Genomic DNA, 1127617 nt, shown 5'->3' with positions numbered 1-1127617 from the left:
TCCAAAACACATGGGAAATAGCGAGCGCTGAGCTGTAATTGACTTTTTAAAAATTTTATGAGGCTACAAGTTCCTGTCTCGTCAATATCAATTTGGGCCATACAACATGCTGTGTGTGTGTGAGTGTTTGTGGGTGTGCGTGGGTGTGCGCACACACACCCACTCACACACACACATATAAATGTATATAAACCCTTTTTTTCCATCCTTGCTATTTTTCCTAGCTTCTGCACACATACTGTACAAATAAAAAGAAAAAAGAAAAAAAATAATGGGACAAAAGTGAACTGCTGGAATTGCTGTTTCAATCTAAAACCTAACAAAACGACAGCGAACATCATAAAAGACAGATTGCTTTGAGATCAACTCCCCCCACACACACACACCTCCAAAGTGATCTATTCAAGGATGAACGTTGGTGGAGCTGAGCTCGATTTGAGGCTCCTGCCGTAGTTGGCCCACCCCTGAGCAAGAGGGTGACACGTAATATCAGGACGCTACCACTCCAACGCTTCAAGTCAAGTCAACAGTATTTCTCGAGCACTTTCAAACAGCCATCGCTGCACACAAAGTGCTGTACATGGAGCGATTTAACATGCACAATAAACAGTAAGACAAATCTGTAATAAAGGCGGTAGAAAGCACCAAACAGTAAAATCAAGAACAAATCCAAGTCATGCTGAGTCACACTTGTCACTTGTGATCCTTTTGAGGCTGAACCCTTGGCCAAGCGCAGGCAAGGCCGTGATGGCGGCTGAAGGACCCTGCTTCCAAGGTCACACTCCATGTCTTTCTTTTCAGGCGCTGCGGTCTTTTAACCGTCGTATATCTGTGCTCTCCCCCGCAGCATTCTGCCGGAACCTTTGTGTCCTCACGGTGGGCCTCTCGGTCCGAGAGCGCAAACAAATACGGACATCCACACCCTGGTGAAAACCACCGGAGCATCGATTCAATCGTCCGTCCGCTACCTCGCGTCCTTCCTTGCGCCGGGTTCAAATAGAAAACTTGCTTTTTTTTGTGTGTACTTGACTCAAGTGGCTCTTTCTGGAGGCTGCTCGGAGTAAACGCGCACATCCCTCAAGATCTCTTTGGCCACTCATCATCCTCGTGAGGACAATGTGGCGTTCCTAATAGGCGCTAGATTCAAAGAAGTGGTCAGTCTCGGCGGGGGCCTCGGCACAGGGGTCGATGATGGCCGGGGTCGGAATAGCTGGCCGTTAATGGGGCCTTATTGTTGGACGACACAATTGCCACGCCGGAGACAAAACGGCAGCCGCGTGGTTGTTTTAAGAAGGACTGACTCTGGTGATGAGCACAATGAAGCAGGTGAGTCATATGAAGAACAAAAGTGCAGAGAGGAAAAGAATAAAAAATAAAAGCCAGATTGAAGCAATTTTTTTGGGGGGGGGGTAATTCAATGTCGCGTTGGAGAGCGATGGTTTCAGTGTTGACACGAGGGCCCTGAAACGTGCCAGGAATCCGCCGTCGGCGTGTCACCTGTGCCCTTACGATAGGTAGGTTAACGGCTCTGCGATGCTTAATCGACAACACCTCACCAAATGTGCTCGCTGCATTAGCGCTATCGGTAAAAGTAAGGGGAAAAAAAAAACCCACCCCAACCCCAAGAACGGCGGCTGGCGCACACATCTGCCCGTTCTCGCCGCTATTGATTTTTGTGTTAATGTGCAACCGCCGCTTGAGCGCAGAGTCAACAATGAAGTTCGTTCATCGGCCTTGTCCAATCAGCATTTAGCGACTACCCGAGGAATGCGCACACATGCCGCTAAACAAATTGTTGTCGTGCTTTGACGCCCCCCCCCCCCCCCCCCCCGAACGCATGTCTTGAAATGAAGGACGGCGTTTCCGGCAGGATCTTTGAATGGAGGTGACCCACGAGATGCTTCCAACTCAATCTTCGTGCCTTCCCAAACGCGAGATGGACTCGGGTCGCCGCGTAGGTGCTCGGGTCGCAATGCAATTATGTCGCTGCCAATGCGTTCTGGCTTTTTTTAATGTGTTCGAGATCTCTTTTGGAGCTGAAGCTGACCTGCACCCCCCCCCCCCCCCCCGACCCCCATTTCCAGAGTGGGGAGAAAAAAAAACCTCAGACCCAACCCCAGGTATGACGTAACAACAGCAGCGCTTAATCCAAAAGAAACCACACATATGCACGCACGCCTGCGCACACACACACACACACACACATGCGCGCACACACACACACACACACACACACCCAAGCAAGCAAATTGTGAATGGATTTCTGTTGGTTGTAAACAGTTGAAGTTTGGCCAGGTGCAAGTCCCGCTAAACGCTCCTCATCTCAGCCAGCTTTTCACACAACCAATGAATATTCATACCGCCGTGTCCGCCCTTCTTCTTCATCAAGACTTTAATTTGTCGCCTCAGCCACTTGGAGCCAAATATATTCACGTGCACGGGGGTGCGGGGGCGCGCGCAGCCTCAGCCGCGCGTCTGAATTAAAACAAAGAGGAAAAGAGATTATTTATGGATGACTAACACCATCGGACATCATTCATGAGCAGGAAACAGTCGTGTTTAATTTGCGTGTTGTTGATTATTTTCACTTCTTTCGACAGCACCCGTCAGCGATTTAAAAAAAAATAAAATAAAAAATAAAGGAAAGTTTGGGGTTGCTTAATTTTGGGCTTGGACTGGAGCGCCTGCAAGTCCGCTTCGGGTTAGCCCACCGGATGTCAACAAAGGTCACCATGAGCGACATACGGATGAGAATCTGAAAAAAAATATCATCCCCACAATGCAGTTGGGGACAAAGTCCATCTTGAATAATGACCTTTGGAGAAATCCAACTGCTTCGCTGTGGAAAGCGGCTCATTATTTTGAGCGGCCGCCATCCGCAGTCTCCAAATCGACTCTGCGCTCAACGCTGGCGTCGCACGACGCTGCCCTTGCTCTTGTGACGAAAACGCACCGAACGGGCCGGCCCGAGTTAATACGGCAATAATCCGCCGGCCCGGTAGCGACTCGGCCATAAGTGGCGCTGGCCTTTATGCACGAGTCTGGGGGGGCGGTTGCTTCAAGCTCAGGTCGCAGGGCCGAAAGCCGTCTCGGACGCACGGCTTGTTGGGCAGGGCGCATCTCGTCGCCCGGTAGCAACGGAGGGATCACAATTGGACCTTTGGCAAAGGCTCAGGACCGGCTCACTACAGGTCAACTCAACTGTTGTCAACGAGCGAATCTCAGGCCGTTCGCGAAGCAGCATTGAGGATTTGGATGTTCCCCGGTGAGCGCCTCCCCTCCCCCACCCGCACACGCCGGCGTTTGCATTGTGCTGTGCGCTCCTGCGGTCAAGGAGAAGCCCAGAGGCCCGAGGGGGGAGGGTGCTCCAGAGCGGCCAGCCGCTGAAAAGCTACCTTCCTTCACGCACATCCTAAAAAACCCGAGCATGACCCCCTTTTCGTGGGCAAAGTGCGTTGTAGGCCGCCCGCCTTCGGGCACCCGACCAGTCATGGGTACGCTCAGTTCCGCGCCTGCTCCAACGCGACCCCGCCGTGGCCGAGGCACTCGGCCTTCTCACCCCTGACTCGCTCTGCTTCTCCGACCCCCAGTGCCCCCCCCCCACCAACCCCACTATCCGAGGATAAACCAAGAGGCTCCAAGCTCATAGATCACCGCTGACACGTCAGTAATTGAGCTGGGATAGATAAGGGCCAGCGGTCCGGGTCCCGGGGTCTTGACACGGCTGAAAAGCCAAGAACAAACAGGCTGCGTGTCTCCGCCCAGCCGCTTTTGCTCGGCTTTGCTCCGCTGCCACCGGTCGTCCGCACGCTTCCCTCGTTACGCTCTTGCTCACTTGCTCTTGAGGAGTCCGAGCTGAGGGCCAAAGTCAGCGCTCATTTTTTCACTGCTGACATCCCGCTGACAGTTTGGGGGGGGGGGGATACCTGACAGCTCGTACTGCAGTTAAATTCAATCCATTTTATTTTCTATACAGATTTGTCTCTTCCATATCCAGATTACACGTGTGGACTTTGTTATGTCATATTTGGATGATGGTGAAAAAAAACGCTGACCTGACTGAATAAATGTTGCAATTGGGGTAAAAATGCCGTCTCAAATTTGTTTGTATTGGACCCGAGCGCGAAGAGGCCGATTGCGTGAACAGCCCCCTAAATATGCGCAGATGCCAAGCAAATCTTTTCAACGTGGGCGATTTGATAATCAAACGATGACCCGATGAGCAGGTTCTCGCATCAGCATCCTCGGTCGGTCGGGCCTCAAAGAAAACCTGGATGGAGGAGTAAAAAAAAAAAAAAAACCAAGACACGTTGTTAGCAGGACGTACAAGTGTGATAAATTTGCGTTGGTCTTTTGTCAGTGAATACGTCTGGGCCCATATGCTAGACTCTAAAGAAATGTGAAAGCGGCACTTAAAAAGCCAGGCCGGGCGCATTAAAGCCTCTCACAATCCGCGTTCATGGTAAGTTATCACTCTCAATTAATCACCGCCCACAATAGGATTTCTGATGTGCTCAAGCACTCTGAAAGCTGCGGGTCAGGCTGAGGGCAGACCCCGTTTTCCATCTCCTCGCCCCCCCCCAATCCCCCTTTCACTCGCTCAAATCTCGCAGCCAGCGCCTCGCCTCGGCGTTTGTCTTCTCCTTCGTCTACTTCGCCGGCTGGGCCTCGGACGTCCGAGCGACGTGGATGTGCGACAGGGCTGGCTGTGCGCCCGTCGGCCTTTCTGCCCCTCCCCGGTCATTCCTCCGCTTGTGTTACCCGATGAATGCTATTGTGTTGTCAGGGCGCTCCCCTTTCCGTCCAAGCTCAATAGCCCGAACGACTCGGTTTAAATTCAGTTACACGGCTCCGGTTGAAAGCGCGGCCCTCCCACCGCTTTGGACTCCGCGGTTCCCTCGCTTGACCTGTTTAGAAGCCGCTGTGGAAATGTCATGTCGCCCCTCCCATGGGGTGGACCCAACATTCACTTTGATAGCTAAAAAAAAAAAATGACTCGGGGAAGGGATCGCTCCGCTGACTTTTTTTCACCGCCATGAACTGACAATTTCCAGTGGCGCGTCACCCAGTTGTTTGTTGGTGGTGGGCGGTGGGGGTTAAGAATCAGGTCATGATTTTTGAGCGTACAGTCATTCCTCCTTTTTCGGGGAGCGGAATCACCTGGCGCAAGGTGACCACCGCGAGCCCGCCTTTGGAATGAGGAATTTTTCCTGTCGATGTACGTGGCTAGCATTCAATGTACGTGGCTAGCATGGTTTCAAACATAGCGCTCACTTTCCATCCCAAGTTTCCTGCGAAGTGTGGGGGCGTGGGGGGTCAGTGAGTTCCCTCACTCAACCGGCAACCCAGCGGGCGCAACAAAAACCAAATATTGCTGACCACACAAGTGTACCGCGCGGCGGTGTCCGTAAGACTTTGTCGGACGCTAGCGCAGGACGCGCGCGACAAAATGTCATGTTCAAGACTTGGAACGCGCAGCTCTTCATTGTATAACGTGACTGTTTAAAAAGGACCATTGGGGGGCGGGGGGGAAATGCTTTGCGGCCATTGTGGAAGACAACCACGGGGGGATGCCAACGGTGGGCGGAGGAGCCGATGCCACATTCTCCTCGCTAACAGTTTATTTGGAACTAGAGAAGCAGAAGCAAAATGATGAAGTCCCCGCTTTTGTATGACTGCATTGGAAAAGCATTTGGACTCCCTGCTGTGTGGGAGGGGGCGCGCTGGGGGTGGGGGGGTCACAACAAAAGCTCAAAGAGTCCGTTTGCTCCGAAACTCCCTCAAAACTCCGTGCGTGGAAAAGGCGGAAGTGACTTCTTCTTCTTCTTGACGGACAAACAGCCTCTGCGGTCCCCCAGGAAGTTGAAACGGGACAAGCCTGTCATCAATTATCTGCTCTCCCGCCTCGCGGCTGTCAATTATCACACCGGCAATTGGGATAGGACTGTCGGGGATTAGCCGAGGCTGCAGCCTTTCCGCTCTTCTGACTTCACAATTAACAACCGCTAACTTAATCAGAGCATTAGCCATTAGCGTGTCACAAACCGAGCGATACATGCGGAAAGGCAACACGGGAGAGGAGGCGCTTCGTGAGCTTCTTCGGGTTTTACGGAGCGATATCCATATCCGTGTCTCGGCCAAGGTTGCACACTGGTTAGCACGTCGGCCTAACAGGTTGGAAAGTTGGATTCCGGGCACCCAGCCTTCCCGTGTTGGGACTGCCTGTTCTCCCGCCGCCTGCGTGGCTTTTCTCCGGGTATTCCGCTCTCCTCCCGCAGTCCGATGAAACACTGGAAATTCTCCCGAGAGGGTCGATGTGTGTGCCCTACGACTGGCTGGCGACCGGTTGAAGCTGTACCCCGCCCACTTCCAGAAGACAACCCGAATCGGCGCCAGCACACCCGTGAACCTCGTGCGGAGAAGCGGACTCGAAAAGAGAGACGTGTGTACATGCGCACACACAGAGTACACAATGCAGACCTCCCTCACCGAGCTCCTTGCACTCGATTGTTTCTGTCAGGCATTTCTCTTGCCGTTAGCGCTTCGAAATGAGCCGCGCCTCCAAACGGCAGCAAGCGGCAAGACGACTTTGTAGACGGAGGACTTTGGGCGGCGTTCCGACTCAAGTTTGAATCTCCATGGAGACCAGCCCGGCATATTTCACAGCCTGTCGCCGCGGCCCGGGAGGGTTTCCCCGCTCGGTGTTTTACAGCCACATCCTTTTGGTCCGGAAGAACAGGCGCACCTGACGGGACGGCGCCGAGGCGGCTCGCTGTAAGGCAATGGCTTTTTTATTGCAAGGCGGCTGAAAAGCCTGGCTGGTTGCAGAGGGTTTCCCGCCGAGTCGGACTGCCCCTGGGTTAATCGCCGTCCTTGTGGCTGGATCGTTTCCCGCTCGGCGCTGGCCGCCAGCCATCACTTGCGAGATGAATCGCAGAGAAAGGAGGAAAGAGCTGCCCAGGCTTCTTTTGGTTTTGTACGGAGGCGAGCTCACCCAAGGGAAAATCCACCGGATCGGCCGCTGACATCATCAATCAGCGGAAAGGTCGAACTGGGAATTTTGAATTATGCCACCCCCCCTCTTCCACACACACAAATTTTGCCTCGCGACCCGCTTCGTGACTGGAAGCGGGGAAGCAATTCCGTGGCCTATTTTGCCATGCAGGCGATTTTGCACCAAAATTTGGGCCTCCGGTCGTGAATCATCATGAAGGCGACATCGGCGACGTTCGGCGTTCGGTGAAGATACTCTCCGTGTTGACTGTTTGCGTAGGTGATCAACATGCTTTGAGTCCCCCACCCCCATTCCACCCCCCCACCAGCACCACCGGATGGACGCCCCTGTCGACCTGTGTATTTTGAAAGCATTTTTTTTTTTAAATACACACACATGCTGGAGGAGAATTGGTGCTTTTTTTTTTCGGGCGGTTGCCGCAATCTGTTTCTTATTAAAAGAGAAGCGGCAGAGAAAGGCCATTTAGCGGGTCGCCATTCTATATTCAGCATGCGGGCTTTTGTTTTTGATTGATTTGACGGGCGCATAATGCTGACTCTCTCCATCCCATCGGCAGACCGAAACTGCCTTTTTGTGCCACTCGACTCCCGTGCGCACACACTGCCGCATTTGTCTTGCAAATCCGTCCCCGCTGCGCCGCGTTGAGACGAGGAAAAGGGAGCAGCCGGACATGAGTGAAGTTCAAGCCAGCGAACAAGCGCTTCCTTGCATGGGCCGCTTTTGTCCACGGCCAAACGGAGAGCCGATGAAAAATGAGGCCTCCTTTTTGGACAGTTGAATCCTGGCCTTGACGGCGGAAAATAGCTGGCGCGGGGGGGGGGAATTATTACCACTGAAACCACAAAAAAAAAACCACAACACACACACGCGCAATTCGTTCCCCTGGAGCCCAAAAGTTGCAGGGGTGCATCGGTGTGACTGGAATTAGCATAGGAGCAATTTATCACTTTTTTTTGAAACATCAATTTTTAAAAAAAATTTTTTTAAAGAAATGTGAGGCCAACCATTCGTCTGCCACGTCCCGCACCGAACGCAAACTTGTGCTGTCAAATCAAGTCGACGATGCACGGCCCGCGAAACGGTGTCGTGTTCAATGATCGGAGCGGACAGATTGATGCGTTCGAATCAATCCGGTCCACTCCATTTCCAAATCTTTTCACGTGCACTCGTTTTGTGCCGGGGGCGGGGGGGGGGGGGCGGTCATATTTCACGATGCGGGGCACGCAAAAGCTGTGCGCAACGCCTCTCATATCCATCGGCCTTTCACAAGCAACAAAGATCATAGCGAGACGTCTTTGTGGCTAATTCGGTCAAAAGCTCGCGCGGAGGTCGGTTCCGGCCGCGGGAGGGAGGAGGTGGGGCGGACTGGGATCAACCCCCCCAAATTCATTTGGCCCTCTGCGCGCACGCCAGTCTCGTCCAGGTTTTTTCCTTGGGGTCTGGCTCGCTTGCTCGCTCTCTCTTCCGTCCGGCGAGATTTGCTCGGTCGCTTGGGTCCGTTCATCGCACCGACGTCAATTTCCGAACACGTTCCGCGTGCGGTCGCGACGACTCCCGCGCGCCGCGCCGCGTCCACGGTTTGGCGACAAACGAAATGTGGCGCCCAAGGACGGCGTCGAAAAAAAAAAATCAAGAAAAGATAAGAAATAAGTGGTGGAGATCCGGCAAAAGCCACTCGCGCTGTTTGCCGGATCTCCTTCCGTTCCGTTCTCCTTCCGTTCGGCTCGTTCCAAAATGTCCACCGCGTGCACGACGTGGTTCGGGATGGCGAGGGCGCGGGATGGTCGCGCGCGGCCTCTTGTCGGCGCGTCAAGATGGAGCAAAGGAAAAGGGAAATGTCCCCCCACCCCATCCCCAACCCTCCCGCCGCCCCCGCCTCCCCAAAAAACTAAAAAGACCACACGTGAGCATCTCAAGGGCTTGACTAAAGACGCCATATGCTTCACGGTCACAGCGGCGGTGCTATTATCGGAGGCAAAAGGTGGCCCTTTAAAAGTTGCAAAAGGCTCCTTTCTCCGCGTGAGATGAAGCACTTGCGCACCCAACCAGAAACGCATCACGCCATTGACTCGCTCCCTTTTCTCTTGGGCTCATTTAGGGAGAGCAGGAGCGGAGGCTGCCGGAGCGGATGGGCCCGCCGTCGCCTCGTTCGCTCCCGCATCGGCTTTTCATCACCCGCTTTTGTTCTCGGTGAAAGTAACGCCTCGAATCAAAGAGATGACAATATTTTCCCATCGGCTTGAAGACCCCGGACAAGAGCCCTCGAGCTTTGGCGGAAAGAAAAAAAAAACAAAAAAACATCGGAGCCGGTCATTCATCCTGTCACTGCGCACCTGTGCTCTCGCATTCAAAGGACACAAACCTGTCCCTGTTAACATGAATTATTCACCACCGGCACAAAGGCTGAAACGGAGCAGGCTTGAGTCCGCTTATGGCTCCCAAGATGTTTTATCCCTTCGAAGATGCGCCCGAAGCCGCCTCGCCCGCGCCTCTCTTTCAGCCTCGAGTGGCCGGATCAACACACAATCGCGGCATCTGCTCGAGGTGCCTCGGCGGCTCCGAGTATGACGCGGGAACGGACCGCCGCCGCGCGGAGAAGGAAGCGCGCAGGGCCGCGTGCACGCGGGGACGACGCGCGGAAGAGCGCTCGCTGGCTCGCTGCGCCAGGTGACGGCACGACGAAAAAGCCGGGACCCGAATCCTCCTCCATTGCCCCCCTTCCCCGTGGAGAAGGTGGCCATCGCATCCGTCGCATTGTCTTTAACGGGCGCCCTCGGCTGTTAATTGGCCGCACGCACGCGAACGCGCAACGAGCGAGGCCTGAGACGCGTCATCGCTGCCTGCGCGGCTCTCCCAGAGTGCGCCGCTCGCGCTTTGAGCCCACCGGTGGCGTCACTGCACAACATGCGAAACGCCAAAGCTTTACGGTTGCCATATTGTGTCCCGCACAAAGGCTAATGGAACATTAAAGGCGCGGAAAACGCTGCCAACCCGTCTCGGGGACTCTTTGCTTGTTTTTAGGCAGCTGCTCTCCGCGGACCCGGGCGCAAAGACGTGGGGTGGGGGGAAAGAAAAAAAAAGAAGAAAAAAAACACAGACACGCACACAAAACAAGTTGAAACTACCAGGTGCATCCTCGAAGAACGCGGCAGAGAATCCGCTTCGCTGGGGTTAGCGCTCATAAAGATGTAATTGAAATTGAAAGGTCAAGTCGAGAAGAAAAGAGCGCGCGGCAAGCGAAGATGATGCCCTCAACCTCCCCTCGCGTGTCCCCCGCCTCTCTTCCCTCCCTTGTCCTTTGCTATACAAACCTTTTGGTCATAAAGATTTAAGATGACACCTCGACACTATAGGCTGGGGTGGGGGGGGGGGGGGGGGGGGGTGTGAAAATAAAAAAAAACATGAGAAACTCAAAAGCGCCGCATGGGCCTACTTGGAGCTCATTTGAACTGCAGCGCATTCTGTCACCTCGCACTCCCTAAAAAAAAATAAAAAATAAATAAATAAATACATAAAAGTTTGAAGAGGATGAAACAGCCTCGGGAAATCATTTCATCCATGAAACGAAATCCCTCGCGTCTTCTCGAAGGGGTTTCAATCACACAATTGCACTCGATGGCCTCCTCATTCATTGGCTTTTCAATCAGCATTTCATGATGACGTAGCATAACAAGTCAAGGGACAATTCAAAGCAACTCTCCTCTTAATATGTCGAGGGGCTCTTTGGTTGGGTTGTTTTCGAAGAAGAAACACGAACGTCCATCGTTCAAAAACAGTCTCATACACACACACACACACACTTTGGGGACTGTTTTTTTTAAAAAAAAATTCACCGTCGCATAATTGTCGTTGCAGTGTAGTTGCGATTCAAACATACCGCGCTGACTAACCAAGCGATCGGAGCAAACTTGTCAACGGAGAGCCTTGAGATTGTCGGTTGAAGCAAAGGGATGGCTGGGAAACCTCGATCCCCGTTCAAATGGAACAGGTCGAGAGCCAAAACTGACGCTTCGATAGTCTTTTTCAACTCGAGAAGCATTGTTTTGTGTTTTTTGTTATTGTAAAGTGTCCTTGGGTGTCTTGAAAGGCGCTTATAAATAAAATGTATTATTATTATTATTATTACTTTTCCGGGGATGGCAAATGGATACGTAGAGCGCTTTGGCTGTCTTGAGTGGGGGTAGGGGGGGGGGGGGGACTTCCCACGCGGAATGGAAACGTCTTCATTATTATTATTATTATTATTATTATTTTTTGACAATGAGACTCAAAAGCGGCCATTCGAGTGTCCTGCCCGTGCAGCCGCCCGAGATTTGCGTCGCCGTCGATAATCCGGTGGCGCGGCCTCTCCTCAGCAGGAAACTTTCACGCGCGCCATGGCACGCCTCCCTCAAGCAAACGACTGCTTGGCATTGCGGCGTTCGGACGGTCTTTGAACGCGTCGCCCCCTCCCCGTACGCTTCCGCTGTCAAGGGCAAATCGACAAGCTGACTCTGAAACGCGCCGGCGCTTAGTCGTCCCCCCCCCATCGGACAGTCTCATGTCTGTCATCGGATCGCACGGCCCTGTCAAGTGAAGGAGAAGCGGACGGAAGCGCGGCTGCGCCCCGCCTGCATTGCCAGGACAGCCAAACCGACGGCGTCTCGAGTGGGAAGCGCGTCACGCCCTTCCGATCGGAAAAGGAAGGAAGGTGCAACTCACTTGACGCCCGTCTCGCGTGCGAGCAAGCAGGTCGACGCGCGGGTGGAACGGCGGCACGATCCGGGGCACGGCGGGGACACCTGCACGCAGCACCTGCCGCGGAAGCGACGAGCTGCTCGACGGCGTCCCTCCGCGTGCGCCCTCCTTGGGGCGTGGCCTCTTTGCGTTCCATTTCCGTTTCCCATTCGTGCCGTCCCAAGACGTGTTCCGGAGCGACTCGAGTCAAAACGCCAAAAGTTCGGATTGGGCTCGCGAACCCGCACGCATGCAAACTTTGGTACACAAGGCACACAAGCACAAGACGCGCGGCTTCTTACTCGCTTGCTTTAATCGATTGGATAGAAAAATAATTCCTCGTCAGGATAGAAAAATAAATAGCATCCCATTCCTCGCAATTAAATTACATCATATATTATTACAAACGTTAAATAGACGATTGCCAGTAGTCTGAATTAAAAACAAACAAAAAACAAACAAATGCATCCACATCTGCACACAACATCGACAATATGAGAACGTCCGGTGTCGTTTTGCTCGCCGGTCGTCTAACGTGGGCTCGGTTTCGGCGTTGAGAGTTTTAGGCCACCAGGCCGAAAGGGGGCTCGTTCTCGATATCCGCGAGGAGCGATTTGTGGTGCGGTTTTCGGGGGTCCTCCGGGGTCCAGACCTTAGCCGTGCGGATCACATTCTGGTCCCGAAGTTGCTTCTCATCCGACCAGGAGAGGGAGTGGCCGGCCAGCGGGGGGAGACCGAAGTCGGGGTCGCTCGGGGAGGGGGACCCTACAAGGACAAGACAAGCCGCTCTCAGTTTGGGATTCGACGCGAACGAGCGACGGCAACGACGAAGGAAGAAGTCGTCCCGAAAAGGCTTCAAACTCCAAACTTACTTGTGCCCCTGTGGCAGATGATGATTTTCCTCGTCTGCGCGTGCGCGTCGCCGCCGCCGCTACCGGAGTTGCGGATGGGCAGGTCGGACTGCACCAGTTGGGCCAAGAAGTTGATGTAGCCGATGGCCAGGCGCAGCGTGTCCACCTTGGAGAGTCTCTTCTCGTAAGGCAAGGTGGGGATGTGCGAGCGGAGCCCCTCGAATGCGTCGTTGATGGACTGCATCCTCCGCCGCTCCCGGATGTTGGCCGCCTGCCGCAGCTGCTGCATCTCCACGTCCGACCTCGTCCTCCGCCGCCTCTTCAGCAGCGGCCCGCCGCGAGGCGACAGCTGCGCGATGCTCTCGGCGCAGCTGTAGGAGAAGGTCGACGAGCGGGACGAGAAGGACAGGTTGCCGAGGTCGCGCTCGTCGTCGGCGGGGCCGTCGCCCCCGCACCCGCCCTCCTTGCCGTAGAAGTCTTGCAAGTGGCCGGCGAAGAAATCCACGTCGTCGTCCAACAGGTCCTCCGGCTCCAAGTTGCCGTCCCTCGACGACTGGTCGGTGAAAAAGTCCTCATCGTTGAAGTAAGGGGGGGAGGAGAACGAGTCGAGTGCCGAGAAGGGATCCAGCACGCTGTCCATCTCTGTCTGCTGCGGCGGATGCTTTGCTCTCCTACAGACTCGCTGCGCCGCGGTCGCCGGCTCACGGTGCCCCGCTTCGCTTTTACACACAGAACATGCACGCACGCACGCACGCACGCGAGCTCTTTTTATCGCGACATCCTCGGTCGCGTGCCGTTCGCTCAGGGTGCCAACCAATCACAGTTTGGTCCGCGAAGCGCACCTCTTGGTCCTCCGCCGCAAAGCCACGCCCCCTCCCCACACACACACACACACACACGTCCTCATGCTCGGGGGCAGCCAGCAAAACCGCTTCCAAAGTGCATGCCCTCGAATCGTTCCATTTATGTTTTTCCAAACGGGATCTGGGGGCTACGCAATCCCCGTCACTACATTTTCAACGTGAAGTGCAGTGAAAGAACAAATATGCATTTCTCTTATGTCGTTGTCACAGCTAGAGAGATCGAGATACTTCAGGAAAATTGGATTGTCACAACACACCCGTTATCAAGAAAATGGAAAAATAATACAAAAGCGGCATTTGATGGTCCCGATTCAGGAAAAGTGGGCAGCAGTTTCAGCCAGGAAAAAAAAATAGACAGATATTTACCTCTTGTCCATAATAATATAAATAATAATAATATGAGTACTGAAATGGATGAGTTAAATACAAACGCGTAGACCCGTCTGTGCACGTCTTTGCCCAGTGAATATTATTTTGTGTGTGTGTCTGTGTGTGTGTGTGTATGTATATATATATATATATATATATATATATATATATATATACATTAGTAAATATTCCCATCTACGGACTTCTTTCAAATGGAAATTCCCCCACCCGGAATAAAAACTGATGCATTAAAATTGCGACTACAATGTTACATAAATGATCAATTCACAACAACGGAATTTCCACGACACACACACACACACACACACACACACACATATATATGTATATATATATATATATATATATATATATATATATATATATATATATATATATATATATATATAGTGTAAATATTCCCATCTACGGTCTTCTTTCAAATGGAAATCCCCCCACCCGGAATAAAAACCGATGCATTAAAATTCTGACTACAATGTTACATAAATGATTAATTCACAACAACGGAATTTCCACGACACACACACATTAACACACACATACATATATATATAAATATATAGTAAATATTCCCATCTACGGACTTCTTTCAAATGGAAATTCCCCACCCGGAATAAAAACCGATGCATTAATATTGCAACTACAATGTTACATAAATGATCAATTCACAACAACGGAATTTCCACGACACACACACACACACACACACACACACACACACACTTACACATACACACATACATATATGTGTGTGTATATATATTATATATATATATATTATATATATATATATAAATACAGACACACACACACGCCCGTGCACAGACACTCGTGGACACACTCACACACAGTTCAAAAAAAGGCCCACTTAAAGAGCACAATGTAACTCCAAGTGTTCCCTTTATTTTTTGGAGCAGTTTGTTTGAATGCGTCTTTATAGCAAGAGAGAGAGAGAGAGAGAGAGATGCGCGTCAGTTGACGTGCTGCTGTGGTGTTCATTCCCCGCCGGGCGAGCACATCGACCCGCGTGATCCGAAGAGCCCCCCGGCTCGCTCATTTATTTCGCCCTAAGTGGGAAGCGCCGCGGCCGTAAATAGGCCCACTAGCCGAGTGGTCGATGGGCCACTTGCGGCGGCCAGTGCGGCTTTGATGGGGGTAACCGGTGGACAAATAAATGCGCAGAGGCGCCTCCCCGACACCAACTCGGGCTTCCTGGTTTTTGCCGAGAGGACGCTGCCGGCCACCGGTCCGCTTCTGCGAGCGCTCATCTATTGAGGCCATTCAGTGAAAGGAGTCACTTTGTTCAGGGCAGAAAATAGACCTTTGTATGCGTGTGTGCGCGCACGCGCGCCCCAGGCGCACTGTTGGCGGCGGCGCGCTTGAAAGCTGCGAGCCGCGGCGGCCGTGGGAAGAAGGCCACTTGCGCCGTTGCGGCCAAATGCAACACGTCGCGTCATAAACGAGACCTGCGCCGTCGTCTTCATGATGAAGCTGTCGCCCGCGCGCCTCAAAACACACACAATGCACGCACACCCCCGACCCGGCAGGCGGCCAACAGGTGCTGATTCCAACCACGAGCGCCCATTCAAACCATCGCCTTCTAATCGCCTCTGCAACCCCCAAATTCATCTTGGGAATCGACCACGCGACCACACCGACTACATGCCGGTTCGCGATTCGCAAGCAGACCGTTTGCATGTAAAACGCAATCCGCGGTTTGCGCTCGTCACGCGGCGTCGGAGCCGCGCCGCCGTCCGCCCAAGTCCAACAAGCGACCCTGTCCGTCCTTGGGAACGACGAGCTTTGCTGAAGTGTGAGCCCAAGGCGTTCGGGCCCCGATTTGCGGCGGGCTCGGGCGGGGGCCGTGTTGTGGGCCTGCGGGCGGCGCGCCCTTCCCCTCTGCTGGGGTTCATTTGAACCGTGCAAGTTGCTAACGCGGCGTGACCGAGCGCTCCACGCACCTCATTGAGGAGCGTGCTGCCATTCTGACGGGGCGGACCCGCTCCAACAGAACAAGTGTTTCGGTTCCCAGGCTAAGCGCACGCACGAGCACACGCGCGCATGGAAGGAGACAGACGATCCTACGCGCAGGAGATTCGCCGTGTGCGCAGGACCTAATCAACAATATTATAATGATGATGACGGCTATTATGATGATTGTCATTCTGATGACGCGGTATTCGCGTCATCCAATATCCATCTCCGGATTTAATTTGTATCGTGTACGGACTTTACGTCACGGCTTGGAAAACGCAAATTTTCATCTCTCTCTCTCTCTCTCTCTCTCTCTACATGAAGGTCCATACTCAGCGTTTGGGCAATCGCGTGCGCAGTTTGCAGAAGGGCTCCCACTCGCGAGTGCGTTTCGTACATTGCCGCCAAAAGCCCCCCCGATGATGTACCGCGAGGTTTGGAAAGCGCCGCATGCTATCCTGTGCCCATAGAAGGAGAAGGGCGAAAAAAGGAAATCCAGAAAGTGAACTACGCCAATTCAGAGGTGGGGAATTAGATCCGGCGATAATCCCACACATTGACTCAAATGTAATCCCTCTCTAATCCGGGGGTTCCACGGGATTATCCATCTGGATGACGAGGCGACAAATTGAGGAAATTTGAACAACAAGAAGTATAGCAGGGTTTGTTTGCCGTCCCTTGGGCCGCCTGCGCCAACGTTGCCCGCGCTGCCCAACGCTGTTCAAACACACTCGCGTTTCATATCTGCACTTATTTTGCAGTTGGCAGCCTCATAAGAGCCGAAAATGGACGGCCTGCACATGCCTGACAGATCATTGATGGGGCTGAGGCGCAAATTGCAATTCCGCGCAGTGCCCATTTGAAAAAAAAAAAACACAAAACACAACAATGTAAATACGCAATCCAGTTTGTCTCTGTCCCCCCCCCCCCCCTCCCCCTCCACATACACACGAAAGCAGGTCACAATTAGTCTGGACTGGAGCAATACTGCATGCGCAACAGCACCGGGGAGGCCTGGGAATTGTGACACTTGGTGCAGGGACGGACACGCGCATACACACACACACACACACACACACACACACACATACACAGACAACACAGATGTTGGGGAGGCAATGATTAATTTTCCCAACCGATATCTAGCTCAAAGCGACATTTACTCAAGATGGGAAGAAAAGACTATCGAGTCTCACCCTACAAATAGTGATTTGAGAAAAAAAAATACATATGCAACCTAAACAATGCTCCGTTTCAACAGAGCGTTGTCGACAATGTCCCCCCTACCCCTCATTTGATCTTCAAATACGGTACATTGGACAACATGATCTTGTTTTTTTTTTTTTTTATGCGGACCCCAAAAAGCAGCGAGGCAGGAGACGAGGGTGGACTGCGCCACACCGAACACACTTGAACAAAAACACTTCCAAAGGCGCACCGGGAAGACGACGTCCAAAACACAAAGTCCTGAAAAGCATAACAACTCAAAGTCGCAAGGACACAAAATGGTCGCACGACGCTCCTTCGAACGCAACCGAGGAGCCGATGACATGAAGACCAGCAGGTGCGCCGCTCGGAGAAGCGCTCCGATGCCACCTGTTGGTTACAAACGGAACACAACCATGAAACCAAAACGGAAGAAAGAAAGAAGGCATGTCGCGCCCAGAAAAAGTCTGAAATAAAATCTACAGTCATTGGTGATCGAAATGTTAGGGTTGCTCTTTTGCCGTTTTTGCTATTCATGGGTCGAGATCAACTATGTTCAAGTTTTGTTGTTGTTATTTGTTTAAAAGGCTCATCGGAGCGAATGGTGGGTGGCATTTGTTTTTTGCTCTCCGTAGTGCCTGTGAAAGCACATCTCCATTTCTTCATCAATATCTTGCGCAAACTTAAACAAAACTTTGCTCCGGATGACAAAAGAAGAGAAGAAAGCCATTCTCATTTTGCAGGGCAAACTTTCCAACGAATGTCAAGCGCAAAGAGATCCGTGTTGGCTCTCCATTTGGGCTCCAGTACGACAGGAGCAAATCCGTCAGTATCGAGCTGCACGCTAATCCCCCAAAGGCCCCGAGGCGGAGGCCGGGCGGGGGCGAGGGGGGTGTAGCGGCGTTCCTGCGTCTGTCGACGAGGGCGGCAGCGATGGACTCATCTGTTGCTGCCTCTAATTGACTCGGGCGTTAATCTGATGGGAGTCCAGAGTTGGGCTAATATGTGACGAGACCGGAGAGAGTCCGGCTCTGCCTCGGGGCTGTTGACGGCTGCGGGGAGGATTGGGGAGAGATTAACGAGAGATTTGCGAGCGTCCCGAGAGAACAAAGTTCACAACCGTCTGTCTGTTAAAGCAACACGATGCGGTCCGGGAGCGAGAGTCCTTACCGGTGACCGCCTCCGTCGCTTGGTCAGCCACCTCTGCCTCACAAAGTAAGCCGCCATTTTCAAGATACATCCGATCATTCGGGCATTTTTTTTTTGCTTTGACTTGTGAGCACACACTTGAGAGAAGTAGGGGGGGGGGCAACGATTTGAACTCTGGACTCGTCAGACCACAGTCCTTCTTTGGTGAGCCCAGAAAAGCTAGCGGCATTTCGCTAGATGGCTTTTACTTTGCACGCTCGACTTTTGACTTCGCTCACGTTTTCGATGCGGAGCCGACCGAGGGATGGAAGCATTCGTCGTTGGTTTTGGGCCTCGCCGCTCCGGCGCGACGGTTCGATTCTCAGAAGCCTTTGATGACGTACTGGATGACCAAATCCCTCAATTGTTTTCAGTCGTACGTCGAGGGCCGGTCCTCCCGCCTTTTGCCCGCCATGAGAAAGTGGTGAACCTCAGCGGATCCTCTCTTGTGTCCAACTGCTCCTTTCAAGGGATGCTCCTCAGACTCAATCATGGCCATCACCTGTTCCCAAGCACTCGATTCACCCGCGGAATGTTCCAAAACGGGCGTTTGATAAGCAATCGCCAACTTTTCCCATCTTTTGATGTCCCTGACGTATCCTTTGTGGAACATGTTGCGGGCATGACGTTCACTGTGAGCGAATATTTGAAAAACAAACAAACAAACACGTTATAATGGCCGAAAAGAAATTGAGATGAGTCCAAACGTAAGCCAATGTCATTTCAGATCCATAAAGTTGGTTTGTTATTGCAAAAAGGCCGACCGAACGATCCCGTGATCTCGCCGGTCCCACCGCCGATGTGCCATGCAGCCGATCAACAAGCGGATCTAAACGTTCAGCCTATTCACGCGGGATGTCGCCATTGATCTTTCCTTGCACGTAAGCCAGGGGCGTCCGAAGTCGGGGCGGGGGACCTCGTGACGCGCCCAATACCGCGAGTCGCATCTTTTTTCATCGAGGAACACCCGAAATAACGGCATTGTGATTCTTGCTTTCAATGTCATGATCGAAACGGCGAGCTCTCGGTAAAATAACTCAAGGAACACGTCGCGTTTGACAGTTTTATTCCACTTCCATGAATAGTTATGCACTCTTGACGATATAAGAGCATGACAGTTCACCGAACAAAACCTCATAGTTATAAATCAATCAATAAATAGATATTTAGATGTATAGATAGAAATGGGAGCGCGAGGAACCCCCATACACGTTTTCCACTTGGGTACCGTCCGACCAAGTGCTCATATGGTGCCGGCACACGTTCGGAGTCGTCGTCGACCGCGTCGTGTGCGACACCCGCGACTTTGGCGGCCGGAGTCGATATCGACAACGGCGACGAGAGCGCTCGAGAAAGGTCTGACGTAGAAAACAAGTGACTCGGGAAGCACTTGATCAAGAGAAATCGCGGTTGGCGCACAAACATTCCTGGATCGACGTTCACGTGGATTTCGATCACGCGCAGACTTTGGGGAACGGCAATCAAATCTTACAGCTCTTCCTGAGGAAAGAAAAAAAGCTTTGAGTTTGTTCGCACAAACCATTGGCAGGAATGAAGGCTTATCAGCGGCAACGGCGACCCTTTCCAGACATTCAAAGTCTGACACCGTTGGATCTTTAAAAAAAAAAAAAAAACAAGTTAAAAAAAAAAAAAAATCCACATCAAACTACACTGACCGTATCCAATAATCCGGCATCACATGGAAAGTCCCAAATCCGTTTCCATTTCCTTTTTTTACTTCACTCAAATTCTTTCCATCGATGGTTGGCACTCATCAGACCGTCCGCATTCTTCCGGTTTGATGAAATATTTAAGAAACGTCTCCGTTTTGTTTTGGATGACTGCGGACGGTCCGCTTTTTCAGTCCAAACAGCAGATAGGCGCACCTTTCCGAGCCTTTTCCACCGGACATGACCTCACAGATGTAACTTGCTACTGGAACGCTTCAGACAGATTTTTTTTTTTTCCTTTTTGAAAAACGAAAAAAAAAAAATAAAGCGAGACAAAAAGCAACAGAACTTCACCAAAACAAACAGATATTTGCATTGATAAGACCCCTTTTTTTTTGGACAAGTCTATTTCACATTGAATATGGCTCACCGTCATTGTCACACAGAGGTAATTAGATGCTGTACAAAAATTGCCCCCTCTCCTACACCCCCGACTAACATATCGAACATTTTTTTTTTTTTTTTACAAATTACAAAATAAATACGGCATCCTTTCATCAAAAATCACAAATGATCATCATCATCGTACAAGAATGCGCAGGACACCATTTATGAGTGGCTTGCCAGGAATCCACCCCGGGAGAGATTTTGGCGTCGCCGCGAAGAGCATCGTCGGAATCAGGCTATCGCGCTGAAAGGAACGGATCTCGGGAGTTATCTGGGCTTCACGCCGAACGAGGCCGACCGTGTCTGCGTTCTTAATATTCGATATTTTGGAGTTAGTGCCCGCCGCACCCTAAGCATCATGTCAGTTTCACTTTCACCCAAAACGTGTGGAAAAATTCAAATGAAATCAAAAAGCAGGTTACCTTGAACCCACGGTGGCGCACGATCTGCATCGTCGCAAGAGGTCAGCGCTCGGCAATGGCAGCTTGCCCTCACAGCCGTTGTCGTATTAAACCTTTTTTTTTTTTGTTTTTCCATCTGCATTTCACCGAAAGAAGCGCGCTCCGGGAGAAGCATTTTCAATCGGTACACGTGAGCCGGCTCGGGTCTCCGCTACGGTAGGCAGTGATTACCTTTTCACAAACTCCTGCATGGAATTGCTTTTTCCATTTCCTTCACGTTCTATGTGGTCATCGCGGCGCACGTGGGTTCATCCGGCCCGAGGAAACAATCGCGCTCTGTCCCAGTAGCACGCGCGCCACAGCTTGACGACAACAGGAAAGCAGTCCGACTTGAGGCCCTGCAGCATTGTGAAGGTTTGGATTTGGCTCCGTCAGCTGCTGCCGAACATTTGACAGTCATCCGTAAAGAGCCCGCCGCCACGTGCTCGGCCGTGTCCTCATAGCCTCGTCTGCGCCTCCGGGATGTAGATCTCGATGCTGTCGGCGCTCTCGGTGGCCGAGTTTTGGCGCACGGACGCAGCTCTCTTGGTGGTCATCAGCCGCTTCCTGGCCTCTTGGCGCTGTTTCTCGGAACTTTCCAATGAACGATCTCGGGCCAGAGGCGGGTGCTGCTGCGGGGCCTTGGGTGGCTTTTTGGGTACCGGAGGTGGAAGCTGCCTCTCCTGCTGGGAGAGGGCGGGAGGGAGGGCAGGGAAGAGCAATTCAAGAAACACACGTGCACGACTGTCCTCATGACGGACCCTTTTGGGGGATTTTGAGAAGTCCGAAATAGTCGGGTCGTGCCCCGTTGCCGTTCGCTTTTCCTGATTTCCTTTTGAGGAATCTGAATAATGTCAGTTCGCGAGAGAGTAGAGTTTGGGGGAAAATATTCTTGCCCAGCAGTGTCGTGTGAACGTCGTGTATTTTTATCTGGTCAAACAAGCATAAATAGTAACAGCATCCCAACAGTGTGTCTTTTTTTTTAATGACACAATTGGCTTTAAGGTTCGAGGAAACCTTCTGGGATACTTAAAAAAAGCGTTTCTGACTGCTGTTTTTCCGCCATCCCCGTGAAATCAAATGAAGCGTCGACTTTTGAAAGGCCGTCAAACTGGGCTCCCCACTGGCGGCAAGCAGGCTCCCTCTAGCGGTAGGTGAAAAAATCACAGCCTATGTCCAGTTCAGTTGTGCCGGGCCAATGAATTGCAATCAAGTTGGGACGTTGTGTCGAGCCCAAATAAAGACACGACGCAATCATTTGCCAACCATCTTCCGCACGACTTGATTGTTTTGGGCAAGTAAGCATTCGTTTGGAATTCTGCGGCCGCAACGGGTTTCCAATAAAGCAGAGACGGATGGGGTCATATTGACCGCCGTGTGAAATCACTTTTTCTTTTCACAACTTTCAATGACAGTCCGGATGGTTCTTTTCCTCTTTGGAATTTTTTTGCTCGGGAATGAGAGTATTCAGTCAAATACCTGATTTGCAAGTCATTGTATTCTGTTTTTACTTCTGTTTAACGCAACGTCCGAATTTCAGTGGAATTGGGTTGATGATTGCTGCACTATTTTTTGTTTTGTTTTATTCAAAGGCACCAATAAATGCCTCCGTTTTCAGCTCTCGGTGCCCTTTTAGCTCATTATGATGATCTATAAAAATGGAAGCATCCCTCCAAAATAAATTAAAATATAATACTGACATGATTTAAGCTTCTAATGAATCAAATTTGTCATCATGTTGTAATATTATGATTCCCTGACTGTAAAATGCATTGATTTAAAACAACAAAAAAACTCCAAAAACGCTCCTGTATCTGTTGACCTCGATCTAACTGCCAAAAGGCACATCGAGAAAGCCACACATGGTCAGGCGACGGTGGGTGGGTGTCACAAGAAAGCAAGGAAAGGGCAGAGAGAATTGCGCTGAGATGGATGGACGGACAGACATGATGGAACAAGGGAGGCCCGGAGAGGTGAAGGCCTGGGGGTGTTTTCTTGTGGTGATGGATGCGTGGCTGTTGGCAAGCGCCTTCACTGTCAACACAAAGAAGCACAAGAAGGAAAGAAAGAAAGAAACAAACAAAATCCCATGAGAGCAAATGAGGAAGCCTTCAGAGTCAAAAGTGAGCATGATGAAAAGCCATATCAGATACTGCGCAGAAGGAGCAGCTGATTAAAAATAAAAAAGTCTGTCATGATGGCATTAATACAGAGATGCAGACATGACATTTGAAAAATAACCCCCCCCCCCTCCAAGTGATTAACTATGATGTACACACAAGGAATGCCTTTGTGGGCACATGCGCGTGGACGCCTACTTTATGTGCACATTTTCCTCGAGAGTACTCTCGAAATGGCGCAGTCGCGCGCATCGCCTGTCGCGGGTGCGTTTGCGTACCTTTCTCTCGGGTGGGTCGAAGGCCCTCCAGTTATTGGCGCGAAGTTGGTGCAGCTCATCAAACTTGAGGCTAATGTTCTCGATGGACAACTGAAGCATGTCCCAAAAACCAGCCAGGTCGGAGGCTACGGGACGAGGGTGCGCAAGGGGGTTCTGCGGAAGGGGCACAAGGAAGGCAAAGAGGAAGAGGCTCACGAGCGCCCGCCAACATGGACGCCCGGTAGCCGTGTTGGAAGACTAAAGAAGAGCCACAGCACTCACCAAGTTCTCCTCGCACAATTCCCTGAACTGCTGGAACTTTTGGGACATCAAGAGCTGAGCACTTCCGACGGCGCTCCTCATCTTGCCCAGAACTCCAACCACAGGAAAACAAGGTTACGACGCGGGAGGAGGAGCAGATGCAAAACACCGGATGGGACAACGCCCGCGAGGCGCACGCCGCCAGCAAATGTTGCATCAAACCCAAATGGTCTGACCACGCGAGTACAAAAGGGGCAGTCCCAAGTGGTTTTTCACGGTTTTCCGCAACCTTGAGACCCTCTCCGCCTTTCTTTGTTGTTCTTTGGGGAAAAAAAAACTCTTTGATGGCTTTGCCGCTAGCTTGTCACATGGATGTCGCTTTTCCGCCCGATGGCGCCCTCCGTGGGTCGGAGGGCGCCATCGCCATCGCGTTCGAGTCAGCAGTTTCCGCGCCGTTCCGATGTCAGGCGTGGCGTCGCCTGCGACGATCCCCTCTGCGCTCCTGCCCCGCCTTGATTTTTGCTCGGGGCTACCCGCCCTAAGACCGCGACGAACCCCATTTTGTCGTGTGAGATCTGGTTCCCCTGCTTTGCAAGTCCCGTTATCAATCGCGGTCCGAAACATTACGACATTTCTCTTTTTGGGGTGTGAATACGGGGAGACACCCGATGGGAGACGTACCATCCTCCGGGAGGTCGTTCCGTTGCTGCTCCGCCTCCATCTGCCGACACCAGCCCTCCATGCGCTCGCTCTCGGCCTGCAGCAGCTTGAGGAACCATCGGCCGTCTCGCTGACACACCGTCCGCTGCGCCGCCTGCCGCACACGCGTCGTCTGTGTTTGTTTCGGCGCAAAGTCACGTGAGTTGATACTTACGTCCAAGATGGCCGAGCTGTTGAAGCCGCCATCGGCCAGCTCATCGCCGACGCTGTCTATCCAAGGGTCCGGAGGGGGAAGGATGGAGGGGTCGAAGCCCACGTCCTCGTACTCGTCAGAGGCACAGGCGTGGTAGTGGTTCCCTGAGCCCTGGATGCTGACGGTGGAGGTGGCAGCATCGCGGGAGTATTGCCGAGAGAGGACGCCCAGCGACAGGACGCCCGGCGAGAGGACGCCCGGCTCCGTGTCGGGAGAGGCCAGAGGAGCGTCGAGCAGGCCCGGCAAGTCCAAATCGGCCTGGTTAGGGCAAACGAGTCGCGGTCGGAAGAAAAACTGATGCGGGCTCCTTCGGAACGAAGAAGGGCCAAGAAGTGAAAGGGATCGAGTAAACAAAGCCGGGCGACAATGGAGTCGCTTGGATCGACATTTGGGACTGGGAATTCATCTCAAAACGGATAAACATTTTGGGCCCAAATCTTTGTATTTGACGGGACGATTGCACCTCAGTTTTACTCAGTGCAATGCAAAGCGGCGACATGCGCGTCAAGTGAAGCGACACGTCCGTCTCCACAAATGATCGCGCTCAGACCGACTGAGGGAATTTGGATAATGTTTGTTTTGGCTGCTGTGCCAAGAGATTTGGGCTCGTGTCAAATATTTGCCCTTGGTTAAATCATGAAGGTTTCCAAACAGCGGCATGTTGACTGTTATTTAAAAAAAAAAAAAAACATTTCCCGTCACCATTGCGCTTTCAGGACTCCAAATTTTCCAACCTCAGCTGACCGTGAAAATTGTACTGTAGCTTTTCTGAGGGACGGAGGGAGTCTGGACTGAGTACGGCAATCGAGCCAGAAAAAACAAAACAAAACAAAAAAACGCCTTCGGATGCATTTGTGTCTCAAGGGTGAATATGTCATCCAAGATGCTCAGCAAACAGGATCGCAACCTTTCAAAACAGGTGAATCGATTGAGAAAAAAAAAAAAAAACGCGCACGATGTCATCCTATTTGCCATTAAGCGCGGCTTTGGCATCCGAGGCCATCTGAGAAAACAGCCAATAGGCCAGTTTTTTTCTTTTTTTTCTTCTCAGAGAATACAAATCGGAGAACGGTTGCATCGCAAAAAGGCGAGGCGCGGACGAGCGAAGACGGAAGAGGTACCACGAAAGTTTCAAGCGTGTCTTACTTGCACGGCTGCTGTCACACTGTTGGAGCGTTGGAAGCGACGATACCTGAGCGGGGGGGAAAAACAAACAGCAGGTTACTGACAAACGTTCGCCTTCCTACAACGTTTTCTTTTTTTGGGCTTCCGAATACGGAAGTGGATTTTCGGATGAGGCCCTCAAACAAAAATGTGCGGACAGCCCCGCTCGAGGAGATGCTTGAAAAGAGAAGGAGGGAATCCTACGCGTCAAACCACGCAGCCCACATGCGAGGACCTCGTCGGGCGAATTTACAAGTGAGGCAAGAAGGAAACCGGTAGTCACCGTCGTTCATCTTCCACTTGCACCCCAACGGAAGTGAACTTGGATGGGTCCTCTGGGTCTAGAATCTCATCTGGTCCATCCACCTGCAGGGGACCCCGAATCCCAGCCCAAAAGAGCGAATCATTAACTGGCCTTTCTTTTTTTTTTGGACCGTCTATATTGTACGACTGAAGATTGATGTCATTCAAAGTTATGCTCAACAGATCGGGTCCCATCAATACCTGGATACCTATGGAGAGACATTTGCCCTTCCTGAGTGCCTCTTTCCTGTATTCATCCTGGTGGTCTTCCATAAGCAGAGCTCTCGGCGCAGCGGCGTTGAATGTCACGGCGCTGTGACTGACGTGCTGACTGGCTGGGCCGTGGATCTGCAGAAAAAGACAACAACAAAAATTCAAACCCGCTCAAGCTAAATTGCAGATTCTAGTAGTAGAATGACTACAACAACAACAAAAGAGGAGCCGGTTGATAAAGGCGCTGCAGAAAACCCACCTGCGCATTGGCAGCCTCGATGGCGGCCGTCAAAGCCTTCATGCTGTCAATGCTCTCAGTTGAGTTACTCAGGCCGGATTGGATGGTCATGTCACCTCTTGGGCCCTCTTCTTCCATGTAAGCATCCTGGTTGGTTTTCAAAAAGGGGATAAGTGTTTTTTTGTTGTTGTTGTTTTTTTTTTTTGTCACCATCAAAAATTCCATCTCCTCACTCACATCAGGAAAACGGATTTGACCTTCGACCCCAGTCAGATGATGAGAAAACTATCTTGGAAACTCCTGATTGACTTGTTTGAAGCGGTCATGATGCTGGTCAATACATTTTTGCTCCATTTTTAAAACATCAGAGCTATAAATTACAACACGTGGTAACTTCTGCATTGCGCATGTTTTTACGTGTTATCGGTCAAATTTGTAAAAATAAATAAATAAATAAATAAAAAGACGTGCTAAAAGATATGCGACAGCATTTTTTTTTTAAATTAGTGTCACAAATATTCCTATTGTAAATGTTCCACATGAAAGCTTTCAACGGCGAGCCGGATCCACTCGCCGATCCTCATTTGGCCTCCATTCAGCTTTTTGCTGACAAAAAGATCCCAATATTGAGAGCCTGGTGCTGGCGTCCCCACTTTACACCGTATTTTATCGGAAATGCCGACGACAAAGTGGCGTTCTGCAGATTCGCTAGGTCCCTCCAGGCAAGTCGGAACCAGGTTCGACCGGACCGTCGGAAACATTTGGGGGTCAACTTGCTGCACGTCGGAGTGAGGAAGCCGCCGCCGAGGCTTACCTGCGCCGACTCTGTGCTGCTCTGCGCCGTAATGGAGATGTAGGGCTTGGAGCCCGTCGAGCAGGTGGACGTTCGCGGCGGCACCGGTGGGGGCGTTTTTTTATACGTCGTGATACAGGATGACACTGCATTGCAAAAGGACAGAAGGAGGAAAAAGGGGAGGGCGTCAAAACGGAGCATCCCAACATGTTTTGACCACACGTTACGCGGGCCGCTTTCAAGACAATCACTTTCTGTGACTGAGGCGCTCGTTTGATCGCCACCGTGGACGAGGCGGAAAACCGACAAGGGTGAAGGTGAGAACAATTGTGATCGTTAAGGCGGCCGATGTCGCCCCACTCGACTTGAGCGACTTGCGCTTCTGTGATGCCAGACAATGCGCGACCGCTGGGCCCTCAAGGGGGCGCTAAATGCGATGGCACTTTTTTTTGCTGACGTTCCGTCAAAGCGTCCTGGTATTCCCACTCTCCTTCTCCCAGGACCAAATGGCCTCGTCACAATTTCTGCAGAAAAGGCAACTTTTAGACGAGGTCAGGGCAGAGCGTGTTTTGGTTTTTGTGGGGAGGGAATGAATCAGCACAATGTTATGGGTTCACTTTGAACCAGAAGCCTGAGACTTTTTCATTTCCTTTGAATTCATTCATTCATTCATCTTCCTAACCGCTTGATCCTCACTAGGGTCGCGGGGGGTGCTGGAGCCTATCCCAGCTGTCTCCGGGCAGTAGGCGGGCACCCTGAATCGTTTGCCAGCCAATCACAGGGCACACATAGACAAACAATCATCCACACTCACACTCACACCTAGGGACAATTCAGAGTGTTCAATCAGCCTGCCATGCATATTTTTGGAATGTGGGAGGAAACCGGAGCACCCGGAGAAAACCCACGCAGGCCCGGGGAGAACATGCAAACTCCACACAGGGAGGTCGGAGCTGGAATCGAACCCGGTACCTCTGCACTGTGAAGCCAACGTGCTAACCACTAAAGTGTTCAATCAGCCTGCCATGCATATTTTTGGAATGTGGGAGGAAACCGGAGCACCCGGAGAAAACCCACGCAGGCCCGGGGAGAACATGCAAACTCCACACAGGGAGGCCGGAGCTGGAATCGAACCCGGTACCTCTGCACTGTGAAGCCGACGTGCTAACCACTGGACTACCGGGCCGCCTTGAATTCATCCACTGCTAAATTACAAAACAAAAATCTGCACCATCACAGCGAGAAGTTACTTTTGCAGCACGGCCTTAAGGCGCCGTTCAGTTCACTGGTCATCGTAGCGCCGCGGACAATAAAATGTCCGCTCATCTGTAAAGAGCTCGGTTCCGACCGCTCGAGAATGTGTCAATGTGGCCCGGAATGAGTTCCCAGCGGAGCAAGAAATGTAGGTCATCTGGAACAGACTGAGGAGAAAGACAATCCCCAACAGCGAGCGCCGGGTCTCTTGGGGCGCTGCCATTTTCATGTCACGGGACGACATTCTTTGGGGGGGGTTCGCGGCAAAGTTCAGCTCACGCTTGGCCAATCATCCAACTCTGTCACTTTGGGAAGATTGCGCTTGTGCGCGTGAGCGTTCCATGGCCCGAGAGGCTGCTTTCGTCATTTTTCATCATACTCGGCCACAAAACTCGGTTGAGAAATCGCAAATAGAGAGCGCCAATCGGGAAAGCAAAAATCCTTCGGAAAGCAAAAAACATCCAACCGACCGGTCAAACGACAGCAAGCAACCCGACGAGGAGGACACGCGCATGGCCGCATCGTACCCGTGCTGCTCTGGATTGTCCTGACGGTGGTGGCGGATGTGCGCGGCGGAGAGGATGGCAGCAGAAGCAGGGGTCTCCCCCCTTCTCCTTCTTCCTCCCCGGCGCAGCCCTGATCGATGGCTCTCACGTAGCTGTGGCTCCTCATGCGGAAACATCCCGGCATGGGCAAGGTCTCCATCCTGTCCATCCTGTCCATCCTCCGCATGGCCTGAGCCTGCATTTCGCTGTACACCTGCTCGCAGACCTGCTCAATTTGCCCGTTCACTTCGACTTCACTCAACTGAGGAGCGAGACGACAGGGCGCACGCAGGCAGAGAAAGAAGAAGGGACAAATCAGAGGGAGGACAAAAAAAAAAATCAAACAAACCCCAAAACCGGGGGAGAAAACACATCGGTGGAGCCACAAGGCCCGTCGAGCATGCGGGGAGGTCACGTCGCGGTTACGAAGGACGCATGCAAAGGAAGTCGGGCCAAAGTCCGGGTACGAGGGAAGCCGTTAGGCTGCGCAAACGAAGGCTGCCATGTGGGAGGTGTGTTGGAGAATCATCGTTACGTACTCATTGAACGGATAAGAAATCATTTTTGAATGGTGAATGGAAGCTCAGAACCCCTACAGGGACCCACAGACGGCAAAAGTCCGCCGTGGGCTGGGAGAAAAGTCCGGGTCTCTGCCCGGCAGGGACGGACGGACCCAGAAGCACCTTCTAGAGGCACGCGCTCCAACTAGTTCAGCACGCGTCAAAGTCCTTTCGGTCAAAGAGCTTTGACGTAAGCCGCCAAAGGGTGTGAATCTCAGGCAGCTGTGACAAAAGCTCGGATCGCGCGGTAGTCTGAGAAATCGTCCGGGCGGCGTGACCGTGTCCGTTTGGAGAGACAACTCAAACATAGTGTGCATTGATTGTTCGGCAGCACGACCAACCTGGCTGATGGTGCTCATGGCCCTCATGTAGCTTTCATTGCGTGAGCGGTATTGGGGTGAGGACAGCAACGATTTGGGATCGAGAAGGGTTTTGGGGTCCAGGGTGTCCAGGCTTCGATTGATTGAAACCTCACTCACCGCACGCAGGTAGCTGTGGCTCCTGATTTGTAGTTTGGGGGAATGTTCTGAGGAAATCCTACGGGAGACACAAGGGCGGGGTTGACTTTGGACCTCACGGAACAAATTGGAATCCTGCGGGCGATGTGGGCGACGCGCAATAGCAATTTGCAATTTGAAAGACACGATGCCCGTTGCTTTTTTTGGGACAAAAGCCTTCTTACAACTGTCAAGAAGGAGGCGCCGGTGGTTTGCAATCCAAAAAAGTGGAACGCGGGCAAAGGTCGGAACACGTGACTCAGCGGAGGCGCAAAAAACAACAACAAAAAAACCAAAAAAACCAGAGTAAACTTTTTTTTTTTTAACGTAGCGACGTTACGGGACATGTCGAGACTTTCAAATCGGTGGGCAGTGGGAGCTGTAGCCCCAGTCGGTCTTATTTTATTCGACTTCAAATCGTGCCAGAATTGGTTTGGACTCGACCAAATCGAGGTCGAGGAACTCAAAAGTGGCATACGTTTGGCTAACCGTGCATCTCTCCACAAAAAATTTGATGCGATACGCGATAGCTACAATACGTAAGGGTTCGATTCGGTGGGAAATGTTTCGGATCCGGCGCCACCGTGGCTTTGATCGAGCGAGACAAAGTGCGAGGACGAGCTCTCCCACACCCAAACGATCCGAGTCGATCCAATTCAAAGGAACAACAAATGCTCAGAAATGTCAGGCGCAAATGAACGCAAAATAAACTCGATCCGTTTGTCAATGTCCTTCTTTCTCACCATGATTGCAGAAGCACCCGCGCGCACTTTCCGCGGATCTCGACCAAATTGGGGATTAAAACGGCGCGGACCAACACAAGGCGGTGTTGTCCGAAGGACAATGAGCTAGCGACCCTTACTGGAGCGTGGTCATCTCGGTCAGCGAGGGCTGGGTGGCCTTCAAGTAGCTGGCACGTCGCGCCTGCATCTTGGGGGAAGGTTTGGGACTCCCGTCCGAGTCGCTGCTGTCCTCCTCGGCCATGGCTTTCACGTAGCTGCCGCTCCTCATCCTTCGGCACGGGATGTCGTCCTCCTTCCCCAGAGGCGAGAAAGCGCTCCACTCGTCCTGAGGTACCTGGTCATTCGTAGGGGTCCACAAACAATTGCCATCAATGCCGCCCGCGCCCCTGCACCCAAAGCGCCCCGCCGGGCGTTAAAAAGAGCCAACGGCACCGACGGGAAGTCCGCCGCCCGGCCGGTAAAGAGATTCGCGTTCCGCTGATGCTCGCGATCACGGCGCCATGGCACCGTTTGTTGGCTCATTAGCGGAGGAAAGGAGCACGGAAATTTCTCTCAGGCTACTTTATACATCTGCTTTGCAGGAGTCGATTCAGTTCACCGGCGCACTGGCGAAAGATGTGCAAGAGTGTTCTGGAGGCGAGCAAAGTGAGGAATTCTCAAGAACATTTTTGGGGGGGTGGTGGGGGGGTTATAACAATAAGAATGATAATCCTGAAGACCATAGCTCACGGAACGGCGAACGCTCGCGAACGTAGCGAGTTGTGGCTTTGGTCGGGGTTCAGAAAAACGTTTTGAACACGTTTTGAAAAGTGTTGCAAAACCGTTGTTAGCGCTTGGAAATGGCGCTCGACGTCTCGTCAAAATTGTTTTTTCTTCAGCACCGCAAGAGGCCGCCTCGAGATGGTTACCGTGGTTACCAATACCCATCCACCGATTAATGCTTAGCGTTCACAAGTATTCGCTGCACCGTGCGATCTCAGCGCCCGGTCTCGACACGGATCATCATGGCGGCGGAAAACGAGGCACGAGGAGGGATCCGGCGAGCTTTTATGTACACACACATATGTTCTATAGATATGTGTGTGTGCGCACGCGGCGCTTTATGCCAGCTCTCCCTAATTTTTCTATCTCACTTTCCAGCTGTGCGAGACTGGGATGACGGGTTTTGGTGAAGGACTGAAGCCCGAATGGTCGTCTGCGTGGCGTGGGCACGTCACAACCGCCCGCGCCGCTCCTCCGTTTTTGGCAACAGCGGTGCACCAGTGGGCGGAACGCGGCAAAAGCGGCTTTGCGGCCTTCCTCCGAGGTGGCGTCAATTTGACAGACCATGGAGGAGACGAGCGGCAGGCGAATTTCGCCGCTCCTCTGACTAATTACGCGTGAGTCACCGAGGGGAAGAGGATGAGCGGATATCTGGTCCGTCTCTCCGCGTGCGCGCGACAGCCTTTGACGTAAGAGAGACACAAATGAGCAGTTTGGCTATAAAAAGCGACTACGGGGAAGGCAGCAGCTGCAGTGGCGGCGCGGCATCGGCGGTGCCTCCCGCCCACGCGTGGCGCTCGCTTCCGCCGCGGCCCGCACTTGTTGTGCCGAAGGGGGCCGAGGAGAAAGTCCGGCCGCTTGCGTTGATGAACGTTTGATGGCGAGTGCGACTCACTCGGTTGTATTTCCTTTCTCGTCAACGTTTCTGGACCGATCCCGATCGCCGACGGTGTGTCGCTGTACGGCCGATGGCTGAGAGGGGGAGGGGGCACCTTTCCAATTAACGAGTCGAATGCCGCTGCTCCATCGACGCAAGGAAACGAGCAGATTTGCCACCTTTGTTGAATTTCAATGTTTCAATGCTTCAATGATTTCTTGCGAAATCAGATGTCGGTCGCCGTGTTGCAGAGCAAAGCGAATTTTCTTCATCATGATTGAGTCATGTGAGTCAAACATGGTGAGGGGTCGGTGTTTTTCAAACGCGGCGACAACAAAGAGAGACATTGTCAATAACGAGCAAACAAAATGCAAACGTGTTTCGACATGAGCGATGGAATTCCACAAGCTTTTGGGGGCGGAGCCTTTCTTGCGGTCAAAAGCTCAGAATCGTTTGTTCCGACCGCGTCCGCTCTTTCATAGACGCGGATCAGAAATCCATTTCTGCCTTTCATCGGACTCGGCGTCACCGTGATCTCAAATTCTTTGTCGTTGGGTTCAAGTTTTGCGCAGTGCTTCCGTCCATCAGATCGATCGATTTTTTTTTTTTTTATCATGTAGCCACATTTGTTGACGGATTCACCTTTTAGCAAACAAAACAATCTGCTCGCAATCTGCTGTTTGCGTCCTCCACGTACGCGACTCCGGCGACAACAAACACCAACAAACGTAACGCCACATCCCCCCCTAACGCAGGCGCAACAAAATAGACCCCGCATCACAAGTACACCCAAGAAATAAATCGAGAAAACGACAAGACCGAAACGACAAGGCAAAACAAAGTGATGGTCGGGACAGAAGTGAGAGTCAATTCAAAATGGTGTGGGCAAAGAGGAAAGGATGTTCATGTTATCGCTTGGCGTTGAGAGAGTAAGGCCGCTACTGACCGCGCTTACTTCTCCATTGAGCTAAAATGGTGTCGGGAGGAGGAGGAGGAGGAGGAAAAGGGAGAAAGAGGCTCTCCAAACCAAGAGGGACGAAAGGAGGTGCGGGTGGGCGGCAGGGGGTGAGGTGCATAAAACGCCCGAATGCCAGTCAGCTACGTGAATGAGAGCCGGGGAGAAGGTTGCAGGGGGCGATCTTTGGCTTTGCAATGTTCCCTCGAAAGCCCTCGGTACGTTGGCCTTCCGAATACGAGATGCTGACGCGATTGTGCGCGCGGTTTTTCACGTCTAATCTCGAAGACGGCGTTCGATTGACATCAACGCAATCGGGGAGACCCGCGACCAAGCCGCAACGACCCCAAAACATTCGTCGCACTCATGTCAACGTGCGATCGACATCATTATCCGTGGAGCCAAGCGATCGGCGGCCTACTGGCGCGGATTACCAAACAATCCTTTGGACCGGTTTCCAGAGTCCAAAGTTTGTTTGGAGCGCCTTCAAAATGCTCCGGCAGACAGGACGCCGCAATGTTCGTTGAAAGATAATGTCCGGGCGCGACAACCGACTGTCACATTTTGCTTCTTGATTTCAGTCAGCAATCACGCCGAGGCTAAAAAGCCTGGACGGCTTCAATTAGTCGTGAAGACGCGGACCGTGACGGTCAGGCCGACATCGGCGTCCCGTTCCGTAAGACCAAGTCAATTCGGACGGAAACGACTGAAAAGAGCGACGGTACGCCCGAGCATAATTTGTGAGACGTCGGTCGAGTGGGTTGGGGCAATCGCGATGGATTGAATCGCACGGGCTCAGAGGAAACATTGTCAATGATGGGGGTGGGGGGACGATCGACAGAAGGGGGTGGGGGGGGAATCAACCGGTTGCGGCTTGGAATCGAGGTGGAATTGAATTACCTGTAGTAAATGGCAAGTGTGCTCCCGTTGCCGACCGCCCTTAGATTTGACTAGATCTCTATCTAGGTTTAGGTTAGCGGATCCTGCGCCGGCTCTGAGCTGGTTGTGGCTGCTGTGGTTGGTGTAGACCTCTCGGGCCCTGCTCACCGTTAAGCTGGACGACCACGCCCCTTTCTTCACTGGGGCCGCGTCCGCGGGACCCAGAGACGGCGAGGGGCCGCTTCCTCCACCGATGTCATTGCCGCTAGCGCTAACCGGCACGCAGGGGGGCGGCGCCGCGTACTTGACATCGTTGTTGCTCCGGGAGGCTTTGAGGGCAGAATGGTGGCGCGGGTGGCCGCGGTGCGCGTGGCCGTGCGCGCGCTCACCGATCGTGTCGTAAGGGTCCATCGCCAAGTAGTGTTGGGACAGGGCGAAGTTGTCGTGAGCGTGGCCGGGGTAGCGGCCCGTCGTCATGGCGACGGGCGAGGGTGAAACGGAGGGGGAAGGTGAGGGCGGCGGTTGGTGGTGGTGAGGGTGGTAGAGGCACAGCTCCCGTTCCAGGTTATCGTCGGAGCTCCAATATCCGGAGCCCGGCGCCGACGCCGAGCCGTGGAGCCGGTGGTGGTGATGGTGGTGGCTTCGCTGCTTGGGCTCCGCCGATCGACAGCGCTCCCGACTCTTGCTGCGCTTCCGCTGCCGCGCTCCCACGGGTGGGGCGTCGCCCTCCGGACTTGCCCTGGAACCACCACCTCCACCTCCCCCGCCGCCACCATTAACGCTCCCGTGACTGGCCCCCTTGACGGACTGCGTGTGGTGCGGCCCCTCCAGCGAATGGGACTTGGTGAACAGTTTCTGGACCGAGTGAACCAGGTGGCGAATCCTCCCCGGGCTGTCGTTGTTGGCGTTGGGCTCCATCCCCCCACTCTGGGCCAACATTCCTCGTTTGTATTGCAGTGTATGGTAACCGTCCCTGGGAAATGATGACTGATGCTCAAACGGGTCTGCGACGTTCGCCGGTACCCGGCCGGGTGTTTTACCACCGTAGCCTCCGCCGCCGCCGACTCCTCCTCCTCCTCCTCCTCCTCCTCTCCCTGTTCCTACATAAGGTACCATGGCCATACACTCATCCTTTACCTCAGGATGGTGAGATGAGGAGGTGGAATGGCATCGTCTCGGAAAGGTTCCATACGGGACGACGCTGTTATTGTCGGAGGGGTACGAGGCACGCGGAGCGTTGTAGTACGACAGCTCGTTCGGATGCGGCACCGCGATAGGAAGCGGCATGTCCATCTGACTGATCAAGTATGGCTTGCGGTCAACGTGCTGACCGAGCGGATCGTACGATGGCTCGTAGGACGCCACGCGATGGTGACTCCGGCTACTCGAGAGGCCTTTCATGTTGCTGGGGGGGAGAGGAAGGCAGGATGCCAAACGGGAACGGCCCTGGATGTCTTTCCCTGAGAAGAGAGCCACGGACTCTGAAAGAGAAGGACATCGAGGAGGTAAGACATTTTATTTTGCCAGGCGGCGAATCCCTCCAAAAGCAACAAGACCGCAATTTCAACCCGGACAACAATGACGTGATATGACGGAAGAGATCGCTGCCCACTTCGGGCCGTTAGATGATACTGAAAAGCGGAGATTTCAAAGCAATTGACCTAAAATGAAAGAAATCACACAATCAAACTAATTGTTATTATTATTTTTTTTAGATTGAATTAAAGTAAGGGCGGCCCGGTAGTCCAGTGGTTAGCACGTCGGCTTCACAGTGCAGAGGTACCGGGTTCGATTCCAGCTCCGGCCTCCCTGTGTGGAGTTTGCATGTTCTCCCCGGGTCTGCGTGGGTTTTCTCCGGGTGCTCCTCCCACATTCCAAAAATATGCATGGCAGGCTGACAACAAGTGTTCGGAGGGCAGAGGACGCGCATTGCTGAAGCTTTGTAGGTGCGATTCGCTCCCTTTCTCGCTTGATATCGAATTTCGGGCGCTCAACAGTCCGAGGTCTCCGTCGTGGTACTTTGCGCGTCGTAACGCGCCACACGGGGGTCACGGGGAAACCCATCCGGACCGCCGGCTATCCAGTCCCCGCACTCTTTTACAATTACGCCACACTTTTATCCATCCATCCATTTTCTAATGGGCGTCTCTTCAGGTTGCCCACGCCATCATCAATAAGCAAATGGGGAAAGGACGTCCCTGAAAAGGACGATGCTCGTATGCCAGTAAACGTTGCTCCAAAACCCGTCTTGAGCTTTCAGCGTGAACGCCACCTTGACGGACAAATTCACGCCACGGCCGCTAACAATGGCATCATCGATGCTAGCTTTGACCGTTTGACCCCGGGTGGGGAGTGAGTGGGGAGGCGGCTTTGGCGCGGCCATGTTCTCGCGGATGCTCGGGGCATCGCGAGCGAGCGCGCTGTCATGGTGAAGCGGCCACGAGCTGCCCTGCCACAACGCTCGCATCTTCTTGTGCACGGAACAAAGCCAAATCAGGGAAGCGGAGTTGCCGCGCCGCGGGGGGTTAGTGCCCGTGGTCGGTCGGCGGCGTTGGTGCGAGTCGGTAGCCAAACAACCAACAGAGAGATGGCTGCATTTATGGTACACGCTCATTCATCTCAACTGGAGATTTCTTCTCTTCCACTCTTAAGCGGCCCCGCACAGCTGCGCGCTGCTTGGCACGCAAACGGGGGCGCATGCTAAGCTGTCCACTCTCGTAACCGCCGTCCCACAAGGAAAATGGCGTCAGCGGTTGCCTTTTGTATTCATGGCAGAGTTGCGGGATGTGTATTTGGCATTCCTCTGTCCTACTTGACCCGAGAAGACGCGGCTTAACACAGTCCGACAGCTCCACCGGTAGATGCAAGATGAGCGCTCTCCCTTGAATACACCCCGCTCGCTCCCTCGTTTTTTCCCTTCTCACTCACTCTATATTCAATTTAACACTGGCTGACATTATATGATTTCTTTTTTTTCGCACAGAGCTCAGCTGGCGACTCTCTTCACATATTTCCTCCTATTTTTATTTCTTTATTGAACAAATTTTAGACTGCTGGGTGTAGAAATCCCGTGACCATTTACAGGTCAGACCCCCCCCCCCCCCGCCAAGTGAGCAACACATAATGTTGACTCTATTACCTATTGGCAAGAAGAGAGACAAATTCATTTGACCATTGATTGATGTTGTATTGACAAAACTAACATCTGCACAAAATGAACTGACAGAGTCAATTATTATTTTCTCTTTTCGTCCAGGGGAAAACACACACACACGCGCACACACACACACACACACACAAAATAAGATTTTTATGAATGCTTTTGGCGGCCCGGTAGTCCAGTGGTTAGCACGTCGGCTTCACAGTACGTCGGCTTCACAGTGCAGAGGTACCGGGTTCGATTCCAGCTCCGGCCTCCCTGTGTTCTCCCCGGGCCTGCGTGGGTTTTCTCCGGGTGCTCCGATTTCCTCCCACATTCCAAAAACATGCATGGCAGGCTGATTGAACACTCTAAATTGTCCCTAGGTGTGAGTGTGAGTGTGAATGGTGGTTCATTTCTGTGCGCCCTGCGATTGGCTGGCAACCGATTCAGGGTGTCCCCCGCCTACTGCCCGGAGACGGCTGGGATAGGCTCCAGTACCCCCCGCGACCCTAGTGAGGATCAAGCGGTTAGGAAGATGAATGAATGAATGAATGAATGCTTTTCTGTTCTGTTGGTCATTTTGAATTCCACGGTGCCAGTGAAAAGAGATTGGACTCACAATAATGTGTATCAAAATCCAAATCGGATCCAAAAAGACTGACTTTAAACATCGTGGTTTGTAAGATTGTAGAATTTCCAGTGTAAGGACACAAAAGTGAACCGACTCAAGTGCCGATCGGAAAGGTGACATTTGAGGCCATGGAACAAGTGATCCTCACTCCCCATTAATGAAGAGTCACCAGCGACAAAATCAAGACCACTTGCACAATCCGTCCATCCGTGCATTCATTTTCCGCGCCGCTTCGCCTCAGCCTGGTTCGCAAGAGCTCATCCCTAGCTGACTTTGGGCAACAGGCCGGTTGCCAGCCAATCACACGGCAAGACAAAAACAAAAACAAAACAGCAAATCACACTGGAGCCTTTGGAGACGACCCAGCCGCGCAAGCGCCGAGATAACCGAGTTTGCCCGGGAAAAGCCGGGACTTAGACGTACAACGTTTGGATGTCAAACTAAACATGACGCAGGCCGCAAGCTCGGTTTGCCAATCGGTGAGCGGAACTCGGAAGGAAATCCGTCCGAAAGAGAGCCGGGCCGAAACAGGAGCCGAACGTACCCCGACTTTCCTTGTACCGCCATCCTTCCATTAAGAGCCACATGTAGCAGACTGCTGCGCTGAATCTGCGTGTAGGCGTGAGGAGGAATGAAAACGGGGCTGGGATCAAGCTATTTTCGTCTCAATGGAAGCTGGCGAATAAAAAGCCTTTTTGAGTCACTCTGCACTTGGATACCAACACTGGAGGTGGACTTGGCCAGAGACGTTCGGATTCACAACGGGGGATTGTCACGCTAAATCCTAACCAAGCACTGTGTGTGTGTGTGTGTGTATATACACGGTATATGTGTGCGTCATAGCAACACGTATTTCCCACATGATACGCTTGGATAGGGCGCACCGTCAATATGAGCACATTGCTGCGACAACGCCAGACCTTGAAATTGCAGCGATCGTATGAAGCGTGACGAAAGTAGTACTGTATTCAATTCCAGGCCGATCAATCACTTTGAGTTTCAATCCACGACATTACCTCCCATCATCATCCGCCCCCCCCCCAAAAAAAATGTGAGAATTGGCGTGTGTTCTTTCCCTCTTCTGTTCGCCCACCGACTGATGTGATTCAACCTCGTCTTCCGAGCGCAGGACTGAGGAGAAGCGCGTGGGCGGCCGCTTCTCCTTCTCTCTGCCTGCCGATACGTGGCGCCTTGATTTTCCTCGATCGCGGCGCGTGGGGCTACGACGCCGTACGCAAAATCCACTTTTGTGTTTGCGCATCCCCGGGAAGCCGACCATAGACAGACAGAAGGATAAGGGAACAGCTCAGTGGTGGGATGTGTGAAGGAGTTGGGACCGAAATGACCAGACGACTGTGAAACAAGCGTGAATCATCAAATTTGACACCTCATCTTGGATCATCATTTCCGTAGTCTGGGCACTGCTTTCATTTCTTCTCGTCGTGACGCTCGCGCTGCTGGACTGTGGAATGATGACGTGGCCCCCGGGCCCCCGCCCCCACAAATAAATTGGATGTACGAGGTCGCAACAAGCAATTAACCCGAATGGAATACCCAGTCACACCACAAAGGTTGATGGAACTCCGTCGGAGCAACAGGAAACTTCAAGCTCCGCTTCCATGTCGCTATTTGATCTGTTTGACTTCACCCAAACCCTGATAAACAACAACAAAAAAAAAGAATATGGCCTCTTGGAGTACACTCGTCACCTTGGTAATAAACAAGCACCAAATCTGCATGAGGACAGAGCTCAGGTCGCGCTCCTTTTTTGGGAAAGTGGCCGCTTTACGGCGCGCCGAGCTGCGAAAGTCTGCAGCAGAGTCTCGTCTGTGTCACACATCTCCACGTCCTCACGTTTCATCGACCGCGTCTCTTCAAGGCCCATGTCCACTCATGAAGCTCGGTTTCATTCGAACCCCCGGCCCGCGGAAGACGGGCTGCTCATCGCGTGACGTGTGGCAACATCACAGTGGGGAAAGGCAGAATGGGCAGTTTGCAGCTGGAATAGTCCCGGTGGCCACGTTTTGGGAATCTGCACCGGGATTTCATGTTCAAGCTTACGATGACGCAAATGTGTGCCTGTCTCACCGTAGGAGGAAAGAGGACGGAGCAGAGCTACGACCGTCACGCAGATGTTCTTGACAGCGTCGCTGCCGCTTAGCCGAAACTTTGCGCTGACTTTGAGGTTTCAGAGCACCGACGCTAATGCAATACAACAGTGAAAACAGCGGGAGCCACTGCCAATCGCAGTCAACGTCCATTTCCATCTAACAAAAGCATGAGAGGCGTGCTAGACACATTTTCATCACATTACAAATCTGACACCGATATTAAAAGAAACGTTGAGTGGGCATCGAGTCCGCCGGTCCTCCGTGTGCCTTGACGGCCACTTCGGGACACTTGTGGTGGCTTGTTGTAATGCGCACGTGCCATGCGTGTTCCGCCAGTGACGTACGTGCTTTTGGAAACACTGTCCTTCATGCCGAACTTCATGCCGACGACCTGTGTCGACGCGCCGAGATTCGGCAACCTTACCGGATCCCTCCTTCGTCACAGAACAGGCGTGGTTGGGCAACCGTTTTCGCAGCGCTCAAAGTGATCGCAAACACCAAAAGCCTGGAGCGAGGCAAAAATGGAAAGAACGATCGCCACCATCAAATGTTTTCTTCCGTCATAAACGGGTCGCTGAACGGCACCGCCGTTCAATTAACAAACAACTGGGCACTCAAGAGCATGACGGGGCATGAAGCGACTTACTTCTCAAACTGAGCAGTGAGGGCAAAAGAAGTGCCCATCAGCCGACAAGGAAAAATGCCCATCAGCCGACAGGGAAGGGGGCGGGGTCTCACCGGAACGCCCCACAACCCTCCTTAACTCATTCACTCCCAAAGACGTTTTTAAACGTCTTTTCAGACTTGGCTGGTACTGAACGAGTTAAACAAGAATCAGGCGAGGGCCCTTGCGGGACCGGCACAGGGTGTGAACCTTGCGAGTGGGACCCGGAAGGGGCTAGTCCCTGACGGGGGGCCGATTGCCCAGGTGGAGGAGGAGTGACGCCAAGTCCCCTTGCGTCGGGGCATAAGTGCCTCTGCCGGACTGCACTTGTGGCTAATACATCATTTAGCATAGCGTGGCCAAGTACATCCCATCCTATTCAAGACCCGGCTTTCAAGGAGCTCGCGCTGACACAAATAGAACAGCGCTATCCGCGGCGCCTCTCCACTTAGGCCGCCTTCAGTGACAGCCGCAAACGCACGTCCTTCACCCCCACGGAAATGTCAAAGGAGATTTCTATTGGGTCCTGCCACCTCACCAATTAAAGAAGAATTCAAAGAGAGAGAGAGAGAGAGAGACGGACAGTTAGGTCTGGAGGTAGGCAGATGTTATCGGGAGACAGACGGGCAGCAAGATTTTGGGAGAGATTGCTGAACAGTACATTGGAAAATAATGCACAAAATGCGCAACCTGCATTAAAACATTTGTTTCTTGGGTTGCATTTTCTAACCGGAAATGTTTAGTTTTGGTTTTTTTAAGTAAGCCCCCGCCAACTTTTATTGCAGCCGTGCGTATTCGGTCACTTGTAAAAGTTGAAACCGTGTGCTCCGAGCTTGATTGACATCTTCCTCCCCTTTCATAAATGTGATTCCCTGAGGAGAGGAGGTCATATTTTCATTTTTGCTTTGTTTGTTGATCTGTCTGGCTGAACGATAGCAGACTGCTGCAAGACATGGGGGGAATGGGGGCTTGGAAAAGATGTCCCATTTTGAGCGTGAACCATTTTTGTCGGGTGGGGCCGCTCCCCCGCAGGTTTCCCGCGTCTCCCCGCTGCGAGCCACCCGAGTCAAACCATCAGATCATCAGCAAGCTCTGCGGAAGCCTCATATTGAACCTGTTCATCTGAATCAGGTGGCTTGCAGCGGGGGGATGTGGAAAACATGCAGGGGACCGCCCGGCCCCCCCAGAATTGCCCACCCCTAACTAAATGGCGTGTCTATACGCATGTTATGAATAGGATCTATTTTGGTGCGAGTGCGCACTGACTGCACCCTCAGCAATGTAACAAAAAGAGGATTGACAAACTCAAATAAAAAAGCAGGTCACCGTTAAATTAACCAATGGTGGCGCACGGTCACCCCCGCAGGTTCCGAATGTACAGAAAATTCACTTTTCAATGCTTCACAGATCTGCTATATATCAAATCAACTCAAAAAAGAAAGGCATCATTCACTGAACCCAAAAAGTTTGCAAATGACATTCCTTGAAAAAAGATGAACGCCAACGCTTCTACCAATGGCTTAATTCGCTTTGCAAATGGCAAATGTCCTTTCAGTTGCTTCCAAAAGACTCAGACCTTTATTTTAGTTGCTTTTGTTTCACGAAAATGTTTGTTCCGCTTTGCCGGCATGCGTGCGGTTATTTCATTCCTTTTTGTCGACGATAAAAGTACGTCGGCGCGGCCTTCCCGCGGTGCGAGTGCAAAAGAGGAATCTTTGGAGAGCCGACGCTCTGCCCACACGCTGTTCATCACCAGTTGGTCCTCTGGAATGAGAAGCGAGAGATCCCTTGTCCTCTCATCCCAAGCCACGAGCGGGCGACAACCAAGTTACGGGAAGAGGACTGCATCACACTTGGCGTCAGTCGATTTTGGGACAATGACCCTCTGCCTGGCAGCGCGGTAACCTGTTCAATCTGTGCTCATTTCCCTGCAAAATGAGCAGCCTTCCGCGGAGGAAGCTGTGACATAAAACGTGACTTGGATGCCGCCTTCGCGGAAGGAGTCTGACACGTGAAGAGGTGTGAAATGTTGCTTCGAGCGGCCGGGAAACTCGCTTCCGTTGATTACCTTCAAGGGGCACGTCTGTTCACTTCCTACAATCGTTTGGTCAGAATGCCCCCCTACCACCACCACGTCCCTTCAAAGTAGCCTACGAATGTGGGTGTTCGATTAATCCTAAATGACATATTTTAAGGCGTTCGGCGATGCCGGGGTTGGGGGAGGTTTGGGGGTGGGGGCAATAAAAAATACCCACGACCACAGCGGCGGATCTCCATCGGCGCGACGGTGACGCCGAAGATGTTGAAGCTGGAAGAGCCGCGGCAGCAGCGACTCGACGAAACCAACAGCCCACGACGAGCACCCGAGCAGGCGAAATGAGTCGGTCATACGCAGCGGCATCTCTCGCCGAGAAACGGTTCACTCTCGCAACGCCCGGCCGCTCGGTCATTAGACCGGACGGGCTAAAGCGACCTTACCTCGTTCGGCTCTTCACATCGTCGCTCAACGGCTAGCATCCAAAGACGCGTCCCTTTCCGGTACCCGCGGCGACGTCCACCGGCGGAACGTGAGGGAGAGGTGCTCGAGAGTGGGCGTCGACGTCAATGTGTGGGCATCAAGTGGCGAAAGCTTGCGCTCAGCGGCTCAGGTGGACGCCCCGGTCCTACCGCTCTTGGTTCCGGTATGTGCTTACAAAAATAAAAGCGACCATTTCTCACCCTCCTCCACCACCGCTGACGCTTCGGTGTCCTCCGAGTTTGTCGAAGGAAATTGTGATATTACGATACATTATACAAAACCTAATATCACTTATAAAGCTTTTTAGGTGACTCAAAGATGCTTACATGTTATTGTTTCGTCTTATTTGTAATGTGTCGTCACAGACCGTCTTCCTTCTGTTCATTTATTTCGGCAAGTCCACTTCCGGGCACCTTGTGTTTGTCTCTCGCCTTGAATAATCAGGCGAAGCGGGGTGATTTCCGGAGGGTGTTCCACACCCACCCGCGGGTGTGATGATTGCCGACCAACCGCGGTTGGCAATCATCTGCCAGCGGGTGCCAGATGATTGACGAATTCTGACGGGTGTTTCGGCCACGACGAGTGCGTACGCTTGCCATTTGGAACTTTGGCGCATCAGCTTTTGATTTGGGTTGTCTCTTTACCAGCCTGGCTGCTCGACTTGGAGACTTGGAAATAAATTTACAGTATTCTACTTCAAATTCGAAAGGGACTGGTTGCCCGATAGATCGAGGTGAACGAGTGAGTTGGAATCACCTGCTGAGAGCAAGCCAAAACGGAGGCAGGCTTTTTAGTTTCTCCATCTGGATTTGCCACCTCTGCTGTAATGTACGACTCCGAACGACGATTTTGTCCAGTCAAAGTTTGCAGTTCAAAGAAGCATTGAAATGAGTTGAGATGCAATCTTTTTCATAGAGCTGCAATATCCTGGTGCCTTGGGCAAACATGCCATTTGACATTCCTCACGGTCCAGAAGCCATCCCTGTGGAGTCCACATCCAACATTCAGAACAAAACCTTTTTGCCATTCTTGCAGACTGATTGAAACAAAATAAACTGTCAAGAGCGTTACACATAACCAATGCGTGTCACTCCACTTTCATCCGTATTCAGATGATGGCATTGCAGCCCAAGACACTCAAAGCATGTGTTAATATTTTTATTTGTTGGTGCTACGACCCTATACCCCCCCCCCCCCAACACACACACACCTTGCTTGTAAGACATTAAAATTCCTTCTACAGACGCGATTTGTCAATGACTTGATCTTGGAGCTGTCATGTCCCGTTTTCAGCAGCAGGTGGCAGGCGATGCATTCTGGCTTGCTGCACACCTGCTACCTATTTGTCATTAAGCACCTGCTGTAATAGGCATTTCTTTCTGACTCTTACTTGCCGGAGTATTGCTTGCCGTGCCACTGCTTTTGCCCGTGTGACTGTATTTTCGCTCTCGCGTGAGTCTTAGTGCGCTGGTTATATTCGTCGGCTCTTTCGGCGTTGTATTATTTTCGTGTGTAATCGTATTCGAGTTCATTTTCTTCCTTGCTTTTTGTGCGAGCGCTTTTTGTCATCGGGGTTTTCTGCATGTTTTCCTGGTACTCGTTTTGACCAGCGCGTTCTGTTGTCTATTTTCTGCGGTGCGGTTTTTGTTAATAAATATTATTTTCGTACGGAGTTCTTGTTGGTGTCTGCTATTTCAGGAATCCTAAATTTAAATTTTGTTGCGAACGGTGTTCCTTTCCGCTTCGCTCGAAGCGTGACAGGAGCCAATTGAACTTTTCCCAATGAGGAAAACGGCGACGTTCTCCCCGCATGAACTATACGCCGAAACACAAAAAGATGATTGAGAAATATGTCCAGCGTAGATCCAAGGGCAGACACTTCTTTGTCAGTGAAATAAGCCGCTTGGAAGTTGTTTGCAGCCAGTTTAACATGGCCCCAGGCAACAAACAACCAAGAGATGCCCAGTTACAAAATGCCCTTAAAGGAGCATCTTACAAACCCGTTGGCGTGTGGTCAAAATTTCCGGTGCGATCGCAACAGGATCGGGGGAGGGGGGGTCTGATAAACTGCCATAGATGGGGTTGCCTCGACAATGGCGGAGACATCCTCATTCCCTGATTCTCCTCCATACGCGCCATTGTGATTGTTGAAGCGGCAACGTGTCTCCACCTCGCACTATTCGAGGCCTCTGGACCGATGCACCGTCATCTGACCGCCAATGTCCTTGGGTACCATCTGGCTCACGATTCCAGCCAGCACGGCACCGCTGCTCTGCAGTCATTAATAAGTGAAAGACTCTATTTCCCGGTGTTGTGATGTGATTATGGCTAACCAATCGATTGCGGGGATGTGATTATGGCTAACCAATCGATTGCGGGGATAAGTGTTAGTGGATGTCAAGGAAATTCTTCACGACTAGATGAATAACAGGAAGCTTAAGGTCATGCTGTCACGTTCATGTGTGTTGCTTTTTCCACAAAACGGGTGCTGTCAATCTCTTGTTGAGACCCAAGGTGGCAGCAAATGGCTGCGAAAGCAAGGGAACGCTAAATTTTGTGTGCGAGCCCGCGCGCGAGCACACACACACACACACACACACACACAGGCACACGTCGGTACGCTCAAGTACGCGCATAGACAAAACCAAGAAGACTGCAATTTTCAATATATTGTATTTTTTTTTAATGAGTAGATAATTTCCCGAAACTCTCGGTGCACGTTGGCAATCGGTGCGTGGCATTCTGGGCATTTCAGACCGCCACACCACTTCAAGCGCAGAAAGCTGAATTGACTCATCGTGTAAATTGAGCTCTTACAAGTTGGACAAGAGACTGTGTGACAGCTGTATTTATTTTTTGGGGAGTGGGGTCGGAGGTGATCAAAGGAGAGGACGTCAAAATGACTGAATGAATATGAAGGCATATGCGTGACCATACTTTTGTCTACTCACTCCAACTGAGAGTGTCCTTGTAAAAGATTATGTCACTATTGGCACAGCTAGCGGAGTGGATGCACAATGTCGATGGTTGTGATTTGAAACGGAGCATGACTGAAGACATTCATGCGAGGAACGGGGCTGAATGGGAGGATGGAAGAATAAATAATGGACTTGGGAGTTCGATTACCTGTCGATGGCATTGGAGAGCTTCTCCTCCAGCGTCGCACCTGTTGGTCATTAGCTCCTTTCACTTAAATGGACTGCCACGTTCACTGCTTTGTGATAAGTGCTGAAAAAAAACATGACTTGTTTGTTACTTGGAGTTATTGGGGTTTTGGGGGCTTTGTTTGTGTGATTGATTGACTTTTGACTTTGCTTTTTGGGTTCTCTCTCATCGCACTTCCTGACAAATTGAAATGATGGTTTAACTCAAAAGAAAAATGAGGAAACATTCCTATGACCAGGCGGCCCGGTAGTCCAGTGGTTAGCACGTCGGCTTCACAGTGCAGAGGTACCGGGTTCGATTCCAGCTCCGGCCTCCCTGTGTGGAGTTTGCATGTTCTCCCCGGGCCTGCGTGGGTTTTCTCCGGGTGGTCCGGTTTCCTCCCACATTCCAAAAACATGGCTGGCAGGCTGATTGAACACTCTACATTGTCCCTAGGTGTGAGTGTGAGTGCGAATGGTTGTTCGTTTCTGTGTGCCCTGTGATTGGCTGGCAACCAATTCAGGGTGTCCCCGGCCTGCTGCCCGAAGACAGCTGGGATAGGCTCCAGCACCCCCCGCGACCCTAGTGAGGATCAAGCGGCTCGGAAGATGAATGAATGAATTCCTATAACCGTATTATCTTACAATGCGCAGAGCTTTGAATTTCAAGACAATGTGTCTTGTCAATTTGTGACATAGTGCCAAGATTTTATCTCAAGGCACTTTTAATTAAAACAACACGAGCACATTATGTCATGATTCGGTTTGGGACCAACAGGTAGCACTGTAGGGCTCACCCCTGCAGCTGCACACCTGTTGGTCATTAGGTAATTAGTGTATAAAAGGACTCCTGCCCATCATCGTTTGCTACTGTCATGTTCGTTCGTTTGCTGCTGTCAGGTTTGTTTCGGTCATGGTTCTGTTTTAGCTTCAGTTGCTATTTTTGTTAGCTACTTTGGACTATGATTGTTTTTGGATTTTGTTTGCTCTGTGTTTTATCAATACACTTCTTCAAGTACACCCTGCTCCTCCCTCCTGCCTGCTTTTTGGGGTCCATCACCACCACACAATATGACACATTATTTGTACAGATATCACCACTTCTTGAACAGTGCGCGTGTCAAATAAGTACATTTGGAGAGACAAAAGCGCGAGAATTGATGCCTCCCAGTTTGGGGAATAAGTCAACAAAATAATTTTGCCTCATGATTTATTCCAATAACGGTATGGAGGTGTTGGGTCTATCATTAAGCGGTCGAAGGTGTAGTAGTCCTGACGTCACATTATTACCACCACCTGCGGGCTACTGCTCCGAGACTCGAGCCAATATCATGAAATTTATAAATAAGAGCTTCCAAATCCTTCACCGTCACAGTTTAGAGCTTTGATACCCAAGTACGCGGATGACGACGTCTATGAGTGAGCGCTCGCTGGCATACGCGGAGAGAAAGTCCGAGTCAGGATATTGCAAAGAAATCCGATGGGGCATACTTGATGAGAAAAAAAATAAATAGAGAAAAAAAAAGACATGATCCTGCAAAACAATCCAATCGGTGGAACACCAGCGTAACGCCGGCCAGCCATCTCGACTAAACTCGGTGGATTTGAAATCCTCGGAGCGCGCCGCCGCGAGATGTGCTCGCCGAGATGAGCGGCAGAGCGCGTTCTTCGGGCCGCATCCCTTCACCGAAGCGTCCCTCCTCGCAGAATGAAGGCGCGGCCGCAGCGGAAAGAAGCCAAACCCACTCGGGTGAGGACCCGCGGCCCCTCTATAAAGAGCTGCCGCGGCGCTCCGGGGGCCGTCCACCTCGCTCGTTCGGACATTCTCCCCAAAAAAGTTCCGTGCCATTGCTCACACGTTCGCGTCGTCGCAGGGAGCGCCAAGGAGCAGACATGTCTCATAAATGGGGATACGGACCCAACAACGGTGAGTTGCAATACTTGGTCGTGTGTCCTGCCGACGAAAACGTCTGTCTTGGGATGAGGAGGATGATGATGAACTTTGTTCACAGGTCCTGACAAATGGGAAGAAGGATTCCCCATAGCGAATGGGCCCAGGCAGTCTCCCATCAACATCGTTCCGAAGGAAGCCCAATTTTCACCCTCCCTCAAGCCCCTGAAACTTAAATATGACCCTTCCAACTCCTTGGGCATTCTCAACAACGGACACTCCTTCCAGGTTGACTATTTGGATGACGGCGATTCTTCCAGTAAGTGCATTACTCTTCACAACCAACCAAAAACATGTTCTGTGTGTGTCTGTGTATTATATATATATACTGTATATCTATAGATAGATATATGCATTATATATATATATATGATTGATTGATTGATTGATTGATATATATATATATATAAAGAGAGAGATTTCTATAATTGCGTGTTCTAAATACATAGCATTCTAAATCATAATTGAGTGTTTTGCATTTCTCATTCAACTTTCTGTATTATTTGGCTACAGATGAAATGATTTCGATGAACCTCATCGTATACGCCAGCAATTTACTTTTCAAGTGTTACAAAATCTTGAAAGACTAAATTTCACCAAAACCTGATCCACAATTTGATTGCGCAATGAATTGTAATTCAGCACCGACTGGGAAATTGACTCATGACTGTCCAGCGGTAAATATTCATTTGAGCATTTTTTTTTTCCTTATCTGGCTGGTTATGTTGTTTGTGCCTCCACCCTGCTGCGTGCACCGAGGCAGATAACGGTATCTGATGATGTCACTGGTTCGGCGAGTGGGATGGCCCGCATCATACTTCTCGTATGAAAGAGACTACCCGGGCATCCATTTTCGAATCCCCTTTATGCTTAGCGAAGGTCACGGGCGTGCCGCAGGGTTGGTCGCCGGCCAGTCGCAGGGTGAAAGATACGAATCATTACTCATTCATGTAAAACATACAGTACAAGTATTTATTCGCTCCAGAAAGAGAATATGGCAAAGGGGAGACGGCTGCTGACCCCTGGAACTCCAGAGGTGGCCATTAAGAGTATGATTTGTATAAAGATCGCGATCCTTTCAACGCAATCAAGGAAATACTCTTCACACCGTCAAGTTTCTCACCAATGGGTTAAGAGTGGTGTCATCACAGTGTTCCCATTTGATATGTTGTTTCCTTTCCAGTTCTTACTGGGGGTCCAATTTCTGGGACATATCGTCTGAAGCAGTTTCATTTCCACTGGGGAGCCAGTGACGAAAGAGGTTCTGAGCACACCATCAATGGAATCAAGTTCCCATGTGAGGTACCAAGAAAAAAAAACGGGTTCAAGCTTGTTGATTGCGGCTCGGTTTGTCTGGTTTCCGTCCAATGAGTTGGAGTCGATGTCCGTTTCCTCGAGGGAGGTCTTTCCTCTTGGGCCGCAGCTTCCGTCGTTGCGTGACGTCATTGTGAAGTGCCTTGAACTTTGGCTGTCTTGTCAGCTTCACCTGGTGCACTGGAACACCAAATATCCCAGCTTCGGAGAGGCGGCCGGCCAGCCTGATGGACTTGCTGTAGTCGGGGTCTTACTCAAGGTGGGTCAACGCCGCCGCCGTCTTGGCTCTCCAATGCGCTGGCAAATGGTTCTTTCGTGACTCACTGGGATTGACATCCTCCAGATTGGTGCTGCCAACCCCAGGCTGCAGAAAGTCTTGGATGCCTTGGCTTCTATTAAGACAAAGGTGAAGCGCGCCCACCGGAATGTCCTTTTCTCATTCTGACGACACACGATGATGAGGACGACGAGCCGTCCGCGGGGATGACCTGTGAAGACTTGTTTGCGTTTCCTATTTTCCAGGGCCTGCAGAGCACCTTTGCCAACTTTGACCCGGAGACTCTCCTGCCCCCGTCTCGGGACTACTGGACATACGACGGCTCCCTCACCACGCCGCCTCTTTTGGAGAGCGTCACATGGATTGTTCTCAAGGAGCAGATCAGTGTCAGCCCCGCACAGGTACTTCCGATCGACAAACCGTCATGCCAGAAATAGACCGTATTTTCACGACTCTAAGGCGCCATTAAAAGTCTTAAATTTTCTCCAAAATGGACAGGACGCCTTGTGATGCGGGGCGTCTTGTGTATGCGCTGAGTTCCAAAACCTGACTGACAGCCGACACGCTGTTTATATAGAGAAAAGGCGGAAGTGACTGTGGACGGGCATGCGGGAATATATATATATATATATATATATATATACGGAGAGAGAGAGAGCAAAGGCAGACGTGAGTGAGGACAGGCATGCGGCGAAGAAGTCCGCGAATGAGTGAAGGGTGGGCGTGTAAGTGGACGCTAAAGGGACGAGCGTGGCTATGTGCATTGTTGCAAAACAACTCCGGTTTTGGTTTCTAAGAACCCCCGAAAATAAATTCTACAAAAAGACATGCCTACGAAGCTCAGTTCAAACTTCAAGCCATCGGTTATGCTTTTGGCATGCGTGCCCATCTCGCAGCAGAGGTGAAAAACTAAGTCAAGCAAATGAACTCTTGAGGTTGCCGTTATTCCCGGAGGCTTGACTAAAGAACTCCAACCGCTGGACATTGGCATCAACCGGGCGTTCAAAGTAAACTTGCGAACGGGCGTTCAAAGTAAAGTTGCGAACGGCATGGGAACAATGGATAATCGATGGCAAACACAACGTTACAAAGAGTGAGAGGCAGCGCTGGGCCGGTTACGCCACAATTTGCGAATGGAGTGTGGCTGCTTGGACAAACGTGTCTGCTTGCACTGTTGTTCGAGTTTTTGGCAAAGCCGGCATCATTTCTGTGGAGCCACATGGCAATGAGAGTGACTCTGACAACGAGAGGGAACGCGGCGTTTTTGATGGATTACCGGTACTTGCACAATTGTTCAATTCTGATACAGAGGATGAGGATTTTGATGGATTCCTGGGTGATGATTGATCAAGAAACGCGAGTACCTTGTACGATGGCTAAATAAAATACAACGGAACTCAGTTTTGCTTCCGTTGCCTTTTTAAAAACGTGTTTTTAGCTTGTATCTGTATGTCTTGGCATGCTACCGTATGCTTCAAGCTAACGTGTTTTTAGCGTGCGCGCATGCATGCCGTATGTTTAAGCTGGCTTATGTTTAACCACTTTAAAACTGCGGCCAATAATACAGTGCGTTTTGTCTATGTGTAAAATACAGAAATAGCACCCATTAATGAGACTCCGTCCAACCATACGGTGCGCCGAATGGTCGTGAAAATACGGTACTCGTTGCAATTTTATTTTATATATATATATATTATATATCTATATCTATATATCTCCATAGATGGCCATGTTCCGCAGCCTGCTTTTCAGTGGGAAAGGAGAAGACGAATGCTGCATGGTGGACAACTACCGACCTCCTCAGCCTTTGAAGGGCCGGCAAGTCCGCGCCTCCTTCAAATAAATCAAGGGCTGGCTTGCATCCATGTTTCCCAATGGGCCGTCACACAGTGCCCAAACGTGCCCAATTTCGCTTCATTGGCAGGAAAATTCTTTATTTTACTCCAAATCGTGTAGCTATCTAAGCCTGCAACACATCGTGACAGGTAGAATTTAAAAAATGCTTTTACATTAGATGGGCCTTCACTTTATGTGAGTTTTTTTTTTTTTTGGCAGTGTGATTTTTTTTTTCTCTCAAATGTCAAATATGTGCCTTGGCTCAATAAAGAATGGGAAACTTTGATTTCTGTCACTTGATCCATTTTCTTTGTTCTTTACCTGAACGGCTTAGATTAGCTTTGTGGTATGAATTTCTCTTTCATTCGCCACGACTGCCTGGGCGTATTTTGAACTTTTTTTTTTTTTTTTTGGGGAAGGAAGCAGTTGAGTTTTCACTTGGTCAAAGACTAATTTGTGACCCAAGCAATGTGAAATTGATCTATTCATGGACAAAATGATCACCTCTTTTTTGCCTTCATTAAATCAGCATTTTTTCCCCCCTTATTAAATGTTTTACAAATTGTGGTTTCATATGTAAAGTACACCTCTCCAATTTGTTTGACTTCCCTTGTGATGAAAAATGCATTCAACCATATTGGATTTTGTATTGACAGTCACACCCGGGGACAATTTTGAGCATTCCGTTAAGCTAGCGTGCGTGTTTTTCGGAACGTGGGAGAAACATCCAGCGACGGGGTCGCCAATGACTTGAGGACGTCGCGGTGACATCGGAAGCTCCGATGAACTTGCGTGGCCGCAAAATGGAGGCTCCGAGTCACCTCCGGGCCGACCGTCTTTTCACTTGAAGCAGCATGTTGACAATGATGACAATGAGTCGAAAGGTCACCGACCTCAGACGCTCCGCCTTTGGCACATTGTGGCAACTAAGTGACCGCAGTATGACGTCAAGCAAATGTGATGGACTTGCGTTTGCTTCGAAATACAGGATGAGCAAACTCCAAAAGGAGTATTTGCGCCCACATTTGAAACTGGTCGCACTCTTTGATTCCGCTCTGTGACTTGCTTTTCTGCCTCATAGCCTCTTCTTCTTCGCAATGGGTGGGTCCACTCCCCGTTATCGCCCAAGAGCAAAACTGTGGATGCTTAATCGTAACTTCTTCGTACAACTCTTATCAGACCCAAACACGGCGATAGCCCAAACGTGACATAGGCTGAGTCTCACACTGCATGTGGGTGTTTCTTTATCGGTGGCGTCCCGTCGGGGCCTTCTCTGCGTGCACGGTCCACCACACGCCAACATGTACAACTTCAAGACTGTCGTCTGTCTTGATTTCATCATGTACGTTTTGGCCGCGCGGCTTCCACTTGTCCGTGGGTTCATTTGTTTTTTTTTTTTTTTTTTGGGGGGGGGGCAAATTACACTGAAGTGATTTGGAAGTGAAAAGTTTGATATTTTGTCTTACAGGATCAGGATAGAGATGAGAACACATACAAACACACACACAGCTGATTATAAAATAAGAGCTCTTCATCTACCGGAAATAGGAGAGATGACGAAATCATGGTCTTCTCGTACTTTTGCTCTCAAATCATCCACTTGCACTCTGTCTCCTGAAGCCGCGAGATCATCATCGCAACCCCGCTCTTGACCGAGCTGAATAGAGAGCGCGAACGAGCCGAGCGGAAGACTTTTGGCCATTCGGCAGTGGAGGAACACGGCCCAAAATGTTCTTTCCCCTTTGTCCAGTTGGTCCTTTGTTCTCCATAATGAGCATCCCCCACCCACCCCCGATTCCTCAATACAATTTTCCACAGCTGAGTGATATCGGGAACCATAGCAACTGCATGTTTCTATCACCGACTTGATGCTTTTGAAGACCCTGTTCATCTGTGCATTTTTTTTTTTTGCAGGAACAAAAAAATGGTAAAAGAGCCGATCCAAAACTAAGAAACAAAGTAGAATTGTGTCCAATTGTGTCCTTACAAAGTCACATCGTCATGTCAGGTAAACGTCGGCGCGCGTTGACAAACAAGAAGGCGCAACCACACCGCCGCGGTCACGCACACACAGCAGAGAGGCTGTGCGCTGCCTTTTTCACGACTTGGACTCCCCCTAGTGGACAAAGGCCAGAAGACGTGCGAGAGTGAGCGCCCGCGGCCGGGCCCGAACTTCCGCCCAGACGAGGCGAGGATCCGCGCGCGCTTGTTTGATGAGCCGTCACTTAAACGCAGGTGTGTGCCCGCGCTGCTTCTTGCGATCCCTTCGTGGTTTGCTTTGGAGTTCCTCGGTTTACCGCTAACTCTTTCCTCGCAAGGTAACCAACCGCTCTTCTTCTTTCGATGACCGGTGACGCATTCCGGTGCGGTCGAGCGATTCCGATGTTTCGCGAGTATGTCGGTCCGGGAGTCTCTCAGACTGCCTGAACGAAAATCTCATCAATACCAAGCCAAGAATGATTCAAAGGAAATCATTTTGGTCAATGTAGCTTCTTGGGCTCACAAAGCCTCATTTTATACGATCGCCAATCGTCAAAAGAACATTAAAAACCGTCCTTGTTTGACGAACTCATTTCCGTGGAATTTTATGGGCATCGAGCTCGATGCATCGCATTTGCCGGAGATTGCCAGACGACCTTCATACTTTGAACAGCTGCCCCAAAACTACGCTGCGTCAATCTCGGGTTGAATGTTTTACATTTGCTTTCCCATTGATAACCTACGAACAAAGTGCCCACGGTGTTGAAATACCAAGGCATTGAGATGTATATGCTTCAACATCATTTCTCAAATGTTCAAGCATGAAGGAATGATTCATCATTTCAGCATAATAATTAGGAAGCCAACCAACATCGGTCACCTTGATGGAAGTACAACTTGCGTCTAAAGCAGGTTGCCATTTCAACCCTTTCGCAATGCCTTATTTGCTTCCGCGGATGTGTTCAGCAGCGCTTTTGTGTGCGTTCCTCGATCGCCTTAGTGTACCGTCGACTCTGGCAGAAGAGTTGGATTGACGAACCGTGGTGTGAATTCACCGCTGTACTTTTTCAAGGTTACCATGGCGACCGTGAACAGACCCCCAACGGCTCGGCCGCAACTGGATAGGGCGCGACACTTTTGGGCCGCCGGTTGTGCACCCAACGCCGGCAGACAGCCGGACCCAGGACCGCAGGGCCCGAGCCAAGACCCGGCATCGATGGCCCATCCACAGATGCCGACGCGAGCAGTCTTCTACGTCCCGGCTCCGCCTCCACCTCCGTTTTTGCACTACCAGTGGCCCGTACCCTTCTCCTACAATCCCTTTCCCGGCTTCCCAGGAATGGGTGAGTACTAAGAGGCCTCGACTGTTTTTATAGGTAGATGTGCTGTAAACGCCACACACGACAAGTTTGGGATAATCTATTCAAATGTATTGTATCTATCTATCTATATATATATATTGCGCATCGTCCCGCACGCGGTCTGTCCTTCCGTCTGTCCCTTTTCAAAACGTACCTACTTCACCGCGCCGCCACTGCGCGCCGCCACTGCGCCGTTCAGGCAGTGGCTCACTACGATCGCGCGGGCATCTTAGCGAAAAAATTTTGTCTACCCACAAGCATTGCAATGAAATTGTTATTTAGTAGAGCTAAACATCTCTTTATTTTCGCGATAAGCAATGAAGATGAACAAAAAGTTGAACCAAGCAACAACACTTTTGTGGGCCGAAGGCCCACCTTACCAGCCTTCCGAAGGAACTAGCTGATGAGCCGCCCGAAGGGCGGCGAAGGGCGGCTCATCAGCTAGTTACAAATAAAAATGGAAGCTAAACCAGATCAATGACAAAAATACTATCATGGACCAAATTACTGTTTTTTTTTCTTTTGAAAAAAATCAACTCCCTCAAAATTTGAGGCACCTCGAATCCAAATCCCGTGTGTCTTAATATGATCATTTGATCAGTTTTAATGTATGCCCGTTCTCAGATCATTGACTCATTTAAGTGTTTTGTTTGTTTTTTGAACAGCTGAAAAAAAATGACCCGTTTGAAATGATTTGTCTACCGTCTCTCAGGCTACGGAATGGTTGTACCCCCATTTCCTCCTCCCTATTTAGAGGCTCCAGCATACGTCATGCCCCACCCCCACCTTCAACCGGTTGACTACAGCAGGCACTTTCTCCACCCCGTGGCCCACGCTCAAGGCCCACTGTACCAGACCACGAACCAGATGAGAAGAGTTCGCTCTCCTTATCCTTCCTGTGGGCGAGAAACCACCAACTCGGAGGTCCAAACCGAACCTAGCGAAGCCTCGGCTAGCGACAAAGAGGGAAGCGTCCACGCGGTCTTGGATTCGGGCAGAGGAACGGCTTCGATTTCACCGTCCTGCAGTTCGAGCTCACCGAAGCAAGATTCTGCTGAATATCCTCAACCCACCAGTTGCGTCGGCGTGGACGCCCAGGTTGCCGGAAAAAGCAGTCCCCGTCCTGGAGAAAATGAGGCCGGTGAGTCGGGCGGTGAAGCGTCCCAAAAAGGCAGGTGCCTCGCAGAGGTGGTCACTCGGGAAAATGGCCCACCCTGCAAGAGTGACCTTCGTAGTTTGTGGTCGCTGAGCCCCGGAGGTGGCCCGGTCCCCGCGCGTAGCGCCTCGCAACAAGACCATGAGGTTCTCAAAGAAGGACGTCTACCCGTCCGTGACGTCGTGCTGTGTTGGAGAGCGAGCACGCCGCAGGAGGCGGCGGCGCCGCCGAAATCTTCCGAAAACGCACTCTTTCACAGCGAGGATGATGAAGGGACTGTTTGTCAGAGTGCCGCTGAGAGAAACGAGGGTCCCGGGCTTCTGCGATCCGGAAGAGCGAGTGCAGCAGCAGCATTGGGGATGCACGAGTCCAAAAAGACATCTGAATCCCAAAATGGAGGCGCGCATTCGTTTGACGATTCAGGCGAAGTCCGAAACGATGACGAAAATGAGAGTGTGACGGGCCCAGGTGGAAACCCTTCCGGGAGTGTTCCTTATAAATTGGGTACCTCTCGAGGTGAAAGGAAACTGAACGAATCAGTGTGGTCCGTGGAATCTTTAGCGGCCTTCATCCCGAACAAGGACTGGATATTGCGGAACGGGATGCTTGCGGAGGACCCCGAAAATGACGTGCTGTCAAACCAAACGGACGGCCTTCGCGAGGGTAGCCGTGACGGGACCCACAGCCGAAAATTTTCCCCCTCAGATTCTGCTCCGTTGTCAGATGGCTGCCTCGTTTTCAGTACCCCGGCTGGGAAGGCAAATCCACCGCCAAGTCCAACAAGGAATTCGGTTCAAAGCCCTGAAATGACGGAAACTCCAAAACGGGACCCTGGCGCGGTTCCTTCAGAAAAGGACCCTCCGACTTGTTTCCAACGTGATTCCGCATCGCCAAAAGAGGCAATTGGTGAAAATGGGGCTCCCGAACCTGTAGCTGATCAAAACCCGCAGCAGGATTCCGGTCTTGTTGCGCAACAGGCTGAAGTCCCCACTGGTGCATCCCAAGGAGAAACTCCTTCCTCGGGCTCATCGGCAGCAGAGAGCATCCCGCCGACAGCCCGTTGGACTCCCGCTAACGCGGAGGCTATGAAATCGGTTACCGTAAAGGACAGCGGTGAGGCTCATCTGAGCTGCCATCAACTTTGTGTGAACCTGGCCGATTCCAGAATGGCCGAGTTCTCTTCAGGCAGCAAGGGACATTGTTTTTGCATTGGCTGCCACTGCAATCAATTCCATGAATCCAAATGTCCATTTGAAGAGTTGAAGTCCAACACCGGAGCAAAAGGAAAACACAGAGGTAACCCACCGACCGCTCTTTTCTTTTTTTGATTATTTTTCCAACAGCATGTTTAACAAGTGTTTGTCTGTAGCTGCGCGAAAAGGCAAAGTTGAAGGGGTCTTGATCAACGGACGAGTGCAGAAAAATCCGAGGAAATTTGCTCCGTGGAGAAACAAAAGGCCTGGTATGGTTTTGTTTGACTTTGAATTTTATTTTTTTGCCTCATCTTTTTGGGGAATGTCTTCATTTACTGAGATGTGTGGCATCAGATTATTATTATAATTTTTTTAATGAATATGTTTGAAAAAAATCTGCGATGCACTGAAGCCGCGATAAACGTACTGCGAAAGGGCGAGGCATCACTGTACTGTACCTACATGATGGTACAGTACAGTATTTCGGTTATTGTGCCCCCTGCTGTTGTATTTGAGGGTTGCATTGAGTGGCAGGAAGTGGTTCATGTTGATTGGGAGTGACGTCGGTTTGAGGAAAAGTGACAAAAGCGCGAGGTGCATCCGACCAGGGCTTTGATTTCATCTCATCACTCCTAAATTCCCGTTTAGAAGGCGAAACAGTGTGTGGACATGCGTCTTTTATGTCGTCGAGATGTATGTAGGTACTGTATTGCACGTTGTGTCGTTGGACATTTTGGTCCGAGTTTTTCCCCACCCCAAAATGACGTACATCAGCGATGAACGTGCGGACAATAAAAGGCTGTCGCCTCGTCAAGTCTTTCTAAGCGAGGAAGCCAACTTCTCGGAACAGTTACAGGGATTTCGCCTACCGTGGCTTCTTTTCGGAATTTACCCCCCCCCCCCCCCCCCCCAAGATCAATGATAAAAGCTGCATTGGCGAGGTCTGCTACGACTGGACCAGATGTCTTCGGAAATCACGTTTTGTTCGCATTTCGTTCTAGGTGGTGATGGAGAACATCAACAATGCTGAATGGAACGATGTTCTACAAGCCAGTATTTTAAAGGATATGTACACTGAATTTTATTAAAAGTTTATATTTTAAATGATGCTCATTATCGAGTTCATTTCTTGGACTGCTCCCGTTTTCCTGATGTAAATCACTTCCTCAATGCACAATCTGACACAACGATGTAATACGGGTACCACTTTTAGAAATGATGGCATTTTGATTTTTATTTATTTTCAAAATGGTAAATGCATTGTTTTACCAATTACCGTACAGGTGAAGAGCAAAACAAAACGACAAACTGTGAAAGACTTTTTTTTACATTGACAGAAATGCATCTCAGAAAACAAACATAAGCCGAAACATTTTTTTTACAAACACAAGCTGAAACGTATTTGCATTTCGCAAAACGCACACAGAAAAGGTGTAAGATATTTACACTTCAGAAAAATTAACAACTTCTAAAAAGAAACGTTTCTGTCGAATCTACCGAAGCCGAACTCTATGCGCGCAGTATTTGCAGTGGTTGAAGAATGCAAGCTCGCCGTAGGCCACCGCACGAAACGGCATTTTCCGTTTTCCCAGTCGTCCCGTCGGGCCACAATCTTGCCGGCGAGCTCCAGTGTCCGCAGCGGGGGCAGGTGCGTAGTTTGGAGGCGCGATCGCAACCGTAAGCTGTACTCGGACTCGGCAGCAACGCGGTGCAGACTGTAGCACTTGCCATCCAAACAAAAGCCAGACCGACCGCTCCATCATAAGTCGTGCCCCAGGAGGGCGATCTCCTCCAGCAGGAAATCGATGTCCTCGGGCTGCGTCGCTGGGTTGACAAACACGCATCGGAAGAAGTTGACCTTGGTCCTCGTCGGCTGATAACCGATCAGAACGGATCCCTTTTCCATCAGCCGTCCTTTGATCTGAGGGGCGACCTGGCACAATCAAGAGGAATGGAAAAATCACGCGGCATTGAAGGGCGCTGGGACATTTGTGCTCTCATCTGGACCGGGGTTGTTGTCGTTTGGGATTTTCATGCCCTTTTTGACTTTTTATTTCTCATTCAGGCGGTGTTTCGAATGGATTTGTTTTGATTCCTTTTCAGTTTGGGGGCAAAATGCTTACTTTAAGTTGACTTTTTATGAGTTTGTCATAATGTGGTGCGCTGTTTTTTTTAGCTTGGTGGCCGGTGGAATTGCAGTCACGGTGGTCTCTTTGCCTGGCTGGCATCTTAACTCGCTAACGGGGAGATGGACGTTCTTGTGAGTACTTTTCAGATGTCCTTTTCGATTCCCCGTAAGCAATATGCCGTACATGACACCTGTGGCGGCGACAATTTATTTGCTTCTGTCCGACACGCACTCATCATCGAAATAATCCCAGACGGTTTTCTGCCGCTTGGTCCCAATTTCCGCCATTTTGCTCTCGTTTTATTTGTGTTTTCTACCCATCAGACCTCTTCTTCAACGCATCACATCGCTTTGGAGCTCGTGTTGCCGTACGCTTGTAAACTGGCGCCGTCCGTCTTCTAACTCTTGAAATGATCACAAAAAGTTGACAAAGACGCAAACAAAGGATATCCGCGCTACGATCATCGTTCGTTTTTCGTTATTTTTGAGCCAGTCGTGTTTTTCAAACGATATTGTCATTTCTATTTCGTCAATGAAGAAAAAAAAACAATTTTTTTCTCCAATTTGAGTTTTCGTTCCAATAATAACCTTGATCTGGACAGACCTGATGGAGTTTCTTGTCTCGGTCGGTACCCGGTGGCATGCCTCTCAGACTTGGAGGAATGTACCAGAAACACACGTTGCTGTGCTCTGGCTGTGTGAAAAGCAGACGACAAGTGTGCCGGGGGGGGCCACTGCGTGATTTTTGAAGCCGCTACTTTGTCAAACACATGGAGGAAAAGTTTCATGAAAACCAAGCTTACTTTGTTTTTGACGACGAGTTCAAAGTCTTTCCTCCTCTGCAGCAGATCATATAAATACTTGGCGTTTCCCAAGCACTTGTTGACCTGAGCTCCGAAGCCCTCGGTGCCCTGGAGCAAGAAGGAGTGCGGGGGAGGGGGGGGTTGTGATGTTTTTAATTTAATTTTTTTATGGTGGAGAATGACTTCATAACATTCCTAGGAAAAGTTTGTGTCTGATCAGAAAAAAATCATATTATTATGAACTCAAGAAAGATGTCAGTCATTCATGAGAATGAAGATCTTTAAAAAGCCAAATATCGGCATCTTTGGGGTTTAGCTTTTTGCTCATATTTGTTTTTTTGCAAGGCCGATTGACAACATGTGAATCACATCGCTTGGTACCTTTGCCTTCCACATGAGCCAGAGTTTGAAGACATCCACGTGTCTGCCACACTGGATGCTCTTGTCTCCGGTATCGTAGCTCACATCATAGCATTTGTCTTTCTGGAAAAGGTACGGCGCGCCCAATTCGTTGCATTTTTGCAAGAGGCCCTGTGGACAAGTACGAGACGTTGATTGAGCAACATTTGGATTCAACTGCGGAGATGTCTCGCACTGGTCACAGAAGGTAAGAAAAACAAACAAACCAAAACAAAACAAGTCTAGACCGTATGGAGAATTTTCACATTCTTAGGAGAATCAGACCATCCATTTTCTTATCAGTTGAGAATCCCCTGCAAATAAATGCCTCGGCATGTGCCAAATCCTGTCGGTATTTACAAAGCGACAACGCATGCAAAAAGTATCTTACTTTCTTCTTGATCAGTATCACTGAGCACTGCAGGGGAACACCCATCATCTTGTGAGGGTTCCACGTTACTGACCACGCTCTGGAGAAAAAAAAAAAGCCATTTGTTTCCTCGACGGCGTCAACAACAGTCCCATTACGGGACTTCCTCGAAAAAAAAAAACGTGCATGCACCTTTCAATGCCCTGGAGCTTCATCCTGTGTCGGTCGGACAAAAGTAAACCTCCGCCCCATGACGCCTGCAAGGACAGACAAATAACAGCCGGCGCTCGCCAAATGCAGAAGTGCAGGTCGGAGAGCCTATGAACCCCGTTCGGGTCATGAGCGCCGAGCACAAGCTAACCCTGCCCATGGGTCGGGTTTTCAGTGTTATCGATGGACGATACGGAGAAGGGGGGAGTTTGCGCCGTTGTGGGAGGGAAGGCAGGCGACTCCCGGCCAATCCGAGCGGCTCCTTTCCTTAAGGTATTCAATTTCTGCAATGGAGCGGGTGGACCACACCCGTGCGGAAGGACTTGCCGGATTCCCTGCGGGAGATCGACGAGCGCAAAGTGCATTTATGGCTAAAGGAACCGCAAGATCTCCGCTTTTGGATGATATGGTCTGGAGATCGGGTATCGTGTGTCCTTGTGGCAAACCGGCCCTACCGACTCGCGATTGGAAATACTCGGAAGATGAGTGTGTTTGATTTCTACAGTGATTCCGAGGGATCGCCACTTTCTCTAGTGGCTCGAAACTGTGACTGAGCACGTACGAGCGGCAGCAGGTCGCCGAGCGGTCGTGCCGGAAGGTCAGGCGTAGGTGGCAGATGTACTTGGGCTGCCAGATTTCATGTTATGATTTTGATGTTGTTCTAGCATTTTAAACAAAGAGAGAGAGAGGGAGACTCCTACGTCCACATGCATCCATAGAGTGTGTCTCTGACAGATGTCCGCAATGGCGTGGAGAGGATCAAAAGCTCCATACAAGGTCGTGCCTGCTGTTGCATTCACATAGAATGGAACCATGTTCTGGAAGAAGAACATTCACAAGTAGGGACCAGCTTTCATCTTCTTTCACAGGTGGGCTTTTTCACACTGACCTTTTCTTCAGCCGCAAGAATGGAAGCCTCGAGCTCTTCTGGAATCATTTTCCCTCTGAAAAGCCCCAAAGCAGAAGTCGCATTTCTGTAGATACGCTACCTACGTCACATCGATCCCGATAGCGTTCCCGGTCGAGCAATATATGCAAAGGAATCGGTGACTATTCAAACGTGACAATTGAACAACCAATCATCTGATGGGATCCCTCCCCAAAAAAGAAAAACAAGGCAGCGTCGTCTCACATGCACGCCACTCGTTGACCACCTCCACCATCTCACGGGCTCTCGTTCAGCTCGCTTATTGAGGCTGCCGTCAATTCAACAATAGGTTTGATCGACCAGCTGCGAATAAATCCCGAATGTTCGCAAGCGTACACAAAGAACAGGTGAGCAAACACGCTCCGCCCGCCAACTCCGTGATAGTCGAAGCACAAACGCGCCCACCTGCGGTTCCCGTACCTTTCATCACATTTCACGATGAAGACGTTGTCGATGCCCAGTCCAAGCACGGCGGCAGACTTCTTGACTGAATAGTGACTCTGTCGAGACAGAAGCAACAGACGTTCGTTTTCAGGTGCCCGTTGTCGCCACCGACTTGCTTCAGGTTTCGTGCGGCGGAAAGAAACCATTTTTGATTTGCTTCGGCGAACAAAAGACCCAGAGCATCCAAATGTCAAAAGAAACCTAACACAAAAGGCAAATGAAAGAATGCATCTTTGATATTCCTCTTTAGAAAACCAGTTAGGTTGAGTGTTTTTTTTTGTGTGTTTTGTTTTTTTTTATACACAGCATAATAAAGAAAAGCTTTGCCTCTTCTAAAATTCTTGTGTTTACTACAGTCTTTTCAAGAAATATGCCTTCGTTAGTTAAAAATGAAGTGAATCATTAACATGCAAACAAAAACAAGGCGCAGACTTTGGACCAAAAGGGTTCTGGCTTCCTGCTGTGTATCAAGATAATAATTGACTTGCCAAAGAAATTTGGGGAAAGGTGCTGCTTTACGTCTTAAGGCGTATTTGCAGGCAAAGGTATCGGCAGAGGCGCGCCGATGGAATGTCCGTCGGGATTTCAGGCCGACCGACATGGGCCTCGTGCACGGGTGTCAAACTCCGGTCGGTCCTCGGGGGCCGTTTTCCTGCATGTTTTCCATCTCGCCCTTTTGCCACGCACCTGATTCGAATGATCGGGACGCTCCGCAGAAGCCCCACGGCCATCCTGTTCATTTGCAACGGGAAGAGAACCTTCGAGGACCGGAGTTTGACACCCGTGGCCTGTGTGTGTGGTGAAATGCATGCAGAGTATATACACAATTCGATTCTTATTTGTATAGATGTTTGTAATTTAAAGAATGAATAGAGCTTGTTTTCTCCCCGCTTGAGTAGTAGCGCGACATATTTTGGCGACAGAGAGTATGATTACATGTTCAGAAGTGAAGAGGGCCAAGTGAGGCAGAGCTCCCATTCCTCTTGTCTTCACTTCTGGGTAGAAGTAATATCTTGCCACCAGCATACTGTAAAGGTTGGACATTGTGCCTCCTTCAGGAGAAAGAAGAAAGAAAGACCAAAAATAAAAAAAAGGATTGGTGCCCAACCTTTTTTTGTGTCACGGACCACAAGTATTTGCTGTTTTCCCGGACCGACAACCTTTTGTTCCCCCGTTGCTTTTAAATTGCCGGATTTAAAGCATTGCTACCGGTGACAACATTTTATGAACATCGATTTTATTTTCATCCATTTGAAAATGTGTTATTCGACTGCACAACAAAGGTCGGATAAAATAACACAGTGAACTTTGAACAAATGGACCCATCCGGAATTAAAAATACACCTTATAATGTAAACAGAATCATTTTTCAGCCATGATCCTACATAGGGCGTGAGCATCATTGCTGCTTGCGAACGGGACTGCTCAAAAGACTCCACGATTGGTCGCCGCTTCCATCCGGTGGCTAGCAATTAGCGACAAAACCGTGAACGATTACGTGAGGAGCTCGCATTTTCCTGCTTTCCGCTTGATCACTCGGGTGCTACGTGTTCAAACGCTTCAACGGGTTTCTTGCATTGCCTTGCTTTGGTCAATTGGTGTCACGAGAACTTTCTGTTTGCATTTCGCAACAGAAGGGATCCTCCTGCGACCTTACCTGGTGAGAAGATCCCATCTCCTTCGTCATCAGACCATCTTACAATGCTATGCATCTTCTTGAGTAGAACTTCCTCCATCAGGGTGAAGACGGGAGACACCTCATATGTAAACCTAGAGCGAACGTGCTTTTATGAGTATAGTACATATAATATGCACAATTTTCTTCAAGATAAAAAAATATTGTCACGCTAATTGTAATATGGTCGTTCATTTGGAAGAAAAAGCATGCGGACCCATTGTTTTACCACTGTTGTGAGTGTGCAGAATGCTCAATGGGCTCTTTGGGATCTGCTAACAACTCTATTGACAAAGTTCCAATCCAATTTCCTGTCAGCCGATCCTCCATCAAGCATCTCCAGTTGGCCCATAATGCTGCTGCTCGCATCCCTTCACTGGCTACTGAGTTCTTTTGAAGATCCTATTCTACTTGTTTTCAACTTTTGAAATGACCCGTCCCCCAACTTTGCCCTCTGAGCTGTTGAAGTGAGTTGAGATGTATAAAATGTCATTGATGGTCCGACGATGTGCCAAACTGCTGCAGCATCGAACCGACGACTGCAGAGGAGGACTTACTCATTCATTCATTCATCTTCCGAGCCGCTTGTTCCTCACTAGGGTCGCGGGGGGTGCTGGAGCCTATCCCAGCTGTCTCCGGGCAGTAGGCGGGGGACACCCTGAATCGGTTGCCAGCCAATCGCAGGGCACACATAGACGAACAACCAATCACGCTCACACTCACACCTAGGGACAATTTAGAGTGTTCAATCAGCCTGCCACGCATGTTTTTGGAATGTGGGAGGAAACTGGAGTACCCCGAGAAAACCCACGCAGGCCCGGGGAGAACATGCAAACTCCACACAGGGAGGCCAGAGCTGGAATCGAACCCGGCACCTCTGCACTGTGAAGCCGACGTGCTAACCACTGGACTACCGGGCCGCCCCGGAGGACTTACTGGATGTCGGAATTTTTTTTGCCTTCAGTAACGGTGGCTGTTCGCGGCAGTTTCCAAGAGAAAGCCGTAGGCTAAGATCAGGCCAGTGTCGGCCCGATTCCGATAGCTGATATCCTTACTCGTTATTTTTCTTGCAATTGAAAATTGGTATGGCGCAAAGCCTTTTACCCTGAAGCCGAGTAAAGCCTCGTTACTACTGCAGGTAACCCGAGTGTCCAAAGAATCTTACATGTTGGTGTTGGCGATCGATGTCAGCCATTCGCCAGCAACACCCATCACATCCAGCCCGGCAAACAGTTGATTGAAGAAGCGAGGATGGCCTGGAAAGGGAGAAGCGCAAACTGTACATAGGCCCGAAAACGTTTTCCATCGATGCGAGAAATCCACGTTGATCCAGTGAACTTTCCGTTCTGTGCGCAACTGAAACGGTTCGAAAAGAGACAATATGCTTCCGGCACCGCTCGGGCAAACATGAGACAAAAGCGCACCTGTATTGACCCCGTATTTCAGCGTGTCTCGACAATCCACTAATATTTGCTCAAGGGTGTCTGGTTTTTCAGGCAGGTCCAGACTAAAGCCTTCCAGTCCCTCTTTGAGTTGGTGAGGGTGGTGAAAATCCAAAACCTGAAACACAATTGGCAGTGCTTCGCTTTCATTCAATTGTCCCTTAACGCGCCCCCCCCCCCTCCGTAGGGAGAAGAGTGTACTACCTTGGAATTTCTCTGATAGGACTTGCAGATGTAATTCATCAATATGTTGACGATCTCCTGCAGAAATTCCCTCGTCATTCCTTCTCCTCCTGAGGTTGGCAGAAGGTCTATTTGCGGAGACACGTGCACGTAAGAACAACATTTTGCACAACCAACGCGGCTCTCCGGGCGCTGACTATTGACGGATTGCTTCGATCAACCGTCACCTTTGCAGTATATGTCGCCGAAATCGGTCGGAGTGTGTTTATTTTCTCGGAGTGAGTCCTCGGGGCGCTTGTCCATTTTGGTCGCTTTGCCCGTGACGCTGTCTGGAAAAAGCCGAACATTCAAGATAAGTGACCGATCTTCATGAACATGAAGGCAACCTAAAGTCGAGCGGGTGTCATTCGTAAGGACACTCCAAGGACATCCCTGTGGCCGGGATGTCCGCAACTATTTGCCTAATATTCAAATGTCTTATTATAGAGAGCGACCGCATGACTTTTGAAGTTTCACGGTGACAATCGCATCTATCGCTTATCTCTCTATCAGTCCATTGAGCTCTGTTGATCTGTCTGCCAAATCTCAACCTGGACGCATCTCTCATAGGTTTTGACTGTTTTGACATTTTTCTGACGTTTTGCTCCTATTTGGCTGTCATTCTCCGCTGAGACAATATCCAGTTGTATTTGTTCCTGGCCAAACAGTTATTAAGCTCCACATTTCTGCCCTGCTTTGAATATTCGGTCTACGGTATTCATTTCAACCTTTCAACACGATCTGATGAGTGAGCATCCATTTCATCCGTATTCAACCATTCTAAATGCTTGGCGAAATGCGGTTTCAATATATCGTTTTAAAATCTCAGCCGCCATCGTGCAGCGTCAACATTCCTATCGAGTCATCTAATGACACTTACCTGGCGGCTTTAAGAAATCCATATCGGAATGAATGTCGGGGTTCAAAATGAAGGGACACGCAAGCTTCGGTGTTTAAAAAAAAAAAAGGGTAGGTGAGAGTCACGTCAGTGACACGGTGACTTTTCTTGAAAGAACTTGGCCTACGGTTGAGTCCGGTCGGTCGTCGTTATTCTTCTCGGACAAATGCTGTGAACTGGAGTGAGACGTCAAGGGGGTCTGGGTGTTGTGTCACTTCGGAGTCGCAGAGAGCAGCAATAAGCACGGCACGCCAAGGGAGGGGAGGGGAGAGCTGGGGCTCACCATACAAGGGCGGCTCACGCCCTTCTCACGGTACATACATACAGTATGCGTACGTGAACTAACTAAAACTAACAAGCTCAGAGGGATCAAAGGATTCCCATGCGGATCAACGGGGACAGGTGGTTTGTTTTTGTTTTCAAGGTTAAATATTCTTGTCAATGATTCTAGCAACATTTTTGTGCATTAATGACTCACCTGAATTGGCCACAATTGATTTTGGTCCTTAAGAATGAGTCATCAGAGGCACAGTCTGTCATGACTTTGCTTTGAACTGAAAGAAAGGTGGCTACTTCAAGACCAAAGAAAATTGTGACAGAGTGAGGAACTGATGCTGTTGCAATTCACTTGCCTGAATTCAGTGAAGAGGGCGGGGCCCCACTCCGCGATGGTGTCAACCTTAATTGGAACGGTTTTCGGTTATCGTGTTAATTAAGTGTAGAAAACGCGCACGTCGAAAGCAGATGTCATTGTCATGATTTACAACTGAAAACTTTGAACGATATACCCAAAGGAAACAGGTTATGTGTTGTGGTGAACCTACGGGGATAGCTAGTACTACAGTACTGTACTCTAAAGAATAGAACAATGTATCAAATAAAATACATTATGGGGAAAGCATGAGAATAGATTTTGAAAAATAGGGGGCAACGGGGGGAATAAGCTACAAGAAAGAATTGGAGAATGAACATGATGTAAGATGACCATACTTGGCGTTAGATCAATCAATGTAAGAATTTGTAGCGTGGTCGTTGAGAAGAGCCGCTGGGTGGCAGTCAAGAGAAATACTGATGTCAGATACCGGTTGGTCGCAGCAGAAGAATTAAAGAAAGTCGGAAGTGCCAATGGTAGTTGGAGACAAACAAGGAAGTAAGAGGGGTCCAATAACATAACATAGTACTGTACTTCATTTTTCATTTAGACGTTATTTGCGAGGATAGGCCCTGTTAGTTTTGTCAGCATTGGATTATGTGGACCACAACGTAAGAGTGTTTTTTTCCCCATTCGGAGCAGTTCATAACACCTGTGTCTCGTCTTTTTACGTTGGCAGCTAGCTTAGCATCTTCTTTGAAAAGCCTAAACGTCAATATGCTTACAACTCTACCACAGCGTACAACCTAAAGGCATGTCGAAGAAATAGACAGCAACGTAACATTTGCTGTATTAGTGCTTGTGACGGTTAAAAAAACAAACATACGTCAATAAGCGTGAACAATTAGAATTATTTTCTCGGCTGTCGCTCGACATAGTCGAATAATATCATTGAGAAAATGTCTCTGGTTAGGGTCGTATTCTAGTCATGTCAAAATAATTAAAATATGTTTGGAAATAATCCATTGTGTCTTGCGCTCAACAGTTTGCTATCAGATTCACCATCTGCATCAAAAAAGAAAAAAATGCAGTTTAGGAAAATAGCAGCAAACGTCAGTCACGTTAGAATACTGAATTCTTTATTTACTGTAATGGCGGAGTGTGTAAAGCAGCGGTCACGAACCTTTTTGAAACTGAGAGCCACTACTTGCGTAGTGATTTATGCGAAGGGCTGCCAGTTGGAGCATCATCGAAAGAAAGTTGCTTCACTGACTTTTAATTATATGTCATCAAGAATTAACAATAGTGGCCTCGGCGAGCAACTTGTTGGTCACGCCTGTTCGAAAGCACAGTTTTGCAGTTTTTAGGATACTAATGTAGTGACTATATCTGCTTTCACTCCCCCGAAGCGTGATTGCATGAAACCAATGGACACAGCATTGTACTGCTGAGCATTGGAATGGAGGAGACGAGCCGTGAAGCAGTTGCCACAGCGGTGCAGCGCGTGGCTGGAATGCTGCAGAGATCTGACCAGTTGGACAAAGTGGAGCAGTACAGAAGAAGAGAAGCCAGAAAGAAAGCCTCCGTCGAAGCGAGGCTTAAGGTGATGACATTATTTACAGTTGTCACTTGCCCTTTTCATCGGCGACCATTTTGGGGGTGTAAAAAGCCCGGCAAAATCTTCTAGAATCCCATAGAAACGTGCCACTTGAGTGCTTCTGGTGTTTTTTGACATGAGCGATGTTGCGCTTCAGGGTTCTGTTCACTATTTTTAGGCAGCTATACAGTCTCAGCTGGACGGTGTCCGCACCGGACTTACTCAGCTGCACAGCGCCTTGCTTGACGTGAAGGACATCCAGAGCTCGCTGGCCGATGTGAGCAAGGACTGGAGGCAGAGCATCAACACCATAGAGAACCTGAAAGATGTCAAAGATGCGGTGGTTCAACATAGTCAACTGGCCTCCGCTGTGGAAAACCTGAAGAACATTTTCTCAGGTAGGTCCGGCGGCAAGTGAGCGGTTGAAGTTGGATCAGGATACTTCAGGAGCAGATCAATAGATGTCTCCCTGATCTCACCTTGTCTGTCTCTCATCCAGAACCTGCGCGCGCGCACCATATTTCGTTCATGATACGCTTTGAGACGTTGTCATCTGGTGTGACCGCTGTCCAAACTCTTCTCTTGGCTTAGTCCCGGAGATTGTGGAAGAGACCCAGCAGCTGATCGAGCAGGCGCAGCTGCTTCAGGCCCACAGGAAGCTGATGGAGCTGGAGAGCTCCCGAGATGACCTCATGTATGAGCAATATCGTATGGACAGCAAGAACACCAGCGACATGCATCTTATTTCCATCTATTTTGAAGATGTGAGTTTGAACACTGGTTTGTATGTCAATTCGGATGCCGCGAACGCATCCCGAATGCCCAGCGATGCGCGCAGTCTGTTATCCTTCCCTCTCGGAGCCTGTTTGAAGCTCCTTTTTTTTTTAAATCACAGCCTACTTGCGATTTGCTATCACACAGTGACAAGAATTACTTGCATGCAATATTTAATAAATATAACCCACGCGCTGTCCTTTGTTTTAGTGCTCACACTAGCAGTGGATGGGAAATGCTATTGACAGGCCAACGGAAAATGAGTATGGCGTATCGGGAAATTGGATACGTCCTGTTCCTTTTGTTAGTTTTTGAATATACTTGTGACTCATTCATAATCTCATTCTGGGGGGGGAGATGAACACGTCTCTTGGGTAGTGTCGTTTGTTTTTAGGTGGCGGACAATCCAGTTCCACTTGAATGTCATTGATATTGCAGCGATTGAGGGGTTAGCACAAGGCAGTTTGAATCTGAGCGTCTCTTTCCAATCGGTGCTTTCCTTCCCAGGTTCAGCGGCTCTCGGATGAGCTTGCCAAGCAGTTGTGGATGGTTCTGCAGAGGGCTATGGCTACTGTCCGCCGTGACCCCACCATGTTAGTGTCAGTGGTTCGTATCATTGAGCGCGAGGAGAAAATCGACCGGCGCATGGTTGACCGTAAAAAGCAGACGGGCTTCATCCCGCCCGGACGACCCAAAAAATGGAACGACAAAATGTTTGAGGTGAGAAAAAGAATGATTTCTTCAAACGATTCCTCTGCTCGCCTCCCACGAGGAGAGCGTTTGCGCTTGCAGTGTGCCCAAGCTTTGTTCCTCCAAAGCTATTGTCTGGCGCAGGTTTTGGAGGGCACCGTCAGTACCCGCATCGAGGGCACGCAGTCGGTGACGAGAGAGGCTGATAAAATGTGGCTTGTTCGACTTCTGGAGATAACGAGGAAATATGTTTTGGACGACCTCATTATTGTCAAGAACCTCATGGTTCAGTGCTTCCCGCCACATTACGACACCTTCAACAGGTATAGCGTCAACGTTTTCCTCCTCACATCTCACTTCCTGGTGTCTGCAACATAGAAACATTCCTCCAGGTTGAGTGGCATAAACCTTTTTTTGGGTGGGGGGGGACAGGGGGGGGCTCTTTCCACTGGAATCAAATAGTCTGCCAGGCTTTCACATTTTGGAAAGAGGACACGGATCACCGCTAAGCTTGCCGGGAAGGCAAATCAAAGCCACTCGGCTGGACCGGAATCTGCTATTGTTCTTTGCTAGAAAGCGGCATGTCTGTTTCTTTCAGGTTCTTCAGCCTTTACCACAATGCTGTTTCTACTCGTGTCCAAGAACTGGCATCTGAGGACTTGGAGGCCAATGAGATAGTGTCCATGTTAACCTGGGTCCTCAATACCTACAAGAGGTACTGTCCATGTCGCATGATGGGATGTTTACCCCTCAACTCATCGCATTTTCGGGGGATGGACTTCATTTTACATTTAGATCAGGTTTTATGCAGTTCTTGCCTCAGCTATGCTTTGATGCATTATTTTTGCTACGTTTTAGTTGATGAAAAAAAAATGGATGGGAGAAATACAGTGATCCCTTGCTACATCACGCTTCGTTTATCGCGGCTTCAGTACATCACGTTTTTTTAAGTTCTGTATTCAGAAAAACAATGGTGAATGACTGAGAGGTTTTGTCCACGCCTGTACGCATGATCGGTTCCCAGCGCGACATCGACCAATGGCAGCGCGAGCGGATTTATCCCGTGAGCCGATTGACTGTTAAGTCTCGTGGGCGTTTTTCGAAAAGCACTTTTCATGCTCTGTCCGACAAGAATAGAAGTTGCGTTTGCCCGTCGCGGAAAAGACATCTCGTCAACCGAGACTATTTTGAAGTTTCATTTTGTCGAGTATTGACTGTAAATCGCATCACGACCAATGCAACGCTTGGCCTATTCAGCCAAGACCTTCAACATTTCCTCCGTACGAAAGAGTCCCCAAAGAAGCCGCGCATGCTCTCCAATGTATACTGCAGTTATTTACTCAAAAGGGAAAGCATCCCATCCCGCCGGCATATTCCGCTCGCTTTGCGAGAGACTGTGCAATTGGTACTCACCCCAGCGTTCATCCGGCCGCCGGAGTGCTCGGAATCGCCGCCCTGCCGGATTTAATCGACCATTGTGCTCCTGTGTGCGTTTGGTAGCGCCGAGATGATGGGCCATCCGGAGCTCATCGCCGAGTGTGACATCAACCAGGTCGAGGCGCTGCTACCTCAGGATGTGGTGGATGACCTACTCAGCAAATATGTACAGACTTTCACAGTAAGCAAGCGCCTTTATTTTCCCCCTCCTCTCGTTCTTTTCTCAGCTACCGACAGTCTGTTGATTCCAAATGATGAATCATTGCACTTAGGTCAAATGCCTCTTGAATGGCAATGCACGTGCTCCTCTCTGTGTCCCCAGTCAAATATTACCGGCTGGCTGAGGAAAGCTCTGGAAACGGACAAAAAGGACTGGCAGAAAGAAACGGAGCCTGAAGCCGATCAGGATGGCTACTACCAAACTACGCTGCCCGCCATTGTCTTTCAGGTACCGCTCGGGCACATTCTTGCACACATCCCGTACCTCAAGAATATGAGCGTGCCGAATGCTTTCTCATCCTCTCGTGCCCTCCATCGCCAGGATAAAAATTCCAAATGACATCTCTTGAACATAAGATTGCATAGCATTTCTCTGTCGGACTTTTGTACGTACTACGCATTGTTGAATATTCGTCAAAGATAACACATGTCAACAACTCAGCTATGTGTCATTGTGGCAAAAGTTGAAAAAAAAAAGACGCAGTGACATTGGTTATTTCCGGCCTCTGCAAAAGAACAACAACAAAAAATAACAAGAACTCAGGGGCTGCACAGGAAATGGAAGCAGCTTTTTGGATTGCTTTCTTTTTTTACCAGTAATATTTGTCTAACCCACCCCCTTTTTTGGCTGTGTGTCATCGCTCTGTGCTTTGTCAGATGTTTGAGCAGAACCTGCAAGTAGCTGCTCAGATCGATGGGGACTTTAAAGAGCAGGTTCTCAAACTCTGCCTGAAACAGATGAACTCATTCCTCATTCGGTAATCTGATGATTGTGACCCCGTCGCTGATTGTGTGTCAGTTCAGAGCTGGTTGTCGGATAAATACATGCTGTTGTTTTTGTTTTATTTTTATAGCCAGGATGTTGTAAAGAAGTGGCGACTTCAACAATTTCCCCAATGCTAAGACAGTGGTGCTTGTTGTGCATTAGGTACAGAGAAGAGGCCGTGGGCTATAAAGAGGAACATCTGAGAGATCGACAGCTGCCGCAGTGTTACGTGCAGTACATGATCGCCATCATCAACAATTGTCAGACATTCAAGTAAGTGCCAAGCTTGGTAGCTCGCTATTGTGGCTGCGGAATTATTTTTGGTATGCAAGAAGGAGAAGTAGCGCCGCTTGTGAGGCAAAGAAAGGTTTCCTTATCTTATTATTCTTAATAATTCTATCAATATGAGACTCAGGCTGCTTGTCCAAGGCACATATGCGTATGAACATCACGTCTTGGGGGTCTTCCAGTCAGGTTTCAAGGTGATGCCTAGCACTGTCGTATGGTGTTCCACCAGGCTCAATTCCAGGGCCCTTGGACATGCCATTCCGCGGACTTGTTCCCCCTGGCTCCTTCTCTCAACAGTCTCTTCAACTCGGGCCTTACACTTGAGAGCAATTTGAAATTGGACCGGCGAATTGGCGCCGTCGCCAAGTCCAGCCTCTTTCTGATTGAGGCAGCTGGCTCAAGTCCAGCCTCTCCTTTTTTTGCGAGCACTATGAAGCTGTTGAGTCGTGCACAATTTCATGCAAGCAGCAATCCAACCAAATGCCTGACAACAAAGCGTATGCAGATAAGTGGTTGAGATTACACCACTCTCAAGTGTTTTTATGTTTTGTGTCGCGTTTATTATTTTAACTTATGTTAATTGTTTTGTTAAGAGCTTTGTTACAGTCGCAGCTGTTGTGAAAGCGCTCTATAAATCGGGATGTATTGTACCGTAAACGAGCAGTTCCTGTTGACTCATTTGCCAATTCAACCGTCAGGTCGGGTTAATGGCGTCACCCACATGTCCACTGTGTTCTCTAGAGAGTCCGTCAACAGTTTAAAGAGAAAGTACTCTAGGTCCTCGGAGCCCACCAACAGCGACGCTGCCATCGAGAAGACACTCACCGAGGTGGCCAAGGAGGGATGTCAGTTCCTCTTGGACGAAGTCTTCTTGGACCTTGAGGTAGGAAAGGGACAAGTTGCACGTGACGAACGTGTCCGCTTTCCGCATTCTCCTATGCAGAAGGCCTGTCATTTCTCACATCTCCACGTGAACCTGTCATTTCTAGCATCACCTCAATGAGCTTCTCACCAGGAAATGGCTGACGGGCTCTCATGCCGTGGACACAATCTGTGTGACGGTAGAGGACTACTTCAATGACTTTAACAAGATCAAGAAACCCTTTAATCAGGTAAGAGATAGATTAGTGTGTTTTTTTTATTTTTTAAGGCTCCATTGAGGAAGCGCTTTCTTTTATCTCATCGACCCCCAACGTACCATCTAAATGTGGACCTAAGGACAGGTTTGGATGCCGCTGATCTCGGGGGTGATGCTCTACCGTATATCTTCGGTTCCCTCACTAATGAGAGTACAGATGCTGTTTTTCCTTGATTCCAAATACCCATGTGCCATGTGTGCAGGAAATGACGAGTGAAGCCCTTCGCAGGGTTGTGGTCGACTACATTAAGGCGGTGATGCAAAAGAGGATCATCTTTAAGAACGCCGATGAGAGGAGGGAAGGGGCTGAGCGAATGATCAAAGAGGCCGATCAGTTCAAGTTCCTCTTCAGAAAACTGGCCGCCGTGAGTTCTCACATTGCCGTAGCCCACAAGTGCTTGGATGCGTGACAAAAGGGCGACGAGTGAAACCTAAGGCAGAGGTTTATACATACATACGGACGAGAAAGATGACTGTGTTGCAGGGAGAAGACACCGATCGTCTATGTGGTGCCATTGTGGCTATTGCCGAAGTCTTCAAGCTGACGGACCCGACGCTGCTCTTCCTGGAAGTCACCACCCTGGTTTCCAAGTACCCCGACATCAGGTACCAGGGCTCCTTCTCAGTTGCTCTATTGTTGTCTTTTTTATTTTTTTTAAAGAGGGACAGTGACTGAATTAGTCTCCCCTGACACCACCGCAGGAGCTGGTTTTGTTTTGGTTGTTTTCATGGGGGTCACCATTTGTAATCTGTCTGCTGGTCGGCGTGCAGTCCAAGTCCAACGTAGACTTTGTACACGCAAAGCAAAAACGATACGGGAGTGAAAAAGAGGGTACACACGCTGCAGAACACATCTCAAATGTGACCAATTTGGTCACAGACTGCAAACGGTTTGTCCGCATCGCCATTTGCCAGCGGTCGACTCATTATTGTTTTCACGTCTGTGTTTCCGTCCAGTCTGATACTTTTAAATGCTGAGGAGGAATCCAGTTACGCGACCACGATTGCTGTACTATATTCGGTATGTACTGTGTGCTGTACCGTAATGTATGATTTACTTTCCCTTTAGGGAGGAGCATATCCAGGCGCTGCTCGCGGTGCGCGGCGACGCCAGCAGGGAAATGCGCCAGATGATCATCGGAACGCTCAGCGAGAACAAAGTATCTTACGTAGGAGTCACCCAGCCCATCTTCAAAGACATCACTGTTCCCACCATCACCATGACTACCATGACAACCATGACCTCCATGGCAACTGCAAAGCTGCTTAAATAAAGCCAATTTTACCATCCACCCCCCTAAAATAACCTGATTTTCACCTCCAGAGTCTAGCTTCTCTGGTTATTGCACCTTTTGTTTACTTGCTCTTTCATCACCATCTGATCCTGGTTGTGCTCCAGAAAATTGTAAATGTTTCGTTGTAAAAAAATCTCTTTGCATATTTGTAATGATTGGAAATGTAACAGCCATCCCGACCATCCCTTGCTCTTTTTCTCTCCATTTGCAAGTGAGGAGGTAACTTTCCATCTGACATCGGGTCGTACTAAAAAGATGGTCATCTGCCTTATTCAGTTGTCAGTTGCTTGGGGTGTGGTTGAGGTGCTACCGCGTTGGTGAGCCCTGCCATATAGTTTGTGTTCTGTCTGCAAAAATGTCTGATCCTCAAAACTATTTCCAAGTCAGTGACTTGACCAAGTGCTCGGAATAAATAATACAAAACATGTTTGCTAGAGGTTTTCATTTATTTTTTCTTATGTCACGTTCTCCCAACACAACACTAACAAAAATGTGTAATTTCCTCAAGTGTCGATGACTCACTTCACTCTTGTGGAGTAGACCGGGAAACTGCTCAACTTGGGTCTCCAAAACGGAGGGATATTTTTAATAGCTCTGTTGGATAGTACAACGTATCTAATTTGAAAATGCTGAATAGGTTTTAAATTTTGAAAATAAACTAACGCACTCTTTCTGCTAGTGTCTCTTCTAAAAGTAACAGTATGAAATAGGTCAGTTTCATGCCACTCGTTCGCTCCCTTGTCCTTACAATACCGATTGTGTCCAGTTGGTGGAGTTTTTCGCCGCGTCGGACAAAACGAAGGGAAAAAAATGAGAAAAAAACCCCGCCGCACAGCAGATGCAGGCGAAGAAGACGCGGTAGCTCGATGATGCGACTAATCCACCAAATTGCTCACTGTAGCAAGAGGAAGCCCGTTTAGCTTTTGGAAAGGCCTCACAAGGAATTGCGTGTCACTTCTGTGTATTGTCTGACGTTTTACATCGCCAAATCTGTTTTAGGTAAGACCGCTTGAACAGCGCGCATATGTCGATGTTTACAACCGTGTGGCGCTAAGCTAGCTTCCAGGCACAACACATCAAGTAGCCCCGAAGCTAACCGGCCTCGATCACTTGGCTAATTCACTTTGATCCTGTTTTAGTGACTCGGAAGGTTGAATCATGCCGCAGGTAGGTGATCGACCGGGGGAGCCCCTCGCCAATTGATGGATTTGTCAGGTCCAAGCGGCCGCAGAAAGCAAACTGAACCCGTCAATTCTTCACAGTGTACAGTGAAGTCGCTGTCGCGTTTATGCGTAACCAGGTCCTGATTATATCATTATAGAAATCTTTATATACATTTTGTATATATATATTGCTGTGTGTGTATGCGTGCGTGTGGAAAATAATATTTTATTACCGAAACATATGCGTGTGTAAATAAAGCAAATGAATGAAGCCCAAATTCCACGCAATTGAGACCGGACTCTCTTGCAGTGCAGCAAAACACATATACAGTCATTGACAACCAGCTGTACAATGTAATGCGCACACATCGACATGAAACATACAAGTAAAAGCAGACTGCAATCGCTACTAAGAAGAGAAAATCTTCTCCAGGCCAAACGCTCCGTCACCCGAGCCACCACGGCACTTTGCATACAGGAGGTGCAGAGAGCGGCATTACCCCCTGTTGCACATGCACTTTGAAGTTTATCTGTTAGTTGTTGAGAAAGGAGCAAAACATGGAAGTCTCCTTTGACACGATTCACTCGCCCGCTCCACTGACGTTCATCATTTTCCCTTCTAGGTTCCCCCGGCCTGCTCTTCGGCCACTCACTATGGTGGACTACTACCAGATTCTCGGAGTACGGAGAGATGCGTCTGCAGATGACATCAAGAAATCGTCAGTTGATCACTTTTACACTTCTACATGTGTAGTCTACCGCTGCGCTTGTAAAAGAAAGTGAAACGGTTGGGAGGTTGAGTGAAATGGTTCCATTTCAAAACATGCCAAGACAAACCAGAAGGACGACGCGCTTCAAGTAGGCACGGCTCGATATTAGAACCCGTCGGTTGCAAAACTGTTGCCATATCAGTGTTCAAATGACAGCTTTAAAATGATTTTTTAAAAAGAAATGTATATATTTGGGTCAATAAAACAGCCCTTTTCTTCAATGAACACAGTACAGTATTTCATTTTCAAACATCAAATTGAATATTTGGCACAGAAGAAACGCGTTCTGTCTTCAGTTGAAATAAGTCTGAACGTTCTTCTGTTGTAATTTCTTCTCAGCTAGTCACGGTGTCCCATCACTGCTGAGCTATTTTTCAAACAGATCCGTGGGCAACTGGGGCTAACCAGTACACACCGGCATGTTTTGTTTGATTTTTTTTTTCTTGGGTGGGGGGGGGGGGGTGCACTGTCAAATTAAATATGTTCTTTCCAATAACATGTTCTATGCAGTAGTCTAAACACGGCCGTGCATTGTCTTTGCGATTCCCTTGGTGGAACGCGCCGCGCCCGTCGGCCCTTTTGCTTCAATGGCGACGTTGGAGTTCCTCGTAGCCAAGTAACAAAGGGGAGGAGCCGTCTGATTGTGCCGCTTACCTTTCGCAGGTACAGAAAACTGGCCCTACGGTGGCACCCCGATAAGAACCCAGAAAACAAAGAAGAGGCCGAGAAGAAATTCAAGGAGCTCTCAGAGGCTTATGAGGTCCTGTCTGATGGTGTGTAACGTCCTGAAACTTGAAAGCCAATGTGTACATTGATCGACGTCATTGGTGTGCTCTGAACAGATCGGAATTGTTTGTGTGTTTTTTCTGCCCTATCAGTGAACAAGCGGAGCACGTATGATATGTATGGCAAAGCCGGACTGACGGGGGGTGCCCGCGGGCGAGGTAATGTGACACAAAGGAACCCCCAAAAAGGTGTCCCGCTCATCAAAAGTTCACTTTCACAAAAGCAAAGCGGAGCGAGTCCAATGCCCCCAGCGGAATTTGTTTTTGCATTTGAGTCGTTAACTCCTCCCCCAAGAATGCTGACAACAAACGGTTTGACTAAATGTGTTCCCAGGGAGTCACTTCCACAACGGAGATCATTTCCAAGAAGGCTTCACATTCCGCAATCCGGAAGATGTGTTCAGGGAGTTCTTTGGAGGCAGGGACCCGTTCGCTGACCTTTTCGGTAAGGCCGTTTGACTTTGGGTGCAAAACCTGTCGACTCACAGACACCCGCCTGCTGCTCTTCAAGGTGCAGATCCATTTAGCGACGATCATTTTTTTGGCAACCCCCGACGCCACCACAGCCGGGCGAGTCGCCGGACAGGGGGCTCATTTCTGGGGGGCTTTGTCGGTTTCCCTCCCTTTGGTGCTGGCTTCTCACCTTTCGATCCAGGTAAGAAACCAACACGAAAAGCGCAATGGAATTAGAGCGCGGCTTTTTTTTTTAATGTAACTTTTGGTTTTTTTTTCCCTCCCCCAAGGCTTTGGTTCGTTTGGCTCCATGAGCAGCATGGGTCACATGGGTCATATGGGTCACCTGGGTCACCTGACCACCATGGGCAGTCTGGGAGGCGGGGGCTTCACCTCTTTCTCCAGCAGCTCCTTTGGGGGAGGCGGCGGCGGCGGAGACATGGGTAACTTTCGATCTGTGTCCACCTCCACCAAAATCATCAATGGCAGGAAGATCACCACAAAAAGGTAAGCCGCCCAATCCCGTCTCGAGCCCTTTCTTTTTCTCGACATATCATCGCGGGGTCATCTCCGACAAACAAAAACACGTGTTTTGATGCGCGGATTCCTCGGCGACCAAAAAATGGACCGCCGTGAAATCACCGCTGACCAAAGAGAACAGAAAGGCTCGTCTTACTTGAGCAAAACGCATCGGAACGCTGCGCCAGACTGACGAAATGAAAGTCGAGCGTTTTGGAAGTGCTGAGCTTCGACACGTGCGCGCAGCGTTTCGGAAAAAGGACGTGTTCTCCTTTTCCAGGACGGTCGAGAACGGTCAAGAGCGGGTCGAAGTGGAGGAGGACGGCCAGCTGAGGTCACTGACCATCAACGGCAAAGAGCAGCTGCTACGACTGGAACACAAGTAATGAACCAAAAGTTACCTCAACACAAAGCTACCAACAAACTTGAGCTCGAAACGCAACGTCGGCGGCCACAAAAAGCAACAAAGAATTGTAATCGTAGTGTGACAGGTTTCTTTTTGTTTTTTGTTTTTTTGTTTGGGTGTACGTACTCGAGTTGCGTTTCTTTCCGTTGACGGCCTCTTCCGCCAGACTTTGTTCTGTGACGCGTAACATCAGTGGATTGGGGTGGCGACGATGCGCTTTGTCCGCCGCGCTTCCTAAGTGAAACCGACCCTTGAATTTTGGCTTAAGGTTTGCTACGGACGCTTCAGGGTGTGGGACCGCAACGTTACTCGGAGCCCTCACTTCAGTAGTTTATATGGACGCTCCTTGGGGGTGTCACACGGCATTCCAAAAAAAAAAAAAAATCTACTTTCCTTGTAAATATGAGAAAAGGCTCAAATGGAAGAATATAATATGGGTAGAGAGCATCGGTGCATCATCCCCCTCTCTGTTTATTGCTGGTCTAACTTGTTCTTAATTTTTCTCCTTTTTTTTTTTGTCTTTTTTATGATTCCAACGCTGGTACATTGTCATTTGTATGTTTTGCTTATTTAATGATGCACGTATACCTGTTGAATGTTGAGTCTTAATGTTCAAGCCGCATTGTGATGCACAGATAACTTGAGTCATTCGATACCTTATAATGTATATGAATTCACAAGTTCAGTGTACTTTGTAAACCAATAAATTTCCGTTTCATTCCACTCTGGGGTGCCAAAGTTATCTCTTTCCTCTCGCGAAAACCATCGACGGCTTCATCGCAAGCATTTCCGGAAGGATTCGTAGGTACGCTTATTGCAGAGGGGGACTCAAAAGGTGCGTTGTGCTTGAACGTTGCCCTCTTATAACACTCGCTTGAACAAGAATTGAAGAAATTGTTGCTCTGAGGTGACTGCTGTCAGAAGTTGGTTTGTTACGTACGAGTCGTAAGTGGAGGAAACATCTTTGTGGTTTCGTTGGGGAGGATGTCGCTCCAAAGTGGCCCGCCACACAAGAGCAGTTTTGACTCCTGTGCACCAACGCGCTTTTCCAAAGAGGAGCGCCACGGTGCTGTCCTTGGTGCTGAAGGCAAGTCTTCCCACCCCCACCCCCCTTGCTCTCTCTGTCACTGTCTCTCTCTCTCTGATCCGTTGAGCCGTTCTTACGCGGGACTTCCCTTTTCCCTCCCCGTTTGTAGTTGTGTGGAGGTTTCCTCCTGTAGGCTCGAGAGACGCCTTCCTTCATGCCGGCCAGCCTGCACCGTTCAAGCTCGCCTTAACTTTGCAGTCGCAATGGGGATCTTCGGCACCGCGTCCCGTGGGCTCCATCGATCGGCACGGTGTTGAAAATCTCAGCCAACTCGGGCGGCTGCTATGGTGGGACCTCCCGGAAGCAGCAGAGTTCGACTTGAAGAGTTATTCGGCAAAATCCATACAGGTCGGCTCCTCCCAAGTTTCTTTGATTCGCGATAACGCGACTTTGTATCTTTACTCGGAAACTATTTCTTCCTTATGTAAGTCCGATTTGAGCGAGGGGGGGGGCGGGGGTGGGTGCGCAGCAAGGGCTATTTTATTATTCCGGAACCGAAAATGTTTTTGAATGATTCCGAGATCCTTTTAGTCTGCGCTTCTTAAATTTGAGGCACTCAGGTGCATAATCTGGGGATAAGCCGCCGCGCGCCCTAATCTCCTGACGATGAATTAGAAACGAACGCTCACCCTCTAGATTTGAATTCTGGGTTGCGAATAAGATGCTATCCGACCTGGAAAAATGTTTGAAGGGGTTGAAAAACGGCATCCGCTTTAAAAAAAATCTCGCGCGCTACTTTTGGATTGCATGCGGGTGCCTTGTTGACGTGTCTGCGGTACATTCTCAAGACAATGCAACGGTTCAAGAAAATCAAGAGATGTTCCGAGGGGGGGAAAAAAAGTGAAAAATGGCGTTGAATTTGTCAAGTGACTGCACGCACTAGAATCATCTGGATTTAAATTTAAATTTCCACGTATTGTCTGATTCGAAAAAACGTATCTGATCCAGACGATTTTAGTTTGCGCAACCGCTTGCCAAAATAAAATGCAGCCAATTCAACTCACTTTTTTTTTTCCTCTGTGTATTTTTAAAAGTGTTCTCTTTTTCTAATCTAGCTTTTGGGTCGCTGTTTATGTCACGTATTTCAAGAAAAGGCCCCGGGCATAGTCTAGTCATTGCACGGAGCCATTCACGGCTATCCGTGGTTCCTTTTGCAAATAAGATGGCGTCAAATTGGCTTCGAATTGCACTTTACAGGCCGCACTTGAAAAATGAAACCCAAGTGTTAACAACGGTCTTATATTCGCTGAATGAAAATATTCTCTTTTCTTCAAGTCAGATTGCTCCATTCCAAACATTTTTTTTTTCTGGGGGAGGGGGGGGTGGGTTGGGGGGGCGGGGTCACCTCTCCAATGTCCGCAATACTCACGCTAGTATTAAAACTGTCAATGGTGGTTCAGCAGAGACCCACGTCTCGGAATGAGGATCTCAACCATCGGTGAAATGATTTGGGATGGGGCGACTGAATCGAACATTTTGGAGTGAGGTTGCAGTTTCGCATGCCGACGTGGTCGTGTGTCCTCCGAGTGTCCCGAGAGAAGATAGACAGACTATAATTACCTCGGGCAGACTTGAGCTCAGGCAGACGAAGGCTAATGCCCCCGCGAGGATTTGTGCTAGCGCCTTATACAAATCAGATGAAGGTCCCGATGTCAAAGGACATCCAATGGCAAACGAAGGCCTCGCACTCCAAACCGCCCGACTGCTTTCCCCCCCAGAAGGGGAAAAACCGAACGAAATCGAAAAGGAACGGTTGACTTTTTGTATCCCTTTCAAGACGGTGAATTCCGGAACCTGACGCTGGTTCTGCCATTTTGAAATGCGTTGATGTGGCTAAAAGTGTTTTGCATCTCCCATTCTTGTTGTTCTGCCAATCCTCTTAAAAAAAAGCATAACCAAAAAAAGAACAACAACTTAGTTTTAATTTTACTCACTGAACGGAATGAAAAATGATGTGGGTGTGGATTTGGAATTGCTTCTTCTTCACATGCACAACGGTCTCGGGACCGCACTGTTGTTCTCGCCCAACCGAAAGGTTTCATCCAACAACTCGGCAAATTGTTTCGGAGCAAATGACGTGCTTGTTTTGGGCTAAATTCGATTTTTTTTTTTTTTTACAGCGAGGCATCACTGGAGCGTTTTTCGTTGGCGATTTTCAAAAAGTGCAAATCAACTCGGCGGCTTCACCTCGATCCTTAACTCGATCTGTTGTGCGATTGGTCTTTTGCCGCGAAAGCGACCATTCGGTGCAAACGGCAAATATCGAAACGCAACCGAGAGGGAAAGGGTGGAATGAAATTTTCTGCGACGGGCCTAACTCTCCCTTTGCCCTTGTCGCAGCCATGGATGGAAGCGGAAGTTGTCGTCTGTGAAAAGCCCCCGGCGGGGGTGAGCGCAAGAATGACGGACAACGCGCTGTACGGTACGCCCAAAGGCGCCGGTCGGCCCCCGGCGGCGGCGGTGCCGGTGCTGCCCCCGGAGCCCATCGACATCATCCGCGTCAAGGCTCGCTCTCGGAGGGTCCGGCTCAACGTGGGAGGTCTGACCCACGAGGTCTTGTGGCGAACGCTGGACCGCCTGCCCAGGACCCGCCTGGGGCAGCTGCGGGACTGCAACACCCACGAGTCCCTGCTGGAGGTGTGCGACGACTACAGCCTCTCCGAGAACGAGTATTTCTTCGACCGCCACCCCGTGGCCTTCTCCTCCATTCTCAACTTCTACCGAACCGGCAAGCTGCACATGATGGAGGAGATGTGCGCCCTGTCTTTCGGCCAGGAGCTGGACTACTGGGGCATCGACGAGATCTACCTGGAGTCCTGCTGCCAGGCCCGCTACCACCAGAAGAAAGAGCAGATGAACGAGGAGCTGAGGAGGGAGGCGGAGACCGTGAGAGAAAAGGAAGGCGAGAGGGAGGAGGAGGAACTGGGCTGCTGTCCTGACCAGAGGCAGAAACTGTGGGATCTGCTGGAGAAACCCAGCTCCTCGGTGCCGGCGAAGGTAACGCCCGCCGCCGCCCCCCTTCCGGGCCTCGTTCAGGCTTTGCCCGTTCATGGACGGGCTCGCTATTTGCCACGTCGATATCGGCACGTGGCGGCTGGGTTAGCGGATCGCAAAACAGTCGTTGCTCTCTATCGCAAAACCAGTCTCCGTGTTTTGACTAAATATTCAGAAGGGATGCCGCTGGCCGCGCTCGAATTTGCCGGGGAAGTGTGGCCGCATGCTTGCTTTTGTCCAGTGGCCGTCTGCCCTAACCGGTCCAAGTGAGGTAAAGGTAAAAAAATCCCCCCCCCCCCCCCCCAATAACATTTTTCATTCATTCATCTTCCGAGCCGCTTGATCCTCACTAGGGTCGCGGGGGGTGCTGGAGCCTATCCCAGCTGTCTTCGGGCAGCAGGCGGGGGACACCCTGAATCGGTCGCCAGCCAATCGCAGGGCACACAGAAACGAACAACCATCCACGCTCACACTCACACCTAGGGACAATTTAGAGTGTTCAATCAGCCTGCCACGCATGTTTTTGGAATGTGGGAGGAAACCGGAGCACCCGGAGAAAACCCACCCAGGCCCGGGGAGAACATGCAAACTCCACACAGGGAGGCCGGAGCTGGAATCGAACCCGGTACCTCTGCACTGTGAAGCCGACGTGCTAACCACTGGACTACTGGGCCGCCCAAATAACATTTTTTAAAAATCATAAAATAAGTTCCAACTGCATGTTAGGTGCAATATGAAACACGACAAAGCGGCACACGCGTAAGTTGAGCAACCAACCGGCTCATTTCTAAATATACGGGAGATCTATTTCCGAACGCTGGGGTCAGCAGGAGGGAAGCTTCTTAGGCCACTTCCTGTGTGTCACTCAGCTCCTCGCCAATAAGAGAGTCTCCTCTGAGCGTCAGAGTACAGCTGATTACATGCAAGTATCACGTCCGGCAGGAGGCACACAAATGTCTCCGATTTTCCGGCTTTCCTCACCGAGTCCCAGTTTTTGGAAAGAAGGGTTTTCTTTTCGAAAGCTGTTCGGTCATACGCGTGCCATGTTTGATTCTTCCCGTCGGCAGGGGGAAAGAATGAGTAACCGCTTCTAACAGCTCTCTAACCCGCGCTATAGATAGCAAGGCAATCCTATTACAATTATCCAGAAATGTCCGTGCAAAGGTTGCGCTGAGAGACCGCGCCCCCGCGCCGGCTTATGGCGCCTCACCCTTCCAGTTGGAGTTCATTTGAACAGCGCGTCGTTTATGCTTCGGAGTTCATTTCCATACCGCTTATTCTTATTCGCTTGTGGAATCACACGACTCTGTTTTCACGACGAATACTTCTTTGATGTGGCGAGGTTACGTTCATTCGGACGGGCAGATGACTGTCGATCCCAAAGGGGGAAGGGGGCAAAAAAAATACGGTTGAAAAGGGCAAATTAGAAGAGAGACAGGACACAGACGGACACATTGGAAGGCCGGCAACTTGTATTTTTAATCCGTTCACTTGGAATGAAATACCGGTTGGGGCCGGTTAAAGGTTACATTTGGGTTTATCTGACCAACGTCGGGGCTCTGTTACGCTTTCGGCGAGTTTTGGGACAACATTGGGATATGAAAAGAAAGCAGAATGGCTCTATCGGCCTGCATTTGTTTTATTGATTTGAACAGAGTTTAACTCGGCAAACAAACAAACAAAAAGCTACCTTGCCCGTTTAAAATTCATTCAGCGTTCGTTTCTTTCCGATTCCTGAATGCAGAATTGAATCGTCATTCGATTCATCTGGCGAATTTGGACATTTTTGTCATTGGCATCTCAATCTTAGCAGATAATTGCCAGTTGCCAGACTTTGGAGTCAGACGATCCTCCACGAAGGGTCTCCAGTTGGTCCAGAATCCCACTGCTCACCTCTCAACGGGTACTCGCGAGAGGGAGCGCATACCGTAACTCCTCATCTGGCATCTACTATTTGTTTTCCAAGGTGGAAACGGCCCGAGGTTCCCTCTCGGAGCTCCCTGGCCGCCGCCTCTCGCTAGGAGAGTTACGAAGCGGAGGCTCCGAGGGGCTCCCGTTCTTTGGAAGGAACGTTCTAGGCCAGCCCCCTCGCCTGCCCCTTTTTCAAACTTATCCTACTTATTCAATACACTCGGTAAAATTGATTTCTTGGAAAGAAAATGCCGTTGTGTGCGAACCAAAGCAAACATAACATGGGGTCTCTCCCGCCTGGTCTTTCAGATCCTGGCGATGATCTCCATCCTCTTCATCGTCATTTCCACCATTTCCTTGTCACTCAACACCTTGCCGGAGCTGCAGGTGGTGGACGAATTTGGCCAGTTTAACGACAACCCCAGCCTGGCCCACGTAGAGGCGGTGTGCATCGCCTGGTTCACCATGGAGTACCTGTTGCGCCTGCTGTCGGCGCCCAACAAGTGGAATTTCCTCAAAGCTCCGCTCAACATCATCGATTTGCTGGCCATACTGCCTTACTACGTGACTCTGTGCCTCACCGAGTCCAACAAGAACGTCATGCAGTTCCAGAACGTGCGGCGGGTGGTCCAAATTTTCCGCATCATGAGGATTCTGAGGATCCTGAAATTGGCCAGGCACTCCACGGGGCTGCAGTCTCTGGGCTTCACCTTGCGCAGAAGCTACAACGAATTGGGCCTGTTGATTCTCTTCCTGGCCATGGGCATCATGATCTTCTCCAGCTTGGTCTTCTTTGCCGAGAAAGACGAGGATTCCACCAAGTTCACCAGCATCCCCGCCTCCTTCTGGTGGGCGACCATCACCATGACCACCGTGGGATACGGAGACATCTACCCTCAAACCTTGCTGGGCAAGATCGTCGGCGGGCTGTGCTGCATCGCCGGAGTCTTGGTCATCGCCCTCCCCATCCCCATCATCGTCAACAACTTCTCCGAGTTCTATCGCGAGCAGAAGAGGCAGGAGAAGGCCATCAAGAGGAGGGAGGCCCTCGAACGAGCCAAGCGAAGCGGAAGTATCGTTTCCATCAGTCCCAAAGGGGCTTTTGCGCGCAACATGGAACTCACGGACGTGCTGATCGAAAAGAGGGAGGACGCCAAGTGTCCGGCTGACAACCACTTATCGCCGAGCCGCTGGAGCTACCACAAGCGCTACTCCAACGCGGATTTGGGCAGCCCCGGACAGTCCAAAGGCCCGGCCGCCTACCGCGGAGTGGCTCGAGACGGCTCACCTGACTGTCCCCACCCCTTGACTCACAAAGGCGGCCATCAACCCCTCAGTGCCGAGGCGTCGGAATGTGCCCATGACAAGGCCGCACCGGTGAAACTCATCGAAGAGGAGCGGGAAGTGAACGCATCGCCCCCCACCCCGATCCAAGAAACGGCCGAGGACTTTTCGGCAGAAAGCCGAGAAAAAGGTTCGCGGGTTCCCGGTGTCGGAGGCCGACAAAGCGGCACCGCTCGACAGCTGTTCGTGCCCCCTCCCTTGGATCTGAGTCGCATCGGCGCCGCGGAGCTAAACCGGAGCGCTGACGACGCCCGGCCGACGGCGCCCGTCCAGTTTGCGTCCAATCCCACCGCCGACGGCAGCGGGCTGCAAAAGACCACCGACCGCAAGCTCAGCCCCGGACGGCTGCCGTCGCCGTCTGTTGGTCCCGGCGACGCTCCGGGGGAAGGCGAGGGCTCGGCGGCCAAGAGATTAGGAGAAGGCGACGGGCAGCTCACGGGCTTAAGCCACCAGGGGAAGAATCACACGGAGAGCTCCGCCGTCGGCGGCTCGGGCGGCCGCTCCGGCCCCCTGGGGAAGGCCAACCTCCTCAACTGTTCCCAGGAGCTGCTAACTCTGCACGGAGGGGCGAGGGAGGCGCCCTCGCAGGGCGGTGACAGACAAGAAAACCACATACCGCTCGCGAGTCTGTCGCCCTCCCATGAAACGAGCATGTGAGCCCCGATTCCACCCGAGCGCTCGGCATCCTGAAAGTGAACAAACTCGCGTCCCGTCCCTCAAGACGCGACCACGAAGGAGCATTGCCTGATGGAGTTGTATCTCTGGATGCGAGGGGCGTCGCTCGCCCAAGACACGATTTTCTTTCGTTTGACGCCGAGAATCCCCAAGATGACCCGCGTGAGCGCAAACACAACCTTGAGTAAATGGGAAGACATTTTGTCCAAAACGGTCTCTTTTGCAATACGGCAAAATCTAGGCCAGGGGTGGTCCCGAGTCGATCGCCAGGGCTGTCGGGGGGGGGAATGGGGGGGTGTCAAAAAAACTAAAACAAAACAGATTTGTGTGTTTTGCGTGTCCTTCATATGATCTATTTTTGTGTGAGTGCTCAATGCACATCCTATCAGTTTCACTTTCACCCAAAAATCTAATCAAAATCAAATTTAAAAAAAAAGCGGGTGGTTAGTTGGTTAGTTGTCCTGTACTTGAAATGCGGCCCAGAGCAGAGTCAAACATACGGCTTGAATCCGCCGTGTGTATTTTTTGGATGCTTGTGCGGCATTCCGTTTTCACTCCCCTTTTCTATAATGGCTAAAAAAAATTTTTTTTAAAGGGACTGAAGGGGGACGGATGAGGAACGGAATGTTGTTTTTGCCGTTTGTTCACATCCCGGCACACAAGAGGACAATTTGGAGAGGAGCAACAATTCATCGTGTATTGAATAGCCGCAGTCGCAAGAAGTACCACTACGGAGGGAATCGTTCAACTCGGCCTGAGTCGCAGGTCATAAAGAGTCAGAACGAATCGAGGGGCCTTGACGCCTTCCGTAGACAAGACATTTGCCCACCACTTACTCACGCAAAAGTAAGTGCACTTGTGCATGCGCCCAAACAATTTAGTCTCTATGAGACCTGTGCATGCCTTTCAATCGAATCGTCTTTATTGCACATTCGCCGAGGTTGTCATTCCGGTTTTGATCCCCGTCGGGAGGTCAAAGGGGCCCAGAAACCCGGGCGGCAGACGCAGTGCTCTGCCCACAGTTTGCTTCCGGCCACCGCAAACAGGAGACCAGAATGTCTCTTTTCTCATCTATCATTCTGTCCCACGCCCAAGTACAGATGCCAGAGTCGATCCGAGGTGCTAACCGAGGCCACGGCACGTGGCGCAGCACGTGATGATTGGATTACTCTGACTGCGTGTGCGCGCGCGTGAGTTTTTGGGGATCGTTTTACCGTGAAAGATGACCGCACATTTTGATATGTTGTGCGTTAAAATGAATGCATGGCTGACAGTGGATCGATCAGATTTATTTGTCTGGACAAAACGACTTGCAGGGGTGTCAAACTGATTTTTGTCGCAGTGCGCGCTTTCGCTACCGTCATCTCGGTGAAACCGGCGTCGAAACGGACATGTTTGATTTGCTTTTGCGGGCCGCATTGAATGATGTGGCGGGCCAGATCCGGCCCCTGGGGCCTCGAGTTTGACACCCGCCACTTTGAGAGAAAATGGAGTTTAAGCACGGGTACCGACAAAAGAAAACACCAACTGCGTATGTACACCCAAACTCAAGTTGAGAGCGTGTTCCGTGACATGATTTTTTTGTTCTGTCTCATGAACTGTGTATTTTTCTTTTGTCTTTTTTTTTCTATAAGACAATAGCGCTGCATTTTCTTGTTGACATGAGATCTACTTAAACATGGGTGCCTTTTCATAAATAGACAATTTATGAGAAGGTGGAAGAAAAAAAAACACAAACCGTATCCAAAGAGCAGAGTTCTTTGGTTGTATTTCCTGTTCAACGGGCACATCGTGATGAGATAGATGCGAGTCCTCTGGCGCTACTTCACGTCACCTCATTGTGACTCAACATGTAACACGGCCTGCAGTTTGAACCTCACCGTGCTGCCATTTCACACTGATTTCCTCCGCGTTTGCTGTGTATGCAATACACACTGTGCATATATGCCTCCAGGATTGCTGGATTCCATTCGACTTTGGGCGATCGTGGCATCATAAATCACAAAATTAACCGATGACCCCTAACGACTGTACAAAAGATGCAGCCGTATTCAGTTGGCTACGTAAGTCCTGCTGCGGTCTCGTTTAGGGCAAGCGTGTACACAAGCGCATTTGCAACTTGGACTGCTATCGTCATCGAAATATTGTCATTGGCGTGAAAACCAAAAAAGCGTCCCCCCCACCCGTTTTTCTGGTTCCCAACAGTTATTGTTTTTTGTGAGGTTCATCATCATCATCATCGATCTAGTTGAACCGAATTGTAACAATTAGCTGCATTTCTTGAGACTCAACCGATACTTAGTGAATAGTGACTTTTCATTCATTGACTGAAACATGCAAAATAAATGAATGTGTCTGGATGACCTAATATTGTCTGGTGTGTATTTCGTGGCTATACTTCATAGAAAGCTCCAGAAGTGCCTCATTTTCTTAAGTACTGTATTTATAATGTGTGCTACATAATGACGCATTTGATTTTTACCATTAAAAAAAAATCTAAGATGCAAATAAACTTTTTTTTGGTTCTGATTCCGAATCTTAAGAATATTGGAGGAGAGGGGTTGGGGCAACATACGCGCGTTAGTCTCAGTGTGAGAGGAAGAAGATGGGGTGGGGCGTGGGGGGTGCCCCAGGACTGCTCTGTGCCTACCAACGCCCATGGGTCCAATCTGGTCAAAGCAGATAGCTTGTGATTTTTGCCGAGTCGTGGAGCTCACTTTTTTTTGTTGATGTGTTCGTCCTTTAGATTCCTAACAGGATTTTAGTCTCAGAGCGAGGAAATGCGGTTCGTTTAACAGATGGACGGTGTTGGCAAGTATTTTGCATAATTACTTCGACAATTGAAAAATTCACTCTCGAGGAAGGCACAAGAATTTTTTTGTGTGTGTGATGTTGTTTTTTTTCTCACACACACCGCCACCACCACTACCACAACATAAAGTTGTATAATTGTCTCCATGTAGACATTTTAAAATGCACTGTGATTTAAATGGCAGCACGATGACGCCACGTCACGCACATATGACGTCACGCTGGATGCCAATAGCGTCCCCTGGCGGCTGCTGCTGCTCACTGACGTCACTTCAGCTTGTCATTTTTTTTTCAGCCCCGGAGAGGTCCGCACCTTGCATGGTAGCGAGCACCGTGTGCTGTGCCGTGGTGAATCCGAGGTAGGCGGCCGCGCTTTTGTGGAAGACACCGCCGACCGCGATCAGTAGCTTGCTAGCGTTCTGTGACATGAGAGCTCGCGCTGCGCCGCCAAATGATGCTCATCACAGGAAAATGATCCGCAATGGCGTCTCTTGTTTGAGCTTGTTCGTGCCGAGTGTTTGCTCCAGCGGTGTGAAGAGGTGTCCTCGTTCGATTCTGTTACAGATTGTCGCCATAGTCATTCTCGTTAGTGAAACTATTCAGAGTAAGATTGAAAAACCGTTTGCTTCCACGAAATAAAAGGAAAACACTTAAAAAAAAGAAACGAAAAACTGAAACTACACTTTGCGTTCGTAAAACCGCCGAAAATTGAAAACGTCCTTTGTTTTGGCCTATGTCGATTAATATCATACCTGAGTTTTCCAGGTTAATTTGAAATGTATTTATTTAGTTATTGCTGCACATCCGTACAAAGAAGGAAAGTCAAACAGTCGTTTGAGATTTACTTTGTTTACTTGACTCTCTGACACAATGCTTCGTGACCGTTTTTTTAAATCTTGCACTTGACAAATAAGACCTGTCTTTAAAAAAACTCCAACAAAAAAAAATTAAACATGTAAAAACTAGACGGAAACCAAGCATTTCAGAAAACAACAGTGAACGTGCTTGCCGATAAAACTGAATTGAAAAATGGAAAAAGTCAACACAAAACAAGACCCAACTATAATGGAAAAATCCTCAAACTATCAGTGCACAAATAGAAACATAAAACCATTCACATCATCATAAGTGCGGACCGCAGCCATGCTGTCCTCATGAAAGTCCAAAAAGGGAACGACTTTGCGATCAGTGCCTGAATGCAAATTTATGTGCGCTTGATCAAGAGTACCGGTACTTATCCAACAATCACACGGAGTTAAGATGATTTATGTATTTATTTTCAAAACCAAACGCTCAGTTGCTGACCTTTTGACCTTTGCTTGTGTCTGTAGACAGGACCCATGCCCTCCCTGTCAGAACAGCTGCAGGAGGCGCGTAGCCAGGCAGAAGTATGTCTCTACTCTGGCGGCAGAGTGGTGGAAGTGCGGGCCGGTGTGATGGTGATGGCTCAGCTTCCTTTACCGCCGTGCTCCAAGTACCACCACATTGCCGCAGAAACCATGGTGATCGAAAACAGCTTTGGCAGCAACAGAAAAGAGGTGAACGGCATTTGATTCTTATTTTTGCTGATATGACCATGACCTCGGCACTGTGAGCCTGCCAATACTTTTTAATATTTGGGATTTGTATTATTTTTGCCCGGAATCTGAAAACGGAAAAAGGGGAACCTATATGGAATTACATTGTTGCAGTAAAATCTCAGCCCTCTTCTGTTTGCTTCTGTCAGACGCTCACATCACTGCAGCGCTTATCGACAGCTCTGAACATCTTGGAGAAGTATGGCTGTAATCTGACCAATCCCAACAGACCAAAGTACTGGAGAACTGTCAAGCACAACAATCCGGTCTTCAGGGCCACCGTTGATGCGATCCAGGTAACGAGTATCCGTGTCGAAATCCAAAGAATGACAGACCGGGGGAGCGAGATATTCAGGGCCTACCAGGTCGCAAATTTGCGTTATTTCTAACATCAACGTGTCCCGCTGAACCTTTGATGGTCTTGCCTGTCTTCTTCCAGGGAGGGAGGGCCGTGCTTTGTCTCTACGGTTACTCCAATCAGCAGCCGGATGGGCTCAGCTTCCCCGACGACGTCGCCGATCCCGATGTTGGCAAAGTTGCAGCAATAACTCTGGAGGTGATGAGCCTCAGGATGGAGCTGGAAATGCTCATCAAGGTGCGACTCCTGTTCATGGAGGGAATCCGTGCCCCCTGGACTTGCGGTGGAAGTGTCGATCAGGCGGTTAACGTAATCATGGGGCCTAAGATCTCGATTAAAAATTATAAAAAAAATTTTTGCGTGCACCGGATCGCTTCGCAACCCAGTCGAAGTGGACTTCAAGAAAATTGTGTTGGAGGTTGTAAGGTGTTTGATATTTGTTGAGACATTCATGATTTCTTCTCCCAGGAGACTCATCCTCATCCGGAATTCTACGAGAGAATCATTCCTACTCTAAGACACAAGGTGAGCACCAGCCACGATGACACGTGCCTAGACAAAAGACTGTTGGAAATCAATGAATTGCCCTTGGTTGAAGTTGTAAATATGGCTCTGCCCTTCCGATGGGGTTTGGGCCTGCAGAGAAGGCTTTGAAGGACCCGATGGCATGCCTCGCAATTTTATCATTCAATAAGTGGCGCATCCTGGCTCAAAGATCTGTCTTGGATGTTTTTTTTTTTTCCTTTCAATAGCTGATCCATCATATTTGTACGCACGGTCTGAGCCGGCTCCAAATTAGTTTGCAGAGTACAACCACATTATTGAGCAAAGTCACCGATTTGTGCGTGAAACGCGCGTATGCAAATTTGAAGCACGGATTTGTGCGGTTGGTGAACGAGGCCCGTTGCGATGAAAGCAAGTGGCGGCACATTTTTCCAAAGGTGGCCCTGGAGAAGAGGAATGAAGTAGAGGAGAAGTGAAGGGAATGTACGGGCTACTGTACAGGGAGAAGAGAGCGAGGGCGTGGCCAACTTTCAAGCGGCGATGGGCGACTTCCAAGGGGCGACGTACCGCGTGATCGGCACTGCCCGCTCGATCCCGCTTTGAAATATGTCACGCTGTCTCCCTTTTTAGGACGTGGGTCTGAACACAGACAGCGTGGCCGGCCGTTCCTCTTTCAGCCGCGTCAGTCAGTCCGAGTCTCCGGCCTTCCCTCTCCATCATCGCTCCCTGACGGAGAGCGGCCACGCTCGCTCCTTCTCCTCCGACCGTCCAAGTCTTCAGCCCGTTCCGCTCCTGTTCCCAACCTTCAAGAAACACCCAGGTCAGTAGATATACTAAGTCGCGGCTTGTGGCCACCGTCGCCCAGGTGACCCGCATGAGAATAACTCCACGGTCATCCACCCATTCATCCGCGAAGCGGGCCAAGAAGAAAGGCATCCGGAAACGGCTCATGTTATTGCAGGATGCGCAACTTTTCACCTTCTTGTTGTTCTTATTTTTGTTGAAAGAAAAAAAAAAAAAACAAGGTGCAAACATTTGCTGAAAGAAAAAAAAATAAGGTGCAAACATTTGCTCTTGAAACTGACTCAATTGACCTGAAAAAAATATTGAATAAAATGTATTGAAGAAAAAAAAAAGAAATGACCTTGATGACGATGCCTTTCAGAGAACTGCGCCGTCTGCGGAATATTCCGCATGGCCGTCCACTGCCGGACTTGCCTCCAAGGCATGTGTTGCGAGTGTGACCGAGTGTACCATTCCTGTCCTGAAAGGGCCAAGCACCGGCGAACTGCCGTCCCATCGACGACCTCTTTTGCCCCGACGTCTAAAAGTGGGAGGAGTCAAAGGTTAGACTGCATATATTTCGCAAGGCGGCGTATGTGACGCGCGTTGTTGGCTCCGTCTTGACACCTTGGCGGTTTTGTCTCTAATGTGACATCGCCACAAGAGTTGCTTTGAAGCCACAAGCCCAAAGGGGCTGCGTCAGCGCTGCTGGCCCACACAGACATTTGCTGGTGCTCATCTTTGACTGAAATTCCGACCTTGAGTTGAGAGGAGTATTCTTTCGTGCCCCCCCCCACCCCCCTCTGAGTTTCTGGTTGGTTTAACTGTGCCTTCCGTTTTCAGTCCTTCCACCTGGCGTTGCCTTCACTGCACCACCGTCAACTCATCCCAGCTCGCGCTGTGCGAGGATTGTGAGCGCCCTCGCTCGGAGTCACTCGGCTCCGCTGCCGATCAATCGCCGCCGGCTACCATGACAGGTCTGTTCCATCGATCGGTGCCTCCCTCAAGCTCTGTGATCTGATCGTTTTCAACCTGCTGTTCATTTTACTTTTTTATTTTTTGGGGGGGGGACGCGTTGGAAAAAACTGAGGGGTGTCCAATCACGTTATTTTCTCTGTCCAGAACTGAGGAAAAAAAGAAAAAATAATAATTCCATGGGCGGCCCGGTAGTCCAGTGGTTAGCACGTCGGCTTCACAGTGCAGAGGTACCGGGTTCGATTCCAGCTCCGGCCTCCCTGTGTGGAGTTTGCATGTTCTCCCCGGGCCTGCGTGGGTTTTCTCCGGGTGCTCCCGTTTCCTCCCACATTCCAAAAATATGCGTGGCAGGCTGATTGAACACTCTGAATTGTCCCTAGGTGTGAGTGTGAGCGTGGATGGTTGTTCGTCTCTGTGTGCCCTGCGATTGGCTGGCAACCGATTCAGGGTGTCCCCCGCCTACTGCCCGGAGACAGCTGGGATAGGCTCCAGCGCGCCCCCCGCGACCCTAGTGAGGATCAAGTGGCTCGGAAGATGAATGAATGAATGAATAATAATTCCATGTTGTTTAAAAAAAAAAAAAAAAAGAGAGAGAGAGAGAAAAAAGAGATGTGCCGGTACATAATACAATCCAGCCACTCTGTAAAAAAACAAAACCAAAATAAAAAAAGTCAACTACATCATTAAAAGCCACAAACTGATCTGGGCTCAACATTGACAAGCTTTGTTTATGTTGACAAGCTTCCCTCGTCAATGTGACCGCGAACCACAGAGGAGCGCTAAGAAATAGGCCACTCCCCATTTTACCGCGCCGATATTTTCCCAAGCGATTCCGACTCGAGCGTCGCTTGGAATTGCTCAACTTGAATCTTGGAAAGCAGAGCCGCTTTCACTCTTTTTTCAACACAGAGTGGGAGTGCAAGAGCTGCACGGTGGTCAATGCAGCCGGCAGCATTCTGTGCCAGGTGTGCGAAAGACCTCGCTTGGCGACGCGACCTCCGCTTCCTCCGTCGCACCCGCCCGTCACGCCACCCAGACCGCCGGCGCCTGTACTGGGCATGCCCGGGGACCCAGACAGCCAGGTGAGGTGCTGATTTGGCTCCGCGCACATTAGGAGAGAAAACTTCACATACATGCAAATGCGACTCCAGATTTGCTTGAAGCTGTGATTGGTTGTCAGTCTGTGTGCGCCCTGGCCACCAATTCAGGGTGTCCCCCCCCCACCCCCCGCCGCCCAAAGACGGCCGGAAGAGTCTCCAGCGGATTCGAAAAAAAAATGGATGGATGAATGTTTTGGAAGCTTTTGATTCTTATATGATTGCGCAATAGTTTGATGCTAAGTTTTGCGGGTGTGCCCCCCCCCCCTCATCCCCCCTTCCTTTTTATCATCATCCACCTTTCTGGCTAGTGGGTGTGTCAGTTCTGCACGTACCTCAACTACTCACCTGCCACAGTCTGCGAGATGTGTGACCTGGCCCGTCCGGAGCCCGCACCTCTGCCCTCAAAGCTCCGCCCCCCCTCCCCGGTCCGACGGGTCCCCGCCCTGCCGGTCCGAGGCAAAGGAGCGACGCAACGAGACCCAAACTCCTGCAGGCAGCGGCGAATGAAGGAGGACGGGCTGAAGCTCATCCGGCTGATTCGAGCAAGTCCCCGGTCGCGGCCGACATGCTTTCACGCGCTTGTCTTCTCGTGTCGATCATTTGATCCTCGGGTCTGTGTCAGGATGGAGAGAAGAACGGCGTCAGCCCGGAGGAGGTGTACACGTGCGTGAGGGTCGCCAAAGATTCCGCCGTTCTGCCTTGCAAATGGTTGAAGTCGGAGCTGCCTCGGCAATTGGACGAGATCAGCTCGTTGTCGGCCACGCTCGCCCTTCCGTCCGTACGTAAACGCAAGCCCGCACTCGTTGTTATTTTAACGATCGGTGTCTGCCTGAATTGATATGTCGTGACCTGGCTCGTGACCTTTTCTCATGACGGAGCGTACAAACACTCCCTTCCGTCCAAGGTTTCAATCTTCCTTTCCAAATTGTCAAATAACAGGCGGCAGTGTGTCTACTCGTGAGGGTTCAATCTTTCTCGCTGCGATGTCGTTAGGTACCATGTGCTCGGGTCCCTTGACCCCAGCTTGACCCCTGATTCTCTGCGCTTCTAATGTGTGCAAAATGTTCTGAACACAAGCACTTTGAGATCAATCAAACATGAAACAAGATGAAACTTTAAAACATGACAACATTTTATGTTTCTATTCTCACAATAGAATTCTCACACACACACACACACACACACACACACACACAAAGCCTCCTTTGAATTGGCTGTACTCTCAACACAGAACAGGTGGTATGAGGCCCCCGCAGAGGATTCCGGAAAAGCAAAAGTTGCAGTCCAACTTTCCAGAGCGGAAGCCAAGCAGGCTTGGCTGACAACGGGAGGCGATTCCGAGAGGGCCGCCAGACAAGCTCTGCGAGAGCGACTTGCAAAAGTAACTCCCAATCGTCCACCGCGCCGGCGATCGCCGCAAACCTTGCCCAAGTGCGAGCGGCGTTGACGGCCGTTGTCACGTCTCTGCCCAGGTCAAGATGCTGCGTTCGTCGGGCTTCGACGACGAGGCGCATTGTCATGAGGTTTTGAGGCAAAGCGGGGGGGAGGTGAGAGGGGCGCTGGCTTTCCTGCAGCGCCCCCTTCTGCAACCCTTTCATGAACGCATTTGGAGGGACGAGCCCGAGCCAGCGCTGGACATCCGTCACCCCGACAAACAGGTGAGCTCAAGCGCCGCTCCGAGTCGCCGGCACCTGTGTGTCGGGAGACCTCAAAGCCCGTTCCCAATCGAGAGGAAAAAGGTTTGGCGGATGACCGTGACGGAGCAGAAAGACAGACGTTCAGAAGAAGGGGCCCGTGCGCCCTTCCGCCATTTTTTCCTTCCTTGAATGGCCACGTGGCAACCAGGAAGTGGCCCGCGACTTGGATCATGCCGGATCCAATCGGATGGCTTCCGCGGGCTTTTTGCCTTTCACGGGCGAGCACAGGGGGGGAGGCAACCGGGGATCCCCGAGAGCCGTCTCCTGCCTGTTTTCGATCCCTGCCTGTTTCCAAGGAGGGGGGAGGCCTCGAAAGCAGGCAGCACAGGGCTCTCCGAGAAGCCCCCCCCCCTCAGTTCCTCAGGATTTGTCTCGCGTTTGTGGATCTTTTGGCTTTCAGCGTATATGTCGGAGATTACTGGCGGTGTACGATCTACCCAGCTGGGGCCGCTGTGAGCTGGCGCTCTCGCTTCTTCGGGAGCACAATGCCCCCTACTGCCTGGAGGATGTCGTACAGGCCGTGCGGGAGTCTCATGACAGGGAGTTCATCAAAAGAGTCCTGGCCAAAGAGTGTCCCATCTGCCTTTCTGTTTTCCCCCATAGTAAGGTAACGGCGTCGGTTCTCCTCATCCTTTTCTTGCGGTCTGTTGCCGGCGCCCGTGTTGGGCTCAATCCGAGCGGGTCCGTGGTGTGGTGTGGGCTTTTTCAGATGCAGTCGCTGACGTCGTGCCAGTGTTCCGTGTGTTGCGGTTGTTTCCAGCAGCACTTCACCATCGCCGTCAGGGACAAGCATATCAGAGACATGGTGTGTCCGGTCTGCTGGGAGCCCGACATCAATGACCCCGAGGACCTCAACAGCTACTTCTCCACCTTGGACATCCAGGTAGATGATCAACACCGCACGATTGTATTTGCGTCTCCGATTGGCTGTCTGGCATTGAACGGGAAGCTGTAGGAAAAGCCTGCTCCCAAACAGCGTCCTGCTAAAGCGCTGGTGTCCAAACTATGGCCTGGGGGCCCATTTGCAGCCCACTGTCCGTTTTTCAAGGGCCCGTGACGTGACTGTTTCCCACTCCAAAAATCCAAACTGATTCTCCACTGGTTTGAGCATGTTTGAAACAAGTTTAAAAGTGGCCCTTACATCCTTCCGTCATTCTCTCGGCCACTCGTGTTGGAGGAACCACCCGATTCAATCGACGGGCTACACCGGGATTAGCTACGTGTGGCTATTTGAACATTCTCGAGTGTGGCGCAGTCCACGTTCATATATGAGGGGATCACGCAGCTGTTGACATCAATGTGTATTTCAGCTGCGAGAATGTCTGGAAGCCGACGTGTACGAGCTCTTCCATAAGAAGCTGACCGAGCAGGCCCTCATAAAGGACCCCAAGTTCCTGTGGTGTTGCCATGTCAGTTCTCCGGAGCGTCACGAGGCCCTTCGCGACTGCACGTCGCCTGAACGCAAAGCATTCTCGCCCTCCTTTCCTCTCCTTTCCTTTCCAGTGTTCGTATGGCTTTATCTATGACGGAGACCAGCTTAAAGTCACGTGTTTCCAGTGTCGCAACAGTTTTTGCGCTCAATGCAAAAAGCCTGTAAGTATGAAATAGCAGCTCGGCACCTTTGGAACACGAAACTTTATTCGACGTTGTGCCCAAAACTGCCGTAACCACACAGCACTTTTGATCAATTTGTTTTCAAAACGTTGGGTTGTTCAGAACATTTCTTACATCCCATGTAGGTATTTTGTTGTTGTTGTAAATGACCAAAACGGACAACAACAATGCCGGCAATCTTTTTTGCACATATGGAAAACAGGATTTCCAAAATTAGCCTCATTTAAATGACTTAAATAATGTTGTCAATGTAATTTGGGGTTAGCAGAAACGGATCCGAAGGGCCGAAGAACAGCTTCGGCCATTTCAGCCCTCGCTTTCCTCCACTGGTTTGCCATTCAGACAAAAGAACCTCCTCAAGCTTGTGATGTGGTTATTATTATTTTTTTTTATATTTTTATGTCTGCAGTGGGAATCTCAGCATGCCGGTTTGTCCTGTGAGCAATACCAGTCCTGGAAGAGAGAGAACGATCCCGAGTATCAGAAACAGGGCCTGGCTGGCTACTTGCGAGACAACGGCATTAGTGCGTGTATCACACACACACACACACACACACACACACACACACAAAGACACTAACTTGAATCATCCTGGTCACTGGATATTTGTACAACGCTGTCTTGATTTCTTTGTTCATTTATTTATCCATGTATTATTTTGTTTATTTCAAGTTCGATGTATTGTTCAATCAAAACGAGGTATTTTGTGACGAATATTTGACACGCCTCTCTTTCAGCCTGTCCCAACTGTCGCTTCCAGTATGCGCTGTCGAAAGGAGGCTGCATGCACTTCTGCTGCTCTCAGTGCCGCTACCAGTTCTGCAGCGGGTGCAACAAGCCGTTCCATACGGTACGTTTGCAAACCCCTCCGCTCGCCATCCAGTTCCAAGTACCAGAAGTACCAACTCTCGAGCCTCGCATCTCCTTTCCCCAGCTCATGTGAATTCCCACACGTACTTTTGTCTTTCTCCTGCCAAGACCTGCGCCGTGGATGAGTGCACTGTGTCCGGGCTGCACGCTCATCACCCCCGGGACTGCCTCTTCTATTTGAGAGACTGGGAACCTTCGAGACTGCAGGCTTTATTGGAGGTACGCGAGTCGGGGTCTTTAAACTCGGAAAGACGACTGCTCTTGCCTGATTGGATGCCGGCATCGTCGTCAAGTATCGCAGCGCGTGCAAACAAAAATACGTTTGACGCGATGGCGGTTTCGCGTCGCGGTGAGTGGATGAATGAGTCAAATTGCCACCTGTGGCAAAATCACCCTCGATAGAAATTTCACAAATGCTTTGACGTGTTCTTTGGAGGCGCGCAAACGGGAACGCGGGGAGAAGAAACGCAAAACTTAGTCATTGCTTTGAAAAAAAAAAAGAAAAAAGAAAAACCACAACTTATATTGACTGCCAAAGAGTAAATGTAAAATATTTCAGCCTTCTCCTGCAATAAACGAGTTTAAAGAAAATTTAAACCATTCATTCATTCATTCATTCATCTTCCGAGCCGCTTGATCCTCACTCGGGTCGCGGGGGGTGCTGGAGCCCATCCCAGCTGTCTCCGGGCAGTAGGCGGGGGTACACCCTGAATCGGTTGCCAGCCAATCGCAGGGCACACAGAAACGAACAACCATTCGCACACACACTCACACCTAGGGACAATTTAGAGTGTTCAATCAGCCTGCCATGCATGATTTTGGAATGTGGGAGGAAACCGGAGCACCCGGAGAAAACCCACGCAGGCCCGGGGAGAACATGCAAACTCCACACAGGGAGGCCGGAGCTGGAATCGAACCCGGTACCTCTGCACTGTGAAGCCGACGTGCTAACCACTGGACTACCGGGCCGCCAAAATTTAAACCACAATTTATTTAAAAAAAAAAAATTGAAGTATTCAAATAGTTGCTCCTATTAATGAGTGATTGACAACTTTTTTTTTTTTTCTCGTTGAATGGTAGAACAATGATGTTGCCTACAATACTGAGCCCCCTCCCGGAACGCAGACAGGTAGGTGACCCGACTCCACGAAACACCACCGAGAAGATATTTCAAAGACACTTTTATTGGCACAATTTGAAGGCTTTGAGTTGTTGTTGTCGTTTGTTGCTAATCCAGATCACAAATCAGTGCGGGGAACGTACGTGTGCGCCAGGCATTGGGAAAAAATTGGCCGGGTGCATGACTGCGATTCAGTCGCGTTCCTCCCCCTGATTTGCACGTTGACTCATTAGAAGAGATTTTTTTTTTTTTAACTTTTGGTCGCAACAACGTCACTTATCTCTTGGACCATCACGGGCGGTCATGGATTGCCGCCATTGCAATCCACTCCCTTGGTGTGTCTCCTTCTGTTCTCTCTCCAAGGGCTGTGTGGAGTCATCGAGCAGAAGGATGATGGAGGCCAGCAGCCCGACTCAGCTTGTGGAGCGCAGACCCAAACTGGACATGCTGGACTCTGCGAGTATGACAGACGCCCCCCCCTTTTTTTCTTTTTAAAATGGCTTCCCTCTAACTTTGACGCTCCTATCCAGGAAGCATTATCGAGAGTACCTGGTCAGCTTGATCAACAGCAACTCCATCGACCCGGCCCGACTCTACAGCACCAACGAACTGCTGCTGGCCTGCCGCAGGTACAAGGTGGACGACGCCCGCAGGGATACGGAGGACGCATTCAACCACTACAGCAGGCTGCTTGAAGTGAGTGCGCCGGTCGCAGTCGGGAATTTGCGGGTCGCCGTCTCCGTTTGCATCCACCGACATATATTTCTGTTTCGTTGTTCATCCGCAGAAACTAATGGATGAAGTGCCGCTGGGTGACAAGGTCCCGCGCAAGAAATAACCGGTGCCCGACGCTCCCTGTACACATCACTTAAGATATTTTGGGGGGATACGACCAAAGCGGAATTTTCATTTAAGCCGAGAGGATGGCAAATATTTTGAAAGGAAATTTCATATCGTCACCCTGTTAAAGTCGTTTTGACATGACAACATTTAAAAAATATTTTTTTTTGCCTTAATAAACATCTCTTTTGGAAGCGGGTCAACCTCGGCTAAAATCGGCTGAATCCTAAATTAAACCGATCATTTCATTTTACCTCTTAAATGAAATGATTCATCCATTATTTGAGCTGCTTCTCCAACAGGAGCGTTCTATCGTGGAACCAAATGGTGAGTAAGTCCAAATAGCGGACAGCTATCTCTCACCAACGCCATTTGGGGGGGGCTTTTGAGAAAAGGAAAAAAAAACTTTATTTATTTATTAATGACAAGGTGGGGGGGGGGGGGGGTCCGCTCATGGCGCAGATTGACGCACCGCCAGTATGCGCGGGGTCCAGTGTATATCGTTGGTTTATCAACCTCAACTGACTGAGAGCAACGTTGACGAGGTCTGAACACAATCCCAACAAATCCGAATCTTTTTTATTGGGCAAGTATTTAGAACGCACAAGAATTTGTCTCCGGGTTACTCTCGCACCATCAATAAGAAGCAATTACGATAAACAAGGACAAGTATGGAAAGACGTAACGAAAGGGGACCATTGTGCGGTAGTACCACCCAATGACAGGCTGTCAGACAACGTCTCAAGCAGAGCTAAAGTGATCGATCATCAAACACACGCAACAGAATCCTGAACGGCACACCAAAAATGCTCATCGTGTACGGTCTGAGATTCTTTTCATGGACCTGCTTTATAAAAAGGGCCTGGAGATAACTTGTGCTCAGTAATGAATTTGGATCTCAAATCAACACAGCCGTTCCCCGGAACCACAAAGAGATTAGCCCGACCGAAACCAGAGCGTGACGGTCGTTTTCTAAGGGAGAAAAATCACTCGTGCGCGTCGGCAACAGAGACTCTCCCCGCTTTGCTTTGTCAGCCACGTGGTACATATGAAGTGATCAATAAAGTCCATTTTAAATACCGTATCTCGTTTTTTTGTGAGAGCTGGCGCTGCGACGCGGCCTTATGGATTGGCCTCCCCACCGGGCACATTTCAACCCCACCTAGCTGCAATTCAATACTTTACATAAAACAGCGAAAAACAGCATAAGCCCGAGTGGCCTATTCATTTACGGTCCTTGACCAACTGCTCGATGTAAATGGTCTCTCTCCTTATTTCTGGAACTTTGTACGAGCACCATTCAGTTTTTAATGTTCCGAACAGGCCAATCTGCAAACTTAAGCTGAGCTCGACAGAAGCTCTATCTTATGGAAATGACAGTTTTCAAGCTCACAATTGCTATTAACGTGCTCATTTGAGCGGCGGGGCGCATACCGAGATCCTGTGATTTCATTGCCATGGTTACAGCATTTCCACTGGTCCCCCTCCCCATTATTTCATTCTGTAACAAAGCTTCAGTAAGCACACAAACTGGAAGGGAGGGGGCATGATGATGTCATCCTTTCTGGTCATTGCCATTGAAGAAGCTGGTGTGCAGCCTTCCTCCTCTTCATCCGTCATCACCTCATCTTCACCTTCCTCGGCCTTGCGGGGGTCCGTCTGCTTATTAGGACGAGTCGCCGAAGCGCAACTTGAGCTTCCAGGCACAAAACGGCCTGAAATGTCAGCGGAGGTCCACTAAAGAAACCCACCCAAAATGCGCTATGAACCAAGATGTAAGAAGTCCGGTCTTTCGTTTTTTATTCATTTTTTTTTATTCTCGTGGATGATGACCTCCCGGCAGTGTAGCGGGGCTGCCGCTGCCCGGAGAGGAGGAGGAGGAGGTGGAGGAGGTGGGGGGCAGAAGAGGAAGAGACGCGTAGAAGGGTGTCGACGGTGAGCGGAGGCAGGGGTGGAGGAGAGGCACAGAAGGTGGGCGAAAATATCCATGAGGCTTTTGATGAGCTCGCAATAATGGCCGCTAAATCAGACGGGGTCCTGAAGATGAAGAAGAGCGACGTGGCCTTCACGCCCCTGCAGAACTCGGAGCACTCCGGCTCGGTGCAAGGGCTCCACCCGAGCGGCCAACACGACTCGGCGGGCGCCGGGGACGCCGACTTCGCCAACGGGGAGTCGCGATGCTGCGGCGCCGGCGGAGGCTCCGACTCGGCGTGTCTGCGCTTGGGCAGGGAGCAGCAGCAGCAACAGCAGCAGCTCAAGTACACGCTGTGGGACTGCCTGTGGATCGTAGCCGCAATAGCCGTGTTTGTGGCCGACGTGGGCACCGACGTGTGGCTGTCAGTCGACTATTACCTCCACCGAGACTACTGGTGGTTCGGCCTGACACTCTTCTTCGTCGTGCTGGGTTCCTTCTCGGTGCAGCTCTTTAGCTTCCGATGGTTCGTTCACGACTTCAGCGCGGAGGACGCGGCGGAAGCCGCCGCCGCCGATTGCTCGCACATGGACGGCAAAAAGCTACTGAGCGGCTCGGCCTCACACGGCGACGTGAGCGCTCAGCTTCCTCCGACCACGCCGCAGAGGCAGGCGTCGACCGCCAGTAAAAACACTCCGACCAACAGCACCGGCAGCGCCGCCGCGGGCAGACGGACTCGGAAACGCTCGGCCTCCTACTCCGCGTGGATGTGGTTCTCTCAGTCCCTCATTCACATCTTCCAGCTGGGCCAGATATGGAGGTAGGATGGCCGTGCGGGTGTCCGCTTGTGCGGAATGAACACATGGCCGTCGCGCAGCCTGCGCGCGCGGTCACTTTGGAATCACAATGCGCGTTATCTTCGCTCGCCAGTCGGCACGCGGCTGCCATCTTTGCCCTCGACTCCACCGCACGGCAAACGCCATATCGTGGCACGCTTTCACTCCATCCTTTTCGAGAACGGTGCCGTACGTCCGTTCCACTCTCGGCTCAAACGCAGGAGTTTATTCTCTTACACAACTCATGGCAGGTAGTGAACCTTGCTGAACACCTTTCGACTGATCGTGATGATTTTAACGGTGCCAGTTGTTAGACACGCCCACATTTAAACAAACGTCAAGCGAGGAGTCATTTTAGAAAATCCCAAATGAATTTTTTTCCGGTCAAAGAAATTTAACAAAACACATCAATTAAAAATCACTTCTATTTCGTTGATTTCACAAAGTCATCGTTTTCTCCGATGTGGTATCCTGACAGCGATTAACCCGGAACTGTGACGTCACTTCAAGACAACAATTGTCAAAGATCGACTCGGAAAGCGACGTTTCAAGTTTAGCTGAGGGGGTCCGGCTGCTTGAAGAGTTGGAGGAAGAGGAGGTTGTTGGCACGACGTGTCTTGGCCCCATAGCCAGGTGCTCAGGATGTGGACATGGAGTGGAGATGCGACCCGTCGGGATCGGAAGAACGTAAACTCGATAGGCTGCGGTTATGTGTGTAGTGTTATCGTTTGCCGTTTTGTCAATTGCGCACGGATTACCAATTTGGCCCACGCATTCCCGCTATCACTGACAGCACACGTCATCCTGGGTTTAGTGTCCTACATTGTCATAACGAAGGCAGTTCTGTTGCGTCGTCGGACACTCTGCACATCCTATCGGAAGCATTGTTGGTTCCGAAACTTTGACAGAGGATTCCATCCGTGCACTCACATCGTTTGAATGCTTTTGTACTGGATTCCATCCATGTACACGTATAATACATTGAATCGAATGTTTTCATCAACGACGGCCCGCGTTATTCGTTGATTATCACACCTAGCCGTTTTGCAAATTTGGTGGAAAAAAAAACGAGGTCTTCGAAGCGCTTTGAACGAAAAACGCTCGTCGACATCGGCGAAAAATTCCTTGCGAGAACGAAACGCGCCCTTTTGTTTTTTCTTTTGGGCACTCAAACTACCGTCGGCCTGAATGTGAATGATGCATCTGCGCGGCAACAAAGGCCAAGCAGCAAGACTCAACCATGTAGCGCAATGACTGACTAGCGACTCGGCATTCTGGAAATGACGTCCTTCGCCGGAGATTGGCCGACAGAAGCGTTTTTGTTGTTGAGCGCCTTGTTATGAATCGAACCATGAACCTGGGTGGGTTGCGTTCATAAAAAAACAATAAAATGTGCTTGAAATAGAGGTCGGCAAGTACAACGGTAAGAACCGAACCAGCCCTATGGAATCAGCATGCAAGCGACGACTGCTAAACATGGGAACGATAATCAACACGCAATCAATTCGGCAGAAGAAGGAAAGACTAAAGTGATCAAGTGTGTGTATCCTGAATAGTTAGTCATCATGAAAAGGATCATAGCGAATAGAAAACGTAGCTTGTGATTTCTCAGGTCACAAAAACTGTCTCGTGTGAGTCATGACATTTTTGAAGATTGGCCGTCACGATCCCGACTGTCTAATGGCCTGTCCAGTGTGCTACATTTGTCCAAATTCACCGACAGTATTTGCAAGATGTTGCACGCATAAACTTAAACGAGGCACTCGGCCCATTTGGTGAAAGCGCAACCCGGCGACATCTCCCGTGTGCATTTTCAGTGTGCGCGGAGCCACATATGCACTCCTAATCCTGCTTTGTTGTCATACTAAGTTTGGGTTGTCACGGTGATTTAAGGAGCGGGTGGGACCGCCGTTCAACGGCAGCGGCGCTGAGGTTCTCGCCATCAGGAAACCCCAGCCGCTCTAAATATTTCACCGTATGTGCATGTTGGAGCCTTGTGTGTGCGTGCAACGTGTGCAAGGTGTATCCACCTCTTGCATGATTCATAGCCGTCTTGCACGGACGGACGCGTCTCTCTGACCACGAGACACGGCAGGGACGAAGGAGCGCCGGGCATATATTCAATTGATTTCAGCGTTTTGTTTTTTTTTCGTTTGATTGTCTTGGTGCTTTCTACTCTCTTTGTTGTGAATCTATCGTTTGTTGTTGGAATTTGTTTGGCTCCGTGCGCAGCACTTTGTATAAAGCGGCGGTTGTTTTCAAGGGCTCTCCAGGCGCACTCGAGTTGAGTTGAATAATCCGAGATGTCTTCATAACACGCCTGTCTCTTCAGTGAAGGAAGATGAAGAATGAAGTCGAAGAAAAAAAAAACCCTTGTTTGTCTCACAATGGAGATGTTGGCATCCGCAGAAAAACGGGACAAAGACTCAGAAGGCAGTTCATGACTCATGGCTAGGAACACGGTGGGCGGGGCCGATATGGGTCATGTCGGGATTCATTTCTGGTAGTCACCGATTCTGCTCCTAAGCTTTACGGACAGAATTGCGAGACACGGCCGAGGTGTTGAGGGCGACCGCTTTGGTGACGTTGGTTGTTCGAAGTTATCGTCGGAAGCGGATCTCTGAGAGTGAACGACGGTTAGTTGCTCCGCGAGCAGACTCAAGCTCCCTTCCCGCCAATTCAGACTTTTATTGTAACATACAAGGAAAACAGGGCGGCCCAGTAGTCCGGTGGTTAGCACGTCGGCTTCACAGTGCAGAGGTACCGGGTTCGATTCCAGCTCCGGCCTCCCTGTGTGGAGTTTGCATGTTCTCCCCGGGCCTGCGTGGGTTTTCTCCGGGTGCTCCGGTTTCCTCCCACATTCCAAAAACATGCGTGGCAGGCTGATTGAACACTCTAAATTGTCCATTGGTGCGAGTGTGGCTGGTTGTTCGTCTCTGTGTGCCCTGCGATTGGCTGACAAGCGGTTCAGGGTGTCCCCCGCCTACTGCCCGAAGACAGTTGGGATAGGCTCCAGCAACCCCCGCGACCCTAGTGAGGATCGAGCGGCTCGGAAGATGAATGAATGAATGAAAGGAAAACATTGGCCCCGATATTTGCATACCGCACCCCCGGTCCGGCCCCTCGATAGTGATTGGTTATCTGTTTTAAACATTGAACCACCAGTACTTTGGCGCCTTTTCTGTCTGGTCTACATTGAATCAACATGTTGCAGACTTTGCGGATGGCCAATGTCGCGTGGGCGCAACGGGTGTTCTCAACTCATCTTTTGTTGTTCAACCGCTGTTCCCGAATGATTCATTTCCCTTTTGTAACCGAGTTTCGCCCTCTCCCCCGTGATCGACCACCTGTATTGACGTGCTAATTGTGCTAAACTTCAACAGCACTCCGGCTTTGTGCGCAGGAATTTGGGGGTGCTGGATACGCACCCAAACGTTTAGATGTGCCCAGATTAAATGCAACTTTAAACATGATACAATTTTGCTCAGAGATTCCTCTCGCATCGGTGTAGGCCCACGACCGTTTGCTGCCGCCGTGCTTCATCAAGCCTCGATCTTCAACTCTCACAGTCCGCAGTTGAAAAATGTCAGGGCAGCGTGTCCTCCCGGGCCCAAGAGCTGGCGTTCAAACATCTTTGGGTCATGCTCACGAGTCAACGAAGAACGGAGCTCAAAAGGCGGAAACGTGCGGCTGCCGCCGTGATGAGGATGCCGGATCGCCGTGTTCTTGAGTTGTGGTGTTCTCTGCAGTAGGCAAGATTTGAGCAATTTGCATCAAGACCGGCTTGTTCTTGGCCTGCGTACGAAGATTTCAAATTTCAAATAGATTGACCCATCCGATTGCAGCGTGATCGATGACAGCTGCTCCGCGAGCGAGTGCGCGCTGAATGGATGAAGTGTGGTTGCCATGGTAATAGCCACTGTCCCGTTGCGGCTGAACGTAGCGCCGGGCCCAAATGGAAATGAGATGTCTCTTTCCTCTTCGCTGGATGTGACAAGCAGTCAGAACTGGGACAGCTTCGGTTACATTGCGAACGCCGCCGCTGTGGCGGGGTCAGCGAGTCGCCTCGGTCTCTCTGCAGACGCAAAAGGGACAAGTGGGGGCAAAGGACATGCCGTGGCTTTGATAGCCTCGCCACGGCCGGATGTAACGTTCGCCGAAAATATTTATTGACAACCGCACTTCACTTCATGGCCCGTTCGCTGACGCCTAAAGAACTAAGAGCACGAATGGAAGCGTACCGAGACGATTGTATGAGAAGTATGCAGGCCACCAAAAACAAACAAACAAAAAACCTTTAAAAGCAACTACGACGTTCATTGCAGCATTCGGTCTCCCGCATTTCCGAACAGACCAAATCATCATCATGCCGTGTGTGGAGCCGGCTTGTTTTCCCGTCGTGTCATTCCAGAAGGCGCTTGACGGTTTCATTTCAACAGACTTCGGCCGTTTTGTTGAACAAGCTTCAAGGTGCATTCGATATGCTGATCGTCAACGTTTGTATTATGGACCCTGGAGCACGTTGCAGTGGCCCTCGCTTTTGTTGGAACTTATCTAATCAATAAATACGTAACGCGGCAGAAACTCGCCTTTTGGTTCGCGGGGATGAACGTACGGCGGAGTCGCTTCGGGCCGACGGCATTGACTCCGGCCTCATCTCATTGCTCCAATTGCGCAGTCCTCGCTCTGCGTGCCTCCGTTTACATGTTCGCACCTGCCGCCGGAAATTCCATCCAGGAGAGGGGAGATGCGGGAGGAGGTAGAAATGTTTTGTGGGCATTTGCCCGATGAAAGTGACCATAGTAGTCGTCCTTTGAAGGAGCCGTCTGCTCAAGACGATACCAAGTGCGTGAAATGATGGTCTTGACCACTTTGGGATTGTTTTCTTCCAGGTACCTCCATACCATTTATCTGGGCGTTCGGAGTCGCCAGAGTGCCGAGACGGACCGCTGGCGTTACCACTGGCGGATGATTTATGAGTTTGCGGACGTGAGCATGCTGCATCTGCTCGCCACCTTTCTGGAGAGCGCGCCGCAGTTGGTGCTGCAATTGTGCATCATCATACAGACGCACAAACTTCAGGCTGTGCAAGGTAACACATTTTTTAAAAAGTGCTTGAAAGCTTGCACGCTAGCTCTTGTGTACAGCACTCTGCCAGAGACTCACAAAAAGTTTGGGATATTCGGCTTTGAGATGACATTTCCGAGGCGTGTTTGTGTGTCAGGTATGACGGCGGCGGCCTCCCTGGTCTCCCTGGCCTGGGCCCTGGCCTCCTACCAGAAGGCCCTGCGAGAGTCTCGGGAGGACAAGAAGCCCGTCGCCTACCTGGCTGTCATCATCCAGTTCTGCTGGCACTTCTTCACCATCGCGGCCAGGGTCATCACCTTTGCCCTCTTTGCGTCCGTGTTCCAGCTCTACTTTGGCATCTTCATCGTGCTGCACTGGTGCATCATGACCTTCTGGATTGTCCACTGCGAGACGGACTTCTGCATCAGCAAGTGGGAAGAAATTGTGTTTGACATGGTGGTGGGCATCATCTACATCTTTTCCTGGTTCAATGTAAAGGAGGGGCGGACAAGGTGAGAAAGAGGCCCGGCCGATTTTGTTTCGTCCATTAGCGGGAGCGCTTCTTCCTCACGAGGGTGGCGGGCGTGCCGCAGCCTGTCTTGGGACATTGCATCCCGAAGCCGGGTCTAGGCAGGGGCAAGAGGGGGCCTGCCCCCACCCCACCTCCAAATATATGCCTCTGTCTCGCTTGCCCCCTCAAATATAAACTCGAGCAAGTTGTTTCTCGACTGCGCGGCGAGCGGAGACCCGACTTTCAATCGCCCTTCAGTACGCATACGAGCCTGTGCCGGCTTTCCAATAGCGGTTTACGGCGCTAAACTGCAAATGGGAAGCCAACGAGTGTTGTTGAACTCGCTCGGAGTGCTTTGCGTGGTGGCATGTACTTAACGTAAAAAAAAAAAAAAAAAAAACAAGACTTCGAAGATCTTTTTCTTGAAAATCTTTATTTGTTCAGTCGGCAACAACAACAACAAGAACCGGAACCATATCATTGAATTACGCAGCACAGGGAGAGAGCGCCGCCCAAATGTGCTTTCGTCTACCAACAATAAGCACAATCAAGTAAGTGTGCTGAGCATTTGAGAGCAAGGCACACTTTACATTTAGTGTACCCGCGTCCAAGTGTGTAAAAGTGTCACTGAGGTCAAAGTTGATGGAGCACAATGGCTCCCGGAGATTTGGGGCCGCTGTATCAGGGATGCATACGCCTCTACCGAACCGGTCGCCGACCAATCGCAAGGACACACGTAGACCGACAACCATTCACGCTCGCGTTTGTACCTCGGGACGATTTGGACTGTTTCGGTAACCCCCGAGTACCCGGAGAAAAGCCGCTAAGGCGCATTTGGCTTCTCATTTAATGGGGATATTTGTTTGTTTACCTTTGTGTTGTTGCGCAGGTGTCGCCTTTTCATCTACTACCTGGTGATCCTGCTGGAGAATACGGCTCTCAGCGCATTGTGGTACATCTACCGCTCACCTCAGCCCACCGACTCCTTCGCTGTGCCGGCGCTCTGCGTCATCTTCAGTAGTTTCCTCACCGGGGTGGTTTTCCTGCTCATGTACTACGCTTTTTTCCATCCAAACGGCCCGCGTTTCGGACACTCGTCCAGCTGCCAGCGCCTCGACCTGGACGCCGGCGCTCAGTTCTCCACGCTGCCCTCCGAGGGCGGGACGAATTCCCTGCGCTCCAACCGGGGAGCCGCCGCCTCCGCCGCCACGTTGGAGCGCGACGCCGGCAAATACGCGGAGCGGGATGGCTGCGCGCCGGTGTTTCAGGTCCGGCCCGCCGTGCCGTCCACGCCGTCGTCTCGCGCGGCCCGCCTCGAGGAGACGGTGGTCAAGATCGATCTGTGCCGAAACCGCTACCCGGCCTGGGAGCGCCACGTCCTGGACCGGAGTATCCGCAAGGCGCTTTTGGCCATCGACTGCTCGCCGACTCCTCCGCGGCTGCAGTATAAAGATGACGCCCTGGTGCAAGAGAGGTTGGAGTACGAAACCACGTTATAGTGCTCCCGAAGCTCCGCTTGGCCAAACCGATGGGGGGTGACCGCATCTTGCCGCCCGTCTCGTCCCCCCCCATCCCCCTTCTTTCTCTGCCCGCTCTGTGACCTCCCGGCGTTTGTTTGATTTGGATTGGATTTTCTTGACTTGGGCTCGTCAGGGAATGCCATCGGAAGAGTCCATCTCAACGCAGCGTCGAAAAGCTCAAAAGAGGCGAGTGCGGCTGTTTGATCCCAGGTTGGCTTGGGGGTGAGGTCACCTACTCGAGTCATCAGATGTCGCAGGCGTATCCTGAAATCACACTTGAATTTCTGAGCAACACTCGGTTCGGAAAACGAGTGACGGCACGGGAGTCTCTCCGTCGACTCGAAGACAACGGATAACGCGCAGCGGTTCTTCCCAGTGGCCTGGCTGGCGAAGAACAAAAAGCGACACAACTAACGGAGCCCATCTCCTCTCTCCAACTCACCGCTTGCCATGAAAGAAAAAAAGCAAAAAACAAACCGCATCCCCCCCCCCCCCCCCCCCCCCGGCAGCTCAATAACAGCCCCCTTCCACTTAGCTGACACTCGTTGATGTCGTGAAGTAGAACGGAATGGAAACGACCGGTGCGGACAGTCCAAAGGAAAGGCCAAATCGAAGCAAGTGGGATTTACAAAACTACTCGGGCATTTTCTCACTTTTTCGCGAGAGTCTTGTTCTGGATGTGAAGTATCGTGCTAAAGTCTTCGATCACTCACTGTGAGAGATGTCGTTTTGGCACATATGATATGCTGGAGTACAAGGGGGGGGGGGGGTCCAAACTTTTTCGTTTGAGGATGAAAAGGCCATTTTTCAAATTTTTCAACCCGCAAAAGCAATCGTGGATTCTTGGTCTGATCCAATCCATTTCTTCAGCTTTCTGTTAAGGGCGTTACGGCAGATAATCTCCCGCTTTCGGCACCCCCCCCCCAAAAAAGACCACACCGGAGTCAGGTGACCATTTTTCAAACGGTTACTCGAGGATCGTTCATGTGATGCCTTCACCCATCGGCCATTGAGCACAAAGTCTTGAGTCTTTTCTTCCCAACTCTGTTTCGTCTTGGAAAAATCTGAACTTTTTGGTGGATATGACAAATTGACGTTTGAAAATGTTACGATCTGCCTTTTAAAAGGCCATGCATCCATTGTACCCGTCAAGTATGAATCAACCGGGAGAAGAGAAATTGACTTTGTTTTCAACTTCAAAGTTAGAATTTTTGATATCATTGGCAGTCTTTGTTTTTGTTGCTAAAGCGATGAGACAAAGACAGGTGAGCGTGTGAAATGAGCACAATGGTTCATTTTTTTTCCATTTCAGAAGCTCATTTTCGTCTCTCTTTTCGGGGAATCGGAAACCGTCCGTTTGCCGCAGCGTGTCGCCGTGACGTGTCGGCCAGACACCGGTCGCAGGCGTGTGATTTGTCAGCGTAGCGTAGACCTCCTCTCTTGACACGGCATCAAGGCCTGCTCAAACCATCATGAAGGGGAACCGCCGTCTGAGTTTGGATGAGCGGCAACACCAAGTTGAGATCATTCAAAAAACACAAATGATGATGGAAATTAATTTCTTTATCCCGTCCCACACTTGTATGAGCGTCTGTTCAAGTCTCCGCGTAGACAAATGACACCGCATATCCTGAATATGGCAGGTGATCAATTTCGAGCTTAACTGTAAATAAACATATGCAAAATGTACATGTTGAATTAAAAATAGAACATTTTTCCTCTCGAGTTCTGACTGTGAAGAGTGTCGTTTGAGGTTGGACGCCAATAGGATGGCTGTGACTATGACAATACAAAGTACTTCAGAGAATATGTGTGGTGTATGTGGTGTATTTTCCAAAAAAAGAGACTTCTGTTTCAGAAAAAAAGGGCAGTTGCATTGTGTCCCAAATGCTAAAATGTTTGTGGGGGGAAATGAAATGTGTTCAATGGATGAAGAATACTTTTTTTTAAATCCACAATGACAAAGATTTTTTTTTAATTGTATATGTGGAGTTTCTTTTTTTGGGGTTTTTTGATTTGAATCCCATGCAATGCAAACTACCAAAATTCATTTAATAAAGTACACTGTGGTCATGTTGTTGGTCATTTTGGCTTATATACTGTAGATGCTATTCTGCATTCCTGTTTTACAAAGTGAGGTTTTTCCCCTTAACTGTATCACACCTTTATAATGATGAACATTTTCACTGAAAGTACATAATAATACATGTTTTTGCTCAAGGGTATGTGAAACCAAAGCTGCGATCCTATGAATGAGTATAACGTGTCGAATTGAGGGGTGACACAGCACAATATACAAAGAGATAATGGCAATAGGAGTACAATATGACGTAAAACAATGGAACTCTCTCGTCAATACAAACGCAGACTATGTGGTAGCCACGTAAGCGCGTGGCAGAGACAAATCCCCAAGTCCTTCATTAAAAATAAAATAAAATAAAAGTACAAGTTAGGCAGGAAACCAGACAAGAACTGTAAATCTGTTTATTATTTTGGTAATGTCCCAATTGCATAGCCATTCTAACCTGCTGTTATACCACCCGTCCACAAGGTGTCGCGGGAGCTCGAAGGTTGATTTGCTACACGAGTAAGCCTGTAACGCGTTCTTGGTGCTGCTGGAGTAAAACTACTTTCAAATTCATAGACGGACTGGTTTCTTCATATCAAAACTACAAGAACCTTCATGCCTCGGATTCTCATGAAGTGACAAAAACATCGATGAATTCACACGTCAACTATAATTTCGTAATGGGTCAGGATGCATTTCAAGCACCACAATTATGATGAGAATGATTATGACAAGTAATATGAACCATGACTTCAAATTTAGGATCAGCATTCACTCCGACACAACCCTTGAAAATAGATGTTCTGTTTCCAAACTTGATATATAAATGGACGCTAAAGTGGCTGTATATTTATTATAATGCGAGTGGCACACATATCTAATCACAGACATGAGAAAACATCAAAAGGCAACCCGAACCATATCATTAACAAAAAAAAAGCTTTTACTTTATTAAGTATTAATAAGTCAAATTTATGATCTCGACGATGGAGGCGTATTCGACGTCTGGTGACAAGCACATAATATCCTCTTGCTGGATGTAACCACCAGGGAGAATTACCCGTTTTGCTGCCAGCACCTGTCTTCTGCTCCAAAACAACAGAGGGCAGCCCTCTTGTGTGTGGGTCGATTAATACGAAGAAAAAGAAGAAGAACAAGACGAGGACGACGGCAACGACGACGAAGAAGAAGCAACAGGAGCCGGAAATGCAAAAGCAGCCTTATACGGAAAATAAACCAGCGGCCGAGTTACTTTTCGAACAAAAACTGGCGTTTTGGACGTCAACTTTTCTTCAATTCAGCTGACAAGATGTTTAACAGACAAACGAGTCTCTGGATGGGTGATGTATGCTTGAAGTCCTTTCACTTTTGTAGCGTTCTCTTTGTTCTAATTTTAGTTAGTTCCGAGCGCGACGCGGGCGAAGCTGGCGTTCTCGTTTACTGTCCGCAATCTTGTTGACTTGTCGTGTTTGCCGTGAACGTAATCGATCCCTTGAACCCGTTTGTAGGATATATTTTCACCTTCTGTTTCGAGCGGTTAGACGTGCGATAGATTGGTCGTTGTCTATTTCTCACGCTAGCCCGAATACAAACGTCAGTGTCCTGACTCGATCCGACAAGATGCGTCACTTGCCCGCATAGTGCTGCCACGCTTTGTAGCGTTATATCCCCCACCCCCCATACTTATGTGCATGACCTGTTGTGCGATGAATGGATCAAGACATCGATTGTACATGTTCTTTCCTACGTTTGTTTAGTTGGACCCATACATGGATGAGAACTTCGTCAAACAGGCCTTTAGTGCTATGGGCGAAGCACCGCTTGGAGTCAAAATAATCACTCACAAGATAACAGGGTAAGCTCCCTTCAAAGATTCGTCTCGCGGTCTACCTTATGGCAGTGGTTCTCCATTTTTTACGTCGTGTTACCAACAAAAAGTACCAACATCACGATTCATAAGCGTCCAACAACAACAAAGACGCTGAACCTATATTTCTAGAAGTCATTGGAACATTATGAACAAGTTAAACATAAGTTCCCCGATTCACTATAGGATTTTAATTTTTTTGTTTGTTTGTTTATTGAACTTAATTACCGATTTGCTGGACACGTATTGCTGAGAAAATTATAATAAAATTGTCCATGCTGAAATGGTTCAAAGCAAATAGTTCCTTCTGCAAATGCATTGTACTTAAGTGAAATAAACTGTGCCGGTGCAGTTATCCTTTCAAGTCCCAACCGTGTACAGTATGTGCCATACTGGCCTGTGGTGTTGTGGTGTTGCTGCCTCAGCGTTGTCCCCAGGGATCTGTTGAGGTCGAGATTTGCACTGACCACCTCCGCGAGACGAAATCGATAACGCCTCGAAGAGGTGACATTTTCTTTCAGCGTGTCCCTCACTTTTTTTTTTGTCCTGTTGCGCAGGGGTTCTGCGGGATACTGCTTTGTGGAGCTGGCAGACGAAGCAAGCGTCGACCGCTGCGTTCAAAGACTAAACGGAAAATTGGTTCCTGGCTCAAACCCGGTATGGCCTCATTACGAGTTGCATAATGTCAACAATTCTCCATTCCATATGTGAATACGACTGACCTTTCCTTTTTCTTCAATGGTATTCTGTATTTTAATAGCGTCACACCATCATCATAGCGAGTCGATAGTAGAACTCAATTAGCAAACGTCCTCCATTTGTCGTGGTCGAAGCAAAATGCTTGCTCCTAAGTTCACGCGTTGTGGTTTTCCTTCATAAAAAAAAACAAAACCCCAAAAAAGAGAGGCTTGGTTTCAGCGTTGAGCCCGTAGTCCCATATTAAGTGTATTTTCCCCTTTTCTGCAGGCAACACGTTGTGCGGCATGTATGCATTTAATGCGTTGGCATGCGTGAGAACAATTTGACCGTGAATTAAGCGGCACCCGAGGAAACGTAGTCTAGGGATGCATGAAAGTACCGCGACCAAATTACTGTCGGCCCTGCGAGCCGGCCAAGCGGCCGTGCTCCGCCATCCACGCTGGCTCGTACCCGCTGCCGAGAGGCGGCTCGTACGTGCGTGAACTTGTTTGAAGCTGGTGAATAAAGTCTCTGGTAGCAACTAACTGAGGAATGGGCTAAAGGCTGGTCTAGGTGGCGGAGGTATGTAAACACAAATAACCTGAATGACATCTCTTTTGATTCCCAGCAATATCAGAGCTATACTACAGGACTTGGCCGAGATTGCGGTTGTCTAAGTGTCTTCTCTTTTCCCATCCGCAGCCTCGAAAGTTTAAGCTAAACTTTGCCACCTATGGGAAACGACAAGAGGCGGGGTAAGTTGGAGAAATGGCACCGTTCGTGTCCTTCTCGTCTCTTCTGCCGGACTCGCCACTGAGAATAGGTGGAGACCATTTCACGTGTATCTTTGGCATTCACCAAACGGTCTGAAATCTGTCAGAGTGGCACCAGACACATGGAAAGCACGAAGGGCCGCGGCCATCTGAGGACCGGGATTTGGCGGCATTCACTGAGCCGCCGTCCCGTTTTATGCAATCACGAGTATGCAAAGAAGCTCGTGGGAATCATTTTCAATGCACGTGAAATGCCGAATCCTTGGCGGGGACGAGAATGCCCCGGGCGCTACATCGATACATAACAGAGGGGAAGACTTTGATTCTGTCCGTTCATCTCCAAGGCCGGAGTTCTCCGTCTTTGTGGGCGACTTGTCCTCCGAGGTGGACGACAGCCAGCTCCACCAAGTCTTTAAGAGCTTCCCCTCCTGCAAGGGGGCCAAAGTCGTCACCGACCAATGTGGCTACTCCAGGTACGTCAGCTAACCGCGGCAGGAGCAATTCCGGTTGAATGAAATCTTGCCTCGGATATGTGCTGTATACCGGTGGTTCTCAAAGCTTTGGACACCAAGGGCCAGCCCCAAAATGTTGGACCACCAAGGTGGCAGTTTTGTCCCCCAGGAGTAGTTCCCTGATCAGAATTGAAATGTGCAACGGCGTCACATTAATTTGTACAAAATAGCAAGACATCACGGTTCCCTCGCAAAGCCATTTGCTTTCTCCAAATTGCTCGGACAGCTCTTAAAACGAAATAAATGCACGAGTCGCTGAACACGGCTGGGACAACCCGGCCGCAAGCCTTTCAGAATCCGATTTGTTAGCCCGGTATGCAAGAAACACACGATGAATTGACTTCTCGGTTACAACCCCTTCAAAAAGACGACAGGGATATTAATCAGCAACGTGGGGGAGACGGAACGAGAAGCCCGGTCGGTCACTCGCATCAGATCTGGAAGGAAAACCATCAGGAAGACGCGACCCGATCGATTCCAAGCCAGAGAAAAAAAACAGCAGATGATAAAATGAGCCCCTACGCGTGGGAGCTCCGACAAGCACCGCGCCACGCCACGTGACGTCTTTTTGGTTTTGTCACCCGACGTCATATTTTCTGCACGTGGGCTTGTGGCGTCGACATTCGAAGGCGCTTTCAGTTCTTGCAATCTAAGCACGTACGTAAAAAGTTGGGATTGAACCCAAAAGCCAAACTGTAGTCTGAACGTCACCCAGCGCAATGCAGACAGCTCTCGAAACGAAATAAATGCACGAAAGACGGGAGTGACTAGTATGCGGCGCCAGACGGGCGGTGGGAGTCCAAAAGTGAACACGGGACGATATCCTTGCGCGTGCCACACCAGAGGAATGACACTTCTTTTGGGCGACACTTTGTTCCATTTCTTCTTCGACTTCCTTTTGATGTTCGGGTAAGCCGCTTTAAAAAAAAAAAAGTTTTCCAAGGGGAATTTTGGACCTCTTTTGCCGCCTTCAGAGATTCACTCTCTCCGTCTCTTGACTCGCCCGGAGAATTTGAAATGCAGCTCCAGTCGGTTGCCTTCATGGCCTCCCAGAAAATCCGAACTCTCAGAGCTGACGGTGTGGCAATATTCCAGGCATGCGTGCCTCGCTCTTGAGAATCACCGGTGTACTTAGATGTGATCGATCAGTATGATGACAAAGCGTGTAATCGTAATTTGTTTTTGTTTGTTTGTTTGTTTCTGTCGTCTTGTAGCTTCTGGATAACAACACAAGGGACCTCGGTCACTTGCGACGTGCATTTTTTTTTACTCAAAGCCTGAAGAAGTGTTTTCTTGTCATGCTAAAACTATTGTTTCCCCCATTTAGGCTAAGCAAGAGCAACTCACAATTGAAGTGATGCTACTTCATGTTAAAAGTAAAACCACAAGTTTTCAGTTCTACCATAATAATACCCAAATATTCATATATCTCTCTCTCAATATCTGTTCTCAATATCACTTGCTTTGCAATCACAAGTACGACTTGTAGCCCGGCGCCGAGAGGAGGTCTGACTCTTGTCTCGCTCGCAGAGGTTACGGCTTTGTCAAGTTTGGAGATGAGAATGAGCAGAAGAAGGCAATCGAGGAATGCCAGGGCACCATGCTCGGGGGAAAGGCCCTCCGACTCAGTCTTGCCGTGGCAAAGGCGTAAGTATGCTTTCCCTCTTCGTCGTCATTTGGCTTCGAGGCCGGAAAACTTCGGGCTGAGCGGCATTTGAAACGCGTCCATCCACCTTGAAAGTGGACGACGCAAGCGTTTGCCGCTCACCGGTCCCACCTGGAAATGACACCTTGAAGCCTTGTATGCTCATAAAGGCCTTGTGAAAGTCGGAATGGGAAGAATATCCAATCTTACAAAAAGAACGAACGCCCACTTTATCTTCGTTCATCGCAGATTTTTAATTGGGCCTTTTTTTTGTTGCAAAATATAGATAAATCTCAATTTAGATTTGTGCACCTTCAGAGTCTAATCTAATTTTTTTTTTCCCCCAAGATTGCGCCCGAGTAGGCAGCCTTTGGCAAGTGCTCTTCAAGAGCCTTGCTTTTTTGTTCTTTTTTGCTGTTTTTGTCTTTTGTTTTGTCACATGTTGTTTGTTGTTTCATTGTGTGGACCTGATATGGACTGTTTTCGGCGCTTTTTTTGGCCACGACATTCGTCAAAGGAGCAGTATCTGTGCTTGGTGGTTGCGCCTTCTCGGCAGCACGCCTGTACCAGCACAGATTTTGATTGGGAGGAATGTCGGCGCCATTGACTGTCGGTGCTGGACAGACCTGGGGACGCGTGTGTTTTTTGCGCCAGTAATGGGCAGCATTTTTCACAACCCCGATTTGTTCAGTGGCTATGTCGGCGCTGTTGGACAGTCGGCGTTGGTGCGGCTGGATGGATGGCCGCTGAAGTTGAGGATGAGGAGAGAAGAGCGTTGGCGAAGAGCGCCGATGCGTATTTGGAACCGTGAGTCGCCGCTTGGAATTGAAATGGATTTCCAGGGGACAGGAGAAGTGAACCAATCTCTTTTTTTCGTCAATGGATGCTACAGCTTCTTGTTGACTTTGAAACTTAGCTTGTAGCCGACGTGTGCACATTTTGAGCATGACGTCTCTGATCCACTGGTTAAAGGACACTTTGATTCTCTCCTCTTTCATCTCAAACCGCTTCAAACAACAAAGCGTGTGACGGAAAAGTGGTTAGGACTGCACGACTGTCCGTGTTTTATGTTATGTGTTGTGTTCATTATTTTACTTTATGTTAACTGTTTTGTAAAGCGCTTTGTTACAGCTGCCGCTGTTGTGAAAGCGCTATATAAATCAGCATGTATTGTATTGTATTTTGAGCTTTGCATGCCTTCTCCTTGACTTGTTGTGCAGCCAGAAGACGAGCACCTGGGTGGGCCCCAGTGCCAATTACCCGGCCACCTACAGTCAGCCGCCATCCAGTTATTATGGGAACCCCAACGGCGCGGGGCAAGGTTACTACTCTCAGTGGGGCAGCTACGATCAGTACGGCAGCTATAACAGCGGCGCCTACGGCGGCTACAACGGCGGCTACAACTACAACTACGGCCCCTACGGATACCCGCCGCCCAGCCACGCGGCGCCGCCGCCGCCACCCGCGGGCTTTCCGCCTCCGACTTCCGACGCCACCGGAAATGCGCCGGTATGTGAGATTGCTTCGCCTACAAAGCCATCCGCGTATTTGCGGAAAGACGCATCGGGGCAGCGCTTCCCCCGCGTTTTTACATCCAAGTAATAGCACTCGAAAAAAAAAACACCCGGCTCTCCGAGGACAATCATCCCGATCGGCATTGAAATTGAAATACTGTTGTGGATCAGTTGACGTCCTCATATTCTGAATTTCCATTGGTCCACAGCAGAGTCAAGAAGAGACGGCCGGCGGCGAGGACAACGCGGAAGGTAACAAACGCTCGAGTCTCTCACTTTTACCGTGCACGTGAAAGCCTCTTCGTTGTCCGATGACACCCACGGTTGAACGCCGGTGGACCCTTCGTCCGGCGGCTGTTGATAACTTCGGAAATCCAAAATCACTTTGGATGCTCCTCGTTATTTGGATCATTATCCCCTCTTACGGCCGCAAGATCATTTCGTAGCGCTAACGGTAGGCTGAACGTTAACGACCCTTGAGCAAAAAAAATGGAACTCGCGCACATTTGTTCAATCATTTTGAGGGGACTATATTTCTCCAGCGGCCCGATAGTCCAGTGGTTAGCACGTCGGCTTCACAGTGCAGAGGTACCGGGTTCGATTCCAGCTCCGGCCTCCCTGTGTGGAGTTTGCATGTTCTCCCCGGGCCTGCGTGGGTTTTCTCCGGGTGCTCCGGTTTCCTCCCACATTCCAAAAACATGCGTGGCAGACTGATTGGGCACTCTAAATTGTCCCTAGTGGTTGTTCGTCTCTGTGTGCCCTGGGATTGGCTGGCAACTGATTCAGGGTGTCCCCCGCCTACTGCCCGAAGACAATTGGCTCCAGCACCCCCCGCGACCCTAGTGAGGATCAAGCGGTTCGGAAAATGGATGGATGGATGGATATATTTCTCCATTTCCTGAGACACTTGCTCCTTTTGCGAGTACAAATCAGCAGGGGCTCGACGGCGCCCGGGCGGTCGGCGTGGACAGAAAGCGTCTTTGGTTGCGTTTGCCTCTGCCCGGCCGGCGCTTACCGTTTGGCGTTTTGCAGTGCCCTTCCAAGAGTGCGACGTGGAGCAGTGGAACGCGGATTTGATGCAGCGCAGCGAGGAGCTCTTCGATGCCTTGATGGACTGTCACTGGGAGCCACTGGATTCTTTTGACTCTGCCGTCCCGTTACTCTCCTAATCCATTTGAATCGGGCCTTGATTTCCGCCGCTCATTCGACCCCCCGGGACCGCCGCACGTGTCTTTGCCCGCCTGTCCAAACGCCGACCCGCCGCATCGAGCTCCCGAGCGTCGTCCTGAAAAGATGCGAGTACGCTATGTGTTGATCGTTTAACCTTGTTGGTGAGATCCGGTCTCACGAGGAGGAGTGAGGTGACGTGAGCCCCTCGTGCCGCCGTGTGCGCCAAAGTACGCGGGGGTCACCTTGCCGGATGTTCACATTGGCCGGAGCGGCGCATCCGAGTTGGGTCGAGGCTCACTGCAGAAAACGGTACAAATGATGCCATCGATTCTTGGGACGCTCACTCCGGGAAGGCGCTCGTTTTGTTTGGGCACACGTGGGATTCTTCTTTCTTCAGGCAGGTTTTTGCGAAGGACCCCTTAATGAGGTCGCGATTGAACTTCGGGGAAGCTTGACGAATGGTATGTTTTTGTTTTTTGTGCTTTTTAAACTAACCTTGTCGTATGAACGCCTTGACCGTCGGCGTATTAATACTTGATGGCGTTGCCGTTTTCTGCCTCAAAGGATGGATGTCACAGCTGCATCCTGAACTGTTGATTGGGATGAGGCTTTTTTTGGGTGTAGAATACCGTAGATATTTTATCTTTTCTGAAACCGTTTGGTCAATAAAACTTGCAATAGGGTCGCCGGGCCTGGTCATTTTAAGACCGAAAAGGTCAAAGAGCTTGCGATTTACAACTATACATACAGTACATCCTGATTTATATTGCGCTTTCACGACAGCTGCAGCTGTAACAAAGCGCTTAAAATGTAAAAAGTAAAACAATAAACAACACAAACGAAAGAGGACTTCCCTCGCCAACCGAGCACATTGATTCAGTAGCTTATCGAGCATGGAAACGCCACTTAATGGGATGCGTGAAAAGTTATTGTTTAATGAACATCAGCTATAGTACGCTTTCCTCTTTTGTTCAACATTCTCACACACATAAACCAAATGTTTCAAAGTCAGACTTGATGAGAGTCTTGTAGAATATGAGAGAAATGATCAGCACCCGTGAAAAGTAGAGCAACAGATGTTTTTGTTTTGGGGGTTTTCCCCCAAAATTGTCCGATAAAATCAGGGAAGGACGACAATGACGGCTCACGTCAATGAATCATCCCAATCGTTGAAATTCTCTTGATAGCGACAGAGACTCAACAGATGTTTGCATCGCTAATCCGATTTTCGTTGCTTGGTCTGAACAACTCGTTTTGTCTCAAAGTGTGGATTTTGAGCTGCTGGACAAAATACTGTGCGTCCCAGCAAGTCATTGAGGCAGTGTCTCAAATGTGATTTCAAACATACTCAGCAAACACCACTCACATTTTCGGCGTGGCAGTCTCACCAGTTTTCACATCCCGTTTTTCTTCCGCGGTCACCCCCAGGGGTAGGAGCCCACAATCCTTCCATCACTCGAGTTTCCACTTGCGCCCTGACTCGGGATCTCCGTGTTCCGAGGCGGTCTTAGTTTTGCAACAAACCGAGTCCAGGTCTCCCAGGGCAGTACCAGCAGGGACCCTGGCAGTACCACCCCTGATACAATCCCCTCCAACTCAGACAACCCAGAGCCCCTCCTAAGAGCTGAGTGGGGAACTGGGGGAAGTAGGCGAGCAGACAGACGAGCAGGAAGAGCCACAGGCTGAGCAGGAGAACGCAGAACAGGAAGAGGATCCTCAGCGGGCCGTCGGAAACCCCACCCCGGCACAGGTAAGGGCCAAACACCGCCGTTTCTTCGGCGAGCAGGAGGCAACAGAGACACAGGAGGAAGACGTCCTGGGAAACCTCATATCCTCTCCACAGCATGCCGGCTTTGAGGCATTCCGCCTTGCTCGCCCCTTCTCGCAACACCAAGAGAGGAAGCGGATCGTCGCCGGTTTCCGAGCTGCCCGGAAGATGCTCGTAGCAGCTGCCCGTCGCATTTTCCAGCGCGTCGAGAAGTTTGCAGAAGACGAACCAAAGTCCACCGGCCGCTGCGAGCCGGGAGAGATGACGGAGTGACAGCGAGAGGGAACGGCGGGAGGAGAAGGACAAAAGGAAGACAAAGGCGCCGACAAAGACGCACGTCCATCCCCAGCCAGACTTCAAAAACATCCTGGAAGGACATGAGCCAGAAATTACTGATTGATCATTGTGATAAATCGTCTCTACCGTGGACGACCGGCTTTTGCCTTGGCCCCACATTTCTGACATTCGGGGTTCAAATTTCTGCTCTGGTGTTCCCGGGTGGGTGGTGTGTGTGTTTGTTTTTTCATTCAGTGACCGTATCCGTGTAGTGCAATCATTAATATCTTTTTGGGGGTGCCCCAAGCCGTTAAGAAAAAAATACAATTGTGTGTTCTTCCCCTTATAAATCTTATTTTTTTTCCTGACAGGCCTAAAATAGCCGTGACGAAATGTAATTTCGAGGTGGAACGAAGTAACGTGGTGTTGTGAGCCGTGGCAGAAACCGGTCCTGGACATGTGCAGCCGAAGGTGCAAAGACTTCTCGAGTTTCCGCAAACACCTGTTTATTCTTAACAAAATAACAGTTCCTCAGCTTCACTACGCGCCATTCATGAGCGCAGCTGTCGGGTACACCTGACGTGAATGCACGACAAAAAGAAAAAGTGTTTTCCTCAGGTTTCTGGAAAAGTGTGATCGAGTGACGTTCCAAGAGGCGCCACCGTGTGGCGCGATACCGTAACTACACCATAACGGACCGTGGCAAGAAGCACGTTAAAAATAACGACGACAGAGTGACGGCGTGGAAGACCGGGCCGGTCAGGAAGAATAATGACGAACGATGACGGATTTGCGAATGACGCGCCCACCCGTGGCGGACAGGAAGCAGCCTCACCTGTAAAGGAAGTGGCTTCTCTTGGCGAAGACGCTGTGCCGGGACACCCAGAAACTCAGCACCGGGCCGAACGTGACTGCGGCAGACAGTGCGAGGTGGAAGTGTCGACGGAACAAAGTGTTTCCCAGCAGCCGGGCGGCCAGGTCCGTCAGGATCACCAACATCGCGTTGAGGACCATCTCTCCCGACGGCGCAAACCTCTTACCGGGACGCAAGAAATGGCCTGTTGCCGTCTCCAACGAAGTCCTCCAACAGAGTTCTGTCCGGCACGAGCCGTCACGGGAGATAGGAAGCCAGGCTAGGATTCCCTGGACGCAAGACAAAATAATCGCGTCGGAAAGAAAACACACAATTCAAATTGAGCATTGATCGCTTACTGCCTCGACTCGGTCCGACGCCTCCGTGCAGGGCAAGTCGAGCGAGCCAACAGCTTTGCGGCATCTCAGTCTGGCAAATCCAGCCGCGAAAATTCCCAAGTCACGGTGAGACTCGCGACACGACGGAGTGTCTGTGAGGACTGCGGGAGAAACACGAGCCGCCACGAGTCTTCTTTGACTTTGAGCAACAATTTGACACGAGTCAGTTGCTGCGTATTGACTGACCCAAATCCCTCCGCAGAGACCGCCGCAAACTGAAAGCTTGTCCAAGACGCCCAACCTTCGCGCGTGCTCTCACACGCACACGCACAGCAATATGATGGGGACCTGGCAATGTCCTTTTGTCCGGAAATCACTTCAAAGGGCAAATAAAGTACAGTAACTTGATTGTATGTAGGATTTATCTCACAAGAAGCAAGAACACACAACGGCATGAATATTAAACATGCCATACAAATTATGAGTACCGATTCAAATGGAATGTGTGTGTGCGTTTGCGCGTTTATTAATAGCACTAACCTTTCCGCTGAAGCGCAACAGCTGTGGCAGTCCATCTGCTTCTCCTTGTGGGCTGGGTGGGAAAAAATGGAATGACTTTTGGATCATACCCAGTCAGTAAAGGCATTTGGCCCGGATTCGGCATGAAGCTGGCACAGCTGGCCTTGAGTCGGCACTGGCGTAATGCATGTGGGCCCAACACGGCCCACGAGTGGCAAAGGAGGCACTGGCTTGACTCTGGCAAACCAGATGACGGCCAGTTGTGGAGTGAAGTATTTGGGCCAGAAATCAATGTGCAACTCAGGCCCGTTTATGGCCAGACAGTGTTGAGGCACCCTTAAATGCAGTTTCAGATTTCATCACACACGCACACACCCACACACACACCCACACACACACACGCACACGCACACGCACACGCACACGCACACGCACACACACACACACACACACACACACACACACACACACACACACACACACACGTGAGGTTCAATCAGGCCCGCAGGATAATTTAAAAATAAAACAAAGATGCATAAAAGACACAGAATTAATATTTTTAATAAGGTGCAATTCATTGAGTATCCGCCAGGGACACTGTTTTGACCAGAGAAGAAGACAACAGCAGCCTCAGTCCGTCACTGAGACAGACCCATGACAGCAGACGCTATCAATAGCACTCTCACATTTACACATTTAATAGCACTCTCCTTCGTTTGTAAGGTGTAGGTGTATATTTTTCAATAACAAATACTTGTTAAAGTTTGTACAATCAATGCATATATGTGAATGATAAAAGTAAATTGCACATTTGTTGAAGGAAATGTAAGGTGCTTCATGAAATGTTTTGTAAAAGATACGTTCATTAAATTTCAACTTGTTCCAAATGTTCTTGTGCTTCTTTATACCAAAACAAAGGAAAGACATTGTTTTGGTTGTTTATAGCAATGTATGGTATCATTTTAATGGTCCGGCCCACTGGCCCACGACCGAAGCCGTATGTGGCCCACAATGTGAAATGAGTTTGACACCAGTGATGTAGAGCAAGGCGTTTTTAGACGAAAAAGAATGACCATGAATAGTAAGCCGTTTTTAGCGGGAAAAAACGACCATGTATATAGTAAGACATTTTTAGCCGAAAAAAACGACCATGTATATATAGTAAGGCGTTTTTAGCGAAAAAAAAACCGACCATGTATAGTAAGGAATTTTTAGCCGGAAAAAATGACCATGTATAATAAGGCGGTTTTAGCCGAAAAAAACGACCATGTAATGAAAGGCTTTTTAGCTGAAAAAAACGACCATGTATAGTAAGGCGTTTTTAACCGAAAAAACCGACCAGGTATAGTAAGGCGTTTTTAGCGGGAAAAAAAACGACCATGTATAGAAAGGCTTTTTAGCCGAAAAAAACCGACCATGTATAGTAAGGCGTTTTTAGCGGGAAAAAAAACGACCATGTATAGTAAGACATTTTTAGCCGAAAAAAACGACCATGTATAGTAAGGCGTTTTTAGCGGGGAAAAAAAACGACCATGTATAGAAAGGCTTTTTAGCCGAAAAAAACCGACCATCTATAGTAAAGCGTTTTTAGCGGGAAAAAAAACGACCATGTATAGTAAGACATTTTTAGCCAAAAAAAACGACCATGTATAGTAAGGCGTTTTTAGCCGAAAAAAACAACCATGTATAGTAAGGCGTTTTTAGCGGGAAAAAAAACAACCATGTATAGAAAGGCTTTTTAGCCGAAAAAAACCGACCATGTATAGTAAGGCGTTTTTAGCAGGAAAAAAAACGACCATGTATAGTAAGACATTTTTAGCTGAAAAAAACGACCATGTATAGTAAGACATTTTTAGCCGAAAAAAACGACCATGTATAGTAAGGCGTTTTTAGCGGGAAAAAAAAACGACCATGTATAGAAAGGCTTTTTAGCCGAAAAAAACCGACCATGTATAGTAAAGCGTTTTTAGCGGGAAAAAAAACGACCATGTATAGTAAGGCGGTTTTAGCCGAAAAAAACAACCATGTATAGTAAGGCGTTTTTAGCGGGAAAAAAAACAACCATGTATAGAAAGGCTTTTTAGCCGAAAAAAACCGACCATGTATAGTAAGGCGTTTTTAGCAGGAAAAAAAACGACCATGTATAGTAAGACATTTTTAGCCGAAAAAAAACGACCATGTATAGTAACGCGTTTTTAGCCGAAAAAAACAACCATGTATAGTAAGGCGTTTTTAGCGGGAAAAAAAACGACCATGTATAGAAAGGCTTTTTAGCCGAAAAAAACCGACCATGTATAGTAAGGCGTTTTTAGCAGGAAAAAAACGACCATGTATAGTAAGACATTTTTAGCCGAAAAAAACGACCATGTATAGTAAGGCGTTTTTAGCCGAAAAAAAACAACCATGTATATATAGTAAGGCGTTTTTAGCCGGAAAAAAAGACCACGTATAGTAAGGAATTTTTAGCCGAAAAAAACCCCCAACGACCATGTATAGTAAGGCGTTCTTAGCCGAAAAAAACCGACCATGTATAGAGAGGCTTTTTAGCCAAAAAAAACGACCTTGTATAGTAAGCCGTTTTTAGCCGGAAAAAAACGACCATGTATAGTAAGGCTTTTTAGCCGAAAACAAAACGACCATGTATAGTAAGGAATTTTTAGCCGAAAAAAACGACCATGTATAGTAAGGCGTTTTTAGCCGAAAAAAACGACCATGTATAGTAAGGCGTTTTTAGCCGAAAAAAACCGACCATGTATAGTAAGGCTTTTTAGCCGAAAACAAAACGACCATGTATAGTAAGGCGTTTTTAGCCCAAAAAACCCGACCATGTATCGTAAGGCGTTTTTACCCGATAAAAAATGACCATGTATAGTAAAGCATTTTTAGACGAAAAAAACTTTTTCGTTTAAAAACGCCTACATGGTCGTTTTTATACTGGCTTTTGATCGGGATGGTGACAGGAAGGAGAGCATGAGAAGAAAAGAGGACATGGAGAGTTCAACAATTTGATGGACAGAAAAATCCCATTCAAGAGTAACCTGCAACCCAATTTGGACCTTGTGTTCATTGTTAAATAAAGAAAAGTAATTTTTCCAGTGTATGTGGAATAATATGTAAGGTTCACAAATTATGACAATAAACATATTTTTATAACAGTTGATTTGGAGCCTTTTTTTTAATGTGGGTCAAATATGGCTCATGAAAGGTGTGGCTGAGTTGAGGTTGAATTCAGGCTGATATCAGGAACCTTTTCTGGCCCAGCGTCGGGCCAGAGTAGGGCCAGATATGGTTTTACAATGCGGCTCAGATCTGGGCCGAATGCGGCCCACATCCTGGATGGTAGACGTGGGCCACCGCAGGACCGTCCGTCAATCATTGAGGTATATGGGCCAAGTGTACGTGCCGTGTCTGCCCCAGAGCTGGGCCAGACCAATTTTGCTGACTGGGTATATGACCAAGCATATGCTGTCTGCTGTTATTGTGTCATTCATGTACTGTTTCACTGTATAATTGCGTGACTCGTTGTTACTCCACGTCCAGCACTTGGTAAAAAGACAATACACGCAAGGAATTGACTTTCCCGGCGACGAGCCGTCCGGAGGAGCATAAACAACAATGACCAACAGGGGGCGACAGAACGCAAAGCCTGGCGGGTCGCTATTGAGCGCCCCGATATTTTCTGTCGGTGTCACAATCACAAAAATAACCCCAATCGAACCCAATACCTCTGACCGTGTGAGACAAATTGTGTGAGAAAAATTTGAGCCCAAAAAGTGATTTCCCACTCAGATTTTGATACAGGACGAAATGAAACATGTGGTGCGTGGGGCCCCATGGATTTACAGCCCCTCCTCATTTGATGACCTACCCAGTAAATTTTGCCAAACATGTTACGAGAGTAAATTCTGCTTCTTTGTGGACCTGTTCTTCATCATCGAGACATCATTTGGCATCCGATGCCAAAAGAGAAGGCTTGACCATTTTCGCGCCAATCGTTCTGAAAGCTGGAGTACATGGCTAATCAAAGGCATCCATTTTGGGCTCCTGACACGCACAAGAAAAGTTATAACTTACTACAAACACACTTTCATGTACGGGAGCTGTTTTTCGGACTTTTTCCATCGTACTTATTTATTTTCGTATTTCCAAGTTTGATTGAAAGACGCCAGATATTGTTGACAGGGGATTATTCTCGCATCGGAAGGTTTACCCCGATCTTATGAGATCATTTCATCAACAGCCAAGCTTTCCCGGCTTTGCCTTTGAAGGCCACCCGCGGACATCTTACTTGCCGATAAAACCCGCGTACGCTGCCAAAGCGTCAGGGGCAAACCACAGCTACCGTTGACGACAACCAATTTCGACTTTTCCCAGAAAGCACAGGTTGAAAAGGTTATAACCTTTGTTTATCTGTCAATCGGGACTTCAGATCAACGTGTGGTCGCGGTCTCTCATCACTCGAATCTCACCCCTAATCCACCCGGCGCATTGACTGACAAAGCGGGCAGCTGCCGCTAAATCCGAAATGCCTCTGCCTTTGCACTGCTGCGGAATATGTTCCATAAGGTTGAGCCAAAAATCGGAGTGAATTAAAAAAAAAAAAGACTTGGTCCAAGTGCGGACCGCCGTTCGGAACTGTTCGCGTAAGGCTGAATGGGAGGCTGGCTTTGTCGAGCGCCATATGCTGGAGAGAAAGCCTTATATACTCCAAGTGTACCCGACAACCACACAGGATATCCAAGAAATACTGTGTGTGTGTGTGTGTGTGTGTTTGTGTGTGTGTGTGACACACACAGTATAACAAAGTCCATGGCAATAACGTTGAATAGCTTTTGATTGAAACATACTTAAAAGCTTTGAAAAAAACCCTCCCTAAACCTTTGAAGGTCAATGAAGGTCAAAACTGAAATCAGCTCATTTTCTAAAGTTCATGCATTTTTTTTTCTTATATCCATCTCCAGTGTAGTTCCTCACAAGCCATGAACTGACTTGTCATGTGGGCGTTTCAAACGACATGAGGAAAGCTGCCAGTTCTGTCAGTCGGCTGTTGTTTTGTACTCCCCATGATTGTGTGTGCATGGCTTAGCTCATCTACTGGAGCAGTGACTTCATTTCTGGCCCGGTGCTATCAAGTGCAAATGCCACCGCCAAGTGAGGTCTCTGAAAGACACACACACACACACACACACACAACACACCGAGTGTCTGCATTGTGTCTATGTTGCGGAACCGTGTGGTCAGAAAAGATATGAAGGGGTTATAAATACCAATCAGATGTGCTGTCGAAGAAGGTGTCCAAATGCTCAAAAGCCAAAATAAAATCATCAATGCGGCGTGTTTATGTTTGGAGCGAGTGCTCAATGTCAAGGTCGAAGATGAGCCCTCTCTGCGTTCTTTAGTGCCCCCACGTGGCTACCTGTGGTAGGTGCAAAATATCACTCTCCTCCAGGTTCTGGGAAAGGTCTGAAGAAATGGGCTCCAACTTGGAGATGAGATTCTCGTTTTCGATACAGCTTGTCCTTGTCAGGGTCAAGGAGGAGATGGAACCTATCCCAGTTGACTCTGGGCCTGGCGTGGATGAGTTCCCGGACTGGTCGCCAACTAATCACAGGACGCATACAGACAACCAACGCTTCACACTCACCTTCGGCTGGCCCTTCATTCTTTTTTTTCACTATTTTTTCCCCCAAAGCAATCAATATCTGCATCATTCAGGATCCATTCCTTTCAAGTATGTCCACAAGTTCTATTTGTTTCATCAATCAAATGACATTGGCTGATTTCAAAATTGAACCCACACCGCTTGCGCCACGACGCCAACAGCGAGAAATTTACGAACAATCATACAATCTTCTTCTAAAGGTGAGAACCTCGGTCATCCGGGAGGGGCTCCGAGTCGAGCCGCTTCTCCTCCACATCGAGAGGAGCCAGATGAGGTGGCTTGGGCATCTGATTCGGATGCCTCCTGAACGCCTCCCTGGTGAGGTGTTCCGGGCATGTCCCACCGGGAGGAGACCCCGAGGAAGACCCAGGACACGCTGGAGAGACTATGTCACCCAGCTGGCCTGGGAACGCCTCGGGATCCCCCGGGGAGAGCTGGAAGAAGTAGCTAGGGAGAGGGAAGTCTGGGTTTCCCTGCTAAAGCTGTTGCCCCCGCGACCCGGCCCCGGATAAGCTGTAGAAGATGGATGGATGGATGGATACAATCTTCTAATTTATTATTTAGTGAAAGGAGTCAAAACTCCAAACCTTTTTGGGGGGTGGGGCAGGTGGGGTTTGTTTGTCCACAAGTCACTGATGGCGTTGTGGTGAACTCACCTGACTCGTGTGCGGGCGGTATTGTGGGGGTGTTTTTACATGTGCCCAGCCACTGGAAAAAAAAGATCACATTTTTCCAGTATTTTTTGTTCGTAAAAGATTTTAAATATGATATTTTTAAAAACAAAAACAAAAAAAAACCCAAACATTTTTTTAACACCCAATTATTTTCGAATAATTGCGATCAGCTGAAAATAACTGATCACACACCCACATATTCACTCGGCGTGTCTGTTCTCGCCGGCATCTTGACAGGCATTTCCATCCTCTCCGAGCCTCACTTTGGAAAAATGATTTGGCAGAAGAGTTGACGGACAAACGTGGTCCAAACAAAGATAGTGGAGAGTCTGCGCTTTGGATGACTCACCTACGAGTTATGCGGCAGAAAGTTCCTGGCGCCGTTCCCAAAAAGTCACGTTATTTGGGCGTGAGGGCTCCAGACAAACAGGGCTGGAGGGCGGCCAAACAGGATGAAAGCTGCGCAGAGCCGGGTCACAAGTGATGAAAGTCACGGAGGCCTGTTTGTGTTTGCGTGTGCGTGTTGTGTACGTGTTTGGATGTTGGGGTGGCGGCCTATTAAGCCTGGCTTGTCAGGGGTTATAAATTTGATCCCAGCAGGTTGCACTGCAGCTTCCTCCTCACCCGGATCTTGTAAGTCTGCTCCATTTTCAGTATCGTGTCTCATCAGAATGAGCAAATTTGGAATTTGTTAGAAATTCTTCTCTTACCTTACGCCTTATAACTCGTTTCTTTCCTCTCTCGTAGCTGAAGTCCTCTTTCTACTCGCGTCGTCTTCAGACCTCTTTGGAGTCAAACGCGCCGGTAAATGATCCTCCACATCTCATTGCTTTGACTCCACATTCATTCTTGAAATGATGATTCCAAACGATGAAAAAAAAAAAGATGATCATCGTCCCATGATTTTCATCCATTTGATTTGTCATTGTAAAAAAAAAAAAAAAAACCTGCGCGAAGGATGTTTTTTTGGGGGGAGGGAGGGATGTCCTCATCCTCATCCTCATTTTTACAGCGCAACCATGGGGGACGCAGAGATGTCAGTGTACGGCACAGCCGCCCCGTACCTGCGGAAGTCGGACAAGGAGCGCATGGAGGCTTCCACTCGTCTCTTCGACATAAAGAAGGAATGTTTCGTCCCCGATGCGGTGGAAGAATTTGTGAAGGCTTCCATCACAAGTCGAGATGGGGACAGCGTCACTGTGCAAACGCAAAATGGAAAGGTCAGTGACAGAAAGTACAGGATGGGATCAATGGCAATGCCGACTGAATCGTTCTGGTGAGACGGCGATACACGAAAGCTAAATGTGCATGAAATACCCGGCGTGCGCCGATGTTTTGCCTTTGTGGTTCGCGGGACGTTTCTTCGTTGGCCTAAAAGCAGCAAGGAGGACAGATTCAAGTTGGACTTTCAAAATAAAGTGGATTTTGCTCATAGTCCAAGTACCATTCGCGACAATTTTGATTGTAAACTCAAAACTCGATTTAAAAACAACCCCAAAAAAATAATCATTGGTCGACAGTTCAACGGCAATGCTGCACTCATGTTCCGTAGACGGTGACCGTCAAAGATTCCCAGATTCTGCAACAGAACCCTCCAAAATTTGACAAGATTGAAGACATGGCGATGTTGACTTTTCTCCATGAGCCGGCTGTGCTGTTTAACCTCAAAGAGCGTTACGCGGCATGGATGATCTACGTGAGTACAACCGCAGTCGAAACGAGTTCAATTTGCCATTGTCAATACAAACAAGTGATGAGGACACAAAGGAAGTTGAGATACAAGTATTCCCAAACGAAAGCGCTTGGGTCAACCCTCACTCTGACGCCGCTCACCTTTCAACCTTTCATGGCTGGGCGGAGCTTTTTGGTGACATTTTTTTTTTCACCCTCTTTTGACAGTGCACTGTTTTCTGCTTCCTAGTTGGCCAAAGAACTGTCGTTGTCAATGTCCACAGTCTGCGCACCACATCTCTACCCAGCTTGCCAAATTAACGTTTGCAAGAAAAACAGGTTGTGAGCTTTGGTTTCATTCTGCAGTATACTATTGTATCATTGTAAAAAAGAAATAAAGCCGACTGAAACTGCGGTGACTCAAAGTTCAACAATGTACCTTTCTACATGATGGCAAAATGACAATGTGATTTAGGTTATTGTGCCCCCTGCTGTTACATTTGAGGGTTGCATTGAGTGTCAGGGAGTGGGCCATGTTAATCAGGGGGTGATGTGGGTTTTAGGGAAGAGACGAAAGCGTGAGGTGCACATGGCAACAGCTTCGATTTCTTTTCATGACTCCTCATTTTTGCTTATCGCGGCTTCTTATGGGCACGTAACCCCCTGCGGCTAACGAAATGTGATTTCCACTGTTTTTTTTTTTTTCTCTCCTTGTGACAGACCTACTCGGGGCTGTTCTGCGTCACGGTCAATCCCTACAAGTGGCTGCCGGTCTACAACCAAGAGGTGGTTGCTGCCTACAGGGGAAAGAAGAGGAGCGAAGCTCCTCCTCACATCTTCTCCATTTCTGACAACGCCTACCAGTACATGCTGGCAGGTAGCAACTGTCAATCAATCTTAAGGCAAAACTCAGTTTGAGCAAATTTTAAGACTAACAACGTGACTTTATTTTATTTTATTTTTTGTGGTAGATCGTGAAAATCAGTCCATTTTGATCACGTAAGTACTTCACTCATTTTTCTGTCCATTTTGACTCAATGCAGGAGCGATATCAAGACATCCGCCCTTGAATTGCTCAGTTCTGAGTGACGCTCTGAGAGAGAAAGATATATTTGGGTCGCTGATGGCGTAGTGGTACACTGGCCTGACTTGGGACTTGACCCGAAGTCAGCGGGGAGAGGTTCCCGCAACTCCCCATGACCCTCTTCAGGATAAGCGCTGTTGAAAATGGACAGATGGAGGAGGAAGAAGGGGGCGGGGATATGACCCTCGCACATTGAACACATCTTGTTGAATAAATACCTCCTGAAAATCCACGAGTAGTCAACCGGAACTGAGAACTATCAGCTTGTATTTCCCAATTATGTGCGCGGTGAATTTCCAAGACGAGTTGCGCGTTGACTGACAACTCACTTTGTGATTACAGCGGAGAATCTGGTGCCGGAAAGACTGTTAATACAAAGCGTGTCATCCAGTATTTTGCAAGCATTGCGGCTGGAAGTGTGAAGAAAGATCCCAATGCCAAAGACAAGGTACACCAATGATGATGCGATGCAGGTTCGCGACGTTTGCTAAACAGACATGATTAACATGGTACATCGGACAATGCGGTGTTCGTTAGCCCGGGGAAGTCGACTGTAGGCGTTCGACACGTGGACAAAATTATCATTCAAAAATAAGAACAGGAATGAGGGATACAAATGTAATGAAAATCTGACGCTGCTTTTGAATTGTGGTTCCCTTCAAATCGAAAAACTTATGAACAACAATAACGGTATCCCAAGAAAAGAATTTTACCAGAGGGACATGGGGGAGTGGGGGGGGGGGGTCCTGTAATTAGCAATCACTGGAGTCTTTCAACTTGTCATCAGTCATCCTCTTCAGAGTAGTCGATGTGCCGGGAACAGTAAACACATTCGCCATGGACCCGACAAATCCAAGGAGAGAGTTATTTCGGAAAATGAGGAAGAAAATGATCAACAGGTCCGTTCAAAACAACAAGACCACCTCCAAGCAGCTTGTGATTGCGATTGCACATTTTTAGCGAGAAATGCAAAATGCCAATGATATGTGGCCCAACAGAATGAGTTTGAAAATCAAACTCACGAAAGGGAGCGGCGACAATAAAGATGGCGGCCTTCATATTTTGGGGCAATGGCCGCAATCCAGCAATTTTTGGAACTCTTTATACGCCGTGTGGTTATTTTGACCCACTCTTGATGAGCAAGGTTTGGTTTGTTTGGTTTTTTTGAACAGGGGTGTGTAGACTTTTTCAACCACTGTTGAGAGAAAGATAGAAGGTGTCTTTTTTCCAGCAAAGCTAATATTTCTTTCCAACAGGGCACCCTGGAGGATCAAATCATCCAGGCTAACCCCGCCCTGGAGGCTTTTGGAAATGCCAAAACCATTCGGAATGACAACTCTTCGAGATTTGTAAGTTGACATTTACGGTTGTTTCAACACATTGCCGCAATATCCCATTGGATGTCGAGAGGTCTTCACGAGGCCCAACTCCATCCGCCAGGGCAAATTCATCCGGATTCACTTTGACACCCGAGGAAAGTTGGCTTCTGCTGATATTGAAACATGTAAGAAGAAAACGCCTGCTCGGTCAGACGCATTTTGCTCGGGTGCCACCTCTCACGAATGTCCATTTAGCCAAAGGCATCACAATCTCCCTTTCGACCCGGCAGACCTTCTGGAAAAATCTCGAGTCACTTTCCAGCTGAAGGCCGAGCGAGATTACCACATCTTTTACCAGATTCTGTCCAACAAGAAGCCAGAAATTCTGGGTGAGTTTTGCGAGCGGGCCGATCGGTGTGTTCTTTTCTTGCACCCTGGTCGCCAGCCGTCTTAACGCTTGTGCCCTTGCCTCGCGCTCCTTCTCATTCAGAGATGCTGCTGATCACGAACAATCCTTACGACTACGCCTTCATCTCACAGGGGGAAACACAAGTGGCCTCCATAGACGATGCAGACGAACTGATGGCGACAGATGTCGGGCTTTGATTTTTTCGAATTTATTTATTTGGTTTAAACTCAAGGATGTCGACTTTACATTGTATAAATAGTGACCCGTCATGAAATGATTGTGCAATCTTCTTTTTGACAGAACGCATTTGACGTGTTGGGCTTCACACAAGAGGAAAAGAACTCTGTGTACAAGTTGACCGGCGCCATCATGCACTACGGCAACATGAAGTTTAAACAGAGGCAGCGGGAGGAGCAGGCAGAGGCCGACGGCACCGAAGGTCGGAGCCGTCCTGCGTTAAATCGGCTTCATCTCACTGCGCAAGTAAAGGTAGTTTGGTTTCATTTCGTTTTCGTCTTCAGATGCTGACAAATCAGCTTACCTGATGGGCCTGAACTCTGCTGACCTGGTCAAGGGTCTCTGTCATCCGAGAGTGAAAGTGGGGAACGAGTGGGTCACCAAGGGACAAAATGTTGCCCAGGTGAGAAAGGGAGAAATCCAACTTCTTCTGCCGTGTGCTTTTTTTCCCCGAATTGAGCTTGTTCTGACTCCGCATTGTCAAAGCTGTTTATCGTTGATGATTGTTGCCGTCTTGAAGGTGTACTATGCTGTCGGAGCTCTCTCCAAAGCCGTTTATGAGAAGATGTTTCTGTGGATGGTGGTCAGAATCAACCAGTCATTGGAGACCAAGCAACCTCGCCAGTACTTCATTGGCGTTCTGGATATCGCTGGATTTGAGATCTTTGATGTGAGCTCTGTCTGGTAGTGCTTGAGACGAGACGACATTCAGTTCGTTTGTGTTCAATGAACACGATGAAGACGCGGGTGAGGAAATTCACGTCCATCCGCTTTCCGTTTCAGTTCAACACCTTCGAGCAGCTGTGCATCAACTTCACCAATGAAAAACTGCAACAGTTTTTCAACCATCACATGTTTGTGCTGGAGCAGGAGGAGTACAAGAAGGAGGGCATCGAATGGACTTTCATCGACTTTGGCATGGACTTGCAGGCCTGCATTGACCTGATTGAAAAGGTGAGAGACACTTTCTGGGAGAGGCTGCGACTGATCAGACGCGAACAACTCCAATGTAATGCTCCCTCCCCCTCAGCCCATGGGCATCATGTCCATCCTTGAAGAGGAGTGCATGTTCCCCAAAGCCAGCGACGCCACCTTTAAAGCCAAGCTTTACGACAACCACTTGGGAAAATCCGGCAACTTCCAGAAACCCAGAATCGTCAAAGGGAAACCGGAGGCCCACTTTGCCCTGATGCACTACGCCGGGACTGTTGATTACAACATCAACAACTGGCTGGTGAAGAACAAGGATCCCCTGAACGAGACCGTCGTTGGACTTTACCAGAAGTCGAATCTCAAACTATTGTCGATACTCTTTGCAAATTACGCTGGAGCAGATTCAGGTACCAGTGAGTGGATTTTTGAATTGATCAAACCAGAACGTTCTGTTATCAGGTTCTACTTTGCTCTGAACAGCTCTGGAAGCTGGTGAAGGCAAGAAGGAGAAGAAGAGAAAGGGTTCATCTTTCCAGACTGTTTCTGCCCTTCACAGGGTAATTTTTTTTCTTTTTGTTTAGGTCTCACTTTGGTCCTTAATCATCGTTCGACATGAAAACCACTCATGGTTATAATCCATCACAACTTCATCCACATGAACAGGAGAATCTGAACAAGCTGATGACCAACCTGAGGTCTACTCACCCCCACTTTGTGCGCTGCATCATCCCCAACGAGACCAAGACTCCCGGAGCCATGGAAAACCCGTTGGTGATGCACCAGCTGCGCTGTAACGGCGTGCTGGAAGGCATCCGAATCTGCAGAAAGGGCTTCCCCAACAGGATCCTCTACGGAGATTTCAAACAGAGGTAGAAAGACACCATACACATGCTGTATTTTTATACCCAAACATGGACTCACATTTTTTTTTCTTGAACTATGAGTTGTAAAATAGATCTAGGTAGGTCTAGATTATTCATTCAGATGATGACTGTTGGATTATCTTTGGTAAAATGTGCTTGGTCAGAATTTATGGTTGCCGGTGTTGCATTTACATCAACAATTCGGATGTGAGATGCGTAGGGAAGGAAAGTAAGAGCTTCATCTGCAAAATGATTCATCCAGAAAAGAAGCAGGTGAAGGTCTGTAATATATTACCCTTAAGACACTACCATACAGTGTTTCAACGATCAGAACAGAGGCTAAAATACAAATGCAGATGTGATATTTTTTTGCGGCAGAACGGTGGCCAAATGGACAGAACATCCAGATCACCGTTGTGGCCGCGAGGTTCATATTCGTGATATATATCACAATGGAGTGGTCTAGTTTTCCGCAAAATCAATTGGTGATGAATGCTTATGACTAAAATGGACCTCATTTGATCACCCGAGGTATCGCATTTTGAATCCCGCTGCCATCCCGGAGGGACAGTTCATTGACAGCAGGAAGGGAGCCGAGAAGCTCCTTGCTTCACTGGATATTGATCACAACCAATACAAGTTCGGTCATACGAAGGTGCTGCTTCTCGTCCTTCTGGTTCTGAAGGATCATGAAACATGATTTCTCTGCGTCAAGCGGAAATAACATGAATGCCCGTTCTGATACCGACAGGTGTTCTTTAAAGCCGGACTGCTAGGCCTACTTGAGGAAATGAGAGATGAGCGTCTCTCCAAAATCATCACTGCCATCCAAGCCAGATCTCGCGGTCTTTTGTCTCGTATTGAGTACCAGAAGATGGTGGAGCGCAGGTCTCTTCACCGTTTGCACAGTCGACACGATAAATATAATTTATGTGCATCCAACCATATGTATAGAAAATATCAAAGTGTTTTATTTCACATAGTATTAACTCTGCTTCAATTCAGGGATGCCCTCTTAGTGATCCAGTGGAATATCCGGTCGTTCATGGGGGTGAAAAATTGGCCATGGATGAAGCTGTATTTCAAGATCAAACCACTTTTGAGATCTGCAGAAGCAGAAAAGGAAATGGCCAACATGAAGGAAGAATTCCTGAAGTTGAAAGAAGCTTACGCCAAGTCTGAGGCGCGAAGAAAGGAATTGGAGGAGAAAATGGTTTCTCTTCTCCAAGAGAAGAATGACCTGCAGCTTCAAGTTCAAGCAGTGAGTCCCACAAAGGTAGCATAGGAAGCATTCCTGAAGGTTGTTGCTCATGAACAATTATCACCTGGCAGGAGCAAGATAATCTTTGCGACGCTGAGGAAAGATGCGAGGGGCTGATCAAAAACAAAATCCAAATGGAAGCAAAAGCCAAAGAGTTAACTGAACGACTGGAGGACGAGGAGGAGATGAATGCTGAACTAACAGCAAAGAAGAGGAAGCTGGAGGACGAGTGCTCTGAGCTGAAGAAGGACATTGACGACTTGGAGTTAACTCTGGCTAAAGTGGAGAAGGAGAAACACGCCACGGAAAACAAGGTGTGACGACTGCTTGATTCCTGTTATGTCCTCGTTCGTGAATAGGAATGAACACCACACTTCTTGATGAATTGTCACGATGATTCCAGGTCAAGAACCTGGTCGAAGAAATGGCAGCTTTGGAGGAAATCATTGCCAAGCTGACCAAGGAGAAGAAGGCCTTGCAAGAAGCTCATCAGCAAACGCTGGATGACCTTCAGAGTGAAGAAGACAAAGTCAACACTCTGACCAAGGCCAAGTCAAAACTCGAGCAGCAAGTGGATGACGTATGTCTTTCAAATTTTGTTATTTTATATTTGTGACTCTGTAGGTATCAATGTCTTGTTCTTCTAGCTTGAAGGGTCTCTTGAGCAAGAGAAGAAGGTTCGAATGGACCTTGAGAGAGCAAAGCGGAAGCTCGAGGGAGACTTAAAGTTGACCCAAGAAACTCTTATGGACCTGGAAAATGACAAACAGCAATTGGATGACCGTTTGAAAAAGTAGACATCTATTTGGCTGATCGACGTAATCAAGAAGGAGCCTTAATAATAATCCTGTTTATGTTTCAGGAAAGACTTTGAAATTAGTCAGCTGAATGGGAAAATTGAAGATGAGCAAGCCATAATAATGCAGCTGCAGAAGAAGCTGAAAGAGCTACAGGTAAAAAAAAAATCACAGACATAAAAAAAGAAGGATTGAAATCGACTGCTAAATCTTTCACTGTTGGCAGGCCCGCGTGGAGGAGCTGGAGGAAGAGCTGGAGGCAGAACGAGCCGCCCGGGCCAAGGTTGAAAAGCAGAGAGCGGACTTGGCCAGGGAGCTGGAGGAGATCAGCGAGAGGCTGGAGGAGGCCGGCGGAGCAACGTCGGCCCAGATCGAGATGAACAAGAAGAGGGAGGCCGAGTTCCAGAAACTCCGCAGAGACCTGGAAGAGGCCACTCTGCAGCACGAAGCCACGGCGGCCACGCTGAGAAAGAAACAAGCCGACAGCGTTGCTGACCTGGGTGAGCAGATTGACAACTTGCAAAGAGTCAAGCAGAAACTGGAGAAGGAGAAGAGCGAACTCAGGCTGGAACTGGACGACGTCGTCTCCAACATGGAACACATTGTCAAGTCCAAGGTCAAGTCGTGTTTCCACAGTAACAGAGCCGATGGCATGTTTATTGAACGTTGGGATTTGCAATCTTGAACATAGGATACACCGAGTAGAAAAAAAAAATTGTCAGATGACTGTTGTTTGCACTTTTTTGGGGGGGGGGGCACTGAATGAACAGCTAAAAACAACGATTGTGTCCTGCGGTACTGCATGTTCTTCTTCCAGGTTTATTTGGAGAAGACGAACAGAACTTTGGAGGATCAAATGAATGAATACAGGAATAAGTGTGACGAACATCAAAGATCCCTGAATGACTTTAGTGCGCAGAAAGCGAAGCTTCAAGCTGAGAACGGTCAGTCAAGCTATACGGGAAAAGATGGAACTTGTTGAATACGCAATGAAGAAATGCAATCACCTTTTCCAGATGAGTATTTCAGACAGCTCGAGGAGAAAGAAGCTCTCATTTCCCAGCTGACAAGAGGAAAGAATTCTTACAACCAGCAACTGGAAGATCTGAAACGACAACTGGAGGAAGAAATAAAGGTTAGAGTAGATCACATTTCAATCATGTCGCTGTGTGTCTCGGAAGGAACCCAAATGAAACGGTCGACTCATTTTAGGCCAAGAACGCCTTAGCCCACGCCGTGCAGTCCTCTCGCCACGACTGCGACCTGCTCAGAGAGCAGTACGAGGAGGAGCAGGAGGCCAAGGCCGAACTGCAGCGCGGCATGTCCAAAGCCAACTCGGAGGTGGCTCAGTGGAGGACCAAGTATGAAACCGATGCCATCCAGAGGACCGAAGAGCTGGAGGAGGCAAAGTAAGCTCAAGACACCAAATACATCACTTGAACATGCCCCAGCAACTCCAAAACTGCCAGCAACGTTTTCCCACCACATCGATTATAAAACAATCAACATGAATATGCAGGAAGAAGCTGGCCCAGCGTCTGCAGGATGCCGAGGAGGCAGTGGAAGCAACGAATGCGAAATGTTCCTCTCTGGAGAAGACCAAACACAGACTGCAAAATGAGATCGAAGACCTCATGGTGGACGTGGAGAGGTCCAACGCCGCTGCCGCTGCTCTGGACAAGAAGCAAAGAAACTTTGACAAGGTCAGGATCGATCATGCCACTATCGGTTTAATGCTGCTTAATTAGGGCCAATAAAATGGTGGAATTTCGTATCTTATGATGAGGAGATTTAAACATTGGCAATGAAAAGTATGTGAACCTCTGAGGCTTGCACACAATTTAGATTTCTGTGTAAGGTCACAAAATCGACAAAAAGCCTGATTCAACTTTGAAAATCAAACCGCATTTTGCAACCCGTTTATCCGGCAATCCGCGTCATTCCAGATGGGGTTTCGTACTTTTTCTAGCAACCGTATGCATCGATTGCAATTCTTGAATTTCAGCGTTACATCTGAATTCTCAGGTGCTGTCCGAGTGGAAACAGAAGTATGAGGAGTCTCAGTGTGAGCTGGAGGGCTCCCAGAAAGACACCCGAAGTTTGAGCACTGAGCTTTTCAAGTTAAAGAATTCCTATGAAGAGTGCCTCGATCAACTCGAAACCGTCAAGCGAGAGAACAAGAATTTACAGGGTAACGGAGTGAACTGACGTGATTGACTTGATGACAGATGGCATTTCCCGGAGTGATGACGTGACCAATTCATTGTCGATATTTCCCAAAACATAGAGGAGATCTCTGACCTCACTGAGCAACTTAGTGAGGGAGGAAAGGCTATTCATGAGCTGGAGAAAATTCGGAAACAGCTGGAGCAAGAAAAGGGTGAAATTCAGTCCGGTCTTGAGGAAGCCGAGGTACAAGAGCATCCAAACTTTCGTGGGTTTGTGGTGATTCAACAAATCGGCATCCATTGCAGGCCTCCTTGGAGCACGAGGAGGGCAAGATTCTGAGAGCCCAGCTTGAGTTCAACCAGATCAAGGCGGAGATGGAACGCAAGCTGGCCGAGAAGGACGAGGAGATGGAGCAGTGCAAGAGGAACCTGCAGAGGACCATCGACACCCTGCAGGGTTCTCTGGAAGCCGAGTGTCGGAGCAGGAACGAGGCCCTTCGTTTGAAGAAGAAGATGGAGGGAGACCTCAACGAAATGGAGATTCAGCTCAGTCAGGCCAACAGGCAGGCGGCTGAGGCCCAGAAGCAACTCAAATCTGTTCACGCGCATCTCAAGGTAATCGACAGAAAAGATATCGCTATCGATACAACATCCTGTGGATTACAGTCCGGTTCCTCAAAATCATATGGTTTGATGTCATCATATGAAGGACTGCCAACTTCAGCTGGACGACTCCGTCCGTGCCAACGACGATCTCAAAGAGAACATCGCCATTGTGGAGAGACGTAACAGCCTCATGCAGGCCGAGCTGGAGGAACTGAGGGCCGCTCTCGAGCAAACCGAAAGGAGTCGCAAACTTGCTGAGCAGGAGTTGCTGGATGTCACGGAGAGGGTGCAGCTACTGCACTCGCAGGTGAATGACCACTATTATTGCACAGCCCAAGCGCAGAGGGGTTTACAAAAATGCCTCTTAAAGTGGACATCACAAGTGGTTGGCGCAGTAAAATCAAATGCCTTCTCCTATTTAGAACACTGCTCTGATAAACCAAAAGAAAAAACTGGAGGCAGACACTTCCCAGCTTCAGACAGAAGTCGAAGACGCTGTCCAGGAATGCAGGAACGCTGAGGAGAAGGCCAAGAAGGCCATCACAGATGCCGCCATGATGGCGGAGGAGCTGAAGAAAGAGCAGGACACGAGCGCCCACCTGGAGCGAATGAAGAAGAACATGGAGCAGACCATCAAAGACCTGCAGCACCGTCTGGATGAAGCGGAACAAATCGCAATGAAAGGAGGGAAGAAACAAATGCAGAAACTGGAGGCCAGGGTAAGCGTATGTCTTCATGTCTTAATGGCAATGAATGAGGAGCTGCAAATGACTGAAAAATGATTGGCTGACTTTTCGCAACGTTATTGCAACCAAATTGTGTTGTTTTGTGTAGTTTTGGTATGTTTTCCATGTTTTTTGTTCTCGGTTAGGTTAAGGAGCTGGAGAGTGAGGTGGAATTGGAACAAAAGAGGAGCAGTGAAGCTGTGAAGGGAGTGCGCAAATATGAACGCCGTATCAAGGAACTCACCTATCAGGTTTGATGCTTGAGGCACTTATCTTAACCGCGGACACACTCCCTTTCGAACCGAGGTAAACGCTGCTCTGATTTTGACAGACGGAGGAAGACCGCAAAAATCTTGCCCGTCTCCAAGATTTGGTCGACAAGCTGCAACTGAAAGTCAAAGCCTACAAGAGATCTACTGAGGAGGCTGTATGTGTGAACCCATTCGAAGCAAACACGGTCTCCTTTCCCCACCCCCATGACTGTCTATTCTCCGATGCCATTTAAAACAGGAGGAACAGGCTAACGTTCATCTGGGCAAGTTCCGGAAGCTTCAGCATGAACTGGACGAGGCCGAAGAACGTGCTGACGTTGCGGAGTCCCAGGTCAACAAGCTGCGCGCCAAGAGCCGTGACACCGGCTCTAAGGTTGGAACATGATGCGCCCCGGCCGCCGATACGCCACCTGACCTTGACATAGCCGCGTTTAATCTCCATGCTGCTTTGAAACGGAGGCATTACTACCTGTACAAGCCCTTCCATTTCACCACCTCAGATGATTGTCGCCAACTGTTCATTTTATTGCTTACTGGCACATTAACCTGAAGCTCTAAAGGCTGTTTCTTTTGTCCCCCATCCCCAACCCTCCCAGCTGCAACAGAAAGGCTTTGAGGAGGAGTGACGTTTGGAGTCTCCAGAAATATCTTTGGTTTCCCGTGTGAAGTAGATCCCCCTCAACCATCACGATTCACCGATAGCTGGAGTGTCTAATAAAAGCTCATCAAGCATTGCACTGCCTTTTGTATTTGTCTCCCCCTTCCAAGCACTCTCACCCCCGCTCGATACGAAAGAGGCTGATGAATGGCATGAAAAAAGACATTTCATGGATTTGAGGATCTTACCAAAAGAAAAAAAGAGAGAGAAAAAAAACTATGTTGCCTTTATCTCCCAATACACCACTTCAAGAACTCCAAACCTCTACAGTACAATCACTTTTAAATCGTATGAACATTTTTAATACATGAATAACAGTACTCACAACAGATACTAATGCTCCTAGCTGTCTTTTTAGGCCAAGTCGTACATAATACATAATGATTCTGAAACGCCCCCCCCCCCCACACACACACCCAAAAACAAAAAACTCTGCAAAGCTGCAATGGTTAAAATAGCTTCATAAAGTCAATTTTTTTTCTTGCAAAGTGAATTTTCAATCATGGTCCGATATCGTCCTCCAGCATGAATCAAGCTTCGGACGCACATAGAGCTGAACAGATTGGAAGTGATCGTATCTGAACCAATGAGAAATTTGATCTATCTATTTATCCCTAGTGGTTGTGCATTTAGTAACAAGGACCCTCATTCCATTCATCACAACACATAACCCATTCATCTTTGCGTCTTTGACAATTAACTGTTTTGAAACGATTAGAAAAAAAATTAATAAAATAATTTTTTTAAAAAAAGAATTGGCCACAAGGCAACACCCCCCACACCCAAAAAAATTAAAACTGTAATTGTTGGCACAATAGGCTCTGCAAGTCAGATGTAATTTGTCCAATCTCGGCATGTGTGGTCATTGCTCATCTTGCGCCTCACAAATGACAACTTGCGTTGTGGATCATGCGGGCATTAGGTTTTGCTTCAGAAGGGTCGAAATGTTGTATGTTTTTTTTAATTACATTTAATAAGACCCCAATGGAAAAAAACACGGCACTCACTCAGTTTTGGTGTGTCGCGACGCCTGAGTAAGGGGAAGCGCAAATCTCCTGGTCTTAAAATAGAGTTAATGAAATCCCGTCTGCGAGAGCCTTAAGGTCAACAATAAGGCACATGTAAGCCCCAGCAGCTGCTCAGTGAATCCCTGCTAAAGTCTGCCCCTTTCTCCAAATGGCTCTGACCGCGGATTTCAGCGAATCCATTTGTGTTTCTACATTTACTCCTCATAATCATACGATGATTATTTAAATTATTTGTTTTTTGTTTGTTTTTTGCTTGTGTCTTTACCAACAACTTCAACCGTTATGACTTCTTATATTTCAGGAGTGTTGTTTGTTTTTTTTCTTTCTCATTAACACTGCTGTCACGTTGGAGTCCTTTTAAATTAAGACTGACTCACGATTGGATTGGGCAGGCAGGAGACGGTGGCCCCAGACGCACTCGGGTTGAAATTCTGGGAGCCGCCTGTCTTCTCTTCTTACAAAACACGTCCTCGATACCCCGAGGAGACAATCTTAAGTCTTAAGAGCTAATGAAAGGAAATTCACACGTCCGCATAAAGAGGCGAAGAACATGCGTTAAGGATTAACGCCATTACGTCCCTTGGCCCGAGGGAAGAACGCTGACACAAGAAGTAGCAGGAGATAATGTTCACACCTTCGGAATGAGACATCTTTAGGGGGTGTATAATAGTCGGTCATTTGCCATTCGGTGGCATTGTGATTTTCCATACCTGTCAACTTTTCAGAGCGCCAACCTGTATAAACTACCCAAAAAATCCTTATAAAGAGCAAAAAAATCCTTAGAACATACCAAAGCATTTTATATGTCAAAATAACGGCAGATAAAAACCCATGAAATTTTCAACGATATTTATTGTAGATCTCCATAATACAATGTCTGGCTGAAGTATGCAATGAATACTCTGCTGTTTTCAACTAGGAACCACGTGAATTACTGGAAAGTTACCGGAAATGAAAGCATTCGATTTAAATAAATTTAATAAATTAAAGAAATAAATAAAACGGAAATTTTCAGAATCCGTATGATTTGTGCGATACGGCCTTATACGTAAGATTCACTACAAAATCCGTATGAACTATGGCTAAACCGTATGATTTGACAGGTATGATTTTCGATTTTATTTCTCATCAAATGACACCTTCCGTACAATGAAAGGTCCGACCATTGGGAGGGAAGCAAGCAAAAGTAAAAATGCAATACAAGGAAATAAAAAGCACCATCATGGGCATCGTGCAGCTGCTCTACGCCAAAAACCTCCACTTCTTGCGGGTTGCACCCGCAGCTTCTCGCATTGCCCCGTTTGTAAATGTGTTAGGGCATAAACGGGGCATTGAACAAGGTCCCGTATGTCTCCTGAAAGGAGAAGAAGTTTGACCTGTGATCAGACATATCTTCACTCGGTCTTTAGCGACTGCAAAGAATTTCTCGCTTCCATTTGGCAACCTGACGCCGGCTGTCGCTAAGAGGGCCGCCCGCTTGTCAGCGGCTGTTGACCTTCTTTTTATCTCTTAACCCCTGAAGGGACTGTCATCACCGGTGCTTAGGACTGTCTGGCCAATTCCTGTTATAGCACACGTCGCGGATGGAGGCAAGTTTGAAAAAAAATGGTTCGATAAACCATAAGAGAGTTTTTGTTTTGTTGTGGGTATTTTTATTTTTATTTTTCAAAGTCAAAAGATCATTCCAAGGCAATTGTGAAATGATACAAAAACACCATCGTCGTCCGTATTGGATCGAGGATTTAGAGTCTGACATAGTACAGATACAACAAGGGTGTAATGGGCCATCGTTGTTGCTTCGGCGATTTACTTTACATACTCGTCCAATCCAGCTTTCACGACAACCGAGTCCCTTTCGTTCACTTCGAGTACACGTTTAGATCGCAGTGACATCCATCCCTCTATCTATCCAGACGTTCAAATGCAGACGATCACCTCGGGGCAACAGATGCCACCTGAACGTCAGAAATAACAGTTGCTTTCCGTTTGGAGCTCAAAGAGAGCAGTTCTCAAATATTTGCATTTTTCGGTTTCAAAACGCTGCCATGCACAATTGAACGGCCAAGCCGACGATGCTGCGCATCCTGTTCTTTAAACACGGTCAAGTACATGAAGTAAACCACTAACGCATGTCCGCTTCTCAAGGATTGAGTCGAGAAAAAGAAAATTAATACAAAAGAAATGAGTGAAGGAGAGCCTGCTGTGAAATGGGCATTTGTGTGGCCAACGTGTGCTGCTTGCTGTTGATCCTTGATGTGGGCAAAAGCCACTGTGGCTGCTCTCCTCAATCAGTGCGAGGTTTTAAGAGAGCATTTGACACAGTTATCTTTGTCCTCAAAGACACAATGCCACGTCAACAGGGCTGTCGGGGAGCAGTTTTGGAATGCGAGACGGCTACTCTATGGTGACCTTGGCATGACAGTTGGAGTCGGTCATACCGGCGCGGCCCGCTGTTGTTTGCCATCATTACGGCCTTTCAGTGAATCTCGGGCACGTCTCCTGCTGAAGATCTTTGTCTGTGCGGCCTCACACTTGTCGCCTGGATAATCTCGCAAAGCAACGTTCTTTATTTAGACCTCCCCACTTAGCGTCTCATGCTGTTTATATTGCAGCAGTGGCCCTTCTATCCGATGATAACTCACCCCAACGTGTTACGGAGGCCACTCAAGCCGCATGAGTAACCGAGACCCCTTCGGCGCACGGGACCCCTTGCCAACGTGTTACTTCATGTGGCCCGCATTGTTGCCGAAAGAATACCAGTACAGTTATACATTTGATGAGGCGCTGACACCATTCCGCTTTACTCCAGATGAAAAGGAACACTATCGTCTAATAGTCTTGAGGATGCTTGATTCTACCCAACATCCATTGTTCCCCGGCAGTAGTTGCTTGTTGGGATGACGACAAAAGAATTCCCCCCACGGGGTCTATTTACGGATCGAGTCGTGTTTCCGTGGCTGCTTAAGGATACCTAGGCTTAATCACCACCCTGCGATGAGCTCCTAATATGGCCTGGTCAGGAGACCCCCCCCCATCACTGATAAGATTCTGACCGGCCAATTTCTATATTGCTCTCTGTCAATCACTTCCCCCTCCTTCACTGAGCCTCAAACCGACCAACCCAACTCTGACACAATGGCATTCTTGCTTCTAACAAGCATCCTCCATATATGGCGGAGGGGCTTCCTTTAAAAAGGGAACTGATTGCGAAACCCACAATAGGTCACCGTTCTATCACAAGGTAAGGCGTGCGGAACATTGGACTGTCATCGTGGTCACTGCCGGTCACGTCCAGCGTTGTCTTTCTCCACACAGGGCCATTACACCTCAGTCTCCTCTGTAGGGATTCCTAAGGTAAGACTGACTCTTTGTCCGACATTTCTTGGGAATGCTCAACTGTGTATTTTGCTTTCAAGCTTCGAAATGGGTGACGCCGCCATGAAAGAGTTTGGGGCCGCGGCCCCCTACCTGAGGAAATCGGATAAGGAGCGTCTGGAGGCTCAGACTCGTATCTTTGACATGAAGAAAGAATGCTTTGTTCCTGACACTGAGGAGGAGTTTGTGAAGGCGTCCATCACCAGCCGTGACGGGGACAAAGTCACCGCTCAAACTGCAAAGGGGAAGGTCAGTGATCTGGCACGATGCTTCCTCACCAGAAGGGCAGAAAGCAACATATTCAGTGATCTGCAGTACATGAAAAGACGGGGACGCAGAACATTCCGAACATTTGCCAGATGTTTTTGTGGACATGTATGTCAAACAGCATACGGAGAGAGATTCTCAACAACAACAAGAGCACTAATGTTTAGTGAGTCTACTTCTACGTAGTCTCCACTCTCAACAAAGCATTTCTTCAAACCGCATGAAAATGTAGTCCAAGAGTTGTACACTCAAAAAAGGAAAACACACTCACGACATAAAGTTACAAACCAACGTGTCCAAGCTGTTGCGATGATAGCGAGCCAGAAGTACAGCGACGGCCATCGTACGAGGGCGCGCTTAATGGTATTTTCTCTTTGTACAGACGGTGACCGTAAAGGATTGTGACGTGCACCCTCAGAACCCGCCAAAGTTTGATAAAATTGAAGACATGGCCATGTTCACGTTCCTTCACGAGCCCGCGGTGCTGTTCAACCTCAAAGAGCGTTACGCGGCATGGATGATCTATGTGAGTCAAGGTCTTTCCCAACTGTGAATGATGGCGACTTGCAATTTTACAGGAAGCAGAGTTCAAGTGCCAATGATGCCAGAGCATCTTTTTTTTCGTCTTTGCCAGACCTACTCGGGGCTGTTCTGCGTCACGGTCAATCCCTACAAGTGGCTGCCGGTCTACAACCAAGAGGTGGTTGTCGCCTACAGGGGAAAGAAGAGGAGCGAAGCTCCTCCCCACATCTTCTCCATCTCTGACAACGCTTACCAGTACATGCTAACCGGTAAATCTAGCGAGTTAATGACCATATGCTCTCATGTTAAAAGAGTGGATACACACTACAGAGGGTGTGGATACGGTTCTTAAGTGTCTCTTCCATTCCTTTTCCAGACAGAGAAAATCAGTCAATTCTCATCACGTGAGTTGAATTCAAGTCTTTCTTTGTTTTTGGAATGTTCGCGGAACAATGCCTGAATTTAACCGATGATTGAGCATTTCAAAGTGAGCATTCCTGATATTCCTTTTTTAGTCAGTCGGATGACAGGATTCAAGCCAAAATTGGCGATTAGATGTCAGCGTCTTGTGACATCTAATGTCTTACCGAATGTGGTTGATCGACGACAAGCCCGAACTGCGCTTTCAGTGTCTGTTTCCAAGCAAATCGATATTGTTCCACAGTGGAGAATCTGGTGCGGGGAAAACCGTCAACACCAAGAGAGTCATCCAGTATTTTGCCAGCATTGCAGCTGGCAGTGGGAAGAAAGAAGGAAGCTCGGAGAAAAAGGTGTCAAACATGATCTGGCAAAATGATGAATCAACCAACTCAAGTCTTGCATTTGATTTGTTTTCAGGGGACCTTGGAAGATCAAATCATCCAAGCTAACCCAGCTTTAGAAGCCTTCGGAAATGCCAAGACCATCAGAAATGACAATTCTTCCAGATTTGTAAGTTTCACTCGTAGAAAAACTTTTTTTTTCAGTATTTGCCCTCATTTGTTTTTGTTTTTCTTTTCAACCAGGGCAAATTCATCCGAATTCACTTTGCTGCCAGCGGAAAGCTTGCATCGGCTGATATTGAAACATGTCGGTAACATTTCATACATGTGATGGCAAGAGCTGGGCATTGACAGTATTTATTTGACCGCCCTCCTGTTCAATATACGTCAATAGATCTATTGGAGAAGTCCCGTGTCACCTTTCAACTTAAGGCTGAAAGAGACTACCACATCTTCTATCAGATTCTCTCGCAGAAGAAACCTGAGCTTTTGGGTAAATAAATAAATTGAGAAAAAAAGACATTCCGATCACTGACTCGGGCTTGTTTTGTTGCGTCTGATACAAAAAGTCACATTTGTGCTTGACTCTTTTAGAGATGCTGCTCATCACCAACAACCCCTACGATTACGCGTTCATCTCCCAAGGAGAAACAACTGTTGCCTCCATCAATGATGCTGAGGAGCTAATGGCCACTGATGTGAGGAATCCGACCGCAACCTTGTGCTATCACGACAGCATAAGTCTTTTTCGATGTAGTGGAGAGGAGTGTCCCGACCCGTCCCCCTTCCCCTCCCCCTAAAAACTTTGATCATGAGGCATACATTTGCTGACAGTGAAACATCATCTGTACATTGAACTCAGGATGCCTTTGATGTGCTGGGCTTCACCCAAGAGGAGAAGAACGGCATTTACAAACTGACAGGTGCCATCATGCACTACGGCAACATGAAGTTCAAGAACAAGCAGCGTGAGGAGCAGGCAGAGGCTGATGGCACCGAAGGTAAGATGGACTCTGCAATTCCAAAACATGTCCATTTAGATTCAAAGAAAAAAAAATGTGATTTATTTTTTTTTCTTCCTCCCCGTACTCTCAATTGCTCAGATGCGGACAAAGTTGCTTATCTGATGGGCATGAACTCAGCAGACCTCATCAAAGGTCTCTGTCATCCAAGAGTGAAAGTAGGAAATGAGTGGGTCACCAAGGGACAAAATGTTCAGCAGGTAAATGTTACAAAAGTGGTATGACTGTTGATGATGTTGCAAAGCACGTAAGTCCTTGTTGCACACATATCTTAAGGTAGTGTCGGCTCTATGGCCCACTGAAAAACAAATTCACAATGTCCGCAGCATTGGGACAGCACATTATAAATGTATCCCTTGCTCGAAATGCTGCAAAGCATGACAATGACTAGTAAAAGTGGATTCGGCTCTTGTTTCTTTTCTAGGTCTATTATGCGGTCGGTGCACTGTCTAAGTCAGTGTATGAGAAGATGTTTCTGTGGATGGTGATCCGTATTAACCAATCTCTGGACACCAAGCAACCTCGCCAGTACTTCATTGGCGTTCTGGATATCGCTGGATTTGAGATATTTGATGTGAGCTCTTTCTGGTAGTGCTTGAGACAAGACTACATTCAGTTACTTTGTGTTCAATGAACACGATGAAGACGCGGGTGAGAAAATTCACGTCCATCCGCTTTCCGTTTCAGTTCAACACCTTCGAGCAGCTGTGCATCAACTTCACCAATGAAAAACTGCAACAGTTTTTCAACCATCACATGTTTGTGCTGGAGCAGGAGGAGTACAAGAAGGAGGGCATCGAATGGACTTTCATTGACTTTGGCATGGACTTGCAGGCCTGCATTGACCTGATTGAAAAGGTGAGAGACACTTTTTGGGAGAGGCTGCGACTGATCAGACGCACAAAACTCCAATGTAATGCTCCCTCACCCTCAGCCCATGGGCATCATGTCCATCCTTGAAGAGGAGTGCATGTTCCCCAAAGCCAGCGACGCCACCTTTAAAGCCAAGCTTTACGACAACCACTTGGGAAAATCCGGCAACTTCCAGAAGCCCAGAGTCGTCAAAGGGAAACCGGAGGCACACTTTGCCCTGATGCACTACGCCGGGACTGTTGATTACAACATCAACAACTGGCTGGTGAAGAACAAGGATCCCCTGAATGAGACCGTCGTTGGACTTTACCAGAAGTCGAATCTCAAACTATTGGCATTACTCTTTGCAAATTACGCTGGAACAGATTCAGGTAAGAATGAACTAAATGCAGACAGTGTGAACACTGTACCGCTTGCCCCCGGTTGTGTCGCAATAAATGATTTGTACTTAAATTCTGTACTTGTTAATTAACAGATGTTGGAAAGGGCAAAGGGAGCAAGAAGAAGGGTTCATCCTTCCAGACCGTGTCAGCCTTGCACAGGGTCAGAATATGCTACAAGATTTTTTTTTCTATTTAAAAAAAAAACCAAAACATCACCGTTATCACCCAGATTCGCTGTAAACACACTATTATGACTTTCACAGGAGAATCTGAACAAGCTGATGACCAATCTGAGGTCTACTCACCCCCACTTTGTGCGCTGCATCATCCCCAACGAGACCAAGACTCCCGGAGCCATGGAAAACCCGCTGGTGATGCACCAGCTGCGCTGTAACGGCGTGCTGGAAGGCATCCGAATCTGCAGAAAGGGCTTCCCCAACAGGATCCTCTACGGAGATTTCAAACAGAGGTGGCACATCTAAATAATTATTAACGCATCCTCCACAACCTAATCATGTAAATTAATTGGGATTTTACTTTGAAATATTTTATCCATCCATTTTCAGATATCGCATTCTGAATCCTGCTGCTATACCTGAGGGTCAGTTTATTGACAGTAAAAAGGGCGCAGAAAAACTTCTTGGGTCTTTGGATATTGACCATAATCAATACAAGTTTGGACACACAAAGGTAAGTTGTAAATGGACGCATCTAAACTGAGAGGAGTACAGGATGTACTTTTGAATTCTAAATCTATGCACATGATTAAAAAAATAATAATTCAACTCATGAGCATGAAATTTAGCTCATGTCTGAGTGAAGGCAGTAACAACACAATGCGGTGGTTTCACGATTAATTGATTAGAACATGAAAAAAATCATTCCAAATTTTTTCTTAACTTTTGTAATAATAAGGGCATGTTATTACAGCACCATGACACCAAACAATTTCTGGAAATTGGGATGAACTCCTGAAGAAGGATGATTTCATTTCCAAGCGCATCCAAAAAGGTAGTAGATAATAACAGCGTGTACAATGTTCAAAAGGTGTTCTTCAAGGCTGGTCTCCTCGGGCAACTCGAGGAGATGAGGGATGACCGTTTGTCTCTCATCATAACCGGAATCCAGTCAAGATCAAGAGGTCTGCTGGCAAGAGTAGAATTCCAGAAGATTGTCGAGAGGAGGTGAGAGCAATGAGGCCGACAGCATTTTCAGGCCAAACGACCACAGTTTGATATTCTTTCAATATTCCTGCATATTTTTGAACAAATGGTTAAAGCAACGGATGACATTTGACAGGGATGCGTTATTGGTAATCCAGTGGAACATCCGTGCCTTCATGGGGGTTAAGAATTGGCCTTGGATGAAACTATTCTTCAAGATCAAACCTCTTTTGAGATCTGCGGAGGCAGAAAAAGAAATGGCCAACATGAAGGAAGAATTCCTCAAGTTGAAAGAAGCTTACGCAAAGTCAGAATCTCGCAGGAAGGAACTGGAGGAAAAAATGGTCTCTCTTCTCCAAGAAAAAAATGACTTGCAGCTCCAAGTCCAGGCTGTAAGTTTAATGATGTCATTGTTCACCTTTTCAGCACTGTTTTTTTTCTTTTAACCTGGGCATATCATCAGTTCTAACGTTGCCTTTGCAAATTAGGAGCAAGATAACCTGGCTGATGCTGAAGAAAGATGTGAGGGGCTGATCAAAAACAAAATCCAGATGGAAGCAAAAGCCAAAGAGTTATCTGAACGGCTGGAGGACGAGGAGGAGATGAATGCTGAACTAACAGCAAAGAAGAGGAAGCTGGAGGACGAGTGCTCTGAGCTGAAGAAGGACATTGACGACTTGGAGTTAACTCTAGCTAAAGTGGAGAAAGAGAAGCATGCCACTGAGAACAAGGTGTGACGACTGCGTGGGTCCTGTTGTGTTCTCGTTCATGAACACCACACTTCCTGATGAATTGTCACGATGATTCCAGGTCAAGAACCTGGTCGAAGAGATGGCAGCTTTAGACGAAGTCATTGCCAAGCTGACCAAGGAGAAGAAGGCCTTGCAAGAAGCTCATCAGCAAACGCTGGATGATCTTCAGAGTGAAGAAGACAAAGTCAACACTCTGACCAAGGCCAAGTCAAAACTCGAGCAGCAAGTGGATGACGTATGTCTTTCAAATTTTGTTATTTTCTATTTGTGATACTGCATGTATCAATGTCTTGTTATTCCCCTGGTCTAGCTTGAAGGGTCTCTTGAGCAAGAGAAGAAGGTTCGAATGGATCTTGAGAGAGCAAAGAGGAAGCTGGAGGGAGACTTAAAGTTGACCCAGGAGAGCCTAATGGATCTGGAGAATGACAAGCAACAACTGGAAGAGCAGCTCAAAAAGTAAATACCAGAAATTTCTTTCATGAAATGTACACCCAAAGTGAAATCTCGCTAGGTTAAAGAAAATATTTCTTATATATTCTATAATATTTCATTCCAGGAAGGACTTTGAAGTCAACCAGCTCACAAATAGAATCGAGGATGAGCAGGCAGTTGCGATTCAGCTTCAAAAGAAATTGAAAGAGCTTCAGGTAAAAATGAAATGGTTTGAAATGTGTAGTTTTCCCAAACAGCAGTGACGAACCAGCGGTGTCTGCTCAGGCCCGCATCGAGGAGCTGGAGGAAGAGTTGGAGGCAGAGCGAGCCGCCCGGGCCAAGGTGGAAAAGCAGAGAGCGGACTTGGCCAGGGAGCTGGAGGAGATCAGCGAGAGGCTGGAGGAGGCCGGCGGAGCAACGTCGGCCCAGATCGAGATGAACAAGAAGAGGGAGGCCGAGTTCCAGAAACTCCGCAGGGACCTGGAAGAGGCCACTCTGCAGCACGAAGCCACGGCGGCCACGCTCAGAAAGAAACAAGCCGACAGCGTTGCTGACCTGGGCGAGCAGATTGACAACTTGCAAAGAGTCAAGCAGAAACTGGAGAAGGAGAAGAGCGAACTCAGGCTGGAACTGGACGACGTCGTCTCCAACATGGAACATGTTGTCAAAACAAAAGTGAGCCAAACCTTTGTCTTTAATTCCAAGTTGATTGACTTCAAGCCGAGACAGCACATGCGGATGCATTTGCGTGCTGACAGACATGTTCCAATTGCAGACGACTCTCGAGAAGACGTGCAGAACTGTAGAAGATCAGATGAATGAATACAAGACCAAGTTTGAAGAGGCGCAACGTTGCATCAATGATTTCAACATGCAGAAAGCAAAGCTTCAAACTGAAAATGGTATCTAATGTATAGCTTTATTTGAAAGTCATTCACCACCACAAAGTTCAGACATTAATGGAACGTGTGGCCAAAATGCTAGGAGAGTTCTCGAGGCAACTTGAGGAGAAGGAGTCTCTGGTGTCGCAACTCACCAGGGGAAAAATGTCCTACACTCAACAAATTGAAGACCTCAAACGACAACTGGAGGAGGAGACCAAAGTAAGGACTTTGCTCTGAGGCAGGTGCCGCCAAATTGGCAGTTTAGTTGACAAATATTGTTTTTCGTATACGTACGTGATATTTTCCTGACAGGCCAAGAACGCGTTAGCCCACGCTGTGCAGTCCTCTCGCCACGACTGCGACCTGCTCAGAGAGCAGTACGAGGAGGAGCAGGAGGCCAAGGCCGAACTGCAGCGCGGCATGTCCAAGGCCAATTCGGAGGTAGCTCAGTGGAGGACCAAGTATGAAACCGATGCCATCCAGAGGACCGAAGAGCTGGAGGAGGCAAAGTAAGAGTTTGATAATCCACCTTGGCTAAAATGCCTCTCCCATTATTTCACCGTGACTTCAACTGTGTCTGGCAGATCAGCTTTTTGTTTGTGTTATGTTCCGGCTAAAATGTAAGACGAACAAAAAGTTTGTTTGTTGGATAAATAAGCAGCCACTCCAAGTCGTTTTGAGTGAAATAACGAAACAATAGTGGAACATTCAAAGGTTGAAATGGTGGTTTCTAAAGGAAGAAGCTGGCTCAGCGTCTGCAGGATGCGGAGGAGGCCGTGGAAGCAACGAATGCGAAATGTTCCTCTCTGGAGAAGACCAAACACAGACTGCAGAATGAGATCGAAGACCTCATGGTGGACGTGGAGAGGTCCAACGCCGCTGCCGCTGCTCTGGACAAGAAGCAAAGAAACTTTGACAAGGTGAAGTGTGCATATACACTTGTAGAAATGCCACAAAATGTCATCAACCATTGTCTACATGGCAGTTTAATGGGTAGAGAGTTGACTCACTCAGAGGCCCATTCGTGGAATGACAATCTATGGTGATTTAATGCCCCCAACATCGATGACTTGATGAGGGAGTAAAGGAGGTTCAGATTCTTTGCATTAACTTCTTCGACAAGCTATCAAAGCATGAAAATTTGGTTGACGCCTGCATTGTTTTACAAAAAGGACCTAGAAAATCTTGGAACACCACAAATACAATATTTTTAAATACCAGAATGGCTGCGAAACCAGAAAGCAGCAAAGTCCATGGTCAGTCAATCCATGCCAAGCCTCGGTACAAGAGTAGCAACCCATTATACAAGAGTATGCGGCGAAATATCTTTCTGTATATTCAGCAGACTCTCAAATCTCTATCCACTGTGCCTTTTTCTTTCCTGGTAGGTCTTGTCTGAGTGGAAACAGAAGTATGAGGAGTCTCAGTGTGAGCTGGAGGGCTCCCAGAAGGAAGCCAGAGCTCTGAGCACCGAGCTGTTCAAGTTGAAGAACTCTTATGAGGAGTCTTTGGATCATCTGGAGACCATGAAAAGAGAAAACAAGAATTTGCAGGGTATGCTCTTCTGCTGATGCGTACACGACAGTTTTCTGAAAACGCTTCAACGGATAGTGCACACGAGACATCTCTATCACCCGTGATGTTTTACAGAGGAGATTTCCGATCTCACTGAGCAACTTGGTGAGAGTGGAAAGAATATTCATGAGCTGGAGAAATTAAGAAAGCAGTTGGACCAGGAGAAGAGTGAGATCCAGTCTGCTCTCGAGGAAGCGGAGGTTCGGAAATGTTACAGTGAAAAACAAATTTCCGCATGGTCGTCATTTGTTCACAACAATTCACGGGATCCTTGTGTCTGCTAGGCTTCCTTGGAGCATGAGGAGGGCAAGATTCTGAGAGCCCAGCTTGAGTTCAACCAGATCAAGGCGGAGATGGAGCGCAAGCTGGCCGAGAAGGACGAGGAGATGGAGCAGTGCAAGAGGAACCTGCAGAGGACCATCGAAACCCTGCAGAGTTCTCTGGAAGCTGAGTGTCGGAGCAGGAATGAGGCCCTTCGTTTGAAGAAGAAGATGGAGGGAGACCTCAACGAGATGGAGATTCAGCTCAGTCAGGCCAACAGGCAGGCGGCTGAGGCTCAGAAGCAACTCAAATCTGTTCACGCGCATCTCAAGGTGATTTTGGAGCACTGCATTTTCACAAAACATACGGACGATTACTAGAGTCATGATGATTGCTGTCATCCCATCAAGGACTGCCAAATTCAACTGGATGAGTCTCTCCGAGCCAACGATGATCTCAGAGAGAACATTGCCATTGTGGAGAGGCGGAACAACCTCATTCAAGCCGAGCTGGAAGAACTGAGGGCTGCTCTCGAGCAAACCGAAAGGAGTCGCAAACTTGCTGAGCAAGAGCTGCTGGATGTTAGCGAGAGAGTGCAGCTACTGCACTCTCAGGTAACAGACTATTATTGTCAACGGGTGGCTTTCTGCGGCAGCACTTGTTTTACTTTTTGAAATCTCACATCTCACTCAAACAATTCGCAGAACACCGGTCTGATCAATCAGAAGAAGAAACTGGAAGCTGACGCATCCCAGCTTCAGAATGAAGTCGAAGAAGCGGTGCAGGAATGCAGGAACGCTGAGGAGAAAGCCAAGAAGGCCATCACAGATGCCGCCATGATGGCGGAGGAGCTGAAGAAAGAGCAGGACACGAGCGCCCACCTGGAGCGAATGAAGAAGAACATGGAGCAGACTATCAAAGACCTGCAGCACCGTCTGGATGAAGCTGAACAAATTGCATTGAAGGGGGGGAAGAAGCAAGTGCAGAAGCTCGAGGCCCGGGTAAGCATTAAATTCATCCACCTCAACGGGAATAAACCATTGAAATTGTCATTCAGTCCTCGCATCAAGGACAAAAGCGGCCGAGTTGCTAAGCACAACAAGAACTTATGCATGTTAACTCACCAAGTTATCTGTTCGAGGGCCAAAACGGTGGGGTTTTTTTCTTTCAGGTGAGGGAACTTGAAAATGAGGTGGAGTCTGAGCAAAAGAAGAGCAGCGAAGCAATCAAGGGAATGCGCAAGTATGAAAGACGCATCAAGGAACTCACCTATCAGGTGGGATTTCTCTTTTTCTGGTTGCAGAAATATCATCAATAAAAATGTACGCCTCTTTATACACTGTCCATTTCGTCACCATTCTAATTTATTCCATCACTGAGGCATGGGCAGAAACAGCTTTCAAAGTGTCTTATTCTGTTCAAACGAAGGTGCTGAGAGAATATTTCAACTGAACTTGTGTGTCTGACCTGCAGACTGAGGAAGATCGCAAGAATGTGGTGCGTCTCCAGGATCTGGTTGACAAACTGCAACTGAAGGTCAAAGCATACAAGAGATCCGCTGAGGAGGCTGTGAGTCGTTTTCCAAGTGTGGGCCAGGAAGCCTTCACTCATTCACATCAATCTCATTGAACATTTCAATGATATAATTTTGTGTTGGGTGCATTCCTGTAGGAAGAGCAGGCCAACACTCATTTGAGCAAGTTCCGTAAACTGCAGCATGAGCTTGATGAAGCTGAAGAGAGAGCCGACATTGCTGAATCTCAGGTCAACAAGCTGCGCGCTAAAAGCCGTGATGTTGGCGCCAAGGTAAATGTCGCCTTGACGATGTTACACAAACCTAACAAGTAATGGACATCTGTCTTCACAAAACTGAGATTGACTAAACTAAAGGCATGTTGTTGTTGTTTTTTTATGACTTCAAATGCAATGTGTCAACCGTCCGGGTTTTTCTTACATTCTGTCATAAAAGTCCGACAGTGTCACGCAAAGCATTAGCTCATCCCAAAAGACAGTGCAAGGAACATTATTTGAGGTGCTAGCTGGGATTTGGGCCCGCCACTTGAATACCGCAAGAAATGCTATTTACGAGGGTGAGTATGTTGGACAACAGCTAAAATATCTGCCTCACAGCACTTAGGAACGGGGTTCTGAGCTCGCATTTGGCATGTGAAGTTTGCATGGTTCCCACCACGCGTGGGTACCGGTACTCTGGCTTCCAATCTGTATTCCGAAAACCCGAAGGTTGGGTTCACTAAAGACTCGAATCTGCCCAGAGCTATGAATGGGATTGTGACAGGTTTGTCATGGCCCGTGATTGGCTGGCAAGCAGTCCAGCCTTTTGGAGTCACATGGTATAGGCTGCAGCTCACCTGTGACACAAATGAGGACAAAGTAGAAAACAGATGAAAGGAATTTGTAGGTCTGCTGTGAGTCATGGGCCCGGTCAACTTTTCTCCTGCTTACGTCGCTAGAATGTATGTAGGTATTTATTTTTGAGGAGGTGTGGGAGGGGGGGGTAAGATAGAGTGGTGTTAGCTTTGTTGTCTGTCACTAAATCGTGTCACTTTGCCTATTCTTTATTACAGAAAGGACTGGAAGAGGAGTGAAACCCACAGACAGCCATGCAAGAACCATCGGCTCATTTGTAGTTTCCTGTCTCTAAAGTATCAGTAGAATAAAGCAAAATGTGCAATAAAATGTACGTTTGTTGTTTTGGGTTTTATTTACAAGAAATGACAGCAAATATACCCAAACCTGTGGCATAAAGTCCCAGCCAAAAGTTCAGAAAGACCTTAGCATTCAGTATCATGAGGAAGTGTGGATTTATACATCATGCATGAGAAGGAGAGAATCTGTCTTGACATGACCACGGGTGCTTAGCAACCTAAAGCGACCACTCTGAACAGCATAGTGACTTCCTAGAATTCCTAGAGCTGAAAATGGGAGAAAATGAAGACCGGACTTGTCTCCCACTGTCTGTTTATCTTCACTTTGCCAAAGCCAATCTGCACGTCATTCTAAACACAATGCGCACACACATACCCACACAAAAAGCCAAAATGTTTTTGTTTTACCTTCAAGCTTCTTTTACCAACATTTTTTAACATGGGAGAGTCTAAATTTGCACTGACACGGGAGCAGGAAGGGAATTGAAGCTTGGAGGTGAGATATCAGCAGCCATGATAGCTGATAAAACAGCTGAGATTGAGGCCAACGATTTCAAAACAAATTCAAATCGGTTCTTACCAAACTGCTGTATAATGGCACACCTTATTTCAAAAGTCAAGGAGAAGGATTTGTCTATTTTTCACTATTCATTCATTATTGTCCATTTTTAATATGCTTATATTGATATACTTTTTGTCTTCTGCTTTCTCCCTTTCACAATTTTGCTGCAGTAAATCGGGAATGTGTCCATTGTGAGACAAATAAAGGTTTTCTTCATCAAATTTTGCACTTAATTGAGTTAGATACAACCGGATGTGTGGAAAAGGGGTGAAAAGAATGCAATTCATTTGTTGATCTTGCATTTATAGAATATATACTATTAAAGCAAGCATAGCCAACAGATCAAGATTCTGACACCCCCCCCTCCCCTCCTTCAACATGAAATGTGTAAGTTTCATCGAATGAGTTGTATTTTCTGAGCGCTTTGCATCTGTTAACGCTCATCCGTTCACGAGGGCTGACAACTGTTGCGTTTCTCAATCAGGGAGAAACAATCCAGACAAGAATTTCACACGGTTATCTTTGTCGTCAAGGCCAACGGAGAGGGAACAATACGATGACGACAGCGCGAGATAAAGGGCGTAGACCTCTCAGGGATCAGCAGTCGTGTAAGTCAAGTCAGTCCATGACCTCAACAACAGCTGCCACAAGCCAGTCTCACAAGTGTGTCGCAAATGGGTTGCCGGCACCTTCACCACTGACCTTCAGAGAACTTTTGGATTAGTTGACCGCAGCTCACTGTTTGAAAACTCAATTGCAGGAATAGTTTGGATTCCAGTTAACAGTGTTCATTTCTTTCTTTCTTTTTTGGGTGTTAAATTCCAAATTGGAAAAACAACCCCAAAAAAAGTGAATTAAGTTTGCATTATTACATTCATTGTCTGCGAGTGGGTAGTTCTACATTTTATTTGGCTGTCTTGATTGTCATTCATGTCTTGTCTCATTCATCATGGCTGTCTTGAGTGTGGATATAGTTTTTAGGGCATGGATTGTATCGCATGTACAGTAATCCCTCGCTATAACACGGTTCATCGTTCACGGCATTGCTGTTTCACATATTTTTTTTTCATGCAGTCCCCCCCAAACTCCCACCCAGTGCAACGCTGCATTGTGTTCTGCATCCTGATTGGCTGAGGGACTATAGCCTAATGTCAACAGCGCCCGCTCCTCATCACTGTGCAGCTTGGCAAATTTTCTCCATGACAAACCCACAATGTCGACGAAAAAAAGCCAAATAAAAACAACATGGACACATCATTGAGGTCTTTGGGACTCTAAAGTAGATGGCACTTTTATTTTTTTGTGTCTGTATTTGGCTGTGTGTCAAGTATGCAGCCCCTGCGTTTGACCAAGGACCCAGAATGATGTTTGGGATGACTCAGAAGGAGTGGGCCGGCCCAAAATGCTGATACACTCAGCAGACTGATGATGCCCAACCTCTCACTGTCACAATAATGAACAGTGTGGAATTGATGAAAACAAACTAAAAAGCTTTGATGGCAAATCTTCCAAAAATCAATTTTGACCTTATTTGAAACAGATGCTTCAGAGAAGATCAAAATGGAAATATAAGCTAGTCTTCAATTTTGTGTTCAAATTTGCTTTATTCGGCTCCAGTGGAGCATTTCCTCAACAGTCATGAGGCTCACCGCACATCTCTGCTCGTGTGCTCAAAAAACGTCAGAGCAGCAAACGTAGATGAAGGGACGCATGATGCCATCTCTGATTCAACTTTGTTGTTGTTGTTTCGGGTTATTGGGTGACTTTTGTCTTAGTAGTGTTCTATTTGGCAGTTTGGTTATTATTTGGTCTCTGCACAGCAGAGCGAGAAGTACGAGATGACCCTTGTAAGAAGCGGTACAGATAGAATGGATGTCTTGAAGCGCGTAGCCCATTGTGGAGACGGCAGAAGCTCGGCATGCTATTTGACAGACTGTAAAAGTATTGGAAAACTTTCCCTCCATTTGACAATATCGGGTCACTTTGTGTTGGTCTATGTGTGTGGAAAAGGCATAGAAACACGACAATATATGAACATTTACTCCCATTCATTAGAAGAGTGCCACCTAGAGGTTTCATTAAATACAGTATTAGTATCAATATTATTGGTAAAGGTGTGCGAGGGCGTAAAGGAAACACATGTAAATATTTTTGAAAGCCTGCATATTTACACAAATACCATACATTTTCCAGCAAAGTCTTGCAAAAAAAACCCCAACAACAACAAAAAAGCCGTCAATTTGGTTTTCAATGTACACTCCTTCGGTATGGTTAACTAGTATAATAATAAATACTGGATACTCACAACTCAAAAGAACATATTTGATACTACTTCAGCATTGCATCGAACAACATTTTCAGGTGCCCCTCTTTTCACTGATACAGGCATTCGCTGGACACTTAATTGAAAGAAGTCATTCACTTGACTGCAAAATTCAATCAGCAGAGGGCACTTGCAAACTTGATCAATTGCAAGGTGCTGAAACAAGCCGATGCGTTCATGTTTGTTTTTTCTCCAGTTTGCTGACTCAAACGTGGAAGATAGAATAAAGTGAAATGACTAACCTTGAAAACAGCGCTTATATTTTCCTCTTTGTGGCTCACCGCCTTCCCCAGGAGTGCTGAAAAGAACAGGCAGGGACTTGAACGTGTCCATCTTTGCTCATGACAACATACAAATACTACACATTGACACCGGCGCAAAATGATCATCTTAAGTGAATTACCTGAGCCAGACGTTTCCTTCCCCTCGTCTGCGTTTCCTGGCGACAAAGCCCACAAAGAGGTCCGCAGACTAAGCAAGTGAGGTGAAAAGACAAGACAAAAAGAAGGATCGACTTCGGTGAGCCCCCAGCTGAATTCAACACCCCCTCGAAAGCTGACGATGAGACCTTTGGCTGAAGGCGCCGCTTGTCAACGTCTGGATACCACGGCTACAGCTGAGAAGCAAGGGCACAGAATTTTTTTGGGGGCTGCCAATTTGATCAAATTCAGGCCTCCCGAGATGCAAAGATGGAGCTGAAAAGAAAAGCAGCCATTCTTGCAAAGTGTCCGTGTATATGGTTGACTTTTTTCATCATCAACGACTCTGACAAATGATCTCTCATCTGAGAATTCCAGAATCCTTTGGCACATTGTCGCACGAGGCACGATCAAGTGTGCGATATGACACTTTTCCGCATTTGGTTCGATCAAACGCATTGTACATCCTTGTTTGCCGAGGGCGCCGTCACCTGTCACTGTGAATCAGCGGAGGAGTTAAAATACGTCCCGTCAACTCGTGTCCCCGAGCCGCCCTCCGAATGAACAAACTCCCAGGGGTAGCAAGGAGCAATGTAACAAGTTATCTTTGTACTAACAAAGCGCACGCAGAAGACAGCAACGCCGTGCCAACGGCTCACCTTATGTCCTCTGCCGCTTTAGCATAGAAGCTAGCAGTCAAGGTCAGAGTGGCTGCGGCCGGTTTTATTCGATGATCGATGGTGTGGTTTTTGTACGTTGCTATTAGAACAATTACTTGTTCAACCGACTGCTCATTTACAACGTCCAAAGAAATGGAAACGAAAGCGTCATGGCAGGAACTCAGTGCAGACACTGGAGGGTGGACACGCATCAGGGCGATAAATAGCTGCGCATTTGGACTCTGGAAGTCCGCATTGGGGTAAGAAACCGCAGGATGATAGCAAAGGCGGTGCAGAAAGACGCTTCGTGCCAGGCCCATCGAGTCGGCAGGTTGAAGCTCCCACGTCAAAACCGCTTCGGGTTAATTCCGATACTGTACTAGGACCTTAAAATATTTGAGGAGAAAAATCAGAAGTAAGCCGTGAGTCGGCAGCCAAGCGCACCGGCGTTTATTCAACTTGAAACCGGAAGTCGCCCACTGTTCTTCAAAATGGCCGCTATTATTGAGCAAGGCATTACTGAGCAACGGAGTACTTACTCAGCCACGCAAGATCCAAAAGATTGGAGCTCTTTTCAGAAAACAGGGGGCAATGACTTTCTGAATGTCTTCATTTACGAATGTTACAGTACCCATACTGTACAAGTGACTGCACGGAAGTGGTGTTGGGCTTTTAGGCTGATTTGCATCTGCAACAGCATTCACTGAAGATTAATGAGTTGAGTTCATCAAAGCCAGTTACAAAAAACAAAAAAAAAACCCACAACAATATACAATTCAACAATGTTAAGAGTCTAGGGAGCGGGGGTATAGATCTACGTGAACTGTAAATAGTGATGAGTGATCCTAAAGAGATGCCACAGCTGTGACCTTGGCCCCGTCTTGTCTCTTCGTAGGCAGCAGCTGCAGCACTTTGGTCTCCCTCTTGAAAAGTGTTCCGCACCATGTCACTTGACACACTATTGCTGATCTGGCCTCTTTTGGGGCGTCTCCTAAATCCGGTTGCTTCCAAGGCCGCAATACTTCATTTAGAATGGGAACCAGCCCAACGTCTATATGACGCACGTCATACGCATGGTGCCGTGGAATCTGTGCAGTGGAGGCATTATTATTGTTCATGCGTTTTGACATTTTCGGAGTCATGACACGTAACACGAAATAACAATCATTGTTCTTGAAACGATACATTTCGAGACCACATAAAGACTACCCGAATACACCCAACGTTATTATACAAAGATCTGTTTGAATCCCATTTGTACAATTGAACTGCTATTATCGCAAGTTGCTGTTCAAATATTACTGTGTTAGAGAAAGGGTCATCTGCTGCACCCCCCACACCCCCACACCTACGACCACCCCTTCCTCCGTCATGTCTAATCTTGCTTATTGTTCTCTCGCAGTCAACAAATGGCAGCAGCCGACCGAACCCAATTTGGCGGGGGGGGTCTTTTTTTTTTCTTTCTGATATGCAAATCGGATGTCATCTCTCTCAGCTCCATCGCCTTATTTGGCTGAGTAACAACCTTTATTAATGGGAAGGACACCTGCCATCAACTACCAGAACCATCATTCCGCTTGACAGCTGAAGGTAACCGCAACGCTACACTTCCTATTCACGACATGGCTTCAGTTTAATTGACCTGCTTCACTTCATTTTTTTGAATTGAAGCATTTCTCATTGAATTCTGTTCATTCCGGCACGCGCTTGCTTCTGTCAAACAGGCACTTGAGGAAACTCATTGGTGCGGCATAGAACATAATGGACCAGAAAATCCAATTTTACAAACTAAAAGTTGACTTGACTGTTATCTAAATGGTGTCACAAGGCATTTATAACCAATAACCGTGCATAATTTGAAGCTATGCAGAGTGAAAATCAACCGGAACACAGTTTTTATGTGTCCGGACCTAACATTGTCTCTTCTCAGGAGAAGACGAAAAAGAAGCAAAATGGGTGATGCTGCAATGGCGGAATTTGGGCCAGCTGCTCCTTTTCTTCGCAAGTCAGATAAGGAGCGTTTGGAAGCCCAAACTCGACAATTTGATATGAAGAAGGAATGCTTCGTTCCGGACCCCGAAGTTGAATACGTCAAGGCATCCGTCACTAGTCGAGATGGTGACAAAGTTACTGCTCACACCGAGTTTGGCAAGGTATACTCTTCATAGCCACCAAGTTGAAAGTTGAAAGTTGGACAAACACAACACACATTCACCTTTGACGAATCCATCATCTTATTTCCGCAGACCGTGACAGTGAATGAGAGTGACGTACACCCTCAGAACCCGCCAAAGTTCGATAAAATTGAAGACATGGCCATGTTCACTTTCCTTCATGAGCCTGCTGTGCTGTTTAACCTCAAAGAGCGTTACGCGGCATGGATGATCTATGTAAGAAAATCATTGGCATCTTCCTGTCATTCTCGATTTCGTGGAATTTGAGACGTACGTACGTTTTTTTTTGTTTTGTTTTTTTTCTCGTTATGGCAGACCTACTCGGGGCTGTTCTGCGTCACGGTCAATCCCTACAAGTGGCTGCCGGTCTACAACCAAGAGGTGGTTGTTGCCTACAGGGGAAAGAAGAGGAGCGAAGCTCCTCCCCACATCTTCTCCATCTCTGACAACGCCTACCAGTACATGCTGGCAGGTACAAAGTCAACTGCTCACTTGCAATAGTCAATTCTAGAGCATGACCTATGGCTGATAACCACTTGGCTTGATTTACAGACAGAGAAAACCAGTCCATTCTTATCACGTGAGAAAGACAGAAAAACACATTTTGGAGCATTTGATATTATTCTAGAGCTTAACGCTAACTTGTTTTGATACAGCGGAGAATCTGGTGCCGGAAAGACTGTCAACACCAAGCGTGTCATTCAATACTTTGCCAGCATTGCTGCAGTTCCAAGTGGCAAAAAAGATCAAGCTATTGAGAAGAAGGTGATGCGCACTTGAGACAAAAGTGGAACCTTGACGGTCGAATTTTGCTTGTATGCTCACCTCTACACCCCCCACCCCCTCAACTAGGCCACAGCTCATGCCACTTCTGTTATCATTTCACAAAAAGTGGAAAACTCCACCCCAAAAAATATATATCATTTTTCCTGCAAAGGTTTGACCAAATTAGAAATTGTATGGCCATAGGCGGGTTCCACTTTGGAGGTTCACAGCAACGTTTATTTCCCCACACGCCTCATGCCATAGACAGTAACTCTGACATTTTATCTTCAGGGTACCCTGGAGGATCAAATCATCCAGGCCAACCCTGCCCTGGAGGCCTTTGGTAATGCCAAGACAATCAGAAATGACAACTCTTCCAGATTTGTGAGTACCATTGAGGATGGTTTTCAACATTAGGAATACGCGATATGTTATCATGATCAACGCTTTTCTCCTCAGGGAAAATTCATCAGAATTCATTTTGACAATCGGGGAAAGTTGGCTTCTGCTGATATTGAAACCTGTAAGTTCTCTCGCCACATGAATGTCACATCTTCTCAAGAGTCGCGTAGTGCAATTGAAATGGACGGAAAATTTGAGATAGACGTGTGACGCTGAGAGATCAGCTGACTGGGTGGCTAACAGGATATAGCCCATGCTAAACGCTAACACATTCCACCGCACGACACATGGAAACGGTGCATACTGTGAGAGTAAGCAAGCCGCACGAACCAAATGGGAAAAGCTTGCAAAGGCCACTCAAAAAGACTGGTGTTTAGCTTCGGGCCACAACCTTCTTGTTGTGAGCTACAATGCTGAGCATTCATCCACTGTACCGCCGAACAAATATTCAGATTTTCTTGCTATTTTGATGTAGATGTTGACAAATGCTGTGACAAGAAATGGCAAAACTGTTTTGTTTTTTTGTTTTTTGTTTGTTGTTGTTGTTGTTGTTTGTTTTGTTTTACAACATGTGACCGTATGAAACAGATCTTCTGGAAAAGTCCCGTGTGACCTACCAGCTCAAAGCTGAGAGGGACTATCACATTTTCTACCAAATCCTGTCCCAGGTGAAACCTGAACTTCTTGGTAAGAAATCACGACTTGCCCAAAGAAACTTCTTCTTCTTCTTCTTCTTTTTAATTCCGTGCGACCCAATTCTAGAAATGCTGCTCATCACCAACAACCCCTACGACTACCCCTTCATCTCCCAAGGAGAGACAACTGTAGCCTCCATCAATGACTCCGAAGAGCTTCTGGCTACCGATGTGAGCTCCCCACCGATTGGAGGATTGTTTTAAATTCATCAATTTAATGATTACTGCTTTGATTTGTTTTGATATTTTTCAGGAGGCCTTTGACGTGTTGGGCTTCACTCAAGAAGAGAAGAACAGCATTTATAAGTTGACCGGCGCCATCATGCACTACGGTAACATGAAGTTTAAGCAGAAGCAACGAGAAGAGCAGGCAGAAGCAGACGGCACTGAAGGTAAGAATTCATTCAGGAATCTGTTCGCATCACTCACTTTTCTTTGACAAATTTATGTAGAATGTGGACAAATGATTCCCAAATCCAAAGATTGTCTCATAGGAATTTCATCTACTGTAGCTTCTGGTTTGTGTGTGTGTTCACAGTGTACTTCTTACAGATGGTGTCATTAGAAAAAACGGTGTACTCACGGTTCTCTTGTAACCTCCTTTGGCTTGCGCTTGATATCAAAGCATCATGAATAGAAACTCCAGAAACCCTGACAAAAGATGTCCAATGCCATGCGGACTCAAGACAGGCTTGAATGCAAATATTTTCCCGACAGAGGCTGATAAAGTTGCTTACCTGATGGGCTTGAACTCAGCTGACCTGATCAAGGGTCTCTGTCATCCAAGAGTGAAAGTGGGGAACGAGTGGGTCACCAAGGGACAAAATGTTGCCCAGGTAAGTATTTGCGGGCAATCGCTCTTGCGGAAGGGATGGAGATCACTTTTAGAAGTTGATCAAGTCTTTTCCAGGTGTCCTATGCTGTCGGAGCTCTCTCCAAATCCGTTTATGAGAAGATGTTCCTGTGGATGGTGATCCGTATAAACCAGTCTCTGGACACCAAGCAGCCTCGTCAATACTTCATTGGTGTTTTGGATATTGCTGGTTTTGAGATCTTTGATGTGAGCTGCGTTTATTAGTCGAAGAGTGAAATCCTATTTCCGCTCTTATTTTGGTTTTCACTGGACTGAGAGGCTCGAGATGAAAATGAGAGCGCTTGTTTCCGCCTTCCGTTTCAGTTCAACACCTTCGAGCAGCTGTGCATCAACTTCACCAATGAAAAACTGCAACAGTTTTTCAACCATCACATGTTTGTGCTGGAGCAGGAGGAGTACAAGAAGGAGGGCATCGAATGGACTTTTATCGACTTTGGCATGGACTTGCAGGCCTGCATTGACCTGATTGAAAAGGTGAGAGACACTTTCTGGGAGAGGCTGCGACTGATCAGACGCGCACAACTCCAATGTAATGCTCCCTCCCCCTCAGCCCATGGGCATCATGTCCATCCTTGAGGAGGAGTGCATGTTCCCCAAAGCCAGCGACGCCACCTTTAAAGCCAAGCTCTACGACAACCACTTGGGAAAATCCGGCAACTTCCAGAAGCCCAGAGTCGTCAAAGGGAAACCGGAGGCACACTTTTCTCTTGTCCACTATGCCGGAACTGTTGATTACAATATCAACAACTGGTTGGTGAAGAACAAGGATCCCCTGAATGAGACCGTCGTTGGACTTTACCAGAAGTCGAGCCTCAAGCTATTATCGATTCTATTTGCCGGGTATGCAGGATCTGATTCTGGTATGTTCAGCTTCTAGCTCAGAGAGAGCGACCTTAAACGTGATTGCTTCCGGTGCGAGATGTTTAACAGCTCAGTTTTCCTCATTTCGCTCAAGAATCTGGCGGCAAGGGAAAAGGCGGCAAAAAGAAAGGTTCCTCGTTCCAAACGGTGTCCGCTTTACACAGGGTAAGACATTTCCTTTTTTTGTATTTTTCATTTTTGAAGAGTTCTGCAGCTTCACGTCTGCTGCAGGATCACTGATTATCAAGGAACTTGAAAAACAATGCATTTCATTCCCAATAGCTCTTGTTGACAAATGAGCACAGGTAAAATCAAGGCTCATCTATCCAAGATGGCCATGGCTGCACGAGCGTCTGTCACAGGACAGTCTTGTATCGTAGATGTTAAATTTGGTCTAGTAAATGGCTTGGTCATTTGTCAGAGTACAGAAACAAACAAGTACTTCCAGTACACTGACACGAAAAACTAAATAGCCTCCACATTTTAGCAAGTGCTTCTTAGACTTGACAAACATGAACTAAGGTGATGAAAACCTTGTCAAAAACTCGCAGGAGAATCTGAACAAGCTGATGGCCAACCTGAGATCTACTCACCCCCACTTTGTGCGCTGCATCATCCCCAACGAAACCAAGACTCCCGGAGCCATGGAAAACCCTCTGGTGATGCACCAGCTGCGCTGTAACGGCGTGCTGGAAGGCATCCGAATCTGCAGAAAGGGCTTCCCCAACAGGATCCTCTACGGAGATTTCAAACAGAGGTGGCACATCAGAATGAATTACTGTACCCATTTATAGCACGCTAACTGAATCAGTTGGATAACTGTCTTATTTTTATTCTAGATACCGTATTCTAAACCCCAATGCAATTCCTGAAGGACAGTTCATTGACAACAAGAAAGCCGCAGAGAAACTGCTCGCCTCTCTGGATATCGACCACAACCAGTACAAGCTCGGACACACCAAGGTCTGTAGTTCATGCATTGCGGAATGAATTCTGTATTCTCATACAATATTACTTGTATACAGTATGTATGACGGGCCACGACAGTGGGCGGCCATTTACAGCTCCACCTCGCTGTTGTATCAACACATCACTGACACTCAGGCGGACTCCGGAGGTTCTTTTTAATGCAACACAGTACGGCGGGCGCAATGGTCAAGCCGCAGTCCGTCTCGCTCGCTCTCGTTTCCCAAGTGTCAGAGTAACGCGAATAGTGGCCGCGCTGCGCTGTGCCGCGGGCTCGCGCCACTCATACAGTTGAACAGATGAAAAATAACGTCAACAACAAGATAGAGCAAAATTGACAAGAGATTCCATAAATTTCATCTGTGCTGTATGTTACACATACAGTGCATTTGACAATAAAGCTTATCCAATCCAATAAAACACGCCGAAGCCTCGTTCGGTCTCGGACAATATCTGGGCAACAAACAAGCATTTGCTAATGACCTCAACACGTAAAAAGTTTCGGTCGACAAAAGCGTCACTTGAACAACGACACAGACACCGACCGATGTGGGCCAAAAATAATTAACTCATTCAGTACCAATTCTAGACCAAGTCTGAAAAGACGTTTAAAAACGTCTTTGGGAGTGAACGAGTTAAGAGCTGAGCAGACCGCACTGCAGTAGAAGAAAGACACATTGAAATATTAATTCCGAATTGTGAATCAATCTGGACTATCAACAAGTTGCGACTCACCGGCTACGGCGGGAAGGAGCTGCCACACTGGGGTGCCGTTGCTTCACTTCCGGCGTCGTTTCATCACGTTAATGCATCACTCTGTCACATATGTATGATTGTTGCAGATTTTTAACAATGTGCTCCAACAGGTGTTCTTTAAAGCTGGACTGCTGGGACAGCTTGAAGAGATGCGAGATGACCGACTAGCACTCATCATCACTGGCATCCAAGCCCGGTCAAGGGGTCTTCTGGCAAGAATTGAATTCCAGAAGATTGTTGAACGAAGGTAAAATGTCAAAGCCAAACAGAAAAGATACATGCAAGTTTCACTGAAAACTCCAAATTGGCTAGAGAGTTGCTGTGAAAATCATTCGCCAGAATATCTCTTTTCAATTACTGCAAGAGTGATTTGCAATGAACCAACAAAACAAGAACAATTCAAATCGCTCAACACAGCCGAAATGACAAGTGGACATTCTTTTTTGAAAGTGGCCATGTATTAAAACATTGAACACTGAGCAAATATATGCATCCCGGTAATTTCCAATGTTGATGGAATGATTTCCTTTGCAGTGCAAGTGTGCGTATGCAAGTGTGAATGCCAATGGGTGTGTATGTTTCTGCTTGGCAACCGTTCCAATGTGCAGCTCACCTTCATCTAAACACTGCTGGGATAGGTCGAAGCGAGCCCAGGAACCAGCCAGTGATCATCATTAGAGGCTGAAAGAAGGGATTGGGATGCACTGAACCAAGTTCTGACGTAAAATCAATGAGCAACTGTCGTCAACAGGGATGCGTTACTTGTGATCCAGTGGAACATCCGTGCCTTCATGGGGGTCAAGAATTGGCCTTGGATGAAGATGTACTTCAAGATCAAACCTCTGCTCAAGTCAGCAGAGACAGAAAAGGAAATGGCCAACATGAAGGAAGAGTTTACCAAACTAAAAGAGGCATACGCAAAATCGGAAGCCCGCAAAAAGGAACTGGAAGAAAAAATGGTCACACTTCTCCAAGAGAAAAATGACTTACAACTTCAAGTTCAGACTGTATGTCTCCCGTCAGAAATGCCAGTCACGGTAAGACTGCAGCAAGCCTGCCATCTCATTGCTGATGTGAATTTGTTGATAACAGGAGCAGGATAATCTTTGCGACGCTGAGGAACGATGCGAGGGACTGATCAAAAACAAAATCCAGATGGAAGCAAAAGCCAAAGAGTTAACTGAACGACTGGAGGACGAGGAGGAGATGAATGCTGAACTAACAGCAAAGAAGAGGAAGCTGGAGGACGAGTGCTCTGAGCTGAAGAAGGACATTGACGACTTGGAGTTAACTCTAGCTAAAGTGGAGAAGGAGAAACACGCCACAGAAAACAAGGTACAACCCAGACGCAAACCCTCAAGACGATCATGCGGGAGCTGAAAATATGACTTCCTGTGGCCAGGTGAAGAACCTGACCGATGAAATGGCAGCGTTAGATGAAATCATCGCTAAGCTGACCAAGGAGAAGAAGGCCTTGCAAGAAGCTCATCAGCAAACGTTGGATGACCTTCAGAGTGAGGAAGACAAAGTCAACACTCTGACCAAGGCCAAGTCAAAACTCGAGCAGCAAGTGGATGACGTAAGATGCAAAATAAAAGGTAACCAACCAGTCGTTAGCGCGAGCTAACCCACTTCATTGTGAATATCCCCCAACAGCTGGAAGGATCCCTGGAGCAAGAGAAAAAAGTACGAATGGACCTTGAAAGGGCAAAGCGTAAGCTGGAAGGGGACTTAAAACTAGCTCAAGAGAGTCTTATGGACCTGGAAAATGACAAGCAACAACTTGAAGAGAGGCTGAAAAAGTAAGGGATTCCAGGATTTAAACCCCAAAAAAGTATGCTTCAAATGACTTTCCCACTGACTGAAATCCATTTATGTTCATTCACAGGAAAGATTTTGAAATTAACCAACTTTTGGGCAAAATAGAGGATGAGCAAGCCATGAGTGCACAACTCCAGAAAAAACTGAAGGAGTTACAGGTATGGTCACAATCGTATCAAAATGTAGTTTCCTCCATCAATTGAAGGTCAGTTTAGGATCACAATGACCTTTTTTGCACTCCAATCGACCTGGCTCAGTTTGTACTGACAATTGTGCTATTGACTGACATGTGTTGTGTCATCTGCTGAATAAAGCAATCATATTCTGGGTCTTGATTTCTTGGGGGGGGGTTATATTTTGGGTGGCCTTGTACGGACTCGCGTTCACATTTTGCATTTGAATGTATCGGGTATTAGGCCCGCGTGGAGGAGCTGGAGGAAGAGCTGGAGGCAGAACGTGCCGCCCGGGCCAAGGTGGAAAAGCAGAGAGCGGACTTGGCCAGGGAGCTGGAGGAGATCAGCGAGAGGCTGGAGGAGGCCGGCGGAGCAACGTCGTCCCAGATCGAGATGAACAAGAAGAGGGAGGCCGAGTTCCAGAAACTCCGCAGGGACCTGGAAGAGGCCACTCTGCAGCACGAGGCCACCGCGGCCACGCTGAGAAAGAAACAAGCCGACAGCGTTGCTGACCTGGGTGAGCAGATTGACAACTTGCAAAGGGTCAAGCAGAAACTGGAGAAGGAGAAGAGCGAACTCAGGCTGGAACTGGACGACGTCGTCTCCAACATGGAACACATTGTCAAGTCCAAGGTAATCCAATGCGACAGGTAGTGTCTTTCCAAAGTGGAAACCGGTTCAGGGGGTAGAGGTGTACACGCGTCACACCCGCGACCCTCGTGAGGATTACCACTTAACACCCTTGAAATACTTTGAGGACAAATCGTTCTTTTCTTCATTTCAGAGTCATTTGGAGAAAATGTGCAGATCCCTGGAAGACCAGATGAGTGAATATAAAACAAAGGCAGAGGAGGGGCAGCGCACCATCAATGACTTCACCATGCACAAAGCCAAACTTCAAACTGAAAATGGTATTGCGTGTTGCATTCAGTTTGCGTGATACCAAACGCACGGAGAGTATGATTGCCCTGTGAACATTAGGTGAACTCGCGAGGCAACTTGAGGAGAAGGATTCCCTGGTGTCGCAACTGACTCGAGGAAAACAATCCTACAGTCAACAAATTGAAGACTTGAAGAGGCAACTGGAAGAGGAAGTCAAGGTAGGGCATGTCCTTGGGATGAAAATAATACCGTACTAAAGTGATGCTCTCGCAACGTGAGGCACAGGGAAACTGTTGACTCGTTTTAGGCCAAGAACGCGCTAGCCCACGCCGTGCAGTCCTCTCGCCACGACTGCGACCTGCTCAGAGAGCAGTACGAGGAGGAGCAGGAGGCCAAGGCCGAACTGCAGCGCGGCATGTCCAAGGCCAACTCGGAGGTGGCTCAGTGGAGGACCAAGTATGAAACTGATGCCATCCAGAGGACCGAAGAGCTGGAGGAGGCAAAGTAAGAGTTTGATAATCCACCTTGGCTAAAATGCGTCTCCCATTATTTCACCGTGACTTCACTGTCTGGCAGATCAGCTTTTTGTTTGTGTTATGTTCCGGCTGAAATGTAAGACGAACAAAAAGTTTGTTGGATAAATGAGCAGCCAGTCCAAGTCGTTTTGAGTGAAATAACGAAACCGAAACGATAGGGGAACATTCAAAGGTTGAAATGATGGTTTCTAAAGGAAGAAGCTGGCTCAGCGTCTACAGGATGCGGAGGAGGCCGTGGAAGCAACGAATGCAAAATGTTCCTCTCTGGAGAAGACCAAACACAGACTGCAAAATGAGATCGAAGACCTCATGGTGGATGTGGAGAGGTCCAACGCCGCTGCCGCTGCTCTGGATAAGAAGCAAAGAAACTTTGACAAGGTTGAAGTCATTCCATGTTGATTGCTAGTCACTGCTTTATTTTCCGGGAGCACAATTGCAAAGTTCTAAAAAGAGAGACGGTCTTTCAGATCTTGGCAGAATGGAAGCAGAAATATGAGGAGTCTCAATCAGAGTTGGAAAGCTCCCTGAAGGAGGCAAGGTCTTTGAGCACGGAGCTTTTCAAACTGAAGAACTCCTATGAAGAATCTCTGGAGCACTTAGAGACTCTGAAGAGAGAAAACAAGAACCTGCAAGGTCAGCTGATGTCAATTTTATCCTTCGTTTCAATCCAATATGAACACGAAGAGAGCGGGTGAATTCACGTTGTGTTTCATGTGAACGCAAAGAGGAAATATCCGACCTCACCGTGCAACTTGGCGAGGCTGGAAAGAGCATCCACGAGCTTGAGAAAATACGAAAGCAGTTGGAACAGGAGAAGGCTGACATCCAAACCGCTTTGGAAGAGGCTGAGGTAGGTTGTGCGGGGCAAAAAAAAACCAAACGCGAAATGGGACATCGGTACGCCAAGCAAGTGCAGCGATCCCACATGATTTGCGTTTTGCAGGCCACGTTGGAGCACGAGGAAGGAAAAATTCTCAGAGCCCAGCTCGAATTCAGTCAGGTGAAGGCCGAAATTGAGCGCAAGCTGGCCGAAAAAGATGAGGAGCTGGAGCAAGCCAAGAGGAACCAACAGAGGATTGTGGACAATCTTCAAAGCGCCCTGGAGGCGGAGACTCGGAGCAGGAACGAGGCCCTTCGTTTGAAGAAGAAGATGGAGGGAGACCTCAACGAGATGGAGATTCAGCTCAGTCAGGCCAACAGGCAGGCGGCAGAGGCCCAAAAGCAACTCAAATCTGTCCACGCGCATCTCAAGGTACGAACGGCCCGAAGAAAGCCGCCTTTGAAAGTCGACTTTAACATTTGGGTTTCGTCCTCAAGGATCGCCAGCTCCAACTGGATGAGTCTCTTCGCGCTAACGATGATCTCAAAGAGAACATGGCCGTGGTGGAGAGACGTAACAACCTCATGCAGGCCGAGCTGGAGGAACTGAGGGCCGCTCTCGAGCAAACCGAAAGGAGCCGCAAACTTGCCGAGCAGGAGCTGCTGGATGTTGGCGAGAGGGTGCAGCTGCTGCACTCGCAGGTCAGTTCAAATGCCATGCGATGCCTCTGAATTTATGATTGGCGTGCTCACGACGCCCCCCCACCACCTCCTCCAACCCTCCCGTTTCAATCAGAACACCAGCCTGCTAAACCAGAAGAAGAAACTGGAAGTTGACGCCTCCCAGCTTCAGAGCGAGGTTGAAGATGCAGTGCAGGAGTGCAGAAACGCTGAAGAGAAAGCCAAGAAGGCCATCACAGATGCCGCCATGATGGCGGAAGAGCTGAAGAAAGAGCAGGACACTTGCGCCCACCTGGAGCGTATGAAGAAGAACATGGAGCAGACCATCAAAGACCTGCAGCACCGTCTGGATGAAGCGGAACAAATCGCAATGAAGGGAGGGAAGAAACAAATGCAGAAACTGGAGGCCAGGGTACGTGCAACTCATTCTCACTCAAAGGTAAACGCAATGTCGTCAACATTGGAAATATTCAGGAAGAAGTCCACGCGCCCCTTTTCAAGTGCAGGAACGAGGTCCTTTAAAAGGCTTCACACTCTTAAATGTTTTTTTAGTTTTTTCAGTTGTGTTGTCCAGGTCATAGGTGACATTACTGGTGGAAAACGTTTATCTTGGTCATAATTTTTTTCCCCCACCAAATCCAAGAAGCGTGTGTGGACTTTTTTTTTCCAAAAATCGAGCATTCAAAATAAAGTAACCCTGCATTTCATTGTCAATAAACTTCTAAGATTCCCCCCCCCCCCACACCTCCCAAGAAAAATACTAATAATTCATATTGTCCTCCTAATAGATGAAAGAGCTTGAAAATGAACTAGAAAGTGAACAAAAAAAGTCAAGCGATGCCATCAAGGGAGTGCGGAAGTATGAGAGACGCATCAAAGAGCTCACCTACCAGGTAGGAGCGAACGAGCGATCATATGCGGGACACTTTTCCTCATTGATATGAAAAAGACGGGTTCGATGTAGCATTCAATATTTATTTCAGACGGAAGAGGATCGGAAGAATGTCGCCCGTCTGCAAGACCTGGTAGATAAACTCCAGCTAAAAGTGAAATCGTACAAGAGGACCGCCGAGGAGGCTGTAAGCACTCACCAAAGACGACTTTGAAATCTTACCGAAATTCTTAAGTCCCACTTCAAATGCGCCGGTCATCGCCATCGTCATTGTGTGTGCAGGAGGAACAAGCCAACAGCAACATGGTCAAGTTCCGCAAGATTCAGCACGAGCTTGATGAAGCAGAGGAGAGAGCCGACATTGCCGAGTCTCAGGTCAACAAGCTGCGTGTCAAGACTCGCGACGTTGGCCCAAAGGTCGGTTCGGGACGTTTTGCCTTCAATGTCTTTGTGATGTGGTCGATTCAATAGAACGCCGGCATCTCGCGCATGTCGTTCGGGGCCACTTACGTCGTCGTGTGTTCCAAATGAAAGCAGTTGTCGCCACAGTCGACTGAACGTCTGTCGTGAATTCTGCCTTCACCAATATCTTCCGAATTTGGTGAAAATGCATGCATCCATCCAGCCGTCCATAATCCGAGCTCGACGAGGGTCAGGGGTCACACCGTCTGGACGATCCTAGGAAAAGAATTTGAAAGCTCGTGTCTAAAACCTTCGGCAGTATAATTTCATTGAAAAAAAGCCAAACCTCAATTGGAAGAAACTGCGATTCAGTGTGCGGTACCCCTTCTCCTTCTAGAAGACACCTGAGAAAGTCCCCGGCACGCCCGCGACCCTCGTGAGGAGAAGCGCTTTACAAAATGAACGGATGGATGGAAATTCAAAGAAAATTCTCACATTGTCTGTTTTTTTCCCGTCATTGAAGAAAGGACAGAATGAAGAATGAGACTCTCGGATCATCTCGTTGCCTCCGAGTTGCGGGTGATTCCCTCACAGCGTGTTCAGTAGAATAAAGTGATCTGCATCCCACACTGTGCTTTGCCTTTTTTAGTCCGGTTCAACATTCTTACTTACAAGGATATCAGCCGGTGCCATCCACTGAAAAAAAAAGCGCTCCACGTGATTGAAATATCATAGTCTGTGGTTCATTTCTTGCAGTTGAGGAGCGGAGCTTTTCCTCATCGTGTGTGTGTGTGCGCTTAAGAATGAGAACATATGAAGATTCTCTGACGGATGCACGTTGTCATGATTGAAAAGGGCGGCGAAGAAATGATGACCGCGTTGACATCTGCTCCTTTGTTCATTTTTTTTTATTTCATGATGAATTATTCACATCACGGGTTGACAATCACAAATAACATCTCTTTCATACCAAATATTCAGAATTGCGGGGTGGGGGGTAGGTGGGGGTGTTTGGAAGATGAGCTCTATCTAAAAAAGTGGCGGCTGTCTCTAACAAGCAGCAGTGACGTCGGTGCCTTCCGCATGCTCCCGCTCTGGAGTCACGCCCTCCGCAGTAACTGCGCGCACTCAAGCGGGCCCGCAAGGGCCGCGCCGAAAAGCCGTTTCCTGCGTTATCAACGTCAACCGTGCGCACGCGTGAACCGAAGACGTTGTTCATAATCGCAGAAGAAGTCGGTCGACTTATACCAACGGGTATGCGGTATATTTTCCCCACGGACAAACCTTTTATTTTACGTGACGAGAGATTCAAGATCTACATTTAGGCGCTGAAACGCTTGGCAATTCATTTTTAAATCCTCCCATAAGTTCAGAATGGATTCCAGGTAAATATACAAAATCGTGGGTGGGGGGGGGGGGGAGAAAAAAATCTTTTCAACGGTACAAATTGGTCCAAAAGAGTTTTGGTGTGTCGGCATTTCCGGGGTCCTTAAAAACCCTTAAAATGTTACTTGCACTCCGTCTATTTTGGAGAATCGGCGATGACTGGAAGAAAGGGCTAGCCGGTGTGTGTCCTAACGACCTGTACTGCATACAAGTAGACGGCTGAACCGATTTCTCAGGAACATCGACGTAGACTTTCATTCCCGCCATACTCGGCGCCCTTTGAATGGCTCACTGAATTCGACTTTGTCATCCATCTTCCAGAGCCTCATAGGAACAGACCTCTTATATGAATCCTTAAGCTTCCGTTTTGATGACATTTTCAAACTTTCTTGATATATCCGCGTCCTGAATCGGGCAAAAAGAAAAAGTATGTTTTCCTTCATTCAATGAGAATACCTTTAGAAGTTGGAACAGGCTCCGTCAACGTCCACAACACCTCGTGCGGAAGTCTGATCTTACGTGTGCTTGTTTTTTAATCAATTCAGGAGTGGTAAAAAGGCGCTGCTAGCTATGCGCAGGGGGTCGTGACATCTTAGTGGGGAAAGGTGGAAGTCCAGTGATATAATTGGACACAAACACATATGCGTGGGCATTAGCTACTTCTTATGAGTGTCGAGAGCTGCGACACGACCTAGGTCCTCCACACATATGAATTCCTTTCGATTCCTCAAGTATAATCCGACTGTGACCGTAACATGATCCTCTTTGGAGTATCATTCCTTCAAACGTCAGCGCTACAGTCGGTCGGTCTTTGCTACTGGGTCGGCATATAGCGTGTCAAGTTTGGTCGCGGCTTGCCAGTTTCTGGGACGAGTCGACAACTTTGTCGCCGCAAACTGCAGACCTGTCGGCCTCCCACTTTTCAACCAGTCCGGTCGCAAGCCTTTTTCCAGCCTTTGCGCGCATCTTCAATTTTCAATATCCTCTTGACATTATAAAGCGTCTTTATTATTCCCGATTGGTCCAATTTCTTAGTCGTTCGCCGTGTTATTTAATGTTGTTGTACAGTAGAAAAACACTGAAAATGTTTAAAAACAAAAATGTTAGTAAAATGTTTAAATACTCTATCTTTGTTGTCATGACCAGTGCTTTAAAACCGGCAATTAAAAAGCTATGTGGGGGTGGGGGGTGGGGGTTGACGCTCCATGAAGGGCACGTGCTCGTCTCAACTGACCCGTGGTAGCGAAAAGGTTGGGCCATCTTTCCTCCTATTATGAGTTCCGACAGTCATAATCATGAAGAGCTTCCTATTTCTATCAAAGTGCAGTCATCCTTTTGCTCAGTTTGCGAATTCCAGTGGAACGGCTTCCGGCGTAATCCACCTATTTCACTCGGTTCGATGCGCGTATCTCACAGGATCTGATTTGGAGGCTACCGTACAGTATCCAGTTGTGGTGCCTTTCTGTTCTCGTTGTCTTTGTTACTTGGATCAGCATACATTTCGCGATCAAGACCGCTTGCTTCCCAAAAAGCACACGTGTACAGACGACTTTAGAGCCTCAAGAAACGAAACTGGCACCCCCAAAAAGACATTTGCGGTTTCAAAGGCGGCGGTGCACAGAATGAGTGTGATTTGAAGAGTAGACTAGAAATAGCAAGGGACACGGTTCAGATCCCTGGGACGGCCTTCGGTGTCGGGAGCCAGACCCTCAGTGTTTGGGAACGCCCCTTGGTGGCGGATTCTGTTTTGGAATGGCGCCAAAACCAGTGGCCGGCGAAGTGGCCACTCGTTAAAACTAATTGCGGAAGCGCGGACGACAGTCCGCTTGGTTTCGGTGTGGCGACCCGAAGAGATTGATAAAAGAAACATCGCTAATGCCAACCTAAACAATTAAGCTGTGACAAATCAGCTTTGCCCTGAATAGCTTTATCTGGTCCACCAGATTGTGGACCTGAACTAAACTAAACATGCCAGCACTGGTCTTGTGCTAAAATCCGTGTGCCCGGAAAGTATTGCAGAGACTTTTGTCAAGAGACCGCAAGAATATACTCGACACGATCCAACGATTTCGTCCCGCTGACTTGACGCGTTGGCCCAACACAAACAAAGCAGCCCACAGCCAGTAGTCAGCGTGACTACTTCCCAAACCTGTTCCTCATCATAAACGCTCCTTCGCCGTCTCCGCTCACGTGACAATGTGGAATTGTAGATACAAGGGAGTCAAAAGAGACGAGCGCGAGCGCCGGGTACCGATAATGACACGGAGGGCGGAGTTACAAAATCATGACTTGTTGGCTAAAAGGAGAGCTGCGTCCATTTAAAGCAGATGGCGGCTTATTTGCTATCCGGCTGACTTCGGAAGGATGCTTCAGCTGGCTCGGAAGGCGCGGGGCTGGATTCTGAATGGAGGTGACCAGAAAGTCATTTGCTGCTGGTTGGGGGATGAGTGGAGAGATGAAGTTACTTGATGGGGGGGTGGGCGGAGAAAATAAGAAAACAAGAAACTGTCCAACTGAAAATATTTCTACGAAGCCTCGGGGTGTACAGTGTTGGGATTTGAGGTTGGCATTTACGTCCTCTACGCCGGTGCTCATGAGCAGTACTATGAGACGCGGGTTTCACAGACAAAACAACGAGTGCTCTTCTCTATGGTGGGGAGAGCCGAAAGGTCAACCCGCTGGCATCAGAGGTCGGGGTGGCGGTTACTGGCAGGCGGTGGAGCCCAGAGAAACACGAAGAGGCGGACGTTCGGTTTGGTGCTGCAGGAGGCGAGATGGAGGGCGGGGCCAAAGGGAAGCCACCGTGGGAGGTCGCTCGGGTCGGCCGGCGAGCGCGACGCGTGCCCCACCGAAAACTCAATCTGTGGGAGGGAAGGAAGCCTCGATGAAAAAACGGAAATCTGCACTCATCTGAAATCATTTCAATGCACTTTTTTTTTTCCTAATTCAGGTCTGTTTTGCGTTTCCAAAGCAGAAGCCAGGAGAAATGATATTTTGCAGACCTTTGAAGGTCACCATACACAGCAGAACACAAATGAGAAGGACTCCAATTGTGTCCAAATAAGACAAATTGTGTGTGTTTGCACCTACTTTTTTCAGCAATGCGTCTGTCAATACCAAGGCCGTCCCTCAACCCGTCTCCCCCGAAAGGAGGAGGCGTGGGCTCCTTCACCCCATTTTCCTTTGCAACGCCTCCTGGTGCTGTTGTTGCCTTGGCAACAGCTGCCGGCCCCACGCTCGGAGTGCTGTTTAGGGGTGAGGGCGTCTTTTCCTCCGCTCTCTCCTCCTGTTGCCCAATATAGACAGACGCACACGTGCAATTTATTCATGCCACGACCCCATCTAGCGGCGTTGACTCGTTAGAGCGCAATGAGTTAGCCGACGTCGCCAAATGTCCGTTTTCGAACCGACGGGATACTACTGGAAGCTCTGACGTTTGGCGAGAGTCACCGGGCTGGTAGGACTCGACAAATAACCATTAGTGCGCACCCAGGGAGCATTTAGAGGCTCCCATTAGATTGCCGTGCATGTTTTTGGACTCTGGGATGAAAGCGCAGTACCCAGAGAAAAGCCACACAAGGAGAACATGCAAACTCCACACTGGGAGGCCGGAGGCAGGCTCGAACCCCGCACCTCTTCGCTGTGAGGCGGACGTGAAGGCCCGCCGTGTCGATTGAGTTTCAATTCACTTAAAATAATTTGGAACGTTCGTGTGATTTCAAATTTCACATCAGAGGACCGAAGCAAAGAATAATTTTTTTCTTTTTTTTAATGAATTGTGATTAAATGATTCAATTGAAATTCCACCTTGTGTCCATTGGTCTGTCCGTTGCCTTGCCCCACGTTGTCCAATGAGCCAATCTTGGATTTTGCCTTGATGTTCAGCTTATGAGACTCAATCTTGACATCGCCGCCACCTGCGGTGAATGTGTTAATATGAGAGCAGCTTCAAAGAACGGTCCGGTTGGAAAACAGGAAGAGAGACAACCTGGCTTGTGCTTGATGTTGTCCTTGGAGCCACACTTGGACGTGACCTTGCTCACATCCACCTTCTTATTCAGGATCTGCACCTAAGGGGCAGAGATTTTAAAAAAAAAACAAAAAACAAAGAAAATTCCATGACTGCAAATACCCACACCGACCAATTTGTCGTTCGCGGGGTTGCACGTGTGGCACATTTATCGAGAGGATCAAAACACCACTTCCCGAGCACGTGGGAAAAACACAATCACACTCCGTGCTGTCGACTGTAGTCACGGACAATTGCCTGAATATTTTTATTCCTCGGAGGAGCTAATTATTGCTCATCTCGAACATCATTTTGGTACTTGAGTTTTGTTATCGAGTCAAACGGCTGTTTGTATTTTGCAGAAGTGCATCAATGGAATACTTGAGTGCTGCATGACGACTATGACCGCAGTGGTCTGCAGAAAATGATCTTCAGAGAAATATGTGCATATGATACGGATGTTGAATTTCAATGTTTCTTTTTTTTGGGGGGGGGGGCATTCTTGGAAGTAAATACCGCAATAATAACAGAAAGGCAAGTTTAAATCATGGAACGTGAGCCCTCGCTGTAACGCCGGCCACACAAAGTTTTTAGGTGCTGTTTTTTTTAGGGGGGGGGCAGGGTTTTGAGCTTTGGTTTCATTGCATGGCACACGATTGTAAAAAATTAAGCTGACCGAAACGGTCGTGATTCAAAGTTCAAGGTCAGATGAAAAGAAGGTACCTTTCTCCATGATGGTGGTATTTAGGTTATTGTGCCCCCTGCTGTTCGGTTTGAGGATTGCACAGAGTGGCTCGTTGCGTCAGTTCGAGGAAGAGAGACGCAAGCGGTTTGTGGCCGTGACCAATGTGCGTCTCCCGTTTGTTGAGATGGATGTCGGTATCTTGTGCATTGCGGTGTCATCGGCCCTCATTTTGACCCGAGTTTTTCCAACCCCAAAATGGCGTTCAACGGCGATGAGCGCGTGGAAAACAAAGGCTGTCGAACATTATCGCTCGCCTCGTCGTTCTAAACGAGGGGGGAAAACCGGATTTCGCCTATCGCGGGTTCCTTTTGGAATGTAGATAAACGAGGCTTCGCCGCCTGCCCAAAAAGAATCATAAGAATGAAAAAATTCAAGCAAATATGGAGTTGGTGTCCCCGACTCCCCTGCGCTCGGGAATGTCAAGTTCTTCCACTCAAGGGTCTCCAACCGTTCCATCAGAATGAGTTATGGCTTATTTTTAAGGTTGCGGTTGACAGGAAAGTCCTTTCATCTGTGCCGTATGTTGCGCAGAGAGCATATTTGACAGTAAAGCTTGACTCGACTTGATAGACGATTTCAGCGACGAAAGAATGCGTTGACATCAGACTCCGTTCGAACAAGTTCGGGTCAAGCTCATCAAGACCAAGGTTTGCGGTAAAGTGTTGTGACAGCAGAAATCATGCTTTGGGATACACATGCAATAGAGTTAAGGCACACGTTAACTCTAAAGACGATGAATGCTCAACTTTCACATTCATCGCCCTGAGGAACAGAGAAGCAAGGACACAAAACGGACCTTTAAGAGTGGGAAACTGACGAAGGTAAAGACGGGTCTCCGAAGTGCATCGATTTGGTGTCAATACAGCCCGGTCAGGGCGACGTGAGAAAATAGGCACACAGCCATGTCGCTTTGCATACCCACACTGCTGTTATCTTTTTGTTCCTGTTTTTTTGCTGTTGTTGTTCAGGAAGTAATTTTAGCCTTTTTTTTAAGAGATGCTTAACCCAGCACAAATGTGGGATTTGCTTTAAAAAAAAAAAGAAAGAAAGGGAAAAAAAAGATATGAAAGTCTCATTCCAAAGCAGTCTACTCTCATCAGCAGCAGCTTTACTTACATTGCCACCTCCAGGGACATGTTTGATATTGTCCTTGGAGCCGCAGCGAGACGTGACATGGCTGAAGTCCAGCTTTTTGTGCACTATCTGAACCTAAAGACAGTCAGGGAGACACATAGGCGAGCGAGAAAAGGATAGATCGGCGTCAGGTGGAAAAGTGTTAGGAGAGCAAGAGTACAGACAGAAATGAGAAAGCAGCAGAGAAGAGCAGATCGGCCGGCGGCTTGAAGTTGTTCACGGGAAACTTGCGCTGCCACCCAAATCTTTCTGTCATCCCCATCAAAGGCTTCCGTAAAAATTGGCTCGCTGTCGGAACATCAGCTGAATGGAGCCGATGCACGGGGCTGCATATTTATTTATTTTACAACCGTGCACCGGGCCGTTTTCAATAGAAAAGTAGACACAAAGTCCAGTTCCAAAGATGAATGTTGAATATGGGAAACGACGAGGGCGCTGAAGTGATCGCAAAGCGCTTCCGGTGACAGCAGAAGATCACATGAGCAAGGGACAGGTGAGACGGAGCACATGCAACACAAAACATTCAGGGCGACTTGGGGCACACGACACGAAAGGATGTTGTTCAAGCGACGCCGGGTCTTAGCAAAAATTGTCAGGATGTTTGGCTGACAAAAAATGTTGATTTCCACTCGGGTCGAGGTCAAACCATCGGCGTGTTGCAAATCTAGCCACATCGCAGGATCACTCAGCCAATCGCTATGAATCGGGTGCTATTATTAATTTTTCACAAAAAGCCGAGGTCACACTGCTTTTAATTCTCACGCTCTTTGTTTTGGAGTCCGCCAATCCTCCATCGAGCGTCTCCAGTCGCACCAGAACGCCGCTGCTCGCCTTTTGACCGGAGCACAGAACTCCTACTCTGGCATCGAAAATCTTGAGAGCTAGCCAGCTAGCTAGCTACCTACCTAGATATATAGATATCTTTATTTATTTATTTATATTTATTTATTTGTTTTTGTTGTTGTTTTTTTAATGCTTGGGTTGGAAAAAAGGTTTCAGTTTTGCTTTCATTCACTACACTATTGAATCGGATACGGAATAATTGTAATTTCACTGATCTGGGGTTCTTTTTGGAATGTTGCCGCCCAAGATAAACGAGGGATTACTGTATAGAAAATAGTTTGAGAGTCCACCCTCCTTTCTGACTTTTGGGTCAGGTCACGAGCCGCTGAAAATTGATGGGCGGGCGGCGAATGGCCCCTGACCCTAGGTTGGACACCATCGATTTACAGTCTTCAATCAACTTATTGCTCTGAATTCAACACGCACGGTTTTGCAATGTGCCAGGAAGCGCGAGTCAAATAGTTCTGCGCACGCGACAAGTGGCCCGTTTATTGTGAATTCTGCAGCCTTCCGGTCAAACGACTTTACTCGTTGCTTCTTGGCGGCAATTAGCTGCGTCGCAGCGCCGCGCCTCGACTGCTTTTTGGCCTAAAATGTAACACCGTGAATCCAGATGACCATTTGATGCCTGCAAACGTCCGCTAGATTGTGCACCTCTGACTCCATCTTTGGTCGGTGCACCGTACGTGGTCAATGCAAACAGAAGGAAGTTGAGATTGGTGTGTGAATATGCGGATGGCGGGCACTCACTCTGGCCTTGGAAGGATTGGATGGGTCGGCTGTCTTGTTGTTCTGTGCGGCAGAAACCTGGGGAGACGAAGTGTCACGTGGCTTTATTAAGGTTGGTCAAAACAGGGGTTTGGCGTGTCCTACCTTTCCTCGGCCAGGCTGGTACTTCATGTTGTCAGTGGAGCCGATCTTGGAACGGACGTTTTTCAGGTCCGGCGTGGGCGCGTTGACGGGCCGGAGGGTTCGAGGAGCGCGGGGTGCCGTCGCCTTCTTTTCCGGAGCCGTTTGCTTGGGGACGGGAGGCTTGGTGATGACCCGGCGACGTTGGGTGGGAGCGGCTTCACCGTTAGCCTGCGTTGTCGGAGAGGTGCCGGAGGCTGGCCGCGGACGGGCTGCGGAGACGCAAACCACTTTCAGCCCTTAAAACGATCCTCTAGGACAGCAACTTCAATGGTTAATCTGGACTTTTATTTGGGTTTTACAGCCAAAGAAAGTGTGGCCCGCGACAAAAATGAGTTCAGCGTCTCACCTGTTGGTTTGTTTTTCTTGGCCTCCGCTGACTTGCTCTCGGCCTTGTCATTCTTGTTCGCTATGCAAAGGAAGCAGCAAACGAATGTCACAGCGCCGCTTGGACACGTAGCAACCGTGATGAACGTCGTGCGCCCAGCTGATCGTGGGTGAGAGGCGTGCCGCAGCAAGGCACGGACTCCTTTCTTTCACCATATTTTCAGATGAGTCGGGGGCGAGGCTGTTTCGCGCGCCGGCACGCCCAGACTGGACAAAGTTCCTCCCGGTTTTTAAACCGAGTGCCCAGGCCCCAGTTTACCTCCAATCTATCTAATCCATCTATCCAATCTATCGAAATCTAAACTAACACCCCAAAACGGATGGCGTTACCATGGAGGTTACACTCTAGTTGGCTGAAGTATCTACAAAAAAAAACCCAAAATTTGCTGTTCTGTAAACGTGTTTTGTGTGTGCTTTGATTTACCAGCAGTTTTGGTCCCAGTAGAAGCAGAGGAGTTGTCCTTATTGACAGCCGATCGGGGGGTAGGAGAAGCCTTTTGCACAGCTGCTCCATTTTCTGGAGTCTGAGGATCAAACCAAAAGAGAAGTCGGTTCCTCTGCGTCCGCGTCAAAGTTTCTTCACTTTCGAACGTCAGCGGTGTGCGGAGAAGGAGCGCACAGAGACAAAGTGAGCTGACAAAGTCATTATAAAGACTTTAGAGATAGAAATACCGGGGGGGAAAAAGGGTTTTGAGATCATCGTGGTCCAAGCAGTTTTTTCCAAAGAACAATAGGAAGTGACATCAAATAAAGCCATGAAATAAAGTGCGGTCAAGCCTTTGCAGCCTTTACTCTTGGAGTAAGGGCTTTCTTACTTTTGCAGATGCGGTCGCCATCGGAGGCCTCTTCGCAGCGGTGGGTGTGGCCGCCTTTGGGAGAGGGCTTTTTTTGTTAGCCGGGGTCGTGGTCGGGGAGGGGCGCTTGGCAGAGGCGGCCTCGCCATTGGTAGGGAGGGTGGAAGGGCGAGATTTGGGTGCATTCGTTTTGGTCCAAGCCGCCTCAGTCTGAAGATTCGGATACCAATCGGGTGATCCGCAGGAAGAAATGATGGTCAGAAAAAGACAAAGAAGATGTGAATAGCTGGGATCAATGTGAAAAACGGGGAGAGAAATTGAAAAAGAGCAAGCGGAAGCGGAGTGAGCAATGGCAGCACGCAACCTCATTCGGTTGGCGGGTGGCCTGGAGCTGATCCCGGCGAGCTTTGCAAGAGAGGCGGAGACACACCCCGGGACCAATCGCTAGCCAACTGCCGTCTCGACAAGCATTCGCATTCGCACTCGCATTCACACCGAGCGGGCGGGCACTTTCATGCAGATCCACCAAGATGCACCTTGCTCTTGGTGTCCGGGCTTGGCAGGGTCTTGGCGGCATTGCCCGTCGGAGACTTGGCCGGCCCTTTGCCCCCTTTCTCGTCCTTCTTTTCACTCGGCTTCTTTTCCTCCTCCTTGCTGCTCTTCTCCGGCTTGTTCGTCTTTTCTGCCTTCTCGCTCACTTTGTTGTTCTTCTCAGCGTCTTCGTCTTTGAGAATCTTCTCCGGCTTCGGGTTCTTGTCAGGGCCGTTGTCTTTGTTTTGCTTCTCCGCCGTCTCCTTCTGGCCAAAGCCGGACGACACGTCTGCGCTTCCCTTCTTGTCCTTGTCCACTTTCACTGAGAAAGTAAGAGTGACAAAATTAGTGCCAGCCTATTTGAGTCAATGGACATCGATTCCCAAGATTGCTTTGGCAAATGAAAACAGAGATTCTTAGAGTGTCAAGCTAATAAGGACTCATCGAGCCACGTTCCTGATCAACACGAAGAGAACGTCAACAACACAATTCTTAATCAATGTTTGGGCATTCGGCGGCCTACGCGAACCGGCATTTGCAGAGCACACATACGCAAACAACCATTCGCGCTCACAAACACACTTTGGGACAATTTGGAGTGGCCAAACAATCCGTCGCGTATGTTTTTTGGAAAGCGCCTGAGTACCCGCAGAAGAGCCACGGTGGCGCGGGCGGGAGAACACGCACACAGGAAGGCTGCAGCCGGAATCCAGCCCTGCACCTCTACGCTCCCAGGCGAACGTGCTAAGCAATCGACTGCCGAGCCGAATTTGCTTAAAAAGAAGGATGGCCCCCGGCCCGCAGTTTGGACAACCCCGATTTAGATCATGAAAACGCTTGTGGTCAGAAAGGCAATGAAACAGTCTTGGTCGTGACAACGTAGGATTTGAAAATACGTGGATATCTGTTCATTAGCAAGAAAGTCACACCGTGTTAAACATTCGCAGGGGGGGGGGGGGGTGGCTCAGCGTCTGATTATTTTGGGCGAGACAGCGAGCAGAAGCTTTTTGGGTCAAATATGGACGCAGATACGCTTTCTGCCGTCGTTTTAAAATCCTGAAGATCACGCCATGAGAAACTCAGCGTTGAAACACACCTGCGTGCGTGCGCGTTGCACGGAGACTGCTCAAAATAGATGCTCTATATTTGAATGAGCCCAGCCGATGTCGCAGCTTTTTCCGGATAATTGCTGTCTCTCAACAGATCTGGTTGCTCCATCATTCCGTACACGATTGAAAGCGTATTGGAATAGACTACAATAGAGGGAAATGAAAATGCATGCATGGTTTAACTTTGATCAGCTATAGGGGTGCAGCTATCAAATATTTTCGTATTTGGATATATTCTTGAAAAAATATCAAAATAACAAATCTCTCCCCATAACCATCGATTTTGGTCGAGAAGACGAAGTGACGTCAGAAGCGCATGCGCGATTTTTGCCGGCTAAAACAACAGATTTGCGTCAGCCCGGTTTGTTCAAACGTGACCATTTGGAACGGCCACCGCATCAGGCCGTCAGCATCAAAGCGCGCCGAGACCTTGACGTCGAACCGTCTTTGACAAGTAATCCGACGGCTCTCGCCGGATTATATGGACCGCTCCAGCGCTTGCTAGCACTGCAGCCGCCGCTAATTTCCAAATTTCCAAATGCAGTGCACAAGTTCTGAAAGTTGTTGCGGAAATGCATCCTTTCACAAAAAGCTCTTTCTTCCCCCAATTTTGTTTTCTTGGAAACGAGCATTGTCAAGAAATTGACCAAAGTTCAACCGCTGTTCACTAAAAAGTCATTTTTTTTTCTTGATGAAAGAGGAGGCATCCCGCTTCCTCTTGCTAGGTTCCACATGCTTCTTCTGCAGCTCGAGAACTCCATTTGGATGGTCCAAAACTGCCGGCAGCGGCTCTCCCGCTTGGCCGGCATTGAATGCGCTGATCGACACCCGTGACCGCCGATGAGCCGACGGCGTTTTTCCCAACGGACGTTTGGGGTGCGAGTGGACATTGGGGTACATCCATACATACCTGCTGGAGTTGGCACAGAAATGAGAAGATTGGTCTCGCGGCTCCCACGATGCCTCCGTGGCGGCGGAGATGACGGCACCACCGGTGAGATCGCGAACGGGGACGAGAACGCCGAGGCCGTCGCGTCCGTCACGGTGAGCGAGCGCCGCACCGCCGTGTGCGTGTAGGGCGCCCTGAGCGGACACGCCGTTCCCGTCACGGCAAGGTTGGGCGCGATGGCCGACAAGCCTTGCGTAGCGCCGAGGAGCGGCTCGGCGTCGAAGGCGGGAACGCACAGGCGGGAGCAGTCGGACATCGCTCGTCTGACCGCGCTTCGCCGGGACGGCTCGTCGGCCGCCGTATTTCTTGAGTCGCCGGTTACCGTAACGTCGGAGGCCGCTTCGCTATCATTTGACTCTCGTGACTTTGCATTGCGACTTCCGTTCCCACCTCTGCCAGGTGGGACACACGGCTTTCCCTTTTCAGGGTGGTTTGATATCCCTTCTCCTGTCGATCTTTCCTCCCCGATGCCGCAGGCTTGCCGAGATGAGGCGGGAAACGCCGAGAGCCTCGGCGCCATGCGACTTCCCGCGGGGTCGGCCACACATTGAGCGCTGTCTTGTTCATCAGGAATTTGCCCCCCAATCGGTGACTGCGATCCCCTGCCTTCAATCGGGCCGGCCTTTTCTTCTCCAAAAATACGGTCAAATGAAGACCGTCGAGCTGCGGCCTGAACCGCCGAGGCCGGTTTCGGCCCTTGTCCAACTTCTTGGAATAGCCGGATGCAAGCGCCACCATCTCTGCTCCGGAGAGAAGACTTCAAGTTTGGTTCCGAGTTGACGTTTGCTCCGGGCTTCGGTGCCGGTGCGCGGTGGAATGATCTCCCCGGTGAAACTGAAGGAGACGTTAATGAAGCGGAAAGGGAGGGATAGGGAGAAAGAGGGCTGTTGGGAGTTTCTCCCGCGCTCCCGAGCGAGCCGACCCCCTTCTGCGATCTCCCACCTGTTGGTTCGTCATCTTCTCCGCTCAGCACCGGCATATTTAAAGCCAGGCTCCCCGGTGCAATTCCGAACATGTTATCGCGTCCGTTCTTTTCTCCTGCAGCTCTGCAACCAAAGCCCTTTTTATTCCGTCTTAGTCTTTTTCCTGTTGTTTGAGGAGTTCTTCTTGCTTGTTCGTCTCCACTTAGGGTTCATCGGGGTTTTGTCCAGTTGAGAAAATTCTCTAAATATTAGAGCTTAAAAAAAAAAAGACGGGGATGGGGAGATAGGCTGAAAGGAATCCTTTTTAAAGCGATGCCTTGAAGTGGTTTGAGTGCGCCATCGTGCGAGAGGTGCATGCGTGCAAAATGCATGTGCATGTCTTAGCGAGCGAGGCGTCTGCTTGTCTCGCTTCCTCTTCGAGCACTGCACGGAACAGCTGTGGGGATCGATTACACCTTGCTCTCTCCCTCCCTCTCTCTCTCTTTCCTGACATCACCAGGTGACAACTGGGACTATGCCCTCATTCGCTGCCGCTAAATTTCATCCAGTTCCTAGCGACAAAGATGTACAAGCGTACGTGAGACTTGCAGTTCCATCAAGGCACTTTTAAAGAGCCAAGTACAGGTCGATGGCGGTCGCGCGATTGAGCTAGCACACTCAATGACCGCCGCCTCCCATGTTGATTTCAACCGGGAGACGCAAGGAAAGGAAGCGGCGCGAACAGCAGTTACCATGTGATGAGGCCGTTCCTTCTGGTCTTTAAATCTACTTTAGTGCCAGTGCAACTGCACCGCAGATTGATAGATGGAATATAAGCGATTATTTCAAGTGCCAAATCTTCAGTAGGTGTTAAACACAGCACACTTGCCCAACCCAACAACGCAGACGCTAAACCAAAACGACAAGAGGCGATCGCCCATGAAAGCTCCAGAATTCGGACAATTGCTGTCGGAGGACTCACGCTAAGTTTACCCGTCCGCTCAAGCCACGGTGAGGGCAGTCGGTCGGGTATGCCATATTCAACATCATATCCGTGCATCCATTTTGCGATGCGCTTTATCCTCCTCTGCCGGAGCCTATCCCAGTTGTCTCGGGGCAGTAGGCAGGGGACACCTTCAACCGGTTGCCAGCCAATCGCAGGGCACGCATGGGCTTTCAAAAATCAGTACAATGAATGAATAAATGGTGAGGAAAAATGGATACATCGGCCAAAATCTTGCGGTGGAACAGGACGCTGGTTTTGCCTCGATCCAAAATTTGAATCACCGTTGAAAATGATATCCAATCGCAACGAACCTTTCGCATGGACCAAAATGGACGTTCAAGACCGAGTCGCCCATCATGGGCCGGCAATAGAAATATTGTGTTTTCCAACAATGCTAAACCATATTTATGATTTCGTATGTACCCGTGGATGACACAGTGAAGCATGTGGTCAAAATATACCTGGACACAAGTTAAATATACGGACGGTCACACTCAACTGAATGCCTGTCGAGATTGGAGATCTTTAGCAACCTGCCTCTACCTTGACTGACAGTCCATCTTTTCATGGAGTTAAAATTAAGTGATCGAGAACAACATATGGGATGAGGAACCTAAGAAAGCCAAATGGCTCACATCGCAAGGAGTACTTAGGCCAAATGGTCCCATGTACGGGGGTGAGTAGCCAGCTGACAATTTTCGCGACGGATTCGGAAGCATTGTGCAGCATAGGGCGGCCCGAACGGAACTAATAGGCACGTCTCGAGGCGTTTATAACCTCAGTATTTCATCCCGATCCACGCAGTCCCAGTCCGTCCCTCGTCAGGAATTGACAATGTGATTTCCACATTAACTCACTCAGTACCAGCCATTTCTGGACCAAGTCTGAAAAGACGTTTAAAAACGTCTTTGGGAGTGAATGAGTTATTTTTTTTTTTTCAGGTGTGCGGCATCTGCGGGTGCCGCACACAGGTCTAGGTCACCGTAAATGATCTTTATGAAAGTCAGATATTTCTGAGCAGCTGGAGTCACGGGAGCCAAGAGGAGACACAGGATGCTACAGCTGCCTGCCTGCGGTGCTGAGAAAAGAGGCACAAACGGGGGGGATGGCGGAGGGAGGAGGGATCTTGTCACAGTGTTTCTATTTTTACTCTTCAACCTCGCTGACTGTCACACCCAGTCCTCGCCTTCTCTCTTCCTCCATCCCTCACTTGCAGAGTGGCTCAGTTGTCGTGGCAACCGCCTCCCACATCTCCCCGACAACGCCTTCCCCTCCTCACCTACACTCACGGTCGCCCACCCCACCCCTGCAGTGCAGATGCAGTGATGATTGCGTTGTGGCAGAGAGTCAGAGAATCTGGGCAGGCAATGGAAAAGATGTGGTGTGTGATGTGGTTGTAGAAGACGGGAAGGGCAAAAAAGAAAAAAAAATCGATAAAGGAGAAATAATAAACGTGGACAGAGAGGGAGCTAAGGTTAGGATACAAAGAAAAAAATGAAATGAGTCATGTTCCTGATGCAGTCGGTCAGGGATGGACAACTGGGATCCTACACTCCGAGTGGCCCTTTGATTAAAAAAAAAAAAATAATAATAATAATAATGGCCCGTTAGTCCAGTGGTTAGCACGTCGGCTTCATAGTGCAGAGGTACCGGGTTCGATTCCAGCTCCGGCCTCACTGTGTTCTCCCCGGGTATGCGTGGGTTTTCTCCGGGTGCTCCGCTTTCCTCCCACATTCCAAAAACATGCGTGGCAGGCTGATTGAACACTCTAAATAGTCCCTAGGTGTAAGTATGAGTGCGAATGGTTGTTCATTTCTGTGTGCCCTGCGATTGGCTGGCAACTGATTCAGGGTGTCCCCCGCCTACTGCCCGAAGACAGCTGGGATAGGCTCCAGCCCCCCCGCGACCCTAGTTAGGATCAAGCGGCTCGGAAGATGAATGAATGAATGAATAATAATACTCTACTTTTAAAAAGTTTGCGGTAACTCCAGTAGTGCCTGGTCCGCAGACCTGAAGCACTGGGCAGTTGCGGAGAAGTTCAGAGAGGTCAGGCCATTTCAAAATTGGTAACCAAATCTAACGTGAGCTTCAAAAGAACTAAAAAATGAGCCAGTGAAGGGATGCCAGAGTAGGAAGGAGTGAGGCGCTCACTCCGACGAGCTCCAGTTAGGAGGCGGGCAGCAGCGTGCTGGACCAATCTCAGACGCTTCATGGACGCTTGATTGGCTGACTCCAAAGTCAAGCGCATGTCAGACATCCAGATGCCGAGATGTGACAACGGAGTCGGGGACTCCTGATTTGAGTGTCCATCGACCAACGACGTACGTCGATGGGGCGAAAAAACTTGCCGAAAGACGCACGGGAGTGAGTATTCCTCGCTGCATCGCTGAATTCAATCAACAAAAGTTAAATGAACAAAAGCTGGTTGATATTTTGGGCGAACGTGAACTGAACGTTGTGAATTCCTGCCTGGTCAACGTTTTTCCGAAGGCGCTCATTCTGGGCCCCGTGGAGCGGCTTTGGAACAACGGTTCATTTTTTTTTTCTCAAGAGCGCCACGTTCTATCCGTCACACGGCTAAACAAGGGCCGTATTTTCAGGGTGCAGACAACCTTCCAGGCAAGTGCCTGTCCTGTACATCTATATATATATTGCGCGTCATCCCGCACGCGGTCTGTCCTTCCGTCTGTCCCTTTTCAAAACGTACCTACTTCACCGCGCCGCTGCGCGCCGCCACTGCGCCGCTCAGGCAGTGGCGCACTACGATCGCGCGGGCATCTTAGCGAAAAAATGTTGTCTACCCACAAGCATTGGAATAAAATTGTTAGTTATTTAGTAGAGCTAAACATCTCTTTATTTTCGCGATAAGCAATGAAGATGAACAAAAAGTTGAACCAAGCAACAACACTTTTGTGGGCCGAAGGCCCACCTTACCAGCCTTCCGCAGGAACTAGCTGAAGAGCCGCCCGGAGGGCAGCGAACCAGCTAGTGCACTATAAAATAAAATAAAATAAAAAGTATAACAACAACTAGGAACTAGTTCATTTGGGGGAAGATGCACTTTGTTTTGTTTTTCCAAACTATGAACCAAACAACTTGATGGAAAAAGAAAATTGCGAACCGAACACTCAAGAAGTAAGCGTGTAAACGGTGAGTTGCCGATGTCGCGACAGCCATGCCAGTCACGCAACGGGCAAAACGCTTTTTTTTTTTCCCCCGTGACGGCTCACGAGATGCCACGACTGGCGAACTCTGACCACAAAAGTCCATCTGCCATCAAGATATTTCAGAAGCATCACCATGCAAAAAAATACCTCATGAATATGAAGAGATCGGCGATTTCTATGATGGAAATGCAAAGCAAACAACAACAATACAGATCGCATGGATTGTATGCGAGTCGTGAGAGCTCATTGTATGACCATGATTATTCCGCAGTTCAAAAAAACAACAAAAAACAAACAAAAGCGTGATGTGCACATGGCATGAATATGACCAATTGAAATCTCACTTACCTGGTCCTACGTTGACAGCGTCGTGAGAGTGAGAAAGAGAGAGAGAGAGAAAGACAATTTTAAGAATCAGCATGCTTGACACACACACACGGAAAAACTCAATTCATCGTTAACTTTTAAACAACAGATTATCACAAAAGATCATATCATTCATTCATTCATTCATTCATTCATTCATTCATCTTCCGTACCGCTTGATCCTCACTAGGGTCGCGGGGGGTGCTGGAGCCCATCCCAGCTGTCTCCGGGCAGTAGGCGGGGGACACCCTGAATCGGTTGCCAGCCAATCGCAGGGCACACAGAGACGAACAACCATTCGCGCTCACACTCACACCTAGGGACAATTTAGAGTGTTCAATCAGCCTTCCATGCATATTTTTGGAATGTGGGAGGAAACCGGAGCACCCGGAGAAAACCCACTCCACACAGGGAGGGTGGAGCTGGAATCGAACCCGGTACCTCTGCACTGTGAAGCCGACGTGCTAACCACTGGACCGGCCACTCGGCCGCCAAGATCAAATCAAAGAAGTGAAAAAAAAGTGTGTAGGGGGGGGGGGCGACAATGCCTAATTTAAAGTTGAGACACACTGTCACTTACTGGTCAGGTTGTAGTGACGAAGGGCTAAAATCTCATGAAAGGAAGGCTTCAATCAACACAAAACGGGATCGAGCGTTACGGCAAGAGGACAAAGCCGATCGCAACCCGGCGGGAACGTCCGTCGTGTTAGATGGACGATCAACGCGAATCAGGTGCAACCTTATATTGAACTGAATCCACGGCAAAGACAAGGTGGTTTGTGTTCAAAGTGATCAATGTTCTCGGTTTTCAAAAGTAATCACAACCTTTTTGAATGTGACGCCTGCGAGCAGCTCAGACAGTGTCATGTTGGCCATCGGGTCACATCACCCCCCTTTCCGTCCATCCATTTTCGAATCCGTTCCATCCTCACGGGGCTCGCGGGGTGTGCCGGAGCCTTTGGGCAGGAGGCGGCATGGGGGGGGGAGGGGGAGACACCCCGAACCGAAGGTTGCCAGACCCATCGCAGGGCACACGTAGACAAACAACCATTTTTCGCTCACAATCACGCCCGGGGGCAATCGCGAGCGAGCCTTATGAGGGTGAGCGGATCCAAAAATGGAAATCGGAAAGAATTCCGACTGAAACATCGGAACTTTATTTGGTGGCGGGCGGATGTGCGTCGACTCCCTTTTAACATTGAACTGATTTTTTCAGCGGAAGAAGAAGATAAAAATTGCATCGTGCAGTTTCGAGGTGTGGCGGAGAAAATGTCGAAATCGTTCATCTGGGTTTCATTTTCCCCATTTCACAAAAACTGAAATTGGAAAAGAGTCACGTCGACTTTTGATATCCACCCTAGCGGCGCCATCTATGTACGTTTTGATTTCTTTTACCCGCCGTCTCGTCTTTCTACTTGCGACACGTCACCGCCAGCTTTCTTCTTTGCACTCCGGTGACTCTGGTGAGGTTTCGATGGCGAGAGGGGGCGCTGCGGAAAACTTATACAAGCGCTTGCTTTGAAGAGGAAGGACGGAGGATAAAGAATTCCCTCTCGGCTGATGCGGCAGTATGAAAGAGGTTAACGGGTGAGGTTATGGAGCAACAGAAGGAGCGGCAAAGCAGAGCGGAAAAGCCTCAATCTCGGATGGAAGCGTTGGCAATTTGGAGGCAAACGAGAGGCGTCCAACGGTGCTGCAAGCGTTCACCACGTGAAGTGTTTCTTCAATCGTTTGGGCTTTTGGAGGCTCGCCCATGCGGGCCTTGGTCATGAAATAACACGGCCCGAGCCGGCCGGCAACCAAAAAAAAATTGCATGCACGGCGGCAGACAAATGAACGCAACTTGCCGCTGGATACAAGCATGAAGGGTTTTCGATTATTCGCCCCGTGTTAGTCAAACTCTTCCCCCGTCGTTCACCAACCTTCCAGCGGGGAGAGAAGTGGCGATGCGGACTCCTGCTGCTTGGGGTGTGTAAGGAGGGAGGGAGTGACCGCAGCGAGGGCGGCTTCGGTTTTGGCGGGACTTTCCGGCGAAGCTTGGCCGAGAGCGGGAGGAGGAACGAAAGGGCCAGCGTCAACGTTGAGGACCGATTCGAGGGCGGCTTTCGAATGTGAGGTTTGGGCGACGGCGGAAGGGCGGGGCTCTGACGACACGGCAAAGGTTGGAGGGGCATCCGACGCGTAAGGATCGAGACCAGAGGGGGGTCCTGAAGAAGGGACCGAGGCAGCCGTGGCAAAGGGAGGCGCGTTCGTGAACGGGGCGGCGTGCTGCGAGTCGGGCGTAGAACCCGGGGGTGTCTGGAGGACCGCATCGAGAAAAGAGAACGTCTGGGAGACGGGGCTCAGATCGCCCCCCGCCGTCAATGCTAAATCCCCGACCGCAATACTCTTGTCGGGGGCGCCAACGCCGGTCACGTTTCGCCAGTCGCCGGTGGACATCGGGTAATCTTGGACACTCCCGGGCTCAAAGGAACCGAGAGACGAATCCGCTGCGAGTCCATCGCGGGAGCGATTGATCAAACCCGTCGCTATTTGCATCGGTGCGGCGGAACCTCCACCGGGCTCAGATTTTCCAGCTTTGCGGTCCAAAGCGCCAAAGTCCGTCGCCGGAGTCCAGGCCGGCACGGGCGACGCCGGCTGCTGGGGCGCTCCCCACTCCTCTGGAAGTCTCGCCCGACTTTTCGACTTCTTGCCTTTCACTCTCCCGCCTGCTCCGCTCTCCCGGACTTCCCACTCCCGGGCGTCTGCCTCCTCGTCATCCTCCTCCGCCTCCCGTCCGCCCTGGTCCGGCAAGCCGCGTTTCTCGGAATGGCCGTTCTTCTCCCGACTATCCAAGAAGTCGTAGACCTCGTCGCGCCCCTTCCTCTTCTTCTTCTTCCGCCTCTGCTGTTGCTTGCCGGCGTCACAGCCTGATCGCTCGGGACTGAGGGGTTCGGAAGTGGAGGAAGTGGGGCTGCCGTCTTCCACAGAGTCGCTGGGAGAAGAAAGGGGGGGAGCTGCCGAGGGGGGGAAGGTTTCATAAGAGCAGGAACCAGTCACATACCGTGTCGGAAATGAAAAATCAACCCGCGAAAAGAAGCTCGTCGTGACCCAAAGTCTTTTTGACTTCCTGGTTTTTGCCTCTTTTAAAACTACTCGGATGTCATGCGCATACCGTCTCATTTCATTTTGTCTCCTTTGCGTGACAACACGATATCACATATCACTGTATATTATTATTTTTAAAAAAAAAATTTATTGGGGGTGGAGGGGATTGGGGGGCGGGGCTAAAGCACAGAATGCTTGGACTTTAAAATGCATTTGCTCATTGGAGTGCCAGTATGGTCACATCAGCCTGTCGCTATACCGACGGAAATTGATATATTCGTTTTTTGGGACAGGAGAAACGGTCATCTGCACGCGTATTTGTTTCCACAGGTCAACAGACATTCACGCCGCCTCCCTCTCCGGTCTCTCGACTAACTCGTTCGCATCTGCGGGAGTCTGCGCTCATACACACGAGGACGGTGCTCTTTTTTGTCATTGCCACTGTTTTCACGTCTTAAATATCAAATGAGAGATCAACATAAAACGTTGGAGTCAGGTTGAAATGACTTCATCATTAGCAGCGCGAGCCAGCATGACAAAAGTCTACCGAGCGGCAAGACACGAACGGAGCCAAATAGGCAGACCGAGTAGCACGGTGTGGATTCAGTTTTGACACGCGCGATTCAAAAATTCATGCATGCTGGGAGCAGCACCAAATACAATGAGCCGTTGCTACACATGCAATGACAAAAACGACAACAAAAAGAGGAGGGGGGGGGGGGAAACGCAGGTCCTGTTCAACACAATGTTTTGGGATGCCTAACATGAACAAGGGCAAGACAAGCAATCCATGCAAATTGTGACAAAAATAAACAAAGAATGTTTTGCACATTAACTTCCTTGAAACGATCCAAACATTTTTTTCCTCGGTTTCCGGCCTGCCATGGGAGTAGATATGAAACATTTAATTTTTTTTTTTAATTAAGGAAAAATAAAGTCTGGATCTGGATCTAGACAATCTTATTTTGTGCAACCACAAAATTAAATGGAGAAAAATTCAATGCACTGTTTTGTTTTTTTTCCAGTGTCGTATTTCAATTTGAAAAACAGAAACGAAATATCGCTTTGCCACCTAAAACGGAACGGGGGCACAAAAAAAGGACAAACAGAAAATGAAAATAGAGAATGCTAAAAACAAACAAACTCATCGTACGTCTCCTCACTTTCTCTTTTCAGCTTCAACTGAGGTGTCCAAACTAAGGCCCGGGGGCCATTTGCGTGCCACAAAATGCCCCCCACCTACAACTAAATAAATAAATACAAACGTGTATATGTACATATATATATGACATTTGATATGGGCCACAAAGTTAGTTTCAAAAGGTGACGATGGCCACCCCCCCAAAAAATCCTCAACATTTTCCTTGACACCTTCAACAGAAAGTTGAAGGAATGAACTAGACCATACGAACAATATCAAATGGCTTTCTAAGCGTGTTTCTAAAAGTAGCCCTTTCGTCCCTTTCATCCTTCCATTTCTCTATTTCTCCAACAAAACAAGTTTAGACACCCCTGATCTAAAATATCTTCCCTTCTATCATTTGCAGCCTGTCCTTAGGTCTTACATCATAGGATAAAAATATATATATGTATATATTAACAAAATCAAGGAAACCGTTTCACTTCATTGATTGTTTGCCATTTGGCGTGTGATTCTCCTGCTAGAAAGAGTTCAAGCAGGAGTTGGGAGTATTCAGGTATTGAATGGATGGCACACGACCAAAATATACGGTACTGTTCCAGCGCAGCTTGCTTCAAAACAGTGTCGTGAACATTGGATGAATCTGATATGTATTCATCATGGGGGGATATGATGCCATTTGTCAACATTGCTCGATGATCATGTCATTGTCATGTTTCCAATTCTCCTTTGGCTCTCTAATTTCAATAGACCGAGTTTGGCCTCTTGTTTGTTCTCGATGCTACACAAAGCACTCGGCTCTGGGGTTCCAATAAATAAATGAGAAGATGCAGGGAAACTAAAGCCAGGCTGTAAAGGTGACGTAAAGACAGGACTGAAAGTGCTCAGTCACAATGAAAAGGCTGCCCTCTGCTGGCCAAAGTATTTCCTTGCCGATGACACCTGGACGCTGCTCATGACATTGCCTTCGTTTTCATTTCCGAATTTCAGGCCGGGCAAGTTCATGAGAAGCAAATGCTGCGGATGCAGTTTCACGACTTTGTACGCTCACTTGCCGTAACCCTTTCGGGGACAGTTTATCATGTTATCAGGTGACGGGGTGCGCGAAAGTGTTCGAGTCCACCGTCCATTGGGCCCCAGAATCCCAGCTGCGACCAACCCGTTGCCGTTACCTGCACTGCGATCCAAAGAATGGATTCCCGGACCGCCGGAAGAAAAGGGCTCATTTGGTTTGAAGGGATTGATGCCACAAGGGAGACTGACGTTTTGGGGCTCCGAAGCCAGGAGCCCGGTGGTTTTCTGCGCGTCCGCCGGCTTTGCCATCCCCACCTGGCCGAGAGTGGAGTGCACGTTTGTCTGGAACGGCGGCAAGCTGGAACCCGCATTGCCGCTCATTCCGGACTGAGAGAATCCTGGAGGAGAGAAAAGCCAAAATGTGTTCGTCAGGCATCCTTGAACCGGTCACACTCACAGTCCCGCGGCTCATCATTTCTCATTTGGCGGTACCTTACTATCTTACATCTATTTCAGAGCAATGAAGGTTTGGGAATCGGTTTCATGAAACTCTTACACAAAACAAATCCATTTCTAATTCCGTTGGTCGCATTTCATTTGACTTTGCAACAGCGGGGAAAGATGAGATGCAAAATAAGAGAACCTAGAAATGAGTCGGGCGTGCTGGTGTCCCTTGTCTTGTTCTGGCTCCACCGCTCACTCGTCCCGCCCGTCATAGGACCTCGGAAAGCAAAAACCCAGGTCGACGGAGTGAGAATGTTTCTTCTCATTTACAGCCATGCGAACCCCCACCAATTTGCCAATATATATATATATATATATATATATATATATATATATATACACATACATACATACATACATATGCAGTACATTCATTTTTATTTTGTGACTCATTTTTCAAAAAAAAAAAAAAAAAACACCAAAGCCGCAAAAATTGAAGGGCAAAGTGGCGAGGAATCATTGCATTAAGTGCCAAATAAATGGTTTTGCATGAAGAAACTCTTACCAGACATGTAGGCGAATGCTGGCTGTCCAGGTGGGTCTTGGCGCCCGCCGGGTAACATCACCGATGAAGTCATCCCAAGTCCTGTCGAAGAAAAACACGTCATCAAAAGGGAGACAGTTGACAGTGTCTGGGTGGAATTCACTCCCAAGCTCCTGACTTCAGCCACTTCGGAGGCCACCGGGGGCAACAATTTCCTTCAGGCATTTGCTTACTGCGGTCATTGTGGAAGAGGGAAAAATGCTTGTCATGCTCAAACACTTTTTGTCCTTCTTGTTGAACTCATCCCCTGATCAGATGCCAACATGACGTTTGTCTGTCACTTGCACATTAAACATTTTTCCAAAACTCTCTACACCAGCAAGTCTCTCTCTCTATTTCTCTCTCTGTCGTGCGAGTATTTGTGTATCTTTGACAATGACGCTTGCCGACAAAACATGTCGCTGAAGGGCCCATCGCCATGGTTACACCAGAAGAGGACGACAGCATCAGCAGCTCCTTCGGCCACACTAGCTCTTGGCAGTAGTGTCTCAGAATCATCACAGTTGATTGCGTCGTTGAAGGACATACCAGTGACACACACACACACACACACAAACACACACACACACACACACAGTGACACAAGTGGTATACAATAATGAGCATATTCCTGCCCAAGATGCAAAACTTCTTATCAGGTTTGCGGGCAGATTGTCTGATTTCAATCAAGTCAGATGATGAGGCATTAGAGGCAAGGTCGCTATTATTCAATATTTTTAACATAGTACAGCGGTTATACAGTCGGGAAAAAAAGTTATAGTCTCTCCTCAAAAGCATGTCTTTCAGGAGGTTTCTCAAGGAAAGTGCTTTTTTTTTCTTTTCTTTTTTCCGACGGGCGGTTGGGAGATTCGGCATGCAAATGGCTGAAAAAGTCCAACGATGAATACTGTACTCGGCTGTCAGCACCTCGCTTCAGTTTATGACGAGACGCCGGACATGGCGTACATAATCGCAATGTGGAGTACAATATTTAAAAGTGCGTTAAACAAAAGGGGAAATATAGGGAAGTACACATAGCAACTTGGACAGATGCTACGTTTGCTGACTGCAAAACGAGTAGCTGCTGAGCAAACATGACGTCATGAGTTAAGTCAACCACCAATTTTTCTTGACAACAATAGGCTCCATGCAACCCCACTAGTCTAAAACACTGCATTTGGATTAATATCACATTGGTGGAATATGAGTTCAGCATTTTTGTTCATCATCAGTGGGCGGCCATTTTGACACTTGCTGTCGACTGAAAATAAATTCACAGTTTCTCAGGGATCAGCCAATCATGGCTCTGCTTCAGAAAACTGGCCTAAGAATAACACAGCATATTATTTAAAACAAAACAAAAATAAACAAAAAAACACAGTGGCAGCAGTGACACATTGAGGTAGCAGAGTGATGGATGGTCTTTGGCAGCCTGCTAATGCAGGACCTGGACGACATGGTTTGAATAATGGAAAAATGAATGAAATTAATTCTTCCAGAAAATTTGGTGGGTATACGTGATTTGCTTCATGCCTGCATTAAAAGTTTCAAGTGGGCTGTGTCAATATATATATATATTTTTTTTTTTTTAAACTTGGAGTACCGGTGATTACGATCCTGGGAAACAATCCATATCACACACGTCCAGGACAGGTAAAAAGGCTAAAAAGATGGTGAGCGTGTGAGGGGCTAAAGACGTGGCACCCACATACACACCAAAGGTGGGGGCAGCACAGCTCTGGATCGAGTGAGGACGGCTGTCATTCTCCAGGCTCAAGGTCAAACTCCTCCTTTTAAACCCAACTGCCTTTCTGCATCACTAAACTGAAAGCCCTTCGTGCAAGTAAAAGCTTCCGAAGTGGGGTAGGACCCCTAAAATAGATACCCTGTGAGTGGGAGTGAGTGGTTTTAAATCAACATTGCAGTATTTCGTAAGATACAAAGCGGACCAGCACTTCTGACTTCTTTTCGTTGAAACTCAAGAAACTCAAGTGCCATCCGGGTCTTGATTTGCTCCAGACAGGATCAAAGTGGTCCCACCATATCTGCTAGGCTCAGCGCACTTTGGTAGCCGTCTTAGTTATGGGCTCTGACAGCTTAGGACAAGGTGCGTGGATGGTTGTGCGTGTGAAGTTGTGTGTGAGTGGGCGCATAACGCAAACGCTAACAGCTTGAATGAATGTCAGGGTGCTGATGCTGAAGTTGCACTCTACTGCAGTCACATGCGATTGCCGTGTGTATCATGTACACACGCATCCATACACAGAGATGATCACCCAAGAGAAACCTTCACACAGTGGAGAGCAACAAAACCGCTGGGTAGAAAATCAGAATGACGGTTTCCTCAACACCACCGCTGACCTCTCACAACACACGGTGAGACATTTGGGAAATCCTGGCGATCACGTTTACCCTGCGGCTGTAGGTGACATTTTACACGGAAACTGAGTGATGACTTTCAGTCAACATCCAGTGGTTGCATGATTTGTCTTGGAATCATATCCCGGCAACACCATCGGCCGAAGGTTGTGTGCAATGACACACAAAATCAGCTGTTTTCTTTTTCTTCATAGAAAAAGAAACACTTTCAATCAAAACACAATTTCCTGAAGTGCCTGTAGTGACTCACCATTCTTACCGTCTTTTCCATCCAGTAAAGGTCGGTAGTCGCTTTTGGTCATCGTCTCTCCCACCTTGTCGTCATAGCTCTCTTTCTCCAGAGCGCTCATAAAGTCTCTCTTCATCAGAGCCTCTGCAGGGGCTCCACTTGGGACACCACCTCCACCCCCACCCAGAGCATCTCGCAGGCTCAGGTCCATATTCTTCTAAGTGAGGAGATAAAATGGAGACACACGCAAGCACACACGCTTGTTAATCTTACTTGGAATGTGGCTATTTTTTAACTTTCTCAACTCGAATGCATTTCTAGAGCACTTTAAAAACAACCACGGCGGTATACCAAGTGCACATGGAGCAAAATAATTCATACAACCAACAGTCGAAAGCACAAAAACAGTCAAACTAAAAATCGAGTCTCATGCTGAGTTAAAAGCCAAAGATTAAAATTAGTTTGAAGACGAGTTTTAAAGAAGGGCAGGCAGGGGGCTTGCCGAACGTTCATTCCAAAGAGGGGGAGCGGCCACGGAAAAGTCTCCCCATCCCCTCGGTGGTATAGGGAACAAACAGCCCATAGTCCACAAAATTAAAAACTTTTCATACATTGTCACAAAACATGTGAAATGATACAAATATAAAGGTATAAATTGTGTCCTGACACTTTGACACCGTAACCTCGAAACAAACTTCTCATTCTTTTGGACAACAGTTTTTTTTTGGGGGGGGGGGGGGTTCCCCAATCCCTACAGTAGGCCTCCCAGCGCAACAAGTTGTCATTGTATCAACTACAGAAGACAAACACACACACACATATACAATGGCCAGCAGCTAGTTTGAAGGCATGCAGTAGTGTCGTCGGGGAACTGTAAGCCATTGTTTCAGGGAAATGGCGCAGCACGGAAGAGACCAATTGTCAATGTATTTTTTCCACTCCTCTGTCTTCTTCAGCAGAGAATGAAATAATGGCTCACGAAACCATTTCTGTATTTGTATAAAATACTGTATTTGTGTGTGCTATCAACTAGAAAAATATAAGGGAGCAGATAAAGCGAGAACAGCGGAGGCCCCAGAAGTGAACCCTGTGGAACACCACATGACAGTGGGCATTTCGTGACCATGGCTAACACAAAAAGTTGCTGTCCATCTTGGAATTTTAAGACCACCTCCATAAAACTTTGATTTATGATGATGATTATGAGAGCCATTGTTCTTAGAACCAAAATGTTGTAGTGGAGTGGATGTAAAGACAATTTTTGAATAACATCTCAGATCTCAAAAGACAATAACTGCCATTAGAAAAGGTCAAGCTCCTTCTACTGTATTGTACTGTACAAGCAAGTATATACCATAATATGCTCATCTCCTTGTGGTACACTTAAACTACATTAGATTCGGTTACCATGGTAGAAATATTTGGCTATATTAAGCCTCTTTCAATAGCAGTTCTCTGTAGCGGGTGGCATTATGATGTAACCGGTGGCAAGCAAAAACCTGTGCATGTCTAAAGTGGGTGATGAAGGGAGGGGGGAGGGAGGGGGAGAGGGAGAGAGAGAGAGATGTGGAGGAGGAGTTGTAAGACCGCTGTTGAGCTCTGAGAGATTAAAAACTAGCCCGGTATTCACAATCCCTGGTTTCCAGCATCCGCCACCTCTCCAGCTCTGAACCCAAGCGCCTGCTACATAATCATCTCATCCTCTAAAGCACCGGGAGCTCTCACGCAAACTACGCACATGCACATCAACACACACAGCAGGCAGTCTTTGGAGGAGAAAATATTCTGCGGCACCTTTTGTCGACAGGGGACTACTTTTCTCAATTGCATGCATTCGATTCATTCAAGGTCAGCCGTTTAACATGCTACCAAACGTTTATTTCCGCATGCAATGAGCTCTTGTAGAGCCTGCTTCTAAAATCAATCAGGTGACACCGTTCCCACTTGCCATTGTCCTCACAACCTCATGATATAATCACACCGTCGTGATAGTCGGTGTTAGTTTGAGATGAAGCAGATTTCTCAAAACAATTATGGGGTAGCAGGTTTCATTCAGAGCGCATCCAAGTGTCTTAAAAAGGTCAAAGTTGAAAGGATTAGGTTTGAAAACAGTTAGTTACCGGTTATCCGGAGGTTCGCCGGGCTAAGTGATGAGTCGTTGTACAACATCCGTGGTCTTAGCCGGTGATGTAACGGCAATGAACGGAGAGGTTCGCGGCCCCCAGGAGAAGCTCTTTTCTGCTTTCATAGGATTATATTCATTGGAGAAGCAAGAAAGAGGCAGTACACTAGAAGCCCGATGATGGGCGATGTTATTGATGTTTTGTTTACGTTGGACAAATCACTGCTCAAGATGCATTTCGGTGCTCCTGGAGCGGTCTCAAGGCAGGGATTCAATAAATAGGACGGGGGTGTTTCCTCTTGCAAGAAGAAGAGTAATGGTCAAATGAAGTCAGCCTAAAGATCTGAAAAGGCTGAAACAAAATGCCACCATGACATCTCTCGGTACCACGACGGAAGGACAAATAATTCTCACCAAATTTCCAGCAAACCACAAATGATCTGGGGCCGCTTTCTTATGCAGGGCCTGGACCAAAACCACCAACCAATTGATGGAAAAATGAATTCAGGCAGTCAGTTACCAGAGTGACTCAGCATCTCATCAAGGTGTCCTTCTTGACAGGCACAAGCGCTGACACGCACACACACACGCATCAGGCTGTCCAGGAATGAAAACTGTCTAAATATTTTATTCAACCTGCCGACAGACTCGTTTCTTAAAACTTGCGTCATTGATGTCACAGTGTTTGCTGCTGAAGGCCCAGTTGGATACAGAAGAACGGTAAAGCAAATCATGCATGTCAAGTTGCGTGATCCTTGCTTAAATGTCTACCGAAATGTCAAATTGTGAAGTGAAATGTTGCAATCATTTTATTCCTCCGTCTACACTCACTTGTCCAATAATTGAGCAACCAACAAACAGTTGACCTCAAAACAAGTCATCCATCAATTTGTTGTGTACAATTCATAACGCGATGAGACCATGACGTAAACCTTTGTTCTGTTTCACTGTCGCAAAGGCCTTCCGAGGGACTCCAAAGTGGCCCGCGACAAAAATGCGCAAGACGCCCCTGACTCATTGATAACCGAACGTTCCGGCGATGAGGTTCCGCAATCCACCGACGACTGGGGGCTTAAAATTTGTCTTTTGGGAACAATGCGGCTGTTTGATCACATCCCCGTAGTACTGCCTGTCCCTGCCTGATACACTGCTGCACTGAATAAGGCAGCGCATTTCCCGTACAAGCAAGCTAGTAAAACAGACAAAGCCGCCTTTGTTTTGTCTTGCAACACCAAGAGATAGGCCTACGACTGCCTTTTTATTCGCTCACCTAATACAAAGTACACGACTCAGTCCCCATGGATGATGGGCAGAAATCGTGGCCTGGGCCAAGTGGACTCCATGACCCCCAAACAAACCGCTTGCCGGCTTGATTGGTAATCTGAGAGGGATTGAATATAATCTCACCAATCCCTACAGTACAAATTATATAGAATCATGTCAAAAGACGCATCACATATTAGTCCGCGGGCCCTGTGGATTTATGTTGTCGTTTGCCGAGCCGGTGGGAGTCAAACGTTATTGGGAAAAAAAAAAGGATACGATGGCTTTGCACTTGCTGCAAATGTCCGCATTATTTTACAATATTGTATTTTCTTTCGTAAACGAACTGCTCAGCCTGGCCGATCACAGATGCCGTTAAGGCGGCGATATCCGTCTTGACCAACGAGAACCGCTGTACTCTCTGCAACTCGTGGGCTCGTTTTGCAAGATTTGTGCTTCTGTGGAGACGATTTAGAGGGCAGCCGGGTCGAAGTTTTCCTCAAAATGACCTCGTGACAATTTCAAGCGTTCCATTCACTTGTCATGCAGGTTTTTGGAACTTGGGAGGAAACCGCATGACGAACGACTCAGAGTCTTTGTGCATGCGACCAATGAGAGCTCCAGTGGATTCAGCTGATTAGGTTCCCCACCCGGTCAACAGTTTTTTCAGACACGTCACAAGGAAGCAGTGACAGCTTTGATGAAGGCTGCAGTGACAGCCGAAAAACTGTCAGCTAGGTAAGAGGGGTTTTTTCTTCACGAAAAAAAAAGACCATAGCGCTACCCATCGCAATGTTTTTCTCTTGTTTGAAAACCTGCAGAAGAGTCTCCGAGTGATGCGAAAGCCCCTTCACCTATCTCAGAAGGCAATGTTGCCGAATTTTAATTACTGGAGAAGGTTATGTCATTAAAAATTGAAGTAAATCTGTCGCAATCTTTGTCTTCAGTAGGTCAAGTGCAAATAATGTCGACATATTTTAAACATTCTGTGATCCACAAAAATTCCTCCTTCCAAATCCTACCTTGCGGTTTTCACCTTTCGCGGGCAGATTCTGGTCCCCTTTTACGAACACGTCCCCAGTTTTGAGAGGGTGTCGGCACTTGTGTAACCACATCGTCTCAGTTGTTTGTTTTGAATGCCCCGACGCGAAAATCCATCCCACATTTGAGAAAGTCACAAAGGAAATTTGGCGTTTTACTTTTGTACATTTCTCAAGCATCCATCCTGGAAGTGACGCTGCCGCTTCAAGATGCGTTTCATCGACGACGACAACGTCTGCAATCTTTTCACTCTTGACATATACACGAGAATGGCCCCAGTCCATGATTTCTCCCTTCATGTAACAAGGGAGACATCTCGATGGACATGGGCACAGACAGAACAATGTGTAGGCCTCCTAATCCTCACAGAGAGGACACAGGATGCGAGAGCGTGCCTTTGTGCGTGTTGAGGGGCATCATGGACGACAACATCGCCACAAAAATTCGCCCTCTTTACCTGATGGGCGGCATAGGAAAAGAAAATGATTCAATGACCAGATCTTTCAGTCTGCCTGAATCGCAAAGAGACGTCATTGAATAAAAGCAGGAAAGGCGATGGAAATGCAGTCCGGGATCTCACATTTTGAGATTTCGTACACGTTGCATTTATGCCATTTTAGTATTTATTTATTTTTTTTGGAGGGGTGGGGGTGTCCCGCCACGACATCAGAAAATCGGTTGCTCCGCAGCCTCATCAATTTCAACATGTGCCTGGATTACCGCGATTGCGGCAGCACCGTAACAAAGAGGAACAAATTCCAGGATCTCCGCAGGAGACAGACAACACGCCCACCATACCATGATCTGCCATTCTAGATGGGGAAACGTACTACGCGTACGACAAATAAATCTCGCGACACCGCCATCTGATGACCTACGAATAGGCCGCATCCATACTGGTTAAACACCAGACCTCCAAACTGTATTGTCATCGCTGCCGCACGCATTTTCATCACTTCGTTCAAAGGATGGTGCAGAGCGATACAGATAAACAGGATTTCACACGCGATGACGTGACAGCACGAATGGTAAAAAAAAAAGAATAAATAAAGTCACTTACGGTGCGGGTGCGTCTTGTTTTCTCGTGGCGTGTTTGTGGCTGTCAGTCAGAGGGAGATTAAGATATTTTTCCACCTTTCTCTGCTCAAAAAAATGGTGCCAACTGAGAAGTCAGATCCGCCCACAATAGCCGCTCGAACCAATCGAAAGCACAGAAGAGAAAAGCCATTCGGCATCTCGGTGGGTACTGTTGCCTTCAAATGCACTCGTACAAACGAGGATTTCCCCCGAACGTAACATCCAGGTGAGAAGATTCAGTTTCCGAACTTGGGGGTACGACTGTCGTCGGGTGACCATTTCTCATTATTCATTTGACGTCTTCATCAATCAGCCATCAAACACAAAGTTGGAGAAACTATTTTTGCCTCTAAAATAGAATTATCTCCCCGATCGTGATTTGAAGAGAAATTGTGTTATTCTTCGACTCATAAATGGTTCATTCTTTGAATTCTTTGAATAAAGAGAGAGAAAGGTTCGACAGTACAGTATATAAACCAATGTATTAGGAGTCAAGGGCCCTATTTTTGTGACGAGCTCGCTTCTCGCTCTGCTCACCTTCACCTTCTTTTAACTAACTGTGCGGCCCATGTCAAATATAGTTTTTTTATTTTATTTTATTTATTTTTTGTCCTTTCACGGGCCACTGAAAAATGAATGGGCAGGGTGCAAATGGCCGTCGTACCATCGGTTGGACACCCCTGCCGTAGCGTATAATATAAAGTAGGCCACACTGGCCAGATGTTGGAGATCTGTCAACCAATCCACAGGAGTCTCCAGTGGACCTCATTCATGTGGTGTTGATGACCTAAATAAGGAAGAACCCCTGCAGTTCTGGGGCTTAGTTTAGAGATTGACACAGGAAGATGTCACATGGATCATTTTCAAAAGCTTCCTGAAATTCAAAAAAATGCATGCAAGCCAAATGGGGAATCATCTTGAACTGGGAATTTACAAAGAGATTGTTGAGACGCGAGAAGTGCCACGACATTTTCACTGATTCGTAATGAAATAATATTGATATTAAGAAACCGAGCGAGTTTGGGGGGGGATTGGGAGATTTTCGGTCAGTGATGTTGCCTGCCAAAACCAACCCAGGGGGTGCGGCGGAATGAAAGAGTTGGAGGGGCGTGTGGGCAAATTTGTTGAGGGGATTTGCAGCGAGGCTGAGCAGGGGGTGTCTGGGTTAAATTTTGGGACGAGACACGGCTGGGGAATTGGGGATACTCGATGAGATTATTTGACCTGAAAAAATTAGACTGAGGTGTACACAAGGAACCTTCAGCATTGCTGTTGTGGGGGTTTGTGTGTAGATGGGCCACTTTAGGTGGATGCCCCCGACCCGCTAGCACATAGGTGTCAAACTCAGGTCCTGGATGGCCACTGTCCTGCATGTTTTCCAAGTCTCCCTGTTGCAACACACCTGATTAGGTGTGTTGCACTATTCTGATTACACTATTTCGAGTGTTCCATTAACCTGCCATGCATATTTTGGGAATATGGAAGGAAACTGGAGGACCCGGAGAAAAAGCACGCAGGTACGGGGAGAACATGCAAACTCCACACAGGAAGGCCGGAGCCGGAATCGAACCCTTCACCTCTGCACTGTCAGGCCCACGTGCTAACCGGTCGACCGCCCGGCCGCCTAAACCCAAAAAAACAATGAGCCCTAAAACAACATGGGCACACAGTACCCTCTTGTGGACAAAAGGTGCATGTGCAACTTTCATTCAGAAAAAAAAAAGAAAATCATGGAACTTCGTTTCAATTTTCAGCATATCACTGAAGGGTGAAACAGTGCAATTTGCCAAATTTGAATGGATCTTCTGTGCTGGTAGCATGGCTTCAGCTTCCACTTAGTTTGGCCTTGGAGCAGGCGTGTTCACTCCTCAGTTAGTAAGTCACAAACTGATTAAATTGCAAATCTAACGTATGAGCCTTTCCCATGCTGTCGGATTACAACCACTTAGATCATAGGTGTCAAACTCAGGTCCTGGAGGGCCGCTGCCCTGCATGTTTTCCAAGTTAAAACCGCTCTTTTACGTCAAATGTATCCTCAGACATTGGTGGACAGGTTGGAGGAAATTGTCGATTCCTTCCACTCGAGCCTCCTACGCTCCATCTTTCATGACTCCATTCACTGGTGTCCTGTGGCAAACCATGTTTGTATGACTAAGCCTGTGAGTGATGCATCGCTTTCAACTCTTTCAATTAACTGAGGCAAGCAGTGAGCCAAAGGAGACACAGGCCCGCTCCGATAAGGCACATGCCCGAAACACGTACGGCGACAGAACAAATGTAAAACTTCCTGCGCATAAGGCCCGGCCATGCGTAAGTGGGTCTGTGCTTATCTCCATGTGACATCACTGCAGCCTTCACACACAAAGGGAACGCTACCCCGAGCTTCAAAGGACACGGAAAACAGACAGGGCAACAGTTTCATGGGTTCAGTGTTTGCTGATACATATACTGCGCATGACACTAATTTGAATGTTGATAATGTACCGTTTTTAAGTCTTATACCTTTTATTTATTTTTTTAATGATCATGCAATTTCAGTCGTGGAATATTTACATAAACTACATTTCTATTTTTTTATTAGAACTATTTTGATCATATTTCATGAATGAAAACACGGATCAATGACATCAGGGGTCCCCGACCTTTGTTGTGTCACGAGCACTTGAGACAAGTACATGCTAGTCACGCAGCGGCAACCACTTTTTTTTAATCGCTTTGAAATGGCCAGTTTTAGAGCAACGGTACTGACAACAAAGATAATTATAGAGTCATTACACGTTTTCTCAACATGTTTTTCATTCCTTTCAAACAGTTGTTTCAAGTTCAAATTCAAGTGCTCGATGTGCGACTTACAACACTGATGAAATTTCTTTCCTCTTGACCAAAGGAGAGAGAGGAGCCGCCGCGGGTGTCCGCCGCCCATGTTGACGCGGGCAAACTGTTGCAAGCATTTTTCACGCTTTTCACTTGATCACGCGGGCGCGACTTGTTCAAATGATTCAACGGGTTTCTTGTATCGCTGTTGTTTTTGTCCACATACAATGCGCAACAGTTTCCTCCTCCACGTCGCTAGCGGAGGAACTTCGTTTCACGTGACATTACGTTCGGTCAATTTGCGTCAGGGGTACTTTCCGTTTACCGCTTCTTCTTTTATTTATTGGCGAATTCTGTTGATTTCAACTTGCAAACCAATGCGAGAACGGGAACTCCTCTTAGCTCGAGTCGCGCACATTTCCGCCACCCTGATGACGTAAATACGCTCACAACCCGCCGCTGGTCACATTATATCGCGATTCTCGATCAGATCACCAGCCCTATTTATGTCGCCGCTTGGAAGGTAATCGACGGCATTGGAGGGCGTGGGGCTGGGGAGTGTTGACTGAAGCTCAGTAAAAACAAAGACAACCAAAAAAAAAAAGATCTTGGTCTGTCTCTGTGCGGCCCGGTACCAAGTTCATCGCAAGACGAGCACCAGCACGAAAACACAACAAAACCGTGTTGGGCTTTTTTTTCTTTTCTTTTTTTTTTTAAAGCAGGGATATTCGACAATATGAGTCTTAGCTGTGTTCCTGCTGTGCCAGAACCTACTGGCCCATTGTTTTCATAACACCCATCCAGCGGAACGGACATTTACCTCCATTACCCCCTCATGTTTATCTCCACATGTGGCCCAGAATAACCTGTCACTCTGCAGCCACTGTTCACCCGTTTCCTCCAATAGCGTGAGTCTGCTATATCAGGGTGAGGGGGTGGGGGGGGGGGGCTCAATTAAAACAGGATAGAAGGAGGAAAACAAGATGTGACTGTAAACTGGGTTTCACAAAGGACAGGAAACTTAAAGGACATGGAGTGGCGGTAGAAGGAGGAGGCCGAAAAGGGGTGGGGGGGGGCGGGGGGATTGAAGTCCGTTCAGCAAATATGTTTGAAGAGAGCAGAACAAAACTAGTAAGAAGAAATACAAGGGAGGAAGGGAAGCCCAGACATAAAGGGGTCTGGGGGGGGGGGGGGGAAGAACACGAAAACAGCCTAAAATACTTCTCCTGTACCATTGAAATTCATTTATCAATGTGTTTATCACATCATAAACAATAGTCTTGGTGTGCGCGTGTGTGCGTGTGCGCGAATTTGTGGTGAAAGCCAAGTCATAATCACCAAAAAAGTGAGTGCTGAGTACTGAGTGGATTGACGGGCACAGCTTTGATCTGGGATACAGATTCAAAGCACGTCGCAAAATGGATTTGGTCTGGAACTGAATCAAGGCCTCATCCAAGATGGCCTCCTGGATCGAGCAGAGAGTTCCAAGATGAGAGTGGCACCTCGTTTCAACGTAGCCCGTTGACAAAGTTTTCACCTCATTAATTTTCTATTTGCTTACAACGAGCACCTTGAGAACGTCAATTTGATGAGGACGATCAGATTTATTTCCCCACAAAGGAGTGAAAAGGCCTTCGTCGCGAGGAACTGCGGGAAGATCACCGCCACCGCGACCTTGATTACAAACAAATTGGAAAGCACGAGATTCCCCTCCCTTGCTCGGCAATGTTCACAGATTGACTCGTACGTTGTTGTACTTCCTGAGCGCACGGTCTGAAAACACGTCTGATCAACGGAAGCCAATCTCGCTTCCTCTACGAAGGCTGAACTCATCTCTCACTTGACTGCGGCAGCCAATTGATTTCATTTTCCTCTCTTAGCATGTGACCACCTCATACCATACGTCATTTTTGTGTTTTCAACAAGCCTTCGATCATGGACCGCTGATGTGGAACCATCGTCTGTCCTCCATTTGGGCCTTTGATGGCTCACCATACCAAGGATTTAGGGCCTGATGTCAGTTTGGGGTGTCGCGGTCATTTCGTATTCGAGCTCAGATGAAGGAGTTCATAGATGATGGGACGGACACATTTGCACTTTTCGCACAATCGCAACATGGCATGACCAAGCCACAAAATAACTGCGGCTCAAAACCAAAACAGGTCAATGTTTGTCAGATGCTAAGTTGTTTTTGTTTCAAGAGGGGAAGCCAAACCCAATGGGGGTGGGGCTGGGGGGGACAAACAATCATCTCACAAGATCACAAGGAATGGAAATGACTTTTCACAATTTTTTCATAATTCTTTACCTTAAAAAAAGTGTCCCACACCCACATATATTTGTGTGTGTGTTTTTTTTAGGGTGTGGGGGCTAATAATGAATTTATAAATCTTTGACTGAACTGCAGCCTGAATCCCAGCTGACTATAAACTTTTGCGCACACCGTGTTTTGGAAATTGTATCGACACGAATGACGAGATCTGTCACATGAAAATATCTCAAAACAACCTGCATTTCCCCAAAGATATGTTCTTAAAAATCTGAAGGTTTTCTAAAATGTCTCATCTTGATTTATATTCCCCAACATGTGCTTGATTTGGTGCGTCCGCACCCCCCCCCCCCCCCCAAAAAAAAACCTCTTCTCTGAGCAGGTTCTACCTGCTCGGATGCAAACACTTTTAACCGCTACGCTATGCTATCAGACCAAGTGGTATGCAAGGTTCAAGATGCTGCAGCAGGCGGGCCGAGGATCTGAGTGGGAGGTGCGTCCTGCGCCCCCCCCCCCCTTATTTTTTTCAATGAAGTTTAAGTGACAGAACAAAACAACAATCGCTGAGAGAAGAGGGTTGACAAGTAATAAGAACAACGTGAAACGGGGAACCTGAAGTCGTGTGATGCTTTTGTCGGGGAAATGTTCCAGTCGGTCTGCAACAGCGTGGTGAGTTGAGAAATGACCAACTAGAGCCGGACAGGTGCATATAAAACTTGAAACGGACTTTCTTTAAAAAAAGTAATTCATTCAAAAAGGCTTAAAATCGATGGATGAATTTGCTGAAGCTTTTTTTTTTTTTTTTTTTTTTTTTTTTTTTTTTTGGCGTGTCGTGACAGTTGAGTTTGTGTCCATTAATATATATATATTTTAAAAATCGTCATCTCACCCCTCCGGTGGTGTCTGTCCCCCATTCAGCTCGAGTCGAGCCAGGAAGCTTGAGGGTTCTGCGTAGTATCCTTACTGAAACATTGGACTGAGATGTCCAATGTTATTGTTATATATATATATATATATATATATATATATACGCCCACACATATATATACGAGGAGAGTATCTTCTGATTTTCTTCCTTGTTTAATTTAAACCAAACGACGCAAGTGGTTTAATACCAACCGGCGTACCTCGTATTTTATTATGTTTTTTTTCATGACAGTGAGTATCGATTCATCTAGCTTTCCCGTTCGATAATTTATTGACATCGTTTATTAAAACGAAGGCGTTGGGAATGAGATGCGCGCGCCTGAGCAAACGACATGCACGCTCTTGACGTGAGCAACCGCGTTTCTCAATTAAGTGCACCTGTGAGGTCAATTACGTACAAACTGCGTCCAGCTGTGCACGCTACGGCAATACAGTGTTGGGAAGGAGAAGCCCCCTTAATGCAAGTGTTCAGTGTCCAATTAGCCCCCCCGTCGCTGGAATGTGACGACAGGTCCGGCGCGTATCAAATAAATTCCACAATAATGTTGAGGGTGAAAGTTTTGTTTCGTCATCGCTCGGACCGAAATGAAATGGGTTGTCATGGAAATGTGAACCTCGCTTCCTGATTCGGTCGTATTGAGCATCTGTCAGTCGGTCAGTGTTTGGGGCAGAGGCATGTCGAAGACGCAAGTGGCACCTCCGGACACTTTTGTCCAACGTGGAAATTATTTAGTCGACACGGTAAGTTTTTTTTCTCGAATTAAATGACCCATAATAGTTGTGTTGTGTTACCTAAATGTTCGTTCGTGGTTGATGTGGCAGAAAGGTGTCAAACGCCCTGGCCCGACTGAGCGCGCACATCAAAGTGCCGCCGCCGGTGGCAACTCCAACGTCAACAGTTATTGTGCTAGCAAAGCGGGAATTGAACACATTTGAAACATTTGAAGAGTTCCCCTGTCACGTTTTACCGAGTTCGAATGATCTGGACGCAAAAATTAAACCGGTTTGTTTCTTAAAGTGAGTCTAATTTGTAAGCGTTTTTTTTCTTTTTTTGGTTCCATGTCCGACTGCGTCTTCTGACAGGGTTCCTCTGGCTCTGAAGACATATTTGAGGACTCGTATTCTCCCTGCCCCTTGTCCTCTTCCAACCCCGCTGTGACTTCTCAGCAGGGAAAAATCTTCTGCTCTTCTTGCTGCCAGGAGATAGTGGACAGACATCTCCTTAAGGTACAGTATGTAGGCACACACGCACACAAACCTCCAGAATATTAAGACGGCCCAAATAAAAGTGAGATACAAACTCAAATGCGAATTGACAGAAATTCACTTATTGTGATTTCAACGTGGCTCTCTGCAAAACAAAGAGCCAGCAGTCTATTATAAATATATTTTAAGCGCGTTCTCCCTTCAGGTGAACAATTTGTGCTGGCATGTCCGCTGCCTGTCATGTTGCGTGTGCAAGACGTCACTCGGGAGACACGTGAGCTGCTATATCAAAGAGAGGCAAGTTTTCTGCAAACTGGACTACTTCAGGTAAGTCGACACGAGCAGTATTGTGGGAGTTGGTCACAAAACGGGTAGTGTGAGGATAGAAAGGGAGATTAATTTATTGAGTACAAAATAATTGATGGAACTGCAATTGGCTTGCAACCAGTTCAATGACCCAGCTTGCTGCCCGAAGACGGCACTTGTGACCCTTCTGAGGAGAAGCGGATTATAAAACGGATGGATAATTTTATTGACCACAAACTTTTTGAAACACACTCGACTCGGGCGGGAAAGTAATTCAATGTTGTTTGTATGACCAACTTCATTTCATTGGCGTTCTGTTCAAGGCGTGAAGGCAAATCGTTGAGTTTATTTTTTTGGGGGGGCCCTCCACCTCATAGGACAGACCAAGCCCTACACTTAACAGCAGCCGAATCTTCACATTCAGAACAAGGGGGAAAAAAACAGTTTGGTGACCATTTTCAAACAGTTTCATGAGGATCGTTCATGTGACATCTTCATCAATCAGCACAAAGTAGAAGAAACCATTTTTGCCTCTAAAATTGAATTCTCTTCGGTCACTACAGTGTTTTTGAAGGCGGCGCGGCCTCGCTCCAGTTGGTAATAGAGTATGTTTTGCGCATGCGTATACACGGCCGAGCGGAATATTGTGAAAAATCTCAATCGACAAGTGTACATTGGCGACATCTGAATAATGCACCTTAATTTTTCTTATTCCAACTTCATCTGTCTGACTGTTAGAAGGCATGGTACTTGGATACCATGCGGTATCGTCCTCATGCCACCATTTTTTTTTGTATTTAATTTTTTTTGGTCCTCTTCTTTCTCAGGAAGTACGGGACCCGTTGTGCACGTTGTGGCCGTAACATCCATACCAGCGACTGGGTACGGCAGGCAAGAGGCAACACTTTCCACCTGGCTTGTTTCTCCTGCGCCACCTGTAAGCGTCAGCTGTCCACTGGAGAAGAATGTGGACTATTGGAGAACAAAGTCTTCTGCCGGCCCCACTATGATGTGATGATGGAGAATATCAAACGCTCAAAAGAAAATGGTGAGCGTATTGGTCACATGTAAATCGTGTTTTAGCTGCAGAAGTAGCCACTTCTTCAGCGTAGTTATTTCAAACGTAACAAATTGGGAAGCGACGTGACGGTCGGATGAGAAAACTGAACAAAGCTGAGGTCGTGTGTGTGTGTTTGCTGAAGACCAATCCAAAATGGATGAGGAGCAGGCAGCGAAAGAGAGCACCATACCCAAACCTGCAAAGAGGGCCAGGACCAATTTCACTGTTGACCAGTTGCAGGTACGGCGTTCTGTATAAAGCCTTCCAGCAAACTGTTCGTTTGACCGTAGACATGTTTGGTTGACACGTGCATCCACTGAAGATTTGGGTTTGAGGGACTCAGAGTTGTTTAGGGCACTGGTGAACCTCATGCCCGTGCATCCTCTCCCTCCAGGTCATGCAAGCTCAGTTTGCTCAAGACAACAACCCAGATGCTCAGACTCTCCAGAAACTGTCAGAGAGGACTGGTTTAAGCCGCAGGGTGATTCAGGTGAGCCAAAACAATGACAAGTAGGGCTGTCACTGATATTTTAATTTTGAAGGAAAAAAAAAGTCCATACTTTAATTTGAAAAAATTGACATTTCAAATTTCAAATGTGCACAAAGGTTGCTCTCTGCTCCAAATAAACAAAGTTGCTTTTCTCTTCAGCCACCTCAAGATCATCCCTCTGTGATTCTCGGGACACAATCTCATTCTTGACCGCGAATGAATTCCATTGAAATCTTGAATAGAAAACGTTAAAGTGATTAAAAAAAACATTAAAAAGTAAAAACACTTCTTGTCGTAGTTTTTTCTCTTAATTTCAGGAGTTAAGGTCAGCTAACCCTATTTTACCAATCAGCAAATTTTGTCCAAAACTTACTTAAAATTATATAATCATGCATAAATAAGCGTCACCAGAAGAAAAACATTCATTCATTTTCCGACCCGCTTTATCCTCACTAGTGTCGCTGGAGCCCATTCCAGCTGTCTTCACACAGTAGTAGGGGGACACCCTGAACCGGTTGCTAGCCAATCGCAGGGCAGACAGAAACGAATAACCATCCGCGGTCACGCTCACATCTCGGGACAATTTGGAGCGTTCAATCAGCCTGCCATGCATGTTTTTGGAATGTGGGAGGAAACCGGAGGACCCGGAGAAAACCCACGCAAGCACGGGGAGAACATGCAAACTCCACACAGGAACCTCTGCACTGTGACGTGCGGACCACTCAACTTCCGGGCTGCCCAGAAGAAAAACATGTTTTATTTATATAGTACCAACACCAAACAGCGTTTCCCTTTCTGTCCACTTGGTGGCACAAGTAATTCGCAAATACTCTCCCTCTAAGGTCATTACGTGCTCTACTTTCAGAAAACCGTTGCATATTCTCTCTTATGACACGTAAAATTACACGCAGAGTAAGTTTGTGTGGCTAGCATGAGCATAAATACGCCTTGCATTTGGTAGAGCAAAGCCGCAGCTCTTCAGCCCGGCGAGCCTCCGTCGACATATTGCACACGTTGAAAGTGAACCGGGTTGGTTGCGTTTTCGTCATCAGGATCCAATCCTAAACCAGCAGTGCTTACACCATCCAAATCCAAAATAATTGCGCAAGACGAATTGATCATGAAATTCGTTGTCAACTTTAACTACTCATTCCTTTATTTTTAAATCGATGGTATTGAGTTGTTGTTGCAGCCCATATTGACAAGTCTCCCCCACCCCCACTGTAACTTTCAACACAAATTTCCTGGTGATTTCTCCCCACTGCAGGTCTGGTTTCAGAACTGCAGAGCCCGTCAAAAGAAACACATCAGCCCAAATTCTGCCTCCAAAACAATGATGCCACTTCCTACTGGTCAGCTGTCGCCACCACTGATGGATGATTTGCAATTCACAACCTATCTGACCCCAGATGTACCTCTTCTCACTACGTTGACCTATATGGATGGTAAGAAACCTTCGCTGAACGCACGCCTCAACTGTAATTCCGAAACGGAAAAATCTTGAATGCACTGTTTGAAGCAGTATTTCAGCAGTGAAGTTATTTTTATTTTATACTCTATATCTAATTGGATATAAAGTTATGATGAAGAAATGTTTGCAAAGTGTATTGGTTGCCATTATTACCCGTCCTGTATGTGTAATTTCCATTTCCAGTACAAGCTCCAGACCCACTTCTACTTCAGCCGCTCGTGTCCCATCCACTGACACAGCTGCCTGTCAGCCACGCTTAAGACGTGACCGGAGAGGTCAAGTTCGCCGCCCGCGATCAGTCCATCCATCAGTTTTCGACACCGCTGACTCTACGCCAGCTGACTTTACGTGAAGGGCTGGGAACACGCTGGACCGGTGGCCAGCAATTGCAGTCGCCACTCAGAGTAAAGAACAATTGTAACTGTGAAGTTCACCCTTCCGCCAAATAAGTACCCATGCGCTTAAAAGAAGAAAAGATATATTTCAGTCACACAGGAAAGCTAGAGATGTTAATTTGTTTAGTGGAATTTTATTTAAAGGAAAAAGATGCTATACATTCAATTTATTTGCAAAGGACAAACAAAGCACGATGATGAAGGAAAATATTTGATTCAAGATGAAATTTCAGTTTCCACTTTTGAACTTATAGAATGCAAAATGATGTCTGTCGTCTGATGCTAAAACAAAATTCACAGCCGCTCGTTTCGCAGAAAATTTATACTGGAAACTATTTAATTCACCTCCATTTCATTGACTGGCGAGACAAATGTGCAGTGATTGTTTAGCAAAGTAAGGCTGACTGATTGCTTTGCTCAATTCCTCAGGGAACAGTTCTCCATTCTCATGTATGTTCGCTCCGATACCTTGCCAAAATGTAAAACAACTTTGTCATTCTTGCGCAATGTGAAGGCCATAATGCAAGAATTCATTGCACATTTATAGAACAACATCAGTATAAATTGGATGCTGATACAAGGGAATAAAGTTGGTAGCCTTCTATTGCACCATTTTGCAATCTATATATTACTCCATCAGTGCTGCTTAATTGTCTCAGCTGACATTTCTTGCCATATGTTTATGTTCGTTTGTCATTTTGGCTGCTGACTGAAGAGTACCCATCTTGCTTCTTGTGAATCTTGGCCTTCTGGCCAACTACACAACTATGCGCAAAAATCTGTGTGTACTGTACCTCGCTTGGATTAATTAACCGATTCTTTCAACAAGTGGAAACTTCATGATTCAGCAGGATTTTGAATCCAATAATGGGTTAGTCCAAGAAAGTGCTACGCTCTACATTGAATTCTTTCAGCTCTATGCACTGGACAGAATGCAAAAGCAACAAGCAATTAAAATTGCAGTATAGAATGTAATGTGGCATAAGCTAAAAGAGAAAACATATTTGGTCTTCATGTTTATTCTAACTTTGTCGTCGGATGAGACTGCTAGCCCGGGAACCGCCTCATACAAAATGGCCGATGCCAAATGCGTTCGAAAATGTCAACTTCAGTCTATTTTTTTCCTAATGGTAGACACCCAAAACGTATAACCTGTTCACCAAATGTATCACAACGCAGCTAAAACCGAAGAAAAAAATCTGGGCGCGCTTATTGACAATTCGGGTTTCAAAAGTCGTGTCAATGTCACAAAATGAGCATTTTCGCCATTTGAAAAATCTTTCCAAATTAAGAGTCTTCATCTCAGATTTAAAGAAAGAAATGCAGGTATTTGTAACGCGCAGATTACATCATCGTGGTTTATGCAGCACTTGACATCCCAAGAATCCATAGACAACAGTTTTTAGATGGATTTTTAAATTAGATTGTCAATTTACACTAGAATGGATAAGGAAAAAAGCATATTTATTTTTGCTTCATTTGAGTTGGAAAAAAGACAACGGCTAGGGATCAAGCGTTGAAATTAAATAGACGAACTAAAAACAAATGTCATTCTCCCAATCGGTTATGTGAGGTTCAATTTTTATGTTGGGAACCGCCGATCGAGCGCCTTAACCTAGATGACGTAATCTTCCTTTATTTTGAAAGCACCTTGCCCGGAAGCGGTATAGACATTTGACATGCGCACACCAACGATGAAGAACCGCTGCGTCTTCAACCATTGAACTTGTAAACATTAGCCACCCGAAGTGTCTGTGTTTCTCTGCGTCTGATCCGGGCATGTAAATATCAGGTAGCGCTCCTCTAAAGCAAATACATTTTCTTTTCAATAGACACTCAGAATTTGTTGTTGCGAGTTGACCGATAATAATGTAGTTGATGTTAGCATGGCATTCTGATGATAGCAATTGTCGCTACTAGCCAAATGAATTCTTAAACATTCTTTTTCATGAAAAAAACAGACACTCTTGTAAATACGCTCCACTTTTCTTGCGCTACAATTGTTTTTTTCTGGATTACTTAATTACTCGTCATGGAAAATCGCCCTTGCTTGGTTGTCCCTCGGCCACCGATGGCGAGCAAATGTAGTTTACCGTTTGTTCGCAAAGCAGTGTCACTTTTTCATTGCATTTTTAATTTAGCATCAAGTTAAGAGTATTTGGCATCGTTTAGGAATTGAAATGGGCCCTACTGTAGATCTGAAACAACACCGCCCTGCTTCGAGGCATTTGCTCGCTGAACTATTTATAGGCTTGTCTATTTGCTGAAACTACAATTAGTGAACAGGAAACGACACGACTTTCCTCTTCTGTTTATTTTATAGACGGTTTCGATTATTTATAACCATACACCGTCTGCAAAGTAAGAGCGAACAAATCGCCACGTACCGTGACCGATGACGCACGCTGCGTTCATTAATCGATGAACTGTTGTTTGTGGTAGCCGCCGACTCACGCGAGACTTCCCTTAATGATTTGGATATTGTGTCATTGTGTTGGCAGGCTCTTACGGTGCGGTACCAAACACTGTTCTACCTTGCATGGACCCAAAGCTGATGCGCAGGTATATTTGAAAATACTATGAATTTGGGATTTTGGGCCGGCAGCAGGACCGCATAGATTATTTGATAATCAATGAATCATTCGGCTATTTTTTTGGGCCATAAATCAATGAATTGGTTAAAAATACAAACCAAACAGTTTTGAATGTCTATCCCAACCACGAGAGCTTTCCGATCATGCGGCACGAACAGGAGGAACCAAAGCATCCGGTATATTCACTCACCTGACTGAGCATGTGGCTCATCTCTAGGGCCACCAGCGCACGTCAAGACGCCACTGGAATGGACATCACCAGCCGCTGCACTCTGGGGGACCCTAACAAGCTTCCCGAAGGCGTCCCCCAACCTGCGCGCATGCCGTACGTCTCGGACAAACACCCGCGGCAGACCTTGGAGGTGATTAACCTGTTGAGGAAGCACCGTGAGCTCTGCGATGTGGTACTGGTGGTGGGCGCCAAGAAAATCTATGCCCATCGCGTCATCCTTTCTGCCTGCAGCCCCTACTTCAGGTAAAAGGGCCAAGACTGAAATGTGTACATTGAGTCGTTTGATGAAATTGAAGTTCTATCGCTTCGTTGACTGCCTCAGCTTATCAATGTGATGCCAAGGAGAAATTTTTTGTTCTTTCTTTGCAGGGCAATGTTTACAGGGGAGCTTGCGGAAAGTCGTCAGACTGAAGTGGTTATTCGAGACATTGATGAGAGAGCGATGGAACTGTTGATCGACTTTGCCTACACTTCACAGGCAAGAACGTTGGGCTGGCGACGTGCGCGTTTGATGCCAGCGGCGTGTAAGTGGCTTCGGGGGAAAAAAAAGTCAGCCGTTGAATCGGATGCGCTCCCTTGACTTGTAGGTGACGGTAGAGGAGGGCAATGTTCAGACTCTGCTTCCCGCCGCCTGCCTGCTCCAGCTCGCTGAGATCCAGGAAGCCTGCTGCGAGTTTCTCAAGAGGCAGCTGGACCCTTCCAACTGTTTGGGGATCAGGGCCTTTGCGGACACGCACTCCTGCCGCGAGCTGCTTCGCATCGCGGACAAGTTCACTCAGCACAATTTCCAGGAGGTGAGAATATCCTCCTGTTGACATTTTTCATTCGCATCCATTTCCATTTTCAACTCATGTTCGGTTTGTAGCAAAATGAGTCTCGTGTGCTAATGCGCCTATTAAGTGTTTGCCGCCTAAGTTGTATGCCAGCCAGACGAAATAAAATGCGACCAATGTGGAGTTGAAAATGAGAGATTTTTATTTATTTTTTACTTGTGTGCTCTTTTCATTGTCTCGTCAGGTTATGGAAAGTGAGGAGTTCATGCTACTCCCTGCCAACCAGTTGATCGATATCATTTCCAGCGATGAACTTAATGTGCGAAGTGAGGAGCAAGTTTTTAATGCTGTGATGGCCTGGGTGAAATACAGCATTCAAGAACGCAGACCGCAACTACCTCAGGTTCGTTTCGGGTTGGAGAAGCGAGTCGGCTGCGGGGGGAGGGGGGACCCGGACCCACATTGTGATTTTCCTTCCCTTTTAGGTTCTGCAACATGTCCGACTACCGCTCCTTAGCCCCAAGTTCCTGGTGGGCACTGTGGGGTCAGACCCTCTCATCAAGAGTGACGAGGAGTGCAGGTACTGGTCCAAAAGATAGGTCCGACATGTGGCTCATGTAAGCTGTGCACCATGGTTTTCGTCAGCATGTGTCACCGTATCAATTCCGGTTTTATCTGGTTAGTATTGAGCGCGTGCTAGTCCCTCTGTCCTGTGGCTGTCAGGGACCTGGTCGACGAGGCCAAGAACTACCTGCTGCTGCCACAAGAGAGGCCACTGATGCAGGGCCCGAGAACCCGGCCGAGGAAGCCCATACGGTGTGGCGAAGTCCTTTTTGCAGGTCGCTTCATCATTTTTCAAATCAACTTTAGCCGTTTTGACAGTTTGAATCACAACTGACCAACGCCAGCCACAAGTACGGACAAAGCAACGGCCATGTTGTGCAAGGGCTGGCTCATATGAACACAATGATATACGGTAGCTCCGGTCACGCCAAATAGCTCTTAGGATAAGATAATGATGATAGAAATAGCATCATCAAATGTGTCAAGCGGCCCCAAAAGCCTTCATGGTTGTTTGATCAATCGCTAAACCACCTCGACACACCGAGCTCTCTCTACGTCCGGGTCCTCCAATTCCCACTCTTCACTTTTGGTTTTCTCATAGTTGGCGGTTGGTGCAGCGGGGACGCCATATCCAGCGTGGAGCGTTACGACCCTCAGACCAATGAGTGGCGGATGGTGGCCTCGATGAGTAAACGGCGTTGCGGAGTGGGTGTCAGCGTCCTGGACGATTTGCTGTATGCCGTCGGAGGGCACGACGGCTCCTCCTATCTCAACTCGGTTGAAAGGTGGGTCAAAAGACCGCTTTTAATCGTCTCTTTCCAAAGTTGACCAGAGTAGCCGGTGTTCAAAACCGGACTTGGCTTCTCTTTTCCCGCCGAGACGACTTTCCCGATCCGCATTTCAGCCCGCTACTGTGTCTGACGGGTTGAAATGCTACGGGTGGCAGAAGCAACCGGCTCCTCTTTCCATTGAAAATCTATTTTCGTTCATTCCGATATCTTTGGTTTCTCTTGCGGTCGCTCGTTCCAGATATGACCCAAAGACCAACCAGTGGAGCAGCGACGTGGCCCCAACGAGCACCTGTCGGACCAGCGTAGGCGTCGCTGTTCTCGGTGGTTATTTGTATGCTGTGGGAGGACAGGACGGTGTTTCCTGTCTCAACATTGTGGAAAGGTACCAGCCGAAACCTTGGCGTTCGCGCCCGTTGAAAGCAACGGAAGCTGTTTTCAACCTACTTGCCGCGCAGGTATGATCCAAAGGAGAACAAATGGACTCGTGTGGCCTCCATGAGCACCAGGCGACTGGGCGTCGCTGTCGCTGTGCTAGGAGGTTTTCTCTACGCCGTGGGAGGGTCTGACGGGACGTCCCCGTTAAATACCGGTATGAAATCAACGTTATGCCCGTTACTTGACAGGTTTCGGAAGTGTATTGCAACTTGGAACTGTCTATTGAACTGTCAACTGCAGAATGAGCTTGTTTGTTTGGTGTGTGGGGGGGGGGGGGGGGTGTTGGGGAAAGTGATGAGAAAATGTTTTTCAAGCCCTCGCTCTGCCTTCCTCATTCTCCCCCTCAGTGGAGCGTTACAATCCTCAGGAGAACCGATGGCACACGGTCTCTCCGATGGGCACCCGACGAAAGCATCTCGGCTGCGCCGTCTACCAGGACATGATTTATTCCGTCGGGGGCCGAGACGACACAACAGAGCTGAGCAGCGCGGAGCGTTACAATCCCAGGACCAACCAATGGTCTCCCGTCGTCGCTATGACGTCCAGACGGAGCGGGGTATCTATTGCGGCCGTCGTCGTTATTAGAGCGGACCCCTGCAACGGCGCACCCTCCAGAATATAGCAGCAACAGAACGCATTCATTCATTCATACATCTTCCGAGCCGCTTGATCCTCACTAGGGTCGCGGGGGGTGCTGGAGCCTATCCCAGCTGTCTTCGGGCAGTAGGCGGGGGACACCCTGAACCGGTTGCCAGCCAATCGCAGGGCACACAGAGACGAACAACCATCCACGCTCACACTCACACCTAGGGACAATTTAGAGTGTTCAATCAGCCTGCCACGCATATTTTTGGAATGTGGGAGGAAACCGGAGCACCCGGAGAAAACCCACGCAGGCCCGGGGAGAACATGCAAACTCCACACGGGGAGGCCGGAGCTGGAATCGAACCCGGTACCTCTGCACTGTGAAGCTGACGTGCTAACCACTGGACTACCGGGCCGCGCAACAGAACGCATCACATAGAAATTGCATAATTGACGGCCGTTGAAAAAAAGAAAACGATTAACCGGCCAACCTTTTCAAAGACATCCGTTGTGTTTTGATGTTGGCGTATTGGTTTTTGATGATGACTTTTGCGTCTTTAGGTGGGCCTAGCGGTGGTCAACGGTCAATTGATGGCAGTCGGGGGATTTGATGGGACGACGTATTTGAAAACCATAGAAGTTTATGACCCGGATGCCAACACATGGAGGTAGGCTTCCCCTCGACATTCAGACTTACAGACGGCCACGCGAGTTTCACTCCGTAACTCATTCAATGGCTGCCGGCCGTTTTCTCCAAAATGGATGCCAACCGTTTTTGACCGTTTTGACTCGGCCCGCCAAAAGAAAGCTTGAACCCTCTTCGTTCATCAACAACGCGCCATTTTGAACGCAGGAAAAACGCCGGATCTGACTTGTTTTCAAACGCCACGGCTTGTGACCAGACAGCTCTCATCCCTTGCGTTTTAACCTCTTCGCAGGTTGTACGGAGGAATGAATTACCGACGCCTCGGTGGTGGAGTGGGCGTCATTAAAATGACTCACTGTGAATCCCACATCTGGTAACGCCCGCTCCCTCACTGACACGCGCGCACCACAGTCTTTGGAACGGATGCTACCGACGCTCAGACCTCCATCAAAGACCGTCGGGACGATGTGAGGAGAGAAACGGTTGTGCGAATGATGCCGAAAAGCAGAATGCGTGTCCGACTCTTCATCCCGCCCTCAAGGTCATCAACTTTGATTGAACATTGTCACCTTGTTGCGCACAGAGAGCAGCACACCTCCACCAAGCGTCAGCGAGCTCCCGGATTGGAGAAGCATCGATAGGGTCCCTCATCTTGCTCTTACCCGCCAAGCTTCGAGCTCAAAAACTGATTTTTAAACCTGCAGCGGTGTTTAACCGAAGCGTACGGACAGTCACTGTGTCCAAACCTTGATGAAATTTATTATTATTTTTTAATCACTCTAAGTGGGAAAATAAAACACAGAACTACATCCAGCCAACAAGCAATTGTTCGGGTCTGCAATGAACTCACTTTTCTGCAGAGCTTTAGGCCGAAAGGCATTCCGCTCGTGGATATCAAACAACAAAGTGGTCAAACTCAAATGGATACTTGGTGGTGAAAAAAGCCGACCAAGAAATCCGAAATTGCGACAAACATCGGGAGGCGACATCCTGTTAAAAATACGCTGCGTCTAGCCTTGCACTTTATTCCTCCAAGTGTTTCTGCCGCTCGCCGATACTTGAAGATGACTTGCTGCATCTACTGTGTAGTGTCCACTTTGACGCAGCTTAAAGTCCAATGATTGACTCACTTTTAACCATGAAACAAGAGGCAGGAATAATACTCTTTGCATTATTGACTTGCTTTTTTTGTTTTTGCATTATTTAGAGGTCTTTCTGGAGGAGTATTAGTGATGACTGCCAGCGATTCGGTTTAAACGCAGCCGCTTGGTTCAGGAACGAAGACGCAGCGAGTTGCTGTGCGCGGAGTCACGTGGCCTGTGAGGGCCATCGTGTGCCGCCACGTGGTGCAACAGTGCCACCCGCTGGAGCGCCTGGAAAAGTGCAGCTGTTCCTTTGTGCTCATGGCCGCGCTTGGCGAGTACGGTACAGTCATTGCTTGACCTTGTGTTAAAACACTTGCTTCTGACAAAAGTTTGGATACTAGCAGTCTAAAGTGGTGCATCTCAAAGTTTCCCATTTATTTTCTTGTATGATATTTTATTGGAGCTTTCAAGAACCGCACATAAAAAAAATACTCGCGTCATCACCGGCTGTTTTGGAAGCAGGCATTTTGACCGTTTAATGCAGGGGTGTCAAACTCAGGTCCTGGAGGGCCGCTGTCCTGCATGTTTTCCAAGTCTCTCTGTTGCAACACACCTGATTCAAATGATCATCGGCAAGCTTTGCGGAGACCTGACATTGAACTTCATCATTTGAGTGTGTTGCAACAGGGAGACTTGGGAAAACATGCAGGACAGCGGCCCTCCTGGACCCGAGTTTAACACCTATGGTTCAATGTATTGGTGCTCGACACTTGGAATGGCTTTCGTTCTCATTGTGTATGTGTGTGTGCGTGTGTGTGTGTGTGCGCGCGCTTGTGACTAAGGGCGGAAGTAAATTTTGAAGGCAGCTGAGCTCTGATTTCCTCATCTCACGAAGGAACAGATGCACTCTAGGATTGGTGTTGCAGGAAAGTTACAAACTATGTCATGGTCTGCCAGGCAACTGCCCGATTCAGTTATGCACTCCCCCTTTTTTTGGGGGGGGGGGGCATTTCTCTTATTTTCTGAATCAAATCTGATATTGACACTGCAGGAGTAGAGATGGATGCTCAAGAGGAAAAATGAGATTTAAGTATATCCTCACTATATTTATTTTTAATTTTCAAAAAGGCTTAATTTGACAATTGTCTTTTTTTTTTTTTACAACTCTGATGCAGAGTCTGGGCTGTCTCTGCATCAGACACGGTACACGGTTCTTAACTCAAGGAGAATTCAACAGTAATAATGTGATTTTGTTAGGAACCGTTGGAACTTGCTTGTCTTGTTTGGTGTGACCTGTGCAAAGTATGTCCTGCTCGTGATTGCAACAGGATTCCGAACAGATTCATTTTTAAGCTAGGGTCTGGACATCAAAAATCTCTGAAAAGAATAAAATGTGTTGAGCTAGGAAAAAAAAGGTGCCCGTACTCTATTAAAGTTTTCAACATGGATTTGTTCTGAGCATGATGTCACCTTTATTTAACTGCATTATATTTCCAATATATTAATCTGTCATTTTAATTAGAATTACAGCAAGTGGTTGAATCTTTTAAAACATATGAACTATTCATGAAGGAAAGAGGAGGTGTGGGGGGGGGGGGTCTTGTGTTGCACGGCCACAATTGCAGCTTAATGACACGACCGGGACGTCAGCAGATGCCAATGACACGACCCTCGTTCAATTTTAGCTTGACAAAGACAGAAAGACGAAAGAGAGTCATTTAGCGGGGTGATCAAATCAGTCAAAGGCCGCCTAAATGCAGTCCGGGCACATTTAACCCACAGCGAGCGTGCGGTGGCGGGAGTCGAGAGGATGCAACGGCGCGAACAGCAGCCGCATCGTGTCCGCTCACCTGGGCTTCATTAGGAGCTTGGCGGAAAGGAGGAGGGGAGACTCCAGCCTGAGGCGGCAACACAACTCCCGCCTCCCACAACATGCCAGCCCGAGTCAAGTAAGCGCTTCACACTTTGGCATTTTACAAAGTCGCTTGTTGGATCACCTTGACCATGTTTACAATCCATCACGTGATGTCTTTGCCAGTCACAAAGTGGAAGAAAGTCTTTTTGCCTCTCAAGTTGAATTCTCTTTATTCCCGACAGCGTTTTGAAGAGAAATTGCGATTCTTGGTTCATGTGTATCTTCGAATATGGAGAAAAGGTCGACAGTATACGAACAAATTTCTTCATAGTAACGACACTTGTTTTCCCTTCTCACTCTTATCACCTTTTTGAACTAAGTGCGTCATGTCGCGGGCCACAAATGGCCCTGGCCCGTAGTTTGGACACCACCGGTCTAACAGAAACTATCCCAATACGACTGTGACTAATGTCTGGAAAAGCAACGCGACCTCGCAGGGGTTGCTCTCATGCTCTTGTCAGCTAAGTACGAACGAACTGCTCATGAGGACTGAAATATGACGGCAGACCACAACAAATATGGCCGCTCCTTCGAAGCACAAAGCCCTTGTGGCCGGTGTTGGTACTGTTGTTTAAAAAAAACAAACCCAATAATCATCTAAGTCTGTTTCTCCCTTCCTCCCGCAGAACAAATCAGCCTTATTACATTTGTGTCAATCCGCCAATAAAAAACAAAATCCCAAAATGCAGGTCAAATAACAAATAGTCTATTTTGAGATCAGTGTCAAAGAAAATCATCGCGCTGTGTGTGTGACAGCCTTGCTCGTCTGGTTTCGTCTTCAAAGACACGATACAAGCCTGTTTAATTTTGTTCCGCCGCTGAAAAGCGGGAGACCACGTTCTCATTTCCTTTGTTGCACGTGTCAGCTCCAATAGGGAGGAACGTGATGCTGTGTAAATATTTTAGTTGCGCTTCTTGCGCCTTCTGATCTAAAATGCAGAATGTGACGACGGTACCTTCTGTTCTGTCACAAGAGATTTTTTTTTTCTCCTTTCAGGTTTGGATCTGGGAGGGACATGTGGGAAAAATTGCGGTTGGCGTTGTTTCCTTTCAATTTAAATGAACTTGTTGCACCGTGACGACGACGACAACACTCAAGACGATTTCTTGTTCTGCTTTGCGCTCTCAAGCTAAACATCCATCGCTGTCCTACTTGCTCATGACAGACAACAAAGGTGGTTTGTCTTCAATTCAACGTGGCCAGTATCTGTGAGGGACATGGCAACCCATCGCAGGGCACACAGAGGCAAGCAACCATTTGTGCTCACATGCACCCCCGGGGACAATTTAGAGTTTCCCATTAACCTGCCATGCATGTTTTTTGGATTGCAGGAGTACCCGAAGACAACCCACGCAGGCACGGGGGGGAACATGCAAACTCCACACAGGGAGGGTGTATCCTGAATCGACCTCTGCACCTCGTCAATTGTGAGGTTGACATGCTAACCACTCAACCACCGGGCTGCTGCTACAGAAACATGCCATCCCAAATTCCTAATTCTCCTCGCAAAATGGTCGGAGGAAAAAATGGTAAGTCCTGATCAACAGTGATCATCACAAATCCGTGTGTGTGCGTGCGTGTGGACAAATGTGGTGTCTCATGTGACGAACTCTGATTGGGACTGGAAACAGAATGACAGTCAATTAGGAAGTGGCCGAAATCTCGCACTGTTGTCTGCCGCAAACACAGAAGCAACTTGTTTTGCTTTGTGTTTGTTTGACGCGTCTACCGAGTCAGTCATCACAATAAAAATGAATTACATGTACAAAAGGTCCCCGAGTTAAACATCCACCATACCAACATGCCATATTTTATATGTATACTATATATATATATATATATATATATATATATTAGTTGAGTGTGAGCGACGATGGTTGTGCGGCTCCAGCAAACCCCTCCTCCTCCCGCAACCCTTGTGAGAATTTTTTTTATCTCCCCTATATATATATATATACACACACACACTGTATGTGCCGGTTTGAACATCTTGACAACACACACACGTTCCAGTACTCAACACAAGGTTCCCCAGAATTATAAAGCATAGCTCCCCCCACGCCAACTAACCATATGGCTAAAGTCATTTTTGACGACATATTTGATTTTAGATTGTGTCAGAAACGTTTTAAATATTGTAGGCTATATCTGTAAAAAAAAACATGAGTCACGGCTGCTCAACACATGGCAATGGCGACATTTAATTCCAGGGAAGTGAAATGAAGGCACACGCGTGAGGAAGGACCAACACTGTTGGGTTTGGGGGTGTTGTGCTCAGTATTGCCTGCTGGGGGCAGCATTGCTTCTCCGAATGTTCACCGTCTCTCGCTTTGCTCCCGCCCTTATGTGGAACAGTGTGACTTGAAGGGAAGCGGTTAAAGGTTAAATAGTTCTCTCCAGAGTGCTCCGCACAGTCCCTCATCATATGCTCAAATCCGCATACGGGAAGCCTCGCAGATCGTCATTTTACAGCGCAGTGAACCAGAGGGACGCTTGCAATTCCGCTCGAGGCTGGATGCTAATCACGAGGCTCCGATTCAAGTACAATCATTTAGCCGGGCGATTGTGAATGTAAAGAGATTTTGAGGGCCACGCTTGGTGGGTTGGCCCGTTTATTTCCGAGAACACGTTCTGTTGTCCCGCTGCTCCGTAACGATAAGGCACGCTCGGCGGAGGCTGAAAAGATCGTCCGCAGCTGTCACAACACTGCTAATTAAAGGAAGGCATTCACGAATTGGATCTCAAGCCGACAGATCTATAGCCGGTCTGAATGAACCGCAGGGAAATATCACCCATGTGTTTAATCTCCTATTGTGTCATTTCAAGATGCCGTCGTGCTGCTAAGAAGGTGTTCCACAATCTGCTAGCCGCTTGCCTTCACATTTTGAGAGTAGTGCCTTCCAACCAAGGTGTGGTGCAGCACATGCCTTTGGAGGGGAAAAAAAACCCCAAACAAACGCTCAGATCCTTTTAACGGACACCTTCCAACCACGGTGTTAGCACCTGTTAGGTTATTTCCGCACCAGGAACCATTCAAAGGGGATTAAGAAGCCTTGGGAGGGAGAAAAAAAAATCAATAATTCCGCCAGACACATCGGAGGTTATGTTATGCGTTGACTGTGACTCATGACACAGGCGAAACGAGTGACTGCAGGGAAATATCAGCACAAAGGCCGGACATTTCCGACAGTATGGAGCCATCTTTTTTTTTATATATATAATAATAATAATAATGATGATCATCATAAAAAAAACGTGAAAATTTCCCCGAATTGTATCGATCAGCAGGACATATCCAATTTCAAGGCCAATCGCAAAAGCAGACATTATTCATTAAAAAAAAAAAAAAAACGACAATATCGTTGAGCCATCCGATGGAGGAAAAAGTCCCCAATAGAATTCAATCATAGAGATCCAGAGACCGCGTCAATGGTCTAACCTTTACAAGAAAAGCAGAAGGCGATGACGGCATCAGGGTGGTTTATACAAGTGTCGGCGTTCTCGCTCCGTAGGCGTCAAAGTTGCGGGAGCTTGTTATTCTGGTCTTGTTACTGAGACAGCATGAAGGCTGCCAAGCTAAGTGAGCAGTCGTATTTAGCCATAGCAGCTGCTGAGCCTGCGAACATGCACAAAATGTGCTCCATGGTGCAATTTAAATCTTTCTCGCTCTCTCAGATGTTTAAAAAAAACATCCTGATGACAAGCACACCCAAATTCTCTCCAAGTTTAACTCACACTGCCAATTCAATGAGGCCTTTGTATGGAGTTACAACAACTTTGCCCCAAAGTGCTGAAGTGACAGAGAACTTCTGGGAGGCCATTTGTACGAATTTGAGAAATGGAACCGACCTCACATCCGATCGTGTCAGTCATCATTCCAAATGTAAAATAATTAGTCAAGCAAGAACATCAGAGAGGATTCGGAGGGGGGGGGGGGGGGTAAAAAATGTGGACATTTCGAGTCAGATTTGCCTGCCCCCAGTGTCAAAAAGGAAATACGGACTTCAATTCGATCAACGGCAAACCTGAACCTGGGAAGAACTGGGAACGCCAAAAGCAGGTCATTTTGGAAACGCTAAACGATTAAACGATGAAAAAGAAAATCCAATTACGGACAACAAAGCTCAACTTGTTGTTCAAAACGGCGAGCAGAACTTTGTCCCCAGTTCTGGCGGAAAACGGATGCGGCCAACACTGGACCTTGCAATCCCCGCCAGCGAGATCGAGAGAGCCGTCGGCTCAAGTTGAAACAGAAAACAAGGAATTGTGAGACAACCCACACGATGTTGTGGCGGAAGAGCGAGAGAGAATCTTTCTCTGAGGGGGAGGCAGCGTGCAGAACATTTTACTTCCATTTATTGAATGCTGCAGTCTGATGTCCACCAATCTATCTTCCAATCCTTGCTGCAGGCGCATTTCCCTTCATTTGTACATTTTGACAAGCGTCGTCTCCCCGCCGGCGCGACCCAAGGTCACTGGTTATTATATGAACGCAGAGCCCTTCTCGTGGGAGGACGGGTGTGGAGGGGGGAGGGGATGAATTTGTCTACATGAAATCACGCGGCAAAGGTCAAAAGTTCACAGAGAGGACAACGACATATGAAGTCAGAGCGGACACGAAGCAAGTTCAATCATGGGAGGTGGACACAATTTCCTCCTGACCTGTGCAATCAAAGCGTGTCACCCCCCCCCCCCCATCCACAACCACCCACCCACCCACCCCACAGCAAGCTGTGATTACAAGCGTTTCGAGTTTAAACTCATGACGTGTTTTTGCATCGTCTCATGTTTAAAGATGTACCAAGAGAATTGACTCTTTTCTGAATGAATTGGCTCATTACTTTCAAGAGCATGCATTCGAGAGCACTTATTGTTTCCGCCCAGCTCCCCCCCCCCCCCACACACACAAAAAAAAACACACCGCATACACGAATGGGGTGTGTATAGACATGTAGAATTTTTTTTTCAAAGCTAACTTCGGCTGCAGAACACATTGGAACATTGTTTGTTTGTGCCTATAGAAATGCAGTATGCGGTCCACCGAGTGGATGCGTGACCTCCGGGCGACCTACCTACAGGCAAACATACACCCACTCTGTGTCAGACAAGAGAGTGTGGCTGGCTACCCATTTACAGCGAGTCCCTCAACTTGCAAGGTCGCAGTGATCGCCAAACAAATGCTTGAACGACAAATCCCTTTCCAGCCAAGTTGGGACGATGTGTTCAACATGACCAAAACCCGAACACAATCATTTGCGACCCACATCCAATTGAATCGTCTGCAAAACAAGATTTTTCATGTTCAAACTGATCAACTTTTTTGTTCTGAGCAAATAAACATCAACATTGACATTTTTTAATGGAAGACAGGTCTGGACTGCAGGCAGGCCAGTCCAGTTTTCTAGTTTGGCGTTGTCTTGCTGAACTAAGCGGCGTGTATAAAAAAGACGTTGCTTGGATGGCGGCAAAATGTTTTTCCAAAACCCGGATGTACCTTGGAGCATTCACCGTGGCGTCACACACGTGCACGTTTGCCTCCAACACAGCGCCGCAAATGCCGGCTTTTTAACTTTGCTTCCGGAAGAGTTAATATGACGCAATATCCACAATTTCCCCAAAACGGTGAGAAATGTGGACACGTCAGACCAATAACAATTTTATATATATAAATATATAATTTTTTTGAACGTCCACATTCTGCAGTGGGTGCAGGAAATAATCAATACACTAACCTTGTATCTTGAGCACTATTAAGTGCTTGATCGCTTGTTTTTCTTGAACGTATGAGAGGAGCCAAGTCTCAGAGCTGCTCCATATGGAAAGTGCTTTGAGATCACTTGTGAATTGGCACCAAATACTGTAAATAACCGACGTGACGACCACCCGCCCCTTTTTGCAAGCATGAAAAAGAGTAAAGGTGTTTGTGGAGGGCGTCATCCATTACTAAGCAAGACATGTTTATATTTTCAAGAGTCATTCCTGCGAGAGCAGCCGGGTGTCTGTCATTTCTGCGCCGATTTGATTTGTTTCCAGGCCGGCAGATCTGAATTTCAAATCGGTGTGCTCATTCTCAATAGTCGGTCTTGTCGTTGTGACCCATAAACAAGATGGCCGCATTGTCAGATAAAATGGCTTCTTAGCTCAGTGGCTTTGCGTCGGTTGACTCAGTTTCTCTCTTTTTAGAGGTTTACAGGGGCCCGGAGAAGACTGGCAATGATATTTATTGCCATGTGGGCGGAAAGGAAAATACTGTTCTCAGGAAAGCTTTCTTTGCGTTCAAAGCCAAATCTCAGTCATTTAGTTCTGCTTTGATCCAATGACAACAAAAGCAAAATGGTTGACTTCAGTTCGGTGAAAACCGAAGGTCATCCGAGTTATGATTTTGTTGCCTAGCGATGACTTACCTTTATGTGGGTAATTATCCCATGTTCCCGCTTTTGTCTGTCGATGAGTTGCCATGTTTGGATCTTGGGCCGACCAACTCTCTGTCTGCACTCGTGTTCTCCCCCTCGGCATCTGCTGTGAATCGTCAATGTTGTTCTTATCTCTGCTTGGTCTGACCTTCACTCACCCAAGCCACTTGCACTATTTCGTTTACTTTCTTTTTCCATTTAGTTTACCTTCGTTTTTTTTCCTTTCGTTTGCCCATTTAAGCAGTCCCGGCCACGCGCGCGCTTATCTCGGGCAATTCGCGCGCCGGCCTTTGCAGAAGCTCGCGTCATGTGAAAGCCATCGCCGCACTTGCTGTGAACGTTGTAGCGGCGGCGGTGGTAACGTTGGAAAGGGAGTCCGTCGAGGTTCGGCTGTAATCGGATGTTATTTTTTACAGCAGATGTCATAGTGCGGGCTTCGTTTCTGTTTGGGTTTCTAGTTTGATCCACGTTGTTTCCGTTTCCTCTTGCTGCGATGTAGTTTTGGTTTGTTTCCGGTGTTTAATGCTCTTGCCTTCTCTGACTGCGCCGTGATGGAGGGGAGGCCATTACAAAAAAAAAAAGTGCAGTGGATCCAAATGCAGGGAGGCGGGCAAGGAAAAGCAGGAGGGCAATGATAATGTGAACATTAAAAAAAAAAGTGGATAAAAGCTTCGGGACAGGAGGATGAAAATAACAACAACAACAAACTATAACGGCGGAAACCAAATCGCAGCACAGGCACGGGAGGTGACAAGTAGACGGACGGCGACGGATGAGGTGGAAATAGGCCAAAAGGCCCAAGGGCGCCTCACAGAAAATTATAACCATTACCAGGCTATTCAAAGTCAAAGCCATCATCCGAACGCGTCAAGAGACTGAAGCGGTCTCTCTCCGAAGGCCTCGGTCTCGTACCTGACAGGTGAACAATGAGACATTTTACAAAATAATTACGGAATCGCAGGCTTCTTGACGTGAGACTTTCCAAATCTCTTCTGAGCGCGACCCCTATGCTTTTCTTCTCAAAGTCAGGAATCCAACTGTTGAAATTGAGGATCATTCAAAACGGTCTGCAAACCGCGCTGGTCAAAACCCCGCCTTCGAAGCACAAACGGATCACCGCCACATCTGTCACTCTTTATCGAGAGCCTGCGTCGAGACGTTATCGTTGACGTTTGACTTTCACTCCGAACGGTTCTGAGCTCCTTTTCGCTTTTGACGGTTTGATTTTGTCCGATACTTTTGGGGTGAAAATCAAACTGATAGCTTGCGCACTAAAACAAAAAGAGATCATATAAATAACACGCACGCAAATGCACAAATCTCCCACCCCGTTTCCCGCGACACCCCTCGCGATTGACTTGCGACCAGTCCGCAGGCTACCGGTGGATCGCGATCCACTCGCGAGTCGATCTTGGCTGCAAAGAAAGCCTCCAAATGCCCCCCCCCTCCCCCCCATGGCGTAACTGCTCGTATCCAAAGACTGATTGAATTCCTAGTTGGTATTTAAATCAAATGCTTTGAGCGAGTAATTGACCCTAATGCTGAGTCCAATCATGTCTGATGTGTTGAAACATGTTTCGTGAAGCGTGACGAGGACAATCTATGATCACATTAGCCCCCCGCCGACCAAAAACTCTCTTGTGTATGATTTCCCTCCGAGTTTCACCTGCGTTGTTGGTCGAGTGTCCCGCGCGATGAAAGCTGCTGTTTGTTTTGCTGCGTGTATCGCATGCATACCATCCGCCATGGACGAGTTTGCAATAAGCGGCAGTTCTCAAAGGATCTCATATATATGTATCGGGTCGGGGATCAAATATTTAGCAACGGGAAGAGTATGTTTTTGTTCCGGGCTTCTTTTCGTTTCGAGTTGCTCTGTCTTGTGGTTGTCGTTGTCTTTTGCCAAATCGGCTCCCTTTGCTCAATGCGAATGTTCACAGTAAATGAGGAAGCGCCGCGACTGTCGTCTGTGATCTGATTACGCACCGAAGAAGATGATGAAAACATGTCCGCCGTCTGCATGTGCGAGGTTGGCAACTATCTTTGTGACCAATTTACATTTGATGTCCATCTTTGCCCCCGACGGGAATTACGGTGACCTCTCTCATGGTTTGGCCAGAACGTCATTTGCAGGCAGCCCGTAATTAGGATTGGAGTTAATCCCCCACCCCACCCCCCGACCCCCCGATCCCCTCCGTCGCGTCCCCGCTGAATTTTTCCTCGCTCTAGCTGACCTCTGCCAAAGATAAGACGCGCACCTTCCTTGTCTTGCACCTCAGTTGTTCACCTCGACACTTCTGAGCCGGGGCTGATAAAAGCGGGCTTTTAAGGAGACTTTTATTTTATTAATTTTTTTATTTTTTGCAGCGTGGTACCTCATTACTTACCAGCCGCTCAGTCAGTCCATTTATTGTGACGTGAGAACAAAAGTCACACATACGCGAATTGAAAGCTACTTGTCGTCGGATGATAATGCGAATGCTTCTTTGTCGACGTGTGACGCTGTGATTGAATGATTGGCGACCCATCCCGGGTGCGCCGTGCTGTTGGGCCCAAAAAGTTGCCGCACATGCACCCGCAAGGGAGGCGCTTTGAAAACTGCCAGACTCGGTCTTTGTCATGATCACAATGAGACATGGAAGGTTTCGTAAGCGGCCGACAACGATGGCTCCATATTGGAACTCTTAACGGCGTTGCCTTTGCCGCTGAATCCGCTTCGATTCTCAGGAGATCAATGGAGGCAATGCCGTGTTCATCTTGGCGACTCTGGTCCACCATTTTCGGACCGCAGACTATGCAAAGCTTTCTTTCTCAAGCGCCCAATCATGACATTTGAGATTTGATTCGCCTCCGCAATCTCGCCGCTTCTTGTTCTTCACTTCATCATTTACGTAACCATGGGAACTTGTGTTTTGTCTCGCGTCCGCGTTGAGTCAAATCGGGCCAAAGGCGCTTCGACGCACTTCAGACCAGCCGCGTGGAGCGGCTGGGTGATGAGAGTCGCGAAACGTTCAAAGGTGGGGGGAAAAAAAAGAGCCACAACAATGAATCCTCTCCGTCGAGCTCGGAGGCTTCCGCCTGTACCTTGGAGTCTTGTCTTAGGTTAAAACAGGAAAGCGGCGCGGGGCCATTTGCCCCCGCCGACGCCTCCTGTTTGTTTCGGCTCCTAACAGAACATCGCCGGCGACGGAACCGTAAGTCTGGCATGTAGCCGCCCCGTCGCTCCGTCACGGGTATTCACGGGTCGTTGGTTAAAAAAAAAAACTGTTTGAGCATAACATTTAGAATCATTTCCAAACAACCTGGACCCCTTTTCACAAATCATTCACAAATTCTTATACAGTTACTCCTCCCGCTGCTTCCACTCCCCAAAACGGGCCCTCGTCATCATTTCAATGTACGGACAAACCTCGGTCGGCACCGAGGGCCAGCTGGGAACGCCCACCTCTGCTTTCTGTCAAATCAACAAGCTTTCGCGTGAATAACACGGAACAGTTTGTTTCGATCTCACGCGGCATATTTTGGGTCTAATCCAGGGGTGGGCAATTATTTTTTGCATAGGGCCACATGAGAACCAGAAAATATTATGGAGGGTCGGATCAAAAGGGTGACCTAATTTCGACGTAATATTAATTGGATTTCTTTATTTAAAAAGCAGTATTTTTCATTTTTTGGCACGTTTTTCAGACTTTAAGAGTACATTATTCAGTCATATCAAACGGGATTTGCTTAACTTGGCGCTACTGCGGGCTTCCGTATCGTCTCCCCCTTCCTCCCTATGCTCTGCAATTTCAAGTAACCGTGCCACCTGGCGTTGAAATTCCTGCCATTACAAGTCAAAATGAAATGAATGCAGTCGTTGACATCGAACCTTAATTGTGTACCAACCTTCGGCGGGCCGGATTAAAAAGACCAACGGGCCGGATTTGGCCCGCGGGCCGTAGTTTGCCCACCCCTGGTCTAATCTGTCAGGAGGTTGATGCTTGCTGTGTCTTTTGGACTCGTCTCCTCTTCTCTCGATCTCAGCTTTGTATGAAAGCACAACAGGTGTGTCTTGCCTCGCCTCACCTCGTGCGTTTGTGTGTGTGTGTGTGTGTGATGTACAGTGTGGAATTGAACCGGCAAGGCAGATGTTGCTCCCAGCTGAGTGGGGATTTAGAGAATGCTTCATGAACAATGTCATTTCACTCTTTGTTTGCTCCGTCAGCACGGCAGTCTTCCTTTTTTTTATGAGCACGGACGGCTCTTTGTTTTTATTGAGTGCACGCGCACACACACACACACACACACACACGCACACACTCTTATTGCAACGCACTATGCTCGGCCTATTGATTTTTCGGCCCAATTTTCTACCTTAGTGTAACACGTTCAAAAGCTCGGACGTCTCGGGAGTGATCCACTTTGAGTGGTGCTTTTTGGGAAACTGAAGGGAATTCGCTCGAAAAAGTGAATACATCGACTGCATCAGGTATGATTGCAGCTGATACTAAATATGGCGGCAACAGTGCATACAAATCAAATGCATGCTCTTCTCATTTTTGATCATCCGTATTTCAATGCATGTATGAAAGATGGACTGTTCAACAAGAAAGGGTTGGAAACAAACGACCAAATAAGCGTGTGTGAGTGTGTGTGTCTATGTGTGTGTGTGTGTGTGTGTGTGTGTTTGTGTGGGTTGGTTGATCCCGCCCCAATTTATTGGTGCCTGTTGTGATGGAAAAGCAACAGACGCCACGTCATGGAAGAGCGGCTGAAGTTTTCAGGGAGGAAAAGCAAGTTTGAGGCTCCACCGAGGCCTCCGGCTAAGCGACCGCGTTCCTTTTGCGGGAGCGCTTATTGTCATTAAGAGTGCTGCACCTGCTTAGCAATGAGCAGACAGGAAATCGATTCTCCTCAAATGAGTTATTGGAGAACACCATTGGCACACAATTCAATTCTCCGATGGTTGTCCTCCCGCTTCCACATCGCAATACCCCCCCCCCCCTTACCCATCTTCCGTTCCGCTGAGGGCGCCTGAACTATGATGTTGTTTGCGCAAGCTTGTTGTCAGAATCAGGTCAGTGGGTGGAGACTTGCACTGCAAACCGGCACAAGGGAAACAAATTCGCTATACGATGACTTTTGGGGAACCTCGGCATGAGAGTCGATGCAAAAGTCAATTGATTTAGTTTCGATAACCACCGCAGACCACACCCCCGGACTGGTCACCGAGGGCACATTCCATTCCAAGTGACTCAAATAGAATTCAGTGCTTCGAAAGCGAGATGGAAACCGTGTCTGCCTTTTGAATGAGCAAGTTTGTGTACTTTCTGCAGTGAAAATGCACTTGATTGATTTATTTATTTATTTTTAATATCGATATGCGTCTTGGCCCCCCCCCGGCTCTTTATCTTAAGCCAGCAGTAGTACACGTGTCGATTTGACTTGCAATTTATAGTAACTCAGCTCTGTTACTTGGGAGACGTGAATAAAAGCATTTAGTGTCCATAAGCGCAGAGGGAAGCTGGTTGAAGAAGCAATTACCAGAAACGAGTGCTTCATTTGCCTTTTCTATTTGAGTGCATGCGCACTGAGGGGCCAAAAGAAGAATGGTGTCTTGTGAGTTCCCCGCTGAGGTGTGCGGCACATTCGGCGATGCCACCTCTGCCGGCGCTGCTCCACTTAACAAACCAAGAACATGACAGCCTCCCAATTAAAAATCAAAGCGCTTTACCGTCCGTGGCATTTTGTGTTTTGATGTTGATTAACAATGATGACAACGGCAAAAAAAAAAAAAAAAAGGTGATGAAGACCACGGCACGGACGGGCGTTTTGTATTTTCATCCATCGAAGCCGTCGGCAAACTGATCAGGAGTGTCGTTTTGAATCATTCATCGCCTCATTTCGAGATGTTCCGGTCAGCTTCCTCTTACCGGCTTCGAATTTCAGGCCGTTTTGCTTGAAGTTGCGCTCCTGTTGCATGATCCTCTGATGAAGCAATCGTTCGTCTTGGATCCACGCGGACGTGTGAAGTTACAGATCTCTCGGTTGAGTTAACATGATTCCGTTTGCAACTTTTTCCCTCTGTGCGTGTATGGATGTGCTTTCTTTCATCATCCTAAATTGCCCTTTCAACTTGGAATTAGGGGTTTTGATTAGAATTAAAAAAAACACTCAAGTTAGCAACCGGGCGGAATGCGTCTAAATTGCACACCCGATGACTTGCTGCCATGAAAAAAAAAACGCAAGCCATGTTCTCATCACGAGATTTGTGATGGATACGCTTGCCTTCTTGACTTCCCAGACGATTTTATTCTTCATCTTGGTTGTCCGTCATTTAAACCAACACACGTGTACAACTTGATGTTTTGGCTTTCATTTAACCTTGGTCGTTCATTTAACCCCCCCCCCCCCCCCCCCCCGCAAAAAGGCTTGACGGGGCTTATGAAGGCGGTTGGGTCACTGGTTGGCGACGGGTGCGGCTCTGGAGGGAACGACCTCCACTAAAGACATTGAAAGAAACCAGATGGTACATTTATTGACTTCTTCTGCATGTTGGAGCGTGACATAAGAAATGCAGCGTTTTCATTTTTGCTCCCCTGTATCGTGCGCAATATGCACGACGGCTGCATATTTGGCCACTTTGGTGTATAATTACAGTTTGGAAATTGCGCCTCATTGTCATTTGCTAATGATGTGCTGAAATAGCGACGTGATGGAAAGCTGTTGTAATAGCGTAGCATACAAGAAGCGCTAACTTGTGCCAAATCACCAAGCGTGTCAGGGGGGAGGATATTTCAAATGCTGAAAAGTCAGCATTGCAAGCAGCTTTCATCATCAGTCGGCATCAGTCATCGCTGCTTCTACCGGCGAACCGGCTGCTGCGAAGCACAAGGCGCTAACAATGTATTCATTTATTTATTATAACCTAGCCACTCTCCAAATGGCTCATTTTGTGCCCTTCCGAGCACAAGTAAATGAGACTGATTATTTGCTGCACTGCGCACGGACGTGAGCGGTAATGTGAGTGTTGTGCGAGAGAGTAACGTTTTGAAATCTGTAATTGAGTGAGATAAATGCACCACGTATGGTATTGGTGCTTTCGTGCGGTCGAGAATGATCAAGTATCTCGGGCGAAGTCGTATCTCATATGGGCTCGTGCTTATCATGAATTGTGCGGGTTTTTTTTACCCTACTAATCAGTACTTGGCTTCTCAACAACCGTTTTCCACTTGTATACTGATCAATGAAATACAGTGTAGTCGTCAGTACTCCCGGTTACTATTTGAGCTTTGGAGAGAGGAAAAAAAAAAAACTATCTTCTTAAAGCTCATATGTTTTACTGAGCTTGCAATCTCTGTAAACAGATTCAACAAGTCATGTTGCAGCCCCGCCAGCGCCAGATTTGGACGCTTGAAGGCCTTTTGGTGATGAATTACTGTACATTAGTGCATGGGGTGTACAATGGCTGCTTATCCGTTATATTCTCTTTGACATCACAAAATCAATCGAGCCTAAATAAACCGGAAGAGTAATGTCATGGTGCTAAAGAAATAGATAAAAATAAAGGACATCTTTTATGGTCGCATACAAAAGAATCAAGTCGGCTGCTGTAGAGAAACTGTTAGAAATGCTTTAGTCATAGCAGGAGTGTGAATATGAAAAAACAAACAAACAAAAACAAGACAAAACACATCAAATCAGGATTTGTCATCTAATGGGCAAATATTTCTTCCCAACCTTGAACCAACTCGGGCTTTATACTTTCATGAAAACAACCGCATACATTTGTCTCTTCAAATTTAGACAAAAGTTTGACAGTATGTCGCGAAATCCATTTTTTTTTTCTGCCAGCCTCCCTTCTCGCTCTGCCCACCGCCACCTTTTTTAAATCACCGCGCGGCCCATGTCAAATGTCATTTTATAGTTTTTGGGACGTTTCTCGGGCCGCAAGTAAAATGGATGATGGGCCGCAATTGGCCCCCGGGCCGTAGTTTGGACGCTTCTGCGTGACAAGATCCATTCCACACTCTAATTTACGGTTATTGGATTTTACTGGTGATAAACAGCAGATCGTTCAGCAGAAGGGCAATTTAATGCCCTGGGGAGGGGGGGGGGGGGGGGGAATCCCTTTTGTTGTTTTCAACGGCTGCTCGTCATCAAGAAACTTGAAGATGAATGGGATTTGCGCGCACAACTGAGATCATCCCGCATTGCACATTTTTTTTTCGGGGAGGGGGCGATGCACTGCTCTCATCATACGCCCCATCTACACGTCTCAAAAACTGTCCTCCACGCTACAAGTTGCTCGTTATATGCAGAACGCTCGAAGCAGCTGGATGAGATTAGCGGAACATTTTGTGTTGATGAGTCACATGAATTTAATTGGATTGGTTTGGCTTCTTTTTTTTCTTCTCATTGCCAGACAGCTGCCGTAAATTCTCTTTACCTTGTTTTGGATTGAGTTCGGTGGATGATGATCATGAAAAAGGGGAGGCGCTGACTCATTGTCGACTGGAGCAACCCCCCCGCCCCCCCCCCCCACCATATCTATAGGGGATGTGTGAGTACACCACTATCTGTATTTGTATCTCTGCTATCTGTTCACTCATCTCAATGATCTCGCTGTCCTCGGAGTGGGCGGGGCTTACACCCGCCGTGGGTAGGGCTTCAATTGTGAAAAGCCGGAAGAGCCGCCATCGAACCCCCCCCCGCCTCGGCGCGGTCAGGCGGTCGTGCTCATCAATCGACCGCCGCACCGCGTCTTCCAATTCAAACTCAAAATTCAATGAATTGCCGAGCCTTCCTTTTCGTCTCTGCGACGGAATCGTTGATTTTTCACCCTGCTCTGGTTTTGAGCTTAATGCCTAATGTTCTCTGTAACGGGCCTTCCTCGAAGCGCTGTCATGGATAATGTGTTTGTTGTTTTTTTTCCCTCACACCTCCGCCTGCGTTTGGTTCTTTGCGGCTACATGCGGAGTGTAAATTGGAACTTTCATCGTCCAGAAATAATCCAACTCCGTGAAAGCGGAGGCTGCTGTGCGTTTTATGAAGAGTGTGAATATGGTCACCCTGACCGGGACCCCTTCGTCTTTTGTGGACAACAGCCCGCGACAGGACGAAGAAAAAAACATTTTTAAACGACATTTGACGTGGGCCGCAGAGCTAGTTAAAAAAAAAAGGTGAAGGCGGGCAGAGTGAGAAGGGAGGCTGGCAGCAAAAGAGGGGCCATGACCACGCCTAGATTTCTTGACATCCTGTCAAAATTCTGTCTATAATCGAAGATACAAATAAAACAAGAACAAGCATTTCTCTTGATGAAAACACTGAAGTGTATCAAGATCATTCCGTTTTTTAGGCAAAAATTGTGTCTTCCGCTTTGTGCTCAATGGCTGTTTGTTTAAGACAACACATGAATGATTCTCCGGCGCCCGCGAACCGTGAAAAAGAGGGATTGCTGGAGTACACACGACCCGCTTGTATTCTTCCAAAGCAGCTTTATTTGCGGGGACGAGATTCATTCTTTGTTATTTCTCTTAAGGGGGGAAAAGGGAAGCACAAGATCTCGCTCGGGGTAGGAATGAAAGAAGGGAAGGTGACCCCCGAAAGCCACCACATGAATCCAGGAGGCCTTGGCATTCTTCGGCGCTTCACACTTCAATGAATGAATTTCCATTTCCGAAACATTGAATGAATTTCATTTCTCGTTCACGCTCGAGACCCCGTGAAGCGCCTCGACGCAAGCGCTAAGTCGCTGACGTGCAGGAACGTGATCAGAGTTGTGGTTGAGCGCTGAAAATGAGTGACAAGTCGGTCAGCCCCCCCTCCCTACCCCCGTGTCCTTTTTAAATCAAAAGCTATTTAGCTGCCGGCTAGCATCTCACGTCAGCGTTTGATGAACGCCTCGTGCGGCTCAGACTTAACTTAGTTCATCTTGAAATATACTCCCTGAAGCGCGGCCATCGATCAGAGACTCTCGCGGGGATTTTGGTGCGCCTCCTCCCGCTACCGCACAAAGACATTCGGCAATATCCCCACAACCCATTTGCTCTCTTACGCGGGCCGTTACTTATTTCCCTCCCGACGGCCCGGAGGGAGCGGCATATTTTTTACGCACGCTCCAATCTCCAGCCTTGCTACTTACTTATTCATCACAGGCTCCTCGACGAGGAGGCCCGCTTCGCCGACAGAAAGCAGATTTGATCAAGAGAAGAGGCCGGGCGGACAGAAGCGAAGCCTCTGCATAGTCATAGTGGACATTGTCAGCAAGAATTGACTTTTGCCTCTACTCCACTATGGCTGCATTGCACACATTTGGCCAAAGCGCCGCGAGAGCCTCGAAAAATAAGCGCGGGTAAAGTGTTTTCTCTGTCAATAGCCAGCCTCTGTCCCGCGGGGCTCCAACGCATCGAGCTCGGTGCACTGCCTGCCCTCGCTCCACACGTGCACAACCCCCCCCCCCCTCCCCCCCATTCTGCGTCTCCGGCTACTTTCTCCTTGTTTCGCTGGCCCACTGGCCTTCCTCTTTCACTCGGGGTTCTCCATTTCCCCCCCCCCTCGTCGTCTCCTATCCTTTCTTGACTGCGGGTCTGGGCTCCTTCACCGCGGCCTTCCTCTCTTCCCGCGTCGGCAATTTCTAACCAATCGCCGGTCGCAGTGGGCGTGGCTTCACACCAGCAGGATGGACGATTTGACAAGCGAGAGAGAGAGAGAGAGAGAGAGAGAGAGAGAGAGACGGGGGGGGGCGCGCTCTCGGGAACAGCGGCACACGAATCGACGCTTCGCGACGACGGCTCCCGGGACGAATAGCCCCCCGTGAGTGGTAGACAGCGGCGTGAAAGGGAAAGGGAGACGAGTGACGAAGCGCTCCGCCTTTACGAGCAGCGGCGCCGCGATGCCTCGGCGAGGAGCCGAATGGGTCCGAAGAGCAAAGTGAGGCGACGTTGACTTCCCTGGATTATTTAGCCACTGCTTCACCGAAAGCGAACTTTAGCAGCACGTCAATTTGTCGTGCTCGATCGCGGATTATGCAAGCGAAAGAGAAAATCGCCGGATTGTGAGAATTTTTTCGAACTCCACGTGTGGTGGTTGTTGGCGTTTTATTTGTTTGTTTTGGTTCTCTCTGAAACGTGCGCGCCTTGACGACAATGACTGGATATGTACGGCTGCCGTTTAATTCTTCCCCGGGGAGACGAGGCGAGTGAGTGCGGGGCAGAGAAAGCAGGAGGACATCGGAGGGAAACGGCGAAGCCGAGTCGGTGGCGTTCGGCTGCCGTCTTCGAGTTCTTTTTTCCCCATCCGACCCAAGCAGGACACACATCGGGACGCGCACCTGGAGGAATCAGCGTTCACAACCTCGGTGAGTTTTCAGCTTTTTTCATGACGACGGGTTCGGGAACGGTACGCGTTTTTCCGCACTGCCCATCGACGCGTCGTGGCTCCCGTCACGCACCTGTCCGTTTGCGAAGGGTGTGCCGGATGTCGCCGTCGTCGGCGTTCTCCTTTGCAAGCCATCGCGCCGATGCGAGCTGACTGATGCCTCCCTCGATATGGATCCGAAGTCGCCGTTTTTCGGTCGGTTTCCCTCATTCGCAATTTCTCTTTGCAGCGATTCGGTTGAAGGTTTTGATCTGATCGCAGTTGGCCAAACGCACCCACATGTGTTTTTTTGGAACAGACCCTCAAGACGTACTGAGCGTCGTATTGATTTGCGTATTGATTGACTTTTTTTCAATTTTGCTTCTCTCAAGTCGTCCTAGCTATGTCCAATCAACTGTGCGAGAACTTTATGAAAAATAGAGCAATTTTTAAGTGCGAGACTTTGAACCGCTTAACCCTGTCAGTGCAACTTGCGGCCCACAGGCTGCACTCGGTACTCTCACGATTTCTTGCAATAATTATTATTTTTTTGTCAATATTTGACAAAACCTGAAACATTGATACGTTTTTCACAAAAGATGGGGCAAAATCAAAAAGGTGACAAATTATTGAGGAGGCGGAGGGAAAAGAAATCCACGAGTAAATGAATCATCGGGTGCCCAACTATAAATATCCAGGGGTTGGCTGTAGTTTTAAGTTGTAAGATCTCCAATCACCACTAGATGGTAGACATGCCTTGAATGTGTGTTGGCTGTGTGTGTGTGTGTGTGTGTGTGTGTGTGTATGCACACACGCTGCAACTGCAGTTAAAATAGCAAGCTGCCGCAGAGGGACATCAATCCCTCCATTGGCACAGCTGCAGCTTTAAGCTGTGTTTGAGTGATATCAATCAGTCTGGCCGGGGGCGGCACAAAATTAGCTGGAGGCGGCCGCCACGCAATTTTGAACGCAGGAAAAACCCAGGGTAGTTCTCAATCTCTTTCTTTATGATCATTTTTCTGCAATCTGTATATTTCAAAGTTGTCAAAGTCTCATAGACGGCGATTGGAATGTTTCTTCACACGCTGTATCCGATGCACAGTTAGAAGAGGCCCGATTATGATATTTTGTCTTCGTACTGCCATGATGCATATGTGAATTATACCACTCGAGTGCGGAAAAAAAACCAAACAAACCCAAAACGGCTTTGTCACTTGATCCAAGCTGCGTGAATCCAGTTGATCTAATCACTGAATTGACATAAGGCCTTGCTTACTTCACAGTGTTACCATGGCTCTGTTTTTTTATGTTGCTGGAAGTTATTTGGGGCCATAATTCGCTGATTAAAAATGTAAAATCAACAAAAGAGGTTGCTTGTTATTGATATTGGTCATTACTCAACAGTTGATTTCTTTATTTCTCTATGTCCAAAAAAAAAGGAGACTTTGACAACAGGGTGAAACCTTTTCCTTCGCCATGATTCCGAAGGTCACAAACGGCATCACATCAAAAAATTTGAACCCTTCCTAATGAAGTGGTATGTAAACATTGAGCATCTGGCTCAATTAGAGGCTTCATCGAGGTGATATTCTCCCAGAGTATTCATTCGATAAGCTCTAATAGTCACCCGTTTGATTAAAAAGCTCCCAGGGGACTTGTCTCTTGACAAGGTGTGATCCGAGCATTTGAGGGAGGGACATTGAGCCTCTGGTCATGTCGGTGGGGAGGGGCGGGGGAGCAAAAAACTCGGCAGGATGCTTTACTGTCGTTCTGGTGGTCTCCGCAGTTTGAATGGGATTGGTGAATTCCGAGCGCAGGCTCGTCCCCAGTTCGAACGAGGAGCCCCACGCTTGCGCAACCACACGAATCTCGGTTCTGTATTTCGACTTCCCCGCGAGAAAAGATGTCATGACTTTCCCAGGTGAGTTGTAAAGGCCACATTGACGGTGCAAAAGTGCAGCGCGCTGGGCGACCGGTTAAAAAGAAAGCGGAAGAAATGAACTAGAAGCTACAAAGAACACAGAATTGCCCTTTGGACTAGCTTTAGCGCGTTTCAAAAAGTGGAGGGATTTCAAAGTGACCCTTTCATCCTTCCAAGTTGCTGTAGGCGGTCCTCAAACGAAAAAGTTTGGACGCCCCTGTAAGCGAAGAGATTTCCACACACAGGATCACTCTTTATCTCTGTTCGGGATTTGAAAAGAACATGATGTGGAGTGTAAACACAAAGCAGCTCATCAAGGGTGATTAGGATTTGCAGTTATGATCATTAAAAAAACCAAACATCTGGTTTCCATCTCGCCAAACGAGGTACCGGGATTCATTTTCTGCCGGATTTTCCGCTATTCAATCAACGATTATGCAATTTTAAATGAATACAATCAAACAAACGCAAAAAAAAAAAAACATGTCTGAACGGTTTGTTTTTGAGGAATCGGGAGCAATTCCATTTCCTGGGAATGTTTGCGGTCACGTGATCCAGAAGGCTCATTTTAAGGTCAGGATCGACCCCGCTGTTTCCTACTCGGAGAGCGGCTCATCGTTTCCGTAATCTCTATTTTTTTCAACAGGCGCGTACCCGCCAGCCCCGCCCATCTTTTCTCCCTCCATCCCATGACAATAATGTAGTACGGGATTGCCTCTGCGTGTCCCGCGATTTGGAGTTATTATTACAGCGCGCGGGCTTGAGGGCAGAGGACGTTCGGGAAAGACGGCAACGGGAATTCTGGGCAAATGGAGATTTATGGCTGACACTTAATTAAAATCTCCAGAAACTAATGGGGGGGAAATTGAAATGTTGTCAGTTGATTGAATCCGCCCCCTTGGAAGCGCTTGGGTTTCATCGCACGGTGTGAGCGTGCGGTGCTCTCCTGCATGTCATGGGAAAGTCGAAGCCATCCGAGAGTTGGCGGCCGCTTCCGCACTTGGTCTGCACGGCTGAGAATTCGCCACGTACGCTTTGATGCGCGGCGTTGTCGAGAAAGCCGACGAGTCCGCCGTGTGTCGTTTTTCCAAGGTTTTGGGGCTCATTAGCAGAGCGGGAAAGCCTCTGGTGGTGTTGGAGCCCGCTTAGCTTTGTGCGGCTTTAAGCTGCTAACAAGCTTTGTATTAAGCTTTGGGCTGACTCTGCTGGATAACGTTCACCTTTGCTTCAGTGCAGGGACAGGGAACAATTTGCACATCATTCCCGGAGGTGTCAGACACGACTAACTTGGTTTTTTTTGCGGGGGTGGGCGGGGTTGGAATGCTTCACGGCAGAAAACACTTCTCTGAATGCTCACGTTCGACTGAGACACAAACAATATACGGTGATCCCTCGCCAGTTTGCGCTTCAAGTTTTGCGGCCTCGGTGTTTCACGTATTTATTTTTTTTCCCCTCCCAAAAGTTAATAGAAAAAAAAATTGGCCATATTGGCAGCCCTCTTGTGGAAAGACCCGTCGTTTCATGTTGATGCGTGAGTGAGAAGGTTTCCCCGCATGCAGAACAAAGAGCTGGCTGGACTCGAGGGGGGGTGGGGGGATTTGTGTATGCTCACTCAAATGAGGAACGACGTCGACCGACGGAGAGCGCAAGTGGATTTACCCGGTGAGCCGTCTGGCCACGCGCCTTCGCATTCTTTGATGGCCCGCCGCGCTTCAAGATGGATGCTTGCCATTATCTAGCAGCTTTTCGTGTCGGCCCGGTGCCCGGCGATGACCTCTCTTGCGCAATCGCCGTCAGGGGATATCGATCACATTGTGCAGCGTCGTGAGAGAACATGCGTAGATGTGATGAGAAACGTGTCTGAAGAGGATGACCGGAGGGGAGGGGGGCAAGAAAAAAAAAAGAGACTGTTTAAGAGAGCAAACGAGGCGGCGCATTGCCGCAGTGAAGGCGTCGGCCCTCGACAGAAGCAATGAGCATACCCGACGTGGGTTTTGGTGTGTTTCCTTGACCGGGGAGACGGCGGCGTCGACTCGCAGTCGGTCGTGCGTTCACGAGGACGTTTCAGGACCGATATGAGCAACAGACCGATCATTCGACCTTTCGAAGGCACATGCCGTGCCAATCCTCGCATGTCAAATAGATGGAGGACGAATTGATGGCGTCTCCCATCAAGCTGCGTTTTCTTCTTTTGAGGGTCACTTTCAGGTTGCGTCGCACGCAGCCTTCCATGTGATCAATTATGGAAAGGCCCCCTTGATTGGCCTGAAAATTGGCAATAGGTCTGCGTTTAATGATGTCAGAAAAAAACACCAAAACACCCCCCCCCCCCCCCCAAAAAAAAGTGGCACCGTCGATGAATATACAATTCACATCAGGTCACGTCACATTTATTGATGTCGTCCCAAAGAGTCTGAAAGGGCTTCACATATTCACGCCATCCCCTGACCTTAACCCCCAGTGGGCAGTGGAACCCCCCCCCCCCCACCCCCCAAAAAATGAGAATCCTGGACGAGAAGCCGCAGATGAGGAGAGCGACTTTCATTTTTGGATATCGAGAATATCTCCAAGACGAAGCAACGGAAACTGTGGTCAACCTAATTCCCTCATTAGGTTCATCTGTGCCACTGCAAATAATGAGGGCCAGGGGGAGAGGGGGGGGGGGGGCGGCGTTCCGAATTCAACATTTAATAGCCATTATCATTGGGAATGCCGCCCCCCCACACCCCAGGCCCTTCCTTGTGTCTTCCAGTCACTCTCATTTCTCACCATTCTCTCACAGCCCCCTCGCCTATTTGCGCCCCCCCCTATCCTTCCGTCCTCATGGGATTCATCGCAGTGGTGTGTTTTGACGTCTTTGCCTTCTGCCAGGAGCTTGTCAGCTTCAACTCTCCCTCCCGTCCATCAGCACCTTTGCATTAAATATCACTCTTCGCGGTCGAAGCGAGTCGCAGCGCGCGATGCTGCGGCTGACTTCACTTGGGGGGGCCGTGAAGGAAGTCTTTCCGCCCCCTTCTCGGTCTCCACGAGCCGGGCAAGGCCGTCGTAGCGGGTCGAGATTTGGCGTTGATTGGCGCGACACTCGCCGCGAGCGGAACCTCGACTTCCGAGTGCACCCGATGGACAAGTTTCCTCGGTGGATTGTTCTTGATTCGCTTTGCTTTGTGTTTGAGGGAGAAGGCAGATTTGGATATGGCAGCTTCCACCTCCATCCGTCGCCTCTTTGACGCCGCCGTCCCTCCGGCGACTTGCCTCTGTTTCGCCGTGTTTATCTATTTTGTCGACCCTTGAAAGTCCTGCTTCGTCAAAATCGCGTCATGTGGTACAGATGACCGGAGGCAAACATGGGAAACCTCCGACCGGCTTTGGGAGACGCCGCAATGGCGCGGTTGGTCGTTGCTGAATTTTCTTGATTGCTGCGCAGTGGGTTCTGTCACAGCAGACACGGAACGCAGGATTCAGTCCTTTGAGAACAAGAGCTACAGAAGGATGCTCCATATATCTTATAGAGAACACCGGACAAATGACTATGTCAGACAGCTAGTCACCACCCTCGCTGGAGAACAGGACCCCGTACTGTCAACGGTAAAACGTCGCAAAATGGCCTGGTAAGGCCACGTTACAAGGCATACCTCGCTATCCAAAACCATCCTACAGGGGACAGTGGAAGGGAAACGGAGAAGAGGCAGACAGAGAAAGTGCTGGATGGACAACATTAAGGAATGGACTAACTGCAGCTTCCAGACCCTGCTACGAACAGCTAAGGACCGAGAGTGCTGGAGATCCCTGACTGCCCAGACCTCCACCATGGCACCCCGACGGCCTCTTAGGCCATGGGATGAATAAGAAAAAAATAAGAATAAGGGTTCTTGGTGGGCAATGGACGGCCCAAAGGTTGGAACCGGGGACCCCTTGGAACCCTTGCAACCGGGTCCGTCACGGTCAAATATTTTGTCAATGGGTCCCCCGGTTGCCCTGACCCCAACCGGGCCCAGGCGGCCTTGCATTTTCTTCCCTACGGCCGTTAAAAACTGCTCACGAGCAGTTGACATCCGTGCGGGTTCTCCTCAAAGTCTGCCGAGTTTTGTTGCCGGCGATAAGAACTGAATGAAGCCAAGGAACAAAAGCCATCAAGACAAAGAGACGGTGACGGCGCAACGGTCGCCGGTGAGCTTCCGCGGCAAAATCGATGGGCAAGCCTATGGAGCAGACCTTTGGAGTGGTGCGCACATTGCAGCTGGCCCGAAAGGTCGTTCCAGCTCACGTCCAAATGAGCTCTCCCCCCCCCCCCACCCTCGTCACCTGAACGCCAACGTCTCTTCTTATGGGGAAAATGAGGAGGAGCGAGCCAGGATTTTGTTTCCTCTCTTCCCAGGTCGGGCGCTGTGAGGTTGATTTGCCACCGCCCTCCTTTGCGAGCTACGGGCGCACATCTGCCAGGCCAAGATTAGGCCAGCAGAAATGTGATTAAACAACTTTGGCAACTGTCTTCTTGAGCATCTTAATAGAATTCACAAGTCCTTTCCCTTCCTTGTTTGGGGCTAAATCCGACTCTGGTGTTGGATGTTTCCCCCCCTCCCCATCCCCCCCGTTTCACTTATCTGAAGCGAGGGCCCTCTTTGAGTCGACAACTGGCTTATTGCGCTCACGGGCAGGACAGAGCAGATTAGTCCAATTAAATGAAGCTGTGGAGGACAAAGGGCTCAGTTTAGACTCATCCTTAAGCCTCCATTCTGTTACTCTAAAGAATCTGCCAGGGGGGGTGTGTGTTTAGGGGGGAACTCAAATGACAAGCTTGTTGGGAAAAAGCAAAAAGGACAAACGGAGTGCATAAACAGGCCCGGGCAAAGTCTCCCTAATGACACAAATTCAAAGCAAAGAACTCATCAGTGGAAAAGTGTTCCCAAAAATATTTCGTTTTTTTTTTGATAAGACGGCAACTCTTTTCTGATGTTTGCCGAATCCGGTGCCGTTGGTGAGCGCAGCACAGCCGCCGCCCTCCTGAGCAGAAGCCGTTCCAACAAATGGATGGAAAAGTTCTTTCAATCTTAACATTGATGGAATTGAATGACAGGAGCAGTCGGTTTTATCATTTTCGTTTGGAATTATTAGTATGATTTATTTCATTTTTTATTTTTTGTCCTCATAAAGTGATGCAAAAAAGAATCCTAATTCGCCACATGCGTGTCAAAGACTTGCTTAAAGGTTGGGCCATTTATGTGAAATTAGCCAAGACGGAAAGGTCACGGAGATTGTTTTCAGCGCCCGGATCAGCCCCGAGGCCTTCGGCGCTTCCTACTGTGCCGTTTTACAAAGAAGGCCGAATCCCACCGCTCTCCGTGATTTGTTTGCTTTCACTCAGCGACGGAGACGCAGATCGCTGCCGAATGCCTGCTTTGGTGCGCGGGCACAATTTCCAAAAGCCCTGGACAGAAACCCGCTGAAAATCGAGACTTTTTGTGCACCGAGGCAACGGGTTCATCGCACGACTTGGACGGGAGCAACGGCGAGTCATACATGGCGCGCGACGGTACTTCGTAGGAAGCGCTCCCGCACATGCTGGTCCCAATCGATCAATGGCACTTGTGCTGCAGGAAAGTTCGGAGAGGACCAGTCGACGTACATCTGCCCCTTGAAACTCCAGGATATTACATGCAAACTATTTAAAATGCCAGGAATCACATTTTATACACCCCCCCCCCTACACACACACACATAGAAAGGCTGTTTTTATACTGTCAAAGGCCAGCGACTTCCAAAACATCAGTTTGTTGGTGCTAAAGCAATCTTTAGTGTGAACCGGGGCTAAATTGCAAGTCTTGCTCTATTTCTGGCGGAAGCTTTGTCAGCAGTGTTGTGCTGGAAATGCTCCCTGATGAGCCGGCTTATATTGCTGATGCCCGTCTCCCCTGGAAGTGACTCTCCAAATGAATTCTTCTCCTGCTCGGCTAAGGGTCCATATTCAACATCCTTCCAAGACTTTCCTTATTAGTAGTAGTCCCTGTTAAGATTATGGATAAGTTGCTGCCGAGCCCGGCGGACTTTGCGTGAGAGATGACGCACACGCTGGACTTGTTGGCAGTCAATTGCAGGAGGCACGCTTGGATGGAAAACCATTGGCGCTCACATCACAGCAAGCGGCAATTAGTGAGAGATATAAATATAAAATATGTGTGTCGATGAAATCTTCTCAAGTGTTTTAGCCCAATCGGGGATGGGTGAGTAAATCCGGAGTGGCTGGACACAGTCACGTGGTGGCCCCGGGCCATCGGGCCACGGGTTATGTTGAACCCTGTGCAATGTTTTCATTCTTGTTAGTTTTTGCACCTTAATGAAGATGAACCATCATAACCTTTTCATTTCTTTGAGGTTACGGCGCACTAATTGGCAATTAGATGGTTTTTAAAATGGTAAATCAACTTTTTTTTTTTTTAGAGATGAGCATTTTAGTTTTGTATTTGTCGGTGACCCTGTGTTTTGACATTGGAAATAGGATCAACAGGTTCACGTAGGACAGAAGCAACCAAAGTGGATTGTTCAATGCCGAGTTCTACCATCCCCCAGATGGTAAAAGCAACCACTCGCGAGGACAAACTAAATATAGTTGGTTTTAATTTGACCAAAGCTTCATAAATGTGAAAAGCTGCCACTGCAAGACTGTCTGAGTGTTTCATGCTTGGTTTGCTCATCTCATCTGTCAAAAAGCATTATCGTGTGCTTCTGAAGGCCGAGATAGAAGAGACAGTCTGCCTTTTAGCCATACTAAAATGAATGACCCTTTCAACTCCTCACAGATTCACTTTTTGCCCTCGGTGCACAGAACTCACTTGAACATGGAATGCGCCGTGTGTCACCTCGAAGCAATTTGTCTTCACAATTTTCATTTTCAACCTTTCATTTCAGCGCAAATGTTTATTGGTCGCAGCGACCTCTGTTTTGTGCTTTTCATATCGCTTAACACGATGAGATCTGTTGTGCTCTTTTCTTGCCGAGAGCACGTCTCGGGCAAAGTCCGGTCGAACTTTGCGTGGAGGGCCACCTGGCCAAGTTTGAGGATTTTCGCATGCCCGCGCATTGAAGAGAAAAGGGTGTTTTGCGCCGTTATGGGTGTGAACACGGCCGACTTGATACGATATGTCGGATGCGCCACGCACACGCCATAGAAAAGGCCCTTTGTATGCCAGAACGCTCTTAGTGCAGACTCAGAGGACTGGCCTAAATTCCCAAACACGCTCAAGTAGGCTGACGCTGGCGCGCAAATCAAGATGTGCCCTTTTTCACGTCAAGTCACGTCACGTTTATTGATATCGTTCCGAACAGTCTGAATGGGCCACACATATTAACAACATCGCTAACCACCGGGAGGGCAGTGGAAAACCCCCCAGAAAGCCATCTGGGGTAGGGAAGGGAAACCTTGAGAAGGGGCCGCAGATGGGGAATCACCCCCCTTCCAGGATGACCAGGCTGCAATGGATGCCCAGTGGGAAACAGTTGACACAATAAGTCGATGTGCCCTCTTCATGTCTAATTTATCTATCTATAGATTGAAAAAGAGATATATCGATAGATATGTTGTTCATTCATTCATTCATTCATTCATCTTCCTAACCGCTTGATCCTCACTAGGGTCGCGGGGGGTGCTGGAGCCTATCCCAGCTGTCTCCGGGCAGTAGGCGGGGGACACCCTGAATCGGTTGCCAGCCAATCGCAGGGCACACAGAGACGAACAACCATTCGCACTCACACTCACACCTAGGGACAATTTAGAGTGTTCAATCAGCCTGCCACGCATGTTTTTGGAATGTGGGAGGAAACCGGAGCACCCGGAGAAAACCCACGCAGGCCCGGGGAGAACATGCAAACTCCACACAGGGAGGCCGAGATATGTAGTTATATTTCGAATGTACAGTAAGTATGATACTAACTATACTCATAACAGCCTCTTCTATTTCCTTCATGTTACTTCTCATAGCAGAGCAAAATAGAAAGATGAAGCCGAAGAAGAGGGATGAATAGGATTCACACAAAATGATGTTCCGTCCTTACTGGGATGCTGAAAGATTGAGAAATAGCCCTCGGATACAAATTTAGGGGGAGAGCAAAAAAGCGCGCGAGAGAGAGAGAGAAAGAGGAAAGTGAGTTATGCGAAAAAGATGAGCCGAAAGCATGGGATGAAAGGGAATACAAAGAGTGTGACTGACTGCAAGCGAACTGGCAGATACAGCAATGATTTGAAGCTCTCTTCATTAACCACTGATACATAAGTTTATATATATATATATATATATATATATATATATTGGGGCGGGGTTGATTTAAGAAATTAATTAAAAAAAGATTTCCACCCAGTGCGGCTGCACTAAATTGTGACTTAGATGAGGATGTATGAGGAGTAGGGATTCATCTTGCCAAACGTTCCTATCTAACCGCGGAAAGCAATTACAGCCTCTGTACTGTGAACCCGGAATAGCTCAGGATGCAACTTTTAATGGGCGAAGAAGTTCTTCCTTTCCGTTCAGGCTTCCGGAATTTACAGGTGTGCATTTGTCAATGCGTCAGTGAGCTTTCGTCGCTCTTTGCAGGCCCTCCAGGTATGTATTTGGCTGACACGCAGCCAAATACAGAAATCAAATCAAAGCCTGTCGTATTCGGTCCCGGCGACCGCAAAGATGCGTCCCATTTTTGTTTTGGCCTCCCCGATCGCCACTCTGTGAGCGTATGCCCGTCTGTTGTTTTTCTTGGATTTGATTTTGATCTCCTTCATGTCAACGTCCGTTGCAATGAACCTCTTCATTGGATTGTTTGCTTTTCAGAAGCTCTGTTGGTTGGCACCCCCACCCCCCTACACCCCCCTAACAGACACACCTTTTATCGGGGTTATCGTTTGGCCTTTTCCAACGGAGACACTCCGCGTCCGTCGAACAGGAAAGTGTTTGTTTCTCGTTAGCTGCTGGCTCCGTCCTCCTCCGGGAGTCTGCACTTTTGTAGGATTGCAGGATGTGTAATAGGAGTTGGCATGGGAGTGCAGGCACCTCACAGCCTCAACTCAGAGAGGCTGCCGTTTGAAAAATGACGTCTTCAGATCCCTTGCCGAGCTACTTAGTATTTTTATATTTCTGTGCTCGCGTGTGTGGCTTCAGAAAGGTGAGTGTCTTTTGCTGATCATCTTTCTTGGCACGCTTACCTTGTGGTCCAAGAGACGGCCCGCCAGTTCAGGAGCTGCATTTGAAGCGTTGCCAGCCAACCCGGCTGCTCGTGTTTTCACAAACAGTACAGGTCATCAGAGCTTGGAAATAGAGCACACCGAGACAGCTCAAGTGCGTTTTTTAGGGCCACTTACTCTTAAGCGGAAGAGTGAGACAACCTCGGTGTGCTTCAACTCTTTTTTTTTTTTTTTTTAAATTAACAGCTGAATGTGCATTTCCGCTTGCACAAAATGAAAAGAATTCTCTCAACGGTCCAAGAAATGAGCGTGCTGTTAATCCCATTAGCGTTATACGTTTATTTTTTCATAAGTTTGCTCCGTTTTCTGGTCCCCGTGACTTTGTTTAGGCATGTAGCACCTTTTGGGTCTGCAGTCTTTGTTGAAAGCTGAGAGCCAAGCTGCATGGGTGAGAGTCGGCAGCTCTAAATGTGTGGCAGTCAGGAAGGGATCGGGCATCGGGTTTGAATAGCTCCAAGTTTTGTTCGGGAGCGGATGGTCTTTGTCAATCTTTTGTGACGCTTGAAACAAGGTGGCCAAATGACATAAATGCCCCCCCCCCCTCCACCCCTCCCACTTTTCAAAACACAAAGGCAGCTGAATATCCATTTTGTGAGCGCGGAGCAATAAACCGTAAGGTTTTGCTCTGTTGAGAAGAGAATGTCTGACCTTGTTTTTTTTTTTTTGGCGCGGGGGGTTATTTTTTCCTTCTTCAACATTATCCGTGTGAATCTTGAAGGCCATCACAGACCTCGGCCCAATCTATTTTCCGATCTCATCGCCGCTCGTTTTATCCCGATTTCAGCGCCATTACGCTGGAATGGAATCGCATGTACGCGCAGCCACTTCACAGTCATACCCACTCTGGGAAAATGATTCATAAAATGGCTTTAGCAATTCTAAACAGCCGGAGAGAATTTCCAATGTTTGGATTAGATGAGGGTGACGAAAAACCCTGGCGCTCGAAGCTCCCCAAATGCGAGAACCGGGCATCGTGAAGGTGATGATTTTATTCCGTCCGCTCGTATTTGCAAAGACAGAAAAACAACTTCAGAAGACGTCTGAAGTGCCCTGGCGTGTGCGTGTCGCGCCGGAGCGGGGCGGGGGTGAAGGTTTTTTTGTTGCCTGAACAGCCTCTCAGCGTTTCTCTCCCGGTGTTTGCAGGAAACGAGGTGCCTTACAAACATCATTTCCATCACTGAGACCGGCAGTAATGCTTGCGTTCTGTTCTTTTTAAGACATTTGTTGGAAAAAAAGAGAAGGAGATAAGAAAGATGGTGACAAAAGGGGTCCAAGTATACAATTGCGCAAGCTGCTACAGTTGAACCTGGAAACTAGGAAAATGGATGGAGACTCTTCTGTTGAACGTGCTGACGGTTGAGCTAGATTGGAGAAAAACATGGTGATGGGTCGCGCCGTGACCTTTTTTTCCAGTGAAGAAAAAAAAAATCTTACCGAGCCGACAGTTTCCGCTGTCACTTCAGCCTCGGTCTCAGCTGTTGCCGCTTCGTCGTGACGTGTCTAAAGAAACAGCCGACCGGGTGAGGGAACATTCCAAATAAGGCAGAAGGAAATCCGGATCCGATCGCCCTCGTGTCAGCCGGATACGCTTTATAGTCTGGCAGTGGAATGTTGCATTTTGGTTTCATTTTCAAATGGAAGCCTCGTCTTCTCCCTCTTGACTGCCGAGCGAGTGTCAAGAGGAAAGATGGAATCGAGGCGGATCAGATGCGCATTTACTCGCAGCGTGCTCGTGATGCTCCAAATTGACTTGATCCCCTGCATAAAAATAAGGCATCGCCGCAGGAAGGCTTTTAGGCAACGCTTGCCTTTAGTTGTTACACGTGTAATAAGGCGATTCCTTGCGCAAGTCGCCTCGTGGAAGTGAAGCCTGGCTAACGAGTGTCCAGCGTTAGTTTGTTAGTTAGTTTGTTTATTGAACAAATATAGAACATACAATAACAGATTGACAAAAGTGAAGGCAAGCAAAAATTACAAAAGGAAAAAAAAACTGACATCATCACAGTTATATATACCGGTAACTCTCGTCCTACCCCTTGTTATGTCGTAATATGAATTGATCTTTTTTTTTTTAATACAAAGAAGAAGGAGAAAAAAAATCAACATATCATCAAATACTTTTACCCTTATGTGTACTGTACTTATCTATTTATACACCTTTCGGTTTGTGTATATAATATATATATATATATATATATAATTATTCTTTCTCCTTTTTGTTTCAATTTTCTCATATTCATTATAAATACTGCATTTCTTGAATACATTTAATAAGTTTAAGTAAAAAAATCCAAAACAAGAACAAACAGTTGGATTACTATTCTATATATATATTGCGCGTCGTCCCGCACGCGGTCTGTCATTCCGTCTGTCCCTTTTCAAAATGTACCTACTTCACCGCGCCGCCACTGCGCCGCTCAGGCAGTGGCTCACTACGATCGCGCGGGCATCTTAGCGAAAAAATGTTGTCTACCCACAAGCATTGCAATGAAATTGTTAGTTATTTAGTAGAGCTAAACATCTCTTTATTTTCGCGATAAGCAATGAAGATGAACAAAAAGTTGAACCAAGCAACAACACTTTTGTGGGCCGAAGGCCCACCTTACCAGCCTTCCGCAGGAACTAGCTGATGAGCCGCCCGGAGGGCTGCGAACCAGCTAGTATTTTATAAGTACTAGTATCAAATTTATCTTCTTAGTCGAATGGATGTGTGGCGCAGATCTCCCCCATCTTTTTTTTGGGAGGGGGGGACATTTTTGGCATTTTGCTGTAAGTATGCTCACGGCTCGCCGCCTGTCACGTTGTATCACGAATCTCGATCGGCAAGATTTTGCATTGCCCTTTGGAAAGTCCTCGATGTGCTGGGTGGTGTTGGAGGGGGGTGCTGTGTTTGACTGACGCCCAGCAAAAACCAGAACGGAAAAAAAAACAAAAAACAACTCAGTCAGTCTCCCTGCGGCCCGGCACCGGATCTGCGGACCGGCGGTTGGGTACCCCGGATCTAAACTTCAGGTTAATGTGTTTACATGCCAATATATTGACTCGAGTGACCTCGATTCTGAAGTCATGCTCCATTAAACTAACTGTATGACAAGTGTTGAGCTGGAAAAGATCAGGCCTCACCCATTTAAAACAAACACACGCACACAAAGTGAAAGGAAGACATCAATAACGATGGTGTTTAAATGCATTTGAAAATGGAGGCTGCAGTTGTTGGAGATTTATTGTCTGATGCGGCTCGATTGATCCATTTGACTTTCTTTCTCATCATCCATCGTCCTGCTTTGCACAGGAGAGTCATAAATCATAAATAGATCATAGATCTTGTCTTGACTCTTTTTCTACTCTTCAATAGCACCAGAGGATTTGCGCCGTTTGGTTGTTCCGTGCCACGATTCGAGGCAAGTTTGCGCCATCGACCGGAATCACCGTCAAAGTCGCTAGCGCGTGGCATCATTTCTCTTTGGTGCCGTGACGTTCAAAGTTTTGAGATGAAGTGGCAGTCTGATGCACATTTATGTGGAAAATATAAGGGAGGTTGGAAAACAGAGCTCCGAGTCAACGGGCCGGTGTTTCAGAAGGGGCCTTTTCACCTTCTGAGAATGTTGACAGTTTATGGTTGCCTTGGTGACACACAGCTGCCGCGGCGCTTGGATTGAACGTAATGTAATGAAAAGGACACTGCGATTGCATTTCATTTTGTAGGTCTGCTTTTCTAAAGAAAGAATGCCGTGTTATTACGATGTAAACTCAATTAGGAGCTATCGCAAGATTGTCTTTGGGACGGCGCGGATATCATTTGATGTCACTCAGCAGACAGTAAAAAGCTTTCTGGGAGACAAACTAATAAATCACATGTAAAAAAATGGTGTCATGGCGGCTATACGATTGTTCAATCCACCCGTGAGGGGATAAGTAGGAATATACTTTCCAGGACATTGACAAGAAGACGGAAGCGATGCGTCCATTCCCATTCTGCCGGACTTGCGGGGGGGGCCCCCCTGGCTCTTTACCTGGACAGTGATTTTGAATTGGAGCGGCAAATCGGTGACGTTGTCAAATCTTTCGTCTCTGGCAGCTGGCTCGAGAGCCTCGCCTTTCTCTGGGGAGCACTTTGAAACGGTCCTTCGTGCCTTTGTTCACATCTCGCCATCTGGATGTCTGTCATGCACTTGACTTTGGAGTTAGCCAATCCTCCATCAAACGTCTCCAGTTGGCCCATAGTGCTGCTGCTCGCCTCTTGATCGGCACTCGTACGAAGGAGCAACAGAACTCCTACGCTGGCATCACAGCGTAGTCTCAGCATGAGACTTGATTTTTTTTTTTTTAGTCAGACTGTTTTTGTGCTTTCTCCTGTCTTCGATATTCATTTAGTGTTTCGCTGTTTGTTGTTGCATGGCTTCTTTTTGCTCCGCGTCCAGCACTTTGTATACACCGCTGGTTCTTTTCAAGCGCTCGAAAAATAATGTCGAGTCGAGTCTGCTGTCTCACGATGACAGCGACTTTGCTCTATTTGTTTTCCCTCATCAATTTTAGAAAGCAGGGGAGGCGGGGGGAGGGACTACAATGGGCCGCACAATGTTTATGAATCACCGGCAGACATTTCATTCATCAGTCTGCCTGTACGCTGCCGCTCATTTATTAATGTCTTTATACCCTTGAGGGAACGATATTAGCGTTTACTTTTTTGGGGGTACTTTAATTGTCTGAAACGATATCAGACAAGACCAAAGCAGTAGCAAAGGGGGAAATGTATAGTTCATGTCACTTGAAGAAGCTTTCAGTATAGTCATTGGCTGTCCTCTTTGGCAGCTTGAGGAGTTTTGGTGTCGTCATCTAAAATCTCGCTTTAGCAGACGGCACACGAAACCACCACGGAGTCATGGGAGGTCTTAAGGAGTGACCCCTGAACCCCCGAAAGACCATAACGCTGATGAAAATCTGCACACTTCTGCAGGTGTCCAAACCTTTTACATTGGAGGGCCGCCTCCAGAAAAATGGAAGGATGAAAGGGTCACTCTGCAATGTTTTAAAACACGCTAAAGTCTGTCAAGAAAGTGATTCTGGATGCTCGCGTTGGTTTCATCAGCTTTCTATTGACCGTTAGGTGGGTTGGGTTGTCGAAGCGCTGGGAGGCTTGCGCCGACACAGGAGTGACACATGTCAACACGTGCCGCGTGCGAGGACGATGAGTCGGCGCGCTTGCAATTGGCCCCCACCCCGGGCAACCCGGTTCCAAGAAGGAGCATATTTCTGGGCTGACGGGTTCACGGCCTCCCTGAGCGCGTTTGTTGAAATAGAAAGACTCTTGCCCCCGGTGACAGACTGCCGCAAACACCCACCCGGCCACCCACATATATTCTCTATTATGATGAGATTTGTTTGGTTTATTTTTCTCTTTGTATCAGGACCGGCAATATATGGCAGCCTTGCCTCTTCTGGTCTTTGCGCACGTTATCAGAGGCAATAAAATCGGAACACAGATGAGACCAAAGGGATAGCATTCCATTTTTCATTTCGACTCGGAGCTGAAAAAACAAAAAAGCTTCAAGATTGCGTTTTAGTTTTCGCCGGCATGATATGCTGTAAACGTTACTCTGTTTAATAAAACAGTCAGATGCGTACGGCGTAGGTGTTAAGGGAATTTGAGAGGACTCGCCTCAACTCGGCTCGAGTATATTTCTCGAGCGGAAAAATAAGTCCGACAACAACCAACAATAATAAAAATACATTCATAATGGAGACAGTAGAATACACAAAAACCGTTAAATGACCAATCAAGTCTCGTGTTGAGCCAAAGCCAAAGACTCAAAATGACCAGTTTGAATGACGGACAGCGAGGTGGCTCGCCCGACGATTCCAAAGAGCGGTAGCGGCCACGAAAAAGACTCCGCCAAGTCCCCCATTAGCACAAAAAAAATACATTGCCGAGCCGCGATATGGGCGAGCGCTGGGTGAACGTGAACGTGAACCGTGTTTGAACGAAAGTCATTTGTCTCAAGAGCTGTCGGTCTGTTTTGTTCCCCGTGTCTTCTTGTTAAAGACGGATGGAATGACTCTGCCTTTTATGACACTCCTCAATACACGCTAAAGACTAGGACGACGACGACATTTGATTCAAGCGACTCCTTTTTATGATGATGAGGAATGACAATTATGCCCACGTCATTTTGTTTGTTTGGCTCCGACAGCAGTCGAACAAGTATTGTATTGTATTGTATTGTAAAATGTGGTTAGCACGTCGGCTTCACAGTGCAAAGGTACCGGGTTCGATTCCAGCTCCGGCCTCCCTGTGTGGAGTTTGCATGTTCTCCCCGGGCCTGCGTGGGTTTTCTCCGGGTGCTCCGGTTTCCTCCCACATTCCAAAAACATGCGTGGCAGGCTGATTGAACACTCTAAATTGTCCCTAGGTGTGAGTGTGAGTGCGAATGGTTGTTCGTCTCTGTGTGCCCTGCGATTGGCTGGCAACCGATTCAGGGTGTCCCCCGCCTACTGCCCGGAGACAGCTGGGATGGGCTCCAGCACCCCCCGCGACCCTAGTGAGGATCAAGCGGTTAGGAAGATGAATGAATGAATGAATGTATTGTAAAATGTAGGCTGTTTACTGCAAGTTTTTTTTTGCCTTGAGTTTTGATATCGACCAATGAAACAACGACAAACAGAATCGGTCTATATCAGTGGTTCTTATGCACATTCAATGAACCCTTCATTTGTGAAAAAAAAAGTGTGTTTTTTTTAGAAATTCAAGACACCCCCCCCCCCCCCCGCATTTCTTAAAAAGAGAAAAGATCGAACCCACATTAAGAACCACTGCTCGATATATTTAGTCAATGGCACGATAGCAAGTCAAAAATAAATTTGGTCCTTCGCAGGTTATCTGCACCGACGCCGCTGACAGGTTGTGGTTTATGATCAGCAGTAAAGATGTTTACAGAGGTAGTGTATTGATGGGCGTTAATTGACCATATGGCTGTTTGTTTGTCCAACTGGAGAGCAGCCAAAGACGGCACCAATATGGCCGCGGCAGTTCGATATGTACTCACACGCGCACAGAGACGGCAATTTCCAGCGATGCACCCCCCCCACCCCCCCCACCCTTCCCCGCCCGGCCTCCTTTTAACGTATCTGGTATTCACCGTCATCTCTCAGAGGGTTGTGGTTAATTTTGATGTTCTGTTGCACCAGATGTTTTCAATCATGCACATTTGAGACACTCTTGCCTTTTACACTTTAGATCCTTGCAGGAAAGAAAGGTAAATATGTCAAGTGTGTGTGCGTGCTTGCATGTGTGTGTGCGTGTGTGTGTGTGTGTGTAAATAATGCAGGAGCGAACACTAAATGTCAGAGCTAAAAATTCCTGCCATTGTCTTGCTGGGTTTCACTGCATATTTTATGTATTTTATAATTAGCGGCAGAGTCTCAGGAGAGGGGAAGAGGAGAATTAGGCCTGGCAGTTACGGCTTTCACTTATTCCTACAACAGTTTAATGACCTTCATTTGAAAGGCAAATCTTGCTCCTCTGCAGAGTTGAACACGGTAATTCTCACCAAGTGCGAAGAGCTCTCAGCATGTACCGGTCATCATGAAAGGACTAAAGTCACCACGGACTGCAATAACAAAAATGTTTTTAAAACATTTTAATTGTAAATCGCGAACGTTTAAAGCAAGGAGCCAATTGGTGGAAAATCGAAGCGAGGGTCCGTGCTTCAGAAAAAAGAGAAAAACGTTAAACAAAGCAGGGAAAGTGAGCCACAATAAGAGACAACGACGAGGAGAGTGATGTGAGTGTCGAATGAGTTCTATTAAAAAACTTTGCCGATCTGTCTGAACGTCCTGTGCCTTCGCCCTTTGCGAGCCTGATGCGCGGCTCAAATCTGGCCCGGTCATCGGTTCTTCTTTCTGGGCACGGAACAAAAGGGGAGCGGGAATTTGCAGTCACAGCCTCAACTCTGTGAAATCTTCTTTCACAATCTATGACCAAGCGGGATCTTGATCTCTATGACTTTAAGCGGGACCGAAAATCTCATTTGTCTTGACAAGACTTGGAATGGTTTTCTCCCCACCCAGTTTCTTGTGTCTCTCGAAATCTTTCTGTTTTTCCTGAGACTTTACGATTCGATTTACGCTTTGTTTTCTGTGCTTTACTCTCATCAATGGGATTGTTTGCATTTGTGTGTGTGTATACACACGGTTAAATTCTCATGCATTTTTGGATCAGTGAAGTTTTTTTCACTTTTTTGTTTTCAACGGAATGTGGGAGGAAACCGAAATACCTGGAGAAAAGCCACTTAGGCACATGGAAGGCATGCCCGGTGCCTGGAATTGAACCCTCGACCTCTGCACTGTGAGGCTGATGTGCTCACCAGTCTACCACCGTGCTGCCTTGTACAGTACAGTGAATACATCTTCCGTACCGCTTGATCCTCACTAGGGTCGCAGGGGGTGCTGGAGCCTATCCCAGCTGTCTTCGGGCAGTAGGCGGGGGACACCCTGAATCGGTTGCCAGCCAATCGCAGGGCACACAGAGACGAACAACCATCCACACTCACACTCACACCTAGGGACAATTTAGAGCGGCCAATCAGCCTGCCATGCATGTTTTTGGAATGTGGGAGGAAACCGGAGCACCCCGGAGAAAACCCACGCAGGCCGGGGAGAACATGCAAACTCCACACAGGGAGGCCGGAGCTGGAATCGAACCCGGTACCTCTGGACTGTGAAGCTGACGTGCTAACCACTGGACTACCGGGCCGCTACAGTGAATACATTTTATTTTAAAATCATATTCACTTTTACCACACCATGAAGCCACATCATTTCTCAGTGGGCCATGTACTGCCATTCACCTACACACACACACAATGCTAGAAACCACAAAATGTACTACTTGTCGGTCGTAGAGTAGGTGCACTCAGTTACCATGCCACTGTGCAAGAATGTTATGAATATCCTAGAAGTCATTTTTTAATCTGGTTTGTATTGTGTGCACATTAAAAGGACTTTGTGTCCACTTCTGAGTGTTTTATGGCTCATGTTGTACATCATTCCTGGCCACAAATGAGTGTTTGATGGGCCCGTTGGACCTCGATTATCGCAAGAATGCGAGTGGGCCCAAGCTCGTGCCGTGCGTCGGCCTCCGTTAATATAAGCGCTCTGGCAACGTTTTGACTCGTGGGCCGTGCACACAACATCGGCAATATCCCGTTTGAACGTAAAGTCTCAGAGTTCAATCGGTGCCTTTAGTTGACATATTGCGTGACAGCAGGCAAAAATTGGACCGAAACACCTTGACTATTTTATTTTTCATGTCTAAGTGTGCAAGTACCCACAGAAATTAATTCACTAATTTGTTTGCAAGCTAAACAGGGAATAGTTAAAATCCCATTTCATTTGAAGCATCCTCTCCGCCTGCTTTGCATATCCTGTCTGATACGCTCATTTCTCCCCACGGACTTTCTCCCAGTCAACGATACTTTTTAGTCATTAACGGTGAGCTTAACAGCAAACCTCCACTCTCTGAAGGCCAACAGTCTCCAATTAGAACGGAATTGTATGTGGGTGTGTATTAACAAAATAACTACATCAAGAACAGTTTTCGATGTGATCCCGATATACAGTACACACTCTCGACTTCTTCCTTCTCTGCTCTATTTATGTACTCGAACCCCTACTCCTCTTTGCAGTTTCTTCCGGTAATTAATGTTGAACAACACAAAAGTCACACTCTGGTTTATTTATATATATAAAATGTGTGTGTGTGTGTGTGTGTGTATGTGGCTCGTGGTGGTTTATAGTTCATCTTGTGTAAGAAGATGCATTATAGCATTCATTTGCTAAATTGCTCGTACCAATCATCGGAGTTGGACTTGTCAACCAGCTCCCAGAGCCTGCATTTACGAGGAACGAATGGTCACAAACAGCCCCACCGTATCCCAATTGGCCTCCAATTGTTTGCTAGAGTGCAGCCGAACCTGATTACGATGCACCTCGAGGGACATGGCGAATCTAACGGTACTTCGCTGTAAACATTTCCAATCCGATGGCCGCCAACGATGATGTATAATACCGTATGAAGATGTTTTGGTGTAAAAACGTGTCACCTACTGTAAATGTGTCCATTACAAATGCGTATATATGAAGGAAAACAATTTCATAAGACGTGAAACCAATAACTGCAGCGTTCCTAATTCCTCCCTGAAAACGTTCGGTCGGCGCATGAAAAGTGCTCAGTACCGCGCCGCGCCTCGCAAAAGTGCAATAACGTACCGAGTCCATCGGTAGCGTGACTAAGCAACGAAGGAGAATCCTGCGCCGTCCATTTTGTTGGTGAGCAAGGTGGCGGCGGCAGTTAGCTTCCCGCAGTTTGTTGTAACAAAGGCCTTTGCGTTATTTTGTGGGGACAATCTGGTTGTTGTCATGAAGGGACAAGCCAAATCGGCAAATGAACCCGGTGGAATCGGGGTTTTGAAACGTGAACGTTTTCGCGATAGTGGAAAAGTAGTCGTCGACAGGGCACGTCGAAAAAAAGGTCGGATTGCATATCTCCAGTTGTCGCCCACTCCTGTCTTATTGACTCAAATGCTGCGTGTCGCTAATTTGTCTTGATGGCAGCGTTATATTTTTGTTTTCAATTTAGTATCTTGAAATCTAGAATCTATCTAGAATCTAGTATCTAGAAATTGAAGTCAATTGTAACATGTAACTTGCAAATGTCTCCATTGTGAGACAAATAAAGGTTTTCTCATCTTATCTTCTCACTCCGGTGTCCCGGTCTTTCTTTGTTGTCTTGTTTCAGGCCAGCGGGAGGCGAGTGTCCGAAGAAATGCCGGTCCGCGGTGCCCTAGAACATCACCACCGGCACCATGGCAAGTCATTGGCCTGTGAGAAAAGAGGAGTGCTCGCACAGGTCCGCCTCTCCCGCTAGATGGTCGGCACCCTCCTTGATGCTTCTATGGCTGCCGTGGGTGGTCTTCTGGCTGCTGTGGCCCGTCCGAGCCGAACAAGTGGCACAACACGTGGGCAAAGGGCCTCGCGGGTCCGCCGCGTCATCTTCCTCCTCTCCCTCCGGCTCCTCGGCGTGGGGCTTCAGCACAAGGCAGAGCGGAGGGCAGCTGGACTGGCTGCTGTCAGAAAAGGGACCTTTCCACCGTTGCCCTGAGTACACCGAGTTCAGAGAGAGGTTCCAGCAGGGATTTTCCACCAGATACAAGATTTACAGGTGAGATGCCTGTCTGGGCCTGCGTCGACGTTGTGTGTCCGCAACATCGACGTTGGCAACAGGTCGAGCGGGAAATCAAATCTCTCTTTTCCGTTTTTACCAGTAAATTGCTTCCCACGGATTTAAGATCGGCAAATTATTCAGTCTGCTCCTCCCCTCTCATATGCCACTCGAGTGTTCATGGTACCTCGTATGAAAGATGCGACGGTCATCCCTCGTTTTTTGCGGTTGACAGGGACCAGAAACTCGCAAGGTAGGATTCGCCCGCCCCCCCACCCCCACCCCCCCACGATGAATTTTCGGGCGACCCGCATGATTAAAATTCAGAAATGGTATTCAGACTTGACATATTTGAGATGACAACGGTACACGTACTGACTTCAAACTTCCATGACAAAACCTCGGACAGAAATGCGCATTCCTCAACATTACCTACCGAGACGGGAGAAGAGGCTTGTGTTGTGGTGAGGTTTTGAAATTGGAGGACAAAAAAAAGAAGCACTGTGACCTTCATCTCGTCTTCTTCTCTGTTGAAATAGATTTAATGAGGTTTCTTTTTGAATCAGACAATGGTCTTTTGTTTGTGAAGAAAAAAAAAAAACTCTGACCAAGCTGACAGTTTTTTCGGCTGTCACTACGGCCGCCGTCACCGCTTCCTTGTGACGTGTCTGAAAAACCAGCTGAGCGGGTGGAGGCTTCCCCCAGCCAAGGTCGATGTTGCGAACCGCCCCCAGGCCACTGCCGTCGAGGCAATGTGCTCCTGTCGATGGTGGCGCCCTGCTGAGTCGGCGGCAAGGGGTTGGAGTGTGGCATCAAAATAGAACTGGGACAGTTTTATTCATGCCTTTTGTGTGGCTCAAAAAAAAAAAATACTGGTGCAGGGGGAAGGATTTTTTTTCTCCCCTCAGCCGCCTGCGGTGCTTTCGCACTTTTTCTGTTTGCCCGTCGTATGCCCAGTTGTTGACGAATGAAGGCTTGGCATTTGTTCATTTTTCCCCCAGGCGGATATCCCGCCGTACAGTAGTTTCAACAAAACTCTGACAGACCAAGGTAACGGGTTAGCGTGACCGCTTGACAAAAACGAACACTTTTGTAAGTCGCGCCCTCTCCCTCTGATTGATTGCTTTTCCTCAAGCGCAGTGGTTTCTCAAAAATCAAATTAGCGGCACAAAATGGGGCCACGGAGAGGGACCGGGTTTTCCCCCGGAGTGTCACAGGCCCGGCGGGCCGCCAGACCTTTCTTGCCCACTTCTGTTGCGATCCTAGAATGGATGTAAATGTGAACGAATTGCCCCCCTCGCGTGTTGGGGGGAACCCCCCCCCCCCCAAAAATGAGGATGACACGGTGGGACACAGATTCTACAATCCGATCGAAGGGGTTTGAGAAGTTCCCCTGGCACAACAAGCAGTAGACTACGTTTTTGTTTTGTCCCCGCCCACCCTCCAAGTACCGTATTGGCCCGAATATAAGACGGTGTTTTTTGCATTGAAATAAGACTGAAAAAATTGGGGTCGTCTTATATTCGGGTTATACCTATTCCCGACGCTAGATGGCGCCAGATATCATTGAAGCGAATGCTGAACTTGACTCCCCAGGCCAACGTGAACCCCGGGCACCAAGAATAAAAATAAAAATAGCGGTAGCACGAAGAAGAAAAATAAAAAAACTAGTGGTAAGAAGGAAAAGAGAAGAAAATAATAGAAGAGAATAGAAAATGGAGAAAAGTGGGTCGAAGATCGGCCAGTGTGATTGCACTTTAGTTTACATATTTAAATGTTCCGATTTTAAGATTTGAATGTATTAGTTTAAAATGTACTGTCATTATTTTCTGAATAAAAATTAATTTGGTGTTCAAAAGGTCTTTTTTCAAACTTGAGTTTTGAAAAAGAGGGCGTCGTCTTATAATCAGGGCCGTCTTATATTTGGGCCAATACGGTAAGTCTGGAAAAAAAAAAGTCGTCCGGGGTCGCTGAGTTCTGATGACCGCAGTCTTTCTTAACACCCGCCGTCCGGACACATTTCCCGCATGCACATTGTCGTAGTCGTGGGGCAGAATGCAGTCACGTTATTATTATTCGATGCATCGTCATGAAATTGCCGGCGGCAAATCCGTACTCAATATGGCATTAAGTCCATCAGCATTAATCAGACCGCAACATTTTATTTGTTGCGGTTCTCAGACGAGCACCAGAGGTTGTTGTTTGGCGCTCATGTTTTTCCCCGACCCATCGACCTCAGATTGACAGCGCATCGGGGCGACGTCGGGTCCGCGGGCCACATCCGTCCTGTCCGCGGACTCCACAGCCTTTAGGAAGTCAAACGTCGAGTCGAGTATATTTGCAGCTTTTGTTTTGAGGCGCGTGCGTGTCCAGCAGCGCTCGCCAGCAAGAGCGGCAACTCGCTTTCAGCCAACTTAACGATATTGTTGCCCCCCCACCCCCGCCCCCCGATCAATGAGTAGCACGAGCGGGGCATCCTTGACTTTTCATTTGGTTTTTTTGGTGTCTCCCGTTTACTTTGAACATAATAACTTTCAGACAATCTTAGTCCTTGCGTATCGAGGCTCATGACCACGGAAGATTGATGGTGAAAAGTGAAGCCGCTGCCACTTGCAGGTCACGCGCTCGACCAACCTCAACTCCCGAAATGGACAGCGGGAGTATTTGGGTCAATGTTTATGAAGATGGGAAAGTTTCGGGTCAGGTGCAAGCGCTCATTATAAAGTTTCTGGTCTGCTCACTTTCAACTCGCAAAAGGCTCGCATAACAACTCCCAGCTTGGAACAAATAGGCCGGTGCTCAAAAGAAGTGCAAACTCTCAACCAAACTTTTTTTTTTTTCTGTTTCCCTCGCAGCCGACTTTCACGCGAGTGGTACTTCATGCGAATGGATTTCTTTTCTGTTTGATTCGATATGTACGCCTTTGCATTTTCACATTGAATTCCTCCCTAAAAAGGTTGCCGAAGCCCGAATGGAAAATGACGTCTTTCTATTTTGCATCACAAAAAAAAAAGGCAAAGGAACCAATTCCCCACACCCAAGTCATACGGTTCTGAAGTTCGATGCAGCCAGATTTGCATTAGCCGACCATGCTTCACCGAGAGGTATTCTCTCTCTCCATCTGTGAAGCAGTTTAACAACTCGATGTTTGACTATAAATTAGAGAACGGATTGGTACAGTTGCAGATTATTCGACAGCTGACACACTTTTAGTGTAATAACATTGCGCAACAATATGAGGCGTCTGGAGGAAGGAAAAAGAAGGAAGGATGGATGGCTGGCTAGTTGGATGAATGGGTAAAGGGAAGCAAATGAGTGCTCAATGCGGCCGTTTCCATTTGAATATCGCGCTTGAATGCATTGAGCTCGGCGGACTGGAAGCTGCTGCTTGATTTGCCGGTGAAATTGTATTGGCATCAACCATATCGGTGTAAGAGCGGCACTCGTATAAGAGCAGGCATTGAAAGATGAAAGGAACGCTTTGAACAGTTCTGCTGCCAAGTCGCACCCAACGTCATGACCGGATTAAAAAAAAAAACTAACAAACCTGCCTTTCCAAGCAGCTGCACTGCTATGATGCAAGTCAATGTTCAAAGGAGGCATCTGACGGGCGAATAATGTCCAGCCGTTATTTTCAAACACGTCGCCAGCAAGGAAGCTCAGAGGAACTCCTCCATTTGCGGGGTTTCCGCTCATCGAAATGCCAGCAGGTGCAATCGCGGCTGCGCTAAAACCGTTTCATGAACCTCTTCGATCGTCATCAACCAACGGTCGCACGGTCTCGCAAAGCAAAGCGAGGGGAGAAGAAAATGACGATGAAAAGTACAAATGGGGCTTTTTGTGTTTCGCATTGCAAAGGAGAGCTTCGGGGGCGCTGGTGGGGGCGGGGGGGGTCTGGTCCCCATTCACGGCGAAAAACGAGGGATGACTGTAGAGCATCAGCCGTTGCGTCGTAGTTCCTCATTTCCTTGTAGTGTATCCCCCCCCACCCCACCCCCCCGAGTGTGATAAACTGGGAATTGCGATTCAGCACCAAGAGGCAAAAGTCTCGCAACGGCGCTCGCTAATTCCCCACGCCCGACTGTCTCGCTTTATCCCAAGTTCCAAAGTTTTGCTCGGCGAAACGGATGGTGCCGTATGAGGACGATGCGAGTGGATTCTCGCCGCTCTCAAACAAAATCAAACTTCATGTCGACTTGACTTTGGCCTTACTTTCCGCCGCGTTTCTCTCGTTAGGGAATTCAGCCACTGGAAGGTAAGCGGCCTGGCGACGGAGAAGAGGGACTTCCCCAAAGCGGCGTTGCCCTTAGCCCCGGAGTTCCGACGCAACCTGCGATTACTGGGCCGACGGCCGACCTTGCAGCAAATCAACGAAAACCTCATCAAGAAGTACGGGACCCACTTCCTGGTGTCTGCTACCCTCGGAGGTAAGGAGACGCGCGCACGCGCTCCACATTCATTTCTCCCGGCAAATTCCCGCTTGACTTTCAAATGAACATCGAGTCCAGAAAGGATCGATTGCGGCACTGGCCAAGTCTGAACCGGGAACTCCCGCGCCACCTGCGGCATCTGGTCAGAGTGCGTGACTCTTCAGTGGTCCTTCCTCTTGGCTCCGAGAGGTGGGCCGAGGGGACGCGAGATAAAACGTGCCCGTTTCTAACCATACGTCTCCCGTTATTGGATTTCTTTTTACCCTCTTCGCCCCTCGGAGAGGATTGAAGTCACTCGCAAAACAGAATGGCCTGCGGTATTGATTTCAGACACCTCACAAATCAAGGACGGAGGGCCTGCGGAAAATTGATTCCAGATTTGGTGTTTTCGTTTTTTTTTTTTTTCTTCAAGACAATGCCGCAATGGCCGTGTTGCATTTACCACGGGACTCGCGCTGTGTTTTATTGTAGCTTCTGTTTAAACATCCGCACAATATGACGATGACGAACTTGAGACTCGGCACGAAGGCTTTGCCACGCCACCAGAAGGCACAGGAAAAAAAAAAAAAAGGGTCACTGCATCACGAGCGTTGTTTTCTTCCTTCCTTTCTGAGAGTCGGACCGATTGTTTTGATTCTCAGGCGAGGAGTCGTTGACCATTTTCCTGGACAAGCAAAAACTGACTAAGAAGTCGGAAGGCAACAGCAACAGCACCGCGGTGTCTCTGGAGCTGCTCCATCAGCTCGCCGCTTCCTACTTCACTGATCGAGAGAGCACCCTGAGGAGATTGCACCACCTGCAGATCGCCACTTCGGCAATTAAGGTAGGCCCTTTCACGCTCGCTCACTCGCGTAGTTATTTACAATCCAGGTTACCAGTATTTTTCCATACAGTTACCAGTTACCGAGTATAACATGTATTTAGTATCGCATGTACAATAAATATGTAGATATTATACTTCAGAAATATTCGGGGGTGAGGGGGGGCCTCCCTGTGATGATAATTATATTCCCTGTCTACATGTGCTGCTGCGCTGTTTGTATTCAAACCTTCCGTGGTTTCATAAATACTGTGGCATGAATGCTAGTTTTCATGAGCTGGTCTGTGGGGTTTAACCTCCAATGTCTCCACGGTGCTTTCCTCCGAAAACAACACCATAAAAAAAACACCAAAAAGGGCACTTTGATTGCCAAGGAACAGTTTATTGCAGGATAAACACTGCATTGATGCATGAGCTTTGAACAAACGTTGAACTTTGTAGAGTGAGCTGCCGGTTTTCAACACCACACTCACCTCGCGACATCAAATCTCACCAAAGGATCTTAGCCGTAGGATCGCCGTGCCGCAGCACACCACCAATTAGAGATCCGAGTACAATTTACCAGTTGCCTTTTTTTTTTCCTTGTTTGCGGCAGGCCTGCCGAGTCTAACGCTGAGTAAAAAAAAAAAAAAAGCTCAAAGGTGTCAAATTGTCTTCGGGTTTAAATGGTACCCTGCCGGAAATGTCCTCTCAGCTTGAAATAGGCAAATCTGCCCTGCAGTGAAATGTATCCAACAAACGCTTCCAATTCCAATTGCATACATCGACGTCCTTTTGCAGCCAAGAGATTTGCACACCCGCCGGCACAAATTCCCGCGTTAATGAGGCGCGGCATCCTTTACATATCGAACAAATAATGCTCTCTGCTCTGCGAGCCACCTGCCGCGCTTCGCTTCTGCCAAATTTTGCTCACCCGAGAGAACGCGATGTACTTGACCTGCGTCCACGTATGGCCGTGGGCACCGAGTGGCTGCGGCGCGAGCATCCACGGAGAGGCGGGAGCGAAACCACGGCGGCAAAATGGAGGAAGCGCTCCTCGGGACACAGTCGAGACCACACGCTTGTGTTATAAAACCACTTTTGTATACATAGACAAGTGATTTCTTGTTTTGTTTTCTTGAAAAAAAAATGTGGCTTCTGTCTTATTTTTACCCAAAACACTTCCATGTCAACATCATGGTGCATTATGGTCGCAAGGGGAAGCACATGCGTAATCATGGCCGGCTAGCAGTAATAGATGTGGAAACGCCGACGCGCTAATTCGGCTCACAAGAGTTTTCAGTACCGAAGTAGCGGCGTGTCGTCGTTTGCCGTTTGAAACGAGAGCGGGCGTCAGCGATTTGCATGTCCGCGTCCGGGCTTCTGTTTCTCCGGTAAATACAGCTCGTCTTCCTGTTTCCTAGGTGACGGAAACAAGAACGGGTCCTCTCGGCTGCAGTAACTATGACAGCTTGGATTCCGTTAGCTCAGTGTTGGTGCACAGTCCAGAAAATAAGATCCATCTCAAAGGTATGCCGGCGTAACACACGAGCGCACACCCACCAGTAAACAAACTCCTCACCCCTATTCATTCAAAATTCATGAGCGCAGGCAAAAAAACCTCCTGCAAAAACTTGAAGCAAACGGTATCCTCACGTCACAGTGATGAATGCAGCTGGGCATTTGCTGTCGTCCTTTTTTTTTTTTTTCCCATGTGGCTGGAAACCTTTTCGACCGTATTGCAAGAAACGACCCCCCCCCAGAAAAAAAAGCAACAACAAGAGAGAATTCCGATCCGGGGTACGTTACGTTGCCTTATTCTCCTCCGAGCTAGCCATCCAAAACACCGCCTCTCATTTCCCCAGAAAATTGCAACGATCAGGAGTGAATGCGGGAAAACAGTCGGCTGAAAATGAAAGCCCGCCCGTCGATCACCCAATGAACAAAATGTACTCGCGGTCCGACGCGCACTCACCCACACGCGCACCAACGAGAGAAAGACTGAAAGGCGGACTGACCGTTGACCTCTGTCGGTTTTTAATTCCAAGTCTCAAAGCCGGACCACATGACACGCCCCCAACCTCCGTCCTCCTGCCAATCTCTTTTCTGAACACCAGCTTTGTGTTTTGTCTTCTCCGTATGCTCCCGCATCATTGTTCTCCCTCTGTTTTTTTTTCTCTGATCTCTGATTGTGATTGTATGCTTATTTCTTGTACACCTCGAGGGTTTGTGAGATCTGAACAAATGTCCTTTATTTTCCTTCTGGTCATATATTTGTTCAAGCAGCTTGAACGAATCTAAAATGTAAAATCTTATGACACATCTGCCATGCCCAGTTTGAGATCTCTGTTGGAAATCTGCTCGGTCTAAGGATGGAGAATGACAAGTGAGAGGTGTGTGGAGCCCTCTTTTTTTTTTTTTTTTTTTTTTTTTTAAGTGCTTAGCCAGACTTCAGCCTGAGCCAATCCTCTGCATGCTACCTGTCGCCGTCGAGCTCTTGGAACAACAAGGCACGACGAGAGATTGGCCATTTCCTCTCTCTGCCTCTTATAGCATCCAAGTAGTCGGGTGCTGATGCAAAAAAGAGACATAAAGAGGTGGGCCGGCCTGTTTCTTCCTTGCAGTCTCATTTTACGAGCATCAAAACGAGCAAACAGAAAAGCTCAAACAACCCATAACAATGGACATCTGCTGCTTCTTCGTCTTCTTCTTTTTCTGATTATTTATTTCTTTTGGGGCCCCCGAAGGGGGGTTGGGGGGTTACCAAGGCCCTGTCCCGTGTTTATGCTACGTGTAGCCAAGCTGGATGGAATGAACATTATGTTGAAGCTGGCAAATTGCACGGTGCGCGGGTACCAAAACAAAAAGCCACGCCCGGGCTCCGTGAGGTGCCTTGCACCCGTAAAATGCTTCCAAACGCACTTCCGGCCTTTGTACACTGCGCTTAGCACAGCGCAGCTTGCAGTTGACGACTCATTCACTTCTTGAAATTATCATCGGAAAATGTTTAATTCTTTTTTTTTTCCTTTTTCTGAATGATGAGCAAATTACAGACGTGTATGACACTTAGTTGTGATTTTTTTTAAACATCTTGTTTCAGTCAACATGATTTTATTCTTACGGGAATGTCAACTAATACTCTTTTATTGCATGGCACAATATAACAGTGCATAAAAAATTGAAACATTGTGTAAACTTTCGATATACACCGATTGATTCTTCTTCTTTTTTTTTTTAATCTACACGCAAAGAATATTTTGTTGTTGTTGCGGAGCAGAAGTGTCCCAACGGGGAAAGTAACTCAACAACCTACCAGCACACCACCACCGAATGTATTTATTTATTTTTTGTCTCCACTCATATTCACTTGCTCAATTGATTGCAAGGCGGGCGAATAATCTAATTTCACCTCCCATTCAATTTTTCAAGGATATGGCTCCTTTTCAGCGAAGCCTCTCAGCTTTTGTGGAGTCTTGCAAATGCAAGTGAGTAGTCATGTCAAAGCCAGCTGGGTCACCTCAATTACGGAGGCCTCATTGCATCTGGAAGGGCTTTGCGTGGATTTGGACAATAAGAAAAGCCTTGATAAAGCAAAAGCGGGCTCGTCTTTAACTCATTCAGTACCAGCCAATTCTGAACCAAGTCTGAAAAGACGTTTCAAAACGTCTTTGGGAGTGAGTGAGTGAGTTAACTGCTAAGCTGACGGAGTGTGTGTTTTTCAATCACGTCGCCTGTCCACGGAATATATCTGAAAAGCAGAAAAACAAAAAACCCTCGGTGATGCTGAAGGTGTCAAATTATGGGGCATGGCCATCCATTTCACAATGACCCGTAAAATGTATCCTGCGATTGGCCGACAACCGGTTCGGGGCGTTCACCACCTACTTCCTTGAATGTACTCGCTTCCAAGAAAATTGTGAGGAAAAAGAGCCTTTTGTGAAAGGATGTATCTTCAGCAGAACTTTTCACTTTGCCGTTTTTTTTTTTTTGGGGGGGGGGGGGTGCATTAGTTATACCTCCAACATCTAAACAATCCATTCCTACTAAATAACAACAAAAAAGAGGTCACTTTGATTCTAAAATAGCAGCTTATTGCAAGAAAAGCCCTGCCCTTATGCATGAACTTTGCAATGAACGTCAAACTTCATCCACGTTCTCGCCACCGCACTGCTTTGGCACGCCATCTCACCACGTGGGATCGCAGTACTGTGTACACACGATGACTCAATACGCGCATGATGTGGGCACCAAGATCTGATCAAAGCCACTCCTGCCATCTACTGTTGATTTATCATCCCTCGGTGCCACTTGAAGATCTGGCAAATTTTCATGATGTAAGGAATGGCATGCAGTTTTGTTTTCTTTTGTTTTTCCCCAATTTCGACCATATCACTGCGTCTTACTTGATATGCAAGCAACTTCGAGCCTCTTACATCACCTGTCACTCGATACGTGGGTGTTTTGAAAAGTGATCTGGTGTCTGTCAGCATAACAGAGAAGGAAATTGCTTACTGCCGCGGCAGTGAGGGAAGCCAAAATCAAAGCGGCAACCGTACAAGATCCTGAGGAAACCGCGCCAGATTTGCAAACGCACAAGCGCATTGAATGATGTCGCCACACATGTACAAACGCACATTACAGTGCACATGCCAAGGAACGGAATAGGGGCGGTTGAGGGTGGGGGGGGGTGGGGGAGTCACTAATTACATCTCTTTTCCAAGCCATCGAACGAGTAAGTACCAAAGAAGGAGAGGCATGCATATTCATCGCTAGGCACTTGCGGGATCGCCCGTTGACAAAACAAATAGATGAATACCAGGCAGGGAGAGACAGATTGAGCAGAACAACAAGAACACCGTGCGAATCACAATCTGAAAGGCTCCACTTTGGTTTCCGAAAGACAATGAGACACTTTTTTTGCATCACACGTTGGCTTTTGATTGGTTTAATTAGAGCGTGCAGGTATGACAGCTTGCCGTCGTATTTCGCATCAAGCCGTGACCGCGCTTGTGAGAAAGCGAGCGGGGAAGGAGGTTCCTGCCAAAATCGGAACGCCGCGGCCAGCTTCGATATTTCTCTGCCGTTCCGTCGCTCCATCGTGGGGAAGCTGGAGCCTGTTCCAGTGGCTCTGAGCCAGCGGTCACGGAGAAACTCGACTCCAATTGCGCTGCAAATACGCGTGGAATTTTGAAAATATAGGACGGTGTGGATGTGGGGGTGAATAGTTGTTTGTCTCTGTATGTGCCTTGCGACTGACCAGCGACCAGTTCAGGGTGCAGTCCGCCTTCCAAAGTCAGCTGGAATCGGCTCCAGCACCCCCGATGACCCTGTTCACGATGTGCCATCGTTGGAAAATGGGGGTGGAGTGGGGGGGGGGGGGGCTTTTTAGCTCAGCTCAGTCGACAATTCAGGGCTTCCGGATCGGTGCGGACCTGTGGGGGGGATTTGAGTGCCGCTCGAAGCCGACCTAGAAGATGGTGGCATTTTGCTGCATTGACAAAATCCCTGCCATCTATTGAACAGCAAATCTCACTTGCGTCGCCGTCCAATTTTCGGTGCCGGTCACAGAAAGGTATCAAAAAAATGAACCATCTTGCCACCCTACACTCGTGTTGGTTTTTTTCCTCTCCCTATGTTATGTACGTTTTCCAGCTGCAGCCTTATGAAAATCGCAACACACCCACACTTCTGCCCTTGTTTTCTTTGCAGGGGAATCAATTTCGCAGTCATCTCAGTTGCCTTTTTCCATGTGGTGGGGGTGGTGTTTATTTTTTTATTTTTATTTTTTTGCTCTGTGATTCAACAATACGCACCACACACAAATCAATGCCAGACCCCAAACATGTCAGTACTACGGGGGTCACCGCCCTCGGGCCGGGTCATCGCCGAAGATGCAGATGTGGCTCTTATCCACATGGGACCCAGCCAGCGTGGGTGTGCTCTTGAATTTGTTTATTTTTGCCCCCCCCCCTCCTCCTCCAAGCTTCGATATTTGTCGTAAATGTTCAACGTTCATGAAAAGTTCACGCATAGTTCACGCATCACTGCAGTGGTGATCTTGTAATCACCAAAGTGGCCTTTTTTTTTTTGTGTCGTTATTTAGTCGGAAGGCATTGTCTTTGAGGCATCGCCCATGAAAACCAAAAATGGCGTCCAAGTGATTGTTGCGCTTGAAATGCATCCTTTCACTAAAAAGGTCTTTTCCTCCAATTTTTTTCTTGGAAACGAGTATTTTCAACACTTACTGTTTACCATGCAATGGTAAGAAGTGTCCTTTTTTTTCGTCGACGGTTGCACAGTGTGGCCGTACGTTGCGCGGCTGCGGAAATGCCTGACTGTCTATCCTTTCTCTTTCTGATCCCTTCAAGGCCTGCAAGACGTCTTGCCCGATTTTCTGCGCGGGCGTTTTGTGGAGGCGGCGCTCAGCTATGTGGCGTGTAACTCGGAGGGCGAGTTGCTCTGCCGCGGCAACGACTGCTGGTGCCGATGCGGCCCTCGCTTCCCCGAGTGCAATTGTCCCTTGGCCGACATCAAGGCGATGGAGGAGAACCTGGAGAGAAGCAAAGAGGCCTGGAACACTTTCAACCGAGACTTTATGGAATCAGGTACGGGATTACGGTGTTTGCTGTCCTATCGCTGCTGATCAGCGGACGGTTGACTTGATATTTTAGCTCGGTTCCAGACATACGCTTGCGGAGGTTTTGGTATTGAGCATCGAGAGGAGGCGGGGCTCATTTCTTGACTGCAAGCGTGCCATGCGCCAGATATTCCGACGAACGGTGATCATTCTCCCAGTGTATCCCGTGTCCCTTTCTTTCGATGTAATCCAACATCAGAAATAAAACCCACAGTGGCAGACGCCCACAATGCGCATCAACAACTTTGCAAAACTGATTAATGGGATTCCACTTTCCCTTAAATCACGGAATTGGGATGCTACAGAATGGGGACAAAAAAATCAGCAGACAGCGGCGGGATCATCCGCTAAGGGGGAAACTGATGGATGCGAGATGCCACAGAATTAATCAATTCATTCATCGATCCATCCATGATCTGATGCGCTTCTCCTCAGGAAGGTGGCGGGCGTGCCGCAGCCTCGGGCTAACCAGTCCACCGTCGTTAATTTATGAATTGACTTACTTGCTCATCGATCGAAAAGAACGAACGAGATAAGGACCAAACTCTGGTTCGGGACTAGTACGGGATGGGATTTTTTTTTTCTTTCCCGTTTTTCTGCAGGAGATTCAGTGAAACGTGTTGCCGCACAGAAATGTCAAGACAACTCGCGCCGAGAGCAAACGGCGTCACGTGGTGATTGAGGCTATTTGAGTTCAAACATCTTGTTGTTGTAAAATGGATTTCCACCAAGCTGGGACTATTTATCACACGGCGAGAGGGGCTCAGGTGTGTGATATAATGGCGGTAATGATGCTGAACAATTCCGCCGTCTCTCACTAAATTGGAAAGTAAAGCCAAATCACCTGCTTTGTTTTTTTTTTCCTTTCTTTCTCTTCATTCGCTTCACGCAGCGTTACTTCTTTACAACTTGGAAGATATAGACGGGATTTAATTGGACACAGATTTTGGGCAGATTGATGTGATGTTTGTGGGAGTCGCACTCGTGGGATGCAGTTGCGCCGTGTCTTTGGAAATTGTTTTGCGCCTCACATTATGGCAAATCTTTTGTGGATTCTTTTGGGACAATTTGGCCAACGCTTTCACTTTGCATGTTCCATTTTTCAAAAGACACGATGGTTTCGTCGGGAGATCAACTCTGTACTCTGTTATAACAATTTAGGATTTGAAACTATCAAGTGGGGCGGCCCGGTAGTCCAGTGGTTAGCGTGTCGGCTTCACAGTGCAGAGGTACCGGGTTCGATTCCAGCTCCGGCCTCCCTGTGTGGAGTTTGCATGTTCTCCCCGGGCCTGCGTGGGTTTTCTCCGGGTGCTCCGGTTTCCTCCCACATTCCAAAAACATGCGTGGCAGGCTGATTGAACACTCTAAATTGTCCCTAGGTGTGAGTGTGAGCGTGGATGGTTGTTCGTCTCTGTGTGCCTTGTGATTGGCTGGCAACCGATTCAGGGTGTCCCCCGCCTACTGCCCGGAGACAGCTGGGATAGGCTCCAGCACCCCCCGCGACCCTAGTGAGGATCAAGCGGTTCGGAAGATGAATGAATGAACTATCAAGTGGGGAACACAGTTTGGGGGCGGGGTTATCATGACAACGACAGATGTCACCTGTCCGGCCGTTCTATACGACAGACTAGCAGATGCTAACCGCGCATTCTTATTATTATGAACAGCGCAGGCGTTTTGGGGGAAACTGTGATCTTTGGAGGCTTGACGATGACGTCATGACATTGCTCCGACTTGGCTTTTTGCCCCTGGAAAACCGTTCGTCGTAAGAACTTGTTGAGCGGCGACTCGGCAAACCCAAGACGGTTTGCGCTGTGGCTACATTTTGATAAGAAATGAGGCGACTCGCTGCAATGGAGACCGGGGTGCTCTGGGAGTATTGTTAGATTTCATCTTCTTCTCCAACTTAGTTTGTCGAAACGGAGCCGGCTCATGCGGATGTGCAAAAATCGCTAACATGCCCTCATGTGGATTCTGAACACGTTGCCTGAGAGGAGGCTTCTGGATGCAGCTGAGACGCACCGATGCTCCTTCGGCGCCCGGTTGCGCCGTTCGTTCCTCTTGAGGCTGTGAAATATTAATGCCCGCCCGTCTCCGCATTTTGACAGGCAAGCTAGCGGCAGGGGCAGGCGTGCTATCACTGTCGCGTCTTTATCTCTTCTGTAAGCCTTCAAGAAATGTTTACGCGCCAGATTTGTTAAGTGTAGGCTAAAAAATTTGATACTAACCCGTTTGTTGTTTTTTTGTTTTTTTAAACTACCGCATTCAAATTTTATGAAATGTGTAAATTGTAGATTCAGCAGTGAGCAAAGGTTGACATTTGACAAAAATATTGCGGGTCCGTGATTCAGCCACCTGGGCACCTGTCCGTCATCATCACTTTTTTTTTTTTTTTTTTTTTGAAGCTCATAATCAAATCGTCAGAACTGTTTAGATCTCGCTTCCATGAGAAATTTCACCGGTCCGCTCGGCCATCAGTCAGTCTGTCCTTGAAACTACATCATACCGCGTCTGCCCAAACCGTCAGCCGAGATGACAGCTGAGAATACCGAGGGTGACGGATTTGCGGGATTACACCCAATGGGAGAGCGCCGTGGTTTTCTCTGGGCGGCTGACATGGCAACACACTCGCGGATCTCGTCAAAGAGATGCGCGGGACATAAGGCGGCCGCGCCGCTCTTTGATGCCGTGTTCACGAATCTCCCTTTTTTTTTTTTGTCTTATGTGATGTTTCATCCAGGCTGGGTCGCTACCGTGTGCATTCGCGAGCGTTTGAAATCAAGCAGGGGCTTGGAAGGGTCCCTCAAAGCGGAGACAATTGGGATCTGCCATCATGTGGAATGCACTAACCCGCAGAACTATCCACCGGTATATTGGGGGTGGGGGGTGGGTGTTGTTGTTGGCATAACAACCGATGCAGACAGCGCTCGGTGTTGTTTGGATCTCGAGCCTCTCGTTGCCTGTCATGGTGGGTCATTAATGTCCAATGCAGCACATGCTCAACCCGTATTGTTTTGTGTTTTTTGTTATTGTAAAGTGTCCTTGGGTGTCTTGAAAGGCGCTTATAAATAAAATGTATTATTATGTTGCCGAAAAACAAAAATCAAATTTAATTAGTCACGGCAAAATCTCTTGATGCTTTGTTTCCCCTGGAGAGAGATTTCTGATGATGTCTGAATTGCTCTTGCAGCTTTGTGAGCATTTTACGCTTTCATTTGTACCTGGAAGTAAAGCGCGCCGGTAAGAGGAGCTGTTGAACTTTCTGGCTACTTTAAATAAGTGGGAGAGGGCGAGGGGGGGGGGGCAGGATTGGCAATGGAGTGTTTTGCTGCAAAGTCTCACTCAAGTCAGGTCAGTCGTGTGCTTCCGCCTGCGAGTCTGATTGGCCGGACGGCGCCTCTCCTCGTTGCAAAGTGTCAACATGATCCTCTGGAGAATCAATTAGAACAGACACAACCTATCAAATGTCACCGCAGAGTGTGTGCAAGTCTGTGTGTGTGTGTGTGTGTGTTTGTGTGTGTGTGTGTGCGGGAACAGCTGCAGTGGAGAAAGCCTCTCACTTAATGAGGTGCTCATTAATGAGGCGACACTCAGAGATGTCTTTTATTTTTGTATCACTTTCACACCCTATCGAGGTTTTATCCCTCTCCAGAGCCAATCCCCCCCTCCTTTTTTTTTAAACAAAGAGTTTGAAAGTCGGGTGATGTGAAAAAGCCAAGCTTCTATTCCTCTGCATCAGGGGTGTCCAAACTTTTTTGTTTGACGGCCGCATATGGAAAAAAATGGAAGGACGGAATGGCCACTTTAAAATTCGTTGAGACGTGTGAAAAGTCAGTCAAGCAAGCAATCTTGTCTAGTTCATTTCATCAGTTTTCTGTCCAAGGTGTAAAGGCAAATTTTTGAGGATTTTTTTGGGTGGGGTCAGGGGGGCACCTATCTCACAGTCGATTAAGTTGAAGAGCTTCCCCGCATGCCGAACGGGAAAAAAAAAAACTGGAGTAAAGTGACCATTTTTCAAAGCGCGAGGAGCATTCACTTGACAATCAACCTCATTTTTACAGCACAAATAGCATTTTGATTGGCAAATAGTTCGCCTTAGCGTGGCTCGTCTGTTTTGGATACGAGCCGGCGTCCTTGTGCAACCTCAGGGTGCCAATTTGACTGCGCACTTCCCCAGTGCCTTAAGTGTCAACCGCCAAAATTACCGCTTGCTCTGGTGCTTGAAACCGCTGCTTAAAATGGCCCCAATTATTTGTTGAGCCAGAAGACTACGTCGGAGGGGCGGGGACCAGAAGGGGGGCGGGGTTATCATGACGACTGCAGATGTCAAGGGACGACTCCCTGGACACGCGCAACCGCTCCACTTAGGCCTTGTATTTTCTCGCCCCGTTTTTGTCTTTCTTTCTTGCAAGCGCTATTTTGGTTTCCGATGGTCGTCTCATTTTGGGCTTGTTCTTGCAATTTCCGTTGATATTCATCCCGACCCCCCTGCAGGGGGGGTTTCATGTCGGCCATCCCCGCTGAACAGAATTTGTGTTGAAGGTTGAGCTGAAGTTGACGGACAGCCCGAAATACGGCGGCTCTCCCGGTGTTTGAGGTGTCTTGGTGGGATTTGGTGTCAAATGCGTCGTCTGCCGATCAATTTGCGCTTGAAGGGGTCCGAAGGATGCAGCAAGGCAGGACTTGATGCCTTGGTGAACGAGAGACACCAAATACTTGCCGACCACTGAGGTTTGTGCAACTGGGTGAACAGTGGCAGACTTTCGGCTTGTTATTCATACCGAGCAGATCCATCGAGGGTGGGCTTAAATATCTCAACAGATTGGGGCTGTTGAGATATTGAGATATTTGCTTCACCGCAACGTCTTTTCCGTACCCGGACCAATCGCAAACGGGCACTATTTCATCGGAGCAGTTTGAGAATTTATGGCGCCGAGTGGAGCAATCACTCTGACATTGAACGGCGTGAACGATGGCACAGCGGATGCGTTGCGAACACTCGGAAGTGATGGAGATGGCAGCTTCCTCGACAGCTGCGCGCCCCCCCCCCCCCCCACCCCCCGGTTTTCCGTAAAGGCTTGCCGGAAGACGGTCCAAATCCAATCTTATTGTCTGTCGCGTTTGCAGTTGAATTGTGCTCCCAGAGGGAGGAAACAACAACAACAACAAAAAAAGGATTGCCCGAGTTGTCGTCGCAGGCGCTACACAGAAAACAAGCAAATACGAAAGGCGCTCGCTTTCTGACAGGAATGTCGGTCGCGACGTACGGCAGCCACGTGGGATCGTTCTGCAATGGCGGCGGTGAACCGAATGACACTTTGACACTCGATTTGCATTCGTGGTATCGCAGAAGAAAGCCGGCGCGGATGCCAAACTTGAATAGCGTCGATATTCCTCCCCATTCAAATCGGCGCCGGTACGCGCGTGGCGCTGAGAATGCGCAACCGTCAAAGCACAGATTCTTCCAAAAGGCTGAAGAACCTCTGTCTGTTCACGACGGGGTCTGCGCAAAGTAACAACAAACACCATCGGACAACACAAAAGACGAAAACAACAAGAAGGAAAAAAAAAAAAAAAAGCAGGGCTCTTGAAGAGCCCTGGCAGATGGCAACCCACTCGGGCGCCATCTCCAAGTCCAAATATTCATCAAAACATTCGATTCAAAAAAATGACGCGTGTCCGGGGACGGAATCCTGGACGAAAACATCCCAAGCCGATGCGAGCATGGATGGAATCCTCGCTCATGGTTTGCAACTCCCAATGCTGCCCATTCCTTCTTTCAAATGCTGCGCCCCCTTCAGGCCAAAAGGTGAATCGTTGATCGAGTCGAGTCGCAGCAACCGAGTCGATCTCGGTTGCTGCCGAACCGGCGGGCTAATTGCAGCAATAATTTAAAAAACATTATTAAAAGCAATATTTCAAACACGTTTGCCTCTTTGTAAAAGTGAGCTCCCGTGTAGACGAAACGGTTGCGATACCAGAAGGAAAAAGGCGCTTGAGCGGGCGGGGCACCTGGACTTTCTCAAGCGCGACCGTCGTCCGAAATCCCGAATCATCCGGACGCGCGGCTGACGGGGGCGACCCTTTCTCCTTTTGTCTTTCCCCTTGTCTCCGTTGCAGATGAATTCAAAGGCTTCCTGAAAGGCTTGCCCGCTGACCAATTCTTGAACATGTCCACCATTGCCAAGTACTGGTCGGCGGACTTCCCGCTGCAGAGGCGCTACGCTCATCTGGAATCCGGCACGGCTTTGGTCCTGGGCAAGGCACAGAAGATCGTGAGAAAATTGTTCACCCTCAGCAAACGATGTCCGAAACAACCTCGAATAAGTCTCCCTCGAGAAAGGTACGCCCTTTGACCTTTTCAATTGCCATTTGTGCATTGAACTCAATGGGACGCTGTTTTGGCGCGAGTTGCAGCTTCAGGTTCTCCGGTCGCTTGCCAGTTTGGAAAACAAAACTGGAGGGTTTTTTTTTGTTTTTTTTTGTTTTTTGTGTCGAAGGCTTGGATCAATTTCAAATTGGATCCATCCATCGCACGAAGGCCCAATATCCAGCCTGTTCTCTTGAACCAGCTGTGACGGGGAGGTTACGGCAAGCCTTTCACACCGATGCGCGTACTGACGTGAGGAAAGGGTCGGGCGTGCGAAAGGAAGGCAAAAGGAACCGGGGGTGAAAGCAGCCGCGCTAAGAAGGAATGAACAAAGACAGAAACTTTCACCGACGTGTCGGACGGACGAAGGGTCGAGTTGCAGGCTGCGGAGCGAGCCGCTTCTCTCCTTTGGCAAGCTCTAATCAAGTCTTTTTGTGCGCTGACAGCCTGGCGCGTGTTTACAGAGAACCTTCATTTGCCTGCCAGTTCTTGGCCACTACCAATCACTCCATCTCCCCTCGCTTAAGCCCCCCCCCCCACCCCCTCCTCCCTTGTCGCTTTCTCTCTTTATTTTTTCCTCCACTCTCAATTTCGTTTCCACGTCAACCGCCACACACGTGCACACACACACACGCGCTTCTCTGTCTCAGACCATCATTGGGTGTTCGGGCCGCTCACAGCAACGGCAAGCCATCAGTGCCAGCATAAGATCCATAATCCTCCCTGCGCAGATCCGTTTGTTTCTTCATCACTTCTTTGTGTCAATTTGCACGAGCCTCGGGGTACAACGGGATCGTCATCGCTTTTGGGCAATGCCGTGTGCAATTTGCTGAACTCAGCCCGGGCGATTTGGAGGGATCGAGACCATTTTCGTCTCATCTGCAGTCAAACACGGCAAGTGGCCCTCGGCGGGTCCAGAACAAAAAAAGTGGAGATAGTTAGGAGCTGATAAATGATCCAATGAAGGGGGAGGGTGGGGGGGGGGGGGGTTCACGTGAATGCGAGTTGGTTCATCGCAAACCATGACGGCTTTCATTATTTGCGTTCCAAAGGAAAATATGCCCCCCCCACCCCCCAAAAAAATGAAAAGCTGCCTTTGGTAGAAATATGCCACAAGCGACATAAAGCATGGAGACCGATTCTTCATCCAAATGTCATTTCTTTCGTTACCCCCGACCGGACGGGTGCCAGATCCCAAAGCACGCGTGTCAACTTGCTCGATCTTTGCTAAAATCCGGACCGAAATGTCAATTGGTCATGCGCACCAACAAATAGCGTTGAGACTCGGCAATCATTGGCTAACAAGAAGGAAAGAAACGATTCCAATGGACTGTTTTCAAAACGAGTCGTTAGTTGGTGTGCCGTCTACGAGTAAGAGCACGATGAGACCATCAACCGTTTTGGAGGTTTCACTCCAAAGTGGCCCGCGACAAAAACAAGTTGTTCACGCCTGCCCGACGGCGGATGCCTTGGAAACAATTTCCCCTCCAATTAGACCGGGGGTCGGCAACACCTGGCTCCAGAGCTGCATGCGGCTCTTTAGCGACATCTAGTGGCTCCTTGGCGCTTTATAATAAATGATTGAAAATGGAAAAAGATTTTGATAGTAGGCTAATGTAGCGCAGATAGATGTAGATACATGTTGCAGCTCCGAAAAAGGAGAGCTGTGGTGTTGGTTATTTAAAAACGTCCACTTTATTTATGCTTTTAACAGTCTCGACAAACACAGACATGCCTGTGTCCGACTCCGTGCCTTCTCTCTTCTCGTTCGACTGGAGAGGCGTTCAAAGACAGCCTCCGAAAAACGGAAATTCATGATCACTTCACTGACACTAAGAAAAGCGAAAATAATGCACCAAAACAAAAAAATCAAGCGAGGAAATCACAAAAGAAATTCTATGGGGGTGTTTGTGAATACACAACAAAGGAATGAATAAATAACATCTACAATTCTGAGACAGTCCAGTCTCCTACATACATGCAGCATGTGTTTCCTTCATTGTAAGTTTTATAGAAGGCTTTTGTTTTTTGCGGCTCCAGACATTTTTTGGGGTTTTTTTTTTTGGTCCTATATGGCTCTTTCAACATTTTGGGTTAAATTGGACTTAAGCTGTTCTTCAGTCTGGAAAGCGCGAACATGAACATGAAATGACTCCAAGTTTGGACATTTTCAACAATCCAGGTGCCGCTTTTGAGTCAAGGCCCTCCACCCAGCTTTCTGAGAAACATTTGTGAGGGTTTTTATTTTGTTAATTTTTTCGCAGGTCGCTTGCCTTTTGGCTAAGCACGGCTCAGTCGCTGCTCTACTGCAACGACCGCGGCGTCCTGGGATCGTTCTCCGAGGAGGTCAAGACTTGCAGCTGCCCTGCGGAACACCCGACTTGTCAGGGCGCCATCCCATGTGTCGTCGGCGCCTCGTGCTCGGCTTGCGCCGCGGACAACGTGACCCGCTGCGGCTCCTGCCGCCACGGCAACCTGCTCCACCTCGGTTCCTGTCGACCGAGCATCGCCGCGTCCCTGGACCACTATCTGAACTTTGACCTCGACGTGCCGGATGCCGAGGTTTCACAAAACGTCTCGTACCGTCTCCGGTGGTTCTCAAACTTGGGCGCTCATCAAAAATTTTGAGCGGCAAAAATCAATTCGGTCGATGCTTTCCTCATGTCCAATACAATAGCTCGCCTATGACGACAATGCCGCCATTACACCGTTGCAATAAAGTTTACGTCATCGATTTACGGTAAGTTCACCCAAAAGAAAAGTTTGTGTGGAAACAGTTTTCTGTTCAAAAAAAGTCAAGTCGGCTTCGGAAAATTCGAGCGCGGGCGAGCGATAAGGGGAGTTTGAACCCTCGGGACAGGAAGTGGGCCGTCGCTAAGCAGGATCCGGGAAGTCTGAGAACCACTGTCGGCGTGAAGCCGTTCCCCCCCCCCCCCCCCCCCCCCGGAGACATGAAAGTGAACGGCTGTGCTGTTTTTGCAGGCCAAATACCTCCTTGAGCGGCTGGACAGCAAAATGGAGGTGCACGCCATTTACATCAGCAACGACGTCCGTCTGGGAAGTTGGTTCAATCCGGCTTGGAGAAAGAGGATGCTGCTGACTCTCAAGAGCAACAAAAATAAGTCCAATCTCATCCACATGTTGATGGGCATGACTTTCCAGATCTGCTTAACGGAGAACTCGACGCTGGAGCCCGTGCCGGCCATTTACGTCAACCCTTTTGGGGGCAGCCACTCGGAGAGTTGGTTCATGCCCGTCAACCGGCCCGACTTCCCCAACTGGGAGAGAACTCGACTGGACTCCGCCGCCGCCCCCGCCGCCGCCGTTGCGCAATGCTACAACTGGACCTTGTCCTTGGGCACCCAGTGGAAGTCCTTCTTCGAAACCGTCCACATCTACCTGCGGAGCCGCATCGTCACCGACGACCCGACGGCCAACGAAACGCTCTTCTACGAACCTTTGGACCCGGACGACCAGACGTCCAACCTGGGTTACATGAAGATCAACACCCTGAAGGTTTTTGGATACAGCATGCACTTTGACCCCGAGGGAATGAAGGACTTGATCCTCCAGCTGGACTACCCGTACACGCAGGGAACGCAGGACGCCGCCTTTTTCATGCTGCTGGAGATGAGGGATCGCGTGAACAGGTTGGCCCCGCCGGCGCCGCAGCCGCTCGACCTCTTCTCTTGTCTGCTGCGTCACCGACTTAAGTTGTCCGCCGGCGAGGTGGCGCGCATCAACGAGGCTCTTCGGATCTTCAACTCCAAGCTGCCCGACGCCGCTCCCGAACCCGAGCTGGCTCAGCTCTGCGGCTAAGCCGGACGGCCGTACTCTGGGATATTCTCCCGCTGAACCTCGGGCTTTCGCCGTGTCCTTTGGCTCGTGACTGTCGGAGGCCGACGACGGGGGCGCCTCGGAGGACCTGCCGGGGGGACGGGAAGTTTGGCCGAACTGGCTTCCTTTCGCCGCCACTGCCTTTCTATCGGCAAGCGACCCGACGGCTGCGGGACTCGTGTCATTCGATCGGTATCGAAGAACTCTTCAGGGGTCAACAAGAGCAAGATCGTCCTTTTGTATTTTCTTTGGTTACCGAACAACCGAGAGAGGAATACAAACGAAATCCGCTTTGAAACGACGTTACGCTTACGTTTTCATAACCCCGACCGCGTTGCTATCTACCAATATTTCTTTTCAACCCCTGCCTTGCATTTTTTTAAAATATTTTATTTAAATGGACATTTCAAAACACGTATTCCCGCCGAGCAACCGAGAGGCTTGTTAGTGTTCGCTCTGTACTTGGTGATGTGTGTTTACCAGAAAAGAAGAAAAAAAAAAAAAAGGTGAACACATTGGCAACGCAAATAGCGACGTAGCTTCGATGTTGCTTCTTTTCTTTGTCTCCTTTTGAGATGAAAACCGAAGGTGATGCGGTTATAAAAATATTATCGACGTTTGCGAGTACGGTCCTGTAAATATCGCGCCATTGAACTTGAACATGTGCACACTGCTTTTTAGATAACTAAGTGCAAAGACCAAAAAAAAAAACAACCGGAAATGTTGATAACAACTCATGCCTTATATGGAGTAAGTGTCGTGAGAAGCACATTTAGTTTTGGTGTTTGATTTCCCGGCAGGTGACGTATTCCATTTCATTTTCCAATCAACCGCAAAAAAAAAAAAAAAGGGAAAAAAAGACGTCCTTCCCGCTGGCACTGTGGGCTTCCGTTTGCTCAAGGTTCAGCTGTTGCCGGTGCACGCCAGTACTTCACGTCACCTAATCGTTCACCCAAAGGTCCTCCGGGTTCAATTCGAGATGCTCTCGGCACCTCAAGCACTCGCTATGACTAAAAATCTTTTGGATGTTTTGATTGCACCAGGGGCGGCCCGGTAGTCCAGTGGTTAGCACGTGGGCTTCACAGTGCAGAGGTACCGGGTTCGATTCCAGCTCCGGCCTCCCTGTGTGGAGTTTGCATGTTCTCCCCGGGCCTGCGTGGGTTTTCTCCGGGTGCTCCGGTTTCCTCCCACATTCCAAAAACATGCGTGGCAGGCTGATTGAACACTCTAAATTGTCCCTAGGTTTGAGTGTGAGCGTGGATGGTTGTTCGTCTATGTGTGCCCTGTGATTGGCTGGCAACCGATTCAGGGTGCCCGCCTACTGCCCGAAGACGGCTGGGATAGGCTCCAGCACCCCCCGCGACCCTAGTGAGGATCAAGCGGCTTGGAAGATGAATGAATGAATGAATGATTGCACCAGCCCAAAATGCCGAGTCCAACGTGGTCAGCGTGACCTGCGAATGCTGCCGTTTTTTTCATGGTTTCTGAAGGGCACCGATGATCATTCGGAGAAACGACACGACACCTTCGAACAAGTATTAATTATTAGGGTGATTATTCCATTGTGTTTTGTTTTTTGGGGGGGAAAAATCCAGAAAACATCGTTCATCAATATATTTGGGCTTGTTGTCATTTCCAGCTGCCAATCAGCTTGCTCAATTTTCAAATCAAGTGGCATGTTTCTTTGGAATGCATTCCTGTGAATTTTTTTTTTTTTTTAGTTGGGGGGGTCTAATTCTGAGTGTCATGCATCAGCCCCGTGATAAATTTGCCTCTCTGCCCCCACCCAAAAAAAAACCCTGTTAGGAGTTGATTTGAAGCCAATTATTTGACAGCATGACCAGCGAGCCGTATTTAGTAACCAGCGCCACGAACTGAATTGGTTGTTAACGAGAAAGCCTCGGCGAAACGAAAGCTGAAGCGCCAGGCCCAAGTCCAAGTGCGCTCGATTTAAGATGGCGCCGCACCACCGAATATGGCCAGCTGGAAAAAGTTGCCTCTCATCGCCTCCCTTGCCTTTGCGCACGTTTATCCCAAAAGCTTTTTCTCTGTCGAGTCGTCCGTCCGCCAAGCTCACTCGCAGCGTTCCCTTTCTTAAATCTCGGCGCTTTCATTTCTTTCACTCCATGTGATCCACCCCCCCCCCCCCCCCACCAGTCGCTGATCTCATTGGTCCTTGGCGAACCATCTGGAATGTTGCGGCCCCATCTGTTGGCCCTGCTCCATCACCCACAGCCCACAGGGGGACGGTGGGGGGGGGGGTTAAGATTCATAATGGTACAAGATGGCATTGATGTCTTATTGCCCCCCCCCAAAAGAAAATCCTCTTGTTATATGATTACAATAAATGTTCTTACTTGCACTTGTGTGATTTATCGTTGTTGTGATTCCAATGTTGGGAAATGATAGATAACAAGAAAAAGAATAGCATCAAAGCAAAATAACAAAAATGCGAGCGTCAGGGGGCTTGCAGCCTTGACCTCGGCCGGTTTGGGGGGGTCTTATTTGGTAGATTTCCCGACCCGCTCGGTTGTTTTTAAAACAAGTCACCTGGAAGAAGTGACAGCTCCGATGAAGGCTGAAGCGACAGCCAGAAAGGAGTTTTTCCTCTTCTCCCCCCCCCCCAAAAAAATAGAAAGACCATTGTCAGAGGGAAAAAAAGAAGCCTTAAACCTAATTGAACCACAAGCAGACAAGATGAGCAAAAATCTTCCTCTGAATGGTTCATTTCCATACCGTCTCCTTCACCGAGGTCTTTCTTCACTGATAGGATGTGCCCGTGCTTCGGAGGTGATGACTCATTCATATACAACCGAGGTCGCCGACCTTTTTGGGAAACGACTTCTCGGGTACTGATTATTGCAAAGCGTGAGCAGTTTTAGACCCACTTCTGGACTTGAGATTCTGCATATGCTCAGCAAATATTTGATGCTAGCGAAAAGACATCTTGAAATAAAGAGATCCATCGTTAAACACCGGGAATGGAAGAAAGGTGGAAAGGAATGTCAAATGAGATGAGGCCGATAGTCTCTCCGGTTTTGCGCTTTTTCCACATCTCCATCAAAATGCAAACGCCGCGGGCGCGGAGTTAAGTGCCGGTCATGTGAGGAGTCGGCGAGAGTGCAATCGCATCCGGCGCCGGTTAGATATGGACATTGTGGACACGGATGGCCTTCCGTGCCCGGGGATGCTCAATCTCCATCATCGGCGCGCAAACGCAGGAGCTTCAAGTACACACTCGCAATTCTGGAAATGGACCTGCTTGAAAGGGCAATTTTGCAGATAACTCTCCCTGTTGACTTCCATTTGGAACACATCAGCGGTGGGCACACTCACACTGGCGATGTTCCACCTCGGGCATCGCCCCCCCCCCCCAACCCCTTCCTCCCACACGGCGCTGCACTCGTCCCCCCTTCGGATGTTTTTTTTTTTTTCCCGGGCCGTCATTTCAGAGTACAAACCGGTCGCAGAAACCAACTCGGAATCTTCATGACTGGCATGTTGCTCCTGCTCACGCATGAGCAAATGTGGGTGCGCCGGGGCCCGGAAAGCTACGTTGCGCTTTAGCCTAGATCGGCAAGCGAGCACGTTTTAAGGGCGAGATTGATTGAATATCTGTGATTTTCGAACGGCACCGCATTACACACCGACATCAATGTGTAAATGTGTCAAGGAGATCAGCACACGGCTCAGGAAGATTTCAGTAGAAACCAAAGTCAGTGGATCCGGTAGCACGATAGACGGATAGCTCGATTTGTGTGACCTCTGACTGATGTATGTATCCATGCTAACGGTTAAATTGTATCCATCCATTCCATCCATTTTCCGAACCGCTTGATCCTCACTTGGGTCGCAGGGGGTGCTGGAGCCTATCCCAGCCGTCTTCGGGCAGTAGGCGGGGGACACCCTGAATCGGTTGCCAGCCAATCGTGGGGCACACAGAAACGAACAACCATTCGCACTCACACTCACACCTAGGGACAATTTAGAGTGTTCGATCAGCCTGCCACGCATGTTTTTGGAATGTGGGAGGAAACCGGAGCACCCGGAGAAAACCCACGCAGGCCCGGGGAGAACATGCAAACTCCACACAGGGAGGCCGGAGCTGGAATCGAACCCGGTACCTCTGCACTGTGAAGCCGACGTGCTAACCACTGGGCTAAATTGTAGACAAAACAAAAATATCGACCTGTCCCTGCATCCTACAACCTGCTGCCTGTAATTCACGCGTTCAGTCTTTTATTCACTTGAACCACAAAAACAGATCCGGTTTTACGAGATGCAATTCAAGATTGAAAACCGACCTGACGAAAATAATTGTCATATTTCCCCCGGTCGGAGGATTGAAAAGCAAAAAAACAACAATGTTAAATGGTGGAATTTTGGTCCCGTTAGAGGACCTCTTCACTCTCTTTGGTTTCCCATCATGTGCAATAAAGCACCTCAATGTCAGAGCAGCTCGGCAAAGACAATTAAGGTGCGTAAATATGTAAATATGGTCACGGCAGCTTGACGTGAGGAAGAGCACCAGGATGTTTTCCGCCCCGGTTTGGCTCATCCCCAAGACGGCTCCAAATTAGAAAGCTTAATGACAAGCAATAACGCGCAGATGGTCAACCTCTGGCGGGCACGCTCGCCCTTCCGATCCCGCCCTGGCGCCTCGCGGCGTCGCTCTTCTTCTTGCCAACTCCACACATGCACTCAAGCGCCCGGGCGAGTCTCAGGACGCGCAGATAAGGCCCTGCCAAACGGGCAAGCTTTGCGACTTTGCGCGCCTGCGTTTTCAGGTGGTTGTCGGCCATCTTGAGGGTGACTGTCCCATGAGGCTTTGCTGCAGATGATGGCCATCCGTCTTCCGGAGCCGGCGTCCACAAACACTCTCGACGGCCACCTCTCACCAGACTGGGTAAGTCAACGCAAGGAGAAAAAAAAAAGGCTTGAGGCGTATGCGTCGGCCAAACCGTTTTGGGCAGAAATGGCGGCTGGGGGGGGGGTTTGGCTGATTTCCCGCAGTCATTAGTTCATCGTGGCGACAGCGTGCGTTCCTCCAATTCGCTCCTCGTTACGTTTTGCAAATGTAATCATCTTCTCCGCAAGCATTGATTGATTGCGCGCTGCCGTCGAAGTGAGCTGCCGACATGTTCGATCTGCGCGGAAGCAGAAATCGAGGGCGGGTTGAATCGAGGAAGGGTGACGACAAATATTTGATCAGTAAATTAAAGGTGGCTCATAATCTGGAATTTGCTTTTGACGTGAGGAAGTTGCAGCTCGTTTTTTTTCCAAGGCGATGACGGTTTACAATCCTCATACAGTTCTTCGTCTTGCGCCTGCAAGAGTCGATCGACTGATTCGATGAGCTCGATGACTCACCATCTCATTGGCAGTTCAACCCACTTGTAACTGGCGCCAAGACTGAGTTGTTGGTTGCCATGACAACAAAAAAAATAATTTATTTTAGGCTTGTTGTTTTGCTAAAGTATTTCATATTTCTATGTGAACTTTCATATTTGTTTTTTCCTTAAATCCTCTGAATATGTTATTCGGAATGTTTGTTAAAAATCACTTCCGGGTCAAGTGCCGTGTATAGCGAGGAATGAGAGAAAGATCGAGAAGACAACGGGAGACAGAGAGAGAGGGAGAGTCAGAGAACTACGATACCGTGTGATCTACGTGATTTATCGTAACTTGATCTACTTTCGGTTTACCAAGGTGCACACGGTATGTCATTTTGTGTTATTTATTTAATGTCCTGTTCAAGATATTATAATTTTGATTGTTGTTCGAAATGTGTTTTAGTTTTCACGGTGTTCCATGATTAAACTCTTTGGACATCAGTACGAGGCGTCATCCTTGACCGGGGTAGATACACCACTTGTGAGCGAATGCAGAAGCCCTCCATGGAAACAAATCTGTTCAATCCCAACGACATCCGTTTCCAGAACAATGATCATTAACTACCATAAGGTCAACTACCCGATTGTCGGAAACAAAAAAAGTGCTCCGGCTGGAAAAAAAAAAAAGTCACGAAATACGAACATACCGTCGAACGCGTGCGAGACGTAAATGTGATCCTTTAATCCCGCTTCTTCCCGACGGATTGGAAGTCAAGATAAGTCACTCGTGATGACTGACGTACAGTGCATCTCAAGCGTTGGGTTTTTTTTTTCCATGCTGGATTTAACGGTGATTATTATCGAGGGATTTGATTGTGCCGCGGTCTAAATCCGGCCGAATGCCAGGGAGTGATGAGAGAAATACTCCCGTTTGGCTTTTCACCGATTTTGTATTAAAGTCACCACTGAAAATGAGAAAAGACACTTTTGTTGCCAAAACAAAGCGCTTCCGTTTCAAGATTCAGAATCCCCCGCAAAAAAAAGAAGATATTTTTTCCTGATGAATGTTGTGATTCTTTTCATCATTTATTCGTATCTTCTGATATAGCGAAAAGTTTGACACTTCGCCCTCTCTTCTCCCTATTGCGGGCCGCTGAAAAATGGATGGCGGGTCACAAATGGCCCCCGGACCATCGTTTGGACTCCTGTGCAGTCAACATTTCCACGCATCCTCCAAAGTCGATTTTTTTTTTCCTGTTCCCATGAAACGGCTTTGCGCAATTCGGTCGCATGACGTGCCGCACCTTCAACGGCTCCGAAGAGGCTCCAGCGGTCGTCGCCGTGGGGCGACTGAAGCCAATCGAAGGTTTCAACAAAGGTCTTCGGGAAGGCCGTCATCGACTTTGCAGCCCACGCGGAGGCCGAAAAACTGAAAAGATGAATCAGTCGGGTCCTGATCACGGAACAAAATCTTCCAGCGGGTCCAAGCCGAGCCAGTTTGGCGACAGGAAGACTGTGAAGATGAAACAGGGAGATCTTTCTCTTGATCGAGCCCCTCGCTCTGCCCTCCCCCGCCAGCCCCGCACCTGCTCGTCTCACAACCCCTGATATGTGCTCTTTTCTTCTACAATCTCTGTCTCTCAACTTTCACTGAGTGTCTTTCTTCTGCCAGCCCCCCCCCCCCCCCCCTGCAGCTCGTCCCCCTTTTTCCCCGCTTTTGATTATCGGCAACGACCCAGAACTCATGCGAGTGAATCTATCGGAATTTCATCTCAATCTCTCTCAGGCAATCGCGTTCACACGGGAGCACCGACTTGCAATCTCCTCCGTGCATTTGCTCGCCGGTTTTCATCTCTCTGCTCACGCCCCGACGTCGACATTCTCTCTCTCTCTCGAATGTCTTTGATCAAAATCATTCGGATTGAGCTTTATCCCTCGTCTGGACTCCAGCCGCTTGGCTCATCTTAATTGCATTGCTTACCAGGGCCAAAACAATGCCACCGTGAAATTTGCAGTCGCAATGTTTTTTTTTCCGGGAAGGTAACAAGTGAGGTTTTGTATTTTGCAGAAAATGAGCTGTCGATCAAACAGGAGCTTGGACCGAAAAATCACTTGAAGCATTCGTTGATCGTCGATGCCACCCTAGAAACTAGCATGGATGCGGTCGGATGTTTCTGCATCGCATCCTTTTTTCAGCCAACGTAGCGGCGAGCTCCGAATTTTGAGGCGCTAACGACCGGGTCCTTCGATTTATTCCGCATCACGCCCAGCGGAAACGCTGTCTCGCGCAATCTGGCACAATTAATCGGCTCCACTTTTGAGCACCACCTGAGAAAAAAACAGAGTCTGACGGAGCACTTTGAATTTCACAGTGGCCGAAAATAGCTTTTCAAACTGGAGATCCAAACATACTGCACACTTTATTTGCGCGCAAAAAGTGAGAAGTCGACGTGCTAACCACTTGCCTACCTAGGTTTCTATTTTTTTTTTTTCCAAGAAAATGAGAAAAGGAGCACAGCATCACGTAGTGTTTGTCACGCAACGATAATAGATTCAACCATGACATATCTGGCGGCACGGCGGCAGACTGGTGAGCACGAGTCAGCCTCACAGCACAGAGGCGCAGGCTCCGGCTGCGGCCTTCTTCCGGTGTGGAGTTTACATATTCTCCCCGTGCCTGAGTGGCTTTTCTACGGGTACTCCGCATTTCTCCCACGTTTGAGAAAACCCGCATGGCAGGTTAATGGAACACTTAAAATGTCCCGCAGTGTGATTGTGAGTGCGGATGGTTGTTCGTGTATGCGTGTCGGGGTGTCTTTGTGAGGTAAGGTGATGCTAAGCTAATTCCAGATTTGAAAACAAATCATAGGACCTTGAAAATAATTCTATAATGTAGAAGGAGCCAGTCAAGAGGCATGCAGCGGCATTTTGGACCACCTGGAGACGCGTGATGGGAGGAATGGCGGACTCCAAAGTCAAGGACAGGACAGTATTCCAGCCGAGATGTGACAAAGGGAGGATTGTTTCAAAGTGCTCACCTTTCCTTTCTCTGGTGAGACTTGAGCCAGCTGCCGTAGATGAAAGAAGCCGGATCGGACCTCGCCGTCAATCGAAACTGTAACTGTATTGGCATACAGCCCTAAGGTGAATAGTTAGTTAGGCTTTTATTCAGCCATTTTGACACTTAAATTCATCAATTCCACAACACATTTGCCCCTCGGCGCCCGTGTTCAGTGGATTGCTACGCGACCATGTGATGGAAAGGGAGCGTGAGAGAAAAAAAAAGAAAAAAAGAGGCACTCGTTTCATTGAGCCCGAGAGCCCGCCGTCGCATCCGAGCCGCTCACTCAGTCTCCCCCGCCAGCCTCCGACTCGAGCAGCCTCCGTGAAAAGCTACAAGGAGGGGAGGGAAAATCAAGCATCGGCCATGGCACCTGCGAAGCCGGGGCCGAGCCCGCTCCCGCCACTGCTGCTCTCGGGGCTCTTTCTGGCAGTCTTGACGGGAAACGCGCGGTGTCTTCACGGCGACGAGGACCAGAACCAGGACGCCGAATGCAAGACGAAGAGCGTTACCGTCTCGGCGCTGCCCTTTTTAAGGGAAAACGACTTGAGCATCATGCACAGCCCGTCGGCCTCCGAGCCCAAGCTTCTCTTCTCGGTTCGAAACGATTTCCCGGGAGACGTCGTGGTGGTGGACGACTTAGAAAACACCGAGCTTCCATTTTTCGTCCTCGGTAAGTTCCGGCAGCGTATTGCGCGGCGGCTGTTCGCGGTGTGGATTGAAGCTTGGATGTAGCATCTTAGCACCGGTCTTAGCTTTGGCCCGCTAACGACAAGAATCACCACCATTGAGAAAAGAAGACGACACGGATAATGAACAGAATAGGCCGCCGCGTCACGACTCGAACAAGCTGTTCGTGGTCGGGAAGAAGCAACCCCCCCCCCCCCCAAAAAAAAAAAAACCCACACATATATATATTACAGCCCGTTTATGTCAATGACATTGTTCATTTCAACGACTCGGCTATTGTGTCTTGTTGACACGTTGACGTGTTTTGTTGACTTCACACGCGCTTCAGTAAGCTAGCGTTCGTGAAAGGGTTCCGGGTTCGGGGGATGAGTACTTTCTATTTCACAGCTCAAATCGACGGTGATATTCCCACTCTTTTTGTTGTTGATGCGAGGACGGAACCCGAAAGACGAAAAGTTCGCCTGGCGCAAGTTTGCTGGCTGCTGTCCATGGTGCTGATATTATTTGTCGTCCGCAGCAGTGTCACGCGTTCCACTCAAAAACAAAACAAACACGGTGCCATTTTGATTCGCAATGCATACTAGACAAGCACGAGTGCATGCTTGTGTGAATACGCACACGTGCGTGACAACAAGCCAGAGTCAAAAGTCAACTCATCTCAACTCAACTGTATTTAGAGAGCACTTTAAAACATCCACCGCTGTGTACAAAGTGCTGTACATGGAGCAAATCCCCTGCATGCAACAACATACAATTCAACAATAAATGAATAACGAAGACAAGTAGAAAGTACAGAAACAGTAAAACTAAGATCAAGTCTCTGTCATGCTGAGTCAAAAGCGCAAAGAATGCAAATGCGTTTTGAGATTAGTTTTAAAGATGCACAGCGAGGGTGCTTCCCGAATGCTCAGCGGGAGGTCATTCCAAAGAGAGGGAGCGGCAACGGGAAAAGGCTCGATCTCCTTTCAGCCTATGCTTAGTTCTCGGCACCTCAAATAACGTCTAGTCCGGGCAGGTGTGTGGGGGCGGAGGAGCTCAGAGAGGTAAGGTGGAGCCAGGCCATTTCAAGATTTGAAAACAAATAAGAGGATCTTCAAAGAACTCTAATTGACCCGAACATAAGATAAGAAAACCTTTATATGTCCCACAGTGGGGAAATTTGAAAACATCAACGAAATGGACAAATTAAACAGGAACCTGACACAGGCAGACGGAGGCAAAAGTGCCTCGAGACATTTTCACAAGAATATGGATGTATATGTCACGGATTGACACGTAAACTGGATTCAATGATGGCGGAAGTGACGCAACAGCACATTGCTTCTCGGGGTCGCGTCAGTCAGCGCGACGAAGAAAGTCAAAGGCACGGCGGTGGTGAGCGGTGAGTCGCATCTCGTTTATGAACAATTCTCTTTGACTATTTCCCTTTTGTTTTTCTTGTACTGCTGCGCGGTGTGCTCCAGTAGTACCCCTGAATTTTTTTCTGAGCCCACGTTGTTTTCTGTGTTGCTGACAAAGTGGCGCTTTGTCACCTGAAACTTGCTGCGCTTTGAGTTGATTAGCAATTGTTCGTTTGTTGCCGAGATCGTGTCCGAGAGGGAACGTGGCTTCGGCATCGCTGCCGCCATACTGTGTTACAGGTCATGTCGGTTTCTTGTCAATTTTGCTCTGTCTTGTTGTGCACGTCGTTGGCTTTTCCTTGTTTCGACAGTATGAGGGGCGCGAGCCTGCCGCTCACGGCGTCCGCCATTCATTCGCCCCATGACGCATCGGGGGTGCGTTCAATGACGCTTGGTAAACGAGAGTAGTTTTTTTTCTCTTATTTGGATTGTTCTCATTTCTGCCAGACTACTTGCGTTAACAACACCATACGGCCACACGTTGTATATTTTGTTATCTTATTTGATTCCAAACAATATTTTGTTGCTAAGGCAGAGCTACGAGGAATGCAGTTGGACTATTGCCTCTTGATAGGCTCCAGCAACTCCCCGAGAGCCTGTTCAGGATAAGCGCTGTTGAATAGATTCTTTGGTGGTCGAACGGTTGGCACGTCCGCCTCACAGTGCGGAGGTGCAAGGATTGATTTCTGGCCTTCCTGTGTGGAGTTTGCATGTTCTGCCCGTGTAACTTTTCTCCCGTTTCCTCCCACTTTCGAGAAAACATGAATGGCAGGTTAATGGAATGCTCAAATAGCTTGTTAATGCTGAATCTTATTGGAGGTATTGCCGTATGCATTGACTACATTCTACAAATACAATGTGCATAACGTACAAATTTGTGATGTCCTCCGAGGGTTCAACTGTCATATGAAAACAGAGTCATAAATAAGCATACTATTGCGATGAATAAAATGAATGATACAGTTTGCCATGACTTTTCGCGAGATAGGCAATGTTTAGCCATGGTTGAAAATCCATTCATGTGAGCCGCCGTAGAAAACTGCACAGGATTTCTTTTTTTTTTTTTTTTGGTTCAGGCATAATCGAAGCATCAGGCAAACCAAGTTTTGAGGACTAATCCAGTGAGTGATTCCCAACCTTTATTGAGCCAAGGCACATTTTCAAGTTAAAAGAAATCGCGTGCGACACCACCAAACAAAATTGTCAGAAAGACTCGCATGTCAACTTTTTTGTCATCTAATAGAACATCATTTAGCTGTTTTTTCTGTCACTCAAAATTGTTCTCACAAATAGATGGACAAAGATACATTTTGTTTTTAGGAATAAATATTTGTCTCACCAACGAAGTCAAATGCGATCATTTCACGCCGCACGCCGTCGGCATGCTCACGGCACTCTAATGTGCCCCGGCACAATGGTTGGGTGTCACTGAGCTAAGCAAACAAATACATGAAGCGACTGTATCGATAGATGAGCACATTGAAAGTCACAATGGTGTGTCTGGCTCAATTTCGCCTCCTGGATTTGCTTTTCGAAAATGGATCCGCTGCCCCCGTGTTTTTTTATTTGGTTGCCTACCTCCGGATGATCAAATCGACATGAAAGCGTAATCTGTATGCATGCTCACAGAGGCCAGCGGTACAGGCAAGGAGCTGGACAAACAGTCTGACACGGACGGGGAAAAAAAAAAGAAGTACATTCTGACCTTTAAGATTACAATCTCATAATTTATGGCACGGCATGGACACGCTGCCGTTGAGAGTTTAAAAAGTAAATAAGAGGGGAGATTGAAGAATCTCATTATGTGGCACGCACGCCGGTGTAGATTGAAAAATGGAGGAAACGATGGCCATGTCGGTAGGCTCATTTCTAAGATGCATGCGGCAACATTCGCCACGTTGAAAGCAGTCTAGCGCTCGGTTGGTTTCTCCCCGTGTAATGCCCTTCTTTCATCGGGCCGCAAAAGGCAATACGTCTTCATTTTCGACTGTCATCCCGGACTGGCCTCGATCTGTCAACTCGCCAACCTTGGGGAGAGGTGCGACTGACTAGCATCCGTTCAAAGGCAATGCGGGGCCACGGCCCATCGTTGCTTGGCTGACTTGATTTTCTTTGAATCTGCACATCCATATTCAGACGCGCACACACACAAATCACTCCAGACCCCCCCGCGCTCCCGCCCCCCTGTTTGGTTTTATCTGGCCTTGAGGAAGGAGCGATTCATTGTGCAGGTGTACGGGCCGGGCAAATTGGTGGCGTTGTCAAATCCCGCTTCTTTCATTTCGGGCCTCGCCTTTCTCTCGTAAGCAACGGTCGTACGTGCCTTGGTCACATCCCGGCTGGATTACTGTCGTGCATTTTACTTTGGCATCTGCCGATCCTCCATCAAGCGTCTCCAGTTGGTCCAGAATACCGCTGCAAAATACTTGCTGCTCAATACCCTATTGATTTGTCGACAATAAATTGAGCACAATATTGAAGCGAGAATGATGTACTCGGCCGTGTTTTTCAAATACACTTTTGGATCAGCTGAGAGGACAAAGTCTTCATCAAGTAGCCTAGAGAAAATATTTTTGATGCTGAATAGAGTCTTGAATGTAATATTTAACCCTCCTATTATGTTGAAAAAAAAATCACATTGATTATGTTGTGGGTCATTTTGACCCGTACTGTAAAAATCCACACAAAATAGTCAAAAAACAGGTTACACCAGTAACAACTTTGTTTAAAGTTGATATACGATTTGATTAATGATGTCTCATTTACATATTCCAGTCCAGCCAGGAATTATGATCCCCCCCAGTACCCCCACGTGTGTATCGCGCCAGCTTGAAGTTTGCAACACGCCTACAGCAATATATCGGTCTCCCTTCGGCAACTCCTGACCTTGTTGTGTCAATCTTGCGTTCCGAATCGGGCAGTGCTGAAACTAGGGCACGTACTTGCTTGCTTGCTTTCTTTCTGTCTTTCCTTTTTTTTTGGGGTGGGGGGTTGTTTAACCCTACAAAGATCTTGTATCTTTGTCATGGTCTTGGTTCGAAGGTGACAGATGGCCATTTTCATCTGTTGTTTTTAGATCGTGGCCTCTGCCGAGCCTGGCATACCCTTTGTCTCAAGAAAACCTTGACATGGCTTGACTTATGAAAGCAGAAGACGAAATGCTCCAAAAGCATTGAAATGCAACTCGTCACACTTGACTGTCAACATGACCTCTGTTTAACTTGTTGGTGCTGCGGCACCATGTTGTTTGCAGAGTCTCCACATCGACCTTGAAAAAGTAATACGCCGACTTCACTGATGATTTGTTTTTTAAGGTCGCTAAGTTAGGTTACAAGTTACTTAATTACTCCATTCAGCGGATGCCAACAATCTGGTTTACCATGAAAATGAAAACCGCTTCTGCCAATATATTATTGGAAGTAGTTTTTTAATGGTAAAGGATCAAGTTGTTGTTTTTTCACGTCTCTTTTCAAACTTGGATTGAGTGATGGACACTGTGACGTTTACCCATAACTAGGGTGACAAAATTGTCCATCCAAATTCTTTCTGCCTCGGCCCCAAAGCCGTCGACGATCATCTTTCAATCTGGGGGACCACCAACTCTGCCGTGATTTGGTTGCCAGTACGGATGATGGTCGAAATCTTCAAACTGTGCTTCATGAATACATGAAATAGCTTTGGCCCCAGCACGGAACCCAGAGGAACACCGCAAACAACGCCAAGGTCTTCTGATGTATATTGCTCCACTTTAACATCTCGTGCGCTTCCTGTAAGGTCGCTATATGAACATATATGATCATTTGTGTCCTCAATTTGCCACCCCCGTTGTCATTGTTTCTGTGAGATGGACAAACCTCCTCCGTTTGGATGTGCTACGTGCTCTAACAGATGCTCTCTGCTTGGCCCAGACGGATGACCTGTCTTCTTCGGTCAAGCTGAGGAATTGCATTTTTTCACCACCACCCCCCCTTTCAAATTTGCACTTTCTCCTCCAGCGGCCTGCACTGGAGCAAGGCCTTCCTCTTCCCCACTGTCAGGAGTTTGGTATTTAAGGGAGAACGCATCCTTTCGGATCAAGAGACAAACTCACCTTCTCAAGTCAGGCCACATACTGCAAACTCATGTGGCTGGAGGCAGGCAGAATGACTTTGCTCCATCTAATTATCAGCTAACATAGGAAGGCTCTTCCGAGTCCCGACGGAGCTCTGAGAATATGACACCATGTCCCAGCATTCTTTCTGGACATTCCGCCAGCCAGCGCTGGCTGCAATTAAACCCCGGCTTTCCTTATTTACAAGACCATCGTGTTGAATTAACGTGCTGACAATTTAGAGGCCCGAGCGCATCTACAGAAAAGAACTGCCGTTCTGCTTAATGACGGCAGAAATGAAATTTTAATCAAGCCAACGGAAGAAGTCGACACGCAATCAAGCCATTAAGTAGATGAAGGTAATCCGGCGGGACTGGAGTAAAATTAGAAATTAGCTGCGGATACAAAAAGCAAGCGGGCAACGAGGTTAAGTATTGTGAAATTAACATCCGGTGACAGCCGGAAAAGATGCAAACCAAAGTCACGCCACTTTATAATTTTTTTAAAAAATTATTATTATTTGTATAACTGTTTGTCTTGTCTTTTTTCGGAGCTCGGCACCATCAAGGAAGCATCCAGGGGCCGTGATTGTTTCTGAAACACGCTGATGTTTCGGGCTGGTTTGTATGCGGCACGCAGCCCGAAAACCCAACGGAGCCTGCGTCAGACCGAAACCTAGATTTGCACTCTGATCAAACGCGGACCCATAAGATGGATGCGTAGTCGGTATTGTAAACAAATGCGCTTGAAACCTTGAAAGCCAACGTGTAGCCTTGTTGTCCTGAGAACATTGAATGACGAATCAAAGTAATGCGGGAGCGACGTTCGTTTCATTCATTCTTTCACTCCAACAAAGGAACCAAATTGTTGGGAGCCTTCCGTTAAAGGAATGAAGTCCCGCCGTGGTCACAGAATTAAGTTAATCAACTCTTTCTGACTCACAGTCACTCATTTATGTACACACACACACACACACACACTTTATTAAGTGTTCTTGTACCTTCATTGGGGTCTATTAGATTTTTTTTCAAATGAGATCCTTGTGATGTGAAGAATTATCAAAGAGGCCATTTGCTTGCTTGTGGCCGGGGCCCAGCAAGCCATTTCATTTGACTTCAATCCCTTTTTTCATTCAGTCAACAATTCATTCAAATCGGTTGACTTTCGAAAGGCCTCCAGTTGGCGCCCCGCCATGTCGGCGCTGCGCGTGTCAAGTGTGAACTACTTGTGGCTTGGCTAAATCGAAATTGTTGCCGGTGGCCCACGGCCGACTTGCGTTTTCCACAATTATTGATTTGGCAAAAACTTTTGAGGCCTCCTCTCCTCTTTGGAAAACCTGCACAAAAGTAGGGCAAGGTGGGATTTTCAGGCTTTACCCGCCGATCACAACTCCAGTGGACGAAGCGTTTTGATCGGCTGAGCCAGCCCTCGCCGCTATGTGCACGCATGAACATTTCATGGTCGGAATCTCGGGGCAATTTTGTTGGGGGGCAAGATGATCCATGTCTTTTGTCATCCCGCTGAATAAGCGATGCAGACACCAGCGGTCCGAATCTCTGATTATTAACGCTAATTAGTCATCCTGATCCTGTTTTGAGCGCCTCTAATTGGCTCATCTAGGAGCTCAGCCCGAAACATAAAGGCCAGTTGATGCTGGCGGTCAAATGACCAGATGAGGTTGGATTGGTCTCGTAGCAGAGTGGCTGGCAAAATTCCGTCAGAAAAAGTTTCCCCCAAAAAGCCCAAGGCAAAGGTGGACTTTTCACAACAACTTTGAGAGAATTTTGGGGGTTTATGGAAAATATCCTAATCCAGACCTTGCCAAACTACGGCCCGGGGGGCCATTTGCGGTCCACCATCCATTCTTCAGCGGCCCGCGACGTGACCAAAAATACAAATAAATACTAAAAATGACATTTGACACTGGCCGCACGGTGAGTTAACAAAGATGAAGGTGCGCGGAAAGGAAGACTGCGCTGTCGAACTTGTCGCTATCCTCGAAGAATCGGATGAAAATCCCCGTGCGCCCTCCTGACCTCTGCGGGAGCTTACCGCATGCATCGCAGCTGCTTTCGCTGCCGCCGCATCCTTGGCATTTCCTTGTAAGCGCCGGTTCTCCTCAAATGCTATTTTCCATGGAGGTTTATAAACAGATGTAGCATTTGCATAATTCATCTGCAGTTTGTTTTGTAGATGGATCAAAACAATCACTGGTTACAAGTGAATCTGTCGACCTGCGCGGCGGCGGAAGGAGACCATTTGCATGCCAAAGACAACAAAGAAAAAGAAACAAAACATCCTTTTCTGTTCGTGTTCAGTATGCAGTCGTGAAGTCAAAATGTCAACAGGTTGAGTGAAAGTGGTGAATACGTGACTGATTGACTCTCTTTGTGGTTCGCCAAACCTTCAAGACGATATCATGTTCGCATTTTTTTTTTTTGCAATAAAAAGTGACATTTGCGAGCTGTGATGTCAATTTCAGTGGCCGGCAGGTGTGAGTACGGCGGCGTCCTGACATGGCTGCAAACGACATGGCTTTTTTTTGGGGGGGGGGGGGGTTCTTTTTTTAATTCATATTCCATCACCACGCGATGTTAATCAGACTATGTGGTTTCGACGAGCGGTAGCGCGTATTGCAAAGAAAACTTTACACTTCCGCTTTCGACATCCTTCGCAACGTGGCGAAAGATGCACTTAGCGCAGGTTGTAAAGTGCTCTCGAAATGACTTCACGGTTGGCAAATGTTTGGTGTTTTTTGTTATTGTAAAGTGTCCTCGGGTGTCTTGAAAGGCGCTTATAAATAAAATGTATTATTATTAGTATTATTATTAAATGCTGAATGTGTTTTTTCATTTGCAGTTGAGGAACGACACGGCCTTCGTTTCACCTCGGTCTCAATCATCCGTCTATTCATCAAGCAAATATAGAAACAAACGTCACATGGATTACGGAAGGGCTTTTCACACCAGGGAAATCATTTTGCTCAACCTCGACCGGGCTCGGTTTGTTTTTGCAGAATGAAAGGAGACAAAGAAGAAAAAGGAGCGAGCGCAGGACTTTGACAGAGTGGGCGGGATCTGTTTTGAAGGCATTAGTGTTACAGCATCCTGCCTGGCCACCTTTGTCAAAACCGTGACACCGTAATGGCGAACAAAACCCCCCATCAAGCACCAAATCCAAGGTGCTTGAATATTTTGCAGCGGGATTGTGCCGTGCCTGTGATGGAATCGTTTCTTTCATATGTTCGGAGACGCCGGCTCCGTGTTGAGCCTTGCTGTAGATTACCATGGGATGGGATTAGCGCCCACACAATTAGTCCCAATCGTTGTCGAGATGCTGCTAAAATTCATCATGCGGTCTCATTCCAAAGCGTGTCGGCGAACGGTTGGGTTGGCTGTTTTTCGCAAACGATGTCGACGGAGGAGTATGTACGCGATATCTTGAAACGGCTCTCATCCATGGGTTTGCTCCGGAGAATGAGACACGGTTGACACTTGCCCGCGTTTGATCCATGATGCAATGCGCCTGCTTGAAATTGCAGCCTGTGCCTCGCTCGGGATCTCCAAACGATCGATCGGGCTGTCACGTTACATGGAGATTTCGAAACGGGAGTCATCCTTGGCCAAGCGTTGATTGACCTGCTCCGGTTTGATGCGGTATTGCATCAAGTACCTGAAAGCGATGCTGAAGTAAAACTATGAATATGTTGACAGAGAGCCATTTGGGTTAAAGTTAGAACCGCTTTGCAGAATATGACTTGGCTGAATATTTTGGTGCAAGCCGCAAATGTGGTCTTAACCGTGTGCTCGGGTGGCGTTTTCTTTCTTTTGGAAGGTTCGTAGATGGGCGCGGTTCCAAACGGGTGTTTGCGCGCTCGCGGGAGCCAACACAGCCGACTCGATTCCCGGCCAATCGAAGCGGGTCGCCTCATTCCCTATAAATTCAGCGCGGGAGAGGCGACTCGTCTGCTTGTGCAATGTCCGTTTGTCAGGAACCACAAGCAGATCTCCACTTGTGGATGATGCGATGCCGAGTTGGCACTTGGAGACCACCTTTTACCCGCAGTCGTCCGCCATCCATTCGTTTTCCGAACCGCTTATTTCCCCGGTGCTTGCATTCAAACACAACGCAATGTTTAACCTGCTGTCGTCGGAATTAAAAACAAAAAAGGTCCCTCTGCTCAGTGAAAGGGAAACGAAAAGCCTCAAAAACTCAATTTCATTTTTTCTTTGGAACTGTGTTTGATTGTAGCGGAAGCTCAAATATCCTCGCTGTTGTCATTCTGAAATAGACCGCTTAAAAATGAAGCCGCCGGTAGACAATTTCTCTCTAACAAGTCGGCTATGATCCATTTAGGGCCCGTCCTGTTGGATCGTCGTATTTCTTACAGACTGTCATTTGGTGAGAATGGAACCTTGGATTTGCCTATCGCTGCTTGTCAGGGCAGTTATTGAAAATCGCCTTCAATTTGCCCCAGATTGCGAGGCGCAAGACACCGTGTTCCGTCAGATGTGGCGCCCGCTCACTCATCCATTTGAGATGATGAGACGAAGATGGACCGAATTGGGCGGCGTGGAGGAAAAAAAAAGGCGTCGCAACACCTTCATCAAACGCGGATCGCTCTTATTGCCTTCCTGATTGGAGGGTGAGACGCCGACAAGGCTGCTCTCCAAAAATCTCATCGTGCTGCCTCGAAAATGCTTTCATAATTTTCACACGCGGCCCCGGATGCTTGATTGATTTGCTCTGTCTGCAATACCTGTGAAATGTTTCATAAGAATGAGAATCTCGCACCTCTTGTTGTTCCTCAACTCAACTGTATTTCTCGAGACACCAAATGAATATGGGAGACGGTCGGAAGCACAATCGCAGTCAAATAAAAACCGAGTCGCATGCTGAGTCCAAAGCCAGGGAACAAAAATTTTGGAGATGAGTTTGTTTGTTTGTTTTTTTTTAAAGATGGGCAGCGAGGGGGCTTGCCAAACATTTATTCCAAAGAGAGGGAGCTGCCACGGAAAAGGCTCCACCCCCTCGGAGCCCCCGCTTAGGACCACTCATCATGTCTGCTCCGCAGACCTGAGGCCCCGGGGGAGGAAGGTGCGCCCAGGCCATTTCTAAAATGTAGAGGGAGCCAGTGAAGGGATAGCGGAATGATGTGCTCCCTCTTACGGGGAGCCAGTCAAATGGCGAGCGGCGGCATTTTGGACCAACTGGAGACGCTTCATGGAGGATTGGCTGACTCCAAAGCCAAGTGCATGTCAGTCATCCGAAAACTGTTTTGATCATGACCCACGTCCAATCACAATCCGTGCTTACGAAATTGCCCTTACGGGAGGATGCTTCTTCATTGTCGCTGTGAGGCCCAACTTGCGTAAAGTGGCCCCAGAATCAGCATTGGTCTTTATTCAGTTTTACCGGTTTTGCATGTCGCAATGATGCATCCATAAAATAGATGTGACGCCAAAATACGGAGCGAAAATGATGATCAAAGCCAAAGTTGAAATGCAATCAGGAAATATCACCGAGTGACCGTGCTTTGCCACGCCTCGGCGGCCTCGCCGACTTGCTGCGGGGATCCGACCTCCGCCCTGGGAAGAGGGATGAAAGAGGAAGCGCAACAAGAAACGTGACACCGTTTTGGGGCACAGCGTTAGTTTCCTGCATCGCACAAATCATAAGACGCAGTGGAATTTCCCCCCAAAAGTTTTGTCTTGAGCCTCCTACTTGAATTTGTTCGTTGAGTCCCGTGGGAGGATAACCGATTTGCCAACAAAGCGAGCAAGAGGAAGGGGAAAGAAAAGCCTCGCTGCAGGCTCGAGCACGGCTTCAATCAACAGCTCGGGAGCTAGTTGACATGCAGGGTGTCGAGGTCCTCGCAAAGTTTTTCAACTTTCCTCACCAGCAGCGTTTTCATATGACATGGCTAACTTCCTTCTTTCTTTGCCTGTCCTTTCTCTTAATCTCAAAACACAGGCCACAGGTTTGGAAGACTCACTGTCCTTAAATGCGGTTTTGCCGGTGCGCTAGGCTAACGCACCGGAGCCGCCACGCGCTCGCCGCACCGTTGACTGGGATTCACTTCTATCCCGCCAGCCAAAGAATGAACGGTGACCGATTCGGTGTTGTGCTTCCTGCGTGCCCGAGATAAACCCCGACGCGTCCGGGCCTGGTCACATCAAATACGACGTTGGCGGTTACGCAGGACAAGAATACCGTGCCTCCCATATATACACACACACACAGTATATATATGCGTGGCACTTAGGCATGGGCTCTTCAATTTGATGACAAGTTAAGAGTAGTTTCTGGTGGAGCACTTGCGCTTCTCAGCTCGCATGCTAAATTGCCTTTTTGGAACGTCAGTCAGTGGGGCGGGTCACCTTGATGCTTTTCCCTCAACCGCTAAGCTTTTTCCTCCCTTAAATGGACTTTGAGGCCATTTGATGTTTCGCCTGATGAAAAATTGACAGGCAAAGTGGCACAGAAAGCACTTAGAAATAATTCCAACGCAAGTGGATTGTTCCACCCCCATGCCCCCCCTCCCCTTTAAAATAGTTAAATATAGTCGATGAACTCGTAAATATATTCACATAGTGTAATCCCTCGTTTTACCAGGAACCCTCTGCAAAAGGTGAAAACCAGAAAGCAGGATTTGCCCCACCCCCAACCCCCCCGAATTGGCATGTATGTGCATGTTTGAGATACGGAAACAGTATTTATACTTGACATATTACCACATAGCGGCCCGGTAGTCCAGTGGTTAGCACGTCGGCTTCACAGTGCAGAGGTACCGGGTTCGATTCCAGCTCCTGTGTGGAGTTTGCATGTTCTCCCCGGGCCTGCGTGGGTTTTCCCCGGGTGCTCCGGTTTCCTCCCACATTCCAAAAACATGCGTGGCAGGCTGATTGAACACTATAATTTGTCCCTAGGTGTGAGTGTGAGCGTGGATGGTTGTTCGTCTCTGTGTGCCCTGCGATTGGCTGGCAACCGATTCAGGGTGTCCCCCGCCTACTGCCCGGGGACAGCTGGGATCGGCTCCAGCACCCCCTGGAGCCGATCCCAGCGATCCCATCAAGCGGTTCGGAAGATGAATGAATGAATGAATGAATGAATATTACCACATATTTATTTAAATCCAGAATGAGAAAAGCTTCAACAGTACCGTCATTAAAATTCCTCAACATTGCCCCCTGAGAAGGGGCTTGTGTCTGTGACGTCAAAGGCGGCTCTCGCTTGGCTTTCGCTTCGCTCGAGACTCTTCTGCTGGAGACGCTGATGGTGTAGCTGAGGTTTTTAAACTAGAGTAAAACATGGAGCTTTGGCGTTCTTCTTGTCTTCTTTTTAGTCAAAATATATTTTTTTAGTATACCAAGCTGACAGTTTAGACCAGGCATGTCCAAAGTCCGGCCCGCGGGCCAAATCCGGCCCGCGGTCGAATTTCATCCGGCCCTCGGCCCCTGTCATAAAATCAGTGCCGTCTGGCCCGCAGGTTGGGCGCAATGGAACACGTGTTGCATTGACTGAGGTCTCGTAGACTGGTGAGTGATGTTTCATAGAGTACTGCTTCCCTCTAGTGGCTAAATGAGTAATAGCATTCACTAAATGAGTAATAGCATTTAGACACTAGAGGGCATCACTCACGAGTTAACAAGACATCACTCCGTGTTTATATTGACTGATGTCATATGATTGTTGAAATTAAAATAAAAATGGAAATGTGAAACAGACTGGCTTACTCAAATTTGTTGAACAATATTGTTGTTCAATGTAAAGAATGTCAGCCAAGGTCGGCCCCCCGACATTTTACCAAATAAAATCTGGCCCCCTTGGCAAAAAGTTTGGACACCCCTGGTTTAGACAGTCACTTCATCCTTTGCCTGAGCTGTTGCCGTGTTCCTTGTGACGTGTCTCAAACAACAGCCTACCGTGCCGGAAAACCTCCCAAATAAGGCTTTCTGAACCCCGGTGAGTGGCTGCGCCGCCAGCGTCTAAGCAACGTGCCCCTGTCGATGTTGCCACGTCCAGAACAGAAGAGGCACGCGCAAAGCCCTCCGAGTCACGCCAGCTCCTTGTTCTCCACGCGGGGAAAGCTCTCTCACGCATCCATATAACACGACGCCTCTTTCCGCAATATGGCTGCCGATGCGGCTGTATGTTTATTGAATTAATTTTTGAAAGAAAAGAGCTCAAATCCTACCTCGCCCGGCTCGATTTCCTCGCATGTCCTTGGCACATTAGAATCCTTGTTCTAGTTGTCGGACAGCAATATATGCGGCATGTATGAACGCATGATGAAAATAGAACGAGGATTAACATCTTCCCCGCCCTCAATGTACATTGATTCTCCGCACACGTAGATGAAATTATTTTCCATAAGCGTGGCTCTGCGGAAGAACAAATGGGTAAAGCGATGGGCCGCAACAGAAATAGTAATTGCTCGTCATTTTAGAATAGCAAAAAGGCTTTGGTGTTCGTTTGATTCATTGCGGCAAGAGCGCTGCCTTTTGCCAGAGCTGACGCGCATGTTGAATGAAATCGACGTCAAAATGAGACCGAAGAGCGGCGGTGCTCTTTGAATGCTTGCTTTGTTAATCTCATTCTACGTGGGGAGCGATGCCCAAATGGGAGGCGCGGGTTGCTGCGGAGGTTTGGTCTTCGTGGAAGTGGAAAAAAAAAAGAAAAGCATTCACGACTGAACATTAAATGCTCTTTTTTTTTTTAATGTGGCACTGCAAGTATGTTGCAGGAAATATCAAAATTCTGGTGTTGTTTGCACAGTGCCGCAGCCATGAACGACATTTGAAAAATCAAAACTAGCATGTGCACCCACTGTAAATTTGATATGATTTTTTTTCTCCTGGCATGTCAGGCACATTGGTATTGTACAGGAAGGATAAGCAAATAAATGGCGGTTAGTTTTTCTTTCCTGGCCGTAATTTTTGCTGTCCGCTTTTAGCGGCGAAGTTGGAAAACGGCATTTTTCTTGTAATCGAGGCTCCCACAGCTGCCAAAGTGTACTTTGACTCGCAGCAGTGAACTGGGTGACTCAGCAACAAGCTAGCACTATGTATGGTGGCGTGTTGATCCGGCTAAAACACGGACTGAAAGGGAGGGGGGGGGGGGTCCGTTTTTCTTTGTATACCGCCGTACACAACGAATGGGTTGCTTAACTCGGCGCTATGCTGCGGGAAGTGAACCGTGGCTTATGAGCATACGCCTATTCAGAGAAGGCCCAATCTCCTTTCGCCTCCCAAATGGCTCTCACCGTTGGGGGTGGGGGGGACCATAAATCGTCAACAGGCAGCGCGGATGGAGGGCTCTTTCTCTCCCTCGCTGTACATTCACTGCAAATTGCTTGTGCTTCGAAAGCGAATACTAGATTTGAAACTACGCCATCAAACTATGTGCAGGCGGCGCGTTGCGGCGGTCGACCGCTAAGCACATCCGCCTCACATTGCACATGTGCGGGGTTGGATTCAGGCCTCCGGCTCTCCTGTGTGGAGTTGGCATGTTCTCCCCGCGTCTGCCTGCGTGGCTTTTCTCCGGGTACACCCGGTCTCCTCCCCCATTCATGCAGAGCAGGTTAATGGAACACTCCAAATTAGGGGTGCCCCATCTTATTTGACCAAAATGTACCTTTTCAAGTAACCAAAGTCCCGCGATCGACCCGTTGCCGCACGTGCACGCCGACGCGCGCGCGCACACACGCCATGATGAACAGCAGTCATAACGGCCCCACTTGGAAATGCATGTTGCCCTCAAGGGCACCGTTAGCATATGCGCTGTACGACTTGACACTGACTGACTCTTGCGGTGAGTCATGTGCTATTCATAATGCAACACTGCGTGACTAACTTCCAGACCAGGTGCTTGCGAGCAAAATGTTGCCTTCCGTTGCCTCATTTGCCTCAGCCACCCTGAAAACCATTGCATTTTGATTCGGGTTCGGTTCTGTCAAATGTCCTTGAGCAAGACGCTTGATCCTCTCCATGCTCCGTGACTGCTTTGCGATGAGCCGTTGACTTTATTTCCGGGGCAACGTCCACTGTCGGTGTCAAACCAACGCCTTCGTCGCTAACTCTGTTCCACACACATTTGAATGCACTTTTTCTCCTATTTTTGCGCACCTCAGAGATTTCCGGGAACTCGGAGGACATCCCTTTGGTGCGATGGAGGCAGCAGTGGCTGGAGAACGGAACTTTGCTCTTTCACATTCACCACCAGGATGGCAGCCTAAGCCTCCCTGAACCAACGGACGATCCAGCCAACACTTCTGCCAAGGAGGAGCTCCGCATCCTGCATATCTCAGTCATGGTAACGCTCTTTTTTTAAAAATTGCTTTCTGACTGATTAACAAGTGGAAAGTGGTTGCTTGATATCATCCAGGGATGTCGGAAAATGGAAGGATGAAATTTGTCAAATTTTTGGAACGCGCTCGTTCATTTCATCAGCGTTCTGTTCAAGGTGTCAAGGCAAAAAGCAAATGACGTTTAAATACGTCATGGGTAGGCGGTTGCAGTGGCAAACGTATTCCATCGAACGCCGGAAAGACTGAAAAGCAGTCCCCGACCGACACGGAGAGGCGAACGGACGGACAGACGGAGCGATATTAAGCCAAGGCTTTTGCATTGTGTGGGGCAGGTGTGAGCTCCAGCTCAAAGACCCATGAAACAGCCTTTGCGGGAGATTTTTTAATCCGCAAGAAGCTTTAGCACAAGATGAATTGGGATTTAAAGGTCAGGGCCTCCAGTCGGGGCGGCACGCTGCCGAGGGTTCCGGCCGACAAAAGCGCGTCGCTGCCATCTGTTGTCATGGCCTGCTCTTATTTGCGCCCTAATGCTCCTCTACATGCATCTTAATGAAAACACCCCCGCCGGCAGCGCGATAGGTGCTTCCGGGTGGGGAGTGACGAGAGCCCGGGGCAGAAGGGCACAGGCGGAACGTCGAAAGTCAAAAGGGAGAGGAGTCCAAAGCCGGGAACGCGGGAAAATCTAACATGGAAGAAGCCCACTCGCTACCCAAGGACCCGAAATTCAACAGGAAAGTTTTGTCGCCGTTGACGTTTATGAAGTTGTTCACCTTGCAAAACATTGCGGGGGATAGTCCAAGTCAAGGTCAACGCGTGTCAAAGCGTGACTCCTTGCTTCTCTTCGGGAGACGCGGCCCCTGGCGAAATTGCCTTTAAGCTGACTAATCATTTTTACATGCGGCTGTAATATGCTTTCAATCCAGATCATCCATCAAAGCGCCGCCGCCGCCGCGTCTTTGGACTGGCAAAGGGCGTCGGAACGAGATGTGGCATATCTCAGATCCAATAAATATGCATTTCGCCGGGCAAGATGAGAAAGCGCCGCGATCCCAGGATTCATTTTGAACCGTGTCGGCATATCAGATAAGGTTGAATACATAGCAGGGCGGCAAAAGCGACGTTTTCAACGATATGGTGTATGTTTGCGTTGACGTATTGCTCCGACAGAAAAGGAGAACAAATACTACCGGTCAGAGGTTGATATCAAAGAAGATCAAATACACTGCTCTCATTTTTTTTTGGGGGGGGGGGAGTGACCGTCCCACGTGACATGTGGCGCAGCTTCACGTTTTGTGGCAGGTGGCAAAACAGCAGGATAGACTTCACACCACGGGCCCAAAATGTGATCCAACAGAAGTCAGGCCCTGGGAACATACGGGGTTTTTTTTTCTGCTTCGACTTTGATATTATATAGATAAGCAACAAATAAATATTGACTGCAGGCAGCAAACAGCGCGCGGCACAGAACCCACAGCTCACGGTCCAGTGGGAAATCACTTGGACCTATTTGCTCCTTACCGTACGCTAAAAGCAAATAGGCACGCATTTCTTGAAGAAGGAGGACGTAGTCTTTCATCTCAATGCGGCTTCTGCGCCACCCGAGCGTCGTTTGCGCAAGCGCGGCAAGGCGAACATGTCACCCCCCCCCCCCCCCCCCACGGCTTCGAATCGACATTTGGATACGGGTCTCCTGATTGGGCATCGGACATGCCAGTCACAAGCTGGCCCAGCTTCAATCAAAGGTGGAAATTGAATGACAACTGGAAAGTGATTTGTTACTTGGAGTGAGTTTTTATTCCTAAGCCCGCTTCTAGCGCGACAGCATGAATTTCAGTAGCAAATGATATGCCTGCAACCCCAAAAAGGGATTTTTGGAAGGTTTATTTTTATTGGGTGTGTGTGTGGGGGGGAGGGCGTGGGCGTTCATTTAAATTAGCCAGGCTTGTTAACAACGCACCAAATTTATCAGACATTTTTATTTTCACTTGACGGCTAAAACGTCACAAATTGCTCCCTAAATCCAACAGAGTAGCGGCGTCGCCATCTGCTGCGTTCCGAGAATCAAATGTGGGCAGCCTGCTCATTTGTTTCCATCTGCTTTTCAATGTCCCTCTATTAAACACGCCGATACGAATGCTATTTTGCAATTGGTGCGGGAGAAAAGCAGAAATCGACTCCAAATGCGTCCCAGCTATGGGTCTCGATTTCAAAGGATGAGGTTGTGAAGTGTGTCGCGCTTACGAACGCTCGTCCGGCCGTGATCTGTGCTGTACGTCGAGCTTTTTTTCGTGTCTATGAACAGCTCTCATGGCTACTCGGTGTAGCTCCCTTCTTCGACTGGCTGCCAACGCCCCCCCCCCCCACCCCCCCCCCCCCCCCCACCCCCCCCCGTTCCGCTCGTGACCTACTTGCACAAAGTTATCGATCCATTTCTCGCAGACCTGCTTTGCGGCCGAATTGGCACCGAGGTCATCGAAGCAGGTGTCTGGAGTCTGCTGCTTTACGCTCCAGTTGCGAGAAGGCCGCAAAGCAGCGAGGTCACGTCGGTGCATTTTCTACGCGGCTTCAATAGAACGCCGCGTTCCCTGTGGTTTCGGGAGACTTTCAAGTGCAGCCAACATACAAAGTTGTGCGGGAAAAAGAGAAGGCAAATCGATAAAGAGACTTTTCAGAACACCGTGTGTTCTCTTGGGCTTATTTGTGCAAGGAAAAAGAGTGCCGCGAAACAAGCGCAGTCCTTTTATAACATTCGTACGACACGCGAAACAAAACAAATATTTTTTTTGTGTGTGTTCAAGAACAAAATATTGTAATCCTTCGTTTTTCTCGGTTATTGGAGAAATGGAGAGCAGAACCCCACCCCACCCCGCAAAAGGTGAAAACCGTGAGGTAGAATTTGTCTCTTGTCTTCTTATTTGTTGAAATTGGTTGAAAGTATCTTTTTTGTGAATTAAAAAAAAAAAACCTTTGTGCTGACACGTCAGCTTTCATCCGAGCTCTCACGGCTTCCTTGTGACGTGCCTAAAAAATAGCTGAGTGGGCGGGAAAACCTGGAAAACGACTAACGCTCCCCGACCAGGTCCCCTTCGCCGCCGTCGTCGAAGCAACGTGTCCCTGTTGATGGTGCCACACACAGCATTGGGACGCATTGCCTCAATGGCGGCAAAGGGCAAATTGCGACGTGCGCAGCCAATCAGCTCACGGGATAAAGTCACTCGTGCTCTCATTGGTCGATGTTTCGCCTTGTTTGTGTGGGCATGTAAAGTTTGAACAAAAACTGCCCCCCACCCCCAAAAAAAAAAAAACGCGCAACACTGCAGCCGCAAAACTTGAACCGCAAAGTGGCGATGGATCACCATCATTGCAACTGCACAAGAGTAGATACGAAGAACAAACCGACACTAAGTATTTCAATTTTTTTTTCACATTCTCAGGAAGCGGCGTTAAAACCCGCCCTGTTGCCGTGGCCGTTTCCAAGCATCGCTCCCGCCTCCCTTTCCTTACGGCTTGTTGGAGCCGAACGCATGCACGCACGCACACATTCACGAGCGTGCACGGCCACGCACGCACGGCGTTAATAAGCATCCTTTCACATGAAAGGAACGGTCATTGTGACCGGCTCCGCTCGTGCGATATTGATATTGATGTTGTGATGTTCCTCAATGCGCCGTGGATAGCATCGATCGCGTAAACCTTAAATCGATGTGACCCTGGAGTCTTGTAAAGCAGTAGCCCGAATCCGTTCTGCCAGAGCGGCTCCGTTTAAAATTTTTTTTTTTTTTTTTTATAAAGCCATCCGACCGAGACGCGACGAGCGTGCCCGGCCGGCCTCTCCCACGAGCCGTGAGTGCGGCTGACAGCCTCAAACTTTTTGTTTTTTAAATCGCTTTGCTGCCTTTGCGCTGCAGACATCACCCCGCTATGTCATCCCCAAAATAGGAATGACCTCATCCAGAGAAATTCAGATTTGATTTTGTTTTCAGGGGCGGACGTGATTGCAATTGCCTGCGCCGAAGAAGCCATTTCAATTGAGATCAAATCCGGGAACCTTTTCATGGAGGACTTTTCCTCCCCCTTTTTTTTTTTTTTTTGCCTTATTGAAAACGGCTGTTTCAATAAAAGTTACGTGGCATACTTTCATCAACACACCCCAAGAGTCCATCATAACAGGACACAGATCCACCCGTTTTCACCGCTACGTTCTTGAGACAGAATAGGAAGAGACGAGAGCCACGGGACGTGGTTGCTTTCCATTCATTTGGCTTGTTCTCCATGTGAGCCAGAAAAGAACCGACATCAATTCAATTCAAACCGTGTGTCAGAGAACAGAGAAAATGACACGAGAGAAGGGACCTCCGATCCACTGCGTTAGGTTTTAAGCAGCCCGCTGTCCGAGGGAGCAGCCCATACATCCAACTTGCTCCGGAGATGACAGCGTCCGTGCTTGCTTGGTTGCTTCGGTGTCCTTTTTGAAATGTGAAACGTCTCGCGCTCGCCACGGACTGACCGAGAGAAAATGACTCCTTCAGTCGAATGCAATTTATTCGACAGAACCCACTGAAAGAATAATAAAATTTGGAAACATTCGGATCTCATTCCGTCTTAGTCGCAGATGACTGGAACGTTGACTATGTCCGCGTTGAGCTACTGGATGTTGAAATGTGTGCCCCCACATGTACACACACTGGAGTCTGGCCTGGTGGTGGGGCTGTGTCATGACCCCGTTTCTGTTTCGATTAGCTTTGGCTTTTGTTTGTCACTTGACTGTCATGGTTCTGGTCCATTTGTGAGTAACGGGTGGTGTCGGAGGACTTCTCCTCCAGCATCGCACCTCTTGGTCATCATGTCACGAGTTCTTTTCCGGTCAAAAGATGCCAATACCACGTTGCTGTCTAATATTTCCTGTCTTTGAACGTGTTCATTTCCGTTCGGGTTTGTGTGTGACAGACGCACGGGACAAGTCCGGAACAAACATTCAGTTCCCAATGAAAGAACGATTCCGTCTTTACAATCGCATTTCAACTTCTCCTTTTAGTGTCATTGCTTTGACCTTGATTGTCAACGTTCTCGAAATTTTTCTGGCTTGGCCTTGGCTTTGATCCTCTGTCCTCGGTCTCTTCTTTGGTCTGCACCACCGTAACCCCCCCCCCCCCCCCCTCCTCCCACAACTCCCTCAGGGTGGGATGATTGCCCTTCTGCTGTCCATCCTGTGTCTGGTCCTCATCCTCTACACCCGCCGACGCTGGTGCAAACGCCGCCGGATCCCCCAGCCTCAGAAGAGCGCCAGTGCCGAGGCGGCCAATGAGATCCATTACATCCCCTCGGTGCTGATGGGAGGCCAGGCCCGAGAGAGCTTAAGGAACTCCCGGGGCCAGGGGCCAAACTCCAGCGGGACCCTCAGTATCCGAGAGACTCCAATTCTGGATGGGTACAAGTAGGGCTCGGACGCATGGCGGGAGTTTGAACATTGTGTACTTGTCGATAAAAAGATGACGTCATGGTCACCGTGTATCATAAGTGAAGTTCCAAAAGTGATTCCCATGTATGCCATGCGAAATGATTCAACGTTTGCTCATTGAATGCTATGGATATCGCCAGGTACGAGTATGACATCACGGACCTGCGTCACCATCTGCAGCGAGAGTGCATGAATGGAGGTGAGGAATTTGCAAGTCAAGTCGGCCGCACCCTGGATTCCCTGCAGGGCTGCAATGACAAGAATAATATGGACCTGACTCCGGGTAAATTGAGCAAAACTGGCGAAACAAAAACGGATACAGAGTCCCCGTGTGTGTGTGTGTGTGTACTGTATATACATGAGGTTTTTCCACTCTTTTAATGAATGATTTTTAGTATCCTAGAGAAAAGAAATATATACAGTATATTCTTCTATGCTTGTATTTTTTTTTCAGTGTTTGTCTATCTTTCCTCCACAGTGAGCGATAACAAGCTGGCCCTAATGAACAAATATAAAGACAATATCATTGCCACCAGTCCAATCGACAGCAACCACCAGCAGAACACCTTGCTTCCACACAACACCTCAACCAGCCAGCGCAAACGTCTCTCCAGCAACAATCGCAGTGAGTCACTCTCTCCCACTGATTGCCCCTTTTGACAGAGAGAAGAAAATACCCCCCCCCCCACCTTTCTCCTACAAGCTGTTTTCACTGCTTTGTGGTTTAATCGGACTGAGCCGCCATAGAAGTCCGTGTAGGTTTTGTAAAAATAATAATAGAATTTAGATCTACGCAGTATCCAATCCCATGCTAAAACTACATTGGCCCAGCAGTAGCTTTGTTGTTACCGGGAAGCATATTATGAGAGCAGTGTTTCCCAATCACACTACCCCCGGCCTCCTCATACGATGTCTGTGACATGTTTTTGTCAAAATAACCCAAGGCTCATGAATTACAGCAGGAAAATAAATGAATCAGGGAAGGAAAATAAATCATCTCGGGAAAGAAAATAAAATCTCTTTAGACCAGTCAAGTCACTGAATGTTGACTTATCTCAGGTCAAATGACTTGTTTTGCATTTGATGCTGTTTTTTTTTTTGTAATTACCATTTTTGCCTGCATGCTGGTAAATTGGATTAGAAACAAACAAAAAAAAAATACACAACCTCTCTCTGTGAAACGTTGGGGTGGGGTGAGCAATTTGTGTGTGTGTGTGTGCTCGTCTGTGTATGTGTGTGTGTGTGTGTGTGTATCTATGTATATATTCATTCATTCATTCATTCATCTTCCGAGCCGCTTGATCCTCACTAGGGTCGCGGGGGGTGCTGGAGCCTATCCCAGCCGTCTCCGGGCAGTAGGTGGGGGACACCCTGAATCGGTTGCCAGCCAATCGCAGGGCACACAGAAACGAACAACCATTCGCACTCACACTCACACCTAGGGACAATTTTAGAGTGTTCAATCAGCCTGCCATGCATATTTTTGGAACGTGGGAGGGAACCGGAGCACCCGGAGAAAACCCACGCAGGCCCGGGGAGAACATGCAAACTCCACACAGGGAGGCCGGAGCTGGAATCGAACCTCTGCACTGTGAAGCCGACGTGCTAACCACTGGACTACCGGGCTGCCTTATATATATATATATATATATATATATACAGTATATATATATATATATGTGTATGTGTGTATGTGTGTGTGTGTATGTATGTATGTTTGTATAATATATATAGAGAGAGAGAGAGAGGGATGAGTCTCAGTTTGCGATGAATCAAATCTGGATATTGCACACTGGATACCTAAACTACAGTATGTCGAGGAATAACCCACATAAAGAATAAAACCCAAATGGACAAAATAAAACATTCTTATTTGGAATCGTTCATCTTCAGACAATAATTCTTTGACGGGAAAGGAGTTTCTTCACCAAGCGCCTTTTACAGTACATCTTGCTGTCGCGCTCCTTCTTCAAGCCTCTGTATCCAGTTGCCACTGGAAGATTTATTTGCTTTGCTTAGGCGTGCTCAGTTTCAAACCTCATGGTGCGAAACAATGTTTCAAGCTCAATGATTTATTTTTTGTTCGCGAGATAATAGCTCTCCCAGGCTCTTGCAATGAGCCAACTCTTCTTGGCTCCCGAAGGTTCTTTTGCAAACCCTGTCTCTACAAAAAAATGGAAGTGAGATGAAGTCTTTGTGAAAAGAACGATCTGCCTCAGTGACCATTAAAAGTGCCGCACTGTGCGCTAATAGTTTTTTGCTTTCCCGGTGTTTAGAAATAGCAATATACTGTACTTCGCCCTAGCAACCCTCACATACTGTATGTCAAAATGACTCGGTGACTTGACGTAAAGTTGAAGTCTATGCGGTCTGTCGTTTGCATGCGAAGTGAGCCCATATGAGTTGTTAGAGCCTATCCCCCATGACTATGGGCGGAAGGCGGACGGCACCTTGAACTGGTCTCCAGTCACTCGCAGGGCCCATGTAGGGACAAACAACCATTCGCACCCACATCCACAACATCACTGAGCGGGAACCGAAAACATGCTGCCCGCACACGAGTCAGGCGAGTGGACCCGCTACGCCATCATCATATCTTGTGTAAAAGAGGATGATCAAGCTGCACACATGAAAATAGCACATTGTTTGTCACATTGCATGCACTGTCAGTTTCTTGTTTCCATGGGATCGCCTCTGGTTTAATCAAAACCTCTTGGAAGTTAATTTTTTTAAGCTCTTGTCACGAGGCATCGTGATCTTGACTTTTATTTGCCTTCACATTTATCTCGCTGAGACAGCAAATCATTGCTACTTTAAAAGAGCCCCCAACCGCCACATAGACACACGCTCACACACGTACACGCACAGGCACCCGCATTGCCAAATGCAATCCGTTAACTCGTGTAAGACAAGCCTCGGTACACAGCCTCTAAATGGAGTGAAAGCCTCCTGGTAAAAGGCTCTCGGTTCAATTGTATTATGCAAATACGGAAAGAGCAGTTTGATCATCATAATATACTCTATCAAGTTTATCCTTAAGATTATAGTATCATTGTTAAGCACTTAAGTATTTGCTTGGTCCATCATCTTACTTGGAGAGAAAAAAGGAAACATTCTTGCCTCAGTATGAACTCCTAATCATCTAAATAGGATTAGAATTGAAAACATAGCTCAGGATTGTGCTCTGGTTTCGCTTGTACTTCTCCTTGGCATTGCGGCATTTTCACAAGGTCATTGTAGTGACATAGGCAGTGAAGTTGGAGAGGGCAAACAAAACAAAACATTTACTCATACAGTTACTACGCGCCATTCGCACCAGACAGTTGTCTGTCTCGCTGTCTCGCTGTCTAGCTATCTAGCTATGTAGCTAGCGAGCTATTTAGCTATTTAGCTCGCTAGCTATGTCTATATCTAATTTGTATGTATGTATGTGTGTGATTGAGGAAGCATCTGTAATAGTTGGCTATCAACTGGGCTATTTTTCACCTTTTTTCATTGCCTGTTTTATTTGTTTGTTTGTTTGTGCGTGTGAATCCAACAGCTGGTTCAAATTTCTTGAACCCAGACGGAGACTCTGGCACTGAGGCCGACAGCGAGCCTCAGCTGGCTTTTTACACTGACCCAAACCGCAGTCGACGCCGGAGTCGAGGTATGAGAAATGGTAACGCCAACAGCGCGTGGGGCTCAGGGGGTAAGGAGGACTTTACACTTCAATTTCTCTCACCCTTTGATGGTGTCACCCCCGCAACGCATGACTAGCAATATTAATGGCGATTGTAGCAGGTTGTCGGCGCCGGCGTTGGGTCTGCTCATGATTCCGACTTCTTATAGATAGGAATGGTTAAATACACGCATATGACTGGCGTTCATGCTATGAGAAAGAATGTTTGGGCAGTGCTCGTGAGCATGTACCATTGATATCATTGCATCCGCTGCCTGACACGTTTGTTGAGAGAAATCACATCAGACAAGATCAGTGGTTTCCATGTTGAACATGTTCATATATCGCATCTTGAAAACACCTCATCCTGAAATAATATTACCCGTGAATATTATTTCTATGGAGGCTGGGTTAAAGTGCCGTCAAAGCAGCACGTGCTTATCTGTCCGCATGCCACGTTGGTGCAACTTTGATCGTGTTCCGTAGCGACGCGTATAAACGGGCAGTAATGAGATGTACAGTACAAAGAAGGCAAAGTAGAAACTAAATAAAAGACAATGCCCTTAAAATAAATTCTGCTGTCAAAACATGTTCCAAAGGCTCATGCAACGCCTCCAAGCCAATTATTCCAGCGTAATGTGCACAGGTGTCACAAATATAGCAAAGCTTCTCCGTGTGCAGCCAACACCTTTAATTAAAGCTGGGTTTAAGAATAGGAAACTATGATAAACAGCTCGTGGCGCGGATTTTCTTGGATCCTGTAGAAAGACGACAGTATTTTCTCCCATTAAGGTAGGCTGACTTGGAGTAAAAACTTTGAGAGCTCTGTTTTTCGCGGTTAACGCAAAGCGTGGTGTGCGCTTGGGTGAAGGTCGTGCAGGAGATCGACGTTTATGAGGAACTGCGTAACGCATCCAATGTTGTCAGCGTGAATGAAAAGAGGAAAGCAAAATGGGCGGAGTTTAAGAAAAAAAAACCTCTCAACTGTCTTTTAGTTATAGCCGTGATTTCTTTTTTTTTTTTTTTTTTTTAAGCTGCGCATCTCAATTTCCGAAGGTATTTCAGACCCTCGCCTCACCTCAACCTCCCAAAGGCCTGATGGATTCGCGCAATATAGTGCCGGCGAGCCGATTTGTTTTCTCATTTGTGTAATGAGCGGGTTTATGTTTATGTTGCATGTCTGATGGGATGTGGGAGGATTGAAATGAAATCGACACTTCATACGGCATTGTCTCCGTGTCCCCCCGTTCCTCTGTGTGTTTGTTCCCGGCAGCAGGTTCCCCGAGGAGCCCCGTCAATAAGACCACACTGACTCTCATCAGTGTCATCAGCTGCGTGATGAGCCTAGTATACTGCTCTCACATTTCCTGCAGCCTCTCGGTGCGTGTCATCCTCCATGTGCCGGAGCACCTGATTGCTGACGGTGAGGCTTTTCAAAACAGCCCCAAGATCGGGCCTGCATTTCAAAGATCGCGTCTTTCAAATGGTGGGGTTGGAGAGGTGGGCGGCGGGCAGTGGCGTTGCAGCTGGTGTATTTGTGCAGCTCCCCAGAGTGTTCAATCCACCGGGTTACGAACCGAGTGCAGGTGTTTGGCGGGGGAGCCGCTGATTTGCTTTGCACTCTGTGAGACAAAGGTAAATGTCAGGTCGAGCACCTCCTCCCCGTGCTTCTCGTGAAAGACAACACAACAGATGTGCTCTCAAAGCACCGCGGCATTTTCAGGTCAGGTCACAGAGACCGCCCACGGGAAGGCCTCCGTCGTACTTCGGAGTCGAGACAATGCCGAAGTTTTGTTTATGCCGCGCTTGGCAAATGTTGCATCTGCGAGTCCAAATGGCCGATCTTTCGGATAAGGTCATTTTCTTGTACCTCATTCCACATTCAGGGCGCCTAACTGGCAAGATGCAGATCAGCGGCTGTCCTTCTAGCGAAAGCGAGGCTCACCGCTAGCCCGGCAGTACATAAAGACGGCGGGCTCACTGCATGAGCACACCGACTCACGCTCGCGCATCAGGATCGACGTTTGGAGGTTATGGGTACAGTCTTTCGTCGTTGCGATTTCATCGAAAGACACACGGGAACTTTTTTTTTTTCAAATGTCACCTTCGATCAAAACAAATTTCCCTCCGAGTAAGCCGGCAGTGCCGATATATTATAGACTGACTAGCCTCACTCATCTATCATGTGGAGGTCTGATTTGATTCAGGGAGCTGCCGCTTGCCAATGCGATACACTCGCCCGCCGGGGAGGCATTAAAATTCAGGGGAGGCGTCCACGGAGGAAAACTTTGAAAGGAGAGATGAAAGATGGCGAATTTGCCTGTTGAATTACAAAACCGGGATCGATTTCAAATGTTTCCATAAATGTCTCCACAATCTTGTCAGACTTGATTTGATGTCACGGTCAATCCAATGAAAATCTCTATTCTTCCACTGGGGGGGAAGAAGCTATTAATGGCAACAGCCGCGCAAGTGGCTGCCCGCAAATGCCGTTAAGACGCAGCCTCCACTTCTTTTTGCTGTCCACATCAGGTGAAGTCATTATTTCGAGATGTTTGTTTACTTGCGATAACGCTATCTTCGCCGATCCAGACGCGGAACAAAAGAAGAGGGAAGAGAGAAAATGCGAGTGTTGTGTAAGCTGCAAATCAGACTGAGACGTGGGCACAGAATGATATTCACTGTAACCTGAAGAAACTGGATGAATTCATCTGGATCTTCGGTAGTCTCCGGCACAATCCCTCTGACTGTCGTCTTTGCAAAAGGAAGAGATGGTCGTTGCTGACCTCACATATTGTCTGATGATTGACAGCCACCGTAAACCGTCAGCTGATGAGCCGTTGTCGCTCTTTTTTCGAAAATCTTGTTCATCAAGAGATTTGTTCCAGAAAAGGTGGTCAAATTGGAATCGACGTGTTCCTTCATGCGCTTTGTATTGTTGAGGTTCTGTTTTTCTTGATCAGTGGCCTGGGCAAAATGAAGGTGACTTTGATGACCTCAGTGTCTCAGGTGTGGTGGAAGACACCCTCCTGCGCACCAATGCGTCAGTCAGACGCTTGCAAATCCCTTCCGTCGGACAGCTTCTGTGTGACAAGATCCTCACAGATAGCGTAAAATCAATTTGGGGGAAAAAGTTGAAACCTTCTAAAGGTGTGATCACAGTCCGAAGGCTGAGGGAGTGCGTTTCAAACTCCAGTGGTGCTTCAATGTCCACAAGGAACTGCTGACTGGTGTCTGGATGAGTCGGCACCGGCACAGAGATCAACGAGGCCTCTCCAGGTGTTGCCAAATGGGTCTTTGCGCCTTCTATTCTCAACTAAACTGGAACAAATACGTTGGTTGATTCCAGGGAAAAATGTGCAAACACAATCCACTCCCCCACTCAATTAAACTTGATAGAGAAAAAATGGTGGTAACATTTGTGCAAATTCTGGCATGTAATGACACCTGCCCTTGTTTTTTTTTTTGCTGTTTTTTTAAAACTGCATCTGACTATATGAAGCACTCTTCATGTTTCCATTTCTCTGGTAGAAAGGAATTCAATCCTCCCAATTTTGTGCCCACACAATGACCACAACAACTGGTGTTATCACACGGTCAAAGAGCCTTTGAAACCAAATGGACCGTATTTTTCATTTCTTAAAGTTCACCTCGGCTTGACCATGTAATCATTGATTCCTGACTTTATATTTTCAATTGAGGCCGATACTTTTATATAATGACAATCAGCCAATTTCTCTTCATTTCCCAAATGTTTGCGTTTTGAACTGAGTCCCTACAAACGTTTGTCCTGTGACTTATTCTGATGGAGATGGACTTGAAAACAATGATGGTTGTGGAATATAGACTAGAGTAAAAGTCGCAATATCTGATCTCTGCAGTTTCTCACTTTATTTCTCGATCCCCACTTTTTCTTCATCTTTGCCTTCTTGCTGTCCTTCTCCGTCCTTAGGGTCACGGTTTATTTTGCTGCAGGGAAGTCAATTAGACGCCTCCGACTGGCTGAACCCGGCGCAGATCTTGCTGTACTACCAGCAGAATGCCAGTGGGCCGTGGGTGAATGAACTGTGTGGGCGACGCCTGCTGGACCCCTGTGAGCACCAGTGTGATCAAGAAACAGGTGAGCCTTAGGACCGGTCCGCATTAGCGCGGCATGATTTATGCTTTGGGTCACTCGGAACACACTCGCTAAAAATTGAGGAGCCCCTGAATGACGACAACCCCAAAACATACCAGCATCCATCCATGATCTGAACCGCTTTTTCATCAGGAGGGTGGCGGGCGTGCCGGAGCCTCTCCCGGCCGTCTTAGGGCAGTTAACGGGGCAGGGCCCGAACCGGTTGCCAGCGGTGTATTTGGAACATTGTACCCTTCTGGAATTTCATGCAATTTGGAGGAGATATAGTGAAATCCTGTCCAGGACACTTACTGGAATGGGGCCAGGAAGGTGTTTGCCCAAGCATTTGGTCGCTTAGCGGAATGGTGTTGGTATTTCTTAATGATCGCGAGTCTTGAATTTTCGGTCGACACCTTGTTAAAATTTTGCTCCATACTCTTCCGTCACATGGACGTGACGTTTAATATTGGTTTTCATGTAATCATGGACTCACCCTAACATTCCATTATCCCACACATCTGACGTGACCGTGCGTCATGTTTTCTATTCAAGCCCAGCAACCAACCGCATTCGACGTCCAAACGATGAGAACCGTGTGCCGATAAAACAGAATTGCCAAAAATGGTGTTGTTTCATGAGCTCGTCATTCCTCTCCGCGAGTGCTTCTGTTTTGATCTTGGGCTGAACTGTGCTCCCTGTGAGGCAGAATGAGAAATCCGTAACCTATCAATTATACATCTGTTGTGCGGCAGAGGTCGACAAAATATTTGGGGTGCAAATGCCGCTTAATTCTGCCAGGGCAATTTAAGAATACTTCATAGACTGCCGTTGATTTTTCATGACCTTCGTTCAGCGAGCTGATTATTTAGTGATGAATGAATTCATCATTTTTTCAACAATAGGTGAAAGCGTCTTTGTTTCTGGTCTCCATCTCATTTAGCATTTTATGTTTTCCTATTTCGCACTTCTCTCCAATACTGTATGGAGCTGTGATAAAACCGCCGTGTATGTGTTCCCGCTCGCCTGGACGGTTGCATGTGCACGTGCGCGGGCGCTGCAGGGAGGTTGCTGAATTGCTACGGATAGCTTAAGTCCAATCCTCTTTTCTGCAAGACAAGATACCGATGAGAGCCGAGATGCGCCGCGGCAACATCTGTGCTGCTTTTGCGATCCGTGAAAGAAGATGGGGGGGATGCTTGAACACATGGGGCCCCCATCGCTGCAGAACTTGAAACCAGGTTATTGGGGGTACCGATGCCATTTGGGCTCACGGCCATCTTTATTCGAGCGTGGCGGGCCTGGACACGCGCGTATGTTTGTGCTAGTCGACTTGAAACAAGGCTGCCTCACCGATATGTTGGTGCGCGTTTGCAAGCTCTTCTCCTCCGCCAATTCATTGAATTCCTTCTATTATCTGAAGGTTACGTTTTTATTTTTATAATCATCATAACGGGCTCATCGTCATACAAATGCATTAACGGCTTGTCCCGGCATATAGCAAAACACGTCATCAGATTACAGGGACACTTCTTAAAAATTTGGTTATTTTACTGGATTACATTTATAATGTGCGGGCGGCCCGGTAGTCCAGTGGTTAGCACGTTGGATTCACAGTGCAGAGGTACCGGGTTCGATTCCAGCTCCGGCCTCCCTGTGTGGAGTTTGCATGTTCTCCCCGGGCCTGCGTGGGTTTTCTCCGGGTGCTCCGGTTTCCTCCCACATTCCAAAAATATGCATGGCAGGCTGATTGAACACTCTAAATTGTCCCTAGGTGTGAGTGTGAGCGTGAGCGTGGATGGTTGTTCGTCTATGTGTGCCCTGCGATTGGCTGGCAACCGATTCAGGGTGTCCCCCGCCTACTGCCCGTAGACGGCTGGAATGGGCTCCGGCACCCCCCACGACCCTAGTGAGGATCAAGCGGTACAGAAGATGAATGAATGAACATTTATCATGTGGGGAGACGGTGCAGTCGCGTCCGCAATTGCTCTCAAACTTGAGACTTGAGTTTTAGTTTGGCTGCTTTTGCGTTTTCTACTGTTGTCATTATGAATTGTTTGTTCTTTTATGAATAATTTTTGCTTCATATACAGCACTTATATTGTATATTGTATCTTGCATTAGCGAGAAATACAGTTGAGTTGAGTTGAGATGTGTGTCTTCTCTCTTATTTTAAATCGGTTTGCGTGTATCCCCGCTTAGCCGCATTGACGCCTGATTGAATCGGTGCATTTCTTTTGACAGGAGAATGCATTTGCCTTAATGGCTACATGAAGGACCCAGTCCACAAGCACCTCTGCATCCGCAGTGAGTGGGGGCCCAATCAGGGGTAAGTACACATCCTCACTTCATTTGGGTTATTGTTTGATCCCAATGCCGTGCAAAGGGCAAGGCTGATCCACAAGACCTCATGCCCCCATCACATCGCAGTTGACATCACCCGTCCGATGGAATCGGTTGTGTTGTTTTGAAAGCGCGCCGACAACACCCCCATGCCACTGCCCACCCTCGTCGACGATCGTTGATGAAATGCGACCTGTCTGCGATTGATTGATGTGTGATTCCATTTTGAAAATCTTCTCTCAACACATACCGCCTACCAACAATCTTTTATTTTTTTTACAGATCGGCACCTGATTTGTTAAGTCCACTGGAAATGAAATGTCTTTAATTTAGTTTGATGCAAAACATGAACATTTGAATATATTGTCACTTAATTTTGCACAAGCTGTGAACTATTGGCAACATATGGTGACAAAACATATGACGCCACCTGTTTCATTTATTTATTTACTGAATCAAATACTTACGGCGGTCTGTGTCGATATCCCACACATTCTGGCAATGGGCCTTTTATATGCCTCTGACTGCGAGGAATGACTTGGAAGTGAGACATTTTTGACTTAACATCAGTAGGATAACACACACATGCACACAAAATATCAGCACCCTGCGTTCATTTTAGGAGGTTTATTTTAATTCTTACCTTTTTTGTTTGTTTGCTCTTGTGACCTCTCAAGATTATTTTTTTTAATCACCATAGGCCTTGGCCTTACACCATCTTCCAGCGTGGATTTGATCTTGTGATGGGAGAACAACCCTCTGATCGCATTTTCAGGTATGGTTTTTCAGCAACATGTTGCATCATCAAAGGATATGTGAGGGGTTTATATCGTGGCGAGAAAAGTTCTGTCTGCTGTATCCTGTAGCTTCAAACGCTGTCATTGTATTTTGGCAACGAGATGCAATTTTGTCTTATGTTGGGGTCCCTGATGTTCTCTGATTGCCCGAGAAACAACTCGAGACATAAATCGATTCAGCAAGCATGAAAGGGTATCGACTGCATTCAAATGAAACAGAAGTACTTGCTTCATTATTTTATCACTGTAACGTTCTGAGAGGATTAGTTCAATGGTAGGAGGCGGGACTTCGCCAAAGTGACACTCCTGACACGGCTCTGACTGACTGTCATTTTATGGGCAGTACTTCCCGCAGCTGCCGAGGAAACTGGGCCTGCCGCAGGTGCTGTGGAGGCGGTTCGATGCAACAGTCGATGAATCAGTCCTGTGTTGTCTTTTTCTGGAACTGCAAACGCACAGCAAGCACTGCCTAGAAGATGCCCCCTAACCCACTCTTGAGGCTTTGCACACTGCAAGTACTAAGACGAGAAAACTTCTCTTGAACCCTTCGCATCTTGGTCACCACCTCATCCAGCTCCTTTGCTCGGGCAGGTTATGTAGAACTTTGCACACAAAAACCAGGAGACAATGTAATAGCTTCGTCTCTCTTAAGCGTGACTCATTATTCAAAAGCCCATCTTCGGCTGCTTCTCAATGTTTTTTGATGTTGTTGTTTATGTTAGTTTGTCCTTGGCATCCTGTGTGGTTAAAATCAGCGGGGAATGCCGTTAATATTTGTCTACTGTGGGTTTGTGGAGCCCTTTGAGACTCTTCTGTGGTTAAGGGCTACATCCAAGTCAATAAATTGGACTTGATTCCAGGCGGAGCCCGCTTTGCACCCCTGATGGTGCGTCCCTGTGTTTTTAATTATCATGACATAACATGATGACTGCAGTACCACTTACGTTAGATTGCTTGATGACCCTGCGCATCATTTGCACAGCTGTCATTCTTTGCTGCGACCACACTAATGGAATCCTTTTATTGCTTTACGACTCTCTGGACTTGTGTTACGTTCTAAATGTTTGTCTTGTCATCGTGGGCTCTTTTTGTAAGACGGGAGTGGCTCAAATTACCAAAGACAAATTCCTTCTTTGTTTGTTTGTTTGTTTTTTCACGCTTTGCCAATAAAGATGATTCCGATTGTGATCACCAGCAAGTCAATCTTTGGATTGTTAGTCGCTCGCCTGCCCAGATCTATAAATGCCAATTGACGATCTTTGGTGGGGGATTCGGGTAACGTGGTGCGCTACCGTGGGGCCCAAGGACATGCTCCTCTTTGTATCTTCCCCTCAACGTATCGGAACTTGTTTTCTCATGTTGCCCTTTGACTGTGCGCACATTTGATGGATTTTTTGCCCACCTACACCCATTAAGATGATTCATTTTATTCCATCAAAATAAGAAAGTTCCTGCCACCCGATCCCCATCCAAACTATCAAGTTTGACAGTACGGTCTTATCTCCGTGCAAGCAATATAGTTGGTTACTTCGTCATTGTATTCAGGTTACATTTCAAAGACATGAACAATTTTTGGGCCACGCTCTCTTCTGCAGATTCACATACACCTTAGGAGAAGGGATGTGGCTGCCGTTGAGTAAAAGCTTTGTCATCCCCCCTGCCGAGCTCGCCATCAACCCCTCTGCTAAATGCAAGACTGACATGACGGTCATGGAGGACGCCGTCGACGTGAGGTGAGAAATGGGAAATTCTTGCACTGTTGACTCTACGACCGTTGTCATGCCGCGTGCCGTGTATTTACACCCGTTCGCGTGATGGAGAGTGAAATCGTTACTGTGGCTCGATGTGTTGTGGTATTTATTCTGTGATATTTACGAACAGAATTAAAATATGTCTGGCGACGCGCCGGACGACTGCTTAGTATGTCGGCCTCCCAGCGAAACGGTTCACGGTTTAAAACTGGGCTCCCGCCTTCCTGTGTGGAGTCGGCGTGCGCTCCCCGTGCCTGCGTGGCTTTTCTCCGGGTACTCCGGTTTCCTCCCACCTTCCAAAAGCATGCGCAGCAGGTTCATGTAACGCTCTAAATTGTCCCTGAGTGTGAGCGCAGAAGACTATTTGTCTATGTGTGCCCTGCGATGGGTTGGCAACCACTTCCTACTGCCCCCGAAGATGGCCGGGATAGACTCCCGCGCACCCCCGCAACCCTCGTGAGGAGAAGCAGAGTATTGGACGGATGGAGGAAAACATGCCCAAGTTAACATGAGGCATTATCGTTTAGTTGAGAAATAATCAAGACCTTTGTCATGCATTTCACGCGAGAATGATTTTTTTTCCATTTCTATTCTTCCACCTTCCTCCCGATCTGGGAAACTCCTGATCTTGGAGTTTGCACATTCTCCCGGCGCTCATGCGGGTTTTCTTGCCTCTCACCTGAGGATAAGTGACAATGCAGAAATGAACCTTTTCCATCCATTGTGCAAGGATTACAAGAAGCATTAATCTGACTATGAATGTCTGACGGCAACCTTCTGGCTCTGAAAACGATCTTTAGAAATAGAAAGTACCCACATTTGCCCGTTTTATATTTCGACGTTTCTTCGCCAATATTTGTTGTGGGCGTTTGAACAAACAGCGTTTATTAGGTTGGCTTGATTTGCTGCTCAATCCCTCTCAGCTTTGAAGGAGCAGACACGTTTTATACAATAAACTGATCCGAGTGGGATTATTGACACACAGCGTGCGGAATGACACTCGCCGTTTTGAGAGCATTCTGTTCTTGCATAAAAGTACGAGTGGACAGGATGCGGTTAAGCGGGAGATGCGGGATAATGTCATTAGTGGTGAGAATTGACTTTCAAGTGTAAGCCGGAACATGCTTTGTAAACAATTTAGCGCGCATCGGCGTGACAAATCCTGCCCTAATTTGCAGATTGTTATTTGCCCTGTGAAAATAATGCCAGGTAAAATTAGCCCCGCTTAAATGAATACCCCCACTTTATTTTATTTTAATGAGCATGGAACTATTTGGACTATTCCCCCGCCCTGTGCCGAGAGCTTGATCAACTGTAATTAGGGCCAGTGCTCCCAAGACTAAGCTGAAATCAGAAATAGATGGTTGATGTATTCTTACTCTCCGGAGAACCCCCTTTTGTACAAAACATGACATCGGGTAAGACATGTTGGGATTGCTTATGGCCGTTTGCTCGTCCCTCGCCAGGCCCCACACCCCCTGCACAAAATAAAGAGAAGAATTGAAATGCCATGAGTCATCTGAATGTATCGGATGTGATATGTCTTGCGCCATCCTGGCCAAAGCTGTTGCTAGGTCACCCAAGTGAAATTCTAAATATGCTTCCATATTATTACAGTAATACATTATTAGTAGATATACGCCGATTCTTTATTTTTTGCAACTTCGGATGGTAAAGCTACGCAGTTCCCAGCGTGGCAAAACGTGGCAAAACTCAGCGAAGCCGAAACGCAGCACCATTTTATTTCAGATCACCGTTTATGGCGTATTTATTCTTTTCATGTTCATTCGCGGACTCGATCGCCGCATTCCTTCTTGGCAGCTTGCACGTCTCCCTCTGAGCTGTCAAAGCGACTAATGCACATTAATTGCAGACTAAGATGACGCTGAAGCATTTTGATCATAATAATTGATCATAATGAACTGGCTCATAAATGGATATTTTTGTACGTACTGCCGAGCTTCTGCTGTTCGGGGCTCCTTTCATCCTCAGACAGCTGTGCCACAGAATCTCGTCATGAGATGCTTCCAAATAGGTCGCTGTCTCCATTGACTTTCTTCAAACTCCCGACGCATAGGTACTTGCGACTCTTGTGTATTTTTCCAAGACCGAGCCTCATCATTCTTTTATGTAGCTTGCCTCCTGTTTTCAATACATTTGAATGAGAAGTTCCTCGATTGCGTTTCCTGCACGTTTGGTCACCGAGAGTGAATTTCTTTTGGAACAACGGCCTGAAAAATGTAGCGGACAGCAAACTGTAAAGTCTTGAACATTTGGCGGGATTTCAATCTGACAGTTTGATGAGCTCATGCAATGGACCACTTTTGAAAATCACACCACAGTGATTGCTCTCTGGATTCGGAATTAAATTTATAAAACCCCCCCTTTTTTTTTTCACTGTCACCGGAGTTCCAAAACAATTTAGTATTTACACTTGCTGTGCGTTTCATCATCCGCAGACACTCCGCTTAACACCCCCCACCCCGCCCCCATTAGTGACAAACAAAGCAAATCTCTGAGGAAAAATGGGGTTTGAAGATAGAATTTTTGCTATGAAATAAAAGGAAGCAAAACATTTGTCTTTTCTTCGATGAAAACCAGGAGGGGGTGGCTTCTGCGGTCACGTGAGTGAGTGTATTTCCAAGCGAGGGCATCCTCCGGCTCCAGCACAGGTTCCCTCGCATCTTTGGCATTGGCTGTATACGGAATCTGCAGAAAGAGCTCGGATATCAGGGTTCTGGGACAAAACAGAAATTTTAATTTTTGGTTGTTTTTTTGCCTTGTCGTCAGCGCACAGCCTGCAAATTGAGTTCCACTTGTCATTCGACCGATGATTGACCAATGTACTTACATGCTAGAAACCGTCTGTTACCATCATGTCTTTTACAGAGAAGAATTGATGATCAGCTCGTCCTTTGACTCTTTGGAGGTTCTCCTCGACTCATTTGGACCCGTCAGAGACTGCAGCAAAGACAACGGAGGCTGCAGCCGCAATTTCCGCTGCATCTCTGACAGAAAACTGGACTCCAGCGGATGCGTGGTAAGTCGTCTGTTGTCTTACGGGAAGTGGTCAACGGACCACGTAGGATTTTGCCGTGATGACCAAGGCTACGTTGCCATGCCAATAGGAGCCCGAATATGGAAGGCTCCAAACAACCAACCTTACCACATGTCAAGAAGGCTCGGTTCTGTACTCGGCTTGCCTTGCAGGTTGTCTGGAATCTGCAGTGTACAGCCAATGTCAGGATTTGTCTGTACGAATTTCCCATAATAAAACTAAACGGTGGCCCGGTGGCAGGGAAAAAGAATGATAAAGCCACCCGCTTCATCCGTTTTGCAGAAAATTTGAGACGTTTATGGTTGTGAAAATACCGTTTGTTTGGTTTGTGTGTGTACATGTGTGTGATGATTAATATATTGGTTCTGTCCCAGAGTTGAGTGGACGCCGCAAGAGTCCAATGCCGCATGTGCGGCGTCCCGTTGGTCAAAGCACTTCTTCGTAATGTATTGATACATCAGTTGCGCCATGCATGTTACTTTTTGGAATAGGTTTTGCACAATGTGAAATAACTTTCTAAAGTTGCACTGGAATATGCCACTGAAAGTTCAGAGAACCCTCATTGCTTTTTAAATGAAGGGATGCCAGCATTGGAATTTCTCGCCAGCACTTTGAAGTACTGGAGCCATTCCGGCATGTCTCGACGCCGAAATGTCAAGTGGAAACTCCACTCCACTTTGAGTCAGACGTGTAGAACATTGATCTTATTGCCTCACTGGCCACTAATTGTATGCATCCTGGACAAATGAAAGACCGAAAACCGGGGCATTTCCCAAATGCCCATGAAACCGTCGGCAGCTGGCAGAGGAGCGCCATACGAAAGGATGCTTTGACCTTTGGCCTTTTCCCAACGCAAACTGAAGGAAGTTGCTGCTTTTCAAAGGCCCGATTCTCTTGTTCCCAAATGTCACAATTTTGTTGGGAGGAATCCCTCTCAAAAAAAGACGGAAAATGAGAGAAACGTGGAGAGGAAATAATTACCACATGTACTGGATAGCAGTGATCACGACCTTTTGGGGTGTCACAGGACTGGACCCCCTACCACCACCCCACCATTGCTTTTAAATTGCCAGTTTTAAAGCACTGCTTCTGACAACAAACGTAATTATAGACAAATTAAATATTTTATTAGCATTTTTTTCCGCATTCATTTCAAACAGTGTAATTCTACTGTCCGGCAAATGTAGAATAGTACAAACTATCAAGGTAAACTACTACGAAATGGACCAATTAGGAATGATAAATGGAGCCTACCATAATGTAAATAATAATTTTTAAGTGCTGATCCTCCATACGGAGTCAGCGCCATTGCTGCTTGCAAATGTGAGTGATCAAAAGACGACACGATTGAGCGCTGCTTTCATCCGGCGGCTGCCGGCTGCTGGCTTGTCATTAGCGACGAAACTGCTCATGTTTACGCGAGCGGGCTGTCGCGGACTCCGCTCTCATTTTCCGGCTTTTCGCTTGATCACTCGGGTGCTGCTTATTCAAATGATTCAAGGGGTTGCTTGTATTGCCTTGTTTTTAACGACCTGGCGTGCGCATCAGCTCCGTCCTCCACGTCGCTCTGTGCTCGGGGAGGAACTTCTCTTGTCCAATTCGCTTCATCTTGGGAGGTCATGGCTGCCCGTCAGCTGCCCATCAATTTGTGACGAGTTCGTTCCGTTTCATTCCTCGGTGGATTCTGTCAATTTCAACTTGCAATGTTAGAAGGGCGACTGCGATTGTCTAGAGTCGCTCACGTTTCCGCCACGTCCGATGGAGTAAATATACTCACGGCTCGCAGGTCCGTCTCTTTGTGGGCCGGTCCCAAATTGTCCAAGGCCCGGTGCCGGGCCGTGGACCAGTGGTTGGTCACCTCTGCTCTGTAGCTCACATCAGCGTATGCACAAGCAATCCAAATCTGAAGTGTAGTGCGCATTCGGAGCCAACGCCACCATTACCAACTGTATGCTCATGAATAACAAAAAGTACGAGCCCGATAGCCGACTGATGCGGCACACCGGTGACCTGAGCGGAAGTTTTTCCTGTGGTCACCCTCCATTTGTGTCATTTCTGCCGATGCCATCACAGCTGAGTTAAATCTATTCCTGAGCTTATCTTCAGGATGACAGGATTTGCCTGAAAGCCATCCCCAGGTGCAGCGGCTGCCACTTTCGTCAGTCAAGCCTCCAATGACGCACAGATTGCATGCACAAATTGAATGTAACCGGCAGCACATCTTTGCCGTTTACTTTGGATAAAAACACTGGAACGTGCACGATTAGCAGAGAACGAGGCAGGTGGGACGCTGGTCTCTCTTACCTACAGAAATTATTCCTCACTAGGTTCGCTTTGGATGCTGGATCCAATCCCAGCTGTCTCCGGGCAGTAGGCGGGGGACACCCTGAATCGGTTGCCAGCCAATCGCAGGGCACACAGAAACAAACAACCATTTGCACTCACACTCACACCTAGGGACAATTTAGAGCGCCCAATCAGCCTGCCATGCATGTTTTTGGAATGTGGGAGGAAACCGGAGCACCCGGAGAAAACCCACGCAGGCCCGGGGAGAACATGCAAACTCCACACAGGGAAGCCGGAGCTGGAATCGAACCCGGTACCTCTGCACTGTGAAGCCGACGTGCTAACCACTGGACTACCGGGCCGCCTCTACAGAAATTAGCCATCTCAAAATGAATACCGATACAATCTCACTAAACAGCCCTGATATATCATCTCAATAAATTGATTAAAACCGACTGAAAAACGTATCCGGGTTGAAGGGTGGCACGTTTCAACCAGATCGGGAGAAGCTTACCCGTGCTTTGATTGTACTTGATTATTCTTGCGATCATTTGGCTAGGTTCCCCACAAATGAGCATCAAACACCTGCAGCTCATTCAGAACGCTGCAGCCCAGGAGAGATCAGAGCATATTACTCCTGTCCTGAAGTCTTGACACTGGCTCCCAGTCAGCTGTAAAAGACATTTCAAAACGATGTGAGCGGACAATAAATCAGCCAATGCTTTGGGTCCTGAATACATCCTAATTGAATATACAGCCCGTGGGATTCTGAGGTCAGTCGACTCGGATCAATTAGTGGAGCCTGGAGCTCAAAGCAAACGCCGTGAATCAGCATTAAGCAAATGAAATGAGCCGCCAAGAGAAAGAAAGTCCGTGTTTAGTGTAAATAAATGCTTTCAAATGCAGGTTCAAAAGGATGCTCCCCACGCCATACCGACAATGAAGGGCCTTTGAAAAGTGTTTCTCTCATCAAAGTCTTAAAAGGCTTTTTCTTGTGCAGTATGTTGTGTTAGTCATTAGTAAGGAGACCTATTTTTCCTTACTTTGCTTTTAAATGTAGGTCTTTGTCCAAAGGGCGGCACGGTGATTGTCTGGTTAGCGTGTCCGGATGACTGAGCGGAGATGCAGGGTTCAATTCTGAGCTCCAGCCTTGCTTTGTGGATTTGGCATGTTCTCCCTGGGTTTTCTTCAGGAACTCCGCTTTCCGCCCACAGTCCAAAAACGCGTACGGCAGGTCGATGGCACACTCGGAGTTGTCCGCAGGTGCGATGGTGAGGGCAAACGGTTGTTCGCCCATGTGTGCTCTGTGATTGGCTGGCAACCGGCTCCGGGTGTCCCCCGCCCACGGCAACGAAAGACGGCCAGGATGGGCTCTGGCGTGCCCGCCGCTCTCGCGAGGAGAAGCCGATGAGAAAATGGATGGATCTACTAAAGCACAATGATTTCAGGAGGAATTGAGTCATCTCCTTGTCTCACTCATCTATGTGTGCCTCTTCATTGATCTGCCAATCAGACAACTTTGAAAAGTGTTTGTCTCATCCGACTGCTCTTATGGGGATTTGTTGCTGTTTGGCATTGGCACAGTGCTGATTCCCTTAAGCTCCAAAAAGCACCAGCGGAATTTATCTCCATTTAAAAAGAGGATTAAAAGGCATGGTGCTTCCAGAGGAAAGCTGAGTGCAGATTTAAGGCTGCTAACTTACAGACGACCGCGCACTTCATGCACTGTACAACTTTTAAACAACCGCAGTTATTTTGTCGAGAATGATCATCAGGGTTCTTTCATCATCAGCCAACATGGCTACCTAGCTAATCATATACAGTATGAGTGTTTGTGTACATATATACAGGGTATATATATATATATATATATATATATATATATATATATATATATATATATATATATATATTCTGCATATTTCAGACAACTGTGTACCCTCTATCAAGATCAAACCCGTGGCTCCCTAACACGACAGCCTCATTCCTCTCTTGAAAACAGGGATGTACTTTCTGTAAATTCTAATGACAAACGTCGCCACCGCCGCGACGAAAAATGTGTCCTTTCCAATTTAGTATTGGCGGAAAACGACGTTCGTAGAAAGTGAATGAAATAATTGGGTTCTTTTTTCATGAAGAGTAATACACAGATCCTTCTTGTTCATTTCCGTTTTGACTATGCATCTTGACTGTTGTTTTTTTTTTTTACTTATACGCCACTCAAGAGAAACACATGAAAACAAACCTGAAGGACTATTTTTTTTTTTTTTGTTTTCCAACGCTTCTCCTCTAGTGCCCCCCAGGGTTGAGTCCGATGAAGGATGGGAGCGGTTGCTATGACCACCACATTGGCATCGATTGCTCTGATGGGTTCAATGGCGGTTGTGAGCAACTGTGTCTCCAGCAACTGGCGCCTCTGGAAGATGATCCAACTCTTTACAACATTCAGATGTTCTGTGGGTAAGTTCGTAGTTCAATAGTTTCATGCTGATGAGCTCTGTCTGGAAGCTAAATCAATAAATCAAATATTATCTACACACACGCGCAAATTTTTTCTCTCTCTAGCTGTATTGAAGACTATAAGCGGGGGCCGGATGGGAGAGCATGCCTGCCGTTATCTGATGCCTGCTCGGACGCGGTAGAATGTGGGGAAGCCACAGACATTCCAGCGAACCAGACTGTGTTTGGAGACCTTTTTTATGGCTACAACAATCACACCAAAGAGAGCACCTCTGGACAAATCCTCAAGGCCACGTTCAGGTAAAACGTCCGAATGTTATTTTTGGGTTCAAGTCCGTCAAAGTGTGCCAAAGGTCGCAAAGATGTTCACCAGACTAAAACGCAAACCGTTTTAGTGGTCGCCGTCAAACTCAGAACCTGTTCCCAAGTTCTTGCCGTCAAGAAAAAACGGATTAGAACATGGTCATCCGGGTTTGGTTAAGACTGATGTTTTCAGTGGTAGCTTTGGCGGCTTCCTGAGGTACGATTTCCAAAGTTGAAAAATAACCGCAGCAAACCGAGGCGAGGAGAGCCGAGCAGAGCAGCGACACCAAAGTGCGCTGGAAAAGAGAGTCGTGTGGAAGCCTGGTGACAAGGAGCCAGGGATCTCTGAAATCTGGAAGACCTACTGAAAAATGTGGATATCTTAAAGAAATGAATGGTTGCGAATATATCAAATTTATATTTTGAGGGGAGTTTTTTTTTTGTGGTAATTTTTAGATATTTTGCTTCTCTCTCATCGAAAGCAAATCCACCAAAGACTCAAAAGTCTGAAAAGGCCCCTCCCTCCGATGCCTCTGGCGGTTGGATATGAAGTCACACAAGGATATAGTGCCGTTGCCTGTTTGGCTGATATCTCTTTAGTATGAGAGTCATTTTAGGGCAGCTCATTATTATTTTCCACACGCTGCACTTCTTTACACAGGAGGCCCGGGAGGTCAGCAAAGTCATCGGCTACCAAAGTCAAGAGCTGCTTACAATCTGCTACCGAAAACAAACCGCCCATTAAGAGACCTACAGACCGAGTTGAAGAGAGAGCGAGAGAATGACACAAGACAGAAACATAGACATAGACTGAGGAGGGACAAAGAGAGAGTTTTCTTCATCAACCTTTCTTGGCTAGCGGGGAACAAGTTATTACACAGTGACACCCCCCACCCCCCCCAAAAAAGGAATAAATAAATGTTGATTTTCAATGTCGCATTTCACAATTTTTTTAAACAGATTTGCAAGCTAATTTTGGTTGGAAATGAGTAGAACACACTTTTGGAAGCTATTTTCATCAGTCGCTTGTGTCTGTGATTTGGAATGCGCAATTTCCCCATGAATATTGAAAAATAGTCACAATGTAAATAAGCTGTTCTCCGATTGGGTCACTGTTCTTCTTAATTTGATTTGGAAAAGAGCAATCCCACCTCCGTTCGACAACTCGACTTGAAGCGATGTGTTGGCACGACGACTTCTCACACTTTTAATTCAATATTTGCCAGAGGTAACTCATTGTTTTGTACGCTCGTCCGGAAGAGTGACAGGTTCTCTTCCGTCAAATATGGACATAAGCTGCAGTCAGACATTCGAATGATGGATGACATCAAATAAATTAGATTAGCGAAGAGTAACTCCTGGCAACAAACAATAGCAGGATGTCATCGTTGAAAGAAATGGTGAGTCATTGCATTCACAGCGTAATGACAAATGATGCGGCTCAATACAATACTCTGCACGCTTGCTACTCAATATTGATTTCCTGATTCCATGCCCCCCCCAAAAGAAAAACGGTTTGAAAAACGCACACTATCATTTAATGGACTGTGCTGTTGTCACCTGATCATTAAGGATTAAAATTAATGGAACAGTATGGTTTTTCGTTCAAAGGTTTATTTATTTCTGCCAACACAGATCTGAGGCACCAGGGTATGTGCTTGTGTGTGTGTGTGTATGTTTGGGGCCACTCGGAGAATCCTTCCGCTTTAAAGTAAAGCAAGGCACTGTTTATTTTTTCGTCTGTGATTGGCAGCTGATGCAACATTTTATTAGATGAGTTGAGTTGAGTGGGCGTGTGGCAAGCATGCACTTGGATCATGAGTCACGGTCCTGCATCACAACGGCGGCAAATTTGGGCCCACTCATTTGCCGCATATTTTTCAGCGCTGATTGGTAATTTTATGTAATGACTCATCATTATTTTTCAATCCGCCGTCCTTTCGCACTCACCATGTGATCCGCCTATTCTGTCTTAAAAAGTGTTTTTTTTCCCTCCCTTACCAGACAAAAAAACTTTGCTCGAGGTATTGAGCAGCAGCTTCCAGATGGCATGGTGGTGGCATCTGTGCCAACAGAAGTTCAGTGTCACGAGCAACTTTTAGACCCTGCGCCCGACCCAGAATACCTCACAGGTAAGAATTTTCTGACTGAGCGAGAAAGCATACGTGGTCTTTTTTCGAAGAAAGTCACTCGCCTTGATTTGTGTCGGGAGGAATGCGTGTGTCCTTTACACTCTTAATTCGTGATCTTCATTCCATGCATAACCTGCACATGCACTCCCCATGAAAAGTTTTGAATCTGTGAAACCATGTTTATCAATGGAGACAGGAACACAAGGATGACTTTGCATGTGAATGGAACACATCTGTGATGTCATAGGCACCTGCACAAAGCATCACGTTGAATGTTACGGACATGGATGTTCTGTGTGCTTCAGCCACACTCGGCCTCATTAGCCAACAGTGGCCAAATGTCCATTATGCAGTCGGGCGCTTTCTAAAAACAAATTGTCCTCCGGGGCACTTGTGTTGCCTTGCGTGTGACAGCACTTTGTATGCAGCGATGGCTGTTTGAAAGTGCTCGAGAAATACTGTTGACTTGACTTGACTTGAATCACGTCTTCCTTAGAGGCTGTTAGATTGTCCTCACAATTTGATGAAACGTGTCGAAAAATGCTTCTTAATTACTCTCACAAATACAAAATGCGACCTTCGGTGTGGCACTGTTTCGAGGTTGAAAATCACGGGTGAGTGGGGGGGGGGAGAAGGCTCTAGCCCCAAGCTCTTTTGGAGTTCCCTTCCTCAATAAGCGACGTGATGTTCCACCACCTTGTCAGAAATGATCCAAGTATCACTTAGATGTCGCACAAAAGCTGACAAGCGTTGGCTCCATGAATGCACCCGGTGACGCCTCGGGCAAAGCGCTCATGTTCGTCAAGTTCAGATTCGGGCCATTTTTGAACACAACAGATTGGAAAACTGTCGTTTCATATGACAACTGTGATTAGGCGGAGATTTGTCCTCACTGCTATAAAGAGGAAAGCGTTATAATAGTTGCCATGAAACTTGCCGGTATGTGTTGTGTGCAGTGCGTGAGTGGTGACAAGCTTTTCCTTTTCGACAAAAAGGACTACAATGATCCAAAATGTATATTTCATATCAAAGTCAGCTTGATAGGCTGAACGCTTTATTTAAACATTGCGCCCCAATCAAGGAAAACTGGTGAGGAAGCAACTTGATTAATGTGGGGAGAGTAAATTCGACTGCGCTTCGGTTATGTTTGCGTCAAAGAAAAAAAATGCCCACCTCACATTTATTTGTGAAGCAATTAACGACGGCTCCTTTTCCTTGTTCACGCATTTGGTGGAGTGTTTTGTTCCAAGATCAATTCAAACAAATACCTTTGTCTTTTCTACAAATGCTTTTTTTTTTCTTGTTTTCCAAAAGCATGGAAACATGACTTAGCCGACGATATCGTGGTCGAGTTGGTCTTTCTCTCACCACAATTCGTGATCTACAGTCACTCTGCTTAACTAGGGACAAGCTTCCATTTCTGCCCCCTGAGTTTGGATCAGAAAGTGGGTCCTGGATTGAGTCACGTGAAGAGCGTGCCGCGCCCCCCACCCCCCTGCGATGATTCAGCCACGGTTGCTTTGCTCTGGTCAGTGTATTTGTCACAATGTCAGCAGTCCTTGTTGCGGCTCTCCCTGGCCACCACAGAGGTGAATTCATTCATCTTCCTATTCATCTCCAGCCTTTAAAGCCATTCATCGTGAGGCCAGGGACCGCCATCAATTATCCCCAAAATGGAGGGTGGGGGCTGAGGAAAGGGAAGCTTTTGAAAGGCAAATACATCTTGATTTAATTGGAAAGCAAGCATGTTCTGGGCCGCTAAGCAGATTTCCCCTAAGATGGTACTTGAGCAACAACGGATCGTTACAGAAAAGAAAAGCGCCCAAAAAGGAAACAATAGCGAAGAGAAGAATAGCAAAAAAAAAATACAATTAAACTTTGAGCACCACGCGGAGCAGAACAAAGGCCCTTTAAAGAGCACGCCGAAAATGAATATGGATCAACATTTTTCAGATCCGCGATAAACAGACCATCGCTCGGGGTGTTCTCGCGTCCAGCGAAAAGAAATGCCCAAAAACAGCTTCGGGGATCATCCCCTGCGTGCCCTTTTCTCATCGTCTGTGAGCAGCAATATCATTTCATTGCCACACATATCCATCCTTCGGTGGAAAACGGAACAAAGAATGCCAAAGGTGAAATATTTGCCCCCGACAGTCCTCATAGCGCTCGGGACGATCCGCTGTCATTTCTGATCAAAGCTGAGGATGATGCTTACAGCTCGGGAAAAATGGCTGACGCCAGTACGGTTGTGCTGAAAAGATGTGAGTCCAAACAGGCAAGGAAGAACATTTTTTTATTCCAAGGCAAATCATGTCTTCGAGGTAATTCAAGTTGTTGTTTTTTTTATTATGTATTGAGTGCAACAATGTGACATTGTGAATGAGCACACTGTAGTAGGCATAAAAAGCACTCTCGACTGTATTTCGAGACGCCCGCTGTATCCAAAGTGCTGTGCGTGGAGCAAAAAGAATTCATACAACAACAAACGGTTGAAGTAACGGAGACGGTAGAAAGCACAAAAACAATCAAAACTAAAAATTGAGTCCCATGTTGCGTCAGGAGCCAAGGAATCAAAAGGAGTTTTTCCCGACGGGCAGCTTGCCGAATGTTCAGCGGGAACAGCCACGGAAAAGGCGTCGTCCCCTCGGGTCGGGCCGTTTCCAATTTGGAAAAAAAATAATCGAACAGGATCTTGAGAAGAAGTAGCTAGTGAAGGGATGCCGGAGTCGGAGTCGCTTGAAAAGTAGATCTTTGGTAAGCCCTGCTGAAGACCTTGACGGCAAGCAGGAATTTTTTGGGTGGACAGTAAATATCCGAAAATACGCCACTCGGGAAATATTTTGAAGAGCCATTTGGTAGAGATGCAAATGCAACCGTGCGCATCATTTTGGGACCGACCTGATTTTGGCAGTTGTTAAACTGAGTTCTTATACTTTGATTTTGGGGGTTTGTTGATTTCATGAGCGGGGCTAACGTTGGCAGTCAGGTAGATTTGCACCATACTGACGATTCCGAAATTTTTTGCGACCGCATTGAGTCACATTCGAGGCGGACTGTACATGCGCCAATCAGAATGGCGCATTTGATCTTTTCACATCGTACAGTGTGATTATTGGTGCGATATTGTGATCTTATTGGTTCCTTTCAATGTACAAAATTGGGTTGCGTGGAAGGTGAGTTCCCGAACTCTCCCTTTCTGTTTTTTATGTAGAATGTGGCGTATGCTTTGAAGTGCCACTGCTTCCAAAGTCAGCTTCTGTTGCTTCGTAAGGTGCAGATTGCACTTGGGAGTCATAAATAACGTCGCAATCAGTGTTTGACCGCCAAGCCCCCTGATTAGAATCGACTCGATCGCAGTCTACTCAGCAGGTCAATCTCCATACTTATTGTTCTTTTGCAAATTACCACGTGCCGGGTTGTCTTGGCCAAGGCTACGACGAGCAGCGCCGTGTTCGATTCCTGTGATCTTGCCGCATTGAACGCGGCTTCCCTCGGGGTTTTGCACGTTGCTCCTCTGCGCCCTCCCAGTGGAATGAGCCTTCACACGTGTCAGCACATAGATGGCACATCATCTCGATTTCATAAGGCCTCTATTTAATTGGTCACAATATGGGAAGGTCATCGTCGCGGAGGTCCCCGGAGACTCCTCCAAATGTTCCCCAGGACAAGATTCCCTGAAAATAGCTCCCCTGTTCAATTCTGCAACCCGTGGACGAGTGGTTAGCGGCCGGGCCGCACGGTCTTCTTGCGGCTTGGCGCGTGCGAAACGCAATTCTCATGAAGTTGGGCCGTTTTGTTACAGCCGCGGGACGTTGTGACCTCCAGGGGAAGGTGTACTGGTCATGAAGTGTGGGTTTCCTGTATCGTGTGACTTTGAGCCGCCGTCTTTGTTACGCTGAATGTTCGGGTCCAGAAGTGGAATGTTTGACTTTGTCACAATGCAAATATTTCTACTCTTGTTTGAAGATAGCTATGTACACAGCGAGAGCGTGAAGGGATGCTCAGTGATTCCGTCAGATGAATTTTGGATCGTATCGTTTTACGCCATTCCTTTTCGCAACGCTCCATCATCCTTTGGGGAAGCTTTGTGGGCCATTCTTGCTCCGTGTCCTCGCTCAACAGTCCAGGGTGTCTCTTGTCGCATTTTGCGCTTGCTAACATTGCGCAGGAATTCAATGCGACACCTGTCTGGACCGCGATCGCTCACGAAAGGTCTACACCCAACGTTTCATTGGCCGTTTGCCTTCAGGCCTCATCTTTGTGTCAAGGAGTTGCTCCCGTGCGCCGACGCGCTTTCATCCGTCATTCGGATATCACAAGAAGCGCGATGAAAACGCCAGGATGAGCTGCACACCCACTGCGAATGCAGAACATTTCCGAATGCATTCCTCTCATGCGAACCGAGTGGATTTCCCAGCATTTTACGTGTCAAATGTCAGGTAATTAGCCGACAAAACCAGACAGGATTATGATTACCGTTCCTTGCCGCAGCAGGGAGCCAAAGGGTGAGGCTCGGAGGGAAGGGAGAGCTTCCGCTGACAGAGACATTCATGCTTCTCGGTTTCCAGCTGGCGCTGTTAGCGGCCGCTTTGATTTGTGGGCCTAATTAAAGTCAAGGTACGAGTGCAAAGGCTCAGTGGAACGGCGCTCGCTTGGGTTTGAGACAGTGCATGACCTCTTTACTTGACATAAGAGCGCGTCTATTCATCAAAAATAGAAGTTACGTAATTGTTGTTTTTTTGTTTTTTTTGGGGGGGGGAGTACGTGAAGTACATCAAGTGCCTACTCCCATTTTATGCTCATATTTTGTTTGCAGCTTTTCCATTCTACCTTGAAAGGCTCCTTTTACACAGAGAACGGGATTCCACGAAAGCAAGTAGGCGAATGGCTTACCCACACACCGCGCTGCCACCCAGGGACGTGAAACTGCACGTTTATTCTCCGAGCTTGGATAACAAAGATGGAACTGTGCCACATTTGGCACTTGAAGAATGCAAATGTGCTTGTCAGACGATTCACATGTACAGATTTGTTGAGAACGGAAAGGGAGATGCTGTCTTGGTATATTACCGTCGGTTGAATGTAATAGGGCAGCGGTGTCCAAGCTATGGCCATTTTGGAGCATTTGCGGCCCGCCATATGTTTTCAGCGGCCCGCGATGTGAAAAAAACACACAAAAAGAATCAGGCTCAGGGGCTTTTTTCCTCCCACATTCCAAAGACACGCATGGCGAGGGAAATTGTCCCCCGATGCAAGTGTGAGCATCAACATGTGCCTTGCAATTGCCTGACAACCAGATGAATTTTCTTGCCTTACAGTCGTTGCTCACCCAAACGTTTTTGAGAGTATTAGATGATGGTGTGCAGCGGTCATCTCGTGCACCGGGGCAGGTTTGAGTTAAAGAGAGGAAAAAGTTTTGAAAGCAGGAGAAAGCAGGAGTTTTGAGGCAGCTAGAGTGGCAGTGATTCATAGTTCAACCCAAAGTCCCTCTGTCCCCAAGTCCCTCATAATTAAAGTCGAAGCATATGGCCTCATGACCACCCGGGCTCACAGGTGTATACTGAACCATTTTTTTTGGGGGGGGGGGGGGGCATCTTGTTTCAAATTGCTGACAAAACCGGTCCCCCCCCCTCGCCTTTCTTCGGAGCAGCAGAAATGGGAACATGTGTCACCTTGAGTGGTTACAAGCTGCATCTGCCAGCCTAATTATCAAGTTTGCAAGGCCGATTGTTTACGCGGGTTATCCGCATCCAGCTAATGAGATTTCTGTGGATATTTTTACTGGGGGAAAAAGTTAATGAACACACCTGTCATACTCAATCAGATGCATCTGAAAATCGCTTACACTAGGAGGATAGCGAGAACCCCCCCCCCCCCCCTCATTGGAAACATTTCTTGTAGAATCTACAGATAAGGCTTTAGACGTATGGCCAGCCTGGATGGATTGTCACTGTAAATCAGGGGTGTCCAAACTTTTTGCCAAGGGGGCCAGATTTTATGTGGTAAAATGTCGGGGGGCTGACCTTGGCTGACATTCTTTACATTGAACAACAATATTGTTCAACAAATTTGAGTAAGCCAGTCTGTTTCACATTTCCATTTATATTTTAATTTCAACAATCTTAAGAATTTCTTTGCCATTGGCTGGCAACCGATTCAGGGTGTCCCCTGCCTACTGCCCGAAGACAGCTGGGATAGGCTCCAGCACCGCCCGCGACCCTACTGAGGGTCAAGCGGCTCGGAAGATGAATGAAATGAATGAATGAATAAGAATTTCTTTTGGTTCATTTGAAACAGGTATATCACATGCAACTGCTTATTCACTTGACTTTTTCTTAAACGGAAGTCTCCTGAGTGCAAATTGATTGATTTGAAACATAAAATGACAATCACAAAACCTTTGACTCGAACAACAGGGAAATGAATAAGCAATACACATATCCACAGCTGCAAGGATCATTTGAAATATGACGTATCAGTCAATATAAACACGAAGTGATGTCTTGTTAACTCGTGAGTGATGCCCTCTAGTGTCTAAATGCTATTACTCATTTAGTGAATGCTATTACTCATTTAGCCACTAGAGGGAAGCAGTACTCTATGAAACATCACTCACCAGTCTACGAGACCTCAGTCAATGCAACACGTGTTCCATTGCGCCCAACCTGCGGGCCAGACGGCACTGATTTTATGACAGGGGCCGAGGGCCGGATGAAATTCGACCGCGGGCCGGATTTGGCCCCCGGGCCGGACTTTGGACATGCCTGCTGTAAATGCTACTGCACCTTTTGAAGGCGGCCGGCTTCGACTCGATTCTCGCCTCCCTTCCGATGTCTATTTAGCCATGCCGCTAAATAATGCAGAATGCACCATGCTCCGCATGTTTATTAGCAACGCATAGAATGGAGCTACTCATGGAGCTACTAATCAATGCGAGCCAAACATACTGGCGATTTGTTCCATTTTCCGAGTGACAAATGAAGTCTGAGCCGGCAAGCGTCGGACGGACATGCACGGCAACCAATCAGTCCGTTTCTCACAAGAATTGTGTCCCAACGTACACAGACTTGTCAAAGCTATTTCATTGTTGAACTCGACGGCGTGTTCTTCATCATGTTCTTCGTGAGAAGTCACCCCGATTCATATTCGTCCCGTACGCTCTCCTCCATGCTAAATCATTCATAAGCAAACTTCTTCTGGAATGAAATGGAGCACAGGCGAGACTCGCTAATGAGCTTGCGCGAGCCTTGAGATGACTTTTTCCTACCTGACTCATTCTGATGAATTCAGCAGTGAGAAGCGACGGAAAGAACAAATGCTTCCCGGTTAACGTTAGAAGATAGCCGTCGGGTCTCCGGATACCCCTTTATTTATTTTTCTGCGCTAATCCGTTCTGTGCCGACCATCCACAAGCACGGCGCTAATCTGACGTCACAGTCGTCGTTTTGACATGTTGAAGAGAATCGGGTTATTTTGCTAGTCCCGTTCGATTTGGGGCAGTTTCGCTGAATGATGTTTTCGCATCAAACGCCTTTAAAGAGTCGAGTTTGGATGCGTTGGCTTACCCTCACGATAATTTGTGCCCTGACTGGCCCTGATTTCCGATCGATCATGTGATCGGATGGCCACGGTCTTCGTTGGAAGCAGCCGTCCTCACACTTAGCTGTGGCATCCCCGGCGTTCCCCTACTTTGATCGTCAAGGAACAAAGTGGAGTTCTCGCAGCATTTGCAGGCCTGCCGGCATTTTTCTTTTTTCGTTTGATGCATCGTGGTCATAATCCCTCATTTGAAGTTCCAACTTTGATTCGGCTGTATGTTATGTTTTTTCCACACCATATGCAAATCAAAGGCATGCGGGTAAGAAAGGAGAGTTTCTGTGTGAGCTGCAGGGCGGCGATGCTGACTTGCTCAAGGACAGCGCATCAAGTCATAGCTGTCCAACGACATAGTAGTTACATAGTTTGGTTCCTTTTTGAGCATTTTTGTCCGCACTGCAGCAGAACTTGAATCCAATTATTACAAGTTTGATTGTAAAAATGTCCGGAAGGGGGCGGTGGGGGGTTGTTTTGCACTTAGGGTGAAATTTGTTTTAGAGAGCCGAGCAAAAGAGCGGCGATGCCCATCAAGGCTGTCGAACCCCCTCCAAGTGGCCTTCGCAATGTCTCCATGAAGAGAGATGACGATGAACTTGGGATGTTTGCACGAATCAAACACGGTAGAAAAAAACCCCAAAAACAACCCGACGAAAAATCAAGTTTCATGCCGAGTCAGAAGCCAAAGACTGAAAAAGGAGATTTCAAGACAAAGATGGACAGCGAGGGGGCTCGCCCAGCATTCCTTCCAAAGAGAGAGGGAGGGGCCCCGGAAAAAGCTCCCCATCCCCTCGGAGCCCCCGCTTCGTACCTCTCGCGCTGTCCGGATCGCCGACCCGAGGTAGCGAGCGGGGAACTCTTAAATGTCGAGGGAGCCAGTGAAGAGATTCCAGAGTAGGAGCGATGCGCTCCCTCTTCGGAAAACGCCCCTTTGCTTATTTCGGCAAGTCTGACTTTCGCTTTCATCTGCTGCCGAGCAACCTACATTCTGTCTCCCGTGTCACTTTTTCTGCACCCCATCTAAATATTGACGTTGACGTTGAGCTGCAGTGTGTGTGCCTTATTCTTTTTTTTTTTTTTTTTTGTCTCAAAACACATGCTTCTCTCTTCTGCCAGCTATGCGAGAAAAAAATATGTATCCGTGTCCGTGGATGCATAGTTGTCTCCAATTCTTCAGATGAAATAAACACGAGCGCGATACGACTTCCACTGAGCCGCGCGGCATCCGAGTGTGGAGGTTTCACGCGGACGTTTTACTGCCGAGGTTTTCCAGTAGTAAGAGTTGAAGGACGGCGTCCGTAGGCCAAACGTCCACGTGTGTCTCGTGTGTCATTGCAGGCATGGTGAACTACAGCGAAGTGTCGGGCTACCCGCTTGTGCAACGGTGGAGTCTTCGCTCGGTGCTCTACCACGTCAAGCTCAACCAGTGGGTCTTATCTCAAGGTAAAGCACTCGCAGTTTGACTCCTTGCACCCCCCCAAGCATCCCCTAGCTTCATCCACATTCTGTTGGAGCATCCAGTATTTCTATTTGGTAAATAGTTCCATTTAGTCCAGTGGTTAGCACGTCGACCTCACAGTGCAGAGGTACCGGGTTCGATTCCAGCTCCGGCCTCCCTGTGTGGAGTTTGCATGTTCTGCCCGGGCCTGCGTGGGTTTTCTCCGGGTACTGCGGTTTCCTCCCACATTCCAAAAACATGCATGGTAGGCTGATTGAACGCTCTAAATTGTCCCTAGGTGTGAATGTGAGCGTGGTTGGTTGTTCGTCTCTGTGTGCCCTGCCATTGGCTGGCAACTGATTCAGGGTGTCCCCCGCCTACTGCCCGAAGACAGCTGGGATAGGCTCCAGCACCCCCCGCGACCCTAGTGAGGATCAAGCGGTTCGAAAAATGGATGGATGGATGGAGTTCCATTTCGGAAAAGCAAAAGAAAATAGTTTTGGCGTGGTCTGCCTTGCGGCGCGGGGTTCGATTCCGTTTCCGGCAAATGTTTCCTGTATATGCGGCCCATCTTCAAAACCCTCCTCAAAACTCACTTGTATTCTTTGGCATTCGACTCGGCATGACTTTGATTTGTTCTTGGTTTTACTGTTTGGTGCTTTCTGTTTTCCGTCGACGGGTTCGTCAATGACACAGAACGTCGCCAGGAAGACGTTTGATTCCATGCAAATCGATGTGGCTTTTTTTTCCCCCGAGCGTATTGGCGTCACCGCCTTATGTTGTCATGTTTGGGCGCAATGGAACGTTGCTCGAATTTAGTCGGTTGAACACGCATGAAATGTGCCAGACGAATCTTTTCATGCATTTACAGCGATGACGTCGCTGCTTGTGGGTTGCGCCATCCCATATTTCGCATAATCGCTCTTCTCTGCTCTTGTCTGTCTCTGCCATTTGCCTCTTTCGCTTATGGAATTTCAAAAGCCACCAGAGGGGTAACCGCGACAGGGCTTTTGACATTCGAAAGTCGAGGACCCCATTGCGCGGGCTCATAAAAGTCTCCGTCTCTCACTTGAGCGGATGCCTAATTCAATTTTTGAGGGGAAATCAGAGCAGGCGGCGCGTGTGAGCCGAGTTATTAACACGACGTCTCGAGAAAATGATCATGATTAACCGCTATTCCACTTTAGCTTTCATTTCGGCGGTGGGGCTCATGGCAACGTTGCTCTCCCGAACAATGTGTCGCATTCGCCATTGATTTTTTTTTTCCTCACTAGCGTTGTCAGTTTCTTCAAGGAATGTTGGAATACTTTGGGAATCGTTACAATATTTTCATTGTACCGTGTACTGTCGATTCTTTTTTTATTGAATGAAATGATCTTTCTTCTTTCCTGCCTAGCCTTCAGCTCAGCCATCCATTCGCTGGACGGGGCGACGCAGCGAAGCGACTTTGTGTCCATCCTCAAGGAATTTGGGAACCATTATGTCCAGGAGGCCATGTACGGCTTCCAAGAGTCCTGCACCATTTGGTACCCCAACAAACAGGTTCAGAGACAACTGTGGCTCGAGTACCAGGACATCAGCAAAGGTAGGCTCGGACACACAATATGCGCTCTGTGCGATTGGGAATGCGTCATTCGAGTTGCTGTGGATTCTGACCGCCGGGTTGTGTTACGGCGCCATTGAAAGTGAGTGTCGGCACGCGGCGGAGCAAAGTCCCAATGCTGCCATTTTTGTTGCGGATGGGTTTCGTGCGAGCGGAGGATTCAATGAAATGTGCGCTACCCCGTCCAGACCGTTGACCGCTCTCGTGTGCTTTTGCTTCCCAACTCGGAGCGAACCGAGCCGCAGTGCGTTCCGAGCGCTGCTTCTGTCCCGCCGGGATTTGTGTTTGCTCCTGCTTTGATGGGCGCCCGATGGAGGAGGTCAGGTTGTGGAGAATTTTCAAGGGCATCCTCCGAGGGCAACGATGGCTTCAAAGCCATCCGAGGTCCGCAGAGTTGTGGAGATCATGGAGTTTCGGCTGGATGTGCTGTGGGGGGGTTCGAGTTAGTTCCGAGTGTCATTGAATCAGGAGTCTTGCCCAGAAAGAGTCATTTTGTGACTTGACCCATCGCTAGATTTGAAAAGTAACCAAGTTACATGAGCGCTTTGCTTTGGCGGTTCCTTTCGGCAACCGCCGATGCCCCCGTAACCTAAAAATGACAACTGGTTTGGTCAATACTTTCATGGGAAGGAACTTTTAATCGCGAGAGCAAATCAAATAAAGACTTTTTGACATGAACACAAATGGTTGTTTTGAGATTTAAAAAGGTCTTGAAGAAGTCTTTGCGGATCACGCGGCACATTCAGTCAAGCCCGTAATTATTCATGCTCCGGGGGGATGAATATTTTCGAGCTTGAATGTAGCTGGTCTATTTGCATCAGGGCATAGGCCTGGCGGGTTTTTTTTTAAGGGCTCAGAAATATTTGGCCAAATTGCATCTCTCCATCCATCTATTCTCGGTACGGCTCATCATCATTTGCGTTTCCCTTTTTGAGATGCTTTGCCGGGATTCTTCTGCCTGTCAGTGAAGGTGAAGATGAGAAGTATGCCGCCGGTTCGATTAGGTTTGTTTTCTTTTCTTTTCCACGACATACCGTCCCGTGTCTTTTGTGAACATTGATTCGTGTTTGCGTTGAAGTGTAAGAGGAACATGAGGGGTGCTTTCAGTCAAAAGCGTTCCATCCGTTTTGAGGAAGAGACGTGGATTTCAATGGGGCGGGGCTAAAATCGGAGTCGTACTTCCTCATCCCTTTCTGGTATGGTATAAAGGTCCCGGCCTTTCGGTAGGCGTAATGAGCTCGCCGGAGGGTTTGATGATCCGCGTCCTCTCCCATTTGCTCCAAACATGAGGACCGCTTCCTTTCACCTCTCCTTCTCCTTCTCCTTTTTTTTATTAAGCTTGTATTCTATTGACAAGCATTTAATAATCTGAGAAATATGCAATACTCTCCATAAGACGAGTACTGTACATCCATATAAGTTTTTATTTTATTTTTTTTTACCAAGTCAGATAAAACAGTCGATGACGTGAAAGTCTTCTTTCTGTGAACACAGAGCTCTTTGTGATATTCGTCTTCTTTCTCGTCACTGAAGACTTCAGGCTTCTCACTCGCATTTCAAAAACTTGCATGAGCCCCGCTCGTGAACATAAAAGCTCCTGTGAATTCCCATGGCTACAAAATGGCAGTGTGACCTCAATGAGCCAAAATCTCAACAGAGAACATCGCTTCAATTCAAAGCCTGTACAAAGGGACCGAGTCACAATGAAGCTTGACATAGTAAGGCATGTTTTCTTTTCTTTTTCTTTTTCTTTGTTTTTTTTTTTTGTTTTATGGTTTCTCTTACGCCTCCGCGCTAGTTGTTAGTGCTTTTATGACAACATAGCACTTATTTTATCAACTCCGCCGTGTACCGTGGCAAATAAAGAGGCTGACCGTGAGAGTTTTGGGACTAAACGGATCGAAAAGGTTGTGCCGGTGTACGGCGGTTGGCGCTGCTTTCCCCGCCGTCCGTGCTCGAGTGCAGCACGAGCCGTCTTTCTGTGCCGAGCTTTCGTTGTTCCCCAAACTTCAAGAATCATAAGGTTGATTTCGCATCTGCTTCATTAGTGCTGGATTTGAATTCTGCTAAATAGGGCGACCAAAATATTCGAATCAGCTCTACGACGCAGCGCAGTTATACAACACAGCAAACTGTGGGATAGCTTGCAACAAAATTAACCTCTTGTTCAGTTAGTACGAGGAGAATGGCCTTTTTTGGGGAGGGTGGGGATGGGGGGGGTGTTAGTTTAGTCACTGCTTACCTCGACGTTCACCCAAGAGCGCCTGCAGTGTTCACAACAATCATCATCATCATCATCATCATCGTAATAATGTGCTGTTAGCATGTGCTAGGCAACTTAGCGTAGCATCGATTACACTTGAAGTAGATAACAGTCAGGGACGTGACTTTCTTCATCGTTGGAAATGGTGACGAGGCACCACTTGGGAATGGCGTGCTACCTTGTATACTCACTCTGAAGGCTACTGATGCGTTTTCAATTCAAACTCATTTGATCTGAATCAAGCTAACAGACACACACCCCCGTGGTGTGATGGACCGGAGTCAACTAGCAGAGGTACACGGCCCAAAAACAAAAAGCAGCCATTGCTGTTCCTCTTTTCATGAGTGTACCAGGTGTCATCTCTGTGATTAACAGGGGATCTTTCCAGGGTCTCACCCTTCATCACCTCCAGGGTCCCATTGACCGCAAACAGAGTAAGCGGTGTCCAAAACGGATCAGTGGATGGAAGTTGTCTCCATCCGCGCTCACGCATCGTTCTTTCTTTCGATCGGCAAACAAATGCTGCGACCTCGTTTTCCAACTTGCGCTGCACCCGAGTCACTTGTCAGCTATTTACCAACGTGCAACACAAGTGCTGCTTGTGGGTAGAGGTGCGATACTGCTGCCGGCGGCAATGAAAAAGAAAAAAAAAAAAGAAGGCGCCTTCTTTTTTTTCCCCCTCTTTGGGCATGTGAATTGAACAAAAAGAAGTCTCGCTTCGGGGGGTGAGCGAACAACGGAGGAGGAGCAAAAAATAAAAAAGCATGCATCGCCAAACAACGCAAATCCCGCAATGCTAAGATTAGCAGCACCTGTCCTGCTTGTTTACCGGAAGAGAATTATTCTTCACACCTTTTTTAACAATTTCTCTTTGCCACTCGAATTTTGCCACCGCATGATGAAAATGTGTTGAAGGTTGTCCTTTGCCTCCAGAAGACAAGGCTGATCAATGTCTTCTCCTTTCTCACTTCCCAGAGATTTGCAACAATTCTACCTGGAAAGAAGCGGAAGCTTTTGTTTTTTTGCAAGCGTTCATTCACGCATCGTATCAAACTTGAGTCCATTGTTGCTCTTCTTTCATCAAGTAGAAATCATCATTTGATTTGCAGATGGAGCGGTTCAGAATTACGGGGAAATAAAACCACAATATGTTAGTCGCCAGCGAGAACCCTCGCATGCCGTTAAGTTTTGGCGTGGAACATTGTGCACTCCCGGAAAGAAAAACACGGAGCAGATGTGTGTGGGCGCGCATTTCATTTGACTGGAATTTAATTGCTTGTTGCCTGAAGAAGCTTTCATGAATGCTGGCCGGTGAATCAGCCAAATCCACAGAAAATGTCCACAGCCTAAAAACGGTGTTGAGCTGCAGTGTCAGCATGCAACCCGAGCAGCCAAAGTGGAAAACTAATCAATGTTCAAAGTGAAATTGCTCTCTCCTTTCATTCCCCGCTGCGTTTATCATTTGGCATCTGTGACTCATGTGGGCTATTTTTTGTTTGTTTGTTTGTTTTCCTTTCAAGCTATTCAAACAAGAGCTACACTGTAGACCAGGGAGGGGTGCTTCGTTGGAGGGCCGCCTTCTGAAAAGTGGAAGGATGAAAGGGCCACTTTCAAATCTTTTTGAAACAGTTGACCATTTTTAGAAACGGTGACTTGAGGATCGTTCATGTGAGGTCTTCCTCAATCAGCCATCGAGCACAAAGTGGAAGAAACTACTTTGAAAATGGAAACATCTTTGTTCGCGACAGTGTTTGGAAGATGGCGAGAAAAGTTCCATGGCGTATAAACCAATTTCTTAGTAGTGCTGGCGCCTATTTTTCGGCTAGCATTCCTTTTCGCTGTGCCCACCTTCACCTTTTTTTAGCTAATCTTGCGACCCATGTCGGTTGTCATAATTAGTTGGGCTTTTTTGGTCATGTCGCAGGCCGCCCAAAAAATAGATCGCGGACCGCAAATGGCCCCCAGGCCACTGTTTGGATATGACACCCACCGATAGACACGCTCGCTCGGTTTATCAGAACCGTGGGAATGGAGCGGCCATGAGAGAATTCAAGATCAACAAATGCATGGTGTGTAAAACAAACCCAAGAAATTCTTCACAAAACACCGCAAAACCATTTGCGTTGTTGTTGTGACAAAAAGTGAGTAAGAGTGTGAGGACACCACTAGATCAGACTTGCGCCCACTGAATCCTTTGTTTTTCCTCAACTCCACCACTTGACTGAATAATGGCCATTGTCAAAACCCCGGAGAAAACAAATTGATCTCCAAATGAGGCTTTTAATGGCAAGAGAAAACCCCGTGAATAAATGGCCCCGTCTTCTCCGAAGCATCAGGCGTAATTTGTTCCTCATCGGGCGATGGAGCTAAACCTCTTGCCGAGATTTGCTTTCACGCAGCCGTTGCGGGGAAACTGCTGCGTCACAGGCTTCGCATGGCTCTTTTCTTGGTTTGGCCGCTCCCATGACTTGCACTCACGTGCCACTTTGGCTTTTCTTTAGCGCTCGTCCTCGTTAGGGTTTGCCGGGTGAACCGGAGCCTTTCCCGGCTGACTTTGGGTACGAGGCGAGCTACATCCTGGGCTGCTTGTCAGTCAGTCGAGTTGCAGAGAAGCGAGCGCGGGTACAAAAGGTAGAGGTGGCAAGGCGGCCAGGTGAGCCTTGAATGAGCGGGAATGAAGAAACAACCGCTGGCCCATACCAATTGAGCCTCGGTGACACCTTGAATGTTGAAGGACATTGGACATTTTCTCGAGATGCATGCATTTTTCATGCTTTTCCTTACCGCTGTCTAGATGATGAAAACTTTTGGAGGTCCACTGGGTCCAAGTTAAACTCTGGACAGACTGACCCTTACACCCCCCACCCCCCTTCTCAAACTCGGTCATACCATTACTGTCCATTTTGAGTCATAACCAGGGCTGGGATTTACACTCAAGATCACCTTTAAAGGGCAAAATAACTTAATACATTATCGTTGTTGTTAAAGATGTCATGATCTAACGACATCGCAGTGAACCAGTGCGGTCATCTGGATGATAACCAACTCCGAGTTGGATACTCACTTTGTCCCATGCGTGAAGTCGGACCTTCTTTTGTATTTTACATGGGCAGCACGGTGGTCGGCTGGTCAGCACGTCTGCCTGACAGTGCAGGGTTCGATTCCTGTGTGGAGTTTGCATGCTGGGTTTCCTCCGGATACTCCGATTGCCTCCCGGGTTCCAAAAACACACGGGGCACCGGAAATTGTCCCCGGGTGCGATTGTGAGCGCCAATGGCTGTTCATGTAAGTGTGCCCTGCCATGGGCTGGCGACTAGTTCAGGGTGTCCCTCGCCTACTGCCCCAAGCCAGCTGGCAAAGGCTCCGGAGCACATTTTCAATTGGGATGGCCATCAGTCCCACTGGCCTAAAACCAAATGTCGGGAAACACCATGTTCTGCCGTGTGCAAGAGAGGCTGTCGCAAAAACAGACAGACGCTTGTTGCTCACACTAAATTGTCGCTGGTTATTACTGCAAGAGCCATGTCTCCCAAAAGGAAAAAAGAACCCATCACCCTGCTCGCGCTAAAAGCAGAAGCAGAAAAAGATGCTATTTAAAAAGATCAATGAATATTTTTTTTTTCTTTGAACGGCCACATGACTAAAAACTAACATTTGAAAATTGTAGCGAGACGACGCTTCGTGACATGTATTTTTTGAACAATTGAAAGTCTCTTTCAAGGTTCGTGCAAATACAATTCAACCCGAAGGTACCTGAAGCCACTGACTGAATATTCAGTGAGTGGAATGGAGAGACACATTTGCGCTACATTTGGCCTCCCGTCTTGACGACATTGAGTAATTGCCTCGCCAAACCACAGTACCACCGTTGGAATGCGATGGCGCGCCCACGTCAGTTGGACGCTCCCGATTCCGACCGTTCCGTTAGCCTGCCGCGCCTGTTTTTGAAACGCGAACTTCTAAAAAGTCCACACAGGAAGAAGGCCGGAGCCGTAATGGAAGCCCCGCGCCTCTGCCACCGTGCCGCCCTTTGAACAAATAAAATGGAATCGATTCCGCCAAAGCTTTTTTCTGTGCAGGTCTCTGAAATGCGACCATCAAATTCTCCTTTTTTTTTTTTCATTTGGCTGAATGCCGAGCTCTTATCCACATATTCTTTATTTATTTATCTCCCCCCATCCAAACAAATCCCCCCCGGAGCCCTCACAAAGTTCTTCTCTCTCTCTCTCTCTCTCTCTCTCTCTCTCTCTTCTTAAACTGCTACTTTGGAATCCTCCAAGGCTTGCTTTCCGAACCCCCCCCCCCCCCCCCCCTTCTTCAACCTGCCTTCTCCCCATCACTTGCTCCCCCTTCTCTCCTGTCATTTGCATATCCCGGGTGTGTTTGCGTCACTGATCGCTCCGCTCATTGTCACCAGGTGTGGATGCATATGTTCTAAACCCCCCCACCCCCCCCAAAAAAATCACTCTCATCTTGCAACTGCTTACTTTCTTCCACCCCCATGGGGGTTTTCCGATCTCCTTTCCTCTCCCTTGCCATCCTTCCATCACTCGCGCTCGTCTTTCCATCTGTTGCCATTCCCCTGCGTGGCTGCTCGCAACATAGCCATGTTTGCCAGTTCCCGCTCACGATGTGAAGTTGGGAAGACTATCAACACCGATTCATCACCTCAGGGCATCACATCTCCGTTTCTTCATTCTATCTAAAACTCCTTCCCAGACCTTGCGCTCACCTCCGTGCACTCTGCGGCCTCCCACCTGAGTCTGTCCGGAAGCCAGGACATTTGTATGCGGGGAATGTAGAGAAGGTGTGTGTGTGTGTGTATGTGTGTGTGTGTGTGTGTGTGTGTGTGTGTGTGTGTGTGTGTGTGAGAGAGAGAGCGAGAAAGGTGGTGGATAAGAAGCCCTTCGCCCACGCCGGGCATGCAGGTTGAGACCGGTTTTACAAATGTACCCAGAAAAGAGGCTTTTGACGCTTTCTGCGGCGCATTCCACAAAGGCAATATTAGTCAGAATGGCGTGTTTAGGCTACTGGGGAGGGGCGTCGAAGATATCGACGAGAAATGTTGACTTGACTTCCCTTTAAAAGGAGTGAGGAAATATTTGAGGAGGGAGGAGGACAGAGGGGGCCGGCTTTCCAACAACACAAAGTCATTTGAAGTTTAGAGAAAGGGAAATGAAGAGAAGAGAGAAACAAATGAGAGACGGAAGAAGAAACACTCGCCGTAAGTAGGCCGGGAGAAATGTCTGCAAAATTGATTAGCATTGAAACAGACACCGTCGGCTCGTTTATCAGAACGTGCCCTCCGCTGGCTCGAACACCGACGTGGCCAAAGGCGCTGAGAAGACGCGTACATCCCGTACACTGAAATGGACTTGCGATTGGTAGAGGGCGAGTAAGAGTGTGATTGACGCGGAGCCTTAAAGGATGCTTTCGCTGGCTCCCGTGGCAGCGTTTGTGCAGGCGTGTACGTCTCTCCCTTGAAGGAGTTGTTGTGTATTACCTCTGAGCCACGTCTGTGGGGAAGGGGCGGCCGTTCCATGAACACGCAACTCGCCAACAAGATGGCTTCATCCGGAGCGAGCGCAGCGGTAAACAAGGCAATTTGCCCCATTTTGCACAATCCCCGGCGCCGTCAATGATTTGTTTCACAATTGTCAGGAGAAAATCTTTTTGGACCGTTTAATGCCAATGAATATTTTACATCATGCCCATCGCTGCCAGAATTGCATTTCAACACAACCCGTGCGAATCTTTGACTGATGGTTCACCAAAAGCCGCCTCGATTCCGGTCCCGTTTGCATGCGTGGCTTTTCTCCGGGTACTCGGGCTTCCTCCCACATTCCACAAACACATAGGGCAGGTTACACTCCCAAGTTTTCCCCAGATGTGATTGTGAGCGCTCATGGTTGTTGGTCTATGTGTGCCCCGGCGCCCGGTTCAGGGTGTCCCTCGCCGACTGCCCGAACACTCCTGCACGTGCGCCACCCTCGTGAGGAGAAGCGAATTAGAAAAAAGAGGGATGGATCACACGTCTGCCACTCATTCATTCATTCATTCATCTTCCGAGCCGCTTGATCCTCACTAGGGTCGCGGGGGGGTGCTGGAGCCTATCCCAGCTGTCTTCGGGCAGTAGGCGGGGGACACCCTGAATCGGTTGCCAGCCAATCGCAGGGCACACAGAAACGAACAACCATTCGCACTCACACTCACACCGAGGGACAATTTAGAGTGTTCAATCAGCCTGCCACGCATGTTTTTGGAATGTGGGAGGAAACCGGAGCACCCGCAGAAAACCCACGCAGGCCCGGGGAGAACATGCAAACTCCACACAGGGAGGCCGGAGCTGGAATCGAACCCGGTACCTCTGCACTGTGAAGCCGACGTGCTAACCACTGGACTAACGGGCCGCCCACTTCTGCCACTTTCAAGCGATATTGCGATATTTCAAGGAATATTAAGAAGAAGAATATGAGCTGAGAATTCCCGCGCTAGTTTTACGTCGACGTTAGTTGAGCAAAAGACCCTCGGTGTCCCGCAGGTGCGGATTTGAAATGAGGTATGAAGCTTAGCGCGTAATTCTACGCAAGAGAGCCATCTTGAAAATGACTGGCTCCAAGCGTCGCCTCGCGAGGGAGGTATTGCTCTCTCTTCTTCTTTCCTCTCAGCCAAGAACGCAATTAGCGAGCGCCTTATCTACGCCGAGCGCGGCTTCGGCAGCGTCGTCGTACATTCGCTCATCAGGATTGGTGGATTTCAGGAACGATCCACGCGCACCATTTGAAACGGCAAATGTAATTGCAGATGTATGTATTTATTTATTTGTGTACTGAAAACAAAAACAAATACTGTCAAATACTGACGCTGATCACGGAAATCGTCAAGAATGCAAATGTAGCGACTATCGCTGATCCGAGACTGACGCTATCTTTCTTTTAATTCTGATTTATGGGCAGTCCCAAAGCACGCAGTGTGAGTCTATGATCTGTCAAAATTGATCATTGTGATGTTTTCATTTCGCCCGCTTGCGCGTTTGGCTCTTGCTTTGGTCGTCTTACTGTTCCGCGCTAATTGATTGCCTCGTCTGACTCTGTATGAAAAGCATTCGCTCATATTTTCAGAGAACAGCGGCGGCAGATTTTGGTCGCAGTAGAAGTTGCGGAAGTAAAAAAAAAAACTAAGAATACGTTTGGATTTGTCACCTCATCCAAAATAAAGAACGTAGAGTAGTAGATTTCCTTGCATTTATTTTTAATCCAGTGAACATATTCGCTAAGTGTCCCTAATTACTTTCCAGAATGAGACCAATAAAGAAATCTTGCTTCCCATCATTTCAGCTACGTTGCTTGTCATGGAGCAGTTCAGGTGGGATTTGAGTGGGAGGGAAGGAAAAAAAAAAAAAATCCGTCATCGCGTCAGCCATTTTAAGGTTGCACGCGCCTTACCCAAATAATTGGGCAACGCGGAGCCCAATTATTTGAATACCATCCTGGAGAGGGTTGCTTTTTCAACCCTCACTGTCTACTTCCTCCCTTGCACTTCCATCTACGCCGCTGTAATTGAGAACAGCTGTAATCACTGCTCGCACTCGTTTGGGAAGTGACAGCATCGACCGTCTGGGATTGAAGAGTCACTCTTAATAACGGCCGCTTTCAGCCGTGGGATGCTGTCGAGGCACGGCAAGCCGAGGAGACAATTTTTTTTTTTTACAAGGACAAATAGGCTAGGAGGAGTGAGGAAGAGCCAGCCCCCCCCGTTTCGGAAATCACCACTGACATCAATCAACACTGGGGTTCACCACGTGGACCCCATCAAATGCCGTGGCCAGGATCTAGCCCCCGCGCCTCGGGTTTGACACCCGCACCGTACCGTGTTGAAGAACTCTTGATGCTGCGGACATCGGAACTTCCCGTTAGGGCGAAAGTATGAGACAACAGGACTGCACTGTCAAGCGGACGTGCTTAACCACTTGACCCCCCACGCCGCCCTATCAAATTCATTCTTGAAAAAAATACAAACGCTTTTTACTGCTGAAAAAGACAAAATGAGTCAAGTATCCATTGAAGTCATTGCAAGTATTAAAACAATGTTTTGACATGTTCAGGGTAAAAAAAAAATGCATAATGTCATCGACAGGTGCCGCCTGCAGCTTTTCGGCTGAGATTTAAAAAAAAAAAAAAAAACCTCACCCTGAAAATAGCAACTTGTCATCTCCGGCGGGGATGTCACATAAGTTGCCTCGTTTATGAGTTTCCCCAAACAAGGTGGAAAAGGGGTCAGGCACTGCTGCAAAGTAGTTCACTCCTAAATTGAGAGTGATCACTTGTATTTGGAGTGCTACAAATGTTTGTTATACTTCATTTGACCGGCGTTTCGTTGGAATACGAGAAGGCGAAAAAAAAAAATCTTTGATTTGAAGGCAGCGGTGGGATGACGGTGCTGCTTTTAAACGGCAGTCACGGAGCCATTTGGATGCTGCGGTTGCCGTTTAATGAGAAACCTTCGATCCTTTTCGTCACTGTGTCAGAATCGATCATCGTTAGCGGCCAGGTATGTGAAAGACACAAGGAATTTGTCCCCCGACTTGCTCTTTCTACATCGCCTCTCACTGTGAGAGGCACGAAGCGGAGGCTCCGGGGGTGGGGGGGGGGGGGGGGAGCCTTTTCCGTTGCCGCTCACTCTCTTTGGAAGGAATGCTGGGCGATATTTTGTCTTAAATCTCCATTTTTAGCCTTTGGCCTTTGACTCGGCATGAGACCCGATTTCCGAGTTGGGCCGTTTTTGTGCTTTCGACTGTCGTCGTTATTTATTTCGTGTTCTGTTGTGTGTTGTCGATCGACTGATTTTTGCGCCGTGCTCTGCACTTTGCATACAGCGGTTCTCGAGAAACGCGCTCGGAAATGATGTCATTTAGGGAGCACAATGGGAGTGAACGCCCATCATTCTGTGTTGACATTGTCTGCTGCAGATCGTTTTTTTTTGTTTGTTTGTTTTTGGGGTTGGGGGGTGTGTGTAGGCTTTTCTGCCAGACTGACTTTCAATGGCCCTATTTCGTTCGCATTCGCCGCGCTGTAATGGAAAAAGTGATTAACGCTAAAATGGCACGAGAGACATGCAGAGCCTGCGGGCGAATTGTTCCGCCATCATTTCTTTGTTAATTGCTTCTCTGGGGAGGCACGCGCGTCAAGGCAGCCCCCGGGGTAACTCCCTCTGCCACACTTGCACGCTGGCCTGTTTTGGGTTGTCATCACATGAAAACCGTGCCCTCCTCTTCCCCCTGCGAAGAGCGACTTGTGGATTTGTCCTCTTGGTTTCCGATCGCAACCCGCCTGTTGATTGCACCGTTGCATCTTTTCACCCATTTTTTTTTTTTTTACTCTTGGCCCTTTGCCGCCGCGCTTGCGCTGGTCCTCGTTGCGGGTCAGCGCCCAGGGGGGAGCCTCACTTTTTTCTTTTTGCACTAGCGAAATTGGCCCTCTCGCGCGCATTGAATTAGATGGAGCTTCTTTTATTTATGTCATTTCCCACCCCCCACCACCCCTCCCTCCCCCACCCCATCGTGCTCACACAAAAAGTATTCATCATTGTCAAATGTTGGAAAAGGCACACGAGCGCGCCGATTCCCACGGGGCCACGCACGGTATATCAGAAAGGGCGTTCCTAAGTGTGGCTGACAGCAGAGACACATGATTGGAAAGAGGGATTAAAACACATTTCAGAAGTTCACAGTATCGTGAATAATAGCAAAAGTGAGCGTGTCAGCCATACCCACCTAATTGGAGGAAAAAACAAAAAAAAGTACGAATTAAGAATGTTTTTTTTTTTTTTTCCTTTCGTGCTCCACGACTTCATCTATCATGCAGACGCACACGACGCAGGTGGAATTAGGCTCGAGTATGTCTATTACGCATCGCCTTTTCTATCCCGAACCATGACGGCGGCCTCGTCATAATGAGAGCGCCGGAGCCGGAAGATGGTTAACGAGTGAGTGGGTTCATACGGGAGACTTTTTGGGCACAGCGCCACTCCTTTGACAGTCATCTTACACGCTACCTTGAATAGGAAGGAGTAAGTTTCTATCACACTTCGCCAAATGTATTATAGATCTCATTCTTTGAGCTTTTCAGTGTGTGTGTGTGTGTGTGTGTGTGTGTGTGTGTGTGTGTGTGCGCACGCGTGCCTATGTGCTGACAATGACAATGATCACGGGGAAAGAGATGGAGGACTAAGCAGGAAGGTCATGAAGTGATGAAAGGAGACCGTGTGAGGGAAGTTGAACTCAGGCTATGAAAAACGACATCTTGACCTAAAGTGATCATTTTCAAAGCCTTAAAAAAAATAATAATAATTAAAAAAAAAAAAGAACAGTTACCCTAACTCATTCGATGCCAAAAACCCAATAATTTAGTGCCAAAATATAGAAGTGCGTTTTGGGTGATTTTGGTATTGATCATGTCTGCGGCGATACAACATTGTGAGGGGACGTGCAGAAGCAGTGCGGTGTTGAGAACACGGATACTCCGCTAAATCACGAATACTCTCCAACAGAGCTTTTTAAAATCAACAAAAGATGATCACGTCCCATTGTCATTCTTGACGAACACGTACGCACACAGGCACACACACACACACACACACACACACACACACACACACACACAGGGGTTTGGTTGGCAGCACCAACCAATACAATAGCAGTACAATAGCATCCTACAAATAGAAATGACGGCGTCGAGGCATGACGGCTTCCGATAATGCCCCGCGTCGATGAGTGAACGCATTCACGGCCATGTCTCGCTCTGCGCGCAGGCGGCATCACGTGAATATTGGTCACGGCTCAAATGGATGCGGTCATGTTGGTGCGCGAATGCACCCAATCCGCAGTTGCATCGACGTCAAGGCTTGACAATCGAGATCACGGATGCATTCGATTCCAGAGGATTCTCTCGGGATATTGAGGCAAAGATAAGACACCGTATTGCAAAGTCCAAATTCAGCATAAGGAGCTTCCTTAAGCCAATCTGAGGCAAGATCAACGTCGGCCATTTTCCCACCTTCTGCCATGAATGGACTTTGGCAAAGCTCTACGTGAGGCCTGTCTTGCGCTCTTTGTGATTTTTTTTTTCCAACCCTTCCCTCCGCGCTCCATTCTTCTTCTTCGGTGCTTGTCAACCACGCGTTGAAAATAGAGTCGCTCCAATAGATGTACGTTGGTTTCCAGTCGCGAGGCCCGCATGAGACTGCGCCTCATAGTGCACCTGCTGTTGAGGGACTCCGGAGGTAAACATTTTGAGGAAGCTGTCAGACGAAATCCAAATGGGGTCTCCCGAGAAATTCGCTTGATTGGAGGCCCGATCGAGAAAACGGTCTGGTGGCACCTTCTCTTGGACAAACGGCTTTTATTTTATTTATTTTTCCAGAGCAACCATCAGATTAGAACATAAATAAGTTCCAATCCACGAGCGGTGCCGCTGTTTGAGGATAAGCAGACGTCGACTCATTGGAGGAGGGAGGGGGGGGGGGGTCTGTTTTCTCCTTGCTTTGAGTTTGCATTCGCGCCGTGAGATTTTTGCGTTCAACCCTCGAGCGTGTCAACAGCCCTCGGCTGCAAGCTTGGGCTGCCGAGCCTCGGTAATGAGAAGTGATTGCGGCGCCCCGTGCATGAAAACCGCTCTCCCCGTCGCCGCGGTCGCCTTTTTCACCCCTCCTGCTGCAAACCGTGAGATGATGCGTGCGCTAATTGAACGTTTTCTTTGCCTTGTGTGACCTTTTATTCACACATGCGCGCAACTTATTTGAGTTTTGAGTTGTTTTCCCATCGTGGTGGGGGGGGGGGGGTCTCTCCAAAGCAAAGTGATGGAAGATTGCACACCGATTCTATTCAAGTATTTACAGTCGAATTTCAGAAGTTCACTGTAGAATGTTCTAATTTTCTCACTGGAGCTAGCTAAGAGGGGGCGGCCCGGTAGTCCAGTGGTTAGCACGTCGACTTCACAGTGCAGAGGTACCGGGTTCGATTCCAGCTCCGGCCTCCCTGTGTAGAGTTTGCATGTTCTCCCCGGGCCTGCGTGGGTCTTCTCCGGGTACTCCGGTTTCCTCCCACATTCCAAAAATATGTGTGGCAGGCTGATTGAACACTTTAGTCCAGTGGTTAGCACGTTGGCTTCACAGTGCAGAGGTACCGGGTTCGATTCCAGCTCTGGCCTCCCTGTGTAGAGTTTGCATGTTCTCCCCGGGCCTGCGTGGGTTTTCTCTGGGTACTCCGGTTTCCTCCCACGTTCCAAAAATATGCATGGCAGGCTGATTGAACACTCTAGTCCAGTGGTTAGCACGTCGGCTTCACAGTGCAGAGGTACCGGGTTCGATTCCAGCTCCGGCCTCCCTGTGTAGAGTTTGCATGTTCTCCCCAGGCCTGCGTGGGTTTTCTCCAGGTACTCTGGTTTCCTCCCACGTTCCAAAAACATGCATGGCAGGCTGATTGAACACTCTAGTCCAGTGGTTAGCACGTTGGCTTCACAGTGCAGAGGTACCGGGTTCGATTCCAGCTCCGGCCTCCCTGTGTAGAGCTTGCATGTTCTCCCCGGGCCTGCGTGGGTTTTCTCCGGGTACTCCGGTTTCCTCCCACGTTCCAAAAACATGCATGGCAGGCTGATTGAACACGCTAAATTGTCCCTAGGTGTGAGTGTGAGCGTGGATGGTTGTTCGTCTATGTGTGCCCTGCGATTGGCTGGCAACCGGTTCAGGGTGTCCCCCGCCTACTGCCCGAAGACAGCTGGGATAGGCTCCAGCACCCCCTGCGACCCTGGTGAGGATTAAGCAGTTCGGAACGGAGCTACCTAAGAGGGTTTTTTTTCTTCACTTAAAAAAAAAAGGACCAGTTTCTGATTAGAAAAAAGAAACCTGCAACCTATTTCAATTAAACAGAAGATGGGAAGATCATCGTCTTGCTGATACGTGAAAGGAGTAGTCCCCGCCCACAAATAATGGCCGCCAGGAAGATGCGCCGAACGTACTGGCGTCGCCGCGCGGTTCTCCACGGAAAGTGACGATGTTCCGCTTGAAGAATTGGAGTGAAAGATGTCTTGCAAAGTGAATCAAGGTGAAAAAGTCTTTACTCCGCCGAACAAGGCTCCCGAATGGACGGCGCTCAACCCGGGCTGCTTGCCAGGACGAAGCGCTTCAACGCGGTTCAAATGTTCATCTTTTAACCTTCCCTTCTCCACTTGCGCCGCCTTCGCTCGAGTCAGCCATGTTGTCGAGCGCTCCCGCGTGAAGGTCACGGCGGCGTCCGCGAAAAGTTCCTCTCTCTCCCCCGCGGTCTCTTTGTAATCTCGCTCTGAGAGAAACGCCAGCTGCCAGTCTCATTCGCCGAGATACGAAGCGAGCCCGAAACGCACCTGCTTACCCACGGCGGGATAACAGTCGGCGAGAAAAAAAAAAAAATATGTAGATTATAAAACGGAGGCAAGCTTTCAGATGATAATGCTCCGGCGCCCGGGCCGGCGGGTCCCAGAGAAACCAGAACCAGGTGGTGGTGGTGTTGTTGTTGTTTTTACATGTGCGCGTGCGCGCCAAAAAATGTGCTGTCCAGTCCTCACCGTAACTCCCACTTGGCAGGACAAAACGAATGGCCTTTGCTATCGATTTTTGACAGACAAGTGTCTCCACAACCATCTTATATCTTATTACCAACAGCCTGAGACGCTCAAATTGATCTTGATCTGCAGGAAGGGAAAGAAAAAAAAAAACCTCCCCTGGCGTAAATGACCTTTTACGGTTTTTACTTTTCCGTGTCTTCCCCTGTGTGCACCCCGCGCGCCTGTTCCTGTGTGTGCGTGCGTGCGTGCCTGTTGCCCTAAAAATTCAGCGATATCCTCAAAAGCCTGAAGGGGAGCAATTTGTGGAGCATTCACTACGGTGAGCATGTCCAAGGTGTTGGCAATCCGGTTCTACGAAGATAGGGAGGAAGGCCTGCGTTTTTTTTTTTTTCATCAAAAATCGAGCGAGGACCCTGCAGGCTGCGTCAAAGCAATCTGCCCGCAAAAATAGCATCAGTATCATTAGATTGTCACTCACGCTTTTAGTCTCGGGGGAGGCAACTTTCTTCTCACTGTTTTTGGAAGAGACTAAAAAAAAAAAAACTAAAAAAAAACTGCGAGAAAAATGCGAGAAGGTGGGGGAGAAGGTGTACCTCGGGGGGGGGGGGGGCAGGGGGGGGGTCACGTTGCTTCCATATTGAAATTAAAGTGCACGTGAAATATATGTGAGGGATTTATTAAACCCGAATGTAACGTTTTATTGGCCGTATGAGATACCCCTAACGTAAATTCCGAGAGCACCGTCGTCTCTCAACGGAGGCTGACTTTTCAAGGCCATGGCACAGCTTTGCCGCTTCGGTAAACAGTGAAAGTGTCCCGTTCCCGTTTGGCAAACGGGCACATCCCCCCCCCCTCCCCCCCTCGCCCTCCGCTGCCTTTCGTACGACGGGATGAGTCGCAGTTCCCTGCAAGTGTCTCACCAGAGGCTGGAAGAAGGGAACCGATGCCGCGCGCCACTTGGGCGACGTTCCCGACCGGCGTCGTAACATTTAGGCGATTGTTGCGCGAGCTGCGCTTCCCTTCGCGACCACTCGGAGGCGATGGTTGGTGAACCCGGGTTGCATGGGACAACCTCAACCGTATTAATCGACTCTACGTCACCCGCGTTCCAAATGTTTTTCATCGGTGGCCAAATGCCCCGCTTTCACGGATTGACGTTAGCGGATGGCGCTTGCCGCTGTGGCTCGGCGGCGGGCGGAGAATAAGCTGCAATTTCCCGTTACGTGCGCGGCGGTTGACTCATCCTCTACGGCGGGACGATAAACGCGAATATTGATGTCTTCCGTTATGATGGCGCCGTCAACGGGCCCCGGGAGAGTTCTCTCACGAACGTCTTGTTTCTTTCGAGATGATCCGATGGAAGCGTTTAACAGTCCCACAAGGGAAGTCAAAGGCAATCCGACAGCGGTCTGGAAATGAACAATCCTCTCCAAGGCAAGCGCTTCTACCCGTCCGTCCGTCCGTCTGGGTTAAGAATGCTTTTCATTCCGAGGGTGGCGGGTGAAACTCGAAGGTTAAGATTTGGAATCTTTGGCACTATAGATGTCGTACTTTTCGTGACCTCCTCCTACCTCGGCAGGACCCCGAATGTCGGAAAAGTCAGCGTTCTGTCAAGCGAGTGGTCAGCAGACAAAGCCTGTCCTCATTGCCCGCCGTACTTCAAATCCCGCCCTCTACATAAAAGTGTCGATCGGGGCTTACCGAGCTCGTCCGAGATGGCCGGATATCGCCGTCTTAAGATCTGCATGCGTGGCAGGTGGATTGGATTTAGCAGGATGAGGCTGAGTCGAGGGTTTTATCTTGACGGGGCCTGAAAAGTCTACGAGGAAGAAAGCTTAGGGCGGGGAGTTAAGTTTCCTTCTCAAAAGTATCGCAATGTGTGCCACGTTATTCATGTTCAGGGGTGTCACATGTCAAAAGAGATCTTCGGATCCATGCCTCAAAAGCAGGTCTAATCGGCTTTATCGGCACTCTGCTGGGGGCTAATTACAGTGGCCTGGCAAAATGAGCAAACAGCTTGGGAGTGCTTATTTGGGTGCAAAAATGCATCACTTTTAATTGCCGCAAGCAATTAGGGCCCGTTCGTTACTCGGCTCTGCTTAATCCGACAACACGAGTTTGAAATTTCGACCAAAAACACTCTCGCGTATTCGGCTGGTCTCTTCACGTCTCGTGCAAAGTTGATGCGGGAAATCATTCGTATCTAAAGGGCCCGAACTTTGTTGACCCGAGACCTACTTTTCAAGCAACCGACCTCCCGCTAACCGCACGCGTATGCGCGGCCGCAGCCGTGCCTATGCACGCCGTGATGAGTCCCGAAAATGAACGAAACAGAAAAATAATGTGGATAAGAGTTTGCGAGTGGGCGGCCCGGTAGTCCAGTGGTTAGCACGTCGGCTTCACAGTGCAGAGGTACCGGGTTCGATTCCAGCTGCGGCCTCCCTGTGTGGAGTTTGCATGTTCTCCCCGGGCCTGCGTGGGTTTTCTCCGGGTGCTCCGGTTTCCTCCCACATTCCAAAAACATGCGTGGCAGGCTGATTGAACACTCTACATTGTCCCTCGGTGTGAGTGTGAGCGTGGATGGTTGTTTGTCTATGTGTGCCCTGCGATTGGCTGGCAACCGGTTCAGGGTGTCCCCCGCCTACTGCCCGAAGACAGCTGGGATAGGCTCCAGCACCCCCCCGCGACCCTAGTGAGGATCAAGCGGCTCGGAAGATGTATGAATGAATGAATGAGTTGGCGAAAAGGAGATCGCCGCCTCCCTGACGCGGATGCACTTTTGCGGCGTGTTAACGATCGCAGCTCCCGTGCGCCATTTTAAAATGCTCCCCCTGGTGCTCCCGAATGCCGTTTCTTTGCCAGCGCCAGAGATGGCAACGGCTCAGATGGCAAAGCCGCACTTGCAGACTGCTGACCGCTCACAACATCGGTTCAAGGTCACCTGCTTTTTCTTTCTTTCTTTTATTTTCTGAGGAGTTCCTTGCTTAGTACTTACTATCTTTGTGATCAGATGACAACTGTGCGACTTGAAAACAAGCGACGACACCTGCGGTGGGCCAAGACACGAGTGGCGCATCGCCTGCTGAGGGCTGTCGCGTCAAACTTAAGTAGGATTGCATGCGGCGCAGAATCGCCACGAGAAGATTTATTTGTCTCAGTCCACCCGAGAGCTGCTCTGGATTTCAATTCGCAGGTTTGGGGTTTACAGTGCGTCTCACACACAACATACTGGTGATCTGTTTCTCGGATGGACTGCGTTTTATTGGTTCTAATCATTTTTTCATTGTGCCCCCCTTCCGCCCCCCTCCCTCTATAGGCATTGTCCCTCCAAATCTGGGCATTTTTAAATACAAATTTCTCATCTCACTGCTTTCCAATTTACCAAGCTGCCGGCTGCTTTTGGTGTCTGGCATTCGGGCAACAGCGGGGGCTCATGATTACATTCCATAACCATATAATGTTCATCTCAGGCCAAACGCAATCAAAAGGTTAGTGTAGAGGGGCGGGTGGGCGGGGGGGGGGGGGTGTTCCCTTGTTTTAGTGGACTGAATTGAACACGCACGTGGTCCATGAGCCCCCATCCCAGTGATGCACCAGTACCATCTAGTGGCACAAAATCCTTCTGAAGTTACAAACAAAAAACACCCCACTGAATAAGGGAAAGTGGACACCGCAGAGAAGCCACAACATTTGAAGAATTTGGCCTCCTTGTGTTAGGGGACAAGAAGCCATGGAAAATTGCTGATGTTGAATCATGAAAGAAGAGACAGAAGTGCTTAAGATGGGGGAAAAAAAGCCTTATATGTTTGTTTGTTTTTTTTGTTTGTTTGTTTATTGAACATAAAACATATGCGGTAATAATTTGACAGAAAATAAGGTAGATAAAAAAATAAAAACAAAGAAATCAGTCTTCATTCAACACAGTTATGTTCAAGGGAGTAGGATGAAGTAAAAAACTTATCTAGTCCTACCCCGTTATGTGTGTATATCTACTAAATAATTTTTATATCAATCAGAAGAGAAAAAAGTATGAAGTCTCCATTAAGGCTCATACTTTACCTTTAACCGTGATATTTTTTTATATGTGTGCGTTTGTGTGTCTCTCTCTCTCTCTCTCTCTCTCTCTCTCTCTATATATATATATATATATATATATCTATATATATATATATATATATAGATATATATATCTATATATATATATAGATATATATAGATATATAGATATAGATATAGATATATATATATATATATAGAGATATAGATATAGATATATATATATATATATTGCGCGTCGTCCCGCACGCGGTCTGTCCTTCCGTCTGTCCCTTTTCAAAACGTACCTACTTCACCGCGCCGCTGCGCGCCGCCACTGCGCCGCTCAGGCAGTGGCTCACTACGATCGCGCGGGCATCTTAGCAAAAAAATGTTGTCTACCAACAAGCATTGCAATAAAATTGTTAGTTATTTAGTAGAGCTAAACATCTCTTTATTTTCGCGATAAGCAATGAAGATGAACAAAAAGTTGAACCAAGCAACAACACTTTTGTGGGCCAAAGGCCCACCTTACCAGCCTTCCGCAGGAACTAGCTGATGAGCCGCCCAGAGGGCGGCGAACCAGCTAGTATATATATATATATATGCACACGCACGCACACGCACACATATTTATACCTTTTCATAAGTGGATTGTAATGTGCCCAGTGTGTCTTTCCACCCCCCCCCCCCACACACCACCCTTCCCATCCAGAGAAATATGAAAGCAAAGAGCAAGTCAGTTCTCTCTGACTGGCGAGTGTGGGAGGAAGACAATGCACCGCGAGCTATTATGTGAATCAGAAAAAAGCCGTTTGCAGCGTCATGGCGCGCCGCCACGCGCATGTGACATTCCGCCGGAAACGTCGACATTTCCAAGAGCCTTAAATTCCGCGACGCACCGAAACGCAAGCGTGCCCGCGGTGGGTGTCCTGCAGTTTAGAGAAGATTACTTGCCAGCCGTTATCGTAAATTGCTTTCCGCATCAGGCTTCTGTGCTGGAAAATCTCTCGGAATATTGAGCGCAGTGACCGGCTGCTTAATCTCGCCCGTAACCCCAACAGAAATGGAGGCCCGCCGCTTTATCAGCAACAGAGCTCCTTATCTGCCGCCCGGAGCGCGCGCCCTTGCGTTCCTTTGAGAAGGAACCCATCGCACTGAGAGGAAATGCTTATTTTATCACTTTTTGGGCTTCCTCTTGGCGTTCATGCGTTCTAACCAAGAGAATTTTATTTCTCGTCGCAAGCCTGGATTGATAGCTTGCGGATTTCTTCTTGAGTCGATCTGTTACGATCCCGGAGCCCAAATAAACAGGGAGACGCTCTGACTAAAATGGCGCAGAGTCATTTCATGCCAAAACGTACAAAAGCTGATTGAGGTTCGATTATTTGCCCCGCCTTCCCTCTCGAGTCAGCGATCCCGACGCCGTGAGAGGTACGAAGCGGAGATTCCAAGGGGGCGGAGCCTCTTCCGAGAGGCCCCTCGCTGCCCAGCTTTCAAATTCGTCCCTGAACTTTAAAAGAGCTTTTTAATCGGGACTGTTTTTGTGCTTTCTGCCGTCTTTGTTATTCATTTGTGGTTTTATTGTTTGTCGTCACGTGACTTACTTAAGCTCCACGTAGCGCACTTTGCGCTTGTTTTTTCGAGCGCTCTCGAGTAAACACACTCGGGTTGAGCCGGGAGCTGAGTTGAATGGACCGAGGAGGTTTGCTCCTTTTGTCAACGCTGCGTTGACCTCCTGCGTCACACGTATGCAAGTAGCAGGTGGAGCCAAAGCGTATCAATGCACTTGGAGGAAACCATTTCTCGAGGAATTGGTGAGATCACGTTGCATTCCGTCCGTCTTCCATTTCTTTCCGCTGAAGTCACTTCAACTTTTTTTTCTCCTGCACTCTGCCCGTTCCAGTTGTGCCTCAGGCCTGACTCCATCAGACACGGTTCTCATGTTAATGAGCACGTGTGCTTGGGCGCCAGAGGAGGTCGAGCATGCCTTCTCATCAATTTCAGTACATACCAGAGACGCCACATCAGAGTTGGAAATGCCCCTCCCCCTCTCCGCCACCCCCCCCAAGCACCCAGTGTGCTGCGTGTCATTTGGCTATGTGAAACAAAATGCTTGAATAACGTGGAATTGGACAGTGTTGAAGATGCTCAGAAGTGAGCGTGAAAGCACCCCCCCCCTTTCTCTCTCTCTCTGCTGAGGGGTCTGACTCCGGAAAACCCAAGTCACTTCCAGATTGCTGTTGGCAGGTGTGTTGCCCCGTCATAGACAAGAGATTTCCAAAATACAAGGCGGGAAATGTCTTCCTCACGCTGAAGTGGGCAGATAGCCAAGCAAACGTCGATCTATCCATTCATTCTCTAGCGCTTATCCCGGGGTCGGGTCGCTGGGGCAACAGCCCGAGCCACATCTTCCGGCTCTTATCCCCCGAGGCGCTCCTTCCCAGGCCGGCCTGGAGACAAAGAGTCTCTCCAGCGTTTACGAGGTCGTGCCCGGAACACCTCATCATCCTCATGGGTTGCCTGAGCCACCTCATCCGGCTCAACTGAGCCCCTCCCGGATGAGCGAGCTTCTCGCCCTCCCTCCAAGGGAGACACCCTGCGGAGGAAAATAATTTCTGACAAAACTCCCAATGTCTAAATTTGTGTTTATTGAAGAAGAACATGCCAGGTTTATGCTTGTGGTGCATGTTGAAGAAAATGAGAACATAATTGCGCTCCCTTTCTTCACACTGACTCTTCTCCTCCACAAGGTTAATTGCTGCAAGAAAAAGATGCCCACCTCAGAGAAATACTGGATGCAGGAAAGAAAATTAAACAAGAAATGTGCACTCTAGATGAATTCAAGGTCGTGGAATTCACGTTCGCCGAATATTGCCCAAAATAAAAGCGAGTGATCTGCCGGTGTCACAAAGGGTGGGGCCAAATCAGTCACAAAGTGGAGCTCGGTGAGTGCTGCTAAGACGCAGCATTGTAACCGATCCGCTGAGCTTAAATTAGGATGAAGCGGTGATGGCTGCTTTATTGATTCAATTAAAGGCAACTGTTGGACCTTGGCGGAGGTGTGCGCTTGACTGAGTGCCATTCGAGTCTCAAGAAGCGATCTGTTTTCTGCTGCTGATGCTGCCGCAGCTTTTATGTGAGGTGTCATTAGGCTTGATTTAACAAAAGTGCTTGTCGGGTGGTCGGAAATCTTTTCAGAGCTCTGCTCCCGCATAAGGCAAAAACGCTTTCCATTGGAAGTGCTCTGAGATTGTTCAGACATAAAAGGTGGTGCGTGTCAAGAAAAATGCAAACAACTGATTTGATGATTCATCTGAAAAGTGGGCGGTGCCAAATGACACGGTGGCTTGGTTCCGTTTGCGACCAAAAGGTGACAGTGGAGGGCTTCTCCTCCAGCGTCGCGCCTGTTGCTGATCGTGTCATGAGCTCTCTTTTGTTCAGATCGTTGTGCTTCTGTCACAGGATTTGGTTTGTTACTTTGTTTTTTGGGGGGGTTCCCAGACTTTGTTAACGTTACTGTCATGGCTTTTTTTTTCTGTTGCTTTGAGTTTGCGAGGGGGGGGGGAGGATTTGGGGACTCATGCTTTCGATGTCGTTTATTCAGCGTACCCGTGCAAGCGTTTCTGTGAATCCCTTTTGTTCGGTACTCCCGACTCCACCCGCCTCCCTCCTCTTTGGGTCCCGCTACCATCACACACCCTTGACAAAATGCCTGCAGTCCCGCTTTGAAAACAATCTGATGTCAACATATCAATGATAATACAACGAAAGGCCAACGTTGACCGCAATCTGTTCTGTCACTGGGGTTGACTTGCAAATGGATTCCACTCGCCCACGGGACCCAATTATCATGGAATCTATCTGATGGAGAGGCAAACCGCTGCCGTCGGAAAACCTTTCGCAACTTTAAAGGCCACGGCATTAGGCAACATTTGAACATTCGTAATTGGCAGGCCAGTATACCATCGCGAACAACAATACCGTATGTGTGCACAGCGTTCGACGGGCAGCGATGAACACCGTGAGACGTATATTACGATTCCTTCCTCTTTTCTTATTGTTATTATTGTCACATGCCGGCCCAGGTGAGAGACATTCACAGGGGACGTGTAGCTAGAAGGGAGGGGAGGGAGTTCCACGTGCTAAAGGTATTAGCCTTGACGGGTTTTGAGGTCCGTTCCTCCCACCCCCCCCCCCCCCCCACCGGTGGCTTTGTTGGCTCTATCCACCATATTATAAGTGCATAGTGCTGTTCTTCATGCTGTGTGAACAATCTGGAGTCATTGCTGCATATTGCAAGAAATGTGACAAGTACACGCAGGTGTGGCTTTTCGATTGTGCGAGCTCCTGTGCGGTGAACGTCAAACTGTCTTTTTTTTTGCTCCTTTGGCTCAAATATCCACGGTGCTGGAACTGGACCGGATCAAGTATGCCTAGTTTGAAACGGTGTGACTTGAATGCCCCCTAGTGGTTACATCCAGTACATCCGAGAGGTCCATTTGATGCCGGTTGAAATGGACGAGCCTCAGGACGCCCGTGAAAACGTCAGAACCGGACTATTTTCAGTTCGGTGAGCTTCAAGGTCTGTAGCGCGAAACTTTTGAGTCTGGAACAAAGAGGCGGACCAAGGAACTTTTCTGCGCTGAAGACGCATGCAAGTCTAGTTTTGTGGCTTATTTGGTGTCGGTTCACATTGTGTTGCTGCTGACTGGGAGAGAAGAGAAGGAAAGGTCAACGGCACTTTGGGACGAGCGCCGTCAAACGAATGCCTATTCGGTCGTTTGGAGGACGTCGTTCGCTTTTCCCGGCCAGCTTCTTTTCTTCGGGGAACTGCGCGGGCCTAGATTTACTCGCAAATATTTACGCGACTGCTTAAGCATTCTTCTTGTGATGTAGATGAGCTCAAAGTCTCCAAACGGGAGCTCTCGAAACGTGGGCCCGCATTAATGCTTCGGAGACTTGCCACGCTACTTTCGGAAGAGAGACGCTTTCTGTCAGTTCAGCTTTATTCTTTGCTCCCGTCCATCTCTCGTCTCATTCCAAACGTCAGGTGTATGACTCATCATCATGACTTTTCTTCTCCTTTCAACGCGCTCGCTTGTGTAAAATGAAGGACATAATTGGGGCCCCCTCGTGTAGCGATCCTGCAGCTAATCAACTTGATTTCATGCGTCCATTCCAGGTAACTCGCCTTCCGAGGAATCCGAGGAGCATGACAAGGAGCCTCGGACGTTGACCTACCCCGCCTACATCGCCAGCTTGTTGGACGCGGGAGCCAAGCGGATGGCAGCCGGCGTGCGCATGGACTGCACCAGCCAGGGCCAGTGCCCTCGCTCCTGCCACCTCTGCCATATGAGTCCAAGGGCAGCTCAAGGGCGACAGCAGTCCGAGCCCGTCCTCTTGCAAATCACCAAGGCGGCGCCCGTCTATGAATTGGTGTCCAATAACGAGACATACCAGGTGTGTGGCAATTTGTCTTTCGGGTGTGTCTGTTACATCGCCACCAAAATGGAAGTGTGATTCTTTAGAATGGAATGGAATCGGCTCACGTCAGTCCCCGCCGGGAGGATATAATTGCTGTCGTCGCCCAGAGATCACACTCGAATGGCGGCTTTGGATAAGACGCGAGGGGGACCGGGTGAACAGAGCGGAACGTGCGAGGGGCACCGTCACTTTTCTTTTCTTTTCCTTGAAATGGAAGAAATTCACTTCTGTCGGTACATATATGAAAAGCATGTCAAGAAAAGTTGGCCTTTTCGGCTTAGCTTGCGAGCTCAGTCAGTTAGCTGAGCACAACAAGTCACTGAATTGCAAATTTGTTGTCGCTCTTACGACACCAGACCACGCACGCGCCCTTTGAGAAAAGGCACTTTTGGAAAACGGCTTGGTGGTCTTTGCCAGTCGGAGTGGCAACAATGAACGTGCCTTTGTGACTGATGATTGGAGGGCCATTTGCCCGGTCCTTTTTTTGGGGGGGGGGGGGGGGGGCTTCATTTGAGTCTGCTGTGTCGGCTGTACCAAAATGACATAATTAATCTGTATCCATCCATCATCTACCGCTTGTCCGGGGCCGGGTCGCGGGGGCAACAGCTTTAGCAGGGAAGCCCAGACTTCCCTCTCCCTAGCTACTTCTTCCAGCTCTCCCCGGGGGATCCCGAGTCGTCCCCAGGCAAGCTGGGTGACATAGTCTCTCCAGCGTGTCCTGGGTCTTCCTCGGGGTCTCCTCCCGGTGGGGCATGACCTTAACACCTCACCGGGGAGGCGCTCAGGGGGCATCCGAATCAGATGCCCAAGCCACCTCATCTGGCTCCTCTCGATATGGAGGAGAAGCGGCTCGACTCTGAGCCCCTCCCGGATGACCGAGCTTCTCACCTTATCTCTAAGGGAGAGCCCGGACACCCTGCGGAGAAAACTCATTTCGGCCGCTTGTATCCGGGATCTCGTTCTTTCGGTCACGACCCATAGCTCGTGACCATAGATGAGGGTTGGGACGTAGATCGACCGGTAAATTGAGAGCTTCGCCCTTTGGCTCAGCTCCTTCTTCACCACGACAGACCGATACAACGTCCGCATCACAGCAGACGCTGCACCGATCCGCCTGTCGATCTCCCGCTCCCTTCTGCCCCCACTCGTGAACAAGACCCCAAGATACTTGAACTCCTCCACTAGCTATCTTGATATCGCCTTGCATGCCTCCCCTAACAATATCTTTGCATTTGCTGTTGTCGGAAGCTTTTCAAAATTGACTGTTCACATCCTCCTTTCTCTGCCTTATCGCAGGCCCTTCAAGAGGCAATGATGAGCACGCTGTGGTGCTCGGGGAGCGGCGACGTGATTGACGACTGGTGTCGCTGTGATTCCAGTGCCTTTGGCGCCGACGGACTCCCGACATGTGCGCCTCTGCCACAACCAATGTAGGCAAACCATCGCATCCATCCGTTCCATTTTTGAATCCGCTTCTCCTCACGAGGGTCGCCGGCCCGTCCGGCAGTGGGCGGGTACACCCTGAACTGGTCGCCGACCAAGTTCAGGGTGGGAGGAGGCCAGCCGGGGGCGGACATGAGAAATGCGGCACTCGACGGAAAGACGTGATTGGAAAAAAAAATGCACTCCTGTTTTATCAAAGATGTTGTGACCATTTTGACTTGTTTTTGGGAGTTGGCTGTGTGTCGCCGAGAAGTCGCGCTCATGTTTGTTCCTCTCGTTTTTGTTTCCAGGCTGAAACTGTCTTTCACTCATGAGCCGAGTAGCTCCTTGCTCATCATGGAATGGAACCACACGGAGCCGCCCATCGGCGTGCGGATCATCGATTACCTCATCAGCCAGGAGAAGGTGACCGAGAGGACTGACCACTCCAAAGTTGAGACAGGTAAAAAAAAAAAAGCCGGCGCAGAAAAAGCTCAAAATTGCAGCCGTGTGCACGCTAATGGCCGAAGTAGCTCTTGTAAGGCGGGCGTCATCTCGCACCCGCTCGCAAAGCATCAGAAGGGCAACTGATTGCTGACCAGCCGCCTCGGCCCGAACCGCTTGGCAGCCAATGGCAGGGCACACAGAGACAAAACGACCATCGGCGCTCACGCTCACACCACGAGACAAATTGGAGTGCGTGACAAATGGTGATCGGCAGAATAGTTGGAATGCCGACAATAATAAGAGAGGACCAAATGTCTCAGCTTGGTGCTGAAATCAACAGGTCAGAGTTCATTCAGACTTTATAATGACGCGTGTCTCTAAATTGAGGCAAGAGGATCAGGATTTGAAGGTTCATGCTTTTGGCTGCAGTCTTTTTTCGGGGGGGGGGGGGGGGGGGTTGATGGGAGACTTTCCCAAGGTAAGTCCAGGTTGGACAAGGCGCTACGCTGTTGTAGTTTTGAAGGAATCCACAAGATGGTAGTCACTATTTATGTGAAGCATTCATCGTCGCCCGACTCTGACCAAAAGCATGTTGTGTTTGTTTTGTTTGGGGCTTGGCTGAAAAAAAAAAAAAAAAAAGGCCGGCGGTCTGCCGTCAGAGCGGCCCTTTGATCAGCGATTGGAGTTTGGCACCACCTTGTGCGGATTCAAAACCGTTCAAACGTGGGCGGCTTGTCGTCAGGTGAACTTTGTTGTCGACTTTTAGGGCATGACGCGGCGAGCACTCGACTCCGCTCGAACGTCGGGGGATGTGGGGTGACTTTTTGGGGTGAACACACACACACACACACACCCCATGCCCCCGATGTGTTAGCGAAGCAACCACCGAGGAGCCGCGCGTAGAGACAGAGCAAAAAAATTCAAAGACAGGCACGAGACTGAGCAGTGTGGTTTTGATTTCAGCCGTCTGACTTCCATCTCGGAAAAATCAGACTGACGTGAACCGATGGTCCTCCGGCGCTGCGTTTCATTCTTCTGCGCTTTTTTTTTTTTAATGTTCCCCTCCAGCTTCCTCCAATCTGCCATTCCTCCTGTCCCGTTGATTTGTTTCTCAAAAAGGTCTTAATGCCGGCTAGTTTTTTGTTTTTTTTTCTTTGCCCGCTTTCTAACCTCTCTGTTGCTTCAGCGCTCCGAAGTGAATGCGCTCACTTGGCCCGCATTGAAGCAGACTGGGGCGTCGTTCAATGAAATGGCCCTTGTGATCAATCTGTTTTGAGAGCCGTCAAACAACTTTAACGGTACTTTAAAAGGAATGTTTGCGGAAAATCGATCACAGAGACCGTATCGTTTTAGCTGCCTCGCATGCACTTGAAATGAATGTGCTTCCTAAAACTGCTGCTTTTGATTTGTTTTCAAAGCCGGGGATTTGGGAATATGTTTTTTTCCCCCCCCTCCCCGACCGAGTGCCACGGCCGCAAGACAACGAAAAAGAATATGGTGCTACCCTTAAGCCAAATGTCGGATCGTGAGAGAGCAATTTTTTTTTTCCATTTATGTCGGTAATGTTTTATATTTTATGATGCTCTTCCACAATACGTTGTCCGCTGCTGAAGATTACAAGTAATAGTTTGTTCATCATTGTGACATTTTCTTGAGCTCTCTGACTGAAATCGCTTTCCTGCTAAAGAAAAAAAAAAGTTTGGACTTTTTGGACATTTTAAATGGTGGTTTGTTTTTCCACGTCCATAAATATCCTCAGCAATTGAGTGTTAAAAACGTTGAATCGGATCAGATTGCCTTCATATGACGTTTGTCGGACTCGAAGGTTTCAACTTGTCACATGACCGGTCCTGATGTCGTCGACGGTTCCAGTATTGCGTTTGGAATTCCGACTTCTGTTTGGGCCTGCAAAGCCCGGCGAGGGTATCGTGTGTATCCCTTTCATTGGTGAAAAGGATAAACGGATCAACCGGTGGGCAGCCGAAAAGCTTCGGACACCCTCGGAAACTTTCCAGCTCAGAGGCGTATCAATGCCAGACCGACAGAAAAAGGAGAGTGAGGTCATGAAAGGCGCAGAGAACAGAAGAAGAAAACACAAACGACTTCTTAGCCTTGTATAAATCAACCGCAGAAAACATAAAACAGGAATGCAACTTTTATCCCTTTTCGGCAACGCGTCGCACCTCGCATCCGCATTTCAAGAGTTGCATTCTTTCGCTGATGCGTTTGGCAAATTGGAGTCTTTCTCGGAGCAACTGCTATCAATTGCTCGGGGTCATTTTGTCAAAATCTGATCGCCCCTCAAAAGATGCCCTGTGTAAAAAAAAAATATTTAAAAAGTATGATTGATGGAGTAATGAAGTAAATGGAAGGTCAACAGTTTATTCATCAAACTGAAATTGCAAGCAAAAGGAGGAGCGGCTGGAGATTGATGCTGCATTCCATCCGTTATCTGACGTTATCCTCGGGAGGGTCGCGCGCCTGCCGGAGCCTAACCCGGCCGTCTTCGGGCAGTAGACGGGCTACACCCTCAACTGGTCGCCGACCAATCGCATCGGGCATAGCACAATCCCAATCACACCTAAGTATAAATTAGAGCAGAGCTACAGTCTTTGTAAGAGAAATTCTTTTCATCATTCATTCACTCATTCATTCATCTTCCGAACCGCTTGATCCTCACTAGGGTCGCGGGGGGTGCTGGAGCCTATCCCAGCTGTCTCCGGGCAGTAGGCGGGGGACACCCTGAATCGGTTGCCAGCCAATCACAGGGCACACAGAGACAAACAACCAGTCGCACTCGCACTCACACCTAGGGACAATTTAGAGTGTTCAATCAGCCTGCCACGCATGTTTTTGGAATGTGGGAGGAAACCGGAGCACCCGGAGAAAACCCACGCAGGCCCGGGGAGAACATGCAAACTCCACACAGGGAGGCTGGAGCTGGAATCGAACCCGGTACCTCTGCACTGTGAAGCCGGCGTGCTAACCACTGGACTACCGGGCCGCCCTCTTTTCATCATGAATGTTTTTTTTTTAATTTGTTCCTTCCAACATAGAGAAAAGTCCCCCAGAACAGGCTCCCTTCTCACTCCGCCCACCTTCACCTTTTTGAACTGAGTTTGGGGCCCACGCCTAATGATGGGTCATGCCGCGGGCCACTGAGAAATAGATGACGGGCCGCAAATGGCCCCCGGGCCGTCGTTTAGACACCACACGATTTAGAATGCACCTAGGCAGGCACTGGGAAGACATGCAAGGAAGGCAGAGGCCCAGAGTCGAAGCCCGCACCTCAGCACGGTGAGGCGGACGTGCTAACCGGTCACCCGCCGTTCCGCCGTGTCATTCCATGCGGGAGGAAACCCGAGTACCCGGAGAAAACCCGGGCAGGTACAGGGAGAGATATCGTGCACGCAGGAAAGCCGGGGCCCGGAATGGAACCTCTGCACCGTGAGGTGTGAACCAGCGGCGCCTGCGGACTTCTTTGTTGTGGACATTTCACTCATTGTGCTTCCAAATGATTCAGACCCAAAGACTTGCAGTCCAAAGCCAAAAAGTCCGATCGTCTTTCCAACACAATCATCCCATCCAAAAAATGTCCTGCCCTCACAATCGGGAAATATCCTCGTCAATCTGGCGGTTGACGCCATCTCATCCGCAACTTTGTCGGGACATCCTTTCAAATCGTCAGGCGACAACAGCGATTTTCAACTCAACGCCCCCACCCCCCCCCCCAGCCCCAATCGTCATTGAACTTGACATTTGCTGCTTTCTGAGTGCCGCTTTCAAATGAAGAGTCCGCTGCAAAAACAGATTCATCTTTGAAGCACCCCTTCTCCTTTCCATTTCAAAGCAGGAGAAAACAGATTGACTGGAAGGGTCAAGAGGCGCAGGCACGCTCACACACACACACACACACACACACACATGCACGCCTGCCAAGGCCTGCGCAACCGAACTGACAAAAGCAGGCAGAACTTCAAAAGGTGAGCGATCCCACAACTCCCATAAATCAGTCTCCTGGCAATCCTTGATTTTCCAACCAATCAGACGTGAAGAATGCAAAGGGTAAACATCTCCAGCTGAACGGACACGTAAAAGCGGCTCTCCACCGCTTCTTTCAGGATGTTGTTTTTATCCCTTTGCATTGATTTATCCCCCCCCCCCCCCATTGATTACAAGCCTGGAAAAAAAACAAGTATTGCGCTGACCTAGTATTTCTGAATATACTGTATTCTTTGAGCAGATTTTGTGAGAACTTCAACCGGTTCTCTCTACGTGGAACCTTTCGTTCTTCACAACAGGTGGCTATCAAGGGGCAACCCGTTTCTCTTCATTAAATTACTGTTTACTCTTGAAGAAGAAATACTCGCACACACCAAATAAAAGTTATCTTGGGACTCAACTGGAGACCGTTCACTATATTTTAACATCACTCATCACCTTGAATTGCTGTTCGAACCATCAAACTGCTTGCCGTGATATGTGACTAGCGGGCTGTACAAAAGAATCGGGGGGGCTGGAAGCCGAGAGCAATAAATTTGAAAAATCAATTTAAGAACACGCTTTTACGACGGCATTTATCCCCCACAGTGGCAGCCCCAAAATTTTGATGGCCATCAAAGTCCCGTCCGTCTTTTTGGAGCTCTAGCCACTTTTGCTAAGTAGACAGATTTGAAACCAAACGAGCCGCATGGCGCTCCATTGTCATCTTTGGATAAGCTGTCATGCATATTTTGGGCAACGATCGAGGATTCGGCTAATTGATGCCATTGAGAAGTCGCAAGCTAAAAGACGTTCAAGGCTGTCTTGAAATTGGACGGCCTGTTCCCAAAACAACTGCCATCTGGTCTTTCCCCTGGATGGAAAAATGTATGTACTGTATTTGTGTGGGAGTGCGCGCACACACACACACACACACACACACACACACACACACAGGAGAGAGAGACTGATTAAGATGGGAGGAGAATGTCATATACAGTCTAATGAAAAATTCTTTTTCAAGTTGCACACGAAGAATTGGACTTTATGAGGCTCGCTCTGCAAACACGGTTTCTGGCTGCCTTGTTTCAACCCGGAAATTGATTTTGGGGGGGAACTTTATGAACAGCGCATTTCTGAGGTCTGCAGCTGTTGTCTAACACAGACAGGCAGGAGCAAAGCAAGTCTGCCGCGTCTGCATCAGCATCTCTGTCCATTCCATTTCCTTTCAGGGCCATTCCATGTCATTATTTGAGACAGAATGCTCCGGAATACACAAGCTGGTGAAGTTTTCACATGCATCTGGGAAAATACTGATTGTTTCGCTCGTAGCAACATCACCTTGGGCCTTGGGCGGCATAAAATAAATGAAGATTTTTTTCTTGAATCTGTTCCTGTATTTACTCATTGATAAAATACTTTAGCAATAAAAAATGTTCATTTTGTATTCCGCCGCTATATTGTAATCTGTACCTAAAACAAAAAAAAAACATTGGCATTGTTTTGTGTTCATCCATTTAATGACAATGGATTTTACTGTTATTACTTGTCTGACTGGCTGCGCAAACAATTTTTCTATTTCTTCTTTCAGAAGTTGATTTCACTTTTCACCGTGACCCACAGTCGCTAATGGGTCACCGCTAGTCTCCATTAGCGACAAAGAAATTCAACAGTTGAATGGCTTTGACGTCACATTCGCCTCGTTGAAGTCACTCGGTCTGTGTGTGTGTGCTCCAGAAATGCTTCTGAGCTTCGTGGATGATGTCTTGTCTGGCGCCAGGTCCCCGTGTGTGATGTTAGGGGACATTCCAAACCTGTTGTCCTCCTCTGTCAGCATGATCGTCCGCTGTCTGGAGCCTGACACCACGTATATGTAAGTTACTCCGTATACTTCAAGTTCTTGTTTTTTTTTAGGCGTTATTTATCGCAGGGGATTGATAAAGAATGTATACTTACGGTATTAAAGTCTCGGGTTTACCTAGCATCCATGTTTTTGAACTGTGAGAAGAAGCTGGCGTACGTGACGAGAACCCACACAAGTCCAGACACCGCTGTCTGAGATTTGAACCCGCACTAGCTGTTTGTGAGGCGGACCCGCTTACCACACGTGCTGCCCAAATGACATTTAAAGGGTTACTCTGTCACTCTGCCCACTTGCACCTTTTTTTTTCTTTTAATTAGCCTCGTGCGCCGTTCTCCAATGTCATTTTTAATATGTTGCGGGCCACTGAAAAATGAATGGCGGGCCGCAAATGGCCATCGGGCCGTCGTTTGGACACCCAACCTCGCTGTCACTTATGTATACTTGTCGACTGGTAAAAAAGACAACCGGGCTTTAGTTCGGGATCGCTGCATTGTTTGGGATTTGCTCGTGCCGTTTAGCAAGATCAATGGCAGCAATTTGGGTTCGTTTTGGCAATTGGGAACTGCTTTCAAAATAATCCTTTCATGTTCAATTCCCACAAATATTGGCGGGATGATAATTCGACATTAATAGCAAGGGGGGAGCTGGCGGGGTGGGGGTTCTGTGAAATGAGTCACGAGAAGATGATTTATTCCATGCTCCATTTGCGGTGGGAGTTTACGATGGTGAGGTGACCGACACACCGCACGTGCGATTCTCAGCCTCGCACGCACACAACGGATGTCGACTTTCTCAGTGTTCACGCTTAGCCCGCGGACGATTTGCCCGGACACATGCGTTTGAAAAGTCATTGATCACAAGTGATTATTTTCCGAGTGGCAGTTCAGTCAAGCTTCCCTCAGGCAAGACAGCTGACTTCAGAGCGGGATTCATTCCCTGGTCTCCGTTTTGCGCCGCTCTAGACTGCGGGCCAAGGAGAACCCGATTCGATTTTGCGACGACTCCGAAAAGACGGCCAATTATGTCTTTGGGAGTGAATGGCTTTTAATTGGTTTTCTGTTTGTGTGCGATAAAAATGTGAACAAAAAGCCCTCGATCGTTATTCGTGGGAAGTCACAGCTGAAGCGCCTCACAGCGCAGAGGCACGGGGTCCGATTCCGGCTCCGGCTTTCTTCCCGAGTTGAGTTTGCATGTTGTCTGCGCGGCTTTTCTCTGGGTGCTCCCCTTTTTTCCCCCCACATCCCAAAAACGTCCATGAAAAAGAATAGATGGCCTCTTTCAATGACCGTAATTGGCTGCGTGCCTGTCTAGGTTCCGGCTTTGGGCGGTGGACAACACCGGGCGTCGTTCCAGTCCAAGTGAGGTGACGATTAAAACGCCCTGCCCGACTGTGGATGACGTCAAAGCTCAAGGTGAGGAGAGAGACACGCGGGAGATGAAGAGGAGTCAATCCTCGCTTCGGGGCGCAGGGTGCCCGAGTGAGGTTCCGGTGGTCATTGTCGGCTTTGTTGATTAGAAACGATGTTGGTCCGCATGGCGCAGGCAGCAGTTGGCCAGCTGTTGATTTCCCAATCCAAATGAGCTCTTTCAAAATACGCCGGCCGCTGAATTTTCAGGCATTCGTGCCACGCCGTTGTCGTTTTTCATTCTCTGGAAATGACATTTTTCATCTTGGAGATCCCAAATGGGAGCGCGTGTATATTTTTCTCGAACGGACATGGCATTCAAAACTAGGCCTTATCTCCATTGTGGCAAGTCTGTCCAATGCGAATATCCGAGAGGGGCTACGCTAATGCTAACGGCTAACGGCCTGGCTAATGCTCGACTGGGTACACTTCACCGGTTGTAAAAAAAATAATCGTCACGATGATAATAAAGGAATGCTAATCACCTCGCTCACCAAATGCCAATGCGGCTCACCTTTATTTTGCTCTCGCCGCGCCGACGACGTCGACTTAAATCGAATCGCACCGCCAGTAATGCCGGCGACGGGTTTGATGTGCGCGTAGCATCACGAGTAAACTAATGGTCAGAAAGTAGTTGTGTCACTGGCCCGACAGCGGTCATAATCATCGGCCTGTTGTTTTGTGCTTGCGGCCGTGCAGAAATCGCCGATAAAATCTACAACCTGTTCAACGGCTACACCAGCGGCAAGGAGCAGCAGACGGCGTATAATACTCTGATGGACCTGGGCGCCCCGGCGCTACATCGAGTTCTCTACCACTACAACCAGCGCTACGAGAGCTTCGGGGAGTTTACCTGGAGGTGTGAGGACGAGCTTGGACCCAGGTAAAGTCGGCGGCGTTCCAAATCTTCTGCTCTGTTGCGCTTTTCACAAGACGCCGTATAAGTTAGCCTTCCACACACCCGGACAGAAACGGCGGTGTCATTCTCAAATTAGCATTAGCAAATTGAGGAAGCAGAGCCGAGAGACTCTGAGGTGGGATCTCTCGCGTCTTTCTGGCTCAAGTCATCGAGCTGCTTCTAAAGCGCTCGGGGGTTGGGGGGGTGGGGGGGTGAGATCCGCCTGCAGTCCCCTCAATGCTCCGGATGTTGTCCTGCTTGACACGCCTCTACACTGTGGCACGGACGTCCGGGTCCGTGGCTCCGCATTGGCAGACCGTGGTGGTAGACGGGGAAAAAAAACCCTTTTCCGTCCGAAAAGCGTCTCCGAACAGCAAAGAAACGGAGCGGTAGGAAGACACCTTGCAAAAAAAAAAGCAAGTCATGCGTTCACAGACCCACAACCCCAATGGCGCAACTCCCCAGCTTCCTCATGGCGCACACCGAGGAACAAACTCGAGTCGATTCTCATGACGCGGTCGACTCGGGGCCCCAACTCGGGCCCCGACTCGGCGTGGGCTCTGGTGAGCCAAGTATGCAATACCGGGAAAGAACTGAATGATCAAATATGGCTTTATCTTTCTACCGACAGCAGATCTTTGCACACGCTGTTTTTAGAAACATATCGACTCCCGCCGACGAGGCCGTTTGGCTTTCGTCGAGGGACGTTTTTGTTGCTTTTGATGCTGGATGCTTTAACTCAAAGCAGAAACTCACCCAAAGTCTGTCTATCTTCTTCTGCCGGAGGCCAGGCCTTGTCATCGCATTGAACGTACCCATTATTTAAGGCACACGGCTTGGCTGGTTTCCTCAGAAATTCAAGATGCTTTGGCAAAAAAAAAAGAACTTTTCTCCCTCACTGTTTCTCAGTTGGACCTCTTTCCCACCCCGTTTTCCTTTTTTCTTCTTTTTCGGTTGACTGACGACAGATTCTAATCTTTGTTTGGAGCTCCTCTCAGGACATTTTCATCACGGTTGACGAGCCTATTTTTAGTTGAGAGAGAGCGCTTCCCCGGCAACCCGTTAATATATTGTCCATCCGATGACGAGTTTTCTGTCGATGTGTTCACATCCTTTTGGGGCAGAAAGGACTTTGAACGCCCGCCGCATTGGCTGGCGAATGGAAAGAACAATACCACCATGTCACCAATGTGTCAGTACAGTAGAAGAAACATAAAAAGGGAACCTGGTATGTTCAAAAATGAAAAGAGCGCAGATCCCGGATCTCGGCGAATGAAATGTTCCAGTCGGGTTTTCTTTTCGATTGCTTCCAGACGTGAAAGCAAAAACGTCCTGAGCAGGACCAATGAAAACGTTGCATGATCAGACCGAAAAGTATGAATGACTTGAGACGTCGATTGTTTTGAACCGTCCGCATTTCGGATCCGTTTGAGAAGGACCTGCGCAAACGTTGCCGATACCTTCCCACAAGCGCCGCTCACGACGTGCGGCGATTAAAGATCAAAATTCCTTTGTGACGCAGCAACCGCCTCGACTAATTCTTCCTTTCGGATCGCAAATTGCTCGGCTCGATTCCTGCTTGTTCCGCGTTCTGAATTGTCCCGGCTGGTGAATTTTGACAGTCTGATCCGTGTCCAACAGGAAGGCCGGTCTGATCCTCTCCCAGTTAAACGAAGTGTCTCCGTGGTGCAAGGGCCTTCTACGGGAGCCCAAGATCGGCCTTCGCCGGATGTCTCTCAAGTTCCTGTCCTGTCGCTACACGGACGCCGGGGCCATTGGAATGAATTGGGCGGACGTGGGCCAGGACGTTCACAAGGCATGTGATGAGCAGATGCTCACCGTCTTGTATAATGACTACGGTGAGCCCAAGGAGATCTAATTATCGCCGACCCGACCCGACCCGCGGTATCAAGTCCGGCTAGATCGAACAAAAGGCCGTTTTACATCCATTCGTGTGTGCGCGTTTCAAAACATCAAAGCGGGCTCTTTCTTGACCCCCATCGTCAACCGTCTTTTACGTCATATCACCAAATGGAGCCTTGCCACTTCATCGCTCATCAGAAAGAGGTCATGTGTGTGTGTGTGCTGCCATTGTTAAAAGATCCCGTATGTTTTCGAGCTGTACAACAAAGTCACGCTCCACACAGAAGTGAACCTCGGCTCGTATCATTTTCGTCAAGGAAATACGATAAGAGTGCCGTTGAGCAAATCTGCTCTTGAAGCAGTTGGAGGTTGAGCATCACGAAATGGTGCTATTGTCTCTGCGTCTGGCATGATGATGATTCATTTTTATCGGAATTTAAAGTTTTTTTGTTTTTTTTTAATAACCTCCATTGTCCCGTTATTGTGTATAATTGATCATTTGGGTTGGAAAGACCCAAGATTCTCTTTTTCAAGCTATTCTACTTGTTCAAAAACAATCATGGCAGAAGCAGGTTGTGACAAATGACGACGCAACCATTACACGGTACGAGACATACGAAGCACGCCTGCGTTTTGCCGACAGGAACGGCGAGCTTCGCCATTTCATCCTTTGTCACTTTCTGAATGATAAATATTGTCGATTCGTCGTCGTTGAACGCAATATACTCTATGTATGCTTGCTGTCGTCGTGTGGCTGGCCTGCTTCAACATCCGCTATTTTTAGCCCCCCCCGTCAACGCTTATGCTGATGATCCTGATGGTGATGATTGAAGTCATTCATTCCACAACTCCCCTGAGGTTGGCAGGCGATGCAAAGTTTTAGCCTCGCGTCCGACGCAGTTAGCCGTTGCGTTATTTTTTCAGATACACCCAGCGACAGCAAACGCGCCGAAACAAAAGGAAGCTGAAAGTTTAAAAATTGAAGAAAAAAAAAGTTACACCGTGAAAGCTAAAATGTGACTGGAACAGCTTGTTCTCTGTAGGCTGTCGACAATTCCGAATAATTGCCATAATTGTCACTTGTGCTTGTTGGCAGGTGTAAAATGCCAGTATGGAAAGGTACATTTGCAGTTGTGACAAGGGGGGGCGGGGGCGGGGGGATAAAAAAAATCTGCCACGTTACTTACTCGCTTGAACAATGTTCATGTAGAATTTTAGAGCCAAGTTGCTGAATGTCGAATTTTCTGGTTAGTCATTTCGAATGACATTATAACCCGAGTCTGTGATCATACTTTGGCAAAGTAGTTTTGTTCTCGTTTTGATGCTCCTGTGACTAAAATAGAAACTCGTGAGTGTAAATGTGGTCATTTGCAAATTTATTTGAATTAAATGTTTTTTTGATTGAATTTGGATGACTATTGCGTAAGCCTTTGTGTCAAATTATATATTTTTTTTCATGTTTCGTTTTGTTCCGAAGGTCAATGTCAAGACTTATCTGTTGTTCATATCTAACATATTTTTTCCTACTAAAATGAATGATCGCTATTTGCCGAGGCAGTTTTGCCAAATTCTTTGCGTAGTAGCCATGTACGGTGATTTTTTTTTTTCTGGATGTACGTATTTGCACGACGCGAGCTTTCAATCTGGTTTCATAGATGCCGAGCAGTTGTGCACTTTTGCGAAATATGAAAGGCGCGTTGACACCCGCGCTCCATTTAGCTGAATATCAGAGAGTGAATTGCGATGGTGTTTGGTTCCGGCGGCCCTCAGACCTCCCCATCTTGCGGACTTGGGCCCCCCCGGGCTCCTTCCCTCGACAGTCTCGAATTGGGGTCATTTGAAAATGGAGCAGCAAATGGACGCCGTTGTCCTTTTTTGATCTCGGGCAGCTGGCTCAAGTCGAGGCTCTCTTTTCTCTCGTGAGCACTTTGAAGCAGTCCTCGGTGCCTCGGTCGCATCCCGGCTGGATGACTGCAATGCGCTTGACTTGCTCGTCGCCGTATGACTTCTTCGTGCAGAAATACGCTCGAGTTGAATTGGGGCATTGGAGCTTTCGGTGAAGCATGTGATCGTATTTTGACATAAAAGTGATAAGCGCGAGCTGAATAGAAAATGGACGGATACCGAAGATTCCACGGGATGCAAATTTCTGCTTTTTAGGAAGTCAGAGAACAAATGACAAACGACCGGAAAAGATAAATAGAGTTTCTATTTATTCCACACAGAGTATAAAGTACGGTAAAATACTGAACATGGTTACACTTGTCCCTCACGTTTGGATAAAATACTTGGAGACGTTATTTTCTTTTTCTGATCCGGTATGTTTCTTGTGATAATACAACGGTGAGTGGTTGTTGTACTCCGATACCTTCTATTCAACGCTACCGTTCATTTTCCCACCTGCAATCGTCTCCAAGAAACTCCCAAATGTGTCGGAGCGGTTATTTTGATCCAGCCGTGTTTATATCGTCGTCCACGTTTGCTTGACACGCGACTTGACCCTCACAATGGTACAAAAACACAAGCCCTGTGAAAATGATTAACTTTGCGGAAACGTCAAATAAAATGTGACCGTTGCAGTCGACGGTGTCTTTTCAGCGTCTAAAACACATCGTCAGAAGGTGAAGAAAAAGTCCCAGATTGGAGGAAGGGGGGGGGGGGCTAAAACCATTCTGATGAGTTTTGATTGTTGGCTGATAAGTAAGGGAAGCGACAAGCCTCCGTCACGACGCACCATTACAGTCGTGACACACGGAAATGCAGTCTATGGGTGTGTTCTCTCTTCCTTTTATTGAGCTACGCGCTAATCGGCAATGGCGCCGAACCGCTCGGATCGAGCCTTTTGCCTTCATGGCAGGTGTGCGTGCTAAGGTATGATTTTTGCTTGCCGTCTATATTATCTACAGCTTGACTTATGCGACGCCGCTCGACTTGCTCGCCACTCATCCGTCTTAGGGGAGTCCTCCTCCGCCCTTCGGGTCCTTGGCTTTGCTCTTGTTCTCCTTAGCATCGGGATCGCGGCAAGTGCACTCGTCCTGATTGCAGTCTGCCCCAAACTGAATGACCTGTGAGAAAACGAGCATCATTTCCACAGCCGGACGATAAAACACGTCCCCCAACAGTTTTGCGATTTAGAAATATATGGAATGTGACTCATCGTCGACGACTCCTGTTTAGCCCTTTAACGGCTGACCCAAGGAATAGCCAGAACAATCGGATTTTTGGAAACTGACCCTTATAACAAAATCCACAAAAATATTCTTGCCATATTGTTGTTTTAGATATTTGTCGTATTCCATTTAAAAGCATTATATAGATGACATCTGAAAATGAGGCGGCCCGGTAGTCCAGTGGTTAGCACGTCGGCTTCACAGTGCAGAGGTACCGGGTTCGATTCCAGCTCCGGCCTCCCTGTGTGGAGTTTGCATGTTCTCCCCGGGCCTGCGTGGGTTTTCTCCGGGTGCTCCGGTTTCCTCCCACATTCCAAAAACATGCGTGGCAGGCTGATTGAACACTCTAAATTGTCCCTAGGTGTGAGTGTGAGCGTGGATGGTTGTTTGTCTCTGTGTGCCCTGCGATTGGCTGGCAACCGATTCGGGGTGTCCCCCGCCTACTGCCCGAAGACAGCTGGGATAGGCTCCAGCACCCCCCGCGACCCTAGTGAGGATCAAGCGGTTCGGAAGATGAATGAATGAATGAATCTGAAAATGAAACATTTTTGGGGGGGGAATCATATTTTAAACCTGCAGTATCAAATTTGATGTCATGTAATATTAAAAAAATGAGTTACATAATGAAAATGCATGTATCAAATATGATACAAATGACATTATATGGGGTTAAGACGTCTAAAATGAACTTGCCCCGTTATCGTTATTTGGAGAGACGCGGGCAACTCGGGGCCCGTTTGCCAACTGCGGGCCCCACCTTCACTGGCGGGAGTGACAAATACCCCTTTTCCACCCCCGCAGAAACTCATGCTGAGTTGGCGCGAAACAAGTTCTTCCCAGGAACGTGTTGGAGCGACGTCATGCGCGCTCACACGTGACCGTCACGGGAGGTTCTTTGCCCGAAAAGTCGCTCTTGGGACAAAATAAAGGTCAGGCGACCACCCGCCCCCCCCACCCCCCACCCCGAGCCATTTTGAAATCTTTTCCGCAGATCTTTGCACGCAGCCAAACAAGATCTTTGCCAATTTTTGATGGACTCGGCGGTGTTCTCATGCGGCGAGCTCCAAGCGTGGTAGCCGAGTCGCAGGGGTGACAAAATACCAGGTGTTGAAAATGTGCTTATTTACCATTTGAGCTCTTAAGTCGAGAGGCTCAATAGGCGCAGTCTTTAACAGGACGGAGGGGAAAGTCGGGGGAGCTCTCCCATTTGTTTGCTTTCTGGACGTCTCCTGCCCACCAGCACAGTACCCGTGCCAGAGACGACTTTCTACAAACAACTACGACTATAAACAGGAAAACGCTGGGTTCCGATCCCGCTGCGGCCTCTCTGCGCCCTCCCGATTTCAAGATGCGTGCCGGCGAACAAATCGCATGCTGTACACGGTGAATATTCTCGAAAAAAAAACATCATTATGTATTTGTGTGTGTGTGTGCGTGCCAAACGCAAAGAAGGCGTGAATTCCATATGGCAGAAGGAAAGAGTTTTTTTTACCTTTCTGGAGGACAGCGTGGAAGGACAGCAATCTCCTCCGTCGTACTGGCAGTAGGCCCGATTGTTGAGGGTGTCGCACCAGCCATCCCCACCAAAAGGCTGTGAACAAGTTGTGAGCGAGAGTACGTCCCGTTTATGACGGTGGTAGAATCAAGCTCGTCAAAAATGTAATGCCGCCCAGCTTTTTCGCTGGAATCAAAAGCCGTTTGACATTCTGGCGAGCGGGCCCGCCACTTAGGAAAGCCAAGTCAGATATTACGGTTCCCTCCCGTGGCCCTTTGCCACCGCGCTTGTGCTCGTGTCGATGCCCAGGTGAGCGCCAATTCTTTCTTTTGACCGCTACCGAAATTGGCCCTGGCTGCGGCGCTTGAAACCGCCACGTAAGTCGACCCCAATTATTTCTTGCTTGCAGACTCTGGCCCCAACTCCGTCAGAACTGCTCTACGCTGCAATACAAGTGTAATCGATGCAATGCTGAGTTGCCTCGCGGATGCTGATGGCGGATTATTATTCTGCTTTTATTATTGTTATGAATAGCGCAGGCGGCGCTCTTGGGTGAACGTGGACGTAGGCGGTGACGTTCGGGCGCTTTATGATGACGAAGCTCCTACTTGGCTTGTTAAGTACCAACTAAGCACTGGCCCTGGCTCCCAACCAGCGACTATTTTTTTAAGGGGGGGGGGGGGTGGAAAAGGGGCACGTGATGGCTCCCATTTCCGCTGGTTGACAGAGTAAGGCGATTAGAAGGCTCGCTGAAGGAGTCTAGAAGAACACGTAAATCAAATGGGGTGTGTTGTGATATTTTTATTTCATGCCTTCACGGTATGATTTGGGTTTCTGTAATTCGCTTTGGAATGGCCTCCCGCTGAACGGTCGGCAAGCCCCCTCGCCGCCCATCTTTCAAAGTCGTCGTCAAACTCATTTTTAGTCTTTGGCTTTTGACTCTGCACGAGGCTTGATTTTGAGTCGGGCCGTTTGTGTGCTTTCCACCGTCCTTGTTATTAATTTATTGCTCTGAATGATTTTTGCTCCTCGTACGGCACTTTGTATACGGCGCTGGTTGTTGTCGAGGGCTCGAAAAATACACTTGAGTTGTTCTCTTGTCTGACATCGAAGAATCTTTGAATTTCTAACTGGGCCCGCAACGTCACGTCCTCTGTGAAGCCATCAAATCTTCGGAATCGCCTTGATTGGCCTTTATCAGTAAGCCATCAATTTTTCTTGTATCTCTTGGCCAGGCACGCTGTCGGTCACGATTGAAAAAGACATTTCACTGTCTCGAAAACCTGGGTGACATTGATGCCTCCGGGGTTGGGGTTGGTCTTTGCAATATGCAAGGTTTAATGGTCAGGAATGGAATGTTGGCGGGAGGGAGGGGGTGTGGGGGGTCATTCACGCACAAGCCAGTAGTGATGCAATAGTACGGAGCTCCGTGACTCTTACCTCACATGACTGAATGCAATGAATGTTTTCAGGGGGCGGGTACCACTTCATCATCCCCGTGCAGACAATGGTCTGGAAATCAAAGCAAAACACACAATAAGGAAGGTTGACGTCAAGGTCAAAGAGTTTATCAAGCCTAAAATCGCTTTTGTTGACATGAAAGCAGGAGTGCTGAAAGGTCCCTCCAAATGGGCCCCTCCTTGCCGTTGACCCAAAATGCTTCGGTGCTCAGGTCGTGACCGTCCGTCATGGCTCACCCGTTTTCTGGCTTTGGTCATGTGACGTTGGCAAGCGAGCCCCGAGGCACTGAGTCATTTTAAGTCGACAGGAAGTGGCCACTCTCTGAGATGGAATGAAGCAGGTGGCTTTCTCTGCTTCCTGAAACTAGTCGAGGATCGCAGAATACATTGTGGGAGTGTTCACAAGTCGTGACAAAAAGAACAACGTGCAAGCGGCTGAAATGACTTTCCTTGGCCGAATAAGATAAGATAAGATAAGAAAACCTTTCTTAGTCTCGCAATGGTGAAATTCCAGATTCACAGCAGCAAAGTTATGAAAGGAAAAAGTAGAACAACAAAATATAGGAGCTGCTGGAATGGTAGCCACTCACGCGGCGCCATTTTGAAGTCAAAATAACAAAAATAACATGACCCAGTGACATCGGGTGAGGACTTTGGTCATCTGAGATCGACTCCGAGCAAACGCGGAGACGCGCATCTTTTCATTCGCAACTGAAGAAGCGAGGAGGTCTCATTTCTCAAAACTCTTCTTCTTTGCAGCTTTGCGGTTTTTCCACTGTGGGTGGAATCGCTGGTGAGGGAAACTCCGGATCATTGCAAATGACAAAATGAGAATTTTGAAATGCGAACGGAAGCGGCGTCAACGGAGTCCGTCGAAGCTAGGTTGGGCTGAATGTTGATTTTCAATCATTTTCAATTTCCATCTGTGATGGCTATTCGCAAAAATGTCTCAGAAGCGAAGAAATACAATTAGCGGTCTCCAGCCACAAGTGCTTGTTGACCAGATGAAGTTTAGCGGACGGCAAGCAGAAAGGCAGAACCTCCTCGTGGGCTCGTCGGGGCCGATCAGATATTTGAGATAGCGCAATGCCCTGAAATCACAAAGGCGGCGTCAGGAGGACGTTGAAAGCAAGCGAACCGCGATCCAACTATTTGACCTTGGCAAGGTCAACTTAACTGACTGTCTGGCAGGCTACCCGACCACCCAAAAGAGAGTCGGCGTCGACAGCGTTCGCTTCCATTCTATTCATGAGGTATGACGCCGCGTAACGCGATCCAACTTTGGAGCGCGAGCTGGCCGTCCAACAACTTTTGTTCAGTGCGTGTGGATCTGACTCCTGCAAACTTGACGTCAACTGCAACCTTTCCTCTTGCGGAATGCGATTATTTCCAGTCAGACAAAAACACTTGGACACGCATCCAAATACGCGCTGGAAATGTGATACGCTGCTGTAGTTGAGAAATAAGAATGTTTTCCTAGGAAACCTTGCCAACGATGCGGTCAAAGATCTGATCAAAGTGAAGACATATTCGTAAATGTCAACGACATATTCATTTCTTACTCCGCAAGTCTGAGAATGTTGGGAGGGGGGGCTTAGGGGGAATTTGCATCTTCTGTAATATTGATGCTTTTCAGTCACTACAAGGATGGATAAGGATGACTATAAAGCATGTTCGATCCAAACTACGGCCCTTGGGCCATTTCCTGCCCGACGTCCCTTTTTTTAAATACCGCAGAACTTTTCGCTATATTCGAAGATACAAATAAACCAAATCACACAATTTTATCTTCAAAACACTGAAGTGAATTAAGACCATTCCATTTTAGAGGCAAAAATACTCATCATAAATAATCACACGAATGATCCTCCAAGCTCGGTTTTCAAGGCAGTCCAGATTGGTTACATGGTAACAAGGAAACAAAACAACCACTTTTTTCCCCCCCCCAAACCTGCCAAATCATCCTTATTGTTCTTGTCCATCTCACCTGAAGTTTAATGGGAAGCATCCAGTGTTGTAAAGAATCAACTGTGGAGCCATTGGGCAGAACCACCGGGTCATGAAGATCCGTGTCCGGGGTCAGGACGCATGTCGGATGACAAACGGCCCCTGCGCGAGAAGAAACCAAACGTTATGTTCGCTCTTGAATTCCAAGTTGAAAAACTCAACACAGCGGAACCGGCTGTCATTCCATCCACAGTCAGGGGGTCAGGAAATAAAATGCACTCATGCACCCATGTTGTTGTCGTCACCTGGTGCTTTAAGAGGGGCGGGGCTGCCACTGACAGGTAACGGTCACGTGACGTCTAAAAAGCGGCATCGCAGTTTGTTTCGTGAGTTGAAACACTCACTTCGTCGTCAGCATGGCCAAATGGTGAGTTACGTTTGTGTCCGCTTTTCTTTATCAGATATGCAGATTTATCATTTCGATTAAATCGTGCACGCCCGCTTTGTTTGCTTTGCCTTCGGTCCGTCGCGCTGTGATCGTGTTTGCCGCATCGCAATCACAGTCAGTTATTGTTCGCAATCGGCACTTTAAACAGCGTGGGTAAAAGTCTGCAATTGCAGCGGTGTCATTATTTAGTTCTTTTTTTTGCATAGTTGCCATGTTTGTCCGGGTGCACCAGAATGTTTAAACCGAGGAATTTGCGTTACGGCTGGAATGAATCATGTCGGCGCTCCACTTCCGGGTTTGGCCGCTGGGACTTGTAGTCCTTTTGTTCGATTCCACTTGATATGTTTGTGTTGTATGGTTTCTGACGTTTAGAATAATTAATATAATGACGACGATAATAATACATACTGTGAAATCATGGTTGATTCGCTGGGACTTGTAGTCCTTTTGTTCGATTCCACTTGATATGTTTGTGTTGTGTGGTTTCTGACATTTAGAATAATTAATAATGCATACTGTGAAATCATGGTTGATTCAATTATTTAGTAAAATTATTGTTAAAATGAAGATATTAAATTCATGAATGTCAATTATACACATATTTACATTGTGATGCATAAAGATAGATTTCTTCATTTTGATTGCATTTATGTGTACTTTAGGTTATTACCTGATACTGCTTCTTCTGCTTATACTACAAAGTGCTTCAATAAATGATCAAAAAGTACAGAGCGAGTAATCCTTCCATACCGACTGACGATCCCTATTCAGAGGGCCGTGAAAAACAGAAATAACCGAACACATGTGTTCAGTTGTTTCCATTTTCATCATACAAGCAGGAACGAATCAAAGTCAAAAACAACATTTAGAATTGTGAAGAAATTGTTGCGTAATTGCACTCGTTAAGAGGTGGACGAATGAGCCATCGATCTGTGGTCGATAATTTGTGTCCTTGGTAAAAAAAAAACAGATCACTCTTATCATCTGTTGGATAGCGAATCAGTCCGTGAGATAAAAGAAAACGGTTATAGAGTCCACAAAAGCAACGAACAAACATGCTTGTGAATTAAGATGAGCAAAACGTTGCTATTTACGCAGCGTCCGAGTGTCATCTTATGGCCAGACTTTAATGAGCCGTCGCATCACCCTGCCCCCCCGCACGGAATCAATTCTGGCTTCGCCCCTGGAGTCATCTAGCCAAACCCAATTAGATCACATAAGCGGTATCGACAGAAAAAAAAATACTAGTAGCGAGCCGAATGCCATGCACTGTAGTTGAGTAATAGTGTTTCACAAAATACTCAAGAAAAAGTCAAGAATGAAGTTGCATTCAAACAACATTAAAAATGTTCTTGAAATAAATGTCATTGAGTAAAACGTCGCTACCGACTACCAACTTCTGCATATATGATTTGCTCTTACACCATGAATGAAGGTTGCGTGTATGACACAGTTTGCCCCAAAATAAAATCATCCGCGATGTGATATATTTTTTTTACTCACCAATATCCATGCCCTCATCACAGCTATACGCTACAGAGTTATGATCTGTGGGAGGAGCACAGGACCCCTCAAGCCCGGAGCACATAGTAAATTGGGCTGTCCATTCGCCGTCTTTCGTGCAGCGAATCACACTCTGAAAGGTAGCAAGCAAAGTCAAGCACAAGATTCAGTTAAATCAGATCAAAAAGAATCACGCTCGTTTCAAGAGGGGGGAAAAAAAGACTTTGGGTGTGCGTTATATTGACATCAAATGATGATGCGTCATTATTACCACTCTCCCGGCCATTAACAGGGGACGTAAATACTCTGATAGGAAACCTCTAAAATGTGTGGGTGTTCCCCAGGTGCTCCGGTTTCCTCTCGCGTTCCAAAAACATGCATAGTCAGTTATTAATGGGTGAGTCTGAGCGCAATTGTTGGATGTCAATGTTATGCCCTGCGATTGGCTCGCAACCGGTTCAGGGTGGACCGAGACGGCTGGCATCGGCTCCAACACCACCCGCGGCCCTCGTGAGGAGAAGCGATTAGAAAATGCATGGATGGATTTCTTCCTCGAATGAATCGACCGACCTTTCAGTAATCTGTATTTTTCGTTTTCATTTTTCTGCCAAATATCAGAAATGGCATCTGTCTTGGTCCAACCCCACTGTTGCGATGTGTGCGAGTCCTCCGGGTATTGTTCTTATTGCAACCGCTATTGCTGTCCAAGACTTTGGCCAATTTGCTCCTCGAAATCAGGAGCGTTTTGTCCAAGATGACCCAAAGTGATGCTTCTGTCATCTTGTTTTCGACATTTGCTTCTCTTCAGATAAAGTGACTGTTCTGCAAGTGTCTCACTTACATTTTCACTTGCATCAGGACACGGCAGGGTGCAGAAAGTGTCATAGAAGAGGCCATTGGTGCATCGATACATGCCCTGGAAAACATCGGGGATGGCCGGGCACGCTATGGGCTCACATGAGGCCTCCTCCCACTGCCCTTCCTCAAGGCACTCGGACTTGAAGTATTTCCTGAAAGCGACAGAAATGTCAGAAAGCCCCTTTGCCGGCTGATGAGGGATTTTGAAACGCCAACAACTGCGAGCGCAAGTGAAGGAAGGCGCTGAGTTGATTTGCCCTTTGACCTCGGGGACGCCATTTGCTGCTGCGTTACAATGATGACCTGCGGCGCTCTTTTTGGCTTGAACACATGCGCTTTATTTAGAAGCGCAAACACACACACACACACATGCACATATACAGAAAAATGCTGGTCCAATTATGTGCCTGTAGATGCACTCGGCGACCCGGCACCAAAACGACTCACCTCTTTGTTTTATTTTTGAGACTCCCCAGTACGTAGAAGCCCGGGTTGCATTTGAAACGGCAGGTGGAGCCGACGTCGTGGCTTGAGGACATGCACTCCGCCGTGAGCAGCTCGGCGTTGGGGACTTTTGGAACCTCCGGGCACTCGATCTTACAGTATGCCTCCGGAAAAGACCACAGCCCGTCCTCCAAACATACTAAGCGGTCATTGTCACCTAAGAATTGGGAGGAGGGGGACAAAGGGGATCAGGGCAGTTCGCTGTCATCGGGAAGAGGTTCCTCGCGAGCAAATTCTTGGCTAGGGCACCTTGAATGCAGAATAATTGACGTTGCCTCCGCTCAACGTTTGAACACTGCGCTGGCTTTGTCTTGGTTTAGAATGTTCCATGGCTTTCTTTTTTTGTTGTTTATTTTGATGGTTGATCACGTCACCGCTTCTGCCTGCTGTCATTTCTAAAAGCCCTCATCCAAACCGGTCGCTATTGCAAGCCATGTCTAAGTATGTGTGGATTCTTGTCAAACCCCAAGATGGCAACCGCAAATTCTGCAAATTGAACTTGAAGACAAAACAGTCCACACGGAGAAACAAGTAGGTCGCATTGTGGCCTGATTTGTCTCAGATAACATTCTTGTTTTCCTCGCGAAAATACAGAGCGCGAAAGCAATGTACTTCTTCGTTCTTTATGCGGAACACAAATGTCAATTATCAGTGTTGAGAGTACAAACATTCCAAAGAATGTAGTGGATTGACAATCATATGTTTTGAAAATGCTGGCACGGGTCGAATGCAAAGGTCTTAGTTGTACTTGGTATTTGATGTCTTCTCGTGACAAGCGCACATCTTTAGTTGATGTGGAATGGCGTCCAAACGAAAAAACCACAAACTCAATAATTTCTGTGCAATCTGTTTCCAGATCACAAAAAAAAAATAACAACACTGGGGTCGTACTGCTGAATCCGCAGTGACATTTGAGCATTCAACCGCGGCTTGTGGACCACAGGCAAGTTAGCCTGCACCACATTTGTTCATTCGGATGATTTCATGAATGTAGCGCATTGCCAGAGCAGAACGTTGGCTATATATGAGAAAAAAAAAATGCAATGGAATTTTTGACATAAAACTGAGTCATCGTAGGGACTTAAACACTGATTAGCACGAAGGAAAATGAGTCAGCTGCCACCTTTCGCTCAAACGAATTTCACATTTCCAGTACAGGAATGTGAATGGTTATTATTCGGAAGTTGATTATTGACTCGAGTCGGACAAACGACCCAACTCGCATCACGTCGAACCACGCTTGGAAAAAAAGTTTTGATTTACCTTGAAGTATGGCCGGGGAGCCACAAGTAAAGGAGCATTGCTTTCCGTAGGTTGTTCCCCCGGGACAACTGAAGATGGCGCGGTACACGTGAGACTGATCGGGCGGGCCGCAGTCGACGGGCTGGCAGCTAACCGCGCGATTCCATAAACCATGAAAACATTCCATCTCCGTCTGTCTCTGGAAGAAGTCGGGGGCGAAAAAGTGAGTGGGGAGAGTCCAATCAAAATGCGCCATTCATCCATTCTCCGAAGCGCTTCTCTTCACGAGGGCGGCGGACGCGGCGGAGCCGATCCCAACCGTCTTTGGGTAGCGGGTGGCGCCCACCCTCAACTGGTTGCCAGCCAGTCGCGATCAGCAAAGTCATTTTTTGTCCAATCAAATGCAAGCGTGAGATAATCAGATCATGGATGAAAATTAAGTCAAGGGGCCGCTCGGAGTGAAGTGGGGGGTTGGGGGGGGGGCATGCGGGCCCCCGACCAACCGGTTGTCCCTCCCTGACCTGTGTGCGTGCAACTTTAAGAGGTTGAGAAGTCATATTGAAGACCTTCGTGTCGCTATTTTTGGTGAATATGGATCTTCACATTTTGCAAAATGGAGAGATACTTTTCACGCAATCAATTCCCAAATTGTTTTTAGGGGGAAACGCATGTATTCCAAACGGTCCAGGCAGGTCAGTCTCGAGTAGATGGACGTTATTGATCCCGAAGGGAAACGACACTGGTCCAACGTCTGATGGAGTAAATATGCTCACGGATATCCCAGATGGGCCGTGGCCCGCTGCGGGTCCGCGGACCGCTGGTTGAGGACCCCCTGCTGTAAAACATGAGTCATTATTCATTCATACCTGGTGCGGAGGAATGCCCCTTCCGTGAAGGACGGTGACGCTGAAACCCAAGTGGCATAGGACAGTGCAGTGAGACGACTGCCCCCCTCCTACACACCTGCAAGCGCACGTTTCTACTTTGATTAGCTTGCACGTTGCAGATGAGATTGCGTTTTATTACATCGGGCCTACCTGACAGAGGCGCGCTCTATTTGGGGTGGGTTGCAGCTGTCCATTTGACATGTCTGCCTTAAACACCTATTGCGGGGGCACGGGACAGAAGCGGAGGCACGCCAAGACAAAAAACCAAAAAAAAGGGGGGGGGGGGGGGGAGTGAGAAATTAGAAACCATACTCGTCTTGCCTTGAGTGGAAGTCGCTTGCAAAACGATGCAAAGCCAAATGGCTTGATATTTGTATTGTTAAGTGTTGCGGTGCACGTGGGTCGTTGTGGGAGAGCCCACCCTCTGATGCGCACCCGGTCACGGCGAAGGTGCTGAAGTGGCAGGACGTCCTCAGGGCGACGCCCCCGATTGCCACGGACGAGGAGGAGAAGAGGAGGATAACGGATGAGGTGAGGAAGAAAGGCTGAGAGAGGTCATGGGTCACGTTCACCACCAACGGGTTCCGATGGCATGAGAGGTTATGTGTGCCTTGAATGGAAATACGTCATTGACTTGCATGCGCAATTAACACACGTATGTGACGTTTGCACTTTTCAACTGAGGGTGATGTCTTAATCCAGATTTTTTTTTTTTTTTTTTCGGAATGCGTACAAGCAAATTCTTGAAAGCCAAAGTACCTAATGAATGATTCTTTCCCATCGTGTCAGAGAGGAGGATCGTAGCCGACCTCTGACAGTGTTCCCCGCTCCATGACCCGTCTGAAGCCAGATACACAATGACAGAAGATGCCACTCCGGAATGGACAAATCCCACCTGGTAAAAACATTTCAAACGTATTTGTCTCAGAAAGATATTTTCACCTCCACCGTTTACGACAAGTGATCATCACTGAATAGAGGAAATAAAAAGACTGCCCGACTTTGAAATTCAGACCGTTTCAATCGCTATACAGGAGGATTTTTAGTCCGGTCATCCCTCGTTTTCCACCGTTGATGGGAACCAGACCCCCCCCCCCCCCCCCCCCCCCGAAGGTTAAAACCGTGTGGTAGGATTTGCACTCGCCCCAGGAATTTTCGTGTGTGTATATGTGGGTACCGGCATGTTTAAAACATGGAAACGGTATTTATACTGAACAAATTTGAGACAACGATGACGGCAGTACACGTATTTACTTCAATCTCTAATTATAATTAGAACCTTCTACAATAATCAACAATGCCTTCCGAGAGATAAGAGAGGCTTGTGTTGATGGCGGCTTCAAGGAGAAACGACATACACGGATGCTATAACGACAACTTTTCCGATAGTCCAAATGGGTGAAGGCCGCCTTCGAAACAAATGGCAGAGCTGATAAAGAGGGCAAGGAAAGATCAGTCATTCACGTAATCATTCAAGCCTAAAATGACCCCCGCATGATAGATGAGTCTCGCTGCCCATTAATCTGGGAGGCATTGGGGAGGCCATTGAAAGAAAGAAAGAGAAAAAAAAATCATTATTTTAGGGAGTCATGTTTTCAGTCGTCAATATGACAGGTTCAGCCGCAAGGACGGACTTTTGCAATGCAAAAAAGTAAAGATAATGTCCCGATAGGATCAACAACAACAATACAAAACAGTCCAAACCAATCGAGCAAATGATTCATTTGACGTGTGAGTGACTGAAATGTATAGCCGGCGACACGCATACCGAAAAGGAAGAAGAGTTACAACCGGTCCGTCCACAAGCTTACCTTCAGCCAAAATGGATGTTGGAGGTCATTACTTGTGTCGGAATGAGCTGTGCAAGGGAACCATGCATCACTAGCCAGTTTTGCACTCACATCCATGTACTGGTACCTACACAGCTTGACAGAGTAAATATATACAGCAGCTTTTAGACACTCCCGTTGCTCTTTTTTGACTGAAAATATTGAGGCTTCGACAGCACAAGATGAATATGGGACACAAAAAGCAGCGTTTCAACCTTGAGAGCCGGTGCTGTGTGCCGTGTACATCGGGATGGGAGACCCGACTTTGAAGATCACAACAGATCATAACTTTCCTTATAACTCTCCTTTCGCGAACTGGAAAGAGGCGGATTAGCCCTCGGCCCCGTGTTGCTATTCATAGCACAGGTCGCTTGACTTTTGAGACGGAGGCGCCGATCGTTTGTGAAAAGAGCAGTATGGGCAATCGCTGCTTGAGTCATCTGTTTTTTTTTGTTTGATCCCCCTGAATTATGACGAGGATTTTAGCGGTGTTCGAAATGCTCCTTCCATGCCTTTTTTTGATGCCCGTTGTCACGATGCTTGCATATTAATTATAAAAACAAGCCAGCATCTATCGAGTACAATCGATGCCCCACAAAAGGCCCCAATTGAAGTTAACAATCGCCTAAATCCAATGTTTTATGCGTCATACTTTTTTATATGATGGTTCACCGGTGGCGGCATGTGCAGGACAGCGATGGGGTTCCTGATGAGAAGCCGTAGCCGTTGATGCCCACTGGTCTGTGTAACCCAAGGGTGTGAAATAACCACAGTCCTGAATGCTGGAAACTCGTTCAAACTCTTCGCACACGCCGTCCCCATCAAAAACGTAACATTGGCTGGGTTGGCCTGTTGGAAAAAGAGCATAGGAAAGAAGGATTTATTCTCTATTAAACATCCAGATTTATAAATCTGGCAGGACAAAACTGTCCGTCCGTGAATCAAATCTCATGAAATCGACATTTTATTTTCGTGACCCAGAGTTATGGTAGCCGCGTCAATTCAAGAGGCGCTATGTGTGTGTGTGTGTGTGGCTGCTGTCTCCAGTGTTGTATGTGGAAGTGAGTGCTCCCGTCTCTAATAGGATCTCTGCGGAGACGAAAGCCGATTTAAATCTTAAAAGCTAATTTCTTGGATATCAGTTGCGCGCCTCAGAGGTCGGTAGAGGAAGGGAAGGTAACCCCCAAGCGCTAGCTGGCGCTCTCGATGGTGAGCGGGGTGGTGCGCAAGCGGATGTGAAGCGGTCGCGGGAGCGGAGGCTGCCGCCGCCACCGAGGCAACGGGCTCCCTGCTGCAAACTGGCGTAAAAGTGGAGGAGCTTCATCTTCTTAGCTTTGAATTAAACTCCGTCTGAAGGTATCACAGACCCCAACCAAGTCGGAGCGCTGAACGGGCCTCGACTAAACGTCGCGTTAACATTTTGGTCAGACGGGCTTCTTGAGACTCACCGATGCAGTTGAAGCCCTTCTCCTTGTGGCACTTCTTCGAGCAGCCATCGCCATCTAACAGATTACCATCGTCGCATTCTTCTGCCCTACAAAGACAGTGCAGTCGCTATCGGCTTCGTCCATCGACGGTAGATTGCATATAGTCACACCATATGCCTACCCTTGAATGACACCGTCTCCGCAGTAGGGCTGCCCGTGAGTGTAAAAAAGGGATGGGGAAGAACTGCCGAGAAGACCGTCAATCTCCACCTGAATCGTGTACTCGTACCTTTCCCCTCTTCTTACAGTCCTGCAGACAAGAAAGATGGATGGCTTTGTGAAGTTGCAGCTCCAGCTACACAAGAGCTTTGCAAATTGAACACATTTCCAAAAAGCAATCCGCTCCCCGACTAATTACTACATGCAAGGGCTTCCGTGTCAGATAGCACAAGCTCAAGTGCGCAAAGTTCCAAAAAAAAAATAAAACGGCTGCAACTGTTACTGGTACTTTTTTTTCCATTAACTCAGTCACTCCCAAAGACGGTTTTAAACGTCTTTTCAGACTTTGTCTAGAATTGGCTGGTACTGAATGAGTTAAAAGGCATACGATCAATAGAATATCGAATAAAAGAGCAACAGAGGTTGACTGAAGTCCATCTTGGCCTTCATGTTCTAGTTGGCTGTGAAACATTCATGCCATACTTGAATCGACACTTGGGCGTCACCTGTCCGTGAACGTCTGCTGGGCCTGAGGGGGCGGCAATTTTCCGGTGAAGGCTGGCCGCCGGTGAACCCGATACAGAAACGGTTGACAGCCAGAGCAGAGATGACTGCCGGGGCCGGAAGACAACATTGCCGCATCGATCTCCATCTTCTCATCAAAGGTGCAGAGCTTTACGGCACTGATGGCAACATTGTTGGTATCGAGGGGCAGGGTGAAGAGCATGTCACAGAAGACGTGCTGTGGTCCAAGGTGGATAGTTTTACCTGAGTCTGTTATCAGCTGTATGTCAGCGATAGCAGGATTATCTAAGAAGTGAGTGGGCGAATACCCTCGTTAGTTTCACTGAAACATGAATCCTGGAACAAAATCCCGACTAACATTTGGTTTTGATTCTTATGCCCCGTACATGAGGGATATACTTTTAGGCACAAAAACAATGACAAGGTTTGACGATTTCACTTTTTTAAGAGCACCGCAGGGATTTGGATTCGTCCGGTTGGGCTTGAAGTGTGCAGTGCGGCATTTCACCAGACGTATGCACGCTACAATTTATCCGTTGTGGGGGATCTGCGATGGCAAAATCATATACTGTAAATCAGGGGTGGCCAAACTTTTTTCATTGGAGGGCCCCATAAAGAAAAATGGAGATGTGAAAGGGCCGCTTTAAAATGTGTTGAAACGCGCTGAAGTCAGTCAAGAAAGCCATTCTATGTTGTTTGTGTTGTTCATCGGCTTTCTGTTATAGGTGTTACGGTAAACGTTAAATGTCTTCTTTTTTTTTTTAATTGTCATGTCGCGGGCCGCTGAAAAAGGGACGGCGGGCTGCAAATGGCCCCAAGGGGCCGTAGTTTGGACACCACTGCGGTCAATGCTGTCACATTCCAAATACTTGCAAAAGTCATCAAACCATGCCTTTATGAATTTGGACGAAAATCCTTCTACAAACATGGTACAGATTTGAAAACCTAGACTTTTACAAATGTTTAGTGTGTCCAAAGTTTTTTTATTGTTGTTGTTGTTGTTGTTTTTTTTTTTGCTGCTATACTGTTTCCAAATGGTGAAGCCAGACTTACTTGTGGAGACGTATGTTATCCACAGGGTGAGAGTGTTTGGGACAATGGGGTAGCGAAATTTCAGTGTAAGGGTACAGCCCTCTGTATCAGGGCAAGGCGATGTCACGTTCGTATCGTAAAGGCTGAGGTCAGGACTCCACGCTTGGAGACTCGGCTCACACGGCTGCTCCACATCGGGCGGGCCTGCAGTTCAAAGATACAACACAAAATAGGACCGTTCATCTTTCTTGAGTAACATGCGGGATTTTGACATCGTCTCACACGCAGTGTCACGGTTTGCTGTTGATGATTCCATTTTGATATGCTGTCGACCCGCGGGGTACAATGTACAGCCTGCAGGTCTGGTTCTGTCTATTCAGGAGGTCAAATCTAGTCTGTGTGTTTTCGGCTCTTTGGGTAGGTTCTCCGTTATTTAGACAACCCCCCGCTCCCCACCGGAAGAGTTGGAAGATGTGGCTGGGGAGAGGGAAGTGTGGGCTTCCCAGCTAAAGCTATTGCCTCGGCGACCCGATCCCGGATAAGCGGTAGAAAAGTGTATGGAATGGTATTTTTACCCCAAGTACAACCGGAAGTGTTGGGACTGTGTTGGCACACGTATATAGTTGAGGGCACAGATCTGAATTCAAATGTTTTACTGAGACATGTGACTGACCAACAGCCTCATCGGGTGCCCAGTAGCCAGACGTGTCACATTTGCGAGGTGAGGCCGCGTCATAGGCGTATTGGTGGAAAACCCCGTCTTTCTCGCATTCCCTGCAGTTGACAGCAGCCACGTGGGAGGAGGAGCTAAGGAGAAGAGAAAAAGATACCGCGGCTATTTTTGCTTGTCTCAATCATGCGGCCATTTTGGCCCAACAACAATGCTGGCTATTTCAATGCATGAAGTGGGACATTAGATTTCAAACAAAGATGTGGAATTTGGGCAAAATTCCACATCTTTGTGTGGTGGAGCTGCTAGCTGTTGCTAACTGGCTTGCTGTTGTTGGGGGGGGCGTTGTTTTAACTTGTTTTTAAAGGTAGCAGGCTTTATTGTTATTAAAAAAAACACTGTAAACAAAAATCAAATAGATTGTAGTTCAGTACCTTGCATAGAGCGGCCCCGTTAATGGTGCAAGCCAATAAATAGAGACCGAATCCGGACTCTGGTCAGTCACCATTGCTGGCAGAGGGACGGTAACAGGGAGGCGTTCCAGCAACCAGTTTTGATAGACCAAGTCAAGGTAACAATGCATCCTGGCTACTTGGTTGGGCGTAAAATGATCGGTGCAGTTGTCATCTATGAAAGGGGAAACGAAGGAAACATTATGAAGGGATCATTGCGGATGAAGTTCAAATTGCAGCCCTCGATAGTTGCTGTGCTAAACATTCAGAGGCAGGAGGTGAGATGGATCAAACTATTTGTTGTTGTTTTTCCCTCTTAACAACTTGACTGACCTGTGTAACTCATGTAATTGCTATAAGGGGTGTGCTGGTACATGCTGACGCCACATGTATCGTTAACGGCTCCGGGATCGTGGCAGGCTTTGGATTTGGGTGTCGGCGCAGTGTCAGCGCAGAGATCTCCGGTTTCCATGGATGGTGTGATTTCCTACATACGCACGGGACAAAATCAAACTAAAGTAAGAGAAAAGCTCTGCCCAGATGCGTATGTCAACATTACAACAACAAGAAATGGTTCCTTTCAAAAGAAAATGCAGAAGCGTTGATGTCCTGTCAATGAAGTCTCACGTCGCAGTTTTACCTGACAAGGGTCATCACAGGAGTCTCGTTCGCTAACTCCCTTGAAGACGTGGTACAGTCCGAATATGTGGCCCAATTCATGGATCATGGTGTTGTGGTGTCCGCTCGTGCCGAAGTAGGATGGGTTCAGCACCATTCCACCTGAGAAACACGGACAGATGTTATTTGTAAGCTTGAAGCATGGCGGTATTATGAGCGTGGTTCCCTCTGAGCTACGCGCGTGAGCAATCGCGTACTGTTCCTACTGCGCTCTGGGGGCTATTGTTACAGTCACTAGTAGTTATTTTTTGCTCTTTCTCTCAGGGTCTCGTTCACCTGCTGTTGTTTCCTTCGGTCCACCCACTGGGCCTCTGATGGTTCTTCTTTTAGGACAGCGCTAATGGTTGCGCTAGCAACGCGCGATGGTTTGTGGCATGGGTCTGATCCTTTTTCTAACTTCTCTAAGCTTCACCATTGCTAGTTAGCTGGTCTAAGCTCCTGTTGTTTTCTCCCGGCCAGCGCCCATGACTCTCACGAGTCCATGGCGCTCCTCTTTCCGCGTTTTGGACAGCTGGAACCCTTCGTGTCTTTATGTCTTTATCAGTGGATGGCGCCTCTCTCGGCGGCCATGATGTTATGCTAGCGGGGTATCTGATTACGGGAAGGCTGTCGGTGTTAATGGCCCAGATCGTATTTTTGCTGTTGAGCTGACGATTCGGGACACGGCTCACACATAAACACTAAGGCTCGAACGGCTTTCGGAAGCCAATGAACCAGTTTGGTGCGTAAATGTTTGGCGGATGTAAATCAACACCACCAAATCTGAGAGCGTTTTCGATCCGTATCAAATTCTTCAATTCTATCAGATGACGCCATTTCCAAGGTTTTTGTTTTCCCTTTCCTAAAGCAAAAACGATACTTGAGTATTCCATGGCGTACATTCTCCAAGATGTTTGTTGTGGTGGCACAAAATAAGAGGAGAGGTAATAAATAAATGAAAAACAGCTGTACAGTGGAAATGGGTGGCAACCGTACGGCGCCCACACTGCCGTTTCTGTGTTTTGTTGTTGGGTTGATTTGCCTTTTCCACTGGAAAGTGGTCTCATGATTGGGAGAGGAAAGTGGCAAGATGCCAGGAAATCTTTACCACCTTGTTCTCTCCATCTCATTTGGAGAATAACAAAGCTGACGCCATCGCGGAAGATGCCAACTGCAGACAGCGAGAAGCGCGTTTCACTCTCCCCATTCAAAAGACATCTTTCAAATTATTTTCTGCAAATCAAAAGGCTTTTGATTTATTCATCCATCCATGAAATCTGAAATCGACCGGAGAAGAGTGATGATCACAGCCACCGGTGGTCTTCGCTATTATCCGAACGTTTTGTGCATTGACCAGCTTCATTGGAGTTAGCTATTGCTTTGTGATGGTGTGTGGCGTGGGCCAAGGAAGAGTGCGTTCAACGCGATCCACTGAGAGATAGACAAAAAGCTTGACATCGCTATTGACTCTGTAACAAGCTTGATGTATAGCTGCGTTGCGTTTATAGTCAGTAGCTGGGGCCATGTGGTGTGCATAAGTCTTGTTGCGTTTGCCAGGCCCGATCCCCCGGGTATCCTCTGTGTCACTATCTCTCACTTAGTGTGGCCAAATTAGTTATTACCTTGATGGGTGAGCGCTTCCTTTGCCCATGGCCAAGTTGCAGCTCCTGCCAGCTCCTCTCGTGCAGAGTTGCTGGCAAAGAAAACATTCAGGGTATCGGTGCCGCTGAGGTGAAGCTCCTCTTTAAGCTCTTTCACACTCATGTAGGCCCTGTGGGAAAAGGTGAAAGGAAGCCTCACTTCTTGATTCGAATCGGCAAATAAGAATTTCGCTGACAAATACTACATGTCTATCAAACGAGCATTCCGAGAGGCTCCCTGAACAGAAAGTGATCGTAAATTGTGCTTTTGTGTATTGGAAGTGTATTTCAAGAGAGGATATTTAAACTTTAGTTGTTTATTTTGCATGTTTTTCCTGTAAGTCTAGCCCATGTGTATTATTGTTGGAATATAGTGTGTGAGAATATATTTCGTACTGATTGTGAATATTCAGAAGATCCTCCCTTGAGCTGCTGGAGAAGAATTACGACTGTAGGCACGAACTACCGCCTTGTGCCCATGGACTACTACAGCGTGTGCACAAAATAGCTAGTAAGTGCGCACAAAGTAGCCGTGAGTCCTTGCGGGTCACTCAAATAAGAATATCAAACGCACCTTCTTTCAGAGTTGAAAGGTTGAAGGGAAGGTACTTAATGGACAGGGACGGCGTGATCGAATACTAATTTAGGCTCGGGATGAGTGACGAGGACATGATGAAAAGCTCGGCATTGCGAGGAATCATGATTTTCAATCGACTGTCCAGAGCCAGCTTGCTTCACCGGCGGAGGTCCGGCTTAGACGCAGGCGTCCATTTTCTTGTTCCCAAATGAAAAATTTTGGTCACAATATCTTCACTTCATGTTGGTATAAAATAATATCAGATGCAATCTTTTACTTTTTTTTATTTTTTTTTGAAGGTACTGTGTGGAGTTTGCATGTTCTCCCCGGGCCTGCGTGGGTTTTCTCCGGGTGCTCCGGTTTCCTCCCACATTCCAAAAACATGCGTGGCAGGCTGATTGAACACTCTAAATTGTCCCTAGGTGTGAGTGCGAGTGCGACTGGTTGTTCGTTTCTGTGTGCCCTGCGATTGGCTGGCAACCGATTCAGGGTGTCCCCCGCCTACTGCCTGAAGACAGCTGGGATAGGCTCCAGCACACCCCGCGACCCTAGTGAGGATCAAGCGGCTCGGAAAATGAATGAATGAATGAATGATTCGGTCTGTGAAGGTGCGCTCCATTTGCCTATTTTCTTGTCCAAGAAGTGGGTGTCGGTGCTCCTTCATGTAGTGATTGGTGTGCACGAAATAGTCATTTCTGTAGCACAAATTAGTAGTTCGTGCACACGGCCGCGCCCCCCCCCCCAAAAAAAAAGTCATGTCCGACAAGTGAAGAGCATCTTTTTTCAGTCATTCATTTCTGACAGATGAGCGGGCCACATTTTAATGATAGATTTTTAGGGGTCGCTGGCCTTTTGAACTCTTGATGTTTTTGGGGAAATGGAAGGAATATTGACTCAGTCACGGCTCTTTTTTTTTTTTTTTAACAGTGGAATACAGAGTATGACTAACAGATCCGCACTCTAATCCAGTATCGCGGTGATGCCCTGAGAATGTTTTTCATTTGTAAATATTCTTTCCAGCCATCACTGTAAATCATGGAACTTTTTTTTTTTTCCAAGAGTTGGATCTATGTGATGAGAACCCGTTATGCAACACGAGAAGCGCAAAAGTAGTAGCTGTGTAATTTTATTCCACCTCACCGGATTTACTGATCCTCAGTCCTCCAGAGGGAAACGTTTGGTCATAAAAACTAATCTTCCAAATTTATGTCTGCCTATACCGGCGGGTATCCAGCTGTTCTAGTTGGGGCCACGTCAATACAGGCATGTGCCACATTGTTTTTCCAAACTACTTGAGGATTTACAGTCCTAAGCGTCATGATATCGGAGCGCCTTCTAAATGTCATCTCGACATTGGGAGACAATAAGCAACTTCAGCCATGTTATCGCATGAAAAAGCCTTCAATGAGTGCTTGGATTTGACGGTGGATATGTTGTTTCGTTTCTCTAATCCTGATGAATGTTCCAATCATTCATCTTGGTTTTTTTTCTCTTTTGTGACTCGTAGAAGCATGACACCTAAAAGTCTTGTGGCTTAAAACATCTGAAGATCAAGTGTTTTGGAAATCTAAATCGAATCGAAATTTTCTGACTGGAAGCGCATGGGAGGCTGTGCCGCTTAATGTGGAAATCAACGTTTCGCAGATATACGGGTTGTTTGCGCTGTCTCACTTCCTGTTGCCGTGATGTCTGACTATGCCCGCGGAAGAAAAAAATGAGACGGAAAAATGAATCAAAGCAGCAACATGGCGAGCTTCCCTAGGAAGAAGCACCCGAAGAAGCGGCATCGGTGGACTCACCTGTCAGGTGACTCCGGATCGAAACAGGTCTTGAGAACATCCGTCACTTGCGGGTCACAGCAGTCGCCGTCATCGTAGTCGTAGTGTACGCTGTTACATTCCGTGTTACAAACTCCGTTCTGTCTCTTCCAGTTGTAGCAAGGTGCCAGTCTGAGGCAGTCCCCTCCGTCGTGGCCTGTCCTCGGGTGGTCGCACTCCGGATCGCAATGGCGGTTCCCAATTTTCCCGATGCGACAGTTGCTGAGAACGAAACGCTGCCGCAGGCTCGTGTTTCTGACCGTTGCCACCGTCAGCTCGAGGGTGATGTTGTAAGGGCGAAAGGCATCAATCAGAGCCTGATGTTGCAGGCGAATCTGGGCTTGGGACACCGTGGCGTTCCCGCCGTCGTCGTTGGAAAGGTTAATAATCCTGTAGCGGACTTGTTTGGGTGTACGGAGAGGCCAGTAATTGTTGTAGCCGGAAATGATGTCGGTGTTGTCACAAGGTGTGAGGCCGCAGGGTGGCGGCAAGAAGGGGGAGACCAGCTGCAAAGCGGGGAGAGGAGTGGCGATGACGGCTGGATGGAGGCCATCTTTGAACGGAGTCCACATCTGATCCACCTTCAAGCAGGAAGGAAACGGCTTTGAAATGGCAATCGGCCGCAGAAGACCACTTGAGCGGCGTATGACGCAGGTCGACGCCTACACGGACGGTTTTCAACGACATGCCGACTTGGGTAAGCAATGCTGATTTTCAGGCCAGCGATCGGGCGAAATGCCCTCGATAGGTTTTTGTGCGGCTGCTATTTTTTATTATTTTTTTTAAATCCTCTTGTACGTTGAAGCCTTCCGTGTACGTGTCGAGCCGACCGATTAGTTCAGAGGTGTCAAACTCATTTTTGCGGCAGGCCACTTTGGAGTGACGTCTTCCCTCGGAGGGCCCTTACGACAGTGAAACCGAATCCATGTTTATTTGTCGCATCGCACTACTTGTCCGCAACAAATTACTAGTTTTGAAATTTGCTTAAGTCAACTCTTTTCTTCCCCAATGACAGACAATGGTCTTTTATGGTTGAAGAGAAAACCTCGTCACTGCTTCCCGGTGACGTGTCTTAAAATCGGCGCTTGGTTTGTTATTTGTTCAACTATTGTTTAAATGGATGTAAACAGGGGAAGAAAACGATGGCAAAATCTCTGCGTTATTTATTCCACGTGACAATTTGACATTTCGGTCCAGATTTTAGCAAGGATCATGCAAGTCGAGAGGGTGGATTTTGCTTTCGCGGGCCGGATCCGGGCCCCGGGCCTTGAGTTTGACAGCCGCGGATGAGTAGGTTGGAGAGGCGGGATCCGAGATAGCTACATTTGTAAAGTCAGCCCACATGGCCAGAAGAGGCTCCGTCTTGAGGAGGGGTCGCATCTGCAGGTCCTCATGGGAGAGGGCGTAGTCCCACAAGTGCACACCCGCGACTTGGCCTCGGAAGCCCTGGCCCTGCTCTGATTGGTTACTGCCCAGGATGAAGGTTCTGCAGGTCTTCATGAAGGGACTGTAGAGATTGCCTGACTGGAAACTGCTTTCTCCCACCTGAGAGGGAAATCAATCATTGTAGCCAGGACGACAAGACGGAAACAATTTCGGTTGGCATTGCTCTCCCAAAATCATTTGGAATTTGACAAAAATGCGGATCACGGTCGAGCGGCGTTACTCGCTCCACCAAATTAGATGAAAGACTTGATCTCACAGTGAACTTTTGTATTCTCTGAACAAAATATTTGAAGTAGAACCTCCCACGATGGTACTTGACCGGGAATTTTAGGAAGAATGGTTCCGAACTGCAGTCGTGAACGTGTGACGTGCAATTTTATTTTATTTTCGTTTGTGTTGATTTTAATCCAAGTGGGAATAACACAAACAAATTTTCCAACTTTTTGGCGCATTGTACACAATTCCAACCAGGCTTAGCGTTTTAAGGACTGTCACTTTGGGAAAATATTACCAGAAAAGTTACATGAAGGCAACAGTTAAACAAAAAATGATTTTACTTTTTTTTTTTTTACTTAAAAGTGATATCAAAGACCGAAGTGAAGCTGTTGCAATCATTTGCCATGCCAAACCCACACACCTTGGCTCCGTCAACGTACAGGGTCATGTTGTGGCTATTGTAAGTGGCAATCAGGTGAGCCCAGGTGTTGGCCGAGTACTGCTGGTGGGTAACGACAGTGGTAGCTTTCAAGGCTCGGTCTGTGCGAAGCGTGAAGTAGAAACGTGCGTCCTTGGTACCTGCGGGATCCAGACTGCGAATGCCTACTGACCAGCCCTTCTCGCTCTGTGAATGGGAACAGTTGTCGTAAACACCTACAACGCAGAGGCAAAAATGTGAAATTGTTGCTTGCTGTGTGTAAAATAGCAGAAACGTATATGGCGTGATCGGGGGTAAACAAACATTATAAAAATTTAAATAAAAAGGCATTTCCTGAGGCCCGCTGCAGAATAACCAGCGCGGCTGGTGATGGACCCTCGCCAGAGAGAATAGACAGAACCACGGGGACAAAACAGAGAAGTAACGAGAGCATTTCAGAGTGCCAAAGTATGGCCTGCATGTTTCCATTTGCTCTTGCAACCGACAGTCAGCCTCGCGACGACATCTGTAGCGCAGATGTGAAACTGTGGGACAGGACAACCAAAGGTCAGGGAACCCCTTCTCTCTAACCACAACTCTCTGTGTGTGTGCGTGTGTGTAAACAAGGTAACATTTGGGGGAAAAAATAGCTTTAAGAAGTTAAATGGCTTGAATTAAATCCAACCACGGTGGCTGGAAGGCCATACGTTGCCATTTCCACTACCCGATGAAAATTCCAAACCATAGAAATTGCCAAATGAAGCATTCATGTTTGTACATTACATGTTGATATGAACCAAAAAATGTGTGTCGTGCGCTGATTTGGGAATGGACGCCTGAATTCTTATCAGGACCATCATCAAATGGTTGTTTGCACCCACTGGAATGCTGCAGGGTTGAAAAAAAATAATCCTAAAGCAAGTAAAAATTGTACAATTCTATAAGGCCACTTATTTATTTATAGATTTATTTATTTGCATATGTATCATTCTTAAATGTTGTGTATTATCAAGACAATTTTAATCTTGAATAGACAACCCAAGTAAATCGAAAATGTGGTTTCCAAATTATGATTTATTTTTTTAAAGGGAATAAAATCCAAACCTATCTGGCCTTAAATGGAAAAAAATGGCGAGCTTTTCAATATGTGACGCCAAATAACTATTATGCCCTTCCTGGACACTAGTTGACGCTGTGTAGCATAAAATGTTATCCGCCCCTCACAATATAGGAAGAAGAAGAATAGTCTCCCCGGCTCCAATTCAGAGGATTCATTTCACACGTTTTTGACGTTTTAAAACAAATGTCAGGTTGCTTTCTTCGTGAAACGCTGTTTAGAATCATTATTACGTTCATATTGTTTTGGACAGACGTCAATAGGCTTCCGTTGTGTTGCTGTATAGCACCCTCCAGTGGTTTTGTACGTTTTCTACCTTGTGACCAAACAGCAAATTGTGTGCACAAAACGTCTTTGTCTCTAATCTATACTTAAATGTATTTCAATGTTTAGAGACTCTGATTTGTGTTTTTTTTCATGAAATAAATTATTTGGCATATTCTTTGAACCTCCTGAAATAGCCCCCCCCCCCCACCCCACCCTCGTCCTCCAAAGGAAAAATCCTGCCAGTCGGCAGTTGAACAATAACATGAAACATACCAGCAAGCCCTGAATTGTTAAATAATTATTTTTTAAAAATAAAGGTTTGGGACATGAAATGATGTAATGTGGATGATAAAAGTCAAGTGAAATTTTTTTTCAGAAGATCGTCAATCTTAAATTCAAAGAGATTCTTGTTGATGAATTGGAGTTCACACAACAATTTGGCTACAACTGATTGTTATGCAGTAACCGTAACGGATTGGGGAGACATGAAGTCATCGTGTTGCACAATCTGTTGTTTCCAGGAGTTTGAAGTTCAGTAAATCACATTCAGTGTCTGGCCTATTGCTCACTTTCAAGTGAAAAAAGGGCTCTAACTTTGAAAACACAAATATTTATACGCTTATGAACACACACACATGATCATCCCGAAGCCACCTGCCACAGGTTGTTGCCTCTCCAAACCCTTTTTTTTTAATCTGCTCACAGCCTTTCAGCAAACCACATGGTATGCCATGTTTCCCTTGCATATTTTCACTGGATGTCTGTGGTTGATGCGTCATTGGTTACCACAGGAACGTTATTTTTGGTTGAAGCTCAAACTATTTGTTTATGGTAGGTTTTGAAAATGTGCTGGAAGTAAAATAAAACGGGGTACACACGCTGATAATCAGGCTGAATTTGGACCCCCTCCGCCCCCCCCCCCCCACTTCTTTTCCACTCAAGTCAGCAAAGGGCCATTTGAGAGATGACTCGAGAATAAATAACTGCCTGGGATGCTTCTGTGTGGGGTGTGCTGGTTGCAATTTTAGCAATGTTGCTGCATACAAACAAAGGTGCGACAAATTGTGTTATTGGGCACAACGAAAAAAAGAGAACAGCTTGTCAAGCGAACAATCTTCTTCAATTACTGTACTTCTACTACTACGAGCTCTTTTTATATTGTTTGGCAGTCTGAACGACCAGGTTGCCAATGGCAAATTGATCCGTTGCGGCAACGTCACGTGACGTAACGACGTGAGTGCACCGTGACGGAGTTCGGTTGACACCCTTGTTCTATTCGGACATCCGACTGCACAGCAAGCTAGGACCATTTTCGAAGATAATGGCTTCTAGGGACAGATACGGGACCGCACGCTTCACGGGTATTTTGACGGTTATTTTGTATTTATTTTGCCGGCCGTCATAGCGGAAGGGGCGTTGCCACAATGGCTGTGACGGAACGCGCAAAAGGTGAACTGACTGAACACACAAATGTGCCAAAGGAGTGCGGAGAAACAATGACAGTAGTTGACCGGGGCGCACGATCCGCGTTGATGGAATGTAACCCATTCAAATCATTTCCGTGTGTGACGAGAGAAAGTCTAAGAGCAAAAAAATGAGCGAATGTGACCCACCTGCAATGACTGCAGGGCTGCTCTGCCCACCTTCCGGATTCACCCATAGCTCCAAGCTGAATTTGTCCCTGGGCAGCTCTACCCCAGCAGACGGCTTCAGTCTCAGCTGCTCCTGGCGCCCGCTGAAGTACAGGCTGGTCATCCAAGATGGGGGCACCTTTGGCACGGGTTTCCCCCACTGAAACTTGCCGCCGATAGACCTACGTGCGGTAGGATCCCCGTTGCCGTCCCCCGGGCTACTCGTGGAAGCTCTTTCGCCCTCATCTTGTTGCATCTTTTTAGGAATTCCGAGCCCGGTAGAATCGGAGCTTCCGGGGGAGCTCGAGTTTCCCTCGTTTGGGGCGCCGCGTTCGAACCTGGAGGCGCGCGATGGTCGACTCTGCCTGTCAGTCCAAGGTCGCGTGCCTCCATCCTCGCGAGCATCTCCCTGCGACGTATGTGTCGTTCGCTCCTTTCCCGCAAGTGGCGAAGCACCCGGAATTCCTCGATCGACCGGGGCGACAACTCTGCACCCTCCTTCGCAACCAACAGGAGCGCTCGTGGCAGCAGGGAGCTCTCGCCGGTTCGTCCCCGGGCTGGCCACTGAATGGCGGTATTGAGTCGGGGAGGAGGCTCGCGTCTGCTGCTGCTGCTGCCGCCGCCGCTGCAGGGGTCTCCCGGATCCGGAGACTGCGCAAGGCTCACCGGCGAGGCGGGAGAGCTCGTTGTCTGCGCGCCGGGCCAAGGCGCGTTTGTACCGGCTCAGTGGATTGGAGCTCAACAGCCCGGCGTCGGGAGTCAGGACGAAGACGAGCGCGAGGAGAGTGACCGACAACATCTTGTTGGAACTTAGTACGTCATCAAGAATCAGTACTTCATTTGCAACAAGTCAAAAGGGGACGGCGACGAAAATTCCAGATTTCATTTGTTGGGAAAATTATCGACGAATTATCATTGACGGCAGCCGATGTCTTTCCGGAGTCTGGGTAATTTGGTCACTTACAAATGTACACAACACAACGGAGTCTCATTAGTATGACTTCTAGTCATGATCTCCATCCCGGCGCATCACTTTTTACCCCCTTTTCCATTCATCGCCACTTTCCCGGGGAAACGCGTCTCTAAATCCTAGACGTTCGATTTTTCGTTTTCAAACGGATTCCTTACTTCGTTTTAGGTATCAGTCGACCACGAGAAATAATCCAAACCTAATTGAATGACGATGCCATTCTGTGGTTTCCAAACGGACTGTTTTAATTCAGGCACAAAGTTGCACCTTTTACCTGGCCATTGTGATGTAGTGTGTCCAAGGTCCAAACGGTGGCTGCAAAGTGAATCGGAGTCATCAAACTGTTTTGGGTTGTTTTTTTTTCCTAATGCAAGAGGAGACCAAGTGTCCGCGTAGATTTCAACAATCATGAATGGGAGGTGACACAAGTATTAGTCCAATAAAGCCCCATCCATGTGTCTTCCCTTGGTTGTGGCGGACGTCTGAAAGCACTTGACAGAGGGCTGCTTCCCTCCACAGTCAATTTAGGGTCTCTCGCTCTCTCTCTCGCTCTCTCTCTCTCCTTACATCACGAGTGGAGAAAGTGTAGCAGAGGAGGCCGTCCTCTCTTTGCCTCATAATTTTGTTTTACGAGAGAAATCCTCCACTTTCTCCACCCCAGTCCCGCGTTATCCCCCCCCCTGCCCCCCATGCCCGAGGGAAGAAGGAACTAGTAATAAATATTTTTATTATCCATGTCCCGCGTCCCCAATAAATCACACACCAACAGCCATAAATGTATTTATTTTATAGGTCACTTGTACTTAAGCTTTATGGAGTTGAATTACATTTTATGGCACCCCTCACTGATTCTGCCGTCTTGGCGTGTTTGTTTATGACTCATTTCAATGTAATGCATTGTTCCTTTAGACAAGTCATAATAGACCCTTACTAACAAGATTTGACATTTGTCGGAATTTTCGGCGCTTTACAATTTAAAGTTTATTTAATTCCGCGATATATTCACGCATACCATCCTTCGTGGCGTAGTTCAACTTGTAAAGTACCGTTTTGTTCAGATGCTGGTAAATGCTCTTATTTTTCTATCATTGCCAAATTGTCTCTAGATGAATTCACCAAAAAAAATAGTTCAAATTTCATTCATAGAGTAGAATACGTGTTGAAATGTATGAACCATGTTCTATTGGATCTGTAGTTGGGGATATGTCATTGTGCTTTCGTTCATTTAAACTTACGCGTGTTGTAATTGGATTGAAGTTCATTTGTGTAGCAGGCGGCGCGTGCGTGTAGTCCTGCTGAGACAGAATCGTGCTTGATCACTCCTTTGTTAGCACTCCCTCCGCAATCTCTTTTTCTCTCACGGGCGCGCACACTCAAAGGTTCTATGGAGCCTGAGGACCCCCCCCCCCTTTTTCTTCCTTCACCTCCCCAACTGCCTGCTTCTCTTACTTTTTTCCCCCCCCTGCCACTCATCCACCCCTCCCTTTAACTATCTCCCCTTCTGGTTCATTCTCTGACTCTCCTCAGTGGTACGAAACAGACAGGCAAAACATCTGTCCAGCACATGAAGAAAGTTTTTCTAACACAAATATGCTACCAAACTCCTGTGCTCCTGGGACTGAAAAACAGACGAGCATCAGGTGAGAAGGAATTTCCCCTAATATCCCCTCCTATTTTTTTTTTCACATGCCACATACTGCAAAATAGAAATAAAACTTGTCTGTTCAATGTTACAATCTACCACAAAAGTGACTGTCAGGCATAGTGTGAATGACTCGTCCTGAAATGTCGTAAATAAGCATCCCAGATAATTACACGGACGCCACCGCGTTTGACTGTTCGCATGATGTTTTTTGTTGAATGCTGTCATTGTCGTCCCTGTACTCTTGGGAGTCATTTTAATGAGCTGACCATTCCTGGAAAGGTTCGGCATTCACCAATGTAACCGGTACAGTATTCCTCATTTGTAAATAATGTCTGACTGTGGTTTCCAAAGCCTTGGAAATGGCTTTGTTTCTTATTTCTCCTTCAAAATTTTGGGGATCGTGGCACCGTGCGTTTTCTTTTTTAGAGCTTGTTCGACGAAAATGTTTCCCAAACCTTCCGCCCGTTCAAATACTGCTTTTGTGTTATTTACACCACGCCTCTTCAAAAGCAAGACTTTGACCAACACTGATCATTCCAGACAGCAGCTGCTATGATAAACACCTTCTGAGAAGTTGCCCCCATTCACCCTCAGTCCCAACAATTTTTGTCAGGCTCAATTTGCAAAGTACCTTGGCCAGAGATGGAAACGGGGAGGGGAAGGGGTGGGGGGCGCTGACAGCTATGGCAGAGGCCCCCAAAGGGGCAGAAAAACTAGTGGGAGGTAGAAATTAAACAACCCCAGTTTGCCTGACTGAGGGGATCTACCGACTCAACACTCATTCTTTTACTACGGTGGAAGTTCCCTTTGAAATCCAGCTGCAACTATGTTGGGGCAAAAAGAAAGAAGAGGGAGGGGGTAAAAAATGCGAGGGGGGGAAAAAAAGGATGATGGGGAAGATATAGAAGAGGAAGAGAGCGATAAAAGGACGCACAGTATGTCTAAGAGGGTCTGAAAGGTTGTGCTTCACCAGGGCCTCACCCCCTACTGTAAGGGACCTCCAAAGATTATCCTTCATCTGAGCTTGTCCGCCTTGACCCCAATGACCCCTGGGCCCACGCTTGTCTTCTTCTCATGTCTTTCGGTGGGGACACAAACTGTCGTAGTTTCTTTAAGCCCCCATTTGGTATTTCTTCTTGGTCACCTTGGATGTATGGTTACACCTGACTGCCATGCTCGAACGCACCACCATTTCCGCCCCGCATATGCCCCCCTCCCCCCGCCCCCCAAACGCAACCTACCCCCTTATGAAAAGGAGGCAGGGCCCCCCTAAAAGAGAAAATCTAGGAAGGACATATAAGCTGGGGTGAAGAGATGAAAAGGAGAGATATAAAGAATGGAAGCTTTTCCCCACCATGGGTGCAGTATCAAGAGGAGTGAGGGGGCTGAGGCGTATCAATGCAATTCAATGTACACACAGATTTGCACATCTGCTGCTTGATTAAGCCGAGCTCATGGGGGGGGGGGGGGCTGTGGGGGAGGGTTACAAACAACATTATCTGAAATACAAACCTTAATATGCGGCACATCATTTTAATTCAGCTATTTTTTTTAAATTTGAGAAGGTAAAAACAAACATTCATAAATGTCGAACGTGAGCGCACAGACTTTCCATACTTTTGAGTCACAGAGAAAACATTTTACCGAAGCAATCTCTCACAAACACCAAAGTCCCTCTCAGGGAATTCACTCCTGAGTGTATCCAGTAATTTTCCTCTTTGCTGAAAACTTGACTTTACATCCTACCTGTGCCCCATAATGGCTCATGTGAATTTCTTCCACAAACAGAAACATGGGAAAGTCTATGTTGTGTGGACCCCAGACACTGGCCACATGGAGGTAAAAAAAAAAAAACATAAATGGAAAAATAAGTACGGGAGCTGGATGGATGAACTGTTAGCACGAATAAGTTAATGCTGCTTGTGTTTTGTTTGCTAAGCTGCCTGCAGGTGGATGTTTGATCGACAAGACAGGGTTTTTCTTGGCTCAGTCACTGCCTGCACTTTGTGGATGTGACCTACTGGCTTGTTTGTTTTGTTAAGGAAATATAATTTGAAAGAAAAAGATACAAGAGGGAATGTTATTTCTGGGGTGGGATCACAGGAAATACCAATATTACTGTGTGTGTGTGTCTGTTTATTTATATTTATGTCTATATATCTAGATATAGATATATATGACTTGCTTTTCTAACGCTTTAGATAGTTTTTCAGATTCTGTTGTTTAATTGGGGTAACATATTTATATAGCGTACAAACAAAGTTGGGAAATACTGTATTTTCTTTATGTATTTAATATTTCCCTAACCTGGCACTTTTGGGGGGGGGGGGTGCGCTCTAGTCCCTTAAATTAGAAACGTGCCAGAAAAAGTAGTTGAATTGTGATGGTGACCTGAAAATATGGAAAGGGAAAAAAATCGAATAAATGCACTTCACTAACTGTCCTACAATTTTTATGTCAAAACAAGCAGTAACGTCGAAGAAAACGACGGCAAAAGACAGGTGGAACTGACCAACGGCGCAATTATACTCCTATGCACTGGAGGGTGCTATGTAGCCAGCTAGGCGGACACCGCGTAACCGAGCAATCGAGGAAACTTGCGCTAGCCCTCTGTCTGTAGCTAAAAGTGGCTAGCCGGCTAATCGTCTGCACGGCGCAGAAGGTTGTTTTTCTCTTGCAATGCTCGGGTATTTCCTTTGCTATTCTAGTTGTTTCCCCCTAGGTCTCTGGTGACGAGACGAGCGAGGCAAAAAGCAACGAGTTAGTTTAAAATTCTCTTGACGATGTGCCACCCTTACCAGGATGTTAGCCTATAAACTAAGCGGCTAGCTGGATAGTCTGCACAAGTAGTCCAACAGTAGCGTCTGGATGATTTGAACAGTGCCACGGCGGATTTGGGGGAGTTTTGAGTGGCATTTGCATGATGTCAAACAAGCGGTCCCCGCAGATCGCTGGCGGTGCCAGTTCCGTGCCCAGCACAAGTAGCAGTACGAGTAGCAGCGGTGGCGCAGGAGGCACCGCGAACCCGAGTGGCGCAAGCAACGCCGTCACGAGCAATGGAAACAGCTCCGTCAACGTTGTACCGTCGCGGACACTGGCGGCTGCAGGTGACAGCGGCATGTCGGTGCCAAGTTTGGTCGCCGTGTCGTCGTCTCGCGGTGGCTTCGCCTCCTTAAGTAGACCTTCCGCGTCCTCTGGCAGCAGGAAGAGGTCTCTCCACCAAGCACCTCTTTGCAACGGCCTGTTGAACTCCTATGAAGATAAAAGCAACGATTTTGTCTGGTTAGTGATGGACTGTTGGTTCGTTTGCGCGCGCGCGCGGGTCTGCGACAGAACAACCCCTGTAATATGTTCGTCAATTACAAAAGTGTCCTTGTAGATAAGACTACTTACTGATCGCATTTGTGTTTTAAGTCTTCGAGCATTTTGCAGGTGCGCCCGATGAAATGAAAGCTCCGATACTTTTTGTTCTTCTACTTTATTCCTTTCATAACTTTGCTGCTGTAAATTGGGAATTTCTCCATTGGGAGACAAATAAAGGTTTTCTTATTCTTAAATGTATTCTGAAGTTGGGCTGTACTTGTTTAGATTCAGCGTGCACATAACACCGTTTTTTGCTTACCTCTTCCAGCCCCATTTGCTTTGAAATGATAGAAGAGGCACACATGACCAAGTGTGGGCACAGTTTTTGGTAAGTGAATTTGTACCATTCCAAAAATTATGGGGATTGTGGCCAATGTGAATTTATGTGTGTGCGCCCGCGCATCCATTGCTGCATGTGAACGCATGTGGCATTTAGGGACAGAATGACTGAGCATTTCGATTCAGGTACAACTTTATTGTCAAATGTGCTGTATGTGCAACATATAGCACAGATCAAATTTCTTTCCTCTCAAGACAACATAAAACAAGAGAAGCCGCTGCGGGTGTACGTGCCGCCATTAAAAGAAAAGTAGTATGTCCAAAGATAATCGAAGGATGGCTGTGTTGAGCTGAATGTGTCCACCTTGAACAAAGTGCTCTCACGGTGATCTTGTACGGACATGCTTGGCTCAGCTTTCTTGGTTTTCACGTGAAACACATCTTTTACCTTAAAAGAAAACAAAAGTTGAAAAATGTCCCTCCTCTTCTGCCTGCAGCTTCAAGTGCATCCGCCAGAGTCTGGAGGACAGCAACCGGTGTCCCAAATGCAACTATGTTGTTGATAATGTGGATCAACTTTACCCAAACTTTCTCGGTAGGTGTTGACTAAAAGTGGAATTTACATTGAGGCCATGCTTTGATGCTGCTTTGTTCAGTGGAACCTCTAAGGTCAAAGACCTCTTTTCTGCTGGTAGATTGTTCAGATTCTGGAACTATTAAACCCCAATAGGAATTTTTCGAACTAGAAATGATCTCTCCAGAGGTGCATTTATCGCCACTGTAAAAACGTTATGAACCGACAAAGGCAATTTTAAAATAGAATGTGCTCCCCCCCCCCCCTTCCTATACATTCTTCATTGATTTAAAAAGACAAAGGAGGTTTCATATGGCTGGGCCAACGCGGTCATGAAACTGGAAGTGGCAAATGTGACAGCAGTTTGGGAAGCGACTCCACTGTCTCGGATTGCTTCCCTGTTTTGTGGAGCTTACTCAGAGCTTTTCTTTCTCTTTGACCGCCACCAGTAAATGAACTCATCCTTAAACAGAAGCAAAGATCAGAGGACAAGCGACTTAAGTTAGATCATCCTGTAAGTACAGTGCCTTCACAACTGTCCTTGCTGAAAAAGGGAAGGGGGCAGGGGGGTTACAATTGACTGATCAGTCTCTCTGACCCCTAGAATGGCTCCAGGTGGCACGTTTTCCAGGACGTGTTGAGTCCAGACCAGGAGAACTTGGACCTGGCAAATGTCAACCTCATGTTGGAGCTCCTGGGTCAGAAGAAAAAGCAGCTGGAGGCGGTAAGCCGGCATGCGCAACATGCAAGAAATCATGTCTTTTTAGCGCCTATGCCAAAGTTGGCCAAACTACGGCCCCGGGGTCCCTTTGTGGCCCGCCGTCCATTTTTCAGCGGCCGGCGACACGACCGCACCCAAAAGAAAAAAAAGACATTAGACACGAGCCGCAAGTTTCATTAAAAAAAGTGAAGGCGGGCAGAGTGAGGAGGGAGGTTGTCAGAAAAATAGGTGCCATGATGACTAATACATTTGTTGATATACTGGAGAACTTTTGAATTCATGAATTAGATCCAGACTGTCACTTTGATTTTTCTTTTCTGTTATGTCTTTGTTTTGGGGCTTTTTTCCTTGCTGAAGTGCTGATTTCGCTTCAGGAACCGTCTTGAGATAATCCACAATGTGTTTCTGTCCACTAGGAATCCCAAGCGGCTCAGAGACAGATCCTCATGGAGTTCCTGAATGAAGCCAGGAGAAACAAGAGAGAGGTACTATTACTTGTACACACGCAGTCCAACCTCATTTCAACGTACCCCATTTACGTTTCAAAGTCCGGATTGCACGTCATCCGTTTTCCACTTGCCCATTTGGCTTGCATACCGTGATATCATCAACTTCATCGTAACGACAAAATTCTTTTAAATTAATGCCAATAAAAACGCTCTAAACTGACAGCTGTCGTTATAACATACAGATCCGCTATGTCCCTCCAGGTACGTTGGAACTGTCCAACTGTAGTTATGAGTAGCAAACAATTTGGCCAAAAATATGCTTCTCCCAATTTGTCATGAATGACTTTAAAAATAAACAAATAAAGGGGAAACACCCGTCTTGATTGTTGTTTTTGACAGCAACTTGAACAACTACAGAAGGAGCTGAACTTCCTTGAAGAGGACATTAAGCGTGTTGAGGTAAGGCGATTTGTCAAACCAGACATAAAACTAAAGACAGGAGCAGTGCTCATTATTTTCAACTGATGATGACCAACTGGAAACGCTCACCGTCTGGTCGGCCAAAACGTCGTATTTTATTGATGTTTCTTTCCAGGAAATGAGCGGGCTGTACTCTCCCGTGGAGGCAGAGTGTACAGTGCCCAATGTTGAAGCCCCCTCCCCATCACCCAGGTACAGCTTGACCCCATCAAACTATATTGTTTTTTTTTTCCAGCAAAATGCAACGTTACCCACAAAAACAAAACAAACATCTACGCCGTAAGTGGTTAGAAGCTAAACCACCCATGAAGGTCAAACTATCCCAGGGCGCTCTGTAACCTGCCATTTGGTTTGAGGTGTCAAAAGCATTCTTGGGTTATCACGGAACAGTCTTATTATTGTAAAACCTTTCAGCAGCTCTACTGCCAGGTAAATGTGTTTCATGACGACCCACATGGAAAACAAGTCTTTTTAAAAACAATGTTTCTGAACATTTGCTGGGTAGTTGATTCGTTGGAACGCTTCCCTCTCCATTTGCCATTTCGATTGCCATCGATGATGAATGAGCAGGCTACGGTGCACATTCGATTCTACAATTTATTTGAAAATGGCTCCGTGCCGCTCTCCTTTTTAATGACAGCTGTAGTAGCATCATGGAGCCGTCAAACTATAACCCGCCGCCGGAATTTGGTGGAACAACCCAGGTGAGCAAGCCGATTGGTATTTATTCACATCAAATGTTGTCTTCGTTTCCAATGCTTTGTGGTCTGACCAAAGTCTTTCTTCAATGCAGGGGAAAAGGCAGACGTGGTATAACAGCACGCTGGCATCAAGGAGGAAAAGGTTGACTGCTCATTTTGAAGATCTGGAGCAGTGTTACTTCTCAAACAAAATGTCACGCATCGCAGGTAAAAATCAGTCACCGCTATGCTTCCGAATACGGTAAAAATGCCATCGCCAGGACGGATGGCCGCTTGAGTTGATATTCTCTGCTCACCGTACCAAGTCCGGTCATGGATTTACGCTGTCTGACCGCCCATACGGCGCACCTTTGCCGCCGAGTGTTTGTTCATTTCATTTGATCAAAAAATTGCCGTGTACTACCTGCTCGGCATGTTTCCAAACATAAGATACTTGGAACTCCTCTACCTCATCTCCAACTTAATTACATATCTGTTTTGTTTTTCTTTTCTTTTTTCCTTCTTCTTTCAGAGGAAGGGAGGAACTTGAACCAGCTGGATGACTTTATGGAGTGTCTTTCCAAGTTTACACGGTACAATTCCGTGCGACCCCTGGCCACTCTCTCCTACGCCAGCGACCTCTACAATGGGTCGAGCATTGTCTCCAGGTATGATAAGTGAACTATTTATTTTTTCGGAAATCATGGACATGTTTATGTAGTAGTTGAACGACTCATGAACGCAAATATAATGCTTGTTGTGGTTTCACCCACAACTTTTTTTTTGACCATGCACCGTCAATTTACATAATGCTGTTTTTGTGTGCCTATTGGGGAAAAAAATAAGTTGCTGATGTGGTGGGTTTTTTTCTCCACAATTTAAAACTGTTTGTCACGTGAAATTTTGCCGTTCCTTGAAAATGGCACCAGTCTTGGCCCAGCCGAGCTGTTCACTCGTGGGCAGAGAAAACCCCAGTGTGGCTTATGGTCGTGTTCTCTGCAGACCTAGCGACTTTTCTTGAGCAGCCGCCACTGATGGCCACTTGTCTTGCACAGTGCACACTACAAAGGAAATGAAAGAACCACAACAGCTATTATATTTCGTCACGGTGAAGCAGCCCCAGACAAATCGGGAAAAGACTAAATACATTGTAAATGGCTTCTGCTTTTCATTTTGCTTTTCGTGGTATTTTTGTAAAATTTATTTATGGGCATAATTGCCTGCTTGTAGAAAGTGGGAGATTTGTGTGTCGGTGCGTGAGTGTGCATACTGCAGGCAGTAAAGTTTGTTGTATATATGTAAGAGTTGGAACTTTGTTTTAAACAAGGAAAATTTGTGAGTGTTATTTTGACTCTTTGGATTAAATGATTGAAGTTGGATTGCTTGATTGGCCTTCATGTGTTGTTTCTCAGTTCCATTCTGTTTTTTATCATATGGACCTATTCCACATTGGTTCAGAAACAAGAGTGTCTGTGTGGCAAATTCCATCGGCTTTGAGCTGTACTGGTACGTCTTTAAAAGCATTCTCAGGTTGATTTGAAGTGTGTGTGTGTGCGTTTCAGCATTGAGTTTGACCGTGATTGCGACTACTTTGCCATCGCCGGTGTGACCAAGAAGATCAAGGTGTTTGAATATGGCACAGTGATCCAAGATGCGGTGGACATCCACTACCCTGTCAACGAAATGACGTGCAATTCGAAAATCAGGTGAGATTCGCCTCCAAATTGAAGTCACTTCAAGGATCGGGGTCATAGTGATGTCAGCGTTTCAACAAATGTCATTTGTTGCAGCTGTATCAGCTGGAGCAGCTATCACAAGAACCTCCTGGCCAGCAGCGACTATGAGGGGACCGTCATATTATGGGATGGATTTACCGGACATCGGTCCAAAGTGTACCAGGTACTTCGATTCGTCTTGCAGAGTGGAATGTATAGCCGGCCTCAAGTTTTCTCCTTGTCACAAATTAATTGAATCACGACTGTTGGGGTGTCCAAATTACGGCCCGGGGGCCATTTGCTGCCCACCATATGTTTTTCAGTTCATCATTCAGCTCACCCTTGTTTTGCTTACTTACTTACTTACTTTCTTACTGTTTATTGTGCATGTTAAATTGCTCCATGTACAGCACTTTGTATGTAGCGATGGCTGTTTGAAAGTGCTCTCTAAATTCTGTTGACTTGACTTGCTTCAGATGGAGATGGGATTCAGCTCCTGTTCCCACGCAGGGGCGGACCAAGTCTAGTGAGATACGGGGCCATTGGCCACGCAAAAATCTTGAAAATCCCAAACCATTTGCCTTCTTATCTTGACCAAAAAGCTGCGATGAACGAGTTTTCCAAACGACCGAGAAATGTATCGCTTGACTGGTTTTTAGCATGTTTAATGAATTCAAGTTGAAGACTTAACGCGCGTCATTGCATTTTTTATGAACGCGGCCCTCAAACGAAAAAAAGTTTGGACACCCCTGCGTGACAGCGTTGAAACGACCCTGTCTCTTTATTTGCAGGAGCATGAGAAACGGTGCTGGAGTGTAGACTTTAATCTGATGGACCCCAAGTTGTTAGCATCTGGCTCCGATGACGCCAAAGGTAACTGAAGAGTCCCTTTTTAGATTCGGCAGCAGATAAAATGAGTGCTGACATTTTCCGGCATCTGAATCCAAATGTCACTGCCTTGATTCTCGCCGTAGAAATGCTTGTTGCGCCTGATTGAACGCCGTTTTGTGTACTTTTGGTTGTCAGTGAAGTTGTGGTCGACCAATCTGGACAACTCTGTGGCTAGCATTGAAGCCAAGGCTAACGTCTGCTGCGTAAAATTCAGTCCAACGTCCCGCTATCATCTGGCCTTTGGCTGTGCAGGTAATCTTGTCGTTATACTGTCGTAGAGATTAAAGGTAGTTCTCTGTGCAACTTTCTGCTCTGCTCCACCATCGGGAGGCAATGACAGGATTTGTGACTGTGTGTGACTCAGGTACATAGCCAGGTTGCTTTTCCTTGCAGATCACTGTGTCCATTACTACGACCTCCGCAACACCAAGCAGCCGATCATGGTGTTCAAAGGCCACCGCAAAGCCGTTTCCTACGCCAAGTTTGTTAACGGAGAGGAAATCGTATCGGCGTAAGTCCACTTTTCCCGTGGCCAGCCACGTTGTTTGTTTTCACATTTTTTTGTCAGACGCTTTGCTGTGTGAACTACTTCAACGCCGGCCATTTTTCTCCAATTGGGAGAGCCGGTGGCAAAGGCATTTTGGGCCAAAGCAAGCTTGAGCTCTCTTCTTCCATCGGCTCGATCTGGTGGGTCACTGCCACCGCTGGGCGCCTTTGAAATGACTTCCCCACCCTGCGATGTTGCAAATATAATTGGTTCCCGGTTGTCCCATTTCAGCGACCCTCAAGGAAGGTTTGGGGAAACGGGGTTTTGCGTGCGCTCCCGCTGTCTGGCGGCGCCACCTCACGTGATGCGAACTTGTTTTTGACAATGTGTCGCAATCAAAGCCAGTGGGAAACGTGCTCCTTCTTTGTGAATCACTTTTCAGGTCGACAGACAGTCAGCTGAAGCTGTGGAATGTCAACAAACCCCATTGCCTGCGCTCCTTCAAGGGTCACATTAATGAGAAGAACTTTGTTGGCCTGGCTTCGAATGGAGACTATATTGCCTGCGGTAAATGTCCCGCTCGTATTCTGTCGCCGGTCGAGAAAAGTGACCAAAAAACATGATCGATTACCGCCGCATTTCCTCCGCCGACCGCCATACCAAACGCCGTCTCCATTCATGTGCGCAGGCAGCGAGAACAATTCCTTGTACTTGTACTACAAAGGACTTTCCAAGACACTTTTAACATTCAAGTTTGACACGGTCAAAAGTGTGCTGGATAAAGAGAAGAAGGAAGATGACATCAACGAGTTCGTCAGTGCCGTCTGTTGGAGAGCCTTACCCGATGGAGTGAGTTCTTGCCATTTGCCACCCTCACGTGCTTTGACTTTCGCTTGGGAAGGTTATGCTCATGGCCTTGCTCGAACGACCCAATCACCCGCGGGCCGTTCTGCAGTTCTGTTTTTTTTTTTTTTTTTTAAACCCTCTTTTCTTTTCCAGGAGTCAAATGTGTTGATTGCTGCAAATAGTCAAGGAACAATCAAGGTCGGTCTCCATCTTCTCTCGCCGATTCTTGCGGTATCCAAACTTGCGTCACTACCCGGCAGGGCTGTCCAAACTTTTTCGTTTGAGGGCCGCATAGCAGAAAAATGGAAGGCTGAAAGGGCCACTTTCACATTTGTTGAAACATGCTAAAGTCAGTCAAGGAAGCGTATCGCTTGAGTAACTGTAATAATATTACCCCCACCCTAACCCCCCCAAAAAAGTGAAACATGTCATCGTTGCCACCGAAATGTAATGCATTACTGCAGCGTGTTGCTTTTGTACCCTCAGCTCTGGACAGACGGTCTTTTTTATCTTTGCACAGGTACTCGAGCTTGTCTGAAGACCCCCGATCCTCGTGTGACCCAAGACCGCCATCATACCTTGAGCTGCATGTATGATGATCTTGTGATGAAAAGTAGGGTAGGCCAAGGTGCCTACTGAACCTCCAAAGCCACCCCGCCCCCCCAATCCCCCAGGAGAACTGGTGTAAATGAATATTTTAATGAGCTCTGGATTTTGGACCGTGAGACTTTATACTGCTGCTCATATGCTGTTCAAAATATGACGCGCTGGCATTTTAGAAGGGGAAAAAAAATGTATATTTTGTATTTTGTTTGATTGCTGTTCCAGTTTTATTTGCCCCAGTAATGCGTCTTCGTGGCTTTCAGTCAGATCCATACTCTTCAGATTTTTTTTATGAATCTGTTCCTCGTTGGTGGTTTGCATCCGGCGAAATGCTAACCCGTATTGCATCTTTCTCCCCCTTAAATACCAAAAGCACAGGACGAATTGACATGCTCGTTTATCTTCACGTTCAACTTCAATACCGATCCCCCTCCTTGAATGTTTGTCTGACTTCTGTTCCATTTTTTTTTCGGAGACGGAAGAAACCAATTGTAATAAATTCAGACTTGAATTGAACTCCGTCAAATATATCGTGCGTGGTCAGACTTTTGGAATGTGGGTCGCTGGAGATGTAAGGAAGAGGAATGGGTCACGGAAAGGCTGAGAAATCCCTTGGTTTATTGTATTGTCTCATCACTTTTCTGATGTACCCAAAAGGCATAGATCAAATGTTGAAAGTAGCAGTGGAAATGCTCCTGTTGGATGGAAAGAGCAGAGCCCAATTGCAAGTCCAACGGTCTCGTCGTTTTTGTATAATGCGCTCCGTGTCAACGTGAACCATTTGGGGCTTTGATCAACCCGCTCGGACCTACCTATTTTGCGAGGGATGGAAGACGAGGCGTTTTTCTATTTCTATAACTGAATAAATTATTTCCAAATCTATCTTGTTGTGCCAGGTTATTTCTCCCTGCGCCCCCTCCTCCTTTCCCCCAAAAAATCTTCGGTATTTCCCAGTGTTCTCTTGACGGGTTTTTTGTTCTGTTTTTTCTTTTGGTGGGGTGGGGGTTATGTGTTTACGGCGATCCGCGCTAATGGGTACCATATGTGTGTTTTGGGCCTTGTTCGAAACGGTAATGCTCAAAGTGTTCCGTTTTACCACAGATCAGATGCCTCTGTGTGTGTTCAAACCCCAAACGCCCGTTATGTTAATCCAGCGGCTATTCTCCGAACAAGAGTGCCCTGTGGATTGCTTGAAACCTCAAAGCATTCACGGAAACAAGATTCTTGCAGATCACGAGAATTGCGTGTTCCGATTTTTTGGTGAAACCATAATTTCATTTGGATTGTCATGACATATTCATGGACAAACAATTGTTCAATTGCAACTTGTATTATTCTGTGGAAATATTGACTGAGCGTGCGTTCTCCAAGTTTGCTTTGAAACTTACCCGCAGCGAATATTAAATTAGGCCAACAACATTTGGTGTTTACTTTCGGATTTCATTCGATTGGTTTAACACAAAAAATGTCACAATCGTTTAGAAGACGCATATGTTCATATTTGGTTCTTTCGTGTCCAGAGACTCCAACAAAACTTGACGAACCCGTCATTATAATTGAGCGTTTTCTCGTCGATCGCCGTGAGCAACATACGTCATGGAGGGTGGTGGTAACACCGTAAAGAAGCATTTCCAATCCATGAAGCTGCACACTCTTTGGGTGTGAAGATTGTCGCATTGGCTTTAATCTGCCATTTTCATGTTTTCGTGCCACGCACAATATTGTTGATACTCCTCCGTTCGTGAAATCCACACCCGCAGTGGTCACACAAATGACTTGAATCTTACCAAAGTAATAAATCAAACTGAATACAAATCAACAACTGAAAATCAGAAATTGGTTTTCAATTGTGGTTCAACAAAACAATTGTTATACTTTTTTTATTCATGAAAAAAAGCCTGCACATAAATGATGTACCACTTGAAACGACTGAAAATAATTTGACCATAGGGACGTGTTAAACCGAGGTTTGTCTGCTAATTCTCATCATGTGTCTTCAAAGTTGTAATCAGTCAGTGAGCCAGCCAATTCCTTTTGAATTGGTGTGTGGACCATTCTAAACACGGATCAGAGGAAGCAAGGAGAGAGTAGTTTTAAATAGAAAGAGAATTATAGACAAACACCTTCAAGGTAAAGACCATCTTCCAGCAACTGGATGTTCCCGTGACTTCAGTTCTGCAGGAATAAACTAAAATGAGTTACCAGTGGGTGCATAAAATTAGCATTTTTAAATGTAATACAATGCATGACATAGTTTTGACGATGGCCTCTAATACATATCGTGGAGTACAGTCTTTCCTAATTATAGCAACACATTCCATATTTACACAAAGAGGACTTTATCAAAACAAGACAACATGCTTTTTCGAAATAGATCAATACTAATTCTCATGTGGCATCTTTTGCATAAATAATTGCCCACCGCTGCTATGAAAATATAAAAATAAGTCACCCGCGTCTTTTAGTTGTTATTATTTGTAGTAGTAGTAGTAGTGTACTCGTTACTCTATTTTTGCTTGTTACTCTTATTTTTGGTCGTCCGTTTACGTAACAATGACAAAGTAGGAACGTTCTGTAACCTACAGCATGGCGGGGTGATTTTGCAGACGCACCACGGTCAACTAGCGGCCACTGGAAGCCAAAGTGGGCTCCATTTGCACAATTTAATTCAACGCCTTCTCTCAGTTTTGTCTTTAACGTCGAGGTTTGGTTTTTACAGCGAATATGGGGGTCCCGAAGTTTTATCGATGGATTTCAGAGCGTTATCCTTGCCTCAGTGAAGTTGTCAAGGAGCATCAGGTAAGATCATGATGACCGGGGAGAGCGTTACTGCTCAATTGCCGACTGTAGCAGTGTTAGCATGGATAGCGCTTGGCTATCGGTTTGTTTTACTGCGGGCTGTAGACGTTTTAGTGCACCTGACTGGTTTGATGCCCGAATAAATATCACGCCAAGTTGACATATCCCTTTTTTGTTTTAACAACTGTCGAGTTACGGTCTTCAATTACGCGATGATATAACGTGTTGAGTAAGTGTTCAGTCATTTAAACCCACTGGATGTGAAAACAATTCTTGCGTGGAGTAAATTGTTTGAGTACAATTAAGTAATTGGATAGTCGTTGATAGACATTTACGGTGTCGATCAAATCTGGTTTTCCTCTTTATTGACAGGTGTGTCCATCTTGTCATGTAATACCCAAATAAATATGTATCGTTGACTGACGGCAAACAACGCTAAAATGGTAAATGAAGATATTTTAAATCAAACGTTCCCCAAATTATCTTATTTTTGTTCAAGGTGACTTATACCGGTGAAATGTATTGCGCAGCTTGAGTTACTGTTTCATCATTTTGGGTGTGAGCGTGTGCGATCGTCATGTTTTTTTGGACATTGATCTGTTTCTGCTCCCGTGGTCAAGACACAGAAAATCAGGTTCTCACAAGGGAGGCCAGTTCCAAATAAATCTAGTAACCATTCTGAGCATTCCTATGAGGTGTGCGTTTTGCCCACATAAGATCATAGCACATGGTCCTTCTAGATGTGGTTGTTTACCTGTAATAACTACAAAGATTATTTGTAGGTGTTGTAAAAATGTTTTTTAAAATGAATGCCATATTGGCACATTTAATATTAGTTTGATAAGCATTTGAAATCAAATCACAATTGTTGTTTGTTTGTTTTTTCCCAGATCCCAGAATTTGACAATCTCTATCTGGACATGAATGGGATCATCCATCAGTGTTCTCATCCAAATGATGAAGACGTTCACTTCCGCATTTCTGAAGAGAAGATTTTTGCAGACATTTTCCATTACTTGGAGGTGCTTTTTAGAATCATCAAGCCACGCAAGGTCTTCTTCATGGCAGTAGATGGTGTGGCACCAAGGGCAAAGATGAACCAGCAGAGAGGACGGAGATTTCGGTGGGTTCAGTCAAGATTCACAGCGGATAAAATAAGTTGACACGCCCCTGTTCAAATGCCCCTTTTTTGTGGAAAAGTCTAATACATTTTTTTTAATGTGACCCAAAACTGACAGACTAATTAAAAGGTTTTTTAGTGAGCCGCTGTAAAATTGAAAAATGTGCAGCTAGTCTACGTGATCGGTATCAGAATCGGAATTGACCACTTCACACTCATGGATGAGCTGATGCAACCTTAGACCAACATCAGTGGCCTCATTTTATCTGTGACGATTTGGCGCATATGTCCCACTGCAATGTGCAGTGAGCCGTCAAATTTGGTCAACAACCCGAAAAAAAATACATCTTCCCCAAAGTGTTATGTGCCCTTTGGGCTATCGTGTCTCTACCGTGTGCATGCATACGTCGCAAGATAGTGGCGAAACAGCTGGCACCGCAGCGCCAATGATGTAGGGTCAAATTCTGCTCGAATGTGACTCCAAGAGTTTGAAGCTGTTTAGCCACATTGTTGAAAATATTTCCTGGGCCAGTACCAACCCCGCAAAGAATAATCAAATCACAAGGCCAAATTGAAAAGCACAAACAAACGGCGGGGGTTGAAATCAAAGGTTTGATGCCTTGCTGAAGGTCACCGTGTCGGTGCTGGGAAAGTTAACCAGCTCTTCTCCAGCAGCCTGCCTTGATTTTCATATTTTTGCTCAGGTCTTGAATGAGCCACTGAAAAACGACGGTCCGATAGCGATTTTATTAATTTTTTTGTCCTATGAATAAATTGACCTATTTTCATGAACAAACATCACTTAGTTTTACAGACATGATGTATATCTCTGCGTGTGTGTTTGTGTATGCAGGTCTGCAAAAGAAGCAGACGAGAAAATTAAAAAAGCTCTGGATAAAGGAGAGGTGTTGCCCACAGAACCTCGTTTTGACTCAAACTGCATCACCCCAGGTAGGCCCTGTCACTTGTGGCGAGTATTCATTCATTCATTTTCCACATTTTGTTCCAGCTTGATGTCAAAATGAATTTCAATGCCACACAATGCTGTTAAGAAAAACATTTTTGGTTGCAAATTTACTAAAGATAAAAGGAAAGCTTGTGAATACATGAGGTTTGGTTTTGACTTGACTCGAGTCCCAAGTCGAGCCATGCGTTCTAACGTCATCGAACGAAACAGCATTTCGCCGTTGTGCGCTACACGACTGAAACAAGCCGCCGACAGAAGTGAAGTCAGCCCCCAAGCGAGTGTGGATGCTTTTAAGTCGAGATTAAAAACACTGCTTTTTCTAACATTGTTGGTCATCTCCTTGCAGGCACAGAGTTCATGGTGAGACTCCAAGAGCAGCTCAAGTATTTTGTCCACAACAAGCTGTCAACTGACAAACTTTGGCAGAATGTCAAAATCTATTTGTCAGGTCATGAGGTGTGTGCGCATCTGTCAATGCTAACACATTTGGGGTTAAGGAAATTTCTTGCCACGATTGATTTGCTGACCAAGCTGGAACCTTTCCATCCTTTTGATAGACTCCTGGGGAGGGCGAGCATAAAATCATGGAATTCATACGTTCAGAGACTGCAAAGCCACTTCATGACCCCAACACCCGCCACTGCTTATATGGCCTGGATGCCGACCTGGTATGATTTGTGTCCATGTGATTGAGGTATTGATTGATTTTTGATGTCTCTCGGGATTCTCATGTTGTGTTTGGCCCATTAATAGATCATGTTGGGTTTGACCAGCCATGAGCCAAATTTCTCCCTGCTCAGAGAAGAGGTCCGCTTTGGAGGAAAGAAATCCCAGAAAAGGTTTGAATTGTTGCTCTTGATAAAAACAAACGACAACAATGGAATTATCAGTCTGAATTTTGATTCCATTCTACATATGGATATCCTTTTTTTTTAATTGCACAGTTAATTAGCTTGTCTGACTGAGCAGTGCTTGTTTGGTTGAGCAATGAACGAAAATGCTCACCCGGTGAGGCTGGAACCCAAAAGCGGTTTGAACCAGAAAATCCTTTTTGATTGAAAAGATGCCAGTGTGTCAAATCTAATGGAATCAATTCGTTCCACTTTGAAAAATACCGAGATCCGTATCGAATTGAGTGATATATTTCTGAGAAAGAAAATCCGTGTGAAGCACGGATCTGAGCCAAAATGAAAAATAATTCAATGTAATCATTATTTTTGTATTTTTTTAAATAAACGCTTCACATGCAGGGCGGGGAGGTTCTGCCTGCCCTTTGGAGAGATGTTCTCAGTCTTTGCCCCTTTTCAGTACCTGTCTTCAACTATATTTTATGGATTGAGAAATGAACCATGGAAATGACTTGATGGGGTCTTGCTTGGAATCTGCTCGGCGAGTAAATCCCGTCTGTCTCATCCCTTCCAGGATAACTGCCCCTGAGGAGACAACGTTCCATTTGCTTCACTTGTCTCTTATGAGGGAATACATTAACTATGAGTTCTCTGAGGTTCAGGTAGGCCATTAGACACTCACATCGTGGCCTAAATGTACACTTCTTCTGATTGATCTCCATGGATGTTTGTTGTTGTTTTTTTTTTTAAAGCATCAGTTGGGCTCCGATTATGACTTGGAGAAGATAATAGATGACTGGATTCTGATGAGCTTCCTCGTGGGGAACGACTTCATCCCCCACCTTCCTCATCTTCATATTAATGACGATGCGCTGCCGTTGTTGCATAAGACTTACATCAGTGTGCTACCCGGCCTTGATGGTGAGAGACGCACACGAACAACAACAACAACAAATGGTATTCTAAAATCACACACATTGCGTTGACTCTCCTGTGGTTTTAATTTCCCAAGTGAGCCTCATACGATACAATGCTTGACATGGCCTGGAGTAGGGGTGGGCAACTCAAATTATGGAATGGGCCACAATGATTTGATCTGACATTGTGCTCCGCACTTACCACCTGTCAAACAAAAATGCCCTCTCTCCTGAGCAATATCTGCCATCTAATGGCCAACACTGTTATTACAGTTTAAAACTGCCATGCTTCAGTCTACATCTTTATTTTCCAAAATTCATTGCATGTGGCCCTGCTCATTGCAGGCGGCCCATCCTTAGGATAAAACTTTAACAAAGTACGGACATTTGTGTTTGGTCAATTATTTCTTTGTTTGAACACTTGTCAATAAATATAAAAGTCTTGGAAAAACTGAACCCTTCTTCATGGGGCCCACGTTTGGGTCGGGTGAACAGAGCTGAGCATATCCATGAGGAGAAAAAAAAAACAAATTTATTTTGCCGTTGCAATCGACTGCTGTTCTCCCCAAATTGGGAAGGTAGACTCTCATCTCGGAGGGTGGAGTTTGAAGCCAGATTGCGACCCTATGGGTTTGCCACTGATTACAGATTCTCATCTCTCATCTCGCGATATGTCTTTGCATCGACAAGCCTCAAATTATTCCATTGGGGGGAGGTGCCGACGCAAACCATTTCACAGCCACCACCAATCACAACGCCCGCTCAATCGGTCAAATGAGGCATGCTAATGTGTGGAGCAGACCACCGTAGCAGGGGTCCCGCGCCACCGGGTCGCCCGCCGCGGAGTTTGCGGAGAAGACCTGGCAAATGTTCATGGGGGGTGCAAACCTACATACCGGTACTTGGCTCTGCTGCTCATCACTTGGACATAAAACCAAACTGATTTCTTTTTGTGCTCAGGTTATCTGAATGAGAAGGGCCACCTTAACCTTGGAAACTTTGAGAAATACATGGAGAAACTATCTGAGGTGAGTCTTTTCCAAACAGAGATTCTCCCTTTTTTTTTTTTAAATTGTCATTGGTTTTTGCTTGATTTTGTGTGTGTGCGTGTGTGTGTTGATCTACTTCGGAATGCCTTCCTTCACCCGCATACTGGCTTGAATGGCAATTTGGGAAATATATATTTTGCGCAATTTGTATCATCAAAGGTCTGCAGTCTGTGCCATATACAGGATGTGTATACACTTAGAAGAAAATTCCATTTGATTTGCATGACATTTCATGACCTCTGTCCAGTTTGATCGAAAACATTTCAGTGAGGTGTTTGTGGACTTGAAGTGGTTTGAGAGCAAAGTTGGTAACAAGTACCTGAACGAGGCGGCGGGCCAAGCAGCGGAGATGGAAGCTGCCAGTAAACACACCCACAAGGAAGAGGTAGGACGGCAGGTGACCAAACCCGGAGTGATTTTTGCTTGTGCTAATCACCCCACTTGTGTGTGTGTTCCAGGATTTTTCTCTCTCTCTGGCGGAATCCACGTCCTCTGATCGAGCGATAGACGGCGCGCAAGTGCCTCCTGTCGAGGAGGATGACGAGGACGATGATATGTTTGAAACGGAGTTCAGACAGTACAAGCGCACATACTATATGACCAAGATGGGGGTGGACGTCGTGTCTGAGTGAGGGTTCTTTTATTTATTTATTTTTTGCACCACACACCCATTCGCAATTGGTGTGAAAACGACCAATTCTAACAGTGTTTCCCTTCCAAGGGGAGCAAGTAGAGTATTCTAAGTAAGTAGAGGGAGGCAGGATCCGTTTTTGTTTTTTTTGGGGGGGGGGGGGTTCACAAGTCGCATGCACAATTTCTTCAGTGTCTACTTGTGAGTGACTCAGCATGATTTGAAACGTGCAAAGTTCAGATGCAGGCTTGTCCTATTCTGTGAAGTGGTTGTTGTTTATTTAACGCCGTCTACCGCATGTCTATTGAAAGTCACGAGTCGAACATGACGGCCTTTGTTTACCATTCACTTTATTTTCATCGTGCGATTGTTCATTTGCAACTGAATGTCTTTATAATGAAGCTGTTCAAGTGTCAATGTAATTTTTTAAAATGATTTACTTGAGATCATGGTGCTGAAAGAAAATCTTTTGTGAACAAAAGGGCTGAGAGAGCTTTCTTGATTCCTAGTACGCTGCAGGAATTAAAAGCAAATATCAAGTATTTGACCTGGTTTTCAGCAAGTTTCTTCTTGGGCTCTCATGACACAATCCTGGACTATACTTTCTGGGAACCGTCCGGATGCGATCGTTTTTCATTCTAATCTCTGGATACTTTGCTCATTCATCATTTCAATGTCCTGAAAAGATGTTTGTATTCATTCTTTTCCAGTGCTTTTCTATCCAAGCAGGCCAAATGTTATGTTGAAGCCATCCAGTGGATTCTCCACTACTATTACCATGGGGTAAAATCCTGGAGCTGGTGAGAATTTATGCCCGTTTTTAAAGTGTGTGCGTGTACATGTGTGAACGTGATTGCCAAATTTGGTCAAATTTTAATGACAATTTATAGTAAATCTGAATGGCTGGATAAAGGTCTGTAAAATTTCATATATATATATACAGTATATGTAATATTTTTTAAAAACTTGTCCTAACTGCAATCATTTTAAACTTATACATGCTCTTTTTGTTTCCCCAGGTTTTACCCTTACCACTATGCGCCGTTCCTGTCCGACATCAGAAATATTTCAGAATTGAAGTTGACCTTTGAACTCGGGGAACCCTTCATGCCCTTCCAGCAACTCTTGGCAGTCTTGCCCGCTGCCAGCATGGAGCTGTTGCCTGAATGTTACAGGGTAACACACATTTCTAGTGTACTCATGCACACAGCCGGCAAGAAAAAAGCACAATTGTAAGACAGTGTGGGGTTTTTTTTGTTTTTTTTTTTAAGACATGGATAAAGTATATGAACCTTAAGGTTTTATAACCGATTGAGCCTCCTTTGGCAGCAGTCATTTCAACCAAAGCTTTATTATAGTTGCAGATCAGGTCAGCACAGCAGTCAAGAGGAATGTTGGACAAGTGCTCTTTGCAAACCAGTTTCAATTCCTCTGTATTTTGGGATGTTTTGTGTTAATCACTGTTTTAAAGGCCAGGCTACAGCATCTCCGTTCGGTTGAGGTCAGAATTCATAGCTGGGCCAATTTTCTTCCTGCACAAGATCCATGCTTCTTCTCACTCCTACTTGGCCAGGTCATTGTCGCAGCGGTTGCAGAGTCGGTCTAAGACCCATCCTTTTTTTTTTTTTCGGTTCACCCCCCCCCCACCCCCCAACAATTTGTTTAATTCACAGACCAGTCCTTTTAATGTCAAAGAGTAAATTCTTGAATGTTGCTACCAGGAAGAAGAACAACGTTAAGAAATAACTAAATGCAAGACGTGGTGACAAAGCTTTTGATTTTCCAGCACCTGATGACCAGTGACACATCGCCCATTATTGAGTATTACCCGACAGACTTCAAAACAGACCTCAACGGCAAACAGCAGGAGTGGGAGGCCGTCGTGCTCATTCCTTTCATCGATGAGGTACCGGTCCACGCGTAACTAGGATGACGCTTTTGTACATTTTCTCCAGTGTTGTTGTCTTTCTTCCCCTCTCTTTTTAACAGAGGTGTTTGTTAGCAGCCATGGAGACCTGCAATTCCAAGTTGACCAAAGAAGAGAAAGACAGGAATCATCATTCAGAATGCGCTCTCTATACGTACGAGCGGGAGAAAGACTTCACGTACCTCTCCACTCTTCCTGAGCTCTTCCCAAACATTATCCACTGCCATGTCAGGTATCAGCGCACATCAGCCCTTCACTCTCACACTGGTTTACGTATGTCAGTCAGATTTCCCAAAGTGTAGCTTGCTCTGTTCTGGCAAACATAAATCAGGTCGACCCAAGGTGATTGCAGGGTGGCGTGTTGTTCAAATCGATTCTCATTCTTGTTCCTTTGCCACATTGCTCTCTTTTTGCCTTCATGGTTTTGTGATTGTCTTTTGTAGCCTCACGGAAATTATCGACACGTTACCTAAATCTAGCTCGTGTAATTAATATACAGCTGAAGAGAGCTGTAATTGCCACCTCTAAAGAGAGGAGTATGTTCAGACCTGCAGATCGATAGCTCGGCTTTTCGCGCGTCCATCCAGCCGCTTTTCTTCGACATGTCTGCTGCAAATTACTTTACAATGTGCCTGCGTTTTCCAGGAAAGAGAACATACCTTTGGACGCTTGGCAAGTTCCACTGAGCCACATTGGCAGGAGTGTGGATCGCTCTGCGCTGTATTTTTGTGGCTTCCCCACGCTACATCAAATAAAACACAAGGTATGTGATACCGAATTGTTTCATCACCTGATGGCCATTTTCAGTTAGAGCAGCGCCTCGAAGGCAGTGCAACATATGGCGCTGTTCGTTTTCATCGTCTTTTTTTTTTCTTTTTTTAATGGCCATATCAGTCCTGCATATGGTCCTTATACACTCTTTGCTATAGAACTGAAGCTTCAAGAGTAGCCAATGTTTGCAGCATTGAATATAAGAACAGAGAAAAACAGTGGGGCAGTAATGTTTCACGTACTTTCTATGGGGGGAAAAAAGCAGAAGACATTTCGAGACAGATTTTTTATTACATCTGTGATCATGTCTTCTTCACTCTCTCATTCATTGTTTCACCTGTACTTAGTTCAACATGAAGAAGAGTGGGGTGCTTGTATTCCAGCAAAGTAGCAGAGGTGACAATATGATTCTGGAGATCCTCCCCACTCGGGAAAAAGAATTGGTAAGCTGTTGTCCTCTCTGTTGTAGCACAGCACTTTATGTATTGGCCAAAAAGAGAGTTGGGAATGCAATTCTCTATTAAATCGCCCTTTGGAAAAAAAAGAATCATCGATTTTGACTGCCGTCATCAGAAAGGCATTTGTGGTAGCGCCCTCCAGTGGTTGAGGTACTATTTAGCAGAACCTTTTGTTTTCACCTTGGTCGCTCTGAGTCACAAATTCCCCCACTGTCGTAGGGTGTTCCACAGGGCTCAATACTGGCGCCTCTGCTGTTCTCACTGTATCTGCTCCCATTGGGTTTCACCATAATACGGAAACATGGTATTTCCTTCCACTGCTGTGCGGATGACTGTCAGTTCGATGTCCCGCTGACGCTTTCTCATTGAGACCATTTTTATTGTGTCTGGATGAAATCTCGATCTGGGTGGCACTAAATTTCTTGAATTTCAATGAAAAGAAGACAGAAATTATGCTGTTTTGTCCCAGTGGTCCTTGGATATCCCATCCTGTGTACTTGTCCCCTTGGCTCCTTATCTTCAGCCAACAATTCAATTATTATTATGTTCAATATTTAGTTACCTCAGATAGCAACAGTACATCACTGGTGCAAAATAGCAGAAATGCCTACTGTCTTGCAAACTACGACCACAAAAATGACCTGCTTATTGCGAGCCACTCATCTGCCCCGGACCTTGTGCTCCGTCTTACAATTTATAGCTTTGTGATGACGTTGCTGAACAAGTACTGGGGAAGTCGGTGTTTGTCAACTGGCCACATCTCGAGGAAGCGCGCATCATTGCCGTGTCAGATGGAGACACCAGGTAAAAATATGGATAGTGTATTTTTTGGGACCAAGATTTTAGAAAGTAGGCTCGTTTGATCTAGTGAGCTTGAATCTTTTTTTTTTTTTTGGAATGCCTCAAAGGTTTTCTCTCGAAGAACCACCAGGGGTCCAACAAGTCTACCGCAGGCATTCCACCCCTCCTCCTACCAGAGTCACTTATGTCTCAGACAAGGAGCGGAGGGACTGGGTGAAAGACATCCAAGGAATAACAGAACAGTAAGGCGTACACAATTTTCAAAGACCTCCAATTGCTTAATGGCATCAAGGCATCAGTCCTTTATTCTGACGCTTCTATTTTATTAGCTACCTGAAGAGGAAAGGCATCGTAGTCAATCAAACAACGGTGCTTCTATATGGACAGCTGCTGACGGGAAGAAAATACATCCCCAAATCGAACGGCATGGTGGAGTTGGAGAAACAGTGGGCTAAGCAGGTCCTTCCTTTTGCCTTCCAGACGGTGGTCCAGGTACATGTCCACAAGCCCAAACACGTTAGCTCTCACTCGCACTAATAATAATAATAATAGCTTTTTCTCTTCCGTTCTCATTCATTCATGCCAAAATTGCAGGCAAAAAAAAATCGGGTCCATTTCATGTGACTGAGAGCATCGAGAGCGGCACATCATGCACAATCATCTACCGCACTCAATTTCGGTCTTCCCTTTTCCTAGGACATCGAGGCCTTTTATTCATCTGTGACCTGCTTTAAGACCTTCGAAGACCTCTATCCTCCACTCAGTACCGTTTTCATGGTGGGAAACCCCTACTATGGTGCCATGGGCGAGGTGGGTTCTCTGCAATTTCTCAGTTCTAAGACCTTGGATCTCATTGCGGCGTGAACAACTGCATTTTCATCACTCGTACCTTCTAAATAGGTGCAAGATTCGAGCGACGTCATCAAAGACGGGCGTGTGCGTGTGGTCTTCAACGTGCCACATGAGCCCCAACTAGAGCTTTTAATCCAGAACCAGCATGTGAGACGCATGTGCGCTCATCCATTTCAAGTGTGTCTCCAAATGTTGTTTCTGAAGGGATTTGTCTTTTGGATGTGATAGAAGTACTGCGTGAAGTACAGCCCCGGCTACGTTGTGGCATCCCGTCTTGGAATCAGCAGCTACCTTGTGTCCCGCTTTTCCGGAAGCATCTTCATTGGCAGAGGATCGAAAAAGAAGCAAGTAGCCTCATTTGCAGACCATAAAGCAATCCCTTTTTCACCCACCGCGTTGGATTTTGCCAACATACCTTTGTTACGCCACTCTTCCATTTGTGCTTGACAACTCTCTGCAAATGCATCCTTAGTCCCTGCGGAGAGCACAAAGCGAATGTCGGCTTGAACCTGAAGTTCAACAAGAAGAACGAGGAGGTCCCCGGATACACCAAGAGAACCGAGAAGGAATGGCTTTATTCCGCCGCCGTGGAGGAGCTTTTAGCCGAATACCTGGATAGGTGAAAAAGCATTTCGGGAGGGTGCGCTTCGAAACACTGGATTGGAATTGCCTTGACTGACTTGCGCATGCTTGATTGAATAGATTCGCGGAGGTGTTTGACACGGTTTCAAGAAACAGTCACGACGATGTGTTCTACGAAGACGACATCTGGCCCGGAGAAGACAACGGGTAAATGCAAGCCTGTCTCATACCTTCTTTTTCGGCTTTTAAGCCGGAGTAATTCATTTTAGATTTTGAAAACCTCCGATGAACAACAAAACTCCACTTGCATCTGCAAAATATTGACAGAACTTCACTTTTTCGCGTTCGTTAGGCGTGACTCCAAACGGGGCTCTTGCGGGTTCTTAAAAAGTCTTAAAAGCGTCAAATTTCTGAATTTGGAAACGAGTCCGGGGGTTTTCCATCTGGGTCTTAAATTTTATATTGTACGAGGCTGAAAGGGTGCGGTTTTGCGGGTCAAAACATGGATTTTGCACATTTAGTCTTCTTATTTTTTAAAGAAGTCGTTGAGGCGAGCGGGCACAACGCGCGGCCACGTCGGACCCAAAACAGCATCAACATGAACATGCCGCACAGCCGTGAGAAATATTTGAAAGTACCTTTCGAGCGCTTGTTCATGACAACAGGACTCGACTGCCACCATGATGACATCTTGGAGCAAGGGTGGGCAATCCCAGTCCCGGAGGGCTGCTATCCCACATGTTTTCCGACTCCCCCTGTTGCAAGACGCCTCATTCAAATGAACAGGTTCAATGTCGGGCTCCCGCAAAGCTTGCTGATGATCTGATCATTCGAATCGGTGTGTTGCAACAGGGAGAGTTGGAAAACATGCGGGATAGCGACCCTCCGGGACTGGGATTGCCCACCTCCGTCCGTCTTAGAGTGTGCTGTGAATTCGTAGGAACTCAAATCTTTTTTTGTTGTTGTTGTAATTTCTGAATGGTCCACAGAGCAGAGAAAGTGTCTGAAATCACGACGTGGCTGAAAAGTCACCCTGTCAGCTCCATCAGCAGGGCGTCATGTGACTTGCAAGTGCTGGACGTCGCAATCGTGGAGAAAATTGAGGAGGCTGTGGAGAAAGCAAAGGTCTTACACACACACACACACACACACACGGAGGCTTTTCTTCTGTGTGCACTATTGTTCGTATCTCTCGTTTTTTTTTTCCTGGACCACATTGAGCCATTTTTCCGTTTGGCCACCTCTCTTATGTATCGCAGGTGAAGAACAGCAAGAAAGTTCGCGACACCGTCAAGGCGCATCTCCTGTTTCGGGTTTGTACCCTTTCCTCTCTTTTGCGTTGCGAAATAAGTCTGTTTCTTCTCTGCATTGGTGGGGTTTCTGTTCTGAATTTCTCTCCGGCATCCGTTTTCTCCTCTCTTTCCATGCAGCCTTTGGAGCAGCAACAGGGGGTGGTCCCGGATCCCTTGGCCGACTATCGCCTCTTCGACCGTGTCGTCAACGTCCGAGAGAGCTTCACGGTGCCGTTGGGTCTCCGAGGCACCGTGATTGGCATGAAAGGAGGTGACGAGATGCGATTTCAAACGGCTCCGTCTCATTTGGGGGTGGGGGGGTGGCAAGGGAGAAATCCAGGCATGCGCTCGCCACGTCATGGATGAAGAGAAGACAAGAACTGATGTTGCAACACATGTGCTTGGCCTTTCAGCTGAGCGTGAGGACGAGGTTCTCTACGAGGTGCTGTTTGACGAAGACTTTCCGGGAGGACTTAATATCAGGTAACGGGAGCCCATCGAGTCACGCCTTCCATGTGACTCGATGATTGCCAATTCCTCAGTGGCTTTTAGTGTCGGAAAGGATCGAACCATGACAGGAAGTTCAGTTGAACGGCGCTGAGGACCGATGTGCCATCCTCAGGTGTGCATCGCCCCGTTGCTACCGCCTTCCTCCCTGCGCGCTAATGAACCTGTCTCACGGCGCCCGAACGGATCCCACGTCCCACAAACTCACCGCCGTCGTCAAACCTCAGCCCGCCGGCGGCTGCAACTCGTACCCTCTGGCGGCCAGCCTCAACCACTCCCCGCGTTCGCCCTTTATCTCCGCGCAAGTAAGAGCCGCTCTTTCGCCTGTGTGACCCCGCTGGGAGAATTTCTGATGACTCCGTTTTGTTCTCGCATCCCCTGAACTCGACCGTCCCAGCATAACGACAAACACGGTGAGGGGAAATCAGCCTACCGATGCGGCAAAAACTCGAGCTCGAAGGCTCCTCTCCAGAAGCAGCCGGACAAGGTGAGTGCATCTGCCCCTGCTCTGATGGACTGTCGCTGCCGCGAACCCGCTGGCAAACCGAGGCATTTTCTCCACTTTGTCGTTGCAGAGTAAAGAGGCGTACATGAACGTATGGCAGTCTTTGCAAGACTCCGCCCCTTCCCATCAACCTCCCGCTCAGTGGCAAAAGAATGTCGGTTTCCATCACGACACATTTCGGTACCGCGGCGACGCGTGCGGCTCTCTCTCAAACGCTCGGTTGTGTTTGCGTACACTTTGCAGGCCTCTGTTGGTCTCATTAGATTGTTGAAGAAAAACGAAGACGCCAATTCTCTTTTACCACAGCAAAGCACTGGCCACAAGGTATTCGTTCCCACACGCCAGGTGGTCTTGGTGGGGCGCAAGTTGGGCTGCCGTGCGACTCTTTCATCCTATTTGTCTATTGCAATGGATTCCCTCAGACGTCAACAGAGTTTGAGGACCTGATAGCCAGCCTTAAGATCTCCAAGGACAAGCAAGAGACCGCTGAAAATCTTCCCCCGGCGCCTTCCCAAACCTCCGCCAGCCAATCTGACGGTCCTCTGTCACCGCAGTCCTTCGCCATGGTGAGTGGCCGTCCTGCAACGCGAGCAAAGCCGTACGTATATCCATCGATTGCGTTCCAACGGTGTGTGCTTGCAGAAGGGCACCATGGTGCTGAAGGAGATGCTGAAGATTGACGGCGCTGGAGGAGGAAGCCCCGCCCCTCCGGAGACCGCCCATGACCGCAAGCAAAACAAGAGGAGAAAGTCCCAAAAATTAGGTACCTGGCTTAGTCTCATTGGCGCCGGCTCGACGCCGACCCCACCTTCGCGAAACGAGTCCCGTCTCCTGGCTTTTGCGTCAAGAGCCTCTCGGACAGATGAGGCGACGCCTTGCCGCTCAAGCGGGTTGTTCCTTTTCTCTCCGGCCAGCGGCGCAAATGACGGTTGCCCATGGAGAGAGAGCGCCGTCGTCTTCTCCCGTGCCGCTCAACCAGTCCAGCAAGGTGGCCGAGCTGGCGTGCGTCTGCGCCGCCTTAGGCGTGGCGCCACCCGAGTTCAGCTTTCTCCTTAACAGACAGGTAATACCTCACGAGCCGTCTCGCATCCACCGTCCTGTGTCGCTACTGGCTCATCATCGGAAATCAAGGCGCCATTTGGGTTGCGGTTGCTTCAGGCTTCGCTCTGTCCTGTCTGCAGGGTGCCGTCGTGTGTCAGGTGAAGCTGTCCAACGGTTTGACCGTTCACGGGCCTCGGTGTCACTCGGAAAACGACGCCAAGGAGAAAGCCGCCTTCTTTGCCTTGCAACGACTGGTACCGCAAACGGTTTTGTTGTTGTTGTTGTGCGTGGCACCTCTGGTGTCCGGGGATGAGATTTTTCCGCCCAGCGGCGGATTTCCAGTTTTTTCTTCGGCCAAAACTGACCGTTCTTGAGATAAGTGCAAATGCCAAATGAGAAATTTTCCGGGCCTTGACGTTGAGAGAATGATTGGGATCATGTCATTTGTGTTTATTCAATTTGCCTTCCGTCTATCTGATGGATTTCAGAAGCGTGTTCGCATCCAGCGCAGTTTTTTTTGCCACCGTCGACAAAAACACTCCTACTCACGGCGGTCGTATTCCCAACCCCAAAGTGGCATTTTTCTGAGTTTATCTCTTGTCAATCTCATCCTCGAGCGTTAGACTTCAGCAGCGCCTCCCTGTAGATCATACGAGACAAGCCAACCTCATATTACTCTTGTTTTCTTTCCATTTCACCCAGCTTTATTTTGGAACGAGATGAGAAGTATAACTGTCAAACCTTCCCCCCCCTGCTAGAAATCCCTGGGATCAAGTTTCCCCGTTCAACCCCCCCTGTTCCACGGAGCGGCACGTTTGCAGTCCCCGCCCATGAGAGCCATGCCTCCCATCTACAACCAGTCAGGTCAGGCATCGACTTGCACACACTTGCAGACAAGCCACCGGGGGGGGGGGGGGGGGGGGGGGGGGGGGTGCTTCATCGGAAGCATTTCAAATGGCGCCAAGCTGCGCGCTAAACTCACGTTTTATACAAGCTTGAATGTGGTTGGTTCATTCTCAACAGCGCTCTCCCGCTCAATATTTCCAAAGATTCCGAAATGAAGCGCAGTGTCACTCATTCCAACCTGAAAATTCCACTCTTCTTCATTGCGTTGTTCATTTGGGCTCGACGAAACACGTGACACGCCGCGCGTGATCGAGGAAGGGCTGCGCTCGTCGTTCCCGGCGGCCAGTGTGGCTCCGAGAATGTCGAACCGATAAAACATCTTCTCACACTTGAATGCTATGAAGCAAGAGCGCGAGGCTGCGAGTGAACTTGGGAGAACGCCGCTCACTTTGTTGTGTCCGTTCGCTTGCATTTTGGGATTTTCATGAGACTGACGAGGACTGACTTTGCATTGTTCAATGTAGGCACTTTGCTGATGCCACCGCGAGGTTATGCTCCTGCTGGCCCTATCTGGGGAATGCCTCTGCCCCCCCACCACCAGCCTTTCCCCCACCAGAACCCACCATTCTATGGACCTGCGGGAACAGTCCCTGGTGCTGCCAAGCAACAGCCGGTCCCAACTCTGCCCGTCGGATCCCATCACCAGTTCATCCCATTACAGGTCAGCGTCCAAGTTGGTGAAGACTCTGGCACCTTAACGTTCACTTTTTTTTCTTTACACCAAAATAACTCTTGGACTCCCAACAGGTGACGAAAAAGCGAATGTCGGCCAACAAGAAGCCCCACGAGACCAGAGAGTTTTACTCGGCGGGCCAAAGCCTGACCAGGAACCCAACCACCCAGAGAGGCCAGGACACACCTCCAGGCCAGTCTCGATGCCTCAGGGACGACAACGCTCCTCCATCCGCGTCGGTTTCCTCGACAACGCCCCCTCGGCAAAATAGGCCATCCGCGGGCCACGCCCGTGGGTCCGCCTCCAAAAGGAAGCACAGGAAGCTGGCTGTGAACTTTCAGGCAGCTCAGCTGTCAGAGCAGTGAGCTTGCTCTGTTAGTCCGTTGACTGATTGATCTTCCAATCACGCCCTTGTGAATTTCAGAGTCAGATTTTTAGCATAAAAAAACTGGTCACTCTGGATTTTTGCTTACGTAGACACAAATTTCAAGACGGCAGCAATGGCAACACGCTCACACAAACGGCGGCCTAAAGTTTGAAGCGTGAGCCATCGCCTTAACTATGCATTCTGCACCAGCGCCCGTCCGACAAACTGACGTCTACGACGCAATCCGTGTACGAATAGAGACGGAGAGAAGCGGAACAGTGGCTGGAGTTGTGTTGTCCTGCGTTGTGCCAGTGAGGAGTGATGGCAGCTTACGCTTTGCTCGCGTTCGATTTTTGGCTCCTAATTCGCTTTTTACTATTTAAAGACCGGTGTGTATAAAGAACGCACCATTTTAGAATGGAGTGTTGATGCATTGAGAAATATAGCTCCATTCGAACGATTGATTTGCTTTTGTGACTGTGTTTTTATCATTTTTAGGATTTGGCCGTAAACCCAAAAGTAAAACTTGGTAGCGTAACTCATGGAATTCTATTGTCACTACAAGATTCAAAGGTCACTCGTGAGGCTTTTTACAATTGGAAACTCATTTTAATAAGGCTAAGTGTGTGTGTGTTAGATGTGTGTTTGATTTAAAAAAAGACATCTACATACAGTACTTATTCTTACTGTGTCAGCGCAATGGAGCTGATGTTGTACAGATGAAGAAAAAAGCTTTACAGTCCCCATGACTTCATTTTTAGGTGTCTGCGTTTTTTTAATGGTAAGATTGAAGTGAAATTGAGCATACGGACGCTTGTGATCTGTTGTTTATCTCTCCTTGCCTGCATTTACTTTTTTTTTTTTTTTTTTTTTTTTTTGCTGCGCTGTTTCTCGGGAAAATATCGAGTCATTTGCCCAACCCCGATTTGATCTGTCTTTGGTGCAAAAGGTCTAGATCAAATAAAAAGGGAGAAACTCGTCATTTGGTAAATGTTTGGTATTAGACAAACCTCTATTAGAAGCTTAAATTAATATTTGTGTGCGACTTTGGCTACTTCGGTTGGACATTGGGACGATACTTGTACTGCCGAATCCTATGTACTAAGATCTGATGAAATTAAAATACTGTTCACTAGAAATGTGGCACGCGTCGTCTTTCCAAAATAAAATATACATATTTTTTTCTAATTTCACTTAATTCCAAAATCAGAGGTTCCAATTCCTAACAGTGACATTTTCCAAAAAAAGGAGCTCTCCTTTTTTCGTGGTTTAATTTTAACATATGTAACAGGCCCAGTAAATAAAATTTTTGTCCTGGATTATACTTCCACCGGACATGTTCTTTTGCTACATCTTCCATTCTGAAAGGGCGGAACAAAAATGTATTCAGTGTTCCCCGGCCTACTTGAATAATAAATGTGCAATGTGACACTGCCTCTTTTAAGTGCAACTTCCACCTTCTACTCTCTATTTCTATTTTTATTTCTCCCGGTGTCCACTCGCATAAAAACGCCTTATTATACATGGTCGTTTTTTTCGTCGAAAAACGCCTTACCATACATGGTCGTTTTTTTTCGGCTAAAAACGCCTTACTATACATGGTCGTTTTTTTCGGCTAAAAACGCCTTACTAAAAATGGTCGTTTTTTTCGGCTAAAAACGCCTTACTATAAATGGTCGTTTTTTTCGGCTAAAAACGCCTTACTAGACATGGTCAGGGTTTTTTTCAGTTTAAAACGCCTTACTATACATGGTCGGGTTTTTTTTCCCAGTTTAAAACGCCTTACTATACATGGTCGTTTTTTTCGGCTAAAAACACCTTACTATACATGGTCGTTTTTTTCGGCTAAAAACGCCTTACTATAAATGGTCGTTTTTTTCGGCTAAAAACGCCTTACTATACATGGTCGTTTTTTTCGGCTAAAAACGCCTTACTATAAATGGTCGTTTTTTTCGGCTAAAAACGCCTTACTATACATGGTCGTTTTTTTCAGCTAAAAAGCCTTTCTATACATGGTCATTTTTTGTCGGCTAAAAAGCCTTACTATACATGGTCGTTTTTTTCGGCTAAAAAGCCTTACTATACATGGTCGTTTTTTTCGGCTAAAAAGCCTTTCTATACATGGTCGGTTTTTTTCGGCTAAAAACGCCTTACTATACATGGTCGTTTTTTTCGGCTAAAAACGCCTTACTATACATGGTCGTTTTTTTCCCCTAAAAACGCCTTACTATACATGGTCGTTTTTTTCGGCTAAAAACGCCTTACTATACATGGTCGTTTTTTTCCCCTAAAAACGCCTTACTATACATGTTTTTTTTTTTCGGCTAAAAACGCCTTACTATACATGGTCGTTTTTTTCGGCTAAAAACGCCTTTCTATACATGGTCGTTTTTTTTCGGCTAAAAACGCCTTACAATACATGGTCGTTTTTTTCGGGTAAAAACGCCTTACATGTTTTTTTTTTTTCGGCTAAAAACGCCTTACTATACATGGTCGTTTTTTTCGGCTAAAAACGCCTTACAATACATGGTCCTTTTTTTCGGCTAAAAACGCCTTACTATACATGATCGGTTTTTTCGGCTAAAAACGCCTTACTATACATGGTCGGTTTTTTTCGGCTAAAAACGCCTTACAATACATGGTCGTTTTTTTCGGGTAAAAACGCCTTACAATACATGTTTTTTTTTTTCGGCTAAAAACGCCTTACTATACATGGTCGTTTTTTTCGGCTAAAAACGCCTTACTATACATGATCGTTTTTTTCGGCTAAAAACGCCTTACTATACATGGTCGGTTTTTTTCGGCTAAAAACGCCTTACTATACATGGTCGTTTTTTTCGGCTAAAAACGCCTTACTATACATGGTCGGGGGTTTTTTTTTCAGTTTAAAACGCCTTACTATACATGGTCGTTTTTTTCGGCTAAAAACGCCTTACAATACATGGTCCTTTTTTTCGGCTAAAAACGCCTTACTATACATGATCGGTTTTTTCGGCTAAAAACGCCTTACTATACATGGTCGTTTTTTTTCGGCTAAAAACGCCTTACAATACATGGTCGTTTTTTTCGGGTAAAAACGCCTTACAATACATGTTTTTTTTTTCTCGGCTAAAAACGCCTTACTATACATGGTCGTTTTTTTCGGCTAAAAACGCCTTACAATACATGGTCCTTTTTTTCGGCTAAAAACGCCTTACTATACATGATCGTTTTTTTCGGCTAAAAAAGCCTTACTATACATGATCGTTTTTTTTGGCTAAAAACGCCTTACTATACATGGTTTTTTTCGGCTAAAAACGCCTTACTATACATGGTCGTTTTTTTCGGCTAAAAACGCCTTACTATACATGGTCGTTTTTTTTCGGCTAAAAACGCCTTACTATACATGGTCGGTTTTTTTTTTCAGTTTAAAACGCCTTACTATACATGGTCGTTTTTTTCGGCTACAAACGCCTTACTATACACGGTCGTTTTTTTTCGCCTAAAAACGGCTTACTATACATGGTCGTTTTTTTCGGCTATAAAACGCCTTACTATGCATGGTCGTTTTTTTCGGCTAAAAACGCCTTACTATACATGGTCGTTTTTTTTCGGCTAAAAACGCCTTACTATACATGGTCGGTTTTTTTTTTCAGTTTAAAACGCCTTACTATACATGGTCGTTTTTTTCGGCTACAAACGCCTTACTATACACGGTCGTTTTTTTTCGCCTAAAAACGGCTTACTATACATGGTCGTTTTTTTCGGCTATAAAACGCCTTACTATGCATGGTCGTTTTTTTCGGCTAAAAACGCCTTACTATACATGGTCGTTTTTTTCGGCTAAAAATTCCTTACTATACATGGTCGTTTTTTTTTTCCAGTTAAAAACGCCTTACTATACATGGTCCTTTTTTTTCGTCTAAAAATGCTTTATTATACGTGGTCGGGAAAATAAAGCAAGGAGCAGCTTGTTTTTTTTTTGTTCACTGCTGCTGTTGCAGTTGATATTCACTATTTTTGTTATGATGCAGCATGTTTGATTGTTGTTGGTTAAAGTTTAATTTTGTTGCTTGTTTACTATTTGGAGCCTTTTTCATGTTCAATAAAATATGTAAAGAGCCTTTTCTTTGCTTAATAATTGTTGCTATTTGCAGTCAGTATAGTGCAATATTTAGTTCACCAAGTCATTTGTCAAAATGTCTGCTAAATTTGTCATAAATATTTCAAAGAAAAGCTAAAGTTAAAAGAGCCGTTTGAGAGCCAGAAAGAGCCGGCTCTTTTCACTGAGCTGATCCAAATGCACCGGATCACCGAAAAGGGCCGTAAATCCCATCACTAGTGATGGCCGCACCTGATTTTGACAGCAAAATACGTGAATAAAATCATTGCAGTTTATTCATTTCAGAGACACTTAAAAGTTGTATAGGCACAAAATAAATAAAAAGCATTCCATTTGCTCTACACGTGTGTGCTGAGATTTCACTCGCTGACTTAGAAAACAAAACAGAATGATGACAAATGAATATGGATACAAATGTGCAGTTTATGATTAGTTGGCACAAAGCTTGAGTGATTTTTTTTTGTCGCCGCCGCCCTCGTTCCCCAAGTGTTCGTATTGCGAGAATAACACAAGAAATACCACTTAATTCTGAATAAAATAAGCTATTGAGCATTCATCATTCACACGTCCGTCCATGGCATTTTCTGTCTCCCTTCTGTTGGTTTTAGAGGGTTGGAATTAACCGCCTCCCATACTCACCCTCGCTCTCAACGGCGATGCGTCCATAGTTTCCATACTCAAACTTGCCCTCCCGGCTCCACTAATTTCTTGCTACGCTTCAAAACTACAAAAAGTACATCCTACGGTCGAGTCCACTTTTGTGCCGTTTTCATAGATGAGAGGGGTGTGGCTCAGATGAACCATTCCTTCTTGCTCTCGTCGATGGTTTCGGTGAAGGCGGGGTCATTGACGATGATCGCCGCGTCGGCGCAATCCGCCGACTCGGCTCCCTTGGCCTCATTGGTGTGGTAGGAGCCTTTGTGTTGGAACACGTGGCGGATGACAAACACCAGGATGCACAACACTGCAAAGATCACTATGGCGACGATGCCTGCAAGCACGACCAAAGGGAGATAAGAACATGTCCCCCGTAATGTGGCAACATTTTGCAAGGCCCTCACTACTACCCCTTTTCCGCCACCCCCCCCCAAAAAAAAGCACCGCAGCGCGAGCCAATTTTGGCGAGGGGAAAAAAACAAAGATCGGATATCCGCAACGCGTTCCGCTTCTTGGGATTGCAAGAGGATCTCACACCAACAATCCCTTCACAATGTCAGAAGCTGAAAGATTTACCTCCGATGACAGCAGAGTTGCGATTGACGCCATCGCCGCCGGACGACTCCTCACTGAAAGGAAACACGGCTCCATCTGCGGGCAAAGTGAACACGGAAACGTCGAAGCCGCCATTCTGCCGGGATTCGCGCACGGGCCGGAGACCGTACCGCTTTCGACGTGCCAGGGGTCATCGGCTGCCAGGGGCGAGAGGGTCAGCGGGGAGGCTCCGCAATTGGACGGCACCAGAATCCCGTGGGTGCTGACGGGCGCCGCCTGGCCGGAGCGCAGGGCGGCTTTGAGCGGCGCCACGCCGTTCAGCTGGACTCTCGACAGGCAGCCCACAAAGCCCGGCGTGTTGTAGCGCTCGATCAAGATGGGGTCAATCTGGCCCGTTTCTACGAGCGCAAGCAAAAGCAAAAACATTTCAAACACGAGCATAGTGTGACAATGACTGGAACGGACGCGTTTCTTTCCGTCAATCCGACCACACTTGGATGAAGAAAATGTGCAAATCTCTGGGTCGCGTGTAGCAAGTTTTGTTTTTTTTTTCATTTTTTCCACTTCCGATATAAAGGCCGAGAAGACCTCCCGTCCACCTCCAGACGGCGTTCGGCAATTGGGACTAAAAACGGCAAGGCACGCTCATGTCTGATGTCGGCGCAGGCTCAGCATGATGATTTATGTCCGCACTTACCGAATACCTTCCCGAGAAACAAACTTTTGATCAAGTTGAATTCTGCATCGGAGGCCTCGGGTAACACGTGCGTGGACGCCGGGTAGTGGTCCAGCTGGAAAACATGCAAAGAGAAAGCAGGGAGCCGGTTAAACAACATCTGCTAACCTTTTAACTGCCAGATTCGCTTTTTTTGTTGTTGTTGAAATCAATGGTTTTGTTTTTGTATCCTCCAGATTGACATTCCAACGGTGGTGGGTGGGGTGGGGGGGGTGGCACTGCTGGAGGTCAAAGGTGGTCGCGCACGGACCTGTAATCGGATCTCCCGTAAGTGTCGGCTTATGTTGACAGTGTGAGGCTGCCCGTTGGCCATGTTGCGATGGTCGATATCGATAGTGAAAGGTTGGGCGAGCCCCCCCAATCTGTAGCGGATCTGCAGTGTTCCTGAAAACACACACACACACACACACACACACGGAACAAAGGATGACATTTTTTGTTGCTTTTCAAGCCAAAAGAAGAGCTCTCGCCGCTCAATCTGGAGTGCGCCGTCCACAATGACGTTCGGCTTTTGATTTGAACGCGTAAGCGGGACAATTCGGGTATCGGGTATCTCGAGAGCGATGAGACCAGATGCATCTGCCGTGACGATTGTTTTGTGACCGCTTGACTTTACTTATTTCATAGGCTCACATTTGGCTGCATCGACATTTGCGATCGTATTTTGGGATCGCGTCTGTGCCCCCTGAAACGCATTTCGGAAGAGCGCGAGTACACCTTTAAGATTTTGATGCTCTTGCCGTGCGGCGGGAGACACGTGGGCCAAACGCGTGCCGAAAGTCCGCATAGCGTGCCCAAAGTGGATCCGGGTAAGACTAACTTGAACGTGGCGTGGAAAGCCGGCGTCATTTTCACCTCACCGTTATGCCTGAGCACGGCGGCCAAGTAGTCCTGAGTCCTGGAGCTGATGTAGACCAGGATGCTCGGAGCGCTGGAAGTGCTGAAGCTGAAAATCAACTCCTCCCTCGTCAGGTTGGCCCCCACGGGAACGGGGAAGCCCGCAGAGCTTCTGCCCTCCCCGACATTGGAGGGGACCGCCTCCGGCGAGAAGTCGTAGCGCACCAGGGTTCCGCTTTCAAAGTAGGCGCCCACATCTGGGGGAGAAGGAGAAAGGGCTGCTCAAGCGGCGACTTGACCCGGAGGTCTCCGGTTGGTTGGATCGGCGCGGGCCCCACCCTCAGTGCAGAAGGCGCCGTCGAATGCGCTGAGCGAGCAATCACAAGAGTATCCGTCGTACTGCTCCACGCACGCGCCTCCGTTCTTGCAGTGCGCCCCGTAGCTGCTGCAGTGGCCCCGGCAGCCCGGGTGGACCCCTGGAGTCACCTTGGCCTTCTCCTCCAGGTCAAAGGTCAATCCGTTTATCTTCAGGGCCCGCATGCAGCCCAGAAAGCCCCTTTGACCTCCCGAGGCACCTGGGGAAAGCGACGGACGGTGACAGCTTTGAAACCCCCCCCCCCCCCTCACTCATCCGATGGGCCAAAGGGGGTCATTTATAGATGCATCTTCCGAACAGCTTATAAACACCGAAACATGCGAAAAATTGTATGGACCCGTAGGAAAAAAAACATTTTTAAGAAAGACTTGAACGGTTTGCACCTGGGCCGTGTTCCTTACCGAGGTAGATGTCGCCGTCCGACTGCGGCTTTGCGTGGCCCCGCGAAGGTGCCAGTCTGACCTCTCGCCGCTGTCCGTCAAGGTGAAGCACCGCCTCCTTGACGTTCTTCTGAGCCTCCACTCGATGCCAGCGGTCGTCATTTAAAGGCAGCGCGGAGTGCACCGATAGCTCCATTCGCTCGGCGCCCACGTCAAAGGAGAAAGACACCGAGGAGCCTCCTGCAGCCGCGGGGCGACAGTCCAACTCAGAAACGATTCACATTGCATGCATACACTTTGTTGTCTGAAGCAGTTCTAGATGAAAGAGGAGAGGATCAAAGTGTCCTTTCACCAGTGGATCAGAGACGGCATGCTGAAAATGTGCACACGCCTGCTACAAGCTAAGTTTTGAAAGCAAACACGAAGCTGTAGCATCCATTGACGAAAAGAGATTAGTTCACTTCTGCTGTCCCACGTAATCCGCTTCAAACTCCAAGCCGCAGACCGCTGGAAGCTAACCTAACATGAATTTGGGGGGTGAATGCGTGTGCTTCCACACAGGAAGGCCTGAGGCGGGATTGAAACCCGGCAGCGTTTGACCGACGGACAGACCGGCAAAGTCTGCAAATACAAAGACGCACCCCTTAGTTCGATGTGAAGGAAGTCGGACGTTCCCGAGCTCTCCAGAAAGACTCCGTGAGTGGAGGAGGTCTTAAAGTAGAAGGAGATGTCGGTGCTGGTTTCTCCTCTGATGGCAGAGAAGTGGAGGGAAGACGCTGGACTCGTGAAGGATGCGCCATTCCAGTATTTCCCTTTAAAAGGCAGCAGCCACAGGCCATTGGACGGAGTGAAATTATTTGGGGGGAGGAAAAAAAAAAGGGACTCATCTCCCGCTTGGTTTGAGACTTACGGTCCCCCTGACATCGGAGCGGCCCCACTGTCAGCTTGGCCTCAGATCCAGCTCTGCCCGTATCACCAACCACGACTTGCCGCACCGGCAAGTGGTCCTTATAGACCAGCAGGCCGGCATCCTCCTTCCTGCATACACGCAAAGACAAAAGACAAAAAAATCCCCATCCGCTGCGCGAGTGAAGATTTGGACAGAAAGACCGTCAACGAGTCCACTCACCAGGCACGCTGATCGGCATCGCAGTTGCAATAGTGTTTGGAGTTGGTGCAGTTGCGCTCGATGCCACATGCGCACTTCTGTATCCCCGGACCCGAACCTCCCCAATAGAAATGCCTCTCATTGGCTCGTCCCGACCACCAGGTGAACGGTTCGCTGCCTGCGAGTTCAAACAGCCGCGTCGTTTGAAATGAGGCTTCCGTTCCAAATCTCAGACTGTCGTTTCTAAAAAAAGGCGAGTGGTCATCGTGTCCTGTCGTAAGTCGCTCGCCAGCCCGTGAAAACTGAAAATCGACACGGCCATTCTAATTGCAGTCAGATACCAGTAGATCGTGGTTTTATCCACATTTTTTTCCGGTTCGCGGCCAATAAGTACAGTATTTTCGATTAAATGTGCAATGTGAAAAAAATATATACAAAGAGAGATCACAAGGTCCACTGTACAATATTTTGTCATATAATTCGCTAAAAACAACAATGAGGTGATCAGTCAGGAACGAAGTGGTCTTTCTATCTGTTGCGGATTCTGTAGAAAGGTAACACTCGCTCGAATATGCTTCTGTTCAACTCGGCTCAAGTGTATTCCTCGAGCTCTCGAAAACAACCGGCGCCGTCCACAAAGTGCTCTACATGGAGGAAAAAGAATCCATACACCACCAAACAAAGTAATAACAAAGACAGCGAAACATACACAAGCGGTCAAAGTCAAAAAGCAAGCCTCACGCCGAGTCAAAAGCCAATTTCGCCCAATGTTCCTTCCAAAGAGAAGGAGCGGCGACGGGAAAGGCTCGGAGCCTCCGCTTAGTTCTCGCTACCTTCTGAGAGTCTCCCGTCCGCAGACCTGAGGCAGTAGGCTGGAGGGCTCGGAGAGGTAAACTGCGGGCGGCGCCATTCCAAGATTTGGATGAAAAAAGCTGCATCGGACAACGGCGCTCCAAATTCAAAATCCTTGTCCGGTTTTCAGACCCAAGTCGGAGACCATTGGCTTCCGAGAAGGACCCACGGGGGCCCAAGGCCGCAATACTTTGGTCAAAGCCCTCGGAAATCGCTTTCGTTGTCCAGTCCAGTCGTGGCTTTGGGCTTTGAAATTCACGATGTAGATGGAGCTTGATCACGATAGCTTACCTGGAGCGTTGAGCAGACGGGACATTCGGCAGGCGTAGGCGAGATATTGTTGGCACTTTTCCGCACTGCTGGTGACTGAAAACAGCTGAAAGACATGCAAACACATGTTTTCCCCTCCATTTTCTTCAGCACTACACTCAACAATTAATTGAGTTTATGACCACTTCGGATGGGTAACGGTGACGCCTATTCATCGCGGGAGTCACGTTTCATTCCAAGACCTGCTCAAAATCGCCGCTCTTGCCTACCTGCTCATCGGTGACGTTGTAAGTGATCTGCAGGACCGCCTTGTCCTCTGGATTAGCAGTCATGATGGATGTCTGAGGTGCGAGGTTGTTCTTCACGGTGGTCCAAACTTTTTCTTCTACAAATCACAAGTCGAAGCATTATTGGTGGAGTCGTGAAACGCCGGATCAATTTCATTCATTGATATTGACGTCCCGTCGATCGGGGCGTCCAGGCGAAGAGCAACGGTAATGAGTGAAACGCATCCGATTAAGCGAAGTGGGTTACAAAATACGAAACATTCAGGAGAGGCGAGGAGTCGGAAAGAATCAAATCTGTGAGAATTTGAAAAACGAGGAAGTCATTCTTGCTCAGTCCGATTCTGGCAATTTCCATGCTCGGAGTGAATCGCTTGCGGCTCGACGGACAGTCGAGTACATGAACGTTTCCTGGCACATCTTTCAAATTTTAGAAGTCAATGTGGCCGCTGAGCCAAAATGTTTGCCCCCCCCCCCCCCCCCTGCCCGAGACGTTGAGAGAAATTTCCTGTGGACGGAGGAGTGCACAGAATTACGTCTGGCATAAAACTAATGCAGCCTTGATAAATGGCGGTAGCGTGTTTGTCTGGGGATGATTTGCTTATCCAGGACCCGGACAGCTTTTTATGGTGAACATGACAAATCATTGACCTACAAGAAAATCATGCAGCCGAACGTCCTGCTGTCGGTTTGGGCGAAATCGCAAGTGGTCTCGGGTCGCGCAGCAGGACAAAGACCCAAAATAAAACAGCAAGTCCACCTCCGACTGGCTCAAAATCAAAACCAAAAAAAGAGAAGGAAAGTTTTGGAGTGGCCAACGTCAAAGACCGGACTCAAATGCCATCGGGATGCTATGGTATGGTAAAGATTGATTTGGATTTCTTTTTTTCCCCCCCTCAAAATAAATAAAATCATGTCGAGACAGTGTTTTGAATGGACACGGCCCGTCACTGTCAGATAAAGCATTCAAATTGGTTTCGTTATATCTGATCCGAGCAGAAAAGGACGCATCTTTTTTCACTGCGCTGTCCGAGCCCACTTTGACTTTGCTCACCTGTCATGTCACACACAACTCTGAAAGGCTCGATGGGCCCACTGCCATCGGGGTCAATCCAGTAAGTCCCGGAGCTCTTACCCTGATGCTTATAGTCTTCGCAGGACTGCTGAAACATGGCTGCATGCGAGAGAAAACACCACACCGCACCACTCAGCAGCCCAAATAACCGACATGACAATATCATCGATTGTGTGTGTGTGTGTGTGTGTGTGTGTGTGTGTGTTCGCACAGGTATGGCAGGTGGCTCCAACGTATCCGGTGCCGCTACAATTGCAAGTGAATGTCTCCCATGTCTGAGAACAGCGGGACCCGTGCTCACAGTGGTTGGGAACACACCTGCGATGACACACGGTCGAGCCATCAGACACGCCCCCCCCCCAACCAGTCCAAACAGCCTTTTTTTGGCTTTTGTTGTTTGTGTACCTGTCAACGATGGCGCACATGTCCAAGCTGACATTTTCGAAGGCTCCGATGAGGCCTCGCTCCACGGCCTTGAGGTCAGCCGGATGGTCATCGATGTGGATCAAGCGCATGCAGCCCTGGAAGGGCCGCTGATGTGTGTGAGTGGTCGTATGAGGAAAGTAACCTTGAAAATGATAAACGAGGGGGTCAAAGTTCAACCCTTTCAACTTTCCCAGAAATTTCAGGCGAACGGCGTCATGCTCTCGCCATGTGTCAAAGAAGACTTTTTTTTTTACCTTTGCTGAATTTACCAAAGAAAATAGATTCATTTCTTGCCTCGCGCAATTCTCCGCAAGATGACTTCATAGCTAGTTTAATCTACAAAATCGAGCGTAGAAGTCAAGTAAATTGCAGGTCGCCTCATCACCTCCAAAGTCGTATGTTCCTCCCGTCATGATTTGCACTGGGATGGCAGTTCTGACTGTGGACGCCTCGTCTCCATCCACTGTGAGCATTGCATAGTTCTCCAAAGCGTTCAGATGGACACTATGCCACTGACCGTCATTCAAGCCAGAGCCTGGAGGTAGAGGGCGGGGGGGGGGGGCAGTTTATCTCATTTGTCGTGATGGACCTTCAATGACAAATGCGTGCCACTCACCTGATGAAATGTCAATATGGGTGTTCTTTTTTTGTGTCACATTCATATAGACGGCGATCTTGCCCTCTGTCAGTGCCACCTCCACCCAGCCGTCAGCCAGCACTGTGAACATCAGCAATCCATTTGGGTTCCACGTCCTGAAAGACAGACTGACAGACAGGGTGTCACTGTCAGTCTGACCGGGCAGCCGAAGGAAGGAGGTGGAGTTGAAGAAGACGGGGAAGGTGTTGGACTCGGCGCATGAGAATGTTAAGTTGCGCTAGGGTGGCAGAGAAAGAGAGACAAAGAAGAATAGCATGGAAAAGTCAACAATCAGGAAGTACTCTGACAGAAACTGGTATGAGATTATCCAAATTCTAATCCACTGGGAAGCATGCGTGCGTGTACGTGCGTGCGTGTGATCAATAAATCCAAAGCAAACATTTCAGGAGGTGGTTAACTGATATTTACAATTTGTCAGCTTGGTGATGAAGCGCTGCCTCCATGAGTGAAAATATCTTTGAATATCTACACTCGGGTGGGAGTAGCTGTCGTGTCGTCGCAGTGGTAACAAAAGCCGCACTGACCGGGTGGTACCGGACGTGGGGTGAGCAGTGGCGTGTTTGCAAGAGACAGAACCGCCCACAAGACCTTAATAGAGCAAATAACAGAGCCATTTCCAAGGCTCTGGGGCTCCAGCGAACCACCGTCATAGCCATTAGCCACAACCTGGGAGTCGTGGCAACCATTCCCAGGAGAGGACATCCAGCTAAAATCACCCCAAGAGTACGACAACGACTCATCCAGGAAGTCGCAAAACAACATCCAAAGAACTCCAGAACTGGCTGGCCTCGGTTCAAGTCGGCGTTCACGACTCTATTGTAAGAAAGACAGTGGCCAAAAACGGTATCCATGGCAGAGTTGCCAGGTGAAAACCACTGCCGTCCAAAAAGAAGGCGGAGGCTCGTCTCACATTTGTCAAACGACATCTTGATGACCCTCAAGACTTTTGGAAAAACCTTCTGTGGACTGACGAGTCAAAAACTGGACTTTTTGGAACATGTGTGTCCCGTTACGTCTGGGGTAAAAATGAAAAAAAAAAAAAATAATAATAATAATAATAAGGGCGGCCCGGTAGTCCAGTGGTTAGCACGTCGGCTTCACAGTGCAGAGGTACCGGGTTCGATTCCAGCTCCGGCCTCCCTGTGTGGAGTTTGCATGTTCTCCCCGGGCCTGCGTGGGTTTTCTCCGGGTGCTCCGGTTTCCTCCCACATTCGAAAAAACATGCATGGTAGGCTGATTGGATGCTCTAAATTGTCCCTAGGTGTGAGTGTGAGCGTGAATGGTTGTTCGTCTCTGTGTGCCCTGCGATTGGCTGGCAACCGATTCAGGGTGTCCCCCGCCTACTGCCCGGAGACAACTGGGATAGGCTCCAGGACCCCCCGCGACCCTAGTGAGGATTAAGCGGTTCAGAAAATGGATGGATGGATGGATAATAATAATAAATGATCATGCCAACAACAAAGCATGGTGGTGGCAGTGTGGTGGTCTGTGGCTGCTTTGCTACCTCAGGAACCGGACAACTTGCTGCGATCGATGGGACAATGAATTCTGCTGCCTACCATAAAATCCTGAAGGATAATATCCGACAATCAGTTTACGCCCTCAAACTCAAGTGCTCTTGGATGCCGCAGCAGGACAATGATCCGAAAGAGCAAGTGCACCTCTGAATGGCTCAAATGCGGAAACAAAATGAAGGTTTTGGAATGGCCAAGTCAAAGTGCAGGTTTGAATGCACTGGAGATGTTGTGGTGTGACTTTAAACGGGCAGTTCATGCTAGAAAGCCCTTCTGCGAAAAAGAGTGGGACAAAATTCCTGACCCTACCTCGTGTTGGACCTTCTGTTCTAACTTCAGGGAACAGGACTCATATTCATCACATTTCATTGTAACGAGTCCATCTTAGGGCAGACCGGTAGTCCAGTGGTTAGCACGTCGGCTTCACAGTGCAGAGGTACCGGGTTCGATTCCAGCTCCGGCCTCCCTGTGTGGAGTTTGCATGTTCTCCCCGGGCCTGCGTGGGTTTTCTCCGGGTGCTCCGGTTCCCTCCCACATTCCAAAAATATGCATGGCAGGCTGATTGAACGCTCTAAATTGTCCCTAGTTGTGAGTGTGAGTGCGAATGGTTGTTCGTTTCTGTGTGCCCTGCGATTGGCTGGCAACCAATTCAGGGTGTCCCCCGCCTATTGCCCGAAGACAGCTGGGATAGGATCCAGCACCCCCCGCGACCCTAGTGAGGATCAAGCGGCTCGGAAGATGAATGAATGAATGAATGAATGAATGAGTCCAGCTTATTTGTTAGTATCATACATTATAAGAATTAAAAAAAAAAAAATTGTGAGCTCTCAAGAGAAACTTTGTTGATACTTTGCGTTTCATTTTTGGTGCACGCCAGAGAAAGAGACCACACACATGCAGACATGCAAGGACAGATAGTAGTAGCAGCAGTAGTAGGAAACGCAGAAAAGAAATATTTTCATTGACACGCTTGGGAGTAGCAGGCAGTTTTCCAGCACCCGAATGAGCACAGCTAAGAGGAGTGAATTGTCTTACGAAGCTGGAAGCGTCCACTTTCCCTCTGCGGACCAAGTGTGTGATGTTGTCGCCATTGTAGGTGATGCCCTCCATACAGCCCACAAAGTTGCCTCGACCCCCCGAGCTCAACTTTGCCGAAAGAGGTAGGCCCCCGAAGCTCATCTGGAGGCAAAGAGCATCGTGGCAGACAGTGATGCAGACACAGTGACTTGACCGTCTTGCCAATGCATTCCGAAAAAAAAAACAATCCTATCCTTGACACAAGAGCATCAACGTCATTCATCACTTACCTCATAGTCCAGATCGAGGTGAGCAAACTCTCCGTTGGTCCTGAAGCGATGAACATGGTGATCCAGAGTAAAATTAACATTCCTTCGGTATCGCTCGATGACAACCGAGTGCCAGTGGTCATCATCGAGTAAGCTCCCGCTGGTCACGGACGTGTGGCCTTGGATGGAGCCGTACTGGTTACTGCCTGTGAGCGCCACAACGTTTGCGGGCAAAGCGTCTCAATCGTGGGGGGGTAAGAAGGAACAGACCGGCAGAAGGGCCGTCGTCGCTCTGCGCTTGAGGTTATGAAACCTACCGAGGTTCATGCTGAGCTGAAGTCTCGCCCTTCGAAGCTCCAAAGACACGTAGTCTCCCTGTTGTCCCTCCCCGTAGAGCAGCACCCCATCTCCGGCCGTGGTTCGGAACTTGAGAGCAATGACATCCTTCACAAGCTTCATCTTTTTACTCCTGAAGCGGTAGGAGAGGATTCCATGGCCATCGAAAGCGATCACGTCAGCCCCTAGAAGACAACTTTCTTTTACTGACAGATGGATGTAGTGCCATTGGATTCCTCAGTTTTGGTTACTGCAGTCTGTACTTTCTTGGTTACGGACCGAGCACCGATTCACATGACATCAAACGGGATCATGTTTTGGTTCCGAAAGCTTTTCGAATTGTGACCGATTTATTTTTACTCCACCTTCTATTTGGATCGGACCCAGAAGGAAACAGGACATGCAAGTGGAAAAGTCAAAAGCCTGTTGATACAAATATACAAATACTTGGAAACATCAGAGAGCGGGGCTGAATCGCTTGAGAGACAATTTGAGAGAATTTTCACCATCGGATGGCTGGGTTGTGACTACAAACAGTCAAACCTCATTCTTTCTCCACATACTGAATCGCTTCGGCCCTTTGATTTTTTTCTGTTACCCTGCTCCTGGTGGCTGATAAGTTTCAGTTGATAATCTATCCACATCCACCAATAAGCCCGTCCAGGACGCAATGTCAACATGTTCTCCAGGCCAATGCGTCAAATCGCTGTGATGTTTTAAACTGTGATATTTGCCCCAAAAACACACTGTTACGTCTGTGAAGGGTATGACGTCAGATGTCAGTGGTGCACACCTATGATTATAAATGACGATAAACGCCCCCTCCCCGTCGTCAACGTCAAAACAGAACAACAACAGCCTGGAGCAAAGCATCCACACAGTTCAAACCATCCAAGCAATACCACTCACAGTATGAGCAGCCATATAGTTCCAGACGTAGTCCGACGCGACCCTCCTTGCTCTCCTCCAATGGGACAAAGCGAACGTAACGGGCCAGGATGGTGTGCTGCAGCTGATGACGAATCACACCATCGCTGTTCACGTTGCCCTCAAACGTCTGGTTTGAGACACAGAGACAGGTTGCTACAAATTGTTACACTGCTTAGATTGGGTAGCACAGCGCACCCTCACAACTTGGATTTGGTGATCGAGTTCCAAAGAAGAGATGGGAATAAAATGGAAGAGAATGATAGAAACCAAATCAGGGGGAGACATTTATTGTGTGGTGGTGTTTAAAGATTACAGATCCTCTTTTAGTGGGGGTTTCATCAAAGCTTTACCCCTTAAATGGATTCATTCGAATCATTCTATATTGATTATGTTGGAAAAATAGATGTGAAAATCTGACCACATCGAAGATCAAACAGGCGGCTGGAACGGAATGAATTTTATAGTGTGACTGCTACCTCATGCCTACTCCGGTTGACAGCAAATTTGACTGTATTTGTCCAAACAAATAGCATGCTACATATCATCAGCTATAAAGCATAATTGCCAAAGTCATTTTCAATACTTCTGCGGGACAAGAAAAAATAAAATGCATTTCTTAGAACACACATTGCTATTTAGAATTCATACTGTAAAAAATAACTAAAAATTGTGGGGTGGTTTCTCGCTTTTTCGAAAATGACTTCAGCAATTATGCTACTGTATGTGGCCGACGAGATATGCTACAGACATCGAAAGTATGGAATAAACGTTCATTTCCTTACCCAGACGTTTCCATCCTGTTGATAGGGCCTCCAGTTGGACTGTGTGTCACTATAAAGTAGCTGATACTTGCCGGTCCAGTCGGAGCTACCGTAGCGGCCCTGAGTCGCTATGGCAACAAGCTGTTTTCTGGCACCCAAATCGACCTGCAACCACCGGTAACGGTCTGAGTCCGAAGGTGACCAGCCTCCAGCGCCTGGGTTAGTCAGTGTCACAGAGACGGATAATGTGGAACAAAAGCAATAAGGCAAAATTAATAGCAGGCAATAGCAAACTTTTCTCATATCGATCATCATTTCTCAAGATCAACACACACTTGAATATGATCAGCAACCTGAAAATAACCCTTCAGAAGCTGATTTTACTTGGTACTAGTGAATACTATGCTGCCCATGATTTACTGGTCTTTTCGAGCTTTGTAGTGCTGGGGCGGGGGGGGGGGGGTTGAATAAATAAACTTGGATAAGTTGGCTACAAAAATTAGTCAACAAAGAATCTCTGCCTTGAAGACGCGCACTTTTTTTCTTTGCCATCTGCCACGCATTTTCATTTCAACTAATAGCACCCTCTGCTGGTGGGAAGTTTTTTTGTTACTTTAGTCAAACTTTAGGGACTGGGAATCAGCCTACTGTCTTTGATTTGCGCTCCAATTCAGTCACAAGATTTGTCGCAAGTAACGACTATTGCAAGTTACGATGCGGTATCCATCGATGCCCAAAAATGGCATTGTAAATTTATGTTATTAGTTTGTTGTTGTTGATGAAAATGGGATACAAGCAAACTGTCATGAGCCAAATAACACAATATTCAGATGAATACAATGGAATTATCTCGAACAAAAAATGTGTAGATTTTAATATTGGTGGTGGACACTCAACAGCACTTCTTACTCAGTCTACATACCTTGTTTCCGATTAAATTTGGCATAACCAGCCCCATAATCTCGACCATAAACTGATGAGCTGGTGAAGGAGCTATAAGGAAGAGGTGTGGCAAGACTGTCTTCACACCTTCCTAAAAGGACACAAAAATATTTTCAATCATTAGATTGTTCAAGCAAGTCAGCGTTTTAAGATTTACGAAACCCCCGTGGTTTGAGGTTTCATACAACAAAGGTTTCCTCTTGAGTCGGGCGTTCGTCAGTCCGTTTAGATTACATGACAACTACCTGCATGGATTGATGATACCTACATGGATTGATATGAAGCAGAACAATTCTTATCATACTACACATCAAGGTTTGCTTTAGCGCAAATTGGTGCCAATGTTGCTCAACTTTCAACGCCATTGATATTGTTGGTTTCTTCTTTAGATCACAAACAAGCCGGGAATGAATCAGCAGTGCCTCTGCTGGTTGTAAACAAGTAGTGCAGTCCATTTTGCCTCAATTGACCCTTGTCAGGATAAGCGGATCCGATAATGGATGAATGATTCAAAATGGAATTTATCATAAATCACTCTACACTAGCACATCATTCCTAACTCAATCATGTTTATGCCCGATCCTACTGTCTCACGTGCAGCACAATACAATCATCACCCATTGATGTCAGGGGCAACAAAACAGCACTTTGGATGCGTGAGGTCACAAATGGCATAATAATAATATTAAAAATATGAACAAAGTTATACCCTTCTCTCATCTCTATTGTGTTGTTCAGTGGTGAAGAACTGCAAGGATATTAGTCATAATTGAAGTGCCCAATTTATTGTCCCTGCAAGATTTCGGTATAATTCAGTGCGATACTATGCCAGAATCTAAAAATACATGAACATCTTGTACGTCGTTATCAGTCTAAATCCAGCAAAGTGACGCGGACTTATCGTACAGTCATAATGCAGTGTCGTTATCGGGCGCTTTGGTCACGTAGAAATTTCGTGAAGTTGCCGTCACTTCATCGCCTCGTTATAAATCACCAAATTAGCCAGCTTTGCTACCACGGCGCGTGTCGTTGTGTCTTGAGCCCACTTACGGTAGACTGAGGACGCAGCTCTGCAGGGGATGATGATGATGCTCCACAGGACTGGCAACAACAACTTGGTCACATGAGACATTTTTATGGGGAGACCCAATAATCCGAATTCAAAGGAGACAATGGAGCGAATCCGGGCGGGATGCTGCTGATTTCTCTCCTCTTGACCGTCGGCGTTATAGCTCAAGACGTCGGCGTATTGATCGACACCGCAAAATAGAAGCGACCTACCACCGTGGCTTGGAACGTATTGTTTTTACCTCCTGTCTGAAAAATTGAGGCGGGTGTGAGCGAGCACCGACAAGACGATGCCGTTTAGGGGTCTCGAACCCCAGGCGTATGGTCACACAGACACTCAGGAGCTGTCCAACCGCCAAGTAAACCAGCGGAGCATTCAATACACCCCCCATCTCATCGATTCGCTTGGTACGGCTTCACACAGACACTCAGGAGCTGTCCAACCGCCAAGTAAACCAGCGGAGCATTCAATACACCCCCCATCTCATCGATTCGCTTGGTACGGTCCAGACGCCGTGCGATTCAAAGGGCCCCAAAATGTCCAGAGGAGGAGGTGAGGGGGAACAGAAGGGTCCACCCTGGCACCCGAGGGAATAACACGCGAGCGTCAAGAGGTTTATTTGGTCGGGTTATTGCATCCTTTGATTGGCTGATCAGAACAAACATGGCGAGAACGGCCCGCAAACAGTATCGCTGATGAGAATGATGTCGTTGTGTGAAGGCTGAGGCCGATTCAATTCAACTTGAGAAGAATTTTTCGACAGAAAATAGTCCCAAAGACTATGGTTACAAAGGCAAAATATATATCTATATAGAACTATATATATCTATATAGTATATATATACAGTATATATTAAATCAGCAACAAAACACTCTCCTATACCCAGAAAGTACAGCAAAAACATAACGAATAAAAAAACATGTTCCCAGTGATGCTTTAATTGTCTCAGCATTAATATGCAATGTTATTGCATATTAACGCAAACGAGCAACTGAATGAACATAATCTATGATCCACACAACATTTCAGAGTGACTAACATGTGCATTGAAAGTCCACGATATACATTCCTATTTTGTCAGAGGCCAAGTAATGATTAAAAACGGTGTACACGACAGAAAAAAAACAATCAATGCTTATCCTTGTTGCCATCACATTTCTACTTACGGCACGCACCTGTCTGGGTTCACCTAGTACTCGTAATCAGAATGCGGCGTCTTCTGCGATGTGGTCCGCGTGCTCTGGCTGCTGAGACTAATGTGTCTCCTCAGACATGGGATTTTCTTTGCGAGCAGCCTCTTAAAGTGGCTTTGGAACTTTTTACCCACAAACGTGTAAAACACTGGGCTGATGCAACAGTAGAGGTAGGCCACATTGCGGGTCACAAACATCGCATAGTCCAGCTTGTCTGACTCGGCGCACTCCACATCGGGACCGGAGCTCTGTATGGCTTTGAGGAGGATGACCACGTTGTAGGGGGTCCAACAGACAAAGAAGGTAAAGATGATGATGAATATGAGCTTGACGGCGCGACATTTCTCCTTCATGCGAGTGGACAGCACGCGGACGGTGATGCAGACGTAGCAGTAGATCACCATGAGCAGAGGCAGGAGGAAGAAGACCAGAAACTGTTGATAGTAAGTGACCAGACGCCAGAATGCCATGGTGGCTTCAGAGAATCCCGACTCCTCACACACCAGCTCATCGAAGGGACTCGTCCAGACATTCTGGAAAACCAGCTCTTTCATACTGGCGATGATGCTGACGCACCAAACCACCACGGAGGAAATGATAGCGTAGCTCCTCTTTCTGCTCTTTGCAACTGCCACCGCGTGCACCACTGCCAAGTATCGGTCGAAGGTCATGAGCGTGAGGAAAAGGATGGAGCTGTAGAAACCGATGAAGTAGGCGCTGCTGACCAACTTACACAAAACGTTCCCAAAAATCCACTGAGACAGGTGATACGTTGCCCAAAATGGGAAACTAGTGGCAAAGAGGATGTTGGAGAGGACCAGATTGAGCAAGAAAATGTTTGTCGCCGTGTTGAGCTTCTCGTACTTGTAAATGATGTACAGGACGAGGCCGTTACCAAAGTAGCTCAGGAGGAAATTGACAAAGCAGAAAGGTGGGTTGAATTTTGAGCCAAAATCATTGACATTCACCTTGGTGCAGAGGTTGACACGATCGTTGACCACGTCGCTCGGGCCGTATGTCACGGCCCCGAAAATGTCCCAGGGGTCAGAAGAGGCGTCTTCAACCATGTACGCAGTTAGTGATTGTCCTGAGGCACAGTGATATTTGCAAATTATATTAGTTTATCACCCACCTTTTGAAGAAACACATCCACATGAATGTATGCAACATGAATGTAACACAAAATGTATTCTCATCACATTACCTGAAAAACCGTGGCAACTTTACATACAAAACCATAAAATGTATCAAACTGCTGCACGCAGTTCAGCTCAATGTCAAATTACCCATGCGAATTCATAAAGGAACAAACAAACTAACAGTATTCTACACGTACTTCTCAGATGAGAAATCATTCCGAATATTTCAGCGTTGATCCAGATTTCGAAACCATCCAGCATGTTATGAGAAGAGTGTATTACGTTTACATTCCCGTTACTCACTCAAAAGGGAGAACAGAAACTGCTGACTCTGACAGGAAAACGTTCTGACTCTCCCGTCAGCTGTGTGATATCACTGTTGACTTGTTCAGGAGTTTTAACAATAATGGTGAAAAGCAATGCCTGGGCTATTGTCATTTCCAGGAGAGCAACAGCCAACCTTCAAGCTCACCATTGCAGTGCATCTGTTTGCGCAAACCTAAAGGCACCAAATTCAAATTATTTATACAAACAGGTAATCTGAAGGTCAATCAAAAAAACAATACGCATTGTCACATTTTAGACCACGTTTGTATCAAATCATTTGGACGATGTTTCCTACAAAGGCAACAATAGGCCGAATCATGGCAATATTCAGTCGATCATCACTTGGGTTTGTCTTCCGATTAAATCTGTTATCAGTCACACATATCCAGTAGTAAGAGTGCGAACTTTTTTCTTCATGAATGAAAAAGCAGTAAGTGTGATTTATTATGAGGAAATAGGCAGTCAATAAGGCACATTATTTATAAGAAGTTTGGGTTTTGCCATTTGTACAATGTCAGTGTTACTACTTATCGTGTCCTCCGCGGAGTTATGCACACAGCAGCATTGAGGAAATTATAACCGATGATAATAGACAGACAACGCAAAATATGTTCTAATTAAAAAACTCGAGTTTGTCTACTTAAGCCTTGAGCAGGCTTACTGACATTTGTATCACGACCGTCATTCCTACTGGTATAAAGAAAGCTCATTGGATGCCCAATTTACAATTTAATTTAAAAAAAAACGATGAATGAATTCATGACAAAAGTCACTCTCATTTACTTACCAGTTTCGTTCTCCATGGGAGGCGCACACGTCGGAGACCACGGAGAAGCACTTGAGTCGACGATTGCAGATCCAGACTTTGAAAGTCGGGAGGCCAGCACTCACAGGGGAACGTGAGCATACACGTAATGTGTGTGCGTGTGCACATCGGTGCCTGACCAGTTAACATTTCTTTGAAAATAAATAAAGCAAACTACGGACTTGTCTGAAATGTAACGCAACAGACAACATATCTAGTAATATCATGTGAATAATACGCACCTTTTTTTGGAGGGGGGGGGGGGGGGGAGATCCAAAATCCAAGGCGAGTATTGCACAGTGGTCCAGTGGAAGAAAAAAAACAACGAAAATGTTTCACAATGTTTAGAAGACCCTCGGTTTTTGGGAGGTTCAAAGGGGTACTTTCATTCCAACATAATATGTACTATCCAATATTCCAAATGTATATAATCTCAAATGTGTATTATAAAATAAGAAGTCGCGTTGTTACAATTCCTGTTTTCAGCGCTGTCGCAGCAGACCAACCCAACCAGCTAAATGAGAGCTTCGCAGCCCGATAAGTCGTTATTGCTTACATAATTGATATTATTCTCAGCACTCAGCTAATGGCAAAAAAGTAAGGACGTGATCTTTGTTCGTACCTGCACTTATAACAGTCCGTACGGTCGTGGATCAATTAGCCGCATTAGCCCGCTAGCTTTAGCAACATTGACGCGCGGCACTTATACGCGCGCAACGGCACTGTTACATTTACATATTGTAGTCACCTAAAGTTGTAACAATTGTTTCTCCATGCTGAGGTTGTGGAATTTAAGTTAAATTTAAATGCCACTTTTCTATGTACGTTACAAAATCGAATTATTTTTTATGGCGACTAGATGTCGTCATTACCATGTTTTTGTAACCTGGTGAATCTGCATTCCGCCGTTATGCTGCACACAAATTGAATAAAATGGGAACGGAAGTGAAGTCAGCTGAGCGTAAACGCTTCTAAATCCCGGTTAAAAACGTTGCCCCGCCTCATAACTTTGACTCAGGTCCTTTTTTCGTTTTAGATATTTTAGAAACCCACTTTTATTTCTTTGCTGTTCTGTTTTTAATATTTGCCGTCTTGAAAAGTTGTCAACATTTATTCTAGTAATTTTTGTGAGCTACTTTAGTTTTTTTTCTGCTTTGCTTTTGAATGTTGTATTTGTAAACGCTTATAGGTGGCGTGTCTTTGCCTGTGTGAAGCGCATCGAATTGCCTTTGTATAAATGTGCTCCAGAAATAAAACTGCCTTGCATTCCCTTTGAGTATTTGGGCAGCAGACACAAGATAACAATGTGCTTCACATAATCAAAAGTACATTTCAAAGCAGTACAAACAAAAGAGCTCAAGACATTTAACAGCAAATTAAAGAAATAAAACGTGTTTGAAGATTACTAAAAGAGCCTACAGTCCAAGAACAACATCTTAAAACTGCTCTGAAAGAAAAAAAAATCATAGGTATGGGGAAAAGCATAGTTTTTAATCCCAGATCTAAAAAATATTACCACTTTATTGGGAAGCAAAGATGTCACCTCGACCATTTTGGGTTATAAAGCAAAACACTTTTATTTCTGCTCATCTTCAATACACAGGTGGCGAGAGATGTTTGAAGTGTGTCGATATCACAGTTTTCTATGCCGGCCACTTTCTCATCGCCGTGTGTCTTGTCCACTGTAGCCAAAGTTTCTTGATGCGCTGTCAACTTTTGAGCCATCTTCTTCGTCTACATCTCTAAGCAGATGGTCAAATTGATAACATACCTGATGTTCCTATTCTCAGCTTCCAACAAGTGGCAATCAAAAGAGTGTCGATCACTCGTAAGCAAGCCAAAGTTACTTCAAATAAAAGCATAACAATACAATAAAAAGTAGAAAAGGCAGACAGAAACCATTTTGAAAGCAAACATCAAATGAAGCACGCTATTTGAGAACCTACAAAAGCAATTTTCACATTTTTCTTTTCCGGCATCCACTTGTGTGAGTCACCTAGTACTCGTAATCAGAATGCGGCGTCTTCTGCGATGTGGTCCGCGTGCTCTGGCTGCTGAGACTAATGTGTCTCCTCAGACATGGGATTTTCTTAGCGAGCAGCCTCTTAAAGTGGCTCTGGAACTTTTTACCCACAAACGTGTAAAACACTGGGCTGATGCAACAGTAGAGGTAGGCCACATTGCGGGTCACAAACATCGCATAGTCCAGCTTGTCTGACTCGGCGCACTCCACATTGGGACTGGAGCTCTGTATGGCTTTGAGGAGGATGACCACGTTGTAGGGGGTCCAACAGACAAAGAAGGTAAAGATGATGATGAATATGAGCTTGACGGCGCGACATTTCTCCTTCATGCGAGTGGACAGCACACGGACGGTTATGCAGACGTAGCAGTAGATCACCATGAGCAGAGGCAGGAGGAAGAAGACCAGAAACTGTTGATAGTAAGTGACCAGACGCCAGAATGCCATGGTGGCTTCAGAGTATCCCGACTCCTCACACACCAGCTCATCGAAGGGACTCGTCCAGACATTCTGGAAAACCAGCTCTTTCATACTGGCGATGATGCTGACGCACCAAACCACCACGGAGGAAATGATAGCGTAGCTCCTCTTTCTGCTCTTTGCAGCTGCCACCGCGTGCACCACTGCCAAGTATCGGTCGAAGGTCATGAGCGTGAGGAAAAGGATGGAGCTGTAGAAACCGATGAAGTAGGCGCTGCTGACCAACTTACACAAAATGTTCCCAAAAATCCACTGAGACAGGTGATACGTTGCCCAAAACGGGAGACTGGTGGCAAAGAGGATGTTGGAGAGGACCAGATTGAGCAAGAAAATGTTTGTCACCGTGTTGAGCTTCTCGTACTTGTAAATGATGTACAGGACGAGGCCGTTACCAAGGTAACTCAGGAGGAAATTGACAAAGCAGAAAGGTGGGTTGAATTTTGAGCCAAAATCATTGACATTCACCTTGGTGCAGAGTTTGACAGTATCGCTGACCACGTAGCTTGGGTCGTATGTCTCATTCATTTTGAGAAGTTCCAAGAGGATGGCATATTGGTCTTCCATCGAGTCCATGGTGGGCGATTGTCCTGAGGTACAGAGATATTTGCAGAGTCTGTTAGTTGATCATCCACCGCTGGAAGAAATATGCGACTGTGCACTTTTTCATCCCTGTGCCTGATAGAATTGAACGGACGTGACTTGCCTGGCCAGCTCATGCATAAAAGTGTTCGACGGCAATTTCAAATATGGAACTGAAACCAAGACTCCAAATTTCGACATGCATATTCTCCTTAGATTATGAATCATTCTCAATATTTCAGTGTTGGTCTTGATTTCTAAAACCACCCATCTTGTTATGAGCAGCGCCTCTTACGTCTATCCTATTACTCACCCAAAAGTGCGAACCGAAACTGCTGAGTGTCGCAGTAAAAGATGTACTAACTCTCCCATCTGCTGTGCAATACGATTGTTCCCCAAAGTGAGAATCAAATCGTAATCACACGTATCACACAACTGACAACGATTTGTTTTGAATGCATTTCATGCCCTCGTTGTGGATGTAGTGATCGAAACATCCTAATCAAAACGCCATGCGTCTGACTGCCAAATTGTTTTATTTGATCCGTTTGCTGCGGTGGAACATAATCAAGCCGAGTTGTTTTTGTGATTTATGCTCATATGGTATTTGTATCTCATTGTTGTGATGGTCAGTCCTCCGCAGACATCATCAAACTGAACTCCTTGAAGCTTCTGATGATCCGAAAAGAAAAAATAAAAACGCTGTTTCTTTAGTCACCGTTTTTCTGTTGCTTCTGGGGTTGTCTTCCGTTCAATTTGTCACATACTAACTGTTGCGTTCTCGATGGAACCGTTCTGCAAGTTTGGTCATTTTTCTGATATTTATCATGAGGAAATATCCTCCAGTCAATAAGAAACATTTGATGTAAACGATGCTGACTTGCCGCTTTCCCACAGCAGATGTTGCTCAATGTCGGTAGTATTGATTCTCCAAAGAGATCATTAAGGAAAACGTAGCCGATGATAAGATTTCTAAACGGAGACACAACCCAAAACACTCGATGCAATTGAAAAGAGTATTACGTTTGAATTGGGCCACTCACATTTGATTCACGATTAGGATTCCATGTCATATAAAGACGGCAGTTGATTTTCCACCCAATTACCAGTTCAAAAATAATAATAATAGTAACCTAGACTGACCATTCAGGAAAATTCACACATACTCCTTTACTTACCGATGCTGCTTTCCATGGAAGGTTTACAGGAGCGAAAGAACAGAGAAGCACTTGAGCGTCTGACTGTCGATGGAGACTTTGCACGTAGGGAGGCAGGCACTCACAAGGGACGTGCGCACAGACGCAACATACAAGCGCCTGGGCTGTACATATGTGCAGTGCAACGTCACGCAACAATGTAGCCAAATCAGGATTTATTTGGGAGGGGGCGGAATAGAAAAAGTTTTGCAATTTGAACTCAACAGAAAAAAAATCATAATAAAGACAGTTGAATACCATATTGCTCGTACATCTGCAGATGAGAGTGCGACGATAAAATGTGTGCTAAAAACATCAATGCTAGCTTGTAGCTAACTTGACTGCTGTTATTTTTAGTCCAGTGTGGATATCCAAATAAATGAAATTTGAATGCAAGGCAACGGTCAGCCGGATGACGGCGGTTCATGTAAACGGGGGAAAACGGCGACACAAACGTCCTGTTCAGTCATAGGAAACATTTCAGCAAAGTGCGACATTTACAGGAAATCCATCTTCTCACTTGATAAACGATGCGTGTGCAACATCTCAGACAGCATTTCACACAGGCAGAGCAGAGAAGAGATGAAACGCTGTACTGTTGTTACCTTTTCCTAACATAGGAATCAAACTTTTAACGGAGATGAAATAAAATTTCAACTGACAATTAGAAATCTATGTTGTCCATTTTATCTTGATGTGGAAATACTGACTGGTGGAAGGAATTTGAGTTGAAAAGATCAAGAAAAACAAAGAAATCATCCAGAGTTTGTTGTGAAATTCAGCCTCGCTGACTTGCCTAAAATGCCCCGCGCACACTCGTCTCCAGCAATTCTACCTTGAAGCGGTCATGAACGGATGGCGTCAGTCCGTCTCCTCTGGCCTGCAGTCCGTTGCCACTGATGGAGGATTCATGACGTTGATGGTCTGCCCTTCTTTGAGCCTCAAAACGGCCAGCTTCACACTCCATCTACAGGGAGTAACACAACCGTGTGGGTCGTTTAGCCTTTGGCTCAGGTGCCGTCTGCCAAGGGTTTGGGCTTTTATGTTGGCTATACGACATGATCATCTCGAGACATACTTAATAATCTCATGCGTAGCAATACAGTGAGCAGAGGATTGATAAATGACATTGGTGACCGCTCACCATTATTCAATTGCAAATACAGCAAAATATACACAACTGTGCCGGAGTTGAGCGCTCCACAGTTCCGTGTGTCCGGGGAGTCATTTCCCGACATCGGTCATCGTCACGGTAACCCCGCCCCATGACGTCGTCGGTGCCAGAGTCTTCTGGAACCGACAAATAACCGGGGCCGGCTGAAGCACCCGTCTCAAGCACCGGAGCTAGAGCCAATTTGGGCGGTGGAAAAACAAAGAACCGGTGCTAACTCTGGCCCGGAACTGACATGAGCACAAGCGCGGTGGCAAAGTGCCATGAATCAAGAGAATGTGCATACCTGTTGGTGATTGGGTCCCTGATGGAAGATGTATATAAATAGCCACTAGCCTTTGACCCAGTCACGGGGATCTTTACCTGCAAAACCATTGACACTCCATTGAATATGTACAGTGCTCAACACAATGATTAAACCTCCAAATGATATGCTGCCAAACCAAGAGTTTCCTGTCAGAGCCAGTATTTTCTATTGCGGCGTTTCCCAAATTGTAATTTGATTTTTTTTAAACTGCAAATTGCTCAATTTCGCATCATAATCATTACTCTATCATCATTTATCCATCTTTTTTCTAATACGCTTCTCCTCACGAGGGATGCGGGTGTGCTGGAGCAACCATTTGCGCTCACAATCACACCCAGGGACAATTTCGAGTGTTCTATAAACCTCCCAAAATACAAAAAGGCAACATTATGAGACATATCATTATTATTCATAGAATTGCATTAACAGCGATAACTAAAATCAAGGCATTGCCTTGAGCTAATTAATATTAATGCTGGAAAGAATAAATACATACTGTAAATCAATGAAAAACAGTACATACCTGTGCTGTTTGCTGGTCGATTCGATTTTCTCTGTCAGTCAGATGAATGTTGTGAATTTTTAACGGTGGGGCGCCCAAATTCTCCATGGCAATCGGACACGATTCCAACTTCTGCAAAGCCAATTTGTGGTAGTCCGACTCTGCAAATTTCTCTTCAGTGGTACAAAATGCGGAAAAAATTAGAACGTTTATCATTTGAAACAGTTACTGAGAGGCATTTTTATTGCCCCGAAATTTGAGGTGGCGCTTCCCATTTATTTTATTGATGTTGCGTGACTCCGAAAAATCCAGCATGTGCGAATTGTTAGCAATACGAAAGTCAATAATCAATATATCACAGATGGTCAACTGAATTAATGGGAGCTCGAATGGAGGGCTCTTGTGCAAAAAAAAAAAAAATTAACATTCAAGGATTGCTAAAGAATGTTGCCCTTATTTTGGTCAAGTCTCCTATGACTTGTGGGTAATATGATTCCGGCTGAGGGGTCCTGGATGCGGACTCAGCTGAAGTGTGGAACAAGTGCGCAAAAGGGGCGGGGCTATAGAGTAGATTGGAGAATTGGGACACCCTATCATACAGGGCCTACACAGTCGCAGCCTCGACGGAAATGCACAATTGACGGCCACAAGGGTAGAAGTGTGGCTTTGGGGATTGTGACTCCGTTGACAGCAAGTAGCAAAAAGGCTGCCCCCTGAGATGAATACTAACGGGTGAATCTTGCTGCTTAATTAATATTCCACAAATGCGATATTAATAGGAATGCTGTATTTATGCTAGTATTACTGTACAGACGTTTTTTTTTACTTGACGACCCCTTTAGATTGTTCGCAGGGCCACTCAGAGTGCGAGCGAGGTATCAATATGCTCTAGTGCAGTGTGAAAGAAACAAGAAACAAATTATTTCACGTCTTCTGTTGCAGTCTGCACTACTGTGTGTCTGCAGATGTCCAGATCTAGATGACCTGTCCGAAACCACCTCACCCAGTAATACAATCCTATACTCACTCTGCATCAGGTAGTACATGGTGCCAATCCCACCCCCTGTGAACAAGGTGGCGAATATGGTAAGCTGTTGCAGTTTGATGGTTGGAACCCTCATTTTCTGTGGCAAGAAAAACAGAAAGAAAGGATGTGCATACGACTCTTTCTATGGTGGTGCAGTGATGCGTTTGTGAAATGTTGCTTCGAGTACCTTTGTCAACACACGCGTTTCCCAAATAAAAAGGGTCCTCTTTCCATTAATCTTCTTTTGCGGTGGTACCAAGAAATTTGGGACGAGGAAAATAGCCAGAAGGAAACGAAAGGAAAATGTTGGCGGCTGTGGGGAAGGGAAACATACTGTACTGTACAATCTAACTGCCCTTCGAAATAGGTTGCCAGTCACTCATTCACACCTTCACGGAGAAGTGCCTTTACTTAACTCAGGCGAATGAACGACTCGACTATTTGACAAAGGTTAAAGTTAATTTAAAGTCACAATCATTTCTTGACAGACATGTCCACATTTTGAATTATTGTTGATTCACAGCGCCGCTAAACGTTATTCGACACGTTTACCTTGCCATTCATCAGGCGAAAGCGACGAAGGACAAGCTTGCTGTCGCAACTTGCTTGCTGTCGCAACTTCCGTAAACGTAATTCATTGGGTGCGCTTCATTCCTCTTTTTTTCTTTTCTGTGACTCTCCATTGAGAAGGGAGGGTACTTTCTTGTCAAGAGAGGTCTCAAAATATGCAACGGATCGTTTTAGCCCTGTTAATTGTCGACATTGATGTATAGAAGGGTTTGGGAAGGGGTGGGCGGTATATTTTATAGTAGCAGTAAAACCAACTAGGAATACCAATTTCTCTTTTTTCCATCGCGAGGAGAATCCACCAAGTCTGGGGAGAAAAAAATACTTCCTTCGAGCCGGATTTGAACCAGCGACCTAAGGATGCCAACGGAAACCTCTACAGTCCTCCGCTCTACCAACTGAGCTATCGAAGGACAACTACCGTTCTTCCATATAAATATTTAAATTATTTTTTATCATAGGCAGGGAGGCAAATTTAAGCAATCTTATCTCTACCTAACAGCCGAAAGTGAGTGTGGGTGTGGCTGTGGGTGGGACTGAATTGATCTCCAAAAACAAACACGGGCTTTTCGAACGTCGGTGAAAAAAAAATCACACGGGGTACAGACTTCCATCGTGAAAGGGTAAGTACAATTTCACTTCAACATTAACTTGCCTGTCAGGTTTCTAATGGTAATTCGTTTAACCCCGTTTCCAAGACTCCCTTTCGTAAGCGAGGGACAATTTCAGCCTTCACATAGAGCAAAATTGCTTCCGTTGACCAGCCGTGTTGTCAGAGCTCGTGCGCCGTGTCTCCAGAAGTACAACAATGTACGAGTCCATCTGTGAGCGTTGCTAAGCAACTGCGGGGAACGCCGCGCGGTACATTTTGCTCATAAGGACGGTCGCGACCTCAATTAGCTTCCAACGGTACGTCGTAGCGAAGGCCTTTTCACTACAGTACTGTGTGGGAAAATCTGGTCCTTGTCAGGAAGTTTACGTTATAAATGTGTTATTCGCGAGCAAAATCGGCAAATAGATATTGAATTGCATGAAATCGGGACTTTGAAATGTGAACGTGGTAGGGGTGGAAACGTGGTCAACGGAGTACGTTGAAATGAGGCTCGACTGTATGAATAAATGCTCAACCGGCTTCCCATAGCACGCTGCAGTTAAGGGGTGTGGCCTCTCTGGCCCGCAAAAAAAAAAAAAAGAAAAAAAGAGAAGCAGAAGAGCGAGCTAGCTTAGTGCTGTTTCATAACACTCCGCCGCGCATAACACCGGCTAAGGTCGGAGTGTCGACAAGCAGGTGAGGAACACAGAATGAAAACTTTGCGATGTTTCGAATGTACTGAGTGGGTGGACAACACACGCACGCACAAACTTAACACGTTCGATATTCCATCAATGTTGAAAAAACCTAACGTCCTCATCAACATCGTGCAAATATTTTTTTCCCAGATCCCAATTAGAATTTGTCGAACACCAGCACTACTATCAGGATCAATGATACCAATTAAATTCCTTAACAAAGTTCTCTTCATTACATTAGGGGGTTAAGGTGCCCTTTGGTTGCAATCGCCAATTCACTGCAGGCTTGGGCCAGCATGATGTGGTTCACTCAGCAAAACAAGAGCCATGCATGAGACGATTTGCACGTTCATTGATCAAAAGTGGAACCTTAACACCGATGTCTCTCGGTCTGTCCTTTTCTCTCATTTTTTTTCCTCACAGGGATGATGTTTGGAGCTGTAGTGGTGGGCATCGGCACAGCAGGCAGGGTGAGGATCAGAGACATATTGGCTCCGCTGCCAGGTAGTTCTGCTGAAAAACTCGCCGTCAAAGGATTCATCTCCAGGTCAGTGTCTTTTACACATTCCACCAACGTGCGAACCGCTTTTAATACAAGCCCGTGAACTCAATATGACATATGGCATGGTGACGCATTATGTCATGAGTCAATGACATTGTCATCGTTATTGTTCTGTTCATCTTTTTATCAACAGGAGAAGTCTAGACAGTCAGCAAGGAGTGAGACCAATTTCAGTCGAAGAGGCTCTGAGCAGAGAAGACATTGATGTGGCGTTCATCTGCACCGAGAATACATCACATGAGCATGATGTCAGGTACCACTTTTAAATGTTTCTGATTACGATTTAGGCTTTATGACATTTGTCTATTCAATACGAGATACTTGACTTATCCATCCATCCATCCATCCACCCTGTACGTAAGCGAATTAGACCCAATGATGGTCATTTTGTAGATAACTGAAAGAATGTTGGATGTTAGAAAGGGGTGGTTGCATCATTGTGGGAGTGGTCACAGCCAACTACAGTCATGGCCAATCAAAGCAACTCCTCTCATTCATTTTACATGCAAACATGCAGCGTGCTAGTCATGCCTGTGGCACGCACATCTGCACTCCTGAGTACTTGTAGAACCACATTGTTTCATGCCTCCGTGCCCAAAACTGCCGCCAAGTGGGATGATTTATTTAATGATGATGATGATTACTTAACCGCAAAGTCATCTGATCTGATTGAATGAGGGCTCTTCAAACAAATGAGCACAACTGATTTGAATAATTTGTTCAAGGTCACCTTTGAGTTTTGTGCACTCCACTAGTTCCTGATCTTTTCCTGTTTCGCCAGAACTTTTTTGCAAGCAGGGAAACATGTCTGCGTGGAGTATCCCATGACGCTGAGCTACAAAACTGCTGTGGAGCTCTGGAATTTGGCGCAGGATAAAGGTGATATTCATGTGTGACTGAGTGTACAGGGAAAACAAACTAATCTTGAAACTTACCTCACCATTGATTTATCAACTGAGAGGTGTTTATCAAGACCCCCCCCCACCCATAAAAATTGCTCAGTGTGTCAAATTCCCGAGGCATAGTCGACACTAAATGATTGTGACATTTAATCTTGCGGCATTTATTCGTTTAACCTTTAATGATCTAAATAAGGCAAATGAGAGCCAATTCTTATTTGGCAGGAAGCAGCATCAAAGCCAAAATTTAACGTGAAACAGTTTAAAGTGGAGTTTATTTTGTTCTTAGCAAATGTGTTGTTAGTCAACGCTGTGCTTAAAATCTGATCTACTTGTGTGTGTGTGTGTGTGTGTCTCTGTTTTAGGGGTGATCCTACATGAGGAGCACATTGAACTTTTTTCAGAAGATTACAAAGGGCTGAAGAGGGCGGTGCAAGGGAAAACTTTGCAGGAGGGAACGCTCCATTTTACAGGTTACGGTTACATCGGTACCACCGCTCCTCTTTTTATGTGCCTTGTAATCAGGCTTCATATTGCAACACCAGATGAAATTATCGACCAGCCTGATTATCGGTGCCGATATTCGGCCTCTGCCTTTTTGGGAAATCTAACTGCCCATAAGAGATTTGTTTAAAACAGTGTCAACTATTTATTTCAATTCATAAGAGATGTTTCTGGGAAGTCTGTGCATCTTTTATTTTTGTTTGAGTTCAATGCTGAGCGGTTCAGTTATTTTGTAATTTGGGAAAACTTAATTGACTGTAGAAAACTGAAGGGAGCCATTTACTTAGGACCCTGGGAGCTTTGTAGAATTTAAAAACAAATATATTTTTTGTTGATTTAAATAAATAAATACAAATTGTGCAACTCTGAAGACAAGCCATCTCAACAAAGTCAAAAGTTGGGAGATTTTTTTTTTACCCCAATATTTTCCCTTTTACTGAAAATATCAAATATGGGTGATCGTCCTCCTTCACTATTAAAAATCTGGATCGGTAACCCCCCCCCCACACACACACACCCCCAATAAATAAATAAAATAACATTGATCTCTGTCATTACCATCCCCGTCTCTTTTTTTCTAGGTGGAGTTCTGAAGCCAGGATTTGGGTTTCTTGCATTTTGTGGCATCGCCCGTCTCACCTGGTTGGTTGAGTTGTTTGGTGAGCTCTCCGTGATCGCAGCAACCGTGGAACAAGACGTGGGCAACAACTACAGCAAGATGACTGCAAAAATGCAAACTGCTGACAAAAAGTGAGAGAGATCTTATTCTTCCAGAAGAACGTTGACCCTGTAAAATTGAGAATGGTGATGGGAATCGGTTTCCATGGAAAGTTATAGTATCTCACCACACTGATGAGATACTATCGGGGCCAACAGTGTTTCAATATAAATAGCACAAAGAATACATTAGTACAAGGGTGTCCAAACTGCCGCCTTGGGGCCAGTTACGGCCCGCCAGCCAGTCTTCAGCGACCAATTAGGAAAAAAAAATTGACATGGGCCACAAGGTTAGTTGAAAAATGATTAAGGTACACAGAGTGAGAAGGGAGGGTAGTATTAGTACAAATACATTTGTTTATATATTCCATTTTTCTGTCGGCGGCCCTCCAACGAAAAAGTTTGGCGAGCTGCATGAGGAGATGCATAAGGAGAAACAGAAGGGAAGAAAATGTGAACTTTGAATTCACCTTTGCCTTTTTAGACCTTTGACTTGGATTGAGGAGCGAGGACCAGGATTCCCAAGAAGCAAGAGCGTCAACTTTCAATTTGAGTCCGGGCCGCCGCTAACTGAAATTCCTCCCTCGCCCGGAGGGGCAGTGGGCCTTTTCATGCAAGACCTGATCAAATTCTCCTCCAAGCTAATGGGCCAAATGAGCTCAGAAGATCTCCACAAAGAGAAAAGGAGGATCCTCCACTCCTTAGAACTGGCAGAGAAAATACGACAACTGTGCCAGAAATAAACGTGTTTCCCCACATTGTCCATCGTGACATTGACTTTGTCTATCGTGCAATTGATTTATTTATTGTTGTTTTTTTCAAAAGCCGTGCTCCCAAATGTTAAGTTGGGGGTGAGAATAATTTTGTCCAGTCGTTTTGGGGAGTTCTGAGTGGAATCATTAGATGTGGCTTTTTATGCCGTTCCGTTTCAAACAATAGGAAATAGAAAGGGAATATCAAAGCATTGTTCTTTGCGACAATTTCCTGGGAGAAGTGGTGCATTATTTGGCTTTTTTTTAAAAGATGTTTATTGTCTCATAATACAAAGTAGAAAAATAATTAAAAGAATGCATTGCAAAATGGAGGCTTTTATAAAACAAACATTTCAATACGGTGTGCTCTGTTTAGTAGCACAGGACAGACTTCCTGATTAAAAAGTACCCCAAAAATCAAAGTGACGACCATACTTTTTCTGTCCGTACTCGATGGATTGAGACCCAATCTCCAACTCCAACAGAAATAAGAAGCATTTAGGTGTCAGACTTGATCAAACTGCCAAAATACGCGGTTATGGTCTTCAGCTTGTTGTTGAGGAAATTCTGCTCTACCTCCACCTTTCCTCCTGGACCAGCCAGAGAGGCGATCTGTGGGCAAATTGACAGACACACACCGTTATAGGCGCCGTCAAGCGTCAACAGGTTTTCCCCAGAATTTGTCGGTTATCATGACGCAAAGGCCATTAAATGCTCCGAGGAATATAGTTGACATTTGCAAAGTCCATATTTAGAGCACTTCTGAGTAGAATACAGCGCAATTGCCAATTTACACCTCCAACAAGGAGCACTGCTACATGAATACAGCGATCCCTCGCCACTTAGCGTCATTGCGGGAAGACGCCTCGTTTCAGGTTGAGGCGCGCGAGCGCTTTTACGACATGTCGAACAAAGAGCTGACGTGACTCTGAGGCTACTCAAACAAGGCGCGTGATTGGTTCCCGGCGCGGCATCGACCAATGAGAGCATGAGTGGAGTGTCCTTTAGCGCGGGGCTTTCCGAACCGCTAAAAACAAGGGATTGCTGTATCTCTCTAGCAGAGTCAAACTAAATTTTAACTTCATGTTATCATTGTACAGATTGTTTCATATGGCACGACGTATCAAATCGGACGATATTTTACTGCTGCACCTGATGCTTTGGGTGTAAAAGACTTCGATTTGATGGCCATAGCATCTGCATATTGCAGATGGCTTTTTTAAAAAGACAAAACTTTTTTTTTTTAAAAAGTACAAACTAATATATATATATATATATAAGATTCTGACCTGATTCATGTCTGCGTTGCGAGGTAAGAAGTACACGATGTTGTCGGAGATTTGTTTGGCCAGATGGAAAATCTGAAACGTGACTCGAGTTAAGGGCAGAAACCAATACAGTACAAACATATCATGAATTCACCCAAACTGCTTCATACTACTCACTCGGGGTGTGTATCTCTCCAATAAATGACAATCCGATTCGTACCTCGAGCCACCGGTGTGATTCGTTTCATGTTTGGATTCAGTGGGATTCTATTTGGCTTTTTTCTCTCACTCCCTCTTCAGAATTAGTTACAAATTTTAGATCCCTTGACAGCACCAAAATATAGACACACACACAGGTCCACCTCAATGATAAAGGAGTGTACGTGAAACCCAAAGATAAAAGGATATCCATCTGGGTCCATCATGGTCTTGATGTCAAAGACCTCAGCAGTTAGGTAATCTGGTCCTCCCCAGGGGGGCGACAAGAAGACAACGTCGCCGCAGAGACGAGGCGCCAGCTGAAGGAAGTCCCCTTGCAGGAACTCGATTTGATTGGCGACGCCATAAACGGTAGCGTTGTGGCGCGCCAGGTCCAGACGTATCGGGTCGATGTCAACGGCGATGACTGAGAGTAAAACACAGGACGAGAGCATGTATATCGATCTTTGATCACAGCTCCTCCCCCTCAGAATAACCAAAAAGCGACTTATTTTCCAGATCAGTGAGAAAAGGCACGAGGCTACTTCCTGTTCAGTAGCTTATTAACAAATGCCAACATCTACGCGCTTGCCTGGGGCCTTTTGTCATTTTAGCACCATCCTGTGCTCCGCCCTGTGGCGACAGCAAGAAAACCAGTGTGAAAAGGGCTATATTCAAATAAATCAATAAATTTGGGAGGGGGGGATATTCCTGTGCATTTCTGACTGCTTATTCCATATGGCACATCGCAACATCATTCAGGAAAACTAAATGGCAAAGTACGCAAAAGCTCAGTCGGTTTCACACGTGTCGCTCCATGTTGGGCGGTCCTAAAGATTATGAATGACCCCAAAGCAACGCAAGAGCTTCTAAAGGTAACAAACACAAGAAAAAAAATCTAAAAAACGATAAAAAAAGCAAAGTCCTTCATTGATCAACTTATTATTGAGACGCTTTTGTCTTATAGCGATAGGGATGATACAACTAAAGGCAGAGTCCCAATAAGCAGAATCCAAATGCTGCTTCAGTCAAGGGTCCGCAAAAAAAAAAAAAAATGCTGCCTTAAATTAACGCTGCCCATTATTCCGAACTTCTAGATAAGAGTTGGCCGGGTTACTGACGAGTCTCCCCAAAAAAACGATCCCCTGGAACGTGGCCGTTTGCAATCCATGACGGTCTAAGGCAAAACTACATTATTACCACTGTATTATAAGTTATCGACATATATAGAGAGCGATTTTTTTTAACCTCTTTTCCCAGTGAGTGCAAATTGGATGGCGTTTCCTCCGACTCCGCAGAAGGCGTCAATGATCAGCTGAGTGTTCGAAAAGCCCGCCTCCACTCTGAGGGCGATGTGCTCAGCAATCTTCTCCGGCGTCACAGAGAACCAGCCCTCTGTAACACGCAACAACGTTACAGATAAGCGTCCACCCCAACCTCAACGCAACTTTGTTTATTGAGCCTCTCAAAATAACCGCAGTGGCATACCGAGTGATGAACGTCAAGTCAAAAGAGCCAAAACAAACAAACAAAAAAAGCCCTCAAACAGTTCAAAGAATGCCGAGTGGAAAGCCGGAGAATAAAAAAAAGGTGCGTTAAGACGAGTTTGAAAGACCTCTGTCCAGTTTGATTCCTTCGTCAAAGCGAGAGAAGAGTCTGTAGCGCTGAGCCCAGTATTTGGCCAGGTCCGGTTCTGCCGCCATGTCTGCCGGGATCTGCTGCTTCCTCCTTCGCTTACTCTTCTTCTTTGGCTTTTTGGAGTCTTTCACATTCCAAAACACACGATCAGAAATGAGTTTGCATCCTTCAGAATACACAAAAGTTACAATCAGGATGATTCCTTTGATGTCTAAAGTGTTTTGTGTGAGACGATTCAAGGTTGCTGACCTTCCTCCTTCATCTTACGGGGATTTTGTGTTTAGGGTGTATAAAGCAAAGCCCGGAAGGATGCGGTTGGAGAACTTTGGTGTGGAATAACCGAACACACAAAGCAATGAGCTGAACTTCTGAAGACGATTTTAGAGCCGATATCATCAACCGCCGGGTCTGCGTGGGTTTTCTCCGGGTGCTCCGGTTTCCTCCCACATTCCAAAAACATGCATGGCAGACTGATTGGGCACTCTAAATTGTCCCTAGGTGTGAGCGTGGATGGTTGTTCGTCTATGTGTGCCCTGCGATTGACTGGCAACCAAATCAGGGTGTCCCCCGCCTATGGCCCGGAGACGGCTGGGATGGGCTCCAGCACCCCCCGCGACCCTAGTGAGGATCAAGCGGTACGGAAGATGAATGAATGGATGAATGATGAATCATCAACCGGCCCCGGTCACATGCAACATCAATGAAGTCAGACTTGTCAAATGCTCCGAATAACAATAACGAGAGCTTTGGAGACAGGTCTAAATTCGAAATAGTAGATCCAGTTGTGTGCTCACCGCCGTTGTCCGCAGGTCTGTCGGGCAAAAGAAAGTCAGGGACTTCCAAGCATTCCAGCTGCCTTTTGGGCTCTTCCCTCCGACAGCCCCGAGCGATGTCATCCTCGGGGTCCGGCGAAGCAGGACTCTCCTCTTCCATCCATCGACTGCTCCTGCCATCATTTGTCTGCGTTGAAGCTGGAATTTCCTCAGAGAGCGCGCCGCTTTGTTCAAGCCCTTCTTGCTCGCTTAGAGTCTGATGTGCCTCACTCTGAATGTTCTCGAGAAAGTTTTGAACCTGTGGAAAGCAAGCCGGCGCGGTCTTATTTTTAGTTCTTTTATTCAACCCCCCCAGCCCCCACCCCCTCCGACACACTGGACTCTGCGACTTCTCTCTATTTCAAATGATCATTCGATTGGATGGCGTCTTAAAAGAAATTTCACAGAGACGTGTTCAAATAAGCGGCAAGACAGATTTCGCTACCTTTTGGAGGGCGGTGCTGCACTGCGGCTCTGCTCCATCTTCGTCCGTCTCGGTGAATCTGATGTGTTTGTTTACGCTGCCGCCGCTTCTCTTGGGGCACCAACGCCTCGGACGCTTCTCACCCGATCTTTCTTTAAAGTTAAAGACGCTATCGAACCTGCGAAAACAGGTGGAACGAAATTATGATGAGTCACAGAGGATTTGATGGATGAAAACAAACATGGCAAAAGAAAGAAAAGGAAAAAAAAATGTGCAACGTAGCGGGACGCACATTGATTCCGGGTTGTGTTTGAGTCCAAGTCTGCTCCAGGCTTCATCACATGTGAGATTTGGGTTCTCCTCCACATCTAATTCATGACTGCAGAGAAAATGAAAAGAAGTCCATCAGCGAAGGTCTTCTTGACGAGATACGACGCACGCAGGATGTAACATGGCAAAGTAAATGTTCAAAGTCACCTGCGTTTGACTTTACTCGGTCCTCCACTCAAGAAGGGCTTTTCACCGTCACCGTCATCATCTTCCCCATTTGATACGTGATTTGTAGAAGCCACATGCATATTGATGCTGCCAGCAGCCTGCGGGGAATCTAAATAAATAAACAAAATAAAAACAGACTTGCTGATATATGAATCGATTTAACACTTGCCTTTGACTCGCGCGCAACATTAATTTCAACAAAATCCCATAAAAAGGAGACTCGGTCAATATTTCAATCTTGCATACACTTACGTAGAGCGGTAAATACATCATTGTTCATACGTTTTTTTTCCCTCACACCATCTCCTACCATCTAAAATACAAACAACTGAAATCCAGCAACAATTGACCGATTCCTGATCACCGATCGAAGGGATATTGTTAAATGGTCATCCCTAATTCAACAGGAAGATCTTTATTCCCTTTTGGTTTGTATCCAAGTGTAAAATCCTGAACAGGGTGTAGCTCCCGCACGTGTATGCAAAATGTTATTTGCGTGCTCTCCCTGCGGTCATGTGTAACCCAGTTGTCATTGACCTTCTCCCCGTTCAAGGTTGGAAACCGGCAAACCAAAACAGCCTCCTTTCCACTGGACAAAATTTATTTCTTTTTTTATTTTTCCAATATTTGGTACATTAAGAAATGTCCACCTGGTTCGGTTGAAAAAAAAATATTCACATTCTTCTTCTGTTTTAATTCTTCAATTCACGGGTGAGCTATTTTTAGAACAGAACAGCATTCTACTCATGTTGTTCTTGCGGGCTAATTAGAACCCACTTAAGATTGTTACTTTATTCTTTTTTTTTTAGGACAACGCCCATTCATTGAAACGGCAAAAAAAAAAAAAAAAAAAAAAAGGGCATCCGTGTGATTTTCGCAAACCGTAAACACTTTCGGTTGAGAGCTATAACAATTTTTGGGGGCCACGTGACATGATTATGAAACGATGTCGGCTATTACCTGCGTGTTGCGTTCCATCCTGCTGTGAGGAGACGTTTGCTTTCTTGCCGCGGTTTCCCCCATCGGAGGGCTCGGAAAGACAGTCCGTATCGGAACGCCGTCTGGTTGTTCCAGAGTCGTCAGTGATGTTCCCGCTTGCCTCCAAAGTGCAGTTCTTTTCAATGAGATCATTTAAAACCTCAACGTCAGCACTGTTTTGATCTAGTCGTTCCCCTGAGCGCTTCCCTTTGCCTCCATTCGTCCCCTCGTCCGCAGTTTCTTCCAAGGTGGCGTCCCCCTCATGAGATAAGTCAACGGTCCAGCCCTGCGCTGCCCAGTACGAGTATTGCTCCCAATAGTGATAATACGTGTCTGCGGCGTGTCGATCCCAGGCGGCCATTTTGTTGGGGTCGTCCCACGGGGCTGTCACACTTGGGGAATCCTCTGAAGACGGCAACTCATCGCCATGTTTCTCCACCCAGCTGTTCCACAGAAGCGCTTCACCTTGTTGAGCTTTGGCAGACACAGATGAAGGACGTGACAGATATCCAGGACTGAGAGAGTTTCGTTAGGCTGATAATCAAGAGCTGTAGGCATACGACGGGACTTTGCGCAACCTCGCGAGAAAACAGTCAAAGAGATTCGGAACAACGCTCCTCAATGCACAATCGCGAGGAAATTAGTAATTTCATCATCGAAGGGCCATAAGAACAACAGAAGGCTCCGAGAACTGATTTTTATTTACGATGACTAAAATCCTAACAAAAGGCCATACAGTTGTGCATTTCGTGTGTCCAGTTGTGCTTCAGGCTGGCTAAATGGCTGCCTGATATCATTTGATCCAAAATATTTAGACGTGCTTCTCGTTCAATAAGGAATTCAAAGGCGTTTCTCAAAAGGTATTTTAGCATCAGCCTTACCCCAGTACGTCTCCCAGCCGGCATCATTGGCAGATGGAGTTTCAACTGCTTCACCCAGGGTCTTTGTCTTCAGTTCTTCTTCCGGGTAAACATAAACTTGGTAAACATATAAATCATAACACTGCCCTTTGTGGCATGATTGTTTTCTTGCCTGGGAGGAGTTTATGGTAAGCTCCTTCAATTGGCCTTTGAAACGTGCGCTGACTGGAATGCTTTTGTTCGACTTGAGTTTGCATAATTAATGATGGCGCAACCACCATGCTCAATTGCTAGCGCGAGAACCCGTGGGACAAGAAAATAAGCCAACTATCATTATGGACCATGAAGGGCCGTCAACAAAGACTGTTCCTTCGGCCTATATTATTGCCTTTGAGAAGCATGCTTGTCCTATTAACCTTCTTTGGGTAACGCATCTACAGTCATATGCTGTACTAAAGAATAAAACTGCACTAAAGAGAGCATTCCATACCCACACATGTTGGGTTATAAGCTTGCCCGGTTTAAAAAAAAAATCTATGAAAAGAAAAAAGTTATGCCTATTCGCATTACCTTTGTCAGTACATTGTGAATCCTCCTGGTCCTCCTCAGGAAATTCTGTCTGATAAGTAACTGGTTGCTTGGTAGCGCTCTTCCCCTGCCACGTGATCAAAAGTATCATTCAGATATGTCATGACTACTCATGCCTCTGATCATACTGACATGGTCTGAGAAGAAACAGAGGGGCACAGTATTCACACTTCTATTGTCAATCAGGAAAAAGTACCTGTTTACGCTGGCTGGAAGAGCTGGCAAAAGCTAGAGGCAGGCCCATGCTAGACATTAGCTGAGCCTCTTCATCCAAAAACGCAACTTCCTCATCACTCTCCTCTTCATTTTCCGCTTCTAAGGACAAGGGAATGAGGTGACGTGATTGAAATCTAGCGAGTCAATGAGTCATTCTTGCGTTTTCATCCGGGCGATTTGAAAGACACGGGCAATTAGGGAACACCCATTGAAAGGTCGAGAACAAGACACCGTTGTACTCATAACTTAAAACAAAAAACAATATTGAAATATCTAAAATAACTAACCTTGGATTGCAGCATCTGCCTGGTCAGGTGAGAGAAGTCGATTATCTGACCGATACAGCTCTCGATCACTAAGAGGGAGCAGACAAAAGGACAGTGAACTACGCATCGAACCAATTTGTAAACAGCAACTAGCGCGCTTGTTTCCGAATTATTTCAATCGGACATGGGCAAAGCTCACTCACTGCACAAACGCTCTGGAGCAGCAACAGTGGATGATTTCTTCGGATGTATGCCTTCTGCTGATGAAAATATCAGCCACAACCTTAACAGTGCTCTTTTCCAGCATCATGACAGAAACCGCGCGTTCATTTGGCTTTGTCAATCCGATATCTAATGATACTTATCTACGATTCGAGCATGCTCAGATTCTTTCCGCTTCTTGAGTGTCCCGGAAGCTTCCGGCAACAAACCTTCAGAATAAAAGTGATCTCTACGTTTGTGATCTGTGGCCGTGATGCTACTCACACCGTTTGGATGTCTATCGACATATATTCAAACGCTGTTCTTCACATTCAACCAAACAACCCATTCTGTATTTTATTATATGGATAATACATGAACCTTTGTTAATGTTCGAGTTTCGCTTTTATTCAACGGAACTAGTTGGTCTGAAAATCGTGACGTCAACGGACCAATTTCTGTGTTACACACAAAGCGTCCTGGACCCGTAATTACCAATAGGGCTTTTTAAAAATATAAATGTCGTTGCACAGAATAGCATTTTAATCAATGACCCTAAGAAACAGAGTATCCAACCACGGTAATATTTTATTCATTCATCCTGCGCCTTGGTTGCGCGAACTTCATTTCAGAACGTTATAAGTGCGTAAACAGGACGGCATCACTGGACCGCCGTTGTTGTTGTTGTTATTCCCCGGTAATATCGAAGAAGTAACTCTTTTTCGTTTCTCTTCTCTGCGAATCTCTCTACCAATTCTACCAAGCTAACACCCTTGTAAACATTCAAAACACGTCTGTCATGTGAGCCAATGCTGTGGGAAAATTGTAACCACGCGGCAATGACCTCAACCTTCTCTTTTTATCGTGAAAAGTGTCTTCCTCTCCTGAGCGCTCCACCTAAACCTCGAATTGAATATGCTTCTTTTACCTAGTTGGCTTGGTTCTCGTAGCAAATGCCATCCAAGCTACATCAATTGAGTGATCCAGAGTGCTGCATCTCCAGTGACTGACAGACAGTTAAAGGAGGATGTCAAATGCAGGGAACCAATCATGTCTGATGGTCGCTGAGGACACAGTCGCCTTCCTAGTAAGACTTTCCCAAGCTCTTCCGTGGCACACTCCATTATTACATTACCCCTTGGACTGTTTGCAACAAACAGAAGTCCACAGAGGCAGCCTCTCGATACATTTCGTGATGGTCATTGTATTTCTTTCACAAAGAGAGAGCTGCCAACACTCTTGTCTGTGTTTACAACGTAGACGTCTCTGTAGATACATAAGAAACTGAAGAGCTGTTAAGCCGTGTTTTATTTTGGATTTGCACGCCGACACCGTCCTTGCTGTCTCCACAAACCTTTTCACAGGTTTGTGGCTTTCATGCCTTGGAGGAATGGCTTGGCCTCGGTCAGCTGGAGGACTACCTGAGTGTTTTGGAATACCTATTGTGGGTCTTCACCCCTCTGGCTATCGTCTTTATCCTGCCCTTCCTCATCGTCATCCTCCTGTATCTCTCGATACTTTTTCTTCACGTCTATAAGGTGCGCAAAAACAATGTGACGTCTGACTGGATTTGACGTTTTTCACTCAGTTTCACGCACCCGCGTTTGCCTTTTTTTCTGACAGCTTCAACACCAAATTCGGATCTGAATCCTTTGCCGCACTGTCTCAAAGAAATACTGTCTCATTGTTTAAATAAAGCGATGGAAATTGAAAAAATGTCCCCCCCCCCATCCAAGTAATAAATGCTTGATGAGCAAAATTAAGATGAGTCGTTTTAGAAATCGGTAGCATTGACCCGATGTGGCTTCTCGCACCTATTTTAAAGACAAAAAATGTCTTTTCTCATGTGAAGGATGCAATTATTATTTTCACCTGTTTTTTTATGTCTCGTGCCAAAAATGAGGGATTAAAAAAAATTGTTTTCTTTTTGAACAAGTTTGGTATGAATCTCAGTCGCACGGGCTAATCATGTGACTGGGAGGTTGCAATGCTGCCTTTGTTTTGCAGGTTTGTCCCATCCCAGCTGTCAAATGGCGGTGTTGTCACTAACCCAGTTTGCAACTTTTATCTTCTAACAGAGGAAGAATCAGTTGAGAGAGGCATACTGCAACAACCTATGGGATGGAGCCAGAAAGACCCTGGCAACTCTGTGGGACGGACACGGCGCCATATGGCACGGTAGGATGACACGGGGTGGAAATTATCGACGGGAACGTCGCGGACGCGCTGGAGTCGATCCCGGCAGGTCTCCAGCACCGCGCCCGTTCCGCTCTGGTTTCTGAACACGCAAAAGCATTTAAAATTAGAGTTCCATCGGGCTTTCAAAACAAAGAACCATTTCACCACACGGACTCGAACGAGGTCACGAATTGAGGAATGTTGCGGTCGTGCCGCGTGAAGGTACACGCTTTCTCCCCGTTTCCGTCGTCTTGACCAAGTCGGGTCCTTTCCTTGGCACCAGGCTACGAGATCCACGGCATGGACAAGATCCCCGACAAGGGGCCGGCGCTCATCGTGTACTATCACGGAGCCATTCCCATTGATTACTACTACTTCTTGGCCAATGTCATTCTCCAGAAAGGACGGACCTGCCACTCGGTCGCTGACCACTTCCTTTTCAAAATACCAGGTACGCGCCATCTCTGACAGACGCAACGTTGACACGAGTGCTGAAGACTCTTCTGTGACGGTTTCCTGTATTTGGTAGCGTTCGTTCGTGCTTTGATTTGCCCTTGTCACTTTCTTGGATCCAATCGAGTGGCGTTTTGAATTCTTTGGGTGTTTTTGGTCCCTCTAGGGTTCAAATTGTTGTTGGAGGTGTTCAGTGTGATGCACGGTCCCCAGGAGGAGTGTGTGCAGGCACTGAAGAATGGCCACCTGTTGGCCATCTCTCCGGGAGGTGTGAGGGAGGCTTTGTTCAGCGATGAGACTTACCCTCTTCTTTGGGGCAAACGCAAAGGCTTCGCCCAAGTCGCCATCGACTCGCAAGTGGTGCGGCATTTTCCCGCCAAGTCTCACATGGTTTACATCCGTCACATATGACGCATTCATTTACTTGCAATCACGTGACGACATTTTTTTTTTTTTTTTGCGTCTTCCACGCCTTTTCACAAATTGGTAACGAGCCCAAGAGAAAAATGCCAACGACAATAGTAAAAAGCCACAAAGTATTCTTGGGATGTAGACGCTCGGCCTCCGGTTTGATCGGATAGAAGATGATCGTCTTTCCGCTTTCTCCGCCCACAGTGTGTCGTACTTTCCGTTTCAGGCCATCATTCCAATGTTTACCCAAAATGTCAGAGAAGGCTTCAGATCGCTGGGAACGCTGAGTGAGTGCCCATTCAACCGTCGCGCTCCAATTATCGCGCCATCAATTCTTGGATTCACCGGCAGCCATTTCACTCTGACGATTTGGAAAAAGAAGCTCTTTTGATTGCAAATTTGAAGATTCAATTCATCGGTTAAAAAAAAAAACATTTATGAATGAGTTAACTGTGGTCAATATTATTGCTTAAATGGGCTTCCGTTGTTGTTTTTCCACCCATGTTCTGATCCTGTGTGTCTTTTGTGGCCAGGATTTTTCCGTTGGCTGTATGAGACCTTTCGTCTTCCTATAGCTCCCATCTACGGCGGATTCCCAGTGAAGTTCCGGACATTCCTTGGCGAGCCGATCCCCTACGACCCCAACATTACCGCTTTGGAGCTGGCAGAAAAAGTACGCTCGCAACACATTTTGTTTTCAACATTTGGCAAAGCGCGGTCTGAGATTGGCACACATATGTCACGCTTGTTTAGCGCGACTGCAGCCAGACATTTTTCCAATTGTAAATTCTCGCGCTGCGAATTTTTTTTCAGATGACACCAATTGTAAATACGTGCCACAGATGATGAGTCCTTTTGAGACGACAGTGTACATGTTTTTGGGTCCTTTTCTCTGCAGGTAAAGCAGGCTGTGCAGTCCCTCATAGACAAACACCAGCAGATCCCAGGGAACGTTCTGAGAGCCCTTCTGGACAGATTCCGCTCCAAATACAAAAGGGAATAGCCTCTGCATCCGTCAGCTATCCATTCGGCAGCGGGAACGTGCATTCGACTCCAGAAGGATGACGTCGAAGCGGAAAGTGCTTTGGCGACGCAAGTCAACTTTTCTCACGCGCCGCCGAAGACTTGAGACATTTGCTGCGGGTGCAGTTTCGGTGCTAAACACGACTGGTCACTGCGTACGTTTGCTCGCTTTATACATATTCCCAAAACGAGACTTCTTGAAGGGTCTTGGACGTCTTTTTTTAAAAATTTTTGTCTAATTTGCTACATTTTTTGCCTAATTTGCTCCTGCCAGCGTCCTGTGTGGCAGCAGTCTCCCATTGTTTTATGAATGTGTGTGTCATTTTCAGGATTTCTAAAGCACTTTGAGCACCATATGGGCTAGGTAAAGTGCTGTATATGTGGGGTCTGGTTTGTCATAATTGGAAATTTGTTGTTTCACCGATTGTTTGATAACAGTGTCCTGGCTGCTTTAAATGTACATGTGAAGTCTATTTAACTGATTTTAATGAGACAAACTGAATAGGGCACTTTTAAAATGGAATAAAATTATTTTTTCAGGATGTTTTATTTTTCGTTACATTGCTCCATTTAATGGAACTGATTTTTTTTCTTGCTTCATCCGAGATCATTTTTACATGTCGCTCGGCAGAGATAAAGTCTGGCTTTAAACCGTGGTCATTATTACGTGAGAATGCGTGATATTCCATCAACGTGTAAGTTGAGGGGTTCATTGTTTTTCAGTGGATGGCTCTTCTTTACGAATGACAAAAGGAGAGATGCAATCCTTCAATGCAGTTTATTAAAAGGAGAAAGAAAAAAACCGTCTACAAGAAAAAAAAACGTCTGCACCTCCAAACGGATGAACGAGAACACGACCCCCTTTCAGTACCGAAACACTTCCTGCTTCTCTTTAGCCAATCAGACGCAAGCAACATAAGAATGTTTCAATTATTATATTATTAACAATTATTACACAGGATATAATTTAGATAACTATAACATAAAATAATATAGTGCTCAAATATAAAATGAAAATAATGTTAACAAAATCTTACAAACGTATACAAATTGTATCGTTACATAATGAACAGATTACTGTTGGACGGCAATGCTCAAACTGGAATGGGTCGGCAAACAGGCAAGCCTCAAATTTACAATCCAATGTAAATATTTTGACCCACTCCATTTAAAAAGGATGTTAATTGGGGCGGCGGTGACCAAAATATTTGACCGAAGTCCTACTTTTCAAACAACTAACTTCCCGCGATCGACCCGTGACCTCACGTGCACTCACACACACGTGGTCCATGATGAGCAACAGCCCTAAGGGCCCCGAACATGAACGAAACCGAAAATATTAAGTTGATACAAGCGTTTGTGAGGTGGGGAAAAGGAAATTACTGCCTACCTTAGTGGGAGACCCGAGGCGGAGGCACCGGACGCACTTTCACAGGTGTTCACGATCGTGGATCACGTGGACCGTTTGAAAACGCTGCTTCCGGCACTCCAGATTCTCTTTCTTCCCAAGTGCCGTCGGCCAATTGTACACGTAACAAACTCTGAATAAGAATAATAATCAAAGAGAGCGCAGCAGGTCTGATGGCAAACTACAATTGCAGACGGCTGACCGCTAACAACTTCCGGTGATGCAGATCACGGGCCCACCGTATGTTAAACGTCACCTGCTTTTTTATTTTATTTTTGTTTTAAATACTCTTTTTTTAATGAAACTGCTTGGATGCTTTGGGTGAATTGCACACTAACATAAATATATACATTATTAATAAGACACACAAACAGACGCACAAATCCCCCCACCCAATTTCTCCCTCCACCCCTCGTGATCGACTTGGAGCAGTCCGCCGACTACCGTTCGACCGCGATCAACTATACATTGTAAAGTGATAAGAGCACATTGCAGATGTATTTTGCTTTGGCAGGTGTGCGCAATTTTTCAAAACAACGCAAAAGAAACTACTTGTATTGTGCTTAACTGAGTGAATAACTTTTCATGTAAAGTTAAAAAAAACAACACAAGACAGCACATTCTTTTCATATGAATAGAAAACAAACTGGGACTATAAAGTACTTTTAGGCGGACACCTACTCTTAAAGCAGAGGTTTTAATATTCATGCCAAAATGCTGTCAATTTGTCATTCTTCAAGGGCTGGATCTGCTCAAGTCGAGACCACCAGCTGTGAGCAAAGAAGTCCACTACCGTGCGGTGTGCCTTGAACTCACTGGCACATTATGACAAAACGTGTACATTTTTCCATTTTAAAATCAAACGCCATTTTAGAAGGCAAACTAACGGCGGCGTGAGGAGCGGCGCTCATATCCAGTGTTGATTGGATCCCAACAGTGTGGGGGCTCGGGGTGAAAGGATTCAAGGAAAAAGATCACACCAGTGGAAGCAACGGTTTTGATGGCACGAAGTGGGTGGATTAAAAACAACGTAGAGAAGCGAACAGTCTTTCTGCAATACGATAAAGCCTTGAAGATATTGTCCCTGTGTGTCCACTTGTCAAAGGGGGAGGAGTCAGCGGGGAAGAGCAACATTCACAATCATGCAAATCCACGGAGGACAAACGATGTGGCGCCGCCGCTCTTCCGAGACTAACTGAACCGAGCGTCGGCACGTAAACGGTACGCCGGACCATTTCATCGAGCTGCAAGTGTACACTGTATTGACGTAGGAGTCTGGCTCCCTGTGGCGGCCATGTTGGCTCTGTTGTCCAATTGTGGCTCGTCGCCCCAGGAGGTCTTTATCAGGTTTGTCGAGCGAATCCTCCGTAGACGACTGCTTCCAGGTGAGCGGCGGTGTCCGCTGGGGCTATCACTGTTTCTCGGGGTCCCACTTTGGCAGCTTCTGCAAGATGGCCTGATGGTCAACGCCGACAGTGGCCACCAGGCCTCCTTTGTTGAGAGGAGTCCCACTGTAGTCGATCTCCTCCCCCTTCAGAGTTGTCATGTGGCCCCCTAGCAGCCAAAGTTTCATGCGACTCGGTTAGCGTGCCGCCGTGCCTACTGTAACACACATTAGAAAGCCGCAACACAACCCAATCCAAAGCCACGGGGAGCTCAGATGGGCGTGGAAATGTCGGCGAGCCACTCTGAATTTGACCAGTTGAGTCAAAAATGGATTCTGTCGATTGGGAGTTTGAGCACCGAGCCATCGCAACAACATGAACTGTAGGGGGCCCTTTTACTTTGCCATTTTTGGAGACGTTTAAGCCAGAGGATCAAGTGTTTTCGTGTATGATGTCATGGACTGATGAGCAACTTTTTTTTGTTGGCTTTTTGATTTTGTTGGCAAGCTGACACACAACCAACCTTAACACTCTGCGAACAGTTATCCATCATTGAAGGCCTTACTGTATTTTATTATTTGAAATCTTCACATGAACGTGTTTTTCTGTCTGTAAGTGAATAACACGCATGTTCAAAATTTGCTCAACTAAATGTCTGCGCAGGAAAAATGCGGCGTAAATGTGACCGTTAGTTGAACATTTGGAGCTCGGCCGGCAGCTGCGAATGGATTGCATTGCCTCATCACAACATTTCACACTGAAAGGTAAAAAAAATCTTCATCAACTAGGCGCGTCGGGTTTTTGGGGACCGGCAATTTGAAATGGGGAGAGGGAGAGTTGAAGAGATTACCGTGCGCAGAGAGTAGGGCCGCACCAGCGCAGATGTCCCATTTCTTGATCATGGTGACGTGGACGTAAACGTCGGCTTGGTCTACGGGCTCTTTATCCGCCGAAGGCATCTGCAAGAGCGACAGGACCTTATACCCTGAAAGAGAGACGAGACCACCACGGTGAAGCTCGGAAGACTTTACAGATGCGCCGTACGTTGAATGGAATTTTTGACATGGCCTGCCTTGCATGGAAATACCAGAAAAACAAAAGGATTCAGTTTTGGGTCCCTTTGAAAAATATTTCATGATTGATGCCAACATCAACGTAAAAAAGCGTCTTACCTGCTCCTCCCGCTTCGATAATTGTGGTGCCGTTTCCAAAAGCGTCGTGAACGAAGTTTTTAACCTTCCCCGAGTGAGAGCGGGACACAATTACTTTCGGAGGGCTAACGCTATAAGACGAGCGAGGAGTCATATTGGATCCCTGATTCACAAGCGCCCAGGCTGCCGGAGAGATGACAAAGTGGGGTCAAGTTCAGGTCGTTATTTGTAGGACTCCTCTGTACTTTGACTTCGGTCATGTTATTCTAAAGAAACGCTACTTTTACTCGAGTACGGATTTGGGCTATACTACCCAGCTCATGCCAAAATCAACTGGGAGAGCCTGACGAGTTTGGACAACACACTTACCGGTGAAACCGGTGAATGGCTGGTGTATAACACCGATGACTGGTTTACCATTAACAGCGACGCAGACCATTGTCGTCACGTACTTGACCAAGGACTCTGGGAAGCAAAAAAAAAAATTCAAAAGAAGGGTGGTGGAGAGTAGATTTCAAGTGATTCTAGGATATCAACCGCAACAATTAGTACTAAATCGCGATACGTCCCAAACAGCAATATATAAGACTTTTATTTTCATGTCTGGTGTGAGCCCACCAAAACAGCGTTAAACCTATCAAATAAACACATGGTACAGTTAAAATCGACTTCTGAACATTACAATGCGTCCGGTGCATCTTATGTACGAATGGAAACAATTAAAAACAGACCAGATTGCACTGTTCCATAAAAGACAGTTCTCAAAAGCGAGCGGCAGATCGAAAGTTTTCTAGCTTGCGGGGTCCAGGGACCCAAGTTTGAGAATCATGGCTCCAAACCACGAGGAGACCGAACCTGTATATTCCTGCGTGGCATCCAAAGGATCGATCCACACAGTAACGCTCTCGGCGGGGACTTCTTTGTGTCCTTCGATCTTCTCCAGTATGTCTGCTGGAATGTCCCGACTCCACAATGCAGTGTTATCCACAGTGCTGTCATGTTCCTCACTGTTCACCTGGGGTGAGAAGGGAAACAACAAAACACACACACAAAGTTTACCGATTGGTGTGGAAAATACATATGGCACCAGTGTTTTTAGTTGACCAACAATCTATGTTCATAAAATGGATGAAACCACGACAACTGACTCACGAATGTTTAATTGTGCTATCAATAGTCGAGTCTCGAGCCTACCGGGAGTTTAAACTGTAAAAAACAAGCAAACGAACACAAAAGCATACCTTGATCTCTGGGAAGGTGTTCTTGACAAGATTGTACATTTTGCGATGCGAAAGCAAGTCTCCCATGGTCAGAAGCTCATCAGCCCCCTCCTTTGTCTTTCCCTTTGATTTCTCCTTCAGATTGTTTTCATCACGCACCTTCTTCACCTATTCAATAAAACACAACATTATGCATCGTGCTTGTCACTACCATAACCAACACAGTAGGGGTACTTTTTTTTAAGAAGTGAGGGATTGGGGGGTTGTTTTTAACCTCCTTGCCGCCAAGAACTGCAGCCTCCACCGATACAGCCAGAAGGTCTCTCAGATCGATGTTCCTCCTCTGGCTACAAAGAAAAATGGTGATCGTAAATTGGGCCAGATCAAGTCATTTTTATCTGAGGGGCATAATTTGTGGCATAAAGTGTTATGAGCAGCTGGGAGAGCACTGAACTGACATCCTGTTAAAGACACACCCATAGGGATACACAGTATTTGTTTTTGGCAAAGGAGAATTCGATATCGAGGTCGAACGTATGACGCTCCCCGCACCTCGCTTAAAACAACAAAACAGTACACTTGTTCATGGCATAGCTAGGGAGTCTAATCACCCCACTAGGACCTCGTAATCCTCCGATAAAATTAGATCGACCGGGATCATCGGGGCACAGCGACTTGTATTACGCGTATTAAAACAGTGGACGGGAGACTCACCTGAAAGCAGCCAGTCTGCTGGAGATGACCCCGGCGTAAAGGTGGTATAAAATGCCGAGCGCAAGAAGGCAAAAAACGGCCACGCCGAAAGGAGACAGACGAATACCCATCGGAGCCATAATGGCCAATATGTATCTTAGTGATGGGAGAAAAGCGAGCAATCGTTCACACGCTACGTGACGTGGCTATTACGGCCGATAGAGAGCCTTTAAATTGCCAGCTTCGTCGCACACGGACTAATTTGGGGGGATAGGCATGCGAAGCCGCTAGATGAATACCAGAACATACCAAATAAATTGTCAATGCAGTACTGTCCCCCCACCCCATAAAAAACAAGCTGTTATTCCATTTAGAGGTTCGATCGTTTAGCGCTAAACAAGACTTTACGGATCAAATTATTCTAACTTCCGACCGTGTCTTCCCTTTCATTGGACCAACTTCTTGCTCTGAAACCCGTAGAATCTAACCGTGGTTTCTGTCGTGTTGAACGTAGACCTGAACAATCCTGCCTCTGTTCACTAGTCTTCCTTTTCAACGACGACCAGGGTCAGATAACGCGACATCTCTTCCGGGTTGCTATTGACGTCATCACTGTGGGACACACATAAACAATTAATATTCTCTCTCTCGCTCTCTTTCTCTCTCACACAAATAAAAGGTGCGTGGAATCAACAAATACCCCGTGTCCGAATGTCCACCCATGTCCCTTGAGCATATTCACGATATATTCTTGCACTATTTAGTAGACCCTACCTCGCCGAATAGCTGAAGCTGTACATCAGGCAAGAATGGGAAAGAATTTCACCGACAACGTTTCAACAATTCGTGCACTCACTTCCCAAACGTTTATTGTAAATTGTCGAAAGGTTACGTAACAGTGGTAAACACGATCCTGTCTCACTTTTTTTGGAACCCGCTGCAGCCACAGAATTCTAAGTTCATGATCATTTGCCAAAAACAAAGTTAATCTGTTTTAACATGAAATATCTCACCTCTGTCGTGTATTCAATTAAAGATAGGTTAAACATGATTAGGAAATCATTGTAATCTGTTTTTATCATCGACACAACATTCCAACTTCACTGGATTTGGGTTGGTATTTAAAAAAAAGAAAAGACCATTGAAAATTTGGCATCAACATGGGGACGGAGGGACGGCAGGGTTACATTTACAAATATTGTTGCAGTTGACCATTACAGAGCCATAAAAATTGATTTTTAATGATGGTGCAAGAAGCAATGCTATTCATTAGAAGCAACACGCATAAACCGTATGTTTGATAGTCTAACTCCGTCTCCATCACATCAGTTTTTTTTTAACTTTCCCCAGAGACTGGGAAAATTCTATAATGAAATCTATAACCACTTATCATAGTATATTACGTATTCATGATTGCATTTTCATGATTATTATGTATTAAAAAATAAAACTCCCCTCCCAGCATGCATTTCAATGGATATCGGTGAAAAAGAATGCAGAAGGCTTTTCCTTCCCTATTATCTTTGTTCTTAATCCCTACACTTCCTATCAGGTTGTCCTCCTGTCTCTGCTGGCCACTTGACTGAAATGTGGTAGGACTTCAGCTCCTCGTCTGACACAAAGTCTGGGGCGCGACTCATCAGGTCATGACCGCGAAATGACTTTGGGAAGGCGATGACATCACGTATGCTGGAAGCCCCCACCATGATGGAAACCAGCCGGTCCAAACCTTAAAAAAATAATAATAACAATAAATGCGCGTATTGTATTTTTAGTTGCGAGATTTTGATTTTGTTGTAGTTCCCCTGCGCTGACAGAAGATCTTTTGTTTTCTTGAATTCACTCCTTGCTCTGAGTTGCTTTTCAAAATCCTTCTGTTCATTGATGCATTACTTCTAATTTCCATCATTTAGAATACTTCAAAATATTTTACTGTTAAAAAATGAAAAACATCACATTCCTTCTCCAATTTCATCCACCAAACAAATAACTTCTTCCATCAAATGAGTCACGACCCCCCAAAAAAGGGTCGGGGGGAAACAGCTGAACAGAACTACCTGTGCAGTTTGTTTTAACTTCCTAAACTTGAGTCCTGCGTGGAATCTTACCAAGCGCAATACCAGCATGTGGTGGCGCGCCAGAGTCCAGAGCCCCCAACAGGTGAGAAAGAACAGTGGGATCCTCCTGAGGAGAAAAATGCCACAACTGTGAGTTTTTCTCCTCGCAAAGGGGATTTGGGGGAAGAAGCCAAACCAATTGTTGGAAGCGTGCCACAAGAGCAAGTTTGCCATATCGAGCGGACGCGTCCGTGTCAAGTTTTTCACCTTGAGGATATTCTTTAAAACGTGAAGTTGCTCTGAAGCCTTGTGGATTCGAACCGAACCTCCTCCAATCTCACAACCATTCAACACGAGGTCATAGTGCTGGCCACGAACCTCGTATGACAAAGAAGAAAAATCCATACACAACTACAATACAGCGTTCATTATTCAGTCGTTCCAAAACGAGAGCAACATACTTTTTCCGGCTGCGTGTAGAGTAACGGTGTGTCCTCTGGCGCCGGAGCGGTAAATGGATGATGGGCAGACTCCAGCCGCTCCGGCTCGTCCTTTTTGGGCAAGAAGAGGGGGAAATCCACTACCCACAGGAAATGAAAGGCCGAAGAGTCGCGGACTGTCAAGCCATGAGACTCCAGGAGCTCTGCGCACTGTAAACGAAGACTCCCGAGCATTGGGCGCTGAGAATAAAGCAGAAACGTGATGGTTAATAAAAGACACCTTGGACAGCAGTAATACTTTTTCACAAGTGTATTTTTCTAGAGTGCTTGGAAACAACTACCACTGCGCATGGAGCAAAAATAATTCAGACAACAAACAATAAAATGCTAAATGAATATCGAAGACACTAGAAGGCTCCATCCCCTCAGAGCCTGCTCTTAATTCTTGCTACCCCCCTCTAGTATCTGGTCTGCAGACCCGGGCAGGGAGCTCAGAGAGGGAAGGTGTGCCGAGGCCATTTCCAGAGATGAAAAGAAATAATAAGGCTGAAAAAGAACTCTAAAATGGAGAGGGAGCGGGTGAAGTGCTTCCTCTTACGATTACCAGCCAAGAGGCTAGCAGCGGCATTTTGGACCAACTGGAGATGCTTCGTGGAGGATTAGCTGACTCCACGAATGACTGTTTCAAAGTGCTCACCAGAGAAAGGAGAATCTTAACTTAAGCCAGCTGCAGTAGATGAAACAAGCTGGACTTAACAACGGCACCGATTTGCCGGTCCGAGTTAAAAAATCACTGTCCAGTTGAAGACCCAAGTTCCAGACCGTTGGCTTACGAGAAGGAGCCGTGGGTCCCGAGTCAGCAGGATGAGATGGACGAGGGCCAATGGGACCAAACCCCATCGCTTCGGTCTTCTTTCCATTGAAATTCAAGAAATGGCGTGCCCCTTCCAGGGTTACTCATACATGGTTTCATGAGGGGCCTGTTTCATACCAGAACTTCAACGGGACCGGCGGCGATCAGCAGCAGGTCTCCTGGTTCGGCAGCCGTCTTCCGCAGTACAGCATCAGTGGCGGGGCCTGACAAGAGTTTCTTCAGAGGAGACTTCAGGGTGCCATCTGCTCTGACCAGCACCAAACTCACTTCCTTGGACGGAAATTTTCAGAATCCGTATGATTTGTGCGATACGGCCATATACGCAAGGTTCACCACAAAATCCGTATAAACTATGGCTAAACCGTATGAGTTGACAGGTATGAGTATGTAGGCACCTAAGAGTTAAAAGAACTACCTTGAATATGTAACATTTTAAAGACTTTATTTAACTACTCATTTGAACACAGACGCACACAAAAATAATACGACTACTAATGGTAATCATAAAAATACTAATCACGGGCAACCGCCAATCATCCTCTTACCTGGTTAAAATGAGTCTTGGATGATTGTTTCAGTTCTTCTAAATCTTTCCCCGTAAATAGTTGCTGAAAATAAGTCGTAAATTGTCAAGATGACAAGAAAAGGAAGTGATGATTTTGTAAAAAAAATACAAATAAAAAAATAAAGTTTGCTCTTACTGCTCCCCTGGGCACACAGATGGCCAAAACGGAGCTTCCCTCTTCGCTGACAGCCGATTTGAAGAAACCGATATCGGTGGACAGGAAAACATCTCGGAGGTCCGTCAGCTGAATGCGAAGGAACGGCAGAGAGTCAACGTTAACCTACGGTGCCTGTTCAATAGTGGATTTCCGTAACTGGGTAGACAAATGGCATTTGGGTTCCAATTTTGATGGAAATAATCTTGCAAATGTCGATTGAGAATAACGCAAGAAAGGGAGAAAATGTTCATTTCAAGCACCACAGTCAACTAAAAAAAAATAAAAAAGTGACTTCCGAAAATGCAAGCTTACAAAGTCGCAGATGAACAAGAAATTTTGTCAAAGTCCACTTGAAGATTCATCATTTGTGTTCACGGATGTCATCCAGGAGACGGAAGTAGCACACCTTCATGCCAAATCTGGTATCGGGTTTGTCCACCCCATAGTCCCTCATGGCCTCTTCATACGTCACGCATGGGAAAGGAAGCGGGAGCGGGCCTTTCTCTGCAGGCCACGAGTATTCCAACAGACCCTCCACCAGGGACATGATGCCCGCCTGATCCACAAAAGACATTTCGACGTCGACCTGTAGAGTCACATTCGCAATGAGGCGGAGGGGAAATAAATAAATACATTTCCAGCAATGAAAATAACTCTTCTGGAGATGTGTCGAGAAGGCGAGACATCGTTACCTGGGTGAACTCGGGCTGCCGATCCGGTTTGGAGCCTTCATCTCGATAGCACCGAGCAATCTGGAAGTACCTGTGACAGTCACCGTGCACATTTTACTTGACGTGTACATGAGAAACTATCACACCAAATATTGATTGATTGATTTTCCTCTAAATTTAAGTGGCTTTTTTACAAAACTCATTATTTAACCCAATGCCGGGAAAGTGGGTCATGGTAAAACCATCCCTCCTACCGCTAAGCATCGAAAGGAGCGACTGCATTGTCCCACCTGTCAATCCCGGCCACCATGAGAAGCTGCTTGAACTGCTGAGGACTCTGAGGGAGGGAATAGAAACGACCCGGGTCTCTGGACGGAACCACAAACTCTTTGGCTCCCTAAGAGCAGCGGGAAAAGACGAGTGAGACAAACCTCGGTTAACCTGCAATAATGAGAATATGTAGTTCGTGCCTATTTCACGGAATCGCACTGTACTTACCCCTGGTGTTTTTCTGAACAATGTTGGGGTTTCGACGTCAACAAAACCTACAAAGTGGAAGAGAACAAACAAAAGCAGAAGGTCAATTAAGAGGCGGTTCAGAGACCGGAGAGATGGATGGCACATGAGAATGCGAGCCAAGTACTGATAGTGCAGCGCTACACTCGTCCGACTGCGTGACAAGAAGCGTGTTTGTCCAGCTCCTTGTCCCCCCCCTCAAGAAGCAGCGGAAAAAATGGATGCACAGTCGGATGCAAAGAATATGGCCATTTTCCATACCGTGTACGTTACAGAGATATTCTCTCATCCTCATCACGAGTTGAGACCTCAGTCGGAGGTTCTTCTGCAATTGAGAAGACCTCAGGTCCAGGTAGCGAAACTGCATGCGTAACGATTCTGATTTCTGGGCAACAGAACAGACGGCAAATGATTGACATGAACAGCGTGAGGAGCGATGTGCGGGCCGCTTACTTTCACAAAGTCCTTAATCTCAAACGGCAACTTGCGGCACACATTGAAAACTTCCACGTCCTCCGCAAGGACTTCTATGTCTCCGGTTGGCATCCCCTATCATAAAGGCAACGTGATGACGACAGCATCTCGAAAAACAATGACAATTCTGCAACACAAATAAAATTCTCAGCAACACACAACCGTCACATACGAAAACATAGACTCTTGACTCTTACAGGTATATACTACATACAAGTATAATTGATTTTGGGGTGTGTGAAAAAGGGCTATGTGACAATTCTCTCCATGCATGCCTGTTGTGTGGTATGCATTTAATAAACACACACAAGACAGTTGGAATTTCCCCTTGAGTAATGAGTGATGAGTGAAAATGCAGATTATGGAATGCCGTACATTTAACACACCTTGTTTTCCTGTCCCGCTGGCCGCTCCCGAACTGTCCCAGTAACCTTGATGACAGACTCAGCTGTGAGATTACACAGTATCTGTTTAAGATGGCTTGCACCCTGCAGACAAGACTTTATTTACACCTAATTTTAAACATTTTGAGTCCCTCGCTCTCATACATAATATATTCATGTGGAACACTTACATCCTGCTGAGGTATAAGTACTTGGGTCAAGCCGCTGAAGTCCCGTAGAATGACAAACAGGTCTTGTCTGCTTAGGACAAATAGCTATTGTCACTATAAAACGAGAAACATTGCCATGCCCAATCACGTTTTTCTTGTACTAGTACCATTTTATTCATTGAACTACTGTGATTGTGTTGGCTTCAGTGTTTTCTCTCATATTTGAAAGCACCTCAGGTATTGGACCCATCCACACAAGGTGACCTTCTCTCCAATATGCTCAGATCTCAGTTGTCCACAGGTGTGACTCCTAAAAGACAAAGAGCTGCTTCCTGAGGACAAAAAAAGTGACAGTGACAGACTTAACACTCTTTTTTATGACATTTTATTTGCAATAAACTGTTACTGAATAGGGCGGCCCGGTAGTCCAGTGGTTAGCACGTCGGCTTCACAGTGCAGAGGTACCGGGTTCGATTCCAGCTCCGGCCTCCCTGTGTGGAGCTTGCATGTTCTCCCCGGGCCTGCGTGGGTTTTCTCCGGGTGCTCCAGTTTCCTCCCACATTCCAAAAACATGCGTGGCAGGCTGATTGAACACTCTAAATTGTCCCTAGGTGTGGTTGTGAGTACGAATGGTTGTTCGTTTCTGTGTGCCCTGCGATTGGCTGGCAACCGATTCAGGGTGTCCCCCGCCTACTGCCCGAAGACAGTTGGGATAGGCTCCAGCACCCCCCGCGACCCTAGTGAGGATCAAGCGGCTCGGAAAATGAATGAATTAATGTTACAGAATACTAGTTGCGCCGTACAATACAAAAGTTTTACGGTGTTGTCTTATCCAAGTTATCATGCTCCTTTACGGTTGTCTCTTTTGACACATAATTTAAAAAAGAAAGAAAAAGAATACAATTATATAAGGAGTGACAGACATGTATTTGCTGATGATGCAGTCCGGGTAAATCTGAATGATTGTATCAGACTTTATCGACACATAATTCTGCTTGCGATGTACCTGTGATCGAAGAGTTGGATGCGTGGGAATTGTCAAGGCAGCTCGGGTGTTTAACTTGTGGTCTCCAGATAAGGTTTCCTTGACTTGAAGTCGAGGTTACGTGGCGATAAGAAATTCCATGAACTCCAAGTGCACGGAGTGTCCTCAGCACCATATATCTGCATGTTGTGGCCATTATGTATTCATGAATTGTACTACATGAAGATAATTTTTCTGAGTGGGATATGCCTCGTTTCGAGGATCAAGGCCTATAAAATGTGATCTGCCTTCAGAGTCAAACAAACAAAAAACCGTTGGACAAACTGTTCGAGGTCATATTTTTATCAATTTCTGATTCAAACAAATTAGACCCTCTGTGTTTTAATTACGCATGGTCAAGGATGGCGCAGAACGGAGAGAATCCCGATCGGTCCAACTACTCCCTGTCTCATGCCAGACCGGTTATAGTATATAGTATATTCACTACCTTAGCGAAGATCTCGTTCAAATTCAATAGTCCTAAAAAAGGTGGCCGCGTTTTTTCAGCCCTCCAGTCCAAACGTAGCGTTATCCTTTGGAAACACCATAACATTGTGCGGAGTTGTGCACCCCCCGTCCTAACACATATGGTTTCGTCCAATTTCTTCTTCTCTAGAGTCTATTCGCAAAATGAACCGAGAGCGCCTCCAATTGGCTATGACAATACAGTATGCAAGCACGCTGACGGTGGTCCGTTATTAAAGCTGTGACATTAAACAACACTGCACGATATCAAACAGACAATAGAGTTAGTGCAGTGTTTTGTTGTTTCCGTACCGTGTCATATTAAGTTAATGGCGGAATAGTTAAAAGTTCTGTCGACACAGATGTTTGTTTATCGTTCATGACTCAATTGAAACAAATCAAGACGAAAATTGTAAATCGACCACAAATGTCTTTCTTGGGTCCTGTGCCGGTGTTGCACACACGACCCCCTTTCTGCACATATCGATAAAAAATGTCATGAAAAACTTCATTAATCTTAAGTGTCGCAGGCCCAGTAGAGGGCGCTCAATGTACGGAGTATCAAACACCACCGTTTAAAATTGCGTGAATAGAAAAACGTAAAATTTCCGGCGTTTGAAATGGCTCAAATCATAGCTTTCTCGATTAACGCTGAATCAAAGTTGGTCAAAATTCCCATACCCATCATGCACCGCGCGGACCCGGAGCTCTGCAAGTGATCTATTGTGGTTGGCATGAAAGTGCACTTCCTTGATGATCCACAAGAGGTAACCGTGAGGTTAATGACCACTTAGGATCAGCCGCCATTCCGGTTGTATGCTTCGAACCCGAACGAAATAAATAACATGGGAGGAAATTGGAAAGGTACATAATATGTGTAATTACAAAATATCAGCGTTGATTTATAGATTCTGTTGTGCCTCTTGTGTCAGTTGTGGCCCTATTTTTCCGTGTGTTTTAATAACAGCTCTAATATCACTTGACAAACAAACGTGCTGAATGAAAAGGATCGAATTTCAGGGAGAGAGCGCCTGCATAACAATGACATCATCAGACAACTGTCGCCTCATGGAGATCAGATGGTCAAGGGAGCTGCATTTCTGCCAGGTCTTTCACTCCCTGGATGGATGGATCTCTCTCGCTCTCCCTCTCTCTGCCTGGCTATCGAAAAGATACCAACCACCAAATATAATTTCTTGTCACTTCCTTATGTCTCGTTGTGTCACTTGGTGCAAAGCAGAATTTTGAGAGTGCACTCATAATTGTCCTTAGGGTCCATACGAAAATTAGCATATACCATCGACACCCAAGTGGGATGGTGAAATGGCAAACTTGAGGGTGACAGCAACCCTCCCCTAGACTTACTCAACGGGGACTCAGTCAGACACACCAACAGGCGCTCACCCCCACTGCGCGGCACATTTGTGACATTGGCCTTCAGTGAGCCCGACTTAATCCACCATTTTATATTACAATGATGCAATATAAACCACAGGGACGTATCGTGACCAAAATTCGTCACCGCTGGAGTGGGGCATTCTTTACGGCGGCTGTCACGCCCCAAAAGGTAATCGCGTCGACGTGGGGTGTGGCGGTGTCTCCCGGCCGCTCAGGAATCTCACGGGATTCCCGTGGGCCCCATGCCCCGGATAAATCGTCAATATTACCACATCCCACACCCCTCTCACATCTGCAAGTCTTCGAGGTCAGCTGTATTGAACTCGAACGCCCATGTAACCATGGTAACTATCGGTTTCCAGCTGTTAGTCTTCCCCATTTGGTCAGCAGGAACCCATCTTTTTTTTGGAACAGGAGGTTCATGGATTGAGTTCGGGTAGCAAGATGACATCATCAGACAACTGTCGAGCGACCCCTCGCCCCAAGCCCCCACACTCCAAGCGCAGCTCGAGAGGTGCGGCATGAGCTCATTCTGATGTCACTCCTTGTACAGCACAATACGCTTGCATGTGTGCGATCTGGTTCTCTGTGTGCTGTGGAATACAAACACAGCATGGTGAAATACGAATTCCCCCTTGAGGGATTCTAATCGGTACAAGAAATGGAATTAAAAGTGAATTAAAATGAAATGACACCTGCTGACCTAGTTCTCCACCCCCTCACCTCCTATTTCCACCAGTGTCCTGCTGCATCTATGATGACCTCATAGCCGCACCCGGTCCGTGTGTGCATGCGCGTGTGTTCAATGATGCGGATGATCCACTGATCTGTGATTGATGCGGTGTTCCCCCTCCCCCTTTTTGCAAGGCTCCATTTTCCTCGAGTACCTCACAATTTGTGGGGAGTGGCGGGGGGTTGTCGGTCGTCAGGGACCCAGGTGAGAAGAGCATGAGGAGGCGCGCGCGCACACTATCAAGCAGTGTATGGCTGCAACGCACAGCTGACTCCAAGTGACATCAGTGTTTTTGAATGGTGTCACGGACCGCACGCAGAGGTATGACAACCACAAGCAGGATAAAATTCTGTCATCAAAACTCTAGAATGCTTTCTTTCATTTTGTACAAACAACAATGGAAGTCTGCCTTTGTTTCTCCCAAGTGGTTATCGAGTGTCGGTGCAAACGGTGACATCAGACAAGCAGCTGTGAATGGAGACACAGACTCACAAAGCAGAAAAAAAACTGTCTCACAAAGAAAAGCCCCCCCCCACACACACACACACATGCAAAGCATTAACAGCACTTCCTCCCCCAGCTAGAAGGAGGCTACATTGTCATCGATCGCAGCAATGCCACTCACAGGTTGTCAAAGCTTTTGAGCTCAACAGTTGATCTCTTCTTTCACGGCTGTGTGTTTTATTCATCCAACAGTACTTGGTCTAGTAGATTAAACCCCTTTGCTCTGTCCGACTGGCCCCCCCAACAATGGGTCTTTGATGGGCCTTTGCCACCGCCCCTTTTGTTGGTGCTTGTCCCCAGGTAGGCACCAGTCCTTTCTTTTTCCACCAGCGAAATCGGCTCTCGCTCTGGTGCTTGAAACGGGTGCTTCAGCTGGCCTTGATGATTATTGGCAGGAACTACGTCAGGGGGCGGGGTTATCATGACGAAGGCAGAAGTAGAGGAATGAGATACTGGACACAAGGAAGTTTTGCACTAACAGTCGAAGAGTGATGATGGAGTGATGACAGACGTGCATGCTATTTTTTTTAATTTTATATAGCGCTTGTCCTCATTTGTGCGATGGGTGAGTTATCCTAGCCGACTTTCAGCGTCAGGCCAGGTACAGCAAGAACTGCTTCCTAGTCAATGGTGGGTTATGTATGAGGCTAGCGACATTCGCAATCGTACCTTTGGATAATTTGCTTTTGCAATGTGTAAGGAAGCCAGATAAACACAAGCACAGAGAGAAGATGCAAATTCCACACAGGAAGGCCGGGCTCCAGATTCAGAGCCACACGTGCTAACCAATAGTACACCATGCTAGCCGAAATTAACCTTGAGAGTGACCCGTGTTTATTTGATGGCTATATGCTACAGACGCAGTCGCATATATTCATTCAGATCAGGTTCCTCCTCCATCCCGTCCATCTGTCTGTCTGTCTGGCTGCTCATTCATCCATCATCCTTCTTATAGTCAGCCAATCAATACGTGATGTCAGGATGAGGTAAGTGATGAGTTCAGAGTCATAAAGCCACATGATAGGCTGATAACAGCGCCATCAGCAGCCACTGCTGGAAATTGATGGCGCCCAGAATTCTGGATCATATTTCACGCGTTTTTCCCTCTTCCTCTACGGACACACACACACACACACACACACACACACACACACACACACACACACACACACACACACACACACACACACACGCACACGCAGAGTGAGGATCCCATATCTCCTGCCACAGAAATGGATTTTTCGCCAGCAAACCACACAGGGTGGATTCATATCTCTATTGATTTAGATGTGGAGATGAACTGAAAGGAATCAAATGAGATCAGCCTGGCAAGTAAATTGCAAAGTAATCAAATTAATCTGTTGAAGATACAGAGATAGTAAAGGTTACAATTATTCATGAGGTATTTAGTTACACCAGAAAGCCATTACTTCGGCGTGGAAGTCAAATCGCACATGAAGGATGAGATACGATTATTCCGATGGTTTTCGAACCAGAGCGAGACAAAGGGCATGGAGAAAAGTGCGGAAATGTGACACAAAAATCCTCAAGCGGTTCTTAAAGAACGCCAGGGAATACACTCAATAGAAAAGACGAAGGTTATGAAATCTAACACTTTTTTCCCCTTTAAGTTTGTTATTGACTCCTCACCCATAAGAAATCATTCTGTACCATTTGTTAAAACTGTTCGTATGACCTGACAGTCGAACACGAGTGGAATGACCTGTGAAAAAAAGGCTCTCTCTGGCCCCATCTTTTACCTCTTAACTTGATTTTTAAGTTCTGCTGCGATTTCCTGACGCCACATATGCATTCGCTGTGACGACACAGTTCGAATCAGGTGCCATTACGCACGGCCACGTTTGAGGATCGCGCTCGTGCACCTACGTGGGAGGCGTGGCTTTGATCAGAGAGGGCGGGGTAAGTGAAATGAGTCCACGTTCATATGCCGCAAGTAGTTTTAATACCGCAAAGTCCCCCTTTCAACACAAGTTTGAAAAAAGAAATCACACACGATGAAATGTACTCAAGTAGAAAAGCAGAAGACTTTTTTGCCAGAGTGAGTTACTCATATAATTTGCTTATATATATCATTTCGCGTCGGATGTCCTCCCCAACACAACCCACCAATTTTTACCCGGGGTTGGAACTGGCAGCGCGGAAGTACGAAGTAAAAACGATATTTTTTTCTCAGTTATATACAATATCAATTTAACTTGGTACAGTAATCGTAAACAATCTTTTTTTTCTGAGCACCTGTCTCCAGCAATGTGTCCAAGCATGAAGGCGCGCCTTCTGCCATAATGGCAGAAGAGCACACAACCTCCATTTAGCCTGTGGCGGAAGTGAGGTTGAATGAATGTCATTGTGTTGTGTATGGAGATGGAGGAGGTGGGAGGGATGTTGCACTGGCTCGCGTTTCTTCCATTTGTCTCCCTTGGTAACAGAGGGAGAGATAGACATAACCTCAGAGCAAACAAGAGGACATCTGGAGCTGCTTCTCTCCTCCTCCTTGTCCAGTCTCCTTTGTTTGCCCCCCTCTCGAACTTGTCCCTTTCCTCTCACCTCCCCTCCCCTCCCTTAATTTTTTTTTCATATTCTCTTCGCTGTGTCACTCGCTGGGGGCTATCAATCATGGAAGCCGCCAGGCTGTAGGTGGTCATGCCGACGGCAGATGGCTCTTTATCGCTCAAGCCCTGGCCTCGCCATGACAACTACAGAGAGCAGGAAGTGACACATCCAGCAGAGTGGAGAGATTCGTGTTGACAGGGCGCGCTCGCGCACACACACGCACGCGCACACTATTGTCTTCATCTAAATTTCGTACAGGAAACCGCTAAACCATCTAGCTACCTGTCAAACCTGCTTTTGTCCATCACCTGTCTGTCCATCTGCCCGTCAGGAAACAAGATTAAGGGGCATGACTACTACCATCTCAAATAGCAGGTGCTAAATTACATGTTCACACGTGCTAACAGACTGCATACGCTGTTGGCAACAGGTGTCAAGTAGGGTGAACGGACTTTCAAAATTAAAAACGGTGAAACTACAATTTACGATCAATTCTGACCCAGAACTTTTTATCAACTCGATTCCAATGAAGGCGCTTCCCCGAATCGCTCAGTCATCCGCAAGCAAAGATGGAGTGAGGTTCACCTCATTGTGAGCAACTGTGTGTGAAGACAGTCAAACAGTTTAAGGATAATGCTCCTCAACGTACAACTGCTAGGGATGAGGGATTCCAGGATCTATGGTGCAGAGAGGGGAAAAAAAGATTCGGATAATCTGGAGGAATCGCTGCACGTAAGTGGCAAGGCCGAAAACCAACAGTGAATTGCTGGGACCTTCCATCCCGCAGCAAAAACCCACATCATGTGGAAAGGATATCACCACATGGGCTCAGGAACACTTCCGAAAACCAATGTCAGTAAACACAGCGTCAAAAATACTTTTGGGGACACATAAAGCCATCGCTGATTAAAATTTGCTGTTGATCATTGCATTGTGTTACTTGTAGAATACGCCATACTGATCGACGTGACCCGAGTTAAGACGGATAACAAGGTCAAATAATTCTTAAGAGAAGAAACTAGGGTACACTCTGCTGGCTTGGTATTTTGCTGCGCGTGTCTGCGTCTGGGTTGGCTGGTGGATTTCACGTTCCACTTCCTCTGGCAAGACGATTAGGCCAGACGTCTGTCACACCCACATATTATGCTGCTCCCCACTGTCTGCTGGGAGAAACACACACACGCGCGCACACACACACACACACGCACACGTTTAGAAAACTGACAACATGCCGTATGATTTATGGATTGCCGAGTTGTCTCCCAAGATTTTATTCTCTTATCAATATTCAAAATATTTCCCCCGCTTCAATATGTCTTTCAATAGCAAGGCAAATTACACCAACAACAGTCTGTGATTAATAAAGCAAAAAAAAGTTATTTGTCTCCGAGGGTCCACGAGATAAAGCACAAGGAGAGGTGACCAACACACATACACATGCGGACCCCCCACCCCCACAAAAAAGTACTTGCCTTGTTAAAAGATGAATTTACCACCTAACTGCATTTTCATGTCAAATTGTGTCCAAGTGATTATTTCCCATTTAGATTCAACTGTTACAAATATATATATTTTTACTTTGCTGTAAAATAATGTTATAATTACATTTTCAGTGTGGTCTCAGTTTGAAATGACTCCCCCAAATTGCATAATGAAGTAGGCTGAGACAAACAGATTTGGTTTCCTAGGCGAATATCATGATCCACTTTTATTAAAAGCATCATAGCTACAAGTCATCAATACATGATGTCTGGGGGGAGAAAAAAAATACACACAACCCAAAGAAAAAAAAAGAAAAAACATTTACATTGAAAGTCTGTAAACTTCAAGGCTAGATAAGAATTTTGAGGTAATGCTCTTCAGCTTGCTGGCTAAAAGTAACAACAAGTCCATTTTTTTTTCAAGAAAAGTAGCTAAGTAATAAAGGTACCTGATTACTTTAACTCTTTAACACCAGTGCATCAACAGGAACAGAGTGAGACAAAACTGATTGCAGTACTTATTTGTCATCAGTTACAGTTTTAGGTGGGCTTTTTTTTTCTTATTAATACGACACTTGTGGTTTTAATTCAGAGTCTGCGTGTTGGGCGAGATATGATGGAACATTCAAAAGCTGCCATAGTTATTGCTGTCTCAGCATCACAGAGATGTGACAAAGTGTGTGTTTGTGTGTGTGTGTGTGTGAGTGAGTGTCGGGCTGGCTGCGATAGTGAATAGTAAGGTTGGATCTGTACTTTCAAATATTTGAAGCATGTGCGGCGCTTGATTTATCTTGAGTCGCTTCAGACGTTATTTGGAAACAAATCAAGCACCGCGGTTGCTTTTCAAGTATTCAAAAAAAAAAAAAAAAAAAAAAGACAGCAAAAATGTCAACTCAAAATTCATTTGTTGACCTTCATATAGTTAGAAGAACATGTTTCAGTCCTGTTCTGGCCAGGTCTGGTGTCAGTGTGAGTGACTAGAGCAACAGTCTCATTTAAGAGAGGGGAGCTGCGGGTGGTCTCGAACCAGCAGGGCTTGACAGGCCAACCGCCAACATCCACCTCAAAGAATCAACCTGAAACATTCCCGTGGGCTCCAAATCCTTTCACGGGCCCCCTCAGCGGTGTGGCTAGTTCCAACCTGAACACCCCCCCACCCCCTTCCCCATGTGTAGCTGACCAATCGGGGCTCGGCGGACAGCAGACCCGACCTGTCTGCCTTTGCTGTGCTACAAACTAGCTCCCTCCCAAGTGACAAGACAGGATTCGGAGACTGGCAGTGGAAAGACTCAAAACTGGCATTCAGTGTGGGACAGGGACTGAGCAGTACAAGGTCAGCTAGTGTGTGTGCACACACAGCTGAAGAAAGGTGGGGGTGGAGGGGAGGTCCTGCCACTTTACAGGAGGCTATTTAGGGCTACAGTGGGTGTAGTGGTAGGCTGATAGGTTGTGTGCGTGCGTGTGTGGTAGTCAGGTTGGCCTGCTTCTCCTTCTTAAGAGTCCGACATAGGAAAACTACAGTAATGAGTGACATCGACTCCATTCCCCACAATTCATTTTGGAGAGACTTCCGATGACCTTTCTTGGCTAGAGGCGAGAAGCTTCCCAGAAACGTCAAGCAGGCCGCACAAGCACGACAAGTCGAACTAAAACAAGGTTTGAGAGCTGAAAGCAGCAGCAATAATAACAACAACAACAATAATAATAATAATCAAAATAATAGCACTACTGGAACTTTGTGAAGACCAAGTGGAGATGCAAACTGGCCAAAAGTCTTTGAACATGAGGTGAGCTGGAACTACACTAACAATCCAACTTAACTTAACACACACACATACACACGCCTCGTGAAATCCAAGCCTGGCGGGAGAGAGGAAAAAAAAAAAGAAAAGATTGTTGGTGGAAGCGTGTCGCGTCAAGGTGGCGGAGAGGAGAAGGTCAAAGGTGAGGAAATGTCCACAGCCACTGTCAGTTTTGGGTTTATTTCAGTCCGTCAGTCACTCTAGTCATCCTCTTCCTCATCTCCGATCATCCCTCCATCCTCCACGAGCGATTCCTCTGCCTCGCTTCGGTTCTCCTTTGCAGCTGCGCTCTCCTCAGCCAAGTCACTCTCCCCCCCTTGCGCCTCCTCGTCCTCATTCTCCTCGTCCGCTACTTTCGCCCCCTCCGCCTTGCCGTCTCTTGAAGGCTTCGCCGCCGCGCCATTGGCCCCCAGCGCTCCTGCGGCGCTCTGAAGCTCAGCCAGGGTGGAGGCGGCGGGGAAGCCGGGTAGGCCCAGACCCGCGAGTCCCGGAGGTAAGAACATGGAGGGATAGAGAAGGCCGGGGGCCATGGAGGACAGGAGGAAAGGATTGAAGGCCAGAGAATTGGCTGACATGCCGGCGGCGGCCAGGAGGGCGGCAGCTTCGCCGTTGATGGAGGAGTCGGGCGGAGATGCCGTCGCTGCCGTCTGGGCCGCTGTGCTCCGACCGCTTTGGGATTTTTCCATCTTCTCTCCACCTTCTTCGTCCTCCTTGTCAATTCTCGCCTTCTTGGCAGGATGACCACCTTCATCGGCATCAGCTTCCTCCTCGGGCTCCATTTCTCCCCCGTCATCACCATCGGCCCCATCTTCTTCCTTTCTCTTCCGGCTCCCTTCCTCGCCGTCGCCATCCTCCGTGCCGTTGGCGTTCGCCGATGCAGAGGCCCCTGCCGGGTTGGAAGCGACGGCGGCGGCCGCCACGTTGCCACCAAATAGCCCGCCGAGGCCGAACATGTTTGGGATAGCTGCGGCCATGTTGGGCAAGCCCCCCATGCCGGGCAGCATGAGGGGTAGCATGGAGGCGGCGGCGGCGGCACTGGCAGCGGCCTGCTTGGGGTCAGTGGCGGTGGGGAAAGCCATGAGGCCGGCGGCCAACTGGAGAGACTGAAGGCTCTGCAGGGAGGACAGATCCATCCCTCCGAAGAGGCTGTTCAGCAGCAGTGGGTTGATGCCTCCTAAAAAACACACAGTCACGTCATCACATCACTTGCAAAAAGACAAGCTAACAGACACCGTTACCGCACAAGAAGCGAGTGCACGTCACGCTCCAAGTGAAATGGATGCTCTCTTACCAGCCGACGAAGCGGCGGTGGCCAGCGAGGCCTGGGCGGCCTGCGCAGCTGCCGCCGCCTGAGCGGCGGCGGCCGCTTTGGCGATCTCGGATTTGGGACGTCGTCCCCGACGACGGACACCCTCTTCTCGAACGACCGGACCCGTCAGCAGCCGGTCAAACATGGCCTCCGGGAGAAAACCCTGCCCAATAAATTAATATTGTTAACAATGACACTATTAAGATCATAAAACGGTAGCTTGACTTCCGTGACAAAGCTAATCAAGTCACATTTATTTCTACAGCCCTTAATCACAAACGGCCTCCAAGGGCATCCTCACACAGCCACAATGGATAAGTATTCACCACTTCCCTGACCGGGGGGTGGCGGGCGAGGGAAAAACTTTGCAAAAAAACCCATCTGGGGGGGAAATGAGAAACCTTGAGAAGGGGCCGCAGATGGGAGAACCCCCCCCTTCTGGGATGACCAGGCTCAAAAGGATGCAGAGTGGGCAACATTTGAAGCTCGTAACTCAATTTACTTGAATTCAAATGTTTATTGATCTGTCCCAGCCCATCCGGAAGCACACCTTTTTGGTTACACGTGTAACTTCTTCAGGGGGTGAAGACAGAATTTTTCAATCGCTGATAAATATAACGAGTTGAGGTTTTTGTGAACGAGACTTAAAAAAAACCCCCGAAATATTATTTATAAAATAGATCTTTACAAAAAACCAAAAACAAAACAAGCTTATGTCCCAGACACCCCCTGACTTAAATCATGTTGGATCAACCAGATAGCAGCTTAAAAAAAAAAAAAATCCAATAGTGGTAAGGCTCATGCCTTGAAATTGCAATATTTGTAAATCAAGGGGATTACTGGAGCAGATTTGTTGGTTACTGTTGTTAAGGAAGAAGACGGGCAACTAACCGACTGTTTGACAATATCTGTCCAATCGGGTGCAATTGAAAATTCAGGGTTTTCCAATAGCCATCTGGGAAGTTCCTTCATTGGGGGAGCCATGGCGCCACCCATCTAAGAAGAAGGGAAGACTGTTAGTTCCATAGAGGGAATGAAACAACAACAAGAAAACAAAACACGGACTGAAGACTCGAGTTGTTACCTTGCGGCCATTCCGCCGGTTGATCACAGGCACTCGCTCGTCTCCCGTCAGGGTGTTGATGTCGATCTTGTTGGGGTTTCGACAGCGATGGCGCTTTTGCTTGGGTTTCGAGAACTGAGACAACAGTAACTCTTCGTTCTTCTAGGGTAGCAATGGGAGGGAGGGGGGGCATGGTTGAGGGGGAGAAAAAATTAAAAGAAAAATAAGAGCCACACAACATTCATGAAAAGGACACGAGGACATACTGGTGTAAATCCAGAAATGTCCATGGTGTAGGTAGGGTGCTGCCTCAGCCACTCCCCGAGCTCTTTGTTGGAAACAGTCGTCTCTTCCTCCTCCATACTACCAGACGCAAGAGATCTTCCACTGGGGCTCTGCTCTGAGACCGCAATGGTTCTGTGGGCACGGGCAGCATCCTGCCCCGCTTCCAGGCCGGACACCTTGGTCCCATCACCATCGTCCTGAGAATGAGGAGAATGTCACTTTATTTTGTGTCTGCACTGGCGACAGCCAACGCAACCCCTGCCCCCAAAACAAAAACGCACCACTCCAGCTCTTTTGTTGCCCATAAACAGCAGCTCCATGCCCTCAACGTTTTTCCTGCGTCCCCGCCTCCGCCTCATCATTGGCAGGTCAGCTTCCAGCGAACCGTTGGCTCTGTGGCCGGAGGGCGGGGCTTGCTGCAGCAGCTCCATTTGGGCCTTTAGCGAGGGGTTTGTCACCAGCGCACTGGGGAAGCCAGCCAACGAAGGAGAGCTCTTGCGTTGATGATGGATATCCTGGGCGGCAAAAGCAAGCGAGTTGAGTTCATGCCGTTCCCCCGCTCTCCTGTATTGTAAAAGCTCCAGCAGTAAGAGCTTCTCATAAGGGGAGCGCACCTTGGTGAGATCAATAGCCTGACTCTGGGACTCCAGGGTTGCGTGGTTCTCTCTCAACTGAGCAACCATCTCCATCAAGTTCCGCCTCTTGGCCGCTCTCTCGGCCTCAATCTCGATCTTCCTCCTTCTCCTCCTCCTCTGTCGAGGCACCGTTAGACCCAGAGGATCGTCCTGCAACACAAAAGTCAACTCTTAGAGCTGATAACCAAGCGGGTACAGTCATTTCTGTCTCAAGTTCAACTTCAAGACCACTTACATTTCTGTATTGGTGATAAAAATACCCATTTTCAAAAAAAAAAGCAGACACGAGGGTTAGTTATATCGGCAGTTATCAGTGAAGAACTCACGTGAACGTGTGATGAAAGCACTTTCTCCTCCATCCTGCTGTAAGGGCTGTGGATCCCGGTCAGTGTCAGCTCGCCCAAACTTCGTCTCTGCAGCGGGCTCTCGGTTGCTGTGACGACTGCAGCTGTGGGTATTGTTGAGCCATGACCTGGCAAAAGGTTGCTCGGAAAGTCAAAGATGTGGCGTCGGTTGACGGGCCACTTGCCCTTCAGGACGGCCTCGCAGATGTTGTCCATCCTATTAATCATCACTCGATCCTGGAATATGGGAAAAAAAGAGGAGTAAGAAGATCTTACTGACCAACAAAGAGTTCAGTGAAGTGAATTTCACACGACTAACCTTCGGCCAGACTGTGAAGGCGTACGTTCTGTCCTGTAAGGCCTGTAAGGCATACGTTTCCGCCATGTCATCAGGGCAAAAACCATCTCTGGTTTCATCTCGAGCTGATGTGCTCAAAGATGCGATGCTCTCCTCGTCAAAGTTCTTCTGCTCAGACACGGCACCCGCTAAGAAAAGGCAGGGAAAGTCACTTTTCAAGCTGAATTAAAACGGGCTTCACAATTGCCATCCGGGATACAAGCTCTTTTTATTATCTTGCCCCTGGTACTCAGGACTCATTTAAACTCTGTCAAGTCTTGAGGGGAAACCAGAAATAGGCCCATTCTGACCATGTGATGTAAAATGATGGGGGAGGGGGGGCAGGCAAACAGAGAAAAAAAAAAATCAAAATATACACTGTAGTTAACAAAAAGTACAACATTTTAAAGCTAAATATTAGAATAAGAAGCAAAACAGGGCTATTCTTTGCACGTATGGGCTGCCAGAACAAAGTGAAATTCAAATAAATAAGCCTTTTTTTTTTCATCAAGTGCCCATTCCCCCACAACTTGGGGGCACTGCACGTCGCGTCGCCAATACCTCAGCACCGTATTTGAAGGGACAGGAAGTGAGGTTTCCGTATAAAGGCTGTAGCGTACACTACAGCCTGTAGCGTACACTTACACAAATTATACAATGATGACAGAAAAACTTTTTTTTCCTTTCCACTACACCCTTTGTAAATTGACTTGGGAGCCGTCTACCAGCCAACTGCAATCAATTGGTCGGGCACTCCAGCAACAAATCAAAACTGTGTTTAAAAAAACCAAACATCTACAGTATGTCAAAATTGCACTTTACTATTGCGTGATCAAGTAAATTCCCCCACCTTCAGCTTGGGATGATTTCTCCGATTTGTCGTCTTCATCCATCCTTTCCTCCTCTTCGGGGCTTTTCTCTGGGTCAGGTGACTTTGGAGACTTGGCGTCCTCCCTCTGCACTCGGTCTTCCTCCTCCTCAGCATTGCGGCTGGTTTGTGCTTCAAGCTCTTCTGGGTCCTTCGATACCATTTGGTCCCTAGCAGTGTCAACACGAGCCACAGTTTCTTGTTCGGTCTGCTTGGAAACATTCTCCGTGTTCTCTTCCGTCGGCCCGCTCGTCTCCTTCTCTGCTACCGGTCGAGCCTCGTCGACATGTGACACCGGTGAGGTTGTGGCCTCTTTCTCATCTTTAGCCTCTACCTCCTCGATTTTCTCAGGAGATGCAGTGTTTACACGCGTGACAGCGCTGGCCTCCTCTTCCTCAGGCTCCATTCTAGCCTCAATCTGAACATCTTCCTCCGTTTTCACCTCTCCCTCCACTTCCGCGCCATGAGCGGCTATTTCGGCAGAAACGGCGACACTCGCCAGCTCGGCAGGCGTGAGAAGAGCTGAGGGGCTGCTCTCGGCTGTTCCCGTGCCACTTTTGCAGAGTTCCCCCATGCCGAGGAGAGTCCCGCGCTGGGTGGTTAGGCGCCGGTGCGCCTCCAGGAAGGCCAAGGTTGGATCGTTTTGGATGTGATAATCTGTTCGACTGACACCGTGCTTCGAGGCTCCAAGGAGAAGGTCCCTGTCGTGGCGGCCACACTCCCACCACTCTGGGAGGTCTTGGGAGGGTTGGCAGAGTTTGAGCCGCTCAGAGAGAAGCGGATGGGGGAGAACCTGCTCTCTGATGCGCCGCAGCAATTCAATGCGATACAGAGTGCGGGAAGCACGCTCCTCCGTGATGGGGTCGATGATCAGCGTTGGGTCGGGGAGTTCTGCAGAGGCAGAAAGATAAATTCATGTGCTGACAACAAGTGAGAGGCGGAAATGCCAAAGCCTGGGCCTTGTGACAATACCCAACCATTTTTCGAGGTAAATGTTGCTGCATGCGCCGCATGAAGCTGTGGACGTGTGCTATTTCCTCACCTGTGTCAGTTTTGACCTGCATGCGACAGACACGTTTGCACATTGCGATGAAGGAATAGTAATATTTCTCCAGGCTATCGTCGGTCTTTTTGTCCAGACGGGCAAATGCTCTGAATTGTGTCCAGTCAAATTTCTGACATTGCGTGTCAAAGACGACTCCAAACGTTGACACAACACGGTAAAAGTCAGCCTCCTCGCGACGAGTCCATCTAAAGGCAAAACAAACGCACACAAAAATGATATGCGTCAGAAAACGTTTCACTACTTACAGTATAGAAGTATGAAATAACAGCAAAACTGCAGTCCAATGACAAAGGCTGTTACAGAGTTACTTTCATGACGACCCGACTCAAAGTAATCTGAAAGTGTGTTTCACCTTTGTCTCCTTTCTTTATAGTACACGGCTCCATCCGTCATCAGGGCGCTTGTGGTCATCGCTGGCGACTCATCGGTAATATATTGCCCACTTTTCGCAAAATAAGCACTTCCTTTAGTGAGGTAGGAGGTTCCCTCAGCCATGTACACTGTTGCTGGATCTTGGATATAGGCTCCTCCTACAGCTCCTCCTCCCCCCGCTGCCTCTGTAACCATTGCAATGGTAGGTAGGAAGTCCCGGCGCCGTCTTCGGCGCCCATCGGGCCTGTTGAGGGCCTCCTGGCGAAGCTGCTCTCTGCGGTTGGAACGCTGGTAGGCAGTGATGAGGCGGCGCAGACGAGCCGTCAGAGCCGAGGCGGCCGGCCAGTAGAGCCTCTCATTGGAGCAGGCGGCCCCGCCGGTGGAAGACACGCTTTGACCGTTTTCATCAGATTTACCTTCGGGAGGGGAATACAAAAAACAGCACTCGGGATTAACCTCACTAAAGGTGTGTGTGTGTGGTTGGGTATACCATTACACGACCTAAGTTTCATGACTACATGTTTGAAAGCTGAGACTCATGAAGTGACTCATGACCTGTGAGGGATAGCGCAAAATTCATATTCATTCTGTTTGATCACCAGATTGCTTGCTCATTTACGTTGATGCTTTGCATCCATAGCGATTACGTTTTTTTTTCTTCAGAAAAAAGTTGCACTATTGGAAAACATTTACCCTTTTTTGGATTAAAAAAAAGTGCTGATGTAACAATAATATAATACCCTCTGCTTCTCCTTCCCCAGTGTCATCGAGCGGAGAGTTGGTGAAGTCATCCATTTCATCCTTAAAAGGCATCCGAAGTGGCTTGTATTCTGGATCCTCATCCTCACTGCAGAGGCATGCAAGGAGTTAACCATTTCTTCGTATTATGTTAGAAACGTCTTTGTAAATTTGACGATAAGAGTCTCAATATCTAAAGTATCAGATAATTAGGAGGTCAATCTAAAATCTTGCCAATTAGTTTAGTCTAAAAAACATTGCATTCACGTCAACCCGAAAAGCATTTCCTTCTAGGAGCTTTGAATAAAGCAAAGATGACCGACCGTCTCCTTACCCTTCAACGCCATCTGCCATCATATCGTTGCCCCTCTGCTCAGCAGCAATCGCCTTGGCGTCAGGCATACCCACCCGCTCCAAAAAACATAGGGTAGGGTCGGCTCTCATGGAGTTATACTTTTCATAGCCTGAAGAGGGAATGCCAAACCATCAAGTCTGAATTCTTTAAAGCATAATGCATGCAGACTAAAGATTCGATCACAAACATCAGACCGCCCCCGCCACCTCCTCAAATCACTTTGCTCTTTACAGAGACAAATTGTATACTGGATGAATACCCAACACGCACTTACTCGTATGCAATCAGCATCAATGTTAAATTAAAGAAAAGACAAAAACAGCAATAGTAGTGCTGACCTGAGGAGCCAGCTGCTGACAAGACAGCCTGTGTGTGTGTGTGTGTGTGGGGGGGGGGGGGGTCTCCATGTAAATTTGTAACCATGTGAGCCTGAAGGTGCTCTGTTGTGTCAGAGAAAAAAAGGAGGAAGAGGAGGAGGAAGAAGAAGATGTGTGTCATAGTGTCTGTAAAACTGAGCAGTGATGAGAAACAGTACAATGTGTGTGTTTGTCCGTTAGGGGCATTCAGCCAGAACTTATTAGATGTGCTGGATCCAACTGGGCTACATCAAGAAGAAGAAGAGAAAAAAAAGGGTAAGCAAGTAAAATACAACGGCAAAAAAGGGGGAGACAGTGACTGTAAATGTGAAAAGACCCCAAAACAGTAGAGGTGTGGGGATGAACAGTATAGAGGACAAAAAACCCATCAGGACTTTAGCCTTATCTATTATGTTTGCATTAGGAAAGATGTGACTCGTTGTTCCTAAACGTCTGTCACACACTCACTTGCCAAACGTTAATCATTGGGGCCTTCACAGGCCATCACTCTTCAGTGTGTGCCAGAGTGTGCGTGTGTGAGAGAGTCTCCCTCCCCAAGGGTCTCCCTAGTGAATGGGGATTATGATTAACTACGGGTGAGCCCTTTTGTATCACTCTATATGTGTTTGAGTGCGCGTCAGTCCTAATTGAATCATAGAGGGTGGCAATCATGGAAAAATTACGACGATTATATCAAATGAATATGAATGAGGGTTTCCGTACACAACAAACGGCATAACAACAATAAACAACATCAGCGACGGCGAGTCACAGTGAGGGAGTGGCCAAATGTAGGTCACTGCTCCAACATTTCCATACGACCATTGAAAAGGAAAAGCAATCCGCTTCATCCACATTGATGTCTTGGAAACGTTGGCTTCTCTTACAGACCAGGAGAGGAAGAAGGTACACCTCACCAGCCATCAATCACATGCCACGGCCCACTTTGGCTGACAGCTGTGTGCCGCGGTCACCATAGAAAAAGCAATCAAGCGGTGACCGGCCAAGCGGATGGCATGTGGATAGGTAGGTGGAGTTGTTGTTTGCTTTCTTTATCGTTTGTCTGTTTGTGTCTGGAACGCTCCATATATACACAAATCAATGGTAGTGATTGTATGGACAAAATGTTTTTAGTAGGAATATACGTTTCTGACCGTGTTTGAAGACCCCAATGAGCAGGGATTTGTCTGCCTCAGTGTCCCACCAGTCAGTGGGGACCTCCGCATGGAATGGCTGTGGAATCCAGACATCCAACTCACTGCGGAGGAGATAGAACCGCATCAGGTCGCTGATTCTCAAGCAAGATCAAAGTCTCGATTGACACATCTGGTGTTTGGTCAACAAAAACAGTTCAAATACACTTGATGCGAAGCCATTTAATTGATCTGATGTTAGCACCAAAATGTTTGACTATAAATCTTTCATCCTCACAGCATAAAGTTGCTAAAAATCATAGACCGTCAAGTTTGGGATAGGGAGGGACTAAGTGGAGGGAGAAAAGGGGCATCAGATGAGCTTGATGATGATAATGAGCGATCGGCTGTTGCCGGAATGGAAAAACCATCACCAATGACTGGATTTTCATCTTTACTCTTTAATCACCTTGGATATGCTGTTGCTGGTGCTTCGATTGATACCACCGGCAGTGAAAATTTGACAATATTACCCAAGCGACTTGCTTCGCAGATGCCTTGTGCTTTGTGGTGCCAAAATACAAAATCCTCGATTATGGAAAAGAGACTACAATACACAATATAGACAATGGAAGGCGAGAAACAGAGGGTGACAAGAGAAAGGGACAACACAGGGAAATTATCCCTTATCTCAGAAAACAGCAGCATGCCGGGTTTTTGGCAAAACACACACGAGAGTGTGCCAATACGGACGTGCTAAATCCCTCTGGCATATGTTGGCACCATGGCATCCCGTATGCCCGCTCCTGCTCTCTCTCTCACTTGAACACGCCCATGGCTAGAGCAAAGTAACCATGGTGCGTGTGTGTGTGTGTGTGTCTTGGCGACCGACACAAAATACATGTGCTGCACATTGTAAAGACATTCACATCTGGAGGAAAGGGTTATAAGAATCGGGGCTGGGAGTGGATGAAACCAACGCGGATTGCAGGAAGGACAAATGGTCAGATTGTTAAAAAATATATATACATGATGACGAAATAGAAGGCGGATGCAGTGTGGGAGACAGGATGAGGATCAGAGGGCAAAAGCAAAAATTTGAGGGCAGATATCAATCGACCAGTGGCTCATCAAAACCAAAATGGGTCAAAAAAAGAACCCGCCATCCACTTCTCCAAGATAATTTTACAGAGATTTTGTGTCAGAAACAGAGGCTGCCAAAGAGGCCACTTGAAGAGACAAAAATACACTCAAGTAATAATTCATGCTACGGTCATAAATAACCTTTTGCAGCTCACTGTCAAGATGCCTGCACAGCTAGCCGTCTGATATGCGGAGACCGTAATCTGCCAGTGTTGGGGCCAACCATATAAATTTTCTCATTAGATATGTGACCGCAGTAATCCATAACAAAGTGGAATTTATTTGTAACGACCCAAGTTTATTATTATTACTATGGCATACGCTACTCTTTGACTGCCTTTGCGTGCATTGTTCAATCAATTGAGAACCTGACGTTTCCATGGAATGATTGCCCACTTATAACAACTACATGAAATTGAATTAGGACGGCTTGCTGCTCAATAAATGTAATGACACCAAGTGACGCTATCGAGGATTAGAACCAAAACAGCTGGAGAAGACCGGGAAAGAGAATAAATGTTGCCTCAAGAGGGCAAACGTGACTCAATTAATGGCAACTTCATTTAAATGAATTGAAGACTGATTTCAAGCAATTTAAAGTTTACCAACCTGCCGTCGGCTCCATCCAGAATGCGCTCTGCCTGATCACCGATGACTTCCTGTCTCAGATAATACAGCATTCTCACCCTCAGCAACACCCTAACAAAGACACGGGGGGTGGGGGTTAATCGCAAAATGGTCATTAAGATTGCCTCCCCTCCCAAAAAAACAAAGCTTGTGGACAGTCCTGTTTACTCATTAGGCTTTGCTGAATGATGATGGATGGATGTATGGTATTCATTTGCTCCACATTAATGTACAATTTAATCAGAGCAAGATTAGTTTTATACAATGGGTGTAGCCGTTCATCCGTCGTAATATATTATTTGACGGAACGGGCCAAATATCGCCATTGTATAATTGAGTGGTTCATAGCTACCTTGTGACACTGCTAAGAGCAGAGCTATAATGGCAGGGAGCAGAGGGAAAAATGAACATAAGAGGACAGGAGGGAACACAAAGTTGCAGCACTGTGGGGGAAGGGCATAAAGGAAGTAACTTGATACTAATTCTGCAGAGCGAGTGTGCGCACCAATGGCATCACAAGTAGCAGCACACACGCGTGTGTGTGTGCGTGTTTGCTGGCAGCCTCTCGCTGCTCATCCATCAATGTGCCAGGCCTGATTAGCCACACAACACTTTGCTCCAGCCTAGCAGATGGCACCACATAATCACCCCCAAGTGCGCATGTGTGTGTATGCGCGCGCGCGCACATTTATGCATATATCTGTGGGTGTATGCGAGTACACCTTTCACCGACTTCCAACAGGTTTGCCTGCCTTGCCTGGCACATGGCCACGTGGGTATACGTAGGTGCGCATGTGTGTACTTTCGCAGAGACCTTCGCACGGAACGCACATGCACACGTCCAAACAAGTTCCTTTATATAGTGAGCCAGAGAAGGTATGGAAAAGACAACTCTTTTACAACAGAGGCACAGATAAAGTACTGTACGTCTGTCAAAAGAAGCCCGTCCTTTTGACAAATGATCACAAAGAGTTTCACATGGGCAAAATGCCTTTCCATTGCAGGAATTTAAAAAGCGGTGTTTCAACCCGCCCCCCAGCTATCAGATGTGACACCCGTTTCTGAAAACTGGAATAACAGGCAGGTGGATACTGGAGACACGAAGCTCGGCGAATACCCCGTCCCGTTTTAAAACGTCACCGGTTCAGCAGCGAATGACAGAAGCTACATTTTAACACGGCCATGCAATCATCACCACCAACTCTTGAGGGGCAGCGTGTTCACAGTGAGCGTCACATACTTGTTACAGTGATGCTTCAAGTGTCGCTTGTAGCTATCCTCTTGTAGTAGATGGTCAGGATTACAGCTGGCCAGCCAATCCGCTCTTGGCGTCTGTGGGGCCGGGGCGGTGAGTTTCCCTTTTTTGCCCTTTCTGCCTCGAGGCACTGGTGTTGACAGACCTGAAGAAAAGGTGGAAGTGGAAAGGGGCTAAGGGTTGCGTGCGGGCGGCAAGTGTGCGGGGGAAACCTCTTTAGTTTCATAAGCTTCATTATTGTTGAAAAGAAGAGCGATACCATTTAAGTTGGAGTGTTTAATTGTGACTGGACACAAAATAGTACGTCTACGCTGTATTTCACAATTTAAGCCAGTTCATCCAAACTGCTTACAAAAAAACACGAGGAAGACGATGTGGAGCAGAAATAGGGTAGCAACAGCAGCCAACGGGTTCTAAAGGTTTTGGGTCCGCCATCGATCTCATAATGAGGATCGGAGGTGGGTGCATTGTAAGAGGGCAAAAAAAAAAAAAAAAATCAGTGCTTAGGACACATTTTTTGCGCTGCTTGCTTGCTTTGTGAGTCAGGGCGCTACAGTCCATTCCCGTCAGAGGCCAGGGAGTGAAATGGCTGTCAGAGGTCGGCTCCTGGGTCATGAATATTGAAAGCGATTATTGTTTTCTATTTTTGGCCCAGACTCTTTCTGGACCCAATAAAGAGGACAAATCCACTCTTAACAGACGTCATAATTCAAGCTAATCTTATAGCAAAATCTGAACAAAAACAGTAAGATTGCCTTTAAGTGTGTGGAAGGGCCCAAGAGGAAGCGGAGATTTGTTTGTTTGATCCCGAATAGCCGGTAAGTGCGCAAGTATAATACAGCAAGCGCAATACATAACATGCTGATTTGTACGGCGGTGTGTGTGTGTAGTTACCGGAGTGGTTGCTCAATGTCTTGGTCGTTCCATCTTCACTTGGGGTGATCAGATCCCATATAAAGCTTTTGATGTTCTCATCGCCACGGTAATGCAACAGACAGTATGCAAGAAGCGCTCGGCAGATCGTCTCCACATCAGTCTCCTTCAGGGGGCGCTTGAAGCGGCCGTGAGCCAGGATGTCACTCCATCTGCCCCAACTTTATAAGAGACAAAAGTGATTAACATTTCATCATATTATACATGCACAGATTGAACTATATAAAACCATACAATATTCGCCACCGACTTCATTTTAAGCAAATGGATACTGTCCACCATTACATTTTATATTCATGCCAAAATAATTCTTGCGACATTCAAGTTGTTCAAAAAGCTTTCTTGATGAATAACACTCAATCTCTCATGAACGCCCTTATCATGGTGTCTAAATGCTCAGAGACACGCTCACACTCCACTTTCACTTGCAAATCCACCAAGCACAATCAGACTCACTTTTGAGTGTGTGATTCAGACCGCCTCCAAACGGCAGCCAAACCTAAAGAATATATGTAGGGCAGTCTTTCACACTCTCCAGTTCTAAGGGGGGGGGGGGGGGGGGGGGGAAACCTCCATGTTGCATTTTAGTGTTTACTGAACCATGTGAGCTGACCGTACTCTAATTCAAGAGTGGTTAGGATTGTGGACAAGTGAGCGGGACTGACATGAATGACAGGAAAAGGCGACAAGCATGCATGAGCAGGACAGACCCAAGAAAGACACTGTGTTTTTGTGTCCTACAGCCTCAGGCCGCAAGGCTAGACTGGAACAATAACAATGTCGGCATCTCACTAGCGCCACTGTTCGCTCTTCACGCATAGTCACGCCAAGTCAGCCATGAAAATGGACATTCTTCCTGTATAATGGCCATCTATCTACAAGCGCGACAGTTTGCTCACGTGCGTTCTCCACCATTGTGTTACCGCAGAACATCAAGGTTGTTACGGGATATCATGCAAAAAAAAAAAAGTGACATCCCACTCCTCCGATAAAATATGTAAACCTCTTGCTGAGGCACATGATTTGCGGGCCACATGATCTGGCCCCCGGGCGTTGAGTTTGACACCTGTGCTATGGATGATTTACTCCACACTCCAATCTAATTGTCCATTTTTAATTGTCATGGAGTAAACCTCAACATTTGCTGTGAGCGTTGAACAAACCCGTAGACGAGCAGGTTCTTCTCCACTCTGAAGCACTCCGATCGAGGGTAGCCCTGGACTTTGTCTTGCGGTCGTCGTGGTTTGGACAACGGTCTGCTGGGTTCATCCTCTTCACTCTCCAGCTCTGAGAACTCCATCATCTCGTCCTCTTTCACGCTGCTATAGTGACGCGTCTGCTTTCTTACTCTTGGCGTGTCAATCACCAGCGTGTTCTGGATCAACAAAAACAAAAAGGAAATAATAATGGTGCAATTAATTTTTTTATCCTGGACTTAAATTATCCTCAGAAGAGGATAGTTTGAGCGTGCCCCCCCTCCCCCCTCCTCAGCGCTTTTCCTTTCTGGATTCTGATTGTAATTTCCTCATTGCAGGACAAATAAAAAATCTTAATCTTAATTTGAATACATCTTTCCTGTTTTCACCGATACAGCATTTGGCTTCTGTGCACTTGACCGCATATACCAGATTGCTTTTCTGGGTATGGCGTGCCTGGTCTTTGGGGTGTGTAACAGTCTTTGTCTCATGGGAGTTACCAGGTTTGAAGTATACCGGAATGTCCAATTGCCATTGATTCAATGGCCTGTGAATTTTGTTTCAATATCAACTCGGAACCAATCTTGGAGTCCAGACGGTCCGAAGTCCACCCGATATGAAGCTTCTTTGGCTTTTAATGTTAATTTGTCACAATTTCTGACTTCTAAGAGACGCCCTATTAAACATGACCTGTTGTGTACCAAATTAGGATAATTGGATATTGTCCCCCTGTGTTCAATGCTGATGGAGAGAAAACCGCCTGTCAGCTCACATAACTGCCAACAATTATGTTGTCTAATGAATTACACTTTGTTGAATTAATTTAAATGCCTGCTGCTTACAATCACGAATACGCGCAAGCTGGGCGGTAGTTACCACAACCATTATCACAGAGGGCTACAGACATTTCCATTTGAACATTACACAATGCAAAATCCCAGGGGAGCAGCCTAAACGGAGCATATTCACGCTCTCCGAGCTGGATTAAATATTCCGACGGGAGCTTCTCAAAAAGAGGCAACAGGGGACCACATGAAACATATACCAGGAGCCACAAGTCAGGGAACACAATTTCATGGCGCGAAGATGGCATGGTAGCCAGAATATTTGGCAGCCAATTATTGTGTTTGAGTGTGTGTTTACGAAAGTAATGGATCTTTTTTTTTTGGGGGTGTGTGAGCAAAAGTCTGAGTGATATCTGTGAACCCTCTTGGCATCTGCCATTTGTTAAGTACAGCTAAGCAGCTTAAGCTCTTGATCTGAAACACACCAGGACACACACTAGCGCACTCACAACAGGAACATGGGGAACAGATAATTAAAAAGTATGAAAATATGAAGTATGTGTTATAACAATAATAAATAAAATGTATTATTATTATTATCATTACCCTTCCATTGATGGCATCCAGGTCCAGTTCCGCCTTCTTGGCCCATTTCTGCCAAAAGTCGGGATCTTCCAGAGAAATGTCGGTTCGGTTACCAGGAGCAACAAAACTGGCCTATTGAGATGGAAGAAAAGTTAACAGTGACAATCATGAAGCGGACATTTACGGTTGCGTACAAACTTGACTCTTTGGATGAGTAAAGTCCTCACCTTGGCAAAAGTAGAGCCTTTGCCCTCCGACTCTATGGTTATGGTGTGGGTTCGCCTCTGAAGGATCTGGTCAATGTCTTCCTCACAGAATTTGGAGCCTTCATCCTCCTCATCCATTAGAGCACCATACGCTCCCTTTCTCAGCAGGTCTTCGATTTCTTTCTTGGACAATTGCTGAACCTGGGCAAAAAATAGAAGCGGGCGAGTGCACAACAAATTATGCGTGCTGCAACAGCGTTACTGAGAAAACGGTGCCGTGCGGGTTGAGGAATGTCCTCTCAAGTTAACCAGGGAGCGTACAATAAGGAGCAGATTGGATGTACGTAACACACTCATTCGAGCTCCTTCAGCATGTTACTGGGTGCGCATCTTACCCCGCTGTTGGCATTTTCACGCCCACTCATGCTCTGCAGGACAGCCTTGTCAAGACCCAGCTTCAGACTGGCCTTATCAAACATCTCCCTCTCGTAACTGTTTCTGGTGATTAGCCGATAGATTTTTACAGCTTTGGACTGGCCGATACGATGACATCTTGCCTGGGCCTGAAAAAGGAAGATTGTCAAAAGCACGTCACAGGATACTACATTTTGGGAGTCCAATTCTAAGGAGAGACTACGGATGATTAGGCAAAGCGAAAAATAAACAAATACAAGTGAATGATAGGGTCTCTCCACTTAATTCATACCTGCAGGTCATTCTGAGGGTTCCAGTCAGAATCAAAAATAATGCAAGTATCCGCTGCGGTCAGGTTAATGCCAAGTCCACCGGCTCTCGTACACAGCAGGAAGACAAAACGGTCAGAATCCGGTCTGGAGAAGCGGTCTATGGCCGCCTGCCGCAGATTACCGCGAACTCTGCCGTCAATGCGCTCATAGGGGTAACTGGACACCAAAATGGACCCCACGTGTTAATAATGATGCCGGCGACAAGTTGCTGGAGCAGAGAGCTCTGGAACCCCCCCGAAAAACGACGATCCTTCTCACCGTTTCTGGATGAGATAATCCTCCAAAATGTCCAGGCAACGGACCATCTGACTGAAAACCAGGACTCTGTGACCACCGGCCTTCAGTTTTGGCAGAAGTTTGTCAATGAGCACCAGCTTGCCAGCAGCATGGACCATCGCTTGTAGGGGCATATCAGGCATGTCTGTTCCACTGTGGGAATCCCTAAACTCCTCAATGATCTTCTCCTCCGCTCCTGCGTTTGGAGTGCGCAAAAAAAAAAAAAAAGAAAAACCCCCCATAAATGATCAACCGGAACACCTGCTTTGCTGCGTCATATTTATCTAATGGCTTCGAATGCATACCGTTAATGAGATAGGGATGGTTACAGCATTTCCTTAGCTCCATCATGGTGTTGAGGAGGTTGGGGACACCTCCGCCACCTCCTCCTCCGCCACCTGCTCCTCCCCCTCCACCTGCACCTCCTTTTGACAAGAAGGAGAAGTTCTTCTCCAGAATTGCTCGATAGTATTTCTTCTGGATGTTGGTGAGCTCCACCTATCAGAAAGAGATGAATATGTGCTCACTTGCCCATAGGATGATTTCAACAAAATGCTCCTACTATTGCATTTCAGCAGCATAAACAAAAGCGACGACTCTCCGATCACTGATTAAGCCCGAGCATCACCTCAATGATGGTCTCCTCCTTAGGAGCCAGGTTCTTTTCAACATCCTCCTTTAGTCTTCTCAACATCATGGGTTTCAGAATGCCCTGGAGATTCTGAACCTGTGGTACAGACAGAGTGTTTAGCCTTTTATGCTCGGACTCAACTCCGAATCTGGATTTTTAAGAAAAGTGTACAACCCTCAGGTGACTTTCCTACCTGCTCTTCAGTCTTTAGGTCTCCAAATTCAGTCATGAATGTTTGTTCGGACGGGAAACGTTCTGGTTCCAGAAAGTTGAGTAAGCTAAAAAGCTCCTCCACCGTGTTTTGAAGCGGAGTCCCTGTCAACAAAACTTTGTGTTCCTGAATGAGAGAGCGGCAAGCCACAAGAAATTCAGTGGGGGGGACAATAAAGTACAACCAATAAAAATCATACAAGTAAAAACCTAGAAAAATAAAGAGACCCTTTTAAGCAGAACCAACCAAATCGCAAAGAACCGTGCTGATGCTCACCATGTCCATCATCTTGAGTCCTTCCAGTAGTTTGCAGTTTCGGTTTTTCAGGCGGTGGGCTTCATCTATGACCACACAGCGCCACGGGATGCCACGAAGCTCTGGACAGTCGGCCAGAATCATCTCAAAGGTGGTTATAACAGCGTCAAACCGATACGCCCCCTTTATTATTTTACCCTTGGAAAGGCAAGAGGAACAGGCAAACAGAGATGGAGTGATTGATTACGATATCCTGACGTTCCCATCAGTGGTGGACTTTGCATGACTACTGATTAAAAACTACATAACCACATTTGACCGATCAATCGACATCGCTTAGAGGGAATAATATATCTTAAAGAAGCTTTGAAAAGACATGTCTAAATTCAGTTACCTGTGAATCTCTGAAGTACATCTCATAGGCCTGGATGGTTCTACGGCTAGCCTGGCTGCCATGGTAGACAACAGCATTAAGCTCAGTCCATGTCCTGAACTCTCTCTCCCAGTTGGGAATTGTAGAAAGCGGGGCAATAACCAAGAATGGCCCCTGAATGCCCTTCATGTAAATTTCGTAGAGGAATGTTATGGACTGGATCGTTTTTCCAAGACCCATCTCGTCAGCCAGTATACAGTTACGCCTGTGAAGGACAGGGGGATGACTTGGTCAACGGCCTTATGAACAGAAAAGACTTTGTCATCCACATTTATTTACGCACATTTCGCACTAAGCGGCTAAATGCAGCCAGTCATGGAAGATGAGCAAGCAACTCAGACAAGCTTGTCAAAGGTATTTCATGAAGTGATTTTAACTCAAACTATTGCACACCATTAAATTCTGGTCAATGTTGATGACCAGTAATTTCTGGGTTTGATTCACACTTAGTATAGAAGGGTAAAAGGCATAAAAAAATCTAAACCATATTTGTGGCGAACCACATGAGTGATGAGGGACTGATGCACTACTGAACTGTATCAATTTCACACTTGGTTAGTCCTTAAATTTAATTATTCACAAAAGACAAAAAAAAAAAAAAGTTCAGTTACATTTACTTACGAGTTGTACCAGTTGAAGGTTAGCCAGTTGAGACCTTCTAGTTGGTATTCCCTGAGTGCGTTGCTGTTCCTGTATTCCCTTGACCCTTCCAATTTTTTCCATTCAGCAGCCAAAGGCCGATCCTAAACATCGGAAGAGGAGTAAAATACTTTATTCATAATGTACTTTACATCAAACAAATTGCCTCAAACTGCTGATGCGCTGCTGAAACGGCTCCCAACTTGACCCCAAATATCACCTATGCCTAAATGGTCAGTCCCAAGCGGGAATCATTTCTTTGTGCAAGCTCGGAGGTTCCTCCTGAGTCATGCGCATGCTTTCAGGGCCGCCATAGAAGCAGTCCTCAGTGGCCAGGCAGTACTCTCCTCCCAGGCCAATGGCCAGTGTGTGCAGGAAAACTTCGGCTGCATGCTCATTTCCCCTCAAGTCGAGGCACCACCTTTGCTCAGTTCGTCCGGGCGTCACGTCAGTGCGTGGTTGCATCATCACAACATCCTGTTTTGGCTGTGTCATTTCAGTGACAAGTGTTCTGGACCAGAACTGAAAATGCAATTTGCAGTGGCCGAATTTTTGCTGTATCCCTAGATCCATCTTTTTTTTGCAACTTCATTCTGCAGCATTGCAACAAAAGTGCTTTAGAAGAAGCAATAGGCAGTAGCTACAAGGGATGGACACAAGCTGAGGAATAAGTGACAGAAAGACCACAACTAGACAGCTGCTTCTGTTTAGCATTAAAGACACTGTTAGTGGTTTGGCCTGGCCACAAGTACGGGGCGTGTATATATATGTGTGTGTGTGTGTGTGCGTGTGTGCGTGCGTGCGCAAGCCCACAAGAACGTGGCCCCGTGGAGAGCAGTTAAAGGGCTGTAAATCTAAAGGAAGGAAGGGGCAGGCGGCAGGCCAACCCACACAAACACTGGCATCATTCTGGGAGGAGCCTTGGTGACGGAGTGTTTTGTGTGGGTGTGTTATATATGCATGCCTCCTTGCCTGCCTACAGATGTAAATGCACAACACCACAGTGATTTCATCTGGTGATTTCCTAATAGAGTAGACGATACTTACCACTTTGTTAGTATTGGGAGTGCGTGCAGCAATGCGTTCATATTCCTCTATCTTTGACTGGTCGATATCTGCCTTTAGTTCCCAGGTGGAGTCTTCATAGGGTAGACTACACCATTTCACCAAATATAAGGTCACCTGCTGAAAATATTTGCACAACACGGGAGAGTATGTGCATAAGAGAGCTACAAACTGTATAACATAAAGGGGAGATCAAGGTACCTCTCCGTTTTCGTCTGTGCTCTCTGAAATGTCCAGGACGCGATCCACCTCCACATAGTCAGGGTTGAAAGGCTCATCATCCATCTGGACAGAAAACCAAGAATGAGTTTATCGTTGGAAAGTGTGTCACAGTTACAGCCCAAATTGGGAAGGGGCCAAAATTAAACTAGACAATAAATACCTGTCTGTATATGGGTAAACATAACTGTTGCACAGGAAACACGAGAGCCTCTACCAAACGAGGACAAAAGAAATTCTGATGCCCATCAGAAGTTGCCGATGGAACCCTATGCAGTGGTTAATAATTGTTCTAATTATGTGTGGACAGAATGTGAGCGGAGCATGCACAGCACCCCGGCAGCAGACGAGGATGACTGAATGTTGGCCAACAACCAGGTTCAAGTTTGGCTTTTCTTAACTAGAATCCTGCTTCGTATTATAGTCAAGGGTAAAATCTTGTGCATTAATGGTCTGAGGGAAGCAGCATGCTTGCAGCATATTACCGAACGCACCCATGATAAGGGAACGGGAATTTTCAGGGGCTACGAGATCTAAGGTGTGTTTGAAAATCTCAGAGCCTTGTTGAAATGTGCTGGTTGGTTATACAAAGTGCACCAAAAACAGAGTGCCGGTGCGCACTCCAAGTGTGCCAGCTGAGGAAACATTTCGCCAGTGCGTCAGGCAGTCCAGGTGGAAACAGTTCAAGCACGAGCTTTTGGTTTAGAATATAGCAAATTAATGAGAGGGGCGCGCGCTTGGCCTCTCCCAACACACACTCGTGTCAGAATGAATTTCCGAACATGACCCTAATACGTTCATGGTCTAAATTTTTAAAACAAATCATGTTCAACTGGACTTGGCCACTTTGAACTGAGCACATCCCGCTTGCGAGCACTACAATGTGAGTGAAGGGTCAATTAAGGGGCTGATTGTCTGAATCAAGTCTTACCTCTGTGATAAACGTGTTGAGTAGTTGTTTGGCCTTGAACCTTTTGACCTTCTGCTGTATTCTCTTGTCTTTCTCCAGTTCTTCTAACTCTGCCCAACGACAATGGAGGTAAGAACTGAAAAAAAAGGGGGAGAAATAACCATTTTAATGGCAGAAATAAGTAATGCTTATCATTTACAAATTATTTTGGAGTGGGGGACAATAGGGGTGATATATGGGTTTCTCTCCGGCCAAATTGCCTCAAAACGGCGCGAGGGTGATTACCCGAGCAATCAATGGAGGAGGGGTAAAAAAAAAAAAAAATTTAAAAAAAATCAATCGATTGTAGGCCGATTTGTTTGTGACAGGCCTAGTTATTATTAGTAATTAATGACTTCACATTTACATGAAGGCGCCGATCATGTCAAATACTGAATAAATACGATAACATTTCCCTTAAAAGACTTTGGTCGAGCACTTCAAATGTAACTGGAACGACTGAGAAATTTAAAAAGAGTGTACTGTATAAGCTAGACACAGCAGTGAGAAAGAGCATGTCAGAAAAGTGGGTGTCACTCCTGGTGAAGAAGAAAAATGCCAAGTGTGCCACTCACAAGCCCTTGAACTTGACGTAGAACTCCTCAACCTCCGCTTCCTCCAGTGACTCCAGCTGAAAGCGAGGGAAAAATAAAAGACAGGCTTGTTACTAGAAAATACCGATGAACGGGCGGAGTGTATTTCAGAACACTGGAAGCTTGACAACATGAATGCAATTCGTCTGGACAAGCGCAAACTGGCTTCCGTATTGCCTTTGTGTCACTTGTCATTTTAGCCAGTTGTCGAATAAAGTTCAACCGCCACAAGTTCAGAAAACTTGTGACTTCAAGAGGAATCGCACGGAGGTAGCGCACACAAAAGGTTAACAGCAATGTGGTTTGAATACGAGTCAAAGCACATTTGTTTCCATTCATGTTCCGTGCGCTTGAAAGAAGACACAAATCCTTGGAAGAAACTGCTGCTCTTTCATTATCCATTACTTATTTAACACAAACGCGCACACGCTCCGCCACGCTGCTGCTACCACTACTACGGTTATGCCATGAATCATCAATCACACTCACACACAGCCTGAGGAAATGCTAGCTTGGTGTCTGGCGCTGCTCTCGTGTTGTGGTTTTGGCTGTACGCCAAGCCTGGGGTCAAATCTGAATGGCGTGTGAGTGTGTGTGTGTGTGTGTGGGTGTGGGAGAGAGAGAGAGCGAAAGGAAAAGAGAAAAAAGTAAGACAGACAGAAAGAAAGAACAAGAGAGAAGGAGAACAAAAAAGATCAGGAATGTGTGCGGGAGAGAGTGGACTGGAGTGGCAAGACACCCAAATATGTTAGCAGCAACCCCCCCGTCCCCACACACTTCGAGCATTTCCATTTGTGCAATTCTTGAAAATTTGAACCAGTAACTTTCTGTGTAATTGATGCATTGTTACGGACGTGGTGCGTTCATGTGTTTGGATCTAGCTCACCTGTTTCTTGGTAGTACGCACACCCATGATCTTCTCCACAACTGGCCCATCAGCTTCAACTACGTCCTAGAACCCAAAAATAAGTGTCACCCAATCACACGATTTTCATCCGATTGGGGATGGCGGCAAAAATGACACCTTTATGTACCATGTATATTTCTAGAGTAAATTTGAGACCATTTGTAAACATACTTTTTTAAAAAATGTATTGCAGAGGAATCTGACCAGAACTCAAGATGAATTTGGGAAATCCCCGTAAGATATCATTCAATATCACATGACTGCAGTTGCACAAAAACTTGTAAACTTTACAGCTACACCCAGACTGTACCTGCAGCTGCGTTGATGACGATGGCGACTTTGGTGTGGGTGAATCGTCTCCGCTGTCGTCATCTTCCGAAATTCGGAACTCCAGGTCCTCTGTATAACGCTTCCTCTTCACTTGTCGGCTGGAGCGCCGCTTCTGATGTGACGAAAATGAGGTGTGAAGCATTTCCTTCGGAATGCCTTGTTAACCATCCTACCCACTTGAACTTTATACAGTTTGAGCGACAGTCAACAGTTGCGGGAGGGGGGACATTGTAGGGTCTTTGATCAGCGAGGGACAGTCAGAGCGTCTGTACATCATGCACGGCAAACAAGACTTGAGACTATTCTATTCGGAATTCTGTTCCACAAGGTCCATTTTCAGCTGTTTATAAAATTACTTCTGTTTAAATGTTTTTTTAAATGCTCGCCAAACCCTTCTAATTGTCTCCCACACAATCTGGGGATAAAATGGAGGTGCATGTCAACTTCATTTTAAGGACAAGCTGCAATGGTTGTCAACGAGGTTTGTTTACGTTTGATTTGTGCCGCGTGAACGCTACCCTAAATGTTCTCAAGGACTTCTGTACCTGCACACCATCCTCATCCTCCTCCTCTGTAGGGGAGGCAGGCGGAGACTTCACCTCCACATCTTCGCTGACCGATGACTGTCGCTTTCTCTTGGAATCCTTCTTGGCAGCAATGGCGCCATCTTCGGAATCCGCCTTCTTACTGCTCCAGGAATATTGGAAGACAACAACAACAACAAAATAAACATTTCTTGAAAAAAATTATACAAATTACAGTTGCTCGTTTGTCAGTCTTTGGCCTTTCGCCAAGGCGTGTGTGTGTGCGCACGCACGGGAGCGCATGTATGCCTGTCCCAGGGCAGTCGCCATGTTTGATTTACCCATTTAGAAATCATTAGTGTGCCTCAGGCTTTGGAACACAGGGGGTTAATATGATGAAAGACCACAGGGGGGGTGGAGGGAGCAAGATGGAGAGATGCAAGCAGAGAGGAAGCACACAAGGGCCCAGAGAGAGAGAGAGAAAGAAAGGGAGGGGTGAGGTTGAGAGGCTCTCATACTTCCTCTAATCTCTGGCATGGAAAGAAAGAGGAGCTGGGTGTGTGTGTGTGTGTGGTGTACACACACTATACAGCAAGTCCAGAGGACACTCATGTACCATGCACTTCGGCACGTGCGCAAGCAGCACTGCCCACATTTCCAAATCAGTTGTCGCAGAAGAGGGACATAAGAATACAAAAGCGAATTGGCTTCGGTGCACATTGGAACTTTTCCTCAATACGATTCAGAACTGCAAAAGAAACTTGACATACTGTATGTGCACCGGAAAGCACGTGACTGTCGTTCCACCAATCGGTCAAATCTCTGAAACGTCAGCTCTTGGCCAGGAGGCGTCACAGTTCAACTAAACGGTTGCAAAAATAAGTTCAAATAGACTGGCATGGTGACCACAACGTATCCGGCCTGATAGGCTTCAACTGATTGCAATTGAACGCGTGTACGATACGCGTGTAGACCACAGACGGATTCCAGGAGTAAACGAAAGGAAATTTAAACTGTTTACGTACAGCTATATGATGTTGAATGACATGGAGTCTGTGGAAAGCAAGTCGAGTGTCACGTTTTTGCATTTTACGTCAAGACCTGGGGTATAAAGACTTGAAATCAGAACCGGGCGCCAAGAGAAGTGCATGCACCGAGTTTCATCATCCAAGCGAATTCAGATGACATACTGTATCTCCCAGCCTGCCCTTCTGCATCACAGCATGGAGGTGCATCTCTCCCTCTCTCTCTCTCTCTCTCATACCTCCCTCCCTCCCTCTGTCCGTCCCTCCCGCTTGCTAGCTCACTCACTCCCTTGCTGTCCCTGGGGCCCTTCTCCTTTCATCCCCACGCCAAGAGCAATAACCATCTCCGTGGTAACGGCTGGTCATGTGACCTGCACCTGTTCCTCTGGCTGGTTGCCACACGCTGGAGCCATCTGGCCACACACTCCAGGCACACGCATGCACTTCTCAACTTGGCTGCTTCCCTTTCGCCCTCCTCCGCGGTCTCGCTTCCCCAACTTCCTCAGACATCACCCAATCACATTTGGTCTTCCGCGAAAATGTCTTGCTTCCCGCTTAAAATGAAAATACATGTTTTGTGAGCCTGGGCGCCCAAGTGTTCGTTCTGCTAATCAGAAGAACACATTTGCCAGAAAGAAATACCTTTCACCCAAACAGAAATAAAAAGTTTACATACTAAATTTATGATCTTGTTTCGTTTCGTCACAAATGTACTTCGTGTGAAATGATAGCTTGAACACAAAGCTGATGTATTCGCAGGGAACCATGACTTATTCTGTTGTACGATTGGCAAGTGATGGAGGTTGGTTGTGCCTTTGCCATTTATCACACATTAAGATGACTGATTTTTAAGTGTCAACGCATACCGAACCTATAACTACACATCCACCTACAATGATGTTGATCATAACGTTTACATTTGAAGGCGTTTTCATTATTCCAGATCGCTCCATTTTTAGTAGTTCTTTTATATTGGTCTATTTTTGTTGTACTACTGAATACCAATGTTTGAAATGAATGGAAAAAAGTAGGCAATTTAAAAGCAATGAAATAGATTTTGACACCTTTGTTTTGCCGCCCTTGTTCCTCGTCACCGTTAGCCCGATTGTGGATTGGAAGTAAGCCTCAAGTCATTAGCTTTTGGCATACTTATCCGCAAACTCAGACCACTCATGAGTGAGCGCCACGTCACTCGGATCACCGACAGAAGGACTGTGACGTGTTTTCAAACTATTTAGTATTTTTGCTTGTCCTCAACCTGTTTGACCAATGTGACCGATTACGATTATTATTATATTTTAATATCCGCAGCAATCAGTGGTAAGGGTGTAACGAGGCAGAATTCGGCAACATGCAAATTAAGGACAATCCGTAGTAGTTGGTCGCACTGTTTTTCTTAACGTGATGAGCCAAATACGAAATCAGTTAAATTTGGATTAATTGCCCAGTCCCAGGTTTTGTACTACTGTGACAAATCAATAGCAACGCCACGTCTTTCTGCCCTTCTGACACTATCATCTCCATAAACATCCATGGGCTGACAGCATTCGCCAATCCTGACCAACTCAGGAGTGCAGTGCATAAAGCCAAATTTGTCCTTGCAAATTAGGGGAGGGGAATGAAGGCCTGCACGGAATTGTAGTAAAATGTGGGGCTGGATACAAGAGTTATTGGGAGGGGTGGACACACATCCATCCATGGACATACACACACATCTCTCTCCGTCTATAGATGGAAAGATAGATAGACGCGCACACACACACCAAAGTGCCAGAATGTGTGTTCGGGTGTGTATACTGCAAACAAAATCCCCACCGCACACACATGTGCACGCACACACATGTATACAGAGAGGGAAGGGCGTGGCAGCTTAGAGCTGGGTTATTTATAGTTGCACTTCCTGAGACAAGTAGACAGAGTGGCGGTGTGAGCGAACAGGATGGAGAGAGAAGGTCAAAGGAGCGAAGTGAGCTGACTTGGCAAAGTAAAACACCCGATTCTCTGTCAGTTTGCAACAAGAGGCTAGAAGCACCCACAGTTGAATTTTCCAGGATAAGAGTCACAATATTGGTTGTAAAAGTTAAGTGACTGTGATTTATTTCTTTCAACAATACATTGATGGACAAACCTGAATTGTGTAGACCAGTGATTCCCAACCAGGGTGCCATGACACCCTGGTGTGACATGAGGGCGCATCATTGGGGCTGACAACCGACTGAAACACGGCTTGCCTGTCTCATGTGTTTGTTCGCGGGGCTGAGTACAAGCAGGGTTGCTTCCATTAAGCCATTTTAACATTTAAATGAAAACTAATTGACGATAAATGCAGCGGCACAGAGTAAGATTGGCTACCGTGTCGGCAGCACAGTGCAGTGGTGCAGGGTTCGATTCCAGGCCTCGGCCTTCTTGTTTGAAGTGTGCATGTTCTTCCCATGCCTACATTAATTTTCTACGGGTATTCCGGTTTCCTCCCACATTCCAAAGACATCCACGGCTGATCGGTTGAATGCTCTAAATCAGGGGTACACAACCGCCGGGCCGCGGACGGTCATTTGGTGGGTTAGGTGGGTCAAAAAGGTTGGGGACCTCTGCTCTAAATTGTCCATAGCCGTGATTGTGAGCGCGAATGGTCGTTCGATGATGTATGCCCTGTGTTTGTCCGACTGTCCGAAGACAGCTGGGGTCGACTCCAGCACGCCCGAGACCCCGTGAGGATAAAGGGATTGGGAAATGGATGGCTGATTAATTAATGGACTGGCGGACCGAAATACACCAAGAGAAGTGATGAGCGAAGCGCAGTGAAAATAACACGAGACTCGGCTTGAAAAAATAGTCAGCGATGACGGGTGATGAATGGCGAACAGGCAAAACGTTGTAAATTGTCCACCTCTGTTGATAGCAAAACTGTCCAACTTTTTTAATATCCGTTCAATGAAACAATGATATGATATTGAGGGAAGACGCTCTCTATAATAGGAGCGTGGTAACATAAGGAGAAAGGAGAAGGGATAAAGGTGACAGTAAAATTGACTGGCTCAAAAGATAAATCAAAGAATGATGGTTGGATGGTGTTGGTTCACCATTTTAGAGTAGCAGTGAGTGGCCGACAGCCATTATTATGCTAAATTAACCTGGGAGCTGCTGGCCGCCACTCAAAATGGAGGAAAGCCTGAAAACAGATAAGAGCGAGTTTACCAACACACACGCACGTGCGCACACACACTCGATCATTCACTCACTCGCTCCACTTTCCCTCCCCCACATTTCCTCTGCCCACGCTGATCTGTGGCTGTGGAGTGATCAGCCGCATGGCCTTCATTATCATTAGACGCCATTTTCTGCCACAAAGAGAGAAGGGGGGGGGGGGTCCCTCCCCCAATACACATACAAAAATGCCTGCCCCCTCATCGCCTCGGTAGCAACCTACCCTGCCTCATCTCAAACCCCCCTCACCCGGTCGTCCCCTCCCCCACTGTCTTCAACAGTGGCCGATGCATGCATAAGCCCACCTCCCCCCAGCATTGACCCCTGCCTGCAGCTTTGGCCCTCCCTCTTTCTCAAGATAAACGGGCCCATAAGGAAGGAGTAAAAAGAAGGGAGTGAGAATGAATGCTGAGAGAGAGGTGGGCTGTCTTGGCATTCCTCCGCCCAATAAAGTTTCCGCGTTCACAATGAAACCACCTTTGAATTTAACATACCGTACAAATATTCTCAACTGCGCTCTTGCACGTGTTCTCCGACGCAAAAAGTTGGCAAGTGCACATGTCACGTGAAGACACTGGACTGCATGTGCGAATGTCACTGTCAGATGAGTCACGTTTATCTCGAAAAACACAACAACAGCATTCCAAAGACTGACTGGGTTTTAAACTCATTGCAATGCCCTCCTGTGATGCTTCCAGCATAAAGCATTCACAAATTGCACGTAGCCATTCGACTTTACATTGATCATATCGAGCGTATCGAACTTGCTTGACATTCTGCATTTTAGGCAAAAATTAATGATCAAATGCAATGTTATAATTTGAGCAAACTGTCAATGACATCACTGATCGGACGTACAAAATTAGAACACTCCGGATGGTTCGGTGCTGCCATAGTGTACATGTGAGCCCGGATGCTAATCTATTTTTAGCCTTGTCTCGTGTCGTGGGAGCAGAAAGCGTTGGCGCTGGGAGGCCGAAGCTCCGAAACTATAAAAAAAAAGATTTAAAATACCTCTCACCGTTATACGCTAGGACGAACTAGCGTATTATGAGAACAGTAAAAACACATGTGCCGTAAAGTGTAATGGCGATTGTTATTCGATGACGAATTAAGTTTTCGTGAGCACGCGGTTGTTGTCTGAGCATTATTGAACACAATAACTGGTTCCGAGCCGCTGATAGTAATCTATTAAGGCTAGCAGCAATCAGGGCAAACCGCCAATGCGCATGTTCCATGAAAAACAAGGGGATTCACCCCCCCCTCCTCCAAAAACAGGTGAATCCAGATGTTCAAAGGCCAATTACGCAGGGGTCTACTGAAGGACACACACCGTTGCATAATACTCTGCTTCGGCAATGTGTCAAATTTTACGGATGCAAATCTAACTTTTTTTCCCCCACTGACTGCTCTGCAGGTGGCGATCATACGATAAACCGCAGCAAACATAAATAAATAAATAATCAACTAAACCTGATCATGGTTTTAACCCTGTTGATCATATGCCGGCACAAACCGGGACTGGTTGACCACTGAAAAGCCTACATGTCAAACTGTTTTAAGGATGGAGTCCCAGGCATCTGTTGTTCTAAAAGTAACTTCCTCGGATGTTTTCCAAACAAATTTGTGTCATGAAATGGTCAACGATTCATGTGGGACCAACTTTTCCTGTCCTTGTGCGTCCACGTTCGCAAATAACCACTTGGGCAGTAATGCCGTTCCTACCTGGACTTTTTGGGCATCTTGGCCTTGGGTGTGGAGTTCTTGACTTTCTTCTCCTTGGGTTCTTTGGGAGTCTTGGGGGTCTTGGGTGTTTTAGGCATTTTGGGGGTCTTGGGCTCTTTGGCCTCAGTGCCCTCAGCCTTTTCCTTTGGTTTCTTTTTCCGTTTTTTCTTCTCAACAGCTGGGGAAGTTCCATCTCCAATTCCTGGGCCGGCACCCTGCTCACACCCTGTTGAAGGAAGTCCTGACTTGATGTCTTCCTCTACTTTTGTCATGCTCTTTTTTCTTTCCTCTTCTCCATCTTCTACTTTTGTTTTCTTTTTCTTCTTCTTTTTTGGCTTGGTCTCTTGGTCATTGGGCCGTTCCGTGCCGACAGGATGTCTGGCGTCGCCAGTCGGTCTATCGGGAACTATCACGGAGGCATCGGCAGATGGGTCCAACGAGGAATGCTGAAAGGACCAAAGAGAAATATGGCAGTTAATCTTAAACGAATTACCCAAAATAAACAATTGCATTGGTTTCTTTACGTTACAAAAAAAAAAAGGACATCAGGAAGCAACTCGCCGTGATTCAATGCATGTAATGTCACCAGAATGCAAAGCAAATCAGACCTTTCATTCATTCATTCATTCATTTTCCTAACCGCTTGATCCTCACTAGGGTCGCGGGGGGTGCTGGAGCCTATCCCAGCTGTCTCCGGGCAGTAGGCGGGGGACACCCTGAATCGGTTGCGAGCCAATCGCAGGGCACACAGAGACGAACAACCATTCGCACTCACACTCACACCTAGGGACAATTTAGAGTGTTCAATCAACCTGCCATGCATATTTTTGGAATGTGGGAGGAAACCGGAGCACCCGGAGAAAACCCACGCAGGCCCGGGGAGAACATGCAAACTCCACACAGGGAGGCCGGAGCTGGAATCGAACCCGGTACCTCTGCACTGTGAAGCCGACGTGCTAACCACTGGACTACCGGGCCGCCCAAATCAGACCTGTTTCAACATAATAATCCAACTTAACCGGCCAAGTATCTACATATGGCACCAAAAGTAACAAAATTTGGCTTTTTTCTATTTCTTTGCAACGGTCCAGTACACGATGAATTGCCCAGAAGCACAAAGTCAATCCAATAACCACACTTAAATGGTGGCAAATATGTATGGGAAATGTATTTGAGGGATAAACTAAGTACAGTATGTGGGTTGCACCTGTGAAAAATTGTTCAAATCCTCTGAAAGCCACACACCCTAGTTTGCTGCTGCCACCGCCTCTTCTTTTGAGATCCGGTACCCACTCCCACTGTGAGCGTGGTGCTGTCATTGCTTGAATTTAGCCCCGGTACCATTTCCAAACTGAAGGCCAAGTGCCAAATCACGTCATCTCAAGACGACTGCTTAGGTGTTTTTCTTTTGCAGGATTAACCGCCCCCCCCCCCCAAAAAAAAGGTAATTGCGGCTCAAAATTACAGAGTTGCAAGTTATTGATTAGTAAAACTGTTCTTCAAAAAAAATAATAATAAATAAAATAAAATAAAAAAATCAAAGGATATTTTGAGCATTGCTCGAGTAACACGTGAAGTCACATGGGTGCTGCTTACTCCCGGGTGCCATAAATTTTCTGCCCCTCTTAGGCAGCAACATTCTATCTAACCTTAGCAAACAAACTGGCTGACACCTCATGTTTCCTTCTCAGTACGCCACCTTCTCCTTATTGCTCCAATATATGCTTTCTGTGAAAGGAAACTGGTTACCAGCTGTTGAGAGCCACTCCAGCTGCCTCTCCCCCTCCCTCTCTTCCAATGCTCCCTCCTCCTTTCTTTCTTCTTCCAGCTGCTCAGGGTCCCAGTAGCAGATGGGAAATCAGGCATCATGACACGAATAAATTATCTCCATACTTCAAAAAGTCACAGGGAGGAAGAATCTGTGTGCGTTTGCGAGTATGCATGTCATTCGGGCAGTGGAGATTTTGCTCCCGAGTGTTTGTATGTCATAAAGGGGGGGGGGGGGGGGGATAAAACCAACATTGCGTTGTCTAAATACGTTGAGGGGTTGTGTGAGCATCAGCAAATTTAACTAGTAAAATGCCAGAGAAGCAGCTCAGCACATACAAACCGCAGCTTGGGTGTGCTTCATATGGAGGATGGGGAAGTGCTCTAACTCCCTAGTCCGCTCGCATCAGGCGGAAGCTAATGCACAGAGACATGTCACACCCAAGCACTGCAAGGTCTCACAACACATGAAACACGTCGCACAAACACCTGCTGACACACGTAAATAGAGCCACCTAGACAAAATGGGGGTGAGAGGGATGAGTGGGGGGACAACTGAAATAGAGAAAGGAACAGAGATATTTGGTTTCAATAGCGCTTCCAAGCTGCGTGTTCAAGAAAACCACCTTCGAAAGAGGAGGTGACAAGCTGACTGTGATTTATTTGAATAGAGAGCTTCTTTCAAACAAATGAATCTAGACAACCGGTAGAAATGTAGACGCACAGAGAAGAGCATTGCGTTTTAACTCTCGCAGAGGTATAAGAGAGGAAGAAAGGAGTCGATTGGTGGGGGACACCCCCTTTTTCCATCTATCCATCCAACTATAATCTAACTCCAATTTAGCAAAGCTGAAACGTTGGTGTCTGCACAAGCAGTGCACAGTTCCTAAGGGCGGAGAGCCACTGAATCACCTTTCAGGAGGTCTCAAAAATATCAAAGTCCCTCTTTTCAGTTCCACTTAGATCAAGTGCCGGTCGTAACGGTCCATTTTTGTCAGGGATGTTTTGCCCTTAGTAGGGCTACCCAATGCAAAGGAAGTTCCAGGTAAGGAGTTCAAAGTTAAAGCACAGCTCCAAGCCTCCGATGATGAAGATCAATTTTGGAAGATGCTTTCCCTCCCTTGGAGAAGAGCTGCTGTGGCCCCCATCTGGAGCCAAGGCTAGGACGTGAGCCTTGATGGAGAGTACCTGCAAGGGCTTGACCGGACAAAACTGGAAGATGTAACTTGGGTTTCCCGTCCAATGAACTCGACCACATGTGGGAATGGGGAAAAACACTCCTCTACCTCCCCAGTAAGGCCAATTCAGACATCGACACTGGTATTCTAAATCGAAAATCTGATGGTTTTCAGACATCTACACACCGGTTGCATTTGCAAACGACATTAGTTTTGTGATTGGGTGATCAAGGACGTGAGTGGGAACTTCTGCCTACACATGCAACGGCTTTCCATGTCTGCCTTAGACCACTGAGGGACTTGTTTTCAGTGGACAGCAATGCTTTATGCATGTCACCATTGATGGTTATGCAACCCAAGAAAAATCACAACACAGATCCATCCACTTGTCCGTGCCAAGACCGCTTACCAATCTCAACGGCACTGTGACAAACCAATATGTGCTGGAGATCTTATTGGAAAGGTGAGTTTCAAACACAACTATGGCCAAAGGCATTGATTTCCCACCATAAAGGAGAAGTGATGGCATCTCAGTCCATAGCGCACATAGGACAAGCAAGTGACAGAATGGGGACATTATTTGCACCAATGTCTTAAATTATGTTTTGGGGGCTTTGCTTGACATCACTGATGAATTTATTTTTCAATAGGTCTGTTCATTTCGCCAGAATCGGTCTACCATATTTGCATTTAAATCCACTCCAAAAAAGAAGGACATTCGAGAGCCATTTCCTCGAAGATGCAGAGACGGACGGGGTGAGTTCGATGGTACAGCAGCTTGCTGACGGGATTCATAAGCGGGGGAGGGGTGAGATAGGCATGTTATATGTCAACTGGAGTGCCGCACGCAGCAGCGCGTGCACGTGATGTAGGAAAAAAAAGGTCACGGCAGAGTACGCTGCCAGAGCTGCGACCTTGAGGAGCTGACGAAAGCACGTGCATTTGGGTGTGGGTGTGTATCGATACGCGTGTGTAATAACTATGATTAGTGAACAAATTGAGCACAGACTACAAGACATACCGTAACCGCAAGTGACTGACCGGTCTGTGTGTGCATGCAGACTGCAGTGCTTGTGTGTTTTTCAAACAAGTGCATCACACGAATCACTACTAGCTGTGTGCAACTAGAGTGAAGCAAACACGCACACACGGTAAAAGGATTCCACCACCAGGCGTCCTATCTCCCTAGGCACATTTGCAATTTCATTCCAGACCTCACCATGGTGTGTGTGTGTGTGTGGACATCTGAGTGACTGTGTTGATGGGAAGCTATGGGTGCTGCAGGCAGCTAGACTTGGGATGGTGCATGCAGGACGCAGAGGTGAGAAGCAGTGTTCACCAGCCAAACTAGCATCTAGGTCAGGAGAGCTGGATAAATTGAGTGCGACAACTTAAATGTCGACCACAAAACACAGGTCAAAAAGGCTAGAGGTAGGGGGGGGTGATGGTATGGGAAAAGTGGAAAGCAGTATGAATGAGAATGCAGAGGGAAGCGGATTGGATCTCGGCATGCGAGACCACAGGGCTGCCATTGTGTGTGAATGGGTCTGTGGAGAAAGGAGGCTTTGAGCGACTAAACAAGCTAACGGAACAAGAGGGCACAACGAGCAGCAGCAGCATTGGTGCATAAATCACGACCAGAAAACATGGATGTCATCAGTGAAACATTGCAACCACACTGCCATCGACTCGTCAGGCGTCGTTGCATTCTACTCTGCAAGGGGTCCCCAAGGCTTGCTGGTAAACTGATCATTTGAATCGGGTATAATGGAGGAGGGGAACACGGAAAACAGGCTGGATAGCCGCTCTCCAGGACTTGGGTAACCCTCTCCTATGGAATCGAGCTTGGATGCCATCTCCAGAGGTCCTTGCTTGCCGCCCCCACCCCCCTTCCCCCACATCCTTCCTCTTAAGAGGCGGTCATGGGCTTCTTTTCTTCCTCACCCTCTCATTCTTAAACTATCTCTCTGAACATCTGGCCACACAACAATGATGAAAAGAAATAAATAAGACTGGGAAAGAGACCCGCAGAGAGAGCGGAAAGAGAGGAGACAGGGAGGAGGTAGAGACAGGAAGGGAGGTTTCCTCTGAAGAGGCGAGGGTGAAGAGGGAGCAAGGGGGAGGAGCAATTATGCTGCTGGTGCCGATATACGTGCGCGGCAGCTTTTGCGCGCGTGTTGCAAAAAAATAAAAAATAAACACAAAATCAATTTCTCCAACATACATAGAAGCCCAACCACAGATGGCCGAGCGGACACAAAAGAGGCAGAAACACACACCAATATGAAGAAATTAATACACTGAAGAGTGCCCAGTGTGCTGCTGTGTTCGCAAATGTCATGTACTAAGTACACAAACATGACAAAGTTTACTTGCACTCCAGACACAGAAATCCCCCCCCCCAAAAAAAACAACAAAACATTGACTAAGCAATGAAAGCATTTGGCTAAGACTCACCTGTATATTAGGCACTTTCTGTGGGGTGTTAGGGGGCGAGGAAAGTGGATGGGAGGCAGAAGGTGGCGGTGTCCAATGGTGGGAAGACTGGCTGGGGGGAGGGGGCGTGCTCTGCACAGGGTAGGGGGACAGGTGAGTGTGCTGCGTCTGAACGTTTTGGGTGGGCGGCAATAAACCGTGGTTCAGGGGCAGGGCTCCGTGCTGACTAACAGATGGACCTTGGAAACCGCCAGGAGAAGGCTGCATGGGCTGGCCACTTCTAGAGGCCTGTTGCTGGGAATGGAGGAGATGCTGATCTCCCCCTTGGCTGACTGGTGCCTCATGATGCCCTAAAAACAGAGGCAGGACAATCAGTGACAATCAGATATCGACAGAGCCTTCAAAAAAATCCTGAAGAAGGTACTGACAGTGAATGATTTTGTTTACCTTGTTGTGTCTGGAGCGGAGGCCGATTTGGGACGATTTGAGGACAACGCTGCGGCCCCATGCCAGAGTACATCTGCCCTGCATTGGAGGCTATACTGTGGGTCGGCTGGTGTTGGTGTGCAGCAGACAGTGACGTTTGGGGAGGTCTCTGAGGATGTGCGATAGAATTTGGTGGAGACTGCAGGGCTGTGTACCCCGTCACCTCTGTGGGAACAACGAGTCCTGCACTCGGGGGCCTGACCTGTTGGGGAGGCGGGGTGGGGGTTCCCAAAACCCGCATGGGGGACATTGATGAGGGAGAGGGGTAGGATCCCTGAGCTGGGGGTGCAAGATGGGACTGGGGTTGATTGGGGGGCTGGGAGTGGCTAAGGGGGTGCATAGGCTGGCCCTGTTGCCCTGCCGGCTGTGGCTGCAGTGGGACAGAAAGCGTCTGGTGGGATGGCCCTGGAGGGTATCGCTGACCGGGTTGCCCAGAAGCTGCGCCTGATCCCTGGTTAAACCTTTGGCCGAGCTGCCCGGGTCCCAGAGCAGGGCTGGCGTTGCTGCTGACAGCGGCATTCGCACCCTGGCCAACTCCAGAACCCATGGCACCATACTGGGCCTGATAACTAGGGTATTGCCCACCCCCAAACCCAGCCATACCTTGCTGATGTTGATGAGGATGCGCAGGCTGTCGTGAGGGAGAATGTGGGAATCTTGGTGCGTGGCTCATATTGGGGTAACCTTGGCTTTGGGGCTGTGGGTGTCTTATTTGACCCCCCACCATTCCAACATGTCCCATGTAGTGAGACGGGTCTTGAGTTGGTTGGTGAGCCATGTTCTGTGGTGGGTAATGTTGGTTTATGAGAGATGCGTTGGGTGTGGGTTGGCCCGGCATGCCGCCGTAGCTGCTCTGAGACATTTGGAACGCCCCAATCTGGTTGGGGCCACTACCTGCTTGCGCTGCTGGCTGTTGATATGGTGATCTGCTTTGATGCTGTTGTCCCCAAACACCAGCGCCACCCCCAGAATCACCTGGGTAACCATGATGGGTATTACTTGAGTTAGCGGGGTTGTTGTGGTAGTGGGAAGCCATGCCATTCATAGTTGCGTTGACATTTGGTGGCCCCTGGCTCGGACCATTCTGAGACATCATTCTTCCTGCGGGAGCGCCGGCCTGTTCATAGCCTGCGTAGGAGCTGTGGTCGTACATTTGGCCCAATTTAGGCTGTGCTGGTCCAGTACCGAGGAGCATCCCCTGGTGGTAAGCCCTGCTTCCCTGGTGTTCGTGGTTGAGCGGGGGATTAGTCTGTCGGGGTAGAGTGCTGGATTGGCCAGGGGTTGGCTGCTGAGGAAAGCAGTCTCCTAAACCATCCAACCCATCGGAGAACAACCCTGCATCATCCCCAAATAAACTCAACATCCCTGGGTCCGCCATGCCGGATTGGGCCCCCACAGAAGGGACGTGCTTGTGCAGGAAAGCCCTTTGCAGCCAACTGCTATCTTGTTATTCCATGGTCCTCTTGAAAGGTTCCTGACAAGAAATAGAGAGCAGGGTGGGGGCACAATTTTAGGGCAAGATAGTACTAGCCAATGTGCAGTAAATGCAAACACAGAGTACATGGTTGCTGAATATCTAAACTGAAGCCTACACTTTAGGAGTGGAACGGTTCACTAAATCCGCAGTTTGGTTTGTATCTCAGTTTTGCGGTCATAGTTTTTCATTCGGTGCACTCTGATTTTTTCCATTCATTCATTCATCAGTAAAAAGTGAAAAAACAAAAATGAACATGAAGGATTGAATTATTCAACATTCTTTTTGTCGTTACATATCTTTATTAAAAGAAATGTATTTTTGCTCTTCTATCCGGCCCAGCGGCACAAAGTGATTGGCGAAAAAATTAAATGCTCTTCCAATGCATGGCAAAGGTGACATTGACGGGAGTTGGCTACAAGTCATAAGAAAGTCTCCAGTCATAATCTTCAAGTGTCAATTAAGTTACTGTGTGAAAAAGAAATCAAACAAATCGCCAAAAAAAGAAAGTTATTTTGTTCAGGCAAGACGAGATAGAGACAGTCGGATAGAGAAAGACAACCAGATACACAGATCGATGGAAAGATGGACAGATAACCAAGCAAGCTAGCTAGCTAGCTCGGGGGCATGCCACATACGGTGACACTGGTGACACAGAGATAAATTCTATTTCCTGATTCTTTTTCATTTATTTTGACGATGCATGTACACTGCTCACCCCAAACTGTTTTTATATTTTTGTTCTTGATTGTGAAGTGTCCTTGAGGGTTTTGAAAGGCACTCAGAAATCAAATTTATTATTATTGTTATTATTGAGGGGGGGAAAAAAAGTTCAATTGTTTTCTACCCATGTTGTGAAGAGCTGTTCATATGCCATTAATGCTCTACGCTGCCTCCTAGGTACTGGGAGAATATTGACAACAGCCACAGTATAAAAATACCGCAAGAGTTGTGTTGGCCTATTCCGCACATCTCATTTCCAGGTGGAACATAAACACTGACTCAAATACTGTCATTTCAGTGCCACCACAGTGAATAGTTCAGTGAATTTAGTCAAGTCAAGTCAAGAGTATTTATAGAGCACTTTCAAACAGCCATCGCTGCATACAAAGTGCTGTACATGGAGCGATTTAACATACACAAGAATTTAATATGGTGCATACTCAAAAAATATCCAGCTAAACGCATTTGATTTCTTGAACTCAATTTTTTTCTCTCTTTAGAGAAGAATGTTGAGTTGTGAAGGTGTGGCAATTCAACACTCCCATCAACAAATGTGAGATGCTCAAATACTACAATTGTATTACTTGCTAAACTTTTGGAAAGATAGGTATGTATTCGTTCTGATAAACTCAACCTGCTCAAAATCAATGAAGGGTTCATGTATGCACCGCATTTCCTTAGCCGTGAGGAAACAGCAGGGCATTGCAGGCGCGCCTGCGCAGTTGTCAGTTTGGCAACTAAACTGCATGTGGCCTCCGGGTAGTACGGCAGGAAATCTCTGCCATGTCAACAGCACCACGTTTCCTCGGCGACAGGAACGGACAAACAAAACAAGTGCAGTAGACAGCATAAAACCTAACTAGAGAGACAAAGTCGTGACTGATCGGCCACTTCCTCTGGTGATCACGTGCACAAGCATCCACCAACGTCCCATTACCGCTTGGGGCTGAACCGCTCTAATTTGTACCTTTGTTCCCAAATAGGGGGCATCAGGTAGTAGCTGGCTAGCTGCGTGTATTTAATTATGTTCAAGTGAGGGGACGTGAGCCCGTGTGCTTCAAGCTGGGATTTAAGACCTGCAAGGAAGGAAAAGAGAAAAGGAGGAGGCCTGGCGGGGTGGTTTCAAGAGAGAAGAGAAGCAACGAGGCAGGGCAAAATCTGCTTATTTTACACACGGCTGCCTCGTTAATGTACAGTGTGCGTGTATCCGCTTCAAGGAGGGGAAAGGGGGGGGGGGGGGGGGAGTCAACCGGGAAAGGGCTGCGTTTATTTCAACTGTTCCCTTGCCATGAGGGCAGAAACACCATGGCCAACTCTGTCTGATCCTTGAGGCAGACACGCATGCATGCGAGTGTCGGATCAAGTAGGTCTTGGTAGGTGGGCACGCGGTTGTGTATTCGTCAATGACATGAAACATTTCACAAGTATGGACATTTTAGAACATGAACTCCGCAGATGTCAATTGGCTACGGCATTATTATTATCCTTCCATCCATTTTCTGAACCGCTTTATTCTCAACAAGGGTCGCGGGGCGTGCTGGAGTCTATCTCGGCCGTCTTCGGGCAGTAGGCAGGGGACACCCTGAACCGGTGGTCAGCCAATCGCATTCTCTTACGCAAGTAGCAATTCAACAGTGTTTCACTGCCTCATTTAAATTTGGGGTCATTAGGTTAGGGTACAGAGCTCCGATTGTTGACATCAAGCATTCCACAATGCACCGCCCCAAACATAATGCGATGATGGCAAGGGAGAAAACACTCATTTGAGGAAGTGCTACACTTTGACGGGGTGGGGGCAGTGGCCACCAAAAGAAAAAAAGGTTTGGTGCCTCCATTGGGGCAGACAGCTCCTACGGGCTGAGGGTCGCTCTCCGGCACAAGCGGGGAGGCCAAGAGCGAGCACTGCCCGTAGTGATGGGTCCGGCGTATCGAGACACCGCCGCGTATGGCGAATTAATAAGAGCGAAGCACATATCGCTTGGTGAAAGAGTCACATGACCGCTACAACCGCCAAGTGAGGCGTCAAACTTTATAAGGAAGAGCATCTGTTGTGTCCCCGCCTAATGATTCACACATTCACACTTCAAGTCATTATGAAAGAAGAAATTCCATCTTGTGGGACCAATTTGATCACAAATCGACAATTGAGATATTTCTTTTCCATGTTAGTGTCACTTTCTGCCCCTTCTACAGAATGCTCGTTGCCCAAGTCTAGAGTACCACGGACGGAAGTGGACGGGGTTGGTTCAATCCCCGGATGAAGTGTACGCAATTGAGTTTATGGCGTCATGTTTCATTTACAGAATTATTTTAGCCGCTGCCTCATCTCCATCCCCTCTTCAGTCCCGCGCTCGCAGCGCCGGGTGTGGGATTCCTCCCGAGCCTTCTGACAAGCACCGCTTCTCTTACACGGTCCAAGCGAGGCTGGCCTGCACCAGCTGAGTTCTATTCCCGATCCTTAGCCCTAAAATATTGGTGACAAACTGTAATTTGGCAATGACCGAAGAGCGGTTAAAATAATGATACAGCTCTGATCGTTATGGAAATTATTTGCACCGACTGAGCTGGACAAGAGCTGGGTCGACCACCGCCTGCATGCCAAAAGCCAGCGAACTCCTTGACTCATTTTCAGAGCATCGCGAGATCCGCGCACAGGCTCCACCTGCCCTACAGACAGATTCACTTTTTGAGGGCCATCAAAAAGCTCCATTTGCTGACCCATAGAAAATCGACAACGTGCGTTCACGTGTGCTCTTGAGACGTGTGTGTGTGTGTGTGTGTCGAGCCGGTGCAGCCTTTACGGGCCTTGCCAGCATCTCAAATTAATAGGGCATCAATTCATAGCAAAGTGCACTTAAATTTGAATCGGCAATACGCATCGCTCAAGTTGAGAAACTGCGATAGAAAGCGGGCTCCGTTCCGGTACAGTTTTCTCTCTCACTACTGTAATTTATGGTAAGATGCTTTGATACGAAGGTTTGAAAGCTCAGGGAAGAGGAAGAACAACAGGATGACAAACGTCTAAATTGGGACAGGGGAAGGTCCGATTCAAAGAAATGCACGCACGCATATGGAGTCAGAGATGTACATGACATGTCTTGCCTGTCACAGGCAAGCACAAAACCCGCACGCGAAAGCGCTTAATGCCAGCCACTCTTCTAGGCACGGCATTCGGTCCAGAAGGTCTTCCCTGCAGGAGAAGGCTGGTGATTGTGGGGGATGGTGATAGAGGGAGAGATGACAGAAACAAGAATGACACTCAGTTCTGAATGTCACTGTGGTGCTCGAGACCCCCACTAACCTTTTGGTTGGAAATGAGAGGACGGGCATGTGAGCAAGATGGAGATATGATCATCATAAGAATGAGAGGGGGGTGGGACATAAAAGAAAGCACATGGGCAGTGACAGAAGGACCGAGTGGGTGGGTGGGATGGGGAGCGATAGATGACGAGATGAAAGTGATGGAGGAAAACAACGGCCCTGCTTCTCATCTCTGCCGCTTGGGGGGGTCAACCTCTCTGCATGACCACAACAGACAAAATGGCCGCAGCAATCGGCACCTCAAACAGTTGCGCGAAAGGCAATCATCCGTCCAACCTCTGAACAGCTTCTCTTCACGAGGGCGGTGGGCGTGCTGTCGCTACTACCCCCGAGAGGTAGGGTAACCCAAACTCGTTGCTGGCGAATCGAAGACAAACAACCATTCACACTTATGACAAACATTCAAACACACAAATACAAAAGGAGAGCGTATACAAGGACGCCCGGACACTCAGGCGGAACTCGAATCGGCAAACCCGACTTCTGAGATCCATGATTTTCAGCATTAGCATACACAGGTTATTCTATGCGTTTGATGTAAAGCGATACATGCTAACATATTATAGCATCTACTATGGATTATATTGCCATTAGTCAGTGAACTCGTGTTTATCAACAACTAAAAAACTTCTAATTCTGATCTTTCACAATGAGTTTACATAAGCTAAACAATCAGCATAGCTTCGCCGTTTGTCCCTCTGTTAATTACTCCTCGTAATTCCCTTTTGAGAAAGCTACTGGTAAGAAGTGAAACTTATTCGCCGCCATGGAGGCAAGATGGTGGAAGCTGTGATTATTGAATTAGGAGCAAAACTGCAACAAGTTTAGGAGGCAGGAATAGCCCCACAAAGCTTGCTCCTAAACTTGCTAATTGCGTGCCGCTGCAGCGACTGCGCTTGATCCTGCCGACTACTGCCTGCAGGTAATAGCAGCACAGTGGAGATTTTTGGTGAGGTCTCCACCGTTCCATCAGCAAAAGACAAACAAAACATGATTCTCAGTTTTGCAAGTCTTTGTGTTTTGATGAAGCTCAGAACAAAAACGTATTACGTTTATTAACGTCAATAGAAACAAAGTCGAAAACTGACACGATAAAGTCTTTCCTATCATCTTTGCAATAGACATTGTCATATCGCCCAGCTCTAGTCGTTAACAAATATTATTTGATTGGGGTTTTTTCCTTTTCAAAAGAAGGACCAAGAAACAAAAAGGCTGCAATTAGGCAAGTTTATCTAAAAAGATTTCACCTATCCAGACGTCAACACAAATAAACAAAATTTGCTCAGAGTGCGAAATATTTTGAAACCGTAGAAAGTTAAAGAATAAACCTTTCACACACTCGAACAACTTCATACATCCAAAAATATAGTCAAACTAGTGGCGTGACCGTCCTCATTTCCGACTCCATCATGGCAGCATTACGGTCCGATGTGGCGAACATTGGCTACCACTCTTTCGACCAAGTTCTTGTGCTATTCACGGCAAAATAACACTAGGTAATGAGTTGCCCGTCACGCAAAAATAACCACTACGTATAATTAATTACTATAAATAATTAGATCCAAGTGATATCAAGGTGTACCTGATACTAATATATATATATATATATATATACACATACATACTTGAGACAAGATACAGAAATTTGTTTCTTTTTCATGTCTTCTCAATGTGACTACGGCCAGATTTTTGCAAGCAAGACTCCAAGGTTAAGAGCACAACTTTGATGAGCAGCCATAGCATATGAAAATATAGGAGATGGTCAACTCTTTCTCAGTTTCTTTTTAGCTCAACATAAACCAAAGCAATCCTAGTTTGAAAGGGTCTCCATTCAAGCCACACGCACAAAAAATACAAACGGGAGAAAGAGTCATGGTGGTGAACATCTGTTGTGTGTATGTGTGTGTGGTCGGGGCCTCTTATCTCTCCCTCTGTGGCCGCTAAACATGACGAGCTGCCATCTTGGCTCACAGACACAAGGTAGTGGGGGTAGCGGCTCCAAGCTCGATGGCAGACAGGAGGCGGAAAAACAACCATGCGGCATATTTTCAACGACTGTCAGCCTAGGAGAACACTATTTTGGCGTTTTATTTCACAGAAGAATTTGTTTCTGTGATACCGTTTTGTGCGTTTGATTTAGCATAAGGCAAAGTTACGCGAGCGGCAGGGTGACCATTACGCAAGTTGAGTGATTACAGAACATAATGGAAAAAGAGGGTAGGGTCGCCTAAGCGGCACCCGAAATAAAGCGCTGTCGCAAAAATGTTCAACAAAATGCGCTTAAGACAAAATAGTTGAATCGGTTACACCAACGCCAGAGGAGCACTGTCGGCAGGTGTTTGGAGCCGCAGTTTGCTCCCGTTCACATCGAGTAACAAGTGTATGGGTACTGATAGCCAAACTTGGTCGACGGGTTGAATTTAACATCATAAAAGTTATTCACAGCGAAAGCCAAAACAAAAAAAGGCAACATGAATATCAATAGGAATCCATGGTTCGCTGAACTCACCCAAAGTAAGCTAAATGCGAATGGAAGTTAACTTTACTTGCTCAAGAGCGAAGCATCCTCTGATAAGCGCCCCGAGCAGGTTCGAAACTAGCTCAGGAGCTAATAAGTACACAATGAAGATGAGGGCTGGCTAACGCGTTAGCTGAACTTGTGTGTCCTAGCACTGGGCTAACCTCCAGCGGCTAGCGAGGCTAATTAGCCTATCAGTGGCGTTTCGCACGTCGTTCCCAACAGAGGAACGAACACCGTTTGGGCTATTATTTCTGTGGAAAAAACGTTCCCCTCACATGTCGGCGAAGAAAAACAGCAGATGATAGATTTCGGGTATTGTTAACTGTGTTTAAGTAGGTAAAACGTGAGACAAAACAACGTGAATGACGCGGTTAATGTGGATGACCGCTTGGCCTCACAATTCCCCTTTCCTCTCCTCTGTCCCTTCCGTCCAATAAATCTAGTGACGACTACGGGCACTTCACATTGGATCCCGTCAAATGCCGACATTATTTCGATGAAAATTGGAGTTGTGCGAAGCAAACTTGACATAAATGTGTTCATAGAAGCCAATCCGGCATTTAGTTACGGTGATTTGTCCGTCGGGAAGCTCCCTGTGAGATTGGCTCATTCAGTCGGCCAGTGACTCACCTCTACGCTCGAGCCACCTCGTGTCTCTTGAAAGCTCAACACAATTAGCTAACTATGCTAACACCCACACTTCACTGAAGTACATTTTCCCAATGAATAAAAATAAAACTCAACAAGATAGAGACAAATGGAGACAGAAGAAGAGAGGTCCACCGTGCCGTCCTGAGAAAAAAAGCTTTCCACTTTCCAGGAACTATCGCAAAGTGACTTGTGTGCGTGTGTGTGTGTGCGTGTGTATGTCCGAGTGTGCGATTAGCGGGTAGAAAGCTAAACTTGCTATTGTTAGCATGTCGGCATGGCTAATACACAATCCTTCAATGATTTACTCTCGAAATAAGAAAGAAACATAGGCGAGAATACAATCGTCGCTCCGATTTCACAATTTCCCGCGAGCTATCCCCGAATCAAACACCAACCGTCTCTCACGCTCAGCGAGTGCGTTTGCGTTCAAAAGTACCGAAAACTTACCATTCTCCAAATGGAAACGCTTCTCATTCATCAATACTGGTTTCACATCAACTATTACACTAAGTACCAATTGTGTGTTATGGATTTTTAAAAAATGTGAATATAAAATCCTCTTACCCCAACAAGCTTGGTCACTTCAGGCTTCTTCTTTAAAAAAAAAATCAAATGAACTCCTCGTTAGTATCTCCGTTTCCGCAAAGGGGAAAAATCACCGTGGTCCTTTCTGGTTTTCAAAAGACAGACTGGGAAAAAAGTTGCATTTGAATGTTTATCGTGAAATGTATCTCCGGTGGGTCTCGCATTTGCGACCTCGCCGACGAGTGCGCGTTGCGCTTCTGTCCTTTGTGTTAATTTCACTCAAATCGAGTTTAATCCGATCGATCCCTCGACTGGTCGGTCGCGTTCCCGAGTCCTCCCCTCCAGACACTCGCTCACCTTCCTCGGCCGGGGGTGCGCGCTCCCGAGGACCTCTCATACAGATAAACAGGCTGCGTGCGCGGTCACTGACCCCGTCGTGCCCGTGTGACGATCTGTGAGATTCGCTCAGTGCGCGGACGTGGTCTTATGTGAATTACCCTGAAGACGACAACCATGTCCGCCACTATTTGAACGGAAAAATATGAATGAACGCAGAAAGCCTAAACAAATACAACGCCAAGACATTTATAGAGGTTTACATAGTGTTCCTCCACTCTTCAAATGAAATTGGGATTATTGTCACGATCAAATTCTGAAATTTAAGATCGACTCGTTTGCAATAACTTTTGACTGAACCCGTCTCTGGTCATACTTTTGTCTCTCATTCATGCCACAATATTTTTCCAGGATGTCACCTACGGAGTAGTGGTTCACTCCCCTGACCAACATGTTGACAATGAGGCGTCTGCTCCCTTTCCACTGTGTAAATGGTTGTCCGTCTCTATATCTACACTTTGACTAATTGACAACCAGTCAACCTGGTCCCAATGACCCTGGCTACAGGATCATCAGTAATAGAAAATTAATGGACGGATAGTTTTCCGAATATAGGCCATTTCACAAAATTAAGTAAATTTTTCCTTTAGGATTTATGATCCATCCATACTTATCAATTACCAAAAAGTTAATATGTCAGCAATATACTGAAGTGGAAGTTAAAAAGATTCTGGGTTAGAATCTCCGCTGAGATACTGTGTGGCGTTTGCATGCTCTCTTCGTGTTGCCTATACTGCCTCCCACATTCAAAAACATGCAAATTCGGTTCATCAATGTCTCTGATATGTCCATAAATGTGAATGTGTGAATGGTTGGTTGCCAATGCTTCCTGACATTGACTGGCGACCAGTCCAGGGTGTGTCTGCCGCATTCCTAACTTGATCGTCATCAAATAATTGTTACATGGTAACAAACAAATAATTAGTATTCTCAACAAAATGAATTGCTCACCCAAGCTAAGCACAAGACCGCATGAGAACTTTAAAGTGTTTACAGCGGACAATATATGTAACTTGCAAAAATCATGAATTCCTTCAGAAATCGCTGATCCCTATTGGTTTAGCGCGACATGTTAAGTGGTGAGTCAAATATGTAGACAACCTTTGTCTTCCTCATCATGATGGGAAAATAACATCAGGTTACAAAAACAGCCAATCACGCCGTCCCCATAATGTACACAGAGATCAAGAACGCATAGAAAAGTAACTTCAAATTAAATTCTTGACCACTATACATAAAATGGCCATAGCTGTGCACTGCAAGTCTGTCCTCCATTTTTTGGTTTAAGTATTGCTGCGGCTATCCCAGCTGACTTTGAGAAAGACGCAGTGTACACCTTGGAGTGGTCGCAAGTCACATTCCTAATTGTTGAACAATGCTGAAAAGCAAACACCAGATACAGTAAAAATACCCGCATTTTTAAAATATTCAGCACTATATTTTTCTATCTTCACATCATTAAAGTAACAGATAAAGTTTCAAATGTTTTATTATAGTTTATTGTGATTGCATTCTTTTTTTTTCTTTTTTTCCATTTAATTTTCTTCCAAAGAACAAACACAACAACTTTTGGGGGCAAGAGAAGCAAGAAGATGAAGACAGCATTGAAGGGAAGGAGGACACACAGGTAAGATAGATCAATCCGTAGATAAATAGATGTATCAGGTTTGGCTTGATCCTCCCCCTCTAACCACTGTGGGTCTGCACACACACGCGCTCACACACACACACGCCACATGTTGCTTTACAAAGAATAATGCTTGATTAATATCCATCTGATATACATCTAAAATGGAAAAAAACTGTGATCCCCATATCTATACAGGAGTTAAAACATGGTACATTTATATATTGTGTGCAAGGGCATGTGTGAGTGTGTTCGCACAGGGAATCAGTGGGAAGAAAGTTAATTGATGAGGATTCCAATCAAACGCCCCGACACTACCCACAAGCTGCATCTAATGTAATGCATCATTTTGCAGCTAATTCATTTTAGCTGCTGTCTAAATCTCTCAAGGGGGCGGAGTTAAGGCAGACAGCTGATCCTGACATAGCATAATGGAGTGATTGCTGCCCCGCCACTTTACGGAACGAAACACGGGCGCACAAGTTGTTTTGGCAATTAACACACGCACACACACACAACTAATGTTACCACACAGTTGGATGTAAAGGGGGAAATATGAAAAGAATAAGTAAACAATGCTCAAAGCAGTAAAACGATGGCCAGGACATTGCAAAGGCGAACAAAATATCGCAGCACTCATCGATGAAGCTCTAAACAACACATGACATGTTTGTCAACTATTTCATGGTGGGCGTCAGTTTGCTTCAAAGGGAGATACGTTGACATTTGAGTCCGTTCTCCACATGATCTCGTAACCGTGCCTGTTATCATTCACACTTGTCACTTAAAAGAAAAGGGCACCAGCAACCCTTTTCGACAGGGTTTGTGAGCATTTTGGCTGAAATGACAATTGTTTTGGGTTTTGTGTTTTTATAAATACGTGTAAAGCCCAAGTGAAGGCCACAACGTGCCAAGTTTCACTCTTGAACCGCCAAAGAAGCTACAGAAATCTAAAGAGCCATATATTCACACACACAGAATAGCGCCTGATAAATACAGTTAAAACATCTCCAATCATTTCCTTTTTTGTTGTTGTTTTGATTCTACACTTCATTATGTCAGCCACTTCTCTCAACATCCCCTTGACGTTTTTCATTTTCTTCATTTTTCGACCATTCCAAAAGGATTCATTCCCACGCTCGGCAGTTTGGTCTTTTATTCTCTCCCCAGGACAATTTAAAACAGCCACACAATTGTTTAGTGTTCATTAAATACATTTCACCTGCAAGTTGACATGAAGACAAAAGGGAGGAAAACAACGGTTTTATCAGCAGAGGGAAGTGACTTCAATGACCGACTTCATTGGAATGCCTATATCGTTCGTATACGCGCAGGGCCTACATGTGCAAACACGCCTAGCTACCTAAGTGCTGCAGCGTTTTCTTTAAAAACATGTGGAGATTTGAGTGTATAGGCAACACATGGTTTATTTTTCCATACAGTCAGTCAGTGTCAGTTGTTTTTTTTTTTTTTACACCCCCCCTCCCCACAGGTGTGTCTATGGCTGAACAAATTCACTACCACCAACACAAATACAGCGTATCGTCATCATCCTCTTGGTGTCAATTTTAAAACAAATACCGTTAAAACCAATTCATCTTCCCAAGGAAAATGTGAAGTTTAGAATTTAGTGAGCCTAAGCTGACACCGTTATTGAAAGGGTTGAGCTCATGGGATGCTGCCATGACATTCTCAGGTATGATTGAGCAAAAAAAAAAAAAAGGGAGGAGGAAGAAGAAGATTGGTCTGAAAGCAAGGAGGACACAAAAGGAAAGATGCATGACAAGATGGAGAGAGACAGGTTAACAAACTGTTACTAAGCCTGCACAGTTCTGCAGAAATGCAAGTGGGACTGGGATGGGGGGGAAGGGAGGTTGGAGAGGGCTCATGGGTAGAAGGAGGAGGACAAAGAGGTCTGTTTTGGGGCCTTCAGCAGCAGCCACCTCCAGCCTGTTGGCCTCCCTGGCTACCGGGCAGTGTGGAGTTGGTGGTAGGGTGCTGAGGTCCAATCTTAATACCGTTAGCCTGAATGGAGACAGTGAGAATGAAAACAACATCACAACAACAAAATAAAAACAAAAACAAAACATCAGTCTGCAAAATTGTTGGCAAGACTGCAGCAAGCAAAAGGTGCAGGTGACGCTTACGGCCCACAGTGTAGCGCCGCTGGGCATAGCTGTGACCAACAATTGAACACTAAGAAAGTGACTTGCCTGCAGTATCCGGTTGAAAAAGTAAAACCAAGTAGTAACGAGAAGAGCGGCATTTGATGGGGCCCTGCCATCCCCGCCCCAAATCACCAGTTGCCTCCAACTATGAGACCACTCTTGGCCCTTGCGCTGGTGCTCATTGCGGGCCGGCGCCCGGGTGAGCACCAGTCCCTTTTTCCACCAGCGAAATTGGCGCTTGAAATGGGTGCTTCGGCTGGCCCAGATTATTTGTTGGTTCCAGAAGACGCTGGCAGCAACTACGTTAGGGGGCGGGGTTATCATGACCATCAGCAGGTGTAGAGAAAAGACTCCCCGGACACATGCAAGTTCTGCTTAAACTGTTGAGCGGTGATACAATTGTGTCCCACCAGAAGAGCAATGGCGGATGTGCCTGGATAGCACGCCATTCCTGACTCGCGGCCAGCCTCGTCACCATCTACAACGATGAAGAAAGTCACATCCCTGACTGCTATACACCGCATAAAAGTTTAATCGATGCTAAGTTGCCTAGCAGATGCTAACAGTGCATTGTTCTTATTATTATTATGAATAGTGCAGGCGCTCTTGGGTAAACGTCGAGTTAAGCAGTGACGTTTGGACGCTTTACGATGACGTCATGATATCGCTCCTAATTGGCGCTTTGCTGGTGGAAAACCCAACGTGTTCTTCGTAAGGCCCCGGGGGGCCTAATCAGCACAAAGTTTTTGGGGGGGTGGAAAGGGGGTATTAGTGGGGTTTTGTGTTATTGGTTGTGTACAGGTTAGCATAGTAAAGCAAAAACACCAGCACAGACAAAGCGTCTTATGATCCAAACAACCAAACCGAAGCCTGTCGAATAAGCGTGTCCTTGCTTTCACGGCGACTGCGGGGTTTGCTCTTAGATCTCAGCACAGAAGGAACAACAGGTGCTGAAAGAGCAAACACAAGCTCTCAATGATACTACGTGAAATGAATGGCACGAATAAAAAGACAACCTTTGAGAGCGAGAGAGAGAGAGAGAGAGGGTGGGAGAGGCGGGCAGGCGAGCGGACGAGAGATGCAGCTCTTTCAAGTCTCGCTCTCATCTGTTCAATTGAAGCCCCCCCACCTCACTCCGCCTTCCGTTGATGTGCCGACTTTGCCTTCGTGTGGCTGGCTGGCTGGCTCTCTCCTCCTGTATATATTTATCTCTCTCCTTCCCAGTGTAACTCACCCTCCTACGTTTGTTCGGTAGCAGTCTTGCCTCTGGGAAACACTGTATGCCTTTAAATCACGTTTATTGAGTGAAGGCTGCGCGAGCGTGTGTGTGTTTGTGTCTGTGTGCGTGTGTGCGCGAGTGCTTTCTCATAGCGGCTGCCAACATTTCTGGTGGGGCTTCCCTCACTCACTGGCTCTCCCTCTCTGAGCCAGTCAGCTGATGCGGTTTGGCCGGCCGGCCTGCCTTCATTCCATCGAGCTGTTGCGAACAAAACCCCTCTCGGAACACTTGAACTTGCCGGTTGGCCGGTAAAGAATATACAGACATGGACGCAGACTTGCACACATTTTGTGTTTCGATAAAAACACGTTCAGTCTGCATTTACGGGCATGTTCATGAGGATTTTTGGCAAGTACAGTTTATGGAAAGAGTCCCGTGAGGCAACTGCCTGGGAATGAGTCTCGTTCTCGAGCTGCAGAGATTCGCGCTCAGAGCACCGGTGGTCGGGGACCGCTGACCTACGTTACTGCTCGAGAGCCATGCTGCTGACTTTTTCGAGGCCCTTCAATCTTCTCATGTTATATTATGGTCATCTGAGTTGGCTGAATTGGACCATCTTAAAAGGCAGCAGTGTGGAAAGGACATTTTGTTTCGTGAACTAGGAAGCTTTAGCTGCAGTCCAACTATGACATGACATGACATGACATGACGTGGGTTCACTGTGAAATATCCATCACAAGTAAACCCATAACAAAACACAGGAGTAGTCATTTCGCTAGAACACCGAGTCATCGTTTTATCGCCTATCCTCTTCAAACATGAAAAGTCTTGCCTGGGTATTTTTGTACACAATTTTCAGATTTCCCTTGATCACACGTACCAACATTCCTGTCTGGGCAACTGTTCCGCAATAAAGATAACCATCTGTTTGACTAGATGACGAGGAACTGGCCTGCTGGCTGAATACTTATTTTCTTGTGAACGACTGCGACCTTGTTGGGTGTGAGGAATTTATGAGCTGGCAAACTGCTGACAGAGAGAGAGCGAGAGCGAGAGAAATCTCAAGAATGAAGCGACTAAATCCAAAAATGGTGGAGCAAGAGAGCAGCCGATGGTCGGGAGTTCCTTTTGGCACGCGCAAAAAAGAGAGAAGTTGCCTTGCAGGTGAAGAAAAGGAGCACGCAGACCACCACGGTGGAAACGAGAACTCCTTGGACAAAGAGCAAAGGATTTACAGGGGGTCTCACCTCATTGTTGATATCAAAAACACCCTCTTGGATCTTCTCATATATCTCCTTGGCTGTGTTGATGAAAGCCTGAAATGGAGACAGAAGACAAGAGATTCACTCCAAACCCGGAGCTGATGATGCCGCACAGAAATTGAAAAAAAAAAAGAAAGAAAAAAAAGTTGAGCAGGTCAGTCGAGTTACTCCGCATCAAATGCAACCAGCCAATTCATGGACCTTGCGTGATGCCGCGGAGCAAACATACACACACACACACACACACACACACACACACATAAGGGAAAAAGGAAAAGGGCAAGGCCCAAACCGACAACGACATGAAAATCAAATAGCAGACATTGTTGTAAAATGAAGAACTTCGATTTAGGGGGTTTATATGTGTGGGCCTCCAGAAATATGGACCAGGAGACGCAGGAGGCCACAAATACACTTGTTCAAAACCAGGTCCAAATGATAAATGCTTGAAATCAAACCTTGCTGCAGTGTGCTCTCAATAATTCAAGGTGGCTCACTCAGCCGTTTGTTCGCAAGAGGTTCTTGAATGCCGGCCGGGATCTACGCCGTTGTTTCACATTGGAGCGCTTTGCACTCATGTGGAAATGTATTTATTTCACTTGACCAACTTCTCTAACTTCCTACAAAGATATTCGGTTGAAAAACGGCTCCAAATTCTAAATTGTACATTAACTCCGGTTGGTGAAAAAAAGTCCGTCCCTTGTTACTTTCGAGGTACGGCGGACAATCGCCGTTCGCGTCGCAAACTTTCTCATGCCTGCAGCCGAACCGTACGCCCATCAAATCCTGCCGACTCGCGCACAGGAATGCAAGAAAGGAATAGTGTGTGTGCCATGTGGACAGCGAGGAACTTGATTAAACTGCAGTGTGTCGCATCGACGCCCTGCCCGTTTATTGATAGTTAGTGTTTTTGAAACGGATACGTTTTAAGGGCCATGCCATCGTCATGACATGCGTGTGTTTGGCGTGTCACAAAGAGGAAGCGGTCGCAACGGCCATTTTTTTCCACCGCTCAGAATGCTTTCACGCACCAACCGCAGCACAAATCTCGCTCCATTTGTTGATTGAGGAAAATTGACGGACGGACAATTGCATATAAGTGACTCAACATACATCGTCGTGAAAAGATCATGAACAAATACGGCACAACAAAATTAACTCTTCATTGGTAGATTTCCGGAAGCAAAAGTATTCTAATTTCCCAAAATAATGCATTTGTTTAGCATTTCAAAAAGAAGAGGAAAATGAAGCGCATATAAAATCACAATCACAATATGGAGGAGGCTTTTCTACTTATTTCCTTTTTCAATTTTCCAACATTGTTCGGCCCCAGTGAAAATGGGAGCAGAAGACATCGGGGAATAACAAACGACAAAGAGCGTCAACGGGACCTCAAAGTAGACACGAGCCATCGCTTCTACTCAGCGGTGGCTCGAGTGCGAGAACTATCAATCTAGATTGTGAACTTCTATCTGGCACTCGGTAAAAATAGACTAAGGTGTCCATTGGGTGCACTCTTGTTCACTTTCACGTCCCATTTCTTTGCCTCGACTCCCATGACTTTCATACCGACGCGCCGTATTGATGGACCGGATGCAGAGAGAGGTGAGGAGGCGAAAGGATTCGAGGAGGACGTCGTGGGACGTAGGAGGACTGGGCCATGTCAAAAGGGAGGAGCAGAAGTGGAGGATAAAAAGATGGAGAGGATGCTTCCAGAAACGTCTCCTTCCATCAACCCGGTGTCCACCCACAGAGCCCTATGGAAAACCCTCGACAGCGATTGGCTGCGCGGTGTTGGGCAGAGGAGGCGGGGTTGACGGCTATGAATATGTATGAACTGCTACTGGCTGATATACTGCTGGAGAAAGGCCTTGATGGCAACAAGGGAGAAAGGAGGAGGAGGGTCGAAGGAGACCGAGGCATGAATGGTGGGAAGGACACGTGGGGGGGGTATTGCTTGATGACGGGGAAGGGAGCTTGAGGGGGAGGGGGAGAAAGAGGAAATGGACGTCGGAGGATGAGGACGGATGGAGCCGGCGCAGATGAAGGGAGCCGAGAAGAGGAGCGCTATCAGGAGGATTCAGAGGACACTAATGAGACAAATTAATCATAACGCACACACACACACACACGCGCGCACACGCACACACACACGCGCAAGCGCACAGGCAGACCCTCCATCTCATGTTAACCCCTCAGACACCCTACTTGACGGAGAAACAGAGAGAGTTAGAAGAAAATAGGGTTGAAGAAAAAAAAGTCAATGTAAACACACAGACACACACACAAGCCTGGGGCTGGCATGCTATGGAGTGTAGGAACGGGATTATTTATGCGATTGGATAAGTGAGGAAAGAGTCCCAGAAGACAATACCGTGCACTGACGACACACCGCACCAGAGGCGTGTCCGCGAGGCAAAGCAGAGCGCTAACCGTGCGTCATCATGCTGAAGAGGACGGCCACTCATCTTGACAGACAATGTCAAGTCACCGTAAATCATTCCGAATTCTGGGGATGACTCTCACACGGGCCATGAAATCAAGAGTTCACCCGGTTAAGTAAATAGAGCGATGCTTGTGCATATGATGTCAAAGAACGGTGCCGCGATGAATCTCTATAAATAAACACATTTGAAAAAATTGAGAAGGCAAGGAGCACAAAATGGAATCTTTCACCATCTCCATTCCTGTTATAACAGGAGAGTGATCTCCACCAAATCACAATGTCCATTGTGATTTTTTTTTTTGTTTTTTGGAAGGAAAGTTGTCAGTAGTGGTCTTGCCTTGCATTGCATAAGGCAGATGAGTTTCACACTTCTGGACACGGAAGATTTTGGTTGCTTCATCAGTGAAAGGACATTTTCTTGCGTGCAAGTGTGTGTCATTACCTCCTCGACGTTTGAGGCGGTCTTGGCTGAGGTCTCCATAAATATGAGGCCGTGTTCTCTGGCAAACGCTTCCCCTTCCTCTTTCTTCACCTCTCTCCGTGACTCCAGGTCACTGAAACGCACAATCAGGCAATGGTGTAATAAGTCATTTGAAATCAGGAAGTAACCACTCAGTCAACAGTTGCAAGTGGAATGACTGCAGACCCCAGCGCCCCTCTCATCTCGTCGGGGTGCACAATGACTTCATCCAAGCCCAAATGGCAACAACGCGTTTCTTTTCATTTTGAGTCCACGATCCGACAACCCGGAGCCTATGACTTGGACACGGAGCGACACAAGCGGCTACGTACGCGCAAGGCGGCATTTGCTCAGTGAGCTTTGTTGCAATTTCCTCGTTTGAATGCAACGAGAAAGCAGATCAAGCAGAGCACAACGCCGCAGCCTTGATTGACATCGACAGGCTCTCTTTTGACACGTATCGGTCTTACAAAACATCACATTACTTCACTCCAGGTACACGTTGAGCCAATAAGTGTTGTGAAAGCAGTCCTTCAATTTGAAAAATGTCTGCAATCTCCAGAATCCAGCTCCGCGTGCAAAGTCGTATAGATGACCTTCGCGTCAAACCGACGACCCCTTTTAGAACCAAGCATGCCGACGACACGGGGCAACAAGCTTTCAAAAGTGCAATCGAAGCCATAGCAAAACAAAAACAAACCTCTTGTTGCCAATGAGCATAATGACCATGTTGGAGTTGGAATGTTGGCGCGCATCCTCTAACCAGGTCGTCAAGTGGTTGAAGGTGTCCCTCCTGAAATAAAAAGTGGAACATGACTTGATCAAACATTTTGGGAGGATTCTTCTTGGCTTCAGATGGCAAAGTTAAAAAATCTTGAGTTTTTATTTTGGGCCAAAAGTCACGAAAAGGTCCTCAATGCAGAAATAATAAATTTCAGGGCTATGAAAATCAATCTGAAATGTTGTCTCTATTTGACATTCCATTGCAATTTTCTGTCTGTACTGGACTGCGACACATTGCAAGGTGGTCCGTCGAAAATTATTTGTAAGGTTCCGCTGCCGCGATATACGGTTACTTGGCAACCGTGATCGTACTGAACTTTGTGAATCCGGCCGGGACTTCCGCAACAAGTAGGGAGCCTTAATTAATAACACAAACACCCGATCAAATTCGTTGATGGGCTCTTACCTTGTGATGTCGTAAACGAGCAGTGCTCCTGCTGCTCCTCTGTAGTAAGACCTGGTGATGGACCGGAATGACTCTTGGCCGGCCTAAAGAGAAAGACACACAGTTTTAGGACGTCTGTGTTTCATGATTTTTTTTTCTAAAAAAAGTTTTTCAAATAAAACAAACAGACAAATAAAATACAGCCATATCGGCCTCCATATTGCGGCCGTGAGAGCCGCCTTCAATGCCACCAACACAAGCCTCTTGGCCTCTCTCAAAAGGAAATGTTGAGGAATATTAATTAATGTATGAGGTTTTATACTTAAAGATCCAAGTAAAGACATGTTCTGTTGTAATCTCTGCCTCAAAAATGTCACGTACATATACGGTTTACATATTTTAGACAAGCTGCAAGCTGTGATGTTTCTTGCTTGCAATAACATCAATGATCAGACAGACAACAACATCGTGGACAGTGGCTCTGCCCATCCGGGTTCCTCCGGGCATGTAAAGACTTGTAATTGGTCTGTTGTCAACTGCCTTGAGTCTCAGAACTTCGCCAACAGAAGGTGCTAACATATTGTTAAAAAGGCCGTGAAATCCAACCCCCTCTATAAAAATTAAATACAACCCCCCCCCCCAAAAAAAATCAGAGAGGGCACAAAGCCTAATTTGTGGTTTTTCACTTTCCGCGTGTACCAATCACCCACGAAAAATGAGGATTTACTGTATTCATCGAGAATAATTTAATTGTAAGTCAACCGGGTGAAGACAAAGGCAACTGCACTGATATGGCTTACAGGCTGACCATTCGACCAGGCTACAATGCAAGGCTTTTGGAATATTTGGAGTGTCATTATAAGCGGGTAGTTCGTCCAATCCCGGTTCCCCAAGCAGGCTCCGGCTCCAGGGTTTTGGGCCAGTTATGGTGAAGACAGGACAGAGGGCTATCTGTAACTGGGTAACAATGGAGTCCTCTCTTACTTGTTCCATCATTCCATCTCTCCGAGTGTGCATCCAAACTGCCGCCTCTCCACACATAAACAATAGGGACATTTCCACAGACTAGTATTGATGTAACATTTGAAGGACGGGGCGCCAGGTCATTTGTGTTCATTTACACCCTCTTCTATAATTCCCATTTCGTTGTCTCACCTCCACCATCTGTTCCTGACATCACTCGTCGCTTGATTATTCTCTCCCCAACTACGTCCCGTCATCACTCCATTCGGCAGACCCCGAGCCATGCCTATTCATGCCCCGCCTCCATCCAATGTATAGTCACAATGTTGCCTGTGTCTCATGTGGGCCACAGACACAAACAAAATGCCCTCCGTTTCAGCAGCTGCGGTTCGGCACTGCGCACAGCTCAGCTGTTAAACCCAACAGGCAGGCTGCGGATGAATCACTCGACCAGTCATCCGATTTTGTCAGCTTGTCTGGTGGTGGATGAAGCATTCAGTCACCGAGTCTGAGATCTAACGAGTCGACAACCTAAGTAAAAAGCCAGTCAGTCAGACATTCGAGGAACAGTCGGTAAGTTAGCACCGCTGAGGATCCATTCAATGCTAAAATGTAAAAATACGTTTGCAAAACCCCTATCATTGAGTGCCAAAACGTACACATATGTTTTGGGTGGGTTTTTTTCAAATAAAAAAATATGGCCCACCTCCTCAGTCAGTATTGAGGCTGTGTGAATTATTTTAGTGTGATAAATCACCACTGGCGGGATTGGCTTTGATCAGACCTTGGCCCACACAGGGTGAGTGGCTGTGGGCGATCCTATGTCGCGACATGGCGTCCGGAAACAGCGTGATCAGCAGAACATGGAGAAACACCGGCAGCTAACGCTACAACAGTGCTGTTAAAGATAAATACTGACGGCTAACTCTCCAACAAAGTTTTTTCAACTAAAAAAAGATGACGTAGTCCCCCTTCGTTATCCTTGATGAACATGCACACAAAATCACACAAAGTTCAAAATTCATGAAAAGTTCATGCAAAGTTCATATATCAGGGCAGTTTTTTTCAAGAAACTGTTATTTTGCAATCCATGTGCCCTTTTTGTGTTGTTTATGTTGTGGTATTAAGCAAGAAAGTATTGTTTAGATATTTAAGGTATCACAAATGCCCCCCCCTCAAAAAAATAGCATCAAAGTGAAAGTTCTGCTTGAAATGCATCCTTTCACATAAAGCTTTTTTTCCTCATTTTTTTCTTGGAAGTTAGCATTTTCAAGAAACAGTAATGTAAAAAAGTAGTAATGTACTTTTTTCCTGATGAAAGAAGAGGGTTAAAGCTTTTTCTCTATGTGTGTATAGCTTCATAACTCCATTTTCTGTAGGCCTTCAAAAATGAGTCAAAATAGTCAAAAATGGCTGGCAAGTGGAGAAAAACACCCGGCATCAAATCACTTTTCAGTTCACGGCGGTAGCCCAGATCCTAAAAGCAGACGCTTTCTCCTTGGACTGACAAAGCACACGGAGTACAGGTCTCGTGTTTCAACTTGTCTTTGGGTGAGCCCGAGCAGGCTGTCAGGCATCGTTACGACTGACGTCACCGCTCGTCTTCCTGTTCAACACCTACGGTCTTTCTTTTCCAGCAGTGTAATATTTGTCATGGAGTTTTGGCGCAACCTTCTGGTCAAATTGTGCACACTGCAATTTTCACATGATGCACAGCCAAGTCAATTAATTTGAGGCACTCTGGCCCTGAACTCCTATCATTCAAGATGTATCTAAACAAAATCCTGCGTTTCAATAATCGGGCGTAGTTTTGATTAATAGGGCCAATGCTGTGCTTGGTTGGTGATGATTTCTCCATTGCGAGACTAATAAAGGTTTTCTTTAACCTATTCCTTACGAGGAACACGTTTGGTTTTCTGCCGGCAAAGAGGCAAGTAGGAGCGATGTCATGACATCATCATAAAGCATCCAAATGTTACTGCTTACTTTGACATTTTCCCAAGAGCGTCTGCGCCATTAATAATAAAAAATAATAATAACAATAATAATCATGTTCCAAGTGTAACCTGAAAACTCATCACTTGATCAAGTGTTTCCTCTTTCAATAAAAAGTATCACAAACAACTGACTTCTAATGCGTAAACGTTTTGTGATAATGAATGAATGTGAACCCAGACCAATTAAAAAAGGATGTGCATTACCGTATCCCAGATCTGCAGTTTGATCTGTTTGCCATCTATAGTGATCATCCTCGCTCCAAACTCTACCCCTGCATTTAAGGAGAGAGAGAGAGAGAGAAATACCCGTGAGAGCAGTGATGGGGTCAGTCAAGGAGCATGTTCAAGTATGGAGTATGTACTTCACGTAGTAAAGAGGATTACGACGAACTGGACTTGTGAGTTGAGAAATTATAAAAGAGGTAAATGGCCCGTGGTCCGGTCTGATTCAATCCACACTACAGATTTGGACCCTCCGTCTTTGCATCCAATGCGTGCGCGCTGCTCCGTGTGACAAAAATACCCAAATAGGAATGATAATAACAACAATAACAATACATTTCATTTATAAGGCTCTGAACATTGACAACTATCCAAAGTAATCATTTTGTGTGCTTCACTTCTGTGTGTGTGCGTGCGTTATGGCTTTTATTCAGTGCAAGGTTATATTTTGTATAGTCTTTGTTTAGTTAAAGCTATGTTCAAACGTGCAAACGTGGTGAGTAAATAAACTTAACGTGCACTCACTACAAATATGGCAATAACTTAATGAATAAGCTTCAAGTGTTTGTGTTTTGAAATATGGCACATTTGATAGCTGTTGGACGGCATACGTCGGAATGTGCTTGGGGTGCTGCTCCATGGCTATAGTATAAAGACATATATATATATATATGTGTGTGTGTCTTTATACTATAGCCATGGAGCAGCACCCCAAGCACATTCCGACGTATGCCGTCCAACAGCTATCAAATGGGCCTTATTTCATATATATATATATATATATAACTCATTTATTTGCGAGCTCGAGGACACAGTTTGTGCACTTTTCTGCAGCGTCAATTTGAAATAATGTGCCGTTTTCTTTTTTCTTTTTTCCTTTTGAAATAACGATGGCTCTCGTGTGGTGTTGGCGAACTGCTGCTGAAGTATTCAGGAACAAAAGTTTGAATCTCAGAAGATTGGACGTAGCAGATGACTGCGGTCATAATCTTGAGCCTTAGAGATTTGGAAAAATGTGGGATTTTAAAAGTCAAATATTCATAGCCAACAAATCAGTAGGAACACATAAGCTCAATCTATTTGAAGTCAGGATGATCGCACGCATCAATCCGTATTCTGTACCGCTTATCTTGACTGGGAAATAAATATCGGTACCGGTATGTAGAAAACAGACTGCCTTACCAATGGTGAGGTCGTGAACAGGCTGAAACCTCTTGTCTGTGAACTGTAGTAATAGACATGACTTTCCGACGCCTGGAAAGATGCAAGCAATGAGAGAATCACGATTAGCAAACACGATGCATTGAAAATTGTTCCATCTAATTGCCAAAAGGGGGAAGGTTTGACTTGGGTCAAATTTTGACAGTCATCATCAAAAGTTTGAAAACATGAACAGAAACCGACATTGCACGAATACGAGCCAATTCTTGAGCAGAATTGAAAAAAAAAAAATCATCATCCTTCAGTCATTCAATAATGTACAATTTCACTGCTAATATGAACCCAGGACCCTTTTGAGGACAAGCGGATGAGAAAACAGATATCAACATCGCTTGCGAGCACTTTTAAGTCCACTCGATGATGATGATTTCACCGAGAGCACACTCGACTGATGGCTCGTCAACGAATCCATTGACTGCGGGGAAACAGACTGTTGCTAACTGATCACATCTTGAGATAAAAAGGAGCATATTACTTGTCTGCCACACACAGTGGTGATGTTCAATCAGGCTTTGTTCGTTTCAAGTCCAAAGAAGATCACAGCATCGGGCTACATCCGAATTTTAACTACTGTCCACAACTCCCATTAGGAGGATTTATAGGACTAAAAGCACAATGGGAACATGCTGCCTCCCTTGTGAGACAGCCATCAACCAATTCTACGCTGGACACATTAAAAAGACGTGGGGTGCCGGCCATTCGCAAAGCAGCAGAAGAGAAGGAGAAGTATATTCAAGATGATAGTCCCGAAAAACACTCGACCAATAAAGTTACAAAAACTAAAATAATATAATTGAGATTGGTAGTTTAAGAAATGTTGGTCTTATTTTACAGAGGACACTGCAGCGTGCTATTGCAGCACAGGTGGACACGGACCAGAGTGCTTGAAGGCTGCTTCAAAATAATCTACGAGTGTCTCAAACTAAAGTGGCCCCACCACACCAGTTATGAGCCCATCATTCTCCTGGGCAAGTTTTAATAAAATAATTCCCACGGGAACTCTTAACTTAAAGTATATTTCCGGTAAGAGAAAGAGAGTTCGTTGAATTTATCGAATGCACATCATGGGGCATGGACAGGATGGTGCCACCCCCGCCTCAATTTGAGCCAGGAAAACCCCCCTGTTGATTATTTTTGTGATAGATTAACCTGAGTATTCCCCCCCCCCCCCCCCCCAATAAATGGATTATGACTCAGTTATTAGTTTGGTCCGTATCCCGTCAGAAAAGAGGGGGAAATGTTCATTATTATTTTCCACAGTAATGGCAAAGGTGTCCAAATGTCTTAATTGGATTAAACATACAGATAGTCAGTTTGCTTTCGTGAGGATGACCGCAATCGGATATTGACCTTCGGGAAAGGCTCAAATGAGAGAAGTAAGAACAATCTTAAAATAAACCACGACTCTAAACAATTAATCGATTGGCAAAAGTTGTTGATCATTGGATGATCAATTGTCCACAAATAGATTAATATTTGACACCTCTACTACAATAACAATGGCCAACAATGAAAACACTTCTACAGACACGAACGGTTACAACTCTTCTTTGTTAGGATTATCTACAATTTCGAAATTAACAATGCTAGGTCCTGTTGTCTGACCTGTTCTTCATACCTGGCGGATGCGTTTGATCTTTAGGTCTTTGAATTGACGTTCAACTAATAAACAACCAGTTTTATTGACATAATGTTGGTATCTCCACATTTTGAGACAGGAGAGGATACACTTGCTGGGCCCCTCGTGAGGGGGAGGCAACTGTCCACATGAAACCATAAATCATCGCTGAACCGCGTAGTACACACTCACGGGCGTCGGCGAGGGGAAAGAGCACTTCAAGAAAGGAAATACACGGGACCGAGAGGCTTGCACTCAATCGCCGTAAACGTGACTAAGAATAACAAGCGATCTACGCCATTTCAGGGAACATTACTGGCTCGGCTTGGCTTTCCGAACCGGACTCATGCTCCCTCTCGTTTATGAAACCGTGTCAACGGCGTTGCTGCTTCGATTACACTCCATTTTTAATGTCACTCGTGGTTGTTTACCGAGCTGGTTGTCGCTTGCGTAATTTGGTTCAACTCCCAATGTTGGCTAGACAGTTCACTGAGCTAGCTGGCTGGAGCTAACACCCCCCACCCCCACCCCAGATGCAATTGGACCGGAGGCCCGTATTAAGCAGGGCGAATGTAAACAGCTACCGCTACGTTTGTTTTATTTACATAGTTTGAAATGACATGTACACGTAACGAACATGATTGTTTTTCCCCCCAAAACAATCTTGCGCGGCGGCGGTAAGACATTGAAGGGGAACTGTCATCCCACCTCTGCGTCTCTGCTTTTACCACGTCATTGGACATCCAACACTGCGGAAATGGACCGCTAGCAATATGCTAACCAGTAGCTGCATGCTAACAACGAGTCTCGCTTGCTGCAGCCTACCTGTGTCTCCGATGATGATGTATTTGAAGAGGTAAGCGTATGCCATGGCCCTCGATTTGAGCACTCAGTTGTCCAGACAATCACACCTTGTTTAACTGCGTGCCAAAGCTGGTTGTCGGCGTGTTAGTCTCCTTTTTCTGTGGCGGCGCTGAAGAAGGAACAATAAACAGCCAGAGCCTCAGCTCTACGTCACTAGGCCCGCCCTCGCCACGCTACACAACGTGTACTTCATACGTCCTCGGAAACTACAATATTTTCATGGTTTCAAACTGCAATACAGTACTGTAAACTACAGGCTGAGTTTCTCAAAGGGCTATTTTTAACCAGTATATTAATATTAAACCCAAGAAGTTGAATTTTTCAGCAGACCTTTCTTTTTTTGAGAACTTCAATAAAATACAAAAATGCTGCACGTACATCAAACGTGATATTGAACACTCGTTGATGGGCTCAACGAAAATGTTCCATGCCAACTCACGCCAAAGTTCTGAAAATTTTAATGAAACATATTTTGATTTTAGTGAAACTTGCTGAAGTTGTTGATAGTGATGGCACAACAAAAATAGTTACATTTTAGATCAATTGGAGGAAGATGTTGGGGGCTACGGCCCGCCGAATCTTGCCATTTTCGTCAAAAGGGGTGTGGTCGCTTTCCTTTGATCTTTTCCTTACAGAGCACTTTCAAACAACCATCGCTGCATACAAAGTACTGTACATGGAGCACTACCCTGCGGACCTAGTTCAACAATCTTCGCAAAACAGGTATCGCTGGAAAGGAAATCTATTGAAGATTCCAAATCATTTAGAAGAGTGGTTCATATTTTAGTAACTTTAACAAAATACTGTATTGTAAAATGCGAATTACGTGAGGAATTGAAATCACCTTTTTTCAATATTCATGACAATAATGAAATATATCCATGGAACCACTAAAAAAATAAAATGCGGATTCAAGATGAAACGTAGTGACTAATCTTTGCCTGTAGGGAGGAGTAAAGTGTCATGTTTTAGATGGGGGGGGGGGGGGGGATTGGTGCGGTCTTGTAAAGGCAAGTGAATCTTTCTAAATTATAGATGGAGTTGGACTAGAACCCAACCCCGCCCTCTGCCCCCCATTCTTAGTTTTTCATTTTACCAAAACACTTTGCACATTTGTATATTTTTATCTTTTGGGGAACTAGGAAGAATTTGAGGAAGGGCCTTTCCATCCCAGAAAGTTTGCCGCAAGTGCACAAAGCGACCTGTTCAAAGTGTGTCCTATACCTCTCGCTCAAAGTCACTTGTTGGCTATATCGGCTACAGTTCACCCTTGACCCCAATGAGGACGAATTTTATTTTTAAAAAATACAAAAAATGGATGGGTGGATGTTATCTAAATGTATGTCATGACTTTAGTCAAATCAGCAGTGTATATTGCAGAGTTAGTCGGCTGAACGTCCTGCTTTCAGAGCCACAAGTTGGAAACGAGGGATTTTGCCAGCATGCCAAATAGAATGTCTTTATAAGGAATCTAGAGCAATTAACGTCAGTGTCCTGGAGGATTTGGAGAAAGAAAAGAAAAAAACCCATATGAAATATATTGTAGGATTGGAACAAGAGGGGTAGGAACAGGGCTGGGTCTAGGCAGCGGTAAGATAAATTTTATATAAATGCTGCCTCCCCCCACCAAAATAAATTTCCCACAATATATTATATTTCACATATTTTTATTATCACTCTCCTGCACTCCACTTCTTACGGTCTTATTGTCTTTCTTATTACTATTTTTTAGTTGATTACAGGATACCAGGATGCCTGGCTCTTTGATTTGGACTTTTGACATACTTAATGGTCTCATCCAGTAGACCTAAGCAATTGTTTAGTTGTTTGTATGGTTTTTTTTCTGCGATAATAGCCTTTGTTTTATTTCTTAAGTTTCATTAAAAATATATATTTTAAAAAATCATAAACATACTTTTAAGGGCATTATAAAACAAAAATAAATACAAAAAAATACAAAAACATCCTCCCAAGGGTACCATTAAAAAAATACAAAAACATCCTTCTGAGGGACTGCCACCTTATCGTGGTCTGAAGGTTTGAGTGCCTCGTGACCCTCTGGGCTATACCAACAGAAGCTAGTCTTCATAGGGACACTCAAGTTGGGAAGGTCTTAGGTTAGAGGCCTGACAGAGCACGATCAGTTTGGGTTGAGGCCGCTGGGACATATGACTAATGCTAACCCAAGTTCATATAGAGTTGGGCTAGCGACAATAACTACAATCAAATAAGTGTGCCAAGCATTGGAGACCGCAGTTCTTTACAAGGCACTTGTTTGGTGCATCCCGCATCTGAGTGAGTGAATTTGTCAGTTAACATGGGGTCAAAGGTGCTGGAGCACAATTAATTCCACCCCTCAAGATTTATGGTTGTCCAGACTCGGCCGTGGGTAGGAGTTAGTTATACTTTTCCCAAGTTGCATTGTTTGATTCTCATAGCTCAGTAAAATTTCTTTGCAAATCATGAACCGTTCTGACCATTGTGAAAGCGTATGAGATAAATAACAACAATTTGGCCTCGTATTTTCCTTTGCCGGCAGTTTTGTTTTCTCAACTACCTCTGTGTTTTCGCTTAAGGGAGCTTCTCTCCATGGCCTCCAAAAGAAACACACCAGGATGGCCTTCCTACCAGCTTCCCGATACACACATGCACTCACTCACTCACTCACTCACTCACTCACTCACTCACTCACTCACTCACTCACTCACTCACTCACTCACTCACTCACTCACTCACTCACTCACTCACTCACTCACTCACTCACTCACTCACTCACTCACTCACTCACTCACGCAGAGCAGAGAAACATAAGCAATATAAAGACACAGTACTTTGGGAATTTCTCCTTTGTGAGACAAAGGTTTTGTTATTCTTAGTTTTATTCTTATTGTTTATATTGTTAAAAGTTCCACAAAGAAACCTCAAGTTGTGAACGCAATGAAATATCTGTTGGAGGAAAGCCAAATTGTGTGTGCGTGCACCTGCAGAGAAAGACAGAGCGGAGGAAGGGAGAGGGGAATGACAGTCGAGCAACACAGAGAAGGGCGGAGGGGGTGGGGGGTCGTACAGAGTCAAGAAAAATGCAGAGAACGACAGCTCTACATCCATTCAGGCAGAAACTTGGTCAGGCACCACAACCGAATATAGGAATAAAAAAAAAAACACGAGAGAGAAAACAATTACAGTTTAAATAAAGACAGGGTAGGCTGTAACGCAGTGAGTTGGAAATCCTTGTCGGCGCAACAGAGACTTCAATTTTTCGTCCAAGTGAACAGCGTGTGACGGAGTGAACTGAAAGTACTGACCCGTTTTGCATCCAGAGTGAGCGGACTGCCAAGCAGCATGGCTAACAAAGTGAACGAGGAGTCAAATAACGCTCCAAGGAAAGATGAGCTGGACTGGGGCTACGAAGAAGGTAGGCTGTTCTCCATCGTGTGAAGGAGCTAATAAGAGCGCCAGACTATATTTTTCTATTACAAAGCATGAACATTTCAAACTTTTTTTCTCCTCTTACTTGAGCAACTTTCATTCAGCCTAATACTGTCAAGCAGGGGTGTCCAAACTTTTTTGTTTGAGGTCCGCATAAGGAAAAAAAATGGAAGGATGAAAGCAATTCTCTTCTTTGAATAATTTTTTGTATCTTCAAATATCACAAAAAGTTCTCCAGTCCATCATCCCTTCTCACTCTGCCCACCTTCACCTTTTTTAACTAACCTTCCAGCTCATGTCAAATTTTGTTTAAATGTTTTTTTTCCATCAAGTCGCGGGCCGCTGAAAAATGGATGGCGGGTCGCAAATGGCCCCCGAGCCATAGTTTGGACACCCCTGCTGTAAAATATCCTGCGTTTCTCAGTTTGCGTTGATGAGATGACATGGTTTTTTTTCCCCCCTCACTTTGTCCCTTTGCTCGCAACCGCTACTGAGGAGAATGCCGTGTGCTTAATCTGTTAAAACTCTCCCTGTAAGTATAATCATTTGTCCATTGATTACTAACACATGATCCAATATTAACACATTTAACTAGCATGGTTGTGTCATGAATCCAAGTTGACTCGCTTTCAACTTTTTACAATGTTGGTATTTCTTACTAACACACAATTTTAGAAGACTAGCGTATATTTTGAATATTCAGAAATTGCCACAATTATATCATCATATTATTATTTCATGTTACTGACCAAGCCCTTTAACAGCAATGCGTCAAAGGTGTTTTGTATATGATGTACAAAAAAAAAATGGAACCGAGACCAATCATTTCAAAACCTTTTCCCACCACTTACTGGTGACACGTACAACTTAATTCATTCTTGTTTTATTTTCCAAAGGGGGAAGTAAAAATGAACATCTGAAATAATGTGGCTGTAGAGGTGGGCTCGCCGCTTTGGAAGTAGGATGTGACTGTTGCTTTTGGAATCAACCAAACGCATTCAGTCTCGTGTTCCGTGTGAGTCGGCACACGCCAGCCACCATTTAAATAAAGTGCAGCTGTTCCAGTACTCGTTTCATGACTTTTTAAAATTTATTTTTTGCTCGATAGAAGAAGATGCTTGTGTATACTGTCATTTCATTCCCAGGTCATTGAATAAATTGCAAGTGGATGGCTCTGTTTGTCTAAGTCAATATTTTCCAAAGGCGAAGCAAGCCTGGAGCACAAGCATGAAAATGCTGTGCTAACACTGACTGCTTTTTTTTTTTCAAACAAGCACGGGCCCGCGACCAAGCTCGGGAACACATGACTTTGAGTGCGATTGGTTCATTCTGAACTCAACTCCAACTCAGTTGTAAGCAGGTGTGTGCACTTCTGCAACCACATGATTTCTTTTGTGTATTTTCACATCCCCACGTCAAGCGTTAAAAAAAAATATTTTTGTTGAATTGAATTGGTTATGATTGACCATGAACTCTCTTACTTTTTTTACATTACAAAAACGTAGCATGTAAAAAGGGACAATTAATTTTTTCCCAAAGCTAATTGTTTTTGGCTTACTTTAGACATTGTTTTTCATTCAAAAAGTATTTGTTTATCGCAATTCTTTTTTTGGGGGGGGGGGGGGTATTTTATGTTTCCTTTTTGGGCGGCCCAGTGGTGGAGTGGTTAACACGTCGACCTCCCAGTGCAGAGGTACCGAGTCTTGTGTGGAGTTTGCATGTTCTCCCCATGCCTGCGTGGCTTTTCTTCGGGTACTCCGGTTTCCTCCCACATTCCAAAAGCAAAACTTATTGCCTTCTTCAACGTGCATAAATAAATGGTTCAAGCACTGAATGAGTTGTCAAGAGCTTCGTTGCTGAGGAACGGGGGAATGCGAGCCCCCCGCCCCCCCTTCCCGCCCCAAATCTCTTCACATTCACTCAGTGTGTCTGCCTCTGCTGTGGTTGCAGCCAAAAGGCCTTGAGTGGGGCAGTCCTGCAAGACACGGGAAAGCTGGACTCTTACAAAATCAAATGTGTTCAGGCACACGTGAAGTTTTACGGAGGCTAGGAGGTCAAGGGTTTTACTCTTAATCGGAAATGTTGGTTCGGTACACTTTTGTGTTTTGGTTTTTTTTTTTTGCTCAAACAATGCTCCTTGGCAGTAAGTCTCATACTGTTGGAAAGCATTTTTGTTTTCCTTTGAAATGTTGCCGTATTTGTAAGGCATGTGCATTTTGTGGGATGAACGACTCGGCTGAGTAATATATGAGTTGCACTCGGGGGGGGGAGCAGTATACACGCGACTGGCGACAGTATACACGCAATGGCGTTTCTTCTTAATGTGGCCACATATCAAAGAGAGATGAAGATTTACAGTTTTTTTGCGTTTTTTAAAAAAATATTTATTGTGTTATATTTATTTCATGTGTCCAGGTTTCGAAAAGGGCTTGACGAGTTGTTGGTAAATGATGGTCCAAGCAATGAGAAGATTACGGATCATCTCGAATGAATTCATGTTGCCTCTTGTTTTTCTTGTGCATTCGTTGGCTCCACTTAGGTGTAGAGTGGGGGCTCCATTACCCAGCAGCGAATGGGGAGTGTCAGTCTCCCATCAACTTGAACTCCAGGGAGGCCCAATATGACCCCTCCCTCCTGGATGTCCGCCTGTCATCAAACTATGTGGTGTGTCGTGATTGCGAGGTCGTGAATGATGGACACACTGTACGCATCCTTCTCAAGTCAAAGTCAGGTATGTGTGCACACACGGACACTACATCGAAATTACCGCAACACTTTCTTTCTGAATACGTACGGTGCCGAGAAAAGGTATCGTCATGTAGAACCTGATAGTTTTGAATCACCCCCCCCCCCATGCACAATGAAATGGTCATTTAGATTTTGATGTTAAAATTGGTTTGATGAACTGAAACCTTTGTATTGTGATCGTGTGACCGTGTTTGCTCACTATTTCCTCGACTGTGTTCAGTGGTCAGCGGCGGTCCATTACCGAGCGATCATGAGTATGAACTTCATGAGGTTCGATTTCACTGGGGCAAAGAGAATCAGAGAGGATCAGAGCACACGGTCAACTTTAAGGCTTTCCCCATGGAGGTATACACACCAACAGGCACGCGCACATGCAACGCAGTAAATCAGGAGCGCTTCAGTGAAATTATTGAATTTTAGTATTCGTTGTTAAGACAGCACCAGCATTTGTAATTTCCTTCCAAAAAAAAAAAAACTTTCCGTCTGGTAATACCTCGCATGGCTGAGAAACGACTGATTTTGTCAGAGCAGAAGGCCAAAACCCTCTTTCTGCTAAAGAGCAAGAGGAAGAGAGAACCAACGAAACCACCGGGCTATTTCAAAGGAGGCGCGCCAAATGCGTCTTTCCGATTCTATTCGATCCAAACTTTAGAGCCCGGGTTACTTAGTTCATGATTGCGCTTTTGTTGATGATGCGTCTTGTCAGTTTGTTTGCATGTAGTTCCCTCCCGGGCGAGAAGTGACCAAAGAGACGCAAAAATGCGCCACATACGGGGGCCGTTTTGATTTGTGCACGTGCTACAGTCTCAAACTAAACCTTGCGAGTGACTTTACGGCCTTTGGTTTTATATTTTGAGATCGCATGTAAGGTAAATGTGCAGCATGTCACTCCATTGATTTCATTTAGTAGAATGTGTCACGTTTAAAATTTGCCATGAAGCCCGACTCCGTTTGGTATGTTGACGACTCCTCTCCTCCGAACGGATAATCTTGCGTAAGAGTTTTCAGTCATCACCAGCTGACCGCACCTGTCGCGTTGGTCCACGATTGCTCCGCACACCTGCTGATGACACCGAGCTTGAGCCAATTTGACTTGTGTTATCTTGTTTCTTTTGGAAGCTCCATTTGATTCACTGGAACAGTACACTGTTCAATTCTCTGGAGGATGCTTTGGGGAAGAGGAACGGAGTTCTCATCGTTGCTCTTTTCGTGCAGGTGAGCAAATGGCGCAGGTCCTTCAAAATAGAATCCATTTGAGTCCACACACTTGAAAAAAAATTACATTGAGTACTCGCGCTTTGCTACGATGAGACAAAGTGGACGTGGTGGCAAACATGCGGAGACAGACAGACCACTCTGGTTCCTTTCCTCTTCATCTATTATTGGTGCTGACATTTCATTTAGCGTCCAATCTACGATCCCACCCACGCCGACGATCGGTCGTGGGTGTGTGTGGGTCGTGACCAAAAGAACGAGATCCCGGACACAAGCGGTCGAAATGGGTTTCCAGGCTCTCCCTTAGAAATAGGGCGAGAAGCTCGGTCATCTGGGAGGGACTTGGAGTCGAGCTGCTTCTCCGCCACATCAAGAGGAGCCGGATAAGGCGGCTCGGGCATCTGATTAGGATGCCTCCTGCCTGGACACCTCCCAGGCGAGGCGCTCCTGGCACGAGACACGACTCGAGACATGCTGCAGAGACGATGTCTCCCAGCTGGCCTGGGAATGAACGCCTTGGGATCACCACAGGGAAGAGCTGTAAGAAGCGGCTGGGGAGAGTGAAGTCTGCGTTTCCCCGCTGAAGCCGTTGCCCCCGCGATCCGACCTCGGATAGGTGCTGGAAAATGGATAGTTGGACTTTTGATTGCTTTCGGTGTCGTACAAAGACAAGAGAGAGCCGCTGTCATCGTCCTTCCTCCAATGTCCACACTGCACATTTTCAGAGAAGTTTCGTCATGACACTAGACTATGTCTTTCGGCGTGTTTTCCCTGGTCTTTTACAATGTCACGTTTTTCCTTCCTTCAATTGTATGAGTTTTGCTGACCCAAGGAAGGGAACATGTTTTCACTCCTGATTAGCCGGAATCGTTTTAGTCATTCACGTGTCCCAAAGATCCAGTGTGCCTCTGTTGACCTCGCAAATCGAAATTGTGCCAACAGGTTGGTAAAGAGCATCTGGGTCTGAAAGCCGTCACAGAGGTTCTGCAGGACCTGCAGTACAAGGTGGGTTCAGAGCAGATCAGATGCCATTTTGGACCCAAGAAAGCGACAATGAAAAGCCCTTTTCCAAAACCTTCGAGATACATTTTGATGATTCTCAGGAATACCATTTTCCTACACTTGCACAGTTTATATGATTATGATTTTAAAATGAGCTTTTTTGAGATTTCTTTGGAGATGATCACTTATAATTTGCCGTTTTTTGGGGCTGTTTTTTTCCCTCATTAGGGGAAGAGCAAGATAATTCCCTGCTTTAACCCGAACACTTTGTTGCCTGGTAAGATAAACGTACAAAGCCACATTTGGTGTGGGGGCGGGTGGGATCATCTCATACTGAATGACATATCTAATATGTAGAACACGTACGCACGCACACACACACACGCACACACAATGAGTTTTATTCAAACCATGACATGAATATTCACTTTTAAATATGCCCTCAGATCCATTACTGAGAGACTACTGGGTGTATCAAGGATCTCTGACAACGCCACCTTGTAGTGAAAATGTCATCTGGATCCTCTACCGCTACCCTCTCACGATATCGCAATCACAGGTAAATGCATTCTACATTCTTCCATTTCCGTTCCATTCCCGTGGCCGTCCGCCTACCCGCTAGCTTGCCATTTAAATTGTGCTTCGTACGCCTCTTGGTAGGTGGCATTATCGGGATGTTGTTTTCCTCTCCGCGATCTGTAGGGATCCTCTGATTTTCCCACAGCTTCTCTCACTTTCGTACATAAACACTTAGCACCGACAACAGCCTGAGGAGATCTCAAGTGTACTGCAAATATTTTGAGCGAGGAAGGTCACATTGGTCTTCGTGAAGTCAAATAAACAGTGTGTTATTGTCTCACAGAGGCCGGAATGTTGGCCTTCTCCTTCTGTCGAGTAGTGGCACTGCCTGGTTTCAAGACGTGTTTTAGATTTAATGCAAAGTTGTGAAGATGAATGTGTAAGGAAAAAAAACAAAAAAGTCATTACGCCGCATCTGCCCACGATGCTGAAATGTCACACTGACCCAACCTTTTATTCCTTCAGGCTGCAACCTACAATTGAGTCTGGCCACACGTAATTTTTTTCCCTTTTCCTTCCCCTGCGCAGATTGAAGAGTTCCGTAGGCTACGCTCACACGTCAAAGGCGCTGAGCTGCCAGAGGGCAACGATGGGATTTTGGGGGACAATTTCCGTCCAACTCAACCACTGAGTGATCGGACAGTTCGGGCGGCTTTCCAATGATTCTCGTGTTCCACTGCCAACTCCCAAAAATAGAACGGAGAAGAGGCAAACTCGGAAGGTAACTCGTATTTTAGCTTGTCAAAGGTTCCTTTGCGACATCACATCCACAGCACGGAATCAATGATGGGGTCTGGTCCCTGAGCAATCCGGCCCCTTAGAACCACATTAGAATGGGTGGAGTCCCAAAAGATCTAGCCCGCTTCACTTCCTAATCTGGCACTCGCCCTACATACGGTCCTTGGAGGATGGAGAGATGCGGACCGGGAAGTAGCTCAGAAGCACTGTGGCGGGAACGTAGAGCGGGCCATTTACACATCGTAGACAAGAACACTAAAGTTCCTTGCTTAGGGCTCATGAACTTAAAATCGACACGTGTGCGATGTATCGCATTTGAAACTTTGATGATGGTTTCAAGCATGATTTTTTTTTTCCCCTTTGAGTGAGTTTTAAAATCTTTTTCTGTCTTTCCCTTTAAAATGTCTTCCATGTTTTGAAAGTTTGACGTTGTACGTGCTTTGATTACGTTTGGTCTTCTACTTTTGCTTCTGAATGTCATGAACCGTTTGTCAACGCTTTGCGAGTTTGCTCGTGTGAAACATCGCGTCGCCTTGTGTATGAAATGTGCTATGGAAACGAAGCTTCAAAAAAGCGTTTCGTGTGAGAAGAGGGCAAGGGGAAGTCTAAGGGGTGGGGGTTTGTAAGCCGCTGCAAGGTAAAGGAGAAACGCCAAAATAGACGGAAACAGTGTGAGGGAAGGGGAAAAAGTGCACGAAAACAGAGGACTGTTGTTGATAGTGTCGCGGATCCCTCATCTGGTTGCACCAGGACAAATGCACCTGTGAAGTCAAGAGTTTGTTTCAGTGGGAGGTCTTTTTTGGGGGGGGGTGGGCTCAGAAGGGCCAGGGACAGACAAGTCGTCTTAAAAATGAATGTGTGAAGCAGAGAGGCTGCTATTTTACAAGCTGTCATAGCTTTCCTCGAAGGATGGATCCCATTTATGACATTTGCCAACACTCCATGCAGAAATCTTGATCATCATTCATAATTCAAATTCACATATCATACGCAATGTTGTGTTCGGGAACGGCAAATAAGAGTTTTCAAATACTACTTCACCACGCCAAGTGAAACCAAAGCATTTATTGAGCTCGGAATCATTTGATGAACCCGTGCAAGTACAAGGGGCGCGGCACAGTGGGAAAAGAGGTGGAGGGCTTGCGTGTTCTCCCGGTGCCTGCGTGGATTTTCTTAAGGTACTCTCACGTTCCCAAAACATGCGTCGCAGGCTAACGAAACACTCAAAATTGTCCTTAGGTGTGATTGGGATTGTTTGTGTATTTGTGCCCTGCGATTGGTCGGCGACCGGTTCAGGGCGTACCCCGCCAACTGCACCTGAAGACGGCTGAGAGAGGCTCCGGCACGCCCGCCACCCTCGTGAAAATAAATCGGATCGGACTACGGATGCACGGATGCGGTTTGACTGTCGTAACGGCCCTCCAAGGGAAGACGTCACTCCAAAGTGGCCCGCCACAAAATGAGTTCGTTTGTAGATGATGACTATCTGGCCACATCTTCTGGTTTGTGCAAAACTTTTGTGCGTCCAGGGAGTCATTCCTCAACCTCACCTCCCGCCCTAGATGGTGCCAGAGTCTTCCGGAACCAACAAATAATTGGGGCCAGCTTCAGTGTCAGTTTCAAGCATCGGAGCTAGAGCTAGAGAAAAAAAAAAGAACTGTTGCTAACCTGGGCACTGGCCTGGAACTGGTACGAGCACACGCGCGGTGGGAAACAGTCAAGAATCAGCACCACTGGAGCTTTACGCTATGTTTCGCGATATCAATCGGTCTGGCTGGAGGCGGCCACCACGCAATTTTGAACGCAAGAAAAACCTAAGAAACGTCAGATGACCGAGGACTTTTCTCAGAAATATACTCGCCCCCGAAGCTTTTTACCGTCCACCCGTTTCCCATACGGTCAGCTTTTAATCTACTGCAGCAGGCTTTCATGTCAAAGCTCCCGTCACTATAATTGAACTGCCAGAAGCAAAGGAGCAACAAATGTTTTCCAGGGTTCCCACCCTATCGATGCCTCATCTCACATCTGGTTTCACTTTCCTGAAATCTGATGCATATTTTGATGATCTGCTTTTTTCTTTCCTCGACAACAGGGAAGAAAGAGGCGATGTAAAGAACAGAGGAAAGGAGAGCGCTGAAGAAGTTTGACTATGGGTTCCATCCATACGTACGGCAGATCTCCAGACCCAAGTTAGAAAATAAGTCGCAAGTTCTGCGGTTCTTCTGTTTTAGCCAAACGACCCCCCCCCCTCCCTTGGTCCTGTTGTAGGCGCACTTAGAGCGAATAGCGATTACGCAGCTCGTTTGCATATGACAACATGCTCTATTAATTATGTTGATTCATTATTTGAAAAAACTTCATAATATGAAAATGTCTGTGTGATGGGTAGTACAGTTTCGGGTTCGTCAGCTCATATTTCTAACTAAGACTAATGTACGTCTATGAACGAGTCACCCTCTTGCCATCTTAGGGGACATATGAAGGAAGCGCATACCGGTACTTTTGCCGTGTTGCCATACAAACCGGCGGGTCATTTGAATTCATGCCGACGCATCGAGTTGAATAAAGCTTTTTCCTATGGCCCAGATCTCTTTGTATCTGTGAGTGAGCGGTTCTGCACTTGGCATGTTAACTGCCCCCACACCCACTTTCTGTGATATGTTCAGATGGCTGGCCGAAGCGCATGAGTGATTTGTTTTTTTTTAACGGTCAAAGTCCGGCCACTGGATATGAAACTCTTTGAAAGACGATCACGCGGTGGCACTATCACAGAAATAGAACTAGAAATGTTGTTGGTTAAGCACGGTCTAGATGTATTCATTTCGGAAGGTTGAAGGGGGCGGATGTGTGGATTACATTTTTACTTTTGTTATAACTATTTGCTCCAAGAATTACCCAATTTGTTTTGGGGGACTATCGTTTTGGCAATTAAATAGACAAGAATAAAACCTGCCGCAGTCAATAATGGGCTGGCGTCTCAAACACAAAGAAAGAATCTCCTTTTTGGTGTGAGTGATTTCTTTCTGGCCTGTGGTCAAATGTGATTGTATCTGCTGAATGTGAGTGTCTTGTTTCATTTGGACTGAACAAACTTGATAAACGACACCACACACAAAGACATGTTTTCTCTCAAATGTATTTATGGCACATTGATGACGTGTTACTTCTCAGTCCGCAGGTCCATGCGCAAAATTCTTTGGGATGAATGCTTTCCGACACCTGGCGGTGGTGACGAGGTGCACACATCTGTTCATTGAAAAAGATCGCATGTGAAAAAAAAAGACGCTAAAACTCTGATCACTAAAAAGGTGAACTGAAGATTATTTTTTCTTTCATGCTCCAAAACAATGTCTACTCTCCAACAGTAGATTGGAGAACGCATGTAAAATCTGCGTTGGAGGAAAAAACAATAACAGTAATCATACAAAATGACCTGATTAGTCATTTTGTATGATTACTGTAATTTCAATGATTTTACAATCTTTCATCAGCCGTTATTGATTTTAACAGCTTTCAACAACTGTGGGAGCGACCATCATCACTGGAGTTCAGTCATAACCCGAGATTGAAGTGGTAGGATTTTCAGAGGAATTAAACACCTTGTGGAGAAAAAAGGAACTGTTTCCCCGCCCACAAAAACGGTCTCTATTCTATGCATTCTGATGATTTCGGTGTTTTTACAAGCGTCAGATAATATAAACCATCCGTGTGTTGTGGACACGCGAATCATCTGCAGTTTTTCTGGTGGGTTCAAGCTTGAAATGGCAGAATTTTGTATTTGCCATCACAAAATCGAATGGACGTTTTTTTCTTAAAATAAAGGGGTCGTCACTGCAGCCCCACTTCCCAATCGGTGTTGTCTCCCACCTCCACTTCCCAGTTGGGCACAAAACAGAAGCCACCACTTGGTGGGACTTGTTATTCCGCTCCGGCCTCTTTGGACGGCGCTGTCGGACTTGAAAACTCACAGCGCTCAGATCTTCAGACGGTGCGAGTTCCCGACCAGCTTTGTTGGGGTCCAGAAGGAGGGGACTGAAGTGGACCGTGTCCTTCATTCGCTCCCACACCTTGAACTTGAGGTTTCCCACGTGTTTGGCTTCGTCCAGCAGAGCTCCTTTGGGTAGCTGGGCCCCGTCAGACCTTTGGTGGATTCTGGCCAGGGTGTCCTGGTAGTTGTTCATGAAGGAAAGGGAGTCAGAGGTCAGCTGCTGCTCCGTGGTTGCGATCACGCCTGAGAGAGCGGCAATGTCTTGCCCGAGAGCCTTCATTTTCTCCTTCAACATCCAACTCTTCTGCCGCTCTTCCTCTCTCAAAGCAGACAATCTGGCCTCCTCCTCCAACTGCAGAAAGGCACGCAGATCCTCAAAATTCTTCTGAATCTTTCAATCCGCTCCCTTTGGACTTGGATGTACTCTGCTTGTTCGTTGCAGTTCTTGCTCAGGTTAATGTAATGCCGCAAGGTTTTCTTCACGCCTCGCAGGGCTTCCTGGACTTGGCCTCTGTGATCTTGCGCAACTTCATCGAGGGGACAAAACTTGTGGCCGGCATGGATTTTTGCATCCCTGCAGACAAAGCACACCGAATCCTCGTGGTCCAAAAAGTAGAGTCTCAGTTTCTCCTTGTGCGTCTCGCAGAGGTCCTGGGAGCCCACAGAGGCTTGCGAAAAGGCCTTGCACACATTCTTCAGCGCCAAGTTCAAAAGGGGCTCCATCGAGGCAAACTCCGCCCGACAGACCGGATATGACAGATCTCCTTTCTCCTTCCGCCAATTCCGCAAGCACGCGCCACAAAAGCTGTGACTGCACGGCAGCAGGACAGGATCTCGAAAGATCTCCGAGCAGAGCGGACATTGGAGGTTGTCCCCAACTTGGCCGGCCATGGTTCTTGTGAGGATGGCGTGTGTCTCAACGTTCGAGCATTCACTCTACGAAGAGCCGCAGTGCCCACCGACCCTCCGTCATGAGGATAATTTGAATTATTTTATAGCCAGAAAGTACAAAAGTCAATTTCCTGCTCACTCGAGCGAAGCTTCTATCTTTTCAGACTTCAATTGATACAAAATTATTCTGCGAGCTCTTGAAAACGTTTTTTATTAATTTTTTTTCTTGAACGGAACTTTATTTTCAAGCCATCTTTTATTTCTGTGCTTGGCGCATAAAAGTTCTGTTTTAAATGCTTTTAGATATTTTGAATTTAATCAGGTAAAGCACATTCAGACAAATTCAGTTACCTGTGTACGAAATGAGCGATCAAAATAAATTGCCTTGCCTTGAACTTGAACAGAGCTTTCGGTTTGACTGTTGTTCGGTCAAAGTGTTGCACGGTTCGCAGTAGAGCTAAGATCGGTCCTAAAAAAAAAAAAAAATAGAGCCCGACCCGAACCCGAACCAATATTTGACATTTTAAGGCCCAACCTGACACGAAATCTTACCTCTAGTTCGCAGTCATTGACAGTGGTGCATGACAATGGCTGTCTCTCTCTGTGCCCTGCGTGGCTGCGACTGACTGGCGACCAGTCCGCAGAGTCGTCCCCCTGTCAGGTCAATCCCAACTCACCAGTCGCAGGAAAATGAACGCAGGATTCACACAGAGTGTGACAGTATCGCTGATGGCCAGCAGGGAGCTCTCTGATGACGTGAAAGAAAGGCAAGTGCTGAACAACCCAAAGCTCTGCTGTGTGGAGAGAGAGAGAGAAAAAGAAGAATCATAACCACCATGGAGAAAATATCATTTCCTCTGTTTCATATCTTTTTCAATCGGACACGAAACTGAAATATCGTCCACTATGAGCCACCTTGAAACTGCTTGACAGAATCGAGATCAAATAACAAAAAAATACACTTCTGCATCCGCTCCAAAAACACATGTATTGCCATTGTACCAATGTCATTTCATACAGCACGTGTAGCCTTTCTCCTGTTCAAAGTCCGCAGAGCTGGACTGCAGACAATGCGTGTTTCAAGATGCATCGTGATCACTTTTGTTCTGTCTTGTTGCACTTTGTGTTGGGAAGGCGATAGGACTGATTCGTTTAAGGAAATAACTATAGACTAGATGGTGTGCCGGTCAGAGCACAGGTAGGAAGAGATAGGAATTCCAGGGGATGTTTCAATGTGCTTTACTGGGGGGGGGGGGGGGGGTTAAAATGAATACGGGAAATACAAACAATAGGGTGATGTTGATTGAGGAGGGATCGAAGGAGGGAGATTGATGAGTGAAGAGGGATCAAGTAGAGGTTTAGGTGATTGAATAGGAGGGTCGACGAATGAAGAAGAATCGACGAATGAAGAGGAATCGAGTCTACAAATGTCAGAAAAGGAAACGTCATTGTTATAACATAACATTCATTATACTCCTCGGTGCAACCAAGGAATAACAAATCAAATACAGGGTAATGGCACCATCTAGGGCCACATGAATTAACTACACTTACATTGATGAAATGAAGGCTGACACATTTGTAAAACAAAATACACACGGTCGTCTTCAGAACGGGAAGGAGACATCGCAACATTAACACAACTTAACATAAAATTACAAACAATGCCTCTGAATTAACTGGTAAACACTCGCGAACGTGGCGGCCCGATGCTAGTGTGCTAACGTGGCTAACACTCGCGAAATCGGCGGCCCCATGCTAGTGGGCTAATGTGCCTAACACACGCCGGAACACCAGTCGCAACTAACTAAAAAGTAGAAATACACCTCATTGTACTCACGTTTGCTCATGTACTCGAGGGCTTAGGGAATCTCCGACGAAGTAAACGGCACAAAGGAGTTAAAGGATAAAGGCTGGAATAGGTAGGTACGGAGTAACCTTGTTCAGGGCGCAAACCCGGAACTGGCAGGTGCTGAAATAACGCGATACTTGCACGCGTCAACACGAATGTCTCGCGATAAACGAAGGAATGAGCTGAGCCTTCTCTACACTTTGAATATAGAGTCGTTGGCTTCTTTGTCTTCCGGCCGTGTCTTTTTGCAAATGCACAATTACTGCTGTCGGGTCCTATTAACCTCAGTCGCAAATGACAATTGGCAGCTGAAGAAGAAGCAAAAACGCAGTTGTTCCATTCGCCAATCAAACCTCCAAAGTGGAAAACAATCCATTCTATCAAAGTTCCATGCACCTGTGCAGACACGAGCCCGGGTAAAAGAGAATTGGTCTTTTTTGCAGTCAAACTGTCAATAATTTCAAACATATATTTTTCACAATATAACATAAGGAACTGCTCTGGAGCAGAGAGCATGGCTCCTGCACTGCACTCATTGGAAATTGCAATGGTGACGAAACGCGAATTTGAGTTGCGACTAAAAGTGCGTGTGCGCATATGTGCATCCATCCATTCCTGGGGTGCAGCGGACCATCCAGCGAGCTGATAGGAGCTGAAGTGTAATTGTGTCAGAGCAAAGACCCAGAAAATACAGACAGGCAGACAGATAGCTCAGCACAGGAGGAAAAAGAAGGGCAGAATTGCACACATTTTACCCTGAACTTCGCTAAATGCCATCCGTGAAGATATTTTGACTACTCGGTGCTTGAGTCCGGCGTACACAGAACATTTCTGTTTGAGTCAGCGCCCTCCCACCTGCTTCTCATGGTCCATCACACAGAGCCCGCAGCTGCTTGTGACTAATAACATCAGCTATTCATTTCGCTCCAACATCCAAATGAAGCTTTTATCTGATGAATACAAATGCAAGTAATCATTTAAGTCATTTGCTGATACGGTGTGCCTGACTCTTTTCTGCACTATGCCAATGCTGCTCTTCTGACTTGAGTAATTAATTGAATGAGATCTATCCATCTAGCTAGCTAGCCATCTAAGTTAGTAAATAATTGAATCGACTTGAGTAATTAATTGAATGAGATCTATCTGGCTAGCTAGATGGCTAGATCTCATTCAATTAATTAATCAAGTCTAGCTAGCCATCTAGCTCGCTAGCGGGGTCTGTCTATCAAGCTACCTATGCGTACGAATTGTCGTGAGAATTGAGTTGTTCCCGCGTGGCTTTTCAAGACACTAAAACATGAACAGTTACTCCTATATCCCGCTTTATTGTTTTAATCTTTTACTAGCTTATACTGGCTAGCAAACAGCTATGGAGGAGGGACACACACTCAGTCTCACGTTTTGAGTGATGGTAGTTGTAGGACCCCAAAAAGCAGGGAGGCAGGGAGGAGCAGGGTGGATTGACCAAAATGTATTTACCAAAAAATACACACAGAAGTACAATGGAAAAAAACACTAAGTCGAAAATGCCTGGAAATCACAAGGAACAAACAAAACTAAGACAGGAAACAAAACATGACAGGAGCACACGTTTGCTCACTGTTTTTACATTTTAAAAATAGAAGTGGCCAACTTAGATTATTCTATCTTATTTATTTGAAAACGTTCGCTAGTGTTACTAACCATTTTAAGGTGGCAACGATAACTCCATTTCCATTATCTCTTGATATAAACCAGTACAACAATAAATGAAAGCAGAGTAAAAGTGATCATCAGTCCAGACTGTATTCCATCCACTGCAATTGAAGAGAAAAATTTGATGCTTTTGAGATGACAACAAACAATCTGCGTATCAAATCACGAATGCTGTTTCGGTTCAATGGCAAATTGTTGCAGCCTGGTCCAAATGTCAAGTGGCAATAATAAAACCAGAAATATTTTTTTTGTCTCTTGCTCGTGCTCTCACTTCATATCTGCTGGGGCTTCTGATGTACTTCTCGTCCATGGTCCTTCCACCATCAACAGAAAAACAAAAAAAACACAACAAGGTACGCTGCGAGAGAACAGTGACCTTGTCACAGTAATACACTCCTACAGCTGATAAATTCCTCCAACAGACCGGCTATGATCATCACAACAGGATTTACAGAACCTCCAACATCTGGCATCTGAAATTAACATAATGAAACGACTAATGCTTTTGTTTTGGCGCTCAGATTTTACTGCGATCGGCTTTGATTGCTGTCCTGGATTCTTTGTTGCTCATACTCATGGACACTCTTCAAATATCTTCTTTTTTTGTGTGCCTACCATGGCATTTAAGTGCATTGGAACTGATTCGAGAAAGAAAAACAGAGAACGATAGCAGGGGAGAGGAGCAGGGGGATGGTGCGTTGTTGCCATGCCAACTGCCATAATAATCATCCTAATGATTGATGTGCCGCGCTCCATTTCTTCTCGTTTGGACTCTCTGTCTGTCTCTTTTTTTCTCCCTGTCTGTCTTTCTTCCGGTCTGTCGCTTTCTCGCTCTGTCTGCCTGTTGGAAATCATCGGCCCTCTTTTTTTTTCCAGTGTTGGTGCTATTATTTCAGTACACAAACAAACAAGCACAAAAACAGGAAAGACAAATGGTCAGTTTACACAGGGTTGTTTTTCCACATTCTAATGTTCTCTTTCTCTCTCGTTCTCGAAAACCACCCATCCATCCATTGTCCGAACGGCTTTTTCTCACGAGGGCGGCAGGCGTGCCGGAGCCGATCCAGGCAGACTTCGGGCAATCGGCGGGGGACGCCCGCAAATGCTTGCCGGCCAGTTGCAGGATGCACACGGCCAAACAACCATTCGCTGATGGACAATTTAGAATGTCCACTCAACTTATTGTGCGTTTTTGGGGATGTGGGAGGAAAACCAAAGTACCTGAAGAAAGCCTACGCACGAACGGGAAGAACATGCAAACTCCACACAGGAACGAAAGCTAGCTACCTAGCTACCTAGCTATCTATCAATCCATCTCGGCTACGCTCCGTCACGCAATGGCGTACAAAGGCGCAAAAACACTCATTGCAGTCAAACATTTGTGTCGCATCATTTTAGATTCTGCGTGTGGGCATAATTTTCTGCTCATCCCTTGAAAATGGCGATTCCCCATGAATAGATGCCCGATTTGGAATTGAGGTTACGGTTAATGAGTAAAAGACGATGAGTAATTAAAAGCAAAAGAATGAATAATCGGCACTTGGTCTCTGGCTTTGGACAATTTTATAACGTGTCCTCAACAATTCCGTCCATTTTTGAAGAGACCATCGCTTTGGCTGTCGGTCACAGCGAGAACAATAAATCACTCTCACTTGTTTACCGACTACATTGGATTATTTCTGACTAAAGAAACGCAACTCGCCCTAACGCTGATATCGGGGTCAAGGATTAGAGTCCTGAGGAAATCTTAGTCCGTTTGAATGCTGCGAGCCAATGCGCATGCGTGGCTCTGGAGCGACTTGTCAAAACAGTGGACAGTTTACTGTTGCGCTGTAGTCGATGCAAACTGACAGGCTGTCAGCAATGCTGTCTCTTCTTTCTTTCTGTCTCTATCGTGCACACACACACACACACACACACACACACACACACACGCACAAACATCCATTTCCAATGACTGTAACACATTTGGGCTACCAATTCAATTTGTAGCACTTATACTGTAACGTATACTTTGTGATGTCCTATAAATAAACACACACATGGAGAAAGTGATGCTTAGATATATTTCCACAGAGGTACAGTAGTTCCCAACATGAATTTAAGATTAAATCTTGGTTCAAACCATTTTTGTGTGGAATTGGCATGTTGCTGAGTTTGAGCAGTCACCAATGCGAAGAAAATGGAGATTGTTGTCACATGTTGGATGCAGCTTGAACAAAAATTCCCGTTACTTTAAGCCATTCTGCAGCTTCCCCAAACCATTTTCTTCTCGTCTCTTTATCAATTGTTTTGAAATGATAGGCCTTGTTTTAAATCACAAAAACAAGCGTCTTTCAGAGCTCCTCAACATTGACGTGGAAGTGACTGTAACACCAAAAAGCATGACACATTACACACCAAGCGTACAAAGATGGCTTACCTGACCATTGATGTTATCACAGCATGATTGCTTTTATCCAGACTGACCAACAGCCATGAAAAAAACCCAGAAGCACAGCTGATTATAAATACATGCTTGCTTGTAAGTGCACATTGATTTTTTTTCAAAGACGTAGCATTTTAAGTGTCTATTGTATTGTGCTTGTGTATATGCATCACAGAAGCATAATAAATAGCCGCGTATGAAATAATGATGAGATTGGGTGTAAAACTGTGACAGCAGGGAAAAATAGCCCTGAATGATGCATCAACCCTCTGCTAAAAATGTGTAAATGAATTCAATGGTACTGCCATTCACTGAGTATGAGACTGTCAGATCAGAGAAACGAGTGGAGGGGGTAGAGGGGGGGCACTTTTTACTTGTCTGGTCTAAACTTATCTTCAAATGAATTCATATCGAGTACCTGTACTATATAACAGGAGTCCCAAACCACCGGTCAGCGACCCATGTAGAACCGAAGACAGAGCACGTTCTTTTTTTGTTTGTTTGTGGATTTGCTAGACGTCAGTCAAACACACCAACATCCTCCACCACCAGCTATCACCGTAGATTACCTTTCGAAGGGCACTGTAAATAGGGCTCGGTGATTCTATATGGACTTGTCTCAACTGGTCCGTGACATAAAAAATGTTGGCGACCTCCGCTATATAACAACACAATAAAGAACACCAAATGTACTTGCTGGTTCTTGTGAGAATAGAATCAACATACATTTTTTTGTCTTGAAATCGGTTTGACAATGTGTTAAGAGCAAGGTCAATGAGCCTGTTTGCATCACCAAAATAACAATTTTCAAAGTCAACACAGAGGAAGCGGGAGATAATACCACTTGTTGTATATCTAAATATATTTCATTTTGTATCTAAATTTTCCACTCGGTAAAAATGAATTGTGTCAAATGCAACATCGAGGCGCTCCGACAACAAAATATTTTGACAGCAATTACAAACAAACTCAACAATTCTTAACTGAAAATGTGTTTCAGAGTCCAATCTGCACAGGGGGACTCGTGGCCAAGCGGCCGCTCAACCGCTACGGACAAGGCAGAAGTAAAAACAAAAGGCTGAACCTTAAAATATGTATTGTAGGCTTGAAGCTCTGAAAGGTTTTATTTTAAAGGAACACATCAATTATTGAATTGTGCGGGGGGGTGGACTACTATGGTAGCGACAATGTGGGAAAGGCCAAGATGCATTAGTGCTACACAGCACATCAATGGCGCTACAAAGATATGTTTCAAATACTGTACGGTATGTGTGTCCTGCCTCAGCGAGTGCTTTTTTAAGTAGATGACTCCATGGAGGAACAAGACCACACAAACCGAGACACACTGTACACACATATATAATAAAACCATCGCTGACATATGTTCCTCAGCATCCCTGCTTGAAGTGAAACCTGTGATATAGAAATAACCTCATTTTAAATACTCCTCGGGCGACGCGGCGGTCGGTCAACCGGTTAGCACGTCCGCCTCACGGTGCAGAGGCGCACGGTCCTGTGGGGAGTTTGCACGTTCTTGCCGTGCCTGCGTGGCTTTTCTGCGGGTTGTTGTTGGTACCTGGATTGTTGTCCATACGATTTTCATGCACACTCACATTCACAATGAGGAACAAATTGGAGCCTTGCATTCACCAACCATGCATGTTTTGGCAATGTGGGAGGAAATCGGAATACCCGGAGAAAACCTACGTGGGCGCGGGAAGAACGTGCAAGGCCAGGGCCTGGAATCAAACCTTGCACCTCTATGAGGCGGACGTGCTAGCCAGTCGACCACCGAAACAATCAAACAATCCATGTCGCGACCTTTCACTGTAGAAAAACGTATGCAGCTGTTCTCCTCTTCGTCTATCCACTTTTATAATTGCCCTCATATGCAGTAGAATATGCATTTTTGATGGTGACCGAGCATCTCGGAAGCCATTGTCAAATATATGTTTCTTTGAGGACAAACTCTCAAGTGTTTGGAATGAAAGACGATTGCTTCTTTTTTGACCCAGCCATTTTTTTCCTGCCATTTTTTTAAATCTTCTGTCATTGGGGCCGTTTTATTCCTGGAGGACAGAGTGTTTTTACCCCGTAGTGGATTGCTCTGCTATGAATCTATAATGTAATCCCCCGACATGAGTAGACACCCATCATTCAAATGTTCCAGTGCATTACATTTTCAACCCATCAGGTATATGGGAAAGCTCATACATTGAAATCTGAGAACGTTATGAGGCGGAGTGAGAGCTGGTGTGCGTTGAGTGTGTGCCGGTGTGCGCGCGCGATTTCACTCGCAGGAATCCTGCTTTTTGTGCGTCGACAAGCATTAGCATAGGCACAGCACAAGCAGAGTGTACTGAGTGCGCATGAGTTGATGGCGTGCGGGTGCGTGTGTGTGTGCGCGCAAGAATCCGAACCTACTACTAGTGCATTGGATTGGCTTTGTGTGTACGTGCCTTAGTGTGTGTGGCATTTTATATAGAGGAAGTGCGTGCGCGTGTGTGGGGGCAAGGGGGCGTGGGGGTGGTGAATGTGGAAGTGAATTATGCCTTTTTCAGAGGGGAGGGATGCATATATGTATGCGTGTTTGTGGGGGATGGGCAAGTACATTGTGTGTATGTTCCCGAAGCGCGTGTGTGTGTGTGAGAGAGAGCGAGAGAGAGAGAGAGAGAGAGAGAGAGAGAGAGGCAGACATTTATTTTTATTTTAAAAATTATACATGGTGGCCTGGTGGTCGAATGATTAGCACAGTGAAGAGGTGTAGAGTTCAATTCCAGCTCCGGGCTTTCTGTGTGGAGTTTGCATGTTCTCCCCGTGTCTGCGTGGGGTTTCTTCGGGTGCTCAAGTTTCCTGCAACATAGTGAAAACGTGCGTGCTAGGTTAGTTGAACCCTCCAAGTTGTGTCCGCTGCCCCATTCATTATTATGGCTGGGATAGGCATCGCCCGTGACATGCCTGAGGAGAAGGGAATTAAAATATGGGTGGGGGGGGGACATTATATATATGTGTGTGTGTGTATATAAATAGAGAGAGAGAGAGAGAGAGAGAGAGATCTATGAGCATGCATTTTAATGATACCTTAAATGGGCACACTAAGATCCCTGAGCTGCTATTTACTGAGTGTGTGTGTATGTGTGTGCATATATTGTATAGGTTTGTCATGTAGCTCTAGCTCTCTGTAACAACGCAGTATAATTCTCGGTGTGAGAGAAGTAGATGTGTAATTCTACGTGCAAATCTGACCATCTGTTTTGCTGTGCAATGTGTGTGTACGAGTCAGTATGTTGTGCACATCTGTGTCAGGCACTCACCATTCATGTTAGCTCGGAGTGAAAGGCATCTGGTTCGCTTTGTTTCACACTGTAGTTCTCATTTACGGATGTTCTTTTCTTTTCTTCTCTCATTTGGGGAGTCAAGTGATGTTTCAGCATTTCGTCACGTTCATTCATCCGGCCATTCCTTTGTCATATTTTGCTGTCGACGTCTCTTGTATCTTGACAAGATAATGTTATGTCTAAATCATATCAACTCATTCAATGCCAAGGACGTCCCAGGTATATGTCAGTGGATTAAAAAGAAAATCACATGGTAGGTTAAATAAGGGTCAGAAAATGGCTGCCACTGAATGGGTTTTAATACAAAGCTGCATATGCAGTATGGAGATGGATGAACAAATTCTATCCTGTACGGTGCACTGACCAGACTCACCCGATATCCACAATAGCGTGCGAGTGTTGATTAAAACTGAGCAGGAATATAAAATCTTGGCTTGACGATGTTAGCATCTTTACACATGCATGACAGAAGCACAAAATACGACCAATAGTCTTTTCTGTACATGGACTAAACTTTGTATGAATGAAGGTTTTGTGGCAGGTGAGGTGGTGCTGTCAGAAGCGGCCCCTGATAGAACAGTAACAAAAAAAATAAAGAAAAATAATAATAAATAAAAAAAGAAAATTGTCTGGTATAAATGAACTGAATTTCATGAAACAAAAGTGATTTATGTTGAAAACCTACATGTGGTTTTGAGAGGATTTAGACCTGGCAGGATCCGACAGCTTGCCACCGCTACTCTTCCTGCATTATTTTGTGGGTTCAGTCTAATTCACGGTTAGTCCATCGGTTGTGAAGCCGATCTATATTTGACCGAATCGATGATCAAAAGGTTTGCTGAGAATCTGTGCTGAAAAGTTGTCCTTGTTTTGGTCCAAACAAAATGGGGTCGGTCGCTCTTATTTTGTTAAAAACAAAATCTTTTCCGGATCCGTTTATGCTAGCCCATGTCAGCTTGATGCCAGCGCTCTCTTTGTATGAGTGCCTGGCGAAGTAGCGGAGCTCCAAGCAGCGCGCGCCAGCAGCAGCAGCAGCAGCAAGATCAGCAGCAAGAGCAAGAGCAAGAGCACAGCATTCAAACTGTTTCAGTCGCATCTCAAAACACCGCGACCGTCACACAGACAGGCGGAGACGCGTCTTACAGTGAGTTATCCCGGTTAAAAATAGTTTTCAATTGATTCATTGTCAACGAAGACTCGTGTCGACTTGAAAGTTCGGGGAGTCATTGGAGCATGAAAACCGGCGTGGAGAGAAGCCCTTGTTCCAAAACTTGCGGGATCCTATAAAGCCGCCTTTTCACCTTCATTTCCCCAAACCTTGCAAATCCCCGCGAGTGACGTTGCCTTCCCGGAGACTCTCGTGGATGTTTCTGCTTACGGTTGCTCAGGGACCTCCCAACTTTATCAAAGAACAGAACAAAACGATCATTAGTTTATGGTTATTTTTTTATTTTATTTTATATTTTGCTAAAGGAAGAAAGCAACCAGAAGAATAAAACAGCGGAGGAAGCGGATGTATATCGGGCCATGGATGTGACAGTTTACCCGCCTCCTCCTCAACCCCTGACCGCGTCGGAGCACGGCCGACTCGGCCAGCTCTCCTACCTGGAGCCGGCCTTCGGGACCAAGGTAGGGGACGCAGAGCAGCAACCTTCTCGTGTTGCTCATTGTCTGGCAGAGGAGAGTCACCTTTGTGTTGCCCCCCCACCCCACCCCAACCCACACACACACACACTTTAATTAACTGTAAGGGTATTCATCTGCCTTGCCCTGCCAATGAAATAGTAAATTAATTGCTTTATTAACCTGAAGTTAATTATGGCCGTGACTGCTACAGCGGTCTATTGATGTCAAACTGTGATTTTGTTGGTTGGTTGTTTTCTCACTCATGTCATTTGAAGGCAACAAATGTCATTTTTGAGCATTTGATCATTTTCGGGGGAATTTCTTGATACTTGGTTAACTTTGTAGTCTGAGAAGCTCTTCCTCCCTTCCTGGGCAAGATAAAGGATCAGGGTTAGGAACCTGTGACTGGCCGAGTTGCGATTTTCTAATTTCACTGAAGAGTCCTGTCAAGGTTTTCCAGGCTGCAAAAGAAAATGCTTGTACTGGATATCCATCCATTCATAGCTGCATACAGCCGAGCAGCGATCCAAATAAGTCGTGTCAACTTTGTTTGTCGTCTGCGCTTCATTTCCATGATAAATACCGTGGTTGTCTTAAGGGAGGAGAAACGACCTCTTTGCAGGAGGGAAAAAAACAAACATCATCTTGTAATGCCCCCGTATTAAATTCATCAGGATATAATTTATGGTAATCCCTTATCGCAAGTCACTTTGGGATTGAGGAAGCTCAAGTCGGCCGCAGTGTTTTATTTCTGGCTTGACAAATAAAGTGACTCGCTTTTGCTCTCCAAGATGAAAGTGCGACTAGTTCGGCTCTGAAATAGCAGGCGAGCATCGTCCGAGGTGCCTCCGCTGAGGTTTCAGATAGAGGGGCCAAGTGGAGCATCTGTTCACGTTGTACGGTCGCACTCTTACATGTACGCACTTCAAGAGAGGCATGGCGGAACGAAGGTGATGCAAAGGACAAACCGGAGGCTGCCCATGATCGGGACACGGTACGGTACTTTGGCCCCTCTCGACCTCTGACCCGGAAACGGGGGCATTCTATGAAAATGCCACATTATTGTTGTTAGCGTCTCGGATGTTGGCCATGGACACTTTGAAGCCTTGCAACCTGCTGCTCTCGTGCATTTGGTTGCATGCGCCAAGGTATGCCGTCGTGCCCCGAGTGTTTGTTTGAGAAAAGATAGAGATGGAAGATCGAGGCTGTGGATGGAGAGCGGGCTGTGTGGTTGGGGGTAGGGAATGGAGAAAAAGAGAGAGAGAGAGAAAGAGAGAGAGAGAGTTGTTGGGGGTAGGGATGTTGCAGATGAGTGTGGTTGTAGTGGGGGGTGGGGCCGCTGAGGTTTGTACTATATTTCTCTCCCTGTGTCTTTTGATTCATGGCTCTGTCGGTCTGATAGACGAGATCATATTACTGTGTGGGGGGGGGGGCAGTGAGCAAGAGAATATAGAGGAGGACGAGAGACAGGAAAAGCACAGCCAGGCACGGAGGCGGTGAGACAGGAAGAGGGGAAAAGTCAGAAGAATAAGAAAGCAAATCGGAGGAGACCAAAGCAAAAAGAAAGTGGCGCTATTCAAAAAGAAAACGAAAAGAGAGGCGTGTCCTCCACATGTGGCAACATAAAGGACGCAGAGGCAGATTTTCCATCGCCATTTGAGCGGAGACAATCGGCAGCACAATGTCAAGAATCCGCTCGGTATCCCGCGCGCGATTACGAAGCCGAGGCTGCACACGCACCGCAAACTTCAACTTCCCATTGAGATGACCACATGTGCAGTGTCAAACTAACGAGTGAACCGAGCAGACTTTCCATCCCGCTTCCGCAGTTCAACCTCTAGTTTCAGAGGGGGAAAAAAAAAAAGCAGGTTGCCCTCTGATACAGCAGTGGTGTCCAAACGACGGCCCAAATACGAAAAATGACATTTGACAAGATTAGTTCAAAAAATTGAAGGCGGACAGACAGAGAGGTAACAGCAAACTAATTGCAAAATGACACAGAACCAACAATAAGACCACTTTTTTTTCCTCTTTTGTAGTCATGCCCCCCAGAAATGAAGTCACTTATGAAACTCTTGATCCAAAATGCATTTCCACTGACCTAATATCTGATGAACAACGTAAAAACTAAAACTAACAAGTGCAATTGCAACCACACTTTTACTCAGTTTGACATGGATCGAAGTGCGTTATGCATGCAGCGATTGTAACCATGTCGCAAAACATTTAGTCACAGTCTTGTGGAAAGCAAATAAAACTCATCTCTCAACACCCGGGAAGCAATCGGAACAAATGAAGAACCTTCGCAGCAATGCCTCGTCTTGCTGAGCATTTGCCCCTGAAGCACAAACGGAACAAGGTTGGGCGTCATGTCCCGAGTGGCAGCCCATTTTACAAAGTCTCACCCAAGCGCTTGCGTGGGAGGAGCTTTGAGCGTAGCTTTGTTTTATTTATGTTCCTTGGTGTGCAAAGACATGACGTTTCGCCGGTGAGGGTGCGGGGGGCAACCGAAAAAGTGCATCACGCGTTGGAATCAAATGCCGCTTCCGGACGGCATCGTTCAATGCATCGTTGTTTTCATGTTATCTGGGCTCACTAAAACAAAGCGCCCCCTAGCCGACAATATGGGAACTGCAGATGTTTTTTTTTTAAATATTAGATTGATCCCCGGGCGGATGGTCCGGATTCGGCCCGCTGGTCATAGGTTTGAAACAATGCTCTCTGCAGACGGCAGTATAGTATCCAAATGGATAACTTTCCAATGCAAGTGATATCAAATCTATTCCATTTTCCTTGAAATTGTCAATTTGACGTGCGCCAACATTCCCATTGGGAAAAACGTTTTTAAAACCGATGCGTGCAGTCATTCGGCCTTAACGTGTTTCATTTTTGGCATAGTTTTGAATCTGCAACAGTGCAATGCCACCGGAGATTTTTTTTTTTCTGCTTCAAGAAGGTCGCTATCTCTTTGAATCGGCTACTACAATGCATTTGATTTATTTCGACGGACTGAACAGGGCTCGGACTCCCCCCGTCCCCTTCTCCATAAAAGTAAACAGAGCGGTCGCAATCCATGCGAAAACATCTGATGGAGGCAATTTCCTGTGTGCTACATGTGTGAAAGGGCAACGGCGGTCCCGTTTCTCCGGACATTGTTTGGACTTCCTGAGATGGCTCGGCAATATTCGACATTCTTCGAGCGTTCCGCATGAGATGACGAGAGGCTCTTCGACCTGAGATAAGCATCAACGCAAAACCGGCACGGTGTGATTTTTGGTTTCCTTTATATATACGTAAGCGATAATTCTTTGCGTGAAGGATAACGAGAAGTGGACTGTTGCGGGATAATCGTACGGGAACCGTTTGAAGCATCGTGTTGTGGGTGCGCACAGGAAATCTTTTCATCGGAATACTTTTGAGTGAGTTCAGAGGAAAAAGGAGATGTCAAAAATGTCTCTTATTTTGGGTGCGGGCTCACCGATGAACGTCGCCAAAGTCGGGAACTAAGTGCCTTCGCAAGAGCAGGCTCGCCTGACCCGTGTGCCGGATTGCGGCCTTTCCGATTCATTCACGCAACGACTGTATGAGTAAAACCTTGTGAAAGGTCAATCGAGCGGAGAATGGAAATAGGGTGACTGAAACCTTGGCAATGGATTTCAAAAGTCAGGGGAGAGTGACAAGTGCATCGAGGCTTGCGTTGACACCAAAATCTGGAGATGCCAGTTGGTACGCCGGTTTTACCAAATATTGAGCCGCCAATCGTGTTCCCGGTTATTTTCACCGGGGTAAAAAACAAGTTTTGTGCAGTGCTCATCTGTTCAAGTGGACGGCGGCATCTGCACGCGGCGTTTATTAGAACGGAGGCCGATTGGAGGAAATGTTCGGTCGCAGCTGTTGAGAGGGGCGCCTTCCCCTCAATGCCAAGCCCGTGTATTATTTTGGTCTTGATCACAAACCCTCAGAGTGCAATCTAACTTACAAGTCGTTTGTCCTCGTTGGCGGAGATTTTTCACCCCTCCCCGACCCCCTCCCCGCCCACACTACAAATGCGCATTGATGACGGAGTGACACCGAGCCCCGTCGCGGCGAAAAAAGGCCCGACTTAGCTGAAGCACGCGGATGCGGAGACGCAGCGGTGAAGGGGGGGGGGGGGGAGAGCTATGCCAAAGGCAACAGATGGGGGGGGGGGGGGGGGAACGCAGAATTGCCAGAAGAGACTAATTATCCCAAGTTCATTTCCAAAACAAACACATTGCAATCAAATCATGTAACGCAATCAGCGTTGAATTGTCATGGGCGAGTGTGCGGACGGCATGCGCATGCGGCACGAAGGGCAAAAGATTTGCATCATTGCTTGGGGAAACCCCTCCGGAAAATCTCCTTTTTCCCCGTGTAATGATGTTTGCCAAAAGCGAAAGATCGTTGTGACGGACAAAGCGAATGGCAGCCGTGATGGCCCGGCCCCTCAAATGTACCAGAATGAAGGCAATTCCCAATGGCCGCCCCGCCACCAGCCACCACGCTCACCATATTTCAATCCGGAGACTCGACTGTGGACATGATCGTGACCACCTCCACATCAGGCATGCGCAGCAATTTTGAAAAAAAAAAAAAGGTTCACGGCACCTTCTCCAAGTGATACTGTTACACAGTCCTGAAAACAGGGCCCAAGTGGGTCCCAGCAAGGTTCCCCCCGACCCTCCCAAAAAGTTGCATCTGTGTTTGTTGCAAATCTCACCTATCAAAGAAAGGTGAACTCTCTTGAAAGACTGTCAGAAAAACATCAAAAGCAGAGCTGAGGTGTTCTCACAAGCCCATAAGCCTTACAAACATTCTCATTTATTTTATTTCCCCCCCCACCGGCTGAATTTATCTTGAGAAATAATCGCAACGGCCGTGTAAGGGCCGTGACCAAACAGCTGTTTCAGGATTTGTCCGTTTTCCATCCGCACACATTAAAGGATAAACATTCAAGTGACATCCTAAGAGCACATCGAAATTACACACACACACACTCTGCTCACAGTGACGGCGAATTGGGTTGAGCAAAAAAAAAAAAAAGTGTTTATATTGTTGCCATGGTGACAAGACTGATAAACATAAAATGGAGAGCTGACCTATCACAGCTGTGCGAATCTCTCTCTCTCTCTCTCTCTCTCTCTTTCTCTCTCTCTCTCTCTCACACACACACAGGCAGTCGGCCATCTCTGCCTATGCTAAGTTGATTTATGTTCTCTTAATGCACTTTGGAGTAAACCGACATGTACGCAATCCAGACCGGCCCAATAAATTCAGACAAAACCTTGAGGGTCAAACGGTGCTCTCGGGCTATTTTCACGTCCATCCATATGTAAGACGCGGCTTTGATTCCCCCGGACGCTGCTATGCAGCGGCAAAAACAAACAATTAGGCTTGACTGTGGTGGGGGGGGGGGGCACACTTTTCGCTGTAGGGTGACATCTGTTTGGAAAGACAAGGTGAAAACCCAACCGGGTTTGCGGTTTCAAGCGAAAGGGAATAAAAAGAATTTTGCTGCTTGACTCCTAGCCGGTGTTTTTCGCCGCTCTCCCCCATCCAAGCCTTTAGCAAGTGTATGTTTCGGCTGTCGAAAGCTTCTTCGTTTTCCATTGTCCTTCTCAGTCATCCTAATAGTCTCTCTCCACCTTTCTCCCCCTTTCCTCCCCCCTTCACTCCGACCCTGACCCACTTAACTGGCTGCTTGTTATTCAAACCTTTGCTTTCCCACACACGCGCACACACACGGATGAGGAGAGGTTGGCATGAAGGCAGAGAGAGAGAGAGAGAGAGAGAGATACACACACACACACACACACACACAAACCTCCATCTCTTTCCACTGTCACGTTTCAGTCGCAAAAGAAATTCATTCCGATTGGATCTGTGAATTCAAACCTGAGGATCAAATGCTCCTCTTTGCCCTTCTTTATGGACTTTCAAGCCGTGTCGGACAACGTTAACAATTTGGTCCATTTGCAATTCTTTCCCCCACAATTACGACGACTGCTTGTTAGTTCACCAGCGTCTATTTTGTATTTTATTATCTGATGATTCGACGAATCGGTGGAATCAGAATGATCGATTCTAAAACCACTCGATAGTGTTGAGAAATCTGAGCTCGTCGCCGTGAGGATTGTTCATGTTTGAATGCAGCCTTGTCAACAGTCACCCGGCAGCTGAAAACACCTGCTCTCATAATTCTGGGGGGGCGGCCGGGGGGGGGGGGCACTCACTTTGCTTACTCGGACTTTGACTTTGTTTCTACCGCGACCCACATGGAGCGGATACCTTCCAGAAATTCAACATTTCCTTTTCTACTCTTTCGAGTCATCGTTCTTTGGGCAGGTTGTCATTTTCCGACGCAAGTCGCCTTTCTTGTTTCCGTGCGAGCCTCATCGCGATCGTCTTTTGGCTTTCTGTTGGCTCTGTAAACCGACACGCCATTTGCATAACACCAGGCAGCTGGCAAGCGGAGGGGGGGGGGGGCAGTTACACCTGTCTACCTGTGTGTGTGCGCGCGTGCGTGTTTTTGTGCGCGCTCGTGAGCCTGCGCATCAGATTGTTTTACTTCTCCGCACCTGTTCAAACGGAGGACCCACGTGTCTGTTTGACAACCAAAACAATAATTAGCAGTGGAGGAAACCATCCAGTATTTGAATATTGTGTGAAAACAGAGGCTGCCACGGTAACATACCAAATCGATGCGGTCAAAAAGGGGAAAATAAGGAAGTAAATGCAGCATTGAAATGTGATTTCATAGAGCTTCATTTCTCGTAATCTCATCAGGTTTGTGTATTTGGAAGAAACATGTCTTTTCCCTTCGGCTAGTGAAACAGTTCACATGAATCGTAACATTCTCGCTTTTCGTTTGTCTTCTCTCCAGTTGGAAGGCGACGCCATGTTCCTGAATATGCAAGAAACGGGCCTTGACTATGGCGCAAATGACCAGGTTAGTTTTTCTTTCATGCTCCTTTTGTATTTGTCGAGGTACCAAACCAAAGAGTACAGAAAAATCAAAAGATATTATCATGGACATTGCAAACCAAAAAGTGTCAATGAAAGACGAGAACGGACATCAAGAGCAAAGCTACGAGTCATGTTATGGCTTGTCGACTTTGTTGTTTGTTTTTTTCCCTCCAATATGATTCTGCCCTGCCCTCTGGTTTTTGCCACCCATTCTATCCACACGCGTACCCAGGTGACCCCCTCACCCTATAATCGCAAAAACATGAGTGAAATTGTATTGCTTGCATTTTTTTTCCAATGTACACATTTGCTCCTTTTTGTTGTTGTCGTCGAATAAATTGACAACAAAAAGAAGACTGTGGTACTACATGCGCATACATCTGCAAGGAAGGAAAAAGCATCGCTGCACCTAAGAGTGCATTCTACAATGGGAAAAAAATTTTTGAAGTCAATGCTTTGTACATTTATTATTTCTTGAGTCGTTTGCCCAAATAAGCAGCTGCAAGCCCTGAATGAGTTTTATGAGAGCCGGCCGGGGGTTCCACTTGACTCAAAGGCCGCCATATTTGCAGCTCTTCCAGCTGAGGCTGGGAGATGACAACAGAGTCGCTCCTCTACTCTCTATCTATCTATCTATCTATATATATATATATATACAGCATATATATCTACTGTACATACATCTACCACTTGGTGTTTTTGTTTGACCTTTGGCCTTCGTCAGGCCTCATCTGAATCCCCCTTTTTTCTTTTTCTTGTCTCTGTACTTCCAGCAGTTTCGTGCACCACAGCCCCCTCAGCCCCTGAGCAAGGCAGCGCCTTCCAACCCTTCCTCGCAGCACTGGCGGAGGGACGCGCACATTGCTAACACACACCGTCTGCCTTGGGTGAGTGGACCACTAAACACACACACACAGACTCACAAACCGGTATCATAACATATTTGATAATAACTTTGTATTTAGACAAGCGCTTGCGATTGTCGCCGTATAAGGAGTTGTTAAAGCGAATGTTTGAATCCTTGCATTTTGACATCAGAAACACATCGAAAATTCACACGCAAATCCATTGAGGGTACAGAATACTTCGAAATAAGGTCAATAAGCACCTAAAGTAGTTGAAGTAAGAAAAAAAGTCTCTCTCATCATAAAACACTCAATGCAAGCACAACGTTGGAGTTGATGTGGACGTTGGGAATGACGTATGGCGTATGCGAAACTCGCATGCCACTGAAAATCACAACAGGAATAATTTCAAGAACGGGGCTTTGCAGAAAATAATGCCAAGAAAGAAAGAAAGGCAGCATGCCGACTGCCCTCCGCTCTTGTTTGTTGACGTGTTGTGTCACATCTGTTGACTTGATGTCACAGCCTGAACATCGCTAGCGTTTTTTTAGTTTCTTCCCTCCTGCAAGCTCTCATGAGTTTCCCGTTTTCAGCCCCTAGTTTACCTCAAACAACCGATTTGACAGCAGAGAACGATGTCGACGATAGAACGATCAAACGCGCCTCTGTTCGCAAGCAATTTGGTTGAGCGTCAAAGGATACTTTGAGGTCCACCCTGGGGCTAATCAGCCTTTACCATCACTTTGAATCAAGCGTACGCCCTCGAGGACGACGCACGGCGACAAAATCAGATGGACAATTTTTATTTCACTCTTTTAAAAGTCAACGTTCGCATGATCGCGTCTAAAACGTTGCAAAGAGGGCAGTTGGGTGCAGGTGGCCAAAAGAAAGAAAATGCGGCATTTGGAAATTGTTGAAGACATGCCGTTGGGCGAAATGTGCCAAGAATGGGGACACGACATCAACAAAAAGGACTTAATCCTGACTACATTAGTCTTTGGAGAAGCTCCCGGCGCAGGCTTTTGTGTCCGAATGAATGCGAGAGGAGAGACGCAAGGGGCGCTAATTTATGCACAACATGAAGAAGTGATGGAACAAACGCGACAGACGGACAAAACGTGTAATTTATTCAGCTGCGGTAGTTTTTAAAACTCCATTAGGGCCAGATTTGTTGCTTCGGACGGACCGGCTGACCCGCGTCACCGGGCTCTCCAGCTCAGAACTGACGTGGAGAGTGAAAAGAGTCCACTAGGAACTCTTGATAGCTGAACGGACGAGTGACAAATTTAGGAACGAGTCCTACGTGAGCGTCAAAACTGTGGCAATCACCGTTTCGGAGAACTCGACGTGTCGCCGCTCTCGGTGATGCTTGATGCTGAACTGCCAAAGTAAAAGCTGTGTTCACCCCACTGGGGGTCAGGCACTTTCCACCTTGTACCCCCAGAGGGGGGGGGGGGTAGATACGTCGATCGCAATCGACCGAGAGCTTGCCAAATGGTCCCAATTCATTCATCTTCCGAGCCGCTTGATCCTCACTAGGGTCGCGGGGGGTGCCGGAGCCTATCCCAGCCGTCTTCGGGCAGTAGGCGGGGGACACCCTGAATCGGTTGCCAGCCAATCGCAGAGCACAAAGAAACGAACAACCACTCGCACTCACACCTAGGGACAATTTAGAGTGTTCAATCAGCCTGCCACGCATGATTTTGGAATGTGGGAGGAAACCGGAGCACCCGGAGAAAACCCACGCAGGCCCGGGGAGAACATGCAAACTCCACACAGGGAGGCCGGAGCTGGAATCGAACCCGGTACCTCTACACTGTGAAGCCGACGTGCTAACCACTGGACTACCGGGCCGCCCTGGTCCCAATTCTTTTTTATTTATTTTTTTTTGGGGTGGGGGGTACCAGTGTACACTGCACTGCAATAATAAAGAGCCCCCAAGCAAACTATCAGCGCCCCGGGGAGGTGTGCCGCAGCCGGGACTGAGCGCGAGTGAAAGTTTGCTTATGAAAACGACCGAGTAGTCGCGGAGTGACAAGTTGAAGGAATAATAATTAAAAATGAAAGTTGAGGCATGAGGCCAGAGAGGGACGATTTTTCAAAAGAGCTTTAAAGGCGTCCACAAGTAAAATGTATTATTATCATTATTATTAATATTCTACCGTCAGGTCATAGAGACAGTCTTAGATATTTTGAAAAGACTGCAAAGTCTACTTTCTGAATGGAAAAAAAATGTTCCTTTTTTTTTTTTTCATTAAACAATCGGCAATCAACCAGCCTCCCAGAACAGAGCCCCCCCATTGTGTTTGACATTCGAGGTTGCACGCGGGAAGGATTTTAGTGCACTGATTGGCTGGAAGAAAAGTCACAGCGTTCGACTTCCTTGTGATGAGGTGGGACTGCCAGCACTCCAGCCTCCAAATGCGGGTTGCCCCAAATGGGCTTCTGCTCTCCACACACCTTCAACATTTGTGATTTTGTTTGTTTCTTCCGGTTTTTTTTTTTTCTGTGCGTGCGTGCGTGGCTCTCGGCTTTCATCGTCAACTGAGAAATCTCATCTTCCCGCCGTGACCGTTTCTAACACAGTGAGCATATCCATCATTCGTCCGAGGACTCGCAAGTCATGCAACTCGCCAGTCGGCGTCCCATTTTGGCTCGGCCAAAGCGCGAGAGAGATGAAAGAGAAATCACGGATGAGATTAGAAGAGCGAGTGAGCCAACGAGGGCCGGAAGGAGAAGGATGCTGAGCGATGAGGAGCAAAAGAGTCCGAGAGGGAGAGACCGGTGTGGCTAGCCAAGCAGAAAAGCTGTCACTCTCTATAAAAGATCTCGTCTGTCAGATTAGTATGAGAGGGCTTCTGCAACGCCGCCTCTTTCTTTGAGCCCTCGTGTCTCTCACTCTTCTCTCGCACCGTTCCCTCACCCTCCATTTCACTCACGTCGTGGCTCTCGGAATAGTTAAGCACGGAGAGCCCTCCCTCCTTTGGCATGTCACAACTCAAATGGATTTTCTTTCTATTCCGTTGTGAGGAACTGGCTTTCTACATAGAAAATGAGGGTGATTGTTTGCTTGACTTTGATTCAAGGGTGGCTAAAATGTGGGTGCTAATTACTGGTAGAAAGGAAGGGAGACAAAAAAAAACAAAAGCACAGAGATTCAGAGTTGAACACATTGTTACAATCGCAATGCGTGCGTTGATCCCTCGCCAATTTTGCGTTTTTTTTTTCAAAAATTAATAATAATAATTAAAAAAACAGCCCTATGGGCAGCCCTGTTGTTTCATGTTGATGCACCAGAGAGAAGCTTTCCCCGCATGCCCGACAAACAGCTGACGCGACTCGGCGGCTTTGTGCTTGCCTGAATCGTCACGTCCGAATTCCTGCGACCGAAGGAATTCCTGACCGATGTCAGCATATGGCCGAGGCTCATGAATAGGCGGTCGTATGTATTAATAATCACTAAAAAGGATGTTTGTTCTTCCATGCCGTGTTATGCTTGAGGACCGAGGTGGTGGCAATGTCGCAATGTGGATTGTCCGACCTTTAGTGAGCGGATGGAATAGTATTTGTAGGATGAAGATGACAGATTTTCACGGTCTCTGAAATCTCCTCGTCTTCAGTCCTACTCAGTGGCCGGTTTGGGTGATGACGACTTCAACATTCCACCCATCACCCCCCCCACGGCGCCAGAGCACATGCTGCCCCCTCATCCGCCCCACGATTCCTCCGGCGGAGCCTACCCCCCGCTGGATGGCGACAACGGCTCAGCTCCGCACCACCCCTACCGGCTGCAGGGGATGAATCTGGCCGCGATGCCCGCCGGTCAGGAGGGGGCGCCCGTCTTGAACCAAGATGGGGGGACGTTCAGCCCAGACGGGGCGGCCATGACCAGTACGCTCTCTGTGGTGAGTGGCGCTAAAATAATTCACAATTAAAAACCACCTTTGTGTTTCAAGCCATCCATTTTCTCAAAGTCCTCATCCCAGCCGTCTTCGGGGGCAGCAGGCGGGGGGACACCCTGAACCGGTCGCCCGCCCATCGCAGGGCACACATAGACCAACAACCGTCTGCGCTCGCAATCACCCCTCGGGACAATTTCGAGTGTTCTGTGAGCCTGCCATACATGCTTTGGAACGTGGGAGGAAACCGGAGTACCCGGAGAAAACCCACGCAGACCCGGGGAGAGAACATGCAAACTCCACTCTGGAAGGCCAGAACCCTGCACCTCGGCACCATGAGGTCCGTGTGCTCACCGGTCGTCCGCTGGGCATCCATTGCGGCCCGCTCGCGCTGGGTGGGGGATTGTCCCATCTGCGGCCCCTTCTCAAGGTTTTTCTTTTTTTCCCTTGATGGGGTTTTTGGAGTTGTTCGTCGCCCTCTTGGGGTGTTCCGGTTTTTAATATTTGTCAACTGTGGGCAGGTGAAGCCCTTCGAGACGGTTTGCGATCCAATGGAAATCAACGGGAATTGACTAGGCTTGAGCGCCGTGCCGCCTCCAAAACATGACTCGCAATATGTTTCGAAACTTCGGCAACCCCTGAAATGGACAAGCAGGTAGAAAATGGATTGATGGATGGATGCATCATTTCAAAGGAGAGTGAAGCATTTTTATTCTTTGAGTGCTCGCTGCCTTTCGGCGAGCCGCGGCAGCAATCATCACTCTTGAAGATCCATTTTTAATCTTGCTCTTTTGTATTTGTTTGATGGGATTGTGGAAGGCATTTTGTCAATCTAGGAGCTCATTCTTGCCGTTATTGCCCTGACTATTATCGTTTTTATCAGGATTGATTTATTCGCCACGAAACCCGAAACAAACTCATTTTAGTCTGCGATGAATGTTGCTGCTCATGAGTTCTGTTGGAGAAGCGATGAGACCAAGGAAAATATTTGGAGGGTGCCACACGACCTCATTGGAGGAAAAGTTGATTTTGAAACGTTTTCACTTTTCGACTTTTTGTCTCTGCTTGCTATCTCAGTTCCGACAACTGAAATAGAAGAACCGGTCGATGATATGGGCAGAATCGACATGATATTGTAGCGCAATAATTCTCACCTGAGATTTTAATAACTCCGAAAAATCTTAGGAGACTTCAGCAAAGTGAGGATCTAAATGTTGAGCTCCTTAGTTGTTGCTCATTCTTCTTAATCTTGATTTAGGTCATGAGACAACCTTTTCTCTTCTCTCTTCTTTCATTGATTTTTGATTTGCATTTCAGTGCCACAAATCTCTCATCTGCTGTTTAGTTGGCCTGAAACTTTTTTTTTCTCAGTGCCTTACTTTTTTTTCCATCTTTCTCTTATTTATTTATTTGTTCCCCTCTTTACATCCCCGCGTGCTACTATACATTTACTGCCAGTCCATGATTTATGGTTGCCTGGCAACTATGCCTGGCTCAGGCTCATCGGGGTGGAGAGAGCGCTATAGAGATTCAAGTCATCGTCTGTGTGTGTGTGTGTTTCCTATAGAGCTATGGCAAGCTCGTTCATATTGAGATTGCAGCCGCTCTTTTGGGAGATTTTGGCATATTTATGATGATTCGGAGAAAAGTGTGCTGTGAAGTACAAAAGCGCATCAGCAAATGACCTCACATTTCAACTCGCATACAGTAAACCATGGCAGCAGAGTGCCGATGTAAGATGCTGACCTGCAAATTACTGGTAGTAAGAAGCTCGAGGGCATTTTGTTCCACTGCTTTTTTTTTTTTCTTCTTGAGTTAACTCAGTTTTATTTCGTTAAGTGGTTGCGCATCATGAAATGAAATCATCTGGATCCAGATTAATTTTTTAAAGTAGACTATACACCTAATTGGTTGCGGGACAAAAATTAAACAACTGTGCATGCATATATATATATATATATATATATATATATTTTTTTTTTAAATAAAAAACACAGATCCCACATATAGTAACTGTAACAAAAAAAAAAGGATTATTGTACGAATATGGCCATTAAGATAAAATGGCCATATGCTTCCTCGCGAACCCAAAACAAACAAGTCCGTTCTTTTTTTGCTTCTTATTTAAACACACATGATCGAGAGCGGCCGAAGAGCAAAATTGAGAACAAATGGACTATTTTTCCATCCACTGAACAGTTGTGTGGCCCTGAATCTCAAAATTTTAAAACTGATTGCCACTCGAAAATCATTTGGTGGTACACAAAATATAACCCATCATATTTTAGAGGATTTGGTGTGCGTCTGACAGCAAACAAGAATCCTTTTCACTATGGAATAAAATGAGCGTGTCTCGAGGCAATATTTGAAGCCACTAAATGCCACCAAACCACGGCTTAGATATTTTCCACATTTTGGCTCGCCGATGCATCACTGCGACGCCTTTCTGGCTTGTTCGAGCGCTGACAGACCACATATGTCTTGGGAGACCGCAGCCGGTAATCAGGTTCCGGTAATGTGTTCTCAAGAGGGGCCGGCACACCAGACCGCATCCGCTATTAGGTGATTCGTACCGAGAGGAAAGTGTCAACGTCGGCATCGACCGACATCCACGAACATCTCTGACTGCAGCGGACGTTGGCTCGCGTAACTTTTGGTTTCCTGAGAAACAGGCACGAAATGTCACGAAATAACGACACACTGCAATTGTGAAGCTTTATAATGAGTCACAAGTTGCGCTTGTGATTTTGTGCCGTTTGACTGACATTTGGAATGTTTTTTTAAGAAAACTTGACACAGTTGCAGGAGAGGTTTTTATGTAGTTGATGTCAAAACACCACAAAGCGGAAACTCGCAATGTCCTCCAATTAACATCCTTTGTCACTTGTTCACGCAGATGCAACAAATGGTAAACTCTGATTCTCGGTTTACTGGCAGCCAACAGCCCATTGAAGCTGCACTCGGATCCAAAAACCCAGCGGCCATCAACCAAGCCGGCCAGTTGTCCACTATCAACCAATCCCAGCTGGGACTCGCCGCCAAGTCCGTCACCCACAATTCCCCATCTCCACCTGCAAGTAAATCGGCCACGCCGTCTCCGTCCAGCTCGACGCATGAGGACGACAACGAGGATGGCTTTAGGGTAAACACACACACACACCCGCACTATAGGCTCCTTGAATGCACATGTGTGTGGGCGTGCGCAGACATGCGCGCGCGAGATAAGACCCTCATTACCCCCCTGCACATGAAGTCAATGTAAATCAGCTCCCTCCCTCCCTTTTGGGTGACTCATACTGAAAAACGACATGTTCTTGCTGATATTCTGAGGAAATGAAACAATCACAGTTGCGTGGAAAAATATTTACCCGCTTTTTTTTTCTCTGTTCTCCCTGGGCGCGATGGAAAAAAAATGAGAAGGTAACGTTGGCTTCAGGCAAGGTAGAAAATGACTTTTTTTTTTCTTCCAAATTCACTCCCACACCTTGAAAAGTCGGCTGCTTACTTCAAGCTGCGGATGGTGTGTGACACGCCGAATTGCCCGCCAGTATTATTTGCTCACATTTTAATGACAAATTTGGGAGGAGATGAACACCTCAAGCACCTTGGAGTTCAAAATTTGGTGTTGGACCACCAAAAATGTTGCGTGTGGACCACCACACGCAACATTTCTCTCGCACAGCATAAGAACGTCATATCAAGCCAGTCAAGAGCGAACTTTTTTTGGGTGCGTGTAAAACAACAACATTCAGCCAGAACGGGTTTTGAGCATTTTAACCCCATCGCTCGGGTGCTTCCTTCGCTCATATCATCGCCGTCCTTTGTTTCGGCAGGGCAACGGAGGTGAGAAACGCCCGGCGACGTTTGACATCTCCAAGAAAGCCAAGACGCCAAAGAAGAAGAAGCGAAAGGACCCCAATGAGCCGGTCAAGCCGGTCTCCGCCTACGCATTGTTCTTTCGCGACACGCAAGCCAACATCAAGGCCCAGAATCCCAACGCCACCTTTGGGGAAGTGTCAAAGATTGTGGCCTCCATGTGGGACGGCCTGGGAGAGGAACAGAAGCAGGTATTTGCTGGGTTTGGTTCTCCCGCTGCCCGAACGAAAACTATTTTCGAATGGTGCCATTTTGAAAATATGAATGTGGATCATTTTTGCTTCCGGTCACATTTCTTTGCGAAGCCAATGACACACCGTTTGAAAAAGTTTTCCAAGTCTAAGATGGCCCCATTTTCGGAGCCCGACCCCCTTCATTTTCACGCCGGGCCAAGTCTACCGTACCGCGTTTGGGACTGCTTTGCGCTTCGCCGGGCGTTCCAGTGGGCGGAGCTAGCATGCCTCTGACAATTTGGTGGCGGTGCTTGGCGGAAAAACGGCCACATCATGATTCTTGTAGTTTAGCGTGTTTATGAAATTAGCCGACGGCGTTGATCAACCTTCCAGCATATATGATTGCCCAACTCAAGGGAACGCAGCCCCGACAAGTCATCAGTACAGTATTGGACCAGCGTGGAGCCCACGATTCACAATTACAGTCTAGAGAAAATATTCCTGAGCACCTACGACTGATATTTCCGTCACGGTCCAATGTGACGCGCGCTTATTAATTCAATTCCATCCGTGAAGCGATTTGAGTGGAAGCATTGCTCAAGTAGTGTCAAAAATGAAATGTTTGTGCCTGAAGGTATATAAGAAGAAGACAGAGACAGCAAAGAAGGAGTATCTGAAACAATTGGCTGCCTACAGGGCCAGTCTGGTCTCTCAGGTATCACACGAGCGCACACGTTCACGTACATTGCGATGCCTTGCGGGCATGACGGTGAACCGATCGTCTCTTTGGTTGTTCAGAGTTACAACGATCCGTGTGAGATGAAGCCGCCGCACTCTACCTCGTCACCTTCCTCTTCCTCCTCCGCCTCAATGTTCACATCCAAGCCGTCCGTCTACGCGGGCCAGCAGCCTCCCTCCGGCTCGCTCGCCCACCCGGGCATTTACATGTCGTACCCTCACCCGTCCAACCTCAGCCACCACCCCCCGAGCCCCGGTCTGGGACACCCTCACCTGGCCCCGCCTCACCCTCAGATCCACGCCCAGCTTCACGCACTGTCCTCCGGAGGAACCGTGCCGCGACCCGGTTTGCCTCACCAGGGGGCGCTGTCCCTCGGCGCCGTGGTGCAAGCCTCCACCCCGCCCCACCGGGTCAGCCCCCCGCTCCACGGTCAAGCTCACCTGGGGGGGCTGCACAGTCCACATAGGCAGCATCAGCAGCTCGGCGCGCACTCACTGGGAATGGCGCACTCTCCGGCTATCACGCAGGTCAGTCGCTGCCTATCAACACCTTTGAAAGTCGTTTTTTTTTTCAAACGGGGGCTTGACAGGACCTGGGCTGCCTCAGCTGGTCCCCCAATAATCAGAGCTCACCGACGATGCCGCTGCATGCTTTCTTTATCAACTGTACGATGAGTGCAGACAAGCGCCGTTTCGACGGCTTGAACATGGAACGCGCCGGTCCAAATTCATTTTCCAGCAGTGAATTGCTCAATATATATTGAGGATAAAATGGCGCTGTCCAAACATCGTGACCGATTGTCACCAAAATGTATCTGCACGCATATATTTCTCATATCTTGAAAATATTAGAAAACACACAATAGATTCTTTTTTTCTATTCACATCGCAAGGTTGCCTCGTAGATTGAAACCATTCCATCTCTTAATGACCCCAAAACTGGAGCCATCAACCGTACACAGTATGGACCACAGACCGCCCCCCCTCCCACACACACACACACACATTCCTGTACATCCTCCAATCCTTTTCAAGAGAACAGCACAGTCAGCTTGCAATCTGCTTGCATTCAATCACGTATCAGCCTGCATTCTGCTTAAAGCACAATCGACTCTGCACTTGTTGCCCAAAAAGCTTGAATGATGATGTTTGCAGACACACGATTCACTTCAATGCACCCATAAATGTTTTCTTGCATGACATTTGTTTTGCGCTGTAAAAGTCAAGATTTTATTTCAGCTTTATGAGCAAATGTGATTGACTGAAACCAGTGGCGGGCCGTGCATTTCAACCTTAGGCCTTCAGTGACGTCACATACATTAACGCAATATAGGCTCGTCAGGCGGCACTTAATTTCAGGAGCATTTAAAACCATCAAGTATGAATTCACAATTAAGAGCAGGAAACTAAATTTACAGATATTGTCAAAAATTAAAAGATTTAAAAAATACTGAATAACAAACAAGTCTGTCCAATAAATTGCGCAATGTCGCAGTTTCATATAAGACACCAACCACACAATAACAAAACCAACTATTCTTTGAAAATAAAATGAAAAGATCATTTGCATTTTGAGAATAGGCTATACAACTGCAAATAACTGAAAATGTTGAGCAGCTTAGATTGAACGAATTTTAGTGCACAAAGCTGACTACAATGCGCTATTATAAATTGCAGGTGAGCTGATTTATTTGATACATTTTTATATCTTTGTCATTTTATTTCGTGACCATTAATACTAACGAAATAAAATAAAAAGAAATGTAAAATAAAATTCATTTACTCACCAAAGTAGTGCCTGTTCACTGAGCTGCAGATTTCCGCGAGTGTCCCCAAACGTTCCTAAACGCACCGTGGCTTGTAAGTGCCTCGGCGTGCTCTGATGTTTCCTTGCTGCCTTGGTAAAAGTACTTAAATTGGTAAATCCAGTGGAAGGTCAGTCTTGAAAATTGTTTGGAAAGTAGTCCGACATCCAGATCAACGTCTTCTCCTTCGGCCATTTTGGGTCAAAATGAAGCAAGGGCTCCCTCTAGCAGGCGATGTCAATCACCGAAAGCGCACGTCCAGTGTCGACGTAAGCCGTAGGTGTCAAACTCAGCTCCTGGAGGGCCGCTGTCCTGCATGTTTCCCCAAGTCTCCCTTTTGCAACGCACCTGATTCAAATGATCAGATCATCAGCAACCTCTGCGCAAGCCTGACATTGAACTTGTTCATTTGAATCAGGTGTGTTGCAAACAGGGAGACTTGGAAAACATGCATGACAGCGCCCCTCCAGGACATGTGTTTGACACCTATGACGTAAGCCCTTCTAGCTGCCCCTGGTACGCAGACTCGTGATCTGATTGGCTATTGCAAATTGACTGTGCCCGTTCATTTACAGCTCTTTTTAATCTGAAGGCCTCCAGCAAGTTTAGTTTACCTGGCAACACAAGCTATCTGAAATATGATTGGTTAAAAACTCTACCATAATAAAGTTATTTATCGAGTGGCTTTCAATGTTATTTAAAATAACATTGAAAGCCACTCGACTAAGTGGAAATAATATGACGTAAAGAATACAGAGAATAATTTAGATGACATATTTATGAAAATAAAAACAAATTAAATTTATGTTATTCTCAGAAAAGTAAATGTAATATATTTACTTTTCTGAGAATGTTTAGGCCAGCAGAGAAGGCCTTGCTGGCCCTGACGGAACATCACTGACTGAAACGTATTTCTCATTTGACTGCATCTCGCTTCCCTTTCCCATTTGAAGATTTATATATACATAAATAGAAGTGTGTGTGTGTGTGTGTGTGTGTGTGTGTGTGTGTGTGTGTGTGTGTGTGTGTGTGCGTGCATGTGTTAGTAGAGGCCCAAACTTTTTCTTCTCCTCTGAGTGGGGAGTGAGGAGAATTGTGTGTGTGTTACGGGTGGGGGTGTGGGGGGGGGTAAAGAGACAAAAGAGGCAGATGGGGTCTTTGTGAAAGAGTGAAGGAGAAGAATTTGCTCAACAAAAGATGAATAGGTGAGGTAGAGAAGGAGAGGGGGAGAACCCAACCACCTGCTGTCCTCCTCTTTCACACACAACACTCCGATTAACTTCCCTTTCAGCCTGCTGTCTCAATCTGCGCGTGCGCACACACACACTTCACGGCACCGGCTGATTTGACTCTTGGAGCATGGTGCCATAAGAGGTCTTGGCGCCCGTCCGCCTCCCTCTCCCTCTCTCATCTGCTCGTCATCCTCCTCCCGCAGTCAGCGACACACTCCAAACGGTGTCGTCGCTCAACTTGATGGCTGCTCTTCTCCGCCCACAAATCCACCTACCGCCACGATGACGCGTACACTCGGTCAACTCTGGAACAGCCTTTGCAATCGGGAGTTTCGGCGTCCGGCGCTCGCTGACGTTTCTCTGAACGCCGGTTGACTCCCCGGTTTGATGCGATTTGTTTCCAGGCCTACTCGCTCCAGCCCGAGTATCAGCCGATCGGAGGAGGTCTGATGAATAGCGGAGCGGTCATGTCATCATCGGTGGACTACCACCAGCTGAGTCGACACATGGCCAACCATCAGCCATCTCTCGACTGGAGCGGAGATTACCACGGCAACGGGTACGTGTTGGGGAAACATTGCAAGTGCAGGGAAATGGGCTTCGGTTTCTTCGCGTGTGCGCCGATCGGCGCGTTCCCACTGCCGCAAAGTAAGATCAACTGAGATGGGTTTTATGCGGCTGACGCCGATTCCAATATTTGGCAGAGGGAAAGTTATGAGAAGCGTTTTTCCGAGTTGCGCTTTTGGAATGTCACATCTCAGGCTTTGCTAAATGTTTTTCCCAATTTTGTCTTCTGTCCTCCAGAGGTCCCCAACGAGATAAAACTTTGTACCTGAGTTAATTTCAGAACAACGTGACTCCCAACGTCCTTCGCCTCAGTACGGTGAGACCTCGTTCAAACCTCTACGGGAGCCAGGCACTCAAGCGGACTTTCAGCGGAGCCCCCCGCCCCCCCAAAAAAAGACAAAAGTACTGACTAAATGTTGATTTACGCAGAATGGTGTACAGTAAGAGCTGACAGAAAATATGAGAAACTCAACGAATGGCGCCACATCACTGTGTCCTAGAGGAAACAGAGAACAGGTCAAAAAAGGAAGCCCCCCGCCCCCACCCCACCTGCACATAAATTAGTTAGACCAGTTAAATTTTATCTCCTCCTTAAGTGTATATAGATTCTAAATGAAAGGATGTGTTACACAAAGGAAGGGTTTTTCTGGGTTGCTTTTTTTTAGGCCTGAGCTCTGAAGAGTGAAGGTTGGTGTACATAATGTCATACAGGAGCCCTCGCAAGCGGGTCATTCTAGCCGACTGCGACAAAGCAGTATTAAAGGATCACGCTTAAAAAGAAAAAGGAAAAAAAAAAAGGAAAATGGCATTGTCATAAATTGATACAATGTTACTAGAATACGGAGTTCATTTTCCAAGATAATGAATGCACCATTTTGCCCCTGTGACATTCCAACTTCATTCTCTTAACATGAAGTATTTATATTCTGGCACGTTTCATTTAAGACTGTTTTTTCTTTCTTATCTTTTCAGCGTGGCCCTCATAAAATTCTTATCAGCCCCCCACCCCCCCAAAAAAAATACAAATAAAAAATAAATCTACCTGTTTTTTTTTTAATCTGAACTGGACTACCCGTTCTAAAAAGTTCTTAAGAGCGCTTAAGAATCCTGTCAGCTAAATGTTCATGCTGTCCCTTCTAAATCCATTGAGTTCGTTTTTTTTTTTTACCTCCATCGCTGCAGCCAAAGGAAAAAGAGCACAGCACACACAAGCCCGCGATGTTCTCTCGTCGTGACGCTCTCGCATCTGTTGACCACAAAATGTATTTAAGTCCTTGATATGATGAAATGTCAACTACTTATTTGCTGAATTCAAAACTTGATATGATGGCGGCTCCTCCTCCACATGTCTGTCTTTCCGGTTTTCCAGAATTGGTTTGGACCCAAAATGCGTACGTGCTTGCGTTCATGAGCGAGCGTGCTGGAGAGAAAGTGGAGTGGTTGATATCGAGGAGGAGCGCGCTCTCTTTTGTCATCTCGACTTCTCTGTGCGCAGAGGCTATTTATGAACCCCCAAACTATTGCTTTGTTGGCTGTGTTTCAATGTTTTCAATCAAGTTATGTTTTTAGTGTTCAAGTCTTTTTTTGCTCGCCTTGTATCTTTTTTTTTTTTTTAAACGTGTTTTGGGGCAGATGAAAGGACTCTGGGCAACTACCATGAAGATTTTCTTATTTTTAGAGTCTAAAAAAAAATGTGTTTGACAATAAAGTCAGTGCTGCACTCACATGCAGTCATTACTCCCAACTCTTGGTGTTGTTTATTTTCTTAGCCATGATAACAATGACATGCAGTCATGTCCTTATTTGATTATTTATTTGAGCTTTTGCATTCGTTGGTATCCGAAACCTTTAAAACATGTACATCCATCCACTGTGACCGTATTCAGCAGGGGTCCACAACCACCGGGCCGGGCCGCAGGGAGGACGTAAACTCACCTGATGATGCGACGGCGTAGCGCCATCGCCCCTGATTGTTTCTACGGACATACTGTACGTTAAGCAGTAAGAAAGGCGATCGATCGGTCAGGAAGAGTGAGGGCCATCTCCCGGAATGTGGGCTGTCCATGTGTACGTGTAGCTAAATATCACAACATGTCTTATTTCGTTTTGCCATGAAAAGCGCTTCTTCCCAAAGTTGACTTTGGTGATCACATGGTGAGCACCATCTTCCCGGTGGCCCCTCGAGATTGGATGATGTCACGGTGGGCCTGAGCAGCCTGGTCCAGTCGATACTCCTCACCGACAATTGGACGCAGCCGACCAGTTTCCATCCCGGCAAAGAGCAGCGCCGCGCACTCCTTCCTCTCCGCCTGAGCGAGGGGAAGAGCAAAATTCTACTCAGCGGACTGTTCGATCGATGTTGGACCCAATCTTGACATCATTCTAACATCGTGACCAAAGCATGTTGATGTCTTGATATTAAATCCGACCGACAGTTTACCGGTGTGGCAGAGAAGAGCGACACTCCTATGATGCTGCTCTCTTTGGCCATTGTGTCTCTGGGGTTCATTTCAATGGACCCTCTGGAGCCCACAATCTAAAGAGGAGAACAAGAGAACATATTTGTACATGGAAAAAGGAAGCGAGAGGCAGGAAAAGTCATACAAAGGAGCAACTCGAGGGCGGGGACTCTTCTGTGAGCCACGGAAACCGCTGTGACGAACGACGCCACTGACCGTGACGCGTCCTCCAAACGTCAACATTTGGAGATCGTGGTTCAGGTTGATGTTGGACAACATCTCCACAATCACATCTACTCCTTGGCCTTCTGTGGCATCCTGAAAGAAAAGAACACACCCTTAAAACTAATGGCAAACACCCTCATGCGATCCGATCAAGGATCCCTCTCAAAGATTTTGGTGATCTGCAGAGTCATATTAGAAACAGTTCTCAGGAGGGTCATAATTAAGGCTCTCCGTCCACAGGAAGTGGAGGCCTGTGTGTGTGTGCGTGCATGTGTGAGACGGTACCATAATTTTGCCGATATAGTCCTCCTCTCTGTGATTAAACACCAGGTGGGCTCCATTTTTGGCCGCAAGTTCCATTCCCTGTTGGGTCCCGGCAGTTCCCATCACTCTGAGGCCCAGCATGCGGGCGAGCTGACATGTTGCCAGACCGACCTATGAACACCATTTAAGATCTTGTGTCTTTTTTTTTTTGTGGGGGGGGGGGGGGTGATCAAGCATGTGAAAAAAAAAAAAAAAAAAACGCTCTCACCCCTCCACTGGCTCCATGGACGAGGACGGTCTCTCCAGCCTTTACATGGGCCCTGCAACACCCCCCCAAAAATGAAAATACAAATCCATTCATTTGGGTCAAAGGTGAGCCGTGGCCTATCGCAGCTAACGTTGGGCAAGAGGCGCGATACGCCCTGGGTGCCAGCCAGTGGCAAGGCACATAGAGACAATTATGGGTCAGCGCTGCGCGTTTGTTGATATGGGATGGTGAGCGAAGCACGTGATTGGTATTCACCTTCTGCACGCTACGTCACGGCCTTCGTAGGAACGCCCCTAAAATATCGGCGAAACAGGCGGCGCCACCGCCACATAAACATGTGATGTGGCTGACGGCACTCAAATTTGGCGACTAGATTTCAATACTCGTGTTGATAGCCACATCGGCTAAAAGGTTTGATGACCCCGAGCCAAGCCCATATCAACTTGCCTTGACTTGCCACAGCACATCGAGTTTTACAAAGATATCGAGGCTGGCAGCATCCGGCGTGTCTTTGCACTGCGTCTTACTTGTGAACCAGAGCTCTGTAGGCGGTGAAGTATGGGATGCCGATGGCTGCTCCCTGGCTGAAATCTAAAGAATCGGGCAACTTGTAGACGCTCTCATCTGCGGCAACGGCAAATTCCGCATAGCCTCCGGACAGGGTGGATGTGGTAAAAACACGATCCCCTGCCTGCAAAGCAACCAGACCGGAAAACATTAAAAAGTTTTTTTTTAATCTTCACCCAAAAAGACCATTGTCTGGAAAAAGAAGAAACCTTGAACCTCATTTAACAAACAAATAGGTGACAAATAGTTGATTCAAAAGTAGTAATCCATCAATTTGTTGTGTATAAGTTATGCAATGAGATGATTGTAAAGTGTCCTTGGGTGTCTTGAAAGGCGCTTATAAATAAAATGTATTATTATTATTATTAAATATGTATTCGGTTTCACTGTCGTAACGGCCCTCCGAAGGAAGACGTCGCTCCAAAGTGGCCAATGACAAAAAAAAAATAAAAATGAGTTTGACACCTCTGACACAAAGAATAATATACTGTAGTACTGTAGTCAACCGCAACACACCGGTTGCAGCCATTTTCGTCTTCAACAAGACCAAACTCCTCACAAAAATAAAATAAATCCTGTGCAAAACATGCAAGGAAGTATAAAAATGGCCGACATGACTCCAATCATGGTGACTTTGATCAGGAGCGTGCATTTTTCATGTGGTCAACAATAAGCAGTCAATTTCGGCGGTAAGGCGGATGCGTTCGCCAACCTTCACTGCCGTGACGCCGTCGCCAATACTTTCGACCACGCCGGCCACGTCGGTGCCAGGTGTGTACGGAAGTGGGGGCTTCCGGGCGTAGGTCCCAGCTCGGATGTAGGTTTCCACAGGGTTCACTCCACATGCATGGACACGGATTAACACCTGCACCGAAGCGCATTCATGCGCAAAAGTAAAGCTTGCTCAGATATTAACACAAGATGATGGTTTTCACACCAATGCCAGACTGAGGTCATTTGTAACATTTCTCTCCTTCTCGTTGAGATTTTAGCCCTGAATGCATTTTCTGTTTGTGCTGCACCGCACAGATATTTTGCAACCCACTCTAAACAATTGAGCCAAGTTAATATAGCGGTTTGAAGTCGCTAACTTGCTCCAAAATAGAGACGCGTGAAAAATGTTACAACCGTCAAGTTTCACTGAATAACACACACTCAAGAGTAGTTCGTAGCTTTCCAAATGTCTAATTAGTACAACGCATTTGTGTACACTCAGAGAGCACCTAGCGGAATGGTTCCAAAGTGCGTTAACTTGTTCGTTGACGACGTCAACTCTGCGTCGACTCACTTGTCCGCTTCCAGGCTGTGGAACTTTCACATCGGCGCACAGTTTGAGGACAGAAGGCTCTCCGAATTGACTCACTCGAATTGCTCTCATCACTTTGAAGCCCGACATACTGTACTGTACCCAAATGGCTCGATAACAGCCTGCGTTCAAGTCCTACCAGCCGCCACAGCGATTGTTATTGTACTGCATTACCGTAATCGGCCGCAAGCGAGCGGCGTTGGGCACCTTCAAAATAAAAGCTTTCAACTTTGGCATAGACGTCAATACACGTTAAAATGCAGTGATGTAAAATCTTTTCTTAGCGGTCAGGCAACGACGACTTCACCCAGGGATGACATTTCTTTATCCCGCAACCAGACAAGGACTAGTCTGTTTGCGGGATAACTGATTTTTTATTTTAAATCGGGTGTAAACAAATAAAAAAAAGTCCAAATATCAGATGACAAAGGCCATTTATTTTGAAATGTAACATCATATCTTCACGAAAGTAGATAACTAGGGTGGCCGAGTGTGCCCTAGACCCGGTCTGGCTGCGGGATAAGACCCTCAACACATGCACGTAAGTGCGTCCGATGCCGTGTGCATCTCAAAATGTTGTTTTCATCCAAAATACAACAAAATGACGAGAACACTACAATAACTTGCTCTTCATTGGACAGCCCCCTTCTGTTAGATTTGATTTTTTTTGTGCCCATAAGTTTATATTGTCACACAGCTGCCAAATAGATTGCCTTCCAAAATGGGTTTTAACCAGGACAGGTGGTGCAAAGAGAAAGAAGAGCAAGCAGAGAACAGTTTATTGACAGGCAAGAGAGGATAGATATTCTGGTCTGAAGACACGACACAATTTAAGGGTTGGTTTAAAAAAAAAATAAAAACGTTTAATTTGTGATAAACTAAGCTCAAATGTTTCATTATTGGAAAAAAGCAAACAAGTAACACTAAGTCACACATTTAATACATGGAGATGGGGAACTGTTGAAATAGCCAAGAATCAAGTGTCATCTAAACAGACTAAAGGCACATGTATGTTGATCTGAACTTCTCAAACCAGAGACCAAGACCAGGAACACGTGTTGAAACCTCATCCAGAACAGTTTGACCCAACGACTTGAACAAAACATTTCAGTTGACTATCTATACAGGGTCTATCAAGTTCATCCCGTGTAATAGATCAAACTCACGTGCACTATAGTCCCATTCTGGCTCTCTCATTTAATGGACTGAGGTCGATCACCACAACAGCAAGCCCTGCCTGCTTTAAAAATGATTCTCAGTTTCAAATAGCGACCTGGCTCAATGTTGAGCACAACCCGTGTCGAAAGAAACAGGGGGGGAGGCTGTTCAAGTTTCAATGTGACATACATGACCAGAGTCACAACGTTTACTGTTGAGGGACTCGGAAAGGGCAGAAGGCGTGGCCTGGACTCAGACCTCAACCCCAGCTCAAACTGTTGCGACTTGATGCTGATGCTAGCTCATGCCTCAAGTCCGGGGCGCATTGAGTGGCGAAGGCTCGCAAGTGCGGGGGCACCGAGCGAATGTTTTGGGGTTTTCAAGGTCGCAAACGGTCACAAGGCCATTGACCAACAATTTAATGGTCTCATACCGTTTTTCTTGTTGCAAAGAAGCTTTGAATGTATTCCAAATTTGACAACAAGAAAAATGTTTGCAGCCATTAAGTGTTTGGGAATGTTTGGTGAAAGTCTTTGCGACTGTTTACAACATTGTACATACCCTGACAAAAAAAAAAAAAATTACAAGGTGCACGCGCACTTGCAAAGCTTCTTCAGCCCTCAGCGAAACCTTAAATTTGACGCCGTGGTTTTTACAATTGTGTAAAAATGACAGCGACCTCCTCGTTCAGTGCAGCACTTCCAAGTTGGCTGTCAGGTTTAGATGGTGGACTTGGAGAAGGAAACTTTGAGATGGTGATTCCCGCCCATGTCATAATTATGAAGATCCATCAGAGTCTGGATGGCCTCCTCCACTGACGACATCTGGATCAAGGCCATCTTACGGTCCCTGGAGGAGGAAGAAGCATAGAGTCCAACGTGATGTCAAAACGAAGCGCACTAACACTGGACTTAATCGTCAAGATTTGGTTATGTGGCTCCTAGAGACGGTATTTGCTAACTGCTATTTGCTAACTGGGGGTTCCGTATCTTGCTCAAGGATGCTCAGACATGGTCACAAGGGCTGAAAATCAAACCCCCCCGACCACTTTACTACTGAGCCATGCCGCCCTCGACATCGCGTGAGTAGGCCTCATCTTTTTTTGCGACTTTGGAATACTATGCAGGACAAATAATGACCTCTAAAACACCAGTAAAAGGAAACTTTGATTCTCTCCTCATTCATCGTTAACTGCTTCTACCGAGAAGGCGTACCTTGGAAGAGTTGTTACAACTGTATTCTTGTGGATGTAAATGGTGCACGGACTACATGGAAATGGTAGTAGGCAAGGGATGGCAGAGTTAATTAAAATTCAAGGGCTTCTCTTCTTACTGGAAGAACTTGAAGGCCTTGACCGAACCCCCGCTATTGGAGAACAAGAGACGCAGGTCGTCCTCTCCGATGCCGTCCCTGGAAAAAGACAAAGCGTTCGAGACAGGACAACGCAACACTGTCGCTCACACCAACAGTAAGAAAGCTTAAGCAAAGGCCCGCAAGGCAAAACATGAGCAGCCCCCGCACTCAATCGTGACATTGTTGATAAAAACGATGAGCGGAACGTATCCCGCCGGGCATCCATAAAAGTGGTTCTCAACTATTAGCTCACGGACAACGAGTAAAAACGACAACAACAAAAAACAACACCACCAGTCACGATTCACACGCTTTTGTCGTGCTCTTGAATTGGCTCTCATTCGATCATGCCGCAATACCGCATGCAGGCCAAGCGAGGAGAGAAAAGAACGCTGGATTGTTGGAGCTCTACCGGATGTTGGAGAGATGAAGCGTCGCAGAGGGAGGAAAGATGTTCTGAAAGTTTTTGGATCCCGGCTTCTTGAAGCGATGTAGCGGGGAGCCGGAAAAATCTGCAAAGTAAGCGCACGTGACGTCTTCTGGGGGCCAGCGAACGCTGCGTGACGCGAGCGCGCTCACCTTTGGTTAGAAGCTGGTCGTCCAGCCCTTCCCTGGGCAGAGCCACAGTTTGATGTTTGGACAGTGTCACTCTCATCACTTTACCAAACACCTTCTGACCATTCAGGTGGCTCATGGCTACAGACAAAGCAGAGAAATATGTCCGTTTCTATGTGTGGGGGGGTATGACGCAGACTGAGAATGTCAAATCCCGATAACGGTTTTACTACGGAGAGCCCGGATCACCAACACTCACCCAGCTGAGCCTGGTTACCATCTGACAACTGTATTAAAGCGCTGTCCTTTTTATTGTAGAGGATCTTCACCCGTTGCACGTCGCCATAGACGCCTACACATATGGAGACACAAAGAGAAAGAGAGAGAGAGAGGTGGACCAAGACAGGGAGAGAGAAAGATAGACAGAGAGAGAGCACAGGATGTAGGAGAGCACGAGGACAGAAAAGAGAGAGCAGGAGAGGAGGAGCCGACGTAGATTAAAAAAAAAAAAAAGAGGTGTGAAGGACGGAAGGAATTCAGTTAGTGCTAGAGAGACAAAGGATCAGAAAGGACAGGCTCTTCCCATCTGACTGCCACTTGAATACAACACTTGTAACGCCAGTTTTGGATTCGGACCGTCAACCATGGCCGATTTATTTAGCATGTGTGTGTAAAGTAAAACAGAGTAGCCTTAAGAACATACGGTGAGTGGTGAAAGAGAAAAATGCCCTTTTCAAAGCGCAGCTGTGCTGCTGCACCAAAGCAGAAAAAGCGGCAGCGGAATTTTGGAGCGTCAACGCAGGGCGACTCATGTACAGTAATAATTTAAGAGGACAAACTGTAAGAGTGGGCTGGTTGGCGGCCGCTATAGTCGGAAGAACATTCATTTTGGGAAAAGAGCGCCGTTTGAACTGTTTGAACGGAGATAGGACATTTCAAATTGCGAAAGCACGTCTTTCATACCATCACGTCAAAAGACACGGGAAGATTTAACAATAGAAAGAAATCATCTGATGAGACAATTGAGCGCAGCGAATTAAGAGTGAAGCAGCAAAATGCCACGAGGACTGCAATATCAGATCAATCTGTCTACATAATAATATATTGGACACCCACATATTCACAGTTCGGCACATGCCAATTCACCTATTTGCTGACACACACACAATATATATCTATATATGTGTATATCTATATATATATAAAATTGTTTAAAATATTTTTTGTCCCCCCCGACATTTAACTTCATCTGCCGTCAATTATATGCAGATTATCTCTGCTCTGTCCTCTCGCACCAAAAGGTCAGATTATTTGCTTCCTTTGTTTATTCCCTTCAATGTCATCGTTGCCACGCGTGCCTCGGAGCGGCGCATCGATGGGCTACTGTATATTTATCCGCGTTTACATTCCACTCCCGTTAGGGGAGGTCCAATATGCATTCCTATTGTATTGACATTTCGAAGAGACCTGATTCTGATCTGAAGACATCTGATTTCGTGCGTTGGCTTTTTTTTCTCTTTACGCTGCCCCCCCCCCCAAAAAAAAATCTGAATTTTGTCACCTGAGACATGCCTAAACAGAAATAAATAAATAAGCAGAAGCCATTAACCGAAGAAATCTAGTATGGTGGTTGTATCGAAAAAAAAGTTACTCGCATTATGGGTCAATTATTTGTTTGGACGTGAAGAAATAGAGCGCAAACGACCAATCATGCTACGATTGACCGCTGCCATTCACGGGGCAGAGGAAGCAAATCAGCCTGCCAAGAATTGACAGCCACTGAAATGCATTCTGAAAAGATAAAAGAATACTTCCATAAACGCTGGAAAACTGCCAGTATGCTTCTCCCATGAAAAACAGGGGTTGGCTCGGAAAAAGAAAAAAAAAAACAGGGGGCGGGGTTCGGAATCCACAATGCTGCGAATCTGCGGGTGCCAAATGATGAATATGCGGGAGTCCGTTCTAAGTGTAACCACTTTCCTGATACAAAGATCTGCGTGCAAAATTGCTCCAGTATAAGACGTTGGCGATTTACAGGAGGAATCTTTGTTCTCATGAGGTCAACGCTAAGGCCATCAGACCACCTCTGGAATTGCCAATCTTCTAATGTCGATAGCGCAGTGAATACGAGGAAAAAAAGCTTTGGTGTGTCACAATCGAACATCCACGACACCCGTGAAGAAAAAAAGTCGAGCAAACCGGATAAACAGAGAGAGATAAACAGATTGAAAAGTAGAGAGTGAACATACCGAAGAGGGTAAAGAGACTTTGAGGCGTGACCATCTTTACAGAGAGAGACCGCAGAGTAGAGGACAGGAAGAGGAGGAGCAGAGGAGGAAGAAGAGGAGAGACGAAGGTAGAGATCAGACCACCCGGCATTGGACGAGGGGGGAGATGATGGTTTCCATGATGATGATGATGATCAGAGCAAAGATTGTTTGGGGAGAGGTCGACAATGGCACCGGTCGGGTGAGACCGCAATTGACCAAAAGAAGGGGACATTCACGTTAAAAAAAAAAAACGGGGGCAAACATACAATAGGAAAGGATACGTGGTAATAGGGAGGGACAAATAAACACGACGTGCGGTCGAAGGGGCGGGAGCAGAGAATGAAAGAAAAGAGGCGGGGGGGAAAGGAGAAAGGAGAGGAGGACAAAAACCAAAGCAGAGGTCAGTCAACAGCATCAGTGGAACATCAACGGAGTGAATGAGTGCCGGCTTGATTCATTCAACAAACACACACAAAATCCTCAGGTGGGCGCGCACACATACTGCCGAATGAATTCATCCGTGTAGGAAAGACAAAACAAAACGAGAAAATGAACAAGAGGAAACCAATAGCGAGCGTAGATGAATGATAGATGGGTGGAATAGATCAAACCACGAGGGGGGCGGAAGTGGAAGTCAGTCTCGGGATATTGATTGGCAGGTGACAATCGGCACAAACGGTCAGTAACGATACAACTTATGAAGCACGGGTATTTTTCGCTTTTCAAATACAAAAGTGAATCAAATGATTGGTAAACACATCTCACTCCTCTCAGGCTCTGGTGATCTGCCAACGACACCCTCGGCCACGGGAGATTTTTCATCCCTCCGTGGTTTACCTTCATGGTCTTGGGGGGTCAGATTTTTCACTTCTTGTCAATGGCAATGCTAAGAGCTACTCGTAGCGTAGATTACAATAAAAGGGATTTCAAAAGGGAGTGGCGGGGGTGTGACAGACAACAATGAAATTCTCTGTGAAGAACATAAACCCCAGTTTGAACTTGCTGCTTTTCCAAACGCTCAGGTCGCTATCAACAAGCCAGCAGTGGGCGCTATATGACAGATGTCAACGCATATGGCCTGTCGGCGCTAACGTTTTTTTTTTTTTTTGCAAAATCAAATCTGTCAATTAAGGGAGCTACTGCTTCATCAAGTGTTAATTAGCTTCAAGTAAAAGAAAAAAAATGCCCACAGAAGATTAGGGGGGTATTTGAAAGCAGGAAAAGAATCTGACTGAAATTGGAATGGGAGCAAGACAAAAACTGAGCAATTCCAGGGATTTCAAGGACAGCGGAACCTCTAAAATCAAAGGCCTGTACTGTTTTACTTTTGGTCAACCAAAGAAAGTTCTGTCGGTCTCAGCATGGGGCCGGAGAAGGAGGAAAAGTCAGACTCATTCTGTGTGTCTGCCCAAAGAGTCACTTCCTCTTAAAGTTTTGTGAGTTCGGACATTTTATCGTTGACGTTTAAATAACCGTTCACTTTTCTGCCAAATCTTCACGTTGAATTGTAACTTTCGACGATTTTTTGATAATGAATCGCGGTTTAAGCAGACTGCGTTCAATTTGAGAGGTTCCACTATTCAAACAACGAGGCGGCAATGAACGCTGCGGTCGCACAAAGACGGTGACAAATGGGGACAGACATGTGAAAACCACCACTCCGATGTTAAGGCGCTCTCAAAAAGGGAAATAAACAAAGACGGACTGAAATAGTCGAAAGAAATAGTCTCTGACCGAAAGGTCATTCCAAGAAAAGATTTTTGATATAGATTTAACAATTTGCATGTGTGTGTGTGCTGAAAATTGACACTTAACAGAAAACTAGCTCCAAAGTACACGCATGCTAGTGTCCAGATAATCGTCTAATATTCATGTCTTGTATATGGTGTTAAATTTATTAGGTTTACATTCATCCAAATATACAAACATTTGAGAAGACAAATTAAAGACATACTTAACCACATCCGGTTGCTCCCCAACACTAACAAAGACACGACACATCGAATTGGCTCTCGGGAGAATGCGTACGCTCCGTGTACCTCTTCGTTCAGGTTCGACGCCAGCAGCACTCCCGAAACTCCGGACCCCGACAGAGCGACACGTCCTGCGGCGGCTGCCGCGGCGGCGGCGGCGCTCAGAGGGCTAATGGCTCCTGTGAGCAAGCAGAATGCAGAATGCTTTAAAGCAGGGGGGGCTTGTGGACTCCACAAAACAGGACATTCAGCAACAATGATGCAGGCAGCAGGAATAGCGTAGAGTTGAACAGGCTGTGATCGAAGAAAGATCTAAAAACGTTCTCATCCCAAAAGTATATCGACCGCAAAGTAGACATTGGAGGTACCTGCACCCTGCGAGAGGGAGAGAGAGGATGAGTAACCTGCCCCACTTGAGTACGACGCCAGCGCTCCAGACGGGGTACCTTCAAGAAAGCACACGTGCCGAATTGGACCACAAACGGTGATAGAACCGAACACGGTTGGCAGTCGATAAAAGGAAACACGAGGCTGAGAAGGCGCCATTCCAGTTTTGACACAACGGTCACTAATGTAACAAAAATTAACTTATGGGTTGAGGTCCAGCTTTAAGAAAATACGGCCATGTATGCATTGTTTTGGGGGGGAAACTCAACGACTATGTACACTAGAACTCAGGTTGAACGAGTTTGAAAAATAATATATAAAACACACACACACGAACCTGCCGTGTTGATTGTCTAAGCCTTGACTTGGCCTTTAAACGTAATCGGACGGGGGAAAGAACAGACGCAACATGACAACATTGTTGGAATTACCCAATAAAGAATGATCCTTGCTTGACTCTCCATCTCCAGTCGGTAGGTCCGGTCGCGTGTAATCTCGACTCTTGTCATTGTTGTATTTGACGTTGAGATTGACCAGTTTACTGAAATCGATCCTCAAAGTACAGCAAGAATTATAGATGTTCTGTCCATCAAGAGACTGTCCGAGGAGGAGACAAAAGACAAGACGGTGTTAGTGTGCAGGTGAACGGTCCTTGCAAACAGCCAGGACGGAAAGCTGAAACCGATTTGGATTGCCCCCTGTGAACGTTTGAAGAAATGAAGAACTGAAGAACTTTTTTGGGGAAGGAAGATGATATTGTGTCGAGGTGGCCTGAAGTATAAAACAGAAAGCCGTGTGTGATGAGCTTGGTGCTTCCTCCCACAACAAGCCTCGATTAACAGAACGGTGGGTTAACTCGGATGTAAATAACCAGGTGACGTACTGTCGAGAGAGGGAGGGATGGCACTACAATTAATAACTCTCTATTTAGAAACTATGCTCTGTTTTGGCCAAGGACCAAGGGAGCCAAACGTCCGTAGTGCAATGTGTGAATGATACGCAAGCTAGACAAGTGCGCACAAATTACCACGATGCTATGCTATCGGTTACAAGTTTCAGAATCTTGCAGACCAACCAGTTTAGCCTGCTGGGCGTTGACAGGATCACTGAACTGCAGAAGTGCTTGAAATTGGTTGTTCTTGGTGAAGGTAATGATCTTCATGACTGTCCCAAACTTGCTGAATATCTGAAAAAGATTTGGGAAAACAACATAAGCAATTTAGTCTTTTCTAACAGAGTCGTTAAAATCTAGGAAGACAAACATCAAACGCCCACCAAAAGAACAACAAAAGGTGAATTGAGATCAGACAAGCAGATGCATAAGGAAATCATATTTTTGCTAATATTGAAAAAAAGGATGCATAACAGTCTGTAAGCCATTTATTTATCACAAACCGAGTTAAAACATTTACTTTGTTTTTAAGTTTTATAATGAAGAGGTTAAGAATTGTTTTAATTGGCTGCATCTTAGTTTTTGACCCTAGAACGGATTCTATGATTGTAGAGTGGACCCCTTCCAACCCCCCATAGTCACGGTTCCCCACCTAGAGATGAGCATATTGGCAGATTTGTTTTCCTTCCTCAATTCTTCCCTGAATATTTGCGCTTGAGATGGTTCAAAACTTAATACCTGTTGCAGAACATCAAGAGTCACGGGATAAAACATGTTGTCGATAATAATACGCAGGACAGGACTGGGAGGTGGAGCAAGGTCCAGAACCCCGTGGTCCGATGATGGAGAACTTCCATCTTGAACCGCCGAGACCGCCTGGAGCACTGCTTGGGCTCTCTGGGAGAACAGAAGAAAATCCGACATCAGGCCAAGCCTTGCTTGTTTCCTCGAGCTGGGATTTTTCTCAACAATGCGAATACCTGGTTGAGCGCAGAGTCTGTTTTCAATTCCTTATGATTAGAGTACTGGATAAAGACGGGACTATTTCTGACCTACAGGAAAGAATCCACAGATTCTAAAATGCGTCGCCAAGCAAAAACCACATCTATTCATTCCACCATCAAGTGTAGGAGCAAATCACACGAAAGGATTTCAGACCTGCGGCGTCACAGCAGAGTAGTAGTTCACCATGGTAATGGCGGCTTCCGTTGTGCTGAGCTCCAGAAATGCCTTGGAGGAAACATTTTGTTGTCGGCCAAACATTTCACTTCACAGTCACCGCATGAAACCATGTTGTAGCGTATACCTGGTTTTTCCCCTTCAGCATCAATATATTGGTCACTTTCCCAAAGGGTAGTCCCAGTGCAATGACTTCTGTCTCTGATACTTCATTGGGAAGTTTTCTGATGTGAAGCACTCTGGATGGAGGGGACTCATCCAGACGCTGTTTCTTAGTGTCGCTGCCGTTTGCTGAACATGCACATAATTATTCAAGCATGTGAACCAAAAGTCGTAGTACCGAACAGTGCATAGAAATAAGCTAGAGCAATTTCATTTCACTTTCAGCAAGTTTGCTAGAAAGTCCAATCGGGATTCAGACCTCCTCACAGCACAGAAACAGCTCTTATTAAAGAGCTACCTGAGGTAACATTGAACACTGAGGTAGGGAATATGTCCGCTCTGAATTTAAGAACAAAACAAAAAGGTTTTCTTACCCGTCATCGTGTTGGGGCTGCTACTGTACATATTGAGCTCATCCGAGCCTCTCTGGTGTGAAAAAGAACAGAAGAAATATGAAGCTACCTGCAAGGCTTTCATCAATGTAAGTGATGATCAATTTGTATCTGAAGAGGAGTAACCAAATCGCTCAGGCACGTCATTATTGTTCAGTCAAAAGGCTCAGATAGTAAATAAGGATGCTTGCCTTCACACCAACCCCAACATCACTGCAAAAGTGAAAAATGCATCGATAAGGAAAAGCGAGCCCCAACACATACATGTGCATGAAAAATACATACATCATATCATGTCATTTTTCACGTTTTACATCATATGAGTTTATTTTTTTAATTTCAGGCTAGCAACACGCTTTCATTGGTCGGTTTGTAAGCACCTAATTTGTATTGAATAAAGCCATTTCCTAAATGTATGCCCTCTGTTCTTCTACTGTGAGCCTGTGACTAATGCGACTAAAAGTGAAATCAATCTTCTAATAAAACCCCAGCAAAATTAAAGTTAAGTCATTCATACTTCCCGGTTAATATTGCTCTGTATATCAAATTAGGAATACCTACATTACAAATGACATTACCTCATGATACTAGCCCGGTTCATGGGTGGACTTAATGCTTAGCTAGCTGTCACCAGGTTCTGTAACAATGCAATATCAAGGTTTGCAGCTCAGCTAACGGCTAGCCTATCTGAAACCGAGAACGCAACGCAGCGTCCCTTTAGATGTCTCATGCGTTACGAAGACGCGTCCACAATCGAGGACATTTTACCCGTCCATTGCAGCTCTTTGTCCTCTTCTGTGAAACGTACACCGACGTCGAACAAGTGGAAGCAAAATGGGCGCCTTCTCATCAACAAGAAAGAGGGCTCCATATCGCCACCTTCTGCTTTGGAGGGTGGCCTCAACGTCATTTACATTTAGCCTTGACGGTACAGTAACAACATTTGATGTTTCTCAAAATTCTACAGCCTCGTTAATGATCTAAGTTTATTATTTTTAATTTAAAAAAAGTCTATCTAATGTAGGATATTTCAAGAAAATGTATTTAACCGTTGAATGTGTTTAGTGGAATAACCCATTCAACTGCTCGAAGTAGGTACAGTATTTTATTGATCCTGAAGGAAATTCTGGCACATGAGTATTCTTGAATTAAAAGAATATACAGTAATTATACATTCTCATTTCAAAATAAAATACCAATCTTTTTTGTAATCAACAATTTTCCGAGACAGATTGTTCATTTTGAAACCCCAAGCACCAAAAATGGTGATAATTATCAAAATGCTAATTTGGGTCAAAAATTGCTGATCACAACAGTTAATGCATGTCAAAATTTTAAAATGTATGTCTGATTTTGTTCAGTTCAAACTACAGGTCGACAAACCCAAACGACATTACCGTATGAATATGTAACAATCCCGTGATTTCCGTAAGTAATAGCTTTTTTGAGACCTGACAGTAAAAGTATATTTCAGGATGCTCCTTGGAATAAAAGAAAAACCCCCAAAATATTCAGAGAACACACAAGCCACAAAAGAAGTGCCTGCTGATCAAAAGGTAACAGAATTTCATGAAGAATCGCACTCTGTTCATCAAACACAAGCATCTATCGGTGTTGTGACCGATTTCAGCCATTTGTTCCAGGCCAAAGAACGGAAAGTGTGCTTTAGCAGACTGGATTAATCGGGACACCCCTCTTGGGTTGATACGGTGTTGTCCTGTTCACCATCTTGATGCAGTCTATGATTGGACAGACACTCAGGCAGAGAGTGCATCCTGTACAGCTGTCAGTTACAAATGGAAGATGAGTCTCAGGGTCGAACGTGATAGCCTGCAGAGAGGCAAGAAGCAAAATGTCACTCAGGCACAGAGTGAATGCTAAATGAGATTTGTGAAAATATGCGTGGTGAAAGGATTGTTCTCTACAGTCTTGATGTAGGTGGCAGGGAGCGTGTAAAAGATTGATTTTGTTTTTTTTCATTAAAATCGACAAAGCCAATACATGAGCTACATCAAGCCATTTTCGGCTGTCTACTCTATTCGATGCTAAAGGTGAGCTGGTGTTAGTAAGTCGGACCCACAGGGAGCTGTGGGTCCGACTTACGAACCACTAGTCCACGATGCTGCCGATCCCAAAGCAGGAGCCAGATACAACAAGGGCTGAAGATATATGCCTGACTTTGAATGACAAACGCAAGCATGGTACTCGTACGGCATGTTCCTTATCGGCACACACAACTACCTGATATCCTGAGTCGTTGCAGGTCATGTAACATTTTCCACAGTTGATACACATCTCCTCATCAATCAGAGCCTGAACCTGAGACGTAGGACAAATGATATATCACAATTAGACAAGATAAATTGTTATTCTTTTAATCATAACTTAAACATTGCATCTTTGAATATAGAGAAAAGTTCTACAGTGTATAAACAAATGTATTAGTCGTGATGGCAGTTATTTTTCGGGCACCTTCCCTTCTCACTCTGCCCACTTTCACTTTTTTGAACTAACCTTGCGGCCCAAGTCAAATATCATTTTTAATATAGTATACAGTATATATTTTTTGTCATGTCACAGGGCGCTGAAAAATGGATGGCGGATCGCAAATGGCCCCCGGGCCGTAGTTTGGGCACCACCGCAAAAAAAGCTTTTATCCCAACTTGGCGCAAGCCAGCGATACATCAATTATTACCTGTTCCATGTTGTTAAGCTCTTGATAGGCTCCGATGTGGCGCAACGCTCTTGCTATCACGTCCTGCAAATAAGCACACAAAAACACGCATTTAAGGTGAGCGTTGATAAAGCTTTGTTTTTGATTTTTGCATTTGAACAGAACAAATCACACATTTGGTTGTAGATGGCATGTGTGAGTGCGCGCCCCACACCTTGACAGCTGGAACAGTTTTTTTAGGTGTGTTCGTTTTGGCGACGGTGGCTTCCATCACATCTGCACCACCGGCTTCTTTGAGCTGTTTCTTGTACTGTGCAATGGCATCTGTCTTCTTCTGAAGGTATGGTCCAAAACTTGGAAGACTCTACACACGTGCGTACGCACACACGCAAGCACACACAATATCTGCAAATTCTCTCTCTCAATCTCAACATATAAAAATTTTGAACAGGAATGAGAAATGTCAAACCGAATATAGCTTTTTATATCCAGCTTTTCGGCTCACTGGGCGAGCTCGGGAATGGATCAAATACTCATGAAATAAGTAAAACATCCTAACCAAGAGCTAGTAATGCTCTGATATGACATTACGTAACAGTGCATTGGGATTCTGATAAGAATAAATAAAGCACTTCAAAAATACTGATGCATGCGATTTTAGAGGCTTCCATTAACCTGCCGTGCATGTTTTTTGAATGTGGGAGGAAACCGGAGAACCTGGAGGAAAGCCATATTGCCCTGGGGAGAACATGCAAACTCCACCACAGGAAGGCTGCAGCCGGACTTGAACCCTGCACCTCTGCATGGCATATTGTTTGTCACATATTTCATTAATGAACCTTATTTATTTTGTTTGCTGTAAAAAGATGTCCCTGGCTAGTTGCACACAATCCTGACCCTATTTTGGGAGTTACCTGCATCCGTTCTACACACCCTGTGAATTGGGGTACGGTGGCAGAGTAAAGATGACTACGTCTCTTGTGCCGGCCACACAAAATTATTTTTCCCTGAGGGGAGGAGTCTATCTGAGGGCAGACCATTAATTGAGAAATAGTCTATGGATCACTATTTTAGGACGATCGCTATGACCACATTTTATACACTGTACCTGTCCAACCAGATCTTCCAGTCTCGGAATGGGTTTTCCCTTCTGGTGTCTCTCTGTTGGAGGAGACTGCCCATCCCAGGCGCTCATGTCAAGGCTCTTCAAGTATAGCAAGGTCTTTAAACCTACGCATCCACAGAACTCTCACCACGACGTATTCACAAACCACACAAAATTATGGAGGGGGTGCAACATACCCACACAGTAGTCCTCGATCAAAGTGAAGTCTTGGTTCTGAACAGCACTGCACACCTGTGTATACATTTTCTTTTGGTCACCCAATCCATAGAAAATGGATGCCGCTCAATTGAAATGGCTTTCATGTGCCCAACTGTCAGGTCGTAAAATCACATGACCTATGCTAGCCAAGCAGGAAATGAAGGCGTAACAATATCAAATTCAACCGCATGAAAGAAAAGCAAATGGGCGCAAAGACTGACTATCTTGTCACCTGTAGCACGGAGGCACCAGCATGAAGAAACTGTAAACCGGTTTCTGCTGAGTCAATTCCCCCGGTGGCCAAAATTGGAAAGCCAGGAAGTGCCCTGGCGATGGCTGATACGGCTCGGAGAGCAATTGGTCTGATGGCGTTACCTGCACCAATGATAATAGCAACCCATGTACCAGTAATTCGATAAGGTCTATTTATGCTTATCCATCGGTCACTCCAAAAGTTTCAAAAAGACTCAAACGCTAGCGTTTAACTTTACGATGGCTCGATGATGAATGATGCTTTAATTGGGAAATGGATCTGCAAAACTGTAACCAATATTGAAACCGACTGCATTTGAATTCCTCAAATGAATTCTCGCTCTTTTCTCCCACTTTGGCTTGGCTCATGAATTCAGGGGGGGGTTTCGGAAATGCATTGTGAAAAATAAGCAAGGTGCCTTCAAGAGCAAGTGCAAACCGAAACATGTGACGCGCATGTGTCTTTACCCGACACCCCTCCGTATGTGGTCCGTTTGCCAGCTCCAACACCCGGCCAGGGTGAGCCATCTGCCTTCAGTCCCATCATGCCTGAAACCGTGTTTGTGGCTGTAACTCCATCCGCTCCACCTGATTTACACATTGGTTGTATTCAAGCATTTGTAATCGATTAGTATTTGAGTTCCGATGCAGCCGTGCGCAGTATTCCGCACAGCAGTCAAACAATAAATATGAAAACATGCGTATACCTTCATAGGCGGCCTTGGCAATATCAACGATGTTGGTAACGTTTGGGGTCAGTTTGGCAAAGAATGGGATGGAAGAAGCAGCTTGCACCCAGCGACAAATGTTACGCACCAGCACAGGGTCCTAATGTGTTATATACACTGTAAATGAAGAACCTTTCCAAAAAGGGACACTTAAGTTATGCGTGTGGATTGCTATTGCGTGTGGGGAAGAGAGCAGAGAGCGAGAGAGAGCGAGTGTGTACCTGCCCACAGGCCAGCCCCATGCCTCTCTCTCCCATCCCATGAGGACAGGACAGGTTCAACTCCAAAGCATCAGCACCCGATTTCTAGGTGAAGCATCCACGTCAATTTTACGTCTACAACAACACTTAGCGTAACATGCGGAGAACACTTGAGTCAATTCTTACCACAGCCATCTGAGCTAGTTCTGTCCAGTCTTCCTGGTTGTAACCACACATGATACTGGAGATCACAATCTGGTTGACGGACAAAAAGAAAAAAAAGGAGATTTTTCCCCAAATCCATCGCAACGGAAAAGTCACGTAATGAGCAAGAGTAACAACTTGCATTTTTGGGAAAGTCTTTCTTAAGCTCAGCCACGGACTGGCACCAGTAGGCTGCCGTCTTTTCACTGATCAGCTCAATGTTGAGGAACGATCCCTGACCCGGTCCGAAGATGTGACCGGAAGTGGTACCGCGTACGATACGAGGAGAAACATTAGTAACCAGGTCCTGCAGAGACAGAGGAACGCAATCGGGCCATTCGGTATATCATCAACGCACGGCAACGTCATTCGGCATAATCCGAGCGGAATTTAGCATTGCGAGGCAAGTGTGCCTTTACTTTATCTAATCCGAAGGTCTTGGTCAAGGCAAAACCCCATCCTTGTTCGAAAGCTCTTCGGATCATGGCGGCGCTGGTGGTGGGAGGGGCAGAGGCCAAGCCGAACGGGTTGGGAAACTTTATTCCGCAAACCTCCACGCTGATGTCCACCTGATCGATAGCGCTGTAGAATAGCGGCATCTTTGGAACCGTATCCACTGTCTGGCCATAGAGGGACTGCAGAATGAAAACAGATGGGATCCGTAACAACAACGAAAAAACAAAAAGAATAAATATCTTGTTACATTAGCCCGTGCATTTTGCACATGCTCTTTGCTTCAATGAATTTGTATTTTTTTCCCCCCGCTCTGATGGTTGCGATTTAAGGAGGGATGACTTCCAACCATAGTAAAAAGACAAAATATATATGACAAAGGGAGTAAAAAAATAAAAAAAAGATGTGAAAAGATGACAGGAAGTGTGATGATGAAAACTGGAATCTGTTCTTTCACTGATCACACTAAGTGTTATCTCTTGCCTCCCTCTCAAGTGGCAAGCGTGCACTTTAAAGATATCATTTGTATCCTTATTTTAGTCTTCAATCTTGCGCTTCTAGCGATTACAAAAAAAAAGCACAATTTGGCTGTAAAATCTGAGCTGCCATTCAATTAACCGAATGTAACCTTTTGACAATGACGCACTCAAAAGCTGTGGATTTACAGGAGGGGCATATGTTGTCAAGATAAGTGCTCATTGTTATAGTAAATCGCACGGAATGATGCCATTTCAAGAAATAGTAAAAATAATTTTTAAAAAGTCATTGACATGGCCTGGAACAGTTGAATTGGCCAAATATGCGATTCTTGCTGGTTCCTGATTATCCAATGAAAATTATGTCTGTTTGGTGATCTCAAAATGAAGAGATACTTTTTCCTCTCGTCGGTATTCATTGACTTCTCAAACGTGAGGACAGAACAAGAGAAGTTTCCGATGCACACGACCTGTATGTATCGATGAATATGCCAGGAGGCCTGTTTGCCATCATTCACGGACTCCACCGTGGTGTTTGCCAGTCCGGCGACGTCGCCTCCTGCAAACACCCCGGGCTCGCTGGTTTGCATGGTTTCTGTGTTGACCTCAGGAGTACCCCAACGGCTCAGCTTGACCGGAGACAGGGCCTCGCTCACTGCACACGGAATAAACGTACAAAAAAATAAAATAATAATAAATAGTCTCCTTGAAAAAGAAGAACGTGTGAATTATGTGGGAACAGCTGAGTGGATCAACATCGCGAAGGCATTCAAGTAAGGACAGTCAACCGGCCGCACTCAAAGTGGCGCTTGACTCGTTTTTCAAAATGAAATGTTTCTCAGAGCGCGGGATTTTTGAGTTGCAGCAACAGTGTTCGAATGATGGCCCCTCCATCGCTTTGCCTTCGTGTCCGATTACCTGCCGGCTCGCTGAGCATGGAACCAAAGGCGCTGATGATGTAGTCCGCCTTCAAACGCACAACTTGGTCTTCATCTTCCATCCAATTTCCGTCCTCGGCCTGCTCGGTGCGACAAAACTGCAGTCCGGCGACGCGGCCGTTCTTCATGATGACCTCTCGTGGAGAGAGGAAAGGGAGGAACTCGCACTGCTCCTCCTTCGCCAGCTCCATCTGATCAAAGACGGGCATTCGTTTCTCTCTCTTTCCCCCACGTCCATTCATCCACGGACATCCCTACCTCCTCAGGAACAGCCCTGATGTTGGTGAATCCCTTCCTGAAGCAGACAAACACTTTCCTGGCCCCGCAGCGGAGGGCAGAGGTGGCACAGTCAAAGGCGGTGTCGCCGGAACCCAGGACAATCACCGCTCCTCGTAACTCGGGAAGGGAGGAGCGACACTGGCACATCCCTGGAGGGGGAGAGACGGCGCGATGGGACACTCGTGGGAACGGTGAGTGTGTGGACGTGTGCGCCGAGTGCAAAACCTCTCTTGCTTGCCGTGGCCACCATGGGCAGAAAATCTTTGGACGTGAAGAAGCCTTGATCTGTAGATAAACCCTGGAAGATTTTGGCTCTGTTGGCCTGAGGGAGCCCTAAAATGACATACAGGTTTTCTTTCATTTGACTTAATGATAACCTTTTCATTATTTTTCCGTTTGTTTCAAGTTCAAGTGATCAAATTACCTTAAAAAGTCTGACTCCAAGCAACACAACTTGGAAAATACGCTCATGTTCAAGTCGCCAGAACATCTGGATTTTATTTTATTTTTTCCCGGCTTGTTTCAGTGTTAGAGCGCTCACCGATTCCAACGAAGACTGCCTTGAATCCGTCTTCTTTCAAAGAAGTCAGAGTCATTCCGTTCATACCGAGACCTTTCTCACACACGACCTGGTATGGATCACAAAGCAATCACGAAAATGACATCACAGTGCCTAAGGGCTCCAATAACGACCAATTATGGACGGCCCTGGTGGGGGAAGCCCCCTTCCAGGATGACCAGGCTGCAACGGATGCCCAGTGGGCAACATTTGACAAACAAAATGGAAAATGGGAGCTCATACCTTGACTCCCAGGTCCTTCATCAAGTCTATTTCAAATTGGACCACCTCATATGGAAGACGGAACTGGGGGATTTCTGCTGTGCTGCATGAAAGCACAAAAGCAATTCTTATACACTACGTTGTTGTTTTTTTTTTCCCCAAGATGGCGCCCGAGTAGGCAGCCTTCGGCAAGTGCTCTTCAAGAGCCTTGCTTTTTTTGTTCTTTTTTGCTGTTTTTGTCTTTTGTTTTGTCACATGTTGTTTGTTGTTTCATTGTGTGGACCTGATATGGACTGTTTTCAGCGCTTTTTGGCCACGACATTCGTCAAAGGAGCAGTATCTGTGCTTGGTGGTTGCGCCTTCTCGGCAGCACGCCTGTACCAGCACAGATTTTGATTGGGAGGAATGTCGGCGCCATTGACTGTCGGTGCTGGACAGACCAGGGGCGCTTGTGTTTTTTGCGCCAGTAATGGGCAGCATTTTTCACAACCCCGATTTGTTCAGTGGCTATGTCAGCGCTGTTGGACAGTCTGCGTTGGTGCGGCTGGATGGATGGCCGCTTAAGTTGAGGATGAGGAGAGAGGAGCGTTGGCGAAGAGCGCCCATGCGTATTTGGAACCGTGAGTCGCCGCTTGGAATTGAAATGGATTTCCATTTGGACAGGAGAAGTGAACCAATCTCTTTTTTCGTCAATGGATGCTACAGCTTCTTGTTGACTTTGAAACTTAGCTTGTAGCCGACGTGTGCACATTTTGAGCATGACGTCTCTGATCCACGGGTTAAAGGACACTTTGATTCTCTCCTCTTTCATCTCAAACTGCTCCAAACAACAAAGCGTGTGACGGAAGAGTGGTTAGGACTGCACGACTGTCCGTGTTTTATGTTATGTTTATTATTTTACTTTATGTTTAACTGTTTTGTAAAGCGCTTTGTTACAGCTGCCGCTGTTGTGAAAGCGCTATATAAATCAGCATGTATTGTATTGTATTGTATTGTATTGTATTGTATTGTATTGTATTGTATTGTATTGTATTGTATTGTATTGTTGTTGATCAATTACCCTGTCATCTGATTGAGCAAATACATAAGATAAGGACTGATTTCCTTTGTTTTGCCAAACCCGCTTCACACGTGCGCAAGAATGAAAACCAGCCTGGATGGAAAAAGTAAACCTTCATAGGTGAATTTGTTTTTGATTAAAAAAACAGGTTAATCCGGTACGTCAGATGTGTGGTTTGTCTGTAACTTTGCGTACCACACGATGATATGCTGCCTCAATAAATATTCTGAGAGCAACACGACACACAACAAACTGCAATTGTTCAACAGCGGTAGAAATATTTGATAAATGACCCTACCTTAGCCCTCCTGCGTATTTTTGTTTCTCAAATATGGTGATGTTATCATATCCGAGGCGGCCAAGAAAAGACGCGCAGCTAATAGAAGCCGGGCCACAGCCAATAAGAGCAATGGGCGCGTGGTAAGACTCCGGCATCTCATCAGGCGGCGGGAGCTCGGGATTTCGGATCTGAGGGATGCCCATCTTACTGAAGACCTGCGAAGATGCACGCGCATCACGTTTCAAGATTGCCTTCAAATCCATTCATCAGTGACATCCTCAATGCGCAATGGCAAACAAAGGCCACCCGGGGGAAGATATTTTGAGTCACGGGAGAAAATGTTTAACTTTTAACGAGACACCAAACTAATGTTGATTTAAAAAGACAACAACAGTTGTGTGTCAGAAGTCTTAAATCTGGATGGGGAGTCAACAACATTTCTCAGACTCTTGGGAAAATTTATCAAATACATATGCAATGCATTTTTTTTCTCTCTCTATTATTTATACTGTGTATATATAATTTGTGTCTAATGTGGCCATTCATTGCAAAGTATATATATTTTTTAAATATAATTTAGTGTTGGTTGTACCTCAGTAGCAAACTGCTGCAACCCTCCAATGTTAATGGGACCTTCCTCAGAGGCGTACAGATTGCAGCCCCCAACGCACAGCTCCGATGTGGGACAGACCATTCCGCAGGTCAGACCGAGAGGGTTGTCAGACAGGATGGTCCGCGCTGCTCCATAGTAGTTCTGACATGTCGAAAGACATACAGCAAATGCGCACATAGAAATACAAATATCTGAGACTTGTATACGGTGGCGGAGACTTTCTAAGTTTGCCCGCTTTCAAAGGTACTTTGCATAAAGGTGACGGCACAAGAATCAAGACGGGCGCCTGTTTTTACAGTCAAGTGCAGCATGAATATCGAGCCTCGAGTGTGTGTGCAGTACCTTATTCGAGATGCTTGTAATGAATGACTTGATGTCCAAGTTAGTGGGGCAGCTCTTCTGACAGGGAGCATCCGCACATTTGAGACACCTAATCACAGCATTGACACAGTTGAAAGCGTAGTGAGGCGCCGAGTCAATTGCGGAGTTCGTCAAAGCGCTCCCGTTAAATGTCACGTTAATTCACGTCATTTGGAACACGAAGAGGTAGACAGGACGGACTTATTTGATTCTCACCTCAGGGCTTCTCGAAGAGCTCCCCGCTCACTCAGGGTTGTGTGTTTTATATCATCAAAGTTGTTCTCTAACTTAACACACGACTAGGGGACAGACAAAATCATTCAAGAGAGAAATTGATGTCACCTGTCACATAAGCAAGTCATTTTGAGCGCTGGTGTACAAATTTCGACTCATCGGTGAATCAACTTGACGTAAACGTCAAGCAGAGCAAGACTTACATCACAGCCCCTGTCAGGATTGCGCTTCCAGTGTTTCTTTTCTTTCTTTTTGCTCGCCGTGGACATGATCTGAGCGTGAGTCTTGACCCTTGGGTTCAGAGCCAAGATGCTCTAAAAAGTACAAGGAAACAATCAAACATCTCAGCTCATCGAGAAACCTTGTTAGTGAGACATCACCACCGCCATTTATCCGGTGTCTTTCAAACGTAACATTTTATTGCTGCATTGGAGAGCTCAGTAACGTTCCTGTTATCTCCCTTTATGGCAAAACACCGACATTCTGAGAAGTTTGCTTGTTTGACTGTTTGGGGTCGAGTAGATAAGATATTGAAGCGCTTTCAGGTCATTGCACGGAGGTTTTGTGCCCGGTTGAGGGTATGCACAAAACAAAAGAAAAAGAAGTCTTGAATATTATACCACAATGACATCTGCTAGGAAAAGAGACATTCTGAGATGGTTAAAAACTGCAATCATTTAGAATCATATAAATTGGGGTTCTAATCAATTTCGGTTCAGAGTTCCTGTACCTGCAAATTATTGTGCAATTTGTTATTCGGTGGTTTTCGCACATGGCCAATCTGTAGCATGGCCACAACTTAAGTTAGACTTGGAATCACTGCTCTTTCATAGATAACTTAAAGGGGGAAACGGAATAGAAATGGATAAAAAATATATTTTGTTTATGATTGTGTATTGGTTTAATGTTTTATGTCCTGCGTTCTGTAGCGTGCTTTGTAACAGGTGCAGCTGGTGTGAAAGCGCTATCTAAATAGAGTTGAGTTTAATTGAGAAGAGAGGCAATAATCGTTTTTTTTTCGGGGGTTGTTGGGCGTTTCTGTTATTTTAATAAATACTCGAAAATTAGAACGAGTTTTTTGGAAAGGCGAGCTTCTAATGTAGGTTTTACATCAGTGTCGCGAATAATTGCTGAGTATTTGTTTACGTACCGCAGCAATTTCAAGAACTAGCCTTGGGGCAATGACATGTTCAGGGTCAGATGAGGTTGTTTATCAAAGCACATCTTCACAATCTACGACGGCCAGCGCATTCCTCAACACTACTTTCACACTACCGTGGCCGAGGTGACAATCGGAGCACAACACATCGCTCATCTTAAAAATATTTGCTCACTTTAAGTATTAGTGCAACTTGAAGTGCGCTAAAAAAAGTGCACGTAGGTCTAGTTTTTTCACAACATTGCTCCTCTACAAAAAAAACCGTGTTCTGAATTTCACTCCATTTTATTTTGAAAGGTGGTTGCACGCAATAAAATCATCTGCATTCAAGTTTTCAAAGGAGACTCAACATCGACTTAAAAGTATCTCTATCCGTATGAGTCAATTGCCCGCGACAACCTGGCGAAATGAAATTGAGTAAATTCAACAAACTTTCAGTGTAAACAGTATATTACTCTGAATAAACGACATTTTTTTATAATTTTCCCATGAAAAAAATATCGAGACTCCGTAATAAGGGAAATTATTTTAATTAGGAAAGGACACAAATTGTGAGATTGAGAAGAATAAATGTATCTACACGTTACAGTAGGCAGAGCGCAGTGCTGTTTTCATGTTTTCGACACGCATGTCGCTTCTACGAGGCTGTGCATGCTTTTTTGTCCAAGTCCGCAGAACAGACAGAAAACACACCAAAGTTACCTCGATGTCTGGAAGATCTTTACTTAGCATGACGGCTCCTTTCTCTTTGTCAGCAGCACCAAAGAGTTCCTGAAGATTCTGGAAATTGGAGAGCTCCCTCAGGCTTATCAGCGTCTTGTTATACAACAGTCCCGAGAGAGAGATGCATTTTCCCCGCTGAACCTGGCAATTTGGAAGACCGGGTGGAGCTTATTGGACTCTTCAGGGATCAAAGTTTAGCAGTGCCGCGAGGTGCTCAGATTCAAATGTGCATTGCGCCCAAACTCCAGATAGATTAAACAATAACCATTGCAAAGTGTCGGCTCCAAACTCCATCTCCTGTGAGATCATTGTCTTATTTATTTTACCATTATATATTTTTTTCTATACAGCGACGTACGCTGGTGGCAGCGTCATGCTTGGGGGCTCTTTTTCTTCAACTGGAACTGGGGCCTAAAGGTGGAGGAAAATATGAACGGTTTGGATTTTTTTTTTTTACAGAGGTTTAAAATGAGTTTGTTAATTTTGAACAGCCACACCCCTGTCATAAGAGGAAGCCTTAACGTGTCTGAATAACATTTCTTTTTTTTTCCTTTTTGATTTCAAAAATTTGTTTTGGGGGATTACCCCCCCCCTCCAAAAAAAAGCCTGGCATTTGAGAAGTGGGGTATAGATTTTTTTTTTAAATCCACTGTACATAAATCTGTCTGCAAATTGTTGTTACAAGTATTGAATTAAAAAAACGGACAATTATAAGACATCATGTTAAAATTACACACAACATATAGACGTATTAACTCGATAATCAACACTGACAAAACATTTTTGTGTGCTGACGTTACGAGCACAACCCACCGTCACGTTAACTGTTCCAAGCTGTGACTTAAATGCGAATGAGAGCAAATTCTCATTTTGCCTCCAATGTGCAGGAAATGAGAAGATGAGGCGACACGTGATCTCTTTTGGACACACTGCTCTACTGTATTTGCACATGAACATGCGCAAATACACAAACCAACCCTCACACGTTTGTGCATGTGTCTAAGGCTGCTGAGGAAGCATGGCTTGCCACAGGAGGTGCTACGACAGTTTTACACGGCAGTCATCGAATCAATCCTGTGTTCTTCCATCACGGTTTGGTTTGGGGCCGCCACAAAAAAGGACAAAATCCGACTTCAACGGACAGTTAGGACGGCAGAAAAAATCGTTGGCACCGCCCTACCCACTCTTGAGGACTTGCACACTGCAAGAATCAAGACAAGGGCACGGAAAATCCTCCTGGATCCCCCGCACCCTGCCCACCACCTTTTTCAGCCACTCCCCTCAGGCAGACGCTACAGATCTATGCGTACCAAATCCAGTAGACACTTAAACAGCTTCTTCCCTCTAGCCATTAACTCCTTAAACAGTCACTGACATAGTCACTCTTCTTGCACCACAAAATGGTATTACAAAACTACTGGTATACTCTAAGATGGTTCAATGATTTTGTTGTTTACGATGATACTAGTGCAGCGTGTTATACCGGAGACAAATTCCTTGTGTGTTCTACATACTTGGCCAATAAAGATGATTCTGATTCTGATTCTGATTCTGAAAAACAGAGTCCAGTGCAGAAGCCAATTGAATGATTTAATCTGGATTTGATGTTCAAATATTTTGGTGTGCCTGTGTCAGATGTCATGAAGGTAGAGCATCGAAGCGGCAGTGGCGAGAAGGGCGACAACAGTGGCCATGGCAACACCTAAACACAAAAGGGCAGAATCAGAACACCGCATGTGTTAACTATGGTAACGATATAGTGATGCACAACAGGTGGCAGTCGAAAGCAAAACAGCTTGCGCAAAGAGAGTTCATTATCTGATTCTGTTTTTTTTTTTATAAGCAGCTTGTAGTCAGTTAGTAATACCGAAGAACCTTTAACAACAAAGAGAGGCCATAAAAAGCATTATTTTTCACCTATGTAGTTGTTTCTCTTTGGTTCTTGCACGTCAGCAATTTCTGCAGTGGATTCTGGAAACACAACAAAAACACAACGCAATCATCACAAGTGCCCTTTAAAGACAAGCGCCAAGTTGCTTTCAAATACACACATTTTTCAAATACAATACCGAATTTGAACGTTCTAAAGAAACAGATAAACCTGGAGGTCAAACACTTGATATTTTTGTTTGTCTCAGCTCAGTGAATGGATTTCATTTAGCAAAGGTGTGTGCGCCCACAAGGGCTGTGTTCACGCCCACAATGACTTCTTCACTCATCTGATATCATTCCGATATGGCATAGAAGGAACAGTTCCTCACCTTCTGATTCTCCACTTTCGATGATTTCGGCAACAATTTCTTGCTTGGTATCCAAGTTGTGATCAGCTGCGTTGACGTCCAACATTTCTTTCAACCTGTCAATCACCTCAGATGGGTCCTCGTCGTTGAACCGGTAGTCACACACACAAAGGGTCCCATTCGCCTTTGCAGGACAAAAGACACGATGGGGGAGGCAGAATTGCTCTGAAAGACATGACCAATCAGCATACATTTTAGCACATGAAAGCATGAAATGGTTCTTGAGAATTTTACTGCGTGAAACAAGCTGCCTGTCTTGGAAGGACAGCGTTTACATTTCACATTCATGTTGCTAACGAAGGGTTAAAGAGTTGAGGTGGAACTTCAAAATGCCATTCATTGTGACTGCCAGTATTGTTTTTTGTGAATGCACAGAACATGTCGTTGACGGTACTAATCCTGCAGAGTCCTCGGTACGAAATTTAAAGGGCATTCAAATCACAAAGGATCCATAATAACAACACATAACCGACAATTTACCAAATACAGCTCTCAGATCAATAGCACACTATATCGGCATATAAAGCAGCTTAGCAACCATTCGGAAATGATGTCCTTTAGATTCCAAGAGCTCAATGACCTAAATGTCAGTTGGCAAAACATGTGGGTACTTACGTTATGAATTCCAGAGTGGCCTCATGATAATGAGACATTAGAATGTAATGAGACAACGACCCTAGCGAACAGACATCATTCACTTACTTTAGTTAATATGTATCGACATGATGTGTTACAATTAACTGATGAACTTTGCTCTTGCGGATTAGACGCGTTTTCTTGTGTTGGATGACATATTATAATTTTACAGGATGAACTGCTGTATCTTTTTTTTTAAATTAAAAAAAAAGATGCTGGAGGGGGCCACAATTTTTCACAGTGCAACTGACAGTTTTTTTTTTAATTCATCAAAGGGGCACTCATACCTCTTTCAAAGGTCTGTATTGTAACGCATGACCAAACCATATGTTTGGTAGAGGAAAGCTAGCGGACACGATGGAGTGGATTGATGATTAAACAAAGTAAATGAGGCCAGAAGTGCGGAGAAGTACCGTACCTGTCCCCGGTTTCTCTGTGCCGACTTCCTTGCTCTCATCTTCTCTAGCCAAAAGCTCATCAAGCAGCATCTGAACTCTCGTGACCATCGTAGAGACCACATCATTCTTCAGAATCTATAGAAAGATTAAATATTTCATAACAAAAGGGAGACAATTTGCAGTTGGAAAAGAAAGGTCTACCTTCTCAGCCAGTTTGGCCTTTGGTTTGTTGTTGTGTACGTAAGCTCGACTGTGGATGGCTCCTCTGAGAGACAAGGCGCCTCCACATTGCTGGACCACGTCTCTTGAAGTGTTCTGTTGTGCCTGCCATGCATCAAGAAAATGCCTTGACTTCTGCCAAACTGTGCAGGAGCATTTTGCACTGTCACATGTTCCTCAAGACCAAGTAAGGGACAATGTCAGGACAAGGGCACAACTTTTCAATCTTGCCATAGTAATAGCATACGTTGGTGTGAAAACAGCGTGTTTGTATCTTACCGGTGTGACGAGCAGCTGAGCGGTGAGCAACTGTCTCGCATTCCTCTTCTGCAAAATGTTGATCAGACGTAAGACTTTTGAATACATGCTTTAAAAACAGGCCTGTCCTTGTGCGTGTGTCTCGCTAAGGCCAAGAATCGATTCAGATTTCTGAAAATCGCTAAAATTGCACTCGGGGCGAAAAAACTCGCCCTTTCCGTTCATGTTTACATAACCTGTCCTGCTGTGAGTTCTGCGTCATCGGGCAGCTGGATACCATCAATCAAACAGACTGCATTCTCAATCTGGTACGTCCACACTTTCAGTCCCTCCTAAAACATAGGAGGCATGTTGAATAAATCCATACACATTCTGGAAGACTGGAAGATTTCATGTCAGTACACATACCTTAAGACACTCATCCATGCTCTTTGTACAGGCTTTGTTGTCTGGTAGCGGAACAAGTAAGTCCACCTTCACACAACAACTAATTGTGGACCAGGACGAACATACGGCTGCCTGATACTTCCAATCAGCAGGCTTGGCCAAACTCTGGAAGAGATTCACAAAAAATCCTTGAGTGCCACGGAAAGGTATCCAGAGGTGGACATTCCGTCAGTACTGCCGGAAGGTCCGTTAGCTTTCTAAAAGCTGCAGAGAGAAGATATGACTGAGGACTCACCTTGGGATCTTTTATATCAAATGTTCTGCAGCTAATTCTGATGGGACAGATTAAAGATGTACAACAAGTAACTCAGCCATTCAGCACAATCCACTGAGGCAGTCGTGCCAAAGGATACTTTCTGGATTTGGGGTTGATATGTAGCGTGACACAGTCTGTGACTTCATTATCATCAGCTTTCCACAGGCTTTCAGAGGATATCAGGCGCTGCACTGCAAACACCAGCTTCACACAAACACACACACACACTCACACACTTAAATTTGGTAATTGAATAAACATTTTTATGAGGAACAAAATAAAGATTTTCATATATTATACAAACACGCACACCCACTCACACACTGTCTGTCTGTGTATAAATACAAGTACTGCCACCTAGTGTAGTGAATGTGCAATTACACATAGAAAGCAGCCCTTCTCCCTATTTGAGAAGGATTGATCTCAGTGTAAAAAGGAGCCGCACCTGACGAAGTGAGGCTAGTGTTTCCTTTGCATCGGCATCAGAGATGACAAATACTCCTATCACAGACAAGCCCCCAGGCAACATTCTGGAAACCTGCACAAACCAATTTAGAATGCACACCGGTAAAAACAGAGGTGATTCAGTTACTGCACATCTTACACATTGTACAACTCATTTTCCTTGGACTTTCTGCCTAAAAAAACAACAACAACAACAACAACAAAAAAAACGAAATGGGTCGTGACCACCTGAGTATGGTCATCCCCGTCTTATATCGAGTTCCTACCTGTCGAGCGTGCTCACTGATCCATTCTTTGTCCGGGGACTTTCCTGCACCAACAAGGGGCTCCTCTCTTGAAGGTGTTCGACATGCCATAATGACAAAATCCCTCTGAATTGAGTTCTGAAATGTGCAATCATTAAGGGCAGTCTTAATTTCATGACTGTGCTGAAGCAATATACTGCATGCAGGTGGGCGGCAAGAAAAAAAATGACAATATCAAGGGAAAGTTCGTGTATTTCAATAGTGTGTTTCATGTGCATTCACACATCGCACAGTGAGCCACGAGCTTCTTTTGCAATTTCTTTTTGAGACCCTTTCTCTTCAATGGAAGGTGCTAAGTCAGCAGTCTTCCCCATGATTCGACGCCTACTTTGCCAGAGCCAGACTGAGACCGTTTAAAGGCTGCGAATAACCTCTGCAGTTGTTTTGTGTCAATTAGCTGTCAAGGTTAGGACACAAGAAGCTTTCTGATGATTCTTCGAATTTTGTAAAAATACTGGATTTTTGTGTCTTTCTGTCATAATCATCAAAATTGAAACAAATAAAGGCTTGAAATATTTCACTGATCTATAACTACAATGCAGTAAGTGTCAGTAAAAGGTTGCTGCGGTCTAGTGAATATTACCAGCTGGACAAACTCTCAAACCAACTGCAAGAGATGTTAACTTACCTGTCCAATGACCAGGCCAGTGACATGATCCGATTGTTGTTCACATAGTTTGGACAGATATACCTCCACAGTATCGTCTACTATGTAACCACGGCCCATCCTACCTGCATAATAACACAGAATTCCTTTAAATGCCATTTTAATTGTCAGGCTGCAATAAGAATGGAAAGAGAAGCGAAGACGTGGCATCATAGAAAAAAAACAACTAGAAAACTTTAGGCACGTTGAATGTAACAGTGAGTCGAAGCAAGACACATTACATTACAAACAGCTTAATGTTAGTCTAGTATTAGTGTTAAGTTAGCAAGCACACAAGAATAAAGTACGTTTAGCTAGCAATAGTCACCTGAACTTAGTGGTCAAAGTACTGACGTACAGACTCAAAAACGACCCATCAACGTACAGTGTGGAAGATACCTGCAAAAAGACCCTTGCCAAAATATAAATTCAAATGCTGGCATTTGACTAGTTTTGACACTTTGAGGTGGATCAGCAATAGAACAAAAACTGTATTTACCAGAATGCTTTGCGTTTGAGACTTCCGTCGCATCTGACTGTTGTCTCCGTCACTTCTGATTCTATTATTGCAATAATTCAACTCCGTTTTCGTTTTCAAAATAAAATAAGACCAACGAGTAAAATTATATTTCCCCACACCACATTGCCACAATTAGGTGAATGTTATTTGGTCAAAATAATAGTTTTTAAACAATAGACAGTGAAAAATATTAGGAAACAACAGACTGCGTTGCATTCGATTCTCAGAGGGTATCTCTGCATTTCATTTGAAGTGCAAAATTGACTTCCTGATGTTGCCGTGTGAGAAAATTAGGTTGGTTACCCGTGCTTTTGTCGAGTAGCTACAACAAGGTATGCATTCCGGGCAACTTTAATTCATTTTTAAACGTTTTGCCTGCTGGTCGGAGATGGCAGCCGCCCTGTTGCGAGTTCTGGAGCGGGCGGAGTTGAATAAGCTCACTAAAGGTGTCCAAAATAAACTGGAGAAGTTTGTAACGGAGCTCCAGAATGCTAACGAGGCTCTCAGGACCCAACAGGAGAGATTCAAAGCGGACAGTGGTACGTAGCTCAATTTAGTTGGAATAGTTTCTTGAAGTTTGTAAACTGCCGTGGCTTCACTTACTGGAGGCACTACATGCACTATATAAAATCTGTCTTCTGATGAATTTGGGAATACAATGTGTTGCAAATGATGCTACCACCGCCGGCTAACGAAAGCGACATGGCTAACTTTGGCGACAGGCATCTTTTATCAGAAGCTACTTTCAATTCGGCATAGTAAGCTCCTTCCTGTGTGTATATGACAACATGGAGTCTATTTAGTTGCATCAACTATAACGATGCTTTTAGTAAACGAATTCATCAATATTTGTGCCACCAACAAACTGATTTGTGACTTTGGACTTGTGGTTTCATGTTCATTGTGTTCCCCTACAGAACAGCAGTACTTTGACATCGATAAGAAACTTGGGGAGAGTCAAGAACAGATCTTGTCTGCAACTCGAGACCTGCAGACACTCAAGGAGGAAAATAAAAAACTAAGTGGGTTTTCACTCATACGCTGAGATGTATAATTGGTCCATTGTGACACTCATTACAACAAGAGTGCTCAGATGTTAACTTTTACATTATGCTATATAAGGATGTTGTTTGTTTGTTTTTCTTTGCACAGATGAAGAGTTGAGTGCTCTGAAGGGAATTGACGCAGACACTCCTGAGGATAAAACTCAGCAGCAGGTATGGGTCAATAATATTTGAAGTTGTATAAAATATGTGACACTATGACTAAAATGTGTCCGTCTACGTGTATCGGAATGCAGCAGTACAAGTCAAAGTATGAGATTGAGGCGGAAAAAAAAGAACTGGCGCGGCTGCTGGAGAAGAGAACGCAAGAGGTGGAGAACCTGACTGGTATGCTTGTTCACATCACAAACCAGGGTCCAGTGCGTGAAGGGCCATTGCTGCACATATGCCTATTTGGACGGTTTTCAGGGTTTTTTTTGCTTGTAATTTTGTGCATTTTAGAAGATGTAAAGCGCCTGAATGAGAAACTGATGGAGACCAACAAAGTCAAGATGGAGTTGCAGTTGAAACTGGATGAGATCCAATCCTCTGAGGCCTCTGTGCAGGTATACAATAAAACAATCTTTCGTCAGAACGGAAGGCGGTGACTTGACTTATCACTTGAGCCGTCAACAAAAGTGCTCTTGATTGTGAGTTAAAATATGAAACCTGGAAACCTTTGGTTTAAACTGTAATAATGGAAATGTCCACCCTGTTATTCTTATCATGTGCCAGCTAATAATAACATGCTGCTTTAATGCTCAACTATCTCCTGATTGTGCATGTTCCCATAGCACCGGGAGAAGCGCATGGAGCAGGAAAAAGAACTGCTAGATCAGAAAATTGAGTGGTTATCTGCAGAACTGAAGACCAAAACTGAGGAATTGCTGAGCAGTAACAGAGAGACGGGCAAAGAAATCCTGGAGCTGCGGAGTAGCCTGAAAAGCGAGACTGAACAGGTAACACACAAACGCTGGAGTTAAATGCATAAAGTGAGTCTACTGTGTAAAACGGGGTTAGCCACGATCAGGATTTGAAATTGGAATAAATCTAAATAAATATGCCTTTATTTTGTTTGTCACTTGTCCAAGTCCAGCCAACACGAGTTGTCCTTTTCGACACACTCACCCCTCACCTTGATGCTCCTCATTTGCAGTTTTTGCTGTACTTTCTTTTCAACATGATTCACTCTCATCCATCCACTGAGTGACTTTGGGCTTCTTCTGCACTTGCTTGAGAAGGCAGCTTAATATTGCCTTAATCATTCGCTCGCCCCCTTGTGTTTGGCCGACTACACTTTGGACACAAAGCTCAATTAGACCTGTAGCTGAGTCTCCCTTTTAAATGTCAATATTACAGATGATCTGGTACTGAATCTTGGCAGGCAAAATTATGATCACAATTAAATTGAGGTTAACTGTGCAGTCACGCTCTTGCTATCAAATGTAAAAAGACCAGAGCCATTTAATTCAATCAATTAATCAAACTTTATTTGTATAGCTCTTTTAATGCATAAAAATGCATGAAAAGTAAAAACTTCAAAAAATAGAGACCATATGAGAAAAAAGGCAGCTAATCCACGCTGGGTGACACCCATCACACCTCCCAGGTGGAGGCCCCCCAAGAGGAAACACTGGCGTTAAAAAAAAGGACAGTAAATGAATAAAAGGCTTGAATTAAAATACATTATTTTATTTATATATCGGGCGGCCCGGTAGTCCAGTGGTTAGCACGTTGGCTTCACAGTACAGAGGTCGTGGGTTCGATTCCAGCTCCGGCCTCTCTGTGTGGTGTTTGCATGTTCTCCCCGAGTCTGCGTGGGTTTTCTCCGGGTGCTCCGGTTTCCTCCCACATTCCAAAAACATGCGTGGCAGGCTGATTGAACACTCTAAATTGTCCCTAGGTGTGAGTGTGAGTGTGAATGGTTGTTCGTTTCTGTGTGCCCTGCGATTGGCTGGCAACCGATTCAGGGTGTCCCCCGCCTACTGCCCGAAGACAGCTGGAATAGGCTCCAGCACCCCCCGCGACCCTAGTGAGGATCAAGCGGTTAGGAAGATGAATGAATGAATGAATGAATGAATGAATGAATGAATATTTATATATTGTTTGAATTACTCACATTCATAATACATAAGATTTTACAAATGACTATATAATTATTTAGTATGTCAAACAAGTCGGACTCCACTTGACTTGTTACGTTTCTGGTCATGAGGGTTTATGAAAGACACCGACAAATTACTTCTGTACTAAAATCCATAATATCCATATTTTAAATAGCCATCATTTTGTTTTGTTTTTTCCACACATTGCTGTTGCAATTGCTCTTGCTAAAAAATGTCATACGTCAAGGTAAAAAAAAAAGGCGGGGGGATTTTGAAGCACACAATTCTATACATGGTGCAGTATTTATACAATTGATTGTGTTTTTGTCAATAGGTGACCAGACTGGAAAGTCAACTCGGTTCTCTGAAGCAGTCCAATGAAAACCAACATGAACGAGCCGAAGACCTCAATAACAAACTGAAACAGGTAGGTCAACAAATCGATACGTCAGCATGGTCCTTGAACTCGACATGTAAAGTATAGTATGTTCTTTTTGTCGGTAAGGGCTACTGAAAAAGCTCTGACTGTTTACTGCTGTTCTCTCAACCTGAAAGTTTGGGTTTACATTTGCCTCAGTGGAAAAATTAATCTACATAGTCGGGCAATACGGTACATGATAAATAATGAACTATGTGTTGGAAATGTGAAATGGGACCCAGTTTTCTTACTTTCTGTTCAACTCTCTAGGCTAAGGATGAACTGAGTGCCATGGAGGAGAAATACCGGAATGAGCTCAATGCCCATATCAAGTTGTCTTCTCTCTACAAGGTGTGAGACCTTGTAGAATCAACAAATGTGTACTGTTTGCTCATCTTTTCTAGGCACTTGTCCTTCATAGTTACTAGTCTTGGATGTAATCACAATTAAGTTTTCCTCCTCATATATGAAACCGTTTTTTATATACATCCCATATTGCAGGGTGTAGCAGCAGAGATGGAAACTAAGAATCAAGAGCTGAACAGAGCAGTAGAAGAACTCGGCAAATTGGTGAAAAACACTGCTGAAGGTTTGATTCCATTTTATGCTTTTATTGGCTGATTATTTTTTACTGGAACTTGATTGACCTCTCATCTCATCTGAAAATCTAGTGTGCGGAACCTTTTGTTTCTTCTGAAATGAAAGTTTTATGTCCACTTCAAAGCATTGATGTACCTCCGCTGGAAAATGTGAAAAACCTGCATGTTTGTTACGCAATCCCTCGACGTCTTCTCTCTTGTTGTGTCCCGATAGCTAACAAAATGCTGGAAAAGAAGGCGTCTGATGCATATGAGCAAAAGGCCCATTTGGAGGCCGAGCTTCAAGAGAAGATCAAGAAAATGGAGAAAGACTTGGAAAATTCTGTGACGAAGGCCTCCGGCAAATACTGTTGTAAGAAAAGAGCACCACTTTCTTCTCGTTCTTTGAAGGAAATTTTTGTTTGCCTGTGGAAAGGTTCCCATTATTGCAAAATTGCCGGGATATAAAGGGTGGACATAAAGTTTGGGAGTCACTGCTTTATCGTCAATGTAGTCTTTCTTGCCCATTGTTCTAAAATTTGTCGATTGTTTTCCTTGAGGTGCGCCCTCATTGACTGAGGAGCAGCTGGAGTCCATGTGTCCATCTGCAGCCGCCATTGCTGCCATCGTTAAGCCTGGAATGAAATTCTTTGACGTAAGTTGAACAACAAGAGTGTCTTGAACCACCTTTTGAGTTTCCATATAGGCTTCGGTGAGATACATTGTTTTATGTTTGAGGTACGTCTTCATTCATTCTTGGAAATGATGGGCAAAAAAATGGAAATGCAATCTCATTGATTGTCGTAAAACCAAAAAACAGTCAAATGGGTGTTTAACATTGTCTTTTGCGCGCTACTGTTCCATTGACTGATTTGCCAACTTTCTTTTGTCTGTGTGCTGTCAGCTGTATAATGCATATTCCGAGTGTGAAATTCGGCTGCAACTGGAGAAGCAGGAGACCAGAAGGGTGAGCAAAGTGTTGGATGAGGTCATCCAGGAGGTGGAATCCAAAGCGCCTGTCCTCAAACGTCAACGGGAGGAGTACGAAACCATGCAGAATTCAATGGCCTCCCTGTGGAATAAACTGGAACAGGCTCGAACGGTCTGAGACGTCGACATTCAATGCACGCGTCATTTCAATTCCTATGAAAATGATTAGAAATAACCGGATGTTTCCCTAAATACAACTTCTGTGTCCGTGTTAGGAGATCTACCGTTTACAGAAAGAGAAGGACGAGGCCAAGCAACAGTGTGACAATTTGGAGAAGGACAAGCTGAGGACAGAAAGACTGCTGGATGATACATCCACCCAAGTACTTTGCATATAGCCACGTACACCAAACACCCAATTGTGTTTCAAGCAGCCAAGCGCCATTATCGTAACCAGCAAATAAAAAGTCACCTGTTTTGTAACACTTCATTTCTCATCCATGATTTAATCGCTAAAATAATTTCCTACGCGTGGTATTACTTTTCCTTCCTTCCAGGTGTGTGCACTGCTAGTTGAACTTGAAGAAGCCCGAGGTCATCAGGTGACCAAAGACGATGGCGGTTCCTCGAATATTTCCGGCCAGGTCATCAGGCCGCAACAGATTTCCTTCCGCAGCGTGGAGGAGCTCCAGACGCAAAACAGAAGCCTGCTGGAAAGGCTGAGGAAGCTCGAGGAAGAGAACACAATGCAGCAAGCCCATGCAACATCTACACGGTAACGTTGCTATTACTACTTTAAAAAAAAAAAAATTTTAATGATGAATTGCTTGAAATGCCGTTACTCATAGCTGATGACATGTTAACGCTCCAAATTCCACTTTCTCGATATTTTGATTTCAAATAAGAGAATTAAGACTAAAATGTTCCAAATATTAAGAACTTTGTGTCAAAAATATGACCCTGTTGTGTGACTGATGAAAGCACTCATCTCAACTCAACTGCATTTAATAAAACCAAAAGTAAATTGCGCAATCGTTCCACACGCCGCACATGCATTCCCACTATCATTGAATACCCGGTACGTTTTTTTAACGCTCTACGGCTAATGAACAATCTGCTTTAAATAAATGCTCCGAAATCCATGAAACATCTGCCTGTCTGTTTCCTTGCAGTATCTCAGAGTTGGAGGCCGCTGTGGATAAACTTCAGAAGGAGGCAGAGCAGCTGAAAGAGCAGCGGAACCAACAGAAGCAACTTGCAGACTCCAACGCTAGGCAGAGAGACATGTACAAAGCCCTGCTAACGCAGAGCACCGGCGGCTTGAACCTGCCCTCTCAAGGTGACACCCAGAACCCCATTTCGGACCTCTTAATGGTTTTGAATAATTTGCTATGTATCTAATATGCAATAATGTCAGAATGTGGCTACACAGGTGATTCACAAAGAAACAAATCACAGGTCACAGGTTTCATTGTACAGATTTGATCCTAACTTGACTGAGGTACTCGTGAATTTGTGTGAGCAACACTTGCATCATAATGTTTGATTGTCAACATCCAGGCACTCCAAAACAAATGAGAGAACAAATCTTTCCTGGAAAGGCATAAATCCATTTGTTTATTTTATGCATTTCCATCGGTCCAGATTTTTCGCCCCCTGCACCCACTCGGCTGTTAGCCCCAGTAACTCGGTCAACGCCTCAGAGAGCCGCTGCTGAGTCTGCACAAACCGCCCAGGCTAAAGCCGCATTAAAGCAGGTAAAACAAAGATTCTTCTGAATTGCCGTGATCAAGTGGTGTTAAAATCAAGCATGTGTTCAACTCAGTGTGGGTCTCTGCCCCTCCAGCTACATGATGCCTTCACCTTGTATAAGAAAGAGAAGGCAGAGAACGACAGAATGTTGAATGACTCTCATGACAGACTGGAGCGTCAGCTGACAGAGGTTCGCTCCAGTAATGCCAGACTGACTTCTCAAGTGGAGTTCAGCAACAAGAGGTGTGAGCAAAATTGCAGTCTTGATTAATGTACATTATGAGCCATGTTCTGTTTTTTTTGTGGGTTTTGAGGAGGTGGGGGGGTGATGTCTGCATTAATTGCTTGCTGTCTCAAAACTCATTTATGTTCTTTGGCTTTTGACTCAGACTTGATCTTAGTTTTACTGTATTTTGCGTTCTACCGTCTTCATTATTAATTTATTGGTTTGTTTATTGTTGTATATATGATATTTGCTCCATGCACAGCACTTTGTAGACAGCGGTGGTTGTTTTAAAGTGCTCTATAAATACAGTTGAGTTGAGCTGGATCGCTTTTTTTACGGTAGGTATGAGATGCTCCAAGAGACCGTCACGGCGTTTCGTAGAGAGAACACAGCTCTCCAGGACAGGAACCAAAAAATGTCTGAGACAGTCATACGATATGAGCACATCATTCACACTATGACCCAGGACCTGCGGCAAGCTAATGAAAAACTGGCTCTTGAGGAGGTGAGGAACAGCATTCTGCACCCAAGATTGTGACACCAATTGATACAAACACGTTTTTGAGATGTGCTCCATGCTGAGAGGCCTGCACCCATCACGTATCCAGTTTTTTTGTCCCCTCGACTGCCATTGCACATGGAAGTGTATTTATGTCTGTAGGTGCGTGTAGAGAACTTGACTAAAGAGAGAGACCTCTTAAAACAAGCAGAGAGTCGACTCAATCGAGAGAAAGAGGTCATGCTGGCAGAGCAACGGAACCAAAACCTACTACTCACCAACCTCAAGACCATACAGGTACCATCTTTCTGTTCTTCTCATGTTTCCTCTTCTTTGTTTTCCAAAAAGTGCTTTCTAGATGTCTTGAGAAAAGATATCTGGCGTTCTGTGGTCAAAAGCCATCTCTATTTTGGGGCGCGCTGTTATGACCTATGTATGCATTTGTGTTTCATTTAAACTAGCCCCACTGTATTGTCACTTTCGAAGAACAATATTGTCAAAGATAGCCCGCTCACAAAAACTGTTGTCAATTTCACACTTGATGGCAGGGCGGGCACATGGAAACCCGACCATTTGTAAACCGGCAAAAAGTCAATTTTCCATATCATCCCTTCAAATTCATTCTCATTTCTGGCTGCTTCTTTCTCTCCACTGGTGCAGTTAACGATGGAACATACAGACGCAGATATCCGTCACCGACTCAACACTAAGATTGAGAATCTGGAAACAGAACTGGCCTCAATGAAGACTCGGCTGGAGCAGGAAGTAGCTCAGAGACATACCCTTGGACGCAATATGGATGCACGTAACCCTATTTGCGTTTTAATATTCAACTTGAGCAAAGCTTGTGGACCTCAGTCATTTCATCCATCTCCATATCCTGTTTTCTTCCATCCAGGCTCAGTTGGTTGAAGCTAAAAAACAACTTCAGACTCAAAACACCTTGCAGCAGAAGACAAGAGAGTTGTTGAAGAATTCTGAGCAGCAGGTGGCGGAGCTGAAAGCTCAACTGGGTTCCGTCTCATCTGAGGGTACGAGCACTCCAGTAACCAGGGCAGCAACTCTTAGAACACCCGTCAGAGGTAACAATTTCCTCTGAGTGAAATAATGCGGTGCTCTCGTCAATGTCATGGCCCTTTTCTAGAACCGTTTTCCCTTCGATAATTTCAGTGCGCTCTCCGGTTCAAACCACTCAGCAGCCCAGCCTGTCCGAGCTGGCAGAAGTCAAAAGTAATCTAAATGCTGCAGAGGAACAGAACAGCAAACTAACCGAGCAGCTGACAAATGCTAATGCCACTGTTGAGCAGTATAGGGCTGTGGTCCTGACTTTGGAAGACAGTCTGAAGAATGAGAAAGAGGTAAAGTTGATACCATTTCTTTTTGTGATCATGTGCGCGCAAACATGCACACTCAGCCTTTTCTTGATGTCCTCTCAGCTACGTTTTCCTGTTGAGATGAGACTCAAGGAATCGGAAGACATCCAGAAGCAGCTGGAAAACAGAATTTTAGAGGTGGAGAAGAAAAATCAGCAAACGCAAGAGGAGAGGAGGAAGGCTTTGGACACACTTGAGAAACAGGTAGGTCTTGTCACACAAACACACTCAAACCATATAATAAATCACTTAACCCTTTAAGAAGAAGTGCAGTATAATGCGTTCTCCTTTTCCAGGTGAGTGACCTGCAGCGCAGTTTAAAGGCCAGCCAAGCAGAGCAGCAGGATGCCCTGGAGAGAGCCGCTCGAGCTGTCGTTCTGGAGCAGAATGCCATACAGGAGAGCCTGCTTCAGGTCAGTAGTTCTCGTCGTGCTTTGGGCACACTTGACCTTTACACGCCCCGGCTCAATTCTCGGCCCCACCAAAGCATTGGAGGAATAGAGGTGAGTGTGTCCTCGCAACAGGATCTTTTACAGCTACCTTATTGTATTAATCGATTTTGATTCGCCATTCTCCGTATTGTCCCGTAGCACGCAATTCATTGGAAGAACGTCGCTTCTTTGGACTTGTCCGCGTACCCATATAACTCGATGTGCCCGCTCACCCGTTTTTGAGGAAATCAAGTAGACTTGTAGTCAGTTGTGCGTATCCGTTTTTTGCCGGTTTTACCCAGTCAACATTGTATTTGTCTCAGACCAAGCAAGCTGGTGAGGCTCAGGCTAAGTACGAGCGAGAGCTGATGCTTCATGCCGCAGATGTGGAAGTCCTCAAGGAGTTAAAGAAAGCATTGCACCAAGAGGCGGAACGGAAGAGAGAGATTGAAGAGCAACTGAACAAGTCCAACTCACTCTTAGAGGAAAAAACGACAGGCTGGACAACTTTGGAGAAGCAGCTGAAGGTCAGAGGAAGGACTCGGGAACTTTTAAGAAATTTAGTGTTAGTTTCTAACACTAAATGCTGGAAACGGTCCCTGTCACTCATCGCTATTCACTTGGACTCCCTCAGGATGAATTGGCTCGTCAAAGTTTGCGTGGTGAAGAGCTAGGAAGGCAGAACGCTCTCCTGCACCAACAAATGGATGAAATGGCCGCAAGGAGTCGTCAACCGCAGCATCAGCTTGACTTTTCATTCGATGAGGAAGGGAAGACGCTTGAACAGATTCAAGAAATACTCAGGTATCGTGGCATAACCCACAAAGCAAAAGGTGGAGAGGAAGAGGGTTTGCATCTGACCTTTTTGTGAGTCGGATGTTGAACTTTGTTTCCTAGCAAGTGGGGGAAATTGAAACATCTCTGCATGATTTAGGTTTGTACGGAAAGAGAAGGAGATTGCCGTGGCCCAAGGCGAGGCCTCTGAAGGCGAAGCTCTCCGCTATAAACAGCGAATGGAACACCAAAACCGGGAACTTAAGGAGCTTCAGGAAGCTCTGAACGCTGAGAGAGAGAAGCTGCAGGTAGGAATGGATGGATGGGTCAACAAACGTTTTGGAACATCTCATTTATGATCAAGAGTATTGCCTCTGAGGAGTAAATGGACACAAACACAAATCTTGTCATGCCGTCAGGCCGCGACGAAGACCCTGGCTCAAAAAGAGGTTCAGCTGAACAACATGGGCGATGTCAACACTCTCCAAGAGACCAACAAGATGCTGAAAATGGACCGAGAGCAATTGGAACAGGAGCTACAGCAAGCACAGGCAAAAGTAAGCAGTGTGTGTTTGTGTGTATCTATCTATCCTTAGATATCTATCTCTCTCTCTATCGATATATCTATATCTATGTCAGAGCTCCTACTCATTTTGCTTTTATTTATCCAAGTAAGGCAATTGAACAGCTTCTCAATTGCAATGCCAAACTCTCCCAAACAGCACCGATTGTTACAAAATCACATTTGAAATCTATGTAATGATCACATACCGATTTAATCCAACTTTCTAGATAAGAGTTTCATTGCCCGTCTTGACTTCCTTTCAGCCTCATTCTAACTCGTCGTCCTTTGTTCTTGTCAACCAGGTAAAGAAGCTGGAGTCCAACATTAGCCCCCTCCATGAGTCATTGCATCATCTCTCTGACAGAAACGGTTCCCTGCAGGCTGACAAAAGGTTGTTAGAAGAAGACATAAAACACTTGAAAGCCAAAGTACAGGTAGGTCTTGACCCTGTCGCATGAACTTATTTCCTGGATTCCTAATAATGGTCTCTCATTGGATTCACCAATCGAGTGACTTGCTGTGAAATCCGGGCCTGCTTAATTGAACACAAAACTGGGACAGTCGCAGAAAGCCACGATGACTTCATGAATTGTAACTGGTGGCTTCACAGATTGATTGTGCTCGCTCTACGTTGCTACCATCGATAGATGAACAAAGATTTTGTGATTTAAGACATAATCATCTTTTAACAAGATAAATTGGATCATTTTTTTCAGAGCACCGCTTATAATCTTTGACCGCCACTACCCCCTAGTTTGGAATCACTGACAAGCTATTATCGACACATACAAAGCAGCATTCCGGCCACACTCAATCTACACTTAGTGAAGCCTCTGCTCTTCATGTCTTTGCCCAGAACAATGTAATTTTAAAAAGGCATTTTCTTCCACTCCTTGTCCACAGCAACTTGTTAGCCAGCAGAAAGATGGCGATGTTCAAGAAAAACAAAAAGTCACCGCCGAGAGAGAAGCACAGCAGAAGCGTATCTCCCAGCTGGTTGAAGAGACAGCCAAGCTGAAGACTGAGCTGGCCAGGTAAAAAAAACAACAAAAAAAGCGCTAGAAACATCAGACCATTTATTGTCAGGATACCAAGAAATCAAAATGCAAAATACATTCAAAGCAAAAGCAGGATCAAACCTTAATACAAATCAGCGTTTGGAATCGTGAAGAATTAAGAGTCAATGATTGCACTCTGTCAAATGCAGATCACTCTGATCGGTTATTTGCAAGTCCGCCCAGCAGAAAGCCTGCACTGGGGCAATGATTTTAACGCTCCGGCAACCCCAATCGGTCAACTTATAGAACACCAATTCCATTGGAGCCCAATGTGCAATGTGTAATATTGTCAAGAAACGTATTACCGGTACTCTGAAATGCAAGTAACCAGTACGATGAAATATGTTCTGATCCCAGATCCAGCACCAGCACGAACTCGGCGCAGTCTCAAGCGAAAAGCCTGAGAGAGTCTGTGACCCGCCTAACAGCAGAGAGAGACGCACTGAAGAAAGAAGTGGGAACAAAAAACAATGACATTATTGAGAAAAACAAGACCATCTCGCAGGTGAAAAAGATCGGGCGCCGCTACAAGACGCAGTATGAAGAGCTCAAAGCCCAGCACGATAAGGTTTGCAGTTTGTCGCGTTGATTTTTTTTTTAATGTCGTCGTTGACAGCTGCGGTAAGACCTGATCTCTTCTATTTCCCCAGCTGGTCGAGGAGACTTCGGCTAAAACGCAAGGCGAAACAAGTCCGGTGCAGCAGGAGCTCACGAAAAGTCAAGAGGAACTCAACAAGGTCAAAGAGGAGCTTGCCTCATTGAAAGAGTCCATGCAGGAAGTAAGCACCATGCAGCCGCCAAAGAGGATATGCGCTCGTTTCAAGGAATTACAACATGAAGAGATGTAGAATTGTATGATTTCATCAGCGTTAAATTACACAGCCCTTTTCTAAAAAAAAAAATGTTAGCCAGGAACTATGACAAAGTGAATCTTTGTACAATGCCGAAGTTTAGCCCGAGCTGTTCGCCGCATGTGTACAAGCGCACCTGTGCTCAAAAATAATTTTCCACCCCCAACATCAAAACATCTGTAATGTGTTTTTCACGATAATATGGATAAGCCGTTCCAAAAAATGGAAGGATGATGTGAAATGAGTAGCAAATGATGTTAACCTGTTTAGGAATCATGGTTTCTTGTATATGTATGCTTTGAATCACGCATAGAGGCAATGATGAGCATTTTTTGGGGGGGCTTTTTTCTATTCATGACTGGGTTTGGGTCATAGACCCTTGAAGTAGTGGGAAATTTCTCCAGAGTACATAAAGCGCGGATCTTTAATATGCCGATGAAGCAGGAGTGTGGGGGTGCCAGTAAAATTGGATTCCTTTTTATAGGCCAAAAACTCCAAGCAAGAGCTTCAAAATACCCAAAAGGAAAACCAACAGACCAAGGAAAAGTTACAGGAGATCCAAAACCAGTTGACGCTGAACCAGAATCAGCTGACACAGGTATTGTAACCACAAACATATTTTTGGTTTGAGCAGGAGGTGCAATCTGTATCCTTCAGAGAAGTACAGGGGGTCTGTTTTGTTTTGTTTGTTTTTTAAACAGTGGGTTGCAAAAGTATTCTGTCCTCTTGAACCTTTTAATCTTTTGTCACATTTCAGGCTTCAAATACAAAAGTACAAAATGTTTTTTTTTTTTTTTTGGTGCACACTTAACACCAAGTTTGACAGAGTCCTGAAGTAGAATGATCTTCACGCTATAGTTTAAGCTTCTTTTCCAAAAAAATAACACTGTATTTACATACTGTAGCTCTCCGTCAAAGTGGGCAAGACCACCTTTTTAGTCTTCTGACATTAAATAAGCATCATGAACCATTTCCATTGTTATTTTTGTTTCGGTAGACTCAAGCCCAGTTGTCTCAAACCCAGACACAGTTGCAGCAGAGTCAGAAAGAGCTTCAACAAGCAAAGACCCTCACGCAGCAGGTACAGTAAGCGGCGCTTCCCCAGAACATCGGCTGTCCCATTCCCTCAAAAATGGGACACTTTTAGGAGTGTTGATGCATAGCCAGTTTTACATGGAGACTTGTTTGTCCTTTCGATTGAAATCATTCCGACCGGAGAGATCTGGTCAACCCGTTTACGTGTGACGCGATCTGTTTCGATCTGCCGTTTGCGTGTAGTCGGCACAACCGCGTGATGCCCAAAACTGTGTAAAGATCACGGCATGTATCAAGATAGAGTTCCGTCATCCGTTTAGCGCAGGAGTTGTGATTGTTTTAACAATTTTATGAAGGCAACAGATGGATTGAAAACAATTTACAAGTAGTTTAGAACACGTCGTCCCGGCGCAGACGCGTAAACCGACGCCGCCGCTACGCATTTACATCAAGGCAGAGCATGAAGCGGACCGAACGCAGCCTGGCCATTCCGATGAAACCGTCTCCATGACGTTTTGGCCGGATCGGTGAAGGAATGCGCCTCCCTTGTGAACACGAATGAAATCGCATTTGGATACGGCCTTTTTGTTCCGATTGAGTTGTTTATATGTAGCATTTTCATTTCATTTGGTCACTCGGTTTCCATTCGAATCGGAATCTAAGACTCCACGGCGAGTGCTACTGAGTTTCCTCATCATGAATCCACAGTCGTCATCCCGGACTATCGGTCTTGATTGCAGACACAGAACCAACTGAAATCGGCTCAATGTCAGGCTCAGGCCCGTCAAAGCCAGATTCAGCGGATGCAGAAGGAGCTCCTTCAGACTAAAGACACTCTGCAGCAAAACCTTACCAATCATAAAAAACTCCAGGAGACCCACCAGCAGGAGATAAACAATCTTAAAAGCTCTTTGAGCCAAGCAGAGAGTCAGGTGAGTGACTGTGTTCCCCTCGGTTTTTATTGTCCGCTAGCATAGTGGTCCCGAACCACTGGGCTGTGCACATATTAAAATAAAACAAACAAACAAAATAAAAATGTTTTGTGTCTGCTTGCTTCTCCATAGGTGTCTCAGCTGCAAGGCCAGGTGGACACTCTGCATAAGGTAAGGCATATTCTACACCAGTGTTCCCCAATCACCAAGCAGCGGCGCAATCCAAAGCGGCCGGTCCGAACGGATGAAAGACTAAAAAAAAAAATGACAGTACTTCCAGTTTATTTATTAGTCAAGGCTGAAAAATATGTTATTATTTATCTTAAAATTTTTGTTTCCGACCCGCGAGAATTCTGCTCTTGTATGAAAAAAAACATGGTGACCATTGTTGGAAGAAGATCGCGGCGTGAGAATTTCTGACTTTGTTTGTCAGATGATGTCTGCTGAACAAGCAGAAAATAAGCGCCTTCAAGAACAGCTACAGGAAGTCAAGCAAGCCAATGAAGCTCTCATAGCGACGCAGACCATCCCGGACCAAAACTTGTCGATCCACGCCAGTGATGATCATCCCGCAACGGACGCAAATCAGCCATTCCAAGTGGAGCTTGAACGACTCCGACAGGAGGTGTGTTTTTGGCTGTCGTTTGAAAGACGTCAACTGAATACGATTGAGCCCAATGATCTCTAACGTCTCGATGTGCTTAAAAAACAAAACAAAACAAAAAACACATATCCATTTCAATCACAGTGTTTGGAGTAATGTGTCATGCTTGGCTTGCAGCTGTCTGTAAGCAAGAACAAGGAAGAGAAGCTCAGACAACAGATGGCTGACAAAGAGATGAAGACTAAGAAAGCCTTTGTCGGAGCCAAGGCGAAAATCAACCAGCTGAATTGTAGGTTCCAACTGTGCACCCAAACGTAATACTGTATCCTAAACTGCAATATACCGGCACGCTTTTTTTTTCTTTATTCAGCTGCAAAAGATAATCTGAGCAAAGAGGTTGAAGACCTCAAGCAGTGTAAGGAGGAACTGGAGGTGAGGATGAACGCCATGAAGTCACAGTATGAAGGAAGACTTCTGCGGCTTGACAGAGAACTGCGGGAGACTCAAACTCACTCCGAGCCCAGAGAGGAATCTCAGGACCAGACTGGGTCGAAGGTAATCCAACCTGAACGTTTCACGACCATGCACGCGTCGCCGGTCTTTTAAATTACGGAACGCAGCAATCATCACGTCGGCATCATCGGCTCTTGAGTTGTCATTTCAAGTTGGCTCTTTACTTAGGTGGGTGATCAGAACAGATCTGGAGACCAGAGGCAGCTCTCTTTGAAGAGTCCAGCCCAGGATCGGAGCAGGTGGGTGACTTCTGGATTCATTGCACGGCTGCAACTGGTGTTCTGTTTCAGCTTGACCAATATGACATTTCCCGAGCCTCGGGGATCAAAGCAAATGACCGATCGCCAACCTCCCATTTGTTCCTACAGTCGTTCTACGTGTACTGTTACAAATAATGACAATAGTTGTTTGCAGAGTCAGACATAAAAATCAGGCCACTGCTGTCATGTTAATGCGGGAAATGACAAACACACTCCCTGAGTGAGTACGGAATGAAAGTTGTCATGCGTGCAGCTCATTTTTTTAAAAGCAGTCACGCACTCCCTTGTCTAAAAAGGTACAGTGTAAACTTGCGGGCCAATTCTCTGTTGCTTAATATTTGCGCTCAATCTTATTGTCTGAACTTGACGTCTGTGCCGCATCTTTCCCGCGTCAACTTGTTCAAGTGGCGACCGCTGGCTTCTGGTCACATCTTTTTTTTCCCACTTTTTTGGGAGGGAATGGGCACTGCAGTTTCTCAGGTATTCGAATAAACAAAATGGTTTTCTAATACCTTTTCAATTTGATCCCATAACAGCTCGAGCCTGTCCGAACCGCCGACCGCCAATATCCGCCCCACCCCGAGTGCTCCATCTCCGAGCAACAAACCGAGCCCTTCACCTGCTAGCAAGTCAACGCCCCGTGCCAGTATCAGACCTATGGTTACCCCGGCAACCGTCCCCGTGCCAACGCCCACCGCCACCGTTATGCCAACCACACAGACTGAAAGCCAAGAGGGTAAGATTTTTTTTATTTTTAAATACTACTACCCGTAGTAGACATTTCCTTGGACCCGTAACCTGTAACTGATGGCTAAACGACGGTCCTCCACCGACGTGCGAGTGGAACCGAAGAGTGCTGAGGTCTCAAGTATTCGCAATGCTTCTGTTTGTTTAGTGTTGATGACTACGGGAGCCGCTGCCCACACGGTCATCTCCAGTCTCAGCGCACCCGCATCCATAATGCAAACGAGCGGCACGCAGGCCACGGCATTTGTCCAGCCCACTCAGCAGCAGCAGCAAGCGGCATCTCCGGATGTAGGCAGCAGCGTAGATACAGAACGGCCGTCGACATCCTCTGCCATCGGCGGAGCACGTAAGCCGCAGTGCGATGCCTCCAAGCGTTCCCCTCGTCCTCAAAACTGCGCCTGCCAAGTGGCACGCTGTCTCACCGTCGTACCAAAGCGCAGCAGCGGTTCTATAAAAGCCCCATAATGGCGCGCAATGATTTTCTCTTTGACCACAGCGAGTTCAAAGCGAAGTAGAGAGGACGATCTTGAGGAAGATGACATCAAACCAGAGAGTTCCCAGGCCCATTCGACTGCCAAAAAGCTGCGACTGAGACAAACTCTTGGCCTGCAGGTAAATGCAGACCTCCCGATTGCCTCCTTGAGTTTCTTTGCCGTCCAAATGTCAAAAAGTGCTGCGTTAAACTTGTGTCCTGGCCAAACCTTTGGCTGTAGTCTTCCATAAGCAACTCGGTTTCCGATTTCATTTTTGTGATTTGAATTGTTTCGAGAATATCCTAATAAGCCAAGCCAACATTTTAACATTAACATTGTATTGGTTACATTGGTGAAACATGTGAAAAGAATCGTTAAAAAAAAAGCTGGCATAGCAAATACAGTACTGCGCTGTGAAAATCAAACCAGGGCGGTTGCAAGTGAGTTTTTTTTTTTTTTTGTTTTTTTTGGCTGTCCTTTAACTTTGAATTAACGCTGTCGCAGATGGAAGGTGATGAGGAGATAGAAGATCTACGGGAGGAAGATGAAAGACAAGATTCACCCGACAACAGTCAGGTCAGTTGACAATGTTTTCAAAGACAGAATTCCTTCCAGAGTTCCCGAATGTGTCGGGCTAATCACAGGGTTTGCACTATTTGCGCTGTAGGAGCTTCCAGACGATTTTCCTGTCATCCCCGATGATGACGACATAGAGGCGGAAGGCATGTCCCAGTCGGTCCCTTCAGATCGGACGTCCCCTCAGGAGTCAGGTCTGACTCGTGAAGTGATTGTTATCGACACAGACAGCGAAAGCCGTGAGAGCAGAGGAGAGAAACCGGAGACCACCGGTGCGGAGGAGGAGGAGGAGGAGGGTGAAGAAGAAGAAGGGGAGGAGGAAGAGGATGAGGAGGAGGAGGAGGAGGAGGAGGAGGAAGAGGAGGTGCACCCCTTTTTTTCTTCTTGTCCAAACATATCCAGATCTGTTCTCAAAGCGCCACTTCACTTTTAGTATAAGGCGGAGGGGGCAGAGGAGGAGGAAGAAGATGATGATGATGATGAGGAGGAGGAAGGCGATGATGCAAGTAGCGCCGTTATGAAGAGAGAAGAGGAAAGCAGCGAGGAAGATGGCAATGCCGAAGAAGACGGAGAGCAGCCCACCGGCGCTGAGGAGGATCTTTCCCAGGGTGCCCCTGAGCCGTCCCGCGGCAGTGAGCGACGTGAAAAAGGCATTTGCTATGCTCCTTCCTCTCGCATTCCCTAAATGCGTCGGTCCTCTCCTCCAGGTGACGCCGGCAGCACCGGCGAGGCGGAAGCCCAGAGGGAGGCCGTGCACGTCCCCCCGACGTCCTCCCCGTCCACGCCCTCCCCTTCCACTTCTTCCCTTACGCTCCGCCTACCCCAACCCCGAAGGCCCCCGCACTCCCTCCCCCCACGACTATACATCCAACCCCCAGCTTCAGAGCTCGGCCCCCCTCATACGCAGGTAAACTTGAAACCTCATTGGCATATTCAATTCATAGCAGGTGTCACACTGTTGCATAGCACACAGTGTGGCCTGGCGGGCAAGGGGCCCGCCCACATACTCCCCAACAAAAAAATGCATTTGAAGTCGGTGAGGTTTATTTTGCGTCTTTGTGTGTCTATCCAGAGACAGTCCTCCCAACTTCGACGACCATCAGTAGGTCGAGGACCACAGCTGACGCCAGGGATAGGCAGTATGGTAAGCCGAATGAGTCGCTGGACCGTCTGGAGCGTTAACGAAGCTTTTTGTTCTCACGTCTGTATTGGCTTCCATGTTCTGACGCTCCGCACCGGTAAGCCAAAGTTCAACACGTGTTAGATGGGCGGATGTTCAACAAATGGCTCCATTGGCTGCTCCCGTTTTGGAGATTTTCATGACTGGGGGAAACGATGAGGACTGTGACACTAGGCCCAAAATGGCTCCATCAGACAATGTGCCACTGCACTCCCGTTGAAACAGAAGAACATCGTGTTCACAAACTCTGAACTTCGCGCTGTGATGCTTCAACGTGTGCTTTTTGTGTTTCAGCAACATTTCTTCGACGATGATGACAGGATGGTTCCAAGTACTCCGACTCTGGTCGTGCCCCACCGTACTGATGGCTTTGCTGAAGCTATCCAGTAAGCAGAGCTCGGCACTATTTCTTGGCCGAATAGCGCTCGGATCACCACATTGATCGCCCGTGTCGTTCTGTCACCTCAGCTCTCCTCAGGTTGCAGGTCTGTCCACCAGGTTTAGATTTGGACCTCCCGAAGACCTGCTCCCTCAGACTACGGCATCGCACTCGGACCTGGGGCAGCTGGCCTCTCAAGGAGGTAGCGCGCAACAAATGACACCTGCCCAAAATATAACTCCACTTCACCGCACGGTCAGCGGACAAATTTCACCAAAATGTTTCTTGTGCACTCCAAACACGCTTTTGTGCTCCAAATGTCCTTTTCTGAGCTTGTAATTGGAGCGCAAGTTTAACGTTAGACTGTCGCCTCTTCCTACTTGAAAACGACCATGTCAACTCGTGAGCAGTTCATACATTTCTGCGAGCCGTAAGTGAAGAGAGGATGTCACATGGTACGCGAGGCACAAAAAAAAAAGCAACCAAACTAAGGACCAGTGGAGCAACCTGACAAACGCCTCAAGATTTGCAACCGAGGAAGCACATTAAGCCGCCATTGCGTGATTAGGTCTGGGCATGTACGAGTCCCCGCTGTTCCTGGCTGCTCATGATGAGGACGGAGGAGGAAGAAGCGTCCCCACGACCCCTTTGCAGGTGGCCGCACCCGGTGAGGGACACGCGCACGTCCGCATACGCGCATTTATCGCGGCCCGTCAAAGAACGACTTGACGTTGTATCTTCACTTTGTGCGCCAGTGACGGTCTTTACGGAGTCTCTGCCCTCAGACAGTGGCGACAACATGGCGTCCCAGTCTGTTCCCATGGTAACTGCCTCGACTGGGATGTCCACACCGGGCGACGATGGAGACGAGGTGTTCATGGAACAAGAAGAAGGGTGAGCTACTTTTAGGGAATTTTGGAGTGCGCCTCATATCTATAACTGCTCTATAACTTGTCGATTTCAGTCCATCCGCCGAGGCTTCTTTGGACAGCCGCGCCGACATGGAGACTGCGGGACAGCAAAGTGAAGATGCGTCACTTCCGTCCACCAGTCAAGACGCAGACTCCTCCACAATTTTCAACACCTTGTGCAGTAAGATGTTTGGATATACTCATTCGTTGTCGTGAATTTCGGCCGCCTAAAAGTGGAAGCGTGCCACCGGGTGACGGTGAACATTTACTCAGAGGGAAACGTTGGAGACGCCCATCTGCTATGTTTACAGACAGCGGCGGCGTCACTCAGAGGCGCGTGGTGACCACTCAACCTGTGATGAGCACCCCGCTAGGCAGAGGAAGCAGAGGAAGGGGCGAAGGACGCGTGCTGATCAGCCGCCGAGGTAAGGACATGAAGTGCTTTTCACAGTTCGCATGCAAACGGGTAGCCGTTCATTTTAACCGCAATGCCGAGACATGCGCGCGACAGATATCCATATTTCTTCTATGCTCTAAAACCTTGATTTCCCCCACTTGGCGTTAGGGACACTTGGTCGATCAAGAGGAGGAGTGGGCAGAGGGAGCTCCATCTAAATATCAGTTCGCCTTTACCTGGACAACGCAAAAACAAATCCATAATGTTGAGCAACGTATCAGAGTTTTTAAAACACGATTCACAAATACGTCAGATCACATTTGGGTTTTGTTATTGTACAGTTTGTGGTCATGGGATGCCAGTCTCTGAGCCAGTCCCCCCGACCCCCAATTGTTCAATGCTTTTCCAGTCATGGTGTTGTCATTTTCATCAGTCTTTTTTTTCTCACATTCTTATAATAAAATGAATAAGAAGAAGAACTGTTGTTGAACTGAATAATGCTTGGTTTTGAAGGTAGAGATGTGTGCTATTTGAAGCAAACATGTTAAGGAAGTTGGTCTTTCCAGTTGCTACCCCTTCTACCAAACGTTAAATGAGTTTTCTGCTGACGGTGAAAGACATCGGTGGAGTGACCCAACAACGCGGAGGTGCTAAGGACGGATCCGGATGATGAGCCAGTACCAGAAACTCACCAAAGAAAAAACAGCAGGGAATATACTACATATCAATCTTAATCATAATCAAGAAGAAAAAATGCACACTGGGTTTATTTGTTTGGCACAGAAAAGAACACAGAAATGCTGTTGAGTGTGGAAGGACCCTACACGCTTGTATTACTCATCCTCCGAACATTTTGTAAGAACAGAGCTGGTGTGATAGGGATATTCTTGGGTTAAAATAATTATGAAAACATTTTGCCAAATTGCTTGTGTTTAGGATTTTTACAAAATAATCACACTTGGGTGGGTGTGTGTGTATTTTGCAAATCAGTGTGTTTACAGTATTGTTTTCAGGGTTGCCACTCTTCCACTTGCTTTTTATTTATGGACCATTTAAGGGCTAATTTAGCCACTTTTTAAGGAATTTTTTACCAAAAAACGACCATGTATAGTAAGGCGTTTTTAGCCAAAAAAAAAAGACCATGTTTTTTTAGGCGTTTTTTGACGAAAAAAAAAAACGACCATGTATAGTAAGGCGTTTTTAGCCCAAAAAAAAGACCATGTTTTTTTTAGGCGGTTTTTGACGAAAAAAAAAACGACCATGTATAGTAAGGCGTTTTTAGCCCCAAAAAAAGACCATGTATAGTAAGGCGTTTTTAGCCGAAAAAAATGACCACGTATAGTAAGGTGTTTTTAGCAGAAAAAAACGACCATGTATAGTAAGGCGTTTTTAGCCGAAAATACCGACCATGTATAGTAAGGCGTTTTTAGCCCAAAAAAAAGACCATGTATAGTAAGGCGTTTTTAGCCGAAAAAAATGACCACGTATAGTAAGGTGTTTTTAGCAGAAAAAAACGACCATGTATAGTAAGGCGTTTTTAGCCGAAAATACCGACCATGTATAGTAAGGCGTTTTTAGCCGAAAAAAAGCGTGTATAGTAAGGCATTTTTAGCCGAAAAAAAAGACCATCTATAGTAAGCCGTTTTTAGCCGAAAACCCCCCCGACCATGTATAGTAAGGCATTTTTAGCCGAAAAAACGACCGTGTATAGTAAGGCGTTTTTAGCCGAAAAAACGACCATGTATAGTAAGGCATTTTTAGCCGAAAAAACGACCGTGTATAGTAAGGCGTTTTTTTGTGAAAAAAAAACGACAATGTATACTAAGGCGTTTTTAGCCCCAAAAAAACCGACCATGTGTAGTAAGTGGTTTTTAGCCGAAAAAAACGACCATGTATAGTAAGGTGTTCTTAGCCGAAAAAAAACGACCGTGTATACTAAGGCATTTTTTTTGGTGAAAAAAACGACAATGTATAGTAAGGCTTTTTTAGCCGAAAAAACGACCATGTACTGTAAGCCGTTTTTAGCCGAAAAAAACCTACCATTTATAGTAAGGCATTTTTAGCCGAAAAAAAACGACCATGTATAGTAAGGCATTTTTCGCTAAAAACCGACCATGTATAGTAAGGCTTTTTTAGCCGAAAAAACGACCATGTACAGTAAGCCGTTTTTAGCCGAAAAAAAAACACATATAGTAAGGCATTTTTAGCCGAAAAAACGACCATGTACAGTAAGCCGTTTTTAGCCGAAAAAAAACAACCATATATAGTAAGGCATTTTTAGCCGAAAAAACGACCATGTACAGTAAGCCGTTTTTACCCGAAAAAAACCAACCATATATAGTAAGGCATTTTTAGCCGAAAAAAACGACCAAAAATGCCTTACTATACATGGTCGTTTTTTTCTGCAAAAAACGCCTTACGATACGGAGTCGTTTGTTTTCGTCCGAAAACACCTGACTCTACATCATCGTTTTTTCGGCTAAAAAAAAACTTTCTATACATGATCATTTTTTTCGGCAAAAAACGCCTTACGATACGGAGTCGTTCGTTTTCGTCCGAAAACACCTGACTATACATCGTCGTTTTTTCGGCTAAAAAACCCTTTCTATAAATGATCATTTTTTTCGGTAAAAAACGCCTTACGATACGGAGTCGTTTGTTTTCGTCCGAAAACACCTGACTATACATCGTCGTTTTTTCGGCTAAAAAACCCTTTTTATACGTGGGGGGTTTTTTCCGGCTTAAAACGCCTTACTTATCTCAGTCGTTTTTTTCGGCGAAAATCTTCTTACTATATACATGGTCGTTTTTTTCGGCCCAAAACGCCTAACTATACATGGTTGTTTTTGTCGGCTAAAAACGCCTTACTATACATGGCATTTTTTTGGGCCAAAAAAAACCTCTTTACATGGTCTTTTTTTGGGCTAAAAACGCCTTCCTGTACATGGTCGTTTTTTTTGTGGCCCAAAACGCCCTCCTATACATGGCCATTTTTATCTGCAAAAAATGCCTTACTATACATGGTCGTTTTTGTGGCCCTAAACGCCTTCCTATATATACTTGGCCATATTTATCGGCAAAAACGCCTTACTATACATGGTCAAGATTTTTTCCGGCAAAAAATTGATCAGCAACATGCGGATGGCTTGATAATTAAAAAATAAAGCGATGCTTTTTCTTCGTCTTTGGGCCATTCTGGCAACGGAAGTTTTGTCAGCATTGGTTCCGGTGTCACTCACGGGCATATCATTGCAGACTGATGAACACTATTTGAAATTGTGAAAAATATCAGTCTGGATTTTTAACTTCCTTCGAGTGGCATTTCGGAGTATGAGCCATTACTCTGACAAGACGGTCACATAGGAACTTTTACAGTCAGAACGTGTTAACGCGTATGTTTTACCCGGACGTCAGTTCAAGCCGTACGCGTCACGCCAGTGTTTGTCATGCTCCTGGTGGATCCCGGTGTGTTCATTGGAACGGCGGCCGACCTTCTGGACAGTCCGGGGTTGGAAGAAGCCGGCATCACTCACATCGTGTCTGTGGACTCCGCGGACCCGGCGCCTCTCCTGCCCGTAGACTCTAGCTATCGCAAGAAATGGATTAACATCCTGGATGAGGTGACGTCGGACCTCTTGAGCCACCTGGATGATTGCTGCCTCTTCATCCAGGAGGCCGTGGACGGAGGCGGGGCGGCACTCGTCCACTGGTACGGGGCAATGTCATCCATGACCGGTCCTATTGCGGCCCGGGCTCAATGACGTCAAAGTTCCGTGTGTGTATATCGTCTGCGTTAACTGAAGTCTCGATCAATTCCATGTACGGCTGTGGGATGAAACACCAGCAAATAAGTGAGCCCTGAAAGTGTTTGTGCTTCAGTCAGGCCGGCCGGAGTCGCAGCGCCACCGTTGTGACCGCTTACCTCATGAGGAGACACAAGCTGGGCTTTGCTGAGGCTTATCACAGACTGAAGAGTGTCAAGCGGGATGTGCAGTACGTGTCTCGCCCTGCTTCGCGATGCAGTGATTAGCAATGTCACCTGGCCATGTGGCAACAAATGTGATGGGTGTTTCAGGGTCAACAGCGGGTTCGAGGAGCAGTTGTGTCTGTACGAGGCCTTGCGTTGTCAAGTGGACACCAGCGATCCACTGTACAAACAATACAGATTGACAAAGATTACAGAGAAATACCCTGGTAAACGCACGCGCACACACACAAACCAGTGCATTTTCGGTATTTTCTTCATTCCTACTGTCCATAGAGTTGCAGCAGGTTCCTAGGGAAGTGTTTGCAGCTGACCCCGCTCAATCCAACTCATCTGAAGCCTCCTATCGTTGCAGGAAGTGCCGGTAACTGTTTTTGCTTTTGTGTCCAACGCCTCATCTCCTTTGGCTGGATTTACACAGTGTGGTTCAAGTGGCAATTCAGATTTTTTTTTTGCTGTCACACAACTCACATAAATGGAAAGGCAAGGTGACGGCTGGCCCCGCGACCCTCATGATCAGAAGCGGATTAGAAAATGGCTGGATGTAGAGTTGGGTTGAGTATTAAATAAGCAACCTGACTGAAGATGGCAGCTCGCAAAGGGAATGCGGCGGTTACCATCAGTTACATTAGTTGGGGGAAGAGACATCGGATTCAGAATGGGTCGCTTCACTGGCCGTGTAAATCCAGCAAATTGCACCCTCAGTTTCCTCCCTATCGGAATAACAACCAACACTTGTTTTTCCTCCTTTGCAGACGAACTCTGTTCCGCAGCTCCAGTCTCCTCAGTCACCCAATGGGAGAAGGAGCGTCAGCATTCAGCCATAAAAAGTCCTCCAACCTGACTGGTCGGTTCATACGATTGGATTTTTCATTCGTTTGTTTTTTCATTACATTTTGACTTTTGTTTTGTTGCTTTGAATTAGTTAGTTCGTTCCATGAGCTTTTTTTCTTGCACTCAACAAATGGGCCAACAACTCATGCTAATAATGAAAATAACAACTAGCAAACCTGCACTAAAAACAAATTAAAACTCAACAACAGCAAAAAAGTCAAAATGAAATAAAAACAAAGAACCCCAAAGTAACTTCTAACCCCGAGTCGAAATTGTTGCTTATCTTTGTATAGAAGGAGTCAAGTGTACATCCTATTTCATTGAACCAGTGCAGTGGATGGAACAAGCGTTACTTGGCGTGATGGATGGACAGGTACCGTATATCACCTTTGGCTGCTCTCTCTGCGTGACACAAAATATTTCCCTCGGGTTCGCTTTTGGTTTGCAGCTGCTGTGTCCCAAATGCCGATCCAAGCTGGGCTCGTTCAGCTGGTGCGGAGATCAGTGCTCGTGTGGCCGCTGGATCACGCCTTCTTTTCAGCTGCACCGAAATCGAGTGGACGAGATCCGGCTCATGAACTTACACCGATGACTTGCGTCACTCCTCGCAGTTGGAAATACACGACACGTCGTCTTATCTGCACATCACTTTAAATAAAGAAGAGAAAGGTCAAAAAGAGTCACGTCTCATCTGTCCAGTGAGTAAATTGTCAGACACCATTCAGCAGATTTTTTTTTTTTCAAAAAAAGTGACAGAGCGTCTTTTTCTGGCGTTATTGGAGTCACTGAGATGAAAGCACGCAGCGTTCTCCACATGCAGTGGGTTCTTCCGTCGGCCTCTCCCCCGTCCCAGAACACTCACGGGTGGTCCAGTCCTCTTGCAGGGCTAAAGTGGGGAGTGGGCTGTGGGGGGTGTAACCTCATCCAAGTTCTTTTGACAACTACGTCACCCGTTAACACGGCGTACCGCGTGCTACGCCTGCAAATGTTCATGCCAACCCAAAGATAAAGGAAGACGGCGTTTGTAAAAACAATAATTAGATATTTATTCAGTGACAATCAGTCAGTCAGTACAGAAGCTCAAGTTTTGTTGGAACACAAAAATCAGACATGACAGAAAATAACATTTTGTTAATGCAAGTTTACGCGGTTCAGACACGACACTCGGAAGACGCCACCGCCAGTACTTGCTGAGTGAAAACAAGCCGTTACTTCGTGCGCAAACAAAACTGACCAACTCTATGGAGTAAAAAAAAATGCTGTTTATACACGATCAACACACACACACACAAACAATTTACTTTCATCAAGATTTATAAGTGAACTCGCTAAACGTCTATAGTATATGCTTTACGGTATAAATTAATACAAATCTCAAACGAATTGTGATGCAAATACTAAAACAAAGTGAACAGATTGAGACTGAACAGTTTGAATAGCGTGAAATAAAATGGACGTCCAGCAGGGGCAACGTTTCTTTTTTTCCTCAATGTTAATCACTTGGGCGTGTCTCCCGTTACCCGGCATTGCCTGGTGGTGAATATTCTCTGCGAGTGATTTTCGTCTAGTTCCATTCACTTAACGTCTTTAATGTACACATTTTGATTTGAATCACAATTATTTTCCCTGATGTTGTCCATGCACAGAAGAAAGTGTAGTTTAGACCTGGATTTTTGTTCTCATCGTTGTTTTCATGTTGCTGTATCAAAGTTCGGTTTGGATGCCACAGAAAAAAAAAAAACGAAAAGGGTGACCGCAAATGGATTTGAAACAATTCAGCTTTTGCGCATGAACTTGATCCCAATCACAAAGTCAAAGAGCGCCGCCCTGATGATTATTTTCACTGATCGACCCCGCACATTTTGAGCAATGCCGCTCGCAGTGCAGCCTTCAAGTTCTCCGTTGCTGTATGTTCCCGACGTATGTGTTCTCGATACACAGTACGATGTAGTGGTTAGCGCACGAGCGGGTGTGTTGACCTAACAGGCGTCCGGTCTGAAGCAGGGCAGCCTGACCTGTCACCGCCGCGTCGGCGGTCCTCCAGGCTTCGCAGTAGTTTATGGTTGCGCGGATTCCTCCTGCGCTGGAACCGTGCCAGATCAGCTTTTCTGGCCTGGAAAGGAGCGAGAGAGACATATGAGCCGTAAGATAACGCGCGGGGATAATTTCCGGACGATAGAGCGCACCTGATTATAAGCCACACACACACTCCATTTTTAAAAGGAGGGGGGGGGGGTGGGATTGGAAACATACATAAGCCGCACCTGTCTATAAGCCGCAGGCGCCCACCATTTCGGCCACACTCACCACGCCGAGTCAGTCAGCACGTCGCGTCCATCGAAGGAGTAAATGGGGACGGAGGGGTCAAAGGTGCCACCATTTCCCGAAAAGATGGACATCCAGCTTTTGAAGAGCAAGTCGCCCTGATAGGCGAGGACAGAAAAAAGCCATCGCGGGTTATTCTACGAACGAGCATATTTTCATGATCTCGCGGAACAGGCGTGGTCCTCACCCTGAGATTGACCACAGGCATGTGGCCGCGGTCTGCCTTCCTCACAACGGTGGCCAGGTCTTGGAGGTGCGAGGACAGGAAGGCCCTGTACGTGCCGATCAGCCCCACGGCCCGTGCCTGCTGGTAGCACTGGAAGTCGGCCCCGCGGATCCCTCGCATGTCTCCTTTCAACGGAGCGTTGAGAGCCACCAGATGGAGCTGGAGATGACAGAAGAATCCAATGTCCAATGTCCAAAGCTGGATCCAACACTTCCGAAATCACGACTTTTCTCAAATGACCTTTTGATGTTCTTATTCATCGTTCATGATATTGCTTGATGCGAAGCACACCAATCACGTTAATGCAATTGGCAAACGGATGAATCTCACATGCAACGCTTCATTTCCACACGTCTGCCAGTGGTTCCGTTTTTCGCCGACTCGTGTGAACTACCGCGGCGTTGACCCCGGGTTTCGACAAACAAGGTTGGCCAAACACACGTTCGGAATCATTTAAAGGAAGCAAATCTGTCAGGACGTGGCCTTTGAAAGCGTCAGCGTGATTCCCCGAAAAAAAAAAAGATGCCGCCCCCCCCTACTGCAAATCAAATTCAAAGAAATAAAACAAAGCGCTCAATGTCACACGGTGAAGTCAAAGATGGATATTCACCCCGGCGACGGCATTGAAGGTCTGCGGCAGGATGTGAAAACTGGGCTGAAATCCTCTGCTGCCCTCATGCAGCTCCTGTCCGACAAATACACAATCGCTTAGCTTCACCCGTAAACGGTACATTTCATAGCCAGATGTGGCTGACATTGCATTTCAAAGTTTTCGGAAAACAAAGATTAAAAAAAAAAACTCATTAAGATTGTTTAGAAAAAAAAAATAATTGATGTGCCCAAATACACAACCAGATGTGGATCAAGTTAGCAAAAGGAAAAATATCCTTCCATTCTCTTCGTTATTGCTTTATCGTGTAAATTATTTTCACTCCACGTACGGCACTTTGGATACAGCGCCGGTTGTTTTCAAATTACACTTGAGTTGAGCGCGTACTTGGCTGTGGCTCCTGTGCGGTCGGCTCCATTCGCCAGGTTTGTTGTGGGCTTGAGCAGCCGATGAGGATGACGGTTCGGATTGGATCAACTCTCCAAGCTGAAATGGGAACAGGCACGCGCTTACACAAGTCACATTTCACACACTGGGGTGGCACCCGGGGGGGAAAGGAAGGTGCGGAGCGCACTTGGGGAACACCGTTGACTGGCAGGTCCAATACACACCCGGATTTTGCGCCATCCATTCTGTGATTTGATGTAAAGCTCTCCGCCGTTCTCTGACACGTACGCCAAGGTTCCCTCTGGGGCACGGCGAGTCTCTCTGGTCAGAGCATAAATTGTCTCGTGGGTGCTTACCTGAGCACACACATCCGTGTGAGAAGAGGACACGTTTACTTTCAAAAATTCTGACCATGTTTCTTACCGGGTTTGAAAATCCTGGGAGTCCAGGAGGACCGGGAGGTCCTGGGACACCCACACCTGTTGACAACATATAATACACTCATCAAAGACAACAAGCACATTCAACTTCCTCTGTGTGTTGTGCCGCTACACACCTGCTTCAAAATCAGGAAGTGGTCCTGGGGGTCCGGGAGGGCCGGGTAGCCCTCTGGGACCTGGACGTCCAATCCCAGGGGCTCCACGTTGGCCTGGAGAACCAGGAGAACCTGGAAGGCCAATGACTGACTCACCTTTAGGGCCCTGAACAAACATAAACAAAGAACATTCACTTTTCAATATGCATTTAACTCATTCACTCCCAAAGACGTTTTTAAACGTCTTTTCAGACTTGGTCCAGAATTGGCTCGTACTGAATGAGTTAAAGAAGACCAATAGGAAACTGGGTCAACACCCAAGAAGCCCACAAAAGAGGTAGAAATGACTTATTGGGTAGCTTTGCGCTTCGTTAGCAGAACTCACCACAAGTCCTGACCGCCCCGGTAGTCCTGGAGGCCCAGGAGGGCCCGAGTCACCCTTTTCTCCCTTCTGGCCTTTAGATCCCCGCTCACCCTTCACACCCTTCACAACCCACAAGAACAAACAGATATCAGCCAGGAAAAAGAAGCTTGATGTGTGTCAAACTTTTTATTCCGCTGCCTGTCATCAATTATACATCAATCTGTACTCACCACAGGTCCATCGAGAAAGTCAGGGGCTGACAAACAACAACATAACACATCGGATGAAAGAGAATTCCAAACAAAAATGGCTTACGAACGAGACGTGAAAAGTTCTTACCAGGTGTCCCTGGCTCTCCGGGTATCCCGACCTCTCCTTTTTCACCTTTCGCTTTTACGATATTGACCCTGTTATTTGAATCCTACACACGGAAATGAACACACTCATCATCACCCGATGGACACACCTTAGGCACTTTGAGTGTTAAATATTTTGATTTTGATTGGGACGAATGTCGGCGCCATTGACTGTCGGTGCTGGACAGACCTGGGGCGCTTGTGTTTTTTGCGCCAGTAATGGGCAGCATTTTTCACAACCCCGATTTGTTCAGTGGCTATGTCAGCGCTGTTGGACAGTTGGCGTCGGTGCGGCTGGATGGATGGCCGCTGAAGTTGAGGATGAGGAGAGAGGAGCGTTGGCGAAGAGCACCGATGCGTATTTGGAACCGTGAGTCGCCGCTTGGAATTGAAGTGGATTTCCATGGGACAGGTGAAGTGAACCAATCTCTTTTTTCGTCAATGGATGCTACAGCTTCTTGTTGACTTTGAAACTTAGCTTGTAGCCGACGTGTGCTCATTTTGAGCATGACGTCTCTGATCCACTGGTTAAAGGACACTTTGATTCTCTCCTCTTTCATCTCAAACCGCTTCAAACAACAAAGCGTGTGACGGAAAAGTGGTTAGGACTGCACGACTGTTTGTGTTTTATGTTGTGTGTTGTGTTTATTATTTTACTTTATGTTAACTGTTTTGTAAAGCGCTTTGTTACAGCTGCCGCTGTTGTGAAAGCGCTATATAAATCAGAATGTATTGTATTGTATTGTATAAATACCGGATTTACGCAGACAAAACGGTTAGGACGTTCAAAACACAGCGTCGTAACCAGCGGTGTTACCATCAATAATTTCAGTCCATAGTATTATTGTATGAGTGGGATTCTTCAATATATATATATTTTTTAATAAGATTAAAAGTGACATATTATGAACTTGAAATGTTGATTATGTATCCTGCAATCTGCCCATTCCTTCAAATTTGTCTGTGAGCAGGCTTGAAATGCAGGAAGTTTCTAACTCACGAAAGGGATCCACAAAAAATCCCAAAATATGCCAAAAAAATCACAGCAACATCAACGAGCAGTCTTGGTCACGTGCTCAATCTGGCGCTGCCAGCGGTCCTCATAGTAACGAAAGCGGTTTCAAATTGAGAACAAAAACAAACAAAATAAAATGACACACCGCGGTTCATTTTAGATGAGATAGATTTGAAGAAGAGAATTCCGTAAAGGTTTCACATTATTTCAACAAACTTGTTAATTATCCAATTTAGTAAGGCAAGTTTATATTTTACCCCCCCCCCCACAGAGACTATGAAGAATCGTTGTTAGAATGTTTCCTCATGCACCCAACACCACCAAAACCGAGTCTCATGAGTGCAATAAGGAAGATGAGGTCAGGAAAGGAAGTTTGGAGGAAAGGAGGGGGGAAGGGGGGCAGATAATAAAGGGTGGCCACAGAGCTGCCATGCTGCTCTTTCCACTCCCCGACAGAACCATCGGATGGCACCCCATTTCAAAACGAAACGGACCCATGAGATGGTACGCCTCAGACTTACGAGTCCCTTTTTGCAATGCGGCCTGGGGCGCACTGGGAACACTGTCTTTGAGAGAAGAGCACGTTATCAGCTTTAAGTCATGGATTCATCACTCGGCACGACTCGCAAAAATGGAACAAAATATTGAGGCAGAAAGAAAGGAACGACTATTTTTGCAAAACGGGGTGAGGACCAAGAAGAAAGTTCGAAATTTGGGTGTAAAAATGGGCTGATTTATTGATATGTAAAGATGCAAAGAGCTAAATTTGCAATTTGCTCAACGCTGTGCACGTAACGGACATCGTGATGGCAAGGGTTTCACACCGGAACTGATGATTTCTAGTTTGTCGTTGGATTCGGAATAGAATTGGATTTGAAAGACCAACATCGCTGAAGAGTGTTTGAGCTCAGAGATTCCACTGGAAATACCCATGTGTCTGCAGTGTTCAACTACTAACGTCACTCATGCCAACATTTCGAGAAACTCGGGAACATTTGACTCCTGGTAAATAGGCAACAACTCCACAACTAGCATCAAGTGTGAAATGACAAAGACATGATCTGGTTTGAGTCGGTCGAATGAACAGTTCCCGATGCCTCTAACGTTGACATTTGGATCTTCCGAGTCCATCAAGAATATAACCCCCCCCTCGCCAACAACTCAAAGATGAACACTTACTCCATTCAATCCAATAATTCTTCCTGGCAGTCCGGGCGTACCGGGTGGACCGCGGGGTCCCTGAGAAATCAGATTGACATCGTGTCAAAGGCACAACCCAATGGATGATCGGTTGTCCGTTTTGCAAATGTAATTGGAAATGGAAACGCCTCCAAAACTGATCTGAGTTGGCAGCTTGATGTACTGGTGTACAATTAAGATTGCGTAAAGATTTAAAAACAGACTGCTGTTGCTTACCGGCATGCCAACAGAATCTCCTTTTTCCCCTTTCCTACCAGGCATACCAGGGCGTCCCTGTTAAAAGAGAACAAACATTTTTTTGGGGGTGCACAAACGCAAAGCTCTGTTTTAAAAACCCACTTCCATCAGCTACGGAATACATACGGAGCGTCCAGGGAAGCCATATTCTCCCTTTTGCCCGGGAGGTCCATGTGGGCCCTAAACAAAAGATAAAAGCAACACACCATCTCCAACAGTCGTCTTTGTATCTTTGTTTCTCATGAGAAATCGAGCAGCATTGAAGCGCCGCTTCTGATGTCTAAAACCAAAATAAAGATATACGGTTTACCAAGTGTGTGCAGCTTTCCCTGACAAAAATAAATGTCCTTTAATATTCGTTGTGTCCGTTTGGATGGACTTACCATGGGTCCTGCAGGCCCAGGTGACCCACGGGCACCCTGTCAAAAGAAAACAGAATGCGGACAAAAATGATTGATTTGGCTCTCATATTCTCCTGAGGGATCTTTTTTTTTTTATTTGGGCCCTCTCACCCTCCAAATGACAAACATATTGCTTAAAACTCATTCAGTACCAGCCAATTCTAGACCAAGTCTGAAAAGACGTTTAAAAACGTCTTTGGGAGTGAATGAATTTTAAAGTAGAGACTACATGTGTAGGGTCTCAGTAAATCAGGTCATGCTACTCCAGATAAGTTGAATTGAAGGGCGAAAGGACAACCTTGATGCCTTTGGGCCCACGGGGACCTCTTGGTGCAGATAAAAGCGATCCATCTGCAGCAATGGTCACTCCCGGCTCTCCCTTTGCTCCCTGTTAAATGCGGGGAAACAGACATTTGTAAGTAACCCTGGCAAAAAAGATTGTACATTTTAAGTGAAATTACTTGGTTTTTTTTTGCTTGGACCAGTACGCTTTTATGATTGCAATTGTCATTAAGCGAGACTCTCTCACCTTGAGCCCTGCTGGCCCTTGGATACCTGGAGGGCCTACGTCTCCCTTTGGTCCGCGGGGGCCCTATGAGATCAACAAAGAATGACAAAGGGTGAACTGTAGTTTGGACATCCCTGCCATACAGGAAGCAGAATCACAGGTAACATTTATGCCTGTTGCCTCATTTTAACCGCACTGGAAGTCTAATTAATGAAAGCAATAATTTTGTTTTGCCATTGATACAACTATGCACAATTTGTGTGCATTACTTATTTCTTCTGAGAATGAAGTGGATATGTCTGCGAAAATGTACTTACAGGGAATCCAGCTTTACCAGGCAAGCCCTCAGGTCCCTGCAACATAACACACACAAAAAAAGCGCAAGTGCACGCATCACGATGTACACTCATAAAAGCTAAAAGAGAATCGGATCAATTATCTTTGATAAACCAAGCTTGCTCATATACAGGTTAACTGTCGCAATTAACCAAAAGCGAAAGCATTTCAAACACACATCATATGCTGCCGCGGATGCAACGTATGCTGAGAGGCTTCAACCACACAGACGTAGACGTTGAGGGGGAAAAAATATGTGAATATCTAGTTTGGAGAAATGAGCATGAACCTAATCAATATTCACTTGACATTGATATTTCCTACCATAAATTTGGCGACTAACCTTTGGCCCTGGTGGTCCTCTGATCTCTGTGAAATTGAATATACTCTCTGTGCCGTTGAGGAGCAACTGCGGATCAAATAGAATCATTCACACATGTAACCGATCAATAGAGGACAATGTTGTATGTGTATGTGTTGTTTGGTGAAAAATCAGGGGAAAAAAAACCCTAAATGTGTCTTTCACTTATATTCATATTTCAATTTACAGGTAAGCATTTTCGGGAATTAACAAGAATACGGATGGAGAAATGTGTGCATACATCTGTCAGATTAATGACAGGGCCGGGAGGTCCGGGAAGGCCAGGTGGTCCGATGATGCCGATGCCATCCGTGCCACGATTGCCCTTGCGGGATGCAGAGAGTTTTGTTTATTGACGTGTGTCTATGCGGGAACACAAAACTGTGGTTGGGAAATAAAGAACGGAATCGACGAAACCTACCTTTTGCCCCGGCCTGCCCTTTTCGCCTTTAACCCCCTGCGCACATCAAGTAAATAATGTTAGCGAGATTAATGTGTGTGTGTGTGTGGGCAGAGAAATGAAGCCCCGTGAATACTTTGTGGACGCACTGTATGCTTCAGAACGCGATATACGTACCCTCGGACCTGGTAGTCCGGCGGGACCCTGCAAACCCTCTATTCCCGGGTCCCCTCTTTCACCCTGCAATAAACCGATGGAAGAAATTGAGTTAATAACGGCAAACGACTCCGTTTAATATCACCAACGTGAATGTCTCATCATCAAACAGCCCATCTAAGGAATGCTTGCCAAAATTAGCAAATAAACATTAAAAAAAAAATCAACTTAATAAAATAATGGAGGGATGTGGGTGGTCGTAACAAGTAGGAGTTGTACCTTGACAGAGGGTCCTGGCGGACCTGGAACTCCATCCTCACCCTTCAAAAGACAGAGAATGGAAATTTGATGCCGCGATATGAGCGAACATGTGATGGAGAACTAGAGTACTGCAAAAATATAGCACAACCTTTGGACCTTGCGAACCAGGAAGACCAGGTGCACCCTGAACAACAGAATGGACATAGCGGATCGAATAAAACTCAGCACAAACTTTTACTGACCCATGAAATGAAACCTACCTGTGGGCCTGGGCCTCTTGCTCTGAGGAACGTGTCACTCTTGCCAGATCCCTCCATATCCTAACAGAGAAGGTCCGATTTTGAAATGGAAGTGGCACGGAGCCATTGGATACGAAAGAAAAGCAGGTCACCACCTCAACAAAGAATTTGGTTCCTGCAGGACTAGGGGGTCCCGGGGGTCCCGGTGGACCTGGTGGGCCTCTCCTCCCCGGTGGACCGCTGGGCCCTTGAGGTCCCGCTGACCCCGCATTGCCTGCGGTTCCGCATTCGCCCTGAGGAGACACAGAGAAACGGAAACTTCCTTGACTTGCAGACGTTTTTGAACTCAAGTACAGAATATAGAGAATGAGCAGAATTACCTTTGGCCCAGGTGATCCAGGCAAACCTCTGTCACCCTAAAGATTTCATGGGAAAGGACAACAAGAGAGTATTTACACACATTTACACAATATGGCATGCTGGGCAGCTTGGGGGGGTTATCGGAGCACCGTCGTATCAAGAATATTTGCTTTGGGATATTGCATAGACGCACAAACACCATGTGGAAGTTGTGATTAGCAGACCTTCTCTCCCGCAGCTCCACGGAGGCCCGGAGTCCCATCTTTTCCCGCTCGACCCTAAACAAACAGGCGCAGACTGTCACGGGCAACGTTGCGATCAAAAAAGACAAATCTCAAGAAATACAGTAAAAGGAAGAAATAGAGCCCAGGTGTCAAACTTTAGTCTTTGAGGGCCACTCTCTTGCTAACGATGATTAGCAGGCTCTTGCAGAGCTTGCTGATGAGCTGATCAGTTGAATCGTGCGTGTGGGAGGTGGCAAACGACTAAAACATGCAAAAGAATGGGCCTCAAGGAGTTTGACTCTTGTGAACTCCGTGGAGATGATGATAAGCCGTTTGTTGACCCCCCCTCAGCCATTCCCATTCAGGGCCAAATCCAAATGTGAGAGCTTGTTTAGAGGAATACTCAACTTCCTCGTGAAGAGATGAAGCTTATGCAAATTGAACAAAAAGTTTTTCAATTCAGCTCATTAAAAAAAAAAAAAAGGGAGCAAACACAATTTATATTTTTGACCAGTACAGCTCGATCGCTGCATCAAAGCATCTACAAAATAAAATCCAGTTAACGTCTCTTCTCACTGCACTTGTTGAAACGTAGCATAAAGCAGCCCATCATTTTTTTTCTTCTCATCCTTCACGGAAAGCTGACAAGTCATCCTTAAAGATTGCTCGCATTCCTCCAAAGTTTCAGAAACACTTAATTGCAAGGCAGGCTGACATATTGAATCAATAATGTCATATTGTTTCCTTTTCAGTATGCCTTAGAACAATGTGTTCACTGAGAACATGGATTAAAAAAAACAACAAAAAACAACAACAAAACAGCGCAAACATGGAATGAGAGAAGCAAAATGGAGTCTCAAAGTGCGACAGCATGCGTGTTTGTGTGAAGTTCCATTCCAGTGATGGCAATGAGCAGATCATGTCAAACGAGTTGCAACCATCGCTGGGTGGAGAAGCGATGTTGGTTTGCACACATCTGCGTGGATGCAGAAGACCACTTCAGGCGAAAAAGAGTCAGCTGTCAGCCGCAGGTTTAGATACCGTTGGAGGACAGTGTACAGTCAGTAGCCAGAGTACCGAGGTCGGGACCTCTTTATTACTCAGGATAATATTCATACACAAATGTGTAGAAATATCACTTTTACTGTCTCAGACTCGCAAATATATCATATCATATAATATAAGTAAATAAATGCAGACTCAGTGCACTGGCTTGTGACTGTAACATTGCATTATGGTTTGCTGTTTCACCATGCCCCCCCGAAATATATATATCAATATACCTCGCCCGATACCCAAGCAGAGCCAAAGTCAAGCCCAGACCCGGAAGCAAAACTGGACTCAGAATCAGAAGTGAAACCAGAGCCAAGGTCAGAGTGCAACTCTGTGCTCAAACCTGAAGCACCAGACCCAGAACCAGAACCACTAAACCAATCCTTAAACATCTGCAACAGAGTGGAGAGAGGAGCAGCAAATGTTCGATGCGGAACGTCAAAATGGAGGAGGCATATCGGTAGTGGGAGGTGAACAAAGACGAGTAATTTGACTGGACACAACGTAAACACGTTAAGGTCACGGAAACCGCTTGAAGAACACAATGGCAAAAATGGATACTTCGAACAGATCAACACTTCCCCGGTATGTTCACGTTTTACGTATTCCTTCATTGCGATCAATGTTCCCTCTCTCTCTCTCTCTCTCTCTCTCTCACACACGCACGCACAAACACACACAACTCTACTCTCGTTCCTTCAGTTTTCAAGTTGATACACAGTATATCTTTAAATTTGTGACTTACTGGTGTTCCTGGCTGCCCTACAAGTCCATTTTTACCAGGGGCACCATGTGGCCCAGCATACGTGTGAGAGAGGCCCTCTGCAATGTCAGCTGACAATGAAGGCTTGGTCCCAGGGGGACCGGGTGGTCCAGGAGGTCCAGGTGGCCCTGGAGGACCCTGGCGAGCACAGTGACACTTACTCAATTGTGTTGGTGGATCATCTTTGTCGAGTGGATATCACAGATCTCCCTTTACCCGAATGAGCTCAGTATCGCTGTCCAGATCCTCAAACCCAGAACCCAGCGCATCTTCTCCATACTACGGAACAACACAACAAAGAATGGATGCTGATTCATCATACTTCAAGATTCTCAAGCATCAAACAGCCATTCCATAAACTCATCACAAAACAAGATTTGATTGCATGACTACTGGATGTTAACATGACTTACAGACACACTGCGTGATCGAGGGGGTCCAGGAGGCCCGGGAAGGCCTGGTGGACCTGGAAAACCAACTCCGGGCTCTCCCTGGAGGTACGGATGTCATAAAATAAAAGAGCAGCAGTAAGTCTCCCCTCAGAGACCACAATGACTGACAAAGACGACAACCGCCCGGCACTTCTGACAATTTGGTGGCAAATATTCATTTACACTTTATGCCTGCTGGAAGTACATCTAAGTTTTGGCGCAGATAGTCAAATGCAATAAAATATAGGCGTCAACATTCGGGACTCGAGCAAATCAGTTTCTTCCTTCGCCACGTCAAGGTCTATCAGCGCACCAGTCACAAACTGCATTTAAAGGGAACGAGATTGGCAGGGAATCAAGTTGACCTGTATTCACGCCCACAATGGCGCAAACTGCCTGACCCCCGTTTGTTTTTTTTTTTAAAATGTTTATTTTTTTATACAGGCCTTCCAACCTGTTTAACTTTGGAGTAAGCCGTCTTAGAACAGACCGGGTGGTGTTGTAGTTAACAAAGTGCATGAACTAAGACTCATTCTTATTATGATTCCAATGAGCTAGACCTTATCTCCTTTGACTCCAGCATTTCCATCCAAACCTGGAAATCCTTGCGGTCCTCTCTGACCCTAGAACAACAACCAATGTTTCATTGCAAAGCATAACATAAAGCACGTCAATGATGACAAAAAGTAGCAATACGAATCTTACTGCATCTCCATTGTCTCCCTTCATTCCCTGTTAAATATTTGGTCGAGGTCAGTGGAATGTACATTAACAAATCTGTGTCCGATTTACACAAAGCCCAAACCTGCTGTCCATCTCTTCCTGGCTTTCCTGGGATTCCTGGTGGTCCTTGTGGACCTCTTGGCCCTGGCTCAGTTTGCCTCGGAAGAAGAGTGGGCCCAGGGGGGCCAGGTAGTCCAGGCTCCCCTGGCTCTCCTTTCACAGTGTGCTGGACAGGAACCTAAGTGTTCAAAGTTCACAGATGATTTTTTATGTCCAAAAAAAGACACAATCAAGCATAGATTGAAACAATATTCATGATTGTGAACTGACCTCTTCAGACGCTTCCCCTGGCTCGTCTGTCTGCTGAGGCCCTGAAAATGGCAATTTATAACATTCTGACCACAATCATGTCAAAATTAGTACATTAACAATCAGGACAAATCAGATTTTTACTTAAAGGAAGCACGAAATTGAAATCATGTAAGGAGCTGCAACAAAAAAACTCCACCAAGATGCGCTCACTGAACCTTTTAGGGAGACTTCTTCATTGGCCTCCGGTGAGGTCAGCCGGCTTGAATCCTCAGCACCCTCCGAGGTTGGAGGCTTTGCGGGTGGCGCTCGAATTGGAACGGTGTTTTCCTACGCGAAAGGGATCGTTGAATTTGCCATTTGCTATGAAACCGCATCACGCTCAAATTTACTGACGTTTATGAACAAACCGAATCAATGTAAGGCAACTACACGCGTGATTCATTCAGGATAAAACACCCAAAATGACAGAACTTCAACTTTTGAAGGATGTTTCCAGAATTTCCTTTGAGGCTTCAAAAGACGGGTGCTCCATGGGATGTTTAGGGTTAGCCTGACTTCCCAGATGTGGGAGGAAGAAAAATGACAAACAGGCACATATTTATTTGGGTGTGGGTCTTTTTGATAAACTCAGCGCAAAGTAAAAAGTCGTATTGGAAGGCGTCGACGGAAACATCCACGCAGTCCTTACTCAGGCTTGCGTAAATAAGTTCAATGTCAAGTCAAGTCAAGTTAACAGTATTTATAGAGCACTTTCAAACAGCCATCGCTGCATACAAAGTGCTGTACATGGAGTGATTTAACATACACAACAAACAGTAAGACGAATCGTAAACAAAGGCGGTAGAAAGCACCAAGCAGTAAAATCAAGAACAAAAAAAGAACAATGTCATCAAATCGCAACCGTGATTCAGTAACTCTGGACGGAACAAAGAACTATGTTCCGCATGGTAGCTCATTTATTCATTCATACGGGGAAGGGTATGTTTGTTTTTTTTGTTTCGTCCTTGATTTTGTTTCCCACATCCAAATCAAATGAGACTGGCCTGCCACAACCACCTGTAACACAGAGAGTAAGACTAAAAATATTTCAAATACCTGTGCTGCTCCATGTTTCGCCCCTCCTGCTTTTTTTGTGATTTCTTCTTCTGTCTCTCGGTCCTCCAAACCATCATCGCCACTAGCATACCCAGAAGCCTTCAACCAATGCGGCATGTAAAGGGAAAACAAACATGAGGAAAAAAATGATTCAACAAACAAGAATTACAGTGTGGTACGGTTACGAGTACGGTACTTGATCAGTTCTTGTACTACTACTACCTACCGATTGAACTTTGTTTTATATTCAGAAAGAAGAAAAAAAATGTTATCATCTCATGCAACCTCACACAGGGCGATGGATGATCAAATGATTTGCATAAAAACATTCAATATAGACTGTCATTTAGGACTTGAGGAATTGGACAAAAGCATTGAATTTTTCACTGTGCGATACACTCTGTAACGTAGCAGTGATCTTATTCATTTCAAATACACATACTGGGGCGGCCCGGTAGTCCAGTGGTTAGCACGTCGGCTTCACAGTGCGGAGGTACCGGGTTCGATTCCAGCTCGGCCTCCCTGTGTGGAGTTTGCATGTTCTCCCCGGGTCTGCGTGGGTTTTCTCCGGGTGCTCCGGTTTCCTCCCACATTCCAAAAACATGCATGACAGGCTGATTGAACACTCTAAATTGTCCCTAGGTGTGAGTGTGAGTGTGAATGGTTGTTCGTCTCTGTGTGCCCTGCGATTGGCTGGCAACTGATTCAGGGTGTCCCCCGCCTACTGCCCGAAGACGGCTGGGATAGGCTCCAGCACCCCCCGCGACCCTAGTGAGGATCAAGCGGCTCGGAAGATGAATGAATGAATGAATGAATGAATGAATACACATACTGCGCTCATACTCTTCTTGTTGAGTGAATGATCATTTTATTCATTGAGTCAGGTTGAGTCTGGCCACAGACAAAACTACTGTGTCGCACTGTGTGTATTGCTCACATCAGGATCGTCATCCTCACATTGTTCCTCAGCTGCCCTGGGATCATCTTTGATAAGTAGCTGCTGAATGGATCCCTGGAAAAAAAAAATCAAATGCTTCAGGTATACGATGAAAAATGAGCTCCAGACTCAGTTTTCTCGCATAACTCAACTTCTCTCTTCTAAAGAAGCAACAACTTGACCGTCACTAAAGAGTTGTGCTCTTGGTAAAGATGCAACATGTATAGCGCCGCGCGCATACTCATACATGACCCCACATTCCATACTGGATAACGATGTCGGGATGCTTTTGATCCTCAATTCTGAGTCAGGCTACATGCCACAAAAGTGGAATGAATGGACAATTACAGAGTGTTCTTTCTATGTCAACAGTTAAGCATTTGTGGCGTGTGTTTATTTTGTGAGCACTGTGCATGGAAAGCTTAACCGACGATGCCAGTCTCAACAAGTTCGTTAACTTGGAACTGGAAACTGTAGTTGGAAACTACAACATACTGTAGAATTATTTCTTGATGCTTTTTCACGAATACAGGGTATGCAGAAACAAACTAGCTAACTAGCTAGCTTGGTAGCTAGCAAACTAAGTTGCTTGGTAGCGAGCTAACTAACAAAGTGATTCACTAATACCGTACGCAAGTGCAAGGAATTGTAACCATGCTTTAAAAAACATGGTCTTGTTCTGTGCCAGGATAAAATTGAAAATGTGTATGTGTTGGCTTCTGAAGGTTAAGCTTCTACCAGTCACGCGTTGCTCAGTACAGCTGAGCATGCGGCTCCAGAGATCAGTTGTAAAAACGCTGAAAGACAAGCATTCAAGCGTACACTAATGTGCAAAAAAACTGCGTTTTGCGTCAACGCTGCAATACAATTGTTTTTCTGATCAAAATCAAATTTGTACTGATGCATTCAAGATAAATATTAGCTTGTGTTAAATTTTCACATTTCCTAAACGTTACAACTCACTCTCCGTGAGTGCATTAACCTAGCATCTGCAACGTGAATCAGGTAGTTGACTCACTTGTTCCTGATTGGAGGAAATGTTACAATTGACCCGTGTTATAGTTGTCGCCCGTCTCCCCTGCTTGTTGGGAGACACGATTCCGAATGGTAAAGTTCTTGCCATCCCTCTGAGGGGATTTAAGACTTAATGGCATGTTTGACTTCCTCATCTGGTATCATGAGCTGACTCCCTTCTTCACTCCCCCTTTCCACATGAAACGCCACTCCACTCCCCACATACTTCCTCCCTATGTTTGATTCTCAAAAATGTCAAGAAATCTACGCAATAGACATTTGCATTCCTGAGGGTCTTTGGTGGTCACGACGTATTTTGGGTCCTGTACAGTTGTAATGGCCATGCGCTATGACTGGTTGCACACCCTACATAGTTCATGCAAACCGTGAGTATCAACAGTCCATTAAATGTGTATATTTTCCACTTACCACAAAATTCTGAAAACCGGTGCTTCCTGCATTTGCGACGAAAATGCCAGAGTTATGTGAGAAAGTGAGTCTTTCTGGCCTTCGACGGAAGGTCGTCCTCTCGGCTTCACCGCAGTCCATGTGGAGACGCACCTCATTGTGCTCCACCACAACCTATCACGTCAAAAAGACAGTCCTGACTTACAAATTGATTGAAGACTCAGAAATAATCAAAGCATTTGCTTCAGCAAGTATTAGTTCATAGAATATTAAGAATAGCCGTGGCAACAGGTCTGAGGCATTTGTCATACGTCTGCATGCAGTTGTTCCAGTGGTTTCAAAGTGTAATTAGTTGAAGTAGATTACAGATTTGATGTACTTGAGAGTAATTTTACAAATATCTTGGTGCGGGACTTACAGTAAAGCGTGTCCACTGGTCCGTCATGTCTGGGACACTGAAGGCAGCGGCTTTCTGGCTATGGGATGGCTGCTCGCCGTCAGTGTAGTATAATAAGATACTCTGCAGACCTGCGTGAACTGGAGTGAGGGCTAAGCCCAACTCAACCACCTTTTGAGGGGCATCTGTTATGGCAAAGAGCATGCCTCCATTCTGGCTGGCTGGGCGAATCTATGGGATATAAAATATTTTTAAAAAGACGTGTGTGCATTTGATTACCGTTTCACCAAATCAACAATACACTCAATGACACTAATACAATGGGAAAAGTACAAGATTGCACGGCACCACTATGAACAAGAATGATCAGTAATTTCTGCATGTGCCTTTATCAAACGTTTGGACAAAGGAGAGCTAAGCAGAGAATACAAGAAAATTAACAAAACTAAACTAAAATGGAAGACCGTAAAGATGCAAAGAAAATTCAAGAGGGAGAAAATATTAAACATACAATACCACAAGAGGGCGTAATTTTTTTTCAACGTTAAAAATGGCATTTGGTTTTGTTAGGGAGCGTTTCAAATCCATACGATTCTGTTCAAACTCTTTCTTACCGTGACAATGATGGCAAAGTCGATGAAGAATGAGCCTGGCACGAAGGTCTTGGTGAGCCTGCCTATGTTAGCCTCGGGCCCAAAGTTGTACGCCGGAAAGCCCTCAAAGCCGGGAGTGAAGGAGACAGAAGGCGGAAGGGGCACGCCAATTAACTCGGTCAAGTCCAGGTGACTTCCGGAGCTTCGCTCTGATAAGACAGAAAATGTTAAACTTGAGGGGTGGAGGTTTTTTTTTTTAAAGTGTCGAGGTGTTTACGTATTCGTGCAGAAGCGATCGTATGAGTCCATGGCTGACTCGAAGCGTTCAATTTGACTCAGCGACGGCTCGTCAATAGAGGGCGCTACGGCGCCACTCTCCAGCCCAGCTGACTCACTTCTGAGAGGCGCACACGTTCATATCATGAAAGGTCAGTCAAACTGTATACTGTACACGATTTATACCTGCACTCATGCGCACACATTCTCTTGTAGGACTTATTGACACAAAACATTTCCTAATCCCCCACCCTCACCCTTAACAATCACAAATGAACAATTGCAATTAGGCCAATGTTAACCCCGAAACTCCTCTTATTCTTCAAGTCATTGTGCGAGATGGGGGTGCCATACACTTTTTTTTTCTCTCACCCAAATGAACAAAAACTACGGATTACACCGGACACTCCAAAGATTTGGGGCTCTCTAATTTATCAGCCTGACCAACTGGAAACATACCCTATTAGAGGCTTGAGTTAATGTGTGTGTCGGTATGTGTTGGAAGAAGAGAGAATGACAGCCGATGTGTCGCTCTACTAACACAGACCACGGTGCACTATACTCTAGTTTACAAACTTTGCATTTGTAAACGTTATGTTGCAAACACAAAAGGGATGGTGCGCAGTCAATAAAAAAAAAAAGAATATGTAAACACAAAGCAAAATTCACTCACTGAATGTCATCAACCAATGCACTCATGAGTGCTCTGATCTCTGAATAAAACTATAAAAACTACAAAATTGTGTCCAATCTTCAGAGGATCTTGCATTTTTCTCGACATTGGGGCTAGTCGTCGCCCCCCCGGTCAGGATGGTAATGAAATTCATTCTCGACATTGGCCCAGCAAGAAAGGGGGTTGGGTGAGTCGTGCTTATTTCAATCTTTCCCACCTGCACTTGCGCCTAACTGAGGGCATTTGGGTCCACTCGCGTCTGTCTCGATCACATACAACTGTTCCAATGAAATCTGCTTGATGCGCTCTACATTTGTGATTTATTATATTCATGATAAACGCCTATTGCCAGCAGCCAGGAAGCCGAGTGGCAACTTTCAAACCACGAGTGTCCATTTATCCGCAGCGGGACATGAACAATGTGAATTGAAAAGCCTAAAACTAACTTTTGAATGCGTGCCAGTCATCATCAATTGCATCACAACGCCTTCACCGAGACCCGTGCATGACCATTGACCAATTCAGTTCATTTGTGACCAAAGCTAAGTACTTAGCCTGTCCTTTAAGTGTACCAGTGCAACATTTTGATCTTTCAGGAGACTAATTAGGACCTGTACTGTGTCAACCGATGTCAGCTCCATCAGAATCTTTCCATAAATCTGTCCAGCGTGGAGCTAACTGTGTGCTACAATTTCTCCTTCAAGTCTCCACGTAATCCTCATCATGTTGGCCGCATGAATGCTTGAGCAGCTTGGAGAGACTTAAAAAAAAAATTCCAGCCCCAACCCCTCCGTGTAGCCGTGCGTAACCTTTTAAACCCACCTCGACCCTGTCAGACCACACAAAAGCTTCCCGCTGTTTGGCCCACTCCCCCTGGATTTCTCAGGTTCTCAAAGATTTAGTGCAACGTAAATGAGGGGACCTCGATGTCATATACCAGCATGCTACCAGAGCAAGTGCGAGAGCTTCGAGAAAGTCATAGGTGTGCTTGAAGAATCATTTCCCTCACAGGGCATGGAATCCGTCACAAGTGGACTGTTGCAGGGGTCTTCGGAGACGTTCCGCCTCTCGTACTAACCGGCTTCATCAATTCACGCACAAGGCCAGTTAAGACAGCATGAGCCACAACTCTGGCACTCGCACATGGCTCGCGTTGGCCTAACTGGCCTTGTGCGAAAATTAATGACGTCTGTTTAGATGAAAGGTGGAACATCATTAAGGCCAAACAAAACAGTCCAGATTGAGTTGATACCCTAAGAAATAAAGCTTGGGAAATTGTGAAAAATTCTGATGTATAAATTAGTGTGTGCTGTGTTTGGAACATAATATTACCCCATGATACAATTAATTTAAAGGCTGCAGGGGGCGGGGTGGGGGGAGAAATAGCAATCCCCCCCCCCCCCAAAAAAAAAGTGGAGATTAACGATCCCGGTTCAAAAATGAAAACACGCTGAACACCACATAAAGGACTTGCCAGAAGGCAACCAAGTTCTAAAAAGCATCGAAAAGTTGTCTTCGACACTCCGGTTTGAACACTCACCGCTCGTCCAGCGTTTCAATGGTTTGAAATGCGATCTGGCGTTCGTGATCATCACCCCCGGAGGTGGCGTCCCCCGGAAAGACCCTGCCGGGCCAAGGTATGACATCTTGGTGTGGATCACAGGAGTGAAAGCGCTCCCTGTCGTCTTGTCCTGAGGTCCCACCCACGCTGTTGTCCCTCGCATGTCCAAAGGGTTCGGTGAAGTTACAGATGGAGGAGAGGGCTGAGGGCTGCTCTTGGGGCTTGCCCAGAAGAAATTCCACCATTGAGCTGTTACGGGTGTGGACAAGAGCAGGCAAAGAGCGAGAGAGGTGCAAAGAGTTCCCATGGTCCTCTGCTGGTGGCACGGACCGATGCGATCCTCTCAAGTGTAGCAATCACCTAGCTACCCGACAAGCCGTACGCGTTGCGGCTCACAGGTACAGAATCGAGAAAGAGTGAACGGTCTTGCACCTTCTCACTGTCCTCTCTCCATCCACTCTCATGCTCTCGTTTGCCTCTCCCCCTCCGCCTCTTGCTGTAATTAGTGACACCCCCTACTCTGGCCCTCCACAACGCGGCAGACCTGATTTTCACTCCCTTGTCTCTTCACTCGGATGGACGGGCAGATTAGAGAGTGTGCTCATCACTACTTCCTTTCGCTCTTTCTAACTTGAGCTACTGCTCTCTCCACCAAACATGAATTACACCGTCAAATTAAAAGAGTAAGTACGGTGGGGACCGAGTCTGCCTTCTTGTGCTGTTGAAAAACTCTTCAAAATATTAGACACGGGCAATTTAAGTCTGCCGCACCATCAAGCCAAAGGTGACCCAATGTCTCGTAATGTGTCCCGACGGGCAACTACTTTTCGTGAGTGACGCTGGCATTGCTGCCTGCCGGGACACGTCATGTAACATCATGTCACAGCCAATCAGAAGATTTGAGGAGCTTAGTTAGCTAGCTAGCTAGGTAGCTAACTAACTAACTAGGTACCTCTCGGGTATCGGCCAATTCAAGATCTAGCTAGCTAGCTAGCTAGCTAGATCTTAAATTGATACAGATTTTCTTCTGTTACTGTGTCTACCTACTAAATGTACACTTTGTCACAACCATATTTCACGATTAAAAACACTCAAACAAAACAGAAGAAACATGGTACAACAACAATAATCCAGCTATGCTTTTTCTAATACGATTATCCTCATGAAGGTGGCGAGCGTGCTGGAATCTCTCTCACCCTCACACCTCGGAACAATTTCGAGTGTTTCGTTAACCTGCCATGCATGTTTTTGGAATGTGGGATGAAAGCGGAGTCCTCAGAGAAACCCCCACAAGGGCACGAGGAAAACATGCAACACAGGAAGGCCGCAGATGGAATCAAACCGAGCACCTCCGCACTGCGTGGCGGATGTGCTATCCAGCCAAGCATTGTGTTGCCCTAAATGAGTACCATTCATTATGACTTAAATGTACAGTAATAATCTTGCTAAACGTAAATGTAATTTTCAAAATGTCAGGCGTGTGTCTCAAAATGGCAATTTGAAAGTAGGTTTGGCCCTTTCCAAAAGGTTGATGGCGACCTCTGCTGGATCGTGTTGCACACGACAACGCGACCAGAACAAAACGAACATTTTGTCAACCTCTCGCGTTCACCAATAACAGTGCGAGCAAAAGATTTTTTTTTTTTAAATTTGCCTAAAATATGCTGTTTGAAGAGAGGGATACATACCTACAGTTTTATTCAAATGTAAACAATATCTGACGTTACTGTCGACTCTACGACAGTAGGAGGCGTTTTATGGCACACTTAAAAAAACGTAAATAATAACACAGCTCAACTAACTTCCTGAATAGTGTCGCGCAGAAGAGCAAAGCCTACATAGGAAGGCCGCAGCCGAGATTCGAATCACAAACATCTGACCTGTGAGGCAGACGTGACAGCTGCTGTCACTGAAGAGTCAAAAATACGTCAAACAATGCAGAAACATGGGAGGACGGGTGCAAAGGTCAAACAGAGAGCTTCTGTTCTCAGGTAATGGGACACCTCACACTCTCGCTCCGTCACTTCTACACTACACACACACACACACACACACACACACACTGTAGCCACTAATCAATGAAGCTAGTGTTGAAACTTTTTCCCCCAGCTTCCTCTCACTTTCTCACTCCCCCTACGATGTGTTTTCATTTCATATTTCTAGGCCATGTTTAGTCAGAAAAGGAAGAACAGCTTTTTTTTGGGAAGCCCGGTCCGAACAGACCATCCAGACTTGGAAAAAATCATCTCATCGCGTGGAGTTGGGCTACGCATGAAATAGAAACAACTAAAACTGGCACCAGGCATGTCTACAACCATTTTTGGTTTTACCGAATGACTTAAACCACTTTCGGAAAGTCCTTCAAACACTCCTGGCCACAAGCTCAGAGTGACCCGTCCGTCACACCACAAAACAATCAGCTTAAGTTTGGAATCGTCCACGGATGGCTTTCTGGTTTACTTGGTGGAACAGACAAATTATGAAAACTGACACTGACAAAGGGAGCACGGGACGCCATTTTGCCTCTAACGCTCAATGAGACTCGCCGTGATTCCTCAACAATCAATTTGACAACATTGACAGAATTCAGACCGATCAAAGAATTTTCATCCATCATGACGGGCGTGTGCCTTTTGGAACCCACACTCCAAACTAATTCTGAAAGCAAAACCTGGCGTGGTTTTTTGGGATACTTTTCAGGTTTTTATCGCTTCCCGGCAGCCTGAGCGACGGGCCACAAAGACAACAGTCTCGGTTGAGATGAACATCTTGTTTGGGACACGTACCGGTCCTCCTTTGCTTTCTCAACATCAGGCTCCGAGTGCGGCCTACACAGCATACTGCGGATAAAGGAATGCGCTGTTTGGACTTTGGAGATCAGAAGTGACCATCTGCAGAGGGCTCGTCTCCGTGACACGGCGTGTCTCAGACGTTGAGCCCATCCCGCTTCGCAAATCGCCTGCCATCCTTGCCGTCACCCAAATCTCACCCCCCTGAAGAGCACAAAGAGTCGAGCCGGGGAGCGTTTTGGCCTTGGCTCGTGGCGATGAAGAAAGCCCAGAAGTCTGCTTGGTGACAGACATTTAATGTGTGGAATGAAAGACAACCTTCAGAAAAAAATGTCACAGGAAAATATTATCTCATATTTGCCGCAGAGTGTCACTGGCAGAGTGTGCTCACTTGACAACGCTCGCCATTGTTGAGAGAGCCCGACAGCGCGATGAAACGGTCGCGGGGGCCGATTCAAATGCTCCATCTTCACTCAACTGTTTCATATTCTGGCACTTTGGGAAACAGACACCGGAGGCCGGCTGATCCGCTTGGTCCATTTCATTTTCTTTGTTTCCCCATCGTTAAGTTATTCTCCACGACGGTCTGCTAAATTGTCAGCGTTGGAATGGACAGAATTTGGGGAAAGCAATATTGTTGAGGGCCGCGTACAGGGAAATGGATGAAGCAGTCTTTTTGCATGCATTTCATTGACAGTGTTAGACTACTTTCATGCCAGAAATCTATTTTCCGAAAACATTTGCTTCTATTAAGGTTCATTTAAAAATGACAGGGACGCATCAAAACTTGACATTGCATAATTACATGCAGATTTTACACAGAGTCCTTCAATTAGCAGAGCGACATTCTTTGTAGCCATTCTGCCCCGAAGCAGAGCTTGTGTGACACACAATGACAACGATTCACGGTTAAACTTTTCAAAAGTAACCATGGAAATGCAGATACAAACATCCGCGACTCACTTTTGGGATTGAATGAACAACATTCAGCAACTAACCTTTCAAGCAGCTGTGGTCAAAAACATTTTCTACTACTGTACATCTGAAGGTTAAAAAACTGACGTTCTGCTTTGTCACATCCCATCATGGAAAACGCTCTTTTCCAAGTCCAGCCTTGAGGCGTTCAAGTTTCCCAGCGAATACGTGTTCCCCTTAAAATCTCACACGGTTGGCCGTAATGACCATTGCCTTGGATACTTGTTCATTCGAGTCCGCCGTGAGTTACTCCGATGCTAATGCTCGGATACTTTCGAGGGAGGACGGCGATCGTTGGCCTGGAAAAAGTGAGGCAATGTTTTCAACTGCTTAACATGAATTAAAAACGTAGAACGCAAGTGCTGTGCACTAATTAACCAAAATATCACTTGGATTACAAATGCAACTGCAGAAGTCACGAATAAATCACAGAGTGGCGACAATTCGAATCCCCTTCATAGCGAGTCAGCAAAGCGCTAATTAAGGTGAACGAGTCAGCGAGTGGAAAACAGAAACAGCAGAATCAAGCGGATACGAGAGTTTGTGAAAAGGGAATGACTGCCAACTTTCGTGGAGACCTGACGCGGAAAGCATGGGACGCACTTTTGCCGCGTCTTAACTATCGTAGCTCACGTGTACGGTTTAAAAATGCTTCTCCCGTTTCTCCAGATTGCCATTCTTTGCCAGTGCCATTGGTGAATTGCAGATGAAAGCAGCTTGGAATGAGAATGAAAACAAAAATCCAAAACAACACTTACCGCTAACAACATCCGGTGATGTAGGTCACGGTTAAAATTTAATTTTTAAAATACTTTTTGGCGAAAGTGATATGATTGTATGATGCTTAGGGTGCAGGTCACACCAACACAAAAAAATTTGAAGATTAATAACACCCAATTTTTGTTTCATTTCTTTTCCACACTATAATCGTCACGATTGACTTGGGACCCGTCCGCGGGCAACCGATCGATCGCGATCCTCTGGTTGGGCACCACTGGTCGATAACAACATCCACAAGACCGAAATGAACAAAGAGCATCAGCGGCAGCATGAACGTTACCTTCCAGGAGCTGTGAAGTTGCAGTCTGACAGCACAGGAGGACGAGATGCAAAACTCGAGGCCACCTGAGGAGACACATCAGACATGACCTCAAGTTGAGAATTGATTGAAAAGAAAAACGCGTTTTTGAAATTTGTTCGACGAGGGAGCCGCATTCACTATATGATGAGAAAGGTTCATTTGAATGTCGAGCTTGCCAAAGGTGCACTCATGTATGACTGAGGGGCTTTGAGAAGAAATGGGTGACGTCACCGTGATGCAGCTCGCTTAATTTGGATGAATCCATGCTAGCAAAATTGTAAGCGTCTTACCTTTGCAACATTTTCGAAGGAAGGGATTTAAAAATCCAGGAGACAAATCCAAGTGCATGTGTGCGAGGAAATGCGGCTAAATTTGTGCTCTCCCCGCCTGTCTCCCAGCTCCCTCTCTCACTCTCGGTAGTACAAAAGCTCTCTCAGTTCGCAGCAGAGTTTTCAGGCCCGCAGAGTTGGGAAATGTGATTCCCTCGGTGAGAAACCCCACCCTTAACCCACTCAATTGACCCTCCCGTCCCTCACTGAGCGAGCGCTTCGGTCAAATTTTCTCCATTAATTTGAGCCGAATAGTTCCTGCTTCTACTTTAACATGTGACACTTTAATTGTACTGAATACGAATATATGACTCAATGATGGGTACATTTGTGAGGAGAATACAACATCAGTCAAGTTCCGGGAAACGAGTTTCAGGAAACAATCGGGCCTCCACCCGCTTGCACTTGATGTGGTTTTCAAGGTGGCGCAGTGCAAGGCAACACATAACGCCAAACTCGGGATGCTCCTCTAGGTACCGGTAATTGTAGTACACTTTAGGTGTGCAATCGTCCAGAAACTCCTTGAGCGCTTTAAAGTGTCTGATGCTTGTTGTTCAAGTATGTAGAGAGCTGGAGCTAGTGCGGCAATACTGTCCCACAGGAGCCACTAAAGATTTGAGTCACTCTTTAGGGAGTTAATGGCGGAAGGGATGACATTGAATGTGTGCTGGTTTTGGTGTGCATGGTTCCTTAGCGCTTACCTGAAGAGAGTAGCTGGAAGAGGTGGTGGGCAGGGTGTGCGGGGGTCCAGTAGAATTTTCAGTTTCCTTGTCTTGGTTCTCGCAAGTCCTCGAGAGTGGGTAGACCGGTACCAATGACTTTCTTCCGCCACAATCTTAACTGTCCGTTGCAGTCGGATGTTGTCCTTTTTGTGTGAGAGCGTTTGACGGCAGCCGAATCCCATCTCCACATTCAGAACCCCTCAAAAAGTCGAACTGAAGCGCAGTCGAAGGAAGACGACGTTACATGTGAAACGCTGCAATCTGACATGACATCATGCATGATGGCACTTTGAACATTAAACCTGATTACCGACCATTAAATATAAAAAAAAAAACTTAGTTTGACAAGAGTCAAAAATATGCAAAATATATATATTGTAACATTGGATTTTGAAATGAATGAACATTGAAAAGTCAATTTTTTTTTTACACAGTCACTTTAAGGCAACTCGTAAACTAATGCATTGCTCAGGCGGATCCAAATGCAATCAAACTCTGTGCGACTTTAAAAAAAAACCCCAAATGTGTCTACTTCCCGATGAACATCCTTTTGTGCCAGAGGAAGCCAAAGGGCTCAACGGGTTCAGAGGGCGTCGCTCTGAGAATGCCCATGCTGTGATGTGAACAGCCCATTATTAGCAGGAGCAGGAATGATAATGGGCCCTGAAGAAAATCAAACGTGCCCCCACCGCTTCCTCATCCTCTGGCTCTCTTCCTCTTTGTGGAAAACATTCCCTCACCGGGCACACCACTTTTGTTTGACCTCTTGAGCTCTTTGCCGAGATGCAGCTGTCAGATAAACAGTGTCCCTCAAGGAAAACGCTACTTAGCCAAAGCATCACACGTTTCACAACAATCAACACCAAGACACCACCTCCACTTTGGTATGCCGGGGCATATTTCCCTTTCCCTCGGCATCGACAATCACTCTCGATGAAAAGTACTCCGTAAGAGACCGTTGTGAGTCATTACCTGAAAGGAAGATCACAATATGCGGTTGTAGGATACGTACCTGGTGAAAGAAGATGCCACCGCAATGCGTTTGAGAGGTTTCACAAAAGACAGGCGTTTTCATTGGACAATTTACAGACACTTTAAGTATGCGCGTGCATGGTTGCGCAGCCGATCGCAGGAGGTCAGGGGCTTCACAAAGGCGATCTTCGGTCAATACTAACTAATCACAAACAACACAAAAGGGGCGGTTTGATTGCAAAATGACAGTTCATTGCAAGACTAACATTGCACGGATGCATGAAATATGCATGGACTTGGTATGAACGTTGAACTTTGTGTTTGTGTGTGCGTGTTCACATAGACCCTTCTAAAAATTCTTTTTTTGTGTTTTGAATGTGAAAGCAGCTCCTTTTGCCATCTTTTCTTGATTTGAAAAAGCTACGTTGTCGAGTTACCGACGGTACTCGCCACCACACTGCTTTCGCACGCCACATGTGGACCAAGATCTGACCATTCCTGCCATCTAGTGGTGATTTATCATGCTCAAATTATTTCCAAAGTCTTGATACTTACTCGGGAGCTGCGCAAAACCCTTTAACTTTTTTTCATTAAAAAACACACACACACACACACACGCACACAAAACAAACACATTTTGGCATGATATGAACTCATCAGTACCAAAGAAGTTGTTACCAGTTTCAAGAAGGTTGGTAAGAACACCATTTCTACCTCATCGGTGATATTGCTTGTTTTTCACCGTAGATATGCTCAGTTTAATGTGGGAGCAAATACACTCTGGAGTGAGCGAGAGAGAACAAGAAAGGCGCAGCTGGATACTGATTACTTTCATCACACGACTGCTGCCACATTGGTTTTTGTGTTCTGCACATGCTAACCCAGCAAACTGTCAGTGAACAGACAAGGGAGATTTGGGGAAATAATAGGTTTTTGGAAACGGGGCTCGCTTGAGCTTGTGAGGTAAGAGAGGACAATATTTGGCAGGAACACATCCAAGAATGTTAGAAAGTGATAACAACCATGAAGCTAAATCGGGAATTTAGCCAATACGACGCCAACGTGCATCAAAGAAACAGGAAGGGGAATCGGCGCGATAATCCAGGCATCTTGTTGCCCTAACAATGTCCAAGCATTATTTCGATTCATTTCCTTTGTATATACTGTATACTTCCTGTTGAGCCGTTTCCCGCCTTTTGTCCAACGCAGGGACCGATTGAAGAGGTTCCTACCAGGCATGAACATGCTCAGCTACAAACCATGCTCACTTAGAGGCTACGTACTCACTTTGGTACTGGTCAAGTTGGATCAGCAAGACTCCCATTATCCCAAGTGGTCCGACACCCACACCCACAGTCCAAAAATACGCCCCATTCCCCAAACAAAAGCCACAAACAGTCCCCCTTTAGCGCAGTCTTTGGAGCACCCCGGAACCTCTGATCCAAGAATCTGGTGTGAAGGATTAGAATTACGATTGAAGTATTGGGCGCCCCTTGCCTAGCATGTCGTCTCATGCTTCCTGGCAGATTCTTGGCTAGTTTTGTCAATTTTCCAGCCAGTCGTGTTAGCCTGAGACATATCTGCGGCTCGTGTAGCTTTTCATTCCAGTTTGCATCAAGAATAGCTTTGAGAGATCTCCGAGCAGAGCGTCGATGAGACACCACCAATTAGGCCAGTGCAAGAGAGTTGCCGGGGGAGGGAGACAACCCGGCGGCAGGGTAATTATCTGCCGCTTTTGTGAAAGATGAGGAATGCTGCCAGAGCCTCCCAAATTGACCTCCACCGTGTATTTCTGCCCTAATGGTAAGAAACGGACATCATGAGGATGGCACGAGTGGCTGACGTCAACAAACGGGGCCGTGAAGTTCCTTTCGCATTTTCCAGGGAACACCAAGAATCTCTTCACTGTTGAGAGCCAGGTCACGTTGGGCGACAGGCTCAAGTTGGTTGTGGTAGAGATTGCTCAACTGTTTGTTTTTTGGGGGGAAAATGAGAAATGTGAATCCAGTCCTCAGGGGGTTCATGATTTAAGCTTTCCATTTATTGTTAATTTGTCCTCAACAGAAAGACTTTTATGCACATATTGAAACACTTTCAACCAGAATATTCAATTGATTGCCATTTGCAGTAGGATACGTGATTTAAGCCTTGTTGTTGTTGGTTGAAAAGCAAATGGCAGTAAAAGGCATGAGGACAATGTCAAAGCAATGAACATTTTTGCTTCTCTGCATCCAAGCCATTTGTAAGCGCTCGAGACAAGCGGCATTCTGAGGACAAGTTGTACAAATAAATACTTAAAAAAAAAGCTATTTTCAAACATTATAGACTAACATTTGACTAATTCTGATTGGCACACTTGATGAATCCACAAGACGATAAATGGGAGCGTACGCAAGTCGCTCAAATTGCGTGGCCATTCAAAATCCGTTCATGTCAAACGCTCAAAATAAAATCACAACTTCCAAAGTTGCATGACGGACAAGACATAAATTTCTACTTAAAAAAAAAAATCTTTCTCACTACCAACAGAAGTTCGGCACTCATTTCGTTGTCAAGGTCAGATTTTTGCAGGAAATACATCGCCGTCGGCCAATGCAGATGTTACAAAAATGCCTCTCGAAGGCAAAAGAAGAGTTTGGCCATTATGCTACTTTTGATGACATGTAAACGCGCAAAATTTACTGCGGTTGGAAAAGGGTTTGAAAACATGTGAGCAACCTTTAATGCTGTCGTTTTCCTCAAACCTCATCTTTACCTTTCAGGACAGTGACATGACTCAAAACCACACATCCCAAGATTGCGCAATCGGTACTTTCAAGAAAGGATTTCGCCATGTTGATTCCTTGTTGGCAACAAAATAACTCATCAAATAGACAACAAGTGACATGTAAAAATCTGAAATTCTGTGAATTGAAGTTTGAATTTGTAATCTTATAGTTTACAGCATGGGTGCCCAACCAGTCGATCGCGAGAGGTGTGTGTGTGTGTGTGGGGGGGGACAGGGTAGGCAGCGATTTCCTTTTCACCCACTCTTGTATCTCCTTGATTTTTCTGTTTCGCTCGGGTTCGGGGGCTGTTGTGGCCGTCGCTCATCAGTGCATGCGTGGCGTGCGCCCGTGGTTCGGCGTGCAAGTGTGGTCATGGGTCGATCGCGGAAGGTCGGTTGGCTTGGGCACCCCCCCGGTTCACAGTCTCGCTGGTTCAACAACATCTGCAGAATGGGGCCTTGAGGTGATGCACTGACCTGACTTAGTCCGATTTTCTCATTTCCACAGTCTCTGACACGGATGAGACTCGCGATGTCCATGTTCAACATTGAACCCGTGGACTTGTTTGTCCCCAAACTTGTCACTGTCCTCCACGGTGCTCCTTCCAGTTCAGAACCGCTTGGCATTAGGAGTAGATGGTGATGACCTCCCGGCCACCTCCGCGAACCAATAAGACGCGATCCAGTCCTTCCATGAGCACTTCCAGAAATTCCATATCTTGCGCGCAGTCTCTTAAGGAATGCCACAGTACATACAACACGACGATGCGCAAGCCAGTGCATAACCACGGCCGCACATCCACATTTTCACGCGGTTTCTCAAATGAGCAGCACCAGACGACGCTTGGTAGAAACCTATTCATCAATTCATTTTGAGGAAGCTTCAACTCCATGTGACTTTTCAGCATTGCTTCAAGGTCGAGTGGGGCCTTGAAACACAAGAACCGTGATGAAAAAGCGCTTGCTTTCTGTGCACTTTGATCCATGATTTACACTATCGCCGCCTACAGTATTGGGGTGGAACAGCCATTATCTATACATCGATATAGATAAAGAAATAGCACCTGTGTGTCAGTTTCTTTTTTTAGAATCAAACGAATTTTTCTTTTATAATGAAGGAATTCATTGTTTGAAATCAAACAATAGATATGATTAATAGTGTTGGGCTTTGGGGGAGTCATCACTGTAGAGTTGATGACGATACATCCTCAAGGTATGTGCGATCGTATTTTGGTTCGACAGTTGAGCGACGCAAGGTGTCATGTTAAAAAAATGCAAAGAACAACCACGGTCCAAAAATACGTGAAAGTAACAAATAAAAAGATGACCGCAGTGAAAAAGGATACAGTTTTCATCCCCTTTTTTGTTCTTTGGCGGGCCTGGCATGTTAAGCAATACCAGCTGTGAATCCTGCGATTTCTTCGCCACCACCTCATTCAGTTTTACAGCCGTGTGCATCCTTCTCACGTTGGACTGGTTGCTAAACGAAATCAACAAGAGCAAGATGAGAGAACACGTGACAATATCGGGACAGCCTTCTATTCTACCCAAGAAGTAAAGTCGCCAAATCCCCTCACAGCAAACCTTTTGGACATTCATGCAAATAACAACAATGGCATTGAATGATTCATGTCGGAGGGATTGGAAGGATACGTTGCTCAGTGTAGCTTTGGTTTGCAGCGTTGGGTTGTGTCAAAACGGGATTGGTGTTACTTAAGGGATTCGCATTTGCTGCATTAGGGTTTTTTTTCCTGTCTCCTTTTCTGTATTTTGGATATGACGAGTATTCTACATGTATGGAAATCACTTGTGAGTGCTCTCTGTAAACGTGCTACGTACTTTCTTATCAAACTGCAGCTCATCTCATCAAAAGGCCTCATTTTGACATGTTTAGTCGCGCTCCATCACTTTGTGCCCCGTAGAGTTTATTTTGGATCTAGTTGACATCTCAGCGGCTTGAAGCTAAGTCTCCAAATCTCCCGTCTGCATTTTTTTACTCTTGTTAGAGGAGCACCTTTTTTTTTTCCTAACCCAAGTGTCATGGCTCTTGTTTGGGATACAGATGTTGGTTCATAATCGCCGTCGGTTTCATGTGAAGTGTATTATTGGTCTCGCTGCGCAGTCACCAGCGACGACCATCGTTTTAAACTCAGACCTCTCACATCATCACTTGACGAAATATGCTGCTCATTTCTGTCGCGCTCGTCTTCAGCGCAGTCACGGTTGACCCGCAGGCCCTGCCACTTGGCGGGTTACACTAGGCCGGGCCAACCGCAGGGCTAAATAAAACGTGTTTTGCACTTCACTTATTTGTAGTCTCGTCATTTTCTACGTTGAATTTCGGATTGAAATGAAGCTGTGCGCAAGTATTGAGCGTGCCAATCGACAACATCATGCACTTGGGACAGGGTGATTCTCATGCACATGCATACGCAGAGGGTCATGCTCATGCCAGGTAAGCAAAGTGAAATCCAAAACCACTTACAGATTCTCCCACTCACTAAAGGGCGGAGAAAAAGACAATGTTAATGCCGTTCGGTGTTCTCTGGCAACGGTCGGATAGATAGTAAGATGCTTCCATTGAGGTTTGGGGGTGCAATTCTAAACAATTGAAGCCGAGTTCGACACGCTCCACGTGCATCACGCCAAACGTACTTACGGTTTCATGTTAAACATGTCTTTGACACCCATTCCTTCGCGGTGTTTATTTCTCTCATTAATGAGTTTGTCTTTGGTCCAGGTCATGTGGACGCGATCGGGTTTGTCGGCTGACGCTTTGGCTTCTTTTGTGGAATGAGACGCTGTATTACGATCATGGATTAGTTGAGCCTAGTAAAAAAAAAAAAAGGTCTGAGCTTGGAGCAATTTTCTTGAGCTATTTCAAGACATTTTTTGATGTTTATCTTTGCACGGGCTAGAGTACCTCTCTCTCCCGTTCTGTGCGGGATAACTGCATTTGTTTGAGCATTTGAGATCTCTGCTCCATCACCAGCGTCTTCTCATAGGTGAAAGCCGAGATGTCGCTGTCGTGCTAGGGAGGTAAACGGGTTTTAACGTCGGCAGACGCTTCGAGATAGCTACCGTGGCACTCGCTCACCATCTCGACCACCTCCACCACCGCGTCCAGACGTAAATGGTACAGGAACATCTGGAGATCTTTCTTCATCTGGATTGAATTGTCATCCATCTGCGCCACCGTGAAGATGCGCATTTTACACTTCCTCCATACCTTCAGAAGAAACATTCTCAACTCAATTCAACTGTATTTATAGAGCACTTTTAAACAGCCATCGCTGCATACAAAGTGCTGTACATTGAGCAATTTAACACATACAATAAAACAGTAAAACAAATCGGTAGAAAGCACCGAACAGTAAAACCAAGATTTTCTGGTTACTTTCAGTTTGCAACGGCGTTATACCAGGACGCCATCATACTAGTATCAAGATTGTAGTAGAAAGATTGGGTCCAAAAAAAGAAAAAAAGAGCCAGCCAATCACAGTGGAAAATACGTACCGGTCATGATAAATATATTAATAACTGGTCGACTAATATTACACAACAAACAAACAATGCCGTGCATTTTATCTCAAGTTAGAGATCGTCATCAGGCAAATTGACCCGATGAAAAGGCGCAAACCTTGTGTTGGCTGATCAAAAACGGGAGCAGCATGAGCAGGCCGCCGTCGTGGACAATCCACCAGACATCGATTGTACCTTCCTTCAGCCGCTCCTGGTTCCCCGGAAAGCGGTCGATGTTCTTGGCAACAAGCAGAGCCTGATGGGCCTCCGTTGTCTCTCTCACAGTCTCTGCAGTTCAAGGGAAGTTTAGAGTTGAAATGCTGGAGCAGACATTGTGACGTTTGACCCCGTGACGCTCACCTATAAAGTTTCTCCTGGAGGAGGAGTCTCGAGCCTGTTTCCAGCCTGCCGGCCAAGCCATCAAAACGGCATTGTGCTTCATCCCGCCCAGTCCCGCTGACTGGATGAGCAGGGAGAAACCATCGCGCAAATTGGAAGACACGACCACGTGGGAGAAACCCTTGGTCCGTTCCGCCGTCATGGCGGCTTTCAGGTTCTGCGGGTTGGAAATGGAAATGGGTCCATGAGTGGTGAGAAGGGATCATGACGCGCGGGATGGAATTTGGAGCCAGAAGCGGACTGGGCGCGGAAGGGGAATTACCAGCTAGTGGCTAACAGCTAGCCGCTAAGCGCTTACCCCACATAGGCTGGCAAGAGCTGTCGGATTATTTTTCAAAGGCAGTTTAACAGGCGAAAATGGCTGCACACTTTGAGAGCAATAGTTTGAAGCAGTTGCTCCTCCTGCCGATCAATTTTGAACAAACCAGGTGAACTCGAATGTGCGGTTTTAGCTGGCAAAACCGCTACTGTGGTTCTGACATCATTTCGTCTCAAGGCCCCAAATCTCACTGAAGGAATGAGTTTGCTGCTATGCACAGTTTAAATTCAAGTAAAAAATGTTGCTTATACAACAATGAAGACCAATTGGTTATTCATGCGGGGAAACGTGTTCGTTATCCAGGGTGGTCATATTTTGTAACCAAGCAAAAAAAAAAAAAAAAAACCAAAACATTTGCTTGAGTTACCTTTTGAGATGGAACATGGCAGACAGACAACAACAACAACAGGTGGCCTGAATATGAATGGGAATGACAACTGTGCGATCCTTGATGCCAAGGTGTGAGTGAACCAGAACCAACTCTTCTGTTTTGTCGACATGCATTCTTCATTAGTCGGAGTTGTGCATCACCGCACGCCTGAGAATCTGCAGGATCTGTGTGCCGGTTCCCTGGGTCAACAATAACCGAACAAAGAGTCAAACCTGCTCTCCGGTCTTGGCATCAGCCCCTCGCGTCATGTAGGTTCCCTCCAGTACGGAACAGACGATGGTCAAGCCTTTGCCCGCTTTGAGCTGTGTCGTGAAAGACAGGAGGCGCGGATGTTTCACCGCCAGGCATGAGTCCAGCTTGCACAACACTAATAGCTGCGGCCTGAGGGCATGACAAAACCTAAATTGTAGCAACTGCAAGGCCCGCCTCCACAATACACAGGACTCACCTCCAGTTTTTGGTGTGTAGTGGAGTTTCCTCAAGATGGGTTAGAGCGTATCGTGCTGCATTTAAAGACAAACCTCGAAGGCCGTCTCCCCACTCCTTCTCTGCCCTGTGCACAATTAGAAGTATCGATGTTGGTGCCTTGAGAAAAATGTGGTATCGGAGCATGTGTTGTGACTGCAGTTAGTCCTTTGAGGCGTTTAAATGCCGGAATATTGTTGCACTGCGGGACCAATAAGATTTGTGGTATTTAAACAGGTTTCATAAATAGCTGTTCCTGTTTCCAAATTCATCGTTATATTACAGAAAGGTCCATCTTTCAGAAAAAAATAAAAACAAGAACTCACCCTCTATATTCGATGTACTTGTAGATGCAACCTGCTATCACCATGGCAACCAGGGCGTAGTACCAGGAGGAGATAAACATGAGAGACAAACAAAGACTCATCCCCAAGAAAGACAAAGTCCTACGATGAGCAAGAGAAAAAAAAATATTGTCCATGTATTCATACTGGGATATCATAATCATATGCGAAGCACAAGGATGGGTTTAAACGGTGGCGATATCCTCACCAGTGATAGAATTTGAAGCGGGGTCTCCAGTTGGGGGTTCGGAGCAAAGTCTGCACCGCACAGGCCAGGTTTACAAACAGATAGCACATAAGAAAAAACCTGCGGATATGCAATGACACTTTAAGAAAGAGACACGACGAAGGAAAAGGCATCAAATAATTTCAATTTGAACAATGTAATCAATACATGGCTGCAGTACAGTTCAGTCCTGTTTTTGGATTTGGAATAAAGCTCTCAGTATGTAATTCAACAGTGTACATATTCAACTCCGAGTCTGAAGAATAAAGACAGTAAAAGCATTTTTGCAACTTGTATTAGAATGTTGGATGGATGAATGATGGAGGAACACCAGTGTTTAGATCTCAGTCGACTGACAACGTCCAGTACGTACATTGAGAGAATGGGAGCCACGGCATCCAAAGAGGCAATGAGAATTCCGATTTCACAGATCGCGACTGTCAGCAACAGAGCCCAAGTGGGCTCCCCATTGGCTTTGCCATGACCGAAAACCTAAGAGAGACAAGACAAGGAGAGAAAATGTTCATCAGTTCTTCATCTTGGACATCAAAGAATTGGAACAAGGCTCTTGGACCGTCGGAACGACGTTTGTCTTGACTTGAGGACAGCTTGCAACCATCAATTTTTTTAACTGCTTCTCTTTGCAGGTCAGCTCAAGCCCATCACAGCTGATGAAAGGCGAGAGGCGGGGTGGGACCCGGACCAGCCACCGGCCAATGAATTACCCGGCGCATCGAAACAAACAATTCCAGGTTTGCATTCACATTCACACCTATTCTTATTGCGACGAACTTCAGAAGCATGTTTCTGGAATACGGGAGGAAAGCCGAGGACCTGAAGAAAACTCGCAGACTGCACACAGGCGCCTCGGCAAACCTCCGAAGATGCATTCATTGCTGGCCACTTTTGAGACTTCTGAACTTTGTGTCATGCCGCCGCGGACGGCGCTGACCTGTGAGAATGGGATGATGCCATCGCGAGCGATGGCCTGAAGAAGCCTGGGGGCCCCGGTCAGGCTTTGAAGCCCCGCCCCACAACAGGAAAAGAACGATCCGATGACAATAACCCAAGGCGACGGCCAGGCCAGGATTCCAATCACTGGGTTTTTCTTGACCGAGTCCCCAAACCTGGAACGGGCACAGCCAAGGTTATGTTGATCCTCGACACAAAGCGCAAAGGTGTCAACCGTTCCAAGTTGTTGGTCAGTAACGAAAACCTCTCTTGTGGATGCCCGACACGTGAAACGGGTCGTAAGGATCCACTCACTTGTCCCTCAGCACCACTCCCTCGATACATGCTCCAAACAATAGCACACATGAGATGTCTGATATTGGAATTGAGATGAAATTCTTGACCATACAATGGATACGCGGCACATAAAGGACATGACATACAAAATAGAAATCAATTCCCTCGCAAAGGCTGAGAGATAACGCAAAGTTGTTGTTGTTGTTTTTTTTAAATGCGTGTTTATGAACTTCTGGGTCATCTTCCGGGTCAGTGAAAGCAGCAAAGATGGAGCGTTTTCGCCCGAGTTTAATTGAATTTTACTTTGAAATTGGCTTGAAATACAAAGGCATAAAATCTGTTCTTGATCTTAAGCACAATTTCCAAATAAGCGAAAGACATCAAGTGTACTGTCGTATCTGAAAAGATGTGCATTAGTGGCCAAATTGACCTGGTAGTACATGAACGGGCATAAAAAAAAATAGCATTCCCTTGGGTGGGGTGGGGGTGGGGGATGACTTTATCTCACAAAACTTTTCCAGGCAATGCAAAGTTTGTGTGTGTGTGTGTGTGTGTGTGGGGGGGGGGGGGGGGGAGGTTGTCCCCCCAATAAATACAGTGGCTGTTCATAATGGAATGATTGAAAACTCTAACTGATCCCGCAGAAATTTTGGAAGACGCACTTGATGCCGTCGGGTTGAAATGTTGACCTTCTGCGGTATTCATTTGAATAAGCCGCACGTGAAGGATACAGAAGAAAGAAGTGGTGAGAATAGCCATGATGGTCCCAACGGGGATGGACCTCTGGGCATCTCTTAGATCGCCGGATCGATTAGAGCCAGCCATGATCCCTGCAATGAACAAGACAAAAAACACAAGCCTTCAGTTTTTGAAGCAACATTCTGTGGCCTTGGCTTTCTCGCCAGATCACAGATTTCACCTGTAACTGAGGGGAAGTAGATTCCCACCAGCAGCGTGAAATAGGTGGCCATGTCATTGAAGACGTAGGGTTTATAGACATCGCCGGAACTGTCCTGAGCCGCTACCGATTCCTGGTTTTTCTTCTCGATGACCGTATGAGCTGGACCATAGTCACCCCATAAGTTGTCTGAGTCGCCGACAAAAGCAAGGAAAGAAGAAATCGACTTTTCGCCCAAGTCTATCGCGAACCAATCAGTTTGAACGGTAAAAATGTCACCTCTCAGTACTCCGCTCAACAGCCCGGGAATAGCCGGGAGCTCCGTAACGTTATTGAGACTGAAATAGTCATCGCAGGTGGCGTTGAGATGTTCGCCGTTACAGAAAAGTTTCCAGAGATCGGTGGTCACAGTCTGGTTGTTCAGCATCTCGGTCTTGGCACACACTTCAAACTTGTCATTCTTCAGAGAACGGTTCCCCAGAAGACACACACTAGATGACAGACAGTCGACACAAGCCATCAGTTAATAAGGAAAATAATTCATACAGCCATTTCGGAAGACATATTTAGCGGAAATAAAACATGCTTGTGAGAGTTGTATAATCTGTCTACATGTTTTGCTCCACCATTTCAGTTCAAACATATGTTTGCTTCACAGGTGTCGAACTCAAGGCCCGGGGGCGAGATCTGGCCCGCCACGTCATTTTATGTGGCCTCGTAAGCGACCTGCCTACTATCTATGTGATTATATCGATTGCTTGCTGAGAAGTGACTTAAGTCTGCTCGGTCGATCTCTGAAAATCATGTCTTTCAAAACCCCGTTCGCCGTGTCACCCACTATTTAGGAAAGCGCGGCGCTAAATAAGAAGCGCTTATTTGGCCGGTTACTCACGTAAACTCTGGCGGTTCAATGGCAGTCTTGATGACTCCTGCATAGGTGGCCATGATGGAGAGCATGACACAGGCCAAAAACACCAGAGCCAGTTTATTCACATACCTGCGCACCAGAGGGCAAAACCATCAAGTGGAATACGTCCGTGTAGCCGGGTGCTTTCGTGCGACTGTGGATACATACTTTACCCCGACAAACACAATAAGCGCCATCAGAAGCAGACAACAAGTTCCGTAGACACGCATATCGTTGAGGGCGGCCGTTCCTTCCTCCTCGATATTTTTGGCCTCAAACACCGTTGCTGTCGGCACAATGTAGGTCTGACGAGGGAGAGTCAGCGGGAGGACACGTCTGAGTGAAAGAGTCCGAGTCTTGCCACGCAACCACCACCGTGGCCACATACCAGCAGAATCTCGATGGTGCCGAGTATGTACAAGGATCCGGCAAAGGTGGTCCCCAGGTAGAAACAGAGACCGACCGCTCCGCCAAACTCGGGTCCCAGTGATCTGGAGATCATGTAGTAGGAGCCGCCCGCTTTAGAGAAACTTTATCCTGGTTAGATTTCGGCAGACTCAAAAGGTTTTGTTTTGCATTGCGACGGTTAACGGTCTGTTTGTGGACAGATCAAGACATTATGTTTCGACATTCATTTGACAGCATATTAGGATACATCCGAACTATTTTTCACGCTACAGCAACATCTGTAAAGTTGTGTGTGGTAAACTACGAGAGTTATTTTACCTGGGACAACTCCATTTGTTGCGATGGCACTCATGGATATGGCTGTGAGCAACGTCTGCGGGGCAAAGAAGAACCCACTTGAGTTGACCTGGAATCAAGCTGCATGGAGGTGAGCTACAGCTGCTCGAAAAAGTAAGTAAGTGAATATAGATGTGTGTGTGCGTGTATGTTTTCGTGGAATTGCATAGGACAAGTTGTTTAAGGTGGCTCAGGTCAGAATTGTTGTCTGATCATGATCACTAATTAAGTAAGATTGTGCTGGGCCTCGTTTCCATTCGACAATTGTGAAACTGATAGCGACGTGTTCTTTATCCCATCATATTGTTTGGCTGAAGCATCCGAGTAGATAAACATCGGAGGGGAGTAGCGTGACGAGTGCCGATTGCTCACATCACGAGTGTCGAGAAACAATCCTCCCTCTGTCGAGCGTCCTCGAGCTGCCGACATACTCAAACTCACCGAAGCACATCAAAAATATTCAACGTTGCTTTTCCGAAACCCTGACTGATCAGGCACCAAAATCAATTGGATGTGAAAAAAATAATAAATCAGTGAAAGTATCCCGTCATTCTTTCTTTGTTGCGCGGCTCACTTTCTGAACATCGCCTCCCATCATCCCGGTTGTTTGATGAAGTGTGAAGCGACTCACGCAAATGCAGCACATGGACACAATGGCGAAGGATCCGAGGATTCCCGCCGTTCCGACAATCCAGGTGAGACGCAGGAAAAGGATCACACCCAGAATGTTCTGCAGGCAGGGCAGGTACACCCCGATGAACGTTCCCATTTGGGGTACCTTGAGAAGCAAGAGACAAACGGGTGAGACCAGACAAAGGTCGGGATTCCTTCCATCCATCCGTCCGTCGGTCCGTCTCTCGCTATCGAGCTAGCTCACTCTCTCAAATGTGTCCGATTCTTTTCAAACGTTCAGATTGGACATCGGAAGATGAGGATGAGACGGTGATCAACATCATCGCTTGGATTTCCACGCTTTTAAAAGCGCCATCCGATACACAACCGACAACTGTACCTAAACCTTGCTATTCAGAAAAAATGATCATCTATGTTGCAGCTGTTGTGAAAGCCCTCGATTAATAAAGATGTATTGCATTGTATTATAATCATCATCATACTACTACTAATAATCAGCATCATTATAACGCAGTGCAATTTAAGAACCGCATGAACACAACATGATACAAGAGAAATCTATGGAGACTGGGGTCACTTGTGCAAAACCGCACCGAAAGAATCTCCAAATCCAACGCGGTCCTTACCCCTCACTGGGCAGTATCACGATATGAACCCTTGCGTCGCAACTCATAAGGCAGCGCAACAGCTCCGCTCTGCGTGAAACGCGGCATCATGTCTGGCTCCTGAATTAAAAGCCACATGTACGTACCATTTTTTCTGTTGTCCTAAAAATGCGGTTCTGCACTTTCTCCACGGCTTTCAGTTGTTCGTCAACGCACAACACAGTCGTCGATGTCGACTTCCAAATCTCCCACATCTCCCGTTTTGTGCTTAAGCTCTCTCTCGACTTCCTTCCCTGCAGCCGGCTTGCATCGCTCTGCCCTATTTTCTGAGTACCGAGCCCAAGAACTCAAGACGACCACAGAAAGAGCGAGGGTATGACTTGGGAGGCGGGATTTAATATGGCACCATCGAGGTCACTTCACAAAGCAGCGCTTTTTCAGCGTTTTATCACCTTTCTTCCTGCCGCCTGAGATCATTTGCGCGGAGGCCGCTCAATGGTGCAATACCTTCCAGGAGAAGGAGAATCGGATTTTTCCAATCGTTGCTTTTGCGGCGAAAGATGAGAAGGGGGATTGTGCACGAGTCTCTACAGAAGAAGCGTTTTTACCGGTTTTACCTCAATTTTCATTTAGACACGGCACGTAAAACTCACGGAAGAAAAAGAAGAGGTGCCTAAACTTTAGCGGGGAAAAAAAAGCCAATGAAGAGATTCGTTCTGCTCTACAAAGTAAACATTATGAGCTTGCTGAATTAAAAAAAAAAAAAAAAATAATAATCTCTCTGTGCAATGTCTCCAGCATGCCCCCAAAAACCTTTTGAACATTGGATGAATTGTTTGACATAGACGCCGGCTTATATTTGATCAGACAAACTGCTGTTTTTCTCTTGTAACATCATACAAGAAACAAATTTGACCAATGCCCGTAAGTAACCGAACACAACTTCAAAGCAACTTTTTGAATGCGATGCAGTGTGTCAAAATCAATCGATTGAAGAGGGTGGGGGGCAGGGGGAACAGTTTCAATGGACAAAATTGAAAGGTGTTTTTGCTCAGCGACCCGTGTGACTTAACTGACAATGCAGGCCTACTCAAGAAGCAATTTTTCCATTGCAAATTATCGCCTGTGATGAATGAACGGATTTTTACATTGTGGCATGAAACGAGTTAAAAGTTCATACCATGATGGCGACCCTTCTAACCCCATCTTCGGCCTCCTCGTGTTCCCGAACACCTTGGGTGAGGTTGGTGTAGTTGGCGAGCTTGTTTAGGAGAGATGACACCATTGGGTTGCTGTCCATTTCTTCCTTCAAAGGAGCATAGAAGAAAATGGATATTAGAAACCATTTTGCTCTTTTTTTTTTTTTTTGCCCTCCCGAGCTTTGCCTCACATATCTGGAACCACAGTGATGGTGATAACATAATAAAATGGTCAAGTTGAATAGAAGAACATGTATTTATTTATGTATTTTTACTGGTTAAACGCCCTTATGGGACAAAGTCAATGTACGGTACACACAGAGGATCCCATATGCAGACATGATGAGGTGCCCAAACGGTTCAAAGTTCAAACATAATATTTACAGTGTCATTTTGTGCCACACGTCAAATTCGAACGATATGAATTTGCCGGCTTAGTTGATGGGCGAACGTGTTTTTCAAGCCTTACCTCAAACAAGGCCATGTTTTTGCCATCATACTGTTCCACCTCACGGGCCGAGTTGATGAATGGGCGTGACTCCCTTTGAATGTCATCCCCTAAAGGGATTCACAGAAAAAAAAAATCATGTGTGTTATGCAACACATGCAAATAAATGACACAACTGTCGGCGCACACAAGTAAACAAATGCTCTTTGTATCTGATATGTTTCTATTCTACATTGTAACAGAACAGTTTGTCATCTGTGAACTCAACATCCAGAGGCCACACAAACACTCAAACTTTGTTGTGCGCATGGCTGTTGACCGTGAAGCTCAGATGTCTGCTCCGGTCCGTTGTTACAATAGATCACACTGTTGTCTTCTGATCATGAAACCAAGGCCCTTCATTCGGTCGCACATTCATGAAAGCCGTCAAGAAGGAAAGTGGGCAGCGGATGCAGCTGGCCTTCTGTAAATCTTGCTTTCCTCATCTTATTGGAGTCCACCAGGAAGCAACAGGATTATTCTAAGTTAAGTTAAGTGATTTCACTTTCTCTGCTAATTGAGTACAAAATTAGTTTTGTCTCTTCCAACATCGATTTGTTTTTGTTTTGTCTTGTTTTTTGTTGTGCCACAATAGCCGGCTGGGAAAATAGCCATTATAAATCACAAAGCTAGCGGCAGCCCAAGACTTTTGAAAAGTGCCGAGTGTACATTGCAATGCAATCTCCAACCAAAGGAGACGGTCATGGAAAACGCACCTATGTTATTGTTTCCATATAGTTATACAGGTTTCCCGTTATGGAGGAGTAGGGTGAAATTTCATGGCTTGCACCGTGCTTTCCTTGGATCTATCAAGTTCTACTAGAATTTTAAAAACAATGATTTGACCACAATTGCTAAATATGCCTTTTTGACAAAAACTCATGAAAATTCATCTTCGCTTACTAGTTCTTCGGAATGATTAAAAAAAAAGTCTCCATGTAAATCTGGCTTCTCTCTAACTCTTTTACATTTGTTTTGCCTTTGTGACTCAAACCGTTGTAATCGTTAATGCAGACTCTGAGGGCCTCATTATTTATTTGTGTTACACCAGAGCGATCTGTGCGCTCAAGTGCCAGGATGAGCCAGACATTTTGCATTCTTAGCAGGTAGCAAAATAAATGATGTTATACTACTTGTATGGTCGCATGCAGATTGATGATCATGCCAAAATGATGCGGCATGTATTTGTCTCACGGGTCCGTGACACAGAAAAGGTTGGGGACCACCGGGTGAATCGTGACGAATTTCACGCCCGCATGCCTACCGCAATATGTGATTGTTTGTGTCTAAAGACTTTTGCTCGGGCTATTCAATGGCACACCGATGCAATGAAGTGAAGTTCGCCTTGGGAAGCCTCGAAACCCCCCACCGTGACCCGCAGCTCAAACGGGAGGCGGAGCTCTCTGAGCACATGGTTGTATTCACAAGCCAACATTTCCACTCATGCCCTTCTCGTTCCTACCTGACTGGGATCCATCCGAGTTATCATCTTTATCTTCATCCCGAAAAATATTGTTGAGGCTCACAGGTTTGTCACCTGCAGTTGCGGCCGCTTTGTTGCCGTCGTCCTCGTCATCGTTCACCGGCACCACGGTGAAGTTGGTGGGCATCTTGACCCCACCGTTGCCTGGAGAGCGGACAGAGTTGTGTTAAAGACGTCAGCAGGTAGAAAACGATCCACGCATGACCCAGTTAGACACTTCAAGCTGTTGTTTTGGTCAAGCGTGATCGAATTTCCTCGAGGCTCGGCTGAACGAGTCTTCCCGCACGTAAGAAAGGCCAAAGTGTCTTTTTTTTTCTCCCCCCTCCCTCCTCCTTTCTCCTTGTTGTTTTCTCTCCCTTTCCCTCCAAGAGCGTGGCCCCATGTGACACTTTGTTTAACATGGACAGAACTGACTGCAGACATGGAGCGAATCCCACAGCTCCTCCCCCGCTTTCTGTCATTCTTCTCGCTCTCTCACCTTGGGTGAAATTCCGAAAGGTAGAGAAAGAATTCCCATGAAAAAGAACAACAGAGGTCACGGAAGGATCTGCCTCAAAAGATGGCGACAACTCAAAACAGCACTCACATGAAAGGTTGGGAATCTAACCGCAAACTATGTACTTTTCTTGCGACTTTTGCCTTTTGTTGCCACTTCTCTTCAAGCTGGGAGCGTCTGCCTCGGATTTCCTACGAGTCAACAAAATGGGTGTTACCTTTCCCACAGTGCATTATGGGTAGAGCTGAGGTGTTGAAGTTCAGGCTGGGGCGGTAACGCACCCAAAGCACAGGATAGACAATTTAGCGGTCATAAAAACCTTGGACTCTGGCCGATGAATTCGGAGGACAATCTGCAGCCCAAAAGGAAAGAAGCAACGGGAGTAGGAATTCAATTCTTTTGAAGAGAACAGCGGCCTCCCAGCGTTTACCTGGGATAAATAGTCAGGCAGCAAAAAAAAAAACAGGGATTACTTTTGGACACTTATAAGACTCTAACAAGTACAAGTACAAATGAGTATGTGAGCTTATTTCAGGGAAGTACGTTAACTTTTCGCGGCTGCTTATGAAAGCACACCAGCTACAAATAGATCCTAATATCAGACTAATCATAAATGCCGTCATTTTTCTTGTGGTATGACTTTCCTGTCAGTGTGACGTTGGATTTATGCAAAGGTCCACTTTTTTTAAGCAATGACCCGACGGCGACTCCCGATGACACATTTTGTTGCGTGTGCTGCGTGAATTCGGAAAAAACAAAAACTCAGTCATTCCCTAACTACGCGTTTTCTTTCACAGCTAAATTCAAGCCTATCCCGACCGGCAGGAAGCAGACCACCACTCCGAGAAGGCATGCCAGCCAATCTCAGGCCGCATGTAAAGAAAAAATAATAATAAAAATCACCTTTCACACTGACGCCAATTTGATAATTTAATGTCTTTCAAGAACGGAGCAGCTTTGGTCGGGATGTGGCATACAAATGACTCACTTTCAAAATAATCTATCAGCAGTCTCGTGGCTGTCATTCTCCTTTCGATTTTAGTGCTCATTAACTTGTCGAAACGTTGGTCGTTTGCATGATATTTTCTTTGCCTTAGACTACACCAAAAAATGATAGACCAAGGGTGCCCAAGCCCGGTCCTCGAAACCACGTATCTGGCCTGTTTGACATGTTTCCCCTCCTTCAACACACCTTACAAACGACCAGGTCATCAGCGAGCTTTGCAGAATCCTGATAACGATTCTGATCGTTTGAATCAGGTGTGTGAGAGGAACACGTCGAACAGCCTGGAGAGGGGCATTGCAAATGAGAGCTAACTGCAGCTCTCATTTGCAATGTCACTAGATGGTGCTGTGGGTACGTAAGGGATACAAAATGACTGGAAATTGATGCACCCGCTCACTCTCTGCAAGGAACGGTTGTTTTGCTTTTTTGGCAAGCAACAACTGAAGATGATTGCCAAGAAAGTTTCAGCAAATGACCGCTGCGAGAATCACGCATGAGAAGCGTGGCTCGTGATGTTGTGAAAACAATCACAAGGAAATAAGGAATCAAACAGTATTGCATCGGGTATTGTCAAACGGAATTGTTAAACGATTACGCCGCAATACTCGGAAGCCTTTCGGGGTTAGAGAGAGTTTCTATGATTTAACTACAGAAAAATCCAAAACAAAAACAAACATTAAGCAAAGGCGTGTTTCTGTCATAGGTGTTCATTTATGAAATCATTTTCAAACTGACCTGACAACGTGTGAATCACTTTATGTTTTCAGAAACAAAAAGCCCTTTATAAATCAGATTTAAATTGATTAAATTCTGTAAGTGGAACGGAATATTGATTATAAGGATGAGAGTTTAGTGAGAGAGAAATGTGCCAGTGTGTGCTTATGTCTCCCTGTACATCCCCATAGTTGTATACTTGAGTGAGCCTATATGTCGACTTCTTTTCCTTTCCTTTTCAGATTGAGATATCCTAAATGAATGATTTATTATAATATCAAACACGTTCAAATTGTCAAAGGACAAGGGGTAGGACTAGACAAGTTTTTTATTTCGAAAAGTTTCATTGTGCTGAATGAAGACGATTAGTTTTTTTCTATTTTTTTCCAACTTCCCTATACATCCGGAGACAAATGTCTGTTATCTATTTATATGTTCGAGCAACAAACAAACAATTCAGCGACACAGGTGACAGTGTTTTGCACTAATAACGATGCAAGAAAAAAAACTCCAATTTGGAATCACTCTTTGAACGGAGCGACGAAGAATTTCCCACTCATGCGTCTGAAGTGAAAATTAGAAAGAGGTAAAATGAAAATCCCTTGAGCAAACAGTAAAAAGGTCAGTGCTGACGCACGCTGGGGACAGGCTGCCCACCCCTCAAGACCATCTTGTTAAGTGACCTAATTCTATTTGTAGAACTCTTTTACCTGTTTACAGTGTCCTCTTCCAAACCAGGTAGCTGCATAAACACACGGCGGGGTTTCGGTTTGGCCAACCTCGTGTGTCATCAAACAGGAAAAATTACAAATGGCTGCACTGTGCTCTGCCGCCGCAATATGACGGCAAGATGGGGCCCACTTTCACTTCACCGTCAGAGAGTTGAATGAGTGGCATGTGTAACACACTCGAGGTAGAATGGATTTGTCCTGCGCTAAACTATTTACCTAAAACCGACAGCACTATTCAAGCCAACCAGATATTTTATACCAAGCTCATTCGATAGAGTTCCATTACTCCAAATCCTTTTGACATACGCCATCTTGTGGTTTTAGTATTAACTACTGGACTGATCGGTTCGGATATGTCAGGTTAAGGGCCTCGCACGTCTGTCTCACGGTTCTGAGGTTTTTGGTTCAAATCTCAGCTGCGGTCTTTCCGCGTGATGGTCGTCCCGTGAATGGTTATTTAATTGAAGACTCACAATTGTTTATCGGTGAGACCATGAGTGTGAGTGATTGTTTGTATGGATGTCTATGTACTCCAACTCTTGGCCAAAGTTAGCTTGGCTAAGCTTCAGCTCACGCGTGACCCTAAGGCGCTCTAGAAAAATGCTTAGCATTAGTATTTCTAGCTAGCATTTCGCTAGCTGGGTTAGTTGAGGGAGCTACATCTGGCATTCACTAGTAGCAACAGGAAAAGTATCAATCATCATTGTAAATGTCTCAAAACAAGTCGATCGATAGATCAGATGAAATGATTTTAAAAAATGTATCCGATTTGTCTTTGCATGGAATGCATCAGCACCTAAAGCACGTCGGCGAGTTTGTTTGTTATCCCTCAAGGCCTTCTCAACCTTTGTACAGAATTAATCAATACCTCAAAACCAGTGCATCGAACGGCCTTTGACTAAGAACAAATAAAGATAGAACTATGGTGTTTTATACAGTGTACTGTGTATTAATATGAAAAAAATAAAAAACATCGTCACCTAATTGGTGTGTATATTCAGCATATTGTAAGCGACTGAAGGGCACCAGGGCTGCTGGCCGGGTGTCATGCTTACTATTTTTAGCAAATGGGGAAAAAATTGGAAGGCAATTCTGCAACAAGAGTGCCAAGCGGAGGGCGTTCGGGGGTGGGGGGGCTGTATAAGCAGAAAGTTAGTGAATTTTGTGAGTCTGCGGCATACAGTGACACTCTGCCACACTGCTGGCACTAGTGCTCTGTTTGTGGTGAGCAACAAAACAGGACAACGGGAGACTTGTCCTAAATTGACGCGTGGTTCAATATGAGTGTGATATTCAATATTATAATCATTTTGCACTTTAGTTAAAGCCGTTTCTGTGCCATGATGAGGTCAAACACCTGATTGGAATTCAGCAAAAAAGCCTGAGTTCAAACAGTCGCGAAATGAATTAAGAAACTCTTGCTTGACAATCTTGATGCAGAAGTGAAGCTTTGAGATTTTTCACACTTCATTCTCATGCATGCACAGATGAGTTCGGCAAGCTGCTTTTTCCATTTGGTACCGTAAGTAAGAAAATTGAAATGGCTATAAATAAATGTCATCCTACAGAAAACCCAGCAATGGGAAATGATGACCATGTTTCGCAACCAAAACACAGCTGCTTACTATGCTTACGAAAAAAAAAAAAGGGCGTACGCACACACACACACACACACTACGTGTCCGCAGATAGTCACGCATGGTGTGTGTATGTCCAATGTCCACCCGGGAATTTAGCGCCTTAGGAGCCAATTTCATAGTGGGAGAACCATGAGAGTGACTCACAGTTACACTTCCCAGACACATGCAGAACTACTCATTCATCCGCAAAAGCACACACGCCCTTTGGTGTGTGTGTGTGTGTGTGTGTCAGGCACGTCCATCTGTGCTCAAATTTCAAACATATTTCACCCCCATAATTGCTATGTCGCTTTGACACACACAATCAAGCAGGTTTTAGACTGTAGCTATAACTGGCAAGACAGGAGTGTGTTGTTAAACCAACACAAAATAACAGTCGGGCCTATTTGGTCATGCTATGAAAAGACCCCTTAGATTTCGGTGTATTTAAATCTTGCGGGTTGAACGCTCCAGGCCTGTAACGAGCAATATTTAAGGGATCATGAGATGACAGGTAAAGCTGTGATTATAAAATGTAGTTACCTTTGGTTTGAGGTCAAGTATTTTGAAGGCTTTGGCCCTGGCACAGATTTACTGACGTCCTCACTGTATGTGGCGGTTTCGCCCAGAATCGCAAGCATGGCACTTAGCTTTCTGAAAGTCCATTCACCTATTTACATACGCCAATAGATTTGGGAAACGGGTTAGCATAAAAAAAACCCTATGTGGTTTTTCAAAATCTGACGATGACACATTTACAACATTTTTCAATGTTTATCATCTCATTGTTACACACATTAGTACCTGTACCTTGTGGAAAGGTTACTCCAAAAAATGACATGCTTTACTCTACAAAGTACTTATATTTATTACTCCTAACCCGTTTCATTTTTAGAGATGTAAAATGACAAGATGGTGTGTAACGTGGACCATCGCACCACATCGGAGCAACATTGTGGACAAGAGGCCCAAGAAAAACAAACACAAACATTTCATGTTTTTTTTCCTTTTTTTTTTTTTTAAATGTCTCTCAAAGTGATTTTATTGCCTGTCAATCCTATCATGCACAAACCTGGCCAGCCAGGGGTGTAAAAAGTAAGAAAAATATCATCTTTCAGAAAGTATCAGTGTTCAATATAATATAATGTTTGTGTTGAAGTTTTCTAGTTATTATTGAGTGAGATTCAGGTGGCCACAGTTGAGAAGAAGGAGCGTCAAATGCAAAAGCTCTCATACCACATATGGTGACAATTCCGTTCGTATTTATGTTTGGATGCAGTATGTAGCTTGTAAAGTGAAGCAAATGATGCCAATGAATACCGTCTGTCGCCGCCTACAACAAGAATAAGTCATTGGTCACGGGGACGGTCTATATCGACGGCGTTTCCACAAAAACATTCTGCGATTTCATGAGATGATGTAGAGTGTGACGGATTATTAGAATGAAAACGACCTAAAAAAAATTGTGCGAAATGTAGAGTCTTTGTGGACAGACCGTATATTTATCGGTTAACTTGAACGGCACACAAGTAGAAGCGGATTTGACAAACTTGACTGCTTGAGCTGCACAGTCCGAATTTAAAAAGCTCAGTAGCTCAAGCAGCACGACAAATGAAGACGCTCAATCATTCACAACTCGTCTTCATAGTTAGGCACGGCGGGTCTTTGAAGCGCTGGATTTTCGCCCAAGTTAAAATGGCTGCAGAATTGTTTTGTGGCCTTTTGGAATTGAAAGTCCATTATCAGGAACTGTGTGGGCAGCGTGGCGAAGCAATGCATGGACACAGCAAGGCTCCCGAACTGCGGGCGGTATTATAGAACGCCTTACTGGAGCACTCGCGGGGTCATTCGTCAACCTCTTTGGCCAAGCTATCAATGACGTGATTTTAGTTGCGTTGAGACCTGTGACACCGTTCGTATCAATGCCGGAGAAAAGTGATTGTTCCTTCGTAGGAAAGCTTGATATCTTGAGTGAGTGAAGAGTTCTGTCCTTGGATCCGTTTGCGACGCTTCCATTTCAAATGACAGCAAACACTCGGAAGGCTTTTCCTCCCGTCGGGTTACGTAAGCTGCAAAAAGGCACGAGGGAAGGATAAACGGATGAGGGCGAGGCTGAAGCCGGACATTTTCTGATGATCTTTACATTAAAAACTACACATGAGACACGCAAAGGAAAACCGCCTGGTGCGGTGGAGTCGCTACCTTTCTGAGGTGATGCCGTTTTGAGAAGTGCCGCTGTACTGCCTCCTGCGGTCCACCGGCATCACATCGATGTAACCTCCGGCTTCATTCTGGATGACTCCGGCATGAAGGGCCGCTCGGCAGATACTTGATTTCTGAAAGGGGATATGGCAAACGCGTTTGAAACAATTCATCCCATTCTTCCTGTTAGGCTAGAATCTTGCATGAAGCGGTCAATCATTGGATGGAACACGACATTCATTCTGTCACACGACATTTGTCGTTTTATACTGTACGCTTTCGCACTTTATATTGGAGCGTCCCGATTGGCATTCTGAAGAACTTACGTCAGCGTAATATTTACTTCCGATCACTCTGGCCTGACTCCCGCCAAGGCAATTCTTGGGACAATACAACCTAAAGCAAAAGACAACATCATCAAATGGCAGGTTTCACGATCGGAGGAGAAACACTGGCGGAACCTCTTCCGTCCTGCTTTCACAATAACGTCATGAACATCCAGCCTCTCGAGCGGCTCTTTTCTCTCATGGGACTTTTTGTGTGTTTCGGAGACGGTCCACATCCACCATTGACCCATGGCAAAGTACCGTTCATTCAAGATTCTTTAAATTGGAATGACTGCAAAAATGAAGTGCGCTTCCTGCACGCCAACGTGTACGGCAGGACGGCGGCAAAAGTCACATGTGAAGATACGGCCAATCAAAAAGCCCGGCGTTTACAGATGACATACATCTAACCGTGTATTTACGCATATTTGAGTCAGGCATTTGTAGATTTAAAAAAGAAGAAAAAAAAAACGCCCACAGGTTACCTTGGACAGTGTCGCACTGGTTTCTTAAAGGGACAGAACAGCGCTACGGTGGTGTCACATGCTACTGCCTTGACTGGGAGAAAAAAAAAAAAAAAGTACAGCAAAATGACAAAATGGAAAGTTGTTTCAGAGAACCGTGTTTTATACAAGTGGTTCCTACCAGGCACAGACTGTACTTTAAAGGAATTTGCACTTCTATTCTTCCTGCGAGATGAAAGAAAATGTCGGAGTGCGCACGGCAACACAACAGAAAAACAAGCGGCTGCTTTTGGCGAGTCATTCGGAAACGTACCCAATGGACTGAATGCCGTTCTTGTACGATTTGGTGAATTGTTGTTTTCGACCCAGTCTCGTCACATCCAACCATCCTCCATCATTGTCGATAACACCGGCGTGCAAGGCGGCTCCACACACGCTGGATTGCTGGGTTGTTGACACACCAGACCACGCACATTCCAACCGTGAAGATGACCTCCCACCAAACGCGACTGTTACAGTGCAAGCGGCTCCATCATTGTGGGCGATCACTTACCATGTCGTACGACGTCGTCCCAACTACTTTTCCGTGTCCGTCAAAGCAGCCGGGTGGACACTCATATCTATGGGTAGGATCAAACGGTAGTCCGTCTTATGATTATTATTTTTTTAACTCTTCAGTGCGAACGGCGGCCAATGAGTTGCCGATTCCTCCGCCTGCACCTGTTACATGTCGTTCCTTTGCAGCGATCTCTCAGCTTGGTGTCGCAGTCCATCTGCTGGCCTGAAAAAACACAAGACGGCGAGTTAAGATGACATCTGCCGCAATGCCTGCATGACTTCATCTTTCAGTCACAGGAATCGTTGCTTACACATCTGCTCGGTGCTGATGACCTGTTTTCTCTCCATGTCCTCAGAAGGTGGTGAGCGGTCCGGATCTCGGGCCCTGGGTTGGGCCTCCAGCTCTCGCACTGCATCCGGCTCCGGTTCAATGTAGTTGGTCTCCTCGGTCTCTGGAGCGGGGCGCCTGTCAACACCTCCGTCTGAAAACGGAGTTGGCACATGACGTAGGACTTTTGCTGCTGAAGTTAAATTGTGTATGATAGAGTTGGGCTTTTTCTTGTACGTTCATCCATAGTTCCGGATTGCTTTATTCAAGTGCTAGCGGGGTAAAATGCCATAATTCAGTTTGGAATCTTCCAATGGGGATCAACAGGAATAAGTGGAGATGTGAATTTACGAGTTAACCAAGATTGCAGTTGAGTCTATAGCAGAGGTCTTAAAAATGCAGTCGTAGTAAAACGTCATGTCGTAAAATCTTGGTTAAAATTAATGTCAGATCAATTTCAGCTGACCCCCCCCCCCCTGTAATTTTTCCTCATGACCAAATTTGCTACAGTATGTTATTTTTTTTTAATTCACCATTCATTCATTCATCTTCCGTACCGCTTGATCCTCACTAGGGTCGCGGGGGGTGCTGGAGCCCATCCCAGCCGTCTCCGGGCAGTAGGCGGGGGACACCCTGAATCGGTTGCCAGCCAATCGCAGGGCACACATAGACGAACAACCATCCACGCTCACACTCACACCTAGGGACAATTTAGAGTGTTCAATCAGCCTGCCATGCATATTTTTGGAATGTGGGAGGAAACCGGAGCACCCGGAGAAAACCCACGCAGGCCCGGGGAGAACATGCAAACTCCACACAGGGAGGCCGGAGCTGGAATCGAACCCGGCACCTCTGCACTGTGAAGCCGACGTCTTAACCACTGGACTACCGGGCCGCTTAAATTCACCATTTAATTCCTAATTCAATGAATTACAGTTGATGAACAAACAATTCATAAATTAAGTTGAATAAACTAATTCTTAGTTAAATTAAGAATGCATATAAAAAAAAAAATCCCCCATGGAACTTTTTTGGGTAATGGTGGAAAATTGACACCCCTTTAAACAATCTCCTGATTAGCCCACCTTTGTAGCACAGATTGTCCCGGCATCCTCCAGCATAGCTGGCAGGACAAGCAGAGCATGGAGCGCCATACTTGTAAGGCGCATGGCCCCACCAGTTCCCCCTAAAAACAAACAAATAAATAAATATATATTGAGTAATTATACAGACATAAATGTGGTGCAAAATAATCTCCTACTTATCGTTTTCAAAATTGAATCTTGGGCCCTACTTGGGCGTGTGAGGTGTGCTCTAAATGTGCGCAGGGGCAGGCTAGACTAGGTTCTGGTATTTTCGCAAATGAAAGCAGCTTGGCGCAAACGCTTTGATTCGCTGTCACTCAAAGTAAGGAAACATGGGATTTCCTTCTATCATTGAGGCCACTTTGATCCTGTCTGGAGGAAATCAAGACCTGGAGGGCCACTGAATTCCTTGAATTTCAATGAATGCAAATTGGTGCCGTTGTTAAATCCAGCAGCTGGCTGAAGTCAAGCCTCGCCTTTCTCTGAGACACTGATTCATGCTTTCGTCACATCCCGGCTGGATTATTGAAATCCACTTCACTTTGGAGTCGGCCAATCCTCCATGAAGCGTCTCCATTTGGTCCACAATGCCGCTGCTCACCTCTCGACTGGTACTCCTAAGAGGGAGCACATAACTCCTTCCCTGGCATCCCTTCACTGGCTCCTTCTACTTTTTAAGATCCTATGATTTCTTTTCAAGTCTTGAAATAGCTCCCCCCCCCCCCCCCCCCTTATTGGTCTGAGCGCCCTGCCCGGTGCTTCAAGTCTGTAGAGCAGATACTATTAGAGGTACTGAGGACTAAGTGGAGGCTCTGAGGCAATGGAGCCTTTTCCGTTGATGAATGTTCGGCAACCCCTCGCCGCCCATCTTTCAAACTCGTCTTCAAACTCAGTTTTAGTCTTTGGCTTTTTTTTTTTTTCTGAGGCTAGCACCGGCACGGAAATCCAGATGCGTCCGATTTCAGAATTTAAAAAAAAAAAAAAACATACGGTGGTGAGTAGTTGCAGACCAGATAGACAGCTTTTGCCCAGATCATTCCCCACACGTTCATGTTGTAACACACGTTGATGGCGCAGCCAATGCGATTGCTTGTGGCCCACACCAACTAGAAAATAAAAGACATACAAACACAGCAAACACGTTTGGCTTAAATGTTTGAAACTTTGTCTCAAGTATCCAACGGTATTGGCGCACGATGCCATGCGCCCATCTTGTTGTCGGGTGATTGATCGCGGATGATGAGAAACAACACGTGGACCATCTGTCACATATGGGTCTAATTTCTGAATAGTTCACATCCAGCATTGCTGGACTCTTGGAGTGGCACAGTCTTCCAGTCTTCTGTTTTGTTTTGACTCCCAGTATAGCTCCACCAGCATTTAAGCCGAAAGGACGTTTAGACAGCCAAAATAAATAAAAGCCCATGAGTAGCTACTTCGTGAATCCAACATTTTTCTCCTTTTTTTTGGAGGGGGGGGGGGCGCAAAAAAGGTTCTCTGGTCAAGAGGAGGCTGGGGAAATTAGAGAGTACAGTACAGAGAAATACACAAGAAAAACACACAGGACCTCACACAAATGCAGTCAAAACGAGGCTAAATAAATCCCGTTTGCAAATGTTTTAAGTTATATTTCCGGCCGTATTTTTGTTGATTTAATTCAACAAATTTGTAGTTTGGGGGATTTATGGAATGCAACAAAAAAAAAAAACACCGGAGTAACCCACAGCTCGTGCCAACATTTTTACAACTCGATTGGATTCCTAATTCGTGTCATCCAAGGAGCTGTGGTGAGGACCAAATAGAGTCTGAAAGGCATGCAAATGTGACGGTCATCACCTGAGTGTAGTGAGTGCAAACGGGTCCCGAACATCGAAAAGGGCAGTGTGGGTTACACTCCTGAGAGTAAGGGTAGCTGTAGTACCTCACTTCATCATACCAAGCCTGCACGTGGTAAGTGGGAGGGCGGTCCCTGAGCGGATGGGGAAGAGGAGAAAAAAAAAAACAAACAAACAAAAAAATGAGTGAATGAAAAAGCAAATTCTAGGATTTTCTCTCTCTTTTTTTTTTTTTTTTTTTTTTTACAGAGCACATTTAAAGTGCTGGACACAAAGTAAAAATCTGATATAGAAAGCCAAAGAAGAAAAGTGACATCTTCTGTCGGATTGGGACATACACACCTGCCCCAGTGCGCGCCAAGGTTCTGGCCTATTTGAGTCAACATGTAGCTTGGTCCATGTTCCCATCGGCAGGTGTGGGCCCAGTGCTCGGCGCTTCTCTCTAACTCGTAATCCCACACCTGGTAAACACAAACGCCAATCGCCAGTCGGTTGAATTCAATCGCAGATAATAAAGCCGGCCCGCTGGGCGACTGGTTAGCCCGTCTGCCTCACAGTGCGGAGGTGCAGGGTTCGATTCCGGCTCTGGACCTCCCGTGTGGCGTTTGAATCTTCTGCCCTTGCTGGTGTGGCTTTTCTACGGGTATTCCGGTTTCCTCCCGCATTCCAAAAACAGGCATGGCAGCTTAAATGAACTTGTCCCGAGGTGTGAGTGTGAGTGCGGATGGTTGGTCGTATATGTGTGCCCTGCGATGGGCTGGCAACCGGTTCAGGGTGTACCCCGCCCGAAAGCAGTTGCAAGAGGCTCCAGAACCCCCCGAAAAAGTGGATGAGAAAATGGATTACGTATTTGTGCTTGTGTTAATATTGGATTCTCAATCTGTCAAGCTGACCACTGCCTGCGCGATAAAAGGTACTTTCTGCAGACGATTTAGCGCCAGGTCTCAAACTGTGTGCAAAGACACCAAGACCCAATGAAAACCAAGAACTTGGCCCTTGCAGTTCCCTCCCCAACCACATCGTTATCATCTGTCATAAATAGCATCCCGCACTCAAGACACAGTGGATTAGTGTACATCACGGACATTTATACTAACATGGCCCGCACTTCAAATGGAAAAAGTTTGAGCGACTTGAAATAGATTCACCGCTGTGGCACCCCAAATGAGATGCATGGAGGATCAAACGAACGATAACATTGGGTTTGGAGTGGGCTGGGATGGATGGGGAGGGAGGCAAAGAGTAAGAAAAGCAACGAGGGCCGGGGCGGGTTTAATCAGGTCAAAAAGTGACATGCAGGGATATAAGAATGAAAAAGTGTCATCCGTATCGACACAATCACGATTCCTCTACAGCGCACGATAACCGTGGTCCAATTTGGGGTGTGTGGAGTTTGCATGTTCTTCCCGTGTCTGTGTGGCTTTTCTCCGGGTAGTCCGGAGCATGTTAATGGAACACTCAAAATTGACCCTCGGGTGCATGAGTGCGAGCAACAATGATCATTCGTCTATGCGTGCCCTATGATGGGCTGGCAACCCGTTCAGAGTGTCCCCAGCCTGCTGCCCAAAGTCAGATGGGACGAGCTCCGGCACACCCGTGCCCCTCGTGAGGAAATACACTGAAAAAAAATGTCCATGATCTAGCTCAGTGGTTCGATCGAACCCGTAGCGTTCGGTGAATCGGAAAATGATGATTTCGAATGAGCCCAAAAGATATCATCTCAAAGAAGAGCACACATCATTAGAAGTGAGATGCACCGATTACCATGTACTCCATGTTGGAGGCCGGAGGGTGGACCTGACCACGCAACTTGTTGTGTAGATCCAGGATGAGATGCATGTCCCCCTCGCTGATGGCCCTCTTCCCTCTCGTTCTGGCCTTCCACCACTCTCCATCTTTGTCGCTGTACTTGTCTAGGATGGACTCCAGTCGTGTGGCGTTGGTGAGGACCGCAGATGTGACGGCGTGGGCCAAACATAAGCACAGGCTCGCTGCCCGAAACCACCCAGGAAAAGCAAGAGGCTGCGTCATGTTGCAGAAAACACCGGCGCCGAATATCTTCTCTTGCTCGCCTGTAAAAAAAGAAAATAGAGAATGGATTTAGAGCAGTGCTTCTTAACATGGGTTCGATGAATCGGTCTCAGGGGTTCGACGGAGCCTCTGCCACCGACACACCGACTCAACCGGTCAATTAGTTACGATACGCCCGCTCGGCCATCGCTGGCTGTAGATGATCACATGACATTGCTTGTCCAATCAGTGCTGCGGGAAATTGAGTTCACTCAGTAAAATGCCATTGTGTCGTTTGCAGTTTGGAGCTGTTCACCAAGTTGGGCATCTCTGTACCTTGTCCACTGTAACCACAACAGCTATTAAAATGATGAATGTATACGATTGTTTCTGTCAGGATCAGTCAAAACTGATGATCTTTAGAAAGGAACAACTTTGGTTCTACCCCCATGAAAGGCTGGCGGGGGCACCGCTGCAGGCTGTTGAGAAATGGACATTTGTTTCAATACGTTTTGTATGATTTCAATCATTTATCAATTGAAAAGTTTGCCAGTGGTACCGAGTCACCACAAATCATTTCTCATGCGCGAGTACCACGGTGTATAGAAAAGTTCACTTCAAAGTGTGAGGCTGTTACAGCTCTGAAGGAGTCGGGAGTGCATCAGCAGGTCAGAGCATCACTCGCCTCCTTACAGTAGGACCACTGTGCCACGAGGAGAGATTTGCAGGCCATGAGCAGCTCACTGTATTACGTGTGCTCACAGTGACATCCGCAGATTTGGGAGGGGGAAAAAAAATGGATTCAAGCATGACCATAACACAGACGCCATCCTCCACCCTTTTAGACGTTAAGACCCAATGAGAATGCAGAGGTGCAATTTAAAGAGCATGTTTACCTTTCAAATCAGTCAATCGCTCCCAGATTCCAAAGGTTGATGGACTATATTCTGTAATCCGTTGGGTTGTCCATGTCAAAGCAGCGGGTTGCGCTTTTCAAATTGCACGCACGCCACCTCCACACTCGGAGGCTGAGAAACGTCTATAGGGACCTGTTGAATTCCTCACGTCACGCAGTATCGCGCTGGCTGCGAGAGCCCACCGCTCATGTTGCACTTATATGCCAAGTTTGCCCATAGTAACGCTCATCACAGTGGGCCACTCCCCCCCACCCCCAACTCGCTTGGCCCCCAGCCCGGCGCGCGTGACCACCCACGACTCACACCGCACGGACGGACCCGCGCACTCACTGGCAGGGTTTTTCCTTTTACTCACGGGTCGATTCAGTTCACGTGTGGCGTCACACCGTTTGCGATCGCAAAAGAAATGACACCGATATTTCATCGCAAAGCATTGAGACAATGTCAGATAAGAAAAAGAAAAGCAAACGTTGGCCTCCCAGACGGTGGAGCTGTCAGCCGAGTAGCTATTGTACGTACATTTGAACGCTATGCAGGCTTATAACACCCACGCGAGAAAGATGAAGTTAAAATCATTAATATGAGATTAAAAAATATATACAGTATATATTAATGAAAAACACTCAGAAGCTCATACAAACAACCAAATGATAGTACGGCGTTGAACTTAGCGTGCCCGATTCATAACTTTGAAGCGTAAAGGAGAATGAGACAGTGGTTTTCATCAAGTCATATAACCCTTTAAAACATGGAAATACATTTTTAGAGATGCAGAAATGTCTCCTCTATTTCTATCAGGCACATTGGCTCTTTCTGACCAGTACAGTCGGACAAAAATAGTTTTTTAAGGCAACAAATAAAATACCGCAGTGACGGGAAATTCGGAATGCTTGCTAAAACAACAAGAAAACCATAATTTATTCTTATTTCAACTAGATCAATAACTTTCATTAACTCCCCTCATGTTTCAATGCTTGACAGGTACTTTGGTGCCACCTTCTGGACAGTCAGACAATTGCACTTTAGTACAAATACTGAATTGATTTTGCTGAATCTCAAGAGGTCCAATTTCCAGCAGGCTGTGCAAAAGTCTCACTTTCAGAATTCACTTCTGTGGATGAATTGGAGTTTGAATCGACTCCACCCCACAGGATGGTCAACTGAATGTGAATTACAGAACGTGGAATTGAATTCAATGCAATTCAGAGCAAGCCGTTCTCATCGTCTCCTGTCAGTGAGGCTGAAACAATTCATATCACGAGTGTGCCAGTGTGAATCCAAACAAAACGTCCCAAATATCTGGGCATCCATTTTAAAGACTTTGAGAAAGCAAAATAATCTGGAAAATGACGTGGCGTTTGACCAACAAATCAAACAACTTGCAAGTTTTTCCAAGCTCCATAGATGCCGGCCAGATAGCGAGCTCGAGAACAACGCATGAAAACAGCCACTTGCCTTGACCTATCTACTTCTGCCAATGACAGTTGCCTCTAAGAGGATTTAAAAAATAACGGTGGAGCAAAAACATAGGAAGGTTAGTAATTGCCAGGAGGTTTAATCCTTGAGCTGAGGGAGCGACGATGGCAAGCTATTTTGTGGTCAGATTTTACCCATTTGGAGAACAATTTGCAGCGTGTGCAGAAGAGTCTTTTTTTTTTCCTCCTAACGACAGGATGTGACAATTGAGGGACATAGTTGTGAGAGTTGGAAATACACGGGAAATAAATGGCGTTCCAACTTCTGCTGTTCATTGGTGAGTAGGTTTGACATTTTTCCTTACACCGACCTGAATGCATTTTCCAATTATTTTAAAATGACTGCCGTCTACGTTCTCCGTGTCATATTTTCGTTCCATCTTTTGGTGCTGTGTTTGATACGTCCCAAAAGCGTACGTTCTCCTGACTATAAGCCCTCTGTTTTCCTTCCACCAGCTTTTGCAACATATTTGATCGCGCCCGAGTTGACGGGGGCCACAGCCACCAAAACAAAAACTCAAGGTATGCCTTTTGCACAATGACAACTCATATGATCGGTCAAAGATTACTTGCGGGTTTTGTTCGAGAGCTCTTTTGGAAAGGAGTTCTTTTTCAATTCTTCATTGGGTGCGCAAAAGTATGTGCTCATCACGTCACCATTTACGACACTTTCATGGGCAATTTGTAGCTGTTGTCTGAATGTCAGAATCAACGCCCAGGGGCGCCAGATCTGGCTGGCCGCGTTATTTTATATGGCCGGCGAAAGCAAAGCAAACAACTTTCATGGTGCTTGCTAAATCCTCTGCTGAAATTTCAAATTCTCATATGTATTAAATGAGAGTTATTGATATTCTTGTTATCAAACCCTTAATTGCTGTAACTTAAATAGTTTAAAGTTCTTTTAATATGGTTTCACAGTCATAAAGAAAACGCTAACTCCAATGTGGGCCATGACAAAAATTTGTTTGACACCCCTGCCCTTCGTGAATAGCATGGAGTGCAGTGGTTTCAAACCTGCGACCCGGGGGCCTCTTGCTGTCCACAGGATGATATTTTGCGGCCCCCAGTTCACATCAACACACCATGTTTTTTGCCTCGTTGTTGCCCTGAGCCGTTTGTGTGTGTGTGTGTATTTTTTTAATCATTTAAGCCCCTATCTCACCGAGCGGCGAACATTTGCGAGTGCTCGTAAAGGCGGATTTTGCATTCTCGTCAGAGTACGTCATTGTTTGTTCTACTTGTTGCAAGTGTTCTCCATGATTTTTCGTGTCACGGGTGAATTTTAAATATGTTGGAAATTTACTGGCCACAAGAAAAATGACCAAAACTTGGCAAACATGCGGCGGACGTTTTGCAAACATTTCCAACCTGGAACAAACCCTGACGTGAATGCGCACATTTTGCAGTTGCAACTGATCGTCACTTGGTGAATATCTAACACGTGGGTCACTCTGGTGCATCCGGAAGTTGTGTCAATGAACAATAAAAGCAATCTCGCTTCAACAGCAAGCTTGAAATTGTGCCGTTGTTGCCTAGTGACCAACAACTCTGGCGTGACACCGTCAGGGCAGTGTGGGGCCTGGGTCAAGGAGCCCGAGGGAGGCCATTTCACCTCACCCAACTACCCAGAGAAATACCCACCAGAGAGGGAATGCATCTACATTATAGAAGGTGAGCCTTTGGACATCAAGTCTGCCGGCACTCTTGAGTGAATGACGCTTTTTTTTCCTCCAGCTTCTCCCCGCCAGTGCATCGACTTGTTTTTTGATGAAAAGTATTCCATCGAGCCATCGTGGGATTGCAAGTTTGATCACATCGAGGTCCGCGACGGGCCCTTTGGCTTCTCGCCCATCATCGGACGCTACTGCGGCCGGGAGAGCCCCACGTACGTTCGCTCCAGCGGGAGGTACCTGTACATCAAGTTTGTGGCCGATGGCGAGTTGGAGGCTATCGGCTTCTCAGCCCGGTACAATTTCACGCCAGGTGGGTCTCGTCGGAGCCTTACGCTTGAAACAAATTCACCGGACTCATGTTGAAAAAAGAATTGACGGCAAAGGTGTCGAAAAAAAAGCTACTGCAAGTTCGTAGACAGTGTGAAAAGCAGAATGCCAGAATGGGGTTAACACCACTCGGTCATCAAATCGGAAACGGATGACTTTGCTATTCGCGGACTCCGGTTTGAGACATCGTCTGAAATGTATTCAAAATGTGGGATACGATGAGAATTCCGTCACTTTTTTTTACAAATACAGCCAAACCTTGTTTCAACGTGTACCCCGTTGACGTTTTCACCGCGATAACGTTCACATTTCAAAGTTCCTGTTCATTTTCCATTTGCTTGATTTTGTTTCCAACAACGCCTTTGATCATGTCAACTTGATGATAATGACCAGATTTTTCCCCACAACGTAGTAAGAAGGCCTTTGTAGCGACAAAACGTGGGAAGCTAACCGCCGCCACGACCTTGCTCATGAATAAAACGTACAGCGCGGGATTCCCCTCGGTTGCCTAGCAACGCTACCGATTGACCCGGTACGCACTTTGTTGTACTTCCGGGGGCATGGCGCACACGGTTTCAGAAACACGTCTGGCAAACGGAAGCAAATTGGCTGAAATTGTCTCTCACTTTCAAAAAAAGGGGACCGGGCTCAACCGAGACTTCCCATTGGCAGAGTTGACAATGTGATAAAACAACTTTTTTTTTTTTTTAAATGTACCCTCCTCAATTAAAGCTGCAAGTTTCTATGACCTGAAATGATGACAGGTCAGCACGTATTTGTCTTGGTTCAGGAACGTCTCTGCGTGTCGTTCAGAAAGGAAGAAGCGCCGACTCGTTGGCTCGCAAGTGTTTTTTGTGATGATTTTCGACGGGTTCAATTCTAAGCACTGCGCTCCTTTTCTTGGCATCCGACTGCAGTCAATTAATGCTCTGTGACTTTGACACAGCCTTGAAAAGCTCTCCCTCTCTTTTTAATTAACGCCACGCACCAGCGGGTAGGCAGGGCGTTAATTCCCCTCAGTAAATTGTCGGCCTCTGATTTTATGGTGTCATTTTATTAACTGAAAATATTCTCGTTTATTTATTTTTAATATCCTGCACTCATTAAGAACCCCCTTTTAAATATTGTGTTAGCCAGTTGGTTATGAGGGCGCATGTTGCAGGAAATTGCAGTTGGCAGGGGGATGTGGGAAGACACGCGCGCACACACACACACACACACGCGCGCGCACGCACGGTGGTTAATGAAAGTTTGTCTTCAAGGGAATATAGCTTGTCAGCACTGAGCCGCAGCATCAGCTTAAGCCGGACTGCGGCCGAGGCTTTATGGACAGCAGATTTTGTAGGCCACCCGCAATGATGACAATCAAAGTTTAATCCGCCTCCTTCTGTTAGTGCAGACGTATTTTTCTGATGAAAATATGCCCTTCTTGTCGATGGGATTTGACATGACAATCAAGCAAGCGTCCGCCGATCAAGATGCGAGATACTGACTGGCGCATGGCCCCCCTCTTTAAGAGGATATTTGCCCCGATAAGGCAGATGAGGAGGTTTGCTTTCCCATCTGTTTTCATTAAATTGAACACGTCTTGCACGCCGAATGATTATCCGTCTAATGCGACCTATCAGAGATGGGCAATCATTTATCCTGAATGCCAATCAAGGTTTTAAAACTCGCACTAGACTTAAATGGAACCTTACAATTTGCGACCCCCCCTCCCTAAAACCTTAAACTGTCTGCTTTATTCTTAGAAAAGAACCAGTTGGCCCCGTGGTCCACTGGTTCGGGTGTCGGCCTCACAGTGTGGAGGCGTGGGGTTCGATTCCGACTTCGGGCTTTCTGTTCTGTGTTTGCATGTTCTCCCCGTGCTGGTGTGGCTTTTCCCCGGGTGTTTCCTCATTCCACATTTCAAAAACATGCATGGCAGGCTGATGGAACACTCAAAACTGTTTCTGTGATGGAGCCTTTTTCTTTTTCTTTTGAACATTTTCGCCAAACAGATTTGGTTATTTATCATTGTTGCAATTTCTGGGAAACGCTCGGCGACACACACTCAAATGTGTCGTTTGTGCGATTCCCAAAGATGGAAAACAGTTGAAAACAGTAGAGAAAGATGGAGCTCAAATGCTTCCGTGTATTGCCAATGCATTGTTGTACGACCCCCCCCCCAACCCCCGACACATACTTCCGTCAATAGGGCTGAATGTGAATAATCTCTCCAACCCCGAAGCAGAAACGGGTAAGAAACATGAGAGGATTAATAAAAACTAAGACGGTAAATCAGGGTTTATAATCCAGCGAGCAAGTCGATTCATCAGCACAAAGGTTGAGGACACAGCATGGGGGCGTGGCTCGGCAATATTCATTTCCGCAAAACTTAAATGAGGGCATTCGGAGTCGATGGTAATTTTACAGCTGCTCATATCAATCTTGCTCTAGATGCACAAGTAGGCATGCCTGGGCGATGGACTCTTGTCACGTACAGGAATTGCGCTTGCAACTGCACTGTAAAAAAAAAGGGAGATGTCAAGGAAAACAACTTCAATAAAATGTGGAGTAGAAATAATAATAATAAAAAGTCCACTAAGTATTGTTATTGTAGACAGCGTGGGATGGGTTCCCACTCAGTGATTGGTCGCGAGTCTCTATAGGTGGCCTGCGACTGACTCGCGACCGGTTCAGGGGGGTAGTCCGCCTCCCTCGCCAAGTCAGCTGGAACAGGCTCCGGCAACTCCCCACGACCCTCATCGAGATAAGCGCTCTTGAAAACGGATGGATGTAACTTTTGTTTATGCGCTTAAATGCATCTATTTTTTTTTCTTTGTTTAGACCCCGAGTTCAAAGGTTTGGGCCAATTGCCAGCATTGCCGTGTGAGTATTGCACCAATATCATATTTTGGAAGTAGCGTGCCATGTGTGCTTCATTGAAAACGCATGCATGCGTAAGGTGTGTCCATTCGTCAAACATGACAAGAGTCGTCCAAACCAGAGTAATGAGGAGAAATGAGGAGCTTTTTAGTGTCACCAATTTTTTTTTTTAAATGCTATTCTCCACAGTTTGCGAGTTTGAGCTGAGTGGTCCAGAAGGCTTTGTGGAATCGACTCAGATAACCAGGGAGAAGCGGGCCTTGCCAACAGAGGCCGTGGACTGCAGGTGGTACGTGCTGGCCCCACCGAGAGCCAAGGTCTGGAAATGGGAGATTGACCTGGCTCATTGCGGTTCACCTCTTTTGCCATGACACTTCATGTCTCATAAAATCTGTTTTTTTCATCATGTATACACACAATAGACATGTTTAGACTGTAATGCACGCTCATGATTTTACATCTATAAATGTTCGTGCTAACGGTCGTGTGAGCAGGATTCGTCTGGGCAACTTTACACACTAAAAGTATATTCATCATCCCATCCGCAGATCTACATGCGCTTTCTGGAGTATGAGATGCACAACTCCAATGAATGCAAGCGTAACTTTGTTGCCATTTATGATGGCAGCAGTTCGGTGGAGCACTTGAAGAATAAATTCTGCTCGACGGTGGCGAATGACGTGATGCTGACATCCTCTTTGGGTGTGGTAAGGCTCTGGGCAGATGAGGGAAGCAGGAAAAGCAAATTCAAGATCCTCTTCACCACTTTCCTTGACCGTAAGTGACTCCCTCACTTGATAACATCCACAGTGAAGATCCCCGTATTGGACTGCTGTGGCACCGGTCTCGGCGCCACAGAGATTTTTGTGTGTGTGTGTGTGTGTGTTGAACAATCGCAGGCTTTGTAATAGCAACCAAAAGAACAAGGTCACAGGTACAGCCCCCTGGAACTCAGTCCCAGATGAGTGGGAAAATGCCAGTTACCAAAAGTGACCACTCTACACCATTACAGGTGCGCACAACAAATATGTAACCACCGTACGTGTGCCTTTTCGTTCCCAGCGCCGTGCGAAGGAGATACTTTCTTTTGCCACAGCAACATGTGCATCAATCACACCCTGGTTTGCAACGGCATCCAGAACTGTGTGTATCCGTGGGATGAGAATCACTGTAAAGGTACACGCAACTGTTCCCAGCTCATGTATTTTCATCACGTGGCTGTTGCCGAACCGAAGATAATGGTATTCCACGTTGCCTGTGATACTAGAGAAAAGGAAACCCAGCATTTTGGACTCTCTGGATAACACCAACATCACGATCATTGCCGTGACCTGTGGCCTGGTTGTCATCCTGCTCATCATCTCTGTCATCATCCAGGTCAAACAGCCACGCAAGAAATACATCATCCGCAGGTTTGTGCATTTTTATACAAACTTCTTATGAAACTGGAGTGATGATATTATTTTGGATGCATGTTATCAGTTTCAAAAAAACAATATGGTCCCCATTTTAGAGCCCGGTGCAAGTCTAATGCAAAGTGCAGTTGAACTGCGCACATGGGTGGAGTTTTCTTTCATTTGGTAATTTGGTATTTTCCTACTTTGCACAGGTAGAATTGGGGCGTGGGGGGGGGGGGGGGGAGTGGCATTTGCATTATTGTGGGAGGGAACTTAGAAAACTCTGGGCCAAATCGTAGTGGGTTGGGCTAAAATACCGACAGAAACAGTGACAGACTGACAGACCTCGTGACCGTCTGATGGAAACGCCCACGTCTGCTTTCATCCCCAGAGATGACATCGACAATGCCCTCCTCCATCCAGGGCTTGAGCCTCCTCACTATGAGCTCTGCACTTTACGACACGTCCCCTCAGGGGACCTGACTGATGCTGCAATGGGCGACGAATTTGAGAAATCCCACAAACTGCATCGATCCTCCTCCAAATGCATTCGCGACCACCACTGTGGTTCACAGCAGGGAAGCATGCACGGCAGTGTCCAGGGTAGCCGCAGCAACCTGAGCTTGAGAGAGGCCGCTAATGATCCCGAGGGCGGGGCACTGGCGCCCCAGCGACCACCGGGGCTGGGGAGCCAGCAGGCATCACGGCTCTCCCACCACACGACCCCGACCGGCCACAGAAACATCTTAGCTATGAAGCACAGCTATTCTCAGGATGGGGGCGAAGGCTACCGAGAGGCTGATGATTTCATGATCTATGAGGGCCCAACAACCAGCGGGCATCACATTCACCACCATCAGATCCATCATGGCATGCCAGGGCTTGACCACACTGTTCACCGTACATTGTCAAATGATTTCTAAGATGGAAAAACCACAATGTAATCCTCACATCTGCACAAGAAATTGATCTGGCTATTGGACTCATGAGAGTAAAACCCTACCTTGTGATAATTTGTCATTAAAAAGGTCCCAAGCCCTTTGAATCCAAATGTTCCGCAGTTTTATGCATAACATAGGTCAAAAGGAGTCTGTGGTCTGTTTGACACTAAGCGGTTTTACGACTAGAAATGTATTTCTTTATTTGCCATCAACAAACATTTGAAGAAAAAAAAAAGATTAGCAAGCAAAAAAGTATATTATATCGCTATGAACCTTCAGACGCCACAAGACACTACAGTACTACCGTTCAGAGCAAAGCTTTTTTCCCATATTCAAATGAAGGACAACGGATAAGAGCAAAATACGTCCACATATTGTACATTACTGTTAAAACACTGATTTAAATCATATTTTTTGGGTGGTGAATTGAAGAGAAGTACAGTATTTATCGGTTTGTGTTTAATGGTGGTATATATATTTTTTGTACAGTAGTGCATCCTTTTCCTTTTATTTGTTCGTTATTGTACATTCATAACAAACAAATGCATCCATATTCGCCGTGTACGTACGTTTCGTTTTGTGTGTTGTCAAGCTAAAAAGCAGCAGAGTGGAACCTTTTTTCAAGCACCACAAACCAAGTCGGACTTATTATGGCGCTGCAACGGCTAAAGTGGACATTCCACAAATTCGACACCGCAAACCAAGTCGGACTTATTATGGCGCTGCAACGGCCAAAGTGGACTTTCCAATTATGTGGAAACGACGGTGGAATGATGATCATTATATAAATACGCGCCGCGTATTTTAACCGAGTGGGGTAGCATTTTATTTATCACGTTTTGAGTCGTTATCATGCATTGGTCAAAAGCCCATTATGTCTGAAGAGACGCTTTTTACGGGGACAGCCGGACAATCGGTCGCGATCGAGAGTAGAAGCAGAAGTCGACTGGGTCTTGTCGTAACGGCTTTGGTCGGGGGCTCGCTTGTTGCCCTCTACGCTGTGGCTACGCCCTTTGTCGCCCCCGCATTGAGGAAAATTTGCCTCCCGTTTGTCCCCGCGACCACCAAACAGGTGGAGAATGTCCTCAATGCACTGCGAACCAGGTCTGGGACCCTGGTAGATATTGGAAGTGGAGATGGGAGAATAGTAAGTGCAGTCACTTCTTGTGGATATTTTTGGCTTAAGGGGGGGAGGAACAACAACCGTGCAGTACTGAGAAGACCGGTGCACAAATTGTCAACAGTAATCAGTTATAAATAGTGTATAGGGAAGTGAGAAATGACAGGGAGTCAATTGCGGAAAAGTGACTCAATGTTCATTATACACTTAACCGATGAATAATTCCACACAACTCAGGTTTCTAATAATACACTAATCAATTTGTCGTGCCTATCCCCGGTTGCACAAAAACACCAGAAATGAATCCTAGTCAAGCAATGTGAAAATGCTGCAACACAGTTGCCTTGACAGTACTTTGACGCATTGCTTCTTCCTCTTGCATAGGTGATAGCCGCAGCAAGGCACGGCTTTCTGGCGTCAGGCTTTGAGTTGAACCCCTGGCTGGTGTGGTATTCCCGCTACAAAGCCTGGCGCGAGGGAGTCCACCTTTCCACTTCCTTCCACATCTGTGACTTATGGAAGGTCAGTGTTTGATGGCACGAGGCGGGTTTACTTGGACTCCAGTAGTCCGATTTGAAGAAACCGAATGACTCAAAGTGCTCCATGTAAACGCGTCAATAAAAAATGCCAACTTTGAATGGAATTTAATTTGGATTCACAGGGGTGGTGGATTCCTTTTGCCAGTCCGAACAGGCATCATGGAAACTGCCGAGCTATATCCGCTCTGTTCTTGCTATGTCTTGATGTCAATGTGTAGTGACGTCACCCTTTTCACACTTGTGGTGGAAAAAAATATATTATTGTAAAGAAAACGTTTGACTTGACTTTTGCTCCAAGAACACATGATCCCAAATGATCATATTCAGTACAGTCAGAAAACCTGTGATCATCATTTTTTGAATTTATTATTTTCTAGGTCAGCTTTGCGCAGTACTCCAACGTTGTTATTTTTGGCGTCCCTCAAATGGTAATTCAGCGCACGCACCATGAAATTTGCTTGAGGACGTTTCAAAAGTATGACTAAAATGCGATCCCGTTTCCAGATGGACAAATTGGAGCTGAAGCTGGGAAGCGAGTTGCCAAGCTCCGCTAAGGTGGTCGCCTGCCGATTCCCCTTTCCCAACTGGGTTCCCGAGCATACCACAGGGGAGGGTGTTGACACCGTGTGGGTGTACAACGCCGGATCATTTAAATCCCTCGAGTACCGTGGCGCAGTGAAGAAAACAACCTCGGAAAACGCGGACACTGCAGAATCACATCTGTAAAGGGAGATGCGGTGACCTGGTCTGCAAACTATCGGAAGATCGCCAAATGCTGCATCCTTGAGATAGATCATTATTTTAAAAGTTATTTCACTGGAATCGAGGAAAGATTAAAAAAGGAAAACAGTGCTCAGAAATAAATGCTCAAAAGGGATTTCAATTGCCATGTCTTGGTTCGTCTTGTTCTTGAGAAGGACTTGGATACTTCCACACCTATTTGTCATGTCCTTGTTTACGATGATAATAATGCAGCGTGTTATACCGGTGACAAATTCCTTGTGTGTTCTACATACTTGGCCAATAAAGATGATTCTGATTCTGATTTGACGACCGCTCGGCTCAGTTGACCAACGACACGTGGGCGCCCTCTAGTGGTAAGAAGACGGAATCGACAATCGTTGCACGGAGTGCGTCCTCGCCTCTGGCCGTTTTTTTCCATTAGGTGAAAACGATGTGTGATATCGGATCCAAAAGTCGCATCACTCTCAGACGAAATGCGCTCCAATTAGTGTCAAATGATCGTTGACAGACTGACTGAAGCTGTGGAACAAGCGATCAAGATGGACACCGCAGAGGAAGGTAGATGTGTCAAAAATAAAAGTGCCCCAAACGCTGTTAAGTTAAATAACTGTAAACATCTCACGTTCTGATAGCCCCATGAAAACTTACAGTTTCACTCACCCCCTTCACAACAACCTTTTCTTTTAATCGCCCAAGCTTCAGCACAAAAGGAAACATGACCTGTGAGCGTTGGTGGGAAGAATCGCAATCGCTTGCATCGACTTTTGGCTTACTGCAGTTTTTAATGAGAATACCGAGTCAAATCGACACTTCCTGCAACTCATGATGCTATGTAACAAAACGTGCAGTAACATGGCATAAAACGATCAAACACTGTCTTCAAAGATTCAGATGTGAAAAAAAAACCCAAACCAACAACAACAAAATGAGCCTACTTTGCCAAAAGCGGACCAGACCAGGAGGGGCGGCGTTGAATGACGGATTACAGGAAGAGAAGGTCAATGTGTAAAATCCCCCTTGACCCTGTGACGTGACCTGCATTAGTTCAATGGCATTTTTACAAGCGCTCAGTGAAGGCAAATCACACACGCGTTCAAATTTGGCCTCCGTTTCATCGATGTTAAGTCAGGTTGATTGAAGACTCCAAATTATCTGAAGGTGCGAATGCAAGTTTGAGGGGTCGTTGCGTCTCAACTCATTGTGTATCCCTCCCTCTCGCCTCCAAATCATCTGGGATATGCTCCTCCTTATACCAAACGTGCCCCTAATGCCAACAGACGAGCATAGAGAAACGATGGCCATTTATTGGTGTCCAACATTTCACTCAAAGCAACTATTCCAAAAAGCCAGAGCGTGCACTTTCAAATCGTGAAAAAAAAATAACGTCCCGTCTACGGCGAGGCCTATACCAGGAAACAAGATGTGCTATTTCTGCCGAATCCAATTACCTTTCCCCCCCCTCTTCACACAGTCTTTCACTCTGTGAAGCCAAGAACAGATTACGAGAATATTAACTTGAAACAAGGTCTGTGCGAAAGTCAGAACGGCCTCCAATGTAAATCTTTGCAAAGAAAACGGCTGCCATTTTTTTTCACTATAGCAAAACCATCTCCGAAAACTAATCTGGGTGACGATACATTACGATACACGGGCGTTGAAATCATGAATGGCCAATATAGAGTCGCTCATCTTGGATGGCTGAATTGGACTTTTCACGCAGAGCCCCGACTGACTGGGCGAAGCGCTAAGGCGGGCGACAGAGAGCAACTAAAGGGATTATCGTACGTCAGTTGAGGAGGAAATCTCGCTTCCCACTGCTGACTGTTCTCAAAATAAGTCCAGTGCGTCTCCATGAGGAAGCACCAACTCAGAGCTCTTGCTGGCCGCTTTGAATCCTTCCTCGCAAGGCAATTGCGCGCTCCGTGTACAAACGGGCAGCATCTCGGAATTTCCACGGATGTTAGCCGACGCCGCGGCACAACCACGCTTGGCGTTTTCCAAAGGGGACATGGACGCCGATCTTTAGGAATCCATGGGAGACGGGGACTTTTTCCAACTCTGCCGAGAGACTTGAGGCAAGCGTTGCCGCCTCGATTTCAACTTGAGGATATTTCCGAGACGTCGACAAAAGATCGCTAGCATGCACGGTGGCCTCGCATTATGACATCCGGTCACCGAAACGAACCCGAGAGGATATTTTGGACTCGACTCAGTGCGAGCGGCAAAGGATGTAAACTCTAGGTCATCGTAGAGATGCCCCGGTTTCCGACTGTCATTCAAACGACGAGTGAGTGGGGGGAGGGGAGGATTCAATGGTTTCAGTAACAGAGCACGAAGGTGACGTTGGAAGACCCCAGGAGAATGGAGTCGGCGGAGCAACGGGACCGGGCGCAATTGCTTTGGACACACCCGTCATGTCCTTCACCGAGGTCGACGAGGACCGCCAAGATGGGGAGGAATCTGACGAGGCCCGAGGGGATTACACGCAAAATTATTGGGAAGACGAGGACGACATCTTCCAGGAGTTTGAGGAATTGGACTTTGAGTCTCTGTCGGATAACTCGGACACGAGGAGCGTCGCGTCCGACGATTCTTTCTACCCGCTCGACGCTAGCGTGGGATCGGACGGTCTGCGCTCGCCGTGTCGCGGGAGCCCGGAGCCGATATCCTTCTTCAAGGCCTGCTGCAACAACAACACCGTCATCGTCAAGATCATGATCAGACAAGGACTGACCGAGGAAGAAGTGCAGGAGACGGACCGCAACAGAAGAGTAAGGGGCGCCCTGTCGACCGTCTTTGTGTGTTGTGACGTGGCAAACGGGGAACTACGATGGCATCCCAATTGGCATTTGGTGGTGGTGGGGGAGGGTCAGCGCATTGGGTTAATCCCCAAGCAACAGATGGGGAGTGTCCGCTGTGAAGTGACACATCCAAGAAGCAGCTTGGCCACGGGCTCAGCTGTTAACAGGCTTGCTAAGTCACTGACCTGATCCCCGGCTAATGGAGAACACACACACACACACACACACACACACACACACTGAACTTGCTGAGAGATCTCTCACAGGTTTAGGACCACAAAAATAAGGAACAAAATACATGTCATTCAGAATCGACAGGTTGAGAGAAAATTATCGCAGCGGGCCGTCAGCAAATGCTGGCATTTTGTGCAGGCTGGACCCAAGTTCAGGCAAACTATTCGAAGTGTGTTCCGCGACAAACACTATCCCCCCCGCCCCCCCATTACGTGACTCGATAGTCCAAGATACAAATAAACCTTTATGAGTTAAAGAATGGCACAATGACTTTTCAAAACACTCTTAAGTGCAGAGCGGGAACCATTTTGTGAGACAGAGTGCTGCTGGCCACCCCAAAAAATTCCTCCACTATTTGCCTCAACACCTTCAACAGAAAGCTGATGAACAATTCGAACAATAGAGAATTGCTTGAGTGCGTTTCTTAAAGTGGACGTACTTTAAAGTGGCCATTTCATCCTTCAATTTTTATGTATGTGGCTCTTTATCAACAGCAGCCGAATCCCATCTGCACCGCAGGCCGTATTTTGGACACCAGTAAAGACCCAGTTTTTAGTTTCAAGCCATCATGCTATTTAAAGAGAATGACAAAGAATCTTGATTTGTTTCAGATGTTATTTTTTTTAATCAGTCATTTGTCAATTAATCATGATTTGTTGTCCATACGGGGTGGTATTTTTTTTCCATTATTGGCCAATGTGAAGTGTTGAAAATATCAATATGGCTTGCGATCTCTGATAAAACAATGCTAATGGTTAAACAAACGCTTTGGCGGGGTCTCCTAAAAAGGGAGGCTTTTGGAAGTAAGGATTCAGATCGACGCCGGCAATACGCACAATGCATTTTAGCCAAAGATTTACAAGCTGGCCACGGTTTTTCGTGGTCTGGCTATTTCTTTGAGAACAAAATACACCAGGAGCATTTCATTCGTCTGCGCCTGGAACAGTACGTGACCATTCCATGACCGCAACAAGCATTTATGTTCATAAAAGAGTCTTCTTTACAGGACAAAGGTCGGTGTACACCACTCTGCACATATTGTGAAAAGTGACCCCTCATTCATCTTTTTGTTTCAGTCTGCGCTGATCGTAGCGTGTTACTATGGCTACGTGGATGTGGTCATCGCCCTCGCCCAGTGTCCTCACATTGACGTCAACTGGCAGGATAACGAGGGCAACACGGCCCTTATTACGGCAGCGCAAGCGGGTAAACACAACGCTTCACAACAATGCTCAAAATCAGGGGTGTGTTGGGGGGTGATCGTTAGAATATCATTCATCAGTCGCGAATGATCATGGCCGCTATTAAACATGCAACAGACACCACAGAACAAATATGAAGTGCATTCATGATACGAGCAAGACAAAAATTGGAATAGTTTACACCTATGACAACAAACGCCAAGCCACATTTGGATGTCATGTAAGTACATGAGCAGCGTCCTCCTGAACGCACCACAGAACAAATGTAAAGTGTACGAAAATGTACTACTCACCCGAACGTGAACTCATGAGCCGATCGCCGCATATCGGGCTTGTTGCGATATGTGTACCGCACTTTTTGTTGCATGTTGCTCTCCTGACTTATGCTGTCCCAGTCTTGTCCCCGTAGGAAGGAAACGTTCCAAAGACGTCCGTTTTCACTCATTCTGCTAGCTTGTCGGTTGAATGTTTGCAAAACGCACCTGACATAATTGCCATCTTGAAAGACGAGTCAAGAGTTCATCATTGACAGATGCCATGCGGAAAACCCGGTCCTTTTTCAAAATTAAATATCCTCGGAGAATAAATATCCATATTTTTTCCTCAATTGCGGGGGCTGCCGATGCCCGGTCCTAAGTGGCCCAGTGTGCGGGGAACACTCATTTCGTTGTTAGAGTTTGGATCGTGGAAAATGAAATACATTAAACGGGCACATATCCTCTTTACTACCAGTGGTTCAAATTTGTCCTCTGTCGAGGACATTTATGAACCTAAATATCTCCCACCCAGTGCCTCCAATCGCATTAACTCCCTTTGCTACTCTAAATAGGACATTCAGTGCTTTCCAATGATACCAAATTTGTAGGGGTTAGAAAAAGTAAGAAAATGGCTTCCCTCAATGGGAAGAGGAAAAGCAATACTTTTTAATCAAACACATTTTGTCTTGAAATGCTGTTGGCATTTTAATAATAAGACTCTTATGAACACGTGAAAGTGTTGTTTGAGTTGTTTTAAGTGTATTTGAGCCCGTTTAAAAAATGTAGTGGGATTTCAAAAATGTCTTGCAGTAGTCCAATGACGTCACATAGATTGGGGAATTTCAAAATAAATGTGATTGGACAACATTTTTTTCCCTGGTAGTCACCAGTCAAGAAGTGTAAGTCCTTTCTGGTTCTTCAAAAGCACTGATGAAAAATTGTGGCCCCACGAGCATTTACGTTGGACTGTGTTCTGTGAAAAAAAAAAAAAAATTCTCAATGCACTAATGGGCAATAATATTGTTACCATTTATAATTCCAAAATGTCTTTTTGTGATGATTGTCAGTCATACCTTTAGAATGTGTAATTTAGCGTCAAAAAACCTTGTCACTCATACAAATGTTCTCACAGAATTGAAAAACGACATCAGGGATGCTTTCAGGATTTCTCAATCCAGGAAGAAACGACTCCATTTGCATTAATCTCTGCGATGACTATTTCCCTTCCTTCACTCATGCATTATTTAAAGAGGAATCCTTTACTGCAGGGGATTGAGTCTGAGGCTTTTAAGAATGAGACATGATATGCTGTACGGTGCTTCGCATTTTCAATCATCACATTTTCCAAAGCGGGAGATTCCATAAAGATGCAGTCGGCGTAGCAGACGCGCCTTTCATCCGCTAAGAGTGATGAACGACTCACCGGGGTCCGCGACGTACTCATTTTCTGCTTCATTAAAACAGTTATTGATCCCCGTTTGTGACAAAGAAAAGCAACACCACAGGTGAGCCGAGTATAAAAAGAAAACTTTCTTCAAGACTCACCAGCGATGGCGAAAGGTGTCCGCACAGGTTTCAAACTCAATTCTTTATTTCAACACACTTCCGCTTCTCATTGCACTCCAATGACCGCAGGTGAAGCGGAAGCAGCAGGGGGGCAGCTCTGTCATTGTCACAAGGCAACCATGTTGATTATCGTGGTGGCTATTTAGGCATACGAGTGTACCGCACTTTTTTTTTTTTTTTTGGTCCCAAATGCTCCTTTTGTGTTGCGTGCAGGTCACGTGTTCATTTCTCACTACCTGCTGAACTACTTCCCCGGGCTCGATCTTGAGAGGAGGAACTGTCACGGTTTCACAGCTTTAATGAAGGCCGCGATGCAGGGTCGGGCCGAAACGTGTCGAGCGCTCATGCTGGCTGGTAAACTACAAGTACTACTACAATGTAAACCATGCCTCTTTTCAAGACGCATGCGGAATCGATGCGGGCGGCTTCCACGTTGACCCCAATATTTCCAGGAGGTGACATGCAAGCCAGAGATAACGGCCGCGGGATGACCCCGCGGGAATGGGCTCTCTTCACCGGTCGCTATGAGACGGCTTACCTGATGTATCAGGTCATGATGAGGCCGTGCGCTGAGCAGTTCTGCGATTCCTTCAGCCTGGAGTGGCCCTTGCTGGAGGTGAGCATTGTTGTCTTGTTATGTGGCCATAAAATACGCTTGGAGGCTAGCGTGCCCATGTCCTTACCTGTACGTGACTTCCCGATCCTGTGACCAATAAAAGGTTTTGGCCTCTCGTGCGCAGCCCGTTTCACTGATTCGCATTTAAATCTTGTTCCGATTTAGTCTAATTTTCAAGTTGTCAACACTTAGTTTAATTTCATTCATTCATTCATCTTCCGTACCGCTTGATCCTCACTAGGGTCGCGGGGGGTGCTGGAGCCCACCCCAGCCGTCTCCGGGCAGTAGGCGGGGGACACCCTGAATCGGTTGCCAGCCAATCGCAGGGCACACAGAGACGAACAACCATCCACGCTCACACTCACACCTTGGGACAATTTAGAGTGTTCAATCAGCCTGCCATGCATATTTTTGGAATGTGGGAGGAAACCGGAGCACCCGGAGAAAACCCACGCAGGCCCGGGGAGAACATGCAAACCCCACACAGGGAGGCCGCAGCTGGAATCGAACCCGGTACCTCTGCACTGTGAAGCCGACGTGCTAACCACTGGACTACCGGGCCTGAAATAGTATTTTTTTTTACAAAATAGAAACCTGAAATGGTACCACCCTAAATTCTAACGCACAATGGAGTTTCAAGGCATTTTACACGTTGTAAAGATCTGAAAGTGGCCATTTGTGGAATTCGCAGCACTTACTGAAAGCTCATTTTAACGCCCGCTTCTTCTCATTCAACAAAACCATGTCGTGTTAGCATGACCGACATTTATATTCCTTTCACAAGAAGACAAAAAATAACAATAATATTACCTTTTCTTTGTTTTGGTATTCCTTGTCTCCTGTAGGATCTTGTTGCCAAAGCCGAAGAGCCAAAGTCCTGCTGGAAGCGTTCTCTCGAGCTTCTGTCCTGTTGCCCTTACAGATTCTACCTTAACAATAAGGTGAACCCTGTGGACGATGGCGTTCTGGAGCACATGGTCCGCATCACCACCGGTCTCAGCAGTCCATTTATCGCCACGGCCTGTCGGACGGTGTGCCCGGGAAGCCCGCCGCGCGTTGGAAAACGACGCTACGCAGTGCAGGAAATTCTCAGGAGGCAACGCTTGGCCGAGCTAAAGCACCTCGGCCCCGACAGGCTGAACCACTACAAGAGATTTTTCCAGAACTCCCGGGTGCAACTGGTCCCAAAGGCGAGGGATCGGCGGGCCAGCCTCCAGCTTCAATTGCTGGACGACGTGGCCGCCGCATCCGCCGTGGCCATAAGACGGGCGAGTCTCCTCCCGCTTCATTTGCTGAGGAGGAGCAGCGTACGACCGGGCATCGTGGTCCCAAAAGTGAGGCTCTGCAAGGCCCCGACTCCCACTTTTAAACCGGAAAAGCTCCGGCGCAATCCGAGCTATCATCAGCTCCAAATCCCAAAGTGGGAATACAAGATGAAGAGAATCGAGAGAAAGAAGGAAGAGAGACTGTTACCACCGACGAGGCGAAGATGAGACGGCATTCGACCGCATTCCTTCTTCATTTCCTACGTCGTCGTCCACTATGTGGTCTGCCACCAGGGGACGCTTCCTGATCGTGCCTATAAAGTGCGATGACATCACACCTTTGACTCATCATTACGGTGTCATAAGGAGTGTCTGATTATTTAGAGGAGTGCCAAACGCGTATCAAAACATCAGCGTCGGGGAAGAGACGACCAAGTGTCGCTTACGCATCTCCGAGTCACTGTACATCACATTATCGAGTACAATCGTCTACTACGCGAGCGTCGACGCAAATGATATACACGACCGATAAGTGTCTTCTGCGGAGTACTCGATATTCAAGCTAATTAGGCGCCATGTCCAAAAAAAAGGTGAAGCCAAAGCCCTCCCAAGGAAACCCTCGGCAGGCTCCCCAGACGCGAAAGGGTAAAGGCTCGACGGAATGGGACGACATCTACAAGGAAATCCTGATACGGCGGGAGGAGAAAGATCTCGAGGCGCAGTCAGAGCAGCTGCTGGACCAGCTGCAGGCTTTGAAAGCGCGGGAGAACGAGCTCCTGCAGGAAATAAGCGAAGTGGAGGAGCTGTTCTTAAGCAGGGATCCATTTCTCGCCGACGAAATCGTGGACCAAGCCTCGGCCAAAGCGGACAACGAGGAAAAAGTGGCGCTTGAAAAGGAGACGGAGATCCAGAATCTGATGGTGGAGTGTGCCGAGCTGAGGGAGTCCAAGCAGGAGCTCCTGAACGTCATGCACCAGCACGTTATTTATCAGCAGTTCATGCACAAGCTGGTCTGCATGACTTCGTTCGAAGATGAGGAGGCGCTCACGGATCACATCGAGAGTCTTCACAGCGTCGAGGACCAGCTGTCTCAGAGGGAGGGCGAAGCCTACGAGCAGACCAACAAGCAGAGGAAAACGCAGATCGCGTTGCAGAAACAGTACGAGCTGGAAAGGCAGGAGCTCGATATGGAGCTCACCCAGCTCATGCCCGAATTGTTTGAATGCAAAATCAAGGTGGAATTTTGGTTCAAAGAGTGGAAACGCATCGAGGAAACCGCGTCCAGGAAACTCAACCTGCTGGCGCAGATCAAGATGTCCATCCTCAGTCTCTACGAGATGATCGGCGGGAAGGTATGCGATAAGCAGGGACTGGCTTTGAACGAGACGGAGAAACAGCTGGAAAATATACACTCCTTCATGCTGGACCACTTTGAGATTTTGAAAGAGTATGAAGCCAACGTAAAAGCGGAAAACTAAACCCTACCGCAGCCTTCTTTTCTGTCCACCCCCCTCCCTGTCCCACACACTTGGAATCCAATATTTCATGACATTGACCGGAACTAGACATTGCAATGAAGAGGGGTCGCCACTCAAGACTTTGGAAGTTGGGATACAAATAAATAAATAAAAAAAGAAAATGCTTGCTGTAATAAAAATATTATGAGCTAATGGGGCAAGGCTATTTGGTTAAAAAAAAAATGTTAAGAACGTCTCAAAAGTTCAGCACTCGGCCTGGCTTACAAAGCAGGCAGGTAACGAGGCCCAATTCCAGACAGGTGTGACTCGTTAGGTGACGCCCACCTGCCAGCTGGACACCAAAACAAGGCGGGAACATGAGAACGCTCCTAAAGTCAAATGAAACAGCCAGGAAAATGCCCTTTGCTTTCTTTTTTTTTTTTGTCTCTGCCAGTTCCATATATTAAAAAAAAAAACGAAACAAATGAAACATGTTTGTAAAAAATAAAACCTAGTAAAAACTAACAAACCTCCTCCAATATTGATATTGTCCACCAGTTTGTCTTCTTAAAGAAATGCATCATCACCCTGATGTTTGATCAATGAGCTTAAGTGCACTTAAGCAGCTTAACTTGCAGCGGCGCAGACGAAGGCGACTGCACCGAGTCCCTTTTCTGCCTTTTCTGCTGAGAGTAGACCTCGATTGTTTGGAACGCCAGAGGCCTCTATCTGTGGAGTACAGCTTCCCTTCCGTCTTCTCTCTTCGGCTAAATAATATGCGGCGTACTTCCGTCATTACTAATGGTCGGCATAAAATTATTTGTAGTTGAGACTGGATTACAGGTTCATGTTTTTACATCTATAAACGCTCACACAAGTATTATAAATGGTAGTTGGCGGCCATTTTATTGGAAAGGGTTCCAACGAACTCTCGTTCAAAGGGAAAGATTCGCTACGTCCCAGGTTGGACTTGAGTTCCTCTGATAGTCGTCACCCGGACGACCGGAAGTAATAAGTCAATGGCTAAAGGTTTTTGTGAACTTGCATGTTCTTGTTGGTCGTTCCTAAATGAGTGTAACACAGAAATCGGATCTGGCAACAAACAAACAACTCGCAGTTTCCTCTTCGATGGACCATTTTATATTTTGGAGCAGTTGCAATCAGTTTGAGGCATATAAAGATTTCACAATTCTCTTTTGAAAACAGGTTTTGGTTTGGAAACCACCGAGATCGCTTGCCGTGAGTTCTACTGCCACGGGATCACAATGACTTGATACAACGTTGTCAAGGATCAAATTAGTTCCCAGGATGCGAAGCCTTCAGAAAACGGTTAACAGGGAGAAAGAGAGCATTGTCAAGTTGTACAAAATCACAATTTAGTTTCAGCTTAATTTGGTGACAAAATACCCGTGCACTCACTTTAAGTTGATGCCACCGATTCATTGGATGAGGGCGGGAACAATTTCAAACGTCATTATTTGATTAGCTTTGCTGTCGCTCCCATCCGACAGTCCACTTTTAAGAACTTTGGAGTCATCCATGTTGAGAGTGACGACGCGGCTCCGTAAGCCACGAGCTAATCTACTCCACATAGCAACGTTACCACACAAAAGTCGACAATTCAGTGCGTTGACCGGCAAAGTCAAAAAGTGAACATCCCACATCGAGTCTTTTGCCACCATGTTGCCGCTGCGACACCCACATTTGCACGTAAAAAGTAGATATTTCCATAATATATATTCATACTCTATGGACTGAACTCTATTCATAATCTACCAAGAAGTAATCGCGAGCCATTTCCCCAAAACGTTTTGCTGTACTTCAAACATGATATCACACAGAAATAAACACATTTTGTACAGTTCTTAGTTTTTAACGCAGTTGTTTCTCGGTTTTTTTTCTCTATTTTTTTTAAATATTTTTGTTTATGTGAGTAATGCTCTCTGGTCCCAGTGCTGTTGCACAACTTTCATGTCAGTAGTACACAATTTAGAAAAGAAAGAAACAAACCAAACCAAAAAAATAAAATAAAACATTATAATGGACAAAACATTTCCAAAGTGGTAAAGTCAAATGCGCAAATGTCCCGACGAAAGCATGAAATGTGTTCCCCGCCCTCCACAATTGGGGCTGGGGTAGCAGAAACCTTGTTTGGCACTAGGATGTACACGCCGAGCATGAAATAGAAAGGGCTCACTGGCTCTAAAAGAGGCGGCGCTGTGGCGTTGAAGGAGGGATCGATTAAGAAAAAAAAAAGGACAAATACAGAAACAGTCGCTTTTGCCTTGTCTTCATGCCGGTCGTCAATCTCGATCGCTGCATGGCCATCGTGATTGTTTCGAGAACAGTTATCCAGTCTGACATTCATTCTTTAAAGCGCACACGGAAACAATCGTACTTTGAGAACGTGTCTTTGGCCGTCTACCCGTGTTCGCACCCCGTTCCGGGTTTCAGAAGGTGTTTTTCATCCTACAATTGAATATGGACGACCTATCTCAAAATAATGATCATGAGGCTTGAGTTGCAAGTTCACTCTCTGGGTGTGGCTAAATCAAAGCTACATTGACGCGTCATCCTTGCAATAAAGACAAGATGTGGTGGCAGCGGGCGGCCACGGTAGGCCATTGGTTAGCGCGTCTTTCTCATGTCGTGCCTTCGTGGCTTTTCTTCGGGTATGCTGCTTTCTTTCCACATTCCAAAAACAAGCACGACAGGTTAATCAATCACCCCAAATTGTCGCTAGGTGTGTTTGTGAGCCCGAATAGTTTGTTGGTCTCTGCGTGCGCCTACGTGGCTTTTCTCCGGGTATGCTGCTTTCCACATTCCAAAAACCAGCCCAACAGGTTAATCAATCACCCCAAATTGTCGCTAGGTGTGTTTGTGAGCCCGAATAGTTTGTTGGTCTCTGCGTGCCGCGCGAGGGGCCGGTAACCGGTTCAGGGTGTCCCTCGCCTGCCGCCCGAAGACGGCTGCGACCCTCGTGGGGATCAAGCGGATCGGAAAATGGATGGATGGATGAGGTGGCAGCACTTAAAATAAGAATTATATTGTGGAGTTTATAGGACGTTGCCATCTTAGGTTAGGGCCGTAATTCCTCATATCTATAATGTGAGTTCAAGTGAATGGAATGTGTGAATGTTGAATTTGTTCAGAAAATGTGCCCCCCCCACACAAAAAAAAAGTGACAACATAGTGTATAACTCTGGGAAAATTCGACAGAATCTTTTTCACCACGATAAACAATCCTGTTCACTCACATAGATGAGCGAGAAAGGCGAAAAATGAATCTCACGTCACTCGGTATCTAACAGTCTTTTGACTTGAACTCAGAATCTGACCAGGCGATCGTTGCGGGGTTAACGATATGCTCCAGTCGTGCTTTATTTACCTACAAATAAACGGCGGCACGAATGCATTCCTGTCAAATAGATCCTACTGGAACTCAAGATATAAGGCAGTCAGTGGAGCACTGTTAACCCACTCTCTAATTGTGTGTGTGTGTGTGTGTGTGTGTGTGCGTGCACTTGCGTAGGGTACAGTGACAGGACCGTGTGAAGAGGTGAGCTGAGCCCCACGTGGTGCAGGCCTGACTCAGGTAATACTGCAATGTACAAATACACAATGCATTGCCAGTAAATGTACAGTGTACATCAAATACTATACAACCGAGAATTTATAAAGTAGAAGCACAAAGAAAAGAAAAACATACAAACAAATCAACAAATGATTACAAAGGACGAGGTTCCGATAGCAATCTTTGCCCGAGAGGAGGATACATCACGCTGAAGCCACAGAGAGGGAGGGGGGGGGGGGGGAACAAAAAAAAACGTCTGTATCTCAGATGTCCTACACGTCCTACGGCTCTGCTTCTTGTGCTTCACATGACAAAAAGCCGTGTTGCTATGTCACATATGTACAAAAGTTTCTCTCAGCCAGCCGTCACGACTTCCACGCGCTCTCGGAAAAACTTTCACGCCTTTCCATCTTTCCCCTCATCGCCTTCACCTCCGTGTGTTTGCCACGTTCTTTTTATTTTTTTTGGGGGGGGGGGTTGTGCATTCACCACACCTGTTCTTCCTCCCACGGCCCGCAAACGCGGCACGCAGTTCGCTTTTCAACCTGCCGGGCTTGCTCGCAGTTTGGTCAGAAACGTAAGAGAGAAAGAAAAATGTGTCGTTGGGTTTCGTTGGTGTCGGTGTGCATGCACATGCAAGGCCTCTTTTTCCAGCGCCCTCCGGTCATTTTGTTTCTTCAAACGTCTCCGGATGGAGTTCCAGTGTCTTTTCAGTTTCCTTCCGCTCTTGGACCCTGTCTTGCGCCTGGGATGTCCTGCTACCTATGATGCTACTTTGGAACGACAGAACAGGGAGCGGGGGTGTGTGGGGGGGTGGGGGGTATCTTTCCTACTTCATGTCTTCTTCCCGCTCTGTTCCTCCCTCGGCTCTCTTTTGCCCTCAGACCCAGGAGTCCGGAGAGGCCGGATAGTGGCTGGTCTCGTAGTTGAGCTCGCTGTAGGGCCGAGAGGCCGAATAGAAGTCGACATAGTTTCCGGTGGACTTTAGGCCCTGCAAGTGCATGTTGAGTTCACCTTGCGGGGGGCGCCCCCCCGCATGAACCTGGTTCTCGTAGAAGGCCTGGTCCTCATAGCTGCCGCTATCATTCGGGGGAGGATTTTGGAAAGGCGGGTAGGGCTCTGAAGGCAATCCTTGAGATGAGACCTGCAGATAGAAGACATTTGGAATTTCTTGAGAGGAAGAGCGGGACTAAGTGCATCGGGAGCACGGGGAGAATGACTGTAAACATTGGCGAGGGGGCGGGTGGTTGTTGGCGATCAATGTAGTCGAATGATTTGTTTTTGTCGGTGGTCCTCCCACGAAAAGGCGTTTGTACCTGGTTATACTTGAGCTCATCGGTGGGTGACACATAAGCTCCTCGGTGTAGAGTTGAAGAACCACTGGAGAGCGGACCTGTGGAGACGGCCATTAAGATGAACCGTTCACGACGGCATTGCCGGCCGGGACATCTCAAAATACCTTCCCACTATCCTAAGTGAATGATCAAACTAACGTCATGTAAAAGGTTGCTCCCAAAAATGAGTCTGCGGTTCTCAGATGAGCAACAGAGGTTATTGCTCATTTTTTTTCCCGACTCTCCGATTTTCAACGCCACCAACTGCGGTCTTGATGTTAGCAACAATCTCAAGTTAGCCGCATTCGAATTTCCTGCACGGTGGCGGGCAGAGATGAATTTGCCCTTGTCATGATTTGATCATCATAAGAACAGGGAATTCTCTTGTGCTTCCTGCTCATTATGTCAGTGCACACTTGAAGAAAAAAAAATGTTTGTTTGTTTGGCCAGTACAAAAAAAAAATAGATTACGGTCCCGGATGATTGGTCAACCATTGCGGTTGCCTCCTAGGTTGATTCCAGTGCTCATGCATCCATGACTGACAGTGGGCTGCTTTATGCATTTCTTGATTTCCAGGGACTGGAATCCCCGGCGGGCAACCCTGAACGCAGTTCACATTACAAGTGGCTGGAAAATTGAAAATGCGCTTGTGATTTGGCCTACCCATGGCGGCATCCTTGCGGGACGTGTGTTCACCCTTGTTCCCGCGGTACGTTGCATTGCCGGTCAGCTCGTAGTCTTTCTTCCTCTCCTTCAACGCCATCATATCCCTCGGTGACGCTGGCGCACTTGCTGTGACACACGTGGAACGTCTTGAACCATCGTTCCAGCATTGGTGGTGGTTGTTGTTGTTTTTTTTTTGTTTTTTTTTTAGAGCAAATAGCACATTGCAATTGAAGCTTTTTATGGAAGAAAGAGTCATTTTCCTTTATGCGAACCACACTTACTGCCAGATTCACTATCTCTGGCAGAAAATAAGTCGACGAGCCTTTTATGTGTTGTTATTCTGTGAGTTTGTTCCATTGTGTGATTTTAGATGAAGCTCAAGTCCTTTCTACCCCAGTATTTTCCTTCGTTTATAATACATATGTACGTTTGCATTATTGATCTTTTTTCCTCTGCAAGCCATCGATCATTTCGGAGACTCTCATCTGACATTTATCAGAAGCAATCAGAGGCTTCCCATCTAGAGACACACGGACGCTGACGCTCGCATTCACACCCCGCGCGCAACCGAGAGGGTTGGAGGCCGCAGGATGTGAAGAGAACCCACAAGAGACCAGACGAGAATGTGCCAAATCTGCTAAGTGGAGGAGGTGATGACAGGGCCGTCTCCTGCGCCCTAGCTGCTCATGCTTTCAGTTCCCAGCTGGGAACTTGGAATTGAGGCACGTGTCTGTCTTTCTTGGTGTACTCACTGAAAACGTGGAAATTGATTTGACCCTTTTGACATCATTTGTGCTATTTAACACAGGACACTGACTATAAAATACAACCATCATATGGTGAATCCATTTCTCATCAAGTTTTTTTTTTTTTTTGTCGACAATAATTGGCTGTTGAGTGAGTACTGCGCAATTTGACCGCCAACGTCTGTTTGCATGCTGATAAAAAGTGACAGCACAACGCTAAAAATAAAGCTCAAATCTAAACAGTGTGAGCGAAATGTTCAACAGTCAGCTTTTCAAAATGTCCTTCTACCATAAGCCCCCGAGGTGCTTTACGTTTGTTCAATTTCACCTTTTAGCAATTCTAAGGGAGTCTTCGGGCCCGATATCGTCCGACCTCTCGTCAACGTACCCCGCCGGCAACATTTTCACCGCTACAACGTTCTTCAGTGTATCGAATCTGAATCGATCTAGAAATCCAATCTGATCAACAAACACTTGTTCTGAGATATGGCGCCAAGGACACGTGAGGAAGAGAAAAAAATGATTCACGCTCACCCGATCGATGGTTTGGTGAGGTCCGCACGGGTGAGATGGACGGCGTGCGAGAAGAAGAATAAGGCCGCTGCCTGTCCCTTTCTATTGTGGAAGAAGAGCCGATAAAGTGGTATTGCGAATAGCCGTCCTGGAGAGAAGGACGAGACAAAGGAAACGTGAGAACAAGCGTTTGCGGTGAATGACTCCGTTTGTAGCGAGTGGAGGGAAATCAGCAAATTAGACCGCTGTGTATCTACCTTTTTGTAAAGGCTGCGCAGGTCTCGGTATTGCCACATGCTGTTCAGCACTTGAGATGCCGCTTTCATCACTTTGGGACTATGTCTGGGAATTCAGCAGAGAAGAGAAAAACAAGAGAGAATAAAGCCAGTCTGACTTTTGTAATAAGGGGAGAGGAGGTTGAACGATTGAAATTATCGTCTGCGCTGCTCATCCAACAATTTTTCAATGGCATTACTGGTCTCAGGAAATGCCATCCAGTTTTGTCGATTATATTATTTTGGATGATTTGATTGGACATACTGTCGATTGCAAACAAAACAAGGCTATTGAGTCTATTTTCTTTCATTTGAAAATTCACCGTGACACCAGGGTTATGCATGAATTGGCATTGATTCCAAAGAGTTGCTAATTGGGCAGTGAAAAAGAAAACACGCCAGAATGGGTCACAGAGTCCCAGAGATGAGAGGAAGCGGTTTTCAACTAAAAAGGAAAAGCTTTCCTTGAGATGATACGCGCAGGTGGAGTCTACTCTGCTATACGTTTGATTGAGATCAGTGAAGACAACTTTTGAAAAGTGCAATAAGGGTAAAGCGCCACAAAATTGCGCTTTTTTATTCTGAAAAGTGCACGATGTGAATTCATTCGAATGTCATTGGCGGACTTGAACAAAAATGGCGACTGGAGATTTTGGATGCGAGTACAAGCTCTACATGACACCTTATTCTTATTAAACCTTCAGATCAAAAGTTACTTCAATGAAAAAGATGTAAACGCAAACATTCTTCTGTGAAAAAGCCAAAGGCAGCAAAAAGTACAGATTTAAAACCAGCTATTGATGATATGGGGCCACAAAGCCAATGACAAACTTCATTAAAAAAAAAACAACAACCTATTTCAATGTGCTCTGTGTTTTGGGAATAACATTGCACTTACTTGTCTCCTTTGCTTCGGGCGACACCAATGAGCTTCTCTATGCCGCCGGCATCCCTCAGGGCCTTGGTGTTCTCCATGTTTTTGGTGATGACCTCATGCAGAGCGCAGCAGATAGCTGTGATCGTGTCGTCCGACATGGTCTTCCCCAGCAGAGCGCAACTGTTGGCACCGCCACCGACGCATCCTCCGCCACTACTGCCGTTGTTGTTGGTACTGCCACCGGGTAACCGGTGCACCAGGTCCCTCATGGCATATTTACCTGTTGTCACAGTGGGGGAAAACCGCGCAATAAGTTGGACTGAGGACAGAAAGATGGAAAGCAAACTTTCTTCATTCCGGAAAGAGCAATTTTTTTTCTCAGAATGAAGCCCTCCTCATGAATTGGAAAGATCTCAGAGGTTGAAGGTTTCTTTGGTGACGTGTCTTAAAAACAGCTGACGGGGTCGGGAAACCTTCCAATTGAGGATCCTTGACCCCGTCAAGGCCACGCTCCAAACCGCCTCATTTCAGCCAGTCACTTACCAATAAGCTCCTTATTTCTGATGTCCAGAGCCATGTTCCTCAAGGCAGTGGCAATGGCACACACCACTCGGTCATTGTCGATCCTCAGTAACTCCACAAGGATTGGAAGGCCCTTCTCTTTACGCACTGCGGCCCGGATATAGACCGACCACTGGATGGGGACAAAAAAATGAGGAAGACGGTCAGAGGTGCACACAGCACCAGTAAACCACCATTTTGCCATTTATAGGTACACAAGTGAAGTCCAAATACTGTCTTGTCATTTAGAGCATGTGCAGAAAATGAAGACAAAATGCCCCAAACTATACAAGTGTCCTTTTTGGACTCCTGAGCCGTATATTTCCATCTTTCAGTCAGAATGGACCTCAGTGGGCCCTTTGCCACGGCGCTTGTGCTGGTGCTCGTTGCGGGCCAGTACCCAGGTGAGCACCAATTCATTCTTTTTCCACCGGCGGAATTGGCTCGAGCTCTCGCTCCGGTGATTGAAATTGGTGCTGAAGATGGCCCCAATTATTGTTTGGGGCAGAAGACTATATCAGAGGGGCGGGCGTCAGGGGACGGTGGGTGTGGTTATCATGACGATGGCAGATGTGGAGCTTATGGAGCTCTATTTTCCACCAGTGTGTTCGACAAGGGAGCTTTCTGGCGCTTTGTGGATTTCAATGCACACGTTGTTTGGAGGTTCTACCTTCCAGCTCCCAGCAGCAAGGTTTTGCAGCGCACCGGCTGCTCCCTCCAGGGTGTCCGGGTTGGAGCATTCAGACAGCAGGGTAAGGTAGGGCTTGACGATACTGGGATGCCACAACATCTGAATGCCTTTCGGGGGCTCCGCCAAGTCTGGAAATGGACCGACACCATCCCACTGGGAAAAATGACACAGAGTTAAGGCGAGATTAGCTATCATGCCTTTTTTTCCCCCACATGTCAGACTTTGTCAACAATGTATTTGTTTATGCATATTTATGATCTGTAGTGGTCCTCCTTCGCCTCCCTGTGGTCCGCCATTGTTGTTTTGATGATGGCGTGAGTGAACACTGTGCTGTGACTGTGAACCAAACTGTGATCTGGAACATTTATATCCAGCACTTCCTCCCATGTAAGCAACTTCTCGACTGTCCTGTATCCGTTTTTTTTTTTTGGAATTGCCCCCAGTTATTCAGAGAGGAGGATGGGCCCCCCTCCAATAAGAGCTCCCTGAGCCACTTTGTGCTAATTGGCTTCAGCTGCACTGGAGTGGTGACACGCGGATGTTGTAAGATATGAAAGCGAGGAGTTTGTTTTCATCTTTTTAAACGTGAACATCGGGTTACTTGTGAGATCAGTTATAACCCCCCCCCCCCCACCAAAAAAAAAAAACATTGAGGCTTTGCTTGACAAATGCAAGTTAAAACACCTGCTTGGATATTACCGTTTCTCTCATTCTGTCTTTGCTTGAAATGAAAAGGACGTGAGATTAAGACTAATTGACGATTCACACACCGGATATGGTGGGCTCTCCACTGCTGATGTTCTCCAAGTGGAAAAGATGTCTGCCACTCAGCCAGAATGTGCCTCTGATTGCTTATTATCAGCATGCATGAAGATGGAGCACCAGAAAAAATAGCTAAAAAATCGCGCTTTCTCTCATAAAAGTCGATTTGTTAGATATTTCCATACACGGAGTGGGATGGGAGTCAAAGCGGTACGATTCGGTTCGATAATCCGATAATCTTCTTGAGTTCAGCTGAAATGCAGAGGCATACCTTGGCGAGTCGGCCATTCATCACTTGAAGTCAAGTGTGGGTGAAAATGGTGTTCTTATCACGATTGTTTTTGTCATGACACCCAATAATAGTGAATGGAGCGCCTGACCTGGTCATGCCCCTTCTTTTTCTTCTTCTTTTTGCCCCAGCATCCTGAACTTTCCGCGTCCTTCCCACCAGTGTCACATAAGAGGCCATCCAGCTCCTCAGAGCCCCCTTGTTGGTTGTGAGATGTCTCTGCGGCCAGACGGTATGACAAATTCCTCAGGATGCACACGCAGTTCTCCACAGTCTGACGGAGATGAGGACAGAAAAGGAAAAAGTCACGACTGACAGAGAGGTGCAACCCAAAAGGAGGATGAATGGTGATCAAGGTAGAATGATGCCGAGTGCAGAGAATCTTCATACAGTGGATATAAAAGTCTACACACCCTTGTTCAAATGCAGAGGGAGTCTGAAGTGTGTTTTATATACTGCATATATGTGTATATATACATATATATATATATATATATATATATATATATATATATATCTATATATATATAGATATATATATATGTGTGTGTGTGTGTGTGTGTGTGTGTGTGTGTGTGTGTGTGTGTGTGTGTGATAGCGCCACCTTGCTATCAATCTCACTGCTCCCCAGGGCAGTCTGGATGACGTACAGTAAAGCATCTGTCAGACCCTCGCACTCTCTCATCCTCCTGCGGGCCTCCTCACCTGCAGAACTCACATTGCTGGCACACGCACACACACACACAAATACCAAAGAACACATGACCCATACGAACACGAATAACACTCCGAAGCTTTGAAATGTCACACTCTTGAAGAGAAATGAATGAAGGAATGTCTGTGTGGGGTGCCGGTGTGCCGTTTAACCGTTTTACATGTGTGAAATTCTCCCATCCTCAACACTCAATAGGCTTAGTTTTTATGCGTGGGTCATTGCCACTGGATTCTGTGCTTTGCGAACTGGTCGACAAACTAAACAGCGTGATTTCAAAGGAGTCACAATGTGAATGATCCACCCCCCCCCCCCCCCACACCCATTTTCCGAGAAATAAAAGGCACCGTCAAGTGACGCTGGAATAAATCGGGCATGCTCGCATTTGGCAAGCGCAGTCAAGAGAGAGCGTTGTTTTCGAGTTACTGACCGGAGGCAGCCGGTGGCATTGCGGAGGACCTGGGAGGAGTGCAGATGTAATTTGCGGTCTTCTTGCGTGTGGGGCGAGGTGTCCCAGCCCGAGTGGGGGATGATCACAGCATTGGTCAGGACGGCCAGGGCGTCGTGGATGATAGGCATCTTCAAGGCGTCGCATGACGACAGGTTCCACAAGACACCTAAATGAAACCGATGAAAAGTCAGTGTAGGAAAAACACCAAAGAGCCGAGCCGACGGTGCCGTGCGATTTCGAATGACGAGGAGGATGCGTTTTTCTCATGGGGGGGGGGGGTTTTATGTGAGCACAATTTCCAGAGGTTTGGTCAGATTATTTCCATCTCGTCATTTATTGCCAAAGTCCCATGCGGAAGATGGATGAATTTGAATCGAGTGTGTGTCATTGTTGGGATGTACGGGAAAAAAAAATGTTTTGCCATCGGCATTAAAACACATGCATCCATCCTTCGCAAAAGGATATCGATAACGTCACGTCCTTCGGGCGCTTCTCTTCGGGTCGACGATCTTTCCCTTATTACTGTCATATCAGCCATGCCGGCGATTTACGGCAAGCGTTCTTGTTGAGCTTCACATTGCTGAAGATCAGCGGGCGTATCTGAGGAATGCGCCCGTGTAATTGGATGTTGGAATGCGTCCATCTCTGCTCACGTCGGCATGAAGCGCCATCCTTCTCGATCGCTTTCATTACAACCCTCAGAGATCAATGTGCGGAGATGTGGCAGTGTCGGGCGGTCGGAAGGAAAATGACTCGCTGCCGTCTCCGCAACATTAATGAGCTGTGGGCCCGCGACGTCTTCTCTTGCGATCACCTCATCGCGGAAGGCAAAGCGGCCGTGATGGAGATGCTACCGAATGGGTGCGCTAGCTCTGCATTTGGTCGCTTTCCAGCGGCCCCGTTTGGGGTCCCTTTTCCAGGCCAGAGTCAATTTCTTTGTGCTGTTCTTATCATGAAAGGTGGAGCATTTCGGTGACGTAAATATCATCCCGAGTAAAATCATCCGCTTGGCCGGCCTCTTTGCGATTGTGCAATATGACATCATCCGCTTGAGGAGAAGGGCAGAGTGGGTCTTTATCTTTGATCGAAGACGTTTGCACCCGCCCACACACGCACGCGTGCACACGCACGCACACACACACACACACACACACACACACAGTGATGAAGGGGGTTAATTGCCTCAGTCTTACATCATGAGTGGCAGCAGGAGGTTACAGATGTGCCATTGTATTGAGAGAGGGGGAAATGAAGATGTTGGCTGGCTTTCTTTGTCTCTGAAGCCGTCCCGCAGCTTTCATTTGGGCTGTCATTCACTCCGCAATCTCATTTCTCCATCCCGCAACAGCGCATTGCATCTCTTAAGCTCACTACTGAGATTTGAAGTTTCTTTTGCAGGCTTTTTGCATGTCGGACATTTGGCGCCACCATTTGTCATTTTGATACGACGGGCGGGAGTCTGCGCAAGGGAAATGTGTTGAAGCTATTGCGTCCCAAATGCCTGCTTGTTGAATAGTGGCGGGAACCCCCCCCCCCCCCCAAATGAAATCAGTTTAATTGCCATACTTCAGGGAGGTTTGGGCGTCATGTGTTGAAAAACTGCTATCGACGGGCCCTCCAATGTGTTCGGCGACGGGGGATCAGCATTCAAGTGCGAAAAAAAGATCGTCAGCATCAGTTTCCGAAATTCCTGTTGACCAAATGATGACCTTGGAGAGCAAAGTCTCGCATGGTCTTCACCAGACTTTGAATTCGGCATTGGCGCACAATCCAAAACGTTGTCAGTTCACTCAAGCATGATTTTTTTTTTTTTAGGAGTCCATTTATCCAGAACGGCGGTCACTGTTGGTGGACATTATAGATGAACTGACGGCTTCCCCTTTTTTGTTCTACTTTATCCCGAAAACTGAGGTCGGGATCCTGCGCGAAATGGCCTTCCTTGTTATAGGGATTCAGGGAAATAAGGGGTTGATATTTGAAAGGCTAACAAGTTTAGTTTTTTTGTTGTTGTTGTTTTTTATTTTTGCGGTGCATCCATCATCTATTTGGTGCGGCTGACATTCTTGCATTTCAGCTTGACATTTCTTTGATGGTGGTAGAATACCAAAGTAATTACTCACTGAGACTGGCTTGATGAAATTTTGATGAATTGATGGCGGCCCATCGGTGTGAGTTGCCTCCTGTAACGGAAGCGCCGCATCTTCTTTCCTCCACACAAAGGCCGGATGGCGATTTTTAATGCTTACTTTTCTTAAACGCGTTGTCAAAAACAGCAGCATCTCGTTTTGTGTTTTTATGCCGTTACGCTCTCAAGTATCTTGAGAGCCCCCCCCCCCCCCCCCCCCCCCCGGGATCCTCACACTGTGTCTTTCATTCAATTTACACACTGCAGTAATTGTCTTCTTTTGTGCATTGTGATGTCGGGTTTCCCAAGGAAACAAAGCATCGAGCTGCTGGTGTTAAAAATTTGGAGATAGTCTTAAAAAAATTAAATTACATTACATTAACAGAGAACGTCTCTCTTTGATGACTGTAATGTCAACATTTTGATGGTGTCACACCCGATTGTGTGTCAAGCAATTCAAACTTTTGTCACAGTTGCTTTAACACGCATTGGTGTGGATGCCTATCGACACTTGGCAGGTGTTAACATGAAGGTGTTCATGTTGGTTTTGAATTAACGCAGCGTATGTGCAGTTGTAATCAGCTCATCTTATTTGCTCACAAGCTGACAGTGTAGCTCCGCAAAACTTCACATTTTGTTCTGAACAGGAAACGGACCTCCAGAGGTGCAACAGAGATTGGAAAACAGAGGTCATTTTCCCAGCTTGGCGCTTTTTTTTTAATCTCCCCTACCCCCCATGCTGTGTACAGTATATGTGGGAGTCGGGCAGCTCCCCTCCCCGCTGGGATCCTGATTCAAAATGCCCAAAAGAGGAAGACATGATACTGAAGAAAGGCACAGTTGATACACAAGATGGGAAGGTACGGGGAATAGAGGAGAAAGAAAAAAGAAAAACTCTGAAGGAGATGTAAGAGTCTGAAAGAGACACACAGTTCCAGACCAGGGTCAACCGCTATGGAACTGAATGCCAGAATCAAATGTTTGAACGTGCGGATACTGAAAATGAATTCCCTACTAAATACATACATAAACACACACACACACATACATAAACACACACACACACACACACACACACGCACGCATTCCTGTACACATCTAAGTGTCCGTTTGTGTGTGTGTGTGCGTGTCACCTGTGAGTAGTTCACGGATCTCGACATCTGTGGTTTTCCGGAGCAGTCGGACCAAAGCCGGGATTCCTCCACAGTTTTTGAGTGCAATCTTGTTGTCGTCATTAGCCTTCCCGTAGACCAGATTCCGAAGAGCTCCGCAGGCGCTGCGGTGCACGTCGGTCATACGATGGTCCAGCAAGTCCACCAGAAGCTGGATGCCACCCTGTCGCCGGATCTGAGGTCAAGAAAGGTCAAAGAAGACTGAATCTTGGTATTGCATCTGTCACGTGACGATACAAAAGATACTTAGTGTGAACTGAAAAAAAAAAAAGCCTCCTGCGCCCGTCGGCCTCTCGGTCGGGCGTCCGTGACGATACGTTTTCTTGATGAAAACAAAACAAATGGTTCGTAGGTGAAGAGCAGTGTTTCTCGGGTTTCAAAATATAAAATGGCCGTTTCATTTTAAATGACGTGAAAAGACCATCACATTCTAAAAAGTATGATTTTCCCCCGACTCGTGCTGTTCCACGAGCACGAGATCGCTCCTGCCGGAATGAGCGGCAGAAGCGCCCTGCAGCAACCCCCCCCCCCCCCCCGTGGCTATTTGGGGGATGGGGAGAGACACGCACACAACACAATCTCGGCCGCGGCTTTCTCGCCGGGTTTTTAATGCGCGCTGGCGGATGCTGTTGTGGAGAAGCACGCTCGCCCCAAATCAATCCTTTCGATTCATGGGCGGGGTTCAGACCGTGACATCAAGTCGCATCGAGGCGCGTGATGGCGACAGATGTTTTCCCAGGGATCTGAGGGATGAGCGTGTGTTGATGTGTGTTTTATGTTGCTGAGACGCATGTAGGCATGTCGTGCGTTGCGTCATTGGAAAAACAAATGCTGTTCGACGGCGACGGACGTGTGGACGGTCGAGGCTGTCGAACTTTGGCCCACTGGTCAAATCTTTCTAAACGAGGAAGACCAGTTACACTCGACGACTATATGGATTTTTTTATTTTTTTAACCACGAGACATGAAGCTTTTTGCTGCTTTTGTAAAAGAAATGCTACAATTTGAAAGTCATTCATTCATTCATTCATCTTCCGAGCCGCTTGATCCTCACTAGGGTCGCGGGGGGTGCTGGAGCCTATCCCAGCCGTCTTCGGGCAGTAGGCGGGGGACACCCTGAATCGGCTGCCAGCCAATCGCAGGGCACACAGAAACGAACAACCATTCGCACTCACACTCACACCTAGGGACAATTTAGAGTGTTCAATCAGCCTGCCATGCATGTTTTTGGAATGTGGGAGGAAACCGGAGCACCCGGAGAAAACCCACGCAGGCCCGGGGAGAACATGCAAGCTCCACACAGGGAGGCCGGAGCTGGAATCGAACCCGGTACCTCTGTACTGTGAAGCCGACGTGCTAACCACTGGACTACCGGGCCGCCCCACAATTTGAAAGTAATACAAAGAATTAAAAAAAAAAGGTTTTGGGGAAGGCCGAGTCAATACCTCACACTTGATCTTGTTGTCTCCGAAGCAGAGATGCTGGAGGTAGGCGGCAGCGTTCGACTGAACCGATGGGAACTGATGTTGTAACATTTGGATCACTTCTGGCAGCTCCGGATCCCTCCAACCAAATTCCCTGCGGGGAGACACACAGACAACAATGCCACTACGCGTTTGTCCATTTTTCTTCTTTTTTGAGAGCGAGTGTCAAACTTGAAAGTCAAAGTTGTTCCACAGCAGCAAAAAAAAAGTTGTCTCTGGACATTTTGCTCAGACCTCACAGTGAAACGGGACACATTTTTATTTTATTTCTCACGACAAACTTTATGCCTTCAGGTTGTCCATCTCGCCACATTTCTCGACCATGCCTGCGCCACGGTCACATGGGGCTTGTCGATTCTGCAAACCCACAAGCAAATTCCACACGAGCAAGTCCTTTCGGGTGCAAATGAGACTTTTGACGACCTCCAATAGCCACATTTACTTGAGTTTTAGCCTGCCAAAGGTTTGCTTAATGAATTTGCTCACAGGCACGATTACAGTGCATATATATACACACACCCTTGAGGTCAGATTCGATTTCTCAATGTTGGAGCCACGAATGAAAGACTTCACTTGAAGCAGATGTGCTTCAACACACGGCCTTCCTTATTGTCAGAACTGAAGCAGAATAAATCCGCTCGCATGACTGCACCAAAATCTTGAACTGTTGATGGCAAGATGCATGACCTCATCCCCGATTGTTTCACTTCAAGGGACATTGAGCCAATTGCCAAGTGATCTGTGGTGCTTACTTGTTTTCTTTTCTATCAGCTATTGTGGGGACTATAAAAATAAGCTTGTTTTTGTTGAACGCGCAGCCTCCATCTCCCTGCCGTTAAGCCCGCGGATTTCTCGACTCCTAACAAAAGTCGGGACTCATAAGCGGAATGCAGTCAAGGTGAAGGAAAGGAGAAGCTGAAGAACTCTTTTTTTGAGGAAGCAATGTTTTTCCCTCGACAAAATGCCTACATAATACATCAGCGTGTGTGTGCGCGCTCGCGTGTGTATATCACCAAAGAGAGCTTAATGTTTCATTTGGCAATTCAATGAACTGGGACAAAGTAGTGACGGACTGTCAATTCACTCGTTGTTTCTAAGCAACCAGGTGGGCTCTCTTTCATGGCCACTTGGCTGTGAATGTGTGTGAGTGTGTGTTTGTGGGGTACATATGTGTGTTGACGCTAAAATTCAAGATGTCAGAATGCAGGACACCCAAAGCAGGCTGAGACGTTTCGTGGGAGAGGATTGTCTTTCAGGCAGGGGCGGCGCTACAGTATTAGCTTGCGCGTGTGTGCTTGCGTGCGTTGTTGTGCGTGTGTGTTCCCATTACTGACACCTTTGGGTAGGAAGGGTTGATGACTCATTCCCTGATCGAAATAGGTGGAGCAAACATGCACAATAAAATATAGAAAGGCATAACAAAAAACATGAAACAACACCGGTTTAGGGGATTATCTACAAACAATATTTGGAAGTGATCGACTTCGAACGTGGGTCAATGAAGGTTCAAGGTTTTTATTTTTATGTTATTTTTTACCGACCATTTGAATGATGAGTACTCGGAGAAGTGACTTTAAGTTTTCATCCAGTGAAATGGAATTACTTGAGCGCGCAACGTCTATTTATATGTCGATTGCCTGTTTTTTCTTTGGACTCATGAGAAACAGCAGGCCAAACCCTCCAATTTGAAACAGTAGCATCCACTTTCACACGTGGATGTCCAACACGGAAGATGAGGAAAACCAGTTTGGGCTAGCTTAGATGTGACAGCACGCTTGATTAACTGACATAAACCGCCACACACTGAGGCTGGCACTGAATAGCACGTCTGCACACACACAAACACACACACGCACACACACACAGTCACACGCATAAACCAACAAACACCCATAAAGAGAACCGAGACGCACACTCGCATGAAAAACAATCAAACATTTGGCTGCGTCAAATCAAGTCGAGCACAAACGTTTCACTGCTTTAGCAACAATGCATACATAAATGACAGGATAGCGTGTGGAGTCAGCCGCTGCCTCGGCACCAAAGGGCCTTGAGCTGCCAGAGCGCAATCGATGGATCGACAAATCAATCGCTCAATCAGCAAACCAAGCCATCATCCATTATTTGTCATAACTCAGTGACGGCTATTCATCCTGTCTGAAGACACCAGATAACGTATACAGGCCAAATTGGAGTGCGCACAACAAAATGAAAACGGCTACCTTCATTTTTTTTGTAGTTTCAGAACCAAACTAAATCCGGGTGCTAAAGCTGAAGAAAACGTTGTCAGCGTCAATCACACAATAAACTCAGAAATGACAAGAGCGCACAGACAATGAGAAAAGATGGGGGTAAATCAAGAGATGTAAAGACACGCGCATGAAGGGAGTGGGGCTAGCAGGACAGCCGAAGGAGAGAATGAGAAATATTGATCTCAACAGAGCTTCTGATCAGTCACTGTTGTAACGGTCCATTATTAGACTGTGGGATCACGCCACACGGTGGCACCGCTTTAATTTACGAGATCAGTTGGGCACCTTTTTACAGAGCTTCTACGTGGAAGAAAAACTTCCCTCGCGATCATTGCGAGGGAACGCAAAGTTGTTGTTGTTTTTCTTCCATAAGTGTTCTTCGGAAGTAAGGGAAACGGACATAGTAAACCAGAGAGGCGCCACCGTGTGGCGTGATCCCATACTACAACAATGGACCGTTACCCTGTCTCCAAATGTGAAAACAGCCTCGTTCGTTACATATCTAATCCCACGATTAAGATTTGACGGAGGTATTTCATTCATTCATTCATTCATTCATTCATCTTCTGAGGGGCTTGATCCTCACTTGGGTCGCGGGGGGTGCTGGAGCCTATCCCAGCTGTCTTCGGGCAGTAGGCGGGGGACACCCTGAATCAGTTGCCAGCCAATCGCAGGGCACACAGAAACGAACAACCATTCGCACTCACACTCACACCTAGGGACAATTTAGAGTGTTCAATCAGCCACTGGACTACCGGGCCACCCACGGAGGTATTTGTTTTGAACTATTTGAAAAGGTCCCGAGTAATTTTAGTGGGCAGAAGGCGTTCTCCCAGTGTCATGTCGCGCCCCAATTTCATGCCGAGGACAAATCGGCGTCTGCGGTCTTCAAGTGGAAAGTGGGCTCAGTTAAAGGCGATTCCTGTTTGACATTCTGCTCTGCAAAATGTACATGGGTGATGATGCAAATGGAGATGTCCCATTGACCACCTGTGTCTGTGTCATAAAGCGAAAATGGACACATTCAGTGAATGAGACAAAGGTAAGATAGATGAACAGAATGTAGATATAAATATGTAGAAATAAATAGCAGGATTACTTTGTCATTCTTTGCTCGGCTTGATTTTGATTCCACACAAGGAATTCGGGGTCGTACCTATCGAGGTAGAGAGAAACAAGAGAGAGGTATATGTTGGCTGTCTGGCAAGAAAAGTGGAATTGTCAGTGCGGTGATGATGATTAGTAAAGCGACTCGACTCGACTTTCTCTCAGCATTTGGTTATCAGGCGGTGGCGGAAGAGGTGGAGCGCATGCACACAGAGCAGGTGGCGGAGGATGACATGTTACGCTTCTTGTTGTTGTTGGCTTTTTCTTTTTCTTTTCGACGTTAACGCTCGAATGATGCTACCCCACAATGCATTTCACTTGAGGAGCCATGAACAAACTTTTGTACATTTACCGCCAAATTCTTTCCTATGAGGACCAAATCGCCTTTCCCTTCTCTGACAGGGGCCGGGGTCAGTTTGTCCCAAAAAGTGCGATGATCGCAAAGGTGTTGAAACATTTTTTTGGTTTTCCAAAAAGCCACACATCACCAAATATTCATCCCTTCTGGGATCTTGACAGGAAAAAAAAAAAAATTATATATATATATATATATATATAGAAATGAAAGGAATCAATTTTTCTCTGATTTAATCTTTTCGCCATTATTAATGATACTATGTTATATTTGTGTAGCAATTAAAAAACACTCAAAGGCCCTTTGCAAGATTAAAAGACAATTGAATATTTTTGATTTGAAAAATCTTTTATATGACCGAGGTGTGTCCAGGATTTTTATTTTCTATTTGTTTTTCAAGGGAGGGGTTTCAGATAGGGCACAGACCACAAAAGGGTGAAATAAAATATTACTATCTATGCATGTACAAGTCTTGATCACGTGGTAAGACTGAAAAAAAATGCATCTCCGGTATTTTTCAGGGGGCCGGATAAAATGCGGGCCGTAGTTTGCCTGAGACCATTAATGGGCCCACTGTCAGTTTGCAGATTGTATTATCTCGCCGCGCTACTTCAATCAGCTGTGACTATTCATTCATCCCTTTGCCACATACATTTTTGCATACAAGTGGTTGTCGCGAGTGACACGCCGAAGCAAACAAGACACAATGTGGGAGCCCAGAGAAACAATGATGGCAGGAGGAAGGGGCAATGACGACAGCATGAGCAACCCCTTCGAGGGATGGATAGCACCCCATTTGAAAGAACATTATGGTGCAAAAAAAAAAAAGAATAAAAAAAAGACGGTGGGTCTCGGCTGACATTTCGCACGCAGGAACAACTCGAATTGGCTTTTGTCACCATTCGACGGCTTGTTTGTTCAATCGTTAGGAAATTGAGAGGAAACTCCCAAACTACAGCTGTATCTTGGACTTGTTTGCGAATGAATTCTTTTATTTTTTTTTCACACTCTCAATGTCTAAAACCAGACCTGCTGTTTCGTCATCAACCATATCCGTCATGTACACAGTTGTGTGAGATCTGGACATTCCTCATTATCAAAGAATATGCTCATGATAAGAACCCCCCCGCCCCCACCCCAAAGAAATTGGACCTCTGCCGTGTGCAGGTGATCTGTAATGTCAAGCAAATTCGGACAGTGAAAGATGTGGTGTGATGTGTGCATCAAACTAAAGCCCAGATTCAATTTGAATGACGCTTTCTCAACAACGTCTGACAATTATCTTTTGAGGAGCTTCCACAATATGTCTCCAATCTATCATCAGGGTCATGTCACACCCACAGGTCACATAATCACTTGATGAAGTTTAACGCAGCATGGAGCGCAATTGGGCTATTTTGATCGTGCGGGAATATAAACGAACTAAAATTCAGTTGGGGAGGGCCAAGTGCGAGAGCCCAAAGTGGCCCAATGTCTTGAGGGGTCTTGATAGGTTGAATTCTGTGAATCTGGACCTCAGTGAGTTCAGTGAGTGAGAGTGGGAAGGGAATAGAACAAAGTGCCTGATCAAAAAGCCAGAGCTCATTCCAAGGGAAGCAAACTCACCTCGGGTCCTTCTGGATGCTGTCCACAGACGGAGAGCGACCCAGGGCCGCTTCGGGAGGGAGAGCCGGGCCCGACTTGCTGTAAGGCGACTCGGTGGACGGGCAGAACTGCAACGTGCGGTACGGGTTGCTGTAGTCAGGCCCGCCTCCCGTCGCAAAGCCGCCTCTTTGGTAAGTGGAAGCGGTGCTCTGACTTCCGGTTCGCTGCAAGGGGATTGGATCGACACCGGGGGAAGGTGGGGCTAAAGTGTAGGGACAGAGCAGATAGTTGAGGACCTCTTGGTACAGTTGGTTGACCGCTAATGTCGTTGAAGAGGAGCAGAGTGGAGGAAGAGGACGGTGTACCAAAGTGCCAAAACACAAATGGTAGAAAACAACACGGATGAAAATAAGTGGAAAGGGAAGAAGCAAAACAAACAAACAAACAAAAAAAAAATCATAAAAGAGCAGTTGTAAAAACACCATATGTAAATATGGCAGTGGAAGCATCTGAACAGATGGGATGACTTCAGAGCGAAAGCTAACTCACCAGAAGAATTCATTTAGATGAAAGAAAACACAGGGAAAAAAACCCCAATATAATCACAAAAGAATATCAGAAAACATAAAGCAGACAGTAGCGACAAATGAGACAGATGCTCTTTGTTTTTGCAGAGAAGACAACATGCAAAATTTATCACGGGCAACTTGCAGAATGGAAATAAACATGGAGGCGCTCTCACCTTGACGGAACGTCAAGAATCAAACATCATATTGAACTTCAGGAAATCCCTCATCTAAATAATTACGGATTCTAAACAACAATACTACACAATCAAGTTGCATTAAACCAATGTTGCGTTATTGTTTGTTCCCCATTTCAAATATCATTTTTAGTATTAGTTCTTGGGCCATCGAAAAATGGATGATGGGCCACAAATGGCCCCATGGCCGTAGTTTGTAGACCAGTTTGTAGACATTGCAAACATTTTTGGAGAAGGGTGATTCATCGCAAAACTCCCAAGCCAGTGCCCGGAGGATTAATTTGGATTCATCGTCAGCCTTAAAACGAATTCTCCACCAGACAGGGAAAATTTGCCTCCGAGACCCCAATTAGATTTGGCCACCTGATTCGGCACAATCAGATGATTTCTTCAGTGAAACATCCCGAAGAAACAAACTCCTACACCTTTGCTAACGTCCTGAGTGGGCGCGTGTCGCCTGCGTCTCTGATCGACTTCAATTCCCCACTTTGGTGACACGATCACGTGATGTCTTCACACTAGTTTCTAAATTTGGATGCTTCACCGAATGGTGTGTCTGGATATAGAGCAGAGCTATTTCAATCTTTTTCATGTGCGCTACCAGAGAGTTTGATGCCTCGCACCGGCGGTCCGAGACAGCTTCCTTTTCTGTATCCCCCCCCCCCCCGGCAAGTTTTCTGCATGTCACGTGATGAACGTCGCTTCATGTTGGACAATAGCCCGATCCGTGTGGGCTATGCAATAACAATAGAACTCTCTCTGTCGCTCTCTCTTTATTCTCGGGTTCACAAATCTTTATGCTGTATTTAGCAGCTGCGTGTTGTGGACTCAATCCATCCGTTTGGTTTCTGTGTGGACTCCACATCCAGTAATCCCGCATTTTAGCTCACCTTGTCCTCTGAGGTTGGGTTTGGTGTAGACTCTATCTTCGTAGATGGGATCGATGTGATGCTCTGGAGACTGCAGCGGTCGCAATTCCGAGCCCAGGTGACTGTGCTGGCTGCTGTAAGATCCTCGGGAGCCTGCGGCGCACAGCACACCATGAAGGTTACAATCAAAGGGAGGATATGGAAATGCGGCTTGTATTTTAGTGCGCCTCTTTGAATTCCCCTTTGTTTATTGTGTCCACTAAGAAAAGAAAACCATTTTGATGTTAACAAAACATATTTGGTTAATCAGAGACCTAAATGTTTTGTTTAGGTCCCTAAAAAAACAGCAGAGTTTGTCTAGTTTTTATATTGAATCTGCGTTATCTCCTCAAACTCGACTTTTCGAGTATGTACTGGGGAGCCATAAATTACATGAGTAGCGTTTTACGATATGGAAAACTGCAGCTAATGGACAAGCGCAATCTATATAGCGGTACTCCATGTAGATGTTTTGTTTTTTTTCATCGGCATCTCTCATATTCGGGTCTGCTCAATAGTCGGCAAATGCCGTTGGTTCTTTTTGTCAAATGTAACACGTTCAAAGAGTGTGCACATAAAACTGCGACAGGGGTAGCGACGGTCATTCCTCCATATTGGCCATCGTCATGATAACCCCGCCCCGCCTGCCGGCCCCCTGACGTAGTTGCTGCCAGTCAAGTTCTGGGCCCAACAAATAACAGGGGGTCAGCTTTAGCATAGGTTTCAAGCACCAGAGCTAGGGCTAATTTTGCTGGTGGAGAAAAAAGAACCGGTGCTCAGCTGGGCACCAGCCCGGAACGAGCATTAGCATAAGCGCGTTAGCAACAGGGGCCGTACCTGCCAGGCTGCCGGGTCTTTTCAGGGTTGCGTTGGCATACAGCTCATGGGAAATCTTGTAGGTTTCTCCTCCGATGTGATGCAGCATGCGCTTGGTGGGCGACAAGGTGGCGTAGCTGCCCACGACCGAGCTCCGTTGGTGGATGGGCGATGACGTGTGGTTTCCTCCCGATGGGGCCGCCATGGAATGTGGGGAGGAGGGCCCGCCGGCACCAGGTGGCACCATGTTGATGGGTGATGAGGTGCTGCAAGGAAAGTCCCTTGAATATTTCGAGCCGGGCACGACATTTTGAGATGCTAAGCGAATGTGACAAGGTTTTGATTGAATGAGCTCTCATACGGGAGCCGAATTAAAAATTCAGCATTTCGCTCCAGTCACGTTAAAACACTGCCTTTAGCTTGACTAAAGGTTGCGTTTTGCACTGGCTGAGCGCTGCCTCACACATCACACGTGTTTGGTGACCTCATTTAGTTGCAGTTTTTCTGCCATACGCTTCTCCGCCACCGCCTAGCGCAATTGTCCGATGATCAACATGGTTGATACTGGCTCATTAGAATGCGCAAGCACATCGATCGCGGTGGTGTTGTGTCATGTTTTGTGCAACGGGGCAGGCAGAATGCTGCGGTGTGCACGCGAAACAACAGAGTTTATTCAAATGAGCTCGGGAGAATGGAAGTGTGCCAACCTGTAGGACTTGGCGAGACGACTTGGGGACTGTTTGGGCGACGCCACCCGCTGCAGCGTGGCATAGCTGGGCATGTCGGAGGACGCCGTCCCGAGACGCTGCAGCTTGGTCGGAGAGCCCACCGCCTGCAGAGGGGAGCTGACGCGCTGCAATCGAAAGGTTGATACATTGATCACGCGAACAGTTCTTCACAGTATTACCAACAAATAGGAAACGAGATGGGTAAATATACTTTCTTTGTATCTCTACAAGTGTTTTTATTTTTTCAAATGACCCCTTCTACAAGATCGGGTCCAATTACAATGACCTGTCACCCGTGAGCTATTTTCGGAGCAGGGCTACCCGGTGCCCCCCGGCGCATTAATGACCTCTGGTCTACATGTCGGATCGCTGAAATGCACGGAGGATGACACGAGTGCCATTCTACAGAGACACGGAATCTGTTCTTTTTATGAACCTAAGGAGCGGAGTGCACGGCGAGCCGTCGGTTTGACGGGTTGTGTCATGCTGCGGGGGCTGTACAAAGCACACGGAGGAAGTCAAGCACGAAAGGGGAGATTTCTGTACCTGTGCCGGCAAGGTGGCGCAGGAGTAATACACGGATGGTCCAGCAGGGGTAGGTCCGCCCTCGCTGGGCATATGGAAGGCGCTTCCCATGGCCTGTTGGGCAAATGAATCTCTGTGGGACTGGGAGGGCGAGTCCGTCCCCATTAATTGGGCGGCCGCTCGGCCGGACGTCACCTGGAGTGGACGGCGTGCGCGGAGGTAAGCGGGCGGAGGGATGGAAAGGATTGCAGCCAGTGCGCGTACCTGGTTGTAGCTGTGAACGGCCCCGCCAACATGTCCGCCGCGACTCGTGACCACTTCGCCGAGAGCCAATGCTTGGTTACTATGGTAACCGGCAGCTGCATAGGCATCCTGGTTGTTGAGCTGCAGAGCGCTATGAGAGAGAAGTCCTTGTCCTGAAGGGCAAAAGGCAAAAACAGAAAAGGGAAGAACATCAAAACGGAATCATTTCAAGAAACATGTCATAACGAGACATTAAAGCACATTGTTTTTCTTTTTTCTATGCGGGGGAAGGGGGGGGAGACAGTTGACTTAGATGTTCGGTGATTTTATTTTATTTTTTTGTTTTTTTTTTTAGCTTGAGAGTCTTGAGTTGAAAGAAACTTTTGATCATTGTCAAAATCCACGTTAAGTCTGGGCTTATCTCCTGCCGTGTTGCTTTTATAGAAGTCTTCTCAGAAGGTTTTTTCCCCCTTCTTTTTCTAGTTATTATTCTAAAACGGACTGTGTAAAAATGTATTCTGCTCATGGCCTTGGAGGTGTTCTGTAACCCAGTTTATGTTCCACATGTTCCCAAATGTCTTTATTTATTTTTATAGGAAAAAGAGGTACAAGAGCATATGTAACAGGATCGGTTTGAAATTGCCGTTGGAAAAAAGTTTGAAAGCTCGTCTGAAACTAAACAGCTCGGCGCCCTCTTTTACCTCAAGACAGCCATTTGCTTTTCATCTGCTTTGTTATTCTAGCCTCTCATGCTCTGTGACCCGAAAAGGCTCCTGACCTGCTTTTTAAAGTTTCCTTTTCGAGCTCCTTTCAGCTTGTCTGCCGCCGTCTTACTTGACGACGCTTCACCTGCCGTTGTGCATTCTGCCCCCAAATCATTCGAATACCAGCAGTAGGTAAATACTTTTTCAAAAAAGGCCATTACTGAATGAGAAGAAGTGTTCTCGTTCACTTTGCATGACTTTCATCATCATGTAAAAAAAAATCCCAATCGTCATTAATCTTTTTTGTCCTATTCTCTGGAGAGTTGCAGGCTATCCCGCGGCACCGTTATTAAACGTAGGCTGCTATCCGCTATTCTCTCAGACAACAACATTATCCGATAATTCCCGAGCAGGGTGCCATCAGAAATCATTTCCACCTCGATTGTCTGATAACTAGCCTTTAACTCATTCAATACCAGCCAATTCTGAACCAAGTCTGAAAAGACGTTTAAAAACGTCTTTGGGAGTGAATGACTTCATTATACAATGTATGCTGGCTGTTATATTCCGGAATAATCTGGATAGGGGTGTGATGCCACAAACGTAGACAAGGATGATTTTTTTTAAAGATAAGACCGACAAAGTACAACAAATGACGCTGGTTCCATTCACCAGGAAAAACGAGACAAACCAAAGGACAAATGTCAACAAAGTTGCTTGTGATGAAAAGATAAGAAAACCCAGAACGCTTACCATACAAACCGAGAATGAGATTGAAACAAAGGCTACGAGCTAAAACCAAAACCGTGGCGAACCTGCATCCTGACAGAAATATTTCCCAGACTTTTATAAGTCAGTTGGCTATAATTAAGGTTCCGTTTTGGGGAGCTTGTTCGACCGATGCTTCATGACCACTTTCTTCCGGACTAGTCTAATGTGCGTGTGCCAAGTATGTATTCATCATTTTACGTCAAATATCATTTGCATCCTTTCCAAAGACATTTGAAGAAGAAATTATCATTATGACCACTGAGAATATGTCGTGAAGAACCGTATAGGATGCGCAAAAGCATTCTACATTCGAGTAAACATTTCCCCAATGCTTCTGCTGGCTGGAAAGCCTGCATTTCCCCAGGAGGATCATAAAGTTGAAAATCAACTTCAATGAATCATCAGAGGAGGAAAGCAGCAGCTAGTGCAAGAGCCGAAGCTTTCCAATTACTGTGACTAGCTGTTCAATTTTTCATGTGTCCTTGATTAATTCACTTTTGGGGATGATAGTAATGATGTGTCCCATCAAGGACTTTTAATTTCAGACGTTGCTTTTTTTGGGGGTGGGGGGAAACATACAGCAATACGCTGCAGGATTAGAAAGAGGGACTCTGGAAATACATTTTGGCAACATGCAGCTCGGGCAAAACCAAAGAGTCCTTATGAAATATACTGAAAGGCTCTCGTCGAAGCGAGTGGACGTGTATTATTTAGCAGCAGTATTAGGCAAAGGAGAGCTGGATGGAGTTTACTAGGTCAAGGCCTTCCTGTCCTGTATCGAGACTCATGTTGGACCAACAGAGCCTCTAATGCAATTCGTGCAGTGGAAGACTTAGTGCCTCAGCTGAATTCGCACTCGTGCACTCAACCTGTGTCGGCGTCTGCAGAGCTAGGGAATGTTCATTTGTATGCCACTTTGGGTGTATTTCATACGGGAGTGGATCCTTCGGCGGGGGTAGGGGCTCATAAATGTATTATCAGCGTGATGGCAAACACTGAAGGCTCTGCTGAAGCCGTGTCATTTGAGTGAGTGAGAGAAAGCGGAAGGACCGGGAGAGATTTGGAGAAAGGATATTTAAGTGAGGGTAATGGAGGGGGATAAAATTCTCTATTATGGTGCATTCGAATATCTTTTCAAATTGGATGGACGTACACACTTGCCCTTCTCCGTCCAACGACGAGGTTGGCTTGGCGAACATGCGGTACGTCCATCTGCACGCGTGGTTGCGGACAACGCCGATTCGTTCGACCATTATTTCTTGACTTTTTTTTAACAGGGGCTCGCGGTACGCATCGCCAAACACACCCGCACGAAAGCTGAGTGTCTTTCCTTCCCTCCTCTATTGACACGTTTCAATATTTCATAAGTTGTCTATTTCCAGAGACCCTTTAGAGGGGTGCGCCTTCAAGCGCGCACATACAAAAACAAACAGATGCGTGCACATGGCCGCGCGCGCTGGCTCAAGTCACTGCATGAGGACAAAATTCACAGAGATTAACATGCACGCTGCACAGCTCGCAGCGAGCATGAACACCCAAGTTTACTCCGCTGCGTTGCTGCACTAATCTGCTCAGCAGCCGCAGTGTTGGAAAGGATTTCTGCTTTGAGCGTCTTCAACATGCACTGAACTGGAGGATGTGTGTGTGTGTGTGTGTGTGAGAAAGTATTTGTTTGCCAGTGTGCTAAAGGGTGATGCAGAACAAAATTGTCAACAAAAGGAAAAATAATCAATAAAATAGATAAGATTGGAATAATTTGTTAAATCCTGAATGAAGACGATCCATTTTTGGAGCCCAATGCTACATCCTGTCATGCAGACTGTAAAGATGTTCATCGGGGGTTCCTCTGGATCTCACAGCAACAACCACACTGCACTGTGAGATTGCAACAATGCAAAAACCTCTGAAGGCACGGCTTTCGCTCTCCATATTTTGAAAATACTCTTGAGACAACAGATCCAGATGTTATGACTCTCTTAAACATGGATTTTGGAAATCTTTGGATTTTTTTTTTCTTCCACTCTGATCAAATCCACATTTTCACATCCTCCTATGTGGCCCAAGCGCCTCAAGTCTTCCATTTTTTTTGTTTTTTGCATTTTGTCAGCTAAATTGAAGGTCATTTTGGAGACGCGGAGCCCAAAGGGCCTCATGCAACCTCCGGACTATCGCACGCTATGTCAAAGCGTAGCCAGGAACAGGTGGAAGATGCCACTCCATTTCGGCCCATTTATAGGCATGAAGCGGGACAAACCCTGTGAAGCGCATCTCACGTCAATATTAGTACGAATCCCAATCGCGTCTTCCTAGTTTTTCTCAGCGGCTTCGGTGCATTTCTCAGGTCAGAATTGAATTTCTCCGATCAGAGGAAAGTAACTTTGGCAAACTTGGACCATCAATGAATGATCTCAACAGCGGTCTTACGATCTCCCGTCGAGGTGTCCTGCGAATCCAAGATGCCCGATTCCTGGAGCGAGCGGATACACGAGTCCACCAACTCCAGGCCTGTTGTCAGCTCCTCCTCGATGTCCTTCTGTCCATCTGCATGGCCAGAAAAGAATAAAAACATGAAAAACACGACCGTGGCATGACAGTTCTGGGTATTCCCGGCTGTTTCCCGGAAACAGAGAGAGAGAACCATCCATTTGTAACATCTTCAATAGCGAGAGCCCTCATCATCAGCGCTACTTTGTGTGCACAACTCGCATATAAACATCGCTGTCCCCGCTCACTTTTACACCCGTCGCCAGCAGCACACAATGTGTTAGTTGGTGAACGCACGCTCTTACGCTCGCTATTTTGGGATCCGGTATATCAGGCCCCAAGAGTGTCATGGGAGGAAAATAGAATGAACGACACGGCAAGAAATCTTGTGGCGTTGCGGCGTACAGGTTAGCAGCGCCTTGGCAGCCAAGAGGACAAATCCATCTCAACGAGTCCTACGAGCAACGTTGAGAAAGGGGGAGATAAATGGCAAAACAAAAAGTGCATTACAGGGGACGCTTTTATTGAATTTGGTGAATGCTCTCGCACGGCGATGACACAATGTGAAACGAATTCCATTGTTGTCTTTACAACTATGCCAATATCACTTGAGTATTATCATCATCAGCGTTTTGAAAACAAGACAGGCCCAATTGGAGGGAGAATCAAAGAATTCAATCGAGCATTTCACATTTGGACAGCAGAGGGCGAAGCAGTCCCTTGAAAAAGATGCAAACTATTTCCGAGGGAAATCCCGGCATTTCTGAGGTCATTATCTTTGCACAGATATCAATGACACGTCAACGCTCGAGTGGACTGAACAAGAAACCGAACAATGTGCTCGCAGTGTCCCATTCGATTCCCCTTTGAGGCGTTTGTGTGCCTCTGCCATCTAGTGGCGATTATGAGCGGGAACCGGTTGTCGCATAAGAGGGCTCCGCCCGACGACAAATGACCACGTGCGTCGATGCATTTGCCAACATGCACTCGGACAGACAACTCACTTTGTGAGCCATTACGAAATGTAGAGAACGCCAAAAAAGAGTTGACGACTGACTCAACAAAGGTAGGAGGCCAGAAGAGAGAATTCCGAAGGGTATTTAGTCGGGAGGGGCAAAGTGAAGCCTCACGAACCAGTGAGACATGTGGCAGCCAATGGTTCATTCCCCTCCCTCTCACATGACTTTCCCTCGCTCGACACACAGAGCCGCAAACCAGACGTCACGTGACCCTGAGGTCACCGACACGCTCCTCGAAACGGAGGCTTCGTTTTCCAGCCCCGTGTCATTTTGCCTCTTGTGGATGTGAGGCCATGCGTTTTGTGTGCCATTTGTTGAATCTTTTGGCTCTCTCATTTCTTGTATTGTAACTGCCATTGATATCGATTTGTTTATGTCTGCGTTTGTGGCCAGTTCTGACGAGTTGCCAAGGAATAAACCCCACGTTTTGCTACACCTCGCGTCGTGCTCCATGCTATACATCTTGAGGGAGCGACACCATGTGCCAAGCGTAATCAATGTTGGAAAGACAAACTGCTAGCTTCGAGTGACAGGGAAATGAGCATAAAGTATATGCTGCCACGGTTTTTACTCAAGCTTCGGTCAGAAACGCACGACTATTCGAGAAAATCATTTTGTTTTGTTTTTTTGGGGGTTTTTTTTCCTGCGCTTGCACACGCAAGAGCCCGCAACACCTTTCCGACAGCAGCCACCATCACGTTTCGTGCACGGAATTGAATCTGAACAATGGGAAAAAGAAGAGCGATGCAAGAGGCGCAGTCAGCACAGCGCTGTGGCAGAATCCAAACAATGGTACACTAGATGAAATTTAAGATGAGATTTTTAACAGGAGTTCCTACCTTGGTTGTTCCAGCGAAATTTCTCCTCTGCTGAACTGCAAGAAAAAAAAAGCAAATGGGGGTTAGAGCTGCTTGGATAAGGAAAGAAAACGCACATTTACAATGACTTCTGTTTGTATCAATGAAACGCTAACAATAAAGTCGCCGGCATCCTATTGGATAGAATCCCCGACATCGAGTTCTAAGAATTCATCTCGAAAATTGATCTGACAAACGATTTTTCAAACGGAATCAAACACCTCCCCTTCACTGTTGTCAACAACAACAACAAAGGTCGGTCTTGTGTTTGATTTGATCAACGACACGCGGAACTAGTTTCTTGATAGCGCTACTTGCTGCTACTTTGTGGTCCGTGGAGGAGCAGGAGGGCAGCCATTTTGATTCAGGGTTGGGCCGTACCATTTGAGCCAGGACCGAACAACCCAAGAACATTTAACACCGCCATCTTTCATGAACTACAGCTCGATGCTCCGTATTCTCCACGTTTTATCTTAGTTGAAAGCCGTGAGAGAGAAAATAAATTCCCGCAGAGGTGAAAATCAGTGTGATCCTGTCGGGGAAAAAAAAAAAGCCAAACCGAACAATCTTGTCAAGAACCACAGGCACAGAGCAGTATTTCCAAATAGCTTTCGACAGTGCTGGTCAAGAACGGATCAGTTGGCATGAAAAAACAAAACAAAAAACAAGCAATGGGCGGACCTCTGCTTGAGCGTCGCAGTGTCACTGTTGAACCTTCTGAGGCAGCCGACTTTATTTCTGATACTTTAACTGCAGCACCGTGTGGAATCAAAGTGACCTCAAGTGAAGAGTATTTGTTTATGTCTTGGCAGTGGCCGGTCATCAACAGCGTCGTGCTTCTTATTTTTCATCTGCAAGCTGTCTGCCGCTGCTCCCTGGTCGGTTATTTCGAAATGCATTTACGAACCGCCGTTTGGGTCGCGTCTTCCGAGTTCATCTTCCTTGAAATGTTGACAGCGCTTCTGTTGATTTTGAGCTCCTTCAACGTGGCTCGTGGCCTCCTCCCCGACCGGTTCAATATGAGCGGAGTGCGACAGCGCGATTGGACTATTTGTGTGAGGAGCCGTTTCCCAACTTGGGAAGGAGTTTGCTTGTTTTTCCTCTGCTTGCGCGGTCGCTTCATTGAAGAAGCAAAATGCATTTTTTTTAACATGCTAATAATGACCACAGCCCAATTACGAAGTTCTACCCTCATGAAATGACGACAGCCTCCCACCCGACCTCAACAGAAGAAGCATAAATAGCTTAGCTGAAAATGTTGTTTTCACCACAGAAAATAGGCCTTTTCAAAACACTAAATCGTCTCCCCGCCGCAAAAAAGAACAACTTTACTCAGCATTCCACGCCTGTCGACCGAGAGAGGTTGTGACCTTTTAGAAAAATGGCAAGAGTGTTGCCGAGACGCGGCATGGTTTCATCCATTCAAAGCAAGGACATTTCGAGAGAAGGACGCAACGTGACTCCAGATGACGATGCCCTTTGGTTGACGTGCGGACACGACGGCTGGAAAGCTCCAAGTGAATAACAAACCTCATCTACACTTCGAATACAAACAAACAAAACAAAACATCAAAGATGATTTAAATTAAAAGCACCAAAGATGAGAGCGTTGTTCGTGTTCTGTATTTCTCATTTTCACCGGTGGAGAAAGAAGGAACTAGTGGCAAAAGGCCAATAGAGACAAACATGAACCTAGCGTGGAATGCGGGACGAAGCCGGATTGCGTGAAAACTCCACCGAGCGTTCAAACCCGTGTGTACCGAGCAAGACAAAAATGGCGGCTGTGAATCTCGACCAACAACCATGTGTGACATGCATTTAAGGCAGAATCCAAATCGCCACTTTAGCACCCACGCTGGAATGTCCCTTGAAGCAACGGTGGCGGCATGCGTTTGAATGCGTCGTTTGGTGACCGAGTGACAAAGCCGCCGGTCGGCCCGCGCACACCGAGGCGTTGTGCCTTTTTTTTTGAAGTGGCAAAACAGCAGCAGATGCCGCGGGAGACAATGTGCGACCCGCAACCGCCGATTACGGCTGGAAACAAAGGCAGAGCTGAAGGACTCATTAGCACCTCTGAAAGTTTTTATTGTGCGCCACACGGCGGAACTGCGGAGCCCTCCCACACTCGCTCGGCGGCGCTTGACACTCATTCGCGGTCGCTTTTTTTTTCTGTTTTACTTTATGTTTCCGGGCCTTCCGGGTCGAATTTCAATATTTCAATATTAAATCACATGCGGGTGCTTGGCACATGTACGTCAACAGGAAGCGATCAGGAAGACAACCTGTGCGAACTTTATTTGGGGTGTAGGTGCCGAATTCCACCCTTTGAGATGGCATGTGAAAAAAAAAAAACAGCCTTCATTTATTCGGTTCGCTTGTGGTTAACTTTGAGCTACAGAGTCACTCTGCGACTCTTTGTGGGAAAGCTCACTGATTAGACGCTTGCCTGGATGGTCACATAATTTAATTACAAGTCACATTGATCATGTTTTTCTTTACGGTTGGATTGACAGGAGAGGCGCCGAAAAAATGCGGCGGAACGTTATTTAAGGTGAAGTTTCCAGCGACGAAAGAATCGCCACGTCATCTGGGGGTTTGGATCCCGCTATGTACGTGAGCAAAACAATCGAGCATCTAAAGTCGAGTGGTCGCGCATGTCTAAAGTTTGGAGGTTTGACGTTCTGGCAAATATAAGCCCCTCCAACCCCCTAAATAAACAAAGCTTGAGAAATTGTGGGGGTATTTTTACGGTGCACTATGAACCACAGTAAAGTACAGTTCTCTCCGATTCGATTCTGCTCCATCGATATTGTGGTCAGGCTTCAAAACAAACACCGCATTGTGGCCCGTTTGAGCGTATCGATTGATCTTTTTTTTTTTTGTTTGAGAGAGGGACGGGGAAACACACCGATATCACATGACTGGATATTATTCCAGCCCGACATTCCGATCAGCGCTTTTGATGTTTGGATTGTGGAAGTGCACAGTGGCTAGCGTGACACCGCGTGCGATATATCTCCCGAGATTGATTCTGGACACGAATCAAACAGCGGGGACGCTTTCAGAGAACCCGCTGGGAAACGCAGTCACCTGCAAGCGCACAGCTGATCCCCCACGTATGTTCAGAGAAAAGGGTTTGATGGATTTGACACACGGACGGGAACCGCACATGCACGTACATAGATGATAACCCCGTGCGGGCAGACGGTGCACACACCTGATGCTCGTCATGCTTCCGGCCTCAGAGCCAAGCTTGCATCTCTCCAGCTGACTGGCAACAATCTGCCGCTCGGCTTCCAGCTCCCTGGTGAGACGTTCAAACTGCAACTCCTGCATTTGAAAGAGAGTGACGGGGAACGGGTCACAATTGTTCTATTTACGCCGGCGCTAAATTCTATTTTGGCTCCATCGTACGAGCACACGTTTAAAATTGACTGGTTGTCAAATTCCGCAAAAGTGCGCGCGATGCCTGCGGTGTCATTTAAGATGATGAGATGAATTGGTTGATGACGGTCGAGCGGTGGGATTCCACAACAAGTCAAGTCACGATTTTTTGACATCATCAATCTTTACCATAAAGCGGAGACACGATGTCGCCTTTCCGTATTGACTGACACTTTACAGACAAACGCGAGTGGGTACAATCCATCTTCCAAACTCAGACCACGCTGGCCTCGGTTCAGGTCAGTGCTAACGAGTGCCATCAGAAAGACACTTGCCAAAAACGGCATCCATGCGAGGCAAAAAGCCGCTGCTGTACAAAAGGAACACAAAGGCTCGTGTCACATTTGCCAAAAGACATCTTGAGAAGAAACACTTTTGGAAAAAAAAACCCTTCTGTGGACGGATGAGTCAAAAACGGCACTTTTTGGAAGCCCGTTACAGCGAGTGTAGAAATGGCACAGCATTTGATCAACAGCGAAGCACGGCAGTGGCAGTGTGACGGCCGGTGGCTGCTTTGCTACCTCAGGACCGAGACAACTTGTTGTGATTGATGATGCATGCCTATGTCACGTGGCTCAAATCACAGCGTCTCACACACAACCAGCACATCTTCTAGTTCTTCTCTTTCATCAGAGAATATTGTTGAGCGGGATGACCATGAATCTCATGAATCCATTGGAGCTTATGCACTCGACCGAGGCAGCGCCCGTCGTTCTTCCATATTGATACACTCCGATGATCATAAATCATCGCTGCAGTCAATAATGCAACGCCTTCACAACCCGCTACCTCTGTAAACTGTCCATCTTCCGATTTGTAGGACTTTGAAGAAACCACATACGCGTCCGCATACTCATTTCAAAGCGGCATTGTTATCGGGATGCAAACGGAAGAAGGGAGCTCTAATAACAATGCTAACGTATCAAGTTACCCCTGAGCAACGCTGCAGGACTACACGATGACGTGGTCGTGCAAACGCCATTTCCGCTAGGTGCAGTTGGTCGCGGAAAATGTTGCGAGTGCACAGCAAACTCGATGTTAACATGCTGCACCACACACACACACACACACACACACACATACACACACCCGGATGGGGCTTCCACATGCCGCTGAAGTTGCTCAACGGCAAACACGCTTGACCAGGAAGCGTGACGTGTACCCTCATCCCTCTTAACAACTTGAGCACGATGACACACGAATGTGTTTACACAACACTGGATACCCAAATTATAGTGCAAAGCATCCACTTCACCGATACACTTAAGCAAAAAAAAAAAAAACCCACAAAGTTATCCAAATGGTGTTTCGAAAATGAACCCGAACGTATTGAGGAAATCAAATGTCATGCTGAGTAAAGACCATCACAGTCATTACTGTGTGAATGTTTTTTTGGGGGGGTACAGGGCTTATCGCGGCAACGGCATTCAAGCAGGTGCACAACTCAACTTGCCACAGACTTGCAAGCGAGACATTCCATCACACGCAGTTAAAACTCCCAATCCGTGGCACGCGCTCCATTTACATCTCGCAAACGACTGCATCAAAGAAAACAGCTTGCTTCCCCCTCTGTGATATGACGCGACTATAACCACCCTCATTAGCTGATGCTAAGAACATTAAAAATTAAAAAAAAAAAGCACCTACTTCACTGAAACAACATCACGGCAGATGAAGGAAAAGATGCAAGGTGTTCCGCTTGTTTGGTGCATCGACCGCGGCTGCTGAAAGGTTAAGCTGAGATGACTAAACTGCATGGATGGCGAGAATTCTGTTGGAAGGGTTTTTGAAAAGCCCAAACAAAAGACACTGCTCCCTCCTTCTCGCCCGATTGCCCCCCCCCCTCACTGCCTCTCCAATCTCCGCTGCCTCCAAATGAAGGCCTGACATGCAGCCACCTGTTACTGCAGCCACGACGAACACCATGCAAGGGAGGACAAAAAAAAAAAGAAAATGAGAAAGCAAAAGGAGAAAGGAGAAGAGGCGCGAGAGAGTCCGCATACCTTCACGTGAACCATGCTTCACAGAACAGACTTCAGTCTGGCTTTTCTTTTTGACCCCCCCCCCCCTCACCCCTCCCCCTTCTCTGGCCACAAACATTTCCTCTACCACCTCCAAAGGCTCATCTGTCTTGGGGCCAAGACACATCCAGAGAGACGGCCGAAAGAGAGACAGACACAAGGCGAGAGAGACTACAAGTGTCACTTGAGCCTTCTCTCGGCTTTCTCCATGTCTCTTTATTACTCCCTCCGTGGGGGCCCATGCACGCACACACACACATGCACACACACACACACACACACACATGCACAGTGTTCAGCGAGGCACAAAGGTCCCCATGGCAACGGAGCATTTCGAAGCCCAGTGGCATTATTCATGCAACGTTGCATCACAAAGGACCCTCCTACTGGTCCACCCTGCAAAAAAGACCACCCCTCTCTCCCTCACCCCTCACATATATACACACACACACACCCCTCCTCCACTGAAAAGTAAGGAGGGGCTTGAAGACGAAGGTGAGTCAAGGTGAAAACTGAGCAAAATGTTGGACTAATGGCTGCACGCACTCGCATGACCGGATCCCAAATCCTTTGGTCGCAGTTTGAAGTCAACGAGTATTCATGAGATTTACTTTTTTTTCTCAATAATAATACTATATAATATTATATTATAATATAATAGTATTAATATATAATATTAGTATATAATAATAATAGTATATAATAGTAATAACTAATACTCTAGCTAAAATTTGCTCATGGTTTTGATGCGTTTGTGTTTTCAACTCCCACCGGAGTGGAGGGAGTTCCCTCCAGCGCTACACCCGTCACGCATTGTCATCAGAGTCAGTGGCAACCTTGAGGACTGCCATGCCGACAAGCCCAAGTTGGGATTCTTCACCTTGCTCACGACTCTCGTACCGTTCTAGAATCTGATGATCCCGTTTCTTCGTTCTTTGTTCACAAAGCGTGGTGCTGTGAACGGTAATCCAGAATGTCTGGCTAAGTCTACATTTCTACGAGGTAAATAGCTCGTTCAAAACGTCTCCTATGCCCGGAAAGAAAATACAAAGAGGCCCTTTGGTGAGTGGCAAAGTCCTGAGGAGGAATGTCAATCATAACACGTTTGGGATTGAAGTCAAATTCAACCATGCAAAAAAAGATCACGTACCAGGATGCAGTAAGCCTGGTAATTAGAACCCATTGCCTTCCCAACGGGGGGGTCAGTTGCTCCTGAGAAGATTGCCGCACCTCCTACTGAGTCCGCCTCAAATGCAGCCTTCTTTTTGTACGTGTTTACGCGACGTGTGCTGCTCACCTCTTCATCCGTACCTTGTATAATACGCAAATACGCCAGGCGCATGCAAAGCGCCGGCCAGGCCGACGTCATCGATTCATTCAAATTGGTATCCGCCCAGCTCGCGTGGCTGTTTGAATGTATGGACGAACCGCATGTGTATGCCTGTCAAGAGAAGTGTTTCAGGTTTTTAAGAACTGCAACACTCTGGAGTGCATTGTACTGCAATGTGTCTCAGGCTACGTTCACGCTGCAGCTCGATTCCGATTCTCATGCCCAAATGTGACGTCTATCTTTGATGCAATTTTAGCAGTAACATCTCGGGGTATTTTTTTTTTTTGTTTCAAATCCGACTTGGGCCTTTTTCTAATGTGCACATAAATTGGATACGTATGCGAGGCGTCTACGGCATGAACGCTCATCCGCAGACGCCCCCCCCCCCCAGCCCCTCGCGCTTGGGAGACAAGTGACATTGTCTGTGAATCTGCAAAGTTGTTTTGAGTAACAGTTGTTGTCTTCACAATTTGACTTGAACTGAATCCCACTTGGAAGATGAAGCATAAAGTGGCCATTTGTAGTGATAGTCGGAATTCAACCACACAGACGGTTTATTTATTCTGCGCGACAATCACGTGACATCTTCTCCAGATGCCCACGTGGGCTTTCCTTCAAATACTCTGGTTTCTTCCCGCATTCCGAAAACATGTATGGCAAGTTAATGGAACACTGGAAATTGTCCCGAGGTAAGGTTGCGAGTGTGAATGGTTGTTTGGCTGTGATTTTGTCTGGCAGCCAGTTGAGGGGGTCCCCCGCCGCCCTCCAAAAGATGTTTGGGATTGGCTCCAGCATGCCCGCGACTCTCGTCAGGATAAGCGCTTTCAGAAAATGGATGGGTGGATTAGATCTTCTGTCTGTTGGTCAAAATTTGTACTGACTGCATCCATGAATTTTTTTTTTTTTGGATCGAGGTGTGGACCCACGAGCTATGGGTCGTGACCGAAAGAACGAGATCCCGGTTACAAGCGGCCGAAATGAGTTTTCTCCGCAGGGTGTCCGGGCTCTCCCTTAGAGATAAGGTGAGAAGCTCAGAGTTGAGCCGCTTCTCCTCCTTATCGAGAGGAGCCAGATGAGGTGGCTTGGGCATCCTATTCGGATGCCTCCTGAGCGCCTCCCCGGTGAGGTGTTCCGGTCATGCCCCACCGGGAGGAGACCCCGAGGAAGACCCAGGACACGCTGGAGAGACTATGTCACCCAGCTTGCCTGGGAACGACTCGGGATCCCCCGGGGAGAGCTGGACGAAGTAGCTGGGGAGAGAGAAGTCTGGGCTTCCCTGCTAAAGCTGTTGCCCCCGCGACCCGGCCTCGGATAAGCGGTAGATGATGGATGGATGGATGGATCGAGGTGTGACTGGAGGCTCTTTGTGCCACTAAAAAGTAAGATGCTAAGTCCATAAGTGACGACAATCGCAGCTTGGTAAGCAATTGAGCAGTCAGTGCGTCATGCGGCGGCACAATTAGACGGTGAAAATGAACAGGCTCTGCAATCAGGAGCTTGTCAACTGACCGCGTTACTTAATACGGTGCTGTAGACTGATCTTATTATTGAAGGGAGACAAATCGAGAGTTACAGCCACTTGCTCAAAGGGACAGGCCGGCGTCCATTAAAGCCATTAGTCAAGTCAAAGAAACGGAGGCTTCAACAGGGGTAGCCTGCATTGGGAGCTTTGATTCTCAGCATGTGCGTCGTGGACGTAACTGACCCTTCCTCTATTTTTCTTGCATAGAGAGTCGGCCTGGCATTTAGTTGTTGCGGAAAGAGGCGAGGGGGGAGCAGTTCGATGAAAAAAAACCTAACAAACGCACACTGCGTATGTTGCAAGGCTCAGTCAGCGCTGTCCGAGCCGCTGTTTTGGGCTAAACATTATTTGGTACAATGACAAAGTTGTCCCTGAGGCGAGGGGCAAAGCAAGCCAACGTGAGAAGGTGGACCGCAATGGCGCTCAGCGAGTGATATCGGTGCCACATTGAAAATGGAAAGAGGAAAACTTCCGAGCAGGAGGACAGATTCGGAGAGATTTAGTGTTCTGTTGATCCCAGAGCTACTTAAACGTTCATCCCAACCAGACAGATTTGTCTTGTTTTCAGAGGACTGTGCTTGTAGAGCAACGTTTTAATTCCTTCCCCTTCTCACCACCACCGCCACCCCCCACCACTCCCGCCCTTCTGCAACAATGCCAGAACGGCACAATGTAAAGGCTCACGCTGATCTTCAACAGCCATCGTGAAATTAACGTACCAGAGATATGCAGTTGAGATATTTGCTTTTTCATCCTAGAATTAAACGGAATTAGCCCCCTCCCCTAGCATTGTCTGATTGCTCATTGGCCCGAAGGCTGCGAGACAAAGAGTGCAACAAAGTGCGATGTGCTAAATTACAAAGTTAAAAATCCAATATCCATCCATCTTTTAAACTTGAGTGATCTTGAGACGTCGTTTCATGAAATAGTTATGATTCCCAGGAAGCAACGTGATAAGATTTGAATCCTGGTTCGGGGCGATGTTACTGACTCATTCTCTTTCTTCATTGCCCGAAATGAAATAATCATCATCTTCCATTCGACGAAGACTCATCAAATATACACAAAGATATCTTTTTCCTTTGCAGTGTCAACCGTCTGCTCGGCATGCGGCGGCAGACGCGCTTGACGGCCTGGAGTGCCCAATTCAACTTTTGAGTGTGGCGATGGTGCCGCGAAGAGACCACGTGCTCGACAAACGTCGCAAAGCAGAAGTAAAAGCAAGAAAATAGTCAAAGCTGCATTGTTGCCACCCGATGGGTTTTGGGTCGTCTGGTTTCTTTTTTGATCTGAAAAACCACCACCGTTCCGATTGAGAACATTCCTAGGTGATTCCGTTGGATGCGGATCCATCGGCTTACGTCACTGACAGAAATTAGAAGAGCAGTAGTCAGGTTTCTGTTTATATTGAGCCGAAACATTATTGGTACCCTTCCATTAAATCACAGGTGTCAAACTCAAGGCCCGGGGGCCAGATTCGGCCCGCCGCGTCATTTCATGTGGCCCGCCAAAGCAATCATGGGGTTTCAGGAACCTTGTTAAAATGTCACCTCGTCACATGTAATAAATGATGTTCAAATGTTCGGCTGTTTGCACGCAACCTGCTCAGAGTATAATTATAAGCTGATTCGAAGTGCATTTAAAAACAAGCGTAATGTGATTTTTTAAGATTAGTGGCACAGCCCATCTGTGCAACATTTGGCCCTGGAGTGAAATAACTGGTGGGTGGAGTATTATTGGTCATCGGTAGTTTAGCAGATCACCCACTTTTGATTTCGAGTGAAAAATGTCCACGTTTCTCAGTCATCAACAGAAATGATCATTCCCTTTAAAACGCTCTGTGTGAAAACAAGCTCCTGACGCCCTTGCTCACAAGTTCTACGGTACCAAGCCCATCAAAGCGGGCGTGGAGGACCTTGCCCCTTTCACAGTCATGCGGAAATGAAAAATGACCATCTCCACAAAAAGTTAGAAGCATACAAATGTCCAAAGTGTTGGGAAGAAGACGCATTAAGATGAAGTAAGTGGGCCGGAGGGATCGCCGTGCAATAAAAAAGATGACTCCAAGCACATTATCGGTCGCCATTTTTCTCAGCTAAATATACACGTGGAGTTATTTTCAAAGATTAGGAGCATTTCTTTGACATTCATACCTGTTCCTTGACAGAGGCCAGAATGGCGGAGGTGCTTTCCGACTCTGATCCGTCTCCGTTGGAGGCATTGAGGACGGGGCTCAACATGGCGGCGGCGCTGGCGGTGTCAGACGACACGTCAGGCACCGGCATTACTCCTGGAAAACAAGACAATCAGTTAGGAGTGACTCGCTCTGTGGCGTAAATTTGCAAATGCCAGCGACAAGTTTTCGGAGCATGTGCACCTGCCGTGCCTCGGCAGTGACCCGCGTCCATCGGTAGCGATCCTGCACCGTACGTTTTGTTCACAAGCGGCGGCGAGCTTCCCGATTTCCGTCGCAGTGAAAGCCTGTTCGCTATTTTGCGTGGGGAAAAAAAATCTGCTCGTCATGATGAAGTTGACGTTATCAAGGTGTCGGTTGAAGCAAAATCTGCAAATAGGAAATGAACGAGGTGAATTCGGGACTTGTGACGATGAAAACAAGGTTCGACTGTCGCTGGTGAAATTGTTTGTGTAAAGCGGAACTTATTTTCGGCATCCTTTCGAGACATGTGCGGACAAAAAAAATGCTTTGCAAATTAGGCACGCATCAACCTGATGACAAGCTACTTAGCTGGAACGCGGGTGGCGAGCAATCCACACTCTCTGTCATGAGATCGTCCTGATCCATAGAAAAATGAGTTTGCTTTCCATCCGCTCAATCCGGCAAGGAGAAACGACACGCATGGCCTCAGAGAGTCTCGTGACAATACCCAGACAAGGACGCCGTGCGCCATGATGGATCAGACCACGAGTGGGAGGACACGGGCATCATATGCACCTTGTAATCCTGATGCGGCAGCACGGGGGCTGGCGTAGCGGCCTTGCCAGCCAAGCTTTGCGCGCCGATGAAAGACTCGTCATGAGGACTTGACACATTGCGCACACACACACACACACAAATGCAGACACATGGCTGGCTGTCGCCATGAGACAGCAACAGCCTCACTCCAAAAAAACTGAAAACTGTGAGCGGTAAAGAGGGACGGGAGGCAAACGATAAGGCTTCCTTTCTAAACGCTGGACATTCTCTCTCGCTCTCTCTTCACTTGACCTATTTTCACGGTCCCCGTCGCCTTTTCAGGTTTATTTCATCATGTCCGGTGGAGGGTGACCGCAACGGGATGGGGTTCAAAGGTTGCGGGTTACGTTCGAATGGAGACAGTGCACCCGAGTATTCGTGAACTTTGCCCTGTTCCTCACAAATACTTGGCTGCTCATTTCTGGGCATGATGACTTCATGTTTCGGATTCTTCTCCTCCCCGTGCCATTTTTCATATCGTTTTGCCATCTACGACCTGTCACGGGGTCATTGCTAGAGAGTCGCCATACGCCATTAGAACGCTGTCCAGCCGCCAATGTGAGCAGACCGCCAAACTAATTCTCCCATAAGCTAAGGGAATGAAATAATCTGTGGCCAGATGTGGCAAGGCCCACTCGACGCCTCACAATCGAGATCTTCTTGGTTGGAATCTCATCTCGAGCCCTCCCGTGTGCATATTGTGAGAAGATTTGCCCGGCGGTACTCTTGGGTGTTCCATCCGTGTGTGTTACTGCAGCGCTCGTGTTCAAGCAACAGTTGTTTGATGGCTTAAATGACCGCCAAGAGCGATGCCAATTTCCCTTGGCCTATCTTTGGCAATTTGAACGTTTGCATGAAGTGAGCGGGCTTTTTCCCGGGCTTTTTCTTCCAAAATTGATCCATGTGTGCTCTTTGCCGTCAGAAATACACCAAAGTGCAAACAACTCAAATTAGCCAGGAAGCAAAAAAATAATGAAAGGCGCAAAAACAACAACAAGATTCGGATTCTTATATCGGCAAGGCAGACGTTGCATTTATTATTATTTTTTGCATGATGAGGGCGTGCGCTGAAGCAGTCGATCTGACTACTGATCAGATTGCTTAATGAAAAAAAAAATACATCTCCAATCCGAAATTAAAGCTGGGTAAAAAGTTGGTTTATAGCCGCGAACGTCACGAGACACAACCCTCTGATGCTCGACCAAGTACGAATTTCTCTTGACTGTATTTCGAAACGTCATTTTGTAAATGCCGATCCGCCAACATCATCGTTTTTAATGTACTGCGTTTTTGAGTCAAGATCTCGGCGCCATCTGTGTTCGACGCTAGCATGCCATCGTTTCATCGCAGTCGTCATTTCCTCGTCATTATTTCTCTCCGTTCATCCACCCATCCGCGAGGCTCCTCGCTTTCAACTCGAAGTTGCTGCTCTGTGAAACTCTGTTTTTGTTTGATATTCAAACGCCTCTTTTTTCTTCTTTTTTTGCCTCGAGTGCATTCTTGACTTGACCTTGATCAGACGGCGTACGGCTTTCGCTGCTTGCGTCTCATCCTTCCTACCTCGAATGAAATTTGCTCTCGCGGCAAAGAGCCTAACCTCGCCGTAGCTCGTGAATGCTTTTCATTTTTACAGACATGCACGTGTCCAGAAGGAAATCCCGATGGAGTATGTTTATCCCAAATGTTCTCCTCTCACCAACTGGGTTTTGGATTTACAATAAATACGGACATAAATATATCATGTTTGCCATGAATGAATAATTTCATCAAATTATGGGGAAAAAAAAAATCAAGCCAGCGTTTTCATTTGAAGGAAACAAAAAAAAAAGACAAGAGCGAAGCTCGGATAACAACCACCCACACCCAGACAGGGAAGGCAGCCAAATATAGGTCAACTCAGCCAAGCATATCCAAACCCTTCGTACAACTGACCAGTGCAAAGCAGCTTTCCCCAATAATAGCCACCACAACTGGGTTATGGAGGCCAACGGGGCAGCTTGAGACAAGACTTTGAATATGGATTATGCCCGACGGCTTTAGTTTACTCAAGGATTAGCTTGTATATGTATATACTGTAATACCCCCTTTTTCAGCAGTTAATGGGGACTGGCACCCCCCACGCAAAAGCCAAAAAACTAAAGTAGGATTTGCTCAGAATTTTCGTGTATGTATATGTGGGTACCGGGAATGTTTAAAATCTGTCAACAGTATTTATACTTGACATATTTGTGACAAAGATGACACATATTGACTTCAATCTTGAATTGCACAACCTTATCCAGCAAATGATGACACACTTGGTAATTTTCTTGTCATTTTATGAGTTCAAATAGGTTGATGCTTTCTTTTTTGAGCAGATAATGGTCCTTTTTTAGGGAAGAGAAAAACACTTAGCGAGTTGACAGTTTGTGCTATCACTTTAGCCTGAGCCTGAGCCGTCGCTGCTTGTGACGCGACCGGGTGGGAAAACCTTCCAAATAAGGCAGCCGACCACCCCCTTGCCGCCGGTGCCACCTTTGTGGAAGGAAAAGCGGGCGTACATGCTCCCACACGGCCGAGACGCATTGCTTCACCTGTGGCAAGGGCTTGGAGTGCAACTTAACTCATCAAAAAGCAAGGCAAAATGCGACGATGCACAGCCAATCAGCTCGCGGGATAAATCCAAAGCCTTCGAGTCACCTCATCTTGTCGTCCGTGAACATGAAACGACGCGTCTTTGTGCAATAGGGCTGCAAATATGGATGTATCCACCCGCCCCCCATATTTATTTATTTATGTATGAAGAAGCACCTCATAACATGAGGCACAAAGTGGCGAGGGATTACCGTACTGGGTTAGTTGTTGTCTCTCTTTCACCTTTGTAATGTCGGGGTATTTCCAAGTGATTTTCAAAGGGGTAATCTCCCACACTGCGACAACAGCCTGCCACGATTGACATGAGTGACATGAGGAATTGCGAGCTTAATCTTTTGACCGTTTAAGCTCACCAGCGCAGTCTGAGACTGGCTCGTTTTAGCAAAGTCAGAATTCATCACGAACCAAATCAAAGAAAAATCCCAGTGGCCGCGTTATCTTCCTGCAGCGCGTGCTCTTTCTATGCATCCGTCTATGCATCATAACACAATTCCGTGCGTGAATGCGTGCGCTCTGTCACAGATGGGATTCTTTTGTGTTTCACTCACAGTCCCCCGTCGGCTCATTAAAACTCGCCGCAGTGTTTTGGCTTCGCCAGTCGTCTGTCCCGTCTATATATGTTTATTGGTCGCTACTTCGCGGATTTTCATGTATCGCAGGTGGTTTTTGTCCCTATTAGCCGCGATAAACGAGGGATTACTGTATGCATATATACATACATACAGTATATTATATATATATATATATATATATATACATATATATATATATATATATACACACACTGTATGTATGTACTGTATGTATATATATACTGTATGTATGTATATATGCATACAGTAATCACTATAATATATATAATCACTATATATATATATAGCTGAATGAGGGATGGACACCACCCGAGGGGGGGGGGGTGAGACGATTTTTTAAACTGTATATATATATATATATATATATATATATATATATATATATATATATATACACACATTTGTGGACCACCATCCATTTTTCAGCGACCCCATGACATAACCCCTCCCCCCCCAAAAAAACAACAACAAAAAAGACATTTGACAGTGGGCAAGAGGTGAGTTCAAAAAAAGTGAAGGTGAAGGCGGGCAGAATGAAAAGGCAGATGGTCTGAAAAAGAGGTGCCAGGACTATTACTAAATTTGCTTCAACACTGTAGAACTTTTCTCAATCGTTCGAGATACAAATAAACCATTGTGGATGAAAAAAATAAAACCATCAGCTTGAAACCTCTGTCGGGAATCAAGATCATTCGTCCACTTTCGTTTAGTCCACTTAGCGCTTCACGGCTGATTGATGAAGACATGGATGTTTAGTTTTACTAATTCATTTCTGTTGTGCGGTGAGAATCTACACTAACATTAGTCACCAATCGTTGCAAAAAGGGGGGGGGGGGGGCTGGGGAGGCATTCATCAGCAATTCATATCAAGGAATGTCCTTTAAAGTGTCCTACGTATGGACTTTTGTAAAACCGAGAGGCAAACCTGTGGTCCAGCGACAATTGCAACCCCCCCCCCCCCGCCCCTCCCATCACGACAACGGAATATTTGATACCCGATTTGAAGCCGTGAAAGCCTTTGCGTGTATTCAGCGCAAGCGCTCACAAATGATTCGGCCCAACACACTGCGCCGGGGAGCCGTGCATGAGTAAACGATATCATTTCATGGCTCTGTAGTCGACCCCTTTCTGCTTTAATTGTCCTAAATATAAACTTTTGCAAAGGCTAAAATAAACATCTGACGGTGGGATTCAATTAAATATCTTCCTCTCTGATGCTTATCTGCTGTTTTAATTAGTGTGCAGGCACAATGCGTACACATATAAGCAATGCAAATAAATCTAACGCAAGACAGAAATATGGGCACGATCATATCCCAAAACATTTAGAGAGCCTCTTTGGCTACTATGATAGTTTGCTTTAGTTAGTTTTATAAATGCAATCTGTTGTTTCAGTTAATTTCCGTTGTGTATTATTTCGTTCATGAAGATGTTTTCTGATGATTTATTTCGTTACCGTTTTTGGTTATCTATAGCGTGTGCGCAAAGTAGGCGTCACCCCCCCCATAGCCGATTCAAGATTTGGATACTACTGTTTTTGAGAGGAATTGTCTCAAATTGATGTCATATTTACGAATGAAATAGAATGAGATCCGTCTGCCCCCCCAAATCCATCACGCAACTGCGTCCCACCACAACCGGTCGAAAGTTTAGTCAACGTCCAGCTCCTAAATTGTCACGTGTGGTTGCGAAAGAAAACGCGGCCGCCCGGTGGTGTGCGCTCCGTCAAATCCCCAAAGAAGCTCAACGAAGCTTACGCCAGTTTTTCTTCTTTACTCCGGTGCGCATCTACGCGCTGGCTACGGAAACGCGGCCCCGTGTGTTCAGCGTTCCTCAAACTGGGAGGAATATTCTTAGTTGAGTGCTCATTATGTCAGAACCTCCGTTTTGCGGCGTGATCCTTGTAGCTCTTGGTTGTAGTTTATTCCTATGCGAGAATATACCAAGTATTTGTAGACTCTTCTCTTCCCGTCTGTTCCCTGCGACAGAGACGTTATTGTACGCCATAAAGATTTTGTCTGTAAGCCACACAAATAATTGTTTGCTTCTACGTGGAACGAGAGCAGAAATAAATCCTCGAGTTAATTTCCGCTCCTGCTCTTCCTCCTCATTTCCCTTAATCTTTCTCTCTGTCTTTGGCACGCACACGCAAGCAGGCACGTGCACACACGCGCACGCGCACGCGCCTATCTACTGCAAGCCTACGATTCATCCCCAAATTCAGAACTCTGCATATTTACGAACATGACAGCAAGGTCTTGGTCAATCTTTTCTCATATTTCAATGTAAATCACCAAACTCTATTTTTCTGTCTCGGATTTCATCCTGAAAATGTTTTTAGACAAATCATAAGGATGCAATATTCTACCTACTCACAGAACTCCCATTTAGTGCTTGTTTGGATAGAATAGAAATTGAATTATTATTGTAAGAATATTACAATATTAATATCTATATTTTTAAATATTTGGTACCCCCCCCCCCAAAAAAAAAAACACTGGCTCTAAGTCTAATAATATAAAAGAATGCAAAGTATTTGTACAGTTGAATTGCAATTGTCCTTTGCCACAATCGTGACACATCTGGACTTCCCTTGACTATATCCTCTCATCCTAGCAAAAAAAAAAAAAGCTCCAAAATGAGACAGAACATCTCGTGTTCAATTCTATTTAGGTCATGGCTTTGGCTTGGCCGTTCCAAAACTAAAAGGTGCTTTCTTTTGTTGAGTTGCATCAACATACGAATGTCCCTCCACGGTGACGGCTGAAGAAAAATAACCGCAATGTTTCAGTATGGGCAAGATGTGCTTCTCTGGATGTGCAATCGCTGCGTATTGTACAACGGCTCATACGGTATGCTTTTTATTCTGCTGAAAAAAAAAAAAAAGAATACAAAAATCAGGAAAAGCCGCAGGAATAAGTCATGCTGTCTTTCAGCCCATAGTGGGGTTGGGAGACTCAATAGCTAATCCAAAATGGTGGCTGTTTTTGAATAGTCTTTCCTAAGCTTGGTCGAGCCAAGGCACTTCGTTATACATTAGAAAATTCTCGCACGAACAAACAAAAACGTCTTTTTAAACTAAAAAAAAAAAGCATGAACACATTAAGAAAAGGATCTTGTCTCACAAACATCGTCAATTTGAAATCATAGTGAAATCTGGGCTTGTTTAATTGAACTGGAAGCTGATCTACACGCACAGAAGGGGTGACTCTGTCAGCGCTTAGGAGCATTTCGTGGCTCCGTCTGCACATCGCTGGCATCGACGGATATATTTGGAAATACGAACCCACATACATAGACTGCTTCGCGCATCCGCCACTTTCCTGTGTGGAATTTGCATGTTGGGTTTTCTCCGGGTACGACGGTTTCCTTCCACATTCCCAAAACAAGCACGGCGGGTTAATGGGACGCTCTAAATGGTCCCTCGGTGTCACCGTGAGCGCGGATGGTCGTGTGTCTACGTGTGCCAAAGGCAGCCGGGAGAGAGGCTGCGACACGCCCGCGACCCTCCTGAGGATCGAGCGAATCAGATCATGGATGGATGGATGGATGGATGGGTATTTCGGACAAAAGACATGACAGTCGATAATTTCACACTGCGCTTCCGCTGATCCCTCACGGCACACTGGCCATGGTACGGTGGGTCGCAGTCACTCAAGACTCTTGGTGATTGATTTTGGAAGAGGAGCCCCCTACTGGCAAGAGATTGGCATAACAACGGGGAAACTTGTGGGCTCTTCTTTGCACTGCTAACCGAATACGCTGCAAGTGAACACACTCAACAGAGAGACAGCGAGACAGAGGGGGCGGGGGGTAATCCAGGTTCTTTCATTTCGTTCGGTGCAAGCCCAAACCTATGAGTCACTTTCATACAGATACACTTCTCCTGGCTCAAAACACCACGAAGCCAGCCAATTCCGAGTAAATGTGCCCACTTCTAGGTTCTCCATTTAAATTATGCCACTCAAGTGAACAGGGAAAGCGCTCGGCGCTGCAGACATTACATTTTTCATGGACTGTAATCGTACTCACTGGAATAGCATCGCTAAGAAACCACCGACTTCAGTTTAGTGCCATTTGAATCCCGATGAAATCAACACGACTTTCTTGCCCCACAGTTAATGAGTTGTATTTATCAAGATCGCGATGGTCGAAGCGGAAAAAAACATTCATCGCACATTCCCGCCGGACAGCAGCAAGAAAATGAAACAACCGTTTTCATCTTCATCTTCACAACAAGTAGCCTTTGTTGAGTTGCATGTGAGCCTCCCAAAAAGCGCAGGTGGCTAACATGATGATCAACATCATGAATTATGTACACCTACGCTATTTTCCCACTAGGTGGGCTATGTTGACAAGGGGCTTCATCGCGCGCCGTAATTACTGAGGTTACAACAGGGGTCACGGCCACCGCGCTGCAACAAATTCAAACATCGCAAGTCACAACCGCCCCAGTGACGAGCAGGTGGGCCATCAAGAATTGAGCCACGAAAGCCACACCTCGGTGCAACGAGTTTGGAGAGTTGTGCGGTTGGGAAATCGGCCTTTGGAAATCATGATCCGGAAATTAAAGGCATACACCTCACCTCACTTATGACAACGCCCATTTGTGGACCAAAGTTCAATCATGTGACCGACCCTGAAGCCATGAAAGGAAATGCATTTGGTCACCCGTCCTTCATGGATACACGAAGGGGTTACATGAAGCTCCGGCCCATCTCGGCTGACATTGGTCAGGAGGCGGGGCGGAGATGACGTCGCCCAGTCTTACGCCGCGCGATCCCCCTTTCTCGCAGAAGCTTTGCGGGCGCGTCAGAGACAACGCAGCAGAGGTGGCATTGATTCGCGGGTTCCAGTATCCCTGCGTACGCCGTGTGCACGTTCGCACAGCGGAATTGGCATCCCGCACCAGACGGTAAGACGTCTGGGGAATGTCAGCTCCGAGCGTCTGGCGTGACACCGGTCCGGACTTCCCGCCACCCCCTTACACCCAGGTGCCATTCCAACTCCAACTACACCTCCGGGAAACAGCCTGCGCTTTGATGGGCAGTGTGAAAGTGGCTCTTGACACATACCGGCAGGTGGAAGAACACGTTCATTCGACATTGCTTTGCAGAGAGGATGAAAATCGAGGCAGACGGATGGAATGTCACCTCTCAGCCTACTAGTAAGTGTCCAGCATCGCTGTTGTCTACGAAAAGCAACCTATCCCACCATCAGCTCGATTTCAGTCTGAATTTGGACCACCACGAAGACAGCAAATGGATCTGGGATTAACACCTGTATTTTACAAATGCTGATTCTGATGCTAATCCCCAAAAGTGCAAGACTCAGGCATGAAAGTTTGGTAAATCCCAGGTATTAAATATGATGGCGTCCGCCTGACTGAATAGATGAACACTTTCCTAAGCCGTCTTATTTCCATATTTGAAAAAAAAACTTTGTAAAACCAGGGTAAGGGCTGAGAAGTGGGTGTGTAAATGTAGCCTCTCTCTCGCTCCGTCTATCACATTTATTCGGGGCCGATACCGGTCCATCCACCATTCCATCCATTTTCTGTAGCTCCTATTCTGCTCGCGGTCGTCGCAGAAAGCTGGAAACTCGGCTCAGATGACGTGCGGAGGAAGACAGAAATGGTTTCCAATCACAGGGCAAAAACAGAGACGGACAAGCCTTCACAAACACCTTCAGCCGCCATCGAGTGAATCGAACCAACGCATGGGAAGTCGGGCGAAGGAGCCGTTCCACCTCCAACACCAACCCAAACAAACCAAAGGCACTCCATAATGCGCAACGTCTGAAAAGCTGGACTTCGACATGGGCCGCCCCCTAGTGGCTGGACTGCGAATAACATGAAGCTGCACTTATGTTTCAATACGATACAATACAATACATGCCGATTTACATAGCGCTTTCACAACAGCGGCAGCTCTAACAAAGCGCTTAACAAAACAGTTGAAGTAAAATAACAAACACAACATATAACATAAAACACGGACATTCGTGCAGTCCTAACCACTTTTCCGTCACACGCTTTGTTGTTTGAAGCAGTTTGAGATGTTTCATCACATTTCATGGTAAGAGGTGAGAAGCGGGCATTCAAAAAATAAATAAAGTGAAAAATTATTCATTTAAATTATTAAAAAAAACAAAAAAAATCTTATCCTCCACACTGTGAGCATCACCATTACTACCTGCGGGCATTGCATGCACCGTTGCTAGCCACAGGAGCGCCATGCATAATACATGGGGCCAACTTGGAAGCGCTTCTTCTCCGAAGTCATGACATCATGGAAGAACATGCTCGGGGGGGAAGGCAGCCTCAAAGAAAGCCAAACAGCCTTTGCGTTGGCTTCAGACCGTGGCAAAAGTCCAAGTTTAGCATAAGAACAGCGGCAGATGACTGGCGCAGACTTGGACGCGGCACAAGTGAAGACATGCCGAATAATGAAAGGACAACAAGCCCGGCGCTTGCAAGATGACTAAATTCCGTAGTTTAGTCACTCATGTTCCTCGGGAGGGTTTGAAAACAAGCAACAACCCAAGTTTGTGTGTCAAGGTAAAAATACGAGCATATGGTTCAGCGGATGGGAAAGCTTTAGTGGCCCAAATGTCGGCTGTCGCTTTTGTTCCACATCGTGTGCGCCTTTTTAAAATGGGCCGCAATCGCTCTTAAGGAAATGAAAAAATGATGCCACGGGGCCATGTGAAGTGTTTGCCATGTGGCTACTCTCGGTCTCCAATGCTATAAATAGGGAAAAGTGGCGCCATCTCTCATATTTCATGTGTCAGTGATTCCAGCGGTCACTGTTGAGGAGCGTTTACCGCAGAGACTCTCCTCACTGCGCTTTCCGTCGTCCGAGCTTCTCTCTCAATGGTGCCGTAGCTAAAGGCCGGCTTTTGAGTGAAAAGGCTGGAAAAGCTCGCCCGGCCGGTACCAAACGAACGATCGCTTTCGGCAGTCTACAAACCTTAAAAAAAAAAAATTGGTGAGGGGGAATTTTCTATAAATGAATCGATACAGAAAAGGTGTCGCGTGACGCGCAAAAGTGTTTCATCACGTGAGGTCATTGATTTGATTATTTTACTCTTATTTTATTTTTAATCCGTTGATTACGTCCCGTGTTACAATGGGAACGGAGCAAACTGAGATCAAATAAGCTTTTATTTTTCTTTGAAATCATTTTGTTTCCGTTTCTCCGTTTCAAAGAATATTACCGTCCGCGAAAAAAATGTCACGAAATTGGGATGATTTATTTCAAGGACAGATTGGGTGACTTGTCATTTGTGTGGTGTAACGCTCCGATTTTTCTGTTTGTATCTTGGGTGTCAAGAAAAAAAAAAATGGCAATGTGCCAAAGCAAACAATATTCTCGCCATGCGTCATAAGACGAGCATTAAAGTGTTACTCAAACATCTTGAGCCATTTTGAAAATGGCTCAAGAAGCTTCAACACGACTTTCATTTTACCGCCCGCAACTTAGGACAAACCTTTCAAATGCAAAGTGACAAATGCGCACAGCAAGGCAGCTCAACTGCCAGGCGCAATATGCCGCACGGCTGAATGAGGCACCAGAATGCTGAGCAAACTTTGAAAACAATGAGCAGATTAGTGGCTGCCCGGTTGCTGGTTCACTGCTAGTAATGTGAATGAAGAGGCTTTAAACGCGGACAATGCTTTGCGACGCTGGCCGAAAGCCGCTTCCTCCACCGTGCGCACGTACACGTGCTTGCAAAAAGGGTTGGGACAGCAGACAAATGTCTTTTCGAGATTAAAAATGCTTCCATTCAAGAACTCATCCAAGAAATAAGCGGGCGTTGCTTCTCGACCGGTCATTTCCGTCACTTGCTTGGCTGCAAAATTCTTCTCGGTAAGACGGCCTTGTCAAATTCCACCCACGAATCATCAATCAATGCAGGTCCAATGTCGTACGCATGCAGCCACTTTTTCTCTTCTGCGCTGCCTGGCCCTCGGAGCTCCTCAGGACATCGGAACAAAATGCTCATAAAAGCGCTTTCGTGCGCCCAACAAGTCCTTCACCGGGGCTGGCCTCGATCAAGCCCAAACCGCCAGATCGCACCTTGGCCGGCATCACATCAACCTGTTGCCGTGTCAACCGCAACTTGGCCACTCCGTAGGGGACCCGTTGGTTCAGTCATTCAAGTGAAAGGGAAGTTATCAGAGGATTCGTCTCTTTCGGTAACGAAAATATCCACAAGATGCGCACCCCATGTTTCATGTGCAACCCTCCACACTTTTGCAGTTCCTCTGTGAAATCTCTGGCGGAAGATCAGGAGCTAACGCGTAAACAGGGGGAGGGGATGATTGAGGACCGAGGTGCTAGCTAATCATGAATTGCCATTCACCCACCGGGTCTTAGCCCTCCACCGGGAGGATGACTCATCCGAGCAACGACGTTAGCCTTGGCCTGCACTCGACTTGGCCAAAGGATGAAAGATGCGGTGACACCTTCATCACGCCTTGCTATGATCACATCCCATCGGTCCTCAAAGCTGCATTGTTTGTTCGCAGTTCTTTTGGATAATCACAAAGTTGATTGCCCGTCACAACCACAATGGGCTGCATCTACACAGTGACCCGGACCGACATAAATACACGGCTATTTGCGAGGCAAAGGACAATTTCCTCCTGGCGAAGACTCTTATCGCAAGTGACATGTTGACGTGTGAAGCAAACAATCTGCTCGCCTCTTTAAAGCTCCTTTTCGCTTCCGTTTCCTTGAAGGGATGCGGAGAGGACAAGGCAAGCGCTCAGAGCTTCGGGCAAAGAGGCAAAGTGCAGCTGTTATTTCACATCATCCATTAGTCAACCCGCCTGGCACACTGTCAGTCTGTCACCCGCATGCATGTTGCTATGGCGAGCACAGTCAATCAACAGGGATCCCGAGTTCTTCATGTTCAAGTTTCACGGACGGAGATGTCGGTGTCGTTTTGTCCGACCCCGTTGGGGCAAGCGGTGGCTTTTGGCAAACATTCACATGCAAACATGCAAAAGAATAGAACGGAAATCTCTGTCCTGCTAACGGCCAGTTTGCTCCCGCTACAGTTAATAAAATCAAAATAAATAAAAACATCGAGAGTTGTTTGCAGGCCTCACTCAACAGAAAGCCATTCGGTGCTCTCTTGCACGACAGATGAATCTTACATGTGAGGATTGGTTCATGCCGGCGCTCCAGCACGAGACAAAAGAAGGAACTACAACAGGGTGGTGCCAACTTGTTGCCAACGTATCTTGGAATCCAATTTCCTGGCAATAAAAATGCCCCCCCCCCCCACTTTAAGAAACAGCTTTGGCTTGATTGCTAACAAACACCACATTGCAAAACACAATGACAACGAAAATGGACAAGACGGAATAAGCAGAGACATTGCCATGCCGTGTTCAATTCGAGGTTTCCAAGGCAACACGGAGCAGGATGCTGTCCTGCCCAAAACAGCAGAAAAACACAGAGAGAGAGAGAGATGCACTCACGCAGCCACAGACACCTAAAATTGTCCTCAATGCAGCTCTACAAGAATGATAAGAGAATGTTCTTTATACACATTTATATAATAATAAACACCAACTGCTGTCTCCACTTTCCCCCTGATGCAGTGTCGCCAAACTTATGTTTGTCATCGGCCACATTGTTGTCCTCAGAGGGGCAAGTCAAGGAAAATAGTTCCATTCATTTTGAGGAGTGTTTCGGTATGCCCAACCCCCCGGCATTTTTTTTTTTGCAATATCCCAACATTATTAAAATTGAAGACAATTTGCCACTATAGAAATTTTGGCCAGAAACAGCGGGCCACTTAAAATCATTTGGCGTGCCAGATCTGGGCCCCGATGCCTAAATTTGACACCCGTGCCTGCTGATGTATAATCAGCACAGTCCAATACGGTGGATTTCTCTTGGAACAAAAACAGATCCATATTTCTGCCACGCGTCCCAGAGCACAAGTCCACTACAATAAACGTGAACAACAGGCGACAGCTCCCTCGGAAACGCAGTCATCTGGGGAATGAATAGAGATGAATGACTCCGCAGCGGGGCTGAGAAACGGCCCGAGGTGCCGTTAAACGCACAGTGGTTTTGTACCCGCGGACGGGAAGGGAGGCAGGCCCCGGCTGGAGCCGCACGCTGGCTGTGAGGTGCGTTTGCATCCCCCCTTCGCAAGGCTCATGGCTCAACCGCACGACGACACTTGACTTGCACCGCGTCTCCACATCGCGTTGTAAAAAGCAACGCAACGCAAATCCTGCGGGCGTTGGGCAGGGCAAGCCGCTGTCACGCATTACAATCTTACAATATCGCTCAAATTTAGGTCAATCTGAAAGTAATTTAGATTTCGCATTAGATCCCGGATGCATGCATGGATGGAGGGGGGAGGGAGGGAGGGACGAATGGATTGATGGCGAGTACGTCTAGCTGAAAAGGGGGTTTTTCCATTTTCTGCCCACGATCGATGCGAGCGCGCCACAGCCCAGAAAACGCGTTGTCAGACCCGAATCCACGTGAATACGACCGTGTGCAAATGACGACAACATCTGGCGGACAAAAGCGCGCTTCTCGTTCAGAACACGTATTCCGAGCTGGCGTTCACGTTCCTATGTTTTTAGGCTTTTTTTTTTTTTTTTTTTGCGCGTGTGGAATTCGTAAGATGAGGAAATGGGGAACAGTGAAATTGGAATGACATTGCGCTTGCTTACTGTAAAATAAATTCCCTCGGGGGATGGAGAGCCGCTTTTTCCCTTCTCGACTTTCCTTCTTTCTGGTGTGGGAATCCGAAATTCAAACCAGGCAAAACGGGCAGTCGGTCGATCCGGCCTCGGAAGTATTTTGGCCCAGCGCGGAGTGTGAAAGATGAAGGCTCCCAGCATCCGAAAGGGAGCGAGCCAGCGGTGGGGAGGAAGTGAGGGAGAGGAGGGAGGAAGGAAGGAAGGAGCGGCCGGGCCGGAGGACTGCGCACAGGCGCGAAGGCGCTCACTTGTCTCTCTCTTTCGCGTTCTCTCTATCGTGCGCGCGTGCGCGCACGGTTGTGAGTGTGTGCGCGTGTTAGCGTGCGTTCCACAAAACAGCGTCCCCTTCATCCCCGCCAGACAGACTGACAGACAGTTTCGGTAACGGCGCTAACAGCGACACCCACCGGCGACGAAAGGGATATACCGTCTGGATGTTGAACGGTGCCATGCGGCGGCTCAGCTTGGCGTTTGGGATGCTGGCGCATATGCACACTGGCGTGGAGAGCGGCCGTTTGCACATGTATTCAATATCATGAATATCCAACTTAATGCCCATTGACGAATACATATGAACATATGGACCTGGGACTGGATTTACTTTGAACGAGTGTGCTCAAAATGGAAACTGATATACGCCTGGGCCAAGGGAGGACAAATATTTGATTTCAGGAATGTAGAAGACAAAAGATAATTGGACATTTTCACTAACTCTGTTCGGCCCTGTTTTTAGACTCTGCTCTACCTGTGGCCCAATGTATAGTAGTCCCCCCGCACCCCTTGTGTTTTCATCTGTGTCGAACATTTCTTTGTTCAGTCATGTGTAATCCACTTCCAAATGCCACACTCATCGCGTAAGCATCAGGGAAAAACTTGCACCGCACTGTTTTCGTGTACACCGTTTGCTTGGGTGCACAAGAAAACCTCTTTGGGTGTTCTGATTCTGTGCACTCTTGCCTGGCCCTAACTGCTACTGCCAGAGGAAATATGGTCGTGTCACTCCAATTTTGTATGATCTCTTCGACATCCCTGAATCACTTGTACTGGCCATCTTTGTCTTAGAATGTGGATTCGTCGAAGAGTCCCCCCGCAAAGGACTCATTTTGAGCTCTTCTGCACATCCGTTGCTGCCAAATAAACTCGCATCTCAGCAGGGAGCATTAAACTTTCACCTGAGCTCATCTAAAAAATGAAGTTACCCTTAAGCAAAACACTTGCTTGCACCAGTGGAGCAACTCAGATTCCCTCTTCGAGACAAGTGGTTCTACTTTGAAGTAACTTGAAGGTGGCATAGCTCATACACTGGCTGGGTACATGCTAGCCTAACTAACATTCACATATCGAGGCCTTTTTTTCTCGCCGGTTCTTTCACCTTGTTGTAAATAACGTGACGTATTTGGGGCTTCTTTCAATATATTGATTATTTCTTTGCGATATTGTTATTCTTGCTGGTGAAATGGTGCATCATCCAATGCTTGGCCATAAAACAGCACGATATACACTGAAAAAAGAATATTTGATTTACTCAATTTTATGTCGCCATGTGGTTGCACGACTGGTTGTGACCGCGTCAGCATACTGGATAAAAAAGATCTGTTGCTCGCCGAATGTGTTTCAGCACCACGGAAAGCTCCAAGGAGCGACTAGACGGGCGGTTCTCACAGTAAACAGTCGAGGAGTGTGCGCGACTGCCAGTGATTCCCCGCGGCGTGCCAGTGAACTCGGGGGTGGTTAAGTCCCAAGTAGCATAAGCATCCCCCAGGGGGGGTGCAGCATCTGTCTGACCATGAGGGCTGGCCAACTAAGGAATACTTTGGGGCGGGGAGGGTTGCAGGAGGAAGCGCTTGAGCGGGTTGACTCTGACAGAAAACAGTCTTCCTATTTCCTTTCAAAGTCTCCCAAATGTATCCTGCTGACACGAGCCACAGGCACAATGACAGAAAGGCGTTTCCACAGCAACACACTGGAAGATGCGCATTCGTTCATTGCGGGCGATGGAAACGTGGCTGTTTGAAGGTTAAAATGGATCAAACCTTACATTGTATATTGCCAATATACTGCAAACACAATTTGCACAGATTTGTGCATTAGCATCTGTTATGGATAGTACACATACTAGACTGCACTTTTAAGTCATTCGGGCGTGTGAGACATTTATTTTATTTACTTCACAGTAACATCAGCTCTTTGTGAAAGGAAAGTAACAGACAATTACAGAGCAAAGAATTGCATACAGTAGCCAGCTTTTACTGTACATATGATAACCCTTGAATTTTGAATGAGGGTAAGATAAGTATCTCTCCTGTTAATAGCTATTCAGGAGCATAGTCACTGGTACATCATTTTGGTACAAGAAATATTCCATCTTTTGATTTGGATACGGTCTATTCTCAGTTGTTCAATTACAGGGGTATTTTCGTGGTTGCAACAGTGCCATCTTGTGGTTTCTGGATATACTGCATATCAGCATCATATATGACACACCCCACACTGTTATTGGGTATTTTTTTTGGTTTGTCTTTAAGTTATTATTATAATCATATCTTTGTTAGAGTTTTATCTGTTTTCTCTCATAATCACTGCATTGTCCGTGTTTTTAATTGACTTTTTACAAGGTGAACTTGAACCTAACATCGCTTTTTCGCACCGAGGATGCGCTCATCCTTTGTGCGTGTCATCCAATCATCGCTCAGATTCGGCGTGCGGACAGCTCATTGGCTGGGAAGTAGGAAGAGGACGGCGGACTGGCTACTTTGCAAGCATCCACTTCTGCAGCTCTAATAGGATTAATATTTTCTCATTGTTGTTTTTCGAACGTATCGTCGGAGTTCAGAGTTAAACATTTTATTCCCTTGAATCGTTTAATACAGTGTGTTTTTTTTGTACCTTTTGCATTTTAATGGCTCTTTGAACATGATGTCGGGCCCGCGGTGCGCTTCAGCCACCGAATTCACCTCCGTAGTGTGCAACTGAGCTGTTACGACTCTGAAGGTAAGTGAAAGCGAGCACATGGGACACAATGCGATGACGTCATGATGGATTGAAGCGTGTGGTCAAATTGAATAAAATGTTAAACTCTCGCTTTCGACATTAAAGTCACCAACGTGCAATATTAATTCCGTTTGTATGAAAGCACATTTGATAAAACCGTGGTTCTCCTTTGTTTGGCGTCCACCGTCATGCATAAAGGACACTCGTTTTAGCGACCTACCCGCGGCAATTTAACTCAAGTTGAAGACCTGTCCTTTTGATTTACCTTGATTTGCATGTATGCTCAGACATTGGGGTGCATTTCCTGCCTTTGAAGGTTTCAGGTTACACTAGCGCATCGCAAGGGCTATTTTTGGAATTTTATGGCGCAGTATCAGTGATGCTTTGTGGTTAAAATAATACTAATAAACGGGTATGCTCAAGAAAGTCACAATGCGGGTAATCATTTGAGGCAAAGATCTATTGAATTATTCAAATGAATTCTGTATGGAGTCAATGCAGATCTGCTCTTTTCGTAGGTGTGGCTGTCTGAATGATGATGACGCGATGTCTGATGTTGAGGTCACGTACGCCGACTTCATCGCATCTGGCAGGACGGGACGTAGGAACGCCCTCCACGACATCCTGCAGAGTCCTAGTGACCCTGAGGGCAGAGAGCTCACCCTTACGCTCTCTCTATCTCAGCTGCACATCAACGCAGGCGGGGGAGGTAAACTCCGCTCGGAGCATTTATTGTATTCGGAGCTTTGGACCTGCCAGTCCAGTAGAATTTGGACAGCAGTTCAAATTAGAAATGAAACCGTTTTGAAAAGAACATACTTTGAATGATTTCCATTAAGATGGCAACATAATTAATTGACTTTCTCTTGCCCCTAGATGCAAACGACACCGATGACACCCAAAGTTCACCCTCCTCGGCCCAAAGAGAAGCGGCGCATAAGAACAGCTAACTTGACGCGCTCGCTCGCCAGCGAACTGAACATTGCAGGATTGAGTCCCGCCGGGTCTTTTTGGGTCCAAAGTCACTCTTCACGCCCGGCACATAGTCGGGGATTAACACAATACTGATGCCTTTGCATGACCGATACTTTTGAGACGAGTTAGCAGCAAGTGACTCAAAAAACCTAAAAACTCCTGCGTGGGGGGGCAATGAACTGGAATTTGGACTTTGCTCCACGCCTTTTCTGCACTACTCCGGTCACCCTTTGGAATCACGAACCGTACAGGATGGAACCATTTCTGCAATTTTGGTGGTGCTGTGTGACTTGACGCTGTACTGCACTTACTTACATTGTGACCCATTTTCTGTAATTACGCCCAACCTTGAAGGAACCGTCTCCCTGGCCACCGCCTGCGCCCACGTCGAAGAGGGAGTTTGCATCGTTAGGCCCGCCAAGTAGATGTCCAGCGAATTTAGCTTGCATTTCACTCATGAAATATTTGCGATTTAGCCTGCGCGCCAGTCAGTTTCCTTTTTTTTTTTTGTACTATGTATTTATTTTTATTTGACATCATCTAATGTGCACCATGAGATAGTGATGAATACTAAAACCCCGTCCTTGTACTTTTATTCATGCTGCGTACATTTACAACCGTCGCATGTACGAATCAGTACATTTGAGCGGGACCGGCAGAACGACGCTCTTCCGTTTCCTTCAATTTCATTGCGCTAAGCAAAAGTCTTGTCTTTTCTCGCCAAGTTCATTTTTGTAGGTTGTCCTCTCGGGCGACCTCCCATTTGCCCGTAGGTGTGAATCTCGATGCGTTTGCGTGGCGCTCCTCCCATCAGGTTATTTGTCGACTGCCACGGTGACGACACTGTGCGCGCGCAGCTATTTATAAATCAGCTTGTAGGAATGTGAGGTCGCATGAGTTTTTGGTAAATGTCTTAACCGTGTGCTGTGCGTGACCTCTTTTGCACACCTCGTGCCAGTCCAAGTGAAATAAAGGACGCATGGCATCCACGTTTGATTGCTTTCCATCAACACATTTGAGACGGCATTAAAAAGTTGAACGTTACCTCTAAAATGAAGATGTGGAAGACTTAAGTTGATGCTTGCAGGTAACTGAGTTCAACAAGGTAAATTTGTCCGCCGCACACAGGCGAGACAAGATTGTACAAAAAAAAATAATAATTCTGGTTGTACTGCATCGTAAATCAGCATGTATTGTATTGTATTGTAATGAGAATGTTTTCTATTTTTGGTCACAGATATTGATGATTTTCAGGGCATTTCATTGTTCCCATTCCCACTTAAAAAAAAACTAATTCTACAGGATTTTTTTCCTCCTTATTTTTCTGAGATATTTTTTTCTCTCTTCTATCCCTGCAAGTCGTGGCTGATTGCTTTAGGAATCATGAAAAGACAATATTTTTACAAAACCTCGCTAATTTTGTGGCCGCTAAGAGCTTCCAAAAGCCGCCTTCTGCATGCCGTTCCCGTGTGTGTGTGTGTTGCCATTTATGCAAATAATGATGCACAAGGAAGTTTCATTGAGGAAGAAAAAAAAAAAAAATCACCAACCAGTTTCTGTGAAGTTCCTCATCCTGGGGGCTGGCTGTCCTGGCTGCCGAGATCAACGCCAGCAGCAGTTCAGTGAGCGAGTTGGGCCAGCCGAGGTGGAAAAGCGCCCGGCGAATCTGCGGAGCAGCCAACGCGTTCACACTGGATTAACGACTTGCTCACACGTCAAGAGGTAATGACAATGTTGTGTGACGGGTGAGGGACAAACAACCAGCAGGGTCATTGTGCGCAGAGGGGTGAATTATTAGGGTGGGTGTCCTGAAAAGAATTCTCTGTCCTCCGTTTTTAAGGAGACTATGAAATTATTTTAAGTCTCTCTCTGCAGGGGTCATTTTCCGATGTTTGCCTTTTCAACCTTGGCGCGAAACTCTGCGTTACGTCTAAATGGAAGAAGACTCTTCCTGCCTGCGCTCAGTTTTCACACAGTCCGTTGTTTCAGGAGGAAGTTCTGTGTGGCTCATTGTGCTGGCGCGCAGGCTCCTAATCTGTTCGGAGCCACCGTTTCCGCCTGTTTTGTTTGCCGACTGTCACGTTACAAATAGAGCCCGAGGGGCAGCGACAACACGAGCCACCGTTGGAGCCCGAGCGTCATTTCAAATTGACGAATTTCCCCAAATGAACTGCTCGCAATCGAGAGTGAACCGCCGGTGTTTGATTTGAAAACTATCATCAGGAGCCGATCTCGTTGACCGGCCCGAGAGAAGGTCGACCGAAGTCCCCCTCTGACTTTTTTTCAAACCAGAAATGCGGAGCACTGACCTCATTTTGCAAACATCGCCAGCAGACGTACTCTATGTACACACGACTCGCCGCTCGGATGATTTTTTTCACGTCACGTCATTGGTTTCGAGGCCAAATTCTTGGGGCACCCAGCACAATCGCCCGAAAGGCCGATGAAAACACAACGGCTACTGAAAGCAGGGCTCTCGTGGCGTTCCGGCCAACTTTCCCAATCCTTTTAATGTCCAGACCGAATAAAGAGACACCGTCTCAGGTGAGAGTGGGCAACTCCGGTCCGAGCGAGCCGTAGTCCCGCTTGTTTTAGACATTTGCCCTCTTCCAACATATCCGATTGAAATGATCAAGATTTTACGGGGCTTGCTGATCATGTCAATCAGAGGTGTGAGATGTGAGATGAGGGGAAACTTTGAAAACGAGCAGGACTGCGGCCCGAGGATGGGAAATACTACTTTCTTTCGGGTGCGGGGTGGGGTGGGGGGCAAATGTTTTTGCCAGAACAAAACATGGTAACCGTCTGTAGTACTGTACGCACATTTCCCTTTTCTACGTCCCCGAGCAGACGAGATGGGCTGCATCAAGTCCACACTAAACCGCACGCCGAGTGAGCCCGCCAAGGAGAAGATCAGTCAGCAGACGGTAGGTCATGAATTTAACATGACCTAAGACAGACAACTGAACATGGATGCCTGCTGTTAACAGAATAACTGCGTGCTGCCCGGTCAGGTTTTTCAAAGGAGAGAGGGTATGTTGTCTTTTTTTCAATTCTCACTTTTAGGCTCATCAAGTTGTCATTTTTAAATTATTGGTGAAAACCGGTAGTGGTCCGGTGCTTTGCGCGCGGACCTCACAGTGCAGAGCCCCCCCCCCCCCCCCCCCGACCCTAGTGAGGATAAAGCGGGTCGGAAAATGGACCAAGGAGTCTTCTAATGTCTGGGGAAGTTGCCCCAATTCCGATTTGCATGCCTTGCTCCATCTGACGGCACCAGCAGCCCGTCACACTAACAGTGACACCTGTGGGCAATTTTGAGTCTTGAGTTAACCTGACGTGTATGCTACCGGAATGTGAAAAAGAAGTCGGCCGAACGGAATCAAACCAACACCAGAAAATGCAAAGGAATGACAGAGAGAGGCAGGTCCAAGCTATGATTCAAAGCCAGACCTTTTTGACTGTGTGGCAGACGTGCCAATCACGGCCTCCGCTCCATCCCAACTCCAGTAACCTTTTGACAAAATAAATGAGGCGAAGGTTATTCTTATAACTCTTCTTCTTCCCCCCCCTGTTAGAGCAACACATGACTGGCCAAATCGTGGTGGGCCTTTACCCATATGAAGCCGTTCATCCTGATGACCTTGGATTCAACAAAGGAGAAAAGATGACAATTCTTGAGGAGTGAGTGTCTGAATATCTGATAGTGTACAAAAAAACAGTCACGTTGGTTCAGAACGCCAGGCGGGATCCACTAATTGCACGTACGACACGTGACTACGCTTTGCAGACACGGCGAGTGGTGGAGAGCCAAATCGCTGACATCCGACAAACACGGCTTCATTCCGTCCAATTACGTGGCCCGAGTGGACACCATGGAAACGGAGCAGTGAGTCTCTCTGTCTGTCTGGATCAGTGGTGGGGAGTGTTATTGCGTCATGAGAGCCGTCACGCTTTGCTTACCTCAGCTGGTTGGAGGAGAGTGACAAAATATTAGGAACAGCTTCACCCATGGAAAACGACCAATACGTCATTTGGAATATCCGCAACACCCGGAACTGAAGTCCACGCAAGCGGGCCTGTGCTTTAGATTCCAATTAACCTCTGAGACAGTAACAGCGTGTACAGATCATTTCACAGTATTTCTTTCAAAAACAGAAAGTGTCCAAAACTTCTAAATATAAAGAGAACAAACACTGGCAAACAAAACGTGCCAGGAAAAGCGAAAAACAATGGTGCCTGGCAACATTAAAAAAAAAAAAAAAAAGCACCAAAACGATGAGGCTTATGGTGATGAGGAGAGGGAGCAAGGAGGCTCAACAGGAAGATGATAAAACTCACGGGCACCAAAAACAAAATGAAGGCGACAAGGTGGAATTACAAGAGCAAATGGCTACAAGCTAACAAGAAGGATCCAGCGTCTCGCTGACAAGACCGGGAAACTGATTACCAGGTCGCTCCCACCTGTGCGCCTCCACAGCAGGAGCTGATTAGCAATCGCTCTCAGCTTTGTGCCTCCTTGCTCACTCAGGAGACCAAACCATGACTGCGCCCCAAGAGCAAACACTGGGAATCAAAGACAGCTAGCTAGCTACCAAATTGTTCGGGAAAGACTCTTTGGGAAAAAAATAATAAAATAAAATAAAAAATAAAGAACATGGTGTTCTCGTCCGTGAGCTAAACAGGCTAACTGCTACACCAGGGGTGTCAAAATTCATTGTCGGAGTCACGTCTTCCCCTGGTGGGCCGTTATGACTGACCGTGAAAGCACAAAAATGTTGCATCGTCTCATCATGTTTCATTCTGCAACAAAGTAATAGATGGATAGTTTTGAAATACGTTAACTGTCATAGTTTGTTCAGTGAGTGGAAACAGCGTTGCAAAATATGAATGTGTTAATTTGACATTTCTGAACCAATTTTGGCAAGTTGACTCCCGGGACTTGCTGTCGCGGTGGGCCGGATCTGGCCTTGGGGCCGTGAGTTGGACGTCCCTTGATGATCTTTTTTGCATTTTAATCTATTTTATTGAAGTCATCTGGCACACACACACAAAAAAAAAGAACAACCAGCCCTTCATATGCCAACCACACATTTAATCATCGACCGTTGCAGGTGGTTTTTCAAGGACATTAGCAGAAAAGATGCAGAGAGGCAGCTACTGGCGCCGACCAACAAACCCGGGGCTTTTCTGATTAGGGAAAGTGAAACCTCCAAAGGTATGGAAAACACATTGCGACAGTCATATTTTCCCCGTTGGCATTCTTTTGGGAGGGCCTTTTTCTGTGATCGGAACCATTGTCGTGTCTGACTTGTGACCCCGATCCTTTTGTCCCTCCCCAGGCAGCTATTCGTTGTCCATACGAGACATTGACGGCCAGGCAACAGAATCAGTCAAACACTATAAGATCAGGAAGCTGGATGATGGCGGTTTCTACATCTCTCCCAAGATCTCCTTCCCCGACGTCGGCAACATGATCAAACACTACCGCCGTGAGTACAACGTTCAGCGAAAAGGGGAGATGTTCGTGATGATCTTCAGAACCCCCCCTCTTCATATTCATGCGCTGTTCTCAAAGTGATTGGCCCCGTTTCCGTACCTCTGATCTGCAATTCTAATGAGAAAAAAAACATTTAGCCTTGAGAAACCGACTGATTTTGAATGACAGTATTGAGGCTCACGCTGGTAGAAGTTGCTCTCTTATGCTCGTAGCCAGAACTAGCACTTTTCGCTATCCACCGATACCTTTCGGAAGATCCGTTTCATAGGTTGTCATGAATATCGCTGTAAAAAAAGTGTTTGCCCGTGTGTGTTCTAGACAAAGCAGATGGCCTGTGTCGTAAACTGGACCGTCCGTGCGTAAAGCCCCAAGCTCAAAAGCCGTGGGATAAGGACGCCTGGGAGATCTCCAAAGACTCCATTACGATGGTGAAGAAACTAGGAGCGGGCCAGTTTGGAGAAGTCTGGATGGGTGAGTATGAAGAGGACAACAAAAGGGAAAACGATACATCAGCATCTCCGATTTACGACGTTCCCCAAAAAACAAATCATCTCTACTCGGGTGGCAGTTCCATTTCCGACCGAATGGGCGGTGACAAAGGGGAAACGCCAGCGTGGTCGCCCGTATTGTCTTGGAAAAAGCACACCATGGCCGAGTTCACTTTTTGAACTATGACCTGAACAACTTCTTTTTCCCCAACACTGCCAATGGCACATATGAGTGAAAAAACAAACAAAAACAAAGTCCAAAAAGGCACACAGCACCAAGAGCTTCACCGCCGCAGGCATCAGGACAACCTGTCCAGACAACAGAAACGTGACGAATTGCGACAAAGAGCTAATACCGTCCTGCATTCTTGACTTTGACGTTCTCATTTTTTTTTCCTGCCCCCGTATTCATTCACCAGCTTACTACAACCACATAACCAAAGTGGCCGTGAAGACGCTGAAACCGGGCACCATGACGGTGGACGCCTTCCTGGAAGAAGCAAACATCATGAAGACGCTACAGCACGAAAGACTTGTGCGTCTCTACGCTGTGGTGACAAAGACGCAGCCGATATACATCATCACTGAATTCATGGCCAACGGTAAACTCCATCACAGAAGACAGTCGGCATTATTTCAGCCCCAAATTGGAGTGCAGCAATGATGATGATGAGTTTTTGTTTCCACGGTATCATTTCTTCATAACACTCTGCTAGTGGGTTTTAGACTTGACCTGGGTGGGTTGTGGACCATCGCAGTTAGCAATTGCGCCTCACACTTTTGATATCGCTGTAGCGTGAACTTTTGACACCAACATCCCAAACTTTTTGCGAGTAGCATATTTCCCAAAGATAGTCAAGCAGATTAAAAGCAAAGTTTGAAAATGGGAATATGCTCTTCTCTTTGGGATTTTATTGTTCATCGCGAATATTTCCGAATGCAAAATTCCAGATGCCTTTTGTTTTTCCTTCCACTCTCTGGACATTAGGGAGCCTACTGGACTTCCTCAAGAGTGACGCGTGCGGTAAACTGCAACTGCCCAAGCTCATTGATTTTGCGGCACAGGTGATCCTCGCTACCTCCTCGTTCACTCCGATGTTTTGTCCCATCCGAATTTGTCCCATCCATTTTACTTCTTCATGCATGTTGATAATAGTCAATGACGTACCGACCAGCTTTCTCGTCATCGTTCTTTTGCTCCTCAATCCACCGCAGATCGCAGAAGGCATGGCATACATCGAGAGGAAGAAATACATCCACCGAGACCTGAGAGCAGCAAATGTTCTTGTGTCTGAGAGCCTGCTCTGTAAAATTGCCGATTTTGGACTGGCGAGAGTCATCAGTGATGATGAGTACACTGCCAAAGAGGGTGTGTGTGGGACTTTTGGTGTAAAAAGTTTTCGTACGGCAAGGTATCGGACCCAGATCCATTTTTGTTTCAGTGTCAAAGGATATGTTGTGCCGTCTGTGTTTGCCCACCCCAGGAACCAAATTCCCCATCAAGTGGACTGCGCCCGAGGCCATCAACTATAGTTCCTTCACTATCAAGTCAGACATGTGGTCCTTTGGAGTTCTGCTCTACGAGATTATTACGCTTGGGAAAATGCCTTATCCAGGTAAACATGAGTGAATGAATCTGACGCATCTTGTTGGTGGACCAAAAAACCTGATCATGCCATTACAACAACTGCATGACAATATATGGCGTAGAATTATTTGGGCCATCTTTTTAAAAACTATTTTAAAATATTAAAATATTGAGGATCTTAATTTTTTTCCACCCCCACATAGGGCAGTTTCACAAACAACGGAAATGCAATTAAATGTCCTCTTTTGTTGGGTTGTTTCGAGCATTCCTTATTTTTATTGACACATCTTTGCCGTACGATTGCAACTTTACACCGACTCATTTTTCATCTCGTCGCGGCTCTAAAAAGTGTTACTGTACTTTGCACCACGGTAACCATCTTACACACTATATAATACATGCTACATCTTGGAGTTACCGCTATTTACTCAAATCCAACTACGTCCGCCATAATGACATACATATCATGGATTATTCATCTGAGCCAGATGCACAGTATATTAAATATGTACACATACGGTAAATTTAATCCGTTTGTACGCATGGTTTTATATGGGATGCTAACGGCATGAATTATGCGGTGAGGAGGTTCCGATTTATTTCAGGCCCATTGCAATCGGAGCCTCCGAAGTAGCTTGGATTCCTTGCTCTCCCTATTCAGGGAACTCAATGGCATTGGTGCCAAAGTGAGAAATGTTCTCAAATCCACCATCGCTAAAGCATTTTAATATATCCTAAATCTCCCTCAAGTGTCGAAATGCCACGTTTAGCACACCGGTGTTTGACAGTTGGTAGAAACGACAGTCGTGCGGCCGGAGAGAAAAAAAACTCAACGTTATCTGCATTTGTTCCCGCTGCGAGAGAGAGTATATTGATCAACGACTGGACCTCTTTTGCCTTCTGACCGCAACTCGACCAGTTGAACTGCATTTGACCAGCACCTCCTTCCTTGTCGGTGTATTTTGTTCAGGCATGACAAAAGCGGAGGTGATGTCCTCAGTGCAGCGTGGCTACCGGATGCCCTGCCCCGACAACTGTCCCGCCGAACTGTACAACATCATGATGTCCTGCTGGAAGAGCGCGCCGGATGACAGGCCCACTTTTGATTACATGCAGAGCGTCCTCGATGACTATTGCACTTCCACCGAGCAACAGTATCAGCAACAACCTTAGAGGTTGTCGGAGAAATTCTTCCTTGCGCAGAGCTGCGGTTTTGACTGCGGTCACTCGAGGCGTTGTATTTATGAAAGTTAATTGTGAAAATGTCTCCACCACACCACAGGAACATAAGTAGAATAATTGTACTGCTCTGTCATTTTTTTATTTTGATTTTAATTGACATTTGCTTCGAGGCTTCGCATCATGTTGAAATGATATGAGAGAGAGTTAAAAAATTCACCATCTTTAAGATTTCCGATGTTAGAGGACAAATTCAACATGAACACAAACTGTATCAATTGGAAATTCTCTTTGAAAATTTATCAAGTGAAATATAAATGCATATTTTATCGGTACCATTTAAATTAAGGCATACATAAAATCTAAATAGGTGTTCATCGTCCCAATTGCAATTTGTAGTTTTTATTTTCCTAAACCCGAGTGAAAACATGATCATGTGGTTCCATAGCAAATAAGTTTTAACCGAAATGTCAACCTGCATAATGCGTTGACATTGCAACTGCCTTTTTTTTCCTTTTTCATAAGGGTGCTTGATTTGCATGTTTCAGTGACTGGTCAAGTGTATAACCTGCTTCATGTTGAAGTACTTCAGCTTCCTTTTTTAAGCCATGAGCCTGCATTGCTGATAAGTTTAAATACTATTACCGGTACTTGAGTGTTAAATCTCAATTTAGCCAAAGGAGGACTCAAAACTGTTGAAGGCATGAAAAGATTTGTTGAATGGTGTAGCTTTTGTTTGCTGCGTGATGATTTGGATACTCTGTTATTTTGTTTTTGCATTATGTATGTTACAAATACAATGGTGATATGTCGACAATATGTAATTTATATATTCCATCCATGCATTTTCAACAAGAACTTGGTTTGTGCGGAAATTGAGTCTATCCCAACTAATTTTAAGTAAAAGGGAGACTCTGTCACACGACAGACATTGAGAGAGCCCCCCTCCAATGTACACCACCCGGACCTATGCCACGTTCACAAAAGTCAGCAGTCAACCACAATACTGCAGTCTTATATTCTCTCATATATGCATTATATTATGATTCTGCATCATTAAAAATGGCAATTCAAACTGGCAACTCAGTAATTGGTGAAACAAAATATTATTTTATTTTTCTAATTACTGATAATGACATGGTATACGTTGTGCTGCTACCGTTTTATTTTGAAGTGTAGTTTCCGGATTGGTCACGCGGGTCCAAAATGGCCGCGCCCTGCAAGTGACAGTTGCTGTGGGAAACTGAGCGAGTGGGAAGTGTCAGTCGAGGTGGTGCGTGTCTCACTTGACATCTTCCTCAAGAAAGATCCTCTGTTCTTCAGGTTGGCCGACATGAGCAAGGGCGAATTCATCCTGTGAGTAGTCCGCTTTGGATTGTACTCTTACCATCGTGATCCTGCCGTTCGTATCCGTCATTGTTATGAAAGCATGGCTCGTTTTCGGGCACGTCCTTGTTGACAAGCCTTTCAAATAAAAACCTTCGCTGTTGTTTTACTTTTACAATTTACCTGCCCACAAATAGGATGATAGCAATCTATATATTTATTGCGCGTCGTCCCGCACGCGGTCTGTCCTTCCGTCTGTCCCTTTTCAAAACGTACCTACTTCACCGCGCCGCTGCGCGCCGCCACTGCGCCGCTCAGGCAGTGGCTCACTACGATCTCGCGGGCATCTTAGCGACCGCCACTGCGCCGCTCAGGCAGTGGCTCACTACGATCTCGCGGGCATCTTAGCGAAATAATGTTGTCTACCCACAAGCATTGCAATGAAATTGTTAGTTATTTAGTAGAGCTAAACATCTCTTTATTTTCGCGATAAGCAATGAAGATGAACAAAAAGTTGAACCAAGCAACAACACTTTTGTGGGCCAAAGGCCCACCTTACCAGCCTTCCGCAGGAACTAGCTGAAGAGCCGCCCGGAGGGCAGCGAACCAGCTAGTGCAGTATAATCGCATGGCTCCTCAATAATGCTACTATATTCACCGTTGTTTCACCTTTAGTGGAATTTCGGGATGCATGACATGCCTGTCACTGCCCCCCCCCCCCCCCCCCCAACTGTTTCAATGGTATTGGGAGGTTGATAAGATGTGCTCGTCTTATCTGTCCTTGCCACCAGTGGAGGGTGGGACGACTGTAGTTTAGATAACTGAACTTCACTCTGAGACATTGTCTTTAAAAAAAAGAAGCCATTTTGTAACTTTAACATTGTGATATTCCGTCCAGGCCCGAAGACTTCCCTCAACTCCAGAATGACACGTTCCTACGAGCAGCTCGAGGTGAACAAACCGAGCATGTCCCCGTCTGGTGTATGAGACAGGCTGGAAGATACCTACCTGGTACGGGGAGCTCTTTGCTGCTCTATTCCACAAACCAGACAGCTGGTTCAACTATGCAGCATCCATTGCAATGAGTAATATTTGGTCACATTTGCAGAGTTTCGTGAATTCAGGGCAGGTAAAGACTTTTTTGAAACATGCCGGTCGCCAGACGCCTGCTGCGAGCTTACGTTACAGGTATGCCATTGCTCTTTGCTATATGACGTGAATAAATTACTTGATAACTTTCAAGTTTCACTCCTGCTTGCCACTTTGTGTCCGACCTCGAAGCGTTTGTTGTTATGCTTCAACCTGCTGAGTAAGTGACATTTGATGTTTTAAAATGTAATAAATGAAGTCACTTTTGATACATTCTTTTCACAATTTCCCAGATGTTTTCACACCATGCTGGTGTCATGGCTGTGTGGGAAAATCCCACGCATTGGCAACATATTTGTTGGCTTGCTGAACTGAACCCTTTTTCAGGTGTCTGACCTGTCATGAAAGTGACATTTAGCTCCGCCCCATGTTCCACTGAGCCAATTCCAGCTTTTGCAACCAACCGGGGGAGGGGCAAATGAATTAATTTACTATTTATGCGTCATGATGATGATTATTATTATTCTGTGTTACTATGTAGTATTATCATTTAAATTGAACCGCTCTGTCTTTTAGCCTTTGAGGCGTTTTCCATTTGATGCCGCCATCATCTTTTCGGACATCCTCGTCGTTCCACAGGTAAACTTAACCATATGGTGTTGATTTGATTAAACACGCGCACCTCAGGCAGCCCATTTTAAGGTATGGATGGGGGAACGGGGCAATATTATAAAGTTTGATCAATATCTCGTCTCATATTTGCCAAACCAATCCCCCGCCGGTTAAGATTAAATGCACGGCGCTCATTCGTCTTTCCTTCTCTCTCTCCCTTCCTCCCTTCAGGCAATGGGTATGGATGTCCAGATGGTGCCAGGCAAAGGTCCTACATTCCCAGAGCCTCTGAAGGAGCCAGAAGACCTGCAGCGTCTGCGTGCCAAAGTGGACATCGCCAAAGAACTGGGTTACGTTTTCCAAGCCATCACGCTGACCAGGCACAAGATTGAGGGCAAAGTGCCACTGATGGGATTCACCGGAGCGCCGGTAATGTTCCGAGACCGGTCTGGAAGGCTTGACTTCTCGCCACTTCTGTCCTTAATTCATTTGCGTTCCCTGAACAGTGGACGCTGATGTCTTATATGATAGAGGGCGGCGGTTCCAACACCCACTCCAAGGCCAAGCGTTGGCTGTTTCGACATCCCGAGGCCAGCCACATGCTGCTCAAGATGCTCACCGACGTGATAGTCGAGTACCTGCTGGGCCAGGTGGCGGCGGGAGCCCAGGTCAGACTTTGTCCTCTCGTGCCAGTACGATGAGGCTTCGTGGAAAATGGAGAATGGGCCCCAAATTTAACTCCTGCGCAACCTAGCGTGGTCACTCATCAGCCGGTTTCACTTCGACAGAACGTTTCCCGTCTAACATTTGCGTAGCCGTTAGTTTAACCGGAACATCATCTTGCACGATACAGTATCCCGTTTTCCTGAACTTGGAAGCTCCTGCTCCACATTTGTCATTTCAAATTTCTGACTGACTCGTCCTTGGCTGTCCAGGCTTTGCAGGTGTTCGAGTCCCACGCCGGCATCTTGGGGCCGCTGGAGTTTCAAACGTTCTCTCTCCCTTATCTTCATGACATTGCTCGCCGCGTCAAAGAGAAACTCAATGAGGCACGACAGGAAGTTCCCATGGTGAGAGAACGCCAGCGCACACGCAAGGGGACCTTCGGCCGAATATCACAGTGTCTCCGTTTCATTCCCTTGACTTGACTACATGATTCTTTCTTTTCTTCGAATTATCCGCATTGTGGTTTGCAATGCTTTGTTTCCATTATCATCGATTTCTCAAGGCTTCATGAAGAATTGCCCAACATGTCGTTGTTATAATTTTTTTAGCCAATAGATGGCAGCATTGCACCAACGAGTTGCGCCTTCAGGATCACACTCAAAATTGTTCACTATTAATTTTGTGTGTGTGTGTGCACACAGATCGTTTTTGCAAAGGATGCTCATTATGCCCTAGAAGCCCTGTCTCAGTCTCATTACGAAGTGGTCGGGCTTGACTGGACCATTGACCCACGTTTAGCACGGTAACGCACACACACACACACACACACACACACAGAATTATGTGGAGTTCAAGATGGACACAAGACAGCTGGGCCAACGTATTCTATTTTGCGAGACTGACGATTCGGGATAGTTCAGTAAATTATCCTTACAGCTCCTATTTTAGGAAGATTTGATTGGAAGATTCGATTTGGTTGAATTCTCTGAAACGCCTCAAGTATTTGCATCTGAAGGAGGCTCTGTGTGTGTTTTCCAATTCAGTGAGCGGACAGGAGGGAAAGTTAGCCTTCAGGGAAACATGGACCCATGTGCACTTTACGCTCCCAAGGTAAGAAAGCAACCCGTCTGTGGCTCGAATTGACACATCCGTAGTTTGTGGGTGTGCATGGAAATGACTCGCGAGACAACAAAGAGAACCGTCGTCGTTTAGAAAATTCGGCCACGCTCATTTTCAGCCTCCCTGCAAACATTCTTTATCCTCTCTATTTTATGGACGGTGTACAGCAAACGTACTTTTGTTGTTATTCGAACCTTGGCTGAGCTCTTTCTCTCTCTCTCCCCGTTCCAGGAACGCATTTCAGATATCGTGAAGAACATGCTGGAAGGTTTCGGCACCAGAGGCTATATTGCCAATCTGGGCCACGGCCTTTATCCCGACATGGACCCGGAGAACGTGGGTGCTTTCGTGGAGGCGGTGCACCAGCACTCAAAACAGATGGTCAAACAAATCTAGGGAAATGTTCACAAATGTGAATTGCTGTTGTAATTAACACCCGGATGGCAAAATGGAAAACTTGACCCATTTTGAATGATGAATTTGCCTTTGTACACCACCGCGTTGGATTTGAAATAAAACATTCGAGAACCGAGTCGAGTGTGGACCTTTCATTTTAATCTTCAAGATTTCTCAAAAAGATTTAGGAAATAAAAGCTCTGTTTCGGGGGCTCGGTCATGGCGTTTGGACTCTTTTTTTCACCACTTCAACCTATTTTCAGAAGTTCTTTCATGAACATCTTCAATCCATCCAACTCCCCAACCCTACGTAGCTTTTGAGTCACAACAAACGACGGCTTTCGCGGACAAGATTTTCGATTAATCTCCGATGTATCAATCTGCCGCCAGTGGATTACGCGTTGTCATTTTCAATGGGATGACCCCATTCCCGCAAGTGCGTGTACATGACAAAAACATTGGTGTTGAAGAGACACGACATGGCTATTACGTGGCGCAACGGTGCCCCTTCCAAGGCGCGCGCGGCAAGAGCTCAGAAATAGCAGCCGAGATCAAGCTTAAAGTGAGAACAGATTCCATCAAAGCGCTTCATCTTAAAAGCAGCTTTGGCGAAAAATGCAAGGTCGGTCAAATAGTTCCAGCAGGGGACTGTGGAATCAGTTTTTTATTAGGGGGGTGGGGGGGGGAACAGAGCGCTAAGCCAGCTTCAATTTGATTTATTTTCCTACTACACAGGAATGCGGCGGTTGTGTTTGGAATATACGAGTTGACTCGCTGATCCAGTCGACTGCGTACTTTTCATGTTCACTTTCTATGGATGGCCGACTGACTGGACAGAGAGCGGCGCATTGGTTTGCTTTCAACGGCGCGAAGCATCCGCGTCAATAATGACTTGAACCCCTTGGCTTTAGACCAATTCACTCAACTCAATTTTCTTTTTTTTTTATTTGCTTGCATATATCGCTAAGCCTGACATGTATCCATTTGCCTTTTGTCATCACTTTAAAAATGGGACTTTGAATGTCATCTTTTTAGGATCAATGCAGCAAACCACCGCGCCGCCAGATTTGAGGTCAATCGTTGTCTATGACGGTAAATACCAAGCACATAAAGGCTGTCCCGAAAATAAATGGCATGAGATATAATCAGGATGGAGGCGTTTTACACGAGGAATTACAAAAGCAGCCCACTTAATCCCAAATGATGTTTTTCTCAGTGAGGCTGCAGTTGAGAACAGCGCATAAGCAGATTCCATTAAATCCCGTTGTTGTTTCTGGGGTGGTTGTTGTTGTGTTGAGATCCAAATGCTTCTTCAACTGCAAATACTCACGGGAATTGGATTTGGCCATTGAAAGAATTATTTTGCTTTCGCTCTAACCCTCCGCCCGCCCCCCCCTTTTTTTTCAAGCCATGGTGCCGATTCCTACCTGCATTATTTGTACTTTCACTTCCCGCCATGTGGAGCAAGGGGTGCCAAACTTCTTTCCGCCCTGCGGCCATGTGAGCACAATGGCTGCCCTCAAACGGCCAGATGGAACTGGGGAAAAAAACAAAACAAATAAGTGGACATGTAAGCAAAATGTACCTCAACGTCATGGGAAAATGAACGCAGCGACCCCTAAATGTTCAAATTCTTAACTTAGTCAACTTTCCAACGCTACAAACACATTTGCGTAGATGTAAAAATAAAATAAAGCGGGCTTGATTCTCTGTTATTTTAACAGAAGGCCTTCACTTCACCACAGTAAAAATGAACAATACCAAAAAAGGCGAATTTCCACATACGCCTCAACTAAAAGAAAGGAGACACGATAATGACAATAGACTGTTTGGGGGCGGGGAAATAACACAATTACAGTGGAACAAAAATTTGAATATTGGACACGACATGTGCATTTATTTCTTCTGTTATCTCTAAATCCTGAGAAAAGAACTCTATGGACAAATATTAAAAAATATGGTCTAATTTTGACTGTCCCAACACTTGTCGTTGCTTTATTGATGTTCTGTATAAGAAATGGAGTCTTGATGACCATGAGCGAGAGTTTGAAAACACACACACACAAATAAGAGCAGCTGAATTCATCACCATGTGGACGGACAAGAGTGATTCTTGCTTCAATGAAGGTGGGCTTCCATTCATCCCTCGCCTTTGTGTGGCTAGAGCACTAGAAACACCTTGCGCGTGAGCACGCACACGGGCTTTTGTTGTGCCCTCTTTTGTGTAAATAGCAGAGACAACCGGACAAAAAAAAAAAACTCTGGCTGATAGTTGTCAAGGTAAGAGAGAATCAGCCCGGCGGTGGATCGTCTGGGATCAAAGTGAGAGCATGTGCGCAAGAGAGATGGGGACAACAATCAATCCGCTGCTCTCCACACAAATGGGAGATCCGTTTAGACGTGCGGGTCGCCTTTCAAGGCCTTGCCAGGGAAATAATATCGTTGTTGATGTACGAAATGTTTGGACGTGTGTGCAAGTGAACTTTGCCACACAAATACAACGAAATCTGGATCGAATGTTGGTTGCATCTGTGTTTGAGGGAATGAAGTTCAGTACTTTCATTTACTTTCTCCTACACAACTCACTGTGCGAGGTTATAGTTTGTTTCTTTTTTTGGTCTTTTCTCTTTCTCCTTTCTACATACATTCTTGCTGCTGGAAGCTGTAAATTTCCCCATTGTGGGATGAATAAAGGATATCTTATCTTATCTTATCTTAAAATTGGAGGCCAGGGAGAGAGAGAGAGAGCTGATTGAAATCACTTCTACATCTTCTGAGATAATTGATATAAATTTACTGTGGCCCAATCAGTGTGGTGCTGCGCACGCACGTTGTGACGAATTTACTGACACACACACACTCATAGTGTGTGCTCGGCACATCTTGATGGCCTGATTGTCTAGTTTCATGGCTCCGCAGAAATCTGTAATGAATGAAAAAGGGCCATTGAAGGAGGAATAGAAGAAAAAAAGATTCTGATTAGAGATAAATGAGTGAAAGATTGATGGAAGTGCATCAGCCTCCATGTGCTTCATTTAGTTCCAATCTGGTTGCTCCGAAGGGTGATAATGTGGAATTAATGGCACCAGGTGCTTTTCTGGGGTGGTGGGATGGGGGGCCCAGACAGTGAAATTGATGGAGAACCTCAGACCATGTCTGAGGTGGAACAATTCTGGAACACGTACGGGATCTGGACCAATTGTTTTTTTCGAGATCGAAGCCAGACTATCGGCAACAGAGCGACTATTCCAATAATTAGATCAGGCAAAGACAAAGACAAGTTGAACCCCTCTCAAAATGTGTAAATCTTGGAGAAAAAAAATGAAAAGCAAATACATTTCATTGTACAGTGTAATTCAACTGTGACGAGGGTAGGAATGATTCCTCACAACAAATTTTACAGTCACCCTTGAGTTTTGGTTTCCTTTTTTAACAGCGAGTAAGAGCAATATATGATTTTTATTGGTTGGTCAAAGTATGTTCAACCATAACAAGGCAGAAAGACACCAAAATGAAAAACACAGGGCCAATGATGAACTTTTCAAGCAACCGACCTCTCGCGATTGACCAGTCACCGCAGATACACACACGTGGGCACACACGCCATGACGTGAACGGAACAGAAAAATAAAGTGGATACAAGAGTTTGTGGAAAAGGAACTCACTGCCTACCTTAGTTAGAGACGTGACGCGAAGGCATGGAACGCACTTTTGCTGCGTGTTCACTACCGTAGCTCACGTATACCGTTTGAAAATGCTTCTCCCGGTACTCCAGATTCCCTTTCGTCGCCAGTGCCGTCGGTGAATCGCACAGAAAACAAACTTGGGCCGAAAGTAATGATTAAAAGAAGATATCGCGACAGCTCTGATCGCAAATTGCAGGTGCAGACGGCTGACCGCTAACAACTTCCGGTGATGCGGGTCATACGTCACAGTAAGTTCAATTTTGTGAGTGACACTGATAGGATGCTTATCGTGCCGTGCGCACTAACACAAAGATGTATAACATGAATAAAATATTGCGCACGCCTTCTCTAAAACAATCACATGCACTTGTATTTTAAAAATGGTGGAGTTAATAGTTAATGTCTTCCCTCTCGGAGCGACGTCATCACGATTCCCTGTACGACTTGCTGGTGCCTCGGAGGGTCTTGGGAGGATATTCTGGGTTTCTGGTCCCATACTGAGGAATGACCTCTCTCTGCACATTCGAGAGAGCCCTATCACAATATGTTTTTGAAAGATATCTTGACGCCCATTTTTCTTCTCGGTCTTTAACTTGGGTTCAGACTCCATACCTGATTCAGTCTTAGTTTTTATTTCTTATGTTTGATTTTCATCTCTGTACCGCACTATGTCTCCAGCTGTGTTTTGTTGTTGTTGTTGTTGTTTTAAGAGTTCTTCATAATGTTGAGATTTGAGTAGATAGCTGACTGGCGATCGATCATCGGGATCACAGCCACTGGAGGTTAAGAACCACTGCTCTAGAACGTGTTCTCTCAATCAACTACGGATCTGTAAAGTGTGATTTAAATGTTCCCTTGCTTTGTTTGCAGCAGACGTAGTAGTGGTGGTGGCGCAAGTAGAAGACAAAATAAGTCTGTATAACGTGTTTCACACTTTTATTCATAGAAAAGCACTGAGAGTCCAACACAAATCAATATAAAATGGTAGTAGCGATACATAAATAGTAATAAATTCTTGCTTTATAGACAGTAGCTCAAGAATCCACACCCCCTCCCCAACAAATTACAAATAAAAAAAGTGATGTTAAGCTATCATACTTCTGTGGCAACAAATACTGGAAAATACCTTTTTTTAAAATCAGTAGCACAAAGAGGCAACAAACACTTTCAATATTCCCTTGAGTTGGAAACAATCCAAAACAAAATAAACGGGAAAAACAGTGGGTGACCTAATGAATGACTGCTACCGGCAAACAGTACTCGCCTACAAACGCAAGAAGAAAAAAGGAATGAATGTGGAAAAATACGTAAAGCTCCTCTTCCTCCTGCAAGCGTAAACAAACAAAGCGAGACAGAGGAAGTCACGATGCTGTTGGTTTGACAAGACGAATGGCGGGAAAGGCAGCTTTCGGCAGCTTCCGGTTCAAGCGACGGGCGCAAGTACCTGCCCCGGTCACGTGTTCGTCGACTGGACGTTCACTTCGTGCGGAAGTTGCCTTCTTCTAAATGATGCAGCAGCGGCTTAGATCGAGTCTGCTGCAAATCATCGATGTCGGCGATGCTGCTTCACGTCGGCCGCACCGAGGCTAGCAGCTTGCGTAACGGGCCCGCCACCAAACAATTGGACTGAGGATGATATCAAACACTAGATTCAAGACGAGGGGACATCCAAAAGGCCATCCCGCTTGTTCGTCGTTGCTTTTTGTGACGTTTCGGGGTTGTTCTGTCTTTTGCGGCTATAAACGCCACCACATGACACCTCGAGAAGACACTAAAGGCGTTTAAGTCCTGATTGAATCAAACCTCACAAAGAAGTCAAGAAAAAAACATTTTGTACATTGATAGGTCAGAAAGGCATTTTCCCAGTTTAAATGTTTCGCTTTCACCCGCACGCTGCAAGAAAACCAAGTCAGCGACTTGTTCATTGTCCGAGTGGCAACGCAGGCCGGACCTCGGCTTGGTTGCTCGCCCCCCCCCCCCCCCCCCCAGCCGCCTCTCTCGGGGTGGTTCGGTCCACTGCGTATCAGCAGCTTGCGCACTTAAGGAGCCGTCTTTAGAAGCCCATCCGAGTGGTTCTGCATAGTCAGGTTTAAGTATGCAACTGTGCCCATTTTCCTCAATTTACACGCTGTTGCTGCGGCGTCTATCTTTTTTGTTTTTTTTAAACATTTTTTTCCTTGCAAAGCTAAAAACGACAACAAAACACAATAACAGTAAAATATAGCAAAACAGAAATGTACACAGGAGAACCTGAGAAAAGTCTTTGCTCTTAAAAAATGCTTTAAAATCCCCCATAACCAAAACAGTTCAATTACACCCCCCCCTAAAAAAATTAAAATAAAACAAACACAACATACTGATCATAAATAATTAGAATTTTACAATTTTCTGAATTGACACTTTCATATTTACAATATCTTAAATGCTTAATGCTACTATTTTTTTTTTCCGTTTTGTGATGTCCCTGAGAACTATGTTTAGCCTCTTTCCATTTTCATTCTTCTGTTTCTGCAATTAAAAAAAAAATAAAAGTGGGGGAAAAAAACATGGATTTGGGATGGAATGGAAAAAAAAAAGAACAAGCAAGAAAATGTCCCTTTTTTTAAATCATCCTGTGAACATCACGGGCTTGATGACTGCCGTTCTTTGTTATACCAAGTTAGCAAACATCAATAAATAAATGAAGTAAATGCTGAAAACGCCAGGAAAGTCCTGAAGAGGTATTTATGTCAAGTGCTTGTAGAATGACGTTTTGTCCGACCGGTAATATTAACGCTCTCGCCGCAGGATGAACTCGAGTTCCGATACTGCCAAGAACAGCAGCTCAAAAGTCCAACTCAAAATTGCTTTTGAGGGTGACGTCGAATCTTTCTGGGAACATGTCAACAATGTTGGCCCATGTTACGATTTCAAGCGCCTCATACACTTGCAACATTGTTATGGCTGCTTAAAATGTGTTTGGAGAGTTATCTAATTATTGGAGGTGTGTGCATGGATCTGGAAAAAAAAAAAAGAACGGCTCTTCCGATACTGGTCTCCTCTTGTTTTGGTCTGGTCTTTGGATTTTTTTTTCCTACCCCGCTGTTGTGGCTTGCCTTCTCTATTTCCAAGCCCTGAATGAAACAAAGTGATTTATCAACAGCGACATTAAAGCTGATAAATAATACAGGTGAGGTCTGATAGTAACACTGTGTGTGTGTTGTCATCCTCAGAGGGTCACTTTTTTTTGTCCTCCACTTTTAAAGCTCACTTCTCCTCAGCTGCATCAGCTGTCTAACTAATCTCTTGGTTTTTGTATCACATGCCACATAAAAAGGAAAGCTTGTTCTGCTTTTCACAATCTGATGACTTTTTTTTTTGTAATTCAACATTCGTTGGAAGTGGGCAAAGCAGCCGTGTTTTCTCGTTTATCTTTGACGTATTGAGCCATTTGCCCCTCTTAGCAGTTTCAGTGAAGTACAGCAACGCACTGCGAACACTTCCTGGTTCACATTTAAAACAACAACAACAAAAACAAAACAAAACACACACACTGGAGAAGAAAATGTTAGTCAACAAATGGCTCAACTTAACAAGTAAAGAAATTCAAATGAATTTTAAATAGAAATACAGAAGATGAGCTCTTCTGAAAAGAATGATTCCTCGAAGGGAGGGGTCAACCGAAACGCTCCCTGACCAGCATCATGAGTTTCTTCTTGCCCTTGTAGATTTGTTTGAGGTTGTCTATAAACTGGGCAAACTGAATGTGGCCGTCCTGCGCCAGCAGGAACGTTTCCCGCGCCTTGCTCAGGAACTCGATAAACTCTCCGTAGTGCCGCGGACTGATGTGCGTCAGTCGAGAGTGCGTGGTGTTGATGTACGCCGAGATGGTAGCGTCCAGCAGCTGCCGCAGAGGCGCCTTGTCCGTTGACATGAGCTTGCCAGAGTTCCTCCTGCCGGGAATGCCGGCGAGACCCGGTGCCGTCATGGTGCACCGCCGCAGGATGTCGGAGAGCACGGTGGCGCAGTGCACACTCTTCACCACCAGGGGGATGATGGCGGCCAGCTCGTTTTTCCCCAGTGAGTGGCTGAGCGCGCACGCCCATAGAACGTCATTAATGGCCGGGTGTGTGTCCTGGTTGTAAGCCAGGTTCAAGTGGCTCATGGCGAGGGACGCCAGCTTAAACGAGCGCAGCGGGTAGCCTCTGTGTTCCATGTACCTGGCGATGGTGAAGAGCTGCGAGTAGGTCATCCCGGTGGACGCCGCTTCGATCACAATCTGGTAGGCCCTCTCAAAGGCGATGTGGTCCTTCTCGCAGAGAGTCAGCGCCGACAGGGCGCAGTTCTGGGGGTCCTTCATGGCGCACTGCAGCGCCAGCATCCTGGCGCAACTGGCCAGCTCCTCTCGTTGCGGGTAATCCAGGCTGAGGCGCAGGATGGTGTTGTGGGACATAACGGTGGCCGCAACAATGCTGGTGGCTTCGGTGGGCGTGAAGAGCGTGTACCAGCTCTGCAAAATGCTCACCAGAGCACGAAGGCCTGAGGGCAACAGAGACGCAAGCGATGGAATAAGAGAATTGGGTGATCGTCGCGTGATAGAGAACGAGCCCTGCTCAAAGTCAAGCTCGTCGACGTGATCATACAAGCGATGTCCACATGATAAGGAGTCAGAATGCCAATTATGATTGCCCGCTGTCGGTGAGGGGAAGTTCAAGTTTCAACATACCCACTTCAGTGGCGCAGGTTACCAGCCAGCGGACCATCTCTCTCCTCCTCCAGTTGAGAGTGGACAGAGTCATTCTCATCACCTGCCGCATGAACGGGGACAATACGATCATGCAACTGTGCTCAAAGGGAACAATAACTTTCAAGTGTTCAAAAATGCATTTTTTAGCAGTTCAAACCACACACAGAAAAAAAAATGACAGAAGCCGTCAAACGCAATCGGATTTGAATCGATACCGGCCATAGATTTGAATCCACAATGGTTTCAACTTTATCTGGATCTCATCCTGTTTAGAAGTATCTATGTCAAACCTCATCAGGGCAGGGCGTATATTTCATACCATGAGAGAGCTTTCAAACGCAAATACTGTCTTATCCAGATAACCCCCGCGGAGTGTCTCGTGTGCCAAAGCTCACTTGTGTATTTTGTGGGGAGAAATTCTTGTTTGGCGTGAGGCCGTAGCAGCCTGGAAAGTACAACCGCGCCTAAGCAGATTGTGTCCGTGTCTCCGAATGTTACAGAATGACAGATGTGTCCTAATACTCGAGAAAACTGAGGCACGTACGGGGACACGCGCGCGAACACCCACACCCACGCACGCTACCTGAAGTCCGAGCTCCAAGGCCACATTGAGCAGCGTGATGTCGGGTGGGCTGTCAGCAGGTGTAGCTATTTTGAAGGCATCCTGGGCTAGCTTAAAGATTAAGGAAGAAGAGTGGATGTTTTTCTGGATGGCTTCCAGAACTGTCCGCAATCTCAACATATCACCTGGCGATAAGGAGCAAAGGCAGTGTTACGATTTTGCTTTGCAATCTCCATCAGACCGCGGCTGGATTTACAGCTGGGAGTTTACCTTTAGCGGCGGTTAGCATGGTCGAAGCCAGCTCACACTGCTGTGACTCCAAGTGCCCGAGAGTGAACCAGCGCGGATATCGACTTGGAACGATGGAAATGCCGTGATGAGGGTGACCGACATCCCCGGAGCCTGCCGATGACTCCAGAACTGGCAACCTGGAGAAGAAAATGCACAACTTCGGGTTGGTACCATTGACAAGGCTACAAAGATAATGTCTTAATAGATGGTCACTCTCAAGAAAAAAAAAAATCAATATAATTTTGTCGCTAATAACTAGCCGGCATCTAACGGATGAAAGCAGCGATCAATCGTGTCATCTTTAGATGAGTCACATTTGCGAGGAGCAATGATGCGAACGCCGGATGTCGGATCATCACTTCAAAATGATTGTTTATTTTAGTCTACAGTTGTACAGTAGAAAAACACTGTTTGAAATGAATGGAAAAAAACCCCCAAAACATCTGTTCATGATGTTAAAATCCAATCATTATCTTTGTTGTCATTACCAGTGCTTTAAGAATGGCAAATATCAATCATATCAATGGGAAAAACAAAATGGTTGCCGGTCTGTGAACAGCATGGACTTGTCTCAACTAGTCCGTGACCATTGTTGTATCGCATAGCTTCATTTTGTTCCTTTGTGCCTGACTACACAGAACCTATACCATATTCCATGCCAATATTAGAAAGCAGCACTTTTGTTCTTCCTGTAGAAAACAAACAAACAACAACAAATGATCCAACGGATCACGCAGGGACTGGACTGAGACCAAGCCCTCTTTGAACAATTTAACAGGTGGCGCATCAACATGAGACGGAGCATGCAAGCGAATCGGTTCAAAAGTCTGACCTCATGGCGCGGAGAGCCACCTTATATGCCAGGTCTGCATCATGTGGCAGCAGGGCAGTAAAGAGGTACTTGGCAAAAGTGTGCATAGGAACACTCTCCCTGTGGATGACCTCACCGAGACCGCTGAATGGACCAGCTGCGCAGATGCAAAACTTTCATCACTCAAAATGGCAAGAGACATATTTTATTCAGAAGTATTTTCAAACGTATTGGAATGGAGATTTTTTTTTGGGGGGGGGGGGGGTCGTTTGATTGTTGTACCTTCCAGTAGCTGTATGGCCTGTTTCCGGAGGGTCTGGACTAGCACGTGATCCAGCTCAAGCTCTTGCAGCTTTGTAACAATTTGCTCTTCATTGCGGCACACCTACAGAGTAGCAGACCATACCACATACGATTCAAAGGGTACACATTGCAAAATATTCTCTTCAGTATATGCTAAAGACATGATGTTGCAACACACACACACACACACACACACACACACACACACACACATACACGAAAAGGCAAATTTGAAATGTATGGACAATCCACGCTTCAGCGACTTTGATACCTTGTCCTGAGCGTAGAGACCTTCTGGCATAATCCGTTGTTGGCCCATGCCCATCAGAGTGACCTCCAAGGCAAGAGTCAGGTAGGACTCTCCCCCATCATGACTGCCCCACACTGGCACATGGTGGTAGACGGGACGTCTGGGTTCACCATCTTATGGACGGGGCGAGTGAGGCGATAAATACAAATCATCAGACCATGATTTGAGGCATTGCAGTGCAGGTTAGATTTGTTTTACGATGTCAGTTGAAAGTTTACCGGGAAAGCGGGTGGTACGGGTGGAGGGGAAAAAAAAAAATCAATTGGCAATACGATTTTGGCTCATAGCCGCAAAGATTTTCTGAACTAAACGCGACTGTTATTCAATTCACGGTTGTGATTTTGTACCTCCGGTGTCCATGGCGCTGTCATCATCGACCCGGCATGTTTCGGTGAGTGTTGTAAATAGGCAGCCAATGGGGTCCAGAGGATGTCCTACCCAACCTTCCAGGTTAGTGGTGGTGGTCACACCCCTCTGAAGAAGCTCTGCGGGAGGGACAGAAGCAGAGTAAACGGCCCCTGCTTTACCAAGTTGTCCCTAAATATGACACAAATTAGTCAAACTCCTATAACGGCCACATTTCACGTTATTTATTTTCTTTATTTGATTATTATTCCATTTTATTGTATTTGCTTACAAGGTACACCTCGAGGTAAGTTGAAACGAGGTTCAACTGTAGTACACGTCGACGAGAAAAGTGGTTGTGGATGTGTGCATTACCTTTCTTTTGGTGTTTATAGATATCCATCTCACGCTGCTGTAGGAGGCGGAGCGTGTTGATAATGGCCACTGCCAGTCGCAAGGCTTCCCTGGAGTAACCGTGGGAACGCAAGGCATCTACACGAGCGCATGCTGTCGGGACGTGATCTGTGTGTTTGACAGGAGGCAAGGTGGAGACATGTTCAACACACACACACACACACACACACAGAAATTGTGCGCGTGCTGTTTCCTTTATGTCTTCTTTGTGACTGACATCGCATTTCCCGCAAAGCTTCTGTTTACATCATGGATGACCCGGATGACCACGGCTGTGCATGTGTGTTGCAGACAGCCCAAAAGCGAGCGGGAGAAGCAGGAAAGGAGACAGTTTTGGAGACGAAACCAACGATCCAAATAAATGAATACATAAATAAATAACTTGTCGACGATTATATTGTCAACCGTTTTGATTGTTGGCGTAGTCGTGAGTCGGAAGCCCTAGAAATGCAACACCTACCATGTTTGCACTGCGTTAGCGGCGGGAATCCAGTGTAGTGTGGAATCATTTCCAATCGGGTGAATTTATGAGGTTTTCAAAAATAAAGCTGTCTAAAGTAAAAAAAAAAAACAAGAATAATTTCTAGATTCAAGTTGCTAAAGCTAAGAATACTGTTTAAAAATAAATCTATAATAAAGTTCATTTGAAAGTGAAAAGTTAAGAGAAACTAATGAATAGCCAAAGTCAGATTAACATCTCCATTCCAATGTACCCATTTCATTGTTGCTCATCGATGAACGTTTTCAAGGTTTGCCATGCTTCACTCACTGCGCGCTTGTGTGTGCGTACCAAGCCAGAGGGGCAGGCCCTGGGGATTAAACAGCAGACTCTCCTCATCTCGCTGGTACGACGGAGACATGTAGTAATCACTGCTGATGATCCTCTGAAGGTGGCTGCCCTGCCAGTGGAGGTTGCAGGCCTCGACCGCCCGGCTGAACACCGTCCTCCTTGGCCGGGACAGAGCGTCTGACAAACAAAACGCGCACTCAAAACTATGCGATTGTACGTGGAGATTGTAAGTAGCCATGCGCAGGCACTGCTATCGGTATTAATGCTGAGACTCTGGCTTTGGGAGTCATAATTGGACTCAAAAGTGTTGATACTACGACATCGCTAACAATCGACCAGGCTGCCGTTGACCTTCCGGATAGGAGCCGTGTCAACCATCCTTGAGATAATTTAAGGTTCATATGGATGACAAATGGCAGGCAAGGAAGTTCTGCTCTGCAAAATGGATGAGGAAATCTACTCGGGGGGGGAAAAAAAGTGGTACGCCCCCTCATGATAAGAATGCGTGCGTGTTTGTGTACTGACCCTGGGCAAGGTTGCTCTGCGGGAGAGCATTGGTGATGTTTGGGAGCTCGCTCCCGTAGTTGCCATCTTCCAGCGGGCACACATCCATGTCGCTCCACTTCTTCAGCTGCTTGAGCCAACAGCTCTTCTCTTCGCTCTTACAGTGGGGGTTTAACACCACACACACCCACAGTGCACCTAAGGGTAGTCCAGGTCAGCAAGTCATTGTCGAGGCTTTGAGTGATGAAAATACTGTGCATTGGTGTGCTTTGAATATGAACAATGCATCTTCAAACCGGGTTGGGGTTTTGCGTCTTGGTCAATGCCATGACATCACTGACAAACGTGACAAAGGAGACTGGGTGTTATTTTTGTTTCGGTTGTGTGTCGTGATCACCCCTCGCTCACCCAGGAAGTGTTCTCATTGACCTCCTAAATGCTGAGATTGATTGCGGAGAAGCTGAGCTGCTTTATTGATTTGAGGGCTTCATCGCCGCATGAGTGAAACGAAAGGCCCGGCCGGCCGGGAAAAGAACGGCGAGAAACGACATGGAGGCGCATTTTCACTGACTGTACTCACCCAGCTCATCCCAAAGCTGCCGGCATTTGTCCGTCATGCCTGTGCCTTGCTGTCGCCATAGCGATAGTCGAGGGTCTGCCATAAACTGTTCGGTTATGAGAGTCAGCATCCGGGCACCGTTGGAGTCACGCATTCGGAGCATCTCACGCACCTAGAAAGACAAAAAAAACCCCCAAAACACAGTTGTTGTCATTTTTTTTTAGAATTGGCAGTCTTCCAACTTAGTTTAACTGATGTATCAGAACGCTTGACATGAAGGGCAAAGTGCAATTAGCTTAATTTAAAAAACAACTTCAAATCTAACTTGAAAGAAAAATACTGAACCTAAATGAGTAGATAATTAAATGATGAAAATTATATCAATAAAAAAACAAACAAACATCAAAATAAATACCGACTGTTCCTGCTATGCACGCCTTGGCCTCTTAGGGGCAGTGTGCTGCTGTGCATGCATCAATATACGCACAGAATAGTAGAAAAAGAAAGTTGTGATTGAACTCTATTAATGCATCTTTTTTCTAGATAGGGGTTTAATAAAAGCGTTCACATGACTCTTTAGGAAGAATAGATGCCCCTCTTGTTCTCTTACTTACTCCAGTAATTGTTCAATCTCACTCCCAAACCTCAATGCTAATTTTCTCTGGGCACATCAATGGGATTTTATATTGACTGCCTCCTCGTGCATTTAAAAACAAAGTTGTTCGGGAATACTAAAATGAATCCAGCAGAGTAAAATGGACCTTCGCAAACATGGAGTTGAGTTGCTTCCCAGAGCCGTAGTATCCTCCCTGGGACAGAAACTGCTTGACTTGTTCCCTGACTTGATCTTCATCCAGATGCCAGCAATTGTCATCGTCAATGCTTGCGCCGGCAGTTGGATCGGGAGCACCTGAAAGAAACACAATCGCACACTGAACAGCAGGAGACCCAAAAGAAAAATGTGATACTTCCTGTGCTTCTCCAGGATTTGGCCAGCTCTGCAAACTGAACTCAACACAATGTGGAATTCGGTATTTATTTTGATCCGCGGGCAGGAAGTCTGCAGACAAAACTTTGCTTTGGTTTTCCTCTTTCTTCCCTGTGTTTCTAAATAATCCGATTTGGAAAAGGGGCAGGCGGCTTGCTTTGATCAAGCAGCAAGCTGAGGAACTGAAACCGCACGTTTCGAGCTGCCTGTGGGAAAGGCAAAGCAGCAAACGGCAACATTCCTCAATCAAAGCCTTGCTCATGGATCAACGGCCTCCATGACCCCGTTCTCTTGTCAAACACAGACAGGAAGCACGATGGCGGCTTTGCTGAACTGGAGAGCTGTAGAATGTCAACATTAACGGAGGGAGACAAAATTGGAAAATATGTAAATACTTGTTTGGGGTTTGCCGTATCCACTTCTTTTCATCTGGAAGATCACGTACCACTCCACTTTCTCGGTCGCTTTATTAACCGTGCCACCTCTACAATGAGGCAGTAAATGGGGTGCAGAAGTCCAGTAATCAAATTAGCAATTTAAAACCGGACTTTGCGAGCCTCGGGGGCGGCGAGGCCCTAATTTGTGGCAGCCTCTTGGTTTACAGAGCAGATATTTCATACGTAGAGCTCTTTGAAACTGAAGTTGTGTGCGTGTGTGTGTGCGTGTGTGTGTGTGCGAAGAAGACTGTTGTCGCACCATGAACCTGGTTGATCTCGGAATTGGATGAGAGGATCTCGTCGGCCAGTTTCTGAGCTGTGGGCAGCACCTCTGTGTGGTGGGCTGTTATCAAGTACTGGACCAGCTTCTGCAACTGGTCTCTGTTCATCTGGAACAATGTTTCTGAGATGGGCAACCGAAGCTTCACCTGCAACATACACGCGATGGACACATAATTTGATATCCCGGGGTCCTCGAACTTTACAACAACAACAACAACAAAAGTACATATTACTTGAGCGCATATCCTCCGGCCGCAGCCTGGAGCCTCAGCGGTCCCCGAGGAGAATGAGACATTGCTTTAATTCAAATGAATGGAACTGGCGGGTGGCGCGCACCGCTCGGTAAAATCTTTTTACTATTTCATCCATTGGCACTTTACATATGATTTTATATTAGAGCGAGCGCTTATTCACTCAGCCGCCTCTCATTCCTTTGGCTGCCTATGACAGTTGCTGCCACTGGTGAAACTGCATTCAATAAATTGTCAGAAATATATATATTTTTTAAAATATTGAAAATCAGCTGGAGGACATCTCCATTGAGGTCAAGACGACCGCATGGCTCACGGAAATATTGACCGAAAACTTGACTATTTCATCCACTGGCACACTTGAAATTGTCAATATGGTTCAGTATTAGTGTAAAAAATGTACACTGTATATGTTGTATTTCAATGTCATGGTGGCTTGATGATTTTTCACCTGTGTGAAAGCCTCTGCGCATTTTGACAGTGTGCAATTTGCAACGGCGCCACATCATGCAGCTGGCAATTCATTTTTTGAAGAGCCACAAAACCAACGGCCAGACTCGGCACTCCTCAAATCTTGTGGCAGAACCCCAAGGTGTCAAAGTTCAGTTGATAACACCCCCAAATGCTTGGTGCTTGTTGTCGTGAAGGGGCAACGGAGGCCAGGCCAGGCCAACAGCAGAGGCTGATGGGCTGCGGTGCCAGGCCGTTCCGGAACCTGTCATGCAAAAGCGAATCATGTGTATAGATTACCAGTTCAGGTTTGCGGATCCTGTACAGAGATAACGCCACCACGTGGGCGCAGTAGAAAATGTCCCGATTTCCACAGCCACAGGTGACGGAGGTAATCTTGCAACGATCAAAGCTGATGGCCACCTTGTGGGTGACCTCTGGCTCCGATGAGGTGGCGGGTTCGGTGACTGTGCCGCTCAGGTGAAACCCTGCGTGCACAAGGCAAAGGGGAGACAGAAGGAAATTCAAGTTGGCTGCCTTTTCACTCCGATAAAGAAAAGAAACATCTTCACAACGGTTGAGCTTTTTCCCCGCATTTTCACTGTTTGAGGATTACTTTATCTTTAGCCGGTGTGTGGTTTGATAAGGAGAGAAAGGAGGTGGAAGCAAAGGGACGGCAAGGCTTCGATACCAAACTGTCAAAATTATAATGTAGTCAATAAAGTTATTTTAACGGTGACGGACACTGCTGACAACGGTCTTTGCATGAGAACAACACTTCCCCCATGGCTCTATGAACTAAGATTGTCAGTTCAACTGGTGGTCCGCCATCTTTTTCCATCATGGACCGGTTAAGACAAGTACATGCGTTTTTCAGATCAGCAACCATTCGTCGTCGACCTTTTTTTGGGGGGGGGGGGCTGTATCTCTGCAGCCCAGTAGCGGTGGTTGGGGACCACTGAGAGAACTATTGTGTGTCCTCAATGTGTTTGAAGGAGACAGTGTGTCTACAGCAGCTGGGGTTGCAAAAAAAAAAAAAAAAAGATGCTGCATCCGACAGTCTGTGTGCACATCCGCACAAACATAAAACACGGCACACAAAACACCTTTTCAAAGCCTGCCCGCTTTTGTTCTTAATGCCACAGCCAACAGATGAAATGAAAAAGCACTGGTATTCACAGAAGAAACCACTGATCTCTCACTCTCTCTCACACACACACACGCACACACACACTGGTGTTTTGTTTGAAATGGTCAGGCTCGTTTGGCAACATATATTTATTTTGAACAAAGGTGATTTACGAGCGTGATGCACGCAAGCGGGGAACGTCGCGACGCACAATCCTGCTTTGTCATCCAAAGAGAACATGCGAGTCGGTGCAGCAAACGCGCGTTGCTTTTGCTGTTGTCATACGTGCGCTTGCTTTGAAGGTCTGCTGCCGACATGTCATCAACAAAGTGCACATCACTAGGTGCTCATGACAAAACACATCTTCAGAAATAACCCACACTTGCTGTGTTCCATGAACGTGAGACTGACCAAAGGCCAAACTGAGCAATTTTGCCTCCACTGAAATGAAAAGTTATGCATATAGGGATCATTCCGGAATGCTCAACACGACTGACACGTGAACGTTTGTGCTTGAGACAAACGTAAGCTCGAGAGCGTGGAGAAGGGGGAGCGGAGGACAACAACCGCCATTGTACATCTTTCCATTGTACATCCACAATTGCACACACTGCACCGCCATCTGTCACATGCTGAAAACTCCGCCCACCCCGGGGGCAAGTCAGCCAATGAGGAGGCAGACCATTCCTCACGCTCATAGGCCATTAACCCTAATCAGCTGGGGGAATGGAGTCGGGCGGCGAGCCAAAGTGTGTGTATGTGCACGCGCGCATTTACATAGACGGCAGTCTGATTCAGCTCATGCAGCACCACGGACAAACCCGGCCCACTCCTCATTCCAAATTCCAAACCAATAATCCATTCATTTTAGTTTCCCGTGCCTGTCCAGGAAACTTCCTTAATTCACTTTTTTTTTTACTTAAGGGACGACGCATTTGATGGGACAGGAGTGGCCGCAAATTTGCTTACTCGCGCACTCTCGAGCAAAACAGCTAATCGCCGTTAAAAAAATAAAATACTGACGACGTCACACAACAGCAGCACACAGTACACCGGTGCGGCATGGTGAAATAAACTATGTTAAGAGAATATCATTGCAGACTTCAGGCACTTGAGAGGTACACCACAAGGCCATCTTCCAATACTGGCCGGGACCGAGGCAAAAGCAGCGGGCTTGGAGAACGGCCGGCGAGAAAGTTGCCGTACCTGATGAGTGCGGTGACTTGTTTACAGCCACGAACCGAGGCAGCTTGAAGAATTCCCCCAAGATTTTTAGCTCAATCCCCCACCCACCAGAATTGATTTGAGATCATCACCAAGAAAAAGAAGCAATACTTTGCGTTCCATCTGACATAATACCAAGGCAACCCACGACGACTAAGAAACCATGCACAGCATATGGCTAATTTAACACTCTGGAGGTGTCAAACATCAGATTATCATTTCGTTATATATTTGTGGGTGAGCCAGACAAAGCGCATAGAAGCCAAAACCTCGATTCTTCCTCGTTCGCCCCCCCCCCCCCACCCCCACCCCGGAGTAAACATATCCCCTGCAGCCCTTCCCATCTCCCATCTGCTGTGACAGCTCCAAGGTTAACACAGCACCCCTTTGCACGCTCCCACTCACACAGACACCCCACATGGCCCCGTATTCAATCAGCCGTCTATCTGCGCGCAGCAGACGCACACATGCACAAATACGCATTGGCCGCACGGAATCATCTCCTCCCTCTGCCTATCCATCTTTGCATTCATCCATTCATCATTCAGTCATCGTCCTTTCCTTTTACGCCGTTTGCTGATGCGATAATAACCGGATTGCTTCAGTTGTGATTTCCCAGCAGCCCTGCCCCAACGCGCGCACAAACTCCGTCACCGCGGGGACTCATTTGTCATGTTTCCACTGAATTGATTACCTGATTTTTCTCTTTTGTGGGGCAACGGGGAAAAGAGGAGAAGCGGTGGGTGAGCGCTGGGGGTGGCGGGGTGGTGGTTCGGGGGCAGGTTAATGAAGTCCCTTTCATCTAATGTGTCAGTATCCAAAAGCAGAAAGACGGCCCTCCTGGAACAGGTGGACGTCGGCGACAAATTGCCCACCTGACTGTCCAGGGGGGGTCATGAATGAAAACAGTTCATTCTTGAAGAATGACTATCACAATGATGATTTTAAAGCACGCTATTAGTAAAGTTTCTGATGTGCACGCGCGCATGCACACGCACGGCAGACACTCTTGTCTTGTCTTAAGGTAAACAAAGGGGAGGGAAAGGGGAGGGAGGGGACGGCCTCTATCGCTTGCCAGCATCTAAAATTCAATCAAGGATTCGATGCGTCTAATTTGAAAAGAAATCATACAACCAGAGAGCAAGGGCAGTTCAATTGGAGACGGGCACACATTCTGCAGTCAAAGGAGTCACTTGGTCAATTCAAGCGAGCCATTGTCAGGGTGCGCGTCAAAGCAATCAAGGTTACTCTGAGAGGAAGAGCCGAAATGATGCTTTCAGCTTGCAAGAGAATACGGGAGAGCTGCCATGACGCCCACGGACGCATTGTGTCCAACGCAATGCAGAACTTGGTGTGAAGACGAATCGAAGGGCATCCGAGTGTGCGTGTCAGACGCTGTCCTTTCTCCATTTTGTGTGGGTGCAGTTCATTCAAGGCTAGATTTTTGTTTAATTAAGAATCGTGCTTTCGACTGCTAACACTCCCATGAGTCATGAGAGTGTTAGCTTCGTGAATTGCTATTCATTCATTGAGAATGAATAGCAATTGTGTGCTGTGAAATTTCTTACAAAAATAGGCGTATCGGAACAGCGATAAATATAACATTAAAAAAAATTGCTAACAAGCTATTATGACTGGCCAAGAATATTCGGTGTTGGGAATGGACACGCGCTCAGAACATCTCTCTTCTGCTTTAAACGCTTGACAGCTGTTAAAAAAAAAACAAGAAAAAAACTTTTTGTTAGAAATTTTACTACTTAAACCTGACAGTGGTACATAAAAATCTCTCTCTGTCCCAGTCACGAACCTTCAATTTGATTTTTAAGAAATAACGGCGCCAGAGGAAAAACAACCCCGGGAGGCGAGAGCAACAAGGTATCAAAAACTTTCCATGCACCTGCGGACACACTCAAAGCCAGTCAAACGCTGCTCCATAATCGCATGACATTTTGGACGCCCGTTTTTGATAATGTCGCTCATCCGAGAGCCTCGGGTGGGCTGGGGCGGAGGATACTGAAGTTAGGCTATATTTTAAATCTTGCTCGTGGTGTCCAAACTACAAACTCCCCCTTTACCATATCTTCTAGATATTTTGCATTAAAGTAGACGTCTGGCTAGACCAATCTTTTTGTCTGTGTGCAGGAAAAAGGAACAATTCGATCAAAGCGTGAGCAACCACCACCCGAGAATAACAACAAAGATGATAACGTTTGGTTATTGTCACGCTCCTATTGCAAGTTTGGTGCAAAGGCATGGAGAGGATGTGAGCCCTGCAACCAAAACTTACACAGAACCAGGATGCAGTATGTGCAGGTTGAAAAGGTTACATTTCTAAATCATGCCAAAACGGCATCAGCAGCATATGTGCGCCTGACAATCTCGTATACACGCATGAACAGAGTGTAACTGGATATTCGAGTATGTCACCACTGCCTTGTGAAGAAGACAAAGCAGATCATTTTTCAGAACTGTCTTGAACGCAGCTGGCAAGAAACACAATAGTTGCTTCAATTAGGTTCAATTTAAACACGTTCGTGTGACAAAACGCATTTATGGTGTGGTGGGGCATCTGCAAGTCGCAGGTTAGGAACCTTTCCGCCCCCTCTCCGATTAGACTCCACACCTACAGAGCTGATCATGGCAAGCCTTGCAAAATCATGCATGAAATGAATCATGAATGAAATAGAATGAAAACAGCTTGCAAGCCAATATATAACCTGGAAATGCACACATGCCTGCTCTCTCTCTCACACACACACACACACACACAAATACGGATGTCGGATGGTGGTGGTGGGGGGCTTCTGGTTGACTTCATCAAGCTCTCATCAAGCCCAGCCACCATATGGGGATGGGACCCAAAGCGGAGGGGGATTTGAAAGATTGCTTGTGTGTGTGTGTGCGCGCACGTACGTGCGCAACACAGACAGTCAGTGCTAAGACACACACAAAGAAAACATGCATCACCAAATCAGCTTGAATGCATTATGACGCCACTCTTGGCAGATTAGGAGGACCCCCTTTCAACTGGTGCAGCCTGAAGGTGTGTTCACAGTTTGAACCGCTCGAGACAGCGCCGCTCGAGTACTGCTATTAGGCTTCTCCCTTGCTGTTCTCCTGCTTCGAGGTAAGCGCAGGAAAAAAAAAACGGCTCGCTGACGTGGCAGACACTCATGCCAAAGACATACATTGAGGTTTAATCTGGGCGTCGACCCGCTTTTTCTTGCCTTGACTTGACTACTTGCAGCCCCCGCAGTCAAGCGAAGCCTTTTGCAGCTTGCGCCCCAAACACAGCCCACCCTAACACCCCCACTAAGATGGAGGCGTCAAGGCTGTGGTGTCTTGCCTGCCATTGTTGGACCTCAATGGGAGAAAGACAACTGGCGGGCAGGCGGCAGCCAGAAGGCTGAGCGGAGGAAGCCTGGGGAAAGCAGCGATGCAAAGAAGATGCCTTGCAAATAGATCAGGCGACTTGGAAGATGCACAGAATAAGCAGACCCACTTCGGATTTGCTTAAAATTAGCTCGACGCGGTTAATAGATTCGTTTGAGTTAAGGGGGATTCTGAGCAATTACAAATAAATGTCTTTTTTTCCCGCGTTTGGGCCTTTGAATCACGTACACGTAGCGCACTGCGGTGAATAAACTCATCCAATAGCGTGATGGAGAAGCACCACGCAAGGTATCTGTACAAAGCATGTTATTGTCACAACACAACACACAAGCAAGCGATGGGCCAATGGAGTCAACTGTCACTCACAATCGGGGGCGGGGTGAGGTGGTGGCTGTACAATGGACACGGACGTTCCTGGGGATGGAGTCATGTCTGCGAGTACTAAACCACACACGGGCAAACGTATCTATGCAAAGACAACGTTGCGATCATGTCAACTCGCGCACGCACACACACACACAAAAGGAACAAAGGCGGGGCCAGCTGGTAAACAATGCTACACAATGTCCTTTAGGAGCCTTGGGTTGACAAAAGAAAATATTTCCAAATGCTTGACATTCGTTGCGTTTCTCCGTCGCTCTGCTAATACATAACCGGAGCGAGAGAGAAAGAGAGAGAGAGAGAGAGACCTTGACAACATGCAACAGGGGTGTAGAAATGCTTCTGCAGAAGTTACAGAACATAATTTCCCTCCATAAATGGACTTATTTGTCCCACTCATTTTCATGACTTTTACTGGTAAATTGGCTGATGTGTGGAGCAGAGGTTTGTTGGTCACTAAAAATATCCAAGAATAGTAATTACATTTTCTTTTCAAATCTAATCGAATAAAATGAGGCCTTGTGTTTGACAACTGTGCTCTGGGACAAGGGAGGAGAAACGTTTGACGGCGGTAAATGTGCAAACATTTCTAGTTCTCTCCCAAGACTAATATCATATAGCATAAAACAGACACACAAAAGCCCGGGCGAAGTACGTTTGAAAGCCTCTTCGCAACAATGTGCGCTGCAGGCTGACTACAGAGCACAACACAAAACAAAAGTGTGAATGACAGCCAACTGGCTTGGTACCACTTGGCACGGCCAAGGCCCGCTTGTCTTTGGCACGACAATAAACCCTACACTTCTGTGCACAGACAATAGCGCGCTCTCTTCAAAGGTGTCAAGAAAAGTACAGCACTCAACATTTGAAACAGGTTCTTTTCATCAGATCTCAGCAAAAAGATGCACGACCAAAAGAGAGATTTGCTCATCCTGTGAATAAGAAACTGACAAGACCGTGGGGAGGGGGGGGGTTGAGCGGGCTGGATGTGGTTTCATGTAGCGGGAACAAAACTCATATCAGAAGACCCGCATACTGACGAGAATCTAAGGCTGGGCGATATGGCTATAAAAGAAAACGCCTTCCGGAAAAATCTACTTTCATTTCAGTCGCACCAACTTCCACTGGCAGAATGGAAGGAACTTTTTGTTTTCCGTTACAGATCACGTCTAGAGTGTTTAAAGGGCCATTTGGACCGTGAAGCACCACCGCCCACTCGCCCCTTCGAGGGAAACGGACTTGGCCGACTGCCGGTTAGCAGTTAGCATCGAGCTCGCGATGGCACCGCAGCTCTAAAAGCGAGCTCTGCGGGGGCACCTTTTTACCTTTTGAATCCAACATGATTGCACTTTGGGCTCTCACTTCAAAGTGGTCCGGATAGACCTCAGAAAGGCTCTCCCCCCGTATACAAATATGATTTCTCCAATATATTTTGTTAGTCCCACGTGCGAGGGTAAAACACACCCGCACAATCCCCGATACCAGGCCTGTTATCCGTATTTTGAGTTGTTGAGGCATTCCACTACGCGGGCAAATTGGCGGTTAAATCTTCACGGGCAGTTCAACACGACGCAGGCCCGCTAAGCAATGCTGCGACGGGGCAGGCAATGAAACCCATTTGAGGGATTCGATAGGACAGATCAGGTGTACCGACTGACAAAAGGAACTTTTCAGCAACTCGTGCTTGTGGCCAATATGTTGTAAGAGAGATGAGAGCGCAAAAGGAGACCACCGTGTGGATGTGAAAGTAAGAGCAGGGAAGGCTCATTCGGGAAGAAACTACCAGTACAAAAAAAAAAAAGCACAGGCGAGGGGGGAGGTAGGCTGGGGGAATGCTTTGGAGCGAGTGAGAGCACAGGCCGCCTTACTCAGTAGGAAGCAGTCTGGAAGGCAGAAGTCAGGCAGGGGCCGAGTGTGACGCGCGCATGTGTGTGTGTGTGTGTGTGTGTGTGCAAGCGTGCGTTGTGTCTGTCTAACTCTAATGTCGTGGCCACGTGCCCAACACAATGAACTGCAAAACGGCATGCGTGTGCGTGTTTATTTTTTTTGGGGGGGGGGGCGTAAACGTTTGCATTCCTTGCATGCGAGTGATTTCTCAGGAACAGTGAAAGAGACAACAGAGGTAGGGTGGACGCAAACATCAGCCCGGAGTGAAGTTGCGGATGAGGAGGAGTTGATACCTGCTGCGAGCATCAAAAGCCTTACCCATGAAAAAGGCAAACGGCAACGGAATACTCGCAGTTTGATACCTGCAGATTTGCAAAATGACACTTTTTTTTAAGGGGAGAAGGTCTCCACATTTTCTTTCTATTTTCCATGGAAAGCGTGTATTGAATATTTATCAGCATTTTTTTTGGGGGGGGGGGATTCTTTGGATTAAAAAAAAAAGTTCTCCTCCAATTTCTGATCCAATTTCAATGCGGATCAGAGAATGGATGGATAATGTCATAGCCGCAGACACACTGCCAGTTGTTCTTGATCTGGGGCACCTCTTTCCCACCCAGGTGCCATTTTTGACCACCACTTGAGCCTTCCAGTTCCAAACAGATGAGCCAGCACCGACATACAAGACTTGCATCAATCAAGATTCAAATCATCACGTTTTGGTGCGCATGGTTTCCGTGTTCCAAAATAACGTTGACAATGCTCTTCATTTGTTGTGTTTGTTTCAGTATGGACGTTACGAAGAGTTAAGTGGAGAATTGGACCCAAAATGAGAGCAGGAGAATGTGGTGAATGTGCGCGGTGGGTCGTATGCGCTGTTGATGTTTTGAATGTTTGTGCTGCCTTTTCTCAGCTGAAGGAAGCACCGGTCCCATCTGGCAAGGACACGGGCACAAAGTCGTACGCAAACACGCATACGGCTATTGTCTTCAAAAGTGAAGAGGGTGAAAGGGCCCCCCCCCCCCACCACCACCACACCGCTTTCTCTGCGGACTCCTGGGCACTTGGAGCACTAATCTTGTTATCTCTGTCCCAATAAGAAATGAATGAGTGAAAAGAGCTGGCAAAGATGGCGCTGTGTAAACGCTGTGCGGGAAAGGCAAGTGGGCAACGTCCTATTGGCGCCACATGAGCTTTGTATCTTGTCCCCATTGTTAAACTGGCAAGCCTCGCGTTGCTTCGCTCGACATCGAGGGGAGAAAAGAAAAAGACTCTTTCCAGCCTTTGTGGTCTTTAATATTAAACGCATTCTGTCGCGCTCCCTTCACCCATTTGTGCCACCATCGACCCAGACAGCTGACACCTGGCAAACGTCTGAAATGGAATCCATGTTCACCCCCTCGCTGATTGTCGACACCACGCCAGACAGGCAAATGTTTTCCTCAATCGCACAGATTGCGGGCTCCTTTCACAACAGCTCGGCGAGCTTTTGCGCGTGTTGACTCGCACATCGGCGGAACCTCTGGGGAAGTGAACCCGTTCGGAATGGAGGCCGTTTGGATCACAATTAGAGTGAATTGAAAAGGTGAGTGTCATCCCGTGGGGGTGTGGTCACCAGAATGACGTGATTTCTCCGCGTGGGACGATGTGCACCTCGCAGACGCGTCAAGCATAAACCAAGCTTCGTGTGCCCCCCCCCCTCTCATTTCTCACCGATCACTTGACAAATATATAAATGTTTTGTATGAGAAATGAGAGAAACTAAATTGGTGTGACAAGAAACAAGTAGTGTGGAGGCATCTCGGTATGTATGTTTCGACCTCAAGACCCTAAATTGTTTTGTTTTGTTTTTTAAATTCATCTGTGTGACGGTTTTCTTTGAAATCATCCCATGTTATAACGCCAATATGTGTACAAATTTGTTTTCATGGTTAAATCATACGTTGCGGCTTGACACCAGATGCACTCTCTTGTTCCGAAAGGACGGTAGTTTACAAGCGGTAGTTGACGTTGGTGCTTGTGGAAACTTGTGACAATGAAAACAAAAAGGTGGAGCCGAAAGAACTGCAGCAAATTGTATTGGGGGAAACTCGGGTTTCATGTGCGAGAGCGCTTTGGTCGCGCAGCCATTCAGACACTGCTCGCAGCGCAGCACAGATTGGGGATGAACAATGACTATTTATACGTGGCCAAATAATGAAGCGGTTCGGGCTTTTCCACTTAGATCAAAGTGCACATCGATGAAAATGGCACACAACAAGGCAGCCATCTCAGCCCACCAATTTACTAATGCACACATGCAGACAGAATCACAATAAACGGGCATGCGGTCTTTCAGTGATATAATTGTAGTCGGGCTTTTCAATCCAAAGTGTGCCTTTTCATACAAACCAGGATAAGGGCTAAAGTGAACATCGAGTGAAAAGACCGAGACGGCCAGGTGGGATCAATTCGACCGAGGAGTACGAACACTTTGAAAAGGCCACAGATGATGAATTGTGTACCAAATGTTACAGCGTGTTTTCATCTGGCTGGAAGAAGTCGGTGAGGTAAAGTTGAGAGACGTGCAGACTCTGATCATCTGCGACTTTCAACCCCTCCACACCACATCCCCCCAAAAAGGAAGTGATTACTGTTTACTGGGATCAAAGTCAGCCTTACGTATGGAAATAGTTTTGAATGCATCGATAATGGCTGCTCCAAGCGCTGTGCACTCGTCAGTCGTGGCTCGAACAGCAGCACTTTTGTCGCGAGTGTCTTGAGGAAGCCCAACGGAGACGGGCCATTCACGACGACCGTATCTGTACATGTGTTCTCAATGGAAGAGCGATGACAATCCGTGTTGGACATCGATGAGCTACTGCCGCCCATTTCCGAGTGGGCATGACAAAACAATAATGCATCTCATTCCCAGCTTTCAAAAGCAAAAGAGAAATGGAAACCAGAGGCAGACTGAATGGGATCAGAAACTGAAGGAATTTCTCGGGGGGGGGGGGGTGGAATGTGTGTTACGGTACGAATAGAATGGAAAAGAATAGAATAGATAGGAATAGAATAGCGATGGAAAACAGAGCAGGTGAGTGACTTGGATGTAATTGGCGTCATCATCCAAAATGTAGTCATCGCTTTACGTTTGATAGCCGGAGTTTAGACTGGCATTCTCATTTCTTAAATGTAGTAACTAATACACTTTTCGGTGTTCTTTTTCCGCCGCCATCTCTATGCATCATCCACGCGCTTTCTCAGCTTGCAGACTAAAATAGCAACCCACGTGTGCACATAATGTTTCCTGTTCCGCCCCCCCCCACCACCACTTAATAAAAACAAAAGTAGAATAGAAAAACATATACACCACACCACAAACGCACATGCAGGCACAGTGAAATCACGTTGAGCACACAGGAGAGATTCGATCGCGTACAGTCAACCAGTGCGCGGTGATTTTTATGGGAAACGATATTTTGGCACCGTACAAATGATCCCACGGAAACGACACACTGCCGGAAACGATCATTACCCTTGAAATCCTCGGGCCTGAAACAGGAAGCTAATTACTCTGCTTTTGTAGTTATCCAATTCCCTTCCATGTCTTTTCACCCCCACTCCCCCAAAATAAAACAAAAAAAAAACATTTGTTTGGCAATTACTCAGTCCCACAACATCAAAATCATACACTCCTTTCAAGTCCAGCCTTCCTCTGAGTGAAACGTGGACAGCGGCCAAATGCGGAACCACCATGTGTGCACATGCACACTCCAACCCACGCGCACAAAACTAATAAAAGGCAGGTGTGGGATGGCGCAAGAACTGAGGACAGCAGCAAATGCCTGCTTCAAAATCGACAAGGCGACCATTGATCAACCCAGCGGCAAATGGAAGAAAATACACAAAGTCGCGATATGGTAAACACTGTAACTTGAGTTGGCTTTCTGCTTTATCTAAGCACGTGTCTAGAAGCTCGAGGACACAGGTGTCAAACTCAAGGCCTCGGGGGCCAGATCCGGCCCGCCACGTCATTTTGTGTGGCCGGCAAAAGCATGATCTTTACTAAAAACCGTATCAAAATGTCAAATTGTCACGTGTGACTATTATCATTGACTGATTTCAAAACTATCCATCCATTAATTTGCTGGACGAGTAATAACGCGATGAGACGATTCTGCATTTTAGTGGTTTCACTGTCATAACGGCCCTCCGAGGATAAGACGTCACCCTAAAGTGGCCCTTGACAAAAATGAGGTTGACACCCCCTGCTCTATGATATTTTTATATTTAAAAAAATTAACTAGGGGGTGGGGGATTGAATGTGGAGGGATTCACCAACAGTGGTCAAAGTTTCAGGTGACATTGAGTAGCGGGCTTCCCAATTGGGAATCAGAGTGGTTGCTTACATTCAATTGTTAGCTTTTGTGTGTGTGTGTGTGTGTGTGACACATCTCCAGTATGTTCACATTTACTGCACAAATTAAATTATGCAAATGCAGGTTCTTTTTTTTTTTACACTAAATACAAACAACCACGCAAGTGTCAACATTTGTTAGTGAGAAAATGGAAGCAAATGACGAATAAATGAATAAATACGACGGAATACAGGTGTTCAGAATTGCCTACAACACATAACTCTTCCATTCCCTATGTTTTATGATTTTATGTCCTGTTTTTATATAACATCTCGTTTACAAATTTTTACATTGTATTTTTTATTGTTTGTACAGTGTCCTTGGGTGGCATGAAAGGCGCTTTTAAATAAAATGCATTATTATTATTATTACAGGTGTCGCGTCGGCGGCTAACAGAGAACATAGAGTCTTGAGTTGAGTAAAAATAAGCATCTTGAGTTCAGTTTCACGAGCATGGGGAACGAGTCCTAACAGCCCCTGCGTCTCCTCAGCACGTAGCAAACTGGTTTCTCAAGGCTGCACTGCGGCATGGTGGTCAAGCTCGCCGGCGAATTTGCCTCGTGTGACGACAAGAGACGGAGAAAGGTTCTTTCTGTCACCATGACGCTATTTTGTAACTGGCTGCGTTCAGCATTGGGGGGAGGGGAGGCATGGACCGCGGTGTTTTAAGGTAAACACAAGTTTGTTGTTTCAACATTGTGTGACCTCTTTTTTGTTGCAAGTATGCCTTTTTTAAACGACCAATGTATGGACTAATTAGTTTTAAAGATTAAGCTGTTGCAACTTTTAATCATGAGCATTTTGTAGTCCGGAAATTACAGTCAGTAAATCGCGTAAATCCAACCAATGGAACAAGTAAAACATCAGAGTGGGAAAAACCTGCAGTGGTGTTGAAGGTAATTTAGTACAGTTTGAGAACCTCTAATCCCTTAGTCTAGTCCGGATCAGACTTTCTTCAACTCAACTCAATTGTATTTCTAGAGCACTTTTAAAAAAACACACCGTTGGATACCAGTGCTGTCCAGTGAAGGGATGCCAGAGTAGAGGTTATGTGCTCCCTCTTACTAGTACCAGTTAAGAGGAAAACGGCAGCATTCTGGACCAACTGGAGACGCTTCATGGAGGATTGGCTGACTCCAAAGTAAGGTGCATGACTATAATCTTGGCTTAGAATACTAACACAATTTACAAAGCACAGCCGTTTTGGATACTTTGACCTCAAGTGTCAAGTCCTGCTCTGGCTGCTTTGAGGCATGCACAATCAGGCTTTGGGTAAAAAAAAAAAAAAAAGCAACGGATCTACTTCACAGAATTGAGCAAGAAAAAAAGGATGACCTTTGCATTTTCAGCTGTCCTTTTATGGCAAAGCTCATGTGCCACCAAAGAGAAATTTGGCAATTTCTCACACAGTCCATTCTTCAATCATCAACCAGTACAGTTCGTTGTGGTGTGGTGTGTGCTATCACGATAGTGTGTTTTTGGGTGAAATGAAAACAGCTGCGTCAGCTACATGTGAAGGAACGAACACAAGAAACAAGAACACCCCCCCCCCACCCCCCCAAAAAAGTTTGGTGCTGTGTGGTGACAGTTTCAGGAAACAAAAACACATTTTTCTGATTCCATTCCCCATGTCACAGAAAGTGGAGGCAGTCGAAGAAGATCCACCCTAGCATACAGGTGGGGACAAAGGTTAAATGGACACTGGCTACCTGGAAGTGTGAATGAGAGCCTTTGGGAAGAAGCCCTGAGTGTCTGTCGCAAAGAGTTTAATCCTGTTCAACTCGCTTCGTCACAGCCACCGTGGCTTCAAAAGCCATCGGGGGACCCATTACGGCTCGATGTAACATTCGACAGACAGAGACGTGGATGGGACACATACATTCACATGCTGATCCTTCCTACCCCCCTTGCTGTGAACAAGGGGTTTTTCTGCAGCTGGGTAACAAAGCATGACCCAATAATCCGAAAGCTTGATTCAAGGATGAGGAAGACACCCCCCTCCCCTTTCCCCCACCTCCACCCTCCTACCCACCTTCCCTCCTGCTCTCTGAGGACTTTATAACTGGCAAGGGAGCTTCGGGTCATACGTGGGGTATATTGGGGATGTGGGGGTGGTTAATACACAAGCGCACTTGGCTCTGACTCTTCTAATGCTGACTTGGAGCTCGAAGTGGATTATTACACATGGGCTGATAAGTGGTTGATGAGCTCAGCAATCCCGCCAATCGGACAGCGTTACAGTTAAACCAAGACAAAGGACTTGACTTGCAAAGTGTGTTTATTAAGTGTAAGCGTGCGCTGAACTGAAGATAGTTATCCGCCTCGTCATGGTGTCAACCGCATCTAAAAGGTGTGTTCACATAGGATTCGCTTGCCGTGAAGTGCCAGAAGGATCGTCTTTCCCACAACTATTTCAGGCTGCTTGAGTGCTTGTTGAAACATTTTGCAAATACTTCAATGAGCAGTATCAACAAATATTCAGACTATGAGCTGATGCCATCAAATGTTTGAAAATCGCATTCGGTGACTTAAAGTAAGTGAAACAAAGTTGTGGTTCTGTTCTTCAACCATAACAGGAAATTGGCTTGCTCACGCTCATAATTTTTTTTTTGTTTTATGTATTGCAAAAGAAGCTAAAGTTTCTTTTCTGGATCAGAATCTTCTTGAGCACAGATCAAGCACAGTTTTCCACAAGAGTTAAAGTAGAAGATCTTGCATTCATCTGGATAGTCTACACAGTACAACGGCATGTACTGTCACATAGCAAACGGGTATTACACAATTACACACATTGTGCGGTGAAATCAACACCAGTGACATCCTGAGGGTAAAGAATTGATAAAGAATTGAGTCCAAGTGAAAAACAGTTGGTAAATCCAGAAGTGTAATCATCTGCTGAATAGGTTTATTGTGCATACGCTAGCTTGTGCAAATGTTATTTGAATATAAAAGTTGTTTTTAATGTGTCCGCAACTGGTTCCCACAAACTGAGGGGCAGGCCGAATCTCATCTTGATGTCACACAACTATTTAACTGGTCTTTGTTTTGTTGACAGAGAGGCAAAACCATGTGTCGACCTGCTGTGACTGACCTTGGTGGAGATGAGATGAGAACGTGTGGAGAGACAGGTTAAGGCTGGTGGTGTTTGCTTTCAGATACTGACTATACTTTGTTTTTGTTCGTTATAATGTCAGTTTACACCCGAGGGTATGTAACTTATTTGACCCCCCCAAACTATATCAGTGTCTGTATATAGCAGTTATGTGCCATATGTTTTGAATGACTACATTATATGTATGCACCAAAGCAGCATGCTGTGCAGCTTTTATGAGCATGGTGTTTATGATAACCGGAAGTGTCCCTTCTTGCTAGTTAAAGCCCCCTTGCCAACATCCATTGCATATGGTGCCCAATTACAGGCAATCATCAACCGGCTAGAATTATCCTGACATTAACACTTTAATGAAGGTGCCGCTTTAGGATCACATCTCGCAAGCTTGCACAAACGCATCAAGCCAGATGGCACTAAACAAAGCTAAAAGTAAATCTCGCTTTCATATTCACAAGTTTCACGTTTCAGAGAGTAATGAAGTGGAATCAATGGCCATTTTAAAAAGATGCAATAAGATACAGCAATCCAAAAAGAAGCCACAGTTTGCAGCTTCCCCTGATACCTTGAGGGAACATAAAACCTCAGACAAGCTCCAGTGCCTCTCACGCCATATGGCCAAACAAGACAAAAAATAGCCCAATATCACTAAGAGGCTGCCCCCCCCCCCTCCCCGCCGCCTTTATTCACCAATTATCGGTTTCAGTCGCATTCATTTTCGTCATGTCCTATCTTATGTTGTGGATATCAGGACTTTAATAAGGATGACGTTGGCGAAGGAGCTTTTGCGGAATGGCCCTTTGTTTGAAAACATCCTCTCTGCAGAGCTGGAAATGCGAGACGGTTATCGATCATTTCAACCGTGAGCCTTTTGTGTGGCAAGCGTCTGGGCAAACGCACGCAAAGAGCCCGATTTCAACATGATAGCTAAACCACCGAAGCTAAACACCACCAACGGAAGCTCTTTTCCACGCTGGTGGCGCCGGCGTCTCTTTGTCCACTCCGATCAGCAGCGGCGAGTAAACACAGCCGTATGGGGGACTTTTTTTTCTTTCTCGGATTAACGTCGGATTAATCATAATAAGAGACCCCAAAACAGCCTTTGTTCCTTGGCTAAGACACTCTGAACCAACGGCTAGTTTTGGAAAGGAAATAAAAAGACTTGCAATTGGCAATTGACGCCAACAAACATAAAGCCCCGTTGAGTCCTTTTGTATCGGTGCCTGTCAGCACGAGCTCCGGGGGCTCCAGTCCACCCGCTCGTCGAAAAAGTGAACATGAGCTCATCTTCCATTCTTCGAGGAGTGTTTGAGTTGACTCAAAACATAGCACGCCTCACGTTGAAATACCACAACCAGACAGAGGCCAGTTAAAGCGGAGCGAGGCCACAATCGGAAGCCCTTTAATTTTTAAACAGCAGCTGGTCGGGTATGTCAGCAAGCAACCTTATCTATGCGCTCACGCGGTCAGGAAGCTTGGTGAAGTTCGAAACATTTGTCACGCAACCACTCTCGCGCTCGTGTTTCGAATGGAACAAAACTATACATAAAAAAAGAAATAATTCCGAGTACGCTTATATCATGCGCGTCCGGAAAGGATTCTGTCGGGACGTTCGACAACGGTCCGCTGAGCCAAGCGGTTGAGCGTTACTTTACGGAGAATTTTACCACTTACCGACTTGCAAGACGTTTTCCACGCAGCCGGTCTCGAGCAACCGGATACCGCGGCGGAAAGGCAGTGCATCTCCCGTTCCCACTGCTCCGCTTGTTCCGACTGTCGTCGTACCAGTGACGGTTCCTCCGCCACCAGCGGTAGTTGGAGATCCGGACCCGGCACCCGCTGCCCCGTTGGGAGCTGTCGACGAACCCTCTTCGCCGGCTACGCGGCACTGAAACGAAGAGTACATGCATATCTCCTTCTCGTTTCGGGGAAAAGACCAGTAGACGATCCGACGCTGAACGGGTTCTGGGATCCGCTCAAAACGCTCCTCCACTCTTTCGAAGGCCCACTTTTCCGCTACTGCCTTCGCGGCGCAGTCCAGGAGGGACTCCGGGGAGCGATGTCGAGAGCTGGTTAAGCCGCTTCCGTGTCCGTGTCCGGGCCCAGGACCGGGACCTCGGGGAGCAGGGCGCAGACAGGGTCGCTTACTAACCGGTGGTAGAATCAGGAGAGGATGGGGTAGATGGTCCCTTCGTCCTTCCGCCATAGCGAGTCGATCGACACTGACCAGACCCACGGCTCACCGAATCTGAGTCGCAACCGGAAGCCGACCACACACGCGCGCGCACGCACACACAAAGCAGTTCCACGGTGTGCAGACTACACGTCCTGTTTGCCCTTTCAAAGTAAAATACAATTTAAAAATGACGTCCAAAGGCTCACCACGATGGTGTATTTGGCTTGCAGAACGTTATCAGACTTCATTTAAGTGAATACAACTTTATTGTCAAATGTGCTGTACGTATGTGTAACATACAGCACAGATCTTTGTCATCATGGAACCTGTAAAAGAAACCCCCTCTTGTAATTTTTTTACAGTCGAATCTCCTCAATTTCCCGTTTTGTTGCCCTTGTGCCATGTATCTACATGCCTTGACGTTGTTGAGTTAGTGGAATAAAGAAGACAATGGTAGCAAGGTTTTTCTTTAAAAACGATATTTTCTCTTTTTCCCCAAAAATATTTTCTCACACTTAATCTCACCTTATTTATTACATGTGTGTTTTAAATAAAGAGAGATTGAAAGGAAGAACCTAAATTATCCTTGTGAATAACAATGTTACTGTTTTGCTAATTCAAGTCACACTATTACATACATACAATTACCGGCACTTGGTCAGCAAATGCACATTCATTTGAAACACTTTTAGGGAATTTCCCGTGTTATGATTTGTGGCAGCATGGCGGTCACTGGTTGGCACGTCCGCCTCGCACTGCAGAGCTCGTGGGTTCCAATCAGGCCCTGGCCTTTCTTGTGTGGAGTTTGCATGCTCTCCCCGTCCGTGCTCGCGTGGATTTTCTGGGCCATCGCCGTCGTCTTCTCTTTGACATTGCTGGTGATAGGCTCCCTATGGAGTAGACGAGTGATCACCAGAAGTGGCTTTGGCTCCGTACAATCAACTGAGTGCGGCTAATGCGTCACCTGGTGTTGAAATGCTTTGACTTTTACGTTGCTTTTAATTTTACTGTAAAAACAAACTAAAATTGGCTAATGTGTCAGAATCCCATCTTAACTTATTCTCCTTCCAAGCCACTTCGACAACGCCTTCCTTCGCCTTGAGCTGCAACAGCTGAGCAGGGCAAAATGCTTGCTCACTTGAATATGTTTTGGGTGATATACGGACATCATGTTTGTCCCATCACACATGTGTCTGTCCACTTGCATGTGTAAAGACTGCTCAGAGAGGGAAAATTATTACAGAGGTCAAGACCCACGAGCGGGCTATGGTTATGGCATCAGATATACAAGGCAGGTCAGCTAACATTGCCATGGTTTTCACGCTCTTCTGACATCGACACGGATAAAAATGTGGGCGAGACATTTAAACTCTCAGCACCGAGACACAATCCTGATCGCTCTCCCTCTGTGCCACACTTTGCCTCCGTTCAAAGGCAGCTTTTGGGCATGCAATTATATCGAACAATAGGCCAAAGCCAATGGAGGATGCAATCCGTTACCATGGAAATGATTATGATGGATTTGTGGATAGACAGAGCAGGTAATTGGAAAAAGATTGATGGGTAACTGGGTGAAAGCGAGTGATAGGAGGATGGAAGAAGAGGGGGATAAATTACAAAAGCAGCCGTGGGGGTAGAGGAAAGCCCCCATTACAGCATATCTTTCTGGGATTTTTACAATGATATCATGATGTATCTCTTTCTCACCAAGTCAAGAGGCAAGCACTCTGTCTTACTTTTGGAGTCACTCCCTCGTCTTTCTTCATTGCAACATTGTACAAGTATGTCCAGCCCTTTCTCTTTGACCTCACTGGCTGTTGCATTTCCAACATCAAAGCAAAAAAAGGGGGAGATAATCGTATATAATGCCTGTCATCGCATCGTGCTGCGCAGGGAGGAGTTGGACAGAGATACCCCTGTTTTAAGAGCTCGCACCGCCAAAGAGACTCCGACGCATTTATTGCCACTTGAACACATATTGTGCCCTTTTTTGATGCTTTGTGTTTTGAAATTGCCAACCCTTGTTTAGTCACCAGTCAGGTGCCAGATGATAATTTAGGTGAGGAAGATCCCTACTTTCATATTTGTCCAGTCTTAAAAGGCGACTTCAAGATCATTGTATTTGTTTACTCAAAACTCAGCCATCCATCCATCCATCCATTTTCGGTCCGCTTTATCCTCCCAAGGGTCACAGGGAGCGTCTTCGGCCAGTAGGCGGGGTACACCTTGAACCGGTCGCCAGCCAATAGCAGGGCGCACATAGACGACCATCCATCCACCCTCGCAATCATACCTCGGGACAATTTAGAGTATTAGGTTAACCTGCTGTGCATGTTTTGGGAATGTAGGAGGAAACCGCAGTACCCGGGGGAAAACCCACACGGGCCGGAATCGAACCCTGCACCTCTGCACGGCGACGCGGACGTGCTAACGAGTTGCCCACTGTGCCGCTAGAAAAGAAACCCTGAGGCAGAAATATGTCAATCACCGATCACGCACATTTTCACGCATATCGACCGATCGGCCAGCGATCGGTCGGAGCATCCCTCGACTCGAGTCCCCCATCTCCGTTATCCCCCACTATTTTCACTCCTCTTCACACTTCCCTCTTTGTGTAACAGCCCTCAGTGACCATCCTTCACTGCTCACTTCTCTCTTTTTCACTCCGCCGTGACCCTTCACCCTATATTTTTCTCTTGCCTTTCTCTGTCTACTTTTCTCTTTTGGTAGCCTTTTCTTCTTCACTCGGGGTCTCAGGGCTTTGTGGAGACTCTCAGCTCAGCCCCCAGTGGGGACCCCAACAAGAGAAAGAGCTACAAAACAAATGCCGCGAGGGAGGTGCGAGCTCACTTATTCAGCGGTGTCCACAAATAAGCCTGCAGGGGTATTCCCCGTAAATTGCGAACAAATGCCTTCGTGTCAAACGCTGGCTGGGAAACTTCCGCTCTTACGGATCTTAATACATTTTGGAGCTCCTTTAATGTGATCGGATTCTTGAGTGGTTTATTTTTTTTCTCCCAAGTAAATATCACTCTGCTTTTATTTCTCTGGGTAAAATTTATTATTATCAAATGTCACTTTTTTTAAAAATTAGGATGAAAAAAAGTGTGTTTAGAGTAGAATGCACGACAACGACAGCATTGATCGTTACAACGTTATTATAGAATCAGAGCGTGATTTATATCCAAATCAACAGTCAAAGATTAGAGGTAAATTTGTAGAAGAAATGTACATTGCAGATTATTTTGATGATAATAACGGCACTCTCCCTCCATGGCATCATAATGGAGTTTCTGATGCCAGACAAATGAACTCATATACAAAGACAGTAATGAACTGATCAAAGCCATGAAATGCATTTTCACTGTTTGGCCATGTGGTAAATGGAATCTGATGAGCAGTGAAATTACACTCATTTGGTACAGAGTGGGAACCTCCATTTCAAGGGCCCGGAACCAACGGATTGCGTGGAAACAGAATAATGTGCAGTTCACTAAAAATGTCCCTTCTTACAGTAGTTATTGAAATCTGCCAGTTGTTTACTGGCTGGCATTGTCGCGCAATCAACAGAGACTGATAGTCGTTTTTCCAGGTTGTGACGCTGTTGTCACGGATGTACAGTAGACTAGAGCAGTCGAGCAGAAGTGCCGACGTGGTGGACAATTCATGGATATACATGGTGGCCATGTAAGCACGGGCGACAGTGCCGGAAACGGAACGCAAAAAAATAAAAATACATACAGACGTGCCCGGAGTTGAATGCCGGGTTTCTTACAAAACACAGAAACCCATTTTTGGTATTGAATGAGTTAAAAACTCGTCAGAAGGGAGACTCTGTGCTATGCGTCACCTTAAAACCGGACTGGAAAACCTCCATGACTTTATGGTCATCCATGAAAGATTTGAACTGCGTGTGGACTTTACCCAGAATTTTAGAAATCAAACTGGTACGTGCCACACACTGGTCTCTTACGCGGAGGTCTCACGTGTTGAGTGTGGGGCAGAAAGGGGTTGAAAACAATTGAACCCATAAATGATGTCGCGGCTCCGGAGGGGCCCAAAGAGAACTCGGAGTGGTGATGAAGCGGGTGGTTACAATGTTAATTCATAGGCTCTAGTCAGTTTCTTACTACTCCACGAGATCGGCGTTATCCACTCAAATTGATCATATTGAATGATTTGAATGTTAACGTGCGCACACACACACCAAAGAAATAGCCATTCATTGTGCCAATAACCGATTTGGTGAAGAAGAGATTGAATTAAAAGCCTTCACGACATGGCAGACGCATGGAATCCACATGCATTTAAAATGCCAATTTCAGGCACGTCCATTGTGCAATGGATTCCATTTGTCATGCTAACTCCGCCCCCAAGTGCCGGCCCTTCATCCCAACAGTGGATCTCCATTAGCTGAAACCTCCGGAGGAACATCATGACCTCACCTCGCCCTAAGGCCCTGCTCCAATTTTCATTTAGTTGCAGTGGCCAGACCAAGCCACTTGTCAGTGCTCACATTCACCCAAGCACACAAACGTGTGACACTAAAAATATCTTCAAGGGTGACAGGAGGAGGAGGAGGGGGAGTATGTTTTGAGAATTACGGGAACAAATCAACGCGTCTCCTGTCTCTTCCTACTGTCATCACATGTTCCAAAATAATAACATCCATGATGCTGCAGGCTACATGCTACCTGCCAAGAATCTCTCGCCTGTCAAATGTTGACGCAGGCGCCCCCAACACACGCAGTACAAGAATACATGATCCAATTTGTTGATTGGAGTAGGACAGGGCTGCAAATGATTCATTTGCACTTCATTTAAAGTCAGTCACACCAACATCATACCCACCCGACAAATTCAAAAGCCCCGATGAGTGACTTTTCTCTCCCTTGTCCGTGTTTCCCTTCCCTCCCCGCTTCCATTTCTTCTTCCCAGCTGTTAAAGCAATTAAATGCTCACAGAGGGTAGACTGCCCACTCTCCCGTTAAGACAAATACATACAATAAAAGCCCTCTCTGTGCAGACCTATTGTGTGATGGCAAGGCCGCCATCTTTAATTACGGCCTACGCCTCCACCCTTCTCGATGCTGAATAGAGCCGTGCTGTCGCTACAGACGAGGCCTTTGCTGCAGGATCAGATTTTTGTAGTTTAGGTTGAGCAAGTAAATAAAATGACTGATGGCGAGGGCCATTCTCAGATCAGGTAAACTGCTTGGAAGATAAAATCTGCTGGAAAAATGGCAAAATGGGTGTCAAGATATCACTATGATACTATAACATTATAATATCGCTCTACGAGTGTCGGAACCACACGGCACCACCTTGTGGCACCTTTTTATTGGGATTAATTATTATAATATAATAATAATATATAATATATAATAATTATTTTTATTGGGTTGCAGTAGTGGCGCATATACAGTAAGGTACGCTTGTATTTGGTGGAACTTTCACTGGTGGCACCTCACTTTCCCCTGAACGTTGCGAGTAGAATTGGAAGAAAATCGAACGCACCTTTAAAAGTACCGTTAGTTACGACGGAGAATGGATTCCGTTGTTTGTATTTGTTGTTTTGACATGGTGCCAACAAAGCCCTGTGCCATTCATTGGCAAGTTGCATCGTGTGAAGCCGCTACGACGACAACAACAAAAAGGAGGTCAATGGCCAACCGAACCTCAACGTCCATTTTGGTGTTCACGTAACTGCCGTCGGTCATCGGTTTTCACGTTGTCTGGAAATTTGTGTGGCATCAAGGAAACGAGAGGACTGCCTGTTGTCTGAAGAGCTCCAAAAATAGCACAGGAAAGGCTGACACTAAAGACTTCTGATGAGAGAGAAAACATCCTCAGGAAAATAAAGAACCCATGGAGACTTTGTTGCAGCATTCTTTGGTTTTGTCCATGACGATGATCGGGTCGAGGCATACGGTATGTGTACGGTCCGTATTCGTCCTCACTAGCTTGAAAGCGGGGAACCCTGGAGATTGTGTCCTCGAGAATGTGAGGCATGAAGAGTGGGGACAATGTTGACTACTGTCCCCCAGAGAGAGGCCTTGTTCTCGGCTGAGGCCGGACAAGACGTCAGCCGCTCTTTGAATGAATGGATGGATGGATGTAGGATCGGCCGTCTGGATGGATACGAGCTGGACCGCTTGCCCACAGAGCAGGCATGCAAAGGAACCAGGGCGAGTCTGGGGAATGCGAGGCATGAGGTGAGGACAAAGCCTGCAACTGTCCCCCCAGAGCGAGGCCCGGTCCCGGGATAAAGGGCAAAAGGCAGTCAGCTTCCGAGGACGGATGAATAGATGACGAGCAGGCTTGCTGCTTGACAAGAAAGCCATGCAATGGTTTAGGTCACAATCTCACAGGGGGGGGGGGGGCTCAAGAACTTCATGAAATTTGCAGATAATTCAGATCACGATGATCCTTCGTCATCCTTTAATAATGGATGGAGTGTTGCGATCCGATCAGATTCAGCGTTGTCGTAATACAGGGGCTTGACACGTCACTGTTCCAGTCATCACACCCCGGAATCAGAACGGATAGCCATTCGTCCCAAATGGTCTGTTCTCAGTAGGACCGACGGGCATATTTAATCTCCTCAGACAAAACACGCTCTTAATAAAATAATGAAAATGGAAAAAACGGTGAAGCTCTACGTGTGAGGAAGATTGTATTCTATACTTTTACGTGTATCTGTTCTGATATTCTGCTAATTTAGTGGCGTTGTATTCATTACTGTCGTCCAGTATTTCGTTCCTTCCGGGAAGAGTATTTCTTGCACCTGAACGAACTGCATCGGACACATGTGATGTCATGGCCCTCGCTCATAAATTCGACTTCGGTTGACATCACATGGAATTATGTTATCTGTCAACCATAGTGAAAGCAATTTCGCAATTGAGACACCTGCAGCATGCATGCTCACTCATAAGCCCTCAGGCAAGCCTCCTTTCACCTTGAGATGCAATTTAGCAAGTGACACATCTTTCAAGATGGCACGTTGAGATCAATTTTCGGGAACAGAGATGACAGGATGCATGGAAAAGAAAACCCCTCTCGGGATTTACCGTATGTCTTTGTGCTATATCGATATCTGCGTGGTGATTGGATCGGAACTCAGAACTAATGATTATCACTGACCTGTAAACGCATGGCACATTTAGTTATTCTTATCTGGCACAGAATACATTCCACACACACGCTTGATGAAGGACTGGAGTCACGGCCAATGTGAGCTAAAGTTGAAATGTCACCAAGAAGTGGTGCAAAAACAGAACTTTGACCAGATCCCAAATTGCAATTTTTTTTTGCAAGTAGTTGATTTCCTAGGAGTATCCATCATTCCATCTTCCGAACCGCTTAATCCTCACTAGGCTCGCGGGGGGTGCTGGAGCCTATCCCAGCAGTCATCGGGCAGTAGGCGGGGGACACCCTGAATCGGTTGCCAGCCAATCGCAGGGCACACAGAGACGAACAACCATCCGCGCTCACACTCACACCTAGGGACAATTTAGAGTGTTCAATCAGCCTGCCAAGCATATTTTTGGAATGTGGGAGGAAACCAGAGCACCCGGAGAAAACCCACGCAGGCCCGGGAGAACATGCAAACTCCACACAGGGAGGCCGGAGCTGGAATCGAACCCCGTACCTCTGCACTGTGAAGCCGACGTGCTAACCACTGGACTACCGGGCCGCCTTTCCCAGGAGTATGACACATAATTAAAGCAGGAATATTTTGTATTGCTCTAAATCACCTTGAAGGTGCCAATGACTGCACCCAAAGTAAGAAATAATCGATTGGCTGGAAAGGGATTTTGTGCAAATAATTCCAATTCAGAGCATGTCTTTTGTTAAACAACAGTTTCCTGTTGAGTAAGTGGAAGTTGAGGGAGGGAGGCAACATCGCTGGAGCATGACCATAAAAAAATCACATTTTCCTTGAGCGGTGAATGGCAGTGCAAACACACGATATGGAAAATAGTTGTGGGACGCCTTATTTGAGAACCAAATACTGTGATGAGGTAAGAATATAGTCTGGTAAGTGAGGTAAGAATGAATATATTCATTCTGGGATGAATTTCTATAACATTTTAGATTTTTTTTTTCCGTGAGAATCTGTCACCTGACCCAGTGAGGTCGGCGATATCAGATGATGATGAGTGGGGCTGCCTAATAATATCTCTTGCATCTCATCACAAAGGTGTTTGATGCACTGCAAAGATTCAAATTCTTTTATTTGGCTTTTTTTTTGTGGTCCCAAAACTCTCAGCTTGAAGTCCTTGCTAAAAAAAAAAAAAAACTGAGTGGGGGATGTGAACAAGGCCTTTTTCTCTCCACTTGCGGCGGCCGAAAATGGAGACCAATCAGAAAAGCGCAGAATGGCCAATCATCAACGGTAGACTGAGAAATAGCCAATTAGGCCCGTTTGTCCGCGAGGACAAAGGAAGCAATATTGCCGAATGATTGCGCCAGCTACACAAACATGCTCAAATGATACCTTGCTTGTTGCTATCCAACCCGAGTTTTCCAGGAGTGTCGGATCTTGATTGCAAATGTGACGGCAAGAGAGAGCGCCTCATTATTACACCAAAGCCACGACATCTCAAAGGCAGAACACCCCCCACAGATATTTTGTTTTCATCAGGGAACTATTGAGTCGCCAGCTCTCAAAACCAACACAAGCATGCACACGTACACGCGTGCGCATACACACAAACGCACGCGAGCGTCTGTAGTCTGGCAATGGTATTTAAGATTTGCTCCTAACGCCAGTCCGCTTAATGAAGCTGTAAATTTGGAACTTGGGAGAAGGAGAGCCTCTCCAGGGCTCCTCCGAGAGCCTCCACAATGATCCAGAGCAGAGCTGGTTAATTAACTGATTGTTTGCTTGGCCGGAAGCCAGTGGGAAACTCACATGGCTCGACGGCAAAAGAGATAAAGAGCGGGAGAAATCAGTACAGAGAAAGAGCGGACACAAGAGGAAGCAACAAACGGAGAGTTAGCTTGCTAGCAATTTATCTTCCGAACCGCTTGATCCTCACAAGGGTCGCGGGGGGTGCTGGAGCCTATCCCGGCTGTCTCCGGGCAGTAGGCAGGGGACACACTGAATCGGCTGCCAGCCAATCGCAGGGCACACAGAGACGAACAACCAACCACGCTCACACTCACACCTAGGGACAATTTAGAGTGTTCAATCAGCCTACCATGCATGTGTTTGGAATGTGGGAGGAAACCGGAGCACCCGGAGAAAACCCACGCAGGCCCGGGGAGAACATGCAAACTCCACACAGGGAGGCCGGAGCTGGAATCGAACCCGGTACCTCTGCACTGCGAAGCCGACGTGCTAACCACTGGACTACCGGGCCGCCTGCTAGCAATTTAGTTCATGTCAAGTTGTGTTACCTGCTGACTGTGTAGCTGTCCTCCCATTTGCAGCGCATTGCGACTGTCAGTTCAGTTGCACTACAAATGTCAAGTCCTTCGGTATTCGTTTTAACCCCCTTGAGAATCAGAATCAGAAGATTCTAATTCTGACTGTAATATGCTACAACAGTCGTCCCCAACCTTTTTTGCGTCACGGACCAGTTGAGATAAGTACATGCTGTTTGTGGACGGGCAGGCTTAAAAAAATAATAATAATTGCTTTTAAATTTGCCAGTTTTAAAGTACTGCTACTGACAACAAAGATGATTAAAGAGATAGTCGCAGATTTTGCACTTCACCAATGAAAACACAAGCTCATGCTCATGTCAAACTTCATTTATTGTGAAAGATGTGGTCCTGAAGTCACCATGGTGACTACGCAAGCAGTTCAAGATCACAAAGCAGTTAGATCTTCTTGCTGGTTCTCTTAAGCACGACGGACCCAGCTGTGGACGTCTAGAAAGAGAGAACGAGAAGTAGGTTAACCAGACAGACAGTTTTACATTTAAATCATCCTTCCATCCAGCCGTTATCGGATCCGCTTCTCCTCACGAGGGTTGCCTCACGCCAGAACCTATCCCAGCGCGCACACTCACACCCATGAGCAATTTGGAGCGTTTGATTCACCGGCCGAGAATTTACAATCTCCAATCAACCAAAACCGACAGTGCAGGGGTTGCGCAATAGAAGGACAAGCCAGAGTATGTGAAGAAAAACCACGTAAAGCGCAAAATCAAATCCAGATTTCCCGTGCCAAGACATTCGGACGTAAAACTTCTTGATCTGGAGAACAAGAACTGGCTGGCCACAGCATGAGCTCACAAAGTTGTCGGTCGGAGATGTCGAGCCGTGTCATGACGTGAATGAGATGAGTGCGATTACCTCAATGAGTTTTCCTCCGCTGATTTCAGAGGTGTGATGGTAGTTGGGGAAGGTAACGCTCAGCTTGCCTCCTTCCATGTGCACGGTGGCCTGACAAGCGTGCCCCTCGTTAATTATTGAATGCTTCCAGCAACCGATGGACGAGCCGTTTGTGTCCTACCTTGAACTTCTTTCCTCCGATGGTCTCCATGTCGCATTCCTTGCCAACGGTGAATTTGTTGGTGACCTTGGCGTTTGTGGGATAGATCTGAGTCCAGGAGAAGTCGTTTCCATCCTGGCTCACCTCTGTGATCAGCTTGTAGTCACGGCCCTTCTCGATGATTTCGGCGGGGATACCTGCAGAAAGAGCGAGGCTGAATGTTGGTCGCGGCCCCCACTTTGACGTTTGCCGTCGGCCGTGAACATGAATGCGGCTTTACCGAGGAGCTTGCAAAAGTCATCGTAGCCATCCTGGCTTTCGGTTTCCCATCGTCCGGCGAAGGCCATCTTGGGGGTGGGGGGGTTGCGTTCGGAGGTGGCGAGGCAAGGTAGCGCGAGACCAAGGCGCCTGACCCTTTATATACCGCCCACCGCTCGGCGCCTCCCAATCATTGGCGAGAATGATGACTGCAGGATGCGGGGCCGTTTATGGAGCAAAATGCTGACGGCAGGGCGAGCTAGCGGCTCACCGCTCGGTCAATGAACTCTCTTGCAACGCCCCATTGTCACGGGCTGCGGTTTGATCCCGGGGATTGTGACATCAGATCAGTCTTTGTTTTAAAAAAATGTTTTTTTCTCTTATCTTCATAACGGAAAGTCTCGTAAAGTGGATTACTTGAAACTATGATATATTTTCAAATGTACGAAGAAGAGACACTTTTTGACTTTAGTTCACCTAAAAGTCTTAACGCAACCATCTATTCTCATCGGCAAACATTTAGAATGTGCAACATCCGTGTGGCAGAGTTTGTGGCCCTGGCCCACGTGCGAGTGTTGACTGGCGACCAGTGCGAGGTATCATTCAGCCCTCAGGCATGGTCGGCTGTGACTCGGCTGCCAGCAGTCCTGAACAGGATCAGCGGGCTAGAAAACGGCTCGATTGAAAACGTTGCTAGTATAAAAGGTGACTTCTTGACTTGAAGCCGCATTTGCGACAAGCGGCCAAGCGTCCCTCACGAGACTGCCATTTCAAAGACCGGTGAGTGTTTCTCAAGCGTGACAAGTCACTGTGGCCTTGAAGCGCTTTATTGATACATAAAACATCGCGTTGAGCAACATCTAATAAAAAACACCCACTATCTTTATCTCTCTCGCTCTCGCTGGCTTTTTTGATCTTACGCACACTCCGAAGCAGGAAACCAGTGTTTTAAAGTGCATACAAAAGAACATCCACCGGAGTTTTTCCATGAACCGATGAATGCCCTGGTGTTCTAGGGGGTCGTGAAAATGATTTGCAAGACACCATAACTTTCTTGCCAGTTTTAAAGCACTGGTACTGACAACAAAGATAGGTAATGAAACATTTTGTGAACATTGATTTTTATAAATCATTTGAAACAGATTTTCTTGGTTTGTTAAAAATAGGCGGCCCGGTAGTCCAGTGGTTAGCACGTCGGCTTCACAGTGCAGAGGTACCGGGTTCGATTCCAGCTCCGGCCTCCCTGTGTGGAGTTTGCATGTTCTCCCCGGGCCTGCGTGGGTTTTCTCCGGGTGCTCCGGTTTCCTCCCACATTCCAAAAATATGCATGGCAGGCTGATTGAACATTCTAAATTGTCCCTAGGTGTGAGTGTGAGTGCGAATGGTTGTTCGTCTCTGTGTGCCCTGCAATTGGCTGGCAACCGATTCAGGGTGTCCCCCGCCTACTGCCCGGAGACAGCTGGGATAGGCTCCAGCACCCCCCGCGACCCTAGTGAGGATCAAGCGGTTAGGAAGATGAATGAATGAATGTTTAAAAATAAAAAAATAAAATGAAAAAAGGGGCAACTCAAGAGTGCGTATGTTGTCGTGCACTCATCGGACTTTGGTGCAAGCAGCATGTGTTCAAATCCCACTCAGTGAGGCCATGATAGGCGGGAGGTAAAATGCCCTCCAATGGGGGTTCGGTTTAGGTTTTAGGTCATGATTAATATGATTTCTTTTAATGCAAAGTGAGTACCCATAAACCCGTGGCGCACCCTTAATTCTTCCAAGGTCAAAACAAATCTTACTTTCCACATAAATGGCGACCAAAGTCCTGTTGCAAAGCGTTATAATCCTGAAGTTACTCTTGAAAAGTGCTGCCCCCTTGAAACTTTTTGCAGACGAAGGCAATCAGTAACACGAACATCGAGGCTGTTCCCGAATGTCCAATCACATGCTGATGAAGTCACGCTCCGCTCTCCGCTCTCCTCCCCTCTCGTCTTTGATGTTAGGCAGCTTTGCACCGAGTGGAGGAGAAAACGAAGTTGACAAAGAGATGAGGAGAAGGCAAGAATGTGAACAAAATGAACAAAAAGTTCAAGAAGAACAAAAGATGGGAGATGGGGGGGGGGCAGGGAGATGCTCAGGAAAGATACATATAGATCCCTTTTATCTGCAGCTCTAAAGGGGGCGGGTTATGATGGAGGAATTAAAAGAAGGGATGCCTTGAAATGCAAATGAATCGGCTGCTAATCAAAGCAATAAGATTAGCCTTCCAAATTGAGAAGAAAGGCGCCATTATCTAGGCCGAGTGTCATGTTTAATAACGTGGAACGGCATGGTAATTCACCACTGATGCAACTGGAGCCCTCCGGTGTGTGCTTGTGCAGGAGAGGTGGGGATGCTTTGCGTGTGCGTGTGCAAAAAAAGGAAGACGCAGAAGACAAAACACAGTAAAATGTGTCCAAGTGCGCAACTGTGCGAGCGTAGCGATTTTCTGTGGGTGTGACTTGGTCAAGTTTTGTGCGAGGCTGCAATACAAAGATTGGCAGTGGTGATTATTTGATAGTCCGAGTTTAGTAATAATGTAATCCATCTCTCTGTCACTCTCTCCGTCTCAAATCAGTACAGTGTTGGGGTTAGGATAAGGTTAGGGGTAAAAAGCTTTATTAGGATCATATTAATGTGTTCATCTTTTCATCATGCCCCAATGTGCAGGCATCCCTCCATGCAATGCCCAAAAAAACAACAAAGTTAGCCCAGTCCACAGCAGAACCAAGCAGATAAACATAAAATCAGTGCCAAAATAGCTCGAAATGCAAGCCAGCCAACCTGAAATGCTACGAGAGTACCGGTACTCGTAATTTGACCGCGACAATTGAGGGCTGAAAAGACTTCAGATGGCTGCACCTTTCACTTTGAAAGGCTGACAGGGAGAGCCGTCTCCGTTTCACAGGCAACGAGCCTGTATATCCATTAAAGGCCGAGACAGAAATAGGCCACAGAAGCTGCCAACAGTGAGCATTCTGCTGTTGTTATCGCTACCGTTTCTCAATCCGTCCTGACAGTCCTCCTCCTCTTCTTCTTTGAGGAAGGAAACAGCAGGCACTGGGTAAGCGTGACGCCCTCCCTCTTTCGGGCCCGCCTCCGCCCCCTCAGCCAGGGAGCCAAATTATGCCGACATTAATATTGCATATTACACACGACTCGCAGAGAAGCCACGTGTGGATCAGCCCTTTGTCTTCATGTCAAGTGAAATACGGTCGCCAATCATCAGAGATGGAGCGCGAGCCAACGAGAGGAGCGGCAGGAAGGGAGGGCGGCAAGGGGTGACGGCTGAAGGCTTGAGGAAAGGATACATGGAAGGAGGAGGAGGGAGGGGGAGGAGGGCGCCTTGGAGACAAGTGGGCTCTTAAGGGCTAAAATAATGGATGATGAGATGAGAGGAAGCACGGGTGAAATAAAAGTGAGATAAGAGGGGAGAGCGACGAGGAGTCGTCCAACGTGACGTGCAATGGACTCGTCCAACTGGCTGACCCTTTGGAAAAACATTGCATGACCACGGTTGAAAAAATTAGTCTGGTTATAATGTGTCAACATTTACACAATAATGACTCGAGTACTTTCTATTTCTGTCCTGAGTGCCCCCCCCCCCCCCCCCCCACACACACACACATTTCATTAAAATTTGGAAAGTCAGCCAGGGCATTCTTATAAACGTTAATGTTTGACAGCAGACAGTCAGGTGATTGCTATCCAGGCTCTCTAGAGCATCACGGATTGGCTATTATGAACAGACATGCGTGAACAAAGTTCTTACTAGGACATACGCATACACAAAAAAATGAGCCTATAACAGTTTTTGACCTTGGTAACAGACAATCAAGTGAGCTCGACTTTGGACCTGAAATTATAGCTTAAAAAAAAAAATCAATAAATGAACATAATTAGCTTTAGCTTTCGCTAGCTAGCTAGCTAAATACTGTAGATAGCGCCCATGAACTCATTTCAACTGACTGCAACATAAGCAGTAGTTTGGCAAATATTGAACAATAAATTGGATTGGCGGCATTAAATCAGGTTTATACCTGCGACCAGGCTAAAAAAAAACACAAACATTTGTTTATTCAGGGTCGGAGGGAGGGGAGGTGGTATGTATTAATGTCATATCCGTACATTACAATGGAGAAGATGCTTTGTGATATGAACAAATGAAATGCATATTGGGAGACACCCCTGTATTTTGCACCTCCACATCATTAATACGAAATAATACCCCCCCCCCCCCCCAAAAAAAAAACACCTTCAAGAGATTAGGAGCCAGGCACGCACATGCACTTGGGAATGAGCAAGTAACAGGTTGGCAGAGTGATTAACAGACGTTCATCCGTGGTCGAGTGTGCCCCCAACGTACTGAGATTGCCGCAGCCTCTTATTCACCCTCATCGTACGAACCAACACGGTGGCTCACCTTCGAGCGCACTTGGCGGCCTCTTATTGCCAAAGCTCTTTCGCTCTTGGCAATTATGTCTGCGTGCGCGTGTGTACGTCCCGGTTGAAAAGTGTGTTTGTCCCTCTCCCCCTCTCTTGTTCGCAGTGGCAGCTTGCAAAGCACTTCTCTCACCTCACTCAAACCTGATTATTAATTATAGCCTGTCTGTTTCTGACCGAACGCTGTTGCCAAGGTGACAGACACAACATCATTCATTAAGCTGCGCCATCCCAGGAAACAAAAAGTTCCTCCAGATGTGCCTGGAGTTCAAGTGTTCTTGCTTAGGTCACTTGGTTGCCATCACAAGAAAAGTAAGGCAACGCATTAAAACAAACCCCCGACATCTGGCTACAAAAGTGATCCAAGCGAGGGCATCGGAAAGTCACTCATGCCCGAGTTGCTCAGAGGCACTCAGCGCTGATCAGCCTGGAGCGGCGCCTGCAGCAAGGCTCTCTCTCTTGAAAGGGCCTTCTTTGTGCTTGTGTGTGTGTGTGTGCTTGTGTGTCTGTGTGTGTGTGTGCGTGTGTGTGTGTGTGTGTGGTCCACCAAGACACTTGATCAGATGACGAAGATATTATCCAAAGAGTCTAAAATATAGCTCATAATGTTGCATAGATGTCTGCTGTGAAATATTTCCATTGGCCATATGCGGTGTACCCTACTGGGTGCATTATAATTGATCATTATGATGTATATCGGTGCTCCCAATTTTCTGTCCTATTAGTCAAACAGTAAAGAACATTTCCGAACAACATCAATAAACTGAAAGAAGTGACAGCATACCTGTTATGTATCGGTCTGGTTATGTTTGGTTTGGCTTCCATAGATGTGCCCTTTTTTCACCACCTGTTCTCGTTATCAGTGTTCCTCGTGTGTAAGCAATTAGCTCCCTCAACCCTTTGTGTCTTGTCCAGGTGTTTCTCGTTGTCTCGTCACTGAGCTCGTATTTGGTTCCCTGAGTTTCTGTCAGTGTCCGTTGGGTCATTGTGAGCTGTGAGCATACGTGTGCTCCTGTCATGTTTTGTTTCTTGTTATAGTTTGGTTTGATACTTGTGATTTCCAGGCATTTTTGAGTACTTCAACTTTGTGTTTTTTCCATTTTACTCATGTGTGTATTTTATGTGAAATACATTTTGATCACCCTGCTCCTCCCTGCCTCCCTGCTTTTGGGGGTCTTACAACTACCATCACGCAGAACGTGACAATACCTCCGTTTTTCAGAATTTGTTGAGATTTTTGCCTAATGCTAATAAGCACTCTGCTACAAACAAAGAAGACGCACAATTAATAAAGACACTTGTATACACAATCGGATGGCCTTCCAATTAGTTTGAATTTAAACAGAAGAGCATTCAGATGTACTGTAAATTTGAAAAAGACGCATAAAAATATATCGGGATTTGACTTGAAGATGCTGCTCATTACAGTACAGTACATAAAAGATTCCCTGGACAAAAGATACAAAACAAAAAAAAAAAACATCCTGGAGCGTGACAACACGTGATAGTACTGCCATCTAGTGGTTATTTCTCCTATCGCACGCTATCGCCCCTCCTTTTTAAGACAGCCTGCCATATCATTAGACACGAGCTTTTAGGAAAGAACACAAACACAATGTGTTTTTTATTGTGTTAGGACTGTACACCTTCTGTTGAGAAACCATTTAATCATCTATTTTTTTGTAATTCCGAGTCATTCCAAAATGGACACAATGATGTATCACACATGATGTGGACGAGATGAGACGCCCGACCAGCGGGTGCTTTCATGTGCTCATGAAACTCAGAGAAATGATCCCTCTCTCAATGCAACTGACTCAAGTCGTTTGATACCTCTCAAAGCCTCATCTCACCATTGCAAGTGACAGTCGTAGGTGAGGTTTCGGAATGTAGAACAACCGGTAAATCAAGAGCATCGCCTTTGGTCTCCTCTTGATTCTCATTCCAACCGATTCACACTCAGCATCAGTTCAAGATCGCGCCTTGATGAATCTGACACAATATCACATCATCGGCAAAGACGGAGACGTCGCCAAACAGAAACTGTTAATGCCTCGGCTGTGCAGATAAAATCCGTCTGTCAAAAGACTCGGCGGCAAGGGCAACCCCAGTGGAGTCCAACCCTCACTGGAAGCTAATCTTGCCTGCTACCGGCAATGTCGATCAAACTCTTACACATAGTGTGCCCTGACAAACAGTATAAATATGGGTTTCCCCGCGCAGCCCCCTGGGCTCGCTCTCGTTCTCCAAGTCAATGTAGACCGGCTGGACAAACTCCCATGCGGGCTTCGGGAACCTCCTTTTGTGGCCAGGACAAAAAAATAAATCAAGCCGAGACTGTTTTTTATTTGTAATTTGTAAATGAGAATGGTAAAGCAACTCCTTTCAAATGGCAGAAAAAATAGCTCGCCATCTAATTTGAAGAAGCATACTGGGGTCCACTGAAAGTTTGTCCTCGGAGACATGTGAGACTTGATGCCTATTGATCTTGTTTATTAATCACTGTCTTGATCAGTGATCAGTGTCTTTGCATCAATGAATGTTGCTCGTCGGCATATGATTCCAAGTAATTTGTTATTTCAGAAGTGTGTATGACGCCGGTCGCCCGGGGCACGAGTCAGAACCGCAGCAGGTCGGTGAGCCCTGCTCTCGAGGATTCCTCTCAGAGATGACATCAGCAAATCTGAAGGCTTCTCATACCACTCATGCATGTACACAGATCAGATCCAGACAAAATGTTCTCTTTTCTTTGAGACAATAGAAAGATCCTATATGCGAGCGCGCTGCATGATGGTGTGGAATTATCGGTGCATTTTTGAAATGCATCACGTTTCAACAGTGTCAGGCGAAGTTAAAACACAGACAAGTTTTGTCAGTGTTGAACACAAACGTTTATTGGCTTTGCCTATTTCACAGACCACATCTCTGTTGACTTTGTATGTCCAATTCTGTGAATCGTTGATGCCCAAAAGAACAAGCAAATGCACTACAAAACGTTTTGTCCATCGCGGAGAGTTTTTCGACATGCCGGAATATAATTTGAGCCGACGGCTGAAATGAACCGTAGGGGAATACGCTCAGTCTCGCTCGTTCTCCCCTTAATGCAAATATCAAAGTCCTTTTTCCTTACACCTTACATTTCCTTTGGTCGTTGGTCCTTGATACGAGGTAGCTATGGTAGTAAAAATGACAGAAGAGTGCGATGAGGCTGAGAGCGTAGGCAAACACAATCAAGTTCAAGGCGTCAGGGTAGTTACAGTCGGCGAACAAGTTGTAAACGGTGTGCATGGTTACCACCAAAAACTGAAGCTGTGAATAGAGAGAGAAAACAGGCGTGAGATCACAACAAAAGTCAAATTGGATTCTTATCAATACACAAAATCTATCTATCTATCTATCTATCTATCTATCTATCTATCTATCTATCTATCTATCTATCTATCTATCTATCTATCTATCTATCTATCTATCTATCTATCTATCTATCTATCTATCTATCTATCTATCTATCTATCTATCTATCTATCTATCTATCTATCTATCTATCTATCTATCTATCTATCTATCTATCTATCTATCTATCTATCTATCTATCTATCTATCTATCTATCTATCTATCTATCTATCTATCTATCTATCTATCTATCTATCTATCTATCTATCTATCTATCTATCTATCTATCTATCTAGCTATCTATCTAGCTAGCTAGCTAGCTAGCTAGCTAGCTAGCTAGCTAGCAACAGCAGTCAGTGTTCTAAAGGAAAACAGATGGTCCCAGAGTCAGTGGAGGAGCTGAGCTCCAACGGTGACTACCGGAACAATGAACAACTGCTTGGGAGTTCGACACACACCGAGCTTCATGACAAACTGTTCACATCCTGACCACAAAGACGCTTGCTTTGCATAGGGGCTGATAAAGGGATGCCCCCCTGAGTGAAAAATAGCTACTTGGAATGAGTGACCATGTTTCCTGTGTGCAGACAACATCAATCATCCTAAACAATTGGATCTGATGTTCATTCAAGGAGCAAGTAGTGATCTAGGTTGTGATCCGGCTATTGTGCCATAACAACTGTTAGCAATTTAGCATTGAAGCTATTTTCTGTCAAAAATGAGGTCAAAGTTCAAAATAGAATTTACTCAGTTTACTGATCGAGGCCAACCGATTTCCTCCAGTTAATTTAGTAGCCTGCCACTGTGACGCCACAATAATAAAAATAGTCGAGATCGTAATGTTTGAAAAGTAGACGGCGGAATGCACACAAGGACATGAATACGAACCAGCTGTAGGATGGTGAGGTAGCTTTTCCACCAAAGATATTTGGTCATACTCGGTCCAAATGCCGCAAGACCATAGTAGAAATACATCACCACATGAATCAGAGAGTTGACCAGGCCACTCATGAATGCTTTGGACACACATACGACATAAGGAGTACACACGTGTGTCCTCCTAAAGTGATGTCAGCTTTTGTGTGCAGACACTCACATTGGCCACCCGGCGTGTACTTTAAGCCCACCCAGCAGTTCAAGATCATGGTGCTGTGGTGGTACACATGGAGGAAGGTCAACTGGCTGTTCTTTTTCCTCAGGATGAAAAACATCTGATTGACGCAAATAGACAACATCGGTTTGCACCAATCGACAAAAGGTTCCCTTCATTTAATTGTGGTCAAAACATGCCGGAACCGGAAACGATCATCTGACCGTCATACTTACCGTGTCACAGAACTCGATGTATTTGGAGAAGTAAAAGAGCCAGCACACGCTGGCCATCTGCACAAGGTCAGACACGTTTTGAGTTCATGAGGATTAGTCTGTTGTCAATTTGTTGAACGATAAATAAGCAAGACCGTTTCAAAGCCTTCATCTGATGACTTGGGAAAGTGGTGCGGTACGTAGGGGAGAGTATTACCCTCAAGGCCAGCGGACTGTTGCTATAGTCGACGGGCTGGCACAGCAGACTATAATTCGCCATCCAGGAAGAAACTGTAAACTGCAAAGACAGAATTTGCCCTTCAATTACGACACTAACATTAAGGCAAAAGGACAGTTACAAAGCTTTAAATAACATGGCAGACGAGGTGTCAATCATTTCTTGTGCACTTGCGGGCACACTGACAGCGGGCACACCCTGCAGCCTTGCCTCGTTACCTCAGAAAAGCACCGAATCGTAATGGAGTGTTCCTAAATCTACGCTGAGGCATGTTAAACCGGGTTCGGGTAATTTCCAAGATGTGCACAAGGCGGCGGCGTATTGAAAGGATGGTTTGCGCCATTGTGGAGCAAGCTAGCTTGGAGCCAAGTCTGTCCGGAAAATAGCTCTAACTCTAACCCAATTGTTTTTAGTCTTACGGCAAAAATAAAGGAGGTGAGTTCACGCTTTCAAATACTTTAGGGAGGGGTGAGCATTTGTTGTCCCTATCTTCTGCGCCACAACGGCCTACGTTAGCATCTTCGTTGAGGATCGAAAAATACAGAGAGATGCGGTGTCACGCCTACCTCGTAGAACATGTAGATGGACAGGCAGACCATCGTGAAATTATAAGCTATCAAGACAAGTTTGAGGTTGACGGGCTCCTTCTTTGCCATCAGTTTTGGTCCGGCCCAAACCATGAACAGGTAGCACAGAATTATCCAGCAGACAGGTACAGGGGAGTACACAAGGGGCCAGTTTTCAATCCTCTTATCTAGAAAGAAAAAAAGGCCAACATTTCCTCACAACATATTTTGTGATAAAACGTAAAAGCAGTGAAAGCATACCTCCATTGTCCAGAATTTCCTGGTAATATATCGAGGCTCTTTGCCAAACGGTGAGCTCCTTAAAACCCTGAATTTGACGAGAAACCACGTTGACATGGTCTGACAAAACAAGCAAGCAATTCACAAGAAGAAGAACGAGGAAAAAAAATAAATAGCATAAAACTTCAGAGGGAACAGACAATATGGTTTTGGATCATCTCTTGAATGCTCTTTTCTCTCGGCTTGTATCTCATTTGGTGAAATCTGGACTATACCGCCTCAACTGGTCTATTTTTATAGACACTCAGTGTATTAGGTGATTGTTAACTTTTCCGTTGGCAGCCGTAAAATGTTGTAAAATGCCTGTACCTAATCTTACACTGCATAATAGATCAAGAATGATTCTGGCACAAATTGAACAATTAATTCATGACAATAAAACATAAGGTGACAGTTTAAGAAAAGTAGGAGAGCATATCCTCGGGCAACCTGCGACGGTTAAGACGAAGGCCAAACGTGTAGCCTGGCTTCCCAAAGTCATCGCTGGAATGTTTTCAATGCAGCACGCATACACCTGCGACTATATCCTGAGCTGCCATCAAATCTACATTTCATTCATTTTGAGGCTTTTACTTATTTCGAGTGAAGCAAGAGGAACCTACCTCCATTCAGGTGGCGATTGCTGTGATTTTTCTTTCCTCTTTAGGTCTAGCGACAGTCAAACTCATGTTCCATTTCCAACGTCTGCATCCGTACTGTGGGAATCCAACTTCTCATTGAAGCATATCCTGTTTTGCAACAATAATCTTGACACATTGCCTCCTAGCGACAGGTCGAGCTCGTCGGCTTTCAACTGTTCCAATTGTAGGTGGAGATGTGAAAAAAAAATTATGATCATTTCATCCACACTTCACAGACCATACTAAATATCTTTGTACTAGAACATTCTACATATACGTTTTAAATAGTGCACCAAACCTGACATACTTGTGACAATGTAAAGTGCATTTATGGGGAAGGCGTGGAAATTAGAAATAGCATGCGATCCAGTGCACGCAGCAATAATGTTGAATGGAAGTCTACAATACTGAATACTTTTTACAATGACACCACCAGTGGTAATTTACTTGTGCATTTTAAACATACTTGGTCAATCAAAATGACTCGGAATCTGAATGTCACTCATTGCTGATCCAAAATGAAGAATTTGCAATCAATCAGACTGTTCTATCGATTAATCTATCTATCAATCTTGCACAAGCCATTCAACAAACTTCGTGAGGTACATCAAATGCTACTTGTGAAGTAGGTGGAAAAACTTGATATGAGTAAGCAAACCGCCCATTGTCGTACATGCCAGATTAATCACATCACAATGAGGTATTTTGACGCCACCTGACGTCTTTGAGAGCCGCAGTCCTGCTTGTTTTCGAACTTTCAGGTCATCAGCCAGCTCTGTAAAAACCTGATAAAGATCCTGATCATTTGAATCTGATGTGTTGGAAGGGGCAGTTTCTAAAACAAGCAAGACAGCATCTCTCTCGGCCCGGAGTCCGCCCCCCCCCCCCCCCCCGTCCGACACGGTTAGCCAGTTATACCTGATATTTTCTCAAAAGAGTGTTAAGGCTTTCAGGATGTTGAAACCTGACATTTGTGATGTATCGTGTACCGCTACTGCCGCTGCGACACGCTGTTGGACAAGAAAGCAAAGTTGTTTTTGAAGGTCTATTCGTGCACACACTCATAAAAAAAAAACCCAAAACAAAACAAACCCCACATTTTCTAATATTTCCTATTCCAAAATGCCAGTACCAGAAATTGGCCCGGGCTGTGTGGGGTCCTTCTGCTCACAGCTCAAATTTTAAGTGTATTTTATTTCCTTTGTTGTAAAGTATTTTCAATTAAAAAAAGAAACTCATTTATTACTGATTTATTATAAATAAATGGTCACTGTATTGCTTTGATATTTACCAGCACGGTCAGTCATATGCGCCATTTTGTTTTCCTGTTCGCAATGCATTGTGTTCTATCTACATGAACTTGACACGTGACCCTTGATGCTCACCCACGACTTTTCCAAATATGTTGTTGGTAATTTTGAGTGCATTAAATTTTTTTCTCTCGGACATTCGGACACCACTGCAAAATGGAGTGACCCCTTAATCGTGAGTGGAAAAAGTGTGGACATTCGGAAATATGATTCACATGACGTTAGTACAGCTGCCATTATTATTATGATGATGATGAAAGCTGACCAATAAAACTTGATTCCATAAGTCACCCTTATCTCCGCCCATTTAAAACACGATTAATTAAGCACATATTCTAATAAAAAACAAACCTATACATCGATAAACGCAAATATTCACCGTATTGTCACTTTCAACAGTGCCAAGTGTCTTTAAACTACCGGTATCTATTTTGTCGTCTGTGAATCTGTTTTAGAATCATCTCGTTATGCACTACTAAGTCACCGTCTAATAAGCCATTATCCATTTCCGTATTCCTTTAAAGTAAAACTTTTTTTTTTAACTTCCGATAACAGAAAGTCAAAAAGAAAGGTCCGATCTTGCAAAAACGTTGCAAATAAACCCACATTCCTTTACAAGCCTCATATAAATGATAACCCTTTCCTCTGGTCTCCCAAGTTCCATTCAGAATTTGTATTGCAACCCCAATGAAACTAATTGCAGTACATTTAAAGGACACCAAAAACAACAAAAGTTTGCGTGTTTGTGTGTTGTGAGTTTACACGTCAGCAGTACTTTGTACATAATTACTAATTGATGCATCACATGACAAGGAAACAATAAACAGAGTTGTGCTCAGCCTCAATGCTCTGCATTCTCTGGTTCTGTCTGGGAAACAGCAGCTGCCATTCCAAAGCGTCTCTCCTCACACATCCATCTCCAGCTTCCTGTAGCCAGGTTCCAGACTGTAGACTTCATAAACAGGAGCACACAACGAGCAACGGAAGCAATTGTTTCCACACACTGGGAGAAGATGCGAGCAGAGGCAGCACGATATGTCTAATGCTTCACATCCGCCGAGCGGATTCAATTTCCCTGACATCAACCCAACCAAAACAAATGTGGACTAAACTGTTTTTCTAATGATCATTGACAGTATGAAGGCTACGGTTGGAGGGCTCAGAGTGACCGTGATGCTGATGAAGATGACTGAGGCTTCCAGTTGTATTGTCGTCCTGCTGAGGATGTGACCGATTCTGGTGACCATGAGGAAGATGATGATGGCGGTCTGTGTGTATTGTTTTCGGTGTCGTTACTGTCATTTCAGCGTGCTCTGTGTTTGCATGATATTTGGATGAGGCTGTGGTGTGGTTGACGTCAGATGGCAGTGTGTCATTCTTTGTGACGATGTCATTCACTGTTGTAAAATTAGCCTGGGGAAGATGAGAAGAAAAAAAAACACATTTGAAACAGCCCCAAGTATGGTGTAGTGGAATTCCACATTGGATCTCATTACATTTAGTACTGTTTACTCTGACAGGTGAGGGTACATTATCAGCTTATTTTGAAGGGGAAGTTTTGCTTATCTGTTTGAAAATCTTTTGATCGGTGTATATCTGATCAGTGTATATATGACCGGGCCGCCCTTACTTGAATTTGTTTTTTTTAATATGAGCAGTACCCCAACGTGTCACCGCATTATAGCCATTCGAATTGTTTCTATTGGATCATTGATTGTATTGGAACTGTGTTGGATGGTATTAGATCACATAAGGTTTCAAAAGTGACCAAAAGGTTGCAGCCGGCTGATTGAACGTCGCCATGACAATGACGGAGGAGGAAGACATCTCTAACTTTTTGGTTTCAATGTTTTCAATATTTCAATGTATATGGCGTGTGAGTGCATCCCCATTTGTGCTTATGCGATTACTCACAGAGCAGTTGCAGATGTTTTTATAATTGGTGGCTCTGATGGCAGCCTCGACATAAGGGTAGTGCAGGAAGCTGTACGGAAGCACTATATGAAATGTGAGGAGACCACACCTGAACAGGATCGGAAAAGACAATGACCTTTGATATTTAGAGTGTTGGGAAATGCAAACATTGCCAAGAAATATTTCATGTTTTTTTTTAATCTGAAGTATGTGTTCCAGGGAAAGAGGAGGCTGAGTTACCTGTCATAGATTAGGAAGTCATCTTTGTCACCCTCCAGCACCTCCCACACGTCATTTTGAAAGGGAGTCTGCTGGTAAACTGGAACATCAGCGGGTGCTTTTCTTTTCAGCTCCCAGTACATTGCTCTGGACAGAGAGTCTCGCTCATTAATGATCATGAAGGAAACCTCGGTCAGGTTGCTGCGGTTCAGCTTGTCACGCAGGCCTTGGATTCTAAAGGTGAACACAGAATAAGAGGGTCATTGTCAGATCATCCTGAAATTTCATCTAAAAGCTGAAGATCCCCAAATTTTTGTCACGGTAGTCTGTGTTCCGTGTTGCTGGTTAACCGTGAGGTTTTGCTTTCATCACATTTCGAGATGAGTTGAGGAGCTTAACTACATCTTGGGTGTTTGCCCATGTAGCTGGACATCACGGGTGCCAAACCTTTCTTGACCGAAGATCTTTTTTTCACCACTATAATCCATCGATTTGAGTCCAGTCCGCGGGTAACCGGTCGATCGCAATTGATGTATTGGGTACCCCCGCTGTAAATTGTGTCCATCTGCTTGCACCAATCCCCCTCCTTCCTGCAACCTATTCTTTGCTTTAACGTGAAAGTCAACAGTGGATTGTCAACTGTGTTAAAAAGGTGTTGCAAGCGGACGCTGGTTAATGCAACACAGTGTGAAAAATTCACTTGCGAGCATTACCTTATTATTAATAATGTGATTTTTCTTTACCATGAGATGCGGTTCACAAGTAATGTTACGACGTATGCGTCACTCCCACCACCCCAGCTTTCAAAGTCATGAATATTGAATCTTAATGTTTTTTCTTACCTTGAGGCCTGAGTGAGACAAAACTGTCAGCTGGCCTTCAGCAGTGCCACCACCACCAAGCGTCCTCGCAAGGCCTGCATGGGCGCCTCTCCTTTGATATCCCAGTAGGGGGCAGGTTTACAGATCCTGGTGCCTGCGTCCTCCCGCTCGACCAAGAGACTGGCCTGGGAGGCCAACAGCAAACCTGGCAAGGCCGCACATGTCCACAACAACAGGTGAGAGGACATGGTCCTCTCTGGCTGTTGAAGCAGACGCTCCTAAAAAAGGGCAGTCAGTCATGTCACTTTGTCTTACTCATTTGCAGCACATTGCAGGGGATACTGGACGTGTACTTCACTGTAAAATTAATTATCATTACCCATCTATAACAAGAGCTGAAATTATACATTTGGTTGATAGACTGCTAAGGACAGCAACATGAGTTAATCATTTGGACACTTCTATAATCAAAAGAAAATATCATTATTGCTCATCAACGTTATAAAAAAATAGGACTGGCATCTCTCTCTCTCTATACGGTATGTAAAATGTTCAAGTCTGACCAAAACAGCTCACCTCTGTGGTATCCTTTCTGTCCTTTTTGACCTAAAGAGATCCTTACACCTCTGCTGTTTTTGAAGCTTCTGGGCTGGACTCTTGCCCCAAATCAAACAAAGAGGAGGAGTAAAACACTGTCCACACACAACGTAACACGTTTGTAACACAAGTGTTTTGGATTTATCAAGTCCAAGGTCCAAGACACTTTCTGAACTCTCACACAAGTTTCAAAGTTGCCTCTTTGTAGTAAAACCTAAAAAGAACAAATTCTTGCTCTGAACTTTAGCTGTACGATTGATGGCTTACTTCCCTCACGGAGGTTGTTGTCATTCTTACATCATTTACCTGATTTAGATGTGGTGATCTTCAAATTAAATCTTGGCGGTTTCATTTCAAATTCATCATGGTGGTGTCGAGAGCCAAATAGATGTGATTTGTGTCAATGTCCCACTCTTTATGGTCAATGCGTCGTTCTTGATCTTGTCAGCACTATCTGCATTTATTTTACCGGGAGTTTTTTTTTTCCTTTTCCAAACCCTCTTTTATTAACTTAAGGTGTTTTTGTGTGCCATGTGTTGTTATTGAGCATAGTTTTTGGTGCTACATTGAAGCATTAAAAATTGCATTTCTTGTACTGTTTTCAGTATGCCCCCCCCAAAATAAATAAAAAAATGGAAGCATACAAATGTACATAGATTTATCATAACATTTTACCCATATAGAAAACGCGTAAACATGCTCCATGCGTGTGCTATTTGCAGGCTTTGTTGCAGCGTTTTTCTAGCTGCCTGACAACCCCCCCACCCCCCCAAAATGTAATAATTTCTGGATTATTAGGGTTGATAAAGTGAATTCCATTAGACTAGATACAATTCCATTGGAACAAACATTTTGTGAGGGTTCTTTCGATTTTCTACGCGAGTTGTGACACGAAACGAAGGTTGTGTTTGGTGTGCTAGTCGTCACATGGCTCCGTCTGTTGCATGCTCAAATGACAAACCTCATTTGCATAAACCTGGGATGTTCTTGTCATCTCAGTAAAGGGCACCCTCGATTCAATGGTGCAAAAAAATATATATATATATAATAAAATGTAAATGGTGTCAAATATCCATCCATCCATCCATTTTCCGAACCGCTTAATCCTCACCAGGGTCGCGCGGGGTGCTGGAGCCTGTCCCAGCCATCTTCGGGCAGTAGGCGGGGGACACCCTGAACCGGTTGCCAGCCAATCGCAGGGCACACAGAGACGAACAACCATTCGCACTCACACTCACACCTAGGGACAATTTACTGTGTTCAATCAGCCTGCCATGCATGTTTTTGGAACGTGGGAGGAAACCGGAGTACCCGGAGAAAGCCCACGCAGGCCCGGGAAGAACATGCAAACCGCTTGATCCTCACTAGGGTCGCGGGGGGTGCTGGAGCCTATCCCAGCTGTCTCCGGGCAGTAGGCGGGGGACACCCTGAATCGGTTGCCAGCCAATCACAGGGCACACAGAGACGAACAACCATCCACGCTCACACTCACACCTAGGGACAATTTAGAGTGTTCAATCAGCCCTGCCACGCATGTTTTTGGAATGTGGGAGGAAACCGGAGCACCCGGAGAAAACCCACGCAGGCCCGGGGAGAACATGCAAACTCCACACAGGGAGGCCGGAGCTGGAATTGAACCCGGTACCTCTGCACTGTGAAGTCGACGTGCTAACCACTGGACTACCGGGCCACTTTGCTGGATCTCTCATCTGGTTAATGAGTCACACAAAGAGCACATATCAGGACAAGACACCAAGAAGGTCTTCCTCATCGTTGTCGCCAACATCCTCCGTTGGGCTATTGCAGGCGCCCACAAGTCCCAGGCCCAGCTCTGCCAGTTCCTCACAGCTCATGTCCGTCGTGACCATGATCTTGGTTTCCAGGCGGTTACATAGAGTCCGGTAGGAGGGCAACGGATAGCCCAGCTCCCTCAGGTACTCGTAGCCTTTGGTGCCCACTGCGCTTCGAATCTTTCTGGCCTTCAGGATAGTCTCCGGAGACCAGACGGCTCGGCGAGAGCGTTTGGTGAGAGACAGAGCGCGGATCTGGTCCTCATACAAAAAGTTCTGGAGTCCCTTCTCAATACGGTCCAGCCTGTAGAGACGTTTCTTCATCTCCTCTGCCTGGCACACAGAAAGCAACAGGTGATATTGTTGTTAAGAAAAAAAAGAGGATGTTTTGTCACCGTCATTAGTAGTCCTCTTTTTTGATCACTAAACAATAATTTCAAAAAAGAACCCTCAAAGATGTTTGGAAGGAAGATTTTTGTCAGTTGTGAAATTAATAAGTGGGTTGCAATTATGGATCATCATTAATATTTCAAAGACCTGCTTATTTGCCATTGTTTAGCAGTTTTTCACCTCCTTTTGTAGTCTTACGGTGTGCTGCATCTCTTTCTCTAGCTGTTTTTTGAGGAGGTGACATTGAGTGCAGGACTGCTGGCCCGTAGCTGTCCTATCTCCATCCTCCTCTTCCAGGCCGAGCAGGGGAGTGCGTCTAGCGTAGCCATGGTCACCAACGTTGGACTCCTTCTCCACTAAAGACAACAAAGTGATGTGACCACAGACAAAAAATATTTCAAAGTAATTATAGATGTAGAATAGGGTAGCGTTGCATTTACCTAGCTCATGTTTCAAGGGCAGCATAATGAATGGAGTGGTAACTGCAGGGTAAGGAGGGTCTCCAGCGCTGAAGAGAGTTGGGATGGCATTGGGCTTCAATTTCTTTCCACCAGCTGGAGACTTTGCCAACTCCTCAAACTGACTCTGCTCAAAATGGTCCTACATTATTAAGAGGAGTATACAGAAATCACATCGATAATATTTATTACAAAACAAAAGACGCCACAATAGTGAATGAAAAAGATCAAGTGTAAAAAAAAAAGACAGGCACATATCATCAGGAAACGTAGATGGGGAAAGATGACCTTCGTCAGATTACACAACATCATTTTTTTCTCTTTTTAATCACGACCCCTTAATACTATTAAGTACGATTACCGGCTATGTCTCTGACTATATCACCATCTTACTGTTTATTGTGTATGTTAAATTGCTCCATGTACAGCACTTTGTATGCAGCGATGGCTGTTTGAAAGTGCTCTATAAATACTGTTGACTTGACAATCTGTTTTGTTTGTTTTTCCGCCAATATATTGACAGATACTGTACTCACTTGACAAAGTCTCGAGTGTGGAGTTGGTTCAAAGTCGCGTCGGCAATTCACAACCCATTTCTTCTTTCTGACAGGGTCTTTTGGAAATCTATAGAGCTGTTTCCCTATGCTGGTTGAATTGGAACAATTAGGAGCCGAGCATCCACCCATTGCGCACGGAAAATACACGGGCGTCAATATTATTAATATTTATTTGTTTATTTATTTATTTTATGCTGACAGGCAAGCTCCGTAGAGGTAATCATTACTTTGTGTAAATCAAACTGCACGTTTTCACCGTTAAAAAAACGTTAATCGTCAAATGTGATCTCACTCACATAACGAGGATGCTCGGAAAATTATATGCAATGTATTAAACCTAAAATATAAAACATTCGTATCCAACTACATGTTTCTGACTTTATTTGAGCCAAAATGGCGACCTCCGTTTAGCTAGTTGGTTATGTGACGTACTTTATGCGTCTGCATCAACCGCCTGAGATAAAAACAAAACCAATGGAAAAAGCGCATCGAAATAAGAGGTCTCCAGGATAAAATACAGCATGTAAATACGGCAGGTTGCATTGTGATGTAAAATAAATCTGATTGATATTCTAGATAATATTTGGGAATTAGCATCTGCCGGTAAAACAGGCGTATGGTCAACTCCCTACGCGTATGACACCAAGGACCGGTAGAGCACGTTGTGGATGTGTTTACCTGCCGATTTCTACTCTTAGTCGGCACTCATTCAGTAGTTCTTCTACCTGCGTAAACAGTTATTACGACAATATGAATACATTACGTGAAATATATAATCAGAAGGCACTTAGAATGAACGCAATTGATGATGTACTCACTTCCTGCCTGTAACTGCACGATTGACGCACCGCATCGTTCCTTTTCGCTTTCCGTTAGTAAAATCAGCTTATACTGTTAAGAATGACGTCCTCATTTGTCGTTCCTGTAATTGATGTCCAGAATGGCAATTTCAAAGAACTTTGGCCTGCTATGGTTGTGGCGATCAAAACGTCTTCCTTCGTTGCTGTAGATACGGTACGTGAAAGGTTACTACAGTAGTGCATCATCTGAATTAAGATGGATGCATTGAGTTACTCGGGTAGCAGAATTAAAAGATTCAATAAATGACCCCTAGTTATTGCAAATTGTTGTTGTAGGAGCTGAGTGGCCTGGGCAATAGAACATCATTGCTTGCACAGTGAGTAAAAGTCTTCTGACTTTATAACGTTCATCTGAAATCCAGTAGAAGCATATTTTTGTAGCCTTCTTTCAATATCTTATCTTGAATATTGTGGTACAGGTCTATAGAAGACAGATATAAAGCCATTTGTCATGCAGCCCGCTCTCGCTCCATCCTCTCCTTGGGAATTGCTTGCTACAAGAAGTTCAGTAACAAGGTGCAACAAATGACATATTTTCCAATGACTGAATTTGTGACGTACGGTTGTTTAACAGTGCAGCTCTGTAGTTATGTTGAAACATTAAAATTTGCCCTCCATACTTTTTAATCCAGGCTGCAGACACGTACCTGGTCCAGGTGTACAACCTCACTTTACTATGCTCAGAGGAGTACATCATTGAGCCTCAATCAGTGCAGTTCCTTGTACAACACGGGTTTGACTTCAACAAGCAGTATGCAAAAGGGATACCTTATCACAGGGGTAATAATAAGGTATGTAATGATCTCCTTTCAGCTCATTGAATTTTCGTGCCATTAAACTCTACTCACCTTTCACCTTACTGTCATTCAACGGCATGCTGTGGAACGAAGCAAATCCTTTGAAATTGTTTTGAAGCTTGGTGTCATGACATCCTGTCACCATTATTTGGGAAAATAATGTTTTTTGTTTTTTTTTGCCTCAAAACTGCCATTGGTACTTAATACACAATTACATGTAAAATGCAAGTAATTGTTCGGCCCTAGTTTTGATGTTTCCTTTCTTTCTCTGTTTTGCAAGGGCGGCTCAGACAACCAGGGTGTTAATATCCGGGCTTTATTTACTGAGCTACTACGTGCAAGAAAACCATTGGTGCTCCACAATGGTCTCATTGATATTGCTTTCCTCTACCAGGTAGGATGTTTGCGTTCACGGCTTCATCCATTCTTGTTTTTTGATTATACTTTTTTCAGGTGGTAATGACTAACGTTTTTTTTTCTTTTAATTTTTTTACAATCAACCATCTGTTTTTTTTTTATCTTCTAGAATTTCTATGCGCATCTACCAGATCGTTTAGTCACCTTCACAGCCGACCTATCGGAGATGTTTCCTGCAGGCATCTTCGACACAAAATATGTGACAGAATTTGATCTTCGCTTCAGTGCCTCATATCTGGAATACGCCTATAAGAAATGGTGGGTGCTCCGAGAAAGTAAGAACAAGGATGAAAAAAATGTTCTCCTCATTTGACTGCTTTGCCCGTGTTTCTCTGCTCCTTCTAGCAAGTTGGATAACAGTCGAAATGAGGCCTCCGGTGGGACTGGACGTCATGTCTACCTTGAATTCTGTCAGTATGCTGGCGCCATGTCCCGCTATGTGGACCACAGAATCTGTCCGGCTGGTCCCCCCATTTCAGAGCAGACTGACATCTGCAGTTCCTTCTCGGTTAGTTTCACCTAAACTTTGATCATGCTTATTCTAGTCCAAGTGAGTACTGAAAGTCTGGGAATAATTTTTGATTTGAAGAAAAGGGAATGGGAATCAAAACAGCCTGGCCAACGTTGCATCTGCATCAGCCAAACGATGCGAGCCTCTACTTTGCAGTCAGAGTGTATGGGGTGTTGCCACAAGAAATCACGAGTGGCAGAGGCACATTTTTTGTTGTTAGCAGTTCAATAACCAAAATGTTTTCACAGGGCTTACATTTTTCCACATTTTGTCTTGCAGCTTCATTCCAAAATAGAATATATTCATGTCTTTCTCCACACAGCACCCATAATTACAATGCGAAAAAAGAAATTTAATTTTGGCAAATTAATTGAAAAGTAAACAGAAGTAATCACTGTCCATAAATATAGAGAGGTTCGTACAAATTAATGAAATTTTCTGCAGGCATCTTTTCCCCATTTTGGGCCAACTTTAGGTTGCTCGTGTTTTATATTATATATATTTTTTGCTGCCAGTAAATTCATCTTTTAAACATCATCAGCTATCCCATTCTAAACTTTTCTCTATTGGCTTGCCTGGCAGGCGTTCGGCTGGTGTTCCAATGGCACCAAGTGTCCTTTGTCCCACGACACTGACCTTATCATTCTCCATGATGATAAATCTAAGCATGACAAGAAGAGAAAGCGGAAGCGTCAAAAGAAGAAAAAGGAAGGAGAGGTAGAGGAAGATTCCTCCAATGTGGAAGGTGCCCCCCAAAACAAAATGCCCCATTTGGAATTGAATCCAGACGAGGGTCATCAAGCGCTGTTTGCCGGATGTCTGCAAAGTGCCAATTTGATAGACAGCAATACAAACACCCAACTGCATGACGGGGAAAACGTGAAAACAGAGAGTGAGGAGAAAGAATTGTGTGAGAACAACGTGGAGTCTACCAACACTGAAATGAGCGGAAAAAGTCAAAACAAGGCAGATACGGGCACGCACCGAGCTGGCTTCGATGCATTCATGACAGGATACATATTTGCCTACTCATGCACCCTGGTGAAGAAGGACGAAGTGGATGTAAGCGGAGAGGAGCAGATGTGGCTTCCCACCTCCTTCAATAAGGTGTACCTCAGTGGCAAGGCAACACCACTCAACATCGTCAAGAGCACCTTCTCCAAGTCATCCAAAGCCCACGTGCAAAAGATGGAAATGATTTGGGAGGGAAAGCAGGAGAGGATGGACAATGCTCAATGAACCATCATTCTCATGTTTTAATTGAACTTTAAAAAATATATATATTCATCTCAAAGTACCTGTTTGATCATAAAGAAATTCAGTTCCCTTGTATTTTTTCGAATTAAAAAAGACATCTGGTGTATTACATCTGTCTCGGTCATTCTGGAGCAGTATTTTCTTCTGCACAGAGCAACACAATGTATCTCAACAAGGACAAGTAGCGTATTCATGTAAATGATTGTAAGCGATTGTGGCTGTAGTTTTCAGCGGTGAAGATGAGAGGTGTTGTTCCCTCCAGTACAGCAGGGGGCAGCATTTTGTTGCCAGGCTTTACACAAGCTGTCGTTTAAGAGCTCAAAACGAAGAGCTCACTTCCGGCATGAGAGCGGCGCACAAAGCACATTGACAGTTGATTCAGTCTTAGTCCGTTGCTGAATCGCCTTGTTCCGCGTATGTATAATATTCTGATGCTCGGGTGGCTTCATAAACTCCCGTGGATGTAACCGAGCTTCCAGGTCAAATAAAGCCAGCTTGGAGTGCTGCGAACAATAATGGCAAATGATGAAATGGACTACAATATTGTGTTTCCAGATGAAGCGACCAGCGGTGAGCATCGTTCATTGACACCACCGCTGTATTACGCCGTAACGTTAGCCTAGCTTTCTTGCTAACTTTCTACGGAAAAGCGCAAATGTCAGTCTCCCATTAACGTGGCGAGGTCGCTTTATATTTGCTTGGTTTGGACAGGCGACTCGCTACCATGCCGCGCTAATCCTTTTCTCTTTTCCAGAGACACACTGGCAGGGAACAAAAGAGCCTGTTGTGATACTGTTGGGATGGGCGGGCTGCAGAGACAAACACCTCACCAAGTACAGCTCCATCTACAATGAACAGGTTCAAGGTTTAATTGCGATTCATTTGGTCGTTTTAAAGCTTACTGATCTTTTCTGATCCAGGGATGCGTCACTATCCGTTACACGGCCCCTCTCAAGACCGTGTTTATCTCCGAGTCATTCGGATACAAAGAACTGAGACGTACAGCCCTCAAGTTGCTGGAGATCCTCTTTGACTATGAGGTGGAGCAGAGTCCCATTTTCTTCCACGTATTCAGTAATGGTGGCTTCATGCTGTACAGATATATTGTCGAGCTTTTGCACAAGGACAAACTGTTTAGCTCCCTGTGTGTAATCGGGGCCGTTGTGGACAGCGCTCCGGGTAGCGGGAATGTCCTCGGGGCAGTGCGGGCCCTGGCCGCTACTTTAGGGCCCAAAATAAGTCCTGTTTTGAAGTACCTCCTGCTTGCACTCTTTGCAATGACTGTTTTCTTGCTGCGAATCGTGCTGTACCCCTTGACCAAATATGTGCACAAGAACCACTATGACGCGGTGCAAGAGAGGCCGCCTGCCTGGCCTCATTTCTTCCTCTACTCTCGAGCTGATAGAGTGATCAGGCCAAGAGATGTCAGGCTCTTTGCAGACACCCTCAAGTTTAAAGGAGTTCCAGTGGACAGTTATGATTTTGTCTCCAGCGTCCATGTGAGCCATTTCCGGGAATATCCGGAGCAGTATACTTGCAAGTGCCGCAATTTCCTGATTGCTTGTATGAAGGACACAGATGGGACATTCACGAGAAAGAGACACCGGGTCCGGGATCAGTGAAGCATGTAAAACCCAAGTGGTGCTCTGGGAACTGAGATTCTTGCAAAATTCTCCAGGTATTTGACAGAGCATTGTGTGTGTGTGTGTGTTTTTTTTAAATTTTGCTTAATCAGAAATGTCCCACGGTTGAATTCATTTGTCTGTGGACTTGCAATCATTTTCTCAATTTTTTTTTATTTAATAGCACACTTAAAACAGGTAGTTGATTGACACTGGATAAATGGGACTAAATATACTGTAAATTGTATTTATTGTGTTTGATATGTGATGCCTTGTAGATCGGTTGTACTGTCGCAGTGTTAGAACCTAATTGAAATTGATATTAGAGCATACGCCACCAGTATTTAATCGTTGAGATGTATGTGTGAATTCCTTTTTGTTTATTTACCATCGGAACCTTAACACAGAGCGTGCCGTAAAGTCAAAGGAGGAGTCAGAAAAGGACACGTTGACGCAGATTGTTGATGCCATGTCACGAGTTGACATTTGGGGAAAATGAGTGGCTGGCATTTGTCTGCACCAAACCTGGCCTGGGTACTTAATGTGTCGTGTGGAGCCGCATCGAGGAAAGGAAGGAAGGAAGAGGGAAGGTTGCGTATCAGTACGGACAAATGAACATTGATCACCGGAGTGAACACGATTCTGTCGTTCTACTGTTCATTTCCTCCAGTGGTTCATTGACTTCACAGGTATTAAAAATAAGTGCAACTGTTGGGAATGTAAGTGCTACATGAGCCCCCTCTCCCCCTTTTCGTGAAGGTAACCCCTTCAACATGTAGCGATCCAGCGGCAGTGAAGTGATCCATTATTGACCCGTTATCAGGTAACTTTGCGGGAAAAGGTGAACGAACGTGCGGTCAAAGTCAGGCATTAGCCCACTCTTGGACCTTACCCGTCGGCCATCCGTGCAGTACTCCCTACCTTCCTGAGGAGGGCAGCATTGACTCACGCTTGACATCTTTCTAGAGCTTCTCAACTAACGCACGGCCGTCAATGGCCGCGTCCGGGCCTCAGCAAGTCTAATCGGCCATCAGTACCTCACATTCGAGACTTTTCATGTTAGCACCCCTTTGTGTAAGAATGGACGTGTGCTCTTGCTCCGTATTTGCTTAATATTCTGCACCTCAAAATTCCTAAAGGGGCTTTTGTAAATTTCCCCAGTGTGGGACAAATAAAGGATATCTGATCTGATATTCAAAGAAGGCGCAAAAGATCGAGTTCGCGGTGGGTGGCTGGATAAAAAGACGAAGTGTAGTAAAAAAAAAAAAGAGGCCTTCATAGAGGAAATTACCCTACGAAGTTAATGAAGTCTCACAAGCTGATGAGGATGAAATTGCTGAGATGCGAGGTCAGCGCTTTCTCCTTAGCCTTTCACTCTTTTACAGAAAATGACTGCAGTCAAGAACCACACTTTTAGAGGACACAGAGCACTCTAGGACGGTTACATTAATAGTATTAAGTGGTACCACTCAGCAACACGGCCTCAATATTCTATATTTCCGTATTTTCCATTCTGACTTCACATGCGATATAAGGTACATTACCTTTTTTTAACTGTCATTTACAAGATTTTAACTTAAGGTTGCAATATACTATTAAAAATTTTGATACATCACAGGAGTCAAGCTGAAACATAAATCACAATTTCAAAATGTCAATAAAAAAAAATCTATACTCTTGGTCAGTCCACATATGGGTGTTATTTTATTTTTACCACGGATGACAGGTTGGAACATCAGCTTCACAGTGCAGAGGTGCAGGTTTGGATTTTCGGCTCCGGCCTAACTGTGTAGAGTTTGCATGTTATTCCCGTGCCTGTGTGGCTTTTCTCCGGGTACTCCGGTTTCATCCCACATTCCAAAAACATGCATGACAGGTTTAATTAACATTGTCCCTTGGTGTGTGATTGGGAGCGCGAATGGTTGCATGTCTACGTGTGCCCTGCGATGAGCTGGCTACCGGTTCAGGGTGTGCCCTGCCTACTGCCCCCCTGTTTTCGGGGTCTCCTGAGGGTTCGGCTCGATGCCAGCGAAATGTTAATTACAGTGACTGTAATAAAAACGGGCCTGTTCACGTTCCAGTTGGGTCGATGGGCGATCCCGGCAAGGCTCGCAGAGCTTTCGAAAGATGGCATTCTGGCTTTTTTAGTTTAATGTCACTCCCAATAAGACGGGCTTGTATTTATGCACATGCTGACATTTGAGACGCTGCTCTGTGAACCTTCCTTCTAGATCATTGGATCGGATGGCCACTATTTTATCTGACAGTTGCACACACTCACGATCAAATAATATCAGATGGCAAAACTCTGATCTCTTCCCCTGTCTGGTTATTTGTAATACCTTTCAACAAAGATTGACATTTTGATTTTAAATCTGACTTGCTATGACTTTATGGCCAAGGATAATAATAATGAAAAAAAAATCCCATCTCTAAATTACCTCTTCATTGTGCAAGTTCCTCTTTTTTGTATCCTTTGAAAACATGGTTATCATAATTGGTCTCAAAGTGATTTAATTGTGGCATCAGTCTGGAAGGTTACAAATGCAGTAGTAGAGTTTGTATATGCAAATCGGTCACGTTGTCAACCAGTGACGAAAACCGCCAAGACAGTAAGACACTTTTGAACATATTGTCTTTCCCTCTCACTATTCATAGTGAGAAATTACATTTCTCACTTGTAAATGGCAATTGTGTTAGAGTGAATAAAAGGTTTGCCTCGAGAACAGATTGTTCTTTTTATTTCAAATGGGAAAATTGAACAATTCCAACAAGACCAGTCAGTACTCGCAAACCATTTGAGAGGTTGCAGTGAACCAGTCAACTCTGGCACATGACAAAGGGGGAAAATGGCAGTTATGGTGCCGATAGATTATTGGTCGCTTTTCCCTCACCGCAGCCAAAATACAGAAGACGTGTGCTGTGAAATAGGATTTAGTAGTGGTGCGGCGTTTTCATTTCTTCTATTCTCGACATCTATTCGAAAGGTTTTTCTTTCGACCTTTTTTTTTAATCTCAGCCGTCACTAAAATGTGCTCGGGGGGGAATCCACCGTAAAATGTAAAAATCATTTCATGTCTCTGTCATGTCTACTTTACATACGCATCCCTCCGTCCAAGCAACGCACGCTGGCTCACTCTCAGGTGCGCCACAGGGCTGGGGCTTTGTGATCAGGTGGAGTGGCCATCATTTGACAAGTACCGGTAACTCCAGTCAACCCCTAATGAGCAAAGTATTTCACAGAAGTCAAGTTTAAGACAGCATGGGGGGTTGGGGGGGAGTGTGGACACCCACCAAAGAGAAGCTTTTACTTCACGAGCACACACCACACACACACACACGTCAATAGGTCGAAATCCAGAAGACCAAAGTCTTCCCGCCTTTGAGTAACTTGAAACGGTCTCCTGGTGTTTTGGATTGAAGAAAGAAGAGGGAATTGATGTGTGCGGCCTGAGAAAGGGACTTGGTTTTTGGAACCAGCCAGGGAGGTGTCCCCGCAATCTACCCTGGTCTATCTCATCTCCTCAGCCCTCTACTTAAGAGCAAAAGAGGGAAGCGAGGCGATGGAATGTTAGATAAAGAGAGAGCGAAAAGGCAGGGAGGCAGGAGAGAGAGCGAGCAAGATGGAGAGTATGAGGAGCAGCCCTCAGCATGTGTGCAGCAGGCTGCCTCTCGCAGCCCATTCAAAGCCAGCGTGTGTGTGTGTGTGTGTGTGTGTGTCTGTGTGTGTGTGTGTTCCTTCACAGATGTCCTTGAAAAGAACCCCCTCGGCTGTGCGGATCCCTGCTGCCACTAGAGAACATTTGACAAGCAGCAGGCTCTTGTTAGAGCGCTGTCAAATTAGAGGTGTGCGTGCGCGTGTTGAGTAAATGTCTGTGCCAGTGTGTGTGTGTGTGTGTGTGTTTTAGGCTGAGCACCGAACGCTGTCAAATTAAAAGTACCAAACAAAATGTTGCATGTCACATATCCAGACCAGTGCATGCCGCTGGTGGGAAGCGTCACGCTTCTTTTGTCTCTTTGCTTGTAGGTGGATGTTTGTGAACGCATGCGTTACAGGCATCATTTCAAGAAAAATTTATTTATTTGTTTTTTTTAACAATCTTCTTTCATGGCAAACAAAAATATGGCAGAAGAACACACACGCTCACACACAAACACGCACTATCCAACAACCTGTCAGGGGATTACTTGACTGGAATTTTAAAGTTAAAACGCTATTGAAGCATTTTATAACTGTGTCATGTACAGCTAATTTCATTGCATTATTTGAGATCGTTGAAATAGTAGTGCAGCGGATTTTAATAACGATTCCATTCAGGACACTGCATGCAATTTGTGACAGGCCGCAAATGACCTCCGGGCCGTCATTTGGACACCACTGGTATGATATAGAAAACTGCATTGTGTAGATTTTGTCGGGCAACCAAGAGTTTGTACGGTATTTTCTCCAGAGTGTATTTGTGTCGCAGAATCACTACGAGACGGAGGCTAATGCTACTTTCCCTTCATTAAGAATAAAATGTTATGATTTATGAAGTTGCCATCCGACTAATATCTTTAGAAGTTTTTTTTCCCCCCTCCCTTATCTTGTGGCTGGGAGGCCGATTCATCTTCAAGAGTGATGAGGGGAGTTTGCTCCCTATGCAAAACGCATTAAAGCTAAATGAGGAGTCTATTACTCAAATCTGGTGGATAATCCGTTAGCTAAAGACCGCCGGCCGCTAACTAAGCAGATTAAGATATGTCATTGCGACCGCCACCGGCTCGACAACGGTACACGATTTACGTTCCCGGACGCAAACGTGCACGCGCACGCAGGTTGGCCCTTCGAACATCCCTGCATGCGCGCGCATTCTTTGTCGGGTTCGTTCGTCCCAAAGTTGCGCATGCGCACACGGACACAGGTAATGCGCTCCTTCCGCACCCCGCCACTTATCTACATACGCTGTCTCCTTGCCAGTGCACTTCATAGAATTAATTCTCGACACACCAACCACTCTTTATTTGCTGTTTCCTGTGTGTGTGTGTGTGTGTGTGTGTGTTTGTGTGTGTGTGAGAGAATGAGGGATGCGCAGGGGACTCATGAAGAGGCCATGTTTGTATGAACGTGGGCAATTCATCATGCCTTGATTAACACACAAGCTCACCCTCCCTCTTGTTCTCGCTGTGCTTTCGGTCGCGTGGTGATAATTACAAATTATTTATTCCTACTGGTTAATTGGCTCATTTTTTTTTTCACACCGAGACATATTTTTAACAAAGGCCCCAAACACCGCTGTTATAAAAGTCATATGTTGCTACATAAATACATTTCCTTTATATTACATCACCTTATCCAGAATAAATGGTTAGAAATTTATATTATATAAATAAAAATCGGACATGGTGAGGGTTTTATGCGTGTTCAGCGCGAGGCTATTTGTATGCCGTTCCCGGCGTTACAATATCTGTGACGATCAGTCATGCAGCATGCAAACTAATCACAATATTGACATTTTGCACCGACTCTAATGTTATCATCGGAAACACTTTTGACTGCGCCAGCTGGTGCCTCCACTGTGAACTAATGCAACAAAGGAAAAGCTTGGGGGTAGGAGGGGGGGTGGGTGGGGGGAATAAACCTCGAGGTCGAAACAGAATCATGCACCGCAGCTGCCTCACTCAAGCTAATGGACCTACACGGACCTCCAGTTTAATCCCGCTCCCACCACTAGATCCAGGGGACCATGCGTGAGGAAGGAAGCCTTTTCTCTCAGGGGGCGAGGGAAAAAAAACCGTGATCGTATATTCCGTCTGTAACAACGTGACTGTCAAATATAAATTCCTTTCCAACTTGTTGGTACTTTGCTAGATTATTTATTGACTCCTGAGGTGCGATTGTGAACCCGAATGGTTGTTTGGCTTTGCGTGCCCTGCGATTGGTTGCCGACCAGTTCAGGGTGTCCCACCCCCACTGCCCGAAGACGGCTGGGATAGGCTCCACCATGCCCGCCACCCTTCTGAGGAAAACCGGATTACAAAATGGACGGATGGATATTGGATTCAATAATCATGATGAACAAAACCACCATTTTATTTTATAAAAAGTTGCAGTGTTAACATTGCTGTTTTTCTGAACGCAGCTGCCATTTTTAATCATTTCACGTGTAATTTGAAAGACAGACTAAAGACAATACGCGGTGGTCTTGGTCGGGTGTCCCCATCACACCAGACCTTGGAGCGGGTTGACCTGTGCTGGGCCCGTCTTGTTCCCAATGGCCGTTTGTTGCTAATTAATTGACTGAAGCCTCTTCTGTCATGCTGAATGGAACACAAACTGAATGCATTAAACATGACCAGACCTCCTTGTACTGCCAGAAACACAAAGTCTAGAAGATGGAGAGGAGGAGACAAACAGAGATGATAAAAAGAGAAAGGATGGGCACCAACAGAACGTGGCTTTTCAAACACAAAGTCCACAATTTGACACAACGTTCAACGGAAAACGATTGTCTGGCTAAAATACGAGTCTGCAGTAGTTCATTTCCAGGCTTTGAATCCTACTGCCAAAGCTGGAATGAAAAATTGTACAAGCCCAGAAAAGTAAATTGATTAAATTTAATAAATCTAAATTTATTAAATTTACTTTTCTGAGGATAACATAAATTTAATTTGTTATTTTATTTTCATAAATATGTAAACAAAATTATTCTCTGGATTCTTTATGTCATATTATTTCCACTTAGTCGAGTGGTTTATTTTAAATAACATTGAAAGCCACTCGATAAATAATGTATTTATTATGGTAGAGTTTTTAACCAATCATATTTCAGATAGCTTGTGTTGCCAGGTAAATTCAACCTTCAAATTAAACAGAGCTGGAAATGAACGGGCACAGTCAACTTGCAATAGGCAATCAGATCACGAGTTTGCGTACCAGGGCCAGCTCGAAGGGTTTACGTCGACATTGGACGTGCGCGTTCGGTGATTGGATTAGCGGCTGCTAGAGGGAGCTCTTGTTGCATTTTCACCCAAAATGGCCGAAGGAGAAGACGTTGATGTGGTTGCAGGACTACTTTCAACACAATTTTCAAGACGGACCTTCCACTGGATTTACCAATTTAAGTTGTTTTACCAAGGCAGCAAGGAAACATCAGAGCACGGCTGGGCACTTACAAGCCACCGTGCGTTTAGGAACGTTTGGGGACACTCGAGGAAATCTGCAGCTCAGTGAACAGGCACTACTTTGGTGAGTAAATGAATTTTATTTTACATTTCTTCTTTTTATTTTATTTTATTTCGTTAGTATTAATGGTCACGAAATAAAATGACAAAGATATAAAAATGTATCAAATAAATCAGCTCACCTGCAATTTATAATTGCACATTGAAGTCAGCTTTGTGCACTAAAATTCGTTCAATCTCAGCTGCTCAACATTTTCAGTTATTTGCTGTTGTATAGCCTATTCTCAAAATGCAAATGATCTTTTCATTTTATTTTCAAAGAATAGTTTGTTATTTGTGGTTGGTGTCTTATATGAAACTGGGACATTGTGCAATATATTGGACAGACTTGTTTATGATCACACAGTGTAATTTGGGTGGCATTTTATTTAGTATTTTTTAATTCTTTTTATTTTTGACTATCTGTAAATTTAGTTTCCTGCTCTTAATTGTGAATGCATACTTGATGGTTTTAAATGCTCCTGAAATTAAGTGCTGCCTTATGAGCCTCTATTGTGTGTGTGACGTCACTGAAGGCCTAAGGTTGAAATGCACGGCCCGCCACTGGGAGAACCACTCTTTACGAAGTGTACACTGCGACCGTAGCACTGCGACCAACTTTAAAATTGTACATTCATGTGGGAAACGTTTTTCAAAAATGCATTTCTTGAGAAACGTGACATCAAGGCAATAACAAAAGCAAAAAAAAAAAATATTATAATAATAATAACCACGATAAATTCCGATTGGATGTTAAGAGGTACTCAAAAGATAGGTGTGGCTCTTGGAGAGTTGACTGGACATACTCACTCACAAGGCACATGCACACAAAACCGTGCGCACACGCACACGATAGAAGAAGCCAATGTATAAATTGCCATTATCGGAGCTGCCGCCAGTGGCAGTGGCACCCCCACCAAGATCACCTCAGCTGACAAAAGTTAATTTGCGCTAATGATGCTTTACTCCTCTCATTACCTTAAATCATCGCCCCCCACTGCCCTCCTCCCGCCCTTTCCTTCTTGCACAGAAAGCAGACGAGAAATGCAAATAGAAAAGTGCAGTCAACAGAACCGCAGAGAAAGTGTGTGAGAATGCCCAATAACAATTCACAAAGCAGTCAGCAGTTTGTAACTGCGTATGGTTGAAGCCGATATTCTCCAAACAGCTCTCTGCCCGGGCACTCCTAAATATTTCAAAGCCTGCTATACCAAAGCCATTCAAGATCTTTTTTGATGACCGGATGGCGACGCCCACGCTCGAGCGTTTTTACTGTGCAACCTGCCGATGAGTTGTATTTATGTTGCAGGCTTAAGTGGTGGACTTTGTAACGATAACACGGTTGATGTCTAACAATTATGGAGTGTTTCATGATTGAATTAACTTTTTACAATGCAAATTGGAATATTATCGCACCATGTGTGGACTAAGCTAATGGGTATTTTAATCATACTTGGTTGAATGTAGACCCAAATGGTCCCGCAGAACGTTTTAGAAAACACCGTTTGGAGTTTTAAACCAGGCTAAAAGGTTATACATTCCATTGAGTTATTTTTTTTTTGTTTGTCATGCAGATGACACTCGCTCATTAACCTAGTTACTTGTGAAGAAATGACATTCACAGCTGGGGTGGGGGTGGGGGGTTAATCTCCTCTTTGATCATTTATGGATTTTACACAGTTCATAAGGCCTCGAGGAGGTTTTCTGATTGTCATCCGAGCATCATTTTGCTCGTCCTCCATTTCAAGGCGATTGATGGATGCTAATGTACAACATCAGCAATCACCCCCCCCCCCCCCCCACACACACACACTCACAAGCGCACCATTCCACTGTGATGCCGGGAGCAGGCCATGTGAGTGATGATCACTCACTATGAAGGGGTGAAGGAGCAGGAAGTAGCTTTCGTGATGGATCAAAAGGTTACGTGGCAACCAGGCGAGGGGCTTCCTGCATGACAGAAACATTCTTCAAAAGGACAGCGGCCAAAGAGATCAGTTCTCCAAATAGACAGCATCCAGTATCTAGGCTGATGTGTTTGCCTCATCTTAAGACATCCTTGTCTGTCCGTGTCTTCATCTTCATAACTTTCACCCTGATCTGCCCCTGATGCTCTCCGCTAAGCCTGATTCCGCTTTATTTCAACCGGACACGTTTCCTATCAGCGTCATTCTGTTTTTTTGGGTCATGCTAACTTTTCATGTATCTTTCCATGTATCAATTATAATTGATAGTTTATGGAACTATTGTTTAAATGATTGTAATGGGGTGTTTGGCAACAAAACCATGCTTACAACGTCTCTCTCATTTGTTACATATGAGAATTGGAAATTTTGGTTCATATTTTAGCAAGCTTCATGGAATTTGCCATGATTGAATTGCATTCGCGGCCCCTATTAAATGATGTGGCTGGCCAGATTTGGCCCCCGGGCCTTGACTTTGACACCTGTGCTCAATGGACTATTTACAGCTGTTGAACCAAGACAAAAATAGTTCATGTATTTATTATTATTATTATATTTTTTATTGACTTCAGAGAAAGAGACCGTGTAAACATTACCTGTTAAATGTTCATCAGTGTTTTTAAAAAATATATTATTACAATAGAAGGTCAGGAGGTCATCAAGAGGTGACAAGAAGGTTGAAAATTAAGTGATTGTACAACATCATCTTGTTTTTTTCCCTTTTTTTTTTTTTTTTGCTTGTACTTGTGAGGACTGCGCGACGGCCTCCGGGAAAGTATTGAATCAAACGGCCCAAACATAATAAAGGTAATTTACTGGCGAAGCAAATTCCTTTGCTCTGGGCCTCCACTCCATGTTAAACAGACAGCTGACCTTTAGTGTCTGATTTCATAAAGAGGGCCAAAATCAAATTAGGCCTGGACAGGAAAGGTCAAACGCAAAAGCAGTTGCGGTGGGAACGTCGCCGCTAGCCGGCTGGAGATACGCAGCGCGGCCACAGCTGTGCGGAGCGCTACCCCGTGCATGCCTGAGTGTGTGTGTCTATACTGCATGGGTGTTTGGCAGTGAGAGGGGTTGGGTAGGGGTGGGGGGCTGATGGCAGTTAGCCTCTGTGGCCTCTGAAGCCGTTAGCAGAAAGGGCAACATTTCCGACATGGGTGCTGTGCTCCCTTTTTATGACCCGATGACCACACAACACGTGCGCATTGCTTGGTGTGGTTGTGGCTACACTTGCTCGCACTTTGAGGGCATCTCATCCTGGAAGGGTTTTTTTTCTTTTTACAAGATTCTTTCCTTCTCAAATGGGGGTTGGCACGCATGATGAGATTTTTTTTTAAAACAATCTTTACGCTTTTGTCGTAGTTCAAATAAATTCAGCTCTCTTTCCAGGCCTCTCCAACACCACAAGAGATTTGAAGTGAAACAATGACGATGCGCTTTTGTCTTCAGTTCCTACATGTTCGTTGGGCGTTTTCCTTCCAGCAAGTGAAATGTAGGTTCAATCGGATTCAGGTCAGGTGATTGACTTGTTTCTTATGGAACATTCCACTTGTTTGCCTTTGAAAATTATTTCCTTGCTTTCACAGCATGCTCCGGGTTATTGTCCATCTGCGTTGTGAAGTGCCTGGTGACGGTAATAGTTCAGCTGTTGTGAAATGTGAATCTTCATTTTTCATATGTGGCGAGCAAATGGTTGCTGTCCACTCCAGAGTGTACCGCATTGATCACCCAATGTCAGATGGGATAGGATAGCATTCTTGTATGTGGCTTTCGTAACCTTATGATAGCACAACATTCAAATGAGTCATGCCACAGACTCTACAATCTCGCGCTATAAAAAAAGAAAACTAAGGTTTGCACAATACTGTCTAAAAGGCACTCATCTAATAATGCTTTTGAAGGCAATATCAATTCTCACGCCTAGACGTGAGTGACCACAGTTGTACACAAAAGTGGTGCAGACCCCCTCAAACAAATACTTCACCAATTGTGAGTTTCCTACCTGTGTACATGGTTGGAGCAATTGCAAGTGTGTGCGTGTCTGTATGCATACGAGGAGACATGGTTAATGTTGATTGTGCTGCCTCACAGCCAGATGCTGAGAGTGCCGTGTCTGCTGAATGAAGGAGATGATGGTAACAAGCGCGGGGAGGCGGTCAACACCCCCCTGTTTACAATATGGAGGTGCTAAACCTGTCGAGATCATAACTACCGCATACTGCTGCGTGTGTGCGTGTGTGCGCATTAATACCACCTTGTCCTCCACCACTTTGTTGTCACATGCCTCATCTCCGGGCTCTGTGTGGCTTACCAGACCCTCCAGCAGAGAGAGGGGAGAGGGGAACGGGGGTGGGGTTGCAGTGGGGCAGCTGAAGAGGAGTGTGTGCTTCAGTGAACAAATGAATTCAATTTTGTTGTTGTTGTTGTTTCACAAGCTCATTAGTCTTTTTTTTCTTTTGTCAAAACAAAGAAGGAGTGCCTTTTCCTTGTCCAGTGCAAAGTGCGGGCTAGCTGTGTGTATGGGTGGAGTTTTTGTTCTTTTGAGTATTTTTGTAGACACACATGGTTAAAAATGACATTTGCGCCATTGTGGGCGCGAACACAGCCGACTTACTGTTGCCTTCCTTTTGAATTCAGTGCAGGAAAAGGAGCATGGTCTACTTTGGGCATGGCAGAAGCAGAAGTAGACTCGCTGGAGTCCAAGCAGAAGATCCAAGTGCGCAAAATACGTTTGGCCAAAGTGATCACGAATCACAGATGTGAAGTCGACACCATCGCGATTGTACGTGTCTATGTGCGACACTCAGAAAGGTGTCCCAGAGACACCTATAATGGCTATTTTGTAAAAGCAGGTCCACAACAAGTCCGAAGCCATACTGGACGGTGGAGGACTTCGACTTCACCATTGCATTGAGGTAAAAAGGCTCCAACGTAATTGCTCTTGGAGAACAGTTGAAGTTAAAAGCCAACACAGTTATCATAATAGGCCACGCCAAACGTCAGCCAGCTCACTTTTTTTTTTTTTTTAAAGGTAGGCTTAATTTCCCATGATGATGACGATAATGATCAAGCGGACAACATGCTCAGAAACAATTAGAGCTGGCTGCTGAAGTGGACATTTTCTCTCAGTGGAACATCAAGGGCCAGGGCATAAATAAGTCCTCTTGTCAGCGATTGCCAAGTGACAGCTAATGACTCCCATTAATATGCAAAATAGCCGCCATTTTCTTTGCTTTTCTGCATGTGTGTGTGTGTGTGTGTGCACGTGCGCGTGTGTGTAAGACACTTTCATGTACTTGGCCGGTGCAGTGCAAAGTGACCAGCGGAAGAACATTTCTAATTCGAGTCAATTATGTCATTGAGCTCGTTTCGATGTTCATTTGTATGCAAATGGGGAGCCTGTTGGTTAAATCGACTGAACCTGGCATCTGACAACACAGAGAACAAAAATTCTCACGGAATATTGACCTTTATTGTTCCGTTTTTTTTTTTTCGCGGATCGGGGTTGACCACGGTATGTGGGAATTACTCGGCTCACTTTTTCCTCTTTATATTTTTTCCTCTTGGCATTCAAAGACAAATATAAGAGTTGGAATGGGCCAGTGGAATCAGCAGGTAATAGGTTTGGACCCTCATTTAGGACTGTGAGAAAAGCAGCATTAGCAGTAAACCGCGTCATTGTAGAGGGCAAATATTGCAAACGTAACACAGTTAAAACATGAAACCCACAATTTAAAGAACAATAGAAGAGCGCTTTACCTGTTGGCTGCAGACCGGGGTCAAGATATTGCAACTTTGGTTCTGTTTGCATCGCGTGAATCACCAGCCTCAATCTGTGAGCTCTCGTTTGTTGGATTGCAGTTTTTGGATGGTGTTGCCAAGCCTGAAAAATAGAATTAGCCATTTGCCAGGAGTGATCATAAAAGTTAGCATACTTGGAACAATGCAAAGGTGATCCAAATCCATGACTTTAATATGGTAGTTATTGGATTAAAGTTTAAGTCTCACAATTTCGTTGATCTCAAGTTGGTGGTCGCGTCGTAGTTTTTCTCTGACCGCGAAGTGTTAAATAATCTTTTCATTTGAGAACCAAATGATGAAAAGCGCCGATAAATTCCAATCTTAAGGTTGATCCGGCTCTTATCTAGCGCAAGCTGCGGACTCGTGGCATGAAACGGAGAGCTCATCACTTTGCCACCTGTCACCCGTAAAATTCACACCTACGGTTTAGCAAAGCAGGCTCGCTCCCAGTAAATGATTCCTTGATCCATCAGTCTGCTGTGATCTGATCTCCCGGGTTGTTGATTAGATGCTTATTGGAGGAAGGAGCAAAGATATCAATATGATCAAGGGGGAGAAAAGGTTGAGCGCGATGGGAGAGGATGGGGACGGAATGCGCACCTAACTTGCTGGCTATGATGTGCTCATCATTGCTGCCTCATTAATACCACTAAAATATCTTGGTGACATTGAGCAGCCATTACAGCAGCCATCAGCAGTTAATGAACAGACAACGTCCGCAGCATTGCCGCGACATTCATGATCATTGGATTGGAAGTGATGGTGCGGATTAATAATTGCTTTCTCACGCAGATATTTTGAATGATGAATCAAGGGATTGATTCGGGAGAGGAGGCGCTGGTCTTAAGTGTGTGCTTGTGTGTGTGTGTGTTTCCAAGTGGTGGGCTGACACGAGGGAAAGTGCATAGACCAGCACCGTGGCTTCGAAAGTCAATGTTAGGCCAAAAAGAGCAGTGTGGTGCAAATTGATGCAGTCCATCTTGTTTTTATTAAACTGTCAGGTCAGTTGTGAGTCTGCAAACGTTTTTGATACAGTTTAAAAGCATGGGTATATATAAACGGTACACATATGAGAGTTTCTGCACTTATGATACTTCAAAAGTGCAACTTGTGCTCCCGCGTCAAGTCTCCACTCAGGTAGGCAGTGATTTCCTTTTCCACAAACTCACAAACTTTTGTATCGACTTTATTTTTCGTTCAAGTTGGAGGACAGTTATGGCTGTTGCGCGTGCATATGGTAGCTTGAAAAGTCAAGTCAAGTCAAGTCAAGTCAACAGTATTTATAGAGCACTTTCAAACAGCCATCGCTGCATACAAAGTGCTGTACATGGAGCGATTTAACATATACAATAAACAGTAAGACGAATCAGTAATAAGTAATAAGTAATAAGGCGGTAGAAAGCACCAAGCAGTAAAAACAATAGCAAATCTAAGTCATGCTGAGTCAAACGCCAAAGAATACAAGTGAGAAAAGTAGATCGTTCAAAAAAGTTGGGCACCCCCGAGGTACGCAAACATGCAGGAACTCCACCGCAGTCAGAAACACAAAAGACATATCCGTCTCTGCAATATCCGCATCCAGTCTAGTTGTGTTCTGTTCGGGCTGACTCTCAAAGGAGACATATCGTTGTCTGTCTATGAAGAAAAGATTCATGACTATTGATCAGCCATGTACTGGATATATAGATCCGTTAAGTCTATAGACAAGACATTTATTATGGGACATCTTCATCCAATATATATGGAGCCTCTATGTGGATATATAGATTGACCTCAGACAGGTTTATAGCACATTATCTGGATTTGTACTCAAATGTGGCTCGAGGCCTCGAGAGAAACTTTCCTTTGTTTTTCATCCACTCCGTGTAAGTTAGGGCTGGGCAACAATTTTTTTTCTGGCAAAGCTGTCTGGCATCCATGTAGGTTGGACTAAGCACTTCCTAACCAGATATAAGACATAAATAAAGGCATTTTAAATAAGACCAAAATGTATGTCTGTTCTTTTATTATAACCAGCGTATAAATCTTAAAGGGGAAGTCAAGCCAAAACTTTTCTTTGCAAAAATATTTTCTATGCAACCCCTCTAGTCTAAACATGGCATTCTGATTAAAATTGCATATGTAGAATATGAGTCAAGCAGTAAAATCCACCCATTTTTGTCCATCTCTGAAATTTTGTCTCTTGACTGAAACAAGACAAACTTGACCGTTTGTCTTACTGTTTATTGTTCATGTTAAATTGCTCCATGTACAGCACTTTGTATGCAGTGATGGCTGTTTGAAAGTGCTCTATAAATACCGTTGACTTGACTTGACTTGAAAATGACATCACAGTTGGTCAAAGCTCAGGAAATGACCAATCATGGCTCAGCTTCAGAAAACTGTTGATTGTTCGTTACCTGGGCCCTGAGCAACTGTGAGGTCATTTACAGCCGCCAGCAAGTGACGAAATGGCCGCCCTCTGAGATGTACTAAAATGCATCAGAAAATGCGGTTGATTATTTATTGTTACCAAGGCTTTTGGGGGGGGGCTTGTTGAGGTAAATTGTTAAAAAATTATTGATCGTAAAAGTTACAGAAAAAGCATTCTGTTGCATTTTCTTCTCTAAATGCATTTCAAATGTTTCAGCTCATGAATTTGGAAAATAATATCCCACTTAGTCATAAAATGCTCCCTTACAATATCTTGGACCCCCCCACCCCCCACTTAGTCTGTACCTTATAAATTGATTCAAGTTATCTTTCTTTTTCTTTCGGTTGGGTGGGGACTCTAAAAAAATGGCCTTCAACCGAGAGTTTTCATTGTATTCAATGTAATCTTATCAACAATATTCCCACCGCCTCTATTTAATTTACACAAATACAAAACATGATCCATCCCTGCAGACACCAGTGACCACCCGTCGTCAGTATCTGTCGATGATAAAGCGACACCGATCTCCATTGCAACAGAGGGAGAGGAAGCCTCCCCTCCCACTCAGATTAAAGAAAGCCTCGGTTTCCGCAGGGACAATAGGGAAGAATTACCATATGAATTTGACCGCGGCCTCTTAAAACCATCAATCTCCCCACGCTGAGCGCCATGATGCCAGATAACCCCCCGAATATCCCCTCTTAACCTCAATTTCTCGGGATATATTAAGCCATGCTTGCTGCAAGGCGAGGGCGAAGGAGTTGTGAAAGCACGAGGCGTTCAAGTTGCCTTGCAACTGACAACTGACAGACCCTCCACCCCAAACATGTTACAATGCAATTAATCATGTTAACGGGCGGTGGCGGGATGATGCAGCAAAGTGAATTTTACAAGATTTTTGCCTCGTATCGCCCCTGTCAAAGCATTTAGCATTTATCATTTATCTTGGCAGAGAGCTATCTAGCTAGCTAGCTACCTCTCTACCTAGCTAGCTTGCTAGATAGAGAGCTATCTAGCTAGCTACCTCTCTACCTAGCTAGCTAGGTAGCTAGATAATGAGCAGCATTTACAGCCCACACACACCACGGTAATTTATAAATAAAGAAAGAAAAGAGAGAGCGAGAGAGACATTAAATTCATGTTGAACTCAATTGAGTTAGCGCGTTGTTGTGGCCCCCGGCAACCGTTTGAGTTTATCCACATGGCGGCTTCGAAAAATGAATTGCCCACCTACGACTTGTAAGATAAAACCGTGTGAGAGAGCGGCAGCTGATTTAGCACAGTTAAAGGCAGTCTGGTGCCCAGTCTGTTTTGCGTCTCTCACCCGTTTCAGGTATTTTGACATCGCAAATTCTGTGAGCGCCACCTATATTAATTAAGCCGGCCACTATAATGGTTGCTATGCCACAAACACACCCGCAATGCCAACTTCAAAATAAAACCTTCACAACTGACACTTATGCGGACGTTGATGCTTTTTTTGTCATCTTTCACTCTGAAGTCGAGCCTGGGAACCACTTTTGACTACTTACGTGACTTGGACTTTTCAGTTGCGGGCACTGAGTTGCAATCACAGACGTATGGCTGGAAATGCTCGGATCGCAAATGCACACTGAGGCAATCGTAAATGGTGCACACGTGACAATTTTTAATACGCATGCGCACCTGCGCACCCCTTATATGCACCCCCACTGGTAATGTTTCCTTGTTTCCCAATCCTTTATCTGGATAGCAACCGGCACTTCTCAGACAGCCATCTTGATTTCTCTGTTGCCTTTTTTTCTCTGCGGTCAATCAAAATGTTTGGATAAGATCGTCAGAACATTTACCTCAGCCTCCAGTTCAACTTATTTATGAAGTCACTCTCAAGTCATTAAAATGGACCATTTTTTTCCCCAGCACCTTTTACTTACTTTTTACAAAGGCTATCCGAGCCTGTGGAAAATAAAAATGCCAACGTCAGCAATGCCAATCGATGTTGTCACATCACAACACCTTAAATGTAAATGACTTCAACTCCATCTCCTGTTTAACTGTCTGGACCAAGCAGCATTTGGGGACGTATTTTAGCCACAATTTTCCCAGAGGAATGTGTGGAGTGACCGTCATTTGCAAAATTTAAACCGAGACACTCAAATCTTTGATTATTTTTAATGTTGGGACACTAAAACGAGAAATATACCACCAGGAAAAGGTCATATAATTATGGCATGTGATGGAGTTTCCCATTTGTCAGGCAGACATACAGGTGGATAACATAATGTACATGTCAGAGCTTGATGCGGAACCTTGGAGGGGGGGCGAGGGGGTGTCAAAGGCAACAGTGATTTAGATGCATCAGCCTCTGCGGGGACAAGCGATGGAGAAGGCTAGGGAGAGAACACAGGTATAATAGATTTCTGGTGTCTGTATTTCATGTTGAAAATTGGCTGGTACATCCAAGCGGTTTGATCTATGAGGGCCGTCGTCTTAAGAAAAAACCTTAGTAAATGTGTAATTTCTCCCTTGATGGAACACAGGCGTAAGGCTATTCTTCTTGTTCCCTCTCACTCGCTCTTCAGGTTCCCTCTTGTTCTCCCTCTCTTTTGGGATGTTTCCATGCTAGACTCCCCTCCCTCCCTCTCTTCTCTTCATGCTCGTTGATGTCTCCATTTCATTACCACCCCTCCATCTATCAACCTCTCAACCCCCCCTTCTCCTCCCCCACTTTTTATTAAAGGAGTGACTCTCCCCACAGTTCTAAATATGGTCACTGGATTAAGTTTACATGGATGACAACAACATGACTCTTGACCATATCGTAAACGAAATCCAATTTGGATAATATTTCGATGCAAATAGTCTACTACCAAGGAAATGCTTTCGCTAAGTGCGGCCGAGAAGCAAAAACATCGGACGCTAACACCCAGTGAAGTTGCACACGGTACAGTGGAACATCACCGGCTTTGGGAAATGACAGGGTCGGCAGATCAAATGCCGCGACGGAAAAAATTGCAGCGAGTTGGTATCTGCTCTCGACCTATTTAAGGGAGGTCCGGTGGCCGACTGGTTAGCCCGTCGGCCTCAGAGTGCAGAGGTGCAGGGTTCGATTCTGGCTCCGGCCTACCTGTGTGGAGTTTGCATGTTCTCCACGTGCTTGCCTGGGTTTTCTCCGGGTACTCCGATTTCCTGGCATCTTAATGGAACATTCAAAATTGTCCCTGGGTGTGAGTGTGAGGCCGGATGGTTGTTGGTCTATTCGTGCTCTGCGATGGGCTGGCGACCGGTTCAGGGTGTACCCCGCCGACCGCCCCCGAAGACTGCCGGGATCGGCTGCAGCACACCCGCGTCTTCAACCAAGCATATGACGACCATCTGACAAGCATACAAAATCCACCTTTTCCCGCCAAAACGGAGATGTGATAAATGAACAGAAGCCATCACAAATCACACGTGGATGAAGTACTGCTGTGATCGTCGTGGCCAACGTGTGCTGATAATGTGAGATGGGTTGTCTCTATCAGCGCTGGGCTGGGCGGGCCTTTTAATCATGGTCTAAGGGGTGCCGAGCCTCTCTATCATCATTGAACTGTGTCCGGGGCTAATTGCGGCTATATTTCACTGTCCCCCGTGGACCGCACATCGCAACGATCCGCCGCTTTGTCGCAGAGCCACACGTACATGCTACGTGAGCACATACGCATCCTCTTTCCCAATTTGCATATTGACGGCGAAATCGGAATGGGGAGGTGGGATTGCACATCTTAAGTACAACTGCACAAGCAAAGACCGGGACAAAAAGAGGATTCCATTCTAAACATTAGAAGGCCAACGTCACAAAGCGTCTCTCGTCACATCTTTTGTGACTGACTGCTGCTCTTGGCTGATGAAAATTTAACAGCAAATGTTGTTTCTCGCCATTTATCCAACAACTCTTACTATAAATGCTTATTATAAGGTGTTACCGTGACCACTGCTTTGCTCTTTACGCTCTTATTTTTTTGAAGGTCAATTTATAGAGTCAGGGCGGCCCGGTAGTCCAGTGGTTAGCACGTCGGCTTCACAGTGCAGAGGTACCGGGTTCGATTCCAGCTGCGGCCTCCCTGTGTGGAGTTTGCATGTTCTCCCCGAGCCTGCGTGGGTTTTCTCCGGGTGCTCCGGTTTCCTCCCACATTCCAAAAACATGCGTGGCAGGCTGATTGAACACTCTAAATTGTCCCGAGGTGTGAGTGTGAGAGCGAATGGTTGTTCGTTTCTGTGTGCCCTGCGATTGGCTGGCAACCGATTCAGGGTGTCCCCCGCCTACTGCCCGAAGACAGCTGGGATAGGCTCCAGCACCCCCCGCGACCCTAGTGAGGATCAAGCGGCTCGGAAAAGCCAATTTATAGAGTCAAAATAAAGTATGGTACGATGACTGGCTAGTGATCCAAATGTACCCCACCTCTTGCCTAAACTCAAGTGAGATAGGCCGCAGCTCACTCGAGACCCCGATGAAGACGATTGGTATCGAAAAGAAATGCATGGATGAATACAAAAAGACTTTGCATTTTTACTTTAAATTATCCAGAGCTGGAATCGAACCCTGCACCTCTGCACCGTGAGGCGCACGTGCTATGACCGCCATGAGGCTTCTAGAAACTATTTAACTTTAAAAAACATATATGCAAAAATGACCAAGTTGTCATGTCGATGTTCGGGGTATTTGACAAGATATTTTTTCAAGACACTAAGTTATGGCACCGAAATTCATGGATGCTGCTGTCACTTCAAGCCATCGTCCGTCCATCCATTTTCTACCGGGGTCGGGTCGCGGGGGCAATAGCTTTAGCGGGGAAGCCCAGACGAGCCGTCGTGCAAATGTAAAATAACGCAAATGCGTATCAACAGTTGCTTTACAAGTACAGATGCAGTTCAGTATAATCCTCCTTGAACCGCACAGAAAGAACAACCCGATTTACTATTTGGTGATCAACACAATTTAGTGTTTGCTCTTATTAAATGCTTATCAAGACAACAATCATGAGAAGACATTTGCACAGATCATGACGCATGTCCCTGCACTGTACATTATTGGAACATATTTGTGACCGTGTTAAATTGACACAAAGCTTGGGTAGCGGCACGGATGTGTAACTGCGTTAAACGTACGGCCGTGCAAGGCCGTTTGGCAGTTTTCCATCGGTATTATCCTTAACGGCGCTTTTATCCTTTTAATGACCAATTCAATAAAAAAAAAAAAAAGAAGCAAATGTTTCGTGGAAATTGTTACAAGAGGGGTAAGTGAAAACTAAGCAGGAAATACATTGCTTTCTCCTCAAGCCTGACATTTACAATACGTAGTAAAGCATCGGGAGTGGCCGGCGAAAGCACGGCCATGGCATCAATGTATTTACGGCAATGCGTGTAAATCTGATGCCGTTTATGTGACTATTAGCCCCGATGGTTTGCCGAGAAGTTGTGACCATTGGGAACATTCAGGAAGTATTTATTTGTAGCTCGCTCTTGTGTGAAGTGCACAGTGTGCAGAATGAAACCTGCCCCGACAATGTCGAAGACGTCTTTTAAAAATCTTTGACCATTCTTGGCTCATTTTCCTGAGCTTGGAATAATCCCCTCCGCACTTGAATACATTTGCCGCTCAGAATTTATCTCTGTCGGAGAGCCCTCAAAGTGTTGGTATTGCTTGAAAAAAAGTTAGACAGGCGTAAAAATTGGCACATCCTGATTTTTGTTTCGGTGGAAGCTTAGTGAGCCGTTTTTTGGGTTATTTGGCAAACCGCTGCGCCATACCTCTGACCCGGACAACACTGTCAGAAATGAAAATCCTCTTGTCTTATGAAACTTGCCCGAGCCTCCCATTTTCCTGTCACTGGGGTCCACTCCAAGTCGAAACCACTTTGACTTATTCAAAACTCCCCTCAACAAACAAAATGAGATCCGGTCGGAGCCTGACTACTCATGAAAATGTCGATCCAAATGTCTCACTTTTGAACGCAACAATTCCGGCCTTGCAGTCTCATCGGCCTTTGGGAGTAGCAACCCTCAATTGAGCATCGGGCCACTATTGGCTGACTTCCAACGGAAGGGTTTCACGAAACAAAACGAAAACGTTTTGCATCCGCTTCCAAGTCCCTCACAGGAAGGATTCTGTGAAGAGATGAACAGAGACGATGCTTCGTCCCCATCAACCACCTCATTAGTCCCTCTCAGCCATAAAAGCGTCCCATCAGGCCACGCTGTCATAACTCACTCGACAGCATTGATTTTAATCACGGCAAATGTAAACATATGTATTATCAACATCAATGCACAAAATAATGCTGTAATGTGCAATTATAGAAAGGCATTGATTTTTCTTCCTCTTTTCATGCCCCCCCCCCCCCTCCTCTTTCCCCTACTTCACTGTAATCATGGCATCATCCTACTTTGAATTGATTTAATAAAGCTGCTATTATAAATACATAGAGACGGTAGCCCGGCCCTGGCTGAATATTACACGGAGGATTTTCATAAATTTCAATATTGTGCGGGGTGTGGTTGTGCTTAGCCGGGAGGGAAACGAGGACAAAATAAGACACCCGTGGTGTGATACAAGGATAGCCAAATATTATTAGAATGTCACTTCACCTTTTCAGTTTTGAGTCTCAAAACATTAAATGTGATGAGAAAAAAAACTTGAAGATTCAGTGTTGTTATGAATATTTTGTTAGACAGATGGCAGGAGATGGAGAGTGCTTTAGCCCCACACGCAATTGCCCCCCCCACCCCCCCATTCCTCTAAATATATAAAATACAATCTCATCCAGCCGTTTATTTCTCACACACACGCATTGGTAATAATGATAATAATAATAAAGGAAGACAGAAAAACAAATGAAATTTCGGCACTGCAACTCAGACTTTGCTTTTGAGAGAATCAGACTCATGAAACAAGCCTGGACAAGAATTATGGTAACTGTAGAAAGGATTGAAAAATCATTTGACGATACGGACATGCCAGACGTGCCTCCTGAATTTCATGATGCTGAGCAAATCAGGGGCTCAATATTTGTCTTGCACGTTCAACCAAAGGGGCGTCCTCTTTTCGCCACCGGATGCCGTCAAACTTATAAGCTGAACGGCCGTCGATTTGCAAGGCGACAAGTAGTCACCGTGCCGTTTGGTGACATAATGTGGATCACACTCAACATGGACCACGGGAAGAGAGGGCAAGAGTTGTCTCAGAAGGTCAGAAAGAAAATGATGGGCCAAGAGAATAAAGGCTCTCTTCGGTTTTGCTTCTTTAATTGTTCTTTTCAGGCAATCTGCCGTGATCAATGCTATCAGTGGGCAGTTGACCTTCTACTTGATAGCTTTTCTGTACTCATCGACCCATGGGCCCTCCAGCTTACAGTCACCAGGCATTGACTAGAACTGTTTCCAGAAAATTGCATTGGAATCCAAAAATATATTGTCGAAAGTCAGCGATATTTGGCTTTCAGACCGAAATTTCACAATGAACCTAAAATGCAGTCAAACCTTTCCAGGTGAACTTGGTTTTCAATGTCCAACAGTTGAAGGTTTCCGTACTTTTTGCACAAATTGCCGTTCTCTCACGAGGAGCTTCATGGCAAAATTCACAACAGGCTTTTGAATAGACCAATAAATGTCCCTCTTCAATTCCAGCTAGTGTTCAAACAGTTGCCCTCTTCACGCTGTTCACTTTCGGACCTCACGAGACCACCACGACACCCAACGATGGATCAACAGGACCTTGCCGGGGAGCATTTACGAGGGACCAGTGGGCCTCAGTTCTGTTCTCTGATGAAAATCGATTCATGTTGAGCAGAAATGGTAGCCGCCAACGATGTCAGAGACGTCAAGGAGAGCCCTATGCATTGGCCACTATTCTCACCAGACCAGCTTTCTTTGGTGGCGCTGTTCCAGTCTGGGCAGGTGGTACCGAACTGCCCTACACCTTGCGACAAGCCCCTCCGTCTTGAATAACACGAGGAATTCGGTAATCGTGCCCCTACATGAACAACACCGGCCTAATGTCATCTTCATGGACTCCGGCTCATAGAGGTGGGATCACGAGGGAACGGCCGTTGGAGACGGGCGTATCTCGAGTGGAATGACCTGCACCCTCTCCAGACCTGAATCCTATTGTGGGATCAGCCGAGTTGCCGCGTCGAGGCTCGAAACTCTGCACCTCAGAACTCCTCTTGTCAAAGATCAGAAATGATCAAAGTGCTCTCAATTCATTTGTCACCATTTTTGTCAGACCATGACGATGCGACGTCTTTCCCCCGTCTTGCCCTCTGACACGAGCATTACGGGCGTGGTTCCCATTCTACTTGGTTACCCGCACTAAAACCGCAACCGCGATGTGTCTGGATATCAAAACAGTTCGGAAAGATTTAAAGACCAAAGTGACCACTAATAGATAGCGAGGGAGAAACCCACAAGATGATGCGTGAATGAAAAAGAAGATGGAATGTTTGGAATGGACTCGAATAACAGCAACGAGGTGGGAGGGGGAGGGCGAGCGAGAACGGGAGGTGAAGAAATGCACAGAAACGACAAAGAGGTAAATTGTTGTTATGGGGGGGGGGGGAATATGTCTCACTGTTCCCGTCGAGCTGCTCTGCGTTAAGGGAATGACGGAGGTAGCTGAATAAATGATTAACTACATCACAGATGCAGTTTTTATACGACCAATACATCTTTGCCCGGCTCACAGCACAATCCCGCACTTATGGAATGCGCCTAATCCATAACCATAACGCGACGATGGCGGCACGGACGCACTGTATATCTGCGGACATTTGCTGTGAATGATAATGCTCATTGCGGCTCACATATCACCGGTTCGACGATCTCATACCTTGGCAAAGTGAGAATGACTTCACAGAGAGGAAAGAAAGAAAAAGAGACATTTGCCGTCTCCTCATCTTGCCGTGACAAACCCATAACCTTGTTAATTGGTAATTAATGCACACGGCAAGTGGGCTCAAAGTGTACAAACTAATGAAATACGGCGTGAAAAATGACTTTTCTTTTCTCGTTCACGCTCGCCGCGCTTTGTTCACTGCCTCCGTTCGGAACCGTTCTAATGAGGACAAAGTGCTCCCCGGTTGAGCCGCAAAAGGCTCTGCTCACTCTGACGCAAACTAAAATGGCTGAATGGAAAATGAGAGGGGCAGAGGAGGTCAGTCCCTCGCATCTATCCTCATATTCCTGCACGGGCACAACACGCAGCCACACGTGCGCAAACGAGCGTTGCGCATTGAGGTGTCGTAGATTCAGATCGGTGACAGTCACCGTCTCTCTTGCCATCCCTCTCTCTATTAGCATTTGAAGCTGCCTCTCTTTCTCACCTCTTAATATTATCATGCGATTTGCCAGCGGGTGATGGGGTGTTGAACGAGAGATCAAATTGAGGAAATGTATTAGGGAAAGTGGAATAACCGACCGCTAACCTTATTAGCAAATCCCCGGCAAAGGCAGGCAATAGGGAATTTATTTATTTTTTCATTATTCGATTTATTTATATGCTATTACATCCGTGCAGATAAGACAGGCATCACATTATAACCAGCAAGGCCGCATATTTGAATTTTAGGACTATGCATACGCCGTATGCCGTGCAATATGTCTTTGTCAGGGAGACGATTAAATGGATGCTTTAAGATTATTACAGGTGTGCTCGATGGCTATCGATATAGATAGAATCTGAAAACATGCACAGGGGAAGTTGTCCAAGTATTAAAAATTTATATTTATACCTCTGTAAAGTTCAACCTCAATCAAACAGAGCATTATTATCTTTGCAAAAGCTACACGATAACAATATTATCTTGTCATTAGTTCCACATGTTAGCGATAACCAGTGATGCCAGGTATGGTGTTATATATAACAGCCAGACAGCAAACCTTCCGAGCCGCTTGATCCTCACTAGGGTCGCGGGGGTGCTGGAGCCTATCCCAGCTGTCTTCGGGCAGTAGGCGGGGGACACCCTGAATCGGTTGCCAGCCAATCGCAGGGCACACAGAAACGAACAACCATTCGCACTCACACTCACACCTCTGGACAATTTAGAGTGTTCAATCAGCCTGCCACGCATGTTTTTGGAATGTGGGAGGAAACCGGAGCACCCGGAGAAAACCCACGCAGGCCCGGGGAGAACATGCAAACTCCACACAGGGAGGCCGGAGCTGGAATCGAACCCGGTACCTCTGCACTGTGAAGCCGACGTGCTAACCACTGGTCTACCGGGCCGCCCTGACAGCAAACCTTAGTTATGAAAAAAAAAAAAACCTCTACATCATTCATTCATTCATTCATTCATTCATTCATTCATTCATTCATTCATTCATCTTCCTAACCGCTTGATCCTCGTGTTGACTAAATTTCAACTACAGGTACTTTCTGTGGGGAATAATTTGATGTTTAAAAATAACGCTGAATCTCAAGTGCACGTAGCAAACAAAGAAAACATTTTTTTTACACTGTCTTTTAATTGCTATCTCATGGTTGCAAAACGGTCCGTTTTGTGTCACACTGCGTCTCTATTTCTGTTGCGTTTTGTCTTTCACTCCAGTGCGGTGCTAGTGAGCGATGAAGAAATCATAGACCCATCAAAGCTCACCGGCTGGAGGAAATCTCTTCATTTGCAGCGTGCAGGCTTGACACCTGAGCTCCAGGCTCTTGCGTGTTGTATCCCTCTGCTTGGCCGCATGTGTGTGTGTGTGTGTATGTGTGTGTGTGAGACTGATAGTCAGCTTTCCCAGCTTCCCAGCAGGCCTGTCGTTAAATTGTCTGTGTGTTTTACAAGTGTGTGTGTGTGTGTTGGAGGGCTGCACTTGGGGCCTGCGTCCCATCCATCAGTGTTAAGATGGCATATTACTGTTAATGAATGATATTTGTGTTCAGCGTGTATGTCAGAAGGGAGGACCAGCATCGCAAAACAAGCCCTCCCCAATCACCTCTGCTCCAGCCTTCTCATTTTCTTTGTCATTTGCTCGCCTGCTTTGCATTGGAGGAAGTTATTCCAGCTGAGACACACACAGAATTTGGGCATTAAAAAAACAAAACAAAACAAAACCAAAAAACTTCCCCACATAAAATCCCAACATAAATATTGAGGACTTTAAAGAGTCGAACACAACGTGAACATGATTGTCGATATTCTCTCCTTTTCCCTTTCATTTTTTTTGGTCGCGGTCCGATGAATGACGATGCAAACAATGGAATGGGAAAAATTGCACATTTACCATTTTTAAATCAAATGGAATGCACCTTCAATGAAATGTGTCATTCAGTTCAGCTCTAGAATCGTACAACGGTAAATGTGACGTTGGATGAGGATACATTGTTGGTCCTCCACTTAATGGTCTGAAGATTTCAGAAATCATTTATCTATGACTAGTCCACCTCCTGGCTAAACAGATTACAGTCCAACAAGAAAATATCCAATATGATGCTGTTTTCCGGTCAAAATTGTCTTTTAGTGGGCAGACGTTAGAATGGCCAAACTGACATGAGTTGGTAAATTAAATTTAGTACAAATGTCTGCTCCTCTCCAGCATAGAGTAGGCTGTCTTGATACATGATACAAATTTGTAATAACTAATAATGAGCAATTATACCTACAAATATATAAAAGAGAAAGAAAATATAACACCGGGCCTATGCAGAAAACCCTCAAAATCCAGATTTTACAACTCATTTTTTGGGCGGGAGGAGTGCATATGCTGATGCCAGTAGAAGCTGTGTAATTTTAAGAAGCACGAGTTTGCGAAAATTTGCTGTCACTGGTCCACGGAACAAGCATGTGACAGTTACATGGCTGAAAATGTGTTTCCATCATGTTGAACCTTTGAGCTTCACAAAATTGTGCTGTACTTTCATCAGCCACTACTACTTTAATTTGCTACAATGCCGCGGTTTCCATCACGTTCCTGTTCTTTAAAGCGCAGGATGTGAGTGTCCGCCTGGATGACAATCCACTGGCATGCAAGCACCCAGCAGATGTCACTCATTCATTAGTAAATCATGACGTGTGGTCCTGCAATCACCAGGCCAGGCTTTGAACATGGCTATCACATTTCCAATCCAGCGGTTACATCCGTCACAGAGGAAGGCAGGAAAAGAATGAATGAGTTGAGGAAATCCGTAATAGGTCTTGTCGGTTTACCTGAAGTTCAAACTGCAACCAGCCTCGATAACTTTAGCGTCCATGTCTGGTTCTGTGTGACCATCGGCATCATGAATCTTTTGAGAAGGAAACTGACACAAGAGTGAGGTCTTGCCGTTTCCCGCGTGTCTATTAGCGTCAGTTAATTTGTCCTGCATCCCACATTTCATGCGGTTTTACTGTCCTTGTCCTTCCTCTCATCGACAAACAGTGGCAAGGCATCCTCGAGACAGCTAATGTATCACCCATGTGAATATGGTACATACAAAAAAAAAACATCTTGTTTGGCCCTTATTTATTGAATTTATCAAGTAAGTGAAGTTGAGAGAGTAACTACACACAAAATAAATACTCTAATAAAAATGATTTTGGGAGCGTTAGAGAGAGAGAGAGAAAGAAAGAGAGAGAGAGAGAACTAGCTAGCTAGCTAGCTAGGTGGACTGAGAGACAAACTGACATACAGACAGATAGATTGATGGATAGATGGACGGATGAATGGCTAGATAGTGTACTACCTTCATAAAAATTTCAAATCTTTCCATATGTCCAGTTTTTTTGTTTTTGTTTATAACTTGTGAAATATAGAAAAGAGAAGTTTGCTACCCCTACCACACCCCCTCCCCCAAACCTCCTCTGCAGGACATTTGGACGGTTCTGTTAGATATTTGCTCGTGTTATCTTTAGGCCAGAGTCCACATGCTTTAGTAGGAAGGAAGTAGCAGAGTCAGAAACAGGAAGCAGGAAGTTATCAGCAAGGATGATCTGAAAACATTGGGCTGGGGAGTACATCAAGAGAATAACAACAGACTCTCATTGCACCTGGGCCCTCTGTGTGTGTGTGTGAAAAGTCCAGTAAATGTTGCGTTTGGCTTATCTGCACCTCATACCATGCGACAACAATATGCACTCATTTATTCACATGCTTCCTTTATTTTGAAAGATATCTGTTTGTGGGCTTGAGCAGTCATGCAGAGGTAACAGTTCAACGTGGTTTCAATCACACACGCAACATATAGGCTCAGACTTCTGTCTCTAATACCTTCCTCTTCCTATTTTGGCAAAACACACACACATACACACACACATACATACACACGCAGGCCGAAAAGGCTGCTGGATGTTCTCACTTTCCTAAAATAGAGCTCCATCAAGCAGGTGTTTCCCCTGACGGAGAGATGGGAAAGCGAGGTCAGATGAACCAGCACTGTGTGTGTGTGTGTGTGCATGTGTGGGCGTTGCCAGACGTCTTGTGTTCTCAAAGGCCTGTTGTTTATCCATATGCTTTATGGGTTTCACTTCCCGGGTCTGTTCGACTGGATGCTTTGAACATTAAAACACGCAGTATTCGATATTGTCACACTTTAGAAGAGTAAAAACAAAAAGGATCAGAATGCTGACAAATGTGGTTGAATAATCTTGACAATGCTTACCGGTAGTTTGCGCCATATTTTCCATCTTCCATATTTTCCACACAGGACGACAATGTTGGCTTCTTGTTTACTTTGTTACTCTCGCTAAAAATGTATTTAATGGAGGCAGTTTGAAGGAAATGAATCAGCTTTTCAATCAAAATGATTTCAGGAGCAACGCCTTCATTTTTAACTGACTCGTATAAGGATGGGACACTAAAATCGATCAAGCCCAGACCTTGAGAATGGATGTCATACTGGCTAGTCCTTCACTCTCCTTCCCGCTCTCTTCTTTTTCCTCATCCATCGCTCCATCCAGCCCCTCTAATCCTGGCGGTGTTAATTGAAAGTCAGTAGAGGGCACTCTTGTGGTTTCATTATTAATTTAACACTCGGGGTAACTTAAAGTGCAATTTTCACCCACATGTGCAACAGAAAAATCAATGGCCACAACAGCAGTGAGCATCAAGGTTGATTACAGATGCAGCAGAAGAAACGTGCTGGATACTGCTACTTGAAGAAAGGAGAGACATGTGAATCAATGCGTTTGTACGGGGTGTTTCGTGCAAACAATTGTCCAAAATCTTGCCCCCCACCCAAAAAAAAATACATAAAGTGCCACCGTGTGTGTGTGCATGTGTGCAGTCTCCATGTTCAATTGGCCGTATACAGCCCGTCTCAGGATGAGCTGCGCGCTGATTGGCCCATGTGCTCGAGGATTAAATGGGGGAAATAAAGGTATATTGCTCAGTAATGCAATCTGTCCCGCCAGTTGAGAGATGAGCAGCCTGCCCTTTGCGCGGAGCGGACCGGCTGATGATTTACAGCAAGCAGATGGAAAATTCTAATATGTTAGCCTAACCCTGAACGGCTAAGAGCTAATTTATTTCAAACTCACTCCAAGAATTACACTTTCCTTCTCTCTTTCACTGTCACACACTCACTCTCGCTCAGTTTCTCTCTCTTTTTTTCTTTCCATCTTTTTTCAGTTCTGAAACGCAAAGGAGAAGATGCTAAATTATGTTTATTTTTGCTTTAAAAAAAACAAAACTCCAAAATGGAAGGGTGAGGTGGGAGGTTGTGGTATTACACACACACATATATATGTGTGTGTGTGTGTGTGTATGTGTGTAGTTACATATATACACAGTATATACTGTATGTATGTGGCGGCCCGGTAGTCCAGTGGTTAGCACGTCGGCTTCACAGTGCAGAGGTACCGGGTTCGATTCCAGCTCCGGCCTCCCTGTGTGGAGTTTGCATGTTCTCCCCGGGCCTGCGTGGGTTTTCTCCGGGTGCTCCGGTTTCCTCCCACATTCCAAAATCATGCGTAGCAGGCTGATTGAACACTCTAAATTGTCCCCTAGGTGTGAATGTGAGCGTGGATGGTTGTTCGTCTCTGTGTGCCCTGCGATTGGCTGGCAACTAATTCAGGGTGTCCCCCGCCTACTGCCCGAAGACGGTTGGGATAGGCTCCAGCACCCCCGCGACCCTGGTGAGGATTAAGCGGTTTGGAAAATGGATAGATGGATATATGTATGTATAAACAATCTTCAAGGCCTTTGCAGTTACCTCTATTCTTGTTATTGTAATTGATAACTACTCGGACATTGTGTTGATCATGCGTGAGGCCCGCCGAGGTCACGCCCGACGTCACCCATGCTGGTCTCCACACGTCCTCTACCTTAGAGGACCGTCTGGTCTTTCTGCATTCAAAGGACATCCAACCCCGTTTCCAACTCTGGAGCGACAAATCAAAAGACTTGTTAGTTAACCCAAAACACACCGAGATCGGTGGCCTCCCAATTTGTCCCCTCCCCCTGGTTTTCATCAAGCCGGATGAGGTATTTCAGCGTGATTGCCACTAAGTGGACACGTCTGTCTTGATAAACACTTTATGCAGATCGGCCGCCTCTTGTTTTGCCTTTCCTGCGAGGGAGAGAGAAAGAGAGAAATAATACGGCTCTAATTGACCCATTTGGCTGCTTCTCTGCCCACAGGAGGGGGCTTTGGCTTTTAATGTTTGATCGGCCTAATTTCCCCAACACATCATTAGCGGCCATCTTCAGCCTCTGCTCCTAATAACCTCTTTATGAGGCGAATGGATGCCGTTAAAAGTCTTTGTCTCTCTCGTCTCTCTCATCCCTCTTCCGCCGGTGCTCCTAATTAAGTCAGATGTTGGGGATACGCTAATGGCGCCGGAACCTGCTTGAATTGAATAAGCGAGCGGCTCTCGCGCTCCTCGGCCATTTGCATCATTTCTTTATCACTTAAAACACGCTAATTGTTAAATATGTGCGCCCGTGTGTTTGTGTGAGTGTATTTGTGTGAGGGAGTGCACGCTCGGGGTAAACCGGCGCTTCTTTGGCAGAAATGCGGCACTCATTACAAAGTGAGCGGTTACGCTCCAGAGTCAGGGTGTGTAAAAGCAACAAGCCATTTACACAAAGGCTAATAGATTCCAGAGCGCCAGTCGGCCATTCCGAGAGTGGAGGGCAACATTCTCCAAGCAAATCTGCTGTTTTATTACACATTGTATCCTAATAACAGGTCAGCACTTACAATCTAAACGCTCAGAGCAACAAGCGCCCCCCCGCCCCCACGTTCTCATTCGTTTAACATTAGCGGCAACTTCATCGAATGTTTGTGGAGCAATTACCGATGAAACAAACACATTAGCCATTTCTTTCGGAACTCGCATTTGTAATAAACCACTGGACCTGTCATGTGCGCGTGATGGTAAAACCCCCCCCCCCAAAAAAAAAATCAGGGAGGAGGGAGAACCAGGGAGTACTGAACAAAAGCCACTTGCAGGGGCATGACGGAAAAACACAAAGCTCTGAAAAAACGCAATAACCCAAAGTCACGAAGCAAACACAAACCGATGACAGCAGCAGAAACAAAACACGACTGAAACACCCAAACTAATAAAATATAAGGAGTGCACAGTTACATAAAAAAAAAAGACGGTGATGTAATAGAACATATTTTTTTGCATATTATTATTGAAATGAATGAATTAAAAAAATTATGAACAGTGAAAAACCAGTTTTTGACACAGGATACAATTGTAGTTGTATGCATATAGGAGTTAAAAATCATAAACTTCTCTCTGGTCAGCTTCCAAAGAACGCCGGCAGGTTGACATCCTGCTTGTTTTCTGTACGTGTGCTTCCTTTGTCATTGGTCATGACGTGTTTTCGTCAAGATCACACACGGGGCTGTGGCCGTCGGTGCGCAAAAGTATGTTTCCTTGAATAACAACCCAATCTGATATGTAGTAGACATTTCGCAGATGATTACAGACAGTGACTAAGCAGGACGCAGCTGTGCGGAGGCATGACGTCCAAGCATTCATAAGAGAACAATACCGCAGCCTCAATCCAGAGCGTATTCTCTTGAAGATGCTGTGAGACCACTGAAGCGCCGAAACGTGGCAGTCGAACATACTTGGAAACAAATACATGGACGGTGGGACAAAGCCCCAAACCGGCGAGACTAGACACATTTCTCCTCTGAGTTGGGTGAAGTGGCTGGGGAGAGGGAAGTCCGGGTTTCCCCGGCTGGAGCCGCAGCCTCCGCGACCCCACCCTGGATAAGCGGAAGGTAACGGATGCACGGATGTGCACGAAACACATCACTCGATAACGGTCACTCGTGGCAACTCGGGACAAGACTGCGCAAACAATACTGGAAATAAGATGCCCGCCTACCTTCCGCGGATGTTGAACAGAGCGCCGCTTTGGTCGGGAGTCGCAGCGGCTTCATTTACAAGCGTGGACTCCGCTCACATTGGTCGACAGAACGCCTGTGTCGGGGGGGTGGCAGAGAATTGAGAGAAAGCAGATCCTCAACCTTTCTCTCAGCTGTTATTCAAAACAAAACAGGAAGTAAAAGAAAGGATTGGCGGGTAGTTGCAGTTTCGTTAAGAATAAGTCAGACAAGCCCATCTTCCTGCAATGTGAGACAAAAACAGTTCAAATTTCGTGAACTGAGCGCCTTGCGACTTAAGCGAAATTTTCCATCGAATGCTCAGAGAAGTATACTTTGAAAAAAAACAACACACAGTATGCTGCTTTTGCTTTATGGTGGTTGTCCTTTCTTGCAAGAATATGAGTCAATCATCTTTAAACTCACCTGCTGACCCTATTATTTTAACTCTTGCACCCTCACTCGCACTCTTTCAGTTGTGTGTTGTTTTTACCCAATAGTTATTAATCACCAAATTGGATCATAAGGGATCCCGGCTAGTGCAGCGCTCGTGTCAAGTTGGTGAGCTCTTGTAAATGAGTAATGGAAAAATATTGCACAAGTGCAACATTCTCAGATGTGTTGTTTGGATGAAAAAAAATGGGTGCAATATAAATGGAGTAAATGAGGTTTGCAGAACAGCATTTTAAAATGACACTGAGCTCTTTTTTTTGTGTTAAGAGCACACGACGGTGCACATTTGAAATACGCGACAGAAAGCAAATTATTTCATTTCAACAGATGCCCATTTTGGTCATGTAAACAAAATATTTTTTTAAAAATGCTGTTTGATCAGCAATTATTAGATAGGAAAGATGCGTTCAATTCACAAACACCATCATCTTTGTTTCTCTGTTTCACATGGAAAAACTTCAGAGGTCCTCGCACCATATGTAAATGAGGGGGTCCCAACTCTTCCGTGTCGGATTACCTTCTCTCTAATTGCCACCTTACATGGTGTGGGATTTATTTATTTATTTTGTTCTTTCTTAAAATATTAGTGGATAAATAGATAGCCGAGCAACCCATCACAAGGTTTCTCCCGCCAGCCGCCCTTTGCCTAATGACGGGGGCTGGGAAGCAGTAATGGAAAACTATACATCACAATCAAGCGGACAGTCTTATTCATGGCTATGCATTATGCTCACTAGTCATAATCATCGCTGCCATGACAGAGGGATAGATGTAGACTGGGGGAGAGGGGGAACCTGGTGCAAAGAAATGGTGTGAAATGGCCTGGAGAGGAGAAGAAATGATGAAATTGCAAGATGAGGTGATGGGGGAATGGAAAAGTGTGCGCAAAACAAGAGGGAAGGAAAGTCGCTCGGGTGCGAGTTTGTGCAGGAGTTTTCATTTTAGGAGCATTGCTGTAAGAACTTGGCTATCCACTCAGCATCTCGATTTTTTTTTTGCAGTTATATGTTGCAGCACGACCGTATGATAGGGTTTGTTCAATTTATTATTATTATTTTTGGTCTGTTCCCCCCACCTTCCAGGATAAGAACTCCATCAATGCAATGACCGGAATGTCGAAGCTGTAAAGTCTTACCCAAGTGAGCCCAATTTTCGTAGACGGCGCATGCGAAAATGCTGACATATCCTGATTGTCACGCAGGCGCAGGTACACCCGGATGTGGTTTCCAGCCAAACGCAGGGGTCACTTCGACAAACAACAACCATTCACACTCACCATCACACCCAGGAACTACACAAAGTGCTCCACTCACCTGTCGGCATGTTTTTGGAACGTGGGAGAAAAAAGGAGTACCCGGAGAAAACCCACACAGGCATACGAAGCACATGCAATTTCCACATCAAAAGGCCGGACCTTGACAGCATTTGGAGCAGAACAAACATTTCCATACCCCTCACACGCTCACCTTTCTTCATTGTTCTCGTTTTATAGACTGGCTTCTTACAAGCCACCAAATGTTTTTAATGCCACGCAGGCCGTCTAATGACGCCATGTTTCACACACATGCTCCTTTGAGGGGACCTTTACCGTATAGCGCAGACACTTTCTAATGTCTACGAGCGGCGAGGCATGTTTAATGCCTTACGTGTGTGCAGGTGTCACCCCTGACCTTGCTCTCACCCGCATCTCATTCCCTCTCATTAAATATGTATATCTTACCACACAAGCCTCTCACGAGCGCTTCCTCTCTTACACGCACAAACGGAGGGAGATTTACACGGAGTAGACAATGGCAAGTGAAAGGGACAATTTTCCAAAGGGAAAAAAAAATACTTGGCAGTAAGTGAGAAGTTGGGAATACGGTGGGTCCCTCTCGTCTCTCGTCTCTCACTCAAATTTCCTGTGGTTCTAAATGATGGGCACAAAGTTAGCGTTGGCGCCAAGAGATTGCACGTGCTTTCGGGAGGCTTGTTGCTCCTGATTTCCAAAGATGGTGACAGTGGCGGACCCTCAGGGCCAGCAAGGCCTTCTCTGCTGGCCTAAACGTTCATACAATAACATAAATTTAATTCATTTATTTTGATAAATATGTAAACACAATTATTCTCTATATTCTTTACGTCACATTATTTCCACTTAGTCGAGTGGCTTTAAATGTAAGCCACTCAATGAAAAACTTATTTATTATGGTAGAGTTTTTAACCAATCATATTTCAGCTAGTTTGTATTGCCAGGTAAATTAAACTTGCTCGGGGCCTTCAGATTAAGCAGAGCAGGCCCCTGTGCGCTGTAAATGAACGGGCACAGTCAGGCTTGAACAGGCACAGTCAAGTTGCAATAGCCAATCAGATCATGATTCTGCGCACCGGGCCCAGCTCGAATGCCTTACGTCGAGGCTGGACATGCGCGTTCAGTGATTTACCAAGTGTTTTACCAAGGCAGCAAGGAAACAGCCTACGACTGATGAGCCTATACTGTATTGTGTTAATGTACAGTATGTGACGTCACTGAAGGCCAAAGGTTTGGCCTTCAGCGCTCCACTGGATGGTGATGTGCTGGTGTGGACGCGATCGACCGGTTGCCCGCAGACTTGGTCTCAAGTCGGTCGCGAGGGTTGCAATGAGGGTGTGTCTGTGTGCCTGTTATTCACATGGCATATGTTTGCGTTAGGTTTAATTTCGTCTTGAAAGGAGAGTCGGTCGGAGTGGGAGTAAATTCGAAACACACTTTTTATCCACACTCTGTTGACAATATAGGGAACGTTTTTAACTTTACTGATGATTTCTGCCGTTGATTTGCAAGCAACATGTCTCCATAACCGTGGCCTAATCGCTGAAAGAGCTGGAACACATTTCATGACACCTACAGATATTTAGCAATCATACTTCACATTGAAGGCGGCCCGGTAGTCCTGTGGTTAGCACGTCGGCTTCACAGTGCAGAGGTACCGGGTTCGATTCCAGCTCCGGCCTCCCTGTGTGGAGTTTGCATGTTCTCCCCGGGCCTGCGTGGGTTTTCTCCGGGTGCTCCGGTTTCCTCCCACATTCCAAAAACATGCGTGGCAGGCTGATTGAACACTCTAAATTGTCCCTAGGTGTGATTGTGAGTGCGAATGTTTGTTCGTTTCTGTGTGCCCTGCGATTGGCCGGCAACCGATTCAGGGTGTCCCCCGCCTACTGCCCGAAGACTGCTGGGATAGGCTCCAGCACCCCCCGCGACCCTAGTGAGGATCAAGCGGCTCGGAAGATGAATGAATGAATGAATGAATGAATGAATACTTCACATTGATATTTACAAATGCTGATGGGCATTACATTATTCCACAAAACACACCTTTTGCCCATTGTCTGGATGCAGAATAGAATACACGTCCAATTGAAGTCTTGTAGAAAACAAAATATTCTGTGACCATTTGCCGCCGTTATATGGGCCACACTCTGAAATGCAGCACACTCAACATCGGTCTGTCAAATATGAGTCAGCCATCTTATTCTTTTACATCTCAGTCTGAATCACGTCGCCTTTTCTTTTTCGTCTTCTTTTTCTGTTCCTCTTCTTCAATCTCCGCCGCTGCGGTGCGTGCGCCACACGGCAGGAAACGGACGGCCACTCTCGCAGTTGAAACGATGACAAGAATTTTCTGAAAAATGTTGTTGGCTACTTTGTCTACGCATTTATTTTGGATGCAGACCAGTTGGGGGAAAAAAAAAACATCTTACACTTTGAAACATACTCACCGTCTAGAATGTGATCGCGGGTTATCGGTAAACCGTGATAAAACGCCTCAGCGGACTCCTATAAAATACAGAGCGTCCTCGTCGGCTTTAATTATTAAGTGGCCCGGGCGCTACAGGGGATTACAAGGGGAGAAAAGCCTTATTGCCAAGTGCAACACAAGTAATCGTTACAGTACAAGAGCAATAACAAAACATTTTTAACCATTGTGATTGTAAAGTCAATAATCCACAGTGTAATGCCGCTCACGTCCCGATGATAAATTTGCAGCCGCATCGTGCTGCATTTACACCGCCGGCCAATTTCAGTCCAGCGACGTACAGATTTGGAAAAGTATTCGCAGCATTTCGCTTTATCTACATTTGATGATGTTATATCAGATTTCTATTGACAAAATGAAACACTTTTTTTTCATCTTTAATGAAGAGAAATAAAAATGTGATCTTTGTATCAATCAGACATAACACCAAATTGATTCAGACTTCGTTCATTCAGTCTAATTTGGGGCGGCATGATGGACGACTGGTTAGCAAGTCCGCCTCACATTGCGGAGGCGCGGGGTTCCATTCCGTCTCCGGGCTTCCTGTGTGGCGTTTGCATGTTCTCCCCGTGCTTGCGTGGTTACTTGGGTTCCCTCCCACACCAACGGAACCCTCGAGATTTTCCCTCGGTGTGATTGTGTGCACCAGTGCTTGTTCGTGTGCCCTGCGGTTGGCTGACAACCAGTTCAGGGTGCCGCCCGCCTGCTGCCTGATGACGGTTGGGATAGACCGCGGCACGCCCGCCACCGTCCTGAAGCGGATTAGAAAATGGTTGGATGGGTGGAAATCTGAATTGGGCCAAATGAGAGTTAAAAAAAAATGAAATCATGGCTGCATCCAATCCTCAGATTAAAGGAAATTCTTGATCAAGGCTCACCTGGACCCAAATGGTTGACATTTCACTAGTTAACGGCGTATTTCTGATTCTTGCTTGTCAAGATCTACAAAGGTCCTCCCCCAAGTACAGTACAGTACAGTTTGTGCCGAACCAGTTTTACGCTTGTGTGAAAAACCCAAAACAATGGCCCGTCAGATTGAAACAGACTTTTTCTTGTATCTTTTGGCCCTGTCCCGCAACAATGGATCGGAAAGGAAACAAAACGGTGAGCCGAGATACAATACGAGGGAGGGGGGGGGGGGGTGGTTCAAGGAACAGCCCAAGAAAACGGTTTACCGCATCCTGCTCTTGGTCAATCGTTAGCGTTTGATCCTCTGTGACTTGACATCACTCGTATAGAAACATTCTTGGAATTATCGGCTGTTTCTCAAGGTGTGTTTTCAGGTGAACATGGACGTGCGTGTTTTTGTGCGCTCGCGCTGGATGACCTGCCCCGTTTTAATCTGTAGCTGAAGGAAGATGCGGTGAAAACCATTATCGCCGTCACCCTGTCGCTGATAACAGCCCGCTAATCTGTTTGCTGGAGGTATTGAACAAATGCATTTGCACCACGGACAGACAGCAGATCAGCGGGAGGGGCTGAGAGGGCCCATTTTGTGTGTGTGTGTGTGTGTATGTGCACGTGTGTGTGTATAAGTATGCTATTTGAGCGAGCTGATGAAAAATGAGAGGATGAGGAGGTTGGGAAAACTTCCCTGACAGCGTTGGCCTTCCCGTGACAACCAGGAAGGAAGGCGCGCCGGGGAAAGAGAATGAGCGAGAGGTGACGAAAACACAAGGAGATGAAGGAAGCGCTTTGGGGGGAATGACAGAGACAAATGAAAAGGAATGAGGGAGGAAAAAAAGACCGGCAGGAAAAAGAGCAATTGGAGAAAGAGCGGGGCAAACAAAAATCAATGCCACAAGAGTGTCCTTTTGAGAAAGGTGTGAGTTAAAAAAACAAAACAACAACAACAAAAAGATTTGGTGGTGATTTTGTTGTCTGGTCTGTTTGCTCGTATTTCGTCTCCTTGTTTGGCACAAGGTGTGAGTTAAAAAAAAAAAACTACAAAAAAAATTTGATTTTGTGGAGTTATTTAATTGAAAGATGTTTGTTGTATTTTTTCTCTTTCTCTTTTCTTCTTTCTACATACATTCTTGCTGCTGGAGGCTGTAAATTTCCCCAGTGTGGGACGAATAAAGGATATCTTATCTTATCTTATCTTAAAAAAAAACAACAAAAAATTTGATTTTGTGGTGATTTTGTTGTCTCGTCATTTTGCTCGTATTTTGTCTCCTGGTTTGGTACTTGTCGGTTCAGCGGGTCTGTTCTGAAGTTCTCTCGACATGTCACGTTGTTATGTTTTATTTTGTTTTGGCGGAGATTTTGATCATTTAGTATTTTTGATCGCTTTCTGTTCCCTGTTTGGATTTTCATCCATCCATGCTCCTAAAAATGTGTCAAGGAAATCCTGTCTCTTGTAGAAAAACAAAACCAAATAAACCCACCCGCCCGCATTTCTGCACAGAGAATAATGAAACAGCCATGTTGACACGTTTACATGTTTACTGGACCTTTGAGTGGGCTCTTGTCCAGTATAAACCGTTATTGGGATTCCGCAGGCTATTGGGCGAGCAGTTCAGCTGCTGCGCGGGACTCCAGATTGCAGGGATGAAAACAAAAACAAAGGAGAAATCGAGTCCAGTCGAGTAGGACCACTGACACCATGAGACCGCAAGACGCACTCTGTCCCTTCATGGTTTCCCTTCTGGTCATTAACCGAGAACGAATCCCGTTCGCGTCACAATCCACCTCTCGAGCATTTTTTCACCCTTTCCCAGCTCCACCCCACCTCCCCTTTCTGCCCACTCTTGTGCCGAGGCCCCGGGGCACACCGACTGCGCCGCCTAACCTCTTGTATAAGTTTTCCAATTCCGATTCCTGTCGGATTATGTTCTCGGCGATGACAAGGGGGACGTTTTCTCGGATTATATATTGGATTCAATGGCGTGATTTTCGCAGCGCTGTGTTCAGACAGTGGGGATGGTGAGGAGGGGACGGAGACCTTCACCTCACCTGGGGGACAATGAGCATCCTGATGCGCTCGACCCCCCCCACCCCCCACCCCAACACACACACACACACACACATACACGCACACAATCCATTCCACTCTGCACCCGCTAGCCCTGAGGTTAGGGACTATAGATGGCAGACATGGAGATTGGTTTTTAGTTAAATGTCAGTGGAGGTGAAAGTACAGCCCAAAGGCATACTGTATAAATGTGTGTGTGTGTGTGTGTGTGTGTTTCTTCTTTCTTGTACCCTTTTGGAGGCAAACATCTGTGTTTTTATTAAAAATTTACCTTTTGCCAGATTCGAGGTAATTGAAAACCTTTTTTTTCCCCCTCATCTCCTAAACGAGAGCAAGTATTGAAAGACTTTTGTCATCCAAGCAGCCCAAAATGAAAAGCCGGCCCGTCTTGAATTTTTCAATACTTGTGGGTTTGAGTCAGAAAGTCCATGTCACTCAGCCAGTCGCTCTCACGCGGCTTTTCGCGGAGAAAGCACCCGAGCGGCCACGCACGAGCCGGCCTTTACGGAAGATGTCCTGAAGGGTCTCACGTCAGATGTGCACGTCATGTCCACATGGACCACCAACTTTCAGCATTGCCCCCCCCTGCCTGTGTGTGTGCGTGATCGAGACGGAGACCGCCAGACATTTGAATGACAGATGTCTCCAAAGCCTGGAGTGAGTGCAATAGATGATTGTGCATCATATATGTTTTGATTTTGTTGTTGTTTTGTTTTTGCCTTGATGTTTGAATGATTTGATCGTACTACCTGATGGGCCGCCCGTTGCCAAGATGCCCCCACACTTGCGTCGTACATCTTCATGACGGCTCGTGTTTACATCTAAATGGTGCCGTCCTGCGAATATATGATTGCCTTATTTTGCTTTTTAAATTTCCGAATGGGTTTCAGGACCGTGTAAGAATAATGTTTATAATCTCGAAGGAAAAGAGATTCCCTTGTCATGTTCTGTTTTTAACGCACATCCCTGCACAAATCAACCTTGTTGTCTAATAGATGGTTGTCCCTTGTGCCTGGAAACTAAAGTGTCTATCTCTGTCTTTACCCCCCCCCCCCCCCACACACACACACCATTTTAGTCCACTAATTCCTATTCATTTTAAACAGCCACCAGGGCACAGCGTAGCCTTCCTGGGCCCGAGACAACAACCATTTATTATTCACCTGCTTCCATTATGAATGGCTCGCAGGTTGATGTCACAGCAAGTGCTCATTCATCACAAAACACACACACACACACACACACACACACACACACACACTTGAAGATGAGGTGCCTTGAGTGCGTGTCTGCAAACAACGTCGTCAATTTTCCCACCTGGCATTCTTTATTACTGTTGCTTAATTAGTAATGAGGATGAATATCAGTTTGTTTGCATTCAGGACAAGAACAAAAAAAAAAAAAAAACAACAACAAAAAATGGGGCGGCCCGGTAGTCCAGTGGTTAGCACGTCGGCTTCACAGTGCAGAGGTACCGGGTTCGATTCCAGCTCCGGCCTCCCTGTGTGGAGTTTGCATGTTCTCCCCGGGCCTGCGTGGGTTTTCTCCGGGTGCTCCGGTTTCCTCCCACATTCCAAAAATATGCATGGCAGGTTGATTGAACACTCTAAATTGTCCCTAGGTGTGAGTGTGAGTGCAAATGGTTGTTCGTCTCTGTGTGCCCTGCGATTGGCTGGCAACCGATTCAGGGTGTCCCCCGCCTACTGCCCGGAGACAGCTGGGATAGGCTCCAGCACCCCCCGCGACCCTAGTGAGGATCAAGCGGTTAGGAAAATGAATGAATGAATGAATGAACAACAAAAAATAGAGAAGGTAAACCAGACTAGATGAATCTCCCCTCATTTTCTGTCAGAAACAAGTTGCTTAGCTGTTGCTTGCTCTCTCTTGTTACTTAGTGAGAGAGCAGCTCCTGTTTGGATCGTGGTTGCGTTGATGCCCGCTCACCCGGGCAGCTATTTAGCATAGGGCAGGGTAGAAGTGTGGTAAAGCAAGCACCACAATAGCTCAGACGGTGTTACATTTGTCAACATGACACTTTCCCCTCTATTGAGTTCCACTCCAGGGCTTTTTTTTTTCTTTGCCTTTGTTTTTGTCTATTCTCCATACTCTTTCTCTCCCCCTTGCCACGCCCCTCACTAACCACCGCATTGTTTCCCACCCGCTCCTCCTCACAAACCATGACTCGCAGTGAAGGCGACTGGCCGAGAAGAGCGATGCGCTGGCCCGGTCGAGATACGGATGACACGTTCATGCTGGCAAAAGATGATGGATGACAAGATAGACTGCCATGTGTGACATTCACACCTTCGGAGCCTTCTCTGAAGAAACACAACAAAGCAGAGAAGGACATATACAGTATATTCATCCATCCATCCATGCGTTTTCTAATGCGTTTTATCCACACAAGGGTTGCAGGAGGGGGGTCGGGGGGTGCCATAGCCTATCCCAGCCGTCTTCGGGCAGTAGGCGGGGGACACCCTGAACTGGATGCCAGCCCATGGCAGACCAACTACTATTCGCGCTTGCATATATGCCTCGGAACAATTTAGAGAGATTCATGAACCCGCCGTGCGTGATTTTGGAATGTGGGAGGAAACCGGAGTACCCGGAGAAAAGCCACTTTGGCACGGGGGGCAGACCAACTACTATTTGCGCTTGCATATATGCCTCGGAACAATTTAGAGAGATTCATGAGCCCGCCGTGCGTGATTTTGGAATGTGGGAGGAAACCGGAGTACCCGGAGAAAAGCCACCTTGGCACGGAGGGCAGACCAACTACTATTTGCGCTTGCATATATGCCTCGGAACAATTTAGAGAGATTCATGAACCCGCCGTGCGTGATTTTGGAATGTGGGAGGAAAACGGAGTACCCGGAGAAAAGCCACCTTGGCACGGGGAGAACGTGTAAACTCCCCTCATGATAGGCGTAAGCCCGAATCGAACCCTTCAGCCCCTGCACTGTGAGGCGGATGTGCTAACCAGTCGCCCACCGTGCCACCTTCCTACAGTTTACGTCTGCGTGCATATTTTAGAGGCTAAACCTGAAGGGGTTGCCACTATCTTCTCGGTATTCTGGTGCTTGCTTTCCCCCGGAAGAAAGCTGAACCGCCATTTCTCCAGATCGACCTTGAGCTTGCACATTGGCACCCACGTGCCAGGTCCATATCTCTCAATTTGATTGTTAAAAAGAGGCAATAGGAAAAGCGGCATTCGGTGGATGTCGAGTGATGGGACCAACCCCTGGATAAGAACTTATCATCAAGTGATTTGATGGAGAGTGAAAGGAGCGATGGCCCCGGGCCGAAGAAAATCCCCAAGGATCTCGGTTGTGAGGATGCAGAGGATGGGCAAGCATATCCTGGTAGAAGCATTTGGACAGTTAAGACCTGACGGAGGCGGGAAAGCTACGAGAGCCAAGGAGTCAGGGAGAGCTTTTAGAGAGCAGTGGAAAGCTTGAAAATTTGATGAAGAAAATGTAAGAACGTGTGCCTGGGTGAGGCGTTTGTCAATGAGCCGTTGTTGTCGACGGAAACACTCGATTTCTACAGCGGCGTGTTCGGCTCTCAATCTGTTTGGGTTTTGAATCTGGCCCATGGAGTGTCAGACAGTGTTCGCATTGAATCGCATTTTAGATTTTAGAGCTAATTCCTGTACTTGTGATAAGTCACTGCGCATATTTGCCGTTGTTTTGTTTTATAGCACTTTGAGCTCTGGGAAAATTGTCTGCAGACTCCCCCCCCCCCCAAAAAAACACACTTGGATGATTGATAATCCACTGCGCCGCCTTTTGACATAAAGGCAACGGGACCAGCAGCCTGTGCAAGCGCACGCTTTTATTCTTTCCAATTTGTCTTGCTTAAAAACAAAAGGGCCCGCAGCCGCCGCGTGAGTAAGCAAAGTGGCGACTTCTGAGGGAGGGTGAGGTGAAGGATGGTTGAATGGTCATGTTGCCATATCATCCGGTATTGGGATTAGCGGCTATGTGATCTCTACGACGACGTGTGTGACATCGTGTGTGTGGTGAAAAATATCAATTTTTTCATCTTGATGCAGGGGTGAAGTACACACAATAGATTGCAAGCAGCCACACCGCAAGATGTGTCAGAAAACGTTTTAGAAATCTCGGATGATTTTCTTTGTGGCTCAATAAACGCGCACTCAGGAGGATATCCACACTCATCGTAACATCGAAAAGAACTTCTGGGTCTGTTGTTCTTTGTTAGTGGCAATAGAATAAACCTGCATCATTGGGAAGTACGGGCTCTCTCGGGAATGACAGATTTGCAAATGGTTACTCAACAGCAAACCGAGCAAACATATAAAACATATCAACCTTTCCACTTTTCTCCAATGGCATCTCGATCTTCTCGCTGCCGAGATTGGCCTGCAGTTTAAATTCAGACTTTCCTGTCAGCAATTCATCGATCCCGGTCAGCTCACGCGTCCGAGCAGGGAGCAGTAAAGTCCAAACCCAGGAGAAGTGGATTAACAGGGAGAGGGGTGGGGGGTGGGGGGGTGGGGGGTTGTCGGGGTCTTGACGCTAAGTGCTAGCCGTGTGTGCGTGTGTCCGCCAGGTCAAGCCAATAAAGGGAATATCTTTTATGACAAGTTAAACGAGCCCAGTGAGAAACTGCTCAGTTCAATACTTCATCACACACACCAAATTATGCCATGTCAACAGCACACACACACACATACACAAGTAGAAGGCGCACAGCAACTCTCATTTTGTGGAAAATGGCTGAGATGACGGCCCTCTGAAAGTCTTCCAATGATTTTTTTTTTTTGGGGGGTCGCAAAATGTGTATGTACTCCTGCATCCAAATGTAATCTATCTATTGTGAAACCAGAGACAGCGAATTGTTGTCCAATGTGGACGCAATCGAGCCGCGTTGACGGCAAACGAGCGCGGCGCTTGCTCTCATTCAAATCGGTGGGTCATGTCACAGATGGAAAGGGACAGTCGCAACAAGAACGACAACAAGCAAAATTAAGTTGGGCGTTCATCGTAATTGAGGTTAAAATGCTAATGCGCGATTAGAATCCTTTGAAGACTTTGATTTTGAACATCAAGGCATTTGAAAGCCATTCGCATTTGGACCGCGCGGTATGCAGCACACATACGCAGTCCGTAGACACACTTGCAGATGCATAAGGCCTCGCGCATCCATGGCTGGTCTAAATAACATGCCCCAATTAACACCTCCTTAATCGGGGCTCACTGACCCCCCCGCTCTCTGGGCAGGACTGTTGGAAGCGGGGGTACCCTTTGGAATACGTGAATCAAAGGGGACCAATCCCTCAACAAGGAAGTAATTGGCCTGACCCGACGACCCCTCACGCCTCACATCAGGCACGTATCGAATCAAAACCAGCTCCTCGGAGACACACCCCTACTGCTAACTAGCACTTTAGTTGCTTCAAGCATAGACATTTGCACAGCCGGGCACACGCACACACACACACACGTGGCAGTACACACAGAGATCCGTCATTAGCGGTTGTGCCGCATTTGTAGCTCATTAGGCCCAAACTATGGAGAGATGTTCTGGTGATGATGGGGAGGCGAAGTGGCTTCCACTGCGCACCCACTGGACACACAAACGGACTTACAAGACAAACACAAGAATGACTGAGTCTGGGAGTGACAAGAAGCAGCAGGCTAATAAGGCAACCTTGCAAAAGGGGAAACGGGGGGAAGAAAATGAGAGCGAGACATCTCGTTCGGTTTTGTGGTGTCGAGAGTCGTAGTTGAAGAGAAAGGTTTCGACTTCATTAAAGTCATGATATTGAATCGACAGAAATTGCCATCATTAGGGATCGCATGCACAACATCGTGTGCCGAATTTTCTTCATTATTATTATTATTATTATTTTATTTATTATCTATATGCTTAGACAGGTGGCGGCCCGGTAGCCCAGTGGTTAGCACGTCGGCTTCACAGTGCAGAGGTGCCGGGTTCGATTCCAGCTCCGGCCTCCCTGTGTGGAGTTTGCATGTTCTCCCCGGGCCTGCGTGGGTTTTCTCCGGGTGCTCCGGTTTCCTCCCACATTCCAAAAACATGCGTGGCAGGCTGATTGGGCGCTCTAAATTGTCCCTCTGTGTGAGTGTGGGCGTGGATGGTTGTTCGTCTCTGTGTGCCCTGCGATTGGCTGGCAACCGATTCAGGGTGTCCCCCGCCTACTGCCCGGAGACAGCTGGGATAGGCTCCAGCACCCCCCGCGACCCTAGTGAGGATCAAGCGGCTCGGAAGATGAATGAATGAATGAATGCTTAGACAACAATCTCTCGTAGCACAATGTGGAAAACATTCAAGATTGCCAAACCACTCACAGAGTTTGCAATTTTCGAACACATAATTCACGGATTCAATTTCCAAAACAATACCAAGTTAGAGGCCTCAATGTTTTTTTCAGTGTTTTTTTTTTTTAATATTGGTGATTTTTTTTTTTGGTACTCCCCCATTTGGTGTACAGGTCGCCATTTCACACTGATAATGCTGATTGGCTTTTCCTTGATCGTTTCCCTTCCTAAAAAGGCCAACTATATTAAAATTCTGATTTCAGATCATATATAACATGACTTCAGATCTCAACACAAAACAAAGCCAAACCCCAAACTCAATCCCAACCCAAAATTCTGCTCCTTCCTCCTGCGCCTGCTTTATGGGGACCTCCACCACCTTTGCTTCGTGACAACGACATCTTATTCACCCGATTGAATCCTGACGATCATGCCGTTAAAGCGTCACCCAGCCGCCGAGACGGTCAGATGTTACGCACACAAACAAAACACACTTTTAGCGCGCTGTACTTTTGAATGGCTAACAGACTCGCTCTATGCTAACCATCCAGCCTCTGTGGCTTTCCTCGGAAAATATGTTTATCGCTCTATTACAAGCTCATTTCTATAATTCATCGAAAGCGGGGCATTCTCGATCACCCCCAGATGAATAGATGAGATCTTGGTAAGTGTAATTCACTGAGGTCTACTTGCGTTCTGCCACCCCCGCTACACCCGCATTCTTTATCTCCTCCTTTTCTTTTTTTTTTTTCAGTGTCTGTATTTATGGATCATAATGTCGGGGGTTGTTGTTGCCGCTGCTCCGTTAATGATGTCGCCTCACGGCTGAGCGCAACTGTTTCAGCAAGTACAGGCCCCTTGTGGGAGCAATTAGAAGGAGCCGGAGCTCATATCAAATGTTCAAGTATTAGCTTCACGCCAATATTTCTTCCCCTGATCACCACCGAATGCGAATGTTCTTTGTGCGAAGTAGTGAGAGAGGACAAGGAAGCCCTTTGGAAGATCCACGCGTGAGGTCTTTGAGAACGTCCAAGTGTGCTCCTGTCTTGTGTCGTCGGGACATTGGATGAGTTTCATCAATTAGAGGGAAGCGCCTACCGCATTTCCTCTCAATCAAAGTCTTCCAAGTCAAGATGCGAGTCACATTTTTTGTTTGTTTGTTTTGATGTTATTTTGATGTCAACTTTATTTAGATCAGGAGTGTCCAAACTTTTTCGTCGGAGGGCCGCCTACAGAAAAATGGAAGGACGAAAGTGTCATGATTCTATTTGTGACCAACAGGTGGCACTGTAGGGCTCTCCCTGCAGCTGCACACCTTTCGGTCGTAATCGAATTATTGCTTTAGAAGGACTCCCGGCATGACCACTCAGTGTTGGGTCATTGTTTGTTGCTGTTTGTTTGCTACTGTCACGTTTGTTCCGGTCATGGTTAGTTTTTGCTTCAGTCATGGTTTTGTTTGCTACTTTGGATTCTTTTCGTTTTCAGGACTTTGTTTAGAATTTAGTTTTCTCTGTGTTTTAATGCATTCTGTCAGGTACGCCCTGCTCCTCCCTCTTGCCTACTTTTTGGGGTGCATCACCACATCGCAACATGACAGATAGGGCCACTTTCAAATTCGTCAACCGTTTGAAACACGCCAAAGCCAGTCACGAAAACACTTCGATATCGTTTGGGTTGTTCATCAGCTTTCTGTTAAAGGTATTAAGGAAAAGTTTTTCATGTTTTCAGAGTGGCCAACATCCAGATTTGAATTCCATCTCCACATTCAGATAACACAGATTCACATAAAAAAAATAAAATAAAATGTGGTCAGGTGACCATTTTTCAAACAGTTACTTGAGCATCATTCATGTGATGTCTTCATCAATCAGATGACAAGAATCCAGGCAGTGGGAAAACAGTTTACGGGCATGAGCAGCAGATCCCGAAAATGAATGAACATTCTATATTTACTCCATGTACGATATTTGTATGTACTAAGTAGGAATCGGAAATGGAAGTCTATTGTGAAATTGTAGACCGTGACCTCAGTCCTTCCTGACGTCACGAGTGAAAAGGGGTCTTGAGTTTGATGGAGACGCAGGGGAGCGCTCTGCAGTTGCTCGGCCTTTGAAGAGCTCTTCATCCTGGACACGATAAGTTCCAAGAGACCCTCTGTCGAACAATCCCAGGATGAACTCGAGCCCGGTGGAGGAGAAATGGAGGGACTCTTGACTCGGCCAGTTAATAGTGAAAGAGTGCAGGAGCTTCAAGGAGGGGAACCTCTTGGTTGGCTGACCCCTAGAAGAGCTCTCAATCCTGCACTCAGAGTTCTAAAACTCACCCTCTTTTCGGACCTCTAGTCCTGCCCCCCCCTCACCAGGGTGAGAAGTAACCTGACTACCCTTACTCTGAAAGCTTGCTAAATGGAGGCTGGATGAACTCTCCATGGAGGGATTAAAAGCCTCTTGGCTCCGGCTTCTTAAACTGTGCGCATTTTCGGTGGCTGCACTAAAGCTGTTTGAATATTTCTCTGGATGCGATTTCACCAGCAATTCAAAAAATAGGCACGAGGCTCTCTGAGGAAAAATTGGTGGATTTTGGAATCGTTTTAAGTCTCTCGACCCAGTTTTTAATCACCACTCTAGAAATTACCCCCCCAAAAAAAGAATGTGATGGAAATAATGACTTCTATTTAGGAACAGTATTGATATTCTTTATTTTAAAGGCAACATATTGATTCATTTGAAACCACTTTTGGAGAATCATCAGCACGTCCCATATGAATGAGGGGCTACTCACGGTATGACAAAAACACTTGGGGGCACACAAGCCCAAAAAGGGTCAACTCGAACGAAGAGATCGAGTCTGTTTACCTGTCAGTCACTCCAGAAAACCGCAAAAAAACGGGAAATAGCGGTAGTCATGATTGAAATACTGTTCGACTAGTGTGACGCAGTTGGGGAGCCACGGCCGCCTGGAGGGTGACGTGCTCGGCGGCAGACTGGCAGTTGAGCGGTGAGAGGAAGTGGTCAAGTGTCGACACGATGGAGAGACTGTGCGGAGATCAACGAGGATCTTCAGTTTGAAAGGACGACAGCAGCCACTGCTGACCGTTCAATTGGAAAAATAAGCTCATGCGAATACGCTAAACGAGACGCTCTGCTCATCTTCCAAGTAGCTGTCGGACGAGTGGAACGTATAAGTTAATCCGCTTCATGTAAAAGAAATCGTTGCGCAATACAACAGCGAGAAGGTGACGTCACAAATAGCGGCTTCCCAACTGATTTCCAACAATCCCGGCTGATTTCGGGACCGCGCCCCAAATTGGTCGCCAGCCGGTCGCATGGCACGCAGAGAGACAAACAGCCATTCCCACTCACGTCTACGCCGTCACTGAGCGAGAACTGAGTGACAAAACCATTGGGGGCAGCTGTCTTTTTAAGGATTAAGATCCATCCATCCATCTTCTACCGCTTATCCGGGGCCGGGTCGCGGGGGCAACAGCTTTAGCAGGGAAGCCCAGACTTCCCTCTCCCTAGCTACTTCTTCCAGCTCTCCCCGGGGGATCCCGAGGCGTTCCCAGGCCAGCTGGGTGACATAGTCTCTCCAGCGTGTCCTGGGTCTTCCTCGGGGTCTCCTCCCGGTGGGACATGCCCGGAACACCTCACCAGGGAGGCGTTCAGGAGGCATCCGAATCAGATGCCCAAGCCACCTCATCTGGCTCTTCTCGATGTGGAGGAGAAGCGGCTCGACTCGGAGGATTAAGATATTTTACTTATACTGTTTATATCTATGTCTATATTATGTTGCACTTACATTGAACTGTGTACAGCTCTCTTTGTCTACATTTATTTTTGTGCTTGCAAACCCTTTGTTTTTCTTCTTTCTACCCCCTGTCCCAAAAGAAAATTGCTGCTGTAGACTGTAAATGTCCCCAATGTGGGACAAATTAAGGATATCTTAGCTTATTTCATAACATGCACGTTTGAAGAATATCACAGTGGCAAAACGGTATCCTTGTTGATAATTAAATACACATTGACGTATTGATAGTTTTTCGCACGCCCGATCGATATTGTATATTTTTTAACGGCAGCAAAAAAAACCTCTCAACCCCCCCCGACTCCCCAAACACCGCCTCCTCCTGCTCCTGAGATGGCTTGTCACGGTGGAGGGCGCAATCATGTTTGAGTCTGCGCAGGGTTAAACTCTAGCACCCTCATTCCAGGTGGCAATTAGGGGAGCGAGCATTTAGGAGCTTGTGTGATTGGTTTGTGTGAGGTCGTTTGCTTCATTTTATGTAAATGTGACCTGTAGTGTGGGAAAAAAAAGCCCTTTCATCCAACTTTCCTCGGATGTTTTTTTTTTCCCCCTCCAGTTTCATTTTTATCACCTTTTGTCTCATCCGCTCCATCGCTTTATCCATCTTCCTCTCAGTTGACGACAAGCACGGCTTCCACCCACAACTTCCCTCTTCATGTCTGCTGCCCCTTCCATCTCCGTTCTCCACATTTCCCTACCACCTTAACAAATCTCCCCCCCCCAACCCCCCCCTCCAGCTTCAGAATCAGGTGACACCAGCCAAGCCACTAATTAGAATTCTGTCACCAAGTAAATGCATCGGGAGTGCTTGCTGACAGCAGCGCGAGTGTGTGTGCACGGCCGTGTGCGTGCGCGAGTGTGTGACAGTTTGGGCAGCTTGTTGGCGGTGACGATGGCAGCCGTCTGGCATTTTTAACGTGGCAAGGTGTTGCTCTTGCCACTGACCTGACAGTCATTTAAATTACACAGAGAATGTGTGTGTGTGTGTGTGTGTGTGTGTGTGTGTGTGGTGGTTTGGAGAATGAGTCCTAGATTGAGGAAGGACCATTAGTAGCTGTCGGATAATTCACTGACTCACGGGTTGACTGATTGTGTGGTTGACTGACTCACTGACTCATTGCCGGAAATCAGACGGACAGGTTGGTAAGGTTTGTTTACCATGTCAAGATGCCAATGTAACACAAATCTTCCTCATTTTATCTCTCTCTCTCTCTCACACACACACACACACACACACACACACACACATAGACATCCATCCATCCATTTTGGAATGTGGGAGAAATTCGCCAGAGACGGTGGTACCCGCACAATTGCTACACCACGATTTTTACGAATTGTTGAAATCGCATCGACAGCGAGGTCAAGCACAGCTCGTATTGGCCGCGCACGCACAGGGAGCAAACCGTCACGCTCACGGCAAACAATTATTTGGGGACAAGCGTTGCAGCGGGCACCCAAAGTGAAGATTATCCAAGCTTTTTGTTTTTGCACACGGACATCACACTCACTGGGGGGGGAGAGGAGAAAAAAAGGAGTCGGGGGAAGATAAATAACAGCGATAAGTCTTGTCTTGTCAGCGGAGACGAGAGGGGCTGAGTGACATACGATTGGGCTGGCGGTCGTGAAATATGCATGACGTTTCCTGCAGCCGGAGAGGAGAGGAGAGGAGTTAATTTAGGCCTCTCGCCATCCATGCTCGGGGTAATTAAAAGCGATGATCGATAGTTTCCCCTGGTGACTGATAACAACGCCGCACACGCGCGTGGCACCGCCGGCGTGGTCACTCTTGCAGAAAAACCAAAATAGAGAGGAATTTAAATGCCTGGGAATGATACGGACAAGGAATCAAAAACACGATATAGATACACATTTTAAAAAAAAAATCATATCCAGATTAAGAAAGTCCCAAGAAGACAACAAGCAAACAAAACAAAGGCATCGTTTCAAAGCGGGGGTGACGCGACCTTGTCATTGGATGACTATGGGCCTCTTCAGATTCAGCGTCCTTCCCGATCCCAAACCAGCCCGAGCACTTGTCGGGATGGTTTGGACTTGTAAAAATGTTTCAGAGAGGTCGTCCGGATGCGACCTTTAGGCCCGCTTTAGCGAAGGTTATTACAACCTTGACCAATGGATACGAGGACACAATTCTTTACGGCAGTAACAATAAAACAACAATGCATTGACGCTCAAGACTTGATGTAAAAAAAAAAAAGAAAAAAAAAAAGAAAAGGGGGGGGGATATTTTCATTTCAAGTACACAATAGTACACATAAACAAACATGCATCATCATTGCAGTCTTAGTGAACAGGAGCAAACGTCCATCCACCCATCCATCCATTTTCTGATCCACTTTATCCTCACAAGGGTCGCGGGGGGTGCCGGAGCCCATTCCGGGTGTCTTCGGGCAGTTGGCAGGGGACACCCTGAACTGGTTGCCAGCCCATTGCAGGCCACACAGACACTGATGTGGTCCACCGTGACAAGAATCAGAAAAAAGTACTGCAACTCGTGAATACTTTTAAAATCGACTTACACTTTACATGCATTCTTTCACCTCTTGATGGGAGGGGCGTGGGGGGGGGGGCGAGTGATGATGTTGATTTGTATTCTGTGGCCCGATAACAAGGCGCAGAAGAAGCGTGCGCCGCGCTACGCTCTCTTCCATAAACAGCCACTCCGTCATCAATATTGTAGAGCAAATCCATAGCGCAGGACAAGAAGACTAATTAGAGTCCGCTCTAAATTATTTAACTCCCTCTGATTTTATTGATTCGCCCGTTCACAAGTGTGACTCCGAGCTGTAAAATTGACTCCGCCGAAAGAGACGCGCTCGTCCGCAGGTTTACGGCTTGTCGGAGCATCGAAGGGGAGCCGCGCGACAAAAGAATCGCACGTGTGTGGGCAAAAGCGCCCGTGCTAATAAAGTGGCCAGCGGATAATATCGTGAAAGTCTCAACGTTGAGTTTCTTAATGAACAGGAGCGCAATGACGCACACTCGTGTGCTCGATGCACAGCAGAACGGGCGCCCGCCCGCACACAAACTTGTGAACTAATTACGCATCTCTCCTCGTTAACACGGATCTTCATTTGAAGTGCGCGTAGCCGCAGAGATGCGGACGGCCACCTGTTAGCGAATATTGGCACATAGGCGCACCCAAACAATCGGGTGGCTCTACGCTCAGGAAAATGCACACGGCGGCGGCGTGGAGGGCCGGCCCGACGGGTTTAGCAATATGGCTTCAACGGCTAATTGGTGAATTGCGAAGGGATTATGTTCAAATGACTGGGAATCAATCGAGCGGGCAAGTTAGCATGTATGATTAACAAAAAATAAAAATAAAAAGATCTCTTGGGCCGCGGAGCAAATTAACCCATCGGAAGAAATGTTAATTGATGGCGTCGGCCTGGAGGTGAGCCGTGATCATGACAATAATGGGAGAGCCCGATGTGCGTCGAATTGATATTGAAGATTCTTTCCGTTTCGAGGCGCGCATTGATTTTTGAGCGTGTTGCGTATCATGTCTCGTAAGAAATGAAAGTGACAACCAGAAAAGACCTATTTTCGATTCTTAGACGCGCTGTGTGAAAATGGCGATTGACTGAATCATTTCTTTGCGGCATGCGTCTGTGTTTTGTGTTCTTTTAGCCATTTGGGTTTTCTCGCTGCACTTCTGCGCACCGCTCGTTGCAAATTTTCTGAAAGACTTCATTGTGAATTTTTGTCAAGTTGCTTAGTCACAGCTGCAGCTGTTGTGAAAGCGCTCTAAATAAATCAAGATGTATTATTTATTTTCCTGTGTGGAGTTTGCATGTTCTCCCCCAGTGCCGGCGTGGCTTTTCTGCGGGTGTCCCGGTTTCCTCGCCCCATTCCAAAAACATGCACGGCAAGTTAATGAAACACTTAATGACGTTGTCCCAAGTGGCGTACGTACTTGTTGAACGCCAATGTGCGCCATGCGATTGGCTGGCGAGCAGGACCGCGAGCCTGCTGAGGATAAACTGGATTAGAGGACAATGGATGGATGCATGGAAGCGACTAGACTCCCAACAAACTGGAAATGAGAGTCTATTGCTCTAACTTTTTTTGGGGGGGGGGTAAACCCTGACAAACATGGAAAAGGCAATGGTTTGATGTTTAAAAAACAAACATAAAATCTCTTGGCCGGCTTGCAAAATCTCATTCGAGTGTGTTTCGTTTGACCTCGCCACCTGCCGTGGTCCACTGAAACATTTAACAGCCCACAGCGTGGATTTTTCAGACGCGAAGGATTGAAGTCGGTCGTCATTTTTCAAGCATTCTCGCTCTCTCTATCATCCCCTCACCTTCCCCGTGTCCTCCTCGCTTGTCATTTATCAAACTTTCCAAACCAAAAGAAAACCACTGGACCCTGAGGAACACCTGCCTGCTGTGACAGCTGGCCAAAACGGGAAACACACCCATGATAAAACAACAGTGCAAGAAAACAAAAAAGCATTTCATTTCTAACCCCGCTTTGCAATGGCCGGCCGAGAGCTGTGAGTGAGTATTTTTCACGTGGCCGAATCCTTGGCAGCTCTGAAGATGTGGTTTGGCTGCGTGTGCATGAATGTGTGTCAGGGCTGAGTGGACACAGATTAGAAGTGGCATTACGGGCCACTCCCTCATTGAGCAACAGCCAGAGTGTGACCACTGTCCCTCTTTATTACACACTCTCTCTCTCTCTCTCTCTCTCTCTCTCTCGCCCGTTCACGTCCTGCTTTGCCCAGCGGGATTTGTCTTTCTTTCTTCCATCTCGACTTCTTCCCTCTCGCTTTCTCTGTCGAGCCTTGATTCATCGCCTCTTCTTCCTTGTCATTTCTTCACACGCCCACTTTGGATTTGAAGAAAAACAGATTGTTGGCAGATCATCAACCTCCAAACTTCCGTGAAAGGTACCGCTCGTGTACAAGGTCGGCCAGATGCATTTTGCGGAGTCGAGGAGAAACACCCTCCAAGGAAAGCCACCTCGGACAAAAACCGAGGCTCTTTGGGGCTTCCGTCTTCTTCTTGGGTTGAGATGGAGAGACAAAGTTGAATGTAGATAGAGAAGGAAAAAAGACAACATAGAGGGCCTCGGAGTACCACGGGGGGGGGGGGGGGCAGGCAAAGACTCAACACGGAGGTCGGAATTGAACCCTGCACCTTCGCACGACGAGGCGTTCGTGCTAACCGGCGAACCGCCGTGCCGCTTCACTTGTGTACGCTGCCTTGAAAGAACTTCACTTATGATTTGGTGCTTTGTAAAAAAAATGGACTTGACTTCCAGAATTCATTCATTCATTCATTCATTCATTCATCTTCCTAACCGCTTGATCCTCACTAGGGTCGCGGGGGGTCCTGGAGCCTATCCCAGCTGTCTCCGGGCAGTAGGCGGGGGACACCCTGAATCGGTTGCCAACCAATCGCAGGGCACACAGAGACGAACAACCATTCGCACTCACACTCACACCTAGGGACAATTCAGAGTGTTCAATCAGCCTGCCATGCATATTTTTGGAATGTGGGAGGAAACCGGAGCACCCGGAGAAAACCCACGCAGGCCCAGGGAGAACATGCAAACTCCACACAGGGAGGCCGGAGCTGGAATCGAACCCGGTACCTCTGCACTGTGAAGCCCACGTGCTAACCACTGGACTACCGGGCCGCGACTTCCAGAATGATGATTGTTATTTCATTTTCTATCCAACGTGGCCCCGATACGCCTTTCTTCGTAGAATACGGCCGCTATCGATAAATCGAACAAGCGGTCGCGTAAACGTATTGCAGTACACGTTCAAACGTCCCCTTTCACGCTGACGTTTTCATGTTTGTGTTAAACATGTCAATAAATGTGTCTGTAGGCGTGTGTTGTATGAGTGTGTGTGTGTGTGCAAGCGAGAGAGGGAAAGAGAAAAAGAAAGTCAAGACGCATCCCCGTATCAGTCCCATGAAGAATGAAGTCACCTGCCTCTCCTCGGTCTTTGAAGGTCAAGGAGACCCACTTGCATATTCATGCCCGAGCATGTGTATGTTTACCCGGTGTGTGTTTTGAGCCTGTGTCTGTGCGTATCGATGCACGTCCATGTGTGAGCGCGCGTGCCGGGATCGATGCCTTTTAATTGTTTTTTTCCTGAGCTGTGGAAGGAAGTGGCTGCAAGTTATTGATCGGACGGAGGGATGGGGGAAGAGAGAGTAGATAGGAGGTCGAGGAGTACAAAAGAGCGAAGACGGCAAAGAAGGGGGCGCCCGCGAGACGCCGCGGCAGACGAGGAGGAAATGTGACAAGACAGGGTGGCGACATGCAACGTTGAAAGCGCCGTCGAGTGGGGCGATCAAGGGGTTGTGTGTTTGCGTGTGAAGGGGGGGGGATTTGACGCGTGTCATTGTGTGCATCGCTAAGTGTGTGCGTGCGTGTGTGTGTGTGTGTGTAAAGCAACTTTCAAAGACCTCGGTCGCATTTTTCCCATTGTTATAATCTCTTAAAACACCTTGTTTGACTCTCGCGTGTGTAAATTTCAGTGAAAAAGAGGGGAAAAAATTAGTTTAATTGACAGTTTAGCGAACTACTTTTGGGCTTTGGTCTATACCAGAGGTGGGAAAACTACGGCCCGCGGGCTGAATCCGGCCCTTTGGTCTTTTTAATCCGGCCCGCCTAAGGTTGGTACACAATTACGGTTCGATGTCAACGACTTCATTCATTTCATTTGGACTTGTAATGACAGGCATTTTAACGCCAGTTACTTGAAGTTGCAGAGCATAGGGAGGAAGGGGGAGACGATACAGAAGCCCGCAGTATAAATCCCGTTCGATACGACGGAATAATGTACTCTTAAAGTCTGAAAAACGTGCCAAAAAATGCAAAATACTGCTTTTTTATATAAAGAAATCAAATTAATATTATGTCGAATTTAGTTAACACTTTTGATCCGGCCCTCCATAATATTTTCTGGTTCTCACGTGGCCCTATGTAAAAAAATAATTGCCCACCCCTGTTATAATCTCTTAAAACAACCTTGTTGGACTCTCTCTCTCTGTGTAAATTTCAGTGAAAAAGCGGGAAAAAAATGAGTTTACCTGACAGTTTAGTGAACTACTTTTGGGCTTTGGTCTATACAGTCCACTGTACACGACAATTTGGAAACAAAGTTAATTATTATTTTTATGAATATTATTAGAAGCCACATATTGTTTTCATTACTCACACATTTAATGATCCATCATTTTGGCCAGGTGATGCCGGAAGGGGCGAGGAGAGAGGCTCTCCCCCCCGTTTCTCCAGCGTGTCACGCCTGCCTGCTATTCGCACGCACGCGCGCACACCTTCTCTGTAATAGATTCTCATCTTGACACTCAATTCTGTGGCGAGACGATCCCGCTTTATCCCTGCCCGCATCAAATATTTAAACACTTGTATTAGCGGCCGTGTCATCCCCCTCAAACACCCGCAGCTTGATGCCCTAATCTCGTCTCCTCCTCTTTCTTTTTCTTGTTTTCCGTCTCTTCTCATGTCTGCTCATGCGCTTTCCTCTTTTTCTGCTTTTGCGGCCCTCATATCTCCAATGCTATCATCCCTCGCCCAGCCAATAATTTGATATTTTCAAGACTTCCATTTTTTTTCCCTCCCCTGATGAATGAGTGTGATAGAGAGAGGGTTATTTGAAGAGCTTTTTTGTTGTTATTGGGGAGTGTTCTTTCAGCCCTTTTTTTTTTTTTTTTGGTCACAGGACGAGAGCCCTTTTCAATCTGAAGAGGCAAAGCTCTTTGGAATTCAACACGAAGAGAGGGGAGATGGGATGGGGCAAGGAGGATAAAGGAGGGATGGAAAAGACGGTGAAGAGGGAGCAAGTGGAGGAGAGTCGGATCAGCGGTGGTGGGCCGAGGGGCTTGAATGACGTCTTTCAAGAAGAGCAGTCTAGCTTGTCAAATCACCGGCTGCAAAATGAATCGGCATATCTGCCGAGCCCGACGCGCAGACGTCGCGCCGCCGAGTTTCATATTCCTCCATAAGGCCGAGAAACGCAATTGTCCGGCAGAGTGTGACAGAAAATCGAGGAGTGGAGCCCGTCTGAGGGTGGAGGTGGCGACATGGAGGATTTATGATGGACAGGAGAAAGCATTTACTCTGGATCGTTTGTTTGTTCATTTTTTGGTTAGTGGCAGGACTGTCTAAACCCTTGAAAACTCCTAAGCAGGAGGAACTTTACAAGCGCTGGGAAAATGTGGGAAAATATTCTATTCTAAGTACATTTTCCATCTCTTTGAATGATGCTGATATGATCAAGACAAAAAATGATGTTGCGCTATTCCAAGCTGCTGCTGGAACTTTTGAAGTTTTAGATTTCAATCTCCAAATTTCTTCTGTTGTACCGATTTTTTTTATTTTATTTTATTTCATTGACATATTTGTCTTTATTGTCTTTGACAATAAAGTTTTATCCAATCCAATCCAATATTTGACTACACGCACAAGAAGCTCCTGAATTGACACTAGCCGTTGACATTAGCTTAACCAAAATAACCAAAGCCTTAAATTAGCCCGTTTTCGCCAGGAGTCACGTGGAAAACGATGACATTTATCACAAGCCGACCGTCGAGTCACATCGAATGCCAGCAAATGGGAGTTAAGGTTACAGGATGTTTGTTGGCCACGTTTACTTTTGGCACATTTCAAGTCAAGGTGAACCTCACGAGCCCTCAAACAGTTTGTTGCATCCGACTTTTCAATTTGACTTTCCAAAGTATTGATTGATAATTACAACAAAGCTATCGGAAGGGGTTGCCTGAAATTTCATCAATGTTTTGTTCCTTAAAACGTGTTTGTTTACTTATCTTCCCCCCTCCCAAAAAGATGCAACATCTCGTTTGAGACGGAAGTGTCAGCGAGTGTTTTGCTGCTTTCTTTTTTTGACAAAGAGATGCTCGTTATCACGGATCAAAGGTCCGTCAGGTTCCCCCGACGTCGTGGAAGCCGAGGCGAAGCCATCAATCCGTGCGTATCGGAGATGAAGGCAAAGCCGATACGAGACGAACGAATTCGCATGATCATAGCGGAAGAAGTGGTTCATATGTCAAGGCCATTTCTTGCGTCGCCTCATCATGTAGCTTTCGGGACTCGACAGTGAGTTTGAACGCGACAACATTCAGCGATGAATCCTTCTCATACGTCTGGTTAGAACCATGTCCTGCCACCATTTATTTGAAGGTCCTGTTGTCATTGAGGGCATACGTGAAACATCTTGTTGAGGACTCCAGAACAGGACAGTCATACACGAGTCATTGAAACCACAACAGACACAAAGGAGAAGCGAAGCCACGTAAACGGTTTCCCACTTGTGCTGGCAGTGGCCGTTGAAGGGGTGTCTCAATAAATTAATTATTATGTACTTTGAACAAGACAAGACAAAGAAGAAGGACGCACGTTGTGTGATTCCAGACGTAGAAATGGATCAAACGTGGGCCTGTAATGGTACTATACAGTCATTTACACGGGACAAGGCGTCGCAGAGGACATCACGGTGACAAAATCTCGCAAGTGAGATAAAAGAGACGCCGGAGCAGGGGATCGTGCATGAGAGCGTCAAGAAAGGGCCCAAAGAAACAAGCGAGGATGAGCTCAACTTCACTCAGAGAGGGAGAGAAACCATGTATCCAAATAATAACGACGTCATTCGTACGCTTAGTGTGCTGAGTCTTAAAAAGCCGTATTCCATATTGGCCATGCTGACAAGAACGGTTTGTTAAATAATAGCAACTTGATAGCTAGCTAGCTAGCTAGCTGCTATTATTTAACAAGCCATTCTTGTCAGCTAGCTATCAAGTTCATCATTTTTAATTCTTGAATATACGTATGTATAATAGTGTTGACTAGTTTTAGGGAGCCAGTGCTGGGATCCAAAGGATTGCTCACGATAATTAGAGCGAAAAAGAAATTGTATTGGACAGGTCTCATGTGGTGCTAGTGGGGCTCAGTGCGGTTAGCGTGCTGAAATAAAAAACAGCATCTTAATATTGGCAGCAGGGCAGACAACAATGCTTCGCACGTATGCTTCGCAGTTCTGAGTTTCAGGGGTTGGAACTTGGCTTAAGCCTGGGACAAATTATTTCTCTTTTCATTGTTTCCTGATTTAGTTCATACACTGCAGAGAACCAGTGTACCATGGACGCGGATATCAGGGTCATTTCCCCTTATGGCAGGACACTCCGTCTGTTAAAAAAAAGGGAAATCATCAAGCTTGGCTTTACAAATCTGTCCATTTATCATCAGCCCGAGACTGTTGTTCCCCTCCGAGGGTTATTTTGTCAGATGGGACTGAGGCAGCCCTCCTCCCCAACCGCTCCAATAAGTGTTTTTCAATTACTGCTGTCAGGTGGTAATCATCCAGTGATGAATAGTCTGATATCCGGCTTTTATATTCATCTTAGATTGTTCTGAGACAAGTCTCCTTATGTGTGCGTTGCCTGTGTATGAGAGAGAGAGGGAGAGAGAGAGCGTGCCTGTGCTTCAGAATTATTAATATATGTTTTTATGCACCCAGTGTAGAAGCTGAGCTTAAATGAATGGCAAAGGTAATTAATTTTGCTTCCTTCAATTATTCACAACACCAACAAATATAAATGTTGCTTTTCTTCACAATTAAACTCACCACTAGTTTCCCAATGATGCTTGGAATTACAATTTGATATCAAATATTTATGATTCGGACTCATCACGGATAATGATTGCAATTTATTTCTGTTTTCAAACTCTCACAAAAGCGCATGCAGAAAACAATCTATGATGATCATAAGTAGTCTCTTATGAATACGTATTACGCTGAAAGCATGTCATCGTCATCAATTTCCATGTCAATATCATGTCGAAGAAATTTGGATACTCTTTGCTAATTATAGAAACAGCAGCAAAATATGACATAATACAAACCTTTTCCGGTAAAATCAAGCAAGTAATAATGACGTCATATCCTTGAACCCGCCGACTGCCCGAAGTCAGAAGACATGGCCTTGGGGGTGGGGGGGATCTAGAAATGTCTTTGCAAACTAGATCGTCTTTGCTCCTGCCGTACTTGCATGAGAGACATGGAACAAAGTTCCACACTGGAGAGGAGACAATCAAATCAAATATGCGGGCGCAGAGAAGAGACTATCTATCGTCCTCCCTCCCCGCTCTGTCCTCTCTGCTCTCCATCTATCACACCCAGCAGGTAGCACAGACCACTGACCAAGCCTGTCCTCTCGTCATTAGGCGCGCTCCCTCACCACGCGATCCATGTGGCTACCCCTGTCTGCTGTCTCCAGCCCGCCACCCCATAATAATATCTCTTTCAGCCTTCACGCGGTGATAAATAGGAGCGTGTAGAACAAAGGAGGCTGGCGAGAAGGTAAAGAGCGAAAGGGTAAAATGTCAGATTGAGGCCAAACGCAGCGAAGGCCGCGCGGGGTGAGTTTTCGGCACTTGACACCTTCGCGTTAAACAAAGACCTGGGCGCAGAACGTGCTTATCATTGTGGTTATTTATCCTCAAGAGAAATCATATTTGTATGATTCGCGTATATCGGAAAATGAGGTACACTCACGTCGGCATTGCCAAGGTTTTGTCAATTACAGGCAGTGATCAGCATCAATTGCGCTAGCCTGTCTCACAACCCTTTTGAAATATTCATTCATTCATTCATCTTCCGTACCGCTTGATCCTCACTAGGGTCGCGGGGGGTGCCGGAGCCCATCCCAGCCGTCTCCGGGCAGTAGGCGTGGGACACCCTGAATCGGTTGCCAGCCAATCGCAGGGCACACATAGACGAACAACCATCCACGCTCACACTCGCACCTAGGGACAATTTAGAGTGTTCAATCAGCCTGCCACGCATATTTTTGGAATGTGGGAGGAAACCGGAGCACCCGGAGAAAACCCACGCAGGCCCGGGGAGAACATGCAAACTCCACACAGGGAGGCCGGAGCTGGAATCGAACCCGGTACCTCTGCACTGTGAAGCCGACGTGCTAACCACTGGACTACCGGGCCGCCCTCCTTTTGAAATAACTAACATTAAAAAAAAAAAAAAAGAAATTCTTTCAAATACTTAGAATGTTACTTAGCGGTGACGTTTCAACAGTGCACATCGATACCTGCGCACATACCTGTACATATTTTTAAATAAACGCAAGGCCCCCCCAACATGACAGTGACATTATTCAGCATTTTCAGGTGAAGACGTTTCAAAGGACCAAAATAAAAACCAAATCTTACAATCTCTTTGTGATTAAAAATCATCACCTTTTTGATTGTTCTGAGTCACATTCTGAAAGACGACTCTGTCTCCAATCCCGTATCCGTAAGCCGTATCCCTCATGTCCGGCTGATTTCACGGCACTGCCACAAATTGTACGACTTGGTCACAATGTTGGAGATTGTCTGCAATCTGCGGCTCCCCAATCGGACCAGCTCAAAATCCAACGAACTGCTGTCCAGTATGACGTTGGTTCGGCCAATCTGCTCAAATAAATCTATAAAATGCCCCCCGCCCCCACCCCCCTGAAGTTGAGGGTGTAGCATGGGGCGCCGGGGGACGGGGGGGGGGGGGGGGGGGGAGACATACAAAAGAGAGAAAATCATTTCAATTTGACCATTCCATCTTTCCCTCCTTTCTTCCCCTTCCAGTCATTTGTGCCCATCTTGATTTAACAGTTGCCCTCATTGCTTTGGCATGTGGCTATTTCTATCAGAGTTGATTAGAAGTGTGTGTGCGTGTGTGAGGGAGAGAGTGATCGGGGGGGGGGGATGATTTAAATATAATGGTTCTCCCGGTGGCCCTTCTCTCACACAGAGCCTCATTCAGTCACACCGATTAAATAAATGTGTGTAGGTGTACGCGTGCGTGTATCCGCGTGCGCAGGTCTGCACGCGTCGTCGCGTTATAGGCCAGATAGTAATATCGTCCGTGCATACATTATCCATCCTTCCCATTATCCAGAAATCACATGCGCAAGGAATTAAATTGCGCTTCCTCTCGAGCTCGTTGGTGTTTGGGAGCGGAATGGACTGTGGCGCCCAGTCCTGTAAGCCCGCCACCAGTCAGGGGTTAAGATCGCAATCAGTACAGGACTGCAGATGGAGGCAGACATTTTCATCTTGGTTTTAATTCTCACAGAGGTTGAGGATTGCTAAAGGCCGGGCTAGTCCTCAATGCCGACGACTACATTTACTGGCATGTGTTTGTACCGTGCGAAGGGGGGGGGGGGCTCCTTGTCATTGCTAGTAAAAACATTGCTAGTAAATCTGGTGATCTGTGGTTGTTTTGGTTTTTAATCTTCCAACGTATTGATTGAAATGTAAGATAAAACATGGCATAACATCATGGGGTACTTACTTGAGCATGCGCACGTGAAAAAAAACCCCGATGTTTTTAGCATTTGGCCTACATTATGTTAAAAAAATTAAGCCAATAAAGAATGTTCATGAATCTATTATTATTTTGTCTGCAGTGCATAATTTCCAATTGATGTTATGGGGATCAAAATGCTATGTTTTTACATTTTATCAATACGCGCACACATACTTTGCTAATACTTTTGTTCCCAAAGACCGCAATGAAATTGTCCCATTTTGCAGGAGGGCAGTAAAAAATAGCGACGCTGAACTGGGCAGCCCCAACGCAAATGACAAATAACGGACGAGTGAAATTTACGGGGCGGCCCGGTAGTCCAGTGGTTAGCACGTCGGCTTCACAGTGCAGAGGTACCGGGTTCGATTCCAGCTCCGGCCTCCCTGTGTGGAGTTTGCATTTTCTCCCCGGGCCTGCGTGGGTTTTCTCCGGGTGCTCCGGTTTCCTCCCACATTCCAAAAAATATGCATGGCAGGCTGATTGAACACTCTAAATTGTCCCCAGGTGTGAGTGTGAGTGCGAATGGTTGTTCGTCTCTGTGTGCCCTGCGATTGGCTGGCAACCGATTCAGGGTGTCCCCCGCCTACTGCCCGGAGACAGCTGGGATAGGCTCCAGCACCCCCCGCGACCCTAGTGAGGATCAAGCGGTACGGAAGATGAATGAATGAATGAAATATACGGACGCGCCGACCGCTGTTGTTATACCCGTAAACATTTTTTTACCGACGGTCCGGTGAGAAACTGTCATTTAGGGAAGAATGGTTCAAATGATTTCGACGGGGCGACAGACTGACAATACCGTTTGTGGTTCATCTTAGAATAATGACATCCCTGATCTCGCGGAGAGGAACACATTTTGAAATCTTAAGGCTGATCCCAAATCAAACGCCAACTCCAATCACCTTGGACTCCGGGATGAAGAATCAAGTTATCGCTCCATCGTCAAAGCCCGGCGCCGGATCGACATCATTCCGAGGCGGAACACAGCCGCTTGGAAAATAAAAAGGAGGTGACACCGAAATGGCCCGCCTGCTTTGCATGCTTCTTGCTGTTATGCATCAATCTGTCAGGAAGGCCTCATTACTATTCAGATTACACGCAGCGCACGCACACAATTCAGAACAGTGGCTGAAGTGCACAGGACGTGGAGCGGTGCCGCGTCGACATAAGTGACCTTTTCAATCGTTGCCGGACACTTTGAGTCGGCAGTGAATCCATCTTTGCGAAACTGCTGTGATGGGCCAATTCCTTGAGGTCCTAACGCCGCTTTTCGAATCTACCTGCTGGCTGCTGTAATGCATGCACATTACATTTCCTTACACCACCAGCACTTTTTTTTTTTTTTTGCAGTGTGCTGCTTGTGGCAACTTGCTTGTTGTGTTATTGTTGAACAGCAGTCAATCAATGGAAAGTGGGGAGCCGGAAATCGAGTCAGTATTTTTGACTAGGTGGAGATCATCGCGAATGCACAGGGAGGAGACTCACGACTCTGGTCCTGCTGAATGGGTGTAATATGAATGCGCTTCTCTTGACCCAAAATTTTTTTAATTTTTATTTTTTTTACAGTCGCGAATGACAATGTTTGGCGCGACGACAGCTTTGAGACCGTCGTGATGCTGTCCTGTTCGCTTGGGAATCGGCCCCAGCAGAGTAAAAGCTAAAAGCGGCGAGAGAATCTGGTTGGACAAGGTCTATTTGATATCTTCCATCCATGCTGCAAAAATTGGGTGTGCCCTTTTTTTTTTTGGGTTGTTTATTTTGAAATAAGAGTCATCACAACTGAAATGTGTCAATGTTGTTGAATTAATTTCATTCCTGAATTTCCTCGAATCATTTGGGAACAGCATCCACATGGGCAAAGTCATTACAGGATTTTTTTTTTCCTCCAGCTTTCCCGCAATTAACTCCACACACACACGCGCACACACACACACACAGATGCACACACACACACACGCGCGCACGCTATAAAGCTATGTTCCTTCATGGTGGCTGGTGCTCTTTCATGCATCTCAAGCTACAGTCCTAGTTAATTATCCACACCATTAATTTATTGGGTTTGTATATTTGTTGCCTATTAGCTCTCCAATGAGAGAGAGAACGCATAAGTGCACCCCATCTTTTCATACTTATCTCTCTCTCTCTTTCTCGTCCACAGCGCCAGTACCGCTTACACGCATAAAATGACGGATATCCGCGTGGAACAAATGTTGCAAAAATGTTAATATTGTCCCCTCCCCGCCAATTGACATGGGTCCACATTTAATTGTCAACTGATATTCGGTTGTAATGAATGTCAAGGATCGATTTACCACATGGGGATTGCTGTTCCTTTCCTGTGGAGACAGGAAGTAAGTGTAGCCATGTGCAATTTAAAGATATCAAACGGAGGTTGAGCATGAAATATAGTTTTGGCTAAGATTTGGGTCCCCCTCTGAACCTGGTCCAGTTGATCAGTGAAGAGATCTTCATAGCAGCGCCTCCGAGTGGTCGAGCCGGCTCTCGTCCCGCTCAGTCAGTGCAAATCATGTCCATATCGATGAGAGCAATGTCGGGACATCCAATCAGGTCATCAACAGCGAGGAGGTGGGGGGGGGGGGGGGGGGTGGCCAAACTCTATTTTGATTAACAGGATATGACCAGAGGATAACCCTGGTTGCTGTGGTTCATTTGCTACCGCATCTACTGTTATCTATTTGAACAGTAAACTATTTAGAGTGCAGGAGTTGATCATAGGCTTGGTTGAGAATTTGTATTTTGGACATCAGTCGGCGTTTGCTTGGATCTACGAATGTATCACATACTTTTACAAACTGTGGATTTTTTGTTGGCTCATACAAGTTGACCTCCCCAACAAGTTGAAGAAACAAGAGTTGTTATTGTTGTTGTTTTTTAATGCCACTATAGTGACAGCGGGCGGCCCGGTAGTCCAGTGGTTAGCACGTCGGCTTCACAGTGCAGAGGTACCGAGTTCGGTTCCAGCTCCGGCCTTCCTGTGTGGAGTGTTCTCCCCGGGCCTGCGTGGGTTTTCTCCGGGTGCTCCGGTTTCCTCCCACATTCCAAAAACATGCGTGGCAGGGCTGATTGAACACTCTAAATTGTCCCTAGGTGTGAGTGTGAGCGTGGATGGTTGTTCGTCTCTGTGTGCCCTGTGATTGGCTGGCAACCGATTCAGGGTGTCCCCCGCCTACTGCCCGGAGACGGCTGGGATAGGCTCCAGCACCCCCCGCGACCCTAGTGAGGATCAAGCGGTTTGGAAGATGAATGAATGAATGAATATAGCGACAGCATCATCTTGACGGTAGACGTAGCAAATATTATTCCGGCTCTCTGTGCTAAATGATATACCCCATAAATAACCCACATCAGACACTGAGCAAGAGAAGTCAGCAGTCACAGACACAAAGAGAATGAGTGGCAGACAACTTAATGGAGCCATTGGAAAAGGACTAAAAAGGAAGAGTGAAATCATTAGAATGCAAATGAGGGACGACGATTAGCATGTGTGTGAGAGACTGAAAGAGGTACTGTATGAAAGGAGACTGCGATTGAGTCGTCTCACGTGATCGCGACAAGTGGCGACCGTCGCATGGTCACTGTCAAAGATCCAAGAGCCAGCCGACCACGGATCCTTTTGCAACAATGGCCGTTTTTTTTTTTCAGGCCGCACAAACGTTCACGGGCGACAATGAAATCCCAAGACTACGAAAGCGTTCTGTTAGCGGAATGTTAGTTTGGCATGCTTGGAATTGTCATTGGTACCTTATACCGGACAAATACCAGACGAGACAACACCGCAATGTCAAGATTGAAGTGTTGTCTAATTTGTAGGCTGACAATGTCCTGTGGTTGTAAACGAAAATGTTTATTGTTGAAGGCATCACGCCAGCGGACCGCGACGCTTTACATTTGGAAACTTGTCAGAAATTCTCACGTGATCCGTTGAACAAGCGGCAATTGTTCTTATCGTTTCTCCTGCATTTACGGGACTATTATCGGTCGACACGCCTGCCAGCGTATCAATTTTGGCCAATTGTCAGAGCGTGAAAAAGCGTCAAGATCCATGCGTTGAAAATGTGGGTGTTTACCTCTCTCATCCCTCCAGCAAAGTGGGAGGATTTGCTGAACGAGCCTCTGCCTCAGCTGGCGAGTCTGTCCATAAAACAGAAATATGTGTCGTGGTTCGGCCCAAAGCCAACGGCAAATAAAAGCGCTTCTTCCGGGGCTTTCGCCCCTTTCCTTCACGTCATAAAAATCACTCTTTATTCGTCTTTTCGTAAGTCATTCTCTCTTTTGATCAACTTCGGCATTGTCCTATCCATAAATCGTCTTCTTACAAGTTTCTTGTTTGATATCTCTTTTAGCCTTTCTCTCCCAGGGCGTTGGGTAAGATTTATTTCTCGATGTACTACAGCAAGAGGCCATCTGCAGTCTTTCTTTTATTTTTATTTATTTTTTTGTTGACGGATGAAGTCCCCTCTGAGAAGAGTCTCGCGAGGGGTCGTTGCCGTTCTTCACTTCCCAATATGATATTTGCATTCTGTCACAGAGCTCGTTTTGTCTCTGCTCACACCCGCTCGGCCTTCAGACGGCTCCAAAGTCACCAATCATCAATGCTGGTGATTTCTGCAGAAAAAGAAAAAAAAAAGCGACCCGGCTCTGTCCAGTCAACCAAGTCTCTCGAAAGAAGGATCCTTACGATTCAATTTGATGTTAAGTCACTTGACTTTAAATGAGTCACGATGGATGATTTTGGCAGTGCCCCCTGTGTGATCCCCCCCCCCCCCCACCCCCACCCCCGCCTCCAGTGGTGTATCAGCACTCCATGTTAATGACACTTGACAGATAGTTGAAGGGCACGGGCTGCTCCCTGTCAGCCCTGTTTTGGACTCATAATTATTTCACCAGTGTCACGTCACTGTCACCCTCGCCTGCTTCACACCATCTCAAACACACAAACGTATGCACACCCCCCCCGACCACTCTGCCTTGAGCAGGGTGCGTCTGTTCATTGGGCCGTCACTCGACCTCAGCGCTGGGCATTTTCCTGCCAAGACAAGCATTGCTGCCACAACAAACCAGGATCACAGCTTTGGAATTGTGTCCTAGGAGGTGATGGATTGCAAATCCCAAAGTTAAATCAAACAGGAAGAATTTCACGGAAATGTGGATGGAAAATGTCAGGCGGTCAAAACTATGATGCAGGATTAACAATAAATTGATTTGGATTTTAAAGACCGGCTTCAAAACAAAAAGAACATTTGACCTCCTTTCTCACTACCTCATTTTTTTTGTAGTTTTGAAATCAGTCCAGTCGGCTAAAATAGTTTGTTCATTTATTGTTCAAGTGAGTGTAATCAGGGTTAAAAAAACAAAAAAAACAAAAACAAAATGTCGACGCTGAATATGACACGTGACATTTTGACATTTCGGTACAAATTTTAGCAAGGATCATGCAAGTTGACACCCATGATTTCCTTTGGCAGGCCCAAAAAAAGGATGTGGCGGGCCCTATCTGGCCCCCTGGCCTTGAGTTTGACACCAGTGCTCTTTTTTTTTGTACCAGTGCATTAAAATTAGCACTTTTAATGTAATGTGAATTCCATTTTTATATGCAGATGATAAGAACACCCAAATATGAAATACAAGGTTGAAAACCAAGTTGAAAACAACAGACGTAAAACATCTTAGGTGACCAAAAGAAGGCAAAGAAGAAAAGGATAGTGAAGAAAGAACAACAGATTGGTAGGGGGCAGGGAAGGGGGGTGGGGGGGGGGCGATCAATGATTTAAACAATAATACAGCTCTCTGTATTCACTGTCACACTCTCTCACTCTTTGCTGCCATCACAATTGTCTCCCAAATACAAATACAAAATGAGAATGTCCATCTGGTGCAAGCTCCGTCCCTTCAAATCACCGTCCACATGTTGCTCTTTTGCAGTTCCTTCTTTATTTCTCTTTGGCACGTCTGATGCATTTTGCCTCATGGTTTTATTTATTTATTTTACCCGCAGCGTCACGTCATTTATTAGGTTTTTCATATGGTGTCTTTTGACGTGATCCCCGTCTCCTGTCCTGCTAAAACCGCATCCTTGGTTGACACATTCACTTTGGATTTCCTGTCTGTCAATCCTTCAAGATATCTTTGGATTGTTTTTTTTTTTTAATCGTCATTCGTTCTTTTGTAAAACCGTACTCATCTTGGTGCTTCCCGATCTGCCTTGTTGTCTCAAGAAGCAACGCGATATTGCTTGATGCTTCGTGTGGCGGAATGCTGTGGCAAGAATAGGAGAGACATGCCTTGAGCCGCCGTTGTCATTTCAGAAGGAGAATTTATTCCTCGTTATTTCAGGGCAAACTTCAGGTTTCACGAACAGGATAAAAATCGCACTAGTCCGGGGGCCAAGGCCGCTAGCATTAGCATGGTTAGCACCCATCTCGCGCTCACGTTTCCACACTTTCACCTAAAAACGATCTCAATCACCACTCATGCAAACATAAAGTGCTCAGGAATAATGTTTTAACAATGTTGACAACTGATTCTTTTTGGGCGTATTAGTACATTTTATTCATCTGTGGCACAGACCCACGTTGAGATGCCGTTGTCAGCTCAGAAAGGAGATTTGAGTCTTCCTCTGTGCTCAAAAGCTCCTCGATGCCACCAGTGCCACTGCACCTCCTAGTGGATGGCTGTGGAATAGCTTCATGGAAATGGAAACTGCTGATAAAGTATGAATTCAAATGAGGGTATATAAACATCAATATTTTTTAAATACTGAAAGGGGCCTCCAAATTCAGCGTGTTAATCTCCGAACCGCACACTTTCTCTGGATGTGGAGTCGGATCAGGTCCTATTTGCAAAACGGCCTATTCCATCAAAAGCTGACACTCACCTGAAACCGACAGAGGCTGAGCATTCAACTTAATTGCAAGTGCGCCAATCGGAAGCCACGTCGCCTCACTCTTCACCTTGCCACGTCTGTGCCTCTCTCCCACCTCCAGCCTTCCGTTGAAATTAAGGTGGGCTGACAAACAAATTAAATCTGTCACATCCTGTTTGCATGAACCAGACAGGAAGTCAATATCTTCAGCCATGTTGGTTAGCCTTGCGTTGTAATCACACTTCGGTGCCATGGCAACGGAGATGAGTATAGGAGATGGACAAAGCGCCATGGGCTCACGTTTCCTGTGTTCTGCAGGGATTCAATAATTCCATATTGGGTTATTGATGTTTGCTTTTAAACCTTTTGAGACACAACATGGGTTTAAAGTGACCGGCGGTAGCATCGGGCCACTGTGTTATAATTTGAAAGAATAATATGTGGAGTGAAGGTATAATTTTTTAAGTCAGCTGAGATGTGCTGTAGATCACCTGCGACCCGAATGACGATGACTTCCTTTTCTCCCCTATCACGATGAGTGTTTTGAGGGAACAAGCGGATGGCCCTGGTTGTCCAAAAAAAAAAAAAGCTCCTTTCACACTTGGATGATTCATAAAATATTTTATTTGCTCAGAGTCCCTGTGCGGCCGGTAGCAAATGTTCCAGTGTTTGGGGACCCCTGGTCTAACATGATCCAATTTACTCCGTCACTTGTTTTTAAAGCATTTCGCTAATGAAAGACACCATGAAACTTAATCATCCTTTACCCGAAATTGTGTGTGCGTGGGGGGGGGGGGGTTGTTTGTTTTTTTACACACACACACACACACACACACACACACACACACACACACACAAACAAAAAGTCAAAGGTTAACATAGGCCTCTTGACTTTAGCTTCTGTTTATCAGATCAATGCAGTTCAATTCCACCCCCCCCCCCCCCCCCCCCCTGCAACACTTTGTCCCTCTGTCACTGAGACATACACTCACTGCAGAGTTCCAAGTCCCGGTGGAGATGAAGCTAATATCAGCAACATCAGTCATTCACTCCGGGCTGTGTGTGTGTGAGTGTGTGTGGAAAAGGCAAGGGTCAAAGGTCGAGTCACCTGCAGGGCACCTTTGCCACCTTTTGAAGGCACTAAGACATGATGTGTGAACTCTATCGTGATTCAAATGACAAATTGCATTAAGAATCATAATCTGAATAATGTTCCAGAATAAACGAAGAATCAAGGCTACAACTGTAGATTGATGTTTATTGGTGAATAAAAAAAGAATCTCCACAGTATCGTGAAGATTAACATCAGTTTTTGAGGCGAAAAAGGCAACAGTTCAACATTTTTTTTTCTTCTATTCACTGCATTCCTAACTGTGATCTCTCCATTGCTGTGGTCCACCCGCTTCCTGCCCTCCAGTCCAGTCCTGTTTACTCGTTTGACCCCATTGCTCCACTGTTTAAAAATGCATGAACAATAAATAAGGATGTTCTGTCCGCTTCTCTCAATAACTCATTCCCTCTCCATTCATCCAACTATCCATCAATCCGCTCCTGTTTGTGCAGACCTCATTCAGGGTCTTCAAGGAATGGAAATCTTCCGGAGTGACCTACCTCTTACTGAGGTGACTAACTGAATCTCCTCCCAGTCAACATTTACCCGTATTTGGCCACGAGACCTCAGCCGGAACTCAATCAAGACAGAGACACCACAGCAGTACTGCAACAAAAGTTATTTGTCAACCGCTAAAAAAATGAACACAAAAAAGTCGAAAACGAAGAAGAGGCAGGCAAAGTCAAAGGAAATTGTTCGAAGCAACTCCGAGAGTGTGTGTGTGTGTGTGTGTGTGTGTAAAGCGCTTTGAGCAGTCACCATGTGATCTTGAGACGCCCATATATAGAACACTCCATTTACCATTTTAATCAAATTGGATTTCTTATCTGTTGGACTGGGAGGTATTTTTCTTTCTTTATTTATTTTCTTGGGCGGTGGGAGGGTTGACTGACGGATTGGCGATAGACGGAAATGCGATGAAGGTAGTAACATGACGGACGGACGGACGGACTGACGATTACAGTTTGGTTGGGTTTGAAATAATGACAGCTAACGATGATGTGCTGGGCGGGGCGGAAAAAAATGTGACCCGCCCACCTTCGCTTGTTCTACCCTCCCACTGACATGCAAACAAGCACAAAAACAACAAGTGAGCTTCTCTAAGCATAGCAAATATGTTTCTTTATATGCACAGTATATAAAGTACTTGCACCATCCAGTGTTACCTTGATCTGCTGTTGAATTTGAAATCAAAATATTCTGCTCATAACGGCACAGTGCGCCTCTTACGTTGGAATGGGACCAGTCACTCAACATGTAAATCTTGAGCATATCGGTGGTTGCAGCACTAACTGTATGCTTCAATGTGACGTTTAACGTATTGAACAGATGTCTACTCACACTCGGGAGAAGTGCAAATGTAGATGGGGTTGGGGGGGGGGGGGGAGACATTGCAAGGACAAATGTTTTAAAATTGTTGGGCGCTCATCAATCTTTCCCCAGATCAATTTTCTACAGGCCAAGCGATCATGGATAAAGCTTGAACGGGGTTAATCTGTGGAAATTATTTAGTTATTAATAATAATTTCTGAAATATCTAATGGCTCGTAAAGACGGACCGTATCCCTAATCAAAGCTGATTGGAGAGTCTGTCATTGTACATCAGAAAATGTCCTCCCCTTGATAGATTTAAATGCCGTGCGGATTTATTTCCGATCAATACCGTCCTGGGAAATGTATCCAGGTAGCCACTCGCATACGGCGAGCACCTTAGCTTGATCCTTTTTGTACGCGGTCTAAATCGTTTTAACGAACACCAAAAAAACAAAACAATAATCAACAGCGCCGGCGCGCTATCGATATTAAATGTAATCTCCGTTATCGCGGCAGAGCTTGTCCGCGTACACGTGGAGGAGTTGAGCCGCGACACAAAATGAAGTAGCGGAAAGCCGCCTTCATCCGCAGACCACCTTAAACAAGCAATTACGGTTCATTTGTCCTTTAAACAGACACGGGAAGTCATTTGTCTGAAAGCGCACCCGCAGCCTCACGCACGCCAGCACAATGGCAGAATATTCATGTGGAAACCTCCCCCTTCACAAACACTTAGAGCTAATTATTGTTATTAACATCATGGTTGAAATCCCTCCACAAGGACATGTCAGCACACTTCAACATCTGCCCCCCCCTTTTTTTTTTTTTTTTACTTTCGTGGAGGAAACGAAAAGAAATGGATGATGGGGGTGGATGGGAGGGGGGGTGGGGAAGTGACACAGAAAGATAGCTTGGGATCACCTTGAAAAAGTACTCAAAATGTATTCCTCGTTCCGAGTCCTTTTGTTTCACGCGCAGTGACGCTCTTTCACCGCAATAGTAATGGGCTCTTAAAAAAGCCGTCGGCCCAATCTAGGCCGCGATATTGATTTAGCCATAAGCAGCGCCGTTGCCATTATCGGCAAAACGATGCTCATTTGAGCCTTATTTTTAGTCACCTGCTATCCTGGACATGAAAATGACAATGCTAATATGTTCAATACCATTGTAAGATATTCAGCGCTGGATTCACGGCTTCGTTTGTGTTCATGATCAATGCCGGGCAGATGGGGAAAGATCAATGAACCACGTATGCTTTGATATACGTGACAACGCGGCGATGGGCAAGCAACTTGGAATATTACGCCAGATGAAGTTCGGCGTCTTATTTGACAACAATGAGAGTGATGACGGGGGCACGCCGGTCGACCGTGTGGGGTTTGCGTGTTCTCCCCGTGCCTGCGTGGCTTTTCTTCGGGTACTCTGGTTTCCTCGCACATTCCAAAAACATGAATGGAAAACTCTAAATTGAACCCAAGGGTGTAATTGTGAGCTGGCAACAATTTTGTACTCACAGCCATGAGCGATTTGGAGCGTTCAATTCACCTGCCGGGCATGTTTTTGGAATGTGAGAGGAAAGCCGAGCACGGGTTGACAAATACCGAACAAAGGCGAAGGGTCTCGCCCAAGGTTCATTCCAAAGAGAAGGAGCTTCCGCTTTGAAAACAAATTCTAGAATCTTCTCTTAAAATGTTTCGGGAGCCAGTGAAGGGATGCCAGAGTAAGGAAAGGAGTCTTACGAGTAGCGCTCAAGAGGCGAGCGGCAGCATTCCGGACCAACCGGAGACCCACAATAAACTAACTTGCTCTTATTTCTAATGCATCCGTCAGATCCCAGGTAGGCCCTTCGAACCCGACACGCCACACCATTCGATGTCTCTGACAGTTGGCTTGCTGCTCACCGGACCGAAAAGAATTTGTATTTGTTCTGGCCACTTGATTTTTGTCACATGACTTCTCCGTGTAACGGTGACTTCTTAAAGAGGCCCACGCCTGCGTGCGCAGTGTGCCCGCAGACCGCCGTCACACAGTCGCATCTTGGATGAAAACACACGGCTAATAGAGTCACTGAGTGACAGGCTGCCAAGTCAGGCAAAAGGCTTCCAGATGGCCTCCATGATGAACCTGTCAAAGGTGATCTCGTTTTTCCTTCAAATGCGAGATGAAGACCTGCCGGAACATGACTAACACCTCGCAGGAGAAAAAAATAGCAGTCGGCGATATACAAGGTACCCCTGTGGCCCTTGTCGAACCACAAGCGTCTTACAACTGTGGTAAAGCGGGATTCAAGCGTCGAAAATAAAAGTGCGCGATCGTATATCAATCAGGTTTACAGTACGGGCTATGACGCTTGAAACAACCTTGCCGCCGGTAGTGTCCGGCCAGGCAGTTGAGGGTGCAAAGACGATAGAAGAAAATAAAATGCCAACGCGAATGTGACTTTAAACAGACTCTTTGCAATCTGACCTTGCAAGTTGCGAGTCAGATGACATCATCCCCGGATGGATTTGAAAAATTGTTTGACACAGAAAATTGCTCTGTAGATATTAGATAGGGCGGCCCGGTAGTTCAGTGGTTAGCATGTCGGCTTCACAGTGCAGAGGTACCGGGTTCGATTCCAGCTCCGGCCTCCCCGTGTGGAGTTTGCATGTTCTCCCCGGGCCTGCGTGGGTTTTCTCCGGGTGCTCCGGTTTCCTCCCACATTCCAAAAACATGCATGGCAGGCTGATTGAACACTCTAAATTGTCCCTAGGTGTGAGTGTGAGCGTGGATGGTTGTTCGTCTCTGTGTGCCCTGCGATTGGCTGGCAACCGATTCAGGGTGTCCCCCGCCTACTGCCCGGAGACGGCTGGGATGGGCTCCAGCACCCCCCGCGACCTTAGTGAGGATCAAGCGGTACGGAAGATGAGATGAGATGAGATATTAGATATGGTAGGGTTCCTTTTTTCCAAGCAGGTTTTTATAAATTAGGGTAGAAATCTTTTTTTTTGGAATGATTAATTCCACAAACCACACACACACCTATACACACACACACACACACGCACACACACACACACAAAGGTATGTGCTCTGCGTCTTTGTCCAAAAATTCTATATCTCCAATACACGAGCTCTTGGAGAATATGCCCTAATAATAATAATATGCAGCATAAAAATCAATGGCTTGTTTAATTCAAACGATGGGGGTGGGGGGGGGGGGGGGCTGTTGGGTCAGCCATCCTTGTTATCCCATTTGACACACCATTAAACCTCTTTGGGACTAAACATATTTTTAGCTCCAGCGCAGATTCACCAGGCACATGACCGCTGGAAAATTTGTGATCTCGTTCTCGAGGTCTAAATATGTTGGGGGAGCGCCGATAACTAGACGTAAAAGACGCTCGCTGTCGTCCTCTTGACTGCCCGAAAACATCGCAGTCGCTGCTCTCTAGCTCCGTATCGAGCATGCAACAGATGTCGTCAACAGATCCTGGGCTTCCTCTTTTGTTTTGACGGACATTTCATTTTATGGACGTTTGCCCTTGATGAACTTTCCCTTAGGAGAGGTCAGAAATTAATTTCTTTGGGTCTTTAATTGTAGAACGTGTGCTTTAATGCCCCCCCAAAACATCAGCCCCCGACACTGTGATTTTTTTTTTTTTTTGGTCTTCAAAGCTATTTGAAGACAATGTGTGATTATCTGTGACATTGCTTGACAAGCGCCTCAAGGCTGCTCGTGTCTTCACTATCTCCGCTCGCTCCCTCCCGTCGGCGGCCCTTCTTTCTTCCTGTCTCGCTCTAATCAAAAAGCCGAACGCGGGCAGGGAGCTCAGAGCAAATAACAAGTCACTCCCTGTGGATGTTTGAAGATGACGGAGGGACCGCCGCCACGAGGGAGGAAATGCACTCTGACTGTTGCCTGTCTTGAAGTCAACCCGATGCCCCCCACCCACCGATTGTTGCACCAGCTTTCACTCTGAATTTCGGGCCTTGTGTGTTTTATATGTAAAAAAACACATTGCGGTTTCTAAACTATTGACTGAGCCGATAGACAAAGTCTGGTGTTAATAATTGTGCACCAAATAGTCGCGTTCCCAAATGAGATGTTTTGAGCTTCGGCACATTATTATCCCACGATGACAAGGACTCACTCTCTCTCTCCCTCTCAAACGGCATGAACATTAGATTTTAGCTTTGATTCAGCAACTGAAAGTTTTGTTTTGTATGAACAGAAGCAAAAGACGGCCACGCGCACGTTTTCCATCCAAACTCTCATTAAGACTTTTCGCTGCAGCTACGGGCAACCCTGACACGCTGAACATTTTGCGTCTGAAAAGAGTGCAAGTTGTTAATTGTGAAACTACAAGATCATATCCCAGCGATGGGTTTGTGCTGGCAGTGATGCCTAAAACGTGGATTTGTTGGGAGGGTTTGGGGGGGGTCATAACAAATGCCGTGAGTGTAACACACGGTCGTACTTCATGTACAGGGAGAACATTTCATTTTGTGTGATACGTCTGCATTCTCGCTTAACTCATCCAGCACCAGCCAATTCTAGACCAAGTCTGAAAAGACGTTTAAAAACGTCTTTGGGAGTAACTGAGTTAAATTAGCATCACCGTTGTTGACTTTGTGTACCAAACACCAGGGTCTCCATTGTCGTGAAAGTCTTTGGTGGTGAATGGCTGAGCAATTTGGGCAAGCTCCTTTTATAGCCAATCGCGGCAAGCGCCTGTTCTCGTTAGCCCGTTCACCCGTGGGTTGTTCCAAGCAGGTGTTTGATGAGCAATCCATAACTTTTTTGCCACCTGTTCCAGTTTTTTTTGTCAATGACAAGTTAATGATTTGCAAAAATTAATCCATTCTATCAGTTGGAGCATGAAATATTTTATCTATGTCGTGTATTCGATGAAACGGAGGTTGAACACTATATTCCGTTTTCAATTCCGTTCGACCCACTTCCTCAGTCTTTCCCAGATATTTGGCGTCATATTACACGTGAATTACGGCAAGAAAATATATATATTTTTTTGTTCCGTGGTGACGGTGCAAACAAGGTATCGCGCCTCCATTTTTTTTCAGTGCAAAACTGTCACTTATAAGAGGGATGCTCGTGTGGTTTGCGAATGCGGGCTCTCCAGCACACGTGATTACGATGAGAGCGGAATGCCACGGCAGGCAGTGAAACATTGATGAAATTACCCGTCCAGCTTCTCTCAAAACGTTGCTCATGCATCATCGCCGAAACAAATACCGCGTAATGACATAATTAATCAGATCATGTATGTTTTCCCCTACCCTCCTTTCTTTGATTTCTTTACATATTTATTTATTTGGTTCGCGGGTTACAAGAGTCAAATGCATGTAATCGCCGGTTCTGTAATGTAATCGGATCAGGGGCCATGTAATTCTTCATCTTCCAACAGCTCCCCGGAGCAACGGAACTGAGCGCGAGATGAATGTGGATTCAGTCTTGGCCCTCGTCTCCCCACTTTGCTTTGACTAAATGTGGCTCCTTCAGTGTGGTTAACCGCTTGGCCGTGTAGCCGCTGGCAGCTGCGTCTCCCGCCACAAGACAATATCTCTCCTTCTCACTTGTCTCTCCATCTATTTACCAATTCATCCATGCCCCAACATCCCTGTCGTCCTCCTCCTCCCAATCCTCTTTCCTCCTTCTCGCCCCCCCCCACCCCCATCGCCTCCTCCTCTTTCCCTCCAGTGGCGACAACAAACCATCAGGTCCCATCTATCTGTGTGTACGTCAGCAATTAGAGCGCTGTGGCAGCCAAATGCCAGCCATATCCCCAAGCTAACCCCCCCCCCCCCAACCCCCCGACCACCCACCCCCACCTCGTGCACACACACGCGCGCAAAGCATGTGCCCGACAAAACAGCAAGAGAGCAAATCACACCATAATTTACAATCTTGCTGCGCTAAAATCTCATTATGTCACAGACATATGGATATGGCGGCTTCTCAGAAGCAAGAGCTATAAATTCCACCTGTCGTAAATTATTAAAAACAAAGACGGGCGTGACCGTTGGCTGTCCAAATTAGCTGTAAATCACAACTCAAACATGGTTTGTTGAACAAATTAAGGCCCGCGTGGTAATACGTGCCTTGAGTGGGTTCGGTCAGACGCTTGGTCACGTCGTACTTGAAAATAGCCTGACTGGTCCAACAGCAGTTCCTCTGAGAGGACAACCCCTGACATGACAACGGAAGACGTGACATTTATTTTAGGGGTGTGCAGTCCCTCGGTCCCTTTCAATTCAACATCGGTAAGGTGAGCAGTCGACTCGCAGGAGATTGGCGCGTGCAAAGTACATTTAATAAAAACTGCAAGATCTTCACTTGCGGATGAATGATCTAACGTCGGAGACCGCCTTTCATCCTCTGAATGTATGTCTGTGAGAGACCCCCCCGCCCCCCTCGGTAACTACAATGTGGCCCTCGACAAAAATGGGGTTTGGCATCCCTGCACTAAAGGTTAGTGAGATCAGGCTCGCTGTGATTATTTTGATCAAAGTGGAAAAAAAAAATCCGAGCCGTCTCTCTGTCAGTGTACTTTTTCTACTTGCGTGCATCTGAAACAGTTTTGGCTCTCGAGTTGAGGAGAGCAGCGGAGCAGATGCCTCGGCGGCGAAACAGGTGCTATCAAAGCGCTTCCTGGTCAATACACACAGCAGCAGAATTTGAAAACATCAGGGGGTTGGACTTAAGGGTGGCATTAGACTTTGAATAGAAAGGGATCGAATACATGGATGGTCCTCTTCCTCGGTCAGCCCATTGACTCCAAACTGAGCCTATTAGCAAGACAACACACCACTAATGGCACTGCTACTGCCGCCGCTGCCCCTCATGTGTATGGAGACCACCCAGCGCATGCAAACACACACACACACGCACACACACACACCCTCTTCACTTTTCCCACGCCATTGTTACCTAAACATGAGTATGTTATTGTGTGAAACTCGATCAAAGTGCAAGGGGTGGGGGCAATTCAAACACTCTAAACGTGTTCTCGTTGTATGACGCACGTTTAAGGTGACTAATGTGCACGTTATCGCCTCAACGAGATATTGTTTCGCAGTCGGTGATGTTTTGAATCAATGCAAGGTGATCAAATATTGAATGCTCATTATATCGAAGCATTTAAAAAAAATCTGAATAAGTTCAAAAACACATAAAATAAGTTGTCTTGCCCAGTTTAAGGCACTCTGTAGTGTTATGGTGGAAAAATATGAGAGGAAAAACAAGATAAACCTAAGAGGATTTTGCACGCAGAACTTTTTACCCACACGTCGCTTTCCTCAGCACCCCATGTCATGTTTATGTCGAAGCTTGTTAACAACTAACAAGGACATCTGCAGCGTTTTGGATTGCTCTTCACTTCCATGTGTGGCCAGCAGGGGGTGTAGTGCAGCGAAAACAACCTCAACCAGTTTGTTCGGCCTAATTATCAAATGACAGTACTTTTTTTTAACCCCCCCCCCCCCTCTCTTCGGTAACATTCTTCACACACAATGCAGACGACAGATTTATCATTTTGCTTTTGTTCCAACATCAGGCGAGCAATAAACCATTTTAACACGAGGACGATCAAAAAGTAATCAGCCTTTTTGGGATTTGAAATTAGAAATTAGAAATCAAATGGCCTGAATGGCCACTAATGACCACCAAGTCCAGTCGACTTCCTCAAACGGGCACTTTTTAAGCGTCTGATCGTCTTCCTCTTGAGGGAGGTGGACTTCATCGGCTTTATGGCAAGCTGTCTGTCGGACAGGAGAGAGAGAGAGAGAGAGCAAGGAGGGGGATAATTCATTCACTTTCCGCACAAAGCTGTTTGGAAACCGCCCAGGGGACCGAAACACCAGATAGAGGAGCAGAGGTGGTCTGCCTTTGTATCAAGGTGCCATACATGCAGATAACCCGCCAGTCTCCGGAAAGAAATCGTCAAAATTGAGATTTGGCAATTGGGAATATCACAATCTGGATCAGAGTCCAACTGTGAGATTTGACATTTTGACCCTTGACAATTTTGTGCGTTACCACGTCATAATATGGACACCATACGAATACAATCAGGCGAACTGAAGCGCAGGGATGTGGTCAAATAAAAAGTGTTTCATTTCGCCAGCGACATTGGTTGGAAAGAGTTCAAGAACCGTCGTTCGGTTTGCACGCGCTCGTGCTCAGGACTGCATTTCAATCGGTTTCTTTGCTTTCTTGTCATTATTTAGTGGAGCAGGGGTTGCGGGTCCCTTTGGAAGCGCCCAGATGTCAGCTTGCGGGTGCTGTAGTCCCCAAGACCCCCAAAAAGCACCCAGCTTGCCCTGAAATGACCAAGTGTGAAAGGAAAGAGGGGGCAGGCAGTTTTTTTTAACTTGTGCGTGCTTGCGTGCGTTTGTTCTTGCCCTTGCGTCAGAGAGCGTAGCCGAGCACTGCGCGGCAGCACTGCGCCTCGTGCGCGCTCTCGCACCCCGGACACCCCCCCCCCCCCCTTGCCCCCACTCACACGTTTAGCTGTCGAGAGCCCACCGGCACCACCCCACCTCCTTTCCCTGCCCGCCACCGCGTCTTGCGCTCCCTCCGCGGCTCCCACTCGCCTTTCCGTTGCGCGTTTCAGCTGAGGGGGCTGCACGCACGTCTCGCCACTGATAGCCACTTTACACTCAGCGTGGAAAGTCAGCCTCTCTCTCTCTAACTCTCGCTCGCCCCCCACCCCCACACCCCCTTTCTCTCTCTCTCTCTCACACACACACACTCGCGCTCTCTATTACGCGCATACATTGTCCTCCTTGGGCAAGCTAACGGGGAGGTGTTAACTACTTTGACTTGTGGTTATCCTCGGTGCTTGCGGCGCGCGAGTCACCGCCACTGTCATTTGGCGAAAAGTTTTGGGTTTGTTGTGGGGATAAAACAAAAAAACAAAAAAAAAGGAGCCGGAAACCGAGGAGGCTTCCACAGAAGTAGTGGATTCTCCCATGAAGAGGTGAGTCACACTTTTCCTGCACCTATCTTTCCGAGTTTGAAGCTGAGAAAGTGTTTGTGGAGTTTTTTTCTTGGTTTGAGTGGAATTGTCGGTCGTTTTTTTTGTGTGTGGGGGGGGGGGGGGGGGTGCGTTTTACTCTCTTGGGGCTAAAAAGGGGAGAAAGTCACGTCAAGTGACTCCGAGTGTCCCTTTGGACTCGAGGCTTTCTGCGTGTGCGCTCACGTCCGTTTATATCGCAGAAGGTGTGTGGTGCGCGCGAGCGTTTGTTTTGTTTGTATTGTGTGTGTGTGTGCGCGCGCGTGCGTGAAACGCACTTGTCAGGTTCCCAAACAAGATCGTGTCCTCCTAAAAACACTTGATGAGGAAAGTATGATACGCGCGTGCGTGTGTGCGTGTGCGTGTGTGTACGTGTGTGTGTGTGTGTGTGTGTGTGCACGCGCGAGTATATTAGTATATAATCACCGCGCCTCACTAATACCCATAACATTTACACAAAGGCTATAATTTGATAAACGGCAATAATTTAACTCCTCCACAATGCGTTTGGGGAGAAATAGAAAATATGGCAAATGCTTGTGACAGCAATCGTTATTTTAGGAGAAAATATCAAATCATTAAATCATCCATTTTGTTTTTGTTTTTAACAAAAATGAAACAGTTGGACTTTCTTTTACTGTTTAATTTTTACTTTGTATCCGCAGCGGGGATTCTATCTCGCTATGCTGTCACATTTTTTTTTTTATAAATTACAAATGGGTGTGCTGCGCATTAAACCGTTTTTAATGGAGACATATGGCGCCAACGTGCAGCATGCTCTGTTCTTAATCAAGAACATTACTTTGGACCACAAAAATGCAGTGACGTTGGACTACTGATTTTGTTCAACGTCGGAAAATCACTCAAATAAAAACGTTGACCAAGAAAAAATAAAAATAAAACGCAAAAGAAAAATCTTTTTCTTTTTTCTGCTCCGTTGCCGAACACAAATGCGTGAAATTAACGAGAAGGCTCCGAATCATGCACGCGCACGCGTCCGCTTCACGCGCACACTCACAAAGGCCTCGCGAAGGGAAAAACACCTGTTCATTGGGGGCCGCTCGAATTGTCACCCCCCCTTCCCCCCTCCCTGGAAACGAGCAGCCACCGGCCGGAGGAAGCCTGGCGGGTCTTCCGGATTCGTGGCCGGCCGCCGCGAGCCAAAGCCGGCATCCCTCAAGACCGATTCCAGGTTTTGTTTTTTTTACTGGATCCACATTTGAGGGGGCGAGATTTTAAAAGCGCGTCTCACGGATGATTAATTTCCTTGACTTTTAGTAAAATTTACGACTTTTTTGGGGTTGGGGCGGGGGGGTCGTCGTTGAAAATCACATCGACCGTTCTATAGAACTTTAAAGCATCCCGTTGCTTTCCCTCGTTTTACATGAGAAAAGAAAATAGAAGTTAAAGTCCCACGTTACAAAAAAAAAAAAAACAACGGCAAAGTGACCAACTTCATTTCCGACGTGAAGAGAAAATGTGAATTTTCCATCGGCAATTTCCAAGAGAGGGAATTCGTCACTTGTCATGTTTGTTCTTCAACAAACATGGACAACAAGCAAGCGTCGATTTATTGAAACGGGGCACACACACACACACACCACCGCAGTTTGCCATGACAAATAAAGGTGGGGGGTGTCTAGGAAAAGAAAGACCACATATTTAAATTTTGCATCGGAATCTATAAAGTCCCCAAAAAGAGAAATACAGGAGATGCGCTGAAAAAAGCGATTGGACGCCAAACAAATTCGACGACATGAGTTTTTGGGTTAAAAAAAATAAAATAAAAAGAAAACGAAAAAAGAGAAACTGGCTTCGCATCAAGTGATCATTGCCTTGATTTCAGTGATGGATGACTTGAAATTGATTTATTGATTGCCGGATCAACCGAGCCCGTCTTCTAACGACCACGCGAGCCTGTTTTAATTTCCAACTAAATGCACGAGCAGGGGACGACGACGCTCATCTTTTGAATGCCGGTTGCATTCCGCCTTCCGTTTTGCGTCGACCGCAACGGGAGCGCCTTGCGGAAAAGTCGAATTTCTTTTTTTCTCAATCAATCAAGCTCGCCTCCGCTCGACAACGAAAACTGCCTTTTCGTTCTTATCATGTGAGCAAAAGAACAAATCGTGTCCGATATCTCCAAAGACCAGTTCAAACAAATCCATCGGAATGTCATTTATTTAAAATGTGTTTCCAATTATGAATCGATATATATTGATAATAATTGTAAATGGTTATTTTAATGCATATGAATCACAATGGAAATACGCGAGGACGATTTTAGCGGTTTGAATAAAACAATGAAATACAAGTTAGTTAAATATAATTAAAGAAGCCCCCCCGCCCCCCACATTAGCTGTTATTAGTGTATATTTATTTTTTATTCTGCGCAGCGCATCAGGTTATTATTTCCCCATTTCCGTTTCCAACCTCGGCGATTTACAGAACTACGCCTTCCTTTCAGAGCTGCGGTTTTTGCGAGCCCCAATTGACGGAAAAAATGTTTGGACACGGGTAGGATTTAATTTTAAACGAAGACGGAGTTTAAACGGACACAAAATAACCCATCAACATACCGAATATCTGGAGAAATCTACTTTTTTTAAATCAAACACACCGTTAGCAATGATTAAGATTACCATTAAAAAAGTATCTTCGAGGTGCGCTTTGATAATTTAATCGATTTATTGCCCACCCCCTTCCCCCACAGAATGATGTAGGCCCGTTTCTTTTTTTTTTCATTCTTACGGGAATTAAAAGAAGAGTCCAATCCCAGGGAAAAAACAGTAAATGATGATTTACAGAATTTTCGAAGCCCGCTTGCAGTCCGTTTTTATTGCCTTGCCATTGATCTCGGGGCGACAAGTGTACTAAAATTAATGTCCGATTCACACCTAGATGCCGGGTCGATGGCTGCTGAGTGAGAAGTTTATTTCAATTGGAATCCCAGGACATGCAACGTCTATTGTGTGTATGTGTGTGTGTGTGTGTGGGGGGGGGGGGCTGTTATTTGTGTAAACCCCCCAAATTTGAGTATCACTCATGTGCGTATCACGAACCACTTAAATACTCTTAAACAATTGTAATAATTACTATTATTCTGATTCAAGTAAGAAACGTTTTGAGTTCATAGACCGGTCTTGTCAATTGTTGTACAAAGTGGAGAAAAATCCCAAAAATGTTTAGGCGTCCACGTGCCGTCCACGTTCATTTTTCTGCTCCCCCCCCAAAAAAAAATTTGGGGAAGTAATTAATGAATCCAAAATTATTTTTAAATATTCTCATATTTGGGAATATATACATGCATGGTTGCGCGAGCGTTAACGCATCATGACACGGACAGTAAATGAAGAGGAGATTGCTCACTCGACTTGTTTGATGACCCCCCCCCCCCTCCACCCTCACCACTCCCCACCCCCAGTCTATTAATTCTTATCAATATGCACTAATTCCTCACTCTTTATGACACGCATCTCCTTTTTCGCCCCCCCCCCCACCCCTCCCCCCTCTCTCAGGTGTACCTCCAATGATTGTGTTGCGCGAGCTAATTTGACAAGCGCGGACTGTAATTGAAATCAAGGAGGCGCGCGCTGCTAAATCGCTGTCGGCAAACACACAATCAACGCGGACACCCGAAAACTTTTGCGTTTGCGGCTGTCAGGAAGCACGACGCCTTCATTCCATCGTGGCTCTTGCAAGCCGTCTCCACTATTTGTCTTCTCCCACCCGAGCAAATTGCAGCCCGTCTGTCATCTTCAAATTGCCCTTTTTTAAATTTATTTTTTTTAATTTTTGGACACAATATTGGTTGTCCCACCCGGAATATAAACACAAATGAAAAACGTCCCTTTGCAAAATATTTCAAGATATTCTGCCAACCACAACTGTTGTTCTGAACTCCTGCATCAGAAGTAAAAAAAACAAGCGGCTGAGCGGACATATTGGGGAGGGGCCAGCCAGGCAGCCTGCTCTGCACCTCCCACCTTATCAGCCACCTGTAGCTCATCAGCCCATTTGGGCTCCCGAAGCCGTCCTCCCTGCGACTTTGTATCGTAAGCACCCTGCAGCATAAGCCCAGCTTGGCACACCGTGCAGTTTTTCCTCTCCCCGTGGACACTTTGTGCTCTCCCTTGACTGCTAAGTAGGTTTTCCGTTTGAATTCTCCTGATTTGACTTTTGCAAGACTAACAAACGATGCCAAGTTTCGGCGAACGCCACCCTTGTGTGTTGTCGTGCTTTCGGGGTGACGTACAAACCCGAACAAAATAGAAAGGGGGGGGGGGGTGCTGGAAGGACTAATGCAGTCGTCGGGTCTCTAATAGGGGGCGAGATCACCGGCGACAAGAGAAAGTCAGCCAAGCAGCCTAATGAGGGGGAAAGAGTTGTCGGATGTGCCGTACTTTCTGTATCATCGGGTGTCTCTTTCTCTCACTTTGCAGCCTCCTCCCCTCTCGCACGCAAACATCATCATCTCTCTCTCTCTCTCTCTCTCAGGTTTCTCCGTTCATTTGTCAATTACTCTTTGTGCGTGCACGCGCGCGCTCGTTTCTGGAGCAACACGCAATCATCGATCGGAAGCGGTCGGAATCTGTGTAGATGACTTATCATTTTTCTCCGGACGCCAGCCGGGCCGTCCAGACACGCGATGATGATACTCGGGGAGCCCGACCCGACCTGCCGGGGCGCTCAAAGGCCTCACCGCTTTGTGCTCGTTTCGCTGATCTCGGCGTGGCCGCCTTGCGATTTTGATTGATTCTCGATCTGATTCTTGAGCCCTTCTGAACTTTGACCTCCACGTTAGAAGAGGTCTCGGCACCAGCACGCTTTTTTTTTTTTTTTGGTTGAAGTCGTCCTCTCAACCCAGCAGTTGAGAGGGGAATGCGTGAGCGTTTTTTTTGCTCTTGTTCGACTTCATCATCCAGGATGCTGCTCGTTGTTCAAAGGAGGCGCTCGGCCGCCGAGATTAGTGAGCGCTGCAGGGCGACGCAATGCCACGCAATGCCACGCACGCACACCCTTCACTCAGGGCAGACGGCGAGCTTGGCCCGTCAGTCCGCAAAGACACCGGTGTCATCTGTCAGCTTGTCCGGGGTCGGTTGTCGCGGGCGACTTGTCACTCGGAGGCCAGACTGATTTTTGCCATTCGGTGACCAGGCGAAATGATTTATTTGTCACCCAACGCTTTGTGATTCCCGCCCTGTGATCTTGGTATGAATGGAAATCGTTGCCCCCCGGACCAGGGCCGTGACACCGCGTCTCCGAATATCCCCCGGAGTCTTTGGTCTTTAAATCCTATTTTCTTTACGCCGGCTTCGCTTCCACGCTACAAAAGTCTATCGCATCGGCGGAACGCAGAAAGAATGAATTTTGCAGCCGCTGAAGTCCTCTTCTCTGCCTTGAGCTTTTAGGTGCGGCGCGAGCAGCGCGGCATGCTAGCCCCAGCAAATCGTTATTGATTTCGGGAGCGCAATGTCATTATCGGGCTCAAGCGATGATATTGCATGTTGCCTTGAACAAGTCTGACTGCAATCTGACTTTGTATGCTTGCGCGTATGTCTTCGGCTAACTGCGGCGAAATCCAAGAGCGATGCCGCGGGAACGCGATTCAGGTTGAATTGTGAACTCACGAGAATTAATAAATAGTCATTGTGGGGTCATTGATAGCCACCTCCTGCGGATACAGTCGAAGCTCTTTTCAACGTCTCGCGTCATCCGTTTTCCGTTTCCCTATTTTTGCCAACAACGAACACCTTGACAACAAGGACCAGATTAATTTTTTTCCAACAAAATTGGCAAAAAGGCCTTCGGCGTAACCGCCGCGACCTTGCTTACGAACAAAACGTACAGCGCGGGATTCCCCTCCGTTGCTTAGCAACGCTCCCGATCGACTCGGTGCATCGTTGTACTTCCGAAGGCGCGGCGCGCAGGCTCTCGGAAACGAAAGCCGATCTTGCTGTCTGAGAAGGCTGAAATTCTCTCTCCTTTAAAAAAAAAGGGGGCGGGGTCTCGCAGACAAAGGTCACCCGAGTTGGCTATCCCTATTCCTGCCAGTGAAGCGTTCCCAAATCTTTCATTTGTGTTTCTGATCAATCGGGCCGGCAAGCAACACCGTCGTGACTCACCTCGGACGCATCCCAACTCCAATCTGCCAAACCTCTCTGACTTGATGAGCGTCATTTCGCTCCATGAGGTTAAAGTGCATCAATGTTGACACGGCAATTTCGACATTGGTAAAACAGTCACTTTAAGTACACGTTTGACACAAATTGCCCCCCCTACCACCCCCCCCGCCCCTCCCCGAGTGTAATATCGCAGCGACAGCTGTATCTTTCTTGTACACGGTAATCAAATTATGCCTGCGCGGTAAATGTTCCCCTGTGACATTTTCTATTATAAAACGCATGTAGCCGCTGTCAGACAATGAGTGGCTGATATCCCCTCGGTAGCAAATGGGATCCTAAGTGGCGCCGACTGACACGATGCGTGCGCATCGGCTCTAATTGGCCTTGTATTTTCATTTGGGGGGGGGGATGGAGCTCCGTTCGGAAATCACAATCGCGGCTGACGTGGGGAAAGTGAAAGTTTCACGTGCTCGCTCGGACAGAAGCGTCGATTTTAGTGGTGCTGCGCGGCGGGTCAAAAAACACATTTGGAAAGGGGGGGGGGAGGCGCGCTAGGGTAATCGGAGACCACGTGGCGACAGTCCGGATCGGAGGTGTGTTAGCCTCAGCCGCCAAGTCTGACCACCGCGCCGGCGGTAATGTAAAACAACTCGCTGCGGGCCCCCCCCATGGGGCGTCTCCTCTCTGCTTCCGCACGTGTCTTTGTGCGGTAGGCGGACGAGTGCGCCGAAACCGAGACGAGGTTTGGGTCGTAACGGGTTTCGCATGGATGCTGATGGCGGAGCGTATCGCTTTTGAATCCCTATCCAAGTTCCAAAGTCGTCTCCTGGTGCAATCGAATCCCGATCCCCCTCCCGAGTTTGCCTTTTGGGGATAAACGTCTGTTCAATGTTATTTTATCGTTTCGTCGGCCGCCTCTCCGCGTAGGCCATCTCAACCCATCTAATCCCCGGGAGGAAGAATTCTAGCCTGTTGCCACGGATGCTGGGGTCGCGAGGTCAAGTACAGCTAATTTATTCACTCCGTCAGATTTCCTCTGGCTCGTGGATGGCAGATGGAGGGCTCTGATATGATATCACCCATCTGAATCACCCGAGGGAGGAGAGAGTTTGGGAAAGGAGGGTGAGACGGAGCAATCGGAGGAGACGAGAACGACGGGCGGGGGGCGGGGGGTTTCAAAGGGTCGGCCGGATGGCAGCAGCAACAACAACAAAGTCAAATTAAAAAGATGGGGAAAGTGTGTGGTATAGCATGAATGTTTCTAGTCGGCGCTTTACTTGATGGGGCTGAACTTGATCGATTCTTATCGGAAACGTGGGTGGGCGGCAACAAATATGAGTGCGCCCTTATCTCGAGACAAGTGGTTCTGGTCCAGTAAGATCTGGGAGATGGTAAGAATAAGCCGCTTAGACTGTGATCGGAGATGGCGGAGGGAGGAGAAAGAGTGCCGGGAGGATGAGAGGAGATGAGGATTGTGAGAAAGGGGGGGTGAGGGTGGGGGGTGGGGGTTGATTTGCAGACTAGAGGACAAGCACTTGAGTTTGGAGGGCATCGAAAAAAATCGGACCGGAGTCATGTGATGGGTTGACTTTTGCGAAAGAGTGCAGGAGTCGGCGGTGGTGATCTGAAAATGGGGGGGGGGGGTACTCCTTTGAGCAAGATGCTAACAATCAAATCGTTTCCGTGTTGCGTCACCCTGCCGGAAGAATGAGGAGACGCTTTGACATCTCACGCTCAGGTTCCGTCTCTTCGCAGTTTGACCAGCGGAAGATGAGGAAGCGACTGTAAGGACCTTCGACACCCAATCGGGCTTTGGCAGAGCCAAGCGCCCCGGCTCGACTCGCAGCTCCGGTCTGAGACGCTTTCCCAAGGAGGCCGCGTTGAGCTTCTCCGAGGAGGAAGCGCTTCGTCCTCAATTCTTCTCGAGCGCCCTCATCCGTTTCGACATGGACCTCCACAGAGCAGCGTTCAAGATGGAGAGCTCCTCCTACCTGCCCAATCCCCTGGCCTCGCCCGCCCTCATGGTCCTGGCCTCCACCGCCGAAGCTTCCCGCGACGCCTCCATTCCATGCCAGCAACCGCGCCCGTTCGGCGTGCCCGTTTCGGTGGAGAAAGACGTTCACTTGCCGTTTAACAACGGCTCCTACACCTTTGCGTCAATGTACCACCGCCAAGGCGGCGTCCCGCCGGGTTTCCCCAACAGGGACTTTCCTCCGTCCCTCCTCCACCTCCATCATCAGTTTGCTCCGCCCAACCTGGACTGCTCGCCAATCAGCATGCTGAATCACAGCGGTGTCGGGGCCTTCAGGCCCTTCGCTTCTCCTCCCGAGGATCGAGACGGCGCGCCGGGCGGCTATCAGTCCGCTTTCACGCCGGCCAAGCGCCTGAAAGGCTGCCTGGACGCGGAAGCTTCCCCCCACCTCCGTTATTCCGACGCCGAGGGGAAAGAATACGACTTTGGCGGTGCCCAGATCCCACCCGGGAGCTCGCCCGCCGGCGCCTTGAAGGCCGTCGAGGACGGCGGGAAGAAGCTCTTTGCTGTGTCCGGCCTTCTTTCAGACCGCGAGACTTCATCCAGCCCCGAGGACCGCATCGAGCGCTGTAAGTACACTTTTCTGTCTTTTCCGTATCTCTTTGTAAAACGCACTCACTTGACAGTTGTGGGCGGGGCAATATGTTTGTGATCTCGAAGAAAATACACCAAAAGGGAAAAAATCCGATCCGATTCAAGCCCTTTAATTAAAACAGACCAAGTTCCAAAATAATTTTACACACTTGCATCACACACACCGATAAACAATCCCATCTCTGTTTTCTTGTCATCATCTCTCTTGGCTCAACCAATCCTTGATTCACAAGCCCGCAAGCTCCGCTAGACACATTAGCATCTACCAGGGGAGGGGATGCCATTTGGCCCTCCTGCGTACTGCAAACTGTATGCGTGTGTGTGTGCATGTGTGTGTGCGCGCTAGTCGGTTGGCCATGCTCCTTCCCCATCAGTATTCATCATAGTTCCCCCCCGGCGGCCAAAAGATTTGCCCACATTCCCGAAACCTTACCAGAGTATCTGTGGGATGCAAGTGTATGTGCGCGCGCATGTTGGTATGCGTGTGATGGAAAGAGAAGGCGGCGTTCCAGTCGCAAACACACATTTGGCAGAGCGCTTTGACATCCGGCGCGAGTCAAAAACTGCATCGGATCGCCAAGGGCAAACCAGCTCCGAGTTGCTGTCGTGATTTGGAAAAGTGTTTCAAATGGCATTTTGAAATTTTGTGTTCACCTTTCCACCGTTGCATCTTTTTGATCTTTGTCTTATTTCCAGCTGGCTTTCGAAGGTTTAAGACGATGTGTGTTTTTACGGGGGAGGGGGGTGAATCCATGAGCTAATAAATGAGAGACAAAAGCGACGAGCTGAGACTGATCCGATAAAAACAAACCATGAGACGGAAACTGGGGGTCTGGGAGGGGGGCAGAAGAAACAGAAAAATCCCACAATGACTTTCCAGGTGAAATTGCACCGGAGTGAAAAAAAAATATATATACTTATATATATTCATTCATTCATCTTCCGAGCCGCTTGATCCTCACTACGGTCGCGGGGGGAGCTGGAGCCTATCCCAGCTGTCTTCGGGCAGTAGGCGGGGGACACCCTGAATCGGTTGCCAGCCAGTCGCAGGGCACACATAGACGAACAACCATCCACGCTCACATTCACACCTAGGGACAATTTAGAGCGTCCAATCAGCCTGCCACGCATGTTTTTGGAATGTGGGAGGAAACCGGAGCACCCGGAGAAAACCCACGCAGGCCCGGGGAGAACATGCAAACTCCTCACTGGGAGGCCGGAGCTGGAATCGAACCCGGTACCTCTGCACTGTGAAACCGACGTGCTAACCACTGGACTACCGGGCCACCCTATACTTATATATATACAGTATATATATTTATGAGTACATGCAACCACTAGGGGGATTTGGAAGAAAATTTAACATCTATTTTTATAACGTAGCATAAGCTGTGACTGCTCGCCATTTGTACGACAGCTTACCTCTCTGAGCTCATCCGCCCCTACGCACCTGCCCGGCGCCTCAGGTCTGTGGACCAGTCTTTGTTAGAAGTTCCAAGAACTAAACCGAGGCTCAGAGAGGATGGAGGCTTTTCTGTTGCCGGTCCCTCTCTCTGGAATGACCTCCCAATGAACATTCGGCAAGCCTCCTCGCTGCCCATCTTCAAAACTCACTTGTATTCTTTGGCGTTCGACTCAGCATGACTTTGATTTGTTCTTGGTTTTACTGTTTAGTGCTTTCTACTGCCTTTCTTACCGATTTGTCTTACTGTTTATTGTGCATGTTAAATCACTCCGTGTACAGCACTTTGTATGCAGCGATGGTTGTTTGAAAGTGCTCGAGAAATACTGTTGACTTGACTTGACTTGACAGCATTGTGAAGAAATGGCGAGTGTACGATGAGGAAAAAAAGGGCTTCTGTGCTGTGTTTTGAAACTGGAAAACGCAGCAACAGTGAAGGACATCCACCATTTTGCCGTTTGTCAATTTTGAAATGGAATTATTTCCGACCAAAAGAAGACAAGCTCAATTTGGCCCCAAATTTTCTGTCAGCGCACCATGTGGGGTTTTACCCTACTGGAAATGTTCCAAAATTTGGATTGATAACTCAACAGCTTCACTCGGGGGAGGGAGGACGTTCTCTTGTCGAAACGGCGTCATCTTCGGAAGTCATGGCTGCCCAGCAGCTGCGCATTTTGCTGTCGCTTTGGTCATTGTGTAACAATCCCTTTCTGTTTAGCGCTTCTTCTTTCGTTTATTGCTGATTTCAACTTGCAAAGCGACGTTAGAGGGGGGGGGGGGGCTTGACGGGCTTGAGTCGCGCACACCTCAATTTGCTCACAGCTCGCCGGTCTGTCCTTGTGCTGCCCGGTCCCAAATGGGCCGAGGCCCGTTCCCGGTGGTTGGGGACCCCCCCCCCCCCCGCCCCCCCCATCCCCTCCACACACACCCCTGTCCAATCATCTCTCGTGGCACATAATCCGAGACTTGTGAAGGAATTCTCTCCCAAATCTTCTCATCCACCAACTTGCAAAGTAGCCCATCTCCAAGTTCTGTTCAGTTGCTGCGTGCACGTCTGTCATGTGGGTGCAAAGTGCTTCAAGCGGCATCCGGTATGCAAATCCCCCCCAATGCACAGGCAGACACGATGGCTTTTAACCAAAGCCGCCAACATATCAACTGCTAAACCTGCACCGAAATGCCCCATCATGCCCTTTTTGGACAAGACGTGTCATATTCATGTAAATGGGATTACTTTCACTAAATGTATACGGTAATGCTTTCATACAAAGCGTCTCGAATCCAAAGGAGGATTCTTTAGAGTAAAACAAACGGGAATTGTCTGTGATCGGAATTGGTGTGTTGAGAGTTTCGACACATTTGTTTATCGGCAGCAAGACTTATTTTTATTTTTGGTACGTCTCGGCGCTGCACGCGCTCGCTTCGGCCTCCGGCGTTTGCCGTCGTCGTTGTTTTCTCCGGGATCTTCCACGTCGCTCCATCTTTCCTCGATGTCTTGTTCCCCAAACAGAGCCTCCCTTTCCCATGTGTGAGAGCCGAGGACTGTTTGTTTGGATTCTCCGTGCACCGCAATACAAGGTCGACAGATGCACCCCGCCCGACCCGGCGCGGCTCGTCTTGCCACTTTGAACGATCGCTCGGAATATCAGGCTCGGAAACGGTACGAGAACAAGGATGCGCAGATGTTTTGGGCACAGCGCTGCGTTGCTTGTCGCATTCCCTCCTCGTTTTCCCTTTTAAAGGTGTCACAGACATTCTGTCTTCTCGCACAACAAGAGGTCAACCCGCTTTGGATTTTTCATCAGTTTTTGTCGCTTCTTCGCTTTGTTTTGTCGTAGTTTTGGACTGAGGTCTTGTAGCGCAAAGTTCGGATGTGATTTTAAAAAATAATCATAAAGAAGATAAGATCCCCTTTATTTGTCCCACACTGGGGAAATGTGTCGTCTACAGCAGCAAAATTGGGAGGATTTAAAAAAAAATATCATTGCACGAAATAAACTGTACACCGTTCAATATAAGTGCAATATAAAATATAGCATTAGCAATATATTTGTAGACTAAAATATAAATTAGCAATAGCATAGAAAACACAGCATAAGGTGGCTGTGCTATTTACAATGGTTACATCATACATCGTGTTGGGGATTGCAACTGCAATTCTCCAAATGGCCCCCTCATTTTTAGCCCTCCGTCTATTTATTTATATCCAACCTCTATTTTTTCCCCTCATACAACAGAGATAAAAAAAAGAAAAAAAATCCTTGGAGGGGACAGAAACGCTCATCCTTGCTCTTGTCTTGACAAAAATCTGTCGCCCTCCAACTTGGCAGCTCACCCCCCCCCGTCCGCTTCCTACTCTAGCTCTGCCTGTCATGCTCCACTGGCAGGGTTAAGTTAAGTAAGAGTGTTCTAATAATTAGGACTGGGACTCGCCCGCCTAGCAAAGTGTGTGAGCGTGTGTGGCTGATTTCCTGACGGTGCTTAGCCAGATGCTAAAAGCCCTGTTGTCCCTCTCTTGTTGCCCCCCCCGACCTTGTCAGTCCCCAACTGTGCGACACACACACAGGCCAAGAGTACACGGATAGCCGCTCTGTGAAAATATGAGCTTTCTCAGCAAAATATCGAAATGTTTTTAATCATTCTTTTGAGCAACCCGTCACTCCCTCTAAGCCTTAATTGCATGTGTGGCGCAAAACACGCACGCTTAGCGTAGCATCGAGTGTGTGCGTGCGTGGGTGTCGGCTGATGCGAGTCTAGGTCACTGTTGCAATGACGGTTTGGCTGGAGGATTAGTCCCTTCCTGTCGAGCCTTTTGTTGGCCCGGCAGCCGATCCATTTGGACGCCGATAACGGTGTGCATGCAGATGTGCAGATGCGCGCGTGAGTGCGTTTTCTTGAAAATGAACTTGTGTCTACATTTCATGGCCGCCAATGCGTCTTATTTAGTTTCATCGAAGCATTGTGTCTCCACTAAATCTTATCACCGAATGCAAACAAAAAAAAAAGTTTCAAAAGTTATTGATCTTCTTTTCCACCCCCCCCCATACCCCCCAGTTTGCAGTGACTCGCGGTAACAAGAGAAGTCCTCGTCCCGATGAGTTCAAAGATTGCTTTCGATTCATTCTTCTCCAGCCCTCCGCCGCATGGTTTGATTCTTCTCCATGGCTCCTCCCTCCATCTCTGTCCTTCCATCCTTCTCACTTCCTCTCGACACCCCTCCCCACGTCTCCTCCTCAGTAATCTAATCTGCAGCCAGTTTGTGGATGCAGTCTAGTGTGACAGACCCCCCCCCCCCTCCTCCTCCCTCCCGCCATCCCCTCCCTTCTTCTCTCACTTTTTCATACACATCAACGCACCCACTCACACAAACGCACCGTTTCCAAAAAGGCCCACCGGCTTGGCGGAGGGGCCCGTCCCCTCCCTCGTCTGGTCACACCCTCTTTAATATTGAATTATTCATCAAATCTGATTGGTTCCTGCTGATGGTAGCCATGATGCGAACCAACGGTTTGTGTGTGCGTGTGTGTGTGCGCATACACACTTGTATGCGACGAGGGGGGGGGGTCTGGCTTTGAGATTGTTGGTTGTCCTTACTGCACCGTCGCTTCACAAACCTGCGCCGGCCAATAAATGCCACACAGATGCCTGCTCACTTTGTCGAGATGTTACGAGTTGCGCTAAACCGGTTGCACCTGTCGCTATTTAATGCAAAAAAAAATTTCATTTCCTCATAGAAGTGCAGTTTTGCAGATCAATGCCTACGTTTGAGGTGTATCATTGAGATTCCATTTTTTTCCAATTTCATTGTTGTTGGTTTGTTTGTATCTATATATATGTATATATATTGAACCCAAATTGCAAATAACAATTAGCATCCTCAGCATAAAATCCCCAAATGTCCCTTTGAAAGGTGAAACAAATCAATAGTGGATGTTTTATATGCATGCAAGAACGTGTGCTTGCTCATCTGATTTGCAAACGAATCTCAAGGAGTGTCCACCCCCAAGGACGGCTCCAGGATGATTTTTTTTTCCTTCTCTTTCTTCCGGGGCTACACCGATACATGGGGCTCTGACAAAATAATGGCTAAATATTTCGGAAAATATCAAATAATAATTAATGCTGGAAGGGCTTAACGGGGGCCACAAAGATTTATGAAGGGACTGTAGCCCCCCCCCTAGCCCCGATGTTGTGCCATTCCTGCCCGCTGCGGAAAAGAGTGCAAGTTGAAAAGACCGTAAAGGTCCATTTATTGGTAAATGTTTTCATTACGGTTGCGTAATACGGTTCATGACTGGCTGGTCATTTGCATACTGCCATTGGCTGGCAACCGGTTCAGGGTGTCCCCCGCCGACCTGGTGCCTGAAGACGGCTGGGATAGGCTCCAGCACCCCCCCCCCCCCCCTGCGACCCCTGTGAGGATACAGCAGATCGGAAAATGGATGGATGATGGGTAATTTGCATAGAGGATGTTGGCTACTTATGAAGAAAGTAAGTCAAAAATCATTTTTTCTCAATGAATGAAGCATGACTTGTGATGACAACATTCAGGCATCCACGATATTTGTTCAGGGGCACAGTTTGACGCACCAAATTAAGACCATTTGGCCTTGGCGCTGGCCCGAGTTGTCCCGCATCTCAAAGCTGACCTTATGAAACAGCCGAAAGTCGCTTTCGTACACTTTTCAAAATAAATCCCCCTCGGACGTGCCATATTTGAAACAACAACTCCAACTGTCACGTCAAATATGCCCCCCCCACCCCTCCCCACCGTGGCATTGTCAGGTTTGCCCAGCCAATTCTCGCTTGTGCACTTGTGCGCGTGTGAAATTGCATTCGTGTTGCAGGCGCTGTGAAAGGCGTGAACGGCAACTGATCACGGAGTAGTCCCGCACTCGAGAAAAAGAATCGGATACAGGCCAGGATGAGCGTGTCACTGTTTGCTTACGCTACCGTGTGTTCTGTATGGCCAGCGCCCCCCCCCACCCCCCCCCCCCATTCGAGCTTTTTCCAAAGTCAACGTCCCGTTTGTGAGAATCTCAAAGCAGTGAAGCAATCCCCTCATGCTCTTTGCTCTTCTAACCTGCTCGATACGGCCACCCCCCCACCCCCCCCTCTTCGTCTTTCTGCTCTTCTCTCCCCGTCACCACCGCGTGTGTGAGGAATCCCAGCCCAATGTTCAGCAGATGAATAATTTAGCGGTGTGTGTATCATCTGTTTACCGTGCTAATCCATCTGTCAGCAGGCACCTATCGATTCGCGCCTGCTTGGTAATTGTGCATCCGTGCCACGCATGCACGCGCGCACACACACACAAACACACACACACACACTCACACACACACACACATGCAATACAGGATGCGCAAAAACACACTGGAGTACCTTTATGATGTGCAACTTAGCTCATATTCAGATTCTGTAGCTGTCAGCTGGACTTCATCTTCATTGAGTGAAAGTGATTGCAGAGTCAAGGTCATGAGAAAGAATGTGATCGCAAAGGCTTCTGGGACTTTCCTGGCGTCATGGTGGGGTTTCCTTTTTTTGTTGTTTGTACAGTCTCGGCACAGTGGATGCGGGTTTCGTCTTTGTGTGGACTAAATAAGGACAAAAATGGGGAAGTAGAACCCTCGATCCGAATTCATATTTACCATTTTGGTCAAATGTCAAGCTCGGTTCCTGATTTATGAAATGAGATTTCCTTGAGAGAAAAAGCGAGAAAATCGCAAGTGCAGTGCAATCGTGTACAGTATCAGCGGCTGGCTGACCATTGATGGCTCTAATTATTAAATGACTACTTTTAAAAGCTCATTGATCCATGTCATTAGCTACTCGAGTGATTACAAATGACTGCTTTAGTATGTTAATGCATGCACATACAGGGGCGCTCACACCCACACACACACACACACACACACACACGTGCCTGCTCTTGTAAGCGCGTGTCAGATGCTATGACCAAAAAAAAAAAAAAACGATTCCATGATGCGTCTCCTCGGAATAAACCCGTCGTCCTTTTTTATTCTTTTAAGTTTGAGTGTCACGGTGTGCGTTCCAGCCGATTGATTACGTGGTGTGGTCCAAGCCGGGCCTTTGTCGCATTCGCTAACACACTGAACGCACTAACATGTTTGCCAGGGTGCGCAGCAGGGTTCATTTCGATGTAGAGCGACTAATGTCACACCCCCTCGGCAAAATGCTCGGAATTCTGCCCTCTGGGACAAGTGTCACGTCTTTGTGTGTGTGTGTGTGTGTGTGTGTGTGTGTGTGCATCTCTATATTTGTGTGTCAGGGGGTGTTAAAAGAAGGCAGGGGCTTAGCAGAGCAAAAGAGAGCAAATCTGTCAGCTCTCCCCGGGCAGACAACCCTTCTGACCCTCATTCAAAGACATATTGATTCTCCTCTACACCCAACAGAGGAGGGACGTGTGTTTGTGTGCATGTGTGTGGAAGTGCACAAGTGCTTAACACAGCCTGATGTCTCCCGCGCATCCGTTCTCCTACAGCATTGTTAAATGAGAGAAAATATGGTTGATTGTATAATCGATTCAACAGTTTTTCAGCGATTGAACCAATCGCCGTTTGCCATCGGGGGGTGGGGGGGGGGTGGGTTCTAAAACACCAAACAGCAGGTGACAGAGTTGGCCGCTTTCTTTCCATTCGGTCGTCGTTACGGATGACGATTGCGTTTTAAACGCAGCAAGCTTCACTTTTGCTTTCCTGCGACTCTGTGACGGCAGCGATGACCTCTGGGACAATATCAATCAAGGCTCCGCGTGGAGCTAGGAGCTCTGCTTGCGGTGGAGGATGTTAAAATGGGACTTGAAATATTGACAGCACAGTTGAAAACTGTTTTTGTTGTGGGGACGGGGTGGGGGGTGTACTTCAACATTTCTGTGCTGTGCTTCGTTTCATAACATGTTGGATCGTATGACGCAAAATGATATAGCACCATATTTCCAAATCCATTTGAAGCCAAAAGAGCGACTCAAAAGAAAATGTTTTAGTGTATTAATGTCTTAAACATTGCCAATTAAATGCCCCATTTGACTTCAACAAAAGCGCATCACACGAGGGATATTTTACATGACCCGTGGCAGTAACAATGTCAACATATCATATCCACTGTGGCTTTTATGGCACATTTCGAATAAAGGGCAACAAAAAATAACCCTGACTTTGCATCGCATGACAGGCGCTGTCCGGGTCACGCCTTTGGACCCGCCAGCGGCAGCCCGGCGCAAGGTCTCCGGTAATAGCTGATCGCAGGGCAACCAATAATGGCACTTTGTGAGCGTGCGTGAGTCAGAGGGGAGCATGAGGTGGACCCCGACAAGGCGAGTCGGTTGTCTGCAGCGAGGCGGGGCGGCGGCGTAATGCGCAGCGGACAGGCTGCATGCTGACCCTGCTCCTGCTGACATGCATGCGCCACGTAAGCTGAAAAGTGTTGGCTGTGATAATGAAAGCTCGGTGCCGTCCGAGTCGGGAAGAGAAAGACGAAATGTGAAAAGAGGAAAAAAAAGAGAACATGTGAAAGTCACGAAAGATGTCCGGCGCATGCATGTCAGCAGGAGCAGGATTTATGGACTTCCTGGGGATCATGAATGAAGTTGATGTCATATGTCGACGTCTGTAATGTGTGTGGAACGAATGTGTAAAGTGTCTTTTATATTTGGATTTTAAAAATTTTATTTTGTTTGCATTTGTGTCTTGCTCCTTTATGCTGGTCGTCTTGACGGCTAAGAGTGAAATTAAAAATGAACAAAATTAAACTGAAAGTGCATGGACTGTTGCGAAACAATCACGCGCAACCTATGTGCATCCAAAATATTTTTTTTTCCTTCAGTCTAGTAGATATATTTAACCAGGGGTGTGCAGTGACCTTTGAGGGTCAAATAAAAAAAAAAGAGGACACATGTGCAACGACTCGGCGTTTAAACCCGGGCCACCACCTCGCCGCCATCTTGGAGGCGGAGCATGCTGACTGCTTTGGTAAAAAGCCAGCAAGCCCTGAAAGCTCGGGAGGCGTGACCTTTTACTAACCTGCAAACGTGCGGCTCTATCGGGAATCGGCCACACGTGGATCAAGAATTTGAAACATCATTCACAATAGTTTCGCTAGGTATGAGCGTTTTTTTTTTTCGATGAATTTTTGGGGGTGGGGGGGGCAAATATTGGTGAATGAAGAGCGAAGATCTGTTGCTGGGGCACCACTCGGGGTCAATATGTGCACGCGCTTGCAATCAAATACCAAGTTGTCACGTGCGCGCTTCTTTTAAAAAAAATGAGTTGTTTGGAAACGCAAGATACTAAAAGCCCGGCACATTTTCAGATCATCTTAATCTGCATGTAACTGAAACCGTACGCTTAATTTAGATCGAAATGACACAATAGCATCTCCACTCTGTTCCTTTGTCTCCTCTCTGTGTCTGTGTCTCATGCACACACACACACACACACACACATGGAGTGTGGGCCCCAGATGGCACGGTGGTGTCAGGGTGAGAGAGGTTTGTTAGGATCAAAGAGCTCCAGTGTGTGGCCCCCTCCACCCTTGACTTGCTTTCTTCTTCTCTTCTTTCCCTCTTCTGTTAGTCATTTTATTCCTCCCCTTCCACCACTTTCATTGGCCGCTTCCTCTGGCCCTGTTCTACCTCTCACTCTGTCCCTCTTCATCCCCCCCCAAACCCCGCCCGCCCCCCAATCTGTCCATCACAAGTGCGAATGAATTATTCATGCCTCTGTCCCCGAAGCCTTGTCACCTCTCCACCACTCTCTCTCGCCCCTCACTTTCCTCTCCTCCATCGCCTTCGTCCCTTTTTCCCCTCCTGGATTTCTTCCACTCCTTTTGCTCTGCACGCACTTGTGTCCTTCACCTTCCACCTCCTCTTGCGTCATCTTCTCGGGGACCCCGCAAATGTCTCAAACACACACGTCTTACTCTGGAGCACCTAAGTTTGACCTCTTATAAACATGCGGTCAGCACTCGTATTTCGCCCCACCCCCTCCGCCCCATATAGAAATTTTCATGAATGTGGGTACCGCCATGTTTGGTGTTTAGGCCTGACATATTTGAAACAAAGATTGCAACAGTGCATGTTTTTACTTAAAACTTCACTTCGAAAACCTTCTGCAGTAATCAACATCGCCGGCCGAGAGAGGCAAAGAGGCTCGTGTCGGTGGCGTCAACTCGTACTTGACTCGTACAGGCTTTGGGTTCACTCGGGGACTCTTCCGCTGGAGACGGTGTCGGCGAAATAAGTTTACGGTTCCTTTTTTTTAAGCAGACAATTGTCTTTTTTTTGTTTTGTCTTTTTTGGTGAAGAAAATAAAACGGGGCGGCCCGGTAGTCCAGTGGTTAGCACGTCGGCTTCACAGTGCAGAGGTACCGGGTTCGATTCCAGCTCCGGCCTCCCTGTGTGGAGTTTGCATGTTCTCCCCGGGCCTGCGTGGGTTTTCTCCGGGTGCTCCGGTTTCCTCCCACATTCCAAAAACATGCGTGGCAGGCTGATTGAACATTCTAAATTGTCCCGAGGTGTGAGTGTGAGTGCGAATGGTTGTTCGTTTCTGTGTGCCCTGCGATTGGCTGGCAACCGATTCCGGTTTCTGCGTGCAAAACATACACAAAAACGGTTTTAAGAGAAATAAGGTTTGCAGTTGATAGCTATTAATCAGAGGAATAACCAGACGAATACCAATGGAAGGAGCTCCGTGGTTACTGGCAAATGACTTTGTATTCCCCCCCTAAGGTGCTGTGTGTGTGTGTGTGTGTGTTTTACCGGTCTCACTTTTTGTGAAGATTTTTTATGCATAAAGTACTTGCCAGCGTGTGCGCGTGTTTGTCTGTGTGTGTGTGTCGGCAAAAAAAAGGCCCTGTCTCAGCCCCTCACCTCCCATGTTACCACTATGATTAATACATTTTTAAAAAAAACCATCCCCTTCACTTTGGCCCTGTGCCGCTCAGACCCCACCACACGCTCGCTGCTCACTATTCAGTGGAGGTCCCTGCGACATCAGCAGCATACAGCGGACTGCCTTTAGAGGCTGATCAATTCGTACTGCTGCTGCTTGCGCTGATGAATTACAGAAGTCAAGACCAAAAAGGGAGGAGGGGGGGGTGATGATAGAAGATTGGAGGAGGATGGGGCAACTGTATAGGGAGCGAGAGATGCGGGGATTTGATAAGATGCTTGTGAGGAATCCAGAGTAACACTCAAACTTGTCCCGAGGTGTGAGTGCGAATGGTTGTTGGTGTCTGTGTGCCCTGTGATGGGCCTGGCAAGCAGTTCAGGGTGTCCCCCAAAGACAGCCGGGATAGGCTCTCCAGCATGCCCCGCAAGCCTCCTGAGGAGAAGCGGATCCGAAAAGTGAGGGATGGAATCCGGAGCAAAAAAAAAAAAAATCTCAGATCACGTGAGAAGGCCGGCACAGAAGAGCGCATTGAAAAGCGAAGGGAGAAAAACAAAGAAGTTGCGAGTTTGCAACCAAAAGTTTGGCAAAAGGATTGATTTATCTTGTGGACCCTCTTCACTATTTGTTTAATGGGTGTTTTAATCAATTTCTTCCTATCTTGTACCTGCAGCGTCCTTCAAACCAATTTGTATTAAAAAAAAAATACCATAGGGCTCGAGTATGTACTAGCCGACCTGCGAACAAGTCTGACAAGAAATTAAACGTGTCCCCAAAAAAAAAAAAAAAAAAAAAAGTCACATCTGGTGCGGTCAGGCCTTCACATGTGACCAGCATCGTTTAGGCCACGTGCACATCAATGTCATTTTACCCGCATTTTTATTTTCTCCCCACACACCTTTTTGATGAAAATTAAAGGTAGATTTATCTGAGCCAGTCTGCGAGCACATCCTCGCCTCTGCCCCCTCCCCTCCCTTTTTTCATCCTTGACGGTGATAAATCCGTAGCTGTGTATGACAGCTTTGTAGCTGCCGGGAGGCCCCTCCCGCCTTGTTTAGCTGTGATTCCAGTTGACAGCTTTAGGAGCGTGTCTTTATTTAAGAGCTGCTGTAATTACACAGGCTTTAGCATATGTAGACGGCCAGATATGATTCAAGCCGGGGAAAAGGCAGAGAGGGGGGGGGGGGGAGCTCAATGGCTGAATGAGAAGAGAGATAAAGCACGGCGCGACAAGGAAGCGGGAGCAAGAAAGGGGGAGAAGCAGAGCGAGGGAGAGATACGGCTGGCGAGGTAGACCGATGGAGCAATTGAGATCTGCCGAGAGGGCAGTCGGGAACGGCGAGGGGAAGAGATACGCTTTGGCAAATAAAAGACAGCGCCGGGCCGGGCTGCTGCAAACGCTTCTCCTTATGATGCCTCATTAGGGCTCGGCTTCTGCAGATAGCGCCCGTTACGGAGATCTACGGCCTCGGCGCCGGGAGACAAACAGAAGGGCTGAAAGAGAGAAGAGGCGGTGGGGGGCGAGAAGCGTCGTAATGGGCGGCAAAAATCATCAAATGAATCTGCAGGAAATGAAGCAAAATCAAATATTTATGAAGCAAAAAGTCAACTTTTGCTTTGTGAAATCAAGTGCGTGGCATCAGGCGCCCTTGATTGCTCTCGGAATTGTTTGTTGTCGAATGACCCGAGATGAGTCGCGGCCCATCTAGATCCATTTAGAAAGCATTTCACAATTTTTTTTCCATCTATAGACCATCGATCGATGTGAATAGCACTGCGATTTATCCATTTTGTTTTTATATTGCACTTAATTGAACTGTCTTTGTTGTTTTTTTTCTTCTTTCTACCTGCATTCTTGCTGCTGGAGGCTGTAAATGTCCCCAGTGTGGGACAAATAAAGGATATCTTATTTATCTTAATTTAACTTACCCCGTACATTTTAACATCTACTCGGATAGCAACAGTCAAACTTTGATACCCAAACCATCCGCAAATACCTCAGACATTCAGAGAGAGATTTCTTTTCTCATTTAAAAAAAAGCAAAAACAAAAAAAGCTCCAGGTTTAAGACCATTCCACACGCACAGTATCATTGATTCTTTTTGAAATTGTGCTTTGATGGAAGGGCCAAAAGAAAAAAAGCAGTCAAACTGACTTGAGATCACATTTTTGCTCTCTTACTTTGGTCCTCGCGCTAAGTTGCTAACAGTTGCTAACGAGAGGAAAGGTTTGTGGTTTTAAATGAAGAAGAAATAACGACGGGCCAAGACGCGTCCAAACAAGAAATCGGACGCAAAGATCAAATATCACGGAAATAAACGTCTCCCTTTCTTCAGCGTGAGTAAGAAAGATAGCCGGTTGTTTATCAGCAGGTTCCGCAAGCGCTAATTAGCAGCCCGATTTTAACAAGCTGAGAGAAATGTGCGGGGCACAGAGGCAAGAGGAAGGCTCGAAGGCAGATGTTAATCTAAGCGTCCATTGTCAGTTGGCCGCATTTGGCCGCCGGCGATTTTCACCACGGCGGACGGCTATAAATCTGCCTCGCAACCTTTGCACAACGCTTTCATAATACCCGCGGATGCGGGCCATCGCGATACCGTCTGACACCGATGTAGCCCCCCCCCCTCCCCTCCCGCTGACAAATTGCCTCAATCAGAGAGCGCACACAAATCAACGTCTCATACGCACGCGTCCGCCGCGGTGGGAGCGTCATCAGCGGACATTTTGCGACGGTTAACCAAAGTTGTAAATCAGAAGCTTTTGTTTCTGTCATGAAAGCGCGGGTCTTATCTGCGAGCTACAGGTGTTGCTTGTGCGTGCAAATGTGCTCCGGTCTTTCTTATCTTGGCCTTTGTAGCCACGGAGGGCTGCTATATGGTCCATTGTTGATGATGCGTCTCTCAACGTCTCCTTGGAAATCTGATGATGAAAACCAGTATGAGGCCGATTGGGGCATAAGAAAAGCCAAAGTGCAGATGCGTGCGGTTTTTATTCGGGTGTTGATCATTACAGAATCCGGTCTTAAAGTAGTTCAACATTCCTGGAGAATTGATGAAAATCGAGAAGGGGGGGAGGGGGGGTGCCCGCCGCCGCCTTCGAGGACCTTGGACGCGACTCTGTGCCGCGCAGTCCCAACCCACAACACGTTCAGGCGCGAACGTATGCATTACGCACAGCGTCTTGACCCCGACTCTTCCCTAATAACACGATACACCCCCGCGCAAAACAACAACGTGTCCTTTACCTTCCCGTGCGCCTCCACAGCACGCTCGCACCTCCCGCGGTCTTCCCCAGGTAGTAAACGTGCATGTTTAGCGTTCTGAGCACTACCATTTTACATAACTGCCCCTTTATGCCACACGCCCCCGATTCGGAGCAAAGTCGGGATGGGCTTCGGTGGCAAACTGCGCGCCCTGCACGATGCACCGCAGGACGCCACTCGCGGATGTCAAGCGATAAAAATCCCCAACGAGGCCTTGATATTTGAATACCGAGTCTTCGACTTGCTTCGTGACGTAGAAAACGGACACAGACCGCAGACGGCGATGGCGGATAATCTGAGTTTTTATTTATTTGACCTGACTTTTGGCGGCGCAATCGTCCACTGATGACTTAACAGTACTCACAGAGGTTGCAGGTTTGATTCCGGCTCCGGCCTTTCTGTGTGACGTTGGCAAGTTCTCCTTGCGCCTGCGTGGGTTTTCTCCGGGTATTCCGCTTTCCTCCCAAGTATTGCGGATGCATATTTGGAACCGAGAGCCGTCGAAACAATTTTATTTTTGCCCAAAATCAGTACAGATAGAGTGAAGTGGGAAAAATTACGACTTTTACGTTTAGCAAACATTTTTTGGGGGGTATTGTTTTGCTATCATCAGCCAAATTTCTGCGACACAGGTGAAGCCTAAGCGCCGATGGATGTTTCTGGCACTGGATGCTTCAAAGGACTCCAATGCGGCGGCTTAACTGGGTGTAAAATGTTTGTAGTCGCTTCTATTGTTCCTCCTAATGGGAGCTATTGATGTTTCAATCAAAGTACATCGGGGGGAGGTTTTCGCGTACACGCGGATGAGAGACGACGACCGCCGCCGCCGCCACCGCAGCATCGTTTGATCTCCGCGCGCTCCTTTTGGCTTCTTCATTCCCACGTAGCCGCAAGACGCTTCGATCGGAATGTCAGCGAAATTCCCGGCCGTTGACAAAGTGGTTGACAATACATAATGATGACAACAATAGAGCGAAATGAGTTATAATGCGCTGATTTATGCTGCCTTCGTCTCTCTTTGCGCGTCAGCCTCTCTCTGTTTAACAGCAGGTAAACAGTCATGCCGTTTGTCGTGGGGATTTGATTCAGTAGCGCGGCGCATTTCCAAATGGTAATTTGCAGAAATGAAAACTTAATCAAGCATGCTGCAGAAGTGGCCCTGAATAATTTAACAGGGAGGGAGCGTGAGCAAGAGGAGGAGCGGCCGCGAGGAGCAAGAAGAGACACAATTTTCAAACGCTCCGCGTTATAGCCGTCCGGTGATTTATTTTATGACTGCGCTTTGGGGTATTTTTTTTTTTTTGGGTCACTGGAAATGCGATTTTTCCCGTCTTGTCTCCTGACTAAATTCCACGCGTTATTTTATCCACCTGCGGAACGCAGTCGGCATCCTGGTCGGAAAGCTTTTTCAAACTCATCTCCGCAGTCAAATCGATAACCCCCGGAAATGAAATCGCATCTTTCATCTCACGGCGAATGAAGCAAAACAGAATTGAAATCTGAAGCCGCTCAAGTTGGTCAAACATCTCCCCGTTGAATGAATGCCGTCGTTCAAAAGATGGATCAATCATTTGTCGACGATTTAGCTTCCATTTCCTACTGCCGGAGCTCATCGATCACTTTCCCCAAACCTTTCTTTACTTTTTGCCGTCCTTCCTACCATCTTTCTTTCTCTCCTTCTTTCTCCCCCTCAAACAAATGTTCAGGTTTGAGGTACTCGGCTAGACGCAAGAGCGGGAAGTCATCTTAATGCAGATGAGTACGTCTTCATCAGAGGATTTTTGATTGGATTATTAATTAGTTTACCCCGGTTAAACTTTGAATACCTCCCTCCTTTATCTTTGATTAATTTCTGATCCCGGCAAAGAAAGTTTCATTAAGACTAAAGTCGTTCGTCTTCCAGGAGGTCGAACTGTCACAAAGTAAGCCTTGCACTGTTTTTTTTGTTTTTTTGCATTCCCGCATGCTGCCACACTTGTGGATCAACAATGGCTGCCGAACAGGTGGGGATTGAGGGGGGCGGGGACAAAATAAATCAAGCGGAGACATTTGTACGGTGGTGTTTGTATCATTTGAAATCAGCTGGATTCTGTCTCATTTTTCTTTTCAGTGAGTACAAATTCTCTGACTTTCTTTGGTCCAAACACAAAATTGGATTCTTTTTCACAAAGTCCCCTTCGAGAGGTTGACAGACACAAAACAAGGGAAAGTCTCTCTCTCTCTCTCTCTCTCTCTTTCGCTTTCTCTCTCTTACACACATCACACACATTCAGACTAGACTTTGAATTTTATTAAGTACCCCAGACAAAGACTGAAAGTGAAACAAGACGGGAAAAGACACTGCTGGCATAGTAAATAGGCCCGCTAACGAAAACACCAAGAAAAGAGGCAAGTTGGTTCAAGAAAGGGCAGGAGGTTTTCTATTGTGGGGGAGGGGGGGAGTAAATGCAAAGTTCATGTCTTCTGATCACTTTTCATTGAGTGCATTATTTAAAAATGATATGGAACACCTTTCAAGTGAGTTTTTAAATATAGACATTGGTATTTGCACGTGTGGCCGCTGCGAGGAAACTTACGGTGCCATGAAAAAGTCTCGTACGTTTTTGCGTCGCGTCCCCCACTTGAATGTTCAGACGATCATCAAACAACCTGGAAAAAAAAATCCCGAAGTTGACGTTATCAAACCAAATCAGGAAAATGGAAAATGAATCATGTGAAATCGGCAGTTTGAAATGCGAACGTTATAGCGGTGGTGCAAACGTCGTCAACGGGGGGTACATTGACAAGCGGTTCGACCGTGTTCGTCTCATTCCAGCTAACAACTGCTTGGGCTGCCCTCAAAGACAAAAAACTGAAATCAGGCATTTTCTACAACTGCCGATGACTTTGGAGATATTGCGCCCCACTCGTCCTCGTGCAATCACGTGAATTCGACATCACGGGAGGCTTCTTCAGGCCATGCCACAGCATGCCAGTCAGATTTCAGTGCAGACATAAAAGCAAATATCCGTGACTGAAGTACGAAGATGCGAGACTGTTCAGGGCCCCCAACGCTGACTTTTGCGCTCTTCCACCTCATGAAGGATGGACATTGAGCAGAGGAGGAGTGCCCGAGATGGCAGGAGGAGGTTCAGGATGATACCTTGCATGACTGCATTTTCCCTGGAGGGGCCCTACCACACACACACACACACACACACACACACAATGAGCGATGGCGGGTGTTGGGGTGGCCGTCTTGTTGGCAAGGGTTTCTGATTTCACGGCCTACTAGGTGGTGGCATTCAACCTCCGTCAGGCAAACCTCCCACCCACACGGACACACTAACACATCCACTCTGCTTTGTCCACTGCATACCTCAGAGTTTCCCCATCGTTTTGGAGTTTTCACACTGAAAGTGTCCCGCTTATTAATTGAAGTTGCTTCGAGGGAAGGACTGCTTGTTTTTTTACTTTTTTTTTTACGGGGTGGGCGGGTAAAATCATGATCGGTACGGATACTGCGCCGCATTGTTTGCTGAAAGTCCCGTGTCACTTAAAGGTCCCTGGTTCTAAAATGGAAAGCTGACCAAGCGCTTTCCTTTATGTGAATTGCTGTCACCGACGCCCTTGTTCTCCCAACACGCACACACGCACACACCCAAAGCGACGAGTTGCTCATCAAGAAAAATGGTGGACTTTAAATTTGCATTTTGAGTGAGTGCAGTCATGAAGTTGAGGCAGATGATGCAAGCTCAAGCTGGACAAATGATAATTGATGGAGAGGAGGACAGAGAAGATGGGGGGTCCTGTCAGCTTAGGACGAAGAGGAAGAGCTTCAGAGGTCAAGAAACAAGAGGCCTCATAGCAACACGCATACACACACACACATACACACACACACACTGCACAGCAGTTCCTCTCTGGCTTTTGGTACGTGAGAGAATTTTAGTGCTCCACTGATCAGTTTTAGTCGCGAAGCAATCCTTAATTGATTTAATGGCACATGTTTGCGCTATCCCAAGCGCAAACATGTGCCATTAAATCCAAATCAATCATTTACAGGCTGGGATTGCATTTCCCCATGTGTGCAAAAAGAAAAAAAAAGCATTTACCCCCACCCCCCCCACCCCCAAAACGATAAGATATGGAATGCAAAGAATTCAGCAAGCCCAAGAGTAACAAGTCATTTCTTCGCATGGCCCCCCCAACGCTGATGTGTCAATTCCTCCGGGAAGCCGGCGTTGTAAATCCGGATGATGCGCTACTCAACATTTGCATTGTGCTTTATGCAAAGCCACATGCGCCATCCTGATGTCATAAAAAAATTAACTATAGTACCAAAGGTGTCAGGCAGCATTTGTTGAAAATGATGATGACACTTGTTTTTCGGGAAAGAAAGAATTGTGCCCCCCTCCGCCCTCCTTTTAATACCACATATTTAATACACGACCATAGGCGCGTGTCGCATATCATTTTCTTTGTTTAATAAACGGTGATCCTCAAAACACCGTGTATCATCTGTATTGGATGCTCCTAAAAGTACAATTCCGAACTGGGTTTTTTTTTTCCCCCTGGAATACAAAGTCCGACAAAAAACTGCAGTCGTGTCATGTTGTCAACATGTAACAAATCGTCCGGACTATCTCACGAGAGTTCAGCACAGCTCACATGGGAAGGATTCTGTATCGATACTTTGAAGTCTTTTCCTTTTCCTTTGACATTTTTAATGTCCGCCCCCCCTTACACACACACACACTTTAAACGACTGCCATACAACCAGAAATTGAAGTATTGCAATGTTGTGCCTCGTGGTGCCTCGTGATTCCCTCTCTTGAAGCGCCGATCGTCTCCGCTAAAAAAAAAAAATGTCAAGGCCCGACGCAAAAATGAATATCAAATGTTGAAAGATGGTCGAGAAAACGTTCGCAGCCACTCACAAGCACCTCATTGAACACCCGCCATTATAATCTAGAAATGCAAACATTGAAATCCACTGCCGTCATGGTTCCTACATTTGTATCCTTGTGGGTCATTTTGTAAAAAGAAACACAAAAAAAAACCCGATTTGGTTTCCGAGGGGGATAATTGATGACGTTAAGAGTAAGTTCTTGTTGGGAGACCTTCGTGTTCCGCCAGTGCATATGCACGAGAGGACGCATTAAGTGCAGACACCCAATCCATCCTTTTCTCCCTCTCGGACTTTGACAGAAACACTAAATGAAACCGTGTCTCCTTCAGAGCAAACTGCTTTTCTGATTTAAGGTCACCACGCACCCAACGAAAAAAAAAAAAATCACTCAACCGGATTTAGTTTTGGACAATAAAGCATTGGCCACACATCATTAAAATACTTACAGCGCACTTTTCCCCAAGCCGTTAACCTCGCGTGGCACTTTTTCGGGTTTTAATGGGCGCAAATCAAACACGGCCCCATGGTCATTTAATTAAGGCCCGCCACCAAACTCTCCGACCTTGTTCCAAATCTGGAAGAAGAGCAACGCGTCGGCGCCATCCTGCAAGTTGATTAAAATATCTGATATTTCACATTAGTTTCTTTTTTTATGGGCGGTGAGGTAATTCGTCGTCAGTAAATGGCTTGTCAGAGTGCTCTGTGAGTGATGTAACACTTATGAAGTCTATCGTTGGAATTGCTCTCGTGCCTATTAGAGAAAATCGACTTCTAGGCCCATTATTTGATTACCTTGCTGCAAGTGGGCGGATCCCTCCGAATACGGATCCTATCGATACCCGGCGATGATGTTGATCCATACCGGTGTCACCTGTCCCGTAAACACCGCTGCCATATTTAAATTTCTCGCATTTGCGCTCGTCGTGTTTCATTTCAGCCATAAAAAAAGTCCACCGTCGGGTCGGGGAGGAAAAACCGACATAAAACAACAACAACAACAACAAAATATTCACTGGGTGTTTTGAGTTCAGAATATATTTATCCACAGTTTGATGAAATGAGGCATTTGCCTGCGCGGGTCGGTTCCCAAATATATTTTCTGCTCCTTAATCAAATTCCTTCCACACGTAAAGAAAGCACTTGAGCACGTTCTTGGAGTCGCATCTCGAGGTCTAAGCTCATACCTGGTTCCTAATTAACACGCATTTAAAAGCACTCATGATGCAAATGAGCATTAACACCAGGACAGGGTTGCAGGGGTGGGTGCCGCTAATTGACAAGACAAGATCATTCCACTAATGCATATTTATCTCATGCTAATTGACGTGCGGAGGCTAAAGAAAAGCGTGCACTTAATTAATTGACATGGAGGGGGGGGAGGGATTTTGGAGGCATTCAATCCGGAGAGGAGGAGGGAGCGGAGGGGGCACATGATGGCTAAAAGGTGGGGCAGAATTAGGTCAAAATGAATTGTAGCAGTATATTAATGGAGATTTTTGATATTGATTATTCATCTTTGTACAAACCGTGACCGGTATGACATCAACAAGATTCTTCAATCATTATTTTTTCAAGCTGAACTGTATTTTTTTCTTTTTTCAAGGACTATTTGTGAAGCTGAAATGGTAACGCATTTACAAGAACAGATTATTTGGTACACTACAATTGAGGAAAATATTTAACTGAGACTGAAAGCTTTGTAAGAAAGTATTTTGTTTAGTTTTCTTGTTTTTTTTTCTTTTCATTTTTAAAAGTATCTTAAAATGCCCACTCTGAGTTTCACCGATGGCACGTTGCTCCAGCCCCGCATTAGTTAGTTTGTGTCTCAAACACACGCATGTAAAGACGTGCGTCCGTATCAATGGAGTTGAGAGTTTGATCAGCAATTAGTTATATTCCATGTTGAAAAAAAAACACACACACATTCAGTTCTACTTGACTTCCTTCCACCTGCTTGAGAAAATATTTTAAAGAAATGAAAGATTTTTGGCGCTTCCCGGCCACACACGCACACACACATACACACCAGGCACTCTCATCCATTTCAGGCCACAGATGGTCCTTACAATGGAGCAGGGGTTCCCTTGTTATGTGAGCGTCTGAATGTGGGAGTTTACTCCTGCTTTTGGACGGCTCGCCCCATCCGCCTCCTCCTCCTCCTCCTCCTCCTCCTTGTGACCAGGCAGCCGTTTTGCTCCTTCGTTTCATTCTCTCTTTGTGTCCTTAACTTTTCTCTTTCTGAAATGGCTTTTGTGTCAAACCCTCAACCACTGACCAACTCTGCCTTCTGCTCATCTGCCCCTGTTTTCACCTCACACACACACACACACAAAACAAAATTGGCGACATAAAAAAAAGCATTTTAAGGTACGTCTAATACAGCCTGAAATGTTTCAGCCATATTTAAACAGCTTTACATGTGAGATCATTACAGTGTAGCGTGGGATGAAATTTTGTTTTCATCGCAAGACCCGTGGAAGAAAGAAAAGTGTTGGGCGCCACTCAGATTCCCCCCCACCCCCACCCCCAACTCCTTTTTGCTGCATGACAAATTTGAAATGGGCGTCTGTTATAGTGCCCCACACGCTTACAGAGCAATTTAATAGCTTTTAAACATGATCATTAAAACATGATTTTTTTTTTAACTTTGATGTCGAGGCAAAGCGTTGCGTTTACTGTAAAGCTCAGTCCGCTTGTGTATATTTTCCTCTCTCCCGCGCGCGTCGGCTTCTCTTGCTTCTCCGTAGGTGGCTGAGTAATAAACACACTAGCTGTCTGTGTGTCTTGCCGGCTTGGCAGGTTGAGGCCTACTTAACCAGGCGAAAGCGCTGCTCTTTTCTAAGTCCCTTTGAAAGGCTCCCTTTGTCGGTGACACGCCACCATGTTAATGTCATGTACCGTAGAAATTGCTGCGGCTATGGCTATTAGCTTCGCCGCCAAAGTACAGAGAGGGACGGGGAGGGAAAAAAAAGCCGAGCGGCTGCCCGCAAACCCCGACTGGCTTCAAATGCGCACCATAATTGCATTGCTGTGAAGAGGGTTGAACCCCCCGCCTCACCCCAACCATCCCCCACCCGAACCCTCTGCTCTCATCTCTCCATCTCTTTTTCCTCACCCCTCCCCACCTCTCTCTTCCCTTTCTCTTCCTTTTTGTGTTAGCGATTTGTCCCTTAAGCCGGCGTAACGTCTCGGCCGAGGCCGCAGAATGTGGAGAGCAAATTGGAGGCAGAGCGTGAACAATGGAACATGCATCGCCACTGGGGTATCCGTCTATCCTTCACTGGGAACCGCGAGAGGTGTCGAGCGGAAGAAAGCCACGGACTACGGCGGTTCCCCCGACCGCCGGCCCGCGGCCGCTTGCTGCCGGACCACTTCAAGAGAGTCCAGTTTTTTTCCATTACGGCTTTGGTTTGCCAATTGAAGAAGTTAAACGATGATGGCCGGCCATGACTTGGGCTTATATTAGCAAGATGGAACTCTTTCGGCAAGGCCGCTCCTCACCGTTGCTTGTGTGGCGGTACCCCCAAAAGCTAAGTGGAGTCATGAAGCTTTTGTGTCAAGTACGTCACAAAATGGGCAAGACAACAATCATCTGAACAAGTGATGACGCAGAATACATGAAAAGCTAGCGAGAGAAGCTAGCACGGGCCGCTAACGTTTCATGATCAAACTTAGCAACAAATCTGAGCCAAAAGTAGCAGGACGGCGGTGGCTATCATTTACACCGAGTCAACAGCTTAGCAAGAGAGGCAGCCCAGCCATTGGGCTTTTTTGTTTGATGCTTCAGAAGGCCTAATTTGATTTGGTTCACCTCCTATTGTTTCAGCGCTGTGTTGCCCTAATCCACTTTAAAGTGGAGACAGCTTTTATCCTTTCCAATCCCTCGGCTTTCCCTTTTTCTCTTGTCTTCTCATGGATGCGCCGTACAATTTGCTTGCATTAAACTTGAGGGTTTGTTTTTTTTTTTTTAAATATATGAATAAGGCCTGCAGTGTAGCTGCTGGTTAACCTGAAATGTTGTTGACTTTGCAAGTCAAGTAAACTGAATTCTGCTTTTCTTTTGGTGACCTTTGGAATCCCCCCCCCCCCCCCAAAAAAAAATCCCCAGAGTCGAATTTGAACTGCTCCAACAGTTCTTGGTGATCATGAAAGCCAGGGTTGAGGGGGCTCATAGTTTGGCCTTAAAGTGCTTCCCTCCACCAGGCCAGACCAAATCTGGTGCAGCCTCAACAGTAACAATGGCGGGGGGCGAAAAAATAGTTGCAGAAGAAAAATGGAGGAAATTGTCACCAGAGTTAGAAAGAGCGAGACAGACCCCCCCATACCCCCCGTTACCACTCTCCCTCCCCCGTTACTCAATCGCTCAGTCAAAACAGCGAAATGACCAGCTCTTTGGGTTGGTGACTGTGCTCAGCTCTCTCTAAGGGAGCTTAATGCACCCTCTGGCCCATTGACCACCCACCCTCCCCCTACCGCTGAAAAGGGGGAGTTACTACCCCCCCTCACGCCCCCACCCCTTCCACACTCACACCCCTGCACACATACACACCACCAGCTCCCAAACACACAAAACACCATTCTTGAAGAGAGCCACCCACATGAACTTCTTTTGTGTCCTCTTCTTCGGCAAGCCATTGACCGACTGGCTGCCTGACTGGTTGGATGGTTGCTGCATTTGAAATCCCGCCGCAACCACCCTCGTTTCCTCCGTCGCTCTCCAACCGTGCCGCTCTCTGGCTGGGGATGTCCCACAAGGCAGGTGTAACCGAAAAGAAGGGATGAATAGAGAGACAGACTGTCAGTGCATATGTTAGTCGGGAGACACTCCTCCTCGAGATTTAAAGGGCCATCTGTGGAAGTAGAATTCAAAGACGTGGAGACAAAAAGTTTCAAAGTACTTGTCACGTGAATTTGGGTTTTGTCTTCGCTTGTCATTTACATGCGCCTGCCAGTTCAACATTTTCCTTCAAATTGGTGCGATGCCTTTGCTCAGTGTAGTAGTCCTGTAAAGATGCACACTGTGTTTAAAACATCAGTTGCCGTAAAAAAAAAAATATATATATATTCATTCATTCATTCATTCATTCATTCATTCATCTTCCTAACCGCTTGATCCTCACTAGGGTCGCGGGGGGTGCTGGAGCCTATTCCAGCTGTCTCCGGGCAGTAGGCAGGGGACACCCTGAACCGGTTGCCAGCCAATCGCAGGGCACACATAGACGAACAACCATTCACACTCACACTCACACCTAGGGACAATTTAGAACGTCCAAACAGCCTGCCATGCATATTTTTCGAATGTGGGAGGAAACCGGAGCACCCGGAGAAAACCCACGCAGGCCCGGGGAGAACATGCAAACTCCACACGGGGAGGCCGGAGCTGGAATCAAACCCGGTACCTCTGCACTGTGAAGCCCACGTGCTAACCACTGGACTACCGGGCCGCCCTATATATATATATAAATTTGGGCTGTGTGTGTGTGTCTGTGTGTGTGTGCGTGCGTGCGCGAGCCTTCTCCCTTTAACCGTCCTCTAATCCTTCCAGAGAGTCGATGATAGGCCTAATAACACACACTTGGACCCTGTATGGTGCTGCACCTGTGTGTGCATGTTTCTTTGTTTTGCTAAGGACAGCTTTTATTTTATTTTGTTTTATTTTTAGCGAGACATTTTTTTCAGTCTTATCCCCTTGAAGGCTTCTCCCCTTATAACCTAAACGAGGACTGTTTTTTTTCCTTTCTGAGAAAATGTTAAACTCTAAAGGCAATACTGTGTAAGCTTTATTACAAGCATTTTTTTTTTTTTTTTACGTTTCACTGACACACCCAAGAAAAGTTTAAGAGCCGAATCAAATATTACCAATCGCCAATTTGGATCTACTCTGTGGAAATACTTAGGCAGAGGGAAGTGTCGGAGCTTGGCTCTGCAGAAGGACCGGCCTGCCTCCAAAAATATGGCTTAGACCACTGCAGTAAAACAGGCAATGAACATGTGCATGACTGTGTAAGCATGCGTGTGTGTGTGTGTGTGTGAGAGAGAGCGAGAGAGAGAAAGAGAGAGAGGGAAGAGAGCATGGCATCACCCAACGGGTCGCAGTGCCAGTTTTGTGACGCAATTATACTTTGCTAAGATATCCAGATCATGTTTGCAGTTAATCGTTAAGTGGGAGGAGTTTCAGCATTTAAATGCTTTTTGATGCTACTTTGGTAGCCGATATTTTCACTTCATATTTGGTTGAATTAATTCGTTTCAAACTAAAAAAAAAAAAAAAAAACGACTTTGCGCACAAGCTACTAATTTGTGCACACTAACTACTTATTTGTGCGCACTAATGACTATTTAGCGCGCATAAAATAATGTCCGCGTGCACTTGAAGTAGCACTGATCCCTTATTGGATAAGAGACCACACAAATCGAGTGCACCTTCACAAACTCGCTTCTCGCTGACCTAATCAGTGCCTTCAAAAACCCACACAAAGTCCTTCCTTCCTCAAATTTTCATGTCCGTGGCTCCGTAGTGATGTGACAACACAGCTGCGGAAAGCAGTCATCCTCCAGACCAGAATACCAGCATACGTCGTCCGTCTCCATTGGAAACCAACAACCCCGACTCGTAAACCAAAAGCTACTTGTTAACTGAAACAGGTGGCTACATCCTCTCCACACAGTGACTGCAGAGCTAATAGCTTCCTGCACCCCCTTAAAATAAACACGCCCCCCCCCCCGCGTCAAAAAATGATGTGGAAGAAAGCCAGAATAGATGAAGCGGTTTGCGAGTGTTAGCGCGCACACGCGTTTTGGTGTGTGTGTGTCTTTGTTTGTGATGGCAGCAAAGTGAGTTTGGATTATAGGTTGTGGTCTCTGAGAGGGAGGTGTGTGGGCTGGCGCAGCAGGGACAACTAGTGACATGATGGGACTTCTAATGCTCATAATTGGTGGGGGGCCTTGACAGCAACTATATGATAGCTGCACAATGTATACAACCAACCTCGTCTGTGTATATGTGTTCATCAAAGTGTGTCCTTTAAAACGCTATTTTTTTTTTTTTTTTCAAATGGTGACATTTACAGAAAATTGCTCTGGTTGTTGGACGGCCCGTTTGTAACCCACTGCCTGTTTTCCCCTCAGCGTGCACGTGTGGATGTGTTTGTTAGTTTGCAGGCTCCAATTGAGATGGCTCCTGTCAGGAGTAAATGCTAGCAGTTAAATTTGTTTGTTTGGGTTTTTTTTTTTTTTGCTCTTTCATTTTCCGTAAAGACACACGTAGAAAGACAAACCCTGACAAATGACAGATTGGCCTGTTTATTGTAATTCTTTGAAATGGAATTTCAACAGCCTGTGCGTTCGCACGTCTCGTCACGTTTTGCCTTTGGTTCGCTCACGCGGCACGACGGTATTCATTCCTATGCAAGCGTTTTGATGCAATCCTGAAAGAAGAAGAAAAAAAACTACCTGGATTGCAGAACTACGTAAATGGGGAAAAAATGAAATGAATCATTTTAGCAAAAAAAAAAGGAAGGAAAAAATTGCCGCCTCTGATCTTGGTTCAAAGTCAGCCAGGAAGAAGCTCAAAGGCGGAATGAAATCGAGCGAGCGAAAGAACGTGGCTACAGGAAAGATGCCATTCTGAGCACACAGATGGACACACACACACATTCCAAAAGTGATGTGGCGAACTCGAAACTGTTCCCGATATTTTTTCCTCCGTATTTATCTGCGCTGGCGTCTGCCTTGACTTGATTGAACCGAGGCACCCATTTCAAGAAGTCTTTGGGCTTCATTTGGATCATTTCCCGCATTACCGTGATGATCTCTCGCCATGCATTTAAGTCAACCGGCACCCCGATTGCAAATAAATTGCTGATCTACACTTGTTTAAAAAAAAAATAATAATAAAATTAAATTATTCATTCATTCATTCATCTTCCTAACCGCTTAAATAAAAGGAAATTGTTGTACCTTTTACGGGCACACCCATTTTATCAATGGGATGGTCGCCCCGGGTTAACTTTACTTGATGACGTTGTTTGAAACAGAGGGAGGAAAGAAACAGGAGGGGAATCCATTGACAGAAAAACACCCCCACCTTTGTCTCACTTTGTTGTAGTTGATGCTCCGTTTAATGGCGCACTGTCAGGATTACTTCACTGCTCATTTTGTTTCATTTTGAATGAACACGCAGAATTTGAGTTAAAAAAAAAATGGTAAAAATGCCATCAGGCCTGTTAATGTGATCCCAGGCTGCTTTTCTGGGTCATGAAGAACAAGAAGCAAAGTCTTAAACGTGCGTTTGCGACGGCGTACGATACCATTGATTCCTTGTGATGTTTCGGCGTGTCTGAAGAAAAATGTCCAGTGAAGCCAAATTTTCAAGGCGAAAAAGTTTGAGTTGAGCAATTCGGCAAAGTATCTCCGTTGAGAAAATTGTCCTTCTCTCCATTCTAGAATGTGCTGTTCCAACTTACATCATTGTTTTAGCCCTCATAATTATAAACTGTGTGTTTTTTTTTCCTTTGTTTGTTTTTAAGTGTGTTGACAACCTAAACCCAGCATCCAAAAAGGAAAACATGCCACAAAAACATTCAGAAAAAGACCCAACCGGTGCGTCGGTCTGTTTTCCCCGACAGGATGTTGTCACGGGTCAGTGGAAAAAGCAACGTCTCATTTTCGTTGGCTGACCCTGACTTCCGACTTCCCGCTTGACCCCGCGGCCATCTGGGGAAGCCATTGGCTGAGCAAACGACGAAGCCTCTCGCTTCTGCACGCGGAGCCACCGCTAATGGTCAAACCAGAGCGCTGACCCACATTTTCACCTTTATGTCCGTCGGTATCTGACTGACCACGACTCCCAAAAGGCACCCGGCCCTCCCAAGGCAAAAACGCATCCGCCGATATCTCGTTGGGCCGATACCTCGTTGGGCCGATACCGGTCGAGCAACGACGCCTCGCGACCCACCGACCAAGCCCTCCATCCGTCGCCGCCTTGTTTTTCACCCGTCGCTCCGTCATGGCGCACCACTTCCCGTCGCTCCTGTTTCGGGAGTTGAATTTACAACCCAAGCGGGAGCCGTTAGCAGGAGGTGGCCTCTGGTGCTCAAGGCGCACCGCTGCTTCGCCCGCCACATGGAAATCGAAACAACAGCGCGGGCGTCCTCCCGCTATTTCCCATCATCGGAATAATCGCACCTCCTCATTATCTCTTAATGAGCATCTCGCTGTTCTTCCCGCTCTCCCATCTGTGTCCCGCCTCACTTGATCATATTCTTGATGAGTTGTTGGCTTGTGCTCGTTTCCTCCGCCTCTCTCTCTAACGCTCGCTTTCGACGGCTCCGTCTAGCATTTGCTTTTTATTGGTCTACAAGGAGCAGTTGAGCAGCGGTAAGCTCCACTTTTTAACTGACACGTGTGTCGTATTATTATGATTGTTTTCCTCATACTGCTGTTATAAGTCACCTCGCTCATGATTAGATAACATATGGAGTGTGTCTGCACTGCCCGGCCTTCGCGTATTTGTCGATATTCTGGGGATTCGAGAAAATAAATCACTTTCGGTCTTATGGCCATTCATGAAAAAAAAAAAATTCTTTGGTTAGCACGTCGGCTTCACAGTGCAGAGGTACCGGGTTCGATTCCAGCTCCGGCCTCCCAATGAGGAGTTTGCATGTTCTCCCCGGCCTGCGTGGGTTTTCTCTGGGTGCTCCGGTTTCCTCCCACATTCCAAAAATATGCATGGCAGGCTGATTGAACACTCTAAATTGTCCCTAGGTGTGAGTGTGAGTGCGAATGGTTGTTCGTTTCTGTGTGCCCTGCGATTGGCTGGCAACCGATTCAGGGTGTCCTCCGCCTACTGCCCGAAGACAGCTGGGATAGGCTCCAGCACCCCCCGCGACCCTAGTGAGGATCAAGCGGCTCGGAAGATGAATGAATGAATGAATGAAAAAAAAAGTAATCATTTGAATTTCTTGTTCTTATGTAAGTTTTGTCTGCTCGGATTTGGTTGAGTCATGAACATCCCTCACTCGTTCCTTCTTTTCTTTGCCGTCTTTGCCTTCTCGTGTCCAACCACTTTAAGGTAAAGTCTTTTTTGACATGCGCGCACGCACATCCACATGCGCAAAGGATGTGAACAGAGGGAGTTTAAGCGTCAAGTGTGGGCAGGGGGTGGGGATTGAAGGGGGGTGGGGGGTCAGACTTTTATGAAGTCACCATGAGAAATGGCCTCAACTTGTGTGGCTGGTTGTTAAAATGGTCCCAGGCCACTCAACGGGGGCTTGGTTACAGAAGATCAGACCGGCCTGAAAGCCTCACACTCAGCTTTAATTGTAAGAGCTCTTGCTCGAGCGCTCGTTCTCACAACGCACGGACTCTCTTGAGTCAGACGTGCACCGGTGTGATCCTTCTTCTTCCAAGGCTCGGCCCAAAGTTGAGGCGAGCCATTCAAAGAGCCACAAACGAGGAATTTGATCCACCTTCCTGCAATCATTTCTTTTCTCTTATGTATTTTCTCCACACGGTCTGCAAAAAAGAAAAAAAAGGAAAAAAAAGAGGTTTGTTAGGGAGTTCCTTCTATCCCAACAAATGATTACACATGCAAGCACGATGCCAAAGGAAAAATAAAAAAGTTCTTATCATAACTGTTTTAGCAAGTCGGAATCATTTCTGGAAGAGGCGAACATCAAATGGACAAATCGGAAAACGTACATGAGAACTTTCTTTTGGGAAGTCATTCCTGTATCACACTCGCAGCGAACACGTTGTTTACATCCACACACTTGATGCGTGTAATTCCTTGAAGGGGACAACAGTCATATCTGCTGTCAGGCTGATGAATAAAAAATAACAATCATAATAATAATAATAATTTTTATCCATTTGTGTTCATATTGTATTTAATTGAAAGATGTTTGTTGTTTTTTTTTTCTCTTTCTCCTTTCTACATACATTCTTGCTGCTGGAGGCTGTAAATTTCCCCATTGTGGGACGAATAAAGGATATCTTATCTTATCTTATCTTATCTAATCACTGATCAGTTGTCTGGGGGGACAAGAATGACGATGTTTCCTCTCACAAGCCAGGAACCACCGAGTGTGTGTGTGTGTGTGTGTGTGTGTGGTGGTGGGGGGGGGGGGGGCAAGTGTGACGTGTGTGAGTGAGACGTTTTTAAATGAGTGGTCTATATGCAGGACTGGCAAGAAATGAAATATGTAACAGTATGAGAAGCTTGTCTAAAACACACATTAGCATACTTACATACGTCTCTCGCTTTGTTTTCTTTTATTCATTGATTTTTGATGATTATTATTTTTTAAACAGATGTCTTACTGGTTGTGAATTATATATATGTAGATTGATAGATAGATTTTTTTTTCTCCCAAATTGACACACTTCCAGGAAGTGTTGATGGTTGTGGCGAGGTCGTTCTGGAGACACACACACACATATTAGGCCTATGAACCCTAAGCCTCATAGATGCTCCCCTTAAGGACCTCATTCTTTTTTCTTATCTCCCTTTTTTTTTTTTTTTGCCTGAAGCATTTCATCCCATCCAGTATTTTTTCTCACATTTTGACCCCCCCCCCACCCCTCTCAGCTAAGATGGATTTATTTTCTTGCTTCTTAAGGAGCCTGTTGCCATGCTCTTGAATACAGTAAGAATATTCAAACACACACACACACACATACGCTAAAACACAATTTTTAGTAAGGCAGTCATAGAATAAGGAAGTTCCTCTGAAATATTCAAGAGTTTTGATGCGAAAAGGAATTGACTGCCAGGTGTGTGTGGGGGGGGGGGGGGGGTGGTGGGAGGGGGTGAGAGAGAGAGAGCATGTTAAGCAGCTACATAATGGAGCAGGAGTGTGTCATCAGAATTCAGTTAGTGTGTCCTGAAGACAAAAAGGTACAAAGCATGCACACACATCCAGACACACACACACACACATACCCACACACACCGATTTGTATTAGATTGATTAGACTGATTAGTAATATTGCTCGTCGTCAACCAGCACTTGGTATGTTCCCCTGCAATGACACCACGCTGACGTGTCTTATTCCAATCGAAGGTGATCCGTCTGCAGAGCGTACATGAGCATCCGCCGGCCTCCACCTTCGCGCATGAGTTACGCCGAGGGCGTCTCCTCACGGTGTCTCGTGTCGATGGCTGAATGGAGGAGAAAATTACATCTGATATGATATTCATTTGAACACGTGTGTGTTTAATTATGTCCTTAGGAAATCTGTGCGGCACAAAGAATAATACGACCCGGAGTGCGGAATGCATACGTAAAAGTTTTTTTAAAAATTGCAATCCCCCAAATTAAACATGTCCGCTTTGCGCTGCCTGCTGACCGTGCCGAAGGTGTTTTTGTTCCAATGATCCTCTGAGCTAAGTTGTCAGGTGCTTTTGGCCCCGTTGGGGTCACCCAGAGCATCTCTTGTAGGTTAGAGAGGAGGGACCAGACAAAGTATGGCTCTCAAATATTTGGCTCGCCCTGACCGGGATTATTGTGGTTCTTCAGGCTTGGTCATGGGGTGAGATGCTGTAAAGACTTCTTACTTCATACATATGTCTCAACCTTGCCTCAACTATTCAAATATTCTACATACATTAAAGGGAGATTTTTACTTGAAAGACAACTGAGAAGAATTGGACTTGAGGTTCCTCACTTCCAGAAAGGTACACATCTCTGCGACATCTCGTTAGCGGGAGTTGGACCTCGGCTGCCGCTCTGTAAATCTTATCCCGCTGACTAATTCCATCTACTCAGTGGTAATCACACCCAACTGGATGGAGGTCTGAACTGACAGGTGTTTCAGCCAATGGCGCGCAAGTGGAAATCCCTCCCGTAGGAATATCACAGCCCTAATCAAGCCCTTGTAATACACTAGTTCCCGTTAGCTCCCAGGGGCTAATTAGCATTCTAATTACTGATAGCAAATGAGAGCCGCGTTGATTGTGTTTCGCTTGTGAAGAGGCGAGAGAGGGACACACTCACTCCACATGCGATCTCACACACACACACACAGAGCGATCATCGTTAAGGAGCTTACCGTGCTGTTGTGCCTCTGCGCATTTCCAGTCCCCTCTCATCATCATCGTCGTCTCATTAGGATCATCATCCAGGATATACGCACACTCGAGCGGAACATAGACATAAAGCCGGGAAGACCACCTCGCGCGTATGGCGGCAAACATTAAAAGATGGTGATAAAGAAGGCGTCATAAAACATTATATACTACCAAAGTGTTGCTGTTGTTCCTACCAATTAGCACAGGGCTGATTTAATGGGCAAGGCAGAGTCACCGTCTCTCTCTCTCTCTCACACACATACATATTTTAAGTGTGCTCATTTGTGTGTGTTCCTGGGTGTAGGGCAATGGTGGACACCGAGGGTCCCCAACCACCGGTCCGTGGACCGGTACCGGGCTTCGGCCCATTTGGGAGCGGGCCGCACAGAGGCAGACCTGACTGCGAGCCGTGAGCAAATTAACTCCATCAGACGTATGCGCGACTCAAGCCAATCGGTGTGCCCCTTCTGACACAGAATCCGCCGATCAATAAAAGAAGCAGAATAAAGAAAGAAATAGTAGTGGTGTTTATGTTAGGGACATGGAAAGATCACAAACGGCCCCCATTCGGCATTCTAAGATATGTTATTGTTAGCTTTCTGCAGTGTGTTTTCTCTTGGCTATCAGGCGCCATTACGCCACGGCATATTGTCTCATTTTCGATTGTTATTCTGTTGTTCAATTGTTGGGACAGGGGGTGGGGGGGGGGGAGTGAAATTGGAAGCCCGCCCGATCTCCCTCCCTCTCTGTCTTTCTCTCTCTGGAGACGCGCCCGTCGGTGCGTGCGTGAGGCGTGATTGATGCCGGGCAACTAGTGTTTACTCTTGTTGGCCAATTGCAAACCCAGCGTGGCAGGCTGGGAAAGCACAATGGGGATAGGGAGCTAAAGTGGCGGCCTGAAGTGTCCAACGCTGACACTGAGACAAATAGATAGAAAGCTGTTAAAGTGAAAACAGCGGGAGGGACAAACAGACGAGGAGGCAGGTCGGCGACTACAAAGAGCATTGGATTTGTTTGGAGCATAGGTGAGCACGCTGGCAAAATGAGTGGACGCTTAACGGGAGGGAAAAATCCACAAGATCTTGAACGCGTACCTTGGAGTGAATCCCTAAAGATGGCAAATGGTTCAAAGGAGAGCTAATGACTTGTGAGCACAGGCGAGGCAGACGTCGGCGAACAGGATGAAGGAGTGCAGATGGTGGTCATCCCTGTCAGCAGGCCTGTAAATGAAAGGCGACAGTGTGTGTTGGGGAGAAGATTGGAAAGCATTAAGGCCTGACATGTGCTGTGACAACCTGAAGGCACCGAGAAGCAGGGCAGAGAAAGGAGGAAGAGAGGCCAATTGAATCGGGAAGGATTCAACGTGTTGATACCTTTCCCAGAGTTCATACGGGTGGAGGTTTTTTTTTTTTGGGTGGGAGGGGGCTTAGGGTGGGGGACGCTTGTGATCCTGAAAGCAAAAAGTGATTTTATGAGAAGAGAGAAGAAGGATCTATAATAGCCAAGCTGCCCTTTGTTCACAGCTGAAAACTTTGCTTGCTTATTGGCTACACAGATTAGTGCTGTGTGGATGGACACCGCAGTCTATGTGTGTGTGTGTGTGTGTGTGTGTGTGTTTGTGTGTGTGTGTCCGTAAACTCTTAGGTGCGCCTGCATAATCCAATGACATCCAGCACAAGAGCTCAATGAAAATCCCTTTTTACGGAGGCAATGATGATCTTCAATTGACACTATCAGTGAGGTTTTCTTTTTGGGGGGGGGGGGGGGGGGGATTGGGCCAATATGCTTTTTAATGTGGTTGCTGTTTAGAGTCAACCCTTTTACATCCATGTATGAACCACGCATTCTCCTCACAAGGTTCGCGGGCGTGCCGGAGCCGATTTGCAGCCGTCTTAGGCTCCACCCTCAAATGGTTGTCCGCCACTCACAGGGCACACATAGACAAACAATTCAAGTATTGGCACTCACCATCACACCTACAGACAATTTTGTGTGTTCTATGATGGATGTGCTAACTAGTCGACCACTCATTTTAATTTATTTTCATTTTTTGTTCATCTTTTTCGTGGGAATGTAGCATTGCGAAAGACAGCTCCAATACCAAGCGCCGTTCGTCACCTTTCTCTGGCAGCGTGAATAAATTCATGAATGCTCGAGTGCGCCATTGTATCCAAATCCATATTTTCTACTTTACAACTGTTTACAACAGCTGTGCAAAGATAATTTAAAAAAAAGAAGAAAACCAAATTTTTGCGACGGACACACTCGTAGCAATAATGGGAATAGCAATAGGGAATAGCAATAGAATGGGAACCGGAAACTATATCGGCAACCCCACAATCTGCACCTTTTTTTTCTCTCTCTCTCTCTTTTGCGCACTTAACTCGAGTATCTGTTGAATATTAAAAGTATATGTTGACGCATATAATCAAGACATCAACATACACACATTAGTGGGACCTGCTGAAAGCACTCAGCTTTGATGGGCCGGGAGATGGCATTCTCCTGTTTGGCCACGGCGAAACCATCTTGCTGTGAGCGCGTGTGTGTGTGTGTGTGTGTGTGTGTGTGCGTGTGTGTGTGTGTGTGCACGCGCATGAATGAGAGCTCAGGAGGGAATGGGGGGATGGTGTAAGTGTGTGTTAATAGAAGGTGGTTAGAGGTGTCACCCTGCAGCCATTTTATTATGCTCCACAATTACAGCTGTCACGACTTGAGGATAATGTCTGAGGCTGTGTTTTACACGCTCACACACACACGCGCGCGCATACATGCACACAGTTATTTAAGAGTTGAATTATGGCAGGCTAGGAAGCGGCCCGTGCTCATAAAAAATAAAAAAGTCTCGCTTACCATCTCTCCCCCCTTTGCCTTGTGTACGCGAGACCATGAGAGGGCCGTCTGATCCGCGCCGGCAATGTGCATTCATTATTTGTTTGTATGCGCACATGACAATATTTGCTTTGTTGAACGAGCCCCTCGCTGAGAGGCACTGCGGTCGTGGAATTCCTCATGCCGCGGTGGAGTTGCTCCAGCGACGTTAAAAATGCCGTCGCGACTACACACTGGTTTATAATTCACGCCGGTGAATGGGCGCCGCCCAGAATTTGTCTACAAATTCCCTCCCACAATGAATCACTGATACGTCCCCCTTTTTTTTTTTTGCACTCCAAATGCAGAAAGTGTCTTATTTGCAAAATACAACAATGGATTGCAGTCCAGATGATCATCTGCATCGTTTTCCCCCCAAATTTATATCCCGGTACACGGCTAAAACTCTTTTGAACGTACCCCGTTTCCGTTTTCACCCTTATAGCGTAACGTTCACATTTCAAAGTCCCGATTTCACGTAATTCGTTCTCCATTTGCTTACGACGAACGGTTTTGACGATCGTCGGTAATGGCGGCAAAATCACGGTAGAGTTCGAGGCCCACAGACCGAAAGATGATTGACGGCGGTTTCGGCAAACCCCGAAGTGGGGAAGGCACTGAATGTTTTCGGCGATGAGCGCTACAGATGTTTGTTTCATGTCTCGTAGAACTTTTTCTTCTTCATGCTGTATCCGCGTTTTTGTAATTGATATGCGTCAGCTGTATTACGTTCTCATGTTATTACAGCTGTAAATGTTCACACTGTATTCTACATCGTAGTTGGCGGCCATTTTGTTTGGAAATGGCTAACTAGCGTTAGAACGTAGAGATGCCTTCTGTAGGGAAGCGGGTTTGACTGTGAGTGGTGTGTTACAAGTGCCTTTGTGTCTTTGATATCCGGCCTTCTGTCATGTGCATGCCCACTCGACATCGCACTCAGACCCAGTTTGTTATCTTTGAACGCTCCACAGATCAGTAACATGACCTCCAATCCTCCGGGTGACAAATATGTGCACATGGATGGAAATGAGAGAAAATAAGAAGGAGCATGAAAAGCAATTTCTGCCAAAGAATCCACCGTGCTGTGTTTTAATGTCACGCATTTGAAGCGATGATACGAGATTACACCGCACGGGGCACAGGGGGCACGTCCGCGTTATCCGCACAGACCGAACCGGATGGCTATTCGAGCGTTACAAGTTCAAGACGCAAACACGGGCGATCACCGTTCGCAGACGCGCGAGTTACACGCGTGCGCGCATATGCATATGCGGTGAACGCACGCAGACACCAACGCGGATTCACACACGGAGGGGGCAACCCTGGTAGATTTATCAGTGGAGGTCTGCAACACAGTGGCTGCCTTTCTCATTTCATAGGCCACCGGGGCAGAACAGGCATCGGCTTGTTCAAATTCAACCCGGCAGGACCAACACATTCACACACGCAAACACGTGTGTGTGCGTGCATATTCCTTTTCTCTTTAGCAGCTCAACAGATGCCAGCCAATGTCAGTAAAAGACGAAAGGAGGGGAGGGATAGAAGACGCGGGGTGACTGACGCAAGCGGCTTGTCGGAAGAAGGTCGACAAAAGCGAAACATCTCAGCGTGTGCGTGCGTGTGTAGACACGTGCATGCGTGCGTGCGTGCGTGCGTGCGTGCGTGTTGTTCAACCACCAATAGAGAGATATCATGTATTTGGACAGCCGGATGAGCAGTTCACTCTGCTGCTTCTTTCAATGGGCAAAATCTGTTTACGGAGTGCAGCACAGTAGACCAAAATGTAATTAGAAATGATACAAGCTCATGTTGTGGTTGGAACGGGCTCCTGTTCCAATAAGCCGTGCCTCATGAGCTTGGCAGCCACGCAGTCAGACAAAAAAAACCACGCATGCTAATGGGAGGGGATAACAAGATGGTACATTTTGGGCGGACTCAAAGATTTCATCAAGGCTCCGCATGATAGTGAAATTGGCTTTTGATACAAGTTTGTAAAACAGCGGAGCAAGACGACATTCCAATGCCTTGGAACGTTGTTTCAGATTCTGAATTCTAGTTCGGATTTAAAAACATGTTTTCCTTTATTTATTTTGTTGTTGGGCGAGGGGGGGGGGGGGCAGCGGCTACCTAACCAGTTAAGGGTCCTCTGTTCCAGTGCCATCAAATCTGACTGAATGACTGGAAAACTGCTCAGCCTGGACCGCTTTTTCCGACTGTTTATCTTGTCGTCTTCTCCTCCATGCTGTCATGAAAGCCACAGCCCCTCAGAACTGTAGCCAGTTGTTTCAGATGGATACGCAAACACTTTACACCTTCCACAGCATCCATTCTTCTCTCAACCTTGGTGGCTCTGATGAAAAAACAGACTGGCTGGATGGGAACGGCGGAGAGACTTTGATCTAAGCTTAGCGAAAACAAAGAGGCGGCCAGGGGAAAATATACAAGGCCCTGAATGGAGCCCGGACGGCTTTCACCCGAGGGAGCGACCTTGCGGAAGAGCCCTGCGTCAGGCTTCAGTGCCGTCCGGCGGGGCCTGATCTGCGCATGTTATTCTAACATGGTTAGCACATGGGCCAAAGGCACCATTCATTTATTTAACACGCAGACTACCCATGGTGATCCCAGATGCTCACAGGCTAAAAAGAGTCACAAACATATTACGTGAGACCAACTGTATATATATATTATATACTATCTCTCCTGGGACATTCATTCCTAGCATGGCTCGGTACATTAAAATTAACCAGAGGATTATTTTGGCCAGTACAAGACACAAAATGTCAGAACAGCAGATATTTATCAAACGTTTCAATATTGCTCCGTTTTCTCATCAATACCTCAGAATTGTCATGATTTCCAGAAAGATCTGGATGAAATTGGACTCTAGGAAAGGTGGACTCTGAGAAAAGTTCTGACAACAAATATTTGGGACCAAAAAAAAAAAATATATATATATTCATTCATTCATTCATTCATTCATTCATCTTCCGTACCGCTTGATCCTCACTAGGGTCGCGGGGGGTACTGGAGCCCATCCCAGCCGTCTCCGGGCAGTAGGCGGGGGACACCCTGAATCGGTTGCCAGCCAATCGCAGGGCACACAGAAACGAACAACCATCCGCACTCACATTCACACCTAGGGACAATTTAGAGCGTCCAATCAGCCTGCCATGCATGTTTTTGGAATGTGGGAGGAAACCGGAGCACCCGGAGAAAACCCACGCAGGACCAGGGAGAACATGCAAACTCCACACAGGGAGGCCGGAGCTGGAATCGAACCCGGTACCTCTGCACTGTGAAGCCGACGTGCTAACCACTGGACTACCGGGCCGCCCCTATATATATATATATATATATATATATATATATATATATATATATATATATATATATGATTTTTTATCATATACTTTGCGAGATCGGCAAAGTACAACTGATGATGCTCGTTACAATAAACTAGATTAAAAGGAGGGAAACCAAAAACGCTTGCAAAAGGCAAAGGACAGATAAAGGAAAATAGCTTTTCTCAAAAGGACAAGTGGACCCAAAACCCATCCAGAACAAACCCTAGATTTTAGTAGAAAACAAAACACTACTTCCATGAAAAAAAAAAAATACAAAACGTGACCAGAAAACTACGGCGCAATCCAAATGTAAAATATTTTTTTACAGAATGCATAGTTATCGTTCCAATGACAGTTTGAAGTGACAGTTGAATTCAAGATCAAACTTGAATATTTTTGTCATGCCTGAAGAGTAACAAAGACACATCCCGATGTAGGTTATCAATATGTGCGCATGTGAGGGTTCTGTTAAATGTGTATGGCGAATGAATCAACGCAAACATGACATGCTGGGACATTCTGTTGTTCGAGTTGGTGAATTTTTTTCTTTTTCTCACACAAATACCCACACATACACAAGCACTTGGGCAGCAACGCCATGCCAGTTGGACATTCTCTGTTTTTTAGCCATGTGATATTTGGCAAGGGTGTTTCACAAACAGACAGCGTGCACAATCCCGGTGGGCAGCTTGCTATACCACAGAGTGCGTGCATGTGTGTGTTTACCCAGCAAGCAGCAGCTGTGTCAGTAATAGCCCTCTAAGCTGCGGGCTAATGACACAACTCGGAGAAAGGGACTCTAACATAGATGTTTAACCCCGTTTAGCCCCGATCTGGAGACCACTAGGCAAACACGCACACATGCAACCACCATACACATCTACACGTCAAACGCTCGCTCGCACACACACACACACTGATTATTTTTGGAGGCTGGGCAGAGAGAGAAGCATATAGAGAGCGGGAACCACATCTTTCACCTTACATATCAATCCTGCCTCTCTACCACGGTTACCGCAGTAACCTGACCCCCCCGCCCACACACACACATGCACACAACAACCAAACCTCGAATGACCAACTTGTGCTACACATAGAAGCACATGCAGTCAGTGAACGCACTTGGAGTACAAATGTGGGGGCAGGTGGTCACATTGGTTGAGTGTATATGGGGGGGTTGTTAGCTGTGTGTCTGCTCTGTGTATGTGTTACGGGGGGGGGTTGCTGCTGCATGCGCAATCCTCAGCCAGCAGTCTATTGTCCGGTCCCCTGAAGTGACTGTGAGGTCTAATTAGCAAGTTAACAAGTGAAGAGGTGGAGTCTGTCAAACGCTTGGCTGTTTCACCCCGGGGGTCAGCCCACCACCACACGCATATGTGTTTTCGAGCATCCTGATTTTCAGGACTTTACGTGATGCTGGTCCATAACTGATTTGAAAAGTTTTTTTTTGCTAATCCCAAAATGAAGGATGTGTGTGAGAAGTGTCACGGAAACACAGAGCAGGATTGTAACGGCAGTTGAAATTTGAAGTGATGGAATTGGGGGTGTTGGTGAAATCAGCAAACAAATATATCACAGAGTTTTTAAGACTTGGAACATAAGACCCAGAAAAGCATTTTGGGCAAGGCCAGCTCCAATAGTCACCGTGCACAGCAAGGAACGGATGCTACTGCTTTGTCAAGTGAAATGGCACGACTCCTTCTTGTGACTGCCTCCATGTCAGACATTAGATTATTTCAAAGATTCCAAATTGCAATAATGTAGTGTCACCCCCCAAAAAAAGATCACAAAAGCATAACAATGTCATTGCTTTGCACCATTTCAAGACAGAAAATCAACCATCTCGTTTTTGTCTCAGAGTGTGAAAAAAAAAAACTGTTCCTGCGTTTGCAAACCTGTGGTGAGTCAGGACAGATTTGTTTGTCTTACATCAAGATTTTTTTTTTCCCAAAGGAAGGGTCAGACTTCATATTTATAGTGCTCCAAAAAAAAAAATCAAGAGACACGTCTGGTACATGAGATGACCAATTCCTGTTTATGTCATGAACAATGTTCCACAACGTGTTACTATTCCTGTGAAATTAAAACTTTTATTCTGACGGGCCAGTGGTGTAATGATGACTGTGGTGAGAGCGCGGGCCTATTCTGGGCTTTTTTACGAGCTTAGTCAAGACTTATTTGTGACCCAGCCTGTTTTAATGTTGGGGTGGGAGTTGTCGATTTCTGTCTTACTAACATCATCCACTTCATTTCCATGACCGTGTCTTTAGCTCATTGAAAACATTGGTACAAACATCGTAGTTGAAAGCTTTGGTACGGTTTTACTGCAAAGGAAGATATTAAAAATAATTGGAATGGCTCGAGCTGAGAAGAATATTGTGCCATTTGCAATGTACCTCCTTCCTGCTTCATGACGGTTCTCCGGCATTCATTTGATTTGATTTTATTTTTTTTACTTTTCCAGCTATTTCCTCTCTCTCCTTTCTGTGCGCATCTATGAAAACGCCGTCCTTCGCCCCATTAATCTGCCCGTCACTATATCAATCTCTCAATGAACTGAAGCTCTCTACCTCCCACAAAGGCAGCACCATATTTCTCCTCTTAAACATCAGGAGCAACTCGCATTGTCCGCCGAGCCACGGAACTTTCGTCTACAATAGAGGCGGACGGCTCAATGTATGTGTGCACAAAGTAGGGCTTCCCCCCCCCCCCCCTTTAAGCGGACAAAGACCCCAATTTGTCACCTCATGTACAGCTGTTGACCGGGTGGGTTCATTTTGTATGTGCGTCTATGTTTGGTATCCTTGTGTGTTTGTGTGAAATTGGGGGAGGGAAATCAGGGTGAAGACAAGGAGGGAGAAAGTGAGGCGGGGTACCCTTTTCTGACCCAACCGCTGACGGGGAGGGTGGGGGGGGGGCAAGTGGGGTAGGTATTTAGTGAGAGGAGAGAAAGTAAATGGTTTTCGGCCTCTTTTCTGTGGGAATGTTTGTGCAACAGGACAAAGCAGCAGCCACTGTGTAGCTGTGTGGGAGAGTGAGAGTGAAAGGGGCGAGGGGTGGGGGGAGAGGGGGGGGGGTGAGCTTGAAAGCAGCCCACTAGGCATGAACAAACCTCCATCCTCTCCATTTCACCCACTACTTAGCCTAAAAGGCTCCCACTATCCTTATTACATTAGTCTAGTGTGCATTGTTGACGTCTGATGCTGAATCAGTCTCGGTTACTCACATACTGTGTGATTTAACGCTAAATAGTCGGCTTTATTTCCAAGCGTTTGGTGTGGCGTAGGCATCAATTAGAAGAGTGCCCATTCGGGTTTCCACTGGCAATCGACTGAAAGTAACACACAAATTGATCAAACGTACAGCGACGCACGCAGCTGACGGGCAGCCATGACTTTGGAAGATGAAGCTATTTGGAGAAGAGAAGTTCCTCCCCTAGCGACGTGGAGGAGGAGGAGGAAGAAGCCGTTGCGCGTGCTACGTCGTCAAAAACAAGCCAATGCGAGAAACCCGTTGAAGCAGTTGAACATGTCGTGATCAAACGCAATGCGTGAAAATGCCAGCAGAGTTTGCGCAGCCCGCCCACGGAAACGTTCGTGGTTTCGTCGCTTACGATTAGCCTGCAGCCAAAACAATACATCGTGTCATTGTTTGATCAGTCACGTTTGCGCGATTTTGGAATGTCTTGTCATCTGTAAGATGCAAGTAGATCTTTCCGCAGTATGCAAGAAAGGTCATCAAGTCTCCCCGCCCCTCCGCCATCCCAAAGCTCATCTCCTCCCATGTTCAGCACTCAACTGAGCGCCACCCTGCCCGCAACCCACTTCTCGAGCCGTCTGGCCCCTCGTGTTGTGACTCCTGACAACTTCTCCAATTTGCTCGGCTGTGTGAAGAGGCAGGGAGCGCATTGATATCTTCCCACCTCTAAACACGCACTTCATGGGGGGGTGTGGGGGGGGGGGGGGATCCGTAATCCTTCTGCCGCACACGCACCCGAGTCATCAATATCCTGCCATTTATAAATGATCTGGCCCCAGGATAGAGTTTCAAACCTGCTGGGCTCTTCTGCCCTGTCTTGCACACACACACACATTCATGCGCCCACACACACACACAAACTCTCAAACTCCTCATTAGCCATCGATTGCCTTCTCAGATTCAAAACGTTTTCGGCCATTGTTTGTGCAGCAGAGACCTCCAGACCTGCGTGTGTGTGTGTCTTATATGTTCTAGCATAGATTGAGTTGGACTGTGTTTGTGTTCACCATGAAGTCAGTGATGTTATAAACTTAACCCAAAATGCACACCCACAATCTTTTTTTTAATTTTTTATTTTTTGCACAAGAAACGCAAAGATAGCGGCGGACTGAAGTTGGCTATTATGTCGTCAAATAAGCGGCGGTTCTAAATTCAAAATGTTGCCGGTCCGTCATTTTTCAGCGGCCCGGGCACCCGACCGTCATTGTTCAAGTCGAACCAAACGAATGAAAATCCAGATGTGTCGGTCCTTAGTCCACATGGTCAGTCGTCATTCGTCAGAAAAATGGGAGCCCGTCAGTGACGGAGTGACCGCGAGTGCTGACGGAATACCCGCCTCTGCTAGATGACGGATCACGTCTCTGCTAGATGACGTGATCTCTCCTCTTTCTTTGATACAAAGTGGTGAACAATTCTTAATTCTCAATAATTAAAATGTCAAGAGTGTCAAAAATAACGTCTGTATCCAAAGATTTTTTCAAATAAGGCTACCAGGAAAAGCAATCACATCACATAATCTCAATTTAGTCCACAGCAATGGATCAATACCAGCCTGACTTCACCACAAAATCACCGCAAACCGGTTTTTTTTTTTTTTGAACCGCGCACCATTTTCTCGCCTGTAGCTCACCTACATCCAAACACGCATTGACCGTCTCCCCTCATAAACAGCGGTGGGCCGCGTTTGGCTGTAAATTCCTGAAAACCTGATCCTGTCTAAATTTGCAGGCCTTTCCTCATTGATTTCCCCGGGTGAAAATAAGAGGATAGGAAAGCATGTTAGACGTCTCCGGAATCAGAGCCAATCCATTAGCAGCGATCAATACGCTGGCAGTGGAGAGCTAGCCAGAGAGAGACACAGACCGCAAGAGAGGGAGACCTGAGTGTTGACAAAACCAAATAAATATAGACGCGCAAAGAGACGAGAAATCAGATTAGCGCTGAGAGAATCTAAGCACAACACTTTTAACCCTTAACCTAACAATCTGTGTTTACACCACAGTAAGGAGAGCGGGGAGGGGGGGGGGCGGGGGGGGGCTGTGTTCCCTCTCATTTTCCATGCGCCTGAGCAGTCACAAAAAGTCCCTGAGCATTCCCTTGGAACACGGTGAGCAACGTCAGATGGTCACCCGAATCGGAATCCCTCCCTTGTCCAAAACTTAACATCCTGAGACTTTCGAGGTTAACTTGAGATCGTACGACTTTGGAGGTTACGCCAAGTTGGTTCGGTTTGATACCAACAATGTCAAACCAGCCATCTATCGAAATCGGGGATATATTAAATGACCCCAAGTTTGGAAGAATCAATGCAAGATCAATGCCACTTTTTTTTCGGGAATCATCCCAAATTGACTTGAATTCTCTGGAAATCATTCATTCATTCATTCATTCATTCATTCATTCATTCATTCATTCATTCGTTCATTCATTCATTCATCTTCCTAACCGCTTGATCCTCACTAGGGTCGTGGGGGGTGCTGGAGCCTATCCCAGCTGTCTCCGGGCAGGAGACAGGGGACACCCTGAATCGGTTGCCAGCCAATCGCAGGGCACACAGAGACGAACAACCATTCGCACTCACACTCACACCTAGGGACAATTTAGAGTGTTCAATCAGCCTGCCATGCATATTTTTTTGGAATGTGGGAGGAAACCGGAGCACCCGGAGAAAAACCACGCAGGCCCGGGGAGAACATGCAAACTCCACACAGGGAGGCCGGAGCTGGAATCGAACCCGGTACCTCTGCACTGTGAAGCCGACGTGCTAACCACTGGCCTACCGGGCCGCCTCTCTGGAAATCAATGAAAGTAAATTTTGTACCGATCATAATATGAAGTTCATTTCTTCCCCCCCCTGAACCCGAAATATTTGGTCCCATAAACACAACGGGGGTTATCTCCTTTGAACGGAACATTGGTTTGTGTTCTGCATTTGCTCTATCGTCAAAGAATCTTTGTCATTCGAGTACAGGAAGTACCCCTCTGTGTGGCGTCGGGCACCCACCGCAAATACGCAAGCAGAGATCAACAAACATGGATGCAGTACAAAGCCACACTTTTGGACCGACTGCTTTATCAGAGTGGCATAAATAAAGTTATTTATATTTAATAAAAAGCGAAAATGTCATCTATTTGCGTTTGTCCGCCCGCCCCTGTTTGAATTGGGAGAGTCCAAACCTCACATCCGCGGGAATAACTTCGATTGGTATATCGAGGTGAAAGATAATGACCATTTGGGAGACACACTTTGCTTTGTCATCTTTCTCCTTGCCTAATTGTTGATGACTACCTTGCAATGTCCTGCGTCAAATCCGGGAGGACGCGCGGGTCGGTACGTCACTCGATGTTTCGTATTGGCTAATTGTCCACTGGATAGATGACCGCCGAGACTCGTTGCTCTCGGCATACATAATAAATTGACTCGAAAGAAGAAAGGACAAAATCCGAATCACGGTCAGGCAGCCGTGCGCCAGCTGGACACAGCCAATCAAAGAGGAAGGGACGTCGCGGTAGTGGCCGGTGTGGGCAACGGACAATGCGAGCCAAGCCAGTTCCCTCAAGAAACTAGCTGGCGGTAACCGCTGGCAACTTCAATATGTCCGCCGGCCTCATGAATCCGTCTCCCCGCCGCCCCGATTGGTCGCGTGCCTCCCATCTGAATGCCGCCTGACGATCGGGGCTGCTAAGAGGGATCCGTGTCTTAGGGCAAATACGATGTCCACGTAACAAAGGTCTTGATTACATCATCGGCTCACTCAAGTCATCCGGGGAACGCTTTCCAATTTGACCCCCTCTTGGGAGTTGGCTTCCTTCCGAAACCTTCCACCGCCACCGTCACCTCCATCTTCTGGTGTCTACCCTAAACCCTGCTCCCGCGGCATCAAGCCGCCTCCCCCCGTATACTTTGAGCTGCGTCCCGTGATGATGAAATCAAATTAGGTGGACTGGATGGGCCTAAATCACAGCTCACGTTGCAAGCCGTGACATAAAGAATGGCCGCGGCGAGGTTAGCCGGAGTTCACGGCAGATAATGAAAGAGACAGGGAGGTAATGGCATGACAGAGTGGTGGGGTTCGCTCTACTGGGGGTGCAGGGGATGGGGGTTAATACGAGGGGAGGGGTGGAGGTTCATTTGGAGGGTACCTGCCTATAGGACCACTCTATCCGTTGAGCGGCACTCATTCACGTCAAGCGCCATCTTCGGCGAATGTTCTCTGCTCTCCCGCCGCTCTCTCCGCTGTCCTCTCCTTCGTCCTCCGCCACCGATCTCTTCTCCTTACACATCCCTCGATCTTGATCGCGACAAAGCTTTCACACTCAATTAAGTCAAGTATCACCTAAAAGGGTAGCCCGGTTCACGTTATCAAGAGACATTCACTAAGTACGCCTCGGCCCGTTTGTCACAGGAAACCCCCTGCGGCTTCTTTTAATTCACAAGTGAAATTGTCACTTTACTCCCGTTCACTGTACAGGGTCGCTGTGATTTGACCTGACCGTTAAGCATCCCTCAATTCATCCATTTTCCATGGCTCTTATTTGTTCACGGCTGCAGGGAGCTGGATCTTATCCCGGGTGACTCGTTGGTGAGAGGTGGGCGACAACTGCTCAATCAGAGCGGACATTTACAGTTGGACAGCCATTAACGCTCAAGTCGCAATAATAACGCAAACTGTAATCTGCCACGGGATATTGTGTCGAGTAAGCGATTCGTTACATTTTGGTTGGGCAAGTCCTTCCGCACGATGGGCCGCAGGTCTGATGCAAAATGTGCCCGCGCTGCGCCATCGGCCGAGCTACACCAAATGTAACCGGCGGTTTGCACCGTTGTGGGCGTGAACACAGCCAACTTGCTTGTGCAGTCAAATGCAGCGGGTCCTCCCATGCCGATGACGATCAGTCCTTGACATGGTAGGCCAGGTTGCTGGAGTCCATGCAAGTGATCGAAATGTGCATTTATAAAGAATTGCAAGCTGACCCCCATGGGCGGATCGTGTAAAATTAGGCAGGGAGATCCCAGATCTCGGCCCTGAAGCGGGCACTTGAAGACCGCCTTCCACTCTGATCGCTACTTTCGAGCGCAAACAGCCCACATCGCTGTACCAAGGTCGGAGAAGGGGGTTTATTTACCAATCCATGGTCTCCGCTTCATAACGCGCCGCAGGTTTACAACGAGATCTCGTCTTTGTCGTGAATTCAATTAAATGGACATGATTCGCAAATCATTCTATTCGGCTTTTAGTGATGTTGAACACAACGTGCCAACTTCGCAAGGATCGCGCTTGCGTGTTAATTATGATAATGCATTCAGCGGATTGATTCCGACAATGATTCAAAGGGTTCGATGCACACTGTTGTAATATTTATGAATGAGATACCGTGACATCCACCGCATATCCACACAGCTTACAAAGTAGCTGTTTTGCCTGCACGGCCATCAAATTAACCCCAAATTGCGTGACAGCACCGGCGCCCAATCTGAGACCCGGCGCCAGCAGGCGTAAAGTTTCGTCTGCTTTCAGCCTCTGAATCGTTGGATGCCTTGCGGATATGTAAAAGGAAACGTACTTGGTGTGCCTAAACGTAACAGTATGTCACAGAGCCGTTTGCCACATTCGCCAACCTGCTAAATGTGCACCGGCACAAAAATCAAAACGCGGTCGTTTTTATGTTGTAGCGCCCATGCACCGTCTACACTTGAACAAAAGACATGTTTTTTTTTATTCATTCATTCATTCATCTTCCAAGCCGCTTGATCCTCACTAGGGTCGCGGGGGGTGCTGGAGCCTATCCCAGCTGTCTTCGGGCAGTAGGCGGGGGACACCCAGAATCAGTTGCCAGCCAATCACAGGGCACACAGAAACGAACAACCATTCGCACTCACACTCACACCTAGGGACAATGTAGAGTGTTCAATCAGCCTGCCACGCATGTTTTTGGAATGTGGGAGGAAACCGGAGCACCCGGAGAAAACCCACGCAGGCCCGGGGAGAACATGCAAACTCCACACAGGGAGGCCGGAGCTGGAATCGAACCCGGTACCTCTGCACTGTGAAGCCGACGTGCTAGCCACTGGACTACCGGGCCGCCTGTTTTTTTTTTTTGTTTTGTTTTTTTTTTTTTACAATCACTTATTTTTGGCTGCATGGTAGCAAATGCAAGTGTGAAGACTCAGAGAAGTTGCACACATTTTTTGTTTTATTTCCAAAAAAAGTTTAGTTAATTGACGACAAACGAAAGAAACAAAAACAAATGGCAAAAAAATACCCCCAAAAATTCTTAAAACATTCCTGGTTATGGCAAGCAATATTTGATGACGAGATTTCAAGGTATTGATGGTGTCCAAGTGGTGTCTCGTCAATGTCGCTTCCACTGCAATCCGAGCCGTTTGTCTAATTGCTGTCTAATGGTTTAGATTTGGACTTTCACCGTGTTGAATGTCAGAGACGAGACAAAACACTTCGATGTTTCTCTTGAGAATCACCAGATGGCAGAATGCAGGTGTGTGCGTGTGCGTGTGTGTGTGTGCGTGTGTGTGTGCATCTATGCATTTCCTGCTTACTCTGACCTAACAAGACACCTGTCGTCTGTCCCTGTTATTTTTCCTCTCATTACTGAATACCAACACATGGAACACACGCACGTACACACACACACACACACACACACACACACACACACACACACACACACACTCAAAGGCCTAGAAACACATGCACACGCCATGCCTTTGACCCAGGCCACCAGTTCGTTTTCTCTCCTGTGGTGGCATCCGTTGACCTTTGCCATCTTATCTTGTTTCCTGTTCCTTTCTAAATGGGCCAGGTAGGGCAAAGGCGATAACCGGGTTCACAGTTAAGATCTTTAGCGGCGGCGCCCGATATGTCAATCGTGATCGACTGGTAACCCGTGGACTTTTCCCAAGTTGATCGCCAGGGGTGTAGGGAGAAACATGCATTTTTGTTTTAATGGGTATGGAGATGTTTACTTAGGATCACATCATGTCGTTGGCCATGTTTGTGCCTGAATTATGATTTCCACCATAAATGCTTCAAGTGGGATTAAATTAAAGTCAAACGTAACAACAACTGTTACTCCAAACAACGGACGACATCACTCGTCCCCCGAGCACTGACTTGGTTTAAGAGCTTTTTGTCAACGTGAAATTATTTAATTGCCAGTTCTAACACCTCGTCAACTTTTGTGGGTTCCTGCAACACGGTCTTTACTGTCCATTATTTGAAGAATGACGCATGTCGATTTATGGGAACGCATGTACAGTGTGCTCTCAGTTCCGATGGGTTCAAAATAACCCACGACCGCGTACAATTTTACGCTTCCCCCTGCACACTTACTCTTGTAGCCAGCAGGTCTTCGGGTGACCTTGAGGCCACCGTGTCCTCTATTCACCAAACTGGGCTTTAATTCTTTAGGCTGGGGCGCCCAAACGGAAATAAAAAGCCCATTATGAGATGCCTGCAGCAGGGGCTTGTTGACTGGCTTTTATTACAGCAGGGGATGAGAGCGCTTGATGCCTTCATTTAGGGCCCCGAGCACCAAGAGCTGACAGCGCTGTGACAGTACTGGTCCCCGTGGCAGTGCTAAACAAGACTGTGACAGAATGAGACACACTGTCTGGGTGTGTGTCCGTCTCTTCTTCAATGTGTGTGAGTGTGTGTGTGTGTGCGTCCTGGCTGTCCAGGCTGGCACCGTGAAGCACGCCTGTATAAATGCCCTCGTAAATCTGACCGCTAGACATATGTATGGGGGCCTCATTAAAATTTTATTACTAATCACTATGGATGGCTTGCCTGGCTACAAGCTGGCTGATGCCTCAGACACAAACGTCCAAGAGGAGACTGTATGCAAACGTACAAACGGTGCAATACGCACCCGATATAAAAGTATTATGACACATGGCCTGAGGAATTTAAAATTGAAGGAAATACACGTGAGGTTAAATGCGTCTGAAAAGGCCGTGTAAGGAATCTCAACTCGACTCAAATGTATTTCTCGAGCACTCCAAAATAAGCATCTCTGCATACAAAGTGCTGTACATGGAGCCAAAATAATTCACACAACAACACAATAAATTAATATCGACGACAGGAGAAATCAGAAAAATGGGAACACTAAGAATCAATTTGTTCCGCGCACTGGCAAATTGTGAATATATAAAGGAGATGATACCCAAACCATCAAGCATGTGTTGCAGAGTCAGTCTTGGCGAAGTTCATCAAAGGGTTGGCAGACCCATAAAGGTCTATGTTGCATATCTTAATAACATCCATGGGGGGGGGGGTAATGTTATCAGCTGAGTTGTCATGAGGAGGAGCAGGAGGGCGGGACGGCACAAATGAAGAGAAATGGAAGAGTTGGATGGTTACGTGTGGAATGTCAACTTTTTTCAATGCTGATAAACATGACCCTTTTGACCTCCAGATAAGTTGACATCGGAAACGTCACAGGAACAAAAGTCTCGGAATCATTTGGGCCATTGGATTTTATTTCTTCAACTACCCATCCATTTTCTCTCGCTTATCTGGAATGCTATCACAGGGGCAGCGGCTTTAGCAGGGAGGCCCAGACATCCCTCAACCCAGTTTCAAAATCCTGTGGGGGGGGGGGGGGGGGGCATAATCTCGCCAGCGTGTCCCCGCGGCCACCTGCCGGTGGGACATGGCCAGACTCGCGTCGGGGCAAAGGCAAGCGTGAGCCAAAAATTGTGACTCATCACAAAGGGTCCGTGAGCCGTGCTTAGTTTGGTCCCTCATCGAGAACCTGTTTGCCATGGGTGACCCTGCCGTGAGCACAACCCCCCCCCCCCCCCCGCCCCCTTCCCAGACAATTTTGAGTCTCGGATCAAGGTGCCGACTCCTGGAGGGGTAGTTTATTATTATTGCTATTATTATATAGCTTTATGCCCATGTTTTAGTGATTATTTTGTTCTGTGTTTCCAAACGAGTAAAAAAATTAATAAAATAAAATCACGGTTCTATGGACAAGATAGAATGCTTGAAGATGTTTGGGGGTTGATAAAGAGGAGAAGTCATCCCGCATTGGTTAAATGTTCAATGTTGGAGAAAGCTCCTTATTTATCCACTGGATCCTTGTGAGCGTGTGACATCTTTAAATGTGTATTTGCGGCGTTAAATAAACACATCGTTTGGGAGGTCATAGAGGCAAAGGTGAAACGGTGGTTGCAATCGATACCCTGAGGGTGTGTTTTTGTGTGTGTGTGTGCGCATTACAGAGAGAGAGAGAGAGCGAGAGAGAAGGGGGGGGAGAAAGACTGTGCAGGTATAAGCACCCCTACCTCCCTCCAAGTCCCTAATTCTGTTTCTACACTTGTTAGCCAGTGAAGTGACCCCTCTCTCTCTCTCTCTCTCTCTCTCTTTCTCTCTCTCACACACACCTATAACGCAAAGCAACCAGATAGGAACAGCCTCACATTTCGCCGTGTGCGTGCGTGTGTGCCCGCTGGTGATTTTTGTGTGTGAGCGCATGTTTGCACGCGTGACAGCATAGGTGCACTGTGGGTGACCCTGTTCCCCTTCTAACGTGTCTGTCCTAATGTCATCAGCGGAGGGCAGTGGAAGGTCAGTCAGCATCTTCAAATGGAGTCGAAGCCGCAGGCTGATTGGCATAAACTCCGGCAAGACATTTTCATGGTGATCACAAATTATGACCTACATTTCATTCAGTCAAGTTTTGATCTGAAGGCACATTCAGGTGTGGGTTATTTTTTTTTTCTTCTTCCATCATGAATCAAACCCAACATAGCACTGAAAGTATGAAGTCTCAGCGTTAGTTATTACTCAAGCTTGTATTGTCAGTCAAGGCAGATTTTGCAGTAGAAAGCCCACATTGTTTACACTTTTTAAAATTTCTTCGACAATGGTAGAAATATGAGGATTCATCCATCCAGTATGCGGTTATGTTGCAGCGTCCTTAGTTTGGTCAGCAGACAATGCCAGTTTGGCAAAAATGTAGCTCCAAAACAGTACAAATCATACACGAAGTCACGTGAGACCACAGCGTACCTAACGGATGGTGAGCTAATTTGTGCGTGGTTTATGCATCGATTATTTAAGAAGATTGCCCAAGGGTTCTTGAGAGAAAGATAAGATAAGATATCCTTTATGTGTCCCACACTGGGAAAATTTTCAGCCTCCAGCAGCAAGAATGTAGGTAGAAAGAAGAAAGAAGGAAAAAAAAAACAACAAACACCATTCAATTAGGTGCAATATAAACACAAAATGGATAAATCGCAGTGCTATTTACAATTGTCTTTCACATCATTTAATTATTATTATTGTTGTTATTTTTATTCAGCAGCCTGACAGCAGTCGGTAGGAACGAGCGTCAGTATCTCTCCTTCTTGCAGCGCAGGTGTAACAGTCTCTGGCTGAAGGAGCTACCAAGTGCTGTCAGGGCGGGCTGGAGGGGGTGGGAAGGACTGGCCATCATAGCTTTTAGCTTAGTTAGCATCCTTCTAAAATATCACCTAGATTTGGATCTTCTTGCCATCTCACCTTTTTGCATCAGACTAGTTACCAGATAATCATGACACATTGTCCCCATTGCAATGTATTATTGATAAGAATTTGCACCCCCCCCCCCAAAAAAAACCTTGCCATCTTATCTATAAAAATTTTTGTTGAAAAACTGAGCTCCACGTGTCCATAATTGAAGTTAGCACAACACAGAACGTACAACGGTGCAGATTTTACAGGAGAAAGCAAAATGCGTGTTTTCGGGTGGCTCATCTACAATATGTACTGGGCAGACGTGAGCGCTGCCCCCAACTCTGTGGTTCCCTCCCTTGTTTTCTACATGGCAGTCAGGCTCTTGGGAGTCGATAAACCTCTCTTCTCCATTTTTCACTGATATGATGAGTGTCTTCAGAAGCACTCAGGCCACTTTTCTAGCAACTGCTAACTGGTGTTCCAGGCAGCCTTTAACTATCATGAAAAAGGAACCAAAAAAAACCAACATCCATCTATTATGCCCGCCTGTGTGCTCTTTGTGTCCGACTCAACTCGTCCATCTACTGTTGCTGTCGGCGTCTATCGACCGGGCCATCATGTTTCGGACTGAACGGGGGCCACAGATGCTGCGGAGCTATTAGGTGCCCATTGTTTGTTTTGAATGGCAATGGAAATAAAATTGGTCTTGTTGTGATCTTATTGTGGGTAACCCTACCTCGCTCCGTGGCGAAGGGAGGTAAAGAAAAACCAATCCTAATTGACTTACCCCACCCAAACACTGTCCACCGCGATGCTTTTTGAGGGACGAAAATGTGGCGACATGTATTGAGTGCACGGAGGTTGGAAAAGCGAGAAACTGAAAAGGGACGTCGGTGGGTCTCTTGTTCTCTTGTCTTATTTCTTACCTTAACTGAGTGGCATTGAATACAACACCGTTGAGTGATGGTGTTTGATTAGTTGGTCGTGTTTGATGTCCACGAAGTAGGCCACGTGTTTCAAGAAACCTACACAGAAGCGATTTAGAATCAGACAAACCAAATCTCAGTCATCGTGATTGGGGGAAACAGAACTTTATCGGCCACATGGAGTGCTAATCGCTCCTCAAAACTGGTTTCCTGAGGCACATTCGTGTGGATTATTCCTTTGGGACGGAAATGGAGTCTGACTGCATCCCCTTTTGAGTGTGTCGTGGATATTCTGGGGTTCAGTCGAGTAATGCAAACATTCCAGCTCATCATTACAGCTAATTGGTCAAAGATCATTGGAAGTTCCAAATTTTCCCCCTCACGCTTCCTCCGATCAAGTTACACCTGCCTCCTTTTACTGTTTTTCAGCGATGTAGTCCTACATTTTTTGATGTTAAAGATGTTGACTTTTTGAGCGACACTGTCTTTTGACAATCTGTTTATTACTGTACTTATTTTTTCTTTGGAGAGGCAGAAATATATCATTTAAAGTTCTTATCCCCCCACCCACCACCCCGCCGCCGCCCATTCTATACTCTTCAAGTTGACCCAAAAGTGCATTGCAGTTTCAATCCACTTTAAAAAGGAACCGGGAGTGACATAACCACAAATAAGGAGAAGCTCTCTCAACACACACGCACACACACACACACACACACACACACACGCTAAGCTAAGACAGCAACGATGATAAGTGGACGTGAGCGATGGCCTGGCTGTCAGGCAGCCAGCTGCTCGGCCTACTGTTTACATGACAACCGATTACCCTAATTTCAAACACATGCATGGCAGGGCGGCTGATAAATCGCCCCACCTTGTATTCGCCTATTGTCCACCACCACGCAGTCGTCAGCCAACTCCACCGATAATGCCGTTTTGATTATTTAATAAATAACACATAATTCGACATTGATTGGGGATTTGAATGGCCCTCGCGGGCGGGAGGAGATTGAAGGGATGGTGAGGAGCAAGGATTGGTGGAGAGGGTGGAGTGGCTATCGACCAGTAGCGGTCAAGACTTAGATGACCACTGGTCACAGGGGTCAGTGATTTGCGCTAATAGGCAAAAAAGGAGAACAGCCCTTGCGTGTGGGAGCCCGCGCCGCATTTTCTTGCGTGATGTGATTAGAATGCGGGTCATCAGTTCAGCCCTCATCGGCTGTTGTCGCCTCAACAAAGACGTCCGACGTTAATGGAAAACCGCAGAAAAGCGACCTTTTCTGTCTTTGCTTTGACCGGCCGGATCCACATTTCAATAACGTGGATTTAGTCATCTAGCCTGACCACCGAGCAACGTGTTAAATCGGCCAGAGGCAATCTCCAATTTAGCAGGTCACTGGTATTCATTTGTTGGCCTTAGGCCTAATTGGTTAACCACCCGATGAACATTGATTGCTAATTTTGCTTTCTGCAATACGACCTCACTTCGCCGCCTCCCCCCAAAAAATACGCCAATATATCTCCGCTCCAAATGATCCCTTTTGTTTTTGTTAGCGCCTCACCGTGACGTGGTTAGTATGGACCATATTTGAAACCTCCTCGGCAATGGATTATTCGCCGTGCCTAAGTAGGATGGATTTTATGGTGCTTGCCCGATCGCTATCTGAAACCCACTAATCGTTAGCATGCGCGCGTCTGGATGCGTAAGCCCTCCTGCCTTGATGTTGCCATTGAAGTGTCCCGGGCGTTGTACTTATTGGAGTTCCCTGATGTTAGATATTGGAATATTGATCTGGGAGAATGTTTAGCTTTCACTCTTCTCCGGTTTCATTTAGATGCTCACACAGCTGACGCCCGCTTCACACAGCAGGACATGCTGCAGATGTGGCAGGACATGAGGGACCCAGATCAAATCAAAGTCTCAATCAATGCAGGAGAGGGGGGGTGGGGGGTCTGAGTTTAAAAAAAAATTGGGTTGCAGGGGGATTTTAAACATTGCGCATTGGAGCTTGGTTGAGTGAGCTGCAATCAATTGCTAAAAGTACGTGGAAGAAAACAGGCTTGCAGCAGAGATACCATGCCATCTACCCTACGCATCGTTTTTCTCCAGGGCCTCCCCCAAAAATGAGGTCTTTTCCCAATATAAAACGTCAAATAAAACATACAAAGGGCAAAAAGATTCAGCGTTTCCACCCGTTTCCACTTTGCACCCCTTAATCAGCTCACCACCGCGTCCTTGCTAGCCACACTTTTTTTTATACAATTTATTTATTGTTTATCGTCGTGCCTGCCCAGCGGAGGTCCTGATTGAATCTGCCAATATATTACCAAACGGGTGACAGAGTCCGCTATTGTTTGCTCGTTGGATAAGCAGATTTGTCGTTGTCACATTTGACGCAACACAGCAAGAACTGACCAAATTGAAGTTTCATGCTGTTTTTAGCCATTCCCCAGTCTCTGTGCCGCGTTTCTTGGTGGTCACCGTCTTATAGTCGACACTCTTATGTCGCTCCAGCAATTCAGTTTCTTTTTGCCCCCCCCCCCCCCCCCGAATCAAGGCCGGCGGCCCTCATCCTGCTCAGTTTATTTCCAGCCTGTTTGGAAGCGGAACAGCGACCAGTGAGCTGCTACTGTGCAGCGGAAAAGCAGCATTTGAGGGCAGCAGCCCTGCGACAAGCCAGTGTACCTCTGCAGGTACAAAGATGTACTTTTTCTGACAGTGTGTGAGGTTCTCCGGATACATGTGGGGGGTTTTTTTCTTTCTTTTACGGCTACCCCATTAGTTGAGATCATTGCACGGCCCACACACACACACACACACACACACACACACATACACACACATTCACCACTAACTTGGCAGTTCTCAACTTAAAACAAAATATAAGAAACAGCCCTTCACGTTTTACAGACAACGGTCGAGTGTTGCATAAATCACAATGTCCGTTTCCTATTAAGGACTTTTTGCCAATTATTCCGCCCCTATAAAACCGCAGCCGACTGTTGCAGAAGGCTGTTCTCCCCTGCCGTCACCACATATTCTTTTGTTCCAGAAAACATGTTTCAGCTACGTGTGAGTAAGGGAGAATGCTGTGGGTGGAGGGGGGGGAGGGAAGAAAGGGGCCAAGGCAAAAAAAAAAGGTAATTTAATGAAGTGAAACGTTTGATGTTGCAGGGGGGGGGGGGCGGGGGGGGGGGAGTAGCCTGAGCCGGAGAGGCTCAGTTGATAGACTTCGATGAAGAGCTGTTGATTTTTGGAAAATATTAAATAAAAATGTGAACTTGTTAAATATCCTACCAAGAAAACTCCCGGAAAGCTTTTTTTTAATTTATCCTCCTCACGATCCTTTTGCGGCTTTGTTAATATCACAGCAGCTACAGCATGTTAAAAATGCCGCCATGTGAGGGGGATAGTTCTGGGAAACCCGGTCCAGTTCTGTTTGTTACATAGCGACCCCAGAATAGAAAGTCGACACAAATAAGACAGCAAAGTAAAGTCATGTTGGAGAAGGCAAGAAATAAAGAAAGCATCAAACCGAGACCACGTAATGATGAAGGTTAAACAATGGCAGCGGTCATTACACCTTACTTTCAGTGAGAAGGAGGAGAGATATAACCTTCCCATTTATAATTCATATCCTCAATTACCACTAATAAAGTGGCATGAATGGGGCCAGCCCAGAGAATGGTGCCGGCACAATTACATGTCGGATAGCCTGGCATTTACATTTTCTATTTGAACATTTTTCAGCCTCAATTTCTCTTGGAGTTAATAAGAGCGATGATCCCTCCTTGACTTTTTCATGAAATTATTGTACGGTTGTAATATCCCAATCTATTAGCTCGGTGCCTTCTCTCTCTCTAATGTATTCTACCATTTAATAGTCTGACCCGGATGGATGGAGGGGATGAAAAGAGAAGGAGAAAGAGAGAGAACTTGACATTGATGACAGGAGCGGGTCTTGTAGTTTTGACCCTGTGGGGGTGAGACAAAGGTCTGATTTAGATCGCGCCGCGTTTCGATTGAGGTCTCGCCACTCTTCGCCCTTTGTGTTGCACTGGAAGCACACGTACGTTTCGTTTATGGTCTCTGTTGCTTGCCAATCAAAAGCATGAAAAGCTTTTTGGTTCAGAAAAAAAGTACATTGTAACTTTGAGATTATCGCCGTACGGTCACACGGAAGACATTCCGCTCGAATCTTAATCGCTTTCGAGTTCTGTATTCATTTCGTCATTCGAAGTGGATGCTGTGAGACAGCCAAAGAAGAAGCAAAGAGCTCCCGTCCTTTGAGATGAGTCGGACGGAGGTACGCTGAGTTCTTGTGCGCTCCGGCGATGTCTCGCACGTCGTTGGCTTATGGAAGCATTTCACCCGTGAATAACTCCGCGGAGGGTAACCCCTTTTGCCCTTTTCCAAATTGTATTGCATGTGAACTGCTGACAGAGTTAGTGAAAGTGTAAACTCGTTTTTCGGAATTGCATCCCCGGGGGGGCTGTGTTAAGGGAAAAAAAAGGCGCTCCTTCTGCAGGGTCAAAGTCAGCAAAATCAAAAAGAGCAAACGCCATCATCCGACCCGGAGCCACATAAAGGCATCAGGTACCGAATGGCGCAGCAACCTTATTGGGCATGCAGGTGTTCGCTCCGCACAGCAGTAGAAAGGGCCGAACTCACTAGCGGATCCTCGGTCTTGCAGTCTAATGGGCCCGTTATAGCTCGCCTCCCCCTACGCCCCCGCCGCCGCCGCCCTCCTCCTTTCATTTATCCTCCCACATAAAATGGCAAAAGTATTTAGAAAACCCGCTCACCTTCTTTTGTGTGAAACAACAAAATGTTTAGAGCTTGTAAAACACCGCAGGGCTGACAGTTTAGCAGACTCCCCACAGTCAGCCAAACTTTATTGTGGAGGCGAGAACAAGAATCCAAAGTCAGGGAATTAGAACACAATACAACGCATGACACAAAAACCTTTTTTTTTTTTCCTCCCGTGTTCGGACACAGCCTCATGATGTCAAAACAAAGCTTCTCCTCATTGCGGTCACTGGAGAGCTGGCCCCCATCCCGGCTGACTTTGGGCCCCGGGGAGCCAAAGGAAAAAAAAACCCAATGCTGACACAAAGAAAACAAACTCCAACCCTCAACCTCTGCACTGTGAGGCAGAATTCCAGCGTGCCGCCTAAACTCCAACCCCGCACCTCTTCACCGAGAGGCCGACGCGGCAACCGGTCGCCGCCCTAAACTCAATCCAATTAATTCCTCTTGGAGTTTAGCGTCAGTCTGTTCTCGGTGGCTCACAAACCGATGCAGTGGTGAAGGGACAGACAGCCCTCCCCCCTACACCCCCTTTGTTCATTTACACAGCAAAAATCATGCACATAAACACACGAGCACACCATGTGGGTCGCTGAGAGCCAGCTGTTCCTTCCCACTCCACATCACTACGGGCTAACGATCGCTAATCCCCAATAGATTTTCCTTGAATGGAACGAAGGCAGCAGACATGATCTGACTGCGATTGAATTTCAATGACCCTCCACCGGGATTCATCAGAGCCAATCAGAGCGGCCCTCTCGACACGACCAACTTTCATACAACTTCTGCGCTACCACGTGCGGCCCGAAGAATTGCTCATCGTCAAGTTCGCCATCAACAAACTCGCTTCACTCTGGAAGACGGAGATGGTTGTGCCGAGTTTGGGCACATCGATACAACTTCAAAAATGAATACAAGTTTTGATTCAAACATCTTCAATATGATTGCCATCTCCTTATTCGTTGACTAACCATGTAAGCATTGAATCGATGTCATCGTCGACTCTTTCTGCCTTTGGAAAAAATCCACGCTACAGCTACGGAGGAAAAAGAAGAAATACTGAACAATTGAATTCAATGAAAAGTATTCAACTGCCCAGCGCCGGACTCATTCACAACCTTAGCATCTCTCGCCCCGTCCAGTCAGACCTCTTTTCATCGTTTTCACTCTTATAACGTTCACATTTCAAAGTGTCATTCATTTTCCGTTCACCAATTTCGGTTCCGACGAGCACCTTTTTATCGTCAACTTCATGATCACGCCGGGATTTTTACCACAAAGTAGTGAAAAGGCCTTTTGTAAAGGCGCGAAGCGAATCGCCGCCACGACCTTGCTTATGAACAAAATGTACGGCGGGGCATTCCGCTCCGTTGCTTCCGGCAACACTTCCAGATCGGCTCGTACGTTGAACTTCCAGAGGCACGGCGCACAGCGTCGCAAGACATGTCTGGTCAACGGAAGCACAGCTCGCTGTCTCTTAAGGCTGAAATTGTCCGATTCCATCTATAAAAACATTCATATACATCATCGTTGGCGGCCATTTTATTGGAAATGATGACAACGAACTACCGTTAGAACGTACAGATCGCTCTGTCCCTCGAGCTACGGTGTAATGAGATTCGACGGTACCGGAGGAATCACAAGCAGACTAAAAACGTATTTTCCCTCACATAGCAACAGTTGCATCCTTGACTGGACTGGCCCGCGTCTTGCTTTCATACGTTGGCAGGTTAGCCCCTTTCTGCCCAGCGTGGTCCCCTGTTAAAGACCAACTTCAAGGAGCGGAGGCTCAGCAGGGAGCCTGGCACGCCGGCTCCTTTAAACCCTTCCTTCCTTCAAACACTCAGTCGGGCACACACTACTACCCCTCGTCTCCTTCCCCCGTCTTTCCTCACGTCTATGCTCTGTCGACAGCAGGCAAATATATTCGCTCAAACCGTTTTGCAATCACTTATTTTGAAACGTAACCCCGTAATTTGTGGCAAAGTAACATACATTTCGGGTGACTGGAATAAGCTTTGTTCTTTGTTGTTTTAATTACCGAAGCTCTCAAATCTGTTAAAAATCTGTTTTCAAGGGTGGTGAAAGTTCTTCTTTGGCTTCGCCTGTCTGCCATGTTGATGCATGCAACGCAGAGCTGGTCCAGATGCAGCGACCGTCATGTGAAGTCTCTGAATACATACATACAGTACACTATGTACAGTAGTCGTAGAGTTTGGGTGTAATGAGAGGCATTTGGATGATTAAGTAGCAGCACATTCCTGTCGCTAATGACCTTGTGGGTGGCTACGGTAAAAGGAGAGCAGAAACCACAAGGAAAATGATTTCGTTGACACCGCCAACTCACTCTGGCGTTGACGCAGAGGTCAAAGTTGAAAGCAAATTTGTGTGCTACTGGCACTCGCATTTTCCCCCTTTTCTTCAAATGCCCTCATTTTCGATATTTAGATGATTCATGGTGAAATTGAGTCATAGCTTAGTCCAAGTTTGTAACCAAATAGACGCCGAGACACATGCGGGGGCGAAAACAGAGCAGTAGCCCAAATAAGAAGAGAGGAATTTATGTAGCGCCTTGTTCGGACAATGCGGTGTTTTGTGCTTGCTTGAGCCAAATATACTTTTGGTGTTTAGTGCAATAAAACCTGAATGAGCAATGCAGAGTCCTGAAAACGAGAAACAGATGGTAGAAAAAAAACACAATTTCCCATGAATGGACATAAAAGAGTTCTCAACATTTGAATTGATGCCCTTCTTGCCTCTTTAGAAAAACGCAATCACGATTTTCATCCTGACACGGTTCGGGAACGAACTGAATGGCGATCAGATCCCACAAGCGTTGACACCCAAAAAATCCCTACATCCCTACATCCCTACAATCTGTAATTAAATTTTTAAATTTAATTACAGAAGTGCACCGACAAAGTATCAACAGAAATCGCGGGTAAAAAAAAACAAACAAACAAAAAAACAGGACAATCAATACATTAACAAAAAGCGCTTGCTAAGAACTAGAAAATCCGAGATTGTCGAGTTCAATTCCACCAAACAAAAACATGAGCAAGAGCAAAGACAAAATAACATAAATACATGGCGAGAGGCTAGTGAGCAAAAACGACCATCGGCGAGATCGAGAGGTCTAGAAAACAACACTTGAGCAAGAGCAGCAACAAGGTCAATAATCCGACACAGACTTGGGTCTTGGGAAGTCCTGCAATACGTGGCTTAACTTGATGAACAAACTGGCGGCGGGTGTGCACGCTGGAGGGAAAGCCCTCCTTTGCCACCTACTGGAGACACACAAGGACAGGAACATGACCCATTTTTGTTTCATGTCAAAAACTGCCCCGAGCACCAGAACATACTTTATATTGCTCCTGGGTCACCGGCAACCAAAACCTTCTCGGCCTTTGCCCGCTTTTGTAGGTGGTGTTCTTGATTCGCGGTCATATATCAACATTTTTACAAGCCTCCTACCTCAGTTGTTAAACGTATCTAAAAAGACAAGTGCGAGTGGGAGACGGTGGCAGAAGAATCGCGCAAAAGAGCGACATTAGCCGCCAAGCATCAGCTCCCATCAGAGGCCTCGCAAACTAGCCATGAGGGACTAAGGCTCATAATGACTTGGGAGGAAACGCCGAAAGGTGGAGTTTTGATCAATTCCCTTCTTCGGGTGTCTTTGTGTGTGCGCGCAACAAGGCCATCCATCCTCCGAGATGTTTAATGGGGCTTTCGCTGCATTGACCGAGACTGTAAATGTGTCACGCTTTATTTGAAATCCCGAAGACGAGGGCTAGCATTAATCACTGACTCTGCTTTATGAAAGCCATAAATGTTTGCGTGATTGTGCTTTATTGTCGGCTGGCAGATTGGGAGAAACGGGGGAATGTCTTTCCTGTTTATGTGGCTGTTTTGCCCATTTGTAGTGAGGTTCCTCGCCGCATCCGGGAGGAAGGTTCTCTCTCCCACCCGGGCCCCGTTCGGTCTCTGGGGATTTTTGTCATGTCGTACTAAAGTATGGCGCCGCTCTCGCCTTTGACCCACGTCGTCGGGAGAAGCGCTGATTGGATGATTGACTTAGAGAGGACATCGGCATTGACTCTGAAACTCAATTCTGCTGATGTCAGGAGCGATCGCAGCCGATGACATGCGCGCGCACGGGCGGACGGACACCGCGTGTGAGCTCGCATTCGTCGAGCCGCGCCCGCATTGCGCCAACGTGTCCACTTGGGCCGGCGTTCCGCGGTCATGTTCGGGGGTTATGTAGGTCAAACGTCTCGAGCCAGAACGTCTCCCGGCTAAAAATAGCTGGAAAATGTCAAACGAGCTGAGGGTGCCCACAATCCCAAGCCCACAGATCAATAGTTCAAGTGGACCAGGTGGCACTTTTCATTCACAGGACCGCAGACTCCCTTGCCTCGTCTCCTACATGTGAAGAGTAACACAAAACAAATCATAAAGATGGAATTAAATGGATGAAAATAAATAAATAATGTTGGCCAATATTGTCACCAATATACATATACATATACATATACATATACATATACATATACATATACATACATCTACACCTGATGACGTTCAGCAGGTGATACACTGATACACAGTACCAGTCAAAAGTTTGGAAAAAGCCTCAATTTTTCTTTTTAAATCATTTAAAAAGTTCACACTTGACATGCGGATGGAATTAAAAAAAATCATTTTAATTCAAACTGAAAATTTGAACAAAACATTTTATCATTTTGATTCTTCAGAGTAGATTAGCATGACAGCAAATTGTTTTTGTTTTGTTTTGTTTTTTAATGAGTGATGCAATTAAACCTTTCTGGATTCATTTAGCTGCACTGATTCTGAATCTGTCCTCCTTTTTTTTTTTGTAGCATATTAAGTTTACCGGGTTCAATTCCAGCTCTGGCCTCCCTGTGTGGAGTTTGCATGTTCTCCCCGGGCCTGCGTGGGTTTTCTCCGGGTACTCCGGTTTCCACCCACATTCCAAAAACATGCATGGCAGGCTAATTGAACACATAAAATTGTCCCTAGGTGTGAGTGTGAGCGCGCTTGGTTGTACGTCTCTGTGTGCCCTGCGATTGGCTGGCAACCGGTTCAGGGTGTCCCCCGCCTATTGCCCGTAGACTGCTGGGATAGTCTCCAGCACCCCCCGCGACCCTAGTGAGGATTAAGCGGTTCGGAAAATGGATGGATGGATGGATATTAGGTTTAATAAAAAAAAGATAAATATCCAAAACCTATGTGCTATTGAAAAGGTAAAGACATTTTTACTTTAAATCAGCATCAAAAATAAATTTTGGTCACATCAAGCAATTGCTGATTAAAATTAAATTAGTATGAAATGAACCAGCCGCAAAGAGTAAACAAACAAAAAACACCCCCCCTCATAATTCATCTGATTCCATTTGCTCCTGAACATGTTCTTTTTCTCAGAATACGACCGTGTTATGGAGTGGGGAAAATTATTTTCATGTGTCTCAATTAGATAGGGGTGGGTGGTGGGGACGTGTATTTGCCAAATATATCCATAAGCTGACTGGCTGGCGTACGGCGGCTATGGGAAAAGAAATCTCCGCTCTCCTCATTGCCGCGCTTAGCTTCCCCCCCCCCAAAGTCTCAGGGCAAAGCGTTAAAGGCATAACGATACATCTAAAAAGACAACGGTTGACTGTGCCTACATTACTCCGGAAATCACGACCAATCATAAATTCAAAGAGCCTCTCGCGCCTTCCCACTTCCATCCTCCTAGTTAAGTGTGGAATAATGTCATCTTAATGATGATTTTTCTTGTGTTGGGCCATAATGGCATCGTTCAGAGTGAGCGTTGTGATTTTTTTTATGCCTCTGACATATTGTTTTGCGGGGAGTGACATAAAAGCACGCTGACATGTGGCATTTGGGGAAAGGTCACGCGCTTCGTCTCAGCCGCCCGTCCATCTTCATAACGTCGCCGCTTGTCATATGGAAGCTGGCATCACCAATCTTGTCTGTCCTCTGTCACTTGCTCGCCCTCAGATTCTCTGTTCTACCTCTCTTATGCCCCCCCCCCCATTCTTCGTCCACACTGCATTTTAATGGAACCTCCGTGCCTTTATATTTTGCGCTGCTAATGAGCTTTTTGGACTAAGACGCGAATGATCAGAGAAAGAGAAAAGTCACAGGCAGCATTCCGGAGAAGCACACGCAGGGCCTGGGGGGGGGGGGGGGGGGGTGCGGCAGGCGTGCGGGGAGCGCATGTCAACACCAGCTGGAAGGATTGTGGCGACAGAGAAAAGGACTAATACTAATGTGATAAATGCGTCAGCACTCACTCCAGACACATTGTGTGTGTGCGTGTGTGTCTTTGGCTCATCTTTTTCTGCCTGCAGCCAGCCAATAGTGCCAAATAGAGTTGTTTTGTTTAGTTTTTTTCCAATTAAAAAAAAAAAAAACACGACATTTAAGGGGTGTCAAAAATGGTCGGCAGCAAAACATGTTTTGCAGATTATTTTGGGCTACTAACACTAGCCAATCAAAAAATAAAAGTGTTATTCGGTTTACAATTTGGGATATATGGGGGGGTGGGGGGGGGGGCTAAAATAAATTCCTTCTTTGGAGTTGATGTTTCTGCGCCAGATACAGATCAGGGCTAATTGGTCTGGACTGCACTAACGCTAATGTTTTGAGACACCTCGACCGTCTTTTGGTCTCTGAACATTGAACATCATAAAACCGGAGCTGTGGCAGAATTATTTGATCATCCCGCAGCTTTCCATTCCAAATGTAACGTCTGTACATTCGATCTCAAAATGCGAAACTGTGTCGCCGTAGCACGTCGTGGTCATTTTGTTTGATGGGCCCGATTCATATGGAGCCCCAGAGATGACATTTGAAAACTCAAATGTATTCCAACAGTCTGCTTAAAGGCGACATTGGTCTCGAAAGTGAGTCAGTGGCAGTGAAGAACCGATATATTTGTACAAACGATTCGTGAATGAGGCCGGACTGTTTTGTTGTTACAAAAGCACAATAAAATGTTTGACTACTTTCTCAAGACAGTTCAACATGAAGAATGGCGCTCAGGGGAAATCATTTCCTCTTGGTAGATACTAATATTGCTGAGATTAAATAGAGCTCATTAAAGGCTTGCCACTGCCATCATTACACTTGTATTATAAAAATGATTTATAAAGATTTCATGCCGAATCAAACGATATGTTGCCATTGTTATCCTCTTCAGCATATGCTCATCGCTCAGCCGCGGTTGTGGCACTTTCCCGTCGTCCTTCATCCTCCCCCACTTTCAATTACAATTTCACTTACCACTGCCTCTTAACTTTTTAATATTCATTGCCTCATTTCTTTCTTTTTTTTTTCGAAATGACTACGAGACCACAAAATATTAAATCTCAGCAGAACAGAACAAAATATTTGTGGCTGTGCGTGCGGAGTAGCTTGTCTCCCAGCGGCGGTCTTTGGACTCATATTTGAAAATGACGTGGTCCTGTCACATGGTGAGCAAGTACAAGCACACACTTAAAAAAAAACTTGCAATTACTCATACGCATACAGTCAAGATATTTGCCAAGTTGAGTGTGTGTGTCTATGCACGCACCTGTGTGTGTGTGTGTGTGTGTGTCGCACCGATGCGTCATACCGGCTGAATGAGAAGTAATTCCTCGGCAGTAATACTCAACACTTTGACAGCTTTAATGGTGATGGCCTTATAGAGAAGATGAACACGTACACGGTGTGTGTGTGTGTGTGTTTGTGTGTGTGCGTTGCGCGTGGGTGTGTTTGCTCGTTGTCTGTGTGGTACGTGCGGACTGACGTTCATTCTAATGGTAATAGCCGTATTCAAAATGGCGGCACGGCCTCCATTTGGGTGAGAAAATGCGGCCCCGTTTCTCAGAATGAAATAAGCTGTTCTTCATCGCCGCTCAAATGGATGCCGTTGATTCGTCAGATTCACACTCTTCACAAATTGTGCTTTCTAACGCCGGCTTCCAGTAAATCCAGAAGTGACACGACTCCTCGGCTCCTTTGCGGCACAAACTTTCACTTAACCTGAGCGGGACTTTTCAAGCGCCCGATCTCTGTTTCCTCCTTTCACTGTTGCGCATGTGGTAACACGCTTCCTGTCATTGAACATTTCTTAAGGACCGCCACCTGCTGAGCCGTTGCAAAAGCGGAAAAAGGCGTGCGGTGGGTGCCTGTGGTTTCAGACCGACCAACAGTCAGGCAAAAATGTCTCCCCGTCCTCGTGCAAATTGGTGAGGAGCAGCAACGATATATAATACAGGACGTCTTTATCGATACACTAATTCCTCGTTTATCGCGTTAATGGGGACCAAAACCACATGCGATAAATTCTTTTCATCTGAGATTAGTCAGCCTCAAGTGAGTGTGTATGTTGTCAGGAGAGGTTAGACTCCATCTACCTCTGCACACAGCAGGTAATATTTGCCAATTTAAGTTAACAAGAGCCGACATAGGAAGCTATATTTTAGGTTTTCGAAGGTATGATCACCCAAAAAAAAAAAAATCCTGAATTTGCTCTTTCAAAAATACATTGAACTCAAACAGAAAGATTTTGAAGTGTCAGTGTCATTCGTCGACTATCCCCGGAGTCCCCAAAGTGCCCACATCTACAATGAGGCCTTTCAATCCTCTAATCTTGTTTGTCAGAGCGCAATGAGCTGCGCTGGTGAGGTGTGTTAGCCACTAATGAATTTATTGCTTGATAAGAAGAGGGCCTGTGCAACAATTTACCGCAGCCATAAAACATTGGAACAACTGTGTCATTAACCTTTCCCGGCTTGCTCATCAGTGGCTGTTGGCGATAAGAGCATCGTGCGTGCGTGGCTGTATACCACGCTCACCGCCATATTTGGTAGGACCCCGCTGTGCATGTGACCGTCCGCGTATGTTTTATGGTGCGCGACAATAATGCCGCAACAATCAATTAATCTTTAATCTCGTTCTGGCAGATTAGCGCCTTATTCGATAAACTCGAGACTGGCTGGAGACAATAAATACATATGTAGTCAATAAAACAGAAAAGCACCCCGAGAGAATGGAAAACTAGGCGCGCTCCAATGAGGATGTATGAGGAGGCCCTCATACATCAAGACGCCGTTTGTTTAGCCAGCAGTGTGACAGGGTACAGTATCACGTGGCGCTTACAGCCGTGACAAATGGGCAATGTGTGTGTGTGTGTGGGGGGGGGGGGGGATGGGGGGTGGTGGGGGGGGCATCATATCATGTTTTTAGCTCAAAGTGATTTTTTATTTAGTTGAAGAATCTCTTTTTAAAGCTGTAAATAACACCTCCATGTAGCCCCCCCCCCCTCATCTAGTGTAAGCAAGGGAGAGTTTCATGACAGCAACAACAATGATAATAATAATTATAATAATAATAATGTTATCCACTTAACCTGTAAAAGGAGCTCTTATCTTGTTAATTGGATCACATTTGGTTGTGAACAGGAACATCAATAGCGTTGTTGCCTGCCTGTGAGAATATGTTGAGCTCGTCTAAATTGCAACAAAGATCGCTATAAATGGAATACATGTCATGTGCCCTTTCTCTGGAAGTCAGTCGTTTTCAAATTTCAGTGTTTCATTTCCTCTGTTATGTATTTTTTTTCACTCAAACTTTCTGCACTCCCCATCTCAATTCTCTCTCTTTCACTCTTTCTCTCCGTCCACCCCCAGCCCCATCCTTGTCCCAGTCTCGGCCCTGCACCGGTTCACTTGCGGATACGACTGTACCAAGATGCGCAAAAAAACAAAAAGGCATTGTTTGTGACTGTGTGTCTATATTATGTGGCAAACAAAAGGTTCATTATTTGATCACAATAAAGTCAACAACTATTCTGCGTCACAGCAGTGAAGTGACGGTCTGAAAATGGAGAGATGCTACGAACGAAAGAGTATTGAGACATGCTGACGTGTGGATGGACAGATAGAAAGCTTCCCTTCTCTTTTACCGCTGACTTTCCGCCTTGGAGAGGACAAACAAGAGTTGCAAATGAAGAAACCATGAAGTTGGCGGATACGTATCAATTGTAACTGGATTGAGTAATTTCGGTGGAGTTAGCTTACATGATGCTATGTTGGAAACGGTTCGCTGAGCTTAGGTTAGCTTAACTTAGTTTGGTTTATTTTAGCTCACTTTAGGTGATCTTATTTTCTTTTAGGGTTTTTTTTTTTGGTTACCGTAGTTGCTTTTGTTGTGGTCCTACGGTGTTGAACCAACCGTGAAAGGGGAGAATAGAAGCATTGTTTATTTTGTACTCTGTGTATATGAATGTAGATGCAGTTTGGTGCAGTTGTATGCCCACGGTTTGTCCTAAAGCTGCGCATCTGTGTAATTTCCCCGCTGTACCTGTTGAGGGCTTTCTCTCCCGAGCACGCCGCACATGTGATAAATGTTCCTTATCGCCGCTGTCATTGTAATAGGCCCACAACAGGCCCGGAGAGAGACAGTGGGGAGGGGAAGAAGGGTGGAAAGAAGGATGAGAAGAGGCAGTTAGAAGGGCATGTGCTTGTTCAGGGAGACACAGCAAGTAGAAAAAAAAGACGGAGACTGGCAGAAAAAGAGAAAAAGAAGGCGACATGGAAACCTGGAATGGGATAGCTCGAGTTATCATCAGGTCTTGTAAGGGAAGAATACGCAGCAAGCTGCCAATCATCAAGCCAGAAAATTGCTCTGAGATTTGAGTCCCCAGACGGGGTGTGTGCATGTGCATCCAGAGAGGGTATACCGAGCCGCTGTCATCTATTTGCTATTACTTGGTCCGAGCGTCTTGGGCATCGTGGGCTCACCTCGACGTTTTTGAGGCCCAGACTAAAAAATAGAACGTATTTCATTCTGCTGGCTGTCACCAAAACCCCCACTCAAGTTGTTGCAAAGAGTGTGATTGTCAGGGGCCCTATTTGGGAAGGACAAGACACACAAAAAGAAAGATGGGAGGATACTAGAAAAGATGGGCAGGGAAAATAGTGAGTAAACAGAAGGCGGGTTAATGTGTGGGCTAAAGCCATTTCAGTCCGTTTAATTCTCTATTGATCCGAGCTGTATAAGATTTGTCCTTTCAGGGTCTTTCTTGTGTGTTGGAGATAAAATGCCGTAGCCCGCAGTCCTCCTTATTTTCCAGACGCACGTAGGAAGCAACGTACCAATCCATTTGCTTCTTTATCAAGCAAAAAAAAAAACATTAGTATAACAGTTGTGATTACATGAGACATAAGACAAAAGTGACGATCGGCAGAAACCTGAAATAACATTGTTCTTTGTTGTAAACATACTTATTTGGATTATTGGAAAAGAAATGGCAAAAAAAACCCACCTTATTTCTGTTTTCACCACTTATTTCAAATATGAACAAAATGTAGCGCAACATATGAATTGAATCTCAAAGTGGGCGATTTAAATATGACTGACAGCCCGTCGACCCAACGTAAGCGAAGTGTTGTGAAACAGTGCCCTCTACTGGGCAGCGTGTTATTATCAGGTGAGGGCATATGGAGAGCAAGTGAACGGGCCCAGATTGCGCGATGATAAAGATCACAATGACAACCAATTGCGACGGTGATGCAATCGCACCGTGTCTGATTGTCCCCATGAGTGGACACACCAACCTTTCTATTCACACACGCACGCTTGCACACAAGACACCCACGCTTTCAGATGGACGACACGGAATCGCCTCAGGTGAGACTTAGGCAATCTGCCGCTCCATCCCATATCTGCTCAAGTGCACCTGGATGTATTCCTTCACCTATATTTTCACCTCTCGTAGCACTACACAAATGTGTCATTGTGATGCACATTCACATGCACTCACCGGAGCAAAAGTGACGCTTGGCTTTACTGCGTCTGGCCTGTTTTAATACGTTGTTATTATTATTATTGTTTGGTTTTTATAAAATCTTGTTTGAAAATGAAAATGCTAAATGGAAAAGATCCAGAATCTCCGGATGCTTAAATAGGTCCACCTGCACCATACAAAGAATATCCCATTTACTGGATCGATTCAAGAGCTGTATCAATTCTTGATATATTTATGAAAAGCAGTGTCCTATTACTGTAGGTGTATTTTCCTAAGAGGTATTTCTCAATTTTGGCTACATTTCTTACCTGCAAAGGAGGGAAAGGAGACCGATAGAACCCCAATATGACACGTGCATCCAAATAATCACACCTTTAAACATTTTAACAATGTCACCAGGCAGATTTTTTTTTTTTAACACAGCTCTTGCATTGGCTCTCGAGCAGATTCTGCAGGTGTCGTGGCTGTTGAGTGAAAATAGTGTCACTCAAATTTTGACCCATTTCTAATCTTTACCGAGATCGATTCAAAAGACATTCAGACAGGACGAGCGAACACAAAACCGTGACTTTCATTGATCGCCCCCCTCCTCAACGACGCGCCGCCGCCACCCAGGAAGCTTGATTGCTATGTTTTATTTTGGAGTCCGACTGGACTTGGGTAAGCGGTGGTAAAGTGGCGGACGTTGCACAGACAGACAGCTCCATGGATGGAAGGCCGGACTGCCACCCTTGTATGAAGGATTATCCCGTATCCTCTGTTTGTGACAAGAGCTGATAAGGGTCTGAGAGGAGAGGCAGCAAGAGGCTGAGAGGGCTCACGCACTCGCGCACATATTCACATATAATCCATGACAAGAGAGATATCAATCCATCATTTAGAGCCAGGGATTCAGCAAGAGGAAATGGCTTCTTACCCGTTACTGACAATCCTGAATACACGCGCGCACGCACGCACACAATTGCATCTGCTGTGCACCCCCCCCCCCCTCCCGATTTCCGAATAGGGCTGTCTGAATGACATAAATTCCTTGTACTTATCTGATTTACATTTCGCAATTGTGGCGCATGGCTTTGCACCCCCCCCCCCAAAAAAAAAGCATGGGTCCTAATGCCGTCGTTTCCCTCTCTCTCTGCATTGTTGAAAGGAAATAGAAGGTCACGTGCCAACAGTGTAAAAGCATCTCATTTACCTGCCATGATTGTCGTTACTAATTTTAGGTGCTGCTGATAGATTTTTAGATTAGTTTTTTGAGAGGGGGGGGGTTCTTTTGTTGAATTCAGAAGGGTATTTTCTAGCAATGAATTGCAATTTCCCTCCAGAATTTGCAAGTGAATGTTAAAGAGATGCGGCCGAGTTGAAAAGGGAAGAAATTGAGGTTGTCAAAACACATCACGGCAACCGAGCAATCCAAGATGTCATGCATAGAATACGCGTGTATCAGATGGACATCTTCTCTTGATGTCAGTCCCACATGTCTTTTGTCTGAATACCGTCTTTTAAAACGTATGCTAGCTTCAACAATACGCTAGCATGCGTGCACGCTAGCGTGTTTTTGAAAAGGCAGTGGGAGCAAAACCGAGTTTGGTTGTAGTTTATTGAAGTACTTAACAATGCACTGACGTTATTTTTTTTTTTTGCTCGAAACTTCACTCTGGCCGATTCTGTCGATCAGTGATTACTGCAACCAAGCAAAACAGAAAGAGCCGACTTTACGTGTCCCGTCGAGCGTATCGTTACCATGCTGATCAACCTTCTTCCCGACAGTGTGAGATTCAAATCTCCGAGCAAGCAGTTTTATGAAGTGTAACGCAGAGCATGACACTTTTGACTGCGGTAGGAGTGGAAGTTGTCCAGTCTTTCCGTGTAAACACCGGATTTTACCGTGTAATCCTTTCTTGTTAATACAATACAATACATTCATTCATTCATTCATTCATTCATTCATTCATTCATCTTCCTAAACGCTTGATCCTCACTAGGGTCGCGGGGGGTGCTGGAGCCTATCCCAGCTGTCTCCGGGCAGTAGGCGGGAGACACCCTGAATCGGTTGCCAACCAATCGCAGGGCACACAGAGACGAACAACCATTCGCACTCACACTCACACCTAGGGACAATTTAGAGTGTTCAATCAGCCCTGCCAAGCATGTTTTTGGAATGTGGGAGGAAACCGGAGCACCCGGAGAAAACCCACGCAGGCCCGGGGAGAACATGCAAACCCCACACAGGGAGGCCGGAGCCGGAATCGAACCCGGAACCTCTGCACTGTGAAGCCCACGTGCTAACCACTGGACTACCGGGCCGCCCCAATACAATACAATACAATACAATACAATACAATACAATACAATACAATACAATACATGCTGATTTAAGCAACGTGCCCTAGTGTACTTATAAATTAGAAGTACAACTAAGAAGTCAAACAGTCTTGATACACAGTAGCATTGCTGTGGATATTGAAAACTCCCATGCAGCAGTCAGATAAGATCCGGTCCGACAGTGCGAAGGGAGGGAGCGTTGTAGTACGCATCACTGCCGGTCGGGTTAGTTGGCAGGGCCATTTGGCGACGGGCTCCGGTGCTAGAGTTGACAGATGGGACAAACTGCAGGCTCTTCTCTCGTGTAACTTTCAAATCATTAAGCCTTTTACACGGCCATGCAGATTTTTATGGCCACCTTCCAGTCCTTGGGTATTCACGCCTTTCGATCACCGAGGCGGCGCAACACAGGGAGGACAGGGATTCGTCATAACTTTGCAGAATGTGACACATAAAGGACATTCAGACAGAGAGCACATTGTAACTGACTTTCAGTAATGTCATTTCAATGACATGCTCACAAAGTGATCGAAAGAGCTAAAACATGCGATTTGATCGGGGAAGGTAGAATGAAAGAAGACGCTCAAGGCGCGCCTCCAGTCGCAATCTTTTGTTTTTTTTCATGAGCGCATATTTTGTTCCTCAAGTGATTCCATATTTTTTTTTTCTCTCTATGCTTTGGCCAAACAAGTAACTCTTGCTGACTTTGCGACGACATATTTGTTTAATCTGCTTTTGTGTATCTTAAAGTCAGAAATTTGCCATTGGAAATGAATTTAGTTTTGTGCCATGCCTGTGATCTGCTTTTTTTTTTTTTCGACTAAATTAAACAACCGAATGAACATCCACCAAGACTGGTGATTGCATAATTTTGGCCAGGGGTTGAAAGTACAAACTAAAGGAAATGATGACATTTATTCAATCAAAAATACTTTTCACTCCTTTTATACATCATGAGGAATTCACGCGAAGCCATAGATCCTTTTAAATCCTTTACCTACATGTCACATCTCATCTCTGCCATGATGTGGCAGGTGACAATGAAGCCCAGGTACATGCACGCGGTAATCTGCCACGGCGAGGACTCTGTGACATTGATTTAAGATTTTAATCTGCTGCTCCTCTTTGTCTAACACGTATTGCAATATTGCAATAACAAACATGTACGAGGCAGATTTTTCATCAGCGAGGCAAGGTTATGATATGAGAGATAAAACCAAATAATGTGCTCCCCATATCGTCAATGACCACTCATGTACATGCATGTGTAAAGTGTGCACGTGCCTTGATCCATCTATCCGTCCATCCATCTGTCCCTGCTCCCATGCCCTCCCTCCCTACGTGTTAAGATTCAATTAACACCAAGCCGGCATCCGCAACCCTCATTATAGCTAATTAGTTAAAACATCAGCCAATCTAGCGTTAATTGGCTTTGGTAATTAATTCAGCTGCTCGACCATATGAAAGCAGCAGGGAGGGAGAGAGAGATAATGGGAGGATAATGGAACCACAGGGGGAAAAAAGGGTTTTTTTTAAAGTCATGGACAGAATGAAAGAAAAAAAAATGAGATGACTATCAAGAGAAATCGCTGCAAACAACATCATGTGTCAACTCACAATTTCAATTCATGGCATTGTGTTATCTGGATGCTTAAAGTTGACCTGTGCTTCTTGTAGCGCAATTTTTAAAACCTACTATCTATCGCAAAGCCATTCACACAGTTTGCAAAACTCAAAGCACAAATTTAGGACAATTTAGAGTGTTCAATCAGCCTGCCATGCATATTTTTGGAATGTGGGAGGAAACCGGAGCACCCGGAGAAAACCCACGCAGGCCCGGGGAGAACATGCAAACTCCACACAGGGAGGCCGGAGCTGGAATCGAACCCGGTACCTCTGCACTGTGAAGCCGACGTGCTAACCACTGGACTACCGGGCCGCCCTGTTTTATGTTTTCAGTAAATATAGCAAATACCTTGAAAAACGGAATCGCGCCGCCAACAACGCCCAACAACACGCGTTCGGTCTGACCGCAGCATTTGAGATGAGGTGAGAAACTCGCCCTCTGGGACCAGCACAGAGTCTGGTCCCGCTGCTCCTCCTCAGTGAGTTGAGCCGGATGAGATGGCCCTCCTCTGCCGCGGCCAGTAGGAAGACTTTTTAAAGAACGTAATCATCATTCAAATTCAATGAATTGATTCCTACATTTATTTAAAGGTTTTGATTGAAAGACATGACAATATCGACCACAGGTACCCGCGGAGGTGAAACCCCGCTTGCCTGCACCTCGAGCGATTGCCTTAAAATTACAATACACTGACTTGCACTAATCGTTAGTGTACACACACACACACACACACACACACACACACATTTATATATAAATATGCATGTACCGTATATATGAAAATGCAATGTTAAGACAGGAGATGATGACATATTTTCAAAGAACACAAGCTGTGTCTGTTTTAAAGAGTGATTCAGGCCAAATGTGGGCTTCTGCTTCCTACTTGCTGATACTCCCACCGCCACTGCCAGACGGCATGTTCCCTGGCAGACCCTTTGACATGGAGATGATCAGTGACAGGCCTCACGCCCACACCTCTTCGTTAGGTGGCCCTTCTCTTATCGCCGGCTGAGGAAGGCGAAATGAAACGCAGGCCGTCAAGAGAGAAAGACGGCTCTTTTCTGTCACTTATTAATATTCATTCATTCATTCATTCATTCATCTTCCGAACCGCGTGATCCTCACTAGGGTTGCGGGGGGTGCTGGAGCCTATCCCAGCTGTCTTCGGGCAGTAGGCAGGGGACACCCTGAATCGGTTGCCAGCCAATCGCAGGGCACACAGAAACAAACAACCATTCGCACTCACACTCACACCTAAGGACAATTTAGAGTGTTCAATCAGCCAGTCACGCATGTTTTTGGAATGTGGGAGGAAACCGGAGCACCCGGAGAAAACCCACGCAGGCCCGGGGGAGAACATGCAAACTCCACACAGGGAGGCCGGAGCTGGAATCGAACCCGGTACCTCTGCACTGTGAAGCCAAAGTGCTAACCACTGGACTACCGGGCCGCCCTCACTTATTAATAGTTGGAATCTATTTTGTATTCCAAGGCGACAAAAATGAGAGCAATTATAATTAGGAAGAAAAAAAAAAAATCTGACTTGTATATGCAATTAACATGTCCAATTTGGGGGCGGCCCGGTAGTCCAGTGGTCAGCACGTCGGCTTCACAGTGCAGAGGTACCGGGTTCGATTCCAGCTCCGGCCTCCCTGTGTGGAGTTTGCATGTTCTCCCCGGGCCTGCGTGGGTTTTCTCCGGGTGCTCCGGTTTCCTCCCACATTCCAAAAACATGCGTGGCAGGTTGATTGAACACTCTAAATTGTCCCTAGGTGTGAGTGTGAGTGCGAATGGTTGTTCGTCTCTGTGTGCCCTGCGATTGGCTGGCAACCGATTCAGGGTGTCCCCCGCCTACTGCCCGGAGACAGCTGGGATAGGCTCCAGCACCCCCCGCGACCCTAGTGAGGATCAAGCGGTTAGGAAGATGAATGAATGAATGAATTTGTAATGATCTGGATTGTGGAAGCCACATTTGTCTCGCATAAATCGGGACAACTCATGGTGTGTTACTCACTCTAGGTTGCCGTGCTAATTTCAAGAATTGCACAAAATGAGCGGGGGTCCGCACAAAGACACACCTGAGAGATGGGAGCAAATTGACTCCATCGAACATGGCAAAAATGTGCGCGACTCCAACCAATCGGAGTCCCCCCTTCTGACGTTGCTTTGCGAGTTGAAATAAACACAAGCCGCCAAAAATTGAAAGGAGAAGCGGTTCACACAAAGTAATAGGAACAAACTGACCAAACGCACAGCTGGCGGGCAGCCATCATGAAGCAATTCTGACAAGAGAAGTTCCAACATGTACTTGTCTGAATTGGCACCAAAAAGGTTGGCGACCACGAAATGAATTTTGCTTGTGTTTCCTGTCGCTACAGTCACCGCTTCAGGTTCTGTCATAACGCCGTCCTACAATTACCCTCCTCAGTTCCCGCATTATTCGGAATGATTTGCGCCTTTTATCTCGAAGAGAGTGCGGCTTGATGTCGCTTTCCTCCGTGGGTCAACGAGTGGCTCATGCTCCATTAATTTACTTCTGTCTCCTTTCCTATTTCTTCACGACATCACCAATGAACCCACGCTGACGCGCGCGCACACTCGGCCGCATGTGTCACGGTGATGGATTGAAGAATCAGCTGTCGGTGGTGGGAGATCCGTCCCACTGCTGTGTTTTTCAGACAGCCATGGAGTAAAAGCCCGCATTACACAAGCTGATGCGCACAAAAACGCGCCCGCGTGTGCGCAAAGATCACCCGATCATCATTTATGTGCGTAGCCAAGGAAAGCGAGTCAGCTGATTGTTTGTGATGTGCTAATTTTGCCTTGGCTTCTTTCTGACTATTTCTGTATCCTCCCTTAAAATCACCACCACTTCATTTGTGATGTGGGGAAAAAAAATATATATAGTTGCATCCAATTCAAGCCTGGTCTGAAAAACGTTGCCTCTTTAGTTGCGGTTGATAAACTGAGAATGTTTATTCTCAGTTTGTAGATTGTCAATTCTGCACTGCGACAATCTACAATCATCAAACTAGATGACGGTATCCAGTCAAAAGTGATGATAACATGATTATTTTTGGATATGCAAATTGGCTTACCTACTGTATTCTTTTTTTTATTTTTATTTTGGTATTTTCATGACACACTCTCACTTGTTGTAAAACATGCATGAACAGACACAGAGCCTTCGACTCTCCAGACTTCAACAGAAGGAAACCAACCTTGCACATACAAATCACTCACGCACAAAACACACACACACACACACACCTGTCCCCTCTTGATCCCTATATCCAGCCATCGCCTGATCCCGCCTCCCCACCATGCCGACATTTCATTTGCTTTTCTAAAAGTGACAACCCCTGGGAGAGAGGCGAGGGCGGGATGGCGAAAGAGCCCGGTGATGAGTTTTGAGCTGGGCGTGGAGGAGCGCTATTTAAAAGTGCCATGCATCACTGTCAGTGCGGGCCAACAACGCAGGCACATTCACACGAGCGCTCGCACACGCCGATGAGGCGAGACGGCGCAAGCGCGCATGGCGCGGCGGAACGCGGCCTGGGTGGCAAACTGAACTTGACCCCCGTTCCATTTCATCAAATGTCCTCTGAACGAGCCACACAGAGCCATCTATTTAGCACATGAGCAAACACAGAGGCAACAATCAGCTCGGTGTCTTGCTCGCTTAAATCACAGCTCACGAGGGGTGGCGGGGGGGACGGGGGGGTGGATAAAATCATCTGTCTTGAAGACACCTTGCTGGACCCATTTGTGTTAATGCTGTCCCTGCTTTTGGGCTCATATTTACCATTATGGAGACGATGGCTTTGTGGCGCCCCCCCCCCCACCCCCGTCCCCTCACCTTCTATTGCCGGCGAGAAGAGAGGCGAGAGTCCAAATGAATGCTGACACATCGGCGGTATTTATTTGATTGCGGATGCGAAGTGGCGTCGTTGTGGTGAGAGGGAAGAGGCGGCTGGGGGGGACGTTTGAGACAAAATGAGGCCTGGCGCCTTTAAGCTAAGTAAAGAGAAGCTGTGGGGAAAATTGTGTGGTAAAAGGAGAGAGAAAATGAAAAAGAAAGAGGAACAAGGAGAGAACGTAAAAGGATGTGATTGAGGGGAAACAGAAGTGGCCTTCTTTCCCTTTTCTGCGAATCAAATCAAATTCCCCTTATCGCACATTATTTGAAGAGGTTATCGGCCTCTGTAATGCAGTTACGCGCCGGGCTGCGGCTGAGAGATTTCCTTGTTTACCGATGTTGGCGGCTGTTCTAGCTAACTGGCCGGGCAAACAGTGTGGAAAAAGGCGGCAGAGAAGTGGGAGGCGAGAAGCGAGCGCCGGGCGGGCGCAAACACTTGATGCATGTCAGAAAACTCATTTATTCGAACAACAAAGAGGGCCGAATTGCAGCCGTGCGTCTTCAAGGACAGAGAAACGGCCTCCACATGTTTCCAATCTCATTTGGGAAAAGTGCTTGCGCGTTTGGCGTTTTGGTTGGTGTACGATAGCGCGCGTGGCGCTCTCCATAGGTGCGTACGTGGCAACTCGTAAATCGTTTTTTGTTGTACTTAAATCCGTTTTACATGCCCGGGCCTCATTAAGATTAAGATATCCTTTATTTGGGCGGCCCGGTAGTCCAGTGGTTAGCACGTTGGTTTCACAGTGCGGAGGTACCGGGTTCGATTCCAGCTCCGGCCTCCCTGTGTGGAGTTTGCATGTTCTCCCCGGGCCTGCGTGGGTTTTCTCCGGGTGCTCCGGTTTCCTCCCACATTCCAAAATCATGCATGGCAGGCTGATTGGACGCTCTAAATTGTCCCTAGGTGTGAATGTGAGCGTGGATGGTTGTTCGTCTCTGTGTGCCCTGCGATTGGCTGGCAACCGATTCAGGGTGTCCCCCGCCTACTGCCCGAAGACAGCTGGGATAGGCTCCAGCACCCCCCGCGACCCTAGTGAGGAAAAGCGGCTCGGAAGATGAATGAATGAATGAATATCCTTTATTTGTCCCGCAATGGGGAAATTACAATTATTAGCTAATTAGCTATTAGCTTAAATATTAGCTAATAGCTTTGATCATTTACAAGACAAATCAATCCGTGACGGCAGATATGAAAGACAAAGGAACAAAATAATAATAATAGTAATAATAATAATAATAATAATAATAATACTTCATTTCATTTAAAAGCGCCTTTCATGCCAACCAAGGACACTGAAAATGCAAAATAAAAGCTCAAGGCGGGCGCAGCTCTTTGCCTTGGATGAATTTGTGTCAATTAAAGGACATTTTCCGTCTGAATACGTCCGGCTGGAGCATGTGGCGCGCCACTGGGGAAGCGGCGGTGTGTTTCTCGGGACAGCGGCGCGATAGGTGAGATAAAAGTGAAGGGATGACAGGCAATGCAGGTCATTAAATGGGATTTGGAGCCGTGTTGTGAGTACACGGTGTGCCTCTTAGTCCACTGAGCCGTGAGGGGCAGCCCAAATGCTTTTTTATCTTTGCTGCCATTGAGAGCGAGTATTGAGCTGACAATCCCCGTCCTCTCTGGAGGTGGCCTTTTACCTCGGCCCATTGTAGTCTGTGACTGGGAGCCGGCGCTATCTTGCATCTATCGATTCCCACTTCATCTGGGCCAAAAGCCACGTGGGGATGGACCGGTCAGGCTTCACGGTGGCAAGACATCGAGCGGCTGAAGCTCGTCCAAATGTCTTGCCGCATCAAAGGACTGAGCGGGCTTCCAGAGACTATTACGCAGCACTGACCAATGAGAATATGGACGGAAAGGTAAAAAAGAAAGGTTGAAAAGGGAGGGGGGCAGGGGGGGAAAAACCCCCAACTGAGGAGGAACATTAAAATGACGGTGAAGGACAAAGAAGGGAAAACACGGAGCGATTTCTCTTTGCTCCCCATTCTTCCGCGTGATGCGTCGCCCCCCTCCTCACCATCTGGACTCTTTGATTGCTCATTAGGCTCAAGGTGCAGCCATGAAGTGTGTCGTCTCATTCAAGAAGGCAACCTTTAAGAAGGGCTCTCGTTTTCAATCCGACTTTTTGGGGTCTGACTGACGTTTTTACAGGCTCAAATAATAAAACTGCATGCGCACATGTTTTATTTTATTTTATTTTTTTCTTTTAACTGTATTTGGGCAAAGGTGTCCAAACTATGGCACAGGGGCCATTTGTGGCCCGCCATTCGTTAAAAAAACACACACACACAAATCAACTTTTCTTGATATTTGAAGATACAAATAAATGAAGACGTCACATGAATGATCCTCAAGCAGCAGAAATGCGGTCATTTTACTACCATTTGTAAAGCGAGTTGGAACCAAAAGATGAACCTGAGAAAATGTGAACCGGAAGGAGGGTGTTTTGAGATGCGCACTGGTGGCGGAGGGACAACCGAAAGACTGAAATAAAGACGAGAGCCAATCCATCTTTGCACATTAGGCGGAATCCGACCTCCTCTCAATCACACCTGTCAGAGAACACGTGCCCCCTCCTTGCCCCTCTCATCTATCCATGCATTCATCCAGCCCTTCTTCGCCGTACCACTCGGCATTCGGCGTCCTGAGGAATCTCGACGCTAAAAAGTCCTGTCAGGCCTATTTCCGTGTTATTGTCCCGGTCGTCTTCTCCTTCCATCCTCATCATTTCTCATCCTCCTCCCTTCCTCATCTTCATTTCTCGCTCTGTCCATCCACTTGGTGATGTCCTGCCATCGCCGAGATGAAGCTTGGTTGTTGTTTTTTTTTTAAATTTCGGTGCGCAGAGTACGACATATGAGGAGAAGGCACGTGCGCGCGTTCTTTTCCGACATTAATCATCTTTCAGCCACTGACAAGACCGGAGTGCGACACGAACAACACCCCCCTTACCTCACCCCCCCCCCCCCAGCGCCCCCCCCCCCACACACACACATAGGCTTTCCACCCGTCTTGGTCTCCTCCCCTGGATTTATCTGCCCATTGCCTCCTGCAATCATTCACATCCCTCAGGGAATATTTGACAGAGAAGGGGGGAAAAAAAAGCAAAAATGGAAAAGGGATTGTGCGATGCTTTGGATAAAATTTTCCGAGAAATATTTTGTGAACAAAAAGGAGATGAATTAAACAGGTGTGTTTGTTTGTTAGCATTGAAATGAGCGATCCCAAACACCACCAATAGTCCCATGATCTCATCTGTTGGTCGCCATGGTGACAAGTTGTCGTAACAGGATATTTTGGCCTGTTCTTGTTTGGCTAAAGAGATGGAATTGATTGGTTAAAAACGCTCTCTCATTTAAGCACCTGTTACGATTGAACTTTTCCGCTGCAAACGAATGCCGACGTTTGCTGCCACAAATACACGCGAGGGCGTCCCCGCAGCCTGCCCATCGAGGAAAATGAGGTCCGCTAATTTTGGCAGAGTCTCTCAATTGTCATCGAGGGTGCACGCGGATGTGCCGGCGTTTTTGCGCTCGCTGCGCCCGTTTGCCAATTTTGCTCGCCGCTCTGCGGTGAAGGATGCTGTTTAGGTCCCCGGCTCCATTTACCCAAACTGCTTTGCTATCTCTTGTTTGAACTCACATTGTCTTTGCATTTTTCCAGGTAAGAAGAAAATGTCGCTGTACGACAGCCAGGCTCCAATCTGCCCCATTTGCCAAGTGCTGCTCAGGCCCGGCGAGCTCCAAGAACACATGGAAACGGAGATCGAAAGACTTGCCAACATGTGCCTTAGGTGAGGTGTTGAAGCCTCCCATGTGTGTGTGTGTGTGAATCGCAGTCTTGTGCACGACCGTACGCACGAGCTCGGTGATGTCAACGTCAATTTTCAAGTATCGTGCTGGTATCAACCGCTCGTCATGAAAACGAGCGGTTGATACCTCCGTATTTTGGATTTGATCCGTATTTTTGTCCCCGCAAGAAAAGTTTGAACAGCGCTAGATGTCAGAAAGCTGCGCTCGATCATCAGGTCACAATAGTAAATGCGTTAAGTCGGCGCTTGGCTTTGAATGTTGAGGTACGCCGCGGTTTTATTTTGGAGCGCTTCGTATCTTTGCACCTTTGGTGAATGAAATTTTTGGGAGACAAAATGATCACAGTGATGATCGGATGATATTAACCCTTTCGGGGACAAGCGGTTACTACAGTGGACAGATGATCATGTTGTCAGGTTACAGGTTACCACTATTGGTGCATGGAAGGCTGGAAGATGAGATCAGAATTTGAAGTGGAGTGAAAAAAACACAAATCTCGCCAAATTTGGCATTGTGCACACGCTCTTTGTCTCTGTCCTTCCGCGTGGTTGCCGCCCACATGAAAAGTGACAGGAGGAATTTGATCCAATTTGCTGTAAATTTGCCTTTAATGAAGACCTGAGCTCGCTAAATGAAAAGAGTTGCGCGTATGGAAACTAACGTGCGTAGGCGCGTGTTGGGTATGACGGTGTCAAAAGTGTCGTTTTCTTTGACTCGGCTGTGTTTCTTTTTCCGTGATGTGATTCTGTGTACGCGGCGCGGGTTAGATTACACATGGTCTCCTGCGACCGAGAGATATTTTGCTTATTCGTGGTCTGCAGCTTTTCATCCATGGAAAGGAATATCACACGCAGTTGAGCAAATGGAAATCTTTCATGCCTTGTTCACCTCAGGTGACTCACGGGGGGCCAACGTAATCTACATATCTTTCCTCCTTGCCATCCCTCGTACTCATCACCTTCCTGCTCTTCTTTCTTGATCGATTCACTTTTCGTCGAGCCCGGCCCGGCCCTGCCCGGGCCACTTCACTAGTAGATTACACAGAAAGATTTTTTTTTTTTTTTAAACAATCAGGAGCGGGATTTTTAGCATCATTTCTGTCATCTTTGTTTCTCTGATGTCATTCCTGATACCTGTACTGTCAAGACAGAGACTCAAGTAGGTAGATGGGTAGCTCATAATTAGACATGGTGAGGTGGGGTGAAGGCGTTGGCTATTTTTTTCGCTATCTCCGCATTGCAATTCAAATGCCAAACAGTCAATTTATATGGTGGTGTTCAACGACAGTGAAAACTTGATTTCACAGACCTATTAGGGTAAGGGGTTGTCCATTCGAGCCGATTGTTCGCGAAAGTTCAAATTTAACTTGTAGCCGACATTTTGAGTCTCTGAAAGGACGCTTTGATTCTCTCCTCTTTTAGCATTCTCAAAAATCGTGAGCTCGATCCGTTAAAACCGAAGCTAAAGATGCGATTAGGTAGATGCTATCCGCTCCATTTGAGGTGTATGCCGACCGCGGCGCTAAGCTAACGTAAATGCTTTCCACTGCTCGGTGCGTGGGTTCCGGTTCCGTTCAATGGCGGTTCCACTGGGCTTGTTTTAAGCACCACCCCGTCGTCAGGAATCCTCACCTGTCTCTTTCCGCGTGTTCCGACCACATCTCATTACCCCTGCACAATCTCGTTTTCTCGCGCCTTTCATTCTTCCCTCCCATATCCTGCTGTCAATCTGTGTGTTTGTTTCACTTTGGTGTGCTGCTCATTTCCACACTCTTCTTCTTATTTTAACATGGCAAGGCGTCACAATTTGCCAGCCCCGTAACCCTCGGCCATCAAAAATTCATAGAACCGGGCAAACTCGCGCGCGTAGCCGCATGGGAGGAGGCGCCGGCAACTCTGCCGTCTGTTTCTTCCGCTCTCCTTTTCTGTCATCTTTCATCTTTGCCTCTGCTTAGTCTCTTTTTTTACATTGCCTGTTTTTCCTCCCTGTTCTTTGTCCTCACATTTCATCGAGGCCACCTTTCTTTTCCCCCACCTTTTCCCTATACTTTAATCTCTCTCTCGCTCCCCCCGTCTGTCATTGTGGCAATTTTCTCCTGTCCTAGCAGGCATTCAGCCACTGTCCCCTCTTCATCCCCGCCCTCCCACCCCTCCATCTCTCTTTCGCTGTTTGACACCGTCAACAAGCAGGTAGAGGTGGCTGTTATCGTTGATGCCTCTGCAGAGGTTCCTGGTAATGAATAAAATAGAGAAAGGAAGGAGAGAGGTGGCGCAGACAGAGAGAGAAAAAAAGTGGAGAGAGGAGTGTTGGCTGATTTCCCGGCATTACACGGCAGCTTGACTATGTCACCCATGTTTATTCTCTTTGTTGGTGGAGGTGAAGCTGTCATGCACACGACACACTCAGACGTGAGCATATACGCACGCGAACGCACACTGCACAAAGATGCACACACAAAAAATGCATATACAAACAGCATTCCAAGTCGTGGTGGGTGAGGAAACTCTCTGGATGAATACAGAACATGTTTTTTTTTAAAATATACTGTACATACACACACACACACACACATGCACAATGAATTACACAGCCCTACTGAACATCACTGTATTTTTCTTCTTTCTCCAACAGCAGTAAAATTCCTTCACCCAAGGATGGGCCAGTCACTCCAGGAACTCCCAAGGTGAGATCAGTGAATTGTTCTTTCTTTCCTTCTTTTTGTTGTTTTTTATTTTTTAAATAGCCAACACAATGCAGTCCAGATCGGAATGAGAAGTGACCTCAAGAAACCGTTTTCATAGATTGACGTATGTCTGTGTGTGTGTGTGTATTGTGGTCGAAGCATATAGGTGTAATATTTCATCTATATTAGAAATACATGAATCTTTTGATTAAAATGTTCCGTGTTGTATGACGAAAGGGAAATCAGGGTTCCCTTTGGATCGGCCATGGCTCATCACAACAGCTTCTGACCCTTGATCCACATAGCAAATGGCATTCTCGGGGGGAGGGGCGCTGATGGGATGTTGGAACTCTGGGGGACAGGGACCAATCTTATAAAAAAATATATACTGTATATATCAGAATAATATAATAAAAATAACAGTATCTATCTATCTATCTATCTATCTATCTATCTATCTATCTATCTATCTATCTATCTATCTATCTATCTATCTATCTATCTATCTATCTATCTATCTATCGATCTAGCTAGGTAGCTAGCTAGCTAGATATTCCTCATCATTTTAGATAGCTAGCTAGCTAGCTATCTAAAATAAAATCTGTAATAACCTGTGTAGGTCAGAAAGACAAATATACTTTGCATATGGTTTATCATAAAAAAATAATAATATATACAACCTACTGCCTGAAGACGGCTGGGATAGGCTCCAGCACCCCCCGCGACCCTTGTGAGGATAAAGCGGATCGGAAAATGGATGGATATATACAGTGTTGTGATGGTGTCAAAATACCCCGAAATGCACAGGAATGCAATCAAGAGCCCTCTAAAAATTTAATGACTCATTTTCATGACGCTATGCCCCTCCGGGCACTGACCTTTGCTTGGACCAGTCTCATGAAACTGGGTGGGTTTGGTTTTGAGAGTGACAGGCACAGCAGAGAGGCTGTAGGGGGAGTGCCGTGACGATGCATTTCCTCGTTGTTGCTTAGTATTCTGCAGCAGGCCATGCGGTGGCCAGTGTGGTACAGACACTCCAAGGGATACATCACCCACCGTGTGAGGAAAGAGGATGACCACATCCTAGCGAGTGTTTTTCCTTTTTATTTTTTTGCTGACTGTCACTCCGTTGGTGGGGTAAAGGTTATATGACAGTTTCACACCTCGTAAAGCTACCACCACTACACTCATTTGATAAACCCCAATACGAAAGTTGCATCAAACACTGCAGCCGAGTCAGTCGGCACAGCATGTTGCGGATAGTCAGCATTGTCAAGGGATCGAATTTTAAAAACTCATTAATTGTACAATTTTCCAAAATGAATCTCAATTTATCAGAGATTTCTGCTTCTATTTCTGCAGGTTTTTTTCCAAAGCTTAAAACAATTATTTACTTAAGTAAAATCTTATGAATGAAACGAAAATAAGTAAAAGTATACAAAGAGTAAAAGGCTGTGTAAAAAGCTACAAAGGACGGTCTCAGTAATATGCATTGCGGTTCTGTTCTCCTCCAAACTATTAGTAAAGTACTTTTGGGGTCAAAATACTTCTTTCAAGTGTTTTTTGTCAAAATTGTGAGATGATACTGAACTTTTTGGTGAAAGATCCTCCTTCAGAGGGATATAATTAGTTGAACGGCAATGCACATTTTTGGAGCTCGCAAGGTAAACGATTCCTGACCTTTTTAAACATGAGCGAAACGTAAAATGAGGCGTCGCACATTTACCAAATGGCATAAAAGTCATGAATCCATTTTACTGCGGCCAGCAGCGCTGGACGGCGGTCGTTTCTCTCGCATTATTATTAAATTACAGCTGTCGCGCACTTAAGCCTCCACTCCGCCCCACTTGATTAATAGGAGAGGACTGTAAATACAAATATTTCATGGACGGACAGCCACACATGAAAACAGAAGCACGGCCGATGCTGAAAATGAAGATTATTTCCAAGTTGAGTGGATATGTGATGTGTATATCTATACTGTGTGTGTTTATATATATATATATTTTTAATCTCTCTCCCTTTCTAGTCAATGCTGTTATCGGTGCACATCAAGCGTGAGGGAGAGTCTCCGGTGGCCTCACCGTTGTCATCAGAAGATGCCCACCACTCGGACAGATACCAGGTCACACACACAACAACAAATTCTCACACACAAAATGTACATGTTGCTATCCTAAGAGGTTTTGTATTTTTGATCATCTGCGTTAGCCATCAAGATGTCACAATAGTGTGACAATTACACATTTCACAGCCTCTGTATAATGTGAGTTAGATTTCACCTTTGCATTCAGCCAATGTTTCATAGTTTTTTTTTCATGCATATACAATGGACTACGTGCATTTTAGCCATGAATAATCAGTCCATTTTTTTTGTTAGAAGAAGCAGCTGGCAAATTGGCGTTATCTTTTTTTTTTTTTGCCCCGACTGGCTTTATCTTTTGTATTCATCAAAGTTTGTTCCCTGTGTTTTACAGGCCGTGATATATCTTTAGGTTAAGTGGGTTTGCCCACTTACACCATAAAATAAGATCTATTAAGTCCCCACAGACATGACAGCCATACGTTCGAAATGACACAGCTCATAAAGGCCTTATAGCTATAAAGTAGATTTTCTCATTAAGTGAAACTGCTGAAATCACCTTATATTATACAAATGATTAAGTCAATGGACACCCTGAAAATGAAGCATAATGGCAGAGTTTGCCACCTTCTTTATCTCTAGCTGTCAGTCTGCCTCTATACCCCACCCCCTCAAAAAAAAAAAAAAAAAGACCAGTGCACTACCTTTCCATAAGTGTGCGTTAATAATATAATAGTAGGAGTCAGCCTCTCCCCAAGGTGATGGTGGGTGGGGGTCTCAGAGTTGATGGATGATGGTCTGACGGTCCGAGGTCTGAGATCCTGCCCACTGCTGTGTCAGAGAAAGGACACACAACCCAAGACTGAGGATGCCTTGGTCAGCACATTTTGGTTTGCACAGTACTTTCAGACCTTTGCGATTCTATTTGAGTTTGTGTCTGTGACACACACACACACACACACATATACATTTATATATAATCACCATGTAAATCTGTTTGTGAAACCAGTTTTGTAAAGTAGTTAGAAGAGGAAAATAGCAGAGGGTGGCAGTCCACGTGACTGAGTTGGTCACGAATTACACCCTCTGCCTCCCTCTAGTGGCAACAACGCATAGCAACGGTTTATCCCCCACAATTCCGTTTGCGGGCGTCACGTGATCACAACAACCCAACATGGCGTCCTGTGTGCCTCTCTGTAGGCTAAACGGGCGGCACTTTCAATCCTTTCCCATCCACTGTAAAATCTAGACGCCGCATAATGTTGACCCGCGCGTGCGGAATCTGGAAATCCTCATCCGGGTTCCCGCAGTAAGTTTCAGCGTCCGTGCAAAGAGCTGTGTGTGGAACCCGGTTGGAATGGAAGAGGTGGAAAACAAACGAGAAGTAGGTTTTAGACTCTCTTGCCTTGAATTGAACGCTGAGCCGCTGAGCATCCGTAGCAATCTCACTTCATAAGGCCACATTTGAACTTGCTACCTAAGTGGATTGTTTCCTGTCCATCTAATGTGTTTCCCCGTTGTATTATTTCCTCTGCTTGCAGACATTTTTACGAGTTCGCGCTAACAGACAAACACGGCTGAATGGTACGTACACTTGAGTTCTCTTCCTTTGACTGACACTTAATACGTTCAACAAAAGCATCTCAAACTTATTTTTTGTCGTGTTTTATATATATTTTTTGCTTCCCCAGACGTATCTATCTTTTTAGCTTATTGTGAATTTCATTTCACAAGTTGAATAAATGAATGACTAGCTGGATTTACACTGCAGGTCCCCATTCTGAATTCATCCCGATTTCCAATTCAATTTCGGATCTAACCTTTCAAGTGACACTTCACTGCTCACATTGACTCAAACCATGAAACGACCTGCATTTGCAGAAGCCCAAAATCCAAATCTAAACACCAACGAGTACCAAGATGAACAAAAGTTAACAGTATTGCGTCTCAATGTTGCATTTGTACAGACTTGGCTACCTTATTCTACAAAATACCAAACTAACCTCAGAACAAGGATTTCCTTCTTCCGTGCCAATTTTCTCTTTGTCTTTTTTGATTCTATGACATCATCACACAAGTTATCAACAATTATATTTGGCATTAAAAGGCTTTGACCTTAGTTCTCATTAAAGTATTTTAAATTCAATCTTTCAAAAGTTGTAGAACATGTTTACAAATGATCAGTAGGATTTTATGATTGGGATCATAAATTAACACTCTTTTGAAAAATGGCAAATGACTCTCATGGCAACATCACGCAGTCACAAAAGTGAAACCAACAAAACAGTGGGACCAATGTTCAAAATGACTGCAGATTTTATTCCCTTTTTAATTCTCTTTCGAACTATATCTGTTTTGTGAAGATTGACCCAAACCTTTGCTTCGATTCTCCGGAGATTTTGTGTTTTGCCGTCACGATGAAAAAGTACAGCGAGTTTCCTTAAAATTAAAATCTGCTTACTTCAAGCCACAAGTCTGATTTGCCTTTGAATGCCCCAAACCCCTGGTTAAGGTGTAAGAATGTTTTGGCTTAAAACAACAACAACAACAAAAAACTGTTTCACACTAACTTGGGTGTTCTACAAATTCAAGGCATACAAATACGTTTTTTAAAAAATGAACTGAGCATTGTGTACAAACAATACTGGAGCAATGCAGCACAGCAAAACAACAACAACAACAAAAAAAACTATAATAATCATACCCCGGATAATTTGCTCGTGCTCTAATCATAACTAAGATGATCTAAATTAAGCTCCCTACAATGAATGTCCCTGTCTGCCATTTACAATTAAGGAAAAACGTCTTTGGGCGCAATGCCGGCTGCTCTGCTCTGTTAAATTTCTAATTAGCCGTGTGTGATAGGGACGGGAAAGGGCTCAAGAAAAGTATCACGTCCAGTTGTCGTCTTGAGAGCGTGTACATTCTCGGTGTTAAATTCAAGGCGCCGGGTTCAAATCCTGCCCACTATCATAGGTGTCAACTTTCATGATCCTTGCTAAAAATCTGGACCGAAATGTCAAGTATTCACGTGTACGAAATAACGTTGACATTTTGCAATCACCTCATTACACTCATTTGAAGAATAATTGCGCGACAACAAACAGGAGTGGATTCAAAACTAGTCATCCATCAGTTTGTTGTGTACAAGTAATAATACAATGAGAAACATTTCTTTGGTTTCCCTGCGCCAACGCCCCCACCCCAAGGGAAGACGTCACCCCTGATGCACATGAAAAAGGCCGTCGAGTCTTTTCCCCGTGACTTGACGAGCGTCGCCTCGGTAAGTCAAACAAAACCCACTTTTATTGTCTTGTCTGCTTGTCTGCCTTGCAGCCCGTATAGGCAAGATGAAGAGGAGGAAGCCTGAGGATGGGGGCCAGGTATGTCCGCTGTGCAGTGCCCCGTTGGCCGGGAGCGAGGAGGAGATGAGTAGACATGTGGAACAATGCCTCATCCAGGTAGTCAAACGGAGGCCCCCGCGCCCCGCCTAGCTTGCAGTTGGACAGCCTGTCACCTCCTTAACTTCCTGTCGCAAGCCGTCCACTCCCTTCTTTCTCTCCGTTAGGCCATTTGGCGCCTTGTGGTTTCTGTCGTCATCACCCTCTCCTCATTTCGAATGGTGGACTTGCTTGCACGTCCTATTTGGGAATCACTCACTAACGTTTTGAAGATGATTCAAATGACCCTCTCCAAAAAAAAAAAAAACAATCTTTCTCTCTTGTGTGTCGTATCCCTGATGATGTTTGTGCGTCTTAACCATCGGCATGCTGCTCTCGTATGACAAAAACAACCTCATCCCGTAGTCGTCTTCAGTAGTGGAGCGAGCACCCGTCTGCAGCTCACATCTCAATAATTAACTTCGCCGTAGACCGACTAACACATCATACCGTGCCGCGCTTCGTGCGTTTAAATTACCCGTGTGTAACTCCCTTTTTGACCTCTTCAAATCAACCGAATTGTCGATCTCTTTGAAGAAGAGGCTGGTTTTCTGACCCGCTCTTTGCCGAACGTTCTTTTTCAGCAAGCGGGAAATGCAAGTCAGGATATTGGCAGTTTACACCGGTTGAAAGAACACTAAGCTAGCCACACGATTGGCAGTGGAACCAGCCAAGAAAAAAGACAATTATAAACGTTATGTTAGGAATTATTTTTCTCTCTCTCAAGATTTAGATTCTGGTTACAGCCCCACTATTAAAAATCCAAAAGACTTGAGAAAGCCAGCGTCATTTGTAACGTGACAACCAATATCGCATGACATCATGAACACGGTGCCTGTTTTGTGACAGCGTGAAGGCGCGCTCGGCGATGACGACTCCGCCGATCTGGACGGCGACAGCGGGCGCGGCTTTGAGGAGTACGAGTGGGCCGGACAGAAGAGGATCAGAGCAACCGCACTTTTGGAGGGAGGCTTCAGAGGTACGCGCGTGCGCGCGCGGAGGCCATTATCTCCTTTTCTGTCCGGTCGGTGTCTGTAATGCAATGATAATAACGGGCGTTTGCAGAAATGTTTGCTCTTTGTGGGCCGGCGCTCGCCTCTACTCGCAGAAAGCATCGCGATACTGTTACTAAAACGATGCCATGGCCGAAACCTATAAAACCTTCTTTTGAATTTTCTCTTGAATCCAAATGTTCGATTCTAGTAGATTTAGAGAAAGGCGGACAGCGCGTTCCCCCTTGATCAACTCGAGTTTCACTCGACAGCTCAGCGGTTCGGCACTTTGAAATCATTCATTCATTCATCTTCCTAACCGCTTGATCCTCACTAGGGTCGCGGGGGGTGCTGGAGCCTATCCCAGCTGTCTCCGGGCAGTAGGCGGGGGACACCCTGAATCGGTTGCCAGCCAATCGCAGGGCACACGGAGACGAACAACCATTCGCACTCACACTCACACCTAGGGACAATTTAGAGTGTTCAATCAGCCTGCCATGCATATTTTTGGAATGTGGGAGGAAACCGGAGCACCCGGAGAAAACCCACGCAGGCCCGGGGAGAACATGCAAACTCCACACAGGGAGGCCGGAGCTGGAATCGAACCCGGTACCTCTGCACGGTGAAGCCGACGTGCTAACCACTGGACTACCGGGCCGCCCACTTTGAAATCAAAATAGAAGTATTCTCTCGTACCTGCTGCTTGCCCCGTTTGAATTCGTGCTTAGCGCCCTCATACCAAATCACCCGTCTCTTAGCCACGGCGAGACAAGACGAGACGGATCGAGGGGATAATCTGGGTTAAAGCACGCTAAAGAGCGGCGCCAGTGTCCGGATGTGGCTCCCAGCCTTCCTCCCGTCTGTCTGACTCTCTTGAGTGTTGGTAAACAAGCAGACGCTGGACCCTTCTGCCGCACTCCAATAGGGCACCTTGTGATGTGGCACAGATAACTCGTGTCGCCTGGGGAGAAGAACTTGAAAAGCATGGGCACACACACACACACAAGAAAAAAAAGCTCAGACGGTGGATTTTGTCATCAAAGTCCCGCGATGGTTCCAAGAGACTGCAGTGAATCCACAAAAGGGGGGCTGGCTCCGTGGGGCGAGATGCTGGTTGGAGTATCCTCAGCTGGCGGGATGAAGAGAGAGACCCTCTCTGTCTTTGTCCAGCCCGTTCATCCCTTTTGGCGCGTGAGGAAGAAAGAGAGAGGAGAAAGCGCAATGCGGTCAAAGCAAAAGAGGAAATCAAACCAGATTAGTTTGATTCAAGTCTGTGAAATTGAAGACTTTGCAATGTGCCTCGCAGGGGTTCGGACAGATTCCGAAGACCTTTCTTGCAACTTGATCTTTCTTCTATGCATTTGTCGCTTGCCTGGGATCTGTTCACGGAATGCTTTTGTTCAAATAGCTCGCCATCTTTATAATGATGCAACTCTGTGCTGGCGTACACTGGAAACGTCAAGTTAGCGCCACCTTTCTTTTAATGTGGGCATGTGTCGGCAGTCGGACGTTGTATCGGTCTGTCGTGGTGAAGAAGGAGCTGAGCCAAAGGGCGAAGCTTTCAATTTACCGGTCGATCTACGTCCCAACCCTCACCTATGGTCACGAGCTATGGGTCGTGACCGAAAGAACGAGATCCCGGATACAAGCGGCTGAAATGAGTTTTCTCCGCAGGGAGTCCGGGCTCTCCCTTAGAGATAAGGTGAGAAGCTCAGTCATCCGGGAGGGGCTCAGAGTCGAGCCGCTTCTCCTCCACATCGAGAGGAGCCAGATGAGGTGGCTTGGGCATCTGATTCGGATGCCTCCTGAGCGCCTCCCCGGTGAGGTGTTCCGGTCATGTCCCACCGGGGGGAGACCCCGAGGAAGACCCAGGACACGCTGGAGAGACTACGTCACCCAGCTTGCCTGGGAACGACTCGGGATCCCCCGGGAGAGCTGGAAGAAGTAGCTAGGGAGAGGGAAGTCTGGGCTTCCCTGCTAAAGCTGTTGCCCCCGTGACCCGGCCCCGGATAAGCGGTAGATGATGGATGGATGGATGGATGGATGTGTCGGCAGTGCTGAGCGAACAAGAGCGACTAAAAGACAGTGATTTTGCGACTTTTCTGCATATTGCAGCCAATGCTTTAAAAAAAGTTGAGGTGCACCAATGCCAAATGTAGTTTTCACGTTCGCGACAATCCAGATCCTTTTTCCTTTTTTGGGGGGGTCAGAAAACTGTCAAAAATGTTGATTGTTGCAAATGTTTGCAAAGGTCGTATTTGGATTAAACACAAACGTCTTCTTTCTTCGACCACAATGCAGAAAAGGTGCGCCAAGAGCAGGCGCTGAAAAAAAAGAATTCATTTGAACTTGTTACACCTCAAGAATTGGAGTGAAAGTCCACATGAGGTGTTTACCTCTCCTTGCTCCCCCCCCTCCCCCATCCCCCAATTTTTTTCAAGCCGCCGACCAACAACAACTATCAATGGAGTGCAGGGGGAGCGGCGCAGACAAATCCTTAAATTTGATATCTTCCCGTCCTGAGAGACGGAAGAGAAGAAGGGGATTATTTCCGTTTGGGAGAGCCAAGAGGGCTTCAGAACGCGGAGAAATCTCCTCTTTGTAAATTGACTTCAAAGATGACCGTCTCATGCCTTTGTGCTTTGACTCGATCTCTTGTGCCTCCTTCTGACCTGCAAAGGGCAGAAAGATAGTGCGATGACCTTTGACAGCCCATCTCAGACCGTCTAAAGCGGGACGGTCGCGATAATTGCTATGGCAACGGCATGTTGCACGTCTTGATAGATTAGCCTGATTCGTTCGGCCCGGTGACTTCTTTCATCTATCTCCGCTCATCATATTTGTTCATATAATGTACGCGGTTGTTGTGAATTATTGTGATTATTTTGTCTCGGTGTCATGATAGTCGCGATGGTCTGTGATGATGAGACGAGCTGCCGTGCTCGAGTCCCTCGATTGATTCTTGGAAACAGTCGATTGAGCAAGCGCCGCTGGGCAGTTTAGAACCTACGTGTTCCATTTGAGGAGAAACAAAGGGAAGGAATAGCCTCACCAAAGAACAAGGCAAAAACACCTCACAGGATGAAGGGCTGATCATTCCAAAAAAAATAAAAATAAAAAAGCTAGGCTGAGTTGTTACGAGAAGCTGAGGATGAGAGATAAAAAGAGGTCAAGGGTGACCGTGCGTAACGTGAGTGAAAGGCAGGCAGAGTGGGGCTGACCTTAACCTGCGAGATTAGATTGGCCTGCCAAGACTGCTTAGAGGGACTGATGGAAGCATCGGAAAGACGCAAGGAGCAAATAGGGCACGCGCTCCTCAGCGCTTAAAATTAGAGCTAAAATCGAGCGTGATGTTTGTGTTGTTGATGCCGCTGTTCAGTCTGCCATGGGCACCTTTGCTATGATAATGAGTTGGGATTTAGAGTACAGCAAAAGTCAATGCACACGGGCAAGGTACAAGAGCTCCCCGATGATCGTATTCGTGAGGCTTCGGGTCTCCACGGTTGAAGTTGTTCATTTGCCATTCATTCATTCATTCATTCATCTTCCTAACCGCTTGATCCTCACTAGGGTCGCGGGGGGTGCTGGAGCCTATCCCAGCTGTCTCCGGGCAGTAGGCGGGGGACACCCTGAATCGGTTGCCAGCCAATCACAGGGCACACAGAGACGAACAACCATCCATGCTCACACTCACACCTAGGGACAATTTAGAGTGTTCAATCAGCCTGCCACGCATGTTTTTGGAATGTGGGAGGAAACCGGAGCACCCGGAGAAAACCCACGCAGGCCCGGGGAGAACATGCAAACTCCACACAGGGAGGCCGGAGTTGGAATCGAACCCGGTACCTCTGCACTGTGAAGCCCACGTGCTAACCACTGGACTACCGGGCCGCCCCATTTGCCATTCCAATTTAAAAAAAAAATAAAAATTCATACGTGGAATGAAATTGGTAACTGAGGGCCACTAATAAAAGCGCAATTTGCAAAATTCCCAGGAACAATATCGAAATGAATATCACTCAACTCTATTTTTAGAGCACGAAGGAGCTCAAAGAGTTGGATGAATTAAAAACAAGGCAAAGATCAATTTGTTCTGTGGATGGAACTGACTCATTGCATTTGTACTCAATTTCTGTTCGCCAGCCAAAAGATTTACTATCGAAAAGTCATATTTCTCACACCAGTCCTGGAGCAGAATACATTTGTTGTAAACTGAGGGGTCACTTTCGACGTGAATGTTACACAACTTAGCGGCTTGCTGAAGTTTAATCCATGCTCGCGTCCTTCCGAATTTTCTGTCCAGATTTAGAGAAGCTTGACTCTGCTTTGTTTTGTTGGCATCCAAAGAGGCATCAGAGGCTCAAACCCATGCAGAATTCTGAAGACCAGCCCCAGTAGTTTGTTAGCAAAAGACCCGACGTTGCATTGAGACACTGGAAGTGCAGGTTAAGCAAGATGGCTGTCAAGACTGTCAAGTCTGTCCACGGTCTCACGCGCCTCTCTCTCTCACACGCACACACATGGAACGCACGAGTCCAACTGAGCGCATGTAGAAAATGGGACAGGTTTAAATAAGACGGCCGTCTAGTCTTGTCACAGGTTACATCTGAAGTCCGCGCACGCGCGCAGCTTCGAGTGTGGCAGGCTGAGTGTCATTCATGCTCTTAGACGCAAGTACACACTCAGAGCCCTACCTTGGCGAAGGAGGCGGACGCACAGCTTGAAGGAGTCGTCGAGACAGGGTTTAAGTGACAGAGGCGCAGGCTGTCTCAAACAAACACTGAGGAGACTTTCCCAAGTGACGGACACACACAGACACACACACACACACACACATCCGCCAGGCTTTGCGACTAAGTGGAGCTGAATGCACCTGTGAGGATTTGTCTGCTCGTTTATCACTGGCTTTATAGATGTGCCACGCACGTACCAACTGTGTCGCCTTGCCGGGATTGATTGTTGCGGTCGCCGTCATCCGGTGGCCAACAATAGGCTAGCAGGTGTCCACGTCCTCACGGTCTGGAGTGAGCAACATTTTATCAAGTTCGAGACAATTTGTCCACAATTTTCAATCACGATAAGTCAATGAGCAGCGATAGACGCCTTTGAAGCACTTGCGATGTTGCTTTTGTTTGGAAATCATTGAAATGTGTTGCGATGATTTGATGAAATCTAACATATCTCTCCATTTTATCCCCCCCCCCCCCCCCAAAAAAAAAGCCACCGGTTTTGCTACATGTAGTATCAAAGAGAGCGGGGCAGACAGCGACGCAGACCTCGACGTGGATGGAGACGACACGTTGGAGTATGGCAAAGCGCAGTACACCGAGGCGGACATCATTCCATGTTCCGGAGCTGGAGAAGACCAAGGAGAAGCCAGAGAGCGGGAGGCACTACGGGGGGCCGTGCTCAAGTAGGAATCCCAAGACCACTAAACACTAAAAAGAAAAATTACCGAAAGAGCACCTTGCCGCTCCATTTAGTCTGCGTCTCCATTTTTACTACATCCTCTACTATTTTATCCACTTGAAAATTATAAATATGGTCACGTAATATTCGAAAACATTTGTGTGCCATGCCTGTAGAATTGACTGCGAACACGAAAGCGGATTTCTTGACTGATATCGATATTGCTCTCTCGTATGTTCAGATCGAGACGCTTCCAAGTTGCGCTGTAGGCTGCTACTCTTGTCTGAACTGTAGAGTAGGACAAGACTATCTTAATTTAAGATTAGATTAATTTAAGATTAAATTAATTTAAGATTAATCTCGAAAGAAAAATGTCTCAAATTTGCGCGTCAATGAGCCAACGGCCCCTTTGAAGAGGCCGTTTTCAGCAGCTGGACTTGATCGTTTGAATCTGTTTTGAAAATACCGATTTTTAAGCATTTTCTGCAAGTTAAACAAAACCCTTTTTTTTTTGTTGCAGCGGAGGCGTGCCCTCCAACAGAATAACGCCCGAGTTCTCCAAATGGGCGAGCGATGGTGAGAAGGCAAATAATTGCAATCGCTGCGACATCGGGAGACGGCGGCAACCGACCCGAAAATGAATCCCGTCCGTGCTTGTTCTGTGTTGACAGAGATGCCTTCAACGAGCAATGGAGAAAGCTGCAAAATGGACCCAAGCGCTCCCTCGTCCTCCACTCCGTCTTCCACCTCCTGCGTCCCACGCACCTGTAAAAACAGCGAGATTGAGAAGTAGGCGTCCCGGACAAATGGCCAAATGTTCATCTGCAGTCCTATTTCAAAGGGAACAAGATGTCTCCCTCACCTCCTTAAGTCCTCAGATCAGACTCGTTACGTCTGATCTGAGGTTACGACTGATCTGAGGACCTAACTCGTCGCCTAAGAGGCGACGGGTTAGACCAGGGTTGGGCAAACTTTTTGCCTCTGGGGGCCGCATTGACTTTTAAAATTTGGCAGAAGGGCCAGGTCAGCACGAGCTATGGTACATTAAAAAAATGCATTTGTTGACAGTCCATATCAAACATCAACAGAACAAAAGCATGAAAGTACTGTAGTAATATACTTTTTAAAAATGACAACAGTGTTGTTGATGACCTATTGTAGCCTGTGTATTGCTGCAGATGGGTTGTGATCATACCAGTAGAAGTAGAGCGATACAGAGGTACTAAGTGGTCGAAGAGACCCCCCCCCCCACCCCCGTGTTTTACAACTTCAAGTCAATGCGCCACCTGGCGGCGAAGTGCCTGTCATTACAAGTCCAATTGAAATGAATGCAATCATTCACATCGAACCTTAGTTGTGGACCAACCTTCGGCGGGCCGGATTAAAAAGACCAACGGGCCGGATTCGGCCCGCGGGCCGTAGTTTGCCCACCTCTGGGTTAGACATAACACTCGTTCAGGGTTGCCTAATCTGTCGATCGCGATCGACTGGGAGCCCGCAGGCTGGTCCCATGTCGATTGTGAGGGGTGTGGGGAAATAGGGAAAGAAAAAAAAAAGGTGTGCAAGAAATTTGATTTCACCATTTCTGGGGCAAAAATCTGCCATTGTATTGCGAGTTGATGTGCCAGCTCGGTTGTGAGTGGCTGAATTAGAACACGCCTTCATCTCGCTATCCGTTAAAGGGAGGCGGCGACTGATTGCAGTGGAAGGAGTGTTCAGATGGCGGGCTCGCACCATTCCTTGCCTGGCTAGTTTCGCCTTTCAATGGGCCCCTTCGTCCCGCTATCCATAAATGAAAATGAGATTTGTCTCCTTTGGTTACACTGATACGTGTTCGCGGGGCAGCCTTCCCGAGCCCCCCCCCACCTCTCTCTTTCTGATCCCAGATGGGTAATGATCTGGTTGTCTCCCGAGGGCATCCTCGTTCCCCCTGCTCATTCCACCGCAAGATAAATGAGCTCTCATGCACGCACACGCATCCACAGACGCACGTACGGAGTCCCTCGGATGCCCTTTGCCCTCCAAGATAAATGGCCCCTCCAATGCCGCCAGTGTGATTGCTGCCAAATTTGGCGCTTGGGTTGGAACAATGCGGAGTGATTTCCATGTGCTTTCTGCAAATAATTGAATCTGTCCCCGATTTCCAAGTGATGAAGCCCGCTTCGACGCCTCACTTCCTGCTCCTCCTCCTGACTCGTGGACTTGTAGTTTCTCCATCGGCGCCGTCTTATTCAATCTTGAGGTTGCGCAGACGTATTTTTCAACTGTCTTTCGCTTTCTGCGTCTCCTTCCCAGACACATTTTGCATCCTCCGTCTTCGCTTTTTACATGCCCTTATGAGACGCCTCACTGATGATGTTCCCGCATACAGAGGGGTGCGCATTAGGGAGAGGCGCGGGAAAATCAATGGCGACTTTGATATTTCATCACATGCGTCACGTGTTGTTAAGGCCTCTGTTAGCTAGCTGTGGCAGCGACCAATTCTCTGATGACAAAAACATGTCCGCCAAACGCAAGCAAATCGCCCTGTGAAGGCTTCAATTGGCTCCGACTTTTGAAAGGGAGTCTCTCGGACGACACGACCAATTGGCAATGTCAACGATTTCGACAAGTCGTCCGTCATGGAAACAAAATCATGGCAGGGTTAGAGGCCAACAGATGATCGTTAACGGCCTCGGTGGCGCGGATTGTAGCATCGGTTAGTCGATTGAGAGCCGCTTTACATCCGCAACATGATGAATCTAAGCATTTTTCTCCAGAGTATATACATGGTGTTGACAGTTGGTTTCCGTCTTTGTAATATCTCTCTCGTCTTCCCGCTCCTCAGAGTAACAGAGGACGAGTCCACGGCGACCACCATGGAGGCTCTGAAGGCTCGAATCAGAGAATTGGAGAAGCAGATACTGAGAGGGGACCGCTACAAGTGTCTCATCTGCATGGTGAGCATCGACGAGCGAGGAAAATTGCCCGTGAATGCTGGCCGCCGTGTTGCCTTTTGTCTGAAGATGCCTCATTTAGTTCCTGTGTACTTGGTTGTCGTATAAAAAAGAAGGAAGGAAGGAAGGAAGGGGGTGGCAAATGAAAATTTGCCCGGTCCCCAGAGCCTCATTTGTGACCTGCAAACTGACAACCATTTTAAGGGACGACAATGTGGGTGTTCCCCACTCATCTTTTTTTTTGTTTTGGTTTTGTTTCACTCAATGTGCGCACATCTCATTTGGTGATCATTGTTTTCGGCATCTTTGGCTGCAGTGGTGTGTGTGGTGTTGTTTTGTGTGTTGTCATGGCATTTGGAGAGCCGCATGGCTTTTGCAAGTCAATTGAGTGTCTCCACAAGCGCACGACAGTATTTGCCCAAAAATGGAAATCTGTCCCAAAAAGTCTGAAACTCGGATGATGTGTGCAACTACGCGACTATGGAGTTTAGTGTGACTATCAACAGTGTATCTTGAGAAAAAGTCGTTAGAAATGGTCACTCACTATTTCAGGGACTTATCTTGAGGACTTATTACAATCCATCAACTCTATCAAATGTAGTTGTGATAGCTGCCACGGATTACCTGTTGGGATGAAGCTCGTTTTTATGTCCGTCCATCTCTACGCAAAATGGCGACATTGGTCAAAAGCTAACCAAGCATTTCGCTGGTCAAGCGATTTCATCCATGTCGAATCAGCCCGGTTCAGAATCTGCGCCCGTTTCCGTAATTTCGGGGCATTGTTGATCGGCCGATCACTAGAAATGAAACCGATTTTGCACGCCGCACGTTACCGGCATTATATCCACCGACTGGGGGGCGTGCCTTTCGCGTCCTCTTTCACGCCCGCACGTTGTCCTCAGTAACGTCCGCCTTTCCTCGACGTAAGCGGCGTGTCGTCACGGCATCAGTCAGTCACCAAAGTCACACAACAGGTCGAACATGATTTGCAAATCGTATTTACGTTGAACACGACGTCCCGACGGCGTTGGAATTTGGTTGCCGTTGGAGGACGCGTGTCCTCTTAACTCAGTCACTCCCAAAGACGTTTTTAAACGTCTTTTCAGACTCGGTCCAGAATTGGCCGGTACTGAATGAGTTAATTGTTCTCTTTGCTGTGTCCTTGCCGGCTGGCTCTCATCAGTATGAGACGTTGGTGTTTTGCATCCATTAGTCGCCCCCGTGCATTTAGACGCGCGCAATCACGACAAGCCACCTGTATGCTGCCACCTTTCGCCCCCTTTCCTCCCCCAACACCCCTCCCATCCCTCCCTTCCGCAGAGGAAGCCCGCAATCCAGTCAGGTGTGGAAATCAAGAGACTAGGGGCATGGCCAGGGCCCCGCCCTTTGGCCGGTGAGCTCAGAGAGAGGCAGCCTAAGTCCCTCCCCCTTGGCTTGTACTACCTGTACAGGGGCCTTGTGATTGGTGGCTACGGCAGCAGCATAAAGAGGCTCCTCCCGCAGCCTCTTCGGAGGGTAAGGCATTCCCGCCCTCCCTTTGACCACCCCCCTCCCTCATTTCTCTGTCCTTTCTGAGAGGAAAACAAGCAAGCGGCGATCAAATTGGATTCATTCGTGGCTGTCTCCCTCATCTTCTCCCCGAGCCTGCTTCCCCCTCGTCCGCTGCTTGTTGCCTGCCTGATATTGTCTGTGCGTGTGTGTGCATAAACGACATGTAGGTCGCTGCTCAAACACCTCCTCCCCCCCATGCTGCCTTGCTCAGTGGTTCTGTGGCTGCCGGTACTGTCGCGTCATGGTCCGTGGTGTGATGCGCCCGAGTGGTCAGGGTTGGTCTTTGTCGTACAGTGCTTTGTACTTGGTTTTGTTTTTTGTTTTTGGTCAGTTTCGCGAGATGCCGGCCATTTATTGTGTCGCATGAACGTGGCGTCAACCCGTCCATTCTCTGTATCTGCAGGATTCCTACACGATGCCCCTCACCTCCATACAGTGCTGGCATGTCCACTGTGAAGAATGCTGGCTCAGGACTCTGGTATGTTTCCACACGCCACGCGCAGGGGTTGGCATCAATCAGTACATATTTCACTCGCATCCTTCTTATGTCAAAAGGACACCTCCCGTCTCGTGCGCAAAAGCTGCTAGCCTAAAACGATGGCGTCATTTTTCTTTGAAAGAAAATTCAAAATGGCAGACTTCCTGTTAGCTTTAGCATATCACCTCCAAGGACCCTGCCGTCACCGTTAGATTTTGTTCAGACACGGTGAGGACCGCAACCGTCACTGATCCGGCAGCCCGCACCACCCGCACCGTAGTAGAGTTGGCGCTGTCGCGAGCTGAAGTTGACCCGCCTGTCTTATTTCGCCCGTTGTCCGCAGGGGAACAAGAAGCTGTGTCCTCAGTGCAACACCATCACCTCCCCCGGAGACCTACGACGCGTCTACTTGTAAAGAGCCCGGTCTCCGAGCCTCAGCCACCACCGTGGAGTTCATTCTTGTCGTCGTTTTGTTTCCCCCTGCCCGGCAATTCTGTGGACCAGGTTGTCGGGTGCCAAACCTTACAAAAAAAGAAAGTTATGGGAATTGAACTGGCTCGAATGAACGAATGACATGAGCAGCGCTCACCGTCTGTTGCTGCCACAATAACACTGGGGAGGGCGGGCTGGGGCTGGACAGTCCTCCACAATATTGCGTGTCATCTACTGATGTCCTGTTAGCCAGCAGACATCCTGACACATCTTGACTCACCTACGTTTGTCCTGCTGAGAACTTTGAGCTCCACCGGAGCTTGACATGTTAGCAAATTCTGAACGAGCCGACCTCCAAGACTGGAACCATGTGCCCTGACTCTTTTTCAACATCCCAGTGGACTCCATTCAACTTGATGGAAAACTTTCTGTTGTTGTTGTTGTTGTTGGTTTCCCTTATTATATGCAGAAAGAAAACTCGAGAAGAGGCCTGTCCGTGACAGCTGAGCTTTCTGACCAACTGAGAAGAATCTCCCCAGTCATTTCCCTGAGGTGGACTCCTCCTTGACCTCTTGTCCGAGATAAAACTCCTTTTTGGTTTCTTCAGGAAAAAAAAAATTAAAAATCCCCGCCCATTCAAGATGCAGTCCAACCACATGTCATTACAGTTGTGTACGTTTACAAAGTTAGAGTTTCAACAATGTGGAGTACACGCACGCACACAACACAAATGCATAAACGAGTGTACAATATTTAAGTTGTGTTTTTAGTCAGAAGGGTCTAGGTAACAACAAAAAAAAACGGCTGAAATTAAAAGAAGCCTTCTGTATTTTCCAAAACAAGATGGTTTGAAGATGTTCATTGTACAGAAAAAAAAGACGACTCAAAAATAGCTGGTCAAGATTTAGGTGTACTTTGACAGAATACCTCCCGATAATTGAGTGTAGCGCTTAAGAAAAAAAAAAAGAGGCAAGTGATGATCTTCTGTTTGTTTTTCTGGTTGGGAGTGACATCCGACATCCCAAGACTCCCAAATTCATGTCAAGCAAGCAGGGCGATGAAGCTGCTGCTCTTTGCTCCCAATACTCTATACGCTTTGAGAATAGCTGCGGATCCTTCCTTACGTTTTAACCGAATGACTCTCTGACAACAAAAGTCATTTTCCTTCATTCTCATACTGCATGCCGCAACGGTCAAAAAAGGGACAACCAGACTTTTCCAGCTCACTGAGAGGAAGCCTCTGGAAAAATGCAGTGTGGCCCGTGCAGAACCGGCCACAACTCCGCAGCTTAACCCCCCCACCCCACCCCTTGTCCTCCGATGGCAGCACCCGAGGTGGTGGTGCGCTTTGTGTTTGTAAAACTATGTATTCTGTGGTGTCTGTATTGATGGTAAAAATGCTGAGGAAAAAAACAAAACAAAGAAAATAAAACATTCTTAAGTAACACGAGTGGTCCTGTTGACAAACCCTGGGTCGTCATATATGAAGAAAAAAAAATTCTGTTTGTGAACATTTTAATAGGATTTGGAAGCTTCATTGTGACAAATCCGATCAATCCACTGTGCCACCATGGAAACGCACCTTTGCCCCATATCACCACGACACCTGGACCAAGTGGGCACGAGGCAATTCCTCGAATTCCACTGTTTACATTTTTTTTTTTGTCTCTTCACTCCGTATCTGACAACCTCCCAGAACACTTTAATCGCAGAGAGTAACCCGGATCTCATGTGCCATTCCTGGCTCTGTTGATGGATTCAAATATGCCCCAAAGATGACAAATTGCACAAAATGAATTATGTCACAATTATTTTGTGTCTTGTATATTCTTGGAAATGATACGTTTTTCCCGTTTGTAAATTACATTTGACATTAATTAAATGATTGTAAATCTCACATGACCCATTTGGTTCTTTTGTCTGTTTCCCCTTGCTTGATAATAACGAATGTAAAACCTCTGGCAAAAAAAAAAGGAATCATCGGCCTCTGAGGGTGTTGTTTCACTTGTTACATGTAGAAAAGGCAGTAAGCCGTTTCTAGCCGAAAAAAACGACCACGTATATTAAGCCGTTTCTAGCCGAAATAAACGACCATGTATATTAAGGCATTTTTAGTATAAAAAAAAGGACCATGTATAGTAAGGCGTTTCTAGCCGAAAAAAACGACCATGTATAGTAAGGCGTTTTTAGCCGAAAAAAACGACCATGTACAGTAAGGCGTTTTTAGCCGGAAAAAAAACGACCATGTATATATAGTAAGGCATTTTTAGTAAAAAAAAACACCATGTATAGTAAGCCGTTTTAAGCCGGAAAAAAAAACGACCATGTATAGTAAGGCGTATGTAGCCGAAAAAAACGACCATGTATAGTAAGGCGTTTTTAGCTGAAAAAAAAACGACCATGTATAGTAAGCCGTTTTTAGCCGAAAAAAACGACCATGTATATATAGTAAGGCATTTTTAGTAAAAAAAAAAAAACATGTATAGTAAGGCGTTTCTAGCCGAAAAAAACGACCATGTATAGTAAGGCGTTTTTAGCCGAAAAAAACGACCATGTACAGTAAGGCGTTTTTAGCCGAAAAAAACGACCATGTACAGCAGGCATGTCCAAAGTCCGGCCCGCGGGCCAAATCCGGCCCGCGGTCGAATTTCATCCGGCCCTCGGCCCCTGTCATAAAGTCAGTGCCGTCTGGCCCGCAGGTTGGGCGCAATGGAACACGTGTTGCATTGACTGAGGTCTCGTAGACTGGTGAGTGATGTTTCATAGAGTACTGCTTCCCTCTAGTGGCTAAATGAGTAATAGCATTCACTGAATGAGTAATAGCATTTAGACACTAGAGGACATCACTCACGAGTTAACAAGACATCACTCCGTGTTTATATTGACTGATATGTCATATTTCAAATGATCCTTGCAGTTGTGGATATGTGTATTGCTTGTTCATTTCCCTGTTGTTCGAGTCAAAGGTTTTGTGACTATTGAAAAGTCATGGTGATACATTTTGTGTTTCAAATCAATCAATGTGCACTCAGGAGACTTCTGTTTTAGAAAAAGTCAAGTGAATAAGCAGTTGCATGTGATATACCTGTTTCAAATGAACCAAAAGAAATTCTTAAGATTGTTGAAATTAAAATAAAAATGGAAATGTGAAACAGACTGGCTTACTAAAATTTGTTGAACAATATTGTTGTTCAATGTAAAGAATGTCAGCCAGGGTCGGCCCCCCGACATTTTACCACATAAAATCTGGCCCCCTTGGCAAAAAGTTTGGACACCCCTGATGTACAGTAAGCCGTTTTTAGACGGAAAAAAAACGACCATGTATATATAGTAAGGCATTTTTAGTAAAAAAAAAACACCATGTATAGTAAGCCGTTTTAAGCCGGAAAAAAAACGACCATGTATAGTAAGGCGTATGTAGCCGAAAAAAACGACCATGTATAGTAAGGCGTTTTTAGCCGGAAAAAACGACCATGTACAGTAAGGCGTTTTTAGCCGGAAAAAAACGACCATGTATATATAGTAAGGCATTTTTAGTAAAAAAAACGACCATGTATAGTAAGCCGTTTTTAGCCGAAAAAAACGACCATGTATAGTAAGGCGTTTTTAGCCGGAAAAAACGACCATGTACAGTAAGGTGTTTTTAGCCGGAAAAAAAACGACCATGTACAGTAAGGTGTTTTTAGCCGGAAAAAAAACGACCATGTATATATAGTAAGGCATTTTTAGTAAAAAAAAACGACCATGTATAGTAAGCCGTTTTTAGCCGAAAAAAAACGACCATGTATAGTAAGGCATTTTTAGTAAAAAAAAAAAAAACGTCCATGTATAGTAAGGCATTTTTAGTAAAAAAAAACCGACCATGTATAGTAAGCCGTTTTTAGCCGAAAAAAACGACCATGTAGAGTAAGGCGTTTGTAGCCGAAAAAAAAACGACCATGTATAGTAAGGCATTTTTAGTAAAAAAAAAAAACGTCCATGTATAGTAAGGCATTTTTAGTAAAAAAAAAACGACCATGTATAGTAAGCCGTTTTTAGCCGAAAAAAAACGACCATGTATAGTAAGGCATTTTAGTAAAAAAGAATTTGCATGGTGCTGAAGTCAAAGTTTGGGCCAGCCTGAAAAGTAGGAGACATTTACACTCGTTCAATGCACCATCATGATTATTTTTTTGACTTTTTTTTTCTGCCCCAGGCAGCAGTAAACATGATCGGCTCCCTGCTCTCGAAAGACCCAACAGTGTACCTCCCTGGTAAGTTTCATGTCCAACACATCTTTGTCTGCACAAGAAATTGACTTACGTGTAACTCACGGCGGCGGCTTTTGTTATCGTCTACTCTGCAAAAGAAGTAAAGCTTGATTACAAAGAACACTTCAACTCAACTTCATTTTAAAACACATCATTACAAACTAACTTTAAAAAAAACTTTTTCTGAATTTTTTTCAATTTTTTCCCCCAAAACTTTTAGGGCATATCTTGAAGAACTACAGATTTCAAGGGCAGCTGATCCACTGAGCTGGTGGAAATACCGAGCTTACGTCTAATGGAGAGTAGATTGTGCATTGTAGCAAGATCTGTCCCGTCAGAGAGGGTGTTCTCAAAGACTGGACAAATTGAAGCGTTCCAAGTTGAAGTATTTAGTTTTGTTGACTGCAAATTTAAAATAAAGCAAGGAGTAGCCTATGTTTGTTTTGTTCATTGCTGCTGTTGCAGTTAATACTCACTATTTTTGTTATGATGCAGCATGTTTGATTGTTGTTGGTTGAAGTTTAATTTTGTTGCTTGTTTATTGTTTGGAGCCTTTTTAATATTCAATAAAATAAGTAAAAAGCCATTTCTTTACGTTGATAATTGTTGCTATTTGCAGTCACTAGAGTGCAATATTTAGTTCACCAAGTCATTTATCAAAATGTAATATTTGTCATAAATATTTAAAAGAAAAGCTAAAGTTAAAAGAGCTGTTTGAGAGCCAAAAAGAGCCGGCTCTTTTCACTCAGCCGATCCAAATGAACCGGACCACGGAAAAGAGCCGAAAATCCCACCACTAGTGCAGAACAGTGTTTTCACCGTTCACGTCGAGTTTAAACAAAAGGCAGCAGCGACATCTGGCGGATTTAAAGATACAGTAACTTTTCTTCCTTTTGTCCCAACAACATGAACTCAAAAGCACACACTGGGGGTGGCCAAATGTGTGTGAAATGATGATGATATATTTTTTAACCATTTTTAATGTTTGGCTGCTCATTTCATGGCAAATCAGCAACTCGGTCTTGTAAATTAGCAAACGTGACTCAAATATCAGTACTTCACCAGCCATGAATCTCGCGCGTAACTGTTTCATCGCAAATAACAATTCATTCATAAGATTGAATGTTCACTTTTCAAACAGAGCGGAGATTTAACAGCATGGCCGTTTGTAAATGTCTGGGGGCAGCTGCCCCCACTCACAACAGCCACATCATTAGGCACAATCCACCGAGAGCCAGTACAAGTGCTGTACGGTATCTTGAATGCGCTATAAACGATGCTTTTACGAAGGTCATGTCAGGTGTTAGTGTTGGAGAACCAGCCATCGTATGTGATCTCATAATTCTACCCGCAGTGACTCAATCATTCCACATGGAGTCACTGTCAGGCAGTGAAAATGTCCTTCTTGTCACGCAGAATTTCTTAAGGCAATGTGACCAGTCTCCGCAATATACAGCAGGGGTCCCCAAACTTTTTTGCCCCACGGGCCGGTTTATGTCAGACAATATTTTCAGAGACAGGCATTTAAGGTGTGGCGGAAATAATACAACAAAATAATATGCTACGAGCTGCATGAAAATTGTGGCGTTTTCGAAATATAATAACAATAAACACAAGGAGCGTACAATCAATCTGGCCGCAACACCCTGATCGCGATGGTAATGTTTAATGCATTCAAAATACGATACAATGCAAATTTAAAGTGCATGAAAATGACGACTCACCACAGCCCGAGCTTGATTTTCTGCAACCAGACGGTCCCATCTCGTGGTAATAGGAGACAATGACACCTCAAGTGTGTGTTTTATGTCCAGTCTACTTCGTAATTTTGTTTTAGTCGCCGTTGCTGCAGAAAACCCCCACCTCACACAGGTAGCATGTCGGAAATAGCAACAGTGCTATTGTGGCGATCTCCGAATATTCAGACATAACTTTAATCCAGTTGTCTCGAACGTTCTTTTAAGGCCGCCGTCATTTGCGATCTCCAGCAGTTTTTTAAAACTAATTTTTTAAAGGTTTTTTTTAGCGTAATCGGTCACGTGACGCAGAAGCGTTATTTGACGCGTGACAGAGACGGATGTAACGGGGAATCCGGTAATTTTCATAATAAAACATATATATATGTATAGTGAGAGAGAGAGCATTAAATCCATATTTAAAGCTTAAAAGTACACTTGACTGTGCAGAGCATTGGCATTTGTAAATCTGTCTGTAAAAATGATGTCAGCACTAAAATTCACAGGAAAAACTCGGTCGGTTCGTTAGATTCTTAACTGTCTTACATTTTTGGCTGATTGAAAATGATCAGGAGGTTAATAAGTCATGTTTTTTCTTCTTTTTTTGCCTCTTCCACAAAAGCTTGCAGTTGTACCGACTTCAAATCGGTGAGCTTTCAACACGTAACGGAGGAATTACATATCAAGAAATATATGTCTCAAAATGAAGCCCGAGGTGAATACCAAAATGCAAATGAGCGGTGGTTGCGGTTGGCTGCACTGTGTACACATACCTGTGAACTTTTATAAACTACCCAAAAAATCCTTATAAAGAGCAAAAAATCCTTATAACATATCAAAGCATTTTATGTCAAAATAACGGCAGAGAAAAAAACCCCACGAAATTTTCAATGATATTTATTGTAGATCTCCATAATACAATGTTTGGTTAATGTCTAATCATCATTCTACTTAGTGACATTAGTGTGTTCAGAGTTGTATTCCGGAAATGAAAGCATTCGAGTAGACGAGCACCATTCTGGGCAAAAGCAAACGGAACTACCCGTTGGGGGGGGGACAAAAAACGGAAATTTTCAGAATCCGTATGCTTTGTGCGATACGGCCATATACGTAAGATTCGCCACAAAATCCGTATGAACTATGGCTAAACCGTATGAGTTGACAGGTATGTGTACATTGCGTAACTTTGACATGATGCGCAAATGCTAATCGTGAATTTGGTTGTCTCCGTCAAGTCTTTCCCCTTTGGCGGAGCTCTGCGGCTTCACGCCTTTGGAGTGAAGCGCGCTGCATTTTCTCCTTGTTGGTTTGTTGGTTGTGGTGTCACCTGTTGTACTTTGAGCCAAAGTCTTCTCTTAGCAGAAGAACTTGATACGCGCTGGCTTCGACGCCGCTGAGTTGCTTGAAGCTGTTGTCTTGTGAGCCGCCTGTCAGCTGCTCATGCTCAAATACTTGTTTAGTAATTATGCCGCTCCAAGTTGGATCAGACACCCTTGCTCTCTCTCTCTCTCCCTTCCCCCCTCTCTTCCTCGCAGCTGTCTTAAAGAAAAGAAACAATAGTCTGGTCATTTCCTATTTCCATTAGTGAAATAATAATTATGAAAGAATAATTACAGGTCAAAAACAAACGATGACGCTTTATGATTCAATCCAGGTCGATGCTTTGTGTATTTTTTTGCCATATGGTTTTTACTTTCTTCCGCACATTTTTCTTGCGCCGCTTTTGTTTTATTTTATATGATTTAGTTGTGTTTAGTTTTTGTTTATTGCTCTATTAACTTTGTGTGGGTGAGGAGTAACTACATTTCTCTAAATACAAAATCTGAATACAAATATGTGTTCCCCTCGGGCTAAAATGGGTTTATAGTTATAGGCTGTTGCTTTGCCATTTACTTGCAAACGCATTTACACGTGGAGATTTCATTTGTGAGGGCATTTTTTTTTTTCATCACAGATTTACAGTTGCAAGACAACATGCAAAGTTGGCGAGCGGTGTGCCACTGTCATGTTACTCCTTCTTACTATGATGATAATTAGTTGTTGTAGTTGTCATGCTATTTAATCAAGTATTAGACAAAGAGGCCGTGAGAGGAGAAAAAGTCAAATAAAGGAAATAAGGAGCTCACGTCAAGTCTGCTCGCGCCATCATCAAGCGTTTCTTTCATCTTGATCTTCTTTGCCTGCACGTGTGTGTGTGTAAGTGTGTGTGTGGAGGGGGGTACAATAGGGGGTGGGGGTGGAATACAGGTTTCCGGTGTCTTGAAAGAGTAAGATGACAACATGAGATAAAAGGGTGTAAGAATTTGTGAGTCTGTTTGGTGGGTGCGTGCACCCACCTTCCCCAATAAACGGGTTTGTTGTCTTGATACCAGTGAATACACCAAAAAAATAAAAATTAAAAACATTTAAAATCCACGCACGCTCCCCATACCAACTTGAAACATTATTCACCATCTCCATAAAAATGTCCTACGCTTCCGCATCAACAACCCCCCCAGGACGTTGTAGGTGACCAGAGGACAAAGAGAAGACAGTCGTTTAAAATAATAAAATAAAAAGAACCATCATGATGTCAGACTCCCCAAGAAGGGTCGTACGTTCCCCAAAGCGCTTTGCTTAACCGAAAATTACATTTTGCATGCAAATGATGTTTGCATGGGTAAGGACTCGTAAGGGCACAGACAAGTTGGCCCACACGTTGAAAGGAAATGATCAAAGAATACACATATTTAATAGCTTTCTCCCTTCGGGGAACGAGGCAAAACAAACCTGCTTGTCTTATTGTAGCAGGGCGACAAATTCACCGGAGGCGCGTGTTTCATCAGGCGCACGTTGGCGAAAGCGACTAAAACAGACAACATCACGGAGCCATTCGAGAGTTAAACCGAGAGAGGCTGTCAAAAATGAATTCAATCGTAAAACATTTTGAAGTCACTCATAAAATTGCAATAAGACTCCCGTTTTCTATCCGGGCAATGAGCTTCATTCATTTTGTTCTGGTGTGGCCTCCTACACGGACGGCTCTTGCATTCAACATCCTCAGAGTTGAGTTGAGATCATGCAGGTGTCCCGTGAGTCGCACGTTTTGCGACCAGGCTAAAGACGGTCCTGTGTGCGGAGACGGCTGCATTCCAAAGGCACAACGCAACGATCGTCTGTTCGCGTCGGCATATTTGAGATACTCAGAAAATCTGAAAAATAAAGTCAATGGCAAGGGTTTGTGAGTTTGTGTAGAGGAAATCCCGACCCAACTTATTGGGAGACCTGACGTGGAGGCATGGGACATAATTTTGCAGCGTCATCGGCAAAAAGTGACTTAAGCATTCGCGATTTTTCCAGAAAGCCACTGAATTTGTGGCGATCCCTTTCGGTGTACCGCGGGCAGGGAACGAGTCTGTTTGCTGACTCGGCTCCTGTAATCTTTCCAAAGCTTTACTGTGAGGCGATGTAACGTTGGGTTAATCTTTTTTGAAAGGTGCTTAGGAAAGCAATCATTGTAAGGAGCTCATCATCACCAAATGGTAAGATGTAGATAAGGTGCTGCAAAAATAACGCCTTGACGGGAACATATCACGACGTGGTCCAAAGTAGTGTAGCCAGTTACATTTTTGTCATATAACGAGAGTTACTGTCGTATACGTGACGTTTTGGCAACACAGTACAGTGCTCCTTATTTTTTTGTGTGAGAGCCCACCGCCTTGCAGATTACCTTCAGGTCACGCTTAAATTTGACAGGAGCTAATCCAGTCACTAAAGTCGAAGTTTGTCAAATGGGAAGAGTCGAGCGTGGTTGTTTTTGTTAAGATTTTGACAAACAATGCTTTGTTAGTGGAGACTTAAAGTGCCGCTGTTGTCGTGTTTGCCGACATCGGGGCACACACCCACTGGAGACGTGCATTAGCAGCTTGCCAAAGCTTCTGCCAAAATGCAAGAGTATTATTCGGGGAGGTGATTTGAAATTTGAGACCAAAGCATCCCTTGAGTGAGCATCAATTGATGGAAAGATTGCATTTTAATTGCCACGGAAAGTTTCGTCGTGGGTAGTACAGGTGGCTTTTCTGCCATTGTTTTACCGGCGCATTTCTTTCAGTGCTCATTTAATCGTTTGGTCATTAAACAACATTACCAGTCACACAAACGCAAACATTCAGGTTGTGTCTCGCTGCCGATGAGGAGGGTGAAAAGAGCAACGGTGGTTGTATTTTGTTGTATTTTTTCAAATTAGCCTTCAATAACGATTCATATTATATGTTGGCGTTAAGCTAGTTGACTTAGCAGGGTTTGAATTTTGAACTTCAATGGAACTGAGCTTCGTAGTTTAGAAGTCTTGTCGCGGCCGTGCTATTTTTTTAATGAGCTTTCTATTGCGTTTTCATATTATACGTTAGCATGAGGCTAGCTAGGTTAGCTTGACTTCTTCCATGGAGGCGCAAGAGAAAATAGCTTAAAGTTCACAGCTAGCCAGCATGAGCAGATGTTAAGGAATCATTGGGAGGGGTTGCGCCACATGGGCCGCCTTGTATTTTACTTTTAATAACTGGAGGTACTTTTACCAATCTGCTCGATTGACTTCAAAGTATGTTTTTACTGTTTGTTTGTTTGTTTGTTTTTCTTTCCCGAAGGCATGCGTTCTTTGTTCTTTGCTCAGTTTTTTTTTCCTCATGGGACATTTGAAAATCAGAAGTTAAGAGAAATGCGCATGTAAACACAGTCAAACTCATTCTCAATGGTTCTTCTTGAAGTTGTTTGCTTGGCAAATATCAGCCATAACTGTTTTAGTTGAAATTTAAAGTTTGCAAACACGAAAACACAAATACAAAAAAAACATTCTTGTGTATTTAGTGACAGGACTTTGAAGTTTGAAGGAATGATTGTTATGGAAATTGGGGATGCATTTTAAAATGGGGAAAAGTCATGCAAATTTGGTATGGATAATAGAACACGCCAATACACTGTGTGTTATTAAAACTTCAAACGCCGCACTTCTTTTTTTAGTTTTCACGTTCTTGAATTGATTGTTCACAACTTAGATGCACATTAGTGATGAGAATTCAAGACATTATAAATTTGAGTTATATACACTGTCAACATCAGCCTCCCCATTCCGTTTCCCATCCTGCACTTGTTGGACTCGCAGCGCTCCCTCTCCCGCCCCGCATCTGCCTACCCGCATGGAGGCCGAGGGATTTTGATATTGTCCCAGACAATGGACAATTTGGGTGATTTCCTGTGTGCCAGTGTCATATGAATTTGTCCCGAGGCCGAGCTGATCCCGAGCCTTTTGTCTGTCTGGCTTGAGCTGTGGAAGTCAGACTTCCCTCTTTCTCTCCGTCTCTTTTCATGTGGCCCGCGTGAATGAGCCCGCTCCACGGCTATTGTGGCGTGATTTAGTGATCGGCTCGCTGGGTCCGATGACCGAGGGCTCGACGTGCAGTCTTAACTGCGTATTTGATACTAGTAGCCGTGGCTTTCACAGGGATCGTCTCTCCACGTAGGATCGGCGCGTGCATTGTGGCCAACAATCCCTTTTGTTTGGCTGAAGAAAAGACCTTTTTCAAGCCAAGATTATCATATTGCCAATTCGAAGATTTGAATGTCAAAGTTGCATTAACTCATTCAATACCGGACGTTTTTCTCAAGTTGGGAAAGCCGGCGCCTGGCGCCTTTTCGACATTTTAACCTTTTACCATTCTTTAGTAGACAGCAGTTGAACAGGTTTCTTGTGAAAATACCACCCCCCCCCCCCCCCCCCCCGGGCACAAAAAAATGAGAAAAAGAGCATTGGTGGAAGGAGGCATTTCTAGTAGAACTTTCATTTTGATACAATTTTTTTAACATTTGTGATACCTCAAATATCTAAACAAGGCTTTCCTCGTAAATGACAAAATAACACAAAAAAGACACATTGATTTCAAAATAAGAGTTCACGACAAGAAAAATACTGCACTGATGCATGAACTATGCATGAACTTTGAACTTTATCCATGATCTCACCCTCACACTGACTTCAGACGCCACTTCGCCACGTGAGATCTCACCCGCTCACACCACGTGTGGACCAAGATTTGATCAAAGCCATTCCTGCCCTCTAGTGGTGATTTATCAGAATGAAATCATTCCCACAGCCTTGACCTTTACTGAGGAGCTGTGTGAAACCTTTTATTTTTCCATCCATCCGTTTTCTGATCCGCTTATCCTCACACGGGTCGCAGGGGGTGCCGGAGCCTATCCCAACTGTCTTCGGGCAGTAGGCGGGGGACACCCTGAACCGGTCGCCAGCCAATTGCAGGGCAAACTGAGTGTTCAGTCAGCCTGCCGTGCATGTTTTTGCAATGTGGGAGGAAGCCGGAATACCCGGAGAAAAGCCAAGCGGGCACGGGGAGAACATGCCAACTCCACACAGGGAATTGAACCCGGTGTCTCGGCACTGTGAGGTCGACGTGTTAACCACTGGACCACTGAGTTACCCATTATTAAGATTTTTTTTTTTCATTTAAAACACCCAAAACATATTTGTACGTTTTGGCACTAAAGGCAACGAAAAATGATGATAAAGATGACGTTCATTTTATGCTTAATAAGATGAAATGAACTTGAGGCCAGCTGTTTTTTCACCGTCGTGACTTGGTGGAATTCCTTAAGTGTGATTCATGTGGAATGGATGATGAGTTAAGCTTTTGATTAGAACTGACATCAGGGAGTGTATGTGTGTGTTATTAAACACTGGATTGACATGGAGAAAATGATCTCAATCAGGAAATGTCAGCCTGAATGTTGGGTTCTTGTGGGTTTTTTTTGCACCAGCATGTTTTTGTCCCTACAATTTAATTAACCATGAATGTCAATAAAGAATTCAAAGAGATATGCTGCAGGATTCTTGACAGAAGCTAATTTTTCTTGTGACTGGAAGTCCTCTTCATGCTGTTGTCAAAACCCTCCAGAATTGCGCCTGTTGTTGTTCAACATATTTTAGTCAAAGTGAAGTCAAACACGGGTTCTTTATGTGATATCCTCTTGTAGGTTAGTCGGTGTGGGAATCGCTCATGGTTCAATTCCAGTTTCATGACAATGTAAACACAGAGAGACGCCGTTTTTTTGTCCATCACCGAAATCGTCATGAATCGGGTCAGTACCAGCTGTAAGCTGAACCGGCAAATGGAAAATGAACGAGGTGAAATCGGGATTTTTGAAATGTGAGCTGTATCGCAGTGTCAACTTTCGGCTTGGCATCCTGGAATCCCGTGGAGGAAAAAAAACGAGAGACAAGACATTTAAGAGTGGCAGGAAATTACTTTGAGCTTGGAAAAGAGGTTCCAGTCAAAGGCTTACATTGGTGACCCAGACAGCAGTCGTCAGCGCGTGCGGTCTGACTAGACCTGAGTTATGCGCAAGCTCCTCAAATTCATTCAGAAGGCGCATCCAAGTTCAAATGCCCACAACATTTTGCATGCCAAGTTTCTCCATCGCCATGTCATGTTATGTGACACAACCACTGTATCCAAATCCGGCGAAGCGCCTCTCCCAACTTTGCCAATATGGACTCTTACGACAAAAGGTCGGGGGTGAGTTTTACTTCTTCAGTTTTTATTCAGATTACGATAATGATGTCCGGAAGACATGTCACGTTTTTTACGTTTGATGTAAATGAAGCAAAACCAAACATACTGCATGTCTTCTTTCAGCTAGAAAGAGATATTGGGGGGAGGGGGGGGGGGTGAATTTGCCGCTGGCATGCATCGTGTTTGTTGATCTTTCATTCAAATGAGAGCAGCTCTTAAAAATGTCAGTCAGTCGTACAAACAGGTAGAGGAACATCATCATAACTTGACGTGTCAGTGTTATAGCTGCAATGAAGTCAAATAAGATTTAGCGTTTCATCAACAAAGCAAATTTGCTTTCACATTTTAAAAGGCTTCTCGGGTGTCTTGAGATGTTTGACAAACCTTGGTCGAAATTGTCAATTTTGGTGCTGGAGCCTATCGCAGCCGTCTTCGGGCAGTAGGCGGGGACACCCTAAACCGGTTGCCAGCCAATCACAGGGCACACAGAGACGAACAACCAGCCACGCCCACACTCACACCTAGGGACAATTTAGAGCGTCCAATCAGCCTGCCATGGATTTTTTTGGGAATGTGGGAGGAAACCGGAGCACCCGCAGAAAACCCACGCAGGCCCGGGGAGAACATGCAAACTCCACACAGGGAGGCCGGAGCTGGAATCGAACCCGGCACCTCTGCACTGTGAAGCCGACGTGCTAACCAGTGGACTAACGGGCCGCCTATCAATAATTACAAAGAGATATTTTTGACTTGCTAAGATAAGGCTGTTTTTTTTTTGTTTCTTTGGGGGGGTTTTTGAGTGTACGCTGCTCACTCGTGCCTCCAACTACCGGGCCAGCGCCGAGTTCAATTTTTGTTATGCTGAAGAACGGAAAGATGGAGGCAAGCAGCTTCTTCTGAGGCAGCCCAGAGTCTCAAGAATAAAAAAGGGACATAAAAAAATACACTGTACATAGGAAGCTATGTACAGTGCTGGGGAATAATACATAACCGGATTCATAATTACGAAATTATTTGAATGATTTATCTATTCAATTACCGGTAATTCATTTGCATATTGATCACACATATATTTCAGATCATCAAGCCAATTTTCAGATACTAAAAAAAAACAACCCGTGAAAATACAAATTGGAAATGATTTTCCTTGAGTATTAATGGCGAGAGAGAATGAAAATGAAAGGGGGCAAAAAAGGGAAGGGGATTCTTTTTGAGACGGCGCTGTGGTGCCAGTGCTGCAACGGCATCTCGATACAAAATCTCCAAAAGCCAATTAGCGGCCACTTTGAAGTTTGTCGGCAGCAAGACCGAACGCTTCCTTTCCGCATTACAGAGTCACTTGGCTGTTATTTTCTCAAGGGAATCGACAAGACGTGCCTTGAGCCATGCCTGTGCATTTTTCTGTGTGTGTATGAGTGTGTTTATGTGCGTGTGTGTGTGTGTTTACACTAAATCCTAAAAGGCGGGGTTACACTGGATGGGTGCCAAACTAAATGCCCTAAATGGTACAGCATTTCTCTCTCTCTCTCTCTCTTTGTCATTATTTTGAAATGACCACGCAGTAAAGTTATTTCTCGACTTTTTGATAGACTCAATCAGGTCTTTGCAACGTGATGGGTTGTACGTTCTTCTGTAAATGGATTCCTTCAGGATTCGCAATATTGAGGATGATGTGCGATGGTCACACTGCGATCTATCTCAACGGTCACAATAAGATAAGATAAGAAAATGAAATTGTCTCACAATGGAGAAATTCCTAGTTTACAGCAGCAAAATTATGAAAGGGAGAAAGTAGAAGACAAAATGTATACAAATAAATGTAAAATGTAAAATATATGCATGTTAAAAAATGGGTGAGACCAGGTTTTCAGGACAGTCTATTCAATGGCCATAACCATGTCTAAAATGGCTTTTTGGCTCTTGCTCAAGCGATTTTAACTTCATTCATGGACAAAAAAAAGTTGCCCTGAATGAAGTGGCCAGTGAGTGAAATCTGATATCGATGCTGACTGGAGTGACAGATGACGGGGGTTCTTTTCAACCGTGCAGTGTACCCAATGTTTGCTGTCTTGCTACTTTTCCTGAGCTTTAGCCCACCGACTTCTTGATTCACAAACTTTTCAGGTGACATTTTCAAAATGACACAAGTGGCAAGCGAGAACCGCTGAGTTTCCATTTTCCACTGCTAATGGGCTAGGGGCTAATAGTCCCTGGAGGGGGTGGGGGGTGGGGTCGCATTTAGCCAGTGCCGTCGCAGGCCTGCTACAGACCCACTGCAGTCTGCTTCCTCCGTTTGGATTTGTCTCCATCAGTTAGTCCCCGATTATTAAGGGGATCCACAGGGGGTTCATTGGTGGTTTTCCCTGGCTGCATGTCCGCTAAGAAGTCTGTGAAAATGAATAGAGTGGTCAATAGAGGCGTCACCGGTTTGCTGGATTTCTTACATCAGGTCAGGTCAAAACTATGGAATCGCATGACTTCTGTAAAAGTCAACCCTTCGAGTAAAAATCACGTTTGAATCCGTTTGACACATTGGATACGACACATCTGACACCAATTCAAAGTTTGTCCAACACGGGTACTTTGTTGCTCAATAATGAGGGAACCTCTTAATTTCGAGCTTCTCGGGCCACACAAACGGACGGCGGCGTTTCAGGGGGCTTTCCCTCCACTTCCCGCATGCACGCTTGAGGTGAAGAGTGGAGACAGGACTGCATGGGAACTTGTGATTACTCATGAATCAGAAGATCAGATCTTGAACCTGATCAGAGGAAAACGAAATGATTGAGTTCCTGTTCAGGCGACACGCTGATTCTTTAATGTGTACCTTGATGATGTGGAGTTGTGGGCACGCACAGGCTTGGGCGGGGGGGGCCAGGGGGGTAGAGTACACATGTGCAACTTTTCCTGAGAGTTTCATTCACTGAAAGCGAGTGCAAACGTAGCCTTGGCTATCTCGCTGAGCACGTTACCTGCTCCTTCTCCCATTTTGACTGGATTTCCCTCTGGGTTCATTCTTGAGAAATGTCAGCGGATCAGTGATGACTCATTTAACGCTGTCATTCTGATCAAGGTGGACTGAGAGAAATGCCGGGTGCAAATTCCGATCGGCAGAGCACGATGGTGTTTTGTTGTTTTTTTTTTAAATCAGATTTGCTGATTAATCACAAATGGAATCAACAAATGAACCAATCCTTAAAATAATATTTGCAGCCCAGGCACAAGTACAAAATGAGAGCGCGAGGAGAGAGTCACCGGATGCCGAATCCGACATCAGACACTCACACAAAGACAAAGTGTGTGTGTCCCCCCCACTCGAGCCCGAACCGCATGTGGGTGACATGACGCTGGCTTTCATCGGTCTGTGAGCGCTAATTCAACATGACCCACGTCGGAAAGCCCAGCGCGGCTTTGCGGCTTGTCAGTGTGGCTTCCAGTTGAAAGCGCATCCATCCACACTGACACGAGTTGAGATACAAGTGCACTTTCAGTTCCCCCGCACACACACTGGGAATACACACTGGGAACATGTCAACACACACATGCAGTCTCCATGGAGATGGACACGATAGTTTGCATCTCCCCGCACGTCCCGTATGTGACACGCACGCTCTCGCAAACAAGCCGAGCTTTGTTATATAAACAACGGCCCCACCCTCACTGGCGTTACTTACGGACTTCTCCAACTCTTCAGCGCTTCTTTACACACTTTGATCCCCCCCCATGAGAGATTACAGGTCGTGTTCACTTGAGCATCCTGAGTCAGAGCCTCTTTGTTGTCTTTGGCAGCGTCAGTAAGCCACTTGTTGTCTGCGCCGGTGTGGAGCAACAAGTTTGACCTTCGCTTGTGCAGGTTTCGTCTTCATGCGATTGCCGCTAAGTGGGGCATGATTTGGACTTGCATTTCAGTCGACACGCTAGTCCTCACACCTGACAAGGCACATCAAAATCTTACATTTTGAGAGCATTCACTGCACATTTTGAGAGCATTTACTGCACAGACCTCAAAAGTCAAAGTCAAAACTCAGGACTCCCTGCCAAAAGTTGCTTCTGGCCTCAGTAAGCGAGCACGTCGCTTGATCGACTGACATCATGATCGAGTCCTGACCGAGCGATGACGAGAGCGTTTCTGACCGAGTGTGCTCCCGCTCCTGCAGTGTAATTTGCGGTGATCCCACGAAGACAGGGGTGTTTGATATCGTCCCCTGCGGTGCCCTCTTTAAATTCCTGGTGGTGCAGCCCAAAGGCTAGGGCTAGCCTGTGATTGTAGCCCCCAACTGAGTTTGGAATGAGGGGCCTGCCTCCCCCCCACCCCCCACCCCGCCAATTACATTCAAACCAGGCCCACGAAACGCAAGGCTTTACAGCTCTAATCCAATATGAACCCCAGGCAAAAGAGGCCGGGGAGAATGGCGCAGCGGCAGGTAGTAATGGTGCTTAAATGGCAACAGGCATTCCGCCGCGGGAGGCCTCTCCCACGGCGGGGGACTGCCAGGGCGACAGCTCGGCGATGGATGCTGTCACTGCTTGCGTGGGTTCACTCTGAGATACTTGCGCGCACACTCACCCAAATGGCGTGCCTCTGCAAGCATCGCACAGCCGCTCGTACGCATGCACACGCATATATATATATAAATATATATATACATTTTTTGTAAAAAGTATATATATATATTTAAATATATATACATACATTTTTTTGTAAAAATTATATATATATATATATGTATATATATAAAATATATATATACATTTTTTGTAAAAAGTATATATATATTCATTCATTCATTCATTCATTCATCTTCCGAGCCGCTTGATCCTCACTAGGGTCGCGGGGGGTGCTGGAGCCTATCCCAGCCGTCTTCGGGCAGTAGGCGGGGGACACCCTGAATCGGTTGCCAGCCAATCGCAGGGCACACAGAAACGAACAACCATTCGCACTCACACTCACACCTAGGGACAATTTAGAGTGTTCAGTCAGCCTGCCACGCATGTTTTTGGAATGTGGGAGGAAACCGGAGCACCCGGAGAAAACCCACGCAGGCCCGGGGAGAACATGCAAACTCCACACAGGGAGGCCGGAGCTGGAATCGAACCCGGTACCTCAGCACTGTGAAGCCGACGTGCTAACCACTGGACTACCGGGCCGCCAGTATATATATATATATATATTTAAATATATATACGACTCAGCATGACTTAGATTTGCTA

The 1127617-nt window shown here is 46.6% G+C and overlaps 59 protein-coding genes, 8 long non-coding RNA genes, 1 other non-coding gene and 1 pseudogene across 161 annotated transcripts; 35 read left to right on the top strand and 34 right to left on the bottom strand.

Moving 5' to 3' along the window:
* Window positions 1-12026: 12026 nt before the first annotated feature.
* ptf1a (pancreas associated transcription factor 1a) lies at window positions 12027-13741 on the bottom strand. Its single transcript, XM_052046147.1, has 2 exons — window positions 12604-13741; window positions 12027-12496 (listed from the first exon to the last, which is right to left on the bottom strand). Exons 1-2 carry the CDS (start codon window positions 13220-13222, stop codon window positions 12294-12296), a joined length of 822 nt encoding a protein of 273 aa, XP_051902107.1. The 5' UTR covers window positions 13223-13741; the 3' UTR covers window positions 12027-12293.
* A 6883-nt stretch (window positions 13742-20624) lies between these two features.
* On the bottom strand, window positions 20625-43450 carry LOC127616241 (disks large-associated protein 1-like). 7 transcript variants are annotated; one of them, XM_052087715.1, is made up of 15 exons: window positions 43121-43450; window positions 34116-35575; window positions 30741-30955; window positions 29723-29918; window positions 28804-29083; window positions 27044-27168; window positions 26251-26376; window positions 25980-26126; window positions 25759-25841; window positions 25458-25503; window positions 24273-24569; window positions 24080-24212; window positions 23420-23511; window positions 23159-23311; window positions 20625-21446 (listed from the first exon to the last, which is right to left on the bottom strand). In XM_052087715.1, the coding sequence occupies exons 2-15, from the start codon at window positions 35493-35495 to the stop codon at window positions 21219-21221; spliced, it is 3501 nt and encodes a 1166-aa protein (XP_051943675.1). In that variant the 5' UTR covers window positions 35496-35575; window positions 43121-43450; the 3' UTR covers window positions 20625-21218. The 7 variants fall into 7 exon arrangements, with proteins under 7 accessions (XP_051943675.1, XP_051943677.1, XP_051943678.1 ...); XM_052087717.1 differs by having other exon boundaries at window positions 20625-21443; window positions 43121-43448; XM_052087718.1 differs by having other exon boundaries at window positions 34263-35575; window positions 43121-43446.
* Window positions 43451-46006: 2556 nt separating this feature from the next.
* LOC127616263 (uncharacterized) lies at window positions 46007-47919 on the bottom strand. The gene is made up of 2 exons (XR_007967067.1): window positions 47695-47919; window positions 46007-46388 (listed from the first exon to the last, which is right to left on the bottom strand). It is a non-coding gene; the product is annotated as an uncharacterized LOC127616263 (long non-coding RNA).
* Window positions 47920-48054: 135 nt separating this feature from the next.
* Window positions 48055-51967, top strand: cahz (carbonic anhydrase). 2 transcript variants are annotated; one of them, XM_052087751.1, is made up of 7 exons: window positions 48055-48230; window positions 48316-48513; window positions 49438-49556; window positions 49735-49827; window positions 49912-49974; window positions 50091-50246; window positions 51569-51967. In XM_052087751.1, exons 1-7 carry the CDS (start codon window positions 48197-48199, stop codon window positions 51686-51688), a joined length of 783 nt encoding a protein of 260 aa, XP_051943711.1. In that variant the 5' UTR covers window positions 48055-48196; the 3' UTR covers window positions 51689-51967. The 2 variants fall into 2 exon arrangements, with proteins under 2 accessions (XP_051943711.1, XP_051943712.1); XM_052087752.1 differs by lacking the exons at window positions 48055-48230; window positions 48316-48513 and adding an exon at window positions 49234-49303.
* Window positions 51968-53768: 1801 nt separating this feature from the next.
* Window positions 53769-58478, top strand: LOC127616249 (serine/arginine repetitive matrix protein 2-like). Of its 2 annotated transcripts, none has more exons than XM_052087741.1 (5): window positions 53769-53999; window positions 54734-55004; window positions 55777-57474; window positions 57548-57640; window positions 58373-58478. In XM_052087741.1, exons 2-5 carry the CDS (start codon window positions 54740-54742, stop codon window positions 58399-58401), a joined length of 2085 nt encoding a protein of 694 aa, XP_051943701.1. In that variant the 5' UTR covers window positions 53769-53999; window positions 54734-54739; the 3' UTR covers window positions 58402-58478. The 2 variants fall into 2 exon arrangements, with proteins under 2 accessions (XP_051943701.1, XP_051943700.1); XM_052087740.1 differs by having other exon boundaries at window positions 53801-53999; window positions 55735-57474.
* Window positions 58479-58586: 108 nt separating this feature from the next.
* Window positions 58587-67470, bottom strand: gad3 (glutamate decarboxylase 3). 7 transcript variants are annotated; one of them, XM_052087743.1, is made up of 16 exons: window positions 67369-67470; window positions 66181-66282; window positions 65975-66081; window positions 65753-65888; window positions 65494-65584; window positions 64311-64423; window positions 63590-63705; window positions 62630-62709; window positions 62171-62225; window positions 61983-62099; window positions 61264-61328; window positions 61093-61171; window positions 60684-60833; window positions 60303-60410; window positions 60088-60193; window positions 58587-59304 (listed from the first exon to the last, which is right to left on the bottom strand). In XM_052087743.1, exons 2-16 carry the CDS (start codon window positions 66254-66256, stop codon window positions 58865-58867), a joined length of 1839 nt encoding a protein of 612 aa, XP_051943703.1. In that variant the 5' UTR covers window positions 66257-66282; window positions 67369-67470; the 3' UTR covers window positions 58587-58864. The 7 variants fall into 7 exon arrangements, 6 of the variants coding, with proteins under 6 accessions (XP_051943703.1, XP_051943702.1, XP_051943704.1 ...); XM_052087742.1 differs by lacking the exon at window positions 67369-67470 and adding an exon at window positions 66873-67338; XM_052087745.1 differs by lacking the exon at window positions 67369-67470 and adding an exon at window positions 66873-67332 and having other exon boundaries at window positions 58984-59304; window positions 60104-60193.
* A 483-nt stretch (window positions 67471-67953) lies between these two features.
* On the top strand, window positions 67954-76113 carry exoc3 (exocyst complex component 3). Of its 2 annotated transcripts, none has more exons than XM_052087739.1 (16): window positions 67954-68040; window positions 68892-69085; window positions 69258-69477; window positions 69671-69843; window positions 70361-70573; window positions 70688-70866; window positions 71142-71258; window positions 72044-72161; window positions 72303-72428; window positions 72857-72957; window positions 73128-73238; window positions 73995-74136; window positions 74243-74365; window positions 74595-74756; window positions 74876-74997; window positions 75461-76113. In XM_052087739.1, the coding sequence occupies exons 2-16, from the start codon at window positions 68942-68944 to the stop codon at window positions 75663-75665; spliced, it is 2256 nt and encodes a 751-aa protein (XP_051943699.1). In that variant the 5' UTR covers window positions 67954-68040; window positions 68892-68941; the 3' UTR covers window positions 75666-76113. The 2 variants fall into 2 exon arrangements, with proteins under 2 accessions (XP_051943699.1, XP_051943698.1); XM_052087738.1 differs by having other exon boundaries at window positions 67986-68153.
* Window positions 76114-76500: 387 nt separating this feature from the next.
* On the top strand, window positions 76501-80505 carry dnajb6a (DnaJ heat shock protein family (Hsp40) member B6a). Its single transcript, XM_052087757.1, has 8 exons — window positions 76501-76685; window positions 77473-77568; window positions 78283-78392; window positions 78498-78563; window positions 78739-78849; window positions 78916-79059; window positions 79148-79364; window positions 79657-80505. The coding sequence occupies exons 2-8, from the start codon at window positions 77504-77506 to the stop codon at window positions 79760-79762; spliced, it is 819 nt and encodes a 272-aa protein (XP_051943717.1). The 5' UTR covers window positions 76501-76685; window positions 77473-77503; the 3' UTR covers window positions 79763-80505.
* Window positions 80506-80654: 149 nt separating this feature from the next.
* Window positions 80655-90161, top strand: LOC127616247 (potassium voltage-gated channel subfamily B member 2-like). Of its 2 annotated transcripts, XM_052087737.1 has the most exons (3): window positions 80655-81217; window positions 83210-83866; window positions 86084-90161. In XM_052087737.1, exons 2-3 carry the CDS (start codon window positions 83216-83218, stop codon window positions 87773-87775), a joined length of 2343 nt encoding a protein of 780 aa, XP_051943697.1. In that variant the 5' UTR covers window positions 80655-81217; window positions 83210-83215; the 3' UTR covers window positions 87776-90161. The 2 variants fall into 2 exon arrangements, with proteins under 2 accessions (XP_051943697.1, XP_051943696.1); XM_052087736.1 differs by having other exon boundaries at window positions 80655-83866.
* Window positions 90162-90816: 655 nt separating this feature from the next.
* LOC127616242 (E3 ubiquitin-protein ligase RNF31) lies at window positions 90817-103126 on the top strand. 4 transcript variants are annotated; one of them, XM_052087723.1, is made up of 24 exons: window positions 90817-90963; window positions 91936-92142; window positions 92331-92477; window positions 92621-92776; window positions 93008-93064; window positions 93674-93863; window positions 94209-94389; window positions 94670-94803; window positions 95711-95883; window positions 96210-96443; window positions 96524-96679; window positions 97133-97282; window positions 97374-97559; window positions 97999-98205; window positions 98308-98481; window positions 98909-99007; window positions 99102-99191; window positions 99622-99736; window positions 99950-100062; window positions 100191-100301; window positions 101163-101211; window positions 101566-101662; window positions 101733-101898; window positions 101990-103126. In XM_052087723.1, the coding sequence occupies exons 2-24, from the start codon at window positions 91945-91947 to the stop codon at window positions 102038-102040; spliced, it is 3234 nt and encodes a 1077-aa protein (XP_051943683.1). In that variant the 5' UTR covers window positions 90817-90963; window positions 91936-91944; the 3' UTR covers window positions 102041-103126. The 4 variants fall into 4 exon arrangements, 3 of the variants coding, with proteins under 3 accessions (XP_051943683.1, XP_051943682.1, XP_051943684.1); XM_052087722.1 differs by having other exon boundaries at window positions 101733-103126; XR_007967063.1 differs by lacking the exons at window positions 101733-101898; window positions 101990-103126 and having other exon boundaries at window positions 99973-100062; window positions 101566-101661.
* On the top strand, window positions 103037-113964 carry xkr4 (XK related 4). The gene is made up of 4 exons (XM_052087748.1): window positions 103037-104774; window positions 109683-109882; window positions 110015-110369; window positions 111258-113964. Exons 1-4 carry the CDS (start codon window positions 104056-104058, stop codon window positions 111865-111867), a joined length of 1884 nt encoding a protein of 627 aa, XP_051943708.1. The 5' UTR covers window positions 103037-104055; the 3' UTR covers window positions 111868-113964.
* A 1160-nt stretch (window positions 113965-115124) lies between these two features.
* Window positions 115125-122799, top strand: trnau1apb (tRNA selenocysteine 1 associated protein 1b). 2 transcript variants are annotated; one of them, XM_052087754.1, is made up of 9 exons: window positions 115125-115301; window positions 115714-115811; window positions 116381-116480; window positions 117204-117256; window positions 117619-117747; window positions 119317-119433; window positions 120652-120940; window positions 121158-121197; window positions 121978-122799. In XM_052087754.1, the coding sequence occupies exons 1-9, from the start codon at window positions 115266-115268 to the stop codon at window positions 122112-122114; spliced, it is 999 nt and encodes a 332-aa protein (XP_051943714.1). In that variant the 5' UTR covers window positions 115125-115265; the 3' UTR covers window positions 122115-122799. The 2 variants fall into 2 exon arrangements, with proteins under 2 accessions (XP_051943714.1, XP_051943713.1); XM_052087753.1 differs by having other exon boundaries at window positions 121155-121197.
* A 226-nt stretch (window positions 122800-123025) lies between these two features.
* On the bottom strand, window positions 123026-126099 carry fitm1l (fat storage inducing transmembrane protein 1, like). Its single transcript, XM_052087750.1, has 4 exons — window positions 125891-126099; window positions 125372-125511; window positions 124995-125302; window positions 123026-124250 (listed from the first exon to the last, which is right to left on the bottom strand). The coding sequence occupies exons 1-4, from the start codon at window positions 126012-126014 to the stop codon at window positions 123623-123625; spliced, it is 1200 nt and encodes a 399-aa protein (XP_051943710.1). The 5' UTR covers window positions 126015-126099; the 3' UTR covers window positions 123026-123622.
* A 6859-nt stretch (window positions 126100-132958) lies between these two features.
* On the top strand, window positions 132959-145287 carry LOC127616237 (myosin-7-like). Its single transcript, XM_052087706.1, has 38 exons — window positions 132959-133009; window positions 133218-133425; window positions 133758-133901; window positions 134597-134753; window positions 134848-134875; window positions 135303-135408; window positions 136217-136309; window positions 136401-136464; window positions 136570-136668; window positions 136770-136873; window positions 136989-137127; window positions 137210-137328; window positions 137446-137595; window positions 137709-137879; window positions 137956-138265; window positions 138339-138415; window positions 138522-138727; window positions 139253-139376; window positions 139473-139609; window positions 139727-139982; window positions 140054-140296; window positions 140386-140562; window positions 140630-140775; window positions 140845-140935; window positions 141006-141395; window positions 141597-141723; window positions 141796-141914; window positions 141992-142188; window positions 142299-142482; window positions 142805-142970; window positions 143067-143191; window positions 143254-143562; window positions 143657-143860; window positions 143976-144272; window positions 144425-144529; window positions 144610-144705; window positions 144789-144923; window positions 145147-145287. The coding sequence occupies exons 2-38, from the start codon at window positions 133225-133227 to the stop codon at window positions 145174-145176; spliced, it is 5826 nt and encodes a 1941-aa protein (XP_051943666.1). The 5' UTR covers window positions 132959-133009; window positions 133218-133224; the 3' UTR covers window positions 145177-145287.
* A 4120-nt stretch (window positions 145288-149407) lies between these two features.
* Window positions 149408-161207, top strand: LOC127616238 (myosin-7). The gene is made up of 39 exons (XM_052087707.1): window positions 149408-149477; window positions 149552-149590; window positions 149653-149860; window positions 150261-150404; window positions 150513-150669; window positions 150777-150804; window positions 151065-151170; window positions 151238-151330; window positions 151405-151468; window positions 151556-151654; window positions 151756-151859; window positions 152024-152162; window positions 152265-152383; window positions 152608-152757; window positions 152871-153041; window positions 153118-153427; window positions 153532-153599; window positions 153703-153908; window positions 154006-154129; window positions 154487-154623; window positions 154739-154994; window positions 155091-155333; window positions 155413-155589; window positions 155665-155810; window positions 155911-156001; window positions 156072-156461; window positions 156562-156688; window positions 156771-156889; window positions 156983-157179; window positions 157407-157590; window positions 158059-158224; window positions 158321-158445; window positions 158530-158838; window positions 158917-159120; window positions 159211-159507; window positions 159678-159782; window positions 159980-160075; window positions 160178-160312; window positions 161092-161207. The coding sequence occupies exons 3-39, from the start codon at window positions 149660-149662 to the stop codon at window positions 161110-161112; spliced, it is 5808 nt and encodes a 1935-aa protein (XP_051943667.1). The 5' UTR covers window positions 149408-149477; window positions 149552-149590; window positions 149653-149659; the 3' UTR covers window positions 161113-161207.
* Window positions 161208-164103: 2896 nt separating this feature from the next.
* On the bottom strand, window positions 164104-172745 carry LOC127616264 (uncharacterized). The gene is made up of 4 exons (XR_007967068.1): window positions 172608-172745; window positions 171500-171642; window positions 164461-164496; window positions 164104-164355 (listed from the first exon to the last, which is right to left on the bottom strand). It is a non-coding gene; the product is annotated as an uncharacterized LOC127616264 (long non-coding RNA).
* On the top strand, window positions 166564-179976 carry LOC127616261 (myosin-7-like). Its single transcript, XM_052087758.1, has 38 exons — window positions 166564-166725; window positions 167066-167288; window positions 167382-167525; window positions 167625-167781; window positions 167862-167889; window positions 167966-168074; window positions 168366-168458; window positions 168534-168597; window positions 169065-169163; window positions 169239-169342; window positions 169425-169563; window positions 169889-170007; window positions 170082-170231; window positions 170349-170519; window positions 170596-170905; window positions 171001-171071; window positions 171458-171663; window positions 171746-171869; window positions 172739-172875; window positions 173380-173635; window positions 173721-173963; window positions 174031-174207; window positions 174285-174430; window positions 174517-174607; window positions 174866-175255; window positions 175407-175533; window positions 175604-175722; window positions 175812-176008; window positions 176235-176418; window positions 176508-176673; window positions 176766-176890; window positions 176984-177292; window positions 177358-177561; window positions 177656-177952; window positions 178329-178433; window positions 178524-178619; window positions 178715-178849; window positions 179358-179976. The coding sequence occupies exons 2-38, from the start codon at window positions 167088-167090 to the stop codon at window positions 179376-179378; spliced, it is 5814 nt and encodes a 1937-aa protein (XP_051943718.1). The 5' UTR covers window positions 166564-166725; window positions 167066-167087; the 3' UTR covers window positions 179379-179976.
* A 2715-nt stretch (window positions 179977-182691) lies between these two features.
* map4l (microtubule associated protein 4 like) lies at window positions 182692-211592 on the bottom strand. 9 transcript variants are annotated; one of them, XM_052087728.1, is made up of 18 exons: window positions 211435-211539; window positions 208069-208186; window positions 205970-206165; window positions 203317-203403; window positions 202957-203034; window positions 202472-202711; window positions 198994-200067; window positions 189578-189894; window positions 189063-189251; window positions 188672-188771; window positions 188210-188269; window positions 187825-188072; window positions 187702-187758; window positions 186091-186183; window positions 184209-184290; window positions 184028-184137; window positions 183311-183506; window positions 182692-183081 (listed from the first exon to the last, which is right to left on the bottom strand). In XM_052087728.1, the coding sequence occupies exons 3-18, from the start codon at window positions 206157-206159 to the stop codon at window positions 183077-183079; spliced, it is 3126 nt and encodes a 1041-aa protein (XP_051943688.1). In that variant the 5' UTR covers window positions 206160-206165; window positions 208069-208186; window positions 211435-211539; the 3' UTR covers window positions 182692-183076. The 9 variants fall into 9 exon arrangements, with proteins under 9 accessions (XP_051943688.1, XP_051943685.1, XP_051943690.1 ...); XM_052087725.1 differs by lacking the exon at window positions 208069-208186 and having other exon boundaries at window positions 211435-211592; XM_052087730.1 differs by lacking the exon at window positions 208069-208186 and having other exon boundaries at window positions 203323-203403; window positions 211435-211592.
* LOC127616262 (uncharacterized) lies at window positions 200305-202465 on the bottom strand. Its single transcript, XR_007967065.1, has 2 exons — window positions 201420-202465; window positions 200305-201286 (listed from the first exon to the last, which is right to left on the bottom strand). It is a non-coding gene; the product is annotated as an uncharacterized LOC127616262 (long non-coding RNA).
* Window positions 211593-217099: 5507 nt separating the features above from the next.
* LOC127616258 (LIM/homeobox protein Lhx8-like) lies at window positions 217100-223013 on the top strand. Of its 2 annotated transcripts, none has more exons than XM_052087756.1 (8): window positions 217100-217203; window positions 218545-218688; window positions 218873-218994; window positions 219801-220021; window positions 220176-220273; window positions 220428-220523; window positions 221791-221968; window positions 222178-223013. In XM_052087756.1, exons 1-8 carry the CDS (start codon window positions 217177-217179, stop codon window positions 222252-222254), a joined length of 963 nt encoding a protein of 320 aa, XP_051943716.1. In that variant the 5' UTR covers window positions 217100-217176; the 3' UTR covers window positions 222255-223013. The 2 variants fall into 2 exon arrangements, with proteins under 2 accessions (XP_051943716.1, XP_051943715.1); XM_052087755.1 differs by lacking the exon at window positions 217100-217203 and adding an exon at window positions 217958-218202.
* brinp2 (bone morphogenetic protein/retinoic acid inducible neural-specific 2) lies at window positions 217942-294909 on the top strand. Of its 2 annotated transcripts, XM_052087735.1 has the most exons (10): window positions 217942-217951; window positions 249223-249761; window positions 271700-272122; window positions 276359-276549; window positions 277194-277375; window positions 278776-278881; window positions 283720-283956; window positions 290109-290331; window positions 292623-292920; window positions 293341-294909. In XM_052087735.1, exons 3-10 carry the CDS (start codon window positions 271767-271769, stop codon window positions 294175-294177), a joined length of 2430 nt encoding a protein of 809 aa, XP_051943695.1. In that variant the 5' UTR covers window positions 217942-217951; window positions 249223-249761; window positions 271700-271766; the 3' UTR covers window positions 294178-294909. The 2 variants fall into 2 exon arrangements, with proteins under 2 accessions (XP_051943695.1, XP_051943694.1); XM_052087734.1 differs by lacking the exon at window positions 217942-217951 and having other exon boundaries at window positions 249144-249761.
* klhl20 (kelch-like family member 20) lies at window positions 224050-229930 on the top strand. The gene is made up of 14 exons (XM_052087749.1): window positions 224050-224181; window positions 224891-224951; window positions 225201-225458; window positions 225585-225693; window positions 225803-226009; window positions 226233-226391; window positions 226474-226568; window positions 226712-226827; window positions 227154-227337; window positions 227582-227725; window positions 227799-227932; window positions 228126-228334; window positions 228925-229031; window positions 229302-229930. Exons 2-14 carry the CDS (start codon window positions 224929-224931, stop codon window positions 229384-229386), a joined length of 1830 nt encoding a protein of 609 aa, XP_051943709.1. The 5' UTR covers window positions 224050-224181; window positions 224891-224928; the 3' UTR covers window positions 229387-229930.
* A 7745-nt stretch (window positions 294910-302654) lies between the features above and the next one.
* On the top strand, window positions 302655-396745 carry astn1 (astrotactin 1). Of its 7 annotated transcripts, none has more exons than XM_052087713.1 (24): window positions 302655-303262; window positions 318902-319083; window positions 324256-324512; window positions 324677-324819; window positions 325015-325161; window positions 328078-328185; window positions 329474-329620; window positions 332150-332317; window positions 334556-334640; window positions 335355-335429; window positions 337047-337184; window positions 340092-340242; window positions 344840-345006; window positions 345112-345306; window positions 347314-347441; window positions 356373-356477; window positions 357869-358057; window positions 383157-383434; window positions 384755-384888; window positions 385192-385343; window positions 391046-391181; window positions 392484-392584; window positions 393278-393461; window positions 395118-396745. In XM_052087713.1, exons 1-24 carry the CDS (start codon window positions 302785-302787, stop codon window positions 395353-395355), a joined length of 4086 nt encoding a protein of 1361 aa, XP_051943673.1. In that variant the 5' UTR covers window positions 302655-302784; the 3' UTR covers window positions 395356-396745. The 7 variants fall into 7 exon arrangements, with proteins under 7 accessions (XP_051943673.1, XP_051943669.1, XP_051943674.1 ...); XM_052087709.1 differs by having other exon boundaries at window positions 328078-328227; XM_052087714.1 differs by having other exon boundaries at window positions 302656-303262; window positions 324256-324506; window positions 329471-329620.
* Window positions 396746-397530: 785 nt separating this feature from the next.
* pappa2 (pappalysin 2) lies at window positions 397531-426314 on the bottom strand. 3 transcript variants are annotated; one of them, XM_052046126.1, is made up of 27 exons: window positions 424776-426314; window positions 421782-422014; window positions 421022-421243; window positions 419681-420279; window positions 417287-417435; window positions 415648-415787; window positions 415341-415494; window positions 414990-415182; window positions 414559-414692; window positions 413907-414089; window positions 412835-413138; window positions 412291-412419; window positions 412131-412216; window positions 411335-411531; window positions 410665-410778; window positions 409613-409748; window positions 409289-409463; window positions 409004-409069; window positions 408833-408929; window positions 407988-408165; window positions 406668-406881; window positions 406204-406372; window positions 405363-405495; window positions 403452-403573; window positions 401445-401516; window positions 400002-400100; window positions 397531-398404 (listed from the first exon to the last, which is right to left on the bottom strand). In XM_052046126.1, the coding sequence occupies exons 1-27, from the start codon at window positions 425590-425592 to the stop codon at window positions 398291-398293; spliced, it is 5229 nt and encodes a 1742-aa protein (XP_051902086.1). In that variant the 5' UTR covers window positions 425593-426314; the 3' UTR covers window positions 397531-398290. The 3 variants fall into 3 exon arrangements, with proteins under 3 accessions (XP_051902086.1, XP_051902085.1, XP_051902087.1); XM_052046125.1 differs by lacking the exon at window positions 397531-398404 and having other exon boundaries at window positions 399362-400100; XM_052046127.1 differs by lacking the exons at window positions 397531-398404; window positions 400002-400100 and adding an exon at window positions 400680-401338 and having other exon boundaries at window positions 401393-401516.
* Window positions 419643-425195, top strand: LOC127587652 (uncharacterized). The gene is made up of 4 exons (XR_007958819.1): window positions 419643-419733; window positions 419813-420078; window positions 420165-424984; window positions 425058-425195. It is a non-coding gene; the product is annotated as an uncharacterized LOC127587652 (long non-coding RNA).
* Window positions 426315-429910: 3596 nt separating the features above from the next.
* cop1 (COP1 E3 ubiquitin ligase) lies at window positions 429911-439378 on the top strand. Its single transcript, XM_052046128.1, has 20 exons — window positions 429911-430690; window positions 431040-431099; window positions 431548-431645; window positions 432074-432138; window positions 432229-432348; window positions 432762-432830; window positions 433194-433253; window positions 433390-433466; window positions 433915-433978; window positions 434068-434182; window positions 434487-434622; window positions 435517-435660; window positions 435745-435853; window positions 436461-436542; window positions 436696-436812; window positions 436954-437071; window positions 437490-437614; window positions 437736-437896; window positions 438047-438091; window positions 438414-439378. The coding sequence occupies exons 1-20, from the start codon at window positions 430329-430331 to the stop codon at window positions 438429-438431; spliced, it is 2145 nt and encodes a 714-aa protein (XP_051902088.1). The 5' UTR covers window positions 429911-430328; the 3' UTR covers window positions 438432-439378.
* Window positions 439379-441062: 1684 nt separating this feature from the next.
* On the top strand, window positions 441063-458648 carry xrn1 (5'-3' exoribonuclease 1). The gene is made up of 40 exons (XM_052087149.1): window positions 441063-441295; window positions 442186-442418; window positions 443269-443366; window positions 443729-443838; window positions 443940-444050; window positions 444136-444221; window positions 444805-444892; window positions 444983-445151; window positions 446108-446175; window positions 446444-446581; window positions 446655-446824; window positions 447538-447627; window positions 447847-448003; window positions 448614-448733; window positions 448817-448986; window positions 449400-449517; window positions 449873-449968; window positions 450684-450787; window positions 450892-451026; window positions 451114-451276; window positions 451481-451594; window positions 451685-451783; window positions 451865-451980; window positions 452109-452255; window positions 452339-452425; window positions 453208-453343; window positions 453478-453531; window positions 453649-453781; window positions 453924-453993; window positions 454133-454322; window positions 454415-454504; window positions 454593-454676; window positions 454766-454846; window positions 454945-455088; window positions 455165-455285; window positions 455437-455585; window positions 455704-455817; window positions 456322-456427; window positions 456934-457130; window positions 457217-458648. The coding sequence occupies exons 1-40, from the start codon at window positions 441221-441223 to the stop codon at window positions 457505-457507; spliced, it is 5022 nt and encodes a 1673-aa protein (XP_051943109.1). The 5' UTR covers window positions 441063-441220; the 3' UTR covers window positions 457508-458648.
* Window positions 458649-461868: 3220 nt separating this feature from the next.
* Window positions 461869-477435, bottom strand: cntnap2b (contactin associated protein 2b). Its single transcript, XM_052088821.1, has 25 exons — window positions 476645-477435; window positions 475575-475685; window positions 474674-474867; window positions 473871-474018; window positions 472943-473146; window positions 472647-472831; window positions 472375-472518; window positions 469784-470042; window positions 469553-469702; window positions 469147-469309; window positions 468953-469059; window positions 468721-468840; window positions 467652-467767; window positions 467404-467488; window positions 466282-466438; window positions 466063-466190; window positions 465794-465964; window positions 465174-465392; window positions 464735-464971; window positions 464420-464653; window positions 463810-463943; window positions 463521-463614; window positions 462994-463221; window positions 462845-462919; window positions 461869-462602 (listed from the first exon to the last, which is right to left on the bottom strand). The coding sequence occupies exons 1-25, from the start codon at window positions 476724-476726 to the stop codon at window positions 462403-462405; spliced, it is 3945 nt and encodes a 1314-aa protein (XP_051944781.1). The 5' UTR covers window positions 476727-477435; the 3' UTR covers window positions 461869-462402.
* Window positions 477436-477586: 151 nt separating this feature from the next.
* Window positions 477587-484535, bottom strand: LOC127616973 (C-C chemokine receptor type 5-like). Of its 3 annotated transcripts, none has more exons than XM_052088829.1 (3): window positions 484389-484535; window positions 482125-483218; window positions 477587-477853 (listed from the first exon to the last, which is right to left on the bottom strand). In XM_052088829.1, exons 1-2 carry the CDS (start codon window positions 484402-484404, stop codon window positions 482125-482127), a joined length of 1110 nt encoding a protein of 369 aa, XP_051944789.1. In that variant the 5' UTR covers window positions 484405-484535; the 3' UTR covers window positions 477587-477853. The 3 variants fall into 3 exon arrangements, with proteins under 3 accessions (XP_051944789.1, XP_051944790.1, XP_051944788.1); XM_052088830.1 differs by lacking the exon at window positions 477587-477853 and having other exon boundaries at window positions 481680-482774; window positions 482862-483218; XM_052088828.1 differs by lacking the exon at window positions 477587-477853 and having other exon boundaries at window positions 481680-483218.
* Window positions 477827-480375, bottom strand: LOC127616975 (C-C chemokine receptor type 3-like). The gene is made up of 2 exons (XM_052088831.1): window positions 480111-480375; window positions 477827-478944 (listed from the first exon to the last, which is right to left on the bottom strand). Exons 1-2 carry the CDS (start codon window positions 480124-480126, stop codon window positions 477854-477856), a joined length of 1107 nt encoding a protein of 368 aa, XP_051944791.1. The 5' UTR covers window positions 480127-480375; the 3' UTR covers window positions 477827-477853.
* Window positions 484536-484592: 57 nt separating the features above from the next.
* On the bottom strand, window positions 484593-489655 carry LOC127616980 (cytochrome c oxidase assembly factor 1 homolog). 3 transcript variants are annotated; one of them, XM_052088838.1, is made up of 6 exons: window positions 487966-488019; window positions 487601-487726; window positions 487414-487510; window positions 486408-486559; window positions 485864-485940; window positions 484593-485373 (listed from the first exon to the last, which is right to left on the bottom strand). In XM_052088838.1, exons 1-6 carry the CDS (start codon window positions 487975-487977, stop codon window positions 485268-485270), a joined length of 570 nt encoding a protein of 189 aa, XP_051944798.1. In that variant the 5' UTR covers window positions 487978-488019; the 3' UTR covers window positions 484593-485267. The 3 variants fall into 3 exon arrangements, with proteins under 3 accessions (XP_051944798.1, XP_051944800.1, XP_051944799.1); XM_052088840.1 differs by lacking the exons at window positions 487601-487726; window positions 487966-488019 and adding an exon at window positions 489507-489655; XM_052088839.1 differs by lacking the exon at window positions 487601-487726 and having other exon boundaries at window positions 487966-488011.
* Window positions 488140-492715, top strand: blvra (biliverdin reductase A). 3 transcript variants are annotated; one of them, XM_052088837.1, is made up of 7 exons: window positions 488140-488350; window positions 489695-489817; window positions 489966-490085; window positions 490614-490711; window positions 491097-491204; window positions 491817-491985; window positions 492437-492715. In XM_052088837.1, the coding sequence occupies exons 2-7, from the start codon at window positions 489696-489698 to the stop codon at window positions 492693-492695; spliced, it is 876 nt and encodes a 291-aa protein (XP_051944797.1). In that variant the 5' UTR covers window positions 488140-488350; window position 489695; the 3' UTR covers window positions 492696-492715. The 3 variants fall into 3 exon arrangements, with proteins under 3 accessions (XP_051944797.1, XP_051944796.1, XP_051944795.1); XM_052088836.1 differs by lacking the exon at window positions 488140-488350 and adding an exon at window positions 488434-488603 and having other exon boundaries at window positions 489694-489817; XM_052088835.1 differs by lacking the exon at window positions 488140-488350 and adding an exon at window positions 489156-489268 and having other exon boundaries at window positions 489694-489817.
* trnay-gua (transfer RNA tyrosine (anticodon GUA)) lies at window positions 488307-488393 on the bottom strand. Its single transcript is given in 2 exon segments — window positions 488307-488342; window positions 488357-488393. It is a non-coding gene; the product is annotated as a tRNA-Tyr (tRNA).
* tgs1 (trimethylguanosine synthase 1) lies at window positions 491804-500880 on the bottom strand. Of its 4 annotated transcripts, none has more exons than XM_052088822.1 (15): window positions 500654-500880; window positions 500472-500539; window positions 500165-500283; window positions 499951-500035; window positions 499402-499497; window positions 498503-498994; window positions 497522-497651; window positions 497337-497423; window positions 497066-497222; window positions 496603-496879; window positions 495786-495932; window positions 495419-495565; window positions 494381-494597; window positions 493994-494072; window positions 491804-493316 (listed from the first exon to the last, which is right to left on the bottom strand). In XM_052088822.1, exons 1-15 carry the CDS (start codon window positions 500758-500760, stop codon window positions 493203-493205), a joined length of 2322 nt encoding a protein of 773 aa, XP_051944782.1. In that variant the 5' UTR covers window positions 500761-500880; the 3' UTR covers window positions 491804-493202. The 4 variants fall into 4 exon arrangements, with proteins under 4 accessions (XP_051944782.1, XP_051944783.1, XP_051944784.1 ...); XM_052088823.1 differs by having other exon boundaries at window positions 499402-499479; XM_052088824.1 differs by having other exon boundaries at window positions 499402-499476.
* Window positions 500282-505258, top strand: tmem68 (transmembrane protein 68). Of its 2 annotated transcripts, none has more exons than XM_052088834.1 (9): window positions 500282-500498; window positions 501584-501738; window positions 502016-502189; window positions 502730-502829; window positions 503113-503280; window positions 503449-503642; window positions 503920-503980; window positions 504227-504366; window positions 504592-505258. In XM_052088834.1, exons 2-9 carry the CDS (start codon window positions 501679-501681, stop codon window positions 504694-504696), a joined length of 1002 nt encoding a protein of 333 aa, XP_051944794.1. In that variant the 5' UTR covers window positions 500282-500498; window positions 501584-501678; the 3' UTR covers window positions 504697-505258. The 2 variants fall into 2 exon arrangements, with proteins under 2 accessions (XP_051944794.1, XP_051944793.1); XM_052088833.1 differs by lacking the exon at window positions 500282-500498 and adding an exon at window positions 500942-501231.
* Window positions 505259-506805: 1547 nt separating this feature from the next.
* bpnt2 (3'(2'), 5'-bisphosphate nucleotidase 2) lies at window positions 506806-511168 on the bottom strand. The gene is made up of 8 exons (XM_052088832.1): window positions 510595-511168; window positions 510155-510227; window positions 509902-510048; window positions 509516-509675; window positions 509030-509125; window positions 508682-508843; window positions 508360-508494; window positions 506806-507678 (listed from the first exon to the last, which is right to left on the bottom strand). Exons 1-8 carry the CDS (start codon window positions 510711-510713, stop codon window positions 507536-507538), a joined length of 1035 nt encoding a protein of 344 aa, XP_051944792.1. The 5' UTR covers window positions 510714-511168; the 3' UTR covers window positions 506806-507535.
* A 23-nt stretch (window positions 511169-511191) lies between these two features.
* Window positions 511192-512318, top strand: LOC127616981 (uncharacterized). The gene is made up of 2 exons (XR_007967256.1): window positions 511192-511252; window positions 512126-512318. It is a non-coding gene; the product is annotated as an uncharacterized LOC127616981 (long non-coding RNA).
* Window positions 511408-518529, bottom strand: dars2 (aspartyl-tRNA synthetase 2, mitochondrial). 2 transcript variants are annotated; one of them, XM_052088827.1, is made up of 17 exons: window positions 517887-518529; window positions 517113-517212; window positions 516902-516968; window positions 516714-516815; window positions 516307-516402; window positions 516115-516238; window positions 515836-515882; window positions 515628-515734; window positions 515359-515428; window positions 515073-515252; window positions 514646-514753; window positions 514490-514552; window positions 514062-514214; window positions 513092-513310; window positions 512845-513008; window positions 512682-512757; window positions 511408-512302 (listed from the first exon to the last, which is right to left on the bottom strand). In XM_052088827.1, the coding sequence occupies exons 1-17, from the start codon at window positions 518059-518061 to the stop codon at window positions 512213-512215; spliced, it is 1941 nt and encodes a 646-aa protein (XP_051944787.1). In that variant the 5' UTR covers window positions 518062-518529; the 3' UTR covers window positions 511408-512212. The 2 variants fall into 2 exon arrangements, with proteins under 2 accessions (XP_051944787.1, XP_051944786.1); XM_052088826.1 differs by having other exon boundaries at window positions 512898-513008; window positions 517887-518528.
* A 6721-nt stretch (window positions 518530-525250) lies between these two features.
* On the bottom strand, window positions 525251-571460 carry chd7 (chromodomain helicase DNA binding protein 7). Of its 6 annotated transcripts, none has more exons than XM_052087946.1 (41): window positions 571303-571460; window positions 562010-563522; window positions 561584-561912; window positions 556182-556627; window positions 550249-550393; window positions 549684-549815; window positions 549353-549418; window positions 548449-548504; window positions 547856-547970; window positions 546907-546990; window positions 546688-546825; window positions 545623-545744; window positions 544963-545206; window positions 544590-544766; window positions 544296-544439; window positions 544100-544198; window positions 543777-543969; window positions 543454-543667; window positions 543156-543351; window positions 542845-543012; window positions 542471-542650; window positions 542265-542375; window positions 540841-541052; window positions 539639-539838; window positions 538730-538889; window positions 537472-537561; window positions 535741-535844; window positions 534210-534339; window positions 533878-533984; window positions 533118-533553; window positions 532742-532950; window positions 531682-532590; window positions 530814-530980; window positions 530477-530731; window positions 530130-530300; window positions 529797-530030; window positions 529497-529712; window positions 529252-529392; window positions 529059-529163; window positions 528150-528330; window positions 525251-528032 (listed from the first exon to the last, which is right to left on the bottom strand). In XM_052087946.1, exons 2-41 carry the CDS (start codon window positions 563424-563426, stop codon window positions 527059-527061), a joined length of 9777 nt encoding a protein of 3258 aa, XP_051943906.1. In that variant the 5' UTR covers window positions 563427-563522; window positions 571303-571460; the 3' UTR covers window positions 525251-527058. The 6 variants fall into 6 exon arrangements, with proteins under 6 accessions (XP_051943906.1, XP_051943911.1, XP_051943910.1 ...); XM_052087951.1 differs by having other exon boundaries at window positions 546688-546822; XM_052087950.1 differs by having other exon boundaries at window positions 550249-550390.
* rab2a (RAB2A, member RAS oncogene family) lies at window positions 571344-589066 on the bottom strand. Its single transcript, XM_052087969.1, has 8 exons — window positions 588856-589066; window positions 586374-586445; window positions 585174-585241; window positions 582031-582113; window positions 581542-581634; window positions 580824-580935; window positions 577921-577989; window positions 571344-575311 (listed from the first exon to the last, which is right to left on the bottom strand). Exons 1-8 carry the CDS (start codon window positions 588899-588901, stop codon window positions 575216-575218), a joined length of 639 nt encoding a protein of 212 aa, XP_051943929.1. The 5' UTR covers window positions 588902-589066; the 3' UTR covers window positions 571344-575215.
* Window positions 589067-591948: 2882 nt separating this feature from the next.
* Window positions 591949-601185, top strand: ca8 (carbonic anhydrase VIII). Of its 3 annotated transcripts, XR_007967103.1 has the most exons (9): window positions 591950-592309; window positions 594863-595054; window positions 595292-595416; window positions 596191-596286; window positions 597229-597291; window positions 597517-597565; window positions 597735-597847; window positions 598396-598588; window positions 600698-601185. XR_007967103.1 is itself a non-coding variant. In XM_052087968.1 (8 exons), exons 1-8 carry the CDS (start codon window positions 592237-592239, stop codon window positions 598528-598530), a joined length of 840 nt encoding a protein of 279 aa, XP_051943928.1. In that variant the 5' UTR covers window positions 591949-592236; the 3' UTR covers window positions 598531-599414. The 3 variants fall into 3 exon arrangements, 2 of the variants coding, with proteins under 2 accessions (XP_051943928.1, XP_051943927.1); XM_052087968.1 differs by lacking the exon at window positions 600698-601185 and having other exon boundaries at window positions 591949-592309; window positions 594869-595054; window positions 598396-599414; XM_052087967.1 differs by lacking the exon at window positions 600698-601185 and having other exon boundaries at window positions 598396-599414.
* Window positions 601186-602291: 1106 nt separating this feature from the next.
* LOC127616400 (E3 ubiquitin-protein ligase TRIM35-like) lies at window positions 602292-603956 on the bottom strand (annotated as a pseudogene).
* A 9818-nt stretch (window positions 603957-613774) lies between these two features.
* On the top strand, window positions 613775-636286 carry tox (thymocyte selection-associated high mobility group box). 4 transcript variants are annotated; one of them, XM_052087960.1, is made up of 11 exons: window positions 613775-613941; window positions 614271-614426; window positions 621325-621390; window positions 622181-622294; window positions 625873-626157; window positions 629048-629293; window positions 629985-630218; window positions 630835-630915; window positions 630999-631466; window positions 634380-634534; window positions 634780-636286. In XM_052087960.1, exons 2-11 carry the CDS (start codon window positions 614325-614327, stop codon window positions 634814-634816), a joined length of 1788 nt encoding a protein of 595 aa, XP_051943920.1. In that variant the 5' UTR covers window positions 613775-613941; window positions 614271-614324; the 3' UTR covers window positions 634817-636286. The 4 variants fall into 4 exon arrangements, with proteins under 4 accessions (XP_051943920.1, XP_051943918.1, XP_051943921.1 ...); XM_052087958.1 differs by having other exon boundaries at window positions 613817-613941; window positions 614275-614426; XM_052087959.1 differs by having other exon boundaries at window positions 613818-613941; window positions 614275-614426; window positions 622184-622294.
* A 58-nt stretch (window positions 636287-636344) lies between these two features.
* Window positions 636345-639824, bottom strand: cryz (crystallin, zeta (quinone reductase)). The gene is made up of 8 exons (XM_052087966.1): window positions 639614-639824; window positions 639038-639190; window positions 638286-638449; window positions 637759-637810; window positions 637512-637661; window positions 637218-637319; window positions 636983-637078; window positions 636345-636851 (listed from the first exon to the last, which is right to left on the bottom strand). Exons 1-8 carry the CDS (start codon window positions 639719-639721, stop codon window positions 636690-636692), a joined length of 987 nt encoding a protein of 328 aa, XP_051943926.1. The 5' UTR covers window positions 639722-639824; the 3' UTR covers window positions 636345-636689.
* A 572-nt stretch (window positions 639825-640396) lies between these two features.
* On the bottom strand, window positions 640397-650805 carry LOC127616397 (polypyrimidine tract-binding protein 2-like). Of its 2 annotated transcripts, none has more exons than XM_052087963.1 (17): window positions 650721-650805; window positions 650144-650165; window positions 649935-649986; window positions 649526-649689; window positions 649378-649449; window positions 649200-649271; window positions 648958-649116; window positions 648403-648513; window positions 647759-647924; window positions 647309-647386; window positions 647007-647119; window positions 644947-644980; window positions 642957-643049; window positions 642722-642838; window positions 642555-642654; window positions 642122-642199; window positions 640397-641638 (listed from the first exon to the last, which is right to left on the bottom strand). In XM_052087963.1, exons 1-17 carry the CDS (start codon window positions 650726-650728, stop codon window positions 641509-641511), a joined length of 1569 nt encoding a protein of 522 aa, XP_051943923.1. In that variant the 5' UTR covers window positions 650729-650805; the 3' UTR covers window positions 640397-641508. The 2 variants fall into 2 exon arrangements, with proteins under 2 accessions (XP_051943923.1, XP_051943922.1); XM_052087962.1 differs by lacking the exon at window positions 650721-650805 and adding an exon at window positions 650531-650714.
* A 231-nt stretch (window positions 650806-651036) lies between these two features.
* On the bottom strand, window positions 651037-663688 carry dpydb (dihydropyrimidine dehydrogenase b). The gene is made up of 25 exons (XM_052087957.1): window positions 662670-663688; window positions 661012-661122; window positions 660791-660873; window positions 660557-660644; window positions 660194-660355; window positions 659620-659816; window positions 658283-658364; window positions 658022-658109; window positions 657706-657813; window positions 657460-657629; window positions 657182-657392; window positions 656734-656918; window positions 655754-655969; window positions 655477-655641; window positions 655317-655385; window positions 655152-655235; window positions 654910-655030; window positions 654671-654790; window positions 654183-654325; window positions 653929-653983; window positions 653735-653856; window positions 652841-652990; window positions 652648-652710; window positions 652194-652271; window positions 651037-651782 (listed from the first exon to the last, which is right to left on the bottom strand). The coding sequence occupies exons 1-25, from the start codon at window positions 662697-662699 to the stop codon at window positions 651618-651620; spliced, it is 3066 nt and encodes a 1021-aa protein (XP_051943917.1). The 5' UTR covers window positions 662700-663688; the 3' UTR covers window positions 651037-651617.
* A 580-nt stretch (window positions 663689-664268) lies between these two features.
* odr4 (odr-4 GPCR localization factor homolog) lies at window positions 664269-669163 on the bottom strand. Of its 2 annotated transcripts, none has more exons than XM_052087964.1 (14): window positions 668949-669163; window positions 668603-668706; window positions 667936-668052; window positions 667650-667742; window positions 667302-667408; window positions 667184-667220; window positions 666910-667053; window positions 666738-666833; window positions 666523-666570; window positions 666226-666348; window positions 666021-666159; window positions 664952-665155; window positions 664608-664661; window positions 664269-664392 (listed from the first exon to the last, which is right to left on the bottom strand). In XM_052087964.1, the coding sequence occupies exons 2-14, from the start codon at window positions 668699-668701 to the stop codon at window positions 664322-664324; spliced, it is 1332 nt and encodes a 443-aa protein (XP_051943924.1). In that variant the 5' UTR covers window positions 668702-668706; window positions 668949-669163; the 3' UTR covers window positions 664269-664321. The 2 variants fall into 2 exon arrangements, with proteins under 2 accessions (XP_051943924.1, XP_051943925.1); XM_052087965.1 differs by having other exon boundaries at window positions 666045-666159; window positions 668949-669162.
* Window positions 669164-669407: 244 nt separating this feature from the next.
* On the top strand, window positions 669408-690643 carry LOC127616393 (nucleoprotein TPR-like). Of its 5 annotated transcripts, none has more exons than XM_052087955.1 (56): window positions 669408-669679; window positions 670058-670162; window positions 670293-670357; window positions 670441-670531; window positions 670646-670749; window positions 670978-671142; window positions 672623-672715; window positions 672977-673057; window positions 673208-673295; window positions 673520-673657; window positions 673845-673939; window positions 674189-674386; window positions 674490-674597; window positions 674772-674989; window positions 675387-675553; window positions 675859-675971; window positions 676061-676209; window positions 676535-676697; window positions 676854-676988; window positions 677352-677492; window positions 677590-677773; window positions 677862-678049; window positions 678128-678268; window positions 678361-678477; window positions 678819-679022; window positions 679130-679299; window positions 679430-679577; window positions 679689-679826; window positions 680137-680268; window positions 680738-680868; window positions 681250-681460; window positions 681543-681671; window positions 682228-682341; window positions 682741-682824; window positions 683519-683710; window positions 683843-683881; window positions 684144-684335; window positions 684492-684603; window positions 684685-684869; window positions 684996-685066; window positions 685624-685823; window positions 685983-686180; window positions 686331-686446; window positions 686812-686883; window positions 686975-687029; window positions 687111-687247; window positions 687317-687515; window positions 687591-687790; window positions 687956-688027; window positions 688358-688449; window positions 688532-688644; window positions 689011-689109; window positions 689198-689336; window positions 689407-689534; window positions 689665-689778; window positions 689919-690643. In XM_052087955.1, exons 1-56 carry the CDS (start codon window positions 669529-669531, stop codon window positions 689966-689968), a joined length of 7434 nt encoding a protein of 2477 aa, XP_051943915.1. In that variant the 5' UTR covers window positions 669408-669528; the 3' UTR covers window positions 689969-690643. The 5 variants fall into 5 exon arrangements, with proteins under 5 accessions (XP_051943915.1, XP_051943916.1, XP_051943914.1 ...); XM_052087956.1 differs by having other exon boundaries at window positions 686975-687033; window positions 687115-687247; XM_052087954.1 differs by having other exon boundaries at window positions 686975-687247; window positions 689228-689336.
* Window positions 690644-693133: 2490 nt separating this feature from the next.
* dusp12 (dual specificity phosphatase 12) lies at window positions 693134-695248 on the top strand. Of its 2 annotated transcripts, none has more exons than XM_052087502.1 (7): window positions 693134-693459; window positions 693630-693743; window positions 693826-693944; window positions 694012-694099; window positions 694491-694582; window positions 694866-694942; window positions 695018-695248. In XM_052087502.1, the coding sequence occupies exons 1-7, from the start codon at window positions 693197-693199 to the stop codon at window positions 695159-695161; spliced, it is 897 nt and encodes a 298-aa protein (XP_051943462.1). In that variant the 5' UTR covers window positions 693134-693196; the 3' UTR covers window positions 695162-695248. The 2 variants fall into 2 exon arrangements, with proteins under 2 accessions (XP_051943462.1, XP_051943461.1); XM_052087501.1 differs by having other exon boundaries at window positions 693140-693459; window positions 694863-694942.
* Window positions 695249-695590: 342 nt separating this feature from the next.
* col15a1b (collagen, type XV, alpha 1b) lies at window positions 695591-720611 on the bottom strand. Of its 3 annotated transcripts, XM_052087334.1 has the most exons (45): window positions 720442-720611; window positions 720131-720195; window positions 712818-713005; window positions 712225-712434; window positions 711828-711980; window positions 710385-710459; window positions 709448-709546; window positions 708568-708679; window positions 708371-708411; window positions 708123-708278; window positions 708023-708049; window positions 707878-707940; window positions 707300-707377; window positions 707103-707165; window positions 706869-707024; window positions 706354-706515; window positions 705071-705124; window positions 704867-704902; window positions 704642-704779; window positions 704508-704567; window positions 704396-704431; window positions 704266-704307; window positions 704008-704070; window positions 703852-703887; window positions 703672-703755; window positions 703413-703478; window positions 703051-703086; window positions 702755-702817; window positions 702524-702613; window positions 702208-702243; window positions 701951-702004; window positions 701804-701860; window positions 701567-701626; window positions 700909-700953; window positions 699332-699437; window positions 699247-699272; window positions 699038-699136; window positions 698674-698818; window positions 698541-698596; window positions 698342-698473; window positions 698118-698216; window positions 697731-697805; window positions 697082-697279; window positions 696877-696992; window positions 695591-696682 (listed from the first exon to the last, which is right to left on the bottom strand). In XM_052087334.1, exons 1-45 carry the CDS (start codon window positions 720450-720452, stop codon window positions 696460-696462), a joined length of 3990 nt encoding a protein of 1329 aa, XP_051943294.1. In that variant the 5' UTR covers window positions 720453-720611; the 3' UTR covers window positions 695591-696459. The 3 variants fall into 3 exon arrangements, with proteins under 3 accessions (XP_051943294.1, XP_051943292.1, XP_051943293.1); XM_052087332.1 differs by lacking the exons at window positions 720131-720195; window positions 720442-720611 and adding an exon at window positions 715286-715752 and having other exon boundaries at window positions 699356-699437; XM_052087333.1 differs by lacking the exons at window positions 700909-700953; window positions 720131-720195; window positions 720442-720611 and adding an exon at window positions 715286-715752 and having other exon boundaries at window positions 699356-699437.
* Window positions 720612-724177: 3566 nt separating this feature from the next.
* LOC127615820 (solute carrier family 12 member 7-like) lies at window positions 724178-739544 on the bottom strand. 4 transcript variants are annotated; one of them, XM_052087139.1, is made up of 27 exons: window positions 739398-739544; window positions 738791-738955; window positions 737311-737399; window positions 736823-736948; window positions 735036-735182; window positions 734387-734441; window positions 734049-734179; window positions 733829-733965; window positions 733646-733750; window positions 733033-733244; window positions 732775-732942; window positions 732587-732685; window positions 731874-731931; window positions 731560-731734; window positions 730981-731099; window positions 730590-730688; window positions 730364-730483; window positions 730021-730125; window positions 729785-729953; window positions 728824-729019; window positions 728582-728751; window positions 728039-728170; window positions 727865-727972; window positions 727601-727770; window positions 727427-727441; window positions 726288-726421; window positions 724178-725659 (listed from the first exon to the last, which is right to left on the bottom strand). In XM_052087139.1, exons 2-27 carry the CDS (start codon window positions 738936-738938, stop codon window positions 725568-725570), a joined length of 3279 nt encoding a protein of 1092 aa, XP_051943099.1. In that variant the 5' UTR covers window positions 738939-738955; window positions 739398-739544; the 3' UTR covers window positions 724178-725567. The 4 variants fall into 4 exon arrangements, with proteins under 4 accessions (XP_051943099.1, XP_051943101.1, XP_051943100.1 ...); XM_052087141.1 differs by having other exon boundaries at window positions 736823-736944; window positions 739290-739514; XM_052087140.1 differs by lacking the exon at window positions 727427-727441.
* A 5119-nt stretch (window positions 739545-744663) lies between these two features.
* On the bottom strand, window positions 744664-770468 carry LOC127587619 (cysteine-rich secretory protein LCCL domain-containing 1-like). 2 transcript variants are annotated; one of them, XM_052046089.1, is made up of 15 exons: window positions 768717-770468; window positions 751940-752247; window positions 750518-750636; window positions 750177-750309; window positions 749331-749446; window positions 748341-748441; window positions 747239-747409; window positions 747090-747150; window positions 746923-746989; window positions 746683-746813; window positions 746551-746594; window positions 746391-746463; window positions 745906-745975; window positions 745580-745713; window positions 744664-745446 (listed from the first exon to the last, which is right to left on the bottom strand). In XM_052046089.1, the coding sequence occupies exons 1-15, from the start codon at window positions 768730-768732 to the stop codon at window positions 745395-745397; spliced, it is 1596 nt and encodes a 531-aa protein (XP_051902049.1). In that variant the 5' UTR covers window positions 768733-770468; the 3' UTR covers window positions 744664-745394. The 2 variants fall into 2 exon arrangements, with proteins under 2 accessions (XP_051902049.1, XP_051902050.1); XM_052046090.1 differs by lacking the exon at window positions 768717-770468 and adding an exon at window positions 753082-753301.
* On the top strand, window positions 754503-762339 carry LOC127587617 (neuropilin and tolloid-like protein 1). The gene is made up of 10 exons (XM_052046088.1): window positions 754503-754855; window positions 755034-755099; window positions 756114-756248; window positions 756312-756560; window positions 759407-759448; window positions 759635-759762; window positions 759994-760222; window positions 760508-760621; window positions 760713-760857; window positions 761234-762339. The coding sequence occupies exons 1-10, from the start codon at window positions 754828-754830 to the stop codon at window positions 761763-761765; spliced, it is 1668 nt and encodes a 555-aa protein (XP_051902048.1). The 5' UTR covers window positions 754503-754827; the 3' UTR covers window positions 761766-762339.
* On the top strand, window positions 762481-764485 carry atpsckmt (fATP synthase c subunit lysine N-methyltransferase). Its single transcript, XM_052046096.1, has 4 exons — window positions 762481-762930; window positions 763288-763425; window positions 763820-763870; window positions 763947-764485. Exons 1-4 carry the CDS (start codon window positions 762658-762660, stop codon window positions 764166-764168), a joined length of 684 nt encoding a protein of 227 aa, XP_051902056.1. The 5' UTR covers window positions 762481-762657; the 3' UTR covers window positions 764169-764485.
* On the top strand, window positions 765130-772355 carry LOC127587620 (ankyrin repeat domain-containing protein 33B-like). The gene is made up of 5 exons (XM_052046091.1): window positions 765130-766957; window positions 768298-768427; window positions 770460-770600; window positions 770699-770862; window positions 771708-772355. The coding sequence occupies exons 1-5, from the start codon at window positions 766499-766501 to the stop codon at window positions 772353-772355; spliced, it is 1542 nt and encodes a 513-aa protein (XP_051902051.1). The 5' UTR covers window positions 765130-766498.
* Window positions 772356-774701: 2346 nt separating this feature from the next.
* Window positions 774702-830569, bottom strand: ctnnd2b (catenin (cadherin-associated protein), delta 2b). 10 transcript variants are annotated; one of them, XM_052046083.1, is made up of 25 exons: window positions 830163-830569; window positions 815404-815540; window positions 808151-808263; window positions 804916-804950; window positions 802998-803114; window positions 799120-799271; window positions 798877-798969; window positions 798310-798455; window positions 797624-797868; window positions 796769-796900; window positions 795137-795434; window positions 793169-793225; window positions 789779-789911; window positions 788295-788508; window positions 785016-785202; window positions 784478-784595; window positions 783965-784147; window positions 782802-782975; window positions 782114-782264; window positions 781592-781850; window positions 780676-780769; window positions 780440-780566; window positions 779157-779285; window positions 778475-778551; window positions 774702-778302 (listed from the first exon to the last, which is right to left on the bottom strand). In XM_052046083.1, exons 2-25 carry the CDS (start codon window positions 815533-815535, stop codon window positions 778039-778041), a joined length of 3630 nt encoding a protein of 1209 aa, XP_051902043.1. In that variant the 5' UTR covers window positions 815536-815540; window positions 830163-830569; the 3' UTR covers window positions 774702-778038. The 10 variants fall into 10 exon arrangements, with proteins under 10 accessions (XP_051902043.1, XP_051902038.1, XP_051902039.1 ...); XM_052046078.1 differs by having other exon boundaries at window positions 798877-799050; window positions 830163-830568; XM_052046079.1 differs by having other exon boundaries at window positions 780676-780760; window positions 798877-799050; window positions 830163-830568.
* On the top strand, window positions 790008-793084 carry LOC127587626 (uncharacterized). Its single transcript, XR_007958811.1, has 2 exons — window positions 790008-792599; window positions 792841-793084. It is a non-coding gene; the product is annotated as an uncharacterized LOC127587626 (long non-coding RNA).
* Window positions 830570-835737: 5168 nt separating the features above from the next.
* On the top strand, window positions 835738-843748 carry lyn (LYN proto-oncogene, Src family tyrosine kinase). 2 transcript variants are annotated; one of them, XM_052046092.1, is made up of 13 exons: window positions 835738-835880; window positions 837009-837085; window positions 837149-837191; window positions 837734-837839; window positions 837946-838044; window positions 839270-839373; window positions 839498-839647; window positions 839974-840126; window positions 840563-840745; window positions 841132-841208; window positions 841359-841512; window positions 841628-841759; window positions 842702-843748. In XM_052046092.1, exons 2-13 carry the CDS (start codon window positions 837014-837016, stop codon window positions 842902-842904), a joined length of 1476 nt encoding a protein of 491 aa, XP_051902052.1. In that variant the 5' UTR covers window positions 835738-835880; window positions 837009-837013; the 3' UTR covers window positions 842905-843748. The 2 variants fall into 2 exon arrangements, with proteins under 2 accessions (XP_051902052.1, XP_051902054.1); XM_052046094.1 differs by having other exon boundaries at window positions 835744-835880; window positions 837006-837085.
* Window positions 837604-852055, bottom strand: LOC127587624 (uncharacterized). 3 transcript variants are annotated; one of them, XR_007958809.1, is made up of 4 exons: window positions 851791-852055; window positions 849546-849655; window positions 837772-837855; window positions 837604-837669 (listed from the first exon to the last, which is right to left on the bottom strand). It is a non-coding gene; the product is annotated as an uncharacterized LOC127587624 (long non-coding RNA). The 3 variants fall into 3 exon arrangements; XR_007958810.1 differs by lacking the exons at window positions 837604-837669; window positions 837772-837855 and adding an exon at window positions 839655-839769; XR_007958808.1 differs by lacking the exons at window positions 837604-837669; window positions 837772-837855 and adding an exon at window positions 840000-840118.
* Window positions 844100-848254, top strand: urod (uroporphyrinogen decarboxylase). The gene is made up of 10 exons (XM_052046095.1): window positions 844100-844266; window positions 845135-845247; window positions 845345-845424; window positions 845902-845964; window positions 846169-846366; window positions 846444-846605; window positions 846873-847007; window positions 847305-847405; window positions 847647-847713; window positions 847954-848254. Exons 1-10 carry the CDS (start codon window positions 844244-844246, stop codon window positions 848116-848118), a joined length of 1107 nt encoding a protein of 368 aa, XP_051902055.1. The 5' UTR covers window positions 844100-844243; the 3' UTR covers window positions 848119-848254.
* Window positions 852056-852723: 668 nt separating the features above from the next.
* On the bottom strand, window positions 852724-881625 carry zswim5 (zinc finger, SWIM-type containing 5). 2 transcript variants are annotated; one of them, XM_052087101.1, is made up of 16 exons: window positions 881022-881625; window positions 864128-864315; window positions 863104-863272; window positions 862181-862329; window positions 861441-861591; window positions 860882-861058; window positions 860336-860533; window positions 859528-859674; window positions 859155-859292; window positions 858769-858920; window positions 858477-858579; window positions 858216-858351; window positions 857363-857520; window positions 857114-857277; window positions 856510-856591; window positions 852724-856322 (listed from the first exon to the last, which is right to left on the bottom strand). In XM_052087101.1, the coding sequence occupies exons 1-16, from the start codon at window positions 881551-881553 to the stop codon at window positions 855460-855462; spliced, it is 3507 nt and encodes a 1168-aa protein (XP_051943061.1). In that variant the 5' UTR covers window positions 881554-881625; the 3' UTR covers window positions 852724-855459. The 2 variants fall into 2 exon arrangements, with proteins under 2 accessions (XP_051943061.1, XP_051943062.1); XM_052087102.1 differs by having other exon boundaries at window positions 860357-860533.
* Window positions 881626-891275: 9650 nt separating this feature from the next.
* Window positions 891276-892401, bottom strand: LOC127616096 (gastrotropin-like). Its single transcript, XM_052087508.1, has 4 exons — window positions 892254-892401; window positions 891995-892170; window positions 891835-891924; window positions 891276-891408 (listed from the first exon to the last, which is right to left on the bottom strand). Exons 1-4 carry the CDS (start codon window positions 892318-892320, stop codon window positions 891358-891360), a joined length of 384 nt encoding a protein of 127 aa, XP_051943468.1. The 5' UTR covers window positions 892321-892401; the 3' UTR covers window positions 891276-891357.
* Window positions 892402-899571: 7170 nt separating this feature from the next.
* Window positions 899572-903258, bottom strand: elovl8a (ELOVL fatty acid elongase 8a). Its single transcript, XM_052088793.1, has 8 exons — window positions 903110-903258; window positions 902469-902535; window positions 902208-902395; window positions 901621-901701; window positions 901425-901481; window positions 901195-901309; window positions 900987-901114; window positions 899572-900013 (listed from the first exon to the last, which is right to left on the bottom strand). Exons 1-8 carry the CDS (start codon window positions 903113-903115, stop codon window positions 899831-899833), a joined length of 825 nt encoding a protein of 274 aa, XP_051944753.1. The 5' UTR covers window positions 903116-903258; the 3' UTR covers window positions 899572-899830.
* On the bottom strand, window positions 902469-1127245 carry selenop2 (selenoprotein P2). 2 transcript variants are annotated; one of them, XM_052088792.1, is made up of 8 exons: window positions 1127231-1127245; window positions 907968-909094; window positions 907413-907669; window positions 906592-906804; window positions 906352-906460; window positions 904046-905850; window positions 903110-903300; window positions 902469-902535 (listed from the first exon to the last, which is right to left on the bottom strand). In XM_052088792.1, the coding sequence occupies exons 3-6, from the start codon at window positions 907637-907639 to the stop codon at window positions 905557-905559; spliced, it is 843 nt and encodes a 280-aa protein (XP_051944752.1). In that variant the 5' UTR covers window positions 907640-907669; window positions 907968-909094; window positions 1127231-1127245; the 3' UTR covers window positions 902469-902535; window positions 903110-903300; window positions 904046-905556. The 2 variants fall into 2 exon arrangements, with proteins under 2 accessions (XP_051944752.1, XP_051944751.1); XM_052088791.1 differs by lacking the exon at window positions 1127231-1127245 and having other exon boundaries at window positions 907968-909333.
* Window positions 909543-911601, bottom strand: si:ch73-382f3.1 (uncharacterized protein LOC100151273 homolog). The gene is made up of 4 exons (XM_052088788.1): window positions 911163-911601; window positions 910609-910768; window positions 910349-910524; window positions 909543-910111 (listed from the first exon to the last, which is right to left on the bottom strand). Exons 1-4 carry the CDS (start codon window positions 911310-911312, stop codon window positions 909728-909730), a joined length of 870 nt encoding a protein of 289 aa, XP_051944748.1. The 5' UTR covers window positions 911313-911601; the 3' UTR covers window positions 909543-909727.
* toe1 (target of EGR1, exonuclease) lies at window positions 911805-915007 on the top strand. Its single transcript, XM_052088875.1, has 8 exons — window positions 911805-912197; window positions 912320-912360; window positions 912463-912559; window positions 912676-912834; window positions 913121-913234; window positions 913367-913515; window positions 913603-913765; window positions 914351-915007. The coding sequence occupies exons 1-8, from the start codon at window positions 912084-912086 to the stop codon at window positions 915005-915007; spliced, it is 1494 nt and encodes a 497-aa protein (XP_051944835.1). The 5' UTR covers window positions 911805-912083.
* Window positions 915349-917805, top strand: tmem53 (transmembrane protein 53). Of its 2 annotated transcripts, none has more exons than XM_052088790.1 (3): window positions 915349-915595; window positions 915780-915858; window positions 915946-917805. In XM_052088790.1, exons 2-3 carry the CDS (start codon window positions 915826-915828, stop codon window positions 916645-916647), a joined length of 735 nt encoding a protein of 244 aa, XP_051944750.1. In that variant the 5' UTR covers window positions 915349-915595; window positions 915780-915825; the 3' UTR covers window positions 916648-917805. The 2 variants fall into 2 exon arrangements, with proteins under 2 accessions (XP_051944750.1, XP_051944749.1); XM_052088789.1 differs by having other exon boundaries at window positions 915350-915595; window positions 915780-915883.
* On the top strand, window positions 936036-983282 carry LOC127616957 (uncharacterized). Its single transcript, XR_007967251.1, has 2 exons — window positions 936036-936230; window positions 983112-983282. It is a non-coding gene; the product is annotated as an uncharacterized LOC127616957 (long non-coding RNA).
* rnf220a (ring finger protein 220a) lies at window positions 998039-1110761 on the top strand. 7 transcript variants are annotated; one of them, XM_052088757.1, is made up of 16 exons: window positions 998039-998292; window positions 1006209-1007054; window positions 1039979-1040083; window positions 1088709-1088838; window positions 1091489-1091540; window positions 1093570-1093665; window positions 1095165-1095207; window positions 1096960-1097006; window positions 1097913-1098042; window positions 1103276-1103468; window positions 1103985-1104040; window positions 1104136-1104253; window positions 1106292-1106403; window positions 1107721-1107915; window positions 1108355-1108429; window positions 1108773-1110761. In XM_052088757.1, exons 2-16 carry the CDS (start codon window positions 1006400-1006402, stop codon window positions 1108842-1108844), a joined length of 2079 nt encoding a protein of 692 aa, XP_051944717.1. In that variant the 5' UTR covers window positions 998039-998292; window positions 1006209-1006399; the 3' UTR covers window positions 1108845-1110761. The 7 variants fall into 7 exon arrangements, with proteins under 7 accessions (XP_051944717.1, XP_051944716.1, XP_051944720.1 ...); XM_052088756.1 differs by having other exon boundaries at window positions 998042-998292; window positions 1096960-1097084; XM_052088760.1 differs by lacking the exon at window positions 1107721-1107915 and having other exon boundaries at window positions 998042-998292.
* Window positions 1127246-1127617: the final 372 nt, after the last annotated feature.

Source organism: Hippocampus zosterae, chromosome 15 (genome assembly GCF_025434085.1).
Source record: "Hippocampus zosterae strain Florida chromosome 15, ASM2543408v3, whole genome shotgun sequence".
In the NCBI taxonomy this organism is placed as follows: domain Eukaryota; kingdom Metazoa; phylum Chordata; class Actinopteri; order Syngnathiformes; family Syngnathidae; genus Hippocampus; species Hippocampus zosterae.
Note: the sequence above shows the minus strand (reverse complement) of the source record. Positions and strands in the feature narration are given on the sequence as shown.

Coding starts and splice junctions, on each gene's coding strand:
- LOC127616237 (XM_052087706.1), top strand. CDS start 133,225: ATGGGGGACGCAGAGATGTCAGTGTACGGCACAGCCGCCCCGTACCTG. Junction 143,192..143,253: donor CCGGTCTTGAGGAAGCCGAG/GTACAAGAGCAT, acceptor CATCCATTGCAG/GCCTCCTTGGAGCACGAGGA. Junction 144,530..144,609: donor TCAAGGAACTCACCTATCAG/GTTTGATGCTTG, acceptor TGATTTTGACAG/ACGGAGGAAGACCGCAAAAA.
- ptf1a (XM_052046147.1), bottom strand. CDS start 13,222: ATGGACAGCGTGCTGGATCCCTTCTCGGCACTCGACTCGTTCTCCTCC. Junction 12,497..12,603: donor CATCTGCCACAGGGGCACAA/GTAAGTTTGGAG, acceptor TTGTCCTTGTAG/GGTCCCCCTCCCCGAGCGAC.
- LOC127587617 (XM_052046088.1), top strand. CDS start 754,828: ATGGCGTTCCAACTTCTGCTGTTCATTG. Junction 754,856..755,033: donor CCAACTTCTGCTGTTCATTG/GTGAGTAGGTTT, acceptor TCCTTCCACCAG/CTTTTGCAACATATTTGATC. Junction 760,223..760,507: donor CTTCACCACTTTCCTTGACC/GTAAGTGACTCC, acceptor TTTCGTTCCCAG/CGCCGTGCGAAGGAGATACT.
- LOC127616238 (XM_052087707.1), top strand. CDS start 149,660: ATGGGTGACGCCGCCATGAAAGAGTTTGGGGCCGCGGCCCCCTACCTG. Junction 159,121..159,210: donor TGCAGCTACTGCACTCTCAG/GTAACAGACTAT, acceptor AACAATTCGCAG/AACACCGGTCTGATCAATCA. Junction 160,076..160,177: donor AGAGATCCGCTGAGGAGGCT/GTGAGTCGTTTT, acceptor GCATTCCTGTAG/GAAGAGCAGGCCAACACTCA.
- map4l (XM_052087725.1), bottom strand. CDS start 206,159: ATGGACCTGAGCCTGCGAGATGCTCTGGGTGGGGGTGGAGGTGGTGTC. Junction 200,068..202,471: donor TTCTTTGGATCGCAGTGCAG/GTAACGGCAACG, acceptor CCCCCTCGGCAG/CTCCCCCCCTTTCTTCTCCC. Junction 184,291..186,090: donor ATGTCCCTGGAGGTGGCAAT/GTAAGTAAAGCT, acceptor TCTGCCCCTTAG/GTGCAGATCCTGAATAAGAA.
- xrn1 (XM_052087149.1), top strand. CDS start 441,221: ATGGGGGTCCCGAAGTTTTATCGATGGATTTCAGAGCGTTATCCTTGC. Junction 453,782..453,923: donor CGTGATTGGCATGAAAGGAG/GTGACGAGATGC, acceptor TTGGCCTTTCAG/CTGAGCGTGAGGACGAGGTT. Junction 455,089..455,164: donor CACCGCAGTCCTTCGCCATG/GTGAGTGGCCGT, acceptor GTGTGCTTGCAG/AAGGGCACCATGGTGCTGAA.
- cryz (XM_052087966.1), bottom strand. CDS start 639,721: ATGTCGGGCTTCAAAGTGATGAGAGCAATTCGAGTGAGTCAATTCGGA. Junction 637,662..637,758: donor TCCATGGAGCCAGTGGAGGG/GTGAGAGCGTTT, acceptor TGGTGTTCATAG/GTCGGTCTGGCAACATGTCA. Junction 637,079..637,217: donor CGTTTGGAGGACGCGTCACG/GTCAGTGGCGTC, acceptor TCTCCTCTTTAG/ATTGTGGGCTCCAGAGGGTC.
- cop1 (XM_052046128.1), top strand. CDS start 430,329: ATGATGTCAAACAAGCGGTCCCCGCAGATCGCTGGCGGTGCCAGTTCC. Junction 436,543..436,695: donor TGGCTCCGATGACGCCAAAG/GTAACTGAAGAG, acceptor TTTGGTTGTCAG/TGAAGTTGTGGTCGACCAAT. Junction 436,813..436,953: donor TCTGGCCTTTGGCTGTGCAG/GTAATCTTGTCG, acceptor TTTTCCTTGCAG/ATCACTGTGTCCATTACTAC.
- exoc3 (XM_052087739.1), top strand. CDS start 68,942: ATGGAGGAGACGAGCCGTGAAGCAGTTGCCACAGCGGTGCAGCGCGTG. Junction 70,867..71,141: donor CATTACGACACCTTCAACAG/GTATAGCGTCAA, acceptor TGTTTCTTTCAG/GTTCTTCAGCCTTTACCACA. Junction 74,137..74,242: donor AAGTCTTCTTGGACCTTGAG/GTAGGAAAGGGA, acceptor TGTCATTTCTAG/CATCACCTCAATGAGCTTCT.
- bpnt2 (XM_052088832.1), bottom strand. CDS start 510,713: ATGGCTCCGATGGGTATTCGTCTGTCTCCTTTCGGCGTGGCCGTTTTT. Junction 508,495..508,681: donor TATCGAAGCGGGAGGAGCAG/GTAAGACGCTTT, acceptor TCTCTCTTTCAG/GGTATAAGGTCCTGTCGCTC. Junction 507,679..508,359: donor GGCCCTACTCTCTGCGCACG/GTAATCTCTTCA, acceptor TTTGGCTGCTAG/GGGGCCACATGACAACTCTG.
- blvra (XM_052088837.1), top strand. CDS start 489,696: ATGATGTTTGGAGCTGTAGTGGTGGGCATCGGCACAGCAGGCAGGGTG. Junction 490,086..490,613: donor TCACATGAGCATGATGTCAG/GTACCACTTTTA, acceptor CTGTTTCGCCAG/AACTTTTTTGCAAGCAGGGA. Junction 491,986..492,436: donor ATGCAAACTGCTGACAAAAA/GTGAGAGAGATC, acceptor TTGCCTTTTTAG/ACCTTTGACTTGGATTGAGG.
- brinp2 (XM_052087735.1), top strand. CDS start 271,767: ATGGCAAGTCATTGGCCTGTGAGAAAAGAGGAGTGCTCGCACAGGTCC. Junction 272,123..276,358: donor ACCAGATACAAGATTTACAG/GTGAGATGCCTG, acceptor TTCTCTCGTTAG/GGAATTCAGCCACTGGAAGG. Junction 292,921..293,340: donor TCGACGTGCCGGATGCCGAG/GTTTCACAAAAC, acceptor CTGTTTTTGCAG/GCCAAATACCTCCTTGAGCG.
- si:ch73-382f3.1 (XM_052088788.1), bottom strand. CDS start 911,312: ATGGGTGGATGCTCGGCTCCTAATTGTTCCAATTCAACCAGCATAGGG. Junction 910,525..910,608: donor GCCCTTGAAACATGAGCTAG/GTAAATGCAACG, acceptor TGTTGTCTTTAG/TGGAGAAGGAGTCCAACGTT. Junction 910,112..910,348: donor CCGTAAGACTACAAAAGGAG/GTGAAAAACTGC, acceptor TCTGTGTGCCAG/GCAGAGGAGATGAAGAAACG.
- odr4 (XM_052087964.1), bottom strand. CDS start 668,701: ATGGGCCGTGGTTACATAGTAGACGATACTGTGGAGGTATATCTGTCC. Junction 667,743..667,935: donor TCAGTGAGCACGCTCGACAG/GTAGGAACTCGA, acceptor TGGTTTGTGCAG/GTTTCCAGAATGTTGCCTGG. Junction 667,054..667,183: donor TTGATATAAAAGATCCCAAG/GTGAGTCCTCAG, acceptor AATCTCTTCCAG/AGTTTGGCCAAGCCTGCTGA.
- urod (XM_052046095.1), top strand. CDS start 844,244: ATGAGCAAGGGCGAATTCATCCT. Junction 846,367..846,443: donor TGGGATTCACCGGAGCGCCG/GTAATGTTCCGA, acceptor TTCCCTGAACAG/TGGACGCTGATGTCTTATAT. Junction 847,714..847,953: donor GTGCACTTTACGCTCCCAAG/GTAAGAAAGCAA, acceptor TCCCCGTTCCAG/GAACGCATTTCAGATATCGT.
- chd7 (XM_052087946.1), bottom strand. CDS start 563,426: ATGGCGGACCCAGGGATGTTGAGTTTATTTGGGGATGATGCAGGGTTG. Junction 549,816..550,248: donor AGGATGAGGATGGTGTGCAG/GTACAGAAGTCC, acceptor TCGTCACATCAG/AAGCGGCGCTCCAGCCGACA. Junction 530,301..530,476: donor TGCTTTCATCACACGTTCAC/GTGAGTTCTTCA, acceptor TTTGTGTTGCAG/GACGATCCTCTGGGTCTAAC.
- ca8 (XM_052087967.1), top strand. CDS start 592,237: ATGGCTAACAAAGTGAACGAGGAGTCAAATAACGCTCCAAGGAAAGAT. Junction 592,310..594,862: donor GGACTGGGGCTACGAAGAAG/GTAGGCTGTTCT, acceptor GGCTCCACTTAG/GTGTAGAGTGGGGGCTCCAT. Junction 595,055..595,291: donor CCTTCTCAAGTCAAAGTCAG/GTATGTGTGCAC, acceptor GACTGTGTTCAG/TGGTCAGCGGCGGTCCATTA.
- LOC127616261 (XM_052087758.1), top strand. CDS start 167,088: ATGGGTGATGCTGCAATGGCGGAATTTGGGCCAGCTGCTCCTTTTCTT. Junction 171,072..171,457: donor CGGTGTCCGCTTTACACAGG/GTAAGACATTTC, acceptor AAAAACTCGCAG/GAGAATCTGAACAAGCTGAT. Junction 176,419..176,507: donor AGCAAAGAAACTTTGACAAG/GTTGAAGTCATT, acceptor ACGGTCTTTCAG/ATCTTGGCAGAATGGAAGCA.
- LOC127616241 (XM_052087715.1), bottom strand. CDS start 35,495: ATGAAAGGCCTCTCGAGTAGCCGGAGTCACCATCGCGTGGCGTCCTAC. Junction 30,956..34,115: donor ACACTTGCCATTTACTACAG/GTAATTCAATTC, acceptor ACGAATGACCAG/GTACCTCAGGACGAGTGGAG. Junction 26,127..26,250: donor TCGAGGCTGCCAATGCGCAG/GTGGGTTTTCTG, acceptor CTTTTTCTGCAG/ATCCACGGCCCAGCCAGTCA.
- elovl8a (XM_052088793.1), bottom strand. Junction 901,115..901,194: donor GTACACGCCGGGTGGCCAAT/GTGAGTGTCTGC, acceptor GTGTGTCCAAAG/CATTCATGAGTGGCCTGGTC. Junction 900,014..900,986: donor ACCTCACCATCCTACAGCTG/GTTCGTATTCAT, acceptor CTCTATTCACAG/CTTCAGTTTTTGGTGGTAAC.
- LOC127615820 (XM_052087139.1), bottom strand. CDS start 738,938: ATGCCCACCAACTTCACCGTGGTGCCGGTGAACGATGACGAGGACGAC. Junction 736,949..737,310: donor AAAACATGGCCTTGTTTGAG/GTAAGGCTTGAA, acceptor GCTCCTTTGAAG/GAAGAAATGGACAGCAACCC. Junction 730,484..730,589: donor CGCTTCAAATTCTATCACTG/GTGAGGATATCG, acceptor TGCTCATCGTAG/GACTTTGTCTTTCTTGGGGA.
- cntnap2b (XM_052088821.1), bottom strand. CDS start 476,726: ATGTCTCATGTGACCAAGTTGTTGTTGCCAGTCCTGTGGAGCATCATC. Junction 474,868..475,574: donor CAAATTTAATCGGAAACAAG/GTATGTAGACTG, acceptor TGACTAACCCAG/GCGCTGGAGGCTGGTCACCT. Junction 464,654..464,734: donor CGGCGCCTTCTGCACTGAGG/GTGGGGCCCGCG, acceptor CTTCTCCCCCAG/ATGTGGGCGCCTACTTTGAA.
- tmem68 (XM_052088834.1), top strand. CDS start 501,679: ATGTCAAATGCAGGGAACCAATCATGTCTGATGGTCGCTGAGGACACA. Junction 501,739..502,015: donor AGGACACAGTCGCCTTCCTA/GTAAGACTTTCC, acceptor ACCTTTTCACAG/GTTTGTGGCTTTCATGCCTT. Junction 502,830..503,112: donor ACACGGCGCCATATGGCACG/GTAGGATGACAC, acceptor CCTTGGCACCAG/GCTACGAGATCCACGGCATG.
- LOC127587620 (XM_052046091.1), top strand. CDS start 766,499: ATGGTTTCAGTAACAGAGCACGAAGGTGACGTTGGAAGACCCCAGGAG. Junction 766,958..768,297: donor AGACGGACCGCAACAGAAGA/GTAAGGGGCGCC, acceptor TTTTTGTTTCAG/TCTGCGCTGATCGTAGCGTG. Junction 770,601..770,698: donor TCGAGCGCTCATGCTGGCTG/GTAAACTACAAG, acceptor CAATATTTCCAG/GAGGTGACATGCAAGCCAGA.
- LOC127616397 (XM_052087962.1), bottom strand. CDS start 650,553: ATGAACCGGGCTAGTATCATGAG. Junction 650,166..650,530: donor AACCGGGCTAGTATCATGAG/GTAATGTCATTT, acceptor TCACTTTTGCAG/TGATGTTGGGGTTGGTGTGA. Junction 647,387..647,758: donor CAAGGATCATTCTTTATTGG/GTAATTCCAACA, acceptor GCTTTCTTGAAG/GTACCCCGTCTGGAGCGCTG.
- tox (XM_052087960.1), top strand. CDS start 614,325: ATGGATGTGACAGTTTACCCGCCTCCTCCTCAACCCCTGACCGCGTCG. Junction 614,427..621,324: donor AGCCGGCCTTCGGGACCAAG/GTAGGGGACGCA, acceptor TCTTCTCTCCAG/TTGGAAGGCGACGCCATGTT. Junction 621,391..622,180: donor ACTATGGCGCAAATGACCAG/GTTAGTTTTTCT, acceptor CTGTACTTCCAG/CAGTTTCGTGCACCACAGCC.
- LOC127587619 (XM_052046089.1), bottom strand. Junction 747,151..747,238: donor CATCAGCACCGAGCAGATGT/GTAAGCAACGAT, acceptor GTGTTTTTTCAG/GCCAGCAGATGGACTGCGAC. Junction 746,595..746,682: donor AACGGCATTCAGTCCATTGG/GTACGTTTCCGA, acceptor TTCATCTCGCAG/GAAGAATAGAAGTGCAAATT.
- toe1 (XM_052088875.1), top strand. CDS start 912,084: ATGACGTCCTCATTTGTCGTTCCTGTAATTGATGTCCAGAATGGCAAT. Junction 912,361..912,462: donor AGAACATCATTGCTTGCACA/GTGAGTAAAAGT, acceptor ATTGTGGTACAG/GTCTATAGAAGACAGATATA. Junction 913,235..913,366: donor ATATTGCTTTCCTCTACCAG/GTAGGATGTTTG, acceptor TTTATCTTCTAG/AATTTCTATGCGCATCTACC.
- LOC127616249 (XM_052087740.1), top strand. CDS start 54,740: ATGGCGACCGTGAACAGACCCCCAACGGCTCGGCCGCAACTGGATAGG. Junction 55,005..55,734: donor TCCCGGCTTCCCAGGAATGG/GTGAGTACTAAG, acceptor ACCGTCTCTCAG/GCTACGGAATGGTTGTACCC. Junction 57,641..58,372: donor GTGGAGAAACAAAAGGCCTG/GTATGGTTTTGT, acceptor ATTTCGTTCTAG/GTGGTGATGGAGAACATCAA.
- dnajb6a (XM_052087757.1), top strand. CDS start 77,504: ATGGTGGACTACTACCAGATTCTCGGAGTACGGAGAGATGCGTCTGCA. Junction 78,850..78,915: donor CCCGTTCGCTGACCTTTTCG/GTAAGGCCGTTT, acceptor CTGCTCTTCAAG/GTGCAGATCCATTTAGCGAC. Junction 79,365..79,656: donor AGGAAGATCACCACAAAAAG/GTAAGCCGCCCA, acceptor CTCCTTTTCCAG/GACGGTCGAGAACGGTCAAG.
- dpydb (XM_052087957.1), bottom strand. CDS start 662,699: ATGCTAAGTAAAGATCTTCCAGACATCGAG. Junction 657,630..657,705: donor GGCCACGGCAAGCAAGAGAG/GTTTTGCACTCG, acceptor CTCCCCCTCCAG/GGATGTGCCAGTGTCGCTCC. Junction 656,919..657,181: donor CATGCTCAGCGAGCCGGCAG/GTAATCGGACAC, acceptor TTCCGTGTGCAG/TGAGCGAGGCCCTGTCTCCG.
- LOC127616247 (XM_052087736.1), top strand. CDS start 83,162: ATGAAATTTTCTGCGACGGGCCTAACTCTCCCTTTGCCCTTGTCGCAG. Junction 83,867..86,083: donor GCTCCTCGGTGCCGGCGAAG/GTAACGCCCGCC, acceptor CTGGTCTTTCAG/ATCCTGGCGATGATCTCCAT.
- dusp12 (XM_052087501.1), top strand. CDS start 693,197: ATGCTCCTGGTGGATCCCGGTGTGTTCATTGGAACGGCGGCCGACCTT. Junction 693,744..693,825: donor AGTGTCAAGCGGGATGTGCA/GTACGTGTCTCG, acceptor TGGGTGTTTCAG/GGTCAACAGCGGGTTCGAGG. Junction 694,100..694,490: donor TATCGTTGCAGGAAGTGCCG/GTAACTGTTTTT, acceptor CCTCCTTTGCAG/ACGAACTCTGTTCCGCAGCT.
- tgs1 (XM_052088822.1), bottom strand. CDS start 500,760: ATGATGCTGGAAAAGAGCACTGTTAAGGTTGTGGCTGATATTTTCATC. Junction 500,540..500,653: donor TGCTCCAGAGCGTTTGTGCA/GTGAGTGAGCTT, acceptor GCTCCCTCTTAG/TGATCGAGAGCTGTATCGGT. Junction 498,995..499,401: donor CGGCTGGGAGACGTACTGGG/GTAAGGCTGATG, acceptor TGTCTGCCAAAG/CTCAACAAGGTGAAGCGCTT.
- zswim5 (XM_052087101.1), bottom strand. CDS start 881,553: ATGGCGGAAGGACGAAGGGACCATCTACCCCATCCTCTCCTGATTCTA. Junction 858,580..858,768: donor GTCTCTACGCTCAGGACAAG/GTATCAAAGTCG, acceptor GCTACTCTGTAG/GTGTGCCGCAATGAAGAGCA. Junction 858,352..858,476: donor GGCCATACAGCTACTGGAAG/GTACAACAATCA, acceptor GCATCTGCGCAG/CTGGTCCATTCAGCGGTCTC.
- astn1 (XM_052087708.1), top strand. CDS start 302,785: ATGGAAAGGGAGCGTGAGAGAAAAAAAAAGAAAAAAAGAGGCACTCGT. Junction 303,263..318,901: donor GCTTCCATTTTTCGTCCTCG/GTAAGTTCCGGC, acceptor TGCGCACCTCAG/AGATTTCCGGGAACTCGGAG. Junction 391,182..392,483: donor GAGCCTGACACCACGTATAT/GTAAGTTACTCC, acceptor GTGCCTGTCTAG/GTTCCGGCTTTGGGCGGTGG.
- lyn (XM_052046092.1), top strand. CDS start 837,014: ATGGGCTGCATCAAGTCCACACTAAACCGCACGCCGAGTGAGCCCGCC. Junction 838,045..839,269: donor GACACCATGGAAACGGAGCA/GTGAGTCTCTCT, acceptor CGACCGTTGCAG/GTGGTTTTTCAAGGACATTA. Junction 841,513..841,627: donor TGAGTACACTGCCAAAGAGG/GTGTGTGTGGGA, acceptor TGCCCACCCCAG/GAACCAAATTCCCCATCAAG.
- gad3 (XM_052087742.1), bottom strand. CDS start 66,894: ATGGATTTCTTAAAGCCGCCAG. Junction 65,889..65,974: donor CCTATCAGAGAAATTCCAAG/GTAGTACACTCT, acceptor ATTGTGTTTCAG/GTTTTGGATTTTCACCACCC. Junction 60,411..60,683: donor GGCTCATGTGGAAGGCAAAG/GTACCAAGCGAT, acceptor TTCTTGCTCCAG/GGCACCGAGGGCTTCGGAGC.
- pappa2 (XM_052046125.1), bottom strand. CDS start 425,592: ATGTTGTCGGTCACTCTCCTCGCGCTCGTCTTCGTCCTGACTCCCGAC. Junction 412,217..412,290: donor GGAGACGGTGTCATTCAAGG/GTAGGCATATGG, acceptor CTGTCTTTGTAG/GGCAGAAGAATGCGACGATG. Junction 405,496..406,203: donor GTCCTGATGCAAGTGAAAAT/GTAAGTGAGACA, acceptor GCTACCTTTCAG/AGTGTGATTCGCTGCACGAA.
- ctnnd2b (XM_052046078.1), bottom strand. CDS start 815,535: ATGCCGGTGCCTGACGTGTCGTCTGACACCGCCAGCGCCGCCGCCATG. Junction 780,770..781,591: donor GCCCGAAGCAAAGGAGACAA/GTAAGTGCAATG, acceptor TCTTCTCTGCTG/AATTCCCAGACATAGTCCCA. Junction 778,303..778,474: donor ATGAGCTCAAGTATAACCAG/GTACAAACGCCT, acceptor TTCTATCTGCAG/GTCTCATCTCAAGGATTGCC.
- LOC127616096 (XM_052087508.1), bottom strand. CDS start 892,320: ATGGCCTTCGCCGGACGATGGGAAACCGAAAGCCAGGATGGCTACGAT. Junction 891,925..891,994: donor TCGGAGGAAAGAAGTTCAAG/GTAGGACACAAA, acceptor CACGCTTGTCAG/GCCACCGTGCACATGGAAGG. Junction 891,409..891,834: donor GCGGAGGAAAACTCATTGAG/GTAATCGCACTC, acceptor CTCTCTTTCTAG/ACGTCCACAGCTGGGTCCGT.
- LOC127616258 (XM_052087755.1), top strand. CDS start 218,137: ATGTCGAAGACGCAAGTGGCACCTCCGGACACTTTTGTCCAACGTGGA. Junction 218,203..218,544: donor GAAATTATTTAGTCGACACG/GTAAGTTTTTTT, acceptor GTCTTCTGACAG/GGTTCCTCTGGCTCTGAAGA. Junction 218,995..219,800: donor TGCAAACTGGACTACTTCAG/GTAAGTCGACAC, acceptor CTTCTTTCTCAG/GAAGTACGGGACCCGTTGTG.
- fitm1l (XM_052087750.1), bottom strand. CDS start 126,014: ATGCCGAATCCGGGCCAAATGCCTTTACTGACTGGGTATGATCCAAAA. Junction 125,303..125,371: donor CGTCGGACCGAGTCGAGGCA/GTAAGCGATCAA, acceptor TCTTGCGTCCAG/GGAATCCTAGCCTGGCTTCC. Junction 124,251..124,994: donor AGAAGCCACTTCCTTTACAG/GTGAGGCTGCTT, acceptor ATGTCCTTCCAG/GATGTTTTTGAAGTCTGGCT.
- col15a1b (XM_052087332.1), bottom strand. CDS start 715,613: ATGGGAACTCTTTGCACCTCTCTCGCTCTTTGCCTGCTCTTGTCCACA. Junction 706,516..706,868: donor TAGGGCAGCCAGGAACACCA/GTAAGTCACAAA, acceptor ACTCTGTTGCAG/ATGTTTAAGGATTGGTTTAG. Junction 699,438..700,908: donor CGCATTGCAAAAAGGGACTC/GTAAGTCTGAGG, acceptor TTCCGTGTGTAG/GATTCAAATAACAGGGTCAA.
- tmem53 (XM_052088789.1), top strand. CDS start 915,541: ATGGCAAATGATGAAATGGACTACAATATTGTGTTTCCAGATGAAGCG. Junction 915,596..915,779: donor TCCAGATGAAGCGACCAGCG/GTGAGCATCGTT, acceptor TCTCTTTTCCAG/AGACACACTGGCAGGGAACA. Junction 915,884..915,945: donor GCTCCATCTACAATGAACAG/GTTCAAGGTTTA, acceptor TTTCTGATCCAG/GGATGCGTCACTATCCGTTA.
- trnau1apb (XM_052087753.1), top strand. CDS start 115,266: ATGTTTAACAGACAAACGAGTCTCTGGATGGGTGAT. Junction 115,302..115,713: donor CGAGTCTCTGGATGGGTGAT/GTATGCTTGAAG, acceptor ACGTTTGTTTAG/TTGGACCCATACATGGATGA. Junction 120,941..121,154: donor ACGCCACCGGAAATGCGCCG/GTATGTGAGATT, acceptor ATTGGTCCACAG/CAGAGTCAAGAAGAGACGGC.
- cahz (XM_052087751.1), top strand. CDS start 48,197: ATGTCTCATAAATGGGGATACGGACCCAACAACG. Junction 49,557..49,734: donor GAATCAAGTTCCCATGTGAG/GTACCAAGAAAA, acceptor CTGTCTTGTCAG/CTTCACCTGGTGCACTGGAA. Junction 49,828..49,911: donor TAGTCGGGGTCTTACTCAAG/GTGGGTCAACGC, acceptor GACATCCTCCAG/ATTGGTGCTGCCAACCCCAG.
- LOC127616980 (XM_052088838.1), bottom strand. Junction 486,560..487,413: donor CATGTACTACCTGATGCAGA/GTGAGTATAGGA, acceptor GTACCACTGAAG/AGAAATTTGCAGAGTCGGAC. Junction 485,941..486,407: donor TCGACCAGCAAACAGCACAG/GTATGTACTGTT, acceptor ATGGTTTTGCAG/GTAAAGATCCCCGTGACTGG.
- LOC127616242 (XM_052087722.1), top strand. CDS start 91,945: ATGCCCTCCCTGTCAGAACAGCTGCAGGAGGCGCGTAGCCAGGCAGAA. Junction 96,680..97,132: donor CCACGCTCGCCCTTCCGTCC/GTACGTAAACGC, acceptor CTCTCAACACAG/AACAGGTGGTATGAGGCCCC. Junction 99,737..99,949: donor CTTGCGAGACAACGGCATTA/GTGCGTGTATCA, acceptor CCTCTCTTTCAG/CCTGTCCCAACTGTCGCTTC.
- rab2a (XM_052087969.1), bottom strand. CDS start 588,901: ATGGCATACGCTTACCTCTTCAAATACATCATCATCGGAGACACAG. Junction 582,114..585,173: donor AACTGCAGATCTGGGATACG/GTAATGCACATC, acceptor CTTTCTCTTTAG/GCCGGCCAAGAGTCATTCCG. Junction 575,312..577,920: donor TTTTTGATATCAACAATGAG/GTGAGACCCCCT, acceptor GTCTCCATTCAG/GCTAACGGTATTAAGATTGG.
- xkr4 (XM_052087748.1), top strand. CDS start 104,056: ATGGCCGCTAAATCAGACGGGGTCCTGAAGATGAAGAAGAGCGACGTG. Junction 104,775..109,682: donor CAGCTGGGCCAGATATGGAG/GTAGGATGGCCG, acceptor GTTTTCTTCCAG/GTACCTCCATACCATTTATC. Junction 109,883..110,014: donor CAAACTTCAGGCTGTGCAAG/GTAACACATTTT, acceptor TTTGTGTGTCAG/GTATGACGGCGGCGGCCTCC.
- klhl20 (XM_052087749.1), top strand. CDS start 224,929: ATGGACCCAAAGCTGATGCGCAG. Junction 224,952..225,200: donor GACCCAAAGCTGATGCGCAG/GTATATTTGAAA, acceptor GCTCATCTCTAG/GGCCACCAGCGCACGTCAAG. Junction 227,338..227,581: donor TATCTCAACTCGGTTGAAAG/GTGGGTCAAAAG, acceptor CGCTCGTTCCAG/ATATGACCCAAAGACCAACC.
- rnf220a (XM_052088756.1), top strand. CDS start 1,006,400: ATGGACCTCCACAGAGCAGCGTTCAAGATGGAGAGCTCCTCCTACCTG. Junction 1,104,041..1,104,135: donor CTCCAAATGGGCGAGCGATG/GTGAGAAGGCAA, acceptor CTGTGTTGACAG/AGATGCCTTCAACGAGCAAT. Junction 1,107,916..1,108,354: donor TCCCGCAGCCTCTTCGGAGG/GTAAGGCATTCC, acceptor CTGTATCTGCAG/GATTCCTACACGATGCCCCT.
- dars2 (XM_052088826.1), bottom strand. CDS start 518,061: ATGGCCACAACATGCAGATATATGGTGCTGAGGACACTCCGTGCACTT. Junction 516,403..516,713: donor CAGCGGGACAGGAAAACAAG/GTGTGTTAAATG, acceptor CCTTTATGATAG/GGGATGCCAACCGGAGACAT. Junction 512,303..512,681: donor ACATGCTGGTATTGCGCTTG/GTAAGATTCCAC, acceptor TATTTTTTTAAG/GTTTGGACCGGCTGGTTTCC.
- LOC127616393 (XM_052087952.1), top strand. CDS start 669,529: ATGGCAGCCGCCCTGTTGCGAGTTCTGGAGCGGGCGGAGTTGAATAAG. Junction 670,532..670,645: donor AGAGGTGGAGAACCTGACTG/GTATGCTTGTTC, acceptor TGTGCATTTTAG/AAGATGTAAAGCGCCTGAAT. Junction 679,023..679,129: donor CTTTGGAGAAGCAGCTGAAG/GTCAGAGGAAGG, acceptor GGACTCCCTCAG/GATGAATTGGCTCGTCAAAG.
- atpsckmt (XM_052046096.1), top strand. CDS start 762,658: ATGTCTGAAGAGACGCTTTTTACGGGGACAGCCGGACAATCGGTCGCG. Junction 763,426..763,819: donor ACATCTGTGACTTATGGAAG/GTCAGTGTTTGA, acceptor ATTATTTTCTAG/GTCAGCTTTGCGCAGTACTC. Junction 763,871..763,946: donor TTTTTGGCGTCCCTCAAATG/GTAATTCAGCGC, acceptor TCCCGTTTCCAG/ATGGACAAATTGGAGCTGAA.